A 1,153,433-nucleotide genomic window follows, 5' to 3' on the forward strand; every position below is an offset into this window, starting at 1 on the left:
ACTTCATGGAAAAGTGTTCTGTGCATTCGATGACATTAAGATACTATCATACTCCAATCGATCAGAAACAATAATTCTAATGGTTTTGGCAGTACCATCACCCCTCTAGTATTTGGGAGTTTAGTGTGGCTTTCCAACACTAAAACAAAAAAGACAAGAAAAGTATGCAGTATAGGACATATTTCTCACAGAAATTATACACATCCAGCACTGCAAACAAGTACTTTGTGTGCATATAAACTGCCCCAAAACAGGGTGCAGAGCCGAACTAAGGAGCTGTCCCACCCCCCGCTGCTCAACATCCAAAAGCAGATTATTACATTCTGGTGCCATATCAAGAGCAGTAACACAAACTCTGTCCACTACCAGGCACTGCACAACCAATGAGTATTACCCACTAAAACAATCCCTTGAAAGATATATTAAAGAAGTGTGGCAGTTCAGCAGCAGTGCCAATAGATTGAATGCAGAATAAACCAAAGACAGGAGGACAAATTGATTAGCGACTTGGAGCAGGCCCTACAAATCAAGGCACAATTTTATGGAAAGCAGAACTAGGATATCGCAACACGCTTGAATGTTACAAGTGAGATGGGGCAGGGGCCTGACCCTGTCAAGGTGAGCTGGGGAACCCTCTCAACCTGGGGCAGGTACCCTACCAGATTACTTATCAGAGCCTGTTTGGCCCCAGAGGTGGGGTGAGGGAGTTTGGGGGGCCTCAGTCTCTGTGGACCCAGCCAACAATCGGCTATCCAGCCCCCTGCGCCCTTATCTGTGAGGACCAGCTTACAGCATTTTGAAGTCCACCCCTTAACTCAATTGGCCTTGAAAAGACTTAGGTTGAAACGCGCGTCGGCTGTGTAGCGAGTTACCATGTCAAAAAACTTGTCATTCATTTCTACAATGTTTTCTTTGGTGGTAACTAACCAAAAATAAACAAATTCATGACTATGACCTGACTGGACCATATAATTGATCAAATCGCTCAACAGCGACCATTGGAACACCATACCCTACCAGCGCCCAACTGATCCAGAGTTTGTCATCCCCACAATTCTCACAAATATATGGGAACCCCGGAGTTGGTTCCTCGACAAACCAGGATCCAGGCTGCTGGTCAGATTCGGAAACAAGAAAAGAGGAGGTGCACAGGAGAAGGGAGTCCCGCCACAATTAACTCCACCCTTGCTAAAACATTCACAATATGTATCTGCCTCCAATAGCCCAACCCTCATAGCGGCATCCTGCATGTGAATGCACGACACCTTTCCAATGTCGGCAGGTGTAAAAGTGTATGTGGGTGCATGTGCTAGTATTCTGAGAGTGATAGCCCTGCTCAATTTGCCTAGAAGGCAGGTTACTTTACTCATCTCTACATATTTCTAGCTTTAATTATGACCCACATATATGTGTTTATAAAGTGCAATCTAAAACTGATAATGTATATTCAAATAATACAGGTGAACTACATGCAGCTTGCAGTAAGCAAAGGTTGAGACAAATTCACACACAGCAAATAATGCCTCTGATTTTTATACAATTTGATCAAAGTTGACAGATTAATAACAAGACATTAAAAGCAATTTGAAACACTCAAAACGATATAAAACCGAGAGATAAAACATTGCTCAACATCAGTTGTAGTAATGAAAACGTAATATCACAAAAAGACTCGTGTTATTGTATAAATATTTTAATTTTGAGAAAATAAAAATCTTATGGCACCATCGTGACTGCTAATTAAATGTAAAATGCATATTTCCACACAGCATTATTAAATACCTGAATAACCTTCATGATTATGCTCATTTCAGTGCGAAAGGTTGCTGCCTTTACCTGGGGCGATAAAAGTAAACCAATTAAAAAAAATGTATGGTTGCACGTGTTTATGTTTCATTTTGCTTAAGGAGGTCAATGCCGAAAGTAAGTAGTAGTTGCTGGCATTTCTGTTGTAGCAACATAAACATTTTAATACAAGCCTTTTGTTATTTTGAAATTCCCTACACAATTATTCTCCATGGGTTGGACTGACACGCACAAGCATTAGGAACGTAACCTAACACTTTGAAAGAGTGTTTCTTTTAAGGACAGGACTAGTTCGACAAAGACATTCTAGAAGGATGTTTAGAGTGCTATCAGGTGGCCGGGTCCCATACTGTCCCTAATAACATTCATTGTGGTCCCATTTAAGAAAAGGGGCAAACACATGGCACTTCGCCTTGGGGTTCACACATCTTGAATGAACCATGTTTATTGAAGCATTTGGCCAGACCCGAATACCACAAAGCCAGTCTCCTCTTGTAACGAACAAGGATACTAAATATTGATGGAAAAAAATGCCCCAGGGTAATGCCAGGAGGTTTAAAAGCTGCAGCACACGTTTGTGAATTAGTTTTGCTATTATAATTGTTTTATCTGTCTGGGATCGACATGTCCCTTGCTCTCTATACCTACACAATCTGGCAAATTCTAACAATATTCTGGCAGTTTGGTGTCAATTAGCTCCTTTTGGAGTAGGATTGGCCGCTTTCCGTGAGGCTGGTCCACCTCTCAGGAGGTATACGCAAGTTAAAACTGAGGAAGAAATGCTGTCCGAGATGGGATGTTTACATAACTTTCCCGTTGTCTATTTTAATTCCTTTTGTGGACTCTATCAACCACTTGCTGTCTGTTTCACGAGACTGAACCTTTGGACACGTATATTTCATTCACTGAGGCTTGGAAAGCCTGCACGTGTCTTAAGTTTGAACCATGAGAGAGTGTACACTTGTGTATTCATGAAAAGAGGGGCAACTAAACAAACCTGTTTAAATTAAAGAACTACCTAATATTTCTTCCGACGATGCTAAATCACTGCATTTTTCATAGAGGCTGGTGTTGTGGTCTTGAGTAAAACGCCACACTTAAATGACTTGTTTAATTTCACTCAGGGAGGAAGATGGTTACACATGAAAACTTCACTGTCATAAACAGTTCCTTAATGCCTTGGGTAGTTCGAAATTTAGATTTCTGGAGCTGGAAACCCACTGGTCCTAATCCGTTATAAAGTCTTCCTACCTCACAGGCCTCCGTCTCTCCCCATGTGGCGGCCCTTCTTCACTCGATGCACAGGGTAACAAGGTTCACCTTCCTTCTACTCTGCCTCCTATGGATGTTGAGACATTCCCCTCTCACTCTGTAGATTTTGTTCTCCTCTCGTGCCTTCTACTCCTCTCAACTCATCAGTTACTTCTGGTCTACTCTCCCCTCCGGTGGTTTCCGTTTTCTTAACTGCACCTTTTTCATGTGGTGCTTATAGTGGTGTTGACAACTCCCTTTCATCATTGAGCCTCTTTTCAAAAATAGCAACTCTAAATTCCAACGCTTCCCATCTTGCATGTGTACATGATTGGTACCCCTCTGCACTACCCTGGTTAAGTTGACTCTACTTAGGCACTGTAATATGGTATTTGTGTGGCAGCTGAATCTTTACCACATCTTTTTCTACTGCTGTCATTTGTGCTGCCCTATGCTTATCACTCCAATGCATTCCTTACTCTTAATTCTTCATACCACATCTTTCATGTTTATGTAGTCATCCTCCCTAACTTTAGACAACCATGGAGATACTAATGTGCATGCAGCCTTTCTCCATCTCAACATGTGAAATGGAGAGACGTTGGTGGTTCCATTTGGAATCGATCGGTGAGCAGCCAGCGTTTCTTTCACTGTCTTGAGGGGATCCATGCCTGAGGCCATAGCCAGTTGCAGAGCACCTTTGATGAACCTGTTTGCCCTTTCTATTAGCCCATTAACTTGGGGATGGTAGAGGGATGCCTTAATTTGCTTAATGTGGTCTCTCATAAATGTCTCCCTTTTCCTTGATATTAACTGGACCCCATTATCTTTTACCTTTTCTTTTGGCAGTCCTTCTCTTTGAAAGGCTAATACAAGCACATTTAGATTGGTTGCTGTGGTGATCGTCAGGCACAAATGCGGCTTCCACCAATTTGGAGAGATAATCTACCATCACCACTCTGTGCTATGAAGTCCAACACTAACTTTTGCCATACCCCTTTCCGGATCTCCATGGGAATTAAAGGAACCTGCCTTACTTTCAGTCTCTTGTCGCTGTTGATGCATTCATGACATCTTTCCATCACTGTTCGAATATCCTGGTCCACCAGTATGACTCTCAACCTGCGCCTCATCACGTTGCTCCCTAAGTGTCCTGCGTGAGTTCTGCATAGGATCACTTTCCTCATGCCCATGGGAGACATCACCTGATCGCACCTGAGCAGCAGACCCTCTGATTCATAGATCTCTTCTGCTACTTTCCAGTATGGCCTCGAGCCTTCAGGAATAGCTCTTTCACTAGGCCATCAATTTTTGACCCATTTGGTTACTTGAGTTACCATCCTTGGCTGATTCTTCTCTCCAGTGGCTCTCGCTCATTTCTAGGAACTCCTTGCTCCTTAAGTCTCCTAGTGATGCTACCACACACTCATCCTTCAGGAACGTGGCCAGCGGACTCCTTTTTTCCAGCAGGCTTGACATGCAGTCAGCTTGCGCATTCTCTCATCCTGTGATATGTACCATTTCATAGGTATACTCCTGAAGTTTTGCCGCTATGCATGCTAATCTTTGAGTGGATGTCTTTGTCCCCATCGGTCTCTGCATGTGCACCATTGGTTTGTGATCAGTGACTAGGTGAAATTGTGTGCCCTCTACATACGCCCTGAAGTATTCCACTGCCGAGGTGTAAGCCAACATTTCTTTCTCCACCGTGGAGTAGTTTTTTTTTCCACCTCAGACAGTTGCTTTGAAGTGAATGCCACAACCTGTTGTGCACCTCATCTCTTCTGCCTGAGTGTCAAACCTTGTCCATATGCGCTTGTGTCAGTGGTGATGTAGGACTTCCACATCGGGGTGAATGGTCGTAGGCATGGGGCCTGTAACTATCCTAGTCTTCTCCTCTTCGAAAGCTACCTTCTGCTCCAACCTCAATTCATATTCCACCCCTTTCTTTAGTATTTCTCTCAATGGCGCTGTTGTTTCTGAGAATCGGAGTACACATTTCACATAGTATTCCACTAGACCTAGGAATGATTGCAGTTTTTCTTTATCGGTTGACGCCAAGGATTTGACTATCGCTTGAAACAGATTTTTCTTCGGACTGATTCCTTCACACAATATCTTACAACTGAAATACTCGACTTCACTTGCCTTTATCATGCACTTTTCATAACGAGCTTCACTCCCGCTTCTTTCAGTTTCGTGAGTACCTTCCTCAACACACTATTGTGAGTCTCCATGTCTTGGTGATAGGTTAGGATGTTGTCCTGGAAGTACGACACATTGCCAAATGTTGCGCAGTAGCAAATCCATCATTCTTTTTCAGATAGGTGCCAAATGGAGTAATGAATGCCGTCAAAGGCCTTGATTATTTATGTAGATCTATTTGGTGATCTACATCCTGCATTTATAATTTTTAAAAGTACTTGGCTTCTTTCATCATCAGAATCAGCTCATTTATTCAGTAGGTAGCTGTTCGTTATTGCTTCAATATTCAGACTGCGCAGGCCGATACAGATTCTGACATCATTTGAATTTTTTTCCTTTATCAGGACCACCGGGCTTAACCACTCTGTTGCCTTCACTGTTTCGATCGTGCACTCTTTGACCATCTTGATGAGTTGGGCCAGCAACACCCTTCTTGCTTTCACCGCGGGTACGGGTCTCACCTTGTGCTTGATTAGCATTACGCTGTGCCTCAATCGGATCTTGTGTACATAGTTCTTGATTTTTCCCAGCCCTTTGAGAACAGCTTTGGAAACTCCTCCCTCGACACTGACACTCCGCCTGTTCTTTGGAGAGTACTTGGGTTTCTGTGCTGGGATCCAGCAGCTTCACCTCCCTGGCCTCATTGGAAGAGGCTCCTCCTCGGGGAAAAATGACAACATCTCGCGATTTGTAACATAGCACTCTGTTAAAAGGCATGCCTACATCTTTGGTCGCTATAATCGATGGGGAAAGGGCTAGGCCCTGCAGCATCAGGAAAAAGAGACAGAAGACAAAGGTACTTTGGTGGCATGCCCCAGTCTCTGTACTGACCTGGAAGCCCTGAGTCATGCACCTTTTAATCCCAGCATCACCATCACTGCCCGTGCGTGGTGACGTGTCAGGGATGGTCTATGACTGAGGGGTTCAGCTTCAGACATAACAGCCCTTTTCTTTTCCATCAAACAAAATCAACTGGCCAACCAAGGAAACAATGAACAAATTACAGGTGTTTCGTTTTACTAACAGTCTCCGAGTCTCACTGATGGTGAGGGTGCTGGCTGCATGGGGTAGCCTCTCATGTTGTCAGACTGACCTCCTTCGGGCTTACATTGGCCTCTGGCAACAACCATTCCAAAACAGTCTACGGTCACTCTTGGTGGGATGTTTCTTCCTCTTCAGCGAAGTCTAGGCAGATCGTGGGGATTCTGTTCTCTTCCGCTGAATCCGCCTGGGCAGCTGCCACCAGGGTTTCTGACCATTCTTGTTTCAGCAGCCTTTTGAACAATGACATGTTTTTGGCAATTGGGTCTGGGCCTCGCCGGGCCATGACTAGGGTTCCCCGTCTGTTCACTACAGTCCATGGATTATCATCAAACGGAAATGACGCTTTGTTAGGTTTGGGTTGCTGAGAACCAAAATATGGAGTCCCAAATGAAGGTGTGATGTTTTGGCGAGTCCCGTGTCGCTTATTTGCACATTGTCCTGAAGGTGTTTGGAGCGCACCTGTCGATGGTCAATGGTTCTCGCAGGAATCGATTTATGGTGAGGTATGGACTGCTTGAACGCTGCTCTGAACATGAGGTCAGATACTGGTACATCTGTGGAGATGTGTGTGATCAGTCTATAGTTCCTCAGGAAGCAGTAATGCTCTAGTTGCCAGGGGAGACCTTGAGCTTTGGCAGTCCAGAGGATCTTCAATGTCAGCATTAATCTCTCTACAGCTCTGTTCGCTTGGGACCAGCGGTCGTGATGCAGTGATGATGTATCTGCAGGCCTTCTAGGTACTTTTGAAACTCTTTTCCCTGAAAAGGGGGCCATGTTACTTTTTACATATAGTGGGAGACCATGCGTGGCAAACATGTTCTCCATGGCAGGCAATACCGCCTTAGCAGAGATGGATGCCACAATCTCTTCCTCAGGATATGTGTAGCCGTCAATGGCCACCAGTAGGTATATTCTCTCTTGGACCATGCAGGACTCGCAACAAGATTTTCCTTTAAGGTCAGAAGAGATGGGGTCTGGTCTCAGGGGTACCTGCTGCTTTGCACAGGATGCAGGAGTACACAAGTTCATCTACCTTTGAGTCCAACCGCGGGAACAACACTCTGCTTCTGATTCGCGATTTCTTGCAAACTAGGCCTCACTTCATGTGAGAGGGCAACTACCCTGTCTTGGAGGCCATTGGGGATGATGATCTGCACCCCTATGAGGAGACGGCCTTCCGACGTGATGGAGAGTTCATGGCGGACCGTAAACTTTCCTGTTAGAAACCCTTGAGCGGCTTTCGTGCGGTTGTGGTTGTGTTGCAGGAATGAGTTTGAGTCTCCTAATACTACTGCATTTTTCGTCAGATTGCAAAATGGGTCGTGGATGGTGGCCTCTGTGATATCAGATAGGCTGATTGCTTTCGGCCTCATCGTGTGGATCACCGAGTAGAGGAGGTCTTCTGTTTCTGTGGACTCCAGTAGATCTGCTGTCGTAGCAGGACCTGGCTGTTGCAAGAGAAAATCTGCAAGGTTGCTTGCTCCAACTTGATATTCGAGGTCAAACCCATACCAATGCAGGTAAAGGAGCCATTTTTCTATCTGTCCATGCAGATGGGGCGCAGATCCCATAAAGATCAGGATTAATGGGTAGTGGTAGAACCTCCAACCGTACAGATATAAATGGAAATGGCGGCAGCCTCAAAGGACTGCAATGGCTTCCTTCTCGATGTGAGAGTACCTCTGCTTGGTGGGGGTTAGTGCCATGGATGCATATGAAATGGGGTTTACTTCACCGGATGGGGGCCTTTGTATGAGCACAGCTCCCAACCCCACTGCGCTTGTGTCCACGTATAGTTCTGTCTGCAGTTTTGTGTCGTAGTAAACCATTTTGGTTTCCACAGACAGGGAGTCTTTGGTGGCGTGAAATGCTATGACACCTGTTGTTCCATTGCCACTTCGTAGAGGTGTTGGTCAACTCTCGCAGAGGTTCCAAGAGGGTGGCTAGGTTACTGATAAATCATCCACAGTATATCATCAATCCTAGGAGGCTTCCTATTTCGGTGAGTGTATTAGGGTTTGACGCTGCCTTTATTTGTGCAACTTTGAGAGGGTCTGCTAACACTCCTCTGCTATTGGAGACGTGCTCGAAGAACAACAGTTCTTCGCTTAGGAACTTGCATTTCTCGCTGTGTAAGGCAAATCCTGCGTCATCCAACTGGTCCAGAACCGCTGCTAGTCATGGGAGGTGTTCCATCTTGTCCTCTGCAAAAATTATGAGTCCCTGTAGTACCGTCTGGATGGCGTGTTGAAAGACCTCAGCCGCAAAGGAGATGCCGAAGTTCAGTCACTTGCACCGCCGCAGACGGAGGTGGGACGAGAACGTGGTTATGTAACAGGAGTCTTTGTGGAGTTTTAACTGGTGGTAGCCAGCATTGAGGTCTAGTTTGGAGAACACCTGTGACCCTGCGACAATTTCATTGAGTGTGGGGGTTGCATGTCATTCTCTGATGATGGCAGTGTTGAGGAGACGCATGGAGATGCACACTCGCACTTTCTCCAGTTGTTTTGGTTTGTGGGTGATGACCATAGGATAGACCCAGGGAGTAGGTACCGTTACCTTTTCAAGAATGTCAGCTTCCTCCAGTTCCTGGAGTTCCGTGGCCACTAAGGCTCGCATGTGGAACGGCGTCATACAGCCTTGTTTCGAACCGACATGTCAATGTGGAGCTTCACCAGTCAGCCCTTTAGACAGCTGATACCGTGTAGCATATTTGGTGTTTAATGAGGAGGGTCTGGATGTCATTGGATGTGGAGGCATCACAGATAAATTGGATGAGGCCCAGATCTTTGGCAGCTTCCCAACACAATAGGCATTCCAGTCCTGTATCAACGACAAATACTTTTGACTGTATTGTGAGGTCCCCTCTTGTGAGCTCCATCCGAAAACACCCAATTACTGCCAATGGTTTCTTTCTGCCTTAGGTATAAAGGAGGGTGTCTGTGGCTTTCAGGTATGGGCAGGGGAGCATCTGGATAAAAGTCAAGTGGGGCATGACATTGACTGATACCCACCTGTCAACGGTTACCATGATGTGCATCATGCACCTGGACAGTTACCTTCTCGTCAGCTTGCCGCCTCGGTCTAGGGCTGAAATCATGTGCACTCTTCTTCTCCGCTGTATTGTGGGCAGGGTTAGCACGCTGCCATTGCGGTCACCTCTTCGTCATCCGATTCTGCCGTGGACGAGTTCTCGCTTGCATCCACTTGGCGCACTTACGCCTGTTTCCTCTTTGGCTTATGCCTCCTCTGTGTGGGGCGGTTCAGTGATGGGGAGCTGATGAGCGGCACACTTTGGTGTAGTTTTCCAGGCGGCCACACACGCTGCAGGTTGTGACCTCTCCTAGACAGTCTCTCCTTGTGTGGCGCGGTCCACCTCTCCAGCCGCATTCTTTGGAGTTGGACGGGTGTGATTGTCACAGTGTGGAGCTGCTAAACCCCACGCCCCTTCGTATCTCCTCTGTTGGGAGCGCTCAGAGACCGTCACAATGGTGGACGCGGGAGAAATCTTCAGTTTCTGCAGTGTGAGCTCCACTTGTGCTGCTCTGGCATGGGAGAGTTCAGGCTGACACGCATACTCCAGTATACGTAGTAGGAGAGCAAGTCATTGATGACTTGATGTCATGCTTCTTTTCACTGTCAAACTTGCATGAGTGCGCCAGGTGGTGCAGTCATGTGTGGTATGTATCCAAGGTCTTGGATTCAGCTTGGCCTGTATTGAAGCGAAGATGAATGTTTCATAATCAGGGTTTATCGGTGGCATGAAATTGTTTGTCAGTGATTCCTTTGCTAAGTCATAGTCATCTGCCACTCCTGTGGTGGCGAGTTGAAAATGTGGAGTGCATCACTTCCCACATTGAGCAAGAGGCGAGAGCGCTTCTTCCTGGGGGTGGCCATGTCCTTGTAGTCCATCATTTTGAATTTCTGCAGCCAGATGGCTCCCCTGGGGCCTACCGATGAGGGATCCATGTAAGCGTCAAATGGGGGTAAAAGGATCCCTGACCCACTCTGGCCTCATGCTGGGCTGTGGGGGCTGAAACTGGCTGCAAATCTGGCTGGAGTATTGGCTTTCGTGGGCCGGTAATGGCCTGGTGCGCTGCTTATGTTCGATGTGGTCATGTTTCTGCCTAGAGTCCTCACTGACCTGTTTAATAGACTATCTGGATGCCGTGATTGAGGGCTTCCTCCAAGGGAACATGGGGATATCATCGGATCCTGATCAGGCCATGTGTGTGCGTGAGGTGTCTTGTTTGATTGTACTTTTTGTGCGCATCAGCTAGGTGAGGCGTACGTGCCTCATGGCAGCATGATGCTGGTGTTTCCGTCTGGGGTGCAGGATCACATCCTGCGCTCATCGCCAAGGAGCAGAATACGGCTAAGGGCAAGGCCCTGCAGCACCATGAAAGAGAGACAGGAGGAAAAGGTACTTTGGTGGGGCACCGCAGTCTCCATACTGACCTCCAAGCCCAGGTTCACGCCCCTTTATTCCCAGCATCACCACTCGTGGGCAGTGATGTGTCGGGGTGCTCTGGGACTGGGGAGTACAGTGACAGACATAACAGTCATCTTTGAAGGCAGTAGTACCACATGCCACAGTGAAACTGATAATTGCAATGAGAAATGTGATTGGATCACCCACGTTCTTTAGAACCGGCAGAAGAATCTGTTTGGGGGACGTATTCTCTTCAAAGTGAGCTGCTCCATAGAGCCTTGTTCGGGTGAACCTAGGGTGCCGGGGCTTAGAAGCTGAAGATTTCAGGATGGTCCAGCCACAGTAATAGGATCCTGAGGCTTGAAATCCCCAGACAGGAGCGAGAAGATACATGTTCAAGCCTGTTCATGTTACATCTGTGTTATGCTGCGACTTAGCCCTTGCTGCTTGCATTTGGTAGGGACTTTTAGCATATGAATCACATTGCAGTGTAAGTGGACGTACACAGAACTCATTGATTTTCCATAATTATCGGTTTGGCAGAGGCTTGTCGTGGATACTTTTGTTATATGATCTTTTATGTTATCCTGACATTTCCTGCATTGAAAATGTAGATTTAATGATTACTGATTTTTGCACGCTATGGGATGTGTAAAATGAAACTTATCAGTTTATGTGTACTTGATATTTTTACAGCACTGTGTTTTTTTTTCTGTGCTAGGTTCTTTCATAGAAATGCAAGAAATAAAGTAACAAAAGACACACCTTGACAAAGCTGAGAACGAACAAAAAGCAACAGGGATTGCAAGTTGTCTTTTGCAGGCTTTGGAATACGGCCCTAATCAGAAGAGCATGAAGCAAGAAGGCCCTACATAAAGCCCAGTCTACTGTGTTTTCCTCCTTTTCTGCCTCTGTCTGCACCATGCAGGTCTCTGCAGCCCCTCAGGCCCACCCTCCACACCCAGTCCGCCAACGTAATCTTCTGCACCCAAAAGCACCCCATAGGGCTGCAAAGTGAATTCTTCTGGGTTAAGCCCATCTCTGTGTGTGTTGCGCACTCTGTGCATTTCTCCACCTTTTGCATGCCCAGCTGAAGGAGTCTGACTAAGCTGTGCACCGCAAGTCCTCAGCTGATTTTTTTAAAGTTATTGGGTTTCTCAGTAGGCCTCATTGTTTTATTCCACCACTGGCAAATAGCCGCCCTGATCCTCATCACCGGAGTGCCTCCCAGGGTTGCCATGGAGCTGATTGACCCGACCCATGGATACCTGGCCTACCGGTAGCCAACAGGCAGAAGAGTAGGCCCCCAGCATGAGGGCCCTACACAAAGACCCCTGTCTGGCCCTGACCGGTGCTGGAAGCCGCTTCTCATGCTACCGCACCTGTGATCCACCCATCACAGAATAAACTCATCTGCTTCCTGCACCCAAGACCACAATGTGCCATCATCCTGCCCCGGTAAGCACACCGCACACCTGCCTTGGACATTAATCTCTCCACCTGACAGCCTACTAACTCTTGCCTCCTTTGGCTCACAGCCACACTGCTAATGGTGTCCTCCTCCAAATTCCAATGGTTACTTACTGTACACCCCTTTTTTACATGCTTCTATTGCCTACTGTGCCTAACCCTTTCTAATGCTGCACTGACACTATTTACCCAAGTCAAATCTAGGTGTGATTTTCAAATTGTTGCAACCTCCACTTTTGTGCTATTTTAGTGCTTTTGTGCAAAGTCAAATCTAGGTATGCTTTTTAAATTGTCGCAACCTCCACATTTGTGGTATTTTAGTGCTTTTGTGCAAAGTCAAATCTTGGTGTACTTTTTTAACTGTCCACTACCCCCAGCTGCTAGGCTGCCTGGTGAGCTGTCACATGCCTGTGCAGTATCTTTTCCTCTCCCACTCCTCTCTCTACTTCCTGCTATGGCTTTCTCCATCTCTCCTATCTACTCTAACTGCTATGCTATCACCTATCCCCCACTCCCTCACTAAGTCTGGAAGGAAAACATTCAAAAAAGTTATTTCTTGTAATCCTGTATTACCTATCGCAGATGCCTATGTCAGTGCCACGTCCAGACAAATTGTCACCGCCGATGATCTTTTCTGTCCCCTCTCCTGATCTATGGACTCTGCATCTGATTTCCATGCTCTCCCCTCCTCTTCCTCAGCCATTAATGGTGGCACCAGATGCGAAGTTCTCTTGGCTGGCTTCTCATCCTTGAGGTGCATCATTAATGTCTGTCACAATGGCACTATCATGGCCCAAGGTCCTTAACCCAATCTCCTCCTCTTTGACACTGGCACCTTCTGTCTCTCATCAACTTCCTTCCTGCTCCTGCTACTCCTCCTTTCTCTCTCTCATGACCTTTTTCACCGCCTCCGGCGGGTGTACCACGCCCCTGCACCCCTCCTCGAAAAACCTTTAAGGGTGCTGACCGGCTTCACTTAGCCATACTTAATGCTCGCTCTGCTACCAAGCATTCCTCTGTCATCTGCCTCCTCCTTGTAGACTTTGATCTCAACATCCTCGCTCTCACTGAGACGTGGTTCAATGCCAGCTCAGTCACTGTCTTTGACTCCCTTCTTCCTGATTGCTACAAGATCATCTCAAAGCCTTGTCCCAACCACACTCGGGTGGTGTAGCCTTGATCTTCCCTGAGTGGATCCCTTCCTCCCGCACACACACCCATCCCTATTCCTCTTTTGGAAGCCTGGTCTGCAAGCTTGCCATCTCTCCCACTGCTGCGTCTGGGACCATTGCTACTATCTACAGGCCCCCAGGCCCCATCTCCCCTTTTCTTTCCGAATGGGACAATGTCTCCTACGCTCTCCTGACCTCCACCTCCAATCTCCTTCTCCTGGGTAACTTCAACATCCACTTAGAAGAGAGTTGAGACAGTGACTGAGAAGTCTGTGACCTCTTCACCCATCTGTCCCTCCATTCTCCCATCCAGCCCTACCCATTCTGCTGGACACACGCTCTATGCCTTCATCCATTCTGATCTCTTGCTCTCTACCCCAATATCCACCCCACTATTCTGGTCTGACCACGCTCTCCTTTCCTCCCACCTGGGGCCTCTCGGCCCTCTGACCAGACCTCCCCAGCCCTGCCAGCCTCGTTTGTGGACATCCGTCCAATAAAGTGAGTTTAAGTTGCTGGTTTCGCTTCCACCTTCACCACCCCCCTCCTCCAACCTCTGACTCAACTATTGATACTGCTCTCCAAATTCCTGCTCTCGCTATCACACACACTCTTAACATTCTTGTCCCTGTCATGAGGATCCACCTGAAACCTGCCTTCAAGCATAACACGTTATGACTCTGATCTAGCAGACCTGAAACGCAAGTTTAGAGCTGCTGAACAGAAGTGGCAGACCTAGAGCTCATCCTCTGATAAACTGGCCTGTTGCCTTCTCCTAAGGCAATATCGTCTCTCCATTCGCTCCAAGAAGAGGGCTCACATCCAGGCCCGCATCTCTGCAGCTTCTAGCAACACGGTTGAACTCTTTAGAATCTGCAAGGAACTAGCCAATCCATCTGCAGTCTTTACCACGACTCTTCCTTCCCAGGCCGTCTTTACTGCACTGGCCACCCCCTTCACTACCAAAACGTAGGACAGCTTGTGTTCTCTCTCATCTATCCCTTCCCCCTCCATTCCCCTGCTGCCTTTGGCCAGTCCTCCTCCGTCAGCCACACTTTCGTCCTTTTACTCCCATCACACCAGACAAGGTCACTAGAGTTGTCCACTCTATGAAGGTCTTTTCCAAACAGGTCTCCCCCTGTTCTTCCAGAACTGTTAAAGTACAATATCTGCACCCAGACTTCTGCAATCACTCCTCTCTTGCCAGTAGGCCTTTCCCCTCCTTCCTCGAGCACTCTTGTGCACCCCCTCCTGAAAAAGCCTTCGGCCGACCCCTCATGTCCAGCTAACTACTGCGCCATCTCCCCCAGACCCTTCCTTGGGAAACTTCTTGAGAAGTTGGTCTTCCTCCAATGGACCCAGAATACTGAGCTTGCTGGTTACCTACACGACCATCAATCTGGATTCTGAGCATCAAGAGGCACGGAAACTGCTCTGTGAAGAATTGCTCCCATCTCTTGACTCCAACTCACCTGCTGTTCTCATTCTATTCAATCTCTGCTTTAGACACGGTTAACCTCTCCATCCTCATAAAACGGCTTCATGATACCCTTGGTATCTCTGAGCGGACACTGGACTGGCTGACGACCTTTCTCACTGACTGACCCTCCCAGGTTATCCTGGGCTCTTTCGCTTCACCCACTTCTTTCTTCACATGTGGCATTCCCCGGGGCTATAACCTTTCACCCTGGCACTTTAACATATATCTCGCTCACCTTATCTTCACTTTCTCACCACACCTCCAGTGTTATGCAGATGACACCCAACTCTTCAGACTAGCCTCTGCATCTCTTTTGACCTCCTATGTCATTCTCGACTGCCTGTCCGCTATCCAGTCTTGGTGTACCTACAATGACCTCTGTCCCAATGCCAGCAAGGCTGAGATTCTTCCCATCAGCACTCCTGTTCCCTCTTTTATCCCCTCACTCTGACCACCCTCAACAGGCTCTGCCCTCTCCTTCCTCTGAGAACAGAACCCTTGGAGTTATCTTCGACTACTCTCTCTCTTTCATTCCTCACATCTTGGACCTTGCCAAGAAGGCTAATTCCCAACTCTACCTTCTCAGGGGCCTCCTCCCTTTCCTCACTTTCCCCCAGAAGCTCAATGTCACCAGAGTTCTGGTACTCTCCAGGCTGGCTGGACTACTGCAACAGCCTCTTCCTTAACCTACCTTCTTCTTCTATCCGCCCCCTCCAGCTAATCCAGAATAGGGCTGCAAGACTTATTCTTGGCCTTAAGCCGAGGCACTATGTCTCTGGCCCTAAAATCTCTCCACTGGCTCCCGGATGCTGCAAGGATGGCAATTAAATCCCTCTGCATCATCCATACGGATGTCTGGGGCCATGGAACACGCTATCTGCAACTTGCTCTCACCAAATACTCTTCTTCCAGATCCCTCTGATCCTCCGGCTCCAACTCTCTGCTTGTCAAGCGCTTCTCTAAGCAGAGAGCAAGCGGCTGTTCCCTCTCCTCAGCTGGCTCTCTTCACCGGAACAGACTCCCCCTTTCTCTCAGTCTTGAGCCGGATCTCCTCAAGTTCTGTAAACACCTCCACACTTTCCTCTTTTCTTCCTCCTTACCTCTCGCCCTAAAGTGCTAAACCCCACAGTAGCTGTGATTGGTGGCCTGGGCCCTTTTGTGTCCTGCCGGGTCCCGGCATTCTGTCCGATCACACGCAGCATCCGCCCTCCCCCCGCACTTGCCTTCGGGGATCACTCAGCCTGTGCTACTTCACAGGCCTGCATTTATTAGACTGGCTGATGACCCCTCTTCCATCCACTAGTCACTGCCTGGCACCTACCTGTTGCCTTGGCAACCGGCTCATGCACTTACCTGCTGCCTTGCAAATATCTTCCTGGCACTTCAATCCTCTGTGGATCCCCTAGCACTTACCTCTTACTCTGTCCTTTCTCTCTCTCTGCACTTGCACGATCCAAATGTTCACAAGGCCTAGTAGGACCGCTTTCTCTGTATTGTGCATCTTCCATGGTCTTACTTTTTCCCCTGTTCCCCCTTCCTTTTGCACTGTGGGCACTTTGAAACACAATTTTCTTGATGTATAAGCGTCTTACAAATGCCCAATAAAAATAAAAAATAATAATCAGTTGTGGATCACACTAATCCTAGATGGCCAAGGTACGATAGATTTTACAAAGTCTGGCCTACTTCTGTAGTGGCAAAGACAGGTATGATGGGTTCTATGTCATTTCATTGACAGTTGTAATTTCGATGGTTTTTTTTAAAGAGTATTGTTTACAGAAAAAACTCATCGAAATTGATTTATTTAAATTTTTGGGGGTTCCCCCCATTCCCCTATCCCCTATTGTTTCTTAACAATTCCCGACCCCCTACCCATTATATACACTTTCCCAACACCCCCCATATAGTTCAATGAGTTTTATCGGTAAAAACTCTTAAATAAAACCATTGAAATTACTACTGTCGATGAAAGAACGCTATACTGTATGATGGAGGTGCTTCCCTACGGGCTCAGCACTTCCAATGCATTAAAAGTATACTATCAAGTATTCCCATCTCTTTGTATGTGCCTTTTAGCAATGTACTCATTTTTTTGGTGGAAAATACGCTTGTTCTAAATTATAGTAAAAATATACTTTGGGATGTGAGATTGTTTCTAATGACGCCCAAAAGACTTGCGGTCCTGACTGAGGATGGTTTTTCTCCACACTGAAGAGAAAACCACACTTATTTGTGATATCATGCATGGATAACAAGAAGTGAAGCCATACCTACCTGCTCGCTTTAACTTAAGCCACAGCCGTGACAGAACAGTCACTGAACATGGTGCTATAAATATAAGATATCTACATTACCTGGTATTCATAAACGTGTGAAACTAACTGAATTCAGCAAGACGGGAGACAATGTGAAAGTTGCAATCATATGTTCAAAGTTCAAGAGCCCTGAAAAAGAGCATAGCTCAAAACACGTGTAGTCTCAGCAACTGCTAATAGCAAAATAAATCATGTTGGTGTAAATCTTAAGATTTGTTTTTGATTTAAATTGATTGTCAAATCACCAGCTCATACGGCATTTTATTATCTCACGTTGAAAAACGTGAGATAATAAAACAGATAGTGTGTATCCTGAAGAATTTCTGGGAAGGAGCTTGCAGAAACCAAAACAAAACCTTTGTATTTTCTTTGTAATGTTATTCCTCTTCATTCTTTGCTACTAGGGCGAAATCAAGGTACAAGCAATCACGTTTGCCAAAAATAATCTGCCAACAGGCCGCACTAATATTTGTGTGCATAACATTAAAACTCGTCTTGGCAACTAAATACGAAAGAGTAACGATGGCCAACTACCAACATTAATGCTAATGACACTTCCATACAAGTATGTAGCATTACCTTAAACAGTTTTAATTGGGACGCTGGCCCTTTTAGTGTCTGCGCATTGCCAGCAGCATTGTCATTGTAGAACCGAAACAGAAAATGTACAAGGCACCTACGTGTGCAATCCCCTAACATTTGCCACAAGGCTGGGAATAAAATATAGTGTGTACAAGACTTTCATACTACCACTCTTCTAATGATGTAGTTAATTTGTTGTTGCTCTGGCGATACTCTCCGAATGTTGCAAAAGGTAAAGATTTCACATGGGCAAATCTTTAACACCAATGGATGACTGCATTGAACATCGAGTAAGACGTTATCATATACAAAACTGCACATTTCAGAAGCATGTGGAAGCAACATTTAACTTTACTGAACATTAGTCAATACCAAGCGATTTAGCAGACCCGTCGATTTCAATTCAACAATCCAATGCTGCACGAATACCATGTGGAAATGAAAAGTAACAAGGAGGCTCTCCATTCAGGGCGATTTTAATGAGAAGGTGCTCACTGCGTCTAGTATGCTAAGTAGGTCCACGTGGTCCAAAAGAAGTATTTTGTTTTACACATTCTATTTTCAAATTTGCTTATATACATGCCAGACAATTGTCTTGTAATTCATCACATGACGATGTTACAAATAAGTAATGGCAACAACTGCAATAGAAATTCTGTTGTAGGGAATGTCTCTGAAGGAACTCAGCAGGCAGTATGAAAGTTAAAATGCAGGCTTGTTCAAGTATTCTTCCATTGTCTAGAAAAACAAAACAACACAAATACCATTACCGTGACTATCATGGTTGTCATACGGAAGCACAGTCATTACGTTTATGCTCAAAGAAACCATCATTTATGAAATATTTTTTTTAAAAGTACACATGTGCAATCATGTGAAAGAGGATTACATACTTTGTATTGTCCCATGAATTCAGGCCAATGAATGCTAGTTTACACGTGGGGAAGAATTGACGATTCCTCTATTTTGTTTGTTACAATCATTACTCTTGAGGCGAGTCCTCAACCGGGAGTCAGGTGCTTAACAAGCCACCAGAAAAATATTTTGCTCTTTACATTTTTTGAAACTCCTCTCCTAGACTGGCACACTGAGCCTTTCTGCTTTGTCTGTCTCTGCTGGAGACAGGTTCACATATGCCTCCTCTCCTGCATCTCAGTGAAGTGGCATTGCTATTTTGACATGAGCGTGGGTGGCTTTCTATAAATAATAAAATACAATAAAATAAAATATGTTCTTCTCTTTAGGATATGCTCAAGCTATTTGGACCTGCAACATGCAACATGCACTCAGGCCTGGGTGACTCTTAACATATTGTAGGCTCATCTCTGTGAGCCAGAAATTCTTTCCAAAACATGTTTTCTAAGTTTTTACTGGGCAGGCTCTGTGACTAAAAGAACTGTTTCATCATCCAGGGTATAGCTACCCAAGCTTCCTGGAATAATGGCACTGCTGTGCAATCCAGATCTCCTGCTCCTTTACCCCCAATCCCGGAATCCCTTCCTTAACACTAGTGGGTCTATCTGGTAGGATGTGAAGCCGCGCCCCCCATTGGTGCATGGTAGTGGTCTAGGTGGGTTCAAGGAGAACACATCAGTTCTCTTGTATTTTATATAGATCAAGTGGATACCTTCCTTAGTCTGAAACAGTCAATGCTGGGCACAGTTGCTTTTTTAAGCTTTCCCACTTCCCTCTCCCTTGCACTTCCCACCTCCATTCCCCCTGCACTTCTCGTGTCGCACTTGCACAATCTGAAAGGCACAAGGCCTAGTAAGATCATTTGTCTTGTCTTCCCTTTGTCTTCCCTCCCTTGTCTAGTTGCACCGAGAAACACTTGTGTGCAGGCGCGTTATAATGCCATATCATATAGATCCCTTTTTTACTTAAAAATAGGGATTGCTGGGCAACTCTGTACTCTTGAGCTTTCGTTGAACCAGGCAAGTCATTTTCTTTGCTTAGAGGAAGGTATTGCTGGGCAAATGTGTTCTCTTGAATTTATGATATTCTTATATCATGGAGGTATAGAGCTGTTGATTTCATGTATACATAGAACTGATGTTCACAGGAAGTTGCTTGTAAATATTTATGGTACATACATTCTGTAAAAAGAAACATTTCCTAAATAGTCTAACTGCAGGACTGACTTGAAATAATTCCTCTGCCCTGCCCCATCCCTCTGTTTGTTCTTCTTGTGTTTCCTTACAGCTGATCCTACATAGATTTGGATAACAGGAGCAAGCTAGTTAGAAGTTCTTTTCAGTGCACCATGCAAGAGGAATTGAGTTCTCAGCAGCAGGAAAAGGCTATGCTTTCTGTGTCTGCCAGCAGGAGTGTATGCTCTTGTGAAGGAACTGTATCTCTCTGGTTACCATGGTAAAACTGCAACTTCAGCATTAGCAGTGAATCTCTTTATCAATCTTCCAGACACACAGAGCTACAGATTAGAATAGAAGTGTGGGGTGGCCAAGTCTTTTCTTCTCTACCCTGTGTTTCCCTTTCCTTCTTATAGAAATCTAGTTTAGACTGTGCATGTTTTCGAAGGAAAACTATGATGTGATAAAAGCATGCATGTTAAATACTTGTTTTGAGTGAACACTATTTTTACAATTACATTTGAATTGGATAGAATTCTCAGTGCAAGTTATTATTTGTCTTGCCTTTTTGGGAAGCCTGCCAGCGCAGTGGTTAGAGCATACTAGAGTATATTTAAGAGTTAGGTTAATACACTGAATAGCAAATCTGCAAGCAATTGCAACAACTTTTCAGGACAGTATCAGTAGCTCAGAAATGCACACTTGTCACTAAATGTGTATTTGATATGCAGGTTGCATGCTTGAATGTTTGCACTGTTCAATCTACCTCACAAGTTTTCTGATATAATAACACACACACATTTAAGAGCGCCGCGTTTTGAACCCGATGAGCAACTAGACCGCTGCAGGCTAAGGAAAGAACCAATCAAGTTACATCTGGGTTGCATAGTGACATGACGGTTAAACAGCTATTGCTTCAAACTTTTCACAAACATGTTTATGTATTAAAGGTGTTTGTTTATGCCTCTGTGCCCAATTGCTATTATCTACCAAATACTGTAAGTACTTAAGTGCTAAAGGAAAACAGAGCAGCAGAATCATGCCCAAAAAATATGAAAAACCAAATAGGTAATTGCATGTTTTGAGTTTGTTTTTCACTTCATGGGCACCTTTATGATGGCAATCGTCATTCTGCCAATCCAGAAATAAGATCTGAGACAGGTAATGTTAACCACTCTGCGATTATTATGTTTGGTTAAGGGAAGACCACCTACAATGGAAATGGCTATTTGCTACCCTTCTTGAATTTAATGTCCAATAATGTAACGTAGTCCCACTTTAAGGACATTGGTCAAAGCATTTGTTGCAGTGCTGCGAGGCAAGATGCTACTTGAAATCTGGTTTACACGGTTTATAAAAATTATTTTCTATGAAACCACACTTCATATGTTTGCTGCCACTGATAGTCCAGAGAGGTTGGAGATATGTTAGACTTGTCCAGCTAGGTTTGGTTTCCCTTCAAAAACAAATGAACAGTGGTACTTTGTGCATCACGTTTCTGAGCATATCTTTCAGTTGCACTGATCCCTACAATAAGCTTCTGAGAAAACATTCCCGGTAAGTGGCTACAATTGCTCCTTTTTCATTTTACATAATTAAAGCTTAAGTCCTTCTCCTAGAAGGAAAAATGTTTATTTCAAAATTGGACTAAGCCTGTGCTGAAAGTATGGAGAGAAGTTCAGACATGAGCATTGGAAACACTTTTATGCCAAAAATGACATTATTGAAAAACAAACATGCAAGCTGCGGTCTGCGTTTGTCCACCTTTTTTTCTCCTTTCTTCCTCCTTTTTTCATCTTCCCATGCCTCTGCCTCCATTTTTGCTACCTTCTGCCCCTCTCTCTCCTTTCTTCCTCCTTTTGTCATCTTTCCATGCCTCTGCTTCCATTTTCCCCACTTTCTGCCAATATTTGTCTGCCCCTTTCTTCCTGTGCTTCCTCCTTTCTTCAGCTTCCAGGCTTCTACCTACCTGGCTCTCTTAGGGGACCTCTGCCCTGCCCTCTTCCCGACCCCCTTCCCCAACCCCTTCCCCTAATTGGCTCCTCCTCAGAGGGAGGTGCTTCTTAACAGTGTCCCCCAGGGCAGCACCTCGTCTAAGGGCCCCAAGGCAGGGCAGCTCCCAAAGAAGCAGCTCCAGTCCGTGTTTGCCAGTGTTTGCCTGGGAAGGCAGAAGCCAGCCATCGGCCAGCAGCAACTGACAAGGTAAGTGTGGTCCATCTTCAAAACCGGTTATCTAACGGAGTTGACTGGTAAGGCAGTGCAGAAACCCATGCACGCAACCAGTCATTAGCGTGAGATTTGTGTAGTTTGGAGACAATGGGGAAGCCAAGGTAAATAAAACTATCGACTATTTTGAGGAATTCATTTTAGACCGACCATTTGAAAGTGAACAGGTGCTTTTTTAAAGTGCATGACTTTAGTTTTGGTAGCATACATTTTTAGGGAACGGTCAATTGCAAAAATTTTAAAAGACGTTAAAAGACTGAGCCCAGTACAATGTAATAGTAAAAAGTCATCGGTATAACTCAACCAGACGATTTTCAAATTGTCAACAGAGGCCAGTGCTGCCGATATGAGATAATTGCCTATGTCTGACATATATAAATTAAAAAGGCAGGGGGCAAGAACGCACTCCTGTCTGACGCTGCTAGATGTTGGAATATTGGCGGAAAAACAACCACAGATCTTAGCCTCACCTGAACTAAAGTTTCTTCATGGAGACCAATAATTAGTCGCAGCAGTCCTTCAGGTAATCACAACTTTGCACAAAGTAAGTTTTGATCTACTGCGTCAAACGCAGCATATAGGTTAATTCTACTGCGTCAAACGCAGCAGATAGGTTAATAATAGCGACAAAGATGGAATTATGTTTTCTAGACCAGTCTAAAGTTTGGACGCATTTCAATATTACACCATTTAAGATAGTATTCATTTGCCTGGGAAAACCTGTCTGCCACTTTTGCAGTTGTCCAGACTCACACGCCCATGACTCAAGATGACCCAGGATCAGAGTGGCAAAGGCTGTACTGTCAGCCTCCAATATGGACATTTGTCGAGAATTTTTGGGGTTGCACCTTGGGCCCTTTTTTGTAAATCAGAATTATGTTTGCCACCCTCCATGATTCAGGAAATTGATATCGCCCCAGGATCTCCTCAAATAAAATAGTTAAAATAATCGTCCATTACCGTTTCACACTTTTATGATATGATATATAATATTTTATTTATATTATGCCCATACACAAGTGTTTCAAGGTGCGAAGAGGCAATGGAGGGGTACAAGGGAGGACAAAACAACGATCTTACTAGGCCCATTGACATTGAGAATGTGCAAGTGCAGGGGAGATGGAAGGGGGACAGTTCAAGGGGCAGGGTAAGAGTGGAAAGTGCTGAACATGTGGAACAATGCATTCGATAATTTATTAGGGCCAGGGGCTCGAGAATCAATATTCTGTGGCCGCTCAGCCAATTTTAAAAATGAAAATTGGCTTTCTTGATTTTGACTACAGTGTGTGACAGATATTTTCTTCCTTTTAATACTTTAATTTGGTTTCTCATTTGTCATTTTCTGTCATTCACCTATTGGTAAGCTTACACTTGCAACCCCGAGGTCAATCTCTGCATGCAATATACAGTGGTCGCTTAAGGTTGTATGTTCACACAGTTACATCGGTTATGTACCCAGCTTGGCATAAATATATAATCTATAGTGGAGAACTACATGTCATTGCTACACGTATAATTATGGGGTATGTCGCCATAGACGGAAACATTGAACATTTTGAGCCCCAAACCACTAAGGGCTTTTAACCATTTAGGGCCATTTCCTGACCCCATATTGGAATTATGAAGTCTGGGAATTACAGTTGTTTCTGGATCAAAGTCTATGCAATGTGCATTAAAATCACACAATACAATTGGAGACCCACCTCTAAATTCATTGCACCAGCCATTCTCAATGGGAGTTAATTTATCCAATGAAGCATCTAACTCAATAACCCCTGATTGTGCCAATATACATTTATGAACATAAAATCATGCTTTAGCGTGCCTTCTTTCACTATGACATGGGAGCCTAAAAAGCCCTCACTTAACTATTGTTAACCTTGGACAGGATTTTTTTAGGATAACTGAGCCCCCGGAGGGACGACCCTTTACACCTTTCTTAGTTGATCAGAAATGGGACACAGCCATCAAATGAGGGTTTGTCCGTTAACCATATTACTTGGAGATTAATAAAATGGCATCTTTTAAAAAAATTTCCTAATACACAATTAGTTAATCATTTTTGATGTCCCTTAGAATTCCAGCACAGCACTAAAAGTTAATTTAGTTCAGGCTACGACTGGTTGCCCTTTTCAGATTGTAGAAACCAGGACCAGTCGTGGTTGTGACCCATATTAGCAGCATTACTCTTTACCAAACAAACCTCCCTCCCCATGTTTCCTCTACAGTCTGCTGAGACCAAGATCTCACTTGGCAGTGAGGCTGACACCTTGGTCAAATTGACATTTTGGTTATCCACCCCTGAATACATACTGACATTAAAGCCCAATCGCCTCAAGGAATGTCCTTCTTTCATGATGATGTCGATGACAACCTTCAGGTTGATGTACATGATGGCATGATCGGTTTGGTGCAAATATATAAAATCCCTTCTATTGATAACCACTGAGGACAGCGCCCGAAGGTTAGGAACTTCACTCATGAGCCGCATGAGAATTTGACTATTGATATGATATGATATGATATGGCATTTGTAACGCGCCTATACACAAGTGTTTCAAGGCGCGACGAGGCAGGGAGGGGGGAACAGGGGGAGGACAGACAACGATCCTACTAGGCCAGGTGTCATTCAGACCGCGCAAGTGCAGGGGTAGGGGGAAGGGAAAAGTGCAGTACAAGGTAAGTAGAATAGAAATAAATAGATAAATAAATAGGGCCAGCTGGTGGCAAGTGCAAGGTAAGTGCAGACAAGTGCTGGGAAGGGGGGGCTGTAGGGATACAGAGACAGTCCCGCAGTGCAGGGGTTGCCAGGGAGGCAGTGCAAGTGGAGAGTGGCTGGGCCCAGGACCGAGGTCGGTGAGAGTGGCCAAGTTTCAGATTCAGTGCAGAATTTAGTGAAGAATTTAGCAGGGGAGAGGGAGAGAGAAAGCAGAAGCAAAGAGGAAGGTTTTGAGGTGCTTCCGGAACCGGACATGGTTCTCCTCAAGTTTCAGGGAGGCAGGAAGGCTGTACCAGAGGGAGGCTCCTGCTGCGGAGAGAGATCTACCCCCAGCTCGTTGCTTCGAGAAGCGGCTGACCCTGAGGGAGTTGGAGACGGATGAGCGAAGGGCTCGGGAAGGAAGATATTTAGGAAGAGAGAGTTGCAGGTATTTAGGCCCCAGAAGGCCTTGTGGACAATGCAGAGGGTTTTGAACTTAATCCTCGCAGCCACTGGGAGCCAGTGTAGAGATTTCAGTCCTAGAGAGATACGGTCCCTGGGCTTGAGGCCAAGGACAAGTCTCGCAGTTCTGTTCTGGATGAGTTGCAGAGGGCGGAGAGTGGAGGCAGGCAGATTACGATAGAGACTGTTACAGTAGTCCAGCTTCGAGAGAACCAGGGCTCGGGAGACAGTGAGCTTCTGGGGGAAGGAGAGGAAGGGAAGAATACCTCTAAGGAGGTGCAGCTGGTAGTGTGACTTCTTAGAGACGTCAGATATATGAGGAGAGAAGGACAGTGTGGAGTCAAAGATGACCCCGAGGTTTTTTGCCTTGCAGGTAGGAGCAGGAATAGGCCCAAGAGAGGCTGGCCAGAGAGCTGCAGGGAAGGAGGGAGTGGGTGTGCCGATGAGTAGAATCTCAGTCTTACTAGCATTAAGGCGGAGGTCGTTGGCAGCACACCATTCCTGGATAGCAGACAGACAGTCAGAGATGAGGGCAGGAGAGGAGGAGGCCGAGGGTAGCCTGAAAATGAGCTGGGTATCGTCCGCATAGCACTGAAAGTTGGGGCAGAGGGCGGCGATGCGGTGGGCAAGAAGTGCCAGATACTGGTTGAAAATATCACTATTCTCTGGTAATAGGCTTTCCACAAGGATTTTGAACGGGCCCCTTGTCGACAAAACTGAGCCGTCCTCATTTCCAGTAAACATTCCCGGAGGACCTGATCTTACAGTTGACAGCAGTGGTCCCAAGTCAAGCATCCTGCCTGGGCCTTTAGAGTTTTTCAAGACACTCACAATTACTCTTTGACCCCATCTTTTATGGGTTTAAGCAGGGCCATGATGGCTACATACTTCGGAGTCAAAAGGTACATCTGGAGGTTGTTCAAAGGGGTTAAATACTGTCAAATTGGTTGGTATGGATGTAGGAGCATACTGATCAATGCTTGCTCCTGTCCTTGCTGAAGAACCAACGGGTAGTCGCAAAATGGAAGTTGAGTCTGTTCTACTGAACTAGGATGCTTTGGAATCACTGATCTGTCAACTACCAGTTGTAAATTAGTTGCAGTCTCATAATGGGTCGACCTGGTGCAATTATGCGGGACAGAATCTAGCTCCGTTTATGGTAGAGTATTTGGTGCCCTCAAAGGTACTTGCCAGATACTTTCTGGCAATCTGCCAAAGTCAGTTGGAATAGCTCGAGACCCTGTAGTTTTATGGGTAACAATTTTCTCAGGCACTACGTCAGTGGATAGGTCCACATTCATAACAGAGTCGGCATTCTGTGAAACACAGGTGATAGGAGCACTTTTCCCAGAAGGCGGCCTTCCAAGAATTGCAGCAACTCATGGTTGATTCACCAGGTTCTGAAGCAATTTGCGCGCAGACTTCTTAGAGGACTTTCCCTTTGATTTATTTTTGTTGATTTTCTTTTGTTGGAGCGCCTTTCGTTCTTGTGTCGATCCTACTATTTGAACTTACTCCCTTTGAAATTAATTCATCAGGGGGGTCCAGATCTATGCAGATATGTTCCTCCTTAATTCTCTCCCTTTCCGGCACATTTCCTGGCCCAGTAAACACCATTTCAGAAGTGTCCACCTAAATCACACTCAGAGAGTTCTGGCTGGGCTTTAGCAGTAAATCCTTCAGTATAACTCCAGCTGTGCAGGATTAAAGAATGTTATTTTTGGTATACAGGTTTTCCCATCCTTTGTACAGACTGCGATTCAGGCACATTCCGTGGCACTTGGATGCTTGAGTTAAAAGTGGAAGGTCAATTGCCATATTTCAGATCATTGGCAATATTTCATGGTTTTCTGGCAACATCAGGGTTTTTGCCCCACTGAGTAGATTGTACATACAAGAAAGATCATTAGCAGTATACTGCCACTTTATTTTGACGTTTCTTGGACGTTGAAAGGAAAATAAATCCGGGGCCAAGACAAGGCTACACCAATTATCTCACTACGCGTATAATTCCAAAAGTAACTCTCACCTGGATATAATCTTACGTAAGCAAGAGATCAGTGAGTTGGGGTGGCTGTGGTGCTTAGACAGAAAACAAGGAAAAACAAGTCATTCACGCGTGCAGCCCTCAAGCTCAGTCTAGAGCTGCCGGGTAAATTGGAACAGTCTTACCGGCTCCAGCTCACTCCCGCTGCAAACTGGTCTTTGGCTGTGCGCTCACTGCACTCTGTGTGATGTAGTGAAGTATATACTGCTGTGATAAAGGCTCACCCAGTTAATCAGCAACAAATAGGTGGCGCAGGTCCTGCAGTCCCAAAAGGCTTCTCACATTGCTGCAAACTGCTCTTTGTCTCCCCGCTCTTCACGCATACCGTGCTCTGCACAGTGTAGAGAAGTGTATACTGCTAGGCTAAAGACACGCCCAGTCAAATAGCAACAAACAGGTGGGAAAAGTACCTGCAGTTCCTAAAGGCTTCTCACACTGCTACAAACTGCTCTTTGGCTCTCCGTTCTGCATGCTTACCTAAGTGTTTATGTTTTACTGATTTCGATCAAACATGATAAAGACATCTAAACCTGTGACTTTACTGTGGAAAGACCTAGAGAAATTATTCGTGGCATGACAACATGTGTGGAAGATGCGGTTTTAGAAAGTTATGATTGTTTAGTTAAAAATCTCTAAGATAGCATCACATCAAACGGGAGGGACACTGGGTTTGGAAGCCACTCCCATAAGACTCCCCTGCCCCTTCTCTGTGCAATGCACAAGCACAGAAGAGCAAAGGACATCGCACTGTGAGCATACTTAGAAATATAAAGTAATTGTAAGTAATTTACTGGTGACATCGGTTACTGGCGCTAGTGCTGTTTTTGGGTTGTTTCTGGACTTCAGAAATCATTGTAGCTTGAGAAATCACCCATTTGAGACTTTTCCAAACCACCATTCCCTCACTAACTGAGTGACCATGTATTTTGGAAGGGCATGAAAACATGTGGTAATGAACTCCCTACTGTTGCCATTTACCCGCCAATAAGTCTGTGCGAATGCACGCTTCAACTCTTGGGCAAATACTCTTGGGGATTGATCCTCACCACACACCATATTGTATGAGACCTTTGGGGATGAAGATTTGGTCTATGACAGCCAAGTGGGCTAAATGGTTTCTCTGCAGAATCATATTCTTCAGTTTTAGATCTCCCAATCCTTCTTGATATTTATTCTCTGGTCCAGCTGTATTTTCATTGCTACTCCTATCTCCTTCCTGGATTGCTGACTGGAGCGCCCTTCCCTCTCCTCGCAAGTAGAGCTGTGAGGCCATCAATGTCTGATTGGGAATACGTTACTTCCTGGTCAGACATCAAACCAAACCATGTTTATTCGACTGCAATTAATACAATCATAAAACATGCAATAAACACAGATAAAAACCATGCATAGAAAAAGAATTACACTCAATAAAAAGGAGATAAAAAGGTATGACTCCTGGTCGGAACAGATCCAGGCTATATGAGGAGGAGGTTCGTCCTCACAGCCGGGGTTGGATTTCATTCAGTTTCATGTCAGCGTGCGCAATGCGCACTGACATGACACTGAATGGATATTCACATTTTCGACTGCAGCAGTGAAGTAGAACATTTTGATTGTGGGAGATGTCCTTGGAAAGTGGATACTCTCCCCTTTCCAAAGACACTTACCTTGAACCATTGCTGGGTGCGGATCACTTGCCCCGCAACACCACTAGAGATGCTTTATTTCAACTTGGGGAGCACTTAGTATATAAGCAGCCCTCTCCCTCCCCTCTGCCCCAAAGGGATGGTGCAATGCATATTGCCCTTCCTGGGGGCAGATGGGCAGTATATTTTTGTTATTGTTTATGGACTGTACTGGGGGCGGGGCACTAGACCACCACAGAAGTGTTTTATGTAAGGGGGGGATTAGCCCTCTCCCCTCCAGCCCCAAATGGATGGGGCATGTAATTTAGCCCTCCCTGGGGGCAAATTGGTGGTGTAATCTGTCAATCTGCCCTTAGGAAGGGGTACCTTTGTTTTTACTGCAGGGTGGGGGGTCACTAGACCACCAGGGATGGCTTGTATAATATGATATGACATTTATAACGTGCCTGTACACAAGAATTTCTAGGCGCGACAAGACAAGGAGTGGGAAACAAGGGAGGAGAAAATAACAATCTTACTAGGCCTTGTGTCATTCAGATCGTGCAAGTGCGGGGAAGGGGAGAAGTGTGATGGGGGAGGGGAAGGAGGAAGTGCAGTTAACTCACAAGTGCAGCCAGCGGGTGGCTCATAAGTGCAGAGAGAAGGGACTGTATGGTTGCAGATACAGACCCTTAAATGCTGGGGAGACAAGTGACAGTGCAAGGGCTACTGGACATGCAGGAGCCTGGGCCCGAGTTCAGAGGGTGACCAAGTGACCAGTGCGCGGAGCTGTCAGGTGCATCAGCAGGGGAGAGGAAGAGAGAAAGCAGAAGCGAAAAGGAAGGTCTTGAGTTGCATCCGGAACCAGAGGTGGTTCTGCTCAAGTTTGAGAGAGGCAGGGAGGCTGTTCCAGAGGGAGGCCCCATCTGAAGAAATAGATCTGCCCCCAACACTCTCCTTAGAGAAGCGTGTGACCCTCAGAGAGTTGGAGGTGGATGAGTGGAGAGCTTAAGAAGGAAGATGATTTGGAAGAGCGAGTTGGAGGTAGTGCGGACACAAGCTCCAGAAGGCCTTGTGGACAATGCAGGGGGTCTTGAACTTGATCCTTGCTGCTACAGGGAGCCAGTAAAGAGATTTCAGAGCTGGAGAGATACGATCCCTGGGCTTGAGACCAAGGACAAGTCTTGCAGTCATGTTCTGGATAAGCTGTAGAGAACGGAGAGTAGAGGCAGGAAGATTCACATTGGTTAGTTCTTGGAAAGAGACTTGGCTCAAACCCTCACTTTCACAAGCCTGATTTAATTTTGTAATCAGTTGCTGTTTCTCATGCAGTGAAGCATCACACTCTTGTACAAGCTGATCTCACTGTCGTTTTATGACACATAAATTATGATTAATTTTGTCAAATTCATTTGGGTACTCAACTTCTTGTTTGAAATCTGCTACATGTAGTTTCAGTGCCACAATATCGTCTAGCAGGCCACAATTACACTCATATATATTTTTTATATATAAAAATTCTGGAGATGCAAAAAGGGCATCACTTGGAGCTGCACCTCATCAAGTTATTTTTTCATTCCACCTTGCATTTGATCAATGAAATATTGTTGTTGCAATGCAGAAACCTGGATTTCTTTGAGTGTTTCTTGCAACCTCAAGATGTCTTCCAGGTTGTCATCACCCAATCGCTTGGTACTCAGCAGTTCCTCAGAATTTTTCTGGAACACTTCTTGGCAATGTTTAAAAGAGAAACCAGAGAAAAACTCTGAGTATGGAACAGAAGAAAAGAACGCTGATCCGGTGACGCAGACCCCTGACACTACAGGTAAAGAGGAGGACAGGAGGCCCAGGGAGAAAGGCTTCTAGACTCCGCGATCCTGAATACTCGTTCCAGTGAAGGGAAAAGATATCAGAAGAGTGAAGACCACTCAGGGACCCTGCATACTCGTCCCTGTTAGGAAAAATTTCTTAATTGTGGGTAATTTTCCTTCCATTTGGCAACCCCTAAACTTTTTGCTGTTTTTTTCATGATCTAGACTTTGCCAGAGAAGTGCAGCCTTCTGCCGCACTCCTCTGGGCTTTCGCTCCATTCTTACGGGGAAACTGACATGCCCTTAAGACAGTCAGTACCGGGAAACGTTGTTTTCCATAGTTCTTTTATCATGTTGCAGCTTTCGCTCAACATGACACAAGAGGGCACTGTAAGCTAAGTTACTGCTCTCTTGGGTCTCTAGTCTTCTACAGGCCCTAGACACTATCTTTGGATTGTTAACAAACCGTTCAAGTGAATCACGGACGGGACTGGTGGCAGCGATCGTTTCTTTGTGTTTTGAGCTCCTTTTGGCTGTTTAAGCGCGTTTCTCGTGCTTAGCCCAAAATGGTGGCCTTGCCCCCAAAATGGCCAGACCACGAGGCTCTTTATCCTGCCCGCTGACCGTCTTGCCCCCTTCACCTTCCCCAGGTCGAGCCGACCTGGGGCCTTCCTTATTTGGGCATGTACTTTCCTGCGAAACACAGATGCTTTCGCGGGCTTCTACAGGCCTTGTGTGTGCCTCCAGGATGTGGGCTGGGATGTCTGGTCCCAATACACATCCTGGGTGGCAGAGAGTCTAGTGTGTCTTAAATGCCTGGGACCACCGTGGTCCGTGATAGGTCCACGTATGGTGTGAGTGTTTTGTGAGCAGATCTCTCATTGGGTCCTCTCCGTTTTGGCGCGAAGGGAACCGTGGATAAAAGGAGGCTGGAAACACCACTTCCATGTCGATCTCCTGAGTTCTCACGAACAAAGGGATTCAGGAGCCAAGTATCCTGCAACTACGAGGCTGAATCGAGGAATCGCTGGTGACCCGCTGAAGAACTGCTCCTCTGCACTGCTGTCGCTTTGTGAAACCCTTTCTACCTCTGATCAAACGAGAAAGCCTGTACTGGTACTTCGACCCTTTGGAATAGTGGGAACAACTATTCTCAGCATCTTCACCATCTCCTGCACGTAAGCCTTCGGAAGTGTCTTTGGGCCATCCAGTGAACTGACCAGCCTACCCAGGAGTCTTGCTCTGTAACCGCCGTCAGGTTGCTGCTGTATTACGTGTCCTTGCCACTCTCACACGATTCGTACACTTGGCGTTCCCAGGTCTGAAGTGAGAAGTGTACATTGGGCTGAAATACACACAGCCGCTCGTTGCCCTGCTGTGGTAACAATCTGTGCGGGTTCACTGCGTTTGGGACATCCTCAACTCTAACTTCTGCTGCCGCGGAATCTACACGACGCCGAGACATCCCCTGCTCGTATCTGAACCTGCCAGCACTGAAACTGACGCAGAGAAGCCTGGGTCTGCCTGCATCGGGGACCGGTGAGTAGCATCGCTAGGAACTGGTCGCCCTCCTGCGGTAGCCCGTAGCTTTTCCCCGCTGTGTCAAACAGCATGCCTTTCCGTACTCGCGCTCTGCTTCTGCCCACAGTGGAGGCTGCGCTTGAGTCACGGAGCTCTGTTCATCTTCCTTTGTTCACCGAACTGAACTGCCTGATTCCCTCGAAGAGACTCCCCTTTGCCCGTTCGCACCAGCGTGTGCAGGTACTTTTGAGCACAAGGCTCCACTCTTCGTAGGGCTCGGACTTCCTTCTAGTTAGGTGGCCTCTGAAGCGAACTGGGTCTGAACGATTACTTGCACTGCCTGTTTTCCTCCCCATCTATGTGGTCTGCATATTTCGTGCTTCTAACTCTTTAGACCCTTCGGGAATTGTATATAAATTGTATTTGATTGTGATGTGTTGCTTTACTTGAGTTTTATTGTGATTTCTTGCTACAGTCAATGTTACAAAGGCCTGTAATAAATGTGTCTATATTTTTAATATAACACCTGCTTGGAATAATTTGTAAGTGTCCTTGCTTTGTGTGCTCATTGCGGGCTTTCAGTCACCCTCACCCCTCTTGAGACCTAGTATTGACCGCCGCGATCGCTACCTTGATTGGTCTGGCTTGTCCAGAGGTTACCCTGTTCCAAGAAACTAGGCTGGCCTTCTGAACCTCTGCCCCTCCAGGACAGAGTTCAGAAATCCATCTTAACAGTCCCAGTGCGCAACAGGGGGCACAACGTTAAGGTGTCTCTAGTTGAATTTCAGAGGTTTTGTTTCCTTAAATTCTCATCTTAACGTCCCTGTAACTGAAGTTTTTTTTCCTTGAATTTCAAGGGTTTTGTTATTCCATAGATTATTTCCGCACTTGGGCAGTGGCCATGGCCTGAAAGCCCTGCCATTGAACAGACTTTCAGAGTTGGTTTGTTTTTCTCCAGTATTTATAAAATTACATTCTGAGAGTATTTAAAATTGCTTTGTGAAACCTAGTCCTTTTTCCCCTTATACAGGACTCTCAGACTTGGCTGTGTTTTTCGCCAGTATTTATAAAAATGCATTGTAAAAGTATTTAAAATTGCATTGTGAAAGTATTTAAAATTGCTTTGTGAAATTTAGCCCTTTTTCCCCTTATACAGGACTCTTAGACTTCGGTGTGTGCTTTTCTCCAGTATCTAAACTACATTGTGAAAGTAGTGCCTTTCTGGAGTTCTGACTTCTTAGCAAAGCATTGATCTAGCAAACTTTCTACCATTGTCTGAGCGCCTGTCGTCTTGTCGAATTCTCTCATCTCTCTTTGTCTAGTCTGCTTACGCCTCTCACTGCGTACTTCCCTAGTGTTCTCCCCCGCCCCTATCCCCACCATTCCTCTTCTCTCTCCAGCTACTCTACGGTGCTCTCTCTATCTCCTATCTTTTCCAACTGCTTCTCTATCGTCTATCCTGCTCTCCTCACTCAATCTGGTAGGAAGAAGTTTAAAGCGGACATCCTGGTCTCCAACACTGGCCTCCCTATCGCTCACACCTATACCAGTGCCTCCTCTAGGCAAGCCCTCACCAACATCCTCTTTGTCATTCCCTCGCCAGACATATGGACTCTTCATATGGTCTCTCTGCTTTCTCCTCTCTCTTCTTCTCCCATTAATGGTGGCACCTGGTGTAAGGCCCTCCTGGCCTCCTTCGACTCTTCTAAGGTCATCATAAATGTTTACCTGAATGGTACCGTCTTGGTCCAAGGCCCTTAAGCCAATCTTCTCCTCTTTGATGGACGTTTCCCACGCCTCATCAACTTCCTTCCTTCTCCTGCTGTCCCCTCTCTTCCCTCCATGGCTTCCTTGCTCCCCCCGGCTGTCTCCTCTTTGGCTACCTTGCCTTCTCCTCCTTCCTCTTCTGCCCCCCCTCAGGCTTCTTCTACACCTCCACAGGGTTTACCTCTGATTTGTACCCCTCCAACGGAAGTCTTTCAAGGATGGCAACCTTCTCCATAATGCCACTCTTAACTCTCGCTTAGCTGTCAAACACTCATCTGACATCTGCCACCTCCTGGAAGAACTTGACCTCAATGTCCTCGGTCTCACGAGACATGGTTCATAGCCAGCTCTGTCACGAACTTTGACACTCTTCCCCCTGATGGCTACAAGATCCTTTCCGCGCCCAGGTACAACCGTTCTGGAGGGGGTATAGCCCTGATCTTCCCCGAGTGGATTCCTGTCTCTGCCATTCCTATGCAGGCCTACTGCTCTTTCGAATGCCTCGTCTGCAGGCTCTCTCTCCTAGCCATTCCCTTACTATGACTACCATCTATCGGCCACCTGGTCAGATCTCCTCCTTCCTCTCCGAGTGGGCGGACCTCTCCTCTTCCCTCCTGGACTCGACCACTCAACTCCTCCTTCTTGGAGACTGTAACATCCACCTGGATGCTTTCTGTCCTTCCTCTGGACTCTTTGGCAACCTCTGCGGCTCTCTCTGACTCTCTATTCTCCCCTCTGGCTTGACTCACTCTGCAGGGCACACTCTGGATATTCTAATCTCTTCAGACCTTCCCCTTTCTATCCCCATCACCACTCCTCTTTCCTGAAGTGATGATTTTCTCCTTTCCTCCCAGCTCACCCTCTCTACCCTTCAGGCCAAGCCACCTCCAGCACAGCCACCCACTTTCTTGGTTATCCGACGCCTGAAGTGCGTGTCAGTTGAGGCTTTCGCCATCACACTCTCAGTCCCCCGCCCTCCCTTTGGCTGACACAGCCTTTTCCATGATCCACTCTGCTATATCTGATACTCTTGATATCCTTGCCCCTGTTATGAGGATCCGCTTGAAGCCCAGAGCCAAGTGCAACTCTTATGACTTAGACCTAGTCACCCTCAAACACAAGTGCAGGGTGGCTGAGAGGAAATGGCGTGCTTGTGGTACATCCTCTCGCAAACTGGCCTGTCACCTGCTCCAAAGGCAATACCGGCTCTCTGTCTGCAACAAGAAGAGAGCTCACATCCAAGCCTGAATCTCTGCTGCATCTAACAATTTGGCTGAACTCTTTAAAATCTGCAAGGAACTGGCCAATCCTGCTGCAGTCTCTACCTCTCTTTTCACCTCCAAGGCCCTGTGCACTGTAAGCAGATTCAATTCAACACTACAGCTAAGTCAATTCCTAGTCTAGGATGCTGAGGGAAACCCTTATTGATATATTTTTATGTCCAGTTCGTTTATTCTGGATGACAATCCTTATATAACACCCCTCTCTTAGAATCCCCCTGACCCCACTGAGCCAAGAAGTAGGTTTGTTTTGCAAATTAAAAGGTTTATTTGAAAATTAAACAATATATATATATCACACTTTTATAATAAATTAATGTTTGATAGCACACTGGTGAAGATGATAGTGATCAACAATGGATAATGTTACAGTGTTACACTCTTTTTGATGTCTTAGAAGTGATATAGAGAAGATAAAGTAGCTGAGAATGCTTTTATGGCTTCAAGGACAATGCAATGATGAATGAAAATGCAGTACAGAAAATAAACTTGATATGACTTCTACAAAAGACAATGTAATCACTTTTCTTTGACAACTCCCCCCCCCCTCTATGCAAGGTAAAGAGATGGGAGGAAAGCACACAGTTCTCAGGAATGCAATCAAATATAATTCAGTTCCCCCCTAGCAAGCTTAGAGGAAAACAGGTAGGAGTTTTAAACACAGGCAATATACTTTGATGTGGTATGCAAAGAAGTGAAAAAAATGCTAAAATTATTTTAATTCCCTCTAGAGGTTCAGGGTGGGTGACAGCTACTTTGTATTAGTTCAGGATCACTTTAGCAATGATCTATGAATGATTGTCAGGTTGCAAACGAATTTCAGCAAAGGAAAGCAAGGACAAATCTTTTTACACGTGGCCGAATTTCTTTTTACACGTGGCCGAATTTCAGCAAAGGAAAGCAAGGACAAATCTTTTTACGCGTGGCTGAAATTAAGCAAAATGTCAAATTGCGGCAAATTTAGTCGCGTGCGTCGAGCGCAATTACGGAGGCACTATAAGTAGGAAGTTTCTAGGCTCGTTGGAAAGCTTAGAATCGTAGCTTTAAGATGACAGTTAAAACTCGCTCCTAGCACACACGGTTCCGGAGATACGGCCGATTTAGTAAAGGTAGTTTTTCGGATTTTCGGATTTGAAATTTTAAAGCTCAGAATGACAGATGACAATTTTCAGTTTTAAAGATGACAGAATGACACGATTCTGGGAGGCAGTTCTAATAGTTTAAAATAGTTTGGATTAGATTATTTTAAACTAAGAGATTGGTTTTGGCACAGTGCTAGCTGGGTACTCACACTAGATTTTGGACAGGAATGCGACTTCGTCACCGATCTGGTCAGGATTGGCTGCGGTTCTCTGGTACTGGTTCCGCGCACAGCGATCTGGGTCAGCTCTCAGCACTGCAAAGTGATCTGGTCTGGGTCTGATCTCTCTGGATAATTCTGGGTCTCTGGTTCTGGCAAAAGTTCTTGGCAAAAATTCAAACAGCTCTGCTTTCTGGAACTCTGGTCTCTGGAGATTGATGGATTTGAAGTCTGAAATCAAGATGTGGAGTTGTCTGTCAAAATGCTCTGCAGAAAGTGAAAAAGAAGGGGCTATCTGGCTTCCAGTGGCTTTTTTATGTGTTTAGAATGTGGGAGGGTCGGCTCATCTTCTATGCCCAACCCTCTTAACTTATCATTGGCCAGTTCCTCCTCTCTTCCTTGATTGGGGGAACTGGGTTGTGAGTCAGAGTGATGAGGTAGGTTTATGGTCAGAGGAACCTCCCCTTGACAAATTGCACACAAATCTATTTCTGACCCAAATACATATTTATCTATGTACCATTTTTCTAATATTATAGGTACAGTTAACATATTTTCTGTAGCACCAAACCATCCGATCCTTGTCTTTGTACGATGTCGTGTCCACTTATGACAGATTTTCTCCCCTTTTCATCCAGATAATGACCTCTAAACCTTTCCAGATTTTACACAAATGTGCACCAGGGATATGGGTTTCATATGATAAAGTGTCAGATTTTTAACATGCATACATTTGGAGTAACAACCTTTTTTCTGCTACTATCCCCAAGAACATACCACAGGGTCCTAACACCTCTTAAAATGTGCACAGAAAAATCACAAGAATGATGATGTTGTTTATATAATTTTTACAAGTCCGCACTATGAATTATCCATCTTTTTAAAAACATGCTCTGGCCCCAAAGGGGTGTGGTTTTCCAAAGCACATGGTGGAATTTCTGGTTTATCCACTTCCCCCAAGCTCAGCTTGCTCACAGATACAGTGCCCCTCCCACTTCTCCTTCCAAGAGGAAGCCATTTACGACCCCCCTAATATAACATTTGCCTGAGGCAGGGACAGTGCTTTGTTTAGTTTCCTGTAGTCCCCAGGTGCCACTCCTCTAATTCAATCAGAGAGGTGTCATCTCCTTTTGGCAGGGGCAGCAGGATGCAGCCAGGCCTGGGAAGAGTTGTTGAGCCAGTTCAACTCCTGTTGGGGGTAGTTGTCAGGCAGAATTCAATCTCTTTAAGCCAAGCTTCAGCTAAATGTCATGTTTGTTCCCAGTTTTCTACATTCAAATCAAACTGACAATTTTTACACATGCAGCTAGAACGCTGATTCTAAGTTCAAAACTATGACATTTCAACAGTTGCAAACTATGTGACACTCAACAGTAGGTCACTCATTTATATTAAACATTTAGATTTTAGTGTCTTTCAGTCCAATTTCACTTCAGCTGCTGACATCCACAGCTCAGCCAGTTTTGTTATGAACATTGTTTTGGGCTCTTTCTCTTTCCAGATTTAGTATGCACACAAGAATACATTCTGCTAAATGCCTGCTGGTTTTCATTGAGATTTTTGAATATCTTGTGATGTTTAAAATAGGCATTTTTAGCTTGCATTTCAGCGAAACAAAGTTGATTTCAAAGCGCTTTTTTTTTAGCCACCGACACTGCTGTTTTTCCTTTGGCACACATTTCACTCATGGCACTCCTGGCCCATCATGCTTGCACTGGTGGGTGGCAGGTCAGGGGACCACTTTGCTGTGCGCAAAACTGCACGGTTCTCTAGGATTCTGGCGCAAATGTGGGCTTTTCCGCCCTCTTGGATTTCCTAAGCCCACAGCACCAAATGTTGCAGCATAATAGTCCAAATGTGGGTCAGGACACCCAATAACCCCCCCGCCCGACTGCACTTTGATTTCGAGTCGAGATGGAGTCGGGTGCAAAGGATGTTTTGATCCACGCGCTGGGATGTCCGCATCATCTTCTTCCAATTCCGCAGATGGCACAGTTCAGCATCTTTTCCTGCATCCGGTTGGATCGATCGGTTCTCCTCGCCTGTTCTGATGGGAATATTGGGCGGTACCCTGGGCCCCTCGGATCTTTGCTCCCGGTCTCCGGGTCGTTCTCCTTGGTCAGTCTCCCTGGTTTCATCTCTCCTAGGATGATAAAGCAAAAGCGGCAATACCTATTCGTAGACATTTCTCCACCACTATTAATGGTGTGGCGAACACATACATTTTATACATCCGGTTACATTTTTCAGTCTTGTTTTAAAAACAAGATATAACAGGAAACATTTTCCTACCAGAATCATGGTATTTTAGAGACTATCTGTGGGATATTTTAGGGTTGGAACTGAATTACTCTGGAGCGGCCCCCTCTGGGATTCCAGAGGATTCCTCCAGTTGTTGCAGAGTGTGCCTGGGATGGCAACACTTTAGCTGATTAATATGGACCCACTTGTCTTCCCCTTCCGCCAGACTACCTTTTGGGATGCGGATCTTATAGGCTACAGGGGAGATTTTGTCTATAATTTCAAACGGTCCCTTCCACGTAGGCAACATTTTCCGCTGTTTGGCCTGGTTTCTTTGGAAATTGTATAGATAGACCCGGTCTCCCACAGTATATTCCTTCCGCACCATCTTGCGTCCGGTCATCAACTCAAATGGTGACATTTTAGTTGCAGATGAAGGGGTAGATCTGATGGCCATTAGGACCAAAGGTAATCGGATATCCCAACTTGGCCCAGAATCTGCCACAAACTTTTTTAAAATGCTCACAATGGTTCGGTTGTATCTCTCCACTGCTCCAGAAGAAGCAGCCCGGTAAGCAATATGTAGCTTCCTTTAGACCCCCAGTATCTCCCACATCTTTGTCATTAACTCGCTGGTGAAATGGCTACCTCTGTCTGACTCAATCCTTTGAGGTAGACCAAAACGGGAAAAGATGTGGTTAATCATCAGGGCAGCTGCTGTTTCTGCCTTGCAATTTGGGGCCGGGAGACATTCCACCCACTTAGTAAACAAGCATGTGACGGTCAACATGTACTTGTTTCCTCTAGACAAGTGAATTACAGGGCCTACGAAGTCGATTTGCAAATCTGACCATGGCAGTGTCAGCCCCCTCTTTTGGAGAGGTGCACGGTGTGTGAGGGATGATGGCTGAAATTGTGCACACACCAGACACCCCTTCATGTATTGGTTGAGGTCCTGGCCCATATGTGGCCAGTATGCAATCTCTCTTAAGATTTCAAGTTTTGTATGAAACCCCCTATGACAGGCGGTGGCCGCATCACGGGCGTGACTTAACATCAGGCTTCAGAATGAGGTAGGAACCACCCACTGATCATGGCCAGCTTGGGATTTCCTTACCAACAAACCGTCTTGGATTCAGAACCTTTTTGGACATTTCATCAACACTCTTAGGTCCTCTTTCCCAATGTAATCGGTATCCGTCAGGGGAAAGTTCTCAGGGTCCTCAATGTGTTGGTAAAACTTACCAATCATTGGGTCCCCCTTCTGAGCTGTAATCAAATCAGCATCAGGGGTCTCCTTACTCCATTGTGCAGTTGAAAGATCATTGTGAGCATTTGTCTGGGACCTAGAGATAGCAGTGACCTGGATTTCCCCCAACAGGGACTCTATTTCTATTAGATCCCCTTGAATGGCACTGGTTTTGGCCAGCTGATCAGCTAAGTAATTTCCAGTTTTGTCTGGTCCCTCTACTTTGGAATGACCCTTGATCTTTTTCCAGTAGATGGTCATCCCATTCGAGGTGACCAGATCATCAATGTTTTGGATTAACTTCCCATGTTTCAAGGGTTTGTTATTAGCACATAACATGCCTCTGGTTTTAAAATTAACCAGGTGCTCCACGAACCCGTTCCGTACATAATCCGAATAAGTGATTATGACCAGTTCGTGGAGTTGATGTTGGACAGCAGTGAGGATGGCTTGATGCACAGCCATCAATTCTGCCACCTGACTACTTCGGGGACCAATTTTGTACCCAATCGAGGGTTCTGGAAACTCCTTCACCCATGCATTCCCTACGCCGGCCACCAGTTCTTTCTCCCCCTTGTTGTCAACATGGTAAGAGCATCCATCCACATAGACAGTGGGCATTTCTTCACATTTGTCTTTTTCAAAGACTTTGTGTGGGGAATTGAGGTATGCCTCCATGTTGTCCTTGATTTTTAGACTTTCGACCTCGAGACAGTTTTCTCTGGCACAATCATCATGCAAGTCAGCCAGACCTTGCGCGAGGGGAATCTTCTTGTTTTGGCCATATCTGACCTCCACAGGAAAGCCTTGCATTGACAGAATCCAGGAAGTAATTTTGGAATTACTCACATTTCCGGCCCGGATTCTGTCACTTTGGAGGTATTTCAGAGGCTGATGTGGAGTCTCCACTATGATGTGTTCCCCCTGGATGAACGGGCGGTAATTCTTCAATGCCCACACCGTTGCCAGGAGTGCCTTCTCACAATCGTTGAATTTTTCCTCCGCAGAGGATAAAGTTTTGCTCGCATAGGAGATTACTTTATTGACCTTGTCATGCTTTTGGTATAAGACTGCCGTCAAGCACGTATTAGAGAACCCTGTCTCCAGGAAGAACTCCTTGTTTCTGACAGGGTAAGCTAGGCAAGGCGCTTGTGAGAGGCTTCTCTTGAGTTGTCTTACTGCCTCGGATTGTTCTGGACCCCATTCCCACTTGACCCCCCCTTCAGGAGATTAATCAGGGGTCTAGTGATCTCTGCGTAGCCCTCAATGAACTTTCTGCTGTAATTAGTCAGTCCAAGGAGGCTCCTTAGTTCCCGCAGAGTTGTGGGGTCTTTCAGTTTCTGAAGTGCTTCCACTTTCTTTTCCTGGGGACAGAGACCCTGAGGAGTAATCTCCTGCCCCAAGAAATTAACACGGGTTCTACACCACTGTGCTTTCTGAAAGGAAAGTTTTGCTCCGGCGGCCCTCAACTGTGTCAGAACATAACGGATCCCCGCTATGTGTTCTTCCACAGATGAACTTTTGATGAGGACATCCTCTACATAAGCCAGATTACCCCTCGCACCCAGGTCGGGCATGGCCTTATGTAGGAAAATTTTGAATTCATTGCCGGAGTTGAGGTATCCGAAGGGAGTCCGGGTCCATGTGTACTGCTGGCCTCCAAAGGTAAAAGCCAGTTTGTATTGGTCCTCCCTACTAACAGGCACGGTCCAGTATCCATTGGTCAGGTCTATTGCAGTGAATACCTGTGACCCCTGGATCTGGGCCAGCCCTTGGTCAATGTAGGGCAGAGGCCATCGGGAAGTATGGACCCATTTGTTGAGCTCCCTAAGGTCGGCGCAGAGTCTCCACTGGCCGTTTGGCTTCAGTATTCCCAGCACCGGATTATTGAAAGTGCTGTGGACTGGACGGATTATTCCCCGGGACTCAAGGTTCTTAATTATTTCAGTAAGGGACTCCATGGATGCGAGAGGCAAGCGATATTGCTTCACAAACACTGGAGTCATGCCAGGGTCTGTGGGAATTGTTGTTGTGTGGATGTCGGTGCGACCACAGTCATATGAGTCTAACGCAAAGAGATCTTGGAAATCCAAGAAAACGTGTTTCAACTTTTGCTTCTGTTCCAGAGTCACGCAGGCATCAGCCAGGTTGACTCTCTCTTCCACCATCTGCCTGAAGCCTGGAAAAACTTCTGGTTTTGCTATCTCAGCGGCCTCCTCCAGCTGGGTGGAGAAGTCCCTGATCGGAGTGCTGATTTGGACTGGAGGCTTCAGGTGGGAAAGGCAGCCCTCATGGACCTGGAAAATCACCTCATCCCTCCTGAAGTCACAAGTCACATCTTCCTTACCATAAGGGCAAGAAGTGTACACCAGGAAGTTCTCCCCATGCCGGGTAAAGATCCTGTATGGTGTTGTATTGTCATCACTGTCACTGTCAAAACAGTCCTTGGGGATTGGTCCTAACAGTTCATTTCCTAAATCAATGGAGAAATGTCGGTCATCAACCGTCATTCCAATAATGGTGCCTGCGGCTAGAGTAATACTCTGTAAGTCGCTGTTATCCACCTCTATTGGAATGGTGTCATGTTCTATGTTGACTAATGGTGTTGGGTTTACCCCTAACCCTTGCTGTTGGAGAGAAGCATTTAGATGAATATAAGCATCAGGGTTTTTCAATTTTTGTCCTCCTTTAACTTTCACTTCCAGGGAGAATTGTCGGGTCCTTTCTGGGATGGTGACTTCCTCTTTAAGCTGAATTTCAACTGCATAAGGTAGCAATTGAGCTGACCTAAATGATTTTTCTTGATCATCAAAGCCCATGGGATTATCCGCTAATCGGGACCAAGCTTTGAAGTTTATTAGGTCCAAACTAATGGCGAAGAAATTGAGAATGTCACTGCCTAAGTAAACGGCGGCAGTGACGTCTCGCACGACCCAACAATTATGGACAATGCTCTTGTTGCCAATGGAGATTTTGAGCATACACCTGCTTGGCAGGAGATGCTTGGAATTGGGTGTTTCCAGATCCATTTCTCTATCAGTTTGAATATGGGAATGGCTGGATCTTTTGGGAGTTGGCGGAACATGGCTTCGCTGATGAAGCTCTTACCGTTGTTCACACACACTCGAGCGAGAACAGAGTCCTTCCCATCATTTAACTGAAAAGGGATGAACAACTGCTCTCCAATGTGCTGACTATCAGCCAGGCTCTGAGCTGATTTCACATCTTTCTGGACTATAGGAGTGGGAGTGTCTGATTGTGGATTGGTAAAGAATTTCAGAGTATTTCCTTCCAGTGTGGAACACCACCTTAAACTGGAAGGAAGGTTGATTTTCAGAAATGGAGAGGACCCCCCCCATCACCAGTCTGTTGTCCTACTGCTATTACTGTCACATCTGGAATTTGGTTGTTCTGGAAGTGAAATTCTACTTGGTCAGATTTTTGTTCAACCATGTGGCAGGTTCCGTTTAAACTAACATGGTTGACACTCTGTTTTAATTTTATTGGTTGGCTAGTCTGGGTCCAGAGGACCTTGTTTACACAATCTATTAGGGGTGACAACCTTCTCAGGAGGTCATTCCCTAGTAAACCAGGGGTGCCCTCTGGAGTTACTACTATGACCGGGTGTTTCACCTTGTGTCGCCCAATTTTATTGTCCAAGTCTGCAGTCCCCTCGACGGGAATTTCCTTCCCGTCAAAGTTCTGCAGTTGTCCAGGAAGAGAGGTGAGAGGAATTCAGTAATTCTCCCCCCTTCCTGCATTTAGTTCATCAAAGGCCCTTTTGGACAGAAGGGTAGCTTGGGATCCAGTGTCCACCAGCACCAAGATTGTACCCTGCCCCTGTACTTGTACCGGGGCATAGTATCTTACCTCCTTCTCCTCAAGGGGGCACAGATAATGCACATTTTTGGACAACTGGTGGGCTAACTTTCTGGTTTTTGACATGGCGAGAGAAGAGATTTGGGCAGAATTCTGTGGAGAGCCTGGGGAATCTGAAAGAAAAAGTTGGCAACTGGAAATGGTTTCGGGTTCTGAGCCGCCCCCCCTTTTCGGAGGCATTCATCAGGATGGGTTTGACCCATGGGATTTTGGTATTGTTGGTTCTGGGATAGAATGATGGGCGACGACAGCTCAATCCCCACATCTACCCAGTCTGGGTTGAAATCCCTTGGGACCCATTTTTCCTTGGGAGGAGTTCCCCCATCTCTGAAGGAGAAGATCCTTTCCCCAGGATCCTCTGAGGATCCCTCTCCCTCAAATTGGAAGACCTGTAACTCCTCCACAAAATGGGCCTGTTTGGGTACTTTGTTTTTCTTACCTCCCCTCTGTTCCTTGGGTGGCAGACTTTCAGGGGTAGGAGATTTTGTTTCCGGTTCCTGGTTTTCCAGGGGCTGTTTACAAGTTGGGAAGGAAGCTTCCTCCAAGGCTTTACACCCCCCTTCCCCTTGTGCCTCCTCCCTGGGAACCGGTGGGTTATTGGGGTGCTGCCCCCGTCATTGTTCTGGAGCACTAGGTCCAGAGTTTGGGGCATTCTGTGCCGGCATGCCCATCTGAGGATTCTGTTGGGCCCTCAGCATGCGGCCCAAATCCTGTGCCATGTTCTGAACCTGGCGCTCTAACTGGGAAACCCGCTCAGGCTGATACGGGCCTCTATTTTCTTCCCTGGCCTGATTCCGGGAAGGGTAGCTATCCCTTCTCTGGTAATACCCCGGGTTGGGAAGATTTGGGTACCCTTCCACCCTTGGCCTCCCCTCTCCCGGATTAGGTGGTCTGGGCTCAGGGAATTGGGGAAAGAAGGATGGATGAGTTTGGGGATTGAAACCTTGTGGATACCTAGGGAAAAGGTTTGGCCCAGGGTTTGGTGAATTTCTGCCCTCCTGTGGGAAGTTTGGAGGGAAGTTCTCTGGGTTAGGTGCTTGACAGGATCCCCCCCCTTAGGCTGGAGGAGTCCACACATAACCCAGGATGGGTCGGTTTCCCTTGTAGCGGGGACTTACATAATCAGGGGAGCGAGGGACCACATTTGTGGGACTACCTCCTTGACTCCCTGTCTGTGACTGGCCCGAGGGCCTTCTGGTGTTAGAGTTATTCTGCGCAGGCAGGTTTTTAGGCCCCCCCATCTCCAAATCTAAAACGGGGGCAACCTTTACCTCCGCCACCTTGGCAGCAGCAGGGGTGCTGTTGGTTTTGGGGTTTTTCTGCGCGTTACTTTTATTTTCTATGGGCTTCTGCAATTCATAGATCCGGGTGGCTTGCTCAATGACCCAGTCTAAAGATATTTTCTCGTGAAAATCTCTCACGAGCTGGGTCATTATGTACTTGGGAAGAGCATGGAAAAATGTGTTGATGAATTCTCTGCTGTCCGTGCGCACCCTTCTGGTGGTCTGCGCAAAGGCATGCTTCAATTCCTGCACGAATTCTTGTGGGGCCTGATCCTCCCCACATTGCAAATTGTAGGCTGCCTTGCGAGCCTCTTGGGGATTTCTATGTATAGAAAAATGTTTCAAGATGGCCGCCCTATATGTGGACCATCTTGAATAGTTTTGGTCCTCCAGCCCCGCAAAGAAACTGGAGTATTCAGGGGATAATGTCCATTTGACGTACTGGATGCAGCTACTGCTGTCCTTCAAATGGAAAGTCTCCATCATTTGCTCATAGACCTCCAAGTGTTCCCAAACAGAATACTTGGCGCTCTTATGATAAGGCGTGATGACACTCCTGATTGCCTTAATCTGTTTTAAGCGGTCCTTAAGCAAGGCCCTTTTCACCTTATTGGCCTTTTTGGTTCGGGTAACCCTGGTCCATTCATCCTCTGATTCAGAAGCACTGCTCCCAGAGGTGCCCGTCTGATCTTCCAGGTTTTCCCGGATTCTGCGAGCCTGGGAATAGCTGGCAGAATGTGGGGACCTGGTCTCCTGTGTCCTGTGACGCTCAGAGGAGTCTTCAGATCCCTCCTTGCTACCAGGATTTGATGGGTACCCCCCCCCCAGTGACCTAACTGGGCAGAGGTTTTTAGGATGCCCTTAGGGGGCCTAATTTCCTGGGGTTCTCCACTAAATTGCACTGTACTTAGGTGCCCATACCCGGGTGTCCGCCCATCCATTCCTGGGTGGTACTGGCCTATGAGCCCCATACTTTTGGCTGGATAGTAATCTGCCATTCCTGTGGCCCTGTGCTCATGCGCGCCAGGGGACATGGGGGTGGCAGAGTCCAGGGACTGAGAGAGATGAAGGCCTCTGGTACTAGGGCTTCTGAGGTTATGCTCAGGTGTTTCTCTTTCCCAGTGAACTTCATCTCCGTCAGCCCCTGCTCCCTGTTGCAATGCAAGAGCCTGTGCTTTCAGTTCCTCAGTTAAGGCCTTACTAGACTCTATCAGTCTCTCCTGCATGGCTACCTGTTGCTGGAGCCTATCATTGTGCTGACAGAGAGCCTCATTTTCTCTCTGTGCCTCCTGATTGGTCCTGGAGTACTGGGCCAGTCTCTGCTGCAGGAGGGTTACCTCCTGAGTCCCATCCCTACTGGCTTGCTCCTTTCTTGCCAGAGCCTCCTCCACCCTCCTGGTGTGATCTAGCAAGCCCTGATGCTCTTTTTGGAGGTCACCCAGCCCCTGGAGGGCCAAGTGATTTTCTTCAATTTTTCTTTTTAAATGGCAGACTTCCTGGCCTAAGGTATCCCTTTCCTGACCAAGAGCCTGCATTTGTGACGCCAGGTCGTCCCTCTGCCTTTGAAAGGCACCAGCTTTCTGGCGTTCTTCATCAAACTCTGCCTGGGTATCCAGGTCTTTCAAAATCAATTTATTGCTTTCCTCTTTCTCTCTGTCTAGTTGGATTTGCAGGGTGGCTACCTGCTCTGTGCATGCCCTGTTGAAATTGACCTGTTTCTCCAGCTTTTTCTGGCTCTGCAATAAGGAGTCCAAACTGTCTTGGTGCTCCTTCTGCAAAGCCAGAATTCTGGTATCCTGGTCTGTCTTTTCCTGTTGAAGTATATCCATGTCCTCTTTTATTTTAATGATATACTGCCTACTATCATTTTCTGACTCCTGGCTCCTGTGCAGCCTCTGCTCAGAAGAGACCAGGTCAGATTGTGCCTTCTCTAATGCCAATAGTTGCCTACTTGCCAGATCTTGGCCTTCAGCACATTTGTCCTGCATGACTCCCATATATAGATACAAATATGCCGCTATCCTAACCATCTTGTCGTGTTCATCTTTAGCTTTAGGAGCCATGTATAGTTCGCTCAGGGCCACATGTAAGGGACCCTGATCCCTCCAGATATCTAACCCTGTTGCAGTGGCCTGTTGTGTGATTGCCTGCAACCACGCATCCTGGCCCTGCTCAGTCCATTCACCTCTCACAAATAGCTTATGTAAGAAGTGCTCTCTGGCTATTTTGATGTCTACCAGTGTCGTCATTCTGGAATTTGAGTTCCTTCCTGACTTACAGAAGTTAGTATTTTATTTTGCAAAACAGACCGTTTCCTTAGAGCGTTCCTTTGAGGAGTGCTTTCACAGTGTAAAACAGCGTGGTGATCTAACCGGATATGTGTATCCGGTCAGTTGGCACACTGTATTAAGCTGCACAAGTGGTAAATCTAATCCAGAATCTCCGGCTACGAGCCCCCACTTTGTAAGCGGATTCAATTCAACACTACAGCTAAGTCAATGTCTAATCTGGGATGCTGAGGGAAACCCTTATTGATATATTTTTATGTCCATTTCGTTTACTCTGGATGACAACCCTTATATAACACCCCTCTCTTAGAATCCCCCTGACCCCAATGAGCCAAGATGTAGGTTTGTTTTGCAAATTAAAAGGTTTATTTGAAAATTAAACAATATATATCACACTTTTATAATACATTAATGTTTGATAGGACACTGGTGAAGATGATAATGATCAACAATGGATAATGTTACAGTGGTACACTCTTTTTGATGGCTTAGAAGTGATATAGAGAGGATAAAGTAGCTGAAAATGCTTTTATGGCTTCAAGGACAATGCAATGATGATTGAAAATGCAGTACCGAAAATAAACTTGATATGACTTCAACAAAAGACAATGTAATCACTTTTCTTTGACAATTCACCCCCTCTCCCCCTTCTATGCAAGGTAAAGAGAAGGGAGGAAAGCACACAGTTCTCAGGAATGCAATCAAATATAATTCAGTTACCCCCTAGCAAGCTTAGAGGAAAACAGGTAGGAGTTTTAAACACAGGCAATATACTTTGATGTGGTGTGCAAAGAAGTGAACAATATGCTAAAATGATTTTAGTTCCCTCTAGAGGTTCAGGGTGGGTGACAGCTACTTTGTATTAGTTCAGGATCACTTTAGCAATGCTCTATGAATGATTGTCAGGTTGAAAACGAATTTCAGCAAAGGAAAGCAAGGACAAATCTTTTTACACGTGGCTGAAATTAAGCAAAATGTCAAATCTCTGCAAATTTAGTCACGTGCATCGAGCGCAATTACGGAGGCACTATAAGGAGTAGGAAGTCGGTTCTAGGCTCGTTGGAAAGCTTAGAATATTAGCTCCTAGCACAAACGGTTCCGGAGATAGGGCCAATTTAGTAAAGGTAGTTTTTCGGATTTGAAATTTTAAAGCTCAGAATGACAGATGACAGTTTTCAGTTTTAAATATGACAGAATGACACGATTCTGGGAGGCAGTTCTAATAGGCTAAAATAGTTTGGATTAGATTATTTTAAACTAAGAGATTGGTTTTGGCACAGTGCTAGCTGGGTACTCACACTAGATTTTGGACAGGAATGCGACTTAGTCACCGATCGGGTCAGGATTGGCTGCGGTTCTCTGGTACTGGTTCTGCGCACAGCGATCTGGGGCTTCAGCACTGCACAGCGATCTGGTCTGGGTCTGATCTCTCTGGATAATTCTGCCTTCTGGGTCTCTGGTTCTGGCAAAAGTTCTTGGCAAAAATTCAAACAGCTCTGCTTTCTGGATCTCTGGAGATTGATGGATTTGAAGTCTGAAATCAGGATGTGGAGTTGTCTGTCAAAATGCTCTGCAGAAAGTGAAAAAGAAGGGGCTATCTGGCTTCCAGTGGCTCTTCTTATGTGTTTAGAAAGTGGGAGGGTCGGCTCATCTATGCCCAACCCTCTCAACTTATCATTGGCCAGTTCCTCCTCTCTTCCTTGATTGGGGGAACTGGGTTGTGAGTCAGAGTGATGAGGTAGGTTTATGGTCAGAGGAACCTCCCCTTGTCAAATTGCACACAAATCTATTTCTGACCCAAATACATATTTATCTATGTACCATTTTTCTAATATTATAGGTCCAGTTAACATATTTTCTGTAGCACCAAACCATCCGATCCCTGTCTTTGTACGATGTTGTGTCCACTTATAACAGAATTCTCCCCTTTTCATCCAGATAACGACCTCTAAACCTTTCCAGATTTTACACAAATGTGCACCAGGGATATGGGTTTCATATGATAAAGTGTCAGATTTCTAACATGCATACATTTGGAGTAACAACCTTTTTTCCGCTACTATCCCCAAGAACATACCACAGGGTCCTAACACCTCTTAAAATGTGCACAGAAAAATCACAAGAATGATGATGTTGTTTATATAATGTTTACAAGTCCGCACTATGAATTATCCATCTTTTCAAAATCATGCTCTGGCCCCAAAGGGGTGTGGTTTTCCAAAGCACATGGTGGAATTTCTGGTTTATCCACTTCCCCCAAGCTCAGCTTGCTCACAGATGCAGTGCCCCTCCCACTTCTCCTTACAAGAGGAAGCCATTTACGACCCCCCTAATATAACATTTGCCGGAGCCAGGGACAGTGCTTTGTTTAGTTTCCTGTAGTCCCCAGGTGCCACTCCTCTAATTCAATCAGAGAGGTGTCATCTCCTTTTGGCAGGGGCATCAGGATGCAGCCAGGCCTGGGAAGAGTTGTTGAGCCAGTTCAACTCCTGTCGGGGGTAGTTGTCAGGCAGAATTCAATCTCTTTAAGCCAAGCTTCAGCTAAATGTCATGTTTGTTCCCAGTTTTCTACATTCAAATCAAACTGACAATTTTTACACATGCAGCTAGAACGCTGATTCTAAGTTCAAAACTATGACATTTCAACAGTTGCAAACTATGTGACACTCAACAGTAGGTGACTCATTTATTTTAAACATTTAGATTTTAGTGTATTTCAGTCCAATTTCACTTCAGCTGCTGACATCCACAGCTCAGCCAGTTTTGTTATGAACATTGTTTTGGGCTCTTTCTCTTTCCAGATTTAGTATGTACACAAGAATACCTTCTGCCAAATGCCTGCTGGTGTTCATTGAGATTTTTGAATATCTTGTGATGTTTAAAATAGGCATTTTAGCTTGCATTTCAGAGAAACAAAGGTGATTTCAAAGCGCTTTTTTTTTTGCCACCGGCACTGCTGGCACACATTTCACTCATGGCACTCCTGGCCCATCATGCTTGCACTGGTGGGTGGCAGGTCAGGGGACCACTTTGCTGTGCGCAAAACTGCACGGTTCTCTAGGATTCTGGCGTAAATGTGGGCTTTTCCGCCCTCTTGGATTTCCTACGCCCACAGCACCAAATGTTGCAGCATAATAGTCCAAACGTGGGACAGGACACCCAACAGCACTGCTCTGGCTTCTCATTTCATCTCTAAAACTCAGGACATCTTGTCCTCTCTCTCTTCCTCTCACCCTCCTCCCTGATCTTCCTCTGGCCTTTCTTTGGCCACCTCTCCTCCCTCCTTCGCTGCCTTTACCCTGTTCTTCTGAAGGTTTCTAGACAAGTCTGATCTATGAAAGTCTTGTCTAAACAGGTTCACCCCTGTTCCTCCAAAACCGTTAAGGACCACATTGACACCCTGGCTCCTGCTCTGGCTGACTTCTGCAACCACTCCTTTGCCACTGGAGTCTTCTCTTCCCCATGAAGCACTCCCTTGTGCACTTTCTTCTTAAGAAACCCTCTGCCGACCCGTCCTGCACGGGCTAACTATCGCCCAATCTCCATCACTCCTTTCCTGGGAAAACTCCTGGTAAAGGTGGCCATCTCCCAGCTTAATCTTCACACTGAATCTGTTGGTTGTCTCCATGAACATCAGTCTGGCTTCAGAGCTGCCTGAAGCACGGAAACTGCTCTCCTGAACATCCGCGACCTACTCTCCAACCTTGATTCCAACACCCCCTGTTCCCTCATCTTACGTGATCTTTTTTCTGCCTTTGATGCGGTCAACCATGCCATCCTGCTCAACCGTCTCCGTGATAACCTGGGTATCACTGATCAGGCCCTGGCTTGTCTGACTTCTTTCCTCTCCGATCGACCCTCCCATGTCCAACTTGGGTCCTCCTTCTCCTCTATCTCCATCTGTGGTGTTCCCCAGGGGTCTAACCTCTCCCCCTGGCTATTCAACAATACCTGGCACTTCTTGCCAACCGCATTGCTGCTCTCTCCCCCAACTTTCAATGCTATGTGGATGACACTCAGCTAATTTTCAGGCTCCCATCAGCCACCTCTTATCCTTCTCTCATCTCCGACTGTCTGTCTGCTATCCAGGAGTAGAGTGCCGCCAATTATCCCTGCCTAAATGCCAGTAAGACTGAGATTCACCTTATTGGCACGCCCGCTCCCTCCTTTACGGTCTCTCCCTGGCCAGCCTCCCTTGGCCCTCCTCCCGCTCCCACCAGTGAGGCTAAAAACCTGAGGGCCATCTTCGACTCCACACTCTCCTTCTCTCCTCACATCTCTGACGTCTCTAAGAAGTCACACTACCAGCTGCACCTCCTTTCTTTACTCTCCTTCCCCGAGATGCTCACTGTCTCCAGAGCCCTGGTTCTCTCTAGGCTGGACTACTGTAACAGCCTCTTTCTAAATCTGCCTGCCTCTACTCTCCGCCCTCTGCAACTCATCCAGAACATGACTGAGACTTGTTCTTGTCCTCAAGCCCAGGAATCGTATCTCTCCAGGACTGAAATCTCTACACTGGCTCCCTGTGGCTGCGAGGATTAAGTTCAAAACCCTCTGCATTGACCACATGGCCTTCTGGGGCATAGGACCTCAATATCTCCAACTCTCTCTTCCTAAATATCTTCACTCTCAAGCTCTTCGCTCATCCATCTCCAACTCCCTCAGGGTCAGTCACTTCTCCAAGCAACAAGTTGGTGGTAGATCTCTTTCTTCGGCTGGGGTGTCCCTCTCGAACAGCCTCCCTGCCTCTCTGAAACTTGATATGATATGATATGATAGGTTATTTATAACGCGCTTAATACCCAGAGGTTTCTAAGCGCGGACCCGGGGATCGAACCTGTGGTGCTCCGTGTCGTCTTGCTTCCAAGGCAAGCACGTTGCCCCTGAGCTATCCTCCCGAGACCTGAGGTGAACCATCTCCGGTAGCACCTCAAGACTTTCTTTGCTTCTGCTTTTTCTCCTCCTCTCCCCTGCTGAACTCCTGGCTGAAACTGAAACTGCACTGGTCACCTGGCTACCCTCTGTTCTAGGGCCCAGGTCCCCTCCCCGCCAGTTGCACACCTGCACTGCCTCCCTGGCAACTTGCAGTCTGGGGCTGTTTCTGTATCCCCACAGCTTCCTACCAGCACTTGACACCTGATGTCTGCACTTACCATTGCACCTGCCACCAGCGGGCCACACTTCTTATTTATTGTTCCTATTTATTGTCCTTTTTTTTTACTGTCTATCCTATGTACTGCACTTCCCCCCAGCCCCCTCGCACATTTCCCCTTCTCCCCTCCTCCCCTGCATTTGCGCGATCTCAATGTCACCTGGCCTAGTACGATCGTTGTCTCCGTCTTCCCTCTGTTCCCCTCCCTTGCCTCGTCGCACCTTGAAACACTTGTGTATAGGCGTGTTACAAATGCCATATCATATCATATATTTTAGAACACTACATGGCCCTTTATTTAAACACTAGTAGACCACTAGCCATGGCCTTTGGCCATGGCCATGGCCATTCCCATTGTCCATTTTAGAACACTACCAAACCACTGGCCGTGGCCTTAGGACATGGCCGGTTGGCAATGGCACTCTATATTTTAAAACACTTGCAACCAATTGCTCGAAGACGCTCATGAACCACAAACTGATTTTGACCTGTGTTGACAGTGGTGTTGGCATGTAGAAAAGATTTAAGGCTTTGAGAACTCACAATGTTTTTAGGCATGGATCACTGTCATGTATCATAACCCCACTCCCACTAGGGTCCCCGCAACACCCTCTGTTCCAAATAGGTTCCCCGCAACGCCCTCTGTCCAAACACCTACCAGCTTCAGTACACATGCAGCACGGGGGCCGCGTGAGCAGCTTGGGACCGTAATCCTCGAGTAAGATATGGGACCGTACATCAAAGCGGAGGTCGCATTCGGTCTCTCTTGTATCCATTCTTGCATTGGCAACTGCTGTGGCGAGTGGGGTCAGGCAGAGTCAGGCGGCCACGTTTGTTTCCGTATCACGTGACAAGGAAATCCCGATCACGTGACCCTGTTTTTGGTCATGTGACAAGGAAACAATCGGGATAAAAACAGCGTCCTCGCAAGCTCACATTGCTTCACAGCTGTTCCTTTGCAACTCTGTTTGGCATTTGTATCTCAATCAGGACTCTTGGCTTATTCGAGCGCGGACTTCGGACTACAGACTTCTTTTGGCTTTTCCCTTCAGATTTGGCACCTTTTTTTGTGATTACCTGGCTGTTCGACCTCAGGATTTCTCACCAGACTTCTTTTGCTCTACCCTGGATTGATTACCTTGCTCACGAACTTACCTGAATCCATGTCTCTTGCTCAGATAGTACTCTGGTTGCTCATTTCGTCAAGGACGACTCAGGTGTGTCCAGTAACTGGTGTTTCATCTTGGATCGCCTTCTTAATCCACCACTACCAGCGACTGAGGGTGTTGCTCACGCGCCCCCATGCAGCAGTTTCCCAGGTCCCTGTGTGGTTAGCAGTGACTTCACTACTACACTTAGGTAAGCCTCTGGCCATACATCCCTACTCCATCCAGTATTCTGCCACTGTGATTGTTTGTACTAATCATTGTTTTCCTTACAGCGGCCATGGGGTTACCAGTGTTACGTGGTTCCGGCATTCCAGCATCTCACATCTGTGGCCTCAAGGATCGCATAGGGAGTAGTTTTATTTCTCCCTGTGTGGTACTTGGGGACGGAGGCCCCTCTAATCTTCACGACAAATCAAGTCTCGGCAGACTGTGAAGCCACTGTCATTTAGATTATGGAGGGTTCAGCTGATGACCCCGTGGCCGCTTTGGTACAAGCAATCACAGTTTTACAGGCTGACATGGCAGCTGCGACCACTGCCATTCACCAACGCCTTGATTCCATACAAAGCGTCCAACACCCTATCCCCGCAGACCCAGAATTCGGGGACTCTGCATCACAGCCTCCGGCACCACAGCCTCCAGCACCCAGTGTCCCACCGCACGTCCCCGTGGTGGTACCCACTTCCTTCCCATTAGCAGCTCCAGAGAGGTTTCATGGTGACCCTAGAAAGTTCCGCACATTCCTCAATCAGTGTAAATTACATTTCTTGTGTAGACCATTGGCCTTCCCTGACTCCACCACTAAAGCCACATGTACTCTGTCTCATTTGGCCGGTACTGCCGTGGCCTGGGCCAACCCCCTATTGGAAAATGACAGCCCTACATTGTATGATTTTGATTTATTAGTGGCAGAGATGACCCGGGTTTTTGACACTAGACATAAGGCCCAATCACGTGACCTAGAGCTACTAGACTTAAGTCAAGGAAAAGGCACCCTTATAGAGTACATCACTTGTTTCAATCAGTTATCAGTTAAGAACTCATGGCCTGAGAGCAAGAAAGCGGTGGCGTTTTATAGAGGTCTGAGTAACTCTATGAAAGGCACCCTTTCAGTCGTCCCTTCCTTGCCAACACAATACTCTGATCTGGTGGATCTGGCCCTGTAGGTAGATGCCCGACGATCTGAACGCAAGGCCGAAGCTGGGTTTTCTGGTACATTCCCTGCCACTTTGTCTTCTGAGTCCTCTGGTGAACCCATGCAGGTTGGTGGGATCTGCAGCCCTATCTCCCCCACGGAAAGGAAACGTAGAAGGGTGGACAATGCCTGTTTCTATTGTGGCCTGAATGGACATTTTGTCAAAGAATGTCCTCGGTGCCCAAGATTGAAGAACCAGGTTTTTCAGACAGCTCGATCTTAGATCTGGGGACTGGATCGAGCACACCTTGTTTTTCCTCGGACTTAGTACCCGCTTTTGGTTGCATCAGACCCGTTTTTGTACACGCCATTCTGAAAGCGACTCCAGATATCACACACCCAGTCGCCATTGTCATTGACTCTGGGGCCACTGGGAATTATATCGACATTACATTGGCTTTGTCCTTGAACCTCCCATTAGTGAATAAACCACATCCAGAACCTGTTCAAGCTGTTGACGGCACTGCCTTAGAGTCTGGCCTATCAAACAGACCGCTCCTCTTACTATGGTCATTCAAAATATCCACAAAGAGTCCATATCATTTGACCTAATATCCATGCCACAGTTCGGTCTCATCATGGTTAAAAGAACACAACCCGCTGATTGATTGGAAATCAGGGCAAGTGCACTTCGAATCCGAAGTATGCCAGAATTTCTGTCTCACCTTGCCTGAAGGAGACGAGTCACCATCACGGGTGTTGGGTGCCGTTGCACAACTCACTTTGGAAGATGCTGGGGATTCTGCTTCCGGTTTGCATGTGGTGGGGGCAGTCGCTGTGGGCATTCCTATGGTCTATCAGGACTTCCAGGAGGTCCTTGACTAGGGGACGTCTGAGGTCCTCCCTCGCATCGTTCCTACGATTGCCCTATTGATTTGCTTCCCGATTCCACCGTTCCTACTGGCCGCATATACTCCCTGTCCCCTTCTGAATAGCAGGCTCTCAAAGCATACATCCAGAAGTCTCTAGGACTAGGACACATACGTCCTTCCACATCCCCGGCAGCCAGTCCGATATTCTTTGTCCCCAAGAAAGAAGGCGATCTCCGCCCATGCGTGGACTATCGTCGCCTAAACGCTATTACTATAAAAAATTGCTATCCAATACCCCTCATCACACCCTTGCTGGATCGACTAACACACGCCTCTGTGTATTCAACACTTGATCTCAGAGGAGCCTATAATCTTGTGCGAATCCGCAAAGGGGACGAGTGGAAAACCGCGTTTTGCACCCGCTATGGCTTGTTCGAGTATACGGTCATGCCATTCAGGCTTTGCAACGCCCCAGCCACTTTCCAGCGTTTCATGAACGAGATATTTAATGATATATTGGATGTGTATGTGGCTGTATACCTGGATGACATCCTCATATACTCCCAAAACATGGAGGAAAACGTAACACATGTTCGAGAAGTACTTTCTCGCCTACGCAAGCACTCACTTTTTGCTAAACCAGAAAAATGCCAGTTCCACACCGATAGTGTCGAATTCTTGGGTTTCCACATCACCCCAGGAGGATTAACTATGAATCAATCAAAAGTTCGAGCAGTGTTAGAATGGTCAACACCAGTTAATCTTAAAGCCCTACAGTCTTTCTTAGGCTTTGCAAATTTCTACAGGCGGTTCATCTATGGATTCTCGTATATCGTAGCCCCTCTCACAGCCCTGACTAGCCCTCATGTCCCGTTTCTCTGGTTAGATGAACATCAGAACACCTTTGAATCATTGAAAACCACCTTTACCACTGCCCCGGTCCTTCAACATCCAGACCCTGAGTTACCTTATGTGGTGGAGGTGGATGCTTCCTCCTTTGCTTTAGGGGCTGTTCTGTCTGAAGCCTGTCCTACTTCTGGTTGTTTACATCCTGTGGCGTTCCACTCCCATAAATTCACCCCTACAGAAGTCCATTATACAGTCACAGAAAAATAATTAATGGCAGTTAAAGATGCGTTCCAGGTGTGGCGACATCATCTTCTGGGTGCAAAACATCAAATAACCGTTTTTACGGATAACCGCAACCTTCAAGAACTGGCCTCTCTCAAATGTGTCAATAGCCATCAGGTGCGCTGGCATCTGTTTTTTGCGGCCTATGACTTCCAGATCAAACATCGGTCTGGATTAACACATGGGAAGGCGGATGCATTGTCACATTCCCCTGAGGGTGTCTCCTTACCAGTGTTTCCCGAGATTTTACTGGAATGGAAGAACGTCATTTGCCTTTGCACTCCACCTCTGTCCCTATTGTCTTCTATCCGTACCTGGGTGGCACAGCATCCTGACCATTTGTCCGAATGGGATCCTGTGTATCACGACGGCCTACCCTTTGTGCAGACACAACAGAACAGACTAGTACTACCCACGACTGACACCCGCAACCTCGCATTAGAATGGTCCCATGACACTGCCATCATTGGACATCCCGGTCAGAGACGGACACTGGCACTGTTGAAGCGCTGGTGCTGGTGTCCATCTAAGAAACGGGACATCGACTGTTATGTGAATACCTGGTCAGTGTGTGCACAGTGCAAACACCGTAGGGGGCGACTGGTAGGCCTGCTGCAACCACTACCCGTACCCCCTAGACCATGGCACACACTTACCATGGACTTCGTGACTGATCTACCTCGAGTTCAGGGATGTGACACAATATGGGTAGTGGTGGATTCATTCACAAAAATGGCCCGATTCATTCCATGTTCAGGTATCCCCTCTGCACCTGTGTTGGCTGGGTTGTTCTTCAAATCCGTTTTTTGTTTATTTGGGTTGCCCACCATAATAGTCTCTGATAGGGGGTTCCCAATTCACGTCCCGTTTCTGGCGAGCTTTAACTAAACTGCTTGGTGTAGACGCCCGTTACTCCTCAACCTATCATACGGAAACAGACGGACAGACTGAGCGGGTGAACCAGACTATGGAACAATACCTGCGCTGTTTGACTTTGCAACATCAACAGTCCTGGTTCCGCGTCTTACACCTTGCCGAGTTTGCATACAATAATGCCCTGCACTCCTCCACTGGTTTTTCCCCTTTCTATGCCCTGTACGGTCAACACCCACGCACCTTGCCTGTCCCTGATCTCTCCCTTTCTGGCAATCCTGCTGCTGCTGCCTGTGTCCAGGATCTGTCCGCTGTCCATTCTGGACCCTTGCTCATCTCCGGGAAGCCCAGGCTCGGCTGACCGGAAACGTGCGGCTGCTCCTGCCTATTCCATGGGGAATAGAGTGTGGTTGTCCACTCCACACCTCTGTTTACCGGGCTGTCGCAAACTTATGCCCCAGTTAGTTGGTCCCTATGTGGTGTCTAAGGTGATAAATCCTGTGGCTTACCGCCTTTCGATTCCTGCTGCTTGGCACATTCACCCCATTTTTCACACTTCTCTGCTCAAACCTTGTCCTGGTCCTACCCGCCTCTGTTCTCCCGCCGCTCGTGTTTCCTTGGACACCCCTGATGTATACAAGGTCTCTGGTATCCTGGGTTCCCGTTATTCTAGGGGGAGGTTGCAGTACCTGGTGGATTGGCTGGGTTTTGGTCGGGCGGAGCGTTCCTGGGTTCCTGCTGAGGACATCCATGCTCCACGGCTCGTTTCTCGTTTTCAACAGGAACATCTGTCCTGCCCACAGGGTCATGGGCCTTTGGGGGGGCTCTGTCATGCATTATATCCCCGCTCCCACTAGGGTCCCTGCAACACCCTCTGTTCCAAATAGGTTCCCCGCAACGCCCTCTCTCCATACACCTACCAGCTTCAGTGCACATGCAGCACGGGGGCCACGTGAGCAGCTTGGGACCCGTAATCCTCGAGTAAGATATGCGACTGTACATCAAAGCGGCGGTCGCATTCGGTCCCGCTTGTATCCATTCCTGCATTGGCAACTGCCGTGGCGAGTGGGATCAGGCGGTCAAGTTTGTTTCCGGATCACGTGACGAGGAAATCCCGAACACGTGACCCTGTTTTTGGTCACGTGACAAGGAAACAATCGGGATAAAAATAGCGTCCTCGCAAGCTCACATTGCTTCACAGCTGTTCCTTTGCAACTCTGTTTGGCATTTGCATCTCGATCAGGACTCTTGGCTTATTCGAACTAGGATTTCGGACTACAGACTTCTTTTGGCTTTTCCCCGTCGGATTTGAGCCTTTTTTTGTGATTACCTGGCTGTTCGACCTCAGGAGTTTTCACCGGACTTCCACATCTCTTGTTCGGATAGTACTCTGGTTGCTCATTTCATCAAGGACTACTCAGGTGTGCCCAGTAACTGGTGTTTCATCTTGGATTACCTTCTTAATCCACCACTACCAGCGACTAAGGGTGTTGCTCATGCGCCCCCACGCAGCAGTTTCCCAGGTCGCTGTGTGGTTAGCAGTGACTTCACTGCTACACTTGGGTAAGCCTCTGTCCAGACATTCCTACTCCATCCGGTATTCTGCCACTGTGATCGTTTGTACTAATCATTGTTTTCCTTACAGCGGCCTTGGCATTACCAGTGTTACGTGGTTCCGGCATTCCAGCATCTCAGACCTGTGGCCTCAAGGATCACATAGGTAGTAGTTTTTTTCTCCCTGTATGGTACTTGGAGATGGAGGCCCTTCTAATCTTCACGACAAATCAAGTCTCGACAAACATACACTTGGGTTAAGCAACGTGCTAGAAGCCCCTTGTTTTATAGCTGGTCTCTTGGTGACTGTCGTGATACATCACACAACCCCAAATGACTGCATTTAAGCAGCATTGAAAAGGGAAAAAATGACCTGCTGCAATATAAACTGAATATGCACACAGTAATTGAACATTATATCTTAAAGTGAAATATACAAATGTAGTTCAATTGACTTGACCCTTAGAAGAAATTGCGCAAAACAAAATAGCATTGGACTTTTAAAATAAGTAATTAACACCAGAAAAATAACTTGAGAGGAAATGTTCCAGTAAATTGTGGGGTACATTAACCAGCCCCAACAGAAACCCCCTACAACAAAAATTGCATTTCAGCAGTAACCCAAAAATGGCTGTGCTTTTGTCTGCTGGGCACATATGGGGCGAGAGTTGAACACAGCCACTCCAAGAATAGCTGCATTTTGTTTTCATTCACGTGAATCTAGAGAAAACAAATCAAATTCAGAATGGCTGTGCATTGCTGTTCTGTCATTAAAACATTCAAGGATGCACAGAAAATGACTTTTTAAAAACGGCATCGCACTGGTGCTACTTTCATTTTGAACATCACACAGTTTTGTTCTATTAAATCACGGCCCTGTCCATGTATTTCATGTTGAACACCATCAAATAAGGCCATCCCTTACAGAACTGCATTGTTTCATCAGTAAAGTCCATGAAAAGCAAAAGAATTCTGCTTCAAGTTCGCACAGCTTGGATTTATTTTTTTAAATAAACCAACACACGCAAAGTATTTCAAAGGGAAAATGCTCTCTTGCTTCGTGTCAATTACCAAGAAACCATTTTCTGTGTTCAGAAACTGACCAGATCTATAAAAACCCTTTCAGAAAGTAAATGCAAAGGAAACTGTGTGCAGAGAAAAACCGCATCTGGTGAAATCAACATGAGAAAGAAAAATGAACACGTGTAAATCTGTTGTTGCCAAGCAGAAAATGACCTTGGGAAAGCTAAATGTGAAATAATACTGTAGCTCGCACAGAAACACAATTGTGGGAATGGGGGCTGCAAAGATGAACAAGTTACTCTCTTACCTGGTAACGTTCTTTCGATGGGATGGTCCGACGACGTATTCCATATCTATGACAGTAATCACCACAGCTGTGCTGCTTCGGAAAATCTTCCGTGTCTACGCCACCCTCTTGGACCTCATCCAACGGCCGACATCACTGGATGTTAAAAGTAGGACGCACGACGCCCGTAGCCTCAGTTGTAGTTTTTCCCCCAGAATGTGTGCCACCAGTCTTCTGCCAGTCTGACACACAAAGCCTTGCGGAAACCTAAGCTGCAATCGCATAAGAAATTCTGTAGCGGGGAAGATAGGGAGTGAGCGATATGGAATAACGTCGTCGGACCATACCATCGAAAGAATGTTACCAGGTAAGAGAGTAACATGTTCTTCGAGGGGATTGGGTCCTCCGACGTATTCCATATCTATGACAGACTCCCAAAGCAGTACCAATGCAAGGAGGTGGGAAAAGAATTTAGAAAACAGAAATTTAGCATGCCCAATCAAATTGCGGAGTAAAGGACCGCCTTGCCAAAGGCCAGATCCTGCCCCCAGATGGAATCGAGGGAATAGTGACATACAAAAGTATGTACCGAAGCCCAGGTGGCTGCATCACAGATGGTACGAATAGGAACACCCCTCTGTAGGGCAGTAGATGCAGCCATACCCCTGGTAGAATGGGCCCGTAAGCCGACCGGTGGGTCCTTACACGCCAAGCGGTAACACTCGGAGATAGCCAAAAAAATCCAGCGAGACAAAGTCTGTTTCGTCACAGCCTGTCCCAAACGCTTTCCAGCGTAACCAATGAAGAGCTGATTGTCCACTCTGACCCGGGACATGCGTGAAATATAAAAGCTTAACGCTCTCATAGGATCAAGCCTATGGAGCCTCTCCTCTTCCTTACCAGGATCTGGAGGAGGATAAAATGCCAGAAGAACAACCTTCTGGCCTGAATGAAATTCCGATACCACCTTCGGAAGAAAAGAAGGACGAACTCTAAGGACAACCCTGTCCTTATGAAACACAGTGAAGGGTGGCTTAAATGAAAGTGCCTGTAACTCACTCACTCTGCAAGCGGAAGTGACCGCAACTAAAAATACAGTTTTAAGAGTTAATAGTCTCAAAGGTCATGAATGCAAAGGCTCAAACGGAGCACCCATCAGAAACTTGAGAACAAGGTTCAAATCCCAACCGGGCACCTGGAAAAGCGACGGAGGGAACACATTAGTGAGCTCTTTCAGAAACTGAGAAATTAAAGGAATTTTAAAATAGGAACACTCTTCAGACGAGCGCTTAAATATGGACAGCGCCGCCAGGTAACCTTTAATGGTACCCACTTGAAGGCCTCTGTGGGCCAAAGAAAGCAAAAAAGACAGAACCATGGGAATTTCACATGCAAAAGGATCCACATTCTTAACCCTGCACCAGTCACAGAACTTTCTCCAACGGCAACGGTACAGGGACTTTGTTGCGGGCCTTCTGGCCGAAAGCAACACCTCCATCACATCTTCAGGGAGGTCCCAATCCTTATACCTCAACCTTTCAGAAACCAAGCGTGAAGGTTGAGGGACCTGACCTCTGGATGGAGAACCTGACCCCCCTCCCGTGAGAGCAGATCGTCTCGGTAGAGAAGACGACGTGGAGGGCAGATGGACAAGTCGAGAAGGTCCGGGTACCACGTCCTCCGGGCCCACACCGGAGCAATGAGGATCATCCGGGAACCGAACCTCCGTAACCTCCGCAGTACTTGCGGGATGACGGGGACTGGAGGAAACGCATACAGCAGTAGGAATGACCACTCCACCACAAACGCGTCTCCTAAGGCTCCGTTTGGAGGAAATTTCCGCGAGCAGAACCTCTCGCACTTCCGGTTGACACTGGAGGCGAAGAGATCCACTTGAGGGGTCCCCCAAAGGGCGAAGATCTCCAGGAGAATCTCCTGAGCCAACTCCCACTCGTGAGAAATCGCGCTCTGCCTGCTCAGAGCGTCCGCCGTCTCGTTTTCGTCTCCTGCCAGATGAACTGCCGAGATCGATACTTCCTAGTGGATTGCCCAGAACCAGAGCTGCATCGCCTCCCTGCACAGAGCAAGTGACCCTGCCCCCGCCTTTTTGTTGAGGTAGTGCATGGCCACCGTGTTGTCCGACAGAATCAGGACATTCTTTCCTCGCACAGTCGGCAGAAAAGCCTTCAGGGCTAGCCTGACGGCCATCAGCTCCAACAGATTGATATGGAGTCTGGACTCCGACGGAGACCATAGACCGCTGACTGTTAACTTGTTGGCCTGAGCTCTCCATCCCGTGAGGTATGCGTCCGTCACGATCGTCACCTCCGGCCAGGGCAGCCAAAATGGAGCCCCCCTCATCAGATTGCCTTCGTCGGCCCACCACAGAAGGTCCTGGGCGACCGAAGACGGCACCTGAACAGGGTCCGACATCCTGCCGGAGGACTGAGACCACTGGAGCTTGAGTGCCCATTGCAAAGATCTCATCCGCAACCTGGCCTCTGGCACCAGCAGGATGCCATGAGGCCGAGCAGTCTCAAGAACTCGAACGCTGGGAGAGTTTGGGCAAGTTGAAACTTGTGCACCATCTGCTGAATGTGATGAGCCCTCACCTGGGGAGGAAAACACTGCCCCAGGGACGTGTCGAGCACTGCTCCGATGTACTGGAGCCTCTGAGTTGGTGTCAAATGGGACTTCTTTCAGTTGAGGGAGAAGCCCAGCTTGTGGAGGGAGTGGCAGGTGACAGACAGATGATCCAGGACTTGCTCGGGAGAGTGCACCCTGATCAACCAATCGTCCAGGTACGGGTAGACGTGAATCCCCCCTTTCCTGAGGTGCGCTGCCACCACTACCATGAGCTTGGTGAAGACCCTCGGGGCGGAAGTCAATCCGAAAGGCAGGACCCGAAACGGAAAGTGCGAGTCGCCAACCGCGAACCTCAGGTACTTCTTGTGCTTTGGATGGATCGGCACATGAAAATAAGCGTCCTTGAGGTCGAGAGACACCAACCAGTCCTGAAGTTGAAGGGCCTGGCGGACTTGAGAGAGAGTAACCATCTTGAACTTGTCCTTCCTGAGGAGTTTGTTCAAACCGCGCAAGTCCATGATGGGTCTCAATCCCGCGTTTGTCTAGGAAACCAAAAAATAAGGGGAATACCATCCCTTGTTCCTCTCCGCTACAGGCACCAGTTCTATGGCGCCTTTCTCCAGCAGGGATTGAATTTCCTGCGCAAGGAGCGGATCCGGTCTGAAGTAATGGCACGCCACTCTACAAGATGCTGCGCCAGCCTTCCCCCAACTGGCGAACCATGGGACATGGCCTCATGACTGAGCTGAAGCGGCTGCGGCGTTGCCTGATGGCAAAGAGGCAACAGCCGAAGCGGCCTTGGCACCTCGAGTACCTTGTTTTCCACCTCTGGCACTCCTACGGTGGCCTTTTTGACTGGCAGCTCCTCTCGCTTTACCAAAGGATGAGTAATAACGAAAGGAACCTCCCCTCCATTGCTGTCCCCTAGGACGAAAAGGCAGAGGTTGTCAAACTGCAGCGCCCAACGACTTCGCTGCAGCCTTTGAGGTCTGCAACCTCTCAAGGCTCTCGTCAGCCTTGCTGCCAAAAAGATGTTCCCCGTCAAAGGGCATGTTGAGGAGCTGGGCTTGCACATCAGGAGCAAACCCCGACTTCCGCAACCACGCAAACCTGCGTATCACGGTGCTCGCCGCCATGGACCAGCTGACGCAATCTGCCATGTCCAAACCCGACTGAACGGCCTCACACATGGCATCCTTGCCATCCTGAACCATGGCAAGGAAACCATCCCGTTCGTCCCCTTCGGGAATATGTTCAGCCGCCAAGGAAACACAGTTCCACAGAGTGTGCATGAAACGTGACAAGGCACATATGGAGTTGGCCGCCTGAAGCGCCATACCCCCTGCAGAAAACACTTTCTTCGCTGAGCTGTCAAAACGCTTGTTGTCCCTATCAGGAGGGATGGTAGGGTACGACGCCTGCTTTGCCGGGGCCGTAGCCGCCTGCACCACCAAACTCTCCGGAGTAGGGTGCTTGGACAGGTAGCAGGGGTCACTACTGGCTGGGCGGTATTTTCGTGGCAAATACTTGCCCTCTGCCGGGAGACTCTCCGGAGCAGTCCAAGCCGCTGCCACCCTCCTCTGTAGAGCCATATGAAACGGCAGTACCGGGTCAGTTGGTGGACCAATGTCGAGGATATCCGTAAGGGCATCCTGAACAAACTCCACCGGGGGAGCAGACCATCCCAAGTACTCGGTGACCCTTGACATAAGGCGCCGGTATGAAGAATCAGCATGAGTGCCAGGCTCAGGCCTACAAACTCCACCTACGGAGAGGTGTCCAGCCTACTAGCATCATGCAGGGACTGCCTCAAGTCCTCAAACTGGCTATGGCCCGAGAGAATCTCGTCTGGCACCCCCGAGCCACAGGGTACCTCCGTCGACACAGCCTCGAAAGGCGTCGAGGGCATCGAGTGAATCGGCATCGACGCCGAGCACGGCGTCGACACAGTCCTCGAGGCCGGGGTCCAGAGCGTGTCCCTCGACGGCCGGGACGCCGATGTCGTCGACGACTTCTTCGAAGGCAAGCCCTCGAAAGAGTCAGTTGACGACCTCGGCGCAACCAGCGTCAATGTCTTCTGTGAAGACACCACAGTTTCACACGGTTTCGAGCGCGTCGAGGACCGGGACCAGGACCGGGCATGCCGAGAACGATTCCCCATGTCCGAGCGGGAACTTTCACGCGAATCGTGACGACCCCCTGAGCCCGAAGGCATGCGAGCGGAGTCTCTCGGCTGATCACGACCAACCCCACTCGGAGGCGCGGACGGACCAGTGCCCTGCGATTCGAGAATCGCCAACATTTTCTTCCCGAAGGAAGCCCATTCCTCCGGTGTCGCATGCTTGGTGGGGTAAGCGACCCGCCGACGGACGGAGTCCTCGGATGAGGACGGGGAAGGCGACCGATGACAGCGCTTCCGGGAGTGCCTCGAAGAGGCAGAGGAGTGGCGAGACCGACTCCGGGACCGAGACCCACTGGACTTCCGATGACGATGCAGAGAGTCACCCCTCGAGTCGTCCGTCGAAAGCCCCGCAGACCTCGACTTCCGGGGCTTGGACACCTTACCTACCGATAACTTCTTCTTGCGCTCCCGCAAGGCTTTCGACGTAAGCGACTGGCAGTCGACACAGTCATCCATGTCATGGGCCTCCCCGAGGCACCAGAGGCAGGCGTCATGCCAGTCCGTAACTGACATCTTGGACCCACAGTCCACAGGCTTCTTAAAGCCCGGACGCGGTGTGGAAGACGAGGTAGACATCTTCACGAAGAAATACTGCACAAACACCAAACAGGTTCGAAGAACCGAGAAACAACAGATACTCAAAAGAGTCGAGGCGCGCCGCAGTTCCCGAAGCGAACACGGTCGCGGAAAAAACAGAACTGAGGCTACGGGCATCGTGCATCCTACTTATAACATCCAGTGACGTCGGCCATCGGAGGAGGTCCTCGAGGGTGGTGTATCGATGTCATCGATGCAGGACGCAGACGCCGAAGATTTTCCAGAGCAGCACAGCTGTGGTGATTATTGTCATAGATGAGGAATATGTCGGAGGACCCAATCCCCTCGAAATATATATATTGTGCCCTTTTTTCGCCCCAAAAGACAAATCATCCTAGCTGAGGAACAGGAATTTCTGTCAAGCCAGTTTGGCGGCAAGGCTAATTTTGCACCTACCAGTGACTAATGCTGCAAGGGCAGGTGCCCTGTTCTTATGGACCTGACAGTGTGATAATTACAGTTTCTCCCAGACTGCCAGGCAGAACTACTCCCAAGGACAAAGGATGGGGGCAAGCCCTGTGTTTTGCCACGTAAGTGTGATTTCCTCTCCATTCATTCCCAGTATCCACTGGAGGACTTCAAACAGAGAGTCATGGAACCCCTTGTGCAAGATGACACAGGGAAGACAATTTGGATTGTGGGGGTGGCAGCACTGCCCACATCTTGGGCAAATCTACCTCATTGACAATGCAGAACATTTATACTTTACAACATTTTTCTTTGCAATTTGAATAAGCAGGGATGTGATATTATGACAGTTTTAATGTAATTTTTGGACAAGCACAATAAGACTGTGCAGCTCTCTGAACTGAAATGATAGGAAAATGCATTTCTGGGGGAGGCATAAATCGCATAGATATTAAACTTGGGGAAACTATGGCAAATACTATTATACTTATGTGTAGCCATCTGTAGAATTTTAGATAATATGTTTCTCCTGAAAACAGCAAAATTGTGCCCAAGGACGAGGCAACATCGCACAGAATTGGCGTTCAAAAAGCAATAGTCCTTGTGAAATACGGGATATGCCTATCTGATTTTTGTGATGGGGACTATTGTAAATATGAGGTTTTTGTTCCATAACTTATTTTGGTAAAATGTAACTGTGGCGAGACAAAGCAAGTCATAAAAGTACACACACATACACTGATGTCACTTCCCCTGAACCAATCAGCTCGGAGGAAGGTGGGAGGACCGATAGGCTGGCCTATCCTAGGATAGGACTAATTCTTGAGTGCTTCCGCCCATATTGTAAAATACTATGATGTCACTCTGGCTGTTTAAAGGGTAGACAGAGAAACACAGGGATCTTCAACATTCAAAATTCACCCTTCAAGATTCCAGGATGCCATATACAGGTCGAGGCAGCTGATCCCATCCTGGCAGAACCAGCTATTTAGAACCACATTCATCCCAATAATGCAGCGAGAAAGGAGGAAAGCCAGTTGATCCCTTTAGGAGAATCCAGTGACCAGACACTTTGCCCAGCTGACTCATCCCGCTGTCCACAGTGACCAGACTTTACCCAGACGTTGCCTACCAGGAGAGCCCAGCTGACCTAGTAACCAGATATCTTGACCCTGCTGCCTGTGACCAGATCCGTAGCCCGCCACCTAGAGACCCTGCTGGCTGTCCAAATTACCACACCCAAGCTTGCCTTGAAAGTATCCCATTCACAAGGTACCCGAAACCTACATATCCCACTATTTTACCTTGCATCCTGTTCAAATCCTATAAAAACCCCTGGTCATTTCCCAAATTGACAGTATCCTCTGTTCACCCTTTTTCCCTAGAAGAATCTGTGTATGTTCATATGTGTTAGCATATTTGTGTTCTTTATTTCCTTCAGTTACCGGTGTAAGTCCATAGTATCATTTGGAATAACTCCATTATTTCCTCTTTAAAGAGATTCACAATGATTTGGTTGTAATTTCAAACTCAACCTCTTCATGACAAGTGCCTTTCTTTAACATTTATAGTCTTTAAAATATAGTCTCAGTAGAACTAATCATTGTGCTACCAAAACCGATTTTGCCCGTGTATTTGCTTTCCTTTAAAAATACGATTTGCTTTTCCCCTAAAAAAACCCATATCATCGTCCCATAAGAATAATCTCTTCCCCTTAGTATCCTATCTGTTCTGTGTCTTAGTTTCCCATCCCAAAAACCAATTGTGATTGCTAAGCCCATTTCCTTAGCTGTTTGCCAGTTTAAAGCCAGTGTGAAATAAGAAATAGCAATTCTGCCACGTGTGATTTTTGTTGCATTTTTTTCCTTCCAAAATCCATCTTCTCACCTGTGTTCACGTTGCATTAGTACCCTGCTCAGTAGCCTGTAAGCTTCCTGGTCTCTTTAGTGCAGCCACACAAATGACTGTCCCATCTATCCAACCGTAAATGTAATATGACCTATAAGTAACCAGTGAAATCCGAATGTTTCATTTCGCTCATTTTGAGGGTTTTCATTTTTCGTTTTGGCCTCCCATTCTGGGTTGGTGGGTCGAATTAAAAAAACAATTGTTTCCTCTTCTTGCTGAATCCTTGCCACTGCTTTCCATCCACACAGAATTTAGTTAGCAGGTGTTTGGGGGAGTGTTGCAGGCAAGTGCATGACATATGTATCATCTATGATTGTGCAGAAAAGTGATTTCATTTCCATTTAAGTTTATGTAGATGATGTCAGAAAGTAGAATTAATTGTATTATACGATTTTGCACCTATATTGGCACATCGCATTGGCTGTTGCCTTAAATTTCGTGTTGCTCTGATTTTCAGTTGAATTCTAAAAATAAATATTTCTTTGTTACACACCAGCCTGGTTCATAGTCCATTGTGACACGCAGTGTTTGTTCAGGTGGGTGTGAGACGGGTTGGGTGCCTCTTCAGAAAAAAGAATCCAGGGTTCAAATAATAAAAATTCAAAAGGCGTTTTTAATTGTGCGCCACCTTCAGTGTCAGTGGAAGAAGTCTCTGGCTGGAGTGTGCCGTGTCTTAAAATCTGTTACAAAATATGCTTGCACATAAAAAAAAGGTGATCACCGTTTAAAATCTGCAATCTGTTGTGAAATAATCCCTGAAAAACAAATTCCCAATACGTAACAAGTTCTTGTGGGTAAGCGTCTGAGCTGGGAACATGACAACCTGAGTAAATATCTAGTAGCCAAATACTTGGGAAAGCATGCCAACCTCAAAAAAACTCAAGGGTGTCTGCTGCCCTCTGAAAAAATGTTACGCTGCCCACCCACATGTGTCCTTTGATTGTGCCCTGAAAAGCAGCCACAATCAGGGAAGAATAACTGCACAAGTGTCCAGGATTGCAAAATCTCTTGCCATATCGTGGGCAAATACTCATGACTTACTTTTACTTGTCCTCTCATAATTTCCCCTCCTCGCCCCCATGTCTGGCTTTCAACAATACTCTGCTTAATAAAGATAACTTAAGTACACATACCATAGTGTCACTCAAATATATAAATCCTTATAGAACTATGTTAGGCAAAAAGTGTACAATTGTGGCATTATTCCCCCCATCTTTACTGGGAGACTACAAATACCAGAATGCAATTCAGGGAAATGCAACAAATGGTCTCCAAGTGTATTACTTTCAAGGACTGACAGTAGCACAGTTTTAAAAAAAACGAAATTATGCAGATGCTTGCGGATGCTGTGTGTTTTCTTAGTGTGTTATGATATTTAAAAAGAAGAAAAACAGCATCTGGGACTGCGGACTGTCTCCCATTCATGAAGTAATCGGGACTGACCCTGCTACGCTTCAAAGGGAGGAAGGGACAGCCCCCTCAGGCCATGTTTTATTTTTTTATTTTATTTATAGAGTATTTATAAGGCGCCTATACAATAAATAGTGTCTCCAGACGCCACAATGCAAAAGTGGGGTGGGAGCAAGGGGGGTAAATAAGCAGTAACAATAACAATACATGAACAATAGTGGTCCTACTAGGCCTTGTGACATTTGGAATGTGCAAGTGCAATGATGAGAGGAGCAGGAGAGAGGAAAGGGAGGGGGATCGAGGGGAGGAATCAGGGCATTGGCAAGTGCTAATGGGGGTCCAGGAGGGAAAGTGCCATAGGGTTACAGGGGAGGAGGCCACTGGCTAAGTGCTAGGTCGGAGGTGTCCCAAGGGGGTTTGCCCAGCGGCCCAGCATCCATGCGGGGAGCCCAGAGGGCAGTGCTAAGGGAAGGTGGGTGCTGGTGTCGACTGGGCAGCTGGCCTGGTAGCCTAGAAGACTCATGAAGGACCAGGCTGTAAGCCTCAGCGGCAGTGGGGACATTTGCAGGGGAGAGACAGAGGGAAAGAGGTAGAGAAAATAAGTTTTGAGGAGTTTACAGAACTTAAGGATGTCCAGCTCAAGTCTGAGAGGGGCAGGAAGACTGTTCCAAAGGGAGACACCAGTCGAATATAGAAATCTACCCCGCCAACTCCCCACTTGGAGAAGCGGTTGATCAGCAGAGCGTTGGAACTAGAACATTGAAGTGATCTAGCAGGGGGGGTATTTAGGAAAAGTAAGTTGGAGATGGCGGGGTCCCAGGCCCCAGAAAGCCTTGTGGATGATGCAAAGGGTCTTGAATTTGATCCTCGCTGTCTCCGGGAGCCAGTGGAGAGATTTTAGAGCAGGAGAGATACAGTCCCTGAAAGATAAGTCTTGCAGCCCTGTTCTGTATTAGTTGAAGGGGGCGTAGGGAGGAAAGGGGCATATTGAGGAAGAGGCTACTGCAGTAGTACAGCCCGGAGAGCATCAGAGCTCTGGAGACATTGAGCTTCTGGGGGAAGGTTAGGAAAGGGAGAATGCCTCCAAGGCGGTGAACCTGAAAGTGGGCCTTCCTGGCAAGGTCCAAGATGTGAGGGGTGAAGGAGATAGAGGAGTCGAAGATGACCCTAAGATTGTCGGCCTCCGTAGAAGGTGAGGGAAGAGGGCCCAAGGGGGACGGCCAGATGGCTGGAGGAAAACCGGGCACATGTGTCCCAATAAGAAGGATCTATGTCTTACTGGCATTAAGACAGAGATTATTACAAGAACACCGTGCCTGAATAGCAGTCAAACAATCGGGATTGAGAGACGAGGAAGAGCAGGTAGTAGAGGGAGTCTTTAAGGATAGAGTTGTCTCAACAGCATAACACTGCAAGTGAGAATAGAAGTAGGAGATCAGGTGCAAGGTAGATGTTGAAAAGCCACGGCGAAAGGATAGAGCCCTGGGGAAATGCTGCAGGTGGAGAGTGAGGTGGTGGAGTAGAAAGGGCCCAGTTGCAACTCAGAAGGACGGTTTAGTTAGGAAGGAGGTCAACCAGTCCAGTGCCCAGTCAATGATGCCGAGGGTATTGCAGAGCCGTTTTATGAGGATGGAATGGTTGACCCTGTCAAAGGCCGAGGAGAGATCAAGGAGAATGCAAACGGCAGGAGAGTTGGAGTCGAGATTAGCGAGCAGGTCTTCACGGATGTTCAGGAGAGCAGTTTCCATGCCTCTGGATGCCCCGAATCCAGATTGATGGTGAGCGAAGACCAACTTCTCCAAGAGTTTGCTCTAAGTGGTCCTGTAACTTGGCCTCACTTATTAGGCAACATGGCCTGAGGTGGTGGGCCCCTTCCTCGCTTTGAAGCCAAGCAGGGTCAGTCCCAGTTACTGCATGGATGGGAGACCCATGTCACTGACCATGGCCAGTGATTTGTCACCCCCAATGTCACCTTAGCTGTAAAAATATCTATGTTGTTTTATTATGTATAAAAGAGTGCATGCTTTGAGAACTCGCAATGTTTTTATCCAATGTGCAGCGACATTACATTATTTGCTATGGCTCACACACTTTAGTTAAGCAGCGTGATTCAAGCCCCTTGTTTTATGGCCAGTCTCTTGGTGAATGTTGTGATACATCGCACAACCACAACTAATTGCATTTAAGCAGTACGGAAAAGGGGAAAAAAATTACCAGTTGCAAGAATAACATATGCCAGGGCACTTTTGCCATTGTAGCTAAAATCAAAAGCTGGCACCCATGAATATACACACAGGTAGTGAATATATATCTTAAAGTGAAATATACAAATGTAGTTCAATTGACCTTCCCCTTAGAATAAAGTGTGCAAGACAAAATAGCATTGGACTTTAAAAAAGTAATGTATACCCATAAAATAACCTGAGAGAGGAAATATTCCTATAAATATGCTGGCAAAGTATAAAAGGTGCACTAAAGATGCCTGGACCAAGACTGGCCAGAACTCTACCTGCACACTCTCATAGGTGTTGTCCAATGGAGCTACTTGTGTATAACACATCACACAACAACTGTATATGCATCACATAGCTGAAAAAGATTTAAATCAAAACCTACCCTTTCATCAAAACATATCAGTAACTTGTTTAGTTCATAATACCTAAGAAATCCTTAATCAATTAATTCCATAACTCACCACATTACAATAAAATGTCACGAGTCACAATGCTCCTGTATCTGTTTCATTCAATGTCTTAGAAAACACCCTCAACAGAACAAAACTAAAAACATAATTTACTTGTTGTCAGAGACCTAAATCTCTTACTAACTGCTTGTACTACACAATTACCTCATATTGACACATTATATTAGTGCATTAAAGTACACCTTCCAAAAAATGAGGGTCTTTGTTGAACTAAAGCTTTGGACTACAGGTCCATTTTCAGGAGAAAAAAAACCTCACCCAATGGCTAACAGAGAAGGGGATCCGTATCGTTGGTTATTCCTGTTTGCTTTATCTTTTGAGAGAGGCGAACCAGACTATCGGATGACTAACGGCCATGGGGCGCAACAGGTACTACAATCCTTGAGGGAGGAGGTCCCGACCCCAGATATGTGTCCAGAAAATGGTGGGGCACCCACGAACTTGAAGCAGAGACAGGAACTCATGGCAAAAAGAAGGACGCCAGCCAGCAGGAAATAAAAGAAACTTAACACCCACTCCTCTGGGAAGGGACTATGAGCAGGATATGAGGGGTTGGTGACTTTGCATGGCCTCAAATACATGGTTGATAAACAGCGAGGAGATATGTGGTAGGAGAGACGGGCGGCGAGGCAAAGCTACCCTTTGTGGCCCATCATATGGTGGGCTTCTCTGGTGTGATGGTGGGGTAGAGGAGAAAGAGAGAGGTCGGGGGAGGGAGGAGTGGGGGGGAGGGTGTAAGGGGGAAGAGAAGGGGGTTAATGGGGAGCAGTTCCAGAGCAGTTGGGTATGTTATTTGTTCTTGCAACAGAAGGGTCAAGATTTAGTTCGAGTAACAGCCATGGTGCGCATGGATAGCAGTGGGCGGGCGGACATGCTCAGGATAGGTACCCTAAATGTGAAGGGACTGAACTCTCCAACGAAGCCTTCACTGGTGGCAAGGGAATTCCAAAATTAGGGTCTGGATATCACGCTGTTTCAGCAAACAAGGCTATTGATGGGTGAGGAGAGGCGCATTCCGGGGGACAGATCGGACAGGTGTTTTGGGCATCTGGGACAATCAAGAAAGGTGGGGTCGGAATCCTCCTGAACAAGCGGCTTTGCCTGGGTGATACGAGGCTGTGGCAGAGAGTGGATGGCAGAGCCTTGCTTGTTTCTGGCACATTGGAAGGCGTGCAGATGACACTGGCTACTATATATTGCCCCAACCAGGGACAACTGCAGTTTATACAGGAAGTGTTGGGGAAAGTATTTTGGCAAAGCAGCAGTCTCTTACTCATAGGTCGGGATTTGAACATGTGGGCGGACCCGGGGATGGACAGAAGTGGGGGCGGTGGTCAACTGGGGGTAGAGGGGATCACAGTTGGGCAGTGGCCTCTGTAACCTTTTAGCAGGGGAGGGAATGGTGGATGTCTAGAGGGAATGTCATCCCGGAACCAGGGGCTATACTTTATTATCCCCCGCACATGGTACTCGGACAAGGATTGACTACTGGTCTATACAGCGGCAACACATGGGCCGAGTATCCAATTGCGATCTTATCCCCATTAGCCAGACGGATCACAATATGCTTCTCATGGGCATCTACATGGTGGGCTTATAGACGAGGGATTCCTTATGGAAATGCAGTGACATGTTGCTTAAAGATTTGGTCTTTGTGAAGGAATTTAGAAAGGCGGTGGATGATTTTTCTATTTAACAACACGTGAGAGGTGGATCTCAAAATAGTGTGGGAGGCTGCAAAGGCAACGTGCTGATACAAGAGGGTGCAAAGAAGAAAAGGCCAGGACCCTGTTGGTTGCGAAGGTGAGGAGGGAGATCCAGGACTTGGAGGCAGAGGAGCTGGGGGATACAGGTGCAGCCCAGGAAAGGCTTAAATTGTCAAGGGGGAAGAGGGAGGAGTTGAATTAACTGGAGGTTGGGAAAATGGTGTCTGGGTTGCAGTACTTGCGGCAGCCCTACTATGAGAAGGGGGATAAGGCAGATGCATTGTTGGTATCCCGTCTTAGGGACCAGAGGGCAGACTGGTGGGTGGAGGCGATAAGAGGACGTGCAGGGTAGGCTTCACTGTAGCACGACTGGAATACTGCAGGAGTTTGCTCGGTTCTATAAGGATCTCTATGATGAGGAAACAGTGGTGGAGGGTGCAGCAGACCCTATTTTTAGGTTTCTTGAAGTAAAACATTGCATTGTACGAAGTACTGGTTGTAAAAGTGTTGATAAATATGAAGTAATATTTTGTAACACAACACACAGGCAACACAACAGAGTTACAATACAGTATTGTGGAGACAACACACTATACTTCTTTTACGAATGTGTTCTTTTTTGAAATGTTGGCAGAGTGCCTATAAAAAGTCACTTTAGATTTCTGTATGACTTTAAGTATAACAAGCAGCATTTTGTAGCTTTTGTGTTAAACATTTGTGTCCTTGCTTTACAAAACTCAGCAAGCAGGCGACTATGTTTACTGCATATTGTCTATATGTAAGTCTTTCAGCTAGCAAAATTGAATTATCCATGCTGTAATATGTGACCTAAATAAATAAAGGTCCTAATTAACTGGTTTTCCAGTTCTTCCAGAATTTGGATTTGTACGTTTCCCTCCTATGATGCATACTTATGAAGATGTATTGTACTTAATATGGAGATGTGTTATAATTGATTCTACAGCAAACCATTGTAGTTTAAATGGTTGAGGTCAGGACCACCCCCAGCCTTAACGTCCTGCCCGACCACAGGCTATCCCTTAGGTTACAAAGGGTGCTCAACTTGAGCAGTACCTGCGGGGAGTCCAGGTGCCATGTCTGAATAGAAGGGAGATGGAGGGGCTAGAGGGTCCCATTACTCGGAAAGAGGTGTTGAAGGCGATTCGTGGGATGAAGGTAGGGAATGTGCCAGGCGATAATGGGTATATAGTGGGTTTCTTCAAGACCATCGCCACCGAGCTGGCACCCCACATGGTGAAACTCTTCAACAATATATTGACCACAGGGAGGGCCACCCCTCCTTTAAATGGGCCTTAATATCAGTTATCCCAAAGGTGGGATAGGGGTTTAAGGAACTGTAAATCATTCCGACCCATATCTCTCAGAAATGTGAATACAAAGGTCTTCACCAGGGTACTGGCATCCAGAATGGAGATCGTTATGCCGCGCCTGGTCCACTCGGACCAGGTCAGATTCATCGGGGGGGCAGGGGACAGTCACACTCTTGAAGACACTACACCTGATGGACCAAGCTGAGAGTCAGGAGGGTAACCCCACACTGTTGGCCCTGGATGCCGAAAAGGACTTTGATAGGGTGCGGTGGAACCTCCTATAAGGTGTCCAGAGGAAATATGGGTCTGGTACTCAGACTCTGAAGGGCACTCAGGCACTGTATTCTTCCCCAAGGTGAGAGTGGCTGTCAATGGTAAGCTGTCGAGGGCCTTTGAGCTAAAGCCCGGCACAAGGCAGGGGTGCCCACTGTGCCCCCTGCTATTTGCCCTGTCCATGCAGCCTCTCACTGAGCGACAGAGGGGCACTACATGTAGAAGGAATTGTGGTGGGAGGAAAGGAGTTTAAGTGAGGGCTTCATGCAGATGATGTCCTCCTGCACCTGAGGAACCCACTAAGCTCAGTTCCGGCAGCTATGGTACTGATTGAGGAATATGGGTCCTTCTCCGGATTTAAAATGAACCGCCAGAAATGTGTTTTATTCCTGTTCGCCAAAGATGGACTGTGAGACATTGAAGCCATCAGACGGTTGAGGCTGGAGAGCCAGGGGGAGAGCATTCGATACCTGGGAATCAATATTGCTAGATCTCTGGGGGACCCGACTGGGGCCAACTACCCCACCTTGCTGAACAAAATGTATCGGTAAATGGCTGAATGGGGCAGACACCATATCTCGCGGATGGGGCGGTTGAATGCTCTAAAAATGAATTTCCTCCTGAAGATACTATATTTGTTTCAAATGTTGCCAGTAAGGGTCCCAGAAGAGCTGTTGAAGGAGGCTAAGGGAGGATGCTCCGCTTCCTCTGGCAGGGGCAGAAACCAAGGGTGTCTTATTACACCTTGGTGCTGCCAAAAGACCACGGGGTGGATGGGTAGGACTCCCAGGCGCAATGCTATATTACAAAGCCGCTCAGCTAAAGGATATGGCACCACATCTTCGGGAAGATGCAGACAAACAATGGATTTACCTAGAGAACCCATCACCTCCGCCCAGCCACAGTGGGCGAATGGTTATGGGTTCCGTGGGAGGTGTGGCGGCAAAGCACAGATATGCAGGGGGTCACTACGTGGCCCTCACCAATGAGCCACATTTGGGCCCCACTGATATGGGAGGATATTCCAGAACCGGAGAGGTATCAGGGGTAGTATGAAGCGGGGCTGCCAGGGTGCGACAATTATGGGTCAAAGAGTGCTTTATCAGGGTCCAAAAGTTATAGGAAGCACTGAACGTGGGAAAGTTACTGGTCTTCCTATACTTAAGACTCAAGGGGGGTCTCACTGCAGAGAAATGGAAGGACTCACTACAGAGAGACCTCACTCCGATGGAGAAGATCCTAGACACGCACATTAAAATGAAGGGACTCATCTTGTTACTTTATGGGGCATTGGTGGGGACAATGAGGGGTGCAGTTGAGGGGCTCCGGAAAAGGTGGGAAACAAATCTTGAGGTGAAGTTGGATGATGGCTTGTGGACCCGATGTGTAGGAGGGCCTCTAAGACCTCGATCTCCTGCCAGTTTAACATGGAGTTAATTTGTTGCACATATGGCAATACGACCCATTACGGTTGCCCAAAATGTTCCCATCAGTAAGCCCCCTCAGTAGGCACGGCTGCAGGGAGAGGGCAGATTACTGGCACATGTGGTGGGGGTGCCGGGATGTCCAGGTCTTTTGGTCAGAAGTCCTGGGATGGATCAAAGAAGCAGAGGGGGTGGGCAGGATCTTAGACCCAATGTTGATACTATTTGGCTTAGAGAAGCACAGTGACCACTGGAGGACTCTGCTCCACATGGTACACTTCCTGTTGCTTGCAACCACGGCCTGCCTGGCTAGACATTGGAAAAGGGGGCAACTCCCGAGTCCAGACGAATGGGTAGCGAAAGCTAAGGACATATACCTTTTGTTTAGATGTTTTTATTGTCCAACAAACCAACATTAGACAAGCGTTGCCATATCATTTCAATGGTTGAGGTACATCTCTCTTTCAATATACACAGTAGGTATCTATTTACATTACATTATTTTATGGTCTCTCTCGCATACCTTCCAGTCCTTACTCCAATTCTCTATTCTAGTACAGTCTGTGAATCTGGGTTATCTGGCTCAGCCTGGAATATAGTCCATGTCAAGGTGTTCCATGTTTCTATCCCTTCTCCTTTCTCATGGATCCTGCCCAGTCATAGGGTTAGCTGTGTGCATATGATGGCTACAGCTCACAGTCACGCTGCATGTGAGGTGGCCGTGCTCGGCGGTGCAGTCTGACGCAGCATACTCCAGTGTAGGATCCTTTCCTCTGATTTGGATGGTGTGGAAGCGGTAAGCGGAAGCAGAACGCGGCGAGTGGCAACTGCAACTGCGCTCGGCGGGCTGTGGGTCTACTGCCATGAGGATTGTTTCTCTCTTGCTCCTGCCAACTTTGTTAACCCTCCTCGGGATTCGGGATACGGACCTTAGTATACAGACCTCAGTATACCCCCAGCCCGCTGATGACGCTGGGCAGTACTGTAGTGGGCAGAAAGGTCAGACGCAGTGCTGTAGCTGCCTAAGCTCCCTTCTGGCTGGGCGTTCAGAAGGGTGTCTGCCAGGGGTAAGCACCTGCTGTCTTTATTTACCTCTGCTCCGCTCTGTGCTGCGAACAGGCTTGTGCCTTTCCTCATTTCGTAACAATATGCCTACAACCAGATTGCAATCTACGCTTATAATGCCTAATAAAACCCTGAACTTAGACATGGCCCACAAATCCCTTAGCACGTGTAGCCATGGCCCGGGGTCTCCATCTAAGTCCACTCCCGCCCCCATTCGCGCCTCCACCGCAGGGTTAGAGGCCGACTGGAGCCAGCTTGCTGCCCAGACTAAAATGGCTACCCTTATACTGTCAACACCTCGGGCTCCCCTAAGGAGGGATAGCAGAATTTCGGAAGTTCTAGCCTTAAGTGCCACGAGGAGACTGAAATTGCAGAATGAACATCTCCTGCTCACCAATATACTATGTAGCAACAAGGCCCCCAGGAGCGTTGATAGCTTCACCTGCTCCCCCATGGGCTCCTCCATGCAATCCCAGTCAAGGTTCTTCCCACTGATAATGCTCATAATGGGGTCAATGGGGAGTTGTTTAAAGATATTGGGCCTCATTAAGACCCTGGCGGTAATTTACGGACATTACCGGCATGGCGCAATTAACGTGTCCGTGCTGGCCAGATACTGCTAAAAGCGGCACATTATGACCTCTCGGGCACAAGCTTTGCGCCATGCCGGTAATGTAACAACCGCCATGGAGCAAAAGTAAGAAAAACGCCACTTACCGGCATCGTATGCCATGCAAATAGCGCATCCGCCACCTCAGCCATCGATATTAACAATCACCGCCATTAGCGGTGGCCGCAAATAGCGGGAACCGCTATTAGCGGTGACCGCAAATAAGCGGAACCGGAAGTTGCGTCAACACACAGGAAAGAGCACGGCGGCCATCTTCAAAAACACAATCCATTGCCATCCACCTCAACCAGTGGACACCTGACCCCCACAACCTCTGCAAAGCTTCATCTACATTATTCCATCCTCACAATGCCAAAAGTTGTGAAAAAAACTGGAGAGCGGCTGCGCCAGGAGCGCTTCTCTAAGGAGGAGCTTAACATGTTGACAGACACACTACAGGAACATGCCGACGTGGTGTTTTCGAACGAGATGGCAAGACCGGCAATAGCCCGTAAGAAGGCCATATGGGCCCTGGTCGCACAGAGGGTCAGTGCAGTTGGCACTACACCCCGCAATGCACGACAGTGCAGGAAGAGGTGGGATGACCTACGGCTCCGCGTAAGGAGTATTCTTTCTGCCAACAGAAACCTGGCCATGGAAACTGGTGGAGGAGCACAGTCACCAATAAAATTGCAGCCGTGTGAGGAGACATGTGCCGCACTCATTGGCACCGAAAGCATCGAGGGGGTCGGAGACATAGAGAGAGGAGCCCTGACTTCATGTGACGCAGGTAGGTGCCTCTAATCCAGCCATGCCAAAGTCACTGAAGTCCAGATTGATGGGAATTGCAATGATGCCTGACAGGGTTAACACAACACATCTGCATAATACTGCCTACAGGCAGTTCTGACCTCCACCTCGTACACAGTATGGACACCCTTTCCATAGCCACCCACATGCCTCCATGCTTCTACCACCTAAAAGTATGTCACTGCTTCCAATGTGCAACATGTAGCAATCAAAATGAATGCAGCCATCACAATGCCTGCTCAATGTCCACAGAGGCATCACTAACCCTTTTCACCCTTTGCTCCACCACAGGGCTCATTCAGACAGTGACGAGGAAGACACTGCCACCACACCTGCAAAGGAGGCCAGGCCCGATGTCCCCAACCAACAACCCTACACCTCTGCTGGAAAAACCAAAATCCCTCTGCAGCCAAAATCAACGACCACAACATAGGCCAGGGCACAGATGTGCACCAGGCCAAGCACCATGGTAGCACCAGCATCACACACCCAGCAAGTGTTGCCCACCGAAAGCACTAGGTCTGCCGGAAGCAGCACAATAGGCGAGACTGCTGCCACCGCAGGTTGCTCGGACGATGATGCAGGGAATGCAGATGTAGTTGTAGGTCCCCCCCATTGGCCACCTTCTTTCCCCCTACCTATCCCCATGCAGCCAGCATGTTGAAGGCATACAGGGGCAATCCCCTGATAACTCTTGGCCAGCCACTCCATCCCCAGTTGAAAATGTGCAGGAGGGAGATCCAAGATGGCCGCCGGGCTGAGGAGTCGCATCTAGGCCGCACTCCGCCCGGGCCGCCGAGAAAAATAAGCACAAATGAAGCCGTGACGGCCCGAATCTCTATCCCCCCCCCGACTGCTAAAGGTCCCCCCCCCGGGAAGAACGCGGCGCCGCTGACGAGCAAACACCGGATGAGGAACGAAGAGAGTGGAAGCCCGGCCCCTCCCCCATCGGGGCCGATCGGGACTCTCCCGCGCCGAGAGGAATACACAGCACGGACGAAGAAGACAGCGAGGCGGCGGCCAGCGTGGGAGCAGGATCGGAGGCACCGCTGAAGCCCGCGGTGGAGGACCGCCCTCCCCTGCAACGCATCGACGAGCAGGGCTCTCGGTGGAGAGTGGAGACGCCGCAACCGCGGCTGCGGACTGGGAGAGGAGCGGCGCTGGGAGAGGGCGGTGAGATCAGGGCGGACCGCTAGAGAGGAGCAACGGGGGCCGCCCTGAGGCATATCATCCGAAGTGGAAAAGGTGAGCCAACCCGGGGGGTGGGGGGAGCAAATAAAGCACCCACGCAAACAAGGACAGATACATACCCTTGGGGGGGGGACCCCAAAGTCAACACTACGCAAAGACCCCCCACGCAAGCCCAACCCCAGGAATGTGGAGGGGGCGATAGAGGAGACTCTCCCCCCACAAGCCAGAAAGTGAAAGTGCGGAGGGGAATACACTAAAGGAGAGACGAAGCCGCCATAAGCGTATAGGCACTACGAGACGACAGGGGAAGGTGCAGAATTTTAGACATCACGTCTAGTTAAGGCAAGAACCCTGCACACAAAGGCATAATAGCGGAACTGAACTGGTGGAAGGCCTACCGGAGGGCTGCAGGAGGGCGCAGAAGCCCCATAGACACTCTAACAAAGCACTCTACCATGTCAAGAGCAAAAGGGAAGGGTAATCCCACCCAACAGACGCCACAATCAGCGAAACAAGGCGCAGACATACTACAAATGTGGTCAGCAGAGGGTTCATCGCAATCGAGAGGGAGAACCCAGGGAGAGCCCATGGGGCAGACAGAAACACTCTCTCAGCAACAACAACCACTCACTAGGGAAGACATGCAAACCTGGTTCATGGACTTGCAAGAAAAGTTCATGTCTACAGTTCAAGAACAATTTGCAACCATGAAGAATGAAATGAAACAAGCGGTACAAGACATGAGAATCGATATAAACAACCTTGAAGAGAGAACTGACATAGTGGAAGGGACAGTGCAAAGTCTTGAAGAAGATACGAGACAAAGAAGCGAAACACAAAAACATTTGGTGACACTCACTCACAACTTGGAAATACAATGTGAGGATTTGGAGAACCGCTCCAGACACTCTAACATCCGAATCAAGAACATGGCGGAATCAGTGCTAGACAAAGATCTGAAAGAGGCGGTGAAGGAGGTGTTCAGAGACATCCTGGGGAAGCAAGAAACTGAAGATATCGGAGTCGATAGAGTCCACAGGGTAGGACCAAAAAGAACGGGGGCCCCAGGGGAAAGACCACGCAATGTCTTGGTGGCTCTCTCCTCTTACCCGCAGAAAGAACAGATTCTCAGGAGGGCCAGGGAAATGGAGCATATTAAAATGAATGGGCAAGACATCCAATTGTATCAGGACTTGGCTCTAGTAACCCTCCAAAAAAGAAGAGCAATGGCCCCACTGGTGAAAGTGTTAACAGATAAACAAATCCGCTACAAATGGACCTTCCCATTTGGGCTGCTATTTACATGGGAAGGAAAACAGAGAAGAGTGACCACATGGGAGGAAGGCCTCAGCACTATGGGACTACAAGATGAAGAGATGGAACGGGGGAAGCCTCAAACAGAAGAGAACGGACGAGGAAACCAATGGGCTGGGAAACAAGCAAGAAAAAAAAGGCAAACGCAGGGAGGGAGACCCGGAGAAAAGCACCGTGAGTAACCCAGCAAATGCTTATACTTGGGTGTCTGACACGGAACTGCTGAAATTGAAACCCTGTCGGGGGGAGGGATGAGAGCAGAGCAGAACAGACAACACACAGACGGCGGTCTGGTCGAGACCCAACGGTTTGGAACTCGGTAAAGACAAATGGATCAATGGGGTTTAGGATTCCCCATAACATACCCCCCGAGGGTATGGAGGGCAGGGAGCGAAGGGCGCAACGCCCTAGCGTCAATAGGAACCCTTGCCCTAACTCGGGGGACAGTTTGTTTGGTTTAAAGTTCATGTTGGGGGGGAAGTTCGAGGGAGGGGAGGGGGTCGGAAGTATCAAAGAAAAGAAACAAGCACAGAAGGGGACCCGATGCAACGGCATACGAACATAACAGAATGGGGATGAAACGCATTTGGACCTACAACATTAGGGGCATGATTCACCCACTAAAACGAGCGAAACTGGAGAAACAGTTCAAAAGGGGGAAGGCAGATCTCCTCCAAGAAACCCATATTAGAACAAGGGACAAGCAGAAAACACGTATACAAGGATACAAAATATGGGCACAGGCAAAGACAACAGAAAAAAAATATGGGGTGCTGATAGCGGTGAAAGAAGGGAAGGACACTAAACTGCTAGACATAACCATAGATAAAGAAGGAAGATACGCCTTCGTCAATGCGGAACTTGAGGGACATCGCATTACACTTGCCCCAATATATGCACCCAATCAGGGACAGGATAGTTTTCTCAGAGACGTCCTGGCGAAATTGGAAGACTTTGAAAAAGGGGAGGTGATCATGGGGGGGGGATCTTAATATGGCGTGGAACCCACATTTAGATAGAAGTACGGGGAACATACATGGCCAGGGGGCGCCTTCAAAGCGTCTGAGACAACAAATGGACCACATGGCCCTGAATGATGTTTGGAGGGAACTGAAGGGTGAACAGAGGGGGTACACATATTTCACACATGTTCACAATACCATGTCTAGGATAGACTATTTCTGGGTATCGGTGGGACTTCTGGGAAAGATACAAGGGCTAGATAAAGGTGCAATAGCCCTCTCGGACCATGCCCCACTATGGTTAGACGTGACTCTCCTAGGGAGAAAGAATGGGCTCTGGAGGTGGAGGCTACCGCAGGAACTGATCCAGGACCCAGTTACCGGGGAGTCCATAAGGGAAATGATAAAAGAATACTTTATACAAAATGACACCGGGGAGGTCGCAATGAGCGCAGTTTGGGACGCGTTTAAAGCAGTTTTGCGGGGGAAGATGATAGCGTTGAAAATCACGAGAGACAAAGGTTTTTGTGGGAAAAGGAGCTGGAAAAACAATTGAAGATATCCAAGAGAAAATGCTGACACACCCCACTAAGATATTGAAAAAATCACTGAAACATACACAGGGCCAATTAGAGATGCTACGTACGAAGGGCGCAGAAAGGAATCTACTCTATCTGAAACAGAGATACTACATAAGAGCGAACAAAGCAGATAGACTCCTGGCGAGACAACTCAGGACAAAACAGAAAGAAACAATGATTAAGGCAATATGCAATGCGAAGGGTGACATCCAAACACGCACATACGACATGGGGGAAGCACTGAGGGAATACTATCAAACTCTCTACTCCACTGAATGCCCCAATACAGACGCCCAAGACTCATACCTAGGGGCCCTACAGATCCCGAAAATATCAGAAGAGGATAAACAGTCACTAGAGACCCCTATTAGTGAAGAGGAAGTGAGCAAAGCAGTAAAGGGACTCCCAGGTAACAAAGCTCCAAGCCCAGATGGTTTTACGGCTCCATTTTATAATAAATACTCAGACATACTGACCCGATCCTAACCAGGCTCTTGAACTCATTTAAAGATAGTGGTAACGTGACCCCCACAATGAATGAAGCGAAGGTGCTGGTGTTTCACAAACCAGGTAAAGATCCAACAAACCCTGCATCATATAGACCAATCTCCCTGATTAATCTAGATGCGAAAATATATACGAAGATTCTGGCAACAAGATTATCCCCGCTCCTCCCTAAACTGATTAGTGAGGACCCATCAGGCTTTATTCCCGGCAAGCAAACCCACGACAACACGAGGAGGTTCACCCATCTAGTGGAAAAGATAGGTATATCCCACACCCCAGCGATACTGCTGTCAGTGGACGCCGAGAAGGCTTTTGATCGAGTGGAATGGACAATATTATTCAAAATTCTGAAGTGCATGAGGTTCGGGGAACAGTTTATTGCGAGCATTAGAGCGAACTATAATTCCCCATCCAATAGAATAGTCATTAATGGCGAGGTTACGGACAAGGTAATAATAACGAGAGGAACGAAACAGGGATGCCCCCTTTCACCATTACTGTACGCTCTGTTCTTAGAACCTCTCCTAATAAAAATAAGGGAATCAATACACATTAAAGGGATAGATATGGCTGGACAGCAACATAAAGTGATAGCGTACGCGGATGATATGCTAATAACCCTAGAGGACCCCGAATCCACTTTATCAGCTGCGGTGAAGGAATTAGAAAACTATGGGGCCATCTCAGGCCTAAAGATTAATAGAAAAAAATCAGAGATCCTAATCCTGGCAGGGGACAGAGCAAACATAGAAAGGGAAGCAAAGATACTGGACCTTAAGATCGTAGAAAAAGGTATAAAATATCTGGGAATAATTGTACCTCAAAAAATTTAGCAATTCTATGGGGAAAACTACCCGCCGCTACTCACAAGCATTCGAAGCGAAATTGGCAAATGGAATCCACTACAGATATCCTGGTGGGGCAGAATTCAATCAGTCAAGATGACCATCCTCCCAAGGGTACTATACTATTTTCAGGCTCTCCCGGTGGGTGTCCCAAACACGTTCTTCAAAACCCTAACAAAAGTGGTATCATCCTTTGTATGGAAAGGGAAAACGCCTAGAGTAGCTAGGATGGTCCTCACGGCCCCAACCAGAGAAGGGGGGATGGCGCTTTCCCATTTTAAAAAATTCTTTCAGGGGGCGCAGCTTAAAGTTCTGAGGTAGTGGGTGGGGGAGAATCCGAAGCAGATATGGGTCAAACAAGACAGAGCAGTAGCGAGAACCCCACTGGTAGAGCTTCTTTGGAAACAGAGGCAGCACAGACATGAGAACTTAGGGATAAGCGAAATAATATGGACCACGCTGGAAGCATGGGGTAGCCAAGCACGAAAAGGAACAATGACCACAACGCTGGGACCCTTTACACCCATCTGAAGAAATCCACAATTCCCACTGGGGATGGAACAAGGGGCATACGACAACTGGGAGGAAGCAAGCATAACTAAAATCGGCGAGATGTTCGCAGACAAGGAAATTAGATCACTAGAATCCTGCTTTACAGGCTCAAATATCACCAAAGGTGATAGATTAGACATGAGCAGTTAAAAAATTGGCTAAATTCCCCGACAATCACCGAGGCAGCAACCAGGGATTTTACAGGGTTCGAGACATACATCATCTCCAACACGGGGGCGAAAAACTGGGTATCAACTCTGTATAAATACATAAACACACAAGGGGAAGATATTAAATGGTCATACAGAATAAAGTGGGGCAGAACGCTGGGGGAGGAACCAACGGATAGACAGTGCGAGGACCTATGGAAGCAGATCCCCAAGATGACCCGCTCAGCACAAACCAGGGAGATGTGGGTTAAAATTATGACACAGTGGCATTACACTACAGAGAGGCTCCATTCGATGTACCCAAACACGTCAAATCACTGCTGGAGAGGATGTGACGAGGTGGGAACATGGAGACACATATGGTGGGACTGTAAAGGCATTAAACCCTTTTGGGAAGAAGTTAGAAGTGAAATGGGTAAAGTATTCCCGGATGTGGGTGTGATTGGGGAGGGGGTGTGGCTTTGTGGAATTAGAGATGATACAGCAAGGCTATACAGTAAATCACAATGGAGAAGCTTTATGGGACTTCTCATAGCGGCATGGACCACGATAGCACAGAATTGGAAGAATAAAATACCCCACTGACCTATACTTGGCTACAGAAAGTATGGGCCCATATTACAATGGAGAAAATCACCCACACAAATTCAAGAAACTGGAGACAAAGTCGTAAAGGAATGGGAAGGGACCCTGCAATACCTCCAGTCATACTTAATGGAACAATGGTGCCCCCATAATATCAAAGTCTCAGACATCTTCAACGCATAATTGGAACCCTGGACAATATGATATCATTCGACCCGAGGGGAGGGAGGGGGGAGGGTGAAGGGAATGTTATAATGTTCAATGTTTTTCTTTCGTTTATTTATGCAAAACTAATAAATACAAGTTTTTAAAAAAAAAAGAAAATTTGGAGGAGGGGAGCAGCACATTCAAAACGCCACTGGCATCATCATCAGCCCAGAAAAATCAGGAGTCAATGGAACAATGGAACAAATAATCCAGCGCCAACAACAACTGTCCTCACTAATGAACCAGCATGTGGCCGAATGTGGGAGTGCTAGGGCCGAAATGCAACAATGTGCAGAGACAGTGAAGGCAGCAATAGTATCCACATCCAAGGACATATGTACAGAATTAGCCGTGGTGCGGCACCTGCTTGCAGACCTTGTTCAGGTTTTGAGGGACATGCGTCCTTGTGAGGGGCCAAGTACCTCCTCGGCTGCCAGTTCGGCCCCATCCAGCCCTGTTCGCAGATCGGCCAGGAATCCTACATGATGCACTACACCACAGGCATCCACACACTTTTGTGGTAAGTTGAGAGGGGAGGGGGGATGGGGTGTGTTGGGAAGTTGAGGGGGGATGGGGTGTGTTGGGGAGTTGAGGGGGGCGGGGGGAGGGTGTGTTCAGTCAAATCACCTAATCAATACAGTTTAGGGTTATGCGCAAATCACATGTGTGGACATTGATCATTGTGTACGTGTGCTTTATTTGTGAACGGTCCACAGTGTGCGTGTCCCAGACACACACAGTGCCCCAAGTGCCATCTCCATGTGACACCCACTGTCCATGTGTGCTAGAAGCATTGGTTAATTAGAGTCTGACGCATGGCACTTCCTTCCTGTGCATTGCTTCCCCATCCTCCTCATCCTCATCGTCAGGTGGTTGCAGTTCAGCGTCATGGGGCAGGGGCACATTCCATCTGATGCACATATTGTGTAGCATTACACATGCCATGACGATCTTTGCCACCTTCTCATGGCGGTACAGGAGTGCCCCACCAGGCCTGCTGAGGCAGCGAAACCGTGCCTTCAAGAGGCCAAATGGCTGCTCAATCACCACACGGGTACGGGTATGTGCACGATTAAAGTCCTCCTCGTGCCGGTTCTGTGGGTTCCAGACTGGGGTAAGGAGCCACCTCTTCAAGGGATAGCCTGCTCACCTGTATGTGGGCAACAATGTGTGTGTCAATCATGACATCAGATTTCAAATCATGACGTAACACCATGGCATGCATTCATCTCTTCCTTTGAACCCCATTTCCATGCACGAATGCAGTCACACAATGTGACCGCTATATGTGTATTCCTCTTATGGACTGTTTTGCATGCCTTCAAACACTGTATGCAGGGGGGTCCAGTACCTTATGAGTGCCCATTCATTGTTTTGGTGATCTGGCCGATGTCCATGTGTTATCAATCCTCTCATCATGGCACCATTGCTGTCAGCCTCATGATGACCTCACTGAGCACTAACAATGTTGTCATGCAATTCATTTGGGCCTCTATGTCCATGTATTGGTGTTTTGATGTTCATGTCCGTCATGTGGTGGCTCCTTTGTGCGCAGTTATGGTGGACTGGCCTTTCAGTTGATGGTGTTTGGTGCCGTGTATTGGCTGAAGTCATTGCATGTAAGTGCATTTCTTTGAGCTGGATGCGGTCTGATTTTGTACAGTGCACATGCTTTTGGTTGGGTCATGGTTGGGACACATCTTCATTCACATGGTGGGGCTGCCTACAACTGGCATTATGTGGTCAGGTGTCAGCTAAAGTCTGCACTGCTTTAGGGTATGAGCTGGCTCCATTACCTCTGCTACTCGCAGCCAGATGAAGTATGCACCCCCCCCCCCCGGTCAGCCAGATGAAGTATGCATCCTTCCCCCCCCGTCAGCCAGATGAAGTATGCATCCCCCCCCTGTCAGCCAGATGAAGTATGCATCCTCCCCCCCTTGTCAGCCAGATGAAGTATGCATCCTCCCCCCCGTCAGCCAGATGAAGTATGCATCCTTCCCCCCCCGTCAGCCAGATGAAGTATGCATCCTCCCCCCCGTCAGCCAGATGAAGTATGCATCCTCACCGCCCCGTCAGCCAGATGAAGTATGCATCCTTCCCCCCCCTGTCAGCCAGATGAAGTATGCATCCTTCCCCCCCCTGTCAGCCAGATGAAGTATGCATCCTTCCCTCCCCCCTGTCAGACAGGTAAAGTATGCATTGGTACGTCAATCACCTATCCACTTCACAATTCCATGGCCATGACATGAGACTCACCAAGTAGCCAGGATCTCGGCCCTGCATGTCGCTCCATGTAGCGTGGTATTGTGGAGTTCCACAGGACCATTGAATCATGGGTTGATCCGGGGTATCGGGCACAACAATGTGTGATGATCCTGTTTGAGTCACATACCATTTGTACGTTGATTGAGTGGTATTGCTTACGGTTGCGGTACGCTACCTCCATGACATGTGGGACCACCAATTCCACATGGGTGCAGTCGATGGCACCAATGCAACCAGGTATGCCGGCCAGTGCATGGAAACCCACTTTGGTGTTTGCGATCTCCTGGGCAGACCGTGGTAAGGAAATGTAGTCGTCTGTGTGCTTGAGGAGGGCATTGAGCACTTGGTTCAGCGTACGTGAGAATAATGGATAAGAAATGCCATGCAAGTGCCCCACTGTGTGCTGGTAGGTGCCTGTGGCCAGGAAGTGGAGCACGGACACTACCTTCAGTAGGGGGGGGATGGCGGTGGGTGTTTCAATCATGCTGACGATGTCGTCGTGTATCATGTCCATGATGGTGGTGATGGTGTCCCGGTCCAAACGGTACAGGGTGTGGATCTGCTCAGCGGTGAGGTTGAATGGACTGGCTCTGATGCGTGGGATTGGGGGCTGCCTGCGTGGTAGCACTGGCTGTGCTGGTGGGGCTTGCTGGCCCTGCCTTGTCCTCCTTCTCCTCCTGCGTCTCCTCTGTGCTGCCTGTTGTTGTAGTAGTTGTTGTTGCTGTAGCGCTTCCATTGCAATCAGGTCCTCCAGCCGCAACATTGCTAGTCGTATTGGAATCATTGTGGAGTGTGACTGGGTGTGGGAAGGGATGGGGTGTGCTCCTTTTGTACTTGGCCAGTCTGTATTGCCTCCACCTGTGCTGATTGTGTGCACCTGTGACAGCTGGGAACACTGCACATGGCCATTTACGGTTGGTCCGCGATGGCGATATTAGCACCATGGCGGTAAGGTACTTTACGGCCTTTGCTAGGGCGTTAAGAGCATGTCCGCTCGACTCGTCATGTTCCTCAATTTGCGCAATGCCGCTATTTCCGGCATGGGGGGTCGCGTGCCCGCTCCCTTGGTGCTGTTAGCGGCACTGTTAAGTACGGTGCCGCTAATTGCAGTTACTCGGATCATAATAGGACCTAGCGGTAAGCGATGCCGGTAATCCTTTACCGGCATCGTTTTTCACTTACCGCCAGGGTCGTAATGAGGGCCATTGTCTATCCGTCAGAAAGCCTGGCTCCTATGGGCCATCGTGCTCCTCGAGATCAGTCACTTAAAATGGGCAATCAATCTGAAATAACAGCCAGCGCTGCGAAGGAGCCGGCCGAGCCCAGAGACATAGCTAACTGGCTATGTTTTAAGGATCACTTGCTCCGTGATCTAGCAATTTGCTCGAACTTTGGGGAATTCGAGACTCTCTCACATTAAAAATGTCCAGGCCCTCATCGTCATCCCCACAGAAGTCCACCCAGTTGGAGCTCACAAGAGAGGAAAAGGCCTCCCAAACGTCCATTCTTGAGAATGGAGTTCATACAGACTCTCAAACAGAGTCTATCGAGTTAACTCTTAGAGACCCGTCTGGGCAAACAAAGTTAGTTCCACTCCTGCCTTGTCCAGGGTCTATAGTGCCACGAGAGAGTACAGTACCTCTCATGAAGCCTGTGTTATCTCTGGCTCCCCTTCCATCTAAGGATATCCACAAGAAAAAATCCACTATGCCCATAATTGCGGACTCCAATTTGAGGAGTTTTGCACTTGACCCAAGAAACATCGTTTTAATCAATGTGGACAAGCTGAAGCAAGTTGAATCCAGGGAGTCACTAAAAAATAAAACTTTAGCATGGCTTAATAAAGTGGGACCCAATTGTGTTAGAGCACAGGACCTGAAAGTTCTCCGGAGAGTACAGATCAGCAATTGGTGCCATGTAGACAATACTGTAATTATTGAATGTGGGTCTAGTAGCTTGCCCGCTTTTATAAACAGCCTTTTCAATGTACAGGACACATCTTCTCTTACAAAATTGAGAATTGTGCTAAATTAACCTTTTCATCCGCCTTTATGATGTTGGATTACTTACTTTTATGTGATTGGCCACGTATGCTTGTCTTGCAATTTATATGTTTTTTGGATTTCAGTAGTGTCTGTGAAGTTATATCTATTATGTAATTCTGTTTTATTTTGTCAGCGCCTATAAGCCTTAGGGTACCTTGTGCGCGGTATAAATAAATAAACATAAACAAACATAAACATGGTTCCCTTTCTGTAGCGCTCCCAGCCACACTGCTGTTTCTGCCAGCACCCATCTTTGCAAATCTGCCCACCAGGCTTCCAGTCTGGGGCCCTCAGTCGATTTCCATGCCATAGCAATCATGCTTTTCGCTGGTATGCAGATTAGGTCTTTCATTTGGGTGAAGTGGGCATTTAGTCTACCTCCCCTAGGGTACAGTCCCAGCAGGTGATACTCCAGAGGCCATGTCGACATCTGAATGCCCCCCATGCTACTTTGTTTTCTATTGGCCCCCAGAATATTTGGATAAACAGATACCACTAAAACATATGCATCAAGTCTGCTCCTTCTTGTGCACATCGAGGACAGCTCCTAATTCCTGTGTTGGGTATTAGTGACAGTATATGCAGGGTCATATATGCTCTGTGGGTAACGTATAATTGAGTGAGCTGGAATCTAGCATTTCTAGAGACTGTTTTTGTGTAAAGCAACGTTCTTTCCCACTCTGAATCCGTCAGCCCTCTCTCAACGTCTGCCTCCCATTTGTGACGCATCTTGAGTTCCACTTCCGCCTTGTGAGGGGGAAGTTGAAGTGGAAGTTGTGAGGGGGAGTTCCACTTCCCCCTCAAGAACAACTCAGAGTCTGGAAATCATGTCCCCATTCGGATATGTCATACATGGTTTCCAGTGTCACGTTAAACTCTACTTCGTCCTGTGGGACAGACCATCTTCTCCTGATTCTTCTGACCATGCCTAAACGCAACAGGAATGTACCTTTATGTATGTCATGTTTGCCGATCAGGGTCTGGAAGGTTATCAACTCACTGTCCCTCACGAGGTGCCCGATAGTAGCCACCCCTCCATCCTCCCAGTGTCTCCTGTATTGTGCCAGTGCACCTTGCTGTTCACCTATTATTGCTGTCTATGCGACATGTACCGAATAGGGATCTGGGCTGCACTGGATTTTCCAAGTTCTGTGCCATATATCCTTAGCTAATTTCAGCAACTGGGAGGGTCGCTCCAAGACAAGCTCTACTACCCAAAGTACTTATTTCAGGAAGTATTGTTTCAACAGTGGTTGCAGCAGCAGGGTTTCAAGAGAGGTCTCGTCTCCCAGCAAAGGACATATACTTTATGGAGACGATCACTGCCGCAATTCACGTGGAGAGCTCGGGGCTGGAGGGGGAATGAGGTTCCATAACGCATTGGAAGCTCGGGCAAAAGTCTGCGCTAATGCCGAGCATGGTGCCCAGCCCACAAGGAGAGAGTTATCTCTAACAGTTATGCACCACTTGTTGTTGGACAATTTCGATTTTATGACTTCTTTCGTCTTGAAAGACCCACAGTTGTGTTTAGAGGAAGGAAGGGTGCAGGGTGGGATGAGAGAGGGACCCAAGCAAGGGAAAGTGAACATTATGCGATCAATGTTCTCGAATATTGAATGTTTGATAATGTATTCCTCCATGCCTTGGTAAAAATATTTATAAAAAACGTAATTTAAAAACAAACAAAAAAGAATGCACATGCCGTGTGTTTTCTTAGTGTGTTATGAGATATTTAGAAAACACACGTCATCTGAGACTGTGGGCTGTCTCCTATACATGCAGTAACCAGGACCGACCCTGCTTAGCTTCAAAGTGAGGAAGGGGCCTGCCCCCCTCAGGCCATGTTGCTCTAAGTGGTCTTGTAACTTCTGCTCATTTATTCGACAACATGGCCCGAGAGTGCCTTCAGCTACCTTGCTTTGAAGGTAAGCATTGCCAGTCCCAGTTACTGCATGGATGGAAGACCTGGATGACTATTGTGTCACTGGCCTCGACTGCTTTTCCAACCCCGACGTCACTGTAGCTGTAAAACTTTTTAAAACCCTTGGCTATCTGTAGTCATTTGTGATGTCATCTTTGATGTCCTGGGTGTTATTCTTAACAGTGCACAGTGGTGGCGCGAGTTATGGTTGCTTAGCTTACCATAAGTGGCGCATTTCAAGGGTTTTTCGGTTTTACTTGGAACCATAACGTCCCATTAACAATTTTTTTTTACTGAATTTCATAGGTTTTTAGTAGCGCAACTTAACCATAACGTCCCTTTAACAAAGTTTTTTTTACTGAATTTGATAGGTTTTTATTAGAGCAACTTAACCATAACGTCCCTTCAACAAAGGTTTTTTTTACTGAATTTCATAGATTTGTAGTAGTGGCCCGTAACCATAATGTAAATGAACAGCTGACTTTATTGCACACCTTCCGAAGAATGCCACATGACCATATGCTGGCGCACAGCATGGTGACGTGTCCGAGAACCCGTACACACTTAACAATAAGATGTATGCCTCGTGGGCAGTGTGGAACTACATTTTCTACTGATGTAGGAACTTGCACCTTCAACATTTCCCTTGCACAGCTCCAACACCTATTCATACTCAGCCATTAACAGTCTATTACACAGTACATACTTTTAGCAAAACTTCTATTTATCTGAAAACGACATCAGGTAAGGCCATCCGTCCTCCCAAAGAAACAGCACTACTGCTGTAATGAAGGAGCATGAGAAAAACTGGCCCTAGCTTACAAATAACACACGCACAACATTTCCCCCCGTCCACCTACCACTCCATATTACTGTTTGGTGCCTCTTTGCTCATTTCCGTCAGCAAATTTCGTTCTTAGCTGTCATGTTCCTTTAGGAACCACCTTTCACAGTTAAAAAATATAACTAAAAAAAAAAACGCACAGACTCCATTTACTTTATATTTCTCAGTAAAGTACATAGAAGCAATAAGATTTTCCAACATTTCCATTTGCAGTTTGTGTTATGCTAATGGGAATATTGTAGCGTTCATCCTCCGTTCCAGAGAGTGGAACAGTGAATAAATGGCCAGCAGTCCAAGTTATTTGCCCAATCGAAGTGAGAGTGCATAACGAGCTCTCTGGATTATTACCCCCCCCCCTCCAACCCCTAAAATGGGGGAGGAATGCCATTAACAATCTAGATTTCCAAAGCAGTAACCCGTGCTACTAAGAAAGAGGATTTTTCGTCCTTAACCGGGACGCCCAGGAAAGAAAATCCTTTTCCAAGATGGCCACCATAGAAAGGAAAGGCGGGTGTTCCATACAGAGCACCTCTTCGCTTTCCATGGCAGCCTGCAAAAAAGCAAAAAGGAAACCCTGTCACCATATTACTACGAGCACTTTTTTCTTCCCTTTCAAATGTATCCTAATGTCGAACAACTTTACCACAAAGCCAGTCCCAGGTGGACATGGCCACTTTAATCTTATCTTTTGTCCCTTCTGGTCATGCCCAGTACCCAAAATTGTCCGGATCATGTCCTTATACCATGACCCTGACATTCTGCCCACTCCCCAGGCCTACAGCCTACCCCTCGGTCAATAAATGTGTACCGCTATTTTTTTTTCAAATACGAAAACACTCCCACATCTTCAACACCATGCTTTTTGATCGTTCCCAATCAGCCTTACACAAATTTACTATTAATCCACGCACATTTTTTTTTTTCAAAACCGTCAAAAGAGTACACAAATAATTTGTCATATTGGGTATGTACAAAATCCTACAAACTTTGTAAACTCATTCCCATTTACATCAGAAATATTCCAACCATCAGCATTAACCCTCAGCTCTGCACACATAGTTTCATAAGTTTCACAAGTGCAACGGTCAGAAAATATTATCCCGAGGGGTCTACCATGTATTTTTATTACACACGTTCATCTATCGCAAACATTTCCAAAGCACCTTACCTCATTTTTCCTCTTTTACAAACATAGCAGGGCGTGCCCATCTTGCGCTAATCTTGTTCATTGCTGCATCTGCCTAACATAAATTGCCCTGACGTCACTAAATCATATGGGCCGCCCCTGACCCTCACATAACCAACCCTAGTAATAGTAAACACCTTTCTCAGTGACATTCCTCTCCACCGTAGCCAAATGCGCCCATATACACCAACGTGCCGTGACGCAGAACCTGCTACTGAACACACATCGATTTACAACGTAGCACGTCACATTTTGAAATAATAAACTGGTTTTTAAAAGAAAACATTAACACTGTACAATTTGTAAACTACTTTTATTTCACAATAAACTATCCGAGACCATCGGACTATTCCCATGTTCAATCAAATTGGAAAATTGTTTCTTCGATCATCATCAAAATGTTAATCGTGAGTCACACGTTGTTCTTTTCCCATACACAAAGTATTCGTTTTCATTAAACCAGCAACCTCGTTCACACAATGAATTCCAGAAGGTTGGCATGATTTTGGGACTAGACCACCATAAAAGATGTTATGTTAGTCCTAATCGCCAATGCAGCGTAAGGACAAATGGGTCCTGCGTGATCGTCCCACAAAACAGTCACGGTTATGCAGCCGTTGACGAGTACGTGCATCTGGAGTGCGAAAAATCCATCACTTGGCATCTGGAATCCATGGCAACCACAGTAAGGCAGGATTGTAGCTATTTGGAAAACATAACAGAAAATACGTATCAACACCCAACCTTTATTACAATACATCTATTGATTTCTTAATTCGCCATACAGTTTAAACCAACGATTACTACACACAGCAAACAATTTTGAAAAAGACAAAAAGAACGTGCAAAGTGATGGACAAATCGATGTGGTCATACATGACATTTTAAATAGTAGCTTTGAACATGGGTAAATGTAGTGATAGTCTAGAAACGCCGAGAATCTGCACGCCCCATAACTGCAAAAAAATTACAACTACACAGAAAGATAGTACTTCAGTTACATTGCCAAAATGAATGTTCAGGTAATAAAAAATTAAATTTCGTTCCGGTGTAGACTCGTCTAAAGCAAACTTAAACGATATTGGCCGTCTCCATTCTTTTCATGAAAGTCAGACAGCATTGCATCAAAGAATCTTCAGGAACTGATATTACATGTGCCTTACAAACGTTAGGAAAGCATAACCTTATCAAATGTTCCTTTTTGCAAACTTTCACTCCCTGAATTCTTACTGAATTTTGCCTTTCGCTCAAGGTCAAAAAACAATTGACCCTTATGGGTTCAGTTGGATGCGTGGGCCTCGTGAGCTTGCAACCAGAAAAGCAAAGTTAGTGACCTTCACTCAGAATTCAAATACATTATCACTTTGCAACAACATGTGTCAACGCATTCATGAGAACTGGTACTCCCATACACTTGCAGACCTGCTGTTTACATCAAACACTGCAGGTGGCTGCCTCAGATTTGAAAACTCTAGGGCTCCAGTCTGACTGCAATATTATTTTAAATACATTGTAACACAGACACAGTAATTCTTTGCCTGTACTTTACGGACATTACATTGAACAACAACTATAAATATACTTTATGACTTTGGTGACAAAAAAACACCACTTTTTTACTTCCTGCTACCACATCCCATCCCAGCCTCATCAAACCTCACCTTCCGAGACAGTATTTGATAAGTTTAACAAGTGCAATGTTGTGTTGTTTTATATGTTTTAGCGGCGATGTCCGCGTACACCAAAACACGAATGAAAGATGGCTGGCGCATCGAAACAATCTGACGCACTTCACGCTCTTCAAAATCCAATCAGTGAACGCGTCACATGTCCGTGGACATGACGCTGCCGAATAGCCAATCGGTATCTTGTCCGCGAAGCGAACAGGGAATTGTGACTGCGGAGCGGACATAGATATCACTAATTTTTTCAGACATACTTTTTGGTAATTTTAAAGAAAACTACTGGACGGATTGTCACCAAATTTACAAGAGCACGCTTTCGGGACCAAGCTCCTGCCGTAAATTTGGTGAAAATCCATCCAGCGGTTTGAGCTGTAGGCTTGCGCAAACCTTTTCCCCCCATTCAGTCTATGGGAAAAAAAGATGTTTTGGTACCCCCCCCTATAACTTTCCCCCCCCTGGAGCAAACATCACCAAACTCTGCAAAAAGATTCAGAGTGGGCCATATTCTCTTTTTGCAAAGTTTGGTGAGGATTCATCCAGGTGCAGCGGAGTTATAAGCCACCTAAAAAGTGCTCTTCCTATGGGATTAGCAACTTAACCATAACTACACAGCCACTACCATGGCTGTGTAATATATATATATATATACACACTAGCGGTATCACCCGGCATTGCTCGGGTCTGTAGCTGACATACACGTGGGGGTCTGCTATTGCCTTGTGAATGTTGTATTGTGTCATAACTTTCTATGTTTGAAAAATTGCTAACTCATCAATTTCCCAAAATCGCCTATACCGATAGCACAGGGCCTGACCCTGTCCTGTGCAGGGCGTATGGGGGGGTTGGAATTGGTCAGATTTCACTATCACCAGTACACCCTGGACTGGTATGCCAACCTCGGGTGAACATTTCAGCCCACCAACTGTTATGGGGCTGGAGCAAACCCCGAACATACAAACACACTTTCACAATTACAGGGCCTGTGGTACTGACTCTGTAGTTATTGTTGAGTTGCTCAACTCATGAAAAGAAGACTTTTTGGATGGCTTATAAGTTTGGCAAAACTTGACGAATGCTCTCCAAACTTTGCAAAAAAAAGTATATGGCCATCTCGGAATGACTCTGCAAAGTTTGGTGCAGTTTCATCCAGGGTAGTCAAAGTTATAGGGGTGGGGGGTCCCAACATTTTTTAAATCCTCAGACACAATTGAAAAAAAATGTGCTCCCACCTGTAGCCCAAACCGCTGGTTGATTTGCACCAAACTTGCATGAGGAGTGGCAACTTGGTCCCAAAAGCGTGCTTTTGCAAATTTGGTGTAAATCTGTCCAGTAGTTTTTTTAAATAGCCAAAAAGTAGGTAAAACATTTTTAGTGATATCTGGATCCTGCTAGCTGGGTCTGGACTAATTTCCCGATTCGGCGTCCGCGGACGCCTCTGGACCAATCAGAGAGCAACGTGGCATTGCAGACATTGAACGCGCCTGCTGATTGGTCAATTAAAAAATGTGAGATGGGCAAAAACTTTTGAAACTGTCCCCATGTTGGATTCGCGGACTGCGCCCATTGTCCGCAAATATCGGGGTAAAACATATTTAAAAACGCAACCCTATACTTGTCAAACTAATTAAAACATTTCTGGGGAAGTGAGGGGTGATGAGGATGGGATGGGATATGGCCATAAAAAGCAAAAAATCAGGTGTTTGTCCTTCTACGAAGTCCGCAAACATCTCAGATGTTCGGGGGCATCCAGGCATATTTCTGCATTACAGAGGCGGCAAAAAGCAGTTTTTGGATGGCTTATAACTTTGACCCCACTCAATGAAACTGCATAAAATTCGTCAATATCATTTTAGACCCGACTATGAATGGTTCTGAAAAATGTGGTGCTGTTTCGCCAATAGGGGGTCAAATTAGAGGCAGAGTCCCAAAATATTTGAAAGGCTTATACATTTGGTGCCGTTTGACGAATTTGCACAAATGTTTTCAGAAAGAGTATAGACCCAACCTTGACTGTTTGTGCAAAGTCTGAGTTGTCAAGTGGGGGCTAAGTTATGACTGGTTTTTTACATACATTTTTACACTTTTCAAAAAATAAAACATGGATGGATATGCAGCAAACTCGTGGAAGGAGCATTGGCAAGGACCCAAACGCATGGTTTTGCAAATGTGTCTGTGTTTTATTTTTTGAAAAGTGTCATAATGTAGGTACAAAAATAGCATTATACCTTTGGTGACTGAGGTTTAGCCTGTGACCATGGGCGTTGGCCAGATTATCCGGGTCCTGGCCAAAGGCCGGCAATGGGGTTAAAGTGGGCATGGCCACCAGGCACTAGCTATTTAGTAAAGTTTTTTGAAATAATGATAGGTTTGATTGGGAAAAACAATTCTGCTCGTGGCTACAGCCCCGAAGTGCCGGACAGGATTGCAGCAAAAATTTACGAGGAGCATCAGCACGGACCTCAAAGCATGGTTTTGCAAATCTGTCCAGTGTTTTATTTTTTCTAAAGTGTCAAAATGTTAAGTACTTGTGATATAACTTTGGTGCCTGGGCAATGAGTCTGGCCCTGAGAAAGGACACTTGTTTACTGTGATTTGCTTTTTGGGGCGCGCAGCATGGCCGAAGCCCTAGGTTTAAATCGGAACAAAATTCTGTGTGCAGCTACAGACTGAAGTGCTCGACTAAATTACAACAAACCTGCGCGAGGAGCATTAGCAAAGACCTGAAAGCATGCTTTTGCAAATCTGTCCAGTGTTTTATATTTCCTAAGAGTCAAAATGTAAGTATAAGAAAATAATGATGCATGGACAGTGGGCCTGGCCCCCAGCAAGGACAAATGCCTACTCTGATTTACTTATTGGGGCATGCAGCATGTCCAGAGCCCTAAGTTTAAAAGGCAAAATAAATTCTGCTTCCAGCTGCAGCCTGAAGTGCTGGATGGGATTACAGTGGAGACTGGCCATAGCTTCAAGCCATACGCGCTGGCCATTGGTCACATTATGAGGGTATAGTGGACATTGAACTAGGATGTAGGGTAGGTGCAGTGGATAAAGGGGGTGGTTTGGTGGTGCTTGGGTCATGGTCGAGCCTCATGCCCTAGGCAATTCAACCATGAATTGCATCCTCAGCATGCACTGCTGATAACGACACACATCAGTATGTGTTGCAAAAAATATGTTTGTTAAAGGATGTTTACAGTTCTTTCATATATGTTAAAAGAGGAATTATTAATAACTCATATACAGTGATGTAACATAATGAAATATTTCACTCATAAAAACAGAAGAAATTCACAGAAAAACATAGTTAAAGGGACGTTATGGTGAAGTTACACTGATAAAAACTTATGAAATTCAGTTCAGGCGGATTTCCAGCAAACTTGTGTAAGGAGCATTGGCAAGGACCTTAAAGCATGGTTTTGCAAATGTGCCTGTGTTTTATTTTTTGACAAGTGTCATAATGTAGGTACAAAACATTGTGATATACCTTTGGTGACTGAGGTATAGCCTGTGGCCATGGACAGTGGCCAGAATGTCCGGGTCATGGCATAAGGTCATGATCCGGACAATCTGGCTACTGGCCATGACCACGAGGGATGACAAATAGGGTTAAAGTGGCCATGTCCACCTGGGACTGGCTATGTGGTAAAGTTATTCAAAAGCGAGATAGGTTTGAAAGCGAAAAGATTTTTTGCTTGCGGTAATATGGTCATAGGGTTCTCTCTTTGCCTTCTGCAAGCTGCCATGGAAAGAGAAGAGGGGCTCTGTACGTAGCTCGCCTTCCCTTTCTATAGTGGCCATCTTGGAAAAGGATTTTCCTTCCTACACCAGGACGTCACAGAAAATACTTTTTTATTTTTTAGCACCCTGGGTTACCGCTTTGGGTAGCTGATGTGCTAATGGCCTTCATCCCCCATTGTAGGTGCTGGAACGGGCGATAACGGTCCAGAAGACAGCATACTACTTGCTAAGAAGGGAACATCCTTTCTGAGAGCATTGCAGTGGTTGGATGTGGTGTGGTGGCGCATGGATGTGGTCTCGTAGGAGTACAGTCCAGGTAGTCTGTGACGGAGAACAAAGTTGCACTCAGTGCATTTCACTTTGGTAGCTTTAGCCTTTGGTACATTCCCAACAGTGGTAAAGAACTGCCACACCCATGATTCTCTCTGGGTGCTAGAGGTAGGCACTTCCTCTACCTCATCTTCTTGATCCTCTTCATTGTCTTTGGAAGTACTGCACCTTTTTTGTTGTGTGGGTCCTCCAGCTGGTGGTGGTGGTTGCTCTTAGGGAGGAGGGGTGGCAATAGCGGATGCAATTTTTAAGATAAATAGCAGTTTTGCTAATATTATTTCAAGTATGTGATTTGTACTAGATTGTTAATGGATAATGAGTAAGAATAGGTGTAGAAGCTGTGCAAGGATACATTTTGAGCTTGAAGGTTCCTACATCTGTAGAAAATGCAGTACTGAACTGTCCACAAAGAACAGACCCAATCAAGAAGTGTGGACATGTTCTCGGACATGTCATCATGTCACGCATGGGCGCATTGTCACGTGGCACTGTCCGGAAGGGTAAAAATGGCGTCAGACGTTCGCAGACATCGATGGATGCAAAAACAGTGGGAAAAGTTGCAAAAAGTGTGTAGAAGTGTTAAAAATTATGCTAGAAGGTGGGAAATGGCAGAATTGTAAGGTAAAACTTTGTAAATTGGACACAAATGTTGCTATATTGGTGTAAGTATGATATTAGTAAGTTGTAGGAAAATAGCATGCACTGGTAAAACCCCATGAAATTCACTGAAAAAACCTTCTTAAAAAGGGATGTTATGGTTAAGTTGCATTAATAAAACCTATGAAAATCACAGAAAAAACATTGTGAACGGGACGTTATGGTTAAGTTGTACTAGTAAAAACCTATGAAATTCAATGAACAAAACGTTGTTATGTTGTTACAGGGACGTTATGGTTACAAGTAAAACTGAAAAACCTCAGAAATTAGCCAGTTATGGCAAGCTAAGCAACCATAAATCGCACCACTACTCTGCACTGCTAAGACTAACACCCAGGACTTCAACTGGGCAGCTGGGCAGCTTATAACTTTGCTCCCGACGAATCCTCACCAAACCTTGCAAAAAAAGTATATGGCACACTCCGAATGTTTTTGCAAAGTATGGTGAGGTTTCTTCCAGGGAGGGGCAAAGTTATAGGGGGGACCCAATTCTTTTTTTTTCTCAATAGACTGAATGGAGAAAAACTTTGCTCACGCCTACAGCCCAAACCGCTGGACGGATTTTCACCAAATTTGCAGCAGGAGCGGCGGCTTGATCCCGAGAGCGTGTTTTTATAAATTTGGTGGCTATCCGTCCAGTAGTTTATTTTAAAACGACCAAACAGTAGGTCCAAAAAGATTTGTGATAACTGGGTCCGGTCCACGGATTCACCTCCCTGTTCGCTCCCCGGACAGGACTCCGATTGGCTAGGAAATCACTGTCATGTCCGCGGACACATAACATGCTTGCTGATTGGTTGAAGTGAAGCGTGAGGTGAGTCACATTTTCTTGATGCGCCCGCCATTTTGGATCCACGGATATCATTGCGCAGGACAGTGTGGAACAGAGCAGAAATCTTATGTTGTGGAGTGTGTTGGTGTGGAAGAGTGGCTGGAGAGGGTGAGGGAGTGAGAGATGGGTCAAATGCTGTATTTGTTTAGGTGGAAGAAGGCTGTGCTGTGATCGCGGTATCTGCGGTCACCGCGGCAGTCCGCGGACATAATAAACACTGGCCAGACTGTTGGGCATTTCACTATGCTCTGATGTATTGGTTTTGGGTAGTTCATAGAGTATTGAGTGAAGAGGGCATGTTTCGAAGAGTTTGTGCATTGGCTGGAATTACTGTTTTAGCATGTTAAGTCAAGTGGATAGGTCTTGAGGTGGTTGTGTTATGTTTTTGGGTTGTGGTCAGTGGGCAGGTGTTTGCTTGCATGGGTGTGTTATGCTGCAGTAGTTGTGGCCTGGGCCTAGAGTCTTGGGTACCTGGCCGAAGGCCGTAGGCTGGAGGCCATGCACCCAAGACTCTAGTCCCTGGCCACAACCACTGCAGCATAACACACCCATGCAAGCAAACATTTTGGGTTGCGGGCAGTGGGCAGGTGTTTGCTTGCATGGGCGTTTTATGCTGCAGTGGTTGTGGCCAGGACCTAGAGTCTTGGGTGCATGGCTGAAGGCCGGAGGTCAAGCACCCAAGACTCTAGGCCCTGGCCACAACCACTGCAGCACAACACACCCATGCAAGCAAACATTTTGGGTAGTGGTTAGTGGGCAGCTGTTTGCTTGCATGGGTGTGTTATGCTGCAGTGGTTGTGGCTGGGGCCTAGAGTCTTGAGTGCAAGGCTGAAGGACGTCGGCTCCTGAGCACACGCAGACCGAGGACAAACACGGCTGACAAACTAGGAAGTGGCCGATAGGATTGTGGACACCGGAGCACGCCATATATCAGTCACATGAGGAGCACCTCCAACGTTCCAGCATTTATAATGAGACCCGAGTGATATAAGCCTCTGTTGGATCAACAACACCTGCCTGGCAATTAGTAAGAACTTACCAACCAGGTCATAAAAGTCAGCCGTAGTAATCGAGTGACTCCCCTCTGTCCCTGCTTTGCTCACCACATTGAGAAAGAAGACAAATATCACATGGGTCAAAAACTACAGTAGCCCGATAGATTACTAACTCCCCGTCCTGATTCAGGCCCGGCACTACTAAAGGAGAAGACCACGGATGGATGCGGTCTATCTCATGCCACAGGGGCCGAAACTCACCACGTTGACACGATAATTTTGCAGCTTCATCCACTGCCCAGTAGTATCGCTGAGAGGAAATAGGTTGCGAAAAAAAAAAACATTAATTCTGAAATAATAGAAATAATGACTTGTGATTTAAGTGTTATTTCACCTACCCAGCGTTGTGATACATTTTAAAATGTACAGAAATAGGTATATGTTTTGATAAGATGTTATATGCTACACTTGTTTGTGTGTGTAGTGGTGTCTCAAACAATGAGTCAGTTTTTACAATATGATGAATAGGAACTCAATGAAGACAGGTTAATAAAATATTGTACCCTGTTGGCTCCTATGAATCACACCATTTCTTCTTTTTAAAAGGCCTGGTTTTGTTTAAAGAAGTTGTTCCTGCCCGCAATGCCTGTGGGTTTCAGCTTGGTTTAGAGATTTAGGAATGTATGTCTCCCTTCTCACAACGCAGGAGTAGGAGGTAGTCTGTGTTCCCCCTCCCTTCCCTCATTGGTTAGATAACCCAGTTGTAACACAGACCCCTCGTTAAAAAACAAAGATTGGGTTCACCTGTTGTATAGGTGTTTCCACATGTATGAAATCTGGTAGATTTCATGTATAGGTATGTTTTTGTTTTCCAGCACTTCTAGTCAGTACATCAGACATTCTTGTGGATCTTCTTGTGTGTTTATAGTGAATTATTATTTTTTTTTTAAATCTGTCCATTCCAATACAGTAGTCTAATTCCTGCCTTATTCCCGAAACACTAAGAGTTGTCAGGATTGTTTGTTGCATTTCTGTGAAGGACTAACATTTGCAAACATAATTGATCTGTCCCGTTTAAGTAAATGTTTTCAACAATTGGTGGCAATTGGAATAGAATATTGATTGCTACATTTGCATAGCAATTTACACAAGTTGTACTGAAAAAATGTTAATGGAGCAGACAGTTCTGTGTCTGAGTCATTGGATGGAAGTGCACGTTTTTTCTTTGAAGAGGTAGTTGCTTTTGTTTGTACAGATCTTTGTTTTGTTTATGGTAATTGATGAAGTACCAGCTGCTTTTAATTTCTTTGGAGGTATTGTTGTGAGATCCTATATAATTTGAGTCTAACTAGTTTTCTTTTACAAAGTTTTGCTTTTTGAGGAACAGGGTAGGTTTTGAGATGGGGTGCGTAGAGTGCACGTAGTCTATTGTATTCTACAATGCAAGGAATATCAACGTTTACTTTACTTGCATCAAAATGGACTAGAAATAGTCCTTCAAGTGTACGTAGGCGTGACAGTGCTACATAGCTCATGCCTTCTTTAAACACTGTGCTGCCAATAGCTATCAATCCTTGATCTAGGGTAAGACCTTGTGATTTATGAATGCTTGACTGTGTATGCTAGAGATAGAGAACATTGTTCTCTGCGTACATACATGTCTTTGAAAAGAAGGAATCAGGCTGTTGCGCGTCCTATCCTTTTAACTTCTGACAGTTTGTCAAAGTGAATATTAACAAACTGAATGCTGTTGTCACGTGGGTATGTTTGAAAGCCAACAACTGTAACAAGTGCTCCATTAACTAGTCGTTGCTCCACATCAAGGTTACATTTCAGCATTACTCTACACTTTAAAGACAATGGGCCTCATTACGAGATTCGCAGTAAAAACCAAACCTTACCAGCATGGAGGCAATACCACGTCCGGGTAGCACTGACGTCGCTAACAGCAGCCGATTACGAGAATGCGCGCATGCGCGTAGCGGCATGCCGGCAACGTCTGTAACGGCATGCCGTTAACGACCCTAAAACCCCCCATTAGCGGCATCAAAAGTGCTGACACCTCCTCCGCCTTCGCCCACCCCTAAATAACGGGCACCGGCAATACCAGGCCCGGAAGTAACGTCATCGCGCCGGAATGGGAAATGCAACGGCGGCCATCTTGAAAAACACAATCCATTGCAATCCTCCAGACACAGGACCTGGATCCACAAACCACCACTTACATCCCCAGCACAATGCCTAAGGCCATCAAGAAAGGTGCCTCCTGTCAGCAAAAGGTGCGCTTCTCGGAGGATGAGTTGAATATGCTGGCAGACACTCTGGCCCAGAAGGGTGATGTGGTCTTCGCAGCAGACCTCAGGCGACCTGCTCAGCTAAAAAAAAAAGAAATATGGGAGGAAATGGCCCAAAAGGTCAGTGCGGTCGGCATCACCCCCCACACCATCAAAGATGTGAAAAAGAGGTGGGATGACCTGTGCCTCCGCCTCCGTGTGCAGAACATTCTATCGGCCAATCGGAGCCAGGGTCTGGCAACAGGCGGTAGGGCCAACTCCCTCATTGAGCTCATCAGATGGGAGGAAACATGTGCCAGTACGATTGACATGGAGGCCATTGAGGGAGTTGGAGACATGGAGCGTGGAGTACCGTCATCGGCAGATGGAGGCGAGTGTCCACGCAAACCACTGGAATCCAAAGCATGATGATGGGCCACAAATGTGACAGTGACATAAGCCAATGCATGGGCCATCATACACACATGGACACATCCCTGTCTAGATGTCCCCAGCACCGTCACATCAACATGCATGCAGCATGCCAATGCCATACCTGAGACACACCCCACAAACAGCCAAACGGCATGTGTCACACTGCACGCAGTCCACAACACAAAGGCATGTCACACAGCATGCACCACCTTACACATGTGAGAGACTGACGTATGCCTGAATAACCCCCCATATAGCAAGCAACCTGTATGTCACAACTCCAAGACAACAAATCATCACATGCGTACAACTGCACTAATACCAATGTATGCATGATGCATGTACAACCATCACTGATGCCGTGCCTCTCTCGGTCCCCCACAGGCGCAGATTCCGACAGCGATGGTGAGGACACAGTGGCACAGGCCAGGACACCATTCAAAAAGGCCAGGGGCAGGGATGACAGCAGCAGGCCATCGACATCTAAGGGCACGGGCAAGCAACAATAGCCACCCAAGCCAATACCAACACAAGATACCAAGTCACAGGGTTGGCAAAGAACGGCCGCAAAAAAAAACAGAAGCTAAAAATGTGGAATCCACTGATCCTGAGGCAGTGGCAGACGGGACCCTGTATGCCACAAACAGCTCTGTAGGGGAGGCAGCTGCCACAGCGCCCCAGAGTGGAGACAAAGGACAGTGCCAGGCTGAGGTATGTCTACCTGAGGACGACAACCTGTCCATGGATGTGGTACGCACACCCAGCCCTGAGCAAACCCCCCAGCACACCCCACTGAGCACCCCCAATAGCACCCCACTGGACCAGTCAGGAGGAGAGGCAATCCAAGAGGCCTGGAGCCCCCCAGAGGACACACCTGCATTGGGCCCTCAGCAGATGTCCCATCCACCTCAACAGGCATCCGGGATAGAGAGTGGCGCATGGCCCAAATGGAGGGGCGGCAGCAGGAGCTCACAGGGCTCATGAAGCAGTATGTTTCTGATGGTACCTTGACAAGGCAGGAGGCCTGTACAAACACTGCGGCCATGACAGGGGCCATGGAGTCAAGTACCAGGCAGATTTGCGAGGAGCTGTCAGCGGTGCGGCAGGTCCTGGCCAGGATTGCCCAGGCCTTGGAGGATCAGCGTCCTGCCCCAACAGTGGTGCATGGGGCCACGGCATCATCGGCCAGCTCCACCCAGACGAGCCCCCTGCATAGGTCTTCACGCACCATGCGGCGCTCTGACATGCAGCCCCCGGAGGCAGATAGAGGCTGCCAGTAGCAGAGGCAGCCTGCATGGGCGGACTCATATTGACTCATGTTGCATACAATGACTATGATTACACACCATGTGTGGGAGAGTTGTGGGAGGAGGGGGTATGTGGGGGAGGGTGGAGGGGGTGTGTGGGGGAGTTGTGGAAAGAGTGGCAGGGGGAGGGGGTACGGGGTGTGTGTGTGAGAGGTGGAAGGTAAATGCACTTTGTATATATTACCTGTTTAATACATTCGTTGTATCCCAAAAAAATCACATGACTGGACATTGCTTATTGTGTATGTGTGCTTTATTGGTTTACAGTGCACAGTGTCCATGTACCCCTACACCCAGTGCCCAGAGTTCCACATCCATGGCACCCCCATTGCATCCATGTGTCTTAGAAATATTGGCCTAACACAGACTGGCACACAGCACGTCCCTCATGTGCATCGCCACCTGGCTGATGCGCAACCCCTTCTTCTTCATCATCATCATCTCATCCTCACCTGGTGGTTGCTGGTCAATGTCAGGCGACAGAGGCACGTTCCGTCGGATGCACATGTTGTGCAGCATGGCACATACCATGATGATCTTAGCCAGAGTGCCCCATCCGACCTGCTGAGGCAGCGAAACCGTGCCTTCAACAGGCCAAAGGTCTGCTCGATCACCACACGGGTACAGGTATGGGCCCGATTGTAGTCCTCTTCGTGCATATATTTGTTGTTCACATGCACATGTCCATGGTCTAGAGGTGTGGGTTGCTTCATCCAGATGATGCAGGGTGTCCACTTCCTTGCTTGTGTTCATGCACTGTGGTTAACTTCTTCCCTTGAGTTTGGTGGGAACAACCAACTCGCAAGCCACCTGGACACCGTCCTATTCTGGTTGAATTTTCATCAGAGTGCTGTTGAAAACCGGATAGCCAGAGGGAAGGAAACCAGCTCATGAACTTTAAGGCACTCACACCTTAAACCAACGTCTTGCTACAGCTTTTGGCCTCATCCCTGGGCAGTGCAGGAACCTCCTGACGTCCTCCTTCTTGTCCCCATGACTGAAGCTCAGGAACAGCGAGATCTGCTTCAACTGCCAGGAACAACTGCCTCAGCTACAGCTTTCTTCATTGACAAGGTACTGTGCAAACGCGGTCCGGAAATCTTTTTGGCCATTGAGAAAGTGCGTGAAACATTCCTCAAGTCCTGTCCTTCCCGAAACATTCGTTAAATTTTTGCCCTAGCCAAAACCTTTAGAAATCTGTGGCAAAGACTTAAAAGTTATATACCAGAACTGTGCTATACTATACAAAAGACTCTGAATCATTGACTTTGGCCCAGGCCTGTTGAGAAGAATTGCTGGCTGTATTTAACTGGAACCTTTTGCCCTGCCTATGAATGCATTTGGGCTGTATATTCATATAACCTTGTCATTTCCCTCCTTTATTAAGTATCTGAAGGGCCATTTTGCTCCCACTTCATTTTGGAGCTAAACCTGTTCAGTTACTTACCGGTTGGACTTTTGTGGTGTATAATTGTGCGATATTGAGCTGCTTATGCTAGTGTAATGTTTTCGAACTGACTGAGTAAATAAATGTATATTCTTTTACCAAGAAACCATGATTAAGTGTTTACTTGAATCACTGTATTTGTTTGTCCTTTGTGTAACTTGTTCTACTGCTCATTTAAACTCTTGAGATAAATCTGGCTACTCAGCCATCGCTACCACTTTACTGTGTAGTACAGGCTTGTACCAAAGGTGAAATTGTGCATACACTTGCAGTCCTAAATGCCTGTATTGTTCCCAAAGGGTACTGCAGGTGATTCTGCCTAACACTGGTGTACAGCAGTGAGGATAAAGTATACTTGTTACAATTAGAGTGCTACTTTTACTTTTGTTCAAATAATCTTCACAAGGCTAAGCAACACTAGAGAAGCAATTGTTTTATCATGACTGATATGGAAAGCTACAGCCAGGAGACCCTAGTCACTTTAACTGTTGATCAATTGAGAGCTACGTGTAAAGCTAGGAATCTCACAGCAAAAGGCAAAAAGGTTGAATTGAATGAAAAGTGGGTGGGTGTTTAGAGAGAGGCAGGGTGGGTGTGGTGGGTTCTAGACAGAGGCGGGCGGGTGGGTGTGGTGGGTTCTAGAGAGAGGCGGGCTTGGGTAGAGAGAGGCGGGCGGGTGGGTAGAGAGAGGAGGGTGGGTGGGTGGGTAGAGAGAGGCGGGCTTAGAGAGAGGCGGGTGGGTGGGTAGAGAGAGGCGGGTGGGTGGGTAGAGAGAGGCGGGTGGGTGGGTGGGTAGAGAGAGGCGGGTGGGTAGAGAGAGGCAGGTGGGTGGGTAGGTAGAGAGAGGCGGGTGGGTGGGTAGAGAGAGGTGGGTGGGTAGAGAGAGGCGGGTGGGTGGGTAGAGAGAGGCGGGTGGGTAGAGAGAGGCGGGTTTTAGAGAGAGGCGGGTTTTAGAGAGAGGCGGGTGGGTGGGTGGAGAGGGGCGGGTGGAGAGGGGCGGGCGGGTGGGTAGAGAGGGGTGGAGAGGGGCGGGCTGGTGGGTAGAGAGGGGCGGGTGGGTGGGTGGGCGGGTAGAGAGGGGCGGGTGGGTGGGTAGAGAGGGGTGGGTGGGCGGGTGGGTTGGTTTAGAGAGGGGCGAGCGGGCGTTTGGGTGGGTAGAGAGGGGCGGGCGGGCGGGTGGGTGGGTAGAGAGGGGCGGGTGGATATGTAGAGAGGGGCGGGCAGAGAGGGGTGGGTGGGTAGAGAGGGGTGGGCGGGTAGGTAGAGAGAGGCGGGTGGGTGGGTAGGTAGGTAGAGAGAGGCAGGCGGGTAGGTAGGTAGAGAGAGGCGGGCGGGTGGGTGGGTAGAGAGAGGCGGGCGGGTGGGTAGAGAGAGGTGGGTGGGGTGGGTAGGTAGAGAGGGGTGGGTGGGGGGGTAGGTAGAGAGGGGTGGGTGGGTAGGTAGATAGAGAGGGGTGGGTGGGTAGGTAGAGAGGGGTGGGTGGGTGGGTAGGTAGAGAGGGGTGGGTGGGTGGGTGGGTAGAGAGAGGAGGGGGTAGAGAGAGGAGGGGGTAGAGAGAGGCGGGCGTTAGAGAGAGGCGGGCGGGTGTTAAGACGGATTTCTGAACTCTGTCCTGGTGGCGCAGAAGTTCAGAAGGCCAACCTAATTACTTGGAACAGGGTAATCTCTGGACGAGCCAGACCAATCAAGGTAGCGATCGCGGCAGTCAAGACTAGGTCTCAAGAGGGGTGAGGGTGACTGAAAGCCCGCAATGAGCACACAAAGCAAGATCACTTACAAACTACTCCAAACAGTTGTTATATTAAAAATATATACACATTTATTTCAAGGCCTTTAAAACAATGACCGTAGCGAGAAAATCACAATATAACGATAGTAAACCAACACATACCATATCAACACAATATATATACAAATACGACAGTCTCAAGCGTTAGATGCACGAAATGGGTAGTCCACCTAAAAGGGAAGGAAGACAGGCAGTGCGAAATAATGCTTAGACCCAGTTCGCCTTCAGAGGCACCTAACTAGATGGAAGTCCGAGCCCTGCGAAGAGTGGAGCCTTGTGCTCAAAAGTACCTGCACGTGCTGGTGCCAACGGGCAAAAGGAGAAGCTCTTCGAGGGAAATCAGGCAGTTCAGTTTAGTGCACAAAAGAAGAAGAACAAGTTCCGCGACTCAAGCGCAGCCTCCACAGTGGGCAGAAGCAGAGCGCGAGTACGGAAAAGGGGTGCTGTTTGACACAGCGGGGAAAAGCAATGGGCTCCTGCAGGAGGGCGGCCAGATCCTAGCTATGCTACTCACCGTTCCCCGATGCAAGCAGACCCAGGCTTCTCTGCTTCAGTTTCAGCAGCTGGCAGGTTCAGAAGAGCAGGGAACGCCTCGTCGTCGTGTTGAGTAAAAAGACTTCCCAATCGAAGAAACCTGCACAGTTTGTTACCACAGCAGGGCAACGGAGCGGCCGTGTGTATCTGAGCCAAATGTACACTACTCACTTCAGACCTGGGAACGCCAAGTGTACGAAGCGTGTGAGAGTGACAAGGACTCGAAATACTACACAACCTGGCGGCGGTTACAGAGCAAGACTCACGTGTAAGCTGGTCAGTCAGCTGGATGGCCCAGAGACGCTTCCGAAGGCTTACTGGCAGGAGATGGTGAAGATGCCGAGAATAGCTGTTCCCGCTATTCCAAGGGTCGAAGTACCAGTACAGGCCTTCTGGTTCGATCAAAGGTGAAAAGGGTTTCACAAGACGACAGCAGTGCAGAGGAGAAGTCCTTCAGCGGGTCACCAGCGATTCCTCGGTTCAGCCTCTTGGTTGCAGGATACTTGGCTCCTGTATTCCTTCGTTCGTGAGAACTCAGGAGATCGACCTGGTAGTGGTGTTTCCAGGCCCCTCTTATCCACGGTTCCCTTCGCGCCAAAACGGAGGGGACCCAATGGGAGATCCGCTCATCAACACTCACACCATTCGTGGACCAATCACGGACCACGATGGTCCCAGGCATTCACACCATCCTAGACTCTCTGGCACCCAGGATGTGTATTGGGACCAGACATCCCAGCCCACATCCTGGAGGCACACAAAAGACATGTAGAAGCCTGCGAAAGCATCCGTGTTTCGCGGGAAAGTACATGCCCACATAAGGAAGGCCCCGGGTCGGCTCGACCTGGGTAAGGTGAAGGGAGCAAGACGGTCAGCGGACAGGACAAAGGAGCCTCGTGGTCTGGCCATTTTGGGAGCCAGGCCACCATTTTGGGTTAAGCGCGGAAAACGCGCTTAGAACGCCAAAAGGAGCTCAAAACACAAGAAACGATCGCTGCCACCATTCCTGTCCCTGAATCACTTGCACCGATCAGATACAATCCTAAACGAGTATCTAGGGCCTGTAGAAGGCTAGAGACCCAAGAGAGCTGTAACTTAGCTTACAGTGCCCTCTTGTGTCATGTTGCACGAAAGCCGCAACATGATACAAGAAACTACGGGAAACAGCGTTCCCGGGTACTGACTGTCTTAAGGGCATGTCAGTTTCCCCGTAAGAAAGGAGCGAAAGCCCAGAGGAGTGCGGCAGAAGGCTGCACTTCTCTGGCAAAGTCAAGAACAAGGTGAAAAACCACTGCAAAAAGTTTAGGGGTTGCCACATGGAAGGAAAATTACCTACAATTACGAAATCTTTCCTAACACTCGCCCCTCCCAGACTATGGACAGGGGGAACTAATCCACCCCTGGATGAGTCTCTTGTTCAGGTCGGGGAAACATTCTGGACAACCCATCAGCATTGCTATGTTGGACACCTGGCCTATGCTCAATTGTGAAGTCGAAGCCTTGTAGACTTATGGACCACCTAAGCAACTTTGGATTCTCCCCCTTCATGTTCATTAGCCACTTTAAGGGCTTATGGTCAGTTTGCACAGTGAAGTGGGTCCCATAGAGGTAGGGCCTCAGCTTCCTTAGGGCCCACACAACAGAGAAACATTCTTTCTCTACCGTGGACCATCTGAGCTCTCTGTCCTTAAGCTGGCGGCTAATAAAACCAATAGGGTGTTCCTTACCCTTCTCATCTACTTGTGATAGTACAGCTCCTATCCCAGTGTCAGAGGCGTCCGTCTGCACGCTAAAAGGTCTTTGATAATCAGGGGCCCTGAGGACAGGGGCCTGGCACAAGGAGTCTTTTAAGCCATTGAAGGCCTTCTCACACTCGTCGGTCCAAGTTACCTTCTTGGGTTTCTTCGGAGTTGTGAGGGCAGTCAGAGGGGCAGCTATGGTGCCATAGTCTGCCACAAAATTGCGGTAATACCCCGTGAGTCCTAAGAAGGCTCTCACTTGGGTTTGCGTAGTGGGGGTAGGCCAGTCTTGTACTGCTTGTACTTTACTGGGAAGAGGCTGTATCCTCCCTCCACCTACTTCATGTCCAAGGTAAACCACTGAGCCTTGTCCAATCTGGCATTTACTAGCCTTTATGGTCAGGTGTGCTTTCTGAAGAGCCTGGAGCACAATCCCGAGGTGTTTCACATGGTCTTCCCAGGTGGCACTGAAAACTGCTATATCGTCCAGATATGCAAGACAGAATTCGTCCAACCCATTCAACACATGATTCACAAGCCTCTGGAAAGTGGCAGGTGCATTCTTCAACCCGAACGGCATTACCCGGAATTGGTAAAGGCCGTCTGGAGTAGAAAATGCTGTCTTCTCCTTGGCATGTTCTGCTAAAGCTATTTGCCAATAGCCAGCAGTGAGGTCAAACGTGCTGAGGTACTTGGAGGCACCCAAAGTATCCACCAGCTCATCTGTTCGAGGCAAGGGGTGTGCATCTGTCTTGGGGACAGCATTCAGAGCCCTGTAATCCACGCAGAACCTCAATTCAGAAGTGCCTGCCTTTGGAACCAAAACCACAGGGCTGGACCAAGGACTACTAGAGGGTTCAATCACCCCAAGGTCTAACATCTTGTTGACCTCAGTCTTAATATAAGACCGTACTTTGTCTGACATCCTGTATCCCCTACTTTTGGTAGGTACACTGTCTCCTGTGTCAATGTTATGTTTGCACCAAGGTGTCAAACCAGGCGACTGTGAAAACAGGGGGGAAAACTGCCTAAGCAAACTTTTCACCTCAGCCTGCTGATCAGAAGTCAGGTGAGGGGCCACTCGGACACCCTCAAAGGAGCTATCTGAAGGACCGCTTTGGAACAGGTCGGGGAGAGGTTCAGACTCCTCTTCCTCAACATCTGAAGCCAATAGCAGTGCTGCGATTTCGACTCTTGGGACGAAAGCATTCAGCCTATTCACGTGAAACACTTTTGGAGCCTGTCCAGGCCTTCCAAGGTCCACTAAATAGTTAACCTCACCCAGGGGCTCCACCACTGTGTAAGGGCCTGACCATTTGTCCTGTAAAGCTCGAGGCCTTATGGGATTCATGATCAGGACTTGCTGACCAGGTGTAAAGTTGATGAGGGAAGCTTTCTGGTCGTACCAATGTTTCACCAGCGCTTGTCCTGCCTTCAATTTATCACTAGCCAAGCCCATCAGAAGTACCATCCGTTTTCTGAGCCCTAGCACATAATCAACTACGTTGGTAGTAACAGGGGGAGTGGGCATCTCCCATCCCTCTTTGACGATGGCTAAGGGTCCCCGTACGGGATGACCGAACAGAAGTTCGAAGGGGCTGAAGCCAACACCCTCCTGTGGTACCTCTCGGTAGGCAAACAGTAAGCATGGTAAAAGAAGATCCCATTTTCTTCTCTGAGGTTCCTCCAGAGCCCCAATCATGCTTTTTAACGTTCTGTTGAAACGTTCCACCAGACCATTGGTCTGGGGGTGGTATGCAGAAGAGAACTTGTAGGTGACCCCACATTCTTTCCACATAGCCTGCATATACTTCGACATAAAGTTGCTGCCACGATCCGACACAACTTCTTTAGGGAAGCCAACCCTAGTAAATATGCCAAGTAAAGCTTTTGCAACTGACTTGGCAGTTACAGTTTTCAATGGGATGGCCTCAGGATATCTGGTTGCATGGTCGACCAGCACCAGGATAAACCTATTGCCCGAGGATGTTTGCGGGTCAAGGGGACCAACGATGTCGATCCCTACCCTTTCAAATGGTACCCCCACAACTGGGAGCGGTACCAACGGAGCTTGGATTGTCGCGCCAACCTTACCAGACAACTGGCAGGAGGCACAACTCCTGCAGTGACTTTCTACTTGCACCCCCATCTTGGGCCAGTAGAAGTGCATGGATAACCTTTGCTTGGTCCTCTTCATACCAAGGTGACCAGCAAGGGGAACTTCATGCGCCAACTGCAGGAGGAAGGGCCTAACACCAAGGGGAACCACCAACCTCCTATGGTCTCCTTCTGTAGACTCTGTGGGCTCACTATACAGGAGTCCACCTTCCCAATAAATCCCATGCGTCCCAGGAGGTTCACCCTCAAGCTGGGAGCAGGCCTGTCTCCTTAGGCCTTCCAGAGATGGGCACTCACGTTGGCCTTTACTGAATTTGTCCCTATCAGGACCTCCTTCAACTAACAAGTCTTTTAGTTCAGGATGATCGTTGGGGTCAAATACTTCAGGCATCGCCACCTCCTCGTCAGGCCGGGCGATTGACCAACTTCCTCCACCGCAGTGGTAGGCGAGCTCGGGGGAATATTCTCTTTCCCTCGCCTTGACTTGTCGACTCCTTTCGCCTTGGGTTTCCCCTTCGGCTGGGGCGGCGTATTGGTCTTGGCCAATGCTGCCCGTGCTTGAGACCGTGTGTAGGGTCTTTCGGCAGTGTCTCCTACGAGCCCTAAAGCTCTGAGATCATTACCTAACAAGACCTTTCCCGGGACGTTTCTCTGAATGCTCACTGGAATCCTGACTGCTGTACCATTTAAAGTAAGATTTACAGGTATTACTGGGAACATACAGAGTGGGCAGTCAGCCAACTTAGTGGGCATCAGAGTAGCTCTGGCAACTTCCTCTGAGTCTACCAACGTAGAATCCACTACAGTGCGACTGCACCCACTATCCTTAAGAGCTGGAGTATCTACTCCATTGATCAGCACACTGTCTTTAAAGTAGTGCTTGGTATTATCCGGAATCCTAGCATAAGCCTCTGCGACTTTAGGCTCCCAGGAACCCAGGGAAACTAAAACTACCTCAGCCTCTATCCCGCTGGGAAATGAGTCTGAGGAGAAGGATGCTCCTGTAATCTCTTCTTCCTCGTAGGAGGAGAAGGCCAGATTAGCGGAGTGGACCCCCAAAGGTCTAACCTTACACCGGGCATCCCCCTTCACGTGGTCAGTTGCTCCACAAGCAAAACAAGATCCATTGGGTCTGTTTACATAGGGAGGCTTATTGTAACCAGAGTTCTGTTTCGGAGGCTGACCTCCACTACCCTGCGAGTTCTCTTGTGTCTTACCCTTATTTTTCTTTTTGTGGCCCTTATGAGAAGAAGATTTAGCAGATTCTCCACCCTCCATATCTTTGGACCTTTTCCCTTCCTCCTGCTTACCAGGATGAGTTTTGTCCTTATGGGACACTCGATGTGACACCCATAAGTCTGCTGCCATGGCCAGCTTCTTAGGATCTATCTCCTTCGAATCGGCCAAATGCTGCTTAAGCTCCGGGGAAGAAGATGCAAAAATGTGTTCCAGCATGACAAGATTTATCATGCCTTCGAAGGTAGAAACCTTATAACCTTCGACCCAGCCAGTTAAGTTTTTCAAGGATTCAGTGACATAAGATACCCAAGTACCACCTTCCTTTTTCTTATACTCTCTGAAACGTTTCAAATATTGGGCCGGAGTCTTCCCAAACTTTAAAATGAGAGTTTGCTTTAACATTGCGAAATCAGCTCGCTCAGCCTTCGACATTTCCATAATGGCACTACAGCCAGAATGGGGCAGTCTGCTGAGTAACCATGCAATCTTATCAGCATTGTCAACTTGTTGAACTTCGCATGCATACTCAAACGCATTCAACCAGTCCATAATGCCATTCCTTTCTTCGTACACACTGAGCAGATCTTTCGGAAACCGTGGATGAGAGGAGGCCCCAGACCCATGTCCAGGACCCTTGGACCCATTTGCAAACTGAAGCTTGGCCAGTTCCAACTGGTGATCCCTGTATTTTTGTTTTTCTGCCTGTTCGATTTTTAGTTTGGCTATGCTGAATTCAAGCTCCTGCTGCCTAAACCGCAGCTCTTGCTTCTTGAATTCAAGCATAGCCTCCCCATCAGCACTGGCAGAGGAAACATTAGACATCTCGTCCTCCCTGTCCTCGTGGTCGCGATGGATCAGTGCAGCGGCAGAACCGTCGGTTCTACCAGTGAGAGCAGCCCCACCACCTTCCGCACTGTCCTCAGAAGTTATAGCGTCAAGCTGCGCTTCTTGCCACGCCACGATTCTTTGGATCATTTCCAATTTCGTGCCTTGAGAGGAAACACCTCTCTCCGCACACATCTTTTTCAATGTTTCTGATTTGGAAGCATTTAAAGTTAACAAGGTATTTGTTTCCATACTGTTAGATAGGACTATGGCCTTTTTAAAGTTATACTACAACAATTCACTACGTGTCCTGGTTGGAATAACCTGAAATGCCTTAGTTCGTGCGCAACACTGGATACCTTCAGTCGTATCCCACCGCTGTACACCAATTTGTTAAGACGGATTTCTGAACTCTGTCCTGGTGGCGCAGAAGTTCAGAAGGCCAACCTAATTACTTGGAACCGGGTAACCTCTGGACGAGCCAGACCAATCAAGGTAGCGATCGCGGCGGTCAAGACTAGGTCTCAAGAGGGGTGAGGGTGACTGAAAGCCCGCAATGAGCACACAAAGCAAGATCACTTACAAACTACTCCAAACAGTTGTTATATTAAAAATATATACACATTTATTTCAAGGCCTTCAAAACAATGACCGTAGCGAGAAAATCACAATATAACGATAGTAAACCAACACATACCATATCAACACAATATATATACAAATACGACAGTCTCAAGCGTTAGATGCACGAAATGGGTAGTCCACCTAAAAGGGAAGGAAGACAGGCAGTGCGAAATAATGCTTAGACCCAGTTCGCCTTCAGAGGCACCTAACTAGATGGAAGTCCGAGCCCTGCGAAGAGTGGAGCCTTGTGCTCAAAAGTACCTGCACGTGCTGGTGCCAACGGGCAAAAGGAGAAGCTCTTCGAGGGAAATCAGGCAGTTCAGTTTAGTGCACAAAAGAAGAAGAACAAGTTCCGCGACTCAAGCGCAGCCTCCACAGTGGGCAGAAGCAGAGCGCGAGTACGGAAAAGGGGTGCTGTTTGACACAGCGGGGAAAAGCAATGGGCTCCTGCAGGAGGGCGACCAGATCCTAGCTATGCTACTCATCGGTCCCCGATGCAAGCAGACCCAGGCTTCTCCGCTTCAGTTTCAGCAGCTGGCCGGTTCAGAAGAGCAGGGAACGCCTCGTCGTCGTGTTGAGTAAAAAGACGTCCCAATCGAAGAAACCCGCACAGTTTGTTACCACAGCAGGGCAACGGAGCGGCCGTGTGTATCTGAGCCAAATGTACACTACTCACTTCAGACCTGGGAACGCCAAGTGTACGAAGCGTGTGAGAGTGACAAGGACTCGAAATACTACACAACCTGGCGGCGGTTACAGAGCAAGACTCACGTGTAAGCTGGTCAGTCAGCTGGATGGCCCAGAGACGCTTCCGAAGGCTTACTGGCAGGAGATGGTGAAGATGCCGAGAATAGCTGTTCCCGCTATTCCAAGGGTCGAAGTACCAGTACAGGCCTTCTGGTTCGATCAAAGGTGAAAAGGGTTTCACAAGACGACAGCAGTGCAGAGGAGAAGTCCTTCAGCGGGTCACCAGCGATTCCTCGGTTCAGCCTCTTGGTTGCAGGATACTTGGCTCCTGTATTCCTTCGTTCGTGAGAAATCAGGAGATCGACCTGGTAGTGGTGTTTCCAGCCCCCTCTTATCCACGGTTCCGTTCGCGCCAAAACGGAGGGGACCCAATGGGAGATCCGCTCATCAACACTCACACCATTCATGGACCAATCACGGACCACGATGGTCCCAGGCATTCACACCACCCTAGACTCTCTGGCACCCAGGATCTGTATTGGGACCAGACATCCCAGCCCACATCCTGGAGGCACACAAAAGACATGTAGAAGCCCGCGAAAGCATCCGTGTTTCGCGGGAAAGTACATGCCCACATAAGGAAGGCCCCGGGTCGGCTCGACCTGGGGAAGGTGAAGGGAGCAAGACGGTCAGCGGACAGGACAAAGGAGCCTCGTGGTCTGGCCATTTTGGGAGCCAGGCCACCATTTTGGGTTAAGCGCGGAAAACGCGCTTAGAACGCCAAAAGGAGCTCAAAACACAAGAAACGATCGCTGCCACCATTCCTGTCCCTGAATCACTTGCACCGATCAGATACAATCCTAAACGAGTATCTAGGGCCTGTAGAAGGCTAGAGACCCAAGAGAGCTGTAACTTAGCTTACAGTGCCCTCTTGTGTCATGTTGCACGAAAGCCGCAACATGATAAAAGAAACTACGGGAAACAGCGTTCCCCGGTACTGACTGTCTTAAGGGCATGTCAGTTTCCCCGTAAAAAAGGAGCGAAAGCCCAGAGGAGTGCGGCAGAAGGCTGCACTTCTCTGGCAAAGTCAAGAACAAGGTGAAAAACCACAGCAAAAAGTTTAGGGGTTGCCAAATGGAAGGAAAATTACCTACAATTACGAAATCTTTCCTAACAGCGGGTGGGTGGGTGGGTAGAGAGAGGCGGGCGGGTGGGTGGGTGTTTGGGTAGAGAGAGGCGGGCGGGTGGGTGGGTGTTTGGGTAGAGAGAGGCGGGCGGGTGGGTGGGTGTTTGGGTAGAGAGAGGCGGGTGGGTGGGTGTTTGGGTAGAGAGAGGCGGGCGGGTGGGTGGGTGTTTGGGTAGAGAGAGGCGGGCGGGTGGGTGGGTGGGTGGGTAGAGAGGCGCGGGCGGGTGGGTGGGTGGGTGGTTAGAGAGAGGCGGGTGGGTGGGTGGTTAGAGAGAGGCGGGCGGGTGGGTGGGTGGGTAGAGAGAGGCGGGCGGGTCTAGAGAGAGGTGGGTGGGTGGGTAGAGAGAGGCGGGCGGGTGGGTGGGTAGAGAGAGGCGGGTGGGTGGGTAGAGAGAGGCGGGCGGGTGGGTAGAGAGAGGCGGGTGGGTGGGTGGGTAGAGAGAGGCGGGCGGGTGGGTGGGTGGGTAGAGAGAGGCGGGCGGGTGGGTGGGTGGGTAGAGAGAGGCGGGCGGGTAGAGAGAGGCGGGCGGGTGGGTGGGTGGGTAGAGAGGCGGGTGGGTGGGTGGGCAGAGAGAGGTGGGCGGGTGGGCGGGTGGGCAGAGAGAGGCGGGCGGGTGGGCGGGTGGGTAGAGAGAGGCGGGCGGGTGGGCGGGTGGGTAGAGAGAGGCGGGTGGGTGGGTAGAGAGAGGCGGGCGGGTGGGTGGGTGGGTAGAGAGAGGCGGGCGGGTGGGTGGGTGGTTGGAGAGAGGCGGGTGGGTGGGTAGAGAGAGGCGGGCGGGTGGGTGGGTAGAGAGGGGCGGGTGGGTGTCTAGAGAGAGGCGGGTGGGTGGGTAGAGAGAGGCGGGTGGGTGGGTAGAGAGAGGCGGGTGGGTGGGTGGGTAGAGAGAGGCGGGCGGGTGGGTGGGTGGGTAGAGAGAGGCGGGCGGGTGGGTGGGTGGGTAGAGAGAGGCGGGCGGGTGGGTGGGTAGAGAGAGGCGGGCGGGTGGGTGGGTAGAGAGAGGTGGGTGGGTAGAGAGAGTTTTAGAGAGAGGCGGGTGGGTGGGTAGAGAGGCGGGCGGGTGGGTGGGTGGTTGGAGAGAGGCGGGTGGGTGGGTAGAGAGAGGCGGGCGGGCGGGTGGTTGGTTAGAGAGAGGCGGGCGGGTGGTTGGGTAGAGAGAGGCGGGCGGGTGGTTAGAGAGAGGCGGGCGGGCGGGTGGTTAGAGAGAGGCGGGCGGGCGGGTGGGTAGAGAGAGGCGGGTGGGTGGGTAGAGAGAGGCGGGCGGGTGGGTGGGTGGGTGGGTGGATAGAGAAAGGCGGGCGGGTGGGTGGGTAGAGAAAGGCGGGCGGGTGGGTGGGTAGAGAAAGGCGGGCGGGTGGGTGGGCGGGTTGTAGAGAAAGGCGGGTGGGTGGCTGGGCGGGTTGTAGAGAAAGGTGGGCGGGTGGGCGGGTTGTAGAGAAAGGTGGGCGGGTTGTAGAGAAAGGCGGGCGGGTGGGTGGGCGGGTTTTAGAGGCGGGCGGGTGGGTGGGTGGGTAGAGAAAGGCGGGCGGGTGGGTGGGTAGAGAGAGGTGGGTGGGTAGAGAGAGGTGGGTGGGTAGAGAGAGGTGGGTGGGTAGAGAGAGGCAGGTGGGTGGGTAGAGAGAGGCAGGTGGGTGGGTAGAGAGAGGCGGGTTTAGAGAGGGGTGGGTGGGTAGAGAGAGGCGGGTGGGTAGAGAGAGAGGGGTGGGTGGGTAGAGAGGTGGGTGGGTGGGTAGAGAGGTGGGTGGGTAGAGAGGTGGGTGGGTGGGTAGAGAGAGGTGGGTGGATGGGTGGGTAGAGAGAGGTGGGTGGGTGGGTAGAGAGAGGTTTAGAGAGGGGTGGGTGGGTGGGTAGAGAAGTTTAGAGAGGGGTGGGTGGGTGGGTAGAGAGAGGCGGGTGGGTGGGTAGAGAGTGAGGCGGGTGGGTGGGTAGAGAGGTGGGTAGAGAGAGGCGGGTGGGTAGAGAGAGGCGGGTGGGTGGGTGGGTAGAGAGGGGCGGGTGGGGGGGTGGGTAGAGAGAGGCGGGTGGGGGGGTGGGTAGACAGAGGCGGGTGGGTAGAGAGAGGCGGGTGGTTGGTTGGGTAGAGAGGCTGGTGGGTGGGTAGAGAGAGGCGGGTGGGTGGGTAGAGAGAGGCGGGTGGGTGGGTAGAGAGGTGGGTGGGTGGGTAGAGAGAGGCGGGTGGGTGGGTAGAGAGGGGCGGGTGGGTGGGTAGAGAGGGGCGGGTTTAGAGAGGGGTGGGTGGGTAGAGAGAGGCGGGTGGGTAGAGAGAGAGGGGTGGGTGGGTAGAGAGGCGGGTGGGTGGGTAGAGAGGTGGGTGGGTAGAGAGAGGTGGGTGGGTGGGTAGAGAGAGGTGGGTGGATGGGTGGGTAGAGAGGTGGGTGGGTAGAGAGAGGTGGGTGGGTAGAGAGGGGTGGGTGGGTAGAGAGAGGTGGGTGGGTGGGTAGAGAGAGGTGGGTAGAGAGAGGTGGGTGGGTAGAGAGAGGCAGGTGGGTGGGTAGAGAGAGGCTGGTGGGTGGGTAGAGAGAGGCGGGTTTAGAGAGGGGTGGGTGGGTAGAGAGAGGCGGGTGGGTAGAGAGAGAGGGGTGGGTGGGTAGAGAGGCGGGTGGGTGGGTAGAGAGGTGGGTGGGTAGAGAGAGGTGGGTGGGTGGGTAGAGAGAGGTGGGTGGATGGGTGGGTAGAGAGAGGTGGGTGGGTGGGTAGAGAGAGGTTTAGAGAGGGGTGGGTGGGTAGAGAGAGGCGGGTGGGTGGGTAGAGAGAGGCGGGTGGGTGGGTAGAGAGGTGGGTAGAGAGAGGCGGGTGGGTAGAGAGAGGCGGGTGGGTGGGTGGGTAGAGAGGGGCGGTGGGGGGGTGGGTAGAGAGAGGCGGGTGGGGGGGTGGGTAGAGAGAGGCGGGTGGGTAGAGAGAGGCGGGTGGTTGGTTGGGTAGAGAGAGGCTGGTGGGTGGGTAGAGAGAGGCGGGTGGGTGGGTAGAGAGAGGCGGGTGGGTGGGTAGAGAGAGGTGGGTGGGTGGGTAGAGAGGGGCGGGTGGGTGGGTAGAGAGGGGCGGGTGGGTGGGTGGGTAGAGAGGGGCGGGTGAATGGGTGGGTAGAGAGTATGGGTAGAGAGGGGCGGGTGGGTGGGTAGAGAGTATGGGTAGAGAGGGGCGGGTGGGTGGGTAGAGAGAGGTGGGTGGGTGGGTAGAGAGAGGCGGGTGGGTAGAGAGGGGGGCATAGAGAGAGAGGCGGGTGTGTGGGTGGGTAGAGAGAGGCGGGTGGGTGGGTAGAGAGGGGCGGGTGGGGGGGTGGGTAGAGAGGCGGGTGGGTAGAGAGAGGTGGGTGGTTGGTTGGGTAGAGAGAGGCGGGTGGGTAGAGAGAGGTGGGTGGGTGGGTAGAGAGGGGCAGAGGGGCGGGTGGGTGGGTAGAGAGGGGCGGGTGGGTGGGTGGGTAGAGAGGGGCGGGTGGGTGGGTGGGTAGAGAGGGGCGGGTGGGTGGGTGGGTAGAGAGGGGTGGGTGGGTAGAGAGGGGCGGGTGGGTGGGTAGAGAGTATGGGTAGAGAGGGGCGGGCGGGTGGGTGGGTAGAGAGAGAGGCGGGTGGGTGGGTGGGTGGGTAGAGAGAGAGGCGGGTGGGTGGGTGGGTAGAGAGAGAGGCGGGTGGGTGGGTAGAGAGGGGGGCATAGAGAGAGAGGCGGGTGGGTGGGTAGAGAGAGAGGCGGGTGGGTGGGTAGAGAGGGGGGTGGGTGGGTGGGTAGAGAGGGGGGCATAGAGAGAGAGGCGGGTGGGTGGGTAGAGAGAGGCGGGTAGGCGGGTTTAGAGAGAGAGGCGGGTGGGTAGAGAGAGGCGGGTGGGTGGGTAGAGAGGGGGGCATAGAGAGAGAGGCGGGTGGGTGGGTGGGTGGGTAGAGAGAGGCGGGTGGGTGGGTGGGTAGAGAGGGGGGTGGGTGGGTGGGTAGAGAGGGGGGCATAGAGAGAGAGGCGGGTGGGTAGAGAGAGAGGCGGGTGGGTGGGTAGAGAGAGGCGGGTGGGTGGGTAGAGAGAGGCGGGTGGGTGGGCAGAGAGAGGCGGGTGGGTGGGTGGGTAGAGAGAGGCGGGTGGGTAGAGATTAGAGAGAGGCGGGTGGGTGGGTAGAGAGAGGTGGGTGGGTGGGTAGAGAGAGGCGGGTGGGTGGGTAGAGAGAGGCGGGTGGGTGGGTAGAGAGAGGCGGGTGGGTAGAGAGAAGCGGGTGGGTGGGTGGGTGGGTAGAGAGAAGCGGGTGGGTGGGTGTTTAGAGAGAGGCGGGTGGGTGGGTGGGTAGAGAGAGGCGGGTGGGTGGGTAGAGAGAGGCGGGTGGGTGGGTGGGTAGAGTGAGAGGCGGGTGGGTGGGTAGAGAGAGGCGGGTGGGTAGAGAGAGAGGCGGGTGGGTGGGTGGGTAGAGAGAGAGGCGGGTGGGTAGAGAGAGAGAGAGGTGGGTGGGTGGGTGGGTAGAGAGAGAGAGAGGTGGGTGGGTGGGTGGGTAGAGAGAGAGGTGGGTGGGTGGGTGGGTAGAGAGAGAGAGAGGTGGGTGGGTGGGTAGAGAGAGAGAGGTGGGTGGGTGGGTAGAGAGAGAGAGGCGGGTGGGTGGGTGGGTGGGTAGAGAGAGGTGGGTGGGTAGAGAGAGAGGCGGGTGGGTGGGTGGGTAGAGAGAGGTGGGTGGGTGGGTAGAGAGAGGCGGGTGGGTGGGTGGGTAGAGAGAGGCGGGTGGGTGGGTGGGTAGAGAGAGAGGCGGGTGGGTGGGTGGGTAGAGAGAGGCGGGTGGGTAGAGAGAGGCGGGTGGGTGGGTGGGTAGAGAGAGAGGCGGGTGGGTGGGTGGGTAGAGAGAGAGGCGGGTGGGTGGGCGGGTTTAGAGAGAGGCGGGTGGGTGGGTGGGTTTAGAGAGAGGCGGGTGGGTGGGTGGGTAGAGAGAGAGGCGGGTGGGTGGGTGGGTAGAGAGAGAGGCGGGTGGGTGGGTGGGTAGAGAGAGAGGCGGGTGGGTGGGTGGGTAGAGAGAGGGGCGGGTGGGTAGAGAGAGGGGCGGGTGGGTGGTCGGGTAGAGAGAGGGGCGGGTGGGTGGGTGGGTAGAGAGAGGGGCGGGTGGGTGGGTAGAGAGAGGGGCGGGTGGGTTTTTTAGAGAGTTGGGTAGAGAGAGGGGCGGGTGGGTGGGTGGGTGGGTAGAGAGAGGGGTGGGTGGGTAGAGAGAGAGGCGGGTGGGTAGAGAGAGGCGGGTGGGTGGGTGGGTAGAGAGGTGGGTGGGTAGAGAGAGGCGGGTGGGTGGGTGGGTAGAGAGAGAGGCGGGTGGGTAGAGAGAGAGGTGGGTGGGTGGGTGGGTAGAGAGAGAGGCGGGTGGGTAGAGAGAGAGGCGGGTGGGTGGGTAGAGAGAGGCGGGTGGGTGGGTGGGTAGAGAGAGGCGGGTGGGTGGGTGGGTAGAGAGTTTTGGGTGGGTGGGTAGAGAGAGGCGGGTGGGTAGAGGGAGAGGCGGGTGGGTGGGTGGGTAGAGAGAGAGGCGGGTGGGTGGGTAGAGAGTTTTGGGTGGGTAGAGAGAGAGGCGGGTGGGTGGGTAGAGAGAGGCGGGTGGGTGGGTAGAGAGAGAGAGGCGGGTGGGTAGGGAGAGGGGTGGGTGGGTAGAGAGGCGGGTGGGTGGGTAGAGAGAGGTGGGTGGGTAGAGAGGTGGGTGGGTAGAGAAAGGTGGGTGGGTAGAGAGAGGTGGGTGGGTGGAGAGAGGTGGGTAGAGAGAGGTGGGTGGGTGGGTAGAGAGAGGTGGGTGGGTAGAGAGAGGTGGGTGGGTGGGTAGAGAGAGGCGGGCGGACGGGTGTTAGAGAGGGGCGGGTGGGTAGAGAGAGGCGGGTGGGTAGAGAGAGGTGGGTGGGTAGGGAGGGAGAGGTGGGTGGGCGGGTAGAGAGTGGCGGACGGGTGTTAGAGAGATGCGGGTGGGTGGGTAGAGAGGGGCGGGTGGGTGGGTAGAGAGGGGCGGGTGGGTGGGTAGAGAGAGAGGCGGGTGGGTGGGTGGGTAGAGAGAGGCGGGTGGGTGGGTAGAGAGATGCGGGTTATTACAGAGAGGCGGGTGGGTGGGTAGAGAGAGGGGGGTGGGTGGGTGTTTTAGAGGCGGGCGGGTGGGTAGAGAGAGGCGGGCGGGCGGGTGGATAGAGAGAGGCGGGCGGGTGGGTGGATAGAGAGAGGCGGGCGGGTGGGTGTAGATAGAGGCGGGCGGGTGGGTGGGTGGGTGTAGATAGAGGAGGGCGGGTGGGTGGGTGGGTGTTGATAGAGGAGGGCGGGTGGGTGGGTGGGTGTAGATAGAGGAGGGCGGGTGGGTGGGTGTAGAGAGAGGCGGGCGGGTGGGTAGAGAGGGGCGGGTGGGCGGGTGGGTAGAGAGGGGCGGGTGGAGGGGCGGGTGGGTAGAGAGGGGCGGGTGGGTGGGCGGGTGGGTAGAGAGGGGCGGGTGGGTGGGCGGGTGGGTAGAGAGGGGCGGGTGGGCGATTAGAGAGGGGCGGGTGGGTGTTTGGGTAGAGGTAGAGGTGGGTGGGTAGAGGTGGGTGGGTGGGTAGAGAGGGGCGGGTGGGTGGGTAGAGGTGGGTGGGTGGGTAGAGAGGGGCGGGTGGGTGGGTAGAGAGGGGTGGGTAGAGAGGGGTGGGTGGGTGGGTAGAGAGGGGTGGGTAGAGAGAGGGGTGGGTGGGTAGAGAGATGCGGGTTATTACAGAGAGGCGGGTGGGTGGGTAGAGAGAGGGGGGTGGGTGGGTGTTTTAGAGGCGGGTGGGTGGGTAGAGAGAGGCGGGCGGGTGGGTGGGTAGAGAGAGGCGGGCGGGTGGGTAGAGAGGGGCGGGCGGGTGGGTGGGTAGAGAGGGGCGGGTGGGTGGGTAGGGAGAGGCGGGCGGGTGGGTGGGTAGGGAGAGGCGGGCGGGTGGGTGGTTTTGAGAGGGGTGGGTGGGTAGAGAGGGGCGGGTGGGTAGAGAGGGGCGGGTGGGTGGGTAGAGAGGGGCGGGTGGGTAGAGAGGGGCGGGTGGGTGGGTAGAGAGGGGCGGGCGGGTGGGTGGGTAGAGAGGGGCGGGCGGGTAGAGACGGGCGGGCGGGTGGGTGGGTAGAGAGAGGCGTGGGTAGAGAGAGAGGGGGGTGGGTGGGTAGAGAGAGGTGGGTGGGTTGATCCTTGGTGAGCTCTGGGGTACCACCTGAGGGATAGTAGCGGTATACGCACCCCCGTCTCTCATGCAGAACTTAGTCAATGTTCTTCAGAAGATGCTGGGTGACGCCGACAGATGGTTACTCAGTGGTGACTTTAATAACGTTATGGATACTGGGTTGGATAGGTCTCATGTCGTAAGTAGGAACCCAGAGGCTCTCATCAGACTGGGCTCATTGGCGGGGGCTATGGGCCTGTTGGACACATGGAGGAGTTTACACACGGGGGAGGTGGGGTATTCCTTTTTTTCAGGGACGCATTCCTCCTTCTCCAGGTTGGATTTTGTGTTCATTCCGCAGGGGAGGGCCACAGGCTTTTATTGGCAAAGCTCCTAGCAAGGGGGGTCTCGCACCACTCTCCGCTGCTCGCTGCACTTAAGAGTGGGCGGGAGATGGCTGGCCCTTCACGGAGGCTGAACTCGTATTACCTGGGCTTTCCCGAGTTTGTGAATACACTAGCCAACACCACACAAGAATGCTTCATGATTAATAACGGCTCAGTGGACAGTGCTATCAGACTGTGGGAGGGGTATAAAATGGTGCGGAGGTAATCTCATGGGTCGCAGCAGAGCAGAAGCAACACATGTTGGCAGCAGAGGATGCAGAGGCGGCCTCTGAAGAGGCTGAGGCAGAATTTGTGGCTTAGGGGTCCCCTGAGGCACAGCAGAAGCTGCGGATGGCACAGAAGTGCTCCGCAATGTGGCCTTGGACAATGCGGGGGAGGGCCACTGGCTCAAATGTAGCAGGGTTCATGAAACCGGGGACAAGGCCAGGTAGATGCTAGCATGTCTGCAGCATAGTGAAAGGGTAGTGGGGAGGTGAGGGTGGTACAGGGTGGCGCAGGTGAGGTCCTAACCGAGGGGGAAGGATGTAGCGCAGGAATTTGCAGCATATTATAAAGCTCTATATAGTGCTCTGCTGCAACTGGGGGCGGGGCAGGCGGCTTTGCCACAACCGACTGCTGAATGGGGTTGGATGCCGATATATCGGAAGAAGGTGACAGTTGCCATATCCCAGCTGAAATCCGGAAAGTCACTGGGTCCAAATGGTATCCCGGTGGAGGTTTGGAAGAAGCTTGGTGGGGGGGGGGGGGGGGGGTTGGCTGGGCGACTGTACCAGTTATTCCTGCAAAGCCAAAGGGAGGGCAGGCTGCCCGAGGATCTCAGGCGGGCTGCAATCGTGGTTCTCTCCAAACCTGGGAAGGTGCTGGAATGCTGTGCGTCATAGAGACCTATCTCGCTCATCAAAGGGGAGGCAAAAATCTTTGCTAGGGTCCCGGCAAATCGTCTGCTTAGGGTTGTGGGGGAGCTCATTCACCCGAACCAGTGCGGGTTTATGCCCTCCCAATATACCTGCATGAATTTACGCAGGGTACAGTTGGCTTTGGGCAGGCAACCACAATCGCAGGCCCACTAACACTGTTGTCTGTAGATTTTGAAAAGGCGTTCGACTCAGTGTACTGGGAGGCATTATGGGGAACAATGGAAAGGATGGGATTCAGGGGCAACAACTGGGATGGGTGTGTCTGTTGTACCAATCGCTGGTGGCCGAGGTGCGGGTTAATGGGTTTTGCTCACAGACATTTTCCTTGAAACAGGGAATGAGGTAGGGTTGTCCCCTTTCCCGCTGCTTTTCACTCTGGCGATTGAGCCAATGACCGTGCAGCTCGGCATGAGTGGGGAATGGGTGGGCTTCCAGTGGGCAAGACAGTATATCGATGTATGCAGACGATCTGGTCATTTATATGGGTGTTCCAGAGATGTCCTGCCGTGCAGTAACAAAGATACTGAGTGGCTTGAGGTGGTCAGCGGCCTTAAGGTCAACTGGCAGAAGTCGTTTTTTTTTCCTGGTTCAAGGCGGGGATGCAGCTATTCCACTGGAGTGTCCCTACGGGGTGTCCCTTACAGACTTTCATTATCTGGGCATTCAGTTAAGCACGCAGCTCTCCAAATTCCTTGAATTGAATTTGCAGCCGATAAAAATTACATTTAAATCTGACTTTATGCACTGGCAGACCCTTCCGCTAAGTTTGTTAGGAAAAGCGGCCCTCTTCAAAATGATATCCCTTCCCAAATTCCTTTATGTATTACAAAATGCCCTGTTACCGATCCCAAGGACGGCATTCTGGGACATAGAGGGGTCGTTAAGGGAGCTTATTTGGGAAGGGGGGCAGGCGCTTATTACTCTAAAAAGCAACAGAGGTCAGTCTGGGAGGGGGGAAATCGGCCTCCCCTGTCGTCAACTACATTACTGGGCAGGGCAGTTGGGGATAGTTAACAATTGGTTATTCAGAGATCCCAGTTTGCCTCATGTTGCATCTGAGCTGGGCTGGATGGGGACAGGGCCCTGACCATGTGCTCTATGGCAGGAAAATGGGATGGGTGGGGCTCCCTCTTATGACACGGCATGTATGCAGGTATATAAACATATTGGGTGGGGAGGGAACCCAACGCTTTGTCAACCTATTTGGGGCAACTTGCACCTCTCGGAACTTCTCAAGATAGGCCATTTTAGGAACTAGGAAAGGCAGGGGGTTTGGCACCTGGGGGATGTGGTTGTGGGGACTGGCCCTTTCCTTCGAGTCGCTGCAGGAAAGGTTGGCCCTCAGTGATGGGGAACGCTTTCAATATGCACACAATTTGCATGCACTGCGGTCGCAATTTCCTGACATGACCGATATCCTGCAGGAGGCCAATTTAATACCAGCCTGAATAGAGACAAAGGTCAAGTCCATGTTGTATCAAGTGGTATCGGCTTTCAGAACCAAGGAGTTGGCTGACCCGAGGGACACGTGGGGAAGGGATATAGGCTACATGGAATTTGAAGAGTGGGTAGAGGTGCGGATGTTCCCGCGTGAGGTGGGGATATAGGCTAGGCTCCGCCTCATACAGTACAAGGTTCTCTACAGGGTCTATTATTCCCGCACCAAGCTGAGGGTATGGGGGTGGGTGGACAGTGACGGCTGTCTACGGTGTGGAGAGCCCAGGGGTACGTTCTGTCACACCATGTGGGTATGTCCTCAAGAACAGGAGTTGTGGGTGAAGTGTATGGACAAACTGACTGGCTTAATGTCGCTGTCACACTCACCTGGGTATCTGCGGGAGCAATGGAGTCCTCCGGATCCTTCCTCTCATAACCCTGGAACTGGGAAGCAGACCTGCCAAGAGAATAGGTGTTTAGAGGGGTTTTGTAAATAGGCTTTCTAAACCTCCCTCCGCCCTCCCTGTGTCCCTGTGGAGTGACTTCCCTTACTGGGGTGTGGCTCACCTTTTGAATTAGAGTGGCGCGCTCTCCATCCTGCATCTGCAGGGGTGCTGAAGTCTGGGATTCAGAGCTAGTTGCTTCACTAGGTTCAGGCAGGTGTACATGCAAAGCACACTTTCCAGAGTTCGCCCAGTTACAGCACTGGGTATGTCCGTGAGTTCAAATGAATGAAGAGCCCACAGGTAAGTCCAACTGTGAGTGGTAAATTCAACCAGTTGCTTCACTGGATTGCGTGTGGTTTTTTAAGGTGGGCGGTTGATTGGGGAAAAACTGAGCGTTGTAATTAAGTTTATTGTCTTTTATAGGTCTCAAGCGGGCTGCCAGCTGGTTGTGGGCGTAGAGAGAAGCGTTTCGCTAGCCTCGCCTCAAAAGGTAAGTTCTGTGGTCGCGCGGGAGACTGAGGTTTTATTTTGCATGCGCGTGCTTACTTGTTCTAACTCGTCTTCCTTCTTTCTTCCGTAGGACTAGTCTGGAGCACGGAAAGGCTGCAGAGCTGGTCCGGAGCGCTGGAGAGCTGAAGATCGGGGCCAGAGAGCAGGAGAACTGAAGATCGGGTCCGGATGCGCGGGAGAGCAGAGATTCACCTTGATCGCGAAGAAAAACAGCTGATGGTGCTCCCAGGATTTCCGAGCGATGAGAGAGCGGAAACAGGTAGGTTCGCTCCAAGCTGTAGAGCGTCTGAAACAGGCAGGAATTCAAGTGGCGGTGAACGTGTGCACAAGGGAACAGAAGGCACGCGAAGCATGGACCAAATCTTGGGTGTGGCTTATATAGGCAGCCACACCCAAGCACTAGAGCGTGCCTTAAGTTTCTCACAGTTCCTGGATATCCCCAGGCATCCATGTTGGGAGCACAGGAAGTGGCTGGAAAACAAGGCTTATAAGAAGGTGTTCATATTAACAGTTCCTCAGTGCATGTTTTGCTTGCCAGGCTTTCACCCATCTAGCCCCTACTTGGCTCTCAGGCCTTATCCCATGTGTTTGTGTTCCCGAGGTGTGGGGTCCCATGCTAGTACCCATGACAGTCCTCCCCTTCAAGGCCCCACCCAATGGTGTTCTCCCTGGTCCAGGTTTAGTGGGGTTATTCCGATGGAATCTACGTAGTAACTGGGGGGCATAAATGTTCTCGCTTGGCTCCCGTGACCTATCCTGTGGCTCATATCCTTTACAATCTACTAGATAGCATAGGGACCCTTTTGTGATCTTAGAGTCCAGAATACTCTTGACTTCATATTCTGGTTCGTCACCTTCTACTACTATTGGAGCTGGAGATGTTGCTACTCTTGTATCCGGGTGCACAGGTTTTAGCAGTGAAACATGAAACACCGGATGTATGTGCATGCGGGGTGGTAAGGTTAGCTTCATAGCGACTGGGGAGAATACAGCTTCAATTGTAAACGGGCCTAAGAACTTAGGTTGAAATTTCCTTGGGCCTTTTAGCGCTATATATTTTGATGCCAGCCACACTGAATCTCCAATCTGATAGTTTTGGGCCTTCTCTCAGTGTTTATCTGCATACATTTTTTGTGTTTCTTTGGCGACTTGTAAATGTGTCACTGCCTCCTTGGCGGCCTGAGTGATATGTTCATGCAAGGTCTTGACCACAGGCATTTCCATTGCTTCCGGTGGATCATATTTTGAAGTTCGCAGGTTCCGTCCGTATAAAGTATTTAAAGGAGTCAGTTGAGTAGAGGCATGTGTTGAGTTGTTGTAGGCATATTCTGCCATCCATATGATCTCCAACCAAGCATGGTTTGTTTGGTGTAGCAGACAGTGAAGGTATTTGTTAAGACGGATTTCTGAACTCTGTCCTGGTGGCGCAGAAGTTCAGAAGGCCAACCTAATTACTTGGAACAGGGTAACCTCTGGACAAGCCAGACCAATCAAGGTAGCGATCGCGGCGGTCAAGACTAGGTCTCAAGAGGGGTGAGGGTGACTGAAAGCCCGCAATGAGCACACAAAGCAAGAGCGCTTACAAACTACTCCAAACAGTTGTTATATCAAAAATAGATACACATTTATTTTAAGGCCTTTAAAACAATGACCGTAGCAAGAAAATCACAATATCACAATATTAAACCAACACATACCATATCAACACAATATATATACAAATACACAGTCGCAAGCGTTTAAAGCACAAAATATGTAGTCCACCTGAAAGGAAAGGAAAACAGGCAGTGCGATAACGCTTTTGACTCAGTTCGCCTTTAGAGGCACCTAACTAGATGGAAGTCCGAGCCCTGCGAAGAGTGGAGCCTTATGCTCAAAGTACCTGCCACGCCGGTGCCAACGGGCAAAAGGGGAAGCTCTTCGGAGGAAGTCAGGCAGTTCGGGTTAGTGCACAGCAGAAGGAGAACAGGTTCCGCAACTCAAGCGCAGCCTCCACAGCGGGCAGAAGCAGAGCGCGAGTACGGCCAAAAGGGTGCTGTTTTTATACAGCAGTGAAAAGCAATGGGATACTGCAGGAGGGCGACCAGATCCTAGCTAAACTACTCACCGGTCCCCGAAGCAAGCAGACCCAGGCTTCTCCACGTTAGTTTCAGCAGCTGGCAGGTTCAGAAGAGCAGGGAACGCCTCGTAGTCGTGTAGAGCAAAAAGACGTCCCAATCGACGAAACCAGCAGTTTTGTTGCCGCAGCAGGACAACGGAGCGGCTGTGTGTATTCAAGCCAAATGTACACTCCTCCCTTCAGACCTGGGGACGCCAAGCGTACGAAGCGTGGGAGAGTGACAAGGACTCGAAATACAGCACAACCTGGCGGCAGTTACAGAGCAGGACTCCCTTGTAAGCTGGTCAGTCAACTGGATGGCCCAGAGACACTTCCGAAGGCTTACTTGGCAGGAGATGATGAAGTCGCCGGGAATAGCTGTTCCTGCTATTCCAAAGGTCGAAGCACCAGTACAGGCCTTCTGGTTCGATCCAAGGAGGAAAGGGTTTCACAGGACGACAGCAGTGCAAAGGAGGATTCCTTCAGCGGGTCACCAGCGATTCCTCGGTCCAGCCTCTTGGTTGCAGGATACTTGGCTCCTGTATTCCTTCGTTCGTGAGAACTCAGGAGATCGACATGGTAGTGGTGTTTCCAGCTCCCTCTTATCCACGGTTCCCTTCGCGCCAAAACGGAGGGGAGCCAATGGGAGATCCGCACATCAACACACATACCATACGTGGACCAATCACGGACCACGGTGGTCCCAGGCATTCACACCACCCCAGACTCTCTGGCACCCAGGATGTGTATTGGGACCAGACATCCCAGCCCACACCCTGGAGGCACACAAACGACATGTAGAAGCCCGCGAAAGCAACCACGTTTTGCGGGAAAGTACATGCCCAAATAAGGAAGGCCCCGGGTCGTCTGACCTGGGGAAGGTGAAGGGAGCAAGACGGTCAGTGGACAAGACAAAGGAGCCTCGCGGCCTGGCCATTTTGGGAGCCAGGCCACCATTTTGGGTTCAGTGCAAAAACGTGCTCAGAACGCCAAAAGGAGCTCAAAATAAACAAAACGATCGCTGCCACCATTCGAGTCCCTGAATGACTTGCACCGATCAAATACCATCCTAAAAGAGTATCTAGGGCCTGTAGAAGGCTAGAGACCCAAGAGAGCTGTAACTTAGCTTACAGTGCCCTCTTGTGTCGTGTTGCACTAAAGCTGCGACACGATAAAAGAAACTACGGGAAACCACGTTCCCCGGTACTGACTGTCTTAAGGGCATGTCAGTTTCCCCGTAAGAAAGGAGCGAAAGCCCAGAGAAGTGCGGCAGAAGGCTGTACTTCTCTGGCAAAGTCAAGAACAAGGTTAAAAACAATAGCAAAAAAGTTTAGGGGTTGCCACATGGAAGGAAAATTCCCTACAATTACGAAATCTTTCCTAACACTCGCCCCTCCCAGACTATGGACAGGGGGAACTAATCCACCCCTGGATGAGTCTCTTGTTCAGGTCGGTTAAACATTCTGGACAACCCATCAGCATTGCTATGTTGGACACCTGGTCTTTGCTCAATAGTGAAGTCGAAGCCTTGAAGACTTATGGACCACCTAAGCAACTTTGGATTCTCCCCCTTCATGTTCATTAGCCACTTTAACGGCTTATGGTCAGTCTGCACAGTGAAGTGGGTCCCATAGAGGTAGGGCCTCAGCTTCCTTAGGGCCCACACAACAGAGAAACATTCTTTCTCTACCGTGGACCATCTGAGCTCTCTGTCCTTAAGCTGGCGACTAATAAAACCGATAGGGTGTTCCTTACCCTTCTCATCTACTTGTGATAGTACAGCTCCTATCCCAGTGTCAGAGGCATCCGTCTGCACGATAAAAGGTCTTTGATAATCAGGGGCCCTGAGCACAGGGGCCTGGCACAAGGAGTCTTTTAAGCCATTGAAGGCCTTCTCACACTCGTCGGTCCAAGTTACCTTCTTGGGTTTCTTCGGAGTTGTGAGGGCAGTCAGAGGAGCAGCTATGGTGCCATAGTCTGCCACAAAATTGCAGTAATACCCCGTGAGTCCTAAAAAGGCTCTCACTTGGGTTTGCGTAGTGGGGGTAGGCCAGTCTTGTACTGCTTGTACCTTACTGGATAGAGGCTGTCTCCTCCCTCCAACTACTTCATGTCCAAGGTAAACCACTGAGCCTTGTCCATTTTGGTGAGGGGCCACTCGGACACCCTCAAAAGAGCTAACTGAAGGACTGCTTGGGAACAGGTCGGGGAGAGGTTCAGACTCCTCTTCCTCAACATCTGAAGCCAATAGCAGTGCTGCGATTTCGCCGCTTGGGACGAAAGCCTTCAGCCTATTCACGTGAAACACTTTTGGAGCCTGTCCAGGCCTTCCAAGGTCCACTGAATAGTTGACCTCACCCAGGGGCTCCACCACTGGGCAAGGGCCTGACCATTTGTCCTGTAAAGCTCGAGGCCTTATGAGATTCATGATCAGGACTTGCTGACCAAGTATAAAGTTGATGAGGGAAGCTTTCTGGTCGTACCGATGTTTCACCAGCGCTTGCCCTGCCTTCAATTTATCACTGGCCAAGCCCATCAGAAGTACCATCCGTTTTCTGAGCCCTAGCACATAATCAACTACATTGGTAGTAACAGGGGGAGTGGGCATCTCCCATCCCTCTTTGACGATGGCTAAGGGTCCCCGTACGGGATGACCGAACAGAAGTTCGAAGGGGCTGAAGCCAACACCCTCCTGTGGTACCTCTTGGTAGGCAAACAGTAAGCATGAAACAAGAAGATCCCATTCTCTTCTCTGAGGCTCCTCCAGAGCCCCAATCATGCTCGTTAACGTCCTGTTGAAACGCCCCCCCAGACCATCGGTCTGGGGGCGGTATGCAGAAGAGAACCTGTAGGTGACCCCACATTCTTTCCACATAGCCTGCCTATACTTCGACATAAAGTTGCTGCCATGATCCGACACAACTTCTTTAGGGAAGCCAACCCTAGTAAACATGCCGAGTAAAGCTTCTGCAACTGGCTTGGCAGTTACAGTTGTAAATGGGACGGCCTCAGGATACCTGGTTGCATGGTCGACCAGCACCAGGATAAACCTATTGCCTGAGGATGTTTGCGGGTCAAGGGGACCAACCATGTCGATCCCTACCCTTTCAAATGGTACCCCCACAACTGGGAGCGGTACCAACGGAGCTTGGATTGTCGCGCCAACCTTACCAGACAACTGGCAGGAGGCACAACTCCTGCAGTGACTTTCTACTTGCTCCCCCATCTTGGGCCAGTAGAAGTGCATGGATAACCTTTGCTTGGTCCTCCTCATACCAAGGTGACCAGCAAGGGGAACGACATGCGCCAACTGCAGGAGGAAGGGCCTAACAGGAAGGGGAACCACCAACCTCCTATGGTCTCCTTCTGTAGACTCTGTGGGCTCACTATACAGGAGTCCACCTTCCCAATAAATCCTATGCTTCCCAGGAGGTTCACCCTCAAGCTGGGAGCAGGCCTGTCTCCTTAGGCCTTCCAGAGATGGGCACTCACGTTGGCCTTTACTGAATTCGTCCCTATCAGGACCTCCTTCAACTAACAAGTCCTTTAGTTCAGGATGATCGTTGGGGTCGAATACTTCAGGCATCGCTTCCTCCTCGTCAGGCCCAGGCGATTGACCAACTTCCTCCACCGCAGTGGTAGGCGAGCTCGGGGGAATATTCTCTTTCCCTCGTCTTGACTTGTAGACTCCTTTCGCCTTGGGTTTCCCCTTCGGCTGGGGCGGCGTATTGGACTTGGCCAATGCTGCCCGCGCTTGAGACCGTGTGTAGGGTCTTTCGGCAGTGTCTCCTACGAGCCCTAAAGCTCTGAGATCATTGCCCAACAAGACCTTTCCCGGGACGTTTCTCTGAATGCTCACTGGAATCCTGACTGCTGTACCATTTAAAGTAAGATTTACAGGGATCACGGGAAACATACGGAGGGGGCCGTCAGCCAACTTAGTGGGCATCAGAGTAGCTCTGGCAACTTCCTCTGAGTCTACCAAGGTAGAATCCACTACAGTTCGACTGCACCCACTATCCCTAAGAGCTGGAGTATCCACTCCATTGATCAGCACACTGTCTTTAAAGTAGTGCTTGGTATTATCCGGAATCCTAGCATACGCCTCTGCGACTTTAGGCTCCCAGGAACCCAGGGACACTAAAACTACCTCAGCCTCTATTCCGCTGGGAAATGAGTCTGAGGAGAAGGATGCTCCTGTAACCTCTTCTTCCTCGTAGGAGGAGAAGGCCAGATTAGCGGAGTGGACCCCCAAAGGTCTAACCTTACAACGGGGATCCCCCTTCACATGGTCAGTTGCTCCACAAGAAAAACAAGCCCCATTGGGTCTGTTTACGTAGGGAGGCTTATTGTAACCAGAGTTCTGTTTCGGAGGCGAACCTCCACTACCCTGTGAGTTCTCTTGTGTCTTACCCTTGTTTTTCTTTTTGTGGCCCTTATGGGAAGAAGATTTAGCAGATTCCCCACCCTCCATATCTTTGGACTTTTTCCCTTCCTCCTGCTTACCAGGATGAGTTTTGTCCTTATGGGACACTCGATGTGACACCCATAAGTCTGCTGCAATGGCCAGCTTCTTAGGATCTATCTCCTTCGAATCGGCCAAATGCTGCTTAAGCTCCGGGGAAGAAGAAGCAAAAATGTGTTCCAGCATGACCAGATTGATCATGCCTTCGAAGGTAGAAACCTTATAACCTTCAACCCAGCCAGTTAAGTTTTTCAGAGATTCAGCGACATAAGATACCCAAGTACCACCTTCCTTTTTCTTATACTCTCGAAAACGCTTTAAATATTGGGCCGGAGTCTTCCCAAACTTTAAAATGAGAGTCTGCTTTAACATTGCGAAATCAGCCCGCTCAGCCTTCGACATTTCCATAATGGCACTACAGCCAGAATGGGGCAGTCTACTGAGCAACCACGCAATCTTATCAGCATTGTCAACTTCCTGGACCTCGCATGCATACTCAACCGCATTCAGCCAGTCCATAATGTCATTCCTCTCTTCATACACACTGAGCAGATCTTTCGGAAACCGTGGATGAGAGGAAGCCCCAGACCCATGTCTAGGACCCTTGGATCCATTTGCAACCTGAAGCTTGGCCAGTTCCAACTGGTGATCCCTGTCTTTCTGTTTTTCTGCCTGTTCGATTTTTAGTTTGGCTATGCTGAATTCAAGCTCCTGCTGCCTAAACCGCAGCTCTTGCTTCTTGAATTCAAGCATAGCCTCCCCATCAGCACTGGCAGAGGAAACATTAGACATTACATCCTCCCTGTCCTCGTGGTCGCGATGGATCAGTGCAGTGGCAGAACCGTCGGTTCTGCCAGTGAGAGCAGCCCCACCACCTTCTGCACTGTCCTCGGAAGTTATAGCGTCAAGCTGCGCTTCTTGCCACGCCACGATTCTCTGGATCATTTCCAATTTTGTGCCTTGCGAGGAAACACCTCTCTCCGCACACATCTTTTTCAGCGTTTCTGATTTGGAAGCATTTAAAGTTAACAACGTATTTGTTTCCATACTGTTTGATAGGACTATGGCCTTTTTAAAGTTATATTACAACAATTCACTACGTGTACTGTTTGGAATAACCTGAAATGCCTTAGTTCGAGCGCAACACTGGATACCTTCAGTCGTATCCCACCGCTGTACACCAATTTGTTAAGACGGATTTCTGAACTCTGTCCTGGTGGCGCAGAAGTTCAGAAGGCCAACCTAATTACTTGGAACAGGGTAACCTCTGGACAAGCCAGACCAATCAAGGTAGCGATCGCGGCGGTCAAGACTAGGTCTCAAGAGGGGTGAGGGTGACTGAAAGCCCGCAATGAGCACACAAAGCAAGAGCGCTTACAAACTACTCCAAACAGTTGTTATATCAAAAATAGATACACATTTATTTTAAGGCCTTTAAAACAATGACCGTAGCAAGAAAATCACAATATCACAATATTAAACCAACACATACCATATCAACACAATATATATACAAATACACAGTCGCAAGCGTTTAAAGCACGAAATATGTAGTCCACCTGAAAGGAAAGGAAAACAGGCAGTGCGATAACGCTTTTGACTCAGTTCGCCTTTAGAGGCACCTAACTAGATGGAAGTCCGAGCCCTGCGAAGAGTGGAGCCTTGTGCTCAAAGTACCTGCCACGCCGGTGCCAATGGGCAAAAGGGGAAGCTCTTCGGAGGAAGTCAGGCAGTTCGGGTTAGTGCACAGCAGAAGGAGAACAGGTTCCGCAACTCAAGCGCAGCCTCCACAGCGGGCAGAAGCAGAGCGCGAGTACGGCCAAAAGGGTGCTGTTTTTACACAGCAGTGAAAAGCAATGGGATACTGCAGGAGGGTGACCAGATCCTAGCTAAACTACTCACCGGTCCCCGAAGCAAGCAGACCCAGGCTTCTCCACGTTAGTTTCAGCAGCTGGCAGGTTCAGAAGAGCAGGGAACGCCTCGTAGTCGTGTAGAGCAAAAAGACGTCCCAATCGACGAAACCAGCAGTTTTGTTGCCGCAGCAGGACAACGGAGCGGCTGTGTGTATTCAAGCCAAATGTACACTCCTCCCTTCAGACCTGGGGACGCCAAGCGTACGAAGCGTGGGAGAGTGACAAGGACTCGAAATACAGCACAACCTGGCGGCAGTTACAGAGCAGGACTCCCTTGTAAGCTGGTCAGTCAACTGGATGGCCCAGAGACACTTCCGAAGGCTTACTTGGCAGGAGATGATGAAGTCGCCGGGAATAGCTGTTCCTGCTATTCCAAAGGTCGAAGCACCAGTACAGGCCTTCTGGTTCGATCCAAGGAGGAAAGGGTTTCACAGGACGACAGCAGTGCAAAGGAGGATTCCTTCAGCGGGTCACCAGCGATTCCTCGGTCCAGCCTCTTGGTTGCAGGATACTTGGCTCCTGTATTCCTTCGTTCGTGAGAACTCAGGAGATCGACATGGTAGTGGTGTTTCCAGCTCCCTCTTATCCACGGTTCCCTTCGCGCCAAAACGGAGGGGAGCCAATGGGAGATCCGCACATCAACACACATACCATACGTGGACCAATCACGGACCACGGTGGTCCCAGGCATTCACACCACCCCAGACTCTCTGGCACCCAGGATGTGTATTGGGACCAGACATCCCAGCCCACACCCTGGAGGCACACAAACGACATGTAGAAGCCCGCGAAAGCAACCACGTTTTGCGGGAAAGTACATGCCCAAATAAGGAAGGCCCCGGGTCGTCTGACCTGGGGAAGGTGAAGGGAGCAAGACGGTCAGTGGACAAGACAAAGGAGCCTCGCGGCCTGGCCATTTTGGGAGCCAGGCCACCATTTTGGGTTCAGTGCAAAAACGTGCTCAGAACGCCAAAAGGAGCTCAAAATAAACAAAACGATCGCTGCCACCATTCGAGTCCCTGAATGACTTGCACCGATCAAATACCATCCTAAAAGAGTATCTAGGGCCTGTAGAAGGCTAGAGACCCAAGAGAGCTGTAACTTAGCTTACAGTGCCCTCTTGTGTCGTGTTGCACTAAAGCTGCGACACGATAAAAGAAACTACGGGAAACCACGTTCCCCGGTACTGACTGTCTTAAGGGCATGTCAGTTTCCCCGTAAGAAAGGAGCGAAAGCCCAGAGAAGTGCGGCAGAAGGCTGTACTTCTCTGGCAAAGTCAAGAACAAGGTTAAAAACAATAGCAAAAAGTTTAGGGGTTGCCACATGGAAGGAAAATTCCCTACAATTACGAAATCTTTCCTAACACTATTGATCCAGAGTTTGGTTTGTGCGTTCCGTCTGCCCGTCGGTCAGTGGGTGGTGACTGGTGGATACGCGGATTTGTACTCCTGCTAACCCACAGCATTTCCTCCAGAATTGTGATATAAACTGACTCCCTCTGTCAGGTATTACCACGGATGGAAACCCATGCAATTTCACTATGTGGTCTAAGAAGTTCTGGGCTAAAACTTGAGTCGAAGGTATTCCCTTTAAGGGTATAAAGTGGGCCATTTTAGAAAAGAGGTCAACACCTACCAGGATGGTGGTGTACCCGGAACAGGAAGGTAGATCCGTGACAAAATCCATCGACACTGTGTGCCAAGGAGCAGGAGGTATAGTCAGGGGTTGTAGCAGACCAGCCGGTCTTTGCCTTGATGCCTTATTTTGAGCGCATATCCCGCATGAGTTCACAAAATACAGTGTGTTGTTCCGCCAGGTTGGCCACCAATAGTGTCTTTTTACTTTGGCCATCATTTTAGCCCCTCCCGGGTGACCTTCCAAGGGCGAACTGTGGTAACTGGTGAGGATCTCATCTTGAAGAGCATGTGTAAGTAGGTATAGGCGCCCCTGGAAATAGGGGAGCTCGCCCTGTATGGAAAAGTGAGTTCCCTTTTGGTCCCAAGTCCTTAGCTCTTCAGCAGGAATACTATTCGTCACTTCTTTCTTGAGCGCATCCAGCGGTGTGAGAGTACTGTCACAAATGCCTAGATCTTTTCACTGGGGATTATGTCCATTGGATCTGGATTGTTGTAGGCCTCTTCTCCTTTGCCGATGCAGGATAAGGCGTCTGCCTTGCCGTTCTTGATTCCTGGCCAATAAGTGATTACTAAGTCATATTCAGTTAGGAACAATGTCCAGCACAGCTGTCGTGATGATTGGGCCTTAGCTGAGCGTAGGTATTGTAGATTCCGATGATCGGTTATGATTGTGATAGTGTGCTTAGCGCCAAGTAAATCGTGCCTCCACTCTTTGAGAGCATCCTTGATTGCTAAGAGCTCTTTGTCTGTATGGCATAGTTTAGTTCCGCTGGAGAAAATTTCCTTGACCAGAATGCCTCAGGATGTAAGTGGCCTGTTGCCGGATCCCGCTGAGATAGAACAGTCCCCATGGCTACACTGGACGTGTTGGTTTCCACGATGTAAGGGAGATCTGGTTGAGGGTGCTGTAACACAGGGGCTGAGGTGAACCTGTCTTTTAATGCACGGAAGGCTTCTTCTGCAGCCGGTGTCCACTCTAACTTTCGGTGTTTACGGAGAAGTGAGGTAATTGGATGCACCAGGTGTGAAAAGCCGGGTATGAAGCGTCGATAGAAATTTGAAAAGCCTAAAAAGCTTTGTACTCTTTTTAGAGATGTGGGTGAAGGCCAAGTAAGTATGGCCTCAACCTTTCTGTTGTCCATCCTGATGCCTTGAGGGGACAACACAAACCCCAAGAATTCCACTTCCGTGACATGGAACGAGCATTTTTCAAGCTTGGCGTAAAGATGGTTCTCACGCAGGTTACGGAGTACCGCTCGCACATGAGTGATGTATTCTTGCAGGTTGGACGAACAGATGAGAATATTGTCAATATACACTACAGCACACACGTCAAGTAACTCCCGTAAAACATCATTCATGAAATGTTGAAATGCCGCTGGGGCATTACATAGCCCGAAGCGGCACTACTTGGTATTCGTATAAGTCGTACCTGGTGCGGAACGCGGTCTTCCATTCATCACCTCTTTTAACGCGCACCAGGTGATAGGCTCCACGTAGATCTAGTTTCGTAAACACTTGCGCTTGTCGTACCTGATCTAATAGGACTGGTATTAATAGCAGCGGGTACCTATTTATTATGGTGATCTGATTTAATGCCCGGTAGTCTATAAATGTGCAGAGATCACCCTCCTTCTTGGGGACAAAGAATAATGGTGAAGCTGCAGGTGACTTTGAAGGACGGATGAATCAGTTTGCTAGATATTGATCCAGATACTTTCTTAGATGGGTGTTCTCTTCTTCGGTCAAGGCGTAGATTCTACTGCATGGTACTTGGGCCTCAGGTAGTAAATCAATTTGGCAGTCATACGAATGATGAGGTGGAAGAGTATTAGCTTGTTCTTTAGCGAACACATCTTGGAATTCCTGGTATTCGGGGGGTAGGAATCCTATTATCCCTAGCACAGGCACCGATTTAGGGGACGCAAGTAGCGGGTATTCTGAGGATTGGGATTTTTCATAACAGCTTCTGCAGTCCTCTGAGAAGGCTAGTGTTCTTGCTCGCCAGTCTATACAGGGGTTATGAGCCTCCAACCAAGGCATTCTGAGAATCACCTGGAATTGTTGAGCCTTAATTAAATCAAAGGAGATTATTTCTCTGTGACCATCTTGACAGAGGAGTGTGACATCAGTAGTGCGATGAGTAACTGGGCCAGAAAGTAGTTGGGAACCATCAACCGCGGTCACGTTGTCAGCTATTGTCTTTGGGCTAACTGATAACCCCATCCTATCGCCAGTTTCTAGGACCATGTAACTGCCTGCGGCCCCACTGTCAATGAAGGCCTTGATTGCATGCATCTTGGGCGAGTGTGGTGGATTCAAGATAACTGGAATAGCAAAGTGGGAGGTGTGAGGGGTCTTTACCATGCTCGACAAACCAACCTCTATGTCTGTATGGCATTGGAGTTTTCCGTCTCCACCGTGCCTTTATTACCATCCATGGCCCCTACTCTCTTCCGAGCGGTTTTGCTGGGCAGTTGCGGAGGAAATGACCTGATTGACCACAGTATAGGCATAGCTGTTCTGGTTGCCTCCTGTCTCGCTCCGACTTAGTGAGAGGGCCCCGTACTACGCCTAATTGCATGGGTTCACGATGCGCCTCTGTAGAGGTCTCGGCCGACTCCTTAGGCCGTACATAGAATGTTCTGCTCTAGGAACGGGCATGGTCCGTTTTCCAGTTTTGTAGTTGATGATCCAGCTGGAGAGCTAGATCTATGTACTCCGCGCAACCCTCTGGGGGGTTTACCACCTGCGCAAGTACATCTTTCAGTTCCCCACGTAAGCCCCTTAAAACAAGGTAACTTGTTTTTCTTCTGGCCAATTTGTCTCGGCAACTAGCCAGTTGAACATGGCACGTAAGCCAGAAGATCCTGACTGCCCTGTCGGAGTGATAACAGCTCATCATCTAAGGCCTGACCTTGCGTACGACGGGCAAAGAGCTTCTCCATCTCATGATGGAAACCAGAGTAATCACGTAGTAAGGAATCGCCCCTACTTACTAATGGGCCCGACCAGTCCGCTGCATGGCCCCCTAGATATGCTAGCACAAAGGCCACCTTGGACTGGTTGTGGGGGAGCAACCCGGGTTTGCACAAAAAATGCAAACGCTACTGGTTCATAAAGGTTCCAAATTTCTTTGGGTCTCCCACGAATCTCTCTGGTGGTGCTAATGGGATATTGCCCGGAAGTACCATCTGTACAGGGGTCACGGATTGAGTCTGTGGGATTGAGGAAGCAGCAGCTCTTCCGGGTAATGGTGACATTCCGGCCTGGGTTTGGAGCCGTTGCCGGGCTACCTCATCAGTCTTGTCTCTATTGACTATCAACTCGTCCCTCAGGGAATTTGTCTCAGCGCGGGCTGCATGCACTTCAGCTCGCAACTCCCCCAGAAGCTGGGACAACTGATCCACTTCCGAGGTTTCCATTGCTCAGGCAGAGTGGTTTAGGGTAGGCTTTGTGTTCTGTCACGCTCACCTGAGTCTCTGCGGGATCAATGGAGTCCTCCGGATCCTTCCCCTCGTAACCCCAGGACTGGGAAGCAGACCTGCCAAGAGAATAGGTGTTTAGAGGGGTTTTGTAAATATGCTTTCTAAACCTCCCTCCGCCCTCCCTCTGGAGTGTCTTCCCTTACTGGGGTGTGGCTCACCTTTTGAATTAGAGTGGCACGCTCTCCATCCTGCATCTGCAGGGGCGCTGAAGTCTGGGGTTCAGTTTGCGCACTGGGCATGTCCGTGAGTTCAAACAAATGAAGAGCCCACAGATAAGTCCAACTGTGAGTGGTAAATTCAACCAGTTGCTTCACTGGATTGCGTGTGGTTTTTAAGGTGGCCGGTTGATTGGGGAAAAACTGAGCGTTGTAATTAAGTTTATTGTCTTTTACAGGTCTCAAGCGGGCTGCCACCTGGTTGCGGGCGTAGAGAGAAGAGTTCTGCTAGCCTCGCCTCAAAAGATAAGTTCTGTGGTTGCGCGGGAGACTGAGGCTTTATTTTGCATGCGCACGCTTACTTGTTCTAACTTGTTTTCCTTCTTTCTTCCGTAGGACTAGTCCGGAGCACGAAAGAGCTGCAGAGCGGGTCCGGAGCGCTGGAGAGCTGAAAATCGGGTCTGGAGAGCAGGAGAACTGAAGATCGGGTCCGGATGTGCGGAAGAGCAGAGATTCACCTTGATCGCGAAAAAAAACAGCTGACGGTGATCCCAGGATTTCCAAGCGATGAGAGAGAGGAAACAGGTAGGGGTTCGCTCCAAGCTGCAGAACGGCTGAAACAGGCAAGAATTCAGGTGGCAGTGAACGTGTGCACAAGGCAACAGAAGGCACACAAAGCATGGACCAATTCTTGGGTGTGGCTTATATAGGCAGCCACACCCAAACACTAGAGCGTGCCTTAAGTTTCTCACAGTTCCTGGATGTCCCCAGGCATCCATGCTGGGAGCACAGGAAGTGGCTGGAACACAAGGCTTATAAGAAGGTGTTCATATTAACAGTTCCTCAGTGTATGTTTTGCTTGCCAGGCTTTCACCCATCTAGCCCCTACTTGTCTCTCAGACCTTATCCCATGTGTTTGTGTTTCCGAGGTGTGGGGTCCCATGCTAGTACCCATGACAGTCCTCCCCCTCAAAGCTCCACCCAATCGTGTTCTCCCTGGTCCAGGTTTGGTGAGGTTATTCCGATCGTATCTACGTAGTAACCGGGGGGCACAAATGTTCTCACTTGGCTCACACGGCCTATCCTGTGGCCCATATCCTTTCCAGTCCAATAGATAGTATAGGGACCCTTTTGTTATCTTACGAGTCCCCGGGTGACTTGTTGGCTCACGGAGATGGACAGATGTATGGCCCTGGACAGATGTATGGCCCTGAAGAGAAGGCTGTATAATGCGAGAGGTTGCCCAGTGAAGTTTTCGATGATTTGGGGGAGATGGGAGGGGGGAGCAGGGGAGCATAAGGAGGGGCGGGAAGGAGGCGAGAACTGTAGAACATTCAGGTATTGTTATGTTAGTAAGAACTGTGGTCATAATTTTCTTCATGTCAAGCGATGGTTATTTGGTTCACCTGTTGTATGTGGTTTTGTTTTATTTCTATAATTTGATGAAAATGAATTTTTAAAAATTACAAAAAGACTGCCGATAGCAAAACAAATAGTATATCAGCCAGGAAAATTGTGTGCATACATCAAACTGGAAAGATCAAATGCACATTACATCTCATAAAAGAATTCAAATGTCAGCAACGAAGCTGCAACACAACCTTCAACAATCTCTCTGTATTGTCTATAGTTTACACATCGATTTCACTTTTATAAATTCTGTCTCTATGAAAGGAAAAGCGTGCCCCCTTAATCAAAACAACACTTTAAACATGCAAAGAAACAGTGGTGCAATTGAAGGACTAAAGTTTGACATTTTTTATTATTTTTACTCAATCTTTCTAGATTTCTTTTCTGGTTCGCTTCAGTAGACCAGGTGAAATGGTCACCCCTTTGAGTTAGTTTTAAAATCGTACATAAATTAAGAATAACTTCCTTACCTCCTGTAACATATCAGAGTCTTCAATAGCTTTTACCACGGATAACTTTGAAGTGTCTTGAATTTCACCACCAATTAGTAACTCATCAAGAAGAAAATAGGCCTTCTCAAAATTAAAAATAATATCTAACTCGCAAACCTGAAAGGAGACAATAATAATGATGTATGATGAAAATATATTTTACAAGAAACATGAAAGGAGCTCAACTGTGCGATAACCATGAGAACAACTGCATATTCAAAAGAACCATATAAGACGTGTATGCAATTTTAAAAAAGTATAGTGCTTTGAAGAGAATACGAACTTGAAGCCGCTTGTTATTTTCAGCATATTCTTAGTTTTGCAAGAGAAACCAGGCATACTTTTGTTGCTAAACAGATCATGCCAAAATGAATAGCATGCAAGCACATTATATACTTCTATATAATGTGTAGATGCCTTTTATTCTGAAGCTCCCCTTATCCAATCCACGTAGATATGGTACCCAAGCAAAAGGTATGATTATAGATGTTTTTAATAAGTGTTCCGTTTGTGAAATCTTGACCTCCGGCTTTAGTGTTACTTTGCTGAGGCAATATTCACAGTTTAAATGCACCTTTGAATTTAAGGATTACCTAAACACACTCAACCTAATGAGGGAAGAACCTTAATGTTACAAATGAGACAAGAAATTATACCCCTACAGGCTTTTTCCTCAGCATAGAAAACAGTCTCTTAGTCCAAATGCCAATATTTCTTATTGTATGATGAGAGTATAATGTTTCTCGTTTTTCTGTCTATTCTATGAAACCGCCAGAGAGCAATGCTTAAAATCTGAACTAAGATCACTCAGGATAGGAAATGCACTATGTGTTTTTTTTATTGTATTTATTCGGTATTTATAATGTACAATGTGTTTCGAGGCGCAACAAGACGGACAAAACAAAAACGATCCTACTAGACCTTTTGACATTCGGTTCGTGCAAGTGCAATGAAGAGAAGTGGAGGGGAGAGCGGAAGTGCCGAACATGGCGGCAGGTCATGTGAGAAAAGTGAGTTCCATCGGAGGCCAGGTGAACAAAGCCAGGGGAAAGCAGAGTGTGCAGGGGAAGGCACGTCCACGAACTAAGAGCGAGGTAAGGGGCTGGAAGAGATACAATGGTGAAGGCCCAACCAGGCTAGTGCGGGGCAAAGAGCCCAGAAGGGCAAATGCAGGTTGAGGGGGGTGGGGTTAGGGGGGGCCAAGTGCAGGGTTAGACTGGATTTGGGGTACCTGGTGTTCTGTAAGACTATTTTGGAACCAGGCAGCCAGTCAAAAAGCAGACATGGATATTAGCAGGGGGGAGGGAAAGAAGACGAGAAAAGGAAGGCCTTGAAGCTTCAGGAATTTAAGGAGATCCGGGCTCCAGTCTGAGAGGGGCAGAGAGGCCATTTCAGAGGGAGGCACCTGTGGAGGAGAGAGATCTATCCCCCACTCTCTGCTTAGAAAAGCATCTGATCTGCAGAGAGTTAGAGCTAAACGGCGGAAGGGCTTCACAGTGAGGTATTTAGGGAGAGAGTTGGATGAAGAGGGGTCCCAGGCCCCAGAAAACCTTAAGGATGATGCAGGGGGTCTTGAACTTGATCCTTGCAGCAACCGAGAGCCAGTGGAGAGATTTTAGGGCTGTAGAGATGGGGTTCCTGCGCTTGAGGCCAAGGATAGGCCTTGCGGTCCTATTCTGGATTAGTTGTGGGGGCAAAGGGAGGAGCTAGGCAGATTAAGGAAGCGCTATATAAATTCAATAAACATAAACAAACAGTAGTCCAGCCGGGTGAAGACCAGAGCTCTGGAGAATTGAGCTTCTGGGTGAAGGTGAGCAAAGTGAGAATGCCTCTGAGGAGGTGCAGCTGAAAGTGAGACGTCTTTGCAAGGTCTGTGGTGTGAGGAGAGAAGGAGAGAGAGAGAGAGAGGAGTTGAAAGATGACACCAAGGTTTTTTGCCTGCTTTTTGTTCAGATTGGAGACTTATACCAGGGCAAATAGTTTTCAATTGTACAAAATCATGCTTAACATTTTGCAGAGTGGGTACTACTGTGCTTAAATTCATTCTCAGAGGGGCTAACTCTTGGAGAGAGGAAGTGGATCGAGGGCAGTGTGTTAGGAAGTGTGTACGCATGCGAAGGGAGGAATTCTTTATTAAGAACTTTGGGTAATGCCAAGGGTATCACAGACCCAATTCATCAGGGTGGCATGATTTACCGTATCAAAGGCAGAGAAAAGGTCAAGAATGATTGAGAACATCCTCTTCCCGCTAGGGGACACTTCGTCGGCAAACTTGACGTCTGGCCCTTCGAAAGAGAACAGTTCAAGTATCTGGGGATACGTATCACGAAGCAGTTGACTGAATACACAACCCTGAATCTGGCCCCCCTCATGACAAGATTTGCAGAAGATACTCGCCATTGAATCTCCTTGCCATTAACGCTGATGGGCAGAGCGGCCCTGTTCAAAATGATCGCCCTTCCTAAATTCTTATATATCCTGCAAAATGCGCCATTATACATTCACCAGCGATCATTTCACAAAATAGAGTGCACCCTTCGGAAGCTGCTATGAGGGGGAGGACACCCACGAATCGCTCTCGCCACGCTCCAAAGGTCTATTTGAGAAGGAGGCATGGGACTGCCCAGGATACAGTCATACTACTGGGCCAGCCAGATGGCGGTAGTAAATGACATGCTCCACGGAGACAGAAGCCTCCCACATATCAAAGGTCTTATCTGTAATGCCACGACCACGCCTCTAGAGCATCTGAATGGAGGCCTGAGCCGCACATCACACACGGATATGGCAACGCATATAGTGAGAATATGGAAAGATACACATCAGTACCTGGGATGGGGCGGGAAGCTAACGCTGGCGCAACCCCTATGGAACAACTGCAACCTTCCCGAAATAAGAAATCTGCCCAGATGGCCTGAGTGGGCCCAGCGAGGAATCGCCAGGATTGGAGATGTGGTTCACGAGGACAACCTGGTACCATTCGAGACATTGCATGAAAAGTTCTCCCTCCCAGACACAGAGAGGTACCACTATATGCAGCTGAAACACGCTTGGATGACCCACAGTCTCATAACGCGAGACATGCCGGAAAGCTCCCCAGTGGAGAGAAACATAGTTTTGGACCGGGTGGACCGGAAAGTCACCTCTACCATGTACAATGTGATAACATCCTTCGCGACACCGGAACTAACCAGTCTGAAGGCAAAGTGGGAACAGGATGTGGGTCCCCTTCAACTGGAGGACTGGGTGGAGGCCCTGATGTACCCGCGAGAAACGGCCATTTCCTCCAGACAGACGGGTCCAACTAAAGATCCTGCACCGCACCTTTTACCCAAGAGTGGCTCTCTTCCGCTGGGGCAAATCCTCGGACGCACGATGCCTACGCTGCAAAAGTGAAGAAGGTACCTTTTTCCATATTTTGTGGGAATGTAGTAGGATACAAAGGCTCTGGCAGAGATGCTGTGATAAACTGTCTAGCGTTATAGGTAAAGAGATACAGAGATGCCCAAAACTCCTCCTCCTGGGGATCTCCAGTGACACTGACTTTTCCCGTTCTGAGAAGTTGCTCTGGTCGACTGCGGTAGCAGTTCTCAGGCAGAACATTGCGCAGCTGTGGGGATCGGAACGTACGCCAAGCTTTGAACAGTGGGTCACGGATGTGGACATATGTGCTATAATGGAACATAGAGTGTACGCGGCGAGGGGTTACCCGCAGAAAGTGGACAAAATATGGAGAAGATGGGAAGAGGCTAGCTAAAGGACAAAATTGGCTCCACAGCCTCTGTGACTGAGAGTTGCCCCGGGAGTGGGGGGGAGATGCCTCTGCTGAGAATATCCTATGCCACGAGATCATCTTTTGTCAAATTGACGGTCTGTCAGACCAGGGTCCCGGAAGTTGAGTTTATTGATTCTTTTTTGGAATGTTTGTTTTTTTCTGTATTTTGATTGATTGTGTTTCTCTCTCTGCATTCTATCACATGTATCTGGAATGTAGATTTTGCATATGTTCCTCTCCCCTCCTGTCTACCCCTTTCCTTCCCTTACGTTATTACCCCAAACTTTCCCCTCCCTCCCCACGGCCCTACCCGGTACTGCAGAGAGATAAGTGTAATGTTGTTTTATGTTTAAAATCAATAAAATCTTTGATCAAAAAAGAATGATTGAGAACCGAAGGAGAGATGGAATCGAGATTAGAGAGCAGGTCTTCACAAGTTTTCAGGAGAGCAGTTTCTGTGTCTCGGGCAGCTCTGAAGCCAAACTGGAGGTCGTGGAGATAACCAACAGATGCAATGTGGTTGATAAGCCAGGAGATGGCCAGCTTCTCCAAGGGTTCGCCCAGGAAGGGGGTCATTGAGATAGAAGGCATTTTGAGGAGAGGATGCACAAGAGAGTGCTTGAGGAGTCAGGGGAAGGATCCAGTGGCAAAGGAGCGATTGCAGAAATCGGCCAAGGCTGGAGCAAGGGAGGCAATGTTACCCTTGATAGTTCTGGAGGAGCAGGGGAACACCTGTTTGGATGAGACTTTCATAGAGCAGACTTGTCTAGTAACCTCATCAGGTGTTATGGGAGAAAAAGAGGAGAGTAGGAGAGGAGCTAAGAGGGGGGCCAAGGGAGGCCTGAGAGCGGGTGAGGGAGAAGGGTGAGTAGAGAAGAGTGAGGAGAAGATGTCCTGAGTTTTAGAAATGAAGCTAGAGGCCAGAGAAGTGCAGAGTGCCAGGTAAGGCAGAGGAGAAGTGGAGACTGCAGTATTGATATTGATTTTGATATTTTATTTCTATCACGCTCGTACACAAGTGTTTCAGAGCACGACAAGGCAAGGGAGGTGAACAGGGGAGAACAAAACAACGATCTTACTAGGCCCAGTGACATTGAGAACACCAAGTGCATGGAAGGGGGGAGAAGTGGAAAGTGCGGAGCAAAGGAGAAACAGATAAATAATAATAAATAAATAATAAAGGCAACAAACAGTGGTAGTGCAGCCAGCAAGTGGCAAGTGCGGGGGTTAAGGCCTCAGACAGGGCAGGAAGAAAAGGGGGGGGCTGTATAGGTACAGATATAGACCCCAGTGCAAGGGGTGGTCCGCAGGCAGTGCGGGAGTGTGGCAGGGTAAGCAGGTACCTGGGCCCAGAGGACAGAGAGTGGCCAGGTGCACGGCGGCAAGAGAGAACAGATCAGCAGGGGAGAGGGGGAACAAAGGCAGAAGCAAAGAGGAAGGTCTTGAGGGGCTTCCGGAACCGGAGATGGTTCTCCTCAAATTTTAGAGTGGCAGGGAGGCAGTTTTCCAGAGGGAGGCCCCAGCTGAAGATAGAGATCTACCCACAGCTCGTATCTTTAAAAAACGACTGACCCTGAGGGAGTTAGAGGTAGAGGAGCGAAGAGCTTGAGAGGGGAGGTATGCAGAGGGATAGCTGAAGGAATTTTGGACCCAGGCCCCAGAAAGCCTTGTGAAAGCCAGTAGGGTTGTCCAGTTCCTTGTAGATTTTGAAAAGTTCAGCCATGTTTTTAGTGGCCGCAGAGATGCAGGCTTGATATAGGCCCTCTTTGAGCAAATGGAGAGTCTGGATTGCCTTTGGAGCAGGCGGCAGGCCAGTTTGTCAGAGGATGTGCTCAAAGCCTGCCACTTCAGCCCAGGTCGGAGTCATACCAGGAGTTGCACTTGGAGGCAGGTTTCATGCGGATCTTCATGACAGGGGCAAGGATGTGCAGAGTGTTGGAGATGGAGAGTTGAAAGTTAGTAAGGGCTGTGTCAGTGTGAGGGTCAGTGGAAGGAGTAGGAGTGGGAGTGAAGGTGGCAGCAAAAGCGGTAACTGACACTCGCTTCATAGGTCGAATGATGGATAAGGAGGCTGGCAGTGCGGGTGGGGGCTTAGTCGGGGGACCCAGGAGGTCCAGGTGAGAGGATAGGAGAGCATGATCATACCTGGAGAGAGGAGTAATGAGAGGGTTGGAGATGAGGGTGTCTGAATAGATGAGACCATACAAGGTGTGACCAGATGAGTGCCTCGGCCCGGAGGCAAGAATGGAGAGGGAAAGAGTCACAGAGGTTGCGGAAGAGCCCAGAGGCTACATACGTTTTCAAAGTTAATAATGAAAAGGAACTGTTATCGGCAATCTCGATCTATTTTGTAAGTGCAAATTACAATAGACAAGAATTTAAGGCTTTAGGGCCTAACGGTCAAGTCTTATAATATTAGGATCTCTGCTTTACTTGTTACGTTGATATGTGTTGAACCAGACAATAGGTATTTTTTGGGTACAATTCCTTCGATGTGTTGTATTAACCTGGATGAGATGACTTGATTGTATTTTTGTTGCTGTTATGGTTCTAGCCAAAATAAAGCTTATTAAGTAAATGTTAATGTGGATGAGCAGTCTTTTACACGTGGGGCATTGCTACAGGGTTTGATTCACTCCGATCATTGCCTGCTCTGTATTGCTTCTCGGATGAATGGCAGGTGGTATAGGTCATTTGCAATGCAAAATACAACATTAGCATTGCCACTTTATATCTATCTGTCCTGGTGATATTATTTGGGCTTCTTTTGGGAGTAGCCCTGTGGGGGTTTCTTCTTTAGTGACCTGGGACACTAAGAGACTCCACCTTGGTCCCCTGGATCCAGATTGTCCATAATGCTGCCCAACAAATGGTAGTAATATATGACATAACTCATTCATAACGCATCTGTATAAAAGTGGTTCTAGGTGCGACAAGACAAGAAAGGGTAGATGGAGGGAGGACAAAACAAACTATCTTACTAGGCCTTGTGTCATTCAGATCGTGAACGTGCGAGAAGGAGGTGGCAAGACGCGGTAAGTGCTGCCAGAGTGGTGGCTTAAGTAAGTGCAGGGAGCAGGGGACTGTAGGGTTGCAGATACAGTCCCTAAGTGGGTGGGAGGCCTGGAGGCAGTGCAAGGGGATACTGGGCGTGCAAGAGCCTGGTGCCGGTGACGTTCAGTGGGTGGCCAGGTAACCAGTTACCGCAGCAGACAGGAGCATCAGCAGGGGAGAGAGAAAGCGGAAGCCAAGAGGAAGGTCTTGATTTGTCTTGCTCAAGTTTGAGAGAGGCAGGGAGGCTGTTCCAGAGGGAGGCTCCAGCCGAGAACAGAAATTTGCCCCCCACTCTCTGCGTGGAGAAGCGTCTGACCCTCAGAGACCCTAGAGGTGGATGAGCTGAGGGCTCATGAAGGAAGATGCTTAGGAAGAGAGAGTTGGATGCAGTGTGGTCCCCGGCCCCATAAAGTCTTCTGGACAGTGCAAAGGGTCTTGAACTTGATCCTTGCAGCCACTGGGAGCCAGTGGAGAGGTCAGGGCTGGAGAAATACGATCCATGGGCTTGAGGCCAAGGATAACTCTCACAGCCCTGTTCTGGATTAGTTGCAAAGGGCTTAGAGTAGAGGAAGGCAAATTTATAAAGAAGCTGTTGCAATAGTCCAGCCTAGAGAGAACCAGGGTGCTGGACACAGTGAGCTTCTGGGGGAAAGTGAGAAAAGGAAGAATACCTCTGAGGAGGTGCAGCTGGTAGTTCGACTTCTTAGAGATGTCAGAGATGCGAGGAGAGAAGGAGAGGGTGGAGTCGAAGATGACACCAAGGTTCTTTGCCTCACAGGAAAGTGAGGGTGGCGAGCCCATTGTTGGCAGTCAGAGGGAAAGGGAGAGCAGCGGTCCCAATGAGAAGGATCTCAGTCTTACTGGCATTAAAGCAGAGGTTGTTGGAGGCACACCATTCATGAATCGCGGATTGACAGTCAGGAATGAGCGAGAGATCAGAGGAGGCTGAGTGGAGCCTGAAGGAGAGCTGAATGTCATCCGCATAACACAAAGTTAGAACAGAAGGTAGATATGCGGTGCGCCATAGGAGCTAGTTAATGGTTGAAAGGCCAGGGTGAGAGTTTAGAACCCTGGGGAACACCAAATGTAGAGAGAAAGGTGAGCGAGAGAAAGGACCCAAGTTGGACCTAGGAGGGTCGATCGGATAGAAAGAAGGTCAACCTTGCTAGGGCCTGACCCGTGATGCCCAGGTTGTCACAGAGATGATTGATCAGGATGGCGTGATTGACCGTATCGAAAGCACAGAATAGATCAAGAAGAATGAGGATAGAAGGAAGGTTAGAGTCGAGATTAGAGAGTAGGTCTTCACAGGTGTTCAGGAGAGCGGTTTCCGTGATTCTGGCTGCTCTAAAGCCATGGAGACAACCAACATATTCAGTATGGAGAGTAAGCTGGGAGATGGCCAGCTTTTCCAGGAGTTTGCCCAAGAAAGGACTGATAAAGATTGGGCGGTAGTTTGCGGGAGAGGAGGGATCGGCAGAGGGCTTCTTTTTTTATTTTTTTTCATTTAAAGAACACTTTATTGCCATTTTTAGAAATAACAACTCTCAACCCCCCCACCCAATCTTTCCAGCCCCAAAGGATTCCCCCCGTCTTCCCCCAGGCAACATAACTCAACCAACTTCTCCCCTGTTTCCCACCCGCCTCCCCCCCACCCAACTTCCATATAAATCCCCTTTTGTCCATAAGGCACAGCAGTCTAGCATCAAAAGGTCTTAGTCCAAGGTGGTTAGAGAGACTTCCTCTGGTACACCCATCTCCAAGCCTCCTCCCCTCGCCCCCTACCCTCAGCATCTCTCACTTCACGGTGGGCGTAGGTCATTACCTTTTGCCAGATCATTCAGCAATTGGGACCAATGGACCGTTACCTCCCCCATATCCTCCTTCCCCTTCAACGCTTGCAAAATAGTCAGCTCCGCTAAACCCCACCTCCTTACGTCTTTCCTCCATTACTGGATTGTCGGGCCAAGTGAGGACTTCCACTCAATTGCCATCCGGCGTTTAGCCAATATCAAGAGAAACCGGCCCATCCTATTCCGCAGCTTATTCCGTTTCTCGCCTGGCAGGATCCCCCACAGGCAAACCTCTGGGGACTGTTCCAAATTGACTTCCAGTAACCCATTTATACCCTTGAGTACCTCCTCCCAGTATTCCACTATTATCCCACATTCCCACACCATGTGCCAAAACCCTGCCTCCTCTAACCCACATCTAGGACACCTCCCCGAATGCTCCTCATTCATCGCTTTGAGCGCCCGCGGGGTCACATACACCCTATGTAGGATATTAAATTGTACCAGCTGGAAGCGGGCATTCCTCGAGGATTTCTGTACCTGCTCCCAGACCTTCTCCCACTCCTTACTCGAGATCATGAGCCCCATATCCGCTTCCCACTTTTCTTGGCAGAGGGCTTCTTGAGGAGGGGGTGCACAAGGAAGTTCTTTGGGGGGTTGAAGGTTCCAGTGGCAAAAGAGTGATTGCAGAAATCGGCCAAGGATGGAGCAAGGGTGTTGATGTGTTCCTTGATGGTTCTGGAGGAGCAGAGGAGCACCGGCTTTGACGAGACTTTCATATATCGGACTATTCTAGAAACATTGTCGGGAGTGAACATGGGGAAGGAGGAGGAGAGAAGACCAGAGAGGGGCAGGGAGTGGTAGAGGGAGAGGAAGAAGAGAGAGTGTACAGCATGTCCTGAGTTTTAGTGGTGAAGTGATAAGCCACTGCCATGCAAAGGGCCTGGGAGGGAACAGGAGAGGTAGAGAGTGCAGCAGGATGGTCAGCTCCTTCCAGATTTGGAAGAGTTTGGCCAAGTTGTTAGTGGCTGCAGAGACGCAGGATTGGATGTACGATCTCTTCTTGGGCAGACTCTATATTGCCTTTGGAGCAGGCGGCAGGACAGTTTGTCAGAGGATGAGCCTGATGCCCTCCACTTCTCCTCAGCAACACTTCACTTGCGTTTAAGGGTGGCGAGGTCAGAATCATACCAAGAATTGCACTTGGATGTGGGCTTCATGACAGGGGCAAGGACATCAAAAGTGTTAGAGATTGAGAGATGCAGGTTGGAGAGGGCTGTGTCAGAGTGTGTGTCAGCTGCAGGTGAAGAAGGAGGAGAGAAAGTAGCAGTGAAGGCCTCCACTGATACACGCTTCATGGGCCGGATAACCAAGAAGGTGGTGCTGGGGTCAACTCTGCCTCTGGGACAGAGAGTGACCGGTGAGAGGAGAGAAGAAAGTTGTCAGTCCAAGAGAGAGGAGTGGTTAGAGGGTTGGAGAGGGAGATGTCTGACGAGATAAGCACATCCAGGGTGTGTCTGTCCGGGTGTCTCGGGCCTGAGGGAAGACTAGAGAGAGCAAGAGAGTTGTAGAGATTGCGAAAGAGCCCAGAGGAAGGGCTAGAGGCATCCAAGTGGATGTTGAGGTCTACGAGGAGGCGAAGTTCAGAGGTAGAGGCAAGGAGGGAGGAGGAGAAGTTGTACCACTCAGAGAGGAAGCGGTCGACCTGACCAGGTGGCCTGTACATGGTGGCTATTGTAAGAGAGAGGCTAGGAGAGATAGAGAGCCTGCAGACCAGGCATTCAAAGGAGGTGCTGGCCTGCATGAGAATGACAGACGCAGAGATCCACTCCAGGAAGATCAGGGCTACTCCACCTCCTGGATGATTGGTTCTAGGTTCGGAGAGGATCTTGTAGCCATCAGGGAGGAGAGTGTCAACGTGACAGAGTTGGCCGTGAACCATGTCTCGGTGAGACTGAGGACATCCAGATCAAGTTCTTCAAGCAGTCGGCAGATTTCAGAGGAGTGTTTGACAGCAGAGCAAGAGTTAAGGGTAGCAACGTGGAGCAGATTGCCACATTTGAAAGACTTCTGTGGAGCGGTACAGGCATGAGGTACGCCCTGCAGAGGTGTTAGAGGTGCCCGAGAGTGGGCAGAGAAGAAAGAAGGCGATGGCAGAGTAGTCAGAGAGGAAGAAGAGGGCAGCGGAAGGAGGAGGCAGAGAAGCAGAGGGGGGGGGGGGTAACAGAGAGGTGGTGGAAGAGGATGGTGGCAGAGGAGCCAGAGATGCATAGGTAGGAGTAGCAGGAGAAGGAAGGAAGTTGATAAGACGCAGGCAGCATCTATCGAAAAGGAGATTGGGCAGCATGCACCATAGAAGTACAATATTTTAAATCCAGTAATTTCTCATAGTAAAATAATAAATGATACCTTATGAGAGTTTTGAGTAATGTTAAACGTGGAAAAAATAGTTAACGATTGAAAAAGGACCACACACGTGTGTTAGTAGAAAAAATACATATAAAAACGCACAGTGCATACCAATTAGAGGCACATACAGGGAAACTAAAGTAAGGAAGAAAAACAGCACCAAAAAATGACAATAACATAGTTAATCATCATGTACACAAATTGTGCTTATTGCCCCATATATGTGCACTGTGAGCTCAGATTGAACTCTAAGCAAAGTACTTTAGGAACATTTAAAAACTTTAATGTGTAGATATATAGCACTTTTTACATTTTAGAAATTCTGATTATCAGTAAGAACAAAAAACGAGCCTAATCATGCCAGTAAACAAAAACAAGTGGCCCAGATATGTGATGTCATCAGCGATGTCATCAATGACATTTGTGATGTCATCTTTCATGTCCTGGGTGTTAGGTTTAGCAGTGCACAGTGGTGGCGGAAGTTATAGTTGATTAGCTTAGCATAACTGGTGTACTTCTGGGGTTTTTCAGTTTTACTTGTAACCATAACGTTCCTTTAACTAGGTTTTTAATTGAATTTCATAGGTTTTTATTAGTGTAACTTAAACATAACGTCCGTTTAATAAAGTTTTTTCAGTGAATATATATATATTTTATAGTGCGGCAGTCGCCGCTCTTTTGGATGAGTATCGAGATACATAGGAAATCAAATAAATGAATTGCTAAGAACGTTTGACTCGTATGACGGATTTAACTGAAAGTTTGCAGACATAATTGTACTGATGGACCCACCAGCCTGGAAATAGCGGGAAAGATCTGTTAATAAATAAACAAGTTATTAACAAAAACCCCAAAAAAACAGTTTTGCCCTAAGCCTCATTTATTTTCCCATAGACAAAGGCACATTTTTGCTTCAGCGCACAGCAAAATCCGCTGGACGGAATCGGACCAGACATGAAACACCTTGGGCACGAAGCATTGACTAGATTTCTGGTGGGGTCTGGGGTTATTGCACCCAGTAGCTATGGTGCATTGCAGCAGATAGGCTGTTTAGGACTGAAATGCCAAATTTCTTGTTTGATGCGAGAGATAACCGCAGGAATACTTGCGGCTACGCAAAAAATGAAAAAGGCAGAAAAAAGCCATTTAGAGGTAAAAAAAACTATGAAATGGCCTCAGGCTAGAGGTGGAGGCTGGCAGAGTAGAGGATACCATTGACACTGTAGAGTTGGAGGGGGGCTAGAGACCAAGTTTATAAAAACAAAGCGCACATGTTTTTATGGTAGCCACGGTTATTCGGCGTGATAACCGCAGCTATCTGACATCGGGAATGAAAGTGTGTCACAGAAACAAAGAGTGTTGGGCGGAATGAGAGAGGGCTGGTGAGGTGAGGAGGATTTAAGGGGAGCAGGCACATATGAGGGGGGCACTTGGTGAGTTCCTGGGAGGGCATGGCAGTATTTTTATTTTCATTTTTCCTGATAACCGTATCAGACAACCACAGATAACCAGAGCTATCTGCAATACATTGTTATTATGCCCACGGTGATGGGGGAAAACGTTAACTTAGCTTGCTTTCCCTTGAGGGAACAGTAAGATGCAACTCTATGATGCTTTATCGCAAATGCCAGCTTGCAGAAAAACCATCAGTATACGCCTTGATTCTACAAGAAATAAATGACTCAAGTTGTAAGATGCTAAACAGTTGGTCAACCCGGATTAAGGAAACCTTACAAGAGGTCTCATCCGATATGGAAACCCTCAACAACAATCCAGTGAAAGTACTGAACAGAGTGAAGGAGCTTGACTGGATCAAAACAGGGGAGAAAGCCGCCTCTAACAAACTAATGAGACACTTGCCTGTGTGCCAGCGAAAACTGAACAAGCTTCAGCCGTACATAAAACAATTTCCATCCAAGCAAGCGAGGTCCCTGTTACTGAGAGCAAGACTGAATTTGTTACACACTAATGAAATCTTGTCAATACAGGGCTGGCGACAACAAAAGGCTGCAGATTCTGTGGGCAACTGGAAGTGGTGGAATCAATTCGCCATTTGTTACTCTCTTGTCCTGGGACCTCGAGGTTAAGATCATTGTACTTGAAGCACATCTTTTCGGACTACGTGCTGCAGGACTAAGTCCTTTGCTGGGCGAGGTTAATGGCGGGTGACAAGACCTCGTGGCTGTTAGCAACTTACAACATCTTACACCGTATACAAGAGGCCTTTCCAACTCCATCAGAGTCGACGTCCTGCGTCTCGTCAACACCCGCCATTTAATAACTCGCATTGCCAGCTTTAGATCTAGATCTACAAGAAATGTTTACTTCAGACTTTCTTTCTTATAGCGACAACCGACTTTTTGTAAAAATCCTAAGGAGTAATATACAAAAATAAATAATTAAAAAAAGATAACGTACAAAAAGGATTTTTACAGCTACAAGGAGGTACGGGGAGCAAAGTAGTGGCCAGGTAGTGTTTTAAAACAGAGTGGGAATGGCTAGTGGACCCGAAAGACATGTATAGTGGCCATGGCTAGTGGTCTGGTAGTGTTGTAAAATATATAGAGTGGTTACGGCCGAAGGCCCTGGCTAGTGGGCCCAAAATACATGTAAAGGGGCCACAGCAAGACCATGGTAAGTGCTCAGGTAGTGTTTTTTGCCAAATTGAACTTTATTGACATTTCAAAAAAACGGTTACAAACCACCATTACACCTCCTCCTCAAACCCAAAAAAGTATCCAACACCCCCACAGTCCCTTCCTATCCCCCCTCCCTTTTTCCCTTCTGCCTCCCGCCCCACCGTTCCTTCCCCCGCCCCATGCAGCAGGTCCTCATTGGGGTAGCCCCTTTTCATGAAAAGCGGTTCCCAAGCCTACAGGCCTGCATTAATTGTGCACTTATCCGTCTACCACACCTGCTGGCTGAACATGGAGGTGTGTAATCAGTCTATTTCAAGGCCAAGGCCTGAGTCGCATGTACACAATCATCATCTTACCCCCCTCTTAGTGCCTGTATTTCTCAAAGAAGGGAAGCCATAAGCCCTCAGTATTAGACCGCGACTCGGCCAACACATGAGTAAGATATTCCATGTCAAAGACTGCACTTATCTTTGCCACCCATTCCTTTTCCCGTGGAATACATGGATCTTTCCTCCACAGTTGGGCCAAACATCTGGAGGAGACCAACATAATCTGCAGCATGTGTCCCCTTCAATCTCCCCCTTCTCCTCTTTTAAGCACACCCCACAAAAGAGGAGCCAAGGAGAGAGCTCCCTGTGAATCCTGTACACCCCCCTAATCCATGAGAGGACCTCCTTCTCGTATGAGGGCACTCTAAGGCAACCCCACCACATGTGTATGTAATCATCCTTGACCCGTTTACACTTCCAGCAAATTGGATCGTACCCTTTACGCATATTTGCTATCCTGGCCGGGGGGTAGTGCCACCTGTGTATCAGTTTTATTGCTTAGCGCCTATAATGTCGGGTGATCGTTGACCATCCCACCCTTCTACAGATCCGTTTCCATAATGCATCCTCAATGTCTCTACCCAGATCCGCCCCCCCAGCTGACCCTGGCCGGGAGTGGGTCCCTTGGCTCTACGAGCAAGATTGTAAAGTCCTGCAATGAGTCCCTTGGTACCCATCCCTGTTAACAGGAGCGGTTCAAAGTCTGTCAATTCCCTCTTCAAGTTCTCACCCCACTGGGGGTCCATTAGGAGTGCCTTCAGCTGCAGGTATCAAAAGTCTACCTACGTTTAGAACCTCTTCCAGCCTATTCAGCGGGCGAAAGGCACCTCAGTCCGACATTTGTCCGGCTCTAAATAGCCCCCCCCCTCATACCAGAGTTGAAATTCCAATGGCTCCCTTATCTCATCCCTCGGGAGGGGGGCCCATATGGAATTCAAGGGCGACGGCCAGGAGGTGAGCCATCTGTTCCTCCCTCCCTCTTCCTTCCATATAGCCCATAGGACTTCCAGCAGCGGTGGCACAAAACCATTCATGGGACACGGGCTCTGGGCACCCACAACCATTTTCCCAGTGAAACTGGCGCTAGTATCGCATTGTTCATGGGCACACACGGTTTTTCCGAGGACGGTTTCAAATGATCCACCATGACCCAGAGCTGGGCTGCTTTATTGTAGGTCTCTAGGTCTGGGAATCCCACCCCCCCCTTGTACCTTGGCAGGGTTAAGGTCCTATAGGCCACCCTCTGCTTTGCTCCTGCCCAAAGAAATTTTAGCATAGCCTTCTTCACCTCGGCGAAAAAGGCCTGCAGGATCATGACCGGTAGCATCTGGAATCGAAACAAAATTGTGGGTAATACCACCTTCTTAATAATGTTCAGGCGTGCCATCCAAGAGAGCCCCAGTCTTGCCCACCCCTCCATGTTGTTTCTCACAGCCGCCCACAACAACAGGAAGTTCCTGGGGAAGAGATCACCGTAATTACGTGTCACCTGGATTCCCAGATACTTAAAGGAGTCCTCTTGCACCCAAAACAGTAGATTCCCAATGTATTCCACCTCCGCCTCTGACAGCCCCCCCCACCTTAAAGGCTACCGACTTCTCCAGATTAACTTTGAAGCCGGAGAGCTCCCCATATTGTGCCAAGCTTTCCAACAGTGGAGGCACCAATTGTTCCGTCTCTGTAATATAAAGCAAGGCATCGTCTGCAAAGAGACCGATCTTACACTCTATCTCCCCATCTGGACTCCCTTTATTCTGCCTTCCTCCCGAACCGCCGCCAAGGGCTCCATAACCAGTGTATAGAGCAATGGGGAGAGAGGGCACCCCTGTATCGTGCCCCGCTGCAGTGGGAAAGCCTGTTATACACTTCCATTAACCACTACCCTCGCGGTAGGGTTGGAGTATAGGGCAGCCATCCACCCCATCCACCTCGGGCCCATCCCCATGGTCGCTAAAACCTCCCCCATAAAAGACCAACTCACCTGATCAAAGGCCTTCTCGGCATCTAGGGCCAGCAGCAAGGCACCCCCTTCCTCATTGCCTCGGTATTGAGAACATGAAGCGTCTTGTGCACGTTGTCAGCTCCCTGTCTATGCATCACAAAACCCGCCTGGTCTGGGTGAATGCGTTGTGGGAGGCAGGATTCCAAATGTGACGCGAGGATCCTGGCGAAAATGTTTGCATCGACATTCAGCAGAGCAATTGGTATATACGAGGCACAGCTGGTCGGGTCCTTCCCTTGCCCAGAGGAACGTTGGCGGAACTGTATCCACCCCCACGATTGAATTAAATAACTTTGCCAGCGGTGTAGCGAGTAGGGACTGATACTGCTTATACAAGTCTGCTGTGAACCAGTCTCCCCCTGCGGTCTTCCCAGCCTTCAGTCTCTGCATCACCTGCAGCACTTCTTCACGCGTCATCTCCCCCTCCAGGACCTGCACGTCAGCTTGGGTAGCCGGCAGTCCGCTAGATACCCCCTCTGCTTCTCGCATGGAGGCTCCATTGGTATGGAATTGAGCTTTTGATAGTACTCCGCGAACCGGGAAGACATTTCATCCCATGTACTCACACTACTCCAGTCTGCACCCTGTATTCGCCTATTCAACTTTCCACCCTGCAGCCCCTCACTCTGTTTGCCAGAAGCGTTCCCACCTTGTCTCCCCTTTCATAGTACCTTTGGTTCATGAACCTCATCTTCTTTACCACCTTCCCAAACAATGCAGTGTGGAGCTTCTGTCTCTTATCCCGCTTCTCACCCAGGAGTGCTCCCTTATCGGCCCACTTACTGAGGAATTGCGACCATAACACTTTCAGTTTCCCCCTGACCCTGGCCTCAATCAACCCCCTCTCCCTCTTCCTCTTCTTCTGCACGCCTTCAGCTATCAGGAGGCCCCAGAATGTGGCTTTGGCAGCTTCCCAGACCATCATCATACATGCCTCTCCGTTATTGTTAGCTTCAAAGTATGCCTGTACCACCTTCCCAAGAAAGTCCTGGAAAGACCCTGTCCCTCAGCAAAGTGTTGCTGCACCTCCAGCGGAATTGCTGTTTAGGGCTCGATATCTTCCATTCCCCCACCACCAACTTATGATCAGACCAGGTAATTGCCTCAATCGTGGGTGTGCCCATCTCGGCTTACTGTTAGGCAAAATCCCATGCAGTACCCTTTGGGACCACTACATGCAATTAGGACTACAAGTGTAAGCACAATTTCACCTTTGGTACAAGCCTGTACTACACATTAAAGTGGTAGCGATGGCTGAGCAGCCAGTCTTATCTCAAGAGTTTGCAGCTCAATATCACACACTAATAAACCACAAAAATCCAACCGGAAAATAAATGAACAAGTTTAGTTCCAAAATGAAGTGGGAGCAAAATGCCACTTCAGATACTTAGAAAAGGAGGGAAAAGACAAGGTTATTAGAATAGACAGCCCAAATACATTCATAGGCAGGGCAAAGGGTTCCAGTTAAATACAGCCAGTAATTCTTCTCAACAGGCCTGGGCCAAAGTCAATGGTTCAGAGTCTTTTGTCTAGGATAGCACAGTTCTGGTATAGAACGGTTAAGTCTTTGCCACAGATTTTTAAAGGATTTGGCTAGGTGAAAAGTTTGACGAATGTTTAGAGAAGGACGAGTCTTCGAAGTTGTCACGCACTTTCTCAATGGCCGAAAGTATTTCCAGACCGCGTTTGCACAGTACCTTTTTAACGAAGAAAGCTGTAGCTGAGGCAGTTATTCCTGTCAGTTCCGGGCAGGTGCCGCAGTTCCTGAGCTTCAGTTGTGGGGACAAGAAGGAGGACATCTAGAGGTTCCTGCACTGCCCAGGGAAGAGGCCAAAAGCTGTAGCAAGGAACTGGTTTAAGGTGTGAGTTGTTCCCACCAAACTCAAGGTAAGAAGTTAACCTTGAAGGGCTTCTCGGTCGATTGGAGTTTCAGGCAATTCGGACCTGCAGCAGGGCTTCACTGGTTGTCCATGCGTTGCAGCAGTCCTCTTCCTTCAGCTCGTCTTCGGTTCTTTCGTTCCAGTGGTCGACTCTGCTTTCCAAGTCGCAGAGACCTGCTTTTAAACAGTTTTCCCCCCATTCATTCAGCCTGGCTGTCACTCACCCAGAGGGTGGCTGTCCTTGCCGGACAGTCAGCCAGCCAATCACACCAGAGTGCATTCAGGTTTCCTCGGAGACTAAGCACAGGGAGTTTTCGGGCACCTCCCTCACATCCTGTCCAGCCCAGACACTCTGGCACCAGAGGAGGGCCTCAGCACAGAAGCCCGCCAAACGGCACCAACAAAGGGACCAAACCTGGTTTGGCGCGCAGTTACACACAAGAAGGACTTTTCCTAAAAGAAATGTCGAAAAAGGATGACCGGAGTCTGTTTTTACACATAGGTCTGGGGCGCAATATTGAAAAACATGGCTACCCCTGATTTTTAGCTACTGTTAGCGGTCACGAAAAATGACGGTAGTTGATCTAAACCACTGCCACCAGCCTTTTAAAATGGGAATAGGTAACATTTTACTGTTACATGCGTGTTTTGACTCAGGGGAAGCTACGCAACCCCTCCAGCACTCCATTGGAAGATAGTGTGTGCTTGGTCAGTAAATTTAAAAAGACTAGTAAAGCCAATTTAACTTTACTTGCTCTGGGAGATGGTAGTCAGTCCCAGAGAAGGTATTTAAACCTTGGGGAGTCTGAAAGACACCCCTGTGCCACTGCACTGAAGGTGCTGTGTGATGCACAGAAAAAGATGATGCCACTGGAGTTGTTTGAAAACTCCATAACCAAAGAACACTGAAGTAAAACACACACAAAATACATGGAAGAGTGGGAAAAAAAGGCTCACACTCTTCCCAGGTAAAAAATGAAATCCCAGAAATCCAGCAAAGTTGCTGGGGGGTCTCAAAAGGTAAGGGAAATTAGCACATTCTTGAGACTTCTCCCTAACACCTCCCTGTCAAGCGGGACCAAGAGCAGGTCTATCCTTGTATAGGTCTAGTGTGGGGGTGAAAACAATGTGTAGCCCCCCCGGCCCCAGGAAGTGTCCCCGTTAAACATCAGCCCAGTAATGGACCCACAGGAGGTGATTGAAGGCAGTGCTCTTTGGGCCCGTCATGTCACTTTCAGACCTTTGTCTTTAGCCGAAAACCGGTCTAGTGCCAGATCCACCACCAGGTTGAACCCCCCCCTTCCCAGTACTGTGGCTCCCTCTGTCCAACCCTCCAAGAATTCAAAGACCTGGCAGAGGAAACCCATCTGTCCTGTGTTAGGAGCATATAAGGTGGCCACAGTAATTCAGGCTTCCCCATATAACCCCTTTATCCCTAGAAATCGACCCACAAATCCCCTTTTAATCTGTATCTCTGTCATCTTGAAGGCTGTTCCCAGTATAATACCCACTCCTTCCTTTTTGCGATCCCGGCGTGAAGCCCAACATTTTTTATCAATTTCTTTCCCCTGAATAGCAGATTCTGCCCTCCGTTTATAGTGAGTCTCTTGGACGAAGAGGATCGCCAAGTGCTGTTTACAAAACATATTGCTTGTGAGAGATCTCTTGTTTTGGGAGTTTAGTCCTTTAACATTTAACGTGGCTACGCAAACCTCAGCCACAGCCTTTCCTTACCCTTCTCCAGTCACCCTGAACATCATCAACCCCCTCATGACTCCTCCAAAGGCATGCTGCATGAATCGTCTCCCCCACCACCCCCTAATCCCAAGCTGCGGTGCCTGACCGTGCGCCCCAAACATGTTGGTCACACCTGTCGAACCACCAGGAATGCCGTCCCCTGCCCATGTCACAGTGTTTGTCATCTTCACCATCACCCCCGTCCCCGGTGCCCTTTCTGTGCCCTGCCCTCCCTCAGCCTACCCCCATGTTGCCCAGTAGCATTAGTCCGGAGCTGTACTACCCAACACAGCACACGGACCCTCTGGAGACGAGCAGCAGCCCGATCACAGGTACGCTTGACCTGTGAGCCCCGTTTGCCGTTTTGGGCTTCTACTGTGTGGTGTTGTTTCTACCACCCTTGACGTCCATCGGCCTCCTCCCTCCTACATTGGACTTATGCCCAGAGGAGACACCAGAATTTTTCTCGATCATGTTCAGCTGCAGTCTGAACCTTGGCAACCCAGCCTGCATCTAAAATCAACGGTCCTGACGAAGATGGCACAATTCCCTATTGCCATTGAAACCGGTCGACCCTTTTCGGTCATGAGGGCTCTCATGACCCACTTCTGATCTCTTGCACACCGACAGAGAGTTTTTTCTTGAATAACCTGTTGCAGCACGCTCGTCACCACCGAGTGAGCTCAACACTTTTACAAGAGCCAGTTTTTAGCCTTCCAGCCTTTCCCCGGCAGTGTTTTACCTCTCCATCCACCAGTGGTTTCTCCAGACGAATTGTTTTCCATCCCAACCTTAGTGACCCATGGGCACCAGTAAAGTTATACACTTTGGAAAGGAAAAAACAGTTGACCTGCCCTGCAGGTTGTACCTACCCTCTAGATCAAGCAGCCCCAAGATCTAATCCATACCTTGTTGAACATTGCTCAACCGTCTGGAGAATACCATTTTTTATTTTCTGTTTTCTCTCCTTTTTTGGACAATATGTGTCTGTCACTGGACACAGCCACCAGTATAGAAGGTTGAGGGACAGCTCTCTCCTCTATATCTATTTAGTAGGCGATACACCACGCGCTACCCAGGGAGAGACACCCCCGCCAGGGCTAGGGTGTTCTTCCTTAGGGACAGGTACGCCGAGTTGGGTGGCCCCCCTATTTCTCTGAGTTTGAATGTGAGCACTCCATTTGACCAATGTGTTAGCATACTTATGATGCACCTAAAAAATCTACCTTCCTAGTATAACCGTTGTTGTTGTGTTACCATATGTTCTCCTTGTTAACGGTTTAAAGGACGATCGCGGTTTTACCGTGCACTTTAGCTTTCCAAGCATTCCCTGTTGTTTTCAAGCTCATGAAACTCCGCCACATCCGAACAAAAATAGTGAAAGGAACAGTCCCCCCCAACTTCTACCCATTTACACCTCTCGCATCTCCCTCTCACCCCCCCCCCCCACTGTGCCCATGAGCCTATCCAACCTACCCCCAAACACTGGGTGCCCCAACCTCTCCGACAAAACAGATTTGCTTTGCACACCCCTCCCCCTCCAGGGAAAACTCCCTCCTGGGGGGGATCATGTACGGGCTATGTGAGAACCCGGTATCGGGCCCCATCACCCCCTCAGAGCAATCTAACAGTGTGCCAAGTGGTCCATGTCCCTCATGTCACTTCCCTTCTGGGAGAGGGGGTGTTCAGTTTCTGAAACTTCCCGGCCCCCTGCATTCTCCGACGGCCCTGCTCCCTGTGTGAGCCACGAATCTCTCGCCTGTCCGGTGTCCCTTCTTCTCCTTCCAGGGTGGCACTATTCCCCCGGAGTCCCACCAGAGTTTCCATGGCCCCTCCAATATCTTCTTCCGACACCAGCTGGAATCTTTCACCTTCCCATTCAAGTATTAGTGCAAAGGGGTATCCCAACCTTTATCAGACTCCTTTCCCCTGTAGCTACTTCATGAGAGGGCCACACTTTCCGCCTCAAGTCTGTGCCGAGAGGTCCTAAAATATTGCAACTCTGAATTCCTCATAGTCGATGATTCCCATGCATTTGACCTTATGCAGGGTATCTGCTTTGTCCCTGTAGTAATGTAGTCTTGCCAGGACAGAGCATGGCCCTCTACTAGCTCCTCCTGCGCGGTGCTCTACATGCACTATATGCAGGGTCACGTGTGCTCCCTCTTTTGATCCTAGGACCATTGCGATGATTTCCTGAATTTTCTTCTCAAGTTCAGCCGGGGATTCCCCCTCCCTTTCTTTGAAGCCAAAGAACTGGAGATTGTTCCGCCTCTCCCTATTTTCGATGTCGTTCAGTTTGAGGCCCAACTCTATTTCTCTTCTCTCAATGTCCTGAAACCGGACCTCTATCTGCTCCTCGGGAATGCCCGTGGAGGCCTGGTTCGTCTCCACCCCATCAAGCCTTTTCTCCAGTGTGTTCACTTTTGCTGACAGGCCCGCCACTTTAGCTCGGATATCAGTTCTCATCACCTGGATCTCTTCCAGGATCATCTGGATGTCACTCTTGATGGTCTCTTACTCTGCGGAACTGGGGTGGGGCCCCGTAGCCTCTTTCTCCCTCTCCATTTCTCTTGCAACACAGCTGTGGTACTGGTATTGGGAGAACTTTTCTCTCCAAGTCATTGACCCCACACCCTTCCATGTCCTGATACCCCTTCAGTATCACACAGTTCACTATCCTGTAGGTGTCCTTGCAGTGTAACACTTTACCGCTTGGCGGGGTCCCCCACTAACACACTCCATTGTCTGTTGCTCGTCAGCCCCCCGACCTTCCTAGTTGGTCTCCCCCACTTTTACCAGATCTTGTCTCTGTGCACACTCCGTGGGTTCCCCTTTACTGTCTCTGGGGCTCTTCCACTCCTCTTGCCCTCCCGTTCCTCCTCACCGTCAGTTCATTGTAGCTGGGCCCACTGCATGGGCTACCACACCCCTAGGGCCTCCACCGGTGTGCTGACCCACTTGGGCCTGCTCTGTTTGGGATGGTGCGGGAGGGTTACGCTCCGGAGGGCCTTCAGGCCAGAGTCTTGGTGGGTACCCATCCTGCTGCTCCTTAATTCCCCCCTATAGAGGATGGGGCTTTACACCTTCCTCCTGCTCTATGGCTCTTTTTCCCTATATTGCCCCAAAGTGTCTCTTCTGCCAGGCAAGTCTGTCTGTACTCACTCTCAGTGACTTTTGAAGTCCGCCCGGGTGAGGCTGTGCTCCTTGTGGCCTTCTCAGAAGAGTCCTGGTGGAGCTTGGTCTCCCATGGACTCTTAGCTGGGGACAGCCCCCCCTCCATTGTGACCCAGGATGGGCTGTGTGTGCGGTGCCCGTGGAGCCCTCTTACCCCTTTGATGGATCTTGAGCCCTCACCCTCACCAGGGCAGTCCTTGCTCCTCCCCCACACCTGTTCTCCTTTTGGGGGTTACTTCTGCTGCTGGGCATTCCTTCGCTGTACAAGCTCCTCTGCATGCCCCTCACTGGCAAGGACACCTGGCTCCAGCGGTGGTGCTCTTCATGGGCTCGCTCCTCCACGGGTCTCTGTGGGTCTATTACTGCTAGGGGCTTGCCCAGGGGTTCCCCACTCGCCTGGATCCCCCCTCTCCTCCGCACATCTGTGGTGTGCACCAGCTCTATTTCCGTCGCCTGCTGGAGAAACTGTGAGTGGTCCACTCCCTCTAGATAGGGCCTCAAGAGGCCATTCATTCATGTAACTTTCGTCTCCCTCAGCTGCGAATCACCGCCTCCTCCTTGCTGCCTCAGCCAACGCGGGCGCTGATCACGGTGTACTTGGGGCTTGCTGTGCGCAGCCGGCTCCTCCTCCCCGGGTCTTGCAGCTGCTGTTGACTTGCGGTCCTTGACGGAGACCGCACTGAGTCACTGCCTTCCCCTCGCCTCCCCAGCCCGGGCTTAGCACACAGTGGCTGTGGGGGTACCACCATCAGCCTGCTTCTCTTCCTTCAGATCTTGCTGCGGCGACTGTTAACTCTTCACGCTGCAGACAATGACACCTGGTGCGCCAGTGTGTTTTTCCCCCTGCTCCGTTCCCGGTCTTCCCCGGGGTGCCAGCGCCTGTTACTAGCACAGGTGATGCACCCACTTGTTCCGGGGCACAATGACCCTGTCACCACGGGTCCCGGGCTCTGCACTCTGCTGCAACTCCACTCAACACCAGGGCAGGGGACGGAGCACAGCATTCAGGCTTCCATTTGCCTGTGCCCTCTCGTGGCCACCCCTCAGGTAGAGTTTTCAAATATACAGTGGGCACGGGCGAAAGCTGTGCTGACTAGCCAGGGCAAAAAACCCTGGCTAGTGGGCCCAAAAGACTTGTACAGTGGCAACAGCCGGAGACCATGGCTAGTGACCTGGTACTGTTGTGAAATATACAGTGGACACGACCGAAGGCCATGGCCGGAAGCCATGACTAGTGGCACGGAAAAAAAACATGTTTTAACAAAACCCTTGAAAGTCACTGATAAAACATTTGATAAAGTTTAGTTGAGTTGACCAGATGTATCGCAGCAATACCCTTGAAATACAGTGCATTTGGGAAGTCATGACCGGCTTAAATCTGCAGTTTCCCATTGCAAAGCTCAAGAGCACATCTTTATATATATAAAAGGGAAATTTGTGGATATGGGTGTGTGTCTGATCGAAATGTTAAGCATCCTTGCCAAAATGCTACACACCTGAAATTTAGCATTTGGGTAGGTTTCATGGTGTAGACAATGTAAAAACAATGTCATCTTTGACTCCACACTCTCTTTCTCTCATCACATATCTGACGTCTCTAAGAAGTCACACTACCAGCTTCACCACCTCAGAGGTATCCTTCCTTTCCTCTCCTTCCCCCAGAAGCTCACGGTCTCTAGAGCCCTGGTTCTCTCCAAGCTGGACTACTGTAACAGCCTCTATCTGAATCTGCCTGCCTCTACTCTCCGCCCTTTGCAACTCATCCAGAACAGGACTGCAAGACTTGTCCTTGGCCTCAAGCCCAGGGACCGTGTCTCTCCAGGACTGAAATCGCTACACTGGCTCTCAGTAGCTGCAAGGATTAAGTTCAAAACCCTCTGCATTGTCCACAAGGCCTCGGGCCAAAATACCTTCAACTCTCTCTTCCTAAATATCTTCCTTCTCGAGCTCTTCGCTCATCCACCTCCAACTCCCTCAGGGTCAGCCGCTTCTCCAAGCAACGAGTTGGGGGTAGATCTCTCTCCGCTGCAGGGGCTTCGCTCTGGAACAGCCTTCCCGCCTCCCTGAAACTTGAAGAGAACCATCTCCGGTTCCGGAAGCACCTCAAAACCTTCCTCTTTGCCTCCGCTTTCTCTCCCCCTCTCCCCTGTTAATATTACTGAAACTGCACTGAATCTGCATCAGGGCCACTCACCTACCCCGGTCCGTGGCCCTGCCACTCTCCCCTGCACTGCCTACCTGACAACCCCTGCACTGTGGGACTGTCTCTGTATCCCTACAGCCCCTCCTCCCAGCACTTGTCTGCACTTATCTTGCACTTGCCACCAGCTGGCCCTTATTATTTCTTTTTTCTACTAAACCTGTACTGCACTTCTCCTCTCCCTTTCCCCCTTGCACTTTTCCCTTCCCCCTCACCCTACACTTGCGCGATCTGAATGACAACTGGCCTAGTAGGATCGTTGTCCGTCTCCCCTTGTACCCCCCCGCCTTGTCGCGCCTTGAAACACTTGTGTATAGGCGCGTTATAAATGCCATATCATATCATAAAATGAGCAGTCTGCAATGCTTAACCCTGCCACATGTGGATATATGTGTGTGTCTGTTTAAAATGTTCAGCATACTTCCCAACATGCTACAGACCTGAAATTTGGCATGTGGGTAGGTTCCATGGTTCCATATACATTTTTCAGATTTTTTTAAAGCGGTCTGCATTGCTTTAGTTCTACGATCATTATTCCTAAAATTCAGCAAGTCAAGAAAACTTCAGCTGTTCCATATTCCTGAACTTTCCACACCATCAGCATTCTAGTTGATATTAGCAGCACACACTTTTGAAGTCATGCGGATGACACTAAACAGTGCTTTTGCAGTGATGTGGGTGACAGGAAACGGTGCATGTCTCTTCAATAGTGTCGGCAATGACGTTGTCCGTTGCATCGTGGCAAATCTTTCATGATAATTACAGAAACTTAATTTCCCAAAGAAGTTGATCAATGTACGCCATCTCAACAGTTTGAAGCTTACATGCTTCAGCCCTACACGTACGGCACTTATTCTTAGGGAGAATTCTCACCCAAGTGCTAAATTCCCTCTACCTTAGAGCCCTCCTGCTCTTTTGTTATATTTTGGGACTTTGACCTTTTCATTTTCAATGTGTTTTACTTTTGTGTTCTTTGGTTATTGGATTGCGCCCGTAACACCTTCAAACAGGCGCAATTCTCACAAATCACTGTCGTGCTCTCCGAGGATGCCCAGGCCCACTTGAGAATAGCATTGGAGCCTGGGTGTCCTCTTTTGGCACAGTGAATTGTGCTGTTTAGCATCTTCACTGCGCCAAGTTGAGAACAGGGCCCCATAGGCGGCATCTTTTCCTTATGTGTCATACAGCACCTTTAGTGGAGTGGCACAGGGGTGTCTTTTAAACTCCCCAAGGTTTAAATACCTTCTCTGGGACTGATTACTGTCTCCCAGAGCATGTAAAGTTAAATTGACTTTACTAGTCTTTTTAAAATTAAAGACCCTGCGCCCACTATCTTACTATGGAGTGCTGGAGGGGTTGCCTAGCACCCCCTCAGTCTGAACACTCATGTAACAGACAGATTTTACCCTTTCCTACTTTAAATGGCTGGTAGCAGTGGTTTTAAAGAAACTACCATGATTTTTACCGACCGCGAAAACTGGTAGCTAAAAATCGGGTCCACCATGTTTTCCAATATGACGCCCAAGACCTATCTGTAAAAACAGACTCTGGTCATCTTTTTTCACCGTTTCTTTTAGGAAAGGTCCTTCTAGCGTCCAACTCTGCACACCAAACCAGATTTGGTCCCTTTGTTCTTTGGCGGGCTTCAGTGCTGAAGCCCTTCTCTGTGAAGAGAGGGCAAAATTAGAGGGGGGGTCCCAAAATATTGTAAAGGCATATAAATGTGGTGTCATTTGACGAATCTGCACAACATTTGGCAAAACGATTTTGGATCTAGATATAAATGGTTTTCTAAAGTTTGGTGGGATTTTCTCAAGAGGGGGCGAAATTAGAGGGGGGTCTTAACATTTTTTGATGGCTTATAACTTTGTTGCTATTTGACGAATGTGGACAAAAGTTTTGAGAAAGATTATAGACCAAACCTTCAATGTTTGTGTAAAGACTGATTGTGGGCTAAGTTATTTGACTATTGTATGTAGATACATTTTGTCACTTTTTAAAAAATAAAACATGGACGGATTTCGAGCAAACTCGTGAGGAGCATTGGCAAGGACATGAAAGCATGGTTTTGCAAATGTGCCCGTGTTTTATTTTTTGACAAGTGTAAAAATGTAGGTACAAAAAATAGTCATATACCTTTGGTGACTGAGGTATAGCCTGTGGCTGTGGGCAGTAGCCAGATTGTCTGGGTCATGGCATAAGGTTATTGCACGGACAATCTGGCTACTGGCCATGACCGCTAGGGACAAAATATGGTGTTTAAGTGGCTATGTCTACCTGGGACCGGCTATGTGGTAAAGATATTTGAAGGTAGGATAGGTTTGAAAGAGAAAAAAAGTGCTTGTGGTAATATGTTCATAGGGTTTTGCGGGCTGCCATGGCAAAGGAAGAGGGGCTATGTATGGAGCCCCACCTTCTCTTTCCATGTTGGCTATCTTGAAAAAGGATTGTCCTACCTACAGTGGGACGCCTGTGGCGTTCCGCTTTAGGAAGAAAAATCTATGTTTTAGCACCCTGGGTTCCCACTTTGGGAACCAGGGGTGCTAATGGCCTTTATCCCCCATTTCAGGGGCTGCAATGGACGATAATGGTCCGTAGCCCTCCTTATTTATTTATTTATTTATAACGCACCAATGCCCGCAGACATCAGACTGCGTGGTCACAGTATTTGTTGAGGAAGATGAGGTGGAGGAAGACAGCTTACTACTTGCTGAGAAAGGAATAACCTTTCTGAGAGCATTGTGGTAATTGGATTTGGTGTGGCGGCGCATGGAGGTGGTCCCGTAGGAGTACTGTCCAGGTAGTCTGCGACTGAGTACAAAATTGCACTCGGTGCATTTCACTTTGGTAGCTTTAGCCTTTGGTACACTCCCAACAGTAGCAAAGAACTGGTACACCCATGATTCGATCTTGGTGCTAGAAGTAGGCACTTCCTCTACCTCTACTTCTTGGTCCTCTTCATTGTCTTTGAAAGTACTGTGCTTTTTTTGTTGTGAAGGTCCTCCAGCTGGTGGTGGTGGTGGCTCTTGGGGATGAGGGATGGCAATAACTGATGCCATTTATAAGATAAATAGCAGTTTTGATCAAATTCTTCCAAGTATGTACTGTGTACTAGTTTGGTAATGGATAATGAGTACAAAAAGGTGTTGGAGGTGTGCAAGAGAAATTTTGAAGTTGAAAGTTCCTAGATCAGTAGAAAATGCAGTTCCGAACTGTCCACGAAGGATGGATCTTATCGTGAAGTGCAGACGGGTTCTCGGACACGTCATCATGCCGCGCACCAGCGTATGGTCATGTGGCACTGTCCGGAAGGTCCGCAATGAAGTCAGATGTTCGTAGATATCTACAGATGCAAAACTAGTTGAAATAGTTGCAAAAAGTGTATAGAAGTGTGAACAATGATTCGAGAAGGTGGGAAATGGCAGAGATTTAACGTGACACTTTGTAAATTGGACACAAATATTGTTATATTTGGTAAGTATGATATTAGTAAGTTGTAGGAAAATATCATGCACTTGTAAAAACCCATGAAATTCACTGAAAAAACGTTGTTAAAGGGACGTTATGGTTAAGTTGGACTAATAAAAACCTATTAAATTCAATGAAAAAACGTTAAAGGGACGTTATGGTTAAGTTGCACTAATGAAAACCTATGAAATTCAATGAAAAAATATTGTTAAAAGGACGTTATGGTTACAAGTAAAATCGAAAAACCCCTGAAATTCGCCAGTTATGGTAAACTAAGCAACCATAACTCGCGCCACCACCTTGCACTGCTAAGACTAACACCCAGGACATCAAAGATGACATCACACATATCATTGATGACATCACTGATGACATCACATGTGCATTTACTTTTCATACAAGGGGTTGTGAATGTAATGTTGGCAAAAAAGTATCAGGGATTATCGGGAGATGTGTAATAAATTACATACTTCATCACGCAATGTAGCATTCTAAAGAACATTCCATTGCAGTGCTCTTTCTAGTACAGGAACCTACTCATACAGAAATGTAGGTTTTGGCTGCAGCATACACCACAGAGGTGCTATATTTTTAATTTTCCAAAGTTATATAATAAAACGGTGAATGCGTCTGTATCAGACTTTTCCGTACTGTGAAACATGTACTAAGTAGCTAATAATGCATCACTTACTACATATTTCTACTAATACACACAAAACATAAATAGACTACAATGCATACAAATATGGGGCTTATATATGGAGAGTAAAGTAAGCAATCAAGAGGCAGTACCATTAGCAATTGTGTATAATCTACATGATTGTATTCACGCACAAAAATGATTGCTGTGTTTCAGGCCTACTTCTACCCCTATATATGTACATCATAAAATGCGATTAAATTCTAAGGAAAGTACTGTAAGAACATGTGAGAATAGCAATATCTATAAATGTAATACCTTTAGAAAGTTACGTTTCTGACTGTCAGTAAATAAACCCACCTGGCCTAGATATGGCAGTGAACAAAAAAGAAGGGGCTAGACATGTGATGTCATCAGTGAGGTCATCAATGATATATGTGATGTCATCTTTGATGTCCTGGGTGTTAGTCTTAGCAGTGCACAGTGGTGGCGCGAGTTATGGTTGCTTAGCTTACTTGTAACCAGAACGTCCTTTTAACAACGTTTTTTTACTGAATTTCATAGGTTTTTATTAGTGCAACTTTACCATAACATCCCTTTAACAAAGTTTTTTCATTGAATATATATATTATATTATATAGATTAACACCCAGGACATCAAAGATGACATCACAAATATCATTTATGACATCACTGATGACATCACATGTGTGCCTCACTTATTTTGGTGCATTGGAAAATGTAGGCTAGGTGGTTTTAGTCACTGACCAGCACAATATGAAAATTGAAAAGGTGCTGTATACCAAAACCTTACCCTTGTCGTGTGTTCTTAAAGTACTTTCCTTAGGGTCTGGTGTCACCTCATGAAGCACATGCATGGGGCAATGGCAGGCCTCAAACACACAATTAATTTGTATACAGGAAGATAAACTGTGGGATGCTGCTAGTTCTTTCTACCCTACTTCAGTTTCCCTGTATGTGCCGCTCAGTTATATGCATTGGGTCGTCATATGTATTGTTTGTTTTAGCACAAGTGTGTATTAAGTCTAGATTTGTGAGCTAGTTATTACATGTGTAACATTACACAATCACCCCTGACATCTTGCTACCAACATAATAGAAAGAACCCCTTGTAGGTAGGGACTTTTTAGGAATATTATTTTCACATGTGATGTCATCAGTGATGTCATCAATGATATTTGTGATGTCATATTTGAGTTCCTGGGTGTTAGTCTTAGCAATGCAACGAGATGGTGCGAGTTATGGTTGCTTAGCTTACTATAATGGGGGAATGTGCAGTGGAGTTTGGTTGCACTGTGAAGTATAACATTCCTTTAGTGAAATTTATTTACTGAATGCACATATATATGTATGGCAGGGAAGGAAAAGAAAGGGGCTAAACAAGTGATTTCATCATTGATGTCAGCATTGACATTTGAGATTACATCTTTCATGGTCTGGGTGTTAGTGTTAGCAGTGCACAGGGGTGGTGGCAGGGTTGGGGGCTTAGTTTACCATAATTGTCGAATTTCAGGGTTTTTTCGGTTTTAATTTGAAGCATAAAGGGGAGGAGGAAAGTTTTTTTTTTTAGTGAAGTGTACAGGTTTTTGTTAGGGCAACTTAGCCATAACATCCCCTCAACAAAGTTTTTTTGTAGTTAATTTCACTGGTTTTTGGGAGGGCAACTTAACCATAACGTCCCCTTAAAGATTTTTTTGTAGGGAATTTTATAGGTTTTTGGAAGGTGGAACTTAAGCATGAAATTGTGGCAATGAAGTCGTTGAGCAGAGTATACACTGTAATCATGTGATTTTGAGAGCTACGTACCTGCCATACATTTAACATGGAACATACAGAACCCCCTCCCTATTGATATTGGAAAGGGACGGACTGAGCGCCTGTTTGCGGACGGGGTTGGACAGGATCAACATTACCCAAAGAGGCGGGGGGTAGCTGAAAATGTACTATTGTCTTACTCAAAAAGTGTGCAACGTAGAAGGAGGACATGAAAACGACACATTTAATAACCATGTAGAATGAAGTGGATGGTACCATAAAAAAAAGGATGCCTCCAGTGTAATCACTTCACAGAAACTCGGCAGCCTGGAACGACAGTGGACGGACGCTGTAGGACGAAGGGAGATTACAGCAAAAGAGTGAGTGCAGGTCATTTTTTTATATGGGTGAGGTTTTTTTGTGGTATGTGATGCAGAAATAATAATTTCTTTCTGTTGTTTTGACTCAGAAATGGCTAATACTTTGGAGTGGCTGGAGGAGTAGTTCCCACATGAGGAAATGTCTGAAGACAGCGACAATAATGGTACACAGTGCTCTGCATATGCAAAATAGTGACCAGCATTTTAGAGGCATTCAACTTATATATTTCTTTTTTCGAACAGACCAGGAAAGCAAAGAAGAAAGGGCAACAAACGAGACAGAAGAAGACAGGATAAAAGGGATAGAGCAGAAAATTGACATATTAAATGACAATTTTCAAGGTTTACGGGAGTTTGTGGAGGACTGTGTGAGAGGAAAAGTTTGTTATCATTACCCCACCTGCACCTGCCCTGCTTCTCCATTTCCTAGTGAACCATCCCCAAACCTTGAACAGGAAAATAGACGTTTTGACGAAAAATCCATCCCTTCTTCCCCTCACAAATCTTCTCCTCATAACCAGCCCATGTTGAATCCTAATTCCCCCATGTTTGTTTCAGTGTCCGCTTCCCCCGCTATTTCTTCAGATTGATGTGTGTGTGTGTGTTTTAAATGTTTTTGTACAGTAGTTGTAGAGAAAGTGTGGAGACTTTTACTTAAAAAAGATGTAAAATGTTTGCGAACAGCGTGCCTGTTCGCCTATCTGGAAGGAATGGAATGTGGGTGCTGTTTAATGTCAAGTAAGACGGATGTGATGTGTGACTGAACCATCTGTTGAAATTGTGCGTACATAAACAGAAAGGGGTGTCCACAGGATATACTGCCTCGCTGTACCGCTTGGAAACGAGATAATACATGTTCGTAGAACACACCAGATGTCCGGAATAGGTGTAAATGAGGAAAAGGGGAGTGTGTGAAGGACAGTATAGCGGTCCATATCGGGGGCGCAGCCAAAATGGTGCCGTCCGTAGAACAGGCACGGTGGCCGGCAAGTTCGTAGGCAAACAAAATGGAGTTGTCCTAAGGACACTAGAACTGTAGGTACAGTGAACATAGCATGCGTGCACATGCGCAGTAGAAACGTAAGTATTGCGAACATCGTGCCTGTTCCTAACTGTCCGTCTCACTTGTGTCGCACATTGAAGTAGTTTGAGAACCCGAACACTGTCCGTAGGACACTTGTGCGCATGCGCACATTTGATTCTTTGCATTTGCTGTCCAGGGGATTTTCATTACTGGCGCGTTATGTGTTGAGGACGTCATCATGTGACCGCACCTACTCTGAGCATGGTGTGCTTCCGCAACAATACAAAAGAATTTGTAGACACAAGGCAAAGTATTGTAGCGTGTAAAAATGTAATTTCACACATCCCAGACAATAGGGCACCTCAGGACTTGCTTTGTAAAATTTGTGTACCGCTTTGTAGGGATGAAGATGGTCACGAGGCACACCCCTGCACCCCTACAAAAGGCCACACCCCTTCTAGCTATAGCAGATTGAGGTGTGATGCCTTCACTGCTGTAGTGACCAAAAGGAAACTAATCGATATGGCTTCCATGGCTGCTGTTGGGTCACTAGCCTCTGCACCACCCCCAAACCTGCCACCACCACCACCTCACCAAGGGCCTGCAGAGAGATATATGGGTGAGGATGTAGAGATCGAGGAAGAAGAGGAGGAAGAGAATGAAGTGGAGGAACTCTGCACTAGGATCACTCGGCGGGAGTCGTGGGTGTGGCAGTTGTTTTCCGTTTATGGGAAAGTACCAAAAGCATGTGCGAACCTGGTGAAGTGTAACCAGTGCGAGGTGGTGTTGAGTCGCGGGAGATTTGGAGCGTACAGTTTTGGTACGACAACCATGAAGCGACACCTCACTTTGTTCCACACTGCGGACATTCGCAAGGTGGTGCTATGTGAAGAGCGTAGTCGTTTGAGTTCCTCCAAAGCATCCTCGGTATCCGATCCTCCCACCACAAGAGACACTCCTGTGGGGGAGCGCCTCCCTCCAGCTGCCTTACAAGCCATTCGCAATGCTGTTGACCCTTACCTTTCAAAGGTGACAGTAGTGTGCACGTATTGTGATGCAGTACTCTGCAGGGGGGAGAGTTTTCGAAGTGCTTTTGAGGCTGCAGTCACAGAGCACCAGAAGATCTGCTCCTTACCTAAATAAAGCTCACCCTAAATCTTTCTCTGTTCAGTTGCCCTTTTTTATCCCCGTGGCTGATGTCCCTTCCTTACCCTCCTTTGGCCTCTTCTCCTAGTGTGCCGTGTGCTGTTAAGCAATGAATGTAAAAACAACAAAAATTACAGAAAAGGCTCTTTTCAGAGCCACCTTTCTCGGTAGAACAATAGAACTATGAAGTGATGGTCGTAGACCCCTGCAGAGTTCTGAAAAAGTTTGCGGACAGTAGTAGAGGAAAAAAGGGACGGTGCAAGCAGAGCAAACGCAATAAAGTGTAAGTTGGGAGTAAGTGGCGACTCTGAAAAGAGCCTTTCGGTGGTGTGTTGTGTGGGTCAAAAACAGTGGATTGGGGAAAACGGATTGTCAGATAGGTTTGTGTGATTGCAAAAAAGGTCGCAATGCATTTTGTACATTGCGAAGAAAAATCTGATTGCCAGCATATGTGAGGTGGACTCCATCTCTGCGGAAAATGAAAGTACTGCGAAATAAAATGTTTTCATTATGGAAAGAGGACATGCCAACATCTCTTAAAAATGCACACACAGCCTTATTCACATTGCGTCTCGCTTTCTCCTTTTGTGGACCAAACGCAGAAGAACGCAGCCATATTTGTCTTTGGGCAATACGGGAAAAAAGTATTTGACAATTTGGAAACATGTCCATGAGCTTCGCGAGTCCTTCCTTCATTGCAAATTGCAAAGAAATTCCAGATACATGGCCTAAACTGTTTCCTCCACAATGAATGATCAGTATATCTGGAGAACGATCTGTCAGTAAAGTAACACAGAGAGGTACCAAGTCCAGCCATCTCATGCCACGCATGCCATGCCAGTGCACTTCCGCATGAGGAAATCCGAGAATTGCAGATAAACTGCAGCTTTCTGCATGCACCTTCAACAAATGTATCCATGAGTCTCCCAAAATCCAGATAATCTGTTTTCGAGCATGGAAAGCCATGGCTGTGTGGTCTCCTGTGAGGGAGAAGACGGTCTTACTAAAGTACGTCGGTCAGAACACACCTACTGAACTTTATGGACCAATCCCTTGCTCCGCTCATTCTCATTAACATGCGGCTCCACCCTTGAATCCCCGGTGGTGATATGTGCTGGCTGCTAACTACCGCCATGTTCGCGGACATGTACAGGATCAGAGCGTGATGACGGTACATTAAAGTACTATTCCCCATTTTCCCCTTTAAGGTAGGCTCTGAAAAGAACCTTTTTTTTATTTTTGGCCAGATACCGTACAGACATCTGGTATTTTATGTATTTTTTTGTATTTTTTGTCCTTGCTTTACTCTTGCAAACATTACAGAACCTTCTCTAAAGCAAGCCTTACGTTCCAAAAGAACACTGCATTTCCCAAAGAAGATAGCGCAACACCATCTCCTTCAAAGTAATGCGCATTGCTTTGAGCAATGTTATTGTGGCTGCAAAAAAACATACCAACTCGTAGCATGAATGCACGCATGCCGCGATTGATGATACACCTCCCGATGCTTTGATCTGGACAGAAAACAGAAGTGTTGTTCTATTGTACTCTCGGGAGTAAAGCAGAAAAAATTACTTTCGTTGTTGGGAAGATGGTCATGAGTGCTTCAACCAACTGTGCCAAATCTGAAGTCACGTATCCCAAACGGCAAGCACCGTAGTGCAAAATTACCACGAGGAGTGGTCATTCTACGCATGTCTCTACAAACTTGCAGAATTGCTGCAGCATTGGCATCAGTGTCAGCGCTCCACACCACCTCCACTCCTCTCACATCGAAATGGTGTGCCACATGCCTACTCTCGGCATAGTGTTGTAAGCCTTGCACAAAAATGTCTCCAAGCATCAAAACCCTGACCCTCTCCACCTCTGCCATCTTCAGTGTGCGTACCATCTTTCGACACAAAAGAGTAATGTGAACATCTGATTGGCTGATGCCTACAGTCGCCTTTCCATGCAGGATTTGCTGTAGAAACCCATATGTGACACACCTACCACCGGACAAGCGTTGCCTACTTGCGGCACGTAACTCTTACCCAGTCCTTCCAACCTTTCTACAGCAGTACCAAAGCGAGTCCCTCATTGGACACAAATAAGCGGTCACACAATCATCCACCAATCACATAGAAAATCGCTAATTTTAACTCCGTCATCAACATTGCGCACTTCAAAATGACTGTTGATGATTCTGAATGGAAGTCGCATACCATTGCAAAGCACCTACTTCACAAGCTACTGTGCAAGGATTGCAAATTTCTACGTAGAGCTCCATGCATGTCCACATGCATCCGTATAGAGTACAGGTATGTATATTTTAATCAGAGAACTTGTGGAAGCCTTATGATTTAATTTAGACAAAATAATGCTGCTAAATGTCCATAGGGAATACATAACAACGCTCCCCTTTTAAAGTGCAAGATTGCCGATTTGTCATTCACAAATCGCATGACTGCTTACTGTCTTCCGCATAACCTGTACATACGTTGTAAGCATGCCTATTTAGAGCAGACCTCAATTTTGTATGTGAAAATGCCGGAGTTGTGTACTCTGTACAGCCTACAGTAATGCTACTTGCAATGTGATCGTATGAGAATAGTAAGCGCTCCCGATTGTGGTGGTGACATTTCTTTCTGAGGGTCTCCCGATTTTTCGACATTGTGCTTTTCATTAACAAGTAGAAAATGTTTCCCCATCTAGTACTATGCCCTATCGCTTACAAACCTCTCTCCTATGCATAGTACACTTTGTAAACAAGACATTTCCATACCCTTAAAAGTTTTAGTTATTTTGAAGGACTTTGAAGTACCATATTGCAAGTACTATGCAAAGACTGCACAGAGTGAAGGGAAATGTGCATGTGCACTGGGTTGAAATATGAAAGTTCAATGCTCTGAAGAAAGAAACACAAATAATGTCTGCAGTATCATCACTGCTGCAAACACACAAAGTAATTGATTTTGTTTTTTTAATTCGCAGTGAAGACTACTCTCCTGAGAATCAACAGCATCTACACTGCAGACGACGTATCCGAAGAAACCTAGTCATCTTGCACGAAAAAGTAAGTACAGTACAACCTTTATATTGTAACTACTCCTTAAAGAGGCTGCGTGGGTTATTTGTTTATTTTGGGCACCAAAGCAAGCATTGATTTGTAAACCATTCTACCTACAAATATCCATTTATTGAACAAAGAATAACAGGTAGAATGGCTGACAAATCCCTGTGTGTTTGGTACTCAAATAACATACGCAATCCTTAGAAGGTAAGATTGTGAACAGAAGTTGCTGTAGCAAGTTTTTGGCATTTCGGTTATCAATAATGGTTCTCGTCACAAGTAGGCCACTTTGTACTCTCATCTGAAGCACATTGTAGTAGTATACAAACAGTAAAGTAGCTTTACCAAATCATTGTTAGAGTTCAAAGTACGTTGACACACCATGACAAAGAGCTTCCCCATCAGACTTATGCACACATGCACACTGCACACATACATTGGACAACAGACCAAAGTATATATTTTTTCTCAACAGACATCAAAGAATGCCTACCAAAAAGCAACTCTGTAGAAAGGAACGCAGAATTAGAGCAAATAAAAATAAAAGGTGCCCAATGTAAGCATCCACCTGTTGTAGAGTTTGTAGAGAATCTTGGTACAAACCAGCTAATGCTGTTGGGTAACAAAATAAAGGAAGTCTCAACTACCGTAACTGTACCTACTCCATCAAAAAGTGTCACAAAACACAGAAATATTGTCAAAAAATGGCTGCCAGTACAGCTAACAATGTTCCTAATAATCCTGATAGTGTAAGATGAACCCATAGTAAAAAAAAGTATTTTAGCAAAAATGTTTCATCACAGAGTCCTTCAGAATCTACTAAGAAGAGGACCAAAATCATCCTCACCCCTTAAAACCTACCGTAGAAAGTTAATTCTACAAGCACTCGTGGACAGTGCAATCCTTCTCAAAAGGAAGTTGTTAATATTAGTGTTAAATAGGATGAAAGCACTAACAAAACTAAGTACCAAACTACAAAAGAAACTAAGCAATAAACGGAATGTGAACAAAAATAATTTCTTGCATGTTTGTGGTGGTGAATGGAGTCACACAACAACCACAGAGCCATATTTTAATGAAGAAGCATACACACAAAATCAATCAAACACAATTGCCATCCATACCAGTGGACGGGGGTATGAGAAAATCAATACTACCATCCATGGAACAAGAAACACTGCTTACAAAACTATATCCTGAAAACTCAGAATTACCTCTCGATTCAGCAGAACCACACCGTCCAGTATACAAATGGCTGTGCACATCAATGTGTGCCATTCCAAACAAAGCTTTCAAATCTTTACGTCAGTTCCTCAATCAATATGTAAAAGGTAAAGACAAAAGTAAAATGAAAGTTCTGCAAAATATGGATATTTGTCCAGTGCGGAAATACACAGGACTAAAAGGACATTAATTAGCCTGCATTCCTGTGCCTATTTGCAAAAGTACCTTCCATGATAACAAAAGAATATCAGTACATCATTCCAATGTAAGAAATTTAGTGTATAAAATATACTATGCAAAACGTCCAGCTTCAGAATTAGGCAATTTAAATAACACTCTTCTGCATGGTACACCCAAATACTTACAAGAAGAAATGGACCGTATTCAGAAAAAGTATTTCGGAAGTGAGAGCCACATACAAAATGCAACAGTTTTAAAACATAGTAGCGACAATTCTGCACATAGTAACCTTCTATTACACACATACAGAAAAGAAATAGTAAAATTTAAAAGGTCATCGGCTGAAGTACCAAACCATATGTGTGTGTGTGTGTTGCCGCAAAACATTTTACAAAAGGAACGCAGAAAATGTGGACATAGCATACAAAACAGAAGACAATGAAGACTCTAAAGGGTTTGAATTAGCTTTGTACCTTTTAGCTGAAAACAAATATGAAATAACTGAACGCCTAATATGTTGCAGTTACTGTACTGCAAAATGTAGACAACAACCACACTCCTTCACGTGCTATTACAAATAATTTGGAATTGTTTCCACTACCAAAAATCCTGCAACAGCACAATTTGTATGAGAGCATAATAATTCAAACAGTTCACCCATTTCAAGCAATTATACGCCTTCTTCCAAAAACAGCAAAATTACCTTCCTCTGAATTGGTGAAAGGCATTCATGGCAAAGTAGTTTACTTGCCATTAGATCTAACGGAAAATGTACACACTCTAGGAGTGGAACGTTCAATAGAGCATTCTTTAATAGTCTTGGTAAATGGAGTATCAACAAAGGACAAAAACAAAATAATTTGGCAACAATTATTGGACTTACACAAAGTTAGACAAGCATTGCAATATCTAAAAGCCAATGATGAGTACTACAAGGAAATAAATATTGATGAAAGCTTAAGGGAAACAACTGAAATAATTCAAGAGCCATCAGAAACTGGACAATTCAAACTTCTGGATCCAGCTAAAGTATCCACTCTTTTGGACCATTACACAATTCATCCATTGCATTCCAATGAAAGCATAGATGATGCACTAGAAACTTACCAAATGCGACAAACCAAAGGGTCACCAATGAGTATTTGGGAAAAAAGTATAGAAGCATGTGCTTTTCCACTGCTATTTCCTACTGGCTAAGGTGGAAGATACGATGATAGACCCACTCAGATTGGGGCATCAGAATACCGCTCATTACGATTGTATTCGCAAGATCCCAGATTTAGACAAAATGAGGAATACATATTCCACCTACTCTATGAAAGTGAATTAGCAACACTATGTTATGGAGTTGCACACATTCTTAAATCTGGAACGCACTTTCAAAATATGTCAGCTACGCAGTTAATACAAAAAGTACAAGAAAAAGATGAGGTTTTACAATCAAGTATAACAAATTTGTTTGCAAACATGCGTGGTGCAAAGGAATACTGGTTCAGATGGCACTGAGACGTGCCTTGCATGATCAGAAACCTTGGACCACCAACTTGGTTTGTTACGCTAAGTTGTGCAGAATATGCATGGGAAGATTAACATGAGTTCCGACGCATAGCAAACAGCAACAAAAACAACAGATATATTAAAACCTGGAGAACTTTGCTCTCTAGATCCAGTTAATGTCTCAAGATATTTCCATTATCGTTTCATTGCAATGCTACACTTTATTTGCAATAAAACTGTTCCTCGCCTTGGAGAAGTGCAACACTTCTTTTGGAGAAAAGAATATCAAGCGAGGGGAGCACCACATATTCACATGCTGTTATGGATCAAAGGTGCACTGAAATATAGGCACGACAGTGATAGCACTGTTTTGCAGTTTATCCAAAAATATGTCACATGTGAAATCCCTTCACAAAAGACACATAGTGAGCTGCATGGGCAGATTTTACAATTTCAAAGACACAAATGTGCCAAATATTGTCGCTGCAAATACAAAAACAAAGGTAAATACTACACCAAATACCGCTTTGGTTTTCCTAGACCAGTTACAGAAACAGGTGAAGTAAACAACTTCAAGTCTTCAGTTCGACATAGTGTTAAACGTCAATCACCTAAAAACATGTATTACATAAAAAGGGAAGAATCAAAATATATCAATGATTACAATGCAATCATTGCCCTATTATGGAATGCAAACATAGATGTGCAGTACATTGCAGACAATTCAACTGCTATTGCACGATATGTTACAGCCTACTTAACAAAAGCAGAAAAAACAGAGCTTCAAGACCTCTGGGATGACTGAGCATCAGACAAAACATTATCACAGAAATTGTACAGCCTAGGCATAAAAATGCGCTCTCATAGAGAATGTGGGGCCTATGAAGCAGCAGATTGTTTAACCGGCACTGCTTCGAATGGAACATCAGACAACATAGTATGGCTCAGTCTTGGTCCTGCAAAATCTAGAAAAATAGTGCTAAAATCATATGAGGACATAGAAACAATTGCCAGAAATGATCCCAACAGCCAAGACATTCTAAACAACAATTTAATGGACACATACTATCTGAACAAGAGTACCACTCTGGAAAGCATGTGTCTATACCACATAGCTCAAAACTTTGCATACAAAAATAATGTAAAACCCGATGAAAGCAAACGTAGATATAGAGTGACCGATTGTGAAGGGAGCTTAGTGAAACTTAACAAACAAAGCTTAATTAATCATGTGAAATTGTCATTAAAAACTCCTCAACAGAAAGCACTATATTACATGTCTCTGTTACAACTTTTCAAACCATGGAGAAAAGAGGAAGACATACTAGATAATTATGAGTGCTATGAAGATGCTTTCAAAGCAAATGAAAGCACTATCAGCGATGTGAACTTTACGCAGTACAAAACAATGTTACACAATGAGCAGCAACAGGAAGAAGAACTTCAGGCCCAACTAGATAAAGACTCTTCCGACAGTAGTCAACCTTCTGTAACAGGAAGTCAAGAACCATTAGGACAACCACTAATAGCAAATGAGGCTGAAGTAGCTACGGCAGAAGTAGAAAACACCATGTATCAGTATCAAGAAGATACAGAAGACTTAGCTGTACAACAAGCAAAAATTAACAACTATCAGCGCACCATTTTTGAAGACGTAACAAAACAAATTGTACATGGTGTACAACACGAAAATAAAGAATGTACCTGCCAAAATTACAAACCTATACTGCTGTACGTCAGTGGTGAAGCTGGATCAGGAAAAACATTCTTAATCAAAATCATCAGCAAGTTCCTTCAACAATTGACAAACAACAAACTGTCGGCTGTTGTAACGGCCCCCACAGGTTTAGCTGTCTACAACATAGGTGGTGTGACTTTACACCGATTACTACTGCTTCCAGTAGAGCATCAAAATAAATTAGACCACTACAAACTTTCTGCAGAAGCTGCAATGGAATTACATAGAGTATTGAAACAAATGGAAATGCTACTAATAGATGAAGTGAGCATGGTCTCCAACCTAATGTTGACTTTGATTCATCTCAGATTGCAAGAAGTACTTAATAATAACGAAGAACTCTTTGCAGGGAAACACATCGTTTTCAGAGATCTTCTACAATTGACATCAGTGAAAGGTGAACCGCTTTTTAAAACCATAGGCCACAAACTCTGCCGGAAAACTGTTGGTAGCATGGTAATGTTAACCTTTGGCAACATTTCCATTACAGAGAATTAACTGAGAACATGCGGCAATCTGCAGATCTCACTTATGCCAACATCTTAAAAAGTATTAGAGTTGGTGTATTATCTCAAGAAACACAAGTTGTATTGAAAAACCGGCATATACATGCACTTTATGGCGATAATGCATGTGCAACTGATAGTATGGAACAAATAGCGCACAAAAATGTCAATTGTATGGCCTTAATGCCAACTCTTGCAAGTTGTTTCAAATTCAATGAAACAATGTTAAAGAAAGAAATGCAAGCAATAATAGAAATTAGTGCCACAGACAAACTAGACATACATGGTATGACAGTACCCATGTGTGAGCAAGCCACAACAAGAATAAATAGTTCAGAAAATTCAATCTCCAACCTAGCTAGGTAAAAAATATTGAAATTATCCTTAAATTGTAGAGTAATGCTTAAACGTAACCTTGACATAGAGCAAGGGCTAGTTAATGGAGCACAACAGTTGTTGGCTTTCAATCATACCCACGTGATAGCAACATTCAGTTTGTAAATATTTGCTTTGATAAAGTTTCAGAAGGGAAAAGGATAGGGCGCTCAATTGCTCGATTCCTTATCTTCAAAGACATGTATGTACCTAGAGAGCGATTTTCTCTAACTCTTGCATATGTAGTTACCGTTCATAAATCCCAAGGTCTTACCCTAGACAAAGCATTGATAGATATAGGAAACACAGTGTTTAAGGAAGGCATGAGCTACGTAGCATTATCACGCTTACGTACACTTGACGATCTATTGCTAATAAACATTGATTCAAGTAAAGTCAAAGCTCACATTCCTTGCATTCTAGAATACAATAGATTGAGTTCACTGGTGTTACACTTCAGGCTTCCCCGCGGACCTCCTTGCAGAGTACGACTTCTTTACAAGCTCCTCTATGGACCAGATACAGGCTACCATGGCGTCTGTACAAACTTCGACGGACTCCGGGTCAGCTGACACGTCTTGTACGTGGAAGACGTACGGCAAGACACGCCCCTCTTACGACTATAAAACCACCGTCTTCCAAGGGGCTGGTTGCTGCTAATTAGCGTTATAAGCTACACGCGGTTTCGTCCGTTTCCTCTTCGTGTCTTCCTACACGATTCCTCATCTGAACTCCTGGTTTTGACCTTTGCCTGACTACTGGATTGCCTCGTCTCCTTTATTCCTGTCGTGCTCGTCTGGTTGTTTGACTCGGAACGTTACTGGGTCCGGCTCCCTTCTGTCTCTTGCGGTACTTCATTCCTGGTTGCCGCTTCTGCACTCGGAACCAAATTGCTGTCTACCATCCGGATCTTTTCTACAGCTGCTACAGCTACTCGGGATACATGTGTGCTCAGGTACATACTTAATTGGCTATCCCCATCTTTGCTACTGTTTATCTCCACAACTTGTTTGGATATTTGTCTTCTGTTGGATTCTGGGACATTGAGTGACTTTCCTGTGAGATTGTCCTTAAGTGCATATAAACGCTTTCCTGGAACTGCACCAACCCGGCACTAGTGCGACCCTCGTGCAGTCCGGGGCTACTTCCCTATACTAACATCCCTGATTGTTATTTTCTCCTGTCGTTGTCTTCTGTTTCCTGGATTCCTTTTCCTCAATATATCCTTATTCAGGTTAGTTGTTATCAATTCTATATATAGTTGGGACCGATATTGAATTAGACCATTTCCACTCATTTTGTGTTATTCCTTGTAGATCCACCCCGGGGAAGCTCCACTCCAATATCTATCTAGGTAGTTGCCCATTTAATTCAACTATTCTAATCACTTGCATTAACCTCAACACTGTCTGATATCTTTGTATTCCTTTGCAGCATTGGTATTGGCGGTGTGTGTTCTCCCCGCTCTTTTATTCAATTGACACCTCTGTCTGTCCCAACTGAAACAGCAGAGAGGTACATTGTGGAAAAGAGCCCCTGTTTGTGGAAGCCTGAGTCTTGTACTCTGGGGAGCTTGGATGGAAGGCTGAATATCGATTCTTGTACCAGCATCATCATCATCTCCAAGGTCACTTCTCTGCATCTTCGGCCTATTTCGGAGTGGTGAGTAACAGAATTAGCAGCCAACGAAAATGTCCACGGAGGCCAGTGATGCTTTGAATCAAATCGTGCAAATGGTCACGGATCTACGTACCGACTTGACCAATGCACAAGAGGCACTGCGCCAACGTATAGACGCCATTCAGGCTTTGGTTACCACACCAGCGCCACAGATGGCCGGTGCTGGTGCTACAGCATCAGGTTCAGGGTTTCCACCTCCACAGCAGGAATCAAACCCGATCATGCTTACAACCCAGTTCCCTCTAGCTCCTCCTGAACGCTTCCTAGGCGACCCTAAACAACATCGAACATTCATTAACCAATGCAAACTGCATTTTTTGTGTCGCCCCGCTTCATTTCCCACCTCTACAACTAAAGCGGCTTTTGCTTTGTCTCATTTAGGAGGCACTGCAGCCGCATGGGCTAATCCATTGTTGGAATCCAATAGTAATGTTCTCTACAATTGTGATGCCCTTCTTGCTATGATGAGTAAAGTTTTTGATACTCGTTATACCACTCAAGCTCCTGACCTGGAACTCTTAAAACATCGACAAGGGAACAATTCTTTATTGGTCTATTTGGCCCGGTTCAATTAGTTGGCAGCAGAAACTGACTGGCCTGAGGAAAAGAAGACAGCCGTCTTCTATCAAGGTCTCTCAGATGAATTAAAGGACATCCTCTCCACTGTTCCTGTAGTCCCCACGGCATTCGGGGAATTGCTAGATTTAGTCCTTCAGATTGATGCTCGTAAATCCGAAAGACGTAGTGAAAAGAAACCAGCATTGTTCAGCACGGTTTCAGCAGAGGCCTCGTCTTCCTCACTTCCTGCGACAGAACCTATGCAGATTGGTTTGGTTAGGGGACCACTTACCCCTGCTCAACGAGAATATCGTAGATCACACAATCTCTGCATGTACTGTGGGGCCTCTGATCACTTATTGCCTGAATGTTCCAAAAAGCCCAAAAGAAAGGTGGGAAATGCCAAATCCCGACAGTAGACAGAGTCCCTATGTCGGGAAACTCACCTTTGGACTCTACATTAGGAATCTGAGCCATTTAGTCCGCCTACCCGTTACATTTTCCTTAGATCACGGTGTTTCATTCCAGACAACAGCCGTGATTGATTCAAGTGCAACAGGTAATTATGTAGATCAATGCTTTGCCTCCATGTCAAGAATACCACTAGTTCGCAAAACTATACCTGAAACAGTGAATGCAGTGGATGGTTCAATTCTTGTCTCAGGAATGGTAACTCACCAAATGGTTCCACTGGATATGACTACCGATGAAGGCCATACTGAAGACATATCATTCGATATCATTAAAGTACCAGCCTACAAAGTCATTCTGGGCATTCCATGGTTGAAGCTTCATAATCCTGCCATCAACTGGTCGACATCTCAGATTCAGTTCCCTTCCAATGTATACAATACTCGATGTACTACATTACTGAGTATTACCCAGGATAGTCCGGTCAGGGCGCTGGTTTCTCCTACTATGCATATTGGAGCAGTCTCTAAAAATGTTGATTCTGTGATACCTTCTCAATATGCAGATTACACAGATGTTTTTGACAAAGGGATGGCGGATACTCTACCCCCACATAGAGCCTATGATTGCCCAATAGACCTAATACCGGGAGTAAAGATACCATCCGGCAGAGTGTACTCCCTCACTCTCAAAGAAGATGAAGTCCTTAAAGATTACATAGACAAGGCCTTGGCCATGGGATTCATTTGACCTTCCAAATCACCAATTTCATCACCACTTTTCTTTGTTCCTAAGAAGGAAGGGGATCTACGTCCCTGTATTGATTATCGTGCTTTGAATGCAGCAACCATAAAAACCAGTACCCTCTTCCTCTGATTTCTGTCCTCCTTGATCAATTGGGTTCTTCCAAAATATTTACTAAGCTTGATCTCAGAGGAGCTTACAATCTCGTCTGCATGAGAGAGGGGCACGAATGGAAGACCGCATTCAAAACACGTTACGGTCTATTTGAGTATCTTGTCATGTCCTTTGGGTTATGTAATTCCCGGCCACCTTTCAGGCATTCATGAACGATTTGTTTTATGACATTCTTGATCAATTTGTTGTTGTCTACCTGGATGACATTTTGATTTATTCACAAAACCAGGAAGACCACGAAAAACATGTCAAAACAGTACTCCAACGCCTGAGAGAACATATATTGTTTGTAAAAGCCGAAAAGTGCATATTTCATGCCTCAGAGGTGGAATTTTTGGGATATGATCTTACTAACAATGGAGTGCGCATGAGTCAGTCCAAAATTAGTGCAATCCTGGAATGGCCTGTGCCCAATTCAGTCAAATCTTTACAATCATTCCTGGGATTTCCAAACTTTTATAGACGCTTCATTAATGGATTTTCTGAAATCTCTGCACCTCTTACCTCTCTGACAAGTGGCAAGGTGGCAAGGTGCCATTTGTATGGTCTTCAGAAGCTCAGAAGGCTTTTGATCAATTAAAATCAGCCTTCACTTCCGCCCCTGTCCTCAAACATCCTGATCCCGAGCTTCCTTTTTTTGTTGAAGCTGACGCTTCAGGTTATGCTCTTGGGGCGGTGTTGTCTCAAACCTGTCCTCATTCGGGAGAGATTCATCCTGTTGCCTCGTAAATTGACAGCTTACGAAAGAAATTATTCCATCACAGAACGCAATCTTTTAGCCATCAGAGACGCATTCCTGGAATAGAGACATCACCTTCTGGGGGCCAAACACCTTGTAACAGTATACTCGGATCACTGCAGCCTGTTAGCCTTCAAATCTATGAAATGTCTTACAGCTAGACAGCCGCGGTGGCATTTGTTCTTTTCACAATACCAATTTGTTATCACGTACCGTCCTGCTAAAGCTCAAGTTTCAGCTGATACTCTCTCTCGCTTACATGTGGATGGCCAGTCTCAACAGATCGAAGCACTTCCTCTTCTACCGAACAAAGTTGTTTGTGGTTGTTTGGTTCAGCCCTCTTTGCGTTCAATCATCCTTGATTGGGTCTCAACCCATCCAAAACAGATCACTGACCTCAACCTGGAAATAGTTCAGGGTATGCCATTCATTCAAGGGCGCGTCTATATACCCTCAGGTCAAGCTAGAGATTTAGCGCTTCAGTGAACGATTCTTTGATTGCTGCACATCCAGGAAGTCAAAAAACTCTTGAAGCCTTACGGCGTTGGGCTTGGTGGCCTTCCATGGTTCATGATGTAAACAACTACATTTTGACTTGTTCCATATGCACTCAGTGTAAAACTTTTAGAGCCAAACCAGTCGGTTTGGTACAACCTCTTCCTGTTCCGTACAAACCTTGGCAGATGCCGTCAATGGATTTCAGTGTGGAACTTCCTGAGGTTCAGGGCCATGACACTGTTTGGGTAATCGTTGATTATTTCACAAAATATGCATTGTTCATACCTTGCTCTGGTTTGCCCGCGGCTACAGAATTGGCGAGACTGTTATTGACGAATGTGTTTTGGTTTCTTTGGATTACCCTTGGTTATTGTTTCCAATCGTGGCACACAATTTACGTCACGATTCTGGAAGGCTCTTACAGCTTCTCTGGGTATTGAGGACAGATACTCCTCGGCTTACCATCCTCAAACGGATGGGCAGACAGAGAACTAACGCTACTATCGAACAGTACCTACGCTGTTTATGCCTTCAGTTCCAACAGTCTTGGTTTACTTCTCTGCCTTATGCAGAATTTGCATATAACAACTCTATGCATACATCAACTGGAGTTTCTCCCTTTTTTGCCCTGTATGGTGGTCATCCTAGGGCACTCCCACTTGATCCGGTATTACCGGCCATTAATCCTGCAGCAAGAGATTGTATGAGAGATCTCGATAAGATTCATCGGGATGTACGCTGTCATTTACTCCGAGCTCAAGATCGTGCCAAGAAGTATGCTGATGTGCATCAATCACCTGCTCTAGTTTATCGCAGTGGCATGAAGGTTTGGTTGTCGTCCCGTAATTTGCGAATTGCAGGCAAAAGCTCGCTTCTGCCCAAATATGTGGGACCCTATGTCATTACTGATGTTATCAATCCTGTGGCGGTTAAGCTTTCTCTGCCGCGATCATGGCGCATACATCCAGGCTTTCACGTCTCCCTGATTAAGCCTTTCATCCAAGGGACCCGTCTTACTACTCGTCCTTCGCCGATCTTGGTGGATGGTGAGGAGGAATATGAGGTCTTGCGTATCCTGGACTGCAGGGTGTCTAGGGGTACGTTGTTCTATCTCGTGGATTGGAAGGGGTATGGGCCTGAGGACAGTACTTGGGAGCCTCTCTCCAATTTGCATTGTCCGGATCTTCTGAGGCGTTTCCATTCCGCCAAGGGGTTGCCGGAGTCTTTGGGGGAGGATGCTGTTACACTTCAGGCTTCCCCGCGGACCTCCTTGCAGAGTACGACTTCTTTACAAGCTCCTCTATGGACCAGATACAGGCTACCATGGCGTCTGTACAAACTTCGACGGACTCCGGGTCAGCTGACATGTCTTGTACGTGGAAGACGTACGGCAAGACACACCCCTCTTACGACTATAAAACGACCGTCTTCCAAGGGGCTTGTTGCTGCTAATTAGCATTACAAGCTACACGCGGTTTCGTCCGTTTCCTCTTCGTGTCTTCCTACACGATTCCTCATCTGAACTCCTGGTTTTGACCTTTGCCTGACTACTGGATTGCCTCGTAACCTCCTTTATTCCGGTCGTGCTCGTCTGGTTGTTTGACTCGGAACGTTACTGGACCCGGCTCCCTTCTGTCTCTTGTGGTACTTCATTCCTGGTTGCCGCTTCTGCACTCGGAACCAAATTGCTGTCTACCATCCGGATCTTTTCTACAGCTACTACAGCTACTCGGGATACATGTGTGCTCAGGTACATACTTAATTGGCTATCCCCATCTTTGCTACTGTTTATCTCCATGACTTGTTTGAATATTTGTCTTCTGTTGGATTCTGGGACATTGAGGGACTTTCCTGTGAGATTGTCCTTAAGTGCATGTAAACGCTTTCCTGGAACTGCACCAACCCGGCACTAGTGCGACCCTCGTGCCGTCCGGGGCTACTTCCCTATACTAACATCCCTGTTTGTTATTTTCTCCTGTCGTTGTCTTCTGTTTCCTGGATTCCTTTTCGTCAATATATCCTTATTCAGGTTAGTTGTTATCAATTCTATATATAGTTGGGACCGATATTGAATTAGACCATTTCCACTCATTTTGTGTTATTCCTTGTAGATCCACCCCGGGGAAGCTTCACTCCAATATCTATCTAGGTAGTTGCCCATTTAATTCAACTAATCTAATCACTTGCATTAACCTCAACACTGTCTAATATCTTTGTATTCGTTTGCAGCATTGGTATTGGCGGTGTGTGTTCTCCCCGCTCTTTTATTCAATTGACACCTCTGTATGTCCCAACTGAAACAGCACAGAGGTACATTGTGGAAAAGAGCCCCTCTTTGAGGAAGGCTGAGTCTTGTACTCAGGGGAGCTGGGATGGTAGTCTGAATATCGATTCTTGTACCACCATCATCTCCAAGGTCACTTCTCTGCATCTTCGGCCTATTTCGGAGTGGTGAGTAACAACTGTACACCCCTCATCTGAAACAATACCCGGTTCCAGATAAAGTGAAACGTGGTAAAAGAAAAGTAAATGAAACAGAAATGCAACAGAATGCAACAGCAAATTCCGCAAAGAAAAGAAGAGAAGCTATAGTTTCATCAATTGCCGCAAACATAGAAGAACCTAATAGGGAATGTAAACCAGGGACATCGGCAAAGAAGCAACAGAAAAACCGAAAAAATGCACTCAGATACAGAACTTGCCTGCCCATTCAAATTTGCAAATGAAAGTGGGGTAAGTTGCTATGCAAATGTAGCAATGAATATTCTATTTCAATTACCACCAATTGTTAACAATATTTACCTGCACAGTACAGACCAATTGTGTTGGCAAATGTTAGTGCTGCATAGAAATGCAACAAGCAATCCTGACAACACATACAGTGTTCTTGGAGTGCTGGAATGGTGAGATTCACTATGAACTCACAAGAAGATCCACAAGAATTTCTAATGTACATACTATTAGTATTGGAAAACAAAAGCATACCTGTAAATGAAATCTTCCAAATTTCGTACATGTGGAAACATACATGCACTCCCTGTAGCAAAGTGATACAGGAAGAAATCCCAAATGAGCGATTTGTGTATGTTTCCATACCAAATAGTAAGAGCATTCCATTTCAGCAACTTGTACAAAATGCAAATCATGGCAGATTATAGTATTTGCAATTCAGACAATTGCTCCACCTTACTGATACAATCACATAGTGCCTACATAATACTTATGCTTCTACGTTATAATGCAGATGGCACCAAATACAACTGCAAACTGACTGGATTCACACACGGTCAAGTGTCACTTGGAAAGAAAACCTATACAACAGTAGGAATAATCTACCATGCAGGAACTACAACCAATGCAGGTCCCTACACTGCACACATTAAAAATAATTCTGGATGGTTTGAATGTAATGATAGCACCATTACTCTAAAGCAGAGGTTACCAGCTAACCTAACAAATGTGTATTTATTGTTCTTGAAGCCAAAATTTACGAAATAATGTGTACTTCAAGATTGTCAACAAATTATGTGAAAGACTACAAACAGTTAGAATACGCCCACAGGTATCTAACTACCCAACAGGATGGAAGAATGACACAAATAAATGATTATCACAGATCGTTGGAAACAAATGCACAGGTAGAATATGCCTATAGGTATCTAACTGTTGTTAAAAATCGGCAGGAAGGCAACAAACAAAACATTAATGGGAAAGATGAAGGAAACAGGATATAACGACACAAATGAATGAGTATCACAAATCTGTAGGGGCAAATGCACAGTTAGAATACACCTACAGGTATCTAACTATTGTTAAAAATGGGCAGGAAGGCAACAAACAACATTGATCAGAAAGATGCAGAAAACACTGAAAGGAAAAAAGGAAGTTTTTAGTACCATAGGAAATTAAGGTTTTTTTTAATCCGACAAGGATTTTTTTCCCCAGACCCAAGGATTACAAAAGCAAATACAGAAACCGAGCGCAATGCACAGTACACTGGTTTGTAAACTAAATATGAGGGTCAAAAGAAAAAGGTAAACTGTCTACTATGCAATGTAGTACATTTAAAAAAAATGCAAACACTAACACACATTTTTCTTTCATCACAGAAATGGAAAAAGTGATACTTCCGCCAAGTACGATAGCCAATTAAAAACATGTATGTGGATTCTGAACAAAGTAAGGAGTAAGTATATTGGCAGGCATGTTCTACACATGGGAATCTACACGTCTAATCTATGGTACTAATATGCTGCAGTGCCTGTAGGCTGCCCTTCCTACCACCTACCACCTACCAGCTACCACTACGCCTTACAACCAAGGTACAATGAGTATATATAGTTCCTATCCACAACCATCGCTGCATATAAAAACCATGGTCCTTGTAAATTAGCTGCTTATAAATTTACTTTTCGAACCATCGTCTGCAGCCATGAAGTTAAGACACTAGGGCATCAACACAACTAGCGCATTCCACCACATCCATATTGACTTGTAACTCCACTGCTTATGACTTCAGTCTTGCGTGCATGGGCTTTAGCCATGCACCCAAGAGTGCAGGGTCTCTCCACAAACACCTCAGTGAAGTGTGGTAGTGGTGGTTTTTCTATAGGTGTGATATCCTTCAGTGCTTCTGGCCAGAGGCTTCACTCCTAGCTGTATGTCCATAGATCTTACATGAGATGGGTGTGCAGTGGCTTGCACGTCTAGTACTTATAAGACTGAACGTACTCCCCACTACTTGCCAATCGAAACGCAATACTACGGGTGTATGCATGGGTGGCACATGCAACGGTGGTTGTGGCCAGCGCAAAGAGTGTGGGAAGTAAGGCCTTCGGCCTTCAGACGACAGCCAAGACTCTAGGCCCTGGCCACAACTACCGTAGCATGTCCCACCCATGGTGGCGTACTAATGAATATAATAATAGCCATCGGAAAGTGTCCTTACAAATGTAACAACTCCCCCGTCCACTGCACGGGCTGAAATACTGGCCTTATTCGACCCCTCATTTTCTGTGCATACAAGGAGGCCATACAACATACAACATTAAGTAGGAATAAGTGTATTATTGGGTGCAGGGTCTCCCCACAAGCACCTCGGTCATGTGTGGTAGTGGGGGTTATTCTATAGGTGTGTTATCCTTCAGTGCTTCTGCCCAGAGGCTTCCCTCCTAGCTGTAGGTCTGTAGATCTTACATGGGATGGGTGTGCAGTGTCTTCCAAGTCTAGTACTTACCACTTTGTTTTTGGTTGCATGGCCTTTGGCCATGCAACCAAGACTGCACGCACTCCCAACAACTTGCCAATCAAAACGCAACATTACGGGTGTATGCATGGGTGGCACATACTATGGTGGTTGTGGCCACGGCCTACAGGCTTGGAAGTAAGGCCTTCGGCAGACGGCCATGCATCCAAGACTCTAGGCCCTGGCCACAACCACCATAGCATGTGCCACCCATGGCGGCGTACTAATGAATATAATAATAGCCATTGGAAAAAATAATGCATTCACGGCATGTTGTCAATTTCAATGTTGTCTACCAATACGCGTGTGCTTTCAACAGTTACAAATTTCCTGTCCACTGCATGGACTGAAGTGCTATCGTTATTACACCCCACATTTACTGTGCGTACAAGGTGTCCATAGAAATTACATCATGACGACCGACTCCCAGAACAAGTGCATTGATCACCCATGTCTTACTGTCTGAACCTTTCCCAATGCTCTGTGACACAGCAAAATAGTTTCATGAAAAAAGCATGTGTTTGCTGGTTGTTGCTCCGCTTTCCGCGGATCCAAGATGTCGGGCGCATCCAAACCATCTGACACAGAACACGTCTCGCAGCAGCAAATGGGCAGAGATGTCGCGTGTCCGCAGTCATGACGCCAGTCCCTTAGCCAATCGGTATCTTGTTCGTCGACCAAACAGGGAAGTGTGACCGTGGAGCGAACATAGATATCACTAATTTTTTCAGACCTACTTTTTGATAATTATAAAGAAAAATACTGCACGGATGGTGACCAAATTTACAAAAGCACGCTTTCTGGACCAAGCCCCTGTACCAGCCGCAGATTTCATCAAAATCCGTCCAGCGGTTTCACCTGTAGCCGTGCTCAAAGTTTTTCCCCATTCAGTCTATGGGAAAAAGAGACTTTTGCCCCCCCCCCCTATATTGTTTCCCCCCCTGGCCCAAACATCTCCAAACTTTGCAAAACAATTTAGAGTGACCTATATACTTATTTTGCAAAGATTGGTGAGGATTCGTCCAGGGGGAGCGGAGTTATAAGCCGCCCAAAAAGTGCTCTTCCTATGGAAACAGCAACTTAACCATAACTACACGGCCACTACCGTGGCCGTGTAATATAATATATATACACAGTGGTCAGGCCACCGGCCATGGCTAGTGGGTCCCAATGAAACCTATTGGTGCAACATGTACACTGACCAAGGCCGAATGGCCATAGCTAGTGGTCCCCAAAGAAACCCATCGGTTCAATAGATACTGGGCCTCATTACGGGTCTGGCGGTAACCGTGCAGGTAAAACTGACAGGTTGCCGCCGGACCCGTAATGAATTACCGGTGCCTGACTTCCCGGTAACACCAGGGTATTCCGACACCGGCGGCCGGGTAGTCAGGTGCCAGTAATTTTCTAAGTCCCCATTCTCATGGAGTCCCATAGGATACCATGAAAATGGGAACCACGGAAGCACCGGCACCATTAACAACGGTGCTTCTGTGAAAGTCGTACTGTGCCGGTCAGGAAACACTGGTGCCGTCTGGCTTCCCGCCACCAGTGTTTCCGGGCTGGCACAGTTGTAATGAGGCCCACTGTGTCCACTGCCGAAAGCCATGGCCCGAAGGGCATGGCTAGTGGTCCCCAAAGAAACCTATTGGTGCACCATGTACAGTGGCCACGGCTAATAGCCATGACTAGTGGGCCCCAAAGAAAACTATTGGTGCAACTTGTACAGTGGCCATGGCTGAAGGCCATAGCTAGTGGTCCCCAAAGAAACCCATCGGTTCAATAGATACTGGGCCTCATTACGGGTCTGGCGGTAACCGTGCAGGTAAAACTGACAGGTTGCCGCCGGACCCGTAATGAATTACCGGTGCCTGACTTCCCGGTAACACCAGGGTATTCCGACACCGGCGGCCGGGTAGTCAGGTGCCAGTAATTTTCTAAGTCCCCATTCTCATGGAGTCCCATAGGATACCATGAAAATGGGAACCACGGAAGCACCGGCACCATTAACAACGGTGCTTCTGTGAAAGTCGTACTGTGCCGGTCAGGAAACACTGGTGCCGTCTGGCTTCCCGCCACCAGTGTTTCCGGGCTGGCACAGTTGTAATGAGGCCCACTGTGTCCACTGCCGAAAGCCATGGCCCGAAGGGCATGGCTAGTGGTCCTCAAAGAAACCTATTGGTGCACCATGTACAGTGGCCACGGCTAATAGCCATGACTAGTGGGCCCCAAAGAAAACTATTGGTGCAACTTGTACAGTGGCCATGGCTGAAGGCCATTTCTAGGGGGCCCAAAAGAAACCAATTGGTGCAACATGTACACTGGCCATGAGCAAAGGCCATGGCTAGTGGGCCGCGAAGAAACTATAGTATAGCAAAACCCTTGAAATTCAGTGAAAACCCTTAGATGCGAGAGAGTTAAGGTGATCAGATTTAACGTGAAAAATACAAAGCAACAAAAACTTTGGAATTTAGTGAAAAAAAAACTTTGTTAAGATAGATTTAAGGTAATCAGATTTAACGCAATAAAGCCCCTGAAATTCTGCAATCGCATTTTGAGCAAGTCCACCTTAACTATACACCTCCTGTTGCGCAGCGTATGACCACAATGATGACAACACATAATGATTGTTTATTCAGGTTTTCCTACCATCTCTTGATATGGATTTCTGTTAACATTCAAAGAGAAGACCTCTTCCATGATTGGCTTGCCTTCCCAACTTCATTGTCTGATTTCAGCAGGCTGGATGGAGAGATGAGCGCACCATTCAAGTACTCATCTTAAAGAGGGCTAGCCCGTGTAGTTTGAGAACAAATAGGTATGCAAGATGTTTCCTAAAATTGTTTGAGTTCACACACCCAACATGTCTATTAGTTTAAATGGATTTGAGCTTGAAAAATACAGAGCTTCCAGTCCTTGCCCAGATTGGCTAGTCCCCCTTTCTACCATGAGTGGAGTTTTACATTCCATTAAAGACACAAAGGCAAGTATAATTTTGCACTCCCTTCCGAGGATTCCTTTGGGTGACAACTACTTCATCTCTTTTGGGGGAGTGGAGTAATGAAAATTTAAGATCCAAAGGATAAGACATTCTTTTCAAGACCCTTGTCAGAGTATTTGAATATTTCGCTTACGAAGGGATTTTATGAGTTTAATACATCATGTTCTAACAACAATTACATGCAGCCACCCATATAGAACATTTCCCTATCCCTAAAGTTTCGGTGTTTCCACTTTTTGTAAAGTAATTAGTTAAGATAAAGGTCTCACCAGGGTATAACCCTTTTGTTGAGGGCATGCGATTGGATCAAAAGTATATACATATGTTTTGGGTATCAAAGGGGGGTTTGGAGGGTTGGTCTGATGCCTCGTAACAAGAATAAGCGCTTTAAACTTATCTAAAAAGAATGTGGGTTAAAAAAGAAAGTACAAGTTGGGTTCACAGAATGTAATAGATTAGAGTACATGGGAGCTTTCTCTTTGTTTTATCAGTTCTATGGTAGGCCCCTTAATGAACAGGAACCTCTAATAGGTTTCAAGATAAATGTTTTCTAAATGTTCAGCCTGCTTAAAATAATATCAATGGTTTTTGAGGAGTACTGGTTGAGAGTATTATTTCACTCTGGTGAATGTTTGGAGTTTTCATTTTCCTTCAGATACACTGGTTCTCCTAGTAGAATTGTCCACTGGTCTACAATTTGGAAAACAACCTCTCCCACTGCCCCCCACACCCTCGATGTTCCAGCTCTATATCGATGGCCTTCAAAAGGGTTTGTTATAACTGGTGCATTTCTTTTGTTTCACTTGATTTTCACTATAAAGAGTTAAGCATCTTTATATCCTCTTGTGTATCCATGTTAGAGTGAAGTTGATTGATTGCTTCCTTTACAGTTAACTGTCAGCTTTTCATGGGTCTAAGGACTTACCACTGTTGTGAACATCCCTTCAAGGGGGTTCACATTCTCCGGGGGCTGCTTTATTTCACCAGATTGTCTTTCTCTCTGCCTTAGATGGTTCTCATGCATCCCTCTTCCTACTTAAAGTTAATCTATATGCATATCAGCATAGTCAGACACCCTCTAGTATTCCCTACTTTCATAATACCTCTTGGGTAGGAAATAGTAAGTACCCTCTTTGGTAGGGTCCAGTACTCTGTAAGGAGTAACAATAAATGTAAGCACTTGCTGTGCAATTTTCAATCGGTGACTGAGAAACACAGAATTGTGCATTACCACATGAGCTCCTGTTTTCCCTGTATTGGGATTGGATCAATTCACCCTCCTATAGCTTGGTTAAGGACACTGCATCTCTTTTGCCCTCATCTTTATTTAACTCCTTTTTTCCAAACAATGCTCCACTGTCACCAATACATTGTTCTCTTCAATTAACACTTTCTCCACAGGGGATGAACATTATTTCTTTCATGGGATCATATGTATGTATGTATCTTTTTTCTATAACTAGAAAAATTGGTGAGCATGTTTCGCTCTTGTTTTCTATTCTCATCCAAGGTATCATTATAACCATTGGCTTCATCTCACAAATAACCATTAATTAAATCTTGTGGATTATGGTCTTGCTTATCAACTTTCGCAGGTTCTGCTTACGCAGAACTATAGAACAATACAATTACATTTCCTTAAGGAACGTGTGGGGGGTCAGAAATGAGAGGTGGACACGAAGTTGTAACATTTTAATTATCAGATATCTTTATTAAAATAAAAGGGTTGGATAAAGGCCTCTCTGTTCCTAAAGAGAGTTTCCCTACCTAGGAAACTAAAATTAATGATTAGTCTTTGTCTAGTCGTCAAAACTTATAAACTGTCCTTGTGTCCAAAACATACTAATCTGACCCTCACACTGAAAATGAACTAAGGGTGCAAGGAAATATTTCTGAATTATGTTTGACAAAAAGTGTTCACAATTAAAGCAAGTAGATTAATCCAATCAAAACAGTATTTTCCAGGGAGAAACACTTGGATCCAGAGGTTGATTGCTTTCCCTTGGATATTTAGGTAGGATGTCACAAAGTGTCTCTTTCAATGATTCCTTTGGGTATTCATACCAGGCTCAAAGCTCCTGTGCATACAATAAATATATACCATACCTCTTCCTAGATTTTCTTTGCAGTGAGTTCACAAAAAGAGATCCTATTCACATGAGATGTTCCATAGAAGGTTCTCTTTACCATCTTTGGTATCTTGGCTGATCACCCGATACGCTTTTTCATCAGAACCTTCCTGTGAGCTCTTCAGTTCTCTGGGTATAGCCCTCTGCCAGGTATTTCGGTCTGAACATAAAAAGGTCTTTGTTCAACTTCACAACTTCAAATGCCTGCTTTCCGAGAGTCTCTGGTATAATTTTCTACCATGTGTTTTGCAAAGTAAGTTTCCTTCTGTGACTTTAGTGGACCTCCTGGTATACTCCTCCACCAGGAGTCCTTTAGTAGGTTCTTCAGATCCCCTGGTATACTCTCCTGCCAGGTATCTTCCCACAATTTGAAAGCTCTTATGTTTTTTTTTAAAATTGTTTATTGATTTTTGATACAGCAAAACCTTGTAAAACGTACCCACTCCCCCGCCCCCCCCATCCCACCCATCCCCCTTCCCCCAGCACATGGATGACAATCATGACATGAAAAACCATACAGTATTCCACATATTCCCAGCAAACGTAGTCTCTGAGGGCAGTATTATTTGGCGTAATCTCCATGGAGAAAGTCTAGTGTACTGGGCCACTCCGTCGCAAATCTGCATTGTTCCCCTTGGATTGTATACATCACCCACTCCATCAAGACGAAGTCCCATAGTTTTTGTATCCAGTCTAGTGTTTGTGTGGGCTCAGCAGCCTTTCACTTTCTGGCAATTACCAATAGGGCTGCTATCCTAAGAATAGCATAAGTCTTCCGACAGTATTTTGGCCACTTTTTGCCAAGTCATACCCAGCAGGATTTCAGTTAACGGTATCTCAGCAGAGAGATTAAACATCTTTTGCAAATGACTTTCCACTTCCTCCCAGTACCTTTTTATCTCCGGACCGGATCGCCAAATATGTAGCATTCCCCTGTGTCCCCGCACTCCCTCCAGCACATCTCCAAGAAGGATTGCGATATATTGCGGATCCGTGTAGGTGTATAGTGATTGAAACATAGTTTTAACCCAAAATTCCCTAATTTGAGGAGACCGAGTTAGCCGCGGGATATCGGCCCAGAGAGATGTCCAGAGTTCTTCCTCCAATGACACCCCTAATGTGTGCTCCCAGCTGAGCCGGTAAGGTGACCTGAAGGGTGGGGGCACGTCTGACGAATTTGTACAGGCTGGAAATCAAATGTTTATCCCCTGGGTTGGAGGTTAGGTACCTTTCAAAGAGTGTCAAAGGTCGTACGGCGGCTTGTCTGATCCGAGGAGGACATTAATCAGTGGCGCACTTGAAAGTATTGGAACCGCTGTGATTCCCGCAAGTTTAATTTTTTGTTGCACTGGCTAAAAGGTTTGACACAGTCCCCCTGAAACATGTTGCCTAATTTGGTACAACCCGCATTTATCCAGTTTGTGAACATCGACTGCGGCATACCTGGGGTGAACCGGGGGTTGGCGAATATTTGGGTGAGGGGAGAGGGAAGTGTTGTGATATCTATTGTCTAATTGCGCTGTCCTAGGTGTCTTCGACAAGTTTTGTGATCTCTCTACAATGAATGTTCCGGGGCCTGTCCTGCCTACTGAGCCACAATATTTCCTCTTTTTGCTGACCTATTATCGCTGTCTCCATCTGTCCCCACCTTTCATCCGTATTTCCTGTGAACCAGTCTTTAACCACTCGTAGTTGGGCCACCCTGTAATATTCCCGAAAGTTTGGAAGACCTAGGACCCCTCTATTTAGGGGGAGCATTCGCGTTTTTAGCGATATCGCAGGGGTTTATTCTTCCACATGAATATAGAGACCATTGTATTTAAGGTTCAGAAAAAAGATGTCGGAATCCTGATGTGTAGGGCCATCTTGATAGAGTTGACTCGACCTAACCAAGTGATCGTGAGCGGGGTCCATGTTGGTAACTGGGTTTGAATTTGGGTAAGAAGGGGTTGATAATTTTCCTGTAGTTCACCCAGATTGCGCGTGAGCAACACCCCATATATACAAATGTGTTTAGGGACCCACTTCAAGTGCGTTTCTTCTATAGCTTTGTGTAATTCTTCCCGGTCTACTGACAGGTTTAGGATTTCTGATTTCGGGACATCGATTTTTAATCCGGCTACCTGGCCAAATTTATCTAGCTCCGACAATGCTGCTGGGAGTGAGGTAACCAGATCTGTGATGGTTAGGACCATATCAACTGTGTATGCCATCATTACTTCCAAATACTTCCAACTGTGTATGCCATCAGAGTGTGCACTTCTGTGCCAAAGCGAATACCCCTGATCGTTACTGATGAGCGGATCTGCGTTTAATGGGGCTCTAAATGTAGTGCGTAGAGGAGGGGAGAGACGGGGCATCCCTGCCTCGTTCCCCTCTGGAGTGGGATCAGGTGAGACAACTGGCCATTTATAATCATTCTAGCTTTGGGGTTGATGTAGTTGGCTTGCACCATTGCTATGTATTTGGGCCCAAATCCCATTGTTCAAAGGGTGTTAAAGAAGAAATCCCACTCCACCCTGTCAAATGCTTTCTCTGCGTCCAATGAGACCAGGACTGCCGGGTCTCCTGTTTATTTTCTGCAGCAAATGGCAGATCCTTTGCAGGTTATTGTGGGTTTGTTGGTTTATGATAAATCCTGTTTGGTCGGGGAGGCTTAGGATCGGCATCCGGTGTTTGATGCAATCAGCTAGGACATTAGTATAAAGGTTCACATGAGTGCAAATGGCCTATAGGATGCGCATTTGGCCGGATCCGGATCCTGGGGAATAAAATGATCTTGGCCTCCTCCTTAGTGGGAGTGATTCTGCCCAAAATGGCGAATGAATTGAATAGTTCCGTAAGCTTAGGGACGAGAAAGGGGCTACATTTTTTATAAAAGGATGAGGGATAGTCATCTGGATCACACGCTTTATTTAGGGGAAGGTTGGTAATGGCCTTCTGGACTTCCTCACAGGTATAGTCTGATTCCAACAGGTCACTCTCTACTGACGGCATTGCTTTCGGTGGGGTTGCATGCAAATGTTTGCGCTGAAGCTGCGGGTCCGGGTGCTCTGATTTATAGAGGTTTGTGTAGAAGTCATGAAATTGTGCCGCGATCTGGTCCATGATAGTCTCCACCGTCCCCCGGGGACAACGACCCCCAAGATGGTTTGGTTAGCGTTTTTCTTTCTCAGCTATCTCGCTAATAGTATATCTGCCTTGTTTGCCTTAATATAATATTTTTAACTAAGGAAGAGCAGATTCCTATCCGCCTGTTTTGTGTGTATAAATTTTAGTCTACCCTTCGGATCCCTATACGCCATCTGGAGCGGTGGACTGGAGTCTGTCTCCATTTGCTTCATGATCATTTCCCGCTCCATTTCAAGATTTGCTTCTACCTCTTTCCTTTGTTTGCCCCTGTGTGCCGCTGCCGCTATGAGGTTGCGCCTTATAGTTGCTTTAAAAGCGTCCCATCGTGTGGCCTGGCTGGTCACCTCATCAGGATTTAAGGAAAAATTATCTGTCATTTTCTGCCCCAACTCCTCACACGTGGCCTGGTCTGCTAAAAGGCCAACAGTGAACTTCCATGACCAGAGAGTATTCCTAGTGTTGGGGACGGGGAGGGGGAGGGGCAGTGTAATCACGGCGTGGTCAGAAATGGTCATGGTATGAGTAGAAATGTCGGAGATACGGCCCATGGTGTCCAGTCATTTGGTCGACTACAAACTGGTCGACTGCAATTTGGTCGACGTCATTTGGTCGAAAACCAAATGGTCGAATTTTTTTTTTTTATTTATATATGTGTTTTGTGGGTTTTCGTGTAAAAAAAAAAGAAAAAAGGGAGTTCGGGGGGGACCCCCCCCAAAAAAAACCAAAAAAGGGGTAAAAATAATTAAAAAAAAAAAATTCGACCATTTGGTTTTCGCCAAATTGATTCGACCAGTTGTCCAGTCGACCAATTGTTTTCGACCAAATGACTGGCAACCACGCACGGCCCATTAATGTAGCCGAGGCCCAAATATAATCGATCCCAGACAATGATCTATGCACGTGTGAATAGTGTGTGTACGCTATTTCATTCCCTTTTAGTGCCCTGCATACATCCCTTAGAGCCAGTTGCTCGAATTAAGGGCTTTGGAAGCCAGGTGTTGGGTGTATTTGGTGTTCATACTCCTATCTCGCACAGGGTTCAACGCCATGTTAAAGTCCCCCAGCAGAATGGTCTTGCCCTCCCCAAATTGCTCTAGGTGCGTTAGCACAGTCTTCAGGAAGCCCTCCAGTCCTGTGTTTGGGGCATATATTGAGGCTACCCACAGGGTGATATGACCCACTTTGGCAAGAACAAAAATATAGCGGCCTTCCTTATCCACTAGTATGCTCATGATAGTTGCCTGGACACTTGGTTTGAATGTCAGGAGCACCCCTACTGTTTTATTTTTGCCATTCGCCTCGAAGATTTGGGAGTATTGTCATATTTAGCTTATGTAGATCTTGTTATCTAATGTGTCTCTTGCAGAGCAAGTATATCGGGCTGATGCGTGGAGATGAGGCGCTCTAGTTTCCGCCTTTTTACAGGGGTATTTAGTCCCATTATGTTAAGTGTCAGACACTGGCATGGCCATGTTGATCAGAATGTGCCTATCACTGGGGAACCCCCTTCTGTTGGTCAGTGTTATAGTCATCCATGTGTGCCTTTGTCCTCCCCATATCTCTATACTCATGTTCTAACCCGTGTACAAACCCCTTCCCTGCTGGCCCATCAAGTAATTTCCCCACCTGCCCCCCTCCCTGGTGCAGGTTGCCCTTCCTAAACCTCCCATGGACAATACCTTGGAGGCAACCCACTAAACTGCCCAGGGAAATGTTCTGCAGGGTATCCTAAAACCCCTAACCTTCCTCCTATTAGGATTCCAAGGTGAGCCCATGGGTCCCCGTGTTGCTATCAGATACATTCAGATCCCGACCGGGTGCTTCATTGAGGATCAACCCTTAAATTGTTGATGCTTCTCCAGCCGACGGGCTGGCGACTGGTGTGCTTCGAAGGGGCTGACTTTGGAGCTTTGCCTTGGTATGTTCCTTCGTTGTCCACTCCCAATGCCTGGGACCCTAAGCAGTGTATCTGTTTTGGGCTGCAGGGCCGTGCTGGTCGTCCATATCCAATTGCATTATCAGGGCCCCCTCTCCCTTTGTGGATATCCTATGGGTTGTGCAATTCCAGCTGAAGATGAGTCCAAAAGGGAAGGTCCATCTATACGTGATTTTCTTGACTTGCAGGTGCTCCAGCAGACTGTGCATCTCTCTTCACATCTGCAGGGTTAGCTGTCAAATGTCCTGGTAAAGTTGTATCTCAGTACCGCAGTACGAGATTGGGGCTGCTTTCCTCGCCGCCTTCAAGGTCAGTTCTTTTTACGGACAAGAGGTCAGTGCTGCTAGGGTGTCCCTCGGGTGGGCCCCGGGTCTTTGTGTATCGGTCCCACGCAGCGGATACTGTCTATTGGGACATCTGTATCTTCCTCAGCGCCCAACAGGTCCTTGAATATATTTGCCCCTTGCTCTTTGAGATCTGCATCTCCTACTGCTTCAGGGAGGTACCGAATGCGGATGTTGGCACTCCGCAATCTGTTCTTGAATCATTGCACTGGAGTCAATATTGTGGGTTGTCCTAGCCAAATGGTCTAACAGTTCTTCCGATCTTGAGGACTCCTGTGCAAGGTCCTGCAGGGCCCTTTCGTTAGTGTCGACTCTGTCCCATAGTGATGCTATGTCTTTGAGCAGGTCTGCCAGCTCTGCTTTCATTTCGTAGTGATTGTGTGAAACTGTGTTTGCAGAGACGCTGTGAGTTTGTCGGTTACCAGTCAATTGGTCGAAAACATTTGGTCGACAGGACAACTGGTCGACACCATTTGGTCGAATGCCAAATGGTCGAATTTTTTTTTTTTCTTTTTTTTTTACCCCTTTTTTGGTTTTTTTGGGGGGGGTCCCCCCCCAACCCCCTTTTTTTTCTTTTCCCCACACGAAAACCCACAAAACACATATATAAAAATAAAAATAAAAATTCTACCATTTGGCATTCGACCAAATGGTGTCGACCAAATTGCAGTCGACCAGTTTGCTGTCAACCAATTGACTGGACACCGAGTTTGTCTTGGAATGACCGGAGGCATTGTTTCATATCCTTCTTCGAAGCCGCCATGTTGCACCTCGTTGTATTCGTAGCGTCTGCGATGTTGTCTTCCTCGCCGGCACTGGTTCCCCTCTGGACCAGCACTCCTGTAGGAGGTTTTGCCTGGGTGTGGATTGCAAATGTGACTTCCGTGCTGATTTCTGTCCCTTGGTGCCACGGATTTACCCCTATCACAGTGGGGGGTTACTCCTCCGGTCCTTGCTGTCTGCCCAACGTGGTGTATTTGTCCACCCTGGCAATTCCACTGTTGGAGGGAGCCTATATAGGCTTTTCTGCACCTTGCGGGAGCCTTTATGGGGTCGAGGGCCTTCTCCGCAACTGGGGATGAGAATTTCTGGCCCTCCGATGTTACTTGCTACGCCCTGCACCACCTAGTGGAACGATCCTTCCCGGATGCCGCCTTGATGCGTCCCCTGTCCTTGTCCTACTTGAGCCGGTGGGAGTGAGCCGGATCAGTGCTGGTGGTCAGTTATGCATGGGGCCTGTGTTGTCTCCCGCCTGTATGCAAGGTTTACAAGCCGGGCCCCCTCAGAGTGGACACGCCAGGCGATAACCCGTGCCCACCCCGGATGCCTTCTCCGTGGCTGGGGAGGGGCTGGGAGCTCACAAGGCTCCGATGAAAATCGCTGCAACAGTGTAGGGGGGTGGGAGCAGGAGGGGTTGCTACTGGATGCCGTTATGTGCGGGTCACAAAGGGCACTGTGCCAGCTGAATCCCACCCGCACATAACGATACTGGGGCCGCCCGGAGTTCAACTGTTCCCCCAGAGGCACGTTGCAGCCTGCACCCACCTCATCATCGGTCACCAACCGGTCCAATGTGGTGGAGCTCTTCCCTTTGAGCTCTACAGGGATGCCCCTGTGTGCAGCTACCCAGGAGTCCTCAATGTCACAGTATCTGTGCTCCTGCTTTAGTCGGGAGGAGTGCTGCGGGGCCGGAGCTGCCCAGACCGCGTCATCTCATCTCATTGCAGCCATTTTGGAATCCTTAAAGCTCTTATTTAACTTCAAAGTGCCTGGTGTTTTGATTGTGAGGGCTTCCTTTCATCAACTTCTTAGATTCCCTTGGTATACTCCCCTGCCAGGTATCATGTCACAATGTCTTATACTTCCATATACTTTGAGTAGATTGGCTGGTACACTCCCCTGCCAGAAATTCCTTTCAGGGGACTTGCAGATCCCTGTTATATTTCTTTGCCAGGTTCCCCTTCCCCCCCAAATGTTCACTGTCTGATGTACTCCTTTCATCAGGACCTCTTCTCGGTTTCAAAGTCCTTTAATATAGCACAGTTGTATTATTTCACTGTGCTTCCACTTCATTGGCTTGAGGTACTACTTCATCCAATTTTCCCCACATTGACATCTCATACATGGGTACTTGTTCAAGCTCTGTCTTTGCACTTTACTAGGTCGGTACTCAAACATTATTTGCATACATGCCTGTCGGTATGCCGAGGGGTCCCCAATGGCTCTGGGGCAGACTCACTGGTGTCTTGCAGAATTCCCGACCCGTGGCACATTGCTGAGATGAAACTTCCTCTCTGGGATGGTCGCCCTTGCACTGCAGGCCTTCCTTCAACATTCCCAACAGCTCAGTGCTTCCCCACCGGGTTCTGTCCGGTACCGGGACCAAAGACTGTTGCTTCTGGGCACGACCATATCGCTGGAAGCTCTGTTGCTGCTCCCGGTGCTCCAACAGTCCTCCCATGGCGCCTGCAACATCTCTCCTGGCCGCAAGCCATGCCAGTAAATTGCTCTCACAGTGGAGAGCTTTGTCGGAGTGTCTGCGTTCTCGATCTCCGCCAGCACAGCCCTTTCCACTACTTTCTTCTCTGGCTCTGCCTTTCTCTCTGGCTCTGCTCTCCTCTCCTCTCGAGTGCAGATACCATCTTTAAATGTCCCTTGCACTCGAGATCCGCAAAAACAACTATTCAGGATATTTATCTTGGTGCCTCTTTCAATCTGCACTAACTCCTCCTTCCTCGTCTCAGTACTTGAGGCTTTATGGAAGTTAAGTCCAAATAATTTCTAGGATTTCTAAAATGATGCTGTTCAAAACTTTTAATTAGAAAAGCATAAGGTGTTAGGTGTGTATTATGTGTGTGTGAGGTATGAATGGACTTTTGTCTAGAGTAATTTGCAGGAAGGGGTTTCTGTGTTTTACAAGGGGAGAGATTTGTATGGCGACAACACGCCATCAAGAATTTAGGAATTCTGAGGTATTCTTCTCTAGGAAGGGAAGAACACTGTGTCTCTCCTGATGGGGTCACCACCTTCCCCCGACAGCCGTCTCTTCCCACGTGATGCTTCCTCATGTAAGTACCCCCAGTCCCCTGGCCACATGGGAGATACTTGGCAGGGAATCAGTGATGACTTCCCAGGATTCATCACAAATGGTACTAGGTTTTTACATAACATATTGAGGCCGAAGTAGTCGGAGATATACTGTACATTTCTTTGGTTTGCATTCAAAATAATAAAGAAAATGCCTACTTTGCTCTATTGCTATAGGGATGTTCCCTACCTAACCAAACTAACTAAAGGTGCTCATCTGTCGTCAGGAGTTCCAAACCAAAAATGTCCTCAGTCCAACACCTAAATCTATCTGACCTACCACAAAGAATAATAACTGAAAGTGCAAAAAGGTTGTCTCTTCTGGCTGCATCCTTTTGGCCATTTCTCCAGAGGCTTTACTTCAGGGTTTTCTTAGTTTATATATATTTCAGATATGCAAACGTCACTCTCTAGAAACAAGTTCCTTATAATGATCTCTTCTGGTTCAGTGTCTTATTTATGAACTCTTGTAGCTCCTGCAGTTGCTCATGGATCTGGTATTCCAGGCATTGCAGTACTAATCAATGTTCTCCGTAGTCTCCTACATGATTTTCTTGAGATACTCTCTTATGCTCCTTCCTCTGACTTTGCATCTTTCACTTTCTTTCCATTTAACACTTCTTAGGTTTGATATAGCCTTATCATGGGCGGGGGATCGCCACTCCTGGGGCCTCTCTACTGGGCTCTTTCACAGATTTCTTGGTTCAATGTATAATCTTGGCTCACATCATTTTTCAAAGTCTCTCAATAAGGGATTATCCCCACTCTTCAATAGTTAACTTTGGTAACTTTGTCCATCATTCTCAGGATCCTCTTTCCAGCTTTCTCAAAGCCTCACACTCAATCTCATTCCCCACGTTCCATAGTACCTCGTGAGGTATGCACTTTTGCTTTTTCACTGTCCCAACATCAGTATTGTAGTTTTCACAACTTCCTCCATTTAAGATAATGTTGCCACAGCGTCTTCCCCTTCTCCAGTCCACCCGGTACCTTTGTTCATCGTGGGTGATGTTTCGGCACTCCCTCAGGTCTGTTCCTTGGGTTCCTCTTCTGCCTGTTCCGGGCTTCACAACAGCCCTGCTCTTTGCATCTCTGTAGGTTGCAGCACTCTGCGAATGTCAGCTGACAGGAGGTTTCAGTCCTCTCAGTTCCATTGGCTTTGGCATAATTAGACGGATACCTGGCCAACCACAGTGCATCCACGGTCACGCCACCTTGTTGGACGGCCCCCCAAGCTCCGTTTGAACAAAATGTTACCTGTTCTGGTTGCCGGGTTTCCAGCATCTCAGCTTGGTGTTCTCCGCTTCTCGGATTGCTGCGGGATCCGCGGCTGCACTCTGCTCCACCCCTCCAAGGCATAGCTACTTTAGAGTGCTTCCACTGCATATGGCTCTCTCTCTCCTCCTCTCTGATCCACTTGCCCTTCTTACATACCAATTCAGTCTTAAAGAGGTATTCCCTTTTTCTTCAGACATCGTGGTTTATCCAGCATTATCTGCAGCCACACAAAAAGAGGGCACATTATTCATTACTGGAGCAGTTCCATATAGGCATATAAGGTGGTCTGCATAGGGAGTTCCCTGTGAGAAGTGTCCTTGTCCCCCTAAGGGGGAGTCCCTCCCAACAAGGTACCACTTTCCCAGACCCCTCAGGAGGGTCTTGCAGAGTGGGCTTACCATCCAAGCCTCAAAGGGGGTGGCTCCCCGTTGGGGAGAAAAGACAAATACTCTTGATTCAACAGGTTAGGGCTTGGTAGTTATTCCTGTCTCAATAGGCTTGCAGTGTCTTTAGTTCCTTCTAGCCATTCTATTTTATGTTTTACTCCATTATCACTGACTGACAAGATGGCAAGGATTCTGGCTAAGGCAAGTTGGTTTAAATTCTAGATGTTAGAACAACAGTGGATGTCGCAATGTGGACAGAGTTTGGGATTGTCTCTTGGCCCTGAAAATACAGATTCAGATTAAAGAATTGTTATTGCGATTATAAGCGCAAAAGAGAAAAGAAGGAAAACGAATTACACAGGTGTGTAGGTGTCTGTGTGGAAAGTGGGAAGGGTTCAAATCTATGTATGTTGTGATGGACATGTGTGTTGAGTGTGTTTGGCTGTTTGTATAATGGTGAATGTAGGGGTGTAATAGGGAGGGTGGTCTGTGATTGGCAGAGTGCATGGCTTAATGATTAGTGTGATGCAGCTGTCTTGTGTAAGGGGCTGATTTGTCAGGAGGTAGGAATTAGTGATGTAAGTGAAGGGTGGCTGCTAGCTGCCATGCAAGCATTTAATGATTAATTTGGTGTAGCTATTCACAGGTGTGAGGGCAATGGAATGGGAGGGTTGACCGATAGCGTTGTAGGTCTGCACCACTGTGTCCCAGCCCAGATTACCTACATACCTTAAACTGCCCTATCTGCTGCACCAATATTCTCTATGCTTGTCCTCAAAACCTGCACCATTGCCCATTCTGTCAGAGAACCACCACCCTGACAACTCTCCTCCATAGAATACCAGCTTTCCAGTGCCTGAAAGGCAGCTCCAGCACAGCCTCATCCAATAATTTTCAAGTCATGCACAAGTAGTTCCTCACTCCTTGTCTACGTGTCTGCAGTCTGCTTGTGTGTCGATCTGTGTTTAACAAGATAGGCCCTTTACTTATCTGTGAGGTTCTGATAGGCGAGGGTGTCTGATGGGTATCAAGTAAAATTATCCCCAGCAAAAATATCGCCGTATATATGGTTGTTTGGAACGACCATAGGCAATATTTTTTGGGGGGGATCATTTGTGGTGGTTTTGGGAGCAGGGGTTGCAGGGGTGTCCCCTGCTCCTTTAAAAATAATGCGGGGGTAGCAGGTGTGTCTCCCGCAGGTTCCATGCCTTAATATCGCCGCAAAAATATGGCGATATTTTTGCAGGGATATTAACACATGGAACCGTCTGATGTGGGTGAGTGTTGGTGTCTGATGTGTGGGTGCCTCTGGAGGATGGGTTCATCAAATTATAGAGATGGTTGTATCAGAGGGGAGTGACTGATAAGGACGGGTGGCTGTGTGAAGGAGACCGACGAGTGTCCAATGGTGATGTCAAGTGAATGTTTTAGTGTCTAATGGGATGGGACTGTGTGATTGAGTGTCCGACCAAATGGCTCATGTGGGGTGGCAAACTTTGCAAACAGCTTTGCAGGAGACTTTAGATGTGGGGGCATCTTGGAAGCAGTCTATGCTGCATGCAGTTCTTCCCCAAGACATAATTTGCGTCCCTCTTCCCCACTCCCCCGTATCCCACTTGTTGGCTACATTAGTGGCAAACTACTTTTTTACACATAAAAAGCTAATAAAATAGCAAAAGTGGCAAAAGTGCAGGGCTGTTCTGCATACCGGTGTACAATGTTTTAATTGGGTGACATCTAATTATGGGGAACTTTAGACCCACACCAAACCAGGCATGGACAATTTCCCTTTATTTAATCAAGTTCTTTTTATGAATCTGGGACCCCCAATTAAATAACATTGATTGCTTACAACTCCTCCCATTTCAGGACATGAAACACACAGGGTTCCATATTTATTAACTAATAGAAATGAACGAATCAGATTACAGATCTGTCACTGCCCGACACCGCGGAACGGACTCGACTCCTCCTCGGTCAAAACGAAGCTGAAGCGGATTCAAATGTACTGCACTGCATGCAGTTTCTAAGATAGTTTTGAGTGCATCGCTACTCAGCGCACTGTTTTTGCAAGGGTTTCTTGGCCCGCTTAGCTGATCTGCTTACGTATTACTATTGCCACTAATAAATGATGACTCAATGAATCAATGTTTCCTTATCACAGGGCATCGATATACCACTTTGTTAATTATTGAGCATAATAATTGGACTCTCACGACTATATCCACTTCGTTCACCCATTATAGAGCCAGATTGCTCTCCTCCATATCGTTAATACCACAGGTGCTCAAATTCAAATTCAAATCATAACATTGTTTGCCTATCGCTATATTAGTGTGCACTTTTCTCCTATACCAAGGGATCATCCCTTAATGGAAAATGTATTGTTAAAATGTTATTAGCACTGAGCCTGACCGCATTATATTAGTTGATATCACAGGGTTACAACCCGTGCTATACTAGTGCTCCCACTATCCGCAACCTGTAAAGTGTATTACAATTTGATTCCTACTAAATACCTGTATCCATACCCAAGTAGGGCATGACTTGTGTGTATTAGCTTCTCCTCCATGATCGTCATCTCATAGTCATGTTAGCCCACCTGCTTACCATCATGTTTCCACCACCCCTTACCCTGCCCCACTCCATTCGTACCCTCCATCCCCCCTTTCCACACCCATCACATCACAAAAACATGCAAAACGACCTAAGGAGCAACACCGTCCCTGAGCCCTCCTTTTCCACCCCCATGATCCTCCCAGAACATGCATTCAGTAACATGACCTATCCGACCTCTGACCCCATTCTTGGCATCATCAGACTTAAGAGATTAAGATCACGCACCAAACATCTTCACTTAAGTCCACCCCAGGTTAGGGGAAATTTACCCTATCATAACCCTCTCCAGGCTACTCAACTTCATAAGCCACCAGCTGAATTAACAACCAATGAACAACTTAGTACCAAAGAAGCACAGCCAGTGGTTATTACCACTCTGCCTCTACAAGAACCACCATCCACCTTCAAATGTGCTCTCATTAATGCCCGTTCACTCGGTGCTCATGCCATTGAAATCCACAATCTTATCATCGATAATCAACTAGACATCTTAGTTGTTACAGAAACATGGTTGCACCAAGCCTCTGGACCCTTAGTAGCTCTCGCCATCCCTCCAGGCTTCAACATGATCAGGACTGATAGAACTAAGGGTGAGGGTTGCGGAGTGGCCATAACAGCCAAAACCAAGGTGGAAATCAGAACTAGCCACATCCAAGAAATAGAAGGATAGGTACTCCTCCTAGCGAAAATCACTACCAACCCCAAAACAACCCTCAACCTATTGGTCATCTATAGAGCTCCCAATAACAACCACCCAGATTTAGATATTCCGCTTTTACTCTCTCCTTTTATCAAACCTAACACCAAATGTGCCATCCTGGGAGCAAACCTAGGATTTAATGATAAACAAGACCGTAAAGCAGAGGCCTTCCAGGCGGCTCTCAATGACATGAATTCCATGCAAAAAGTAAAAGATCCCACCCACAACAAGGGCAGAATACTTGACTGGATACTCACGCTCATAGCACAAGTATCCATCGATTTAATTGTACCCCTTGACTGGACCGATCATCATATTGTTCACTTCACATTAACCAATAATGAGAAATACCCACCCACTACCAAGTTAACGGACACATATGAAACAAGAAATACCCGAACGCTTACAGCCAATAACCCCTCCCCCAATCTTAAGTTATGCCCTTTTAACCAACTATGTAATAAGCGACAACCCAGATCATCTTACAAATATCTACCACAGTTGTCTCTCTTTGACCATTGATGCAGTAGCACCCATCATATCTAAAACAAAGCGTGCTGACAAACACTCAAATGTTTAGTTCAATTAGGAATTAGTCACGCTTAGGCGCACTAAAAGATCCCTTGAACACATTCACAGAAAAACTCTCGCTATAGACTCTGCCAATGCTTTCACAGCAGCTAACAAAATGTACAAAGCAGCGATAATATCCCAGAAAGCTAATGCTGTCAACACCCGCATCAGCAACGCCACCTCCAAGGAACTGGAAACCCCTATCCCAACTTCTATACCAGTCGACTGTAGTAAATCATGGTGCACTACTATCCAAAATGCACTAGCCACAAAAAATCGAAGTACTTCAAAATAAAATCATTACCGAAAGTAACTGATAAACTAATAACAATTCTCCTGCCTCTGTTAGGGAGAATTATCAAGAATGTGCTAATTTCCCTTATCTTTTGAGACCCCCAGCAACTTTGCTGGATTTCTAGGATTTGATTTTTTACCTGGGAAGAGTGTGGGCCTTTTTTTCCCCTACTATTCCATGCACTTTGATGTATGTTTTACTTTTGTGTTCTTTGGTTATGGAGTTTTAAAACAACTCCATGGGCATCATCTTTTTCTGCGTGTCACACAGCACCTTCAGTGCAGTGACACAAGGATGTCTTCCAGACTTCCCAAGGTTTAAATACCTTCTCTGGGACTGACTACTGTCTCCCAGAGCATGTAAAGTTAAATTGACTTTACTAGTCTCTTTAAATTTACAGACCCAGCACACACCATCTTCCTATAGAGTGCTGGAGGGGTTGCCTAGCTAACCCCTGAGTCAAAATACTCATCTAACAGTCAAATGTTACCCTTTCCTACTTTAAATGGCTGGTGGCAGTGGTTTAGATCAAACTACCATGATTTTTCCTGACCGCGAACAACGGTAACTAAAAATCGGGTCAGCCATGTTTTTCAATATGGCGCCGAAGACCTATCTGTAAAAAAAGACTCTGGTCAACTTTTTTGCCATTTCTTTTAGGAAAGGTCCTTCTTGTGTTCGTCTCTGCGCGCCAAACCATGTTTGGTCCCTTTGTTTGTTGGCATTTGGGGGGCTTCAATGCTGAAGCCCTCCTCTGGCGCCTGAGTGTCTGGGATGGACAGGATGTGAGGGAGGTTCCCGAAACTCCCTGTGCTTAGTCTCCTAGGAGACCTGAATGCACTCTGGCGTGATTGGCTGGCTGACTGCCCGGCAAGGACAGCCACCCTGCTGTGTGAGTGACAGCCAGGCTGGAATGAATGGGGGAAAACTGTTTAAAAGCAGTTCTCTGGGACTTCGAAAGCAGAGTCGACCACTGGAACGAAAGAACTGAAGACGAGGTGAAGGAAGAAGACTGCTGCAACTCCTGGACGACCGGTGAAGCCCTGCTGCGGGTCCGAATTGCCTGAAACTCTATCGACAGAGAAGCCCTTCAAGGTTAACTTTTTCCCTTGAGTTTGGTGGGAACAACCAACTTGTAAGCCACCTGGACACCGTCCCCGCCTGGTCGAATTTTCTGAAGAGTGCTGTGGAAAACCGGATAGCCAGTGGGAAATATACCAGTATACGCGCACCTTAAACCAACGTTTTGCCAAGCTTGTGGCCTCTTCCATGGGCAGTGCAGGAACCTCCCGACATCCTCCTTGTCCCAACGAGTGAAGCTCAGGAACAGCGAGATCTGCTCGAAATGCCAGGAACAACTGCCTCAGCTACAGCTCTTCTTCACTTTAAAGGTACTGTGCAAACGCGGTCCGGAAATCTTTTCGCCCACGGTGAAAGTTTGTGAAACTTTCCCGACTTCGAAGGCTTGTCCTTCCCTAAACATTCATATAACTTTTCGTCTTACCAAATTCTTCTAAGATCCGTGGCAAAGACTTAACCGTTTACTACCAGAACTGTGCTATCCTATACAAAGACTCTGAACCATTGACTTTGGCCCAGGCCTATGAACTGAATTGCTGGATGTAGTATACTGAAACCGGTTGCCTTGCCTATGAAAGTATTTGTGCTGTTGATTCCCATAACCTTGTCTTTTAACCCCTTTTTAAAATATCTGAAGAGCCCTTTTGCTCCCACTTCTGGGGAGCTGAACTTGTTCAGTAACTTATTGGTTGTGTATTTGTGGTTTATTAGTATATGATATTCAGCTGCTCTTGCTAGTGTAATGTTTTCAAACTAACTGTGTAAATAAATGTATATTCTTTTACCAAGAAACCTTGAGTAAGTGTTTGTTTGAACCACTGTATTTGTTGGTCCTTTGTGTAACTTGTTCGACTGCTCAATCAACTCTTGAGATAAGTCTGGCTGCTCATCCACATAACTGTGTAGTACAGGCGTGTACCAAAGATGAAATTGTACTGACACTTGTAGTCTTAATTGCTTGTAGTGTTCCCAAAGGTTACTGCATGTGATTCTGCCTAACAGCCTCCACCACCAGCGTAACTACCAACAACGCCTCCCCTCTATTCCACTTTACTCAGGTAACCCAAGAACTCGTGTTAGACACAATATCCAAATTAAAAGCCTCTAACTGCAAAGGGGATAACTTCCCAGCTTATCTAGCTAAACTCTGTGCACCCACCCTCACTCCTATCATAAGTAACTTTGTCAATATCTCGTTTAATACGAACTCAGTCCCAGCTAGTATAAAAGAAGCATGGATAACTCCACTCTTTAAAAAAAAAACACCCAGCACCCCACAATACTCACGAACTACCGGCCAATAACGGTCCCTTTCCTGCTCCCAAAGATAGCCTACACCCAAATCCAGACACACTTGGAACAAAACCATCTATTGGGTGCCAGACAATCTGGTTTTAGACCTAACCATAGCACGGAAATGGCACTCCTTGATTCGAAAATCCAAATGGATAACATCAGGGACAGAGACAAACTCTGTATACTACTGCTATTAGACCTATCCGCTGCATTTGACCTAGTGGATCACGACAAACTCTGCGCGACACTAGCAAACTATTTTAGTTTCTCAAGGAGGCCACCCAGTGGGTGAAATCTTTCCTGGTGGATCACACCTCCAGAGTATCCATCGGTAAAGAAGCTGCAGACCCCCATTCCAGTCCATATAGATGTACCCCAAGGATCATGTTTATCACCCACCCTCTATAACGTTAACACCAAGCTGTTATTTGCGGCGCTGGATGCTATGGGTGTCATTTATACCAATTTCGCTGATGACACCCAGATCCTCACTCCTATCACTGAGAACTATGGCCAAGACACTCGGACCATCAATAAAATCTACGCAATAATCCAAAATTGGATGGCGTTAAAACAGTCTCTGTCTTACCGACGAGAAAACAGAGATTCTCATCGTAGGATCCCCAACCAAAATCAAGGCGCTCCACCCAGACTACTCTTCCATCAAAATAGATAGTACCTCAATTCCAGTATTCAAACAGGTAAAAACCTTAGGCGTGTATCTAGATGCTAAATGCTCAATCCTCATCTACTTCATATACCTCCAAACGAATTGCTTTAAACCGTCAGTTCCTCACGCCTGAAAACTGCACAACATTAGCCAGAGCGCTGATACTATTTAAGTTGGACTACTGTAACATACTCCTACTAGGCACCTCAAATGCCAATTTAGCAAAATTACAACTCATGTAAAATAAAGCCCTACGAGCAGCCCCGTACTAAAAAAATCTGATCACATCTCCAATATCAGAAGGGATACCCATTGGCTTCCCATGAAGGCCAGAATCATTTTTAGGTCCCTGTGCGTTACTCACAAATGCCTGACCAAGAAAGCACACATTTATATCAATAACTCCTTAATTACAAAACAATCGAATAGAGCTCTTAGATCTAATGATAAATCACTCCTCTCGGTCCCTCGATACAATAGCTCTAGAGCAGGAGGGAGTGGCTTTCCAGTCTTGGCCCCTAAATACTGGAATACCCTTCCCACCAACATTAAGAATGAAGAATCTTTCCTATGCCTCAAAAAGCTATTAAAAACCTGGCTTTTTAACCAATTCTAATCTGTCAACAACAACCCAACATCAGGAGCTACCTGTTACATTATATAATCTAGAATTATATTCTTTATATATATATATTAGAATATTTAATATTTCTGCCCAAGTACAACTTTTAGTTTTTCATTGTGTAACAACATTCTTTGTGTCTTCATCTATAACTTATTGTTTCTGTACCCTACATTCTCTGCATACAATGTTTCTCCTTATGCCATTAATTGATAAATAAGATGTCTGTAACTATGCTGTGATACCACAGGTTTTGGGTGTACAACAAATGCAATAAATACATTAATAAATAAAAATAAGAAATAACACACTTGTCACTTCAGTTTTCAATGCTACGGTTATGGAAATAGAGACTTTTGTAACACACATTTCATCATGCATAACTATGCATCGTCCACACGGCTTTCTTGGGCCGGGGCCTGTACTACATCCAACTCTCTCCTCCAAAATAACTTCCTTCTCACACTAAATCCAACTCTCTCTTCCACAATACCTTCCTTCTCGAGCCCTTCGCTCAGCTACCTCCAACTCTCTGAGGTTCAGACACTTCTCCAGACAGACAGTGGGGAGTAAAACTCTCTCCTCTGCAGGGGCCCCCCTCTGGAATGGCCTCCCTGCCCCTCTCAAACTTGTGCTGGACCACCTTAAGTTCCGGAATCTGCCCAAGACCTTCCTTTTCTCCTCTGCTTTCTCTCCCCTGCTGAACTACCTGCCTGCTGCGCCTACTCGTTGCTTGGCTACCCCCAGAGTCTCATGATCAGTCTCCCCTGCAAGGTCTCTGGGCCTACCGCGCACTTAGGGGCTGTATCCGTAACCTCTACAGCACCCTGCCTCCTTGCACTTACCCAGAAATGCACTGCCTTCGCTGCACTCACTCAGAGCATTGCTGCCCTGATAGCACTTCCCTTTCCCTCTCCCTGGCACTTCCCCCCCTCCCTTCCCCCTGCACTTTTGTGCTGTCGCACTTGCACGATCTGAATGACACAAGGCCTAGTAAGATTGTTTGTCTTGTCTTCCCTCTGTCTCCCCCCCCCTCTTGCCTTGTCGCACCTAGAAATACTTGTGTACAGGCACATTATAAAGGACATGCATCATTTAATTCACCCTGAGCATGCAGGCACCATCGATCGAATCAATAAGACCAGGAGGAATCTTTCATTCGTGAAAACAACAAATTATTTAAAATATCCCTGCCTATCCAATTCTCAATACTTCCCCTTTAGTCAAAAGCCACCTCCCCATACTCGATAGACATGTCAGAATTTCAAAAGCATTTTAAATCCAATTGCAACAAACCACTGGACCTCCAGGTATGTAAATAAAAAAATATGGGGGGATAACTGTGTGTGGTGCGCTCAACTTCCTGAGGTCTTGTCTAAATACAGCAGAAAGTACACAGAAGGTTCCCCTTGAAACCTCCAAGGTGATGTACAGAAAAGAATGTGGAGTGTACTTAAATTGCGCAGATGGACCTAAATGACAGTGATTAAAACTTGAATTTACAATTCGGAATCCTTAGCAACATCAAAAAATATATACATAGATGAAGCCATTGGATGTGTGTTAGTGATTTAGTCCAAGCACAGCCGACACGTGTTTCGACCACTAGGTCATTATCAAGGCAGTCTAGTATTTCTGGGCAAAATTCCCTGGTGGATTGGATATGCAAAGTAGATACTGCGCTGCAAAAAGGGTTCCTCAGTCAAAAAAAACCCTGTGGTAGGTCATCTGATTTCTTGGCTTGAGTGCCGAGTAGATATCTGTAGTGGGGCACAGTGGCCAGTCTGTCATTCAATCTTCCATTAGAAATAGAGGTGTCAATACCTTGTATTCGTATTGATGGGATAAATCCCAAGTGGGTGCCAGCAGTGCTAATCACTGTAATTTAGGTCCATGTGCGCAATTTAAGTACACTCCACATCCTTTCCTCCAGGTATGTAAATGGCTTGTAAAACAAAAAGTATGTCCAGCATGTATTTAATTATCATGTAATAGTGTACCTCTCTCACTTTCAATGGACACCTTAAAAATCAAATAGAAATAAACGCTCTCCCTTGTATTTTGAGCAACCCCGCCCCAGTAACAATATTCTTCTAAATGGTATACCCAGGAATTAGTTCCATTTCTTTTTTTTCTAGGCACACAGTATTGGCCTTTTGAAACACTGTTAATAGTTCTTCTGTGCTAGATGCCATCGCCAGAGAAAAGGGTCAGGTGAATCTCACTGTGACCACACCATGGGACCTAATCTATCAATATATGCATTTTACAGAAGCACATACACTTCTGAAATGTAACCTAACTTCACGGGATGCACAATTAATGTATCTACTCCCACCCCTAAGTATTAACAAATAATAGGGGATGGACTTTTCTCCCATTCCCTTTAAAGGATCACTCGCCACAAGATGACTTCCCTTTTATACTCTTACAATTGAGAAAAGGCTTGCCGAATCGAATTGGAAATGCTCTCCATCGCAGTTAACCAAACTAGCCTTCTCCAGTCTCGCAAACAAATACAAAAAGGCTATAGTACTGGCTAAGGCCTCCTCCCTCTACACTAGAATCGCTAACGCCAGCTCTGACTCCAAAGAACTGTTCACCATATTCAAAGAACTGGAAACACTGATCCCCCAAACCTCCTCGATCAACAAAAACTCTGACTGGTGCAACTCCATTCAGAATGCTCTAAGGACCAAAATGGACACATTAAAACTAAAAATCCAGGCAAAACAATCAAACAGTAAGCAACAATCCTTATCCACACACTCGACAACGGCCCACCCGCCAGATGCTCCTCTGTTCCACTTCAGTATGATCACGATACAGCAAACCATTAGCATCCTTCGAAGTCTAAAGCCATCTAGATGCAAAAGGGGATTTCTGCCCAGCTCCATTAGTTAAAGACTGAGCCCATCAACTGGCCCCCTTCATCACAGCCTTCATCAATGCTTCGTTCAACACAGGCATAGTACGCCCGTGCCTCAAAGAAGCCTGGGTCCTCCCCCTACTCAAAAAAACGCACTTGACCCCACCATCGCTAACAACTACCGACCAATTACCACCATCCCGTTCCTCCTCAAACTCCTAGATAGAGCAGCCCATCTATACATTCAATGCCATCTAGAAACTAATCAAATCCTTGGTACCCATCAATCTAGCTTCTTTCCTGGCCTCAGTACCGAGTCTGCCATCCTGGACCTGAAGATTCAACTTGACGCCCCTAGAGACAACAGTATTGGCCATGCTTCTCCTCCTCGACCTGTCTGCAGCTTTTGATTTAGTTGACCACGACATCCTATGCCGTCACTTAACGTCATCAGCTGCCTTCTCCCTAGAAGCTGGCGCCTGGATCTCCTCCTTCCTCGGAGGAAGAGTGATGAAGGTCTTCTCAGACAACTCCTCAGCCACCCAATCCACCATTAGTTGCAGAGTCCCACAGGGATTTTTTCTCTCACCCACGCTCTACAACATCTTCAAAAAGCCCCTCTTTGACCTCCTGGTCTCACACGGCATAGCCTACACCAACTATGCTGTCGGCATGCAAATTCTCCTCCCACTCACAGGCTCATACCACGCAGACTCAACTGCCCATATGCCACCATCCAAGACTGAATGGCGACCCACGGCCTCTGTCTCAATGATGTAAAGACTGGGCTGCCAAGTTACAGCTTTTTCCTGGCAGGGGACATCGACCCCAACCATCCTGGAGCTCTGGCTGCACTGTGTTAGAGCTTTTCCTTCCGGGTAGAGATGGAGCCCTGCCAGGGCTCCCTTGGTCTGCTGCTGGGCTTGCAGATGGTGGACCCATGTGAGAGGCAGACACCCAAGGCTGGGTGCAGCACCCCTGGCCATCCTGGAGCTCTGGCCATGCTGCGTTACAGCTTTTCCCTGGCCGGGGACATGAACCTGACCGTCCTGGAGCTCTGGCTGCACTGCGTTAGAGCTTTTCCTTATGGGTAGAGATGGGGACCCTGCGGTTGCTCCCTGGGAATGCGGCTGGGCTTGTGGACGGTTGTCCCACATTGTAAAAGGTGCCCAAGGCTGAGGGCAGCACCCCTGGTCGTTCTGGAGCTCATGCTGTGCTGTGTTACAGCTTTTCCCTCCGGGGAGGCATGGTGACCCTGCCATGGCTCCCTGGGACTACTGGTGGGCTTGGGGGCGGTCGTAGCACACCAGAGACAGGCGCTTAAGGCTGCTGACAGCACCCATGGCCGTCCTAGAACTCTGGCCATGCCCAGTTACAGTTTTTCCCTCTGGGGAAGGACAGGGACCCTTCCAGCGCTCCCTGGAACCGCCACTGGCTTGCAGATGGTTGACCCATATGGGTGATAGGCACCCAAGGCCAGGGACAGCACCATCAGTGGTCCTGGCTATGGCTAGGCTGCGTTACAGCTTTCCCCTCCAGTGAGGAATGGGGACCCTGCCGGGGCTTCCTGGGGCCGCCGCTGGAATTGGGGAGCCAGGCGCCCATTATCAGGGACATCAACCCGACCATCCAGGAGCTCTGGCTGCGCTGCGTTTGAGCTTTTGCCTGCGGGTAGGGATGGGGACCCTGCAGGGGCTCCCTGGGATGGTTGCTGGACTTTTGGATGGTTGACCATTTTTCTTTTCCACCCAAGTAAACGCACACATGTATGTGTTGGACTATTTTTGACGTGACACCTGTGGGAACGTGGGAAGGTAGGACATGTGTTGTTGCCAGTGAGTTTCGGTGGTTTCCTGGTGACAAACGTCTGAAAAAAAATGTCCACCCATATTTTGGACTTTGCCGGACCTTGTGGGTAATACATTCTAGGGCGATTTACGAAAAGTCAGACCTCTTTGGATTCCCAGGGGTGCTTTGTTTTCAGAAATGCATGGGGTTCCCCGTTTTCATTCCTGGCTGCGACACTACGGGGCCAAATCTGTGGGTTGTCCACAAAACCAAATACAGTGAAAAATGTGTCTTCCCAGGCTCTTTGCGCTCAGGTAAGTGCACCCATACATGTGAGGCACAGTTTTTTTTGGTAGACCTGTGGGAACGTGGGAAGGTAGGACATGTGGTGCCGGCGTGTTTCGGTGGTTTTTCCGGTGGCAAATGTCTGAAAATTGAGTTTTTTCCCCAACATTTTGGACTTAGCCAGGCCTTGTGAGTAATACATACTAGGACGATTCGCACAAGTGAGACCTCTTCCGATTCCCACAGGTGTCTTCTTTTCAGAAATGCATGGCGTTCCGTATTCCTTGGTGGTTGCGACATGCCAGGCCCAAATCTGTGGGTTGTCCACAAGGCCAAATTCAGTCTACCACAGGGCATTTGATGTACCAGTGGTTTCGCCTTTTCCCTTTGTGCCCAGGTCCGTGCAACCACACATGTGGGGTACCATTTTTATCGGGACACCTGTTGGAATGTAGGAAGGTAGGACATTTGTTGTTTTCTTTTGGATTTAATAACGTTTTCATACATTTCCTAGGGCACTTGTTACACAACCCTTTCATTTCCCAAATGTGACCTACATTTAGTCACTGCTTTAGGCACTGTATGCTTTTGTAACTTGCGCAAGTCACCTATCCTTCAAAAGGTCTGGCTCTGCTCTTTCAAAAAATGTATGCTTGCCATTCTTCACCACATTTGTTTTCCTTATTTTCAAATGCTAAGTACATCTGTTTAGGCTGTCAGCATAAAAAACGGGTGTACCATGGCTCTGTTTTTGGCTTGTGGTATTGCTTGTTTTGTGAAACATTACCGAAAATGTGTGATTTCATAACTAGAAGAGTCAGGGGAATGTAGCAGTGTATTTCTTTTCTCAATATTCACAGAAAAGTCCCAACATGTCCAGCAAATACTTTTTTTCTGTCATTTTTCCAATTTTTTACCTAATGATGGGAATTTTAGGTACACAGTTGTTGCCTGACCTGTGCAAATGACCCCTTCCTGAACTTGGAATTTTGTCTAATTTTCAGAAATATATACCTTGATGTGTTCCCATTGAGCTTTCCTACCCTCCTCTTCGATTCCATCCAAGCATGTCCTATTGAAAAAAGGGGAAAAATCACCTACCTCTCACAGAACTGATGGTAACCTTATGAAAAACGTTTTTTTTGTCTCCACTCAACCTGTTCTTGAAAGTTTGGTAAATGGCAAATTCAGAACTCTAAACCATTTGTTCCTAGCTCTTACAATAAGAAAAGCCTGTGCTTCTGTGTACATCATTTTATTGTCATTTTCTGAAAAAAACACATTTTGTCACGTTTTTGTTATTTTCTCACACACCCCTACAGCAAACTAGAAATCCTTGGTGGCGTTCTGCCCGCCTTCATGTGAGAAGAAAAAGGTGCAAATTTGGGATATCACTTGTAACAAAAAAGGTAGAAGGTATTGAATGCCAACATACCGAAAATGTCCAAAAATAGGCTCTGCACTGGGAGGGACAACCCTCAGCAGTTAAGAGGTTAATATGCAGTCATTGGCCAAACATGCAGTTGAAATCGCTGACTACATCATTGATTGTAATATTGATATCATGGCTATCACAGAGACATGGCTCACCAGTACTACTGGTCCCGACTTAACCCTAGCTATACCAAATGATTATGCAGAAACATCCAAAAAAGTCAGAAAATAAAAGACCCAATGGGAGATTTGGCCACATTTTCGGCCGTTCGAAAATTTCCGAACGGCCAAAAAGTTTGACCAAATCACCCATTCGGCAGCAAGGGCTGCGGGGGTGTCCACCGCACACTTTTTCACTATACTGTGATTGGGGGTGTCCCCCGTAGCCAGTCAGTAAAAAAAAAGAAAAAGGAAAGGACCCTGCGCCGCTGGTTCCCCATCACGGAAGTGAAAGGGAACAGGCGACGCAGGGACACAGCCAGTCGGTGGCACACAGCAAAGTGTGCCGCCGCTAAGTAGGGGGTGGGGGCAAGGGCAAAGGCTGAAATGTTCAGGGGAGAGAAGACCGAAAGTTATTTAAGGAAAAATAACTTTCGGTCCTTTCTTCCAACAAACCTTTCAGCCGTAGGTTTCCAACCGCAATCCGATTAATCTATTACTAAAGAAAGACTGACAGACAAGGGTGGGATGGGGTGGAGTGGCTATCATTTTCCATACAAATTGAATATACATGAGGTACCTATTGAGGAACCAAAGGTTACGCAACTCTTGTGTAACTCCTGGTTAATCATTGTGTCACATTTCACTTTTTTATTCTGTTTGGGCCTCCATCTAATTTGCCATATATTGAGTCTCAACTCGTGTCGTATTTTGCTGTTACTTAAACCCTCTTCTAATTTCTTGCTTCTGGGAGATTTCAACTATAAGTTCAGTGACAGTTCAGATCCTGCTGCTGCCTCACTGAACCAAGCCCTTACTGATTTGTTTCCATCAACATGCTATTATTCCAACGCATAAAGAGGGTTGTATTCTAGACTGGGTATGTACCCATGAGATATCTCTTTATGACCTTACAGTATCATTTTACCAATGGTCTAATCACTACTTTGTCAAGTTTTCAATTTCCTCCCCGGACCTTAAGCCCAAGGTGCATGCTACCAAAGTTACGGTAACCATGCAGAATCTTCGCAAGGCTACTAAAGACTCTCTCTCCCCGTTATAATGTACCTCTTCTGAGAGGCTAGCGGCTCTTGATTCTGCACAGGACATTGCTAGCCATTATCAACTTCTGAGATGGACAGCATTTCCCTGTTAGAAGAACGTACAGTCTGTAATACTGTTAATAAACCACCTTAGTTCTTGCCCAACTTGCACAAATCAAAATCTGAGAAGAATAAATGCTACAAGTGATGGCAGAAAACCCTTACTGTAGAAGACAAGACATTGGGCTTCATTATGAGTTCCCAAGTATCCCGCAGTAATTCCGGCGGAATACCAGAGAACTACCGTACCGTCTCCGCTGCCCTGTATTACCGGCATATATTACGGGTGGCAGAGATGTTGGTAAATCCCCATTCCTATGGGATGGGGATGCCGCAAATACCGGTGCCAGTGATTGCAACAATTGTCTGCTGGTAGGGGCCTGAACTACTGACAGGTCAGGCCTTCCAGTATATCACAGCCCCTACCGGCAGACTTGTAGTTTGGTCCAGAAATGTGCCGTTATAAGTTATTACCGGCACCTTATTTCCAGACCGGCAAATATGTAATCAGCCCTGTTATATCTTGAAATAACCAGTAGGTACAAGGAAGCCTTAGTAAAAGCAACAAGTGATCATTACAAACTGCGCATCAACCCTGCAAGGTCTGGTTCGAAGGATCCGTTAAAAATTCTCAGAAAGAAATGGAATCCCTGAATAGGGATTGGTGTTTATCCATTCTGAATGCGCTAATGGATCAAATACACAGCATGAAGCTTGCTTTTGCTAAAAAACAAACTATAGTTCCCTCTCCTCCAACTCCAGTGACGGTGCTTCATTTGACATTCCACCCTTTGAATTTTCTACTGTGACGAAACAGGAGGTTGCAGACATTGCAGCATCACTCAAGCTTACAGTCTGCAAAGTAGACCCATGTCCAGCTGCCATTGTTAAACAAGTGCGTTGCTTCTCTTATTCCATCTATTACTAAATGTTTTAATGTTTCCTTTGGCACTACTTCTGTATCCCCTTTGATTTAAAAGTTTGGAGAGCTCCTTTGATAAAAAAGCCTTCCCTCGACCCTAGCCTGGCGTCTATCGGCCGATAACAAATGTACCTTTGTTATTGAAGATCATTGATAAGGTGGCAAACTTGCAGATACAGTCTCACTTAGAGAAATATAATCTACTTGGTTGCAGGCAATCCAGATTTAGAGTCTCTCACGGCACAGAAACCGCCCATTTAGATCTGAAATCTAGTATGCTATAGATAATGGTGGTATGGCTCTCCTAATGCTTTTGGACCTTTAGGTGGTCTTCGACCTGGTGGATTGAAACATCCTGACTGATAGACTTCGATCTACAGCTAATTTCTCGGTAAATGCTGTAACTCAGTAAATGCTGTATAGGGTGACCTATAGCACGTAGTAAGGGCGGATCAGCAATAGCTAAACTGCATCTTGCCAGCGGTTGCGCCTACCAGTTACTGTCATCACTGTCAGCACAGACGCAGGTGGTGTGAAGACTGCACTGACTCTTAAGCCTACGCACAATCCAGAAGTGTTGGAGTCTATTACCAAAGTCTATTACCAAACATCTTGAATAAACAAGCTGCTGCAGCTTTAAGGCCCGGTGACGCTGTGTTGAGCAGACGTGCTTCACCCCCCCATTGGAAACTTAAAACCCTGCGGGATCCGCGAAGCGGCCGCGATGTGGTTGACAAGTGGCAGCAGTCTGCAGTCCGCAGACAGTAACAGCAAAAGCGACTAACTGCACCAAAGAGTTTTGGAGACCGTGCTTGCATTAGCGATATCCACACGTAAGTACAGTTTACAATTTATATTCAAGTTTGAGATTTATACGGACTAAGCGAGGAACATTTAGAATGTGCAGAACGCTAGTTCGCTACAACCTTAATGCAGCCCCAGGAGTGAATAATTAGCAGTGTGTTTTTCGCACGTGGACGCTTGGAAACTGCAGGGGCGAACCCTTTGATCCAAGCAGCCGCCACGCCAGAATTGTTGGGGGTGGATTACAACGGAACTGTTGCTTGTAGATCGGGAGGCCGTGGGGAGCTTAACCCATAGATAGTAGCAGCTGTAACGCCCGGCAAGGCCCCCAGCCACTATCAGCAAATTCAGAAAGGCAAGGCGGATGCCGGAAATCACTATGTATACGGGCCAGGAGCTGAGTTATTACCCCCTGGGAGACCGTCCGTCATGGAGGACATGACGCAGAAATGGATATGAGTTCACGTCACAATCTGGCAGAGGAAGGGCAGAGGGGCGGGCAAACAACGAAGATCAAGCCTCTAGAGAAAAGGGGGCAGAGAGTAGGCGGCAGAGGTTTTGCCCCATCAATGTTAGGGGACAAACTGGAGCCCCAAAGGCCTCACCGCTGAATACCTTGAAAAAAGAGGCGGATGGGGGCCAACATGAGTTAGGAGCATCCCAAGTCTGTACAACTGAAGATAACCCAGATTTTCAACATAAGCCACCTGAAGTTGTGGCCTGCAATGTGTTGGAAGGAGCCCAGGAAATTACAGGTAATGACAACCCTTGGAAAAAGAGGCGGATGGGGACCAACATGAGTTAGGAGCATCCCAAGTATGTACGGCTGAAGATAACCCAGATTTTCAACATAAGCCACTGAGGTTGTGGCCTGCAATGTGTTGGAAGGAGCCCAGGAAATTACAGGTACTGACAACCCTTGAGTGGGTCCACAGTTAACTGTGGAGCCTGACCCAAAGTTAACCACTGATCAAACAGTGGTTTATAGGTTTGGCAAAACCAAAACTAATGTTTAACTAAAAGAACACACTCCGCCGTCGCTGAAGTTGATTTGTAAACCCAGGGGGTCTCACCCCTGCCAACCTACTGTCCAAACAACGTTTATTCTACCGTAAAGTAGATAAAATTGTTCTACTAGGTGGAATTGAGGCAGTAGGAAGTGGGGATTCGCTGAGGCTTGATTTATCCACTTGCTCACCTCAAGTGAGGGACAAAAGGGTAATAGGCCCAGATAACCTCGAGAGTCACAGGAAGGTGAGAAATAAGGAAAACTCAGGCAATAGTTTTACAACAGGAGCAGTGAGATGCTGGACAAACGACATGGAATTACCCCAAAAAAGAACATAGAAGATCAAGATCCATGGGGTCAGACCCAATGCCCAGAAAAAAGGTAAAATTGACCTTAGAGAAAGCGCAACAATGCAGCCCACCTAGTGGGCCAAATAGAAAACGCTTAAGAATATCATTAACTACAGAAGACACGCAAAGGAACCCAGAAAAGCTTATTTCAGATGAAGACCTTCTGCTGGATATGGTGGCCACCCAAGTGGAAGACCAGTCATCAAGTAAGCGGATGATTGATGCAGGCCTGATAGTGGCCCTTAACGGCGCCATTCATGAAATTAAATAAAAATCTAAGTGACCAAATTAAAAATCAGACATCAGGGATGGCTATGCTTCATTCAAAGCTTTTGTTCAGCGATGGCTTTGTAACAGTCATCCAAGGAAATTTTGACAAAAGTTCAGAGCTAATCACAAATATTCTGCAAAGTATTATTGATCCGATAATAAATGAGAAAAACAAAAGACGGTCCGATCTTGAGAGACTGAGAAATTAATCTAAAATTCAAGAAGATACTACAATGATTAGTGCAAGTCTAATAAATCCACTGCTTAAGGTCGGCGACCAGGTTCCATTAGCTAACGCGAAGGCACTGAAAGCCACGCAGGAATCATCAATAAAATCCATGGAAATTCTTCCTGTGACCTTAACGAAGGACAAGACCGCTTAGTCGTTACAAGATTGCAGAGAAGGAGGGATCCACTCTAACCAATGAATTCACTACTTCAAGTCAGCCTAATCTAATCGAGGGGAAGGACTCCCTCCCTCGGATATGGAAGCACTTACCTTACTAGTATCCCAAAGAAGAAGTTTGAGATATTTGCCAACTTGTTGGATGGGAGGAAAATGAGTGATAACTTAGATAAGTCACCTCAAAGTAAGATACAGGCATTAAAGTTGAACATTACTAAACAGAGGAGACAAGTGAATATAGTGAAGAATCAATTTCACAGCTTAAAGCAGTCCCAGCCCCGGTCTCCACAAAAGAAAATCTCGGCATTGAGAAACTGAATTCTTCCTAAAGGTATTGGATCCCTCACTCAGGAAGTCAGAGAGAAAATTGATGTCGCTTTGAAGGTAGACAATAACAGTAACAAACCAGGGGAATTGCAAGGTGGTCAGAAAAACTTTACCCGACAAATAGAGGAAATATCTGAGGAAGACGAGATGGTGGATTTAACTAACCTCTCGACTTATGCATCATATGATGAAGAGATACGTATTGTTGAAAAAGAATGGGAGGTGGAATCTCTCCCCCGAAGGTGCACCATTTAAGGGGACCTAAGCGAGTCAGAGGGAAGTAGTGAAGAGGAAGTCGTAGAGGAAAAAGACCTCCTTAGAAGAGAGGAGAAGTTGATAAAAAGGAAAAGGTACATACACAGGAGAATTGAGACAGAAACTCTAGAAAGGATGAGAGACAGATCCCCCGGTAAGGTGGAAGGCGGCGATGGCGTACATCAAGGCAGGTTCTACCCCATTGAGAAAGGAAAAGACCGGCTTGGGTCATGGATACAGTACAAGACATTGGAGCAAAGAAGGAATGAACTGTCGAGAGGTACGAGGGCCAAGAGGGGGAAGTCCCCTTCAAATTCACAGAAGTCCAATAAAGGGGAGCGAGGAGGGGCAAATAGCAGCCAAGTCTGGGCTTGCGACACATTTAGATTGCTGCCGGAGAGAGTGCTATATATAAAAGATGATTTAATCCTAAACAGAGCCAATGTGTTGCGCCTGTTTCACTGTATCTTCTTTTTAAGGGGGAACCAGTCTAAACATTTGCATCTGACCGAATTTTCAGAAGAAGACAGTCTGGACAAAGCCGTGGTCTACCTATCCTCAACAGCGAAAATAAATCTTCTGCTTGGGGAGGGGGTGGCGATTACTGCACATGGGCTTCATTTTATCGAAATATGACTTAAAAGATCAGAGTCTTCAGAGAGTACACAAGGGCAGAAGAAACACTACATCTGCAAGAATAACAACCTCGAGAAGTCCTAATCAACCCCAGCAGGCAAAACGGAGGCCTAAAATGGATCATAGGTCTACCCTCTCGAATCAAAAAAATCAGAGACTCTGCATAGAAGTAGGAAACAGACAATCATTAAAAGAGACAAGAGGCCACGATGGAGACCAACTGCTTGAACAGGATGAAATAAGCTGGGGCTGGCTGGCAGGGGCTCTGGCTGCAGGCAGTTTGCGTGCATAGTGCCCAAAGCATGAAGGTTGAAACGGGGAAGGAAATAGATCTGCCGCAGACGGCACTTGGTAGTTGGAATACGAGAGGTTTCGCTCATCTCTTTGGATGGGGACATAATGTTTGACTACAATATAATCTGTTTACAAGAATCATGGCTGAGGCTACCCCCCCTCCAGGAAGGATTTACCATCTATCTAAACCCAGCAGAGAAGGGACCAAGTGGTCGACCAATGGCAGGCCTCCTGACGGCATTAAAGAATACCTGTGGCTTTGAAGTAATTTCTGAAAAACAGCCCTCCCTACTCATACAGGCTATCGTGAAGATGGTGAGGAGGATCTGTAAAATCAGTATTAGACCTAATAGATGAAGCAATGGGTAGCTGGCCAAATTTGGACATCATGATATGCAGGGATCTCAATATCCACTGCTTCGATGCCAGAACAAGATTGATTAAAGAGTTTACCCCATCGGATTCTCCTCAAGTAGCAAGAGGACTTCAATGGAGGAACGATCTAGCACTGAGGAATATATCCCTGGCGAATGGGCACACCAAAGGGGACATACCTATTACTAGACCTCTCTGCTGCCTTCGACTTGGTTAAACACCAAGTCTTATGCAACCATCTATCATCAGCAGCTCAGTTTTCATATGAAGCCAACGCAGGGATCAAATCCCTTTTAAACAATAGAGCAATGAGTGTCATCGTACCAACAGCCACAGCCAACCCCGGGCCAGTCACTGGCAGAGTTCCACAGGGCTCTTGTGTGTCACCAACGCTATACAATGTGTTTACCAAACCCCTGTTTGATCACCTTGACCATCTAGGTATCATCTACAGAAACTATGCAGATTGTACCCAGATACTCATCCCTCCAACTGGGGACTATACCAAAGACACCACTGTACTCAACGACATACTCCTTCATCCAAGCCTGGATGGCCAAGCACGAACTCTGCCTCAACAATGACAAGACTGAGTTACTACTTGTAGGCTCCAAATCCAGACTCTACAAACTTGACCGACAATATTCAGCATTCAATATTGACGGGAATAACATTTTGGTATCTAAGAACGTTAAAACTTTAGGCATCTAACTCGACTCTTCGCTCACAGTGACCAGACAAATCAACGCCATCTCCTCTTCCTCCGCCTACACCTGTAAGTTAATCAACGCTTACAGGCCTTTCTCTCTGCAACCAACTGCGCCTTCATTGCCAGAGTGCTAGTACTCTCCAAAATTGATTACTGCAATGCACTCTACTTAGGCACGAGCCAACGCAATCTGCACAAGCTACAAGTCATTCAAAATAATGCGCTATATCCCTAGATCTCAACATATCTCGGATATCAGAAAAAAAACTCAATGGCTCTCGGTCAAGATAGAATGCAAAACTGTATCACTCACTCACTCACAAGTGCCTCGCAAATTCAGCACCAAGATACCTAGCGGATAATTTCACCCGAGGCAAAACAACACGCCCCACTAGATCTGCACAAACCCACTGCCTAACAGTGCCAAGGTTCAAACTGCATAAAGCCGGAGGTAGCAGTTTCCCGGTACTGGCCATCAAGTTTTGGAACACACTACCCTCCACGCTAAGAATAGAACCCTCTTAACACCAATTCAGGAAAACCGCTAAATCCTGGCCTCTCTCGAAAGAGGTATAGATCTCATAATCACTCCTCTGAGACCAATGCACACACATTCTAGGTACTTTATGTAACTGTAAATATCTGTATTATTCTGCTGTTACTGTAATTATATGCTTTTGTAAATAATTTGTGGGTACCTAATTCCTAGCATATGTAAAATCATATAACTGTTGTTTCTATTGTAAGCTGTCATACTGTACTGTAAGCAATGCACCCAAATGCCTGAGGGCTAGGTACGCTATATTAATAACAAATAAATAGATACCGGCTGCTCCAGCATGGAAGAGAGGACGGGAGAAAAAAGATATTAGATTACATCTTTGTGTCAGATAATTTACATGGAAACCTGTCAATCCTGGATGTGTATGGCACCGACCTTAGTAACCATAACATCATAAAACTAACATTCAAAGGGTGGATTGCCAAACTAGCAATTAAACCACAAGTAAAACTGTTGGTTGCACCCGGCAGAAATAGATTGAAAATACAGCCGGAACATACTAATGACCCCGGGAACTCAAGGAGGGAATACATCTATTGCGAGCCTCACTTTTAAAGCTTTTGATGAAGTAAGATTGAGTAACCAAAGATGTGGATTTTCGACTCGTCATAAATTCGATATCGAGGTGGCAAAGAGGAAAAAGAAGCTTAAAAAGTTAACTAGAGTATGTCAAAAAGAAGATAAAAAGGAGTCGAAGGAAAGCATATGGCGATCAAAACTGTTCAAAAACTGGTTAAAAGTTCACAAGCTCATAATGCACCAGCAGGATGCTGAAAAAATGTTAAAAATGGTGGCCTCAAAAATACATCCGAAATGTGGAGGGTATTTAATGGCATAAATGCTCCACAAACACGTCTGATTTCCAACCCGATACCAGCCGAAGTATGGGTGGAGCATTTTGTTACGTTGTTTTCGAAACCTGAGAATTTAGAAGTCGAAGAGAAGGACAGTACTGTAAGAGCCTGGACCTTTTCGACTGAGAAAGGTGATATTGTGAATCTAATCAAGAATGCAAGTAACTCCAGGGCCGCTGGACCTGACTTAATCCTGAAAAAGGAGCCAGAGAAATGGGCTGGTCGGATTCACAACCTATTTGGAAAAATCAAGATGTTAAGGAGAATACCAGAGTCATGGACCAGCTTGATTATTGTTCCAGTGTTTAAGAAGGGGGCGATAGGTCTAACCCCAACAACTATAGGCCTATCACCCTACTTGACGTAATTGGAAAGGTCTTTGGAGCTTTGATCCTAAAGTCCCTTATGACCTGGAGCAAACTATCAAACCACTACGATCAATGGCAGGCAGGGTTCGTTAAGGGGATTGGAACCGCATTCAATCTTTTTTGATAAACGTTCTAAAGTCCAGAGCCAAGATGAAGAACAGTACCGAAATATATCTTGCTTCAATTGACTTAGCCCAGGCTTTTGATACCATTGATAGGCAAAACCTCTGGGCATAAGTTAAAGATCTGGGAATGTCCACAAGACATAGGGGTTGCCTTGAAGATGCTACACACAGACACCACCTTACGAGTGAGATTAGACAACACTGGAAACTTGTCGGAACCCATCTGAACATCTAACGGGCTGTACCTTGGCTCCAGCTATGTTCAACTTATTCGTATCGGACATCGAGAATGTCTTCAAGAATAACAGAGGCTTTCCCCCACGCATAGCTGGAGAACCGGCGTGTCGCCCACTCTACGCAGATGACCTGAATCTCTTGGATCAGACTCAGGTGGGCCTACAAAAGCAACTGGATGCGCTCGCCTGTTATGTGGAGTCCAATGGCTTGAGAATAAACGTGCAAAAATCAACTATCCTGACCCTAGGTCGCAAACGGGGTAAAAAAAAGGGCAAAGAAAAATCCTGGTACATAAATGGGGAGAGGATCTTGGAAGTAGCATCTTTAACGTACTGATACATTACATAATGATAGTGCTGTTGACGCCCAAAGAGGACTTCAAAGCAAGATAAGGAATTTGGCAGCCCAGGCACGACTGATAAAGGCAAAGCACTGTGAATTCTCATTGATTCCAGTGATTGAATTTTACAGCATGAACGTGATGCCAATTTTCACCTATGGTGCGGATGCGTCATTTACCTTGTCTGCACGGTCTGGCCTAAACTTGAAGGCATTTTCTGGAGAAGAGTACTGCATGCCTATTCAGGTTATAAGGGCGAAGCTGGGCATCAACTCACTGTATAACCTTATGGGGTGGAAAATGCTGTCGTTTTACTGTAAGTGTATTATGGACAATAACGAGGGGGGCTTTGTAGTTCTAAAGAAAGCCTTGTTAAATAAAACTGATCATCTAATGGTGGTGTGGAGGATGGCCTGTAGGGTTATTCTGAAAAATCTGAGTACATCTGAAGATACCCTATGGGCTAATCCAGCACAGGTAAAAAGGAAACTATATATGATCTGGACTGCACTGAGACACTGGAGAGCAGGAGAAAATCTAAGCTTTACGGGAATAACATTCCAGAAACAAGGGCTAGGGGTACGTTCCCATCCTACTTGTCAAGATTTCCAAGCAGTTACCAATGTGGTCAGTTTATGCGTTTTCACCTTAACCTGATGCCAACAAAAGAAGTAATGGAAGTAAGAAAGGTTAACAAACTGCGTGATTATAACTGCAGACTGTGCAAAACTAGCTGCAAGTAACTGTATCACTTAACTCCGATTTATCCTGATTTAAGAGATTTAAGGACCAAGTGGATGGGAAGGTTCCGTTATCCATTAACAACAGTATCAGCTGAAGATTGGTGGATCCTTCTAATGCAAGGAGAATGGATCTCCTTAATATTGGCATTACTAGCTTTTTTGCAGGAAGCTTTTTCAGCTATCGAGAGTAATGCACAGCCGAATGGCTGTTTGTAAAGAACAGACAGTCCTACTAGTCGGGGATCTGGTACTGTTTATTTAAAATACTGTAACAGATGGGACACTGGGGTTTTGTCACTGGCAAAGTGTTTTATAAGATGCAAACTGTTGTTTTCCTTTACCTTTTGTTAATTGATAATTGAGTTGTAGCAAAAAGGTTTAATTTTGAAACCACATTCTAATTTTAAAAAAAATAATAATAATTAAAATGCTGTAAACTGAGTCCATTCTTTCTGATCTTGACATTCTGCTAGAGTCTTCAGTGAATCTGCTGCAGCCATCCCTGCTGACCTAGTGTGCGGAAACCCTCAGGGCTCTTGTCTTTCGCCTACCTTATATAAAGTCTTCACAAAACCTTTTTTGACATCTTGGACAATCTCAGTGTACTTTATACCACCTACGCTGATGACACACAGGTCCTACTACATCTTACTGGGGATTACAGCCAGGAGGACTTTGGATGGTATTGTAGATTTTATTAATATTGGCAGAGATGGCTGACATTCAACGTGCTGGCATTAAATGACTCAGACAGAACTGATTGTGGGTACTCAGCAGAGACTGAGTAAGCTCCCACAAGAATTCAAAGAGTTTACGATTGCAGGTTGTGCCATCCCAGTGGCAGGAAAGGTTAAATCTCTGGGAGTATACCTTGATGCCACTCTTTATATGAAGGCCCAAACCAGCTATACAGTATCTTCTACCTCCTACTATGCAAAGCTATTATGTTGCATACACCACTTACTGCTCTAAAGAGAACAGTGGAGCGATGGCTTGTGCCATTGTTGGCTCCCAGAGTAATATCTGTAAGCTTCAAGCACTGCAAAATGGGGCACTTAGGGTTATTAATCAACTAAAGCACAGTGATTGTGTTACTGAAGCTTGCTGCATTGGCTTCCTGTGAAGGAACATCTGGAGTTTCGAGTTGCCACCATTGCTCACAAATGTCTGTATGGAATACATCTGTCATATCTGAAGTGCAGACTAATTTTCAATGCTTGCCTGCTGGTAACAACGCAAGCTAACCTTGAAAGAGAACTTTATAGCTCCTTGCTTGTGGAATGACCTTGCTCCCGACTTGTGGGCACTGCTACCAATGCTGGTATTTAAAAGAGCACTTGAGACCCTTTTTTCAAATGTGATTTTTTATGACCATCCAGTTCCTGATTTGGATTGCCCTCTGGACAGCCTCGGTTCTTGCGCCGGTTTCGCTTTGTCTTCTATATGTTGGTTCTTGCAGTTTTCTATTTGCTTGTTTGTTGCCCTTGATTCTAAGGCATTGCTGTTGTTTTTTTGTATTTGTTTGTGCTATATGCCCATGAGCCTTTCTGCACAATAATATGATATGATAGGTTATTTATAACACGCTTAATAGCTAAAGGTTTCTAAGCGCGGACCCGGGGATCGAACCTGTGTTGCAAGCACATTGCCCCGGCCCTATCCTCTCGAGAAGAGGAATGTTCATTTGCCTAATGAGCATATTGAAAAGAAATTTCCAGATAATAGGGAATTATTAGCTGAACGTTTCAAAACCTAAATGAAATCTGTAAGAGTTTTGGTTCCAGAGATACAGGCGATTTAAACAATTCAATGAACATTTAAAAAGCATTATCCTTAATACAAAAATATGGCATTACAAGTGCAGTTCTTCTGCCTAGATATAAAGATTAGGAATAAGGTATTAATTTTCTGTTGTCCCAGGCCTGGCTCATATGGTATTTATGCCTCAGGGACTGGGTGATGATAATAACCTTTGTAATTTGAATATCTGTGGTTATATGGTGTTAATTATATTTCCTCCTGAGAGGTTTCCAGACCAGCAGAACTGTCAAGTGTTAAATTCTTTCATTCAAGATGCCCTGTAAGATGGGGTTAATAGCTTTTAACTGAGCAGGAACATGATTCATCCGGGTTTAAATTACGTTTTTTAAATGTACACCCCTAAAACACACAAGGAAAGTAATACAACTCAACACTTTATAGCACGGTCTGGTTTGCTAAGCTTGTTTGCAGGACGATTCTGATCTGAAGTGGCCAGGCTTCCAAGAGTTGGACATGATCTGTTCTTGCATCCTGTAGGCTAGGGTTTGGGGTATTTGTGAGTTGAAAGGATTCCCATATGTCAGAATGCATTGCCGGCTCCATTTAAAGTTGGTTTCAGTCACAATTTCAGCTTTAATTTGCCTATTTTTTATAAAACACCACTGTTCATATTGCATTGGATTATCAAACTCTCCCATGGACGCACTTTTGATTTATAAGAAACAATGATCTTAAATGATTTGTCTCGGACCACCCACTTTAGTTAACTGAATGAATATATAGATTCATTTCAGTAAAACAGTCTAAAAATGAATCAAATCATAACCCTGAATAGTATTTTGCTTATTGATAATTACATTTATCTAAATATGTAGTATGTACATCTGAGAGTAAACACATCTAAAAAAACAGATCCTAAATAGGATTATTTAATATACAAATGGAATCTAATAATATATTTATCATCCAATAATTGTAAATTGGAGTGGTACTTCTTTCTGATAGCTATTGCCACCCTTAGATAAGAAAGGAGGGTCCATGAGACAAGGGTTGAATCAGTAAAAAGGATGAAATTTATTGCGGTTCTGCATTGTCTAAAATTGAACTTCGCAGTAATGAAGTCAAGGTACATTTACAAATGTTGTTGTACAGGGGACCGAAAAGTAAAAAATGCAGCAAATCATCAGGGCAACCACTACACAATTCACAAATGGTATTACTTGATCTAGGGACCAGCCACTTTGCGGTCACTACTCTAGGAGGTAACAGATTGAACCAGGCTCTAGCTGTAAGGCATCGATCTTTGAGCTACTTTGAGAATCCCAGTTATTTTCTGAAGCTATTTGAAGTTAAAATGACTAGATATTGATAAGAACTTTTCACAAGTTTCTTTTGCTCTCTCCATGCACAGGTCTCCTTTTGCTCTCTCAATTAACTGATTGTCTCCCGAAGTCTGTTCTTATAAACATGTGCAACTTTCTTATCAATATTAACAGAGTTAATGCGTACAAATTCTTTATCAGATTTGAAAGCTTTCTGATATGCCTAAACCAAGAAATAGCCATGATAGTATGTTCGGATGGCAACAGGCAACTAATAATCTGCTGTGTCAAGGTGGCATTCTCATTTACCAAGATTCATAGCCGCAGGCCCTAATGTGAGCGCATCCTCTAATTATACACGCCTAAGCTCTTAATACACTTCAAAAGGTAGCAAACGGCATGGGCAGTCCCAATAGCTGGTTCATACATTTGTTTTCATAAAAGTTGTTCTCACTTACCTGTAGCTGGGACAGAAAAGCATACCACCATTAGCCCATAATTTATTTTGCTTCAAAAATTACTTAGTCGCAGCTAATCCAACCTTTGTACACAGAAACATCAGCTGTTGTAGGATGTCCAGGGCTGGCAAGTTATTCCAGGGAGTTACTAATAAAGGGGTAAGACAAGGGTGCCCCCTTGCCCCACTATTGTTTAGTTTATCAGACTTTGACCCATATAATTCTTTAATGAAGACTAATCTGCATGTTATGAATGGGACAAAATATGGGGCACTAATGTATACCGATGACATCTCTCCTTGATTTAATACACATGGTTCTCTAACAGTCTTTAAATTAGGCAGCCAGGTTCTTTAAGGAGCACGGTCTTGGACTGACTCTGGAGAAAACCAAGATAGTCCAATTTGGAAACTACAAAAAGAAGTTTGCATGGGCAATAAACAATGTATATATTTTAGTGGAGAAAACATTTAGGAATTTTCTTCCATCGGAATGGCACCTGGCTTCACAATATAAAAGGACGGTAAAAAAAACCCAAACAGGCATTAGAGGTCTGAGGCATTTCTATCACAATTATGGAGGTAAGAGAATGGACAACTATCTAAGTGTTATGGAAGCTAAAGTACATGCATCTGCATTGTACGGCTGGGAAATATGGAGATTTTCGAACTGCACGAGATTGGATGTGATCCAGAATGAATTTCTAAGGTAGATAGCAGGGATCGGCCGCTAATTGCCTAGATGAAGTAAAGACTGTACCTAGGGATGAGGCTATCAGGCTACAAAATGTATATATGATGGATCATTCATTCTTATTTCCGGCAAAGTCATTTTATGTTGCCTCGAGCCGGAACATTATTGAGACAGGTGCTGCAAGCTCCCCGAGATCCCTGGAGCACAGAAAAATAATATTAATGGTCTGCCTAAATATCTTACCATTGTTAGCAATAATGACCTGGATGAGGGGCCATAAAATTTTTTACATCCTATGTTTGTATCTTTGTAAAAGAGGGACTCAAAAGGTATGGCAGACCTTTTTTTTTCACTGCAAACTCTCATCTCAGAACAGGTTATCATGCCATGTTCTTTCTGGAGAGGAGCGCCTGCTACCTTTTTTTTTAAACATTTGAAAGGAACTTTGGGTTGGTCACCCTGAGTTACCTGGGGGCAACCAGACGTGGACTCCCTGCTCACTGTGCTTAGAGAGGCAAAGCTTCACCTCACTGATGAGGCCCAACAAGGCTGAAACACACGTATGGGTTGCTTTTGGTACTCTTGTTCAGAGAGGAATTGCCATAGCATTTCGGTGCTGGACTGCCCATGTGGGCGGGACAAAGACTGATATGCAAATGGATATTTCCCATCTGTGAAAGGTACAGTGAGCAAAAAGCGTGTGCTGCAAACTCATTTCAGAACAGGTTATCATGCCATGTTCTTTCTGGAGAGGAGCGCCTGCTACCTTTTTTAAAACTTTTTTATAATAATGACTTGTTTTTTTTATTTTATAGCAGTTTTATTTTTTAGGATGTATAATTATTGTTAATAGCTAACGCAAATAGAATGTATTTCTCTCTTGGTGAAATATACCTTTTGCATCAGCTCAATTGGTGAGCAGTTGTAGGATTTAAGAGAAAAAAACTCCCACAGCTCGAGGCACACTAGACGATTCCTTGGTACAGTGCCTGTTTCCCTCAAGAGAATAAGTAAAAGATATGCACAGATAGGTATATGAATCCACTTGATTCAGTAGCTCGTCTTTTACAAAGAAAGAGGGAAAGGGTCTAAGTTGCCCTTTTGTATGGCAAATCATCACAGCTGACTTGGAGACATTAATTTCCAGATCGAAAGTATTCATGAAATGGTTATAAATATCAATGAGTGATTAAGGAGCTTTGGGATTTAGGGCAATAAGCACAGTGTCATCTGCATACAACAAGATTGGAATAGATAGACTGCCAAAATATGGGACAGCGGCCTTGCATGAAGTTAGTTTCTCCAATAGTCCATTGATATCAATTGAAAACTGGACTGGAGTCATAACACAACCCTGTCTAACTCCAGTTTTGATAGGAAACCATTTGGTGCACTGGTCTTTACTGCCACTAACGACACATGCCCTTCAATTTCAATGGATCAGGGTTAATACATCCTCTGGTCAACTAAGTTCCTTCAAGCACTGCCAGAGTGTGTTCCTATTTTTTTGTTGTTGAATGCAGTCTTGAGGTCCATAATGGGAAGGTAGACCCTCTCGCTTTTCAGCTAGAATGGATTAGCAACCATCAAATACAAATTCAGTACGTGCTAACAAGTCCCTAGACCCTGTTGGAACCCACGTTGGAATTTAGAGTGTATTGCGATACTAGTTACCAAGTCTTGCAGTTTAGCCAAACTCTCCCTTCCAAAAACTTTGAACTGAGAGTTTTGAAGAGAAATTGGCCTGTATGAATTACACAATTCCCTCTGACCCTTCTTATAAATTGGAAAAATAACAGTAGACTTCATGGATAAAGGAAAACTATTGCATTCCAAAAACGTATTAAAAAATCTAGTAAGTAAAGGTGCCCAGAAATCCTGCAGATTTTTAAATGAAGTCCAAGGGTATGCCATCAGACCCAGGCCTTCTTGCGGAAGCTTGGGAACATAATGCAACTTCTTCTAAGGTTACTCTCAGTTTTAGAGGTTCCACCGGAATCAAGTAGGAAGACTTCGCCCTATAGAGACAACCAAAATGTGACAACCATGGAGAGTCGGAACTTTTGTGACAATTCTATTGCATTCCGTCATATGCCTAGGTCCATGATTCACTATGTCAGAACACTCTGGAACTGTTATCAGCAGCTGCCTCTGAAAGTTCATCCCAAACATCTAAGATTTCATATTAGCAATAGTTTATTTGTACTATGTTCTTGCTTGTGCCATCTATAATGGACTGCTTTTGGGTGCAGTTAATAGGAAGATTAGCCGTGTCTTTGCCTTGCAACAACTTGCATCATACCATGAACCATTTATTGAGGTATTACGTCTACCGAGTTATGTTTTTCAAAAACATATCTGAGACCTGAGATATTAATACTTTAAAACCGCATCTGCCACAGCATAGTAGTCCAAAACAGACACAATCACTTTCAAGTTGGATTGCATGATTTGTTCCTGCATTAATGAGCCCTCAGCCTTCTTCCCTCTAATTAGATTATTCGAGGAAGTCAACGTTACATTACCAGTATGTAGAAAGTTTTGTCTTGGTGTTAAGAATGGGCCAGCATACCTGCAAATTAGATTTTTTAACACATTTACACTGACGGTAAGTAAAACCGATAGTACAAGGCACTAAAAGCCTCGTGTAACCTAGGTTTCCTTTTGTGTCTGTACAAAACAGACCACAATATCATATGATGTTATGATTTGGCATTTATAAGGCACATATGCACAAGTGCTTCAAGGCGCAATGAGGCAAGGGAGGGGAGACAGAGACGAAGATCTTACTAGGCCAGGTGAAACTGATATCGCAAAAGTGTGGGAAGGAGGGAAGGGCAGTGGAGTGCTTAGGATAAACAGTCGAAATAAATAAAAAGGGTAGCCAGGTCAAATGGTATCCTGGCAACCAACACAGTTTCAGTCAGCAGATCAGCAGGGGATAGGAGGAGAAAAAGCAGATAGAGATAGAGGAGAGGAAGGACCCAAGTTGGAACAGAGAGGGTGGATAGGAGAGCAAAGAAGTCACCCAAGCCAAGCCAGAGCATTCTCAATGATACCCCGGTTATCACAGAGATGGTTGAAAAGGATGGTAGGGTTCACCATGTCAAAGGCAGAGGCAGAGTAGCGATCGATTCAGATGAGGACACAGGGGGTGAAGGAATGAAGGTTGCAGAGCACGTCCTCAGGGATTTTCAGGAGAGCAGTTTTCTGCAAGTCCTGAGAGAGTACAGAAAGTATCTTGTTGGATGTTAAAGTCTCCAAGAAGGAGACTTTAACAAGGAGACTTGTTAATTAAGAGGCATTAAGGAAACATTAATGATGACCTTGGCCAGAGTGGAAGGAAGCCAAGAGGGCCTCCCACCGGGTGGCACCATTAATGGGAGAAGAAGAGAAAGGAGAGATCACAGAGACCATATGTAGAGTCCATAGGTGTTGCGAGGTTAACGACAAATAGTTTGTCGGTGAGGGTTTACCTGGATGTAGCACAGGTATAGGTATCAGCAATAAGGAGGCCTGGATTGGAGACCAGGATGTCCTTCGTAAACTTCTTTCAACCAGATTTAGTGAGGAGATCAGGGTAGTCGAATTTTGACAGACCCATCACAAGTTTTGGAGCTCAACCAAAGATGGTTGCTGATAGACTGACACCACTGTAAGATTTCTCCAGAACCCTTTTTTTCTACCAGCAGCTGATTAGGCAGCTGATTTGGCAACGTGCCATACATTGAATTGATGATGAATGTGTGGAAACTGCTCTCGCATGGCTATTGAAAGATGCCTGTCAGTAGCTATCAGCTCTATTTGCATTTCCCTCGATTGAAGATGTTCGACGGATTTGATGAAACCACGTTTCTCCATGGCCACAGAAGATGTACATCTGGACACCTGCACTATCTCTGAACGCACCATTTTTTTTACTTTCCATGTCTTGAAAGTGGTGTGTGCAGTACTTTGCTGAAAATCCTGGGCTGGCACACTGTCCATCGCCAGCTAGCCAGAAACATTAGCCAGAGAATGTGCTTTTGATTGACATCTGTTCAATTTTCTAGGCTTCACTAATGGTGGGGAATAAGAATTCCTTTTGATATTTGAAGTCCTGGGTTTTAGCAAGGAAGTCAACTCCCACAAATTGACAGAAACTGGAAATCTTCCCGAAAGTAGACCCACTGAAAAGTAAAGCTGCTGAACGTAGTAGTGTAGAGGAGGAGCAAAGTACTCCCCCTCCAACTGCCCCACCCATATTACCTATAGAATGGGAACCAAAGTATGTGACGTATGCAGAACAAATGAACCAGCAAAGAGCAGAGCGTGGGCTCTGTGCAGTACCCATAGGAGTACCAATACCTAAGAGTTTGGGAAGTAAAATACCCATTGAGGTAACCGTACCTGCACGCAAGACAATATGATGGTCATCTGAATGAGATTCCTGAAGAAGCAGAGCAGCTGAAAGGCAAGGATGAATGGTGACGTCACGCGGAAAGAGATGTCGCACGCAGAAGAGATGCAGAGACCTGAGAATGCAGATATTCTATAAGGCATCAAGAAAGCAACAAGGATCAGTGACATCTTGGGCTCACGATGGAGAAGCTTATGCCGCAGAAACATGAAGATATCAAATCATTTTATACGTGTACAGATGCAGAAGAAACGTAAGCAGCAAAATGATCGTGAAGCTAGCTTTAAGCTTATAATAGATAGACTGCGGCAAGCACCAAAATATATATACATATATACCTCTATAGATGCATATGGACAAAGAAAAGATGGATGTTTCCACTTTACATTATAAAGCAGTACTAAATATGAACATGGCCAAACAAGGCCTCACTCCAGTGTGTTACAGTCAAAAGCAATTTTGATTACAAATAAATCCAAGCAGAAGGAGGTGGATGAGCCAGGATGCCAAAAGTCTTATTAAACAGGACTTGGCTGACATTGGATACAAATTGTGTGAAGGAACCAGAGGCTCCTGTTCAGGAAGCTTGAGCAAAACAAAATACATCAGAGGACTATTAAAAAGAAAATTAAATACACAAAAAGCTCGATTTCATGGTGTCCAGTCACATGGTAAGAAGAAATTGGACGATCGAGGTGGTCACACCGACGCACGAAGGCCGGGTGTGCCTACACTCCTTAAAATTCTCATAGCAAAGAACAAACCCAAGGTCAAACTTCAAAGCACTAATTGACACTGGACTGTTGAGATGATCATGGATTGATATAATAATTGGTGGGAAGCTAGTTTCGAAATGAGCCCACTAGCACCTGGACGTTCAGTCTGTGTGCTGCTAAACGTGGATGGAAAAGTACTGACGAAGATTAGAAGGCAACCAATTGTAGAGGACCATGTAATCCAGGGGCATATAGTTTATGTAGCCAATGGAACGTGATGTATTTAGTGACTTTCATAATGGCCATGTTTAGGGAGGGCTTAGTTGCCCCACCTGATGTTAAGCACCCCATCACTTTCCTTCACAGTTCTATACTGATATGGAATTTATGCTTAGACATTCACTTAAAACCAATCCAGTGGTCGAAGTGGGCAGGAGCGGTCGGGAGCGGTGCTCCTCTACTTCTTTTAATTAAGTCTTACCGTTCCTATACTTTTATTTTAAAAAGAAAAAGTTCCGGAATGATTCCATTTTAAAATAAAAGTGTAGGAAGAAGTTGAAACTTGCACTTTTAGTGCACTGCACTGGACGTTCCCCTAAACAGCAGGCACATGTGTTTTGGGGTTTGTATTGTGCATGGGAGGGGGCATGGCGATGAGGTTTGTGGGGAGCCGTGCAGGCCAGCAGGGAACATAGTTCCACTACTTCTTTTCGTACACGACGAACACTGAACCAATCATTCCCTCCGATAGATTTTTGTGGTTTGCCACGTAGGTAGTGACGCAGGCCAACATCAGCAATGACGAATTTAGGCAATATAACCTCAGTTTCTCCTAAAATGTTTCGAGTGAGAGGATCGTATGACTGATGTTCGCTGCACTCCCAGTTTTATATACTTGTCAATAAAACGCGCTCCCCATTTGCCAAACTACTTGAGTCGTTTTGATTATTGAGGTATGAAGAAAATCTGCATCCCCATCCATCTCCATGGAATAGCTACTCATATTAAAGATCTGTGAAAGCCCAGTTTAGTAGATTTCCAGCTGGCACTTTGCCCAGCATCGGTTGAGTGAACCATGAAAATGTATTATGGAGGTGGACACAGCCTGATTGGATTTTCAGGTTAGTGCCTTGTAATACACGAAATACATTCACTAATGGCTCCCCGCATATGTTCCCCCTTAATGTATGGACACATTTCAGCATCTGTACAATCTCTAGAAAGCAGCTGTCAAATACAATGTATTTTTACTCTTTCAATAGCCAATCGTCCGGCATGAAAGTGGTTTGCGAGTCGGCTGTGGTGGACAAATCGCCAAAACTAGGCAAACTGAAGTTGAGATCTTTAGCAAGTTCCTCGGTCAATTGGGTTGAAGCTTCAGTCGCTGTTATTTCAGGTTGTGATATTTGCACCGAATTGGAGAAACAGATAAAATCGAATGTCTCTTGGGTGGAAAACTTTTGGCGGGTGCAGATTGTGTCAAGGGGTCTGCGAGGAATTGCAATGCATCTTCATTGCATTCAGTCTCATCTTGTCCAGTTGTCATATGGTAGCAATGGTCCCTTTGCAGGGTTCGCCAATGACGTTCCATTAAGTTTCCGGCCATTGGGCATAAGCATCACAAGCCTGCTTATTGACTGGACCACGCTGCACCTCAAATATTAGTTGCTCCATTGTGAAATCTGTTTGGCAAGCAACATCTTTGGTTTCATGTGCTGTCTGTGTCTTTATACTTCTCTTCCTTCTGGGCCTCTAACAGATGTTTTGAAAAACATGCTCAATGTATAGCACACAAACAGCACATAACACTTTAAAAACTAAAACATATAAATAAAACGCCAGTCTAAAAACTTCTACAAAACAAACTTATTTGTTTGTTACCCTTGTTTTATTGATTTTCTTTGAAACCGTGGGATTGTCTTCTGGGCCATGTGCCTCATCTTCTAATTCAACAGCTTGTGTACATTCCTTTAATCAAATATTCATTAAAAAAAAAATCAAAAGTCTATCATACTTGAAATTAAAATCTTTCTTCTCACATAGCACTTACACACATAGCCTCAAATACAGTGTACAGTATTTATGTGCTTGATCAAAGATCACTGTGGAAAACATACTGAGTATAATGTTGCCCTCAAACTTTTATTAAAATGTATTCTGCATTAGGGAGGAAGTGTAACGTTAGAACTGAAATCAGAAAAGTTTGAAACAGTGCGCAGTCACGTTGATTTCCCTCTCTAATAATATACTCTGTATGATTTACTTTCATTCTTGCAAGGGAACTGCAAGTATGCATACCTCATATTCTGGACCGGTTTAATCGAGGAAGTGATTTTAGTCAAAGTTCCAGCATCCCACTGTAACACAGTGCTTGTTTTAGTACGGATGAAAATAGCAAAATAGAACTAAGACAAAAAGATGCAGACGATGGTACATAGAGAGTAACCCATACATGCCACTTAGTGTTACTAACCGATAGCACAGAAACATTTTCATTTTATTTCAAATTGCAAGCATAACACATTCTCGTAAATGACAAGTACAATAAAATTACTTGATAGTCGAGTGAACCTGATGGTGACTCTCGAAAAAAAATGGATTCAGAATCTTGCTTCTTCATTTTCCGTGCATTGTCATAAAGTGGTACAAGGGAAAATTAAAGTTGTATTAGATATGAGGGCAGATCCAACGCTCAAGAATATCACTTTGTGCATGTCGGTAGGACTCACCATTGGGAACTGGACATGTCGGTGGTTTCATCACTTGTGAGGGTCTGTGCTTCCATCACTGTGCTCTACAAAGAAAAAAGGGACATGTCAAGCAACCGATTACCAAAACATGCAACTTTTAAAGGGCACTATGGCATTGTTTTATAATGGTCATAACTGTTTAATTTATTAGAGGCTCAAGAAAGCAGGGCCCGATGTAGTATAGAGAAATCTAGTCAAGTAAAAAATTCTATTCAATCTGGTAGCTATGGAAACTTTAGTAAGACATTTTTGAAGTAAATATACACTGAAAGCTAAAATCCATTCATGAGGTTACCATTTGAGTACCCTACCAGATATAGATCAAGAGATCATAGATAGTACTTATTTATGCAGCCGTTGTCCTACATAACAACAAACACAGCATATTCATATTTTTGGACTCACCAGAAAGCAGTGTGTGCATACATTTGGTTGGAATTACATTTGGAAGCAATTTACGAAGAATTCTGAGCCAACGTTTTTGTGTACTTGGATTGTTCGTACATATCGTCTGTAAAGTGCCAGCTGCAGATGTGGAATCAATTGGCCCTCACGTCCTTCAAGACATCCTGGGCTCTACTTTCAATCTCGTCCACCGGAAAACCACAATATTTAACCAATTTTCTTATGAAATCGATATCCTTAGGGAATGTATGCAGGACTATGCCCAGACGTTTTGCATGCCTCATAGAAGGGCAACCGAGAACCATACAAGCAGGCATTCATGAATAAGATCTGTATAAAAATATGTAATTAAAATTAATACTGTATGCATGTGATTGATGTAATTACATTACAGCTCTCTATGCAATATGTGTTTTAGTCAAAGAAGGAAAACCTGTGTAACCTTGTTGAAGTACACTGTGAAAACTGTTTTACAGAAATGATAGTTATACCGCAAATTGTAACGTGTTACTCGCCCGTTGAATGTGCTTTCGGGCATCAAAAGGGAGCATGCTTACAAACATGAACCATGAAAGATTCCATTCTATTACAATGAACATTGATGCAATGTGCCATTTTGAGAGATCAAAATACTTGAAACATTAGACAATGGTGAAGTCATTGAGAGAAATTAACATTACAATGTGTAAGTGACTTCAATCCAGCAATCCAACTAAGTCAATGCTTAGAATGGGATGCCCAATGGAAGCCCTCATTTATATATTTTTATGTCAAAGTTCTTTAAATCTGGATAATGAACCCTTATATAATGCCCCTCTCTTTGAATCCCCCTGACCTCACTGTGCCAAGAAGTAGGTTTGTTTTGCAAATTAAAAGGTTTATTTGAAGAATTAAACAATATATATATTACACTTTTATGAACAAAATAATATTTGAATAGCAAACTTATGAATATGGACGGTAATCAACAAGGGTAATATTAAAAAATTAACAATCTCTTTAATCACTTAGGAGTATGAATATGAAGGATACTGTAGCAGAGAATACTTTATGCGATTCAAGGAAATGCAATAATGGGAAAGAATGCAACACAGAAATAGACTCGATATGATTTCAATCAAAAGATAATATGGTCACTTTTTCCCCTGTGACTACTCACTCCCCCTATGCAATATGAAGAGATGGAAATGAGGGCACACAGGTTTCAGCAATACAATGAAGAAGCAGTTAAATACCAGTTCCCCCAGCAAGCTTAGAGAAACAGGTATGATTTTAAAACAGGCAAAATACTTTTGAATGTGATTGCAGTGAAAGTGAAAATATGCTAAAATGATTTAAATTCACTAAAGGATATTCAGCACTAGTAATAGTTACTTTGGATTGGTACAGGTCAACACTTACAACGATTCATGAATGATTATCAGATTGAAAACAAAATTCAGCAGTGGAAAGCAAGAAACAGCTATTTTGACAGAAAATGAAATTGAGCCAAATTGAAATTTGCTGCAATTTTTCCACGTGCGTAAATCGCGATTACGGAAAAACTATAAGGTTACAGAGGTTTTTGTGAAGGTAGATTTTTCAGAAATAGAATCAAGATTTCAGAAATGACAGATGCGCTTTACAGATTTCAAATCAACCGGATGGACACAAGATTCTATAATGCAGTTCTGGACAGGTTGAAATGGATGGCATAGGATTACTTTAAACTAAGAGATTGGTTATGGACAGTTCTAGACTAGAAACTCACTCCTAGGCTTGAGAATGGAGTGGGCCTCGTCAAAGATCTGGTCAAGGGTTTTGACTTCACTCTCGCCACCGGACAGGTCTCAGGCCTTCTGGGTTCTGCGTTCAGTACTGCACGGCGGTCTGCGGCCTCTTGAACTGGATCTGATGGGTCTTGGATTACAGCACTGCTTTCTGGGTCTGGACCTCGGTTCTAGCACAGGGTTCTTAGCTAGAAGCAGCCAGCTCAGCCCGGCTGTTGAATGTGAGAATCAGGTTTGCAAAAGATTCTGAAGCCTGCTGAAAAGGATTCAGCTTTTGGTTTAGGCCTCTCTGCTTCAAGGTTCTAGAGTTTGGATTCTAAGTTCTGGTCTCTGGATCTAGATCTGAAGTCTGGAGTTTCTATCTGGATATGGTCTGGATCTGGTCTGGCAGAGTGCTTCGCAGGAATCGGTGAATAGTGGAAAAGAGTCTGTCCCTTATCTGTCCTAAGCAGTCTCTATTTATGTGTTTCCAAAGTGGGTGGGTAGGCTGATTCTCTATGCCCAACCCTCTAAGGATTTGATAGGTTAGAGGATTCCCTGTCCCTTCACTGTAGAAAGGATCAGTGTGTCATGAGGTCTCATCATGATGCTGCCATTTACCATCTAGGGAAGAAACTCCCCTTTGCTTTTACTTAGAAAATACATTTTTCATAACAAACATATTTCCAAGGTGCACAACTTGTTCATAATACATATACACATCACAGATTATTTAAGGTACATTCTTGTCCAACTCTGATCTTCCTAAGAGCTTGGGTTCAGAAATGACAACTTATTCGCCCTTTTGGTGGGTTTCCCAATATTGGTTCCGCACCAAATTTTACACATGCATGCAGCTCCTCTCTGGGCATATTACTGTAAGTTCTTATGTTCATAGCAATGTTCATAGCAACAACATTGCAGCTACAATATGAATAAATTCCGGGGTTTGGTCTCAGAACATCACACGGCGTCCAGCTTAGTCTTAAATTGTGTGTGAATTGTTCATTTTAAGAATCCCAAAGTTTCATATTTTTGGCAGCTTGGTACACTTTGTTATACGCAATTTTATAAAACATATTTGCTGGGCTACCTGAATCCACAATGGTTTGTCTCCGCCCCCAGAGCTGGGTGACTCAGAGGGCCACATGTCTTGTTTCTCCCAGAGCAGTTGTTGACCAGTCACACCCAAATCAGCATATTCCTATTCATCCCAAAGCCCCCATTGTCTTGACTGAGAGCAACATGCCAGGGTGCCTTGGCTAGTTCCTGTTCACACCAGTCTGTCAATCTCTTGGCCAAGGGCAGAAGGAATCTTCTTTTGTCCAGGGGAGAGGTGTGGAATTAGTTTGATCAGTGTGGGAAACCTTTAACTCTGCAACCAGTGTCTACAAATTGTCTTTTTTCTATAATATAACCCACATTTTCAATACATACATTAAACAATTGCTCCTTCAAGTCATTTCTGACTATAGTTTTAAATTGTCTCCACCCCTTAGCAAGTCTTTCTTTGGCATAGTTTGGGGTTCCATGTTCAACTTTACAAAGAATTGGTTTTAAAACGCCGCCTTTCTGGTAGAGGTGAGCACCGGTATTGCACCCATGTTAACAACTTTCTTTCCATCAGTATCTTTAAAAGGGGATTTTGCTCTAATAGGATACGATTCTTTACTGATATTGTATTGATGTGGATTCTTGCAGTAGAGTAATGTGGAACACCCAACAAGAAGGTTGGATCTTTTTGGTGGTTTTGTGAGCCATGATTTTAGTAATTTTTGACACCAAATAAAAATGTATTTTTGAGACAGCTCTGTATTCCTTGGCAGTGACTTTGCTCTGTGTGCAGCCAAAGGATGCTTTTGGCAGTGGTCTCATGTGCTCACTAAGATAGGCAAAAGTGGATGGTGGCCTGTTTTTCAGGTTTTCATTGCACATTTTCTGGTGATTTTGAGCGAGCAGCATGCTTTCCAGTGGCCATTCTGATGTTTCTGCTGCCAGCAATGCCAAGTGATGTTGCAGGGCTTGGATGAGTGGGTTGATGCATCCCACAAATGCTTAGTACAATAGATGGAAATAGAAAAAGAAATTGAGATCAGCAATCGATGAATATAGAGAAGTAAATCGGTGACCTACCACCCTTACCTGGAAGAACAAACAAGCCGATTAAGCAAAGCAGGGCAGCAAGTATCCGGGGAACAAGTTGCACGATAAACAGATACCTTACAGAGCCCAGAGATGTTCTCCTGTAAAATGCCAAGGTGTTTATAAAGGATTAGCAAAGTGGGTGTGTATGTGAATGTGTGACGTGTTTACTGCAGGGTCTTGCAGAGGGGAGGCTGGAGACACTGGGTCTGGGGAGGCCATGAAAACAATGGTCACCGTGCAGAAGAACACTTTTGAAGTGTACATGCTGTTTGGCCCCTTGGCCGTTCGCACGGTTTATAGTCATGCCAAAGCATCGAATGCCTTAGCTTCTAAAAAAAGCATTAAAAAAAAGCATTGAATGCATTTTTCCCTTTTTTTTTTAATGGGGGGCTTCCCCTCCAACTCCCCTTTTTTGAACCTTTAAAATCCATTTTTATTAAACTAAACCCTTTACCGTTTAAAAAAATGCATTCAATGCTTTTTTTTTTCAATGCTTTTTTTCCCAATGGAATGGCATTCGAGGGATTGGAATTCGATGCTATGACCAGATACTGTTCACACCCACCCAGCACCCTTGCGAGCGCATGGCCACAGGTGCGAAATGCCATTGATACTGGAGACGGGATGGATGGGCTGAGGCGAGCAGGGAGACGCACTTATGTGGATTGCCGGGGCAGGGTCTTGAAGAGGGGAGCTTGGAGACGCTGGGTCTGGGGAGTCCATTAGAAAAATGGTCACTGTTGTTGGTAAGGAGACAATCCTTGCCCCCCAACCTTGCATCACTCTAGAAACATACCATATGTAATAACCAAGGGGGGGGGGGGACGTAGCCAGCCCCGGTGGCATTCTGTTTTTTTAATTTAATTTGCATTTTCATAACGCTCACACAGCCCGGGGGCATCGAGGCGCTGTTTACGGGAATATGTCTTAACACCCAGAGGTTTCTAAGCGTGGACCCGGGGATCGAACCTGTGCTACTTCGTGTCGTCTTGTTTCCAAGGTATGCACGTTGCCGCTGAGCTATCCTCCCGGGACAGGGGAGGGTGTTTTGCACCACAGCCCATAAAAAATAACCCATACTTTATAACCCCAGCTCAGCCATAAGAAACCATTTTGAACTAGTCCAACGTGATCTTTTCTACCAGGCCCGAAAATCCATCTCTATGTAGAAATGCAGCTCTCATCCATCATCCCTAGCGGTTTGAATAGCCAGCCCACACCATCGCCTCCCCCTTGCCAGTTCTGCGGGAGCCCTGTTCTCACAGAAGCCAGCCATGCCTTATTACAATCCTGTAGTAGGATTTCCGAAAGAATGTTCTCTGCGAAGAGCGTGAGAATTCATAAGCCAAGTGTCCATTCATCTCCACAAAACTGACCGTGCCCTCTCAACCACCACCCCACCAGTCCAGAGCCCACCATATCCAACCCCCAGTTCCTTTCACGGTGATACCCATCTGACCCTTCAGCGCTCCGATCACTCCAGGACCCCCACCACAGCCCTAATCCTGTGTGGCAATATATTTCCCCAAAAAACAACAAACGTCTACCTATCTTATGAGGACCAAAACGGGCCAGAGGGCAGATCAAACCTTTGGGGTCGGCACCTGGGTACAGAGTTTGCGGTATCAAAGAGAATCCAAAAGGGTAAAGGTTAGAATGCCAATATATTAGCTCATGCAACCCGATTACCTCTATTCATGCAATATTGTATGTGTGCCATTATTTCTGCATTATCAGATCCTGTTGTTTAGTTTAGTTAGAAATGTGTGTGCTCCCTTGCCCTGACCTTCACACTACGGAGATGAGCCCAGCTGACCCATGGGTGCTAACAGAGCAATGGAGAGACGGCGGCCAATTATCATCTTGTTTCCCATATAGTATCAACTGTTCCGTAGGCCCCTCACCAATGCAATGCTAGAATGTGCCCCCTATTCATGATGTCATCAGTGATGCTGGTACATTGATACTGGAGGGGGGACGGATGGGCATGAAGGGAGCGCAAAAGGCACGGAACACTGCTGAAGGGACACACTTATGTGGACTGCCGGGACGGGTCTTGCAGAGGGGAGTCTGGAGACACTGGGTCTGGGGAGGCCATGAGAACAGTGGTCACTGTGCAGAAGATCCTTTTTGAAGTCTACATGGTGTTGGGCACCTTGTGCGTTGCCACCCTCCCTGCCCCCTTGCAAGCACATGGCCACGGGTACGAACTGCCATTGATACTGGAGGGGCGATGGATGGGCATGAGGCGAGCTCTAAAGGCCTGGAAACTGCTGAAGGGAGACACACTTATGTGGATTGCCGGGGCGGGGTGTTGCAGAGGGGAGTCTGGAGACTATGGGTCTGGGGAGGTTATGAGAACAATGGTCACTGTGCAGAAGATCCCTTTTGAAGTGTACATGGTGTTTGGCACCTTGAGCGTACCCACGCACCCAGTACTGGAGTGGGGTATAATGGAGGGGGGATGGATTGTTGCGGACGAGGTGAGCGCAAAAGCGCACCAACCATTCTTTCATGTCCCTCATAAACAATTGAGCATGTTCGTGATTTACTGAAAAATTTAAACAACTATGCGTATATGCTCATTTGTATTTTATTTAGTTTGGTGATGTTGATTGCACAAACAAACTACACATTGTATATTTGAGGTTGCAGAACAGTGTGTGAAAATCCCCTGTACTGTCTGCTGTCACTGGGGAATTTGGCAAAATGGCTCTAACGACACAGGCAGGTATTACTTGTCGAACGCGGAATCCAAGCCTCCCATAAAGCCACCATGTACATGAATGGTAGGCCACCAGCCTGTACCACCGGTGAAAGAGAAACATATACACTGTAATTGAATTAACCATATAAGTGTTCCACTCTTACTTGAAAATGCATCCTGAATTCTATGGCATAGTTGCCCTTACAAACATTACTTTATTGATAAATTAACTTGGGCTTTGGAGTCTAGACACATTACAAAAGTGAACCCCCATTCAATCCATAATGGTTTGGGCCAAAGAGAAATATTGTTTCTTAGTTGAAAGTGAAACACGTGCAAGCGATGAACACTCCGGTTTGCAAAAAGCGATAGAGATATATCCAATTTGAAGACTAAATTGATTCGTCAGTGATCGATCAAAGTTACGACAATGTAGGAGACGAACACGAAATAATATTCGCCTCAGTGGTCAAAATGACATCACACCTAGAGTAAACATACACGTTACTTGGATTACGGGGCGAACTGTGGCACGAAGCTTGTGCATAAGCAAAATCATAATTCTCAACACGGACCTTGTCAGGCAGGGGCCCTGAAGTCATGCAGCTCGGTAACGCATAGCAGAGGTGTGTCTTCTTCTGATATGTAGGGCAAGCATACAGAGTTTTCTTTGCAGCAGCAGTTCTCCACCTCGGTTGGCATGACCTTGCAGCGATTGCAGGTACACCAGGTGGAAACGTCTTCCATGCGACTAGGCTCAGGCTCATGCTGCGGTGATTCATCTTCCCAACTATCGCTTGATTCCCCATTGTTTCTGCATCTTTCTCTTTCAATTAATTCCTCCTCGGAATACTCAGGCTCGTACTGGTACGGCTGTATAGCTACCATTATACAACAACTTTTTAAATCAAACGCAAGTAATCATTTAAATCAATAGTAGTGCTAGTGTAAGTATCCGTCCGCATGGGCTTTGTGCTGAGAAAGTAGCTGACAGAGCAGAAACAAGTCACAGGCAATCCAAAAAAAAGAAAGACAGTGAAACGATTGAAAAAGCAACTCTGATGTTGTCTGATGAGAAGGGGCGTTAGCATCTAGTGATGTCAGCTTCAGGGGCGGGTGATAGGATTTACTGCTGCAAGTACACTCCAACTTAGGGTGATGGATCAACGGATAAGATTAGCACAAGATGGCAGAGCCCAACCCCTTGTTTTCTTATGTGTAAAAGTGAGGAAAACTAAGGTAAGATGTATAGGAAAGTGTTTTGCAATCGATCACAGTATGCTGAAAAACACATGCACGAACGATTGGGACAATAACATTTTTGAGCGCACTATCCATTTGATATCTTTCTTCTGTTCCTTTGCATTGCGACAGTGTCAGCAGACCTAAAGCTGATCACCCGTCCCTTTGTTTTATGGTGTTCCAGCATCTCACAGAGCTCCAGCGTGACCTTTTAGAACTCCGGCGACAGCCGACTTTAGGTACCCGTCATGTGTGAGGAAACCTTCGATGTTGCTTTCACGCAATCTGCCGGCTACTCACAGCACGTTCAAGTGGATGTTAGTATTATAAAGCAACATAAATGGAATTCTTCAGGTATTTTGAAGAGAAACACTTTATTTTACAGCACAATTATTGTTTATTTCATAAACCTTTCGGAATACAAGCTTCTTCTGGAAAACCAGGTTACTTGTGGTCAAGCTTTCTTCTGACAAAGCACAGCATAAATATATCATTACTCTGGGAATTATTTTGCTATTTACCGGTTAGCTTGACTCTTTTTTTTTGGGCTGATTTATACCATTTTATATTTTTCACATTGTTTGCTCTTGTTTACGAGAACATAGCTTCTGGGAAAAATAACCAAAAACTATCCATAGCCTCAAAAGAAACACAAGCAGCTGCTACTACTAATAAAAGGTTAAAAGGTGAATCACCCCCGCCGCTAACACCTCTAGGCCCTGCGACTGAGACCGTTCTACAAGAAATGTGCTCTCCTAAACCCTTCATAGAAACCACCAACCAGAAATTGCAACAATTGGATGAAAGGTGGAATGCCTTTGAAAAAAGAATGACAGAAATGGAAAGGAGAATTGGCCTTGCAGAAGATATTTCCCCCTAGAGTATTGGTGTTGGAGAAATCTGCTAAAGACCTACAAAAACATAATGAAGATTTGGAAAACAGGAGCAGGCGTAACAATCTTCGCATTACAGGGCTTCCGGAGGGATGTGAGGGGGTTGATGCTATCTCTTGTGTTCAAAATATTCTATCAGTGGTATTACATATACCAAAAGAAATACCCCTCAATATACAATGGGCTCATCGCATTGACCCTGCCAGAAGCTCACCACCATTGCAACGCTTTTCACGTACTATAATTTTTTGTTGGCTGGAATATACTCAACTAGAGATCATTATATCAAAAACCAAACAGAAAAAATCTCTAATTTGGCATGCTAACAAAATTTACATTTCACAAGATGTCGCCAAGAGGACTGCTCAACGCAGGAAGGAGTTTCTTATCATCCAACCTTAAACAGCTCAACTTTAGGTATGCACTCTATCATCCCTGCTCCTTTAAGGTAACCTATGATGGCCGCACTTCAATCTTTGATGAACCTGCAGACCTCAAAGCATTCATTCGATCTCTCAAAACAGAAAACATGGATACTTCTCTACCCATTATCGCATCAACATCTGGTACTTTAGTATTTTTATTTTTACCTCATTTTGCTGCGTACCGTGGCCCAGGCGCTTCTGGTTCCCATTTTCTCTCAGGGTTGTTCTTGCCCTGCTGGTATCATCTGCTCCAACTCTTCTTTCTACCTTTCTCTTTTACAGGGGTACTTGAACCCTTTCATACCTTTAATCCTTTGTGCATCATCACGGCTATGCTCTTCAATATTTGGCTTTTATTTCTTCGATCTCCATTTCTCTGGTTAAGTTTACCCTTCCATCCCCATGTTCCTTTTGTGTCTTTCCCTCATGGTCATCCCTGGTGGTGCACAGAATATGTCATCATATTTTGGTACTGTTTGTTGCATTTATTACAATGCTTACAATGCTTAATCATTTCTCTTATATCTAGCTTTACCCCATGGTCTCCCAATGTTTTTACATTAACAATTTCTATAATATATAATGGTGTTTAGATGTGCAACGTGGGATATCAAAGGCTGTAATCACCCGATTAAGAGATAAGATTATTTCCCATCAGAAGAAACGTAATCCCTCTATTGCTTGTTTGCAGGAAACCCATCTATCCATTTCAGATGCTATGAAACTTAAATCCTTTTGGGTAAAGAATGTAATAGCGAGTGAAGCAGTTAGCAAAAGAAAATGGCGTAGCTATTCTGATTAGTAAAAAATTATCATATAAGATTGCTGATCAAGATGCTGATACCTTGGGAAGATGTGTCTGGGTTAAATTGCGTATTAGCTCCGACATCATCCCAATCATGTGCATTTATGGCCCCACCCTGCCTGATTCGGATTTTTGGGTCTCTATCAAACAAATTATCCTTACATCCAACTTCCCCAACCTTGTACACTGGGGAGACATGAACCACATTGTTGATCCCTTCCTGGATAGAAAATCCAAATGCTCATTTAAAATCTCTAAGTCACATAAAGCCTTCAATCAATGTCTTACAGAGACAGGTCTCATTGATACTTGGAGACTTGCAGACCCAGTAGATTTAGACTACACATTTCATTCACTTCCACATAATACCCTCTCTCGCTTTGATTACATATTTACCACCAAATCCCTTACAAATTCCATCATAGACTCCCACATCTCAAATATTGCTATATCAGATCATGCTCCTGTTATCACACATTAGACCTCACTGATATTAAAAGATCATCATCCAGGTGGAGATTCAACAACAGTCTCCTTCAAGATGGGGATTTCATCACATCCCTACTTTCATTCCAACAGCACTATTTTGAAGATAACCCTGATGGTAACACGTTGGTTAGTAATAACTGGGATGCCTTTAAGACCACCCTTAGAGTCAATATAATTGCCTATTCTAGTATGAAAAAGAAACGATACAAAAAAGACCTAGATAATCTTTACTTGCAACTTACTAAGGCTGAAAAACAATTCTCTCATCTTCTAATTTAGACCGTCGTACTGTCCCCTCTCTACTTTTCCAAATTAACAAAAAACTCACATAACAAGCCTATCGTACTATATTAAAGTATAAATCCAAAACCTACCAAACTTCGAATAAGGCAGGTAAAGCCCTCGTTTCCTATCTAAAGGCAAAAAAAGAAAAAAACTCTTGTTGCTTATATCAAGAATACCTCAGGAACTACTATCCCTGTTCCCTTAGGCATCATTGAAACCTTTTTTAATAATATCAACAGAAATTCCTACCCTACAACATAATCTTGCAAATCTCGAGGTAGAACTTTCCACCAATGAAATTAACCAAGCTATCAAAGGACTAAGTAGAGGCAAAGCCCCGGGACCTGATGGCCTTTCTATAGAATTTTTCAGTACATTCTCCCACCAGCTTATCCCTAGACTTAAAACCCTATTGTCCTCTTTTATATCCAAAGGTTTTTCCTCAGGTACCTTTTCCGAAGCCCTTCTTATCCTTTTCTCTAAACCAGGAAAAGATCCTGATCTCCCTAAAAATTATAGGCCCATCTCCTTTATCAATGTGGAAAGTAAAATGGTCGCCAAAATATTAACTAATATAATCTCACCTTTCCACTTTGATTAAACCCGATCAAGTAGGTTATGTTAAGGGTAGAAACATCTCAGCCAATGCCAGACTTTTACTAAATGCCTTACACGTCACCGCCAGAGATAAAAATGATAAACAACGATACGCAGCCTTTACATTGGTAGACACCGAAAAGGCCTTCGATCGTGTCATTTGGGATTGTATGTTCCATTCCCTAAAATGGCACGGGTGTGGCGAAGGCTTTATCTCATTAGTAAAACTCCTTTACTCAAACCCAAAATTCCTCCATATTTATCAATGGTCAAACCCAAGAGGCACCAGACAGGGATGCCCCTTCTCCTGTATTCTATATGTACTACCTCTCAAACCCCTCCTAGAGCTCATCCGGCAAAACACAGATATTCCTGGTCCCTCTGTAGGTAACTATGAGTCTAAGGTTGCTGCATATGCTGATGATATTCGTGTCCTGTTAAAGAACCCTAAACAACACCTTCCACACTTGTTAGCGGTTTTACAGGAATTCTCAGCAGTTTCAGGTTATAAACTCAACAAAGACAAATCTGAGCTACTGCCTCTGAACTCCTTCTGTCTTAAACATGAATCAAATACTTATGGCTTCAAATGGTGTGCTAACTCCTTTAAATACTTAGGTATGCAATTTGCCTCCACTATTAAAATTAACACAGCCATTCTACTTCATAGACTCTCCGTACTTACCTCTTCCTGGTCTGCTCTATATCTTTCCTGGTGGGGACGTCTTGACACCATCAAGATGACGCTTTCCCCACTTATTTTATATAAGCTACAGATGCCTTCCAACCCTCTTCTCAACACTCTTTGAAAGTCCATCAACTCCATCCTACTCAATTTTCTTTGGGGCAAAGGTAAATCCAAAAGGATTGCACTTAAACTCAAAACCCCCTTTGAACAGGCAGGAGTCCGCTTTCCTGACTTCAGAAAATATCACCATGCTTTCCTACTTAAACACCCCAGCTTCTGGTACGCCCCATTAGACTCTGACAACCTCTCATCCTGGTGTAAACTTGAAAAACAATTGGCCTATCCTCATGACATTGCTAACACCATTTTTCTATTTCATCATGCAGCCTCCACCCTTTCTGATTCCATTAAAGCATCTAGTTTTGCCTTAAGGATTTTCCTTTTTCCATCAATTAAATCCCCCTTCCAAGAGCTCTCTCTGTACCTGCGGTATAATAAATCAGTCACTATAAATAGCAAAATCCTTTTCCGGAAGATCTGGCTCACCAAAGATATCAGATATATTGACCAAATTATCCCGAATCTTGCCATAACAATTTCAAGAGCTTAGGAGATCCTTATCTCTACCTCTATCAGATTTGACTTTCTACAACAAACACAAGACCTTGACGGTCTTCAGGCTCATGATAATACTGTCTTATTACCTGACACTACAAAGTTACAATTGCTCTCTATCACTCCTGATGTCAAAGCTGCTAAACTTTATAAATTGTTGGTCAGGGCAGAATCACGTAGGTCGAAATGGATGGTCCAAACGCATTGGGAAAATGATTGTGGCACTACCTTTGATGACAATACATGGTCTCTGCTATGGTCTAGAATCAGGAAAGTCTCTTCTTCAGCCAATATTACCCAAAACCTCTTATTTTTTATGCATAGAGCCTTCATTACACCTCTAAAACGTACAAAATCTAAGGTTCATACGGACGGGAATTGTTGGTCTTCTGGAAATTCCCTGGGTTCATATAAGCATATGTTCTTTGGATGTCCTTATGTTTTCTGATTGTAGGAGGATGTGTAGAAATACATGATGACCATCTTTAAAGTTCAGATTCCTCTTTCCTTTACTAATGTTTTTCTTGGCAGCATCGCAGTTAAAGGAATGATAGCTCTACCATCCTCCACTTTATATGACCTTCTCATTGCCATCATCATCAAACTCGTCACCACAAATTGGAACAAGTTCAAAACATCTCCTGCAAGAATTGGTGGAACAACCAACGTGTCATACACACAGATTGGAACATTACATGGCTTCCTACTACGATAAACTGCCTAAAGACAACTTGAAATGGGCCCCTTTCATTAACAGCTTAGACCATCACAATATGACAGCTCATGAATCATAGATCATGTCTCTTTACATTATTATCTTATATCTCTTGCCGCATTTTATTTTCTGTATATGTAAATTGTTGAACCTAGACGATTATTAGATCATTAGCTGTGCACCTCTATACCTCCCCTCCCCTCTTGTTCCTTCCGTGTGTTGTGTAGTCTCTTGTACATGGCCTTGTATGTCCTATGTTTTGTGCTTAACATATATAATTGCAATTTAATAGTGACCCTTACAGAATAACTACCTGTTCCCATATTAACTTGATTGTACTTATTGTAATACTTCTAATGTTCTAGTTATATCAATGCCTTTTATATTTTATAATGTATTTTAATCAATACCTTCAGTCGCTATTATGAATCTTGTTTTTGTTATTTAATTGATAAATACAAATTAAACAAATTAATTTGCTCAGAAAACCGATTCAGAAGCACAAGTCCCATGGCTGGCTCCACTCGAGTTTAAGCCTGTGGGCAGCAATATCAGGGGCAAGTCTTGGTTGATCACAAGTATATAGAATTTTAAATAAAACCCACCTTTCCTAAACACCACAGCAGCTCCTTTTGTTTCCCTCTGTATCAAAGGGAAAACATGCGAAAGAGAGAATGGGATAGGAGATGAGAGGTCAGAATGAAACTGGAGATTCGATAGCAAAGGTAACAGTAGACAAAGGAGGGAATCGCGGGAATTGAGACGCATGAGCAGACAGCTAAAAGGAGAGGGGGAAGTGGAATGATGTTCGTGATTGGGGGACTGTCATCGCCAGGATTGTGGGGTTCGTGGGGTCACAAAGGGGCTGTGTCTACAAAACTGTTCATCCTGGCACTTTGTGTGGTTTTGCTTATTTCAAATGTGCCCATTGGCCCTGGAGATGCCAAAGGACTACGTGCCCCAGAAGCCAGTGGTTTTGGAGACTTTCCAATTACGTCTAGCCCTGCCCGCACTCTGAGACATTAATTACAAGCTATACACGTAGCACGGACAAGATAGGGAGTCAACTTCACATCCAGAAGCCAGACCCTGTTCAAGCACTGGCCCTGTTTCGGGTGCACACACCTGCGTAGCGCTCCACAGCAGTTATCTAATGTAGAGCATGCAGCATGCTACAACATTTCACTACCCAATTGTGCACAGCGCTCCTCAGAGGTGAGTGTGGCGTTGCCCCGTGAGGGGATACGCACGCGGCGGTGTGACGTTGCACGTCGCCGCGTGCGCCTTAAATAAACGGGGCGTTCCCGGCCGCGTCAGAGCGACCGGGGAGCCCGAACCGCACAGACGTGTCCGTGTGGAGTCTGTGGGTGGAGGGGCTCGCGGGCACGCAGTGGGGGCACCCAGAGACCCCCAACAGTGGCGACGAGGATGGGATGCCCGGGCCCGGCGGTGAGCGCGATCCCGGACAATTTTTCTACATAAAAGGGAAACATCCGCGGGTGTTTCGCATCACGCTGAGGCCGCGGACCACACGCGGCTGGCGGCCATTTTGCGCACGAGGTGGAGGATCTTCCGTAAGCTCCGGTTTGGAGTAGGAAGGCCATCCAAGCCTAATTTTTGGATTTCCTGACTGCGGGCAGCACAACCCGCAGGCCCATGCCAGAATTTTGATATTTTGGCCATTTTTCAGGCGATGACGTCGAGTTGTAGCTGGAAGATGGACTGAGGTGGCTGGGCCTTCTCAGCCCATTCCTTTTCAAAGCTCAATTTTTGGGAACTTTTATCCACAAATCCTCTTCAGGACCCTCTTCAACCCCTTCATCATCATCACGTGGGGGATGACGCTCCCGCTTCTGCGGCCCACGTGGACACAAGGCACCTCGAGGTACTCTCCTTTAACCCTTTCATCATCACGTGGGTGGTGGCAGTGTGGGGAGAAGGGCAAGTTGCGGCCCTCAGGATTAGAACGAGGGTGCCTGTGCGCTTGCGCCTATGAGTGATCCCCGTGCCCTTGGGGGTGCGACGGCCTCGGAAGATTCGCAGGACGAAGACTTAACAGATCAGATCCAGCAGCAAACCCCACAGCCAACCCCGCGTCCTACGACTTCTGGACCGGCGGCGCGCCCGGTTGCTGCCGTTCCCCCTCCGATTCAACCACCACCCCTGGCCATGGCCCAAGCCAGGGCGCAAGCGGCCCTACAGCCTATTCCGGAATTTGATGCTACGGGCCCCCCATCCAGCCTGGGGCCCCGAAGGAGGAGATGGATCGGACGGCTAGACATGTACTTTCGAGCCGCCCAGGTTGCGGATGATGACAGCAGGGTGGCCACGATGTTGTACTCCGCAGGAGCGACCGTGCAGGAGATCTTTGAATCATTAACTCCAGCGGGTAACTCCTATGATCAAGCCAAAGCCGCCCTCCTCGCGCATTTCGTCCCCCTTGCCAACGTGGACTTCGAAAGGTTCGTCATGCTGTCGGCCAAACAGAAGGAGGATGAGACGCTTGACACCTTCTATGGCCGCCTGCGCCGCCTGTCACAAGGGTGTGCGTGGGGGGATGCGGAGGACATGATAAGGACCATGCTGATCCAGGCATGCTCATCTGGCAAGCTGAGGCGACAAGTTCTAAGAGAGCCCGGACTCACTCTGCCCAGAATCCTGGAGCTCGGGAGGTGCCATGAGGTGGCGGAGGCTCGTGCCAACAAGATGGAGGCCGGATCCCGTGCGGCGAGACCGGAGGAGGTGTGCGCTGTCTGGCGGGGCGGCAGAGGGGTGCGAAAACCCGGTGTACCTCCCAGAGACAGAGCAGGGAAGCCGGTGGAGTCGTGCCAGAAGTGCGGCTATGACCTCCCCCACTCATCGGAGTGCATGGCAAAAGGAAAGGTCTGTGGACGCTGTGGGGTGCCTGACCACTTCTCGAGGGTGTGCAGGGCGACCCTGCCTGTACTTATTCCGAGAGGACAACCTCGTCTATGGGCCCCGCGGCAATACCGCCCGCCGAATGTAGCTCAGGTGGAACAAGCGGAACCCGAGGAGGCGCTGGCGGAAGAAGTGGAGGAGGAGGATGAGGAGAATATCTTCTTCGTCTCCAGCATGGAGGTCCTCAAGGGGAGGAGCAGAAGACAGCCGAGATGTGTCGTAGAGGTGAACTGCTCGCCGGTCCCGGTGTTAGTCGACACCGGGGCCTCTGTCAACGTAATGGCGAGAGGACATTATGCTGCGCTCAACCCACCCCCGAGGCTGGCGACGCCAAGAGCCCGCATCTTCGCATTTGGTGGGCGTGAGCCCCTACCACTTGATGGGGCGTTTGTCGCCAAGGTGGAACATGACGGGTCGAAAATCAGGGCCCGCTTCTATGTGACTCCGGTGAGCAGCAACACCCTGCTCAGCTGTGCGGCAGCGGAGGCCCTTGGCATAGTCAGCTTTGCCTATTCAGTATACTTGGAGGACATCAATGACCTGCTGGACAAGTATGCTGACATCTTCAAAGGGATTGGGAGAATGAACGGTGACCCCGTGAGGCTCCACATTGACGAGTCGGTACAGCCGGTAGCCCTGAAGCACAGGCGGATCCCATTTCATCTAAGGGACCAGGTGGACAGGGAACTCGATAACCTGGTGAACTTGGACGTAATTGTAAAGGTGGAGGGCCCCACACCATGGGTATCCCCCATCGTAGTGGCGAGGAAACCTAAACAACCGGACTCGGTCCGAATCTGTGTGGACATGCGGTTGCCCAATAAGGCCATCAGGAGAGAACGACACCTGACCCCGACGATGGATGACATCATCGCAGAAGTGCAAGGGGCCCGGTTCTTCTCGAAGTTGGACTTACGAGCTGGGTATCACCAGGTTGTTCTACACCCAGAGTCCCGTTACATCACAACTTTTACCACCCACAAGGGGCTCTATAGATACAAGCGGCTGAGCTTCGGAGTGTCGTCTGCGGCCGAGGTGTTTCAGAACTTAATCCGTGGCGCTCTCGCAGACCTGGAGGGCGTCCTGAACATTAGCGACGACATTCTGGTCTTTGCTAGGACTGAACCTGACCATCTGAAACGCCTAGCCAAGACCCTTGAAAGGCTGCAGTCGCTGGGGCTCACCCTCCACAAGGACAAGTGTGAGTTCCTCCGCCCGACCATTGAGTTCTTTGGTTTCATCTTCAAGGAGGGCGGGGTATCCCCTGACCCCAAGAAGGTCCAAGACATCAAGGCGGCACGCCCCCCTGAGTCGGCGTCAGAGGTGCGGAGCTTCCTGGGTATGGTGACGTACTGTGGGCGTTTCATCAAGAATCTCGCCTCGAGGTCGGAACCTCTGAGGGCCCTGACGAAAAAGGATACCATCTGGCAGTGGGGCCCGTTAGAACAGTCGGCATTCGAGGACATCAAGGGTGCCCTGACAGCAGAGGACACAGTGGCTTTCTTTGACCCCTCCCTGGAGTCGGAGATTATTGTGGACGCCAGCCCGTTTGGCCTCGGGGCAGTCCTCACCCAGGTGGGCAAAGATGGGGGAATGAGGCCCGTGGCATACGCGAGCAAGGCCCTCTCCGAGACCGAACAGAGGTACTCACAGATTGAACGGGAGGCCCTGGCGGTTCTGTGGGGCTGTCGGCATTTTCGGCTCTACGTGCTGGGGAGACCCGTGACAGTGGTAACAGACCATAAACCACTGATTCCGATTATGGCCGGATCCTCTTCCAAACCACCCGCCAGGATCGAGCGATGGTTGCTGGCCCTCCTGGAATATGGCGTCACCCTGATCTACCGGCCGGGGGCCAACAATGCGGCTGACTACCTGTCCAGGCATCCGGTGGGCAGGGGCGGACCCGCACAAGAGTCGTGTGCGGAGGAGGCCGATGATCACGTCAGCATGGTGGTCGAGAGCGCCACCCCCAATGCAATGCCGCTACCCGAGCTGGAGAGTGCTGCGGCCAACGATGAATGCTTCCGCATCCTGAGGAGATCGATGCAGTCGGGGTCCTGGAAGGCCGTGCTGGAGTTGGTGGCAGGGCGCACTCAAGAGGCCAAAGTGACCCTCGAGCAACTCTGGAAGGTGAGGGACGAGCTGTCCTTCACAGAGTCGGGCCTGCTGCTGCGGGGCGATCGCCTGGTGGTGCCGGGCTCCAAGGTCCACGAAGTCATCAACCTGGCACACCAGGGACACCAAGGGGCCGCCAAAACGAAGGCGAGACTGAGGCTGAAGGTGTGGTTCCCCGAGTTGGAAAGAAAAGTGGACGACTTTGTAGCGGCCTGTGTATGGTGCCAGGCGGTCTCCCCAGTACAGCGGGAGCCTGAAATTGAAGTAATGCCACGGGGGACCCGCCCGTGGGAGGTAGTACATGCGGACTTCGGATCCACGGCCGTAGGTACTCACTTCCTAGCCATCGTCGATGAGTACTCGCGATACCCGGAGGTGGAATTCGTCGAGTCGGTGGCGTTTGAGCACGTGGTCGGCGCCGTGGAAAAGATCTTTGCCACCCATGGGTTTCCCGTGACCCTGTGCTCGGACAATGGATCCCCATTCCAGAGCGCGAGGTTCTCTGAGTTTCTCGAGAGCTGCGGAGTGGCCCGCCGGAAGGTGTCCCCGCTGTGGCCCCGCGCTAACGGGGATGCCGAGAGGCTGATGAGGACATTAAACAAAACGTTCCGGATAGCCCAGGGACAGGGCCAGCCTCTCCAGCGGGCGCTATACCAGTTTCTAAGAGTATACCGCACCACCCCACACGCCTCGACTGGGGTAGCCCCGGCTGAAGCCCTATTTCGAAGGTGCCCCCGAGGTCTCCTCCCGGAGGTACAGGAAAAGATACCCGGCGTAATAGATGACCTACGGGTGGAAGCGGAGCGACAGGCAAGGACACTTCAAGAAAACACACGGCGGGGTCTTCGTCCGCAGCGGCTGGAACCGGGCGACGAAGTGCTGATCAGGAATCGGCATCCCCATGGAAAACTCTCGCTCCCATATGAACCCGAGCCGCTGGACGTAGTGGCAGTGAAAGGATCAATGGTAACGGCCTCGGACGGGAAGTCGGCCGTCACTCGAAATGTGAGTTTTTTCAAGAAACTGGGGGACTCTCGAACTGTACTCCCGCCTGACCCGGATGAGACTGTCCTCCCGGATGAAGATACCCCCCGGGGGGAACTCGTGGGGTCACCAGAACGAGGCACTGGAGCAGCAGGGAGTCCGGCGGCTAAGGTAGGTGGGAGGTACCCCCAGAGGGCTGGGCGAGGGAGACCTGCCTACCTCGGAGACTACGTGCTGGGGCCAATTGACTGTGTTCCGTAGTGAAGGGGACCTGGGAGGCTGATAATAAAAGGGGGCATGGGCTTTGAAGTTCGCAAGTGACTTTGTGTGCAGTGCTATGGTTTGACGTGTCTGTTTGTTGTTGTTCCTCCCGGAAAAAGGAGGAGTGTGGCGTTGCCCCGTGAGGGGATACGCACGCGGCGGCGTGACGTTGCACGTCGCCGCGTGCGCCTTAAATAAACGGGGCGTTCCCGGCCGCGTCAGAGCGACCGGGGAGCCCGAACCGCACAGACGTGTCCGTGTGGAGTCTGTGGGTGGAGGGGCTCGCGGGCACGCAGTGGGGGCACCCAGAGACCCCCAACAGTGCCTTAGTTCAGCATCAATGGCACTTCTCAGTAGTTCTCCAATATCCAGCGTGTACAATGCTCTTCAGCTTTTCCGACTGCTCCACAGCATGCCGTCTCCTATGGAAAAGCAGTCACCACTATGCAACTACATGCCCTATGAACCCAGGTGACTTTTCCAGAGCCAAAGATACGTTGGATGGGTATCTGTGGGTATTCTCTGAAGGGAATGTGAAGACAGATCATGTATCCTTTTGTTACTAGCATATATAGCTTTTCAGCGAGATTTCATTCCTGAAAGGCAACACTGTCCTTTTTGCTTTCACCAAGTTATTCATTTGTATAGCGCCTTTCACCATAATTATGGTCTGAACGAGCTTGGTGGTTGAACGTCCTCGGAGGGACGGGAGACCAAATGAGGTAGAATTGGCGGGTGCGCGTGCGTTTGTATTTCAGCCAAGTCCACGTGTGTCACCCATGTCTGAATGCTGTGTGGATGGGCGCAGCAGAGGTAAACTATGAACTGAACAGGGTGGATTGTGTTTAAGGAGGTAGAGAATTGTATGCAAAGCTACCATTCTAATGTTTGTCGTTAAAGGTAGCTTCATGCATATGGCAGAGGTGTTGTGCAATAGTGTCTGCATTCTATGTGGATGGATGGTGTGTGGAATGAGCCTGCCCCTTTCCACTAAATTACAAAGGTGCGAGGGCAGAAATGGGTACGCTGTACAAATAGCAATGTTTACATCCTGGGTTCTTTCTCTGTACAAAGAGCAGTGCTATGTATCACATGGATTCAAAGGGCGAGAGCAGGGCCTAAATGTGTAGGAAGACTAAATGAGAACAAAATTAGGAAAACGGCTAGATTTAAAAGGGGAGCAGAGACTAAAATGTGAGGACAGATAATGAGTGAAAGGCTACCTTACACAATTAGGCCAAAACGCAGAATAAGGCTACACGACACAAATAGGCCAAATGCAGAATATGACCACCCGCCCAGCTAGGCCAAACACAGAATATGAATATGGCTACCTTGCACAAAGTAAAGCATGCTGCCTCATAACGCTTTCTTCGATGCTACCAGCGTGGAGCACTCCTGATGTTAGCACTCCCCTCCATTCAAGGACTAGTGCTCTTGTCTATAGTACTTCCACCAACCTTAAGACTAAACGTTCACGCTTGTGATAGAATCAGATAAAGAAGAATCACTGCGAAGCTAGCATGATTCTCTACTCGTGTTGTTCATTGGGGGTAGTCTGCATTCACTTTCTTTTGGTTTCATAAAGGTCTGAATACAAGCAACTACTGTTTCCACCTTACAACTAGTAGTATCAGTTACTTCCTATTCATGGATTAGCCTGTCCAATATTGTGCTTAGTTTGTTCTTGTTGATGTATTTGTGGATAAGACTACTCGTGTGCATTACCCCCAAACAAACCTACCCATCCACTACCTCTTCCTAAACCCTCTTTCAGGTGTTACCATACTCCCCCTACCTAGTGACAACCTTGCCCTTACCATTTACCCACCACTGGCTGCGTCGTGTTCAGCGGTTATATCAATCCAGGGACCCGTGCCACACACAGTGGTTGGGGTGGGGCTGGGGGAGGGGTTGTGGGCTTGAGTATAACAGCTCTTATGGTTAAGGAGGGGGTGGGCATATTATGCTTGCCCCATCGAAATTATGTAACACTCGCAATGCAAATTGAATGGTCTCTGAAGGCCCTCATCCAGGAGGGAACAGGTGCAGTGAATCAAGATAGAACAAAGATTGGTTGGGATGACCGTGGAATCTAGAGTGCAGTAACATTTAGAAAGGGGGTGCGACTGTCAAGCAGCTTGTCATTTGTAGGGCAATCACGTTGATTGTCAAAGAAAATGTATATTGAGTCACATTTTGAGCGGTCACATACTGCTTTTAAGAACCCTTGCTCTTGGGCATGGCATGCTGCCTTACTGTTTGAGAGCAATTTGTGTTATCGATCGAACGAACGGGGCACTTTGATTTCTTTTTGTTGAGAACTTGCATACACAAACGTACAAGCCACAACGCTACTTATCATCTGTGTGCTGTAGAACCTTTTCTACCATACAGCTTGTCATTCAGACCCCAAGCTAAGAACAATGTGGGGTCTTTGTACTGTTTGTCATTCAGAATGTTTGTACTCAGTGGCCACTGGACACCTACACCAAGAAATACTTTAGAACTTGTTGTACAGCCTTCACACCAGGCACATGTGCCGCTATGTTTCACGTTGGATCAACAATAGTCAAACCACCATACTGCTCTATGGTTTGTACATAGGTACCCTTTTGTGTGTGGGCTGTTACTGAAAGTCTTGGCCCGATGTGGTGGTTGTCAGTGGCGAGCATATTCCTCTAGAGACCTGAACAACATGTGCATGCTCCTTTTGTCTATTTAATGAGCTGTGGTGCAGGCTCACAAAAGGCAGTTGCTCCTTTTCCATACCTTTTGTACAGCCCTGATGGAACGTGGGGGGCGGGGGGTCTTCTGTTGGGAGTGCGCTTTGGAATTGTAAACGAGCTGGTGCCAAGAGCACCAAAACGCTATGTGTATTAAAAAACCACACTTCTTACCTGTTAAATGTTTACTGCACACAAATGTGTAGACGCTCCAAACTCTTTTTGTGTATCACTGCCCCCCACAATCCAGGAAGGGAAGATGGTAATAGTTTTGCTCTTCTCTGCCACTTTGGCAGATGAGTCTCGCCTCTAATGGTGTCTGCTCCCCACTAAGCCTAGGAGACTCCATATCTCAAAAATATAATCAACAAAACAAGTGCACTAAGAGTTCCAGCGGAAGAGAGGTGGATTACAGGAAACTCGGCATGAGGCCCTCAGAATCTCAAATGTCAAGGGCCAGAAAGATTTCTAAAATAGGTAAACAATGGTTCAGTGGTTGCACGCATGCCTCAGGACTTTAGTGTAGCCTGACGACCTACTTGAACATTCCTGCTTTTGAGGTGCACATTGCTAGGAAAGATTTCCCTTAGGTGCAATTTTACCTTCATTGGTGAACACCCCCAAACTTGTTGCCTTTATTTGGAGTACGTAACCTGACTTTTTCCAGTGGAGCACAGCCTTCTGCTGCACTCCTCTGGTCTTTCGCTCATTTGCTATGGGGAAACTGACATATCCTTCAGGCTGTCAGTACTGGGAAACTATGTTTCTCTTAGTCTTCGACTTTATTACCATTTCCTGGTAAATTTGATCTATGTGCCAAGTACCTTACAGTACGGCGCATAGCAGTCCTTTTGTTTTATGGCTGTAGCCACCCTTTAAGGATTTTTTGGTGTTCGTACAAATGTGCCTAGGACGAACTGGTGGCAGTCATTTACTTTTAAAGTATTTTTACTTCGTTTAAATGGACCATACCGCGTTTACCGCATTTGGCCCAAGACTGTGGCCAGTGCCGTAAATGTCTGTGCCACAAAGTCTTTTGTTCTCTCCTTTGGCCATTTTGTCCCTTTGCCTTCCCCCAGGTCGAGAGACACTGGTATTCCTTATTTGGGCATGCAGCCTCCCGCGAAAACTGCATCTTTCGCGGGCTCCTGCATGTCACTTGTGCTAGTGCCCAGGAAGAGGGTTGGGACTGTCTGGTACCAATCCATACTACTGGTGCCAGTGTTTATGGTAGCTGTGAATGACTGGAATCACTGTGCGATTTTCTACGAGAGTGTGCCATGTCACGAGCATGTGCGGTTCTTGCAAGGCTCGCTGTGGTGACCATAACTGAAAGTGCCTGCAGTTCTTGCCTACCGTGTCCTGAGAGATCCTGCCCAGGAAATATCCTTCTTCCTCCTTTGAGAGCTAAGTAAAGGCTACTGTCCCGCTACAGACTATCGTCCCGCAGCCGCTGAGAGCCAGAGCATCCTAAAACTGCAGGGTTAACACGTACAAGCGAAGTGAGCTAAACTGCCAGAGTTTGGTCCGGACTTTGTCGAGGGTTGGTGAGTACTTTCCTAATTTACTGGTGTCCCCCTGGCACATCCACCCCTTTTTACGCACAAGTATCCCTCAAAAGTTACTCACCTTGGCTGGGATAGCCTGCGCTCCCCAGCTATTCCCGAACTCCGAAAGTCGCTCCATCTGCAAGGGTAGACCCTCTTCTAGGAATAAGAACTCATTCTTCATCGCCTCAAGCCCCTTCCTGAGCAGCTACAGCACCCTGAAGAGGACCCGCTTTTTTCATTTACCCACGACCTCGCGTTTTTAACGCACAACTGTACTTTGAGCGCTAGGCTCCTCTCTTTGTAGGGCAGGACTACATAAGATAGGGATTGTTGATGAAGTACTGCCTAAACTGATGTATGTGTTTACTTAACCCCTTTCTGTTACAGGTCGTGGTTATTTTCTCCCCCATCATCATTCTTAGACTAATCGCATTATAATAGATATGTTAGCTAGTGAATCACTGTGTGTGGTAATTGTTGTATTGATAAGTGTGGTTTAATCGTGTTGTTGTTATAAAGGCCTATGATAAATGTATTTTTGATACATCTGTCTAAGAGTAATCTCTGGAGTTTTACTGTGTGTGCTCATTGCGGGCTTCCGATCACTCTCACCCCTCCTGAGACATAGTATTGACCACCTGCCAAGCTACCTTTGATTGGTATGGTTTGTCCAGAAGGTTCCCCTGTTCGACTAAACTAGGGTGGCCTCCTAAACTTCTGTCCACCAGGTCAGAGTTTAGACATCCATTTTAACACACATATCATTGAAATGGTGGGTAATTGTGTGTGGTGTGTACAATGGACAATACCTTGGGCGGCGGTCACCAATCACTCAATACGACCCTCTACAGAAGTGCATGAAGCTTCGATTAGGTTACAGATGCATGTCTGCGCACCCAAGAAGGTTAATATGCATTATAAAAAAATGATAAGTCTGTTTCAAGGCTGCATTTACCCCCTTGTCCAAGCCTGCCCACATGTTCATTGATCAGGTACATTAATTGAAGAAAAGCTAGCTAAAGTAACGTGCTGAAGATCACACAATTTTGGCCATTGGAGAAACCTGGGTTTCAATCTATAACCACTTGTTCCAATCTCTTTAGTTTTGTTGCAGGACCACATCCCTTGTCTATTCATTAGTATGTTCCGGTTTAGAAGTGCACATTAAATGGCTATTTTACCTAGCAGTCTCATTTTCTTCAAATAGGCAATTGCAAACACAAGATGTAAAAGTGAATGGCTCAACATTGAAGCCTTTCGTTGTAGTGGGGATCCTGTAATTAGAACCATATTTGACAGCATATACACCATTACTTTTCCATCTTCCCCCACATGTTTCTACTCCCTCTGTGACTAATCAACTTCGGGGCACTGGCGGCCTAGGGGTGAATATCGGTTTCTAAACCATCAATCAGCCCCGCATCTCTAGTACACCAGAAGGGATATGAACAGATTGGAATAACAAGCAAATTATAAACCTCCTTGTCCTATTTTGGTAATGTGGACGGTACAACAGGTTTATCAGTCAGTCAACATGTTTATTCAGATCAAAAGAGAATACATCACACACATACAATGTACAATAATGCAATACGTGGTGACTTAAAATTACTGCTTATAATTGTATATAAAACCAATTTCCCAAAAATGGAAACCAATCAAAACACAGCACTCTGGAAGAAAAATAAAAATCACGACATACAAAACCATAATAAACATAAAACCAGTGCAGATTTGATCCACACAACTTAAAAAGTTATCACATATCAATAACGAATATGGACAGTACTTTCAAATTCCTCATAAAATAGCCTATTATAACCAGCCCCTTTCTTCGGTGCATAGCGCTTCAGAAATGTTAGTAGTGCCCATGCTGTCAAAAGAGAATCTGCTGTCAGGTGATAGATAACTGCCAGCCTATAGGAACGGATATTAGCTGACCTAAGCACTGGCAGTACAGTAGTCCGTCTGATGTTTGTATAGGCAGGACAGACCAATAAAAGATGTACCATATCCTCTTTAGCAATACCACATGCTGGGCAACCCGCCTCGTCAAGAAACCCACGCCATTTTGCTGTGCTACCCCTCAGCTGTAGACAGTCAAATCTTACATGAGTGAGGAGTCAGCGGTCTCTCGTTGTCATGCAGCGCCGTTTTCGTTGGATATTGTGGCACAGGTGGAAGGGTATTGCCTGCATTCGCGCTTTTCCTCCTCCTAACATGGCGGCTTCTAGTCGGATCAACGTTGCAGTCGAGCAGTGGTCACCCATCTGCATGGCTCCTCCTCCGCCGTCGGAAGGAATACTTCAGTCAGAGTCACCAGTTGACCGCTGCGTTGCTACTCTGCATAGCGAACGCTACGTGAGTTCGGATTACCCGTAGTAACAACTTTCTTACTTTCTAACACTTGCTAATTAGTCTCCCTTTCACCCGTAGAGCTTTGAAGTTGTCCCTTTGCTTCCACACCACTCACTTCCACCCCAAAAGCTTCTCTGCGTATTGCGGTCCAGGTTTCCCATATCTCTTTAAACTCTGTCCTACATTTCACAAACTTCTAAAAGAACCCCCTCAGCATTATTCTTTGTTCCCCCTCGATTCCACAGAGTTGCAACTTCGTCGAACGAGCGTTTGAGACCCGTGCTGCACATTATACAAAGGCTCTGCCCCCCTTCTTGACTGCGAAGTTCAACAGGAGGAATACTTATATCTTTCAGCCACATCCCTCCAGGTACCGTATTGGGATAGGGGGGGATTAATCTCCATCACCCCAACTCTTCATGTACTAACTCCCTTTCTATATCTCTGCCCCACAGAAGGGACATCCCTCCTGCCTTTCCGTTCCAAGGTTACTTCTGTCATTGATCCGCACTCAATATAGGTGTTTGCCACAGGTGACAACATAGCAATCTCAGATTGAATCCTATTGTTTCATTCACACCCATTGCTAGATATCCTGACATATCTCCTACTTCCCATTCGAGCAATCACCTACCTCTGCAATCCCCGCGGGTCTCCGGAAGAAGAATCCCTCCATTGAACTCCTAGCTGCCTCCAGAGAAGACTTCCCGTGACTGTCGTCCAGGGTTTTTGCCCCAGAGGGTTTCCCTGGGGGGCCTGGGTTTCAGCAGCCGTTCATTGGCACAGAGACTCAGCGCTCACAGGGAGATTCTTGTATTCTACACCGCTGTCTTGATTCCTGTGTTCCTGAAGGGTGGTCATTCGTTCTTATATCTAATCATTCGGTCACAACTATCTTGTTAACTATTACACTCATAGAAGAGCCCCAAATTAAATAGGGCTGGATCTCTTCTACCCGGCTGATCACTGCATATGATCTATCTGAAATAGTTACAGCATTCATGAGATCTCTTTTCCTCTTAAACATTTCTTGTATGCTTCCTTTGTAGGATCTCATTAGGCGTTTGGTCAACAGGTTTACTGGTGGTGAAAGTGCCTGAATATTTCAAGTAGACAGTGCTCCGTCAATATAGGAGAACCACAGGATTTTCCTCCAATTGTCCTTGACCATTAGAGACTTAATAATAAAATGGCATACAGATGCATACTCATTTGCCCAAAGCCTGATCCAAAACATTATAGGAGCCAAGGCACACTGGTCCTCTCAAAATTTCGCTCCCAGTTCTCTATGAACAGAGATTATATGGGCTGCTCCTGGAAGTCCCAATAACCTTCACAAAAATGTGTTCCCTTTTACCTGGAACTCAGTGGCTGTCTGGAAGCCCCAGAGTGGTGCTCCATACAAGGGGACTGCTTTCGTCTGGGCGGAGTAGATTTTTAGGACAACATCCGAGGGTTCGCCCTTACAGCGGGACAAAAATCGGGAAATCCCTCCCACTTGTCGGCTAAACTTGCCAGATTGTCACTTAATATGCGCTATACCCATGACTGACTCTGAGAATCTGACATCCAGATAGTCAAATTCCTTCACTCTGGGAATAATATCTCTGTTCCAAATCATTGGGAGCACCTTCACCGGCCTTCCTCACCCCATACATCCCATTACCGCAGATTTCTTTGTGTTACTTTTAAGCCCTAGATCTTCCATGAAGGCCGCATAGGTGGAGGGCCCTTAGGGTTCTGGCGATTAGCACAGTGCCATCTGCATAAGCCAGAACCGGAAAGGCCCTGCCCCCCAGGGACGGAAAGTCTGCCCTCGTATCCACCAAAGCCATTAAAAGGCCATTTATATAAAGGGTAAAAAGGATCGGAGCTAGGACACACCCCTGGCGGACACCACAACTAACCGGGAAACAAGCGGTGCAGTGTACCCCCACACCACTGCGCAAACACGCCTTATTCTCACTATGCAGTGCCTGTAATACCACCAAGATATGTTCCGGACAGCCCATGGAGCCAAGCACGGTCCACAATCTTGATCTATTTCCTTTGTCAAAGGCTGTGCTCAGGTCCATGAAGGCAAGATGCACTTCCTCCCCCCTGCAAAACACTGAATTAGAAACACGTAAAGTAGGGATTAAGGTTCTGTTCCATGGTGCCCACACCTGGGCGAAATCCAAACTGAATGTCTGCCAAAGCCGACCTCTTCCTCAGCCAGGCCTCAATATGCCCCAGCAATACCCTCCCAAAGATTTTAAACGAGGTATTCAATAATGAGATCGGTCTGTAGGTCATGGGGCTAGATGGATCCCCTTCTTAAAGATAGGAAAAATAATCGCTGCCTTCCAGGACAGTGGATAGAAGCCTGTATCCATGCAACCTGAAAGCTAGTCAGCAAAGGAGCCCAAAGACCCGGATGATCCTGAAAGATCTGATGGAATGGCATCAGGCCCCGGTGCTTGATTGTGGGCCTAGTGCGTAACAGCCCGAGACACCTCCTCTAGCCCAAACTGTAAAGGAGGGTCACTACTCCTTTGACTTTCTGCTTGAGACCCACCTCCAAACAGGTCACCAAAGTACCCCACCCATACCGTGTCTTCCACAAACATTCCACCAAGCCCCTCCCCTTTAGAGCCAGATGTGCTCCCCTTTACAAACTCCCAAAACACCTTCTGGTCATTACTCCTAGAAGCATCTAGGAAGCCCTCCCATAACTCCCCCTCAATTTCCTTCTTCCTTCTCTTTAACTCCCCACGATAATGCAGCCTGGCCTGGGCGATCTCCTTGCTTACACCCATCGGAGCTTTCAAATCCCTTAAGAGTTATTTCATCAAACTGCCCTCTGTTAGAAGGCTTAACCTTCTTCTTGTGGTTAATCATGAATCCCGTGGCCAAAGCTACATGTAACTTTGTGAACTGTTCTACTACATGAACAGCAGATACAGTGCTATCCAGAATATTAGAAATAAGCGATGGGTTTTCCGACATGATGTGTAGATGTACATTTGTTCCCTGTATCCTTTCCATTTGATTCTCCTGGACGTAACCGAGTGCAATGGTCCCGAGCATACCTTGTCCCTCTTTTAAAGCCAAATGGGGCACAGTGATTGGTCCAGGCTAAGCCTATCTTAATGAATCACCCCACACACAATCTTCTGTATGCATGAGGTCATAACCAGAGTGTTTTTTAACAGGAAAGGTAAAGGGGTGAAAACATGTGATACCCAGTCCCACCGATCTTCCTGTCTGTTGTGGATCAAAGAGTCTCTCTGGTTAATGGATCTCTCTGTGGTACCTGATTAAAGCGGCGTATCTCCCTTGTATATTCTTGTACCTTATGAATGGGGTCTCCCTGCAGGATGGACTACTGTACACACGCAGTCCCAGATATGACAGCTCACTGTCATAGATACAGAGGGCGGGAGATGGCTACAGGTTGACAGAGTTACATATGAAAGGTTGTTGGGGTTTCCCGTCTCCTTTGTTAACCTCGGCAGCCAGATCCCACGTGACTGGGGCGGATCCATGGATTCTTTGTTAGTTAATCAGGATGGCCATGGCAGGGGGAAGGTTTGGTCTTGCCCCTTCTGAACATGCATTGTGTACTCCTGGCTGTCATATCCCAACTAAATATGACAGGGCAGACGGTACCTGTAGCCTGTGTCCACCTAGAATTTGTGGGTCTATAAATTTATCATGCTGTGAGCATAGGAAAATGTGTGTGGATTATCCCCACACATTTTCCGGAGGTTGGTCTACCATCATTCCATTTAATTAAACATTTCAAAAAAGCCTAGGCGAGCGCACACCAACCATGCAGATGATCACATTCCTCACACTCTCCTTTCCACTCTGGTTTGCAGATTAACAGATGGTGGGATGTATAATGGGAAACCACATGTGGAAGAGAGGATGGAGTTTTGGGATGTGTCTAGCAGTGGAACATGGCTTTGTGTGTCTTTGGCTATAGGAAGGTTGACGATTGAACTTTTGATTAAATGGATTTTGCCTTAATGTCCATGCGAATCCCAGGCTTTAAAACGTCCCAAGACTTGTGTGAAAAAACTATGTATTGCACCTCCAAATTTGTTTGGTCTTGGACCACGGATAAGTCAGATAATATTGGTAGGTTATTCTGCTGTAATCAGAAGTACAATTGTTCTCAAGCTAATGGTGGGTTGCTCGTATCAGTGATCCTAATGAGGTCTAAAGGGATTACAATGTGCCTGTACACAAGTGTTTCTAGGCGCTACAAGACAAGGAGGGGGAAACGGATGGAGGACAAAACAACAATCTTATTAGGCCTTGTGTCATTCTGATCGTGCAAGCGCAGGGAAGGGGAGAAGTGCAGGTAATCAAAAATGCAGCCAAAGCGTGGCTTAGTGCAGGTAATCAGAAAGTGCAGCCAATGGGTAGCTCATAAGTGCAGGGAGAGGGGACTGTAGGGTTACAGATACAGACCACAAGTGCTGGGGGAGCCAAAAGGCAGTGCAAGGTACAACTGGACAGGCAGGGACATGGGCCCAGGTTCATAGGGTGCCCAGCGAATGACCCTCAGAGAGTTGGAGATGGGTGAGCAGTGATCTTGAGAGGGGAGATACTTGGGAAGAGAGAGTTGGTGGTAGTACTGTCCCAGGCCCCAGAAAGCCTTGTGGACAACGTAACTAGGTAAAAATACATGGATCTGCTACCTGCAGCTATCAAAATGTTCAGACTACAATTCCCATAGCGCATCAGTATTGGCAATGCTTGTCACGGTTGATGAGAGTTGTAGCCCAAAATGTACATGCGGTTTCAGTGCCACTCTTGGATATGTTTCCAACATTTTTATGTAGTGTTTAATCCATACTGAATGTCTAGTTGAAAAGAAAGGTAGTGCAATAAAACTATGCTTTTCCAAATATTCGACATTGATCAAAACTTTTGAAATATCTTGGTTACTGGAGCTTTTGCCCTTATGTCTGTGCACTGGGAAATGTAATTTTTCCTAGCCAGCAGACCGTCTAAAAGGGCTGTCAGCGCAGATGGAGGCTTTTCCCCCTTGTTTTTAACTGGCTAAATGAATTCCTAGCATGTCCCAAAGGGGCTTTTAGTGTGATTTAATGTTCCTATAATTGCAAATTGTAAAGTGATAGGAGTCAATCTTGAGGGACTTTAAGAAAAAGGGGAAAATGTTCTGGTCTGACATTCACATGCCACTCAATCTCTCATCGCTTCTATGAAAAATGAAAGATGTTTCTTGGTAAATTGACCTAATCCACTAAAAGTGTTCTATAATTTGACCCCATTACCAATTATGTGATGTTTAGTAAAACAACCCTTCTCTGTGGGTCACATTGATTTCCCTTTCTTTGCTAATAAAGTTCAACCTTTCAGCAGTGAAACAGAGATACAAGAAGATCCATTAAGCCTCTGGCTGCAGGGAGAAGAGAGATTTTTTTGTTATTGCTTGTGGCAAACCAACTGTTTGGCTTTGAGTTTGATTTCAAGTTGAATAAGGCCATTTGCAAGCTGAATTTTTAGTTTCAGATAGGTTTACTTTAGGTAGCTTTAACAGGAAGGAGGGATTTTTAAAAAAAAATATTTCTCCATTCTTGGGTCTTTTTTAATGTACAATATTCTCTACCTGTGTGCTGTTTAAATGTTTTGTTCACTGGCTGTTGATTTTTTTCACCAACTTGCCAGTAGATTTTGTGAGGGTATAGGACTGTGGAAAGGAGCTTAAATTCCGGAACAAAAATTGTTTGGGAATTGTAGGGGAAAGAAATGGTGGGCAAAACAGATGCCCCAGAAATTAAGCTCAGAAGGGGTTTGTGATCTTTGGATCCAGCCTCAGGGGTTGCCAGAGACTAAGAGTGCGGAAAAGAATATTTATGATGATTACTATACTACTGAATCTGGGGAAAATTAACTGTCCCAGGAAGATGTATGAGGCACATCGGGATGAGGTTTTGCCTCGTACTGACTCGTACAGCTGCAGTGTTGAAGTCCGTGTCAGTAACCGTGGGGGTTGCTGCCTGCTGCACAGAAATTCCTCTCCCTTTAAATACTTGCAGTTGTTCTCGGACCTGCTTATCCACTGTGAGAAACCTAAGGGTATTCTCCCTCCTACTCCCCATGGATTCTCTGCGCAGGTGGCCAGGGAAAGGCCATCGCTCTTGGGATCCTGACCCTAGGGGTGAACAAGCCCGGGAGGATCACCTGGGTGGAGGGTCTATGGGGAGTGGGATGCCTTTGGGAGGGAGAGACATCCCCCTTTTCTAACACTGACTTACCTGCCCTTCCCTCAATCTTCAAGGACAATTTCCATTCATGCCCTGCCTTCCCCTGTAAATACCCACAAAGTACTGATACGTGGAAGAAGCCACTAGGAGTAACACACACTTCCTCTTACAAACACCACTATAGTACTGAGACGAAGAAGAGGGATATGAAGACATCCAATACTGAAAGTCAAGACAAGCCAATAATTCGAACGTGAGGCCCCTTAATAGGGCTCAGGTGATAAAACAGGAGAAGCAGATGAGAGGGAAGAACCTCTGTGTTGGGAAGAGACCAGGCGCTTGGACACCGGCATCGATCCCGGAGAGAGACAGAGCGAGGGAGAGAGAGAGAGAGAGCGAGAGGAAGAGAGAGAGAGAGAGAGAGAGAGACACCGGCCGTGCAAGTACCCAGAGGTAGCTGGAGAGACACAGTCTGCGTCTATTGCAAAGACCAAGAAGAGCAGTCTGGATGTTCCCAATGAAAGTGGCAGTCTACTTCCCCACTACAGAGAAGGTGAGCGGGAGCAGCCGCTGTGGAAACGAGAAGCGCTGGTGAGTGGCAGAGGACACAGGGAGAGCGGAGCGCTGTCAGGACCGCAGGCAAGTGACGGGCCAAGCAAATGTGAACTATATTGAGTACCGAATTTAATTGAAACTACCAATTAAGTATCTATTGCACCAAATTGAATGAAAAGTGCTATTTGAATACTTTATTGAATACCAAACTGAATTCTGGAATACCGAACTAAATGGAAAGTGCCATTTGAATAACATGACAGTATATTGAACAATAGCCGAACATTTGGAGCTAAACAGACTTACTGAATGTCAGACTATGTAAGCAGCACTGTGGGCAAAACGAAAGCATATGGAATATTGAACCAACATCTAAGTATTCTAACAATCAGTGTGAAAAAGACCCATAAGTCTAAGGTAAAGCAAAAGACTGCTGAAAAAGAGTGTAACATTAAGAGAAGAGTGTCACAATAACCAAAGTGAATACAAGTGTTTGAAATCAGAAGCCTGAGGCAGAAGGGCCTAAAAAGGGGTCAAACAAGGTTAAGGGAGTTCATGGTTGCGCGACCCGCAATGGGCGGACTGTGCGGTCTGACAACTGTGCCTAGACCAGAGAGCCCTAAATGATAACAAGCAAAGGACACTGGAAAGGATTCCTGAAAAACTGTGAAACACTTGGCAAAGCCAGTTTGAAGGCAGGTCAAGTAGATCTATTGTTTTCTTGTGTGGAACACTGAACGGATGAAAGCAGTATAAGTGCTGCAGTGAAATCTTGGTAAAGGGAACCTCAAGACATCCTTTTTGTGTGAACTATACAATATTGAACTTGGGGAAGGGATCCCTGAGAGTTGAAAGAACTAAGAAACGATGTCTTGGGGAAGGGAATCTCAAGACATTCTTTTTGTGGGGAAGGGAATCTCAAGACATCCCTTTTGTGTGCAATCTACTGTATTGAACTTGGGGATGGGAAAATCAGCCTCTTTTCCTGGGGAGCAGGTACAATTGGATCTAGATCACTTGGCCTAAGCCCCGCCCACCTGGTGCCTTCCAGGTTGCCACTCTTTTTCCCCACTTAGCAAGCCCCGTCCACCTCGTGCCTTCCAGGTTGCCGCTCTTTTTCCCCACTTAGCAAGCCCCGCCCACCTGGTGCCTTCCTGGTTGCAGCTCTTTTTCCCTACTTAAGGAGGCCTCCAGCAGTGAGCTCAGAGTGGAGTGAGGGATTCCGGCGGTCGGCTTTTCCGTTTCAGTTTCTGCACTTTTCCCACATTTTCTTAGCAGAGTGTGGCTGCAGGGGGGCAGATACGGAGCAATCTTGTGGACGGAATGAAAATGAAGCCCTGTCCACGAAACTGCCCCTGATGCTGAAAGTATAACCTGACAAGGGACCGGCTACAGATGGAATGAATTACAACCCAAGATTGGAAGAAGCCACGTCATGCAGTGGCAAGAAGAAGGACCTCCCTTTCACAAACAAAGGAGGGATTGTCATCTTAAACAATCTGCCCTGAGGAAGGCGTATTTTTGAAATTCAGGCCCCACAGGTGGTCTCGCCGAAACGTAACAGAGGTCAACAGCAAAGAAAAACTATTTGAGTTTTCTCTTTTTTACGAACTTGAAATACAGCACTTCTTGACCTTGAAGCCAACCACTAATTGTCTTCTACGTAGGCAAACCTGCTTTAATAATCGAGACTTTGAATACTTTCAAATAATTTAATTTGTACAAACAACATTACAAACTGTTCTTCTGTTGTTCTATTGTCTCTTGCTATTTAAACATGCACCATTTTTGCTTATATAGGTTGTTTTAACAAAACTTTTTTCTTAAACAAGAATAACCTTTTGTGGATCTTATTGTCCATATCAGTTTTGCTTTTTTCATTAGCAACCTGTTTTCAAATTACTTGTATTATATATTTTTCAACAATAGTTCTTTTTTACACTTTTTGTTAAATCACTTGCACTATATGTTTCTACAAAAGTCTTTTCTACACTTTTTTGTCAGCATGAAATAAACAAAAAGCTAATACTTTCTCTTTTTCCTCTTTTCTGTTGCGGCTGACTGTTTACTTTAACTACAAAGGTATCAAAACAATTGAGATTTCTAAAGATACTCAACACAAAAACGAATTGAATTTATTTCATCGTTTGGGCAAAATAACAATTTCGCTAGCGGTCTTTTGGATACCCAATGTATGTATGAAGGGAATCTCAAGACATCCTTTTTGTGGGGAAGGGAATCTCAAGACATCCTTTTTGTGTGCAATCTACTGTATTGAACTTGGGGAAGGGAAAATCAGCCTCTTTTCCTGGGGAGCAGGAGCAAGTGTATCTAGGTCACCTGGCCTAAGCCCCGCCCACCTGGCACCTTTCAGGTTGCCGCTCTTTTTCCCCACTTAGCAAGCCCTGCCCACCTGGTGTCTTCCAGGGTGCCGCTCTTTTTCCCTACCGAAGGAGCCCTGCAGCCTCTTTTTCTTTGCAGATGGGGAGCAGGTGCAAGTGGATCTAGATCACTTGGCCTAAACCCTGCCTACCTGGTGCCTTCCAGGTTGTCGCTCTTTTTCCCCACTTGGCAAGCCCCGTCCACCTGGTGCCTTCCAGGTTGCCGCTCTTTTTCCCCACTAGCAAGCCCCGCCCACCGGGTGCCTTCCTGGTTGCAGCTCTTTTTTCCTACTTAAGGAGGCCTCTAGCCTCTTTTCCATTGCAGATGGGGAGCAGGTGCAAGTGGATCTAGGTCACCTGGCCTAAGCCCCACCAACCTTCTTAGCCCTGCCTCTTCATTCCTGCTCTTAACTCTTAGATCAAGGGCGTCTCTCGTCCAGAGCGAAGGGCTGACAGAGAAAAGGGTAATTCCTGTTTGGACCTGTTCGGACCAGGAGGACCCAGTGCCCGACCCCCTGCTCAGACACCAGGTAAGCATGCACCAACATGTGTTTACTCCCTCTATCCCCACTGGCCATCCTCACCCCCACTCGACCCCCTTCTGCCCCCGTCCCTTCTTGCACACAGGTGTTGCCTGTTTTGCTTGATTCTTCTTCCCTGCTCCCCCTCACCCAGCACTATCTGGAATGTCATCAGGCCTAGTATGATAGTCGCTTGTTTTGTTCTCCCCTCCCTTGCTGCACCTGTAACGCTCACCTGGTATCCACGGGGATGTCACTCAGCCCGTTCTGACCTCTTACGACCTCAAACCCTTCCCTGGAGTCTACTTGACTGGAGACTGGGCCTGAAAGACAGGATTGGTAGAGTTTAACTCCCTATTGTCTCTGTATGCTTGAACTCCTTCTTCCCCGGGGTCCAACCCTTCCCTTTAATCCACAGCTCACCTTGTTTTCTTGGAAAGTGTGCTCTCCATCCTGCTTTCAGCGCAGGGGTGTGTTGATTGATGCGGGCTCGTTGCTGCCTAGTTACTTCACAAGCAAGAGTCTGACAGGTAAGTATAATGAGTCTTTAAAACAGTTCTCTAACTTCGTTCCTTTCCTTCCTTAGATGATGGCCGGCGTCCAGGGATGGCGACGTGCTGCTCAGATGAGTAGCGCTGAAGGTGAGTGAGAGCGCGATGTGCGATGCAACCCTTTCGTATTTGTATTGAACTGAGTTCTTTTTCTGTGTCTTTTAGGTGCTGCGACGTTTTCAGCGTGGATGCCGGTTATGAAGAAGAAATGCGGTGAGTAAGCGCAGTATGCGGCGCCTCTAGATGTTTCCACGCTAACCTGGAGTGTCTTTTCCCTCTTGCAGATATATAAGAAGTTCCGGAGACAGAGTTCTCCCAGAGCGGCTGGGATTCAGGTAAGCGTTTGAAGCTCGAACAGTTTTTAAAAATAAGCGAAGATTTGCTTACTAATGCCTTTTTTCTGTTCTTTTCCCTTTCCCTTAGGAAGCGGCGTGCCGGGATGGGAATGACACCGCCGAAGATGCCAGCAGAACAGAAGGAGCGATGAATGATGGGCAGAAGCGCCGCAAAGTAAGGCTGTTCCTAACAGTGTTCTTGTTCTTGCAGGAGCTGAGCGCAGAAGAAAGATGCAGGCCCTACTGAAGACCGATCCGAACATGGTGAGTGTCACGCTGCAGGTGCAGAAAACGCAAAGCATGTTTCTCAGTCTGGGCGTGGCTTAAATAGTCTCTGGGTATCCCAGGTGTCTCTGGGCTGAACCACACCCAAAAGACTAGACTGCACATGCAGTTCTGGGAACCGAAATATGTGGGGGCATTCATCTTGTCCCCATCAATGCACTACAAGTCCAATCCCCAATGTTATCCTATGGGAGTGAGTGAGGCTGGTGCCACAAGCGCCAAGTCTGACTCCAAGTGGGTCTTTGGAGGGATGGAGAGGCCCTTGAGGGCCATGTAGGTGATTGTGGCCTGGCTCCAGCCTGACATCTTGGAGGGCTGGGGACATGAGGGGCAGGAATCATGACAGCACCTCTCTCCCTCACCTTTTGTTTTTCTCCGGCTCCACCAGAATTCTCATGAGGCCTAGTACGGTAGTCGCTTGTTTTGGTCATCCCCTCCCTTGCTGCACCACTCTCACTAACCTTTGGTTTTTCTCTGGATCTACCAGAATTGTCATAAGGCCTAGTACGGTAGTCGTCTGTTTCCATTTTCTTCCCACTCTCCCCCTCCCTTCCAGATCTATGTCTTAGCCGAGTACTATAGTTAATTTCACACCCTTACTGTTCATGGCCTGTAAGAAAGTCATTGTATTTTCCCTTGTTCCCTTCCATGCCTTGAAGCGCTTTGAAACACATAGTTTATTTATATAGCGCCTATACACAATCATATCATATCATATCATATATCAAGAACCCAAGAAGAACTCTGAGCTAAGAACAGCGGAGACTTTACATTTGAACACTATTCTGTTGGCTGCAATCCCACAACACGTTTTCTTTAGATGCGAGGATGAGCATAGGTTTTTGACACAGACAGACTTTTGATTTGGACTTACCGACACAGACTTCTCTTAGTTTTCTTTAGGCAGGAAAAATCCCTACCTTCGTTATAGGGCATGTTAGGCTAGTCACCATCCTGATATTTAAATAAACCCTTATCTGAAAATTGAAATCTGTTGTCTGTGTCATCTCTTGATACCATGCCTGTCTCACAACACATAATAACGGAGACCAACACATATGGAAGGGATCGTTTGGCAGCAAAGGCAGTCTGGATTTGCAATCAGCTTCATTTACGGCTGCACCAGTGGATGGAGGAGGGTTGACCATGGCACTTTAAAAAACAAAGAACATGATTTTGGCATTCCTAAGATATGGGCAATACTCGAAAAATCATTGTACGATTCACATCCTCCTCAGGTCACACTTTTCCTTAGCTAGGTCATGCCAGTGTGATTGTCACGGATTAGTGTTGAAAGCCTGAGATCCAAATGTTTGAGGGAGAAAAGACTGAAGATTATTTTTCTGAAATAACCTTCGGTCTTTTCTCCCCTGAACATTACTGACTTGGCCTCCGCCCCACAAACGCGCCGCCACCCACATCCCCACACCCCTTTTTACCTTGTGGCCGCCAACTCGCAGTGTCCCTGCGACGCCTGTTCCCTTTCACTTCCGGGAACCGGCGCTGCAGGGTCCTTTCCTTTTTTTTCTTATTTTTTATTCATTTTTGGGATGGCTGCAGGGGATACCTCTGCAACCTCCGCTCACAATGTAGTGAGCAAGGGTGCAGGGGACACCCCTGCAGCCCTTTTATTTGGGGTGGCTTTTTTAGATGGCTGTGGGGGGGGACACCCGCAACCCCCACTCACAATATAGTGAGCAAGGGTGCGGGTGACACCGATGCAGACCCCAGCTTCGAATACGTAATTTGGTCAAACTTTTCAGCCACCCGGAATTTTTCGAACAGCCGGAATTCAGCCAAATCACGCATTCAGGCTTTTAAGATCAGTCAATTTGGACGTTTCCATTGTCACATGAATCGTCCATCTAAATGATAATGCCACTGCAAAAGCACGGGGAGAGGATGGGTTGGTCATGTTTATTTAAATAAATATGACATTACTTTACATCCCTATAATGTTAAATGTAACAACAAGAAGCGTTTCTTGTCCCTGCTAAATACTGGATGCAAAGAGCAGCCATGTTACATGAACAATCCACTGATTTATATCAATTATGTTGTATTATTCTGCAAGAATGTGCAGTATGAATTATTCAGATTGAAAGACTTACATTAGTTAATTGTCATTACCAGTGAGAAGTACACCAAGAACAGGGCTCAAGTCGAGGGTACAAGCAGGTGGACGGAGCTAAAATGAGAAACGTTGAATGTCCTCTTTGAATTTATGAATTAAAGCTGACCTCAGGGATCAAACCACAGTCGTCAGGTTTGCAGGCCAGACACTTCACTACTGCACTATATAACCTGATGAAAAATAACAAACAACTAAAGGTGAAATGTCCTATTTAGGTACTGCAAGTTCGAGGGAAAACATTTGTATTTGTTCTTGGAGTTTAAAGTATGCACATCTTTTAACGATTACAAAAACACTACTAGAGCAAAATATCCTCTCTTGGTTTTGTGTGTGTGTTGATTTTATGAAAGGCAAATCCCATTTGTCCTGTGCAATGTGGGTGGTTATGCAAAGCCAATTTAATTTTATTCATTTATTGTTGTTCTTTAGTTCAATGAACTTTTACAACATTAACACATTATCAATTACATCCATTCTTATTCAACTACTCAATAAATTAAATGAATTCATGCTTATTACATACAATTATCTTAAAACACTTATTTCATTTCAATCTATCGACCATTAAAATTCCATAGTTATCCTTTACATACATTCTTAAGAATTTACCCATTTATGTACTTTCAAAGGTTTCTTATCTGCCTCTACCTGAACTCTATTATTCAGGCCAACACTCATTCATAATAAATAGCCTAATATCATCAAGGTTCCATAGCTTTTTCAGTTTAACTCTGTTTTGAACATAGATATAGCTGTTTGCCAAACATTATATAATGCTATAATCATGGCTTCGGAGCCAGTATTCAAACACAGATCCCAAAAATGTGTTGTGGCTACAGTATTATAGTCATGGAAATAACAACTGTACCATCTCCTATACACTGTTTCCATCTGAACACATCCTGTCAATATGTGTCTAACGGTTGCCAGTTTATCTTCAAGTAAACATATACGACACATGCGTTGGTTCAAGGCCCATTTCCACTGTGTACCAGGGGTTGCCCGAACAGGCAGTTGGTTAAGACGCATTAATAGGCGAAATCTTTGAACCTTGGGACAAGGGCATCTAATCAAGTACATCTGAGGGGATAAATACTTATGCATAATGTTCTCTAAATATGCATAATTACGAAGGCCACTCAGATGTATAAAATTGGTCTCCCAATCTCTTGATTAAGCTTTATTCTTGAAGGCATGTTTGATAGCATTATAGTTCCCACAAGTAGAGTGCTCAATAGCCCAATTTAGTTCTTCGTAATACTTCAGACTGAGTGTTTCATATGATTTAACTGGCCTTTTATCCCCTTCAAGGTTGACCACATCTTTGCCGACAATTTTTTACATTTCACTCGTGGGATGATTCAATGTCTTTAATGGTAATAAAGCTCTTTGATACTGAATAGTCGCTTTAATTGAAGTCAAACCAAACTCTGTTCTTATATATTGTATTTGTCACGTATGTGGAAGGCCAACAATGGTACGCCAAAAATAAGCCCTCTATCCTGTCCATCCATATCAGGTTGTCAAGAGTGAGGGCTTCGAGGACATATGATACTACTGGGACAAACCACTGTTTATACACCAATAAGATGCCTTTCAATGTGTATCCAGCATATTCCAGGACATACTTTCTCACTAACAATGTGATTTGATTAGTTCTAATAATTCTGCTTTCAATTAGAGGGAGATATCCCAGCTTACAATCCATCTCCACTCCTAAGTATTTATAGGAATTAACATAATCAATAATCCCCCAACTGACTTTCATGGATGGTCTGTTAACCTTCTTAGAAGAGACAAACCTTGTCTTGGTCTTTTTCAAATTTACCCTCATATCGTATTCATTACAAAATCTGCCCAGCTCTTCCAAGAGATTCTTCATCCCAGCTATTGTGTGATATACTATCACCAGATCATCAGCATATAATAATGCTGTGATCTTGGTTGTGGCAAGTCTGGCTGGGCTGTGGGCATGTCTCTCCAAACGAAGTATAAGCTCGGCAATTTACAAATTAAAAAGAAGAGCAGCCTGTAAACAGCCCTGCTTAACGCCCTTATTTATTTTTATAGGACATGACAGTTTCCCATTATTGTCTAGGCGTACCTGGGCTGTGTTGTTCATATGTAATTGGATTAGAATTTCCACTATCCAATGAGGACTTTGAAGATCTCATAATTTATCCCACAATTTATTACGATTAACTCTATCGAAAGCACAACTAAAATCAACAACGGTTACGTAGATAGTTGGATTCGAACATTGTTTAGCTTTAAACATTATCGCATCTAGGAGTCTAATATTATGGGTTGTGCTGGCTCCAGTGCGAAATCCAGATTGGAATGGGTGAAGTATCTGGTTGGCCTCAGTCCAGGATTGAAGGTGATTTAGGACTATTGCTGCGAATATTTTACTAGTGGTATCAAAGAGTGACAGTGTGCGATATTTCTCTCGGCATTCACGAGAGCCTGCCTTATACACTGGTATCAGGATCGATTTTAACCAAGATGCAGGAATGCGCTTCTCTCATAAGTATAAGGGACCAAGTGGCAGGGCCAGACTTGACTACGATGGAAGCAAGGCCGTTCGGCCCCGGAGCTCTGGAGTCATTAAGCTTATTGATGATTTGAATTATTTCACTTCTCCCAAAGCTAAGGGGCCACGGCTCAGATGTACAAACAGCAGTGTCTAAGATTTGTTTATCATAGAAATTTCCGGACAGATATTCTACCCATGTACCCTCCCTGATAGTGTTAAGGGGAGTATGGGAGCTATTTCCTCTGACTTTATTAAGGACCCTCCATATTGATCTCCCATCTTTCTTGTGTAAGGTTCCAATCAATAATTGCCACTTTGAGTTAAGTTTCTCTAGACAATGGCTCTTACACCATCCTCTATAGTTGTTATTCAACAGCTTTTTACAGTTGGTGTATTTATCCCATGAGATTGGGAGAGCGTTCAACGTCTTAATAGCTTGACGGTATATTCTCCTATTAACTACTAATTGCCTATCATAGGGAGAATTTAATGTAATGAAATGTGTATATTTCACCTTGATATGCACATTTCTGGTGATGTCACATTTATTTTTTTAATTGGTCATTTAGTATGCGCCTACACACGTGTGTCTAAAGGCTGAATAAGGCAAGGAAGTGGGGAGGGAGGAACAATCCTACTAGGCCTTGTACATTCGGATCGTGCAAATGCAGGTTATTTACAACACGTTTAATCCCGAGATCGGTTTCAAGCACGATCCGGGATTCAAACCTGTGTTGCTCGCTGTGGTCTGGCTTTCAAGACCTGCGTGTTGTCACATATCTATCCTCCCTTCACATCCCATTGCATTTGTTCATGAGTCCCCCCACTTAAATTTTTAGGACTTGACCCCTGACCAAGAACATTTGTTTTCTGCAGGCAACGTTAAAATGGTCAATGAAGGTGGAATCTTGTAAACCTGGCCTTTATTTATCCAGAGCTTAGTTCTGATGGCAGGAGGTGCAAATGTCAGCTTTCAGTGAAGCAAACCCCATGAATCAGCGGGACAAGGCCAATAATTGGGCCTTGTCAAAAAGAGGGCAGGGACCACTCCTAGTGGGAGTCCCAGCCCGACCAGGGTTGTTGTCAGAGCCAGTCCTGCTCATGACGGTAGACAGTGGCAACAGAGAGGGCCCTAATTCCTGTCCCTCCACTTGTGTCCATTTGTTTCTGTGCAGAACCGCGTCTTCAGCCTTGCCTCTCAATCCATATGATCGCACTCTTCTCTTTCCATTTCAGGGGCAGAGTAAGAGGAGAGTAGCCAATGACCACGGAAAGACAAAGAGGAAAGCTCAGAAGATCAGAGAGTGCTACATGCAATATAGTTGAGTTGCTCGTTCAATGTCCCAATGCAGGGAAAATGTTCACGTTGTGCACATCATGTTAGAATAATGGTGTGGCTAGGTTAGACGCAATGTTGACGCAGTGTTGAAATTTAACATGTGTTCAGTTTAGGTAAATAGATTGGGATAAATGTTACTATATAAAAGTGTTACTTTGTGTTTATTTTGGATACATTTTAGATATGCATTATCTAGCAACATATTAGAAGTTGTGGGGACAAAATGTTATGCAATTCCCAGGTCTTCATGTGGGCCACTCCTGATGAGTACTTCAACTACTTGCTTAGAGTAGGAAGCCAGGAGATTTATACATGCATGCGAGAAAGAGAAGTCAGCAATGGGAAAGCCACTGTGAGGGGTGTGGTAGTCCTGAACAATGCATCTGTAGGACTCAATGGTTTGGATGGAAGACATGTTTTGGGTTATAAGGGGAGTATGGGGTTTGTTGCAAGTAGATGGAAATATTGCACATCACCATTCCCCCATAACTGGGTTTCGTATAGGCCACAGAGAATTTGGTTTGAGGAGGTGAACTTTGCATTGCTTGAAGGGTTGAATGACTAGGTCAGGAAAGGAGGAATGAAGCGAACCACATTTGGGCAGCTGGCAACAGTATCAAATGGTTACTTGAGGCAAAGATTAAATGTAGTGCCATTGGGTTGTGGGTTTACGACAAGATGTGTTGTGGATATAGGGAACAAATATTCCTGGGTGCACAGAGGTTTGTTGTTAAGTCCAGCCCAATGGTGAGTCGAATTAGGGTTAGTTAATAAAACACATGGGAGGGGTGCTGTAGTACAGAGTTTGCCAGTGTTTAATGGGTTTCGTTTAGGCTCTCAGGAAGACAAGCAGGATGTGTGCTGGAGGCTGTATGATCTAAGATGGAAGTCGCAAATAAGGTAACATGAATGAATAGCTGCCGCAGAATAAATTAACCAGCCAGAGGCTGTCGCAGCCCACAACAAGCCAACCGATTGGTCACTGGATTGATCTATTGTAGCCAGCCCTGTTCGCCGGTTGGGCTCACTAGAAAGGTGGAATTCAAGGGTGCAGGAGCTCTCTGCCACTCTCCGCTGCTTACTGCTGCATGCCTGCCTTCCCAAGGCATGTTTGCTGACAGCCCCGAAAGTAAGCCGCATGCAAGCGTGCACGGTCTGGCCTCTAACCTATACTCCATGCTCTGAAATGTGGAAAACCACACTACTCTGAGGTGCAGGAGGGCATTGCTAGATAAAATTATTTTGTTTCCAAATTGAAAACATTCTTACATTATTTTATCTCATCAGTATGGATCTCTGTGGTGAAAAAAGGCCCCTGGCACAGGGCCTATAACATACACAAAATAAGAAAACTCACAAGGAATCCCCTGTGAGAACCACAAACTCTCGTAATGCCCTACTAGTGGGCTTAACAAGTAAGGTTTCAATTACTAAATGATTACAACAGCCTTTCCGCACTATTACTCCTCACATTGTAAGATCAAAACTTCAAGAGCAATCGTAACACAGTGTTATTTTAATGTATATACAGAGATGAGGCAGTGCAGTGCTGAAAAGGGTTTAAAAGATGACTATGCATTTTAGATATAATGCGTCATCAGGGCCAAACACTACGTTAATCCATGAACATGAGAAATTAAATAAAACAGAATAGAATACACAATAATTTGTGAGAAATTACACATGGAAGTCATATGCTTCAGCATATAAATTTAGCCACAGTGAAACAAAAGCAAAAACAAAAACAGAAACAAAGTAAACTGTGGGTAGTGGCTGGTATGTCTCTAATCAATACACATAAGCACATTAAGCAAAAACACATTCACCTTAGCTGCCACTGCTAGTTAAAAACTGCAAGAAATGGAAATAAGTTTGTTCAAATGTACATATATGATATAGGATGCACTGTCACCTGGTGACAATGTGCTCCCTCACCTGTGTTTCTATTCAATCATCCCACATAAGTGTGGTTAGCATGCGTAGGTCTGCATCTGGGGAAACATTAATATGCATATTGTATTCAGTAACAGTGCAGAGCTCATTAGCGCGGATGCCCACTGTAGTCGGAATGTACATCAAGGGACCTTATGCCCATCCTCTTACAATAAGATTCCATCCCTTTCCACCAACATGTTGTGTAAGTGAAGCCGCCAGCACCCGTCTGAGCTCCTAAGAGAATCAGGATCTATGACGTCACTCGCACGAGTGACCAATGACATTACAGGATTCCGATGATGGGGTGCCGTGGTGTGTTCACACGCATACTATGTAAACATAGTGCGTGATGCTATTGTGGGATGCTGTAGTTGCTTAAGTGAATAAGCATGCAGTAAAACAAAACACATGTATTCCTTAGGGTGGATGCAGTACTCAGACCAATAGCGGTTAAGCAGTATGTGCATAACAAGTTAAGTGCCAAAGCAAAATAAGTAAAATGATGTACAAGAGCAAACATGTACCTTCAGATGCAAACGTGTGCAGCATCTGGCTTTCAGAGTGAATAGAGATTACATACAGAGTTTTATACCAAAGCAAATCAAACAGGATCAACTTGTGAATTGTTGCACATATTGTATTGTATTTTGTTATTTATGTAGCGCTCTTTTCCCACTTGTGTGGCCTCAATGCGCTTTTATACCAAAGCAAATCAAACAGGATCAACTTGTGAATTGTTGCACATATTGTATTGTATTTTGTTATTTATGTAGCGCTCTTTTCCCACTTGTGTGGCCTCAATGCGCTTTTTCCTTGGTTGGAATACCCTTGGTGACCATAGTCGATGTGGTTAGAGATTCTAGGGGGGATTAGATTAGATGCGTGTGTGCACGTTTGCCATTCTAAGTCTTGGGTGGCTGGCAAGGCTCAACTAAGCAAACATATGCATACAGATGGATTAAGATAAGAAAACATTCGACCACAGGTGGATACCAGAGGGACTAACATCAGGTTGTGGAGTTTGTCGGTGACTGAGTACAGAATCGGTGCATATTGATAAATCAATAAATGAATCAATAATGTTCAAAGGGTCACATGGAATTGGGGTGGTGAGTGTCCGTCAGTAGGTGTGTCGTTTATAGGTAACATGCAAAGTCAATTTCTTCGTAAATTCCGTCAGGGGCTAACAAGTTCAATCTTTGAATCCAATATGTGTCACGCTGGTTAAGTCGTCCTCCCAGGTCTTCATGTGGGCCACTCTTGAGTACTTCAACTGCTTGAAAGCGTATATGTGGAATGTCATGGTGTTTCTCAATCCAGTGGCGAGCAATGGCTGAGTTCCGGTTCTGAGTACGTATACACGAGCGGTGCTCATTGCGCCATTGTTTACAGGGTCTTTTTGATTGTCCTACATAAAAAACACTGCATGGATTTGTCTGCTGCGTTTGATACAGTAGACCACAATATACTGTTGAGCTGCTTAGAAGAGGTTGGGAAAGTCTCTTCACAAGCTTTAGAGCGGTTCAGGTCGTTTTTGACTGGAAGAGAACACAGGGTCAAAGTCGAGGAATTCATCTCTGCTTCCCCGGGCAGTCCTGTGGTTTTCCGCAGGGCTCTTTACTTTCTCCTCTTATCTTCAAATTATGTATAGAACCTCTCATGGATATCTTGAGGAAACATCAGGTAAAATTCCATTCATATGCGGATGACACTCAGAAATACGTGAGAGTGGAGAGATCAGAGGAGACTTTTGACCTAGTTGAACATTGCCTCCAGGAAGCACACATTTGGACGAGTGCTAACCAGCTCCTGTTAAATGCCAACAAAACGGAGGTAGCAATGTTTGGTTCTCTTTATCAGTTGCAACTGAACAAGCAAGCATTGTCACCTTGTTTTCTGGGATCCCAATTACAATGCTCTTCAAAAAAATAAAATGTGGGCTGTATTTGGGAAGACCAGATGGGGTGCGGAGCCCAGGTCAGTGCAAAAGTCCAGTCTGTGTTTTATACACTACGGATGCCTAAACAAATCTTTCCTTTTTTGGCAGACAAGGACCGGGCCACAGTCGTAGGGACTCTTATTAATTTCCGATTGGACTATTGCAATGCACTGCTGGCAGGAATTCCAGCTTTCCAACTATGCAGACTACAGTTGGCGCAAGAACGTGGCAGTTAGACTGGTTTTTGGTGTTGCGAAATCTTTGCCTATTTCCAATCTAAAACGATCTATTCATTGGTTGGCCGTGAAAGAACGCATTCATTTTAAAATTCTGTGCTTCTTGTTTAAATGCGTGTATCAGCTAGCACCTAGCTAACTAGTAGATACAATTAAGACCTACACCCCAGGTCGCCAACTTCGCTCATGCGATAAGCTGCTATTACACATGCCAAGATCAAGACAGCTGAATAAAGGAGAACAAAAATTTGGAGTTTATGGTCCAAAACTTTGGACCAGCCTCGCGAGAACCACCTGAGAACAGAAAACTCTACTCTCGTTCCGTAAGGCTGAGAAGACCTATTTTTTCTGCTAATTGCTATATTAAACAGTTGACCAATGAATTGTTTCTGAATTGACAAGGGCCACATAGACAGATGAGGCGTATTCATTCAATATATCTGCCCCCAGATCTGATTAAGTTAGTTAGGCGCAAGATTATAAATGAGTCAAATCAAATCAAAATGGACATTTGATTGAAGAACATTATTGATTCATTTATTGATTTATCAACGTGTATCAATATTGTACTTGTCACCGACAAACTCCACAACCTGATGTTATTCCCTCTGGTATCCACCTGCGGTCGAATGTTCTCTTGTAATCCATTTGAATGGATATGTTTGCTTATGTGCACCAATTCACAAGTTGATCCTGTTTGATTTGCTTTGGTTTAAAACTCTATATGTAATCCTCATCACTCTGAAATCCAGATGCTGCACACGTTTGCATCCGAAGGTACATGTTTGCTCTTGTACATCATTTTACTTAATTTACTTTGGCACTAAACTTATTATGCACATGCTGCTTAACCGCCCTTTGTCTGATTACTGCATCCACCCTAAGGAATACATGCGTTTTGTTTTACGGCAGGCTTATTCACTTAATCCCACATTAGCATCACGCACTATATTTGCATAGTATGCGCATGAGCACACCGTGGCTCACTGTCATCAGAATCCTGTGATGTCATCACAAACTCGTGTCCGTGACGTTCCGGGTCCCGATGCTCTACGGGGGTCGGCGGCTTCACTTACACAATATGTCAGTGGAAACTGCTGAACTCTTATGGTAAGAGGATGGGCATTAGGTCCCTTGATGTACATCCCAACTACATTGGGCATCCTCGCTACAGAGCTTTGCACTGTTACTGAATACAATATGCATATTAATGTTTCCACAGATGCAGACCTACGCATGCTAACCACACTTATGTGGAATGATTGAAGATAAACACAGGTGAGGGAGCACATTGTCACCAGGTGACAGTGCATCCTATACCATATATATATATACACATTTGAACAAACTTTATTTCCATTTCTTGCAGTTTTTAACTAGCAGTGGGAGCTAAGGTAAATGTGTTTTTGCTTAATTTGCTTACATGTATTGATTAGAGACATACCAGGCACTAAGCACAGTTTACTTTGTCTCTGTTTTTGCTTTTGTTTCTGTTTTTTATCACTGTGACTAAATTTATATGCTGAGGCATATGACTGTCATGTGGAATTTGTCATGAATTATTGTTTATTCTATTCTGTTTAATTTAATTTCTCATGTTCATGGATTAACATAGGGTTTGGTCCTGATGATGGATTATATATACGAAATGCATAGGCATCTTTCAAACCCTTGTCTGCGCTTCACTGCCTCATTGTGTATACAAATAACACTGTTACGATTGCTCTTGAATCTTTGCTCTTTCAATATGATGAGTATTAGTGCAGAAATGCTGTTCTAATCATTTAGTAATTGAAACCTTACTTGTTCAGCCCACTAGTAGGGCATTACGAGAGCCTGTGGAAACCTCACTACCCCAGCCCCAACCTGGTTCCTACCTGCCGCTCGCCCTAGCCTCGGGTCCATCCCGGCCTACATATTGACCGGCAATGCCCCTATGCCCCTCGGCTCACCACCACAATCCCTCCCAATCTCTCCACAATACGACATCCCAGTCTCAGTCTCAATGATGAGACCCATCCCCTTCACAAGACTCCTTCACCGGGTCCGCAAGCCCTACACGCACCCGACATTACCAATCACGCTGCAGCATATCTGCCCCATATGCCCTTGAATACACACCTCACCAGATACCATAGCCGCATCCACTCTGACGCAAAGCACCCCTCCAATAATGAACCAGCCCAAAATGTAGCACTAAGCCGCAGACTCCATTCGCTGCATGCCCGCACAAAGCCTACATACCACTGCTCCCATCCCAGAGACACATCATCCAGGAACGACCTACTTGGCCTACGCACCCATCCCTCTACACCCACCATTAGCCGCCCGCAAACTGTCACCAGCAGCTACCTGCCTAAGACATTATACCAACACACCTTGTGGCACCTTGCTTCCCAACAGCATCCCGCTATGACCAACCTCCACGGCCCCCAAGGTCCTGCACTAAACTCAGCCGCATGTCACCCTGAAACGCTTAGTACACAGTATCCTCCCCTCTAAAGACCCACCTACTCGCTCCCAGACCCTAAGCTCTGTCATAGCCCCCCTAAAATGCCTTGATCGTGAACCCGGGCCTTCGCTCGGTCTCTGGTACCTCTGCCCACACTTACAGGGCGAGCAGTGTGCCCCTTCCTAAGCTAAACAAAAAATACAGAACTGCCATCCACAGGAATCGCGGCAACCCCCCTTTCTCCTTCACCAACTCCTCCATTCTGGCGCAATGCGCTGAACCAAACAAATGGACTCCTCTGCACCCACCAGGTACTATGCCACACCTCGACAATTTAACTGGCCGCACCTCCTCCTCCCCTAACCCTAATCCAGGGTCTCCACCACAGAATGAGGTGCAACTGCAGCCAAACACTATCTGACAACGCTTTATGCTCAAATGTTAATGTTACCAGCAAATGTATTATTGCTTTATGTGAACACTGCCAATTACTGTAACTCTGTTGTCACTAATGCTGCTATACCTAGGAAAGTTACCATGCCAAATCGCAACACTGAAAATCTTTGCCCCGCCCCTGCTATTCCCAAAGCTGCTTTACCGGCTATTATCACCATGCCAAAACCATGCTCTGCCAACCATGGACCCACCAAAGACTTCCTCCAACCAAACCTAGCTGCACCAGGCACTGCCCTAAGCCTTCCCACTACTGTTCCTGCAAATAATCAGCACCCTATTGTTGCTTTAGCCACAAAGGTCACCTCGCATACTCCCAACAAAACCCACCACACTCACTCAGCACTCAAGAGAAGCTCCACCGCCCCAAGCCCTCCCAAACAGCTGGTCACAACCACACCAGTTAAGAAAAGGAGCCACACCCCTAAGCACTCTCACCAACCCAACCACGCACAGACCCTGCTAAATTGCACCCTAATTAATGTGCGATCCCTCCCTGCTCATGCACTAGTCATGCACAACCTGCTCACTACCCACAATTTGGCCCTCCTAGCAGTCTCAGGAACATGGCTCCAGGAAGCCTCTGGATCCGCCATCTCCTTAGCTCTTCCCCAGGGTACACCATTTACAGGCAAGACTGCACTCATGCCAAAGGGGGTGGAGTAGCCCTCATAGCAAAAGAATCCCTGCTGATCAGAAAGATTAACACCTCCTTCGAAGTCGACTATGACGTCCTAGTCCTAAAACTCACCATCTCCCACAACTGCACTATCTCTCTCCACATTGTCTATCAGCCCCCAGGCCATATAGCAGACTTCCACGAAAACCTCATCCACCTCGTATCAGACAATTTAAAGATTGCCTCCAAGGCATCCCTACTAGGAGATCTGAACCTAGGGTTCAATGAACCCCAGGACTCACATTCCAAAGCTCTTGCTAAAGCTTTAGATACCCTAAGGCTTTAAACAATCCATCCATAACCCTACGGACATCAAAGGCTGCATCCTGGACAGGATAGCGGACCACTACTGACCACCATCCATCACTTCCGACGACCCCTGCACTTGGTCAGAGCACCATGGCATTCTTTTCTCCATTTCCCCACCGATTAAGCAAAAACCATCTACCACTCCCCTACCCCCGGCACTAGCAAGGGGCTCCCGTATGCTAACCAAAGAAAATGTACGGCCTCATCTAGAAATCCCAGTACTGAGACCCCCCCTTCTCCAATGACCAAGATACTGGCTGACATCTATAATACCACTTTACAACAGGCAGTTGATGCCATTGCCCCATTAGCCGAGCGGAAAGCTAAACCCATAAAACACGGAAACTCATGGTCTACCCCAGAGCTACTAGAACTCCAAAACAAGAAACGCACTGCACTCACTGCATGGCAAACAAATCATATAGAGTCCTCAAAGCTAGAAAGTTATCCAAGCAATATAAAAAGGCAATAATCTTGGCCAAAGTCTCCTCCTTTAATACAAGGATTGACAATGCCAAATCAGGGTCCAGAGAGATCTTTGCCATTTTCAGGGAACTCTAATCTCCCGCACCAACTCCACAGGCCTTCATTAAGGATGAAACCTGGTGCTCCAACATACAAATGGCCATGCTCAGCAAAATAGAGCTACTGCAGAGCAAAATTCACAAATCAGAACGTCCTGACCACTCCACAATACCCAACGACAGCCACCCAAAACCCATCCACACAGGATATCCCACCTTTCGCATTCAAGGATGTCGCTGAACTTAAAGTTCTCACCTTTATGAAAAAGATCAAAGCATCTAACTGCAAAGGTGACGTCTGCCCCGCCTCAATCATCAAGGGCTGTGCAGCCACTGTGGCGCCGTTCCTCACTGCCTTCATAAATGCCTCTTTTGTCTCTGGGCTCGATCCCCCCATACCTCAGGGAAGCCAGGGTATGCCCCCTCCTAAAAAAAAAAAAAAACTCACTCGACCCCCACATCCCCAAACAACTACTGGCCCATAACAACAGTCCCCTTCCTGCTGAAAATTATTGACAAAGCAGCATACCTACAGTTCCAACAATTCCTTGAAACTAATTGCATCCTTTTTTTTTTTAATGACACATTTTATTGGTTTTTAGCTTGACAAAAAGAGCAAACATACAACATCTGGTCTCATCAGTGCCAGAGCTTAAAGAGAACAACAATAACATTAAGGTTAGATGGAAGATGTGTACAAATAATTCACGTATAGTATTCGCTATGCCAGGTTTTCTTACTACAATGTCCATTTCCTACTTCCTGCGATGTGGTTGTGTCAAAGGTTCATATCGTGTCTTCCCACCGTTGCCAAATCTTTTCTGCTTTTTCAGGGCATCCTCTGGCCCTATACACCCTCTTTTCTATGGCAATGCATACCTGTACATCTGTGATCCACTGGTTCACTTGGGGTGGTTCTGCTGCTCCCCACAGTTGTGCTATGTTTCTCTTTACTACTGACGTTGTAGTATTGAAGCAAAGTTTTTCGTATTTTGACATGTCTATCTCGCTGTCCACTCCCAACAATAGCAGTTTAGGATCTCTGGGTATTGTCTGGTTGATGACCCTTGACAAAACATCACAATATTGTTGCCAATAGTGACTTATAACCGGGCATTTCCATAGAATGTGAAAGAAAGTGCCCTCCTCCCCTCGGCAGCGTAGACAGTTGGGTTCGGCTATTCTACCCCAGCGGTACAGGGCTACCCTCGGGTAACAGACTCTATGCAATATCTTCAGTTGCACCAGGCGCAATCTCGCCGATATGGCGGTTCCACGGGGGTACATTAGGATCTGCACCCAATCTTCCGACATGATCTCCCCCACTTCTCTCTCCCATTTTGTCTTCAGACTTGTCAGTTCTGGAGGTGATTGCGCTCTACATGACTGTGGTGACCTTCGCCTGGATGTGTTCTATGACTGTTTCGGTCTAAGAGCGTGCAGTCTGGCTTGTCAGTGAGAATGGGGAGGTGTTGCTGTAATGCATTCCGGAGCTGTGTGTAGTGATATCGCTCTGCCTCAGGGAGGTCAAAGGTTGAAGTTAGATCTTCAAAGGGTCTAATAGTTCCTTCCACTATTATGTCTGTCACTCTTTCTATTCTGTGTCTCGCCCATATTGGCCATTTCGGCAATTTGGTCACTTCGGAGAGGTTCCTATTATTCCATAGCGGTTGCAGACGTGTGACTTTGTCCTCCCAGCCTATGAAGGCGTGTGCCTCCAACCAGATACGAGACGTCTGTGACGTCATGTCTCGGGGGATTGGTCTTGGTGTCGTAGCGTATAACTATGGGAGGTGATGCTCTCACATGTGGTAGTGTAGTTTCAGCGTGCAGTGTGTCATTTATCACCGACATCTGGCTGGCCCAGTAGCATGTCTTTAGCCTTGGCAGACCAATGCCTCCTTCCCATATTGACCTTTGCAATGTTCGAAGGGCTATTCTCGGGGGCCTGCCTCCCCAGAGGAGTTTTCCAAGTATAGTCTATTTTTTGGAACGTCTTCACAGGTATGTGTAGTGGGGCATTCTATAATATGTATAAGTAGCGGGGGAGTGTGCTAACATTTTAAACAATGCCGCCCGTCCAAGTAGGGTCAGAGGTAGGGACATCCAGTGCTGCACGTCTCTTGTGAAACGTTCCGTGATGGGTTGTAAATTGTTGAGTATGTAGTCATTAAGATTTCTCGTGATCCGGATACCTAAGTATTGGAAGTGGTCAGAGGCAATCCTATATGGGCAGAGCACAGGGGTCTCCTCACCTAATTGGTTAATTGGGAATAGTGTGGATTTAGACCAGTTTACCTTTAGGCCGCTAAAGGCCCCGTATTTTTGCAGCAGCTGAGTCACCACTGGGCATGTCGCCTTGGGGTCTCGTAGGTATCTCAATAGGTTGTCTGCATACAATGAGACTCTGTGTTTCCATCCTGGCCCATCTGGAATGCTCCCCCAGGTACATGTGTCCCTTAGCGATTGGGCCAGCGGCTCCGTAGCCAGTGCAAAAAGGGGGGCCGACAGGAGGCAGCCTTACCACGTCCCTTTTCCCAGGGCAAAGGATCACGATGTCCAGCCATTTACCCTCACTTCCGCCGTCGGTGCGGTATATAGCAGTCAAACCCAGGCTAGGAACTTTTCACCAAACCCCATCTTGCGCATGACCTCCCAGAGTGTCCCCAGTAGATGGAATCAAACGCCTTCTCGAAGTCTATTGCAAGCACCCCCAAGGGGACATTTAGGGCCTGGGCGCGCTCAATGGCTAGGTGTATTCTCCGTATGTTCATCCTTGTGGACCTACCGGGAATGAAGCCGCATTGGTCTGGATGAATTAAGGATGTTATGATCTGCTGTAGGTGTGTCGCTAGCAGTTTGGACAGGATTTTCACCTCGCTGTTGATGAGGGATATTGGTCTGTAAGAGCTACATTTGTCTGGGGGTTTATCTCCTTTCGGTATTACAATTATTGTAGCTTTCCTTAGGTCCGCTGGTAGGCTCCCCGAGTTTTTGGCCTGTTGGTACATATTGAGTAGGTGGGGGGGCCAGTTCATTGCCTCCTATCTTTTTCCAGGCTTCTATGGGAAAGCCATTCAGTCCGGGTGTCTTCCCGGATTGGAGCTGCATCATAGTTTCTATTATCTCCTCTTCCGTGATTTCTTTTTCTAAGTTAGCTACTTGTTCGGCATTTAGGGAGGGGAGGGTGATCTCATCGAGTATGGACGTCTCGGGGGAGACCTTGGGGGCCCTGTATAGACCTTCATAGTATCTTGTGAACTCTTCTGTGATATCCGCATCCATCAGGCGCGGTTCCGCATTCTGGGGTATAATTACTCTCACTTGATTGTGTCCTTCATCCCTTTGTTCGAGCCAGGCCAGTATCTTTCCCGCTTTGTCTCCTGTTTCATAAATTCTGTCTCTCATTGCCGCATGGGCTTGTTTAGCGTTATCGAAAGCTACGTTTTGTAACTTTCTTTGGCCCAGTACCAAGCCCCGGTTTGTATCGGGATGATCCTGGGCCAGATGTGACTCCGCCGCCCGCCTAACATTTGCCTCTGCCTCTTTTAGTGATTTCAGATGCATCTTCCGTTGTGCTGCAGTCAAGGAGATTATCTCCCCTCGGATCACAGGCTTTCAGGCCTCCCACAGTAACAGCGTCTACCGACCCCTCATTTAACCCGAAGTATGTTTTACTGGCATTCTGTAGGCGTTCTATCATTTCTGGGGAGCCCAGGTGATGACTGTTTAGTGTCCATACCAGTGGCGGGAGTGGTTTACAGGTCGTAACCGTCATGAGTAAGGGGGAGTGATCTGAAATGCCTCTTGGGAGATATTCTGCTTGTGTTGCCGTGTGTAGTATTGGTGCTGGTACAAAGAAATAATCTAGTCGTGACATTGACGCATGTACTCCAGAGTATTCTCTTTTCTCCGGGTATAAATCACGCCGCACATCTCTAAAGCCAAATGCGTCTGCGAATGTGGCTGATTTAGTTCGGGCATTGGGGTCTCTGCTACGTAAGTGTGTGCGATCGGAAGCGTTATCCATAACATCATTAAAGTCTCCTCCCAGGATTAGGATGTCTGCTGTGTCATTGACCAGCAAGGGTGTGATGTCATCTATTAGTGTGGCTAGTAGTGTAGGCGCGGAGTAGATCGCTATCAAGGAGACTGTTTTATTCCAGAGCGTGCCTGTAACATGTGTGAATCTGCCTCCTGTGTCCTGTGTTACTCTCGTAAGGGTGAAGGGAAGCCTATTGTGTATCAGTATCACTACTCCCCTGGCTCCCATTGTGAAACCTGCCTGAATTGGTGCACGGTAGTTGGATCGCTTGAAGAGTGCGCTGGTTGTTCCGGCTAAGTGGGTTTCAGTTAAGACTATATCTGGGCCGTGTCTATTCAGAAACTGTCGTATTAGCCGTCTCTTCAAACCGTTTCCCAGACCGTTCACGTTCCATGTGAGGAGCTTTAAGGCTCGGGTCTTAGTGTCTTGCAGGGCCATTTGGGCATTCACAGGTGTGGGTGATTGCGATGTCATCTGAGGTGTAGGCATTGCTTTTGTTTGTCCTTTGGCAAGGAAATATGTTCAGTGTGTATCCAGCCCTCCTTTCCCGACTGCCTTGGTATTCTAATAAATTCTTCCATCTATTCAGTCTTTCAGCATATACCAAGAACATATGGTAGTCCTGTAGCTACAAAAAAACCTACCAAACTTTTCCCTCCCTCCCACTCCCTATACTCCACCCCAACACGAAGTACCTGTTGCCCAAACATTGCTGACCCTCAAAAAAGGGAGGGTGTCAGCCTAACAATCCCTTATTTAACTAAAGAGAAAAAGGAAAAATCCAAAAAGAGATCGGGGTGTGGGGGCCCCCTGATCAGGGCCGCCAGCTTGATGCCGTGCGTGCTGGCGTTGGTGCCAGTTTGTGGCATAAGTCCTGACTGATCGTTTCGCTCCTCTGAGGGTAGCCATTTCATTGTGGTCTATGTCTGGTCTCCTCAGTCGTCTTCTCTTTGGGGTGGTTCTTCTTGTGGTTGCGGCGGACGTGGATTCGGTGATCTATCTGGTCGTGGCCTGATTCGTCCACGTTCCCGTCTGTTCCATGGGCCCCAGTCACCCTCCAAATTCCATTCCGCCCAGTTCCATGCTTCTTTAGGGTCCGTGAAGTGTACAGTCGTGCCTTTGTGGTATATTTTTAGTTGCGCCGGAAACAGGCCGCCATATTTTATATTCTGCGCCTGTAGGCGTCTTTTGAACTGGTCAAAGGATTGTCGTGCCTTTTGTACTTCACTGGTGAAGTCTGGAAAGAAGGTGATTTTTGAGCCATTATACATTATGGATCCCTTGCTTCTTGCCATCTGTAGCACCGTGTCGCGATCTCTATAGTTTAGAATTTTTGCCATAACTGTACGCTGTGGTGCGCTGGGAGTTGGTCTACCCGTTGGCACCCGGTGGGCGAATTCAATAGAGAAAAATTTCAAAAAGGTGTTTGGGGCATACAGGTCAGCCAACCATTGTTCGAGGAATAGTTCCATAGAGGGACTTTCACTTTTCTCGGGCAGCCCGAGGATTCGTACATTATTACGTTGTGAACGACCTTCGCCCTCTTCCACTCGTTCTTCCAGCGTCTTCATTCGTTCCAGTACTCTAGTCATCTGTTGACCCATGGATCGTAGACCATCCTCTGTTTCAGATATGCGGGTCTCCGCTTCTCCTGTGCGCGAGGTGAGTTTTTGGAGATCATGGCGTAGGTGGAATACTTCCGCACTGATGCCGTCCATTTTTTTCTCCATAGAGGATCTCAAGCTGGTTATTGCGTTCATTACATCCTTGAGGGAGAGGTTGTCTTCGCTATCTTCAGTAGCAGCCGCTTTCCCTTGGTCCTATACTGGAGTAGGTGATGATATTGTGTGTTGCTCCATCTTGCTTTGCATTGCTGTCATTCTCCCTTTGTCTTTACCCATGCCAGCTTTCTTAACAGGTGTGCTACTTGAGCGCAGATTCTTTGTTGCACACAACAGCTTGGTGTGGTTGCTCAATGCCACAGTCGGCAGGGCCAAGGATATGCGGTCCAGTCGTTCTTCGTTGCTCCTTGGAGTTCGGCTATGTAGTTTCCTAGCGTTGCTGCTCTGATCTGGTCGCCTCCAGCAGTTCTTGGTGGGAGGGTTTTGCTGGTTCTCCCTTCCTCCACTTATTTCTTGTTACAGATTGCAGCGCAGTGATTTTTATTTTGTTATCGTGCATAGCCTGCTCTCCCTTCTTTTAAAGGCTTCTGTTCCCAGATTCCAGCTGTGGTAGCCATGTTTTATGGACTTCGGAGTTAGCATGCAGGGGAGTTATGGTGACAGTAAGCGTGACAGGGGCGGTTTATTTCATGGATTGCTGGCTTGCTTGTGTTTAGTCTGTTACTTATTCAGACCTATCAAGGTACTACTTTCCTCTTAATGGTGCATTTGGGGGTCAGCGGCAGCTTGCAATACTCTATAGAGTTGGTTTGGCGCCTCCCTTGGTGCCAGTTATGCAATGTTGTATGATATGATTAACGTTCAGATCGTGGTTGCGGCTGCTTGTGTCCTGCGCTTCCTTACTGCAGATTGCAAATTCTATATCTGTGTCAGCCCAGCTGTATTGTATTGCGAGCCCTTTTGTGGGTTGTTGCCCTTATTTTGCAGAGATTGTCTATTTCAGATGCCCAAGTCCATTCTTTGCCTGAGCGCCAGTCATGCCACCCAGCTGCCCCGCTTTGCTTTTGTTTCAGGCACTTTCAGCCTATATGTGGAGGGCCTCTGTGGGGTGTGCGGCTCCACTATGCGCTCGAGGCCTTCTTGTTAGGAGTCATGCAGTTCCTCGAGCGGGGCTGGGGGGGGCAGACAGGCAGGCGAGCGGGCCCCCCCCGCAATGCTGGAGGTCTTGTGATGTGGGCAATGTCATCCGCCCTCCGCCTCCCCCTCTCCTTACCGTGCCACGTGGCCGCTTGGCCACTCTCCCCTCCAGTCCTCAGCTCCAGCGTCGCAAATCAGTTTGGTGGGTCAGCAAGCGCTCTAAGTGCCATGGAGCGCCCTGCGACCTTCTGCCGTGTCCTCCCACTGCCTGTGGCGCCGAGGCGGCTCTGCCAGTGTTCTTGCTGGATCGGGAGGCAGTCACAGTGGACCGTGTGCTGGGAAATCCCATCAGCAGGGCTCATTGGCGCATGTGCGGGCAGTACGTCTATATACGCGGGGGCACCTAACATTCGCGTCGGTGTCGGGTTGCCTCAGCACTCCAGGTTGTGATTCATCAGTTCTCCGGGTGAGCAAGCCTTTGTCTGCCGCGCTCAGAACATCTTGTCGGCGTCTCTCCGCATTGATGTTCAGTGGCCGCGTATTAGCTTTGTATGCTGCCGTCGGCCATCTTGGTTTCTTTTTCGGCGCCGGATGCACGTTTCTTCCACAGGGATTATCTCTGGTTTCGCACAGCGGATTAAGTCGCAATTGCAGCCGGTCAATGTCTCAGGTTTCCACCACAGTTCGTTGCTATTTTTGTGAATTCGATCACCCAATCAGACAGGATTTATGCAGGATATTGCCGGCAGGCCTGGGAGCTCTAACAGATCACGTCTCCATCGAGTGCTCGCTGGCCATACCCCCCACTAATTGCATCCTTGATCTACGTCAATCCACCTTCCGCCCAGGGCATGGCATGGAATCAGCCCTGCTTCACTCAAAAAATACTATTGGACGAAATGAAGGATGCAGGTTAGCCAGTTCTACTCCTCCTCCTAGACTTATCAGCTGCATTTGACTTAGTAGACAATAAAACCCTCATCTCTCCACCTCAGCTCATTTCTCACCCAATGCTACAGCCTGGATCACCTCTTACTCGAAGGCAGAGCCATGAGAGTGTTCTCACACCAGGCATGAGCTGCCCAATCCACCATCCAGTGCATAGTTAGGCAGGGATCCTGTATCTCTCCCACTCTTCATAACATCTTCACTAGACTACTCTTTGACATCCTGGACTCCATCGGCATAGCCTACACCAACTGTACCGACGATACTCAAGTCCTCTTGCACCTCTTAGGAAATGATGTAGCAGACGCCGAAGCCCTCAAGACAGCCTGTTCCACCATTCAGGCCTGGATGGCATTCAACTGGCTCTGCCTCAATGGAGACAAAACGGAACTCCTGCTGGTAGGAACCCAAGGAACCCTAATACAACTGAAAAGCCAATACTCATTTACAATCGGCAACCTACAAATCCCTGTCTCATCCTCGGTGAAAACCCTAGGAGTCCACCTATACGCAACCCTTTCTATGTCATGGCACGTTAGTGCTATCGCTTCCTCTGCAGCTTACTTCACTAAGCTACTCAACGCAGCACAACCACTCCTGACCACTGAGAACTACCTATCCATCGCCAGAGCTATAATAGGCTTTAGACTGGACTGTTGTAATGTCCTTTTCGCTGCCACCTCAGCAAAAAACCTACTGAAACTTCAAATAATCCAGAAAAACTCTCTCCGAACAGCCCTTGGCATATTCCAAAACAAGAACACATCGCTGCAGAAAGAATGCAAGCACACTGGCTCCCTGTCAAAGAACGGATTCTATTTAAGACACTCGCCATCACCCACAAGTGCATCACGCACATGGACCCACCCTACCTCTCCCAGAAAGTAATCAGAAAAGGCTCCTCCCTGGAGGGAACGACGGCCTGGACACATTGGAGCTGCTGAAGTTGTAATCCTGAAGGGTCGGCGTAGGGCGCCAACAGTCCGTGTGTCGTAGCATGCATCCTAGCGGCACACCGCCTCCAGCCTGCAAGAGCGGGACAGACGGTTCCTCACCCACCTGCCTGCGGGCGCCAAACAGACCGCAGGTAAAACTATCCCTGCTAGGGGTGCGTGGCGCATCACATATGGCTGCGGTCTGAACGGGCTGCGGTCCGGTGATCACACCGGCAGCACCGCGTGACAACCTGATTACCAGAGCCCCGGCCCGGGGAGCCCCTCAGCCAGGGATCAGATAGCATTCACAGCAGCACCATCGCCCCATTGACACCATCGACGGAGGGAACTAAGGTGCGGATCTATCACCTTTGGGAGAGGCGGCCGGATCGAGGGATCTGCCGGCGAGCGACAGACTTTTCTGGACTCACTGCGGCCGACGGCCACATGTGCACAGTGGCACAGTAAGCCTTGGTTGGGGTTGTTGTTGATATGTTTAGGGTTGGGGAGGCCGGTAGGTTTGTGTTTCTGGCTTGGGTGGAGGGAGGGGACGAGGGTTTTTTTCCAGTTAAGTTGGGTTGTGGGGGTTGGGGCGGGGGGAGGTTTGGAACTAATAGGAGTGCAGGGTCTAACTGGATACTAACCCCTCTTAGGACACTAGGAATGCTGTATGGGATAGGGCGGTTCTGTGCAAAGTTTACACTTGAGTACTTATGTCATCAAGATTGGTTTATTCATCAATATGCCACCATGAGGGATCATGACACACATCCAAGGGAGAGCCGAATGTGGGGATAATGTAGTCACGTTGGTGACAAGGAATGTACGGGGGTTTACAAATGGGAAGAAGGCGCTCCTGATTTCTAACTATGCCAGGAACCACAAAGTCAATGTTCTGTGTTTGCAAGAAATCCAATTGGGGCTGGGATGTATGCTCCCCAACCTTGCGGGATGGGGCATCCACAAGTATGGCTCGTCCTTCACCACACTTTCCAGTGGGGTTGCTACCTACATACACCGCTCTCTGGATTTCAAAGTCCATGAACAAATTGCAGACAGGGACGGGAGATGGTTGCTGTGGAAGTAGCAGGTTGGCGGCTCCTTATTATCAACGTGTATGCAGCCAACTATGACAGCACAGACTTTTTCCAGAGCTGTGCAGATCACTTACGCACTTTCCCGAATTACAAGGTGATTTGGGCAGATTTTAATCTGGCTCTTTCGCTTGACCTAGACAGATCATGCTCTACCCAGACCACCCTCTCCACGGCCTCTGAGAAATGGGCCTCCATAGAGGGGTATCACAATCTTATTGACTCCTGGTGCCTCCTTCATCCCTCCATTAGGGAATACACGTTCTACTCTGAGTCCATGGCAGCTCCTCAAGGATTTACTATGTTATGCTCTCCCCCTGAGCTGGCCCGTGCGGCTCTTCGAGCGCAGATTTGCCTAGGACCATATCAGACCACTCCCCAGTGTTGGTACATTTTGCCGGTCCCAGCCACCCTCCCAAAAAGCTCAGGTGGCGGTTTAGGTCCCGAACCCTCAAGGATACAGTCTTCCCAGATGAGATTTGGCAAGCTATTTTTACCTTCTTCCAAATAAATGTGGGTTCAGTCTCTGATCCTAGGGTGGTGTGGAAAGCATTTAAAGTATAACTCCGGGGATGCTGCATGTGCAAAGAAGTGGGGTGGGGGGATCTGAAAAGTATCCGCACATCCATCTCCAATACGGAACGTGATATTAAACAAATGGAGACCCAACAGGGCCTCCAAGACTCCCAGGATATACAGGCACGGCTGTGGGAGAAACATTTTGGAGATGGGTGAACTGATGGAAAGGGCTTCCTGGGAGACCCAATAGCGACAGCCACGCATGGCGAGGGTGACTTCCCGAGCAAGACGCTGGCCTGGGCAATAAAACAGGAAGGACAACTAGATAGCATCGTAGAAATCAAGGACAGCGACAGGGTGCTCACTAGAGACAATGTAAAAGTCAACGAGGCCTTCTGTGAATTCTATGACCTGCTATATACCTCCCAATCCGACGCAGGCCACGTTTCAATTACACAATACTTGGACAGAATCGCACTGGGGTGGCTATACCCCCCACAAGGTGCACAGTTGAACGACCCTCCCTCTGATGAGGAGTTCCTTAAAGTGATCCACTTGCTCCCCAATGGTAAGGCCTCGGGCGCGGACGGGACACGGCCGAACTATATAAAGCATACCCTGATTTACTATTCCCCGGCTACGTGAAATGTAAAAAGCAGCCTGGTCCACCGGGGTACTCCCTGAGTCCACTAGGACATCCCTGGTGACAGTTCTGTTGAAACCCGAAAAAGACCCCCGTAAGCGCTCCTCCTATAGGCCCCCTTTCCCTGATCAATACCGACAATAAGATCCTGGCAAAACTTCTAGCCGATAGGCTTCTCCCACATATGCCCAGCCTAGTCCTCCCAGACCAGGCCGGTTTTATTCCAGGACGCTCCACTCAAAATACCCTTTGCAGACTGTTAATGCATAATATGAACCCAGAGATCCCGATAGTAGCTCACGCGCTGGATGCTGAAGAAAGGCGCTTGACTTGGTGGAGTGGCCGTTCCTCTTCGAGGTTCTCCGACGTACAGGCCTGGGCAACTCCTTCATTTAGTGGACACGTCTCCTTTACACAGCCCCCAAAGCTTTGGTATACACCAATCGCATGCAATCGGAGGTGAACTAGCCCTCATGCGGCACTCGTCTTCTCTCCCATATTGTTCACCCTGGCAATTGAACCCCTGGCTTGCGTGCTGAGGGAATATCATGCAGACACGGGGGTGAGAATCCACTCGTGCAACTTTGTTGTCTCCCTCTACGCGGATGATTTATTGTTGTACATCAAACACCCCATGAAGAATCTACAACCTATGGAGGAAGAGATCGCCAACTTGGCGAACTTTCAGGCCTAAGGATGAACTGGACAAAATCCGAAGCCTTTCCCCTGACCCCCTGCATTGCCCAGAAAGACATCAGTGAGACTTTGGTTGGTGCCCGCAAGGCATTCGTTACTTGGGTATAAAAGGTTCCACATCCCCGGGCTCGCCGTACAAAGATAACTATATGGACTACCTTGGAGCGCATGGAGCACAGGGTTGATGTCTGGATCTGCCTCCCAATCTGCCAGGCCACCAGGATCTTGCTGGCTAAGATGCCGATTTTACCAACATTTCTGGATATATTTAATACTGTCCCGATTTGGCCCCCTCAGGCGTTCTGCATACGACTTAAAAGGTCTGATGAAAAGGCTTTTTTGGGCTGGCAGCCAGGTCTGTATATCTCTAGGCACAATGGGTCCTCCTTATTCACAGGGGTGTTTTGACTTCCCAGACCTATTTTGGTATTTCCTGGTACCCCCAGCTTCAATACTCAGTCTGGTGATGGGCCTGGCCGACTGATCTACCGCATACCCTTATCGAGAGTGAGATGCTGCTTACCAATGATTTCGGGGGTCTGCTGTGGGGGACCCCGCAGGAAAGCCTGAGATCTGAGGTACAACCCCTGGCAGTAACACTTAAACCATGGGATCACCTGGCCAGCCTGGTGGAGCTGAAGCAATGGTACTCTCCCTGTGTGGCCGTATACAGTGTCAGACGTATCCCACTTACTCACAAGAAGATTTTTCAGCAACTTTTTGTTAAACTGTTCACCTCCTAGGGGACGTGGCACCTGACGGCAAGTTTGTTTTATGGTTGAAGTTGAAGGAACGGGGTGAGCGGACTCATGTCAAAGTGCTCTTGTACTACCGGCTTCGCCAGTAGATCAGATCCAGGTGGCTGGATTTTCCAAGTTCCCCTCCTGTCTCTCCCATAACATAATACATTACCTCTCCCCCTACCACGGGCAAGCTGGTCTCCTCCCTATACACAATTATCTGAGCAAATAGGCCTGCTCCTACAGGCCCTTATAGGGACAAATGGGAAGATGCTCTGGGGAAGGCACTGACAATGGAACAGTGGGGCATAGTGTGCTTACAAACCAGATCTATATCGATCGATAATCGATTCCGCTGGATACCTTTTATATATTTACACCAGATGTATTACTCAACGGCCCGCCTGAACAGATATTACCTTGATATGTTTCCAAATTGCAAAAAATGTGGCCAAAACCCGGCTGATTATTATCATATGGAATGGTCCTGCCCCCCTGTACAAGTCCTATGGAATAAAGTACATGCAGCTGTCTCTGGGCTGCTGGGCAGCTCGTCTGGGTACTCCCCCAAGATCAGGCTTTTGGCACTGGGGAACGGGGCTCCCGGTGTTACGCTTTGTGGGTAGGACGTCCATAGTAGCGAGGTCACTTATAGCTAAGAATTGGGGAGCGAGCAGGGCCCCTACATTTCATGAATGGCTTAACAATATGGCAATGTGTGAGAGGAGGGAAACACAATATGCCCGAACACTCCCTTTCAATAGTAAACCGCTAGACATTTGGGCCCCTTTTAGGTCATATATGCTGTCAAGGGTAGAGGATCTCCCGACCTCCATCAGTGTACCTGAGGTAACCTAGGGGTGAACGGATGCAATGGAAGGAGGTATGATCCGGGCTTGTATGATCCACCTTACACTGTCCACCCAAGCCAATGGCCCCTGGCCCCTTCCATGGCTCCACAGTATCACTTAATGTAACATGTGACTTGCGCAATCTCAATGTTACCTGGCCTAGTAGGATCGTTGTCTTGGTCTTCCCTCCGTTTCCCCTCCCTTGCCTTGTCGTGCCTTGAAACACTTGTGTATAGGCGCGGTATAAATGCCATATCATATCTCTACCTGAATTAACACAGACATTGTACTCAGAGGACCGCTCTCTAGATTTCATCAGCAATGCTAACTGACTCCTGGAAGGTTATACATGTGTCTACATAAACCTTGTACCCATCTCTAAACAGTGCTCACGGGGTAGGGGGGATGCAGGGTTGGGGGGGGGGTGTTCTCGTGCTAAGCGCCTTTGTTACTGTTGTATTGTTGTTTGTATTCACTTAAAATGCCAATAAAAACTGTTTTAATTTTATTTTATTAAACAAATATGTATGAAAGCTGCAACTTTGTTGAGCACTGGAAGGGATAGTGCATTTTCAGCTTCACAAGGCTGACTGACCCCGTCCAGCCGAAAGCTTGCAATAAACTTGCTTCTCTGACAAAATGCATTTACTCTTTGTTGGAGCTGTTTTTTTCGCATTGGATTTTTGAGTCACATTCCTACAATATCGAGACTCTAGCACCGCAGAGACCCAATAACTGCGGTGTAGTAAGCGAGAGAGGGACGTCAGCGCCAGTCGCACAGTGTCATGAATTGGCTGCACAGAAGCTCAGCGCAGTCGTACATTGGCCCCAAGCGGCTGCAGAACAAACCAGTCCAGCCAAGCTCACTAGTAGTCTGGATCTACTATACCACCGATGACTTGAAGGGGGGGATGTTCCTAGACTCTCCTATAGTGTCCCGGATTTTCCGACCCCAACATGGAACTTTGGACTACATATTCTAGCACAGGCATATCTCCTGGGCAGAAAGCCCATTGGAGAAAGTGTGCAGGACTAATATTTCCCGAACTCCGTGATACTAAGACCTACTCTATACACATGAAGGTGAGAAGCGGTGCTCGTCAGTTTGTCAAGGTGGTCAAACATAAATTAAGTGCTCTGTCCAGAAACCCTATTCTAACCTGCTTTTTTCCCCTATTGTTTAAAGAAACATGCAAAACAACCAAGACATACTTGGGGCCTTGGCCAAGGGAAACAAATGGCTTCTGGCTTCTGACCTCCACCCTTGTGTCTCTACCATAGGCCCTTGCCTATATTCACAGTCCCAAACCATATAGTTTTTGAGTGCTGTCCAGGGGTTCCAGCCAGGTCTCTCTGGTTTCTCGTTGAAACTCATGTGTTGCATAGGTCTTCTCCCTTCGGGGAGACACTTTATTTCCCACTGTCTGGGGTTCTTTCAGACTTTTCCTCTCCCCTTCTGGGGCTCGTCCATGCTCATTTTCCACTCTGGGCTCTTTGGCTCTTTTACCCACCCCAGGCTTCTCTTAGTCTAATTTCCCCACTGCTGATTTTGTGTGTTTTTTACACCCAACACTACAGCTTTTGGCTTCTCTCGGTTTCTCTCCCACAACAGGGTTTCTTTTGGCTTCTCTCCCCACTCTAGGGCTTCTCTCCTTTTGATTTCTCTCCCCGCATTGGTGCTTCTCTTTCTCACTCCGACTCAGTGGCTCCTTCCCTGCACTGGCCTTCCCAACCGCCTCCCTGGGAAGGCTATGTAGGCGCAACTCCTCAACTGGACTCTGCCAAGGTGGGCATCTCCTCCTGATTCTGCTTGCTCTGTGCAGGAGTGTGTTAGAGATTTTCTCCTCAGAACTCTGCCTCTGCCTGCTGAGGTACTCCGTTCTTCATAAGAATTCTGAATTGTGTTGCGATTCTGAACATATATATGAATGACACATGTCCATACAAGAAATTGGGGTAAAGTGAGATTTCAGTTCAATTTGATCACAGTTCCAGAGGAAAGGAGTGAAAAGTGTCCCCTTGCGACATGACAAAATTCATTGGGCCAATCAAAGTAAAGGTAAGGATGGATGGGAGTGTTAGTGTGTACAGGGAACTTATCACAGGACCTCAGCCTTAGCAATAGCTCCTGCAAACACCTCACTGTGCGGAAGAGGTTCAGCAGCTGCGAGTCCTGATTCTGCAAATCACATGCACCCTGGTCTTCTGGCACTGCCCGTTCCATTCCAGCAGCACTGAAAGAGTCTGACATCGGCAAACGACCGGCTTCATCACTGATGGAGGAATCAGTGGTCGTGATGACTGGAGCCAAGCTGAGGAAGATCGGTCGAAGCAGACATTGTGTCGTCAGCCGGGGTGGTGATTTTGCAGCAATGTGCTGCATGGATCCAAGCCGGGATCCTACCATACTTTACAGTTGTGTTCGTAGTGAGGAGAACCTGAAACGGGCCACACCACCTGGGCGGATTGCAGATTTCCGCTGATGGACCTTCACCAGGAATCAGGGTTCAGGTTGTTTTGGGGGACAGGGCTATACAGACCCAACTATGGAGAGATTGAACAATTTTAAATCAACATGATACAGTATTGGAGTAATGCATCATCCTCTAAAGTTAAACTTTGGACGCGGATATGAATTTGGATGCTGGTGGTGCAGTTCCTATTCTCATGGGACGAGCTGTGAGGATTTCGTGGGCAGGCAGTTTGTGTTTACGCTGGGGATTATTGCGCATAGCAAACAGAGCTAAAGGCAAGGACTGAGGCCATTTCAACCCAGTCTCTTTATACACTTGGGACAGCCTCAAATTAACATCCCCATTGCGTCATTCTACATACAAACTGGACTGGGGTAGTAATTGCAATGGAACTGTTCAGCTATTCCTAGAGCTTTACACACTTCTTTAATAACCTGACCAGTAAAATGTGTGCCTCGATCACTGTCTATACTGACAGGCAAAACAAATCGGGGTATGAACTCTGCCAACAGCTTTCTAGCTACTATAACCGCATCTGCCTTTCTCCATGGGTATGCTTCTACCCACCCAGAGAACATGTCCACTACAACCAAGCAATATGTAAAATTCATACAGGTGGGGAGCTACATGAAGTCTGTCTTCACATGCAGGAAGGGACCTTCGGATACTTATCATGCAGACAGCCTCGTAGGTACCATTCTCAAACCATTGTGTGCCAAACATGTAACAATTCTCACAATAACTTTTAGCCACAGAGGCTAAACCAGCAGCCTTCCAATCTCGCTACAATAGAGTAATCATATAATTTTTACCTGAGTGGGCTAAGCCGCGAGCTTCACGAACCAGGTAGGGGAGGAGTAACTAGGGTGCCACAAGGGGGGTGTTCTGGGAATGCCACAGGAAATGTACTCCCAGTTTATAATACAGTTGGGTTCAGATCACCTTTTCAGCTTCAGGGGCATCGTCTTGGAGGATTTCCAGACTGGACAGGGAAGAGATTGGTGACAGTTGGACTGCAACACAAACAAGAAATTCATTAGGAGCCAGGGGCCCCATTTAAGGGCACTGAATGAGCTGCACCATCTGCAAGTTTATTTCCTTGGCCTGTGAATGACTGAGAGGGATCATGTTGCTTACATTTAACAATGGTTACAGCTGCAGGAAGTAACAATGTATTCTATAAAGCGGACACATTTTCCATTCAATATTGGGTTACCTGTGGATGTTAAATACCCACGCTGCTTCCAAAGAACTGCAAAGTCGTGGACCACCCATGGGCATACCTGGAGTCGGGAATAGATTGTAGCATATCTATCCCGGGCCGGGGCACAGGCACAGGTGAGAGCCACACAAGTTCGGTGATCTCTGTTGACTTTGCCATAGATTGGTATGCTTCTAAGACAGCATGGAGGGGGTACATACAGAATATAGCCGGAGACCAATTCCCCAGTTTTTAGAGCTGTCCATGGAGAGGATCAGATCAGGGTTCAACAAGGGCATAGCTGACAAATCAGCTCGAAGGGACATGAGTGTCTCCACAACAACCTAACAGTAATGTGGGTCCCCGTCCTGGGTGTCTTTCCCCAGCTAAAATCCCATGGTAAAGGTATCACACACGGGGCAGATACAACTGTAACTTGTCTGTAGATGCCTTGTGACCCTTTTCAGCAGGCACTTTCAACAGAGAGAGTCTTCCTCACATGCTTCAAAGGGGGGTTAGAAGCAGATTGTCTACGTACTGCACCAGCGTCAACCCTCCCGAGAACTGTCTTTAAAATTTGGGAGAACAGAGTAGGGTTTTCTATGTATCCCATTGGAAGCCGAGTGAACGTTTATTGCATGGATTTATGGGTAAATGCAAACAAATACTGGCTGTCAGGATGTATGTGTATAGAGAAAAAAAGCTAAGCACAAATCTACAACAGTGAAATACTTGGCCGAGTAAGGACTACAGGACAGGATAGCTGGATTTAGTACAACAGAAAAAGACATTAACATGGCTGCATTAACTGCGCGCAAGTCCTGAAAAAAAAGACCCCTTTACCTGGCTTCTTTGTGGGCAAACGTATTGGATACTGCAAGTTGGTAAGATAGTACTTTGTTGGAGAAGGGATTCTATTACAGGTTGAATTTCTTCTACAGCCTGTCGAGAAATGGGAAACTGAGGTACACACGGCAGGGGCTTGGCAGTAATTATAGTAGTTTTAAGTGGCTCAGCATTGACCATATAACCAGTGTCATTTGCTTATGCTGAGGATAATTTAAAAGGGATACAGACCAACAGTTTCTGTCGGAAACATCAAGTGTCAAGCCAGTCTCCAAGTTCGAATGGATAATTTCCTGAAGTACTGCCAGCACCTCATGCTCTCAGAGTTGCGATGTCAAGGTATACACCATAAGGGGAAAACAGAAACTTGGTTTACACAATAATTCTAATCCAAAAAATTAACAGTTGAACAGGGAATCAGCTAGAAGGTATTCTGATCAGAAATTGGAGCTATTGTGACCATAAATGGGGTAGTCACAGGATGGGGTATTAGGAAACCACCTCTACCTACTGCATTAACAATTTCAACAGAATGGTTTGTTTGCACTGGCGTAACAGGGCCCCCCACAGCCCCTGCAGTGCGGGGGGCCCTGCCAGCACATGTCCTGGGCAGGGCCCCACTTGTAGAAAAATGTTTTTTCTTTTTGAATTCACTGCATTTATAAAGAAATAATTTCTGTAACAGAAATCATTTCTTTATGAAGGCAGAGTGACTACAAAAAGAAACATTTTTTTTTTAAGTCCGAGGGCTGCGCCCTCCCCATGGCATGGAAGACCCTAGGTTGGAGGCCTCCACGTCATGGGGTCGGGGGAGCCCTATGACTTCAAAAAGAAATAGTTTATTTTTGAAGTCACTCTGCTTTCACAAAGACATTATTTCCGTTATGGTTTAGTCCTTAGACGGAAATCATTTCTTTATGAAGTCAGAGTCAAATAAACGATGGGCCTCATTACGGGTTTGGCGGTAACCGTGCCGGTGCTACCAGCAGGTTGCTGCCGGACCTGTAATGATTTACAGGCGCCCGACTTCCCGGTAACACCGGGGGATTACAACCCCGGCGGTCTGGGAAGTCAGGCGCCAGCAAATGGTAAGTCCCCATTTCCATAAAGTCCTATCGGACTCTATGGGAATGGAGACCACAGAAGCACCGGCACCGTTAATAACGGTGCCGGTGCTTCTGTGAAAACTATGCGTGTGGGTGCCGTTCTGCCCGGCAAGTCTGACTGGCCGGGCAAGACGGCAACCACCCGCAGTGCTATAAGATGCCGGCCCGGAAAGAACAGTGCTGGTATAGTTGTAATGAGGCCAAATTTCTTTTTGAAGTGTTAGGGCTCCCCTCAACCCCATTACGTGTGCATGTGTGAGTGTATGTTGAAAGGGTGCACACTTAAATGTACGGGTGGTTGCCTGGGCGTGCCTGTATGGTGAAAGGGTGCACAGTTAAATGTATAGGAGGCTGCCTGTGTGAGTGTACGGTGAAAGGGTTCACACTTAAATGTACGGGTGGTTGCCTGGGCGTGCCTGTATGGTGAAAGGGTGCACAGGTAAATGTACAGGTGGCTGCCTGGGTGTGCCTGTATGGTGAAAGGGTGCACACTTAAATGTATGGATGGCTGCCTGGGTGTGCCAGTATGGTGAAAGAATGCACACTTCTATGTATGGATGGCTGGGTGTGCGTATATGGTGTGTGTGCGCTTGCGTTAAGGGGTGCAACAAAACCTACATTTCGGGGGCTAACCCTTCAAATGTTGGGAGGGGCGCTAACTTCATGGGCAGTGGAGGAGGGGCAAATGTATTTGTTTGGGGCATCTAATTTCTTTGCGGATTTTAATGAGACTATTCTAGTGCAGCGTCCATGTTACAAGCAGTTAACTCTCTTCTTTAAGGTTGAAAGCACGCACTTATGGACTGCTGTGAGAATGAGTGGTCTCCTGTTCCCTCTCTACCCTTCCAATCACTCCCCTGGCGTGCACCACACCCACCCTCTATAACCTGTTCACCAAATCGCTCTTTTACCTTTTGGACACGCTCGGCATAGCATACACAAACTATGCCGACGACACCCAAGTCCTCCTCCCCCTCACTGGTGAATATGACTGTGACGCAGAAGCTCTCCTCCAGATATATGCCACCATCCAAACATGGATGGCTATCAATGGTCTCTGCTTAAATGGAGATAAAACAGAGATCATCATCCTAGGCCCTAAGGAAATCCTTGCCAAACTAAACACTAAATACACTCACTTCACCATCGACCACACTAATATATCAGTCTCCACATCAGTAAAGACCCTTGGAGTCTACTTAGACTCCACTCTATCTATGACAAGACAGGTTAGCGCCATCTCCTCAGCCTCTGCTCTCACCACAAAACTTATAACGGCCATAAAACCCTTTCTAACCACTCAAAACCGCTTATCCATCGCCATAGCCACAATAGGAGCTAGACTTGATTATTGCAATGCCCTTCTAGCAGGCACCTCTACTAAAAACATCAATAGGCTCCAAATAGTACAAAATAATGTGCTCCGCACAGCCTTACACATACCTAAAAGTGACCATATTTCACAGGCCAGACACGAGGCCCATTGGCTCCCAGTTAAGGAAAGGATCAACTTCTAAATTCTCACCCTTACGCACAAATGCATCAATCTCTCTGCCCCAGTCTACCTATCAGAAACTACAGCCAAAACACATCTCGGCCGGCCCCACAAGGAGCCACCACGCAAACCAACTCTGTGTATCTCCCATAAGAAAAGCCAATGCCGGAGGCATTGGTTTCCCCCACATAGCACCTAAGCTCTGGAACGCCCTCCCCAAAGCACTCAAAGCAGAACCTTCATTGCTCGCCTTTGACAAATCTCTCAGAACCACGCTCTTCATATAACCCTCACCACTCCCCATCACCCTAGCTCTCTTCACCAGGTGATCTCACAAGCTGCACTGTATATGCCATCCCCTATGTACTATGGAACCCGTAAACCTACGTAATTGCTAATGTCAATGTAACCATTGAGCGAGCAATCTAACATAAATGCAAATGTTCAGTGTAACCACTATGCCTTCCCTTGTAACCAGCAATGTACATCTGTAACAGTGCCACAATGCCCTTGGGCTGTTGTGCGCTTTAAAAATGTGAATAAATAAATAAATACATACATAAATAAATAAGTATTAAACCCACATCACGATTTCAATTGCCTAAAATATTCGTCATTTGAATGCTGGTACTAACAGTGAATTGTTTTATGTTAGTAATTGCTGGGTTCCTGTTAACAGTGAAACCCAGGTACCGTTTAACATCTGTGTCCTGTTCTGTCTGGCAACTGCTCTCAAGGTCAACCAGGTCGAGTCAACATAGCCCAACATTTCAAGGGGGCAGGGGGAGTGCTGAATCCCAGTTAACTCAATGGTGTTGCACCAATACTTGTGTTTAATGCCTGGATTACTTATTGGCAATCTTCATTACTCATAGCCCTATTGTTCTTTGTCCCAGTGTGTATGAGACAGAACTTGTGTATAAGGCACTCTGCCTCATACACAAGTACTGGGATGAGGTAGAGGTCCATGGAGGTAATGTCGGATTTAGCTACCTGTAATCTTCATTGCTCCTAGTCCCACTCTTCCTCATCCCAGTACTTACCTATGAGGCAAGGAGCCTCAACCGTAAGCTCTGGGGCAAGGAAGAGGGGCGTGGATGTAATTCTGGGCCAAGGAGCTGAACTTGGAGGTTGGGGTGGGAGGGAGAGGGGATGTGTGGGTGTGGGGGGCAGGATTATACAACAAATTATAATGGCTGTCCATGTCCAGGCTAAGCAGGCATGATATGTGGTATTAGTGGCTAGAGACGCATTTTGGTGCAGCCAGTCTAGTCATTCCTCAGTTTGGTATGACTTTATTTTAACGGGCCATTTCAGATAAAGCAGTCCTGCTAATTGAATTACCTTGCTACACTGCCATTTGGGTGCTGCCAGTCTTGCCGTTCCTTACTGTAGCATTGTACATGTTTCTAGGCATCTGTGCTCAAATTATATGATATAAGTCATTTATAACGCACCTGCACACAAGTGTTTCTAGGCGCGACAAGACAAGAGAGGGAAGATTGAAGGAGGACAAGACAAACGATCTTACTAAGCTTTGTGTCATTCAGATCGTGCAAGTGCAAGAACGAGAAGTGCAAGGGGAAAGGGAGGGGGAAGCGCAAGCGAGAGGGGAGGGAAAAACAGGGCAGCAATGCTCTGAGTAAGTGAAGTCAGGGCAGCGCGGCTCTGGGTAGTGCAAGGAGACCAAGGGACTTTAGGGTTACAGTTACAGCCCCTAAGTGTATGGTAGGCCCAGAGGCAGTGCAAGGGTGACTGATCAAGAAAGAGTCTGAACTCAGTGAGACTCAGAGGGTAGCCAAGCAACCAGTCAGTACAGCAGACAGGTAGGTCAGGTAGGCAAGCAGGGGAGGGAGAGAGAGAAAGCAGAGGAGAAGAGGAAAGTTTTGAGCTGCTTCCGGAATTTCAGGTGGTCTGCTAAATTTTGAGAGGGGCAGGGAGGCTATACCAGAGGCATGCACCTGCAGAGGAGAGAGATCTACCCTGCACTCTCTGCCTGGAGAAGCGTCTAACCCTTAGAGAGTTGTAGGTAGCTGAGCGAAGGGCTCGAGAAGGCAGATACTTTGGAAGAGAGCGTTGGATGTAGTGCGGGCCTCGGGCCCAGAAAGCCTTGTGGACAATGCAAAGGGTCTTGAACTTGATACTTGCAGCAACTGGGAGCCAGTGGAGAGATTTCAGGGCTGGAGAGATACGATCCCTGTACTTGAGGCCAAGGATAAATCTTGCAGTCCTGTTCTGGAATAGTTGCAGGGGCTGGAGAGTAGAGGAAGGCAGATAGAGAAAGAAGCTGTTGCAGTAGTCCAGCCTAGAGAGAACCAGGGCTCTGGAGTCTGGAGTCAGTGAGGTTCTGGGGGAAAATGAGAAAGGGAAGAGTCCCTTTGAGGAGGAGCAGCTGGTATTGGGACTTATTGGCGATGCCCGAGATGTGAGGAGAGATGACACCAGGGTTGTTTGCCTCACAGCAAGGCGAAGGAAGAGGGCCCAAGGCGGGCAGCCAGAGTGAGAGAGTGAAAGCAGGGTCAAGAGCCCAAATGAGAAGGATCTCCATCTTACTGTCATTAAGGCAGAGAACGTTGGAGGCACACCAATCCTGATTCGCGGATAGACAGTCGAGAATGAGCGAGAGAGGAGAGGAGTCTCCGGGGAGCCTGAAGGAAAGCGGAGTGTCATCCGCATAACACTGAAAGTTAGACTAGAATGTAGAGATCAGGTGGGCCATAGGCACCATGTGAGGTTGAAAAACCAGAGTGAGAGGATGGGGCAGAGAGAAAGGGACCAAGTTGGACCTGGGAGGGGCAGTCCAAAAGGAGGGAGGTCAGCCACTCAAGGGCCTGATCCGTGATGCCCGGGTTCTCATGGAGTCAATTGATCAGGATTGATCAGGATGGCATGGTTGACCGTGTCGAAAGCAGAGGAAAGATCAAGGAGGATGAGGACAGAAGGAATTCTGGAATCAAGGTTAGAGAGCAGATCTTCACAGGTGTTCAGGACAGCAGTTTCCTTGCCTCTGGCAGCTCTGAAGCCAGACTGTTGGTCATGGAGACAACCAACAGATTCCGTGTGGAGAGTAAGCTGGGAGATGGCCAGCTTTTCCAACAGTTTGCCCAGGAAAGGGGTGATGGAGATTAGAGTCCACGGTTTCCACAAATGTGGTGGTTGCAATATGTGCCACTTTACATTTGAAACATCCTCAGTCACATTTGGTACACGTGGCGATCATGAAATCAAGTCCTTCATTAATTGTAATTCCAAGTTTGTTGTTTATTGCATTATATGCATTTGTGGCCTTAAATATATAGGCAGCACTATTCGTCCACTGAAAATTAGGATCCGACAACATCTGGCTACAATTGGTAGCCAAGATGCTAAGTACCCTCTTGCACATCATTGGCAAAAATCACACCAAATGGACTGCAAAAATGATATTCGTTTCATGGGGCTGTGTAAAGTTTCATTGCCCCCACGTGGTGGCAACCTCACATTAAAATTACGCCAATTAGAGGTGAAATTAATTTGTAAATATCGTACTGTCTCCTCAGGACTTAACTCGGACAATGAGTTAGCCACCTTTCTATAATTTAGGCAGTATTTTAGTGATCTGGATTGACAAGTACCTCTCACCTTTCTCTTGTGAAATGGGTATCATTTGTAACAAACAATTGTTTTTTTTTCTTAGCTTTGGCTCACGGGGCTGCGTCCCCTCAACTGTAATTTTGTTCAATGTGTCTTAATGCTCAATGTTGTCCTGCAGCAGCGCACTTACGTTCCAGGCTCGCCAGCAGGTTATATGCGGCTTATTTAATTTTATTATTTTTTATTTTTTATTTGTGCTTGGTTGTCGTAATGTACACTAATAAATTAACCTTTCATCTTATTTCACATTATTATTCATTTTAATTGGTTCCCAATATATTAAGGATTTCCATTATTACAGCTTCGCATTTACTTCATTCGCAATAGGCCAACGGGTCAATCATAATGTAGTTAGGCTCTTTCTAAAGTTTCTTCCTGCTCACCTAACATGGCGGCTTGTTTTCCCACATTGCTTCACTATAGTTGCATGTCTATCCATTACGTCGTCTTTGTAGCAGAGTATATGTAGTCCTTTTACTCTTTCGCGCATCGCGCAATGCTTTCCTCAGTAGACACAAATATACGATCGATGCGGTAAGACGTTTTTATATGCTCCCCAATTTTCCGTGGGTAATTTCGTAATTGGTAATTGCGCACAATTATTTTGTAATTCGAGTGGACTACCATTCAATTATGGCATACTTATTTAATTTCGTGATTATTAGGAGCCAGTCGGTTTTTCAAGTGGTTTTTTAGGCACTTATGTAATATTAATTGAGACTTGTTATCTCTCTTTCTTTTTGCTTTTGGGAATTTAGCCATCCGCACTTGCGAGGCAATTGGAGGTATGTTGTATCTTTAATGCAACCCTTATTCTGGTCACTTTCTCTTTTGCCCCGTTGCTATCGTTAGTAATCGTCAATTGCGCTTGTTTTCAGAACTTACCTGGCATTGTCCTACGTTATAATTGTGGAGATTTATTGCTGTAATCAAAGGTAAACCATTATTTATTATCATGGGATATATATCATTCTTTTATTTCAGACTTAGTTGATCAGTTGGAACTTGATTGCGCTGCTATGTTCAACCGTTGTATCTAAAATGTTGCCTTGTTTTTCCTTTCTAATTGTTCTTCTGCTAACGTGCTGCTACGTATGGAATTGGACAAACTGTGGTAATTTACCCTCAATTTTTATTATTGTTTTTTGTACATGTAATGTACTGTGTAAATTGTGGTTGTACCCTGCCTTTGACTCCTTCCCTTACCTTGTGCCTTTGTTTGTCATGAAACCATGTTTGAACCATGTAATTATGATTCTTTATTTTACCTTTGTATTAGCAAGCCTCTGACGAAAAGCTGTACGCAGCTTGAAACACGTGTCATGCGTCTTTTCGTACCTTCAAATAAACTTTCATTCCTTGGCGCAGTGAGACTGGGATCACTCTTGTTTTCCTTATATGTACCCTGTGGATGTATATTGGCAGTATACCCACACACCCAGATACCCGCAGCCTTGGTGTTCGATTTCTAAAATTGTTCTATAAGCGCTGTGGACTTGTGACTTTCCCTGCCACAAATCTGTTTTTATGTCTAAATGTGGCCTGGCAAGCTTTACTATATTGTTATTACGTGTCTACACAGGTCTACATTGTGCAGCCAGTTGTACATGGCATTTTTTATTGCAAAGCATTAATGTTCCGTATTGCGCAAGTGTAATAATGTAGGACGGCACAGAGTGTGGCGTGACCTTTGATTTGTTGCTGAGTTGGGGGGGGCCCCCTCAACATGCCTCGCAGGTGGGCCCCACATTTTGTGTTACGCCACTGTTCGTTTGTAAAAGCTCAAAAGCTTTTAGTGTAGAGCGTGATGCTCCAGTGTCAACCAAACATCAAATCTTTTGACCAGCAATAACAATGAACATACAAGGCAGTAGGATAAGTCAATATGAGTGTTGCAACAAGTTCTGAGACCCCTTGTCAATCCTTATCATCAGTCTAAGGTGGTGGAGGCTTAGTCCTTGCCATTCCGCTTAGCACGGTTTGGTGTCCGCCTCGACCGTCATACTGAAGCCGATGGGGGACTCAGCTTTCCAGTGTCCAAACTCTTTGCAATTATTACACTTGTCACTATACGTTTTCGTGTAATACCATTTAACAGTTTGCCCTGTTTCAAATGATTGGGGTGCTCCTCTCCCTCTTCCCCATCTATGCCCTTGCCCTCCTGCATGGGGCAGAACCCTCCCCTTCCCTGGGGAGGTTGTAAACTCTGTATCTGCAACACCATATGTTTGGCTTCAGTAGTTTGTTTCTGCCTTTCAACCTTTTCATGAAAGTGTTGTGCAGGGAATAAAACCTCCACCAAACCAATTCCTTACCAGCCTATTAGCACTGCTTTCATTTCTTCTGATACCTTAGGCAGACACTCCAGGATATTGCGGCATTTAATATTTAGCAGCATTTGCAATACGAAATTGTATTTATAGTAGCATTTTTGTGGGGTCTCTTAATCAGGCAAAAATTATCCAATAAATGTAATTTTGTGCTGTAAAACTTGAATTTTTTAATGTCACAATATCCTGGAAGGTCTGGTTAGGTTGCAAACCCATAACAAACGGAGGCACCAGGGCATGAGGCACAATAAGGGCTGCATTAACAATTCAAGAGTGTTGTTCAAAACATTGTTTCAAACGTTCAAGATATTCTGCAGGATTTTCTCGCTTGGCTTGCTTTGCACGTATGTATTAATTTTAGGCCAATCAGTTTTTCGAGGACAAATGTCAGTGATATTTTGACCGGCCTATCCATAAAGGTTTTCAGACCCTTAGCAGTAGAAGGTTCTTCGGCTGGCCAATTGGGGCGCACTTTCAGCAACTGATTCAAGGCAGCGCAAGTAGGATGATAACAGTCTATTATAACCTGAAGCTTTTCTTGAAACTTAACAGGATCTTCTTCTATCTTTGGAGATCTCTGTACAACAATAAACAAATCAGTAGGGCTCCAGGGAGCATGTACAGTAACTAAATTATCGCCTCCTCCAGGTAACGGTCTGAGCGGGAATGCACCACTGCTGGTATCGGCATTGAATTTGGGAACCCTTCAAATGTGGCTGAGGAAGACGAAAGGTTTAGAGATCTGAGCTCGTATTTCAGGGGTAAATGGACCAATCATAGAGTTTATTGGGGTAGACTGGTGATAGGTTGGTGGTTGGGAAGAGTCTGTGCTTGCCGGTTGACAATCGTGTGCAGCGTTTAAACCAAAAGGATTGTAAGTGTCGAGGATATCTTTGAGACTGTCCAAGGGCCCCCATTGGATTACAGGATATAATCGTTTGTACCCGGCTTTGTAAGTCGGTACCTGAACATCAGAGTACTCAGTTTTCAAGGATTTAACTTGTTCCTGGAGCTTCCCTTGGGTGACATTCAGTTGCCAGGTCTTGAACTGAGTCTGTATCTTAGTAGCTTCGGTATACCAATCTAGATAACTGTTCCAGTGCCGTTGGTGTACACATGCACCTTTCTATTCTAATGCCTTATGTCGTTTCCGTATAAGAAACCGAATGCGATTTGACCTAATCCCACTTTTTCAAAAACGATTTATTTGAAATATATAATGTTTTTGAATATTCATGAGGGCTCTAGCTTGCAAACATGGGGTTTTGTACCCAGGTTTACTCAAGACTTGGAGACTTCATCTTCTACAGTGTTCTTGTGGGGAAAGCCTCAGCCACCGCCATTGGAGACTGCAACACCACTCTGGCATGTTTTGTAGCCATATTGAGAGGCTTGTGTCTTTCTTTGCTGCTTCTTGCCATCTTCAAAAAGGCATTACCAGCTCTCCCAATTTCGATTACCTTTGGGCTTGTGTTCTACTTTGCTACAGACAACTTAGTGCATCCTTTTCATGGACCAACTGGCCCTTCATCAGTCTTATACCTAAGCCTGGAGAAAGTGTACGTTTTCTGTTGATTTTTTTCTACTAGCAAATCTTCAAATAACTGGAAGAAACAGGATATACTCCAACAGCACTGAAGCGTAAAACCACTTTCCTATTTTGTTCATTGCGGTTGATAACCACTGTGAACCACTTATTGAAATATTAAGACTGGAAACATGCATTCCTATTGGTAGCAACAAGGACATTCTGCACCAAGAAAGATTGCTTCACATAGCAAAGATTATTTTCTTTTTCTCTTTTAGAAATCGGGTGCTTTTTTTTAATGAGACAAAAAATGCAATAATATCCTTCGGGGCCCCAGATGTGTGTATTGGGAAACTGGCTAACCATTTGGATCTGGGCTAGACACATTCATTTCTAGTTTGCTGGTTCCCATCTGGCCCTGATCTATTGTGCCCAAAAATGACTTGCCGTTCAGCTGCCTTTGTGGAATGGGTTGATGCGTTAGCCATTGGGTACGTTTTGACTTCAATAAAATTGTTATTGCAGTTTAACTTCCTGCACACCAACAGTTGCACATAAAATAGTATTAATATTATTTCTGTATTTAAAAAATAAGTATACATGAATTTTTTCCACATTATGGTCAATTTAGAAAATATCACCTTTTCAATCACTTATCCATAATCATTTTAAAACACTTTGCACTTTCAATCACTTATTTTCTGTAAAATCACCTACATCCACCTTGCGTGGCTTTTATATCTTAACCAAGTCAAATGTGCCTTTGAGGAAAATGTCTAGGTTACTCTCTTTCTCTGTCTATTCATGCCATTTATCCAGGTACTTGCATGGTTTGGCTGAGTATTAAGTAAACATGAAGTGTGCTGGACTTCATTTCGGAGGAAGTGGCACTTGTCTAAACTGCCCAGAACCCATTCTCACAAGGGTAAAACAATGTATGACTTTTTATGGATTCAGGTCCATTCCCATCTTTATCAACCTCTTTACACTATCTTGTCCCATGCCTGGTGGAGTTAGTACAGCTCATAGCTGACCGCTCTGATGCATCTATCCAGAGGCTCAGTTGTCACCACCTGAGCTCTGTTCCTCCCCCCTAGAGACATTTCAATGACACTCACAGGTGTTGATCAGATTCAGATGACAGCTAGTTCACAGCCTATATACCATGTCACATTACCCACAATGCAGGGTGGTATTTCAGCTTGTTTCAGAGACTTGGGTAGGTGAGAGTCCAAACAAGACACATAATCGGTAGAAACAAAGTCTGTTACAGCTCCCATACTAGGATGGAGGTGAGTGTAAAATATAAAGGGGTTTCAAGTATTAAGATACGGGTTAAGAGAGGACAATTCATGGGGCTCTTAACCAAAAGACTTTCTTCACACTCATACAGAACAGATCCATCCTAATCCCTGATCAACACTACACTACTCTGACCAGCACAGCAATCTCATATCTTCTTACGTCAGTAGGGAGCATGAATGCGCTTTTTACTTTTTTATTTTAAACTGTGGTGGCCAGCCTGTTTTATGGCACATGCATCAAACTTACAATGGAAATAAATGACCACTGACTACTCTGATGGATTGATGAACAATTTATAAGTAAAAAAGAAAATTTTGAGTCTTCATCGCAAAGACATGCGATGTAAAGCCTAAAGCCTCACCTCGCACAAGCAAGTAACAGTTGTTTAAACATAGCATTTTGCAGTACCTACTCGATATTATAATGCAGCAATATAGTAAGGAAGTACATAAAATGTTAAATTCAAAACTTTCAACCACAATACGGATTGATCCACTTCTTGACATGCAAAAAACAGTTTACATAAAAGAAATATCCCGAGTAGCATTTTCTACCCTTCGACCCTTCAAAGTGGAATAGGAAGGAGGTTAGGCTCTCACTTTAATTCCCAAGAAAATCATTCTCATTTAAATAACCAATATAATATTTCCAAATAACGTTGCAAAGAACTAAAGAATTCTCAATTAAGTGGACTCTGAATGGCAAATAAAATGAAGGGATGAGGATTCTTCTATTTAGACTTTATAACTTCCTGCTTGTGTGACCCTGTGACCCCAAAAATGAACCAAGGTATCTTGTTCTCCAAAATAAGAGCTCTTATCCTAAACACAAGGCTGTAGATAAAGTAACCACACATACCCTACTCAGCATTCATGTATCTATGTCCAAGCTAGAAACCAATAGTCTCCAACAGTTTAATATGAAACAGTTATATGTGAACCCAGTGTTTTTTTCTGATGCCAACACTTGTCGACTATTACCATATTTTTGTCTTCTTGGAATGTGATGCCAGTGATAACAATGTTTCCATTGGAGAAGATTGCATTTGTCTAGAATAGTTAGTTGGATTGGATTTAATAGGAATGGATGTTGGTGTGCATTGTCAATGTACATATTAGTGAGATAGCAGCAGGAAGGTTGCATTTGTTTTCTGTTGACAAACTGCCTGTATTTATGTGGACTATTGTGGGTTACTTCCCCAGCATTCAAAGTTAGGGGACAATCTACATAGCCGCAAGGAGATCCGCAAGATCGTTCTAAGCTAGTTCAAATCGAACCTTGCTAATTGACACCAGTTTGTACAAATAGATTCCTCCAAATTACCAACACCACCAGTCACCTGTGGAATGCTGCAAGGATCTGTCCTCTCCCCTGTGATTTTCGATCGTTGCATGGAATCGCTTGGAACCCTCCTCTCTCAACACTACATCCACCAATATGCAGATATGGCACAGCTCTACCTCAAGACATTCTCCATCAAAGACATCCACAGGCTCAAGGACCTGCCTCACATTAATCTACTCATGGATGTCCAGTGGTTACCCGAACCTCAGCCCCTCCAAGATTGAATTCCTACTGCTGTCCAACAACACCGAACACCACAACATCCAGACCTGCCTCTCCTGCTGCGAATCATGAGATCTTCACACCCGGCTGTCCCCCTGCACCAAGTCCCTTTTGTTCAACATTGACAGACACCTCTCCTTTAAACAGCAAACAGTAAGAAAGACACAAATGGCTTAGTATCAACTTTCTCTTCTGCAGACAATCAAGCCCTTTATCCCAGAAAACAAGTTCATATCCGTTTCGCCATGCCTTGGTCCTCTCCTACTTTGATGGCGGCAATGCCCTTTTGGAAGGCTGCTGGTGACTACCCTGGCACCCCTGAGATGTGTCCTGCATGCTGCAAGACATCTCATCAAAGGACTCCACAAACTTGAAAACTTCAGCTTGACCCTCATCGACCTGCATTGGCTCCCGATGCAAGCCCTTATCTTCAAATCCTGCTGCATCATCTACAAGGCTGTCACCCTGAATTCGCCAAGCGTCCTCACTGAGAACCTCGGCATCGCTGGAGAAATACTATTCACCAGAAATGAGGACGGTTGCAGACTTCAACTCTGCTGATGTTGGATGGAAAGAACCAGAAGACAGACCTTATTTGTCTACACCCCAAGACTCTGGAACCACCTCCCCATCAACATCAGACTCTCCCCCATGCTTTACAGTTCCGGAAGTTGCTCAAGAACCTCCTCTCCAATGAATGGCTCCTCCCCAACACCTATAACATGATATATTTTATTTATATTGCGCTGGTACACAAGTGTTTCAGAGCGCGACAAGGCAAGGGAGGGGGAACGGGGTGAACAAAACAACGATCTTACTAGGCCCAGTGACATTGAGAACACACAAGTGCATGGGAGAGGGAGAGGGAGAGGGGGGAAAGTGCATGGGAGGGAGGAGAAGTGGAAAGTGCGGATCAAAGGAGAAAAACAGATAAATAAATTATAAATAAATTTAAGGCAACAAACAGTAGTAGTGCTGGGTTTAAGGCAGCAGACAGGGTATGTCTGATAAATACAAGAAGAAAATAAAAAAGGGTGGGGGAACTGTATGGGTACAGATACAGACCCCAGTGCAAGGGATGGTCCGGAGGCAGTGAGGGAGGGTAGCAAGGTGAACAGGTACCCTGGCCCGGAAGACAGAAGGTAGGCCAGGTACACAGCACCGAGAGAGAACAGATCAACGGGGTAGAGCGGGGCGAAGGCCGAAGCAAAGAGGAAGGTCTCGAGGTGCTTCCAGAACTGGAGATACTTCTCCTCAAGTTTCAGAGTGGCAGGGAGGCTGTTCCAGAGGTAGGCCCCAGCCAAAGACAGAGATTTGCCCCCAGCTCGTTTCTTTGAGAAACAACGGACCCTGGCGGAGTTAGAGGTAGAGGAGCAAAGAGCTTGGGAGGGGAGTTATTTGCAGAGGGATAGCTGAAGGTATTTTGGACCCAGGCCCCAGAAAGCCTTGTGGACAATGCAGAGGGTTTTGAATTTAATCCTTGCATCCACTGGGAGCCAATGGATGCATTTCAGAGCTGGAGAGATACGATCCCACGGATTGAGGCCAAGGACAAGTCTTGCAGTCCTGTTCTGGATTAGTTGCAGAGGGCGGAGAGTAGAGGCAGGTAGATTTAGAAAGAGGCTGTTACAGTAGTCCAAGCTAGAGAGAACCAGAGCTTTGGAGACTGTGAGCTTCTGGGGGAAGGAGAGGAAGGGCAGAGTACCTCTGAGGAGGTGCTGTAAGAAGTTTGTCTTTTTAGGGACATCAGAGATGTGGGGGAGGAGGAAAGTGTGGAGTCAAAGATGACCCCAAGGTTCTAAGCCTAAATCCACAAATCCTCCACATCCCAACCTACCTCAGAATGGGTGATCTGCTCCCCACTGTTTCCTCCCTAGATTGCTTGTAGAATCCCTTGCTGCAAAACTGCATGCTCTGTCTCTTATTAGCTCCCTGCTCCCTTGTTTCTCTGATCCCCTCAACATGTTCTTCCCTCTATGATTCTCTGTGGCTTCCCGAAGCTAGATCTGTGCTCAATATGTACAATAATAATAGGGAACCTTTAACTTCTCAATGTATGGTTTTTAGAGTAACGCAACCGGTTACTTGTTCTAAATTGTTGGGGTGGTATTTCCATGATGTGGTGCATTAGATAACGTGGCGTTTCTCTGTACAAAAGAAAATAATTAGAGTCGAAATTGAGATATATTCTATATATTGAAGTAATTACAGTTTGATCCATGGCATAAGGTATGTGTCACAGATGACCTTAATAATTCCCAGATTCTCAAGGATGGTTCAAGTGATTACAAATATCGAAAAGAATGGACTGTTCCTTAGAGCAATGATAATAAATAGGCAACTTGTTTGAGTAAGGGGTCCAGGTGAGAGGCTTTCAAAAAACCTCTAAGGCCCTCCCCCTTTTCCATGACAGTTTTACAGACAGTCTCCAATGGTTTTCTGGCTGTTTTTCTGGAGATTTGTTTTACTTTTGTGGTGTGTGTTGAGCTTCACTGAGGTGCTATTCACTGTTGGGATGCAGTTAAGGCTTCTGGGTCATCTGTTGCTTGTATTACTGGTTTCCCCTATGGTGGATTCTAGTTCAGGTTCTTGTAGCTGATTCCAAGCGAATACTGGGAGGAGTTGTTCTGAAAGAGAACAGAGAAAACCATGGCCCGCAACGGTATGGCGATGCATTCAGAGACAAATGGCCTCATTATGAGTTTGGAGGCAGCCATGCCCTTAACAAGGGCATGGCTGCCTCCAAACTCGGGTCCGGGTGTCTTGAATGGGGAAATACCGGGCCATTCTGACCTTGGAGGGCCCGGTATTTCCCCATTCAGGGAACCCGGACCATCCCCATTCCCATTTGAGCCCCCCTAGGGCTCAATGGGAATGGGGAGCATGCTAACAACGGGCCCGTTAATGATGGGCCCGTTGTTAGCATGTTGGCCCCCTCGCGGAATCCGATAAGGACGTCTGGTGACCTTGTAATAGAGCGGTATGGGGTTTGATGGCTCTGGCGCCTTTACCGGAGCCGTTAACCCCTTACCGCCCACCTCGTAATGAGGCCCAAAGAATGGCACCATCTATAACATATGTGGCACATACAGGGAATTTCTCAGGGACTGAGCCCCTCCGACGATCATTTCCTATTTCTGGTTCATGGCTGGTTTTGGCTTTGGTCTGAGTGAGCACCTGCCCCAGGTTCAGAAGGGTCCCACTTGCCAACTTTGATAGAGCCATGACCCTGACCTGTCACATCCGTCCAGTACTCGACTCTCTAAATTGTGCATTAAAAAGTGCTTTGTGCCACTGCACGTGCTCGCCATTGATGAATCCATGATTAGCATACAATTTAGTGCGGCTTACATACTATATTTGTGGTGTGTGCCAGCAATTACTATATTGCACATATTGACATGTATGCAGACAAGGATACGAAAGGATCTGAAAAATGGATTTGTGTTTAACAAGGTCATGATACTCCTGAAGTTTTGTGATTTACTATATAATTGATATCTCTTGGTGACCAGTAATTACACCACCGGGGTCAGTCTTGCTGACAAGCTCTTATTGGATACAACCCTACTGCCACCTGACAAAGCCAGTATCAAGTAAAAGACAAGGGGGTAGAAATATATGAGAAAAAGTGAGGTGTTGGCATGTGCCTTTAGAGAGAAAAAGAGCCATTGCCAGCTTGTTCTGTAGTTGTCCACTAACAGGCTGGCAAGTGATGTGCCAGTGCATACCAAATCAAGCAATTCAATCAAAGCCTCAATTCATTCTTGATTACAACAAAGGGATATATGGGGATGATATAAGCGACTGAAAAATCCATGAGTTTGCTCAAAGAAACCAACACATATGCTTTGGACAATATGGTGGAACATTTTAGATGCACCCATAATGGATACCCTAATGGATGCCCAAGAGCTTTATAAAATAAATCCAGATCACAACAAACTCATGAGCTGTCACAGCGTTGAAGTGGATGTCATTCATTTGAGGCTCTCTGCTTGCTCTAGGTTGGAACATCGCAAGAACACTCCGCTAAACTCCACTGCTTGCCCCACCATGCAATGAGCACGATTATGCCATCTCCTGGACAGTATCAGCCTGGTGGATGAAATGCATCATCCCACTTATAGCCAGTGTGAGAAGCCAGGAATGAGACTCGGACGCAAGGAATTTGTGGTTTTGCTCAAAGACTTATTAAAATAAAAAGGCGTGGGAAAAGGCCTCTCTGTCCCTGCACTAGAGTTGTTTCCCTACCTAAAGCCAAAAGGAAGGGTCTATCGTCCTATGTCCAAAGTACTATTCTGGCTCTCACATTCTAACAAAATCAAGTCTAAAGTGAAAAGGATAATGTCTTTGGCTTTGAGTGATTGATAAATGTTCAAAAGGAAAATGCACAACTCCAACGAAAATGTTAGAGAAGGATAGAGTTCCTTGTTCCAGAGGGGGATTCCCTTCCCCTGGATTTATCTTCCCTCGGTTGTATTTTAAAAAGATATCAGTTCCTTGAATTTCTCTAACATCACAACACAACTGATATTCAAAACAGCTTGGTTCTTTCCTGTCCGGTGCTTTGAGTACTACTAGCCCGAACGGGGGGTAGGGGCGTATTGCACAGGTTTATAGGGCACTTCGAGAGGGGAAGACAGAGGGGGTATTAAAGGTTAAGGAGAGGTGGGAGGTGGACATGGGGCGCCGAATACCAGATAAAGAATGGGCGCAGGTCTGGGAACTGGTTCGGAAAACATCCAGGAATGCCCGCTTTCAGTTGGTCCAATTTAATATTTTACATAGGGTATACGTTACCCCAGTGGTGCTCAAGGCTACGAATGGGGATCGGTCAGATGCATGTCCCAGATGTGGATCAGCGCAGGCAGGGTTCTGGCATATGGCATGGGAGTGCGAGATAATAACCGAGTACTGGGAGGAGGTTCTTAGTGGAGTCAATGGGGTGTTGGGAACCAATTGGGACCGCAACCCGGAAATTTGCCTGTGGGGTAAGCTGCCGGGGGAAAGAAACACGGACTGTGGAACAGAATGGGCTGGTTTTTGCTAATTTTAGCTAAGCGTGGTATGGCGATAGCGTGGAAATCCCCACAGGGCCCCGCGGTCAATCAATGGCGGAAGGATGTGCGGAGATGGGGAGTAGCGGAGTTAACGTTGCTACAGAATGCAGACTCAGAGGCGGAGCGGGCAGATGTAACGATTTATTGGGCCCAATTGTTAGATGACTTATCGAGAGACAATGATTTACGACCTCGGTGAAAGATTGGAGGCAGGAAGGAATAAATAAGGAGATCAAAAGCTAAAGGAGAATACAGTGATGGGAGTTGTTGGTTGAACCACCTGGTTTGTATACATTCATGGACAAGGGAGAGTTGCAGGCTGGGGTTGAAACGGGGAGCGGGAATCAACAGACTTATATGGACACTGAAAGGTGGGAGGGTTTAGGGGGCGTGAGGGACCGGGTAGTTGTTGACATTGTTCGATTGGAAACTTGGAAGATGTTTACGGGGAGGAATATTGAGGGTTAGGGGGGAACGGAGTGGGGCGGCGTTCTAGGGTTGTTATAATAAAATGCCAATAAAGAGTGTTTAAAAAAAACAGCTTGGTTCTTTATCTTTTATCTTGCTAGGTGTTCCTGGTTTACTCCTCTTGTCTCTGGTTTTACACAGCCTTTGGCTCGTCATGATATCTCCTTCTCAGGACCGGTTTTGTGGCGATGTATTTCTTATGCACTGTCCAATTGGTCCACACCTGTTTTTTTTCCCTACCGGGGCTTTCTTATTCACGCTTGTAACTGCCTGGAATATTCTCTAGCCAGGGCTTTCTTGCAACTGCCTAGTATACTCTCCTGCCAGGGCTCTTATGAACACACTTTCAACTGGCAGGTATACTCCCTTGCCAGGGATTTTTTAAATGCACTAATAACTGCCTAGTATGCTTCTCTTGCCAGGGTTTTCTTATAGACCCTTGAATCTGCCTGGTATACTCGCCTATCTATACAGAAATGTGATCATAACCAATAGTCCCAGACAGAGTAGGACAAACATGAATTAATGTCTTCACACTTTCTTTTCTTGTATAGAACAATCATCATATCATCTCTTTTAATTTATCTTAAAACCAATGTATAATAACAAATCATACATGTACAAAAGTACACTTTAAGTCACCAGACACCTCTCTTTATTCAACTGAATATACGTATATCCCGCAAATCATACATATTCATTCCCTCATACTCACTACTTATAGGTTACAATGCCACTCCTAATCATATTACTGGAATTACAAACTACCACCATCAATACAATATTAACAAACACCTCTTACTAATAACATAAATGTGTCAATTTCTTCGAATCTCCGTTAACATGTGTTTCAACCGGTTCTCGTTAGCCATACAATCAGACTAAATACTGTGCCAGCCTTCATTAGGACAGGAATGGAATCTAAATGGTGTACCACTCCAATTACAACTTTGTATTCATGGGCGTCTATAATAAAAACAAATTGGTCTGGGTTAACCCCTCTGTACTGACTTAATCATTTTTCACAATTGCATATCAAATAAATTCTGTCATTCTAGTGAGTACCTTATACGTGTTGCACACACTTCATCCAATTTTCTCCACCAGCCCTCTACATGACCTGGCCTTTTTCTTAACCCCTCTCCTGTGGGTGCCAGATACAGGGGGAAGTTATCAGGACCTGAAGATAGCAGTTTCTCCATCACATAATGTCAAACTACCACAAATGCTACCAGGATGCATTACCTGTCTGTTGTGTGCCACCTCTAGCAACTTTTGCGAACAGTCTTATACACTTCTACCTGACTCTCTTTTAGGGAATTGTCTGGGAATCGCCCCCTCTTATACTTCCAAACTAAAAAGAAACACAATTACAGCTCCCTCAGTATACGCTGGCCATATATATGCCCTTACTGTGCTACATGCTGTTGGATGCTTACTTCTAGGGGGAAACCGTTGTCACCACCACACTGCCAGCCACTGCAACCTACGATTTCACCAAAAACGGATGAAGTGTTGCTCCATTACTCAAATCAACGGAATTAATCTATGCAAGCATATATCATGGAACACGTTATACTAGCCACGTCTTTCCTCCCTGTCAGGCTTCATAAATGCAGGAACAACTGAACAGTTCCTATTACTACACTACACAAGCCCCCCCTTCCTCTGTGACTCATGGGATACATAGATCTCATCTACCACCTCACTTTCATCCTGTTTTCCTTGTGCACGTCTACACAACACCGCAAACGTGTTTTCACCTGCTTGGGGCTAATGTCTGTATAGTGCTGGCATCCTGGGCTACATACGAACACATGGCCCGCACGTTCGCATGGGAACAAGTACCGTAATGTAGCATCTGACTTTTTCCTCCGTCACAATGCTCCAACCCCAACCATCATGCTGATAGCGAAAACATGCTTACCTGAACGCACGTGCCCTCCTTCAGCCGAATTCCTGCAATAGTGATGGGCGCTGTGCATGTCTGCCCTTTTTCCATCGGCCCGGTTTCATAGACAGTGGAGTCAGACTCTAACTGACTTTCACTGTTTGCCCGTTTCCCAGGCAAATGCTGCTGGGTAAACTGACATGTGAAACAGCATAAACCAGCTGCTATAGATGTACAAAAACCCACTAAGAGCACCTCTGTGCATGTTCATGAAGTGCTGCCACTATTTCCACATATTCACAATTAAAAAGCCTGCTCAAAAGCTATCTAAATGCGTAAATGGGCGCCACATCGCTGACTAAACAGGCTTCTCTATCTTAGTTCACCTTTCACTAAACCCCATCGCCCCGCCCTGAAGGTATGGGGATCTGACTTACCAACACATGAATTTATGGTCAACAGTTTTGGCAAATATGCTGCTACATCGCCGCCTATTAAGGCTTCTGTGTTATACGTCACCTTTCTACTGCTCCCCATTGCCCCGCCTCAACAATATGGGGATATGACAGACCAACACCTGACTAGGAAGGATGTACTATATACTACCAGGGAGAGACCAGCATTCTAAACTGGCAAATGAAACGTAAAAATTGAGGCTGTATCTTGACCTTTCATAGTTTGGGGACTGCATTTCTGGCAGGTGTTTATGTGAAAATCAGACTGTTGCACTCAACTGAAATATTCAGGCCATGATTGACCGTATCGAGGCAGTAAATCTACCTCTGTTCTAGTCTTTCTAACTGTGCAGCCAAATTTCCCCCGCAAGTGTATGGCTTAATAGTCTGTCAAATAAAGCAAAACAAGACACGGTCACTGTGTCCGAAATTGGTTTAGTGTTCCACCAACGGTTTGTCAATCACTTCTAATACACAATCTGTGTTCTGATATCCATTGTGTAACCGGGCGAGTGGTCTTTCCCACATATATTAGATTATGGGGACAAATAATAATAATATATATATAGCATTTTTTGTTTGACAATTGGTGTGTGTTCAAAGCTCCCACTTAATGCAAGCTTGTTCAAATATATGTTTTTGACAAACGACAAATTTGCTGCATTTGTAGTGTCCTGTAATGGGAGGTAACCCCCATGCATTTAACAATGTTCGGTGTTCGTTCCCTCGTGTCTATGTGTGTGCACCAATTTCTGCCTCAGATTGACATTTTTCTTTTCATTTAATTTAATATATTAATATGGTGCACAACATGACCCGGAGGCTTACGGGCGCAGACAAGTAACATGTAGTACAAACAATTTGCTTGAAAGCAAACATAGGGTTCTTCTCCAGAGTACCACATTGTTTTAGCAGATGCCAATTTTTGTGGATATTCTTTTTTTTTTAACATCACATTTTATTGATTTTATATCATAGAAAAAGAAAACATACAACATCTGGTCGCATCAGGGCCAGAACTCAATAACAACAACATTAGATGGAAGAAAAATACAGGTAGGTCACTTATAGTGTTCTCTATACCAAGCCGTTTCTTACTGCAGTGTCTACTTCCTATATCCTGCGGTGTTATTGTTTCAAAGGTTCACATCAGGTCTTCCCACCGTTGGCAATTCTTGACTGCTTTTTCGGAGCATCCCCTGGCCCTGTATATCCTCTTTTCTATGGCAATGGATACCTGTACATCTGTGATCCACTGATCCACTTGTGGTGGCTCTGCTGCTCCCCACAGTTGCGCTATGTTCCTTTTTATTACCGCTGTTGCAGTTGTGAAGCAAAGTTTTTTGTATCTTGGCATGTCTATCTCGCTATCTACTCCCAATAGCAGCAGTTTGGGGTCTCTTGGAATCACCTGGTTCAGGACTCTTGACAGAATATCACAACATTGTTGCCAATAGTGACTTATATCCGGGCATTCCCACAGTATGTGAAAAAAGGTTCCCTCTTCTCCTCAACAGCGTAGACAGTTAGGTTCTGCTATTTTGCCCCAACGGTACAATGCTACTCTTGGGTAGTAAACTCTATGCAATATTTTCAGTTGCACCAGGCGTAGTCTAGCCGATATGGCAGTCTCGCAGGGAATCATTAGGCTCTGTAACCAATCTTCCGACGTGATCTCCCCTAATTCTCTTTCCCATTTTGCCTTCAGAAGTATCAGTTCTGGAGTGGCAAAGGAGGTGATCGCACTGTACACGACTGTGGTAACTTTAGCCTGAATGTGCTCTATGACAATGTTTCATTCCAAGGGCGTACAGTCTGGCATGTCAGAGAGGATGGGGAGGTGTTGCTGTAGTGCATGCCGGAGCTGTGTGCAGTGGTACCGTTCTGCTTCTGGGAAGTGAAAGGTCGATGTTAGGTCATCAAAGGGTCTTATAGTTCCTTCCACCATTATGTCCTTTACTCTTTCTATGTCATGTCTCATCCATATTAGCCATTTCGGCAATTTGGTCATCTCAGGGAGGTTCCTATTGTTCCATAACGGTTGTAGTGGTGTGACTTTGTCTTCCCAGCCTATGAAAGCGTGTGCCTCTACCCAGATACAGGACGTCTGTGTTCTCATGTCTCTGGGGATTGGTCTGGGTGTTGCGGCCTATAGCTCTATGGGAGGTGATGCTCTCACATGTGGTAGTGTGGCTTCAGTATGTAATGTATCATTTATCAGCGTCATCTGGCTGGCCCAGTAGTATGTCTGTAGCCTTGGCAGACCAATGCCTCCTTCCCATATTGACCGTTGCAATGTTCGAAGAGCTATTCTCGGATGCCCACCACCCCATAGGAGCTTCTTAAGTATAGAGTCTATTTTTTGGAACGTCTTCAAAGGTATGTGCAATGGGGCATTCTGTAATATGTACAAGTAGCTGGGGAGTGCTAACATTTTAAACAGTGCTGCCCTTGCCAATAGGGTCAGGGGTAGAGACATCCAGAGCTGCACATCCGTTGTGAATCGCTCCATGATGGGTTGTAAATTATTGAGTGTATAGTCATTAAGATTTCTGGTGATCCGGATACCCAGGTATTGGAAATGGTCAGAGGCGATCCTGTATGGGCAAGGCACATGGGTTTCTTCGCCTAATTGGTTTATTGGGAATAGTGTGGATTTAGACCAGTTTACATTTAGGCAGCTAAAGTCCCCATTTTATTTTCTAGCAGCTCAGTCACCACTGGGCATGTCGCCCTGGGGTCTCGTAGGTATATCAGTAGGTCGTCTGCATACAGTGAGACTCTATCTTCCCATCCTGGCCTGCCCGGGATACCCCCTCCAGGTATTTGTGTCCCTTAGCAGCTGGGCCAATGGCTCCATGGCCAATGCAAAGAGAAGGGCTGACAGGGGGCAACCTTGTCTCGTCCCTTTTCCCAGGGCAAAGGATTGTGACGTCCAGCCATTTACCCTGACTCCAGCCATCAGTGAGGTATACAGCAGTTGGACCCATGATGGCAACTTTTCACCAAACCCCATCTTACGCATGATCTCCCAGAGGGCCCCCCAGTAGATGGAATCAAACGCCTTCTCGAAGTCTATTGCAAGTACTCCCCCAAGGAGACGTTTAGGGTCTGGGCACGTTCGATGGCTAGGTGTATTCTCTGTATGTTCATCCTTGTGGACCTACCGGGCATGAAGCCACATTGGTCTGGATGAATTAAGGATGTTATAACCTGCTGCAGGCGTGTTGCTAGCAGTTTGGCCAGAATTTTCACCTCGCTGTTAATGAGGGATATTGGTCTGCATGAGCTACATTTGTCTGGAGGTTTATCTGCTTTAGGTATTACAAATATTGTGGCTTTCCTTAGGTCCGCTGGTAGGATCCCTAAGTTTGTGGCCTGTTGGTACATATTAAGTAGGTGGGGGGCCAGTTTGTTACCACCTATCTTTTTACAGACTTCTAAGGGGAAGCCATTCGGTCCGGGTGTCTTCCCGGATTGGAGCTGCATCATGGCTTCTATTATCTCCTCCTCCGTGATTTCCGTTTCTAGGCTAGCTATTTGTTCGGCATTCAGGGAGGGAAGGGTGATCCCATTCAGTATAGAGGTCTTGGAGGTAGCCTCGGGAGCCATGTATAGCCCTTCATAGTATCATGCAAACTCTTCTGCGATATCCACGTCCTTCAGACACGTTCCACGTTTTGGGGTGTGATTGCCCTCACTTGATTGTGTCCCTCATCCCTACGTTCAAGCCACGCTAGTATTTTTCCCGCTTTGTCTCCCGTCTCATAAATTCTAGCCCCATGGGCTTGTTTAGCGTTATCTAATGCCACATTTTGTAGCTTTTTTTGGGCCAGGAGCAGGGCTCTGTTCGTCTCGGGACGATCCTGGGCTAGGTGTGACTCCTCTGCCTGCCTAACATTTGCTTCTGCCTCCTTTAGTGATTTTAGATGTGTTTTCTTTTGTGCTGCAGTCCAGGAGATGATCTCTCCTCGGATCACAGGTTTATAGGCTTCCCATAGTGTAACAGCGCAGTCTACCGACTCTACATTTAACTCAAAGTATGTTTTGCTGGGGTTTTGTAGACATTCTATCAGTTCCGGAGAACCTAGATGATAGCTATTCAGTCTCCATACTGGTGGCGGGGTTGGTTTGCAAGTCGTGATTGTGATGAGTAAGGGTGAGTGGTCCGAAATGCCTCTTGGGAGATACTTTTCTTGTGTCACCGTGTGCTGTATCGGTGCTGGTACAAAGAAATAATCTAATCGTGACAGTGACGCATGTACCCAAGAGTGGTAGGAGTATTCCCTTTTTTCAGGGTGTAGGTCGCACCACACATCTTTAATGCCAAATGCTTCCACAAATGTATCTACTTTAGTTCGGGTGTTGGGATCCCTGCTACGTAGGTGTGTACAATCCTGTGCATTAGCAATACCATCATTGAAGTCTCCTCCCAGAATTAGGATATTTGCTATGTCATTGACCAGCAAGGGCGTAATGTCGTCTATTAGTGTGGTTAGTAGTGTAGGCGGAGAGTAGACCACTATCAAGGAGATTGTTTTCCATAGTGTGCCTGTGACATATGTGAATCTGCCTCCGGTGGAAGTCTATTGTGTATTAATATTATGACTCCTCTGGCTCCCATTGTGAAACCTGCCTGTATTGTCGTGCGATAATTAGAGCGTATGAAGAGCGCGTTGGTTGTTCCTGCTAGATGGGTTTCTGTTAAGAAAGCTATATCTGGACCGTGTCTGTTCAGGAACTGTCGTACTAGTCGTCTCTTCAGACCGTTTCCTAGGCCATTCACGTTCCAGGTAAGGAGCTTTAAGGCTCGGGTCTTAAGTGTCTTGCGGGGCCATTTGGACATTCATGGGTGTGGGTGACTGCAATGCCAATTAGGGTGTAGGCACTGCATGTGTTTGCCTTGCAGCAAGAAAAGATGTTCCGTGTGTGTCTAACACCTGTTTCTTCAGAGCTTTGGTGTTCTAATAAGTTCTTCCATCTTTTCAACCTTTCAACATATACCAATAAGAAAACATAACTATCTATCATTAACCAACCCATCCCCCTCCCCATACTCCACCCAACTAGAAGTATCTGTCGCCCGAATTATTCACAACAGTTAATACCGGCCAAAGTGGCCAAGCGCTAGACAAACCAGTTTTCCTCCTGGCGTGGCGTTCCTAGGACTCACGCAGGGGGGTTGTGGGGGAGAACCATCTCTCGGGTGGCCGCTATGATATCTTCCATCTTTGATCAGCATGCAGTGGTGAGAATTTTGCGTCAGATTGTTGCTAGTCATCCCATTTCTTCATTCTGTGGGTCGACCAATGGTTGCTGTAGAGGTAGTGGGTCTCTGTCTTGTCGGGGTCGCGGGTTCCATTGTCTATTGTTTCTTAGAGTTCTCCAGTCTCCTTCAATGTGATTTTCAGCCCATGTCCAGGCCTCCTTTGGGTCGGTGAAATGGACTGTTTTTCTGTTATGGTATATTTTGAGCTGGGCCGGGACGAGGAGGCCATATTTGCCATTGAGGGCGTGCAGCTGTTTCTTCAGGTGGTCAAAGGATTGTCTCGCTTTTTGGACCTCTCTTGTGTAATCGGGGAAGAATGCAATTCTAGCGCCATTGTATGTCAGCGTACCTTTGTCTCTCGCTCTCTGAAGCAACGCATCTCTATCTCTGTAGTTAAGGAGTTTCGCTATCACAGTACATGGGGTTGCCCATGGATCGGTTTTCCGGATGGTATGTGGTGTGCTCTCTCGATCGAGAAGAATTTAGAGAAGGAGTCAGGCTCGAACATGTCCGTGAGCCACTGCTCGAGAAATATCTCCATGCTAGTCCCTTCTGTGTTCTCGGGCAAGCCGACGATCCGGATGTTGTTTCGTCTAGATCGGCCCTCGCTTTCATCTATTCTCTCAGCCATCGTTTTGAGTTCATGTTTGACTCCGGCAAGTTGTTGTTGTATCTCTCGCATACCATCTTCGGCATCAGAGATGCGCTGCTCCGCCCTCCCCGGTGCGGGATGTCAGCTTTTGCAGGTCATGGCGGAGAAGTGACACGTGCTTATGCCATCAATTTTTTGTTCCATGGAGGCGCGCGAGTCAGCTATGGTGGCCATGACGTCCTTCTGGGACAGTGCGATTTCTGGGTTAGAGGCGCCTGTGTTCGACTCTAGCTCGTCTTGACTGTGTGTGGGTAGGGTAGTATATTGGTCCATTTTGTGTGCACAACTTGTTTCTTTACCTTATCTTTGCCCATGATAACCGTGTTCACCATTCCCGTTGCCAGGGGCAGATGGAATTAGTAAGACCGTTGCACCCAAGAGCGTGCCTTCTTGTCCCTGACACCCAGCCCCCCTGTCTATCCGTGCACTATCCCAGAAGCGGTTGGTTCGTCCATTCGTGTGTGAGAGAGCTGTTTCCTTGCCGGATATAGGGGAGGTGCAGCAGGGTCGATTTCACTTCCCACGGTGCTGGTAGCGTTATTTCATAGATTGGTGGACAACGTTTTTTGGACCAGGATGATCCCTGAGTGACCGGCTGTATTATGCAGGTATTATTCGCACTGTTCGTCGGTCGATCCTTGCCAGCTCCTCTTCGTGGTACGTGTGATGGGAGCTTCGGTTGGAGACAGGCACACTGCTGGTATGGGAGTGTGGGCGTGTCTGGTTAGGCCGACGGGGCAGCTCCGGTCTTTATGCGGATAGCAGTCCGACCAGCAGTATGGAGTCTTTCTGGTCCAGTACCCACTCGGGTCACAGTGGTTGCCTTGTCCGCTGCTCCCATTCTCAGGTTGCAGGCAGGAGTACAGGGGCTTGTAGCAGTGGCAGTGCAGTTGGATGCGGCGGAGTTCGAGGACTATGCGGCCGGGGCTGGGTTCACTCATAAGCCTGTAGCATTAGGCAGCGTCAGGTTAAGCGTCCACAGCGCATCAGGAGGTACCTGCTGGGCCAAGGCTATAGTGTGTGGTCCACAGTCTCTGCACGAACTCCGGGCCGATTTGGCCTTGGGGTATCCAGAACCCGCTCGGACATGTCGTTCTCCTGATCGCCGTAGGGTGGCAGGGGTCTTCCTATGTCAGGTCCGTGTTGTGCTTCAAGCTATCTTGTACCCAGCTCAGTTGGGCACAATGGGGTTCGCTAGGTTGGTGCCATCCGGTATGGCGTGGGGTACCTGTTGCCCATGTGTATTTCTTAGGCAAAGTGTAGTGAGGCATCTCTGTGCTGGTTGGCCTTTAGGCGCTAGACTGCCGCGAACGCAGCCGCGGCCCTTGCCATAAGGTGGGGAAGGTGAGTCCCCCTCCTCCCTTTATTTGATGGGAGGGGCAGAATAGGTGCCTTATTGTTAGATTCAGCCCCAGGCCGCGCTTGCCAGAGAATCCCAGGCAGGCAGGGTGGTGACCGAATCAGCGCGATCGTGTGGGCAGACCCACAGGCAGTCCCCTGCACCGCGCTTGCCTCCTGTCAGCTTATTCAGTTCGGTTCCCTGCGTCGCGGGTGCCGCCACCCGATCGGGGCCCTCAGCTGGGTCACGTTCACCTTCATCACCAGGCAGCCAGGCCCGGCTCCTCGGCAGTGCTTCGCTGGGTCTCCGGGTTCCGGGCACCGTGGAAGCCCGCTGATTCTATCCTGCAGGTGCGGGATTCCCGTTTTCCACTCCCCTCGGTCCCCTGGTAGGGCTGGATCCGTTCAGCAATCATCACGTCGCGTAGGTACGCGAATGTGTTTCAGTACTCCGCCCGCTATCTGTGTCGATACATCCCCTCTGGGGCCGTCACTTCGCTACGTTCCTTAGTTTGCTCCGGTCGCCATTTTGGTGATGTGTGGCGCCTCCGGGTCAGAGCTTCTCCTTGACACATCGCCCTCAGCACGGACAGTTCTTCCGCTTCGCCTCGATCACCTGATACTACGTTTTATGCCATATCTCTGCATGTGTTTTCCTCCATAATTTATGTCAGTTTAGCAGGATATTTATCAGGATGTTTCTCGGCGGCCACGGGAGCTAACATAATTCACGTCCGAATTGCCTGCTGGCTGGCCACACCCCCCCGTGGATGATATTCTTAATTGTGTTACTAATAGGACTAGAAGTCGTGACACAAATAAGTCTGTCCATTGTAGACTTCCTTTGTGGCGTGAAGCAAATCTCGCGGCCCTATTATAGTTGTTAATTACGAGTTTGAGTGGCTATTCCACATCTTGCAACCTGCTCTTGAGTTGATCGGCATGTGTTTGGAAGTCTCTTTTATCTGAGCAGTTCCTCCAAATCCTGAGAAATTGGTCTTACAGCAAATTGGTCTTTAGGCCTACAGGATGGAAACTAATGGAGCAAAACATTTCAGTCAGTGGGTTTTCTAAATAAAGTAGTACGTAGTTTACCTGTCTCTTTGAAGATCTTCAGATCTAGAAAGTTCACATGGTTCTCATTCCATTCCATAGTGAACTTGATGTTTCTATCACATCCATTGACCCCATCGATGGAATTCTTTCAGTTATTCAACCAAACCTCTCCAAATAAGGAAAACATTGTCTATATATCTCTTCCACATCAAAATCTGATTATAGAAGGGTTAGTGCCAGAAGCCACAAATTGCTGTTTGAAATTGGCCATATATACATTTGCGACATTCGGGGCAAAAGTAGCCCCCATACTCACTCCGTTATTCTGCTGCTAGATTTGGTTTTTGAACAAGAACAAATCCTCTGTCATGGCCAATCTAGCACATTCCAAAATAAAATTGCTTGGTGGTTGCTGGGAGTCAAGTCTCTATCTATCTATCTATCTATCTATCTATCTATCTATCTATCTATCTATCTATCTATCCATCTATCTATCTATCCATCTATCCATCTATCTATCTATCCATCTATCCATCTATCCATCTATCTATATGTTTTTTATATTGCGCCATTCGCCCAAAGGCCTCAGGGCACTCACAAGACAGACAAACAAAGAACAAATAATGGACAACAATGGATGATATCTCGGCATTAGCGGGGGTCGTTAGTCGTTTCTCTAAAGTGATTGGAATGGAGGTGTATAATGCCTCGACATACATGGTGACAGGAATGTCTGAGACTTCGATAATGATCGTCTCTATGATGTTAATCATATCTGTGGAGTCTTTTACATATGAAGGGGTGTTGATTACAAAGGTTTTGGGAAATATTCAATATATACTGATAAAGTTTCCAGCAAGGAATTCATTGCTGAGACTATCGGTTTTCCAGGAGGATTACTGATGTTTTTGGGAATTTTTGGAATGATGTAAAAAGATGCAATTCGGGGGGCGTGGCCAGCCGAGGACGCCTGCAGATGTCTTCTCGTTAGGCTCCGAGCCTCTTCCCCGCCTCGGGGCCCATATGCCCCCTGTAAATCCATTGAACAGCCCGAACAGAGAATAACGGGCGTCGGAATGCCGCAGGAGTCGATGGCGCAAGTTTAAAGTGCTGAGGAGCTCTTCCGAGAAAGTTACGGCCGTAAGCAGACCCCCGCGAAGATGGCGGTTGGGTCATGAGAAGGAGCCGGGGCTGGCACCTGACGAAGAAGAGTGCTGGAAAACTGTGTGCGCTCCCTGCGGCACCGGGGGAAAATAGAGACAGTCTCTGGTGGTGGAGCTGTGAGCCGGCACCCGCCTGCTGAGCGACGAACGCTCACCATCGTCCTGAGTAAGCAGACGAGCAGCAAGGACTGCGTGGAGAGGCCCTTCCCCCACACGCAAGCTGACAGCTCCCGGCAGAATCCAGGCGTGGAGGCGAGCAGCCAGGAACTCCTACACATCTGCGGGCAGACGTAAGGAGAAGCGGGAGGGAATGCTGGAGAAGGGTGAAAGCTCCTGTCAAGTGCCACGTATGACATAGAGGGCGGGAGAGAGAGACCGACGCCTACAGCTGACTCCTCATCCCATGCCTTTGGAATGGAAAGGTGTTGCCATGCGCTGGAGGGAGGAGATGTAGCGGCTCCGCCTGGATGCATGCCTGCATAGGGGAGTCTACTATGTGATCGCAAGGCGCAGCAACACGCTGACCAGGGCAATAGCTCTGTATGGCAACAACATGAAGGGCATGGCTCATCACAGATACAGCCCTAAATGACTGAAAGAAATAGGAAGCATGGTAACGTGCCCCCTGGCATATATCCTGAGCCCCACGAAACGTTTGGCCAGGCAGAAGACAAGCAGAGCACACAGAGGATCCCACAGGAGGTGGCATAGCTAACACCACCCCTGTTGCGCAGCGACAGCCTGGGAAGCCGCAAGGCGGAGCACCAAGCACAACCTGGAAAGAGACTGGGGTCCCTGAGACAGAGGGGTTCAATGCAGCAACGGCACACTAAAGAAAGAACCGCACAGTGAGCCAACAACAGGGGGTGCGACCCGTAGAGACTGACATAATAGCTGTGGGTGTAGCAGTCCTGGGGCGGGACAGCCTCTGGATCCTCTGTGCATACTGGTAGCTGCGGCCAAGCCAGCAAAACGCTGGTTCTGGGCCCCCGGACCCTTCGACATAACCGAAGATGGCCAAACAGGTGACAAAGCAGAAAGGCGCAGCATCTGGTGATATTAAGGCCCTGATGCAAATGGCAGAAACTCTCAAACACAATCGGATTCATGCCCCACCTCCGGAGGACTCACAAGCGCCAGAAAAAATCCACCTATATGAAATTCAGACTTGCTGGAAATGTTACAGGAGATTAAAAAAAGATATCAAAGACAGTGTGTCACGACCCACTTCCTGAGATCCCCCCAGGCTGGCCAATGGGCCAGGAGGGGTCTCGGCTCGGGCCCCCAACAAGCTTAGGCATCCTTTGCCTAGGCCCTCTTGGGGCCAGTCCTGGCGCCTTTGGCGCCAGGCTCATACTTAATGAAGACTTGTGCTTGGGAACTACTTTATTTCAGTGCCAGTCAACATGGAGGCATCCACATTGCTTGGCTCCTTGGAACCGAGCTATGCGGTATGGTGTTTTGGGTGTGGTAGCCTAGGGACTATTTTACCTGGACTACTTTCTTGATGCTATTTAAACTACACCCGACTTGGAGAACACGCTTCGCGTTACTTTGCAATCCTGCAACGTGACGCTCATCGTGTTCAGCTGCATCTGCGAACCTCGGAAGAACAGCATCTGAAAAACAAAAGGACATCGTTAATAGCAGCAGCTTACCTGCGATTCCACCGCTAGCTGCCATCCGCTCCTGCAATCAGCATCCAAGGAACAGCGAACCTCCCAGACCGTCGGATCTGCAAAAGGAGAGAAACAGGACATTAGACATTTTACAATTGTGCCGGCAGCTTACCTCACGAGTCGCCCATCGACCAGCATCGCCTTGCGACTTCTTGCTCCGGGTGAGCACCGCAACCTACGGAACAAAAGACAACAGGTTAGCAAAGGCAAGGCATCATAGCACTGCTCATAGCGCCTACTTACCGCATCAAGGCGCTCTCGAAGCACCATCACCTGCCGGTGAGTCCCAATTCAGCCAACGTTCCACAGCGAACTTCCGCGCACCTAAGGAGAGAGAAAAGACATTATTTAAATCCAAGAAAGGCATACAGTATAACAGTAATAAGACCTACCCGAAAGACTCTAAAGGGCCTGCATCAGTGAAGTAACTAGATCACACTCGCCCACAAAGGACACGCGCCCCTGCCAAGAAGGCAGGAAGGAGAGCATGCCAAAACCCATAACAAGGTGAGGAAAGGTCTGGGGAGGGGCTGCGGGCATATGGGGTGTTGGGATACTCTTACCCCAGTTGCCCAGTCTTGAACATTGCCCACCTGTTTTCCAGGCAGAACTTCTCCACTGATTATACCTGGGAGCGACTGAGAAGGGCACCAGAGTCCCCACAGCCGGGTGGAGTCCCCGTGGATACCAGGTGAGCGTAACACAGTGCTTCTGATCTAGCTAAGTCCATTGCGGACCTCAACAAAGGTGTCCTGGCTGTGGAGAGGAGGGTCCAGGACATGGAAACAACAGTAGCCGAACAGAGACAGGAAAAGGACGAAATGGCCAGGAGGATATTGGAATTAGAACAACAAATGGACCGCGTCCAGAAACAACAGGACGATGCCGAAAATAGGTCCAGGTGAAATAACATTCGGAGCGGAAAGTGGACGAAAGTGATCTTTCGTGATCAGTGAACTGTGAATTGTGCCCAGTCTCTTTTTCGTTGCAACTGCTTGGAGGCGTGGCTGGAGGTGTGCCCTGTCCCTCTGCCTGCTGTGCAAACACTCAAAAGGTCCATTCCGCCGCGGAACGGAAAGTGGATGAAAGTGATTTTCCGTGATCTTGCCGTGTTGAGCCCAAGTTGCTGACACTTTTCCAAAACTTAGAACCCACGAAGACAACAAGCGGTTGCAAGTGCAAGGTTGGATGCACCCCGCGGCTTTTGACGAGGGACGAGTGACGAGACTTTACTGTGTTCTTAAACATTATTCTAACCTTGTGTGGAATAATATCTGCGAAATACCATGTCATAACCTAAACACAGTGATACATCTGGACTCCGGGAGACTGCGGGGAGATTGCAGGAAGCAATTGTTTGATCCCTTTGATCCCGAAGAGTGCTGGGTGCCTGCTGATCCGCCACTTTTTATGGAGTTAATTAACTGTACTCACATACTTATATTCCGACAAACTTGGCAAGGGATGTCTGGGAAATTTAATGCTGGTCACTTGCTGCCTGTAAAACAACTGATTGTCGGAGCGCATGTAGAGGCACAGAACCACCCCAGACAAGGCAACAATTGCGGCGCTGGAACTCCCTAGCTTCTAGCAAACCCACAAATGCCTTTCTGGGACTTTTGAACACCAATTTGGTGTGCGACATAAACATCCCAAACCCGGAACAAGCTTGCAACCATGATGCAGGCTTAGGTCTGGGACGAAGTGCGGCACACAAATCTAAAACAAATGCTAAGTCCCATAACTCCCATACACATGAGCAGGAGTCACGCTCTCCATTAAGCAATAATTATCACGGCAATAACTATCCACACTCTGCGAGTGTAAATCGGCTGGCGAGCTGTCCCGCCGATTTATGTCCTACTACACAAGATCCTGAAGGAGAGTTACCTTATGACGACTCGAGTAGCATTGAATCCAGTCATGTGGCACATCCCTCTGACTCCCCCTGTCGATCTTCCACCTTAGTTGGACAGGGAGCGATGTCAGGCGATGATGTGTGTGAAAACACGCCTACAAATAACTGGGGAGAAGAGCTCAACCAAGGCCATATTAAACTTGGAGAAAGATCTCACCTAAAAACCCCCCAGAGCCATCTGGATTGTGGTGCGGAGGGTAAAATAATAAAAGATGTGGACATAAATGCTGAAGATCGGCTAGGAATGCCTCAACTGACTGAGGAGTCAGCTCTTATTTCAACGTCAAAACATGTTAGCTGTGCAACAGCCTTCAGCTCTCCACCGCCTCAGAATAGGCTTTCTAACTGATGACACGCCCAATGAAGAAGAAGTGTTTCATCAGATTCCTCATCCTGCCATAGAGAACCTCTGCAGCCACGAGTTTAACTCTAATGGAACGAATAGAAGAAACTTGTTAGAAGTGGTCAACAAAATACTAAACGACATCTCTCTAATAAATAAGTCATGCAACTTTGCTCACAAAGATAATGTATTGGCTGCGAGTCAAAAGCCCAGGTCTCAATATGCCACTGAAAAGCTGAAGTCATGAGGCAAACACTGTGTGCCTCGCCTTTATCGAAATGGAAAAATGTTTACGGCAAACGAAGGCGCATTGGAAACAGCGAATCTCCCAAACTGCTTTGCTCTCAGAGGAAAGTTACTAAAACATCTGACTTGCCAACCTCGTCTAAAACACAAAGAGAAGTACAAAATGTCAGTAATCCAACTACATCTGAATCTTCATCCACTGACTCATCAATCATGGATCGAAATTATCCTAAAATAAGGCGCTCTAAAATGCAACATCAGCCTACATCATACTACAGGAATCAGGAGCGCCGAGCAGAGCTAGTGGTTAAACTGTATGAGCAAGTAGATGGGAACCATAAAGATTTAACCACCCTTGTAGCTTTGATAAACTCAAAACTGGTTAGCATGCACATGGAAAATATACTAACTAATCAGATCCAGCAGGACTCTAATAAGACAATAGAGGCCTCCTTAAATATTCTGTCGGACCAACGAAAAAGTAATGGAATGGAAAAGAAGTTGATGGCGGAAATTACTAAGGAAGCCCTGAACTTACTAAAGCCAAAGAAATCTATGACGGAGTCGACTAGAAATGAGAATAATGGCCCATGCATGAAACAGCAAGGGATGAATGAACTGAGAATGACAACTGGCAGACATGCGCCAGAGGCACTGGAACTTAACCTGGCAGGCGGTGGTCTCTCAAATGTACAAGCTTAACGGAATTTAAGCAGAATTGTCAAGGAGATTGATGCAAGGCAACCACCTATAGAAATAAGGACAGATGATGTTATCCAGCTCGAGAACATACAAGAGGAAAGTCGGATAAACAATCAACCACTGAGTACTAACCTGGAAGTCCCTAAGAGGATGGAAGTATCTGAGAGTTCGGCGCAGCCTCAGCCTTCTAACTTATATCCGTCTGAGTTAGCTGGAGGATGTGTTCCAGGATCGAAAACTACTACTTGCTTTAACATCATCCTGGAAAAAACGAGGGCAACTGCAAATCCAGCCACTCTTGATCCTCAAACACCATCAACTTCTTCTGACCCTGATAGACGTGGAGTGCCTCAACTTACCCAACCGGCAAAATATGCTAATGAAGATGAAACACACAATGATGTTTATCCGATCTTCAAGGGGAATCACTAATCAGCTGAATGAAACACCAAAACAACAGGTTAAAAAACCAATCCAAACAAAAAAGTCTAAAAATCAGTATAAAAAAAACTTGGCACTGCAATTACTCTAGAAAGTTCTTGCGCAACATAAAGACAGTGAATATTACTGTAAATCAGAACCTAAGATCAGAAAAATCAAATCAGAACAAGAAGGTTACTGAGGTGTCGCTGCTGGCTGAGCTCTCCGAGAATAGAATCGTAGAAATAAGTGTGGAAGACGATCAAATAATCGAACTGATGGACTTGTCGGTCTATGATGATGTGGTCGACCCTGGTCTAGTTGAAATAGCCCCTAATGTCTCTTTGCAAGAGATGAACAAACTACCTATAGAAGCTAAGATTACGACTCTGCCGTCTGTTCCAAAACAAACACCTCCTCAAAGAACCTGCTTGTTGATACAAGGGATCTCACAGGATGAAAGAGGTATGTCTAAGGATGCAAGCCCGATCTTCCTCACTATAAAATAAAGGAGAGAAAAGCTCATTCAGAAGAAAACTGACCTTGAGAGGAAGGAAAACTCACAAGTCCAAACCAAACCTCAATTAGCCTCCACGAACGGAACGCTAGGGGTTTCCCATGATAACTCAAATTATCTACCCCTAAATTATTATGGGAAGGTATCATCCACTCGCAAGGAACCTGCTCAGAAACAGGTGTCTCAGGATAAAAACGCACAGCGGTTACACCAAATGGACAAAAGGGACAGCAGAAATGTTTTAACAGCCTACAGAGTGAAGCTAGAACGAATTGAGAGCTGTGACGATCTCATCATGAATCGAAACAACGTTCTATGCCTTTTTCACTGTGTACCGTGCCTTAGGACCATCCATTCTAATGATATTCAAACAGTTGAATTTCCATAAGAAGGACAGAATGACAATGTGATCCTCCATTTAAAAGTCCAAAATGATAACAAACATTATTCTAGAGGCGGCGCCTGAGCTGATGTCCTTAGGTTTTGATACTTTGGAAATAACAGATAATTGTAAAAACAAAGAGCCTAAATATGAACAATCCGTTGTTGATCCAGAGTTGCCATTATGGGAAAAATCTACTGCCGTAGGGACGTCAGAGAAAACGCGACCTGCTCCTCTGAACCAACGTAATTGGAATTAAAAAAAACAAATTGGAGTCCGAAAAAGAGTTAAATGAGCCTATATGTATGGGGGAACAAATTCAAATAACGTTTGTCAGTAACCAAGCTTCTAACGAAAAGTGCAGCCTAAGTGAATTAAGAAAAAGTGAGATTGTGGATCCTGATAATTGAGGATGGCTAGCCAAGGCCCTGACCAAGACGACTCAAAGCTAATGCCAACTTGAGGATAAGAACCAAACGCATACGTTTGGGTCATGGAATACCAGAGGATTTATACACCTGTTCCAAGAAGGTTGGTCCCATGGGCTGGATGTTGTCTGCTTACAGGAGAGATGGTTAGATGAATGTCCCATTTCTGGAGATTATGAGGTCTCTTGTAATCCCGCAATTAAAAAGCCAAAGGGTAGGCCTATGGCCCGTCTGCTAACCATGGTGAAAAAAGCTCTGCATACCATATTACTGAAACCACGAACGTGTCTCCATACATTCAGATGACGACAAACATAAGAATGCAGGAAATAGAAAGATCCACATTTTGAATCTATATTGGAACCACAAATTGGCAGGTACAGCTGCGTTTATAGATCAAGTAACAGCAGAAATAGACAAATGGTTAGAAGCAGATGTTACTGCCGACATCGTGATATGCAGAGACCTGAACATAAACTGCTTGCTTCTAAACAATGATCTGAAAGTGAATAATCCTGCCAAAATACAACTTGGTAGACGATGGTCCCTAGAGCTGGAACTAAGAAACCTGGTGTTGCTGAATGGAAACACTGCAGGAGACATTCCGGCTAAACCAACTTGGTATAGAGGCAACCAGAATTCCACTCTCGACTACTTCTTTGTCACTGAGAAAATTCATCAAAAAAGTATCTCATTGGAGGTGTACCCCATGAGTCACAGTGATCATGATCTAGTAATAGTGTCCGTCTCAACACCTGCTGACCATCACCTCTCGTCATGGAATTTCCCTATCATGGTCGAATCAAACAGAGTAATGTTGAGGCTAAATGAGACAGAAGTAAATCATATTGTAAGATCATATGTGGAGGGGTAAGAAGAAACAGAGTATAACCACCTACTATCCTCATTCAATGGGAAACAACAGGGTTCAAGGTTATATGGATTTGTTGCAAAACACAGGTTTGATCTAGAGGTTGTAAGAAGGAAGTGTGAAATGAGAGTACAGATAAGACACCTGTTGAAAAAGGATTGCAATCTCTACTTAACCTCGAAACGAGAATGTAAACAAAAATATAAAAATTGGCTTAGAACACACAAAAGCGTTCATGTTGCAAAAGGATTCTGAACTAATAATGGAAAAACTGCAAAATAAAAATTCCTCAGAATTTTGGAAGCTAATTAACAATGAAGGAGCACCGCAAGTGGCACTATTGGCCAATGTGATAACTGAAGCCGAATGGATAAAACACTTCTCCGCATTGTACAACAAAAAGGGAGTAGAAAGGGCGAATTCTTCACTCACACTTGAAAACTGGAATTTAAAATTAAAAAAAAGTGACATTGAGGAGGTGATTAAAAAAGCCAGCTCCTCTAGGGCTCCAGGTCCCGATGGTTTAACAAATCATACCATCAAACAAAATCCGGAGAAGTGGGCAGAGCTATGCTATGCGTTGTTTAAGAGACTAAAAAGCCCCAAATCCTGGAAAGGTGTGATTATTACTCCAGTCTTTAAGAAAGGAAATCGAGCTGACCCAAAGGATAACTGTCCTATAGCGCTTTTAGACATGCTAGGGAAGGTTTATGCAACTCTTTTACAGCAGCAACTGGTGAAATGGGCAGCTGACTCAAACCATATGGACCCGCGGCAGACTGGCTTTGTCAAGGGTGTGGGGTGTGGCTTGAATCTTCTCCTGATAAATCTCCCAAAAATGGAAGCCATAAGATCTGGAACTAAGGTGTACCTAGCTCTCATTGACTTTTCCCACGCCTTCGACTGCATAAACTGAGAAATATTATGGAACAAACGGAAGACGTGGGACTGTCCTGCAAGCTTGTTAGCGGCTAGCCGAGAGTTACACACCAGAACAAGCATTAAAATTCGATTGGACCAAAAGGGCACCTTGTCAGAGGTGATTAACACCTTCTGTGGAGTAAAGCAGGGCTGTCCACTTGCTGGAATTATATTCAACTTATTTTTATTGGACATTGGAAGATCCATCGACAGTGTTCATTCGTTTTCTCCGAGAATACACGGATCCCCGATAAGCTGGATACTATATGCCGATGATTTGATACTTTTGGATGTCACCCCCATAGGACTGCAGCGAAAAATGGACGCTGTGGAACTGTATGTTAGAGCGAATGGTCTACACATAAATACCAAGAAAAGAGGTTTTAACATTGCAAAATCTCAAAACATCCAAGCAGAGAAACTTCAAATGGCATTTAGGGAAAGGGTGTTTAAGCAACGTAACAAACACAAGATACTTGGGCATGCAAATCAATGCAAATCTGAATGATAGCCCCTGGGAACAGATCGCCAAAACAAAATGCCGAAAATGTGCATGTCAAGCAGGTGTCTTATGTAAGAAGTATGGAAAATTCTCTATAAAGCCGGTAAGGAACTTCTATTGCCAAAAAGTAGTGCCTGCTTTAATATTTGGTGCGGAAAAACGCATTTGGATGCTCCTCTGATTTATGGTCCACTTTGGAGAAAAAAAATGTGGGTAAGAGTTTTACAGCTACGGAAGGGAACAGCAACTGCTTGTATTCGATATGAACTAAAATTAATCTCAATTAATGCACAAATCAGCTGGAATCTCCTGAGCTTGTTTCAGAAAGTGACAATGAAGGAAGTGGCACAGCAATTTGAAATACTGCACAACCCTGGTGATGGCAACCCTGCGTGTCTGCTGACATTATGGAACAACCGGTGCGAGGACATTTTGGATTTTTACAAAATAGATCTAAAAACATTACATGAAAATCCAAACTTAGCTAAAACAAAAGTCTCGAGACTAGACTGGATTCTGACTGGAACTCAAAGGAACAACAATAAATTGATGAAAGAAGTCCCCTGTGAATCCAGAAACCTAAACACTGTGCCGAACTTTGTCGAGCTGTATCCTGACAATTTCAGCAGATCTTTGTATATACGCTTTTGCTTAAATGCGTTTAAAAGCAAGGTCTGGTTAAGAGAGTTATGCAAACTGGATGACATCAATGCATCTTGTAGATTCTGTAATCAGAACGAAGAAAATCTAAAACACTTGATACTCTTCTGTACCGGCCTGTGCCCGCAAAGAACGCTGACTTTGGGGCCCCAGCTAATGAAATATCAAACGCCAAGTGCGGATGATTGGTGGCAGGCAATGTTCGACAGTGGTGAGAGGCAACTGAAATATGCACTAATAGCTTCCTGACACTGTTGTAAAAATTGCTGCAATAGCCGACACTCCAAAGAATTTACTCAGACAAATTCTGTGACTGTGTTACATGGTATTCACAGAGGCAACACCTGGTGATTGTGATATCAGGACTATGAGGCTTAATGACGCTAATGTTGGGATGGTTGGGGATGATGTGATGTGTACACGTGATGATTACTTTTTAAAGGCTAAATTAGCCAATAAAAAAAAGAAATAATAATAACATTTGAATCCGAGGAATCCCGCAGTCCGTGACGGACGCCAACCTGCAACAATACGTTATAGATCTGTTCAAGAAAGTGCTGGGCACAGAGTTTACACAACGTACCAACTCACCAGGAACTTGACCCCAGATGTGCTGACTCGGATACACCTGTTTCAGCTGAAGGAGGAAATCATGCGGGCTGCCCGTAAAAGAGAACCGATATGCTTTTGCGCTACGCCAATCCAGCTACATCAAGACCTGGCCCAGGCCACACTCATAAAGCGGAAAAGCCTAAGGGTAGTCATGGACTGGCTGAGAACAAGGACGGTGCGTTACCGATGGGCGTTTCCAAATGGGCTCTGGTTCGAGTGGAAGGGGCAACGCTATACAATCTTAAAGGCGGAAGATATGGATGACCTCATGAAGGAAGATGGTGCAGACGGAACTAAGGACAGGGCACCCACCCCACCTGGCAGCAGGGAAGAATCTGACGGACTAGAGAGGCAGCAATGGAAGCCTGTGCGGCCCAGTCCGAGAGGTCGCAACAAGGAGACTAAAACAGCAGACCCTAGCGGCGTGGCAGAGTCATGAAAAAAGGAGCCGGTGCATTGGACCTGCTTGTTGCGACTACAGAGGCCGAAAGTAAATGGGGGGCCTCAGTGGGCTAACAGGAGCGCTAAAGTCTGTATGGGAGAATTTCCTTGATGGTAATGATTGCCTAGACAGAGGAAAGAAGGGCAATAATTGTATATAAAGAAAATGGAGGTGGGGCAGATGGAGGAAGGGGGGTGAGAGGCTCTGGACCCCAAATTCCAGGGGGATGCTTAAACACCTGGTGATACACCTTGGTTCTACCATGGTGAATGTTATTGTTGAAGGTTGTGGGGTTGTATTATGCTGGGGAGTTGGGTGGGGGGAAATAAGACACAGGGTTTTTCGGTTGAGAACTGGTGCACCATGAGTGGACTAAATATGGGGACTGGCAGTGGGCATACTGTTTGCCAAGGGAGTAAGCTTCAAGAGGCAATTCATTAAAAGGGATCCGGAGGGCAGATATATGGTGCTGGTGCGGGGGAATTGATGGGGCAACTTGTCACGCTAGTGACGATTTATGCTCCCAATGAGAAAAAAGTTTTTTTTTATTGGGGCTGCTGCCCAAGATTGCAGAATGGGGGGTGGGGCAGATCCTCATAGGAGGCGATTTCATTTGCATAATGGATGCGCCCATGGATAAAACCCTTCCTGCCACTGCCGCGGACAACCTCCACAGGCAAGCCCTAGCCAGATTCCTTAGGGAATTGCACTTAATAGAAACTTGGCGGTTTTTCCGCCCACTGGGCAAAACTTACACTCACTACTCAGCAGCTCATAAGGGATTTTCACAGATCGACATGGTGCTAGCCTCGGACACCATGGTCCCACAGATAACAGAGTTGGACATAGGGGTACGATGTTAGTCTGATCATGCACTGGTTTTTCTAAAAGTGGAGCCGAGGGCCCAGCTCCCACGGGTCAGAAGACTATGGCGCCTGAATGAGATGCTTCTGCCCTTAGGACAGAAATAGAAGTGGTCCTAAAGAATTATTTCAAAGAAAACACCACACAGGAGGTGGACTGGGGAACAATCTGGGACGCTAGCAGAGCAGTCGTACGCGGGGAGTTCATTGCCCATACAGCAAACTTCCTGAAAAGGAAGGAGAGTATGAGGCGGGATCTGGAAACTGAACTGGCGACTGCTGAAGCACATAAAAACAAAGGGACGCAAAGGGCCTGGCGGGCACTGAAGAAAGCCAGGACTGAACTAAAGACACTTCTCGCAGAGGAGTCTGCACAACTTCTCCTACGTACTAAACAAACTTACTACATTAGAGTGGACAAAGCAAACCAATTTTTGGCGGCTAAACTTAGGATGCAGAAAGTCCGCAATCACATTAAACAGCTTAAACAACCGGGGGCAGGGGGAGTTGAGGGGAGAAGGAGATTGCCGAAATCATGCATTCATTTTACACAGATAATCTGAAGGGGGATAACCTAGAGAGGGGGGCACAAGTAGAATTCCTGGGACAAGTGGTACTTCCACAAATCACAGATGCAGACAGGCAGATGCTGGAAGCGCTGATATCAGAAGAGGTGGTAGGGGAGGTTACAACGGCCTTGAAGGGGCACAAATCCCCAGGCCCTGGTGGACTGTGTAACGCTTACTACAAGACATTTAGAACCATCCTGGTGGGTCCCTTAATGAAAATCTTCAACCATACTAGAAACATGAGAAGACCTCTGTGGACATGGGCCCAGCCACCACGGTTCTCCTGTTAAAGAGCGATAGAGACCTGTCGGACTGTGCAAGTTACCTCCCTATCTCTTTATTGAATGGGGACTCGCACATTTACTCCACGATCCATACTCCAAAAACTCATCCATCAGGACCAGGGGGGCTTGTGAGGGTGCGCCACACATATGGCAACATCCGCAGAGCCATAAAGACCATTGAATGGGGAAGGAGGACGGAGCAACAGTTTTCAGTGCTGGCACTAGAGGCATCTAGGGCCTTCGACAGCCTGGACTGGGGCTTTCTGCAATTGACCCTTGAAAAATGTGGGTGTGGGAAGATCTTCACCCGCATGGTCTTGCCGAACTATGGGAACCCCACAACGCGCTTGATGGTCAATGGCCAACTCACTGATAGCATCCTGATTCGAAAAAGGAACAAGACAGGGGTGTCTGTTGTCCCTGTTGATCTTTGTCATGGCTATGGCGCCCGTGGCACAGATGGCGCGAAACGAACAGGGAATCCAGGGGGTGAAGGCAGGCAATAGCAGTACCCAGAAAATAGCTCTCTACGCGGACAACATCTTGCTGTTCCTGAAGGATACAGCTTGCTTGCTCCCAGAGGCAATAAAACTATTAGATAGATTCGACCAAAGTCTTAGGCTTCCATATTAACTATCGCAATTCCAAGGCACTTAATGTTACCGAAAACCCAGGACAAATGTTAGAATGAGGGAGGCGTTTCCCGTTCAAATGGGAACAAGGACCCATTAAGTACTTGGGAATTAATTTTGCATCATCATATGGGAGGCTCTACGGTGCCAATATCCCAGAACTGATGAAATCACTGATAGAGGAGCTTAAAAGATGTGACATGCAAGAGCTATCTTGGTTTGCGCATATTGCGGCGGTCAAGTTGTCCCTCCTCCCCAGGTTCCTATATGTGGTGGGAGCTCTCCCTATACAAATTCCGGGCCCAGCAATCAAAAATGTACAGAAAGAAATCATGAATTTCATTTGGCAGAGGAAAAAACCCAGGGTTCCCAGGAAGGTCCTGTTTCGACGTCTAGCACTAGGGGGGCTGGGAGTACCTGATTTCGGCAGATATCTAGGAGCAGCACAAGCGGCCCAGATGTTGCAATGGGCCCTCCCATGAAAATCAAAACCGATGGGTGACTCGGGAAAAGGAAGCAACTACGATCCTGTTAGATTGTCTGGAATTCCTAGCAGCACGGCACAGGGGAGGTGGAGGTGTACTGCTGAAAACTACGAAAGCTACACTATGGTACAGGGACAAAGCGTTACGGGGCAGAGGATAAAGATAGGTGGGGGCCCACTCATGCCGGTCGCTTATAACACAGACTTCACAAGCAGCATGAATCCTAATTTCTGGACACATTGGAACAACGGGCCATCCCTCAGGCTAGGGGATTTTTACATTGAGAGGTCACCAGTGACATTCCAAGAGTGTAGAAATTTCAAATTCCCAAAAGCGAGCGCTTCTGCTACACTCAGGTGAGGCACTGGATTACAAACACGACTGTAAGGGAGGGGGGAACTCGGGATCCAAGGGGGTTGGAACTCACAGTAAAGGAAGGGGCACCAGAGAAAGGAGTATCAAGATTATACCGACTGTTGGGCGGGGCGGACCCGGAGAAAATGTTACCATACATGCAGAAATGGGAGGTAGATGTGGGGAAACCAATAATGGGGGAAATAAAAGTTTGGCGTAGAGCCGCTAAAAGTTCCAACTGTGTCTCCATCAAGGAGGCGGCATACAAAATCTGTCTGAGGTGGTATATGATGCCACAGCTAATGCATTCCATCAAACCGAGCTATCCCTCAATGTACTAGAGGGGTTTTGGGCAGGTGGTGGATCTGATCTATATGTGGTGGGCTTGCCCAGTGGCAGAAGTATACTGGAAGGAAATCCTGAGCCACATCAAGGGAGTGGTGGGGGCACAACTACCCTTTGACCCTGCGGTGGTTTTTCTGGGGGAAGCAGTGGAGGGATGCTATGCGAGCACTGGCAATAGAGCTACTCTCATCACCCATATGCTGAGTGCGGCCAGAATTAACCTTGAGATTGAGCACTCCATCTGTACCATCTATTCTATCCGTTCATTCCACTTCGTCGATTCATCCATTTCGTCTGTTGCATCCATCTGGTTATCAGTAAGACGTTTAAGATCGAGCATTCCATCTGTACCATCTATTCTATCTGTTTTATTTATTCTGTCCATTCGTTCTACTTCGTCTGTTCATCCATTTCGTCTGTTTTATCCATGTAATCTATTAATCCTTCCATCATTCCATCCACCCAATCCATCGTCCACATAGCTTATTCCATCCATTCCGTAGACCCATTTCATCTTTCCCCTCCGTTTAATGTGTTCAATCTGTTTCATCCTTCCTATTCATTCGAACAGCTCTGTGTGTTCCACCCATTCCATCAGTTCCATCACTCAATCCGTTCCATCTGCAACATCTGTTCCATCCATTCCATCTGTTCCCTTCACTCTGTCCACACCATGTTCCATCCGTTATCCGTTCCTCTGTTCATCGTTCATCCGTTCCATCCACTCCGTCTGTTCCATCAGCTCCATCTGTTCCATCAATTCCATCCGTTCCATCAACTCCATCCGTTCCATCAACTCCATCCGTTCCATCAACTCCATCCGTTCCATCAACTCTCTCTGTTCCATCCACTCCGTCTGTTCCATCCCCCCATCCGCTCTATTGGTTCCTTCTGCTCTATCCGTTCCATCCACTCCATCTGTTCATCAACTCCATCCGTTCCATCAACTCCATCCGTTCCATCAACTCCATCCGTTCCATCAACTCCATCCGTTCCATCAACTCCATCCGTTCCATCAACTCCATCCGTTCCATCAACTCCATCCGTTCCATCCCCCCATCCGCTCTATTGGTTCCTTCTGCTCTATCCGTTCCATCCACTCCAACTGTTCAATCCACACCATCGACTACCCCTGTTCCATCCACTCCATCAGTTCCATCCGCTCCATCCGCTCCGTCTTGTTCCATCCGCTCCGTCTTGTTCCATCCGCTCCGTCTTGTTCCATCCGCTCCGTCTTGTTCCATCCGCTCCGTCTTGTTCCATCCGCTCCGTCTTGTTCCATCCGCTCCGTCTTGTTCCATCCGCTCCATCTTGTTGCATCCACTCGATCTGTTCCATCCACTCAATCTGTTCCATCCACTCAATCTGTTCTATCCACTCAATCTGTTCTATCCACTCAATCTGTTCTATCCACTCTATCGATACCACATGTTCCATCCACATCATCTGATCCATCGACTACCGCTGTTCCATCCACTACATCAGTTCCATCCGCTCCATCAGTTCCATCGACTCCGTCTTGTTCCATGCACCCCATCTGTTGCATCCACTCGATCTGTTCCATCCACTCGATCGGTTCCATCCACTCCATTGGTTCCATCCACTCCATTGGTTCCATCCACTCCATTGGTTCCATCTACTCCATCTGTTTCATCCACTAGATCTGTTCCCTCCAGTCCATCTGTTTCATCCGGTCGACCTGTTTCATCCGGTCCTTCTGTTCCGTCCACTCCATCTGTTCCATCCACTCTACCTGTTCCATCCATTCCATCTGTTTCATCCACTCCATCAGTTCAGTCCACTGTGTCCGTTTCATCCACTGCATCTTTTCCATCCACTCGATTCATTCCATCTGTTCCATTTATTAAAACTACTCATCCTTTTCATTTGTTCAATCCACTCGTTCGTCACATCCGTTCCAACCACTCCTTCCGTTCCAACCACTCCTTCCGTTCCCATCCACTCCTTCCGTTACCATCCACACTTTCCGTTCCCATCCACACTTTCCGTTCCCATCCACACTTTCCGTTCTCATCCACTCCTTGCGTTCCATCCACTCCACCCGTTCCATCCACTCCACCCGTTCCATCCACTCCACCCGTTCCATCCACTCCACCCGTTCCATCCACTCCATTGGTATAATATAAGAAGGCAGGTAGCACCAGGTGATTATTATCACTAGCTGTGGTGCATCTAAATGGCACGGTGCTTGTAAAAAGCTCCTGTGGGTATCCGCCGGTCAATCGGTCCTGTCAATTTTGATATTTGATCAACACAGATAGTCCCAGACAGAGTAGGACAAACATGAATTAATGTCTTCACAGTTTCTTTTCTTGTATAGAACAATGATCATATCATCTCTTTTTATTCATCTTAAAATCAATGTATAATAACAATTCATACATGTACAAAACTACACTTTGTCACCAGACACCTCTCCTCATTCAATTGAATACACACATATCCCGGAAATCATACGCATTAATTTCCGCATACCCACTACTTAAAGGTTACAATGCCACTCCCAGTCACATTACCAGGATTACAAGCTACCACCATCAATACAATATTAACAAACACCTCTAACTAATAACAGAAATGTGTAGATTTCTTCGACTCTTCGTCAACATGTGTTTCAGCCAGTTCTCATTAGCCATACAATCAGGCTAAATACTGCGCCGACCTTCATCGGGACAGGAATGGAATCTAAATAGTGTACCACTCCGATTACAACTTTGTATTCACGTTGTAAAAAACCTAAAGGTGTCTCACCCGCTAGTCCCCAGGGATCTGTCATCCAGGTGGCCAGGACACGGCCATCGCTTTTGGATCCGGTTCCTGGGGGTGGACCAGTGCAGGAGGATCACCTGGATGAGAGGTCTTTGGGGAGTCGAAGTGGGACCCCGGACGGCGAGACATAGTGTCCCCTTCCCTGTAACACCTTTTCCCCATCCTACCAGGTAGGATAATTATGAACTCCACCCCCCCACTAGCTTTTCCGACACAAACACTTTCTCACGAACAGCTCACTGTGAGAGAAAACAGACTAACACCCAAGCCGTATACCTGACATGTCTCAGTACAATGGTCAGGCCAGGGTCAGGCCAGGGTCAGGCCATTACTGATCATTACACACACCCGACTTTCATCACACTTCCCCACGTGGATAAAAGGCGGAGCATGAAAGCCCCTCTGAGTAACGCACAGCACACGAGGAAGTAGCAGTTCTAAGGTGCCAGTTTAATACCGTCATGTCCAGGTCCTGGAAGCTCTGGAATATGTGGAAATGTCGATGCCGTACAGCTGGTTCCATGATTTCCAGGAAGTGCAATGTACATTGTGTTAACCATGTTACTGGTCTAGTCCTCTCCCAAGATGGCCACCGCCAAGTGGGTAACGTGACTATAAGATCTGCAGAGGAGGGACGCTCTGTGCGTTGTATCTGTCTTTATTGAACCCGCTGTTTTGTTTCGCAACATCCCTTCGCTGCTACCTATCTTACTGAGCTTTTCCCATTTTCGTACGCACACCTTACTTTTCTGTCCATTCAGTGATTGCGCCTTTTTTCACACGGCGCCCACTGTTGCCTTACCGTCTCTTCCCAATAACGGTAAGCTCTTCCTCTTGCTACGGCTCCGGCCACGCTTCAGCATTCTGACTAGACTTTTCTTTGTGCATCTGCACGTACCTGTCCCAGCTCTTGGGTTTCCCTCTTTCTCTTTATTCTTACTTCCCTTTTCTGACTTCTTTCCTTCCCAAAGATTGCTGCAGTACTCGCTTTCCCAACATTCCCTCTTCAGTTCAATTACTGCTACTGAAAGACTAGTATTCCTATGCATGAAGTGGAGCCGTTTAAAGGGGAATTGTCCGGTTTATTTGTTTAACTGTCAAGACACGTCTGGAAGGAGTTCTGCTACCAATCAAGAGTTTCACGCAGGGTTTTTTGTTGCCCAAAGGCTTTTTCCCTGCATCAAGGGCTGGCTTCCTGGAGTTCCCTTTGGCTAGGTTTCATTTCTGGTCAAGGTGGCCTCTGGGGAAGCTAGACACTACCTCCACGATCGGAAGGAGAAAAGGACCAAACCAAGGAAGCCTAAAGACAAGAAGAGCCGTAGGAGGTTGAAGCCCGGAGATCTGAACAGCTCTTCAAAAGAAAGAGGTGAGGAGGTATCTCAGGAGGGTACGCCTGACTCTACCTGTTCCCACTCGCAGGACAGAATACAACGCACTTTACCCAACATGGCTTCCTTGGAACAATACCACAAGCTTGTGGCCGCTATCCAAAACCTAACTGGTACAAGCAGTTAGAGATGACAATGTCACTCTTAGACTATAAGTAGCAGCCCGTGATGAGTCACAGGGTGATTTACCACATTTACCATTGCCATTTTGCAAGTATTATGGGAGCCCAAAGACATTGAAGAAATGTTTGGATTCTTGTCAAATCTACTTCACTTTCAGACCCCGGATGTATGAGACAGGCAAGGCCTGCATAGGGTTTGTGATTTCTAGCCTCGTTGAAAATGCCCTAGCTTGGGCTACACCCTTTGTTACTAACAACGACCCAGCATTGAACAATTATGCCCAGTATGTACAGGCATTGAAGAGCCGGTTCGATAGGCCGGAAGTCTTGTTTTCCACCTATGAAGCCATGCTGGACATTAAACAAGGCACTTCTGATGTGCAATCCTATTGATCAAGATTTCAAAAGCTTGAGGTTTATGCAGGATGGCCAGATTCGGCACAACTGACTATTTAGAAGAGGACTGCACGAAGACCTGAAAGTAGAGCTAGCCCGGGTTGCACGCCCCACCACCTTTCGGGAACTGGTAACCCTCACATTACAGATTGAATACTGTATGAACGAACATCGTCTGGAGAAGAAGTCTCGTCCTCTAACAAAGGAGAGCTCTCCTTCTGATGAGCCCATGCAAATCGGAAACACTAGGGGTCCTTTGACCCCAGAGGAAAGGCGAAGACGCTGTGAATTGGGACTTTGCATGTACTGTGGTTCATCAAAGCACCCTTTGAGGAACTGTCCAGAGGTCCCACCTAGGAGGAAGGGAAACACTTCCCCCCCGATCTTATGCAGGGGAGATATTGGGGGAGGTCAAACGAATCCCTGTACTTAAGCCCAAACAGTAAGACCAGAGGAAGATCCCAGACTAATGGTGTTTCATGTGGTATTACAAGTCTCCTCCAAGAGATCTATAGAGGTCATGGCAATGTTAGACTGTGGAGCGGCTGGCAATTTCGTCAACGTTACTTGGGTCAAAGACCAGAGTATACCTCTACAAGCCAAGCATAAACTGATCCCTGTGGAGGGTGTTGATGGTACACCGCTCTTCTCGGGACCCATAGTTATGGAAACAGAAGCAATCCGAGTCCTAATGGGAGGACACCAAGAACAGATTGTATTTGACATAATCAGAGCTGCACACTTCCCGGTTATACTGGGAATCCCCTGGTTGCAGAAGCACAACCCCTGAATCGACTGGGTTCAGAACACCATGAGCTTTGACTCCTCTTACTGCCAACAGCATTGTTTGTCTTCACACTCTGGGGGTCCATGTCAGGGAAGGCACATCCTCTCAGCGAATCTGTGGTGTCCAATATTCCTCTGCAGTATCAGGAATATGCCGAGGTCTTTGAGGATAAGGTGTCCAGACTTCTACCTCCTCACAGGCCAGAAGATTGCTCCATTTTCATTTAACCAGAAACTACCGTGCCATTCGGTCGCATGTATCCTCTCTCCTTACCGGAGAAACAAGCAATGAAGAAATATCTAGACATTAACTTACAGAACTGAGTGATCTGTTAATCCAAGTCCCCAGGAGGAGCAGCTCTTCTCTTCATCTCGAAGAAGGGTACAGAGGAACTGAGAGATTGATTTTGATATTTTATTTCTATTGCGCTCATACACAAGTGTTTCAGAGCGCGATACTGATTACCGGGGCCTAAACCATATCACTGTCCGTGATCGTTACCCAATGCCCTTGATACGTGACATACTGGAGGCAGCGAAAGGGGCTAGATACTTCACCAAACTTGACCTTAGGGGGGCGTATCACCTCCTAAAGATCAAGGAAGGTGATAAATGGAACGCAGCCTTCAGGACTCCCTTAGGACTATGAGTACTGTGTGATGCCCTTTGGGCTGGTGAATGCACCAGTCGTTTTTCAAATATTTGTGGATAAGATCTTTTCCGATCTCTTGTATACAACAGTGGTGGTTTACCTGGATGATATCCTGATTTTTTCTCCCACGGAGTCTGAACATCAGAGTCAGGTGAAGGAGGTCCTACGCGATCTACAAGCCAATCAGCTATATGCCAAGCCAGAAAAGTGCCAGTTTAACGTCAAGTCAATCTCTTATCTGGGATACATCCTGTCCCGGGAAGGAGTTCAGATGGATCCCACAAAGGAAACAGCCATTTTGAGATGGCCTGAACCACAGAATCTAAAAGGAAGTACAACGTTTTTTTTTGGGACTGGCAAACTTCTACAGACGCTACATTCCCCACTTCTCGGAGACAGTTTTGCCAATCACTGAGCTGCTAAAGAAGGGAGTCAAGTTCCAGATGAACCAGTCTGCACAACATGCCTTCCAGTTGTTGAAGAACCTTTTCACCTCTGCTCCAATACTCATCCGGCCAGACCAAACACATCATTTCGTTTTGGAGACAGATGCTTCGGAGGGTGCTTTAGAAGCCGTTCTCCTCCAGAAGGGTGCAGACAACCATGAACATCCCATAGCCTACTACTCCAGAACGCTCTATTCCGTCGTCAAGAAAGAACTTTTGGCGATAAAGCAAGCATGTGAGGAGTGGAGACATCTACTTCAAGGGGCAACACTTCCTTTTTTGGTTCGAACGGATCATCGTAACCTTAAGGTACTCCAGCAGATGGAGTGTACCAATTCCAGGCATTCAAGGTAGGCATACTATTTTTCCCAATATGACTTCCATGTGACATACATCCCTGGTTCTGAAAACATTCTGGCTGACGTGTTGTCACTGAGTTATGGAGAGGACATCGAACCTGTTCAAGGAAAGTAACGTCTCCTACCCGACAAGAATTTCATCTCTGCCTTATCTACATTCTTAAGGGACGTAAAGGAAGGCCTGCCAGGGGAGAGTGCAACTCCACGCCTGCTTACACAGAGGGAAGGCTTTCTATACCACGACACTGCTTTGTACATACCGACCAGGGAATTACAGAAACAGGTTTTGGCCTGGTGTCATGATCTCTCACTGGCAGGACATTAGGGGTTTAAGAGCACTCAGTAGTTGATTGAAAGGACTTTCTGGTGGCCATCCTTAAGGAAGGATGTCAAAGAATATGGGGCCTCTAGTCCGGTTTGCGCCGAGGGCAAATCGTCGACAGATTACGCCTCCCTCTGTGTCTGCAGAGAGTACACCCTGTGTTTCACTCCTCACTCCTTAAGGAATATATCCCCAATCCTTTTCATAGGAGAAGGCCAAGACACAAGATCATTCCAAGTCAAGAACCAGAGGAATGCAAAGTATCCTACCTTGTGGACTCTAGCAACGGGAAGGGCATTCTCCAATACCTGGTATATTGGAAGGGCTATTCTGTGGCGGAACCCACTTGGGAACCGCTACAGCATATTCATGCTCCTCGACTGTTAAGACGGTTCCATAGACTTCATCCAGGCAAGCCAGGGGGAGGAGTGACTGGAGGTGGTCATACTGTCATGTCCAGGCCCTGGAAGCTCTGGAATAAGTGGAAATGTTGATGCTGTACAGCTGGTTCCATGATTTCCTGGAAGTGCAATGTACATTGTGTTAACCATGTTACTAGTCTAGTCCTCTCCCAAGATGGCCGCCGCCAAGTGGGTAACGTGACTATAAGATCTGCAGAGGAGAGACACTCTGTGCGTTGTATCTGTCTTTATGGAACCTGCTGTGTTGTAGCTGCTGCCTATCTCACTGAGCTTTTCCCAGCCTCGTAGATCCCTCATGTCCTTGTGTGCGTTTTCGTACGCACACCTTACATTTCTGTCCATTCAGTGATTTTGCCTTTTTTCACACAGCGCCCGCCGTCGCCTTACAGTATCTTCCCAATAACGGTAAGCTCTTCCTCTTGCTATGGCTCTAGCCATGCTTAAGCATTCTGACTATACTTTTCTTTATGCCTCTGCACGTACCTGTCCCAGCTCTTGGGTTTCCCTCTGACTCTTTAGTCTTACTTAATTTTTCTGACTTCTTTCCTTCCCAAAGATTGCTGCAGTACTCACTTTCCCAACATTCCCTCTCCAGTTACTGCTACTGAAAGACTGGTATTCCTATGCATGAAGTGGAGCCGTTTAAAGGGGCATTGTCCGGTTGATTTGTTTAACTGTCAAGACACGTCTGAAAGGAGTTCTGCTACCAATCAAGAGTTCCACACAGGGTTTTATGTTGCCCAAAGGCTTTTTCCCTGCATCAAGGGCTGGCTTCCTGAAGTTCCTTTTGGCTAGGTTTCATTTATGGGCAAGGTGGCCTCTGGGGAAGCCAGACCCTACCGCCACGATCGGAAGGAGAAAAGGACCAAACCAAGGAAGCCTAAAGACAAGAAGTGCCGTAGGAAGTTGAAGTCCGGAGATCTGAACAGCTCTTCAGAAGAAAGAGGTGAGGAGGTATCTCGGGAGGGTATGCCTGACTCTACCTGTTCCCACTCGCAGGACAAATACAAGGAGAAAGATGGCAAGACCAAAGAGGGTTGCAATGATGGCAGTGCCCTTGACCTTTTCAGAGAAAGACCATTACTTTCATGAGCCTTCGAGAACAAAAATCGCAAGACCTGGAATCAAAGCTAAAGAAATCTGCATTGTGTGTCGCAGGTACTCGGGGCTCTCCCGCGTCGATAGCCAAGGCGGGAGGATTGTTTCCGCTGTGGTACTGTCCTTGGCTTCTACAACAAAGCAGCGACAGTAAAGTCAGCACAGCCGGTGAGTTGGGGAGACCGATACCAGACTGGTCTGTGTTGAAGCCAAGGTTCGGAAGCGGCAACATTGTATAGAGAAAACTGAAGAGAATAGTGTGCGAAGCGTATGTGACAAGCAACGCAAATATAATTAAACAGCAGATTACTGAATTTACTTTTTAAGCCAAGACCGATACTGTAAACAGAGAGGTCCGACGCCACGTAGGTGCTCATTCGAAGGTCTCCGTTAGGTATCCAACTGAAAGGTGGCAAATGTAAAAAGGAATTGTGAAACCGAAGTGGTCCTGCAACGGGTCAAGAAAACCTTGTGCACATTCCAAAGTCTTCGATAGTTGATGCTAAATGAAATTGGTCCGAACCCAACTAAGGGAGACTAATTGTATTAAGAAGAGGAGCTGAGCCCGGCTGAGGGGGATCCAAAGTGATGATCGTTGTATTAATTTATTTTTAAGTTTGCTTATTGACATTTTCCAAACACAAAGGTAAGCAGATCTTACTATACAGTGCAATAGGTCAATAAGCTTGAACAGTGTAAAGTGAGAGGGGTGAAAGGAACAAAGGAGGGAAGGGGAGGTTACCAGTATCAGCAAAGGGAAAAAGAAAAACCAACCAAAAACCAACCAAGTTCGTTAGTATGATGCATAATTTCACAGTCCTCGGTTCATACTGCTTCACATCACGAGTAAGGGTTCAATAATTAAGTCACAATCTGAATGAGAAGGGGGTATCTAGTATACTTTACAGATAGCAGGTTATGTAACCTTGTTCAACACAAGTTTCATTCTCCTCTGTGGGAGTTCACAGTGGTTTATCATCAGAAGGGTAGAGGGCAGTGATAACCAGTGCCTTCCATGCCTCAAAAAGGAGCCCCACTTCCCCCCGTGAACATCTATGGCATGTCCCCAGGCTGTTGTCTCTGCTGTGCTCCAGCGCTGCATTTCCTTTAGCCATACTTCATACAGTGGGCTCTTGGTTGATTTCCAAGTCATGGCTATACATCTCTTGCCTAATATGCAGGCTATGTCCATGAACCTGATAATGTGCTTGCATTTACTATTCCTGGTGTACATACCCAGCATACATTCCTGTGGTGTCCATTTGTATCTGGAGATCCCTGCACTTTCGCAGGTGCGTCTAATTCTAGACCAAAACCTTTGTACGGAATCACATTCCCAGAACATACGCATACATGAGCATCAGCTCGATCACATCTAGGACAGGTGGAAGATGATTCCTTATTAAATTTAGTAACCCTAGCTGGGGTTAGGTATGTGCGATGGAGGATATTCACCTGTAAAAGTCGAATCCTTGCATTTCGTGAGACATGTTTGCCATGACCAAGAGCCCATACCCACTGTCTGTCTGTAATTTCCTCCCCAGATCTGCCTCCCATTTGACCCTGAGCTTTGCATGGTCCGAGATCATGCTATCTAATAAGGCCTTATATATCCGAGACACCGGTCTCCAACCGTCTTCTATATTGTGCACGAGTGTAAGGAGCACATTAGGTTGTGGTTCCATTAGTTCCATCTCCCCATGTTGCTATGCCAGTGTCCTCCCAACACCTCACCACTTTCAACTCCTGCAGGTCCCATTGTGTGTTGATCAGTAAGGAGCTATGTGGGGAATATGGTTGTGTAAGCTTTAGAACTTTCATGGTCCGGTTCCAGATTTGTCAGCAATAGTGGGTGCAGTGATACCAAAGGGCATCCCGCAGTCGTACGGATCAGTTCCTCCAGTAAGGTATGTTCCATGTTAGGCTTGTCTGTCGACCATTTCGCCGTGAAGCTAAGCTGTGCCGCCAGGAAGCAGTATTCTAATTTCGGTAATTGTATTCCACCTTGTTCTGAGGGGAGTGTCAGTGTTGCTATAGATAATCTGTGTCTCTTGGGGCTCCACAAAAAGGTCTCAAATTGGTGTCCAATTCACAGAAGAAGGAAGCCGTTAAACAATAGGTAACGTTTGTGAATCTGTATAAAAATCGCGGTAGTATGTTCATCGTTGTAATGGCCACTCTGCCCATAAGCGAGATAGATAGCCAAGACCAAAATACCATTGAATTCTTGACTCCTTCCACTGCTCTTAGTGTATTTAGAGCGTGTGTTTGCTCTGAGTAGTGCGTAACATTTATATCCAGATACCTGAATGATTTGTGTTCCCACTGCAATCCCCAGTCCAATTTTTTGGGTCAGCGTAATGTCATTTAGTCTTGCTAGGGGGAAGAGACATGATTTTTGCTTGTTAAATGTGATTCCAAAAAACTTTGCAAAGTTGTCCAATATTTTTAATATCAGGGGACGTCTATGATGTGGTTGGGTTAAATAAAGCAGCACATCATCAGTGTACATTGAAAGTAGGTGTGTAGTATTGCCTATATGTATTCCAGCCTCTAGGTATTCCTGCCTGAGGTACACACCAACAGGTTCCAGTGCGAATATGTAGAGCATTGGAGAGAGAGGAAACCCTTGGCGAGTCCCTCTCTGTATGTTCCATAGTTTGGATACATAACGCCAAGGTTCTGACTCTGGCAGTGTATAGTATTTTAACCCATCTCCTGAAATGTGCCCCAAATCCAAAACTTTTTTAAGCAACCACAATCCATTCCCAAAAAACAGAATCGAAACCTTTAACTGCATCTAGTGATGCCACTATATAATGTTCTGGGTGCTCATTCGTCTGCTCAATGACATGTTGTAGTCTGCGTAAGTTTGAGGTAGTGTTACGGCCTGTCACATAACCAGTTTGATGTGTATTAAAGTCGATATACATTGGCGGAGTCTGGATGCCAGAATTCTGGTCAGTAGTTCCACATCGCAATTTAGCATGGCCAATGGTCTATATGAATCACACAAGTCTGCAGGTTTCTGAGGTTTAAGGATTGGAACTATCCACGTTTCTCTCATTGCGTCTGGAAGTTTCCCTGTCTCAAAGGTTTCCTCTTAGATCTTCAGAAGTGTCGGGCTACTATGCTTTGATAGGTTTTGTAAATCTCAGCAGTTAAGCCATCACTACCCGGCGTCTTTCGCGAGGAAGTTGCTGGGATTGCCCTTTCTAATTCCTGTAGGGTGAAGGGTTGGTCTAGGTGGTCAGCAGTGAGTGTGGGAAGCTGAATTTCTGTGAAGGTCTCTTCTATGTCGTCTACAGGGACTCCGTTGTTGTGAATACATAACTTGGCGTAGTAAGTGGCGGATATGTCATTTATTACTGATTGTGCTTGCCATGGTTCTCCGCATTCATCTTTCAATAGAGTGATCAGTGTTTTGGGATGTTCCCTGTGGCATAGCCAAGCGAGAAGCCTCCCTGATTTTTGTATACCCCGGTGTGTGTGCGCGCAGTGCTGACTGCGTGGTCAAATTTGGATAAACGCTCCCATGTGGATTGGTAATCTTGTCGGGCCTCTTGAAGGGTTCGCTCAATGTCTCCCCCCGTAGGTTGTGTCGTTTCCAGCTCTCTTAACATTCAAAGAGCTTCAAGCACCACCCTCAGTTGTCTCCGAACTCCGCTGGCCCCAGCAACAAACTCCCCTCTAGTGATCACCTTAAGGGTTACCAGACAGTGTTCCATGTGTCTACGCTGCCAACGTTTTCCTCAAGGAAGAGTGTCAATGTGTCCCTGAGATGTTCTCTAAAGGCCAGATCTGACAATGCATCCGTAGGCATGCGCCATGTTGGGACAGGGGCACGTAGTGCCTCAAACGTCCATGTCGCAATGAGGGGGGATTGGTCAGATATTACACGAGCCACGTATTCAGCACCAGAAAAGTTTTGTGAGTAGGAATAATAAGAGTATTCTCGCAGGTCTGGGTGGGGTCTCTTGCCATAGGTCTGCTAGGTCTAATTCCATCAGTGCAGCATTGAGGGCCGTCATCGCCGGGGGACTTAACTTGTATGATGTCATTCACACAATTAAAATCTCCACCCCATATGAAGAAGCCATCTGTGTGTAGAATTATGTGGGCTGAGAGCGTTTGTATGTATGCTGCTATAGCATGGTTTGGGAAGTATGAATTGACTATAACTACCCGCACATTGCCTATATACCCTTGTAAAATGATGTACCTACCCTCTGTGTCCGTATCACAACTAAGAATCCCATGTGAGAACGCTTAGTGCGTATTTAGAATATGGGGCCCCATATACTGCGCCTCTGCAGTATTTTACCATAGTTTCTTGTTCCTTGCCCGTTAGGTGGGTCTCCTGCAAGAGAGCTATCAGGATCTTCTTGCGTTGAAGATATGACTTGACCATGTTCCTCCGTATATATGTACCCAGGCCCCTGACATTCCATGTAACAATTTTAATCTGCGTCATCCTGCCGTGTGTGTATTGCTGGATGGGGGGTGTTAGTACTCTGTCAGGGCACGCTGGGATGTGAGATTGCAAGCAGTATGATACCTGATTTACGCAGTGGCTGTCTCCTTCCTCCCCCTTTTACTTATGCAGTATAAAGAACAAAGGACGTCCAGTTTCAGCTTGGTTGGGTAGGACAAACTAAACAAGAACTAACCCCGGAACGTGGGGTTCCACATATGCCCAACATATACGTTCTGCTCGGGCCTGCCGGTGCTTACCACGCTGAGCGGGCACCGGTCAAAAGGTTCAGCAGGTGTGATCTGCCGAACGTCCATATGGATCGCAGGGGATTCAATCGGAACTCAGTGGGTCGGGTCTCCGGCTCTGGCATGTTAGCTGCTCTTGCAATGGCATCAGTCCAGTCTTGACTCAATCCCTGATGCAGTTGTAGAGGTTCTGTTGTCAATGTCCATAAGTTTTCAGCAGCCAAGTACAGCGCTGTTTACCAACTCCTGTGTCTAAATGACCGTGGCCTTTGTCCCTTGTTGCGTAGAATCTTCATACGTGTCAAAGTTATTATGCTCCATCCATATTGTCACTGCCTCAGGAGTATCAAATAATTTGCTTTTGCCCTGATATATCACCTTGAGCCTTGAAGGGTAAGTGAGCATGTATCGTATTCCTTTCTTACGGAGCCTGGCTTTGACTGTGATGAACCGATTACGCTGTTGTTGCACTAATGGGGTGTAATCAGGATATATGGCGACCTTGGAGTCACCGCGTTCAATCACCCCTCCATCTCTGGAGAACTGCAGCAGCACTTCCATGTCACGAAAGTTCAGTATTTTGGCTATAATCGGACGGGGGTGTGACCCAGGTGGGGATTCTTCTGGAGCGATCTATGTGCCCTCTCGACTGCAAATACTTGCATAAGCTTTCCTGCACCAACCTCCTGCAGAAACACATTTTCGATATAGGTTGTGGGGTCCTTGCCTTCAATGTCTTCAGGTATGTCAAGGACTCCAACATTGTTCCTGCGGAAATGACCCTCTGCATCCTCAGCTCGCTGCTCAAAAAAGCGTTTTTTGTTTTCCAGTGTCTTCAAGCTGTCAGTTAGATCGGTGGTAGTGTCCGTAGTTTCTTTCAGCTGCACCTCGGCATTCTTGACTCGCTCTGCTAGGGACCTCACATCATGGCGTAGGAGTTGCACATCTATTTTGACCTCATCAATCTTATGTTCCAGTGAGGTCCGAAGGGCAGCAATCGCTGCTAGCACCTTGTCTTCCTGCGGTTCCGGGTGTATTTCTTTGTCTGCCATTCCTGAAAAAATGTTGTAACATGAAAAAAATCAAGTCAAGAGTTCAGTGCATTGCATTCCTATCGCATATCTCGTCGTTATAGAAGGGAGTGTGCAGCCCTGCGTAACAATTAGTCTGTGTAGTACAGTGCTGGGTGCCAGGGCATAGAGCAAGGGAGATTTGTATATAACTTCTGCACAGACTTCTCCCCACTTTTTAGGGGCAATGTCCGTTTGTCCCCTTTCACATGGGGTGCAATGTTTCAATGCTGAGGTGTCGCCATAGTGCTTATTCCAACCATTCAATACCATTCAAGGGTCTATGAGGATAGTGTTCAGCGCCTAGTATAGCAGTCAATTAGGAAGGAGCAGTGCTGCCACTTACTGGATGCACATGTCAGGCCACCACTACCGTTTTCAATCAGACCGCAATCGCCTTGCAGTGGACATGCACCAGTGACAATGGATGGGAGCCCCCCTGCACCTGCTTACGACGAAGGCTTGGGAGCTCCATTGTACAGGGGGGCGGCAGGGGAGTACGTTGCCGTTAGCTGAAGCTCCTTGCGTTATGCTTCGTGTGTGTCACCCAGCAGTGTCATTGGCTGCGCCACTCCTGGGTCAACACAGGTTTTCCAGCAGCAGTGGTGCCATTTTCAGCTGCAATATAAGCCAATTAGCTCCGGCGCCGGGTTGCCCACCGAGCCTCTCTGCAGCCGGGGCTCCTGTCTTCCGGGATGCGGTCCCGGCGGGTCCACTCTTTAATCCGCAGCATTATGCGTTCTTGCGGGAGGCCAATCTAACAGGGTGACTCCCCGGCTTCAGGCATCACTTGAGGGGTGCTCACTGCTGCACACACCAGGCGCGCCTCCAATGTCCAGGGTTTGTGCACTCCGCCACCTGCTGCCGTACAAATTTTAGCAATGTACTCTAACTTGGTCTCAGTGGTCTGTCACCACCGCTTGAGAGACCTGTGATGTCTCGCAAGTGCTGGACCTTCTCTGCCGACACAGCCTCAGCTAGTGGAGTCGCAGGCATGGGGGCCATCTTGCTCTTGGTTTCGGCAGCGTTCGACCAGACTGGAGATGGCTCGTACATCCAGCTGGAAATGCGTCTGCGTCCCGCTCAGCTCGATTTAGGTAGCGGGAGTTGGCGGGCTTCCACCATGGCACTTTAAAGTCCGGTAAAAAGCTGTCCAATGCTGTTTCATAAGAACATTTAAAGGTTACTGCCAGAGCCCGATAGAAACACAGCCTCATGCCATGAGGTCCAGGCTACGCCCCACGATCATTGTATTAAAGGAATATGAGCCCGGATGAGGGGGTTCCTGGGTGAATAGTGAATCACCTGAATTGAGTACTGGTAAGAGGAAAAGGAACTTATCATTTGTTTTGTCGCATCAGGCCCTCTGCATCAAGAGACTGATAGGCAAAGAGACAGGGGCACAGATGCTAATGACTGAACTGCATCCTCATGCTAAAGAAGCCAGGAACCGCCTTGTCCTGTGCTGAAAACATGGAGCAGGGAGGCCAATGGCCTGAACATCCGACATATCATTTTTGTGAACACTTCTTTCTTTTTCATAAACACTACCCCCACGCTATTTGTATTTAGAGAGAAGTATTGGCGGTAGGTTTTTTAGTATAGGTCATTTTGTTTTGACAAGACACCACTAGGAGTGCATTATTATTTGATAGCGGTGGCATGCTCCCATCTGTAGATTTAGGATTTGATAGGCGTTTATCATACCCTTGTTGAAGTTCAGAACACCCTTGAACTGTGGTGACTTGTGTCTGTCTTACTGTTGATGACAAGCCTTCCTCACAACGGGTGTCTATAATAAAAAACAAATTGGTCTTGGTTATCCCCTCTGTCTGTACTCTATTATTTTAAATGACAATCATATTTCACAATTGCATATCAATCAATCAATTCTGTCAGTCTAGTGCATACCTTATGCACACACTTTCTCCAATTTTCTCCACCAGCCCACTGCATGACCTGGCCTTTTTCATAACCCCTCTCCTGTGGGTGCAAGATACAAGGGGAAGGTATCAGCACCTGAAGATAGCAGTTTCTCCATCATATAGTTTCAAACTACCACATATGCTACGAGGGTGCTTTACCTGTGGCATGTCTGTTGTTGTGTGCCACCTCTAGCAACTTTTGTGAACAGGGGTATACACTTCTACCTGATTCTCTTATAGGGGACTGTCTGGGAATCGCCCCTCTTATACTTGCAATCTAAAAAAGAAACACAGTAACGGCTCTCTCAGTAGACGCTGGCCATACATATGCCTATACTGTTCTACATGCTGTTAGATGCTTACTTACTTCTCCTGCCAGGACTTCTCATAAACACACTTGCAGCTTTACTTTGTCCGATTTAGCATCCTGTCAAGGCATTTCTATTGTGGGCCTTGCACCCACTTTCAACCGTGAAGTCTTCCTGCCTTTGTTTTATGTAACACTGAATCTGCCTGGTATACTATCCTGCTAGCGCTTTTCTGATGTGTGTATTGCATACACTCACAGACTGATAAGTCTTTAACTTCTCTTCGGTTTTTCCATTTAACAAAAATGGCCACTGGCTTCGTCGGTTTTCAATATGTCGTTTGTTTTTTTAATGTTTATTTGCATGCAGCACGGCTGCCCATACGCCCCAGTGTCCCTGTTTCCCTTTCTCAGGCTCACCAGCTCTTGCTGGTGTATTTTCTTCTTTCTGTGGCAAACTAGTGACAGACAATCAGCGTCACTTCTAGTCTCACAGCTTTTGCGCTTCGGTTTCGCTGCCTGCTGCGGTCTGTGTTGGGCTCTTCTACTCCGCATCAGGCTTCCATCAGGTAAGAGGTGTCGCTCAACAGATGCGAGTGGCCAGGAGCCCTAGGTGGGCCTCTGGTGTTCCCGCAGCCTGTCTTCTTTCACAGATGACCTTCCTCCTCTACCTCTTTGAGCTAGATGTGTACATAGCAGTTCCTGCAGCCCAGTGGTCTCCCGGTTCCAACCGAGAGAAATAGTCTTCTCCTGGCCGCAATGGTGCGCACACAGTCGTCTGTGACTGCGGTTTAAATTTCCCGACTACAGGTATGCGCACCGGACAACTAGAGTGCAGTCTGTACTCTTGATCTTATCCCCTCTGCATTACTCGGCTCCTCTTCCTCGTCCTATTATCCTTGTAGTTATGGGAATGGTAGTCCATTCCTGAAGCTTTAAATACAAAGGCTGGCTAAGTGTTCTTTAAGCGCGAGTTAGCTCTGAGTGACTTGCAGGTAGAGTTTGGAAAAGTATTTTCATGAGACTTCCATACAGCTTTTGAGGAAAGATCTTCCATTTCTTCCTAAATGGATGAAGGAAGGTGTAAGAATATGCCATTAAGGCATTGGATATGGATGGGGTATCCTCAAGAGAGGAAGGAGAAACAATTCATTGTCTGATGGTGCCCTGCTACTCCCATGTGATCCCCCTCATATAGCCACCCCCAGAGTCAGGATCAGGTACCACCTGCCGTTGCCTGGCCACTTGGGGAGAGGATACCGCTGGGAAAAAAATGAGGGCACCATCGGATTCATCACACCAGGCTGCTTGTTCACAACAACCCATCCAACATTGAAAAGGTGCATTATGGATTAGGTTGATAGAAATGGCAGACCATCCAAACAAATGCCTAATCCAAATAGGTGCAATGGCTTTGCTTATATCGTAAATAGATTTCAGTTATTCCTTTGGTCGGGGAAGGTTTGGCGTGATCACAGGCTATTTCTTTTTCAAGGCTTCAACCAGTTTCAATGAACATACAAGTCCATCACTAAACCCAATGAACACTGCATGACGTCCAACCCCATTTCCCGATGGCTGAACCTGCCCTTTCCCTCTGCATGCCAAAAGAAGTGCCCAAAATATAGACGTAAACTGAGAGGCAAGTGGCTCTGCTGGAGTCTAGGTTTGTCCCTAATTGCAGAAAGCCCTGTGCTCAGAGAGACTTAGCAGGAAGGGACTATGACAAAATGGAAACTGATCCCACTCTGTGATGGTCGGTGGTGTCAAGGCTGCAGTGTGGGCGGGTTAAATGAGTGTCCCCTTTTGATAGATGCAGCAGCATCAGAGCAAACCATTCCTCCAATTGTTATTTATTCGGATTTTTTTTATATTTATATTTTATTTGTCTTTAGTTCAAAGAACTTTTACAAAACAAGGGAAAAATAGAACATAAAATACCACAGTACCCAATATAAAGCAGGTTAAAATACAGATGAATTAAATACAAATGAATCAAAGTTAAAATTAATATGCCACACAATTCAACAACAAATACGTCCACCAACCAATTATATCCTAAGCAGATGATCTAGAGGCATTTTAACAGAACTCCATCTGTTTTAGCGTCGACTTAACTAAGCAAAACATTTCTAAAATCACTATACATTCAATCATTAAAAACATTAAAACAATTATAAACTACAGTGGGCCTCATTACAAGTTTGGCAGTAGCCTTGCCGGTAAAACCGCAGGCTGCCGCCAAACTTGCATATTTTTACTCCCTAGTCCCACATAGGGCTCAATGGGAATTGAGAGGTTGGATGCTCCAGCACCATTCAGAATGGTGCTGGTGCATCCGACATGCTCTGCTCGCGGGTGCCGTTACGCCCTGGCGGGTGAAAAGGCACCCACGAGCAGAACTCGTAGTTTGCCGGTCCGGTAACTACGATACCGGCAAGCTTACCAGTAATTGATTCGATCATCAAATACATTTTCTATAAGAGAAAGAGTGAAGGAGAGTTCATTGCCCTGTCCTCTCACAGTTAGCATTAGATAGAGCTTTTACAATAACACACCATAGCCAGAATAAAGCTATGTGCACACTTTGGGCTCGGTATTAAGGCAAAAGTTCCAAAGGCGTCTTGCTTTATCGAATCGTAGTTATGCACAAAACTACCCATTATGGTAATATACACCGAGCCCAATAGTTTGCATTCATTAAAAAAGTGTTTTGCTGTTTCGAGGAGCCCTGGGAGTTTACATATTCGGCAGCTCCTGTGCTGTACTGGGATCTTGAGCTGTGCACCTCGGAAAATGTGTAAAGGAAGTTGGTTAGTCCGTAATCTCAATATAAGATACTGGACCGCAGGACGAGGACGCTGTCTCAGGTATGTTTGGGTTTGCAAAAATCCGATGGGTAACACTTGAGACATGCGTATAGGTACGCAATTTAGAAAGGTGCACATCATTATTTGTCCAATCCCATTTCTTCAATTTGCTTTTAAATAACTATTTCAAAATGGGATACTACCTCGTTTTAAAATCAGGTAACCATCCAATAACCTGCTACAGCCTGCCATTAAATTCCTCTCCACTATACTTATGGCTTGATCCATCAGAGGGTCCCAACAAAGCCAGTAATATGCATTTAGGCCGGGAATTGATTTTTAAATGGAGCAACCCCCGACTAATCATCATTTCACCCTTAAGGGCCTTTATTATTATGGTGCAATTCAGTTTGCATTGAATGTTACTGTTGTTCCAACTGACATGTACACTGTTAGGTGCAAATTAAAACAAATTAAAAGAATAACACTTTTGGACCAAAGATACTAAAAAAGCATTTACATTTTCAGCGATATATCCATCAGTGCAGTTATCAAGGATACTTTTCACCCTTCTATGCAACGCTTCCAAAATGATATGTCTTTCAACCTTCTCATATTAGGAGCAAATCTTCAAGTAAAATATTCTAACTGGTCCAATTTCTCACAATACAATATTAGGTGATTTAGAGTTTCTGGTTTAAGACAAATATGACATGTTCTCAATTTAATATCTAGTTTGCCTGGGGCCCAATATCTCCAAAGTACCGAATAAATTAAATCTAAACAACAACAAATATTATTCCAATGTCTTTATCGTGAAATTGCTTAGCACATCATTGTGGTTGCAAAACGGTAAATTAATTATTAAAGAACTCATTTGTCTTTAGTTTAGCACATTATTATTTATCCAGTTCAATTTTTTGATGTTACGTTTTAGTTATATGATTAAAATGTTCAAGCCAAAGCATTCGATCATTTACTTTTAACACCTCAACTGCGGAGGACAAGGTATCTCGTCCTCTGCAGTTTTCAGTGCAGAGGACGGGATACTGATGAAACCTACAGGAGCCAGGTAAGTGTAATTAAGCTCTTTATTGTGTGGACCCCAAGTACGAGCTCTGCCACCAAAGGATCCAGAAAATAACCGCTCGATGTGGAATGTTGATGCCTGAAGGGCCATCAACATTCCACACGCGCATGGCCATGGACACATTACAACATATCCTCTTCCCTTACATAACCAAAATTAAACAATAACAGAATTGCAAGGTGAACAGAAACAACAATGAAGAACAGTATAACAATGGCACTCAACATACCCTGCAAACATAAAGCACAGTATATCTAAACAGTATATCGAGATAACATATTTGTGTGTGGAAATAAGAAATTAGTGCACATACCCTTACACCTCAACAACAGTACGTCACAATAACATATTTGTGCAAGAGCCACAAAATTGCACCTGGCAATTCCTAACAAATGTAATCTCTAAATTGTATGGGCGGCCCACACCGCCTAGGGACACGCCCCACAGCGTGCCCCACTTCAGCTTGCTGAGGAAGTGCAATTTGATTCTCCTCATTCACTCCTGTACCTGAGGAACAAGCAATGTCCTCCTCATGTCCACACATACTTTCTTGGTAGTCAAATGGATCATAATCCAAAGCAACATCCTGAGACTCCACATTCACATCTCCACCTGAAGAACCCGCACACTTGCCATCATTCACCACCACACGTCTCTTACTCCAAACAGAGCCATCCTCCAACTGCACATGGCCCTTCCCCTCCTTCACCACTTTCCTCAAGGGCAAAAACGTGCTGTTACCCTTGTAAACAAACCTTGGATTTTTAATGTACACAGAATCCCCAGGCTTAACCCGCAATTCTTTCCTGGACTTCTGAGAAGAAACCATAGCTTCCTGGCGTGCCAGAATACTGCGATGAATCCCATCCAGATCCACCTTACATGGACCACCACCACCCAAAGCCAAGGTTCTCAATAAGGTTCCAACCTTCCTGCCCCTCGCAAGTTCAAAAGGAGACCTCCCCGTAGCCACCGGAGTCCTACGATACGCAGCCAAATACTGTGTCAAAACTTCCTGCCAATCCAAACCGTTGGCCAAAGCCAATTGTATAGCAGACTTAATGGTACCATTCGCCCTCTCCACCAAACCATTGGCGCATGATTATATGATGATGATGAGAGATGGCATGCTGATCCAGAAATTCTCTCATGGTCCTGGATGTGAACTGCACACCATTATCTGTCACCAAATCGACTGGTAACCCTTCTCGGTCAAACACTTTCCTCAAAAAAGCAATAACTGAATCAGTAGTGACATTTCCACACGCAGCCACTTCAATCCACCTAGACGTATAGTCCACCAACACCAACAAATATCTACACTCAGGCTGTAGACACTCAAAAGGACCCATGATGTCCAAAGCCAATTTGCTCCAGACCTATTTAGGAACATCTACAGGATGTATGGGATGGGGATGCAATACCTTGCTTTTATCACTGATGGAACAAGCCTGACAATCCTTCACCATTTGTTCTACATCCTTGTCCATAGACGGCCACCAGTAATCTTCCCCAAGTCTCCTCTTAGTCAGAGAACGACCCAAATGCCCAGCATGCGCCAACTCCACAATTTTAGCCCTGAGACATACGGGGGGTATTACCTTGACACCTCTGGAAACACCCCAAGGACCCACGGCCAACTCATGCAATACCTGGGAGTAGCCCTTTCCCTCAGGTCTATCCTCAACAGCCTGCCAGCCTTTTATGAGACCTTCCCTGATCCACTTTAACTCCACATCAGTCTCAGACTCAACATCCCACAATGACTTCTCCACAGCGGAAGCAACATACGCAACCTGACACTCTTGCAAATCCTCCTCTTTCTCCAGCCCTCCCTGATCCTGACTGTCTCCCTCCACCACAGGCAAACGGGATAAACAGTCCGCCACTACATTAAGCTTTCCTGGAACATACTGCAGGGCAAAATTGTAAACCTGTAACGCAACCGACCACCTCGCAATCCTTGGTGACACCGCCACAACACCTTTGGTAGAAAACACCTGCACCAAAGGTTTGTGGTCCATCCTGATTATATATGGAATACCCCACAGAAATGTCCTAAATGCTTTGAAGCCCACAACACCGCCATGGCCTCCCTTTCAATTACCGAATATCTGCTTTCCACATCTCTCAGAGTCCTTGAAGCAAAAGCCACCGGCTTCCATTCACCATCAACCATTGTTCCAGCACCGCACCCAAACCCACATCACTCGCATCCACAGTCAGTACAGTCCTGTTTTTGGGATCAAATGATTTCAAGCACGGGGCATTTTCTACATCTCTTTTAACCAGTTCAAATTCTGCCCCACACTCCTCAACCACACAAATCTGGCTGACTTTTTCATGAGGGCCCTCATGGCCACCGTTTTTTCCGCATAGTTGGATATGAATTTGACATAATACTCTGCAAGGCCAAGGAAAGCCCTCAGCTGGTCTTTATTGGAAGGAACAGGTGTGTCCCTCAAAACTTGTACCAATTTAGCCTTAGGGCTCACACCCTCTGAACTTAGTGTATGGCCTAAATAGGTAACCTCCTCCACTCCCACTTGACATTTGCCCAGTTTCACAGTCAGACCTCTCTCTTTAAGAATCTGCATCACCTTCCTAACCCTGACATCATGGTCCTCTCTGCTACTACCCCACACCAAGATGTCATCCTGAAAATAACTTACTCCGGACAATCCGCCAAACATCTGCTGCATCAACCGTTGGAATACTGCAGAAGCCGAAGCAAGGCCAAATGGCATGCGACAAAAACGGCATGCCCCAAAAGGAGTCACAAATGATGTGATAGGCCTAGAGTCAATGTGCAGGTCAATTTGATGGTAAGCGGTAGACAAATCAAACGTTGAATAATACTTTGCATCCCCCAATGTCAACAACAACTCGTTAATGTTCGGCAAGGGGTGCCGATCCACCCAAATACTAGAATTCAATTCCCGAAGGTCTACACACATTCTGATACTTCCATCAGCTTTCTTGACTAGGACCACGGGAAACAACCACTCTGACGACTCAATCGGCTCAATTATACCTGCCGTCTATAGTTTGGTCAACTCAGCTTCCAATCCCTCCCTTGCTGACACTGGCACTCTCCTCACTTTGTGTACCTTAGGCACAGCACCCCTCTTCAACACAATGCGATGGGCAAAACCTCTGAGCTTACGAAGAGTTTCCGAAAATACCTCTGGAAACTCACCCATGAGCAACGCTGGTGTGACTGTGGTGGTATCCACAGCTCCCTCTGCAATACTGAGAACAGGAACCTCCTTACCAGGATGAATTTGCATTCCTAAAGCTGCCTGCTCATCCCAACCCAACACACTGGTACCCTTGGATGCTACATACAATTTACCCAGAGCTTGCCTACCATTGAACGAAAAACTGGACTAACTGTAGCCCAGTACATCAATGGGGTTCTGCCCGTAGGCACACGTCTTGATATCCGAAGCACACAAAGCTGAAATCTGCTCGCCCAATTCTCCATGATAGACTTCTGGAGCCACCAAAGTGTAAGGTGACCCTGAATCTACCAACATATTCACAGGATGATCATCAACCAATACCGGAACCCAGGGGCCCTTACGCACACTTCCGTCCACATGCAAAATCACTGCCTGTTCAGGTCTACCACCCAAGGCACCTTCTTGCAACACTGTAGAATCATCCGGCATTACATTAGCCACCACCTGCACCTTACACATGCGTGCATAATGGCCCACACGTTTACATTTCCTGCATTCAACATTGCTAGCAGGACACGACTTGGAATCAGCCGCATGGCTGGACCAACCACAATTTTTGTACCCATCCTTACCCTTAGACGACCTGCCCCCTTGATCGTTAAACTTATCAACCATTTTTTTGTTCCTTGGGATCACAGCATGAACCACATCCCTAGACCCATCCCTCTCAGTCACAATCTGTACACTTGTCCTGGAGGCCTCAATTGCCCTCGCGATCTCCAACACCTTATCTAAGGGTAGGTCGCTCTCAATCCACCACCTTTCTTTTTTTTGGTTAGAGGTTTTCATCATAATTTGGTCCCTGATGTGTTCATCCAAATTACCCGGAAACCCACAAGTGGCCATCAGTGCTCGTAACGCCGTAACATATGCATCTATGCTTTCCGTGGACCCTTGTGCCCTAGAAAAGAATTTGTAACGCTCCAAAGCAACATTAACCCTTTTACCAAAACGAGTTTGCAACTTCTTCAGAGCAGTCTCATAAGTACTTATGACCACCTCCCCCTCACCGCCACCTGGAAGCATCACATTCTTTCCAGGCAGATGACGGAAAACCCTCAACCCTTTGGTACCAAGACAATTAAGTAGTGCAGCCTCCTTCTCATCATCGCTGAATTTGGCGCCGCCGGCAGCCCTTAAGTATACCTTGAAGGCATCCACCCACTGATCCCATGGAGCAGTAGGTTCCCCAGGGCTTGGCAGAAAAGATGGAGGAGGCCTCGCAGCTGTGTGCAACATGTTAGCAAGGCTACCACGGTTCACCTCAAATCAATTTGCGGACAGCAGTGACCAAAAACAGTGCCTCCCTAGTGAAATCCAAACAGGATCAGTCAACACAGGCGGACAAGGTAATGTCGCCGCGTCTCCACACGTCGAATTGCAAGCTGCAGTACCCACAATCAGCCAGGCTGGTAGCTACAGAGTTAAAGTACCGGATGCAATCCAGGAAGATAATCCGGAATGTCACAGCAATGACACAGAGGTGTGAGGCAAGGGAAACCTACCGGTCCGCAACCAATTTGCAGCCAGGAGCAGCAAGGGGGACAGTCACAGTCCTCCAACTCAGACGCGGACACCAGGAAGCTGGCTCCGCCTCCTGATAGCGGCGCCGGATGGCAAACAGCACGGTCAACAATGAGCGTCGTAGCCCTCGACCTCTGTCAATCCCAAACCACGCCTCCAAAGTCAGCTGCAGCTTACCTGCGTCTCTTCCAACTCAGACACGGACACCAGGAAGCTGGCTCCGCCTCCTGATAGCGAAACGGAAAGAGGACAAAAGACCGGACACGATTCCTTGACGTATCCTGGGCCGCCCCCTCTCCACAGGCCAGACTCTGATCCGGCCGCCCAATGTCACAGCCCGCAGCAAGACCGGGGGCCCTCAGATCCGTGGGGTACCCCCCCAACACCGCGGATGTCAAGCACACCGTCCGTTTCCCAGTGCGCGGAGCAGCTCCAATCCCCCTGCGCGGACGGGAATCCGCTCCAGTCACCAGCTGCCACTGCCGCCAGCAACGCCACTCGGTCGCTCCTAGACCGGCAACAGCTCGCCAGACATGCAATGGCGAGGCAGGACGGGACAGCCCCCGTCCGCGGGGTGTAGGGCCGCCAACTGCCACAGCCCTGCGGCAACACCAGGGGCCCTCAGATCCAGGGGCGCCCCTAATCCCGCGGTGTGCCAAGTACACCGGCTGGCTGCCTATCCCCCAAGCACTCTTCCGATACCTGTGCACCTACGATGCTTCCCGGCCGGACAAATCAGGCCACAGTGCGCCGTCAGCAGTGCGGATGACAGCGGTAAGGGGAAGACGCACGCGTGGAGCCGGGAGGGGTCCACACTGATCCTTGTCGCCACTGATGAAACCTACAGGAGCCAGGTAAGTGTAATTAAGCTCTTTATTGTGTGGACGCCAAGTACGAGCTCTGCCACCAAAGGATCCAGAAAATAACCGCTCGATGTGGAATGTTGATGCCTGAAGGGCCATCAACATTCCACACGCGCATGGCCATGGACACATTACAACAGATACCTCGTCCTCTGCACTGATTACCTCTCGGGGGTGGATCGCCCCCTCCGCCGCTACAGCGCTGGGGTGCCGCAACCCCTGGCTTTGAAGGGGAAGACCTCCCCTTCCGTGCCTGGGGGTCGGGTGTAGTCGTGATGACGTCAGCGCACACTAGGTTTAGATGCCAACATTCAGATGCACCTAAGAGGGAGTTTTGAGAGAGAAAATCGGGAGACGTCGTTTTTCCCATAGGAATGTATTGGCGCTGGAATTATCTTAGGCGGGAGAACGTGAGAAAATGCAATGTTCTCACTCAAAAGTCGGGAGTCTCCCGCCTAAATCGGGAGGGTTGGCATGTATGCTGATGTCATAAGGAAATGAAATTTACATGCTGAAGCCAAAAGACTTCAGCATGTAAATTTCGCAGACACGCTTTTGTGTGTTGCAGGGGCATTTTTTGCCCGATTTCTCCTGAGAGCCCCCCCCCCCAAACTAGGCCAAACAGTCCTGCACCACAACCACAACAAAAATGATACAATGTTTTGCCTTTTTTGGGGGCAGATGGATGCTCTTTTGCACCCATTTGCCCCCAAGGAATGCAAAAAAGTCCTCTTTTATTTGAGGTAGACTTGGGCGCATCAGGGGACTTCCCCATGCCTCTCTCAGGAATCCCCCCACAGAGGGGCAAATCCATACTGCTTCCTTGGTGGGGCAAAATTGAGGGTTTGGTCCCATTTTGCCACCCCTGGGAAGCAGAAAGGAGCACTAGGCCACCAGGGAAAGGAGTTTGGGGGTGGGGGCTGTTTGGCCCGTTGCAGCACCCCCAGCCGTCCTGGATCTCTGGCAAAGCCACGTTACAGCTCTTCCCTCTGGGGAAGGATGGGGACCCTAACGGGCCTCTGTGGAACCGCCACTAGGCTTAGGGACAGTCTACCCACATGGCAGACAGGCCCACAAGGCCGCTGGCAGCACACCCAGCCGTTCTGCAGCTCTAGCTGTGCTGTGTTAAAGCTTTTCCCTCTGGACAGGGATGGCAGCCACACCGGGGCTCTCTGGGACCGCTGCTGGGCTTGGGGATGGTTGACCCACATAGAACACAGGCACCCAAGGCCAGGGGCAACACCCCTGACTGTCCTGGAACTCTGGCCGCGTTCAAGCTTTTCCCTCCTGGGAGGGACAGGGATCCTGCCGGGTCGCACCATGACTGCTTCTGGGCTGGTGGGCAGTCGACACACCTGCGAGGCAGGCGCCCAAGGCTGAGTGCAGCACCCCTGGCTGTCCTAGAGCTCAGGCCGGGCTGCGTTACAGCTTTTCTCGTTCCAGGGAGGGATGGGGACCCTACCGGGATGCCCCATAACTGCCACTGAGCTAGTGGGTGGTCGACACACATGTGTAAAAGCAGACGCTCATAGCCGGAGGCAGCACCGTTGGCTGTCCTGGAGCTCTGGCCGTACCATGTTCCAGTTTTTCTCTCCAGGGAAGGACAGGGACCTCGCAAGGGGTCCCTGGGACCGCCGTTGGGCTTGGGGACGGTAGACCCACATGGGAGACAGGCGCCCAAAGCCGGTGGCAGCACCCTCGGCCATTGTGAAGCTCTAGCTGTGCTGCGTTACAGGGTTTCCCTCCGGGGAAGGACGGGGACCCCTCTGGCAGTCCCTGGGACCGCCGCTCAGTTTGGGGATGGCAACCCTTTTTCTTTTCCACCCAGGTAAGCGTACCAACACATGTGAGGTATCATTTTTGTCGGGACACCTGTGGGAACGTGAAAAGGTAGGACATGTGTTGTTGCCCGGGTGTTTCAGTGGTTTTCTGATGGCTAATGTCTCATAAGGGAGTAGTTTCTTACCTGTAACTCCATTTCTCCAGCATTGGTATCTTTCATGGATTCACATGCTTAGAATATTCCCCGTCGTCAGACTGGGAACCCTCGGTACACATATATATAGTCATTTCCAATAGGAAAAAACTTCTGCCCTATCCCCGTCTGCGTCCTCTACGGGGCCGCCCACGTACGCCCCGTTGGACGTGATGGTATATAAGCCCCGCCCCCGCGGGTCCCTTCAGATTTCGACCCCTCCAAGATAACGGGGGAAAACTTGCTTACATACCAATCTTCCACATTGCAGTCCGGGGAGGCCGGAGGGCGCATGTGAATCCATGAAAGATACCAATGCTGGAGAAATGGAGTTACAGGTAAGAAACTACTCCCTTCTCCAGCATTGGATCTTTCATGGATTCACATGCTTAGAATAGATTGTAAAGCAGTAACATCAAGAAGGAGGTGAGAGTGCAATGTAACTTACATTCGTAGAGACACCCCCAAACACTACCGTTTACACCATGTATGTAAGCAACAACTTATTATACTGATACGAAACGGATTTCCGCCATACAATGCTATGTCATATGACTCAGTATGCACCCCTTGCGCATATATCTACCCGACCACTTATGTTTAGGTCAATAAACTATGTACATTCATGTATACACTCTGAAAAAACAGCTGAGGCCAAATAATAGGCAGCATTATTCTTGAAACTTTGGCTTACCTCATTGAAAAAGGTGGCGAAGCACTGCCCTTCCCATTTGTACCTCATCCGCGTGCTGCTTTTCCAGGCAGTAGTGGCGCGTAAACGTGTGCGGAACAGACCATGCCGCCGCCTGGCAGATGTCCGTCAGCGGAATTCCTGCCCATAGAGCCACGGAGGAAGATGTCGATCTCGTGGAATGGGCTCTGGGACGATGTAGTAGAGGTCTCCCGGCCTTGGAATGACACAGGGTAATCGCCGAGGAGACCCAGCGAGCCAGACCTTGTTTGGAGATAGCCTTACCCCTAGCCGAGGGGCCGTAGGCGACGAATAGCTGTCTGGTGGCTCTGATATCTTGCGTTTTTTGCAGGTAAAATTTTAGCGCCCTTTTGACGTCCAGAGTGTGAAGAGCCTTCTCCGCCGTCGACGAAGGAGATGCAAAGAAAGTAGGGAGTACCAGGGTCGAGTGCTTATGATAGACCGACGGTACTTTTGGGATGAATGAAGGGTTAGTTGATAAAATAACTTTGTCCTTAAAGAACCTCAGATATGGAGGGTCTATGACCAGTGCCTGTAGTTCCGACATTCTTCTAGCCGAAGTGATGGCAACTAGGAACGCGAGTTTCCAAGATAGAAATTGTAGAGATGAAGAGGACATTGGCTCAAAGGGAGGCTTCATTAAGGCAGCTAGAACCGTGTTCAGACTCCACGACGGTGGGAACCGTTTTTCCGGAGGGAAGGTTCTAAACAGACCCTTCATGAAATGCTTCACTAGCCTGTCACTGAATAGTGGAGGGGACTGTCTTCTTCTTGTAAATCTCGAAACAGCCGCCAGGTGTACTTTGATTGACGATGATGACAGTCCGCTCTCCACAAGATGAAGAAGATACGGGAGGATTTGCTCCGGAGTTACTTCCAAAGGTTGTATATTTTGTTGTGTTTGACACCATATACAGAACCTTTTCCATTTGCTTACATATGATTTGTTAGTGGACGGGGCCCTGGCCGCCTGCAGAATCCTTCGGCAATCAGTCGAGACTTTTAGGTTCCCGAACTCCGAGAAGTCAGGAGCCATGCAGTTAAGTTCAGGCTGTCCGGATTGTGGTGCCACACGGTCCCCTCGTCCCTGGACAGGAGGTTCGGCACTTTCCTGAATGGTATCGGCTGATCCAGCGACAGATGAAGGAGGTCTGAGAACCATGGTTGCCTCGGCCAGCGCGGGGCCACTAGGATGACTCGGCAATTGTACCTGTGGATCCCCTGGATCGTCCTCCGTATGAGGGGAAATGGAGGGAAGGCGTAGAGGAACTTGCCTGTCCACGGAAACGAGAACGCTTCCCCCAGGGAGCCTGTTTGGGGCCATCTGCTCGCGAACTGAACACATTTTCGGTTTCTTTCCGTGGCGAAGAGATCGATCGACGGGGTCCCCCATCTTTCGAAGATTTCCCCGAGTTGAGTGGAGTCCAGCTCCCACTCGTGTATTTGTGACATAGTCCTGCTCAGGGAATCCGCCTGTACGTTCTTCGCTCCCGGTAGGTGGTATGCCACTAGGGAGATGTGGTGTTTTAAAGCCCAATGCCAGATCTTTTGAGCTTCCTTCGAGAGGGTCCTGGATCTGGTGCCACCCTGTTTTATCAGGTGGAACATAGCTGTCGTATTGTCCGTGAGCACTCTTACTTTTGACCCCTTGATGTGTGGGAGGAAAGATTTCAGGGCCCATCTCACCGCCCTTAGCTCCAGGACGTTGATATGTAGGCGAGATTCGGTCGACGACCACCTGCCTTGGGTTTGGTGACGTGACATGTGTGCTCCCCAGCCCGACAGAGAGGCGTCTGTAATGATGGTGTTCTGAAATTCCGGCTCCTGCAGGGGGACCCCTCTGTCCAGGTTGCGCGCCACTTTCCACCATCGGAGGGCTTTGATAACTCGTTCGTCGTCGACTATTATCTTGTCCGACCAGCGGCCTGTGGCCTGCTTCCATCTGTCTGATAGGAACTCCTGTAGAGGTCTCATGAACAACCGGCAGTTCGCGACTAGGTGGATGCACGATGCCATGGAGCCGAGGAGAGCCGCATATTTTCTTACTGACAACCTGCTCTGTAAACGAAGTTGGCTTGTCAGGTGTTTGATCTTCAACAACCTTTCCAGGGATGGTTTCACTAGTCCCGTGTGGGTGTCGAATTGAGCACCTAGGAACTTCAAGCTCTTCGAGGGCTTTAGTGAAGACTTTTCGTAGTTCACTGCAAATCCCAGACGCTGTAGCAGTCGCAAGGTGGTCAATAGGCTGTCGTTGGTCGACGCTGGGGAGGATCCCCTCACGAGCCAGTCGTCGAGGTACGGGTAAACGTGATGCCCTTCCTTCCGCAGCCAGGCTGCTACGGGTGCTAGGCACTTTGTAAAGGTTCTTGGGGAGGACTTCAGGCCGAAAGGGAGCACAGTAAATTGGTAGTGTGTTTGGCCGACTAGGAACCTCAGGAACCTCCTGTGGCGAGTGCGCACCGGAATGTGAAAATACGCATCTTGGAGGTCCAGAGACGCCAGGAAATCGTTCTTTTGGACCGATCTGATTACTTCCTGTAGAGTAAGCATCTTGAACTTTTGACTCAGCAGGGTTTTGTTGAGGTCCCGTAGGTCGAGGATGGGGCGCCACTTCCCGTTTGGTTTCTTTACTACGAAGCAGCGTGAGTAAACCCCTAAGCCTCTCTGCGAAGCAGGGACTAACTCGATGGCGCCTTTTTTTAGCATGAGCGCAACCTCTCGACGCAAGACGCTTAGGTGTGGTTGAGACAGGCGTATCGGTGGACGTCTTGGAGGTCTGGATTTGAATCTTAGGGAATGTCCCAGTCTCACCGTGTCCAGAACCCACCGATCTGTCGTAATTGACTCCCATTCCTCGACGCAACTTGACACTCTCCCTCCTAGAACGTCATTGTTGATCTTTTTGTTTTCCCGTCGACGACGAGTAAGTGGGACGTCTCTTGGAGGCCTGGAAATTTCTGCGTCGGGTCGAGGACTGTGAGGCGCGCCTATAGCCTTGGGACGGATATGAAGACCTCCCGAATGCTCTATCCCTGGATCCCGCAAATCGTGCGTTTCCCGTAGCTCCTCTAAAGGGGCGAAAGGAACGAAAGGGCTTACCGCTTTGGAGAGAGCCCAGTGAGCGCGCCGTCTCAGAGTCCTCCTTCATTCCTTTCAAGGCCTCATCCACCTTTTCGCCAAACAGGTGGTCACCTTCGAAAGGCATGTCGACGACCTTATATTGCACCTCGGGTCTAAAGTTGGTGCACTTGAGCCAGGCCTGGCGTCGTAGAACCACTCCGTTGTTAATTTGTTTGAACCCCGAATCTGCCAGGTCCACCGCTATATTGATAGCATGGTTCGAGGCTTCTTCTCCTTCACGAACCAGGGACATAGCTGATTTTCTGTGTTCTTCTGGGAGGTGGTCCATAATGGGTGCCAGTCTGTGCCACATCTCCCTGTCATACCTGGCCATGATTGCCAGGGAGTTCGCTGCTTTCACTGTTGACGCTCCCACTGACAGGATCTTCTTACCGAAAGCGTCTTGGCGTCTAGCTTCGGAATCCGGAGGGGTAGAGCATTTATGCTGGGCCTTTGCCTTTCTCGTCGCCGCCGCCGATACCACCGAGTCAGGCGTGGGTTGCGCAGAGAGGCATTTTGGCGTCGAATCTGGAACTTTAAATTTTTTCTCTACGCGGCCCTTGACCGCAGGTTCCGAGAATGGATGCCGCATGGTTTGGACGCCCTCTTTCCATACGTGGTCCAGTATCGGTATCGAAAAAACGGAACGCCTATTCTTGCCCATGTGGTCAAAGAGGAAGCAGTCCTTCTTTTCTTCTTGTTGGGTCAAACCGAACTCCTTGCAGGCCTTTTCCATCATGGAATGGAAGGCCCCTATGTCATCCGGTGGAGACGGGTGAATGGGACTTTTCGGAGGATCCACCTCCACATCCGAAACCCATGACGGGTCTCTCGACGGCGAGAGGGAGATACCAGAAGCTGACCCCTGATCAGAGAGGGAGTCCGAGAGCTCACCTTCTTCCTGGACTGTTGGAGCAGTTGGGCCCACGACCGATCTAGTCGGGCGGTGTGAAGGTCCGGGCTCGTCGACGAGGGGAGTCGTCGGAACAGGTGGGAGCCTTTCGTCCAGGGACTTCAAGAGCGAGTGTAAGGAGGAAAGTACCTCCATGGAGAGAGTAGCCTGGGCGTTTGGAGGCTGGGTGAAAACTTGAGAGCAGGTTGCACCAGAAGGAAATCTGGGCCGTAGCCCCAGGTCTTCCGGGCTCACTATTCTGAAGCCGTCGTCTTCTTTGGAGGCGATCGAAACTGCCTGTTCTTGCAGCAGTGTGTCGGGTAGCCCCATGTCGAACACTTCTGGCCTCCAGGCCTGGAACTCCGTCGACGAGGGAATCGTCGTCGACGATGAGCCCGTTTGAAAGGCGGGGGACTGTGACGGAGTGGGCACTTGGATCGTCGCCGTCGTCGACGGAGGGCCTGCAGGTGGCTTAGGCGGTCCCGCCTTCGCGGAGCTCTCCCTGCGTTTATCCGCCTCTCTACTCGTAGCTGATCTTTTCTGATCGCTCGAGGAGGATTTTGGCCTGTCCTTATCTTTCTTCGACGAAGAAGAAGAGGAAGATGATTTCTTCGTCGATTCTTTCGATGAGGCCTTAGAGGAATGACTTCGAGGCACGTCCTTCTCCGTAGGTCGTGATTTTTTGGCCGGAGGTTCCGACGGATGTGAGCGTCGGGGGGCTTCTGATGTTTTCGCTGAGGCGTGCAGTCAAGATGGCCATCCCCTTCATAAACCTTCTTTAGACCGCACGTGGCACACGGGCGGAAAAGAGGCTTACCCGACATTATTGCCAGCCCAACAAACAAAACTCGTAGGAGTTAGAAGTGGACCAAACAGACAAACTCGCAGGAGTTAGAAACAATTCGATAAGTATTTGAAGAAAATACACGAGGAGATCCCACTATCTTTGGAGACGGTTGAAATCTGAAGGGACCCGCGGGGGCGGGGCTTATATACCATCACGTCCAACGGGGCGTACGTGGGCGGCCCCGTAGAGGACGCAGACGGGGATAGGGCAGAAGTTTTTTCCTATTGGAAATGACTATATATATGTGTACCGAGGGTTCCCAGTCTGACGACGGGGAATATTCTAAGCATGTGAATCCATGAAAGATCCAATGCTGGAGAATTTGTTTTTTCCATATATTTTGGACTTTGCCGGCCCTTGTGGGTAATAAATTGTCACGTGATTCATGCAACTGAGACTTCATTGGATTCCCACGGGTGTATTTTCCCGGTTTTCCTTGGTGGCGGCGACACCCCAGGCCCAAATCTGGGGGTTGTGCACAAGACCAAATACAGTAGGCCCTTTGGTGTACCAGTGGTTTAGCCTTTTCCCTTTGTGACCAGGTCAGTGCACCCACACATGTGAGGTACCGTTTTTGTCAAAACACCTGTGGGAATGTGAGAAGGTAGGACATTTGATGTTTTCTCTTGGTTGTGATAACGTTTTCATACATTTCCTACTGCAGTTTATTACACAACCCTTTAATTTCCCAAATGTGGCCTACATTTATTTGCTGCTTTAGGCACTGTACATTTTTGTAACCTGTGCAAGTCACCTATCCTTCAAAAGGTCTGTGTGTGATGTTTCAAAAGATGTATACTTGCCATTCTTCACCACATTCGTTTTCGTTATTTTCAAGTGCTAAGTACGTCTGTTTAGGCCGTCAGCATAAATATCCTGTGTACCATGGCTCAGTTTTTGGCTCGTGGTTTGGCTTCTTTTGTGAAACATTATGACAAATGTGTGATATCCTAACTAGAAGAGTCAGGAGAATGTAGTGGTGCATTGCTTTTATCAATATTCACGGAAGCCATTAGCAAACATATTCGAGCACACATTTCTTTTCTGTCACTTTTTCAATTTTTTCCCAAACTATGGGAATTTTAGGTACATAGCTGTTGCCTGACCAGCGCAAATGACCACTTCCTGAACTTGTAGTTCTGTCTACTTTTCAGAAATGTATGTCTTTCTATGTTCCCATTGAGCTTTCCTACCCTCATCTTTCATTGCGTGCAAACATGTCCTATTCAAAAAATTGAATAATCGTCTACCGCTCACAAAACTGATGGTAATCTTATGAAAACACATTTCTTTTGTTTCCACTCAACCTGTTCTTGAAAGCTTGGAAAGTGGCGAATCCAGAACTGCAAACTTTTTGTTCCTAGTTTTGTTCCTAGCTCTTAAGAAAAAAAAAACACGCTTCTTTGTATATTATTTTATTGTCATTTTTCAAAAATCCCCAAAATGTGGTCACTTGTTTGTTATTTTCTCACACCTCACACCTCGTTACAGCAAACCACGAATCCTTGGGGGTGTTATGACAGCCTACATGTGGTAAGAAAAGGGTGCACATTTGGCCGGAATATCCCTTGTAACAAAAACGTTACAAGGGATTGAATGCCGACATACCTAAATATCCAAAAAAGGGCTCAGCATTGGGAGGGAAAAGCCTCAGCAGTTAAGGTTATTTGTGCAAAACCACAATATTTACCTCTCTATAGTTTTGTTTAGAAACACTAAGTGTTGTATTTAAGTATATTTAAATACAATATACCTCTGACTAACAAAGCTAGTGCAGCCAGGGAAGTGAATACCAATTCCATGTGAATGCAGTGGATCGGAGTGCATTCGCCAACCTAATTCAGGGTGCTAGAGTTGTTCTTCTAAGAAGTCGATCCAAAAAGAAGATGTGTTGAGCCTAGTTTCGACCCCATATAAAATAATTTATTTTTTGTTTATGGGCTCTAATGAAGTCTTTCAGATTGAAGCGACCAAATGAGTTATTAAAACCAATTAGTATCGCCATTACTGGAACACCCCCATTTGTAATTCTCTTATTTATACAGGTTTCCCTTTTACAATTAATAAAAAACAGTCCATAATAAGGAGAATTACAAACTGCTGGTTCTTCAGCATTCGCTGGACATTAGAATTGAATTTCTTTCAGTTTAACTGTATAACATTAATCTTTGAACAATTTATTGAAAATCTGGCAGCATTGGTCCTACTCTGTCCAATCAGAGTCTGGTCCAATAGGCTGACATTGTCTGTGTTCGCCATCGAGGGAATATTATTTTTGCCCAAGCTTGGAAGATTAGCCTGTGTTCAACAAAGGGCCCAGCTAGTAGGGGCTACATGCGTGTCCCCTAAGGCAAACCTAGAAATAACTACACAGACTCCAGGGTTTAACTTTAACATGGTGCCTGGGAGCGACGATGATTGCAGGAGTATTCCCAGAATCCAAGTGATTTGCCCGTGGCTGAAACTACCGCAGGCAAAACATTTGCATGAGAAAGATGCAAACGACCAAAAGTTTGCACCTTTCTCATGCGAACACGCATACATACTCACACCCACAACACACCCATAACACCCCCCACCCACACCCTCAGCACATCCTCCCCACACCCCCAACATAAACAAACCCCACTTACCTTCATCTTCACGCTGGGTTCCTACAGCGCCAGTTCCCTTTCACTTCTGTAATCGGGAACCGGTGCTGCAGGGTCCTTTTCTTTTCTTTTTTTTTTTTAACGGAAGGCTGCGGGGGTGTCCGCCCAGCCACCGCTCACTATACCATGAAGGGTAGTGAGCGGTGCGATGCGGAGGACACCCCTGCAGCCCCTGTTTTTTTTCAATGCTACCACCAAAGGTTCTAACTTTTGGTGTTCGAACCTTTGGTGGTAGCATTTTTAGAACTTTTGGTCATTGCAACCATTTTTCTACGGTAAAATAGTCCTGTACTGTATTCCCAGGCTAATAGGATGCTGCCTGAAGAAAACATGGCCCCCGGGACAGTGCTGATGCAGGCGTTAACAGGGCGGCCCTATGAACATTTGAGTGGCTGTGGGTTGCAGCAGTGATTGTGGGTGGTGGGTGGGGAAAGATCAGGAAAGGCTGTGGGCAAAGTGGTGACCCAGGTGAGCCCCAATCGGGCAAGGGGCAACCCACAGACTGTTTTTATAGCAGGGGCATCCCACAGACTGTTTTTATAGTGAGGGCCTCACAGTGAGTTGGTAGCCCCAGGTGGTGGACAAGACCACCCAGAAGAGTTAACAGAGGGGTCAAGGCCCTATATATCATCAGGGAACAGCCCCCAATCACCCACCGGAGACAGCACCTCAAGGTACTGTAAAGGTTTGACTGACTGCAGCAGTCACCACCGTTGTGATATGACATATTTTATATGTTGATGTGTATATTTATATATTTTAGGTGTATAATGATGGTTAAGTAGGGCAACTTATGATGGGAATCGTTTTTATTTTTAAAGGGAATGTTAAGTAGTGTAAAAGTTAAGTAGGTGTAGGATATTGTTATAGGAAAAGGGGGTAGAGGGGAGGTACCCAGCCTACACTACCTGCCCGAGGCTGCCTAGGGAGTGCCTAGAGTTAGAGAAGGGGTCTGTTGCATCAGACCCACCCCATGGTCCCCAAGGCCCTCCAAGGAAGGGTGGACTGACATAGCAGATTCCCATTAAGTTAGTACTCATGTCAGGGAATGTTAGGACGGGTGTAGGATTATTATTTTTTTTTTTAATAGTAAGCGTTACTATATTTAAAGAAAGGGGTCCCTGTCGGGATCCATATAAAATCCACGCTGTTGTCTGTGTCCAGCAAATTAGTGAAGAACTTTTAATAGTGATCTTATATTACAGTTGCAGCCCCCGCTCCCCCACCTTTACCAGTTGGCCTGGTGGTGGGGTAGTGGTTTCCATGGGGACGGTCCATGGTACAGGGATGGGAAAAGTACACATTTGCACAGACCAGGGCCAGAAAGTGGGGGCTACAGGAGGAATGTATTCATGTTATTTATGGTAAAGAAGCAATGTACAAGTTGAACCGGGCAAGAGCCAAGACACATCCCTATTTTAAGCCAAAAGAAGTTTTTATCACTCTGGTATATATGCCTCTGCTATCCAACCTTATTCTGAATGTGGTTATACTACACAGTCAAATCAGCCTGTTTAACAAACCAAGATCAATTCCCCAATTCAAAAGCAGCTCTCCCAGCCGTTGCCAATTTACTGCTGTGTAATCCAAGAAGGGTGCGCACAGGGTGGGATTATCTGAGGTCATTGCTCATTTTGTGAGGTCGTTTTGAAAGGAAGCACGGGATTAAGTGTTACGTGGTGTCGAGGCTCCTCTACAAAATGTCTTGCTTTTGCACATCTACTAAGTTCTTGCGACAATGCAGAAGCAAATATCGCGGTTGGTACATCTAGCATTGCCAGCAGGAAATCATTTCGAGGATCAGAACTGGAGCCTTTTTATGTTTGGGAATTGATATAGCTATCATCCCCACTTCAGAGACTTGCTGGGCAATTAACGGCTCGCCAGCCTGAGCTTAGGCTGCCCGATCCTCAGTACTAGCCCAGTGATCCCCAACCCCAAAAACAGGGGTGATGGCCATTCGCACCTGCAGCTCTGGCTGGGGTGCAAATTGTTTTTTTTTTATTCTTCTTCACTGGACACTAGCTCCACACATAGTGCACACGCCCAATCTCCTGTGGAAAAAAACAAGAGGTCTGTCGCCATACTGACTAGAAAAGTCCCTTTTCTATTTAAATGGAGGCGGCAGAACAGGAAGACGCAGCAGTGCCGGGAAACCCAGCAGGTACCTTGGGTGTGGGGGGCATTGGGGGATGGTGTAGGGGCGAGAGGGGCCAGGGCCCCTTCCGTGGCAGTACCCAGGGATGGGGCTCAGGTGTCTGGTGAAACGCAGGCAGGACTCTGCCAGTTTCTGCCCACATTTCCAGTCACCTGATGGGTTGAGCTCCGTTAGGCAGAATCCATGGCAGTTCCCTTAGGGAGCACTACCCAAGATTAGGACTACAGGTGAGAGCAATAAATCCCCTTTGGTATCAGTCTGTACCACAAAGATTTAGTTGGTAGCTGTGGCTGAGCAGTCAGACTTATCTCAAGAGGGAGATGAGCAGTATTCAGGGTTGACACAATAGGTAGTACAGTACTATGGAGCAAGGAACACTGACCTAAGTTTTGTATTAAAAAGAGAATATATATTTATTTTATACACTTCTAAGTCAACACATAGATCACAGTTAATAAAGTAAGTTAAGTTTGGTCAAAAGAAAAGCATATAAAACTCCCTATTCAATTGTAGACAAGTTTGCGGTATAGTGAAAACTGAGAAAAACAGCACAGTGAAAACCTACTACAAATGGCACTCTACCAATTCAACTAAAGCCAGGGAAAGTACAAGTTAAACTGAAATATCTTCAGACACCCCCTAGCAACACTTCCCTGAAGTTTTGTGAACAAGTAATGCACAGTAACACTTTAACCAAAAGACAAGTGAATGAAAACTGAGCAAAATGGCACTCCACAAGTTAAAACTGTAGAAGGAAGAGGGGTTTAGAAGATGTAGGTGCATCAAGACATTTCTCATTGAAAACTAATCTAGTGAGAGCAGATCTAACAAATCAGCCAGAGTCAATAGGCCTGAGCCAGAGTCAGTGGTACAGGACGAAGAGCTTAGGAGCAAAAAATGTTCTTGTAGCTGCAGTCAAGTCTTTAGTAGAAAACTTTTGTTTTGAAGAGGTAGATGCAAGGCGAAAGACAATGTTAAGAGAGAGGGCGGCCGACCCCACAAGTAGTTAAAGGATTTCAAACACCTTTAGGGCTACCACGGAGAAAGGGCGGCCTGGCGGAACAATGTACCTTACACGTGGAGAAGTGGCTCCTGCGGTGGCGGTTGTTCCTGGTAGTTTCTGCAGGTCGAGGGGTCCAACAGAGGAAGAGAGGCTCTCGTCGTGGAGGAAGGTTTCAGTCGCTGCACTACCCAGGGATGAAACCAGCCGCAGTGCTGCCATACAAAGTTCAAAAGGTACGCTCCTTTTTATCGCGGTCTGGGTCGATAGCTGCCTGGCTATCCGGTCTTCAAGTGCGGGGCACTGTCGAGTCGACCAAGGCAGGTCCGAGGATGCGATAGGTGAACTGGTTGACCCCACCAGCTCAAGGGAAGGAGGCTCCTTAGCTGAAGATCTCCTCTCGTCGTGTGGAAGAAAAGTGGTGAGACGATCCGGCAGGGCTTCACCAGTGGTGTAGATGCTGAAGATGTCTCTGGCTTCTCTTCCCTTTGGTTCTGTAGTTCCAGTGGCGACGTCTTGCTCTTCTAGTCCTCAGGACCCTGCTTTTATGCAGAAAGAGACCCATTCATACAGCCTAGCTGTCACTCACACAGTACAGTGGTCTTCTTGGCGGGAGACCCTCCAGCCTATCAGGTTAGAGTGCGACCTGAGTAGCTGTGGTAACTCTGTCCGGGGGTTCTACTCCCCCTCCCAAACAACAGACCCACCCCAGACTACGTGGCGCCGAAAGGAGGGTTTCTTGGCAGAAGCCTGCCAAAAGGACGAACAAAGGATCCCCGACCTGGGTTAGGAAAATGGAGTAAGACTCGAGAAAGAAGTTTTTAACAAAGTTCTGGCAAATTAAACCTACCGGAGTAAAGTTAATAATAAAATAAACCGGCGGTATGTTAGAGGCTGTCAGTAAAAGTGGTAGCCTCGAACAATGGGAAAATCCCATAGAGAAATATTTGTGGTCGAATATAAAAAGGTGGTAACCACTGCCACCAGCCAAAAACTTTGTAGAGGGGGACTTTAAGGTACCCTCTCGAAAATGAACATAGAGGAAAAACTTTTAACCCCTTCCAGTACTTCCATATTAAGATGGGGTGTACTGGTTAAGTTCATAAAAATCGACCAGTAAAGTCAATGGGGACTTTACATGCCCTGGGAGACAGAAGTCAGTCCCAGGGTATGGAGCCTATGTTTGGGGGTCGCTACAACACCCCTTTGACACGTGCATAAAGATGGTTCCTATGGGTGAGAGAAAAGATCCCATAGGCATTAAACATAAACATAGCCTAGAACACACATAGCAAAAATGCCTAAGAGTGGGGAAAAAGAGTCTCACTCTTAGCAGGTAAAAAGAAATAAACCCTTCAAATCCAGCAAAGCTGCTGGGGGGCTCTATAGGTAAGGGAAATTAGCCATAAAATTAGAATTCTCCCTAACAAGCTCCCTACCCTGGTGCAAATAAGGATTCTTTCCGTTGGAAAGGACGATTGTTACTATTAATAATCAGTTTGAACAATTCATAAAATATCCACGTCCATGCCTCTAGTTGCCTTTCAATCACTCTGATTGCAAGACAATAGGCCCAAGATACAGTGACTTTCTGATTTTTCTTATAGGAAATCGTTGATTTTCATATGTCCTCAACATGGTAACATTTAATCTATAGTTGAGCACCATATTGCTAGGTTTTATTTCATAATTTACAATATGATTAGCCGCCTGCATGTGTTGGCATGAGGCCTCTTCAGTAATGGGGTTCATTTGGGAAGCTTTGTTATTTCTCCTAGAATTATTCAGTTTGGAGCAAAACTACTTACTGTCACTAGTTGAAATAATACTAAGTATTGCTTGACATTGTATGCAAGTGTACGTATAACTCTTTGAGGTTATTATACTTTTGTTTGCCTTTCCTTTTTATGAATTCATTTTGATCACTTACAAATATAAATATTAGCGGCTATGCCATAGCAGGCTGCACATATGCCACATCCAGATGTTAAAATGCCATGCAGGATCCATTTTAACACTACTGTAGGATAATCTTAGAATAGCATCACACTTGTCCCAAAGGACTGTGCGCACATGGTTGTTCATTGTACTTACATTTGGATCTGTCCACCAAATGCTATTCCTTTTGTTTTGTTCAGACTGTTTCATCTTTTTTGTTGGAGCGAAAGAGTAAGTTAAAGTATTGTGTGATCACTCAATATTTTGGGCTATAAGGTTGTCAACTAGCTCATAATGTTGCTTTTCAATAAATATATAATCCAAAGTAGCTTCCTTTTTTACTAAGTGACAACGTGTAGTTACCCAGAATCTCTCCTTAAATTCGATCATTGTTTATTGTGCATTTGTTAGGCACTTATACAACAAGTAAAATGAGTTTCAAAGCACCCAAGGGTATCAGGGAGAGAATATGGGATAGAAAACAATACACACACTGGAGGATAAAGACGAACTTACTAGACCTTGTGAGCATTACGAGCGTATAGGTGCAGGGATAGGAGAGGGGAAGAGGGAGAGGGGGGGCAAGTGCTGGAGTGTCCATGCTCGTGAAGTGAAGAGTGTAGGAAGTGCTATGGCACTTTCATCTGTATAAAATAATGGATAAGTGCAGGCCTACAGTGACGAAGGTCAATAAGTGCCAAGGCAAGTGCTGTGTGTAGGCAGATGCTGAAGGCGATTGGGTGTGGGAGGCCCGGTCCCTGAGGACACATAAGGGCCCTGGTCACCAATCACAGCGATTGTGAGAGTAGCAGAGTAGGGAAGAAGGGAAGGAGGAGGGGAAAAGGAAAGTCTCGAGGAGCTTCTGGAATTTGACGAGATCTGGCTCAAGATGAAGAAAAAGGAGGAGGCTGTACCATAAGAGGGAGCCAGCTGAGGAAAGAGATCGGCCTCCGGTCATCTGTTTAGCGAAACGCTTGACGCACAGAGTTGGTACAAGAGGAACGTAGAGGTCTAGAGGGAGAGTATTTAGTAAGAGCAAGTTGCATATAGTTGCAGATAGAGCAAGTTGCAGATAGCGTGGTCCCCAGCCCCAGACAGCTTTATGGATGATGCAGAGGGATTTGTACTTGATCCTTGCAGCAACCAGGAGCCAGTGAAGAGTTTTTAGGGCAGGAGAGATGTGGTGCCTGGGCTTGAGGCCAAGGATAAGTCTTGCTGCCCTAGTCTGGATTAGCTGGAGAGTTCGTAAAGAGGAAGAGAGTATATTCAGCAGAAGACTATTGCAGTAGTCTAGCCTTGAGAGACCCAGTGCTCTGGTGACACTGAGCTTCTGGGGGAAAGTGAGAAAAGGGAGAATTCCTTTGAGACGGAAGAGTTGAAATGTGTACTTCTTGGCAATGTCCTGAATGTGAGGCTGGAAGGAGAGAGAGGAGTCGAAGATGACTCCAAGGTGTCTGGATTCAGATGAAGGAGAGAGGCGAGCCCATAGAGGATGGCCAGAGTGAGGGGAAGAAAGAGGGAGCAGGGGTCCTATTAGGGAGAATCTCAGTCTTGCTTGCATTGTGGCAGAGATTGTTGCAAGTGCACAGGACTGGACGGCAGATAGGCAGTCCGGGGTGATGGGAGATGGCAGAGGGTCAGCAGGAACTTTGAAAAGGAGTTGGTGTCATCTGCGTAACACTGGAAATTGGGGGAGAAGGAGAAAATGAGGAGTGTCAGCTAAGCAAGGTAACTGCTTAAGAGCATGGGGGAGAGGTTGGAGCCCTGGAAGACCCCACAGGTGGAAAAAGAGTTAAGTGAGGAGAAGGTGCCCAGAATAACCTGGGACAAACGGTCAGTTAAGAAGGTCAGCCAGTTCAGTGCCCGCTCCGAGATACCCAGGGTATCAATCATTGAGCTGTTTTATGAGGATGGAATGGTTGACTGTGTCAAAGGAAGAGGAGGGATTGAGTGGAATGAGGATAGCTAGAGAGTTATAGTCCAGAGATGCAAGCAGTTCTTCACAGGTGTTCAGAAGAGCGGTTTACGTGGAAATCTGTCAACTCCAACCGCTGGGCACCATCCTTATCGTACCCACGTTGCTTCATATGACAAGGAGGGATGTTACACTCAGTATTCCATTGTGCCCAGCCCTACAGATAAGGGATGTATCGGCCACTTTTACTCCCTAAAAATTGGCAAATACTCCCAAAAAATACTAATTGGGAGTAAAAATACACCCAACAAAAAATTAGATAACAGATATGGAATCTTGTGCCCCAGTTGACACCCTCACAGCTCCTTGAATATATTTGGACCAGTAATGCATGTATTACCACAGGCAAGAACTATTTTAAATGCCTTATTGGAAGAAGTAAACATGTATCTTTTATTGTACATGAATAGCTAGGTAAATACTAAAAATATAATAGGAGACTGGTTACCCCTCCCATTGCATCTAACACATTTGTAGTCACACTACATTATTTTTCACTTACTTTCAGCATTTAGTCAAACAGAGGATTCAATTATTCAAAATATAAATGTTCCTCTACATTTTCTTTGTTATTTATAATAACATCTGTGGTTCAAAACCTTTATACAAGACAAATACACTTAATACAAAATCATTTAAACAGACACCAACACTCTAAGAAGATGTGTGCCTAGGGGTTAGTACAATGTGACTATCACTTGTAACACAACATATCCACAATACAGTTTTGACATATTTCACGGAAGCCAAAACAAGGAACAACATGAAGTATCTATCCCATTCATACTCCCACCTATGAGCAAAACAAAACAGTAGTGAACTAGTCGAGATCTTTACTTATTTTTTTTTTTTACAAAAGACATAACGTTGTTATGGTATCAAGACAACAATATTCAATGAGTCCTTTTTGAAAGGGAAGTTGGCTAGTCACTCCAGCTGTGTTCTTGTCGACATGTGTTTCAGCCCCTATGCCACGATATGTATTCCCCCAAACCTTATTGATCGGTTGTTTAATGGACCACCTTGTTTTCATTTTTTTTTATGAAGTGCCTCTGGTTACATTTAAAACCATTTTACACTGTCACATAAATAACAAAGTACATCAGACAAATACCTTTAACAGCATAACATTTAAAAGCAGCCATAATTCGCTGTGCGTTCATCGTAGGTCACATTCCATGGGTTAAGCATAGATGGCCTAGGGAAATATCATGAAGGCAACTTTAGACCTTTGATTTAGGTTATTTTTGTCTTAAATATATAGTGACTTAAATTGAACGGCTCCCTTGTAGGGAGGAAGATCAGCCACAGCAACCAGGGGAGCCAAGGTCTAGTTTCTTCACGACCCTCTGCCCAACAGAATAGGCTGATGCTACTGGGGTCAGAGCCTCAGCACCAAGAATTGTGGCACAGAATGTGTCAGAGGTGCGAGTGTGGACTTTGCTGTAGGCCCGGTGATAGTGTGGGGCCTTGATGCCAGAGTGAGTCGTCAGAATATGGTAAGTGGACTCTATTTGCTTGCTGGACAATCTTCATAGTCTTTCGGCTCTTGGAACCCCAACCCAGTCCCCTATGTATTCGAATACAGGGAGGTTTTGGAGGCGGATGGCGGTGATGAATCTCACTAGTTTTGGGAGGCACAATTTTGTTAAGTAAGATTTAGGGGTACCGTGTGTGACGGCCTGATGGGAATAGACTTCAAGCTTACAGAGGCCGGCTAGGTGGTCTAAAAACAGGCCTGCATCCATACGGGTGAGTTTGCTCTCGACCCTGCACAGGTAGAAGTCTAACCATGTCTCGGGGGCCGTATCATTATCCAACTCCACCAAACAGTGTTTAGCCGGCCTATCAAGGTCACTAAACCAAATGCTCTCTGAGAACCTCTCTCCCTGCCCATGTACTAGCAGGGAAGGGCTGTCCAAAAAGTCGTAATACATCTTGGCCAAGAATTTAATGGCTGCTAGTTTCCAAGACATTAATAAAGAAGAGACCCCCATCTCCAGCTGAATGGCCTCCACTGGGACACTCCCTGAGACTCCAAGTAACTATCAAATGATCTTGGCTTCCAATCTAGAGATCCAGCCTACTGCCCTCAAAGGGAACACCTCAAGAGCGTAAAGAATACTCGGAGTGACGGAAGCCCTACAGTTCAACATTTTGGCCTCCATTGAACCCCCTCCCTGGGAGTCGATTGTTCTTTTGCGGGACAACCATTTGGCCCATGCCCTAGGTGACATGCTATTGCCAAGTTCTTGCGGACACAGGCCTGGTCTGATAGATATTCCCAGGTATCGATAGTCTGTTACCTGTTTCAGTTTTACTACCCCCAACCTCCATACGAAAGAAGGTGCACCGTAGGTTCCCAACCCGCAGATCATTATTTTCGTTTTTGCTGCATTGGGGAGTAGGCCATGTTCAGAGGCGAAAGTGTGTAGGGCATTAAGGGATTCCTGCAGTCCTAGCTGAGTGCGGTCTAAGATTACCCTATCATCTACGTAAAGTAGGCAAGGGAGGCTGATTTTCTTCCATATCACGGGGGATGATTATTCATTCTGCTCAGGATTGCGGGTAGTTCTGACGTGTATAGGTTATATAATAAGGGGGTCAATGGGCACCCCCGTTTCAAACCTTGTGTGGTAGTCAAGGAGCTCGACAAGTCCCCCTCCTGAGGAAGCCTCACTTTGACATTTGTTTCGCTGTAGAGGGCCTTAATAAAATAAAGAAGTGATGTTGAAAGCTGCAGAATAATCAATGAAGCATAGGTATAGTGCCACAACCGGGTAACATCGAGTGTCAGAGAGAAGGGTGAAGAGGGACCATATTGAATGAGAAGTCTCACAACCCTTCCTGAAACGTGTCTGTTGACAGCTCAACAGACCCTTTTCCCTACCCCAAGAGGTGAGGAGCTCCAATAGGAGGCTGGCAAAAAGTTTGAAACTACAGTCCGTAATGGGCATCAGGACGGGACTTTATGTGATGTGCGGGTCAATCGGATGTACCCCCACTTTTTCAGAGCAGACACTCTTATTCTTGATGTGTGTGATGCAGGGCAGACTTTCAAGCAGATTTCTTCTATTGGAAGGCGGGTCAACAACTTTTTACCTCTTTCCTTGCAAGGCAGGAACTTCTCTTAATGGCTCTGGTGCCCTTAATGTGACAGATTTTTTCTATGTAATTTTTTCTTTAGAATTCTTTCTTTTCATTTTCTTAGTCGGGCTGCCTCCCTCACAATGCGGCGCTCTGTTCGCATTCAAGGGGTAACCAGTCTCCTATTATGTATTTAGTATCTTCCTGACTCGAAACTGGTCCCCTTGAAAACAAAGAAATTGGAAGTACTCGTATCTGGTACACGTGAATTGCATGGTGCAAAGGAATAAATATTACAAAAACATTTCTGTTTTTCAGTTAAAACATATTTATACCTGCTTATAAAATACTCTCATTGGGAATTTGACTTGCTTGACTTCTACTCCATAAAAAAGAATTTTACTCACAACTTTCAAAAATAGCGAGTAAAATACTCCCACTTCCAAATCTTATCTCGAGCACTGATTGTGCCAATGTGGATCGTTTCTGCGGGCACTGTGTGCTTAAGTCTCCAGAAATACCGATTTGAGTATTCAGCCCACCATTCCATTAATATGTCTCTTATTGTATTTATATTAGTGGTAACAGAGTTAGCACTGCATTACCACCACATTTCCGCACTGCTGAATTATAGGTTTGGAGGGAAGGTGGAGGAAAACCTCTAGCAGAATGCTGCAGGTAATTCCTCTGCCTGTCCACCCAAAAATGGCAGAAATCGGCGAAATTACTGCTGGCGGAATTACCACCTGTGGTAATTCTGCAAAAATCCCCATGAAGTCCCCAATAAATGGGGACTAACACCGCCTACCACAACTTGGAATCCGGATGTAATTCTGCCGGACCAAGTAGCGGTAATGGTAAATCCGGTTGGTGGTATTTCAGTGAATTTACTACCGAAATACCACCAAACTTGTAATGATGCCCAGTGTGCTTTTTGTCAGCATTATGTGCATCTTTGTTGGGCACAGCATCTTTTTTTCTTTTTTTTTTTAACAATGTTTAATGTCATTTTAGTTACATCTCATGCATACAGATATATGACATAATTTATAACGCAAACAGTTCAAAATCGTTTAGACATATCATAGTTCAAAACCCACCCCTCCCCCTTAAGCTCCCCTATATTTCCTTTCAGTCTGGTCCAAACTTGCCTCTCCTATGTATGCCCCTTTACGTGGTCTTTCCTTCTATGTGATACTGCATAAGAGTTTATATTCAGAGTAATTCCTGTGCTTCTGGGGCAGTAATTGGAAATGAAAACAGTGTCTGTGTTACAGCATTCCAAGACATGACATCTTCGCTTGGTTCTCTAAGTCCTCGGTAAACTGCTCTGGGGCACAGCATCTTTATTATGTTCTTCAGAAAGTGAGTCATCAATTAGTGTCTGTGCTGGCTCTAAATTCATAGGGCATCATTACGTGTTTGGCAGTATTGTGATGAATCCAATGGAGTCATCATGGATTCCCCGGCAGTGACCTCCTCCCATGTGGCCAGGGGATGGCAGCCGCTACATGATGCTGGAGGCGGCTTTATGAGGGAGGGTCACATGGGGAAGTGACAAGTACCGTGGCGATGTCACAACTTCATTGGACGAGACGCAGCATCTCCCCCTTTCCCATGAGGAAGACTCTCTATTACCCAAGACCTTAATGGCCGATTGTCAGCCGCTTGCACCCCCTTGTAGAGGAAGTCAAGTATTCGCTTCTTCATATGTTTCTGGACAAACAAACACCTATGACCTAAACACACACAGCCCCAACACAACACCTATTGCATGGGACCTTTGTGTAAATTCACTGAGAAGAACTATTTAAACACAATGTGTACAAAGATACCCATGAACCTCAACTCCCAGAATCACAAGTACTGGGTGGAGAATGAAGGAGTTTGTACAAGGTAACAAGAGCTCCAAGCACAACATGCAGTCCAGTTGGTTTTCCAAATCACCTGTGTGCAGGACATTTAAACATGGAACCCGCACTACTGAGTGTGGCTTTGCAGGAGCCCACACTACTGAGTGTGGCATTGCAGGAGAAGACGTTGGCTCCTATGCAGGGTCTCTCACGCACACGTAAAATCACGTACCATGTGGTGGAGCGGAGAAGGCCGCCGAGACAGATGGAGAAATGCTGTGCGAGCGAAGGGGGTGCTGTGGGCATGCTGGGTGCCATGAGAGAGGTCCTGTTTGCTCAGCAACTCGGGAAGGCAGCATTCTCCACTCTGGGACCTGACAGGAAGCAGGTATGTGACCACGGAGCCGGGAAGAAAGCCAGAAGAACATCTGCACACTACAGTGTGGAAAGCAGGGGAAAGCATCATGCCACAGAAGCGCAAACCAGACCGGAGACGCTGGAGAGAACTGGTGAGTCTACCGGAAGCCAGCCAGCGCCGCAACGACGACTCTTTGAATGCAATACCATTGTTAAAACCACAAGAAGATTGCTTGAGTGCAGAAAAGACAAAGTACAATCCCCAATGAGCTATGGATGCATGAGATACAAGTGTGGGGCAAAACTTAAACAAACCTAACTGCAAATCATATACCAAGCCAAGAGCAATACCAAGACAAGAGCAATGCATACAGTGTTGATGATACAGAGAAACTGTGAAACGCATCAGAAGTTCTGGCAAGGAAAAGACACCAGGGAATTGAAAACCACACGCAAAGTCCTGGCAAGAGAAGGAAGCCAGGCAATTGAATCATATTAGAAGTCCTGGCAGGGGAGTATACCAGGCAAGTGAAAACCACAAGTGAAGTCCTTGCAGGAGACTACACCAGGCAGTTTGTAAAACTTCCAGAAAAACTAAAGAAGGACAGTGTTTTCTAAACAAAGGAGACATTTGTGTTAAAAGCAGGACTGTTACAGAACTTGCTGCCTAAACAGGAACCTTGTGAATCAAGGAGAGATACAAGAGAACTGTTAGCAAAAGAGACAATTGGCATCCTACTTAAGAATCCAGGGGAAGGGTTCCACCCTCTGGATCTGAGGCTTTCACCTTGGAGAACATTTTTGTTGGAGCCATTCTTATTTTCAGTTGTGAACACTTTTTTGCCAATATCAAGCTGAAGATATTTTCTCAGACTTTTTAATGTTTTGTTTGTAGTGACAGTATGAGGGTCAGGATAGGATGTTTAGGACACGGGTAAGGCTTTTCAGTTATTGACAACCTGACGCAGACAGATCCATAGTTTTGGTTTTCACTAGGGAAGTTCCTCTTTAGAATAGGGTCAGGGAGGCATTTCCCCAACCTACTTTTATTTAATAAATATATTTGACCAAAACATGACAACTTTGTGTCTGGCTTTCATTTCTGACCCCTTACAGTATTCTGGCGGTAAATCTGTAAATCCCAATTTTTGTGAGTCTAGTGGAATTCTGCAAAATTACAGCCGGAGACAATCCTGCCAAATTTTTCACAGTAAGGGGGCAGATTTTCCTTCAACTTTTTGCGGGAGGAAAATCCTCCAGCTCATTGCCAAACCTGTAGTATGGCAGTGTGGTGGTAATGGAATTACCACAACGTTACCGCACCACCATACTCGTAACAAGCCCATACAATTATTTGCCACTTGATGTGAGGACCTTTGTTTTTATGCTTGAAAGCAATGAACAAGTTACTTACCATATCTAGTAACGTTCTTTCGATGGGATGTTCCTCCGACGTATTCCACATCTATGACAGGTAATGTCCACAGCTGTGCTGCTTTGGAACATTTTCAGCAGAGGGCGTCCTGCGTCAATGGCGTCGATCTGTTGTCCCTCGAGGGCCATCCCATCGAAAGAATGTTACCAGATATGGTAAGTAACTTGTTCTACGAGGGGATTGTGTCCTCCGACGTATTCCACATCTATGACAGACTCCCAAAGCAGTACCAACTTATGGAGGTGGGAAAAGAATTTTCAATTTTACAATTTTAGAAAGCCCAATCAAATGGCTGAATAAAGGACTGCCTTACCAAAGGTCAAATCCTGCCCATGGATGGAGTCCAAGGAATAGTGTCTCACAAAAGTATGGACAGAGGCCCATGTGGCTGCTTCACAAATATTGCGAATAGGAACGCCCCTCTGTAGAGCAGTGGAGGCAGCCACACCCCTAGTAGTTGAGCCCGTAAGCCTACTGGAGAGTTCTTTCCCGCCAAACGGTAAAACTCAGAGATCGTCAAAATGATCCATCTGGACAAGGTCTGCTTGGAAACAGCCTGACCCAAGCGCCTTCCAGCATAACCAACAAAGAGCTGATCGTCCAATCTGACCCGGGACATCCGTGAGAGATAGAAACTCAAAGCTCTCCTAGGATCCAACCTATGGAACCTCTCCTCTTCCTTACCGGGATGTAGAGGAGGATAAAACGCCGGAAGAATCACCTTCTGGCTCAAATGGAATTCCGACACATCCTTTGGAAGAAAAGAAGGCCGCACCCGCAGGACAACCCTGTCCTTATGGAAAACAGTAAAGGGTGGCTTGGCGGAAAGTGCCTGTAACTCATTTACTCTGCGAGTGGAAGTGACCGCAACTAAAAACACAGTTTTAAGGGTTAGCAGTCTCAAAGGACAAGAATGCAAAGGCTCAAAGCGAGCACCCATTAGAAACTTGAGAACAAGGTTCAGATCCCAACCGGGCACCTGGAAAGGTGACGGAGGGAACACATTAGTGAGCCCTTTCAGAAGCTGAGAAATTAAAGGGATTTAAAAATAAGAACACTCCTCGGACGAGCGCTTAAATATAGACAGCGCCGCCAGGTAACCTTTAACAGTACCCGCTTGCAGGCCCTTGTGGGCCAAAGAAAGCAAAAAAGACAGAACGACAGGAATGTCACATGAAAAAGGATCCAGAACCCTGCACCAGTCGCAGAACTTTCTCCAACGCAACGGTACAGGAACTTTGTTGCCGGCCGTCTGGCAGAAAGCAACACCTCCATCACGTCTTCAGGGAGGTCCCAATCCTTATACCTCAACCTTTCAGAAGCCAAGCGTGAAGGTTGAGGGATCTGACCTCTGGATGGAGAACCTGACCCCCCCCTCCCGTGAGAGATCGTCTCGGTAGGGAAGACGACGTGGAGGGCAGATGGGCAAGTTGAGAAGGTCCGGGTACCACGTCCTCTTGGCCCATGCCGGAGCAATGAGGATCATCTGGGAACCGAACCTCCGTAACCTCCGCAGCCAGCACTTCCGGGATGACGGGGACTGGAGGAAACGCATACAGCAGTGGGAATGACCACTCCACCACGAACGCGTCTCCTAAGGCTCCTCTTGGAGGAAATTCCCGCAAGCAGAACCTTCCGCACTTCCGGTTGACACTGGAGGCGAAGAGATCAACTTCAGGGGTCCCCCAAAGGGCGAAGATCTCCAGGAGAATCTCCTGATCCAGTTCCCACTCGTGTGAGATCGTGCTCTTCCTGCTCAGAGCGTCCGCCGTCTTGTTTTCGTCTCTGGCCAGATGAACTGCCGAGATTGAAATTTCCTGCTGGATGGCCCAGAACCAGAGCTGCATCGCCTGCCTGCACAGAGGAAGTGACCCTGCCCCCCCCCCATTTTGTTGAGGTAGTGCACGGCCACCGTGTTGTCCATCAGAATCAGGACATTCTTTCCTCGCACAGTCGGCAGAAAAGCCTTCAGGGCAAGCCTGACGGCCCTCAGCTCCAACAGATTGACATGGAGTCTGGACGGGGACCAACGACCGCTGACTGTCAACTCGTTGGCATGCGCTCCCCATCCCGTGAGGGATGCGTCCGTCACAATCGTCACCTCCGGCCAGGGTAGCCAAAATGGAGCCTCCCCTCATCAGATTGCCTTTGTCGGCCCACCACTGAAGATCCTGGGCGACCGAGGGCGGCACCTGAACGGGGTCCGACATCCTGCCGGAGGACAGACCACTGGAGCTTGAGAGCCCATTGCAGAGATCTCATCGTCAACCTGGCCTCTGGCACCAGAAGAATGCAGGATGCCATGAGGAGAGCAACCTCAAGAACTCGAACGCTGGGAGACTCTGGGCATGTTGAAACTTGTGCACCATCTGCTGAATGTGGTGCGCCCTCACCTGGGGAGGAAAACACTGCCCCAAGGACGTGTCGAGCACTGCTTCGATGTACTGGAGCCGCCGAGTTGGCATCAAGTGGGACTTCTTTAAGTTGAGGGAGAAGCCCAGCTTGTGAAGGGAGTGGCAGGTGACAGACAGATGGATCCAGGACTTGCTCGGGAGAGCGTGCCCTGATCAACCAATCGTCCAGGTAGGGGTAGACGTGAATCCCCCCTTTCCTGAGATACGCTGCCATCACCACCATGAGCTTGGTAAAAACCCTCGGGGCGGAGGTCAATCCGAACGGCAGGACCCGAAACTGAAAGTGCGAGTCGCCAACCACGAACCTCAGGTACTTCTTGTGCTTGGGATGGATCGGCACATGAAAATTAGCGTCCTTGAGGTTGAGAGACACTAACCAGCCTGAAGTTGAAGGGCCTGGAGGACTTGAGAGAGAGTAACCATCTTGAACTTGTCCTTCCTGAGGAGTTTGTTCAAACTGCGCAAGTCCATGATGGGTCTCGATCCCCCATCTTTCTTCGAAATCAAAAAATAAGGGGAATACCATCCCTTGTTCCTCTCCGCTACAGGCACCAGCTCTATGGCGCCTTTCTCCAGCAGGGATTGAATTTCCTGCGCAAGGAGCGGATCCTTACTCTTCAAAGAGAGATCCCTGGTGGACTGTCGTGAGGGCTCTGCCAGAAAGGAAGACAGTAGCAGTGGGCTATGATCTCCACAACCCACACATCTGAAGTAATGGCACGCCATTCTACAAGATGCTTCGCCAGCCTTCCCCCAACCGGCGAAGCATGGGCCTCATGACTGAGCAGAAGCGGCTGTGACGTTCCCTGAGGGCAAAGAGGCAACTGCTCGCTCGGCCTTGGCACCTCGAGTACCTTGTTTTCCACCTCTGGCACTCCTACGGTTGCCCCATTGACTTGCAGCTCCTCTCGCTTTACTAAAGGATGAGTAATAACAAAAGGAACCTCCCCTCCATTGCTGTCCCCTAGGACGAAAAGGCGGAGGTTGGCGGACTGCAGCGCCCAACGACTTCGCTGCAGCTTTGGAGGTCTGCAACCTCTCAAGGCTCTCGTCAGCCTTGCTGCCAAAAAGATGTTCACCATCAAAGGGCATGTTGAGGAGCCTGGCTTGCACATCAGGAGCAAACCCCGACTTCCTCAACCACGCAAACATGCGTATTACGGTGCTCGCCGCCATGGACCGGCTGACACAGTCTGCCATGTCCAAACCCGACTGAACGGACTCACACATGGCATCCTTGCCATCCTGAATAATAGCAAGAAAACCATCCCGTTCGTCCCCTTCGGGAATATGTTCAGCCGCTAAGGAAATACAGTTCCACAGAGTGTGCGTCAAACGTGACAAGGCACACATACACTTGGCCGCCTGAAGAGCCATACCCCCTGAAGAAAACACTTTCTTCGCCCAGCCATCAAAACGCTTGTCGTCCCCATCGGGAGGGATGGTAGGATACGACGCCTGCTTTGCTGGGGCAGTAGCCGCCTGCACCACCAAACTCTCTGGAGTGGGGTGCGTGGTCAAGTAGCAGGGGTCACTACTGGCTGGGCGGTATTTTCGCGGCAAAGACTTGCCCACCGCTGGGAGACTCTCCGGAGCAGTCCAAGCCGCTGCCACCCTTCTTTGCCGAGCCATATGGAATGGCAGTACCGGGTCAGTGGGTGGACCTTGGTCGAGGATATCCGTCAGGTCATCCTGCACAAAATCAGCTGGGGGCGCCGACCACCCCAAGTAGTCCATGACCCTCGACATAAGGCGCAAGTACGATGACTCGGCATGTGTGCCAGGCTCAGGACTACAGAACTCCACCTACGGAGAGGTGTCCAGACCACTGACGTCATGCAGTGACTGACGCAGGTCCTCAATCTGGCTATGACCAGAAAGAATCTCATCTGGTAACGTGTCAGGTACCAACCCATCTTCAGAACCCTCTTCCACCTCGGAAATATACTCCATAGGTTGGAGAGTGGGCATTGAATAAGGGAGAAAGACATGTTTTGCCTTGGCCAGAGCCTTTCTAGGGGGTTCCCCCGTGCCACGGGGTACCTCCAACACCACAGCCTCGAAAGGCATCGAGGGCGTCAACGGAATCTGCATAGACGTCGAGCATGGTGCCGACAGCATTGACGGTGTCGACACAGGCCTCGAGGGCGGAGCCCTGAGCGTGTCCTTCGACAGCCTGGGCGCCGATGACTTCCTCAGAGGTGGAACCTCGAGAGAGTCCGTCGACGACCTCGGCGTCGACGTCTTCTTCGAAGACTTCACAGGTGCACACGGTCTCGAGGGCGTCAGGGACCTCTCCCACGAATCGTGCCGACCACCCGAGCCCAAAGGCGCACGAGCGGTGTCTCTAGTACGGTCACGGCAGACCCCTCTCGGAGACACGGACGGACTTTAGCCCTGCGATTCAAGAATCACCAACATTTTCTTCCCTAAGGAAGCCCATTCCTCCGGAGAGGAACGCTTGGTGGGATAAGAAACCCGCCGACGGGCGGAGTCCTCGGATGAGGACGGGGAAGGCGACCGATGACGGCGCTTCCGGGAGTGCCTCGAAGAGGCAGAGGAGTGGCGGGACAGACTCCGGGACCGAGACCCCCTAGACTTACGACTACGATGCAGAGAGTCGCCCCTCGAATCGTCCGTCGAAAGCCCAGTGGACCTCGCCTTCCGGGGCTTGGACACCTTACCGACCGACAGCTTCTTCTTACGTTCCCGCAAGGCCTTGGACGTAAGCGACTGGCAGTCGACACAATCATCCATGTCGTGGGCCTCCCCGAGGCACCAGAGGCAGGCGTTGTGCGAGTCTGTCACCGACATCTTGGACCCGCAGTCCCCACATTTCTTGAAGCCCGGACGCGTGGTGGAAGAAGAGGAAGACATCCCGACATCTTACTTCACAAAACAAACAGGTTCGAAGAACCGAAAGAACAGAAACTCCAAAGAGTCAAGGTACGCCGAGATCTCCGAAGCGAACACGTTCGCAGAAAAAACAGAACTGAGGCTACGGGCGTTGTGCGTCCAACTTCTAACATTCGGTGACGTTGACCGTCGGAGGAGGTCCTCGAGGACGGCGTATCGACATCATCGACGCAGAAAGATTTTCCGAAGCAGTACAGCTGTGATGATTACTGTCATAGATATGCAATATGTCGGAGGACCCAATCCCCTCGAAATGGCGGTCACAGCACTGCACACGCAGACCAAGAGTTGACTGCGTAGAAAGTAAAGCAGGGAAGGAAATGCACACTGGCTAAACAGCCAGAGGAAGGGGTCAGTTACCAGGAGCTGCGAACTCACAGCTGATCCAAAACAGCCCGGCATACGTCTACATTGTCTCGTGGAAGGCGGTACAAGAAGTTGGGCTGCAGTGATGGTGGACAGAAGGTTCGACCAAAATCCATGGCAGAAGGCAGCTACAGCAGCGCCAACAAGAGAACAAACATGTGTCTAAAAGTTTCCCAAACTAATAGGGGGACACAAATCACAAAGAAAGCCAGCCAGACAATGGAGGGCAAAATAAAGAGAACCCGAAAGGAGCGGCCTCAGGGCACGCAGCATTCCGAACGGAATGCAGCATAATTATTCTGCGTAGGCAGAATAAGAAAAAGAGCCCTGAAAACAGGGTTTAGAACATTGCATGGTGTGGTTTATTTTCAATTTAAGGAGAACCTGATAGAAGCGGAACCTAGTTTGCACAACACTCTGTAAGAAGCGCAGAAAAAATAGGCAGGCACACAGAGTCCATAGGTACAACAGCAGAGGCACTGAACAATGTGGCAGCAATCCAGAAGGGAGCATGGAAAACAGCGCAACATCCGGCAGTCGTAAGGCGGTAGCGGGCCAAGCGGGTAAGTAGGCAATTATGATAGGTGCCTGAGCCGCCTAAAAAACACAGCGTTTTTCTTTACATCACACTATCCACGGGTACAAGTCCAAGTGGGAGCAGGAGAAAAGGTTTTCTCAACATGGTGTTAAAGCATATTTACAAACGCTGCACCCTGCAGGCACAAGAGAAGCAGGAAAAGGGCAAATGGCCAGCAAAGGGCACAACACAGGTGCCGTTGGGTGTTGGCGCTGGCTGGCCAGGGGCACTAGAAAGCCTTCACAAAAGAATATATATTTTAGCCCAGGGTGAAAGTACTGATCAAGGGAGCCACGGGGGGGGGGGCTTGTAAAGTGAAGCAGGTCACCAGTACCCCACCCGGAACACCGCAAGGGAGTGGCGAACTGACCCGGGGATATTTTAAGAGAGCCCAATAGATAGCATAGCAACAGGTAAGGGTATAGTACCAGATTCTGGGCGATTAGTGCAACAAGTCACAGGTCCAGATACAGGCAAGACCCAAATCAGATATTCATCCTTCCGATGTCAATATATGAGCACCACGCACAGGGGTTTATAATAGGCAGTGCGCGGATACCAAAAGTTTCATAGCACGAGATAAAATGCGAATTTTTATAGTTTTAGGGGCAGACTTACCCCAGATGACAAAAATATAATATAATTTATTAGCCGCATAAGGTAGCGACATAAGGGGAGGGTGTCGCACTGCACACAAGCAAGGGGGTTTGCCAAAATGGGAAAAAGACAAGGGTGGTTATGCAGGGGCTGACTACAGATAAAGATAAGTGGAAGAAAGGGACTGGCGGCACAGCAGGGGAATAGTCAGCCAGTAACAATGATAGCAGCTCAGAATACCAAACACTGGAAAGGGGCCCCAGCACTACAAATAGGAGAGTCACATACCACCTAGCAGCCGTACCAAGCAGCGACAGAGATATGCTTAAAAAACATAGACGTTATTATTATTTGCATGGCAAATTAACTAGTGCATAAACACAAGGAAACAGCGTTATAGCTAAAAATGTTGGGAAAGCTTGAATTAAGAAATACTGTAAAGTAAAGAGTACGCCAAGTGTAAAAGGGCCACACAGACAATGGGCCTCATTACGAGGTTGGAGGTAAGGGGTTAACGGTGCCGGTAAGGATGCCGGTGCCGTTAACCCCTTACCTCTGCATTACGAGGTCCCTTAGCGGGTTCCACTAAGGCTGGCTAGTTTTACCAGCCGCCCTTAGCGGGAGCCGCTAAGGGACCAGGGATTTAATAATGGGCCCGCTATTTGCGGGGCTGGTATTAGCTCCTTCCCCATTCTCATTGAGCCCTATGGGGGCTCGAATGGAAATGGGGAATGTTTTTCAGAATGGGGACTTACCGGGTCCTCCAAGGTTGGAATGACCCAGTAAGTCCCTATTCTGACAACCCGGACCCGGTATGCGGTAAGGGGTTAGGCATGGTGCTACCTCCAACCTCGTAATGAGGCCCAATGATATTAAGTGATTGAAAACACAAAAGGGGTTGCAATTAAAATCAACCCTCATCGGGAACATTGCAGAAAGGCACAACAGTGGAGTGCACAGTGTTCTTTTCAAGAACGGTGGTCAAGAAAGGCAAGAATAGGTATGCCAAGCACGCTCCAAGTAAAAGCTGGTCACAGCAGAGGGGGGCAGGGTTTTGTCCCAACAATGAGAAGCTTAAGCAGGGCGCCTAAAATGGCACATGGAAGCGCTTTTAGGGTAGGAAAACACCTCAGAACCAACACACTTCAGGGTGGGAGGTGAGACAGACCAGAGGCAACATGTACGTACACGCTAAATTATGCAGCATAACTTAAGTGAGTCTCTCGAGTCTCCACCTAGAAACCATGCATGGGTATTTAGGCGCATGATAACAGACCTATAAATATACAAATAAGAATTTAGGGATAACTACCCTGATCACTACCATACAAGGGGGAAAATAGTAAAGAGACCCCCCACAGATGATACAAGTCAGGCAACGGTATCTTGAAGTTTAGTGGAATAGGATCCAGCAAAATTCAGCAAGACACCACCAAATCCTGACGGAAGGTTTTAAGTAATAGATATGCTAACAGGCCAACGCCGGACGGCTGGGGCCAAGGGGCTAAAAGTAGCATGGACCCTGAAACCGGGGTGATTTGTGGCGGGGGGCTCGCTGAGACGACTCTGGCAAGCACTACCCAGCGCAATGTAACAAGTGGCTGAAAACGGTACTACTGAAGCTAAAGCTTCGTATAATGGGGGCTCACCAAGGAGACATTGGCAAATAGCACCCAATGCAATACGGTAAGTGGCTGAAAACGGTACTACCAAAATTAGTAGAAGGTACAGGGCTATCACACATAGAAACAGTAAAAATCTATCTGGGGCAGGCCCAACTCGCAGCGCACGCATAACGGGCGCACATGAAGGTTAAAGACAACTTGAAGGGCCTGCTGAAGGACGGGAGGACCCTGTTTTTTTTATTTTGATCAGAAGAGGAACTACATAACACGTTTTTACTGGATAGAAGAGGGTGCCCAGAACCTTATTAATCAGAAACCGTTAGAGCAATATTTACTATGGCATTGGGGAGACATGGGATACTCCATTTTAAACAGAATGTCAATAAAAGAGCAGACACCCGAGCAGGTGCAAAAGAGAGCTCAGCATTATAGGGGTTAAAACCATTCAAAGCTGTAGTCCTAGCAAAGAGCTAGAGCGATAAAAGGGGGGGGGGATGCAGCAGTGGATTGCACCCCCGCATGTGCAAGACCAGGTAATGTAAAAACCCTCACAAGGGGCAGTTAATTGTCAAGGGAATGGGCGAGTCCCATTTAGAATTGGCAGACAGTTTGGCCGCTGGTAGAGGTAGATGAGCAACTTTTGGGGGAACCTGGATGGCCAGTAACCCATCAGGTGTGGCGGCACAGGCCAGGGGGCACATTCCTGGACCTCGTGCCCAAAAGTGTGCATTATGTATGATATGGTTATTATTATTATGGCTATTATGTTGTGTAATATTACATAAAGTACAATAAAAAACAGCCTTTTTTATTGCCAACACTTACACAATGTGTCAGTGGTCATTGTCATTCGGGAAACACAATATGGGTAACAGTCGCCAACATCTTGCCTCCACTGGTTATGCGATTCACTTTCAGCTGTCAACACCAGCTCTTTTAGGCGGGCCAGTGGATACACTTCCACACTTTGCTCAGGTGAAGATTTAAAGCCCCTAATGCTGACTGATGAGTGTAGCATTGGGCCTAAAGGTACGTCATATATAGGTAACTTGTAAGACATCAAACAGCAATGTGCCCACGCACCATAAAGGCAGTGAGGGCAAGACTGAAGGCGCCTGATGGCCGATTCCTGCAATAATAAATGATGCCATCTTACTTGGGAGACCCGAATTAACATCTTATCTTAAAAACTTGAGTCATTTGTGGTGCTGCAGGAACTGTACGGGTCTTGGTCCACTGATATATCTGATTTTTCGCTAGGAGTGCGATCTGAAGCATCAGAAGGGGCAGGAGGTGGGTGTAGGGGAGCATCGGACTAAGCCTGCCCCCTGAGCCAGTCAGGCATTCCCTCTGAGCTCAGCGTTAGTATTCCGCCTGCTGAAAACCCGGTGTTTCGGGCACTGACAGCAGCGAGTTGGATGCTTGCTTCGTAGGCTGTCTGGACCTGGTTGAGGGGAGATCTGAGTGGGGTGACCAAACTGCCCCGTGTTGCTGAGATTGCAGGAATGATTGGCAACAGAGCTGTGGATTGAATAGAAATGTTTAAAACAAGTTGCAATTATCTATTGACATGAAAATATTTAATTTGCTCACTGACTGTTTCCTGCCAAAGTTTTCTTCGGGTTGACCTTGCTTTGGCTGGCGGATATTCGATTCAGTTGCCTGGGCCTTGGACTGTTGTAACTATCAAACCAGAAGCAGTGTTATAGTTTAACATTTGATAAATTACCCACTTTAATATTTATGGCTAGGGAGGGTGTACACGTTATTTTAAATTATCTTTTTAAGGCTTTTATGATAGTTGATTTAGATCAAATCAAACACTAAAAAGGGGAGGGTGACGGATGGGTGTTTTTTTACATCATTTATTTGTTGCCTGAATATTTATTTATGTAAATGAATGTTTTTAAAGCTGGTATGTGGAAAATAATGACTTAGTAATTAACCACAAAAAGTGTAATGTCATCTCATTCTGTAAACACCAAAATGGTGGTCGTGGATTTAAATGGTAATTGAACGGGAACTTAATCCCTGAGACGAGCAAGACCATCTATTTGGGCTTCTACTTGACAAAGAATCTCAGTAAACCTATAGTGCTGAAGAGAATTGATAACAAAATAGACTAATTGGTCCATCAAAAGAGAAAAATCTATCACAAATTTTGATAAATTCTCAATGATGCCATTATTGAGACTATGTCGGGAAGGTTATCCCAAAGGTACTTTACCGCTTGGAAATTGACCTGGCAGCCCTCGAGTTGCCTTGGGGGCGGCTGGGGGGTCGAATTTGGAAACATGTGCTGGGCCTTCCTAATTATATGCCTTCTGGTGGAATGGCCTATGCTGGTGGAGAGCAGATCGAAATATTTGGAGAAATTTTTTAGCATGCCTTTCTGATGCAGATATAGAAGAAATATGGGATCGAATGAATGCAGGACAGGAACTTTTTTAAAGTAATGAAATAGTTAGAATGTTATTTATTTATTGTCCACTAGTTAGGCGCTTATACAGGAAGCAAATACTGTTTCAATGCGCCCACAGGGCAACAGGGAGGAGACAGAGGATGATATACAATGAAGTTACAACAATGTTAAATAATTAAATACAACATAAGAAGAGACAATGGGGAGGGGAAGACAAACCTACTATGCCGTGTGAGTGTTCAGAACGTGCAAGAGCAGATGGGAGAGCGGTATGGGATAGGTGCTGTGGTGCTCATGGAGAGCAACAGGTGAAGTGCTATGTAGAAAGAAAGTTAAGTGAGACCTCCAGTCGTGGAGCAAGAGTGGAGGCAAGTGCAAAGGATAGACAGCAGCAGGGACACTGGCGTAACAGGGGCCCCCGCAGCCCCTGCGGTGCGGGGGGGCCCCGCCGACACATGTTCTCGGAGGGGGCCCCACTTAAAAAAATATATATATATATATTTTTTTTTTCTAAAAAAAAAAGTTTCTTTTGAAATTCACACTGAATTCATAAAGTACATTTCTGTAACAGAAATAATTTCTTTATGAAGGCAGAGTGACTACAAAAAGAAACTTTCTTTTTGAAGTCCGAGGGCCTCCCTACCCCATGACATGGAAGACCCTAGGCTAGAGGCCTCCATGTCATGGGGTGGGGAGGGGGGGGGAGTCCTATGACTTCAAAAAGAAATAGTTTGTTTTTGAAGTCACTCAGCCTTCATAAAGAAATTATTTCTGTTATGGTTCGGTCCTTGACTGAAATCATTTCTTAATGAAGTTATAATGACTTAAAAAAGTAACAATGGTGCTCATTCTGACCATGCCAGTCTGGAAACAACGGTGCTAGTAAGCTTACAGGCACTGTTTGCGGACCGGCATATTACAGGTCTGCCTGCTGGGGCTGCCGTGCCCGACAGGTCTGACCCTGCCAGGCACAGCAGCCACGGTAGGCAGACCTGTCACGGAAGCACCGGCACCGTTAAAAACGGTGCCGGTGCTTCGTGTCCCCATTCCCGTGGAGTCTGGGGATTAACAAAATTACCGGTGCCTGATTTCCCAGCCGCTGGACTTGAAATAACAGTGGCACTGGGAAGTCAGGCGCTAGTAATTTTTACCGGCACGGTTACCGCTGGACCGGAAATGAGCCCCAATTTCTTTCTGAAGTAATAGGGCTCCCCTCCACTCCATGATGTGTGCGTGTGTGAGTCTATGGTAAAAGGGTGCACACTCAAATGTATGGGTGGCTGTCTGGGTGTGCCTGCATGGTGGAAGGGTGCACACTTACATGTATGGATGGCTGGGTGTGTATATGGTGAATGGTGTGTGTGCTTGTGTAGAAGGGCACAACAAAACCTTCATTTTGGGGGGCTAACCCTTCAAATGTTGGGAGAGGCGCTAACTTCACAGGCGGTGGGTAGGGGGAAACTTATTTGTGTGGGTGCATCCAACTTATTTACGCATTTTAATGAGACTATTCTGGTGCAGATTCAATGTTACAAGCAGGTAACTCTCTCCTTTAAGTCTCCTGTTCCCTCTCTACCCTTCCAATCACTCCCCTGGCATGCAAGTACTAAACCCACATCACGATTTCAATTGCCTTAACAATGTGGCATTTGAATGTAGGTGAAATGCTTTATGTTGGTAATTGCTGGGTTCTTGTTAACAGCAAAAACCAGGTGCCGTTTAACATCTGTGTCCTGTTCGGTCCGGCAACTGCTCTAAAGGTTAGCCAGGCTGAGTCAATGTAGCCCAAAATTTCAGGGGGGGGGGTAGTGCTGAAGCTCAGTCAACTCAATGGTGTTGCACCACTACTTGTGTTTAATGCCTTGCTTACTCCTAGCCCTATTCTTCCTCGTCCCAGTACTTATGTATGAGGCAGTACTTGTGTGTGAGGCACTCTGCCTCATACACAAGTACTGGGAAGAGGTAGCGGTACATGGAGGTAATGCCTGATTTAGCTACCTGTAATCTTCATCACTCCTAGTCCCACTGTTCCTCATCCCAGTACTTAACTATGAGACAAGGAGTCTCATACGTAAGCACTGGGACAAGGAAGAGGGACGTGGAGGTAATTCTGGGCCAAGGAGTTGATTGTGGAGGTTGGGGTAGTGGTTGGGAGGGAGAGGGGATGTGTGGGGGGCGGGATTGTGTGATAAACCATAATGGTTGTCCATGTCTAGGCTAAGCAGGCATGATATGTGGTGTTAGTGGCTACAGAGGCGTTTTGGTGCGGCCAGTCTAGTCATTCCTCAGTTTGGTATGACTTTCTTTTAACTGGACATTTCTGATAAAGCAGTCCTGCTAACTTTAATTACCTGGCTAGATTGGCATTTGGGTGCTGCCAGTCTATCCATTTCTTACTGCGGCATTGTATATTTTTCTGGGCATCTGTGATAAAATGATATGATACAAGTCATTTATAACGCGCTTGTACACAAGTGTACACAAGGAAGGGAAGATCGAGGGAGGACAAGACAAACGATCTCACTAGGCCTTGTGTCATTGCGAGAACGAGAAGTGCAAGGGGAAAGGGAGGGGGAAAGTACAAGTGAGAGGGGAGGGGAAAACAGGGCAGCAATGCTCTCAGTTGGTTGTGCAAGGAGAACAAGGGACTGCAGGGTTACAGTTACAGCCCCTAAGTGCATAGTAGGCCCGGAGGCAGTACAAGGGTGACCAATCAAAAAAGAGCCTGGACTCAGAGAGACTCTGAGGGTAGCCAAGCAGCCAGTCGGTACAGCAGACAGGTAGGTCAGCAGGGGAGGGAGAGCAAGAGAAAGCAGCGGAGAAGAGGAACGTTTTGAGCTGCTTCCGAAACTTCAGGTTGTCCGGCTCAAGTTTGAGAGGGGCAGGGAGGCCATTCCAGAGGGAGGCACCAGCAAAGGAGAAAGGTCTACCCCACTCTCTGCCTGGAGAAACGTCTAAGCCTTAGAGAGTTGGAGGTAGCTGAGTGAAGGGCTAGAGAAAGAAGGTATTTTGGAAGAGAGCATTGGATTTAGTGTGGGCCCGGCCCCAGAAAGCCTTCTGGACAATGCAAAGGTTCTTTAACTTGATTCTTGCAGCCACCGGGAACCAGTGGAGAGATTTCAGGGCTGGAGAAATACAATCCCAGGGCTTGAGGCTAAGGGCAAGTCTTGCAGTCCTGTTCTGGATTAGTTGCAGATGACAGAGACTAGAGGAAGGCAGATTTAGAAAGTGGCTGTTGCAGTAGTCCAGCCTAGAGAGAACCAGGGCTCTGGAGACAGTGAGCTTCTGGTGGAAAGTGAGAAAGGGAAGAGTCCCTTTGAGGAGGAGCAGCTGGTAGTGGGACTTCTTGGCGATGTCCGAGATGTGAGGAAAGAGTGTGGCGTTGAAGATGACACCAAGGTTTTTTGCCTCGCAGGAAGGCAAAGGAAGAGGGCCCAAGGCGGTCTGCTATAGCGAGAGAGGAAACGCAGAGGCAAGGGTCCCAATGAGAAGGATCTCCGTCTCACTGGCATTAAGGCAGAGATCGTTGGAGGCACACCAATACTAAATCGCGGATAGACAGTCAGGAATGAGCAAGAGAGGAGAGGAGGCTGAGGGGAGCCTGAAGGAAAGCTGAGTCATCCACATAACACTGAAAGTTAGAGGTCAGGGAGGCCAAAGTGGCCAAGTAGAGGTTGAAAAACCAGGGTGAGAGGATAGAGCCCTGGGGAACGCCACAAGCAGAGAGAGGTGGCGGAGAGAATGGGACCAAGATGGACCTGGGAGCGGAGGGGCGGTCCAAGTGTAAGGAGGTCAGTCATTCTAGGGTCTGATCTGTGATGTCCAGGTTCTCACAGAGACAATTGATCAGGATGGCGACATTTACCCTGTCGAAAGCAGAGGAAAGATGAAGGATGAGAACAGAAGGAATGCTGGCATCAAGGTTAGAGAGCAGCACGGGTGTTAAGTAGAGAAGTTTCCATGCCTCTGGTAGCTCTGAAGCCAGACTGATGGTCATGGAGACAACCAACAGATTCAGTGCGGAGAGTAAGCTGGGAGATGGCAAGCTTTTCCAAGAGTTTGCTCAGGAAAGGGGTGATGGAGATTGAGCTGAGTTTTCCGGGCAGGTAGGATCAGCAGACGGCTTCTTGAGGAGTGGGTGCACAAGGGAGTGCTTAAAGGGAGAGGGGACTTTGCAGTGGCGAAAGAGTGATTACAGAAATCGGCCAAGGCTGGAGCGAGGGTGTCAATATGGTCTTTGATGGTTCTGGAGGAGCAGCGGGGCACCTGTTTGGACGACACTTTCACAGATCGGACTTGTCTAGAAACCTCATCAGCTGTTGTCAGAGAGAAAGAGGAAAAAGGAGGAGGAGGAGAGGTAGAGATGGCCAAAAGGGGCCGAGAGAGGAAGAGGAGACAGAGGACAGGATGCCCTGAGATTTAGCAGAGAAGTGAGAGGCCAGAGATGTACAGAGGGCCTGGGAGGGAAGAGGAGAGGTATAGACCACAACAGGATTGACCAGTTCCTTGCAGATTTTAAAGAGTTTGGCTGTGTTGTTAGAAGCCACGGAGACACACACTTTAATGTGTGTTCTCTTCTTGATGAGTGTTATTGCTTCGAGTGGCATTTTGGTGCAACCAGTCTAGGTATGCCTAAATGTGGCCTGGCATGCTTTACTATAATGTTATTACGTGTTTACACTGGTTTACATTGTGCAGCCAGTTGGACATGTTTTCGTTGTGGCATGGCATTTTTAATAGCAAAGCATTAATGTTCCTGTGCACTGTTGGTGACTTGCATGTATTGGATTGTGTTACCCTACAAAACAATTGCAAACACTCTGGCTTTATAGCCAGTTTATCTCAGAAAGTGTGCTGTATATTGCATTAAAACACATATTTATATCTTTCTCCTAGTGCAGTGTGCGGCATACCCCTTCAGCAGCACGTTCATGCGTATTGCACAAGCGTGACAATCTAGGCAGGCACAGAGTGTGGCGCAACCCACGATTCGTTGCCGAGTTGGAGGGCTCCCCTCAGCATGGCTCGCAGGGGGGCCCCACATTTTGTGTTATGCCACTGAGCAGGGAAGATGAGATGTGGGATGTCAGGGACCTGAGGATGCATAAGTGCCCTGTACACCAATCAAGCTGCTGTGTGATTAGCAGGGGAGAGAGGGAAGAAGAGGTAAAGAGGAAGGTATTGAGGCTTACCAGAACTTAAGGAGGTCCTGCTCAGGATGAAGAGGAAGGGGGAAGCTGTTCCAAAGAAGGGAGCCAGCCGAGGAAAGTGATTGGACTTGACTACGTTTTATGATCGTATTATCTGAAAAATGATTGTTCATTTTTTTTTTTAGCTTTCATAATAGCAGAGATTTATCAATTAAATAATAAGGCTTCTTTGATGATATTTGATGTTTTAAATGTACTTGAAAATGAATAGTTCATTTCATATTGTGAAATGTATATACATAATTTTACATGGTGATCTGTCTAGAAATTATTTGAAGGTTACAAGGATCTGGTTTGCTTTTTATATGGACTTTCCTTTCACATGATGTACTGAATTAAATATGTTTGTTTTAGGAATTTGTGAAAGATCATAGTTTTGATCAAAACTATTTTAAAAAGCTGATATTTGTATATTTTTTTATAACATTTGTGTGGTTATTTGTCATTTGCTATATGTCAATGTTAAAGCTTTTCATACCGTGCACAGGTGACACATGGGTGGTCTTTCTGTGCTCTGGCAGTTCTATGAAAAAAGAAGAAGGGGGTAGGTTTGTGGAAGAACAGAAGAAAGACTAAGGGAGCTATGTGCTGTTGGCTGCTTCACTTCGGATGTACCATTCACTGAGCTTCGGTGCGAGATTCGGTAGGCTGACGTCATGTGGTGGTGTGCAAGGTTGTGTGTGATATGTCTTGTTGTTGTGAAGTGTGTGCATGTTTGCTGTGCTGAGGGGTTCTGGTTGTTTTAGTGCAGTATGTGAGAGGTGTATGCAGAGGGTTGTTAATAACAGTTTTGGTCGTTAGTGGCTGTGGCTGATCTTCAGTTTTCCGGTTTATTAATTGTATCTTCCCTTCTTCTGTGCGCTCTTTCTAGTTGTATCGGTAAAGTCGTCTCTGGGTGAAGGGTTCTTGCGCTACTTTGCTACTCTGTGGCCCGAATTCTCAGTGCAGTCCCTATTTCTGACAAGATGCCCGTTCCTAGCCCAGAGAGTGATCAGTGGGGCGGGTAGTTCTTTAACTGGATTCCCTTGGGCAGGTAAATTCTAGTAGGGGCGTGGTTAGTGTTTGGTGCAGTTCCCTCTTGTTGCCCTTGCTGGTGGCATGCCTGGGGGTGACACTCCCTTTCCCATTTCCATCCCTGTGTTTTCCTTGGCCTACTTCCCTGGCCCCAGCGTTTCTGGCTTATTACCCTCACTTTTCCAGTGCTTTATGTTGGCCGGTGAGGTGGGTGGGGTGCTTCCATTTCCGGTCCCATCCCTCAGTCTTGTTTTCCTGGTTACTTCTCTTTTTTCCTGTGCTTTATTGGTCAAGAGGTGTGCAGACGTCATTCAGTCGGCTTTGTTGTGGCCAGAGTTGAAGAGCCAGGTTTTCAGCAGTTTCCTAAATTTTGAATGGTCCTTCATGGTTCGAATTTACCTCGTAGTGGTGTTCCATGGATTTGTGGTGAAGCAGGAGAATGTGAGCCACCCAGATTTTCTTCCGGTACCATTTGGGTTCAAGACAGATATCGTTGCAGGATCTCAGGGTTCTAGCTGGTTTGTAGAGGGAGAATTTCTTTTGCATAAAGTCTGCTCCCTGGCCCTGTATTGCTCTGTGCTTTGAAGGAGATTCTCTTTTTGACCGTGAGCCAATGTAGCATTCTGAGTGCTGATATGATGTGATCTCTTCTGCTGAGTTTGAGGAGGAGACTGGCTGCCGTGATTTGTATCTGTTGTAGTTTCCTAATTAGGTGTTCTGACATTCCGAGGTATATACTGTTGGCATAATCAATCCTGGACATAATGAGGAATATGATGGCCAGTGTTTTGTGTGTGAAGGAGAGGAATGGGAGGCTTTTGTTATCATGTGTAGGAGGAAGAAGCATTTCCGGATTATTGCATTCACTTGGGGTTCAAGTGTTAACTCACTCTCCATGAGGATTCCAAGGTTTTTTACAGCTTTGGATGGCGTCAGTTGGTTTCCCAGCTCTATTGGCCATGGTATGTGCTAGTTGTTCCCTCTGTCTACCGGTGTAATCATGATTTCAGTTTTGTCAGTATTGATTTTGAGTTTGTTAATGTTCATCCATTGGTAGAGCTCGTTGAGATGCTCTCCTAGGTTTGTGTTCTCTTCTTGTATGTCCCCGAATTTTAAGATGATTTGAGTATCATCTGCGTAGTTGTAACATGCTAGTCCGTGCCTTTTGATAAGGTTGATTAGCGGTATCATGTAGATGTTGAAAAGAAGCAGGGATATTGAGGAGCCTGGTGTTACTCAACAGGAGTAATACTGTGGTATGGATTTGAAAGGCTTTAACCAGATAGTTTCTGTCTTTTCCACAAGGAATTATTTGATCCAAAGCAGAGCCGTGTCAGTGAGCCTCATTTCTTCCATTCTTTTTATTAGGATGTTGTGGTTGACTGTCTTGAAGGCAGCTGAGAGATCGAGTCATATCAGTGCTGATTTGGAGTTGTAGCCGTGTTCACCTTTAGGTCATCCCATATTGAGACTAAAGAGGTTTCGGTTCCTCTGAGGGGTCTGAATCCTACTTGTGCCTGATCCAGTAGTTGGTTATTTTCAATGTGCTCCAGGAGTTGTTTGTAGACATAGGTCTCTAGTATTTTTGATGGGTAAGGGATGTTAAAGTTTGCTTTGTAGTTTGAGAGCTCCTCCACATCGCCCATTGTGTCCTTGAGTAGAGGGTTGATGTATGCCGTTTTGAAAGCTCTTGGTACTTTCCCTGTTGAAAGGGATTGATTGAAGATGTTTAGTATTCTGCTGGTGTGTCCTGTGCAAGGATAGATTTATAGATGTGTGGAGGGCAGGGGTCCATCAGAAAACCTGCCTTGTTGCTCTTTTTCACCAAACTTAGTAGTTTTTCTCTCGACATCTGTTGGAAGCAGTACATATTGTTAGCTGGTCCTGGTGTTGGTGGTAACTGGTGGGTTGTCTAGTCGATTGGTCTTCTTTGTATGATTTGGTGTATGCTGGTAATTTCTTAAAATGGTCTGCAAGATCATCGCATAGTTATTGGGAGGTTGTCGGTGAGTTGTTGCATCCCGGTGGGTTTCTAATCTCATTTATGATATTTTAATAATAACTCCCCCCCATCACCCGTCCTCCCCCCACCCCCCAGCCTACTTCTGCAGGAGTCTTTCCTGATGCATTCTGGTTTAACCATCACCGTCTTGTGTCCAATGCTGGATTTGAGTTTTATGGACTTCAGTGATTCATGGTATGTCACCGTTTCTGAACTCTCATGCTGGACTTCCTTTGCAACTTGTACTCATGGTGGCCCCGAATCATGCTGTTCCCATCTTGTATCCTGGCTTGCAACATTATGTGTTACTACTGACTTCTGCAATTGTATTCGCTCCCCCCTCTTGCTTCTCCACTCTTTTTGACTGGTTACTTTCTGTTCTCTCCTCCTCTCCCTTTTCCCATCTCCTCCCCTTACTTTCTTCTATGCATATACTCTATCAGAATGGTCCCTGGACCTAGTATGATAGAAATGTTGTCTGTCTCCTCCCTCCTCCCCTTAATTGTTCCACCCCTTCCCCTCCACGACCATCTGAAATGTTGTCAGGCCTAGTACGATAGTCGCTTGTTCTGTTCGTCCCTGCCCTTTCTGCACCCCTCTCCCTAACTTTTTGTTTTTCTCAGGCTCTACCAGAAATGTCGTCAGGCCTAGTATGGTAGTCGTCTGTCTGTTTCCATTTCCTTCCCAATCTCCTCCTCCCTTCCTTATCTATGTCTTAGCTCTTGCACTATCTGAAATTTCATCAGGCCGAGTACGTGTCATTGACCCTTGCCCTCACTGGCAAGTCAGCCTTCCAGGTAGGGCCAGGTCAAAGGCCATAAAACCTCATCCAAGACTCTCTTGGAGTCAGTCCTGGCACCTTTGGCGCCAGGCTCATAACCATCATGAAGACCAACATTAGAATGGGACTATTTACTTGGGACTATTTAACTTGGGGGGGGGGGGGGGGTTCAGCCAACATGGAGGCACACACATAGCTCAGTTACAAGGAACTGAGCTATGCGGTCTAGTCTTTTGGGTGTGGCAGGCCTGGGACTACTTTACCTGGACTACTTTGGGTGTGGCAGGCCTGGGACTATTTTACCTGGACTACTTTACCTGAGACTATTTAAACCACACCCAAATAGCAGAACATGCTTTGCGTTATTCTGCTTTGGGAAGCGTAACGCTCACCGTGTCCAGTTCTTTGATGCCAGCTTACCTGAAACCAAGGACCTGCAGAGAGAGAAAGAACACTAAGAAACTTACCTGGAACAGTATCCTGTCTTCAATCCATCGCCCACTTCAGTTCCACTCACCTGAAGGTACAAACTCCATCATCCGACACTGCATGCATCCTGGAATACCATAACCTGGAAAGAGGAGAAAGAAAGATAGCATTAGTAAGCGTTTACTCACGTTTCCTCCCAAATGAAGAAAGCCACACAATTCTTACATGGGTAGTCCTCTCCTGGTCAGTATCATTGCTGGAACATTATTGCGCTCGGCGAGGAACATCGCAACCTGCAAGGAGAGAAAAGACACAGTTTAGCAATATAAAAGGCGAAACAGCGCTGCGTATCGCGCATTACTCACCGGACAGCATCGCGCACACCGCGCTTTCGCCTACCGGCCCATGCTCATCTTCAAACTGCATGACAACACCAAAATACCTTTCCATGCCTAAAAGGAAAGAAGCAAGACATTATTATTCGAACTAAGAGGAACATAAGAACTGCATATAAAGACTGTAAAGCAGCAAGCCTACAGAGTCGCTGAAGGCCTGGATTCCCACAGGGGGGCTTGCACCAGTCAAGTAACTTGGTCGCTGCTCACCCCCAACATCTACTAACCCCTGCCATGAGGAGCAGGACGGAAAATCCACCTTTTACAATATTAAGGTGAGGAGAAGGCCCAAGGGGGAGGAAGGAGTTGAGGCCAAGGGAGGTGGGAAAACAAAGACAATCTGTTATTGAATCCAGCTCTCCTATATTGCAGACCCATCTTTAACCAGAGGCCTTACCAAGGGACCGGGAGAGGGTTCGAGAGTGCAAATCATCCAACCGGGGCTGGGTGGCATCCCCGTGGATACCAGGTGAGCGTAACAGTACGATAGTTAATTTCACATCCTTACTGTTCATGGCCTGTAAGAATTACATTGCATTTTCCCTTGTTCCCTCCCTTGCCTTGAAGCGCTTTGAAACACATTGTTTATAGGCGCTATATAAATAAACTATCATATCATAACTGAAAAGATGCATAAGAAACCTAGGACAGAGGTGCCAAAGCATGAAAAGGGTGAGTAAACTATCTCACATTTGTAATTGGCAGGGCCTGCAACAAAAGATATTGGAGGCACTAAGCTCCCTTAAAAGCCTGAAATCGGAGTGTGGCTGTAAAACGCTGATTGCTGAGCTAGAGAATCTCAATGATAGCATACCAGCCGTGACAACCAAGTTTAATCAGTTGGGGGAAGGTGGTCACTCTAATACTAGCCAAAAGAAACTGGACCCTATAGGTTCAGTGAGTATCATTGGAGAACCCCCCCAGGGAAAAGAGGGGAGCAAACAGCAGGCCAGTAAGGTTGTTACTGGCCCTGCTGTTAGGTTAGGTGGCCCAATACTTGTTAACTAAAGCCAGACAAGAAGGTTAAACTACTGCACCCAGCTGGTCACTCCCATTCATTGAGATCATTTACAGACAAGTGGCTCACCATCCTCCATCTATGGTGGCTGGCACCTTATCCAAGGAAAGGTACCTCCCTCGAGCCAAAAAGACGATTGGCAAGGGTCCCTCAAAGGATGTGTCCTCAGTTACAATGTATAATGTGCCCAGATTGACTCAGGGAGCTTATCAGGCACAGGATTCCCCAATTAACAAGTGCATACACTGGATTAGATCAGTTAAAGGGTGTGCATCTGTTATTAGGGAGGATATTATGTTATTTTATTTGTATCGCACTTGTACACAAGTGTTTCAGAGCGTGACAAGGCAAGGGAGGGGAACGAGGGAGAACACAAAACAATGATTTTACTAGGCCCAGTGACATTGAGAATGTGCAAGTGCATGGGAGAAGGAAAGGGGAAAAGTGCATGGAAGGGGGAGAAGTGGAAAGTGCAGAGCAAAGGAAAAAAGATAAATGATATCATAAATAAATAAATAATAAAGGCAACAAACAGTGGTAGTGCAGCCAGCAAGTGGCAAGTGCTGGGTTGAGGCAGCAGAGAGGATATGTCTGATAAGTGCATGGGTTGGCTGTATGGTAACGGATACAGACCCCAGTACAGGGATTGCCCGCAGGCAGTGCGGGTGGGTGGCAGGGAGAGCAGGTACCTGGGCCCAGAAGACAGAGGGTAGGCCAGGTGCACAGTGCTGAGAGAGAAGCAGGGGAGAGGATGGGCGAAGGCAGAAGCAAAGAAGAAGGTTTTGAGGTGCTTCCGGAAACAGAGATGGTTCTCCTCAGGTTTCAGAGAGGCAGGGAGGCTGTTCCAGAGGGAGGCCCCTGCCAAATACAAATCTACCCCCAGCTTGTTTCTTTGAAAAATGATTGACCCTGGGGGAGTTAGAGGTAGAGGAGCAAAGAGCTCGAGAGAGGATGTATTTACGGAGGGGTAGCTGAAGGTATTTTGGACCCAGGCCCCAGAAAGCCTTGTGGAAAATGCAGAGGGTTTTGAATTTAATCCTTGTGCCCACTGGGAGCCAGTGGAGAGATTTCAGGGCTGGAGAGATACGATCCCAGGGCTTGAGGCCAAGGACAAGTCTCGCAGTCCTGCTCTGGATGAGTTGTAAAGGGCAGTGAGTAGACGCAGGTAGATTTAGAAAAAGGCTGTTGCAATAGTCCAACCTTGAGAGAACCAGGGCTCAGGAGACAATGTGCTTCTGGGGGGAGAGGAAAGGCAGAGTACCTCTGAGGAGGTGCAGTAGGAAGTTTCACTTTTTAGAGACATCAGCGATGTGGGCAGAGAAAGAAAGCATTGAATCAAAGATGACCCTAAGGTTCTTAGCCTCGCAGGTGGGGGTAAGAGGGCGGCCAAGGGAGGCTAGCCAGAGAGTGAGCGGAAAGGAGGGGGAAGGTGTGCCAATGAGGAAGATCTCGGTCTTGCTGGCATTCAGGCAGAGATCATTGGTGGCACACAAACCCTGAATGGCAGTTAGGCAACCAGAGATGAGAGAAGGAGAGGAGGTGGCCAAGGGAAACCTGAAAATGAGTTGAGTCATCAGCACAGCGCTGGAAATTGGAGCAGAAAATGGCAATGAATTGGACAAGAGTTGCCAGGTATTGGTTGAACAGCCAGGGCGAGAAGTTGGACCCCTGGTGAACACCACAGGTAGAGAGCTAGATAGATGAAAGGAAGGACCCACGTTGGACCTGGGAGGATCGATCAGAGAGGAAAGAGGTCAGCCAGCCCAAAGCCTGATCGGTGATACCCAGGTTGTCAAGGAGACGGTTGAGCAGGATGGTATGGTTGACTGTGTGGAAGGCAGAAGAGAGATTGAGTAAGATGAGGACAGATGGAATGTTAGAGTCAATGTTGGAGAGCAGATCTTCACAGATGTTCAGGAGAGCAGTTTGTGCTTCTGGCAGCTCTAAAGCTAGACTGATGATCGTGCAGATAGCCAACAGAATCAGAATGAAGGTTAAGCTGAGAGATGGCCAGCTTTTCCAGGAGTTTGCCCAAAAAGGAGTAATGGAAATTGGGTTAGTTAGCCGGACAAGAAGGATCAGCTGTGGGTTTCTTGAGAAGAGGATGCACAAGAGTATTTCAGAGAGGAGTGGAAGGCTCCTGAGGCAAAGGAGTGGTTGACGAAATTCTCAAGGGCCGGAGCGAGGGTACCAATGTGGTCCTTGATGGTTTTAGAGGAACAGGGATGAACTTGGTTTGACGAGGCTTTCATAGATCGGACTTGTCTAGCGACCTCGTCAGGGGAGAAAATAGAAAAAGATGTGAAAGAGGGAGGGTGGGTAGCTGAAGGAGGGTCAGCGATCACAGAAAGGGAGAAGGGAGATGCGGGGAGGGTGGACAGTATGTCCTGGGTTTTTGAGATGAAGTGAGAGGCAAGGGCATTGCAAAGAGCCTGTGAGGCGAAAGGGGGGGTAGAGACTGCAGCAGGATTGGCAAGCTCCTTGCAGATTTCAAAGAGTTCAGCCGAGTAATTAGATGCCGCAGAGACACAGGCTTGGATGTGGGCTCTCTTCTTGGTGCGGACAGAGAGTCGATATTGCCTTTGGAGCAGGCGACAGGCCAGTTTGTCAGAGGATGAAAAAGAAGCCCTCCATTTCCTCTCAGCCGCAGAGACAGACAGGATAGGGTCTGAGCGGGCAAAGCCCACCCAAAATCTGTAAATGCCCTCTCAGCAAAGCTGTGTGTGCATTTATAGGTGTTCATGTCACTGCCGTGGGCCCAAATACATTAGCTTCAGCCCCCACTTGTTAGACAATCCTGGCTGCGCCTCTACTCAGCCGCCCTACACTTATGTTTAAGTGTAGCTTGGTCAGAGTCATACCAAGAATTGCATTTGGCTTTGGACTTCAAACGGATACTCATGACAGGGGCAAGAGCATCAAGAGTATCAGAAATAGAAGAGTAGAGCAGAGACAGGGCTGTGTCAGGATGTGAGTCAGCCGGATGTGGAGGGGGAGGTGGGAGTGGGGAGAAGGTGCTGGCGAAAGCCTCCAATGACACGCTTAATGGGCCGGATGTCCGAGAAGGTAGGTGGCAGTGTTGGGTTAGGGTTGGCCTGGCGGGAGAGGAGAGGAGGGAGTGATCGCTCTAGGAGAGTGGAGTGGTCAGAGGGATGGAGAGGGGGAGGTCAGGGGAGATCAAGACATCAAGTGTGTGCCCTGCAGAGTGAGTCGGGCCAGAGGGGAAGATACCCGCACCACCTCTCTGAATGCCAGATATAGGTGTATACAATATAAGCTTCTAAATCGATTATACTACACACCACACAGATTGGACAGGTTCACACACACCCAGGCTCACACCTGCCCTAGATATAAATCCCCAGACGCTGACCATATACACATGTTCTGGTCCTGTGACGCACTGGGCCCATACTGGAAAGCCATAATAGACGCTCTGTCAGAAATTACAGCGTCCCACATCTCCCCAGAACCACTAGCTATACTGTTCGGCCTGTGGGACAGCCCCGAATTAAGAAAAGAGTCCAGATTTCTGAATGTCGCCACCATAGTTGCCAAAAAATGCATATTACAATGTTGGAAGCGCCGCTCCCCCCCCTTCATTTGAAATGTGGCTGAGGGCCCTCACCTGGACTCAAGCGTGTGAAGAGGACTACATTAACACCCTCCCTCTTACCTCTCGCCCCAAGAATATACGGACAGAGTTTTGTACCTATTTGAACAGCAAAGATGACCTAGAACTACTGTCTTCCCCTCCTCCTGGTGAAGTGACCTAGTCCATTATCGAGCCTCACTTCTCTGTAGTACTGTATATCTTCCACCGTTAACATCTTTCATGCACTGTATGGTTTCTCATATACCTGCTACCATGTATATCTTGTACATTCTGTTGACTGTCTGCTCTCTTGCTGTGCCAATAAAGAAAAGTAAAAAAAAGAAAAAAAGAAAGGGAGAGGAAGTCGCAGAGGTCACGGAAGAGTACAGAAGATGAACAAGGAGAGTCTAGATGGATATTGAGGTCACCAAGGAGGAGGAGTTGAGTGGTTGAGTCCAGGAGGAGGTCACGGAAGAGTACAGAAGATGAACAAGGAGAGTCTAGATGGATATTGAGGTCACCAAGGAGGAGGAGTTGAGTGGTTGAGTCCAGGAGGGTGGAGGGGAGGCCCGCCCACTCAGTGAAAAATTAGGTGATTTGACCAGGAGGCCGGTAGATAGTAGCCACAGTAAGAGAATGGCTAGCAGAGCGAGAGAGAGCCTGCAGACAAGGCATTCAAAAGAGGAGGAAGTCTGCGTGGGAAGGATAGAGGTAGGAATCCACTCAGGAAAGATCAGGGCTACACCCCCTCCGGACTGAGAGGCTCTAGGTGCGGAGAGGATCTTGTAGCCATTAGGGAGGAGAGTGTCAAAGCTTGTGATAGAGCTGGCCATGAACCATGTCTCGATAAGACCGAGGACATCGAGGTCAAGTTCTTTGAGGACGTGGCAGATGTCAGAGGAGTGTTTGACATCAGACCGAGAGTGGCAAAATGAAGAAAGATGCCAGCCTTAAAGACCATCCGGGGAGGAGTACAAATCAGAGGTACGCCCAGCAGAGGAGAAGGTGCCCGAGGCGGGGACAGAGGAGGAGGAAAGAAAGTGAGGGCAAGGTAGCCAAGGAGGGAGAGGACGGGACAGCAGGATATGAAAGGAAATTGATGAGGCGAGGGAAGCGCCTGTCAAAGAGGAGGAGATTAGCCTGAGGGCCTTGGATCATGACGTGCCATTAAAATGGACAATAATGATGAGTTTAGAGGAGTCAAAGGAAGCCATGAGAGCTTCCCAGCGGGTGCCACCATTAAGGAGAGAGGAGACAGGACACAGCACAGAGATCATATGAAGAGTCCATAGATCTGGCGAAGGAACAACAAAGAGGATGTCGGTGAGGGTCTGTCTGGAGGAAGCACTGGAATAAGTATCAGCAATGGGGAGACCTGGATTGGAGGCCAGGATATCCTTTTTGAACTTCTTCCTACCAGACTTAGTGAGAAGGAAAGGATAGTCGATGGAGAAGTAGTCTGAAAAGATAGGAGAAACAGAAAGCGCCATGGGCGTGGTAGCTAGGAAAGGAGGGAGAAGCAGGGGGTGGGGCAGGTAGGAGTGGGACAAAGTGAGCAGTGAAGTTACTGGGCCGGCAAGTTACAGAGTAGCAACAGTTATAAGCAAAGTGCAGAGCAAGACAGCAAAAACAGCAAGATCTGACTTTTAAACCAAAAGCAAAAACAGCAAGATCTGAATCTTAAACCAAAAGCAAAAACAGCAAGATATGACCTTACAATTGGGTTCAGAAGCAAGATTATTCATCACAGATGGTTCAGATGCAAGCAAAGGGTCAGAAGATAATGCAATTCAGTGTGTGAGCATGGGAGAAACAAGTTGAGAGGGGGAGTGAAAGTCCAAAGGTGGTAGGAGTGAGTACATAAAGGAGGGAACTAACCCATGATTAAGGCGGTGTGAATGACAAAGCTGTTAGAGGTGTTCGCTTAAAGGTGCCAAATTGTGCTGGGGACTATCCAAATGTTCCTTCTTTGGTAGGGATATAGCTGAAGGGCTCCTATTTATTGATCTTAGAACCTATTCCCCGGAAGCATCTGAAATAGTTCCGATAGCCCATTCCCCATGTCAAGTAGATACTTAAAATGGTTGGCACCAGGGTAGCTGCCTGCATAGAGGCCCAAATGCTTCAGAGCATAACAACTTTGACTCGAGTATAGAATCTGGAAGAGTGGTACTGGGAGCCCCATCATCTCATCAACTTTGCTGTACAGCCAGGCGCAAGGTCTAGAGGTGCCCTGAATTAGGGAACAACAACGGGCTTGAGGAAGTGGATTGAGTACCTTGTAGTGATAGTTCTCTCATGCTTGACCCGTCATGTAAAATGTTGTCATGGAATTTTGCTGACCAGACGAAAAATCTTGATGAATCAGGTTGGTGTGAATTCATCAGGGAACACCAGGTTCCAAGAGACATGGGCAACTGCTCGTGTTGACTTTCAGGGCTACCAATCCTACCACATCATGGCTCAGAAGGGCCCTAGAGGCAGACCTAGGGGTGGGTTGTTAATTTTGATTGCTCCATGCCTTAATTGGCATGTAGCTTAGCCAGAACATGTGCATCATTCCCTCATCCACCTCGCCGCATTTGGGGCAGGTTTGTATCCCGGCGTTCTTGAACCTAGCAATCCTCTGGGGGTCAAGTACGCCCTGTGCGTGATATATAGCTGGATTTGTTGCAGCCGCGTATTTCTAGATATCTTCTTGTGGTATCTCTGGACCCTCATCCACAACCCGTCATTCATGGTTTCCCCGGCTTACTCTTCCCAGTCCCTTCTCAGCTGGAGCACCTCCTTCCCCACCTTTGACATCATGAGTTCATAGATTCGGGAAACCTCATGACCTCCATCTGATATATCATAGAATGTTTCTATGGTCATATCGGGCGGATCCTCCAATACTATTTCTGACCATGTCTACTTTACCTTCCGCACCAACCTAGTGTAGGCAATGTATTGTCCCCGATGTAGGCCGATGTCTGCCGTTAGTGAATCAAACTCCACTGCCTTCCCCTCATGCAAGATGTCCCCTAACGTTGCTATTCCGATATGTTCCCACTGCTTGCGCACTACCATTCTCAATTGCTCGTCAACTCCTTTCAAAGCCACTAGCGGCAATTGTGGGGAGCATGGGGTCGGGTTCCCCATGACTTGACATGCTCTTCGCCAGATCTTCCAACCCAGGTCCAACAATCCCACCTTCCTGCCTTGCTGTGGCTTCGGTACCCATATCCATTCTTTCAAAAAGAAAGGGCCACACTCAGCCCGCAGCAGTCTGGACGCCGATGTGGAGTCTTCCAATAACCATCTCGCCATGTATTGTAGCGGACTAGCCAGATAGTAAACCTCTAAGTTGGGCAAGTTAATACCCCCTTCGTCATATGTGTTCTGAAGCTTCCACAAGGCTATCCTGTTTCTAGTTTTGTGCCATACGAACCCGCTGCACATTCTTTAAAGCTTTACAAAGATGCGCCTCTGTATCATATATGGTATGTTCCGTAAAAATGCAACAATCTAGGCAACACTACCATCTACAGTAGCGCCACTCTCCCCATCATGGCCAAGGGAAGCTTAGCCCAGAACCTCGTACTATTCTCTATGTTAGCCAGTGCCTTCTCAGTGTTATGCTTATATTCAGATTCAACTGTATGATATACATCAATCCCCAGGTACCTGAAGGTTCTGGTCTCCCATTGTATCTGTAGTACTGGCAGCTTCTCTTGAGGTATCCCTCTATATCTGCCTAGTGGAAATATACTTGACTTTCTGGGGTTCACCGTTATGCCTGACAGCGCCACATATCTCTTCATCACTTCCAATATGTATTGTAAGTTCTCCTCCGGGTATCTCAGGTATAGTAGCATATCATCAGCATACAGTGATATCAGATGTTGCCCTCACTTTGTGCTAATCCCCACCTCACTGTACTGCTGTCTCAAGTATATGGCCAGGGGCTCCAAAGCCAAAATAAACAGCATTGGGGACCACGGACATCCCTGTCTGGTGCCCCTTCCAAGCTGCCATCGCTCTGAGACCGTCGCTCCCATTTTAACCCGGGCCAGGGGCGCACTGTATAACAGCTGTGCCCATCTCAAATCTGTGGGCCCAACCCCATACTCCTTCAAGGAGTCCAATAGCCAGGGCCACTAGACCGAGTCAAAGGCCTTCACTGCATCTATCGAGACAATAGCAACCTTATGTGGGTCTTCCTGTGTCTGATCTATAACATGGTGTAGTCTCCTAAGATTATCCGATATACTCCTGTGTGGTACATACCCAGTCTGATCAGAGTGAATTAGTTTACTGATGACAGGTCTCAATCTGTTTGCCAACACTATTGTGAGTATTTTGCTATCTTGATTTAGCATGGATAGAGGTCGGTATGACCCACAGTCTGTGCAAGGTTTGTTGGGCTTGAGTAGTGGAACAATGATCGCCTCCCTCAGAGACTCCGGCAATATCCCCCTGTCTAGAGCTTCATTAAGCATTGCCAACAGAGGTGGGATCACTTCCTCCCTGTACGTTTTATTTGAAAAACTCGGGAGACCATCCGCGTCTGGTGCCCTACTAGTGGGCAGCCGCTTAATCACTGCTTCTAGTTCCTCCTCCGTGATCAGAACCTCCAGGGCCTCCCTCTCAGCAGTCCCCAGCTTGGGAAGGCCAATGTCTGCCAGCGTTTCGGTCACATCCTCTCCTTCCTCCTGCCCAACGTCCTCATACAGTTGCCGGAAGAAACTCCAGAAAGCCCCTGTTGCCCCCTTCTTGGGTATCTAGCATTTGTCCCTCCATTCCCCGTATCGCCCTGATTGTTTGTTTGGGTGCCTCACTCTTATAGATCCAGGTTAGTAGCCTGCCAGGTTTGTCCCCTCCCGCATGTTGTCTCTCTACATATTTTTTATGGCTCAAGTTACATAATCTCACCCAATGTTCCCGCACTCATGCTGCCATTGTCTTACCTTCCCAGCATCCTCAGGAGAGTGCTCGCCTTTTCGCAAGACTGCCTCTATTTTCATCTCTGTATCTTGCATCTTCCGTACTATTCCTCCTAGCAGGCCTTTGGATCTAGAAATTGCCGCCCCCTTCATCACAACCTTAAATGCCTCCCATACTGTGCCAGCTGAGTCCACACTACCCATGTTATGTTCAAAATATTCCACTATTTCCTTCCGCATATCCTCCCTAAATATGACATCTTTCAGGGCCTCGGCCCTAAGTTTCCACGTGGGGATCCGTGCCCTAGGTGGCATGTATTGCCATGTGATAATGAGAGGCGAGTGGTCAGAGGACTCTTGCTTGTTATTCTGACCCCACCAGCTCCCCATCAACTCTGATGCAATGAATATATAATCCAGTCTCGTGTATAAATCGTGTGGGGCAGAATAATGTGAGTACTGCCTGTCTTGTGGGTGGTGCATCCTCCACACAGCCACCAGATTTAAGTCTTTCAGTAGGGACAGCAGGATCCTGGCTGCCGCAGTGGGTTCGTTGTTCTTCGTATCCGATCTGTCTACCCTGGGGTCAAGTGTACAGTTAAAATCTCCTCCCCATACGACTGCTCCCCCAAGTATGAACCAAGTTTGTTGTATAAGGTCCTGAAGTAGCCTGTAGCATCCTGATGTGGGGTATACGTATTAACAATACTCAGTTCTCTGTTTTCCACTAAGTCCCTAATCAGGACCGTCCTTCCGTCGGGCTCTATGGTGGACTGTAACAGTTTAAAGGGGACATGCGGTGCCACTCATGCGATAACCGCTCTGGCATACGCGGAGTATGTTTTCCCTCCAGTGATTCCTTTCCATTTCCTCTCCACCAACCCCCGTTTCTCTTTAGTTAAGTAAGTCTGTTGCAATAAGGCAATGTCAATTTTCTGTCTCTTCAAGTACATCATAATCTTATACCTTTTTAGGTAGCTATTAAGCCCCCTGCCATTCCATGTCACTATCTTGAGGTCTCCCATTCTATCCATATCCTGTTCCACCCTTCACCTCCTTCGCCGTCCGTAATACAGTATAGGTGTAAGCTCGCCCACCCCCCTTTAACACTCATTCATACACCCCAACTCCCTTCCCACCCCCCCTCACACCCTTCCCCAATAATAACTCCCTTTCCTCCCGCCCCAGCCCCAACTGATGCCCAGCTCCATCCCTGGATCTCAGGCCACCCTGCATCTAACCCTTTTCTTGGCTGTTGCCAGTAATTGGGACACAGCGGGGGATATCACCCTACTAGCGATTCAACTACTCTAACTACTGGGGGTAGGTCGTGTGCCTCCTGTATTAAGGCATAGTATGCCGCACGCTCCCAGCACATGTCTGACGTTGCATGTATATTTATATTCCAGTCCAACAGGTCCACATGATGAGTGTGCCAAATTGTCAGTATCTACTACCCTCCGACATGCCCCATGCACCACCTCTAGTTATCACTGTTACATTAACACTCAATGTTAGCAATCAGCAGTATGCCACTGGTTCACTTATCCTGTCCGCCTCGTTCCGGTCCATCCGCATCCTGTGGGTGGCCTTGGGCGTTCAACCAGCTCGTTGCCTCCTCCGGCTCTTTAAAGAAATGTGCCCTGCCCTTGTGCAGGACTTTGAGCTTTGCATAATACAAAAGCATATATTTGAGACCAGCTGCTCTCAGTCGTCTCTTCACTGCCACATAGCTGAAACGTTGTCTCTGCACCAGCATGGTGTAGTCCGGGTACATAGTGACAGGTGCCGATGCTCAGGTTATCTTTCCGCCTCTACGAAAGCATTCCAGGATCTTTTCACTGTCCATGTAGTTCAAAATGTTTGCAATAATTGCGTGGGGAGGAGCCCCAGGTTGAGGCCTCCTTGTGTGGGACCTAGGCACCCGTTCAATCGCAAACCTTTGGGAGAGCTTGCCAGCCCCCATTTCTTGGATCAGCATATTCTCCATGTAGTCCGTAGGGCCGAGCCCTCTTCCCCTTCAGGCAGCCCCACCACGTGGATGTTGTTGCGTCTTGCTCGCCCCTCCGCCTCTTCCGCTCGGTTTTGCAAATGGCGCACCTGTTTCAATATGTGTACATCCTTGGTGTTGGCAGCCCTGACATCTGTATTAGTTTTCACAGCACTTTCTAGGCCACTTGTGCGTTCCGCTAGCGCTCTCACATCCTGTCTCAGGAGGTTGACATCCACTCCCACCGCGTGGATCTTGAATTCCAAAGCCGCCTTCAGTTCTGCTATCGTGGTCCTCCATGAGGATTTCAGCTCGTCCCGCGGCGAGGCCGTCGTTTCCTGTGTGTTAACTTTAGCCTGTACTGGCATGTTCGGGGATTGCAGTGGTTTGGTAAAAATATCCATCATTGGCTGTTTACCTTTAGCTTTCCCACTCTTTCACGCCATTGCCCTCGTCGTCGCCGGCTCGGCTTGCCTACTGTACAAGTTCACGTGGCACTAATTCAGTAAAAGTTCTTATGCTGGACATCAGCTCTCACACAGTGAGTGTGTGGGGCTCTCAGTGGTATAGTCTCTTACTGCTTTCTCTTAGTGGGCAGGTCCCCCGTGTGTGGGATCCACGTCACTTGTCCATTGGCTTACTGGGCCTATGCGGCCACTGATTCACCAGTGGGGATCCTCAGTTCCTCCTCAGCCAACTTTCTGTCCACGGCCACATTGCCAACAGGGCGCTACTCCTGTACATTTCCACATGCATGAACGTACATCCCGGCAGTGCTGCTTGCCCAATGCCGCCTATTATGTCCTTGATCATTATAGTTCAGGCTTGCAGGGCACTCCTGCACCTGTCATGACACCACTCAGCCCTGAGCTTGGTTGGTGGCTTGCCGGCCTCTCTCACTGCACCATGATCCCCAGCCCTCAGGTAATGCAGTTGGGGCACCAGACTCTCATAGGTGTCCTGTTGAATGGTGTGTGCTGTGCATGTGAATTGTTTCCTGGCAGTTTGTGTGTGCTTAAAGTTGTGCTGATTTCAGTCCCTTAGGCGTGTTAGCCTGAATTCAGCGCTCATCAGGAGCGCGTGGGCCGCTCTGCAGTCACTGTGTGCATCCGCAAGTGCGGCTTGCCAGTGGCTCTACGTCTGGTTCCCTATGGTGCACCGGAGTGCCACCGTGGAAGGGACGAGGTCTCCTCTATTGTGTCCGATCGCGTTGGTGCACAGCATGTACCTGAGGCAGATGCGCTGAGGTGCACCTCGGCTTGAACAATGTCAACACTTTGTATCACCCGGGCCAGGCTGGGGCAGCCCGATGAGCTGCTGTTACTCAGACCCGCAACGGTCCGGTGCAGGCATTCAGTCTGCAACTTAGTCTCTCTGATCCGTTTTGCCTGTCTAGGCTCCTCCCACACCCTCCCCGTCTCAGCTCTGTGGGGACTCTCCGCACGGGTCCCGAGCTTCCACCCTAGAGGGTGCCGTGTCCATTACTTGCGCGCCACCCTATGCATCACCTTAATCCTCTTGGACGCCAGCCTGTGTTTGGTGCCCATTCTGATTACATGTCCCTTTGTTCACGGCATCCACCATCTTGGGACCGCCAATCACGCTCTGTCCCGAAACCTCACCAGCTGATTTCACACAGGGACCGAACGTTCAGCCAGAGCAAAGTACTTCCAGCTTTGCTCGGATTCCTCACACACACGTCGATATAGTTATGTGGCTACAGGATCACGTTATGTTGCCTTTTGCTCGGATCATTGTAGGATCTGCAGGAGACACATCGGAATCACATCTTGTTACATGGCTTCCAAGCCACGCTCCCAATGATGCATATAATTGTGTAATTTTTTTCAATATTTTTTTCCTGCATTCCTTTTCATCATACGGAGCCTGCTTTCCTGCTCTCTCATCCTTCGCCCTGCCTGCATGCTACATGGATCCCCCCACCTTCTGCTGAGGTAAGCCTCATAATTGTGGCTTTATCATCGTGCATGCTGCGCTCATCCCAGAAATTATTTTTAAATAATGATGTGCCTGTGCGCAGCACGATGACTGCACAAGCGCAATCACCCCTTGGACTAAACCCATTGCACGGTTTTTGCTTTTCTCCCTCACCATGCATTGCCTTCTACGTGTGTTTTTGGCCTTCCAAAATGGCCGGATTGGACAACCTGGAGTTTCCTTTCTCCCTCTCATATTGGTTGCCTGGCCTAGATAGGCCACTCTCAGCAACCGGGAGGCGGGACCCGGTCCACAATAAAGGCCCCTGTCTGCTCCCTGTCCGCTACCAAACGTTACTTGAGATATCTCCTTGTCACCCCTGCACTCGAACATCCTTGATGCTGCAACCTCTCTACCTTGAGATCTGAACTTCCAGAACACTCCTCCATAACTTTGGGTACATCCCCTAGTCTGGACACGCTTCTACCATTTTTGCCTCAGTCCCCCCCCTCTGCTTGTCCCCCTTGTTTGCACCTCTGATTACATTGCATTTTCAAGCATTTAGCTTAGTCCAAATTTGGCTGTGTTTTCATGCATTTAGCTTAGTTGTAAACATCTTTATTACCTATCCTTACCTCTCTTCCTATGCTTTTATCTCCAACTCCCCCATTGTTGGGTGTATGCTTGACTGTTGTATTCTCGCTCCCCTGTTTGCTTAGTTGTCTGCTTATTTTGTATCCCTCTTCTTGCTTTCCCCCGCCTCTCTCCTCTCCCCCTCCCTTCACTGTATCCTTAGAACTGTCACCTGACCTTATGATAGCAGCTTGTTTGTCTCCTCCCTCCCCTCCCTCACTTGTTTTTTTTGTGGTTCTTTTTCCTCCCTCTCCCCCTCCAGCACTATCTGAAATGTCATCAGGCCTAATACGATAGTTGCTTGTTTTGTTCTTCTGCTTCTCCCTGTCCAATCCCACCTCTTGTTAACTTCCGGCACTGCCAAAATTGTCAGCAGGCCTAGTAAGGTAGCTGCTTGAAATGTCGCTAGGCCGAGTATGATAATTAATTTCCCATTCTTAATGTATCAAGGACTTATAAGAATGTCACTGTATTCTCCCTTGTTCCCTCCCTGATTTGAAGCGCTTTGAAACACATTGTGTATAGGCGCTATATAAATAAACAATCAATCAATTGCGCGTCCCTCCAAGCCCATCGTAAGGATTGTTCGGAGTACCAGGGGCTCCTCTGGTATAGAATCCCATTTGGCAGCGGCCATAGTTCTCGTTAACCATGCAAAATTCAAAAATTGCTTCCGACATCTGGAATTTCTGCACCCAGTCAGGAAACTTCAATAACCAACCCCCTTTGAATTTATCTCCCAGGGTGCCAAGGCCAGCCCTCTCGCATTTGTTGGCGCCTATGTCATTCAAATTCCCAACTCGGGGAGGGCCTGCAGTGGCATTTCCAGGTAATAATCCTTTTCCATTTTCAACCCACGACATGCCCGCCTCCATACCCGTTTTACTACACTTGTGACTCCTGTTGCTGTGGGATCCTTCCCCTTTTCCCCACAAACTCCTCCATCCCTTTATGATATTTCTGGGGTGGGCCAAACAAGGACCTACCTGCCTCTGTCGCCTGGGCATCCCATTTCGCTGCATGCTGTAGCTACGCAGCCATGTAGTAAAATTCATAGTTGAGTAAAGAGAGTCCCCTGTCTGATTGTCTCCATTGTGGCGTGTGGAGGGATACTATTCTCCTCCCTCTTTTATTAATGTGGAATCCCGACCACCGCCCCATGTTGTAGATTACTTCCAGCATGTACAAGATATGTATAGCCGGGTTCTGCACATATAAAAGAACATCAACTACATAAATGGAAATGACATGTCTTCGCCCATCCAATATAATACCTGCATCCCCATACTGGTCTCTGAAAATGTTGTCCAATGGTTCCAAAGCCAGGGCAAAGAGAATTGGGTACAGAGGGCAACACTGCTTTGTTCCACTTCTAGTGTCCACCGTGCAAATACCCCACTACCCATTCGTACTTTAGCTACGGGATTTTTATACATAAGTCGTATCCACTGCTGCATGTTTGGACCCATCTCCGTCCTGAGCGAAACCCCGAAAGCCACTCCCATTTCACTGAATCAAATGCATTGATGGCCTCTATGGCTACCAGTGCCAGTTCCCTGTCTGTCTTCTCCACTCTCTCCAACATGTGTTTCAGATTCATGGTTGTATTCCTACCCTCCACAAATCCGCACTGGTCCTGGTGGATCAGTCTCCCCATATGATTAGCTAGGACCTTACCCAAAATGTTCCGGTCTACATCAAGTAATGAGAGGGGGCGATAAGATTCACATCTATTTGGATCTTTCCATGGTTTTGCTAGTATTATTATTGCTTCCCTCATGGATTTGGTTAGCGTCCCTTCCTGAAAGGTCACTTTGTACACTTTCTTCAGTCTGGGGATTAATAAGTCTGCGTAAACCATGTAAAATTCCACCGGGAGTCCATTTCCTCCCGGTGATTTCCCAGTCTTCATGGGGCTATCGGGCCCTAAATCTTCACTTCAATGATTGGGCTTTCTAATTCCTCTATTGCTGTAACCGTGAGCGCTGATAGTCTGGCTTGACCTAGGATGTCCGACATGACCTCTGTGTCTAGTGGGTCCCTGCTTGTATACAACCATCTGTAGTATTTGCAAAACTCTCTGTTTATACCTTCTCACGCAAGTACCTCCTCCCCATTATCAGTAATCGTTCGGGTAACGATAGGAGTCAGGGTTTTCTGTCACCCTCTCTAGATTTGATGTGAAAAATCATGCTCTTCTTAAAAATAGATGGTATGAAACAGATTGCAGATTAGCTAAGCAGCTGCTCTCTGCTTCCTTCGATTCTGGCCCTCTAGTACATAAATTGCTCCTGTAGAGCAGAGTACAAAAGCATTGTTGCTGCTAAGAAGGCATCCTACGTTAAAACCAAATGGGATAGCCTTATGGAAGCGTATGCAAGAAAGGACTGCTCATCTTTCTGGAAATTGGTTATGACGCAGAGCTGAAGGGCGATGTGGCTCTAAAAAGTAGCATTAAACCTGAAGCATGGCATGGCCACTTTTCTGAGCTGTACGTGGAAGGCCTGAACGCTTCAAATGCAGATGGTCTGCCCCTGGATGGCAATGGTGTGGGGGGATTATTGCTTTGTCTCAAAGAAGAGATAGAGGCCATTCTATCCCAAAAAAGCAGTAAAACCCCTGGGCCCAGATTGATTGGCAATTTACCTATTCAAGGACAAACTGCTAGTGTGGGCTCCAGTCCTTTTGAAACTTTTTAATGCCTGCATTAGTAGAAATACAGTCCTAGAATGAATCTTGGTGATCAGCTGAAATGATTTCGATATATAAAAAGGGGGAAGGGATAGTCTGGCAAACTATCGCCCGATCTCCCTGCTAGGCAGTACTGGGAAAAACTTTGTGAAAGTTATCCTAAACCATGAACAGTCTTGGGTTGATGATGAGATCATTCATTCTCTGCAAGTAGGGTTCCAACATGGTAAATCCACAAATTACTCGTGCAGAAATGTACAGTCTTAATGAAGGTTAAACTATATGTCGTATATGTGGACCTTAAAACGGAATTTGATACAGTGCCAAGGGACCTGCTTTGGCAGGTCCTTAATAACTATGGTGCATTCTTTATACTCTGCAAATAAGGCAGTGGTGTGATATGGGCTAGGAGGTGAGACCACAGATTAATCTAGTGTCTAGTGTCTCTAAGGGAGTGAGGCAGGGGTACGTACTTGCCCCACTTCGTGGAGGAGGTGATATCAGCCCTGATTATTGGATGCATGGACCTGCCTAAATTGGGCAAGGACAAGTATACAACATTATTTTTTGCAGAAAATGATGTTCTTTTGTCTACTGCAAGGAAGGCACAGTATCAACAGTAAGACAGACAAGTGACCACAGTTCAAGGGTGTTTATTGAACTTCAACAAGTGTATGATAAACGCCTATCTAACCCTAAATCTACAGATGGGAGCAAGCTATGGCCAACAAATAAAAAGGCCTATTCTAAAAAACCTATTGCCAATCCTCACCTCTAAATACAAAAAAGTGTGGGGGTAGTCTCTATGAAAAAGAAAGAAGTGTTCATAAAATGATATGTCAGGATGTTCAGGCCATTAGCCTCCCTTCTCCACATTTTCAGCACAGGACAAGGCGGTTCACTCGAGTGTAGCACAATCTCTGGCTTCTTTAGCATGAGGATGTAGTTCAATCATTAACATCAGGGCCTTCTGTGCCCAAGTCTCTTTGCCTATCAAAGTCTCTTCATGCAGAGGGCCTGATGCGAAAAAACGATAAGTGATTTTCCTCCTTCGGATTTTTACCAATACTCAATACAGGTGATTCACTATTCAACCCGGATCCCCCTCAGCAGGGGTCAGATCCCTTGTATACAATGATCGTCACGTTGGATCTCCCTCTTACGGACTCAGATACTCTTTCACAATGTTTATATGATATTCTTTCTCGGGTGACTCACGGTTCACCCCAGGCCCCCCTCAGCAGGGCTCAGATCCCCTTCTTTATACAATTAGTCTTCCTCAGCTAGGTTCGGACCAATTTCAGTTAGCATCTCCTATCGAAGACTTTCAAAATGTGCACAGGGTTTGGCTTGACCCGTTGCAGGTACTCTTCGATTTCACAATTCCTTTTTACATTTGCCACCATTCAGTTGGATACCTAACAGAGACCTATGAATGAGCATCCACGCTGTGCCAGACCACTCTGTTTATGGTATCCATTCGGACTTCAAAAGTTCAGTCACTCATCTGCGGTTTAATTATATTCACGCCGCTTGTCACATGCACTTTACACAAGGTTCTCTTCAGTTTTTCTCTCTACAATATTGCCGCTTGCAACCTTTGCTTCAACACAGACAGGTTTGGTATCAGTCTCCCCAACCCAAAGACTGTGCTGACTTTAATGGCGCTGCTTTGTTGTAGGAACCAAAGACAGTACCACAACAAACAATCCTCCCTCCTTGGCCATTGAGGCGGGAGAGCCCTGGGTACCTTTGAAACACCATACATGTTTCTTCTGATTTGATCCCAGGTCTTACGTTTCTTATTCTCGAAGGCTCATGAAAGTAATGGTCTTCCTCTGAAAAGATCAAGGGCACATCCCTCCTTGCAACCGTCTTCGGTTTTTCTGTCTTTGTCCTTGTATTAAACTGCCATCTTGGAACCGTTCCTTCCACATGTGCTTTGCCTTGCTCAGAGTGTGCTTTCGTGCACTGCCTTTTATCCATGTAGGGAAGTGTGATGGAAGTCATGTGTAATGATCAGTAATTGCCTGATCCTACCTGACCATTGGGACATGTCAGGTATACGGCTTGGGTGTTAGTCCGTTACCTCTCACAGTGAGCTGTCTGTGATTAAATGTTTGTGTCGGAAAAGGGGGGTCTAGGGGCGGGGTTCCCAAGTATCCTGCGTGGTAGGATGGGGGAAAAGGTGTTTACAGGGAAGGGGATACCGCATCTCGCCATCTGGTGTCCCACTTCTACTCCCCTAAATCCCCTCATCCAGGTGTTCCTCCCACACTGGTGCATCCCCAGAACTGACAGATTCCCGGGGACAAGCGAGTGAGACACCTTCAGGTTTCGCACACTACCTCACCCCAGTGCCTGAGGCTTACGTAAGCTGCCTTTTTGAAGAAATGCAAAGAACTAAGACTGATATTAAATGTAGCTAAAACAAAATCTATGGTCTTCATGCCCGAATTTGCAAAACACCTAACCCCAGAGGTTCAATTAGGTTGGACCTAATTCGTTGGAGTAGGTTGGTTGGAGTAGGTTTCCTCGTACGATTATCTTGGGCCGAATGATTATCTAGGGATCAGATTCCATGAGACTGGCCAGTGGACCACCCAACTTAATAAATCCTGTGTTACACTGCAAAAGTTAGTGGGGCCATGAAGGATGATGACTTTCTTCAAAAGGAACGGAAAGGGTGCCACTGCCCGTGCCCTCAAATGATATAAAAAACAAGCATGCACCTCAACATTCTTTCGGGCTGAGATATGGGGCTTCTCATGCACCAAAATAATTTTAAAGGTCGAAATTTTTTCATGAAAACTTCACACTATATTCACCTGCAAAACCATTGAGGTGATAACCTGGTCACTCTGAATGAGGAATTTCACCTCTTCTCAACCATAGTAAATGCTGATTGAATGCAAGTTGACTAAACTAATTATTGACTCTATAAATGAAATTAAAGTACAATTAAACCTTTTTAAAAAAGGTTATTTTTATAATATACAATTGTCTTAATTGTATGCCGTTTGGGCATTAAACACCAAATTCAAAGAATTCATTTCCACCTTATTCAAAAGTACTTATGAAAAAAACATTCAATTCAAAACAAACATAAATGAACTTGAACATAATCCAGTAACAATCCTGTATTGATCTGACAATATTCCCATCATATTGCATTGAATACAATTGGTCAATACATAACACTACGCATTTCGAGGTCCTATGTCCCCTTCTTCAGGTGTAGATCTTACTGTTTATTTTAATTTCTGTTAAAGAAAGAAATATATAAATCAATGTCACTATTGTATATTTCTCATGTTAAACACCTATGCACATGTCAAGGTGATGGAATCCCTTCACTAACCTTGCTGAACAGAACCGACCCAAACCCTTCAGGGTGGTAGTTGACAATACTCTATGTACAAACATCACCAGGATCTGAAAGAATATGATCCATAATGTATGTAAATTATTTTGATTATAATCAGAAAAAAGTCAACCCCAAATTTTGAGGAAAACTATTGTTGTAGAGTGGTAAATACTGTCCACTTGATAGCCTCTGTGTCTATTTTATTAAGGCAAGCTGCTTTTCTTGTGTGGTGGATCTCCAAAAAAAATTACAAAACCCACCCACAAGAAAAGGTTATATACAAAGAGGAAACTATTAGTTTAGCCAACACGGCTTCATCAACGGTTCTATACTCCTAAGATTTGACTCACCGCATATATTTTCAGAAAACCGAGGTCCGGGAAACGGGAACACGACTGCAGATGCAGCCTCCCGTCCCGGGCCGCGGCTATATTCACTTCCTTGTATTGTCACGTGATCGTAACTAACATCACGTGTCCTGGAAATTTATAAATCATGGTTCAAAATTCGAAAGACTCACCTTATTCATCCACGCCTTATTAGGACATGAACTGTATTCCTAAACAGATTAACGAAAACATTTTATTAGTCGTAGTTTCCCGTGTAGAGTCATGTGATCGAAAAGCAGCAGGAGTACGCACTATAGCAGAAGCATTTTGTTTTGTAAAAACTAAGAAACCGGCTACTATGCTATTGAAACACTTGTGTATAGGCGCGTTACAAATACCATATCATATCATATCATTCATGGCGAGGTGCATTCATCAGGCATTGCTTGCAAGATTTATCAGGCCGTAAATTGACATGGGTGGACAATGATGTTCAATTTAGTTATACCACCTTTGTTTGAGATGTGTTTAAAAATGGAAGTAAAATTGCCACAGTAATTGATGTTATATAGGGGCTGCGAGATCTCTCCCCTTGGATATTTGTATTTAATTGTACAGTTCCCCTCTAAGCCTTTTTTTAAACTTTTTTTATAAATGTATTTTACTTGTTCATTATACTATTTTTCTTTTCCTTGTATTAATGATGTATGTATTGTATATATGTTTCTGACTTGGTGGCTAATGCTGAATAAATTATGATTGAAGCAGTTTGAATTTAGCCCGTCTTCTTCCTCAAAGGGTTTGAAAACAAAGCAGAGGCACCACAAACCGTAGAAACTTATATTAAGTTGTCAAAGATTTAACATAGCATAGCAAGGAAAAATACAAACCAAACCCAGAACTGATTAACTCCAAATGGAGCCACGCCCCACTTCATGATGGTGGTGTCTGCAGTTTCTGCAGCATAGGAAAACTTTAGAAAAACTGGAGGTGAAAAGAGAAGAGTGCCTGCTCTGTGTGGAAGTGATGTTACTTTCTACACTGTGCACCCAGAAATTATGTCATGCCTGCAACTGCGGTATCATGGAGACAGACCCCAATATGCACTGCCAATTACTCAAACGTGAATGTGCACACCAACACTATTAATGCCAGGAGAGGGATTCTTCAACTCTGTTCTGGGATATGTCAAAATAGTTTCTGAATATACCTAGTTTTAGACAGAAGATGTTCACATAGATCTTTCCACAATGCAACAGTCTGAGATTGAAGGCTTCACATTCTCTTAGGAAGGTTTCTCTTTCCTAACAAAGCATGTCTTAGTATTTTGCTTTCCTCTGGGATTATATCATACCTGCATTCATTTTATTATTGTTTTTATTAGTTATTAAGCAAAAGTACAATATTAATCAAAATCAAAACACATGTAAGGTTAGGATACTTTCCAACTGTAGTACCCCACCCCCCTGTCCCACCTCCCTCTCCAGCTCACAGTGAAGTTGGCCACATGGAAATTTGCAAACACTATACCTACTTTGAGGACAGTAATGGATTTTATAGTCCCATTTTAGAAAAATCAGGACCTCTGTCCACTTATGGGAGAATCAGCAACTCTAATTTTGTAGAGCTTACATCACCCATTTCAAAGCTATTAATTTCCATATTTTCCTTAGCTAGTCTTGGAGCGTGGACACCTTACCCCCCTTTGGGCTAGAAGTACTAAAGCAGCGATAATCAGAATGACAACCACCCTTCACATGGCTCTAGATGGGGGTTCTTTCCCTTGCTCCCATATGCCCAATAAAGCTTCCATGGGCGCTTTACCGTAGTCCCCTTCATATATGGTGGCAATAACGCCTCTAATGTCTCCCCAAAAGTTCAGAATTTTGGGACCTTCTCACCATATTTGAAGCCATCTACCCCTGTGCCCACAATTCCTTCAACACTCTGTTGACAGGTTCGGGTAAATTTTCTGACTGGTGTGAAGTGCCATCTGTACATCAGCTTATACTCCATCTCCGGTATTTGTTTGGTCTTTGTTAATTTAGCGATATCTCTCCCCAGGTTTTCTCACTTGTCGGTCGGTATGTCTTACCTCACAGATTTCTCCCAGCTACTAATAAATGGTCACATTTCTCGAGTACCTACGTTGATGAGAATCTAGTAAATATCTCAAATCAACCCATTCGTGAACAAATATATTTTTCAAACAGGGTCAGCAACCTAATAGCTGATTGCTTGATAGCCGTATTATAAGTCCAGTGTCTCAATTGAGAGTAGCATAATCGCTTCCTTTCATCAAGCAAAAGCATTGTTTACATTCAGGGAATGTTCTCATTTCAGACACAGAGTACAAATCCCTCAGTTTATGGAATCCCCCCTCCTACATGCTGCTGAAAACCCCCTTTTCCAAACCTGGTGAGAATTGTGGATTGTTAAATAACAGGGTAAAAGGGGAGGGCAATGAGAACATGCTGTACTTCCCAACCATCCTGTCCCACGTATCCCCCACCACCTGCTTGGTTATTGAACTAGAGTACATATGAGGAGGCCTATCTTTCCTGGGCAGACACATCACCTATTACAGGGGATGCGTCATCACTGCCCTGGTGCATACACACCCAGATGTTCTTATAGTCGCTGCTAAACCATTCGCAAATGATTCGGAACAGAGCTGCCTCATAATATATCTGAAAAACTCCTTCGCTTAAGTGCTGACAGCAATCTTTGTGAGAGTCGCATCTTTATACCCTTCTACATGAAGCATTCTACCACCCGTTGAAGCGAGTCAAAAAAGTGTTTTGGTACAAGTATTGGGAGGGTTTGAAACAAGTACAGAAGTCGAGGCAATATCACTATTTTAAGTGTGGCTAAACGACGCAGCCAGGAGATAGAGTGGGCTCCACCTCAGTAAGTCTGTCCTGTCAATAGAGGCCAGGAGATCCGGAAAGTTTGCCAGAAACAACCTATTTACCATGGTGGTGATCATCAACCCAAAGTACTTAATCCCATACAAAGGGAGAGTGTGCCTGGGCCTCAATTAGATTTGCCCCTCGCAGTGTGAGGTTCAGAATCTATGGTTTCCCAAAATTGATCTTCAGGGCTTCAGCTCTCCTAATCTCTTCTAATTCGTTTTGCACCCCATCGCCCCCCAGTGAGCCCTTAGGGTCAGCCTGGGTCAATAGCATATCATCCGCAAACGCCGCCACCCTGTGTTGTCCGCTTCCAAACAGAACACATTCTATATCTTTTGATGCGCACAACACATGAAGAAAAGGTTCCTAGTATATCGTAAACAACAAGGGGGACGGAGGGCATCGCTGCTTGGTGCCTCTACGCAGTTCCACCCTCTCTAAGAGAATGCCATTAATCATAAATATGTCCAACTGAGCCACATAATTGGCTTTCACCATTTGCATAAAATCCTCCCCAAATCCCATTTTCCTCATGGTGATGAAGAGAAAATACAAGTCCACCCAGTCAAATGCTTTCTCAGCATCTAAGGAGAGCATAATGGCTGGGAGATCACTTTTCTGCACCTTTTTTAAAATTTGACCCACTCTCCTGACGTTATCAAACATTTGTCGACATCTAATAAAGCCTGTTTGCAGATATTTTGGTATAAATCTTGGAGTCAATGTTAATCTGGCCAATTGGGCGATATAAACCACACTTGGCTGGTCCCTTACTAGTTTTGGGAACAGGTATAACATTCTCCTCTTCCATGGACTACAAAATTCACCCCTCATTGCGAAAGTGGTTGAAGAGACTAGCAAGGAACAGGACCGACACTGGACAAAAAGTCTTAAAGAAGCCGGCTGAGAAACCATCTGGTCCCAGTGATTTAGGGGAGCAATTTAATCAACCGCTTAAGCTCCTCCTCCATAATCTCCCCATCCAGTTCCCTTTTAGCATTTAAGTCTACTCTCGGGATCGCCAGTTTATTTACAAACTCCCATTGCTCTTCCACCAGTTGGTTATCAGAAGTGTATAGGGCACTATAAAACTCAGCAAAAACTATTGCTATATCTTCCGTCCGCGTTACCCTGGCACCACGGCTGTCTTCAATAGAACCAATTACCTTAGTCCCTCTCCTCTCCCTTAAAATCCTCACCATCATTTTATCTGCCTTGTTCTTGCCAATATAATAGCGTTGTCTGATGTTTAGCAAAGCCCTTTCAGCCCTCTTGGTGTGTAAACTATGCCTAAGTCCTGTGGTTTCTCTGTATGCCTTATAATCCTCCCTCGATGGAGATTGTTGCACCCTGAATCTCCTATCTTCTAATTCTCCCTCTAATTGTGTCTCCAGGGCTCTCATTTGCTTCCCCTTTGAGCTTTAAGCGATATTAGTTCCCCCCTCTTATCCCTGTTTAAACGAGGGCTATCTTATTGACTCAGCCGTGGACTTGGCGTTATTCTCTGCAAACAAGCTAGCAGTCTTTTTGTCTATCTCTTCTCCGAGGACTAGGTCTCTGAGGAAGGCTGTGAGGAGATGGCCAGGGACTGTGGCTCCGGACGTATGGGGAGCTGTGGTAGCACTACAGGGACCAGGGAGCACAGCAACAAGGGTACAATATCCTTTAATTGACAGTCTTTTTTTCGTTCAATTTCATTAACAAAAATATTTCAACAAAAAAACGAATTGAAAAATATAGGGGTGGGGGTGCGAATGTACATATAAGGGTATGGGGGGTCAGGGATAGAGAAAAAAACAATAGGGAATGGGGGCTTGGGGTGGGAACCCCCCACAAATAGCAATCAAATTCTATGAGTGAACTGAATGGGCGGCAGTAATGCTAAATTGATGACGGCTGGGGAACCAGGTGTGAAGAGGCTAATGAGCCAGGTGTTTTTTTTCTTTCGTTTATCTGTTGGTTGCTGGTGGTCATAATGAATGTGAACACAGGGGAAGACCGGAGCAGAACCTGGAGAGGAAGTCACAGGGCTGCAGGCGATGAGGAGAGATTTGTGTGGGCTTATTAGCCCAGAGAGAGAGAGGAGCACAAAAGAAGAAATCCGACCCATCAGGGGAAACCGACATCTGCAAAGGGGGGCACAGAAGCTGGACTGGCAGAACCACCCCCCACACTGGACACAGTGTTAGCAGCAGGGGACCCAAACTATTCCTGCATAAGCAACGTAGTAAGGAAGGAGGTCATGGAACTGTGCTCATGCTTAGGGGAAATGGGTTTGGACAGCACAAGCGGATTGCTGCCAACGAGGGACCTGTTGCTTAGCCTTAGAGGAGTGGATAATCCTGAGCCAAAGGGACTCAGGAGGCACTACTTTGTTTGTCCATTTAGTGGATCGCCAACCACGGGGGAGCACCATCCTAGGCCTTTGGCAGAAGACCATGGTACGGGGAACCAAGAAGACAAGTGTTGCATGGGAAACCACACTTACTGGAGACCAGAGAGTTTGTTTTGTTACTTTCATTAAAAACCCTTCAATCTGAACTCCTGCGTCCCGACTGTTATTTGCATATTTAAAAAAAACAAGTCTTGACAAGTAGTGGTAGCGGTGGGATAAGAGAGAACACCATGGAAGCCATTCTTAAGGCCCTGACAGAGGGTCAACAATTGCAGCAGGTGCTGCAGCTGCAGAGTCAATAGGCCCAGGCGAACAGACAAACCTTCCAGCAGGCCATACAAGTACAACATGCCCAACTACTGAATGCCATTAACGTGAGGAGGCAGGCTCAGGTGCCCGCCACGGTTTTGCAAACGTACATAGCGGGGGAGGACCCAGGAGAGATGGAGCCACTATATCGCTCCACTGATGACGGGGAAGTTGCAAAGCACCTATCAGACTGCCAACCCTACAGGGGACACTAATTATGTTGAAATGAAGAAAGTTGTTTTGGAGATGTTGGGACACTATGAGGAAATCTACAGGGTAAAGTTCCGGGAGACGAAACTACTACTGCAAGAGACACCCTGGCAATTGTTCGGGTGAAGGAGCTAGCCGATAAATGGCTCCAGATGGCTACCACCACCACTAATGAGATGGCTGAACGGATTGTCCTAGAAAAGTTTATCGAAGCTTTACCCTCATCAGTGCAACAGTGGGTTAAACAACACCACCGACCTCGCTTTGGCGGAGGCCATTTACATTGCCTTAGCTTACCAAAAAGCAGGGCAGGGGAGAATGATGCCATACGGTCAATCTAATTGAGTTCCAAATTTGGCCACCACCACCCCGACCCGGCTCCATATGAGGACCTACATATGTGAACTGAAAATCAGAAGGTGACGGAGGACTGCCCAGCAGAGCCACTGTGTTGCTGCTGAAAAGCCCACAATGCTATGAGCGTGGAGAATGGGGTCATATAGCCCGGATGCGCCCAAAGTAGAGCAAAGTTGATCGTATGGAGATGGGACTCTTTGACACACCAAAGGACGGGGACTATTCGGTCAAACTGCCCTTTTTCCAGAGGGCACTCTACCCGGACACCTGCAAGGCCGAAGTGGATGCCATACCCACCTGAGCGAAGGTGGACTCCGGAAAGGTTGCAGACAGCGGTCAGCGCACAGCTGGTAGGTGGAATGGCACTGTCGGGGGGAGGATTCCCATCAGGTGTGTGCATGGGGATGTGAATGCCTATCCTTTTATCAATATCAAAGTGAAAGTGGCAGGGGAATAGTTGCAGGTCAAAGCAGCCGTACTACCTGTGCTCCCTGAACCCCTGGTGGTAGGGTCTGAGATGCCAGCAATGTCCAAGATCATAGAGCGGATAGAAGAGAGTTGGCTGGATAGTGCCCACTTCCATGACGAAGCACTGGAAGAGCACTCAGTCCGAACTAAAAGAAGTCGTACTAAGAAAAGGGAGATGCAAAGGCAGTTGCATGAGAGGGTCATGATGCCGGTATCCGTCGATTGGAAGCTAGAGGTACAAGGTGATAGTTATCGGATGGCCCAGGAGCTGGACCCCAACCTTACAGAATGCCAGGGAGGCCGCACAGGAAGAGAGGAAAGGCCAAGGACCCTATTTTACTAAAGAGAAAACGCTATACTACCAGGTGGTAACTCTAGCTGAGGAGGAAAGTCAAGCAGTTATTAGTCCCAGCGAAATTCCAGTCCACCATTTTGGAGGTGGCCCATATACAAGTAGGCGAAGGCCATCTCGGGTCGGAGAAATTGATAAAATAATTCTCGCCCAGGGTATATGGACAGACTACAAGCTTCTGTCAACAGTGCAGCGAATGCCAAGAAAGAAGAAAAATAGCATACCAAAAGCGCCCTTACAGACAATGCCCCGGATATTAGAACCTTTTCACCAGATCAGAATGAATATCGTGGGGCCCAAGGACCCCACTAGCAGATGCCACATATACATATTGGTGATAGTGGATTAAGCCACCAGATAACCCGAAGCGTTTCCTTTGAGAAATACCAGCACGCAACTAATCTGTGACGTGTTACTGCCATTCACAGCCAGAGTGTGTATTCCCAAAGAAATCCTAACCGACGAGGAACAAACTTTATGTCGGCTATCCTTCAGCAGGTGTGTCAAACCCTTCACATAGAACATATTAAACCTTTTGTCTATCATCCTCAAAACGATGGGTTGGTGGAGCAAAATGCTGAGGAAAACCATGAAGCCTGACAACAGTGATTAGGACCGGTTAATCCCCTGGATCCTTATGACCATCCGAAAAATATGCCACTATCCTCCACTGATTTTGCACCCTTCGAGCTGTTATTTGGAAGGCAAGTGCGGACCCTCCTCGATATATTAAAGGATGAGTGCGAAAAGCAACTGGCAAGAAAGGGTGGAGAAACTGCAGTCAGTGGCCCACACCCATATACAGCAGGCGCAGTGTCTTCAAGAAACACAGTACAACAAGGGAACACAGCTGAGGACCTTCCAAGAGGGAGAAAGTGATGGTCTTACTCCGACCTCTGAAAACAAGATGTCGGCGGCTTGGCGAGGCCCACATATGATCCAACAAGTTCTTGGGCCAGTCACCTACAAAATATGGCAGGAGGACCAGAGGTTTCCAATACAAATTTACCATGTTAATCTCCTTAAAAAGTGGATAGAGCCAACTCCTACCATCGCTCTTATCAGTACGGAATCCCCCACCTCTTCTGAGATACATTTTGGTTGGGGCCATCATAGAGTGGAGGCCTTATGGATGAATCCAGAGCTACTAGAGGAAGAAAGGGAGGACTTGAACCAGCTCGTCCAGGAGTTCAGGAAGATATTCTTGTCCTTACCGGGACAGACAACGAAGGCCTATCAAGGAATAACCACCACGTCAGGAACCACAGTAAGACTCAGACCATACAGGATCCCTGAAGCTCGAGAGCAACCCGTAAATAAAGAAATACAGTCAATGTTAGAAATGGGAGTAACAGAGCCCTTGCATAGTCAATGGTGTTACCCCATTGTCTTAGTGCAAAAGCCAGATGGCAGCATCCGATTCTGCATGGACTTCCCATGCCCCGCATTGACAACTTCCTAGACAGGTTAGGGAAAGGCTTCCTACCTTACAACCATTGATCACTCGAAGGGGTATTGGCAGGTCGACAAGGAGAAAACTGCTTTCGTCACACCAGCGGGACTGTACCAATTTACAGTGCTTCCCTTTGGATTACATGGTGCTACGGCAACCTTCCAGCAGCTCATGAATTCCATCCTACGAGGGCACAAACAGTAAGCAGGAGCCTACCTGGATGACATAGTTGTTTATAGAACCTTGTGGAAGTCTCACATCCGACATCTGCATGCCGTCTTCGAGGCCCTGCACCATGCCTGATTAGACATCAATCCAAAGAAGACTTCAGTGGCATTCTCCCATACAAAGTATTAGGGTATTATGTAGGGCAGGGAACCATCTGGCCATGGTTTCGGCCTCTGTTGTAATCCTGTACTGGAACCTACTCCTCATCCTCATCATCCTTTTAGATCTGATGAAGAGCACTTCCTTCTTGCAATGTGTGGGCTGAGTTCCTTCCCAGGTAAAGAGCAAGCCAAAAAGGACAGTGCACTTGTATCAAATATACTTCTTGGACAGTTCCCGCACTACAGGGCCCATCTCCCTCCTTTTTTACAGCATACTCATGGATATGTCCTGAAATAGTTGGATGGGGGAACCTACAATAGGTGCAACCAACGGGATAATGAGTTATTGATAATACTTAAGAAAGACTATCGGAAAAAGGAGAAGAAATGGCTGAAAACTGGAGATCCTATAAATCGCCTGAGTGTTAAGACAGCTCTGAACACTTACTTAAAAAAAAGTATCATGTCAGCTAAATCTTCCTGTCTTGAAGATTGATCTTGCCAACAATAGATCAAAGGCAGCTATAAAGAATGTTGCTTCTACCCAATTTACATATCGCACCTACCCTCATCACTTAAGATTGGTGAATGAATTTAAAGTCTTTTTTAATGGACAAAAATTCCATACGCTCAATCATGGACTCTCATTTAGATAACCAGTACACTCCTATGTTGGATGTAGAGACAATAACAGCAGTTGACTCTACATTACCCTGCTTTGATTTTTCACCTGTTAGCCTAGAATAAGTTCCTAATCTTAATTCCAAACTCAAACAGCCAAATTTTAATTACGATCCTATGCCAGCATACTTGGTAAGACACCCTGCTTCGGCATTGAGTGGGTTAATTACCACATTTGAAAATGCCTCTTCAGTCTAGGGATGTGCTCCAATGGATCTCAAAAAAACATGTCTTGCGCTGCTGCTTTAAAAGATCACACTGGTGCATAAGGTGCTGTCAAACTATCGACCCATTGCAGGACTTGCATGGTCTTCTAAGATCTTGGAAAAAGGGGGGTGCTGTTGCGCGATGGGTCGGATGAAGGCGTGAGCTTCTCAGCTCCGCCAGGGCCGCCAAAATCCAGTCTAAAAATCCTGCTTCCCACGATAGAATAGGGGAGCTCTTGGCAGCAGGAGGTCGCTGAGATGGGGGCTCTGTCCTGTTACAAGCCCCTTTAAAATTGGGTCCGGATTCCCTGCAATCTCGACTTGAAACTGAGGGACAGGGCTTGGTGCCATTTTTGGCCGGCCACAGTGATTAGCCCCGCTGTGGAGCGGAGGGTGGCGTGGTTACCTCCCGTCCAAGAGAGCCGCTGCGGCGGGGTGAAGAGAAGGCAAGGCTAGTCACGATGACACAAGGATAGACAGCCGTGAGGAAGGCAGAGATAAAGACCCAGCACCAGATACCACCTGCCATGGATGCCCTGGGCCACAGCTGAGCTCCGGAGGAAAGGTTGTTGGTTGGAGGCAGACCCACACTCAAGCGAGAAGCAGATTGCTGCGGGCTGGGACCCCGCTACAACAATATACAGCTAACAGACCACGGCATTAGACAGGGCCGCCTGCTGACAGCGCTGAAGTAGAGGCATGATCGGACCAGGGAAGGAGCGGATGCTAGTGGGAGTGCTGCACAGGACGCTGCCATCCAATCGGCAGGCAAGAAGGCTCACCGGGGACCAGGAACATACTTGGAAGCAGGATGCCGGGCCAGTGGGGGCGACATTCTGAGTAGAGTTTACTGTGGGATCCGCAACCGGACTGCCTCAGCTGAACGCAGTAAGCAACACCGGCAGACATTTCCATGCTTCGCATATAAGCACACACAGGCAAAACTTCCCGTCACCCATCTGGGTCGGCCCTGGCACTCACCTTTTGCACTCTTTTGCTACCCCCCCCCCCACATAAACCTCCTATTAAGACACTTTATGACAGCAAAACTATGAAACTGGAAGCTTTCATTAATTATAAGGAGGTGAAATCCAGCAAACCTATCTACTCCCATATTGACATTGTGCCAAGAGATTTCAATGGGCAGGATGGTCCCCATATGGGGAGGCACTGCGGCTGGTGTGCAGGAGTACTGGTCCCCCTCACAGGAGAGAAGAGGACAGGGGACTTTCTGACACCTTGAGGCAGTCACAGAGACCCCGGGACACAGACTGAATTTGCCATGGCCAAGTGCAGACCCAGCTACCTTGGGGTCTGATTAGAGGAGTGGACCATCCCGCACAAAAAGGCAGACAGTGTTGCACGACAGAAGTGCCAAAAACACTAGAGATACTCTTCTGGGGGAGGCGTGGGAGGGAGGGAGCAGTAACCTTAGCCACGGAGGAGGTGGAGGGTCAGCAGTCTATAGCAAAGGAGTCCACATTTGTGATGGAATACGAGAAGGAGAGCAGGAGAGACGACCCGGCGGCAAGGTCGGCCAGGCTGACATCATGACCAAAGACACGGTCAAGAAGGCCGGAACTCAACATAAGCTAGATCAATATACAGTGAGTGGCCCTTTGCCCATCTCGACCCATACCCCAACACTACTGAGTGCAGGACAGGAGATGGAGGCCTCTCAGATCTCCCTCAGACATTATGACCGCGATCGGGGAGTCCAGATAATCCGTAGAAGAGAAGATTGACTGCTCTCAAACCAAGTACCCATTCTTCGGCAGGATTTTCAGAATCTCTCGACTCGTGTGTGAGAAACCATACAGCGCATCTAGAACTCCGAGGACGCGTTCAAGCAGATGGGAAAAAAACTAGCAGCAGTGACCCAAAAGGTGGCCCACTTGGAAAGCAGAGCTGAAGATAGCAAGGTTAGATCATGGTGCAACTACCTACAAATCCTGCGGGTGCCACAGAGGATAGAGGGGCCCGGCATGGAGCTTTTCCTGGGAAAGATGGCTATAAGACATCTTTGCCCCAATAAGCTCTCCAAATGTTTCTCAATCAAAAGAGCCCACACGATTCCAAAGGGCTGGCCGAAACCCGGGGCTCCTCCTCGCACCATAATCACCAGACTGCTGAACTTCCGGGACAGGGACGTCTTGTTACAGATGGCGAGAGCCACAGCCCCTGTGACATAAAATGGATATCGGATTGGATTCTTTCCGGACATACAAGGGAAGTTCAGAAGGCATGTCAGCTCTTCGATTCGTCAAGAGGAAGCTGAGCTCACCGAGTATAAAATATGCCCTCTTTTTTTCCTGCACAGCTTAAGGTTTATTATGGGGGCAGGGTACAGCTGTTCAGTAATCCCAAAGACGCCTGCACATGGCTTGAGACTCAAATATTGTCCACTCTGTGTCTCCAGCAACAGGGGGGAAGGCCGCAACCGGATCCTGGGTCTTCCCCGGTCCTCTTCGAGGCGCAGCCCACAGAGAGCCACAAAGACACGCCGGTAGTGGGAGGGACGACGGACAAGAGCTGAAAGGCTCCTGGCCAAGCAATAACTTGTGTGCTGTTGGGGAGGAGCTAGCGCCTTCCTTCATTCCCAATCTTACTAAGCGCTTTAGATTAAGGCAAGACGTCTTTTGACTGTTTATAGGCACTACAAAGAGACCGGGGGGGGGAGGGTGGCCACTAAATGAAGGTAGTATTTAAATATAAGGTGTAAATAACTATTAGCTGAATACATTTGTAAATGTTATTCTATTTAGTTTTAAAATCTCAAAGCACGGTTGGAGTCAAATACTCCCCCTACCTTCCCGGAAGGAATGTGGCCTGCGCTAAAAATGGATCACAGAGCATGTAGTGTTCGTCACCGAGGCTAAGCTCTGACAGAGCACACGAAGTGGCTGAGCAGCTGTTTCCTGTCCATCAATGGGAGTGTACATGCTCAATGCAAGACATGCAAAATTATGGGAAAATAAGGTTTTAAAGGGAATTACTGGACCAGACAAAAATATGAATATAATGAGTGAAGTATGGAGAGCATGACGGGAAAATTTGTTTATATATAAATGTTCATGGGTAGCAAAATGATGAAAAATTAAGTTACTGTGTATTTTTGCATAGGCTAGTGATATGTAAAGTAGTCCTACACGGAAACCTGGCCATGCAGGAAAGAAAACGGCAGCACCCCTTGAAGGGGAAGAAGGACAGTTTCGGACAGAGCCATGCCAGTATCCAGTTACCAAGTTCACAGTATATAAGGATCCTGCCTGGCACTAGTCTGGAGGAGCTTGGAGCGGTTGAGGGACAGCATATACCGTTCAGGAGCAGAGTTCTTTGCCCCATCCCCATTTCTGTACAGATTAAACTTGTTATCCTTGCAAGATAAGACTCTTAGCCTTAATTCCCTAGAGGGGTGAACTTTAATCTGGTGTGAGCCTGATTAGGGGTACCCCTATAATTAAGGGGTACCCCCTGTAAATTGGGCTTTCTTTCAGTGTACAGGACCTTCCAGTGGGTTGCTGATATGGTGAAAAACTAGGCGGAGATGGAGGTTGGCTAAGCCTCTGCAGCAGGCAGCACGCACATTGTTGCAATGGTCATCCCACGTCCGTTTGACGTGGAGTTAGGGCGAAAGGTGCTTTTGGTTGGGGGGAGGGAAGTACGGGCCAGGGGTTAGGGAGGTGTTTGTTGCAGTTGTGTTTGGTTTCTGGTTCTTGTTTGTTTTTCACTGGGTCACAGAGTTTGTGTGTCTTTCCAGTACGGCAGGCGCAAATGTACAAGTAATTACGGAACAAGCAGCACAAACTGTCAGACACTTTATCAGGTTTACAAGGCCGATACAATAGCTAGATCGCTTCTCCAGCATTAAAAGGCGGTTGGTCCTACAATTCCTTAATAGATTGTCCCTGACATTGCCCTTCTCACCGAAACACACATGGCAGGGACAACGTACAAGCTTTTTCGTAGATCAAACTATAAGACATGACTGCACTCGGCTATTCTACAGGGGCTAGTGGGGTTCTGATTCTACTTTATAAACGTGCCCCCCTTCAAAATAATGTGAGTACACCAGGACGCCAGGGGCATATTTGTCCTGTTAAATGGTGAGTTATGGGGTGCAGCCATCGGCACCCCAGCAGTGTATGCCCCACTGCCACTTTCTGCAGAGCTACTTACTGAAATTCAGGACACACTAACAAAGCACCAAACAGACCTGGGGGTCCTCGGTGGGGACTTCAACGAAGTTATCGACATGACCTTTAGACCGCACACACTTGCGGCGTAGGAACCACGACACACCCATATAACTTGCCACCTTCTCCTCTGCGATGTTTGGCAGGATCTGCACCTGCATGAACGCAGGTATTCGTTTCACTCCGGGGCCCACGCATCCCTCTCACGGTTGGACTATTTCTTTCTCCCACGACAGGATGCATATAAATTGACAACCGCACAATCTCGGAGCACTCGCCTTTGGTGATAGATGTTCAGACTAATAAGGCAAAGCCGACTCTGAACTGGAGCATGAACGGATATTATCTGGGGTTCTCCAACTTTGTAAAGGGTGTTCGGTTTAAGACCTTGCAATACTGTGACATCAACAAAGGTTTGGTGGACACCATAGTGATGCTGTGGGAGGAATATAAAACAGTCCTCTGTGGGGAAATGATCTCATGCATCTCGGCCCAAAGGAAGGCCCGATTTCAGTGACTGCTGAAGAAGGAAGGCGAAGTAACTAAAGGAGAGATGGAATATTTGGCCTCGGGCACCCCTGAGGCTCACCGATCACTCCTCACGGCCAGGGAGACACTTCAAAATTTCTCCTTGGATAACACCAAACAGGCTCATTGGGAAATGCGTAGCCGCATCTACGAGTCAGGAGACAAAGCTAGCAAAATGCTGGCATGGCTCAAAAGGAGAGACGAGGGGCACTGACATGTCCGGGAACTGAACGATAGCTATGGGGAGGTGGCAAGGACAGACAAAGACATAGCGGAGGTGTTTGCGGACTACTATGCAGAGCTTTACAGGGACCCAGGCGGGTCGAGGGATACCACTATGTTTGATAGCCTGATGTTCCCCAGTCTGTCGGAGGACCAGCGTCTCCAGTTGGAAGCAGAAATATCAGAAAACAAAACTGCCAGCACCATTACCCAACTCCATTCTGGGAAAACGCCAGGCCCCAACGGATTCCCAGTTCAGACATGGAAAAAGATCAGAGACATAGTGGCAAATCCCTTATATAATATGTTCTATGCTAGTAAAAAACTTGGCGCTCTTCCCCTGGACCTCCAGAGAGCCACCATTGTGGTGCTGCCCAAGCAACCCAAACCTTTAGAACTCTGCGGGTCCTACAGACCCATCTCACTGATCAATGGGGAACCAAAAATATGCTTGCTGCCTATCATCTCATCTCTGATCCACCCGATCAGTGCCGGTTCCTGCTGGAAAAATCCACACGCATGAAAATCAGGCAGTTTCACTTGGCAACTGAACAAGCCCCCACTTTGCAGGTACCACTGGAGCTTTTAGCGTTAGCGTTTAACACAGTGGTATGGAACAGCAGATGGGAAATTGTAGGCAAAATGGGATTTGGGGACAACTTCCTGACCTGGGTCCGCCTGCTCTACAAATCACTGGTCACAGAGGTCAGGGTAAATGGCCAGATCTCCAAGACTTTCCTGCTGGGACGGGCCACGTGGCAGTGGTGCTCACTGTCCCCCATGCTGTTCATGATCCCTATCGAGCCCCTGGCTGCGCAACTTCGCCAGGACTTAACATGGGCCGGTTTCCATCAGCCACCCAAAGTGGAAGGTAAGATCTCACTATATGCGGACGATTTGCTGGTGTACTTGAGCATTCAAACACATTCCGGCCCTATTGTGACAACATCTGCGGGACTATGAGACGTTCAGTGGGTTACCCGTAAATCCAGGTAAATCATACTCTTCCCAGTCCAAGAAGCGGAACTGGCGATCCCCCACCCCCAAACAGCCCGTACTGGCTTGAAAAGGCAGGATTTCGGTACTTGGGCATTCATATAGATGTTGACCTTACACGATTCCTCGCCCATAATTTACATCCAATTACAGACCGATTTATCAGATGTGCAGCATTGCAAGTCTCTCCCCTTGTCTCTTTTGGGGAGGGCTGGCCTTTTCAAAATGTTCCCACTGCCACATTACCTCTATGTCTAGCAAAATGCCTCTTTGCCAATCCTTCACCTAGAATTCCAAAGGATTGATTCTGCCTTCCAGGAACTTCTATGGGGTGGTACACACCCACGGACCGACTTGACAACACCGCAGCGGTCGGTCTGGGAGGGGGGAATAGGGCTACCACACGTTCAATGCTACTTCTGTGCTAGCCAATTAGCGGTCATCAATGACTTCTTACATGGGGACCCGGGCCTGCCCCATGTTCGGGCTGAGACATTGGGGTTGGAGGACATGAATCCACTTTGCTACTTATACCGATGGACGCAGTGATCCCCCTCGCATTCACTGATTCAACACATGGTAGAGGTGTGGAGGGAAGCCCAAAAACACACCGAATGGAAGGACAGATTAAATTTAGCACAACCTCTCTGGAAAATACCTTACTGCCAGAGGTGAATAAACTGCTGGTGTTATCTGGATGATTGGGCGCAGGGATTAGGACCATTGGGGTTGTAATGGGAAAATCGACTTATTTGCTGAGCTGCAACAGATGTTTGGTCTATCGAACACAGAACAGAACCACTATTTTCAAATATTGTATGCACTACACTCGCAACTCTCAAAACTGCTGAACATACCTTAATACTCCCCACTTGAAAGGAAGGTTCTCTTAGGTCATATACCACCAGGGTCCCGTCTACCTTATATCAAGACATAACCGCCTTTGCGACCCCAGAGCTATCCCAATCTTAAAACCAAGTGGGAAGTGGATGTGGGACTCATAGAACCGGTGGAGTGCGTGGAGGCCCTAATGTTCCCCAGGGGGGTGGCGATCTCCTCTAGGTTCTGCCTGGTACAACTTAAAATCCTACATAGAGTCTACTGCGCCAGGGTCTCACTGTTTCAATGGGGTAAGGTGGATGGTTACCAATGCTTGAGGTGTGGGTTGGAAGAGGGCACTTTTATTCATATTCTCTGGGATTTCCCACAAGTCCGTCACTTCTGGACAGCATGATGTAACAAATTATCCAAGATAATGGGCACAGACCTATCCCAGAACCCCAAGTTGTTTTGGGAATTTGGGGCGAGAGTTTTTATAATCAATATGAAGAACTGTTTCTGTCCACACAGTTGGTTTGATAAAGCAGAAACATTGCCATGAAGTGGGGGGCTTCGGGCCACCCTCAGTACAGACAAAGGGTGGCCTATGTAGACATTTGTATATCTATGGAGCGACGTGTATGCAGTGCACAGGGATGCCCTGATAAAGCAGATAAAATCTGGCAACGATGGGAAGAGAGCGGTTGAGTTCGTTCGAACGGGAGGGGAAAGGGTCGGGAATGACCTTCTGTGGTAGATGGGGGAATTACAAAGGTAACAACTTTACATTGTCATGAGCACCCTGACTCACTGCGACCAATTTTTTTTCTTGTTTGTTATGTTTTTGAAACACAATAAAAAGTGTTTTATAAAAAAAAGATCTTGGAAAATAATGTTACTTCACAACTTCGGGGCGTCTTGGAGGATCATGGAATCCTTAACATGTATCAATCAAGCTTTAGGCCAAGACATGGTACCGAGATAGCACGGGTCACGGTTTGGGATGGCATCTTAAGGGCTGCTGATGAAGGAGACATCTGCATGTTAATCATGCGAGACTTAAATCAGCAGCTTTCGATATTGTCGATTTCAACATTCTTTTTTCGAGATTGACCACAGTGGCACAGGTTTCTAGGGAATGCTTGAGATGGTTCATCTCATTCCAATTTGATCATTCTCACCAAGTCAAAATTGGCCCACACTGCTCCGACTTGATATGATAGGTTATTTATAACCCGCTTAATACCAGAGTTTTCTAACCGCGAACCCGGGATCGAACCTGTGGTGCTCTGTGACGTCTTGCTTTCAAGGCGAGCACGTTGTCCCGGAGCTATCCTCCCGAAACTAGTATCTGTTACATTTGGTGTGCCTCAGGGGTCTTCTATATCCCCACTGCTATTCAACATTTATATCTGCCCCCTGTTGAGTATCTCTTCCCAGTTTAACCTGCACTACCATTCACATGCTCAGGATACCCAAATCTATGTTAGATTACAACAGCCTTTGTAAGCAGTAGACAGTGCTAGCCTGCGCATGTACGATAAAGAACTGGATATTGGCGAATAAGCTCCAACTAAACCCTTGTAAAAACCGAAGTCATGGTATTAAGTCCCAAGAAAAAAATAAGTTAATATGCAGCCAGATGTTTCATAACCAGCTCTTTGATGTTCCAACTGTCTTCTCCCCTAAAGTAAAAAACATGGGCTGGATTTGGCAGGTAAACTTGAGTTTCTCAGAAAGGGATGCACCAGTCGTTGGGAGACTTGTGAATGCCAAGTTAGGCTATTGTAATGTACTCCTTATTGGCATTTCAACCTACCAAATGCAGCGCCTCCAGGTCACACAGACTGCGACTGTTAGGCTTCTCTTCTCTCTACCTAGGGATTCATCTATCACTCAGTCTCAAAGGAGTCTACATTGTTTACCAGTACAGCAGAGGGCACTTTTCAAAACCTTTTTATTGGTTTTTAAATGCGTCCATGATCTTGATTCTAGCTAGCTATCATCAAAAATTGCTGTGTATCAGCAAAATCATTCTTTTCGCTCTATGAACGGAAACATTTGTGTGGTTCCCCGTCCAAATGTGTTTCATCTGGGTGATGGATATTTTTCTACTGCCGGTCCATGAGCATGGAGCATCTCACCTGCTGATGTTCGCACAACTGAGTCTCTTCTGCAATTTAGGAAGAGATTGAAAACATTCCTCTTCAAATAATTGGCATATGGTTATTGTACTTAGCTTGTTCTCTCCCAGATGCAGTCTCTGCTGGGTTCTCAGTGAAACTATGCTATATTCCAATTGCTCTTTCGTTCTTGTGGCCTGTAAGATCCTCTCCTTTTGGGGGTATGATGACAAATCAACCAATATATCCCAAGGGCACTGATGCTCTCCTCCCCCTTTCCGACCCATTCTGTGTACTCCATCTATGCCAATTGACTCAACTGGAGGCATTTGCAGGATATCTGCAAACAAAGTCTGATGCAGGTTTTCAACCCCTAATCTCCACTCTTGTCCAATACATTTTTGACCCAATATTTTCCAAGTCCTCTGGTTTGCAGTTCCAGATTGCGGGAAATACAGTTGAGCTGTTCAAGCAATTCCTGTAGGCCTATGAGGTTGGTTCTTTCCCCCAGTTGCACTAGCTCCCCCTTGAGTTCCGCCACAGATCTGGTCAGGTCAGTTCTTAACAATTGGAGTGTGCCTGGAAGAATACCAGAATTGCTTCCCGAAAGTCTTTAAGACCCTGTTGGACGTCAGGTTTAGTTAACTTATCAGACCCTGGGCCTTCCCTGCAACCTCCTCGCAATGCCATAGGCCCTACCAGTAGCTCTTCTCCTGGGGTTACTCTGAGGACCCAGAGACGCTGTATCGGCTCATACCCCGGTGGGGCTTTAGCTTTGTTGCGTACCCCAGTTGCCCTCGATTTTCCATTCAGCATCGAGGTAGACCACAAACCCTCTCGCAGTCCCCACCAAAGGGGTGAGATGCCAACACAAGAGTGTAAGAACAACTGGCCTGCACAAGGGGCGTTTGACTACCCTAGCGTTTGAAGCTCCTCTCTCGCTCAAGACTCAGACAATGTCTTCGGATATTCCGTCCAGCAACTGGTGCAATGGGGCTTCCCCACTGATGCAACTCTGGGATGCGTCAAAAGAGAACGACCAGGCGCCGTTGACACGCAATTGCTGCCGCTGACCACACACTCATCCTCCCTGAACTACCATCTCCATTGTCAACGCCTCCTGGTGTCTTCTCTCCCCCTATGTTATTGACACTGCACTCCCTGCCTCTTCCATCCAGGACCTAAGCGGGTTGGGTTCACCCAATCTGGGTGCCGTTCAAGCATCTGGCACTGCTGCTCCCGCTGTAGGGCTCCCAGGTACAGCGTTGTGGCCCCCTCACATGCACGTCCCTCCGAGTCAGATATGACTTCGCAGCTCCTGCTTCTCTGATCCCACACCATCTCCAGTCACTGCCTCTTAACCGTTTTGCCTACGCGGATGATTACCAGGCCCCCTCGGTGGAGCCACACAGGCTTGCCAGATCTCTCGCGAGGGTCACCTCTGTAATGTTGTGTGGAGGAATGGGGGAATTTTCCTCAAAGAGCCATTGAGAACTGCTTTATTATTTGGATGAGACACAGAGCTTTTAACCTCATGTCTACTCCCTGGTGGGGGCCATCCTGTCTCTTATTCATTGTATGTCTTAATCCTTACATAAATAAGTTGATATAATGATTATTTCCAGGAAACAGCAATGCATGTCTTTTGATGGTATGAAACTCAGAAATGTTTCCAACCGAGTCAAGTACTAATAGTTATTTTTGAACAAGTGTTATTTTACATTTGTGTGCAGGTGCAGCTTACTACGACTGTATGATAAAAATGTGATGAGTACACATTCAGGGTCTCTTCACTGAATGCTGAAGCCTGTATTTTCAGTGGCAACCTTTTGCTTGCAAAACCTTTTGGAAACTACACGTTTGAAATAAATGATTGTAACATGGCTCAGCATGTGGAGTGTGTTTAATGTCATTTTTGGCATAGCAAACATTCACAAGGTGAAAGCTGTGCATACCCAATGATAGAGTCTATTGAAGAAGCAACATTAATGCAATCATTTTTGCATAGTAGCAAAGACAGTCATCTTTATGGTCTTGCAAGTCAATCTAAAAAGCAACAATTTCACTATATTAGAATAATCCAGCAACAACCTGACCCTCCAAATAGACATCAATATTTACAGGTTATGAGCTCATAATTGAAACTGAAAATTAAAGAAGTCCTTTGATTAGCATGGTCCACTGCCTAGTCTCTGGAATGAGGTCTTCATCCTACATCCAGTTGTTCCTAGAATGATCACAAAAATCTCATCAGCGTAGGTGTCTTCACTGCACTAATCACCAGACATGGATGTTTCTAAAAGGATCCCTACCAGATGATCGGATTCACCATTTCTGTTCTCACATGTGGCTTTCCATTGCTAGGACCTCAAAACCCTCTGTGCATATGGTCTGTACCATGTGACGCCTCTGGTAGAAACACTGCCTAAGCAGTTTACATGTCCGAATGAAATGGCACACTTAGTCTAAGAAGTACATTTAACTGGGAAACACAACACATTCTAAAAATCAGTCATCACATTAAAGTCCATTATTATCAGTTGGAAAAAAGGAAATGTAAGAGTCTCTTCTAAGCTTTAACGTCAGACAAAATCAAATGACGTGACCACTCATGACCAAAGAAGATAAAAAAAAAACAATAAGTAGTCATCTGCATCTATATTCCTCCAGTTAGCACTTTATGTAGGCACATGCCCAAATTACTCCTTGCCCTGTTACAATGTTAGTATTTTCATGGGAACTAGGTTTACGCAGACAAACAAGTTACTTACCAACTGGTAATGTTTCTCCAACGTATTCCTCATCTTTGACATGTAAAGTCCAGCTTCGGAAAACTTTTTTCGGCAGAGGGCACCCTGCGTCGATGGCGTTGAGTTGATGTCCCTCAAAGGCCTCTGTCGAGGGTGACGTCATCGGATGTTATAAGTAGCACGCACGGCGCCCGTTGGCCTCAGTTCTGTTTTTCCCCTCCTCGTGTTACCAAAAATGCCCATAAACACGGGCAGGACAGTACTCAGTCTTGTTGGAACAAAAGCTGTAATAACATGGGAAATTCTACAGAGGGGTAGGTTGGGAGGGCCATAAGGAATACGTTGGAGGAACATCCAGTCAGAAGAACATTACCAGTTTGTAAGTAACTTGTTCTTGGAATGTCCTCCAACGTATTGCTCATCTTTGACAGACTCTCAAAGCAGTATCTATGTTTGAAGGAGGGTGAAGAATTAGATATGCAAAGTGTTAAAGGGTAGAGTAAAGCACTGCCTTACCAAAACCGACATCCTGAGCAGTGGAAGTATCCAGAGAATAATGCTTAGTAAACGTGTGTATTGATGACCACGTTGCAGCATCACAGATGTTTTTAATAGAGACACCCCTTTGCAGGGCAGTCGAAGAGTCATGCCCCCTCGTGGGATGTGAAATGTAAACCCGCAGGAGTGTCCTTGCCTGCCTCAACTTGGACATCCTGGAAATATAAAAATGTATGCTCTCCTAGGGTCCAACCTATGGAGCCTTTCCTCTTCCTTACTAGGATGCGGAGGAGGATACAAGGCCGGCAGCACAATTTTCTGAATTAAGTTAAAGTCCGAAACTACCTTAGGTAGGAAGGAGGATCTAACCCTCAACACAACCCTGTCCTTGTGGAATATGGTAAAGGGCGGCTTGGAAGAAAGTGTCTGCAACTCGCTCACTCTACGTGCAGATGTTAGAGCAACCAATAGTATTGTCTTAAAGGTTAATCTCAACAGACATGTGTGCAAGGGTTCATTAGGAATTTCAAAACCAGGTTGAGGTCCGAAACCGGAACCTGAAAAGCAGAAGGTGGGAACACATTTGTGAGCCCTTTTAGAAATGGAGTCACCAGTGGGATTTTGAAATAGGAGCATTCCTCAGATGAGAGCTTGAAGATGGAAAGCGCTGCCAGGTAACCCTTAATGGTTCCAACCTGAAGACCTTTGTGTGCTAATGAAAGCAGAAAGGATAGAACATCCGGAGTCGTACATTGAAAAGGATCAACGTTCTTTTCCCTGCACCAGTCGCAAAACGTATTCCAACGGCAACGGCACAGAGATTTTGTTGCTGGCCTTTTGTCCGACAACACCTCGATCACGTCATCCAGGAGGTCCCAATCCTTGTATCTCAACCTTTCAGAAACCAAGCGTGAAGGTTGAGAGTGTTGACCTCTGGATGGAGAACCCGACCCTCCTCTTGCGAGAGAATATCGTCTCTTTGCGGAACACATATCGGAGGACAGATGGCCATGTACAGAAGGTCCTGGTACCACATTCTCCTGGCCCAATCCGGGGCAATGAGGATCATGCGGCTCCCGAACCATCTCAACCTCCTGCTTACATGAGGAATGACGGGGATTGGAGGAGACGCGTACAGCAGTGGGAATTCCCAATCCACCACAAACGCGTCTCCTACAGCTCCTCTCGGGAGGAAATTCCCTTGAGCAGTACCGCTCGCACCTCCGGTTGACCCCGGTAGTGAACAGATCCACTTCAGGGGTTCCCCCCAAAGGGTGAAGATCGCTTGAAGGACATGAGCTAACTCCCACTCGTGGGAGACCGTGCTCTGCCTGCTCAGAGCTTCTGCCGCCGTGTTCTCCTCCCCGGCCAGGTGAACTGCCAACAGGGAGATTCCTTCTTGAATAGCCCAATACCAGAGCTGCATTGCCTCTCTGCACAGTGGTAGTGACCCTTGCACCTCCATTAATGTTGAGGTAGTGCATGGCCACCATATTGTCCGTCATTATCAGGACATGCCTTCCCCGAAAAGACGGCAGAAAAGCCTTCAGTGCTAGTCTGATTGCTCCAAGCTCTAAAAGATTGATGTGTAGTTTGGACTCCGATGGAGACCAACGACGGCTGACAGTGAAATCATAGGGTGAGCTCCCCACCCCGTGAGTGAGGCGTCCGTCACTACAGTCATCTCCGGCCATGGTTCCTAAAAGCGTTCTCCCTTCAGAATATCTTCCTCACAAGCCCACCACGGAAGATCCTGTGGAACTCTGGTCGGGATCTGAAGTTGGTCCGACATCTGTTCCGAGAACTGGGACCTTTGCATTCTGAGAGCCCACTGAAGGGACCTCATCAGCAGGTGGACCTCTGGCACCAGAAAAATGCAGTATGCCATGAGGCCGAGCAGCCTGAAGAATTTGAAAACTGGGAGACTATGGGCATTCTGGAATTTTGTTACCATCTGGAGAATGTCTTGAGCCCTCACCTTGGGTGGCGAGCACTTTCCCAAGGACGTGTCTAAGACAGCCCTGATGTACTGGAGCTGTTGGGAAGGTGTCATCTGGGACTTCTTGAAATTGAGGGAGAAGCCCAGTCTGTGAAGGGAGTGGCAGGTAATGTTGAGATGATACAAGGCTTGTTCGTGAGAACGCGCCCTGATCAGCCAATCATCCAGGTAGGTGTAGACGTGAATCCCCCCTGTCCTGAGATGCGCTGCCACTACCACCATCAGTTTGGTGAACACCCTTGAGGCAGAGGTCACCCCGAATGGCTGGACTCGAAACTGATAGTGTGATCTGCCAACTGCGAACCTCAGTTATTTCCTGTGCTTGAGATGGATCGGCACATGAAAATAAGCATCCTGAAGGTTCAATGACACCAATACTGCAATTGGAGGGACTGAAGTATCTGAGAAAGAGTGACCATCTTGAATTTGTCTTTCCTGAGTAACTTGTTCAGGTATCTCAAGTCCAAAATGGGTCTCAGACCTCAGGCTTTCTTGGGCATCAAAAAATATGGGGAATACCAACCCTTGTTCCTCTCCGCTACAGGCACTGGTTCTATGGCGCCTTTCTCTAGCAGGGTTAAGATTTCCTGCACAAGGAGCAGATCTGGAATCCTCAAAACAGTGTTTCCCCGGTGGATTGGTCTGAGGCTGCACTATAAAAGGAAGGCAGTAACCGTGGGTTATTTTTTCCAAAGCCCAAGCATCTGAAGTAATGGCTCACCATTCGTTTAGATGCTGAGACAGTCCGCCCCCACTAGTGAATCGTGAGGTAAGCCTTCAGAGCGGTTTTGAAGTGGCTGCTGCAGACGCGGATGGCAAGGAGGCTGCAGCTTGAGCCGGCTTGGCACCTCTACCTCGTCCACCACGAGGACATTTTTGTTGGCCTCTTTGACTGGCCATTCCTCTCGCCCTTCCAAATGAGGAGTAGTAAAGAAAAGATCGACCCCTCCAAGGTTGTCAGCTAGGACAAAAAGGCTGAGGTTGCCCAACAGCAGCACCTAAAGACTTGGCTGCCACCTTAGAGGTCAGCAACTTCTCAAGGCTCTCGTCAGCCTTGCTGCCAAAAAGATGAAACCCGTCAAATGACAAGTTGAGAAGACGAGCCTGCACATCAGGTGCCAAACCCGGCTTCCGCAACCACGCAAACCTGCGCATCACGGTGCTCGTAGCCACAGACCTGCTGATGCTATCTGCAGTATCCGAAGGAACTCACACATGGCGTCCTTGCCATCCTTAACAATAGCCAGGAAGCCATTCCTTTCATCCCCTGCCGGGAATATGCTCCGCTGCCATAGATATGCACTCCGACAGAGTGTACGAAAATGTTGCCAAGGCACAGGAGGAGTTGGCTGACTTCCGCACCATACTCCCTGCTGAAAATACCTTCTGAGCCAATCCATCCACGCGCTTATCGTCCGTGTCAGGAGAGATGGTAGGGCACACTGCTTTGTTCGAGGTAGCCGTAACTGCCTGGACCACCAGACTCTCGGCAGTGGGGTGTTGGGACAGGTAGCCGGGGTTGCTACTGGAAGGGCAGTATTTTTTTGTAAGAGATTTGTCCACCGTCGGATTAGTCTCCGGTGTCTCCCTATTCCTGGCCACCCTTATTTGAAGAGCCACTTGGAAAGGTAACACAGGATCTGTAGGCGGACTCTGGTCCAAAATGTTGGTGAGATCATCCTGATCAAAATGCACTGGAGGTCTAGACCAGCCCAAATATTCAACAACTCTAGACATAAGTTGGCGGTTCGATGAGTCAGCATGCTCCCCGGGCTCTGACTTGTTGAACTCAACTCAGGAGAGGTGTCGAAACCACTAGCATTATGCAAAGTGTCACAGAGATCTTGCATCCTACCCTCCTCTGAAATGTGACATTTAGGCACATTAGGGGTCCAATACTGGAGACCAAAAGGGGCATCTTCCTCATCCGAATGTTCCTCCTCCACAAAAATGGAAGTGAGCGACTTAAAAAATCCTTTTTTGGTAGAGGGGCAAAAACGTTCTCAAATGTGGAACCCAGAGGCTTAGAAACAGTCGAAGGCATCAACTTTGACCTAGCCACTGCCTTTTTTGGAGGTTCCACAGACCCTGGGGGCTGAACTGACAAAATCGGTACTGCCGGCGTCAATGGTTTTGGCGTAGACGTCAATGGTTCGGCGTAGACGTCGATAATGGCGTTGAAGGCCTGACAGGGGTCGATGACCCGATGGGTTCTATCAAAGACTTTGGCGCCGAGAGCTTCAAAGGTGTCGACGATCGTGACCGTTCACTACGTCTCGAGTGATCCTTTGATACCTTGTCCGATCAAGGCCTTGAGGGCTCTCGATGTGGATCACGCTGTTTACTCGGGCGCAAGGGCGTGCGAGTTTCCGGCCGAGACCGGTCTTTGCCAGCTTCCACAGAAGGTGCGGATGGAGCCTTGCCCTGTTTGTCAACGATTTTAGGCATCTCCACATGGAAAGCTTCCCACTCTGCCGGTGTTGACATTTTAGACAGGCATGTCACCCTCTCGGGAGTGCCACCTGACGAGGAAGGTGACCGGCGGTGCCTTCACATGAGGCGCTTCGACGAGGACGAAGAGTGGCGGGAACCACTACCAGACCTTGAACGCTTGGACTTCTTCCGCCGAGGAGAGTCGCCTCTCGACTCGTCGGTCGAAGGCTTAGCAGGTCGGGACTTATGGGGTTTGGACACCTTGCCTACCCAAATCTTCCCCTTTTTCTCCTGCAAGGCTTTTCCTTTCATGGATTGACACTTTGAGCACGTATCAGTCTCGTGGCCCTCACCCAGGCACCACAGAGACTTGATGCAGGTCTGTAATGGACATTTTGGAATTGCAGTCCTTGCATTTCTTGTACCCGGGTTGAAGGGTTTTGGGAGTAGAAGACAAAGACATTTCGAAAAGACAACAGCAAATACTTCACAACGGAACTGATGTCAACGGGCACCATGCATGCTACTTCTTACATCCGAGGACATCACCCTCGAAAGAGGCCTTTGAGGGACATCGACTAGATGCCATCGACACAGGCTGCCCTCTGTCAAAAAAAGTTTTCTGAAGCTGGACATTAGATGCCAAAGATAAGGAATATGTTGGAGGGCACAATCCATTTGAAAGTCCTTTATTAATCCCCTCAATATAATCTAAGTTCAATATACATCAAAGAGGCTGTATCACTATCATATTCATACTTGTCTCTATCTTCGCTGCGTTCTAGGTTGAACATTATATTTTCTGCTGCTACCAGAGGTCTGGTGTTGTAAATACCTATGATTCTTTTATTAGCGCAGCATCTACAACAGCAAATGATTAGTGAGGCATTCAAGACTGCTGTAATGGAAGGTTTTCCTTTGATTCCCTCAAAACCTAATCACATGACATCAGATGGATCACACAGAGAGCCAAATCGGTGAGCACTCTGGCATGCTTCTTGCTCCTCGTCAACATCGTTTGTAGAATATGCAACTGTTTCTTTACATTAGTAATCATTTGAACCTGGTGATTCACAAATATGTGTGTCAAAAGTGTTAACCAATTCATTGGCATTTCATCATTCAAAGTGATCAACGTAGATCTCTCAACCGGCCAGAAGATATTGTGTGTCCTGGTTCTAGTTATAAGCAAGAAATGAATATCCATAAATATCCATAAAAGGCGTCCCACTAACCCAAACACAGCTATCATTTTCCCCAAATAATTCAGTCAATTGAACAAATGGCCCATTAGCCCAACCCTCCCAGCAGACCATATGACCTACCATCCATACCTGACATGGCTCTAAATTTGACAAATTGCAGCTGGGGTTTTTAGAGGGGCCACAACAACTAGCCTGTGCCTGAACATATTTGCACATCTAGAGTTCTCCCCGGACACTGAGACAGAATTGTGGTGGCTGCTCAGTAACTTACTTGGCACACGTCCTAGTGTGTCATCCAATCCCAGTTGAATCCTACCCATGGCTGTGGCAGAATCTTACTTGTCTGGGCCAGACTCCTTCATAGGGCAACTGAACCTGAAATGAGCATTACATCATTTGACAGCTCCAGCTTCGAGTTTCCTGAGCCTTCTCACTTTGAATCATCTGGAGTATAGGCAAAGTTTAAAACCAGTTTGCACAGGTAAAGTCCAACACTAGAATTTCTCCAGGCCAAGGTGACATTCCAGATGGGCTTCATTAGCATTTATTTTCTCACTCTGTCCAGAGCAGATATTATTCACAGTTCGACAATGTTTGCATCTGTTTTGGTCATTTGCGTCCCAATGATAATTCCAGTTGCCTTTTCTTGATGACCCAAACACTAACTAAGAGTCTGGGCCCCTATAAACTTTCGAAGTTGCAAGTGGTATGGTATGATATGGTATTAAGGCTTATAAAGCACAAACTATCACCTTAAAAAGGCATATTGGTGCCAAGTATGATCAATGATGAGAACACCAAACAGTTAAAATTTAATCACATTTATGGAAAAAACGGTATGGTTTTAAACTTTGCCTATAATCCAGATGATTTAAAGTGAGATGGTGATTTGTTGGCAGAGCATTCGTATCCTTGGCTGTGTGAGAAACCTGAAGGTGTCCCACCCTTTAGTCCCCAGGGATCTGTCACCCAGGTCGCCAGGACACAGCCATCACTTTTGAATCCAGTTCCTGGGGGTGAACCACTGCAGGAGGATCATCTGAATGAGGTTTCTTCGGGGAGTGGAAGTAGGACACTGGACGCTGAAACGCAGTATCCCCTTCCCCGTAACACCTTTTCCCCACCCTACCAGAAAGGATACATAGGGATTCAACCCTCCACCCCCTTTTGCGACATGAACACTTTCCCACGGACAGATCACTGTGAACGAAAATGGACTAACACCTGAGCCGTATACATGAGATGTCCCTATGCAATGGTCAGGCAGGGTCAGGCAATTACTGATCATTTCACACACCTGACTTCCATCACACTTCCCCACACGGATAAAAGGTGGAGCAGGAAAGCACTTTCTGAGCGAGGCAAAGCACACGAGGAAGCAGAAGTTCAAAGATGGCAGTTTAATACAAGGCGGAAGACGGCAAGACCGAAGAGGATTGCATGGAGGGAAGTGCCCTTGACTTTTTCAACCACATCTTTCATGAGCCTTCGAGAGTGGGAAACGGAACACCTGGAATTAAAGCTGAAGAAACCTGCATTGTGTGTCGTAGGTACACGGGGCTCTCCCGCATCGATAGTCAAGGGGGGGAGAAGTGATTGCCGCTGTGGTACTGTCCTTGGCACCTACAACAAAGCAGCACCAGTGAAGTCAGCACAGCCAGTGAGTTGGGGAGACTGATACCAGACCGGTCTGTGTGGAAACCAAGGTTGCAAGAGGCAACGTTGTATAAAGAAGATTATTAAAACAGCAGATGAGTGAACGAACTTTGAAGCTTAGATACAATACCTTAGACAGAGTCGGCCATCACTTGGGTGCTCATTCGAAAGTCTCTGGTATCCAACTGAAAGGGTGCAAACGTTGAAAGAAAGAGAATTGTGATATCAAAGTGGTTCTGCAATGGGTCAAGCCAAACCCAGTGCACATTCAAAGGTTTTCCATAATTGATGTAAAATTGACATTGGTCCGAGCCCGGGTGAGGGAGACTAATTGTGTTGAAGGGATGCGACCCCGGCTGAGGGGGATCCGCCGTGAACTGTGAGTCACACGAAAAAGAATAACCTACGAGCATTGTGTGACAAAGTGAAAGGTGAAAGACATGCTTAAGCCAGCAGAGGAAAGCCTGTGCAGAACTTTATGTAAAAAGTATCTGAGCCCAGCTGAGGAGGATCCAGGGTGGAGAGTGAATCACCCGATGTGAATACTTGTGAAAATCCGAAGAGGAAAATAACTAGTTGTTTATTTGGATGCATCAGGCTCTTTGAGTGAAGAGACTGTGAGAAGCCAGGAGACCTACGCTCTGAAGGCCCTGATGCTTGAACTGTAACCTCATGCTAAAGAAGCCAGAGACTACTACGCTCGAGTGAACCGCGTTATCCTGTGCCGAAAATGTGGGCAAGAGAGGCCAACGGCCAGAAAACCTGACATCATTTTTGAACTCTTCTTTCTTTTTCATAACATTATTCCACACACTATTTGTATTTAGAGGAAAGATTGGCAATAGGTTTTTTTAGTATCGGCCCTTTTATTTTGACAAGACACCACCAGGCAGGACTATGTTATTATTATTTGATGGTCGTAGCTTGCTCCCATCTGTAGATTTAGGTTTAGACAGGCGTTTATCATACCCTTTTTGAAATTTAATAAACACCCTTGAACTGTGGTCACTTGTGTCTGTCTTTCTGTTGATGCCATGCCTTCCTTACAGCTACCAACACTGAAAAAGAACACCTGTCCCATCTATAAAGCCTAAACTTAGGCACAGATAGAAGCCCAGCTGAGGTGGAATGGATTAAACAACAAAGCTTATAATGAACAAACATAGTGCCGATGAAAGAAGGGGCCTGGTTTTAATAGGATTGGTCAACAAGGCAAATACTTTGAACTGGATATGCTTTTCAACAGGAGACCAGTGAAGTGTTTGCAAAACTGCAGACATATAAGGTTGATGGCGCAGGTGGGGTATTTGCTCTGTCCTACACTCAATCCCACACATCCCACATACTTCTCAGAGACTTTATTACTTGTTTCTATTGTGCTAATCGTACGGCTGCACCTTGGGAAGAGTTCGGCAATTGGGTCATGACCTGAAAGGCAGACAAAGGTAATGAAAAGATGATTATTGTTAGCAAGGCATTCATGAAAGAGTACCTACATTTTAATCTCTGTAGTTTACTTGCTGTGTTTCACCATATCTCTTGACTGCTACAGTAGTCCCATTCCTAAACTATACTGGATTCATAACACGAGAAACAGAAGTTTGTATAACTGAGCATGAAAGCTCATCTGGCCTATACATGTATAAACCCGATAAACAAAGTTGATCAGTACAAACTCTTTCTGACACAGTTTCATTTTTATTTATTCAGATATTTCATCTATATCCCTCTCTATATTGGATTAACGTGGTATAGCCACTGCTTCATATATGTTTACCCCGAGTCAGGTCGCCAATCAGCTAAGCATATGGGGAGTCACTTACCTGTACAGTGTATTTTACTGAGTTACCACTCTCTACATGAACCTTCCTTTCTCTGGAAAATACAAATTAGTAACACAATACGAGTGCAAGTATATAAAATGGAATGCTTAGGCCAAATAATTTCATCAGACACTTGGCTCACTAATAATTGACAAGGGCAGGAAAGTAAAAAACTGGTGCTACACTCAAAGGAGGCTCAGATGCAGCCAGCCTTGGCAATGACTGCATTGGACACCCGGTTAGAAACCGTGTGGTGGGGATAAACAGCCTGACACTCTTTACACTGTGCTGTTGATGGGATCAACCCTAACAAAACAAAACCACACAGCCAAGCCCCTTCAAAGCACAAGTTATGCCTTGCTACGTCATAGTCTATCTTTTTCTATGCCAGCTCTGAATTTCAGAAGTAGTGGTCACATTAAATTGATCCTCTACAGTCTCCTTGTCAAGTGTTCCAGTTCGTCTGATTGACTCAATGTTTGAGTTCACTAATGAGTGTTGCTAGGTATAAGATTTCCGTTCTCGGGCGTCACTGTGCATTTACAGTTTGTGGCATGCATCCAAAAGGCTATCTGTAAATGTATAGGCAGTGTCAGTGTGACAAAAGGGTCCCATCCCAAAGAATCACACTTACTCTTAAAGAAAAGTCCAAGGGTGTTTATAAAAAAAAAAAAAACATTGTCCGAATGGCTTGTGATCTCAAGTTCATTGGGCTTTCCGGGTCCTTTGGGGTTGGCACTAGGGCTGGCCCTTTCATTTCTCGCCTTCCCGGGCTTGATTTCTACCTCCCTAGCCTAGACATCCCTATCAGGGTGGTTAGTAATACTCAGATCGGTAACACCTATATGTCTTTCTCCTTCTCTACACTTTAGGTGTTTGCCCTGACACGATGGCTACCTGACTCCTTAGGGATCTTCTACCTTTCCCTCTCCTATCCTTGCTTAGTAGTCTAAGGAAATTGGGGATGGTGCCTTCTTTCACCCAGTGTCACTCTCACTTCTTTCAGACCCTCTCATTCCTGACCCTCCGCTATACTGGTCTCTTACGCTGTTCTCCACCACATCACTGTACCTTCAAACTCACACTCTGCCTTTCCACCTCCACCCTTCGATCTTACTTCTGTTTCCACTCCTATTTCTACTACCACTTGTGTCCGCAACTGTTCTATACCTCTTTTGCTCCTCCCTCTCTCTACTCCACTGCCTCCTGCTCTACCTCTCCTACTGTCCTTACTCTGATACTACCATCACCTCTCTACCACCACTGTCTTTCTCCAGGGATATGGTGCCCTACTCACCCCTCTACTACAGACTACCACTCTACCAATTCTATCCTTCCCTTACTACTCCCGCCGCCTACTATCTTTACTCCCAACTGCCACTACTACCTAAGCCACTACTCCTACTCCACTCCATTACTCCTAATCTTACTCTCCTGCTCCCACTCTACCCTTTCTCACACAAACACTCTGCAGACCCCCTCGCACCAAGGTCTTCTGCACTGCTTTCTGCTTTCGCCTCCTCTGGTCTCTTCGACGTCCTTCTCCACTGCCTGTCCTCACGCAGCTAACTCACACCACACAAGTCACATGCACCTTCATAAATACCCCACCCCGTCCCAGGATTGGATACACACCCTGTCCAATCACTTACCTAGCTCAAGGCGGTGTGGCGGGGGGGGGTGGGGGGAGGGCTTTAGGGAGGCTTCAAAAAGGGATTATAAGCCCAACGCCCTTTTCTGGAATCATCCCTGGCAAAGAAAGTGAACGTTTCTGAGGGACTGGAGTCACCGTTCTATAAGGCTTTTTGGTGGGCCTTTCAATGTTGATGTCTCTGTGGGAGCCTCATTAATAAGGCCTCTTTTCCTGAATGGCCTGGGAGACTTTGCTTCACCCCATTCTCGTGTGGCCAGTGTTATGCTGCCAGCTGTCTGCCGCTAAAAAGTGTGAACCGCTGTTGCGTGGTGGATTCCCTCTGCTGCCTCCCGGTGCTACTTTCCCCCGTCGGTGTTCACCATCATCATCATAGTTAAGGTGGGGAGGGGGTCTGTACACACTCACAAGAGCACCAGAGAATGTTTGGGGTGTACTCCAGCCCTTCAAGCGGGCCTGGTCACAGTCAAGCGTTTCTTAAAAAAGTAAGTCTCCTTGATGACCACAATGTCTCCAGGCTGGACTGAGTGGCAGGGGTCTGTGGGTCCTTTGGGTGGTGCCTCTCATACCAGAGAGTGCAAAAACCTAACGGCAGAATGTGCATTCAGTAGTAATTCAACACAACGTCACCTGTAAAGCACTCCCGACAGGTGGTGATGAAAGAAGGTGCATCGGGTGGCCCATTAACAGCTCATGGGATCCTATTCTTCTATTATCTTTGCTGTGCTAGTCTTGTCTCAATGTGGCAATCAGACTGCTGAGTACACATTGGGTAGTGTGACAGGCGGACACATCCCCAACACCACGAACCCTGCATGGGTGCCACAAATGTAATTATGGTGCCCCGTTCCAGGGCCGGTTTCACACCAGATTGCACCCCAGGCGGAAAGCATCGATGGCGCCCCCCCACCCCTGACCCCTAACAAATGACAACCAAAAAATGTGTTACAAGTGTTGTAAATTGGGTACTCCATTAAGAACCAGATAGAAATACAAATGCAATAGAAAATGCATACACTAGACACTAGGTGACAGTCTTAGAATGTTACCTGTTTTATGTGTTCAAAAAGTAACTTTTCTTGACTTTGCCCTTGCGAATTGAAGCACAGCGTCGGATAGATCCAGGGATTGACCAATGTCATTTTCGATTGATAAAATAGCAAGCAATGTCAGTCTTTCATTGGCCATTGTTGATCGAAGTAGAGAGTCGGAAGTGCGTAGGCGCACCAGGTATGTGTGCAGCTGGTGTGGTTGTTGCATGATAGCTGCTTCTTAGCAGTAGGTGTGGTGCTGAGGAGATCAGTTGAATGTGTTCAGTCTGGAGGGTTGACATCCAGACTCGGTTATGGCTGCGTTAGGCCTGAGGAGACGCTTAAGCTAGCCGGTGTGTGCTAGCTAGCTGTGTTTTATTAGGATGATGGGTGGTTTGATGGGTCATGTTAGTATGAGAACAGCTTTACCAAATGTGTCATAGTACTGCTGTGTTCTAGTTGAATGGTGGTGTATAGGAGAGAGTAAGCGTAGTAGTGTGATTTTGTGGTAATCAGTAAGTGTATGCGATCAGGGACAATCAATGATGTTGGGAATACCTTCTAAATTTAACTTTTAACACAGTGACGCTATTAGGGCACATTCATTGCTGTTGGTAATACTATCTTAATTCAACTCTAATACAGTGACTCTATTAGGGGATGCTTCTAGGTTCAACTTTAACACAGTGACGCTATTATGGCACACTCAATGATGTTGGGAATACTGCCTAGATTCAAAATTAGCACAGAGATGCTATTAGGGCACGCTTTCTAAGTTCTGCTTTAACACAGTGACACTAATAGGGCACACCTTCTAAGTTCAACTTTAACACAGTGAGGCCACTAGGGCACACTTTCTAGATTCAACATTAACACAGTGACGCTATTGGGGCACACTTACTATGTTCAACTTAAACACAGTGACGCCACTAGGGCACAATTTCTAAGTTTAACTTTAACACAGTGACGCTAGTAGGCACACCTTCTAGATTCATCTTTAGCGCAGTGATGGTATTGGGCACTCTTTCCAAATTCAACTATAGTATAGTGCCTGTGTGTCGCTCTATTCCCTGCCATCCTGTTCACGTGCCTGGTCTCGGGCGCTTTAAAGATAACCATCATATCACATCAATACGCTTACTCCACTATACACCATCATTCAACTAGAACACAGCTATACCCCGGATTAATTCGGCCTAGCTGTTCACATAGGAATACGATCCCATGAACACCTCATCACCCTAATAAAACGCAGCTAGCGGAGTACATTCCGGCCTAGTTGCTCACATATGCGTTCCTCAGGCCTAACGCAGCCAGAGCCAAGTCTGGGTGCCCATCCACCAGACTGCACACATCCAACTGATATCTCCAGCACCACACTAAACGATAGGATGCAGCTACCACCCGGCAATTACATCAGCTGCAGATATGTGGTGCACCCACGCACCATACGACACAATCTCTCTCTGACCAGAACTGCAGTTCCCGTGGGCATTCAACCTACCAGCGCTTTGAGGTCATACCAATGCTATGTAGAGCGCTATGTAAATGCCAAGTAACATAACATTGACTACGGTCACCGAGGGCGTTCCAACCACAAAGCACAGAGTATAACCAAATACAATACTTTCAAACTGACATAACGCATTTATCAAAGACACCCCCCCCCACATTTCCATAGAAACATCAGCATTGAAACATTCAGGGTGCCTATAAAATCTGATTCTACTCTGTTCAAGGGTTGGACTTTCTGGGACACTAAATACCTCCCTGCTTAAGTCCTCCAGTCCACTCTAGGGCCAACTCTGCAGAGCAGATGTTTTTCTTCCAAAGAGAGAGAGAGAGAGAGAGAGAGAGAGAGAGAGAGAGAGAGAGAGAGAGAGAGAGAGAGAGAGAGAGAGAGAGAGAGAGAAAATTATATATATAAAAGAGATCTCTTCGCAGGAGCCTCCCTGCCCATCTGTCTTGATCCGTCTCTCCAAGTTCTGGATGCTCCTAAAGACCTTCCTAGTCTCCTCCTGCCGCTACATCTGGATGCATGTGTCCCATATGAATCTCGGCAGGTTCCGATCATCCCTCGTCCAGTCTCCCCTACTCACCCCTTCATAACAGCACTTGCCCTCAGGCTCCCTTCCCTGATTAGCCTTCTGAGGTTGCCCCATCGCATTATCACCCTACCCCTGGCACTAGCCCTCACGGGAACACCTTTGCACTTGCCCAGCCCCCTGGGCTCCCTACCCCTATACTATCCCTTTTCCCTGCCATTCTCCCAGATACCGCACTTGCCAGCTCCGAATGTCACAAGGCATAGGACAGTTGTTTTCCACCTATGCCCACCGCCTTGTGGCGACTGGGAACACTTCCTACTGTATAGGCGCCATACAAATGTCCAATAAATAAATAAAAGCTTGGTTTTGGTCATGCCCCTTACCATCCAAAGAGACAGACATGAGCAAACTGGGATGAAAGGCAAAGAGTATTGGCAAAGCCAACTGTTTTGGCATTGGTGAGGCACTGCTGCAGTGGTATGAACTAGACATCAATGGTGTGCAATACTTGCACACAGGCCAAGAGTTGGTTTTGCCAATGCTGGTTTTTAACAGGCCTTCAGTGAACGACATGCATAGCGCTTCTAAAGAGTGGCCTGTTTAGTATTGAACTCAGTTGACTGCTTTGAAAAAACACCACCAGGCACTTAAAGCACAAAGTCTGATAATGATCAAGTTAGCTCAAAGAGTTCCCAGGATTGTGCTTTGGGATAGGAGGAGAAGGAAGGGGGTGGGAAAGGCCATAGGGATTAGCATGGCCAGTCAACGGGATGGTCCAAACACTGACAAGATGTGTGCCCCTCCCTGTATGCCATTTCTCCATGCTGTACTTGAACGCAATAGGCTTGGCTTATAGGTGGCATAATGGCCAAAACTAAAAAAGGGATGAGGGGGCAGAATATAGTAGGAGGACTGTGCCTCAGGACATGCAGCCCCATCTTAATTACCCTCTTTCTGGGTGAGGGGCTTTACAAAGCCTTCACAAGGTGTTTCATTGCGGCCGTCAGACTGTCAGGCATGTTGTTCCATTAATACAGCACCCGGGTGGCAAGGACCTGCTGGTGAGTGATGGTGATATAGGACAGTTTGGGCCTGCACGCCCTTGGTGTTTAGGGCCTTCAATCTCTCCTACCTCTCCTCTTGTCCTTGTGCTGCTGTTATGTGGGCTGGGGTACAGGCTGATGGACGGCCTCAGGTGGTGGCTGCAGGGCCTGGGTTCAGTGCTAGAGTGCAGGCTGGTGGGCTTTTAGGGGTGGGTATTTGGGGTGCAGGTTTATGGCTACTGACTGTCTGGCATCAGGGTCGGGGTGCAGGCTTGTGAACTTTTGCAGGTAGGGGCAAGGGTACATGTTGATGGACTACCTGGGGCAGAGACTGCGGTGCAGGTTGATGGACTGCACAGGGTGTGGGATGCTGCTACTGGGTCAGCTGTGCCTGGACGAGGGCTCTTCCTAGCGGTCTCAGTTGGAGGGATATACATGCTCCTCCTGTTTTGGCACTTAAAAACTGGTACTATATTTGAACTGTGGTTTATGTACTGGTCAGCGGCCCTAATTTGCTCCGTGTGTACCTGGTTCTGGGTGCTGACATTGCTTATTTTTGCAAATTCGACCCTCCTGTGTTGTAATCTGCTTCAATGTTATGAGTATCTCCTGCACTGAGCAGGTAGTATTTCTTTAAGCAAAAGTTGGTGCTAAAACAGTTCTACTATTGCAGCAAAAGGTGTTTTTCAAAAGGCATACAAGTATAGTGGTAACTAAGGTTGCTTGTTTCGCTGCCTTACACAGTGTTAACGACTGTTTTATTTAGACTTGGGGCCTAATTCACAGAAGCGTTTTATAATGGCAAAACCCCACTGGAAAACGCTCTGTGAATTAGGCAGGACTTAATCTGCAGGATTTGGGGGCATTTGAAGGAGAATCTGGCGGGCATAAAAGGTAAGATCCTTATGCCTTACTTTTACGCCATGCTTTCCCACACCGGGGACTTGGAAAATCACTCTGTTTAAGGAATAAAGAGATGTTCATGAGCCGCTGTGCAATATCAGTTACTGCAATAGAGACACTTCTGTTTGCTAGGAGTTTCTGCTTAAACAGGGCATATATTTTTTTTTTTAGATTCCTTTCCTTGTCAGACAAGGTGAGAGAAAAAGGAGAAACAATTTAGATTCCTTTCCTTGTCAGACAAGGTGAGAGAAAAAGGAGAACACAATCATTTAGTTGCAGAATTATAGCATTCCGCTTACTAATTACCGGCGCATCCTCAGCATTGGACCATCACATTAACAGTTGTTAATGTCTGCTTCCAGGATTCTGGACAGATATTGAATTAGCATTTAGATAATTCTCTGACTGTAGCAGAAATAGATCCAGAACCGTGTGATTTCTTTTAACCTTGATGCAGCAACAATCGCACTGATTGCCCGTGGCTGGAACATTTAGCATATGGAGCTGCATTTCATGGCCCCCGCCGCCCCTCACGGCCGAGCCACAAGACACACGACATGGCCTGCCCTGGGTGCTGCATTAATGGAGTTAATGGCCGTGTGTCTCGTGGCTCGGCCCGGGTACTGTATTAATGGAACAACAACATGCCTGATAATACAGAACCCGGGCTGTTTGTAGCGCCGCCGCATGTTGCATATTAATGCAGCTAAAAAATGTGTTATAGTGCGACGCCCGCCCCAACTCCCCAAGCCCCCAACACAGTAGTACAGTACTGTATTTGCCTGATAGTGATGCAGCATGTCATGTGCATCCACACTCGCTCGCTCCTGTTTTCGGCGGGGCACAACGCCAGGCAGGAGGCAGCCAGAACCAGCCAGCCCCAAGCTATAAGTGCGCAGACGCGCACATAGCCTGAGGGGCACACGCCGCACGTGCGCCCACGGCATGGGCCTGGCTGGCGGCCTGGCGCCAGCCAGGCCGCCAGGGCCCTGGGGGGAAGTTTAAAAGCAACAAACGGAGACCACCAGGGGGCGCAGACATGCAGGCAGCCTAAGCCCGTGTCTCCCTCTCCAGCGACAACGAATGCTGAATAAATTCGCCTAAGAAAGACCAAACGCAACGCGAAAAGTGTACGAGACCGATCACGAATAATCAGGGACGAAGCGCAAGAAGTCTGGAGAAGAATCGTAAGCATCTTCCCAGCAAACGCGGTCCGGGGAGAAAAACGATCGAAGCCGTCACACCGACGACAAAGATGGCGGCCGACTAACCGAAGCCGAGGATTCAGAACACCCCGAGGCGGGCGAGAGCGAAGTGCCCTGCAGCCACGAGCCACAATCCGGCCGCAGCAGAAAAAGCGCAAGGGATACCCGGTAAGGAGTGCGGGGGGGCGCGATTGAAAGCCCATAAAAGTGAGGAACGGGCTCCCGTAGCTCCATCCGCCCCTCCCCCCATTGGACTGCTCGAAGCACGCATCCCACCCTAACCAGGCTCCCGGCTCAGGTCGCGCTGAGAGCCCCTTAATAAACAGGCCAGGGGCGACACACGGGGCAAAAGACTTGCGGTTCCGCGCTGCCTGGGAGAACCCTGCAGGGCTGGTCCAGCGAGCGCATGAAACAGGAAGGAGCACTCCAAAGATCATCAAAACTCGTGCCCCCAAATACTCATAGCCCTGGTACTTACTATACCAGCATGAGGGCCACACATAAGAAAAAGGAGGCCCGCACCAAAGCTGGCATCACCATCCGTTAACTCGTTGTACAGCTACCACAGATCGCTGAAAGCGTGTGGACACTCTCACGCACTCAAATAATAAAGCACCGGTGGCCATCTCATCCCAACTTGGCACCTGGCTCCACTCAGGCCGCGAACCCTTTGACAAGCGGGACGGAGACCCCCAGCGACACGCATGGACAGAGCACTGGCATTCTCATACAGCAGCGCAAAACCCCAACGCCCAGAGAACCTTGCAGAGTAATCTCGACCCACTGCGACACGTGTGCACAAAGTATAGAGGTATACTTTAGAAAGCTCTGAACCACACAGGCAAAAAAAGGAGAACCTGCATCGAGGCTAGCAACGCCTCCCATCGATTCACCGCACCGCCACCACAGAACTCGGTGAGCACAGGGGGATTCTCACGCTGCCAGACAATAAAGCACCAGCGCACTGCCCCGGTCGTTGTCACCCTGAACATCGCTAGTGGGAGCACTACCTATTCCAAGACATCACCAAACGCCACAATCCACGCACAAGCTGGATCCAGCCACCCTGGCAACACTGCGCAGGTTCAGTCGCCCAAACGAGGCAATGGAGCAGAATGAAGTGCAAAGCACCTCGGAGATACCAGGTAACGACCGTGACAGTGCCACAAAATCCGACATTCGCCTCCTTCTCGGGGAGATCAGGTCGATAAAGACAAGCCTCACAGAAACTGTAACTGACCTCCAATCAAAAATGGCCAAGGTAGAAGACAGGCTGGACGCCGTGGAGAACGTCCAGCAATCAGGGGACATTATCACCATGCAGTACGAAGCTCGGCTCCAAGACCTAGAGCAGAAGGAACGAGACATGGAGTCCAAAATGGACGATCTAGAAAACCGGGAGCGGAGAACCAACATAAGAATCATGGGCCTCGAGGAAACGCAGGGGGAAACCCCAACCAGCTTGGAAAGCAAAATAAAATCCCTGATTCTATCTCTCTACGAGGGCGAAAACCCTCCAGCAATACAATTCGACAGGGTACACAGAGCGGGTGGCCCACCGCGCGGACCCCGCTCAGTCCTTGTTAAATGCCACTATTACACGCAAAGGCAAGAAATCCTAGCAAAGGCAAGAAACAAGGACATCATAAACTTCGAGGGCTCAAAGGTTAAACTCTTTCAGGACCTATCCGCAATGACCCTGGCTAAAAGAAGAGGATGCCGGCCCCTGACGGGGTGGTTGCAGGAAAAGGGAGTTCGTTATCGCTGGGGACACCCTTTCTCGCTCTCTTTCGAATACGATGGAGAGGAGTTCAGGCTCACGTCGGTCGAGGAGGCGGAAAGAGCTCTAAAACACCTGCAGGTCTCAGGGGGAGATGCGAATTCCGAGCCCAGAAGAGAACCAACAGGCCCATTGCGCGATTCAGCACCAAAACCACCACGACGAGGACGAGCGCAATCCAAATGGAAATTTAAGAAACTTAACACTCCTTGAGAAACACTTATGGAATGCATAAGCACAGCAACTCTCGAGGCCTACGAGGGAAAGCCGGCTTCGATCTTACCCACCTCAGCACCACAAGCTAATAGTTGATTGGACATTTGTCATGTTAGAGTTAAGGCCACGGACCCATATAAGTTAATAGTTGCACTAAGCAGGCCGCATTAATTGTTCAAGTTTTGGGTTGAATGTATGCAATGTCGCTGGAGAGGGGCCCCTTTAGTGTGGCCCTTCTATGAAAAGGGCGTCTCGTTCTCACACAAATGAGATGCTCTCGAGAGCATCTCGCAGGGGAGGGGAGGGAAGGGAGGGAGGGGGGAATAAGCAATCCCACAGAACAGAAAAATTGACACGTTACAATACTTTACACATGGGGGGACCTCCTCAATATGGCAATAACCAAAAACAGGTGTGGGAAACAGAGCCACCTCAAAAGCTACAGATAAATGGGGCACAATACAAGATCCATACTGGTCAGTATGGCTAGAACTTATGGAATCGTCTTCGGTTCCCTTAATGTGAAGGGCCTCAACTCCCCTCAAAAAAGGTCAATGTTAGCCCGTCAATTTAAACAATCCGGAGTTGATATACTTTTCATCCAAGAGACGAAATATACCCAAGGGGAAGAACGTAAAATTGTGGGCAGGGACATGGAAGACTCAATATGGGCATCAGGCCCGCGCAAGAAAGGAGGGGTGGGAATACTATATAGGAAATCCCTGAGCCTCCAAATAGACCACATACATAGAGATAAAGAGGGCAGGTTCGTAGCTCTGAAAGGCAGGATGAGAACACGTAAGGTTACTCTCTGCTCTGTATATGCCCCGAATCAAGCCCAGTCCGCCTTTATCGAGCCATTGCTCGATTTCCTAGAGGACTGGCGAGAGGGCACCCTGATTTGCGGGGGAGACTTCAATGTAGCGGCAGAAAGAGAAAAGGATTGGCTCTCAGTGGCACAGAATGTCCATCCCCCCAGCCACCTACAAGGCGATAGATTTCGAAGCTTGTTAAGAGAACATCACCTAATTGACTCCTGGCGCACAACACACCCAGAGGACAGGGCATACACCTTCTACTCTCCCCCGCATCAAACGTTCTCAAGAATAGACTATATATTATTGGGAGCAGAGGAGGAAAGTGCTATCTTGAAATCCACCATAGAAATTGTAGCCTGGTCAGACCATGACTTATGCACTGTAGAGCTAAACCTCGGCCCATTGCCCAAACCCGAGCGCAGATGGATTTGTAATGACTTCTTGTGCAGAGATCCAATATTTAAAGAGACCCTGGCAGAAGCCATCACTAATTATTTTGAAGTTAACGACATTAATGACATGCCACTAAACACAGTATGGGAGGCAGGAAAAGCCACAATTAGAGGGCTCCTCATAGCAGAGGGAGTAGCCAAAAAAAGGCTCAGGCAGCTCAGAGAGGGGGAATTGAGAACAGAGATAACATCTCTAGAGAAAACTCTGAGGCAGAATCCAACTCACGAGGTAGACTTAATAAATCAAATCAAGGGACTTAGGGGAGAATTGAGAGACATATGGCAGGGCAAGGCACTCACGCAGCTTAAGTACCTAAAGCAGAAGTTCTTCGAGAAGGGGGATAAGGCCCACACAATGCTAGCAAACCGACTTAGAAAACAAAGAGCGGAAAGGGCAGTCCATAAGATTAACGATGAATCGGGCTCCCCCCTCACTGCTCCGCAGGACATAGTCAACCGATTTGCTAAGTTCTACTCAGAACTATACACAACAGAAGGAGATGAGAATACCCCGGCTATAAACCCATATTTATCCGCTCTCCACCGACCAACAATAACGGAAGAACACCTAGGAGTACTAAATAATCCAATCACCACCTTTGAAGTTCAGGGAGCCATTTCGAACCTAAAAGCGGGCTCAGCACCGGGACAAGACGGCTACACACCGGCCTTTTATAAGACTAATAGTACCTCCTTGACCCCATTCCTTACTAAATTATTTAACTCAATCTTGGAGACGGGCCAGGCACCTAAATCGTTTACTGAATCCATAATTATTGTCATTCCAAAGGAAAATAAAAACCCCCTGGAATGCTCATCATATCGCCCTATCTCCCTCATTAATGTAGACGCCAAGATCTACTCTAGCATCTTGGCGGCACGGTTGGCGGTAGTCTTGCCACAGCAGATCCACACCGACCAGGTCGGGTACATAAGGGGAAGGCAGGGAGCAGACAATATCAGGAAGACCCTGGATCTCATGGCGACACTGCGAGAAGCGGGAGAAGGCCCCCTGCTCCTATCGATCGACGCCGAGAAGGCATTTGACCGCGTGGAATGGCCCTTTTTACGGGCAGTACTAAGATGGGTCGGCCTGGGAAGCACATGGATCCAAGGGGCCAAAGCACTCTACCATTCTGCTCAAGCTAGAGTATCTATTAATGGTGTAGCCTCGACGTCATTCACCCTTACACGGGGCACGAGGCAGGGTTGTCCGCTATCCCCCTTAATATACGCATTAATTATTGAACCATTTGCCCAGGCCATAAGATCAAGCCCCCTGATTCACGGAATTCCACGAGGAGGAGAGGAATACAAATTAGCTATGTTTGCGGATGATATCCTATTATACCTCACCCGACCCGTGGAATCCATACCCGCCCTCTTTCAAGAGATACTCCGTTATGGGGCTCTCTCGGGCTTTAAAGCCAACCTGCAAAAAACCATTGCGGTACCACTAAAACCGGACATCGCAGCACTGGAGCAATTGCAGGCGGACTGGGGATTCTTGGTGCAGTCCCACTCGGTGAAATACCTGGGTGTAAACATAACAGTTCCCATATCAGGCCTATTTGAAGCCAACTACGTCCCTCTATGGAAAACCATTCAAGCAGACATACACAGATGGACGAGGTTACCGTTATCCTGGGCAGCCCGCTTCACCTCCATAAAAATGAACGTCCTACCTCGTTTATTGTTCTTGTTTCAATCCCTCCCCATAATAATACCGGAGCCATTCATGGCGGAAGTCAAACGAGCGCTCCTAAAATATCTCTGGGCCGACAAGAAACCAAGAATCCCATATTCCACAATGATTCAACCCAAAGAGTCAGGGGGCATGGGATACCCAGATTTAGAAGAGTACTACAGGGCATCTCAGCTCAGAGTATTATCAGACCACCTCTGGGAAAACCCCGAAAAACAATGGGTAGCCATAGAAAACGACATTTTTGCACCAGTTACGTTGGGAGAATGGATGTGGGTTCCTCTACCAGCAATGACCCGTAGGATAAGAGAACACCCAATTCTGAAAGTCTTATGGTCTCTATGGCGCCCTTCCCGAAAAATGGAAGGTGTCACGACATGGCCCTCCCCTCTCAGTCTCATCTGGGCTTCTCCCATCCGTGATCTCATAGCAGAGGTACAGCACTTTCAGCCTTGGCTCGACGCAGGGTTGACGCGGGTGGGCCAAATGTGGAGAGAAGGCAAATTTATTTCTTACGAAGAAGCGAGAGAGCCAATGCGGGGAAACGAGGTGACCCCTATGCTATATCTGCAGCTAAGAGGTGCCCTGAACGATGCCAGGTGGGGCACAAAGTTAAAACGCCCCCTCACTCCATTTGAGCAGATAGTAAGCGTCCCCCAAACAATGAAAGGCCTGATCTCACGTATGTATAAAGCCTTGCTCACGAGGGGTTGTCTGAAACGCCCCCAATCTGAAGCCAGGTGGGAACAAGAGTTAGGCCTCACTGAACAACCGAAAACCTGGGACACCATTTATAGAGCAGTGTGGACATCATCTATCTCAGTCCAATATAAAATGCACAATGCACGTTTACTGGTCAGATGGCATTATACCCCCCAAAGACTGTCCAGGATGTTTCCCGGTACGTCTCCACTCTGTTGGAGAGGATGTGGTGAAACCAGTGATTACTGGCATCAATGGTGGAGCTGCCGAGTAGTGCAGACGTACTGGAAGGAGGTCTTGGGCTGGATACAAGCCATAGATGGAATACACAGGAACTTAACTCCAATCCTAGTCCTGTTCGGAGTAGAGCCAGACGGAGAGGATTCCAATGCAATACTCACACATATGCCCCGCAATTTAATGTTAGCAGCAAGGGTCTGTCTGACAATAAAATGGAAATCCCCATCCCTGCCCACAAAGAACAACTGGGTCACTAAAGCACACGCCATCTTTGAAATGGAAAGCCTCACAGCAGCAATCCAAGAATCTAAGAGAAACATAAACACGATATGGCTGCCCTTCTTAGAATTCTACTCAGCGCACAGGGATACCATGAGACAAAGCAATAGACATACACCGACATGATCAGCGAGAAACATATAGAAAGCTGCCCCCACCGGCTAGCTAACCCACACAGGATAGCCAACTAAGTAAGAATTTGAGCACTGCACCCAACACGAAAGATCTTACTTGAAAAAGTTGAAAAAAGCACCACACAATCTGTTTGATAGGACTCGACCACATCTGTATTAGAGCGAAACCAGAGGAAGGAAGGAGGGAAAAGGGGGAAAGGAGGGAGGGTGGGGGGAGGGAAGGGGGGGGCGGCACAAGTGTCAATTTGGTACTTATGTGCAAGTCATCTTTTTTCGTTATCTGTTTTTTGCTAGTTTAAGTTTATCAACACTAAGAACGATCTAAGATACAAGCATTATTGTAATTGACATGCACTATTTGAAACTTGTTGAAATGCAAAAAACATAAGAAAACAACAATAAAAATATATTTAAAAAAAAAAAAGCAACAAACAAATCTTGCTGCTAAATGCTAATTGCATATTTATGAGTCAATTGCAGTGCACTTTGCTGCTGACCTGAGGGCAAAGGCCAGCAGTGCTCACTGCTCGCTTAATAACAAATCAAAATAAATCAGGACTCAGAGAGAGCACCGCCGCTCGGCGCCCCCTAGAGGCTGACTGATGTCAGGCAGCCGCCTGAGCTGCCTGACACAAAGACCAGCCCTGCCCCTTTCTGTCACCCTATACCTTCCAGTGTTTTTTGCAAGTGTTCTCTTTTTTCAATTTTAGAACCCCAACTCCCAGAATAGAACTGGGAACACATTAGAAAAACTGACCTGGAACCTTAACTACAGACAGTTTCCAGCATGCCAACCAATAAAAACCACTCACTTCAGACCCACGGCATGCCACATAAACAGCAAAAAAGCCATCACACCGTTAAAAATACTGCTGGAAAACATGGAGGGGCTCAGTGGGATTTTAAAGCTACTCATCTGTTTAACCCAGCCTCTGGGGAAAGAAAGACACAGATTGGCCCACATAGTTTGGTAAATGCAGAGTGGGTTGGAAGCCGAAGGTACACAGAATAAAAGAGAAGTGAAAGGCAGAGCGGGTGGTAAAGCTGGCTTCAGGAGGCATGAAGGTGGACTGTGAGACCAAAGGGAGGACAGACAATGTAATGGAGTGCTGAGGACTTGCAGACAGACTTAGTGTGCAATGCAGATGAGGCATTGGTAGTGAGAGAGTGTTTGGGTGAGAGAGTGTTTGTGAGACTAAGGGTAGCACTGAGGATAGTGTATGAGTTAGAAGGGGAGTGAGGGTAGTATATAGAATAAAAGGGAGAGCATGCTGAAACGGTAAGGCTAGAGAGGGGTGTAGAAGGGTGTGTTTGAGAAAGGTATAGGAGAGAAAAGAGGGGGTGCGAATAGTGAAGGTGAGTGTATTAGGAGGGATGAGCATAGTACAGTGCGGCGGGTGAGTGCAAACTTGAGGAAGGGTGAAAGTAGAGGAGCTAGGAGACACAGTGAGTGCAGAATATCAGAGAGACAGAAGAGAGGGACAAAGGCGAGAAAGAGGATGGAGAGGGGACATTCTGTAGAACAGGAGAGGGAGGCAAAAAGTAGTATGGCCAAAAGAGAGGACAGAAAAAACGGGTGGGTGAGAGGAAGGACCAAGGTGTCTGTAAATTGGCTCCAGCATAACATCATTCATATTTATAAACTCTCTAGGGGAATTTTTAGGTTAGCTTACCACCTTGAAAGATCCCTGGACGAAGACAGAAAGATTTCACCTTTATGCCCTCACCTCTATCCAGTAAGACTTTAGACAGTAGGTGTTACCGATCTGTAGTGACCACCACTAGGGGGTGGGGGGGTTTAGGGAAGTCTGGGCTTAGGCAGAGGGAACCCACAGGAAGGTGAGAAAAAGAGGTATGGCCGTTAGTTTGATCCTCTTAAAACCTCTAATAAAAACCATTACATTATCTCTGAGACTGTGTGTTATTAAGACCTTCTGCGACAGCAGCCCACTGTTCTGTACTACCTCATATGTCATCTCTGGTATAAAATCCATTAAAATGTGCCAAGTCCGCATTTTGTAGTAGAGAGTCAAATACATCTTGTCAGCGTTGAAGGAGTTTATCAGTAATGGCAAAGCATTGATGTTGTTCACATTCATGTAGTTCATCATCAAGGGAAGGAGGTAGCAGTCAAGTTGGATTCAGAACAGGGCACAACACCAGTGTTGTATGTGACGAGTCTAGTAGTCACATTTCGTATTTGGTTAGTCGTGATAGAGACATATGTTGGGTATTTGTTTTCAACAGGGCCTGATATCGCACATGGAACAGCGACCACCAGTGGCAACCCTAATACTATACATTTACATTGTCATACTGCAAGAGCTCCAGCTGCTATCAACCTTTGAAATGGGTGCAGACCCGGTGCAAGGGGTCTGGGGTTGTACTTTAACAGGCTACTGGTCTCTGCTTTCCTACAAGTTTCTAGAAAGCTAAGGAGAATCCGTTTTGTTAGTAACAATACAGTATGAATATCTTTTTATGATCTTGTAATCCTGGCGGAGAGGAGAGCACCCATTTAATCACAGCAAATGCTTTTTCGTCTATATCTATAAGGGCTCTGGTGTATTCAGTCCTAGAAATGTTCTCATCTGGGTTACTGTCTAGGTATCAGGCATTTTTAAAATGGCTTGTGTGTGTTCTAAATCAGTAGCCTGCCATGATGTGTCCTAAATATTTGCCTGGCTGCCTTATGTGCATTGAGAGCATGCTTCATAAAAAAGGGGAACTTAACACAAGATCATCAATGTATGGTACCAATACAGACTGTCTAGGAAACTTAATACGATCTAGGTCCTTTTTCAATTGCTGGGAGAAAAGAGTGGGAGATTCCGTATAGCCCTGGGCGATCCATATCCATGTATATTGCACACCTCATTCTGAAAAGGCGAATAAATATCTACTGTTTGCATGTATAGGAAAAGAAACAAAAGCAGAACAGATCTACAACTATAAAGATTGTTGCTGAAAATATGATGGCTATATTTGGGATGGTAGCATTGCAGCATTCACTGTCCTAAGGCCTTGTGCAAATCTGTAAGCACCTCTCGCTGGCTTTTTTTACAGGAAATATTAGGGTATTAGACAGGCACAAGTCAGAAATATTATTCCTTGTTTCAGGAGAGATTGCAAAACTGGAGTTATATCCTCCTCCACTTCTGGGCAAAGTTGATACTTGAGATCTATTTGTAATCATTTAGACTGGTCTACTTTGATTGACACTGGTTCTACATTCAGCCGACCTCACTGTCCCGTCTCAAACAAAGGTAGGTTGGCACTATTGCCAATAGGATTTTAAGGTCTAGGGATACATTTGTGTCTTTTGAGTCTGAACTAGTCGGTGGTGTGCTTTGCAACAGGGCCAATACTGCTTGTGTGTTCTTGTCAGGAATATCTTGGAACTGGGATGAATCCTGCAGAGTCCTCACAAAGACACTACCTAAAGTGATCTGCCAGGTGGCCAGGGGAAGGCAGCTGCTTCCTGATCCTGACCCTGTGGGTGGTATGAGCCAGGAGGATCGCCTGGGAGAAGAAGGGCTATAGGGGAACAGGAGGATTTTGTTTGGTGGGACGTAGTATTTGTCTTCCACAAAAAAAGGAAATATCAGAGATACCGGAATATGGAATGGCTTGCTGTCATAGAGAGCTTTTATCTTCCCAAGCTAACTATCTGAATGTAGATGAAAAAAATCATTATCAGTTATGGATAATATGTAAGTAACCCCCTCTTAAGGTCACTGACATTCTTAGAGATGAAAGCACCTATGAACCCCAGGGCAAAATTAAAGACGAGTCTTTAAATATTAACCATTTAGATTCTTAAAACCATAATTCCCTAGTAAAGCCGAACTCTTCATTGAATCCTTATAATACTCCTTTAGGGAATATTACCAAGGAGAGCAATTAACTTGGTATTGATATTTCCATTAGAAAAGCTGATTTATATATTGTGGACTTTGAGTCCCACAATGCCCAAAGTACTGTGACGTAGACGAGGGCTGGAAAGGCAAGAGACTGCACGCTGCAGCCTAATGGTGTTAATGACCCACACCTGAAATAGAGTGGGAGGCAAAAAAGGCCCCCTCAGGTGCAGGCCATAGAGAGCAGTAGCAGGAGGTGGAGTAGTCGTGGTATCTCCACTTTGGAACAGAGGCAAAAGGAGAGTAGAGGCACTGGGACGACTGTCTCTTCACAGGGTCTCTTCCCCGGAGACCTTGATTGCAGAGGTCGTGCAGCGAGAAGCATACACTTTCAAAGCTTTCCCCTAGTAAGTCGGTCTCGAGTGGCAAGTGAGAACCTGAGAGACTGTGGAGCAGAAAGCGCTCCTTTTTCCGACTGGCGCTGACTGCAGGGGACCGAAAGAAGGAGGTTGCTGGGCTGTGCAGAGCAGCAGAAGCAGAAGACCCAGAGGCAGCTGAGCGAGTGGACGCACACACCAGACCCAGTGAGTTCACTATAGAATTTTGACTCTGGAGCGCTCCGTGATCACCCGCTGGCCAACCCTGTGTACCTTAAGTATGAAACTAATACAAAAAGAGTGAAGTGGCAAAACAAAGTGATGGTTGGGGCACTTTACACAACTGCAAACTAAATAAAGGGGAATCGGTGGTGGATTACTTGGATGGGCTTAAGTTGGTATTCAAGGAATACCTAACTGGAACTGCTGTAAATCTGAATGATAATCTGTTTGAAACCAAAGCTGATTTAAAGAGGAGAAGGTGGATAAATAAGAGCTTGACAAACAGACTATAAAGGTGTGACTGCATGTATGTGGGTCTGAGTAATTGGCCACAACAAAAGAGGGCAATATTATGGGAAACTTATACAAACTACCATTGCCAAATCCAAAAGAGAATAATGCCAAGGCAATTTAAAAAGAACCAACATTGCCAAAGCCAAGAGAGGGCAATTAAGAATCCAAGGGCCTCATTATAAGATTGGTGGAATGGGTTAATGGGTGCCGCTAATGGATGCGGACCTGTTAAACCCATTCCGCCTCATTATGAGGTCCCCTCGCGGGACCCGATGTGGACGTCTGGTTTTACCAGACGTCCTTACCGGGTCCCGCGAGGGGACCAGGGAGCTGACAACAGGCCGGTCGTAATCGGCACGTTGTTAGCTCCCGGCACCCATTCCATTGAGCCCTATGGGGGCTCAAATGGGAATGGGGAAGGTCCGGGCCCGGGTTCCCTGTCGGGGGAATTACCGGGCCCTCCAATCTCGGAATGGCCCAGTAATTCCCCATTCTGGGAACCTGGACTCGGTTTTGGTGGCAGCCATGCTCTTATTAAGGGCATGGCTACCGCCAAAGCCGTAATGAGGCCCCAAATGCTTTGAAATCATGTTGCACATGTGTACACGAGGCTATAAGAGGAACCGGCTTAAACCCACTTTTTCAAAGCTGAAGAAGTATAAGAGAGAAAACCATTGTCCGCATTTGGTTAATGTGGAAGTGATATTATATCATGATATGATATGATATTTTTAACACGCCTATACACAAGTGTTTCAAGGCACAAGAGGGGAAACCAGAGTGGCAGGAGGGCTGTCCTTCTGACAGAAGGTATTCAGGATGATTGGAGCGTAACATGATTGTGTGTGACAATCACAAGTGTGTAACAAACAGCACCAACGTGTTTGTTTTCCCAGGAGAAATAGGGAAACTTGACGTTGTGAAACAAAAGACATTGCTAACCTGTTAGAAGAAAACGTTTACCACAGAAGTACTTGCAGTAGTTTCATTTTGTCCTGGCAGGAGAGTACACCAGGGCAGAGGATCTTGTAGTAGTAGACCTGGCAGGTGAGTGGACCAGGTGTAAATCATTAAAGTACTGTGGTGTGGTTAAAAGTCTCCAAGAAGAAGTGGCAGTCCCACAAAGGTGTTTTCTTTGTGAACTATTGCAGAATCATCCCAACACATGAATATTACAATACAAGTGTTTTGTGAACGGTTGCAGATTTATCCATTGTTGATCCTAATGAACTGTGGAAGTATTCTTGGTTTATGAGAAGAAGCTGCTTTGAACTCTTTATCACAAGTGGAAAGAGGAAAACCTTATTGAACATTTTTGAAATGTTGGTGGAATTCAACTTGGAACAAAAAGAAATGTCTTTGAACTTTGTTGCCAAGATGAAAAAAAGAATTGCACTGGAAAGTTGTTGTAAGACAGGATGTCCTTATCCTTTTGAAACAGTTGAAGAGAATCCTGCTTGAATCTGGGGAAGGGAATTCACACGGATTATAAGGAGAAACAGCTACCAGGTTGTGAACTTAACTGTCAATTCTGATGTATGTGAACTGCCATATATGACCTAGTTGAGTTGTTGTATGTACAAGTGTGAGGGACAGAAACCCGTTGTTAGAGTGTTTCCTTTAGTTTATTTTGATAGGCAGGGAAATCCCTGCAAGGTAGGGTTAGTGAGGCATTTTCCCAACCTTTTGAGTTAATAAAATGGCATCTTTTGAAAAATCTTCACAAAGTTATCTGCCTCACATTTCGGACCCCTCACAGAACACTCTGTACGGGGTTAGTGAAATTTAACTTACATAGGAGGTGTCTGCCTAAAAAGTTTACAGGAGCTGATGGTCTCAATAAGAATGTGTGTTTGTCAGTAATGCATCCTCAGGTGATAACTACCTGTGTGGCTCACATGTATTAGATATGCCTATTGCATTGACGAATGTGGAATATAAAGAGATGTCAGGGAAACAGTCAGAATTGATAAATGTCCTACTAGCCCTGTATCCACTTCACATTGCACATCTACTGGAATCGGGGTGAGGGGGGGGGGGGGTCATTGCAAGATTTTCTATTCAGCTGTTTCAATACCAATCTTCATCTTGGATACACCTTATTGACATGCTTGACTTGTATTTAGGAGCATTTGGATAAAAAACATGTCTGTAGCTTGGGGTAAAGGCAAACAAATTTGCTGGGGCACTTTGGGCATGCTTTCTCCCAGTGGCTCTTCTATTTGCAGTATTTACATGCTGTAGAGCTATAACCTCTTACCTCCTCCTCAACCTCTCACTCTAGTCCCCCTCAGAATGCATTCTGGTCTCTCTCTAACGTGGAACTGAAGTGTATGTAGTTGTAAGGCCATGAGCTTGTTTTCAATGTGCTCCTTTTTTGTTCTTGATAAGCTATGCAATGTTCTGCCACTGTCATAAGCTTATAGAGGGTTTAGTCTGCTACCCAGCGCAGATCATATTGAGCTGCTGCTGGAGCATGGTTTGTAATCCTGCAAAAAATGGGTTAGCTACTATCTCTCCCCTAGGTTGAGGATACCAGAGTGTTGCCTTGAATACCAACTTAAGCCCATCCAAGTAATCCACCACCGATTCCCCTTTATTTAGTTTGCAGTTGTGTAAAGTGCCCCAACCACCACTTCCTGGGCACATCTCATGATATAGGCTAATCTACTCCTGGCTTGTACCAGTTGTGTCCTAATCTCTGGCCTTCATAAGGCCAATACCTTGCTGTACAAGTCTCTTCCTATCCTCTGTTGGCCTAATGACCTTCATGAACTGATTCATGTCAGCTCAAGAGGGGTTATAACACTGCATGACAGCGTGCAGCTCCTTGGCAAACCGTTGAGGCTCCACGTTGATATTTGGTAATTCTTTGACCAGATTTCTAAGGTCTCCAAAAAGACTTTGATGCAAACTTGATTACCATAATTGTACCAGTTGTAGGCACTGGCAGTTGTCTCATCAGGGCTTGAACGATAGTGGAGTCTCTCCTGTAGCTGGTAACTCCATGTGTATCGGTAGCTGTAAATGGGGAGGAGGCACGGATGTTAGAGAACCTGGGGACAGCCATCGCCTGAGGCAACTGTGTCAGTAAATATGCATGCAGTTCTGCAATGTGTCCCACCATCTGCTAAATCGGAATATCTTGGGCAGAAACTGAGGAGCAGTCAGTCGATGCGCTGATATAGTTTCTTAAAAAACAGGCCTTTAGTCCCCTGCAGCCCCAAAACCTGTGCTTTTCAATTCCATGTAGATCAACCAAATGGTGGGGAAGCTACACCATCAACCATATTCTTCTTTTTGGAAAAGTGAACCAGATCCTTGCAAGTGTAGTGTCCTGGCAAGGACACAGTTAACGGAGCCTTGGAGTTCCGGCAGAGGGGTCAATAAGCATGCACAAACCTCACGCATGCGCAGTAGAGAGCCTGGGAAGCGGCAGTTTGCCGCAGGAGAGGAATAAAGGAAGTGCAACCTATCGAAGGCTCCTGTCTTCTTTACAGGCCTGGGCCTGTTGTATGTATATGTGTGCCTACATGTTCTCACTGTATGCTGTCCTCCATTGAGAATCAAAGCTAAATCAACCCAATGGCGACGGGGATGGGATTCCTCCATTGAAAGTAAGAGATACAGAGGCCCTTGTAGCAACGCACACTGCAGACGAGGTTGTAAATTGGAGCCATAACTTGCTGAGCGCCAAAATGTCTGAAACCGAAGAACCAGGTAGCGCTGCAGCTTTGCACCAGCCTAGACCATTTGACATCGGTGACCAGCAGGTCTTGGGGCCCCGATGGGAAAGATGGATCCGGAGATCGAAAATTACTTGCATGCCCACAATGAAGCCGCGCCTGACAAGTTCGCCATGCGGCTGCTGGTTAATCTGGTGGGAGACAAAGTGGAAGATCTCATACCTGCCTTCCCGCCTGAAGACACCACGACAAAGAAAGGCCTAAAAAAAGCGCTGATCAACTACTTCGACTTGCAGTGTAACATTGACCACGAGCGACACAGGTTCAAAGTGGCATGCCAAATGGTGGGTGAGTCCATGGATGCCTTTGCCACCCGCCTTCGCAAAATAGTGGCGCTCCGGGAATGCCACAAGTTCACGAATGAGGAACCGCCTCCTCTGGCTACTATACTACAAATGGCTAGGACGGAGTCCAGAGCAGACATGCAAGCCTCACAAATTGAAACCACCAAGGCTCCAGGACGAGAACAAGCATATCAGTTCTCGTCAGCCGCTCCAGCTCGAGTCACCTGACAACCAACAGTGCACCAAGAGGGTCTCCTTCATCTGAAAGATGCTACCGGTGTGGCCTTCAAATCCCTCTTCAGGAAGGTGTGAAATGACCTGCCTTTGGGCAAGCCTGTGCCAAGTGTGGCAGAGAACCATTTGGCTGTTGTTTGCAATTTTCCACCCGGACGTTCACAGGGGTACAACTCAATGCCATATAGCATGGAGTCCGGCACACACAGCAATGCTTCAAGGAGAGATGCAGGCGCAAGGAGAGACCTTGTGAGATACGTCAGACAAGTGACCGGAAGATCTCCATCGCCCTCACCCTCTAGAGATGGCACCCCACAGGATTACGTATGTGTGATGAATGGAATGACCTCAGCATCAGAGTTCAACATCACTTTACTGGTGGGTGATCACCAGGCTGAGTTCCTCATCGATACCAGCGCCACCCTAAACATCATGTGTGTATCGGAATATCACAGGATGGGGTCTCCACCCCAGTTAAGGTCATCTGATCTCAGAGTTTTCCAGTGGGCCGCGAGAGGTCCTGTGCAGAACCACTGGAAGTTCTCTACAAGGATACATTACAAGGAGAAATGTGCATGAGCTGAATTTCATGCACTGCAAGGGGAGGTCCCTGGAAGCACCCCACTAGGGAGCACCCCCACTCTTGAGATTAAAATTGTGTCTGTGACCTACACCATGCAACTTGGACTGTCAGTCACGCAAGCTTTCCTGACTTAGTTTGAGGGCATCGGATGCCTCAAGGGAGACCCTGTGACGCTTCACATTGATGAAACCCATGGCTCAGCACTCGAGGAGAATGCCAGTTCACTTACAACCCCTTGTTGAAGAAGAAATACAGTGGATGCTGAAGGAAGGAATACGCATATGTGTGGACATGCGACAAGCGAACAAGGCCATCGGGCGTGAGAGACATTCCGGAATGAACCTCGATGATATGATCAGTCTGCTGAACGGGGCAAAGGTGTTCTCGAAGCTTGACTTGAACAAAGGCTATTATCAGATCATGATAGACCAACAGTCCTGATACATCACCTTGTTTGCCACATGAATTGGGCTCTTCAGATACAAGAGACTCTGTTTTGGCATCTGCTCAGCAGCTGAAATATTTCAAGAGAGGGTGCGGAGTGTGATTCGGTATGTCAGCAAGTGTTTCCACTACAGTGATGATATCCAGGTGTTTGGAGCCACCATCGCTCAGCACTATCAAGCACTCCACCAAGTATGCATGGCGCTTAGAGAGGCCGGCCTGACACTGAACAAGGATAAGTGTGTCTTTCACAAGTCTAGCCTTAAATTCTATGGACTCCTCTCACATGAACGCATGAGCCTGGATCCAGGCAAAGTGGCCGCCATCACCAAGATTTCAGCTTCCCAGGAGGTCAGTGAAGTGAAGTCTTTCCTAGGGATGGCCAGCTACTGCAGCCGATATCTCTGAGACTTTGCGTCCACCAGGTGCCCCGCTCAGGGAACTCACCAAGCAGGGCAGGGCATTTTGATGGTCTCAGCAATGTGAGAAGTCATTCACACAAATAAAGAAAGACATTGCCTCGGCTGAACGCATGGCCTACTTCAACCCAAACATGTGCACGGAAGTGACTGTAGATGCCAGTCCAGTTGGTCTGGGGCGATCCTGGCGCAATACCAACCCGGCCGAGAATCCCCCAGAACAATGATGGCCTATCCCAGCAAGAACCTGACTGGGGTAGAAACAAGATATTCGCAACCTGAAAAGGAGGGTCTGCCCGTCGTATGGGCTTGCAAGACTTTTCAGATGTTTCTCCTGAGCAAGCCCTTCATGATTGTGACGGATCACCAAACCCTAGTGATCATCTATGAAAGCTCCAAATCCAAGATGCTGCCACGGATAGAGAGATGGGGCCTGCAATTGCAGGATTTTGACTTCACGATTGTTCACAAACCGGGGAAGGAAAACAACCCGGCTGATTTCATTTTGCGACATCCCCCCTCGGATACTTCCACCAACAACTCAATGGCAGATGAGTATGTGAACTTCCATCACAGGCCCCCCAAGAGCCATCATGCCAACAATGATCCTGGAGCTCATGGAACAGGATACTACGCTGTTGCGAATACAGAACCTGATTAGGTCTGGAAGGTGGTGAAATACAGACTTCACAAACAGACAGGTGGATGATTGTGCCTTGACAAAACTTCAAGCCTTCAGGAACTTAAAGAGGAATGATCAGTATCCACCGAAGGCCTGGTCATGTGAGGACACAGAATAGTGATCCCCACGGATTTGCAGCAGCAAGTCATAGACCTAGCTCATGAAGGAGACCGCGGGATGGTGGCCACGAAGATTCAGGTGAGAGACACCATGTGGTTCCCAGGACTAGATCAGATGGTGGAAAGCACGACTGGCACCTGCCACCTCTATCAGTGTACATCCAAGCCGAATAACACGGAACCCCTAAAGATGTCGGACATGCCACAGCTCCCATGGACTTACCTGACGATTGACTTCTTCAGCCCGTTCGGGGAGAGCAAGTACTGGCTGAAGTTAGGCAGTTCCCTTAGGGAGCACTTCCCCAGATTAGGACTAAAGGTGAGAGCAATAAATCCCCTTTGGTATCAGTCTGTACCACAAAGATTTAGTTGGTAGCTGTGGCTGAGCAGTCAGACTTATCTCAAGAGGGAGATGAGCAGTATTCAGGGTTGACACAATAGGTAGTACAGTACTATGGAGCAAGGAAACACTGAAGTTTTGTATTAAAAAAGAGAATATATATTTATTTTATACACTTCTAAGACAACACATAGATCACAGTTAATAAAGTAAGTTAAGTTTAGTCAAATAGAAAAGCATATACAACTCCCAATTCAATTGTAGGCCAAGTTTGCGGTATAGCGAAAACTGAGCAAAAGGGCACAGTGAAAACCTACTACAAATGGCACTGTACCAATTCAACGAAAGGGAGGGAAAGTACAAGTTAAACCGAAATATCTTCAAACACCCCCTTGCAACACTTCCCTGAAGTTTTGTGAACAAGTAATGCACAGTAACACTTTAACCAAAAGACATGTGAATGAAAACTGAGCAAAATGGCACTCCACAAGTTAAAACAGTAGGAAGGAAGAGGGGTTTAGAAGATTTAGGTGCATCAACACATTTCTCATTGAAAACTAATCTAGTGAGAGCAGATCTAACAAATCAGCCTGAGTCAATAGGCCTGAGCCAGAGTCAGTGGTACAGGACCAAGAGTTTAGGAGCAAACATTTTCTTGGAGCTGCAGTCAAGTCTTTAGTAGAAAACTTTTGAAGAGGTAGATGCAAGGCGAAAGACAATGTTAAGAGAGAGGGCGGCCGACCCCACAAGTAGTTAAAGGATTTAAAACACCTTTAGGGCTACCACGGAGAAAGGGCGGCCTGGCGGAACAATGTACCTTAAATGTGGAGAAGTGACTCCTGCGGTGGCGGTTGTTCCTGCTAGTTCCTGCAGGTCGAGGGGTCGAACAGAGCAAGAGAGGCTCTCCTCGTGGAGGAAGGTTCGAGTCGCTGCACTACCCAGGGATGAAACCAGCCGCGGTGCTGTCAAACGAAGTTTAAAAGGTTAATCGCAGTCCGGGTCGATAGCTGCCTGGCTGTCCAGTCTTCAAGTGCGGGGCACTGTCGAGTCGACCAAGGGAGGTCCGAGGATGCGATAGGTGAACTGGTTGACCCCACCAGATCAAGGGGAGGAGGCTCCTCCGCTGAAGATCTCCTCTTGTCGTGTGGAAGAAAAGTGGTGAGACGATCCGGCAGGGCTTCACCGGTGGTGTAGATACTGAAGATGTCTCTGGCTTCTCTTCCCTTGGGTTCCGTAGTTCCAGTGGCGCTGTCTTGCTCTTCCAGTCCTCAGGACCCTGCTTTTATGCAGAAAGAGACCCATTCATACAGCCTAGCTGTCACGCACACAGCCTTCTTGGCGGGAGACCCTGCAGCCTATCAGGTTAGAGTGCGACCTGAGTTGCTGCGGCAACTCTGTCTGGTGGTTCTTCTCCCCCTCCCAAACAACAGACCCACCCCAGGCTCAGTGGTGCCGGAAGGAGGGCTTCTTGGCAGAAGCCCGCCAAAAGGACGAACAAAGGATCCCCGACCTGGGTTAGGAAAATGGAGTAAGACTCGAGAAAGAAGTTTTATCAAAGTTCTGGCAAATAAAACCTACCGGAGTAAAGTTAATAAAAAAATAGACCGGCGGTATGTTAGAGGCTGTCAGTAAAAGTGGTAGCCTCGAACAAATGGAAAATCCCATAGAGAAATATTTGCGGTCGAATATAAAAGATAGTAACCGCTGCCACCAGCCAGAAACTTTGTAGAGGGGAACTTTAAGGTACCCTCTCGAAAATGAACATAGGGGAAAAACTATTAACCCCTTCCAGTACTTCCGTATTAAGATGGGGTGTACTGGTAAAGTTCGTAAAAATCGACTAGTAAAGTCAATGGGGACTTTACATGCCCTGGGAGACAATAGTCAGTCCCAGCGTACGGAGTCTATGTTTGGGGGTCACTACGACACCCCTGTGTCACGGCACAGAGGGTGCTGTGTGACACATGTGCATAAAGATGGTTCCTATGGGTGAGAGAAAAGATCCCATAGGCATTAAACCCAAAAATAGCCTAGAACACCCATAGCAAAAATGCCTAAGAGTGGGAAAAAGAGTCTCACTCTTAGCAGGTAAAAATAAATAAACCCTTCAAATCCAGCAAAGCTGCTGGGGGACTCTATAGGTAAGGGAAATTAGCCATAAAATGAGAATTCTCCCTAACAGCTGGTCATCATGGATGAGTATTTGCGAATCCCTATAGTACACATGGTATCATCCACGGCTCCCAGAGCTGTTTTACCAGTGTTAGATAGCATCTTCTTTGCATGGGGAATTCCCAAAGTCCTCAAGTCGGACAACAGTCTGCCATTCAACAGCCTGGAGTTTACGAAATTCATGGACTACAGGGGCATCCACCACAGAAAGATTACCTCCCTCTGGACACAGGCAAACGGCATAGTAGAGTGATTCATGGGCAGCCTCAAGAGAGTCCTCCAACAGAACGAGCTACGATCTCGGTCACTCAATCAAGCGCTGTGCAACATGTTGCGTGACTACAGGAACTCTCCTCATGGCATCACCGGAAAGTATCCCTCAGAATTGTCATTCGTCAGAAGAATTAGAACCAGACTTCCTTACCTGGCAAGTGATCCGAAAGAAGTTGCAGAACAGACCCGAGAGACGGACGCAGGCACGCAAGAAGCAGGACATGAAGGCATTTGCTGATAGCCGGAGACGAGCCAACCTGCAGATAGGAGACGGAGTGCTTGTCTGTAGAAGGCAGGAAAGGACGTTAGACTCGAGATTTGATCCAGACTACCTAACAGTATCCCACGTCAAAGGAACAATGGTGATTGCTCGATCCCCTACCAAGGTGGTCACTCAAAAAGTCTCCCAGTTCAAGATTTACAAGGAAGAGGGTCAGGAACATGAGAGAGACAACTCAGTGACCTCAGGTAATGAGACAGTGAGAGAAGAGACTGAAGAAGAGCCAGAAGGATTGTGGACAAGGCCGGCCAGATGCAACAGAAGACCGGTGTATATAACTGAAGAAATGTAAAGACAGAAATGTAAGTAGCTTTGTTTTGCTCTATAGGGGGAGAGGGAAAGGACAGTTAACAGAGCCTTGGAGCTCAGACGGATGGCCCAATAAGCATGTGCGAACCTCGCACATGCGCTTTAGAGAGCCTGGGAAGTAGCAGTTTGCCACACAAGAGGAATAAAGGAAGTTCAACCTATCAAGGTTTCCTGTCTTCTTTACAGGCCTGGGCCTTTTGTATGCATATGTGTGCCTGCATGTTCTCACTGTTTGCGGTCCTCCATTGAGAATCAAAGCTAAAAGAACCCACAGAAACTAGTCAGCGAGAATGTCACCAAAAAGGACAAAATAGAATGAAATATTATCACGAACCCTCCACAAACTCTCAAACTTCTTCTCAATTGCTAGTGTGCCTCCCTCCCCACGCTGAAAGGCAAACATCACCTTTGGTCCCTCCTGATATAATGAAATATCATGTTCCTGTGAAAATACTTGTGGAAGGTCCTCTATCAGTGAAAAAAAATGGCAGTTTTTAATTTCTAGAAAGCCTCAGTTGCTGCAATGCTCCATAGGAGATTTACAAAAAACGTGTGTGCCTAAAGCGGCCTGCTCTCCACCTAATTTCATAAAAGGCAGAGGACAGGATTCCACCAAACCAACCAAAGGCCTATCTGCACTGGTGTGCCTCACCTGAAATAAACATGAAGCATATCTTTACAGCAGTTTAACCTGTGTGCTTGTTTATGACTGCCAATTTACTCCATGTGCAATGACTGCCCGTTTTCTCCACGTGTAAACCAATTCAAACAGTTTTTTTTAATTTATTTTTTTTACAGATTTTGAAGAAATCTCCAAACATTACAGTGCGTCTAAATCAATAACTTTCGGAATTAAACACACTCTTGTCCGACACATTGTATTAGAAAGACATTGTTGCAAAACTTACATTTCCAAAATACTTATCGAGAACTTCGACAAATCGATGAACAGTTTCTAAAGTCAGTAGTTCATTATCCCCATCTTCTACTGCACAGCAAAAATATAAACTTGCGTACCTATTAAAAAAATAGAATAAAACAAACTATGTAAACAGAATGGATACCCTGAAAATACTTCAATTGTGGACGTACAGCTTCTTGTGAATTTATAGAATGTATAATGGTCATTCTCCAGCAACATGGGAATACGCAATGTTATGCTAAATAGTATTAATACATCACATGTGTCAGGAAGGCCTCCATAAAATATCTGCCCTGCCCGTTGATTTGTTCCTGGACATCGTATGACCATCTGCATCTTCTCCGGGCACCCCATTGCAACCCCTGCCCAGATGACTAACAGGAAAGGGTGGAGGAAAACAAGAGAGACTTTACCCATATTCCTACCCAAGAGAACTCCATAGGCAGGATCCACTACCACATCTAAGCAAGAGATCACCATTGTCTCAAACAATTCTCTATATGCTGCAGACATTCCACAGCCTCTGCAAGGCAATCTCTCCCCCCCAAATCCCAACCCCAGCCCCAACAAGAATGCAGCTGCTATCCTTGCCACACAGGGAATGTACAATGAGTGACTCTGTGGACTAGTCCATGCACAGTCAGTCATCCACAGACCTCACAACAAACCAGCCACAAACAAGAGGAAAGAAGCTGCATGTGTTGCTCTTCTGTATGAATGCCTGACCAGCCATTAATTATGTCTGCAACATGCAAAACCTCCTCTTTGTCAGGATAGTTAACACACTTCTATAACCAACCTGACAAGCATCGAAGGTGACTAATATTGGCCTTCTGTTCTCAGCACAGAACCAGGGAGAAATAAAGAGGGTAGTGATTCACAATCAGAAAGTAAGGGTTAATACGTCTGCCCATTTGAATCCCAATGACTAATGACATCAACCTATATTAAGTATGTAGAGACCACGTTAACGGTCTGGATGCTCACATTGGCAGACTATGCGTTAGGCCCCACTAAAAACATAAAGGCTTTGTTGCCCAGAAAAATGATATGTGTTGTGATGATTCATAGGATTCTGTCACGTCTCCCGAGCGGGGTCATGGGGGCGGGGAGTCCTTTACTAGGAGGCTAGGAAGGTAAGGCCGCTACCCAATATCCCCCTTAGGGGTGGTAATAAGCAAGAGGACCTCATAGGGAGAGCCTCCCCCTTGTGGGATAAGGAATCCCTTTCCTTTACAAAACTCCCTCAAAAATTCCTACGAGACATCCCTACACCCTCTCAGCCTTCTAAGATATCATCCCCTTAAGTCTTCATTTGTTACAGCGATGCTGATCCTTTCACACATACACCTTTTAATAGTACTGAGAAGAGGAAGAATGAAAACTCTACAAAGAGTGGTTGATGGTTGGCAGCCAACCATACTGAGAAACAAAAAATAGTCATAGGCGCCCTTCGGAGAGAACGAACATGGCTAAATACCTGTTCTTTGGGAAGGTACCCAAATGAGAGTCTGCAGCCACACTTCAGATCACTATACCTTTCACAGAAGGGAAATATCCATTTGCATATCAGTCTTTGTCCTGTCCACATGGGCAGTCCAGCACCGAAATGCTATTTGATGGGTCAGGAGAAGGGAGTCATTCTCCTGGTATTTTGTTTTCTATAAATGCTGAACTATTTTGTAACTTAGTGGCAGTGTTAAGAGTAGGTTTTGGACAGAGGACAGAGACTTTCTTTTGATCCTCACCCCAACGACGATCATCCAAGTCATCTTAGAATAGGTAGGGGTAAGCCTAAAGAACTAGTGAAAGGTAGACCCCTTTCCTTATTTAATAAAATAAATCTTGGAACCCTCTACCTTGGTGTCCGATTCATTTCTCCACCACGCCATGGTATGCACAGTGAAGTATAAAAGACAGCTTGGAGACTTTCAAACTCTTCCCCATCAAATCTCCCCTTCAGATCACATCGGATTTGCTGCTTAAACCTTGTGTGTAACTATGCAGAACCCAAAGCCAGGGGTCCTGACTTCTGAGGGCCCCTCTCTCTGTTAAAGGGAGAGGCTCTCTACAACCATGGAATTCGTGAACTTATTGAACGCTTGGCCCCTGGAGAACTAACAATAGCTGCCCTGGGGAGACTCACTCACAGAGCCTGGAACTGTTGGAAGTGGGTCAGGACCGAATTCTCAGGATGGACTGAAAAATAAATATGGGAGAAACTGCAGCGAACTGGGACTTTTCCTTGTTTACAGTGTGTCAACTGTAACTTTGTTATTAAAGGGAACTCCATTAACCATCCAAGGACGGGGCAGAAGATTATGCTAAAGACATTTGCCACATGTGACAGCAGTAATATCATCTATGGCATTAAATGCCCTTGTGGGAAATTTTATGTGGGACAGTCAACCCGAACAGCCAAGTTGAGGTGGGCTGAACACCGATCCTGTATTCGCAATGCAAACACCAATTCAGCCGTGGCACGACATTGGATGGCCAATGGACATAACGTGTCACAAATAAAATTAGTGATTTTGGAAGTTCTAACCAAGAATAGCCCTCATGAGGATTTATGCCAATGTTTGAATCGCAGAGAGACATATTGGATTGACAAACTTGGCAGTTTGGCACCCAATGGACTAAATGAGGAGATCAATTTTCACTGTTTTCTCTAATTGTTTTCTCTAATTGTTTTCTCTTATTGTATTTTGCATCTTTTGGTTTGAATTGACACCAGTACACATACGACCTGAATGCTGAGGGTCACTCGAAAGTGTTATAGTTTAATATGTGTACATGAATAAGAGAGGTTTCCAATGTTGTGACCTGCATGCTGCGCATCCTGGAATTTTCTTCCAGGACCCGAGGTGCCGTCTGCCTGGACGACACCACTAGCGGCATTAAGGCACACACTATCAATATAAGATACAGCCATAGGGTTGCTCCCTAGGTTCTATTTATCCAATTTAGGCACGTTTAAAACAACACAGCCTCATCTGAGGTGTTCAAGAAACAGCCATTACTGCCATCCGATAGAGCCTTTTTAGTTTTGATCATTCACTCTTAGTATTTTTTCTATGTCCACAGACAACAGACTATCCATTCCTTTTGATTTTCATGTGTTGACTTTATTCATTACTAACCCAGGAGGTCCTTATATTAGGTATTTTTATCATATTCAAGCTCATTGACCTGTTCACAGACACGGATCGTGGCTCGCGCTCTTTATCGCGAAGCCGCGATCACGTGTCTTACTAAACCAGGATTGCTCGGCAACGCGGCGATGCAACGAGGCCAGTCTGCCTTTAATCACGTGTCTTATAAAACCAGGTTGCTCGGCAACGCGGCGATGCAACGAGGACAGTCTGCTTTCGGCAGACGCAGAGAGAACTTCTCCGCACCGTTCTCTACATATGGTAAGCAACAATCCACGTTTGCTCTTACTTTAAGCGATTAGCCACATTTTGGTTAGGCCCTTTATATAAACTTACTTTACTATTTACAGCAACTGCTCGCCGACCGTGGTGTAGCAGCCTGGCCTCTGAAACATAGATTTCGCCATTACTCACCTACATCAGGTAATGGACCCAATTCCCTCCATTTTGTTATAGGACGTCTTTACTTACCTTTGTACTGATCTGATTTGCTTCTTTTATTTTTCAACCTGCCTACTGATCCTGCTGATTACATTGTCGGGTATGTGTTTACCTTCACATTTATTCACATTTTTTCAACTATTTGGACGATGACTGTTCATGTTGATGTTTACATACTTACGTTTTTCTAAATATGGGATTTATTATATATGGATATTAACCATGGGATGATTGGCACAATTGCATACAAATGTTATGTTTTAGACTTGCCCTGATGAAGGAATTTGTTGTATTCCGAAATGCATTGGCACAATATAAGTCTACGGATAGAGTGACTTATGGCAAACTCTTCCTCACTAAGAACATTATTAGTGGCTACTTGTCACTCTTTTCTTAAAACTTTTTGCTTAATGGATAAAATCAACATTGAAAAACCATTACATATTTGACTTTCGAAATTTTTTCCAAGATTGGTTCACAGGAATTGTACAATTACAACTAACACAAAACCCAGTTTGGGATTTCAGAGAGCGACTGTTTGATTGGGTATTTTACCTAATCTTTTGCTCTTGCAGAAACTGCAGAGGTCCCTAACTCAAAGCTAGAAGCACCAAGACAGATGTAGCTCCTAGGTTCTGTAAATAGTGTGAAACAGTTCCTGTTCTCTGGATTCTGTCAAACCTCACAACTTCACACACAAAAGATAGCTTATGAACCATCTGCTCATGCAATCTTCCATTCTCTTCTGAATTAATTGGAGTGTTTTAAAGTTACATGTGTAAAACTGTGATGCCTGTACATAGAATATACAAAACATCTCATATTAGCTTGAGATAAAAACATGTCATTTCTCATTATAAATCAGACAATGTCAAAATTCATATAACACTCAAAAAATCTTGTTAGAGTAACAAGTTTATTTTTCATGAAACGGTATCACAACAAATAAGAACCTGCAAAGAGCTAATATGAAAGAAATGCTATCACTAGTGATCAATCTATTCCATAGTCTTTCTGCAGCTTCTACAAAAGATGTGTGGATTATAATCCGTCGAAATGTATGTACTCGAGGTCACTAAATTCAGTACAATAGATTACAACATGGTTTAGAGTTTTACCTTTTTGATTGTGTCCACAACACCGAAAAGTTATTTGATCTTTAGGGATCCCCAATCTGGGTCCCATACACTCTAAGGTTGGTAGTTGATTGAACTTAAATTTTATGTAAAAATACCTTTTTTTTTAACAATGAAATAAATACATATATTTAGAGATGTGATTTTTTCCAGATAATTTTAGAGTAATCAGAATATAAAGAGTAGGATTATATACTATCAATATTTGAACACCAACCACTTTCAAAAAGGCTCTTCTTGGTCTTAGTAGGATCTGTAATTAGTTAATTGATATCACCATCAATATTATGAACCACCCTATTAAGTGGTAAAGATAATGGATAATTTATTTTTTAATGCCATTTATATATGTCTATTAAAATCCTGAAACAGGCTCAGAGGAGGAGTGTCCTGCGTTTTAGCATGTAAAGCAAGTTTCTTCCACACCACCTGGGATTAAAGAGAAATAAGCCCTAGTACAAGGCGAATATTAGAAATTGGAGCACAATGTGCCAATCCTAGGACTCTTCCACATTATGCCCTCCAAAGTATTTAAAAAGGGACCGAAGTCATGCAGAATTACCTCTAAAATATAGATTAAAGACGGTACAATTTGTTCATAATACAAATTGCGAACCGGAATAATAGAAAATGTGCAATATGACCAATACACTTGATTTAATTGAGCAGTCAGGGGTAGCATTCTTGCTTTCACATTCTCTTGCATATTTTGTAGAGAGAAATGTTGATGGACAAGGAAGCTCAAATATTTGTGTTCTCTGACCCTCCATGTTATTTGCTTTGGAAATCTTCTATTTCAGAAGATTATCTTAGATTTAGATACGTTGACCAACAAGTTGTTATCAATTGCATATGAAAGAAAAATATATATAACTTCCTTTGAAAACAAAGGAGTTGGGTCAAACCAGAGCAAATCATCGGCACAGGCCAACAAATGTAGGTTGAGAACTTCCCCATCTAAACCGAAGCATGTTAGTAAAGGCCCACAGCCTTTCTATGTCCGATTAATACAAATTAAATAACATTGCAGCAAGACTACATCCCTGCCTCACCACTAAAAGGTGTTAATAGAACGAGATAAATAACCATCTGCGCTTAGTCTGTTTCTGATTTGTGTGTCTGTATGTAAAAGGACAATCAAGCAAATCAATGTTTCCGTTAAGCCCCATGCACGCAATTTATTCCACAGCCTGTTGCATACGACAATCGAACGCACTAGTCATGTCCAGGCTAGCGACATAAATGGGCAATGCATGTGGCTTTTTGGTCAGTGCGTTAAGATGTGTCAATATTGTGCAAATTTAGTGTTGTGCCCAAACCTTTCCGAAAACCAACTTGATATTTTGAGAGCAATTTTAATTCAGAGATCATAGAATCCAGTTCTCTCAATATCAATGATGCAAAGACCTTGGTCAGAGCATCCAAAAATCGCAATGGTACAATAATTGTACAGATTTGTCCGGTCTCCCTTTTTAAAAATACATGACAAGTAGCAGCAAGTTTTTGCTAATCTACTATTTCCAAAAATAACACTTGTAATATTGGTGCTCAAAGTTCTGGACTGTGGCTTTATAGTAATTGGAGCCAAATGGTCAGGGCCTGGAGATCTCGATGGATTCATTTTCACAATTAAGTCTTGTATATTTGAAATTGAAAAGACTGCTATCCAGTCAGGCTGAAAGTGTTTACTCTGCGTATTCACCGACTCTGGTGTGATTTTGTCAATGAAGGTTTCTTTATAATATTCTACCAAGGTAACTTCTGAAATAATATTCATATGAACCTTTGTTGATTTTATTTGTATCTTGTTAGTAAATTCCCAGAATCTAGTAGTTTTTTCTTTTCCATTTAATACTTTAAGCATCCTTTGACTGCCAGCAAGGACTAATTTGTCCATCAGCCGCTTAGTTAGATTTCTATACATCTGATGTACCTGTTTCTCTTTAGTAATATAGGCGAAGGCATCAGTACCATTGAGATAAGCCAGATGTTTAATAGTGACTTAGAATTTCTCTTTGTTTACGAGTCTAGACAACATTTTTGAACTTTCACTATAATCATCAATGTCAAACAAAGTAATTGCTTAGGAAATCATTCCCCCTCAACACATTATCCAGAATATCCGTGAATTTTTTTATGAGTCTATAATTCCATATTACCCTCCTGGTCCCCTCATCAAATTGGAAGGAAGGCCATGGAGGGTTTGTATATATTATAAGTAATGTGCGCAGAGTAAGCTTTACATTGAATAAAATATCGAGGCATGATCGCCTAAACCATTAAAATGGATAGCTACACCTGAACAAATCAACAAATTCATTAGAAAGAAGTGCATGGTCTATTCAAGAGGATGGTAATCCCCTTTTCCATGTTATTACTCTGGGAGAAGCGGCGTCTACAGACTGTACCAAAAGAGATAGTTCCCACAAGGCCATACGTGTAAGCCATAATGCAGCACGATTATTGTACGTTGCATTCCTGTTATAGCTGTGTATTAAATATTAATTGGTTTCTATTAAGTAGTCCGCAAACTCAAAAGAATACCCCAAAATGTCTATATTATTGTGATGTTTTTCCCCCAGCCATGTGGTTAGGACTTCATTAATCTTTTGTTGAATAATGTTCATAGTGTTTTGCAGGATTAAAATACACATTAATCAACAATACCTCAAAAAGAGATACAACATGACCAGGCGTTAGCCATAGATAACGCATTTGTGATACCGCTAGATACAGAGGATGAATTAGGAACTATAGAATTAGTATCCATCAGTAACTCAAAGTGTGTAGTAGTCGTTCAACCAGATGTTATAATATGAGCCATCAAACTATTTTTCTCAACCACACAGACAGTTCCACCAGTTCATCCAAAGGCTTGTTATTGTTATCAGGTTACACACTCTTTAAAACCTGTGTTGCGTCATTAGTGGGGTGTGCCTCATTAGTGGAACATTGTGCAATTTCAGTGTCATCATAATTAATTTTTCTATTTTTGTGCTTTACAAAGAAAACAATTGGTAATTTCCCTTGAACTGTGAGGAAGGCATGGTATCAACAGAGTAGACACAGACACAATAGATGCAAGTTTCAAAAACCTTTATTTGGTGTTTTCGTACGGTTGGGAGAATTCCTACCTGGCCCTAACTCTAGAATGGGAGTGGTCTCAACCATTAAACAAATAACAAAAGAAGTCCAAATCAGTATAGTCAAAATAAAAAGGCATATACTAAAAGAAAATAACCTTGCCCTCCTTCTCAAATGACACATGTGTAAAAGGTCTATAAAGGAAAAATAATGTCTTACAAGAAATGTCAAAATGGCTTTGGTAACAACTCTCTTCCCCACGATCACAGGGTCTTGAGAAGTTCTTAAAAGGATTGGCGGTTGGCACAGTTTTATCAGTATTGCTCACTTTGGCTTACTGGTACAATTCAACAGTTCAGGCTTGGGCTTCAAGCTTTTGACAGTGCAATAAGTTCTTTAGGCTTTGTCCACCTTGTCACAAATGCACAGTACTCTTGACTTACTTTCCCACAATTCATCACAAGCTTCCCTCTGCCGGTGCTCGAGCCTGTCTTTTCTTTTCACACTTAAGCTTTTACTTTTCCCACAATTCAGCACAGGTTTCCCTCGGCTGGGCTCGAGCCTTTCTTTTCTTTTCACAGTTAGCTTTCACTTTCCCACAATTCACCACAGGCTTCCCTCCGCCGGGCTAAAGCCTGTCTTTCTCTTCCATAGTTAACTTTCACTTTATCACAATTCAGCGCAGGCTTCACTCCGTCGGGTTCGAGCCTGGCTTTCTCTTTGTGGGGGTTCCCTTCCCCATATTTTGTTCTATCCAACTTTTAGCTGTTGAAGATTTTCAAAACTGCAAGAATTTTACATAGACCTATGCATGACCACTTCAACCTCTCTTTAAACAATTTAACAATCAGCAATCTTCATTATCTCACAATCACCAATGCTTCTTAGTACTTGGAAGTTTCTTAGAATTATTATTTATTTACTCTGCCCTCTTGGCATCTTCAAATGTTTGTATACTTTGCCATCTTGGCATATTCAAAGTTCATTTGCTTCACTTTTCACTCAATCAACTCCCGTTCGGGATCGTGGTTACTTTCTTGCCTTCTTTTCCCGTTTGATCTCAACTTCAAACATTTCAGTGAATTTTGAATATGCAATTCCACCTTGCAGGACCACTCTATTAGGTTGTATACTTTCATCAGAATTCAGCAATTGTCTTTTCCATTACGTGTTTTATCGACTAGCGCGCAACCTTCAATGCTTGTTACAGTCACTTTTGCTTTCAACACAAACCAGGCTTTTGTTGCCTTTGATAATTCACCAATCGTGTTAATTGAGTTTCAATCTTCAACGCCTTTCATGTAGCAGTCACGGCCGTTACCCATGCCCACTCCCCAACTACCTTGTTCACACGGGAGGGTAGCAGGCTGCCTTGAAGAATGATGAAAGGAGGTCCTTCCTCCCCACCAGGTTTCATTCTTGGAACACGTACGGCTTTCCGAAAGTCTGGAATTCTCACCTGACTCTCTTGTTCTCTGCAACTGCCGATCAGCCCCTTGGCCTTCCAACTTAGATAGTCTGGTTCGCATCAACCCCAGAAGAGCTGCTCATTCTTGTAGCCAGCCTTGCTCCCTGTGTGCCTGTGTGTGCCACCTTTTATCCTGATAGGAAGTGTTAACAAGTGGCAGGCATATGTAGTTAGGATTGCGTGTCTGACACTGCCTGGTCTCATTAAAGGGACAGAGCCATTGTAAACCAGTAGAGGTAATCTTCCTAGCCTCATTCCTCATCTTCCTCGGCTCAGTAGTGTTGTCAGTGTGAGGTGGGGAGGAATTATGGGAGCTGTAGTTCCCCATAAATAGGTAGGGTTAGGGGTTAGATGGGTTGAGAAAAAGGGGGATACCATGTCTCAGCATCAAGTGCTTTTCCTCCACTCCCCGAGGACCCCCTACCCAGGTAATCCTCCCTCGCTTGTACACACTGTCAGAAACCTGACTGTCTCGCTATCTAGTCCCCGGGGATCGCTCATCCAGGTGACCAGGGCACGGCCATCTCTTTTGGATCCAGTTCCTGGGGGTGGACCAGTGTGTGAGTAACCTGGATGGTGTTCCTTGGGGAGTGGGACACCGACGGGTGAGTCGTGGTATGCCCCTTCTTTGAGCACCTTTTCCCCATCCTAATTCATAGGATACTTCAAAACACATTCCGCCCACACCCCTTTTCCGCCATAAACACTTTCGCACAACACGAAAGACAACAGATTAACACCGGAGCCGTTTACCCGACATGTCCCAATACAAGGGTCAGGAAATTGACCGGAACTACACACACCTGACGGCCCTTTCCCTTCCCCACAGGGATAAAAGGTGGAGCACGACAGTACACTACGAGCAAGGCAGATCGCATGTTAGGCAGAAACCTGTGCAGTTCCCTTAGGGACCACTGCAAAGGATTTAGGACTACAGGTGGTTGGCAGTAAACCCAATTGGTAGCAGTCTGTACCACCCAGATTTACCTGGTAGCTGTGGCTGAGCAGTCAGACTTCTCTCAAGATGAGTTAGGCAGTATGCAGAGTATACACAATAGGTACAGAGATACAGTTGCACAAGCAAACACTGACCAGAGCTTTGGTGTAAAAGTATATAATCATTTATTTAAAGACACACTTGTAAATTACACTAGCACAAAAAGAGGTAAGTAAATTCAACACAATGTCACTATTATATATATACAACCCTATTTACTTATTAGACAAGTCTTAGTGAAAAAGGCCAATTATTGTCAGACAGAGGTGAGCGCTTAACCTAAGATGGCACTCTCATAAATTCTATAAAAAGGGGGGGGGTAACAGGCAGAGTTATGAAAGCACACACATTTCAATACTTTTCAAAGAACCACAGTGAGGCAGGTTAGGCAAAGTCTACTGGGGAGCAAGGGAGTTCAAATGCCAGGCCCACTCTTAGAGAGGGCAAGCGAAATGTGTCCAGGCTCACACAGTAGGGTTATGCCCAAAGTCTTTGTAGATAGTTCACAAAAGATTGAGATCAAGTCAGGAAAAGTTAGTTAACAGGCCCCAGGCTAACCCAGGTTAGAAAGTCGAGGATTTACTGTCACCCCGAACGATCTGTCGCAAGGGAAGCCAGGCGGGACACAGTACCTGAAATGGGAAGAACGTTCCAGCGGGGGCAGTTGTTCCTGGCAGCGGGTGCAAGTCAGTGTTTCGTCCAGAGAAAGAGGAGGTCTCGACATGGAGGAAAGATGAAGGTCGTTGCATTGCCAGGGAAGAAACCAGCCGCGGAGATTCCCGGTTACAAGGCACTACCCTCTTCTTCGCGGTGATGGTAAACCGTGGTATTCCGGTTGCCGGGGTGCTTGGCACGGGCAAGGCGGCCACGAGATGGTCCAGGAAGGCAAAAAGACGGGAAAAACTGGTTATCCCCACCAGTCAAAGGAAGAAGACTCTCCGGACTGGAGATCTCCTCTGTTGTCAGGAAAAGTGGTGAGACGGTTCAGCAGGGCTCCACCGGTGGCGTCGTCGTTGCAGGTCGGCTCGGCTTCTCCCTCCTCGGATTCTTTAGGTCCTGTGGCGACGTCTGAAATTCCAGTCCCCAAAGCCCTGCTTTTATGCAAAAAAACTCCATTCATTCAGCCTAGCTGTCACTCAAACATGCTAAGTGGGCCAATCACACAAGAGTGCGACTTGAGTTGCCGAGGCAACTCAGTCCAGGGTGCCTAAAACCCCTCCCACACCCCGTGTGGTACCCAGACAGAGTGGCACCACTTTTGGAGGCTTCTGTCGAGAAGCCTGCCAAAAAGTGGAACAAAGGGCTCGTCTTGGGTTGGAGTCACAGAAGCGAACACTGACGCCATTTTGGAACCAAGTTTCGGCAAAAAATACCAACCGATGAATTTATATTAATTGAATAAACCGGCGGTATGTTCGATGCTATTTTAAAAAGTGGTAGCCTCGAATAATGGGAAAATCCCATAGGAATATATTTGCGGTCGCATATAAAAAGTAGTATCCACTGCCACCAGCCAAAACTCGGTTGGAGAGGACTGGACAGTGCCCCCTCGAACAACAGACCCCGGGGCAATCGAATTGCCCCGACCAGTACATCCACAATATGATGGTTTGTACTGGTTCTGTTCACAATTTGAAACTAGCAAAGCCAATGGTGACTTTACATGCCCTGGGAGACAGTAGTCAGTCCCAAGGTATGGAGTCTATGTTTGGGGGTCGCGACGACACCCCTGGGTTACTGCACAGAGGGTGCTGTGTAACCCACATATCAAAAACACATGACATGAAGCCCTATGGGGTAAAGGACCCCATAGCCCATAGAACACATACAAAGTCAAAGGAACACCTCAAATCATGTCTAAGAGTGGGAGAAAAAGAGTCTCACTCTGAGCAGGAGAAAAAATAAACCCCAAAAATCCAGCAAAGCTGCTGGGGGACTCACTAGGTTTGGGAAATTAGCCTTTACAGCGAATTCTCCCTAACACTGCCCCCCTCACCCCCAGACTAAGGGACAGGAGGATGTAATCCACTCCTGGATGAATCTCTTACCTCTAGTCGATGACATACATCCTAGAGAGACCATCAGCATTTTGGTGGCGAAACCCTGACCTGTGCTCAATGGTGAAATCGAACCCTTGCAGGCAGATCGACCATCTCAATAGTTTTGGATTTTCCCCTTTCATTTGCATCAACCATCTCAGGGGTTGGTGGTCAGTCTGAATGACAAAAGTAGAACCATACAAGTATGGCCTAAACTTCTTCAGTGCCCACACAATAGCAAAACATTCTCTTTCAATAGTTGCCCACCTTTTCTCAGGATCCTTCAGCTTTCTGCTGATGAAGCAAATGGGGTGCTCCCTACCTTTCTCATCCAGTTGGCTAAGGACTGCACCTACACCTACATTAGAAGCATCTGTCTGCACAATGAAAGTTTGGTGATAGTCAGGAGCTCTCAGTACTGGTGCTTGGCAAAGAGCTTTCTTCAGGTTTTCAAAGGCCTGATTGCATTCTTCATTCCATTTGACCTTCTTAGGGAATTTTGGAGAGGAGATTACATTCAGTGGAGTAGCTATGGTCCCATAGCATAGTTCTCTATGAAATTCCTGTAATACCCAGTGAGGCCTAGGAAGGTTCTCACCTGGGCTTGAGTAGTAGGTGTTGTCCAATTTTGCACAGCTTCAATCTTACTGAGCAAAGGACTTATTTCTCCACCTCCTACCTCATGCCCAAGGTAGACCACCTTACTCTGACCAATTTGGCATTTACTTGCCTTTATTGTCAGATTGGCCTGTCCAAGAGCCTGCAAAACATGTCCTAGGTGGTTAACATGCTCTTCCCAGGATTGGCTGAATACTGCAATGTCATCCAAGTATGCCATGCAGAAATCCTCCATCCCAGCCAGAACCTGATTTACCATCCTTTGGAATGTTGCAGATGCATTTTCAATCCAAAAGGCATAACCTTAAATTGGTATAAGCCAACTGGGGTAGAAAATGCTTTCTTCTCCTTGGCATGGTCGGTCAGGGCTATTTGCCAATAGCCTGACGTAAGGTCAAATGTGTTCAGGAACTTGGCTGAACCAAGTCTATCCACCAACTCATCTGTCCTTGGCAAAGGGTGGGCATCAGTCTTAGTGACTGCATTAAGAGCTCTATAGTCCACACAGAATCTCAATTCTTTGCATACTGCCCTTGGTACTAACACAGCTGGGCTAGACCATGGACTAGTATGGACTAGTAGAGGGCTCTATTACCCCGAGATCAAGCATCTTCTTGACCTTCCCTTTGATGTGGGTCCTTACATTTTCTGACATTCTATATCCTCTGCTTTTGACTGGCAGACAGTCACCAGTGAGTATATCATGCTGTCCCCAAGGGACAAGCCTGGTGAAAGTGAGAACAGAGAGGCAAACTGATTTAACATGGTTTTGCGCTCTTCTTGTTGCTCAGGTGTCAGATTTGAAGAGAGATTTACTCCTTCAATCTTTTCGTCCACGGGTAAGCCTCAGGAGATCAGGGAGAGCTTCACTCTCTTCTTCCTCTTCTGTTGAAGCTAGAAGCAAGGCTCCTACTTCAGGCCTGGAGACATACGCCTTTAGTCGGTTGGTGTGGAAGACTCTGGGAGCCTCCTTGGGATTGCCCAAGTCCACCAGATAGTTCACCTCTCCAAGTTTACCCACAACCTTGAAGGGTCCCATCCATTTATCTTGCAAGGCCCTCTGCCTTGTTGGGATCATAACTAGAACTAGCTGGTCTTGAGCGAACTCAACCATGTTAGCCTTTTGATCATGCCAATGCTTGACCAGAGCTTGTCCAGCTTTCAGGTTATCACTAGCTTCTGCCTTCATTTGTGACATTGTCCTCCGGAGACCTATCACATAGTCAGTCACTCTGACTGGCTTGGGGGAAGGAGCACTCTCCAACCACTCCTTAATCAGGGCCAATGGACCTCTGACTGGATGGCCATAAAGAAGTTCAAAGGGAAAATAACCTACTCCCTCCTGAGGGACTTCTCTATAAGCAAAGAGAAGGCATGGCAATAGAAGGTCCAACTTTCTTTTAAGGGGATCTTCTAAAGCACCTATCATGCTCTTCATGGTTCTATTGAACCTTTCTACCAACCCATTTGTCTGAGGGTGGTAAGCGGTAGAGAACTTGTAAGTAACTCCACAGGTTTTCCACATGGCTTTCATGTAGTGGGACATAAAATGTGATCCCCTGTCAGAGATTACTTCCTAAGGAAACCCAACCCTGGTAAAAATACCAAGGAGGGCCTTAGCCACAGCCTGAGCTGTAACAGTCCTCATAGGAATTGCCTCAGGGTACCTAGTAGCATGGTATACTATAACAAGGATAAACCTGTTGCCTGAGGAGGTTGGGGGATCAAGGGGACCAACAATGTCAATCCCTACCCTCGCAAATGGGACTCCCACAACTGGGAGAGGCACTAAAGGTGCCACATTCTTGGAACCCACCTTACCAGAAGTCTGGCAGGTGTGGCAGCTCTTGCAAAACTTGTCTACCTCAGCCCCCATTTTTGGCCAATAAAAGTAGAGTGAGAGCCTTTCCTTGGTCTTCTTGAAACTCAAGTGACCAGCCAAAGGAATCTCATGGGCCAGTTGCAAGAACTGTTTGAGGTACTACAAGCTGCTTGTAGTCCCCAGGTGCAGACTCACTTGGTTCACTGAAGAGGAGGCCATCTTCCCAGTGCAACCTATACTTCCCAGGCTCTTGCCCATCAGCCTGAGAAGCTGCCTGTTGGCGAAGAACCTCCAGAGTTGGACATTCTCTCTGTCCCTTACTGAAGTCTGCCCTGCTGGGTCCACCTTCTGCCAGTAAAGACTGCAGCTCAGGATGGTCAACAGGATCCAGATCTCCAATGAGTTCTTGGCCTTCCACTAGCTCTTCTTTAGAGTCTAGCTCCACCATACAGGGTTGTACCTCCCTCTCAGCCTCAGCTGGAAGTGGAGTTACAGGTGTAACTTTGGACAACCTCTGGGAAGTCCTTGTTGGAAGCACTGGAGTGCTTGCTGTTGGCTGTTTCTTAGAAGTCTTGGGTTTCCCCTTTGCTTCTTTTTGTTCAGTGATAGCAAGTTGTAACTCCAGTGGAGTAGGAGTGATATCTTTCTTCATCATCTCCTGTGGAGTACCTCTCATGGTTCTCTCCCTTGCAGGTCTGGTGAGCTCCTGTAACCTTTTACTAGGAGGTCTGGGGGTATGTGACACTACTCCAAGAGTCTTCAAGTCATTACCCAACAGAACCCTTCCTGGTACCTCACTTTGTATGCTGACAGGTATCTTCAGTCATGTCATTACACTAGATGAGAACTGGTAATTGGGGAAGCATCTGCACAGGCCCTCCAGCTAACTTGGTGAGGCGTTTGGGTGCCTTAGCAACATCCTCAGCCTGAAAAAAAGATTTATCCACCAGTTATGCTGGCCCCAGTGTCCCCAATGGCAGGAGTCTCCCGACCATTCACCTGGACACTGTCCTTATAATACTATTTAGTATTATCTGGGACAGAGTTATAGACATCTAAATTCTGTTGTTCCCACAGACCCAGAGACACTAAAGAAACACTGGCTTAGACTCCAATGGGTTCATCAGCCAGCAGTAGAAAGTTTCCACTTGCCATTTGTACTTCCTCCTCTGGAGCGAAGGCTAAGGAGACAAGCTGGACCCCTGAAGGTTTACCCTTACATCTGGGATCTCCTTTCACATGGTCAGGCGAGCCACAAACATAGCATTTACCAAATGCTTTCTGGAATGGTGGCTTGCTCTGACCTCCTTCTGGTTTTCCTCCAGAGGATACACTACTCTGATTTGGTTTCCCTTGTGGCTTACCCTTATTGTTTTGTTTGGGGCCTTCTTTGGGATTGGAATTATTAGAATTCTCTTTGGAGTCCTTTTTTGGCTGTTTCCCCTCATCCTTTTTCTGAGTTACCCCAGAGTCCTTGTGAGTAGCCCTGTTGGCAACCCACAAGTCAGCAGCTTTAGCTAGTTTTCTGGAATCTAATTCCTTTGAATCAGCCAAGTGCTGTCTGAGCTCAGGAGAGCAGGCATCATAAATTGACTCAACATCACAAGATTCTTAATTCCCTCATAAGTGTTCACTTTGTAACCCTTAATCCATCCCTCTAAGTTCTTCAAACTTTCACTCACCCAGGTAGCCCAAGGGGGGTACCATCATGCTTTTTGAGGGTCCTAAAGCTCTTAAGGTACTGGGAAGGGGTCTTCCCAAATCTAGCTATCAAAGCTAGCTTCACACATTCATAATCCTTCTTATCCTCCTCCCCCAACTCCATTACCACATCAGTTGCAACAGGGGGGAGCCTAGAGAACAACCAGGAAAGTAACTAATTCCCTGTAATGTTCTGGAGCCCATGATTATATTCAAGCAAACTCAATCAGTCCAACACATCCAACTTAGGCTCATACATACCCACCAACTCCTTAGGCATCCGGGGTCTTTTGGGACTGAACTCCTAGAGGATTCGGAGAGAGAAGCACTTTCCACAGACAATTTTTTTCATTTCTAGCTCATGGTTGAGCTCCATTTCTCTGAGCCTTAGTTCTGGGTGCCGTCGTTCTGTTTGAGCAATAATTCTTTTGAATTCTAATTCAAGTTTCATTTTTTCTAGTTCCTTACATTGGGGATTAAGTGTGGGACCTGGTAATGGTCTAGTAGGTACAGCTGGCAGGGCAGGTAGAGGCCCAGGGGAGACAGCTCTAACATCTTCCCCCTCCTCTTCTGCTTCTGACTCAAAGTTATCAATACTAACATTCATATCAATATCATTGCTGTTATCTACAGTTGCTGGAGTGGTAGGTTCCTCTGAACCACCATCCAGACTTTGGTTTGCTAACAACCTTTCTATTAGCTCCATTTTCTTGCCCTTAGTCAGGGGATTCTTATGCTTACAGAGAACTCTTAAACAATCAGCAGTTTTTGTAGCAAGGGACTCTTGACTATAACTTTCCATAGTTGACAGGTTTAGAAAATAACTTCTTTAGTGCTAAGCTTTGTGGTTAGTTGCACTAAGGTATCTATAAGTACACTAAAATGTATACTCAATACAAATCCCACCTCTGCCACCAGTGTTAGGCAGAAACTTGTGCAGTTCCCTTTGGGACCACTGCAAAAGATTTAGGACTACAGGTGGTTAGCAGTAAACCCAATTGGTAGCAGTCTGTACCACCCAGATTTACCTGGTAGCTGTGGCTGAGCAGTCAGACTTCTCTCAAGATGAGTTAGGCAGTATGCGGAGTATACACAATAGGTACAGAGATACAGTTGCACAAGCAAATACTGACCAGAGCTTTGGTGTAAAAGTATATCATTATTTATTTAAAGACACACTTGTAAATTACACTAGCACAAAAAGAGGTAAGTAAATTCAACACACAGTCACTATTATATATATATATACAACCCTAATTACTTATTAGACAAGTCTTAGTGAGAAACGCCAATTATTTACAGAAAGAGGCGAGCGCTTAACCTAAGATGGCACTCTAATAAGTTCTATAAAAAGGGGGGGAACCGGTAGGGTTATGAAAGCACACACATTTCAATACTTTTCAAAGAACCATAGTGAGGCAGGTTAGGCAAAGTCTACTGGGGAGCAAGGGAGTTCAAATGCCAGGCCCACTCTTAGAGAGAGCAAGCAAAATGTGTCCAGGCTCACACAGTGGGGTTATGCCCTTAGAGTCTTTGTAGATAGTTCACAAAAGATTGAGATCAAGTCATGAAAAGTTAGTTAACAGGCCCCAGGCTAACCCAGGTTAGAAAGTCGAGGATTTACTGTCACCCCGAACGATTTGTCGCAAGGGAAGCCAGGCAGGACACATTACCTGAAATGGGAAGAACGCTCCAGCGGGGGCAGTTGTTCCTGGCAGCGGGTGCAAGTCAGTGTTTTGTCCAGAGGAAGAGGAGGTCTCGATGTGGAGGAAAGATGAAGGTCGTTGCACTGCCAGGGAAGAAACCAGCCGCAGAGTTTCGCGGTTACAAGGCACTACCCTCTTCTTCGCGGTGGTGGTAAACCGTGGTATTCCGGTTGCCGGGGTGCTTGGCACGGGCAAGGCGGCCACGAGATGGTCCAGGAAGACAAAAAGACGGGCAAAACTGGTTATCCCCACCAGTCAAAGGAAGAAGACTCTCCGGACTGGAGATCTCCTCTGTCGTCGTGAAAAGTGGTGAGACGGTTCAGCAGGGCTCCACCGGTGGTGTCGTCGTTGCAGGTCAGCTCGGCTTCTCCCTCCTCAGATTCTTTAGGTCCTGTGGCGACGTCTGAAGTTCCAGTCCCCAAAGCCCTGCTTTTATGCAGATAACCCCCATTCATTCAGCCTAGCTGTTACTCAAACATGCTAAGCGGTGAGCCGGGCAGCTCACCACTTGGGCCAATCACACAAGAGTGCGACTTGAGTTGCCGAGGCAACTCAGTCCAGGGTGCCTAAACCCCCTCCCACACCCCCTGTGGTACCCAGACAGAGTGGCACCACTTTTGGAGGCTTCTGTGGAGAAGCCCGCCAAAAAGTGGAACAAAGGGCTCGACTTGGGTTGGAGTCACAGAAGCGAACACAGACGCCATTTTGGAACCAAGTTTCGGCAAAAAATACCAACCGGTGAATTTATATTAATTTCATAAACTGGCGGAATGTTCGAGGCTATTTTAAAAAGTGGTAGCCTCGAACAATGGGAAAATCCCATAGGAATATATTCGCGGTCGAATATAAAAAGTAGTATCCACTGCCACCAGCCAAAACTCAGTCGGGGGGGACTGGACAGTGCCCCGTCGAACAACAGACCCCGGGGCAATCGAATTGCCCCGACCAGTACATCCACAATATGATGGTTTGTACTGGTTCTGTTCACAATTTGGGACTAGTAAAGCCAATGGTGACTTTACATGCCCTGGGAGACAGTAGTCAGTCCCAGGGTATGGAGTCTATGTTTGGGGGTTGCGACGACACCCCTGGGTTACTGCACGGAGGGTGCTGTGTAACCCACATATCAAAAACACATGAAGCCCTATGGGGTAAAGGACCCCATAGCCCATAGAACACATACAAAGTCAAAGGAACACCTCAAATCATGTCTAAGAGTGGGAGAAAAAGAGTCTCACTCTTAGCAGGAGAAAAATAAACCCCAAAAATCCAGCAAAGCTGCTGGGGGACTCACTAGGTTTGGGAAATTAGCCTTTACAGAGAATTCTCCCTAACACCGCATGATGTGAGAGCTAACTCAGCACGGCAGTTCAAGAGAAGGCGAAAGGCGGTGCGAGTTGAGAGGATACCAAGAGGAGTAGTGACCTTGCCCTTATCGACAGAGACTTGTGAAGCCTCAAGAGAAGGAATTGTAAGACCGCGGCCAATAGCCAGCATGTGCTGCAGCAGATGTCAATGGTACCCGGGTGCCTCCTCCACTGACTGCCAAGCTGAGGAGAGACGCATGGCCCAATGGTTTCCGGCCTTGACTCTACAGACAAGAAAGCAAAGCAGTTCATCACAGCCGGTGAGTCGAGGGGAGAGTTGATTAAAAAAATGAACTGTGTTGAACGAAAGTAGCAAGCGGCTAATGGAACTTTGAATGAACAAGGAACTGTTGATATAAGGAAAAGGGAAAGCCATCATAGTGGATCAAACACGACGTGGGTGTTCACTTGAGAAACAATAGGCGATTACCCTGCTGTTGAACTACAGTAACCAGAAGGTCTTAGGAAAAGGCGGAAGGGGGTCAAAGTGGTCATACAGGGTTCTTGTTAAATCCTCCGTACACTCGAAAGTCTTTGACCGACAGATGATTGAGACAAATTCTGCATGGTATGAGGACAACTTTGTAAAGGTTGGCAAGAGTGAACCCAGCCTAGGGATGTTAACAAGAAGAGACGAAATCTGAAGTGTCATGAACATTGTGTTAACAGGAATTAACCCAGCGGAGGGAAGTCCATAGTAAATTGTTTGAAAAGACATTAAAAATCGTGAGTGTAAGAGTCTATGAACAGTGTGTTGACAAGAGTGAACCAGCGGGAGGCGTACGGGAAACCATTGACTTTGAAATCTCTGGTGCAGTGTAGAAGTGCAGTTTTGCGAATAGGTACCCTGTCTCCCTTTGTGCACTGGTGAGGCCTGGGAGCTGGTACCAAACTGCTTCTCCCACAGCTCAGGTGGCCGTGCTGTGGCTGAGATTGTGCCCATTAGGATTATTTAATTTAACACACGCTTCAGACACCTTTGACAACTGCTGAATAAAAATTTGGGGGACTTGCACCAGCATTTGCGTGGCTGGGGGAGTGCCTTGACTGGTATTGGGCTGCAGAGTTACTTGGAGTTACGCTAACCCACCCTAAACTTGGCCCCCTACCTGGTGAGCTGTACCCCTCGCAATATAAACTGCATTGCTGCCAGTCCTGAGGGAAGGGCTGTGGGCCTGAAGGTGGGGGAGGTGTCCCGGGATTCGCGTTTGGTCAACATCAGGAGTCCTTCCCATGCGAGAAGTGAATGGGTAGGCATTGACTAATGGCATAGTCCACCCGGTCAGGGTAATGACATTTACGGGACCACGCTACAGAGCAGCGCCACCGTCCTGGCCTCCCACCCCTGGGTGTCCCGACACGGAGACCTGAACACCACGGCCCGTAGACGCTAGGTTGGGGTGCGGTGGTGAGAGCGTCCCGATCCTGGAAACCGCCGCCTTGCATAGCCCAGTGAAGAGGTCCACACCGCCTCCATTTGCTGGATCACAGCTCACGAGGGAGAGCTCAACGGCAAGGCAGTACTATTTGGGCGGCGCTCGCATGGGTAACCCTAAGAAATAAGCCAGGATGGATCAATATGCGTGGGGGGACCCCCCCAGCACCTATCACCTTCAAACCAAGAAGAAACGCAAGCCCAGATTGATGTAGCAGCGCTGAACCAGACGCTGCTGGCCCTAAAGAACAGCACAGGCTCTCTGGGGGCAAAAATAGACGCCCTAACCTGCAAGGTCGACACCTCGGCTATACAGATAGACAAATTATGTGGCCGCATGATGGAAGCCGAGCAGCGGATTGGAGAGGGAGAACATAAAGTCGGAACACTACAGCGGGAGATGGCAGAGATGCAGCAGATAGTGAAGAAAGTGCTCGCAAAAAATGAAGATTTGGAGGGGCGCTCAAGGCGTAATAATATTCGCATACTGGGTGTTCCTGAATCCACCCCAATTGATAACATGGAGAAGTTCGTAGAATCCTTGCTGGGCGAGGTGCTTGATAACCCCCCCTCACGTCAATGTTTATGGTGGAGCAGGCGCATTGGGCATTGGCTGTGAGGCCGTCCCCCGGAGCCCCTGTGCGCCCGATCATTGCTATGATTATTTGTTATAGGGATCGCGATACCCTCCTTTGAGCTGCCAGGGAAAAGGGAGAACTGCGGTGAGGCTCCTCCATGATCCGACTGTTCCCTGACTTTAGTCCAGGGGTTCAAGATCAGCAAAAAATGTTTCAGAACGTCAAGAGCATCCTGCGAACAAAAGGAGTAGAATATGCCATGATGTACCACACCAAGCTTCGGGTTCAGCTTGGGGCATCCATGGTCTTCTTCACCTCACCGGAGCAGGCAGAGCAGTTCGCGAGGAGCCTCCCTGACCTGGGGGGATCGCTGAGGCGGTCTCCGCAGCACCTTTGAGAAGCTTGCATGTGGAGTCAAGACACCCCAGACCCTGGTATTTTACATCTTCTTGACAGTCCTCGACCTCCGGGGTTGGTCCGGGGCTTCAGTGCCACATTATCTGCCGCAGCCACTTGGAGCTAGTGAATGCAGCTAGTTGAACGGTTATAAATGTCTGGGGTTGGTGTTATGGGGAGGGAATGAGAGCCGGTAGGTTCATGTTTCTGATGTGGGAGGGCGTGGGGGGGAATGTTATTAGTTATTGGGATCTTAGCCGGACTAGTGACGCCCTCCGCGACTTGGTTAAGCGCACTTTGCACAGTTGGCATAAATAGCTTTACGCTTCTACATCTCAAGCACACCATCATATCCGCCACCACACCTGATATGACCAAAGGACCATGGCTGCAATGAATGACAAGCTCGGGTCTTCGCTTGCCGTACTGACCTGGAATATCAGAGGGCTGACAAATCAGAAAAAGTCCTGATTGATAGCTAATAATTGCAGGAATCATGGGGCGAATATACTATGCTTACAAGAGACTCATCTGGCTAAGGGCACCTCTCCTCCTGCCCTAACGGGGTGGGGCACTAACAGGTATGAATCTTCGTACTCTACCCACTCCAGGGGGGTGGCCACTTACATCCACAAATCATTACAGTACCAGTTACATGAGCAGAACCGAGATGATGAGTGAAGATACTTAATGTTGGCAGGCAAACTCCTTGGTCTTAAGCTCTTACTCATAAATATCTATGCTCCTAACACGGACTCCCCTACTTTTTTCCATCAATGCGCTAGGCACCTCCATAAATTCACAGGATATGAGATAATGTGGGCCGGCGACTTTAACCTGGCCCTCACTTTAGATATGGACAGGTCTAGGGCATCGCAATTTACCGTCCCGCAAGCAGTCGGGGCATGGTCTGAGGTCCCGCAGACTCATGACCTACACAACGTATGGCACGGATTACACCCCTTCGATAAGGAATACATGTTTTTTTTCTGGAGTACATGGTAGCTCCTCGAGGATTGACTACGTGATGTCCACAACCTCTCTCCTTAGGGCAGCGACGGAAGCCACCATACGGAAGCCACCATTTTCCCTAGATCCCTATCCGACCACTCTCCAGTGTTAGCCCGATTTAAGTCCATAGAGGGGCCCTCCAACCAGCTTTGATGGCGCTTCAGAGCTGCTGCTCTTAGGGATGCAGTGTTTCAAGCAGATATAGAAAAGGATATAGACACGTTTTTTCTTGCTTGCTAACGAAGGGTCAGTTCCAGATCCAGGTATTGTCTGGGAAGCTTTCAAGGTCTATATACGGGGCTGCTGCAGATCAAGGGAAGGAGGGGTGCTAAAGGCACTTAGGCGATCCATGGAGAAGCTTGAGAGTACTCTATGGAAGGGCGAAAAGAGGCAGAGTATTCAGGACACCCCTGAGCTCTGTCTAGAGCTAAAAGGCGCATAGGGAAGCACTATGGGAGCTCGCAAATAGTGAAGAAAGGTACTTGGGAGATCCAATATTGGCTGCTAGATATGGGGGAGGGAGACAGGCCTAGTAACACTCTGGCATGGGCCATTAAGAGGGAACATCGCTCCATGAGCACAGCTGAAATCGAAGGTCGGAACGGTGCTCAGATAAGAGACCTTAAGAGGATTAACAATGAATTCAGGAACTTTTATGAAGGGCTGTATGCTTCGCGCCCTACTCCGGGGCGAGATGCATTACTTCGTTATCTGGATGAGGTCGCTTTAGGCTGGTTGGATCCCGAACAAGGTAGTGCCCTTAATGACCCCATCACTGAGGAAGAGGTTCGTAAGGCCATAAGCTTGCTTCCGAACGGGAAAGCTCCGGATGTTGACGGCATCACTGCTGAATTTTATAAGGCGTATATCGACCTCATCGTTACCCAGTTACTGGCAATGTATGACAGCGCTCTGGCTAAGGGTACGCTCCCAGAATCCACAAGGTCTGCGTTAATTACTGTGCTGTTAAAGCCCGGAAAGGACCACCTACACCCCCTTTACAGACCACTCTCACTCATCAATACCGATAATAAAATTCTGGCCAGAATTCTTGCTGATCGCCTACTTCCGCACATGCCGGCTTTATTGTTATTGGATCAAGCAGGATTCATCCCAGGGTGCTCAACTCAGAACAATTTACGTCGATTGTATTCCCTCATGCATAATATCAATCCTAAAATAACGATAGCTGTCGTCGCCCTTGACGCTGAGAAGGCGTTTGACTGTTGAATGGTCCTTTCTCTTTGAGGTGCTTCGACGCTCTGGCCTGGGTCTAACTTATATTAAATGGGTCAAGCTTCTTTATATGGCGCCAAGGGCAGCTATATACACAAATGGTTCCACATTGACATACATATACTCCACACGCGGCACCAGGCAGGGATGTCCGTTCTCCCCGATTTTATTTGCCCTTGCGATGGAGCCTCTGGCCTGTCATATCTGGGAATTTCATGCGCAGCGTGGGATCCGTATACGCTCACACCACTCTGTTATATCTCTGTACACTGACGACGTCCTGCTCTATGTTAAGCATCCCCGTCAAAACCTGCCACCTTTGATGCAGGAGGTGATCAGATTTGGCAAACTATCTGGGCTCAGGATTAACCGGGGCAAGTCCGAGGTCCTTCCCCTTACCCCGGCGGTACAAAGAGGCGATGTGGGCAACGAGTTCCGCTGGTGTCCACAGGAAATACGCTACTTGGGTATCACAATCTCCACATCTAGAGACCATGTGTACAAAGCTAACTATGTTGAGCCATTAGACATCCTGGAGATGAAAGTAGAGGCGTGGATATTGCTCCCATTATCTCAGGCTGCCCGCATAGCATTGGCGAAAATGGTGATCCTTCCCAAATTACTGTATGTATATAATAACGTCCCCATATGGCCCCCAGTAGGCTATTGGTCCAGGGTTCGGAGATTGATGACGAGACTGGTTTGGGCGGGTAAGCATCCTAGGGTCCATACGAGCTGGGCGGTCTGGAACACCCTGATTTGTACCTCTACTTCCTTGCTGCGCAGGCACAATATATTGCCGGATGGGACTCTCCTGGCCCTGAATTCCCACACGCTCAGATAGCTAGGGCTATAACGCATCCAGATGCTCTAATGGGTATGCTGAGGGGTGACAGGGCTCCGGGATCGAAAAGTGAAATACAACCCATTTTGATAACATGCCGGGCGTGGGAGAAGTTAAACCAGTTACTCCAGACCTCCCCCCACTACATACCAGTATCGCCATTAAACAACATACCGGGAATCCCGCTGACATATGAAAGGTCCTTCAAGGAGCGGTTCCAGTCTCTGGGAATACACACAGTGGGGGATATGGTGCAGGATGGTAGCTTCATATCATGGGAAGAGCTAATCTGAAGGGGCGCACATGATGCAGTGACTTTACTTCATTACTATAGACTACGGAGTTCCCTTAGGGTCAAATGGCCCAACTTCCCGCATATACCGCCCCTCCATCCAGCACAAAGCTATATAACACACCCCACTTGCACTATGAAATTAGTGTCCACCATCTACAAATTGGTAAGGCGTGGGAAGGTGGTACCGAAGCACACATACAAAGCCAGGTGGGAGACATCCTTGGGGAAAGCATTTTTTGAGGAACCCAGGTTAGAAAGTCGAGGATTTACTGTCACCCCGAACGATCTGTCGCAAGGGAAGCCAGGCGGGACACAGTACCTGAAATGGGAAGAACGCTCCAGCGGGGGCAGTTTTTCTGGCAGCGGGTGCAAGTCAGTGTTTCGTCCAGAGGAAGAGGAGGTCTCGACGTGGAGGAAAGATGAAGGTTGTTGCACTGCCAGGGAAGAAACCAGCCGCGGAGTTTCCCGGTTACAAGGCACTACCCTCTTCTTCGCGGTGGTGGTAAACCGTGGTTTTCCGGTTGCTGGGGTGCTTGGCACGGGCAAGGTGGCCACGAGATGGTCCAGGAAGGCGAAAAGACGGAAGGTGGAAGGTTATTTGCATGCAAAAGCGATACATCTCTCTGAACTGTAGGTACAGGCTGATCCTTTATAAATTTGTTCATCAAGTGTATTACGCCCCATATTCTCTAAGTAGGTTTTACCCCGAGACCTCACCCTCCTGTAAACGTTGCAATGCCGAGCGAGTGGATTTCTATCATGCGAGTTGGAGCTGCCCTAACATTAGGTCTTTTTGGTGCAGCGTAGAGGAAGCCCTATCTAAGATGTTTATCTCAACGCGAGTATATACACCAGAACTTTGGCTCTTAGCCTTGATTGAAGGTGGTGCCCACACGGAGAGAAGACTTCTGGGTATGGCCTCAGTAGTAGCTGGTGACCAGGTTTGGGGGAAGGCCAACCCCCCCCACTTTTGCCAGATGGCTGGAATGTATGGACATTTGTGAAAGGAGAGAAACTATGTTTGGCTTGTTGCTGCCGAGCACCAGTCGCCCAATTGATTACTGGGCCCCGTTCAGACAGTATCGGCTGGAAGCAGCGCAAGATGCAGTCCCCGGTCATCACCCCGGTTCGCTCAGATGGGGGAGGCGGACTTGTGTGAGAACTCAAATTCGCTTGAATGTGACTTCATAATTGCGGATACGAACACTATAAATGCCAGCAGTAGTGATGGACATGTGATATGGTTGCACACACTGTTTGTGTTTGTGCGTGGGGAGGGTTGAGTGGGAGGCAGGGCTCTGGCTGGGATTTAAGGGAAGATGGGAGTTCATTACCCAATAGGGTATCTGTTTGTTGTAAAACAATAAAGAAAGTAAAAAAAAAAAGAAAAGTGAGCCGCGGAGTCCAGATGGCTGCAGAGGACCCCGTGATCCACAAGGTCGAATGCAGCCGATAAGTCCAAAAGAAGGAGGAGGGCTGATTTCCCTTTGTCTCTGACCGGTCTGTCGAGCACCCAGCAGACGGTTAGATTCCAGGTGTTTCTGAATTTGTATATAGGCCATTTTATCTATAATTTTCAGAAGGGAGAGCACTGTTGTGATCGGTCGGTAGTTAGTGGGGATGGCCGGGTCTAGCGTCTGTTTTTTAAGTAAAGGGAGCACCCAAGATTCTTTAAGGTTACTTGGTATGGTACCAGGCGAGAATGAGGCATTGATAGGTTTCGAAATGAAGGGGGCCAGATCTCTGGCAGCGTCCTTTATCATTTGGGCAGGGCATTGATCTCCCTGACAGATGCATGTTGTATGTTAGAGTACCAAGGTTTATCTTTAACACAATTGTCAGGTATTGGTATAGGGGCTTCTAATTCCTTCAGGATAACAAACAATTCCTGTATACTTGAGTTGGCTTGTAAAATTCTGGTATTATAAGTTTCGCGTTTGGCAGCAATTATTTCAATTTTGTATAGAGCAGATATCGTCTGGAGGTTAATTTATTTTCCTCGGAAGGCAATAGTCTCCAAGAAGCCTCGAACTGTCTTCTTTTTATGCGTAATGTTTTCAGGTGTATTGTGTACCATGAGTTAAGGTGAGCTTTAGGCTTACTTGGTCTCATTTTAAGGGGCGCGATGATTTTATTATACTTGTTCACGAAAGCTTCGGAGTTCAAGTTTTCCAGAAGAGAATTGAGAGCGGGAAGGATCAAAGGGAGTAAGTTGTCAGGGGTAATGTTCTTTTTGTTCCTTGTGGGTAAGGGAGGGGCCAGCTGGGTGGGGGTAGAGGTATGTTGTTTAGTAGATAGAGAGAATGTCACAAGGTGATGATCTGACCATATTTGAGGGGAGGTCGACGAGATAGTAACATTACAATTATGGTCTGCCACCCAATCAAGTGTTCTCCTTTTATTATGGATAGGCTGGTGCACTCTCTGTGTAAGGTCAAGGTCGGTCACAATGTTGGCCACTCTTAAGGCGTGTAGGTCTTTAGGGTCATTGAAGCCCAAATTAATGTCCCCTAGTAAGATAATTTGGGAAGAGTTTTTTAAGTTAGAGAGGATAGTGAAAATATCCTCCTCAAATGTTCCAATCGGACCTGGGAGTCTGTAAATCAAGTGGATAGTGAAAGTCTAGGAGTTATTAATGGATATTTTAGCTGTGAGACTTTCACATGATTTAATGTCAAGGGGAGTGACTAGTCTTATTGAGAGATTGGATTTGACAATGAGGGCTATGCCTCCTCCATGTGCTTCGTTTCTATCAGCTTTTAAGATGGTATATCCACTGAAAGGGCAGGGCCTGCAGCAGCATGTAGCCAGGATTCAGGGATTGCCAGGAAATTATATTTTTCAGACTGAATAAGGTCCGATCTCTCATTGCGTGAGTGACCAATGATCTGGCGTTTATTAGAGCACCTGTAAGGTTAGGGGTGGTGATGGTAGCTTTACTCCGTATACCTGTTGTTGGGTTTTGGAAGTGGCATGAGTACGTAGCTTATTGGGGATAAGGTTGCTCCTTGTGATTTTTTGGTTGATGAGGCAATTGGATTTCTGGTTAACTGGGGGCAAAAATCTAGTAGTAGGTTCATAAAGTTTTGTTAATCTGGATCGTAGTCTAGAGTTCCTAATAGCTGTGGTACACAAGTGACTCAGGAGTGGACCTTAAGTAGGAATGCATGATTGTATCATAGTGGATGAATTTCCTACCTTCAGGTAGGTTAGATTGGTTAGACCTTGGGGGTGAGGCAGGCTAAGCCAGGTGAAACACCCAAGACTAATAAGTAAAAGTAGGAGGCCAGAGGCACTAAGGTGGTGACTAGTAGTCAGCATGCTGGAGTGAGGAGGGCATGTGTGGTCACTAGACAATGCAGATCTAGAGTGATAGCACTTCTAGGTTCGTGTGGTAGGCATATCTGGTAGTATCATGGCTGGGAATAAGTAGGTTGACTAAAATGACTTAGGCAAAGCAATACAATGCAATGGGTACTAGTACATGTAACAAATGGGCTAGTCTGACAATGGCATGGTTGGGAAGAATCAATTAAAAACAGATTGACTAAAATGATTTAGGCAAGGCAATAAAAAACCATTAGGGTACTAATAAGTGCAACAAGTAGGCTAGTCTGACAGTGACATGGCATGGGTAAATCAGGTTGACTAAAATAGTTTAGTGCAAATTCGATCAGTGGTGTAGCTCCGCAAAGTGTAACCTGATGGCCTATTTTATCTTAGCAGAGTCTAAAGTAGGCTTAACAGTATTCTCGGTACATGGTCTAATTTCCGCCCTGATTAGATGGATCCTGAAACATCAGCAGTACATGAGGGCAGACAGGCAACAAAACAACAGAACGTAATAAGGCAATCAACATATATTAACTTCAGATATGGCGGCTGGATGCCTGCAGGTGCGGAGGTCTGAATTGTTATTAGATACTCACTGAGTGAAGTAGATATAGTGTTGCATAGCAAGGCTGAGGCAGTGACGTTTGGAGCAAGTAAGGCAGTTCGTGGATATCAGATAGTTGCAGGTACGTTCGTAGTGACTACAATTGTTTTGCCTTCTGCTCATACAGGCAAATGCATTACAGAGGAGAAGGAATAGCTTGAAAAGGCCTTCCAAGTGGGGGCGAGATAGGAAGGGCCGCGCCGCACTACATGCGCGTAACAGGCGCAGAACAGGCCTTTTCCTTGAGGACATACATCTGGTTTTGTCATTTTTCTATTCTGTTTGAAACAAAGGATCAAGCTCTGGAAAAACATCTGCATGAGGACCAATCAATAAATCTTGTTCCCTCCCTTAATCATTGAAGTAATCAAGTCCATTGTTATGTTATGTTAATTTATACCATGCACAGCTGCCATTTGCATGGTCTCCAGGTGCTCACATGGCTCTGCAAGAAAAGAGGGTTGGGTTGGTTAGTGAGGGTGATAGGATAGAGGTTGTGCTCTTCTGTTGATGCTTGCAGAACCAGGAGAAACTGGCATCTGCAAGTGTGAGCTTTCTAGGTGTGCTTTGTTGTGTGCACTGGGCTTGTTGTGTCCGGAAAGGGCGGCATCCAGTGCCTGAGTTGTCTGCGAGTATTTGGTTTTGTAGCATGATTTGCAAAGGGTGTGTGGTTTGTGTGTTTTTAGTAGCTCGTTTCACTATCCCTCCGGGCGTGTGTAGTATGTGAGAGTGTGGAAAAGAGATGAGATGGGGGCTAGTTAGTTTCTGGTGTACTCTGGGTGTGGAGTCGTTTTATTGTCGGTTCTTCTTTCTGTATTGTCCCTTGTTTGCCTTGGTCCCGGGTTATGGTGGTGCGCTTCTATGTTTGTCTCACTGAGTACAACAGCCAGGTTTTTAGTTCCCTGAATGTGAGGTGGTCTTCCATTGTTCTTATATCCTTTAATATCGAGTTCCATAGTTTGGCTATCAGATAGGAAAAGAATTTCCTTTTCGCGCAATGTCTTGTTTCTATTTGGACGTCGTTGGTCGATCTGAAGTTTCTTCCTGGTTGGTAACGGATGATTTTACCTTTGAGGAATTCAGCTGCTGTCAGTGTAATGACTTGTGGGCGATGCAGAGGGCTTTGAAGTTATTGCGTTTCTTTACTGGTTGCCAGTGCAGACTTCTCAAGGCCTGTGTGATGTGGTCTCTTGTATTTAGTCTCAGGATTAATCTTGCTGCAGTATTTTGAATGTACTGTATATTTTTTGTGAAGCGTTCAGGCATTCCAAGGAAGAGACATTTGCATAGTCTAGTCTTGATAATACCAAGGAGATGAACCTGTGTGGGAAATTGTGGTAAGGGAGGATCCCTCTTATTAATCGCAGGAGGTAGAAACATATTTATGCTATTGCATTGGCATGTGGTTCTAGAGAGTGGCCATTGTCCATGAGAATTCCCAGATTGTTTTGTAAATGTCAATGGGCCTCATTATGAACCTGCCTGTAAATCCGCTGCCACTGTTGTTTCCGGACCGGCTGATTCTGAGTTCTGCAGGCCGGAGGTGTCACTCCCGCCAGGTATGACCTGGCAGGAGTAACACCACCCGCCTGCAGGCGGAAATGGAAACAGTGGCTCCGTCATAGACTGAACCAGTGTCTCCATTGTCCCCATCCCCATGCAGACTCCATGGGAAGAACAAGTTACTTCTTACCTGGTAACGTTCTTTTGACAGGATTTTCCTCCGACGTATTCCTTATCTTTGATAATACGTTTCCAGCTTGCTGTCCTCGGAAATTTTTTCTGCAGAGGGCGCTACGCGTCGACGTCCGCCGAGTCGATGTCCCTTGACGGCCACAGTATCGGCGCTGACGTCACCATGCCCATAAATAGCCGCACGCTGCATCCGTTGCTCAGTTCCGTTTTGTAGCATAAGAAAAGACATGCCTGAATCGGTTAGTAACCTTGAAGGAGCAAAAGCTGCAACCACAAGGGAAGTTATCACTGCGGGGATGGATGGGAGGGGCGATAAGGAATACGTCGGAGGAACATCCCGTCGAAAGAACGTTACCAGGTAAGAAGTAACTTGTTCTTCGAAGGGATTGTGTCCTCCGACGTATTCCTTATCTTTGATAGACTCCCATAGCAGTGGTATGTAATTGGAGGAGGGAGTGATAGTGTTATGTATCCCTTTAGGGATGGACCGAATGTAATACGGCTTTGCCAAATCTGGTCTCTTGAGCAGTGGAGGAATCCAGATTGTAAAATTTTGTGAATGTATGTGCGGACGACCATGTGGCAGCCGCACATATGTTCTGGACCGGTACCCTCTCTGGAGAGCCGAAGAGGCTGCGATACCCTTGGTTGAATGAGCCCTGAGATTTTGGGGTGGCTCTTTCCCTGCTAGTCTAGAACATTCCAGGATGGCCAAAATAATCCACCTGGAGATGGTTTGTTTTGTTATGGGTAGTCCCAACTTGTGACCCGAGTATCCTACAAACAGTTGGTCTGCTTGCCTGATCCTAGCCATTCTGCTGATGTAAAAGCTGAGAGCTCGCCTAGGGTCCAGCCTGTGTAGCCTTTCCTCCTCTTTCCCCGGATGGGGAGGAGGGTAGAATGAAGGCAAGGTAATTTTCTGAGTAATATGGAATTCAGAAACAACCTTTGGGAGGAAATTAGGCTTCACCTGTAGGACAACCTTGTCCTTGTGGAAGATTGTATGTGGGGGTTTACAGGAGAGAGCTTGTAGCTCACTCACCCTCCTAGCAGATGTTAGTGCTACCAGTAGGACAGTTTTAAGCGTGAGAAATCTCAATGCGCAAGAGTGAAGAGGTTCGAATGGAGTGCCCATTAAGAAGTTTAAGACTAAATTTAAGTCCCATAATGGAACCTGCAATGGTTTTTGAGGGTAAACATTAGTTAGACCCTTGAGAAATTGTACCAATAGAGGAATTTTGAAATACGATGGTTCCTCCGCAGTGCGCTTGAAGATAGAAAGCGCTGCGAGATAGCCTTTTACAGTGCCAACTTGAAGGCCTGAGTTTGCCAAGTAGAGTAGAAACGATAACACCGTTGGTGTACCACATGAAAAAGGGTTGATATTCTCTTCCCTACACCAGCTGCAAAACTTGTTCCAACGGCAGCGGTATAAAGACTTTGTTGCTGGTCTTCTGGCCGAAAGCAACACCTCCATGACGTCATCAGGGAGATCCCAAACCTTGTACCTCAACCTTTCAGAAGCCAAGCGTGAAGGTTGAGGGTTCTGGTGTCTGGATGGAGAACCTGACCTCCATTCTGCGAGAGAAGATTCTCTTTGAGTGGAAGATGGATTGGAGGGCAGATGGACATATCTAGAAGGTCCGGGTACCACGTTCTCCTGGCCCAATCCGGGGCAATTAGGATCATGGTTTTCCAGAATCTTCTCAACCTCCTGATCATTTGAGGAATAACAGGGACTGGTGGGAACGCGTAAAGGAGTGGAAACTCCCAGTCCACTACGAACGCATCTCCTAGAGCTCCTCTCGGGGGAAATTCCCTTGAACAGAACAGATCGCACTTCCTGTTGGTGCTTGTGGCGAACAGATCCATCTGAGGGGTTCCCCAAAGGGCGAAGATCTCTTGAAGGACTTCCTGAGCTAGCTCCCACTCGTGGGAGACTGTGCTCTGCCTGCTCAGAGCATCCGCTGTCAAATTCTTCTCTCCGGCTAGGTGGACTGCCGATAGAGAGATTCCTTCCCGAATTGCCCAAAACCAGAGCTGCATTGCCTCTCTGCACAGTGGCAATGATCCTACACCTCCTCTTTTGTTGCGGTAGTGCATGGCCACCGTGTTGTCCGTCATTATCAGGACATTTGTCCCCTGTACTGATGGCAGGAAAGCTTTCAGCGCTAGTCTGATTGCTCTCAGCTCTAATAGGTTGATATGTAGTCTGGACTCCGATGGAGACCAACGACCGCTGATGGTCAAGTCGTTGGCATGGGCTCCCCACCCTGTGAGCGAGGCGTCTGTGACTACGGTTATCTCCGGCCATGGTTGCCAAAACAGTTCTCCTTTCAAGATGTTCTCTGGATAGGCCCACCATTGAAGGTCGTGGGCTACCTTGTCCAGAATCCGGAGGAGATCTGTCATTCTCCCTGAGAATTGTGACCACTGACTTCTCAGTGCCCACTGAAGAGATCTCATTCTCAGGCGAGCCTCTGGCACAAGGAAGATGCAGGATGCCATGAGGCCTAGCAACCTCAAAAAGTCGAAGGCTGGGAGACGCTGGGCATTTTGAAACTTGGTGACCATCTGTAGAATATCATGAGCCCTCACCTCTGGTGGCAAGGCTTTTCCCAGGGAAGTGTCCAGGACCACTCCAATGAACTGGAGTCTCTGAGATGGTATCATCCGTGACTTCTTTAAATTGAGGGAGAAGCCCAGTCTGTGAAGGAAGAGGCAGACATAATCTAGCTGGGTCTGGGCCTGTTCCGAAGATACGGCCCTGATCAGCCAATCGTCCAGGTAGGGATAGACGTGGATCTCTTCCCTCCTTAGACTCGCCGCCACTACCGACATCAGCTTGGTGAAGACCCTTGGGGCGGAGGTCAGCCCAAATGGCAAACTCAATTATTCTTGCCATCAGGGTTCTATATGGTGTTTCAGCATGTTCCCCTGGGTCTGGCTTTACAAATTCCACTTCTGGGTAAGTGTCCAGTCCACTTGCCTCATGAAGTGACTCCTGTAGTTCCATCAGCCATCTTTTGTCAGAGGTGAAATCCTCTGCAGTAGGCAGTGTGGTTCTCTGTAAACCAAATGTTTCCTGGTCAGAGTCTTCCCCTTCTTCATAAATTGAAGAAAGACCAGGGTATTCTGATCTCTGAAATGGAGTAAAGCCCATCTCTAGGGCCGAAGGAGCCAAACTCGTTATTGGACGAGAAAATGTCAATGTCGTCGACGCTGATGTAACAGGCTTCGAAGGCGCCGAAAAAAACTGGAAGGGGTCTCGAAGAACTCGAGAGGATCGGGATCCTACTCGAGGGCATCGACAACGGTCTCGGCGTCGTGCCGGAGGCCCTTGAAATCACCGTTGGCTGTGGAGCCTTGGTCCTCTCTTTCATCTGCGTCGGCGTCGATGATGGCGTCGAGTCGATCGACCGATGCATCGAGGAACCTTTCGACAACGGCGTCGATGGCGCCGATCCATGCGTCGAAGGAACCTTCGACGAGGGCGTCGAAGACGGTGCCTTCTTACCCGATGGCTCATGGCGCTCTCGGGTGGAATGTTTCGCCGGGTGCTGCGACTCGCGGTGTTTTTGATTTTTGGGGTTTTTCACCCGGGGTATCACCCTCAGCTGTCTTCGAGGGGGTCGAGGCGCGTTCTCGAAGAAGCTGAACATTTTCTTTCTGAATTCCTCCCATTCAGCTTGAGAACTGTGTTTGGTGGGACAGGAAACTCTTTCTGGGGACACAGAAGACGACGAGGAATGGGACCTTCGATGTCTCTTTTTTGAGTGTCTAGATCTCGACGAATGGTGGGAGCTGCTTCGAGATCTAGAATGGGAGTGTTTTCGACAGCGAGGAGACGAATGCCTCGACTCAGCCGACGAAACCTTTGAGGAGGATTTGGCTGACTTACCTCTCTCAAGCTTCCCCTTTCGCTGCTTCAGGGCTTTCGCCGTCATGGACATGCAGGTCTCACACTCCGAACAATGGTGCTCGGACCCCAAGCACCATAAATAACCCTGTGTGGATCTGTTATTGACATTTTTTTACCGGAGTCTCGACATTTCTTGAAGCCGGATCGCGGCGTCGTCACTTCTGATTAAGAAGCCATTGATAACGATAAGGAATATTCGAGTCGAAATAGATAGCAAACCTGACTGAACTGAGCAACGACGTTCCGAGGCCCCACGAAGCGCGGAAAAACAGAACTGAGCAACGGACGCAGCGCGTGGCTATTTAGGGGCATGGTGACGTCGGCGCCGATACGGTGGCCGTCGAGGGACATCGACTCGGTGGACGTCGACGCGCAGCGCCCTCTACAGAAAAAATTTCCGAGGCCAGCAAGCTGGAAACGTATGATCAAAGATAAGGAATACGTTGGAGGACACAATCCCTTCGAATGGGGATTTACAGAATTTTGGCTCTGGAATTACCGGGGTCGAAATACCCCTGGTGATTCCGGCAATCACGGAGGCGGAATGGTATTTCGTAATGAGGCCCAATGTCTCCAAACGAGTTCCCATGCTCAATGGCCAGCTCGGGTATGCCTGCGTTGCATTGTCTTCCAGTAGGGAGTTCATTGGGGAGATCATAATTTCTGTTTTGGTCAGATTTAGCTTCAGATTGTTGTTTGTCATCCAGGTATTTTTGTCGGTGAGACATTTGTTGAGGGTGTTGTCCGGGTCGCGGTGGGAACTATTAAAGCACAGAAAGAACTTTGTTGCTTGGCATCTGGGTGTTTCTAGAGTGGGTGGCCAGGATATACCCTGCCTGTATGCAGACAATGCTCTTTGCTTACTAATACCCATTGTCATGGGCTGAGGGATCAACAGATGACCAAGCTAAAATGTATTATTTAGTTTTTCTTTTATACAAACAGAAAACTAAGGGAGTAGGTTTAACTGAGGTTACTTTGTGGGATATCAACATAACACGAATAAATCAGGCTTATGTACAGGACTGTGTTCCACTGTCCTTCCCTCTCTCCTGTAGAGAGTCTTCCTGGTGGGAAAAAAAGCTAATTCACATTACTTGGGGTTTTAAAGTGTCCCACACAGTTGTGATGGCTGTTGAAATTGCTTGCTTGTTTTTTGTATCCGTTTTTTTGGATATTGCACTTCTTCACAAGTAAACCGAGTGCACTAACCCCAGTGCCTTGGGTTATCTCAATGTGGGCACAAAAAGATTCTTTGTAGGAAGCTTTTGACCCTAAGGTTGTTGGGCTAAACCCCTTGGAAGGCTGATGGAGACGTCTTTGGGATCTATTCCTCCACCAAGCAAGGACTCTCTCCAGGAGCCTGGATCTTCACCAGTACTCTCCCTAGTGGCCTAACTATTTGGCTGCTGTCTCATCATCATCCCTTCCCCCTTTCTTCTCTGGGCTTCACCACCTTTCACTTCTCTTCCCCTTATTGGCTCAACATGCTCTGATCTGCTCCTCTCTTCCCCTCCTCTTTTTTACTGTTGGGTTATTTCTCCCTCTATCCCCTCCTGGCCGCTGCTCCACCCTCTCCTTTAATCTGTCCCCCTCCTAAATATTCTCTTCCACCTTTGCCTTTTCTGCTCCTCTCTCTTTCTCTGATGTGCTCTCCTTTTTACATTTTTTTGCCCTCTTTGATTCCTTGACCTGCATTGCTCCCTGCTCATCTTCTTCATTCTTACTGCCCTTAACACTGTCACCTCCGCTGCTCCCTCCCTCTCAATGTTCTCACCCTCTCCTTTGAACTTCTTTACCACTTACAACTGTCCTCCTACATCCTTCTCTGATCTACACCCTCTTCCTCTGTTCTGCTCCTCTGAACCTCCTCCTTACTTTCCCCACATTAACTGTCCTTTATTACACACTTACAATGCCTGACTACCATACATCCAGTTTTTACAGTAGATCGATTGCCCAAGGGTCTCATTATTTGAACAACTTCATCTGTGCATTTGCAAAAAGTGAGCCTTGCACTTGGTTCGCTCATCAGGAAACTACAGCTCCCGAGCTGTGGCTGTTTGGTGAGCAGACCTATGTGCGGCCACGCCATCCACATTTACTTATACATGGGCTGTATTCATGGACCTGCTTTCACTTCTATGACACTCATCAACATGTGACTATGGTTACCAAGTCCTGCCAGTGGCCATACTGTGGAAATGTGACCTTGCAAGACTGCAATGAGAATGGGAATGTGCATGTGCGCCCAAGCACAGGCAAAAGGCGGAGAGCGCAGCGACAGAGAGGGTAAGAAGACGCTCCATGGCACTCCTCCCGATATAAGGATTAAATTAATCTGCATTCATAATTGCACAAGGACTAATGACTCTGCAGCCTTATGAGATACTGCCACAGCATTGAATTAACGGCTGTGCGTGTGCATGTCCATAGAGACTTTGATAGCAGTGAAGTAGTTGCTACGATTACGGCAAATAACTATGTAGTGATTAAATCCAGTAAATCAAGCCACTACATATATTGTCGACAAGGACCATGGGAGTAACCCACCAGTGCCAAAATGCAGGGCGTGACGCCTCCGCCAGCCTTTCTACAATCGCCAGGTAAATCTGCAATACTGTGGCCGCAATGGGAACCGCTATTTCATACGTATCTGGAGGCCATGGCATGGATTATACAGCAGGAAGAAAAAAGGCCATGTTGCTCATTGCAGTAATCCCAGAGGAGTTCAGGGGGGGGGGGGGGGCGGTGTAGGGGCCAGCGGTACAGGGAATATCAGAATATAGGGGAGTGTGCTATAAGAGGAGGTTGAGGGGGTTCCAAGGGAAGAGAGGTGGGGCAGTTGGGCGGATGGGATGCGCAGAGTTTTTTTTGTTATTGTTAAGGTTGTTGACTAAAAAACATATGATGGAAAAAAATAAAAACATGTTTATGAAAAAAATATCCTTGTCAAAACGAGACAATACATCTGTAATATAACTCAATGTCAATCATCTTTAACTTACATAAATCTGTCCTTTGAGGTTTCGTCCAGACCTCTAAATATTCTCAAACTTACCTGCTTCTGGGTGTTTATATGCAGCAATTTCAGTACTGATATAAAAACTAGTAAAACACTAGACCGTTACTCTTGTGTATGCATGACTATTCCCAGTCAGCGCCATATTGGAATCCACCGTAATTCCCTTCAACATAAGCACATTAGCTATATGAATTCTTCAAGCATGACAAAACTGCATTCGTTCAATTCTCTCATTGTTCGCAGTATTTGAAATAATGCTTAAACTGAGTGTAGTCGCATTCTTGATGACATTCCCTCAACGCATACAATGTACACACACAAACGAATAACATGTAACAATAGCATTAGGTTTTTCAAATACAATCAATTTCTGAATGACATTTTCAGATGCATACTTCAAATGACACACGCTAATCACATGTATCTACATCAGATGTAACAAATAAGGTCCCATTCGCTATTCATGCCTTTCATTTGCATCGCAGACATTTTATACATCCAAAATGTTTCCCTCTGTGCTAGTAGTTTTGAAAGGTCCCCTCCTCCACTGGTTGTTTTAACAAATGTCATCTGCGCTAATGTGCGTATTTTCTCGGCAAATGGTGTTGCAACAGATGAGTTGGGGTTCTGCATTCTTATGTTCTACTTGTGTTCAGTCCACCTCATTTTCGCTTTGCATGTTGTCATTCCAACATAGTAGCTCCCACCTGAGAATTTAAGACCGTAAGGATAACACATGTTATAAAATATTTTCGCGTTATGCAAATTCAACTTTTTATGTGCTGAACATAACTTTATTTGGCAGAAAGCCATAAAAGCATGAAAACAATCGCATACATAGCATCATTTTCGCGATTGTTAAAATTAATAAAATTACAATTGGTAAAAGTGATGATCCAGGGGAGTATAAAATTCATCAGTTACAAGAACAAAGATTTTCACCAACCTGTCCCATTGCATCCTAAACAAATTCATTGAGTCACAATTGTTAAAATCGATAAAATTACAAGTAGTATAAGCCATGGACCAGGGATAGTATAAAGTTCATCAGTTACAGGAACAAAGATTTTCACTAAGAGTCCCGTTGCATAGCCAGTTTTCAAAATTTAGCCCTGTGCAACCAAAAGCTCTCTGTACAAATGTAGAAATATAGTAGACCAAATTCAGATCTGTGGAGTTCTTACACAGGGTCACGGCCTTGGTATATGATCTGACACCCTTTAAGCGTAGTACTGGGAGCAGATTGCGCTTTCTCAGCCGTAAGTATCCTGGACAAAATAGTAAAAAGTGCCTAATAGATCCCTCAGGATTACTACAGCTGTATAGCCCAACTCTGAGGTCGGAGACCACCTTGCTGCATAGTTTTCCAGCACTTAGAGCTTTGGGTGTTGGCATATGCCACACCTGGATGGAGTTGTGGACACTGGCCTGCGTCGCAGCTGGAGAGAGTTGTGGGTGTTAGCAAGTCCCACACCTAGAACTGTGAATGTTGGCATGTGCCATACCTGGATATGACTGTGAACATTGGCCTGTATCGCATCTGGATGGGACTTTGAAGGTTGGCAAGTGCTGCACTTAGATAGATCTGTGATTGTTGGCAAGTCCCACACTTAAAGCTGTGAATGTTAGCGTGTGCCACACTTGGATGGAATTGGGGAGCATCGGCCTGCGTCGCATCTTGATGGGACTGCAGAGGTTAGCGGGAGCCGCTCTTGGATGGAATTGTGAATGTTAGCAAGTCCCACACTTAGAACTGTGAAATATTGGCCCGATGTAACAGAATCCAGGTGTAACCTCCATCTCTGCCTATCATATGCGTAAACCCATTTACTGTGGAACCAGGACCCTGCCCCACTCCACAGGACTCTCAATTTAAGGTACAGCCTCCATCTTTGTCTATAGTATGGGGAAACGTAATGTATTATGAGGCCTGGGTCTCTGCTCCGCCACACAGGATTCTTAACTCTAGGCACTTAGCCAAGCTGTGAAGGTCCGCTTCGAGAAATATAACCCACTAACCAAAAAAGCTCAAACTCTGCATACCATAATCATACAGAAACCTACACAACCACCTCTCGTACAGCAAGACGCACACACTTTACCACACCACAACAACAAACAACACATAAGCCGCTGCAACTGTACACGAAGCCTGACTTCGATCTGATACTCGCACCAAAGCTCAGTGCATGGTGTATATCGAACTGAGGCCGCCAACAGGGCACCACCTCTCTCACTATCCTACTCCCTCTTCACCTTACTAACCCAACCCGCCTTCTCGTTTGCAGATCCGCCTGAGCACCTAGGGACCAATTCCGTTGGTGACGCTGCGCTATACAAATACCCATAACATAACATATAAGCACTGGGCATAAACAGGAGTTAGCAAATCAAGATAAGGTTCAAAGCCATAGACCGGTTTCAGCAATATGTACAGCGCCCCTGTGCCTAAGGCCTCACATGAAATTCTCATTGGATTAATTATGGGATTATGGCACTTGCTCCTTAACCCAGCCTTATTCCCCAGGTTTAAACTCTCCGAGCTAGTCCAGAGAATCCCCATACCCAACTTCTCTAAACCACACTTAATAAATCGCAGCCAGGGCATAGACCTCGAAGCTGCTGTGCCTCTCAAATTTAGCATTGCTTCACAATATTTAGCGAGTTACGGGGTACTCCAGAGTCTTGCACAGAACATCAGTGGCTTTGTGGCGATAACTTCCCCAATAGGTTTTAGGGCACACTCCCACTTGCCATAGGCGCTCCCTTAAACTGCATAAGAAGGCTCCTTAGGAAGCCATTGTCCACGCGACTCAGCCCCGCAGAGCAGAAGTGATCCAAGATTTCTGCTCCATACAAAGCTGCTGCCGCCCTCTGCTCCTGATACAATTTAATAGCAGGGGTAACTGCGCCCCTTCTGATTTTATTATATGGGCAGCGTATTCACCCACTGTATTTTTCCAGAGTGGCTGCAGCTTTAACAAGATGAGCTGACCATGTGAGATCCTTGGCAAATCTAACTCCCAAATAGTTATAGTGCTGCACCTGCTCTAGCACATAATCAACTATGGAGATGGTTAGTTTGAGTTTCTTTTGGTTCCTTCTTCCGAAGACCATCACCTTGGTCTTCTCAAGGTTAAGTGGAATAGAATTTTTTATGGAGAAGTGACGAGAACTGTCTAAATTATGTTTTAGCCCCCTCTGGGTTGTGGATAAGAGAACCGCATTGTCTGCGTAGAAGAGTGCCGGAAATCTGTCCCCTTCAACTTTTTTCAATTTGGAGAGTAGCATAATTTGCACATTTCAGGCACCTCTATGGGTGCTTGCATGGCACCAGTTTATGCAACTGTTTGTAGGTATTTCTTTGAGACACAACATCCATTACAACAAATAAGTTGGTTACCATATAGTAAATTCTACCGATGGTACATTGATGACATTTTCCTTATTTGGCATGGCAAAGAGGACAATTTAACATCTATTTTTGAATATCTAAATGACGTCCGTACACATATTGAATTTACGATGGTCAAGAGTCGGACTAATATACATTATTTAGATAGCCTAATCTCAGTGAGTAACTTGAGGTTAGACACTGCTGTATACACTAAATCTATTGATAAGAACAATTTACTCCAGGCAACAAGTTTCCATCAAGCCAAATTCGTAATTTTCCTTTTTAGCCAGTATCTGCGAATCAGAAGAATAGCCTCTACTGAAGAGAATGTGAAGGTTGGTAACCAGAGATTAAAACACACATTTCTATCGAAGGGTTTTTACCAGGCTTTGATGAGAGGGATGGAAGATAAAGTAGCAACTATATCAGTGCCGGATTAAACCCTGTGGAGGCCCCTAGGCAGTTGATTAGAGCTGAACGTAGAAAACTAGAGATTGACATTCATAAGAAAGGAAAATATCCCAGTTTAGGGTGTCAACATTGCAACACCATCATTAAGGTCCCATCGATCAGACATCCATATTGTGAAAAGCCTAGCGCTAAAACATTTAATGAAATGAAATACCCCGAATTTCATTTACAGTCTTAAACGCCCGTGTCGGAATGACAACATGCAAAGCGAAATTGAGGTGGATTGAACACAAATCAAACATAAGAATGCAGAACCCTAACACATCTGTACCAACGCATTTCTCCGAGAAAAAACACACATTAGCACAGAAGAAATGTGCTATCTTAGAAGTTGTCCAAACACCTAGTAGTGGGGGCACTTTTCAAAACTACTAGCACAGAGGAAACATTTTTGGAGTAATAAAATGTCTGCAATGCAATCGAAATGCATGAATAGTGAACAGAACCTTAATTGTTACAACAGACGTTTATATACATATGATTAGCAGGTTTCATTTGAAGTGAATATAAAGAAATGCAACTGAAAATGTAATTCAGGTATCAATATTTGAAAAACGTAATGTTATTGGTTACATGTTAGTCATTTGTGTGTATACAATGTATGCTGTGGAGTCATCACTGATCCCCAGCCTAAAGTTTCCTTCCATGTGGACAGGGGGAAGGCAGCCGCTACCTAATCCTGACCCTGGGGGTAGTATTTTGAGGGTTGATCAAACGGGAGGGGATGGCTGCCAGCGGGAGGGGTGACTCCAGTAGGAGGGAAGCGTTATTCTTCTCTTTCTTGTGAGGAAGTTGTCATTATTCAGAACCGTTTAAATTTAAAAGTCTGACAACAATTTTGTTCCGACAAATCCCTATTCATTCTTCGTGTGTACATGATGAACTTGGAACATGTTTAACATCTAATGTTTATGGGTATTATTGACTGCATAAAACTGTCTAACAAAGTAATTTGAAAAATCATTTAGAACTTCTTTGGACTCCAAGTCCCACAAAGCCTCAAGTACTGAGACGAGGAAGAGGACCAAGGAGCCAATGTGGAGTGAATGTGACTCCAAGTGTAATGTGAAATCACCTGCAGCTGGGAGATCGAAGAAGGAAACAGGAGAAAGGCTGCAGAGTGTGCGGAAAGGGCGGCAAGTCCAGAGGCAGAGGCAGAGGCAAACGCACAGAAGAGTAGAGCTGTGGGTGAACAGGAAATATGTGCCGGAAGCAGACTGGCAGTATTTGGGACTGGGGAAAAGAAACTCCAGTTAAGCTAAGGAGAACGGTGTGTAGCAGTGCCAGCGGAGACGTAGCCCTGCAGAGCTGCACTGATTTGGTCAACAAAGGACTCAGAAGCCAGCACGGAAACCAAACAAAACTCTGCCAAGAAGGAGAAGCTGGCCCAGCAAAAACTCCCCACAGCAGCAGGTGCACAGTGAACTGGTGAGTCAACCTAAGCGAGTAGCGGGCCCCAGGATGTGCAAACACGTTAAAGACTACTGGGAAGCAATTTTTAATACCGACCAAATAGAACTGAAAAGAAAAGGCAGATATGGTACAATTCTCCTGATATGAGATGTCAGTTGGGGGGAAACTGGAACCAGCATTGCCATAAGCCAAAAGACATTGTGAGAGAAACAAAATGGTAAAAAGTTGCACAATTAACCTTAAACAAGTGTCAGTCGGGGAAAACATGTAATAAGAGAGACTGGAGGAAAGGTTGACAGACAGAGCTTGAACAAACCCTCATATATGGGATGCCAGTATGGGGTATATTGTTACAAGTAATAACTAAAGTCAACAAAGTTGTGAGAATAAAGAACGGTTTCTTTTTAAAATAAAAGTATAGGAAGAAGTTGAAGCTTGCAATTCAGTGCACTGCACTGCACATTCCCATAAATAGCAGGTGTGTTTGTTTGAGGGTTTGGATTGTGTGTGGGAGAGGGCGCAGGGATGGGGTTGGTGGGGAGCGGGGCATAGTTCCACTACTTCTTTTCGTACACTTCGACCACTGGTCGAAAGCAATATATTTTTATTTTAAAACTAAACCATTCCAGAATGGTTTATTTTTAAAATAAAAGTATAGGAACAGTGAAACTAAAAAATAGAAAGTATGGGAACACCGCTCCCAACCGCTCCCGCCCACTTCGACCTCTACTTTCGACAGAGTACACAGAAAAGCAGGATGTGGGGGGCACCTAATGGTCCCAGATCGGTCCTTGCCAAATGCCAGAACTACAAACAAAAGGTGCAGCTACTGTAGAGAGTCAGGTCCAAAGGGGAGATCCTATTTGAGGGCCCGAATCCGCATTTAACAGGACCTGTCGTCACGGACGCTGGCCAAGACACGCAAGTGTCATCCACCAATGCAATGGCTGCAAGAAAAAGGGATATCGCTGGGGATTCCCATTCGCCTCGATTTTTGAGCACTAATGAGAGGCATTTAGGGTCACCATGAGGGAAGAAGCAGAGGGAGTCGTGAGACAGCTAAACGCAGCAGCCCTGAGTCAGAAGGCTCACCCAAGGATACAGCTACTGATCAAGGGACTCAGGGCGACCGTCCAAAGAGTGAACGGGCACCCAGCACGTGGAAGTACCGGAGATTCAACACTCCCTGACGGCAGCTAAGTCCCTACACCTGCAGATAAGGAACTATCTTGGAGGAGGGTGAGCTTTGGCCGAGGGGTAAACAGTCCTTCATCGGAAAGGAACAACCGGCTCGATAACCATACAGAAGCCTCCGATTAGCACCAATGGTTGATGTTTAACTGTTTAAGGTAGCATAGAGAAGCTGATTGCTGGAAAGCGTGGGGCCCCTTTTTAATTTTTGCTGGCCCTCTATTTTCAGCGCTTCTCCACCATGAGGGGATCCCCCACTTCCAGTCAGTTTGACTGGGCGCGATGGGGGAAAAGAGGGGGATGGGGAACTGGAGGAGGCTCACATGTGTAAGAGGGGAAAGGGGAATCAGGAAATGGGGCTGAGTAGGGAGGAGGGGAAACTAATTCAGAGATCGTGGATCTGGTCAAGATATTTGAAGTATTGGGAAGACTGGGTTCATCGGGTATGAAAATGGAAATACATAATGGCGCATAACAGCTGTCTAAGGGTCGGGTCTCTGAATGTTAAAGGGTTGAACTCACTGCAAAAACGCTGCATGGTGGTCAGAGAATTTGCATTGTCTGGATTGGACATCCTATTCCTACAAGAAACTAAATTGAAGGAGGGGGAGCTATACGCCTTGAGAGGGAAGGGGGTGGAACATGAGCTGTAGAGGGCATCCGAACCAGCTAATAAAGCAGGTGTGGGAACACGGATTAAGAAATCGCTGGCCCTGGAAATACTGCAAATATAGAGAGGGATGGAAGGGAGGTTGTTAGCGGTAAACGGGAACATAGGACATATGGCGGTTACACTGGCATCGCTGTATGCCCCTAACCAGGGACAAATTTAGTTTGGTGTTGGTACTCTGGAAACGCTGAGTCACTGAAAAATAGGCCACCTCATATGTGGAGGAGAACTAAACCAAATTGTGGACCATACAATGAACTGGAAGTCCTTGAGGCCCGGTGCGATTCCCCCCATGGTGTAGGAAGGAGACAGGCTGCACACTCTCTTGCAGGAACACTATTTGGGGGATACGTGGAGGACATTCCACCCGCACACTCAGGCATACACATTCTACTGCCCACCCCACAAGACATACACCAGGATCGATTATATAATCATACAGGCTTCACAAGAACACACCATAGTTGACGCAAGTGTACAATTAGCCTGGTCAGACCTTGATATGTGCAAGTTAATCAAAGATGTGGGGCCCCGCTAGACATGCGCTAGGTTTGTAACGATACCCTGTACAGGGACCTGGTTTTTAGGGAATCTCTTCATAGGGGGATCATTGAATTCTTCCAAACTAACACAGAAAAGGACACGCCCCTTCACATAATATGGGAAGTGGCCTAGGCCACCATACGCAGCCTCTTAATTTCAGTTAGTGCCGTAAAAAACAGGCGCTAAGGAACCAATCATGGCACATGGAGGAAGAGGCAGCAGAAATCAAAGAACTCGGGGAAACAACTGCGAGACATGAGGAGGGGAAAGGCTATTAGAGCGCAGCTGCTCTATGTGAAACAGAAATACTATGAAAAGGGGGACAAGGCGTACACACTGCTGGCAGCACGACTGAGGCGAGAGGAACGGGCCGTCTATAATCTCAGAGAGGAGAGGGGGATAACTCAATCTGAGCCTGTGGCTACTGCCCGGCAATTTGGCAAGTATTACACCCGGATTTACACCGCAGAGAATAAAGGGCATGCAAGTGAAATAGACAACTTTCTCGACAGGTTGACTTTGCCCCGGCTCAACCCAGAAGAGTTCTTTTTTTTTTAAAACCTTTATTTTTAATTTGACAGACATTCAGCATATAAACATTACTACATCACCAGACTGGACATCACAGTATAGCATCATATTTGCATTAACATTTGTATTGTTTAGACTACAGCATATGGCATTCTATTGGAGTGATCAAACTGTGGACTCATCGACACCGCCCTGGGTGCATGTTAGATACAACCTCAGTGGGGCCCATATGTCCTTAGGCCTACTCACTGCCGGTAAACTTTTACGTAGAGTTCTTCATTCTCGTGGACATACAATAGGTCTCTCAACCACGACTTGTGGGTTGGGGCTGTTTTGGCTTTCCAAGCCTGTAGTATGTTCCTCTTGGCAACTGCCCCTGCGATAGCTACAAACCGACAGGTCTTGATTGATGTCTAGCCTATGTCGCCCAGAAAATACTTCTGTGGGGTAGCCGGTATAGACAAACCGACAATGTCGCTCACTGTCCTGGCGACTTCTTCCCAAAACGCTCTGATCGGGGGGGCAGCTCCAATACATATGTATAGAGTTTGCCTCATTGGAGTTGCATTTGGGGCAGGTTGTGACCTGTGTAGGGTCGAATTTGGATGCCTTGTGAGGTGTTATCTGCAAGTGATTCAGGATCTTAAATTGAATTAATCTAAAATTGGAGTCGAGTGAGATAGATTTAGTGTGCAGACAGTCTCTGGACCATTTGGAATCCTCAATGGTGATCCCTAGATCTCGTTCCCATTTTTGTTTCATGCAGTTTTTGGATGGGGTGTGTTCTTGGGCTGCCCTGTATAAGCTGGATATTGTGCCTGTAAAGACGTCATGCAACATAGTCTTCGTTAGAAATTGGTGAGGCTCAGGGGCATCTGGAAACGTGGGCCATTTTCTTCTGCATGCCGCTTTTAAACGGTAGTATTGTAGTGTCGTGATGAAACCCTCGCCCACCTAATCCTGTACAATCTCCAGCGCGGCGAACCTGCCCTCCGGATATAAGTCCCCTAGCCTAATTTCCTTGTTGGGGTCCCATCTTCTCTGAAGAGCGGTGTCGAACCTGGGTTCTAACCCAGGGTAGTGCCAAGGAGACAAATGGCCAATTTGTAAGGAGACAAATGGCCAATATGGATTTTCACACCCCACCCTTGAGAATAGGGAGGACCAGGCTCGTACAGTCGTGGCTAATGGGTCTATCTCCTTAAAGTTCCCCTTGATTATACTAAACGGCATCGCCTGTATATTGGAGGGGGCTACTGCAAACTTTTTGGCCCGTACATGAGCTTGTGTTCGGCTGTGGCCGCCCAGTAGCGAGCAAAATATGCCTGAGCCGCGTGAAAATATAGTGCTAAGTCTGGGGCCATCAGACCTCCGGTTTCAAATCTTTTGCAGATCTTTTGCCAGTTAAGTCTAACTGATCCCCCTCCCCATACAAAGGAGGTGGATAATTTTTGCAATTTTTGAAAGAAATCCCTACCCGGCCATATGGGGATACCGCAGAACAAATAAAGGAGTTTAGGGACCACAACCATTTTAAGCAGGGCAATCCGTCCGTATAAAGATATTGGTAATGTACCCCATATTTTGAGTTTTTGCTCTAAAGCGTGTAGGTATGCCTCGTAATTGTTTGTGAAAAGTGTTTGTCTCTCAGTGGCCATTATTATTCCTAAGTAGCGAGCAGAGGTGGGGGACCACCTGAACCCAGCTGTAGCCGGGGACTGCATTGTGGCTGGAGTCAACGGGATAATCTCTGACTTCCTTTGATTTATCTTGTAGCCCGGGTAAGTTGAGAAAGTGGATATTTCCTTCATGATAGGGGGAAGGTGTGTCTCCGGGTGCCTGACCTATATCATTGTGTCATCTGTGTATAATGAAAGGATCTGCGGAGACCCTCTAATGCGGATGCCCCTCCATGTGTGTTCATGCCTCACTTTGGTCCGCATACCCTCTATCGTGAGGGAAAATATGAGGGGGGAGAGAGGGCAGCCTTGTCGGGTACCTCTCTCTAGTATAAAGGGGGATGACATTGTATTATTTGTTCTCACCACTGCGGGTAGCTGTTTATATAACACCCAGATGTACCCAATGAATGCCGGCCCAAACCCCATTTTAGCAAGGATCGAGAACATGTAGTTCCACGAGACAGAGTCAAACGCTTTTTCAGCGTCTAGAGTGATCGCGGCCACTTTGGCATTGGGATCTAATTGCGACGAGATAGCAAAAAAACATCCGCAGATTCAGTGCAGTAGATCTTGTTGGGATAAATCCTGACTGATCCGTGTGGATTAGTTTATTCATGTACGGTGTCAGGCGGTTTGCAATTGCTTTGGCGTAGATTTTGGTGTCCGTATTAGTAAGGGATGGGGGCGGTAGGATGAAGGGTCTGGGGGGGGCTTGTGGGGTTTGAGCAGGACTGACATTACTGCCTCCCTCATGGTGGTAGACAATATTCCCCTCTCAAGTGCATCCTCCCTTACTTCCAGTAGTCTAGGGGCCATCTCGGACTTGTATGTCTTGTAAAAGTCGTCGGGAATCCCGTCCGATCCCGGTGCCCTACCGGCTTGTAAATCAGCTATGGCTTGTTTAATTTCCTCGGTCGTCAATGGGAGGTCAAATTGTAATCTCTCCTCCTCTTCTAAACTGGGCAGCGGGATAGAATCAATATATGCTTTGAGCTCCTCTAAGCCCACAGTGTCTGTGTTTGCATATAGTGTGGAGTAGAACTGCTTGAATACTTCATTCATTGTTTCTGGGGACATCTGTACCGAACCGCTGGAGTCGCAGATGCTGGTAATTTGGCTCGTTCCCTTCTCAGTTTTGATCAGGGTCGCCATTGATTTACTGGCCTTGTTCCCCTCTCCATATCTCCTTGCCCGCATAGGTAGTGTTATGTAATACAATTCCCTATCAGCAAGGCCTTTGTATATGTCCAATTGAGCCTGTATTTTCAACAAGTGCTCTCTCCCCTCATTAACAGGCTGCCTGACTTCAAGGTTGCGCAGTTCTCTTTCGGTCTGGGCCAGTTCCCTCCGTATGTCTCTCAGTATGCCATATGATGTCCCCATTAGCTGGCCTCGCAGCCAAACCTTGAACGACTCTCAAACCGATTGCAGGGATTGTACGGATCTTTCATTCCGAACTAAGAATTCTTCTATTTCGGTTCGGAGGGGCTCTATCACCGATTCATCTTTCAGCAAGTTAGGGGGCATGGGGGCATGCGCCAGTTTCTGGTGGTCTGAGTTGTGTTCCTTGGAGTCAGCTGCAGGAGGAACGGGGAGTGATCAGACAATGTTCGCGGAAGGATGTCACATTGCTCCACCTCGGCGATCAGGTCTGGTGAGCATAGCCAGTAATCGATCCTTGAGCTGGACCCATGTGCCCTGGAGTAAAATGTATATTCTCATGCCTGAGGATGTAATTCATGCCAGGTGTCTACCAGTGGCAGAGTGGCCATTGCTTGCCTTAGTGTCATTGCAGCTTTAGTGAGCTGTCTACAGTGTCCTGTGGAGCGGTCTAAGCCCAAATCCAGAATCAGATTGAGGTCTCCACCCCAGATCACCGCCGCATCGCCCACAGGTGACAACTGCTCAACAATCTGGAGAAAGAACCCAGGGCTGTCCAAGTTTGGGCCATAAGTGTTTACGAGAATAGGGCGGCGTGGCTAACTGCTATGTGAGGAAGACGTGCCTCTGGTGTGCTCCGTCTGATGTGTCCAACATAAGCTGTCCTACTAAGGCTGCCCCAGAGTCCTGTCCTGTGCGGGTCCTGGCAGACTGGACGAGCTGCTGAGCGGAGGAATGGCGGCGGCGCTGCTCCCCCGGCCTGCTACGGACAGGCTGCCCGGGCGCACCCGAGCCCGAGGGCTACGTGAGGAGAGCAGCGGTCCCGCCCGCGGGCACAGAAAAAGCCGCAAAGAGAGCCCGGCGCGCATCGGCGCCGGAGAGGTGAGCGGGAGGGCAGGGGGGAGGCCAGACGAGGGACCTGTGGACCGCGCCGGGCACCAGCGGCCCGTGATTGGGTGCTACCCCTCCCCCCCAGACACCGCAGCAGACCGCCTGCACAAGCGAGCGGGCCGCCCCGGACAACTTCGTTAATTCCACAAACCCTTGGGGGAAACACACGCAACACCTGCTGCACAAGCAAGAAGTGCCTGGACCCAGGTGGGCCTCGGTGTGGTCGCGGGCCCCCCCCTCGGGTCTCCCTCATCACCCAGACGAGTAGGAGGAAGCGGGGGACGGCACAATCAAGCTAAAATAGTGGGCTGCTGCTAGAGGAGAGCCCGCGTAACCTGGTGCAAGACCCTTGAGTTCCTCACCGCTGTGTAAGGGGCACAAACATACAACAAAGGCCATCTGCTGCTACCTCCCCAGTGCCCTACATCCGAGGTCTGAGGGACGGACTCGCCTGGTTGTCCTTCCTCACTGCACCAGATTTCACCGGCACAGGAAATACCGTGTGCATGCAACAGCAGGCCTACGACCTGGCCCGCAAGAAACTCCACTCCTGCGCACCAAAAGCGACACATGAAAGGAAGGAGGGCATAAGCAAGTTCCCCAGGTGGGACCGATAGCAGAGGACACATGTAAGCTACCGTGAACTAACCTGCCTTGCTACCTGACGCCTGAGTAGGCAATGGAATGAGAGGCAACTTAGACCCTGGTGCCCCCTGTGCATGTATCCCGCAGCCACCTGCCGGGCCCCGTACACCAACCTCGCCCAGCATAAGTGCCACTACAACCTGAACTGTAATAGCGGACACGTTACATGGCGCCAACTCACTCGCCTACGGCCCCTGGGCTACGCTGGTAACACCCTGAGTGATGAGGCGCCCATACATGGTGAGATGTCTGGGAAGGTTGCACGGTCCAAGCAGCGCCAGACCACCATCGACACCTTCACTGCCGGTGGCCCCGCAAGCCCCGAACGCCCCACTGCGGAAACCATACAACCTGGCCCCACTGAAGCGACAACTGAACCCAGCAATACCCAGATCCTTGAAGCTATCAAATTGTTCCAGGCTACAATGGAAAATAAAATAGATGCTGTAGCCACTGACCTGGGCCTCCTCCGCCAGGATGTCAACTCCTTAGCCAGCAGAACTGAAACATTGGAAACCCAGGTCCGAGAAAATGCAGAAGCCAAAACCCAACTCCTACATGATGTGGATGAACTTCAACAAAGAGTCAAGAATCTGGAGGATCGAGCCGAGGAGGCAGAAGGACGGGCTCGCCGGAACAACATTCGTCTCCTGGGATTACCGGAGGGTATTGAAGGCCCGGATCGCACGCATTATGTTGAGAACCTCCTACTGCAGGAAATAGGTGCAGAAAAGCTCTCCCAAGGCTTCACTATCGAGGGAGCCCATAGGTCCCTAGCAAAAAGACCACCACTGGGCACCCCGCCCAGGCCAATGATAGCAGCGAAGGTACTCAATTACAGGATCGAGAGGTCATCTTGGCTTTTTCGCGATCAGGGGGTCAGATCCAAAGAAACTCTGCAAACATTGCCATCTACCCAGACTATACCTTCCAGGTCCAAATGAAAAGAGCGCAATTCATATACACAAAGGCCAGACTAAAGGCAGCGGGATTGCGTTACATGCTGTTATACCCTTCAAGATTGAAAGTTATACACAATAAGAAGGCCCACCTGTTCGACACACCGGCCAAGGCCCGAGACTGGATGGATGGACAGCAACTTCCAGACATCGAAGACAAAAAACAGAGGCCGCACTAAGCCCATACCCATCAAGCACAGGAAAATCCTTCTATCTACAATAGCCCAACTGCAGAATGATGGCGCCCAGGCACAGCTGGAATGATCCTTCTCAGTGAGACACCGGACACAATTATCCCCCTATCCCCAGGAAGTTCCTTTAGGGTATACACACCCGCCCGTAGGGCACCCGAAGACCAATGAGTGGTCAAACGGAGCGGAAACGGGACTGTCATAACGGGGGAAACCCTGCTGGACTTGTTCAAAGTTGGGGGAGTTTACAGTTATCGGGGGGAGGGAAAAGGGGTGTTGGTACCAAAGTTGGGATTCTAAAACAGGAAAAACCAAGACCACTGAGAAGTTTCACATACAGCGAGCCATCAGCTAGACCTTAAATGTCGCCGGGAACCATCACCAGACCGCCTTGTACCCATAGCTGACAAGATTAAGGTGATGACGTGGAATGTCAGGGGTATGAATAGCTTTGTTAAACAACGCTGCATCCACGCATACCTAAGAAGGTGCAAGGTTGGGATCGCTATGCTCCAAGAGACACACCTAACCCAGAATAAACTGGACACATTAGCCAAGACATGGCGGGGAACCCTGATAGGATCCTCCTACTCCTCCTACGCCAGGGGGGTCCTGATATGGATCGACCCGACCATCCCCTTCAGGCTGATAAGCACCAAAACTGATGATGAGGGTAGGATGGCGCTCATACACAGCACCATTGAAAACAGGGAGCTATGCCTAATTAGCACCTATGCACCTAACCACGACGCAACAGTTTTCTTCCATTCCCTGTATCCATGACTCACTCCTTATAGAGATAACATTATGATTTGGGGGGGTGACCACAACTGCACCCTAGACCCCCTAAAGGACAGATCAGATGACAAACGCACCGTCCATCCCCTCCTGGCTTAATACTATCTAAACTAACTCACCAGCTACTGCTCCTGGATTTATGGAGGGAATTGCACCCTGAACAACGAGAATATTCCTTCTACTCCCCACCCCACTCTGTTCACACTAGGCTAGACTATTTCTTTGCAAGCCAAGAGCAACAAGCCATGTTTAGCGACACACAGTACCTGCCGAGAGTGCTGTCTGACCACTCTCGGCTGGTGGTCACCTGGGAAGTGTCCCCGCCCAGCCTACCTGGAGGCTTAGAGCCAAAGCCCTGCTAGATGCAGCCTTTCGGGAGCATATAAAAGACTGCACCGAGGAATACTGGCAGAGAAACTTGAATAGCGTGGAACACGTGAGCACAGCATGGTAAGCGTACAAGGTGGTTATGAGGGGAGAGATGATTGCAGTTATAGGAGGGGGCCCAAAGATCCATCGTAACCTCATTAGAATGCTCTGAAAGGGAGCTGGGGAAACTAGAGAACAGAACCGACTCATCCCCAGACCACCTGCAAAAAATAACTGAGCTGAAGCAAACCTGTCTAACACACTGGGAATCCCTGGGAAAATTGAGTTACGCCAAGCACATCAAAAGGACCCATACCTTAGGTGACAAACCTGGGAAACTCTTAGCCTGGCTTTATACAAGGGAGACCCCCTGAACACCTATTTGCCACATACTAAAGCCTGACGGCACCACAGCACATACCCAAGAGGAAATTAACTCCGTCTTCTCTGAGTTATATCGCAATCTTTATTCTGAGACCTCGCCCCCCACTGACAAAGAAATCGAAGACGTCTTAGACATCATCGAACTACCCAAACTAGACTTACAGTCGGCTGAGGCCCTAGATGAGCCCATTACTTCGGATGAAGTAAAAGTTGTTATCAGATCCCTACCATCCGGGCATGGATGGCCTCCCTGGGGAGTTTTACAAGTCATATGAGGAGACCCTGGCCCCCCTGCTGACCCAGGTGTTTAACAAGGCCTACAAACGCGGTACCCTCCCTGAATCCATGAGTGAGGCCGTGGTGATCCCCCTGCTGAAACCCGAAGGACGGAGCAGACTGTGGCTCATACAGGCCTCTCTCCATGTTAAACGTAGACAGTAAAATCTTAACCGCCCTATTAGCGAATAGACTGCATAGAGTAATTCCCCAATTAATCCACCAAGACCAAACGGGTTACGTCTCGGGGCCCTCTATCAATGAGAACCTGCGCAGGTTACACCACGTCAGATATAGCACTGAACTAAGACCTCAAAAATACGCTGTTGCATCATTAGACGCTACCAAAGCTTTTGATTCGGTGAGGTGGAAGTGGCTGTATGCCACCATGGTAGAAATGGGGAAAGGACCAGTCTTTTTGAAATGGACCCAACTAGTCTACACTAATCCAACTGCCAGGGTTTGCACGAATAAGACATATTCCAGCAAATGGTCCCTCCAAAGAGGCACCCGGCAGGGATGCTCACTATCCCCCATGTTATATATCATCACCGCCGAACCTGTGGCTGCCTACCTCAGACAGGAATACGCAGATGGAGGTATCGAAATAGACGGTGTGACCCACCTCGTCTCCATGTATGCTGACGACACACTACTGTACCTACACAATCCCGAACACCTCCTGCCTTATATCCTTGAGACCCTAAACTGATTCCACAAATGCACGGGAATCCAGATTAACAGAGACAAGTCCTGTCTCTACCCCCTTGCCGCACTACATACTGAAGAATACAGGTCCCTGCCCTCCTTAGATCTCCAATGGCAAGTGACATCCTTCAGATACCTGGAATCACTATACACCGGAACCCACACACTGCACACATTCTCAACACGGTTAGGGTTAAAGACTCCCTCGAGAAATCTATGGAGTTCTGGAGTAGACTCCCACTCTCAGTAGCTGGAAGGGCAGGCCTCCTCAAGATGGGTGCACTCCCCCGCCTTCTGCACAACTTCACTAACGTCCCCTTCAACATCCCCCCTCATTCTTCAAAAACATAAATAAACTTTGCAGGAGATTCCTCTGGCAGAGTGGCAGGCACAGAGTAGCGTTAGAAACACTCCAAAGACCCTACAAGAGAGGAGGAATGAAAGTCCCCAACTTCGAATTGTACTACCTTGCTAGTCAGCTGAGGCATGTGATGCAATGGATGGCCGACGAGAGTACACTGGACACCCGACTCCTCCAACCTGCTCTACCCAATTTTTTACTCAGAGACCTACTCTGGGTCGAGGAGAGTACCACACGACACTGCCCATACATGGCCAAGCTGGGGATCCACCTCTGGAAACGGGCCTGCAAAACGGTCGGAACAACAGATCCATACTCACCGCAAATCCCCATAGCAGTAATTATGGCGAAACGTGCATGGGACATCTGGAAGTGCGTACCCAATGGGAACCCTACGGGGTAGCCACGTTGGGAGACTTGGTTCAAGAACAAGAGACCTTAACGTTTTCCACACTCAGTGAAGCCACAGGGCTACCCACAGGACAGTTCTTGCTCCATATGGCAGTGATGCGAGCCATGAAGAGCAGATGGCCTGAGGCTGCCAACCCTGCAACGGAACATGAGACCATAGAAACTATGCTAAACGTTGCTGAGGGAGGCCACGAAACTTCTCGACTCTATGAGGCCTTGATGCAAAGCACAACTAGGAATGAGCTCATGCAAGGTTAAATGGAAAGTGAACTGGGCCTTGAATTTGAAGACAAAGAATGGGAAGAGATGACCTACTATCACAAGAAAATTTCCAGGAATGCCCGCTTACAACTCATTCAACTGCACATCACCAACAGGGCCTATCTCACGCCAGAAGCCATATCAAGGTTCAAAGGTGCGGGAACCCAGGCGTGCCCCAAATGCAACGAGCCCGGGGCTGGAATGACTCATATGTTCTGAGGCTGCCCAGTAATACAAGGTTTCTGGACACAAATAAAAGAAAGAGTTGGCGATGCGGACATTGAAGTGAAAGTCCATAGGCCTGCGGCCTTTATATTAGGCAACTACAGACGCAGCAGGAAAAACAAGCCTCTCAATAGACTCAAAGATCTAATATATATCAGAGCGAAAAGACACATAGCCATGGGATGGAAAAGTCCAAAAAGCCCAAGTGAGGGACAATGGTGGGGAGATCTTGGCAGGTGGATAACAGCTGAGACCGGCGCATGGGAAACTGCAATTCAGGAACAGACTAGACTCCAGCGAAGACCTACAGCGTTGGGTAGCGCTAAGAGTACCGTTGCTTCACCCCAAAGTGTCGGACAGCGCCTCAGACGGAAGCAATAGCCCTGGCTTGTAAGCTGATGCGAAGGTCATTGATGAACAGCCCGTGGTCTTGGGGAAGGGAGGGAGGGAGGAGGTAGACACAAGACATACGACTGAGAATGTCTTATTGATTATTGTTGTGTCTTGTTTATATTGTTAAAAACCAATAAAGTATTTTTTTTTAAAAATGTTTACGAGAATAATGTCTTGGTTATGTAGCTGCCCCCATAAGATCGCATAGCACCCCTCGTCGTCTGTTGTGGATTTAATCGCCTGAAAATTTTGCCATTTGTGTACAATTGTGAGTACTCCTCGCGCCATCGAGGAATAGTTTGTGGCCACTTTCACAGGACCCCAGTTATGCACAAAGGTGTCGGTGATCTTTTTGTGGCGTGCGTTTCTTGTAGGAGGGTGTCCACCTTGTGTCGGTTCGCATATGCCAATATTTTCCTTGCCTTTATCGGGTGTGCTAGTCCCCTAACGTTCCAAGTTAGCAGTTTAACTCCTTGTCCCTTAATTGCCATTGGGTTTGGTGTCGTATGCTTGCCACAGCTTGCATTTTATTACTTGCAGAGTTTTCTTCCTTGTATTTCTCCTGTCAATGCTTTTGTTGTTCTCGTCTCTTCTTTGATGTGACTCGTTACCCTCGCCAGCATATTCCAACTCGCTTCTTGCACTGTGATGTGAATTGCCCGCCTCAACTTGCGAGCAACAGGCCCCGTGTACCCCACTGCCCCCTCCCTCACTATCCCCCAAACTGGACAGTGTAGATCCCATTCTAAACTTCAACTATTGAGAAAACTGTCAGGCGGCCTTGATTGGTTAGTCTGTCCTTGTCACTCTTCCGACCAGACTGATCCGATGGCCGCTGCGCCATTATTGTATGAATCCAGGTGTCATTCCTTCAAGTGTTCGAACCAGGCTGTGAGCTCTTGTCCTTCTGAGGTTGCAGGATATTGTGCTCGATGTACCGGGGATTCGAAGAACTGTGCCATCCCACCGTACTGAAGGCGTAGCTTGGCGGGGAACAGCATTGCGCATGGGATGGAGCATGCCCTGAGCACTTTCTTGACCTGATCAAAAGGTCCGGCGCGCTGCCTGTACGCCATTAGAGAAGTCGGGATAAATATGTATCCTGTTACAGTCGCATAGTAGTGTGCCCTTCTCCCTAGAGAGGCGGAGGATCATGTCCTTGTCACAATAGTTAAGGAGACGGGCGATGACCATGTGCGGTGGCACCCCGGGTTTGGGAGGAGCAAGTAGGGCTCTATGGGCGCTTTCGATTAAGAATTGTTGCGAGAACTGGGCCTCCGGGAAGACGACGCGAATCACCTCATCCAGGTATACCTCCATTGTGACATTGAGTTGCTTTTCCGCCAGCCCGACAATTCTTATATTGTTGTGGCGTGACCTCGATTCAAGGTCATCGCATTTCATTTGTACTTGGGACAGGTTCTTCTTGATGGTTTCAATGTCCTTGACATATGTGGTCAAAGCATCCTCTATCGTGCTAATTCGATTCTCCGCCTCCGCGACACGTGCGTTCACCTGGTGTAGGTCTGCCTTAATCGAAGTCATTGTGGTCCCCATTTCATCCAACTTCGAGTTTACTGTCGCAAAGCCAGCCTGGAGGGCTGCCATATATGGGGCCGATGTGTCATCTGTCAGGCGCTGAGGCACCGACCGGCTGAGTTGTAATATTTCCTCATTCCTGCCCTCCTGCGCAGTATTCGTAAATGCATCCATGGGGCCTTTTTTGTTGTTTTTGTTGCCTCTGGGCATTCCGGCCGGGTTGCAGGATCTGGGGTGGATAGTGGTGGGGGGGGGGGGGGAGTCACAGAAGGTCAGCGACCCACAAATGTGGCACTGGTTGTCCCGATAAAGTGCCTCCTCACCGGGGCCCACTGATTGCAGGTTCGGGAAGCGGAATGGTGACTGTCCTCTCGACCCCCACAGCGCATCCCCGCCCAGTGCATGACCCCTTAGGAGTATTAGCCAGTGGATGCAAAACCCACCCGAGTCCTTCGGCTGGTCTTCAGAAGCTCTCCATATATATCTATGATGACCTCGCCCCCCGGCCACAAAAAAGTGCAGTGGATTATCAATACTGAATAATGGGCCCCAATCAAAGTCCATATGGCTGCACCACCGCCCGGAGAGTTCTCCACCTACCCTGTGGCTCGAGCGTAGAAGGTGGCGGGGAGAGGGCCCACCCTCAACCCAGCAATCTGGCCACTCGCACCCAGCGCACACGGTGACCGCCGGGGAGGGGAAGCCCACTCCACCCGACGTCCAATGTTGGGTGGAGGTCCTCTCTGCAATCTCAGGCTCAGCAGATGGTAGGGGGGGCGGGCCCGCCTCGCCCCAGCAGGTCGGGCCGCTCCCTCCCAGCATGTGTAGCGGCCGCCGGAGAGCGGGAGTCCTCCTCGCCCCCAGCCCTCTGTATGCTCACAGGCAGCAGCCCTCACCAGAGTGTTCCTTCCAGATGACTCGGGGAGGCGGGGAAGCTCAACCCGCCGCGGATAAACCTTGCAGGGCTACGGCCCTGATCCGCAGCTGGAGAGGGAATGATAAGGGGAGGGCCCCCTCCCACCAATGCGGGTCAGCCAACCGCGAGGAAAGGGGAGGCCAGCCCGTACCGCCGTGACCGCGGGGGCAAACTCATCCCCCGGCAGGCAGCCCCAGCCGCCCAAAGCCGCCACAGCCCGCCTCTCTCCCAGCCGACACCTTCAGGTCACGATGTTGGGGTCCCGCGATGCAGCCACCGGTACTCCTGTAATCGCCTGTTCAACTACGCACTGCCCCACCGCCAACAGGTCTAGGAGGGGGAGCACAGCGAGGCTACAGCTCTCACCCAAGAAGCAGGTTCTCCAGCGCAGTGTTTCTCAGTGTGTATTCAGGCTGGGATGGCTCAAAATGCATCAGTGGGTGCTCTAAGAGTTCAGCTGCTCGATCCAACGATTTGGTGTGATCTTTCACTCTGGATTCTCAGGATATAGATACGGATGGTCTTGTCACGGCGCAGCTACACAATCAGGCAGCCATTACCCTCGGCATCCAACAGCGCCCCCATCCAGAGGAGCTCTTGAGTCCCCAATAAATACAGAAGAAGTGCTCAATGCAATCATAAAAGCAGGCTCAGCCCCGGGGAGGATGGGTATAAGTCGGCATTCTACAAACTCCACAGCCCTCTCCTGGCCCCATTTCTGACACGCTTGTTTAATAGTATATTAGAAAGTGGACAGGCCCCCTGACTCATTTACCCAAGAATATATCAGTGTTCCCCCGAAGGAGGGTCGGGACAAACTCAAGCTTTGGCTCCTATAGGCCCATTTAATTAATAAATGTAGATGCAAAGATTTACGCCAGGGGATCATGAGGGGCAGATAATATATGAAAAATGCTGAACATTATAGCAGGGACCACTGTGGCAGTGGAGGATCCGGTCTTATCAGTGGATGCCGAAAAAGCATTTGATAGGGTGGAGTGGCGATTCATGAAACAAGTATTGCAGAGAGCGAGCCTTGGTACACAATGGCTCACAGAAGCAATGGCGTTGTACCCAATACAAGAGCCAAGGTTGTAGTAAACAGGGTAGCCTCCCCAGAGTTCCAGCTTACCCATGGGACGCAGCTGGGATATCCGTTGTCTCCGTTGATTTTTGCGCTCTCACTGGAACCATTAGCGGTAGAGATTCCTACTGAGAAGCAGGTACGGGGTTTGCTACTGGGGACAGGAGTAAAAATTGGTTTTGTAGGTGGATGATATTTTGGTATACATTTTGCACCGAAGCTCTTTGGTACCAGTCTTCATTAAAATTGTTGCGGAACATGGCCAACTGTCGGGCTTTAAGACCAACATGTCTAAGACACTGGCACTTACACTGACACTACTCTCCCTGCCTGTGGTAGATATTCTAGAGAGTCAAGGTATAAAGGACTCTAGCATAAAATATCTAGGTGTACACATTACACTGAACATCACAGACATGTATAAAATGAACTACCTACCCCTATTGGAGAAGATAAAACAAGACTTGAGCAGATGGCCGAAACTAACGTTGCTTTGGGCGGCCCTCCATACCTTGATAAAGATGAATAACCTCCCAGTGAAGAGGCCTCGGATCGCTTATAACACCCTTGTTTTGCCCAAAGAGGAGGGAGGAACGAGTTTTCTGGATTTTTGCAATATTATAGAGCGGCCCAGTTCCGAATCCTGGTTGATCACTTACGAGAGAACGGAAAGAAGAAATGGATCACAATGGAGAACAGTCTTTTTAAACCTGTCACCCTGGGGAGTGGCTCTGGGTCCCATACAGGAGACTCCGAACACAGATCCGGTCGCATCGGTCCCTTCGGTTATCTGGCACCTTTGGAAAGCTTGTAGTGAAACGAGAGGGGTCACCCCCTGGCCATCACTGCTGAGCTACATATGGGCCCCTTCCATTTGGGATGCGATCGCTGAACCCTTAAGGTTCCAGCCTTATTATGAGGCTGGGTTAGTTAGCGCAGGAGAGCTATGGAAAGAAGATTATTTTCTCCTCAAAGGGGAGCTGGTAGAAGCAATGGGATCCCAAACACCTCTCCTGTGATGTTTCTCCAGTTAAAAGGGGTATTATTGGAACAGAACCGGGCAAAAAACCTGAGTGCCCTGCTGACCTCTTGAGCAAATCCTGATCTCGTTCTCAGATGAGAAAGCCTAATTTCCACAATATACAGGGCACTGCTAACCAGAGGTCTCCTGCCCATCCCGAGCACACAAAAATCATGGTCCAATGACCTGTCCTTAACAGAGGAAACAGGCATATGGCGCACCACTTATAGAGCAGTCTGTGCTTCAAATATCACAATGCAATACAAAATGCATAACAGTAGGCTACTATATAGGTGGCAGTTGACCCCACAAAGGCTTTCCAAAATGTACTGTGACGTCAGTCCCCTATGCTGGAGGAATTGCGTACTGGCACATGTGGTGGGCTGTCCGACGGCACAGCAATTCTGGAAGGAAGTACTAGGGTGGATCAAAAGGATAGACAGCATAAATTGGGAACCAGTGCCTCTTTTGGTCCTATTTGGGATAGAGGGGACGGAGGGGGAATACATGCTTCTGCGGCACATGCAGAGGAATCTATTAGCAGCCAGGTCATGGTACACTCTTCACTGAACTAGAAACAGTCTCTCAACATGCTGAGAATGGTTAGCCAGGGCACATGAAGCGATTGATATGGAGAGACTTACAGCCCCTCTGCTAGATCGCATGGGAGCATTGACATACAATAGGGGCCCTTCCTGGAATATTCTAGAACACATAGGAGGAGTGCTGCCCTTGGCACGATGTAATGACCCTGAGACCCTATTCTTGCATTAGCGCCCCCGAGATTGGGGAACGTAAGGAATGCTCCTTGACAAATTAGTCCTCTCATCCTAATGTTTAACAGGAAAGCAGTTGCGCAGTCTCCAAAACAGTGTCTCACTTAGCCCACTTGGGGAGGGTGGAGTGGGGGGAAGGGAGTGGGAATGGCAAAAAGGAGTTGATTTAATGTTGAGATACTGAGATTTTGTTTGGACTCAGCAGTGGAGAATTAGAGAACTCACAGATAGTGGGGGTTATTGTCATGCTGAGACCTATGTTCAGGTATTAACAGTGGCATGTGCTTTTTGTATGCGGGTCCTAACCAACCTAGTGTTGTCAACGTATTTCTTTTTGTGGGAAAAATGTCAATACATTTTTTTCAAAAAATAAAGTTACTCAAATCATTTTAGATGAGTTACCAAGAAAATGGTGGTCTGCATTCCTGATGAAGGGCAAGTCCCGAAACACGTAGAATGACCACAGGACACCGATTTCATCATAATCTTTGGTCATAAGAGTATTTTTCTTATTATTTTGTAAATTACATTTGTTTGTTTGCTACTATACACAGAACGTGTTTCTACTAAGAAGATTGTAGCCGAATTACCAACCCATGAATGGTTATAATGAAATGTGTTGTGTGAACCAATGTTGATACAATGAGATGAACATATATTAATTGTGGAATGTTGTTTTGAATACATTCGCAGAAATATCAACTAATATGTATATTTCTGGTTTTGTTCTAAAATATAGTTCTTAATTTGACTCATTAAATGAATATTAATTCATTTTGGGATTTCCTGCCTGTGTACAGCGTCTTTTTGCAGTTTGTCAGTAAGATCCCTTTTTGTGTTCATAAATGCCTGACCACCATATTAGCATCAGGTGACCTTGTCAGTCATAGCAACTACCTAATTCTGCATTGTTTTTCTATTCTCCCAGTGTGTCTCTCCTGTCTGAAATGCCAGCGGATTGCGGTCTGTCGACATTCTCTGCATGTTCAAGTCAGGCATAAATAGCAGCCTGCGAACATGCACATTGCTTTTTCTGCTTCCGAGGTTTGTGGGGCATGTACTCTGCATGAACACCCAAGAGCCTGTGGAAAACACTGTATTCCTGATTCTTTCTGGGGCGATCATCAGCAAATGCAGCAAATGCAGAGTGGCTGAGAATGGGATTAGGCCGCGGGGATCTGCCATACATCAACCCAGGGTCTGATATCCCTTAATGGGAAGACTTGCCGGACCCGAAAAGTATCTCTTCTGTAAGGAGTCTAAAGGTTTCCATGTGTTAAAATTGCGGCAAAAATGGGCGTGTACACAAAGTATTGCGGCAAAAAGGCAGTGGTTTTGCCACCACAATCCATGTAAGGGATGCAGGGGACACCCCCGCAACCCTGCTCCCCTTAAATGGTATAATGGGGTACACCTTTACCGGGTCAAACCACGCAACCCCCGCTCCCCTTAAATGGTATAATGGGGTACACCTCTACCGGGTCAAACCATAGCATTTTTGCTGCAATTTTTTGTACAGGCGACATTTTTGACGCGATTTTATCACTGCATGCCGTCTGAAGCAGGACACGACCCAGTAATGACATTTTAATGGCCGAAAGCCTTTTTATTAAACAGAAAATGAGAATCCCACCTTTCTCTAAATCTAAGAAGGGTTTCCCTGCCTCAAACAAAACTAGGGAAACTGTGAGAATGTCCGTCTAAACAATAGTCGACCACCCTATGTCCAAAAAGCCTACTTCTGACTCTTGCACTTAAACTAATATACAAAGGCGAAACAGACTCCGAACTGCAGAGGAATGACTCCCTTCCTCTGTTTAATGACCAGTGTTCGTTCCACTGCTCCAGATGCAGCAAAAAAGGGGAAAAGTAAAGTTCACAATTTCAAAACAAAAAGGTTCTTCAGCAAGTAGCAGAAGAAAGGGCTTCTTCCCTTTTGTCACAATGGCCACACAAACAACAAGGAGGTAGTTCTTCGAGTTTTTCCAACTCCCAGTCAACACCAGGGTACTGTCCCCCTTCCCCCGGTTACCATAGGCACAAATGTTCACTAGGTTGTTTTGTCGCTCTTAATGTTTCAAAACTCACAGTTAATACCAGGGTACTGCCTCCCTTGCCCTGGATACTAGATGCAGAAATGTTTGCAAGGCCAAGAGGTAGTTCCTCTTTTCCTGTCCTTTCCACATTCTTCACAGAACCAGGGGGTATGACACCCTTTCCCTGCTTTTTTATATGATCAAGAGGACGACTCCCTCCTCGTGATCTCACCATGAATATGACAATTCAAACAAAAATGGTTGCGAGTCCCAGACTCACAATCTTCCTGCCTGGACATTACCCAGATTCACAGCCTCATACAATTTCAATATTTTGCCTTTGCTGTTTTCCGTACTTTGCTTTTCGTAAAAGTTTGCTTTCTCAAGTAAGTACTGCCACGAAGAAGATATTTCCTTTTCTAGGTGAGGGATTAGGTTTCAGAGCCAACTTCTTAACCCCTGCGGTTCCCTATGTGGGGCGCTGGAGGCCCAACTCCCTTCTATGAGCTTACCGGCTTCTTGTTGCGGCTTTTGGGTCTCTTGCATTCTCTGTTCGGCTCTGTGGCTTTGCTCTGTACAGTAGTGTTTCTCCCGCTACCCAGTCCGCTCGGTCTGCGGGAAGGCTCTATCCTTTCTTCCGTCTCGACTGTCGCACAGCGATACTGGTTCGGAAGTGGCTCTCGTCAGGACGCCGGCGCCCTTATACTTTCTGCTTGCAGTTCTGCACGTAGCTTTCAGGTTCCTCGACCTGCATCGAGAGGGAGAAGACTCCATGTTTCTCTATGCTTAGTGGTTTCGAATGTCCCAGCACCAATAGGATTGGTACAACAACTAGAATGCATAGCTTGGTTCCTCCAGGTATTCTTCATCACTCTGGCCCTCCTCCTTGTCCCAGTACTTTGCGTGAGCGTCAAAGGGAGGTATTTAGGAACTTTTCTATTTGTCATACAAGGATGGTCTTTTTCAACATGACAATAGGCTGCGAAGGATTGGGTAGTTAGGTCCAGGGTGCCAACCTTGGATGGGTAAGGGGGATACCCTGCTCTCTCTGGAATGTCGTCCCCAAGTCCATACAGGAACTCCATCCCCATGTGATCCTCCCTCATATTTCCAGCCCCAGGGGGTCTTCTGGACTGTGGCCGCACCACCCCGGCCACATGAGGGGAGATATTCTCCGGGAAAGTAGTGACAACATCGACAGATTCGTTGCACTCCCCATTTGCCTAGCTCAGATATCTGAATCACAAATCCAGAGTGATGTCTTCCTTGGCTGTTGCTATGGCCTATCTAAGAATTATCTGAAAAGAACTGGGGACTCAAGTTTCCCAGTACTGGCTGCTAATCTATGGAACTCTATTCCTGATCCACTTAGAGGCATTATTTCACATGTTCAAAACCAATGTTAAACTCTGGTTACAAACGAATGACTGTTGACACTTCTCCTCTGAAAGACTGGACTCCTGACACCTCCTCCTTCCCCCTATGCCTTCCTCTAATCTCCCTTCGCCATTATCAACTGTAAATATATCCTAATATTCCTGTCTGTAACATGTAAAGATATGGATGCAACTGTAACATAAGAATTGTAAGATATCTCATGTAACGATTGGAACTGTATATAAGAAATGTAAGATATTTATGTAACTGTAACTGAAGTTTTTAACAAGCGCCCAGTTGCCTAACGGCCCGGTGAGCTCTATAAATAAACAAGCAATACAATACAAATAAACAGCTTAAATAAAAGGTACTGCATAGTAACAATTTACTGCTGTAGGACAGTCGAAAAACCTGCTAAAACTGTCTCTAAAGGAGGTTAGTCGTGCTAAATGACTGCTACAGTGACATGAAATTATATAGAGAAAGATACACAGACACACTTCTTCATGTCCCTATTGAGACGTGCTCAGCAAATGAGCAAATGAAAAACAACTCTGCGGAATGTTGGCAAACATGATCAAACAACTTGCTTTCTACATCTAAAAACAACCGTGGTAGAAACCCCTTCTTTTGCAGCACACACAGGGACATTTTTCTTTTTTTTAAACAAAACATGTTTTGATTGTGTTTCTTAGCAAAGCCAAAAGTGGGCACCAGACTTATTTTTTATACATGTAGTCCAAAGTAATCATGTAATTTCGATTCCTTCAATGTTTTATAGGAGCTGACTGAAATGAGTCCAGAGACACCCACACTTCAAATAACTGTGTATCAAGAAAGCCGAATAAAAAAATCCAGCTATTCAGTAGCGACTGAATAGCTGGATCTTTTTATTTGGCTTTCTTGATTGAGTTTATTAACATAAAGTACAATGTGACTAAACCCAGAACGCCCCTCTTCCCCCGCCAGGAGAGCCACATGAAGATGTGAATTGTTTTATTCCAGAATGTCTAAAATACTTATTCTGTGCAGGCACCATTGGAGCATATAATCACTCTGGAGATACCCTATCACATCCTCCCAGTTCCGTCCCAGTTGGTCCCATAGGGCTATATGGGTAGCCCATTCCAGCGAGACAAAGTACCACACTTTCTGAAGCCACTCATGGATAGTCGGTGCTTGCCTCTATTTCCAGTTATGTGACACCGTCAACTAACCAGCTATTAGAAGGGTCATGAAGCTGCGTTTCTGTCCGTTAGAGTACGTGTTCATTATCGTCTCGCACAAACCACATAGCCATACCCCCATCCCTATTGAGCTAATCACTGGAAATATCCTACCCATTTGTTCCTGCACCTCTTCCCAGAAAGGTCTTATAACCGGGCACTCCCACCAGATAGGTTTCCAGTCCCTTTTGGCTACACAGCCCCTCCAGTAGGAAGCAGAGACTGTCCGGTACATCATATAAAGTGTCTCAGGGGTGTATTTTGTACCGCATTTCCCTCATCTGAATAAAGAGAGTGAGTTTGGGGATTGTCCTTCAAAGATGTTCCCTAGATGTGATATTCCCAAGTGTTGTGTCCCACTTTGGCCGCTGCTTTAATTACCAGGCTAGAAAGCCAGTGTCTTAATTGGCTATAGCGGAGTCTGTCTTGTTCTCCCACCCCATGTCGTTTTTGCAGTATTCAAATGTCTTGAACGCTTGACCTTGGAACATATCTCCTATCTCTTATCTTTAGCCATCCCACTTCCTTCCAAGTGCTAAAAGTGCCTGCTTCCAAGCCTGGAGGAAACTGAGTTATAAAACCGCGGGAGGAACGGGGACAGGAAAGCAGGTAGGGTCCCTTATCTCATTAGGGAGTCCCACACATGAACTAACAAACCCCCATCTTGTCGCTCCCATATTTTGTCGCCATCCCCCACGAACCCTTCCTTTATTACCCACAGGTGAGCTGCTTCATATCTCCAAAAATGAGGGAATCCCAGACCTCCCCGGTGTCTCGGGCCGTCAGGGTAGCCATCGCAATTCTGGGGGACTTATTTTGCCAGACATATGGGGATATAAGTTTTGTGAGGGCCCTAAAGAAAGACTTAGGAATGTGGATTGGGAGCAGCTGGAAATAGTACAGTATGCTGGGCAAGAACACCATTTTTACCACTGTCACCCTTCCCAACCAAGATATCGCTAGGGGGTTCCATTTTTGCAAGTCACTCTTTACCTTGGCGAGCAGTTGCGGATAATTCACCCCATATAATCGCTCGGGTAATTTCGTCAGGACCACTCCCAAGTACTTAATACCCTTCTCTTTCAGCTACAGCTGTGCTGGTAGCCACAGTCATTCCAAAACAGTAGGGCTGACTGATAGATTCAGTATTTCCAACTTGGATTAATTTATTTTAAGCCCCGAAACCTCCCCAAATTTCCCCAGCTCCGCCATCAGTGAGGGCAGTGATCTCTCTGGGTCCGCTAGCGCAATCAGCAGATCATCTGCGAATGCCATTGTTTATGTTCTTTGCCTGCCATACGAATGCCGCAAACCTGATTGGATCCCTGGAGCCAGGCCAACAGTGGTTCTAGATAGATGGCATACAACAGAGGGGACAAGGGGCAGCTTTGCTTTGTGCCCCGCTTTATAGCTATGTTGTCGGAGATGGCCCCATTTAGTGCCAAACAAACTTTTGGAGAATGATAGTTGGCTTGCACAATTTGCAGAAACCCCACCCCAAAGCCCATGTTTTCCATTATCTGAAATAAAAAAGACCACACGACTCTGTCGAAAGTCTTTTCGGCATGCAATGATACCAAGAATGCCGGAGTTTGCGTTATGGCTGTTTTTTTCCAACAAGTAGCACACCCTACTGATGCCATCATGGGTCTGCTTCTGCGGAATAAACCCGGATTGTTCCGGTCCTATCAATTTCAGCATTAGCTCCGTCAGAAGATTGGCTAAAATGTTGGCGTATATTTTCATGGCCGGATTTATCAGCGATATCGGTCTATAAAACCCTGGAGACAGCCGATCTTTGCCTGCATTGGAAACACCACAAGTTTGGCCTCATTCATTGATTCCGTAACTGTGCCCTTTGACCTAAAGGTGTTGAATAACCTGATAAGACGGGGAGTTAATATGTCAATGTATGGTTTATAAAAAGGGTCAGGGTAATCATCAGGTCCCGGCGCCTTATTCTTAGGTAGTGATGGAATCACCTTCCTCACCTCCCCTTCCCTTCCTGAATGTCACCCTCTAACCTCTCCTGTTGCTCCAGCGTAATTCTCGGCAAAGGGACCTTGTTCAAGTATGCTTTTTTGTCTTTCTCCCGCTGTGTTGCCGGAAGCATATAGGTTTAGGTTTGCGTAGAAATGCCAGAAGACCCTAAAAATCCCCTTGTTAGTGGTTTTGGGTCCCCCACCCCGTTTTTCAGGTGCAAGATTTTCCTTGTAATGGAAATACAATTATCTTTCCATTGTCTGGCCAGCAATCTATTAGCTTTATTAGCTTTCACATAATAGCGTTGTTTCATAAATAATAATAACCTTTCTGCTTTTTTCGTGCAGAGGAGCTCCGTGGACAAGCTTCATCGTCATTTGCAACTTCCGGGTTGGACCCTTTGCCAACTCCGCCTGTATATCCCATAGCTTACCTTCAAGTTCCTCCCCCTACAACCACCTTTGATTGTCACGTCCCACATTCTGGGCTATTGCATGCCCTCTCAACACTGCCTTAAAGGCGTCCCACACCGTCTCCGGCTACATCCGGGCCTCATTCTCTATAAAATAAATTTTGATTTTGTCCTTGACCAGATTTGCAGAGACCGGGTCTTGTAGCAATTCCTGCGGGAAATGCCATTTCCTGATGCCTCCCGGTACATTTCAGATCTTCACTTGCATTGACAATAAGGCATGATCAGGGACGGAGATAGCGCCCAAATCAATTCCCTGTATCCGCGCACTAAGCCTGTGGAGACCCAAATGTAGTCAATGCTTGATAGGGAGGAGTGAACATGGGAGAAATATGTGAAGCCCTTCGCCTGCTCCTCGATTGCTCACCACGTATCGTGGAGGGCCAGCGAGGTGACTTTCTGCTTAAGGGCTGAGGATGGTGTGATGATATGGTGTGTGGTCCTTGTACTCCGATCTTCTTGGGGAACCCACGCCATGTTAAAATCACCTGCCAAAATAATATCTCCTTTAACAAAGTCCTGCAGTTGTGACAATATCCCCCTCAAAAAAACGTCCTGTCCCACGTTGGGAGCGTATACCGTCGCTAGGGTGTACATATGAGACCCCAGTATTAAGTTAAGAAACAGTAAGTGCCCCCAGAGTCCGATTTGGAGGCTAGCACCCGGACCGTCATCTTGTCATTTATAGCAATGAGCACCCCTGCTGTCTTATCCCGTGCATTTACTTGATATATCTCGGAGTAGCCCTTTATCCTAAGATTCCCTTTGTCCCTTTTACTAATATGCATTTCCTGGTACATCAGTATGTCTGGCTTGACCCCTCTCAAAAATCCTTCTATTTTCTTTCTCTTTATGGGGGAATTCAAGCCCTTAACATTATGAGTCAATACTGTAATCGTTGCCATGTGGGTCTGGAGTCCCAATTCTCTTCCCGAAACCGACAATAGCTAATCATGGTCCTCCCCCCGCCCCATGGCAGAGCTGTCCCTCCCCTCCTTCCTCCCTACCTCCCTCCACTTAACTCCCCTAACATATCCAAACATTACCTTTCCTCCCCCCGCACCTCAACTTCCCCCCCATTCCCTGAGGGGGCCAAAGACGCTAGGATCGAGCGCCCGTCGCAGTTGGCCCCCGAAGATACCCTGAAAGAAGTTGTGGGAAGTGCTAATCCCTGCTCTAAGATTCCAACCATCTGGCTGATGTTCGTAGATCCCCTGGTTCGCCGTCTAGTTTGCCATTGTGTGCCATCTTAGTTAGTGACAGTCTATGGAGTTCCCGTTAGGATGTAGGTCTATTCTTCCACCATCCTGTTTACCGTTATCTCTGGTCCACTTATTTAGCGAAGTTGAGAGCGTTAGGGCTCCCGGTGACCTTATTTCCCATTTTCTCTCCTCTTCACCACCTTCCACTCCCATGATTTCCAGCCCCTTCCTCCCATTTGCACGGTTTTTCTGTTGTTGTCAGAAGCCTCCCCTTCCTCGTATAAGTGTAGGATCTGCAGGTCCTCGTCGCAAGTCCTGATTCGATGTTGCTGCTCCTCCCACGTAAAAAGAAGTCCAAAAGGGAACGTCCATTTATATCCGACTTCCTTTTGTGCCAGGAACCGCACCACCGGGCCCATTGGCCTCCTCTTCTGCAATGTTAACTGTGCTAAATCTTGAAATTGCTGTACCTCAGCTCCATTGATGCTCAACGTGCTGGAGTTTCTCACAGTTTTCAGCATAGACTCTTTCTGGGTGTAGGAAGTAATCACTGCCAGCACATCCCAAGGCCATAAACCGGGTTCTACTCACCGAGTGGCGACCCTGTGTATGCCATCAATGCCGACTGTCTCTTCTTTCCCCTCAGAGGATGTCTGGTTACAGATGTTGCACTGTGCATTTCAACGATTTGTCATCGACTGATTCAGGCAGATTTTTAATCCGTATATTAGACCTTTCAAAGCGGTTTTCTAAATCCTCGCACTGGAGTTCCAGATTGTGTGAGAGGCGAGATAGATGTACCAGCGCCTCGTTGTTCTTTCTCTAGTCCTCCACCATCTATTGAAATGCTCTTCACGAGACGTCAACCCTCTCCTCCAATTTTGCGACTTCCAATGTAACTTCCTGCAATGATTGTTTCAGTTTGGTCTTCCTCTGTGTCAATAGCAACTGAAATGTTGACATAAACTGGTCCTGGAACTCCTTAAAACACAGTTCAAAGTCTTCCTTCTGCATTGCCATGTTGCTAGCTCCAGAGTCTGTCTATCGCTGGTCTCCCTTATCCTCCGTGCCTTGCGGCGGTCCATGGCAGTGTCTCAGGGCCCCACCGTTTTTTTAATGCTATTGTCCTGGCTTCTTTGTGGGTTTTTCTGGCCCACTGTATGCACTTTCCCCCTGCTTTTGGATATGGGGAGTGTTCAGCTTCCCCCCTAAACGTCCTGGCCTTGAGTGTAGGGAGCAAAAACAGGTGGGTTGGGGGGATGCCCAGCTCTGAGATTCTTTGACTGGTGGTGGTTTGCTCGGGTTTCAAGGTGAATCTAATCAGGTGAGCAGGTTATCACTGGACACGGTCACCTCATAGTGCGGCCTCCCCTTTGATGAGCATGCAGCGTGGGGTGTGCTTGTCGTCAAGATACTAATAATTTAAGAGGGGGTCTCCCAACTTCTTCTCCCCACGCCTGTAGAACTCACCCAGACCTGCAGAGTCTCTATTTTTAGGGGGCTCTATGTCGCAGAGCATTCTCCCGCTTTGCAGTGCAGGTGGATAGCTGATGGCTTCCCCCAGCGTATTCCTCAAAGTCCAGGCTGTCTCGCTCAATCCTGATTCCCAATATGGCCCTGAGGTCTGTTTCCTTATATGCCCTGCAGTCTTCTCCCGGACCTCGCACGCATAGGAATGGCTGCCTCAAAGTAGCTCTCAGCTCGGGAAGCTTCCCGGGCTCACAGTCATAGCAATATGGTCCGCCTTTACATTTGCTCTTCTTGCCGCCTGCAGTGCTGCAGCCTTACTCCTATGTCCTCTGTATCGCAGCCACGTCGCAGGTCACCATCCCAGCTGTAAAGCAGCTTCCACCTTCTTCACCGGTCCCCTCCTTCCCACCGATCATGCACAGGGAGGCCAGGGGGGCGTTGACTGGCGCGGGGCTGTGTGAACAATGAGAGCCCTGGCTCTGTCAGCAGCCCTCGCCCCTCCTACGCACAGCTCTTGGGGATTCCTCGGGACACGCACCACTGGCGCTCGACTCACAGACTACCCACCATACAATAAAGATTGCCCACGCTAACAGCTCAGGAAGTCTTCATTCTATTAAAGACAAGGAGGCGAGCATTATGCTTACTCTCTTTAATTACTGCCATTCAGCATTTTCAACAAAACATTTAAAACCGTAACATTTGCTCTTTTTTTCCTTCCTTATGTAAAAAATAGCAAATATGAGAGGTTTTAAAAGTTCTAAAGTCACTGTTCTTTTTTGCACTACCTCCCCCATGATCCTCCGGGGCTAGTAGTCTTGACCTCTCCTGATCCACCTATCCGGGAGCAGGTCCCAGTATAAGAACCCCCCATGATAGTCCTCTGCCTCTTTCTTTTTCCACTCCATTGTGTACTGAACTCGAACTGTCCTCTATTTGATCAGCTGTGACCCTGGAGGAAAACTGGAACAGACTGCCCAACAGTAACTTGCTAGGTCCTCCGGACCAACTTGAACGAACTTCTTAACATCTTTGATCTGTGTATGAAGTCAAGTCGCTTTCTGATCTTCTACGAGAAATGGAAAACACGTCATGAGGGCAAGCCAACAACAACTGAGCATCAAAAATACATATACAGGTTCAGATTTTTTAAAATACTTCATTTGGGTGGGATATAATGCTTGCCTCCTTGTCTTTAATAGAATGAAGACTTCCTGAGCTGTTAGCGTGGGCAATCTTTATTTTATGACAAGACAGGAGGCTCGCATTATGCTTGTTCAAAGCTTGCCACCACTGCATTAGTAATATTAGAGACAGGCTTGAAGTAAAAGGTTTTAAAAGGTCGACTCTGAGGACCAATCTGCCGATTTCATAATGCCCTGAAGAGATACCCCAGCTGTGAATGCTTTAGAAGCCATCGGACCCCTCGCAAAATGTGCCCCAAATATTGACAGATCAATATCAGCCCATTGCATGATCTCGCGCACCCATCTAGCGATAGCAGCCGCTGCAACTGCATGATAAGGTTTTCTGCGCGCTATAAGCAATTGGGAAACCCCTCGCTGCCTAAGGTGTTCTGTGGAGACTTCGTAATCCTTGATGCACTGAGCAACGCATAGCTTTTCATTTTCTGTGAAGTAAGGGTATGAAATCACTCGCGAACCAGTCTTCGTTTTTTTCGCTATGTGAAAATCTACCCCTTCCGGATAGAAGATCTTCCTATCGATTTCCAATGCCTTTACGTCCGATACTCTGCGGCATGATGTAAGGCACAATAACATTGCCAGTTTACCTGATAACTGCGAGCGGGAAAGATCTTTGTTCATTTGCCATCTAAGGAAAAGCTCGAACACTACTCTAACATCCCATAAGACTGCGTACTTCGGTTCTGGGGGCTTTCTTATTTGTATTCCTTTGAGAAGCCTTAGGACTGCTGGGTGCTCGCCTACTGCGATCCCTTCTATTTTATTGTGTCCCGCTGAGATCGCTGATCTATAAACACCTATCGTTCTAAAAGCTCCCCCTTCTTGAAATTTAGTCGCCAGAAAATTAAGGACTTGCACTAAAGGGGCTGAAACGGGATCCAGACACTGGTCTGTGCACCATCGCGCCCAGGCCTTCCATGCAGCGCTATAGCTCCTAATGGGGGAAGGCGCCCAGGAATCTTTGATGCAGTCTGCAGCGATTCGCGAAATTCCTGGCAATTCCCACTTTCTCCTGAAATTCTGCATGGCAGCAACTGTAGCTTGCCTGTCGCTATCAGGGGATGGCGCTGGCCGGATGGTCCCAGTAGAAGGTCCGGCTGATGCGGAACTATCTTCGGAAAACCCGAAGAAAGTTCCATCGCTACTGGAAACCAGGGCTGGGATTTCCAGAGCAGTAGTACCATCACAAGTTCGGCGCGATCTCTGCGAACCTTCGCTAACGCTCTCGTGATCATGACAAATGGCGGAATGCGTAATGAAGCGCTCCGTGCCAAGTCTGTAGGAATACGTCCGTACCCGCTGCTCCCGGGTCTATCCTCGAACTGAAGTATGTCTGCGTTTGAGCGTTCAGTCTAGACGCAAACAGATCTGTGTGTATTGGGCTGCAGCGCCTCTGCAGCTTCTTGAAAACTTGTGGGTGAAGTTTCCAATCGCTTGAATCTTTCAGATACCTCGAGTTCCAATCCGCTACCTCGTTGAGAGCCCCTGGCAGATATTCTGCTGTGACTGCAATATGATGTTCCAGGCAATAATGGCAGAAATCTTTTGCTAATTATGCTAGTAGCCTGGACTTTGTCCCTCCCAGCTTGTTTATGTAACAAACTGCAGAGATATTGTCCATCTTGAGCAGGACACAACACCTTGCTTTGCTCTTCGTGAAGGCTCGCACTGCAAATGAACCTGCTTACAACTCAAGGCAATTTATGTGCAGCTGCAACTCTTGATCCGACCACTTCCCTCCTGTTTCTATGTGCTCGCATCTGGCTGCCCAGCCTGACCTGCTTGCGTCCGATTCTATAACTCTGGCGCGTCTCTGAAAATGGCTCGGCCATTCCACGCCTCCATATTCTGAAGCCACCAGTGAAGCTTGGTGAGCGCTTCGCTGTCCAAGGTCACCAGTTGGTGATACCCTACGCCCCCTTGTAGATGCCTGATCTTGAGACGTTGAAGAGCCCGGTAGTGGAGTGGGCCTGGAAATATAGCCTGAATCGAGGCGGCTAACAATCCCACTACTCTGGCTAGACATCGAAGCGAAATAACTTTCTTTGCTATCACTACTTTGAGCTCTTTCTTTATCGCTCTCACTTTGTGATGAGGGAGCTCGAGAGCCGCTTTCACTGTGTCTATGGTGAAGCCCAGAAATTCCAGTCTCTGAACTGGCCTTAGTTGTGTCCCAATTTACTAAGAACCCTAGGGAGGCCAACAGCGCGCAGATCCATTGTACGTTCTTGATGAGAGTACTTCTGTCTGCGGCTAGCACGAGAATATCGTCTAGGTATATGATAATACGTATCCCTCTCTCTCTTGCTGCCACCGGTTTCATCACTTTGGTGAAGGCCCATGGGGCGGACGCCAACCCAAAAGGGAGACGAGAGAAACGCCAAATTTGGTCTTTCCACCGAAAGCGCAGATACATTCGAAATTCCTGAGCTATCGGAATTGTAAGATAAGCGTCCTTGAGATCCAGGCACGCTAAGTAGTCTCCTTGGCGCAGGAGATCGCGCAGAAGGTGAATGCCATCCATCTTGAAATGATTGTATTCGAGCCATGTGTTTAAACTCTTCAAGTTTATGACTGGCCGAATCTTGTCTCCCCTGTGAACCAGAAACATGTTGCTGAGGAAACCTGGCTCCTCTTGCATATGTCGCTCTATAGCTCCTTTGTTTAGTAGACTGAAGAGCTTGTTGTGCAACAACTCTAACTCCTCGCTTGCCATATATATTGGGGGCGGTTCTACTCTCTGTATGGGGTTTCCTACAAACTCCAGCCGCAGCCCTGCTACTGCTTGCATCACCCATGCATCGCGCGACAACGCTCGCCATTCGCTCAAAAATTGGAGAGTTCTCCCTCCTACTCTTATGCTTGCTGTACTCACCAGCAGTGGCACTGGGTTTCAGATAAGATCCTCTCCCTCTCCGACCTCTCGGAAATATGGATCTGGATGGGAAGAAGGAATCTTGAGGTTTCCCTTCCCAGTATTGGGCTCGTTGTCCCTGGGGCCTGCGCTGGTAGTTGTAGCGACCGGATGTTCGGCCTCTGTGTCGTCCGGTCCCGGAAAAAACACATCCCGGGAAGATTTTCTTTATTGAGCTCTGGGCTCTCTCTAATGCCGAGTATGTGCCCACGAACTGGGCCATTTCTTTCGCGAAATTTTCACCAAACAATAGACCTTTGGCATTTTCCCCTGCCTCATAAGAGGCTAGATAGCTTAATTTTTCATCAATCTTCAATAAGACTCCTCTCCTCCTTTCTGACGAAAGTGCGCAATTAGCATTTCCCAGTAGACACACTGCCCTCTGGGCCCAGCTTCCTAAAGCGAGGGGGTCTACCGGCATCTCGGTGTCCTTCACCTTTTCAGCCAGGTCCATTATTTTTGCCAGTGGGCCTGCTATGTCCAACAGCTTGTCCTGGCATCCTCTCCAGGCGCAGTCAAGTTCTTTTCTAATATCACGCGCTGACTTAGTCACGAACGTGGCCATCTTGGGATCTAGGTCTGGAGTTTCTGCCAGCTTCCCTGGTAACACTGGCCTAGGGCACTCTGACCTCATGCGTGAACGCACCTCTCTGTCCAGCGGCTTTCTTATGTGCTGGGACATGGACGCTGACACCCTGGGTGAAGGCACCCATTCTGAAGATTTTGGGTGTCCGATAGTCTCTGGATCGAACATGTCAGCAGTGTTCTCCATATCTTGAGGGTCGACATTGTCTTCGAAGTGTTGAGAGGTATCTTCGTCTCCTTCCCCCTCATCATCGGGCGAGTAGCCCTCATCATCCCCTAAATTATTCACCGCCGGGGCAGGGGGTCTGTCCTGGCTTTCTTTTTGTTTCTCCAGGAAGGCTCTTTTTAGCCTAGCGACGGGGTCGCTTACATCTTGGAAAGCAGCATCCTCCCTTTCATTAGTGCTCCGGGGGGTCAAAGAGTGCTTGCTCTCCCGAGCTACCTTACGCCCCTTTGGTTCAACCCCGTCTGCGGGGTGTCTGGCTGACGGCCCTGCCTCTGGGCTCTCTGCCCGCCTTTTCTTGGCAGTTACATGCTTCTGTCTTTCTGCCATCATCGCCTCCAAAATTTCAAGCCTTTGTGTTATAGGCTGTACTCCTAGCGAGACCGCTTGAGTCAACGAGTCCCCTAGCACTTTCTTAAAGCTCTGAGATAAATCAGCTTCCTGGTGGGAGGGATCCTCCTCCCATTCTTCCGCACTCCATTCCAGAGAAGTTGATGGCGTTCGGCCAGGGCTTCTGTATGCAGCCATCACTGCTGTTGGCACAGCCAACTATCTACTTGTCAGCACTGAGGAGTGGGAAGGCTGTCAAAGTAAAAGCCTTAGCAGGATAATCCCTGTCTCCCCTCTGCACGGTAAAAGTCTGTTGATTTTTTATTTTAAATTTTTTTTTTTTAATATTTTTTTTTTCAAATTCCCGTGCTGTGGAGGCTTACTGTCACTCTCTGCTTCGCGACGTAATGAAATCGTTATGCGCGAGCGTTGAGGTGTCCCCAGGGAATGCCGGGAAGCATAAAACCTCCCGCTCCCCTGGGTCCTAGAGACCGTCGCGCATTCGGCATCTTCTGACGGAGCGGGGCCGGCAGCCTAAGGCGAGCTCGTTCGCTCGCGACCCCGACACCCGCTCCTGTTATATTAAATCCGGAGTTTACTCACCTGATAACGCTTGCATGTCAATAAATACATTTACTTTACCGACGTGTACGCGTGCTGAACTCCCGTGAGGTAAGCACGAATTCCTCATTAAATTAACTAAATAAGTCAAGAAGACAACAGGTGTAATACAAATAATCATTTCGCTAATATTGAAGTAATTCCCGAAACTTATCATGAAATAAGAGAAAGGTACTTATCTCAAAATGGCAGCAAAAAGAAAGAGGCAGAGGACTATCAGGGGGGGGTTCTTATACTGGGACCTGCTCCCGGATAGGTGGATCAGGAGAGGTCAAGAATACTAGCCCCGGAGGATCATGGGGGAGGTAGTGCAGAAAAGAACAGTGACTTTAGAACTTTTAAAACCTCTCATATTTGGTATTTTTACATAAGGAAGGAAAAAAAGAGCAAATGTTACGGTTTTAAATGTTTTGTTGAAAATGCTGAAAGGCAGTAATTAAAGAGAGTAAAGCATAATGCGAGCCTCCTGTCTTGTCATAGAATACGGGTGCTCTCCTCCGATTACAACACCCTGCTTTTAAGTAGCACACAGCATCACTGTCAGCTTTATTGTGTGGCCTTATGGGGGCTGAGCAGCTCACATACCTCCTGCTCCGTCTGCCGCCATCTTGGAATCTACAGAAAAACTCTTAAACCTAATTTCTCCAGAATAATTGCTTCCTTTTAAAGTTCGGCAGGCAATGCCACAAAGACATCAACTCTTTTCATCCTTACTTAAGCTTCATCAAAGTTCAGCTTGTCCCACAAAACAACACATTCATATACCACCACAACCTATTTGTTTCCATCACACTCAAGTTCCATGACTCAGTATACAACGCAGTGACATCTAGAAATAGTTATATAATCCAAATCACATGTTCTTTCTACATAAATAGAAATTCCTCAGATTAACATATATCTCTGCGTCAATAACATTTTCACTGACAAATTTCCCAGTTGGCATTACCTCAGTGGCCTAAACAATTAACAAAGATAAAAACATCCAATGATGGGATACAGAACTTCTTAACTTTAACCAACTGTATTTCATACATGTGTAGGATATTTGTGAAGATGTGAAATTTTAAGCCATCATAGTTTTTTTTTGCATAATAAGGACTATTATAATGACAAATGACACAGCCGAAGCACCACTGTACTCCTTTAGCACACCCACTTGTGTAAAAAAAATACAATTCATAAATAAGCATTGGCAAAATCAAATAAGCATGGCTTTGTAAAGGTAGAGGTTTTTCCTGTAAAACCTCCCTATACATTATCAAAGCCAGACAAATAGATTTTGCTAAAGCTCCCCATCATAGAGTTGCCCTTAAAGTGAATTCCCAATGCGTCCATTGCTGCTTTCTTCCTGTATATCATGTTATATTTTCACATACAGTGGATTACAAAGAGTTGGATGAGAGAGTGCAAAGGACATACACTGCCATGAGAATAAACATGATCATCCTAACTTTGAATTTGTTTTTAGAAATGGTGATCTATATGTTTTATACCATAGTTAAGGTGACCACGCCAGTAAAAAATATTTTTCTTTTTTCCCCCATCCCTGAAAGGTTGTTGAATTTGGCATGCAAATGATTTGGCAAAATCCATCTGTTTCCATGAATAAAATAATTGCTGAAAGAACATGGATTTTGCATGGCAACTTCCACAGAGGCTTAAAAAATCATGGCTTCAAAACCCCATTTCTCAAAATTGCCGATTCCATTTTTATTATTCTTAACAAACAAAGGTAGCCCTTCTACCAGAGCTTTAAGTGGGCTGAGTTTAGCTATTGCAGAGTCCCAGCATGCTCCAAAAACTACTCCGAACCAGGGTGCTGCGGGTATACTCAATCACCACACGAAAAACATCAGACTTAGAATTCACGCAAGTTCGACCATTAACAAGCTGTAAAAAATACATGAAGGAAAACGAGAAGTTTCTTCACTGAAGCCGGACAGCAAGGAAGGGGCTGTCCAAATAAATATAAATGATGGGAAATTTCATCCATTTTTACTGTTAGGGTGTTATCAAAAATGAAATGAGCAGCATGGCCAGTGTACATTGTGTGCTCAGAAGAGTTTGAGGCTTAAATGGTAATGTTATTGTGATTTATACCGCGGATTGCTACCATTTTCATGGGCTACAGGTGCTCTGGCAGATCTGCAAAGGAAAGGGCGCTACGGGAGGGTTAGTGCAAGAGATCTTTGCTGTGCTCTTGGTAGCTTCAGTTCGGAAAAAACAGTCACTGGGCCTCACTACAAGTCTGGCGGTCCGGAAATAAGGGTGCCAGTAGCAGCGTACCAGCACCCTTTCTGGCCCGCCAGACAACAAGTATGCCTGCAGGGGCTGTTGCTCCCCTGCCAGAGGCACTGCCCCCTGCAGGCATGGCTTTCACTGAAGCAACGGTGCCGTTGCTTCCGCGTCCCCATTCCCTATAGGACTCCACGGGAATGGGGACTTACACTTTCCACCGCCTGACATCCTGGGCCGCCGGGACTTGTAATGTGCCGGTGGCACCAGGATATCAGGCAGCGGACCAGTTTTACGAGTTCAGCGACAACCCACCGGTGGATCCCGCCGAACTCGTAATGAGGCCCACTACTGTATGTTGGGTTTGATTTTGGTTGGTATGGGTTTGGTGTGTGATGTGTATATGGTTGTCTGCGTGTCTGTAGTGTTGTTTTTTTGTAGTTTGTTGGGTTGAGTCGAGTGATGCAGTGTGTGTGCAGTTTTAGGTGATTTCGGATTTTTGGGGTGCGGTAGCGGTACATCTGTGTATTGTTTGGTGGTTGAGGGTGACTTTATAGGAAAATGTAATGTTTTAGTAGGGTTAGTGATGGTAGTGGTCTGTGCTTTCTTGTGAGTCGTTATAGTTTGGCTCAATTCTTATCCTTGTATGGTGTTTGGTATTACTATGCTTTATTTGGTTGAGGCAGCCCTGTTTCTGTTTGTTCCATTTTGGTTGTTTTTGGTTTGTGCCGTCTCTCCTTGTATGGTGGTTGGATGATTCTCTTCAATAGTGCTTCCTGTTTGGCTTGGTGAGTTAAAGAGGCAGGTTTTTAGTAATTTTCAGAATTTTAGCTGTTCTTCTGTTTATATTTAATTTTGGAGCGAGTTCCAAAGTGTTCACGGTCACAGAGATATTTGTCTAATATAAAAATGGATCGTCATGTTCACACAATGCCCTTTGATTTTACGAGAAACAGCCAAAAGACCACATGTGTGCCATTCATCCCCCTTCACTTTCTCAGACGTGATTTCAGGGCCAGGCAGACGATGCATGGGGTCTCAAGTGAGCCCATTTCAAATGCTGTTTCAGGGGATTATTACCACCACAAAGACCGTCCGAGGCAGCTGTGTGTGCATAGATTATAATAGAGTGGTTTCCTAATGTAAACTCCATTAGCCTGGCTTTTTATCATTGAGATTGCATTGCATGAGCCCCACCTTACACTTCATTAATCTCCAAGCATATACCCTGTCAAACACCAAAGGGCTGAAAGCAGGATAAAGCGTTTAATAAGTGAACATCTTTTAAAGAGGTCTATATTTGGCTGTTAAAAGCACATTTAAAATCACACAGCCCTTGCAACACACACAAACAAAATAACTTGCAGAAAGTAATTTTGAAAAGAAGCAGAGGGTGTGGCCAAGATGGTGCGAAGCATTTCCTATGAGCACCATCCTAGAACTTGCTAAATTGTTCAGTTTAACTGTCACCTGCATTAACCAGCTCCCTGTAGCCTATTGTCAAGTGTCCGGTGTGCCCATCCGGCCCTATGATTCCCCCGCAATCACAGAGCACACAGCACGCAATGCTTGCTTTCCAGGCTCTACTTTCAGGAGCACGCATGGCAGAGTTGCATCACTCGCTGCGTGTGTGCCCTTAAAGGCGCAGGCACGACACTCCTCCTTTTTCATAACAAACGAAAGGAGGCAACTCCAAACACTTCAAGAACATTACACTGCACGCTTAACACCCCTTTCTGTGCTTCCCTTCCAGTCCCACAAGTCTCCACTCAGCCCGTGGGCTGGGCTCACCAGTTGAGGCGTCCAACACAGTCACTGAGATGGGCAAGCTTCCCCCTCCAAACCCTTTGGGGATACATCCTGCCCACCTCCCGAATCGGGTCCTCCTCACATGCGTCCCCTCGACCTAGGGGACTCGACGGATGGGCCAGGCCACCGCCCTCGTCTGGTACCTCGACACAGTCTCTTCTCAGGATTGTCTCCGGCCTGGTCTCACCCACCTTCTTGAAAAAACGGGCATTTCGGGTAACTGTGGTAGTCCCGTCCGATGCAGTCACCATCAAGCCACGCACCTCCACCACGTCCATGGGACCAGGCTCATCAGTCAGTGAGAGCTTGCCTTGTGGATCCCTGTCTTCACTAGCACTTCATCCCTCGGAGTTAGCTGCTGAAGCCGGAGCCCTCTTCTGATGTTCTCGCCCTCTGTCCCGAGTCTCCTTTCACGCTCCACCTGAGCATCATCAATCATGGCCGTTCTCACCCCTCACTTTAGGGATTATACCACTCAGACACTGCCGAAACATTGCTTCTGCTGGTGCCACTACAGTTGTCACATGAGGGGTGGCTCTATACCCCCTCAGGGACTGGTACAGCGCCCGTTGCAGGCAGTGACCCTGACCATCATGAGCGATGCGGAACATCTTGTTCAGAGTTTCCATGAACCGCTCAGCTTTGCCATTGGCACAGGGCCAGACTGGTGTAATTTTCCGGTGTTGTATGCCGTACTCTCCCATCAACTGGGTGAAACTGTCCCCTTGGAATGGCGGTCCGTTGTCGGAGCACAGGCAACCCATGATTGTCAAGTTCTTTTCTAGGGCAACGGCCACCTTGTCAAATGGCACGGATTTGATTAATTTGACCTCGGGATACCATGACCACTCATCCACCACCACCAAGAAATGAGTGTCCCGGCCCATGGACCCAAAGTCAGCATGGACGTTCTCCAAGGCCCTCGTTCCTCTGGGCATCATCTTAATGAGGGGCTCCCTCTGTTCTGGGGCAGCTGCCTGGCACTACACATAGGCCGACACAAACTCCTCCACCAGTCTCTCAAGGTCAGGGAACCATACTTTCTGGCGTAACCTTGCTTTCGTCTTGGCAGTTCCTTGATGGCCCTTGTGCGCTAGCTCAATGACTTGGGGAATCTTGCACATCAGTATCACTATGCGGTCTCCCCTGAGCAATAGCCCTGACTCAACAAATGTCAGCTCTTCCTTTACTCTCCACAGCTGTTCCAGCACTAACCGTGCCTCTTGGGTCCTTTGTGCCAGCGTGTCGACCACAGCCTTCCAGGATCCTTGATGAAGGGCCGTCTTCAGTATTAGGAAGCACTCATCCTCGGCCGCCGCCTGTTCGAGCTCTTGGAGAAGCACCAGCCGTTCCATGTGTTCCACCTCTGTCTTTGCAAACACCATGATGCCATCGCTGATGTTGAGGACACACTCTAGATCCGACAGGGCCCCACGGATGTTTTGGAACAGCTTCGCCGCTGATGACACTCCAAAGCTCAGTTGCTTGTATCTGTACAGGCCTCCGTTCGTGGTAAAGGTGGTAATGTATCTTGAGTCCGGGTGCAACAACAGCTGATGATATCCCGCCCGTAGGACAAGCTTTGGAAACAAACACGCCCCTTGCAGCTCAGCAATGATGTGGTTGATCGTGGGCGTGAGGTGCCTTTCTCGATTGATGGATTTATTCGGGAGCCTCATGTCCACAACGATGCTCACAGAATCCGGTTGCTTTGGCTTCCTTGCGATAACTATTGGCGACACCCACAGGGTAGGTCCGTCCAGCACCACCAAATTGGGCAGTTCTTTGTCTACCATGTCCCGCAGATGGAATGGGACTCTGTGGTGCTTGAGCGCAACCCGCTGTATGGACTCAGCAATGTGCAGCCTCACAAGCGGCCTATCCTTCAAAGAGCTGGCTGTACCTTTGTGAAAAGCCCCTGTACATCTTCCACATACACTGCATAGGCGAAACTCACGATGTCCAACACTTCTGCTGCCGCACAGCTCAGGAGAGTGTAGCTGCTTACGCTCGTCACATAGAATCGAGCTTTGATGAACAACCCTCCATGCTCAACCTTCACCACAAATGCTCCGGCTAATGGAATGGGCTGATCACCGTCAAAAGTAAATACCCGCGCCCTGGGCTTCTGCAATGTGGGCAGTGCCACCATTGCATCATAGTGCACCCTGGCCATCACGTTGACTGATGCCCCTGTGTCCACCAGCACCAGTACCGTTGACTCATTGACCTTCACGAAGCACCGTGGCTGCCTTCTGATGGGGGCACGTTGCACACTGACACTGGAGACAAAGATGTTCTTCTCCTCATCCTCCTCTTCCTCTTCTTCGTGAGTCACGCCATCATCCCTTTGATCTACTTGGGAGACATTGGGTGGGCATTGTGGCCTGAAGAATCCTGCCCTTACCGGCCCCCTCTGCACCACAACCAGCAACCGTGCCCTGCACATACGGGCATAATGGTCGGGTGCCCCACAGTGTCCACAGGCCTTCCCCTGCGCAGGGTATTCTTTGGGGTGCAGAAGTCCATACCCACACATGAGGGAGGACTGAAGGGTTCTGGCTCCTCTGTCGCGCTGGTCACCACTTGGACGTTGGGCCCCTCTTCCTCCTTGACCTCGGCCCACGGGAAACACCTCCAACGTCTTCCCAAGCCGAATCGCCACGCCCATTTTCCACACCCACACCTCCTTCCTGGCACCGGCCTAACTCCAATATGCGGGGCAACGCGTTTCCTGCAGCACCTGCCTTCTCAGCTTGCCAGATGAACAGCCCTTTATGAGCTGGTTCCTGACCATGCTCTGGGGGTTTTCACAGACACACGACAGTGACATCCGGCACATACGTCCATAGAACGTGTCCAGAGACTCATCGTCTTTCTGCCTTGCGCTACACATAACGAAGCGCTCATAGTCCGCGTTGGCCAATGGCATAAAATGCTCATGCAGCGCATTCTTAGCCGCTGTGTACGATGCGTCCGCTGGTTGTAGGGACTGAAAAGCTTTGTGCACTGCTGGTCCTGCCGAATATAGAAGTGTTGCCACTTTGCTGTCCTCATCTTTCCATGTTGAGCATCAGGTGAGTGAGATTGTTTTAGTGACCCTCCTAGGCCTTTTTTAATCACTCTGAGCCTTGTTTGCTGCCCCTGACCCGGCCTTCGCACTCAGTTTTTCCCAGGCACCTCCACTTCCCCCTGTCCTCTCGCCTCCCAGCCCGCCTCTGACCCTGATTGGATACTTCCAGCCACCTTGCCCGGTGTAATCACTGTGCATCTCCCAGCTTGGTCGTTTCCATCTTGAGCATCAGGTGAGTGAGATTGTTTTAGAAACCCTTCTATGCCTGTTTTAATCACTCTGAGCCTTGTTTGCAGGCCCTGACCCGGCTTTTGTATGCTGTTGTTCCCTGGCACCCCCACTTGCCTCTCCCTCCCTCCTCCCGCCTCCCAGCCCGCCCCCCAACCCTGATTGGCCAGGTCGGTACTCAAAACTCACTTCCCCTGGGCAGCCCTCTGCCCGGCAGCCCCTGTGGCTAAAGGCCCCAAGGCAAAGGGCGGCCCCAACATTGGTGGCTCCAAACTGTGTCTGCAGGTGTCAGCAGGGTAAGCCAGTTTCCAGCCATCAACCAGCAGCGACTACCCAGGTAGGTGTGGCACAGGTGGGTAATAGAGCAATTACTGTACTCTGGAAGCCCTGCCACTCTACTTACCCTCAAAACCCTTCAGGCCAGGATGTCAAAACTAACCAGTTTAACAACCAGACAGGACTGTGAATGTAAGACATTGTCACAAGTAGTTCAAACAGGGAATATTACCTTGCGTCACATCTAGACAGGACTACTGCATTCTCTAGCTGTATTCGCTCCCGTATGTAAACTGCTTTGTTAAACTTAGGCCACTCTCCTACTATGCAGGATTCTCAAGTCTAGGTGTAGCCTCTATCTCAGCCTATTATATTGTGAAACCTACTGCATTGTGGATCTTAGGCCTCTCTCCCACTATGCAGGACTCTCAAGTGTAGGCGTGTTCTCTCTTGCACTCTTGTAAGCCTCTCTCACTATACAGGATTCGCGAATCTAGGTGTAGCCCCCATCTCGGCCTATTATATTGTGAAACCTACTGTAGTGTGAAAACTAGGCCTCTATCTCTCAAATTTAGGTGTAGTCTCATTCTTGGCCTATTATATCGGGAAACCTCCAGACGAATAACTTCCAAGTCTACGGTACGTAAACCTCACACCACTAGTGTTAACACAGGCCGCAGGCACGGCCATGCAACCATGCACCATAGAATGCTGCTATGGCTGTGCAAATCCGGTCTAGCAATGCAAATAGCCGGTTTATATAGTCACTATTTCGAATAACATTTGGTTGAAAGTCAAAATGTCGAAAAAAAAAATTCAAATATCTTTTTTAGTTTGTTTTAGTTGAAAATGGGGGGGTTCCCCCCCCCAACCCCTCTTTTTTAAAAAAAAAAATCAGTTTTAACCCTTTTTTTACTTGCAGAACCAAAAAAAAAACATGTAAATAAAAAAATAAAGCATTCACATTTTTTTTAGATCATTTTTTCAACATTTTTGTCATTCGACCAAATGTTTTCGACATTTTGACTGGACGCCCACATAGCCGTCCAGACTGAAACACCTAAATTACCTCACCACCTCTGCCACTAGCATGCAGCGACTACCATCCAAAAGGAACTCGGTATAGCTGGCCACACGTCGACTCTCTGTACAATAGCAATCTATCGCAAACCATCAATAGCGCCTACCACATTCCTGGCCTCTCTTTGGGCTCCTTAGTCGAGCCGAGCCAGCCACCTAATTCCTAGACCAGCAAAATGCACACATGTATTTGCGGAACTAAACCCCTTAGAATTTTCCAGCACGTTGACTACGGTCACCGAGGGCGTTCCTACCAAAAAAAGCACATTGAAGCCACACAAGTGGGGAAAGAGCGCTATATAAATAACCAAATACAATACAATCTGTCTCACCCGTGGCCCGGAAGTACATATCCAGCCAATCTATCCAGAGCCTCCACCTTGGTCCAAGGCTTGACGGGGCTCCAGATATATCAAACTCAGGCATTGGTGTCTCAGTGCACATGCACCCACTGGGCCCGCTGGTCCTGCCTGCGCTGCCGGGGGTCCTGAACTGTCTTCCTGGTCACCCATTGTGGTGAGCGCACGAGCACCCCACGTGAGCACTGGGGCCGCAACTCACAATGGCCCTCTTCCAGGCAGGATGCACTAAAATATTGAGCATGCCGATGTTGGCCAACACTCCCCTTTAGGCTAGTTATGGTGTTTGTCCCTCCACCAACACCACACAGTCACAAAATGTGTTTTTCCAGCGCACAGTCCAGAATATCCAAACACTTGCCAGCACTCCTCCCTCAGGCTCGCTGTATTGATTGCCCCTCCACCAATGTCCAAACAGCCAGAAATATGGAGGCGTTAGCCCATAGGCCAGAAGCTCCAAAAATTGAGTGAGGTGGGACAAAGGGAAAGAAGATGGAAAAAAATGTATTCTAGGCCTCCTCTCCTCCTCACCTCACACTTGATGAGAAGAAAGTGTCCACAACACTCCAAAAAGATTTACCAGCACCACAATGCTGCCCCCTGCATGAGGAGGTTCCAAAAATACACGTGGGAGGTGCACAAGCACTCCTGATAGAAGCCGCAACACTCACCACCACGTGGACAAAATGGCGGCCGACCGCATCCACCTTGCCGACTCCACAGCATGAAAATTCTGAGAAAATACCCCCAGATGTTTCACCGCCAGTTCAGTGGGTCTGTGTTGGAACATCCACGTGACCTCCTCGCCACTGTTGCAAGTGTCTGGTGTGCCCATCCATCCCTGTGGCCCCCCCAGCCACAGAGCACACAGCATGCAATGCTTGCTGTCCTGGCTCCACGGTCGTGGCAACACCCCATTTATTACAAACACACGCGGCAGAGTTGCGTCACTCAGCAGTGTGGGTGCCCTTAAAGGGGCAGGCACTACACCTATGAGACGGATCAGACTTCAGGACAGCTGAACTCATGCGCCCGAAAACCTGAGGTGGCTGCAGAGAATGCCTGACCTCCATATGATGGCAACAAGCGCTGTGCCTTTCCATTTGCTGCATAAAAATACTAAATTGTGGAAGGAGGATCCCAGTGGTCTGCGACAGTCCTTGCTTGCACAACGGTGTGGGAATGGTGGGCGGACTGAGTTTGTCGAATACAGAGTTTAAGGTGGAGAGAGCAGACACCACTGTACCTGCTGTGAGTGCAGAGCGCTGCTGGAATTAACCTAATTTTACAACTGAAGGAGTTTCATGGGAGCCCCGGCTCCCTCTCACCCTCGCCCCATGACTGTGCTGAACCATAATGCACTAACAGTGCATGTGAAATTGGTAACTGGGACTTTGATGCACTGGTACCAATTGTTGGAGGGGAGTTTTTGTGAACACTGTACCTGATCCTCTGGGGTCTAAACAGGGGATAGCTGGCTGTTGTTCTTGTGCCGGCTATCCAGAGCTCTTGGTGTGAGAGCCTCTCTAAAGCGAGCGATTGTGCTATTACTTTGCTGGTGGTGGGGGGAGGGTATATGTGGGAGAGGCCTTCATCCCTAGTTACTTGACCACGTGAATGGCTCATGTCAACAAAAACGATAAAGATGGTTGGTGTCGAGTGAGCGGTCTAGTGTCCTGCTTAAGGAATTTCTTAGTTTTTAGCTTAATTTCCAATTTGTATTCCCTTTTTTAAGCCTTTACAAAAGCCCTTTGTACCATGCTTGAGGTATTTTTGATTTAGTTTTGCTTGACTTTAGAAAAGCCCTTTGTGTGCTGTCAGTTAGGTATTTTCCCCTCTGTTTATTTAGACTTTGAAGCAGAGTCCACTTTGCAACGAGCCATTTTTCACCCCTCTTCCCACAATCCCCATAAGAAATCCAGGCATCCAATAGGCCCAGCAAGTCACCCAAGCAATCCCCCATTCCTGTGAAACAGAGACAGGAAAGTAAGAGCACTGCCTTTTGTGTGGAAAGGTGTCTTGGTGTTTGGAAGGAAGGATCAGAGTGTTCTGCTTAAGGTATTTTTGATTTGTTTTAGCTCGAGTTCTGATTTCCCCTCGCTTTTTTAAGCCTTTAGCAAAGCCATTTGTGTACATTCAGCTGGATAGGTATTTTTACCCTCTGTTTTTTATCCAAACAGGATTCACTTTGCACTGAGCCATTTTACATGCTCCTGACCCCAATCCCTTAAGAAATCCAGACAACCAATAGGCCCAGGAAGTCACCTTAACCCATACCCCAGTCCTATTTCTCTAGTTAGCCTAGTGCAGCCGTTGAAGGGCAGAGGCTAAGGATGGCTTCCTGTTTGACTGCTCGCCTGTCACCCGGTCGCTGCACTGCGCTGTTATCCCTGGCTAAAGCCACATCAAGGTAAGGGAAGTCTATTAGGGATAGTTTGCCATTGTGAAAGCTTATTTTCAAAAGGATATTTTTGCAACACTACTAGTCTGCCACACTGCTAGAAGTTGCCAACAAGAATTTTGGGCACTATTAGTTTGTCACTATCACTTTCACTGCTAACAGTTTTGCCACCATCAGGTACTGCCAATATCAGATTTGTCACCAAGATTGTTTTAATGTGAGACTTTGCCACAATCAGTTTTTGTGACTATCAGTTATTACCACTACCCGACTTGGCCATTTAGAATGTGATAATATGAGATTGTACTAATGTGAGACTTTGCCGCTGTCAATTTTGCCACTGCTGGTTTTGCCCGTTCAGTTTTGCCACTGTCAGTTTTTGTCAGTTCCTGATTTTACCACTGAGAATGTGCTAATGTGAGATTTTACCACCGTTAGGTTTTCCACTACTTGGTCCAATCACTGTCAAATTTAAACATGGTGAAACCTTTTCAGCGAAATGATTTAACACAGGAGGTTTGCCCCTAGGAGTTTTGCTTGCCACAATCAGGTTTCTGCCACTGTACTAGGGGTGTCACGCTATTAGTTTTATGACGGTACAATAACCTTCTTGCCAAACGACGGTATAGCAGGTGGAGTAAATTAATCTTAACAAATATTTTCTAAAAGGTCATAAATTGTCAGATTTATCATCACAAACAAAACCAGGCACCCAGGGCCAGAATTGGGCTTTTCAACATACTTTCCACTGAAATGCCACCCCTTGCTTCCACCAAACACAAACACACGTGTGGAGAGGAGGAGGGGGATGGGGGGGGGCCCTGCTGCGACTGGCAAAGCAAACTGAATAGCTTTTTTAAGTGGTCATTTAGGCTTTTAGCTCCCCCACTGGCTACTGGTGAAGATGAACTTGTTGCCATCTTGATAACCTGCATGCCACAGATCAATGGAGTCTGATGGTAGTATACGCTTGTGCGCATACACACGCACACGCACTCTCTCTTTACGTTGCAGCCTCTAATTTACTTCCGGGCCAAAAGGTGTTCAGTAATCAAGGACATGTTACCCTTTGGTATGGCAGCAGGGAATACCCACAGAGATGGGTAAATTTCGCAGTGTGACTTATTACATGTAAATTCAATGATAGAACCAGGGAAATCCCCCATTGTCATATGTTTAGAAAACATTATCCATTATAAATATATAAACCCCAAAGCCGCCAACCCAAAGTCCCGGGAGTCTAGCTCAGCGGCAACGTGCTGCCTTGGAAGCAAGACGACACGAAGCAACACAGGTTCGATCCCCGGGTCGGCGCTTAGAAACCTCTGGGTGTTTAAGCGTGTTATAAATACGCAACTAAGACAAAAACAATTACGCAACTAAATAAACAAAAACAATTTCTTTAACAGCGCCTCGATGCCCGCGGGCTGTGTGAGCGCTTTAAAAAAAAATGTAAATAAAAAAAAAAAAGTAAACCCTTTTCCTTCTTGCCACTGTATTTATTCTTCCTATTGCTAACATATTGATTTTGTGTCAGGCACGTGTGGTTTATGGAATGGCATTAAAAACTGCTCAAACTGAAACTACTTGGCAGACGGCACATCCAACAGTGCAAGACCAAGACTGCGCAGCACTTGCTTACTGCAGCCTTTCCAAATCAGATTGAAAAGCACACTTAACGGTATGAACGGTATACCGGTATAAACAATGTGACGGTTATTATTGTTCAATTAAGTGGTTCACGGTATCTTTAACGGTATACCGTAATACCGTTACATCCCTACACTGTACAATGATCAACGTGTTTATGCCATTGTGTAGTTCTGCCACTGTAGAGTGACACTGCGAAACAGCTCTGCCATGGGGAAATTCTGCCACTTTGAAACCTGGCACTGTAAAACTCTGGCATTGAGTGGCCACGCCACTATGAAGAGTTGCCATTACAGGGCTCGGACACCGAGTCTTCTGCTATTTCGAGTCTTCTGCCTTTGCGAATCATTGCCACTGTGAGTCCCTGCCATTGAGAAACTCTCCCTTTGGGAGTGCTTGCTTGTGTGAGTTTTTGCCATTATGAACCTTTGTCATTGTGAGAATTTACCATTGCAGGCCTTGAGTCCTTGCTAATGTGATTCTCACCTGCAATGAGTCTTTGCTACCAGGAGAATCTGCCACTGGGAGGTTCTTTAGGTCTGGTCATCATGAGGCTGTACCACTTAGCGGCTTTGCCATTGTGAGGTCATACCTATGTAAATCTTTGGCTTTGGCTCTGTGAGATTAAGCCCACAAAAGGAAACACACCACTTTCAGAATCTGCTATTGTGAGCTTTCTGCTGCGCATCTGTCGCTGTGAGGCTTGGCCACTTTGAGATTATACCAGTCCAGCACACTTTGAGACCATACATACCGCTGTGAAGATTTGCCAGTGTTAAGCTTTGTTGCACCACTTAGATTACAATCTAATCTCTTACCCATGCAACACCATCAGCAACCAAAATTGCACTCACTTGACCTTCGTGCCCCTTAACACCTTGTGTATGAAACACGGAGACCCTGCCACACTGCAACCCTGACATACTGTGCACACCCGAGATGCTGTGCCCTTCAGTAACCCTGACTGTGATATCCTCTCCATGCTAACCTGCCCCTGTGATAGCCAGCCACTGCTACATCCAGCCCCTGCAATATCCAGCCCTTGCAATATCCACAGCCTATGACATCCAAACACTGCGAGACTGCGCACCTCTGGTACACTTCCCAGCATCATTTTCTTTCCCTGTAGTAAAACACCAATAAAAACTCTGTTGCTGAAAAACACACAATTAAATTTGTTGACATCAAGACATCCAAATACGGGACATTTACCCAATCAATGTACATCAAATCTAAAGAAGGAACAGACAACCAACCGGCAAGCCCCACACCCAACAACAAAAAACCTCAACAAAATGCCACGCACCAGGAAAGACTGAAACACAGCAGGCCAAGGAACAAACTAACACCAAGAAACACTACATTAAACCGCTTCCCGGAAGAAAGCCATTTCGCAAGAACACGACCAAACTCACTTTATCTGTTGTGCTACCTTTCAACATATAACACACCTCAACAACCAGCCATCCATAATCAGTACGTCGAAGCAAGTAAGGATGATGGAAACACAAGGGACAGACCTGTGACAGAAAGAAGACATACAACTGAACCAAGTGACTACAATACACCGTTCATCAATAAAAACTGGTGAGAACTGTTTGACCGAGACAAACCTACAGACAAACATTAAGCACACATCAACCCAAAAGGCAACCTTCTTGAACTACTCAAAGAAATTAAACAAATGAACATTTCCAATACAACTCAGAGACCAAAACCTAATGTCAAACCAAATTACCAACACCACCCCCAAAAGGACAAACTAACCTCAGTTTAGAAAAAGATTCACTACAACCTGGTCAACACCAGATCAATGTCAACTCCTCAGCGATGGTGGAGTGGACATCCTATTCCCGATTAAAACCTGGCTCAATGAAGAATTCAATGTAGTCGCACATGAAACCCCACCCAACAACTTGAAAGTGAAACAAGCAAACAGAGAAGGAAAAAGAGGAAGTTGTCTCGTCATTGTACACAAATACCACCTAAAGATCACACCAGCACCATAACGAAATGTCCCAAACTGTGAATCACTCTTCCTTCACCCAGCTATGGAACACTAAACCAATCTTTAATTCCCACGCATCTACAGACCGCCCACATACAATCCATCTTTCACAGACATATTTGCAGAAACCATAACCAAAATCACCATAAAATATGACCAGTTGATCATATTGGGAGAATGCATTATATCGTTTGAAAAAGAAAATATCAACTCCGCGAAATCCCTAACATCTCAAGGAGCAACAATCCAACTACAGCAAATAGTAAAGGGAGCAACCCACTCTGCAGGGCACACCCTAGATGCAATTGTCTGCAAAACAAACCTGGTCACAACTGCACCCCCAATACACATTCTCTGGAGTGACCACCTTATAATACCCATCCACACACCAACACAAATACAATCCAACCTTTGGAAAATCCCTACAACTCAGAAGAGAAACTTGAAATCCCTAAACACCATTGACTTCCAAAACCAGACTAGGACACACAAATCCACAGAGTGCCATCCTAGAGACATTCACTTAGAAGAAAGAACTGAGACACTCCAAAAATGGATCACAGAAACACAAGATGCCATCTTCCCTCTTTCCCTCTGGTCGCCCATCCTGGGCCCTCCACCCTCACCTTCCTGTGAAACCAAGAACCTTGGGTTCATCTTCGACTCCACCCTCTCCTTCTCTCCTCACATCTCTGAAATCTCTAAGAAGTCACACTACCAGTTGTACCTCCTCAGAGGTATTCTTCCTTTTCTCAATTTCCCCAGAAGCTCACTGTCTCCAGAGCCCTGGTTCTCTCTAGGCTGGACTAAAGAAACAGCCTTGTTCCAAGTCTGCCTGCCTCTACTCTTCGCACTCGCAACTAATCCAGAACAGGACTGCAAGACTTATCCTTGGCCTCAAGCCCAGGGACTGTACCTCTCCAGCCTGGCAATCTCTCCACTGACTCCCAGTAGCTGCAAGGATCAAGTTCAAGACCCTTTGCATCATCGGCAAGTATTTCTGGGACCACACTACTTCCTACTCTCTCTTCCTAAGCATCTTCCTTTGCGAGCCTCCACTCATCCACCTCCAACTCTCTGAGTGTCAGACGCCGCTCCAGGCAGAGAGTGGGGGGTAGATCTCTATCATCGGCTAGGGCCTCACTCTGGAACAGCCTACCTGCCTCTCTGAAACTTGAGCAGGACCACCTAAGGGTCCAGAAGCAACTCAAGACCTTCCTCTTCGCTTCCGCTTTCTCTCCCCCTCTCCCCTGCTGATGCTCCCGTCTACTGCGCTAACTGGTTCCCTGGCCACCCACTAAACCTCACAGGCACCAGGTACCCTGCACTTCCTCCGGTCCTCCCACTCACATAGGGGCTGTATCTGCAACCCTACAGTCCCGTACCTCCCTGCACTTACTTGATCCACCACCCTGGCAGCACTTACTGCATTTTGTCACTGCACTCTCCCCCCCCTTCTTACCCCTGGCACTTATCTTCCCTCCCCACTCGCACTTGCACAATCTGAATGGCACAAGGCCTAGTTAGATAGTTTGTTTTCTCCTCCCTCTGTCTAGCCTTCCTTGTCTTGTCTACCGGCATGTTATAAATGGCATATCATATCACCCTAGAAAAGCTGCTCACACTGTCACAAAAGGAAATGACAGTGAGATAATTTGCACCACAACTCAGAGCCCTGAAGGAAAGCAAACATGAAACTGGAACTAACATGGGTGAAAAACTCTGACCAGCAGAAACAATTTGAATACCAGAGACTGATACGACTATATAATACGGAAACCCACAAAGCAAAAACTCTATACTATAAACAATGCATCAGAAAAGCAAGCAGCACACAGAAAGATATATTCAGCATCATCAATAAGCTATGAAAGCAGACAGCCTGCAACAACACACCCGCTCCCTCCTAGAAGCTGTTGGACGACATTGCAAACTACTTCAAAAACAAAATTGTAAACATCCAGCAAGACATCACGAGTATGCCCAAGAACACAAAAATCTATTTCCACCAACCACCCAACTCCAAAACTAACTACTAAACTACTTCTCAGCAATCTGAAAAGAAAAGTTTACCAGCCTAGTGAATCAAAGCACCAAAGCAGGATCCCCAGAGTCCTCACCAAAAAGACACCTGCAGAATACTTCCTGAACCTCATGAACCATTCTCTGGCAACAGGGGTTCTACCACAAAGCTTCAACGTGGCACACATTAAGCCAGTTCTCAAAGATTCAAAAGAACATAAGAATCCTGTGTGCCTCAAAAGAACTTAAGAATCCTGTGTGCCTGTCATGTAAAGTCTCTCTATAATGAAAATTAGGTACACCAAAAATGTAGGATGTTATATATCCATGAATAATTCACATGTATCAAAAATTAGAATAATCTGAGTAACTGATTAAATATCATTGGTCCACAGTTTTAATGTCTTATGAAAACAGACAAGGAGAAAAAACGCCTACAAGTGTTTCAACCCACATAAGTCATTTTTAAGGATGGTTAGTAGACCGTAAAAAGAGCCAAATTAGAATAAGTCATAATTGGATCACCCAGAACTATGCCATTGACCCATGACAGATTAGTCGATTCCAATCAATTTCAGAACCTGGTGTCAAAAATCATCATGATACAAGAGTACCATGAATGAGAATGCAACATTACGGGACAACAAAATGTAATAAGTACAATGAATTTAGAAGAAAACTAATAAGAAAAGGAAAACAGAAGGGAGAGAGAGAGTTAAAACTCACATTGAAGGCCTTGTCGCATGTATATGCTTGGTGTACATAACCAAGGGTACTAGCAAGAAAATTCAAAAATAACCATAAGGCCATCTGGTTGTTGCCTTACCCAATTATGTAGGTAATTCTTATTAATGTGCTACTTTATAGTAGATTGGCCGATACAATCCTAAAGTCATGCTGTATTGCGATAATAGATAAGTCACTGGTTCGATATGGGGGGGAAGATTAAGCCCCTTTGTTAAAAGGGCAGAAATGCGAGTTCCCCATCTCCTCTACTTACTCCACACGTGACTGTTTCAAGTCTGAAAAATTTGAGATTTCTTTCGTCTCCCATCTGATGACTGTTCTGCCAATGAGATGCTGTCAATTTACGACCCTAGTTACCAATGGTGTTCAAATGTTTTTGTATATTGACTGCAAGTTCCCGGATCGTGCTCCCAATGTATGCCTTCTTGCAGATACAAGTAATGGAGTACAGTTGATGAATTGCCAGATATTAAAATCGCCATGTTGGTTGATAGAAACATTTTTAGTATTCATTGCATAAATACCACATTTGAAAAAACCTGCAATCTTAGATTTGCATAACCAGTTGGAATGAAACTAATTTGTATTGTGTAATATAAATAGAAGATACCTCACTATCTGCACTACCAGCCGGTATTTGTTTGATACCAATTAAAATAGTTTTAAGCACATATGTAAGGTTGGTAAATTTCCAGTCTGGAAACTAATACTGGTAAATATAGTTTTAGGTACATGTATATAATTGACAAAATGCCGGTCTAGAAAGTACTTCAAATTAACAACTTTGCATTGGTGGTTATTTTATTATTCCATAAAGAACACCACTCCGACACTGGTTTCAACCCTTTCTGGGCCGTCTTCAGGGCGTAAACATATCAAACTAGTAACCGTAAATAATAATAAAACCAATAATAGGAACAATAATGGGAAATACAAGCAACAAATCAAATTGTTTCCATCAGATATGTTTTCACACCAGTTCAAATTAAAATTACAAAGAGTCAGATGAAAATGAAGAAAATGAAAAGACAAGAACATGGGTAAAGGGCAGGGGAGGGGAGGAGAGAACAAAAAGGAGAATTTTAATGAGTAAAGTGTTCACATGTTTGTACCCATTCTTATGTATCAAGATATTGGTTGAGCATTTTCACATCCCAAAAAGTTAGACTAATTAAAAGGTAGTTTTGCAAAGGTAGCGGGCGCCCCTCTCTCGAAAGAACAGACTTGATAACCTGTTCAGTGGTTATTAACCACTTGAGAGTTCGCAGCCACTGCTTTTACTCACTGTGCCTTTCACAGATGGGAAATATCCATTTGCATATCAGTCTGTGTCCTGCCCAGGGGCAGTCCAGCACCGAAATGCAATAGCAATTCCAACCTGAACTAGAGTACCACCAGCAACCCCATACACCTGTTTCACCCTTGTTGGGGATCATCAGTGAGGTGAAGCTGATGCCTCTCTAAGCACAGTGAGAGGGAGACCACGTCTGGTTGCCCCCAGGAGACCTAGGGTTACCAATCCCAGGTTCCTTTAAAAATAGTTTTGCAAAGGTAGCGGGCGCCCCTCTCTCGAAAGAACAGACTTGATAACCTGTTCAGTGGTTATTAACCACTTGAGAGTTCGCAGCCACTGCTTTTACTCGCTGTGCCTTTCACAGATGGGAAATATCCATTTGCATATCAGTCTTTGTCCTGCCCAGGGGCAGTCCAGCACCGAAATGCAATGGCAATTCCAACCTGAACGAGAGTACCACCAGCAACCCCATACACGTGTTTCACCCTTGTTGGGGATCATCAGTGAGGTGAAGCTGATGCCTCTCTAAGCACAGTGAGAGGGAGACCACGTCTGGTTGCCCCCAGGAGACCTAGGGTTACCAATCCCAGGTTCCTTTAAAAATAGTTTTGCAAAGGTAGCGGGCGCCCCTCTCCCGAAAGAACAGACTTGATAACCTGTTCAGTGGTTATTAACCACTTGAGAGTTCGCAGCCACTGCTTATACTCACTGTGCCTTTCACAGATGGGAAATATCCATTTGCATATCAGTCTTTGTCCTGCCCAGGGGCAGGCCAGCACCGAAATGCAATGGCAATTCCAACCTGAACGAGAGTACCACCAGCAACCCCATACACGTGTTTCACCCTTGTTGGGGATCATAAGTGAGGTGAAGCTGATGCCTCTCTAAGCACAGTGAGAGGGAGACCACGTCTGGTTGCCCCCAGGAGACCTAGGGTTACCAATCCCAGGTTCCTTTAAAAATAGTTTTGCAAAGGTAGTGGGCGCCCCTCTCTCGAAAGAACAGACTTGATAACCTGTTCAGTGGTTATTAACCACTTGAGAGTTCACAGCCACTGCTTTTACTCACTGGGGGCAACCAGACGTGGTCTCCCTCTCACTGTGCTTAGAGAGGCATCAGCTTCACCTCACTGATGATCCCCAACAAGGGTGAAACACGTGTATGGGGTTGCTGGTGGTACTCTCGTTCAGGTTGGAATTGCCATTGCATTTCGGTGCTGGACTGCCCCTGGGCAGGACAAAGACTGATATGCAAATGGATATTTCCCATCTGTGAAAGGCACAGTGAGTAAAAGCAGTGGCTGCAAACTCTCAAGTGGTTAACAACCACTGAACAGGTTATCAGGCCTTGTTCTGTCGAGAGAGGGGCGCCCGCTACCTTTGCAAACTAAATTTCAAGGAACCTGGGATTGGTAACCCTAGGTCTCCTGGGGGCAACCAGACGTGGTCTCCCTCTCACTGTGCTTAGAGAGGCATCAGCTTCACCTCACTGATGATCCCCAACAAGGGTGAAACAAGTGTATGGGGTTGCTGGTGGTACTCTCGTTCAGGTTGGAATTGCCATTGCATTTCGGTGCTGGACTGCCCCTGGGCAGGACAAAGACTGATATGCAAATGGATATTTCCCATCTGTGAAAGGCACAGTGAGTAAAAGCAGTGGCTGCGAACTCTCAAGTGGTTAACAACCACTGAACAGGTTATCAGGCCTTGTTCTGTCGAGAGAGGGGCGCCCGCTACCTTTGCAAACTAAATTTCAAGGAACCTGGGATTGGTAACCCTAGGTCTCCTGGGGGCAACCAGACGTGGTCTCCCTCTCACTGTGCTTAGAGAGGCATCAGCTTCACCTCACTGATGATCCCCAACAAGGGTGAAACACGTGTATGGGGTTGCTGGTGGTACTCTCGTTCAGGTTGGAATTGCCATTGCATTTCGGTGCTGCACTGCCCCTGGACAGGACAAAGACTGATATGCAAATGGATATTTCCCATCTGTGAAAGGCACAGTGAGTAAAAGCAGTGGCTGCGAACTCTCAAGTGGTTAACAACCACTGAACAGGTTATCAGGCCTTGTTCTGTCGAGAGAGGGGTGCCCGCTACCTTTGCAAACTAATTAAAAGGTACCTGGTATTTCACCAAGCCGGTTTAGGAAAATGTTCAGGTAGCTGCAGAGTTCGATGTGGTTTCCTATTGGAGTGCTGCACAATCTTACTGCACATCTGCATATTAATATGGCACAATATATGCAAAATAGAGATGAGGTCAGCGCTGCCCTTTTTGCCCCTCGTGGTACAGATAGTAACCCTTTTAGGAATCGAATGCTTAAAACTGAAACACTGCCACAGAAATTCATAAAATTGGAACGTCTTTGTAAAAAAGAAATTAATAAATATTGGGAACAAGTCTCCCTGAAAAATTACCTCAAACAGGGCATCATTCCAAGAGGTCTTAGGATCCTTATTTTCCCTGGCGTAACCCACCAGGATGACCGAGATTTAGCATTGGAATGGGAAGAAAACCTGACAAACAGTTCTGAATTAATGATGAAAATCTTGGTTAAACATGCGGAACGAGAACACACTAGGGTCACCATAGAAATAGAACAGATAAAGAAGGAAATCTCAGAAATGACCAACCCAATTGCTACAAAGGACAAAAACCATGAAAAAATGAATAACATTCTTGCTGAATATCAAGATAAAATCAAACTTCGCAAGTTTAGGAAGTATTATAGAGATGAAAAAGATTATATTAATGATAGAGTTTACACGTTACAGGCAAAATATGATGGGAGACCAATCAGCTATTAAAACTCCCACCACCTCACCTGTCACTTCAGACATGGACTCTGAATCTGAACCGTGGACTATTAACTCAGACGACCCAGATCAGGCTCAAACATCAGAGGACTTAAGACATACAAGAAGTGGTTTTTTGGCTGAAATTAAGAGGTACAAAAAGGGCAATATCTCTAACTACATCCCTAACTACAAACAAGTACGCTTTCAAAAAACTCTCCCTTTAGGCCAAAATACTCCAATAACTGTCAACAGCTCAGAGGAAGAAGAGGAAGAGAATCAAAGAGGAGAAGGAATAGGAAATACGAACAGAAGATTCACGAGATCCAGTCTCAAGGAATCCAAGCAAAAGCCAATTCTCAAAACTTAGTTATCAATTTGTCAGATAAACAACTCTCCCAAACCGAAACTAATGTACATAATTATGGTCTCTCCCTTGCCCCTAGCATCACTTCTGATATGACAGAGGTGCAAATAGACCTTAATAAGTTTACAAGAAAGTTAAAACTTAAGAAATACCTTCACAATAAACCTATTTTTTATATACCTCATATCTCACCACCTGCAGTTAGTACTAGGAGCATTCAAGAAATTGAAAACATTCACTTGCTTGCCAATCTCACAGGAGAACAGAACTGATCATTATTTGAGATCCAAAGAGAATTAGGGGTCCACCAACGTAATATGGACATCTAAGAACTTAAAAACAGATCTAAATTCACTCCACCTACTGTAGGAGATAATGCAATAGAAATTTTCTATAGAGCTATTACTAGAGAGATACACCAACGTATGGATGGCCAACAGAGGGGATTTATCAGTAAGAATTACAACTTGTCCAAATCAGAATATCAAGCACTTAGAAATTTAGCTACTGACAGGAATCAAATTCAAAATGTGTTAGCAAACAGTATTACCAATTCCTTGGTAATTAAGGAAGCTGATAAAGGGGGCAACATTGTGATTTTGAATAAACATGATTATATCACTATGGCTGGAGAACATCTTGCGACACCTGGCTGCTACCAAATCCTGTCTCATAACCCTATGGTTGAGACGGTTGAAGCACTACAAACTCTTATTCAACACTGGTACCAGCAAGTCCTTATCACTGATGATGAAAAAAGCTTTTTGATTAACCAGAGAGCACGAATGCCGACTATGCACTTTTTACCGAAGATACATAAACCCTTTATCCATTTACCACCAGTACGTCCGATCATGAGCGGTCAAGGAGGGGCCACAGAAAATTTGGCTGCATACATTGATACCTGCATAAAGAATCTAGTACCAACAATACCAGTGTACCTGAAAGATACGTTACATACTTTACAAATTCTCAACAATAACAAATGGGAATCTCATTTCTTTCTGGTTACCCTGGATGCACCTGCATTATATACTTCCATCGAACAAACATTGGCACTAAAGACTATTGATCATTCATTTAGATCACACTCAGCCTCTCACTCACTACATGTTCAAATGCTAAATAGTTTGGTAGAATTTACTCTCAAGCACAATCATTTAATTTTTAATGAAAAATACTACACTCAAAATAAGGGAATTGCCATGGGTGCCAAATATGCCCCTGCCTTAGCCAATCTATTTATGGCATACTTTGAAGATCTGTACATTTTGCTTTCATTCAATATATTCTAGTTTGGAGAAGGTTTATTGATGATGTCTTTGCCATATGGTCAGGCACACTCACCGAATTTAATCAATTTATGACTTTCCTTAACCAGAACAGCTTTGGTATTCGGTTCACTGGGGATATCAATGCTACAGAAATTTTGTTCCTAGATATTAAAATCTACATAGTGAACAATACAGTACAGACCTGTACCTTTCGCAAAGAGACTGCTGTAGACTCTATTTTACATGCCAACAGCAGTCACAGAAAGAGTGTGATCAATAACATCGCACAGGGTGAATTCTTGAGAGCCCACAGAAACTTCAGTGAGGACTTTAACTTTGAAAAAGAATGTAAGTCAATAAGAACCAGATTTCAAGAAAGAGGCTATAAAAATCCAATCCTGAATAAAGCCATACAAGATGTAAAATCTTTGGAACGCTCATCGATCTTATTACAGAATTCGAATTCCCAAGCAAAAAAGTTCACTACTGTCCCTCAATATGTAAATTTTATTACAAAATTTTCGAGTGACTCTAAATTTATCTATCACATTCTGAATAAGCATTGTAATCTGTTTCTACTAGACCCAGACTTGGTGCCTTACATTTCAGAAAAACCCAGTATTATATTTTCCAAAGCTCCAACTCTTAAAAACCTTTTAAGTCCTTCTTTTTTGGAATCTGGTCCTAACAGACAGGAAAATTGGTTATCTATAAAAACTAAACCTAGTGGCTTTTGCAAATGTGGAATCTATAATTTTTGCAAGTTTGCCATCTCACCAACCAAAATATTTACTTGTCATGGAGATCTTAAAGTGAATATCACAGATTTCATTGTCGCTCTAAGTATATTATATATGCCATTATATGTGTAAGTAAGAAAGTATATGTTGGCAGTACCATCCGAGAGCTAAGAATAAGGATTAGAGAACACCTTGCAAATCTAAATAGTCAAGATACAAAATTACCGCTTGCACAACATTGGCAAAAGGAACACCAGATGACAGATCGATGTGACATCAAATTTGTGGGACTTAAACATATTAAGCCACACATCAGAGGCAGAGACAGACAATTGAAACTACGTCAAGAAGCACAAATGATTTGTAAATTACGATGTGTTCAGCTTGGACTAAACCAGGAACATGAACTACATGTATTTTTATAATTTGGTTCCATTTAGTTTTTGGAGTTTGCAGAATTGGTAGATGCTGCCACATCCCAAACAGGTTATACCCATTATGCCCATCAGGGACGGATCCTTGATCTTAAGCTACCCCCATGTGTATGTATACCAAAATCTCAATCACCTTGAATATCTGATACACTGGAATACCGGCTATACTGAGAATGTGACTCTTTTGCCCCCTCTTTTGAGAATTAACTAGTGTGCGCAAGCGAAAAACATCATACCCTAATTGATACCTATATTTTACTTGACTACAGCCACAAAAACTGTTTGCTGACAAAATTCTGAATTATATCATATATTATACCCGTAGTATGTTTTTACCTTAATACTATTATTGACCAACCCGTAATTTTTGCAGGCATTTTTCACTGGGCTGGACGACTCTGTGAATTTATTATAAATCAAAATACAAAATGCCGCTATGTGCACCTCTCTTGCAGCACCTGTTAACCTAATTGCAGGCTTAATTAATTTTCCTGCTTAATACGGCAACCAAACATGGTTTAGATGTTTTTTAAATATATATAGCACCCTTCGTAACTTTTATAGTCATGTTTCAAAATAATTAATCTAAAAGTGAACTTATTATAAATCAATATACAAAATGGCGCTATGTGCACCTCGCTTGCAGCATTTGTTAACCTAAATTCAGGCTTAATTACCTCACCTGCTTAATACGGCAACCATACACGTTTTAGATTTTTTGAGATATACATATATGTATATAGTATCCTTCGTAATTTTATAGGCATGTTTCACAATAATAGTTAAGATACCAAACCACTGCTATCATTATGTGTTAAAAACCGTGTCTCATTCTATTACGACACAGCACTCTCGCTATAAGACTCTTCTTACAGAGCCTACCCGAGTTGCTAGGTAACCGGCAAGCAACTGAGTCACGTGACCATAGATTACATTAGCCCCGATGGCAGTGATAGGCCAATCGAGACACCACCTACATTCCAAAAACTTCTGCGCACTCATTCAGCTGAGAAGGCAGCAACTTGTAGCGTTGCACGCATTGAAGCATAGAAATGAGTAAGCCGGCATTTTCTCACCGTACATACGAGCACTAGTTAGTGTTTAAAGAAATTGCGTTATTAACGAGCATCCCTAACATACGCTTTTCGTTTTATTCTCGACTCCTCCTCACGATTCTGCCATAACAGTGCATCTAAATTAAAGAGGACAACAAGTCATCAGAACGGAACTTTCACAGAATATCGTTGCCGTTAGGAAAAATAAACCTTTTCGTGGGAAACCCATTTTGAATGGTGGGTAAGCTCACAAACCCTTTCCGAACTTATTTTGGTTTCTCATCAATATTGATTTGAATCTTTGATAAAATACTAGACCCTTATTTTTTATTCCAGACTTATCTAAGTTTCACGATATTATACTATTGTCTACTTGCCCAAACCAGATCAAACTCTGCAGCTACCTGAACATTTTCCTAAACCGGCTTGGTGAAATACCAGGTACCTTTAATTAGTCTAACTTTTTTGGGATGTGAAAATGCTCAACCAATGTCTTGATACATAAGAATGTATACAAACATGTGAACACTTTACTCATTCAAATTCTCCTTTATGTTCTCTCCTCCCCTCCCCTGCCCTTTACCCATGTTCTTGTCTTTTCATTTTCTTCATTTTCATCTGACTCTTTGTAATTTTAATTTGAACTGGTGTGAAAACATATCTGATGGAAACAATTTGATTTGTTGCTTGTATTTCCCATTATTGTTCCTATTATTGGTTTTATTATTATTTACAGTTACTAGTTTGATATGTTTACACCCTGAAGACGGCCCAGAAAGGGTTGAAACACGTGTCGGCGTGGCGTTCTTTATGGAATATTAAAATGACCACCGATGCAAAGCATATAATTGTTAATTTGAAGTACTTTCTAGACCGGCATTTTGTCAATTATATACATGTACCTAAAACTGTATTAACCAGTAGTACTTTCCAGACTGGTAATTTACCAACCTTACATATGTGCTTAAAACAATTTTAATTGGTATCAAACAAATACCGGCTGGTAGCGTAGATAGTGAGGTATCTTCTATTTATATTATCTACTTTGTTTGAAGGGTTTGAGAAATTACCCCTCAATCCTCACTACTGACGCATAACCACTTGTATACCCTTTTTGTGAAATCATTGTTTTTGTGCGCACCTCCAAGTATAGGATTAATTTCTCAGTTTTGGTTTTTGCTAATTTGTATTGCGTATGAATGAGACTTAAAATGATCGGAGTGTAAATTAGACTCTTATCTTCCTGTCTGTAACTTGTTGTGTGTCCAATTGTAGTATATGCCAGTGTTTCTTCAATATCTTGTATAGTTGCTGACTGTCTGAATTGCATTTGGGTATGAATCGTACAGGTTCAGTCAAACCATCCAACCAATATTGACCTTCTGGATATACACATTTATGTGGAAAATTATAGACTTCAGACCTATAATGTCACGCTTACCTCTAGTGCCCTGCAGGAGTGCATGGTCCGGACTCTGCTGCTGAGTGGCCCCCGTACTGGTCCCCTTCACCCAGTTGTATGTCCCAACCACACCTTCCCTCACCTGTCGCCTGCAGGAAAAACCTCCAGGGGGCCGTGAGGTTGGGAGGGCCTTGGGAGTGTTCGGGACTTGCATTACTGGTGTTCTGGGGGGGTGTTGTGGGAACCTAAGGGTAAGTCTACTGTGGAAAAATAACTGCAGTGTTTCCCCCACTCCCTCTCCCTTCCCCTAATCCCCTTAAGAGACGAGGCTGGCTGGAGTGCGTGGATGCAGCTCACCTGTGGTTCTGTGTCTGCAAGCGCGGCTCCGGAGATGGGTCTCGAAGAGGGGGCTGAAGCAGAGGATAGTCTTTGTCCGAGGTGTGATGTCTCTGCTAATTGTCTTATGTTCTCTCTCCCTCCAGGTGTTGGAACTTCAGCGCTGAGCCGGTGGCAGAACCACGAGGAAGGCTCACTCGTTCCTAGATACAGGTAAATTCTCGAGTTCTTAGATGGGGGGTTGGTTCTGATGGGAGGAGAACGGAAGGCGGATGTTAATCCTGTTGCTTGCTTTCGAAACAGGGCGTCCGATACCTGGAGTTGGGGGCCTGGGAGACCAAGGGGCGGGAGCAAGTCCAAGCTGGATGCGAGGAGGCCGTAGCCCGCCGCTGAGCAGCGTTGAACAGGATGCTGAAGTCCGTAGACCAAGACTGGAGACCAGGGTAATGAAGGTTGCTGAGGGGTGCCGAAGCACGAAAGGATGCTAAAGGACCGAAGGATGCTGAGGAAGTCCCAACTGGATGCAGAAGAATGCTCTAGACCAAGGAGACCAAGGAGCTCAACGCGAGAAGATGCTTGAGCGCAGAAGCGATAATTGAAACACTACTCTTGTCAGGAGCAAAAGAAATGCTAAGCACAGGGTGCGGTCCGGGACGTGGCTTTATAGTCCTGCGCCACACCCTGCCGGAGCTAGATGTGTAAGGGCTTTGGCTTTGTGCACGTGCCAGGTAAATTGCTGCACGTTATGGCCGCGCACATGCTCAGTGGTTCTTGGCTTGTGATGGGCGGTGCTCATGCCTTCAGCTCTTTCCTGCAGGCCGCAACTAGGTTGCGCCGACCCACACGCTCGCACCAGCCAGCCACCTTCCCTGGCCACCTTTTCCCTATTGTATGAGAGGGAGGTTCCCTCCCCCTGTTAGCCCGCCACCCATGGACCCGTGATGGGTTTGTGACAGCACTCCCCTCCAAGACCCCCCCAAGTAGCGTCCCTCCCGGTCCTGGTTTGTAGGATACTTGTGGTGGAAACCGGCAATCAATCGGGGAGCATGAATGTTTTCCTTGGGTTCCCATGTCCTATCTTGAGCACTGTACCCCTTCCAAGCTACCAAATAGTATAAACTGTGTCTACATATTTTGGAGTCCAGAATTTCTTTTACTTCATATTCTTTTTCACCTTCCTGGATTTATATTAGGGGAGGCTTGTTGAAGGAATCCCGAGTTCCGGGGTGTACGGGTTTAAGCAGGGATACATGGAAGACTGGGTGGATCTTTAGATTTGGGGGAAGTTCAAGTTTTACCGCCACTGGATTAATAATGGTGGATATAGGGTAGGGTCCTATACATTAAGGGTGGAACCTCTTTGAGCCTTTTAATCGAATATGTCTGGTGGAGAGCCATACCCTATCCCCAACTCTATATTCGGGGCCTCCCTTCTTCTCCTGTCTGCAAATATCTTTTGTGTATTTTTTGGTTTCCTGAAGTGTAGCATGGGCCTTTTGTAATGTTTCTTTAATGTTGGTATGAAGGGATGTGACGGCGGGCACCTCCAAAGCAGTGGGTGGATCGAACTCTGTGGTCTTTGGATGTCGTCCTTAGAGAAAATAGAAAGGGGTGAACCCAGTGGCGCTATGGATGTTATTATTGTAAGCATATTCGCCCACCCACAGGAGGTCGACCCAACTACCCTCGGATTGAGGAAACACGCACCGCAAATACTGTTCTAATGTCTGGTTGGTTCTCTCGGTCTGCCCATCCGTTTGTGGGTGTTGGCTTGTAGATAGTCGGAGGTCAATATGGGCTTGTTCGCAGCAATGCCTCCAAAACATGGATATGGTCTGATGTTAAGACGGATTTCTGAACTCTGTCCTGGAGGCGCAGAGGTTCAGAAGGCCAACCTAATCACTTGGAACAGGGTAACCACTGGACAAGCCAGACCAATCAGGGTAGCGATCGTGGCGGTCAAGACTAGGTCTCAAGAGGGGTGAGGTTGACTGAAAGCTTGCAATGAGCACACAAAGCAAGGACACTTACAAACTATTCCAAACAGGTGTTATATTAAAAATATATACACATTTATTCCAAGGCCTTTGCAACAATGACCGTAGCGAGAAATCACGATAAAACTCTAGTAAACCAACACATACCAAACCAATACAATATATATACAAATACAAACGAGTCTAAAGCGTTAGATGCACGAAATGTGTAGTCCACCTAGAAGGGGAAGAAAACAGGCAGTGCGAAATAATGATTAGACCCAGTCCGCCTTCAGAGGCACCTAACTAAAAGGAAGTCCAAGCCCTACGAAGAGTGGAGCCTTGTGCTCAAAAGTACCTGCACACGCTGGTGCCAACGGGCAAAAAGGGGAGTCTCTTCGAGGGAATCAGGCAGTTCAGTTCGGTGCACAAATGAAGAAGAACAGAGTTCCGCGACTCAAGCGCAGCCTCCACTGTGGGCAGAAGCAGAGCGCGAGTACGGAAAGGCGTGCTGTTTGACACAGCGGGGAAAAGCTATGGGCTCCTGCAGGAGGGCGACCAGTTCCTAGCTATGCTACTCACCGGTCCCCGATGCAGGCAGAGCCAGGCTTCTGCGCGTCAGTTTCAGTGCTGGCAGGTTCAGGGGAGCAGGGGACGTCTTGTCGTCGTGTAGATTCTGCAGCAGCAGAGTTGAGTTAAAGATGTCCCAAACGAAGTGAACCCGCACAGTTTGTTACCACAGCAGGGCAACGGAGCGGCCGTGTGTATCTCAGCCAAATGTACACTACTCACTTCAGACCTGGGAATGCCAAGTGTACGAATCGTGTGAGAGTGACAAGGACTCGAAATACAACACAACCTGGCGGCGGTTACAGAGCAAGACTCCTGGGTAGGCTGGTCAGTCTGCTGGATGGCCCAGAGACACTTCCGAAGGCTTACGTGCAGGAGATGGTGAAGATGCCGAGAATAGCTGTTCCCGCTATTCCAAGGGTCGAAGTACCAGTACAGGCCTTCTGGTTCGTTCAGAGGTAGAAAGGGTTTCACAAAGCGACAGCAGTGCAGAGGAGCAGTCCTTCAGCGGGTCACCAGCGATTCCTCGGTTCGGCCTCGTGGTTGCAGGATACTTGGCTCCTGTATTCCTTTGTTCGTGAGAACTCAGGAGATCGACATGGTAGTGGCGTTTCCAGCCCCCTCTTATCCACGGTTCCCTTTGCGCCAAAACGGAGGGGACCCAATGGGAGATCAGCTCATCAAACACTCACACCATACGTGGACCTATCACGGACCACGGTGGTCCCAGGCATTCATACCACACTAGACTCTCTGGCACCCAGGATGTGTATTGGGACCAGACATCCCAGCCCACATCCTGGAGGCACACACAAGGCCTGTAGAAGCCCGCGAAAGCATCTGTGTTTCGCGGGAAAGTACATGCCCAAATAAGGAAGGCCCCGGGTCGGCTCGACCTGGGGAAGGTGAAGGGGGCAAGACGGTCAGCGGACAGGACAAAGGAGCCTCGTGGTCTGGCCATTTTGGGAGCCAGGCCACCATTTTGGGCTAAGCGCGAGAAACGCGCTTAAAATACCAAAAGGAGCTCAAAAACACAAGAAACGATCTAGGGCCTGTAGAAGGCTAGAGACCCAAGAGAGCAGTAACTTAGCCTACAGTGCCCTCTTGTGTCATGTTGCACAAAAGCTGCAACATGATAAAGAAACTTCGGAAAACAGCGTTTCCCGGTACGGACTGTCTTAAGGGCATGTCAGTTTCCCCGTAAGAATGGAGCGAAAGCCCAGAGGAGTGCGTCAGAAGGCTGCACTTCTCTGGCAAAGTCTAGATCATGGTGAAAACAACAGCAAAAAGTTTAGGGGTTGCCACATGGAAGGAAAATTACCCACAATTAAGAAATCTTTCCTAACATCGGACTTCCTCTATCCGAGATGATGTTTGATGGAAAGCAGTGTGACCTCCCGATGTTTGTCAAAAAAGCATGCGCTAACCTTTCGGCATTTGGCAACCCCTTAAGGGAAATGAAGTGCGCCATCTTTGTAATTAAGTCTACTACCACCATAATGGTATTATATCCATTGCACGGAGGAAACTCGGTTATAAAGTCCATCGAGATGGTGTGCCATGGGAAGGGTGGTATTGGCAAAGGGGGAAGTAACCCGAAGGGTCTCGTCTTAGGTCTTACTACGCGCACACACATCGCATGTCTTGACGTATTGAATTACATCCTTTTGCCAAGTGGGCCACCAGTAATATTGGCAGATTTTCCCTAAGGTTTTGGTGATTCCCAGGTGGCCCGCAAGCAGAGTATCGTTGTAAGTATTGCTTGGATTTGGTTTGCAGGAGGGCCACAGGAACATAAAGCCGTCCTTGATGAAACGGAAGGCCATTTTCCATGGAGCGATGCTCATCTTGGGTTATCCATTCTTGCCATTGCTCTGGGGTCAGGGCCTGCATTATATCCTGGTGGAACTGGTCTAGAGGTGACACCCTTGGGCTGATTAGCCCCAGCAATTTATTTCCTGGTATAATGGCCACGGGTGCAGGGGGTGCGTAAGCGTCTTTTTCTTCCTGACTCCATCCGATGTGTGACAAGGTGTCCGCTTTTCCATTCTTGACTCCAGGGCGGAACGTGATTATAAAGTCATATTCAGAAAAGAACTGGCCCCAACGGAGCTGACAGGGTGATAGGGCGCGTGCGGTCTGTAAATACTGCAAGTTTCAATGATCCGTGTAGACCATGATAGTGTGTCGTGCCCCCAGTAGATGATGAAGCCATTCCTTAAATGCTGCTTTGATGGCCAAGAGTTCCTTGGCGGTTATGGAGCAATTCATTTCGCTAGGTGAACAAGGTGATTGGGTGTACATGAGTGGTAATAGGATCCCTCTGCGATAGCACCGCCCCCATCGCGACACTGGATGCGTCCATTTCGACGACGAAAGGCAGTTCAGGATTTGGATGTTTTAAGATAGGGGCCGTTGTGAATTGTGTCTTGAGTTGCCCAAATGCTTGTTCTGCTTCAGATGACCACTTGAAGGTTTCGTGCTTTCGTAGTAGGGAAGTGATGGGATGCGCTATGTCCAAAAACCCTGGTATAAACCGTCGATAGAAGTTCGCAAAACCAAGGAAGCTCTGTACTGATTTTATGGACGTAGGAGTAGGCCAATTTAAGATTGCTTCTACCTTCCTGTTATCCATCTGGATACCATGCAGGGTTAATATGAATCCCAGAAATTCTACTGTCTCGATGGCGTACAAGTGGTGCTGACAAAGTTTTCTCAGGACTGTAGATACGTGTTGCACGTGTTCCTCTTCGGATGCTGAGTAGATAAGTATATATCGTCAATGTAGACTATGACGCACACATCAAGTAGCTCCCGGAACATGTCTGTCATAAAAAAACTGGAGGGCCGCTGGAACGTTGCACAACCCGAAAGGCATTACGGTGTGTTCAAATAGCCCATATTTCGTGCGGAAGGCCGTTTTCCATTCATCTCCCTCTTTTCTACGAACAAGGTCGTACGCTGCATGTAGATCTAATTTGGTATATATTTTTGCGTCCTTAAACTTGATCCAAGAGTGTGGGAATGAGCGGTAGGGGATATCTATTTTTTACCCTAATCTTGTTGAGTCCCCTGTAATCAATGCAGGTCTGGAGCTCACCTCCCTTCTTCAGAATGAAAAACAGTGCTGAGGATGCTGGGGACTTGGATGGTCGGATGAACCCATTGGCGAGGTACCGGTCTAAATACTCCCGCAGGTGTTGGTTTTCTTTTTCTGTCAGTGCGTAGATGCAGCTGCGTGGGAGTTGCGTTCCGGGCATCAGGTCGATCTGGCAATCGTATGGCCTGTGCTGTGGCAAAGTCTCTGCAGCCTCCTTCTGAAACACATCCTCGAACTCTTGATACCGGTGCGGTAGGAGCCCCAACGCACTAGGGGATGCCGGAGCTCCCAATTTGAGCGCTTTGTGGACTGGGGGCAGGTACGGAGGCAATCTGATGGGAACATGACTGTGTGGTTTCTCCAATTGATTACTGGGTTATGACGTTCAAGCCAAGGCATGCCTAGGATTAACTGAAATTGCGGAGCAGTGATCAGGTCGAAGGTTATGCTTTCTCGTTGACTGTCTTTACACAACATCTCTACCTCCTCGGTGCATAGCGAGACGGGTCCCGATATCAGGGGCGAGCCATCCACCGAAGCAATATTATTGATCTTACCCCGCTGCTGTCACTGAAGGCCAATTCTTTGTGCTATGCCCATGTCAATATAGTTGCTCCGCAGTCAATGTAGGCCTACAGCGCATGCATCTGATGGGGGTGTCCAGACTTAATCAGAATGACAGGTACAGTAAGATGCGAGACCGTGTTTATTTTAACCTCTCTCGACAAGCCGATCTCTACTCTTGTCGAGTTCAGCAGTTTTCAGACGGCTGTTCAGGCTTCTCCGGATTATTCGCTATCCCTCCTGTGACTCCCAAGGCCTTTTTCATGGGTTTTTTCAGGCAATCTTTTAATAAGTGACCTGCCTTGCCACAATACAAACATACCTGATGTTGCCGCTGTCTCTCCCTTTCTTCTTTCGAGAGGGGCCCTCGGGCACTACCCAGCTGCATGGGTTCTGGGGTGCTCTCTGAGGGACGTCCTGTTCCTTCACGTGGACGAACATAAACAGGCCGGGCTTCCACCTTACTCCGATCAGTCTTTCTTTCTTGTAAGCAATGGTTCAACTGGATTACGAGGTCTACGTAATCTGCGCAGCGTGCAGGCGGATTGACCACCTGAGCCAGGACATCTTTTAATTCTCCCCTGAAACCCTGATAGAACAGAGTGGTTCTTTTTTCCTCCGGCCAGTTTGTTTTGGCCACTAGTCGGTTAAAGGCGGTAACATACACCAATAAGTCTTGTGACCCCTGCCTTAACGCCAGTAGTTCGGCGTCCAGAGCTGCCCCTTGATTGTTATGGCCAAGCAGTTTGTTTAACTCTGCTGGAAGGCACCAAAGTCATGCGGAACGGGATCATCCCTATTAACCAGGGGCACTGATCAATTGGCCGCGTGGCCCCCCAATTAAGACAGGACAAAGGCTACTTTAGTCTGGTCCGAGCGGGAGGGCGCTAGAGAGCCGAGCAAGATGGCAGCTCCTTAGTGAGCTCCTGTGCAGCCCCCATAAACCCTGACTAATCCGAACAGTTTCATTGGAAATAAAGCATTTTCTTTACCAAGATTAGCAGCAGCCGACGACAAGAAGGACGCCCAGGAATTGGGGAGCTCTGAGCCCCGACCGTCACGCAATGAGAGCTGCCACCCCGCCGGGGGTCCACACAACAGGCACGGCCTTGCCGGCCCGGCCAGCCCGCGGCCTCTTGTGAACCCTTGCAGCCGAGCGCGGCCCCGGGAGGAGACAGGACCCACCCACGGAATCCTGACCAGAAGCGAGGCCACGAGAGGAGCGCTGCAACCACCTCCTGCGCCCCCCCCGGACGATACCAGACAACCGACCAGCCAGGTGCTCCTAGCCACGAACTGCAGACCCAGGGGGCCACGCGATACGAGCACCGCAGGACGAGGCGAGCCGGAGACAGACAACAGCGACCGAGGACACCCTTCCACGCTCCCTCCAACCAGCATTGATAGTCCACCACCTGCCGGCACAACAATCCGGAGGGAACCCTGCAGGGGGTGTGGGGGAGGAAGTCAACACAGGACACTACCCCCTGGCCAGAACTCCCACAGCGGTAACATGAGGGAATAACCTACATACCTTTGCATACCTCTTAATCCCAGCAGAAGATGAGCAATTATTGCTGACGCACCCTCGTAGCACCTGAGGAACCCACCAAGCGCAACTGCCAACTCTCCCATACCCACGGTTTCTAACCCCTAGCCCACAATAAAGCGCAACCAAACTTTGTGAGAAAGGCTGAACCCAGCCCTTGTCGCCCAACGCCCACCCCATTTTCATGTTAGGGGTGTCGAGGCGGAGCCACACACCCCGCGACATCACAGGTAGAAGACTACAGAGAGCCTGAAACCATACGAGACCCACGGGGTCCACCATGGACAGCAAACACCTGGGAGGAGACGGGCTGGGGAGGCGGACACATTAGTCTCCCAGTCCACACTCTGGTCAAATACCAATGCCTAGCCCATAATTGAACTTCTGCCCCATCAGACCAATGCCGCCCGAGGGTTCTGGGAAACCCACATCCTGGTCGTCCGAAGTTACCTGCCGGGGCTTCGCCACCACGTTGAAACAGGCGATCAAAGCGCGACCCACAGCCGGTTCCCCGCCAAGGAGTCAAGAACTTACTACCCTCTCAGCCCAGCGGGCACTCCGATATTCGCACCTCAACCACCGATATGGCGAAGACGGACAAATCTCAGCGAAAGCTGACCTTCGACACCAGTACTTCCTCCAAAATACCACGAAACAATACAGGAACGGAGTCCCCAACCAATGAAACACTGCAAGATGACGCCTCCACACAACCACTTGATATCAGGGAAATCCTGCTAGAACTAAAAGCCGGGATTGGAAACATTGACAACAAGATTGACAGCCTCTCCTCCAAGGTAGACCAACTGCAACATCGGCTAGACAACCACACCGAACGCCTAGATACAATCAAACAATGTGTGTCGGACCTAGATGATGGCACAAATGCCCTCACTGCCAGAGTCTTAATGTTGGAATCGCAGATGAAATCAGCTATCGCCCGCAACAAGGGTTTGGAAGGTCGCCCTAGGAGAAACAACGTGAGAATTGTAGGGGTTGGAGAGCGTCAACTACAGACAAAGATGGAAGAATATATTGAAACAATGTGCACAGAACTATTTGGGCCAGAGGCCTTGTCCCACTTCTTTGTTATTTAAAGAGCACATAGGATCCCGGCAACAAAACCGATCCCTGGTGCTCCGCCCCACCCAATCATAGCTATAATTCTTAATTACAAGGACCGTGACAAGATCCTGAGACTGGCAAGAGGGAAAGGTGAACTTCAATATGCCGGCGACGTCCTCCATTTTTATCCTGACTTCTCACCTACTGTACAAGCGCAAAGAAGAACCTTTTCGAATGTCAAACACCGACTATGCGAAAACCAGATTCCCTATTCAATGCTGTTCCCGATTGGACTGAGGGTACAACACAATGGGAAAACCCAATTCTTCCAATCACCCGAAGAAGCCAATAACGTTCTAGAGCAGGCGGGATGCAGACCACCGAGCAACAACCCAGCTTCACCACGACGGGAAAGAGCCCAACAAAATCCACCATAAGCAGCCACCAAATCACAGACAATTCCACCGAAACACAACACCAATGAGGATACGACCACTAGCACAGCAATACTAAAGCCCAACAGCTAAATGCTGTTGGAAGGGGCGAAGCCTGCGAGCAAATTGGGGATGGCTCATGGGACGGAGCCCCAGTTGAACGTTATTGGGGAGGGTACATATGACAAGCAAGTTGGGGGTTGTTCTTGGGACAGGGAGGGAACAGTTGGCAAGTTAAGAATGCCTATTTTGGACTTGTTAATTTAATAGAACATGCACCGACCATGCCGAACTCCCTGCCGCAATGGCCTGGAGCCCTAACCAGGCACCATCCAGCCCGAGGTGTTCCACACCAATATGGCTCAGGACAGTCACCCAACTCATCCAGGCGAGGCCACCTGAACCCCAGCGGCTTCATCAAACAAAAAGACCCCAAGAACATTTAAGCTAGCTAGCTAGCTGGAATATCAAAGGAGGCAACCAGCCAGCCAAAACAAGGAAAATCACCCAATACCTACACTGGTACAAAATTGATGTGGCCCTCATTCAAGAAACTCATCTACGTTCCTCCTCGGAAAACCTTTGGGCCAGCGAAGAACAAGTTACTTTCTTACCTGGAAACGTTCTTTCGATGGGATGGTCCGACGACGTATTCCATATCTATGACATGTAATCACCACAGCTGTGCTGCTTCGGAAACTTTTTTCGGCGTCTGCGTCCTGCGTCGATGACGTCGATGCTCCGTCGTCGAGGACCTCCTCCGACGTCCGACATCATCCGATGTGATAAGTAGGACGCACGACGCCCGTAGCCTCAGTTGTAGTTTTTTCCCCCAGAACGTGTGACATTAGTCTACAGCCAGTCAGACACAAAGCCTTGCGGAATGTAAGCTGCAATCGCAAAAGAAATTCTGCAGCGGGGAAGGTAGGGAGGGAGCGATATGGAATACGTCGTCGGACCATCCCATCGAAAGAACGTTACCAGGTAAGAAAGTAACTTGTTCTTCGAGGGGATTGGGTCCTCCGACGTATTCCATATCTATGACAGACTCCCAAAGCAGTACCAGAGCAAGGAGGAGGGAAAGAATTTACAATCAAAATTTAGAATTGCCAATCAAATAGCAGAGCTAAGGAACGCCTTGCCAAAGGCCAGATCCTGTCCTCGGATGGAATCGAGGGAATAGTGACGTACAAATGTATGTACTGAAGCCCAGGTGGCTGCATCACAGATGTTGCGAATAGGAACACCCCTCTGCAGGGCAGTAGATGCAGCCATACCCCTGGTAGAATGGGCCCGCAAGCCAGCTGGTGGGTCCTTACCCGCCAAGCGGTAACACTCCAAGATAGCCAAAATAATCCAGCGAGACAAAGTCTGTTTCATCACAGCTTGTCCCAAACGCTTTCCAGTGTAACCAATAAAGAATTGATCGCCCACTCTGACCCTGGACAGGCGTGAAACATAAAAGCTTAAAGCTCTCCTAGGATCAAGCCTATGGAGCCTCTCCTCTTCCTTACCAGGATGCGGAGGAGGATAGAATGCCGGATGGCCAAATGAAATTCCGTCAATACCTTCGGAAGAAAAGAAGGACGAACTCTAAGGACAACCCTGTCCTTATGGAAAACAGTGAAGGGTGGCTTAACTGAAAGTGCCTGTAACTCACTCACTCTGCGAGCGGAAGTAACCGCAACTAAAAACACAGTTTTCAGAGTCAACAGCCTCAAAGGGCAAGAATGTAAAGGCTCAAACGGAGCACCCATAAGAAACTTAACAACAAGGTTTAAATCCCAACCGGGCACCAGGAAAGGCGACGGAGGGAACACATTAGTGAGCCCTTTCAGAAACTGTGAAATTAAAGGGATTTTAAAGTAGGAACACTCTTCAGACGAGCGCTTAAAGATGGACAGCGCCGCCAGGTAACCTTTAATGGTACCCACTTGCAAGCCCCTGTGGGCCAAAGAATGTAAAAAGGACAGAACCATGGGGATGTCACATGCAAAAGGATCCACATTCTGAACTCTGCACCAGTCGCAGAACTTACGCCAACGACAACGGTACAGAGACTTTGTTGCTGGCCGTCGGGCCGAGAGCAACACCTCCATCACGCCTTCAGGGAGGTCCCAATCCTTATACCTCAACCTTTCAGAAGCCAAGCGTGAAGGTTGAGGGATCTGACCTCCGGATGGAGAACCTGACCCCCCTCCCGTGAGAGCAGATCGTCTCGGTAGGGAAGACGACGTGGAAGGCAGATGGACAAGTCGAGAAGGTCCGGGTACCACGTCCTCCGAGACCACGCCAGAGCAATGAGGATCATCCGGGAACCAAACTTCCGTAACCTCCGCAGCACTTGCGGGATGACGGGGACTGGAGGAAATGCGTACAGCAGCGGCAATGACCACTCCACCACAAACGCGTCTCCTAAGGCTCCTTTTGGAGGAAATTCCCGCGAGCAGAACCTCTCGCACTTCCGGTTGACACTGGAGGCGAAGAGATCCACTTGAGGGGTCCCCCAAAGGGCGAAGATCTCCAGGAGAATCTCCTGAGCCAACTCCCACTCGTGAGAGATCGTGCTCTGCCTGCTCAGAGCATCCGCCGTCACGTTTCCGTCTCCGGCCAGATGAACTGCCGAGATCGAAACTTCCTGCTGGATGGCCCAGAACTCGAGCTGCATCGCCTCCCTGCACAGAGGAAGTGACCCTGCCCCCCCCTTTTTGTTGAGGTAGTGCATGGCCACTGTGTTGTCCGTCAGGATCAGGACATTCTTTCCTCGCACAGTCGGCAGAAAAGCCTTCAGGGCTAGCCTGACGGCCCTCAGCTCCAACAGATTGATATGGAGTCTGGACTCCGACGGAGACCAACGACCGCTGACTGTCAGCTCGTTGGCATGAGCTCCCCATCCCGTGAGGGATGCATCCGTCACGATCGTCACCTCCGGCCAGGGAAGCCAAAATGCAGCCCCCTTCATCAAGTTGCCTTCGACGGCCCACCACAGAAGGTCCTGGGCGACCGAGGGCGGCACCTGAACCGGGTCCGACATCCTGCTGGAGGACTGCGACCATTGCATCTTGAGTGTCCACTGCAAAGATCTCATCTGCAGGCGAGCCTCTGGCACCAGAAGAATGCAGGATGCCATGAGGCCGAGCAACCTCAAGAACTCGAACGCTGGGAGCGTCTGGGCATGCTGAAACTTGTGCATCATCTGCTGAATGTGAAGAGCCCTCACCTGGGGAGGAAAACACTGCCCCAGGGAAGTGTCGAGCACTGCTCCGATGTACTGGAGCCTCTGTGTTGGCGTCAAATGGGACTTCTTCAAATTGAGAGAGAAGCCCAGCCTGTGAAGGGAGTTGCAGGTGACGGACAGATGATCCAGGACTTGCTCGGGAGAGCTCCCCCTGATCAACCAATCGTCCAGGTAGGGGTAGACGTGAATCCCCTCTTGACTGAGATGCGCTGCCACCACCACCATGAGCTTGGTGAAAACCCTCAGGCGGAGGTCAATCCGAACGGCAGGACCCGAAACTGAAAGTGCGAGTCGCCAACCGCGAACCTCAGGTACTTCTTGTGCTTAAGATGGATCGGCACATGGAAGTAAGCATCCTCGAGGTCGAGAGACACCAACCAGTCCTGAAGCTGAAGGGCCTGGAGGACTTGAGAGAGAGTAACCATCTTGAACTTGTCCTTCCTGAGGAGTTTGTTCAAACCGCGCAAGTCCATGATGGGTCTCAATCCCCCGTCTTTCTTTGAAATCAAAAAATAAGGGGAATACCATCCCTTGTTCCTCTCCGCTACAGGCACCAGTTCTATGGCGCCTTTCTCCAGCAGGGCTTGAATTTCCTGCGCAAGGAGCGGATCCGGACTCTGCAAAGAGAGGTTCCCCGGTGGATTGTCGTGAGGCCTCTGCCGAAAGGGAAGACAGTAGCCGTGGGTTATGATCTCTAGAACCCACACATCTGAAGTAATGGCACGCCACTCTACAAGATGCTGCCCCAGCCTTCCCCCAACCGGCGAACCATGGGACATGACCTCATGACTGAGTGGTAGCGGCTGCGGCGTTACCTGAGGGCAAAGAGGCAACTGCCCGAGCGGCCTTGGCACCACGGGTACCCTGTCGTCCACCTCTGGTACCCCTGCGTTGGCCTCTTTGACTGCCAGCTCCTCTCGCTTTACTGAAGGACGAGTAATAGCGAATGGAACCACCCCTCCATTGATGTCCCCTAGGACGAAAAGGCGGAGGTTGGCGAACCGCAGCGCCCAACGACTTCGCTGCAGCTTTGGAGGTCTGCAACCTCTCAAGGCTCTCGTCAGCCTTGCTGCCAAAAAGGTGTTCACCGTCAAAGGGCATGTTGAGGAGCCGGGACTGCACATCAGGAGCAAACCCCGACTTCCGCAACCATGCAAACCTGCGTATCACGGTGCTCGCCGCCATGGACCTGCTGACGCATTTAACCATGTCCAAATCCGACTGAACGGACTCACACATGGCATCCTTACCATCCTGGACCATAGCAAGGAAACCATCCCGTTCGTCCCCTTCGGGAATATGTTCAGCCGCTAACGCAACACAGTTCCACAGAGTGTGTGTGAAACGAGACAAGGCACAAATGGAGTTGGCCACCTGAAGCGCCATACCACCTGAAGAAAACACTTTCTTCGCCCAGCCATCAAAACGTTTGTCGTCCCTATCAGGAGGGATGGTAGGGTATGACGCCTGCTTTGCAGGGGCCATGGCCGCCTGCACCACCAAACTCTGGAGTGGGGTGCCTGGTCAAGTAGCAGGGGTCGCTACTGGCTGGACGGTATTTTCGCGACAAGGACCTGCCCACCGCCGGGAGACTCTCCGGAGCAGTCCAAGCCGCCGCCACCCTTCTCTGTAAAGCCATATGAAACGGCAGTACCGGGTCAGTTGGGGGACCAACATCAATGATATCCGTGAGATCATCCTGCACAAACTCCCCTGGGGGAGCAGACCATCCCAAGTACTCGGAGACCCTAGCCATAAGGCGCCGGTACGAGGAATCGGCATGAGAGCCAGGCTCAGGCCTACAAAACTCTACCTCCGGAGAGGTGTCCAGTCCACTGGCATCATGCAGTGACTGCCTCAAATCGCCAAATTGGCTATGGCCCGAGACCATCTCATCTGGAACCTGACTAGGAACCAGGCCATCAGAATCCCCAACCACCTCCGAAATATACTCCAGGTGGTGAAAAGAAGGCACCCGAGAGTGCTTGCTCTTAACCAGAGCCTTCCTAGGGGTTCCCCCTTGCCACGGGGTACCTCCGACACCCCGGCCTCGAAAGGCGCCGAGAGAATCGGCGCTGGCGTCGAGAGAACAGGCATCGGCGCCGAGAGGATCGGCGTCGAGTAAATCGGCGTCGACGTCAGATGCAGCGCCGCCAGCATCGACGGCGTCGACACAGTCCTCGAAGCCAGAGCTCTGAGCGTGTCCTTCAACGACCTGAGCGTCGACGGCTTCGACGACTTCCTCGTAGCCGGAGCCTCGAGAAAGCCTGTCGACGCCCTCGACGCCTAAGGCATCGATGTCTTCCTCGAAGACATCACAGGTGCACACGGTCTCAAACGCGTCGAGGACCGGGACCTGGAACGGGTACGTCGAGAATGAGTCCCCTTGTCCGAACGGGACCTCTCCCGTGACTTGTGCCGACCACTCTTGCGAGCGGTGTCTCTCGACCTCTCACGGCCGACCCCACTCGGGGGCGCGGACGGCTTAGTACCGTGCGACTCGAGAATCGCCAGCTTTTTCTTCCCGAAGGAAGCCCATTCCTCTGGCGTCGCACGGCTGGTGGGGTAAGCGACGTGCCGGGCAGAGTCCTCAGAAGAGGACCTGGAAGACGACCGCTGTCGGCTCTTCCGAGAATGCCTCGAAGAGGCCGAGGAGTGGCGAGACCGACTCCTAGAAGGAGACCCATGAGACTTCCGACGACGACGCGGAGAGTCACCTCTCGAATCATCCGTCGAAAGCCCCGCAGACTTCGACTTCCAGGGCTTGGACACCCGACCTACCGACAACTTCTTCTTACGTTCCCGTAAGGCTTTGGACGTGAGCGACTGGCAGTCGATACAGTCATCCGTGTCGTGGGCCTCCCCGAGGCACCAGAGGCAGGCTTCGTGCGAGTCCGTCACCGACATCTTGGACACACACTCCCCGCACTTCTTGAAGCCCGGCCGCGGGGTCGAAGACGAAGTAGAAGACATCTTCACACAAAGGATTTTCTCACAAAAACAAACCGGTTCGAAGAACCGAGAAGAACAGAACTCCAAAGAGTCGAGGCGTAACCGAGATTCACGAAGCAACACGTTCGCGGAAAAAACGGAACTGAGGCTACGGGCGTCGTGCGTCCTACTTATCACATCGGATGACGTCGGAGGAGGTCCTCGACGACGGCGCATCGACGTCATCGACGCAGAAAAAAGTTTCCGAAGCAGCACAGCTGTGGTGATTACCTGTCATAGATATGGAATACGTCGGAGGACCCAATCCCCTCGAATGGGGATGCCACCGTTACTTCGCCTCCTATTCCTCATATGCCAGGGGGGTTGGCCATACTAATCAGCAAAACAACGAACTTCAAACTGATACAAACCCAGAAGGATTCGGAAGGTAGAACACTAGTCCACGGAATAATTGATGGGGAATAAACCATCCTGATAAACTCATATGGCCCCAATGTAGACAGCTCTAACAATTTTGACTGGGTGCAGACACCTCAAAACTACCAGAGGTGCCACAATAATCTGGGGAGGAGACTTTAATACACCACTCGACCCAAGCAAAGACAAGACACAAAGAATATCATCAACATCAACCAAAGCGAGACTGCAGATCAAAGAAATATACGAAGCATATAACCTCAGAGACATCTGGAGCAATAAACACGGAAACTCCCAAGACTATACGTTTTACTCTTGGGTCACAAGTCCAGTTCAAGACTTGACTACATATTTGTGTAAGCAAAGTTCAAAATACACTGGGGAGACTGCAAGATCCTACCAAGAACACTCTCAGATCACTTGGCGGTCACTCTAGAGTGCATCACAACACGAGGTAGGGCCAGCAGACCTCAGTGGAGATTGAAACACGGTGCCCTCCTGGACCAGGTGTTTGCCGATGTACTGCGATCCGAGTTGGTAATATTCCTCGAAATAAATCGAGGCACGGTAGCGTCAGCCGGCACAATTTGGGAAACAGTAAAATGCTTTACCAGGGGAGTCAGTCTCGCTAAAGAAAACGGAATTTTAAAAAGAATTCGAAGGGAACTATCGGCTAGCGAAAACCGTTTAAGAACACTTGAACAGACTCTCCTAACCGCAAACGACCCCAACACGTTGGCGGCCATCAAATCGGAACTGGAGACCTTCAGAACCTCGGCAGAAGGAGAGATCGAATTCCTTGGGAGACCCCACAAGGTCCGTAACTACAGTGAAGGACAAAGACCTGGAACACTCTTAGCCAGGCTGGTCATGGCAGATAGGAAGCCTACAACAGTGGAATCCGTCCTGACCCAATCAGGCAGCCTAGTCCACTCCGAAGAGGAGATTGTGGAAACCTTTTGTAAGTTTTACCAAAACTTATATAACTCCCACTACGCCTTGAACCCTGACAAAATAGCACAATACTTGAACTCAATGGAGCTTTACTGGACGGACGGCAAGCTTCGGGAGCCACTGAATGCGCCCATCACCATAGAAGAAATTCTAGAAACAATCAAGACACTGCCGAACACCAAGGCCCCAGGCCCAGGCGGACTGACCGGCAAATTTGATAAATTCTTTGCAGACCTCCTGGCCCCGCCCCTGCTTGAAGTCTACGAGGAAGCCATAGGAAAAAACCAATTACCACCGACACTTTACAAGGCAAACATCATCCTTCTTCACAAACCAGGCAAACCACATGAAGACTGTGCCTCTTATAGGCCAATATCGCTAATCAACTTGGACGACAACATTTTTGCAGAAATTCTTACTAAGAGGCTGTTGCTGTTAATGCCCGCATTGGTACTGGCGGTTCAAGCTGGATTTGTCCCCAGCAGAAACACGTCATTTGGGCTGCGTAGGATGTTCGGAGTGATGGGCACCCTCAGCCCTGAGTCTCAGGCGGCAGCAGTGCTTTTAGACGCTGAGAAAGCCTTCAACTCCGTTGAGTGGCCCTTTCTCTTTGCTGTCCTCGAACGGATGGGTCTAGGAAAACAGTTTATACAAATGATCGCTCTCCTGTATGAAAAACCGACATCCAGCATACTACTCGGCACCAAGAACTCCACCAAAACGTTTCTACGAAGGGGAACTAGACAGGGCTGCCCGTTATCGGCGCTGCTTTAAAAAATGTTTTTAAAAAACCTCTGGTCAGAGGGGAAGGGCCCCAGGCCGGAATAGGAAATGTAATCTGCATTGATTCAGAAACACAGCATATCGTTGAGGGTCCACTAGGAATCGTTCCGGCGGGGCCAAGGGGACTGAGTGTGGTGTGGTAACCTGGATGTGGGGTGCCCTCTCAGCTCCCCTTTCAACGGGTCCAGGAAGGAGGACTTGGCCAGCTTGAGAGACTAGTAACCGTTTGGCCAAATCCTCTGTCTTTTCCCAATTGACTACCACTTCCCTTTTTATGGCGTTTGTCTCAGAGCGTGCTGCATGCACCTCGCCCCGCAGTTCTCCCAAAAGAGTGGACAGCTGATCTACTCCTGGGTCCATGGCACTCGGGCAGAGATTACCACGTGGGCTTAGCGTTTTGTCACGCTTACCTCTGGTGCCCTGCAGGAGTGCCTGGTCCGGACTGTGCTGCTGAGTGGCCCCCGTACTGGTCCCGTTCACCCGGTCGTCTGTCCCAACCACGCCTTCCCTCACCTGTCACCTGGAGGAAAAACCTCCAGGGGGCCGTAAGGTTGGGAGGGGCTTGAGTGTGTTCGGGACTTGCGTTACTGGTGTTGTGGGGGGGGGGTGTTGTGGGAACCTAAGGGGCGAACAAAGGGTAAGTCTACTGTGGCTACTGTGGAAAAATAACTGCACTGTTCCCCCACTCCCCTCTCCCTTCCCATAATCCCCTAAAAGGCGAGGCTGGCTGGAGCGCGTGGATGCAGCTCACCTGTGGTTCTGCGTCTGCAAGCGCGGCTCCGGAGATGGGTCCCGAAGAGGGGGCTGAAGCAGATGATAATCTCTGTCCCAGGTGTGATGTCTCTGCTAATTGTCTTATGTTCTCTCTCCCTCCGGGTGTTGGAACTTCAGTGCCGAGCTGGTGGCCGAACCCTGAGCAAGGCTCACTCGTTCCTGTATACAGGTAAGTTCTCAAGTTCTTAGATGGGGGGTTGGTTCTGATGGGAGGAGAACAGAAGGCGGATGCTAACCCTGTTGCTTGCTTTCGAACAGGGCGTCCGATACCTGGAGCTGCGGCTCTGGAAGACCAAGGGTGGAAGCAAGTCCACGCAAGATGTAAGGAGGCCGGAGTCCCAACTGGATGCAGAAGAATGCTCTAGACCAAGGAGCTCAACACGAGAAGATGCTTGAGCGCAGAAGCGGTAAGCAAAACACAACTCTTGTCAGGAGCAGAAGAAACGCTAAGCACAAGGGGTGGTCCGGGGAGCGGCTTTATAGTCCTGTGCCACACCCTGCCGGAGCTAGATGCATAAGGACGTTGGCTTTGTGCACGTGCCAGGTAAATTGCTGCATGTGCTTCTTGGCTTGTGATGGGCGGTGCCCATGCCTTCAGCTCTTTGCTGCAGGCTGCAACTAGGTTGCGCCCACCCACATGCTCGCGCCAGCCAGCCACCATCCCTGTTCAACTTTTCCCTATTGTATGAGAGGGGGTTCCATGCCCCTGTTAGCCCGCCACCCCTGGACCCATAATGGGATTGTGACAATTATCATAAACCTACTGAGGTGATTTGCACGCTCCATGCATCCAGTTATCACCGTAAGAAGGTAACAGACAACATTCCTGTGAAATAATACACCAGAGCTGGGAGGAACTGTAGCAAGGGGCAGGGTTTTGCACAAGAATGTACTTAACTAACTGAACGATTTCAAAACGGAGGTTACTGAAGTAACAATGTTAGGAAAGCCAAAGTGAAAGTAAAGGAGCTTAATCGATCTGATCTCTTGGTCCCTAAAACAAGAGCTGTTTTCAGTTGAACTGAACCTGTATGATTTATCATCAGATACAATTCAGACAGTCAGCGGCTATACAAGATATTGCAGAAACACTAGCATATACTACAATTGGACACTGACATTAAAAACTATGTACAAGAAAATCTGAGTCTAACTTTAACTGCTCCGGCTCGGTGTGCATTTATGCAATGAACACTAAAAATATTGCTATCAAACAACATGTCAATTTTAATATCAGACAATTCATCAACTGTTGTTCCAAATATGCGGTTTCTATAGCTGCAAGAAGAGATACGTTGGGAACATGATCCGGGAACTTCAAGTCAGAATACGTCAACATTTGAATACGATTGGTAACCAGGACCCTAAACTACCCTTAGAATCTCTCACTGGCAGTACTATCTTCAGATTGGAGACAAAAGGAATCTCAAATTTGTCGGACTTGAAACACTCACATGTGAAGTAAGAGGAGGAGACAGGGAAATTGCATTACAACAGCAAGAAGCAAGATACATGGCAAATTTTGAACTGTTTTGGATGGCTTGAATTTGGACCATTAATTTAACATTTTTATAATGTCTTCAAGCAAAAGTGAGTTGATGTTTTGGATAAACGGACACATTAGGAATCATCAGCCCATCTATCTATCTTTGCACTCCTGCACCATTTTACAAACCAGACATCACAGGGGCTGGAATTAGGCCCTGGATACAGCATTGGATCTTTTTCTTGAATCGCTGGACCTTCGCTATTACATACATGAGTTGTCCTGAATTTACCCCATGTTCAGCCCTTGTCCGCCTGGACTGATTGTTGTGCAAATGTACCATTTATATATTATGGGGACTCAGTTTGAGCCCCCATTCTGTTACAGCAATTCATACTTTTACTCAATTTTCCTTGTAGAAACCTGAGTGTTGTTCACAACATAACATGGGTTCCTTGAAACAAGACACAGAGGTAGTGCTCTCTGAGCGTGAACTCTCAGTGATGATTTCCCCAATAGGGTGGTTATTTCTTAATACACAAAAGTTTGTAATAACTATTTATATACAATCATGTTTTCTCCAATCACCCTTTGGACATTGGAGACCAAGTACCCCGAGTAAACACGTACATGACGGTGTGCGTCAAATGTATGAAGTCTTCTACAGGATATAAACAAACAATTATTACAATGGCGCCCGCAACTGAACGCCACAGTGGGCCAAACACAATTGGTTCCAATATAATCAGGTGAGCATTTTCAGTTCCACTACGTTTGCACAGGAATTGGTCCCTGGCACCAAGCAGGTTAATTTCATCATCATCCTCCATCTCCAATCTTTCTGTCCCCTCTTTTTCATAATTTTGCGCAGACTTCGCACTAACAGTATAGACAGTTTGAAGAGCGTTACGGGTCACTCCTATAAACTTCTCACCACAGGACTCTCGTTTCGAGAATTGGTCAGAGGGAAATTTAATACATCTCATTTTTGTCCTCATTAAATAAATTACATTATTTTCTACAACCATTAGTTTCTCTTTTTTGCATCAGATACTTGATGCAATCTTCTATATATTTTATTTCACTAGACACGATTCATAAGAGGGAAATAGCTCATCTTTCCTTAGTATTTAATACTAAAAGATGCAACAAGTTGTAACTCCTGTTCTCCAGCATGGGTCTTGCATGGATTAACATGCTCATGAATATTCCCAGTCAGGCTGTGAATCATCAGTAAAAAAAGAAAGCAGTTTCGCTGCAGACTAAAAACTGCTAGTCTCCTCCATAACTAATCACTGTCCTCCAGGTCATACTGCCAATAGCCAATGACACTTGTGCTCCTAAGCTCTGCCCATGGTGGCCATCTTCAGATATGGTAAAGCACGTAAAGTGGCAGTATGAACCAAGAAGAGCCACAGAGGAGAAGGAGGGAGGGTCTGCATGTGAATCCATGCAAGACCCAAGCTGGAGAACAGGATTTACAGTAAGTAACTTGTTCCTTCTCCAACCTGGAGACGTGCATGGATTCACATGCTCATGAATAAGATTACACACCAGTACATATACACAACCACGGTCTGTGGCAGGGCTCAACAGAAGCAATACATTTAACGCTGGAACAGAGTTACGTTGCACTGCTTGGCCAACCCGGGACACCTCCCTGGAAGCCCTGTCGACGCAGTAGAATCTTGAGAAGGTTGTCTATCAGAGGAACACCAGAGAGAAACGCAGTCGTTGTTGTGATGGCTCTTGTGGAATGGGCTCTCAGCGGCCTCAAAGAGGTCTGTTGGCCAGACGATGACAGTGCATAATACAGCCGGAGAGCTACCTGGATATGGAAGCCTTAGAGCCTTCCTGTAATTCACAGGTGCAAAATTGACGAACAATTGAGAAGTCTTCTGAAAATTATTCATGCGTGCCACATAAAACTTCAAGGCACGAATAACGTCCAGGGAATACAACGCCCTTTCAGCAGGCGTAGGAAAGGTTTGGAAAATAAACTGGCAGAACCTAAGGCTTGTTGAGATGGAACAGTGCATAATACAGCTGGAGAGCTACCTGGATATGGAAGCCTTAGAGCCTTCCCATATTCACAGGCCCAAACCTGACAAATATTTGATAAGTCTTCTGAACATTCTTCATGTGTGCCACATAAAACTTCAAGGCACGAGCAACGTCCAGCGAATAGAACACCCTTTCAGCAGGAGTAGAAAGGTTTGGAAATAAAACTGGCAGAACCAAAGGTTTGTTGAGATGGAACTCCGAGGGAACCTTCGCCATGACGGTGGGGTGGGTCCGCAGCCCCACTCTTCTAGCGTGGAAGGTCAAATATAGCTGCTTGTAGGAGAGGCCCTGGATCTCCCCAAACCACCCGGCCAAGGTAATGGCCACTAGGAAAACAGTCTTCCACAAGAAAACTTCAAACGGGCCTGCTGCATCAGTTCAAATGGAGATCTTTGTCTTTCAGAAGCCAGAGGCCTCTGGTGTGTGACTGTCCTTTGTAGGCCACCACCCTTCCAGGGAGGCATCCGATGGGACTGTGGCCTGGTATGATGGGGTTTGAAAAGGAGCTCCTTGTGTGAGATGTGGGCACATTCCCCACCATCGTAGAGCTTGTCGGAACTCCTGGGTGAGGGAGAACTTGTCTGTCCAAGCATCCGCGACCTGCAGCCACCTCATGTCGAGAAACTCCTGGGGAGGCCTTATCTGGAGCCTGCAAAAGCGAACAAGGTGGATGCACAATGACATCATGCCCAACAGCGACTTGATGGAGCCTCCTATTACTAAGAGCGCCGATGATATGCGCTGCAACCGTGCCCCGGATGGCCGTGACCGTCTCCTCAGGTGTAGCCAGGTATGCAACTGTGTCCTGGCTGGAGCCTAGAAACAGTGTGTTCTGCGATGGCACCATGCAGGATATCAGATAATTGAAAGAGAATCTCATTGCTGTCAGAAGGAGAATGGTATCTGCCATGTGCTGGGTGGCCAGTGCGTGAAACGATAAGGGTAGACGTAGATACCCTTGCAGTGTAGATGCCCGCCACCATGGCAGAGCACTTCGGGAACACCCTTGGAGCAGATTTAAAGCTGAAAGGCAGGGCCTTGAACTGGTAGTGCTGCCCCTGAATGACAAAACACAGTAACTTCTGAGGTTTCTGGTGAACGGGATGTGAAAGTATGTGCCCTCCAGGTCCAGAGTTGCCAGAAAATCCTCTTCCTCCAACTCGTCGAGCACGTGCAACAACGTGACCATTCTGAACTTCTGGGACTTGTTGAGGCATCTTAAGTCTAGGATTGGCCAACACCCTCATAACTTCTTCAGAACCAAAAAGTATCCGGAGTGCACTGCAGAGCCCCGGAGGCACTGAGGGACTGGCTCTATCGCCCCGTTTCTTAACATGGCTTGAAACTCCTGCAGCAGTTGGGCCATGTGAAGTTCTTGGCGCGTGTTAGGCAGAATCCTGTGCAGTTCCCTTAGGGAGCACTACAGAAGATTAAGACTACAGGTATGAGCAATAAATCCCCTTTGGTGTCAGTCTGTACCACAAAGATTTAGTTCGTAGCTGTGGCTAAGCAGTCAGACTTATCTTAAGAGGGAGATGAGCAGTATTCAGTGTTTACACAATAGGGCTATAATACTATGGCACAAGGAAACACTGACCAAAGCTTTGTATTAAAATGAATATATATTTATTTTACACACTTCTAAGTTAACACATTAATCACAGTTATTAAAGCAAGTTAAAATCAGTCAAGAAAAGTATACACAACTCCCTAGTTACATTGTAGACAAGTTTGAGAAAGAGTTTAAACTGAGAAACACGGCACAGTGAAAACCAAACACAAATGGCACTCTAGCAATTTCTCACCAGGGAGGGAAAGTACAAGGTATACAGGAATATCTTCTTAACCACCCTAGCAACACTTCCCAGAAGTTTGTGAACAAGTTTAGGCAAGGCAGTACTTTAGCATATAGGATACTCGAATGAAAACCGAGCAAAATGGCACTTTACAAGTTTCAAAAGTGGGAAGGAAAAGGTGGTTATAAGAAGTAGGTGCACCAACACAGTTCTAGTTGAGAATCTAGAGAAGGCAGTTCTAACAAATTCAGCCAGAGTCAATAGGCCTGTGCCAGAGTCAGTGGTACAGGGCAAAAGAGCCCAGGAGAAAAAATGTTCTTGTAGGTGCAGTCAAGTCTTTGTTAAACGATTCGAAAAGGTGGATGCAGAAGGTGAAAGACAATCTTAGAGGATATGGGCGGCCAACCCAACAGGTAGCTAAAGGATTTAAAACACCTTTAGCATTACCACGCGAAAAGGGAGGCCTGGCGGAACAAAGTACCTTGAAATGTAGAAGAGGCTCCTGCGGTGGCGGTTGTTCCTGGCAGTTCCTGCAGTTCGGGAGATCCAGCAGAGGAAGAGAGACTCTTGTCGTGGAGGAAGGTTCGAGTTACTGCACTGCCCAAGGATGAAACCAGCTGCGGTGCTGTGCAACGAATAAAAGGTACGCTCCTTTAAATCGCGGACCGGGTGGACGGGTGCCTGGCTATCCGGTCTGCGAGTGCAGGGCACTGGCGATTCAACCAAGGCAGGTCCAGGAAGGCGATTGGCAAACTGGTTGGCCCCCCCAGCTCAAGGGAAGAAGGCTCTTGCAGATGAAGATCTCTCGGCGTGCGGAGAAAAGTGGTGAGGCGCTGCAGCAGGGGGCTTCACTGGTGGTTCAGTCGTTGCAGATGTCTTTGGCTTCTCTCCTCTTCAGCTTCTTAGTTCCAGTGGTGACGTCTTGCTCTTCCAGCGTTCAGGACCCTGCTTTTATGCAAAAAGATCCCCATTCATACAGCCTAGCTGTCACTCACACAGTTGAATGGTCATCTTGGCGGGAGACCCTCCAGCCTATCAGGGAAAAGTGCGACATGGGTTGCTGAGGCAACCCTGTCCAGGGGTCCTACTCCCCCTCCCACACAATGGATCCACCCCAGACTCGATGGCGCCAAAAGGAGGGCTTCTTGGCAGAAGCCCGCCAAAAGGACGAACAAAGGATCCCCGACCTGGGTTCGGAGTTTAGAGAAAGACACGAGAAAGAATTTCTATCAAAGTTCTGGCAAATAAAACCGAACGGAGTAAAGTTAATATAAAAATAAGCCGGCAGTATGTTAGAGGCTGTCAGTAAATGTGGTAGCCTCGAACAATGGGAAAATCCCATAGGAAAATATTTGCGGTCAAATATTTTTGGTAGTAACCACTGCCACCAGCCAGAAACTTTTGAGAGAGGGACTGTACGGTATCCTCTCGAAAATGAACATAAGGGAAAAACTATTAACCCTTTCTAGTACCTCCATAGTAAGATGGGTTGTACTGGTTTTGTTCATAAAGATTGACTCGTAAAGTCAATGGGGACTTTACATGCCCTGGGAGACAGTAGTCAGTCCCAGGGTATGGAGTATATGTTTGGGGGTCGCTACAACACCGCTGTGTCACTGCACAGAGGGTGCTGTGTAACACATGTGGATAAAGATGGTTCCTATGGGGGTGAGATTAACCCCATAGACATTAAACACAAAAAATAGCCTAGAACACACATAGTAAATATGCCTAAGAGTGGGAAAAAGAGTCACACTCTTAGCAGGAGAAAAAAAAAAACCTTCAAATCCAGCAAAGCTGCTGGGGGACTTTATAGGTAAGAGAAATTAGCCATAGAATGAGAATTCTCCCTAACAGTGCGCTACAGGAGGAATGTGAGGGCACATGTGTTGGAATTTTAAGGTGTGCCCTTGCTAAAGAACATCCAGCCCCCATTTGTCTGTGGTAATGTTTTTCCACTGTTAGATAGCCGGCGTCCCACTGGGGTGAGAAAGGGGGTGTTCAGGTCCACGGCCAGTTCAGGCTTGCGGACGGAGATGCTGGCCTCTGCTGCCATAGGCCTGGGAGCGGCCCTTGTAGGCTTCCTGGGTGGTGGAGTAGGAGGGCTGATGATAGGAGGTAGAGTACCTCTTGAAGGACCTTCCCTCTCAAGGAACGAAATGACAACCTCCTTTGCTGTGGGTCGCTAGAGAGGGTGCAGACTCCGTATCAGTCTTGATAGCCTGGAGCGTCTCATCCACTGCCTTCCCAAACAAGTTGTCCTTGTCAAAAAGGTTTGTCCACAACCTTGGACTGCACGTCTGCCTGGAAGTTTGTGGCCTTCAGCCAACCCTGGCATCAAAGGGCCACATCATTGCCCATCTGGCAGAAACTGGAGTCCGCTATGTCCAGCGCCACCGTGATGGGGTGATCTGAGGCCACCTCGCCCTCCTGGAACAGGACCCGGTCTTCAGCCTTCCTGTCATCTGGTAGGAAATCCAATATCAGCAGCAGGCAGCCTCTGCTGAATTTCTCTGCTTAATTTCTGCCACGCAGTGTGGAAAGATGTAATTTAGGTGCAATTTCCCCTCCATTTGTGGACCCCCTCAAATTTTTTGCTTTTGTTTGGCTTTCCAATCCTGACTTTTTCCATTGGAGCCCAGACTTCAGCTGAACTCCCATGGGCTTTTGCTCACTTGTTATGGGCAAACTGACATGTCCTTCAGACTGTCAGTACAGGGAAACTATGTGGACGTGGACCCCTTGCTCACTGTGTTCAGAGAGGCACAGCTCCACCTCACAGATGAGGACCAACAAGGCTTGAACACATGTCTGGGTTTGCTGTTACTCTTGCTCAAATGAGGTTTGCCTGGCATTTTGGTGCTGGACTGCTCTTGTGGGCAGGACAAAGAATGATATGCAAATGGATATTCCTCGTTTGTGAAAGGTACAGGGAGCAAAAAACAATGGTTGCAGACTCTCAAATTGGGAAAAAATAACACAGAACAGGTTATCATGCCATGTTCTTTCTAGAGAGGGACGCCTGCTACCTTTCTTGCAAGTTTCCCTTAGTCTTTGACTATGTTGCCATTTCATGGTAACTTTTTAACAGTGCACAATGTACCTTCCAGTACTGTGCACTGGGGTCCTTTTTGTTTCATGGCCCTAGATACCCTCAAAGGACTTGTTGACGATTGTATGAGTGTGCCCGGGATGAACTAGTGGCAGCAGTTACTTTTTATAATGTTTTACTTCTTTTTACTAAATCACACCGTGTTTACCGCGTTTGGTTCAAGACTGTGGCCAGGTCTGAAAATGGCAGAGCCACAAAGTATTTTGTTCTGTCCCATGGCCATTTTGTCCCTTGCCTTAACCCAGGTCCAGTAACCCAGGTTTTCCTTATTTGGGCATGTAGCCTCCTGCGAAAACCAATCTCTGTTGCAGGCTTCTGCCGGTCATGTTTGTACCGGGGAAGCAGGTTGGGAATGTCTGGTCCCAATCCACACTGCTGGTGCCAGGATGTCTGGAGTGCCTGAATGACAGACCACTGTGGACTGTGATTGGTCCACAACTGGGATGCCAGAATGAGAGCAGATCTTCAATTAGAAGTCCTCAATTTTGGTGCGAAGCTAATCTTGGATAAGAGAAGGGGCTCTGCATCCATTCTAGGTCAATCACCTGGGATCTCACTGAACTACAAAAGGAGCAAAGGCTCCTGCCCAAAGAAACAGACTTGTGAAACCGCGGGAGATGCTGTGGATGCTTTTGGCACCTTTCATCCTCTGCTGTCCAGTCGGACACCTGCTTTCTTCTTCCACCAAGAAGGCCTGCCAAGGCGCTTCGCCCCTTTGGAGTAGTAGGAACAACTACTCTCGGCGCCCCCCGCTTACCCACCGAACGAGCCCTTTCGGAAGTGTTGCTGGGCCATCTAGTGAATTGTCCAGCTCTGCCTCAGGGTATCCCGCAGAATCGCTGCCGTCTTTGGACCCGAGACTTGGGAAATCGCTTGCTTGTGGTCCTGTGCATTCTCCCGCCAGATTTTGCAGGCCTAGCTCCTCTCCGTCCTGAATTAGGAGATTGCATAATGCTGGCCCCATCCGTGATTCCCACATCAGTACCTGTTGGTGACGGTCGCTGTAGACCCCTTGCTGTTCTGCACTCCTGTACGCTGAAGCCTGCAGCACAGGAATTATCTTCATACCTTCTTCAGAAGCAGAGAAAAGGCATTGTCCCGTCACTGACAATCGTTCCCCCCAGCAGCTGCTGAGAGCCGGAGCACTGCAAAACTTCAGGACTTGAACCTACTAGTGACCTCGACTAAACTGCCAAAGTTTGGTCTGGACTATGCCAAGGGTCGATGAGTACTTGCATGACTTACCGGTGGCCCCATGGCACAACTGATCAGTTTTACGCATGAGTATCCCTTAAAGGTATTCGATCTTGGCAGGGTTAGCCTGCGGTCCTAGCTATTCTCACCTTTTGAAAACTGTTCTACCGCCAAGAGCAGACCCTGCTCGAATAGTGGGAACCAATTCGTCATCGTCTCAAGCCACTTACCGACTGGCTACAGCCCTCCCATGAAGAGGTGCTTTTTACTTCACCTGCGCGATCGTGTGTTTTTACGCACAAACTGTACTGTTGAGCACAAGGCTCCACTCTTCTTAGAATGAACTCGAAAGTTGGGGAATGCCGCAGAAGAATCGCTTAATGCTATAAATGTTTTAACTCAATCCTCTCTTTACAGGTTGTGGCTGTGTTTTACTACGGTAGTGCATTAGGAAACGTAATGCATATATATTGTATAGTATAAGGATTTTATGTGGTAACTGATTTCGCATTCTAAAGTTACTTGTGTCTATTGGTCCGTCCAACAATAAATGTATCGATATTTTTCATATACACTTGTCTAAAGGTAATTTGTGGTTCATTACTGTGATTGCTCAATGTGGTCTTGCAATCAACCTCACCCCTCCTGATACTTTGTCTCGACCACCTGCCAAGCTACCTAGATTGGTCTGGCTTGTCCAGAAGGTTCCCCCGTTTCACTAAACTGAGGGTGGCCTCCTAAACTTCTGCCCACCAAGTCAGAGTTTAGAAATCCATCTTAACACAGGGCGGTGAGGATGTTCAGCGACATATCCCTGGGTCCAGGCAGGGGTGCGAAGGGTGCAGCTGGTAATTGATTTGGGCTGACACGCCTTTTGAGGGGGGCCGGGGGGAGGAGGCAAATGGCTGTTATGGTTCCTGGCATGGAGATCACACCAGCATTGAGAACCCTACACAGGCTACTAGTAAAGAAAGTATTTACTTCAAAACCCTTTGCATAGCACACTGAGCAATAAACGGCCAAGGAGCAGAATTCATGCAGGAAACAAATCGCAATCTACAAACTGAAACAAACCCTGGGAACCAACAATGACATTCACCTTGAACCCAAGCAATACTCGAAACTAAAATATGGCGGTTCAGCGTTCTCTTGCATCTCAGCAAAACTTTGGAATTCACTCCCCAAGGATTCAGAAAGCTACTAAAAACATGGCTCTTTAACTCACACAACTAAACAGGAAGCACTACTGAAAAAAAAACCTCCACGAAAGGAGGAAAGGTACAACAAACCACTGTAAAACCAAAACGAACTGACTGGCCCAACGAAAGAAACGCATAACATTGACAAACAGCAAAATAAGGAATTCAGCCTAATCGAAACCATGCAAGAATGCACAGACCTCCCACACCACTAAGCCTACTAAAAACCTTCAATTTTCAATTTTCCTACAAATTCACAAACCGGAAATCACACAGCAAACAGCACACCTTCTGCAATCTCAATCAACGCAACACACTAAATCTCCAGCACTACACCTCAGACACAAAAAACAATCCAACATATATTCATACATTAAAACACCTAACTCATACCATCTAGAAGCAAACCCAACACACAGTGATCGGTTATTACTTACTGAAGCTACCAACAGCACAGTAAAAATCTCTCTTGCAATATCTCTCTGCCTCCCACTAACTAACTAACCCTCCCCAATCCTCCTTCCTTTTCAGACCAGGAGTCCATTAAAATGGCAGCAGTGCGTGGTATAAATCTCAATAACATAACATATTCAGACACTGTGGGGTAGACAGACTAAACACCAAAAGAGTAACCATGGGGAGGTTGATGTGGACTTCACACTGGCCAGAGAGATCCTGAGGCTTTGCTTAGTGCACTCAGGAAGACTTGCAGCCAACTATAAGAGAAGAAATGGTCTCTTGTGAGCAATATCAGTGATTGAGCATCAGGCAGGTGAATGATGACTAAAGGGAGCAATCTCGGATGCAGGTAATTGTGGAGTCTACATCTGCATCTACGAAGTCACTTAAAACTGCAGCAGGGAATCTCCAGAAAAAGTGTAATGACTTGGATAATCACTCCAGGCAAGAGAACATTAGAGTTAAGAACTTAAAATAAGGAATGGAGCTTTGGAACATGAAATGAAGCATTCAAGCCCTCTTCTCATCACCGGGAGGGCAAGAAAAATGTCAATCTTCCTGGTTTCTTTTATTCAAGATGCCACTAGTTAATAGCCTATTTTGACCCTCCACCCAATGCTAACCCTCCCCACAGGGATGAACTAGCCCTAGGATGAGGTGGTGGGCCGCCTGTCTAGAGTGAAGGGAAAGAAGAAGAGTCTGATCCTCTTTAGGCTATAGCTGAGCAGACAGAAGCGACAAAGTTGTAAAGAAATTGGTATTTTTTGTTTATTTAAAAATCCCTAAAATGGAACAAGAGTGCCTGTATTAGGAGTATAAACTAAAGGAAATTAAATCCTTTAATGTTTCTGCTTCTTTCACTCCAAAAAATGAGTTTAAAACAATATAAGGTCTTCTGAAAGGGGTGACGAATTACTGGTTGGGCATCGCGTATTTTATCTGGTCGACTGGTTTCAGTGGATTGTATAAGTAGTACCACTTTCTTCAGGACCTTCAGCATTTTAGTTAAAATGAGACTACCACCAGTGAAGCATGATTTCTGTTTTTTTGGTAATCTATTCCCAGGTATCCCCATCAGCGCAGAGCTTTGGCTATCGGTGGGAAGACAGAAGAGACAAAAGCAATATGGATTATTTTTATTTCATCCTAGGGCACATTCACTAAAAGTAGGTCTAGCATGTGTGAATCATGGCACTTAAAGTAGATGCATATGCTCACGCAATGTTAAATGCTCCACTCACATATTTAACGGAAGAAGAGGGTGGACAGCCTCATAAATTTCAGCTGTTTCAGCTAAACACAGTAGAGAATTCTATGTCAGGGCGTTCAGGGGTAACATTAAAAAGTAAATTGTGCAGTTACGGTCAACACTGTGATAAACTAAAGTTTATTTATGCCTGTGTGAAGAGCTATATGGGGCTGGAGTGTGTTTCCCGCTCCATAATTGCTGGCGCCTGGAGAACCTCGTACCTCTAAATGGTGTCTGTTTTGTTTAGATCCGTGTGCAGCTAATTTTTTTTTAAATTTTTTTTTTAATTATTTTGGTTGGTTAAAATTAAATTAACCTTTCAAAACAAACATTTACAGATCAATAAAATATACAACTATATAATTTCTTTCTCATTATACATTAATTTGATTAATCAAAGGCAATAAAAAATGAAACAGATTTACGGAATTCTCCACAAGAAGAGACATACTTGCATAGATGTAAATCAATATTACCTGCAATAAGATTCAATTGATTAGTTTGCAAAATCTCGAAAAAGCCATAAATAAAGCAATCCACAATAAGTAGCTGTTAGTTCTCATTATTATAGTGAGTCATCATACAAGAACGGTCAACTGATTGCATTGCCGATTCTAAGAACTGCATCGTGGCTATTCTTATTGAGATTTTAGATGTTGCAAATAATTCACGCCACAATCCATTGTCAGAGCGAGCTATGTAATGCAAGTGTGTTAGTTTTTGTAAAATTGTTTCTCTTTGTTTCTTTAATGAAACACAGACAATCAATAAATGTTTAAGAGTCTCTTCCATTCCGACAATTTTGCAGAATCGACAATGCGCGACTTCTGCTTTTATTATACCTCTCCTTAATAAAATCTGATTCGTTGGCCAGAGATTCATACGAAATCTTAAAATTTGAGTTCGAAGTTTAAATGAAGGACATTTCAAAAGATAATCGGCTGCCTGTCGAAATTTTTTATGACCAAATAGAGTTCTGTCGAAGTCTTTTAATCCCAGGCATTTTTGTTGCGTGTATTGCCAATCATATTGATGCAGCTTTAGTTTGGCCCTGTTCGGATTATTTAGCAATAAGTCTATTGAAATGTTTGCCACATTTAGATCATCAAAAACTGCGGTTCTCCACTTTTTCGGAAACAGATGTTCAGAGCGAAGTAAATAATCCGCCAATGTCGCCAGCACATTCTTTGCCGACAGACCCAAAAGACATTTCCGAAAAAGACTGCACCTTTTCCATACTACTTGTATGTGTAGCGAAAGATTACCCAATTCAAACCGTAACAGGGCATTAGGAGTGGAGTTAGGGAGATTAAGTACTTTCTTCCAGAATTGAGCTTCAATTCTGTCCCAGTATAGTCGGTTTTGGGGAATCCAAGTTTCAGCCCCATAGGCAATTACAGGAATTACCTTCTGTAAATAAAATGTTATAACATGGCTACACGAGAATTTGCCAAACTTGGCTAGAAGTATTTTGGCCTGCAAAGTCAGTGATAGAAGCTTCCCAGATATACTGTTTTGCTGGGGCTTATTCAAGACTGAATTGCTAAACATAATGCCAAGATATTTATATTCATTTATTAGAGTTAATTTCTGCTCTTGTAATAACCATTCATTATGTTTCCAATGTTTCAAGTTGGTGTTTTTCAATTCCATTACTTGGGTTTTTTCCAAATTAAGTATTAGATTGTTTTTGGTAACATAAGATCCCAGCTGATTGAGCAACAACTGCAATCCGCTGGGCGTTTGCGAAATTAGTACCAAATCGTCGGCATATAAGAGCCAGGCAATAACCTGATTACCAAGCTTGGGTGCATCGTTAATTACTTTTAAGAATTCAACACCCAAATCAAAAATAAACAAATTGAATAATGTTGACGCTAGAATGCAGCCTTGTTTAAGGCCGCGTCTTGTATGAATAGTTTCTGATAATAGCCCATTTAAGTTAAGTTTGACCTGCATTGAAGTATTAGTGTGTAGTAGCCTTATTAGCGAGATGAGAGAAAACGGACAGCCATAATTCATTAGTTTGTTGAGTAATAGTTGTCGATCAACAGAGTCAAATGCGACTCGGAAATCAACAAAGGCAAGGTAAAGAGGTTGTTGTTTGACTGCATAAGCTGTTTTAATAGCATTGAGTATAGTTATGTTAATAGCAGTACCTAAGCCCGCAACAAATCCTGTCTGAAAAGGATCACGACAATTTTCTTTGGAGGACCAAATATTTAGGTCTCTCAGAATAATTCTGGCAAAGATTTTCCCAGGAGCATCGAGAAGTGCTATAGGACGATAGCTCGCTGGGTCCGTGCGGTTCCCCTTTTTGTAAATAGGGACTACCACAGCTCTACACCAAGAAGGAGGAATACATTGCTTTGCTTGGATAGAGAAAAATAAAGAGTATAAAATACTGGCCCACAGTTCCGGATTTAATTTCAGAGTATAATTCGACAGGCTATCTGGCCCTGGGGCTCTAGATGAACTTGCTCTATTGATATAGAGCAATATGTCATCTTGGTCGAATTTAAGAAAGAACCTAAGGTTAGCCGATCTCAGTGTTGTATCATGACAATTATTTTGTGGTAGAGCATACATGTTTGTGAAATATTCGACCCAACACTTTTCAGGTACATCATTGCTTTGAGATGCAAGTTGAGATGACACTGTACCTGCATTGATTAACTTCCAGATCTGAGAGGTATTTTTCGTTTGTACTACCTGAAGCCATTGCTCACCGTCTTTTTGATACATCTTAGCTTTATACGCCCGAATCCAATTTTTATAGTCAGTCTTTATCTTTCTTAAAGCTAGGTCACGATATTTCGTCAACAGAAGCAATGACTGTCTTTTCTGTTTCCTAAATAGGGACTTTCTATTTCTGACCAATTGATCGAATACATGAGTAGGGCGCGTATTATTAGATAGTTTATGACAAGATGTATTAACAGTGGCAAACATATGTATTTTATCGTGATATTCTAATAAATCATGTGCTGCATCTAAAGGAAAACACTGTTCTCTCATAAGATCTTTGTCTAACGCTTCCAAGGCAGAATGCGTCCAGCGTAATCTAGTGAGCTGTGAATTAACATTCAAATTTTTTATCTGATGTTGACATTGCTGTTTCCTGCTGTGACCATGGAGCCTAATTTCAAACGTCAGCATCAGATGATCACTATCTACAGTAGGCATAATGTCAAATTTTGGGATCTGATCAAATAACAATCTGTCTACATAAACATAATCAATAGTTGCTTTGTGTGATCCGCTTAACCAGGTATGGGAGGCTGGAATATCAGTTTTATAAGCACCATTTAACATTAGCAAATCCCAGGTTTTAACAAAGCAAGACCACTGAGTGACCCGTTCCGAATTTCCTTTTTTATTTGGAGAGAGGAGATGAATATTTAAATCTCCAGCAAGAATAACATGTGCAATATTAGAAGAGCCTACAATGTTCTCCATAATTGTATTAAGATCCTTTATAAAAGTAGAGGTTAGTATAGCTACGGGATTCCAATAGAGATTGATGATTGCTATTTTTACATTCCCGATTGAGATTATAGACCATTGCATAAAGGAATTCGGAGAGGGACAGTCAGCTTCATTGATTATAGTAGTGAGGTCAGATATTATTGCCAAACCAGACATTGGTCTACCTTTCTGACCTTTAAACGCAGGGACTAAATGAATGTGATGGTTGTCCCAAGACGGTGAAGTCATTAACCAGGTCTCTTGTAGAAGCACTACATCAAATTCTTTCAATTTACAATTTACGTCGTTCAATAAGTGCTTGTAACCTCTAGTGTTCCAGCTTAAGATTCTAATTTTCTGTGTCAAGGGACACAGTTCGTCATAGGCTAGTTATGCATCCTTGCAACAACAACAACTACTAGCCTTAGCTACAGAAGCCGTACTTTCTTTATGAGTGGTGGCGGGAATTTGTCCCCCAGCCACCGCTCTTCCTGGGTGTTGCGTGTCTTCTATTGAAGGACTTTCACCCTGGGTAGGAATTAATTTAAATCCTAGCTCAAAAATCTCCAATCTTGCGGACCATATAATATTAAAAATTGCACGCGATTTGATCCAAAGACAGGAGACAGTTAAGTCATTTTCATCAGGAAATTCTATCCAATCAATATCTCCTGAGGCCAGACACTCCAACATTGGGATATCCGAGAATATTTCCATAATACTTCGCCTGTTCATAATACATTTTGCAAAGGATCCTCCTCGACAACTAAGGAATACTGAATATAGTTGGGGCAATTTCTTCTGGTTAATTGTCTTGCGCTGCCGCTGCATTTTGCTTACCGGCCCAGGGCACCATTAGTAAATTAAAGCACATTACTTACATTTGAATATGGTGCAGCCAGTGGTTGCTCGTATATCTAGTCCATATTGACACATGGATACAATGCAACATATTATGCAAATATGTCTAGTCTACTGGAGGTGGTTTTTGTTGATGTTACCTCTGTGTTTTGACGTACTGCCGCACTGGAAGGAAGAGGCATTTTAAATTTTAAGTCCCAGAATTTTAAGATAGATTTGGAAATAATATTTTGTGCCATCCTTTGCTACGGGCAGATGAGCTGGCCAACAACAACATGTAGGTGTCTTTTGCAGTTAGGTTATTCTGGTGCGAAGACGGTGGCCTTAAAGTGGACACGAAGGGCCCCCGTGGGCGTTGCCTATTTCAGTGGGGCTTGCCATGGTTTTCATTGAAGCCCAATTTGTGACAAGATGGATTCCTAGTGGATCAACATTGCATACAGCTGTACAGAAGTGGTATGCTGAGCCTGCCTGCTCAATGTCTATACTGAAAAAAGCAAGAAGCAAAATGCAGGCATCCAGACCGCGGGATGCATCTCATGCCTTGTCTAATGTATAAATCCTGGGATTTAAACTTTAAATTCCAGAATTTTGAGATATATTTGAAAATAATCTTTTGGGCAATCCTTTGCTACGGGCACCCACAGAGCCTAATTTTAGGCTTGGATAAGGCACTAGTATGGAAGGTACTCCAAGGTATCATGATCTGACTTCCTGGCGGGACAAAGGTCTACTTCTAATTTTGATGTAGAATGAAGATTGACTATGCTTACAGCGCAGGGTAGTCTTGATTTTATTAAAGACAGGCAGGCAAGCATTATGCTGTACTTTCATTAATACTGCAACTCACAGCTTTTCAAATTTGAACACTTTAAACTCAACATTTTTGTTTTATTTCCAAAAAGTAGTTTAAAGAGTTACAAAAAAGTTCAACTGACAAACTACCAATACCCAAAAGCCTCCTGTGTTTGGTAGTCCTGAGGATCCTTCTCTATACCTATCAGAGTCCAGGGCCTACTATAACTAGCCTCAGGCACGGGTCCTTTCCTCTTGCTTTTGGCAGCGAAAATCCGCCCGAATTCGAAACATAACACTCCTTGCGCCATCACATGCTCCAGGCAACGCAGTCTGCTTCAGTCTACTCTCTTCTGTTGAGGCTGTCTTCTGCTCATCCCCTATGAGAAATCGAGAGTAATATCAAGAGGGTGGGGAAACGGCAGAGAGTTTATACACAATCAATGAACATGTCTACATAGAAAGTCCTCGCTGCATCTTGGGCGGGTTATAATGCTCGCCTCTGTGTCTTTAATAGAATCAAGACTACCCTGAACTGTAAGCATGGGCAATCTTCATTCTATGTCAAGACAGGAGGCAAGCATTATGCTTTTTCAGAGCTCTCTACCACTCTATTAGCTAGCTCAGAGACTGGTTTAAAATAAAAGTCTTAAAAGTTGCTTCAGAAGACCAATCTGCTGATTTCATGATGTCTTGCAGTGATACTCCTGCTGCTCTAAATGCCATTGCCCCTCTTGCAGAATGCGCGCCAAACTTGGATAGATCTATGCCTGCCCAATGCATGACTTCTCTGACCCATCTGGCTATCGTGGCTGTAGCTACGGCGTGGTGCGACTTCCTACACGCTATCAGCAGTATGAGCAGTTGGGTGACCCCCACCTGTCTAATGTTGGCTGTTGCTATCTCGTAGTCTTTTATTAACTGCGCTACACATCTTTTTATTCTCCATAAAGTAGGGGAAGTAGGGGTAGGAAATGATCCTCGAGTCACATTTTGTTCTTTTCGCAATACTGAAAGCAACTCCCTCTGGGTAAAATATTTTTCTATCTATCTCCAATGTCTTAACAGCTGAAACTCTCCTACATGCTACTAAGCAGAGCAGCATTGCTAGCTACCCTGACAACTGGTATCGCAAGAGATTGCCATTCTCTGGCCAGCTGAGGAACAGCTGAAACACTTCCCTGACATCCCAGGGCACAGCGTATTTGGGCTCAGGCGGTTTCCTTAGCTTAATTCGTTTAAGTAGACGAATGACTGTGGCTGTTCTCCTACGGGCTTCCCTTCTATTTTATCATGACCCGCAGATATAGCTGACCTGTAAACCCTGAGCGTCCTTTAGGTGCACTCGTCGTGAAATCTGTCGGCTAGGAAATTGAGAACCTGCACTAAAGGTGCTGAAACAGGATGAATACTTCGCTCTGAACACCAGTTGGACCAGCGGTCCCCAAGCTGTGCCATAGTTCTGGATGGTGGAAAGCACCCAGGAGTCTCTAATACAGTCGGCAGCGAGCTGTGAAATGCCTGGCAATTGTTATCTTTTCCTGAAACCCTTAACGCTATCAGTCGGAGATTGCCTGTCTCTATCAGCAGGTGAGGGGGCCCGATCGGGATGAGCAGAAGGTCCTGGTGATGAGGAACCATCCTCTGGAAATCCGAAGAAAGTTCCATTGCTACTGGAACCCAGGCTTGGGATCACCACAATGGTATTATTATCATTAGGTCTACTAATTCCCTGCATACTTTTGCTAAAACTCTCATCAGCATAATGAAACGTGGAAAAGCATAGTGAACTGCTCCGTTGCACTGGTGCATAAATGCATCTGTCCCTTCTGTCCCCGGGTCTATGCTCCAGCTGAAGTATTTGGGCGTCGGATCTTTCAATCAGGACGCAAATAGATCGGTATCTGGCGGGCCCCAAATCTCCTGCAATCGTGCAAAAACCTGTGGGTGAAGCTTCCAGTGGATGGAGTCCACGAGATACCGTGAGTTCCCGTCTGCTACACCGTTCTGTTCCCCTGGTAAGTATTCTGCTGCAATCTTTATGTGGAATTGTAGGCAGTCATGCCAAAAATCTTTCACTAGTTCTGCTAATATTTTGGACTTTGTCCCTCCTAATCAGTTTATATAACGTGCGGCTGAAATGTTGTCCATCTTGAGCAGGACGCAACAATTGGCTTTGTCTTTGGGAACCGCAGCTCTTCTGCTGACCATTTTTGTTCTGTCACTATCCCTCCGCATCTGGCTCCCCAGCCGGCCCTGCTCGCGTCCGTCTCTATGACAATGTCTGGAGTGTTGCCGAAAATCGCTCGTTCGTTCCAAGCCTCCATATTGTGGAGTCACCACTGGAGTTCTGTCAGAGCATCTTGATCTAATGTCACTAGTTGATGGTAACCCATCCCACCCTGTAGGTGTCTGATCTTGAGCCTTTGCAGGGCCCTGTAATGAATAGGACCAGGAAAGATTGCTTGTATCAAAGCTGCTAATAGCCACACCATTCTGGCTAGACTGTGAAGCGAAATAGTCTTCTGCGCGATAACTGATCTGAGCTCCTTCTGGATGACTTTTACTTTGTGAGCTGGGAGCTCTAGAAACGCTTTCCTGGTATCTATGGTAAATCTTAGGAATTCTATTCTCTGCACTGGCTGTAACTGGGACTTGCCTAGATTTATAATGAAATCTAGGGATGATATTGGGGCGAAGACCGGGCGAACATTCTCCTTGAGAGCCATCTTGTTTTGAGCTAGAATGAGGATATCGGCCAGGTAGATGATGATCCTGATTACTCTCTCTCGTATTGCTGTTGCCAGTGGTCTCATTATCTTAATGCCCAAGGGGCGGACGCTAGCCCAAATTGAAGACACGTGAAGAGCCACATTTTTCAGTTTCACCGAAAATGGAGGAATCTCTTGTGCGCTGTTTGTATTTGTATTATTTTATTTATAAAGCGCAGCCAGGCCCAAGCGCATACGGGCGCATCAATTTAAAAACAGGTTGCAGAACGTTACAGTTACATACAGTAGATAAGGAAGATACATACGTGTTACAGAAACATACATATTACAGTTACATACAGTGAATAAAGGAAGATGCAGTTAAATAATACAGTATAGTATTTACAATAAATACAGTAGGGCAGAGGACAAGCCTAAGATCAGGAAGTTAAACTGTCATTGCATCCAAATCCTGAAGCCAACGCTTAGAGTTGCGCTTGAATAAGTTGAAGGAGGGTTCTGATCTAAGGGAAGCAGGGAGTGTGTTCCAAAGTTTTGATGCCCATAAAGGGAAGCTAGCACCTCCCGAGTTATGGAGTTTGAATCTCGGTATGGAGTGTTTGCTTGAGCCACTCTAAGTGGTCTTGAGGACGTATGTGTAGTGAGTTGGTTAGTAAGGTAGGCTGAAGCAAGGTTGGCCCTGGCTTTGTGGGTTAGTGCACAAGAATTTTGAGAGATATTCTATGCTCTACCGGGAGCCAGTGCAGGTTGCGTCTAGTCTCAGAAATATGCGACTTCTTGGGGATGTTGAGGGCTGCCCCGATGGTATTATTCTGAATTACTTGTAACTTGTTAATGTTTTTGTGGCTGGTACCCAAATAGAGGGCGTTCCAATAATCGATTTTGGAGAGAACTAGAGTTCTGGCAAGTGTGACGCAATTAGGTGTGGAGATGAACGGCCTGCAGGCGGTGATTACATGGCAAGTATATGCGGATGATGTAGCTACTGCATTAGTTTGTTTGGAGAAGGATAAGGTGGCATTAAGGTAAATGCCCAGAGTTTTAGTGTTGTTTGAGACGGTAATTGAGTTACCATCTATAGTAAATGATTTGAAGGCAGTGTTTAGTTTTTTCAGTTTAGCGTGTGTGCCAAGGATAAGCAGCTCAGTTTTTTCATCGTTTAGACAAAGACCATGTTGGGCCATCCATGCTTGTTATTACTGAGTAGATTTTGTTAAGGGTTTTGCTGTCAGTTGCGTAGTCTCCAGCGATGGGAATGAGTATCTGGGTGTCGTCCGCATTGTTAGTATACGTGACACCCAGGATAGTCAAGGATATCGAATCGGGGCTTCGTAAAGATATTATAGAGCGTGGGGCACACACAAGAACCTTGTGGAACCCCACAAAGTACCGGGGAAGGTTCAGCAGAGTCAGTAGGAGAGAAGACCCTCATAGTTCTGTTCGCCAAGAAGGAGCTGATCCAAGATGTGGCTGAATCGGAGAAATGTGCTGCAGATTTCAGATGGTGGCATAGCGTTTGGTGGTTGACCAAATCAAAAGCTGCTGAAAAGTCAAGCAGTAAGAGGAGTGCTAGTTTGCCATTGTCTTTTGATACTTGAATTTGCGTGGTAAGATCCATCAAGGCAGTTTCCGTGCCATGTCTTGGTCGGAAACCGGATTGCCTTAGTCCCAATAGGTTAGATTCTAGATACGCCTGTATTTGCAGGTAGTCTGCTCTATCCAATATTTTTAGTAAAAAGGGTACCGTTGTTATCGGCCTATAGTTAGACGGGTTGGCTGGGTCAAGAGTCGTTTTTTTGATTAGAGGGATGACCCAAGCGTCTTTTAAGTTATCAGGCACTACTCCAGTTTTGAAGGAGGCATTGATAAGGTTAGTAATAAATGGGGCGAGATCATGTGCTGCTGCTTTGATGATCGGAGCAGGGCAGGCGTCACCTTGGCAATTCGAGGGTTTGAGTTTTCTAATGAGGTTTTCCACTTCCCAGATTGACAGGGGTGAGAAACTAAATGGTTTACAAGTAGGCTCAGAGGTGGAGGTCTTATTAGGATATTGTTTGTATTCAGGGTCAGAGAATAGCAAACATTTTTTTGCGTTAATTTTAGATTGTAGCAGAGCTATTTTATCTAATAGCGCCTTCTGAATGTTAGTGCACCATAATGCATCTGTGATCCATTTGTCAACAGGGGCAATGGGAGATTCCAGTTCTTTTAGGATCTTGAAAAGTTCTTTTGTATTTGATTCCGCTTGTAGGATCCTTTTGTTGCAAGTGTCTTTTTTAGCAAGTATAAAGGCCTCTTTGTAGTTAGAAGATGCTAGAGTTAGCTCATTCTTATTAGTTACTGAGGGGCACTTTTTCCAATGTGCTTCTGCAGTTCTCTTAATTTTACACAGTTCTCTTAGTTGCGGTGTGAACCATGAATTCAGATGACGTTGTGGTTTAGGTTTCTGCAATTTTAGAGGGGCGTTGGTATTCAAAGCTTTAAGTATTGCCTGATTGTAAGTGTCCACTGGGACTGTGGGGTCAGAGGTGGCAGTATTGTTGAGAAGGGGGAGTAATAAAGGGAGGAGTTTGTCAGGTGTAATGTTTTTCTTGTTCCTGGTGTGGGTGGCTGGAGCAATGGTTGGTGCAGGACGTTGTGTAGTGGCTTTGATGGAGAAAGTTATTTTATGGTGATCAGACCAAATACATGGTTTGTTAGATAGAAGATCAATAGTGCAATTAAGGTTGGTGAGCCACTCCAATGTTCTTCCTTTAATATGTGTGGGCTCATGAATGATGTGGGCGTGACCAAGGTCAGATAGAGTGTTGGCTAGTTCGAGGGCGTTAGTGTTCATGGGGTCATTAAGACCAAGATTAAAATCCCCAAGTAGGATACATTGCGAGTTGGGTTTGGTATTAGTAGATATAAGGGATACAATATCCTCAGTGAATGTGGAAATAGGTCTAGGTGGTCGGTAGATAAGGTGCACTGTTGCTGTGTGGTTGGGTGATAATGGTAGTTTGATGGACAAGGATTCAGCAGAGGGGATTAGTAAGTCCTGAATGACTCTAATGTCGAAGGTGTTTTTAAAGATAAAGGCGAGACCGCCTCCCTAATGATAGCGTAGTCATTCGGTATGGCTAGAGCCAGGGAAGGCCCAGAAGCTGCATTTAGCCAAGTGTCCGTAACCGCGAGGAGATCAAGCTTTTCACAAGTTATAAAGTCAGCGATGTCCAATGGGTGGGCAGGGAGGGACCTAGCATTCACCAAGGCTGCTTTGATGAAGGTGTCTTTTGCAAGGGTTTTCTGTGGTGGTAGGGGTGTGTCATGCTGAATGATAGGGGTCAGATTAGTGTCTGGTTCATTGGCCTGATTGGCTGGGTTGTTATGCCGACGCAGGTTTTTATTTCTCTTGTAGAGGTGAGGCTGAGGTGTTTTAGTCCACAGTCGAGCCCCCTAATCTGAAATTTCTGAATGTGATGCTCAGGTGGTAGGAGCGTGGCGTGGTTTGAACAAGGGTGAGCTATTATAAAGCTTCGAGTATGAGCACCGTTTTAGTGGGGTGACTCTAGAGTTTAGTGTAAGGTTTCTATTAGTAATAGAACAGGGTTGATTCGGTGTTGGTCTGGTAGCAAAGTGGTGTATCCAGAGTGCCGGATCATCCAAATAAGGGCTAGCACAAACCATAGTATTAATCCACAAAGTGTGGGAGATAGTTACCTCGGGTGTGAAGGTGGACGTGTAGTGGCCAGTATGTAGGTGAGACTGGAATGTCCAACGTCTGGTGTAGATGTACAGTAAGTGAAGGAGGGTAGCTAGGCACCAGTACATAGTGAAGGTATGAGGTGTCTGTTGCTATCGGAATAGCGAGATACACATCTGTGAGCTCCATGCGTGCTAGCCAATCTACTATGCGCAGGAGGTCTCGGAGGAGGTGTATTCCCGCCATCTTGGAAGTGTCTGTACGTTAGCCACTTGTTCATGCTCTTCACGTTTATCACTGCCCTTATCTTCTCCCCCCTGTGAACTAGAAACATGTTGCTGAGGAACCTAGGGCCTCCTTGCGGCTCGCGCTCTATTGCTTTCTTGTCTGCTAGCTTGCACAACTCGCCTTGTAAGAGCAGTAACTCCTCTTGAAGCATAATGTCAGGAGTAAAGGGTGGTGTAAGAGGGGAGGGTGTAAAACCCTGTAAATGGACGAGAAACACGAAAATCAAGGAAGAAACTACAATTCCCCATCAGCCTTTGGGGAATTATGTAGTTTCAAGCCGCACACGCGTGTGCCCAGCTGTCTGTGATCAAGAAAAGCTTATTACGGGCCAACGCAAGCAGCAGGTGTGGCTTATTTTGTTTGCTGCAGGACGCGGACATGGATGCAACGCAATGAGCACCGTTGGGAAAAAAACAGGCCGGATTCTATGGACATCGGCGGCGGGCGGAGAAAACATGGCCAGCAGTGTGTGGGCGTTCAAGACTTCGTCCGGGTAGGCTTGTGAGCCTCCCGGACCTCAGATAAGTGCAGGAGGGGCTGCAGGGAGTAATGCATGTCTAATGCTTTAAAACACTGCGCTCTGTCGAACGGTATAATTTGGGCAGAGTCAGCCTGTGTACTTTTCCCTGGCAAAAGTGAGGCATGGATTTAGCGATCACGGCTTTGAAAATAGGAGGCAGTATGCAAGCACATTGTCAGGAGCGTGTTAAAGAGCAGAGAGTCTGCTATTTTCTCAAGGAATCATTGATGTAACTGGGTGTCTGGGTGACATTGTCTCAAAGCAACATAAAATCCATGATTTATGTTCATGTCAATTATGTTATATGTGGGTCTTCTGTGCTCATGCTTGCCCAAAGGGCCATGTGTATGGTTTTCTCATTGAGGGCATAGTCCCCAACTGTATGTGTTCATCTTGCTTGCTCCATGTATTGTTGTATGTGTTCAGAAAAGTCAGTACACGTATCAAGGTGTGCTTCTCAAGTGATTTGACCAACAGACATTAAGTATGCTCTTCAGGTGGGGCATAAGAGTGTAACTGCATGGTGTTTTTGAGCAGGTGGTATCAGGTTAAGTTAGACAGGATAGGGCTTTACCCTGTTACTTTCCCGGTCCTATCCAACTTAGGTGTTCCCTTCTCCTCTATCCGGTGTTCCTAACTCCCCTTCCCTATCCACAACCTCTCCCTAACTCCTCTTCCCCCCCATTGGCTGCCACATGGTGTCCTGTATTATACATACCAGGTACCTGTGCCAACCACGGTGGGAGGGTCGAATTCATTCGGCTTCTGTGGTTCGGGGGAGAGTGTTGAAAACTCTCTCCTCAATATTGTGCCTATTGTTGACACATAGGTTTGGGATGAGGTTCTATTCTTTGTACTGGATCGCCTGTGAAATCTAGATACAATCCTGCTATTGCTTGCAACACCGAAACATTGCTGGATAATACTTGCCATTCACGTAGAAAATATAACATTCTCCCTCCTACTTTCTGAAAGCTCGCGCTCTGCGTACTCACCGCCTGTCGCACTTTGCTGTCTGTAAGGGCCTTTTGCTTTGTGACCTCTGGGGAACTGCGCCCTGGCTGGGAAGAACATATCATGCTGTCTCCCTTCCCAATATTGAGCTTGAGGGTCTTCGGGTCTGCGTTGCAAATTGATCGACTCCAATGGCTTCCAGTCCCAGCAAAAACTAGTCCTGAAATCTTTTTCTAAATGGAACTTCGAGCTTTTTCCAAAGCCAAGTAGGTTCACACAAACTGTGCCATCTCTTAGGCAAAAGCTTCTCCGAAGAGTAACCCTTTAGCTCCTTCACCTTCTTCGAAGGAAGCTAAATCACTCAGCTTGCTGTCGATTTTGAGCAGCATTCCTCTTCTTCTCCCAGAAGAGCGCGCAGTTAGCGTTCCCCAGAAAACACGCTGCGCGTTGAGCCCAGATACCTAGAGCTTGCGCATCTACGGGGGATCTGGTATCTTGCTTTTTCAGCCAAATCCATTATTTTGGCCAAAGGCCCCGCTAGATCCAACAGTTTGTCTTAGCAGCCTCTCCAGGCGCGGTCGACGCCTTTTCTAATGTCCTTGGCAGTCTTTGTTACAGATGTCACCATCTTAGGGTCGAGGTCGAGGGTGTCTGCCAGTTTCCCCATGTAGTTTGGGTCGTGGGCATACCACCCTCATTCTCGAGCGAACTTCCTTGTCCAGAGGCTTTCTGATATGCTGGGCCACGTATGATGCCACTCTCGGGGAAGGCACCCACTCAGATGACTTGGGGTGTCAGATAGTTTCTGTTTCAAACTTATCACCAATATTATCCAGCTCTTATGGAGCTGGGTCATTGATGTGGGGTTCTACGAGGGCCTCTTCTTCCTTCTCTTTCATTGACAGGGGCGTAACCGCCGCCATCTTCCCCAAATTAGTCACCCCTGGGGTAGGGGGTCGTGGGTGTTGCACCGTCAACTTTAGCAGGAAGACCTTCTCGAGCCTGCTGACTGGGTCGACCACCTCTTGGGGAACTAAGTTTACCCCTTCTTTCTGGCTCAGGGGGACGGGGGGGTCAAAGAGGGTAGACTCTTCTGAGCTCTTTTACACCCCTCGTTCTCAACCCCTACTTGGGGGTGTCTGGCTGATGTCCCTTCGCCAGGGCTGTCTACCTGTCTTTTTCTGGAAGCTTTCTGGTCTTCTTTTTACTTGGTCAGCATAGCTTCCAACATGTCTACATGCTGTGCAATAGGCTGCACTCCCTGTGACACAGCTTGGGATAAAGAGTCACACAGGACCCTTTAAAGCTGAGAGATAGCGCTGTCTCTCCTTCTGTGGGTTCTTCTGCCCACTCCTCGTCACTCCACTCTGCAGTGGTAGACTGAACGCCCTGCCTTATATTGAGCCATGGTGCTTAATCTGTCTGGCCAAGCCAGCTTCTATGGACAATCAGCTTGTGCAGAGGCTCCAAAGCAATGCAGATACAATATATCTTCCCGCCCCACCCCTTTTTAAAAAAAATGAAAATCTGATGCTTTCCCTGTTAAACGCTCAGCGTGCGACGTTGCTCTCAGTCTCCGGAACATTGGCGGTCAAAAAACCTTAATGAGGTGACCCACAGGATGTTGGGAAAGCTATGCGCCACCCGATCCTCTGGGTCCTATCACCTTCCTATTAATGTTGGCGCTGCTACGTGCTCCTGTCTCGGCTGGGAAGGCGTGTCTGACTAGAGCAGGGCCGGCGACCTAATGAGAGCGCATTCGCTCGCGGCTACGGCCCCGACTCAGAGGGAATACAAAGGGAAACTGAGGCTCGAGGTAATAACATGCACGCGCACAAATGCAATGAGGAATGTGAGACTTTAAAATATGATCAATGTACGCTGCTAACTACTTGCTACGGGTAGCGGTACTTCAATAATAGTATTCTTACTCATTCAAATCCAATATTTGTTATATAAAGAAATGTAAGGCAAAAATTCACTTATCTGGTGAGCTGCAGCTCAAAAGAAAGAGGAAAGGACCCGGGCCTGAGGCTAATTGTACTAGGCCCCGGACTCTGATAGGCAGAGAGAAGGAGCCTCAGGACTACCAAACAGAGGAGGCTCTTGGGTATTGGTAGTTTTTCAGTTGAACTTTTTTGGAACTCCTTAAACTACTACACTTTTCTTTGGATTTTGGAAATAAAACAAAAATATTGAGTTTAAACGTTTAAATTTGAAAAGCTGTGAGTTGCAGTATTAAAGAAAGTACAGCATAATGCTTGCCTCCTGACTTGAGATAGAATTTGCTATGGAAGTCGTATCTTCACATTATGGCTAATGTCTGCCCACTTGTGCGTTTGTTCAGACCATTAGTGTCAGTTTTAAGTGGGAAAATCCATAGTTCTCTTTTGAACAGAAGAGAACCCAGATCACCTCCATGTTGTGGGATGCTTATGTTCTCCGACACTGTCCATGTGAAGTCAGAGAATGCATGTTTTAGAGATATAAAGTGTTCTACCTTGTGAGCAGTCAGTTTTTAGTACGAATACAACATCAGTGTTCTCCGATTCCGGTTTTGACTGGTCAGGTGGTCATGCCCACGTTGCTAGGCATGGGCATGTAATTAGGTAGATGTTGTTGCTGGTGTTACGGTCTGTAAAGCATTTCTGTGTCCATGGATAGTGCCAACCTATGTTGATGGACATACTCCTCTGTGTTTGGGGCATGCAGGGAAGTGTCCACATAGTGCATGTCCGGTCGGTCCGGGGTTGTTCCATACAGTCTGTTGGCAGTCCCCTTCTCTGTCTTTGTATGTGCAGACCAATGAGTCTCAAAGATTTTGTCTGTTTTATAAAGCGAATCTGGGGCTCTCAAGAGCATAAATGCCAATATTGGCCATGGGCCATAGTTTCAGGATTTCCCATTTTAATCAATCAAGTTAGCGGGGAATGACTTAAGACAGCTGTGATGTTGTCTGAATTGTCTTGTCTCCTTATCTGTTGCTCCAATGTTATGTCTCTCAGGATATGTCTGTCTCTTTTCCTTGCTTGTCATACTATTTTCTTGGGATATCAGTGCGTTCGGAACTCATTCGCAAGGTCTCCGGCTTGTTTGTCATAGTCCAATAGGGCTGAAAAATTCAGTTGATAACAGAGAAATTGCCCGCAAGTTAGATTTTCTCGGAGGTTTTGTGGGTGGTAGCTCTGGAATCAAAGGAGGGAGTTCCTGTTGTGGGTTTATGATATATTGTGGAGTAAATGTCACGGTCTCTTGCTGATAAAACCAGATAAAAAACGTTAACCTGCAAATGACTCCATGTCATAGTGAAATTCAAGAAGTCGTACTGGTCATGGTCCAGGCCAGGAAGCTTTGTGGATACTCCGATTTCAAATGCCATGAGGATGTCATTGATATATCTTGTCCAGAAGTTTATATTATCATTAAAAGGGTTCCTGATGTCATAAATGGTGTCTTTTTTTTTTTAAATTCTGCTACAGAGAGGTCAGTTAAACTGGGGGCAAAGGTCACCCCCATTGTTGTACCTGATACTTGTTCGTAAAAATCCTTTTCATAGATGATGTTTTTTGTAAGAGCTATTTCTGCTAGTTGCATCGCAAAAGTCAATGGGGTTTCTAGTCGTGGCTTTTTCTCTCAGGATTCAATCAATATCTCTAAGCGTTTCTCCTTGGGGGATCTTTGTGTACAAGTCTCGATATCGAGGGTCACAAGGATTTGTCTCGCAGGACTGTACTGGAATTCTTTAGTCAGATGTAGGATTGCTGTATTATTTTTTTTTTACTTTATTTTTGTATTTTTACATAAAATCAATCATGCACCAACTGGGCTCACCCCCATGTCCACCCCCTCCGCTCACGTCTAAGTTTTGAGTAAATGTTTTGTAATGGCTTGCTCCCTTTTTGCAGTTCGTGGCTAGCAGTGCTTTACGGTGGTCCACATCTGTGTCGGTTTTTGTGGGGTCTGCACTTATGAGTCCGTATCAGTTGATGTAGAGAGTAAATATGCAACGTAGGGGCCCCATATGTCAGGGGGTTGTGCGTGCAAAAATTCAGTGTCCATATCTTGACAATACAAAATGTCCTTTTTCCAGGCTGCCAGGGAGGGGGCCGGTCTGCGGCCCCATGTCATGGCGATGCTCCTGCTTGCCAGTACCAGGAGGAGGGCTGCCAGCTTCCTTGTTGAGGGGTGTAGGTATTTGGTCAAACTGAGGAGGGCCACTGTGGGGAGGGGTATCAGCTCTTCACCCATTATTGCAGCCGTTGTTTGCAAGACTTGAGACCAGAATTGGGAGACCTCGGGGCAGTCCCAGGCGAGGTGGAAGTCAGCTGCTATGGTACCATACCGCTCACATTGTGCTGCTGATTCCGGGTGCTGTCTGTGTTTCTTGGCTGGAGTGAAATAGGTTTGGTGCATGAAGTTGAAATGGATTTGCTTGAGGCATGTGTTTATTGCCACTTTCTGGGTTTGACGCAGGATATAGGTCCAGTTTTCCTGTGGTATCGTGGCTTGGGTGGCCGTTTCCCAAAGTGTTTTCGTTCGGGTGTCAATAGTCACTGTATCTGTTAGCAGGGATTTGTATATCAGTGAGGTTAACCTCCCTTCTCCTTTCGCCTGGATTGTGTTATGTAGAAGATCCCACGTCTCTGGTTGTTGGGGGAATGATGGGAACAGTGACTGCAGGGTGTAACGTAGTCTGAAGTAAATGAATGTGTCAAGTGACGAGTCACTTCCTTTTTCTCTAGCCATCTGGGGTGTTATAAATGTGCCCTCAGGGAACAGGTCGCCGAGGGATTGGACATTGACTTTGTCGAGCCATTGATGGAAAAGCTTCTCAACTGTCAAGGGGACGCCTGGAATAAATTTGATTGGCAACGGGGGGGGAGAATCTGATTTGTACATCGTATTTCTGTGCCATTTCTTTCCAAATTGCATAAGTGGACAGGACGGTATTCATTGTGTTGTGAGGTATTGGCATGTGGCCGATAAGGACAGCTCTTAGTAGGTCAGGGGAAGCTAGGGCTTGTTCTATCGGTACGTGCGGTCGGATAAAGTTTGTGGTGTACCAGTGGCTCAAGAATTGTGCCTGGGCTGCCAGGAAGTACTTCTCCATGTTGTGGAGTGCGAGGCCGCCGCGGGACGTTGGTAATACTAAAGTTGTGTAGGCTACTCTTGCCGGTTTTCCTGCCCATAGTAAGTCTAGAATGAGGCTTTTAACTTTTTTTTAAAAAAGGACTGTGGAAGGAGTAGCAGTATATTTGTGAATAAGTAGAGAAGTTTGGGGAGAATCACCATTTTGATCAGGGAGGATCTGGCCCAGAGTGTTAGCAGGAGTGTTTTCCATCTCTGAATGTGCTCTTGAAGGGATCTCAGTGTCGACTCGTAATTGTCATTATATATAATCGCCGTGGTTGAGGGACATAAGGATGCCCAGGTAGCGAACCTGGGAATTTTCCTACCTGAACCTGTGGTCGTCTAAAAATTTAGTGCTATGCCGTGTCAGGGGGAATATCACTGATTTGGAATGGTTGTTCTTAAGACTGGAGATGTTACTAATCTTAATCACTTCATGCATTATCGGGTTGAGATTGGTTTGGGGATCATGGACAAATAGGATCACATTGTCAGAGTAGAGTGAGACTACTAGTTTATGGGGTCCAAAAGTGAGGCCTCTGAAGTTGCTGGGCGCGTAACCGTGAGGATAGGGGTTCCATTATTAATGTGAAAATGAGTGCTGATAGAGGGCAGCCTCGTCTGGTGCTGCGTTCTAGTTTTATACTGGTAGATTTCATGTTGCCTAAGGTGATGAAGGATCGGGGATCATTGTAAAAAAAGAGACCCGATTGATTAAGAAATTCCCGAGTCGAATGCCTTCTCCGCTTCGAGTAAGATAGCTATCACTTGTTGTGAGGGGTCAAGTGCCTCTATGATACCGAATAGCCTTCTGATGCCGTATGTTGTGCTGTGTCCAGGAATAAACCCCGCCTGATCGCCTAGTACTAATGCGGGCATAAGGGGGAGCAGTCGTGCTGTTAAAATTTTGGCCAGTATCTTCTTATCCAGATTGATCAGGGAGATTGGCCTGTAAGAGGCACAGTCTTCCGGGGATTTGCCTGCCTTGTGTAGGAGGATAATGTTGGCTTCAGGCATCATTGGTGGGAGAATTCCTCGGTCTAAGGCTTCTTCATAGACTTGTAGTAAGAGCGGGGCTATGGTAGTCGCATAGGCTTTATAGAATTCACATGTAAGGCCGTCAGAGCCCGGGGCTTTAGTGTTTGGGAGGTTTTTGATTGCTGATGTGATTTCTTCTATTGATATGGGTGCGTTTAGCGGTTCCCGGAGTTCGTTGACCACCCAGTAGAGTTCAGTGTCATTTAAGAAGTTTTGTAATGCCTCAGGATGTGGGCTGTGCTTGGAACCATATAGGCCTTGATAAAAAGTATGAAACACCTAGACGATTTCCTCCTCTGTGTATACTAGGGTCCCTTGTGCGTCGCGAACTCGTTGCACTCGAGTGGGTATTTTATCAATTGCTATCAAGCGTGCTAGTAGGGCTCCTGGCTTTTGGCCTTCGCCATATTGCCGGACTTGGTGTATGCGTCCTAGGAACTTTAGCTCTCGGGTAGCTATTTCATTAAATCTTAGCAGCTCTTCTTTTAGGTCGGCTTGAGGCTGTGGGTCATTAGATGTGGTGCATGTGCGTTCAAGCTCTTTTAGTCGGTGCTCACTGCTTGCCAGTTATCGTCTTATCAATTTCAAAATGCCATTCTCTTTTGCCATGCATATGCCACGTATGTAGCATTTCAATGTTTCCCACAGAGTGCCTTGCGGATCTGACGGAGTCTTGATTTATCTCTAAAAAGGATGTGATTTCTTGTTGAAGTTCAGCTGCAAACACGTGGTCCGATAGTGATCCATGCTTGAATCTCCAGTTGAGTGTTATCGTTTTGGTATTAGACAGGGTGTACTCGAGTGTCACCATTGAATGATCGGAGAAGGATCTGGGGTGGATTTGACTGGGCCCCCATCGGAATGGGCTTTGAGCTGATACCATGAGGTAATCAATGCGTGAACTTGTGTTGTAGACGGCAGAGTGGAATGTGTAGTCTCTTGAGTTCTGGTTGGAGTGTCTCCATACGTCAATCAGGTCAAACGCTTGGCAGATTTCTTTGACCTATAGACTAGCTTTGGAAGGTCGACCAGTTGTGTTGTGTAATTTGTCGATCTGGGGGTCCAGTGTTGTATTGAGATCTGCTCCCCAAATGATTGTACCTGAATTGGTTGTTCCTAGGTGTGACATGACCCAGTTGAAGTTGTTTGGGCCATCTGTGTTGGGAGCATACGAGTTCACTAGGATTGTTTCTTTCCCTGCAAGGATCCCCCTCACCAGCAATGCTCTTCCTTCAGTGTCTTTTTTGGATTCTATCAGACTGAAGTCGGCTTTTTTATCAATCAGGATGGCTACCCCTCTCGCGTAGGATGAATATGACGAGAAGTACCTGTGACAGCCCCATGACCTGGCCCAGTGATGTTCTGATTCTGGGGGGAGATGGGTCTATTGTAACATAGCGACGTTGATTTTGTGTCTCCTGAGGTACTGGAGGATTCTCCTGGTTTTAGCCGGTTGATTACCCCGCCGGATATTCCAGCTAGCTACTTTAAACAGTTCTGATGGATGATAAATAGATGCTGAGTACGATCATTTGGTGCACGACAAGTTTCGGTGGTACCACAATGGTGTGTGGGGAGCCGTTGGTTTTTCTGGGTGGTGCAGTGGGGGTTCGAAGCTGAACCATGATGGAAAATAGGTGAGCTCGACAGCGTCTTCTTGGAATGATTATCCCTCCCTTGCGTAGGCAACCCCCAACTGGCCCACATTAATCCATTCCTTACGAACAAGAAAGTTAACAGTGATGTGCTTGGGGCGCCACCACAGAATCATAATCCTACAATTCAAGGGCTCCCTTGAATTGTAGGATTATGATTCTGTGGTGCGATCTTGTGGTAGTGGTTACGACCCGGTTCTACCTCTTACTATGTTCGGGTGTTGGTTTATGGCGGCTCTCTCCTCATTCTCTGCGTTGTGGTCTTGGGTTGTTGGAGGCAGGTCTGCAGCCAGTTCGATCTAGGTAGTTATTTGCTTCCTCGGATGTGTTGAAAAATTGAGTTTTGCCTTCATGCTGAATGCGCAGTTTAGCAGGAAAAAGCATTGAGTATAATATCTGATTGTCCTGCAGCCGACGTTTGATTGCCGTGCATGACCTTCTTTGTGCCTGGTGCCTGTACAGCTGGGGAGAAGTCTGGATAGAATTCAATGTTATCTCCATCGTATTGGAGGTCTCCCTTCTCCCTGGCTGATTTGCGTAGTGAATCATGGTAATTATAGTATGATTGGGCGTGGGTTTCCCCCTGGGAGTGGTTTAGTGTTAGGAACCCTATGTGCCCTTTTCGACAACGAATAGCTGGGAGAGGGTCTCAGCTCCAAAAAGTTCCATGCAGATCTTTTTAACATGTTCTTCCATTTTGATTCTGAGCTGTTGCTCTCTCACCCCGACAATCCTGATATTGTTTCTACGAGACCGTCCCTCCAAATCTTCGTTCTTTGCGCTCACTACTCATTTGAGTCTCTAGCGATGATACCCTCATGGCCAGGGATGATGTACTGTCATCTAGGTCTGATACCCGTTGTTCAACCACATCTAGTCTGTCTGCATGTTTGTCCAGGCGATGCTGCAATTGGGCAACCTTTGAGGAAAGTGTGTCAAGTTTACAGCCTACCCCTCCTATTCCAGCTTTTAGGTCCAGTAAGATTTCTCTGACATCAGAGTTCTGGGTCCGCTCTTCTTCGTGGGCATCATCTTGTACAGGCGACCCTGGTCTGCTGTCGGGTTTGGCCAATATGGTGGAGGAGCCAGGTTAAAAATTTAGTTTCCGCTGGGACTTGTCAGTCTTGCCCATGGTGGGCTACAGGGTATTGACTGCCGAATGAAGGTCCTCCGATATATGACGTAGTAGTGGTGGTGGCTCGGTAGAGTCGGCGACATCGGGCGTATTACTTATATGTTTTAAGCGTCCTAAGTGGTGCGACCAGAGATTGTAGAGTGTTGTAGTGAATCTGCACCTGGAGGGGTCGTGGGTCCCAGGGGATTCTTTGGTCGCATGTCAAAACTGATTTTGTTGGTCTGGGATGGACGTCTCTCAGGACACTCTGCTTCGTGGTAAGGTTGTCAGGGGGTATTGTGAGAGCTTGCACCTTATTGACAGATGTTGTCCACAGGCCTTGCTTTTGTCGGGCTCGCAGTGTTGTAGCTGCGGCAGAGGTTTTATTGCCGGGGAAATGTGGCGGCCGCACCACTGAGCTTGTGGGTGTCTTTTGTGGCCGTGGAACTGGCTTTTGACGGCGTTACTTGTTTATGCAGCTTTGGAGGGGGATAATCAGGTGGTCTGATGTCAGTGCCAGTCACTGTAGCTGTTGTTTTGGCCAGGATCTGGGGTAGCACCGGCGGCAATGGTGGGAACCCTGGTTCTGTGTGGCCTGGGGTGGTGGCACTCTTCAGCCTCCGCCACCCTCCGCACACCGCTCTGGTCTGGGAGGCAGAGGTCAGTTGTGTCACAAGTGTTATTTAGCCCGTCGTCCGCTGTGTCGCGGGGGGCGAGGGGCGCGGCTCTCCGTTGCCCATCCACCGGTATGTTGGACCATGTTTTGTGCTCGCTGGAGGGGACGGGGGCCCAGCACCCGTTAAACCGCGGCGTGGCCATTTATTTGCGAGTGATCGCGCGTGTCACACGGGTGAGCCGGGGTGTCTAAGTAGACAGCCTGCGCTAGCTGGGTGCAGGCTGAGAGGGCAGGTGCGTCTGTGATGCCGCGCTCTTTGCAGGTCGCTCTTACCTACTGGCCGTGTGGAGCTTACTCGCGGGCGACTGTTGCTGTCCTCCCGGTTGTGCTGGGTTGGAGGGCGAGGCCCGCAGCGACCCTGGACGCCGTCCGCACCGCCGGGGCCCCTTGGCAGGTCTTCTTTGGCAGCCTCCGGGATCTCCTCAGCCGATCAGCGACTGCTCCTGATGTAGCAGCGGCACAAGCGCACGCTGGCTCCTCCCTGCCAACAGTTCGCAGCGCCGCCGGAAAGGCCTCTGCCAGCGAGGGCCTCCGGGCTGTGTGGGCAGGCGGGCTCTAAGCAGCGGCTTCGCTGGTGTGGATATTTCAGCGGGGGGAGCACAGCCAGCCGCGATATTGGGCTCTTTGGGAACAGTAGCAAAGACTGCAAACTCCCAGCAGACTGATATTTACAATGGCCACCACAGAAGCGCAGATTCTTCAGGATTCGTCCGGAGCTGCACAGAGCTCTTTAGGGAGCCACCATCCTGGTCAGCTCTCTAGCACCCTCTGATTGTTGTATTATCTTTGAGATACAATCTCATTTTGGTGACCTCGTGTTTAATGAAAAAGTCCACCAATCTTGAAGATATGGACTCAATTTAAAAGGGTTAAAGTCCCCTTTCAAGCAAGACAGACTTTTAGCTAAATTGACATCCAAAACACAGGGCTGCATGAAATCCATCTAATGATATGGACCAATATAGACTTGCGCATAAAGAGTTCCCTACTCAGTTTCACACGAGTATCAAGGCCACAAAAGTGGTGGTGGCAGTTATGCTTCACAAACAGTTTGCATTTACTCCCAAGGAGGTAATGAAAGAAAACAAGTGGACAGATTCTGTATAGTCGTAGGAAGTAAGAGCTCAAACACCCACACCATGGCTCCTGTATATTGTGACATGGTCATAGGTCTGACGACACCAGAGGCAGTTTGGGAGAGTTGAGGGGGACCCCTGTCCCTGGCTCCCCCAGTATGTTTAGTGCCACGCATGTACATGGTTGCCTCATTTTGTCCAAATGCCCGTCAGCCTCTGTCCCAGACAGCTCATTTTCTTTTCTTTCACATGGTTCCCAAGAAACTACAATAACCAACATGCTCAGACTCTTCAGATCCATGGGATAGATGAAGGTTCGGGTAAGAACTAGTGTCTTAATAAAAACCTACTTTACCAGAGTGGGCCTGGGCCCAACGGTCTATTAATTAATACATGTTTTATTACGCCCTTAATACTGGTGACACGTCTCTAAGCACAGGCCAGAATTCAAACCAATGTTGCTCAGCATTGTCTTGCTTGCAAGATGAACGCATTGCACCTGAGCTAGCCTCCCGGCCTAATACAGATCCAATACCCAGCTTCTATTGGTTGAGTCTACTTGGTCGAAAATATTTGACCAAGTTTATTTTGCTCTTGAATTGTTTTAGTTAGAGATTTTTGTAATTTTTTGTAATTTTCTGTTATTATTTTTTGTTATACATCTACTTTAGTATTATTTATTTTATAATTATTTATTGTGGATCCTGTGTACCACATTGGTCTCTGGATCACTTTTTTGAGGTCCATACCTATGCGCATTTACCGTTCTAAGATGGCTGGTGTAAGTATGTTCCCTCTCCCATAATTTTGAAGGGGTGGAGCTTTACCTTTTGCCTGTATAAATGGACTCGGGGGACCCGACCAATTTTCTGGTCTGCTGCCCTGCATTCCGTTAAACTGCATGTGCGTGACGGCATAGGTAGTATTGGTGAGTGTATTGGGAATGGAAAACAGATACAGATTTTGATTACCAAAAATGGAGGGAGGATAGACTGACCCCTTACACCTTAATTTTGTTTTGTTTCAGTAATTGGAGAGATTTTTGATGTTGGGAGCAGACTGCTGTCTGCTTTCATTTTGTAACATGGGCAACGTTACACTTACCTGTGGGTGAGCGCACTTTATGTTACACTTTACGCTACACGGACGGTTAGATTAGTGGACCTTTGAATATGAGGTACTGATTGGGCTGTTTGCTTCTGCCTTTTAGGTGTAGACCCATGAAATGTAACTTCACTCTGAGAGGTCAGTAATTGACATGTTTTTGGTTTAGGATTTGAAGCTTTAATTGAATGATATAGTAATTATAAATTATATTCTTTAGACTTCTCTGAATTTAGAAAACGTACAGCCTTGAAAATGGACAGAGTCCGAAACGCATCGACTTTCTTGAAGTGCCAGTAGGACTGTGCACTTGCAGTGTAACTGCTTGGTGTTTGTTGGAAGATTTTTTAAAAACATGTTTTACTTTAGCACAGGATACATGTTTTGATGCTTTATTTGTTACTTGTAGGCACCTGTAAAAAAAATATGCTTTACCTTGCATAAGAGGAGGGTCATTAATATGAAGTGAGATGTTAAACACTTTATTAACTTCTTTGGTTTTGAATGAAGTTGATCATAACAATTTTTGTGTTATGTTATGTTACTTTGCCTTATGTATCATTGGTATGACCTAAAAGCGCTGGTAGGTTGAACGCCCTCGGGAACCGCAGTTCAAGTCAGGATATGTGTGCAGCTGGTGTGGTTATTGCATGATGATAGCTGCTTGTTAGCGGTAGGTGTGGCGCTGAGGTGATCATTTGGATGTGTTCAGTCTGCAGGGTGGACACCCAGACGGAGTTCTGGGTGCGTTAGGCCTGAGGAGACGCCTAAGCTAGCCGGAATGTGCTCAGCTAGCTGTGTTTTATTACGATGATGAGGTGTTCATGGGGTCATGTGAGTATGAGAACAGCTAGGCCGAATGTGTCATAGCATAGCTGTGTTCTAGTTGAATGACGGTGTATAGGAGAGAGTAAGCGTAGTAGTGTGATATGCTGGTTATGAGCAAAGCGCCTGCGGCCAAGCAGGAGAGCAGGCCAGGGGCCATACATTGCGGCACACACATATAAAGCGACATGATGGATAAGGTAGACATGTGATACGGATAACATGGGGATACAGGTACAAAGCATATATATAGCATAAATAGGAGATAGAGATATACAGAGATATATCCACTCCATCCAATCCATCAACTCTGTTCTTTCCATCCACTCTATTCACTCAATCCTTTCCATCTGCACCATCCACCTTTTCCATCCGTTCCATCCTTTCATCCATTCCATCTACTCCATCTGTTCCATCCGTTCTATATGCTCTAACCGCTCCATCCACTCCATTCCATCCGATCCATACGGTCCATCTATTCCATCCGCTCTAACCGCTCCGTCCTTTTCATCCACTCCATCCTTTCCATTCATCCCAACCTGTTTCTATCCACTCTATCTTTTCCATACACTCATCCGTTCTGTATTCATTCTATCCGTTCCATCCTTTCTCTTCCTTTTCCATTTTTTTCATCTACTCCCTCCACTCCGTCCATTCCATCCACTCTATCCTTCATTGAATATCTTTTCCATCCACTCCATCCACTCAATCCGTTTCATTCCTCCACTTCATCCGTTCCACTCAGTTTTGTTCCATCCACTTCATCCGTTCTGTCCACTCCAATCCACTCTGTCCACCCTGTCCGTCCTATCCACTCCGCCCGTTCTATCCACTCAGTCCACTCCATTAATCCACTCCATCCACTCATTCATCATTCCTTCAATCCCCTCATTTGTTCCATCCACTTCATCCGTTCTACCCACTTCTTCCATTCTATCCACTCTGTCCGTTCTATCCCCTTCATTGGTTCCAAGCATTTCGTCCGTTCCGTCCTCTCCATCCGTTCCGTCCTCTCCATCCGTTCCGTCCTCTCCATCCGTTCCGTCCTCTCCATCCGTTCCGTCCTCTTCATCCGTTCCGTCCTCTTCATCCGTTCCATCCACTCCATCCGTTCCATTCGTTCCAAACACTCTATCCGTTCAAATCCACCTATCCGTTCAAATCCACTCTATCCATTCCATCCCCTCTATCGGTTCTATCCACTTCATCCATTTCAGCCGTTCCATCCACTTCATCCCTACCTTCCACTTTATCCATTCCATCTATTTCATCCATTCAATCCACTCCAACTGTACCATTCACTCCATACGTGCCATCCACTCCATCCGTTCTACCCACTCGATCCACTTCATCCGTTCCAACCACTCCTTGTTCTGCTGCATCCATTCCATCCACTCCATCCGTTCCACCTGTTCTATCCGTTCTATCCATTCCATTCTTTCCATCAACACCAATCCGTTCCATCGACTCCATCCGTTCCTTCCGTTCCATCCACTCCATCCGTTCCATCCATTCCATCTGTTCCATCTATTCCACCCGCTTCGTCCGTTCCGTCCGCTTCATCCGTTCCGTCCGCTTCATCCGTTCCGTCCGCTTCATCCGTTCCGTCCGCTTCATCCGTTCTGTCCATTCTTTCCATCTACTGTCAGGAACTCACGGCCTCCGTTACGCCCACATGGTAAGAATCAAAGTAGGGGGGTTACTGGGACTGTGGGTGTAACGTTTCTGAGTCGCTGCCACCTTTGTCCCCATTGCAGATGTACTTGGTGTAGGGGTACAAGGTGTGCAGGACACAGAAAGCCAGGAAAACTATGTTTCCCAGCAGCCCCGGGCCTGAAACTACAGCTCCAGCAACCCAGGACAACGCCCGATACAACGCGCATGCGCGAAGAGGCTACCGCGCATGCGCGATCATCGAAAGCTCGTCCGTGCTCGATTCTGCTGCCGAGAGGACGCATCTCACGGAGCTCCGGTGAAACTTCTCGCGGGGCCGCCCTCGCCACATGACCCACCTTTAGGCCCCGCGATGTCAAAGATAAGTGTATTGCCTGCCTTTTTAAAATAACCAGAGGGAAGTGTGTACTGGAAAGGGACTTCGCTTACCAGTGACTATTGAAAGCTCACACACTGCGGGGGAGATACGCGAAAGCTCGCGAACTAACTAACCCACTAACTTTGCATGTGACATGCATTCGCCGGTTGCGGGTGCAAACATAGCAGTATGCTCGCCTGTTGCGGGCCATTCTAAACGTACGCTCGCCTGTTGCGGGCCATTCTAAGCTAGCATTGTGAAAGGGCAAAGCTAACTTCTCCCTTTTGTGTCAGGGGTGAGCCGCTATCGACAGCGACCAGAACGTTTCGCAGCACACAGTCAGTGGAGCCGGCGGGCGGAAGAAGCGCACTGGAAAACTCGGAACACTAGAGCTAAGTGCAAAATGTGATCAAAGCATTGTACCAAATTATATGTTTTACTTGTGGAATATTTAACCAGGGGGAACGTGAATTGCATATAGAACCCGATACTGGGCAAACTTGTGAATGGTGAACAAGTGCTGGGTTCCAGCCTAAAGGTAAAGCATGCATGTGGTAAGAATGCATGACTGAATGAACGTTCAAGGAGTTACAAAGGCAGCTACCAAGGAGAAGGTAGTTCAGTTCAGACTCAGAAGGTTAGAGTCTGGGAACAACGTGACCCTAAAACACCCTCTCCCTACCCATAACCTCTCCCTAACCCTCAATCCGGTTACCCTACCATCCCGAAACCTATCCAATCCGTGGACCCTAACCCTCTTTCCCCGTGGGGGTCGCGGTGACCTGTGTTTTAACTAAATCCAGGCGCCAAGACCGTCAAGGGGAGGTAGGAGTTCCTGCTACTTCTGCGTTGGGACGGACTTCGCCTTGACATCTACTCCATCTGTTCAGTTCACTTCATTCATTCCGTCCATTCAATCTGTTCCATCTGCTCCATCCTTTCCATTTACTTCAACCATTTCCTTCACTTCATCCGTTCAATTCTCTTCATCTATTCCATCGACTCCATCTATTCCATTCATTTCATCCGTTCCATCCCTACATCTGTTCCATCCCTTCGTCCGTTCCATCCCCTTCGTCCGTTCCATCCCCTTCGTCCGTTCCATCCCCTTCGTCCGTTCCATCCCCTTCGTCCGTTCCATCCATTTAATTTGCTCCATCTGTTCAGTTCACTTCACTTCATGCGTTCCGTCCATTCTGTTTGTTCCATCTCTGTCCTTTCATCCACTTCGTCTGATTCATCCACTTCATCCGTTCCATTTTGTTCATCTATTCAATTTACTCCACCCGTTTCATTAATTCATTCATTCCATCTGTTCCGTCCATTCCATTTGTTCCGTCTACATTATAAGTGTTTGACAATAACCCCTTTTTTGTTTAAATGCATTACATTTTGTATTCAACAAATGTATTCTGTATGAAATACACTGGATTTGGGATTAGTCCCAGCAGAGTGCATTTGGGGGGGTTCATGTTGGCAACAACGGGCAGTATTTTATTAGGTTCCATGTGGTCGGGGAGCCCTAATGCAGCAGAAAACAATGGAATTAGATTGAATTACCTTTATAAGTGATTAATCCACTACTGCACTAATTGAACTACACCGAGTTGTGCACCTTCTTTTTCAAAAGTGGCCTGAGAGGATGACAGCATGCCGGCCGAAGTCCCAGAGGACCTGTGGAGCCCAAGAAAAGTTGGGCCGTTCGGCTGCCACAGGTGTGGGAGCCTCCATATTGAGTTCAAGCAGCTGGAGCTGAGAACGAGCAAGAAAGAAGAAAGGATGCCGTCAGCATCCGCGCTGAGGAAGCGGAGCTGCATGCATGTGCAGGAGAGCAGCCAGAGTGCGAGTGGGTCTCGCAGAGGCCAGTCCACCAGCCTGAGAAGCAGAAACGAAGACGCAGGAGCCGCTGGAGGGGAACGCAGAGAATCGGTAAGTGTTGGGGAAGTCACTCAAAGCCGGGTTGCTCATACAGTACTGTGCATAAGTAACAAAGTGCTGTTTGATGCATATTGAATACCGAACAGAATGAACGTTTGAAACAAAAACAAATTAAGCATATGGAATATTGAACTGAATAAAAACGCTATGGGCAAAACTAATATGATATGATATTTTATTTGTATTGCGTGTTTCAGAGCGTGACAAGGCAAGGGAGGGGAACAAGGGAGAACACAACAGCGATCTTACTAGGCCCATTGACATTGAGAACGAGCAAGTGCATGGGAAAGGGGAAGGGGAAAAGTGCAAGGAAGGGGGAGAGTGGCGAGTGCAGAGCAGAGGAGAACAGATAAATAATAACTAAAAATAAATAGATAATGGAGGCAATAAACAGTGGTAGTGCAGCCAGCAAGGGGCAATTGCTGTGGTTACGGCAGCAGACTGTGTGAGTCTAAAAAGTGCAGAAAATGAAGAAAAATGCAGGGGGTGTGGGACTATAAGGGTACATATACAGTCCCCAGTGCAAGGGGTGGCCAGGAAGCAGTGCTGGAGGGTGGCAGGGTGAGCAGGTACCTGGGCCCAAGGGACAGAGGGTGGCCAGGTGCACAGTGCCAAGAGAGAGCAGATCAGCAGGGAAAAGGGGGAGCGAAGGCAGAAGCAAAGAGGAAGGTCTTGAGGGGCGTCTGGAACCGGAGATGAAAGACAAGAGGGAAAGTGCCAGTTTAAAAACAATCTTCGGAAAAGAGCGCAAGTGTGAAAGAGTGTAACAGAAAGGTGGGGCATGAACCAGACAGCCACAAAGTGAACTTTATGAATGGATACAGTGCAGCAAGGCCAAAGACTGGCAAGATATGTGGGACACATTATGGCAAAGCCAAGAGACTAGCCAGGAGAAGATAGGAGAGTGTGAAACTGCACATAAATCCAAGAGGCCACAAAGAGAAGCTAAGTGAATGTCAATCTGTAAACAGGGGCAATTACAGAAGAACATGTGTAGGTTTGAGAGCCTAGGGTTCTGGTGCGCGACTTGTGATGGATGGACCATGTGGTCTGACAACTGCGCCTAGACCAGTGAGCCCTAAACTGTGAAAGCTAAAGACATTGTGAAACAAACCAAGGAGAAGCACTGTGAGCGAACTGGTGATGCAATCCAGAAGGAGGGTCAGGTTGACCAAGAGTTGTGCTCAACTTTGAAAGACTGAAACAAATACAAGTTGCTATGTTGAAGTCTTGGGGAAGGGACCCCTGAGACTTGATGAACTACAAATGCTGTCTTGAGGACGGAGTCTCAAGACCCCTTTTCTTTTGAACTGTATTGCCTGAAACTTGCAGAAGGGAACCCTGAGGATTGTGTAGAACTGAATTGCCTTGAACTTGGGAAAGGTAATCTTAAGACTTTTTTGTGGAACTATGTTGTACTTGGGGGAGGGGAGCTAAAAGGAAAGCTAAGAGCTGGAAGAAGCGCAGAACTTTCTGTTGATCACCATTACTTTTATTATTGACATCCCTACACATTGTTTAGTTTTAGTTGTGCGGGCAAGGATAGGTTTTGAATGCAGACAGACTTAGGTTGAGTTCAGACTTTCCTTAGTTTCGTTCAGGTAGGGAAATCCCACTGTAGCAAGTTAAGCCTTCTACCATCCCGACATTTTCACTTAATAAACCATTGTATTTTGAACATTGAATCTGTTGTCTGTGTCTTGCTTCAGGATGCCTTCACATTACCCAAAGGGGAGTGCCTTGCTTTCACCTTCAGAAGCAGAATAGAGGACCAAACATCTGCCCAAACAACAGCAGATTGGCTGCAGGGAAGCAGTGGAGCAGCAGCGTTAGAACAGGAACCAGCACTCACAACTGGGGGTGGGCGGGACCAGGGGCCCTCTCCAAAACCTTTGTAAGCAAAATCGTACTTGTTCCAGGTGGAAAGATTAAAACAATAAAACACAATGACTGCATGGCAAAGATGGAACCTGAAAAGGGGTTAGGGCTAGAGGTCCTTGTGAAGATTTCCCAGGGATTTCCAAGCCCTTAAGAGCGCTTAACACTGCGGTACCACTGAACAGAAAACCACAGAAGGAGTTGGAAGAGGCTTTAGAGGAAGCACAAGTGGAATTGGCGCAGTTGAGGGCCCTCAGGGAAGGGAGGAGCAGATTGGGGTGTGGATTAGACAAATTGAGGGCTGGAGACATTTTGTTTAGGCTAGACAGCACTGCAATCAAGGATGTTCATATTGAGAAGGGGAAGAGCGATGACCGAGGAGCGGGAAATGTACACAATGGATAGATTGGAGGATGAAGAAGAGGCACCGGCAGTTACCCCACGGGTTGAGAGCTTGTGGGGTCTGCAGTTGAGGAACAGATTCGGGCATGCAGCAGTGGCCAAGAAAAAGGCAAGCGACCACAGGACAGTGAGGCAGGGAATGAACATGCAGTTGCCATTATTGCATAAAGGCTCAGGAAGGGCACAGTATGTAGCCTGGGCCAAATGGACAAATCAACTTGATTAAAGCACTCCTGCCCCTTACTGCAGGGGCTGGGAAATGTATATATACTTTTGAAAAACAAACAGCGAGGATACCTTTAGCAGTGGGAGATGTAAAAAGATGTAAAAAGCCTGCTTGTAGCAATCATGGGAGATCAGGCAGGTAATGTCTGGATTAAGTGAAAATAGATGATGATACACATGATGGGGCGCAATTTAACAACATCGGAGTGCAGGTGTGGGCTGCATAAGGCGTGCATACCCTGATATAGTGGATTTGCAGTCCATAATGCAGTCCATAATGCAGTATATAACGGGGGATGATGAAGACACCGCTTAATACATTTTGAAAGTACAAGAGATGTGGAGGGCAGAGACGGGGGAACAGTGGGACCGATCAGTTCTACTATTCTATTTCGTTATCAAAAGAGGATTGCCCAAATAGGTACAGAAAGCTCTCGAAAAGATTGTGGGCATATAAGCGAAAGGGTGGACCGAAATAAACACTATAATTATACACCATTGTAAGCGGATCAAAAAGAGAGAAAAGGAAACGGAACAAAGATTGCAGGTTGAGGAAGCAAAACAGGTACAGAAAGAAATAGCAGTTGAAGGGGCAGAAGCTGCAGTTACTCAAAGGGATTCAGCAGAGCAGGCAACAACATGAACGGATGCAAGAATAGCAGCGCTCAGCCCAGGCGGGGGACAGCGGAATGATGGATCTCAGCCACAGTACCCTGATTGGTATCAAGGGGGCCAGCTGCATGGAAGATGAGGGTTTCAAGGAGGGATGGGGGTAGAGGTGGGCAGAGGTGTATTCGGAAGGATGGGGCCGAGAGGTGGAGCAGGACCAGGTCAGTGTTGGGAATGCAGAAAGTAGGGCTATTTTGCAAGCAAATGCAAAAGTAGGATGGGAGCTGGATACAATACATACACCCCCACAGGCCCCATATATAAGCCACAACACTTCCCTGCGCCCCGATGCCCACATCCATACCATATGAAATACACCAAGCATAAACAGCTCCCACCACGACCGCCTCAGGTACAGTTGCCTGCCCAGCCCGGTGCCTTGACACAAGTTGCACCACTGAACCAATCATACAATGCACCAATGCCCAGCGGCAATGCTGTTCCAAATGGGACAGTAAAATCTTATTGGGGAGTAGTGTTCTGGCAGGCAACCCTTTCACATTCCCAGGTACCAATACATATCCTGAATAGGACAGTCCACAGAAAGCCCTTGCGTGCCCAGTCCTGTTGGTGACTACCCACCCAGACGAGGAACACTTGGTGGGTGCTGAGAGAGGAACAAAGGAATTAATTTTTATGGTTGACATGGGTGCCACTATATCATGTATTAGTGAGGGACATTTCCCGTTATCAGGTGAAACTCTTGATATGCAAGGCTTCTCTGGGGCTGTGGCAAAGGTTCCATTTACAGACGATGTAGCCATCAAAATAGGAGGCAAAGTGGTGCGTGCATCTCTATTACATTCGGAAACCTCATCAGTAAATTTGTCAGGGCTGCGGCCTCCTGAGCAAGTTAAACATGTCCATCTCCTTTACAGATTGAGGGAGAATATGCGCTTTCCCAGAAAAGTGTGCTATGAGAGCAATGACGATAATACATGCTAGAGGAGAGGAGGTGGTGGTGGTTTGCAGTATTCCTGTTGATCGCGATACGTTTGTGTATGGGATTACAGTTTTACTTGATGCAGTGACCCAAATAGCAAAAGCATGTTGTATACCATCTGATTTTATCTTCAGACCCATTGTGATCCAAGAGCTTGTGGCAGGGACAATGCCATCACTGGACCAACAAGGGTTGGTGGTGTAAGAGAAAAGGATTGTTTTAGTTGGGACCGATTCAGACGGATGCGAGTGGCGCACTGTACTGTACATTGAACCGACAGTACCCCTAAAAGAAGTGACCGGTGCAGCATTGTTTGAGCACCTGGTTGATGATGGAGAGACACTGTTGGCCATTTGCATACCCTGCAAGATAATGGTGTAATATCGTAGAGTACAATTTTATATGATGGCCCTTGTAGAAGCGCCATCTTTCACTGAAAAAGATCTAGAGCAGGCCTTTGAGAGGTTATGGACAACCAGCACCCACGATGTAGGGTTTTACAGGAAGTGGTACCTGCTCGAATCACACCTATGCCAGGTGCAGTGTTACCCTGCGTGAAGCAATACCCACTATCCAAAGAAGTAGAGGAGGGTATAAGTGACACCATCTCTCCACAACTAAATCAAGGGATTATTGTGCCCTCTAACTCTCCATGCAACACGGCTATATACCCAATAAAAAAGGTGAAGGGGGCAAGTTGGAGAATGAACCATGATTTATGCCCTTTAAATGATTGTACAGGAAGAATTTCCTGTAGTACCACATTCTGCAACCATTCTGTGCAGCATCCCTAAGAAAGCAATACATTTCACCATTATAGATTTGAAGAACGCCTTCTCTATACCCTTGCACCCAGACTCTCAATATCTTACCACGTTTACGCCTGGCGGACGGCAGTACGAGCACACAACATTACCTAAGGGGTATTGTTAATCCCCTATTATCTTTAACAGAAAGCTACATGCAGATTTGGGAAATATCCAAGTACCCAGTACTATCATTCAGTATGTGGACGATCTGCTAGTATGAAGTCAAAATGAACAACAGTATCGAAAGGACTGTAACACTCTTGCAGCTGTTGGCATATAAAGGGTACAAGGTGGACAAGGCTAAGTTACAATATTGCCTTCTAGAAGTTGTTTATTTTGGAAAATTGATCTCTTCCATGGAAAGAAAATAACAATGTGCCACGTCAGTGCGCAGTGCCCACCAGCCAAAAACTGAAGAGATGCAGACATTCCTTGGACTGTATAATTATTGCAGGGTGTCGATCCTGGATTAAACTGCATATACAAGGCCCCTGTTGCAGGGCCTCAAAAAGGCACAAAGAAAAACAATAAGATAACAAGGACTGAGGACATGCTTACAAGATTTAATGAACTGAAAGAGGTCATTGCCACTCTCCCAGTGTTAGCGACCCTGACTACACTCAATAGTTTTACCTGTTCTCCCATTCTAATGGCCAAATGATGACTGCAGTACTCACTCAGAAAAGCACTACGTGCCACAAGCCATTGGCCTATTACAGCAAAGTGCTAGATTCAGTAATGCAAGGTCAGTTCCCTTTGCAAGCAGGCGCTTGCAGCTGCTACATTCGTCATTGAAAAGAGCTCCAAAATCACCATGGGGTGTTCCGTAACATTGTACGTGGAGCATGCAGTATTTGCCAACGGTGAATGATCTAAATCAACTTTGATCACACAGCAAGCATCCATGTATGAGGTTATTCTATCCAGCCCCAACATCCACATAGTGCTATATAAGACAGTAAACCCTGCTACTTTCCTGACAGAACTATATACTGAGGAAGACCTCATGAGGCACAATTGTGTGATCTTTGAGGGGGAAGAGGAGGACATACCAAAAGCAAAAGATATCCTGCTCGAGGGGGCAGAAGCTCTTTTTGTGGATGGGTCAGCAACTACTGACCAGGGGAAAGGCCTGAGGCATACTGGTGTGGCAGTTGTCCAATTAATAGAAAGTGTATGAGGTGGTGGTGCAACAAAAAGACTGCCCATGCACTATTCAGCTCGAGCAGTGGAGCTAATATCGCTTATTGAGGTGCTTCTAGCTTCCCAGGCGTGCTGCGTTATGATTTACTCTGACTCAGCCTATGTCACCACAACAGTGCATTCAGGGCTTGCACAGTGGAAGAGGAGAGGGTTTAGGAGGGCAGACAGGTCGCCAGTACAACATGCAGTGTTATTGGACAAACTGGTTGCAGCGCTTTCCCAGCCCTCCATGATGGCGGTGGTCAAATGCACTGTGCATACCAACGACACACCAAAACCTTTCACACTTAATGACCCGCGAACGTGGCGGCCAATGGGCCACTTATCTGCCAGTATTCATCATCTCGGAGTATCCACTAACAGCACGGGGACAAGAGCAGTTGCCAGAACCCTACACTTCACATTCCATAGCACAAATTATTTAAATACAAGGACGAGATCCACAGGAAGAGAAAGGACTGTGGTGAAAAAGAGGATGTACACAGTCCACCACCAATATACTATGGAAGCAGGAAAGTATGGGTAAAGTTGTCATGCCACATGAATTATTACTAGTCGCCTATGAGCAGCTGCACCATCCATCCATCCCATTTGTCAAAGCAGAATATTGCCGCAGATACACAGAGGTCTTGGTTTGTTCCCAATATTCAGGAAATTCTGAATCACATGTCAAACCTACAGTACTGGTTACACCCTGAGAACAATAAGAGGTACATTGCCTCGCCCTACTGGACCATTCCAGGAGTTCCACATTGATTACGCTGACACAGGAGAACGGTGCAATGGGAGTAGATACTTAATTGTTGTTGTATGCTCCTTTTCCCAGTTGGTCAAGGCTGGTCCTTGTGCACATGCAGACTATAAATGCGCTGTCAAATTCTTTGGGAGGGAAATGTTCCCTCATTGGGGTGTTTGCGATGTGCTGCGGTCTGACAATGGCACCCATTTCTTTAATTAACTTTTCAAGGAAGTAACCTTGTTACTGGGGATCAAGCATCGGATGTGCACAATTTACCACTGCCAGGCAAACAGGATTGTTGAGAGGATCAATGGATTACTGAAAGCAACATTTTCTAAGTTATGTGTCACTCTACAGAGAAACTGGGTGCACTGTCACTGTCTCCCTCTCACATTATTCTGTTTGCGCACGCAGCTCTTTAAGGATTATCACTTATCACCACATGAGGTGGTAACTGGGAGGCAAATGCATACGTCTCTATCTCCTGTAAGGAAGGCCTCTTATGCTCACAGGGCAGTGCCCCTTTTGGGGGAGGATTTTAAAGACTACTTAACTGCGTTAATTAGATCAATAAAATCCATCCCTCAACAGAAAGCTCCACGGCGGTCTGAAGAACCAGCCAGTGCTGCACCTACTTCAACAACCTCACAGCCTCTTCAATTGTCACCTGGTGACTGTGTGTTCATGAGGAACTTTATGGGCAGGTGGAGTGAACTAAGATATAACTGACCTTTCTCTGTTGTTTATGCCACTCCATTTGCAGTGAAGGTCCGGGAGCTGCGATATTGGGTAAACCTTTCTGATATTCGGAGGGCTCCCGATGCCACACCCCCCACTAATGAGCAAGACAGTAACACATTAATAGAGCCCATTAAAGGTGACTGTAAAGCAATTTGCGGATGTATATATGTTTTTGAATTAGGAGTACAATTTCATTAATTGATTATTTGCACTGAACAGCTTCTAGTTATTGTGTTTTAGTATCTTTTTATTGATTTTAGTTTCACTTATTTTTATTTCTTTTTTCTTCCCTTCTCATAATGTCGGTAAAATTGCTCATTAATACGCCTGTTTTTGAAACACAATATGAAGTTAAGAAAAGGTCTACTGTTGCCATGTTTCTGTCCATGTACATGTGCGTGATGCATTTGACACTAAAACTATTTTGTATCTTTATGTTTGGTCTAGCCTTATATTTAGTATGTGATTTTATATGGTTGGAGCATATAAATGGGGGTGGGGGATTCCTGAGGAAGGTGTACCAGGAGCGGGTGTACATATTTCGGAATGGGGTCAACACCACAATATTGGGAATTCACACTAATACACAATTACATGGGAATATGATCATACAGAAAATGAATGTTAATACATTATCAAATGTAAGCTTATTAACACGTTCCAAAAGACAAACTAGGAGGAAGGATGAGTATAGAGGTTTAGGTTTTGATATGATAGAGGACGTGCACCATCTATAGATGAGTAACTAACAGCTGATACGCAGCCATTTGCTTGGTAAATGGGAGCCATTATATTTGCTCCTTAATACCACACACGTCGGGGGCACCCAAGGTACTAATACCACAAGAAGTTCTGTTTTTGGTTGCTCAATGTCTTGTCCATCTAGCACTATGTAGATTGCAAAGCAAATTCCAAGCACACAGCATCCGCCTTGCGATGATGGATCCAGATGAACAGCAGTGTGCCCGTAATGCCAGAAGCTGACAGTGCTTGCATAGACCATACATACAGCTAGAAGGAGTGAAGTTTGTGGCCAATTGGTGGGAAGAGACTGTGATAAGCTGTATGGCAGGAGGACTTATAGGACATAAAAGAGAAGTGAATCAGAGGTTGAAAAAGTATGTCAAGACTACTGGGGCAAGCATGTGGCAAAGCTCACATATATCGAAGCAAAGGAGAAGCCAGTGAAGGTACAGAAACAAGAAGAATATCAATTGTGCTTCTATAATGCCGGCGATGTCTCTGTGGGTACCAATGACAAGCTCAATGTGACGATAAACATTCCAAACCTCAAGAAAGGAACAGCAGCAGTGATGGATACTTACTGGTCTGGGGCCAGCAGGCGTTCCTGCACCTCCCACCATCATGGAGGGGCATATGCTTGCTGATCACGCTGCACTCAGCTCTCCTTGTGATCCCTGAAGCACATCTAATTATGAGACCAGGGAGGTTGGGTACCCCCACACTACCACCAGAGCCCACCGCCTCTATCTTCCACTCCAGCCCCCATCTTCCGTATCTTGCCAGACACAGAAAAAAACATACTTGTGAAAAGGAAGAAGAGATCTAACTATCTGTCAAAAGATTTGTCCCACTTGCTTCACGAAATACCCGATCAATACAGACTTTACACTAAAGAAGAGATTTAACGGGATCAAGGTTGAACTTCGAGCCATCCGGTTAATGACGCTACAGAACCGGTTGTGCTTGATCTGCTCACATCCATGGAAGGAGGAGTTTGTAAAAACATTAGAGAATCCTGCTGCCCTTACGTGCCGCCAAACGATGCAGCAACCGTCTCTCTCTCGTGCCAATAATAGATGCCGCGAATACCCTTAGAGAACATATGGAGTCAAGTCAGAAGTAGGGATTCACAAGAGTGACTGGTTCAATGATCTCTTCATGTGGGCACCATTGTGGATGGGGGCAGTTGTGAAGATACTAGTGCCAGTGGTGGTGTTTGTGATCTTCTTCACATGCTAGTTGGGACTTTGATGCTGTTCTAAAGCGATCCCTCATAGTGCGATGATGATGGTTTCAATTGGGTAAGCAGCACACCTCGCAGTACAATAGATGGACAGGTACAACCAGATGACCCAAATTAGCCCTGTATGTTGAGGATAGGGCAAAGTATTGATCCCCCAGGAACAGTTACTTCGGCCCCATCAAACCCTGAGAACTATGTGGAGCACTGGGTAGACTTAAAAGGAAATGGGAGCTGCATATATCTTACCTGCACCACAGAGCAGTATGCTTAAGCAGATGAAAGCTTGCGCTCAGTATGTAGGGTGTGGGAGCCCAGGAAAGGAACATGGAAGTATGAGGAGGCTGAGCGGATGACAAGAGAGTTTGTTATTATAGGATTAATGAAAAGGGCAAATGTGGGGAAGCAGGGGCGAAAGTCCTAGGCCCCCAGTCGATTGTAGGAGGTGATGCTGGAGGGGAGCCAGGATAATGGAGGGGGCAGAGGAAGCCGCTTACAGAAGCTGGATTGTAGTGGAAACGTAACAAATTGTAACATTAGAATCGCATGGCTAATGAAACTCCATTGTTGAAGGTAGACGCCATTTTGAAATGTAGGCCTAGTGTCATGGCTGTGCTAGTATGCCTATAGTTAACCCAGAGAGTTAGAAGGGTCTACGTGTGTCTGTTACTCGCAGCCCTGGCAGCTTCGCATGAGGTTAATTTCTTGAACACACACACACAGTTCTTTATTGCATCTTATCTGTAGTGCATGCAACCCACAAGGAATGTGCCCTGGACAAGAGAGGGCTGGAATGGATCTTTGAAGAAGCTCTCCCATGAGAAGGGGGGCGAGGGAATTAGGCATTTGCCAGTCCATATTGTGAAGTTATAGCAGGCCGAGACCCCCAAGACCAAGACAAACATTTGAGTACACTGACCAACCCAAGACCCCCAGCCATAAAGCTGTAGCCCAGATCGATCAGAAAGATCAGAGAACAGGGCGGACTGCCGCCACCATCAGGTCATGGGATTTGTACTGTGAGGTGCCAAGAGAGAAGGTACCAAATGTATGCCGTGGGTGGGAAAGGCTTGGAGGTGCCGGTGTGTCTGGGAACAGAGCAGGGATACATGTAGTTCTAAATTTATGACAACCCCAAAAGTAGCCTCCTCGCTCATGCCCTTGATACCAGTGCACTGCGAGGCTATGAACTAATGCTTTGTGTAACTAATTGCCAATTACTATTTTCACACTGGATAACGAAGAAAGAAGAACCCCACGTGGACGAGATAGGCAGAAGATGCTGAGACCAATCGCTTGGCATCCCGTATGGAGCAGGCTATATGTGTATAGGGTCGAACCAACCAGCTACTTAGATGTGTAACCTATGTAATGTACATCATTCGTGATGCTGTTTACCCTTAAAAGCTGTTGCTCATGCTGTTTTCGTCAGAGTGCTCCATAGCAGCACAGATCTTTGATGGCACGTAGTTGTATTTTTGTGAGATTAAACCTTGTTCTCCTTGCAAGAGGTGTGCTGGGCCTTTTTTTCTAGTGGGTTGTATTTTTTCTGGTGTAAGCGTTGAGGGGTTACTCTACACAAGCGAGCCTGGAACTGCAGCCTCTGGCCCACAGACCAGAGGTGACTGGAAGAGAAGTTACACCGCACTGACACAGCAGAAGAAGAGAGAAGAGGAGCTGTGGCACAGGACGCCCCTGTGAGAAGGCGGCTCCCTATACCTTGAGCCGAGCATTTGAGGTTGCCAGTGCAGTGGAGTGAGCCAGCAGCAAACAGCAGAAAATATGAACCCACCCGCCATGCAGCTTGAGTCCAACCTGTAACACCCAATGAGAATGGTAGGGTAAAGCAAGCATGCCTAGCGACCAGAGAGCCCCTGGGGAAAAGGAAGGCCCAAAGTACCCATTAGAGTCCTTTTGCCGACTGTAAACCACACTGAGGGACATTTTTATAAGAAATTAAGGAAGCAACAGATCTGTTCTTAGCCTCCAAACCCCAACTGTCAAATAACCTCAGTAGGCGTGCACTCTATTAATATCGCTGCACAGGAGCTACCATGCCGAGAGAGCCAGCTAGAAAAGAATAATAACCATGTCAAAATCAGCACGCAAAACAGAAATCCAATATCCAGGCCTTCTTCACCCCATCAAGGTAACCGCACAACTTGGACAAACGCACACAGGAAGAACACAATATGGAGGGACAGCCCAACCAGCAATATTCCACTAACTACAGACTTCCTAGTGCACTCCTTACAGTCCCTAAAAAAGGGCATAAAGGAAACGTTCCCCTCTGAAATAGCAACTCTACGAAGAGAGATGTCAGAAGCTATAGGAGAGAACAGAAGGGACATCATCTACTGTGCCTGACTCCAATTCATCCGGCTGACCTTTATTTTCCTCATTTGAATATCACCTTTCTTCTTTCTCTCTACCGTCCCCTCTCACCTACATGGTTATCTGCCGCCCCCCTGCCTTAGTCTCTTGCTTCTCTGATGATCTTGATGCTCTTCTGTCCTCTTTTCTTCCTTCCAACTCTCCCTTTTTTCTTCTTGGGTACTTCAATCTGCACTTCATCTACTTCTCTATTTGGCTTCTGTCTATTCTTGACTCCTCTAATCTTTCCCAACTTCCTACTACCCTCTGCGCTCATCTCATCTTCTGGCTCCTCTCTGGGTCTCAGTTTTATTTTTATTCCTATTTCTTCCTCTGTATCTGCTCTCGCACTTGACTCTTCCGATCATTTTTTTCTCTCTTTTTTGTTCATTCTCCCACCGCCTTCTTTCACCCACCCCCTCCTCTTCAACTCTTCTTAACTGCTCTCTCAACTCTTTTCAAGCTGCTACGACCACGGCGGAACTTTCTTCTCTTCTCGTTCTATTGATGTCTTTTCATCTCTACCTGTTGATTCCGCATTTACTCTTCTGTCTTTGAGCTTTGCGGACACTCTTGATTTTCTCTTTCCACTTTTCTCCCTCATTTAAACCCTCTCAAACTTGGATGACACCCACTCTCCGTTCTATCCTTTTCTCAATACGTAGGGCTGAACGACGTTGGTGCAAATCTAAGGCACCCTCTGAACTTGACCTCCCGTCTTCCCTTCCTTCTCTCTAGGACTATGCTTCTTTCTGCTAAACAAGCTTCTTTCAATGACCTATTCACTTCCTTTTCTGCCAATCACTGCTGACACTTTTTAAATCTTAACCGTAGTCTCTCCCCCTCTACCCTTGACCCGCTTCCCTCTCTCCTTTATCTGCTTCTGACTTTGCTATTTATTTTTCTTCTAAAATCTCTCTTCTCCTGTCTATTTAATCTCCATCTAAGAACTCTCTTCCTACCCCTTCTTCTCTTCCAATATTCATGAACTCTTTCTCCTCTCTCTCTGACTCTGATAGCTTACTTGCTCCTTCATTCCATTCCTCACTATTCTTTTTAACCCTTCTCTCTGTTCTCCCACCTTGTTTAAGCATGCATCCATCCTTCCTTCCCTCCCCTTGAACTTTTGCTAAATATCCTTTCTTCCTTCTCTTTTTAAACTACTTGAGAGCATTGTCTTCTCACAGGTCTCTATCTTCATCTCTTTGCACTCCCTCCTGCCCCCTGTCAATCTGGTGTTTGGGCCCACCACTCCACTGAAACCACTGTTCTCACTGTCTCCTATACTCTTCTTTCTGTTCGCTACTCAAAATTCTCTTCACTGCTGGTTCTCCTCAACCTACCGGGCACCTTCGATTTGGTTGTTCATGCTATTCTTCTTTCTTCACTTAACCATCTTGGATTCTGCTACTCTATGGTTTGACTGGTTTTATTCTCATCTTTCTATACATACCTATTCAGTCTCTTGGGCTGGAGACTCAATCTCCCATTTAACCTCTTTCTCATGGTGTGCTTCACGGCTCCGTTTTAGGACCTTTATTCTTTTCCCTCTAACACTGTCCCTCTGTCTATAATATTTCTTCTTTTGGTCTCACCTATCATCTCTATGCAGATGATACACAGTTTCTTTTATCATTCTCCTCCTTCTCTGACACTATTCATCTACTCTTTCTGTCTCCTCTCCATCCAGGCTTGGCTGTCTTTCAACCATCTTCATCTTAATCCTTCCAAAATGGTAGTCCACTTTTTCCCAGCATCTACAATTCCACCCCCACTTTCTCCCCATTCTATTTTCTTTCCCCATTCCTGTCTTCCTATCTCTGGCTCTACACACAATCTGGGTGTTATCTTTGACATTTCTCTCTCTTTCAGCACTCATATTGCCTCTATCTCAAAGTCCTGTCGTTTTTAGCTGTTCAATATCCACAAGGCCAGTCGTTTCCTTACTTTTGAGGCTAGTAATTTCTTCTTTAGTATTTTCTCGCCATTTCTATTGCTCCAGTCTTCTTCTTGGTCTTCCTGCTTCTCTTCACTCTATTTATCATGCCACGCTACATGTTCTGTTTGTCCTTTCTCCACGTGATTCTGTTAGCCCTTCTCTTCAACATCTTCATTAGCTCTCTTTTGAGACTCATCTTCTCTTTAATTTTCTCTATGTTGTCTTTAAATCTCTACATGGTCTTGCGCCTTGCTACCTTTCCTTTTATCACCTTCTAATCCCTCTCTCGGCTCACAATCTCTTTTTTGGTCATCTGTCCCTCATTCCCCTGTGCATCCTCCAGTTTCCGTTTTCTCTTGTAGCTCCTACATTTTGGAACTCTCTCCCAGTCTCAATCCGCCTTTTCTCTTCTTTCCCTCTTTTTAAGGCTTGGTTTAAGACACACCTTCTTTCTTCTCTTTACATTCCATGTATCCCGATTTATCGCATTGCATTGTACCGTCATTGTTTCTTTGTACAGCGCTTAGGTGTTAGGCGCTATATTAAAAAAATCAAAATACCAGGAGGGACAATCTCCACATCAGATTTCTAAAGGTCGGCTCGGAAGGAGAGAACTTTGAAGCACACATTTTGCAACTCTTCAAGGTGGTGTTAAAAAACATTCCAAGCCCAGAGATGAAGATGGACAGAGTGAACATGGTTGTGCCACGGAGGGTAGACAGAGACCCCCGCCCTCTACCCCCAAGACCTCCACACCCCCAAGGCATCGTGGCAAAACATGACTGCAAGACCAAGGAGGCCAAACTCAACAAAGGGAGAAAAAGAAGACCAATATTCCTGGATAGTAAAATCCAGATTTTTCAAGATGTAATCCAGACTACCCTGGTGAAAAGGAGCGGTATGAAACCACTGACAGAGGAACTACTGAAAAGAAACATACAATATACATGGACATACCCCGTTGCTGTTGGGCCTTTCACCAGAAGTGTCAGGGCCGACAGGTGAGGAAAACATCCAGTGGAACCCCCTGGCAGAGCACCAGGGGGAATCCTGGCAAAGAAAGTAATATAAAAAAAATCGAGTAATAAGACAGATTAATGGGAGGAAGAAGCACTGGCAATTCATGACCGGGTGAGCAGAATGTGCCCGCAGGTGGCGTGGATGACTATGACCACTGAGGTACCGAATCAGGGGATGGTTGTCCTGCAAAGAACTGACCCTGAAGCATACAAAGAATATACACCTATGATGAGACACTATAATGCAAAGCCATAGGCGTTCATTGGTGATGCAACAAATGGTCAAACTCAGGGCATTTTCGGGAGGCGGGTCAGGGAACATTGTTATAAGCATATCACAATGTCTATGGGAGGGTAGAGGAGAAGGAACAGTGGAAGAGTGGAACATCTTCAAGAAACATTTGACAGAAGTCTCATGGCTGCATCACAATCACCCACATACCTGCAACAAACATAGATCAGGGAATATGTGGCAGTTGGGGGATAATTGCTGACACTTTTGGTTCACTCAGAATTTGGGGACTCAACACACCAAATAACAGAGTACACTTCTTTAGTGAACTGAAGTGGCTGACCTTCAAATAGCAGCACTTCTGGAAACCCACCGGATGAAAACCGACCAGTCTAGACTACGACAGAGATTATCCTTAGCAAGTACATGCCACAAAAAGGCTGGGGTAGCCCTATTGTTCCATAGAGATATGTGCTTAATATGTTGGCTTGTAAGAAAGACCAAGCAGGTACAGATGTAATAGTTCAAAGGGACTTTCCTGTGGAGCCTTGGGTCTATCAGTGAGGATGAAAAATGATTTTACAAGCACCTGGTCATGGATAGCTCACTTGATCAATCGGCCCAGAACACATAGTTTACCATAGGTATGCCACTCACAAATTGAAACAAGCACTACTAGACCTAAACCTAGTATATACCTGGCACATCTGGCACCAAGGGACAAGGTATTATCCCCTCAGTGGTGTTATTCACTGTTGTGTCCCATACTTAGGCGTTCTCCATCTATTCAGATACCTTAAATCTAGGTGTTTGCACTTCTGCTGTGCCTCCAATTTAGGCATTCACATTCTGCCCTGGTGAAATGTAGCCATGCGTCACACTCAGCCTGCCAGATAAGGTGCGTACTAGGCCTTTTTACACATGAAAATCTTGCAAATACGACAGCTTTAATTATTTTCCTGTGCACATTTACACACAAGTTTAGAGCAGAGGGCAGTGCAAAGGTCAGGTTACTTGACACAAACCAGAAGGCTTCTTTTGATTTTTATCTACATGGATGTAAGTGCAAGCCATGGATAAATGCCTCTGAAACAGAATGTATTTCTCTGAAGCCTTTCAAAAAAAGAAACTGCACAGTGTGATAAAAGGAATGGTTTATTCCCATTCAGCTTCTGTTCTGTTGTGTTGATGCTCATGGAGCAAAAAGAAGCACTGTGCAAATTTATTTTCCTAGCATTTTAGGATTGTAAAATTAATTGTAGGGAAAACTAAGTTGCAATTGAGAATTAATATTTTGTAACATTATGCCTTTTCCAGTGAAAGCAAACCAGTATTGCACAATTGTATTTTTCAGAGTTCCTGTGCTGTGTACATAATCATGCGCAGGCAGATAGTTTTTACACTTAAACTTACACTCCAATTATATATGATATGGTATGATATGATATGGTATTTGTAACGCGCCTATACACAAGTGTTTCAAGGCGCGACGAGGCAGGGAGGGAGGGAAACAAGGGGAAAACAGACAAACGATCCTACTAGGCCAGGTGTCATTCAGATCGCGCAAGTGCAGAGGTAAGGGGAAAAGGAGGAAGTGCAGGGGGGAGGAGGTGGGGGGGGAAGTGCAGTACAAGGTAAGTAGCGTAAAAAAAAAAAAAAAAAAAAAAAACATTGTGTAAAATGATGAGTATGCACGTTCTAGTTTACATCCATTCAACCTTGCAGTCAATGGGGTACATTACTATAAATGGTCAGTGGGGGCAGAGTCTTTGCTCAAGGGTAAGTGATTAATTACACCAATCACATGTGTTCTAGCCTCTCAAATCTTCAAGACTACAATTAAAACATCAAAACCTGACTCTCCAGGAAGTGCAAGTGCTGTTAAAAATCAAACAAATGAAAGTTACATTGGCAATTGAAACAGAAACAGCAAAACCTGTCCCTGTGATAATCCAGATAGGCAGTTAACTTCATGTAGCGCTTCATAAATGGTTCGTCCAACATCTAGGCACTGTGATTATTTTACATCAGTCGATACTCAATTAACCGACCTCTGAAGGATGTTAGCCAATAAGAAGGCTCAGCCGGTTGAGCACTTGTTGCTGTGATCTGTGCGTGATCTGTAGGTTGCCAATTCGAATCCCGGCAAGGCCAACTGAGCCTTCCATCCTTTCAGGGTCGATTTAAAGGAGTACCGACTTCGGTTTGGTGATAATTGTGATAAATATGTTCTATGTACAGCGCTTTGCCAACAGCACTATATAAATGACCATTAAACCATGAGATTAGATATAGAATTTAGCATGGAGTCCTTGCCTCTCTGCACTGTTGTGTCATAACATGGGCATACCATTAGGTAGTAATAGCTCCAGGAAACGAGGACTTTCATTAAACATCAAAAGACAATTGTGCTATAGAACCTCAAAACACACAACACAATTCATGCTTGCTTTACTATGGAATTGGCTAGGTTTTTGTATTTTCAACATTTAAATATATCGAAAAAAGGAACATGGAGTCAAAGGCTACTCTTGTCAGTGACGCCAAGGTGGTTTGTCTTAAAAAGTGCAGTGGAGCTTTGGATACCGAATATCAGTATGCTCTTCCAGAAAAAGTGGAGACAGAAGTTCTGAAATTTATTAGTTCAGATCCGATAAAAGTATTTAAAATAATGACATATGCCGTCCTGGGCACAAAGAGGTATTGTATATAGATCACAATACTTTGTACATATTTCAGTGGGTTAGTACAATTCAAGTGACTGTGATTTTATGTATTGCTAATAATAAGGCAGTACACAAGCAATTGAGGTGTTTCTGGTGCGGTGGATGGGTGGAGAAGACTAGCGGTTGGAGTGGTCGTGACCTGCTGGTGATGGCACCGCACTGTCGTCAGGACTGAGGTAAATTGGAGCACAAAGGTGCCGTAAGGAGAATGACGTGCGCCTGTAATTGGTAAAAGCATAGGATGGGGGGTTAGATCTGGGGTTCATTGAAAAAGTCAAAGTAAAATTGCACAAACGGGGACACTGCAGGAAGAACAGCCTACCTAAGGTAGTTCAAGCATCATGACTGTTTGTTGTTGAAGGTGCCGGCGGTTGAGTGACTGGCGTGTTGATTGTAGTCCGCAAAGTGGATAGGTGATCTCTGTGGTTGCTGAAGAGATTCAAAAGAGTTTTGTGGTTCAGGGGAACTGGCACATTGAATGTGATATAGAGAAAGGGGGTAAAGCAAGGGATAATATTACCTTGCAGGATCGATCTTGAGTTCAAGTCGAAGAAGTGGCGGGAGCCGGTCTTTAATGGCTGCGTCTAGTGACTGTGGGAGTCCAGTTGAAAAAGGACAAAGATGTATGTAGTACAGGGTAGGTATAGCTAGCTGCAGAGGTAAGCGTGACTAAGTAAAGCCCGAGTGGAGACGGACATGCATACAGAGACAGGGGCCATGCACAGTCTTATGACAAAACTCGAGGAAAGAAATATGTTGGTTTCTAAATTTGCTAGTTCACATGGTTTAAGTGATCACCCGTGATATTTGCATGGGATATAGGTGAATGCCGAATTTGTATGGACTTAGAGCATGCAGCTGGTTTGGAGGATTGGTAATCGTGCTTATGGCTCGATAGTACACGTAAAATAATTAGACCATGAGGGGCGATGTTGTAACTTAGTGAAATAGCTGTGGTCCCGGTAGCCAAGTAAGGACAAACAAATGCGCGGAGAAAAGGGAGTCCTAGTGCTTACCTCTCAGCGAGCTGTATCAGTGGCTTGCGTTGTTGTCTGAATGGTGCGCATGCGTGATAGCTGGAACATATGAGACCGTTTCTAAGTTAAGCGAGGCACGATGCGCATGTGCATACGAATAGCGTAGCTATGTAGAGCATGGGTGGTATTTTTGTAATGGCGGTATCGTCGGGAATGGTCAGTGCATCATGGCTCAATACGTGCACTTAATTAAAGACAGTTTTCACAAGATGGAGTGTCGTTTGGATTGTCCTTTTGCCAAAACATGTGTTTCTCGTAAAAGGTCATTTAGATGTTAATGTACATAGAAGGAATTATCATTTCATCAGACCATGCGTTTTTGTTAAAGATACAACCATTTTGCAGAAAATAAGGAAATATACAAAATATACAAAAATGCTAAAAAATTATTAAACAGAGAAACATATAAATACATTGCTCCTTAGAAAGGCCACAAATAGCCAGAGTGAAGGGAATAGAGACCCATTTTGTTGACAGAAACGATCATTTTAGTTTGTAATACATAGAGCAATATTGCAATGTAAATAAATGAAGATAAGTTACAAAGGACAGAGTAGAGAAAGGGAAGAAGGAATAAATTCATCATGGGAATTTGTGGATAGAACCCATGTTTGTGTTCGTATGTTTGCTGACTAGTAGGTGGTTAAAAACAACAACAACCACAAAACTCTTTTGAGTCTATTCAGCAACCACAGAGATCACCGATCCACTTTGCGGACTACAATCAACACGCCAGGCACTCAACCGCCGGCACCTTCAACAACAAACAGTCATGATGCTTGAACTACCTTAGGTAGGCTGTTCTCCCTGCAATGTCCCCGTTTGTGCAATTTTACTTTGACTTTTTCAATGAACCCCAGATCTAACACCCCATCCTATGGTTTTACCAATTACATGCGCACGTCATTCTCCTTACGGCACCTTTGTGCTCCAATTTCCCTCAGTCCTGACGACAGTGCGGTGCCATCACCAGCAGGTCACGACCACTCCAACCGCTGGTCTTCTCCACCCATCCATCGCACCAGAAACACCTCAATTGTTTGTGTGTCGACCATGCTTGTGTACTGCCTTATTATTAGCAATACATAAAATCACAGTCACTTGAATTGTACTAACCCACTGAAATATGTACAAAGTATTGTGATCTGTATACAATACCTCTTTGTGCCCAGGACGGCATATGTCATTATTTTAAATACTCTTTTATCGGATGTGCACTAATACATTTCAGAACTTAACTGTCTCCACTTTTTCTGGAAGAGCATACTGATATTCGGTATCCAAATCTCCACTGCACTTTTTAAGACAAACCACCTTAGCGTCACTGACAAGGGTAGCCTTTGACTCCATGTTCCTTTTTTCGATATATTTGCCTAAACCCTCCGGAGTCAGGCTCCCACCAAAAAAGAGGGTTCTTTTGCCCTTACTGCATACTTTTAACATTTAAATATATACAGGAGAAATCAAATGGTCAGACCTTGGAGAAATAATGAAAGGTGTATTCTGTCACAATGCAGAAAGTTGCTGCATTGTAATGATGTCCATACAGTTTTTGCACACGTCGACTGGATGTCACATACATTTTACTCTCTTGCAAAGGAGAAAGTCATTTTTACTCTCTTAAAATCAAATTTACCCTCAAAGTTTAAAAACAGGGAGTAAAATACTCCCACCTCAAAATCTTATCTGGAGCACTGGTCACACTCAGATAGAAGATTTGTGAAGACTAGCATTGTGTCACATCTAGACAACTGTAACACTAGCTTGCATCCCACCTCCACTCATCTAGGTGGTGACCAAGACACTCCACGGTGACCAACACAAGCTGCCCCGACAGTGTCCAGTGTCCACACCTGCCAGACAGGACAAGACGACCGTCAACAAGTGTCAACAGATAAGGTAGGCACAACTTTCAGGTACTAATAGCCTCGTTAACACTAAATTCACCCTAACAACAAAAATTTGCAATAATTGCACCAAGCACACACGCCAGTGAGATCCTCTGGGAAGACCAGTGGGAATCCAAGCGCACTTAAATGCCCTTCATATTTTGAAGCCTAGGCCTTTCCTCTACTGTTATGAATCTCAAATTCAGCTGTGTTTACACCTGCCATTTTGTGAAACCCAGGTCTTTCTCAAGCTGTCGAGGAGTCTCAAATTCAACCGTGTTTATTTCTGTCATTGTGTGAGACCCAGGCCTTTCTCCCACTGTTCAGAAGTCTCACATTTAGGTGTGCTTATATCTGCCACTCTGTGAAGCCTCGGCCCTTCGCCCACAATCCAGAAATCTCAAATTTAGGAGTGTTTATATCTGCCAATTTGTGAAACCCAGGCCTTCAACAACCTTCCAGGAACATCTGGCTACCTGCTGAAAGCAACTAACCATAGCTTGAGCACTACCCAAGTAACTATAAGAAACAAGGTCAGGTCGTTCACCTCCCACAACTGACCGATAACCCAACTGCCTATCATCCCGCCAACGCTTAATATCCCAACATCACTGCACTTAGACCCTCCACTGACAGGAAAGAGAGATACAAAACCTAAATCCACTATTTAGGCAGCACCCGGGAAACCCCAAGCACCCAAGGACAACCCAAGCCAAGAATCCCTCAAATATCTTAAAAATCATCACTCCTACGCAGACACCCCAGCCAATCTACAACAGCAGCCCACTATATCACAACTACCCCACAACTAGCCTGGATTATAACTATGTACAAAATAAGCGAAGCCACATTGTGCACCGCACAATCACAAGGCAAAAGGACAAGACTAAACACCATCCATTCCATAAGAGATCCTACGGGTGGGCTACAGCCCCTGTAACCCAAACCAAAACCAAAACGAAAAATAAAAACAAAGCCCTGAGACCACCTAGGACGCTGCCAAAGAAACACGGAACAAGGAACAATCCCAATGCAGCAGCTCCCTCTTCCAGTAGAAACTGCCACGAATACAGAACACACCCCTACAAACACCACGACCAACAGAAAAAATTTCATGAGAAGAGAAAAATTCTTATATCCAACGACGTACCTTGCAACTGCCTCAACACTGCAACAGCCCAATGCCACTGGCAGTTATAGGCAGACAGAAAACCTAGGGCAACTCCGCAGGAAAAGAAGAGATGATCCGAGAAGAGGAAGAAACGAAATGAACGCCCTGACTCCCTATATCACAAATACAAGGGCAGCGTAAACAACTACATCAAAACATAGAAGATGAATAAGTAAAGGATTTTGCAAACACAGCTATCAATCTAACAGAACGATTCAATGACGAAGCAGAGCCCACAGAGCTCCAATGAATTTGTGTAAGCAAAACAGAAGCAACCCAACTGAACTACTCCAAGACAAAAAATAAACATAACAATGTTGAAGATTCATTGTAACCTAATCAACGCAGGATCAATGGCCAAACATGCCACAAAGATTGTTTACCTCCTGTGCGACGAAAACTACAAAATCACACTCCACAACTGCCTCCCTGACAACTTCAAGTGCTCACAGGCAAACAGAAAAAACAAAAGGAGGACTGGCAGTAGCTTACAAGGAACACCTGAAAATTAAAACGGATGAACCGCTAAGCACCGAAAACTGTGAATCCCTAATCGTTCACCTAACAGCAAACCCTAAAACAAACCTCACGTTTATTCTAGTTTACAGACCACCGACATATGATGCAACCTTTGTGGACGCCTTCAGAGAAGCCATTAACAACCTAGCCATCGAGCAGAAACACCTGATAATCCTGGGAGACTTCAACATCTGGTTTGAAGAAGAAACCGCTAACTCACAAAAAAAAACAGCAAAAGAATTGAAGACAATTAAACTACATCAGCTAGTCAAAGGAGCAACTCGCATGGCGGACCATAAACTACACGCAATCTTCGCCAACAAAAACCTCATCACCACTGCACCACCAATACAGACCTCTAGAGCGACCACCTCATCATCCCTTTCGTAATCATGCTAACCAGGACAACAGCCAAACAACCAGACAAACTGACCACCATCATGAAAAGAAACTGGAGGACTGTCAAAGCTAGCAACCTAATGCAACAACTGGAATTCAACAAAGCAAAGACAACGGCCCTGGACAAAGCCGACTTCGACAAAAAAAACAGAACCACTGCACAAGTGAATTGCCAAAAGAATCAACGACATCCCCAAGGAAAAACCTTTCACCCCATCACGCAAGAGAGCAACAGCAAAATGGTTTAACCCGCTTCTCAGCAACATGAAAAGACAAAACAAGACGCTTGAACTAGAGTGGAAGAAAAAATACGACCAGGCAAAGAAATTAAAATTCCAACGACAAATCCACTCGTACAAAAAGGAAATCCACAAGGCCAAAAAGCAATTCTACGACAACCGAATTCCAAAGCTGCCAACACGAAATAAGATTGGTTTAACATCATAAACGAAATAAGAAACTCCCATAGCTGCAACAACACGCCCATACCCTCAAAGAAATTATGCAGCGGCCTCGCAGATCACTTCAAGAACAAAATCAGCACCATCCACCAAATCATACAAAGCAAACCAACCTACCACAACACGCAACCGACCTAGCCAGCCGAGGATCGTCAGAACATACTAAAAAACGATCCCCAAATATGGTAAGGTAATGTTTATTTGTAAAGCGACTATACACAAGTCAAGCATTTCAAGGCGCTCAAGGAGGGAGGGAGCAGGGGAGAAAAACTACAGTTGTTCAGGGCCCTTAGATTTCTGAACGATAACAGTCTGCCAGGCAAAGTAAGTGCATATAAAACAATTAACAATGTAGATAACAACAAATAGCACTGATGACGATTCTGATGTTTTTCCAAGAGCATAGAGGTGCCACCATGCGGGGTTGGGGGGAGACGGGGAGAAAGGGATAGACGATCTACACGGCAGGGTACATTCAGCTTGTGCAAGTGCACAGACGGTACATGAGAGGGGCGTGGGTGGAGGACAAGTGCAGAAAAACTGGGTAAGTGCTGGGAATGCCGTTCAACAATGGGTAATAGCCAGAGTGCAGTAGAATGAGGTAAGTGCAGGCCCTAAGGCAAGTCCTGGAGGACTAGCGAGGGTGCCGAGACCTGTGCGAATCTGAGGTACTCTCGGCGGCCAGTCGGCATGCTGTATGGAAAAAGAGGGAGATGGGGAATAGAACGGAGAGAGAGGTTAGCAGGGTAGAAAGAGCAAGAAGGAAGAAGAGAAGAGAAATGTCTTAAGGAGTTTCCGGAACTTAAGGAGATCAGGCTCAAGACGGAGGGATGGAGGGAGGCTATTCCAGAGGAAGGCCTCTGCTAAGGATAAGGATCTCCCACCAAATCTCTGCTTAGAGAACCGGCTCACTCGCAGAAGGTTGGAGGCAGATGAGCGGGGGGCTCGGGAGGAACAGTATTTAGGAAGGCACTGTAAGAGATAGGTGGGTCCCAGGCCCGAGAAAGTGTTGTGGACAATGTAGCGGGTCTTGCACTAGATCCTTGCAGCGACAGGGCGCCAATGAAGGGATTTCGGCGCCAGAGAGATGTGGTCCGAGGGCTTGAGACCAAGGATAAGTCTTGCAGTTCTGTTCTGGTTGAGTTGCAGAGGGTGCAGTGCCAAGGCAGTGAAGTTGAGGAAGAGGCTGTTGCAGTGGTCAAGCCTTGAAAGAACCAGGGCTCTGTAGACAGTGAACCTCTGGGGGAAAGTTAGAAAAGGAAGAGTACCTCTGAGGAGGTGCAGCTGGTAGTTGGACTTTATCGAGATGCCTGAAATGTGGGTGGAGAAGGAGGGAGTTGAGTCGAAGATGACGCCAAGGTTTTCTGCCTCGCATGTGGGTCCGAGTGAAGGGCCAAGGGAGTCCGCCCAGAGTGAGAGTTGGAAAGAGTCCCGATGCAAACAATCTCAGTCTCATTGGTGTTGAGGAGGAGGTCGTTTGCAGCACACAATGACTGAATTGCGGAAAGACAGTCTGATATGAGCGAGGTAGATGATGTAGCGGAGGGTAGCCTGAAGGAGAATTGCGGGTCATCCACATAACATTGGAAATTAGAGGTGAAACTGGCAATCACACATGCCAGGGGAGCCATGTAGACATTGAAGAACCAGGGGGAAGGTTAGAGCCCTAGGGGATGCCGCAGGTTGAGAGAGAGATAGTGGAGAGAAAGGGCCCAAGTACCACCTGGGATGGGCGGCCGACAGGAAGGAGGTTAACCATGCCAGAGGCTGACCAGCGATTCTTAGGGTGTCACAGAGACGTGTGATCAGGATGTTGTGTTTACCATATCAAAAGCAGAGGAGAGGTCAAGAAGAATGAGGACAGAGGGGGTGTTAGTGTCAAGATTTGAGAGCAGGTTTTCACGGGTGTTCAGAAGAGCAGTTCCCGTGCCTCTGGTTGCTCTAAAGCCAGACTGATGGTCGTGGAGGCAGCCAGCAGATTCAGTGTGGAGGGTGAGTTGATTGATCGCCAACTTTTCCAGAAGTTTGCCAAGGAAAGGCGTGATAGAGATGGGGCAGTAGTTTGCCGGAATGGAGGGATCGGCAAAGGGTTTCTTAAGCAGAGAGTGCACAAGGGAGTGCTTAAGCAAAGGTTGGGAAAACAGCTGAGACATTCATCAAGCTAGTAAGAAACAACAACAAAGCTGGCTACCCCATGGATCCCTGCCCCCCAAACATACACATATCAATCCTCACACAAAGAGTACCCATGGAACACTACAGAAACCTTTTCAACCAATCACTATTAACAGGGAAAGTACAGCGATCATTCAAATAAGCATACATCCAGCCGCTTCTCAAAGACACAGCAGGCAGCGTGGAAGACCTTGACTACAGACCCATCTCAAACATCCCCTATTGTTACGCTCACCTGGTTCCCACAGGGGCGTCGATCGGACCCAGACAGCTGCGGTCTCCACCAAAGTGATGCGTAGTGAAGAGATGACAGTCTGGACTGGCCCGCCTAATCTTGTCTGCTGGACTCGTAGAAGTATTCTCCTGCAAGTGGAGAAAGGGATTTAGCCACCCATGGACTTTAGTGATGGCCCCCCAACAGTTCTCGTTCTCCCCACTAATCACATCCGATATTCCCTTTTGGTAACCTCACCTTATGTTTTTAAATGATGAGCTCTCCATCCTGCATGGCATGCAGGGGCGCGTAGATACCAGTTACTTCACTGGGTTGAAGGTACTGGAGGAGTTCCGGAGGAATATTGACTCCAGTGTCTATAAAGTTAAAAGAGTTCAATATGTCCGATGTTCACTCTTGTTCCATTCCCTCGTTGGGTTGCAGCTGGGTCCAAAAGAATATTGCCTGGAGGCAGCTGATTGCATTCAGGTAAGAGTCTGTATTACCAAACACTGTCCGGTAAAAGTTGCATGAGTTTAACTTGCTGTTTTCTCTCCCTTTATAGGTGCGGCATAGGAAGATGCAGCGAATTAAAGAATACCACCTCTGGTGGTAAAGCAGGTAAGCCTATGGTGGCAAAGAGATTGTCCTTGTTGGTTTTCTCGGCTCACCTTGTTATTCCTTTTGTTTTCCCCCCAGGTGCTGGGTTTCGACAAAGAAAATGATGGAGGCGGCGCCGAGTCGAAAGATGCGGTGGACTGGTGAGTATAACGTGGCGCTGCTGCTGGCGAAGTGACGCGTGCTGAAATAATGTCCTTTCCAGGCTCAGAGATGTGCTGGAATCAAATAATGTCTGTAATCTAACCTCTTCTCCTTTCTTTGCCTTTTGTCTAGGAGCTCCGGATTCGAGGCGGGCGTGGCAGAAGACTGGATGCTGACTTGCAGACACGGTGAGCGTCACGCTGCTGGATGCAGAATAACACAAAGCATGGGCTGCTGTTCGGGCGTGGTTTAAATAGCCTGCAAAGTAGTCCCAGGTAAGAAGTTCCCCAGAACCACACCCGAGTGAAAAATAGTCCCTGTAATAAAATAGTCCCATCCAGGCCTCACGTTGGCTTGGACTCATTTGCAGCATGGTCTGCATAAGGTAAGTAAAGTCTATGAGCTGGCGCCTATGGCGCCAGGACTGATTTCTATGATGAGCCTGGCGCCTAGGGCGCCAGGACTGAATCCAAACAGCCCCCAGCCGGGGCAGTTGGGGTTTTAATGAGTATCTGGATGCCTGCTCCCGGGCTGATGGACTCGATCCGGGGCTGATGGACTCTATCCGGATGCCCGGGGGTAGGCATCATGACACCTATCCAGTGAAACTGCTCGAAACCTACGTATATAGAACAATACAAGATTACATAGAAGAACACCTTCTGCTGGACCAGGCACAAGTAGGCTTCAGAACGAGGAACAGAAACAGCAATGCTCTCAATCTGAGACGACCTGAAGGCTAATGCAGACTCAGACACAAGCGCAGCTCTAATACTTCTGGATCTCTCTGCAGCATTTGACACAGTCAACCATGACATCCTCATCAGGAGATTGGAAGAAATAGGAATCACCGACCTAGCCTTATGCTGGATTAAATCTTTCCTAACAGATAGAACAGAAACCGTCTGGATCAAACTCTTCAAATCCACTCCAAGGGAATCCACCAGTGGAGTACCACAAGTATCCTCCCCATCTCTGCTGCTCTTAAACATATACCTGGCTCCACTAATCAAGCTCATTAAAAGACATGGCCTCACATGTTACAACTAAGCTGATGACACACAGATCATCTACAAAGTACAAAACACACGCAAAGACAACACAAACCTGCAAGAATGCCTACAAGAACTCTACTGCTGGATGACCACAAACAACCTCAAACTCAACACTGGCAAAACAGAAATAATGGTTATATTCAAAAACAGCCACTACATCCCAAGGCCAACAGAACTAGGAACAGCACTGACACCATCAACAACAGTAAATAACCTCAGAGTCCTAACACTTGAGCCACAAGCAAATGCTATAATCAAGAAATGCTTCTTCCTCCTGCACACAGTAAAAAGGATCCTACCGTTCCTCTCCTTCACCCACAAAACACTCACCATCATCGCACACATCATGTCCAGAGTAGACTACGCCAACAGCTTATACCTAGGAATACCAGAATGCCTATTAAAGAAACCTCAGCGTATCCAAACACAGTGGCCAGACTCCTGCTCAAACTACCACGAAGAGGACACATTAGCCCAGCACTGAAAATACTACACGGGCTACCGATAAAACAACGGATAAGGTTCAAAACAATGTGCATAATGCACAGCGCAATCCACGACCGAGGAGCAGAGTTCCTAAAGATGAAAATAGCTATCTACCATGCAGCAAGACCACTCAGATGAAGCTATGACATTCGCCTAGAACCAAAACCATACAATAAATGAAAATTCGGAGGAGAATCTTTCTCACACCTGGCTCCTAAAACATAGAATTTCCTACCAAAAAACATACGCAATACAAGGGATCATCTGGAATTCAGAAAACAACTAAAAACGTAGCTCTTTGCCCCTGAATCAGAAGGGAACAATTAAGAATCAAATTCTGGCAGAAACAGGAAGCACAGAGAGGGACCTACAATCCATTGCCTAACCATCCCCAACCACCATCCCCAACCGGTGGGCCTAGGGAGGACATTTCGGACCTCTAATTCACACACACCACACCACCAAGTTTATAGAGGAATACCAGTGTCAAGGGATAGGCCCATAACCTTCCTAACTTAACCATCTCTAACCCTAGGGCGGGGGGAACACACCTCCACGACCCATGTCCACATAACAATAGACTTCTACAGAAGATAATTACCACACTGCAACATATCTGCCGACTAGGATGCAAAACAATATCAAAGCACACAGGATGGTCATAGATGCCGACCACAGAAACCAAAGCAAAGAGGTAAGAAAATAAAACCTGCTAACCCAATACTAAAAACAAATTTTTCCACAAACTCTTCTCCTACAGAAACTCAGACAACCACACAACAAACCGCACGTACTTCACCACAACAACATACAAACAACACATAACCATGCACAACAGCAGATGGGAATTGCTCAGACACGAAAATCGCACCTAAGCTCAGCGAACTGAAGCTGCCAATAGAATATCAGAATATCATATCTCACTTTCCTATTCCCACTGCACCCTACTAACCGCTCCAGCTGCCTCCCTGTTTCACACTGTCCTTTTTCAGATCCACCAGATCAGCAGAGCACCACTCCAGTGGTGATAGTGCACAGTACAAGTAACCTTTATCATTAGCATTATTCACATGTCCACAATTCCTCATCTAGGATAGACTACATGTTTGTTTCCTGAACACACGCACAGTGTAGAATTTGAACCTATGACTATGTCAGACCACAGCATGGTTATGGCTTCATTTAAAAAGTAGGAAATAAGCTTAGGTGCCCAACCTGGTGCCTGCCATCTGGAGTCCTTAGAGATCTGGCATATCTTGAAGAAGTTAAAAAGACGTTTAGATAGCATTTATCACTGAAACCTGAGGATACCGAAATAGGACCTCACTATGATGCCCTTAAAGCGGTCGGGAGGTTACGCATAACAGCGGATGTGACCTCTATAAACATCTGAGGAGACATACAGAGGAACAACATTTGGAGGAGGTGAAGAAAACAAAAAAAACATTTCAAGTCCATCCCTCGAGGATGGTATAAACAACTAGCAAGGTGAAAAATCAATTACACTTGCTAAGAGTTCAGAGAGTGGAGAAAGCCCTCCTGCACCTGAAACAAGGATACTAGGAGCACAGTAACAAATCCATGAAGCTATTGGCTAAAATGCTGAGAGCAAAAACAGGGGAAGCCTACATACCCATTATTATAGACAAAACTGGGGAAGAGAATGGAGGTTAGACTAGAAAGAAAAACCCCTTTGATAAATTCTATTCAAAACTTTACAGAGCAGGCCGACAGATGACATGTCAATCAGCATGTTTGGATGGTATTGACCTCCCAAAACGAAGTGCAGAGAGTAGAGATTATCAACTCTCCAGGCCCAGACAGGCTAACCGGCCTTTCTATAAGTCGCTGAGACAAATCCAGGCGAAACCTAGGGTGATTGCATTCTAATCTATCAGAGAAGGGTGTAAACTCCATGATTCGATAAAACAGGCCCAGGTCACACTTGTCTTGAAAATGAGGCAAAGATTCTAGGATATGCACATCATGTGGCCCGATAGCCTTGCTCAATTTAGATGTGAACATCTTTACAGAAATCCTGACTAACAGACTAGAGAAATATGTGCCATCCTTACTTGACCCAGACCAATCAGGATTGATATTAGAAAGAGGACAGCAGATAACATTCAGCAAGTGCTACACCTAATTGACAAAGCCAGCAGAACCCCAACCCACTCTCTCCTACTAGTTTTAGACACCGGAAAAGTGTTCGACAGAGTGAACTGAGGATTTTAAGAGTGCCCCTTTTGAAATGTAATTTTGGACCCAAAATGTGGAATATGATATTGGCTAACTATAGGCAAGTGACTTCACAGATCCTGGTTAATGGGGATTGCACAGCCTCTATTAATTTATCGAGAGGCAAAAGATATATATTATATATTATTCACGTTAGTAATGGAACCTCTAGCAGTATGAATACGGGGCAACAAAGAAATATTGTGTATACTATTTGGTAAAACCACTCACATGTTTAGCCTCTTTGCGGATATTATAATATTCACCACGGACCCCCATCCCATTTTGAGACTATAGAAAAGGAACTCCACGTTTCGGTAAAGTCTGAGTTCAAAATATTCCAAATCAAATGCCCTAAATATGAATATACTTCCTGACGAAAAGGCTAGATTAGAAAGCTGCGTCCCCCTATCCACGGGTGCCTAAAGCAATAAGATAGTTAGGATTGAAGCTGACAGCCAATTTGAAAAACCTCAGGCTAACTACACCTCTTCATTTAGGAAAGTGCTTGCCAAGTGGAACTCCCTACGACAGTCGTGGTTTGGTAGGATGGCAATAATAAAAAATGAACATTCTAGCCAGATTACTCTCTTCCAATCAGTATCAATCCCAAATCCTAGCAAGGCGATTAAAGAATGGCAACCATAATAACAAAATTCACCTTGTCAGCTGGGGCACCTAAAGTTAACAAACATATCTTCTATACATCTAGAGATACTGGAGAGCTCGCCTTTCCAAGGCTGCTCAATTATGGTTTGGCAGCGGGGACTAGGCCGCCGATAGAATGGGTGCAAGAATACTCAGAAAAGAAATGGCTCTTTATGGAGCATGGGCTGCCTGCCTTGCCCTTGTGGACACACTCGTGGCTCCCAAAGCACAAGAGAATGCCTGGCCTGTACTCTAACCCTATTACCAAAGCAACCTTGGAAACCTGGTACAAGTTAGCCAGACTCCAGGGATCCACCTCCTTCCCATCACCTTCCACACACAATGAAGATTTTGCCCCAGGGAGGAAGGATATTGGATTTAATTGAATCACCAGAGCCTTCACAAAGGCTGGTGACATGTACATAAATGAAGACATTCGTTACTTTGAAAGATGTAAAACCGACTTTGGGCTAAATAGGTTTAGGTACCTACAATTGCACCACTGGGTCCTCAATCCGATACACAAGCAATCAATGTCACAGTTCCCCCACCCAGTTAGAAAGTAGCTTTCAGCCAGCATCAAGCACCAAAGACCTGATCTCCAAACACTATGGGATATTGAACATACTGGGCGTACCAGACGGCCACTCATATTCCAAGGGATGGGAAAAAGAATTGGGGAAAAACCTGGGACCCAAAGGAGGTTGAAGGAAGTGCTAAAAGCACAAACACATATTTCTGGCCTCACCGAGCAGAAACCCAAATGAAAATATTAACAAGATGGCACAAAACAGCCACTAGGCTTTACTTTACTTTTTGATTTCGACCCAAATGGATCATATAAATCACATACAAAAATTACAACATCATTGACCTAACAAAGGCATAATGTGTATCTATAAAAAAGGAACAGTACAATTTAAAATGTGTTAAAACGTCAAAATATTAAAAGGCCCTATTAAGGGTCGGGTACCAATGGATCCCTCACTGGTGAAGCTAAAAATGCGGATCTCTTTTTCCAAGCCTGCAACAAAAAGCTCCCAGTACCATAATGTGATAATTCACTTTCTCCCACCAAACAAAGACACAGGGCCACTTTAACCATTCTCACATGCAGTTGTTAAAAAGTAATATCAGCCAGTTTCTTCTGATGTTGCCATAGGCTGGACAGAGCAGGATAAAGTGCACAGTGCTCTCTTCTTCCTTAGGACAAAAGGAACACACTACTGGATTACTTGGGTTCCACATGTACTTTAGACTAGCCAAGGGTAATGTACCAATACGCAACTTCATGTACAGGACCTTCATATAGTGAGCCATAACGTTCCAGATCAATGTTGGAGAAACTGCAGGCAAAAAAACACACTGCTCCATGTTTTGTGGGGATGTCCAATGATTCAGAACTTCTGGCTAGAACTCAGGTCTACAATTAATAGTCCTGGCGGACCCCGCTTACTGTCATAATGGAGGCTCAGGAGAACTATAAGAACTTGAGGCCGACAGGAATGACTTTCATGGTCTCACTTAACCAGTGAGGCTGAGAGTCCTGAACCTTACAGACTCGCCATGAACTAGATTGATTGCTCGTCTGCCGATTTTGTACTCTATTAATTTGGCTTTATTTATTTTGTATTTATTTATTGGGCATTTATAATGTGCATATACAGTAAAAGGTGTTTCAAGGCGCAATACTGTTTCCATTGCAGTATTGGGAATAGGCCAGGGGAGGGATGGTTTACTTGGGAATTACTTTCATTGAAATATATGCTTGAAATGTTGGATACTTGAAAACTTAACAAAATGTCCAAAAAAATAAAAAGATTGGCCAAGTTAATCAGGGAAAAACTTCTAGGCAAGAAACAGAGGCTTGTAAATTGCCAGCTGAGTTTGTTGACAGTGAGAAGTGTACAGGTTAGGTCACAAGACAAAAGAGGGGTGAGTAGCAGCTAGAGGATTTTATTAAAAACTGAAAAAAGTAATTGTATTTGTCTTGTGACCCAGAGCAACCTGTCACAATCTGAACCCAACAAAGGACAAGAGCAATACCTTAATGAGTTCCTATTTTTGCTGGAACAAATGCCAATGAGGGAGGTAATATGTACAGAGTCAACCTAGTGCTCAATCCTGATAAGCACTGATTTATGCAATAGTTGTATGGCGAATCTGGGTCAGTGTCGCACAAACTAAAGTAACACTTGGGAAGGCTTATTTAACGCATTGGGGACTCAACTGATAGGGGATACACCTATTATTCACCTGGTCACAGACCTTATTCCTTGATCGATCAGGTCTTCCCTTCCCCCTTCTTATTAAGGAAGTACATTTGGTGAAAACGGGCATCATCTCATTCTCAGACAATGATCTTGTTTAACTCTAACATGGAGACCAAAGAAGGGAATGTGATGACATTAGGAATATCTTCTCAGATATCGAACATATGCCACATGATAAAGATGATGAAGTGCTACAAGGAGCTGAACGACATGCCATGAAATTCATTGCAGAGTACATGAGATGTGATGAAGGCAGTACTCGGAGGGGATGAGTTGGTTATTGGCCTTGCAGCAGCGTTCAGACTGCGTAGGCGGCTCACTGAATTTCAGCTGCATATGGCTAGGGTGTCTTGAGTTGCATCACAATAAGACTAGGTCTGGGAGCTTTTATAGAAGGCTTACTGCTATCTAATGATAATACACTTTACTAATTAGGTGGAGGCTATGCTATCACGGGCAAATAAATAATTTTACTTGCATTGCACCAGGCATGGAAGCCTGCTGACGAGTGCCATGACCACGCTCATTACTCCTGTATTCAAGTTTTAAAGGGTGAGGCATGGGCAGAGATTCAAGAGGGAGGGGAGGCCTGGATTTGTACTTAATAGAAATAGCTTTGATAGCTCCTGCACATTACTAACAAATCCACCCTTTACAAAACTACAACCTGCCTTCCTTGTTCTTAAGGATGAAAAGGGGCCTTTGACCATATGGATGGGAAATATTTGGAGCAAATTATGAGGAAATTTGGTGAGGAATTTCTCTGCCAGGAGTGAGGGTTACAATCAATAACAGCTTAATGGACATCCTCCTAATATTGGGGGGGAACTAAGTACGGGTGCCTGGGCTGGCACATGCTTTTTGCACTTGTGATGGAGCCCTACAATTAAGGGCAAATGAGCATGTTTCTGGAGTTCCTTGGGCAAAGGACTTTCTCTAATAAGATCTGACTGATTGCAGATAAAGTGATTCTTACTGATAGGGGTAGCCTAGCAAATGACAGGCTCCACAATGGTATTGTTTATTAAAGTAAATGAGACCAAATCCAAGATCCTCAATTTTTCAACATCCCAAGAAACAGTGAGGGCTCTGCAGGAACAATAATGTTATACATTAACCAATAAGAATTTGGGCGCTTACCTGACCTCCAAATAGGCATCTATCTAGTAAGCATTTGATCCCCAGTTGGTAAGCCGTATTCAAGCTGATCTAGAGAAGTGGAAACGGCAGACAGTGTCCTGGCTGGACTGTATAGCAGTGGTCAAGATGAACATCTGACCTAGTTTACAGTATTTCTTTCGGCTTACCAGATGATTATCCCTTGTTAGGATTTAATGGACTTGTAAAGTAGTACTTTTAGCTTCATCTGGAAGGAAGGGTAAATCCCGGAGTAAAGAAGGGTAAAGTAGTGGCCAAAGAACTGTGGTGGGGAGAGTGCCCTTATATTACTTAAGCAATAATCCCATATTCGGCTTGTTTCATCGGCCGGTAACGGCCCTGGGACCAAGTTACAATGGTTCTATGTGATTACAGAGCATACACGGGATACCCCCAAACCGCCCGTTTCTCTATGTGCTTAAACCAACCACAACTGCATTCCCACTCGTTTTACGCCCTTACCCCACTTCAATATATATTTTTTTAAATGTTGGATTTTTTTATCTGTTTTTGTTTCCCTGCTATAGTATTCGCTAGAATTGTATTCTCTATTATCACTGGATACCAGTTACAACGCGGGCCTCAAGGCTGTTACCGTGCTGGTGAAGCCCGAAGAACGCAGGATTATTGCTATTAGCACCCCGAGGCAAACCCACGAGGAGCCAATGGCAATAGAAGAAAAAAAAACTGCCTGCGCTGCTTCGTTTGCAACATCCGCCGGGAAGAGTCAGGGTTGCTTTGGAAATGGAAGGCAGGGATCCGCTCTGAGACCCTCTTCCATTTCCATGGCTTCAACAGCAAGCTATGTGGCCCAGGCAGAGGAGCCCTTAGGGTAATGAGATAGGGGTAGATGGAGTGGGTGTGGTGGGGGTGTGTGGATGGGCTAGATTTTGGGGCAAGAGGGAAGGAGGGAAACCAGAAGCGCTGGGTGCCGTAACCACTTGCGTAGCTCCAAACCTGGGCTTGGATCGGTCGATTCAGCCCGGGTTTGAAGCAACATGATCGGCTGCCGCACCTGCCTAGGATGCTAATAAGTATTATTGGGCTGCACAGCTCAGAGCGATAGAGTGGGTTTGTCCAGAATCGGAACAGCAGTGGATTCATATGGAACAATCCGTTTCTGCAACAAGGATCTGTCTGCAACAATGGCTTCGACACGAGAGACGATTCCCCTCACTGTTGGTAAATTCTACCACCAATGAGGGAGAGACACAGAGATCTACAGTCAATCTACAAGTCAATGCGAGGGGGAGCCTCTAGACCCCTGACTACATTTGAAAAACTAGTGGTTTCTGCTGAGGCTGGGAAAGGCCTTATATCCAAGATCTACAAGCTCCTGCGGGTTGATCTCCCCCTCTGAATCTGCTAGATCTAGGTAAAACTGGAGTACGAATATAGGATTTCTGATCCTCAAATGTGACTGGGAGGGGATATGGTGAGGATGTGTCCACATTCATTACTAATGTGCAGCTTGTAGAGACCCAATGTAAGTGGCTATATTGGTGGCACTACACACCAGTGTGACTGCATGCAATAGATATGGGAAGGTCAGAAAGCTGTTGGTGGAGATGTGGGGAAAAAGGTAGCTATAGGCATGTTCTTTGGGGGTGCCCTCAGCTGCAGAGATTTTGGCTGAAAGTCCGGCCCATGTTGACAAAAATGCGTTGGGTTCCCTATCCCAAATGGCCCACTGCTTCTGCTAGCCACAGTTGGGATGTGGCTGAGGTCCATCTTAATGCTGCTCTACATAATACACCATCTGGTTGCAAGGAGAACCATCAGGAATGAGGGCAGAAGGGATTCCCCTTGATGTCAACATGTGGCTGGCAAAGGTTGGTTAGATCTTGGCAATGGAAAATATTGTCAAAACACTTAAGGGTGCTGTTAATTTCTGTTGCAAGGTGTGGGGCCCCTTCGCACAATGTGTGCCATTTGATAATCTGGGTTTACAATGCCCAGAATGGTTGTGGGCACTGGGGTTTACAAACTGAGCCTGGGGTGTATTGTACGAGGGAGGGAATGGGTGGCCTGGCATGGTGTTGGCCAATAGATGTATTAGTGGTCGGAGGAAGGAAGATATTATTGTTGTTCTGAACTTTGATTTGGAAAAGCTAATGGTGGGGAAGGAGGAAGTGGCAGGGGAAGAGAAATCTGGATTTGTGTTAGCAGCCACTCCCTATGGCTTTGCTTTTTGCTATTCAATTGCTACTGCTTCTTGTTGACTACTCTTATTATACAAATGGGAAGCCTGGTATTTAGGTTTTGTAGAGAGGTGGAGTGAAAAAGTTGGACAAAAATGGGTGGGATGTTTCAATAAGTTTTAATTTAATAATAAAGAAAAGGTCCTTCCTCTCGATATCTCTAAAAGGGTTATCCCTGCCTAAACAAATATAACACGGGTGCTCATCGTCAGGATGTGTGTCCAAATCAAAGTGTCCATCCTCTATCCAAAAACCTACTCTAACCCGTCCAACTAGCCTACAAAGGGGTTCAGTATCAACATGAAAATAATACCAGGAGAATGGCTCCCTTCTCCTGGTGAACTGGGTCAGTTTTTGATTCAACCAAGAGAGTATGGTCCGGAGAATGACTCCCTTCTTCACTCTTGGTTCTCCCCGGACCCCACCCGGGTTTCCCGCAGTTCCCATTACCTTGTTTGTGTTGAGAATGAGTGTCCGGTTCTTCCCGGGGTTGTGGGCGGTTTGCTGTTCGCTCGTCGCTTCCTACTGGTTCACCTGTGCAGCTCGAGGAATGCCTGGGGCTGGTGGTCTTTGTGTCATTGTTGGACTGAATGGGCCACCTCCCAAAGGTCATGCCACCAACTCGACTTCCCCGACACTGGAGTGAGTCGGCTCCCTGCCGGCTTACGGGGTTCTTCTCCTGCTTCCATTCTTCTGCATTCTTCATGCCGAGGACCAGCTCCTCTGCAAAGCTGACAGGTTCCCGGGATCGGACTTCCCGGGGTTTGATGACTCCTTGCTGGCTTCTCTCCTCTTTCTGCAGTCCTTTCTCTGTTTTTATCCCTCCTGGCTGGGCCCACCCCAGCACAATGTCATAGTCTTTTAGTTGTTTCTATGATGTACTCTTCATGCCTCATCATGGCCACCTCTTCCAGGTATTCTTAGAAAGAGGAGTGTCATCAGGGGGAATGTTGCAGTAACACACAGAAGTACTTTCAGTTGCACTATCTGCAGACTTTAGGGTTTTTACAGGTGCAAGGCCAAGAGGGTTAGGGAGTTCCTTCACAGAACAGGAGTCCTTATCCCCATGAGGGGAGTCTTTCCCTGTGAGGTCCCACTTTCCACCATCTCTAGGGGGACTATTGGCTAGCGGGCTCATTTGCATAGCCTCACAGGAAAGACACCCCCCACAGACAACCAGGGAGAAGTGACGAGATCCTGTGAATCATCACAGTATTCAATGCAATCCTAATTCAGTTTGGCAAAAAAGCACATGCTTAAAACCATGTCCTACCATAACAAAACTGTCAACATAACTCGCATACAATCATACAATACTCCCTTAAGAAAAACCTAAGAAATCAGAGAATATATATATATTTTTTTTAAAGTGAATGTTTCACCTATATAAAATGAAAGACTGCAAATGTTGGGAATACCAACGTCAAAGTTGAACCTATTATTAAACACTAAATGCACAATATACCCAACATTCTCAGAATCTAACTGGACAGTTAATATCAGCACCCTGCCGGGGGAGCCAGCCAGTCAGGTGGCTAGGAAGGCGTGATTGAACCGCCATTGAAAGCCTGCATTCCATGTCGCTCCACCGACCGTCATCATCCTCCCACCCTCCGTCCCTTTTCCTTTTTTTCCAAGTCTCCCACCCACCACTTCCCTTATTTATGTAGCAGCGAGGAAGAACCACCTTCCCTTTCAATGGTGGCCATCTAGGAAAATACTTTTTTTGGCAACCCCGGATGCTAATAGCCTTAATTCCCCTTCGTTTGAGCCGATAACCTGGGCTACCGGGCAGTTATCCCTATTCCAGCCATTGGAACGGGGGATTAACGCCATAATAGCATTTTGTTTGTAAATTGCTAATGTATGGGTTTGTTTGTACTTAACATGTAAATGTTAGCTATTGTTGCGGGTGAAAGGTAGTATGAAGATTAAGCAAGAGTATATATTTTTGTGAGATACTTCTTAAGTGCGGGTGTGTTTTGTTATTTAATGTAATGTCTACATTAGGACTATTGATTAAATGTTGATGTTTGTTTTTTCGAATGTGCTGTATATTGCTATCTATCTAGATATGTTGTTGGTGTACGTTATAAAGATATACATATGATCTGATCTTACTTTTGCATTATTATTTGTGAGGGTGAGGGAAGGTTCAAAGAATGTTAATGTAATACTTTACCTCCCATGTGGGAGGATATCCTAGCGTGCGGCTCGCTCCGCATTAATAAAAGAGAGCCGGAAGCGTGCTCTCCAACGCCTTTATTTATTCACCTCCTTACACAAACTGCCTTAACTCCGCCCTCCCTCGTCACTTGCCTCCCATATGCCCCGGAACTGGAGTGTCAACATGACATGCCCCCCCAATTTAAACAATTACCCAACAGGGGTGGTACACAATCATGAACGTGGTTCACTAGCCCATCTCTTCAATTAGGCGTCGAGGCTTGTTTCTCGCTCTCTGCGGCCTTGAGCTGGATCTTCCTCGGGAGAATCTGGTCTCTGGGCTTTCACCTCTGTCCTCGGGCCAGAAGCATCCGATTCTTCTTGATCCCCTTGATAGAATTCATCCAAAGTGTAGTCGTCGGGTATTTCAATTTTTCCACTTAGTCTTCTAGATCCAGCTAGGGGAAATGTCTTGAAAAGGGAGGAGTTTCGGGTGGTCGTTCTATTGTCTCCTTTAGCCGTGATCATGGAACCCTTCTTTTCTATTCTATGATGATGAGGGGTTCCTCTTGGAGGGCCGCCGTGTGTTTATGGGTCTGCGTTTGTTTTACGGCCATGACTTCACGACTTCTAATTGGGGTTCTCGAGTTTTCCTGTGAACGTCAGCGTATTCTTTCATTCGATGCTTAGCTGCCCGATCTCGTTCCCTCAGTTTGGCGTCAGGTGGCCGTTGGCCTTCTGGAGGGTTGGCCTGAGGTAGACTGGTCCTGATGTCCCTCCCAAACATCACTTCGGATGGGCTCTTCTCTGTGGAGCTGTGTGGCGTGCTCCTGTAGTCCTGCAGTAATTGGTGAAGCACTTGTTTGGATGGCTGACCTGTGATCCGTGCCACTTGCAGCGCCCTCTTGAGGTTGGCCATGAAAGGTTTAATCATCCCATTGGCCTGCGGCCAGTAGGGGCATGATTTTCTGGTGACGGAATCCCATGTATTTGCTAAATCTCGTGAACTCCTGACCATTGAACGGAGGTCCGTTATCTGTCTTTACCTTCCTATGGATGCTGTAAATATGCGGTCCATTACAGGGATGACGTGGACACGATTTGGGCCTCCATGATGGATAATACATGCCTCTCCCCTAAATAGGTCCAAAGAAATCAGCAGCCATGGCCTCCCATATGCCTTCCGGTAATTCCGACATCTGCAGCGTTTCGGGGTGGCTGTTGGGCGTGATGAGGCAGCACTGCTTCAGGAGTCCCTTCACCATGGCGTCTAGTTGCGGAGACCGCACCTTTTGGCGCAGCATGCGCTTCGTGGGGACTATGCCTTGATGACCTACATGGGCTAACTATCACCTTCGGTTTGAGTGAGGCTGGGATCACCACCTTGTGCCCCTTCAACAGCAGATTATCCTCAGAGAGAGCAAGTTCTTCCTTCACTTGCAGTAGTCTGGCCACCTCCTGCCATAGATCCTCGGATGCCATGCAACCTCTTTCCTTGGCTCTCCTCCATTGGCCTGATCTGAGTCCTTCACACACTATTTGGCAGGCCTGGTCCACTTCAATTTCATGGGCAAAATGTGCTGGTTCAATGCGTTTAGGTATGGCTTGTTGGATCAGGTACCAGACATACCGGTCTGCCACCGGCAATTCACAGGCGCAGCCACTCCTAGGATACCGGGGCAAAAGGTCAGTGGGATTCTCTTCCTTTTCCAGCCTGTGCACTATCTCAAAAGAGTAGTCCTGTAGCCTGAGCCCCCACCTTGCGATGCAGGTGGCATTTTGGCTTGTGGGTTGCCATAGAGAAACAAGACAGCCTGGTGGTCGGTGACCACCTTGGACAGTCTGCTGTAAAGAAAGAGGTGAAAGTGTTCACACGCCCACACCACTGCGAGACTCTCCTTCTCTGCCTGAGAATATACCGGTTTGATGGCTGAGAGACTCCTGCTCACGTATGCGACTATGTGGGTCTGCGTCGGATCAGTTGGGTCGATTTGAGCTAGGATATCACCCAGCCCCACTGGGCTTGCGTCCATGGTTCGCTCCGTCTTCCGACCCGTGTCATATTAGGACATATTTTCTGCTTGGGCCACTCTTTTGCAAAACGTTGTGAAGGCACTTTGGTAGTCTTCCGACCATTTAAACACCATGGTCTGCTCGGTCAATGGTCCGAGAGGATCGCTGACCATGGCAAAGTCCTTAATGTACCACGTGCAGTTACTGGCGAGGCCCAGGAAGGACCTTATTTCTGAGACGTTGGTCGGTGGTGGTGTCTCGTTGAGCACAGTGACTTTGTCAGGTTCAGGTGTCATACAGGTTTCAGAAAATATGTGGCTGAAGAACTTTAACGTGCCTTTCTTGAATTCGCATTTTTCCTGGTTGAGGGTAAGGTTGGTAGCCTCTTACACCATGCACCCTGGCCAATGTTTCTTTGGGTTTTCCCATGTCAGTCCCGAACACCAGAATGTCGTCACTGTAGTTTATACAGTTTAGTATGTGTTTTATCACATTATGAATCTTCACCTAAAATATCTGTGTGGTGGAGGATACCGCGAAGCTCAACCTTTTGTACCTGTACAATCCCAAGTGTGTGACGAAAGTTGTGATGTTCTGGCTCTCGGGACTCAGTACCAGTTGGTGGTAACCGTTTTGCAAGTCCAGTTTTGAGAAAACATTGGCTCTATTTAATAAGTGTAACATATCAGTGATACGTGGTGCCATGTGTCTTTCCCTCAGAATGGCTTGATTGGGCATCCTCATATCAACACAGCCTGATGGCATTAGATCCGTTCTTCGGCACCGGAACGATGGGCGAGACCCATGTGGTGGGCCCCATGGCCGGTTCTATGATATCCTGCTCTATGAGTTTCTGCAGTTGATCTTCCACCTTCCTCTGGATGTTCACCGGTATGCCCCTATAGTGTTGCACTATTGGGCGAACTCCTTCATCAATGTGCAACTTGATCTGCCTGTTACGCAGTTTCCTATCCCTTTAAACAGGTTGCGATATAGTTCCTTTATCATGTGTACTGGTTCAAAATATTTGTGCACCATGAGTTTATAGAGCAGGTTTATTAGACCCATGTCGATGGCATCCTTAAAACTGATTATGCAGCCACTCTCGTTCCTGCAGCTAGCACGTGTAAGAGCACTTTTTTCACTTGTTCCTTGTAGCTGCATGTTCCCTCTAATTGTCCCAGGTATTTGAGGGGTGTGGTAGCTCCATATGGGTATATGTCGACCGTGGCTGGGTTCAGCTTTGGGGCTTGCAGTAGTTCCTTGTATATTTGTTCACTTGTCACATTGACAGTGGACCTCTTGTCCATACGGAATTCTGTGGGTCTTTCATTCAGTCCCATTATCAGTGCTGGGCTGTTCTCTGTTGCTGCAGAGTTGCCTAGGGAGTAAACGTAGCCCTTCTTTTCCCTAGGAGCTGATGTCAGATTTCGAAGGAGACCGTTCTACCAGGTAGCGTACGTGATGTCTATCTGCGGTCGGGTCTTGCACGGGTGACATACTTCGTCTTTCTCTTCGGTCTCTCCTGTGCCTGGCATCACCGGATCCGGCCTCCTTTGGTTCGGGGTCCATGGATCTCTGCGGGGGAAGTGGCGTCGCCCCCGATGCATGTGGCGCTGGGAGAAGGGGTCTGGGTTTGTGGCGCTGGGAGAAGGGGTCTGGGTTTGTAACACGGAGTCGACTCCCTGCCTCTGTCTCGCCCTCTCTACCTTGCCAGTCGACACATTGACTTGAAGCGTCCTTCCTCGCCGCACGTGGAGCATCTCTGGCCAATCGAGTGACATGTTCCCTCATGTGGATACTCATATCCACATCAGAAGCAGAATGGCTCTTCCTGTCTTCTCTCCTGCTGTAGGCAGTGTACAGATTATCAAGGGGTGGTGGTGTTAAAACTTTCTATCTGCAAATCCACAGCCCTTTCTGCCCTTGTGAGCGTCAGTATTTCGTCCAAAGTGCTCGCTTTTTGTAGTAGTTTCTTTCTGAACGTCTGGTACGCTCACCCTGCAGTGATCTGGGAATGCAGGGCCTCGGTGTTGGAGTAGTTTACAAAGTCACAGTGCTTAATTTTAATCCTCAACCGCATGACATAGGCATCCATGGTCTCACCCTTCGCCTGTTTTGTGCTGTGGAATAGGTGGCGCTCGTACTCCATGTTGATGTGCTGGGTGAAGTATGCTGATAAGGCCCCTTTTAGATTTTGGATGGAATCAAAGAATATAGCGGGCATCTTGTGTCGTGGCCCCATCGCCAGTTTGAGTAGACATTGCTGTCACTCTTCATCAATGGGCCCTTTGGCCCCCATGTATAGGTCAAAGTCCCATATCCACTTGGCCCACCTCGGCCCCTTGTTACTTGTGTCCGTCACATCGAACGCCCCAGGCATTTTCACTGCTAGAGAGTTGGGTAATCTATATGGGGCATTCACTTGTGGAGCGTTTGGGCCTTGTGCCTGCATGTCCTGGGCCACGCCCTGGGGGCCCTCCTGGGCAGAAATATTTCACTGCTGGCAGCCTCCCCCTCTGCTAACACGGCCGCCTTATGAGGCATGAGCACCGTGATGGCTTCCTGGCACTGCTGTGAAACTCCAGGGAGTGAGCGTGTTGATGGATGGCCGCCTACAGGCACAAGCACCATCACGTGACTTCCCCACGCTCCTCACTCACGCTGTCTGCTTCTCTGCACTGTCGCAGCCTGGTCCTCACCAGACACTTCTCTCCAAACGTTTCTAACGTTCCATCAAGGTGAGGGGCACCACCTTCACTGCCGCGGCCCGGGCGGGCCACAGCTGACTTTGTTTCGCCATTCCGCTTCTTCCTCCTGCCAGGCGGGGCACCGCCGTCACCATCGCGGCCTGGGCAGGCTTCAGTTACCTGCCATGCCGTTGCACCATTCACCGCTGCTCCCCAGGGTTCTCACGCTGACTACGCGACCTCGTCGCCAATTTAATACTTTACCTCCCATGAGGGAGGATATCCTAGCACTCGGCTCGCTGCGCATTAATAAACACGGAGCTGGGAGCGTGCTCTCTTAACGGCTTTCTTTATTCACCTACTTACACAAAATGCCTTTACCGCGCCCTCCCTCGTCACTTCGCTCCCCACCTCCCGTGTGCCCTGGAACTGGAGTGTCAACATGACACTTAATTATATTTTCTATTTAAAGATAAATAATAGGTGAAACCTATGCATTCTGGATTTCAGTTTGAAACGATTACTAATAAAACATCGCCGAACTGAATAGTTAACCTTTCAGTGTTGATGAAAACACCATGCCCCAGCTTAATGTTCTAATTGGTGAGCAGGACATTTGACTAGTGCTTTTGTCGAAATCTGCTTTCCCCAGTTTGCAGAAAGCGCAAGGATTGCAAGGAGGGTTAAGCAAAACTGTGAGACATTTTAACTTAGAGACTGAGGAGCATTCTATGACAGATTAAGAGGCAGTTACCAGATTTTTTGCACTGTTGAGTGTGGTTGAGGAGGAATCCCCACACGCGAAGAATAGCTTCTACACATTGCTGACTGTTATTTCATAAAAGCCATATGATATCAGAATACATTGTTTGCAAACGATCACAATGCTGCTATGCAATAATGCACTCCTTTTACAGTACCAAATCCTTCAATTCCCATCACTGCTTGCAATACAAGCACTCTGGATGTAAGGTTTACCCAAGATCACAAGGCTGTACCGTAAGGAATCTCTCCAACCCAGTACTGACTACTTTGCTGTCTGCTTTCTTACTATGACTTGGGTAAAAGAGCTCAGAATATACTATTTACTAAAGGTCAGAAAGTTATTCTGCATTGAACCCCTTGACCTCCATGCACACATTTCTTTTCTATCCCCATGGAAAAAAAGACCTCACAATAAACTGGCTGAGCGTGACCCCAAAGTTGTGCTGTAATGAATCCTTCTACCTCCTTGTAGCGATTGGATTTCCTTCCTATGCAAAGAACAGATGAGCTCACAATATAATCATTGACAAAGAGCAGAAGGATAAACTGTCACAAGTGTCTATTCCCCCAGTACTGATTTTCCTTTCCTCTCATGCAACACAAGAACTATACTGCGTTTGCCTGCAATAACCTGGCTGTGCTGCAATGAATTCCCTCCAATTCCAAATGCGGATTTCCTCCCTCTTCTCCTCGTGAATACAGGAACTATGAACACACAATTTGCCCATTATCACAACAACCCACCCAACACTTGTCATAATACACTTTAAATGCAACACCAAAATATTGCTCTTTGTTGTAAAAATCTGTTGTGAATTCTGAAGACTACTGTTCCTGTGTGTAATTCAACGATAGAAAATTGTAGTTATTTGGGCGGCTTTATGAATTGACATTGCGTTACAGCTATATCCTGTAGCTGTGCCCGAGTATGTCTGATTTTTTTTTGCCGTGATATCACTGAGCGAATGCTCCCAGAATGCTTAGAAAGTTTATGTGTGTTCATTTGAAGGGTAGTGTTCCAGCCTAGGCAGTTAGAATGATCAGCGTGGGTGGTGGGAGCCAGTAGGCTCAACAAGATCTCCTGCTTAACTTACTAGTCTAGGCGCGTATCCTTCACTGTAACCTGAAGACTTAAATAAAGGAGCCTACAACCTCCCCTGCTGCCTCAACAAGCGTACCGTTGAACAGTGGCGACGAGCCGGCTTTCAATTTGGACCCAAGAGGACTTTCAAGATACCAGGTACCTACTTACTGGAAGGACTGATGAGCTGCTGCGCGGGGTGCAGCATTGAACGAGCTAATGATGAGAGGAAGAGCCCACCACCACCCCCCCACAATGTATTTCCCACTGTGATATGGGAAGGAAATATGGTATGGGGAGGAAGGATAGCTCAGGGGCAAAACGCGTATCTTGGAAGCAAGACAACGCAGTGCAACACGGTTGAAATCCTGATCCTGCGCTTTGAAACCACTCATTGGTATTAAGCATGTTATAAATGAACAATTACAAAGGCCCCAGAGGCATCCTGACGTTGCAACGTAAGGATGAAAGGATAAGGAAATAAAAGACCCGACTTCACACGAAAAAAACGGGACAGTCAGGAGTGTTAAATCCAACAGTGTGTCTGTGTCGTTTGCGCTCCCCCATCCCTCCATGCTGCGCTTAACTGGTGCATGGGCCCAACAATACAATCACCACATTGGCGATGAGGAGGTTGCGTTCCCACAGTAGGATTGGGTGCGTAATACAACGGGGAAGCTGCAGATTCACCCTGTGCCTGCAACGGTGAGAAGCAGTTTTGCCAGGTCAGAAGGAAAAAATAAGCTGAATGCTCTTCCAAAACAAGCTGCCTCCCATCCAAATAAGCTGAAAAAAACAAGCGTGCACCTAAAACGTTGTGGAAAGGTCTCAAAAGTAAGAAACATAACAGAAAAAACATACATAGACAGAACATTGACAGTGTGTTAGAACAACAATATTCTATTGGATGGAGACTAGAAGTCCCAGAATGCAAAATAATGCTGGCTTGAAATATATTTTCTTTTTACACTACTGTGCACTACTGTATTTTATTCACTTTGAGATTGGTTAATAAACGTTGTATAGCAACATAACTTGGCTAAAGAATGGCTATCAAAAACGTCTGGCTGGCTATGTTCAATACATAGCAATCCATTTTGGCGGTAGAGCAGGCAGTGTTTGGGTATAGAGCATTCGCCGTCTCCCGGTTGCGAGTGGACAGGAACCTGTGGCAGAGAGCTGTTTGCGATCAGCAGGCAGGATTTCCAGTTTTTCAAAGTATATCTATGTTGAAATTGATCAACATAGACAGCTAAATGGGGCACAAAAAGCTTCAAACTTGGTTTTAATTGGTTGCCTACAGTATTGCCTTGGGTCTCCACTACTACTTGTTAAGAAAACATCTATTGGTTTTACAGATGTGTGTTACTGATTAAGCTCAACATGGCTTTGGTCATCCGTTTGCAACATCTGCCAATTGTAGTGGGATCGATGGACGACCGGCACTTCTTCTACAGATTGTCAATTTCAGATGAAAGTGTGCATATTGCGGGGGTTGAACAGGGTAACTAACAACATGAACCAAATTAGAAGAATTTTAAATACATTGTAAAACGGCCAGCTGGAAGTTTGGAAATAAACTCTCTGTGAGAAGATGTTCTGTATAGACTCCAATGACACTGAATCCTTGAATATCTAACCAAGTCTTGCAACAACAAAAAAAATGATAACTAACTAAATAAAGGACTTTAGTGGATAATGCAGCAGTACTGCGGATATTACCAGGAAAACATTGCTATAGTGTGACTATGTTCTTAAAAACATTTGGTAAACTGAAACAATCCCTTCTTTAAATGTCAGTGTGTCTGACAGCATGACTAAACTTTTAAAGCAAGCTTTCTTTTTGCATATGTTTAGGCATTTGGCATTGATGGGCCACCTAGTGGGGCAGGTAACGCCTAAGTGTATGCAAAATACAGGAAGCACCCAGGAGCAAGACAAAGGAGCAATTATATATCATAAAGTGCTGCCAGAAGCCCAGTGCAGGACGCTCTGTGTGACGTGTAATGGGCTTAACTAAAGTAAACAAGCTCAATTACACGCGCACAGATGGTCCAACAAGCAAACAAAAACCGTGACAAGTGACCTCCAAATATTATAAGCGACTTTGGGCAAAAACAAGCCCAAAGCCGCTTATAGTAAGTGGACCTGGCAACACTGGTGAGAAGGAACAGCAGCAGCACGGGAAGCATGCCACCTAGTGGTGGATGCCCGGCACCACACCCAAAGGAAAACAAACACCCACAGCTTCCCAAAACAGCAGCCCAAAACACACGCAGAACAGGAACAAGGTGCCAACTGCTTGGCCCAGAAGGAAAAAAAAGCAGATGGAAGCCACCCCCTAGCCATGTGAGGAATACCAGTATGCACCACCACACAGGAACTTTGACGGCCACCAGAGTAGCAAAAACGGAGGAGCACAGCAAACATTAACCCAAACAGGGACAGCAGCACTAGAGAGTTGCCACAAAGAGAGCCACAACAGTGCCAGGCGCCAAACTAAACATGTGAGCCTGCAAGTAGACATCATATTGGAAGGAGAGCAGGCTGTTAGTTCCCACAGCCCGAAGCCTCAAGAGAACCTCTCAGCCCGCATGCCTTGCAAACTGAGAGAAACACGTGGCACGACTCCGCCCAAAGAGCGTTCATGAAACCATTTGACCCATATGCGGAGGGCGTAGCCATTCGGTGGCAACGCTGGCTCCAGCAATTTGAGCTACACATCAAATCCAAGAGAATCATCGCAGAGGAAGAGAAGTGCAGACACCTCATGCTAAATCTAAGCACGCTCGCACTGCAGCTCTTCAACACATTACCAACCAGGTGTCAGGAGGATGACTACCAGGCTGCGAAAAGCACACTGAATGGAAAATTCCATCCGCAACTGAATCCCGACTATTAGCGGTTTCAGCTGACCTTGACAAGACAACGGCCTGCAGAAACAATCAACGACTTCCACATGATAATTAGTGAAATGGCCATAGGCTGCCAGTTCCCAAACGAGGAGTTCTACTAGAGATAGCACATCATCCACGGAGTCCTGCCTGAGAAGCTCCGGAGAGACATTCTATCCGAAAGAAACATTCCACTGGATCGTATTCTCGAGATGGGGGGCCAGAGTGAGAGAACGGAAACCCAGCTAGCCGCGATGAAAGCAGCTATCGGTCATCTGCCAATGGATGCAGAGCCAGGAACAGCGGCCATCGCACGCAGGCAACACCAAAAGGCATCCACCAGGGCAAAACCCCACTCTCCCAACGAAGTCAGCGCACAATCAAAGATCCTGCAAGTGGTGCGGAGGAGCATGGCACTGCGATGAACCCTGCAGGGCGATCAGAGCCACGTGCCGGAAGTGTGGAAACCTCAACCACTTTGCCTCAGTCTGCCTTAGTGCCGGCCCTAAAGAGAAGACCCAGAAACCCCCTTACAAGAGCGACATCGTCCAAGAAGCAATCAGCAAACAAATTACAAAGGAAAAGCAAGAAAAGTGTAGCGCAGAGCGCGCACAAGCAGCAGTGAAAGCGATGCAAGCAAGGGTTCGGAAGCCGAAATGCCCCAGGGATGATGTGTGTCACAGGGCATCGTAAAAACGGCGCACCAAGAGGTTACACCTCAGTTCGGCAGCAGTGCCACACAAAAAGTCAAACAGAACGGCATGGAAATCCCAGCCAACCTGCACAGTGCTCATGAACGGCACGCTGACCAGAGTGATTATCGACACTTGAGTAACAGTCAACGTCATACCGCTCACCAGACTCTCGGCCATGCACACGAAACCCGTGTTGCTACCACCAGATGCGGCTGGCGAAGAAATCCAGGTATGTAACAACTTTTTCGTCGCACCTCGGACTCAGACGGTACTGCCGGCTGAACTTCTAAATCTCATCAGCGGTGGAAGTCTTCCAACACGAGATTGGAAAGGTCATGCAAGACCTGCCAGGACAACAAACGTAAGCGATGATATCCTGGTCTATGGGGCCTTAGAATAAGAGCACAACTCACAGCTAGCAGCCGTTCTAGCGCGCCTAGAGGAATCTGGCCTCACCCTACACCCCGTAAAATGTGAATTTGGCAAAAAAGAACAGTCATTCTTTGGCTATGCCTTTAATGCGAGAGGAGTGTCCCCGATCCAGCCAAAGTCGCTGATGTCTAGAACGCATGCCAGCCACTGTGTCAGAAGTGTGGAGCTTCATGAGCATGGCATCCTATTGCAGCTGCTTCATCCCAGACTTGGCTACCACTGCAGCCCCACTTTGACAACTGACACGGAAGGACATCCTCTGGACCTGGGGGCCAGAACAAGAAGAGACATTCCAGAAAATCAAAGTGCCCCTGCTGTCCAACACCACAATGGCATTCTTCAACACTGCGTGCAAAACTGAACTGTTAGTTGACGCCAGCCCAGTGGGACTAGAGGCTGTACTCACCCAAATAGACAAAGAGAGGAACGCACACCACAGCATTTGCCAGCTGGGCGCTGACCATCACGGAACAGAGGTATGCCCACATAGGGCGGGAAACCCGAGCCATCCTGTGGGGTTGCTGCCACTTCCAAGTGTATCTGCTGGGGAACCGTGCAACAGTGTACACGGTCCACAAACCCCTGCTCCCCATCTTGAAGGGATCCGACACACATCCACTAGCCAAGCTTGAGAGCTGGATGCTACAACTTCAGTCCTTCGACATGGACGTAGCATACCGCTCATGAAGTGACAATTCGGCATACTACCTGTCCGGCCACCCTGGCCAGCAATGGCGGCGGAACAAGATGACACTCAGGAGACAGACGGGCATGTGTGCCACGTAATCGCGGGCGCCATGACAAAACAGATGAAACTGGAAGAGATCATCAAAGAAACAGAGCAGAACTCATGCCTCCAGCGAGTCAAGAAGTCCATCCTGTCAGAAAACTGGAAGGACCTGCTAGCAGCAGCGACAAACAGGATGGCAGCAGCCTAAGAAATGCTGCAAAACCTACTGGGGGTGTGACAAAAGCTGTCAGTGTTCACCGAAGGAGTCATACTGAAGAGACACCAAAAAGTGTTACCATCAGCCTGGGGGAAAGAGCCCTGCGGCTCACTCATGAAGGGCATCAGGGCTTCACAAAGACTTGAGCCTTTCTCAAATCAAGAGTGTGGCTGCCAAACATACAGACTAAAGTTATAGCCCTAGTAAGCGCATATGCAGCCTGCCAAGCAATGGAGCAATCAGTTTGCCGAAGCCTCTGCACCTTCGTATTAACAACAAGTTTCTATTTCGTTTCTCCCGGTGATTTGAATTGCTCTAACACTTTTGAAGTTGATGGCGGCAACATGAGACTATTGTTTTATTTATACAGTATGCTTTGCATTCAGTCACATAACGGTTGTTCCATTGACTTAGTAATATCGCTTTCGAATTTGTCCATTTATTTAAAGGCTTTTGTGAAATACTGTAAACAGAGGCCCGACTTGCTACAAGGTTGCGCGTTTTGCACACCACTTTAAATGGCGATTGTCAAGTAATTTGTGTGGCAACCACTGACAACGTTGGCCGAAATCGACAGTTTGATGTCTACTCCATTATGCCAAGGTCGGCTGCCATTGCCACATGTAGAGCTGTCACTTGCCACACATATGTATTTATGATAATTTTATAGTCAGGCTCTCTTTCTGCTACTAAGTACAATAATTTACATAATCAGCTGTTAAATATAAAAAGAAAAATGCGTATGCTCTGAACTGAATTATGTTACAACTGCTTGCTTATCTGCTTTCTGTGGCATTTCAGAGGAGCCGTTATTAGGCATTGGACCCTTAACACTGCTTAAAAGAATAAATATTTTTTACTGCTTCAAAATTATTGTCTTGGGTGTGGTGTGTGACCGTTCCAAGTGTTTTGCCCTTATAATGTGATGTGTCCCTCCCATGTATATTGCCCTTTTAAGCTAATAAAAGGAGCCCCTGCAGGCATGTGCATCAGAATGGCTGCAGACTCTCAAAGAGGAAAGACTGAGTCCGTCTCTCATTTAGGACTGCAGGTCCACACCGTGTGAGCATGGGCCTGCAGACCAAGATGAGGTGGGGCCCTCATGCCAGCAAGGTGGCAAGAGTCTGAATGACCAGGGTATTACCCGGCATGCCCCCATTTAAGACCGGGTGTCCCCTGGCAAACCTCAGGCAATGGGCCTCCAAGGTACTGGTGTCCCATAGCACCAAGGGGGCTGGCTTGATGTCAGCCCCTATAACAATGGCGATGAGGATGGGATGGACCCTGCAGTGTGGTTGCCTGCCCAAGGGGGAAAGGCGGAAACGACATCCATCGCCATGGAGATGGTGAGGGGGTGTCAGGACCAGAGTTCTGCCGGCAAATCCTCCCTGTTGGCCCTCTGCAAAGAGGGTGCTCGTGCGGCCAGGGGAGGCTCAGCCCGCAGACCCTGCAGCATTAGCCGCCCGGGGAAAAAAAGGAAGATGCCAAGGGGCCTTTGTCATGGTATGGAGGGGAGGTGCTGCGTGGTGGAGGCAGGAGTGTCTGCGGGTCTCCCGCGCTCCATTTTGCAGCATCCTGCTAGACGGGAGACTCGCCGACAGAGAAGGCAGCCGAGGCTCTGCATTGGAGGTGTTTGGATTGGAGCCCTGCCCGGCCAACATGCGGCTCGCAGCTGAGCCCTGGAGCCATCCCGGCCCGCAGGCACCGACTTGGCTGCCTGCCACCCCTAAAAGCAGTCCCGGGTTGCCAAGGGTGAAAACGGAAGAGGGCTGTGCCAAGCCTGCCCCACAAGTCTGCCCGCTGCTCCTGCAGCATTCGCCGTGAGAAGTTGAATGCAGTGGAGCGGCCATTGAAGAAAAAATTGAACTAATAAGGAAGCGCTCCAGGATGGCGCACGAATAATAAAGTATATAGCCCCTTGCAGACCCTTGGCCATTAGGCTGAGTAGTGTGGGCTCCCTTTGCTCCTGTTACCTGACCCCCTACCTAAGAAATAACATAGCAGACCAATTTTGTTTGTGGAAAATATAGGCCGTAGGCAATTTATTTTCTTGCAGAAAATACATAATACACACATATATCACATAATTAGCTTTTGGGCACATTGTGTCCAGTCTGGAGATGCCCAAGGCGTCTCCTCCCAAGTCTTTATGACCCTTGGGCATCCGTTCCTGGGCACATGCCGCCTATGACTTTCTTAGGACCGTGTAGCGTGCGAAAGTACTCAGCGTTCTGGCTCCCGCCTGCTTCCTCCTTCTTTCGTTATCTTTGTAGGGTGGGTTGGGTGGTAAACGTTTCCTTCTCCCCCTTTTCCAGGCCCTAGGAGCTTACCCGAGAGAGGTGAGCTCCTTACCTGGTTTGTGCCTTGTCCCTTTTCCTGGGGTTACTTATACCCCCAAGCCCCTTTGTTCTTACCTTGGGGGCCGGCCCTCTCCCCGGCCCCCTGCTGTTACCCCTGACACCTTTCCCAGGTGTCATTTCCTGAGTTTCCTGGGCCTTTTGTGTTGTGGGCGCCATTTGGCCGCCCCTCCCCTCAGCCTTCCCGTCGTTTCCCCCCCACCCTGCGCCTAAACTCCCAGGCCCTGTATCCTCCGGACGGCCCGGGGCCTGGGGCAGTAGACAGGGAGTTCCCTGCAACGCAGCAGTGTGGAGCAGTGAAAACATAAGCCCCACCAATATCCCGGGCCGCACAGTGGTGTAGGGTAATGCGCTCCACCTTGGAGCACAGAGAAGATGGTGCCCACTGCAAATCTCGGGCCATCAGCAGTGACAATGGGAGTGCTCCGGTGTCGGAGCTGGCAACAGGAAAGCCCCAATAATATCCCAGCCAGGAGGCAGTGAATAGTAAGGTGCTTCATGTCGAAGCATGCACAAGAATGCACATGGCCCTGTAACAAGAAGAGCTCTGCCTAGAGCATAGCCAGGCCTCCTGGTGGTGATCAGAGCTCCATGTCGGAGCAAGTTACAGCAAAGCACTCTCCTATGTCGGAGCCTGGGAAAGGAGAGCGCCCGGCACAAAAAGAACCCAGGCCGGTGGGCAGTGAAATATGCCAGAAGATCAGTGCTCCGATGTCAGAGCTGTGAGCACAAAAGCCCCAGCAAGATCCCAGGCCATGGGGCAGTGAGTTATTTTGATGTGCTCCACATCGGAGCGTAATGACTATGCGTACATGGCCTTCCACAGATCCCTGGCCCGGTGGTGAATTACAGAGCGCCCCATGTTGGGGCAATGGAAAAATAAATTCAGTGTTCCACGTCGGCAAAGGATGCCCAATAAAACCCGGGCCCGCAGGCAGTCATGCATGGGCGTAATTATAGGGGAGGGACAGGGGGTTTTGTCCCCCCAACTTCTGTGGCTTGCCTTTTTGTCCCCCCATCTTTTGGAGGGAGGGCAGGGGGGCCGCAATCATCAATTATGTAATTGGACAGCGCAAACCCAGCTGGGGTGCCCAGCAAGGCTTGCGCCGTCTCATTACATAATGCCGAGATGCCTGGCAGCCGCGCTGCAACACTTTCAGGGCTGGGATGCCCTGTGTGGCTCAGTCCCTCACCCTGGCTGCCCTGACTCAAGGTCAGCAGCCGGGGTGCTGAACTGGTTGCTGCAGGGCCTGGTGCCTGTGCTGTCACGCTAGCAGCAGCACTTCCGGGGGCTAGCGGCACAGAGCATCGCTATCCGGCTTTATGTTCGTGCGACACACAGACAGGAACTAGGAAGCTCATTCAGCTTCCTGGTTTCTGTCTGGAGGCGCGTGAGTGCGAAGAGGGTAGGTCGGTGTATCATGAGACGTGGCCCGGGCGGCATTTGAAAGCAGAGCAGAGGTACTTTAAAAACAATAATGTTATTGTGTATGTTTGTTGGGGCGCTCTGTCCAAGCCCTCGGAGGTAAAATCCATGCAAACTTCCTAATTAGCATATGGATTGCACCAACAGAAGTGACTTTAGAAAAAAAGGACTTTGCAAGGCGCATCATCAGTCTTTGATAATTGGAGGCACCATGGAAGTGACTTTAGAATAAGTTGCCATAAATAAGCCAAGTGGGTAACGGGAGCCAGGCAGGACTAAATGGACTGGAGAAACAGTGTACACAAGAGGTTTGTCCTGTCCTCAAAAATGCAATTGCAATTAATTCTTGCAATAATTATTCAAACCTTCAAAAAAGAGCCCGGTGAGACGACATTTAAGTTTGCGTCACTGGGAGAAAACCATTCATAAACAGAGATTTAGCTACATCTACCTTTTTTATTTGGCTAAAAATGTAGATTCATGTGTTTTAGTAAAGAGAGAAAAGGGAAGTGCTCACACAGTATATGAGAACAAATCTGTAAATAGTACATACAATCAAAAACACAGAGGGCATAATCATTTTTTTGTTATGTGCATAGTCTAATAGATACATGGCCTGACTAGTATTATTTCATATTAGTCAAACAAATTAAATAATTACCAATTCATTGGGTACTGTTTGCATAATATATACATTCCGTCTAGTGTTTTAAATAGAACATTTTGTGCATAATTGGTAAAACATTGTGTCTAGACAATGCATATATTTCAAGTGACAAATAACTTTGTGGTGCAAAATACCTAAATTGCACTAGTCCTATATGTGGAGCAATTCTATAGTCATTAGGCTTTTCCATTATAATAGCATGATACATTAACATAAGCTTTGAAGTGAATCAGAATCACTTAAAGAGCTGCAGATAAAGCACAATGTGATTACATAATTTGCTCAGGATCACGCACTTGGTTAAATGGTGAAACTGGGATGTGGACAATTTAAGCCACCATGCACATCTTTCCAGGCTTAGTTGATATAGATATTAAGCTTTTGCTTTACATTTCATGTGCTTATTATTTATATAATACATATAATTATTTATAGCAATGCATTGGAACCAAACCACATTACATAATAAACTAATCTTTAATAGTAAACTAACCATACACTATATACATTGCCATAGAAATATGTTGAGCAACGGGAGTATGGCTTTAGTTTCATTCTCCCCATTCTGCAAGCAAAGTTACAATAGCATCATGCAGATTAATGTGAGCCTAACACATCCTCCTTTGGTCTTAAAAACATAGCGCCTCATTACGAGTTTGCCGGTCTGAGAACTATGGTACCGGTAAACTTGCCGGTATTGTAGTTACTGGACCAGCAAACTATGAGTTGTACTCGCGGGTGCCTTTCTGCCCACCAGGTCGGACCTGGCGGGCAGAGCAGCACCCGCGAGCACAGCATGTTGGATGCACCGGCACTGTTATAAACGGTGCCGGTGCATCCAATCTCCCCATTCCCATTGAGCCCTATGGGGAGTAATGGATTCTGGCCCCTGGTAATGGGGACATACAGGGTCCGCCAAGGTCGGAATGGCCCTGTATGTCCCCATTGCCAGGGGCCAGAAAAAAAGCTAATCCGGCGGCAAATGAGGCCCATAGTCATTATTACATAAAGCATGCCACATTATGCACCCTTTTCACTTCTGATCACTCCCTCCCATTCACATTTCTAAAGGGTCAAAAGTCCCTGCTAATTGAACCCCCTTCCTCCCATCAGTGCCTAATGGCTCACATTGTAAAACTCTGTTGATACAGAGCAACGTGAGGACCCTCTGCTGCCTGGAGCACCTTAGGACATTGTCCTGGCAGCGGGACACCTCTATCATTTGGAACGGGTAAGGTGCCCTGTTGCCAGGACAATGAGCATGCTGAGCAGGAATTGCTCAGCACACATTGTCCTGCCAGCGGGACACTTTTGCTATTGGGCACCCTCTTTGAGGTGCCGAATGGGAGAGGGGACCCAATGCAAATGTCCCGGTCTGGCACTTAAAAGAGCTACGGGGGGGGGCAGCTTGACCACCCCCTTGTGATTCTCCCGCTCGGTACTCCACTGCTTGGAGCCATTTGCACACAGGAAAACATACCTTAATTTTAATTAGTCAGAATCTTGTAGAAAAAAAAATCTATAAGCAGACATATAAGGTGCTGTGCATAACCCAAGTTTGGAGATATATGGCATTTAAAAATGTATACCAATTATACTTGTTCACCCACTGCCCTGCATTAACCAATGGTTTCTGCCTTTGAATGAAAGGAAAAATAAGGCAATTTGCTGACATTCCAGTGAATCTGGTCCTTTCGGCCATGGCTTTATAGTTCAGCTAGGTCAAGTCAACGTCGCCCAAAATTTCAGTTATCAGGGGGTGATAACGTCTGTTCTGCTCAATGGACGTTGCACCACTGTTTCCATATGTTATTGTAAATGTACATATAAATGTGTGCACACAGTATATGTCAGTGGAGGTGCTGGGTACGTTTGTGTGAGAGTGTGTGCAAGCATATGTGTGCTGACCTTTGTGTCTGAATGAATGATAAATAATGCATTATTTGTATGTTCTAGTGGAATTAAGTTGGTGAATGTTATGTTGTGTCACTGGGTGCATGGCAGGCCGTCTGAAGATGTGTTTTAAAGATACAACGCCAGTCTTATGAAAGTTTTAACAGAGCGAAAGCAATGGACTCTTGTGGTGTAGTAGTTTAGTGTTATCCCTCAGGGATTTAGGTTGTTTGACCGAAGTACAAAATCACGGCAGAATTAACCGTAGTCATTTTCGCTGCAAATACGTTTTTACCGAGGTACAAAAAAACAAACCCATGTCCCCTCAAACCGCCAGTACACCCATAAACCTTCCCACTTACCTTTTCTCCATCCGCTGCCTCCCCTGTAACCTTCAGCGTCAGATCCATCCCTTTAATGCTGGTCGGATCTGACGCTGTAGTGTCCCTTCTCTTCTTCTTTTTATTGGGTCCCATGCCATCATAGCTGAGGAAGCGGGGGACAGCCCCGCAGCCGCCGAAGCCAAGAATACTGAACATGGGCTGAGGTGGCCACCCATGCAACCACTGCTCTTAATGTTCGGTATCTTCTGCTTTGAACTAATGGTGGTGACCGAAGCCAGTCAAATCTACCATTCAGGCAATTTTTGTTTTTAACAATTTGGTCGAAACGATCCCTCAGAGCCACCATCCACCCTCCCTTCACCTCACCCCTTTCATTCAGTGGTCATGCCCCCCCAACATTTTCAGCAAAGTTACTCCACTGCAGTCATGTGAAGTACAAGGTGGCTGTGCCAACACAAGGAAACAAAAGGACTGTGGCAGTACGACACTGGCTGCTCATACAAGAGGTAAACCTAGCAGAGGATTGCTGCTTGTGAGAGTGCTTGTGCGCCCCACTGCTGGCAGTATCATGCCAACAACCTCTGATTGTGTGCTTTTCGGATGACCTGCCACCGGAATAGGTTTGCTACCTGCCCCCCCTCCACCCCCCAGCCATCATAACTGTTTGCATCTACCATGTATGTGCTACCCCTGCACCCTGGTCCATGGGCAGCGATTCCCAACAACCTGCCAGAGTGGGTGCGGGTAAAAGAAAGAAAGAGCAGCGCTCCTGCCTGAGGGAAGAGGACTAGACAGCAAGTTACCCCAATGCCCTGCCACTTGTGTCGCCCTGCCCAGCAAGTGGCCCTGATACCCTGCTACTAGTGTCGCCCTACCGGGCCCAACCATCCATGGACCAGGCCGAAGTGGCCCCAGGTGCGACTCTTGACAGCCCCGAATAGGGACATCACCTGCCCAATTGTCCTGCCTGGAAGAAGGACTGGCCAGGACTGCTGCTCCATCAACAGCAGTGACTCCTACCTGGTGGAGGAAAAGGAATGGCCCGGACACCAGTCACCTGTGTCTGGCCAGCCAACGTCATGAGGCCCTGACAACCACCACCAAGAAGAAGTGCAGCTGACAAGTGAGGGTTGCAGCTCTGCGCGACTGCTTGTGCGCTCTCCAGGGCCACTGCAGTAAAATGACACTCCTGCCTGGGGAAGCGTAGCCAAGGAAAAGGGGGTGAGTAACGTACCATCACCCCTGCCCTGTCAACATCATGTGGCACAGCCCAGACGCCCTGCTACTTGCATCTCGCTGTCTGTCCCAACATCAAGGGACTAAGCCGATGTGGCCCCTTGTGCTCCCGCGTGCGGCTTTGCCGGCCTTTGAAATGTACCATCAACGGACCTGGACCAGTGTTTGTTATGAATAAGGAGGAGGGTGGTGTGCGACCCCCCCACCCCCCAAGTGTGTTGCCCTTTAAATGTGATATGTCCCTCCCATGTGTATTGCCCTTTTAAGATGGGCCATGACTGTCATGGCCAAAGCTAAAAAAGGAGCCCCTGAAGGCACGTGCATGAATGTGTCTCTCATTTAGGCCTGCAGGCTCACGCTGTGTGAGCACGGACCTGCAGGACATGATGCCGTGGGGCCCTCATGGTCAGGGTATGGCCCACCCTGCCTCCACTTAAGACCGGGTGTCCCCCGGCAACTGCCTGAGGCACTGGGCCTCTAAGGTGCTGGTGTCCCATAGCACCAAGAGGGCCAGCTTGATGCTAATAGCCAGCCCCTATAACATTGGGTACTGTTGATGCCCCTTGCTGATGAACGGTTAACTACTTCTTTTGTTTTGCATTTTCCATATTGCATATAAAGCCTACTGCTTTACAATTTTGCTGGTGTAAATTGGGACGCTTCCTTCACTCGGTTCTGTTGCTTTACAATTCTGCCATTTTTAATTCTGCTTTTTAAAAAAAAAAAAAAAAAATTTAATTGTAACAATTAGTTTACAAATAAACTTCAATTACAATAAACAATATACCATCCAACTTTCACGTATTCTGCATAGATATCTAAAACAATCCCCACAAAGAAACTATGTAGATATCGTACACAACTATCCAAGTTCCCAATTAATGAATTAACTAATTAATTAATCAATCAATCAAGGCTGGTCCTCGCTTAGAATACCTTCTACAAAATCACACACAGCACATGTGAGCGACACGTTTGTTCCTGAAAGTATCCAGTACCACCATTTGACCATGTCCTCATCAACTGGAGCAAAGGAACAAAGATGATGAGTTGGTTGATGCGTAATTTTAGGACACTCAGTAATCAGATGTTTGATTCCACTGAACTTTCACAGAACCTACAAAGATTGTTCACAATGTTAAACGCTCTTCGTCTCCATTGAATCTCCTTAGTTTTATGGGCATTCAAACGCAATCTCATGAATTGATTTCGATGTTTTCTCGATGGAAATTTTTGGAGATATCTGGGCAGGCAGTCTAAACAGTTTGTTACAGGGCCTAAATCAATTGACGAAGATAGGCAGTTTCTTTGTTCTAAATTCTGGATCCAACTCCACTTCCTTAATTTCTTTTTGGCAATCTGTGCCGTTGCTATAAGCGTTTCGCATTTTATATCAGCCGAATCAAGAATCTTTTTTAAGCCACTGGACCAGTTTCGCATGATACTACAATGCTGTTGTTGAACCATGTTTATGAAAATTTGATATACCGGCGCCTGATCTTTCAATGACATCTTCCGTAGCATCGCTAACGATTTCCATACAACTATGTTGTTCATCGATTCAATTCCAAGTTCGTATCTTATGGCAGTCATTGAAACGCCCTTTGGTAACTGCAGGATACGTCTCCAGAAAGTACCCTCGAGGGTGGCCCAAATCTGGTAATCTAGATTCCAACCAGCCTCTGCTCCAAACGTAATTGAGGGGACCACCTTTTGTGAATAAAAGGTTACTACTGGTTTTAGTGAAAATTTACCATATTCAGCATGTAGTTTGCAGCGCAAAGGTCAACATGCGCTGTTTGAGGTCGCAGATCCAGTCGTGTTCTCTGATTGAAGTGTTATACACAATGCCTAGATATCGTATGGATGGTGTATGTTGGATCTGTACAGCAACTAGAGTCCATCTGAAGTTCTTCGTCAGTCTTTTAGACATGTTCCCGATCATCACAATCTTTGTTTTCTCAACATTTATTTGCAGCGAATTGACGCTCAGATACTTTTCCAATGCAGATAGAAGTCTCTGCAGCCCAATTGGTGTTTCGTCTATTAGGACAATATCATCTGCATTTATTGTCCAACTAATGTTATTACTATCAATCTTTGGGGGAAAACATCGAGTCTGAGAGAAAGCTTCAGATACATCAGATATGAATAGTTTGAATAGCAGGGCAGCTAAAGGGCAACCCTGCTTGACTCCTTTGTTAGTATATATCTTCTCTGTAAGCTCGCCTGCTTCATTAATTCGCACCCTGATTGAAGTCTCATCATATAGAGCCATTATGGGCTGCAGTAGTTCAGGTGGACACGACCAAGTTGACAGTTTTTTCCACAATTTTGCTCTGTTTAAGGAATCAAATGCTTGTTTCATGTCAATGAAAGCAATAAAAAGATTTTTCCCTTAATGTAAGGCTTTTCATTTCAGCATATTTAGTATCGTCAGGTTCACTTCTGTTCTGACTCCTTTAGTGAAGCCTGTTTGGCGTATATCGAAGTGAGTTAGTCGCCCACTTGGACAACTTTTGCTGTAAAAAGGACGCAAAAATCTTACCCAGGATGTCTAAAAGGGCAATTGGTCGATAATTGGCCGGATCGTCACGGCTCCCCTTTTTAAAGATAGGCACTATAATAGCCGTGTTCCAAGATTTGCGGACCATCTTTGTTGTGGCTATCACTTGAAATAGATGATATATAAAGGTTGTCCAATGCTCGTTATTTGCTTTTAGTGTAACATTGGAAAGGCCATCAGGTCCGGCTGCACGAGAGTTTTTTAGTTGTCTGATTGCTGTAGAAATATCTTCTCTTGATTCGACAACGTTCCAAAACTGACTAGTTTCCGGCGTTTCCTCTTTCAGCAGATTTGCAGTGCTTCCAAAGACTTTGGAAAAATGTTGTTCCCAACTAGACTTAGAGATGCCATGGTGAGTCTTTGCCTGCTGGAATATTTGTTTATTATTTATAATATTCCAAATGTCCTCTGTTCGATGACAGATCATCAACTTCAGGATTCGCTCTCCTCGTTCTTGGTCTCTCATCGTTTTAAAGCTCTTCAGCCAGTTTCGATATTTCGCCTTACGCCGTTTCATTTGCATCCATTTTTTTGGATCCGTCTCTTTTTTTTAGTTTTCGCAGTTCTCGTTGCAATTGTTTTTTTTTAAGCGACACTAATGGACTAAACTCATGTTTTTAGTGTAAGAACAGGTATTTGGATGCTTATATTTGATCTGATAATCTGCCAACAGAGCCGTATAATTTATTTTGACACATGCCGCTGTCTCTTCCGAGACTATCATTTCATTTAGAGCCCTCAGTTGTTTGTTATTTATTTTTAATATATTTCCTCTTTGATTCACTTCTAAAGTTTTATTAAAGAGCTCTACATTTCTTGATGAATGTGCCTTTAAAGTCAATTCAAGTGGCATATTGTCGCTACTTGATGATTTCAGAACCTTCAACTGCATGATCTCATTTAGCAAGGTGTTTGAAGCCCAGAAATAATCAATAATTCTTTCAGATCCATCACGCTTCCATGTATAATTCGGTGGGCAGTCTCCTTTTGTTTGCCCATTGAGCATAACACAGTTTCTTGCAGTCATAGCGGACTGAAATTGAAATCCTCTACAGATTGAGTAGGCAAGGTTCATGTTATTTTTTATTTTCAGATTTTTGTCAAACCACGAGAAATTGAAGACCCCGCAAACAATCACCTGTAAACTGCCTACGATTCCATGTTATCATCAATTAAGTCCGTTATCGATCGAATAAACTTGGTTGAGGAAATCATGGCTGTGTTCCAATAGATGTTAAGAATCAGTAGATGTTTGAATGTCGAGCTAGATCTTCTGTTGTTTAAAAGAAGTGTTCCTTGAATGAACAAATTGGGAGAAAACGATTTGATAATCTCCCATCCCGAGGAATTATTTATCATCGTCAGAAGACCAGAGAAAGGTCGGCCGAACTGATTTTTTCCGGCCGGATTTAACTTAATTGCATATCCATCTCTTATTGGAGCCTCCCGAAGCCACGTTTCCTGCAGACATACTGCAATGTTGTTTCCCAGAGAGATGTCAAACTTCTGGAACAAATGCTGGAAACCTCTGGTATTCCATGAGATCAAGCCATTTTCCTCCTCCTTTTTGTTTTGCAATGGCTAAGATCTGTTTGAATAGTTCTGGATAGTAGCTTTCGGGGGGATATTTCGGTTCTCTGCTGGTCTTTCTTTGATGTTAAAATGTTTCCTTAGGGCTTCTCGACGATAATCGTGAGTTTGCTCTTGGTCAACTAACACGTCATTTCCGTTTCCTTCTCTCTGATTTTTTGTTTCGATTGTCAGGTCGAAGCCATATGACATCAGTTCCACTTTTGCTGCTAGGAGGGTATTTTCCACTGCTTGAGAGGTGATGTGCAGATAAACCATGTCGAGAGAATCCTCATTAATATATTCGACAATGGCTATATCGTTAGTAGTTATCGTTCTTAAGGAAGGAAAAGTATGTAATAGGCGCATCACATTACGCCGGTTTAGGTTTACTTCGTTTTCGTCAGAGAAGATATTCTAGAGTCTTATTTTCCAGAATTTTTGTTTTCGTACTGGTTGTTCAGACACCAGATCTTTTAAGTTCTTTTGTTTTTTCCATTGTGCAGTTGTCATCTTAGGATTCAATTTTGTGGTGGTCAATTTTTCTTGTTGTTGTGTACCCACATTAATATCCTGTTGATATGCCCTCAACCTGGGCTTATTTGTATCACCATCTTTCTCTCTTTGGTCGTGGATTGATTTTCTCTGCTCTTGAGGAATAGTTGGAGCAGGACAAAATCCTTCCTCAATTTGTTGAGACTGCTGCCCATCAGCTGAATCAACTGAATAAATCGACAGGTCACATAAGTCAGTGACACTTTGATCAGATATCTTCGAACCAGTGTCAGATTCGAGTCTTTGTCTTTTATTTGGATTAGGTGGTACCACCACCTTTGTTTTTGAAATTTCTTGTGATGCCAATTTTCTTGTGGGAGCGCCTTCAGGCTCATCTACTTGCATATTTGATTGATTACGTGAGAAGAGTCCCAGCTTTTGAGGTGTAGACAGATTTCTCACAAACTGTTTTGTTTTGTTTCTGGCGGTACTCGTTGGCATTTGCCGCTTGTTTGCTGTTCGATTTTTCACTTGAACCTTTGTAGATCTTTCATTTGTTTTAGGCTTAATCGAGGGAACAAACATTTTAGCTGCACCAGTGAAGATGTCAAAAGAGGACACCGCTCCTTTTGCTAGCGGAGCAAGCACCTGATTTGTTTTATTTGCCTGCACCGTAGCAACCTCAGGTATGTTGCTATTTTTTTGGGCTACACTTGTGCTTTCAAGTGGTTTGGTTAAAAGAGAGACACCAGACTGCTCTTCTAAAACGGGTCTCGACTGAGAATCTGTGAGCTTAGTAGATTCAATATTCGCTTTTCTAAGCTGCGGTGTATCCGAGCCCTTTGTAATGTCTATGCTAGGCGTAGTGGTGATAATTGCCTCGCATTGATTTACACACTGCTTAGCCTCAGGGATAATTCTTCTCGAATGAGGCAGGACGCTCTCTCTAAACGGACCCTCTAGGTCAACTTTATTCCGGGAAAAGGAGTGACGACATCACTTAATCATTTCTAGAATGGCCTCCATTTGATGATTTTTGTCTGTGTGGTCTTTCGATGCCAGATCTCCAAGTCGATTTTGCCATTGGAATGAGATTTCCGCTTCTCGTTCAACTCTTGATGTCAGCAGGGTATTATTTTCTTCCAGTGAAGTCATTTTGTTTGTTAAATTATGCAGCAAGGCATTTTGATCCTTAACAGACTCATTTAGTGATTCAAAGAGTTTGATAAATGGGATCAGAGCTAATGATGTTGCGGCCAGAATGTTATTGTGGATCTGGATTCCAGCTGCCACTGAGAGAATTTCTTTACTATTGGTCGTCGACTCGAGCTCCGGAGTCGGAGTATCATCAGGTTTGTCAGAACATCCATCATTTCCTGGTGCTTGATGTGGTGCTTTTGTGCTACAATGAAAACGTCGGTTTTCAATCAATTCTTTTGAGATGCTCGATTTTGTTTTATTTGTTAGAGTTGTACTCATCTTTTTGACAATCTGTATATCTTTTTGCTGCGGTGTACTGTTCCAAGATTTCGGCATCTCATTTGGATTTAGAGCATCTTTTGTTTGTTTCTCGCTGTTTACCAGCGGCTTATCTTTTAGAGAGGATGCACTTTGGGAACCTGTAGAAAAGCTGTGTATAAGTTTGTTTTTAACAGCTTGATAGTCCGCAGTTAGCCTCTCCGTAAGCCGTGCTTCTCGCCCTACTAAATCCGTTTCCAACCGTTTTTTATGGTTGGAAGTGGATAGTGCTGTCAAAGGAGGCAAAAGAACGGCAGTTTCCATTGAACATGACGTCACTCTTTGTTGTGAATGTGATTCCTTTTCAGGTATTTCAGTCTCATCTTCGACTCTACTTCCTGATAGATTGCTTAATGTTTCGCCATTTAACGGCGGAACAAAAGAGAAGTTCGTATGAATATCTGACCCATTAGGTAATTTTAGAGCCATGAGTTCAGTATCCGTTACATCAAACGGTGACAAAAAGGAAGCAGTGTCAATTTCAACAGTCATGGTTGAAATTGACACTGCGAATAGTCACGAGAATACGGACTATTCGTCGTTTGTGCCACCAACCTTGAAACAACTGCCGGGAGAACTATGTTTTGGATCGCCGCTTCCACAGCTTGTTCACTTTTTTCACAGTCTCTTCCACACGCCTGAGGTTGCCACCGAGTTTGATCAGCCGTTCCGGCTGCCACTATAGCAGTTATGTTTTGTTCCATCGGCAGAGTCATCTTCTGTGCTGCCGCACTAGCTGCTTTTTTACTCGCGACATTTGCCGGACAAAGTCCCTGTGGAGTCTCGTCTTTTGACTCTGTTGCTTCAGACTCAGCCGACTCCTCGGCCACGCACACACCCGCCGGTACCACAGCCTGATCTAAAGCCGCTGGTTCTGCCTTGCCCTCGTCCACCCCTGAGGACCGCGACGGGCTGCGAGGCGGGCCCCCTGCATCCAGCCGGACCGCAAGGGCACAGGAAGAAGGAGAAGGAGGACCTCCGAGGCCACGGGCAGCAAGGAGCGGGGAGGAAGGAAACGGGCAGGTAGGTAGGGTACCCAGGGATGCGATGGGCAGGGAGGGGGAGGAGCGGGGAATGGTTTCAGTCACGCTCTGCGCAGGTGAGGCGACTTCGACATAAGTGGAAGGCTCGCCACGATTTCAGGCATTTTGAGTCGTTTGCCGCGTCTGCAGTCGAATGTCAATAACCATAGTTAGTTCTTACCGGTACCAGCCGACAGCAGCCACGGATGCCGGTCCCAGATCTTCTCTTTGTTTTTCACGTTCTCGATGACTTCCTCGACGTTGAGGACGTTGAAGGCGGAATGGAGGCAGACTGGACTCTGCTCCAGACTCCGCGCCACGCTCCGGGAGCGTTTTTAAACAAACATGTAGTGCCAGTAGAAAAAGGACTGAAACTCTGTAGCACGCCGTGCAGCTCCTCTCAAGAGAAAAAACCACAGGGACTGGAGGCAGGCTGGACTCTGCTCCGGACTCCGCGCCGTGCTCCACGCTCTGGGAGCGTTTTTAAACAAACATGTAGTGCCAGTAGAAAGAGGACTGAAACTCTTCTGCTTTTTATTTATTAAGTGCCATGCTCACATTAATCATAATTTCCAACTTGGCTTTTCAGGTGAGCATTTTGTCCTGGTGCCCTTGCCCTACTTAACATCATGGTGCTTGAAATGTCACCCGACGCGGCTCGCGAGGTCCGCAATGCTCCCTTCCAGCTACCCCCTAGTCCCGCCTCCCTGTGCTCTCCCACCAGCCCCTATTGGCCAAGTCATCCGCGTTTGTGTCTGAGGCCCTAACCCTCGGCAAACCCGCTTCAGGAGCCATTTCCAACTTGGCTTTTCAGGTAAGCATTTTGTCCTGGTGCCCCTGCCCCACTTAACATGTTGGCTGTACAAATACCTTTAACATTAACATAATTCTGATGTTCACACTTAGTTGTGCTTCAATATGTGACATCATTTTATTTTCCCAGCTTTCACTCATGTGTCTTTCTTCTTGCATGTTGTTGGTTATAAGTGACATTCTAACATGGATTACAAGGCTGATGTTCACATCACATTTATGCCCTAATATTGACGTCAACATCTGCCTGCACGTGTGCATCTTTTTTGCATGTTGTGTTTTCCTTCAGGATAAGACTCTTTTTCCTATCCTGTGGTGTCTTTACCTTCACTGTTTTCGCACTGGGCTCAAGCCTGTCTCAATCACTGTCTTATGGCGGTGTTTTATTTCTTACTTATTTTTGAAATGCGTGATATTTCATAGGCTTTGGCGGTTCTAACTTTGGGAATATTTGCCTTAATGGATATTTATGTCGTTTATGCCAGTCCCACTTCATAATCAATGCCCATTTTTAGAATGGATTTTATTTTGGTGTAGTTGATTGTAGCTGGCCAGGTCTGGCTGGCCACCAGACCAGGACGTGGTGGTATGGTACAAGTGGCCATTTGGCTTATTGTTTCTTTGAGATGCCAGCTTACATCACTCTGACAAAGTTGCTAAAATTGACAAATGCGGTTAAAAAAAGTCTTTTTCTTCTCTCCCTCCATTTGCTGTTGTGTGAATTTCTCACGTATTATATTGTTTGCTGTTGTGTGAATTTCTCACGTATTATATTGTTAGTACGGAGCTGCTTTCAAGGTCACATTTACTTAAACATGTGCGACAGCCTTGTCTTTGAGGAATTTCAGAACACAGAACACAGAACTTCGCTTCCACATTCTGCAGGATTTTAGTTAGTTCAATCCCACATTCACCATACAACTGGGAATTTCGGGACCTGGGTTATCCATAGATCCTGCATTTTCAGTGCCCCTTTACACCAACCAGAAATCTAAAAGCCAGGCCACACAAGTTGGCAACAATACAAACGGAGCAAATTGAAAGTTATTTCTGACTATGAAACACCCCGGACCTCAGTCTGTGATCCCACGCTAAGTTTTACTTGTGAATAAATGTTATTTTATGTATTGAATTGATTTGTAAGGCGCTTATACATCAAGAAATTGTGATTCAAAGCACCGACAGGGCAAGGGCAAGGGAACAAGGGAACAGTAAGACAATGGAATAGGATTATAGTGATGAATAAAATACAAAAGCGGTCCTACTAGGCCTTGTGAACATTCTGAGCGTTCAAGTGCAGAGAGAGAAAAGGGTAATGGGTAAGTGCTAGAGGTTCCATTGAGGGGGAAGTGCCAGAGAGTCTGTTGCAAAGGCAACAGGTAAGTGCCAGGCAGTGACCACTTAATGGAAGGGGGGAATCACCAGCCAATACAATAAGTGCAGGGCCTGGGAGACAACACATGCCAGTGGTGCCCGAAGGCAAGTGCCGGGGGAGGGTGGGATGCTGCAGGCGATTGGAAATAAAACAAGGACCCAGGACGACACATAAGGGCCCAAGCCACAAATCACACCGACTGCAGGGTTTAGCACGGGAGGGAGAGAGGGAAGGAGAAGAGGAAAGTCTAGTGGTGCTGGTGGAACTTGCAGAGATCCGGCTCAAGACGGAGAGGAAGGGGAGGTTGTTCCAGAGGAGGGAGCAAGCCAAGGAAAGGAACAGCTGCCCGCTCTCTGCTCATAGAAGCACTTGACAAGCAGAGAGTTGGACCCAAAGGATCGGCGGGATCTGGAAGGAAAGTATTTGGTGATGGCAAGTTGAAGATAGCGTGGTTGCAGATGAAGGCGCTACTTTTCAAACCAAACAGTTCCAAACTAAAAAAATGAGTATTTCCACCCTTCACACACCATCTCAGGAAAGGGATTACATGAATTGTGATTTCTATATTTCCTGCTACTTTTGCAATTGGGGGGTGACAAATGTTATTAGCACTAAATACACAATGCCAATCTGGAAACCAGTCAAAGGAAGATTAATTACTTTGCAATAGAAATTACACCCCTATACTTACAACCAAGAGGAACAAATATGTACACAAACATATGCAAATAAAAAAAGCTTCTTAGGCATGAACACAATATTTTATTTCAATGGAATTGAGCTCAAGCTGTGATTTCACCTGGGGATACAGAAATGGGGCTAGCAGTTAGACCATTTCTTTGTACAATAACTGAAAGATGTGCAAATTATTCTTGTGTCGAGAAGCTTTTCTAAATAACGTTTAATATTATGCTTTTAAAAGATTACTCACACCTTTTGTAAACAAGTTTTAGATCTCTCCACTCTACAAAGCTACTGGTCTTCTGATTGCGAACAAGAATGGTCTGAATAACTTCTCGTGTGATCTTTTTCTTCTCCTTCTCAGGTACTGTGATGTACCACTTCTGCAGTCTTAGCTTCCCTTGTCGGCTGAACAGAAGTATAAAATGCATCTAAAAGACAAAAGTCCACAAAGTAGTCAGCAACAACTTGAGATTTTTAAAAAAAATGAAGAAAACCCATATTTTTCTCTGTGTTCTTTTTATTGCGCTATTCAACAGCATTTCTCAGACTCAGATGTTTTCTATTATTCTAATGGTTCAGTTTCCATTTGTGTCATCTTAATTGTTGTTCCTGTGTGGGTGGAAAACTATGTTAGTCTATGATGGGTCCTGTACCTCATAACACTGCCTGACATTATAGTCTATGGGTCACGTTGAGACTTTTCAGTTTGAGCTGCACTAACAGAGTTTTTCAGCACGGCTTGCTCTCCAAGATTTTTGGGGCAAATTAGTGATTTTTCAGAGCCGTATATACTGAGGTTTTCAAATTGGCATTATGTTGCATTTTGGTAAATGGAATCAGACAACTATTATCAAGATGGGCTAATTCTGGTGTGCCAAAGAAATATAGTATTGACATAATTGGGCAAATACTGTGATACTACAACCTGGGAGCATACATAGATTGTTAAACTGGGGGTACTATGGGATTATGTAGACCAGAAATATATTGCGATTTCAAAAACGGGGTCTATGCTTGAATCGTCTAACAGTAAGCGAATATTTACATAGGTAAAAGTAACCTTGCAGTATAGTGAAATTGTGTATACTATCCAAATTGGGAAACCTGTGGGACTGTCAACATTTAAATCTGTTGGAATTATATAACATGGAGTTAGGGCTGTGGAATTGTCAAATTGTAAAAAGATAATTACTGTGCAAACTATAAATATGTTGATATTATATAACTAGAGTACACATGGATTGTCCAAACTGAAAATGTCAAACTTGGGAGCAAAACTGCGATTTTGAAAACCTGGATTGTAAAACCGCCCATATAATGACATATTGGAAATGAGAAATGCACTGTGTTTTTGCCAAATTCGAGGTGTACTTTCTTCATTTTGTGAGGAATTGCCAGCCGGCAAGCATGTAAAACCCTGACTTGTTACATTTATATTGGTAAAACAACGAGGAGGGTAATTTCATCTCCAAAAGGGTAATATACCAACTAGATTGCCCTTTTCCATAAACTCCATGCCAAAAACACAGTGTGCTTGTGGCTTGCTGCACAAGTAGCAAGATCCCCCGGCACCTGTGCTACCTGTGGCAGAGAGCTGTTCAAAGGTCACAAGAGGCCCCTTGACAGCCGCACCAACAGCCAAATCTCTGCAGCTATGGAAGGAGATGTGTATTCTGGTCAGGCCGGGTGCACACTTGCCAATGGCAGGACAGGAACCTAAGGGACCCAGCCTCTTGTTACATCCGGCCCCTCGGCCCTCACATGCACACACGCACGCACACAGACCAAGGAGGACACGGGACGTGATGTTGCTTGCTACGCGTCCCGGCGGCAACTGCCGCACGGACGCAGTTTATTGAACTGCGCATGCGCGGGTCCATAACGAGGCCCGCGCATGCGCGCTACACCCAACTGGGACGTCACATCCCTTTTTAACTTTAACCAAAACAATGTAAACCTTCGGGGTGTGCATACCCCTGCACAAGTGAGGCCCGTGTGGGCGGGCGCATGAATACCTGGGAGTCTCACCTTACATCTCTCAGTTCAGTCACCTGCGTCCAGGACGTAGTCCTTGAGATGCCCTGGTAATCTCCGCTCGCGGCGGACCGGGTACCTTGGCGAGGCGGTGGGCGGAGTAGAACACTCTTGTTCAGAGCTAGCGGAGTCCCTGCTCTGCTCGCCCTCCTGATCTCCAGGCGAGCCCTCTCGCCCCACGCATTCCTCTGAGGCCCCGTTCTCAGCAGGTCTTTCAATTCGTTTGAAGAACGACCGGTTGCGCGTGACTGTTCCTCGGTCGCAGGCGGCCGTCACCATTGTGCCCTTTACATGCGTTACCTTCCACGGGCGCGGCTCAAATGGTAGGGACAGTTTCCACTCGGGGTGCCGGTTTCGGACCAGCACTGTGTCCCCTACTCGCACCTCCTTTTCCTGCAGACCCCTCCGTTCACTTTCTTTGTCGTTACACCTAGCCCGTTCTTCCTGGACACCCTCATTGTCTATTATCCCTGGCGGACGGCCGTCCTCTTCCGGTAGCATTCCCCTCGGGCATCATCCAAATAGTGCTTCGGCGGGAGCCACTCTCGTGGACTGATGGGGTGTCGTGCGGTATTCTCTTAGAAACTCCACGAGCTTCCTCTCCAGGTCTTCACCACCGCTGGCAGAGATTCTTAGGACCTTATTAAGAGTCTGCATCATTCTCTCGGCCTCCCCGTTGGCTCGCGGCCAGAGTGGGGACACCCTGCGATGCCGGATCCCCCTTTCTCAGAGGTAAGTTGCAAACTGGCTGCCTGTGAACGGCGGCCCGTTGTCCGAGCACAGTAGGTCCGGGAACCCATGCGTGGCGAACATTTTGTCTAATGCCTTCGTCGCGAACTCTGTCGCTGTCGACTCTACCACCTCCACCTCGGGGTACCTGGACCATTGGTCAACTGCTACCAGAAAGTACATTCCCCGACCAGTCGAGCCGAAATCCACGTGGACAGTTCCCCATGGTTTGCTGCTACGCTCCATCAACCTTATCGGCGGGGCTCTGTCTCCTGGGGCTGCTGCTTGACACGCCACACATCTCCTCACGAAGCTCTCCACTCGTCCCTCCAAGTCCGGGAACCATACTTTGTGTCTCAGCCGAGCCTTCGTTTTGACGACCCCCTGATGACCGATGTGGGCCAGTTCGAGCACCCTTGTCCTCAGTGCCCGTGGGATGACGATTTGTCTCCCTCGAAGTATTAGCCCATTGTCTGAAACAGAGAGTTCATCCTTCACTTTCCAGAGTGCTTGGAGGTCGCTCTGGGCCTCTGCTTGACGGCGGGAGTTGTTGTGCAATACCTCCCGCCAATCGCCGCTCCTCACGGCAGTCTTGATGATGGTAAACACCTCGTCCTTTTTTCTTTTTTATTTGTTTATAGTTCAAAGAACCTTTACAAAGTAGCACATTAATACAACAAAAAAATAAATAAATAAAACACGGAGAGAGAAAAAAAAAGAAAGTTCACAAGACCAAACAGAATACAGAACATCTCATTAAAATTATAAAAATAGCACAAAGCATTAGCACAATTTCTATATGAGAACAACCCAATAAAAACATGATTTTAACACTGAAATAACGAAATCTCTTTCTCAATTACTTTCAAAAACTCAACCAAGGCAAAGATTAATGCTCTCTCATTTCCTTGCATCAATCGAGTCCAAAGAGATATCATACAGTCTTCGTAATTTATATTTATAAAACGTAGAAAATGCTTTGTACGTATATCTCTAAAATGTGGGCATTCTAAAATTAAATGTTTTAGAGTTTCCTTCTGTTCGGTACACCTCGAAAAGCGACACTTAGTGACGCCTAAATTAGTTCCTACAGTTCGCCAGAATTTTGTTCGTTCAAGGGTATGAAATTGATTTAATCTAAATCTCATGTAATACATTCTGATTTTATTACACGGAAACATCGCTATATAATCACAACAATCATCTCTTTTGTGAAGGAATTTTGCATATTCCTTATAGGTACTCAAAGTTGATATTTCATCTAGAGTTTTACACCAGTCGTTCGCAAACAATTTATGTTTAACATAGTTAGGACGTATAAGCAAATCATCATTATCGGTGCCCAAGTTATTTAAAGTTTTGGCCATGGTTTCAAGGTAGCTGGTGAATGAACTGGATGAGCAACCCTTTGTAAATTCAAAAAGATCCTGATATAAAGAATTATCAGAATAGTTAAGAATTTTGGAATAGTTTGAGAGAGCCCGCCAGGTAAACCTAGTGGACAAGGAAATCAGTCCCAACTCATGTCTAATAACACAGTTCGGGATTGATATAGATAAACATAAGGCTCTCTTCACTAAAGTACCCTGTATGGAATCAAGTTGCCTATGCAAATTACTGACACAAATATCCATGGCATATAGAAGAATAGGCTCAACCTTCAATGTAAGAAACTCTAATAGCGGAGTCATTGAAAACTTACACAGCTTATGAAAGATAAATTTCATCTGGCTTAATAGTGGTCTGGCTTTCATCTTTATATATTCCACCCATAAGTTTATGCTATTCGCACTGCTCAGGCGATATCCTAAATAAGTAGATTCTTGTAGTTCACACAGACGAGTCCCCCCGATATTCCAGTTGAACTTTTTGAGTTTCTTATTTGATTTAAAAATCATTATACATGTCTTGGATGGGTTAGGTCGAAGATTATGTTCATACGCAAAATCTATGAATATATTTAACTTAGCCAGAAGACCAGCAGGAGTTAAATCGAAAAAGATGAGGTCATCTGCAAAGGCTAACCAGTGTATTCTTAATGAGCAAAGTCTTGCTGGTATCGTGAGTGTAGATTCCCAAAGTTTATCTATATCAGAAAGATAAAGATTGAACAGCAGGGCTGCAAAATTGCAGCCCTGTTTCAAACCAAGATGAAGTTGCACTGGTTCAGTTAAAGAACCGCCCTGAGTTAGACGAATTCTACAAGATGTATTGGTGTGGAATTTCTTGATCCAATAGGTCAGATATTCCGGAATTCCAAACTTACGCATTTTGGTCCATAAAACATTGCGCACAACGGTGTCGAACGCAGAAGACATATCAATGGATGCAATGTAAATTGTGCTCAGTTCATTCTTATTCACTCCGGCAATCAGATGTTTCATTATAGTTGCATTTAGTGTTGTTCCCATTTGTCGTCTAAATCCCACTTGGCATTTCGAATATATTTTATAAGTTGCTAGATGTTTATCAAGCTCATAGATAACTAGTATAGCGAACACTTTTGCCGCCGCATCTGTTAGCGATATCGGTCTATAATTCTCGGGCAATCGAGGGTCGCCCTTTTTATACAATGGAATAAGAATGGAAGTAACCCATGAAGACGGGATAGTGCCACTCACTAAGATACTATCAAACTTAATTTTTAGGATCATACTCCAAAAAGTTGGATCGGACCTATATACGCAAGATGGAATCCCATCGGGACCAGGGGCACGAGAATTAGATAGTTTTTTGATGGCCCACATAATATCAAAAGTAGTCCATACAAATTGTATATCAGTAAATAATAACTCTACTTCATCTTGGTTTATTGCAAAGCGTTCTGGTAATTCATATTTTTGTTTAACATAAGCTATCCAAGTTTCAGCGTTCATTAAAGATTCATTACATAAATCCGCCTTATCCCCTTTTTTTAGGGCAGCCCAGATATCTCGGGAATTTCTACTACAAATAGCTTTAATCATCTCACAATTTTCTTTGTTATATTGCTCTATATGTACTCCCTTTACATTAAATTTGTATTCTTGGATTATATTCTTCTTTTTTAGTATGTAGAGTTTGGCAGGTAGTTTCGCTAATTCTAGCTTTCGTATATCACGATTTTTATTTCTTTTCAGAATTTTAATCTTATAATTAAATCTGTGTTTGTGATTAGTCACAATAGAAGCTTGTTTTATTCCAAGTTTTATAAGAGTTTCTCTGATACACTCATTTATCATCTGATTTAAATATTCTATAGAGTATAATTCCGGCATTAAAGGATTGACCTCATGTTTTAGATGGTTTGAAACATTCTCCACCAATCTCTTACATAAGGTAGGATTCCATCTAAGTGATATAGTTTCTCTTTTCGTCTCTAAGGCTTGCAAGCCCTGATTAGCATGCCATTGATTCGTAACCATAGAAGTGTTAAGAGTAATGGGGGCATGATCACTATAAATAATGTCCCCAATTATAACAGATTCAATGCATGGTAACAACAAATCAGAGACGCAGAAGAAATCAATCATTGATGTAGTATCGCCCCTTTTCCAAGTATAATTGTTAAATCCATAGCGAACTTCACAAACGACATACCCCAGTCATCAAAATAATTCCGATATGTATTTCCTCTCTTAAAGCTATTTGAATTTGCCTGTTTGTGGTCTTTATAAAACACTGGTGTTCCAATACAATGTGAATTAAAATCACCACCCATAATAATGTCGTATTCGGGGTAAAGTGTTGACGCTTGGTCAAAACAACAATCTATATCATCAAGTATGTCCAACAATTTATACTTCAAATGATTACAATATACATTCACAACTAAAATAATCCTTTTGTCATGTTTGTTTAGATTCAAGAAGACCGCTATAACATGTATGGATGAGTATACCAGAGTTATAGTGCAGGCGATGGAGTTACTGACAGCAATTGTTAACCCACCAAAAGGTCTTCCTTCAACCCCTTTACTAGCTGGAGAACAATATGAACAATAATCAGGGATAGCAAGTGGTTCAATTTTCATTGTTTCTTGAAACAAGAAAATTGATGGCAATTTAACAAGAGTGGGCAGCCAAGTCTCAATGTTTTTAAATCCACATGAGTTCCATGACAGTACTGTAAGTACTGTCTTATCCTTTACTTATGAAGTAAATAAGTTAGGACTTGCTGCAAATATCGTTTTCAATAGTGGTTCCATCCACGCCATTTCCCTATTTGTTCGAGCAGTCGTTAATAATTGGGAAATACACATTTTTTGATTTCCTGTGCTAGATGATAATTCTCCATTTGTATTTTGCTCAGAAAGTACGGATTTTTGATTATCAAACAAGAATTCTCCTGCCAATTTTTCATCATTAAATGTGAATAGCAAGAAACCCATTTCATGTAGTTCCCTTCTAAAAGACCAAATAAGTTTCAGCACATGTTCAGAAAATAAATGACATGTCATACGGTAATTATTAGTTGGAGCCAAAGAAATAGTCAATATCATTAGACGCAATTATCCTTAATGATGGAATTGTATATAGAAGATCCAAGAAATATCTTCTATTAATACGTGCATCGCCTAGAATTTCTTGCTTACCTTCCAGGCCCAACATATTAATGCATTTCTTGCTATTTACCATAGTGTGGCAGGGCAAATGTCCAGTAATCTTACCCTCATTAGCATTTTCTGAACCATTTAACTTTACCGTATGATCATCTAGATTCAACACACTTTTCAAATTGATGTGGGTTTCATTATAATGCCTATCTGCAAGTTCAGATGAGTTAAGTTCTCTGCATAAAGGGATACTTACAAATGATTGACAAAACCAATTGGGCTGGGCAATATTTTCATCAACGCATTCTTGGGACTTCAAAGACTGGTTAGTTATTTCAAATGATGGGATACTAGCTTTTAAGGCATTAAGCACAAAATCATGCGCATTCTTTACATCCTTATTTATACAAGGCAAAATTTGCTTAGTTTTTTCATTAATATCACCAGTCATCGCACATGATGGGGTTCCAGTTTTTTGTATATTCATCGTAGACTCAAACATTGATTACATCGTTATTTATGCATGGTATTAGTTGAATATTTTTTTCATGCGTATCATAAATGTCACTATTACCTTCTCCCAAATACTGATGAGGTAAACTCTCAATATGCAACTGTTTATGAATAGTGGTAAGCTTTCCTCTGCCGTTTTGGATAACTGGTGCGTTACCCATTGTCATAGTTGTCTCAAAGACAGGTTTTTTCAAGGTTTCAGAGTACAAAGACGGGGCCATTTTAGGCAATACAACAAAAGAAGATTTAATACCTTTGTTCAATACAATAGGAGAATTATGAGATTGTCCATTTCTCTTTGATGTCTGTTTTCTACATACACTTTTAAAGTAGGTTGGCAGTATTTTTTGAGTTGTCTGTACTTCTATTTCATCTACTGTTGTTTTAACGGGATCAGTTGGAGTATCAGGTATAATTAATGAGTTTACACAAGTTGAATGTACTTCAACATTAACCATTTTAACATGATTGTTTGAAGTAGAAGGCTGTATTGTATCTATTGTCTTTATCGCCTCCATATTCTTTGCCCCAAGGTGTGATTGGCATTCTACAGAAAGCTGTTCCACATCAATCACATCTTCCCCCCCACTTTCTAATATCGCAGAGATTTCTTTTTTTGATTTTTTCATTTTTTCATTGGCAGATCTCCGTTTTTTTTCAGCACGTTTAACACACCGTTTTTGATTTTTGCGAAATCTTCTAGAAGAGTAGCCTTTATAGTCAATGTCACTATCGACAATACCATCATTGTCTTGTCCTTCTTCTATGAGTTTAATTAGGACTGAAGGGCTATCAGCAGTATTCCCACTTATCTCTGGTAATATATTAGGGGTTGGAGGTTCAATTTTATTTTTAAGTTCAATTATTGTAGAGCTGATAGATCCTAGTTCACCTAGGAGCAATTAAAATCCTTTAAAGGGATGATTGGCAAAACCTTGAAGAAAAGAGTCATTGATTTCAGTTTGTGTGCTTTGTTCATGACAAATGATAGCTTTGGCCTCATTGGGATTTTTTACCCCTGCATTAAGCCTTTCCAAAGCAAGAATAAATCCTTCCATCCTTATCACTTTGGACATAATCTCATTCATAGAATATTTTATATCCCTTAATTCTAGGTGAGTGACATCATGTCCTTTGTCCAACAGATCCAATATCCGAATTATCACTGGGAAAGTGAATGGTTCTTGGTCTTTGGAAATAGGGGATGAATTAAGTTCACTCCCAATATTTTGTGAGTATGGAACATGGAGATCAGGGCTTATAGGAAGTTCCGAGTGAGAGGCATTATCTAAAGCTATATCATTTGCAGGTAACAATGGCAGATGTAAGTTTGATGGTAAATATACATCAGAATTATCTGCATTCATATGCGAGTCACGATTTTTTGTTATTAGTGGAGTCAATAAACCGATAGATAGCCTAATACGGGAGTCCAAATCAGCCAGAGTTTCGAGATCTAGATTACTATTACAAGGCGCCTGGAGACAAGTCGTCAGGCTTTTCTGATTCTATATTCAGATCAGCCGGATGTCTTGTAATATCCATATCGGCAGCACTCATGGAAGATGCCCCATTATTAGTTTGGTCGGTAAGATTATAGGGGATCGCCATTTCTGAGCATTTTCTGCTCCTCAGACCACTGGCCATCATATATGATGACAAAATAAGTGCCCGATAGAATAACTCACACTTTTTTTATTTTTATAATGATCACAGAATAGCTATGGATTTTAAATAGCAAGATCCTACCTAGAATACAATAGAGGACTCTGCAGGTGTACTAACATAAAAAAAGAACCTATATTTAGTCCAAGATCAATCCACGGACGCCCTCCCGCTCACCCGAACAGCCAAACAGCCTTGGCACTTCCCATGCACTTCCGGATGCGCGCGCGAGATGCGCAGGCACCGGAGATGATGTAGGGAAGACGCGATCTGCAAGTGGGCGGGTCGGAGGGCGGAGCTAGGGGGAGAGAGAACAAAAAAAAAAAAAAAAAAGTTGGCGCGTATCTACAGAGAAATAAATGCAGAAGTTGCACACAAGTCCAGCACAAGTCCAGCAGATCTTACTAAAGATCTAAACAATGTTGGTTAAGGTGTTTCCACACACCTCGCGCTTCCTCTTGCCGACGGCTTCACTCGCGGCATCAGACGAGGAACGAAAAGCGAGGAAAAACAATCAGATGCCGTAGAGCAGCGGTCCCAGCCAAACAGCCTTGGCACTTCCCATGCACTTCCGGATGCGCGCGCGAGATGCGCGGGCACCGGAGATGATGTAGGGAAGACGCGATCTGCAAGTGGGCGGGTCGGAGGGCGGAGCTCGCGCTTCCTCTTGCCGACGGCTTCACTCGCGGCATCAGACGAGGAACGAAAAGCGAGGAAAAACAATCAGATGCCGTAGAGCAGCGGTCCCAGCCAAACAGACTTGGCACTTCCCATGCACTTCCGGATGCGCGCCGTCCTTGGAGCATTCCGTCGCAATTTCAAGTCTTGAGATTGCCATTGGAAGGGACCCTTCCACCACCTGACACAGCAGCCCATGGCACTCGTTCGCCCCAATGTCAGTGACAGAGTTTTCCTTGCTGGGGTGGTGCGACAGGTAGTCGGCCGGGTTGTTCGTTCCTGGTCGGTATACGAGTTTCACCCCGTACTCCATCAGGGCTAGCATCCACCTTTCGATCCTGGGGTCGGCTTGGATGACACGCCCGCCAGTATGGGCAGTTGCGGCTTGTGGTCGGTCACCACCACGACAGGTTTGCCCAGAATATACAAACGGAAATGGCGACAGCCCCACAGGATGGCTAACGCCTCCCGTTCGATCTGCGAGTATCTCATTTCCGTGTCCGAAAAAGCCTTACTCGCATAGGTGATGGGACGCATGTCCCCGCGTTCATCAGGTTGCAGCAGCACAGCCCCTACTCCCACTGGACTCGCATCGACCACCACCTCCGATTCCACCTTGGGGTTGAAGTACGCCATGGTGTCCCCATCGGATAGGGCATTTTTCAGGGTCTGGAATGCCTCTTGTTCACTGGCTCCCCATTTCCACGCTGCGTCGTTCCTTGTTAGCACTCTGAGTGGTTCCGCCAGCGACGCCAGCCCTTTGATGAAACGCCCACAATAGGTCACCATCCCCAGGAAGCTCCTCACTTCCGTGGGGGACTGCGGGGGGGCGGCTTCCTTAATGTCCTTCACTTTGGCTGGGTCGGGCGACACACCGGCCGCATGGAAGATGAATCCGAAGAAACCAATACGGTCCTTGAAAAACTCGCATTTTTGTCGATGAAGGGTAAGCCCTAAGTTCTTCAATCTCTGGAGCGTGCTCTCCAACCTCTTCATGTGCTCCCGTTCCGAGTCCGCGAAGACTAAAATGTCGTTGCTCATGTTCAATACCCCTTTTAGGCCAGCCAACGCCCCTCTGATGGTGTTCTGGAATACTTCGGCGGCTGATGAGATGCCGAAACTCAGGCGTTTAAATTGGTATAGGCCGTCATGCGTCGTGAAAGTAGTTATGAACCTGGAGTCCGGGTGCAGTTCAAGCTGATGGTAGCCCGCTCGTAGGTCCAGCTTTGAGAAGACTCTTGCCCCCTGAAGCTCTCCGATAATGTCATCTAGGGTTGGTGTAATGTGCCTCTCCCTCTTGATCGCAGCGTTTGGAAGGCGCATGTCCACGCAAATCCTCACTGCCCCGGGCTGTTTCGGCTTGGGGGCCACCACTATGGGGGACACCCAGGGTGTCGGCCCCTCCACTCTCTCAATGATGTCCATATCCACTAGTGATCGGAGTTCCTCCTCCACCTTCTCCCTTAGGTGGAACGGAATCCTACGGTGTTTGAGGGCTGTCGGTCTGATGGACTCGTCGATGTGCAGGGCTTTAAGTTTCCCTATGCCCTTGAAGATGTCCGAGAACTTGTCCAACAGTGTTTCAATGTCAATCTGGTATACTCCATATGCAAAATGAACCAAATTGAGGGCCTCCGACGCAGCACAGCTGAGAAGCGAGTTAGGGCTAACGTCTGTGACAAAGAATTTTGCCTTGATGGTGCTTTCCCCCTTCGACACTGGTGACACGAATACACCCTTGAGTGGCAATGGGGCGTCTCCTCCAAAAGTAAATATCTTCGCCATGGACTTGTCCAGTGCCGGCGGGCCTGGGAGTTTCCGATAATCTTCCTCCGCCAGCACGCATACGGAAGCTCCTGTGTCTATGAGGATCTGTGTCGGCACACCCAGTATGTCTACCACACACCTGGGTTGCCTCCTCCGTTTGCTCTCTGAGGCAATGTTTGAAATGAAGAATACCTTTTGTTCGTCCTCCTCTTCTTCTTCTTCCTCCGCAAGTTTCAACCTCCGTACCTCCTGTTCGAGAGCTGCGATGCTGCGTTGCCTTCTGAAACCGCTGCCCCTTGTTCTCGCGGGGCCTCTCTGAGTAGGCACAGGGGCAGGGGCGCGGCACATGCGGGCATAGTGCCCCGGTCCATTGCACCGTCCGCAGTATCTCGTTTTGGCGGGACACTCCTCTACATGTGGCAAGTCATAACCGCAATCTTGGCAGATCGATCCAGGTGTGGATGGATGTCTGCTCTCCATTGTCTTCGGGGCCCACTTATCCTTCAGCTTTGTTCTTTTGTTTACAGCAAAAGCCTCCTCCCTTGCGCTTGGCTTGACCGCCGCGTCCATACTTGCTCCTCTGGATTCTGCTAGCTCATACGTGCGGCCACTATCTAGTATCTGCTGCAGTGTCCACCCCGGCTCTCTCAGCACTTGTCGCCGCAATTTACCCGAGCTGCAGCCCTGGAGGACCTGGTTCCTTATCAGCTCGTCGTTGTCCCAGCGACATGTGCTGGCTATCATTCTCAGTCTGGCGCAGAATTGATCGAGAGACTCTTCCTCCCTTTGTTTCTCTCTGCAGAACAGAAATCTTTCATAGTCGACATTCGACTGTGGGATGAAGTGGTTTTCTAGCGCAGTCTTGACAGTGTCATACGTGACCACTGGCAGGGTGAGTGATTCATAGATGCGCATAATGTCCAGCCCAGCTGAATACAGAAGGGTCGCCCTTTTCGCATCGTCGTTCGTAGTCCCGGTCGCAGTAAAGTACATCTCCAACTTCTTGACCCATAGTAGCCACCTGGGTCCCAGTTTGGACGGGGGCCCCGACGTGTCAAACTCCTGCATGGGCAGCAGCGATCCCTGTTGTGTCCTCACCGCTCTTGTTGCCACTTCTGTCTCGTCTTCGCTGCTTGCCATCTTCACAGGTCGCACAGGCACCTCTGGGTGTGTTAGAGGCCGCAAACCTGGCTGGTGTAACTCTCGACGTACCTTCTGCTGTTGACCGTCGCTTTAACCTTGTGCCTGTCTTTTTTTTTTTTTTTTTTGGATTGTCCCCAGGTTGTTGGGGACAATCAAGTGTTCCAAAAATTGTTCCTTTTTCTCCTTGTGGCAGCGCACGAGCACCTTTCCAGGCCGCTACTGCTCTGAGGAGAAAACGTTCGTGCTCGGTCCGCGTCGTATCCTCGCGTGCCGACGATGTGGATTGTGCGCCCACGTACGTTGGGCGGACGCTGTGGCGGCGATCCCGCCTCGTCGCCAGTTGTTACATCCGGCCCCTCGGCCCTCACATGCACACACGCACGCACACAGACCAAGGAGGACACGGGACGTGATGTTGCTTGCTACGCGTCCCGGCGGCAACTGCCGCACGGACGCAGTTTATTGAACTGCGCATGCGCGGGTCCATAACGAGGCCCGCGCATGCGCGCTACACCCAACTGGGACGTCACACTTCTCTGTTCTCTTTGTGAGGACAAGTAACACCCTCCATCAGAGACAGCCGCAAAACAGGCAGCTGCCCTGGACCTGGGCATCAAAGGAGTACATCCATTTAGGAGGAGTAGCCTCACACCAGGGAGCTGCATCTTCAAAGGCCTTTGTCCTTCTTGGGAAGGGTGTGGGATTAGAGGAGGCAGCAGTGTTCTGGTCAATTAAGGGAGATCTTTGCAATTTGTTTCCCGTCTCTCTTTCCCTTTCCTGGCCCCTCCACTTCCTCTGGAGCAAAGCACTTTGGGTGCAACATCAGAAGGGCAAAGTCCACTCTGTTCAAGAGCAAGAATTGGACCACTAAGGCAGGCTAGCTTCAGTCCAATTACTGGAGGACTTGCATCATTAAAAGACAGGGTGTCACACCCCTTCAACAGATCCTCTCAAGACATTTGAAGATTCACTCTGAAGCACCGGAGAAGAACTTGCTGGACTACCTTTGGGAAAGTTGTGCTTTCCAAAGCCATCAGCGTGAGGTGAAGAAGGAGCCATCCAAGGCAGAACAGAGACCTTCCCCTAACCCACTCTCAGAACACATTGGGGGTGAATCTTTGCTGTGGACCAGGACCTGGCACTCTGCACCGGAATCTCCTAAAGCTGAAAGAGCAGACTCTGATTTGAACCATCCTGTCCCCAAATCCTTCTGTACGGACCTCACAGCAGTCAGCGGACCAGACCAACTGAAGCTTCCCGTTTTGCCACACCCAACTTGTTCACCACCCTGGGAATGATAGGGAAGACGCTGGCGGTGGCTTTTGCGCTCCTCCGCCAAACTAAAAATCGTGCCCTACCTGCGCCCGTCACTTGCTAAGCCAGAATACATTGCTCAACGCCAGGACCTGCCCTGAACCACTGGGGAGTCAAATGCCAATTCTGGTTGGGCATTAGAACCACAGTTTGGACAGCTATCCCTCGAACGGCCGTCTCACCAACCTGCACATCGATGCACCCAAGACAACCATGTCAATGACTGTCACCCGCCGACTCGAACAGCTAAGTGTCATACATCAACCTCTCCCAGCTGCTAAAAGCCTGACTTGGCCTGGTCCAACTACTGCGTCACTGAGAGCCCACCATCAAGCACACAGAGCGACTGCATCCGCTCCCCTACTCGATGCCCGCTTGTTCCTTGGGCCCACACCATCAAATGTGCCCGAACTGAGCCTCCATCCATTAAACCTCCAAGAACCGAAACCAGGTACTATTCACCACAAACTGCTCCCCTATGTCCACTGGGATTGGTCCACAGGGGTGGGTTTTTGTACAGTGCTTTCTATTTCATTCTTTTACAGATGGCGTCTTTATTTCAAGAATATATAGTTTTGTAGAATCTTGATTGGGAATTCCCTTTATTTTGGACTGTGTTACTGTGCTGGAGTCACTACTGGATCACATTCACACCCTTCTTAAGAGCATAGCTTTCCCTCAGCCCACGTTAACACAAAAGGCGAAGGATGTAGATCTCTTAACTGTCCCAGTTTTACCTTTATGATTGCATTGGGTTTTGGTTTGTAGAAGTGCATGGGCTGAGTGGGCAATTTTACCCCTACTCATCTTTGTACTTATGCGGAGCACAGTCTGAATTATCGCACAGTTCGACTGGGAATATATTAACAAGTGATGGACACACTGGGAATAAAGTTGAATGGTCACACAAACTGCAATCATACCGAGAGATCCAAACTTGAATTGACAGAATACTTGAAATAGCCATCTGGGAGTATACTGTGCTTGGACACGCTGAAAATTTGATGGAATTTTGGAAACAGAAGGTATACTGCAATTTCGATTCTTAAAGCGGGTGGGCAAGTTTATTGCTGACTAGGGCATAGTTAGAAATCACAATTCAGAAATGTGGGTTCTGTAACAGCCATCAAACAAATCACAAAAAAATCAAATAAAAATAAAATGTATTTCTAGCTTGTGTCAGGACAATCACACAATGGAAATAAATCCAGCTGGGAGTCCATCCACCCTTGTACAAAGGACTGCACAAAATAAAATGCCCGATTCTTGTAAATTGGATAACCAATTGCGTGCATTACACAGACCTGTAGAGCTTAAGCTTACCCTTTCCATGGTGAACATGAAGTGGTTTAGGAAGGAGGGAGAGCCTAGCCGAAGTGCCTCACTGGCACACATGTCTTTCCTGTTTTCTTCAGCGAGAGTTTGAGTAGACTTCCATGATGAAGATATAGGCTGGAATAAAGTCTTGAGCTGTCCGTTGGATACATGCCTGAATAGCTTTCGCCACCATTTAATTGTCAAACATTTAGGGCAAGTGAGGGGGTCCTAAGAGCAAGAGGGATTTGTGGGCTTGACCTTCTTTGAAAAGAGAGCTCCTTGTTTAACCTTCTTGATAATAATAAGAGTCCCCATACCCAAAAGCTGCCTTTACTCCAAATGACCATTTACTGCAAATCTTTGAGCTGTGCAAAGTTTTATACCAAAGCTACACTCGCAGGGACTTCGATCAGAGTTGTGCTTACTCACTCTATGTGGCATCAATAAGTGTTATAGTCCGCAATAAACATAATTCAAAGTAACTACTTTTATTCTCATATGTGTTTTACAAAGAGCTCTATGGCTATTTTTGTGAAACAATGTTGCAAGCATATATGAAGCATTCAAAGAAACGGCATGATGCGTACATTTGTTAAAATATCCCTCCCATAACTACAGGCACAAGTATGATGAGACTATAGCGGGTTTAGCTAAATGTTCCTTGGACGCAAATTACTGGGTTAAAAATGTAACTTCAAAAAATTATTTTTCATAACCCCCCCAATCCCTCCCCCCCATATACTCCCAATTCAGTTTAGTACTCATATGAAGCACTAATGTCTTGGTACAATGATAATTACTTAAAGGAGAGTTCCGGGACTTTTTTTTTTATTGTCCCTACGGGTCGGCCATGTGTTTGTAAGCATAAATCGGTAGATCGTAGGAAACTTTCCTATGGACCTTACCCGACTTTTCGCCCCTTATCGCACTCGAAATCAGCCTCCATTTTGTGATAATCCTATCATTCCGCCGCATCGACCTGGCTCACCTGCCTTTGCGGCACTAAATCAAATCCCCCGCCCCTGAGCCTGACATCAGCAGACGCGTACTGCCCATTTCAAGCACGTCTCGTGTCAACAATCGCTGCGCCTCAGCTATTGACGTGTTGCCATGGAAATGGCAGGACGCCTCTTTCCCCAATAAGTATAAACAGACCGTTTCACAACATACAGCAGCAGATTTTCGATTCCATTCCTCTCTCTGTGTTACTTTGAGTATTCTGTGACTCGTTTCAGTGCTCTGGTCAGCTACCTTCGCCGCTTGTAGCCCGTGTGAACAGATACCAGTACCACCGCTATAAATTATTTTACTATCTTTACCGCACAATGGCCACAATAATGCCGTATATGTACGAGCCCGAGTACACCGAGGAAGAACTACTGGAAAGGCAAGCACGCGAAAACGATGGGGATTCGGACGGCAGTTGGGAGGACCAGTCAACGGATGAAGAGCCTGGACCATGTCGCATGGACGGCGTCTCCACCTGGTGCACGTGCAATCGGTGCGAGCTAATGCCAACTGAGGAGGAGAACTGCTGCTGCCGTGAAAATTCCGGGTGCTTGGCCTACATTTCGGAAAGCGAGCAAAGTCAGCAGGAAGGCGAGCAAAGTCCGCAATGCATCACCGAGCTGCCAGAGTTCAGGGAAGCCTGCCTCTCACGGACAGTGTTGAGGATGATGATGGTGCTTATGCACGAACTTCGTGGCACTGTTCGTCCGCGTAATCCGAGTAACGAGTAAGTATACTCTGTTTGTGATGTCAGTGATGCCACCACTATTTCATGGTCGTCTCCCACATATAAAATTACATTTACATATCATTGGAACGCATGTAAATTGGTTCCATATAGTGCATTTTCTAGATATAATTTTTTTCTAAGGAAAATGACATGTGTTACCTGAATCGACATTGATAAGAAAGTTTGGTCAGTTTAATACAGTTTGCATCTTTTTTTTTCACAGGTGGTACAGGCTGGTGGCCTATCGTTGCTTCACTTGGTGGCTTCACGGGAGGCTCGGACACCGCGTTCGGAGAGTAATACCTGCCTGTGCGGTACTTGCCATTAGACAACATTTCCCCAGTGACAGTGGACAATACCGCGGATTTTCCCTCGATGTGCTGCAACCTCAACTTTACAATGTGTAATGTTTATTATTTATGTTTAATTAAAATCTAAAATAAAGCCCAACATATATTTTAACAATGGTTGTTTTGATTTTTTAAATGAATCTAGTGTATATTCTCCTGGGAGGGTGAGGTATTTATAAACTCACCCCCCTGCCTTCCATGTAGTAGATCCTGCAGCCATCCTCTTACATTCAGTTAGATGGCCTCTCCTTGGTGAGGCCCTGCGGCAAACGGGTCTTGTCTGCACGACCACCGCCCCGATCCACCCCCCGCCTTATCAAAGGCAGTTCGCACCGGGGTACTTGAGCTGCTGGCAAGTGGAGCTGTCAGGGAGCGATAAAGGCCAAGAGGTGCCAAAGACCATGTACACTTCAAAGTGGTCTATAGAGCATGGGTTTGTTGTTCCCATGTCTACCTCCAGACCCCGTGTCTCCTGCCAAGCATCCCCCTCACGCTGGACGGCCCCCTGCAATCCACATAAGTGTGTCTCCATTCACGAGTCTTCCTGTGTCTTGTCTGCACGACCACCGCCCCGATCCACCCCCCGCCCTATCAAAGGCAGTTCGCACCGGGGTACTTGAGCTGCTGGCAAGTGGAGCTGTCAGGGAGCGATAAAGGCCAAGAGGTGCCAAAGACCATGTACACTTCAAAGTGGTCTATAGAGCATGGGTTTGTTGTTCCCATGTCTACCTCCAGACCCCGTGTCTCCTGCCAAGCATCCCCCTCACGCTGGACGGCCCCCTGCAATCCACATAATGCCACGACATATACACGTCATTCATTCACAAACACACCCCTGGTTCGAATTCTTTATAACCCACTTCATATTTCTAATGAGAACTTCTTTGCGCTTTGCTAGTCAACCCGTGAAGGTGCTGGTTATCTGCTCTTCGTCTCTGTGAACTTCCGTGACCACTTTGAGCAAACTCGTCAGTTTGCAACCTGTGAACTGCTCCCTGTTCTACGACAAGAAACTACTCTGATCCCTGCATCTAACTGTTTGTTCGTCAAGGTAAGTCCATGTACCATAATCATTTTGCGTCCAATTTTTTAATTTATATCTATTTGCTAGTAGTCATCAAATTGCATCCATGTTTTCTTTTCGTTCACGACAGTACATGCAAGGAACTAGTCACATGTTCTGAGTTTAGTCAAATTACTTTTTCTATTTTTTGAAAGTTATTGAAATACTTATCCGCATGTGAATAACGTGTATAGTTCCAAGAACCAAAACGGACCTTGCATTGAACCTTTTATGTGTCATTTACTGTTTTAACACATTGGTATTCATAGAGAATTGTTGATCTTTACTTTTCAGAACTTTCCATAATGCCTGCCTGTTCCATTGGCGGTTGCCCTTCGAAGACCCATAACAAATCTGAAGGTACTATAATGCATGTTTTCCCTAAGACAATAGATCAGATAAGAGAATGGGTCCGATATTGCGGATATCCAGCCTCTGAGCTAGAAAGTAGAGTCCTAGAAGTCTTTGCGGACAAGAGGGGTGATCGATACCGCATCTGCAGCAGGCACTTTAGCCCAGACATGTACTCCACATCATTGCTAATAAAGAAGAAAACACCGCGAGCGAGGCGAAAATTGCTCTCAACCGCTATTCCCACTCTATTCGTCCACATCCCTCCACTGGTGAGTCAAGTTTACGTATTTATCTCTCGGCCTTGCGGTAGTGTGTAGCATTAGCTAACAATAATTTCCCCATTTATGTATCCACTCAATATGAAGGCGGAAGATTCTCCATCCGTGTCGTTATTGCAGTCATCAGCCACTTCAAGCGCCTATCGGGTAATCTTACTTAGCTATTCTGACACTGACTTGTTTTAGGCATGTAAATCAATAGTTTTAATTGATCGTGTAATTATTTTACCTAATGGTACACCCTTGTACTCGTCCTCTAGTCTTTGTTTTCAGTTATAATTATTGTTATCCAAAATAATGCAAGTACTGTCTTTCAGGGAGATGCTGAGGAGTCCAACGCATTGACGACAACCGTAGATGTCACTCAGATGCTCGAGGTACGTTTCCGGACAGTTCCATCGATGGAGATCATCAGATCTTGCATTCTTGTAGCGTGATTGTTACACACAATGTTTCTTTCGTTTTTAGCCATTGATATGTCCTTCTGTCGTCGCCCTCCTATTTGTCTTCTTTTTTCAATATTGTGTTCATTACTAATGAAAGTCCTATGTTTCAGGGAGTCGATGGAGCATTAGTCCAAGTAGAAGGGGGAGCATGCAGTTACGGGTCGGCGCAACAGCTTGCAGAAGTGTGCACCGCAGTTACATCGTCCCTTGATGTTCTTATGCATTTCGAGGTATGGATACTGACAGTTCGATCAAGCGAAATCATATGACGTGATTACATCCGCTATACTTCCTTCTTTATTAACGCAAGTACTATGTTTCAGGGAGATGACGGAGCTTCTTCTACAAGAACATCACCCCTAGTAGTTGATGCAGATCTCTGGGTGGTGACACTTCCAACGATCGAGCAAATCGAATCATATTTACATATCCATTATTTATTTTAGACAACTGATCATTTGTGCAGGTCTATTTAGATGAGCCGTTGACGCCTGCTCAAAGTTTATGTTCTTTTTAACAAAATAGAAAAGCATACTAATGCAATTACTGTGTTTCAGGGAGTTGCTGAAGCGTCATCTTCAATAATATCATCAATGGAAGTCTATGCGGAGCCCGAGGTATGGATCTTGACAGTTCAATCTAACTAGATCAACAATGCGTGAACTATTGTCGTTTGAATGTTCTACACAATGCGTTCATTCGTGTTTTGCTATTGAGATGTACGTATGGGTATTGGTCCCCAAGTACATTTTGTGTTTTCAATATTATTATACATACTAATGAAAGTTCTATGTTTCAGGGAGTCGATGGAGCCTCAGTGAGTGATGGATGTGCTTATCATGAAAATATAGTCGTTGCAGCGCGAGAGGAAGTGGAGACATGCACACACGAGTCGGAGCAACAGCGTCCAGATGTTGAAGTTCGAGGCAAGAAAGTTTCAAAGAAAAGAAAGCAAAAGAAGGTTAGTGTCCTGTTCACTATATTATGTTGTCTTTCACTGTCAATAGTTCAATACTGTAAGTTGTGTTTAAACTGAACATCCCTTTTCTAATCTGTCCTCTAGTTGCGAGTGGGTGTAAGAACTAGATCTACACAGACAGTGAAGCGAACGAGAGATGTTGCTTGTCAAACCTTTTGGCAGGGACTTGAGACTGGAGATGCATCGTGCCAATGGGAAGAATATGAAGTGATTGACAACGGAGCTATACCACCACCAGCCATTGATAGTGAATGTCCTCCTGGTAGTTTGGATGCAGTCGGAGATCAATTCACAGAATCCACACCCGCAAAAAATAAGAGCGCGCGAAAGTTGAAGACATTGTTTTTTTCTCCAATCTCCGGACAAGGAACAGATGTTGCAATGGAAGAGAATGACGTGGACGACAATGAAACACCATCAATATCACTCAGCATAGCGGAAGACGATATCAGAGATTGTACCTTTCATGCGAGTGACATGTCCTCAACGTTACAGGCCGAACCAGCTGGGATGCAGAGTGACAGTATAAGGAAAGAGGCCAAATTCATTGTATTCGATAGCTGTTTGATGGATATTATTATGATGATGAAATGTGGGCATTCGGTTGGTGGGGAAGTATGTGGGGAGCCATTGATTAATGTGACTCGTGCAATTCGAGGCACTAACCTTAAAATACATGCCACCTGTACACAATATCATCCGTTCGCATGGTCTGCACAACCCATGCTGGGGCAACTGCCAGCAGGCAATCTACTTTGTGCAGCGGCCGCACTTTTTAGTGGTTCAAGTTTTAAAAAGTTACAGTATTTCTTTCAGTTTGTGGGAATCCATTTCATTGCGAAAAGTCAGTTCTACAAATACCAAACCGATTATCTATTTCCAGCCATCAGCGAAGCTTGGAGAATGGAAAAAATGTCAATGGAAAGTACATTCGCGGGCAAACGCTTCAGGCTAGCCGGTGATGGACAGTGCGACAGCCCAGGATTTTCAGCCAAGTACTGCACCTACCACTTTCAGGACATGGAAAGTAAGAAAATTGTGAGTTCGGTGGTCGTGCAGGTGTCACAAAGTACATCCTCAGTGGCCATGGAGAAAGTTGGCTTTGTAGCATCATTGCAAGAACTACAATCGCGGGGAATGGTGATCGACCTGATAGCCACGGACAGACACGTTTCAATTGCCAAGACAATGAGAGAAGAGTACAAAAATATAAATCACCAATTTGACGTATGGCATCTTGCAAAAACAATCAATAAAAAATTGTCGGCTGCAGGAAAAAAAAAAGATATGCAAGGTATTTCACAGTGGTCCAAGTCAATCAGCAACCATCTTTGGTGGAGCTCAAAAACATGTGAAGGGTCGTTGGAAATTCTACTGGAAAAATGGCGGTCAGTAATGTTGCACTGTAGCAACGTACATCGATGGTCGACAAATGAGCATTTCCACAAATGTGAACATGGCCATTTGTCCACAGAGGAGGCACGGAAGAAGAAGTGGTTGATTCCTTCATCACCCACTCACAAGGCCATTGAAAAGATTGTATTTGATAAAACTATAACAAGAGATTTGAGGGGACTCACGGAATTCTGCCACACAGGAGATTTGGAGGTGTTCCACAATATGTGCCTAAAGTACAGGCCCAAAAGATTGCATTTTGGCATGGAAGGCATGAAAAATCGGACTCTTCTAGCGGTCTTGGCACATAACCATAATGTTGGCCGTCAACAAAGTAGGACGACCGGAACTTTAGGGACGCTTCGCTACAATAAGGCCTTCACTAAAAGAAGTAAACAATGGGTGATCAAACCAGTGTTTGAGGATATGCAATATGAGTTTATTGAGAGACTTATCGTAGATGTCCTCGATAGGCACATACATGGAGTGGTGAACGAACCTATGCAGGGGACAACTGCATTGCCACCCAACATTGCCTCTGTTCCATGTCCACCTAAAGCAGAGCTCATTGAGAAATACACATCACGTTTTAAATGATTGTAATTTGATTGTCTGTTCTCTCGAGTCTCCTCATGTTGCAGGCCCATTGCAATTAAACCAAACAGTAATATAAATCATTTTTACAAAAATTATAGAATGTTTCCGTATTGCAAAAACATGGCCGACCCATAGGGACAATAAAAAAAAAGGCACGCAGACAAGATGTCCCTAAAACTAACTGCAGCTAACTAGAAATGTGTGCTCGCTCAAAGTGAAGGTCAGCTGCTTTGATGTTTTGCTCGGGTGGCGGAACGGCCCACGACCCAATATAAGGTTCTATTGTGATTTGACCTTGACAGGCCGGGACCATCCTGAAAGACTAAGAAAAGATAATGAATAAAATTTCAGAAACGAAACAATGAGCCACGTTCATTAGAAGAAGTAACGTCGGCAAAGAAGGAGTGGTGTTTCGGGTCTGCCCTACACAGAGACACAATGGAAAATGCAAATATAATGTAAGTAACTTTTGATGAGTTTATACCGCAATTTCATTACTATACAGTGGCTTTAAAGACGGGTTCAGTTGTACTTGTTCGTTCTATGTGGCATATTGTTTTCTACCGCGCACTATCTTGAGGAGAAACATCTGCTTTTACTGAAGCACCTCAAAACCTTCCTCTTTGCTTCTGCTTTCTCTCTCCCTCTCCCCTGCTACAACTGGTCCACTGTCTGCGACCTCAGTCCTGGGCCCTTCCACTCTCCACCTGCACTGCCTCCCTGTCAACCCCTGCACTGGGGGACTGTCTCAGTATCCTACAGCCCCCCCTTCCCAGCACTTGTTCTGCACTTACCTTGCACTTGCCACCAGCTGGCCCTATTTATTTATTATTTTATGCTACTTACCTTGTACTCCACTCCCCCCCCCCTCCATGCCTCGCCACGCCTTTAAACACTTGTGTACACCCAGTAGCGCTGTCCTCGCTATGAAATGAATAATTTTAATAAGGATCTGATGGTGAGACTAATTTCATTTTTTATGTTTTTAGGTACATCATTCACTACTGTCTGTGTCACGAGTACCAGACACCGGCGGACGGCTTCTACAGCCGCCAGTTGCTTCTCCGCGTGAACAACGTTACCACCCTGACCATTTTATGGGACGATCGCCAAGTACAAGTATGCCCTTATGCGGTACTAACGGTTAGATGCAACATACCTACCGTTGTGGTGGCCTAGTGCCTCGTTGTTGGAACAGCCATGCGATTATCAGTGCGACCGAAGAGCTTATTTTTATCGTAAACCAACACCCTGTGTACTGCACACGAACATCGCTTCCCTCAAGACGAACTAATTTGGATCGAGAGCAAAGAAAAATGCAAATCGCTGAATATTCTCTAAACATTTGATGTCCAATAAACGTACTTTGCCAAATGTACAATCTTGCCGTTTGCTTTTAAACCACGGTTTCACATTCCGAATTGTGGCGCTGTATTGTGAGATGCTCTAAGACCCTGTGTACAGCAAAGGACCATCGCGTTCCTCAATACGAACTTTTTGGAACGTGAGCAAATAAAAATGCAAATCGATGAATATTCTCTAAACATTTGATGTCCAATAAACGTACTTTGCCAAATGTACAATCTTGCGGTTTGATTTCAAAGTACAGTTTCATATTCCGAATTGTGGCGCGCTGTATTGTGAGCTGATCTGTGTTGATTTCCGGGGTCTGTGTGGAGTCGCGTAGAAGACGCCTGGGCGCGTTTGCCTACGCAGCTCAGTCACGTCACGGATAGAGGCGGGGAATATGAATGTTTTGATAAAGTCTGTTTCAGGGGCGGGGGATTTGATTTAGTGCCGCAAAGGCAGGTGAGCCAGGTCGATGCGGCGGAATGATAGGATTATCACAAAATGGAGGCTGATTTCGAGTGCGATAAGGGGCGAAAAGTCGGGTAAGGTCCATAGGAAAGTTTCCTACGATCTACCGATTTATGCTTACAAACACATGGCCGACCCGTAGGGACAATAAAAAAAAAGTCCCGGAACTCTCCTTTAAGAGATCTCATCACCATTGCCAAGCTTCTAATCAAGGCATATCTTTGGCAAAGATCAGACACATTGGGCCTTGCATTTCATGGCAAACATATTTATTTATTTATTTATTACATTTATAAAGCGCACCTAACCCTCAGGTATCTAGGTGCTTGTACTTAAGAACTCGTTACATTGACTCGGGTATCTGGGTGCTTGCGCTTAAAAAATCGGTTACATTACATACATACATAGTCAAGTTACAGGAGGTGCATACATGGGTTAAACAGTTCAATAGTACAATTCTTTGCATGCATGGGTTAAGCAGTGGTCACATTCATGGGGAAGTGCATTATGTTAGCTAACAGTTTCACTATCAATTCCGCTATCCATTCTCCAGGCGTGTGGTAATTTATTGGGAGTCTTGGCTAAGAGCTAGGTTTTGAGACTTCTATGAAAGGACCAGAGTTAGGGGTCTACTCTTAGCTCCAGGGGCATGGCATATCCCATATAAACGGGAAGCTGCAACCTCCTGCTTTTTGTCATTTGAATCTCTGGGTAGCCAAGTGACCTGCAAATGACAAGCGGGTTGGTCTAGAGGATTGGACTTTTGAGATTTGTTTTGTCAGGTATAGCGGAACATTGTTGGATAGACATTTATGTGTTTATTTATTTAATTTATTTATTTTAGTATTTGTAGAGCGCACTACAGCCCAGAGGCAACGAGGCGCTATAAGGAGATTTTAAGAAGGCTTGCTTGAGGGTTACAATAAGCGGCCCCAGAAGGTATACTTAAGTAGATTCAGTTACATGGTTATAAAGGATATACAGTCCAGTTACATGGTTACAGAGGATATACAGTGAAAGTTACATTTAGTTACTCATATTCTTTTCTAGGTAGCACGAGGCATGACAGAGAGTGTCCTATTCAAGGTGATACAGTGGAGGTGCAAACCTGGAATGACGGGCTCTTTATACAAAGAGCTGGGTTTTTAAGGCCTTGCGGAAGGCAGTGTGAGAATCAATCAGTTAATGATAATATTTTGAATTTGATACAATCTCGCACTGGTAGCCAGTGGATGCTTCTTATGACTCTGCATATGTGGTCATTTTTAGGGATATTGGAGGCCACTCTGATTGCGGTATTCTCTTTCCCACTTTATGCTCTACTTGCGGTTTTCACTACTGCCTTTCTGAATGCGCCTTGTCACCGTGTACGTATATTCAGTCCTTCGGCGTCACCGAACATTGCTTTCCTCCATTACAGCCTTTCTGAAGGCGCCTTGTCAGCGCAAACGTATCTTCTAACCACGTTGCTTTCATTCAGTGCTGCCTTCATGACTGCGCCTTGTCAGCGCGAACTTGTATTCTACCCATCGGCTCCACCGAACATTGTTTTCATTCTGTGCTGCTTTTGACTGCACCTTGTCAGCGTGAACTAATACACTGCCTTTCGGCTACACCGCATATTGTGTTTCTTCCTTGCTGCCATCTTAGCACACGCTGTCTAACGCTCGCCTTTCCTCTCCTAGGCGCAATTTCTTGCACACGTTGCTCTACAACGGGTCGCAGGCGTGGTTGCCCTCTTCCATCCTTGGAGTAATCCCCTGTTCATCAACCTTATCAGTATTGCCACGCATCACTAGTTGATGCCAGATCAACCTCCTTATCTGGACAACAGATCTTCAAACTCCAACACCTGGTCCAACAGAAGAAAACCTTGACTACTATTCTGACCGGATAGGAACTACATCATCTCCAGGGTTTTTCCCAATCAATTGGGTGTTTCCCCCATTTATGCAAGACCCTCTGTTTTTAATCAGAGGTCTGACAGAAAAAGGGATTGACCTACTCTCGTCTCAAAGACTTTGCCTGCTACCTAAGGTCAGAGAAATAAAAACAAAATGAAACAAGTATATCATATCTGTGTTCCTTGGGCTGTGTCATATGGTCTTGAACTAATACTTGTCATCACAATCTCCTCAAACAAATAAATTGTCACTTTAACAGATGCACAATAGCGACACAAGTGCAAGGTATGACTCCATACATTACAATGGGCATACATAGACAGCAAGAACATGCAATTCTAAGCTTTGAATAAAGAACTACCAGAAAAACACACAACCATACTCCCGGCATACCGGTTTTCCTACTGTTCAGTCATATGGTGCGGACATAATTGTTGACATAACCCTAGCCTCCTTTGAGACAAGAAAATAATACAGAAGTGAAGAAAAGGCACACTAATGTAACAGGAAAAATGCATGTTGCTATATATTCAAATAGGTTGAAAGGGAAAATGAACGCACTCTAGTGGCATGGTAGTTTCCCCAAAGCCTAAAACACCTTATCCATGGATATGAACAGAGCAAAGACTACCCGCATATCTGTTCTCAATGGATGTAGTTGTATGTTCCATTCAGAAGAGTTCCCATCTACGTCTCAGAAAAAAAATGAACAGATAAGTGAACCGAAGACAAAATAATATCACAGTAAAATCATTTGATGCTGTACATTCCACTAAAAGCATAGAGGGATAAAGGACCGAGGCAAGAGAATGGGTTGCTTCCACTTCTCGCCTTGGCAAGATATCCACTTTAAAGCAATAATCATAGAAAAATAATATACCTGTTGCCTGTGTCGTGTCATATGTTCCTGATAGAAAAGTTAGCAAGACTGACTCCTGCAGGATAAAAATGTAAAAGAGACCTGATGCAAACATCAAATATGTACAGAAAGACGCAGCATGGAGTTCAAATGATTCTATGTCAAGAGACGCTACCTATGTACATTTGTAACATGCATGATGGTGTCATTAACCCCCTAAAGTAAAACCCATATAAAGTACCACTGGCCATGTCTGATGAACCAGTAGACATCACAGTATCATCCTTTTGAAATGTAATGAATATGGGAAATACCCTATTACAGATCCATTGTACAAGCCAAAATGGTTGTCCAATACCTTATAATTGGGCAACACACTATAATGACATATGAGATTTAACATGTGATACACTTGGCCCCACAATGACAAACTGTTGCACTTATCAATACAGCAACTGTCTGTATGTAAAAACGTCTATTGATAGGTTTCATAAACGAAAATCGGAGGACAAAACAGGTCTTTTATCATGCAATGCTATGAAATGGGATACAATGAATGCTGTCCCCAAAGGGTAAAGACAGATATTGAAGACATTGTAGCTCCACTTATGTATGCATAAAATATCCATACACAAGACACAAGACCGAAATATTGCAGAGTGCCATACCAATGCATCCAGAGTTGTTTACGAGGATGCTGTGCAAGAACAAGAGGTACTGCTTGTCTACTGTATCAGATATACGAGACAAGTGAACAATACACATGTTTCAACTGAACCAATTAGAACTAGGCACACAAAATGCATGGTTGTATTCGTCTGATGCCACTCCATTTCAAAGCAATGAAAATGGTAATAGAAGAGGGCCAGTCACCAAAGTCAGACATACATGTGAATGGAGTAAATAATGAGTTTATGGCAAAACATTGCAAACAGCATGGAGAAAACAAGGATTTGTAGTCGAAGAATAGGATTGAGCATGTCTCAGCATACAGACTGTTAAAAGCCTACCTGACCACCAAGCAATGTCAGTCGGTTTTGTGAAAGTACTAGACATCGCTTTTGGCCAATACATAAAATGGTTCAAGAAGCAGAGTGAAGGATAAGACACCAGCAACAGCATAGGAAATACCCAGACAATTAAAAAGAAAGTATGTTGTCATTCAAATGCCTTTCACATACTGACACCATGCACAAAACAATAAATACAGAGCAATACCTAAAGACCAAGTGAATTGCTGGTTGTTTCCGTAAAAGTACTCGTTGATTCGATAATATGATAGGGGCCATGAGAAAAATTCAGAGTAATGAAAATTGCAAATTAGATGGGTGAACATGTTTACACGTCCATCACTATTACTGATACTAACATTGGTAATCTATTTGACATAATTGATTGCATATATCAACTAGCTCCATAACGGACACTTTTTGTACAATCTGTTTGATAGAAGATGCAAAGGAATTTGCAGATTGAGGTCATGCATTGTTCAAGAAATAAAATTGGACGGCCAATTAAAGCAGAACAGGCCTTGATTTCTTGCTAAGAATTCAACGGCGGGCTAAGAAGTTGAAACATAATGTTTTAAAACTGGAAAAAGCATAATGGATTGATGACAATGATCAACTTTATACTCACTTCTATATGTGCATGCTGATAGACCGTGGAACAGCAGTTGCCAGTAACCTGTCTGGCATGGGCCTGCTTTAATTACTGCACACATTGTAGCGATTACCCCTCACATCGGCCGAGAAATCGTTGGCACAGCTATTAACTTCAGTTTGTGGAAATCAACAATTGAGCAACCATTGTATCAACGGCACGTCTACTGGGAAATTGTGGCGCACTGTACCGGGTATCTTTCCATGAGTAAAGATGGGGCATTCCCTAACAAAGCAAGAAGGAATGCTTTTTTTTTTATTTTTAAATTTTTTTTTTTAGAAAAGGTGTTCTGAAATACAATGAAAAAGGTTTTTAAGCACACAATGCCACATCAAAATGCAAATTACAAAAAGTTCAAACACTACCAATAAGATTTAAAAGAAACAGAGAAATTAATAAAAAATTATATTCGTGGAATGGTCAGAAATAAATGTTTGGATACATTTTTAGTAGGAGCTAAAAAAGGATGAAGAAGAAGAAGAAGATTTTCGACAAAACAAGAACAAATAAAAGGACATACCGGTATTGTGATGATCCTATGACAGTTTTGCAGAGGAAGTTGTAGATGTTGAAATTATCCGAGCCCAAAGTAGAGAAAAGGTTAGGTTTTTTAAAATCAAATTCTACTTTATAGCCTGGAACCTGAGGTGTGTATGTAAAATGTGGGCGGTTAGAGGAAGGTCCGTCCTTTAAATAGTTTATATTTGAATACTAAGCATTTTACTTAAGAGACAATGGGTTTGATAAGGACTGCTGTCAAAAGTGAACATGGTGGTATGCCTTTCAGTAGGTTGAAAAAGACAGGCAATAAACGTCAATGCAAATAGTCACATGACAAAATTAGGAGGAAAAAGTAAAGTAATATACCACCTGGCTTCCCCATAGACTTGCAAAGCAAACGGTTCAAACCAAAACACGGCAATTGAAATGGCGACTCACGTTTGAGCTCCCACAACGGGTACCTTCCCTGACCACATAGCACCTGCTACAGAACTTGGCCATGGCACCTACAACTTCTCACTGGCGCCGGAACACTTTGCTCAGGTTACAGTCGCACTGCAGCATTAAACGGTGACCGATTTGCTGTGGAACAGAGGATTCCATTCCCTGCGGTGGGGAGAGCCGCGAGCGGGCCGCACACGGCTCTGCCCACTATGCAAGGCTAGCTCCTGGCTGCATCCTGCTGGTAAGCCTGAACATACCGTGCTCAGGAGGCGCATAGACGGCTAATACTGGACAAAGGTGAGGGGAGAAGAGGAACACCCCCACCTCAAGCACATCGGACCGTGTGTGGAGCGGCCTGTGCTGCATACCGGCATTCACAGTGAAAACTTTGCACAAGATGTAGGCTGCCCCAAACACGCGGTGCAGGGGGCCATAGGTGAATCCAACCCCCTGTGGGAAGACACCAAGGGCTGGGGGGCGGCAGACCACCCCTCTAGGCGTTGTATACCTGCGCTACATGTGAACAACTAGTCTGCCATCAGTGGAATCTCAGTGAGACCCAGTACGAGGCACTGGACCTATCCTTACCTGGACAGGCCTGTCCAACCTCATTTATTTCAGTGCTTCACCCCGCATAATGACAACAACTGCCACTTACAAATGTGCCTGTGGAGGGCCCACAGCGATCATGAGCGCAGCGCTGATATTGCATGAGGGCGCTAGTGACCCGAGTCGGCCCTGAATTACTCTTCCCATTGTCACAGAGACCACAAATGCCTGGAGCAGGTATCCCAACCCGCTTTTTGCAACAATCGGGTGAATTTCCCAAGGGACTGTCAGCTCCTACACTTCACTCCAACCCTTCTCCTCCCCTGGTAGTGCATTGGAAACCCTAAACAACTTTCCCAAAGTACACATTGCACTGAAGAGCGCTCATCCACTAGCAGGGGTCTGCAGTCCACCCTGAGAGGATGACAAAAGGGAGCGCCAAAACCCAACTCTCTATGAGTCAGTACACTAAAGCTACACCTAAGAAACTAATGACCGCAGAGGCAACAGTCGCCATGGAGCAAGAACCATCCCCTGTCGAGTCTACCGAAACACAACACATGATGGCATGCATGCAGGAAGGATTTGCTAAAGTACATAGCAAACTGGACGATATGACCAGTACAATCAACTCAAAGTTGCGGATAGACAGAACGGACCAGCATCTTGAAGCTGAAACAAGGGTGGGCACAGTGGAAGACAACATGTCCAACCTCCGAACCGAACTCTCCAAGCAGGTTCTACATGTGGAGAAGAAGACTGACGACCTAGATCTGCATCATGGGGATCCCGGAGAGTAACTATGAATCTTCTCTGGAGCAATGGATTACAGACACCATGCTACCACTTTTGGGCGACCCTATGCGGTCACTGCAGTTTGCCATTGAACGCGTCCACAGATCCCTGGCGCCCAAGCCTAAACCCGGTGCACCTCCAAGCCCAATCATTGCTCGCATTCTTTTTTTTTTAATAACACATTTTATTGGTGTTTTTAGGAAAAAACAAGGTTAAACAAATAAACAACGTAAACAATCAATACATGCGCATTGCCGGAGAGGGTTACTGGCTGTTTCAGATGTTGTACACATATGTTTGCAAAGGAAAAAAGGGGGGGGGGACAGCTTTAGTTGAGCCCGCAGGCAGCGTCCAGTTGTTTTATAATCCTCATTGGGCATCTTCCCATTTCCTCCACACTTTCAGGGCTTTTGCCGGGCATCCTCTGGCCGCGTATACTCTGTATTCCGTTGCGACACAGATATCCACATCCGTTCTCCATTGTTCATAGCTCGGTATTTGGTCCGAGCCCCATTTTTGAGCAATGTTCCTTTTCAAAAGTGCGGTGGTGGTGAACAAGAGCAGTTTTTCATATCTAGATAGGTCAATTTCATCATCTATCCCCAATAGTAGTAGCTTAGGGTTTCTGGGAACTGTTTTCCCCATAACTCTAGAGAGTTCCGCACAGCATGCCTCCCAAAGTGGTTGTATATGTGTGCAATCCCATATGATGTGGAAAAAGGTACCCTCTTCCGTTTTGCATCGCAGGCAGTTCGGATCATCTATTCTTCCCCATCTGTGTAGGGCCACCCTGGGATAGTATACTCTGTGTAATATCTTTAATTGAACCAATCTAAGCCTTGATGAAATCGCTATCTCCCTAGGGAACATCAATGTCATGACCCATTCCTCCGGCAGTATGGCCCCCACGTCCGATTCCCACTTGGTCCGCAGTGACAGTAGATCTGGTGTGCCAAAGGAACTTATGGCACTATATAGAACCGATGTCACTCTCCGGGTAATTGGTTCCGGGAGTAGATTTCTCTCAATGGGGGTGAAGTCCGGTAGGGGGCTCACTTCGGGGAGGATGTTTCGTAGTGCGTGTTGTAGTTGAGCATAGTGGTAATGTTCGGTTTGGGGAAGTCCAAGTCGGAGAGCCAGCTCTGCAAAAGGGACCATGGTGTTATCTTTCACAACGTCTCCCAAGATGGGCGGACCTTGCCGGGACCAGTTCGGCCACCTGGGGAGCGTGTATACACCTGGAAGGTTCTTGTTGTTCCACAGAGGTTGGGCCTGCGATAGTTTGTCGCCCCATCCCACGAACTTGTGTGCGTCTGTCCAGATTTGTGTTAGCTGTGCGCGCATGTTGGGAGTAGCCGCGCGGTCTCTTTTCTTATAAAGGTACAGCATGATGGGTTTTCCAGGAGTGTCCGACTCTAGAGATTTGTTGTGTGGTGCATCGGTGTCGCCGTGTAGTTGGTCATTCACTTTCATCAATTGACTGGCCCAATAGTATGTTTGCATTCGGGGTAGTCCTATTCCGCCCTCCCATATGGATCTTTGGAGTGTAGCTAGGGCTATGCGTGGATGACCGTTATTCCACAGCAGTCTGCGGAGTGTCTGGTCTATTTTCCTAAATATGTTTGAAGGGATGTGTAATGGGGCATTTTGTAATATGTAGAGTAGGCGGGGTAGGGTCATCATTTTGAAGAGTGCAGCTCTACCCAGTAGTGTCAGCGGGAGGGATGACCAGTGACGGGCATCCTCTGCAAATCTTGTCATGACTGGGTACAGGTTTCTGGGCACATAATCAGTCAGCTTATTTGTTATTAGAATACCTAGGTATTTGAATTGTTCCCTTTCTACTCGGTAGGGACATTGGGGCGGGATCGAGTCTCCCTCTTGTTTAAGTGGGAATAAGGTGGATTTGTCCCAGTTTACTTTCAGGCCACTGAAGGAGCCGTATTTCTGCAGTAAATCAGTCACTATGGGGCAGGATCTGACCGGGTCTTGTAAGTAAACCAATAAGTCGTCCGCGTATAGGGACACCTTATCTTCCCAGGCTTCAGACCATCTAAATCCCTTCCATGTTTCGTTTGTTCTTAACAGTATAGCGAGTGGTTCAATCGCTATTGCGAATATCATGGCCGACAGTGGGCATCCTTGTCTGGTTCCTGTGCCGATTTCAAAGGGGCCTGACACGTGACCATTCACTTTCGTGACTGCTAGCGGGGATTTGTACAATAATTTAACCCAGCTCATAAATTGCTCGCATTCTTAATTACAGGGACCGCAATGCCATTCTACGGGCGGCCCGCGAACAAGGGGTCTTAATGTTGGGATCAAACAGAATCCACATATATCCCAACTTTTCAGCACCGGTACAGCAGGAAAGAAAATCCTTTCTAGCAGTTTAAAAACAACTTTGAGACGGGAAGATGAAATACGCCATGCTATACCCTGCTAAGCTCCATGTGGAGTGGACTGACAAAACCTACTTCTTCACTCTACCTGGGGAAGCCATGACATTCCTGGATGGGATATTACCGGTACCCTGACTTTGTGCGTGAAGGCCAACATTTACACACATTGTGCGAAATCCCCACGCCAACTGCCTCAAGACCCATGTCGAGGTTCCTTTACCATCCAATTAGCTGGGAGTGGAGTCCACCCCCCTACTGCTGCAATGCCACCAATGGTGGAGAGTCACACTTATGAGTTATTGTTGACTTGAAAGAAGGTTGAGAATATATATCCTATGTCTGGGAGGCACCCGGGGTTGCCAGGCGCGCCGGCCCCCCATGCAAGGCTGCGCTCAGAATTTGGGGTTTTGGAATTTTTCCTTCTTGTTGGGTATGTTATTAAAGTGAATTCATTTGCTGAGTTTGGCGGGAAATGTGGGTGGAGGGTGGGACCGGAAAGTTAAAAGGCAAATATCACACCTGGCGAACATTGGGCAGACAATCAGAGTTGCAGTGAACTCTGCGGGAGGGCTAGGACTGATGACGGCGGGGGAGGGGTCCAGAGAGGGGGCAAGCCATTATTCTCAGTGCAGGGATGGGCGACATGGTGTTTCTGAGCTGGAACGTGCGTGGCCTGGGAATCCAATTAAAAGGCGCAAGATACAGCTTTATATAGAAAGACACAAGGCCAAAATGTTATACTTGCAAGAGACACATGCACTCTCCGTGACCTGCAAAGGATTTGCTAAACAGTGGGGAGGGAACCGATTCTACACATCATACTCAACGCAGGCAAGATGAGTATTGACTCTAATACACAAGTCCCTCCCGTTTCAGCACAGACATGGGGATGCGGACCCTTCGGGTAGGTACGTCATGGAATATGGAACCTTAGCGGGATGGGAAGTGTTACTAATGAATATGTATGGCCCTAATATTGACGACCCTCAATTCTATACCGAAATCATTGATAAACTGGCCCAGTATCCGCTATTCCCTATAATGTGGGGAGGAGACTTTAACACTATCCTTGATCTCCTGCTGGACAGATCCACGTCCTCTCAGAGATCCCAAACGTGGGTGGCCAACACAATAAGTAAGGGATGCATTCCCTTGGCCTGGTTGAAGCATGGAGGGTGATTAATGGCAACGATCGATCCTATTCATTTTACTCATCAGCCCACGATTCCCCCTCCCGCGTTGATATATGGCTAATCTCAGAAGGGCTGATGGGGGGAGTTAAGGAGACACCCATGCTTCACAGGACCTACTCCAATCACTCCCCCATCTGCCTTCACATAACACGGTCAGCACCCCCCAGACATTTAACACCTGCAGCTTTAAACCACAGGAGCTGCTGGACGTGGCGTTCGCATCTACTATGGACGACCATGTGAAACTGTTTTTGAGACCAATGTAGGCTTGGTAACACTCATCAGCACACTTTGGAAAAAATCATGTTTTCATTGTTTAGATTTGTGTCTTGCTGGGGGGAGTTTGGTGGTGATAGTCTGTTTGATAGTGTGTTTTGTCATGTCAAATTCAATTATACGGGATCTCTGTGGGAGCCAGAACGTTTATGGCATATAATGTTGTATTCCTTTGTGTTCTACATGGACTGTTAAACTAGGACCGTTTTTAACATCTTCTAGGAATAGTAGCACACCCCATTGTAGGATCCTTGCACATTCAATTAGCTCTGTGTATGGTTAGAAGTAGGAGGTGGTCTCAAAATGAAGGCAAGTGACTACAACAGACTTGTTGATTTTTGTTGTTCAGTCCATATTCAATCGACTAGCTAGAGACACCTTGTCTACAGAAGCAGGTACACAAATGGCATAGATGCCTGCATTGGTTTATGTAAAAACAGGACAGTTGTTGCTTCCTCCACGACTAGTGGATCAGACCCCATCAGATCCTTGATGAATTAATTAGTTCAGACTACATTTGGTATTTTGAGATGGTCTCAAAATAATGTTATGTAACGCGCGCTTGTGGCCAGCAGGCCAGTTGACGTATGTTTGTTTATTTGCACCATCTTCAAAGCACTAAATCAATACACATGCCTTTGGGGGCACTTACTTGAATGTCATAGAAGCCTTTATTGCTTTGTGTTGTCAATTGTCTGTAAAAAGAGAATGCTTGTCGCATTCTCCCGAACTAGTGGCACACTCCCTTGTCAGATACTTGCAAAATCAATCAGATGAGTCTATACTTTGAATTCGGACAGTCCAGAAATTGCGTTGGGCGACCATTTGCTTGTGGCAGGCAGTTCTGTTGACACATGCTTGTTTTTTCTCCCATTGACCACCTAGAGACACTATGTCTGTGGGTGAAGATACAATGGATGCTTGTATACATTGTATTGTAGTAGCTATTTATATAGCGCCTTTTCCCATTTGTATGGCCACAAAGCGCTTTGTGGTAAAAACGCCCGCAGGGACCGAAGTCCAGGTATGGGAAAGTTCCAAGAGAAGACTTAGGATGCATGTGTGCATTTGGCCCAGATTAGGACTCGGGAGGGCTGGTTAGGATTCAATAAGCAACCAAAGAGGCTAGGCATGTGAACGGGCATTGAGGGAGGTCACGACAGGGCGCTAGTACAGGAGACTCAATATGTACCTAGCTAGACTGAAATGTGTCAGTAGTCGCTGTTTTCTAATGGCAGAGATGTTGAGGTAAGTCTGGCGTTTAATTGCAAAGTGGTTATGTGACCAGTTAGACCGAATTTGTCATAGTCGTAGCTGCATTCTGAAGTGCATGGATGGATAGCCATACCTGCGGCAGGAATTCCGCTGAAACCGGTCGACTATTTAGGTTCAGGGTGATGACCTGATCCCAGAGACAGACGTACCATTGGCTAGCTCGGACAAATAAAATAGCACAACAAAAATCGTGTGTCAGTATTGTAAAGACTTACATTGAGCCTTTGATCTCTTAAATTGCGCCTCCTGAAGAACCGCTGGACATAGATTAGCGGGGAAACACATGTTGGGGAGTAAACAACCAGGATATATCACAACATTGTAACTATACTATTGAATGAAGTTAATTAAATTGCTATCAGGGGAGAAAATAACCAGGATCAATGAAAGTGCAGCAATTACACTATTGAATGGAATGAAGTGAATACAAGTGTCTTTTCTTTCATTTGTAGAATAACAAATAAATACAGCGGTATCAAGTGACATCTCTAGTCATTCATCTTTTGTATTCTGCATCAACTAATTTAAAGGTGGAAGCGCAACTTTGGACTTTTCTATTTTCACACTATGAGGAAGTAAATAAAAAATGACTGACTTCCACAAGTGTGCACTATTTACATTTTTCAGATGTTAGCAAAAGTAGTGAGAGAGAGAATGGCCAGTCTCTTGGTCTATCCCCTAACCTAGATAGGCGGCACATCAGCGCCCACTAGGGAGAGCACATCCACGTGAGGGATAGTCAGTCTCTTTGCAGGGATATTTAGTAATGAACAGGGCTTTTTAGAGCAAGAAGTTACAATTAAATAACTCTAATATTGTCGGTCTGTTTTGTGAAATAAAGCACAAGAGGAGACCGCAGTTCCAAGATGTCAGTTTAATACAATGCGAAAGACGGCGTGACCGAAGAGGATTGCAAGCAATGAAGTACCTTTGACCTTTTCACCGAAAGACCGTAACTTTCATGAGCCTTTGAGAATTGGAAACGTAAGATCTGGAATCAAAGCTAAAGAATCCTGCGGTGTGTGTCGGAGGTACCCAGGGCTCTCCCGCGTCGATAATCAAGGCAGGGAGAATCCTTTGCCCCCATGGTACTGTCCTTGGCTCCTACAATAAAAAAGTAACACCAGTGAAGTCAGCACAGCCAATGAGTTGGGGAGACTGGTACCAGCCCGGTCTGTGTGGAAACTAAGGTTGCAAGCGGTAACATTGTATAAAGGGAATTGAAGAGAACAGTGCATAAAGAATATGTGGCAAGAGATGCAAATATAATTAAAGCAGCAGATGAGTGACTGAACTTTGAAGCTACAATTAGATACCATAAACAGAGTGGTCCGGCACCACGTAGGTGTTCATTTGAAAGTCTGTTAGGTATTCAACCGAAAGGTGGCGAGTGTTAAAGGGAAGGAATTGTAAAAATCAAAGTGGTCCTGCGACGAATCAAGCCAGACCATGTGTACATTCAAAAGTCTTCAAAACTTTAATGAAATTGGTCCAAGCCCGTCTGAGGGAGACTAATTATGTTAAAAAGGGATCTTAGCCCGGCTAAGGGAGATCGGGCGTGAACTGTGAGTCACCTGAGAAAAATATCCTGCGAACATTGTGGAAAAGGGATCTGAACCCGACTGAGGGGGATCTGGGTGAACAGTGATTCACCTAAAGCAAATACTTTTGAAAAGCCAGAGAGCAAGAGAACCTTTTCTTTTTTTGGTTGCATCAGGCCCTCTCAATGAAGAGACTTTGAGAAGCAAAAAGACTTACGTACAGAAGGTACTCATGCTAATGTTCGAACTGTATCCTCGAGCTAAAGAAGCCAGAGAATGTACTACGCTCGAGTGAACCGCCTTGTCCTGTGTTGAAAACATGGGGAAAGGCGGCCAACGGCCTGAACATCCAGACATATCATTTTTGAACACATCAACCCAATCCCCCACACTATTTGTAATTAGAGGTAAGGATTGGCAATAGGTTTGTTAGTATAGACCCTTTTATTTTGACATGACACCATTAGGACTGCCTTATTATTATTTGATGGTCTTAGCTTGCTCTCATCTGTAGATTTAGGATTAGATAGGCGTTTATCATACCCTTGTTGAAGTTCAATAAACACCCTTGAACTGTGGTCACTTGTGTCTGTCTTACTGTTGATACCATGCCTTCCTTACATGTGGTGTCAGGAATGGGATGTGACTCGATTGAAACGAATTAGGGAACCCTAACATTTCAGAAGCTTAGTCATAGAGCCTTAGACCCCTCTGTTGCCGCAAAAGAATTAATAGGTTTTGATATTTTTAGCAGCAGCGAAACTACTATCCCTCCAGGGAAAAGAGGAATGATCCCCACAGACTTAGTTTTGATACCCCCTCCTAGGTGTTATAAAAGAATGGCCCCGAAATCTGGCCTGGAAGTTTGGTCTCGACTTTCTGGAAGGCGTCAAAGATCCCGACTTACGGGGAGACAAAGGTTCTCTTACAGAACCATGGTGACATTCCATTTGAAGCACATCATGGGGACAAAATTGCACAGGGGATTCTTGAAAAGGCTCAATTTCCTGGTTTTAGAAAGCGTGAACAGGAACATACGTAGAGAGGTAACTTAGGCTTTGGGCAGCTGATGAACCATCTACCATTGAAGCAAAAGGGGAAAGAAAACTACCATCCTCCAGCCTAGCCTTCGCCCAGCGAAATGATCCAGCACTTGCAGAGGCTTTCTTGCAAGTGATTCCTGAAAGGGAGGAATTAGAGAAGAGAAGTCAGTTTTTCTTTCTAAAACAGGGATAGCTGTACAGAAAGGAAATATCCACAGAAGGCCTAAGTAAAACTCAGTTAGTAATCTTCAAAACCCATCGGAAGATCGTAGTAGGAAATTGCACATTCTCATCATAGGACAATCTAAGACCCAGGCACGTATCAGTGGGAAGTTTTACTGGCGAGGTATCCATGCTGATCTAAAAAACTTTATTCAGACATGTGAAATATGTCAAAAAGCCAGTACTCAGAGGGGCGCTCGAGAGCCCGAGATTGATGGCCGCCGGGTGAAAAACCTCCGGCACACACAGGCAGAAACGGACAATGGACCGCATAACTCGGACTACTCGTGACATAAATGCACTTCACGGGGAGACAAAGATGAAGTGCTCATGAATACTGGGAAAATTAAACTGAACGCAGCTGGATCATAGGGCGAACCGATGTTTCGCATCGTACAGCCAGCCACCGCAATGACTGCAATATGGCGTCTGGCATAACCATCACATCCATGTGACAGATTACATAAAGAAAGAGCCCCCCTGCGCAGCACCAACAGTCCGCGCCCAACGTGCCCCTGTCGCTGCCAAACCTTAACGGCTCACCACGGACTGGGCAATCACTACACCGACCCGCTGGGACCGCGCTGCGATCCCTGACCCAGGCAACTATCATACGGGACCCAGAGGAGGGCGTGTAGAGTGGAATCTACGGGAGGGACAGCCGGATTCACATACCCCCAGTCAGCACCTGTTGTGCCAACAATCACGGACTGGCGCTGTGGACAGATGGAGGAGCTGATAAGAGGGACAGTACTCAGAAAGAAGCCGGAGCAAGTGACACGTCGGCATAAAAAGGTAGGGGGAAGAAGGGGAAATCAACCAGGGCTCTAACTCCCTCTACAAGACGCCCACCCCAAACTGGGCCTGATCAGAGCAACTGGAGGGAGCTGGTGACCCACATTCTGAGGGAGGCAAAACAACTACAAGAGGCAACATAAGCCCACTCCCACCTATAGTGCCCACTAGCGACCGCTTACCAAACCTAGGGACAGAACTTAAGGGGCGGTTTAAGACCAACTCCCTCAAAGGGGCCCCCACGTCAGTGGAAAAGGAAAATATGAGCCCAATCCATGGCCACAAGAAGGGTGCACCCACACCACAAATTGAAATACCACTGAGTCAGCAATTCGCCCATCATGTCAAATGAACAACCCACCAAGATTATCAAATTCATGGAGGAACACACAATTGGGACACACCTTGCAACTCTTCAGTCTGGGGATACACTGGGCTGCAGGAAGGCCAATACTGACTGGCAATCCACAGCCACCCCACCATCGCTGGCAAATACTGCACTGACGGACTGCACTACTACCAACAAAGATGCTGAGGCAAGCCTGACAGAAGCCTCATTGCGCCGCTCGGTACGCCAACAACCTAAAATGGATGTCCAGAACCAGCTGCAGCCGATCCTAACAGAGATGAGAATAATTTGCCAAAGGACACAGGAGACAAACAATATGGTCCAAGAAATCAGGAGGGACCTACAAGACATTCAGACGTGGTTAAACGCTCAAGCAGACCGCAACACGGACAATGAACACCGCATTAGCACACTCGAGGACAACACTGAAACAACCACAACAGAATTAGACGGGCTAATCAGAGAAGTACAGCGCAAAGGCGCCAAGGTCAAGGACCAAGAAAATTGCTCCTGTCGCAACAATCGCATTGTGGGTCTACCAGAACAGGTGGAAGGGACAGACCTAGAGGGCTACACATCACTTTCTCAAGGAGAAGCTGCTCATCCAAGACCCGAGAATATATGCGATTGAGAGGGTCCACAGAGTCTCAATCCCCAAACCAGTGGCGGAGGAACGCCCGCATCCCATTACAATGCGCCTTCTCAACTTCCAGCATAAAATGGGCGTTTTACGGGCTTACCGTGCAGCTGGCCCAATTCAAGCCGAGGGGGCCCAACATCTGCATCTTTAATGACTATTCGGTTTAAGGCTTCAGAAGGAGGAGAAGATTTAGCCCTCTCCTTGAAGCACTAAAAACATTAAAATCATAAATCGAATCTAAAATGTCCAGCTATGTGGTTCCTCCATTTAGACAAACAATGGCACTCCTTCGACAACCCTGAAGGGGCATGGCGCTTCCTACAACACCACAACATCTTCTCCTCTGGCTTTCCAGTAGAGACAGAAAATTCAGCACAAGGCAGCCACCCAGAAGTCACCCACTGGCACCAACAGCGACGATCACAAGGAAGAAGACTGAGATGTGGCAGACGACCAGAGGGTCCCTGGAGGAAGGATGCACGACCTCCGACTTGACATACAAATTCCTGCTGCACCCTATCAACAAAAGATGAACATCCCGGAAATGGATCCTGCAAACGCAACCGTAGCGCCATCATGACCAAAGAATAGGAACAACAAAACAAAAAAAAAACCTCCTAAACAAACGACACGCATGCATAATTCTCCCGGCTATTGAACATGGCACAATCAGTGCGGGCGATATACCATCAGACTCCTCGTCATCCAGGGCCATCCCATGCCCCCACCATTCTACTACACTTGTCTATATCCTTTTATATTTTCACAATTTCTTGTTTTTGAACTACCAGCGACTCCCAAAATGGCCACGGACATGTAAGGGTTGCAGGGATCGGATGGTCCACCCCCCCACTCCTCCTGTTGCATAGGCTAGCTCAACCTTGTATTGGGATAAGGTTTACTATCCCAATGTTTACGTTAAAGTTACTTGTTTTGGTTGCTGTTTGGGAAGATATTCAATATACACATGTATTTCACGCAGGATCAGTACAATAGGAGACCATATTACACAGATATGTAATGTCAGTCCAACTTTACTGTCCTCCTCTTACAGATAGGAATGTGGCGATCAGCTTACGCCTTGTGGCTCTTAACGCCCAAGGCACTGACCATCCTATCAAGAGGGGGAGGATTCTTAATCACCTACAAGACCTGCAACGCAACATCACTAATGTGGCAGGAAAAGCATCTTGACGCAGGAAGATCCGGGAAACTAAGCCGGGGATGGGTCGGTACAACCGCACATTGCCCACACACACAGAGAAAAGAGGGGTATGTATCCTGAAACACAACGCATCCCACTCCATACTCTACATATGATCTCAGATATAGAGGGTAGATTTATCCTCCTGCATGGGCTCATCATCTGCTCTGCGGCCGCTCCGCTGTGCTCCTCCTTCGTGGCCCCTCCCCTCTGTGCTGGGATCCGAGGCTACTGTGAGCCCCCCAGCAGCTACTGTGCCTACCATACTAGAGCGCCTGCTGCGCCTACCTTCACCACCTAACCACATCTAGGCGCTGCACCTCCCCACAACATCTTGCTGCCCGGCCCGACGCCCGCCTTCAGAGGGTTTCTGTGGCGCTATATTGACGCCGAACCGACAGACACTGTGCCCTTGACGAGGCTTCCGTTGCAGCTCCTCCTCTCTGCTCCTGACTTTCCTCTCTACCTAGGACTGCTCTGGTAACTGCCCTGGCAACTCTCTGCTCAGGACTGCCCTGGTAACTGCCCCTCCTCTCTGCTCCGGACTGCCAAGGTAACGGAGTCTACCGTGTGCCCCTTTGCCACGGCCGCACCTACCACAGCGCCTTCAGCACCTGCCTTCACCTCCTAACCTCCATCAGGTGCTGTGCCTCCCTCCAACATCTTGCTGTCCGGCCTGCCCCCCTAAATCAGAATCAACTGACTGACCCTTTACCACGTCCGCGTCTACCAACGCGCCTGACATCACCTCCACTGCAACTTCCTTCAAGACTTGCGCCTCCCTCCCACCTCTGGCTGCCCCGGCCCACCACCCAGCCCAGCACCATAGTAGTCCTCGGAGTGATCTACTGCCACATGAGGTAGGAGCCAATTTCACTGCCACTACCTTTACACTGCAAGTGGCTGCCCCACTCCTATACAGCCTAGCGAGCCTCCACCACTGTAGCCGCACTGTGGGTTTGTCACACTACCCCCCATACTACGGACCACCAGTGAACTGTCGCTCTGTCTGGCCCTCTGCATGCAGCTGCATCTGCCACTTCCTCCACTGTGACCACCATCGGAACTGGCCTCCCTCCTCCACCTGCTATCCCTGTCCCCCGCACTACCCAGCTCTATCACTGTCTACCGAGTGACCCATCTTACCTGCGCTCTACTGCAACTGACTGTAGCCACCCCTCAATCCAGCACTGTCACCGTCCTCCGAGTGACCCAGCCTGCCTGCGCTCCGCTACAACAGACTGTAACAGGACTGCGAGCATGCCACTTTGCCCTCCATACTATAGACCACCTGTGACCGTCACTCTGTCTGGTTCTCTGCTTGCAGCCGATCTCCAAAGGATCCTTCCTACCTCACCATCTCGCCCCAGACATTCTGCTGCTCCAACCTTCACTCCACTGCCTTGACCCCTATTCAAATGCCGTAACTCCCCATTCTTCTTCTCTAAAACCTCACTCTCCCTAGTCCTCTCACCCTCCCTCTTCCCTCCACTATCCTTCAACAGCCCCCGACACCTACTCCACTTGTGTGCACTCTGCTGTGTGACCACCAGCACTTACTCTCATCCCCTTCCTGTCATGCACTCTACCTGCCTTTCCCTCCTTCGGCCTCCTTCCATCTCCCCCTCTCCCTCCTCCTCCTCCTCCTCCTCCTCCTCCTTTTCATCCTCATGTCCTCCCCACTCTCTCACCTCCCCCCGCCCATCCCTTGCCCCGCGCACAATCCCTTCTCACTCTAATCTTATCCACCTCCCCACTGCCAATCCCTCCAATTTCATCAATATTGCCCTCTGGAACGCCCGATCCATCTGCAACAAAGCCACTGCGGCCCTTGATCGGTTCTTCCGACTCAACCTTCACTTCCTTTGAATCACTGAGACTTGGATCACCTCCTTCAACTCCACTGTTCCTGCATCCCTCTCCACCCCCTCTTCCTCCTTCTTTCATGTCCCACACCCCTCAGGTTGAGGAGGCGGTGTTTGACTCATTTTTCACCCTAACCCCTTCCTTATCTCTCCCTACCTTCTCTTCCTTTGAATTTCTCTTCAAATCCTTCAACTTTCCCCACGCGATAGCCTTCTTAATCATTTACAGACTTCCCGGCCCTCTCTCTTCCTTCTATGAAGACCTGGACCACCTTCTCTCTCTCTCTCTCGCTCTCTTATTTCCCCCTCCCCTACTCCTCTCTGTCCTCGGCGTTTTTAACCTCCCTCTCTCTACCTCATCTCATTCTTCCCCTTTTCTCTGCTTACTTGACTCCTACCTCCACTCTCCCCTGCCTACCCCACCCACCCACCCACTCCTCTGGCTCCACTCTCGACCTCATCTGTCTCTCATCTCACTCTTCCTCGCCCGTATCATCTCTTCCTAACTATCTCACCGACCACACCTTACTCTCCTTCTCCCTTACTCCTCCCCCATCTGCATTGTCCTCCCCTTCTCCCTCCTTCTCTCGTTGTGATCTCCGCAACTTCAACCCTTCTCTCTTCGACTCCTGTTCCTCCTCCCTTCCCCCTATCCCTGACTTCTCATCTCTCTCGGCCGATAACGCCCTCTCCTCACTGTCCTCCTCTATATCCTCCAGTCTTGACCAACTCTATCCACTTACTTCATTCTCACCATCTCACAAACCTCCCCAGCCCTGGCTCTCCTCTCACCTTCTATCCAGGCGTCGCTTCCTCCGTCGCCTCGAACAACGCTGGCTCAAATCCCCTTCTTTGACCAACCAATCCTCTTACTTCTCTTACCACTCTCTATGACTCTTGCCTCACATCTGCCAAGCGCTCCTACTTTTCTAACCTCCTCCACTCACAAGCTTCTCACCCCCGCCGTATTTTCCAGACTCTCTCTCGCCTTCTTCCCCTCCTACATCTGACCCTTCCACTAACTCTCCCCTCTCGCCCTCCGACTTTGTAAACTTCTTCTCATCCAAAATTCTCTCTCTCCGCCAAAAAATCCTCTCCTCTCCTTCCCCCCTCCTCCCTCTTACACCCTTGCTAACATGTCCACCTTCTCTCCTATCACCCCAGACTGCGTCTCCCGTTGCCTGTCCAAAACTCACCCTACTGCTGCCCACTCTGATCCCATCCCCCTCCCTCATCCCCAAAGTCTACCCTCCCCTCATCCCCTATCTTACCACCTTCTTCAACATCTGTCTCTCCTCTGCTACCTTCCCTTCAGCCTTCAAACACGCTACCATTATCCCTTTCCTCAACAAACCCTCTGCTAGCCCTCTTCTTGCCTCCAACTTCAGACCAATCTCCCTTCTCCCCTTCATCTTAAAGCTCCTCGAGCGCCTCGCCTGCTCTCAACTCTCAGCTTTCATCTCCTATTACTCCCTCCTCCCCACCTCTCAGTCTGGTTTCCGCCCCAAACACTCCACTGAGACTGCTCTCACATATGTACTCAATTCTCTCCTCAGTGCTCGCTATGCTAAGCAATCCTCAATTCTCATCCTCCTTGACCTCTTGGCAGCATTTGACACCGTAGATCACCCCTTACTTCTTAGCACTCTGTTCTCCTTCGGCTTCAAAAGGCACTGTCCTCTCTTGGCTCTCCTCTTACCTCTCCAACTGATCCTTTACTGCCTCCTGGGGCGGCCGCACCTCTTCCAACTTCCCCCTGAACTATGGTGTTCCCCAGGGCTGCGTACTCGGTCCTTTCCTTTTCTCTCTCTACACCTCCCTTCTCACCCCCATCATCTCTTCTTTCGGCATCTCCCACCACTTCTATGCGGATGATACCCAACTCTTCATCTCCTTCTCTTCCTTCACCTCTGACCTCCACCACATGCTCTCTTCCTGCCTTATGGCAATAAAAAATTGGATGTCATCCGATTTTCTTTCCCTCAATACTGACAAGACTGAAGTGCTTTTCTTCCCTCCTAGCACTCTCTCACCTTCCCCTCCTCCCTTCATCCACTTTCCTCCTTCCAATCTCCCCATCTCGACCCACGCCCGCAACCTTGGCTTCCACATTGACTCCTCCCTCTCTCTCTCTCTCTCCTTCTCCAACCACATCTCTCTAACCTCTCGTGCCTGCCGGCACCACCTCTTCAACATCTGCAAGATCTGCTCCTCCCTCACCTTTCACGCTTCTAAACTCCTAATCTCCCCTCTTATTTTCTCCCGTCTCTTCTACTGCTCCTCTCTTCTCTTTGGACTCCCCTTCTCCCACCTGACTCCCCTAAAATCCATCTACCACTCTTCTATCCGCACTCTATTTCTTCTTGGCCCTCGAGATTCTATCTCCACCTCACTCTCTCAACTCGGCTGGCTCCCCTTCCTCTCACAATTGAAATTTCAATTCCTCTGGCTTGTCTACAAATCCCTCCATGACCTCGCCCCCCCCCATCTTTCCTCCCTCCTCTCCTTTTACTCTCCCTCCCGCTCTCTCCGCTCAGCTGATCTCTACCTTCTCTCTGTACCCCTTGCCCCTTCTCACGCTTTCGCTCCTTCCAACTTTTGGCCGCCCTCCACTGGAACTCCCTACCTCCCACTATCCGCTTTTCCCCCACCTACTCAGCTTTCTGCTCCTCCCTGAAGGCCCTTCTTCTTCACTCCCCCCTTGACTCTCCTTCCCTACCTCTCTTTCCCTCATGCCCCTGACCCCATTCCCTTCCCCTCCCCCCCCTCCCTCTCCTCCCGATGACCTCAAATTGGCTACTTCAACCACCATAGTGAGTAGGAGGTCACCTGCGGGCTCCGCCATCCCTTCCACTCCCTCCCCCTCCCTCCTCTGAGTAAATTGTTCTAATTACTGTACCACGGGTTTGTTTCATGTTGTAAATGATGCTTCATTCATTGCTGTACCTGTTAATCTGTAAAGCCTATATAAACTCAATAAACAAACATCCAACACTGCCCAAACACCTTTCTTAATATATACGCACCAACAACGGACACCCCATCATTTATCACGCATTTGTTCGCAAAATGCGCACATGTGCTAGGAAATGTTACTATTATAGGGGGAGACTGGAATACAACGCTAGACCCCTCAATGGACAGACCAGGTGCAACCCAGATGCAACAATCGATCACGCGCAAATGCACCACACTACAAAACCTAATGATGGATCTCTGCCTTGTAGATGTATGGCGTGCCATGCACCCTAACCGCTGAGACAAATCGCCATGGCTCCTACTCTAGACTTGACTACTGGCTAGCCCCCAAATCCATTCTCTCATCAATACGACAGTTTACAATATTACCGATAACCGTATTCGACCACGCACCTGTGATCCTCCATGTTCTATTCCCGGGTACTCTGCAAAAAAGACTGGCATGGTGACTAAATCTTAGAGCACTGAATTACCCTGACTTCATACAACATCTAGAGGCTGACATCAACACATTCTGGTAGACTAACCTGACGGAGGAATACGCCGCCAATGACTCCTGGAACGCCTTTAAGGCTTACCTTAGGGGACAATCCACCTCCAGATGGTCCGACAAACTGAAAGAATGGTGGGAACAGGAAACCTAGCTAAGTCACTACATCATACGGAATGAGACAATACATAAACGCACACGAAGCCCCGAAATACTCACGCACCTTGTCCAGTTCAGGGAGGATCTCAAACATATCTCAATCCAACGGGTTCAAAAAACATTCTCTAGCTGGTCAAAGGCCTATTACCAGGATGGAGAGCGCCCTCTGCACATGATGGCCCTTGCTCTTCGTACCAGACAAGCCTCCCACGCCATACATAGTGTCAGAGATCAGGGCGGGGTCTCCTAACAATGGAAACGGATATTAACAACCGGTTGACCGAATACTATAGCGAACTATACAAACTCCCCGAACCGATACCCCCACTCATTCCTGACAAGTCTCCAGCTCCACAAAATAGACCCTACGCACATCACCGAATTAGACAACCCGATCACAACCGCAGAATAACGCAGGCCATCGGCACCCTGTCGGCAGGGAAGGCCTCGGGACCTGATTGCCTCCCAATAGATATTTACATAACAATGGCTGATCGGCTGGCCCCCATCCTGGAGATGATTTTCACAGAGGCCCAAATTAATGGCCAAGTCCCTAGCTCAATGCTTACTGCCAACATCAGTCTTCCACGAAAAGTGTTGTGATCCTGAAAATTGGGGATCACATCGCCTGATCACTCTGATCAATGCGGACGATGAAATTGGGGCTAAATGCCAGCCGCAAAGAATTGAAAATAATTCTCCCCAAACTGATGCACAGAGACCAGACCGGATTCATCCCGGGCCGACATTCGACTGACAACGTCAGGCTGCTGCATATAATAGCTGGATAGCATGACCCAGATGACGTTCTAACAAACGATGCCGAAAAAGCATTGACAATGTCAGGTGGGACTTCATGTTCAAACCGCTACAAATATATGGCTTCCCGTCAGCGCTCCCAACTTTCGTAACATTTCTCTACACGCACCCCACAGCCACAGTGACCACCAACAACATTACCTCAACCCCATTCGAGCTACACTTAGGCACAGAGAAGGATGCCATCTATCCCCCTTCTATATGCGCTCTCCATCGAACCACTGGTGGAAAAAATCAGCAAAGATCCGGGATGGGAGGGAATACTACTAGGAGATGAGGAACATGGAGTCTCCTTATATGCAGACAACCTCTTGCTTTATGTCAGTAAATGGCACACATCCCTACCACGCTGCAATACCTCTTGTAAACATATGGCCCCATGACAGGATACAAAGTTAATTGGTCAGTAATCCTCCCGCTCAGAACAGATATACCATGGCACTCGGGCGGATTCGCTCCGTTCCATCTCAGACTACACAACATGAAATACCTGGGAGTACTAATTGGCCCCTTGCTGGATTCAATCATGGAACTGAACTACCTCCCGACCCTCGGCCAAATGAAATCTGACCTTGCAAGATGGAACACTATTCCACTGGCCTTCGTAGGCCGTATCAATGCACTCAAGAGGAACTCCCTCCCTAAATTGATATATCTGGCCATGATGCTACCATGCACGCCAACACCCCAGATGTACCAAGACCTAGACACATGTCTATCTAGATTCTTCTCGAGGGGCAAAAAAGTGTGACTCCGTCTGGAAGTCCTCCAGGCCACCAAAGGGGACAGGAGACTAGCAGTTCCAAACTGGCACACCTATTATCAAGCGGCCCAAGTATGCTGGGCCAAGAGATGGCTCGATACGACAGACACATCAAGTTGGCAGAGCATAGAACTGTCCCCAATGGCCTCCTACCATCCACAGGAAATTCTGGCCATCCCCTAAAGAAGATGCCTGACAGCATACGTTCACACCACCTACTGGGCCCAACGTTAATACAATGGCAAAAAATGAGATCACTCTTGGGTGCGGATGTACGAGCCGCCCATGTGGTGATCAGTGGTTGCCAGTCATTTGGTCGAAAACAATTGGTCGACTGGACAACTGGTCGAATCAATTTGGTCGAAAACCAAATGGTCGATTTTTTATTTTTTTATTTTTACCCCTTTTTTTTTTTTGGGGAGGTCTCCCCCTCCCCCCAACCTCCTTTTTTTTCTTTCTTTTTTTTTTTTCTACACGAAAACCCACAAAACACATATATAAATAAAAATAAAAAAAATTCGACCATTTGGTTTTCGACCAAATGACGTCGACCAAATTGCAGTCGACCAGTTTGTAGTCGACCAAATGACCGGACACCGTGATCAGTGTACGGGCAACACTATCGATAGGCCTGGACCACTCTCTCCACCATAACCAAGAATCTATATGGCCAGGGTTTAAGATAACGGAACTATATGATGAACAATCCCGCATTCATTAACAGGAGGCCAGACGAATATTACAACTGAAAGAAACAGACTCTCTACAATGCCACACCATACTAGCGGTAATACGCTCAAACACAACTTAACAGACGTTGTCAGCAAATCCATCATCGGGTGAACTGCAAAGGGAACAAAATGTAACTACATACCCACGTATATGCACCCCGAACAATACTAAATGAAACCAGACGCTAGCGACACACTGGTCCACTGACCTAGCAACACCAATTGACCCGCAGAATATCTACGGTTTCTTTGACGCCATACCTTCAAAGTCAGATAATATTTGCAACAGGGAGATTAGTTTCAAGCTGATTCAATGGATATATTATACAGTGAGCAAAATGCATAGAATGGTGCTTGCACACATACTGTCATGTTGGAGACACTGTGGGGAATTGGGCACAATAGGATACACTATATGGACCTGCCCAAAGATTAAGATGTTCTGGTTAAAGGTACATAAATTCACCACTAGGATACACGGGACAACAATAGACTTGGACCCGGGCCCAATGCTTTTCAGGACTGGAGATGAAGATTGGCACAGCGATCCAATGACTAGGAAACTAATACATACAGTCCTTTTCTCAGCTCGAAAAAAACCTCCGATTCAGCAATGGAAACCAGACACGGCCCCAATGAAACAAACCTGGCTGTACCTAGTTACCAAAAAGTGCTCTGTCTTAAAACGCCGCAAAAGATCCACACAAGCAGACCAACTGAGGACACTGATGCATACCTACCTCTGACCTTTTCGTGACTTCACACTACCCGTGGCACAACACAACCCTATACCTATTGACCGATCCACACAGACACGTACTTAACCATACTCATATATACATACATATACAAGTTGGGGAGGAGGTTATTAAGGGGGGCAGCCACCATGCTGATGGCGAGAACAGGGAGGGGTGGAGGCTAGGGTGCAAACAGGATATGCCATAAATGCAACTATTAATTAACTGCACTTGTAGATACAACATACAATGTTTGTACTCCTTATCGCTTGTTGGTATGTTTGGTATATAACAATTAATAAAAAGAAGTTTTAAAAAAAAAAAGAAAGCAAGTACTCGCATTCCCTTGCCTGCTCCTCTGAATCCTTTATCAATAATAGAAGTGCCTTTCTCAAGGATTGGGATGGACATCATTGGACGTCTGGAAACCTCTACTCTAGAGTGGGTAACAAATATGTACTCATGACTGTCAATTATGCGACCAGATACCCCGAGGCATTTCCTATGTGAAACACCACCCAGCAGATTTTAAAACACCTATCACCATAATTCTCCAGAGTAGGTTTTCCTAAGGAAATCCTGACGGATCAAAGATCCAATTTCATGAGCAAAATCATGGGTGAAGTCAAGGAGCTGCTCCATATCACCACATTAAGAACCTCCGTTTACCATCCCCAAACAGACGGATTGGTATGAAGATTCAAAACAACTCTTAAAATGATCCTGAAGAAGTTGGTAGATAAGGATGGAAAGGACTGGGACTGTATGATCCTCCTGGGCACTATTTGGAGTAAGAAAAACCCCTCATGCATCCACTGGATTCTCTCCTTTTCAACTACTCCATGGTCGAGAACCTCGAGATGTCCTGGATATGCTCTGGAAACCTGGGAAGAAAGAGAAGAGGCACTCACTCATTCCCTTTTCGCAAACTGCTATCCGATTGCAAAAGCATATGAGACTTGTTCGAAATCTAGTTTATACTTGTATGGAAAAAGGTCAAGCACAACAAAAGTCCACTTATGACAAAAAAGTAAGTCTAAGGTCGTTTTCCGTAGGACAAAAAGTATTGGTCCTTTGCCTACTTCGGAAAACGAACTAGTCTCTAAGTGGCACGGGCCATATGAAATATTGGAACGCACGGAAAACTGTGCTTATAAGGTAGCCCAACCGGACAGAAAACAAAAGACCCATCTATACCACGTAAATCTCTTAAAAGAGTGGAAGGAAAATCCTTTAGCCGCCAATGCAACAATACTATCTTGTTTGGTATCAGAAGAATTAGATAACTTTGAATTAATTCCCCAAGAGCTCTCTAACCAACAATAAGAAGATTTAAAGGATTTAGTTACAGAATTTCCTGATGTAGTCTCGGAGAAACCAGGAAGAATGAAATGCACCTATCACTATATTATAACACCCAAAGGAAAAGTGGTCCATCGGAAACCATATCGACTCCCGAAAGCCTGTAAACAGACAATGGTTGAGGAAGTAAACAAAACGTTAAGAGCTAATGTCACTGCACCCTCTATTAGTCCTCGGGTCCTCTCCTATAGTACTGGTCACAAAACCGGACCATTCCTGGTGGTTTTGCATATACTTCCGCCAAGTTAATGCCATCTCTGATTTCAATGCCTATCCCATGCCATGCATCGACGACTTGATTGATAAACTCGGAAATGCCACCTTTCTATCCACCCTAGACCTAACCAAGCGGTACTGGCAGGTCCCAGTACATTGACCTGATAAAGAGAAGACAGCCTTCTCAACGCCCCTAGGACTGTTTCAGTTCAAAGTCCTACCTTTTGGATTACATAGGGTCCCCGCCAAAGACTCATGGATAAAATATTACAGCCCTACTCTGACTTCTGTGGAGCTTATATTGACTATATAGTCATTTATAGGAAAACATGAGAAGACCATATTTTCCATCTCTTTACTATCATGAGAGCCCGGAGGGAAGTCGGCCTAACTGCCAATCCATCCAAATGCAGGCTGGCCCATTCAGCCGTGAAGTACCTCGGCTTCTTTGTAGGGAGTGGTAGTGTCCAATCTCAAGGCAAGAAAGTGAAGGCCATCCTAGATTCCCCTATGCCCAAGACTAACACAGACCATAGAGCATCCTAAGGCTTAATTGGTTATTACCATAGGTTTATCCCTAATTTCTGAGCCAGAACAGCTACACTGACTGACAAATTAGAGAATGCCGAACCCCAGAAAATTAATTGGACTGACGAGGATGATGTACGTTAAAACAATCTAAAACAAACCATGAGCCAGAACCCGATCCTAAAGGTAGTATAATTCTCTAAAGAGTTTGTACTACAAACAGATGCCTCCCTTACAAGGCTAGGAGCAGGCTTGTCAATAATATGCGATGGATTGGAACATCCCATCTTATTTACGAGTCGCAAACTCTTCCTACTTGAAAAAGATTACTCTGTGCTGGAATTAGAGGCCCTTGCCATCAAACGGGTCATTACCCATCCAAGATATTACCTCATTAAAAATTAAAAATCTTTGTTAAAGGTGTAAATTTATTTTTGCTACCAAAAAACAAATAAACCAAAAAAAAAAAAAAGATTACCTCTTAGGAAGAAAGTTCACACTCTCCGCTAGTTTGGATTAGCCAACGGAAAGATTCTAACCATCGAGTCAACCCTACTGTTTCACGCTGGAGCAGCAAAAAGGCAAAGATCAAAGCTATGTGGATTTCCTTTCTCGGTTCCCTTGTGAAACAGATGTGGTTGCATTGCATACGGAAGGGTATGTGAGAAACCTAAAGTGAATACTTGTGAAAATCCAAAGAGGAAAAGAACTTGACATCTTATTTGTTTGCATCAACCCTCTGAATGAAGAGACTTTGAGAAGCAAAGAGACTTATGTACAGAAGGTCCTGATCCTAATGATCGAACTGTATCCTCATGCTAAAGAAGCCAGAGACTGTGCTACGCTCGAGTGAACCGCCTTGTCCCGTGCCGAAAATGTGAAGAAGGGAGGCCAATGGCCTGAACATCCTGACATATCATTTTGAACACTTCTTTCTTTTGTCATAAACACTATCCTCAATGCTATTTGTATTTAGAGGTAAGGATTGGCAATAGATTTATTAGTATAGGCCCTTTTATATTGAGACAACGCCACCAGGACTATGTTATTATTATTTGATGGTCGTAGCTTGCTCTCATCTGTAAGTTTAGGATTAGATAGGCGTTGATCATACCCTGGTTGAAGATCAATAAATACCCTTGAACTGTGGTTACTTGTGACTGTCTTACTGTTGATACCATGCCTTCCTTACACTGCATACAACCACTGTGCGTTACAATGGCTAACCTAAGCAGTTATAAGTGCAATGGAGCATGACCAACATGTATCTTCAAGCGTCATGGGCGGCCTAACATTATAACTAATAGATGCTCTAAGTGTGAATGTTTTAACCTGCATTGGTTTTCTTCTAGTTGCAATGCGCGATTTCCCAGATATCTAGGTACAACCCCATGACTGTCCTTACAGGTGTTGTAAGCGTATAAGTGGGCTGGTATCAAGAAACTGAGTGGTCCAGTACCAAGACCCTGAGCAGTGGCAAGCTATCTTGACTTGTTTTTTAAGCACAGCAGAGGCAATCGTCATACATCTCCTTGGTGCAATTAGCAGTCTGTCCTTAAAGGTATTCAGGCGCATTGAGACGCATCTCCTTATGATCTTCAGAGTGCTGGGGAGATCTTCCTTATAAAGGCTAGTGAGAGAGTGCTACAGCATTCCTACTGCCTCTAAAATGCATCTAGTGTATCACATTGCCTGCCCCCAAGAGCAAATTTAAGTGCACCACATTTCCTACCCCCAACAATCGATCTCAGTGTGTCACATCTCCTACCCCCAAAGCCCAACCAGACGCACCACATTTCCTACTCCAAGCAATCCGTCCAATCGAGAATTCCGAGTGCTTTTGGCAAGCCCTTTAGATATTTGATATTAGAGGGGCTACCAGTGTGGGTCCTCTAAGTGTGCAGCCGAGCAGGTGTAAGGACTGGACCCCAGTGCAGATTTCATGGCCTGACCGGCTGTCCTGAAACTTTTCAATGGTAACGTACAACCTACCATGAGACTGTCAGGTGTTGTATACCAGTAACCAGAGCGCACCAGTCTGAACGAAGGAGGCCCAGGGGCTGATGTGTGATCGTGTGCAAGGAGTGGAATCGGGGGGCGAGTTTAGCAGGGCCTGTAGATTTGTGTATGAGAGGTTTTCGGAGAAGGAAAGGAAAGGAGAAGGAAAATGCACCTAGAATTAAAACTCACAGCAGAGGGAAAATTCACCTAGAATTCCAAACCCAAAGCAGGGTAAAAATGAATCTAGATTTAAAATGCACAGCAGTGGGACAAATGCACCTAGAATTCAAAACACAGCAGAGGGAAAATGCACCTAGATTAAAAAAAAAACTCACAATATTGGGAAATGCACTTAGAAAGTAAAGTTCACTTATATGCAACAGAGTAATGAAAGCCCACTTCGATTCAAACTTTTGCAGTATAATGAAATAATATTACTCAATTCGGCTAGGTGCAAGTCAATCTAAGATAATTAGGTAATAGAGTGGTGGGGTTTTACCTTGCAGTAATGATTGCACTCCCCGCCCACACCACAATTACATGGTCAGTCGCTGTAGGTTGTCTGTGCCAGGCGTCCCAGGTGAACACAGTCAAACAGGAGCTGCAGCTGCTTGGTAGAGAGCTCCCCTTTGCCTTGTGGCCCTTCGCTGAGGGCTGCCCTGAAACGCTCACCTGACTCCCACGGAGGCGCTGGCCTGGTTCGCGCTGCTGTGAACTCTTCTAAGGTGATGCGCAGGGTTCGGAGGACGGACTGGACCGGGGGGCGGCAGACCACCCCTCTAGGCGTTGTATACCTGCGCTACATGTGAACAACTAGTCTGCCATCAGTGGAATCTCAGTGAGACCCAGTACGAGGCACTGGACCTATCCTTACCTGGACAGGCCTGTCCAACCTCATTTATTTCAGTGCTTCACCCCGCATAACGACAACAACTGCCACTTACAAATGTGCCTGTGGAGGGCCCACAGCGATCATGAGCGCAGCGCTGATATTGCATGAGGGCGCTAGTGACCCGAGTCGGCCCTGAATTACTCTTCCCATTGTCACAGAGACCACAAGTGCCTGGAGCAGGTATCCCAACCCGCTTTTTGCAACAATCGGGTGAATTTCCCAAGGGACTGTCAGCTCCTACACTTCACTCCAACCCTTCTCCTCCCCTGGTAGTGCATTGGAAACCCTAAACAACTTTCCCAAAGTACACATTGCACTGAAGGAGCGCTCATCCACTAGCAGGGGTCTGCAGTCCACCCTGAGAGGATGACAAAAGGGAGCGCCAAAACCCAACTCTCCATGAGTCAGTACACTAAAGCTACACCTAAGAAACTAATGACCGCAGAGGCAACAGTCGCCATGGAGCAAGAACCATCCCCTGTCGAGTCTACCGAAACACAACACATGATGGCATGCATGCAGGAAGGATTTGCTAAAGTACATAGCAAACTGGACGATATGACCAGTACCATCAACTCAAAGTTGCGGATAGACAGAACGGACCAGCATCTTGAAGCTGAAACAAGGGTGGGCACAGTGGAAGACAACATGTCCAACCTCCGAACCGAACTCTCCAAGCAGGTTCTACATGTGGAGAAGAAGACTGACGACCTAGATCTGCATCATGGGGATCCCGGAGAGTAACTATGAATCTTCTCTGGAGCAATGGATTACAGACACCATGCTACCACTTTTGGGCGACCCTATGCGGTCACTGCAGTTTGCCATTGAACGCGTCCACAGATCCCTGGCGCCCAAGCCTAAACCCGGTGCACCTCCAAGCCCAATCATTGCTCGCATTCTTAATTACAGGGACCGCGATGCCATTCTACGGGCGGCCCGCGAACAAGGGGTCTTAATGTTGGGATCAAACAGAATCCACATATATCCCAACTTTTCAGTACCGGTACAGCAGGAAAGAAAATCCTTTCTAGCAGTTTAAAAACAACTTTGAGATGGGAAGATGAAATACGCCATGCTATACCCTGCTAAGCTCCATGTGGAGTGGACTGACAAAACCTACTTCTTCACTCTACCTGGGGAAGCCATGACATTCCTGGATGGGATATTACCGGTACCCTGACTTTGTGCGTGAAGGCCAACATTTACACACATTGTGCGAAATCCCCACGCCAACTGCCTCAAGACCCATGTCGAGGTTCCTTTACCATCCAATTAGCTGGGAGTGGAGTCCACCCCCCTACTGCTGCAATGCCACCAATGGTGGAGAGTCACACTTATGAGTTATTGTTGACTTGAAAGAAGGTTGAGAATATATATCCTATGTCTGGGAGGCACCCGGGGTTGCCAGGCGCGCCGGCCCCCCATGCAAGGCTGCGCTCAGAATTTGGGGTTTTGGAATTTTTCCTTCTTGTTGGGTATGTTATTAAAGTGAATTCATTTGCTGAGTTTGGCGGGAAATGTGGGTGGAGGGTGGGACCGGAAAGTTAAAAGGCAAATATCACACCTGGCGAACATTGGGCAGACAATCAGAGTTGCAGTGAACTCTGCTGGAGGGCTAGGACTGATGACGGCGGGGGAGGGGTCCAGGGAGGGGGCAAGCCATTATTCTCAGTGCAGGGATGGGCGACATGGTGTTTCTGAGCTGGAACGTGCGTGGCCTGGGGAATCCAATTAAGAGGCGCAAGATACAGCTATATATAGAAAGACACAAGGCCAAAATGTTATACTTGCAAGAGACACATGCACTCTCCGTGACCTGCAAAGGATTTGCTAAACAGTGGGGAGGGAACCGATTCTACACATCATACTCAACGCAGGCAAGATGAGTATTGACTCTAATACACAAGTCCCTCCCGTTTCAGCACAGACATGGGGATGCGGACCCTTCGGGTAGGTACGTCATGGAATATGGAACCTTAGCGGGATGGGAAGTGTTACTAATGAATATGTATGGCCCTAATATTGACGACCCTCAATTCTATACAGAAATCATTGATAAACTGGCCCAGTATCCGCTATTCCCTATAATGTGGGGAGGAGACTTTAACACTATCCTTGATCTCCTGCTGGACAGATCCACGTCCTCTCAGAGATCCCAAACGTGGGTGGCCAACACAATAAGTAAGGGATGCATTCCCTTGGCCTGGTTAAAGCATGGAGGGTGATTAATGGCAACGATCGATCCTATTCTTTTTACTCATCAGCCCACGATTCCCCCTCCCGCGTTGATATATGGCTAATCTCAGAAGGGCTGATGGGGGAGTTAAGGAGACACCCATGCTTCCCAGGACCTACTCCAATCACTCCCCCATCTGCCTTCACCTAACACGGTCAGCACCCCCCAGACATTTAACACCTGCAGCTTTAAACCACAGGAGCTGCTGGACGTGGCGTTCGCATCTACTATGGACGACCATGTGAAACTGTTTTTGAGACCAATGTAGGCTTGGTAACACTCATCAGCACACTTTGGAAAAAATCATGTTTTCATTGTTTAGATTTGTGTCTTGCTGGGGGGAGTTTGGTGGTGATAGTCTGTTTGATAGTGTGTTTTGTCATGTCAAATTCAATTATACGGGATCTCTGTGGGAGCCAGAACGTTTATGGCATATAATGTTGTATTCCTTTGTGTTCTGCATGGACTGTTAAACTAGGACCGTTTTTAACATCTTCTTGGAATAGTAGCACTCCCCATTGTAGGATCCTTGCACATTCAATTAGCTCTGTGTATGGTTAGAAGTAGGAGGTGGTCTCAAAATGAAGGCAAGTGACTACAACAGACTTGTTGATTTTTGTTGTTCAGTCCATATTCAATCGACTAGCTAGAGACACCTTGTCTACAGAAGCAGGTACACAAATGGCATAGATGCCTGCATTGGTTTATGTAAAAACAGGACAGTTGTTGCTTCCTCCACGACTAGTGGATCAGACCCTATCAGATCCTTGATGAATTAATTAGTTCAGACTACATTTGGTATTTTGAGATGGTCTCAAAATAATGTTATGTAACGCGCGCTTGTGGCCAGCAGGCCAGTTGACGTATGTTTGTTTATTTGCACCATCTTCAAAGCACTAAATCAATACACATGCCTTTGGGGGCACTTACTTGAATGTCATAGAAGCCTTTATTGCTTTGTGTTGTCAATTGTCTGTAAAAAGAGAATGCTTGTCGCATTCTCCCGAACTAGTGGCACACTCCCTTGTCAGATACTTGTAAAATCAATCAGATGAGTCTATACTTTGAATTCGGACAGTCCAGAAATTGCGTTGGGCGACCATTTGCTTGTGGCAGGCAGTTCTGTTGACACATGCTTGTTTTTTCTCCCATTGACCACCTAGAGACACTATGTCTGTGGGTGAAGATACAATGGATGCTTGTATACATTGTATTGTAGTAGCTATTTATATAGTGCCTTTTCCCATTTGTATGGCCACAAAGCGCTTTGTGGTAAAAACGCCCGCAGGGACCGAAGTCCAGGTATGGGAAAGTTCCAAGAGAAGACTTAGGATGCATGTGTGCATTTGGCCCAGATTAGGACTCGGGAGGGCTGGTTAGGATTCAATAAGCAACCAAAGAGGCTAGCCATGTGAACGGGCATTGAGGGAGGTCACAACAGGGTGCTAGTACAGGAGACTCAATATGTACCTAGCTAGACTGAAATGTGTCAGTAGTCGCTGTTTTCTAATGGCAGAGATGTTGCGGTAAGTCTGGCGTTTAATTGCAAAGTGGTTATGTGACCAGTTAGACCGAATTTGTCATAGTCGTAGCTGCATTCTGAAGTGCATGGATGGATAGCCATACCTGCGGCAGGAATTCCGCTGAAACCGGTCGACTATTTAGGTTCAGGGTGATGACCTGATCCCAGAGACAGACGTACCATTGGCTAGCTCGGACAAATAAAATAGCACAACAAAAATCGTGTGTTAATATTGTAAAGACTTACATTGAGCCTTTGATCTCTTAAATTGCGCCTCCTGAAGAACCGCTGGACATAGATTAGCAGGGAAACACATGTTGGGGAGTAAACAACCAGGATATATCACAACATTGTAACTATACTATTGAATGAAGTTAATTAAATTGCTATCAGGGGAGAAAACAAATAGGATCAATGAAAGTGCAGCAATTACACTATTGAATGGAATGAAGTGAATGCAAGTGTCTTTTCTTTCATTTGTAGAATAACAAATAAATACAGCGGTATCAAGTGACATCTCTAGTCATTCATCTTTTGTATTCTGCATCAACTAATTTAAAGGTGGAAGCGCAACTTTGGACTTTTCTATTTTCACACTATGAGGAAGTAAATAAAAAATGACTGACTTCCACAAGTGTGCACTATTTACATTTTTCAGATGTTAGCAAAAGTAGTGAGAGAGAGAATGGCCAGTCTCTTGGTCTATCCCCTAACCTAGATAGGCGGCACATCAGCGCCCACTAGGGAGAGCACATCCACGTGAGGGATAGTCAGTCTCTTTGCAGGGATATTTAGTAATGAACAGGGCGTTTTAGAGCAAGAAGTTACAATTAAATAACTCTAATATTGTCGGTCTGTTTTGTGAAATAAAGCACAAGAGGAGACCGCAGTTCCAAGATGTCAGTTTAATACAATGCGAAAGACGGCGAGACCGAAGAGGATTGCAAGCAATGAAGTACCCTTGACCTTTTCACCGAAAGACCGTAACTTTCATGAGCCTTTGAGAATTGGAAACGTAAGATCTGGAATCAAAGCTAAAGAATCCTGCGGTGTGTGTCGGTGGTACCCAGGGCTCTCCCGCGTCGATAATCAAGGCAGGGAGAATCCTTTGCCCCCATGGTACTGTCCTTGGCTCCTACAATAAAAAAGTAACACCAGTGAAGTCAGCGCAGCCAATGAGTTGGGGAGACTGGTACCAGCCCGATCTGTGTGGAAACTAAGGTTGCAAGCGGTAACATTGTATAAAGGGAATTGAAGAGAACAGTGCATAAAGAATATGTGGCAAGAGATGCAAATATAATTAAAGCAGCAGATGAGTGACTGAACTTTGAAGCTACGATTAGATACCATAAACAGAGTGGTCCGGCACCACGTAGGTGTTCATTTGAAAGTCTGTTAGGTATTCAACCGAAAGGTGGCGAGTGTTAAAGGGAAGGAATTGTAAAAATCAAAGTGGTCCTGCGACGAATCAAGCCAGACCATGTGTACATTCAAAAGTCTTCAAAACTTTAATGAAATTGGTCCAAGCCCGTCTGAGGGAGACTAATTATGTTAAAAAGGGATCTTAGCCCGGCTAAGGGAGATCGGGCGTGAACTGTGAGTTACCTGAGAAAAATATCCTGCGAACATTGTGGAAACGGGATCTGAACCCGACTGAGGGGGATCTGGGTGAACAGTGATTCACCTAAAGCAAATACTTTTGAAAAGCCAGAGAGCAAGAGAACCTTTTCTTTTTTTGGTTGCATCAGGCCCTCTCAATGAAGAGACTTTGAGAAGCAAAAAGACTTACGTACAGAAGGTACTCATGCTAATGTTCGAACTGTATCCTCGAGCTAAAGAAGCCAGAGAATGTACTACGCTCGAGTGAACCGCCTTGTCCTGTGTTGAAAACATGGGGAAAGGCGGCCAACGGCCTGAACATCCAGACATATCATTTTTGAACACATCAACCCAATCCCCCACACTATTTGTAATTAGAGGTAAGGATTGGCAATAGGTTTGTTAGTATAGGCCCTTTTATTTTGACATGACACCATTAGGACTGCCTTATTATTATTTGATGGTCTTAGCTTGCTCTCATCTGTAGATTTAGGATTAGATAGGCGTTTATCATACCCTTGTTGAAGTTCAATAAACACCCTTGAACTGTGGTCACTTGTGTCTGTCTTACTGTTGATACCATGCTTTCCTTACATGTGGTGTCAGGAATGGGATGTGACTCGATTGAAACGAATTAGGGAACCCTAACATTTCAGAAGCTTAGTCATAGAGCCTTAGACCCCTCTGTTGCCGCAAAAGAATGAATAGGTTTTGATATTTTTAGCAGCAGCGAAACTACTATCCCTTCAGGGAAAAGAGGAATGATCCCCACAGACTTAGTTTTGATACCCCCTCCTAGGTGTTATAAAAGAATGGCCCCGAAATCTGGCCTGGAAGTTTGGTCTCGACTTTCTGGAAGGCGTCAAAGATCCCGACTTCCGGGGAGACAAAGGTTCTCTTACAGAACCATGGTGACATTCCATTTGAAGCACATCATGGGGACAAAATTGCACAGGGGATTCTTGAAAAGGCTCAATTTCCTGGTTTTAGAAAGCGTGAACAGGAACATACGTAGAGAGGTAACTTAGGCTTTGGGCAGCTGATGAACCATCTACCATTGAAGCAAAAGGGGAAAGAAAACTACCATCCTCCAGCCTAGCCTTCGCCCAGCGAAATGATCCAGCACTTGCAGAGGCTTTCTTGCAAGTGATTCCTGAAAGGGAGGAATTAGAGAAGAGAAGTCAGTTTTTCTTTCTAAAACAGGGATAGCTGTACAGAAAGGAAATATCCACTGAAGGCCTAAGTAAAACTCAGTTAGTAATCTTCAAAACCCATCGGAAGATCGTAGTAGGAAATTGCACATTCTCATCATAGGACAATCTAAGACCCAGGCACGTATCCGTGGGAAGTTTTACTGGCGAGGTATCCATGCTGATCTAAAAAACTTTATTCAGACATGTGAAATATGTCAAAAAGCCAGTACTCAGGGGGGCGCTCGAGAGCCCGAGATTGATGGCCGCCGGGTGAAAAACCTCCGGCACACACAGGCAGAAACGGACAATGGACCGCATAACTCGGACTACTCGTGACATAAATGCACTTCACGGGGAGACAAAGATGAAGTGCTCATGAATACTGGGAAAATTAAACTGAACGCAGCTGGATCATAGGGCGAACCGATGTTTCGCATCGTACAGCCAGCCACCGCAATGACTGCAATATGGCGTCTGGCATAACCATCACATCCATGTGAAAGATTACATAAAGAAAGAGCCCCCCTGCGCGGCACCAACAGTCCGCGCCCAACGTGCCCCTGTCGCTGCCAAACCTTAACGGCTCACCACGGACTGGGCAATCACTACACCGACCCGCTGGGACCGCGCTGCGATCCCTGACCCAGGCAACTATCATACGGGACCCAGAGGAGGGCGTGTAGAGTGGAATCTACGGGAGGGACAGCCGGATTCACATACCCCCAGTCAGCACCTGTTGTGCCAACAATCACGGACTGGCGCTGTGGACAGATGGAGGAGCTGATAAGAGGGACAGTACTCAGAAAGAAGCCGGAGCAAGTGACACGTCGGCATAAAAAGGTAGGGGGAAGAAGGGGAAATCAACCAGGGCTCTAACTCCCTCTACAAGACGCCCACCCCAAACTGGGCCTGATCAGAGCAACTGGAGGGAGCTGGTGACCCACATTCTGAGGGAGGCAAAACAACTACAAGAGGCAACATAAGCCCACTCCCACCTATAGTGCCTACTAGCGAACGCTTACCAAGCCTAGGGACAGAACTTAAGGGGCGGTTTAAGACCAACTCCCTCAAAGGGGCCCCCACGTCAGTGGAAAAGGAAAATATGAGCCCAATCCATGGCCACAAGAAGGGTGCACCCACACCACAAATTGAAATACCACTGAGTCAGCAATTCGCCCATCATGTCAAACGAACAACCCACCAAGATTATCAAATTCATGGAGGAACACACAATTGGGACACACCTTGCAACTCTTCAGTCTGGGGATACACTGGGCTGCAGGAAGGACAATACTGACTGGCAATCCACAGCCACCCCACCATCGCTGGCAAATACTGCACTGACGGACTTCACTACTACCAACAAAGATGCTGAGGCAAGCCTGACAGAAGCCTCATTGCGCCGCTCGGTACGCCAACAACCTAAAATGGATGTCCAGAACCAGCTGCAGCCGATCCTAACAGAGATGAGAATAATTGGCCAAAGGACACAGGAGACAAACAATATGGTCCAAGAAATCAGGAGGGACCTACAAGACATTCAGACGTGGTTAAACGCTCAAGCAGACCGCAACACGGACAATGAACACCGCATTAGCACACTCGAGGAACACACTGAAACAACCACAACAGAATTAGACGGGCTAATCAGAGAAGTACAGCGCAAAGGCGCCAAGGTCAAGGACCAAGAAAATTGCTCCTGTCGCAACAATCGCATTGTGGGTCTACCAGAACAGGTGGAAGGGACAGACCTAGAGGGCTACACATCACTTTCTCAAGGAGAAGCTGCTCATCCAAGACCCGAGAATATATGCTATTGAGAGGGGCCACAGAGTCTCAATCCCCAAACCAGTGGCGGAGGAACGCCCGCATCCCATTACAATGCGCCTTCTCAACTTCCAGCATAAAATGGGCGTTTTACGGGCTTACCGTGCAGCTGGCCCAATTCAAGCCGAGGGGACCCAACATCTGCATCTTTAATGACTATTCGGTTTAAGGCTTCAGAAGGAGGAGAAGATTTAGCCCTCTCCTTGAAGCACTAAAAACATTAAAATCATAAATCGAATCTAAAATGTCCAGCTATGTGGTTCCTCCATTTAGACAAACAATGGCACTCCTTCGACAACCCTGAAGGGGCATGGCGCTTCCTACAACACCACAACATCTTCTCCTCTGGCTTTCCAGTAGAGACAGAAAATGCAGCACAAGGCAGCCACCCAGAAGTCACCCACTGGCACCAACAGCGACGATCACAAGGAAGAAGACTGAGATGTGGCAGACGACCAGAGGGTCCCGGGAGGAAGGATGCACGACCTCCGACTTGACATACAAATTCCTGCTCCACCCTATCAACAAAAGATGAACATCCCGGAAATGGATCCTGCAAACGCAACCGTAGCGCCATCATGACCAAAGAATAGGAACAACAAAACAAAAAAAAACCTCCTGAACAAACGACACGCATGCATAATTCTCCCGGCTATTGAACATGGCACAATCAGTGCGGGCGATATACCATCAGACTCCTCGTCATCCAGGGCCATTCCATGCCCCCACCATTCTACTACACTTGTCTATATCCTTTTATATTTTCACAATTTCTTGTTTTTGAACTACCAGCGACTCCCAAAAGGGCCACGGACATGTAAGGGTTGCAGGGATCGGATGGTCCACCCCCCCACTCCTCCTGTTGCATAGGCTAGCTCAACCTTGTATTGGGATAAGGTTTACTATCCCAATGTTTACGTTAAAGTTACTTGTTTTGGTTGCTGTTTGGGAAGATATTCAATATACACATGTATTTCACGCAGGATCAGTACAATAGGAGACCATATTACAGAGATATGTAATGTCAGTCCAACTTTACTGTCCTCCTCTTACAGATAGGAATGTGGCGATCAGCTTACGCCTTGTGGCTCTTAACGCCCAAGGCACTGACCAACCTATCAAGAGGGGGAGGATTCTTAATCACCTACAAGACCTGCAACGCAACATCGCTAATGTGGCAGGAAAAGCATCTTGACGCAGGAAGATCCGGGAAACTAAGCCGGGGATGGGTCGGTACAACCGCACATTGCCCACACACACAGAGAAAAGAGGGGTATCTATCCTGAAACACAACGCATCCCACTCTATACTCTACATATGATCTCAGATATAGAGGGTAGATTTATCCTCCTGCATGGGCTCATCATCTGCTCTGCGGCCGCTCCGCTGTGCTCCTCCTTCGTGGCCCCTCCCCTCTGTGCTGGGATCCGAGGCTACTGTGAGCCCCCCAGCAGCTACTGTGCCTACCATACTAGAGCGCCTGCTGCGCCTACCTTCACCACCTAACCACATCTAGGCGCTGCACCTCCCCACAACATCTTGCTGCCCGGCCTGATGCCCGCCTTCAGAGGGTTTCTGTGGCGCCATATTGACGCCGAACCGACAGACACTGTGCCCTTGACGAGGCTTCCGTTGCAGCTCCTCCTCTCTGCTCCTGACTTTCCTCTCTACCTAGGACTGCTCTGGAAACTGCCCTGGCAACTCTCTGCTCAGGACTGCCCTGGTAACTGCCCCTCCTCTCTGCTCCGGACTGCCCTGGTAACGGAGTCTACCGTGTGCCCCTCTGCCACGGCCGCACCTACCACAGCGCCTTCAGCACCTGCCTTCACCTCCTAACCTCCATCAGGTGCTGTGCCTCCCTCCAACATCTTGCTGTCCGGCCTGCCCCCCTAAATCAGAATCAACTGACTGACCCTTTACCACGTCCGCGTCTACCAACGCGCCTGACATCACCTCCACTGCAACTTCCTTCAAGACTTGCGCCTCTCTCCCACCTCTGGCTGCCCCGGCCCACCACCCAGCCCAGCACCATAGTAGTCCTCGGAGTGATCTGCTGCCACATGAGGTAGGAGCCATTTTCACTGCCACTACCTTTACACTGCAAGTGGCTGCCCCACTCCTATACAGCCTAGCGAGCCTCCACCACTGTAGCCGCACTGTGGGTTTGTCACACTACCCCCCATACTACGGACCACCAGTGAACTGTCGCTCTGTCTGGCCCTCTGCATGCAGCTGCATCTGCCACTTCCTCCACTGTGACCACCATCGGAACTGGCCTCCCTCCTCCACCTGCTATCCCTGTCCCCCGCACTACCCAGCTCTATCACTGTCTACCGAGTGACCCATCTTACCTGCGCTCTACTGCAACGGACTGTAGCCACCCCTCAATCCAGCACTGTCACCGTCCTCCGAGTGACCCAGCCTGCCTGCGCTCCGCTACAACAGACTGTAACAGGACTGCGAGCATGCCACTTTGCCCTCCATACTATAGACCACCTGTGACTGTCACTCTGTCTGGTTCTCTGCTTGCAGCCGATCTCCAAAGGATCCTTCCTCCCTCACCATCTCGCCCCAGACATTCTGCTGCTCCAACCTTCACTCCACTGCCTTGACCCCTATTCAAATGCCGTAACTCCCCATTCTTCTTCTCTAAAACCTCACTCTCCCTAGTCCTCTCACCCTCCCTCTTCCCTCCACTAACCTTCAACAGCCCCGACACCTACTCCACTTGTGTGCACTCTGCTGTGTGACCACCAGCACTTACTCTCATCCCCTTCCTGTCATGCACTCTACCTGCCTTTCCCTCCTTCGGCCTCCTTCCATCTCCCCCTCTCCCTCCTCCTCCTCCTCCTCCTCCTTTTCATCCTCATGTCCTCCGCACTCTCTCACCTCCCCCCGCCCATCCCTTGCCCCGCGCACAATCCCTTCTCACTCTAATCTTATCCACCTCCCCACTGCCAATCCCTCCAATTTCATCAATATTGCCCTCTGGAACGCCCGATCCATCTGCAACAAAGCCACTGCGGCCCTTGATCGGTTCTTCCGACTCAACCTTCACTTCCTTTGAATCACTGAGACTTGGATCACCTCCTTCAACTCCACTGTTCCTGCATCCCTCTCCACCCCCTCTTCCTCCTTCTTTCATGTCCCACACCCCTCAGGTTGAGGAGGCGGTGTTTGACTCATTTTTCACCCTAACCCCTTCCTTATCTCTCCCTACCTTCTCCTCCTTTGAATTTCTCTTCAAATCCTTCAACTTTCCCCACGCGATAGCCTTTTTAATCATTTACAGACTTCCCGGCCCTCTCTCTTCCTTCTATGAAGACCTGGACCACCTTCTCTCTCTCGCTCTCTTATTTCCCCCTCCCCTACTCCTCTCTGTCCTCTGCGTTTTTAACCTCCCTCTCTCTACTTCATCTCATTCTTCCCCTCTTCTCTGCTTACTTGACTCCTACCTCCACTCTCCCCTGCCTACCCCACCCACCCACCCACTCCTCTGGCTCCACTCTCGACCTCATCTGTCTCTCATCTCACTCTTCCTCGCCTGTATCATCTCTTCCTAACTATCTCACCGACCACACCTTACTCTCCTTCTCCCTTACTCCTCCCCCATCTGCATTGTCCTCCCCTTCTCCCTCCTTCTCTCGTTGTGATCTCCGCAACTTCAACCCTTCTCTCTTCGACTCCTGTTCCTCCTCCCTTCCCCCTATCCCTGACTTCTCATCTCTCTCGGCCGATAACGCCCTCTCCTCACTGTCCTCCTCTATATCCTCCAGTCTTGACCAACTCTATCCACTTACTTCATTCTCACCATCTCACAAACCTCCCCAGCCCTGGCTCTCCTCTCACCTTCTATCCAGGCGTCGCTTCCTCCGTCGCCTCGAACAACGCTGGCTCAAATCCCCTTCTTTGACCAACCAATCCTCTTACTTCTCTTACCACTCTCTATGACTCTTGCCTCACATCTGCCAAGCGCTCCTACTTTTCTAACCTCCTCCACTCACAAGCTTCTCACCCCCGCCGTATTTTCCAGACTCTCTCTCGCCTTCTTCCCCTCCTACATCTGACCCTTCCACTAACTCTCCCCTCTCGCCCTCCGACTTTGTAAACTTCTTCTCATCCAAAATTCTCTCTCTCCGCCAAAAAATCCTCTCCTCTCCTTCCTTCTCCTCTCCTTCCCCCCCTCCTCCTCTTACACCCTTGCTAACATGTCCACCTTCTCTCCTATCACCCCAGACTGCGTCTCCCGTTGCCTGTCCAAAACTCACCCTACTGCTGCCCACTCTGATCCCATCCCCCTCCCTCATCCCCAAAGTCTACCCTCCCCTCATCCCCTATCTTACCACCTTCTTCAACATCTGTCTCTCCTCTGCTACCTTCCCTTCAGCCTTCAAACACGCTACCATTATCCCTTTCCTCAACAAACCCTCTGCTAGCCCTCTTCTTGCCTCCAACTTCAGACCAATCTCCCTTCTCCCCTTCATCTTAAAGCTCCTCGAGCGCCTAGCCTGCTCTCAACTCTCAGCTTTCATCTCCTATTACTCCCTCCTCCCCACCTCTCAGTCTGGTTTCCGCCCCAAACACTCCACTGAGACTGCTCTCACATATGTACTCAATTCTCTCCTCAGTGCTCGCTACGCTAAGCAATCCTCAATTCTCATCCTCCTTGACCTCTTGGCAGCATTTGACACCGTAGATCACCCCTTACTTCTTAGCACTCTGTTCTCCTTCGGCTTCAAAAGGCACTGTCCTCTCTTGGCTCTCCTCTTACCTCTCCAACTGATCCTTTACTGTCTCCTGGGGCAGCCGCACCTCTTCCAACTTCCCCCTGAACTATGGTGTTCCCCAGGGCTGCGTACTCGGACCTTTCCTTTTCTCTCTCTATACCTCCCTTCTCACCCCCATCATCTCTTCTTTCAGCATCTCCCACCACTTCTATGCGGATGATACCCAACTCTTCATCTCCTTCTCATCCTTCACCTCTGACCTCCACCACATGCTCTCTTCCTGCCTTATGGCAATAAAAAATTGGATGTCATCCGATTTTCTTTCCCTCAATACTGACAAGACTGAAGTGCTTTTCTTCCCTCCTAGCACTCTCTCACCTTCCCCTCCTCCCTTCATCCACTTTCCTCCTTCCAATCTCCCCATCTCGACCCACGCCCGCAACCTTGGCCTCCACATTGACTCCTCCCTCTCTCTCTCTCTCTCTCTCTCTCTCTCTCTCTCTCTCTCTCTCCTTCTCCAACCACATCTCTCTAACCTCCCGTGCCTGCCGGCACCACCTCTTCAACATCTGCAAGATCTGCTCCTCCCTCACCTTTCACGCTTCTAAACTCCTAATCTCCCCTCTTATTTTCTCCCGTCTCTTCTACTGCTCCTCTCTTCTCTTTGGACTCCCCGTCTCCCACCTGACTCCCCTAAAATCCATCTACCACTCTTCTATCCGCACTCTATTTCTTCTTGGCCCTCGAGATTCTATCTCCACCTCACTCTCTCAACTCGGCTGGCTCCCCTTCCTCTCACAATTGAAATTTCAATTCCTCTGGCTTGTCTACAAATCCCTCCATGACCTCGCCCCCCCCTATCTTTCCTCCCTCCTCTCCTTTTACTCTCCCTCCCGCTCTCTCCGCTCAGCTGATCTCTACCTTCTCTCTGTACCCCTTGCCCCTTCTCACGCTTTCGCTCCTTCCAACTTTTGGCCGCCCTCCACTGGAACTCCCTACCTCTCTCTATCCGCTTTTCCCCCACCTACTCAGCTTTCTGCTCCTCCCTGAAGGCCCTTCTTCTTCACTCCCCCCTTGACTCTCCTTCCCTACCTCTCTTTCCCTCATGCCCCTGACCCCATTCCCTTCCCCTCCCCCCTCCCTCCCTCTCCTCCCGATGACCTCAAATTGGCTACTTCAACCACCATAGTGAGTAGGAGGTCACCTGCGGGCTCCGCCATCCCTTCCACTCCCTCCCCCCTCCCTCCTCTGAGTAAATTGTTCTAATTACTGTACCACGGGTTTGTTTCATGTTGTAAATGATGCTTCATTCATTGCTGTACCTGTTAATCTGTAAAGCGCTTGGTGTAAAGCCTATATAAACTCAATAAACAAACATCCAACACTGCCCAAACACCTTTCTTAATATATACGTACCAACGACGGACACCCCATCATTTATCACGCATTTGTTCGCAAAATGCGCACATGTGCTAGGAAATGTTACTATTATAGGGGGAGACTGGAATACAATGCTAGACCCCTCAATGGACAGACCAGGTGCAACCCAGATGCAACAATCGATCACGCGCAAATGCACCACACTACAAAACCTAATGATGGATCTCTGCCTTGTAAATGTATGGCGTGCCATGCACCCTAACCGCTGAGACAAATCGCCATGGCTCCTACTCTAGACTTGACTACTGGCTAGCCCCCAAATCCATTCTCTCATCAATACGACAGTTTACAATATTACCCATAACCGTATTCGACCACGCACCTGTGATCCTCCATGTTCTATTCCCGGGTACTCTGCAAAAAAGACTGGCATGGTGACTAAATCTTAGAGCACTGAATTACCCTGACTTCATACAACATCTAGAGGCTGACATCAACACATTCTGGTAGACTAACCTGACGGAGGAATACGCCGCCAACGACTCCTGGAACGCCTTTAAGGCTTACCTTAGGGGACAATCCACCTCCAGATGGTCCGACAAACTGAAAGAATGGTGGGAACAGGAAACCTAGCTAAGTCACTACATCATACGGAATGAGACAATACATAAACGCACACGAAGCCCCGAAATACTCACGCACCTTGTCCAGTTCAGGGAGGATCTCAAACATATCTCAATCCAACGGGTTCAAAAAACATTCTCTAGCTGGTCAAAGGCCTATTACCAGGATGGAGAGCGCCCTCTGCACATGATGGCCCTTGCTCTTCGTACCAGACAAGCCTCCCACGCCATACATAGTGTCAGAGATCAGGGCGGGGTCTCCTAACAATGGAAACGGATATTAACAACCGGTTGACCGAATACTATAGCGAACTATACAAACTCCCCGAACCGATACCCCCACTCATTCCTGACAAGTCTCCAGCTCCACAAAATAGACCCTACCCACATCACCGAATTAGACAACCCGATCACAACCGCAGAATAACGCAGGCCATCGGCACCCTGTCGGCAGGGAAGGCCTCGGGACCTGATTGCCTCCCAATAGATATTTACATAACAATGGCTGATCGGCTGGCCCCCATCCTGGAGATGATTTTCACAGAGGCCCAAATTAATGGCCAAGTCCCTAGCTCAATGCTTACTGCCAACATCAGTCTTCCACGAAAAGTGTTGTGATCCTGAAAATTGGGGATCACATCGCCTGATCACTCTGATCAATGCGGACGATGAAATTGGGGCTAAATGCCAGCCGCAAAGAATTGAAAATAATTCTCCCCCAACTGATGCACAGAGACCAGACCGGATTCATCCCGGGCCGACATTCGACTGACAACGTCAGGCTGCTGCATATAATAGCTGGATAGCATGACCCAGATGACGTTCTAACAAACGATGCCAAAAAAGCATTGACAATGTCAGGTGGGACTTCATGTTCAAACCGCTACAAATATATGGCTTCCCGTCAGCGCTCCCAACTTTCGTAACATTTCTCTACACGCACCCCACAGCCACAGTGACCACCACCAACATTACCTCAACCCCATTCGAGCTACACTTAGGCACAGAGAAGGATGCCATCTATCCCCCTTCTATATGCGCTCTCCATCGAACCACTGGTGGAAAAAATCAGCAAAGATCCGGGATGGGAGGGAATACTACTAGGGGATGAGGAACATGGAGTCTCCTTATATGCAGACAACCTCTTGCTTTATGTCAGTAAATGGCACACATCCCTACCACGCTGCAATACCTCTTGTAAACATATGGCCCCATGACAGGATACAAAGTTAATTGGTCAGTAATCCTCCCGCTCAGAACAGATATACCATGGCACTCGGGCGGATTCGCTCCGTTCCATCTCAGACTACACAACATGAAATACCTGGGAGTACTAATTGGCCCCTTGCTGGATTCAATCATGGAACTGAACTACCTCCCGACCCTCGGCCAAATGAAATCTGACCTTGCTAGATGGAACACTATTCCACTGTCCTTCGTAGGCCGTATCAATGCACTCAAGAGGAACTCCCTCCCTAAATTGATATATCTGGCCATGATGCTACCATGCACGCCAACACCCTAGATGTACCAAGACCTAGACACATGTCTATCTAGATTCTTCTCGAGGGGCAAAAAAGTGTGACTCCGTCTGGAAGTCCTCCAGGCCACCAAAGGGGACAGGAGACTAGCAGTTCCAAACTGGCACACCTATTATCAAGCGGCCCAAGTATGCTGGGCCAAGAGATGGCTCGATACGACAGACACATCAAGTTGGCAGAGCATAGAACTGTCCCCAATGGCCTCCTACCATCCGCAGGAAATTCTGGCCATCCCCTAAAGAAGATGCCTGACAGCATACGTTCACACCACCTACTGGGCCCAACGCTAATACAATGGCAAAAAATGAGATCACTCTTGGGTGCGGATGTACGAGCCGCCCATGTGGTGATCAGTGGTTGCCAGTCATTTGGTCGAAAACAATTGGTCGACTGGACAACTGGTCGAATCAATTTGGTCGAAAACCAAATGGTCGAATTTTTTTTATTTTTATTTTTACCCCTTTTTTTTTTGGGGGGGAGGTCCCCCCCCCCCCAACCTCCTTTTTTTTCTTTCTTTTTTTTTTCTACACGAAAACCCACAAAACACATATATAAATAAAAAAAAAAATAATTAGACCATTTGGTTTTCGACCAAATGACGTTGACCAAATTGCAGTCGACCAGTTTGTAGTCGACCAAATGACCGGACACCGTGATCAGTGTACGGGCAACACTATTGATAGGCCTGGACCACTCTCTCCACCATAACCAAGAATCTATATGGCCAGGGTTTAAGATAACGGAACTATATGATGAACAATCCCGCATTCATTAACAGGAGGCCAGACGAATATTACAACTGAAAGAAACAGACTGGCTACAATGCCACACCATACTAGCGGTAATACGCTCAAACACAATTTAACAGACGTTGCCAGCAAATCCATCATCGGGTGAACTGGAAATGGAACAAAATGTAACTACATACCCACGTATATGCACCCCGAACAATACTAAATGAAACCAGACGCTAGCGACACACTGGTCCACTGACCTAGCAACACCAATTGACCCGCAGAACATCTACGGTTTCTTTGACGCCATACCTTCAAAGTCAGATAATATTTGCAACAGGGAGATTAGTTTCAAGCTGATTCAATGGATATATTATCCATTGAGCAAAATGCATAGAAGGGGGCTTGCACACATACTGTCATGTTGGAGACACTGTGGGGAATTGGGCACAATAGGATACACTATATGGACCTGCCCAAAGATTAAGATGTTCTGGTTAAAGGTACATAAATTCACCACTAGGATACATGGGACAACAATAGACTTGGACCCGGGCCCAATGCTTTTCAGGACTGGAGATGAAGATTGGCACAGCGATCCAATGACTAGGAAACTAATACATACAGTCCTTTTCTCAGCTCGAAAAAAACCACTGATTCAGCAATGGAAAGCAGACACGGCCCCAATGAAACAAACCTGGCTGTACCTAGTTACCAAAAAGTGCTCTGTCTTAAAACGCCGCAAAAGATCCACACAAGCAGACCAACTGAGGACACTGATGCATACCTACCTCTGACCTTTTCGTGACTTCACACTACCCGTGGCACAACACAACCCTATACCTATTGACCGATCCACACAGACACGTACTTAACCATACTCATATATACATACATATACAAGTTGGGGAGGAGGTTATTAAGGGGGGCAGCCACCATGCTGATGGCGAGAACAGGGAGGGGTGGAGGCTAGGGTGCAAACAGGATATGCCATAAATGCAACTATTAATTAACTGCACTTGTAGATACAACATACAATGTTTGTACTCCTTATCGCTTGTTGGTATGTTTGGTATATAACAATTAATAAAAAGAAGTTTTAAAAAAAAAAAAGAAAGCAAGTACTCGCATTCCCTTGCCTGCTCCTCTGAATCCTTTATCAATAATAGAAGTGCCTTTCTCAAGGATTGGGATGGACATCATTGGACGTCTGGAAACCTCTACTCTAGAGTGGGTAACAAATATGTACTCATGACTGTCAATTATGCGACCAGATACCCCGAGGCATTTCCTATGTGAAACACCACCCAGCAGATTTTAAAACACCTATCACCATAATTCTCCAGAGTAGGTTTTCCTAAGGAAATCCTGACGGATCAAAGATCCAATTTCATGAGCAAAATCATGGGTGAAGTCAAGGAGCTGCTCCATATCACCACATTAAGAACCTCCGTTTACCATCCCCAAACAGACGGATTGGTATGAAGATTCAAAACAACTCTTAAAATGATCCTGAAGAAGTTGGTAGATAAGGATGGAAAGGACTGGGACTGTATGATCCTCCTGGGCACTATTTGGAGTAAGAAAAACCCCTCATGCATCCACTGGATTCTCTCCTTTTCAACTACTCAATGGTCGAGAACCTCGAGATGTCCTGGATATGCTCTGGAAACCTGGGAAGAAAGAGAAGAGGCACTCATTCATTCCCTTTTCGCAAACTGCTATCCGATTGCAAAAGCATATGAGACTTGTTCGAAATCTAGTTTATACTTGTATGGAAAAAGGTCAAGCACAACAAAAGTCCACTTATGACAAAAAAGTAAGTCTAAGGTCGTTTTCCGTAGGACAAAAAGTATTGGTCCTTTGCCTACTTCGGAAAAAGAACTAGTCTCTAAGTGGCACGGGCCATATGAAATATTGGAACGCACAGAAAACTGTGCTTATAAGGTAGCCCAACCGGACAGAAAACAAAAGACCCATCTATACCACGTAAATCTCTTAAAAGAGTGGAAGGAAAATCCTTTAGCCGCCAATGCAACAATACTATCTTGTTTGGTATCAGAAGAATTAGATAACTTTGAATTAATTCCCCAAGAGCTCTCTAACCAACAATAAGAAGATTTAAAGGATTTAGTTACAGAATTTCCTGATGTAGTCTCGGAGAAACCAGGAAGAATAAAATGCACCTATCACTATATTATAACACCCAAAGGAAAAGTGGTCCATCGGAAACCATATCGACTGCCGGAAGCCTGTAAACAGATAATGGTTGAGGAAGTAAACAAAACGTTAAGAGCTAATGTCACTGCACCCTCTATAAGCCCTCGGGTCCTCTCCTATAGTACTGGTCACAAAACCGGACCATTCCTGGTGGTTTTGCATATACTTCCGCCAAGTTAATGCCATCTCTGATTTCAATGCCTATCCCATGCCATGCATCGACGACTTGATTGATAAACTCGGAAATGCCACCTTTCTATCCACCCTAGACCTAACCAAGCGGTACTGGCAGGTCCCAGTACATTGACCTGATAAAGAGAAGACAGCCTTCTCAACGCCCCTAGGACTGTTTCAGTTCAAAGTCCTACCTTTTGGATTACATAGGGTCCCCGCCAAAGACTCATGGATAAAATATTACAGCCCTACTCTGACTTCTGTGGAGCTTATATTGACTATATAGTCATTTATAGGAAAACATGATAAGACCATATTTTCCATCTCTTTACTATCATGAGAGCCCGGAGGGAAGTCGGCCTAACTGCCAATCCATCCAAATGCAGGCTGGCCCATTCAGCCGTGAAGTACCTCGGCTTCTTTGTAGGGAGTGGTAGTGTCCAATCTCAAGGCAAGAAAGTGAAGGCCATCCTAGATTCCCCTATGCCCAAGACTAACACAGACCATAGAGCATCCTAAGGCTTAATTGGTTATTACCATAGGTTTATCCCTAATTTCTGAGCCAGAACAGCTACACTGACTGACAAATTAGAGAATGCCGAACCCCAGAAAATTAATTGGACTGACGAGGATGATGTACGTTAAAACAATCTAAAACAAACCATGAGCCAGAACCCGATCCTAAAGGTAGTATAATTCTCTAAAGAGTTTGTACTACAAACAGATGCCTCCCTTACAAGGCTAGGAGCAGTCTTGTCACAAATATGCGATGGATTGGAACATCTCATCTTATTTACGAGTCGCAAACTCTTCCTACTTGAAAAAGATTGCTCTGTGCTGGAATTAGAGGCCCTTGCCATCAAACGGGTCATTACCCATCCAAGATATTACCTCATTAAAAATTAAAAATCTTTGTTAAAGGTGTACATTTATTTTTGCTACCAAAAAACAAATAAACCAAAAAAAAAAAAAAAAAAAAAGATTACCTCCTAGGAAGAAAGTTCACACTCTCCGCTAGTTTGGATTAGCCAACGGAAAGATTCTAACCATCGAGTCAACCCTACTGTTTCACGCTGGAGCAGCAAAAAGGCAAAGATCAAAGCAATGTGGATTTCCTTTCTCGGTTCCCTTGTGAAACAGATGTGGTTGCAAAGCATACGGAAGGGTATGTGAGAAACCTAAAGTGAATACTTGTGAAAATCCAAAGAGGAAAAGAACTTGACATCTTATTTGTTTGCATCAACCCTCTGAATGAAGAGACTTTGAGAAGCAAAGTGACTTATGTACAGAAGTTCCTGATCCTAATGATCGAACTGTATCCTCATGCTAAAGAAGCCAGAGACTGTGCTACGCTCGAGTGAACTGCCTTGTCCCGTGCCGAAAATGTGAAGAAGGGAGGCCAATGGCCTGAACATCCTGACATATCATTTTGAACACTTCTTTCTTTTGTCATAAACACTATCCTCAATGCTATTTGTATTTAGAGGTAAGGATTGGCAATAGATTTATTAGTATAGGCCCTTTTATATTGAGACAACGCCACCAGGACTATGTTATTATTATTTGCTGGTCGTAGCTTGCTCTCATCTGTAAGTTTAGGATTAGATAGGCGTTGATCATACCCTGGTTGAAGATCAATAAATACCCTTGAACTGTGGTTACTTGTGCCTGTCTTACTGTTGATACCATGCCTTCCTTACACTGCATACAACCACTGTGCGTTACAATGGCTAACCTAAGCAGTTATAAGTGCAATGGAGCATGACCAACATGTATCTTCAAGCGTCATGGGCGGCCTAACATTATAACTAATAGATGCTCTAAGTGTGAATGTTTTAACCTGCATTGGTTTTCTTCTAGTTGCAATGCACGATTTCCCAGATATCTAGGTACAACCCCATGACTGTCCTTACAGGTGTTGTAAGCGTATAAGTGGGCTGGTATCAAGAAACTGAGTGGTCCAGTACCAAGACCCTGAGCAGTGGCAAGCTATCTTGACTTGTTTTTTAAGCACAGCAGAGGCAATCGTCATACATCTCCTTGGTGCAATTAGCAGTCTGTCCTTAAAGGTATTCAGGCGCATTGAGACGCATCTCCTTATGATTTCAGAGTGCTGGGGAGATCTTCCTTATAAAGGCTAGTGAGAGAGTGCTACAGCATTCCTACTGCCTCTAAAATGCATCTAGTGTAACACATTGCCTGCCCCCAAGAGCAAATTTAAGTGCACCACATTTCCTACCCCCAACAATCCATCTCAGTGTGTCACATTTCCTACCCCCAAAATCCATCTAAGTGTGTCACATCTCCTACCCCCAAAGCCCAACCAGACGCACCACATTTCCTACTCCAAGCAATCCGTCCAATCGAGAATTCCGAGTGCTTTTGGCAAGCCCTTTAGATATTTGATATTAGAGGGGCTACCAGTGTGGGTCCTCTAAGTGTGCAGCCGAGGCAGGTGTAAGGACTGGACCCCAGTGCAGATTTCATGGCCTGACCGGCTGTCCTGAAACTTTTCAATGGTAACGTACAACCTACCATGAGACTGTCAGGTGTTGTATACCAGTAACCAGAGCGCACCAGTCTGAACGAAGGAGGCCCAGGGGCTGATGTGTGATCTTGTGCAAGGAGTGGAATCGGGGGGCGAGTTTAGCAGGGCCTGTAGATTTGTGTATGAGAGGTTTTCGGAGAAGGAAAGGAAAGGAGAAGGAAAATGCACCTAGAATTAAAACTCACAGCAGAGGGAAAATTCACCTAGAATTCCAAACCCAAAGCAGGGTAAAAATGAATCTAGATTTAAAATGCACAGCAGTGGGACAAATGCACCTAGAATTCAAAACACAGCCGAGGGAAAATGCACCTAGATTAAAAAAAAAACTCACAATATTGGGAAATGCACTTAGAAAGTAAAGCTCACTTATATGCAACAGTGTAATGAAAGCCCACTTCGATTCAAACTTTTGCAGTATAATGAAATAATATTACTCAATTCGGCTAGGTGCAAGTCAATCTAAGATAATTAGGTAATAGAGTGGTGGGGTTTTACCTTGCAGTAATGATTGCACTCCCCGCCCACACCACAATTACATGGTCAGTCGCTGTAGGTTGTCTGTGCCAGGCGTCCCAGGTGAACACAGTCAAACAGGAGCTGCAGCTGCTTGGTAGGGAGCTCCCCTTTGCCTTGTGGCCCTTTGCTGAGGGCTGCCCTGTAACGCTCACCTGACTCCCACGGAGGCGCTGGCCTGGTTCGCGCTGCTGTGAACTCTTCTAAGGTGATGCGCAGGGTTCGGAGGACGGACTGGACCGGGCCCCCAAATCTGGCTTGTCTGGCTCACAGAAGTATCCTTCTGTAGGCGAAAATAGGGGATTAACTGTCTGCGGGGTAATGCAATCAGCCTCCCACTTTCCCCTCTCACCCTCCTCGAAACCCTTCTGTGATTCCTCGTAGCGTCTCACCTTAGGGTCTGGAAGGACAAGCTCTCCATCCTGCTTCTGATGCAGGGGCGCGTTGGTATCCAGTTACTTCACTGGATTTTCGGATTGGTGAGAACCAAACTTGCTTGGCTTCCAGGTACGTTTTTTGATAAGAGGTTCCCCTTGTGTCCATGCATTAATGTACTAATCTAGTGTGTTTTTCCATATAGGGGCCGGGGTACGGAATGCCGGGGAACAGGCACCGACCCGAGTTGAGAGGTGAAATCCTTGTAGAAATCAGGTAAGTCTTTAATGAGCGTTTTTTGGTAATGTCTTTTCATTCGCTCAATAACACTGATGTCTCTTTTTCCCCTTAGAGGCCGGGGTCCGGAAATGCCAGGATGCGGTGCGGACCCGAAATTAAGAGGGAATGAATCAACAGGTAAGTCTTAACATGGAGATTTAGCTTTCCTTATTCCCTTCTCTCTCTCACCTTTTGTTCTGGTCTTTTTCTCCCTAGGCGCTGGGGCGTGACTGCAAATCCGGATGATCGCTGCTGAACATGGAGGCGCCCAGTAAAGGTGAGTGGAATGCGGCGCTGCAGCGATCGACGCGATGAGCTTTTAAATAAAAGTCTTCCTTTTCAGGATTGTCGGCGAGATGTCTCCGGGATGCGGATTTAGCAGGTAAGGACTTTTCCTTCTTCTGTTCTCTTCTTCTCTTCCTTTGCAGGTGATCCAGGATGCTGGCAGGCGTGGCAGAAGTCAGGATGCAGGAGCAGACACAGTGAGCGCCCAGCTGCTAGATGCAGAACAACGCGAAGCACGTGTGGCTGTTCGGGTGGGGTTTAAATAGCCTTGGAAGAAGTTCCAGGTATGTATCCTTCCTCCAATCAGGTATGTATCCTTCCCCGACCATGCCCAGATGGTAAATTAGTCCCACAGGTAAAGTAGTTCCTTTCAGGCCTCAAGGAGGCCGGGATCCTGCAGCATGGTCTGCATCAGGTAAGTGCACCCAAGCACATCCATAATGAGCCTGGCACCTATGGCGCCAGGACTGATGTCTTTTATGAGCCTGGCGCCATAGGCGCCAGGACACTGTCCAAAGGGCCCCTATATGGGGTTGCTGGGTCCTTCCTTGGGGACTGGATGTCCGCTTTCGGGGGGGCTTGAACCGGCTCCCCGGGAGCGGGCATCATGACAGCACTCCCCCCCAAGGTTGTTCCCTCCGGGGGTTTTGGTTTGTCTGGGAAGAGTCGGTGGAATTTCCTGACTAATCGAGGTGCATGCACATGGTCGCTGGGTTCCCACGACCTCTCCTGAGGTCTGTACCCCTTCCAATCAATTAGGTAGAACAGTTTTGACCTAAACATTTTTGAGTCTAAAATGTTCTTCACTTCGAATTCGGGCTCCCCATGGAGGTTTGAGTAGTCGGGTTCCGGGTACCACTGGTTTCAGAAGTGACACATGAAAAACAGGGCGAATTCGCATACTAGCTGGTAAATCAAGTTTAACAGCCACTGGGTTAGTTATTGCCGTAATAGAATAAGGTCCCAGATATTTTGGGTTAAAAGTTCGAGGCCCTTTGAGTGGTAAATGTCTGGTAGCTAACCACACTTGATCCCCAATCTGATTCGGAGGTGCTTCACTCCGATGTAGATCAGCATTCTCCTTGTATTTTCTCTTGGCTTGTTGTAAATGCGTAGTTGCCTCTTTGAAGCCTTGGGTAATTGTAGAATGCAGATGTTCTACTGCAGGCATTCCGAGGTTCTGAGGTGAGTCAAGGTTTGAGGGTGATGCCCAAACAAAGTATAAAAAGGACTGTGGCCAGTTCCAGAGTGTACCGAATTATTATATACGTATTCGGCTATCCAAAGAATGTCTTTCCAGTTGCTTTCAGATTGCTGTAACATACACCGTAAGTATTGCTCAAGGGTCTGATTTGTCCTCTCGGTCTGACCATCGGTCTGAGGGTGGTGACTGGTCGATAATCTTACGTCGATCTGCGCCATTTGACAACATTTGCGCCAGAAGTGGGAAATTAATTGGCTTCCCCCGGTCAGAGATTAGTATAGATGGGAATCCATCTAGCCGAACAATATTTTCGAGGAATTCTTTGGCTAGGACAGAAGCTGAAGGTAAACCTTTCAAAGGAATAAAGTGGGCCATTTTGGAAAACAAATCCACAATTACCAGAATAGTATTGTACCCCGAACAAGGAGGCAGGTCCGTAATAAAATCCATTGACAGGGTGTGCCAGGGTGCTGGCGGTATGTCTAGAGGTTGAAGGAGACCGGTTGGTTTTTTCTTTTGACTTTTATTTTGGGCGCAAACACCACAGGACATCACAGAAGATTTAACATCTTTTCGCCAAGAGGGCCACCAAAATTGTCGTTTCACCTTTTCCTTTGTCTTGGCAATACCGGGGTGTCCCTCTATTAATGCATCATGATAACCGGAAATAACTAGTTCGTGTAATTCCTTATGTGGCAGGAATAAGCGTCCTTGAAAATAAGGTAAACCATTATCTATGGTAAAGTCTGATCCCTTTTGTATCCAATCCTGGTTGTAGGGTCCAGGAGTTGTTTCACTCTGGCTTGAATGTCTTCAAGCGTCTGTAACGAAGTTATGCCTAGAATTCTCTGTTTGGGAATTATTGGTACTGGTTCTGAGTTTGTATCAGATTCTCCCATTCCAATTCGGGATAAGGCTTCTGCTTTGCCATTCTTGCAGCCAGGTCGATAGGTAATCACGAAATCAAATTCAGCGAAAAACAAAGCCCATCGGAGCTGCCGTGATGACTGAGCCTTGGCGGTTTTCAAATACTGTAAATTCCGGTGATCAGTGATCACTGTGATGGTATGTCGAGCGCCAAGCAGATAATGCCGCCAGGCTTTAAAAGCGGACTTAATGGCTAACAGTTCTTTGTCCGTGATTGCATAATTAACCTCGGGTGCCGAGAATATTCTGGACCAAAATGCTACGGGATGCAGTTGGTTGGTTTCGGGATCTCTTTGGGACATGACATCTCCCATGGCTAGGCTGGATGCGTCAGTCTCGACGACATAAGGGAGATCTGGACGCGGGTGTTTCAATATAGGTGCGGAGGTAAACTTAGCTTTTAAATCCTGAAAGGCCTGCTCGATTTCTTCAGACCATTCAAAACGTTTATTTTTCCTCAAGAGTGCAGCAATGGGTTGTACCACGCGTGAAAATTCCGGGATAAACCTGCGATAGAAATTGGCAAAGCCGAGCATGCTTTGAACCCCTTTTACAGAGCTAGGTGATGGCCATTTGAGGATGGCATCCACTTTTCTTGAGTCAATTCGGACTCCTTTGGGTGTCAGGATGAAACCTAGAAACTCGACTTCTGTGGTATGGAAAACACATTTCTCCAATTTAGCAAATAGTTTGTGTTGGCGCAGTTTTTCAAGTACTGCCCTGACGTGTTTTCTGTGATCAGATTCCGAAGAGGAGTACACCAAAATGTCATCGATATATACGACAACACAAACATCGATGAGTTCCCGAAGGACATCATTCATGAAGTATTGGAAGGCAGCCGGCGCGTTACACAATCCGAAAGGCATCACCTGGTACTCGAATAATCCGTATTTAGTACGGAAGGCAGTTTTCCATTCGTCGCCTTCTTTAACTCGTACCAGATGATAAGCCCCCCGGAGATCTAACTTGGTGTATATGCAAGCGTCCTTCACCTGGTCAAGGAGTTCAGGGATCAGAGGCAGAGGATAACGGTTTTTAACCGTTATCTGGTTCAATGCGCGGTAATCGATACAAGTTCTAAGGTCGCCTTCTTTTTTGGGCACGAAGAACAAAGCCGAGGATGCCGGGGACTTTGACGGGCGAATAAAACCATTAGCTAGGTATTGATCCAAATATTGTCTCAAATGCAGATTCTCAGGTTCGGTAAGGGCATAAATCCTGCTACAAGGGGGTTGTGCACCGGGCACCAGATCGATTTGGCAATCGTACGATCTGTGAGGAGGTAACGTGTTGGCCTGTTCCTTTTGGAAGACGTCCTGAAAGTCTTGGTATTCCGGAGGTAGTTGCATGTGGGCAGAGGTTACAGATGCTAGATTAATCTTCAGGTTTTCTGGGTAGCAGGTTTGTGTACAATCCGGGAAGGTTATTTTCTTAGCTCGCCAATCAATTTGAGGATTATGTGTCTCTAACCAAGGGATTCCAAGAATAACCTGAAACTGTGGAACCTTGATTACAAACACAACACCCTCCCGATGGCCGTCGGGACCTATAAGAGTCACCTGAGTAGTGGAATGTGTTACCAGTCCAGAGGCAATTTCAGTTCCATCGACTGTGGTGATGACATCTTTGCTGGTTTTAGGACGGAGAGGGAGGTTAATCCTAGAGACCAATTCACGATCCACATAGTTTCCAATAGCCCCACTATCGATGTATGCCTTTATTGCATGCAACCGCTTAGGCTGTTCTGGATCTACGAGAACCATTGGCACAATGAAATGCGAGGTCTGAGAGTTAGTTTTCAAGCTCGGCAAGCGGACCCCTACACTTGTCGGGCGGAGTCGTTTCCCGAAACAGAGTCTTCATGGTTTTTATCAGCGGCTCCTACTGTCTTTCGGGGCGGTTTTGCCGGGCAATCTCGTAGAAAGTGTCCAGAATTCCCACAATAAAGACATAATTTTAACTGCCGCCTCCTTCACGTTCCTTTTGAGTTAAGGGTCCTTTAACCCCTCCAATTTGCATAGGCTCAGAGACATCAACTCCCTTGGGATTAGCATGGGTCTTGACCAACACCCGGGTCTCAAACCTGGACCGATCTGCTTTTCTGTTTTGAAGTCTGTGATCCAATTGGACCACTAAGTCTATATACTCTGTGCATTCTTGGGGCGGATTTACCACTTGGGCCAAGACATCTTTAAGTTCTCCGCGTAGGCCTCGATAAAACAACGTGACTCTTTTATCCTCTGGCCATCCAGTTTCCACAATTAGTCTATTAAAGGTTGCAATATAGGATAGAAGGTCCCGATTGCCCTGTCGCAGGGATAGAAGTTCGTCATCCAGAGCCTGCCCCTTAGAGTGTCGAGCAAATAACCTTTCCATGCTTGCTTGAAACCTTTGAAAATCACTGAGAATCGGGTCATCTTGAGTAACCAGTGAAACTGACCAATCGGCAGCGCAGCCGCTGAGATATGACAATACAAAAGCTACCTTGGTCTGATCATTAGGGAAGGCCCCAGGTCTGCATAGGAAGTGCAAACGACACTGATTCATGAATACGTCGAATCGTTTGGGGTCCCCAGCAAAGCATTCGGGTGGGGCCAGCGGCATGTTTCCAGGTAGATTAATCTGCACAGGGTTACTGGAAACCACAGGAGCGGGGTTCCCTCCGGAACCGGGTAGAGGAGTTTGCCCAGCTTGACCTTGCAAAAGCTGTCTGGCCAGGTCATCAGTTCTTTCCTTTGATATTATTAATTCCCTCCTGGGGGCATTAGTCTCTTGACGAGCGGCATGTACTTCGGCCCGTAATTCCCCCAGTAATTGGGCCAACTGATCAGTCTCAGAACTTTCCATAGCGCCTGGGTGGGAATTTGTAGGAAGGCTTCGTGTTCTGTAACGCTCACCTGACTCCCACGGAGGCACTGGCCTGGTTCGCGCTGCTGTGACCTCTTCTAAGGTGATGTGCAGGGTTCGGAAGACGGACTGGACCGGGCCCCCAAATCTGGCTTGTCTGGCTCGCAGAAGTATCCTTCTGTAGGCGAAAATAGGGGATTAACTGTCTGCGGGGTAATGCAATCAGCATCCCACTTTCCCCTCTCACCCTCCTCAAAACCCTTCTGTGATTCCTCGTAGCGTCTCACCTTAGGGGCTGGAAGGACGAGCTCTCCATCCTGCTGCTGATGCAGGGGCGCGTTGGTATCCAGTTACTTCACTGGATTTTCGGATTGGTGAGAACCAAACTTGCTTGGCTTCCAGGTAAGTTTTTTGATAAGAGGTTCCCCTTGTGTCCATGCATTAATGTACTAATGCTAGTGTCTTTTTCCCCATAGGGGCCGGGGTACGGAATTGCGGGGAACAGGCACCGACCCGAGATGAGAGGTGAAATCCTTGTAGAAATCAGGTAATTCTTTAATGAGCGTTTTTTGGTAATGTCTTTTCATTCGCTCATTAACGCTGATGTCTCTTTTTCCCCTTAGGGGCCGGGGTCCAGAAATGCCAGGATGCGGCGCGGACCTGAAATTAAGAGGGAATGAATCAACAGGTAAGTCTTAACATGGAGATTTAGCTTTCCTTATTCCCTTCTCTCTCTCACCTTTTGTTCTGGTCTTTTTCTCCCTAGGCGCTGGGGCGTGACTGCGAATCCGGATGATCGCTGCTGAACATGGAGGCGCCCAGTAAAGGTGAGTGGAATGCGGCGCTGCAGCGATCGACGCGATGAGCTTTTAAATAAAAGTCTTCCTTTTCAGGATTGTCGGCGAGATGTCTCCGGGATGCGGATTTAGCAGGTAAGGACTTTTCCTTCTTCTGTTCTCTTCTTCTCTTCCTTTGCAGGTGATCCAGGATGCTGGCAGGCGTGGCAGAAGTCAGGATGCAGGAGCAGACACGGTGAGCGTCCAGCTGCTAGATGCAGAACAACACAAAGCACGTGTGGCTGTTCGGGTGGGGTTTAAATAGCCTTGGAAGAAGTTCCAGGTATGTATCCTTCCTCCAATCAGGTATGTATCCTTCCCCGACCACGCCCGGATGGTAAATTAGTCCCACAGGTAAAGTAGTTCCTTTCAGGCCTCAAGGAGGCCGGGATCCTGCAGCATGGTCTGCATCAGGTAAGTGCACCCAAGCACATCCATAATGAGCCTGGCGCCTATGGCGCCAGGACTGATGTCTTTTATGAGCCTGGCGCCATAGGCGCCAGGACACTGTCCAAAGGGCCCCTATATGGGGTTGCTGGGTCCTTCCTTGGGGACTGGATGTCCGCTTTCGGGGACGCAGGGCTTGAACCGGCTCCCCGGGAGCGGGCATCATGACAGGCAAGGCTGCTGTGGTGTACTCTTTTAAGAAGGCTGCCTCCACGGAGGTGATCCAATAACAAGGGATAGGGAGGGGATGGGGGGGACAGGTAGCAGATAGGGTCGACAAGAGGAGAAAAAGGCGGCAGAAAGACAGAGAAAATCAGTAAAGAGAGAAAGGGAGAAAAAAGCAGCAGAAAGGCTAGAAGAAAAACAGTAAAGAGAGAAAAGAGAAAAAAGTGGCAACAAGCGAGGGTGCGGGGGGCACCAGGGACGGAGCAGCAGGACCCACTTTCACAGGCCTGCTGCAGGATAAACACAGCCCTGACCCAGGAATTAGCGAGGGGAGTAGTCCTCCACAGAGGGGAGCCAATCACAGGGGGCGAGGCACAGAGAAGGAGGGGCCGAACACAGGTAGAGGCAGGGGTCAGCAAGAGGAGCAAAAGGTAGCAGAAAGGCAGAGAAAATCAGTAAAGAGAGAAAGGGAGAACAAAGCAGCAGAAAGGGAAGAAGAAAAACAGTAGAGAGAAAAGAAAAAAAGTGGCAAAGAGGAAGGGTGGAAAGGGATTCGAGGGGATCACTCACCTGCACCAAGGACGGAGCAGCAGGACCCGCTATCATGAAATTCCTTCACTTAACCTGCTCTCATCTAACGATATTGAATATGTTTATTTTCCAAATGAAGATAGAAATGACTTGGTTGAATTATGTTTCCAGTCGCCACTAATAGTTATGAAGTAGATTAAATACATAGGACTTGCTTATGACTCTCATCAAAGCACGTCAGATAGAATTCCTTGTGAGTTGGATTTAAATGAGCAAAAGTATTGTAAATAAGGCTCTGTCGAGCGATCTACTCAAAATAACATGTAATCATTTGTTGAGTAGTCTGCTCTGAAAGTTGCACATGTAATTCTAGAGTCGAGCAGTGACTGGTCTTGGTTGCCCAGTACCTTACATCGGGACTTTAGAAACTTGGGGGACAATGGAATAGTACTTTAGTCTCCTTGGATCTGTCATGCCTGTCTTGGAATACACAGGGATTCAGCAGCCTTATGAATAAAACAAAGGACCTTATTTTTGGCAAATTTGATAGATTCATGCTCCAAGAGACCATTAAGATCAATGGGCTTACTACAACACAACAACTTGCTATGTGTCCAAATGGGGACATCCCTCTGGAGGATTGCTGGCTGCGACTAGAAATTTCGTTATAAAATTGGAGGAACTGTCAGTAGCTAAACCAGGCATTTTAGTCTTCAAGGCCAATTTCAAAGATGGGATGGGCACTCAAGGCTTGCTATTGTTGGATATCTACTGGAACCCTGTGTTATCTGAAACTGGAGGGCTTGATAAATGATGTGACCGATCAGTTACCTTGTGTAATCAAATATTCTGCTAACACCAACGTCTTGCTTGCAGGAGACCAAAATTCACATTGTCATTCGTTCGCGTTCAATGGATTTAAGCGACAGTTTAGCTGCTGGAATGCAGATAAATTGTTGCAATTTTTCAAAGATTGCAATCTTACAATAGCCAATGACCATGTGAAAGGGGACTCACAAACCAGAGTGACCTGGAAAAACGGTACTGCGTCATCAATAATTGATTACATAATATCATCAAGCACATTACTGAGGAGATGCAATGCCTTTCAAGGCATAAAATAAGCGGTATTGCATAGCAATTTGCAATGAAACTCTGTAGGTTTGCTAATCAAACTGACACTTGTGTAGCGAAGCTTGCTATTTAAATTACCCTGTTCAATGAAAGCACAGCTCGCCATGCATTCTTCTCTTGCACTCGGGGCTCCCTTCACACTCTTTTCTCTTCAAGTTCAAGGGGCTAACAGAGAAAGAGTGCAACAGTAATCATCCCCTCCAATCTTAAGTGCAAAAGGCCTGTGTGGGAGTGCTAGGCAAGAATTTCTTCTTCTTTTTCAAATAATTGCAAACCAGAAATAATCAGGATGATACTTTTATTAAGCACACTATATCCTGTCTGGCAAAGACTTGTATGTGTTTATTTGTTTTAAAAATAGCCATGCAATTCCATTCCTAAAATGTGTTGTTACACAATGCATAATTACAGTATTGATGCGGTAGAACACTGCATCATCTCCATGCTTTACAGTAAAGTTTAGGTTAGTGTATCTAAATCTCATAGTGTCAACTAATATTTCATTTTGCTGGGGAGGGGAGGGATAAATCATATTGACGAGTGAAGACTTTTGAAAATGTACATGATCACACGATAAAATGATTTTGATGGCAAACCTAATTCTGCACCTTGCTGGTTGCAGCAACTGGTGCTCAGCCCATGAACTGATCATATACTCCTTGACATTCTATTTTATCACCCTGTTGCTTTATAGCATCTACTCTGAAAGTGAGATGACTGCAAACTACAATCTTCCCCCTCTTGTTTGCCCTGGTTTCTGCCTGCTATCCCATCCACTCTGCTTAGTCTCGTACTCTTTCCTCTTACATATTGAATACACTCCTCCAGGGCTCGCAGTCTTTTCACCCACTTGCATAGTCGAGAAGATGAGGGCGCGTATCGTTTACAGAGGGTGGCAGAAGTGGGCCAAACATAAAGTGGGCTTGTGGTGACATGCAACATTTTATAGAAAGCACATTTAAATGTGTTGTCATCTGTTGCCATGGCTCGAGTGCACTTCTCTTAGGGCGAGTAGGTAAACTAAGTTAATCGACCTGCCGGTCTAGCAGAATAAATAATTTGCAAGGCCTGACTCATCACTAATTTCTATCTTCAGTGGAACACAAAACTGCTGTATTGTTTCTCATTTTATGTATTGGGTACAAATAACTTCCGGGGACAAAAATCAGGACAACATTCCTAATCAAGTAGGTTTATTTGCTAATCAAGAAAATGTTAATTAGCAATCTCTGCTAATTAATTTTTGAAAACTAATTTATGCCTTGCCTTTAAAATAATCGAAACTAATAATAGTTACCATAATATGCTCAGATCTCAATTTACAGTCAGCCGGCAGCAGTGTCAGTCGGCATTCCCATGTGGCCCTACAAGCGAATCCCAGGGGAAATAAGACATCTAAGTTTTCAAGAAATAGGGCTGGCGTTATTTGGAAAATGCAGATTTTTGTGTTGGACACACTGAAAGACTAGCAGGAACAAGGCCTGTGCTGCAAATAATTTCACACATTTTTTATGGAATCACGACATGCCTAAATGAGATTGTGAGTCATCCTTGGCACATATTGATCACGATGTGTGGGAAAGGAAACACACTCTCAGAAGGGATCTGCGCTCTCTGAAAGGTGTGTCTCTTACAAAGAGGGATTATTATTTTAAGAATAAATCCCCTCACACAACATTATAAGAGGTGGATGAGATCACAGTGCTTTTTTAATGGTCTAAAAAGACAGAGAGCGAATGTTGACTGCACTGATCACATATGACGCACTTAACTTCTGGTCATTAATAATCAGGAAGATAGCTCACAAGCTGTTCTACAGAGTAACATTGTTTCAGAAGTAAAGTGGAAGGCGCGTTTTGAAGATCTCCATACAACTCTGAAAAGTGTGAGAAGGGTGAATGAAGAACTCTCAGTATGGAAGCTACAATTTGATGCTTCAGATAGAGCAATTAATTACCAAATCCTCTAGGGCAGCTGGCCCGAATGGCCTTATGAATACTAAATCGCTTTGGTGCCATGTCTTAAGTCTCCTATTTCAAATATAATAAATACCAGGGCTATCCTCCTGGAAACACTCCATAATTGTCCCCATCTTTAAGAAGGGCGATCGGTTTGATCCATGTAGTGTGAAGGCATCATGAAGTAAGATACAAACAAAAGACTTCACGTTCAAAACAAAACATTTTTATTAATTTAAATGTCAGGATGGAAAAGGGCTGAACTTGTAGGATTTCCCTACCTAAACGAAACTATGGAAAATCCAATAGTTTAACTTAAAAGTCTGTCTGTGTCCAAACATATGCTTGCCTTCACAACTCAATCTATACAATGTGTAGGGATGTCAGCAACCAAAAGAAACAGCGTTCAACAAAGTTCTGAGCTTCTTCCAGTTCAGAGCTTCATTTCAGCTCCCTTCCCCAAGTGTAAAACAGTTCCACAAAAAGTCTCAAAGTTACCTTTCTTAGGTTCAAGGTAATACAGTTTTAACAATCCTCTGGGTTCCCTTCCCCAAGTTTCAAGCAACACAGTTCAAAACACAAAAAGGGTCTCTAGGCTCTATACTCAAGACAACAAGGGTAGTTTTCAAGTCTCGGGGTTCCCTTCCCCTAGACTTGTATTTCATCATCACAAACAGGTGGGCATCTTGGATGTTCTCTTTATTCCCTTGACCCATAACATTTGATTTCCTTTCTTCATATAATATGGTTAACTTGAAGTTTTCATTTGATTCTCCTTCCCTCTATATATTCATACCATTTGTAGCTTTCAGTTAATTCAGAAGTCAACATGTAATGGCTTGGCTTAACTTGAAAGTACCATTCATTTTGAAATTCACCCTGCAGTGGTTTTTGCTTAATTATATTATTCCATACACTTCTGAATTCAACGTGCAATAGCTTTTTTTTATTGTAAAATTTCCATTAATTCCCGATTTCAACATGCGGTAGCTTTTCTAAATTGTTAAGTTTATTTTCAGTTTGGTATTCTGTGGGCATTGGTTTGGCTTAAGGTTTAGTTTTCATTCAGCCAGATATGTAATATTAATTGCCTTTTACTTTAAGTGAATTTCCCAGCACTGAGATTTTCGAAAACGTTCTTCTTTAAGACAAGCGACCACTCTGATACAAAGTATTCTTGTGCTTTAACATTCAACAATGGAAGGGATCTCAGACCGCAGACCTTCAAAAATGTTCTCTTCTGAGACACGCGACCACTCCAATACAAAGTATTTCACAACAATGGAAATGTTCAGTATTTGCGCACTGGGTTTCTCATCTAATAGAAACTCACTGGTCTCTTTAGTAGCTTTCCCCGCAGCGCGGAGCACACAAACTGCAGCTTAGGCTGTCAGGGGTCCAACTCCTGCCCCTTAGACACTCCTGTGTCAACTTCTTGACACAGGGAAACAAGCACTTCGGATGAATGGGAAAGGGGCAGCCTCTCCACACGGCTCCCTTATCTACCGTCAGTCTGCTCCACAGAGCCCAGTTTTTACGCCATGCTTCCTAAGACTTCTCTTTGCAATCCCCAGCGTCTCAGCGTGCTGCACACAATGGACAGTCCCCACAGCAGTTCCCTCTAGCAGCTCGCCTCTACTCCAACAAGGTTTCCTGCTGAACACACAGGCCTCCCTGCTGCTTCTCTCTGTGTTGCTTGCTTCTTCTCATTTTATACACCTGCAACCCTCTAACAGGTTGCAGGTGTGCTTTCTCAATTAGACTTGCCTGACCATGATTAAGGGGACATGCCTGACCTTCACAACACATTGCAGACATCTTCTTTGAAGTGGTGAAATGGCATAGTGTTCGTTACTCTCAACTGTCTCTTCCTCATCTCAGTACTGTCAAGTGTCACAAGAGGGGAAACGAGGGCAGCTGACTTACAATAACCCATATAGGTCGGGGAAGGTTTAGGTTGATTGTTAATGGGAAAAGGGGATACAATGTCTCACCCATCTTACCCTTAATCCCTTTGGCCCTCTTTCTGGTGCATCTGTAATAGCTCCCATCATTTTCCTGGCCAATGGGACATGAGTAACAACATCCCATAACTGTCTCTAGAATAGAGGGCTCTTCCTAGAAGGGAAATGCTGAATACCGTGTTTCGCCTGAGAGCATCTCTTTCCCAATCCCCAAGGACCATCCACCCATGTGATTTTCCCTCGCTTTTCCAACCCCAGGGTCAGGATCCAAAAGCGATGGACTATCCCTGGCCAGCTGTGCAGAGGATCCAAGGGGAGTAGATGTGAGGACGCCCTCAGGTTTCACACAGTAGCTATAGACCGATTGCCCTTCTAGATGCAGACAGTACAATCTTTACTGCACTAGTATTAGAGGAACTGGAGGCATAAGTCTGGAGTCCTACAGAGGTTTCAGGTTGTTTTTAGAAAGGGCAGGTCGACCATTCTAAATGGCCTAGCAATTAACGTCATGCACAATAAAGCCTGCACCAAGGGAAATCCTGCCCTCTGTGCCACCCTGATTAACTTTTCCAAGGTCTTTGATACTATTAATCGAGGGCTGCTTTGGGAATAATTAAAGATTTGGGGCCTTCCTAAATCACTCTCGGCCATGATTGAATATATGCATAATACAAGAGAAGAGGTCAGATTGGATGGGTGGAGGAGCCCAACAGACCAACTAAACATCAAAATAGGTCTCTGCCAGGCGTGTATGTTGACCCCCCTGCTGCTTTGATCTCTATCTAGCGGATATTGGTGAGACACTGCAGAAGGCATCCTTTGTTAGCCTTAAGATTGGGGAACAAAGGATTTGTTGGATGGCATTTGCGGACGACGTAGTGCTACCAATTTAACACTGATAGGCCTCCAGAGTCTTTCAGGTGCTTTAAAAGCATATGCAACCATTAATGAGTTGGTGACCAACGCCAAAAATATCCACATTATTTTGCTTCCAATGGTCACGTATCTGGGTTCCACTATCACTGCACTGCCCAATGTATCAGCTTTGCTAGTAATTCTAGAAGGCAAGGTGGTCGATCCTCTCACCAGATGCAAAGTCTGTTGGTTAAATATTGTAAATTCTGTAAGGCGAAAGTGATACTAGCGTACTGTATGGTGCTGAAATAGATAACTAGTATGAGAAACCCGAGGGTGTCCTCACATCTACTCCCCATGGGTCCTCTCCTCACATGGCCAAGGAAAGGCCATCACTTTTGGAACCTGACCATGGGGGTGGAGAAGCGAGGGAGGATCACCTGGGTCGAGGGTCCTTGCGGATTAAGGAGAGGATGTCCTTGGGGGATACGTGGTATTCCGCCTTCCCATTCCAGGATGAACCCGTAATCCCAGGCGTATTTATGGGCTATTGTTATCTCTTTCCCTTTAGTCAGGATAACAGCAGACGATATTATAGATCTAGAAGATACAATAAGAAGGTGAAAACGAGGAGGGTTAATAGCGAGACATGGTATCCCTGTGTTACTTCTGAGAAACAACCTCACCCTTTGCCGGCCTTTATGGGCTGTTGTAAAACACCTTCCCTCATATCCCCTTATTCAACCCACTATAGTATTGGGACAAGGAAAAGACCAACTAAGAGGACACATCCTCATTTGGGTGAGATAACTCTATATCAATCTCATATTCTTAATGCAGATACATATCAGCCTCATACTGTTAATTCAGATAAATGTCAGCCAAATACCAAAGTGAGGAGAAGGCAACAAAGATTTGTGAATAGTTCTTTTTATGCAACCCTCCCCAAACACCACTCTGGTATTGAGACGAAGAAGAGAGCTATGGAGGAGTTCATATGGAGAAGCCAGGGATGTCCCTTTAACTATGGTCAGGCAATTGGACTAAATGACCACCAACTGTGGCCCAATGTATATAAAAATGCAGGCAGTTCACAAGGTGGGGAGTCGCACGTAAGGCTGGAGAGAGGAGGCGGGGAGCTGGCGAACCGGAGACATAGGAGCGGGAGAGCGAGTGCTGGAAGCCGTGTCAGAGAAGAAACAGACACTGGTCCGAGGCAGGCCGAGAGAAGTTCGGGAGTTCTGGTACACCCTCTGTGTCGGGCGCAAGCAGAAGCTGTGGGGTGCCAAAGCACTCAGGTCGCGGTGGACCTGCCAAAGAGCGGGCAGCGTTCTCCCTGACATCCGTGAAAGAGGAGCAGAGACCATGGAAGGTGGAAAGGCAAAGCGAGATAAGAAACAAAGAAAACGGGAGCTGCCGCCTGAAGCCAGTGAGTGCAGACAGGGAACACTCATCAGTTTTGAAAACCAAACAAATTGAAGGCATTAGTAATGAGGATGATTGAATAAGCATTTCTGAATCCCACACAAGGACAAAGAAAATCATGAGCCTGCTTTGAATGGAATAAAAGCTTTGTGCAGGTGGCAAATACCACAGAGCGAACTGATTGAAATACAAGTATGTTGGCAAAACGTGTGCAGGTGGCAAATACCAGAGAGCGAACTGATTGAAATACAAGTTTTGGCAAAGCTATGTGAAAAACCAGAGGGTGTTTCACAACCTAGTCCCCAGGGATCCTGTACTCAGATGGCCAGGTAAGGGCCATCCTTTTTGGATCCTGACCTTGGGGGTGGACAAGCGAGGGATGATCACCTGGATAAGGGGTCCTTGGGGAGTGAGGAGAAGCACCTGTTGGTGGGACATGCTATCCCCCTTTTTCCATAACCCGTCTAACCCCTATCCCTTCCTATTATTATGGGAAACTACAGCTCCCATAATTCCTCCCCACTTACCAATGACAACACTACTGAGCCGAGGAAGATGAGGTCAAAGAGATTACGCCTACTGACTTGCAATGGCTCTGTCCCTTTAATAAGGCCAGGCAGTCAGGCACATTATCCCAATTATGCACACCTGCCACTTGTTAAAACACCAGTTCAGGTAAATAAAAGGTGTCACTCACAGGCACTCTGAGCAAGGATGAGTATGAGAAGAAACAGCTCTTTCGGGGCTGATGTGAACCAGGCGATGGAAGTTGGAAGGCCAAGGGGCTGATCTGCAGTTACAATGACCAAGAGAGAGCCAGGTGAGAATCCTACTCTTTCGGGAAGCTGTAAGCGTTCGAAGGCTGAATCCGTGTTAACGGAAGGAGGAAACTTTCAAGGTACTTGAAAGCAGCCCGCAACTCTCCCAGGTGAACAACTCTGACGATTTCCCCAGCGTTGAGTCAACGCATAGTCGATTCGTAAGATTTCTCTCCCTCCAACATGGCGTCGCAGCCGGTATGGAGGGGCAGTCTAGTCTCTGCAGCCTTAGTGAATGAATGGCTTCCGGGTGAGGACACGCCTCCTAAGGTTGCAGTCTAGCCTCTGCAGCCTTAGTGAATGAACGGCTTCCGGGTGAGGACACGCCTCCTAAGGTTGCTTTGTCCAGTATTTACATCGGGAGAACAAGAGGCTCATCGCGTAGCTACTCTCTTAGGAGTCGCCACACGCTTCATGAGTTCACCTTAGGTTATTCCCTTTTCATTAAGCCTTTAATCTGCGTTTGTCTTCTCGTCCGTACCAAACTCTTCTCTATTTATTGTTACGCAGACGGCTTAACTAGCAAACTAATCAGTATTCGAACATCCGCGGCCCATACCAGACCGCCTCTTTGGAATTGTGACACACAGTCTGGTCCGCGCTCCACCTTCCTCCGCAAGGGTAGTTCTTTTCTCTCGTAGGATTCGGATACACACCTGATCACTATTCTGTAGCTTGAGCTTTTAATCTAACTAAAGCGTATTCTATCCCAAAGGCTCCGGATCTGCCGAGCGTTATCAGGACTACATCTCCCATAATTCTCCACGTCGGTTCGAGCCACATGATCTCATCAGATTAGGTTAGCAAGCAATCTTCTTCATTAACCGCCGTTCTGCTCACTTAATCTGCCATTTCTCATCTTGTCATTCTCTTCCCTTAACATCAGCATTCCGGAAGGGGCTTATTAGCGGATATACTATCTGCAAGGATATCTGGGGACAAGACACACCCTCCTCCACTTAGTGGTAAAACTTGTGGGCTGAACAGGGGTTTCTCTGTTGACTTTGCTAAATGTACTTTATACTTACTCCACTCTATTCCTACTGTCCAGTGACGTTTAGAAGAGAAATCAGTTCCCAGTTCCCATCCTTGAGACGGCGCCAGGATTACTACTGCGCTTCTCCTACTCTGCACTGAGGGACAGTCAAACAACGTTCTCTAGCAGCTCGTCCCAGGGTTTTTTCCCCCATGAGGGTTTCCCTGTGATTCTCTTTGTGATCAAGCCTATTAGTGCCAGATCACTTAGGGAGTCTCAGGGGGTTTCCTTTTACCAACCGTCGCTGATCCATCATCGAGGCTTAAGGTAGGAGATCTTCTGAACTTTATTTGATGATCTGATCATCCTAGCATAACAACAACAGAGTTGGGGAGGAGCAGAGGAGGCGTTGAAGATGGCCTTGACTGCTGCATGAAAAACGTTGATGAAAGAAGATTGATTAACACAACCGGTGAGTTATCGAAGGCAACCGAAGTCTGGTTTGTGTTAAAGCCAAAAGGAACTGTAACTTAAAAGTTGAAGGTTGTGTGTGTGCCAATAAAACGTGCAATGAAAAGGACAATTGCTGAATTGTAAAAGTAATGGATACAAAGTAACAGTGGTCCTGCGAGACAAAATGGTACATTTGAAATTCTCTGTGAAATGTTTTGAGCTGAATGGTAAACTAAGACAAGAAAGTAACCGCAAGCTCGAAAGAAAGTTGAATGAATGAAAAGCAAAGTATGTGAATATGTCAAGAGGGTTAAATGTATTAACTGTGGAAGAGGCCAAGAAGGCAAACCAAAGAGAATAAGAAACTACAAGTACCAAGAGGCATTGGTGCTGTAAGAGGAGGAAGATTGTGGATTGTAAAATAAATTCATGAAAGAGGTCAAAGTGGTCATGCAGAGGTCTATGTAAAATCCTTGCAGTTTAGAAAGTCTTCAACAGTGAAAAAGACACCCGAAGCAGAACGTGGGAATAGAACCCACACGAAGAGAAAGACAGACTGAAGACCACTAGAGGGAAGCCTGTACAGAACTATGTGACAAATGAAGAAAGTGAATGTGACAAGAGAGGCAGGGTTGAGCCCAGCGGAGGGAAGCCTGTGTTGGATTGTGGGAAAGTAAAGCTCCAAAGTGGGACTATATATTTGTGACAAGGCGGACAAAGCCTAAGTGATTGAACTACCAGAAGCTTGAAGCCTGAGCTGTTACATTTGTACCAATAAGCCAAAGTGTGCAAGTTTGAAAGAACTGTCCCATCCCCCTATACTTTTTAGGAAACTCTCTTGACCCTGTGTTGCTAAACTTGAGGAAGGGAGTTGTTATTTAAGCCATTCTGACATTTCTTTTGAGACACTATTTTCCTTTTGTATTACCTTACACATTTGTGATTTTGAGAAGGAGGGCAAGGTTAGGTTTTTTAGAATAGGCCTTTTTATTTCTGACTAGACTAGTTTGGACTATTTGTTATTTATTTAATGGTCGGGATTACTCCCATTTTAGAGTTAGAGCCAGTTAGGAATTCTACCAACCTAACCAAAATACCAAATAGATGTTTTTGAAAATTGTATCCATTGTGTCTGTGTCTACTATTGATACCATGCCTTCATTAAAGCAAGTAAAAGCGCAAGAAGAGTGTGAAAAGAGAAACAAGTATTGACACAGGCCAAGTGGTCAAGGAACTACAGGTTACCTGTATTGGCAAGAACCAGAGAAGTACAGAGAGTGTATCCAAGTGAATGGTGGCCAAGCTAGCCAAAATAAAATTTTGGAAGAAAATAATCCCGATACAAGAATAAGTCTTCACTGTCAAGGGAAAGCAGTGGACAATTATTGAGAAAACAAATAAAAAAGGGGTATCAGTTGCGTGACCTGTAATGGGTGGACTGTTTGGTCCGTCACCTGTGCGAAGATCAAGGGGACACCTGCATGGCAGCAGTATTGATGAATCACAGCCAAGAAAGGGGTATCGGTTGCATGACCTCTAATGGGTGGAAGTTGTGGTCTGACAACTGTGCCTAGATTGAGTGCCCTGTTTGAAAAAGGAAATGATAGGAGGGGACAAGAAGGTTGATATCAAAAGGAGCAAGTCAATAAAAATGTACATGGAGAGACTTGTGTTTTAACAGATGCGTGTTGGTGAACCAGGGAAAATTACCCAGGGTAAGAAGGTCGGGGAGGATCCCAAGCCTTTGTGTTTTGTTTTGAACTTTGAATCTATGATCTTGTACTTGGGGAAGGGAACCCAGAGAGTTTGGTGCAACTGCTTTAAACTTGGGGAAGGAGAAATGGAAAGTAAGCCAGGAGCTGGAAGAAGATCAAAATGTTATTTGGAGCACCATTTCTTTTATTACTGCCATCCCTACACATTGTTTAGCTTTAGTTTGGAGGGCAAGTATAGGTTTTGGACACAGACAGACTTTTAATTTGAACTTTATGACTCAGAATTTCCTTAATTTCATTAGGTGGGGAAGTTCACCTTAGCACAGAACAAGTTAGGCCTTCAACCATCCTGGCATTTAAGTCAATAAAACCTTTCTGTTGAATCCGTTATCTGTGTCTTGCTTCATGATGCCTTCACAGCAGGTATTTGAGGTAGACTGGGTGCGTTTGGAAGGAAGGCTATGGAAGAAGGTATTTAACGTTCTGCAAAGATTCAGAGATGTGGCACAAGAAGGCCTGAATGACTGTTTGCATATTAGAGGATTTGCTAGAGAATCTGTAAAGGGTTAAGAAATGTATCATGATTAATGATTGGTGCACAACAATCAGGAAAAAGTGCAACTATCACTTGCATTCCTCCTTTTCAAGAGCAGACAAGCCATTCGCGTTTGTACCAAAGTACTTAAGTAGGTCTCCAAATGCCTTTTGGCAGAGTCATTTCTTGAGATTTCGCCTTATACAGGTAAGACCGAAGGGACTGGGGCCATTTGTAAATTCTCTATGGGACTGGATTGTAAGCAAACTTTAAAGCATCTGATGGTAGCATTGAGCAGCATTACAGGAGTTGCAGGTGCAATATCTAGGTCGCTTTGGAGAAAGGTTGTAATGGCTTAAGAGACAGATTTTGGGAACGACTGTGTGCAGGGCAAGAAACATTTTTAACAGTTGAAGTTTTAAGATTTTTTTCCAAATGTTATTTTATTGAGTTTTTGCACAACAGTGCAAGTCAGGATTAGCAATCAACAAAAAAGAAAACTGTAAATAGCACAACTTCAGAATTTCCAGTTGTAAATCGCCTTTAGCACCTAAAGAAAATACCAGACCTGGGGCTGAGAACAGCCAATGTATGTATGCATTTTAATGGCGCAGTGAAACTTAATCACGTTAGTCCTCCTTTAACTCCCTTCATCCCTCCCCCTTCCTCTCCCCAACGACAATAACAAACTAAAACATTTAGGCATGTATTAACCACTTAACCGCCAAGATAACGGTCTGTTCCCTTCTAGCTTAAACCGTTCGTGAAGCAGTCTTGCCATGTCCCTTGACTGTCCCACACATTTCTTATATGTGCCCCGGGAGTGCTTGTACTTGCTGGGTGGTCTACTACGTCAGCCTCAAGCATAACCTATTCCTAGCCTCTCAGCCCTGTAATACACTAAGAACGGAAGCTATTCCATGTCTATGTGCGTGTGGGATGCGATGATCGCTGCCGGGAGGCTCGCCATCTTGCAGATTTCATAAGTTTGTCTAACCATTCTGTCTTCGTAGGGAGGGTACTTTGCTTCCATTGCCTCGTTAAACATACCGAAGCAGCCAATACCAAGTTCTGTGTCATATGAGGGAGCAGTGAATAGTCCTCAGCCCGCTGTTCTATCCCAAATTACAGTAACAATGGTGACAAAGTACTAGTATCCCCTCTTATGGCATGCACCCAGTCCAGAACATCCTTCCAATAAAGTTGAGATTTCAGGCAGCCCCACCACTGATGCCAGTAATCGCTCACGACAGCACAGCCCCTCCAACAATTAGGGCTGACCCCTGTGTAAATTTGTGATAACCTCTGCAGAGTTAGGTTCCAGTGTAACAACAATCTGCTATTTTGCATTTTCTATTGCATTCGAGAACCACACCGCCCTATAAATGATGATCCACACTTCTGCCTCCTCCTCCAGCCCGAAGTTGTGCCTGCATGCGTGGTGTGGGTAGGTGCCCTCGGTCTAATACCGACGCATATAGCTGCAAAACAAGCCCCTTTGTAGCTTGGTGTGTGTCGAGGACATACTCCAGGGGTGTTGGTGATCGCTGCATTTGCTCCCTCCAAAGTGGGTCAAGCTGCACGCCTCAGAGTTGCTAGTACAACAGTGGTTGTATATTGCCGAGGTGCAGAGCTTGCTCTAATTTTCCCTTTGTTAGTAGAGTCTGCTTTTGCCACATTTGCCGTGCCCTGGTTAGGCCAGCCTCATTCAGCGTTTGGAAGCTGCTGCGGTCAACCAATAAGTCTCTAATCGGTGGGGCCATATGCAACCAAGCAGGGAGGGCCATGAGGTTACTCCCACTGTGTCTCCCCCCTTCCGCCACATTGACCAAAGAACAGCAAGCACGGGGTGGGTTCGAATTCTAAGGGGCAGTTATTTTTTTAGGGACTCACTGTTAGACCAGAAACGACCCTATAGTATGTATTGTATGTTGGCCTGAAACCAAACACATCATGTGACAAACATTGGGGTCAGAGTATCGTCAATGTAACCAGAGCGCATCCATTTTGTGAAATGTTGGCCATTTGCTTTTTTCCCTTCTGTCAAAACGCTTTGCAAATGTATTCTATGTTTCGAACTCACACACAGTGCGAGGCCACGGCTTGAACGCTGAAACACTAACACAGACAGGAATGTCAAACTATGCAAAAATACATTGGTTTTCTCTCTCACCAAGTCTTTGAAGCCGAGCAGAAGCCGCATCTAATCAGTAGTCCAGGTGCCGGCCTGTCTTGCAAACGCTTTAGTAAAAGGCAGTTAAACCATGAATTATATTCTCCTAGCAGTGCTCCTTCGCGGAGAATGGTATTTTCTGCTTCACAACTGTCTGACCCTTAGCTCATGAACCAAGACACACAGATAACCTACTAAGGAATGTTCCTCTGCTATGAACATAATATTTTTGCTGAGCTAAGAGCTCTATATTTCCCATAACAGAAAGGTGTCTCTGCTGCCATTGCTAGAATAACTATGTTTAGAAGACTTGTCATAACGTGTCATAACTGTCATGATTGTCAATCACCGAACCCTAGCCTGAATGACATGTTTATGGGCGGATCGAACTGCCTTCGTAAAGATTATATTCAATGTATATATATTGCTGCTTGAGCGTTGCTCGCTCTCTCGTATCTCATGAGGTCTGGGAACACACGCCGTGAGGCGTTGAGACCCAGTCGGCTGACTGAGAATACTTTGAAAATAAACCTGACTTGTTTGGAAAACGAACCTCGTGACTGACATGTCACTTTGATATATGGTTATTGTGCCTTAGTTTCCATATGTGGTCTTTATGGCCTAGCAAATATGGCGCCCGAATAGGGACCCTCCCACCACCGCTCCATCGTATACGTTGAAGTTGAATAAGGCAAAAACGAGTAGAGGACAAAGCCGTCGAGCATGGATTCGAAGGTGTTTGGGGCACCCTTGTAGAAGTGATGAGAGATTCCTCCGGAGATCTGTACAAAGCCGATTCCTGATCGACGAACAGCGCCCCGAAAGCATCACAGCAAGGGTCCTGGAACGAGGCAGATTGAGCCAGACACGCAGTCACAACGATTCTTGGTTGCATCTGTATATGGGCGAATTGTGTCCTGAGTGATGAATTGGTTGGTCAGGTGAGTCGTGCCCCGATTCTTAAACGTCCTGCTATTGGTTGAGAGTTGCTCTTGCAAGATCAAACGCCCAGGGTAAGAAAAGGGTAAGAATTAACCATGCCTGGGAAATGGTCTTCCTTTTTTTGTGAGTTTTTTTCACTGCAGTAGACAATCCTTGGAAACTGCCCAGGTCGCGCCTGCCGAAGGGTTGCTAGCACATGAAATGTACATAAAATACGGTATAGGGGCAATAGTGTTTAATGCGATTTGGCACAGGCAGACCAGGCGTGTGTCAGACCTTCAGTGGCCTAATAATGGGAGCTTTGAATTAGCACGTATAGAACACCCAGAATCAGTATTGTTACGCAAGAAGGCCCGACCAGCAGCGTTCGACGTTGTAAGAGACTGGAGGAAGGAAACTAATCTCCGATTGAGAAGTAGAGAGAAACATGCGCGCAGACATAAAACGAATGTAGAGAAAGCGCTAGAGCAGGACCAACATCAGCAGACAGAAGCCATTAGGAACATGGACAGGGCCTTCCAATTAGATGTACAGAAAAAATATATCCTCAGCAAGGTTTGCATACATCAGATGAACTAATAAACAAAATATTGAATGAGCGAATAAATTAACATCAAAGTACTGACCCAGTTGCACCTCCTCCTTATGTACCTCCCATTCCCGTTATTCCATCTGCACCTGCAGTAAGCCGTTCCTCTCCCCCTGTGCCTGTGACATCATTTCCTCCACCGCCGCCAGAGCATGAGTTAGCCGCTTTAACAGGCAATTCTACAGAGATGGGGCCTGCGCAAGGAAGCATTAGACAGACTTGTAGCACGATTAGCAAAGGAAGGAAAGAAGAACTGAAAGAGGGGGCCAAAATGTATATGAATGATGACAATGAAGTGGCTGTGCAGAGTTCCATATCTGATCATAGAGGCCTTGGTGAACAACAGGTATTGTTAGAATGCATGGGGAACTATCTTGTGGAAATATACAGTGATTTGACCGATACAGTGGTACCACAAGAGTTTTGGTAGTTCTTTCGAATTTGCGAGATGATGCAACGAAAGTACGAGGTCACGTAAGCTGAATATTTGCGTTTAAGCGAGAACTTGATCGATTGCATAAAGAGCTATTGAAAAAAGATGAACAGCATATGTCGAATGTTCAGCAATGGTTTTTACTGCCAATGAAACCTGTTAGTGAAGAGACACAAATTTGTACGCAAGACGCGCTTAAATGGATTACGGATGCCGCCATTTCCCCAATTGAAGTGCATGATACGTTTAGTCAGTATACACCAGAAATACAGAGAAAAGTATTGCAATTCATGGTAGGGTACCTACAAGATGAATGTATGAAGAATAAGATATGTTGTCCCGCTGATTTAATGACAATTTATAAAAGAGCATTTTCGCCTGAAACTGGACAGCTGTTTTTTCACTTGATTTAGCTTTGTTGCTTAATAGACGAACAAATGTAGAATCACCTAGTTTGCAATTACCCGTGAGGGAGGTGCCTCCCACCTTTGTCCCGAAAATAGAAGTTGCTGCCTCTGGAGGAACTCCAGCACGAACGATAGAAGCTCATTATATTGCAGAGTTTGTACATGTTCCTTTTTCTAGGCAAGAGGTAAATACTATAAAGCAGACGATCCCTCACGTCAGGATTCTATAAAGAAATTGAATCTGCTTTGAATTCATCTGTTTTTACATTGAGTGACATTGATTTATTGTTTCCCGTGATTCTTCCTGTAGATATATGGAAACAGGTTAGAAATATAAGTGACGCGCCGATGTTAGGTGATACATGGGAGAATTTGACTAGAATTGATAGTGAGAGAAAGGCTGGAGAAAAGCCACCACAGGTAATGTTGGCTCTGCAATCGCGAATGGTAGAGAAATTGAAAACTTTGGTGCCTGAGAAAAGAATAGTTTGGAATAAATTGACTGCTTGTTTGCAGGGCAAAGAGGAAGGAGCGACGGATTTTTAAAATCGATTTGAAGAAGTATTTGCAGAGTTTTGTGGTCAAGATCCAAGTACTGAACCCGGGAAGAGATTGTTTGTGGATAAATTTGTGCAAGGGTTGCTACCGAAAATTCTAAGTTGAAGACATCTGAAAAACACAAAGTGAAGTATTACATATGGCCCAGTATTATGAGAACAGAGTAAATTCAGAGAAGGATAAGGAACTAAGGGAAAAAGGGAATTTGAAGAAAAGAGTACTGTTACAGCAAGTGGCAAACAATAATAGAAGCGGTGGGAATACACCGTCCAGAGTCCAATTTGCATTAACGTCCAATATGCAAGGGGGTCCAATAGGGATTAATCAATGTGCCTATTGTAGACAAGAAGGCCATTGGTGAGCACAGTTAGAAATGGGACCTTACCGAGAAGACAGAATAGAGGTCATCTGGGGATACAAGCAATAGTCTGATTCTTCCGGTTTACAAGAAAGGAGGTAACGACATACCATACCGTTTTATAATTGATTTGCGCGGAGTGAACAAAGTGGTTGATCCGCAATTTCCATTAGTCCCGGATGCGACTACAATTTTGACTATGATTCCGGCTTCCGCTTCGTATTTTAGTGTCATTGACCTGAAGAATGCTTTTTTTAGTATCCCAGGGCACCCGATAGCAGATATTTATTTGCTTTTACTTTAGGAGGACGTTCATTTCCATTCACACGAATTCTGCAGGGCTACACTGAAAGTCCAAGTATTTACAGTAGAGCATTAAAAGAACAATTGGATATGCTAGAACTACTGACAGGCTGCGTATTGTTACAATACATCGACGATTTGTTGATAGCAGCAGACACTGAAGAAATATGCAAAGAGAGTACAGTTGCATTACTAACACATTTAGCAGCACATGGACACAAAGCTTCGCTAAACAAATTCCAGTATTGTCGAAAGGAGGGAAGGAAATTGACGCCAGTAAGAATAGAAAGCATCTCTTATATGCCTATTCCAAATACGCAGAAAGAAGTCAGGGCTTTAATTGGCATGGTTTCATATTGTAGGCAGTGGATTGCTAATTTTTCTATGATCGTGAAACCAATAGTGGCATTGAAAAGGAAAGATGTTACCTTACCACGCCAAATTACGACAAAAGTTTTGAGTTATTTGTGCATGAAAATAATGGATGTGCTTTGGCTGTTTTGATTCAGGAACACGGAGGGAGAAATAGACTATGCGGTTACTTCTCTTCCACGTTCGATCCTGTTGCATGCAGCCTCTGCGTCAGTAAAACAAACCGAGGGGATGGTTTTAGGTCACGCTTTAACCTTCATGGTACCCCATGGTACCCCATTCAGTGGACGTTCTTTTAAATAGAACGCAGAAGCAACACCTTAAATCAGCCAGATTAACTGGTATGAAATAGTTCTATTTGCACCGCATATCCAAATTAAAAGGTGTTGTGCTTTAAATCCGGCTGAGTTAATGCCCCCACCAAATGACAAAGGGGTTGAAAACAAGTCCCCCATGATTGCTTAATGGATACTAAACAAGAGACAAAAAGGAAGAATTTACCTAACTGACATCCCACAGAAAGAGCCAGATGGAGAACTGTTTTGTGACGGTTCTTGTTTTAAATTACCAGATGGCACATCAACAGCTGCTTATGCCATCACTCCACTGAAAAGTATTGTAGAAAGCAAAAGAATCTCGTATAACTCAGCACAAGCTGCAGAAATAAGTGTTAACAAGAGCATGTGAAATCTCTGCAAACCTCAATGTAAACATATACACTGACAGTCAGTATGCCTTTGGGGTGGTACACAATTTTGGTCGATTGTGGGCTGAAAGGGGTTTCCTGACATCACACGGAACCAAAATCCAACATGGCAATTTTATAGTGAAACTACTGTCAGCACTTGCACTTCCCAAGCGATTAGCAATAATGAAACGTGAAGCACATAAAAAAGTAACATGTGATGTTGGAAAGGGAAACACATTTGGAGACAAAATTGCGAAACAAACTGCCACTGATTTACACACAAAAATGTATATTGAAAGATTAGAAGAAGTACCTTGCATGATAGAAAATGGAATTGCAATAGTGAAGGAAATGCAACCAGAAGCTACCTTAGTTTAAATTAAAAAAACTGGTCTGAGGCTACAGCAGAATTAGATTCTGAAGGTTGTTGGCTGGACAAGAAGAATAACAGATTCATGTAACCAAATACCTATGTGCTGGCAATGGTCACCATGGCCCACAGTCCAACACACATATGTGCTAGACTAATGATACAACACCTGGATTCTGTATGGCAGAATCCGCACATGAGAAAAACTGCTGAAAGATTGGTTCGAAATTGTATGACTTGTTTACAACATAACATTAGAAAGGGACCAGCGACGCCAGTAGGAGGTTTTGCACCCCCCTCTATGCCATTTGAAGTCATCCATTTTGATTTCATAGAAATGGAAAGGTGTCAAAACTATAGATACATTCTTGTGGTGGTCTGCGCATTTAGCACATGGGTAGAGACCTATCCCCTGAAAGATTGTACAGCTATGTCCGCAGCTAAAGCCATGCTAAAGGAATACTTTCCCCGTTTTGGCCTGCCCCGCGTCATATGGTCAGATAACGGCCCGCACTTTATTGCGGCCGTGATATTGCAAATTTGCACAGGTCTCCAGATTGATAAACGATTCCATTCAGGCAGACACCTGATGAGTACCGGTTTGGTAGAACGTCAGAATGGTACCTTGAAGAATAAAATAAGCAAAATCTGTGCGGGGAGCAATTTGAAATGGGCCGATGCATTACCGCTAGCTTTATTGTGCATGCGCAGAACTGTACAGGCGAGGACTGGTCCCTCTCCTTACCAAAAAGTGATGGGAAGACCAGCGAATGTTTGGAATGCCCCTTAGCCGAAACAGCTGAGGGATATAGAGTACCCATTACTTATTGATTACTGTAGACAGTCAAAACTTGCATTTGATTCATCAGCAGGTGCAGGAGGCTCTTCCTGTCAGATACACCCTCCCAGAACATTGTCTGCAGCCTGGGGACTGGACGTTGATCAAGAATTTTGAAAGAAAATCTTCACTTGCACCGCGGTGGGTGGGACCCTTCCAGGTGCTGCAGGCTACGCAGACTGCAGTCCGAGTGAATGCACGCAAGCACTGGATCCACGCAACACACACAAAAAGAGTTCAGTTTCCTTTGCTACATGAGAAAGAGCTTCATGATCCTGACATCGAAGCAAAGACAGCTGCACTTGATCACAAAGATATAATCGCCAGCTGTCTGCCAGAAGTGCTTCCTAAGCCCGAGAAAGGGCCTGGGGAGATTGCAACAAAGATTGAAAGGCCAGAAGTGCTTTAACTTTGTCCGACTGCTGCTTCATCATCACTCATTGCATCGCAAGCTGGCACTGATCTTGCATCGGGAAATGAGAGTGCATTGTTCATCGATCATACTGTACCTGGAGCTGTAAGGTACAATCTACATTCACAAAATCAGTAGTGATCATCTTTTGTTGTGCCTTTGTTTCCAGCATGGATGAAGTGGGAACAGGGGCCTAGGGAAAACGAGCGTATGAGTTGTATCAAGCTGGATCAAATTGAAAGCTCTGACACACGGTTTCCCGGTGCTACCATTGAAAAGTTCAGGACCATTGCAACTTTGCACGGACAAGCAGGGGCAATTGGTGCCGACACAATCGAATTGATACTTGCTCCTGCCTTTTTGGAGCTTGTGCAAATTCACATCAGCTTGCTGCCATCTGTTAAGCAGGCTAGCCTGAACTGGCCTGAACGCTTTGCTGCTAACGTGTGTTGCTGTGGAGAACTTTTCCTCGACGGACATTGAAAAACCTTTCCTGAGATAAACATTACAAACAATGCCTATATTCGCTCCTGCTCCCTCCTGCACCAATGCTGTTGATGATATAGAAATAGAGACTAAGCCTGTTCCTGGAAGGACTTGGTTCGGAAAGAATAATATGCTAATGATTATGATACTGCTTTGCATTTTGATTACACTGATCCCAATATTTTGGTATCTAGAAACTGTACATCCTTTAAACTCTCTTTTGACTGCTACCGATGCTCCTACTACGAGCAGCCCAGTGCATGTGCTCTCTTATACTCTCCCCTCACAACAAGTGAAACATAGAAAAGGGTATGATAATAAAACATTGCTATTGATTATGAATATGACTCATGCTATCTTGAATATGTCCAATTCTTGGGTCTGTTGCCATTTACCCCAACACACGGAAAGAGGAATAGGTTGGCATTTACATCCTTTGCCACTTAATACAGCCTGTTATGCTTCGTTAAGAGCGCTATTTTTTTGAAAATGGAATGATAGTGTCACTGGTCAGTTCGATGGAACAAATATAAATGAATTTGAAAGATTGGTGTAGGAACCATTAGGTTGTTCCGTTTTTACAAGCAGAAGCAAAATAAACCCGGAAACAACAAGTCCAGTAGATAGGCTCTCTAGGCCTTACAAGTCCCTAATCACTTTTAAAATGGCTCCGGTAGGAAATAATAATGCTGTGCCTCCTTCTTATACTATCAATCATAGTCCACGTTCTGTCCCATTCTGCTTACGAAAACAGGGTTCCCACCCGGTGGGAACATTCACTAGATGCATGAACATTGCTGTGCTTGAACAAGAAGAAACACCCTTATATATAGGAGGTTCTGTCTATTTTATATGTGGAGATCAAGCCTACCCATGGTTACCTAGAACTTGGGGAGGGACCTGGTATTTAGGTATACTTCTGCCTGGTGTATTTCTTTCCAAAAACTTCCGAGATAGCAAAACTATCTAGATCACGGTCACGTCGAGATGATACTGCAGGACAAGTTGCAGGGGATATAGTAAAATCATTTATACCATTCTGGGGGCAAGCAATACATTCATGGAATATAAGAAAACTATCCAGGGTGTTAGAAAAAAACAATAAATGGAACTACAGATATACTCTATAATATGAGATTGGAACAAAAAGCAATCAGATTAATTGCACTTCAAAATAGAATCGTCCTTGATATAATTTTGGCTGATCGTGGAGGGATATGCAAATTGGTGGGGTCAGCGTGCTGTGTATTCGTAAGTGACTCCTCTCCAATGATATTTGAAGCAATTAAAAAATTGCATGTCCTAAGTTCTGAACTGCATGTTCCCACAGGTGGTTGGAATCGGAATATAGGTTCATGGTTTTAGGAACTGCTGCGATCATGAGGTTGGAAACTAATTGCAATTTTGGTTATGATATTTTTGGAATCCTCATGTTCTGCTGTTGCATACAATGCCTGCCAGTCCTTTGCTCCCAAATTACAAATGAGTGTGTACATGCAATCAACATGAAAGCTCCTCGCATGCTAAGTGAAGGTGCACAACACGAGAATGAAATAATTAAAGAAATTATGGCAATCAGTATTTCTGATGGCGATTACAGCAGTATGGGTAGGTCGGAATAGGACACGTGGTCCGATGAAGATGCAATGTATGGAAGATGCTTTTAAAAGGAGGGTTTGTTATACCAGAAACAACCCTATAGTATGTATAGTATGTGGCCTCAAACTAATCGCATAATATGACAAACATCGGGGTCAGAGAATCGTCAATATAACCAGAGGGCGTCCATTTTGTGAAATGTCGGCCATTTGATATTTCCTTTCTGTCAAAATGCTTTGCAAATGTATTCTATGTTTTGAACTCGCACACAGTGCGAGACCACGGCTTGAACGCTGAAACACTAACACAGACAGGAATGTCAAACTATGCAGAAATACATTGTTTTTCTCTCTCACTATGTCCTTGAAGCCGAGCAGAAGCCGCATCTAATCAGTAGTCCAGGTGCCGGCCTGTCTTGCAAACGCTGTAGGCAGTTAAACCATGAATTATATTCTCCTAGCGGTGCTCCTTCGCAGAGAATGGTATTTTCTGCTTCAGAACTGTCTGACCCTTAGCTCATGAACCAAGACACACAAATAACGTACTAAGGAATGTTTATCTGCTAAGAACATGATATCTTTGCTGAGCTAAGAGCTCTATGCTCCCCATAACAGAAAGTTGTCTCTGCTGCCATTGCTAGAATCAGTAGTTAGACTGAATGAAGACTTGTCATAACGTGTCATAACTGTCATGATTGTCAATCACCGAACTCTAGCCTGAACGATGGGTTTATGGGCGGATCGAATTGCCTTCGTAAAGATTATATGCAATGTATATATATTGCTGCTTGAGCGTTGATCGCTCTCTGGCATCTCACGAGGTCTGGGAACACACATCATGAGACGTTGAGACCCAGTCGGCCGACTGAGAATACTTTGAAAATAAACCAGACTTGTTTGGAAAACAAACCTTGTGTCTGACGTGTCACTTTGATATATAGTTATTGTGCCTTAGTTTCTATATGTGGTCTTTATGGCCTAGCATCACAGCCATTCTTCCATTGCGACTGGCGCAAAGAGTCTGTTTTCTAAATCTACCCATTTTTTTGCTATTTTCTCACACATGGTCTACCAATATTCGTAGCTGCGCTGTTCCAACATTTTCATAAAAAGGTCAGGGTAGCCCAATCCCCCTTCATCTTTTGGGAGAATCAGCAATTTGTACGCTATGCTAGGATTCTGGTTCGCCCATAGGAAAGAGAGGAGTTTTCTTCATTTCCAGGTGAAAAGCTGCCGGGATCAAGACTGGCAGTGATTGGAATAAAAATGTTAGCCTAGGCAAATGATAAAACATTATTTTTTTATGGTCTGTAAACCTGCCTGTGCAGGACAGTGCCAGCATTGATCATCTTTTTATGTCTTTGATCATTTTTGCCCACAGTGGCAGATAATTGGCCTTGTAGAGCTTGCTAAACTGTCCTGTAATTATTACCGCTAGATATTTGATGCCCCCTTTTTGTGTTTGGATGCCATGTCGCACCATGAGTTGAGTGACCCGGGTGTTGTGAATTGCTAGTGATAAGACGGTGGTTATATGTAGGTTTATGCAAAACCATGAGTTTGTGCCATACTCTGCGATGGTCTCGAGAAAGGCTGGGACAGGGGACTCAGGATGAGTAACTTATGCCAGGTCACCTGCAAACAGTGCTAGCTTATAGTCCCTCCCGTACCGCTCAAGCCCACATATATTGCTGTTCTGGGAAATCACCTGTGCCAGAGGCTCTATCACAAGCACGTAGAGCAGGGGTGATGGTGTACAGCCCTGGCATGTCCCCCTGCTCTGCTTGAATGCCTCCGAGGCTATCCCGTTGACTACCACCTGGGCTGTGGTATTTTTGTACAATGCTTGAGCTCTGGTTGTCCAACACTCACCTAGGCCTGGTTTGCTCAGGACTGGACATAGAAAGAGCCATTCCACAGTGCCAGATGTCTTGGTCGTATACTCTTGGCGCAGTCCAGATTGCTAGCATTTTGTTCTTGGAGTAACATGCAATGCAGAGAGTCATACTCTTTCTGTCTCTGGGAACAGTGCCATCCAGGGATTGACGAGGACCACTCTCCACGCCACAGAACAGCCTGTAAGCTATGACGTGGTGTGTAGAAAGTGAAAGCACTGGTTGTTCAGAGAGGCCAAAAAAGTGGTTGAGTATAACTGCACATTACAGGTGTCTAGGTCGCTTGTATACGAGGAACGGAAGCAGATGACATTCCCCAATAAGTAAGGCAGTGCAGGTAATTAAACATGGAATGGCAAAGGCCACAGGGGTAGCGGCCTGATGGCCAGAGGCTGGAGAGACAACAGGAGCAGAAGACCCAAGAGGGCCAAGAAAAATGGGCAATGAAATGTACCAAGGAAGAGGATTAAGGGAAAAGAAACTTAGCAAGGGGGAAACAGACAGGTGTAGGAAGAGCGGGCTGAAAAGGAAAGCAGCAAAAACGTAAACGGAATTCAAAGGTTTCTGGCAGAAACGGGTCGAGTACAGAACAGAGTTAAGATGAGAGTGTTCTAAGGATTGTGTTGGAGATCTGGAGATCATGTGATAACAACAAAACTATGGGACAACGGCATGCGAGACCATAGCAACAGGGATACATTCCTCATTGTCCATGTGTCAGGATGGAGACACATCCTTTTCGCTCACCAAGGATCCAAAGGCACCCATGGATCCTGTGCGGCTTTGTCGATTCCTCCAGGAACATACACCTGCTGCAAGCTTGAGCCCAGTTCTCCACATCTCTACTTTACTCCGGCATCCTGTAATTTGGTAAGGACTCTTCTGAGAGTGACATCATGTGTGTGTTCATCCGCGGCGTAGACCAGTATATCGTCCTGGAAGTAGGACATGTTTCCTATGTCACGCAGTAGTAAGTCCATCATGTGCTGAAAAGCCAAAGCTGCGGACGACAAACCAAAAGGCATCTTTGTGAACTGGTACGTGCAAAACGTGGTAATAACCTATGCGAGTTGCTTGGATTCTTTGTGGAGATGAATTTGATGATATGTATCCCTCATGTCCAGCTTGGAGAACACTCTGGCTTCCTTCATCATTAGGATAAGTTCATTTATGCTGGGGAGGGGGAAGCTATCCGAAATGACTTCTAAGATAAGGCTGCAGAGGTCTATGCACACCCTCAAGTCTTGTGAGTTTTGCTTTTTGATCAGGACGATGGGGCTCAGCTACTCTGAGGCTTCCATCTCCTCAATGGTGCCCTCCTTCATCATTTTGTTGAGCTTGATTCTGAGTATGTCTCTGGCTTTCGCTGGCACTGGCCGTACTTTGTGCTTTACGGGGACTGCATTTGCCTTGAGCATTATCTTGTTTACAAAGTTCTTGATTTTCCGTGGCCCTTCCGAAAACAGTTTGGGAAAGTCGTCTTTTATAACCGGCATGCCTCCTATATTGACTGTCAACACTTGATCTTCCGGGCTGAGATATAATTTAATCTTGAGCTTGGCTTGATCGTCCCATCCTAGGACCGCTGGGCCCTCATGGTGGTCTCTCTCCCTTTGACCTCCACCGTTCCATTGATATACCCTAGTAGGTCTACTGATGTACCTCCAAAAACTGTGGGTTTGTAGCATGTGCTGGGCATTTCAACCGTTTCAGCGCCCATCATTTCTTTGTCTGTGCGTAGGGGCAGTATTGTCAGATCGGAGCCTGAATCCGCCAGGACTCTCGTCTCCATGCCATTCACTCTAATTGCGCAGTGAGGCTTTTCCCTCCTGGCATGTGAGCTGGTTAACTGTGGGTCTCTCTTCTTCCGATTAGATTTTTCCCTCTGCACAGTGTTCTGCATTAATTTTTGTGACTTTTCTATTACGCCACCAGTAAAAAGTGTCCAATTCTCTTGCACACAGAGAATTCCTTGTCTCTTGCTGGACATTCTCTGTCGGTGGCCAAGTGGTTTTGGTGCTGGCGCATCTGTGACACTTCAGCAGTTCTTTCCTTCCCACTTCCCTTCTCTCGCGTCAGGCCCTTGTTTCTCCTTCTCTTTCCTAAAAGTGATTGCTTGGACCTCTGCTGGGCTGGAGCTTCCTGCATACTGTTTCCGCCCCTTTGCAGTTTCTTCCACAGCTCTCGCAATCTCTACAGCCTTTTCCAGTTGGAGTTCCTCCTCCAAAATAAATGTGTCCTATACTTTTCTGCCATTGGTGTTGACTGTCAACATGTCGCAGATCAAACCTTCCGCGTCATTGCCAAAATTGCACAGTGCGGCTAGTTCGTGCAGCTTTGTAAATTGTACGCGTCAACGGGTTCCGACGCTTCTTGTTTGCGATTGTAGAACTACATCCTGTGCAGCACAGTATTTTCTTTGATGGCAAAGCGCTTAATAATTCTTCTGATGGCCTCTTTGTATACGTTGTCGTTTTCATTCATCCCTCCTTCGGGCGTAAGGCCTGCAAACACTCTTTGGCCTTCCACCCCAGCGCATTTAATAACATGGCTCTGCGCCTTGCCGCTGTGTACCACGCACCTTCTAATGATTTCAGGTAAATTGTGAATAAGGGATGCCATTGCGGCCATGGATTTGCAAGCCTACCTGGTGTTGCAAAAATGGCGAGCGTGGTGTTGCTTCTTGCATGATGATGGACAAGCTCTAGTTTGGATCCTCCTTGCCAAATATGTAGTACAATAAGAGGGGAGGAGCCAGAAGGATTGAACAACTTAATTTGCTCTGGTAACAAACAGCTAGTAATTCTGATAAGGGTTCCTTATATGTCCATAGATAAGGTGGTAAGTATGTAGGACAGGGATGTCCTGGGCTGCTTTGCAGTCCTGAGGCAGTCTTCAGTCCCTCATTAGGTGGAGCTCCGGGAGCCCGACCTGCTCCATGGCATAGGCGCCTTCACAAGTGTTCCTGGCATGCTTTTCCTGCTCTCTGCGGGTCACGCGGGAAGTCTGACGAGACTACGCTGTGGCGCATGATGTTGCGAGGTCCCTACAATGTGTACATAGGAGTTTCTATCCAGAGGCATAACCTTTGAAGAAAACAAGAAATTCTTGGAGGAGAACATGCAGAAGAAAGAATTTCCTGCAGGAGTTTACTGGTGGGAGCGCAGCGTGTTGGGGAGCACAGTTCCACATTTTTGGAACTCTAGCAAAAGTACTTAGTTGTTAAAGCAAGCCTCAGGCAGTGAAAAGACACAAAGATTTAAATTGTGGGAAGAAACAGTTCAGCTAAAACTCGATTCAATCTTTATTAAGGAATTCATTATTGCTGTATTGTGCTTGGTTTAACAGTTACATCTGCAGAACAGCATTCCTCTCCAGTGCAGCATTAAAGTCACAGAGATTTCCTGAAGAGAATTCTGCGGCGTCTTCTTAATTAATGTGGTGCCGAGTGTGTGAAGTATAAGGAAATCAGAGCCACGGGAAATATCTGCAAAATGTCAGTCACACCACAAATTGCCTTCAATGCCGCGCGTCCTTCGGCGTAATGCGTTTGAACTTCTCTTTGAAGTTACGCTGAGGTCTGTGAGCATGAAGAGATATTGCATGTGAACAGAAAAGTTGAACAGTAAATTACTGTGGACTCGCTGCGCAGCGTTATGCAATGGAACTTTGGAGAAACACAAGGTTATTAAAACTGAATAATCATGGCTTCTCTGCGCAGCATCATGCAATTGAACCCCGAGGCACACAAGTTAAATAAACTGGGAATAGTCACGGCTTCACCACGCATCGTTTAAGCTACTGAAATTTGGAGGCTCACTACTACAGTTCAGCGAGTGAGCCACTATGGTGTTTTTTCAACCAGAGGTTTAACTACTTACTTGGAGCCCTCCAAAGGGTTTAATGTGAGGATTTTCTGAATTTACTGTCACCAACAACATTTTGTTCACCCGAAACTGGGAATTTTAGTTTAGTGGTGCGCACCAATAGTTTAGGGAAGCAATTTTAGTACACTTTCTTTCCTGAACAAATAATGCTGCAAAGGGTAGTTTTCTTAGAATGACATTAATACAGTAGCAATTAGAAACGACAAACAAATGTTATGAGCAGTTGTTTTTAAAGGTTCATTTTACATTACTATACTAGGAGAACAGGTTATGTCAATTTCTCCAAGCAAGCTTCTGTCAAAGTTAAGAACTGGGAAGAATATAGTCATAAGCCTAGGTTAATTCAGCTCAAGAGAATAATTGTGTGAAAATGTAGTTTTCAAGCTCCTCAGCAAGTACACAGTTGCAGAGTGTATTCCTCTAAGCCGAACCAAAGGAATCGCAGGTAAAAGCAAGTATAAGCATGAACTCTCAGTAAGGAAGTTATAGTACGAAAGGTTATGTTTTAACACTTATTTAATTCCCGTGCAGAGTGCTAAAACCAAGAAGTAAGAGGAGCTCCTGTGGTTTTTGTTATTTTCTCCACTTCCCCGGGCCCCTCAGACTGACCTGGGACGCACAGTGAATATAGTCTGTGGGTGCAGAGCGATCAGAGAGGGACTCTGGGGTTCAGCAGCTCCCACGGAAAAGCAAATTTGGACCGTGACACCACCCTGCTCTCAGCACAGCTCCAGGGCCGGTGGCAGCTGTTGAATTTGTTAAGTGTAGTCCCTGGGGATCTGTCATCCAGGTGGCCAGGACATGGCCATTACTATTGGATCCAGTTCCTGGGGGTGGACCAGTGAGGGAGGATCACCTGGATGGGGAGTCCTCGGTGAGTGGAAGTGGGACACCAATGGGTGAGACGTGGTATCCCCCTTCTTATACCACCTTTTCCCCCATCCTAGTTTTTCCAACCCTACAATTTCAAAAACCTAGTCAGAGAGCCTCTAACCCTTCCATCACCACCAAGGAATCAATTGGGTTTGATATCTGCAGTAGTAGGGAAGCTATTATCCCTCCTAGGAAAAGAGGAATGATTCATATGGACTTGGTCCTGATACCCCCTCCAGGGTGTTGCATATGATTGGCTCCAAAATCTAGCCTAGCGTGGAAGTTTCGGGATAGACGTCTTAGCAGCCCCATGGGAGTTGCATGAAAGGTTTTTCAAGCAAGCGGCATCCTGTTCTCCAGCATAAAAATGACTGCACTCATTTACACTACAAGATCTGCATGGCTTTGTGCCCAACTTGTTTCTTATTTGACACAAATCCGGCCAGCGGTTCTCATTGTGCACTTGTTGAAATAGAATGGGAAAATAAATAGATGTAGACTGAAAAAACGCTTGGGTCTCACTGATAACCTTCGAGGCACTGGACAATTTTGCACCATAGTTTCCAGCTTGAGGTGCCGATGTCAGACATTCAGTCAGATCTGTCCAACGACTCAAAAGTTATTGCAATAGCATTTTGGGAAATGTCATCTTATCTATCTGGCAGGAATCGCTGCACAATAATTACTGCATGTGATGCATATATGTGTAAAAAATATATATTGGTACTCAGTTTGTCAAACTCAGAATGACGAAGAGCTGAGTTGGAACGGTTAGGAACTGCCAGGATTCTATGAACTGCAGTTTCAACAGTTTTCAGCAGCAAATGTTTAAATCAATAAAATGAGCACTACGTCTAGGGTACTCAGCCCAGGCCAGAGATTTCCAGTAAATGCTCAGGTAGTTATAGTTTCTTCAAGGATTCCCACCAAATTTCCAGGTAGACACCCATTGCTAGGGATTTCCAAAAATGGTTATGACCTGCTTTACTGCCAGTGATTACCATCAGATGTTTAAGTTCTCAGGGACTGCGACAAATGCTTAGTACTTGCTAAATTCTTAAATGCCCAGGTAGTCAATCTACTACCAGGAATTGTCATCAAAGGCCCATGTACCCAACCTGTTGCCAGGGTTTGCACCAAAATGACCATGTACACACTGAAGAATCATGTTGAGACATCACTGATTCCTTGTCAAGGATCTCCTCCCACATAGCCAGGGGACTGCAGCCACTACCTGATCCTGATCCTGGGGGTGGTACTATGAGGGAGGATCCTGTGGGAGAAGACGGCTGTCGGGGAATGGTGGGGACTCCATTAGGAGAGACATTGCATTCTTCCCTTTCTGGGGAAGAAGACCTCATAATTCCTAGGTTCTTGATGGCTTGTTGTCACTATACAAATCCCTCCAGTTTTAAAACTCTGATACCGCTTCCTAAAAAAAAAAATCACTCTAGGCAAAATACCATTCATACCTCATACAAACATCTAACATCCCACGTTTCTAATGTTTTTTCAAATAAAAACCCTAATCAATATAAGTTTGGGAATTCTATAACTCCTATGGACTCCAACTCCCATAAAGCCTCAAATACTGAGGAGGAGGAGGAAGAAGAGTTAATGCAGCCTAAAAGAAACACAAAGGTAAATGGGTGGACCAGTTGTTTTGATGCAGCCCGAGTGCGCAGGACATTTAAAAATGGTGTCTGCACTCGTTGAAGCAGGAGAGCCGGACAGGAAGGCGGAACCAGAGAAGCACGCCATTAGGGAAAGGGTCACGCTGGAGAAGGCAGGCATTTCTAGGCAGCCACTCGCAATTACCTACCAGAGTGGCGCAAGACCAGGAGAGCCGCAGTGGGCCACTTGGAAGGACCGGCAGCAGCAGCAAAGCAACCAGTGCCACGGTCATGCAGAGAAGCAGCAGTCTTGCCGGCGGGATAGCACTGGAAGAAGGTCTGCAGTGTGAGAGAGGCTGTCCCAGGGAGGAAGCTTTGGCGCAGCAACATGCCACGGGCCGGGAATGCTGCAAGACACCATTGAGTCTGCCCAGAACCATTGGGGGCACCGGGGCGTTGTAACCAAATAAGAACATTTAAATACAGACCAAGTACAAAGACAGAACTTGCACAAGTCCCCATGTACGAGATGTCAATATGGGGAATGTTGGAGCAAGAGTTACCACAAGCAAATACATACTAATGAACATATTCAAAGGCAGCACTTGAACAAATCCCCATGTATGAGTTGTCAATGTGGAGAAAGTTGGAACAAGTAGTACCTCAAGCCAATGAAGAAGACGCACAGTGAAGTAATACAACTGTGCTATATTGAAGGACAGTAAAACTCAGAAGTACTGCTGGTGAAAGAAGCACATCAGGCAGTGAGCATTTGTGAGGAGAGATACCTGGCAGAGAATTATACCAGGGATCTGCAAGACCCCAGAAAGGGATTCCTGGCAGGAGAGTATACTAGGCAATCCACTCAAAGTATATGGGAGAATAAGACATTGTGGCTAGATATCATGCAGGGGAGGGAGTATACCAGTGGATTTAGGAAGTTGATTAAAGGAAGCCCTGGCAAGCAGAACACCAGGCACTTTGAAGATCATTAACAACTTTAAAATTGTAGGAAGATACAAGGCAGGAGAGTATATCAGGGGATCTAAAGAACCTACTAAGGATTCCTGGCAGGGGAGTATACCAGGAGGACAACTGCAGTCACAGAAAAAAAACTTACTTTGCAAGACACATGGTAGAAAAGTATACCAGAGACTCTAGAAGAGTGGGCATTTGAAGTTGTGAAGTTGAACAAAGACATTTCATTATGTTGAGACCCAAATACCTGGAAAAAGGGTATACCTAGAAACCTGAACAGCTTACACGAGGATTGCTGATGGACAAGTGCATCAAGCGATCCACCAACATCCTCAAATAAGCTAAAGAGTATCTTTTATTGAACACCGTATTTGAAAAAGATCCTTTTTTGCAAACTCAGTACGGAGAAAGTCTAGGAAGAGCTAAATGGTATAAGGCACAGGAACTTGCTAAGTCTGGCACTTTTGCCATACTTAAGAAACTATTGTTCGGAAAAAAAAAAATACATTTGCCATCCTATCTGAAATATCCTGGGGAAGGGAATCACCCTCTGGATCCAAGGGTTTCTCCTTGGAAAATACCATTAATGTTGGGAGTTATCTAATTGCTTGAATTGTGAACACTTTTCGCCAAACAAAAACTGACATTTTCCTTGCACCCTTAAATGTTCATTTTCAGTGTGAGGGTCGATTAGCACGTTTTGGACACAAGGGCAGTTTATATTATTGTGACGACTTGACACAGACTGATCTTTAGTTTTAGTTTCCTTGGTTGGGAAACTCCTTAGGATAGGAACAGTGAGACATTTATCCAACCATTTTATTTTAATAAAGATGTCTGATAATTAAAATATTACAGTTTTTGTGTCCACCTCTCATTTCTGACCCCTCACAATACCCACTGACATGATTTGCCAATAATTATCAAAGCACACACTTCATTGTCAAGTGTTGTCAGTTAATTACGATGGAACTAACCCTTTGCCAGGGACATCACTTATGAATTAATTTGTGCAATACTCGACTACCCATATACCTTGACTAGGCAGTTATGTTATTGTGATTTATGTGATTTATACTGCGCACTACTGCCATTTTCATAGTCTCCAGACGCTCTGGTGGATCTGAAAAGAGAAAGGGGAGGGTGGGTTTAAAAGTGGTCCCTGCTCCTTCTTCAAATGAATTTGGTACCGGGAGGGAGATCTGTAATGCAATTTGCAGAGAAACATATGCCTGAAGTAAACTAAGAACAGAAAGATTTTTATAGAGCGAGGGGGGCATTCTTCATGATGCCATGATGGAAAGGGTGCACCTGTGAGCTACAATTAACTGCATGTGCACCTGAGAGACAAACTGTAACCATTTCTTAGGATTCTAAAGACGTCACTGTCGATAAGGAGAACATTCCTATTAAAGTTGGAATGTTGCCACATTAAAAATAATTCAGTAGAATCTGCAACATTTATTGGAGCTTTATAACATAAATTAATAATTTTAGAATTTCATCACAGTGTCATGTTCCTGGGTCCCCAGCATGCAGAAGAAAAATGCACTTGTATATTACAATAACCTGTTATTTGTTTTCAATAATCGTATTTTGCAATACATTTTATTAAAATAATGCAAAGTTTAATGAAAAAATGAAGCATCATTCGGGGTCCATTGTATCTTGCTATACATTTCATTTAACTTTGAATAACACTACATTTCTATTACACTTGAAATTAAACTTGCCTGAACATGTAAGCTGGAGTGGACTTAGAGCAACTAACCCAAACCTTCGGAATTTCCATCACAAAACAGAGGCCCCAGTAAGAACCACCTGATTTATCGTGTTCAAACTAGTTGTAAAGGTTAGGCCCCATAAATATTGCCTGATGCTAGATAATGTATAGATACAGAGGGAGCTGTAACATCCATCAGTTTCAGGCCCCTCAAAACACATCTATTTAGCTGAAGCCATGGGGCTGTTTATCAGATATTTTGTGCAATGGAAAATGAAACTAGCCTTTGCATGTATGAAAGAGAATTCACGTGTGACCACCACGAGTGACATCTGCATGCCGAAATCGGCATTTATACTTTTTGGCGAGCTAGAAAAAAGTCCAAAGGTTTTATTTTAACTCCAAAATATAATAATTAGTAAAAGTGTATACATTTATAATGGAAACTTGGGCCAACTTGTAATTTATAGATATCAAAGAAAATATGTCCCCTCACCCCCTAAACACAAAATCCACCTGGTGTATGATGAAAAGTCAAACAACATTTTTAGAAAAATGATCATCTCTGTGAATCTCTCTCACGGGGCATATTGGAACTTCAATTAATAACGCTGATGCGTAGAATTTATTGAGCTTTCATTTTTTAAACTAGCACAATCCCAAGGCTTTTTGTAAAAACAAAATGCCTACATACAGAGATTAGGAGTGAGGTCCCCCACCCTCAAAAAATTATGTTCCCAACCCAAAAATCACAAGGCTAGGGGTGGGTCTTGCAGCCATGACCCTGGAAGATAGCCACACCGTAGAAGATTGGTGGAGGAGTTTTTGATTACACAAAATCTTGCACACAGATAGATGCGAATATATTGAGGAGTGTTTCTGGATAGGCTGAAGAAGGAAGGGATAGAGAGTGAGAGAGTGAGAGAGTGAGAGAGAGATTGGCTTCCAGACAGACTGCGGCAAAAAAGTATTCTTGCTGATGCAGAAATCAGACACAGTGTGCCAGCTAATTCTCAAAAATGAAAAAAAAATCTTTAAAATGCAAGTAGAATGGATCCAAAATGGCCCCCAGGAGGAGAGCACCGTAATCAGCTCTCTCCTTCCCCCCTGGGTCCAATTCGAGGATAATTGCGATAATAATCTCTCCCCGGGCGCAAGAAACAGAGAACATAAGGACCCAAACTAACAGGAGACCAAAGCCGTCCTGAAACTCAGTTGTTTAGCCAGCAAATACAGCAAGATAGGCCTCGAGAGTTGAAAACACAGCAGAGCGCCCCTCTGCCGCAAGGCCGGCTCCTGGGGAGAAGAGAAAAGAGCAGACCGTGAGAGGAGGGCGCCCGACTCATAACAACGAAATAGCTCCTGGAGAAACCCAGGAATGGAGCGGGATCCGAGAAGGTTGAGGAGGTGCCCCAGGCTTAAAAGAGTCCTCGAGGCTGTACCCCAGGCGAGAGAGCCAACCGCAGAGGCAGTGGATGAAGGAATAAACCTGACCGGGGTCGGAGCAGTTCGTGAGTGACCTGGAGCAGGCTGGGAGAGAGAGGGTGAGACATCAGACGGTGCACCGAGAGGGAGTCAGGGAGGAACTTCGTCTGGAGGTGGTCGGGCCGTCAAGTAGGGCTCCACTCTCGTGCAACCATCTTGTGGGAGCGGCCCTCCAAGGGGAAGAGGAGCAGAGTTGCGGGTAAGCAGAAATAACACCCCGCTCCCCCCACCACAGAGGGTAGAGGTGGATCATCACCGGGCATGGGTCCCACGTACATACTGAGATAGTGGGGGCAGGTGGGGTGCAATTAACGAAGCAGTCCAACTCCCTGGCCAAGGGCCATGGGCAGGGGGGACGAACACCAGGCCTGGGTCACTGTTCAATTCTGACTCTACAGGGACAGCCCAGGTGAGCCTTAAGCCAATGAAACTAAGTGGCGGGGAAGACAGAGAGTGTCTCTAAGCTGCACACCGAGGTCCGGGCTAATTAGGCGGTTTCGCCAGCATCCTCCATGGAATGGAGATTGGACAGGAGGTCTACTGGGAGGAGGGGATCTTTTCTCTCCGTAAGCTTTAGACCTACAATCAGAACACACAGCAACAGAGACTCCTTAGGGAGATAGTGAGCTCACACCGGAAAGTTCTATACATCAAAATTGGATATACAAGGAGCTGAATTACACAGGGGGACTCCAAGGTGAACACGCACAACCAAGAAATTGATGCACAAAGAATGTATTTGGTTAAGACGCTGAGCAAAATGAAAGGGATCAAAGGCGAGTGAGTCAGAGAGGATCAACAGAAGTACTGAGAACTGCATACTATCCTTAAGAACAAAACACACGGGTCAACTCTTTTCAGGCTAACTAATACCTACAGTCAACTCTTTTCAGGCTAACTAATACCCACAGCACCAGGGAAAGCCACCTACTATTGAGGCAGACGGTTGACAAAATCTCTAAAAATAGAGGAAAAGAGACTCGAAGCCTGTCAAAAGGAGCAAAGAAACCCCAGGAAAGCAGCATTAAGAAGATGTGGAAAAGAGACACTGGAACTCCACCAGAGGAGGATCGAGTCTGGAAAAGCCAGAATACGAGGGGCCCCAAAACATATCTGGGCCCGACCAGGCAGTTACACAAAAAGTCCTCAGACAATCTCTTCCAAGACTTTGGAGATAAGATTGCAGGGAGTGTACAAATAGATATGGACAAAATGCGGGAAGATCTGGCATCAGCACTACACGAAATAAAAGGAGACACGAATAAGCTCAAGGAACGGGTGGAAACAAAACAAGAATGTACTCCAGGACCTAGCTGGGGATGCTCGAAAAACAGATGAGTTGGAAGAATAACTAGCAATTGCCACTCATAATCTGGAGATGCAAACGAAGGACCTCAAAAATAGGTCCAGAAGACTGAACATTCAGATAAAGGGACTGTCAGAAGGTGTGAATATCAAGGAACTCAAAACAATGACTAAACAAATATTTGCAGATCTAAATGGAAATGGGTAGGGTCACAGACCTCAAAATCGACAAAGTTCATAGAGTGGGGCCCTTAAGGAAAGAACATGGGTCAAGGCCAAGAAACGTGTTGGCTGCCCTGCACGATTACAGTCAAAAGGAAACAATTTTGGCAGCATCAAGGAAAATGAAACAGATTACATATAATGGCTTAGAGTTATAGCTCTTCCAAAATCTTTCTCAAATAACCCTGCTCCAAAGAAAAAAGATGGGCACGGTCATGAGCCTCCTTTGTGAAAAAGACATCCAGTACCGTTGGACATTCCCATTCGGTATAGGTTTTGAATGGGAAGGACGACAATTCCGTATCTCCTCTTGTGATGAAGGAGCGAGAATTGTGACCAATTGAGCCCTCATCGAAAAGTCAGAACAAAAGGAAGGCATGGAAATGTACTACAGCAAGGCCAAAAACCTCCAAGAAGAAACGTGCTCCTGCTGAACTGTGGGGGCCCAGAGATTGAAAGCCGGAGGAGCGAGGGAATCCTTTGAATGACTCCACTGAAAAGGAGAAGCACGGATCCTGAGATCACAAGATCAGACTAGCCCAGGGAGGGCGGTCAATTATTCGTTAGGGGGCGGGGGGGAGTGGTATTTGGAACTCAATATGGGTTTGGGTGAACCCACACTTGTTAACACTGGATGGCAGTTTGGGCTTAATCCCTGTGAGGGCAATTCGGGTGGGTAGGGGGGGGCTAGATGCTGGTTGAGCCCACCCAGTGAGGAGGGGGTCAAGGGGAGCTGGGGGGGGGGGAAGAGGGATGAAGTCAGGAGGGACCCCGATCAAGAGTCCTGGGTATACATAGATATCCTCACAAATGGTCACAACAATGGCTAAGGCCAACAAGCTAAACATTACCTCAATAAATATTAACGGATTAAACTCTCCCCTGAAAAGAAAGAAACTAGAACGATTCCTACAAAGGGAGAGACCGGATGTGCTAACCCTACAGGAAACGCATGTATAAGCCCAAGATAAACATAAAATTAGGATACAGGGATACGGCCACATTTTTCAATCCAACGATCCGGTTAAGAAGGGAGGGGTGTTGATAGCAATTCGTAATAATCTTGACCACATAGTAACGCCCACGGAGAGGTATGCCAAAGGGAGATATATGGCTTTAATGTTGCAGGGGAAGTGGGGGATGTAGGGTGGCGAGTATACACCCTAGCTACCATATATGCCCAATTCTGGTCAAGACAGGTTTATTCAGGTAAGGCTGTTCAAATTAGAGGGATTTGCCAAAGGGCAAATAATATTATCGGGGGCTTTTCGTATGGCCTGGGACCCGGGGGTGGACAGAAGCACAGGGACGGCACATAGCCAGGGCAAACCCTCAAAAGAATTGACCGAGATGATCGCATAGCTTTCCTTGGTGGGCGCTTGGAGGAAAAAGAAGGGCGCTATGAAAGGGTATACCTTTTTCTCACATGTTCATAGGACCTCATCCAGGATAGACTACATTTGGCTGTCACGATCCTTGTTGGGCCTGGCCTGAGACATGGAGGTGGGCGCAATTGCATCATCTGATCATGCTCCCGTAACTCTGAGTTTAAGAAGAAAAGCTGGCTCCCCGGGGCCATGGAAGTGGAGATACCCCACATATATATTCAAAGACTAAACTTTGAGGCAGGAGATACAAGCTGGCATAGAGGAATTCTTTCAAGAAAACAAACAGGGGGACACAAGCCAGCATATGCTGTGGGACGCGTTCAAGGCTACGATTAAAGGAAAGATTATAGCCATGAAGGCCCGACGAGATAGAGAGAGTAGACTTCTAGAAAGGGAACTGGAGGAGAAACAGAAACTAAAATAAGTTATGGCCCACATGGGTTTAGGAGCTAGTGGGGAAGTAAGGAGGGAATATATAGCGGTTAAGGGCCAATTGGAAATTTTGCAAACAAGGGCAGCAGAGCGATCACTGTTGTACCTCAAACAGAAGTATTCTATAAAAGCAAACAAGGCGCACCATTTCTTAGCCAGATTACTAAGAAAGGAGGAAAAATCTAGAACGGTCTTAAAGATTAAAATGGAAGGGGCGAGATAATTCAGACATAACTCAGGAATTCTCCAAATATTACAAAGAATTTGACGACCCCCCACAAGTAGTTCCAACTAGAGTATTTGGATAAATGCAACCTACCCGTAAAAGCCAGACAGGAGAAAGAGGAGCTAGAACACGACATCACAACAGAGGAGGTTAGTAGAGCCATAGTTTCACTGCCAATGAATAAATCCCCAGGCCCAGATGGCTTTACAGCCGACTTTTACAAAACCTTTAGGGAAAGTTTAATTCCTCATCTGGTCACCGTTTTTAATGACTTTGGGGTGCCAGGGCAGGGGGGGCTCACTCCAACTATGGAGGAGTCAAAGGTAATATTACTACCAAAACCTGGCCAACTGCGGCTCATACGGACCGATTGCATTAATTAATATAGAAGCAAAGATATATACAAAGATTTTAGCGACTTGCCTGCAACAGCATTTCCCAAAACTCAGTAGCACAGACCAATCAGGCTTTATTTGTGGGAAAAAGACAGGCGACAATACTCAAAGGGTCTCACACTTGGATGCTGAAAAAGCTTTCGATAGGGTGGAATTGCAGTTTCTGTTCCATAAAATAGAAAACAATGGGTTTTGGGATAAAATTTATATCTATGATAAGGGTGAACTACTCCAACCCATTGCTGCGCCTGACAATCAACGTTCACTTATCGGGGTCAATCCGTGCAACCAGAGGGACAAAACAGGGCTGCTCTTTATCCCCATTATTATACACAATCCACCTGGAGCCAATGTTTGCTACAGTGAGGGCAACGAGGGAAATATCAGGAATCCCTTTCGGAGGAAGGGAACATAAAGTGGCCACATTCGCGGATGATATGTCATTAACACTACCGGATCTGGACACACCCTTTAGAGCTATGACCAGTGCACTAAGCCAGTTTGGGGTAGTGACATGCCTGAAAAATCAATATACACAAATCAGAGGTGTTGAATCTGAAACATCATTCTTGGCCAACCACCCCTTCCTATTAGAGGCCATCAAGAAAATGTTAAATGATTGGGGCCCATTAACAATATCTTGGATAAGAAGGATTAATGTCATGAAGATGGTGATCCTCCTGAAGAACCTATACCACTTCATGAAGCTCCAAGCAAAAGTGCCCAAATCCTTTTTTCGAGCCATTCAAAGAGACACAGCAACTTTCATATGGTGCCATAAAAAGCCTAGAGTAACAAGACGAGTGATGAACATGCCAGGAAACAAGGGTGGAATGGGAGAACCAGACTTTAGGGCATACTATCTAGCTGCACAGATTAAAGTGATCAGGGATAGGCTAAGAGAAGACTGGGACAAGAGCTGGAGAGAAATAGACAAAAGCAGTGGTTGGGGGTCGTCTTGAGGAGGTGCTCTGAAAACCGAAGAGGGACAGACCACATAACATGTACTGCAGTAAAATAGGGACTTTGGTGGGGGATTCCTGGGATGAATTGATAAAACCAGCACGGTTAACTACCTTCCCGTCACCGTTTACCCCAATATTCTGCAACCCTCAATTCTCCCCAAGGGTCAGGATTTAGCAAATGGTGGGAGGGCGGATGTCAGAAGATACGCGATATGTTTAATGGCAGTGAAATGAAGGCCTTCATACAAGGTAAGATAGGCTTTGGAGTGCATGAGGGGGTAAAGGTTTCATTATACCAAAATAAGACATTGGCTATTAAATCCTTTCATTAAGAAGGTGGCGACAAGAGAACTATCAAAGAAGGCGAGGAGCCAGAGACTAAGCGCCATATGGAGAACTGGGAAGACTCTGTAGGTCACCTGATCGAGAAGGTTCAGTGGTCACAACTGTGGGCGAGAATATCTAAGCTCATATGTCGGTGGCATCTCACCCCATTGAAGCTCCATAGATTTTTCCATACCGTCCCCAAGACATGTTGGGGGGGACTGCGTAGCGGAAGGGACATGGACCCATATCTGGTGGCAATGTCTGCTTATCCAATCGTTTTGAGAAAGCATCCAAGAAGCTGTAGAGGAGATCCTGAGGGTCAAGGGGAAAGCCAGCAGACGTGGACTCCCTGCTACCTGTGCTCAGAGAGGCACAGCTTCACCTCACTAATGAGGCCCAACTAGGCTGAAACACATGTAAGGGGTTGCTGTTGGTACTCTTGTTCAGAGAGGAATTGCCATAGTATTTCGGTGCTGGACTGCCCATGTGTGCAGAAAAAGACTGATATGCAAATGGATATTTCCCATCTGTGAAGGGTACAGTGAGCAAAAAGCGAGTGCTGCAAACTCTCATCTTAGAACAGGTTATCATGCCATGTTCTTTCTGGAGAGGAGCACCTGCTACCTTTTTTGAAAGAAGGGCAGCAGAGGTCTCTATTTTGGGCCTAGGAGGGATACTAGAAGAGTTACCCTCGAAAGCGCAACATAAGGTACATGTGATTCTTACGATGGCAGGCGCGCTGGTGGCGGCTCAGAAGTGGAAAGCGAGGGAACTACCCACAGAACATGAATGGGTGGGAAAGGTGTGGTACTTTGTAGCGCTAGAACGAGTATCCTACTCTATACAAGGGGATCACCAAGGATTTTTGGCAAACTGGGGCATAGTAGTGAAGCTCTTGCAGAAAGACTCTAGATGAGCCTGGAGCCCAAAGAAAATGAGACTTTTGGGCTTATATAATACAAAACATATACACTGTCCACAATGATTTGGAAACATTTTGCCATGATAAGAGGGAGCTCAACGAAGGAAACACAAAGAAGACATTAAAGGGGGGAGAAGGGCAGTTCAAGAGTGAGGGGGAATTGAAAAAGTCATAGGGCCGAGGGTGGAACAAGACGGAATGGGGAGAAGGGGAGGGGGGCCTACCAAGGGAGGGGAGTTTGAAATGTTGTATGTTTCATGAAAATGTCAATAAAAATGTATATGGTAAAAAGAATTCAAGTAGAAGCCCCAAAGGAACTGCAGAATGTCCTTAGGGTGCTCTGCACCGTAGACATCCTGGGAATAAGACATGGGAACAAGCGCTGTGTTAAACAAAATGTCCTGTGTCTTCCATTTAAATTGAGTAAAACGTGAGATTCATGTTCAACAATACCAAGTGTATTTTGTAAAGTGCCTGTGCAAAAGTGAAATTATTTGGTGCAATTTAAATACAGTTTATGCTCTGTAAAATGAAGCATCATTTAAAATAGAATGTGTGGATCCTGCCAGTATAGAACGGCACGATCCATAATATTGTCATGAAATACTATCGCTCAATATAATATTATTTATCATTTGTCGCTGGTGCAAGACACAATTATAACGAGTATTGTGTGTAAGAGGTAGCTAAGAGCATTAATTCTATTAAAATCAAATTTTATTAATTCCTGAAGTTCTAACCACAATAATTGCAGGAGATTTCAATCTGAACTGTTTCTCTTCCCATAACAGTCGCAGCAATTCACGAGCAACAAAATGGCTAACATTAATGGAAATAAAGCAGTTCACCATGCTAAACGGCTCCACTGTTGAGGACTCCCCCCCCCCCCAATGACACCTGGCACAGGGGCGAGAGTTCCTCTGTATTAGGCTATGTGTTCATATCCTCCAACTCGAATAAACACATAGCCTCCTTCCAAGTTATACCTTCTGCCGTCGGCGATCATAACATCCTTGTAACATGTTGGTCACCCCATATTCAAGCAAATCCGTATTACTATAAACACCCCCTTGAGCTAAACAACTCTAACAATCAGCTCAGATGGAATCCTCGTTTAATTGCTATTCTGCAACAAAAACGTATCCAAACTGATACAAACACTGAGGCAACATCTCGAATATTTTATAGCGACTGTATTCAAATGTTCAAACAAGCGAATTCTGGCAGCTCCCGACCTATATTTTTTCATAAGTATGCGTTTATCCCGGCCGTCCAGGATCTTAAATCTGATTTCCGACGAGCATTGCAAGCCCTTCCAATTAAGTTGTTTCCCTTAGAAAGGAAACTATTAAAAATTAATATCGAAACAGAATCAAACAATTTCTTATTCTGCACAAGCATGCAGAGGCAGAACTAATGCTGAAAGCTCTCACATCTAGATCCTCTGGTGAAATATGGCGTGTTATTAATAATAATTGCCTATAAATCCTTACAAATAAATATATTCTTGGAATCAACATGGACTACCCACTTTCAAAGCCTCCTCGTGATTACCAATCTGCAACAAAATGCCCTGTTCTCGACCATTCCAAATCTTTCTCAACTTGTATTTGATACAATAAACTTTATTATTATAATCAAAAAATTAAGCTGCTCTAGAGCTCCTTGCCCAGACAACTTAACAAATGCAATCCGGAAGCCTGGGCGTCCATGCTAGAAGAACAAGTTACTTACCAACTGGTAACATTCTTTCGAATGGATGTTCCTCCAACGTATTCCACATCTTTGACATGTAATGTCCACAGCTGTGTACTTTGGAAACTTTTTCGGCAGAGGGCGTCCTGCGTCGGTGGCGTCGGGTCGATGTCCCTCGAAGACCTCTGTCGAGGGTGACATCACTGGATGTTATAAATAGGACGCACGGCGCCCGTAGCCTCAGTTTATGTTTTTTCCTCCATAAAGTGTGACCACATATCCAATGCCTGCTTGACTGCACATAGCCTTGCAGAAACATAAGCTGCAATCGCATAGGAAATTCTCCAAAGGGGCAGGCTGGGAGGGCGATGTGGAATAGGTTGGAGGAACATCCAATCGAAAGACCATTACCAGTTGGTAAGTAACTTTTTCTTCAAATTGATTGTGTCCTCCAACGTATTCCACAACTTTGACAGACTCCCAAAGCAGTACCAGAAAAATGGAGGAGGGAAAAGAATTTAGAGTACCCAATCAGATGGTAGAATAAAGAACCGCCTTACCAAAGCGCATATCTTGACCACGGATTGTATCCAGGGAGTAATGTTTAACAAAGGTGTGGATAGAAGCTCATGTGGCTGCATCACAAATATTCCTAATAGGAACTCCCCGCTGCAGGGATGTAGAAGTAGCCACGCCCATATTGGAATGAGCTCGCGACCCCTTAGAAGGGTCCCTGCCCGCCAAATGGTAACATTCCCTAATGGTGAGGATAATCCACCAGGACAAGGTCTGTTTTGTAACAGCCTAGCTCAATCAGTGACCAGTACCCACAAAGAGTTGACTGTCCACTCTGACCCTGGACATCCTAGAAATATATAAGCTCAGAGCTCTCCTAGGGTCCAGCCTATGCAGTCGCTCCTCTTCCTTACCAGGATGAGGAGGAGGATAGAAAGAAGGAAGAACCACTTTCCGGCTCAAATGAAATTCAGACACAACCTTAGGTAGAAAGGAAGGACGTACCCTCAGTACAACCCTATCCTTGTGGAACACAGTAAAGGGCAGCTTAGATAAAAGAGCTGCAATTCACTCACTCTGCGAGCGGAAGTAACCGCAACCAAGAACACTGCCTTGAAGGACAATAACTTCAAAGGACAAACGTGCAAAAGGTTCAAACGGAGCACCCATGAGGAATTTGAAAACCAAATTCAGATCCCAAACTGGCACCTGGAAAGGGGGATTAGCGAGTCCTTTAAGAAATTGGAAAATCAAAGGAATCTTAAAGTAAGAACATTCTTCAGACGAACGCTTGAAGATAGACAGCGCTGCCAGGTAACCCTTAATGATACCCGCTTGAAGGCCCCTGTGGGCCAAAGAAAGCAAGAAAGACAAAACCACTGGAATGGAACACTGAAAAGGATCAACATTTTGTCCTCTGCACCAGTCGCAAAACGTACTCCAAAGGCACAGAGATTTCGTTGCTGGCCTCCTGGCCGAAAGCAACACCTCCATCACGTCATCTGGGAGGTCCCAATCCGTATACCTTAACCTTTTAGATACCAAGCGTGAAGATTGAGAGTCCTGACCTCCCTCGCGCGAGAGCAGATCCTCTCAGTAGGGAAGGCGGCGTGTCGGGCAGATGGACAATTCTAGAAGGTCCAGGTACCACGCTGTCCTGGCCCAATCCAGAGCAATGAGGATCATGTGGGATCCGAACCTGCGTAACCTCCTTAACACTTGCGGAGTGACGGGGATTGGAAGAAACACGTACAGAAGTGGGAATGACCAATCCACTACGAACGCGTCTCCTAAGACTCCTCTCGGAGGAAATTCCCTTGAGCAGAATCTCTTGCACTTCCAGTTGACACTGGTGGTGAAGAGATACACTTGTGGGGTTCCCCAAAGGGCGAAGATCTCCAGAAGTACTTCCTGAGCCAACTCCCACTCGTGAGAGATCGCGCTCTGCCTGCTCAGAGCATCTGCCGCCACATTGTCCTCCCTGGCCAGATGAACTGCTGAGAGCAACATTCCCTGCTGGATTGCCCAGACAGAACCAGACCTGCATTGCCTCTCTGCACAACGGGAGTGACCCTACCCGCCCTTTTTTGTTGAGGTAATGCATAGCCACTGTGTTGTCCGTGATGATCAGGACACTCTTCCCCCGCATGGATGGCAGAAAAGCCTTCAGGGCTAGCCTGATGGCCCTCAGCTCTAACAGGTTGATGTGGAGTTTGGACTCGGCCAGAGACCAATGACCGCTGGCGGTCAAGTCGTCGGCATGAACTCCCTATCCTGTGAGGGAAGCGTTTGTCACCACAGTCACATCCGGCCATGGTTGCCAAACAGCTCCCCCTTCATCAGGTTACCCTCGTAGGCCCACCACAGAAGGTCCTGGGAGACCGAGAGTGGAATCTGAACGGGATCTGACGTCTTGCCCGAGAACTGGGACCACTGCATCTTGAGGTCCCATTGCAGGGATCCCATTCTCAGCATGGCCTCTGACACCAGAAAAATGCAGGATGCCATGAGGCCGAGCAACCTTAAGAATTTGAAAGTCGGGAGACTCGGGGCATGTTTAAACTTGTCCACCATTTGCAAAATATGATGAGCCCTTACCTTGGGAGGTGCACACTTCCCCAAGGACGTGCCCAACACAGCTCTGATGTACTGGAGCTGTTGTGAAGTTATCAGATGTGACCTCTTGAAATTGAGGGAGAAGCCCAGCTTGTGGAGGGCGCGGCAGGTGAGACCGAGATGATCCAATGTTTGTTCGGGAGAACGTGCACGGATCAGCCAGTCGTCCAGGTAGGGGTAGACGTGAAACCCCCTCCCCCTCGCCTGAGGTACGCTGCCACCACCACTATCAGCTTGGTGAAGACCCTCGGGCGGAAGTCAATCCGAATGGCAGGACCCGAAACTGAAAGTGCGAGTCGCCAGCGGCAAACCTCAGGTACTTCATGTGCTTGGGATGAATCGGCACATGAAAGTAAGCATCCTGTAGGTCCAGAGACACCAACCAATCTGAAGTTGAAGGGCTTGGAGGACTTGAGAAAGAGTGACAATCTTGAACTTGTCCTTCCTGAGAAGTTTGTTCAACCAACGCAAACTCAGGATGGGTCTCAATCCCCCGTCTTTCTTTGGAATAAAAAAAATAAGGGGGATACCATCCCTTGTTCCTCTCAGCTACAGGCACCAGCTCTATAGCCCCTTTCTCTAGCAGAGTCAAGATTTCCTGCACAAGGAGCGGATCTGGAAGCTTCAAAGAGAGATTCCCCGGTGGATTGTCGTGAGGCCGCTGTAGGAAAGGAAGGCAGTAGCCGTGGGCTATTGTATCCAGAACCCACGCATCCGAAGTAATAGCTTGCCATTCTTCGAGATGCTGAAACAGCCTTCCCCCAACAGGCGAACCATGCGACATGGCCTCATGACTGTTTTGTAGCGGGAGCGGCAGTGCCTGAAGGCAAAGAGGCAGCTGCCTGAGTGGCTTTGGCACCTCTATTTTCCCGACCACCACACCACAGGTACCTTTACACTGACACCTTTGACTGGCGGCTCCTCTTGTTCTACCAAAGGAGGAGTAATAACGAAAAGAACCTTCGCTCCACTGCTGTACCCTAGGACGAAAAGGTGGAGGTTGACGCACAGCTGCGCTTATAAGATTTTGCTGCAGCTTTTGAGGTCTGTAACCTCTCAAGGCTCTCGTCAGCCTTACTGCCAAACAAATGTGCGCCATCCAAGGGCATGTTCAAAAGACAGGCTTGCACATCTGGTGCAAAACTCGACTTCCGCATCCACTCAAATCGGTGTATAACGGTGCTCGCAGCCATGGACCGGCTAACACAGTCGGCCGTGTCCAAACCCAACTGAAGGGATTCACACATGGCATCCTTCCCATCTTGCACGAAAGCAAGGAACCCATCCCTTTCTTCCCCTTCGGGAATATGCTCAGCCGCAAGAGAGACAGTTCCAGAGAGTGTGTGAAAATCTTGCCAAGGCACAAGTGGAGTTGGCAGATTTTAGCACCATACTCCCCGCAGAAAACACCTTGCGTGCCCAACCGTCGAAGTGTTTATCATCACTATCCGGAGGGATGGTAGGGTACGCCACCTGCCTTGAGGTGGCCATAGCCGCCTGTACCACCAAACTCTCGTGAGTGGGGTGAGATGAAAGGTAGATGGGGTCGCTACCAGAAGGCCGGTATTTTTTAGTTAACGATTTGTTAACTGCCGGAAGAGATTCCGGGTCTGCCAAGCAGCCGCCACCCTTTTCTGTAAGGTCAAATGAAATGGCAACACCGGGTAAGAGGACACCCCCTGATCCAAAATATCAGTTAAATCATCCCGACTAAAAGCTTCAGGAGGACTGGACCAGCCAAGGTATTCAGTTACTCTAGCCATAAGTCTCCTGCCCCAGGCTCAGGCCTGCCAAATTACACCTCAGGAGAAGTGTCCAAGCCACTGGCATCATGAAGAGATTGCCTCAACTCTTCCAATTGACTGTCTCCAGAAAGAACAGGAGCCAATTCAGGCTCAACAGGGTCAAAATCGTAGTCTGACCTCTGCTCCTCCTCATAGACTCCTCATAGATGTCATCCAGAGGGAAGTAAAAATCCTGCCTTGGAACAGAAGAGGGTCTCAAGTCCAAAACAGGCCTGACAGACTTGGAAGTAGCCTTCCTTGGAGGATCCACAGTAGTAGGGATCTCCATCGGTAAATTTCGGCCAAAAAGCCACGAAGGCGTCGAGGGTGCCTAAGGCTTTGGCGTTTAAAGCGCTGACGATTTCAGCATCGAAGTCGATAACGGTGCCGAGGGCTGGTGCGAAGGCAAAGCTTTGACGTTGGTATCCGACTGACACAGCACCAACGGAGACAACGCCGACCTTGAGCCCTTAGCAGGTTTCTGTGGTCTCGCTGAGGGCGAGGACTGAGACCTGGAAGCATGTCTCTTGCGACCATCCTGAGCCTTGTCTGAATGGGACCTCGAAGGTTCCCGATGAGAATCGTGTCGAGGCCCCGAGCCCGGAGGCGTGCGAGCCACAGATCGAGACCGTTCCTTGCTGGCTTCTTCCTAGGCGAGGACGGAACTGTGCCCTGGGATTGGAAAATCGCCAGCATCTGCACCCTGAATGCAGCCCATTCCTCCGGAGTCGAGGACTTAGTCAGGCATGCCACTTTCCTCATGGCTCCATCATCCGAGGAGGACGGGGAAGGCGACCGGCGACGATGCTTCCTAGAATGCCGAGATGAGGTGGTGATTTACGGAACTTACTGGGTTTAGAACCCATGCCTACCTGAAGCTTTCCCTTATGCTCCTGCAAGGCCTTAGCAGTAAGCGACTGGCATTTGAACAGTTGTCGGTGTCGTGACTCTCATCCAAGCACCACAAACAAGTGCAATGCTTGTCGGTAATCGACATTTTCGACTTCCAGTCCCGGCAAGTCTTGAAGCCAGACCGCTGAGTCGGAGGGGTTGAAGAAGAAGACATTCACAAGGAATACACAAGACGCGCTGAATCTCCAAAGCAAACATGTTTGCAGAAAAAACGGAACTGAGGCATCCTATTTATAACATCCGGTGACGTCACCATCGATGGAGGCCTTTGAGGGACATCGACCCAACACCATCAACACAGGTCGCCCTCTGCCGAAAAAGTTTCCGAAGTACACAGCTGTGGACATTACATGTCAAAGATGTGGAATACGTTGGAGGACACAATACAGTATTTAGAAGGGTATTAAGAATGTCCAAGATCCCTCCATCAGGGCAAGAAGCTACATTGATTCCCATTTTCAAAAAAGGGGATAGGTCTAAACCAGATAATTAACGCCCCATTGCATTTAAGATGCTCCATGCAAAATGTTAGCTAGACTGGTTATTTGTGATTTCAAATAATGGCTCATTGAAAGAAATCTCTATAGACATTCATCAGTCGGGATTTGTAGCCGGTATAGGCACAGCACTAAATCTGCTAATACTTTCTACTATAAAACTGCAAGCCATCCGATCAAAAGAACCAGTCTTCTTTGCCCTAATCGATTTTAAACAAGCTTTCGATTCTGTCCCGCGCCAGGTTTTATGGACCAAGCTTTTTAATTCTAACTACCCCTTGTATATTAGGTTTTTGATCTGTCAATTTTACTCTGATACCTCTGTTAAAATTAAACTTACTTCGGACGGCCTACTACATAAAGCCATTGAAACAATCTCTGGCCTAAAACAAGGCTGTCCTTTTGCCTCCATTCTTTTTAACTTTTTTATTAATGATATTTAGCTCAGTCTTAACTCTGTTTGTTCATTCCCTCCAAGATTAAGAACCACTGAAATATCATATTTGTTATACGCTGACGATTTGGTGTTGCTAGATAGAACCCCCATTGGGCTTCAAAGAAAACTTCCAGCACTATTGGCTTACGCTCAAGTCAATAACATTGTGATTAATGCAACCAAATTCAATATTCTTATTTTCCATCATCGCCCCTTGAAGTCAAGCTACAAATGTACTTGGCGTCTATCTAATAACTCTCTTCTTCAAATACACCAATATACATTTCTTGGAGTAAATACAAACTCACACCCGTCAGACCAACCTTATAAAAGTGAACTCGCTGCTAGAATGAGATTGTTAGCAATCCAAGGTAAAGCACTGCAGACGAAATATGGAAAGTTCTCTCTTCTACCAGCTAGAATATTTTACACACAGAAAGTTATTCCAATAATCATATATGGTAGCCAAACTTAAGCATTTCCCAAATCTGTTAGGTGGGAGATCCTAGAGGGTTTTTATTGGAAAACAATTTTACCAGTTCCTCTATCACATTAATCAGGTTTGAACTTGGTCTAACCTCAATTTGTGCATCAGTATCTTGGCTGATGCTATCTACAGATAGGAAATGTCTGCTTTCTACTGCTACCTCGTGTAATCTATTTCCTGCTCTAAAAAGTCTGTTGGAAGCTCCTTATGCAGGTCTCATTGAAGTGTGGAAGCAATTGTGTAATGAAATACTTAAAAATGCGGATATTTCACTGTCCTTGCTCTTGACAAAGCGAAAGTTAAGCTATGGAAACATGATTGGATCATCACAACAGATAAATCGAGCACATATGCTGCCTTCAAGGATGGTGCATTCCTAACCAAAGCCTTAAATCAAATTCCTCAATACCTGACCAAATTCCCCGACCAAATCTATGCTGACTTCTTTCTCCGACTCCGTCTCAACTTACTTCTTATAAATGCAAGAATTGCAACATAAAATAAAGACGCTAACCTAAGCAAAAACTGCAGATTTTATAAGGTAGAAGACAGTATTGAGACTACGGAGCACCTTTTAACTGAATGTCTCTTACTGGCTGATCTTAGAAAACAATATCTTTACAAACACTTTCGGCATTTATCTTCAGTAACCAAAGAGCAACTCTGGGCAGATGTGTTTAATGCTACTAACACTTCTCTCATCATTGACACTGATTCAGTTATTTTATAAATACATTTTCCCTGCATAACCCGAAAAATTGTCATTCATCCAAAGAAACAAACCAAGTATGATGTATCCTTATCCCACCAATTTGTACTAATTTCGGACTAACTTGGCTGAATTAGCCAAACTTGCAGTCTGTATTTTGTTACTAATGTCATAAAAGTGATGATTGTACATTGATTCTAGTATTACAAATGTGGTGATTTTTAATCTTCTAAATAAGTGATGATTTTATATGATTTTAATAACATAATGATTTTAAAACTAGTGAATTGTTTATAAGGCAGTATACTTTAACCTTCTTTTAACTTGATCTTATCTGTAATGTAATAAGTTAATAACTTCAAACTCAGGATATGAGGTATTCCCATGAACAAGTCAATACAATTACCCGAACAAGATGATCTGGAACGTAATATACTCGACATTGCTTTGAAGATTACTTCAAATGAAGTCTTTACTCACTACGTTACCTAATGACACTGTACATAATTGTTAAGGGTGCTTCCAAACTTATCAAGAAATTGTCTAAAAAAATGTGTAAATGTTTTTCTATGATTCAAGTTGAAAAAGTTGATAACTCTACTAAACCAATTATTCAATAAAAAAATATAAAAATATTAATTCTATTCACAGAAAATCGTGCAAAGTGTAAAACCCCCATGGAATCCCTTGTCCCAAAATGCACAGGTAGAAGACCCATGTGCAATTTGAAAGTGCAAGGGGGATTTAATATTGTACACTTTAAATGAAGAATATTCTATCTCCAGTCCAAAACCTGTAGATGGGAAGGCAACCGAATAGAAGTTGATTGAAAGTTGCACACACACACATATTCATTGAAGCTGCACACATAGATTAAAAGCTGCACATACATATGTGTTATTCTCTCAATTCAAACCTGTAGGAGTCTGTGTTCATGTCTACATTTAAAAGCACATGCACGTGGCGTATTCACTCACAACCCCACACTCATAAGTGAAGTGAATACGTGTATATAAATGTCATTTATGCAAGTACCTTTTCTCTGAAATCAAGGGCTTGTCAAGAATTTTGCTATGGTTGTAGGAACATACATATATATATATATATATATATATATATATATATATATGAACACAGTGACAATGCATTGCTTATAAAGAAAGAATCATAGGAGTGAATGCGTGTATTTACAACAGAGAGTCATGCAGGCACGTAAAATTGACGTTTGGCGACAAATTGTTTGTTTTGTGCATATAAAATTGTGGTTATTTTCTTGGGATAAAACAGAGGACCACGTTTGTTGAGATTTAACTTCAATTATTTTAAATAAATATGAATTTGCTACAACAACTGCCTGTTCCTATCTCAGAATTGTGGGGAGGGACTGTATGCCGGGGACATGAGATTAGACCGGGCACACTTACGAGAGCTAATATAAAACAGACAATATCTTTACACTTCCCATGTTGATTGTAAGTTGCACACACACACACATATATTCATTGAAGCTGCACACAAACATAGATTAAAAGCTGCACATACATATTCAGAGAAGAGTGCAATCTAGGAGGAAAGTCTCCTAGATTTAGGGCTGGTAAGGCATGTTTCTAAATCCCTTTATTATTTAAATATAAGTAATTGGTGTAAATAAACAAACATGTGTCAGTCTCATATGTCCGTCTCCTCACAATGGACTAACCCTCAGTCACAAAATGACTACATAAGGAGGGTATGATCCCCTCTTTAATTGAATCATCTTTGGACTCAAAGGATTTCCCTGGTACTTTATTGGGGTACAGTCTGCCCAAAGTTCTCAGCTGTTGATGTGAAGATAAAGTATTCCAGTGTAGTAGTCAGACCCTCCCCTCAACCACCTCAGAGGAACATTTGAAGTGACCTGCTGTGGAACAAAGCCTGCCTGCTGCTTCGACACTGGTACTGGGGACTCTGCTACTGGAAGTGGCAACCCTGTAAGTGCTCTCTCACGACGTTCCTGGCTATGAAGGTTCGAAAAAGAGAAGGACTCTCCATATTCTCCGAGACCCTGGACAAGGTCTTGCAACATCCCAAGATCAAGGGAACAGTGTTGGGCTTTGTTTCCTGCCTCAAACATCAACTTAACCCCTCTTAAGAACATTGAACTGCCCTTTACATTCTACTGTTTCACCATTTTTGAGCTGCTGACTCGACCTCACCTGCCTTTTACTGACTGCTGCTTTCGAGCCACTTAGTTTCACTGGACCCAGTGCCTGTCTCAACGGCGACTTAGATGGAGGCAGAAGAATCTCCTGGACGAGGTCGAGAATACAGAGTACTGGTAGGGCTGCTGGAGGTATACAGGGTTCTGTACGTAATAGATTGCTACCCTGTCAGCTGTTTGGGATTGTGTGCAGCCCTCATGCTATGGAGGGTCCTGCCTGCAGTGGTATCATCATCATCCATCTGTATTCGTGCCCTCTCACTTTGTTCAGTGAGTGCGAGGGTGGTGTGCCCATGAAGGGAAGTGACCTGTTCCTTATTCAAGCTAAGCATTCATGGACCCCTAAAGGAGGGCATCTTGACCTTACTTAACATACAATAGAGACTCAAACAGAAAGAAATGGTAACAACTGTGCAAATACACACACATATTGAGCAAGAAATGGGAGGAGAAGCGCCGGCCATGTGTAATGATTTGAATGATCTCTTTGGGGGGTGGGGCGGGATTAAAAACAAAATCCAAAGTAGCCATGTGGAGCTGGCAAATAAGGTGTCAGCCCTCAGCTAACATGTGGCAGATGCTGAAAAAAGAGTGGAAGAAATAGAGAATACTACTTGCAAGCAAGGTTATGAATTGTCTGAACTTGACTAATAGTTGAAATTCTGGAAGTGCAGCAGGAGAACTTACAGTTGTGAAAGGAGGACACAGAGAATAGATCTTGGCATAATATTTTCATATGAGGGGTTCCTGCACAGATAGCCAATGGTGACTTAAAGAACTTTGTGAAAGGTCCCTTCCGCCATTTATTGAAGCTGCCTGATTCTGCAAAATTTTTATTGAACCAGGCACACCGTATTATTGCATCAAGGCAACAACAAAATAACTACTGTGAGGAGCCTGGAATGAGACGCAGACCTAAATGAGTCATGTTTGTTGCTATAAACATTTATTAAAACAAATGGGGTTTGGAAAATACCTCACTATCCCTATCTAGGAAGAGTTTCCCGATCTCAACTAAAACTAATGGGTCTGTCCGGTGTCAAGACGTCCAACAAAAAAAGTATGTCCTCTATCCCTAATCCTATTCTGGCCCTCACACTCTAAATAAACTCTAAGATTGAGAGGATATTGTCTTTTGCCTTTCAAAACTTCCCAAATGTTCAGGTTCAACACAAGTTCAAATCCATGAAAAGGGTTCTAATGAACAATGCTCAAAGTTCCAGAGAATAACTTCATTCACCAGATTCCTTATTCCAATACCACAAGTTAAAAAAGAATAATCATGTTCCAAGAGGATTTCTCTCCCCCTGGGTATCTTTGCATATCTTGGAGACCAGTTCCATTCCCCAGACTTTCTCTTCACTTTTTAACACATTGCAAATCCTGATGATATGTCTCTTCCTGAGGACTTTCCTTTCCTGAATATCTTTCACAACAGTTAATAGTCCCAAGGGCATTGCCCTCCTTGAAATTCTTTATAGTTTATCTCTCTATTGATTTTTACCTAGCATACTCTCCTGCCAGGCCTTGTTACACAAACACTTAATTTTACCTTCACCTGGTACACCTTCCCACTGGAACTTTGTTACACAAATAATCTTCACCTGGTATACTTTCCTGGTATGGCTTGATCACACAAATTACTTTCTCTTTAAGGCTGGGGTTCAATAACTCACTTGTGACTTGTTTTACAAATCCTTTTATTTAGCGGTTTTGCTTTTGGCCTCTCGTTGCATTTTCAAGAAGAGACTTTATTAGGCCATACTAATACTCACATACTCACCTACTTGTGCTCTCTGGGTTCACCAGTAACTTCTGGCCTCTCCTCTTCGTTTTCATGCAGTTTGTGTTATCCCTATAGAGCGGTACACATGTGCTGGCAATCCTCCTTTTTTCCCCCAGGTTTACCGGTTGCCTCCAGCACTCCTTCGCTCCCGCCTGCTTCCGTGTACTGGCTTGTGTGCACCTGGTTAAGTACTGTACACTTGCCGCCTCTCATTCTGGGGTGCGTATTTCCCACTGCTATCAGCGGTGAGCCGCCCATGCTTCTCCTTTCATCTTTCGGATGTGCCTTCACGTCACCTGCCACAGCGTGTTCTCTCCCAGTGTTGTACTCAGTGTTGCTGCGGGTCGCACTGCGGTTCAGTGCCGGCAGCTCTTCTCTCTCCTTCTCACTGTCGGGTTGTAGTCGGGCCGTATTTAAACTTCCCGGCTTGATTATTCAATCTTCCAACAACTGTACTGCTCCGTTGGTCTTCGGATATCGTAATCTTCATTACTCTGTGTTTCTTTCTTGTGTCAGTGGTGATAGGACCATTTCCTAAATGGCTTTGAGGAAGTGGATACTGAACTTCGTTGGAAGTGATCCTCCCTACTCCCTGCTTCTTCCTCGTACCAATCGTTCATATACTATCCCTCATGGGAGTTTGGGGAGTAACAAAAGTAGATCTACTTAGAGGTTGGGGAGGAGTGACACAGTATGCCATTAATGCATAGGGGACAGAGGGAATATCCTGATAGGAAAAGCGGAGTATGTGGTTTCCTTCAACAACACCCATTCTCTCCCAGTTGTGTACCTCCCGCCCCACCCTCCAGATAGTCCTCACTCATATAGCTGCCCCCAGGGTCAGGATCAGGTAGTGGCTGCCATCCCCTGGCCATATTTGCAGAGGTCTCCCGAGGGAATAAAGTGAGGATATCGTCAGATTCATCTCATATTTAACAGAGTCTATTTCATTAGTGTCGAGGAGAATATAATAAGCACAGCAAGATAGTTAGAGGTCAATTTTTATATGCATGCATCAATCCGTCCAGGATCGGGCCCTTTTGACTCTTGCCGAAAGAAAAGTGTTGCAGAAAGTCTGCACGTGTCTACGGAATAATGGAATGAAACAAGAATGAGGTTTCACCTGTTGACTGAACTACCGACATAATGACCAGACATGTTCGAATATAAATTAAAAAGAGCTGCCTCCCTCTTGCATCCACTAAACTAAGAGACGTCAATGGATAAATCTCATGATTGCACAGGAGGTACAGATCCCAAGCTACAATGAAGGGGCTGAATTAACCTTAGCTGGCCAAACAGGAGTGCCTATGAGTTAGGAAAGATGAAACAGGATCAGTCCTGGTCACATATGTACCTTGAATATTAGGATCCATTTGTTGGATGCTTCTGTAAAAATCCTATGAGGGAGTTGATATTTTCATAATGATCTTGTGCGGAAGCTATGGGAGGAGTATAGATGTGGAGTTCATTGGTCCTCCTTTAAGACTGGTCCTGATATGGGTGAATAGAGACAAGGAGCTCCTTTGTGATGATCAGCACTTTACAACTTTGTTTAATGTAGTGAATCCTTGTTGGGGAGGTGTCAAGTGCTTGCATTTTGTTAAACATTTTGTTTCAATTACTGGAAATTGGCATTAGTTTACAGGAGTTATTAAGAGGTTCGAAGGAAACTTTAATTACATTGATATGTTATGGTTCTCTTGTTTTTGGAGGACCGAACTCAAGTCCTTAATTCCCTGAAAAACTGCAAATCTACCCTACGTTGACAACACATGATTGCAATCCACTCTCAAACAATGAGAAAAGGTTATGACATCACAGATTTCAACTCCAAAACTTTGCTTTTAGTTGGAGAGAAGAGGGATGGGTCAGCTATCTTAATTTCTAAGGGAACTTCATTTGTTAAGCAGGCCAAATTCAGGGATACCCCGGGAAGGTTCCTCCTGCTGAAGCACCTATTCTTTATCCATTTGGTAACTATTGCCTCTAGGTACGCTCCCACTGATAGCCAGGACCAATTTATAATTGACATGCTTCCCAAGCTTGCTGGTTTTAAGGATGGTGAGCAGTTGGATGTGAGTTGAAATTATTTTTTTGGCCATTGCTATGATATTGTGGGAAATGGGATTGATAGATACATTGAGATTTCTTTCATCCAGGAGAAAGGGATTACACATACTACTCATGCATCTAGGAGTTATTCCCGTATCAATCTGTTATTGATTTCAGCTGCCTTCATGCCATTTTTTGAGGGAGGACACACTGTCATTGCAGGTCCTGGCTGATCATTCACCCATATAGGTAAAAATACGTATTGTTAAATCCACACCTTTACAGAAAACGCAACAGATATGGTATGACCCGATCCCCAAGGACCCGATACTATGGGCAGAAATAGTGCAAGTTATTACTGACTATTTGTGAGGAAATGTCACTGCAGAAGTTAGGTGGAGTCTTTATTGGACGTCATGAAGGCTGTACTAAGAGGCAAATGTATTGCCTGAACAGTTGCATATTTTAGGTCTGAGCGGTACAAAAAATAAAATCTAGAAGCCGAGATAAACCAATGCAGAATAAATGCCTAAAGAAGTGAGCTAATTTAAAATGCAACACAACTTGCGGGCGGCCAGAGCGGCAGTGGAAGCCCAAATGGCCAATAAAACTGTCCAATCTCTCTTACGTACCTAACCGTACTATTACGCAAAACGAAATAAAGCTAACAGTGCTTTAGCATACACATTGCGTCTTTAGGAAGTCAAGAGCTGAAATTATATGCTTGAAAGATAGAAAGAGCATCCCAGTATGGAGAGGTAGAGAAGGATGGGATACCTTTGAACCGATATTGTACCCCGATGACTAATTCTGAAACCAGCAAGGCTTTGCAGGAACGATATGTAGCAGAGGTCAATTTGCCTCCAATCCCTGATCGAGACGGAGACCTGGAGCGGCCTATAACTGGTGAGGAGGTGGACAAGGCAATTCAGTTTTTACAAAATGATAATTCTCCACTCTGTGTCCGTTTTACCCTTTTCTTTTTAGAAACCTTTAAATAATTTCTACTAGGGTCATTGGTAATGTTGTTCAGCTCCTTCCTTTTCTCTGGCTCCGTTATTCGAAATCATGAAGTCCACCACAACTCTAATGTTGAAACAGGAAAAGAGGCACACGATTGCCTAATAATTATAATTGTTCTTTTATAACCCGCTTAATACCAGAGATTGGTTTCTAAGCACGAGATTGGGATTTGAACCAGTGTTGCGCTGTCTTGCTTCCAAGACAGACACGTTGCCCCTTCACTAGATGCCAGCCTTTATTTTAAATTATTGATAAAGCGTCCGAGGAAGATATGCCATACCTAAATTGTCACAGACCAGACAGGGTTTATTATGGAATGTAGCTTAGCTCCCTTGATAATATACAAAGCACTCTGAACCTAATAGAAATAGGGCATATTCTCTCAAATCTGTGGTGGTAATGGCTTTAGACAGTAGTCAAGCCTTTGATAAGGTATATTGGAGCTACTTACACCATGTCTTAAGGAGAGAGTTTGAGTTTGGACCACAATTTATTACATTAGTACTGTCCAATTTTCAGGATCCGATGATGGGGGTTTGCTTAAATGGTGCCCTAGTTGAACCGTTGGTTATCGCTAGAAGTACACTCGATCTCCCCTTCATTTGCATTATCAGTGGAATCACTAGTTCAAATGGTCGAATGAATGAAGCGGTAAGAGTTTAATGGTGAAGAGGGGAACCTACATCTCTTTGTGCAGACAATGTCCGTTGCTAGATATCGGAAATAGTTTATGCTGCCTAAACCTTTAGAAGAATTGGGTGAATTTGGCTTGGTCTCTGGCTTTGTCATAAATTATTTGAAATCGGAAGGCTTGTTGGTGAAGTAGGGGCCTGTATCAGCGTACCCAATGACCCAGGAATTACCATTGGATGGTCTAATAATGTTGTTTACTATTGGGGGTGGGGGGTAAACTATTAGGGGAAGTAACGACACTTACCATATAATCACCAGACCCTCTTTAAAGGTTTGGCAGATGACATGGTATGGTTGGACAACCAAGAAAGATCTTGGATAAGTCTAATTACTGCTATGAAGATGAACTTTTGTACACCTAGATGGTCCTCCAAATTATTCTGTCCAGTAATTCTCCCTTCAGACCAAGCTTATCACAGAGCACTTCAAAGCAATGGGAACAGAGAGGACGTTGGGTTTTTTCACAGATATATGACCACGAATTTCCAATGAAGTTTGAGGAGTGTTAAGGTATGGTTTGAGATATGTGGGGCAACAAATCGGCACTTTCAGTTGCACCATTGGTCCTCCAACAGGGGGGTGGTACTGGTGACAGGAACATGTTGATTGTCACCTTTAGAAGTAACAATCTGGGAGGTCGGACTTTGGGTGACAATTTACCTAGGTTCCTGGGACAGAATATGACTAGGCGCACAAATCCACGAGAGAGACTGTTTAGGAGTCATGTTATTGATAGTCTTGACACCAGAGCATTTGAACAAAACGAAACTGGCATTTTCGATCATGTGTTGGAGGAAGTGTGGGGACAAATGAAGTCTGGCACGTCTATGGTGGTATTGTCCATAAGTACAAATCTTCTGGAAGGCAGACTTGATGCAGATAAAACAAACACCTGGGTCCTGTGAGAATCCTGAGCATATTCTCCTCAGCAAACCTCAAGAATCCCTTATTCAGGTTGCCAAGAATGGGCTGACCTTCTCTTATCCCACCCCTGAAGGTAGACGAGAAGTGAAAGATCACCTGGGTAGGGGAGCCCAGGGTTTTGCTGGGGAGGTGGGGGGGGGACTGTCTCAGGTGAGATGCAGTATGTTACCAGAGAAGAAGAAGAGGAGGGTGAGATCCCGGAGACCTTTATGGGCTGTACCACATGTGCCCCCCTTCCTCCCTTTGAATCTTTCTTACCCAAATCCACCAACCCTTCTGTATATAACCAATCCCCTAGGTGTTACATTCAGAAAACATCTCCCTCAGATTCCGTGCTTTCCGGTTCCTTATTCGAATGCTACCAATCATTCTTCTCCACATCCCTCTAGTTATTTTGTCCCAAACACCCACTCTACTTGGACTAAACACTACCGTTCCCACAATCCCCCCACACACCCCCCAGGTTCCTTTCCCAATAACAATCCCGGTAATTTCTGTCAATCTCCCCCTTCTACGGTCATCAACCCTCCTGATACGGGGGTTGTAATTCCCTATAACACTTCTTCCCCATCCTACCCAGTAGGATACTCTGACACAACCATCCATTTTCCAAACTAAACACTTATTCACACCAGACTAACCCTAAAGCTGTTTACCTGACCTGGCCCGACACGAGGGTCAGGCAAATTGATCAGAATCACATACACCTGATGGCCCTTTCCCTTCCCCACAGGGATAAAAGGTGGAGCAGGAGAGCACAGTACGAGAAAGGCGGACCGCATGTCAACTGAACTACCCGGCAGTTCAATAGGAGGAGAAAGACTGCCAATATTGAGAGGCTGACAAGGAGAGACACGACCTTTCCCTTTTTGACGGAGACCCACGAAACTTCCATAGAGGAAATCGTAAAACCACAGACAATAGCCCAAGTGTGCGGCAACAGATGTCAACGGTACATGGAGTGTGTCGATGCTGATAAGCAGGAGCAAGGGAAACTCCTGCTACCATGGTACCGGCCTTGACTCCAGTTATGAGGAAAGTCAAGCGGTTCATCACAGCCGATGAGTCAAGGGGAGAGTCGATAAGAGCCGGGCTGTGGTGAATGAAAGATGCAAAGTGGCAAGTTGAAAAGAAGTTCAAAGACGTAGGTGCTAACTCGAGAAACTCTGATCGATCCCCGTTTGAATGAAACTACACATACCAGAAGGCCCCAGGAGAGCCACCAAGATAGGTCAAAGTGGTGATACAGGAGGTCAAGCAAAATCCCCCAACAGTCAAAAGCCTTTGACCTAAGAACTGTAAAGAAAGCAAGGGAAGCGAATCCCGAAGGCAGTGAAAGTAAAATGCAAATGTGAATGTTGGAAAGAGTGAACCCGGAAGGGGGATACTGACGAGAAGGGGGCAAAGTCTAAAGTCCCAAAAAACACTGTGTCGACAAGAGTGAACACAGTCGCAGGATGTCCACTGGAAATGTTTAAGAAGACAATAAGATTTGCGAAAGTGAAAGGAGAGCCATAGTGAACCCGGTGGAGGGAGGCTGAAAATTGAGAGGGGTCTGCCCCCGGAAGAGGGGGAACCAGGGGTGAGCCAGTATCACCCTGATCAAGTGAACCCGAGAAAGGGAGGTTCACAGTCAACTGCTGAAGACTCTGTACGAGAACGATATAGAAAAGCTATAGTGAACCCGATGGAGGGAGGTCAACAGTTAAGAGGGATCAGAGCCCAAACAAGGGCGATCCAGGGGTGATGCCATCACCCAGTCCTTAAAGAAAAGGAACTGTTATTGATTTATAGCATATGATTTGTGAAGGGTCAGCGGCCGGAAGAGGGGGATCCAGGGGATGAAGAATCCTCACCCTAAGTGAAACCAGGAAAGAAACTTTCATTTTGTTGAAGAAACGTTTTGTTTTCTTATTTCAATATGTTGTGCCCTCGAAGGCAAGAGACTTTCAAAAGAAACAAGACTTGGCTTTCGACGGTCCTGAGAGCTGCAAGTGCAACTGTTGTCTCATGCTGGAGGAGCTCGAGAGTGCTGTGCTCCAAGATCCCACCTTACCCCTTGCTCAAAACGTGGGGGAGGGAGTCCCAGGCTACCGCATCCTGACATATTATTTGTGAACACTTTCTTTCTTTTCTTGAGAACTATCCCACAACCTTTTTGTATTAGTTATAATGTTTGGCAATAGGTTTCTTAGTATAGGCCATTTTTTGATTTTGACAGGATGTCACTAGGACTGCCTTATTTTCATTTTGATGGTCGACACTTGCTCCCATCTTAGATTTAGGTTTAGATTAGGCTTTTTTGCAACCTGCATACAGTTTAATAAACACCCTTGAACTGTGATCACTTGTGTCTGTCTTTACTGTTGCCACCATGAGTTCCTTACAGTTCCAACTTCCAAAGGATCTGGCAACTGTACAGACGGGGGATGTAATAGAGGTAATCTACTCAGTGTGACAAGTCCAGCAAACTGGACTTGTTAATAGTGGATAATAACCCATCTCAGTTGGAGGCCTAGCAGTGAAGAATTCAGTGCCAGTCCTACATGTAATGGGGCAGTGGCAGCTGAGAGGGTCCAAATTCCTGTACACACCCTTGTGCAATCCTATTTATATGCAGTCCACAACTAACTCAGGCCCATGGCTCCAGCACAAGAAGAGTCTTGCCAATATTTCTCATTTTCTTCTAGAGAAAAGCTTTCATATCCGTCGAACCAACTGAGACACCATCAGGGAAGTCCTGAGTCAGTGCCATGCACTGCTAAAGCCGGACCAGCAGCAGATCCCATCATCACCCCAGTTTGGTAAAGGAACCCACACCAAAACAAAAAGGAAGCTGTAACTGTGAGGTGGAACAAAGCTGCATGCAGAGGTAAAGGGCACAGGAGGGAGAGAAAGAGTGAGCTGCTGGGAAAAGCTGTAGTCCTACACAGTGGAGCTGCGCATTGCTGCCAGGAAACACTGGTGAGCATGTACAGGGACCAGCAGTCCCCTGGACAACCAGGGAACAAAGGGGGAACACTATCCTCCCCGCCTTGAACTATCACCAGTAGCACAAACTGGAACGTAGCCCTTCCCCGTACACATTCTGGTTGTTCTGTGATGAAGCAGCACTAGAAAAGTGGGTGGGGGCTTAGCCTCCTTTCTGTAAAGGTCTGCACATACATAGCATCCTGGTTGGGGAAGACAGGAGCAGATTGGACAGGGATAGGAGAGCCAATTCGCAGAGGGGGCAGTAATAAAAAGGTAGCCACAGGAAGTAGGAAGTGTGGTTTATTCGGGTGAGGTGGACGACCAACAGAACTGCAGAGGGAGGAAAGAGCAGCAGAGTGCAGAAGAAAATGTGTAGGGAGGAGAGTAGGAAGTAACATCAAATGGTGGTGGCCAGTGAGACACATCAGCGGGAGAGGCAGAAGAAGGGAAGGAGGGCAAAAGGGGATGAGTGGAAGGAGCTGAGCGTGTGAGGATAGACGAGGGAGAGGAGAGAGTGAGCATGAACAACCGAACACAGTATCTGTAAGGTACAAATTCCATATCCCTCTAGACCACCAACAACTGGGAAAGTAGGAAGCCCCTGAGGAAGTTCAAAAAGCTTAGGCCAATGGCTTTTAGGAAACAATCCATATATACTAATCTGGGCTTAATGACGTCTGGGCTAGGGAGGAGGTACTTTGAGGCAAGAGAGAGAGGGAAAGCCCTAATGCCAATTGATGATTTAAAAAAAGAAAACGTGTACCTCCTCAGAGTTGGAGTGATTCTTGTGCTATCTTTGACATCAGCTATGTGGCACACCGCTCCTTACTGCTCCTCGTTACACACTTGATTACAGCAGCTAAATTGGTGTTAGCTTGGTGTTGGAAATCCCTAGCGGGCCCCTGTCCGATGCCTTGGCTGTGTAAAACTTGGGAAATTGTGCATCTGAAAAAATCACAACTACCCTCACTGGTAGTGCTCCGTAATTCTTACAGGTATGGCCCCGAGTTGCACAATTTCACAATGCCTTCCTGCGCCTTTATTTTAAACCAACACTATATAATCAATTTGCCTTTTTCTGAATTTGGTAGAGAGGAATGATGTGATATTGGGAAGTAACACGATTATGGCTTGCTAACATGGAATAGGGCCAATGTATATGACCAGACCAGAAAACCTTTAGGATATTCCTTTTATGTGATGCTTTTTATTTCTACGATTACATTTGCTGGATGTTTGAAATTGAGATTTAAGTGTTAACTTCCAATGACCTTGTTTGTTGTTAAGGCTTCCTACATTGAGAGATGCTTCATAAAAGAATGCTTCCAAACTCAATAAAAAACCTCATAAAAAAATGCATAAAAGAAATAGGAAATCGACATGTGCACCCCATCCGACCCCCCCTCCACCGCGGTTGCACTTAATGCCAAGTTACCACTCTATGCTTGAATCTTCCTTTCTTTGGAAAATACAAAATGTAAGTGAAAGTCCCTGTCTCAACATAACTAACTAATGAAACCGTCATCAGAATGTCCAAAATAAAGTTCTCCGTCCTGTGTCCAAAACCTAACCTGACCCTCACACTACAAGTTCTACAAAAAGGTTTAACAAGGGGAAAAATAAAGTGTCTCTCAGCTGCTCTCGCACAGCCTTGTTCAGTTCCAAAGCACAAAATTCCAGTGTGTTCATAACAGAAAGTTTCTTGTCAATCCAAAAAGGGACGACATCAATAATGAATTTCCAATCAATTCCACAAGTTTACTTCCCTTCCTTTTATAGGTACTTTCTTGGGCAATAGCTTTTCCCTTTCTTGCTAGTTTCAGTTTGATTCCATAGTCCTGCTTCACTCTCCTGCCATGATCTGTATGAACCTACACAGGTTCTATTACCATTTTAGTTTCCTTGTCAAGTCTTAGACTGACACATAACCATGGTATAGGCTCCTGCCAATGTGTGTGTCTCTTCACTCGATTAATATACTTGCTTCTCGGATCTGTCAATTGTTTCTCAATATTTGTATCAAAATCATATCAATCGTTTATCTTAAGGTTCTTATGGTATGGTAAGTCTTTGGGGGCTATTCACAATCATAATTTGGGGTTACTTCCTACCCCCTTCCAGGTTTACCACCGGCACCTAACGTTCTGGTGTCACTCCTTCAGGGCTTTAGAGCCCCTTCTCCCCATCTGCAAGCCTCTACATGCAGCGCCACAGACCGGTTCACCTCTCAGCTGTTTGCTTTCCCCCACTTCATGTTGCAAGCACCAACCAAGGACGCTTTTGTGCTCCTGGTTCCTCCCTTTCCCCCCCCCATGGCAGAATCGTCAGTTGTGACCCAGCCCATGAAAAAGTGCCATCTGCCGTCAGGAACCCTGTGCCTTTTATCAATAGACAACAACTTGGGTGACAACGAGCGTTACCAACGCTTGAGCACCATTCACCTGTATCTCTGTGTAGCCAGCACTTGCTCGGTTTGGGAACGCCGCTCGTGCTTGGGCATGCAGACTCCAGCCCACAGCACAGCGGTGGATCCTTCCAAGACTTTCTGGCTTGCTCTGGTCCTCCCATTTCGTTTTCTGTCCACAAACCGGGAAATAATTTCCCTGCTCGTTAGTGGGCGTTTGTTTTCTACTTCTTTGCTTCACTCCATTTCTTCTACTTCGCCACTCCATACTACTGTTTTTGATTCAGACCTGCACAAGAATATTGGCTTACAGGCAAGTGGGGGTCACATTGGAACAATAGTTATATCCATATAGTATTTGAGTAAGGGCCGTTTTGGGGAACTCTAGAAACTCTCTCAGTCTTGGTATGGGAGGGACAAGACCCTGACTCGTCACACCATTTTAAGTCTTTTGTAAGAGTTGTTTGCCGTGAGGGGCGAGTTGTTTGCCTTGAGGGGCGCTGCTGAGCAGCAACTAGAATGGCTGCCTAGTCCCCGAGATCTGCATTATCAAATATACTGTCTGCCAATATCCTGCTCTCCAAGTACCTGAAAATATGAGATATTTGTACAACAAGATTCCAGAATACCTGGAGCATTTACGGAACGACTCTTGCCGGCTCACGTCGCTTGCATCGCATTGAAAATAATTTTGATCCTTAGCTCAGCCTACATACCCGGTCTCTGAGAGGGCCCAAATCCGAACACTCGCTAGGGAAGCATCCAGACCCTGGGGGGATTGTGGGTTTGGGGCGGCCCCCTAGGGGGATCTGCTTGATCTGCGGCCATACTACCGTGAACCTCAGAAGCGTCATTGGCCAGCGCACCCCCCCCCCACTGAGATTCAGCAGGCCTCCTGCATCCAACGGGGCAACATTGCGGTACACGGCCCACAGCGGACTACAATTCCGACTGCCATGAAGTGACAGTGGGTCCCTCTGAGCTATTGTTATATAAAGAGTACTGTTTGGAACTCCTGCATTGCAACATACAGGGAGCACCATAGCCTATTGAGCCGGGCCTGATACCAATCATTATCTAGCAGGAACCCCTGTAACCAAATGTCCTGCCGGGACTGGGGGTGCACATTAGCCACACCTGCTAGCAGCGTTTCTGGGCCCCACCTGTGCTGCACCTTACACACTATTTCCCAGCGCCAGCCCTCTGTGAAGGCTCTGCAAGGCCCTATAAATATGACCAGAGGAGGATCCAAAGGGGGAAAGAAGGACGCATTTACAAACACATCACGACCTGACACAGATGCCTCCACAGACATGACCCAGTCCCGGACACTAACGCCTCCACAGACCTGGCCATGGATCCATATATGGCCATGATGCAGGCTGACTTCGCGTCCGTAAATGGCATACTAGATGACATTGGCTCTACAGTAAATACATTGAAAGCAAAACTCGAGAAAGAAATTGGCCGCATCACACAGGCTGAGAATCATGTAGGAGAACAAGAAGATACAGTGACCACACATGGTAAGGATATCGATCATATCAAGAAAGAACTTAAAGCAGTCTGTGTGAAGTGTCATGACCTGGAGTGGCGATTGTGTTGCAACAACATTAGGGTGGTGGGCATGACCGAGAAGCCACTGAATGTCCCCATGGAATCCTTCATTGAGGATATATGTTACGCTCCCTGTTTCCAGAGGCACAATTCTTGGCTCAATTCTTGGTTGAGGGCACACTGCACTTTGGCTCCACCTCCTAAACCCGGAGCTCCTTCCCCCCATGGTCATTGCCCGACTACTTCGTTATTATCGTAACTGCAACAAGATCCTTTGGCTCTCACGAGAAAAATGGTCTTTACAATTCGACTCTACCAGGATTCACATCTACCCTGACTTCTTAACTGGTGCTCAAGCGTGCTTTGCGTGACAGAAAAATTCCATATGCTACGATTATCCCCGCCAAACTTAGAATACAGCATGTAGGCAGATCACATTTCTTCGAAACTCCGGAGGAAGCTACATCCTACATTGAACAAAACATTCCAGTGCCTCCTGCACTGATTGACTAAGCCGACATGGCAATCCGCTACCTGCCTGTGAGTAACTGTCAGTTGTTGAGCACTGCCACAGTCACTGCTAAAATGAAGCGATTCTGCGCTGTTCTAATCTCGACATTATGATTTAAGAATTAACCTAGGGAACTTTCTTATAGTGAAGTGCAGGAAATGCTCCAATGCCCTTGTTGATGTTCGCAGGGCGCCTCCCACTGTTTAAAGATGTTTTTTTTGTGTATGGGGGTACACTGTCAAGTTTGATGTACAGTGAGGGTGGGGGAGTTAGAAGGTTGAAAACACAAAATTGGACGGTCTCCCGTGGAGCATATGTTTTAGTCACTTGTTGCATGGTTGCGTTGGAAATGGATCTCTTTGTTGTGAATGTTGGGGGGGGGGGGGGAGAAATAGCCAGACAATAAGGTTACTTTCATGGAAAGTCTGTGGGTTAAATAATCCTATTAAGGCCAGGAAAATACTGCTTATTACCAAGAGGCATAGAATACAAACCTTGATGTTGCAGGAAAGCCATGTTTTGACCAGGGTGCTTGACTCGCCCGCAGCTGGGGCCTCCAAAAATAAGGTACCAATTATTCCTCACAATCCAGAGGGATCATTGCAGGAGCCAACGCGTTCTCCTATTCATTGTGTCATCGATCGAACACATTGGGTAAGACTATCTGAGCTTAAAAATAAAAATAGTTGGCCTTTTGTTTACTTGTGATTAGGCCTTCAATGAGTTTCTAAACTTGTGCTAATACATTACAGGTTGGAGTCCTACACTAGCGTAGCAATCATCTGTGCAGGCAGACTCTTTTGGACGCTGTTAACTCGAATGACAGAGGTTCCAACATATCACAAAAGGGGATTGTTTTCCTTTATTTGCGTCAAGGTTAGTTCTCTCTTTTTTTTGACAATTGGGTTAGATTTTGTTCCATTCTAACTAATCATCTATAGAGAGATTATAATTGGTGTCCTTTTTCCTCTCTTTTCACTATCTAGGGCTAGTAATGGCCCGTTTCTTGTCATGCACATGCACTTTAACAATGGGGTCAGAATTTGTTCCATTTTAATCAGTCATTTATAAAGAGATTACAATCGGTCTCCTCTCTCTTTACCATCCAGGGGAGCAATGGGCCGCTTTTTCATATGCACATGCATTTTAACCTATGAGGATTTAACTATGATAGAGCACTAGCCCTACTGGCCTTTTCTGATTGTCTGGGGCTAGTTTTGTTTGGCCCCGTGCTTGTAATGCACCTTGCACTTTAATGTATCTCTTCTGACTATGACCTGTTCTCACTGCACCTTAGGACACCAATCCATGATGGTAGCACTTTCTGTCAGACACACTTGGTCCACCCTAGAGATATGTACTCGGGGTGGGAGCAGGATGCTATTTATGTTTGTATTTTGTTTTAATAATGATATATTTGCTGTTATCTTGGGTTTTTTCCCCCATGTGTTGTTGTTATTCAAGAATAGGGGGCTCATGAGTTTATGTCTCCCTCTTCTTTTAGAGTGTAATTTGCATCTCCTGATGAAAATGTTACTTAAATAACAGATATGTCGAAACCGGTTGAGAATCTTTGAGATGAGGTCAACCTTGGACACTTCTGGGACCCATCTCAATTTATGACCACCTGTATAATCTATTGTGGCCATGTATATTGATTGTGCATTCTTTTTCTATAACAATTAAATTGATGAATTGTATGTTATGACTTTTATAGGTTTTATCTTATATACAGTGTTGTTTAGTATGAGTGTATTGATGTATGACGGACGCATGTGGATGAATGAATAAATTATTGAATGCCATGTATTTTACTTAACTTGTGTGATCTTAATTTTCCTGCTATGTAAATGATTACTTTAAGTGCTGATTAAATCATGATTCAACTCACATATTAGACAATGTATCAGGTTTAATAAAATCCTTTGATACTTGGTCTTTAAATCCAATCCTCTGGACTGTCTTTCCGAGATTAGTCATAATTCTCATTCATCATGCGTTGGGGTTCCAGGTCTCCAAAACTACAGTGGACCTGCTTGGCAGGTACACGGTTGTCTGGGGTGACATGCATGGGCATCCCACTGTTCTTATGAACACATATGATGCAAACATTGATGACTCTGAATTTTACCTAAAGATAGTGGCCTTGATATTCCCCTCGAGGATACCCGGGTGCAATGGGGTGTGGATGTCAATACTATTCTAGACCCAGTAATTGTTAGTACCTCCAGAAACCCCTGTGCACTGACCAGAGCGGCTCACAATATAATTCAATCAATGAAACATTTACCCCTGGTAAACATATGGCGGGAAATGCACCCCCATGATGAGGAATTTACTTTCCACTCCTCCGTCCATAATTCAAGGTCACTCATTGACTTTTGGTTAGTTACACCTGACTGGATCCCAGCCACTACTGAATGCTCTATCTTCCCCTGCACAATGTGAGATCACTCCCCGTACTCCTTGCAATTAAACCAATTCAACTAGATAAGAGCCCTGTGCTCTGGAGAATTACCCCGTGCCGTTCTGCGAGATGCTGCGGTAGTGGACTTGTTGCGGATGGGATTGGTGGACTTTTTTTAACACAATGAGGACACAGGGATTTCTCTGTCCATTGTGTGGGAGACCTTAAAGATTATATCCAAGACTCGTGGGGCCCTTCGTAATATCTGCCATGATCTCCAGGAGACAGAAGCCAGACTACATACACTGGAGAATAGTTATGCTTTTATCACCTGCGCAGTCAACGTTGTCCCAAATTCATTAGATGAGTTTTATACTCTGGCCGACCATAAGATTCTTTACTAAACCTAGCCGGGCAAGAAGATATGGTGAGGGGGATAAGACCAGCAAATCGCTACCCAGATTGATAAAGGATGAAAACCTCAGGGAGACAATTACCAGTGTTTGCGACCACAATGATGAGGTTTGCAAGGATGAAATTGCAATTGACAGGGTGTTTGCTGAATTTTATTCTTCACTGTATGCTAATGTTAATGCTGTCTCTGTAAGCGATCTTGGCGACTACTTATCTGCGGTCCCACTTCCCTCATTGTCAACCGAGTCGAGGGCTGCCCTGGAAGCTCCTTGGACTACCAACGAGATTATACTCGCAATTAAAGACATAGCTGCTGGTAAAGCTCCTGGGCCGGATGGATTGGGGATTGACTTCTACAAATGCTACTCACTGGACCTCGCCCCTAAACTCCTTAAGTGTGGGATGAAGCTCTTATGGTAGGGGCCCTTCCCCAATAACTGCGTGAAGCGGTCATCTCTGTTTTAATCAAGACCGACAGGCCCCCTCAGGAAGTCTCTTCATAATGCACGCTCTCCTTAATTAATTCAGATGCAAACATTTTTGCTAAAGTCATTGCAAACCGCTTACTGCCCTTTATGACACACGTGGCACACTCCGATCAATCGGGATTTATACCCACCAGATCTACATCCTTGAACTTACGTAGACTGTTCGCAATTATTGCACAGCTAGATCCCAAGGCCAAAGTCGTCGCGGCATCATTGGATGACAAAAAAGTGTTCGACACAGTTTCATGTCAATACATGTTCACTGTCGTTAAACATTTCAGATTTGGTCCAAATTTATTGTGTTATAATCAACTCCTTTACACTGAGCCTATTGCTGTGGTTTGGACTATTCATACACTCTCTACTATGTTCCCCTTATACAGAGGCCCTTGACAGGGGTGCCCACTCTCCCCCTTACTATTTGCACATACAATCGAATTTCTAGCTGCATTAATACGTTTAAAACATATGAATAAAGGGGTCAGGATTAATGGCCCACCCCAATTAATCTCCTTGTATGCTGACGACACCTTGTTATATATTCGGGACCCTTAGGTAAATCTGGCCCCTATTATGAGAGACGTACAGGAATTCTCTGTATATTCTGGTTACAAGATAAACACTATTAAATCTGGGTTGATACCACTTACACCTGCCACCACGCAACTAACTAACTTGATGGGATTCTGTTGGTCACCTACATCTGTTCGCTATCTAGGTGTGGTTGTATCTACAGACCGGCAATCACTGTATGCCGCCAATTACGAACCATATCTGCATCAGCTGGAAGTAAAAAAAAATAACCTTCCAATTTCAATATACGGACGGATATCATTGCAAAGAATGATTGTCTTACCTAAACTATTATATCTGTTTAGCAATCTACCAATATGGCCCAGAAGAGCCTTCTTCTCTAAATTAAATTCCATGACTTCCTCATTCATCTGTAAACAATGGAGCAGTTAGAATGAGCTGGGTGAAAAAAAACATACCGTACCGCACTGGTGGCCTCTCAGCACCAGATTTTGAGCTCTATTATATGGCTGCTCAGGCCCAATATGCAGGATGACAATGCATTACTTACCGTAAAAGCACGGTAAGTATCTGCTTAGATTCACATGCTGTGCATAGGTCCGACATCCAGTGGTCACTGCGGAGTATTGCATTTTGTTTTTCGTAGTCGAAAAGGGGACGTCAACAAGGCGTGTCTGTAACACTATCCCTGTAGTGACGTGCGTTGTACCCACAATCCCTCACGCGTCGAGGTCCCTCCGTTTGTATTTTTTCTGCCCTGAGGGAGCCTTCTATACGTGAGTGAGTACAGAAAAGAGAGAGATGTAGACAGATGTCTATGTTCCTTCCATCCGAGCGGGGAGGAAGAGTGGGCGCATGTGAATCTAAGCAGATACAACCATCAGAAATGCTTTTACGGTAAGTAATGCATTGTCTTCTGATGTTTGTTAATCTGCTTAGAATCACATGCTGTGCATAGACTAGCGAGCAGTACCCAGAGTTGGCGGTGGGTTATGAGAAGAAACAGAGAAAAGATGTCTTAATACTGCCTGTCCCACCTGGGAGTCAGATCTAGAGGGTGCATCTAGACAGTAGTGTTTTGTAAAGGTGTGCACAGAACTCCAGGTAGCCGCTTTGCAGATTGACTCAAGGGGAACATTTACAATGAATGCTAAGGATGCCCCAGTGCATCGAGTAGAACGTGCTCTTGGCTTGAAGGGTAGTTCTCTCTTAGCAAGAGTGTAACATAGAGTGATGCATTGAACAATCCATCTAGATATAGTGGACTTTGAGACTGCATCTCCTTCTCTTCCTGCTGCCACCGAGACAAAGAACTGATTAGTCTTTCTCAGTGGCCTGGTTCTTTCCATGTAGAACATGACAGCTCTGCGTACATCCAGTGTATGCAGACTTTTTTCTCCCAAGTTGGAAGGGTTTTGAAAGAACGTAGGTAGTTCTATTGACTGGTTTACATGGAATTTCAAGATGAATTTCGGTGCAAACCTTGGGTGTGTGCGTAGAACCACCTTATCTTTGTGAACTGTTACGAAGGGGTCTAGAACAGAAAGAGCCTGTAGTTCACTTACTCTCCTAATGGAGGTGATAGCTATTAGAACAGCAGTCTTAAGAATGAGGTCCTTAAGAGTTGCCTTGTGCATGGGTTCAAATGGCGAGCCCATGAGTCTGGTAAGTACCACATTTAAGTCCCATCTGGGAGCTGGGTTAGCTATCGGAGGGTGTATTCTCTTTACCCCCTCCATGAAGGCCTTGATAACTGGGATCTTCCACCACGACACTTTAAGTTGGGAAGTGGTGTATGCAGAAAGTGCAGCCAGGTGGACTTTAATGCAATTGAACACTAGACCTGAATCCAATAAATGGGTCAAGTACAGAACAATATGTGTGGGAGAGCAGTCAACCGGGTTGATGCTCTTTCCTCTACACCAGATGACACATCTTCTCCACTTGCTAGAATAGCAGTGGCGAGTATTAGGTTTTCTGGCTTCCCTGAGGATGTCCATACATCTCTGCGGGAGTTGTAGATGTACAAATTCTCAGGAGCCAGGCTGCTAAGTTCATGGTCTGAGGGCATGGATGCAGTGTCCTGCCCTTGTCCTGTGACAGCATGTTGTGTGGGCAGGGAAGTTTCACTGGGGGAGATAGAGACATCTCCATCAAGCGAGCGAACCATGGCTGCCGGGCCCACATCGGGGCCACTAGTATCATGGTAACTTGTTCCTGGTGCATCTTGTGCACAACTTTGTTGAGAAGGGGAGTCGGGGGAAAAGCGTAAAACAAATTTCCCTGACCATTGAATCGACAGACCGTTCCCCTTGGACTGGTTCTCGGGGTACCTGGAGGCGTAACTTTGGCATTGTGAGTTCTCCAGAGTTGCGAACAGGTCTATTTCGGGGAATCCCCATTGCGTGAAGACGTCTAAAATGATGTCTTCGTGCAATCGCCATTCGTACTCTTCGGGCAGGGGGAAGTCTCTGCTGAGTTTGTCTGCTAGCAGATTGAGTTCCCCTGGTATGTGTTGTGACAGTAGGAACATGTGTCTGAGAGCCCACTTCCATATATTCTGGGACAGCTTGGACAGTCCTGGAGAGTGGGTGCCCCCCTGCTTGTTGATGTAGTACATGGCTGTGGTGCTGTCTGTAAGGACCATCACTGTCTTCCCTTGTAGGTGTTCTTGGAAGGCTTTTAGTGCTTTGAACACCGCCAGTAGCTCCAGTAGGTTTATGTGCTTGGATGCTACGCTCGGAGTCCACACTCCGTGAGCAGTCTGATGGGATAGGTGAGCCCCCCATCCTGTGAGGGATGCGTCCGTGGTTAGAGTGGCCTCCACCGCGGGTGTGGCAAAAGGTTTCCCTATTATCAGGTTTTCTTTTGTCCACCACCGCAGCGAGAGAACCAAGGCCTGCAAGACCACCACTAGATCGTCCCATTGTCTGCTGGCCTGACAGCACTGGCTGTTGAGCCACTCTTGCATTGGGAGCAGGCACATGTGAGGTACCAAATAAATACACGACGCCATCATTCCTAGCAAGCGCATTGCTTTGCGCACCGTCACCTCTCGACCTGCCACATATTGGGGGATCTGAAACAGCATGTTTTGGACCCTCTCGTTGGAGGGGAAGACGAGGCCGTCCTTTGTTCGAATTAGAGCCCCTAGGAATTGTTTGACTTGGGTGGGGTCTAAGCTGGACTTCTTCTCTTTGATGGAGAAGCCCAGCTGGAACAAAAGGTCTACAGTCTTTTGGGTCTTTGAGAAGCATGTCTCGTAAGAGTCCCCTGTTATGAGCCAGTCGTCGAGGTAAGGGTATACTGGGATGGATAACCTGCGCAGGTGGGCCGCTGCCACTGCCAGTACCTTCGTGAATACCCTTGGAGCAGATGCTATGCCGAAGGGTAGCACTCTGAACTGGTAGTGATTGCCCTCTATCATGAACCTGAGGTATTTTCTGTGCGCTGGCAACATTAAAATATGAAAGTATGCATCTTTCATGTCCAGTGTCGCCATGTAATCTCCCTGTGATAGCAGTGGCATCACCTCCTGTAAGGTCACCATACGAAACTTTTGGGGTTTGACAAACTTGTTCGCTGGGCGCAGATCTAATACAGGGCGCATGGTTAGATCCTTTTTGGGTACAAGGAAGTACACTGAATAAATACCTTCCGTTACCTGAGATAGAGGCACGACCTCTATGGCTCCTTTTTCCAGCAGTTGGTCCACTTCTTGGAGAAGGATGGCGAGGTGTTCTGGTGTCATGCGGCGTCCCCTCGGGGGTCTGTATGTTGGGGAACTGTTGAACTATATACAGTAGCCACGGGCTACGGTGTAAAGCACCCAGCGGTCTGATGTTATTCCCTCCCATGCTGGAAGAAAGGATGTTAACCGGCCCCCGACCGGCGTTGCATGGGAGGGGACGCGAATCTTCGCGTCACTTGGTGGTGTTGGTGGCTTGGGAGCCTCTGGGGGTGGAACCCCGGCCTCTCCCTTTGCCACGGCGTTGACCCCTCTGATTGTATTGGCCACTATTTCCTTGGTAGTTGCTGGCAGAATACTGTTGTTGTTGGTTTTGTTGCTGGCATTGGCCACGAAAAAAGCGCTTATTACCAAATCCCCGCCTGTTAGGGGGTTTTGAAATTTCGTCTAAGGTCTTTATTGTGTCAAATTCCTTCTTCGCGTTCTCCAGCGCGTCATCAACTGCTTTCCCAAAGAGGTTGGACTCCTCTATGGGCTTATTAATAAGGGACGCTTGTGTTTCTGCCTTAATCCCGGAATTGCGAAGCCAGACGTGACGCTTCAGCAAAATTCCTTGTACCAAAGTGCGGCCAGCCGTTTCTGCTGCATCGAGGGTATTCTTGACGATGCTTTGGTTGACCAGAGAGCCCTCGTTAACTGTAGCCAGCAAACGAGTTCTTAGGGGTTCGGGAGCTTCTTCAATGTCCTGTTTAAGCTTTTCCCATTGAGCATCAGCGTAGCTTGCCAATAGTGTGTTATTATTGGCAATTCTGGTAGAGAATGCTGCAGAGGTGGCGATTCTCTTGGCTAGGGCATAAAGCTTCTTCCCCTCTTTATCTGGGGGTGCCTCGCTGGTAGATAGTGGGACTCCGGCCCTTTTCCTGGTGTTGGTCACGACCAGGGAGTCCGGGATTGAGTGACCCTTAATATATAATGGGTCTGATTGAGAGGGAGAGAACAGTTTCTCAATCCTCTGATTGACCCCTCTCACCAGGGCAGGAGTGGACAGAGAAGGGGTAATACGTCTCTTAATTGAGGCGAGGGTGGGGATAGTTTGGCTAGTTGGGGGTTTTTCTTTGATAATCCTCTCCATAAAAATCGGTATCTGGGGTGACCTCCCCAGTTTCAAGTTCAAAATGTGCTGCTGTCTTCTTCAGCAGTGCATTGAAGGTGGGTTGATCATCAACAGGCAAAGGGTTCCTGACTGGTGTAGTTTCAGTAGACCTGATGACTATACTGCTACTGCCTGTGTCTGTAGACCTAGCTGGTGACTGCCAGGGATTTGGGTCGCCCTCGCCTGTGTCCTCCTGGAATCCCTCCTCACCTAGGTTAGTGTCCTCGTGAAAACCTTCCTCTTCTTGTTGGTCTTCAACATAGGTGAACTCATCTTCCTCCTGGAAGAGGGTGTCTTCCTCAGTGAGGTCGTAAGAGTATATGTCCTCCTGTATGGGGTTATAAAACATCTGGTATTTAGCCCTTGGACTCTCCAAGGGTGCCTCCCTTGGTCTCTTGGGTGCCCTGTCTTCTGGGATGGACATGAACTGGTCTAATTTATCCATTCAGGTCTGGAACCTTTCAAAGGTCCACTGAGGTCGGCCAGGACGGTCTGGGAATGAAAAAGGAGTTTCTTCCTCCTGTAGTTGTCTGGTTCTGTCCCATAACGTTGAAGAAAGTGAGCCTTTGCCTTCTGAGTAGCCTTCTCGCTGGCTAGGGCCTGCCGTCTGCGTCGGGAACTGGCCTGATCTGTTTTCCGGCGCTTTCGGCGTATCTTTGGCCTTGTGCAAGGTTTTCGGCGTCTCACTCGCCGTACGCCTCTGGCCGTACTTAGATGATATGCGTGCAAAGCTTTCGGCGATCATTCTCTCTTCCGAGGGATCGGTCGCCGTCGCGCTATGTAACGTCGAGTCCTTGCTCGTCGAGTCCTTGCTGGCAACGTGAGCGCTCTTACGATGCGCGACGCCAGAGGTTTTGGTGTTAGCGCCCTTATCTTTAGAATGCCCAGTCGCCTGTCGCGGAGGCGGTGGCGGGGAGGGCTGACGACCCTTACGGTCGGCGGAAGACGCCGGTGGGCCCGCCGCCCCCGTTGGCGCTATGGCTGCCTTCGTCTTCAACTAATGCGTGCCGGGGGGTATGTGCTTTGGTGTTTTTCCGTGTGCGTCCTTGTTGCCGGGGTGTTCATCCCCATAAACTGGGCGTGAGCCGGGCTTGTCGGGGCCGGGGACGGACGACGAGGAGCGTGAACGCTCCTTTGAGAGGTCTACAACCTCCGTTACGGGGGGCCGTGTAGTTACTGTCCTCCTCACATTCGGCGGCAGCGGGCGAGGAGTCAGGCCTAGACATGGCGTAGGCCGCCCACCTTTTGACCCTGCGGTTTTTTAGAGATTTGGGTTTTAGTAATTTACAGGCTGCACAGCCGTCCTCCTGGTGATCGAGGGGTAAGCAACGGTTGCACCGTTTGTGCTTATCCTTCCAGGTATATTTACCCTTGCAAAGCGGGCAAAACCTAAATGGCGTCCTCTCCATAGCTGAGGGCAAAAAGTGTGACTATGACCTCGAAAGAAAGGGAGGGGAAAGAGAAAGGCATTCTTAAAGAGAAAGAAAGACCACACAACCCCACTCTCCCTACTGTGTATGGCCGGCGAGGCCAGGCCACGTGTTCAGCAGCGCCGAAGGATCCCCTCTGCTCGTCCTTCCGTCGAAGATCTTGCTCGGCGGAGAAACAGCTCTGCGCCGAGGGAGGGATCTACGTTATTGATATTAATAACAAACGACCAAAGGTCGAAGAAACTATTTGGCAATGTCTCTCGAGGAGCTCCGCATAAAGGCGACCAGTAGCTGGGCGGAAAAAAACAATCTGAGGGACCTCAACGCGTGAGGGATTGTGGGTACAACGCACGTCACTATAGGGATAGTGTTACAGACACAACTTGTCGCCGTCCCCTTTTCGACTACGAAAAACAAAATGCAATACTCCGCAGTGACCACTGGATGTCGGACCTATGCACAGCATGTGATTCTAAGCAGATTAACAAACATCAGAAATTGGTTCTCTGAATCTGATGATATTGCTCATCTCTGGGTAGAGAGATATGCCACCTCTCACCCTGATCTCCAATCAGTTTTATTTATTGAACGCTACGTGAACACCTGTTCTTTTGACCCGGTCAAGACCACAATAGATGAATGGTCCAGAATGCTTCCCCTTACAACAGTACTTCTCCGTTATGGGGTTTTCCTGTGATAGCTCCCACTTACGACTCGTCCATTAAGAACTCTTGGGATCCCCATTGTCAATTAACTCTGGGAGATATGTTTCCGGATGGGAAGTATTATTTGCTGACTTCTTGTCTAAACTAGGCCATGGCCCCACTAGTGTTCTTCAGTACCATAGAATGAGAGCTCCATTTCAGCACCAGTGGCCCTCCTTCTTAGAAGAACCAATAACACATCCATTTATCTTAGCGGTCATGGTATCTAAAGGGGTTAGCTGTGGAACTTCCAGATAGTATAAAATAATACAAACTCATACTACCTCTCAAAACTCCATGAAATCTATATAGGAACAGGACTTAAGCTTGTCTACTGACGAGGTGCAGTGGGTTAAATGCTGCCAATTTACCAAAACTGTCAATTACTACAAGTTTAAGATTGATTCCATTTTTTTTAAACTTCTTTTTGTTGTTTCATTAACAAGAAAACAAATAAGATTCAACAATGAAATAAACCCCCGCCCCCCAACACCCCCCCGTCACAGCCCCAACAGTCCTTTCCCTCCAGCCATTTCCCAACCAGTCTTTCAGTTGTAGATGTCCAACAATGTAAGTCTTTGGGAGCACCATTGTTCCCTGAATTCCCCTTTCAAGTATTCCAAGGACTCTCTCCAGTCCGCATAAAAGGTCTCCAGTTTGTTGTCGGCAGCATACGTTGCCCATTCCAACAAGACAATGTCCCACATTTTCCTCAGCCATTCCTGCTCTGTAGGGATCGTAGGGCCTTTCCACCTCTGTGCGAAGAGGGAAAATGCAGCTAACGTAAATATCACTTTCGCCTTGGTGCACCCCCGCCTTTCCACATCATTCTCCCACTCACTCATCCCCAATAAGATCTCCCGGGGATCCTGGTAAGCTCCCTCCCCAGAGCCTGAGCAATCGCCCGCATGATTACGCTCCAAAAGGGTTGAATAATTGGGCAATCCCACTATACATGTGTAGCCGTGCCTATTCCCCCACAACCCCTCCAGCACTCCCCTGAGGTAGCAGGATACAGGAGTGTAGTACCATCCATACAAATATTTGTACCAGCTCTCCCGCAACTGGATCGCTTTTGCGACCTTAGGGATCTGCTGCCACAGCCTCTCTCAGTCTTTCTGCTCCATTTGAACCCCGGAGTGCCGCCCCCAGTCCTCCATATAGGCCCAACTGACACTCGGGCCGGTTCTCTCGAACTGCTTGTAGAAATCTGAAATTAACCCCCTAGAACTCTCATGGGTTGTTACAAACCTTTCAAAATGGGTTAAATCTCTAGTCGCGGCCCTCCTAACTTCCGCAGACATAACCCAGTGTCTAATTTGGAAATACCGAAGCCTCTCCCGCTCTTCCAGACCGAAGTCCTGTTTACATTCCTCGAATATTTTCACCCCATCCCAGAAGTCCCCAATATTGAAAAGAGGAGTGAATGGCGAAGGGAAAGTCATGATCCCCCGCTTCTCTACAGCCTGATCCCAACTGTCAACCACACTTTCAGTGATGGCACTCAAATAAAGGTGGGAAGGTCTCAGCCTACGTGGGAGCCACAGAACCTCCCCTAGATGGTGCCGGGCAACAGCCCTATCCATCTTCACCCAATGCTTCAGGTAATCCTTCGAGAACCATTCCTTGATTACCCTAAGCTGTGCCGCTTCATGGTAGTGGCGAAAGTCGGGGAATGCCAGCCCCCCCCCTCTCCCTGGATGCCGTTAGTAACTGCCTGGACGGACGCAATCTCTTCCCACCACAAACAAATTCCCTGGTCATCCGGTCCAGCCTCCTGAAGAAACTTTCAGGAACCCTCAAGGGGATAGCCTGAAAGAGATAAAGCACTCGAGGGAGAATCACCATTCTAAGGATTGCCCCCCTACCCAACCAGGAGATGGGCAGGGCTCCCCATTTCCGTAAATCTTTTTTAATTGCTAAGAGAATCGGCTCATAATTTGCTCCGTACCAGCCTGCCAACGAGGGGGGTCATCTTTACTCCCAAATACCGCAACTAGGACGGGCTCCACTTGAACGGGGACATTTCCTTCGTCTCCCTCGCTTCTTGTACCCCTAGAGACAAATTCATCAATTCCGACTTCTGGAAACCTGAAATTTAACCGAAAGAGGTTAGTAATGCTATGCATGCTTTAAGGGACTCCTTTGGGTTAGTTAGTGTGAGCAACATATCATCGGCGAAGGCCGCTACTTTGTGTTGGCTCCCTCCGAAAGGTATACCCCTAATGTCTTCTGCCTGACGTAATGCCAGAAGGAGTGGCTCCAGGTAGATAGCGTAGAGTAACGGGGAAAGGGGACACCCCTGTTTCGTTCCCCTCTGGAGCCTAAAAGGCTGGGACATCTCCCCATTAACCAGAATGTGTGACGTGGGGTTCTTATAATTGGCGGTGACCAGGTTTATGAATCCCTTCCATAGCCCCATTTTCTCCATCACCTGAAATAAGAACGACCACTCCACCCGATCAAACGCCTTTTCGGCATCAAGTGCTAAAAGGATCGCCGGAGTGGCCGTCTTACGGGATTTCTCCACCAGGTGAGCGACCCTCATTATGTTGTCGGCAGTTTGCCGTCCCATCACAAAGCCCGACTGATCTTGGTGAATTAGCGAAGGTAGGTGTTTTTCCAGGTGCCGTGCCAACATTTTCATGAACATTTTAGCCTCTGTATTGATGAGGGCATTGGGACGATAGGAGATGCATTCCTCCGGATCTTTCCCTGCTTAATGTATAAGGGTAATTTTAGCCTCTTCCATCGTCGGGGTGATTCCGCCTTCGGCGCCGAATTAATTAAATAGCTGCGTTAGATGCGGGACCAAAAGATGGGAGAACGCTTTGTAGAAGGAAGCGGGATAGCCGTCGGGCCCAGGAGCCTTGTTGCCCTCACCTCGCCCCCCGTAATGGGTCGCCCCAGCTCCTCGCACTCCTCCCTGGACAATTGCGGGAGTGGTATGTTCCTTAAGAATTCTTTCTGTGGGAGTGGGACTGGGTGTTGTGAAGAGTAAAGGGCTTCGTAGAACTCCACTAATCTCCCCATTATCTCTTCAGCTCGGGTTAGCCTCCTACCCCCCTGATCTTTAATAGCCGTTACTACTTTCTGTTCCCTTTGTCCCCTCAGGAGGAGGGCTAGAAATGAACCTGCCTTATTGGCCTTAGCGTAAAATTTTGGTTTCACCCTCAGCATAGCTTCTTCCGCCTTCTTGGTTCTTAGGATCCCGAGCTGGCCCACCGCAAGCCTATACTCCCTATATACCTTCCTCGTTGGGGTTTCCCGCATCCGGTCTCTAGCAGCCTCGACCTCCCTCTTGAGCTGAGCCTCCAGACCCCTTAACATTTTATTTCTCTCTGCCTTTAATGCAATGAGTTCCCCCCTCAGAGTAGCCTTAAAGGCGTCCCATCTTGTGCTCAGACTCCTGTCTGTGCAGGTGTTCCTTACAAAGAAATCCCGAACCCTGCCCTCCAGCTCCTTACTTATCACAGGGTCCCTCAGAAGCTCCCCCGGGAATTTCCAGCCCCACACCCCCAGCCTTCGCCTCCCAAGCCTCAGATTCATTTGCACCACCTTATGATCGGCTATTCCCAGAGGGCCCACCTCTACAGCCTCTACCGCTCTTATTAGACTGGCAGATACCCAAATATAATCAATACGGAACTGGGTCCTGTGAACGTCCGAAAGAAAGGTGAAACCTTCCTCGTCTCCCCGTAGTACTTGCCAAACATCCCGCAAACCGGCCTCTTCCCACCTCTCCCTCAATTGAGGAGAGGCTACCACGCCCCCCCCTCCCCTTTCGTATCGGAACGGTCCCGACTCCTACCCAAAGCCAAATTGAAATCCCCCATCAGAACCACTTGACCCCTCGCGAAGTTCTCCAAGACACTCAAGGTATCCCGCAAAAACTGATCTTGGCCCACATTGGGGGCGTATCCCGATGCAATAGTGTAGCAGGAACCCATTATTGTCCCCCTCACCATAATATACCTTCCGTTACTATCTCTGTGAATCTCATGGAGCCTAAAATCGACCCCCCTTCCAAAGGCTAGGGCAACGCCCCCCTCCTCGTAGAGCCAGAAGCAAACCATATCTGCGGGAAGCCCTTTAGGCGAAGCAGGCTTTGATCTTGCCGCCTTAAAGGAGTCTCCTGCAAAAACACATCCGGCTTGTGAGATCTAGTAAATTGCTCCAGTTTCGTACGCTTGAGGGGGGAGTTAAGCCCCCTCACATTATGTGTTAGCCACCGAAAAACAGCGTTTGGACATGTGGCACTCCTTTCAGCCGGCCCTTCGGGACTCCCTGGAAGCACCCAAGCCATAATCGCCCCTTCCTTCCTGGTATGGGGCTCAGGCTTCCTCCCCCCTCTCCACCCCCGTCAGCCCCCCGTCCACTATCCTCTCGAGACCTTCCTTCCTCATTGTTTGCTGTGACCACCCCCCACACCGCCCCCTCCCTTCCCACCCCCCATTCACCTCCCACAACTTGAATTGGAGACGAAGTCCCACTTCATGTGAGCTCCCAAACTCCCCATAGAAAGTGCCGCACACCTGCTGTCCCATTCTAAACCCGTGGGACAGCCCCTCCCAGCACTTGGCCTCCCTCATGCCCCCTCTAGCTCCCCATTGAGGAGAATCTCTCCCCCTACGGGCACGCTGCCATCTCAGTACCGCTGGAGGACTCCCCTCAACCCACCCCTGCCCCTCCCCCCGCCCTCCGGACCCCAACTTGGAAGGCGGGCCGGAACCCCCCACTCCCCTCCCCGGACTCTCTTGTCCTTGCATGTTCCAAGAAGTGCACTACCGCCCCCCCCCCCAGTTCTATAAACAGCCTATTCCCCACCACCCCCGTATTAGGATCCGCCCGACTCTTGACTACAGAGTTAGCCCAAGCCAGATGCTGCTCCCTCCTCCCCACCTCGTGCATTCTCCCCTCTCCTCTCCTGCGGACCCCTCCGGCCTGCTCTCGTCCTTGTTTTATCGCCAGCAGTTGACCATGCCCACAGTTTACCACTGTCACTTTGCACCAAGGCTACCGGCTGGGCTCCCCCGGCAGCCCCCCCGCCCCCCTCTATCCTCGAGGTCCAGGTGAATAATATTGGCCGCCTGCTGCAATGTAGTAGCCCTTCTTTGGGCTCCCTCCCACTCAAACACAAGCCCAAATGGAAAGGTCCACCTGTACTTAATGCCCTTTCTAGTGAGCTCTCTAAGGGCAGGGCCCATATTTCTCCTCTTCACTGGGGTGCTGTTTGCCAAGTCCTGAAACAGGGTGATCTCCTGACCCTTGTAACTCACTGGTTCCTGAAGCCTCGCAGCACGCAGGACCGCCTCCTTTTGAGCATACCTTGCAAACGCGGCCAGAACATCTCGAGGCCTAGCATTAGGCCCCCGGGTGAGCCGGCCTACTCTGTGTCCCCTGTCCAACTCAATCGCTTCGGGGTACCCCTCACCCAAAAGTCCCATGAAAATCCTCTGGATTTCTCCCTTCAAGTCCCTGTCCCCTACCGATTCCGGAAGAAGTTTCACTCTGATATTGACCCTTCTTGATCTATTTTCAAGGTCCTCCACTTGGGCTTCTAAGTTGCGCGTCGCCAGATCCAAACGGTCAATGGCTTCCCCGTTGGCTGTCGTGTCCTTTTCCACCTCCTGAAGACCCCTTTCCAGTAGGTTTGTTCTCTCCCCTAGCTGGGCCATTTCCTGCTTCAGCTCTCCCAGCGCAACATTCAAGTCGGATCTCATCAACTGGAACTGATCCTGAAAAGTTTTAGCTAAGGTTTCTCCTAGGACCTGCATCTCGCCTCCAAGGTCCCGTCTTGTCAGGAGCTCCTGGTCCCCTGCTCTGTCCCGAGCTGACCGCGTATTGTGTTGCCCATTGTCGTCCCCGCCGTACCCCTGTAGTCCATCGCCGACCACATGGAGGGGAGGGTAACCAGGGGGTCTCCCACGTACTGGCCGGACCGCGACGCTTTGCTCTTGGCCCTGGAGGGCATCAGGTCCTTTATGTCCTCAGTGTCCTTAGGGCCCGATGAGTCAAGGCAGGGAGAGCCCAACAACTCCCAGGTGCCTCTCCGCACACTCCAGAGACCTTCACAGCAGGCCATCGGAGGGGTGGGGGACATGCACTGCACCCGATCTTGCCAGGGTCCCCCCTCCTTTTAACGCCTCATCATCCGGGGGGCTGACTCCACTGCGAGGCACCCGCTCCCCTCAGGGAAACCACCAAGTCCGGGTGAGTCAGGGGCCCAATAACCAGCTCCCCTGGTACCCCCGATTCCCCTCTCCTGGTGCTAAGCCGTGTCCTCCACAGCGCCGCTGCGCCGGCCCTCCTCCCTTCACAGGCAAGCGCCGCCGTCTCCTCCACACTCCTCGGGCCCGAGGGAGGGCTGGCCGAAAATCACCCCGCTGCCCAGGCCCGCCCACTCCAGGCGACGGGGCCCGGCAGACCAACAGGGAGAGTGCCTTCCTCTCTCCTCGCCTCCCGCGGCTCGCCCGCTCCTAACCTGCACGGGCGGTCACCGCACCCCAGGCTCAGCTGCTCCGGCTCCTCCACTCCCCGCTCCCAGATTGCCAGGGATCAGCGTTGCCACTACTGGCACGGTGGTCTGGGCACCAAAAGGCGCCAATTCGCCAAACCACCCGGATCTCCTCTCCGTGGGCTGCCACTGTTCCCCGGGGGGTTCCGTGCCACCCCGCTCTACGACGGCTGCTTTCTTATCCTCGGGACGGCCCTCCGAGCCGGATGTCTCCCCGGTCGGGCAGGGGGTGCTCACCACAGCGGCCAGGCGCACTCGCCTACGTCGGCCGACAGAACAGCCGGTACCGCTCACAAACTGGGGCCGCGGCTCCCAGGGACGTACGCCGCTTGGCCCCCTCATGCAGCCCCCAACTTCCACAGCTGCCTTGCGCCCCCGGGGGTGGTGGGTCCCGAGCGAAGGCCTCAGGGTGCGGGAGCTGCCGTCGGCACGTCTAGTCGATGCCGGCGGCCATCTTGGATGCTAACTTATACTCCAAAATTCTCGCTAACCGTCTATCACGCATACTACCCGACATAATTCACCCCGATCAGGCAGGCTTTATTTTGAAAAGATCAGCAGGTGATAATGTCCGCAGAGCCCTGAACCTGGTAGACTTCGCCTCCCGAAGCTTTCAGGGGCTGGTGCTGATGGCCCTAGATGCTACCAAGGCGTTTGATAGGGTGGACTGGTCTTTTATGAGCCTTACTCTGGAGGCCTTTGGGTTTGGCCTGGCGTTCCAGGCAATGGTCCTGGCCAACTATAAATCACCAAAAATGTTCCTTAGAATCAATGGCTCACTCTCTGCCCGATCCCCCTGACCTGCGGAACCAGACAAGGCCCGCTCCTCACTAAAGCATGCCCTGACTGAAATAACCATCTATGGGGATGTTACCGGCTTTTCCATTAACTTCAACAAATCGGTAGCCCTGGGCGTCGGTCTCTCCCCAGAGGAACAGGAGCCACTGGCCCGGATGTGTCCAATTGCATGGAAGTGGAGGGCCATCCCCTACTTAGGGGTCCAAGTACCCGCGAACCCGAAGGACACATATCAGGCCAACTTTCCCCCGCTCTTCAAAGAATTAGAAGGTGATTTGAAACGCTGGGCGACTCAAGAAATCTCACTGATGGGACGCATAACGGCCTGTAAAATGAACTTACTCCCAAGATTCTTCTACTCCTGCTCTTCCCTCCCGGTTGCAATCCCGGCACCCGCCCTTCGCGACTTGCAGAGGAAAATGTTCTGGTTTATCTGGAGGGGTAAGAAAGCCAGGAAACCCCAAAAAACAATGCTAGGCAACGCACGATTGGGCGGAATGGGTTTCCCCGACCTGCAATCCTACAGGGTAGCAGCGCAACTGGCGCACATTCGCGCGTGGCAGATAACAACCGACCGCCCTAGATGGGTGGAATTGGAGGAATCACGACTCCTGCTCCCCCTGTGGTTTCTTCCACACATCCTGCCCTCCCTCAGAGAACGATGGGAAGGACTCCTGCTGGCGACTAAGCACACTCTGAACTCCTGGGATTGGGCGCTGAAACATAAAGGGAATCCTGAGGGGACTGAGCCCCCTATCACCAATCTTTCACAACCCGACTTTTTCACCCGGAGCGAACCCCCGAAACTTCCAGAACTGGATAGCGGGAGGCCTCGAAACCTTTGATCAGCTGTATGTGGGAGACCTACCTCGCACATTTGAACAATGTAAAGAGATGTTTCAACTCCAAGAAAGAGACAGATCACCTACATTCAGCTACGTCACTGGTGCTCCCATCCCCAAACTCTCCAGGTAGCCACGTGCCCCCTCACACCCCTCGAACTAACTCTCAAGGACCTCCCAGCCCAAGACAGGATTTACACCCTATACAGACGATTCCTAGGGGACTTCTGCTTCAAAAACCCCATGTATGGCCCAGTGGGAGGCTGGGAGGCTGACCTGGGACACCCGCTTGAGGACCAGGCCTGGGTGGATATCTGGACCCGAGTAGACACACCATCTGCTTGTGTCACCAACAGAGAATGTGCGTACAAAATCCTGCTGTGCTGGTACTACTCCCCCCTCAGGCTCCACCATATGAACCCTTCTGTCGACCATGCCTGCTGGAGAGAGTGCGCCCGACCGGGCTCCTTTTTCCACATGTGGTGGGCATACCCAAAGATCCAACAAATCTGGAAACTATGTTTAGCCACCATTGTACAGATCACCCAGACGGCTCTCCCTCTGGAGCCTGAGCCCATCCTCCTAGGGGTCCTGGTTCCCGGGATCTATTTGCGCTCTGGAAACAAAGCTAAACTGCTGACTCAATGCCTCTTGGCTGGGAAAATAGTGATCGCCCTCTCCTGGAAAGCCCCGGAGAGCCCCTTCATATCTAAATGGTGGGGGGGAAAATATGGAACATACTGATCGCGGAGAAGGTAACAGAGGCGAGGGCCGGATTCCTCCATCGCTTCCAGAACATTTGGGCCCCAGTGCTGGAGTATGACTACAAATTTCCCGCATTGACCTACAAGCCTACCAATATCCGGTGGGCCCTGAGGGACCGGGATGCTCCCTGAAAAGGGAACATTGCCGAAGCAGACACAGAAAACATAAACTAACAGGAAGTGTCCCCAGACTAAGGGCCATGGGGGGGGGGGGGAGAGGCAGTTGGGGAATTTGAGGGGATTTCTGGATTTGCTTTACATATCTTGTCTACGCTGTACTGTTGTCACCCAGCCTTGGTTTCAAATAAACATATTTAAAATAAAAAAATAAAAAAGATTGATTCAATTTAAAATCCCGAATCATTTACATCTTACCCCGAAAAGAGAGGCAACATTCTCCTCCGAACTATCACCTGGCTGCCATAAATGCCCGGCCGAAAATGCAGACACGTTCCATATGCATTGGGCATGCCGTCTGATATTTGAATTCTAGAGGGAGGTGGCAAGTACTGTAAACAACATCTTGGATGTCCATATACCTCTGGCCCCTATCAAATACATCCTTGATGATATAGTAAAGACCTCCTTTAAAACCTGCAGGCATGCGCTGTGGCAAAAAGAAATATTCTTAAATATTGGAAATCCAAGACTGCACCTACCCTGAACTGCTGGATCAAAGATATGATATATGTAAATGAATGTGAAGAATGCTTTATTCAAACGGTCTCCCCTACGAGCCAACCTAAGGACATTTGGTCATCATTTAGAACTTTTCTCACCAAATTTGAACTTGTGACTCCAACTGAAGCTTGAGGAATGTGTTGCAATATGATTGTATACAAAATCCCTTAGATGACACTATGGCATGTACCTGACCAGCATTGATTATGATCTGCAATGTGCTCTTTGTTTTGACCGTCTTATAAAGTTTAAATAACAAAAAGAGTCTGCCTTTTCCAGGGTCTCAGAGAATATGCCGAGTCCTTTTCTTTTTCAGCCCTTAATAGCCAGGAACATAGTGAGAGAGCACTTGCAGGGTAGCCACTTCCAGTAGCAGAGTCCTGGGCCCAAGTGTTGAAGCAGCAGGCAGGCCTTGCACAACAGCAGGTCACTTCAAGTGCTCCTCTGAAGTAGTTGAGGGGAGGGTCTGACTTCTACATTGGAAAACATTCTCTGCATCTCAACATCTGAGAATTTTCGGCAGACCAAATAAAGCACCAGGGAAATCCTTCTCAAGTCCAAAGACGATTCAATTAAAGAGGGTATCTTACCCCCTCATATAGTCATTTTGCAAAATAAGATTAGTACATTTTACGCCTTTTGTAAGGGGCCAATATTAGTGGTTGTAAAGTAGTATTTGCCCTCTGGGGTCACCTCCCGAAGGGCCTCGTCCGCAAAAAGTTGGGAGGAGGAACAGCAAGGAATTCTAGCTTAGGTATTTCCAAGATGTTAAGGAGGAGTGTTTCCAGTCTCACTGCGCCAACACATACAGATTTAAGACACTGCTTGGTTTGCAGTTTTATTAGGTGAGTATGGTACAGCCTAACACGTGTTTCGAGCAACACTGCTCTTCCTCTGAGGCTTGGATTGATTGTTGAACATACGTGATTACGTGTTGTAGTTGTACTGAAGGTACAAACCTTGTTATATTCCTCGCAATTGCGGAAAGCTACCCAGTTAATATATCCGACCCGGTGGTCCTGACTGTTCAGTCAGGACCACCGGGTCGGATATATTAACTGGGTAGCTTTCCGCAATTGCGAGGAATATAACAAGGTTTGTACCTTCAGTACAACTACAACACGTAATCACGTATGTTCAACAATCAATCCAAGCCTCAGAGGAAGAGCAGTGTTGCTCGAAACACGTGTTAGGCTGTACCATACTCACCTAATAAAACTGCAAACCAAGCAGTGTCTTAAATCTGTATGTGTTGGCGCAGTGAGACTGGAAACACTCCTCCTTAACTTTACCTCACAGTGGTGTATATGGGCAATATACCCACACAACCCAGTCACCTGCTGCCCTCCATCTAACACTAACCAAGACTGCAAGCGCAGTGTCCCACTTGGCTTTTTTTTGCCTATTTCCAAGATGTGTATACCCCCTCTCAAAGTTGCAACTCATCATTTGGGCTACATTACACCTCCCTTCCCCTCTGCCTGCCTAAGACCAAAGAGGCCCAAGTAATGACCCCCACCCCTTGCATGAAATCCCTTTTGTGTGGCAAGGGTATATTTGAAGCATCAGCCTCCAACCCAGCCCCTAAGAACAGGTTCTGTTTCCCTTAGTGAGGTGTTAAGACTTCCCAGGCAGAGAACATATGGATCTTTCATGGCTGGGCCCAGCAGCTTGTTGTGGGTGAACCCCAATCCCAGACAGTGATATAAAAAGGTTCTGACAACCGCAAAGGGTCACAGGAAAACAGTATATACTACAAAACATTTATACCTATTTTGGAGGCCACCTTTGTGATATGGTCAGCAATGTACCATCCAATCAATGTGTAGACTGCAATCACTTTTGCAGATGATATGACAAGCAAAAATGGATTTACACTTCGTAAGTGAGTAAATCGACAAACACTTTTGAAAAGGTCATCAGTGCTGCTAAAGATTAATTTAATGTTAACAGACTGTAAGGCCCCACCATACGTTCCCTCATCCTATAATACTGGGTAAACAAAACGAGATTTGGCAAGAAGCATATATAGAACGTGAAGGAGTTGCCTTAGAGCCAATTAACCTTTTCAAAAGAGAATCTACATGAGCCTGTGAGCTCCGTGATTGCCTGCCCTTATCCGAAAATATCAGCGCCCATCCGCAGTGCTACGGGCCATCCCCTTACAAGCTGATTGCCGGCGCCCTTCTCGCCACGCACCTGCAATCCTGGGCAAAATCGGCGCCTGGAACCTGAGTTGCGGCCCCCTGACACTCTGACCGTTGCGCGGCCTGCTCCGTGTGGTCTCGCGGGGGGTGACCGGCCGCTGCCCTGCCACAGTCACCGTGAGCGGCTGCCTGCCTGGATGCACTGGCCTGGGCCCCTGCGGGACCTGCGTGGCACACCCTGGAGCGGCCCCCCGGCCGGGGACACCTGCCTGCTTTTCCACGCCTGCCGAGGCGGCGCTACGCGAACCCTCTAGCCCAAAGACATCCTCAGCTCGCGGTGCCCTGGTGTGGGTTTGAGCTGCCCCGCCTTGCCTGTCTGTTGCTCTCACCGTTGGGGCCCGCCGGGCCGGCGGACTGCGACGCCCCACGGGTGAGCTGGAGCCTCCCCGCGGACCCTGCACACACGTCGTCCCTGGAGCTCGCCTGGGGGGACCTGGCGGGCCACTCACCTTGGTCCTCGCCACTGTGGGAGTGTGTGGCCGACCGTGCTGCGCCACTGCGGGGGCCACGCTGCTGCCACGCGGCCCACGGTGCACCATCGCCCCTCAGGACTGCTGCAGCGGGGGTCGAGGAGTCTGAGCTGGGGAGCCGCAGTGCGGGCAGATGCCCTCAAGAGCCGCCGCTGGATGCTACGAGTAACACGGGCACAGCCAGCCTAAAGGCTTGGAGGTGGGTGTTGAGGACCTTCCCATAAACTGCTGCTGCCATCTCCTCAATTGTGCCCCTACGCCCACATGAGACTTGTAGCAATTCTGCGATTGTACGCGCTTAATCTGAACAGCAGGGATTTATCCCAATGATATATGGAAGCTTATCTTTCACATCTTGTGACAGGGGCCTCTTACATGACCATAAGACTAATCAATAGCCCTGATTTGAGAAAGGTCCTTGGAGGACCGAAACACGTGTCATCAACGTTAAGGGCAATTTTTTCTGAAAAATAAAAAATAAAAAATATAAAATTAAAAAAATAAGTCTCGTGTGCAAGAATCAGGCGCAGTCTCCTCCCAGGTCACCTATACTTCACACTATTCAGCAAGGGGTCTTGTACTTGGCTAAACCCCCGACTTGGTGGGACGCGACTTTAAGGACTTATTGGACTACTTTCATTTATGACATTCAGTTTCTTACCACTATCGGATGTCGCCAGTTTAGACCAAACCTTCCAAGCCAAGGGTTTTTTATGAACCTACGCCCACATAGCCCTGCAGCCATTCCATGCCGCTTTCTTCACTGGGTTCATTAACTGCTGATCCTTTAAAGGGTGCCTGCGGGCTGTGGCAACCATCCATCACTGAGGCAGACTCTGGACCCTGGGGGGGCTGGCCAGTTATTGCTGCAGTTTACGTGGCTCCCCATTAGCCCTATACCATCTGTGGGACACCCGATCAAACGAGTGGCGGCGCTGGGGATGCCCGCTCTCCTCCTCAGCTAGCTCCCACCTACACCACCACACCGGTGTGCTCGGCCACTGTGTTTCACCCGCAACACAACATTGGAACGTCTACTCCTGTCTGTGAAAGGCGCACAATTAGCGCATCAACCCCATTCACCCATCAGGACGCAGGGGTACTCTCACGGCACCACGTGGCTCACTATCACCGAGGCCCCAAGACACCTGCTGGACCCCACCTGTGTGTCTGCGCAGCTGCAACACCTACTAGCAGCAAACACCTCGCACCCACCCATATTGTCATGTCTCGCAGATCCCGGGGCTCCAGCAAGACAGGGGCCATGGATAAGTTCACTAAAGCAACCCCTAAATCTGACCAAGGCCACGCTCCTTATAATCATGAGGACTCTGCTTCGCCCTCGCCCGCCCTGGCACCTGACCGTGCGACCATACTTGAGTGCATGACGAATAACTTTGCCTATTTTCACGAAAAACTTTATGATATCAACGCTAATATGGCGTTGCTCAAATCTCAACTAGACCATGCTGGCACTAGAATCACGGAGGCGGAAACACGAATAAGTACCAATGAAGACAACATACACACCCTCCAGGGCACTGTCACCACCCTTATCCGGGATATGAAAGCAGTGAAGGCCAAATGCGACAACCTGGATTCGAGATTCCATAGGAACAACGTACGCATAATTGGACTTCCCGAAAATGCCCTCAGCGGCCGCATGGAACTGGCGGTGGAAGATCTACTTAAGGAGCTGCTCGACAATCCCGCTCTCTCCCCCTAGTTCACGGTGGAGCGGGCTCACAGAGCCCTATCATCGCGTCCCGCACCTGGAGACTTCCCCAGGCCCATCAATGCAAAAATACTCAATTACAGGGACAGAGATCTCATCCTACGTTTGTCTCGTGAAAAAGTGGAACTGCGCCTGGGCTCCCAGACAATCAGGATCTTCCCCAACTTCTCTGTGGGGGTGCAACAGGAGAGGCGCCAGTTCGTAGGGGTCAAGAAAATGCTACGAGAACGTAACGTCCCCTATGCAATGCTGTTCCAGCGCACTTGAAGCTTACATTCAGAGGGAAACTATACTTCTTCACGGTCCCCGAGGAGGCGGTGAAGTTCATAGAGGCACAGTTATCACTCAACGGCCCTCTTGGGGACCACGTTGACATGGATAATGACTGATCCGTCTCCTGTCGCCCTTCCAGGTCTTCAGTGAACCATCGACTTCTATCTTTGTCACCCGCCCCGCTATGCGGTACAGTCCACCTCTGAGGCTGCTCCACGCTATCCGGCTCAGCTGCAGGGTGGCATGGAACTGTGCATCACCTTCGCCCATCGGCCCATATGCCCTTCAGAGGAAACAACGTGATCAATAGACCTACAAAGCCGAACTAACGCACCCTTGCGGTACCCTAATATTCATCTTCATCTGGCTCGGTTGGCAACACGGCAACGGCGCACCCCACTGCAGTTGCAAACTCATGTTGGAATGTTTGATTGGTGTGGGCCCCCGTTGGGCCAAAGGGGAGACCGCTCCATGTTGGGATCGGCCTGCTGGCACCCGTCCTCTGAGGGATGTCAGATGTGGGTGGGGAAGGGTGGGAATGGGCGCTGCTGGTTATTAGCGGGCGGCGAGGGCGGGGGGAGGGGGAAGATTGGGGAAGTTATATTGGAAAGGGCAGAGGCAGACTGACGGGGTGCACCATGTGGAAGCGATTCGAAAATGACTGCACAAGGCGCAGATGCAAGCCACGACGACTGAACTGGGATGCACCCTAGACAAGTCAAATGCCCACTACCATAATGTCCTGGAAAGTCCGGGGGCTAAGTAACCATACCAAGGCTCGTAGGATTATGGCCTATGCCAATAGACATGGCTGCAAAATATTGTTGCTGCAAGAAACACATTCCACGGGCCGTCTAGCGGGAAGTATGGCACCATCATTGGGTCCCAACAGATACTTCAGCTCTTACTCCACTCAAGCCAGAGGCATAATGACATTGATCCACAAATCCATCAAATTCACACTACACAGGAACTACACCGATCCTGATGGAAGATATGCTACATTACACTGCACCATAGTAAACAGAGTATCTTCTTGTAAACTCCTATAGCCCCAACGTTGATGCCCCCGAGTATGTGGACACTGTGGCCTCCATACTGCTAGGCTATGTGGGTGTTCAGATTATATGGGGGGGGGGGACATGAACCTAATATTGGACACTGACCTGGACAGAACTGGAGCTGCTGCCCGACCCCTGACCAGGGCCGCACGGTGGTTACTCAGCTATAGTGTGACACTCAACATCCGTGACGCCTGGAGGACACTGTACCCTCAACGGCGCAAATATACCTATTGCTCCACGGTACACAATAGCTCCTCTAGAATTGACTTGCTCCTAGTATCTGGTGAAACGATGGGCAGGGTGGAGGGAGCACAGATCCTAACTCGCACACTATCTGACCATGCCCCGATCACTATATCAATAGAACTGGGAACGACTGTCCCGACGCTCAACACATCGAGTCCTTCTTCGAACACAACACCCCCCCAAGCCACATCTGTCAGCGTCAGGTGGGAAGCCTTCAAGGCATATATCAGGGGAATGTCCATAACAAGAGAAGCGGGAGTGCTAAAAACCGTTAGGGCCGCTCTCGAGCGATCCGAATCCAAACTACGTAAGTTGGAACACGAGTGCTCAACCCCGGCTGACCCCGCCAAACTTGCTCTAATTGCTGATGAACTCCAAACATAACACACTTGCAACCAGCGAGATCCAATACTTTAGCTGGCCCCAAGCTGCTCGTAAATATGGCGAGGGTGATGGACCCGGGAAAACACTTGCAACTCGTATAAAAAGGGAATGGGGTCAGGCCCATATCGCCTCTATTAAGGATGACCAAGGCATCCAAAGGTGGTCGGACCATCAGATACTGGACATATTCACTAAATTTTACACAACCTTATACTCTCGACCTCCCGAACATACCAAACAACATGTGCGGGATCTACTCGATCAAATACCCACAACGTGCATCTCCGCTCCCACCAGAGACCAACTTGAATCACTGATTACCCTGGACGAGTTGGTTGAGGCCATCTCGGACCCACCCCAGGGCAAAGCACTGGGTCCTGACGGACTTACGGCGGAATTCTATCAGGAATATATAGCTATATTAGCCCCTAAGCTATTAGAAGTTTGGGACGAGTCGCTCCGCGTGTCCATTCTCCCCAGTCTCTACGTGAAGCCTTTATAACGGTCTTGTTGAAGCCTGCCAAGCCGGACGAGGACTGTGGCTCATATAGGCCACTTTCCCTCATGAACCTTGATACTAAGATTTTCGCCAAGGTGATAGCAAACCGTTTCCTCCCTCTTATGACGCATCTGGTCCATGAAGACCAGGCAGGCTTTGTACCGGGGAAATCCACTTCTCAAAACATCAGGCAGCTGTTTAACGTGATGTCCCGCATCTGTTGCGGTCACGCTTGACGCCCAGAAAGCGTTCAATATGGTGTCCTGGAAGTACATGTGGCTGGTGTTAGAGATGATGGGTGTCAGCCCCAACATGATCGGATACATTAAACTACTATATACCTCCCCAGTGGCTAGGGTCCGGGTCAACTCCCTTACATCCGCTTTGTTCACACTCTGCAGGGGCACCCGCCAGGGTTGCCCGTTTTCCCCGATCCTTTTTGCTCTAGTGATAGAGCCAATGGCGGACCACACTCGAGCACGCCACTCTCACAGGGTGATAAGGCTGAAGGATACTCCCGAAATCATATACCTCTATGCAGATGACGTATTACTGTACATTACGGACCCGGTCGCTCACCTTGACCCCATACTAGAGACACTCGCTGAGGTAATTGTATACTTCAGAACTGGAAGACCCCACCCCTCCCCCCCGACGTTCCAAAAACGGTTGAACTTGCTACTTGGTCCCGAAAATGTGACAAAGAGTACATTGCATCACTCCCTACTCAATCCCGACCGAAGGACATATAGACTGCATTCAGCAGCTACCTTAACAGCCGAGAGGAGAGGTCAACCGAGAGTAGCTTGTCTCCCCCGTGCCCCCGATTGTAAATGCTTGATCATTCTGCACCGGCATACCCCACCTCCTTCCCACGCATTATACAATTGCTTTTGTGGCTTTGTGCACTATCGTTATGCATTTGATGTATATTTCATTGCTGTAGCATGTGCGTCTCTGTTGTAAACCTCTGCCAAAAAAAAAAAAGATAATATAATGATACGTGTAATTCCATCCCTGAAAGGGTAATCTGCTGAACAGATTCCCCCTTCATAAGTACCATGCCAAAAGCAAAGTGTGTACTTGAGCCTTGCTGCAACAGTATCCTGATCTGTAATGGCTGCTCTACCAGTGGTACAGAGCAGGTTCAGAGGTCACAGATGCCCATTCCACAGCAGCAGTGACAGCCAAGTCTCTGCGGTTCAGGGGCTTCATTTAAGATATGCACCCCTGTACCAAACCTATGACAGTCAGAAGTAGGCCATTCTGGTGGAAAGGTAAACTCTAAATATATAAGCTATGCCTGAGTTAAGGCATGGTGCATGGCCCTACTTATGATCATTAGAGTCACATCCAATTTGATATCACGCATTTGTCAGCTCAGCTGTGGAGGGTCATGTGTTTTCTGGCCAGACAGGCTTATCCTGCCAAAGTGACAGAATAGGAACCAGAATGGCTATGCCTCCGCTTTGATCTCTTTATGAGGGTTTATAACACCCTCCTCCAGAGACAGCCACACAACAGGCAGCTCCTCTAGGCCCAGCGCATTAAAGGGGCACTCTTGTTCAAAGGGAGTAGCCTCACACCAGGGTGCTGCACTTCTAAAGGCATTTGTTCCTAGTGAGAAAAGAAGGGTGTAGGGTTAGAATAGATAGGAGGTGTCTCTCTCTCTCTCTCTCTCTCCTCTCCCCTCTCCCCCCCCCCCCCCCACACACACACACACACACCCACCCTCTTCTGGAGCAACACGCTTCGGGTGTGATGTCAGAGGGGCAAAGTAACAGGAGTTGGACCACTAAGGCAGGCTAGCTTTAGTCCAATCACCTGCAAATTTTTACCTTTAAAAGAAGGAGTCTCCCACCACTTCTCTGAATCATCTTTTGGACTCAATCCCTTGAAGGATTAAAGTAGTCCTTTTCAGAGTCCTCCAGCTGCAAGGTGACGGCAGGTGTTCCAAGGCAGGGGCAAGCTCTGTCCCACAATCATCCCCAGAAAACATTTGGGGGTGAACCTGCTGCTGGAACAAGACCTCTCTGCCAACCACAGTGATACACAGGACTTCACTGTGTTGAAGGACCAATGGTGTTGGGTGCCAGGCTCCAGTGTGTTTGGAAGCATGAGAAAGGGACTCATCTTGTCCCAGAGCCCCTGGGTTGGGGATCACAGCACTCCAAGAGTCAAGACAGCGAATCCTAGAGTTTATCTTCCATTGAACTGCTTAGTTTCAAAAACTGATGACACATTTAAACCACCAAGATCCCCCATTGCTGCCTTGTGCACTCTCCCGATCTTTGCACAGTGTGAAGAACTCTGGTGAACCGCAAAGGTACTATTGACTGCTAACTACCCCACTTGGTCAATACTTGGGGCGTTGAGACTGGTTAGGTCACTTGTATCCCTTTTGCACCAAAGAAAATATCCTTTTCGAACATTGAGGACTTCAATTGGCTTTTCTCCCCCGTCTCATTCGCACCTCTCTTCCGATGCACCTCCTTCCCACAAAAAAAGGCCAAGAAGCTATTTCGCTTAACTGTGCCTTTTTTTACCTTCATGATTGTTTTGGCTCTTGGTTTGAAGAAGTGTGTGGTCCGGGTGGGCACTTTAGCCACTACTCATCCTTGTACTCCTGCAGGGCAGAAGTCAATTCACCGCAGGTGAAGTCGGGTGGGTTGGGTTGTTGCAGGATTAGTCTGATACAGTCAACATTTAACTCAGTAGATTTTTTTTGCAATACAATAAAGCTGTCTATGTCTTTGCTACAACCCCAGAATAATTGTATGAGCTCTGCTTTTTCAGCAGTTGGGAATTCCCTAGAATATGATGCCAGTGTCAAACAGATAATGCTAGTACCACATAATATGATGACTATGCAGAACGTTTGCATCCCCAACAAGTGTGTGCAGTATGCGAGTGCACAGAAGTGTGTGTTTGTCAATGCAGGTGGGCCTGTTTGTTTGTTATCAAATATATTTGCGAGTATGCATGTATGAGTATGTATGGGGATGCGTCAGGATGTGAGAGCTTTTATGTAGCCATGGGCATATGTATTAGATTTATATAGACCAAACCTAGCCAGAAAACAGCAGAACCATGCACACTAAGGGAGCAAATGCAAGGAAAGAAGGACAGGGAGAGCGGAGGTGAAGGGGCATGGATGGGCAGGTGATCATTTTGTAAGTGGGTCACTTGGTGTTTGTTGAAGAGCATAGCCTTCAGTGTGTTTCCGAGTATGAGTGGTGCCAATGTGAGATGCATGGGCATATTATTCCAGAGTCAGTTAATGTGGACATGCTTACTTGGCATGTGTGCAGCTCATGGAAGCACAATGGCATATATGGGTCCCTGATGAAAGTACCTGAGCATACATTGCACATGCTAGGGCGTGTAAAGGGTATACCTGGCATATGATGGAACAGTGGCATTTGGTAGAATTGCCTGGCAATAGGGTTAACATTCCTAGGTAGTGGTTTCTGTCAGCGCATGGGCATATCATGGCAATAGCTAGCATATGGTGCATGGGCCTAGTTAAATGAGCGAGCTACCTGCTCTAATGTGCAAGTATCTACCTGGATATGCGTCATCAGTACCTTAGTATCTTGTACAAATACATGCGAGTATGATTCAATACCCAAAAAAAGGAGGGGGTTCCTAAACATATAAAAAGGCACAACACTATATGGTGAGAGTATCTGGACATATGATACTTGGACATGGACATACAATGCAAAACCAAACTTTGATGGCTGGAATGTTTAGAATAAATCATAACCACGGGCACAGCTCTGGGCAACCCCCAGACCATCGCTTTTCAGCTTGCGAATCCATTACAGAAGGTGAAGAACATATGCAAATCAGGCATGGTCCCACGCCAAAAAGGGACAGTCCTGTCCAAACTGCTAGGTCAAATCCCTTCTGCACGAGAACACAAGCATCCCCAGACATGTTTCGGCTTTGTTGGGCGTCATCAGTGAGGAGTAGCTTGGGTCTCTAGGCCCAGCATGCTAGGGATCCACGCTGGGGACGGGTATGCCCAGAAGTGGGTCCTGTGCCTGCTGGGCCTAGAGTCCCAAGCAGCTCCTCAATGATGAGGCCAACAAGGCCGAAACATGTTTGGGGATGCTTGTGGGTTCGTGCAGAATGGATATGACAAAGAAGTTTGGGCTGGACTGCCCCTTTTGGGATGGGGCCATGCCTGATTTGACATGGTCTTTCGCCTTTTGTAATGGCTTGGCAGGCGAAGAACAATGGTCTGGGGGCTTGCCCAGAGCAATGAAACCCTACAATAGTGTACTCCAGCAAGCTAGTGATGTGCTTGTGAGTAATTCTGTGATCTCTATGTCGCAGAGGGTGAAGAGGCAAAGAAGAAAGGAAGCTGGTTCGATCCTATCGTTTGTATAGAAACATCTGTAGCTGGCTGGAGTACACTATTTTAGGGTTTGACTGCCTGATTCTTTTTGTGTTACAAAACAGTGCTTAGGCACAACCCGCATTAACTACTGTTAAACAAAACAAACCCCACTTGTTTATTTAGTCCTTCCAACGGCCACGGCCCTGGGGTTCTTTCCGAGAACTCTTCTCCTTGCTTTCACTAATAAGTAACTATGTGGTTTAAGTTTTAGTGTGTACATACATGTGGAGTAACTCGTACAGCCATGTATGGTTTCGATGATAGACCACATTTCCTCTACACAATTAGCTTCAATCATCTTTACTCACTTTTTGGTTCGGTCTACCTATACTCAAAGATGGCCATACTTAATTATTTGGCCTTTGAAGAACTAGAAGGGATCTTATTATCACTCTCCACCATCAATAACACCACAGTAGTAGAGACTGTCACAATGGATGATGAATGGAATGAAACAGAACCCATTACCAAGAAATTGATCCATACAGAACTACACAGTTCCACGATGACAGAGTACCTGAGAGCCCACACAGCCCCAAATGGATTGAGCCTTGCATCTTCCTGGATGAGCTTCAGCTGCACAAGGACTGTAGCTACATAGCCAACAAGTGCACAAGGGACTGGCCAATCCTGATTAGTGACAACACCATCTTCAACTCTAGCTCACTAAATACTCTCCCTCTAGACCACTTCATTCCTCTGTCACCAACTCTTTGTGTGCAAAGCGTTTTGCTACACAGGGGGAGGGGGGTTCGCTTACTTTCCTCTGCCGGCTCCCTCCTTTGGAATAGCCTCCCCCTGCGCCTTGAGCAGGATCTTCTCAAATTCCAGAAGCTCCTTTGAATCGGTGTCCTTGGCCTTTATGCATCCTAAGGGTCTTGACCCCCACACCAATTCTTCCCAGCTCCTGTCTATCCACAGCACTTGCATTTCACACCCTCCACTCCGTAGGCTGGCACTTACACCTCCCTCGGCCCAGGCTGTGTAGCACTCAACATTCCTAGCACTTCGTTTATGGCTCACCCACGAGCTCAGGCTCCCCAGCACTTAGCCCTCTTCCCTCTTCCTTTCTGCACTTGCATGTTCTGAATACTCACAAGGCATAGTAGGTTTGTCACTTCTCCCCTCTGCTCTTAAATATTTCTGTTGTAATGTATTTCCCACCCTCACTCCCTCCCTGCCCTGTGGGCGCTTGGAAACAGTATGTTTTTATTGTATAAGCACCCAACAAGAAAACAAATAAATAAATAAAATTATCAATACGGCTAAAACGGCATAAGATTGATGGCAAAAACTGAACAAAAGAGATTCTTTGAAATCCAAAAGTGCTTGAAGCATAAAAGAAAAAGTTAGATGAGTTGAATGCCACAATTAAGGAAGAGGAATTCAATATGAACAAAGACATATTGAAACTTAAAAATAGGACATAGCAACATTAACACATGAAAGATTAGATCCTTACAAATCTAACTCTTGCTAAAAGGATAATGCTAACTCAGATATACAGGCCAAGACAAGTCGGCAATGGTGACAACCAAAGCGGTTCTTTAAGAAAAAAAACGGCTCCCTGGAGCTTCTCGGACGCTAGCTTGGGAAAGGAAGCACATGCTAGTACCTCTGGCCTGTACAATAGAGAACAATCAAGGGACAGGGAGGAGAGAAGCGAAACAATGGTACACTTTCAAGACAATTCAGACCAAAGATTTCAGGGCGGACCTACCCAGCATTTTTTAGACCAAGGCAGAGGACGGGGCTGCACCAGAGGACAGGATCACAACTCCCCGAGAATCACCAGGAGCAGAGGGAAAGGGAGATTTCACCCACAGAACTACTAGTGATTAATGTATCTGATCATGTCCTAACCAAACATGAATCTGCTGTACTCCAGAAAGGGTTATGTTTTGTGCCAACTGCAAGGTGTGATTTGTTTAAACACCCGAATAGAGGTAAGCGCAATTACTACAGAAGATCAGATTCGAACAGTATTTTGGAGACACTGACCTTTTAGAGACTACCACACACACACACACATACACACATAGGTGACACCACAGGATTACATCCCAAATCCGACTAACATCACACCTGAGACTATCGCCTTTGAGAAAGCGCTAACCAAGAGGTTGGAAGAAATTGAACAGGATGATCGCTCTGACTTTCAGAATCTATCAAGATTAGAGAGAATAGGGCTAGAAAATGTGAGTAACTAATCAGATAATAATCAAACCTGCTGATAAAGGGGATGCAATTGTTCGGATTAACAGCATACAAACCAATGGTCACCACCCTACTCAATAATAACCTACATTATCACTGTTTACCACGACACCCCACTGAGACTTTGAGAATCAGTATCGCCCCATTGGTAGAAGAAGCAGTGAGCGAAGACTATAGTAGCAAAAAAGGAGGCAGAATTCCTCTGTCCTTCTCCCTGCACCCCTGCCTTCTATGCCCTACCCAAGGTACATAAAGGCCTTTTACCACTAGCTAATCGACCCATAGTCGCAGGAATTAACTCCATCCTCTAACCATTGTCACAGTATGTGATTTCTTTCTACAACCGGATTTACTGCGGATGGAATCTTTTGTTAAAGATAACACTGCAGTGTTACACCTGATAGAAGACATACAGTTTGATCCACAGACTCTGATACTGGTGACATTAGATATAGAGTCCGTATATACTTCCATCCCCCAGATGGAGAGACTCATGGTGATTGATAAAATCTTGGAAGAACAACGTCGTCCCTTAGAGATCTCATGGCTATATCTGCTACAACTAGCCGAAATCGCACTAACAAAGAACTTCATTCTGTACAAAGATGAATTCTATGAACAGATGTCCGGTACAGCAATGGGGGCTACATTTGCCCCCCCCCCCCATAACCAGTTCTGAGGCAAGATTGCCCTTTTGTGCAGATATATAGATGATGTACTGCTGATCTACACAGGAGACCAGGAACACCTTGAAATGTTTATTGCCTGGCTTAACAAAAAGAACAGCGTCATTGAAATTCACCTATACCAGCAGCAAGGAAGAAGTCCACTTCCTGGACCTGACAATTAAGGCAAGTGATGGCAAACTCTGTACCACCGTGTTTCAAAGACAGGAACTCTCTACTGCAATTCAATAGCTTCCATCCCAAGATTGTTAAGAAAAAGTTACCTTTTGGGAAGTATCTGAGATTCCAGTGAAATTGTTCTATCACTGCTGAATAGGACGGGAAAGCCACAGCACTTACGAAAAGACTGAGAGCCAGGGGGATATGCAAGGAAACTGCCGAGACACGCTAAAAAGCAGGCACGTAACATCCAGTGGAGTAACGTTGCTGAAAATGTTGGGGGGGGGACATGACGTCTAAAGGAAAAGGTGCCCCTGCCAAATGAATGGGGCAAAATAGTGTTCCACGAAAGTTGGGGGGGGGGGGCAACCACCCTTCTCCCCCCCTAAAATTACACCCATGGTAACTCTAGAGCAAAATACGAGACCAGTACAGGAACAACCCATGACAGCAGTACTCTGCTACTCCTCACAACTTAATAGAGTCATAAAAGAAATATTGAAGCTGTGTCCTATTCTGATTGTAGGCATGACACCTTTACTGTACCTCGATTTGCAATCAAAAGGAGGCATAGTATCAGAGACTCCCCGGTAAGATCTTACCACCCAGGATTGGGAGCCACCACCCAACCTAGCCTCTGGCATTCGGCATGACCGCTTGGGCATTCACCATGTGGCCTATTCTCAGTATGTTCATGCACTTCAAGGTCTAATACTCTTGACATGGGCTTACACAACCCATGGAAACCAATTACACTTACTAACTGAACCACCATCAATGTAATATACTTGATTACTTGCCCATGCGAGCTAAAATACATCGGAATGACGGCCAGGCCGATCAAGAAAAGAATCCAGGAACAGTCTTGCATACGTACTAAAGACTAAACCCTCCTCTAGTAGAGCATTCTCTGCAAAAACGCCACAGTGAGAATGATCTAACTTGCACCATTGTGGAAAAGGTAACGCTTCCACCGAGAGGTGGAGATATGCGCTCCAACGTACTCAAAGGGGAACACATCTGGATTTTCCGTCTAAAAAAGGACTAACATGGTTTTGACAAGCAAATAAATTGGAAGACTCTCACTACCATCTAGTCTACCATTTCATTTTTATCAATAAATATAGTACTACACTTACTTTAATCGGTGTTGGTCGGTATAGCAACCTTATTGACTTTTCAGCACATTGCCTTTATACCAAATTGGAACCCTCTAATTGCAACAAGAGCTCAATAGATGTCCCAGATGAGCATGCGTTTCCAACCCTTTTTTCATTTTACCCTTGTTCCATCTATGGAGGGATAGCCCACCACACCAATCTGTGCACTCCGCACTGACAATTCAAGCTTTATTCACAAATAGTCTGTATTACGCCAATTCAGAACGTTACTGAATTGGCTTAATACAGATTATTTGTGAATTCTCTAAATACCCAGAGGTTTCTAAGGTACACCGACGCGGAGCAACACAGGTTCGATCCCCGGGTCCGAGCTTAAAAACCTCTGGGTATTTAGTGCGTTATAAATAACGAATTATAATTAATTATAATTGGTCCTGCCATCACATTCCAAGCTATCAAGCTCACTTTGAAGTATGTGTGCCTTAATAACACTACTCGGCACCTTTACGGGCAATTCTTTAGCCGATATATGTGACGCCAGATACAGACTCAGACACTCTCAGTGATGATGTTCTACATACCCGGCGCTGTTCATCATGCTCGGAATATGTATTACAAATTGTACAATTGGGTCAAATGTTTTCGTATTAAGCAATATTTGCGACTATAATTATCTCCAGACGAATGTAGCGAGATTCAATGCCACACACATATTAGCTGCCAATGTCATAAAGGAAGTTCGGCATAACTTAATTTATAAGAACATCACCACCTCTCCAAAATGGTGTACCTGTCAGAACGTCCATAGGGTACAAGTGCATGGATGCACAATTCCATGCGCATGCTCGGTTTCCATAGGAACGGCAAAATACATTAAGCATTGCCGGTTTCCATGGACTGGGTTTAATGCATTCAGCAACGCAACAAACACAAGACCTGTAATTTCCTGCATTGCACGGGTAAGCGGACGACTGTTGCAAATGTACACAAGTATGGGAAATAGCTTTGTAACTTAAAGATTGAGTGCCAACACGTGTATGCTAGCCAGCTCATTACGATCGGCAATGCTAATTATTTTTTTTTTAAATTTTATTTGCATGTTTAAAGCGCACACACATCCCGCGGGCATCGAGGCGGTGTTACAAGAATTGTTTCTTTTTTTCTTCTTAGTTGCATATTTATAATGCGCTTAAATACCCAGAGGTTTCTAAGCGCGGACCCGGAGATCGAACCTGTGTTGCTTCGTGTCGTCTTGTTTCCAAGGCGAACACGTTGCCGCTGAGCTATCCTAATTGGCACATAGTATGACACGTGTGGGCCAGATAGGCATATAGAGGCTGTTATCGTAAGCGCAAGCATATGATTTGAGGTAACAATAATAAACACATGCCGTGGGCATTGTTACGCAATCCAACTTCCACAACCAGCCACCTTGGATTGCACGTACCTGTATATCATTTGAAACTAAATTATAACTATATTACATATGAAGAGAGTGTGAGTTAAGCAATGATTGGAGCACCACTCCAACCCATGTGATGCCACTATAACAGTAGTGTGCCATTTGCAGGCTTTGTTTCTGCACTTACGCATTCCAGATCATGGGCTTAGGTACCATATGCCACCATCTCAACGTATGCCCCACGACAGTAGCATAGTACAGATATAACCATTGTCCTATGCACTATGACTAATACACCACTGCACAAATGCTGATTGTCCCTTCCTTAGGTGGTCATTGACACATCGACCTGTGTGATCCACCACATAACAAGGTTAAGCTGAACCTTAGTCACAGTTGTGACCTGTGAGTATCTCCTTCATATGCGTGTATGGACTTAATGTTTTTTTTTTTTAATAAACTTTACTTATTAAGTGATTCACGTCAAAAACCATCTGTGGCGCTGTCCGATGACGGGCGAGCACACAACGGCGTGACGTTGCACGCCGTCGCGTGCAGTACAAATAAACAGGGCGTTTCCCGGCTGCGTCAGAGCGACCGGGAAGCCCGAACCAAGACGGACGTGTGTGTCTCAGTCCTTGGGGCCGGGGCTTGCAGCGATGCGCGCGGGGGGCGCCAGTCACCTCCAACAGTGGCGACGAGTGGGGGAAACGATGCCCGGGCCCGGCGGTGATCATCGGAACGATTTTTCACCGAAACGAGGTCGGAATACAGACTTCGTTTCACGCCGCGAGTAGTGCGATTGCCATTTTGTGCAACAGGCTGTGGGACTTCGGGAGGCTCCGGTTTGAGCCCTGAAGCGACCCCAGGCCTAATTTTTGGAAATCCTGGTAGCTGATGGCTACATCTACACAAGGTTATGCCTGAATAGTGCATAGACTCAATTTTGGGTTTTCTACGTCGAGTGGAAGCAAGGAGAAGGCCCATCTTGGCTGGGCCTGCATAGCCTATTTGTCCTTGGCACAATTTTTGGAACAACTAAAGGCAGGGTGCCTTTTTCATCCCCTTCATCATCATCCTGGTGGCCTCACCAGCCTTCATCCTCTTCATCATCACAGAGGTGTGCTGCAAGTGACTGTATCCAGGGGTGGTCCATGCTGAAAGTCATTTTGGACTGGGTGTTTGAGTTGCGGCTCCTGGTCAACATTCTGGGGGTGCCTGTGCGCTCAAACTCATGAGTGACACCGAGGACCAGGACGGAGCACACGGTGCGGCGGCGCAACTACTTCCTCGTGCCCCAGCGGCCCCGCAGGGCCGACAGCTTCCAATGCAGCAACCAGCAGGTGGTCAGGCAGCGGTTCCGGCTCTTCAACCCCCAATACAACCAGCTGCACCACCTGGCATTCAACAAGCCGCACCTGTCATGGCCCAGGTACGTGCACATGCTGCTCTGCAGCCCATCCCAGAATTTGATGTGTCGGGCCCGCCCTCCAGCTTGGGGCCCAGATGGAGAAGGTGGGTGGACCGCCTGGACATGTACTTCAGGGCTGCCCAGGTGGTTGATGACGACACCAGGCTGGCTACGATGCTATACTCGGCAGGGCCCTCTGTCCAGGAGACTTTTGAATCTCTGCCACAAGGGAACTTATGATCAAGCAAAGGCCGCCCTACAAGCGTACTTTCTGCCCCTTGCCAACGCGGACTATGAGCGGTTCGTGATGCTCTCTGCCAAACAAAAAGATGACGAGACCTTGGACACTTTCTATGGGCGCCTGAGGCGTCTGTCGCTCGCCTGTGCCTGGGGTGACGCAGAGGATATGATTAGGACCATGCTTATCCAGGCGTGCTCATCAGGCAAGCTCAGGCGCCAGGTGCTGAGGGAGCCCGGGATAACGCTCCAGCGCATCCTTGAGCTAGGAAGGTGCCACGAGGTGTCGGAAGCGAGAGCCGCAAGAATGGAGGCCGGGTCGCTCTCTCTCAAGACTGAAGAGGTCTGCGTGATGTTGCGAGGGGGAAGAGGTACCAGAAGGTTTGGTGGCAGCACCCGAGAGAGCCGGGAAGGCAGGCGAAATTCGTCAAAAATGCGGGTATGACCTGCCCCACCAATCAGAATGCCCTGCAGCTGGAAAGACCTGTGGACGGTGCGGGTTGCCGGACCATTTCTCAAGGGTGTGTAGGGCGACTATGCCCGTATTGGTGCCAAAGGGCCAAGGCCGAGCTAGTTCCACTCGCCAAGGTCGGCCGTCCAACGTCGCTCAAGTGGACCAGAGCGAGGAGGAGGCCCAGGTGGAAGAGGCGGAGGAAGAAGACGAAGAGAACATATTCTTTGTCTCAAGTGTGGGGGTTCTGAGAAGCAGGAACCAACGACAGCCGAGGTGCGTGGTTGAAGTGAACAGTCTCCAGTCCCGGTCCTCGTGGACACAGGGGCGTCGGTAAACGTCATGGCCCGTGAACATTACAATGCCATGGATCAGCCGCCCAGGCTGGTCACACCCAAGGCCCGCATCTTTGCATTCAGTGGTGTGGAGCCCATCCCTCTCGACGGGGCATTCGTAGCAAAAGTAGAACACGATGCCTCTCACATCACAGCACGCTTCTACGTGACCCCAGTGAGTACGAATACTTTGCTAAGTTGTGCAGCGGCAGAAGCTCTCGGCATCGTCAGCTTCGCGTACTCCGTCTACCTGGAAGACATCAATGACTTACTGGAGAAGCATGAGGCTCTGTTCAAGGGGATCGGGCGGATTGCCGGGGAGCCGGTGCGGCTGCACATCGATGAGTCGGTACAGCCTATAGCCCTGAAACATCGGAGGGTACCATTCCATCTCCGTGAGCAGGTCGACAAAGAACTGGACAGCCTCGTCGATCTAGACATCATAGAAAAGGTGGAGATCCCCACTCCCTGGGTGTCCCCTATAGTGGTGGCAAGGAAACTTAAACAGCCGGGCGCAGTCAGGATCTGTGTGGACATGAGGATCCCCAACAAGGCCATCAAGAGGGAGAGGCACCTCACCCCGACGCTGGATGACATCATTGCGGCGGTGCAGGGCGCTCGGTTCTTCTCGAAACTCGACCTCTGGGCCGGCTATCACCAGGTTGTCCTCCACCCCGAGTCAAGGTACATTACCACGTTCACTACACACCGGGGATTGTATCGCTATAAGAGGCTGAGCTTTGGGGTGTCCTCGGCGGCTGAAGTATTTCAGAACATCATTTGGGGTGCCCTAGCTGACCTCGAGGGCGTCTTGAACATAAGCGATGACATTCTGGTGTTTGCGAGGATGGAGGTGGACCATCTGAGGCGTTTGGCGAGGACATTCGAGAGGCTGCGGTCGTTGGGACTCACCCTCCATAAGGAGAAGTGCGAGTTTCTGCGCCCCTCCCTGGAGTTCTTTGGGTTTGTGTTCAAGGATGGGGGGGGTGTCTCCTGACCCCAAGAAGTTACTTGACATACAGAAGGCACAACCACCGGAGTCAGTATCGGAGGTGCGAAGCTTCTTGGGCATGGTCACTTACTGTGGGCGGTTCATCAAGAACCTGGCATCCAGTTCTGAGCCTCTCAGGGCCCTGACAAGAAAAGACACCATCTGGAATTGGGGCCCACTGGAGCAGGCGGCTTTTGATGACATTAGAAGTGCCCTCACGGCCGAGGACACTATGTTGTTCTTTGATCCTGCATTACCGTCGGAGATCATCGTCGACGCCAGCCCATTTGGCCTGGGTGCTGTATTGACACAGATTGACCGTGACGGCGGTGTCCGGCCAGTTGCGTATGCCAGCAAAGCACTGTCGGACGCCGAACAACGGTACTCGCAGATTGAGCGCGAGGCGCTGGCAGTGCTGTGGGGATGCCGCCACTTCCGGCTCTATGTACTCGGACGCCCAGTGACGGTGGTAACTGACCACACGCCACTGCTGCCCATCCTAGCAGGGTCGTCATCCAAGCCGCCAGCACGCATTGAAAGGTGGATGCTGGCTCTTTTGGAGTATGGGGTGACTCTGGTATACCGACCGGGGCAAATAACGCAGCTGACTACCTTCTCCAGACACCCCGGGACGCCTGGAGGAGGGGACCGAGACGCCTGTGAAGAAGAAGCTGAGGAGCATGTCCGAGTCGTGGTGGAAGCAGCCACGCCGAATGCCATGCCTCTTCAGGAGCTGAAGGCTGCAGCGGCACAGGATGAGTGTTTCAAGGTGCTGAGGCAGTCCATGCAGCAAGGATCCTGGAAGTCAGCGCTCGAGGCCCTGGCTGGGCGCACTCAGGAGGCCCGGACTGGGTTGGAGCAACTATGGAAGGTCCACGAAGAACTGTCCTTCTCCACATCGGGCCTGTTGCTTCGGGGTGATCGGATTGTAGTTCCCCAGTCAAAGGTGGGCGAGGTGATTGCACTGGCGCACCGGGGTCATCAAGGGGCCGCCAAGACCAAGGCCCGCCTCCGGATGAAGGTGTGGTTCCCCGAGCTGGAACGCAAGGTGGATGACTTTGTGGCGGCTTGTGTCTGGTGCCAGGCAGCATCGCCTGTACAGCGGGAGCCAGTCATCGAGGTAATGCCGAGGGGGGACCCATCCATGGGAGGTGGTTCATGCCGACTTCGGGTCCACCACCATGGGCACCCACTTCCTGGTCTTGGTTGACGAGTACTCCAGGTACCCCGAGGTGGAGTTCGTGGAGTCCGTGGCGTTTGAGCACGTGGTTGTGGCTGTGGAGAAGTTGTTTGTGGCTCATGGGTTTCCACACACGCTGTGCTCGGACAATGGTGCGCCATTCCAGGGTGAACGGTTTGCAGAACTAATGGTGAGCTGTGGGGTGGTGCACCGGAAGATCACGCCTCTCTGGCCTCGAGCAAATGGGGAAGCAGAGCGTTTGATGAGGACTCTCAATAAGACCTTTAGGATCGCCCAAGGACAGGGGCAGTCCCTACAGAGAGCCCTTTACCAATTCTTGAGGGTATACCGCACCACGCCCCATGCGTCCACGGGGGTGGCCCCGGCGGAGGCGATGTTCAGGAGGTGTCCTCGAGGGTTGTTGCCAGAGGTCGGAGAACGAGAGCCTGCGGTGATCGATGACCAACGAGTCGAAATGGACCGGTGAGTGAGAATTGAGCAAGAGAACGGGCGGAGGGGGCTTCGCCCACAACAGCTGGAGCCGGGCGATGAGGTCCTCATTCGCAATCGACATCCGCATGGGAAGCTCTCCCTGCCATACGAGCCTGAGCCACTAGACGTCGTGGCGGTCAGGGGCTCCATGGTAACTGCGTCAGATGGCCGGTCGGAAGTAACTCGCAATGTAAGCTTCTTCAAAAAGCTTAGGGATCCCAGAACTGACCCTCCTCCTGATCCAGACCTTGGAGGAGCCCCGGAGGACGAGGGAGACCCACCCTGCATGCCGGAGTCCCCAGCCCGGGGCCTGTCGGTGGACAGATCACCCGTGCCGGAGGCGAGCCGGAGGTACCCCCAGAGGGCTGGGCGAGGGAAACCTGCTCGCCTCACCGATTACGTGCTGGGACACTTGGCTGATGATCAGAAGGGTGACAACTGTTAACTAGGGGGACCCGGGCGGATGCTAATAAAGGGGTGTTCATGGCATCGGGGTTTGTGAATTATTCTATTTGCAGTGTTGTTTGGTTTGCAGTGTATAGTTGAATTGTGATTGTTGGTTCTCCCCGAAAAAGGAGGAGTGTGGCGCTGCCCGATGACGGGCGCGCACGCGACGGCGTGACGTTGCACACCGTCGCGTGCAGTACAAATAAACGGGGCGTTTCCCGGCCGCGTCAGAGCGACCGGGAAGCCCGAACCAAGACGGACGTGTGTGTCTCAGTCCTTGGGGCCGGGGCTTGCGGCGATGCGCACGGGGGGCGCCAGTCACCTCCAACACCATCCAGCATTACATTAATACAGTAGAACAAATAAACATCAACATAATAACACAAGATACAGCCAGGAAGTCTATGAACTGTTGGAGGCAGGCCTTGCTTATTTGCAGCTCAGTAGCACAGCAGTAGCTGCTCTGCGTGGCATAATCAGTATGATACATCTCCGTGTAGCTATCATGCTTGTGGTTAGCAATTTCTAACAGTGTTTCGGTGCTCCCGGAAGCCAGCCAAACATGCAACACAACAATTCACAAGGTACTTATCGGTCAAGCATACTTGAGCCCATGTCTGCCACTCCCTCACAGAATTCCTGCAGTTTGGGGTAAAGCCACAACATATACATACAATCTGCAGATTCAGCATCACATCTCATACACCTATCTGTCTTAGTGTGATTAAACAAGTGAAGTCAAGCTGTAGCGAGGTACGCCCTATGTAGTCTCAAATTGAATCATCTGTAGGCTTTTGTTAAATGCACCGTTGTGTGTGCGCTCGCAAAGAATCGGCCACTGTTTGTCTGTGGGGGCAGCCCCGGCATCCTCCTCCCGGGATGGCCTACACTTCAGGAACCTCCCACTCCCTCTAAACCCAAGGGTAATCTCGCTGAATTAGCCCATACAGCATAGAAACCACCGCCTTGCAGATGGAGACCCAAGTAGGTATTGCAACAGCGGAAGTGTGGGAGGCATAGCAGGAAATGACAGGGACCCCTCGCTAAAGGTGGCCTGGATTCTGATGTACTGCAGTCTACGGCGGACCCCATCACCCAACCTAGCAGTGAATTGTTCCTGTGAGACAAATACCCAATTAAGATACAAATCAGCCATGAATTCTATCCCCTCCCCATCCACTCGTGAACCAAAGATTCTTGACACGTCAGTTGTAGGCACTCAATATACCATAGTTTAAGGCCCGGATCAAAAGGGATATCGACACGCAATCACCTCAAAATCCTATTCCACGCATGCAATGTGGACCCCTTGGAGTGTGTGAGGGTGCACCAAGCATTTTTCTATACGTACACGAGAGTAGTAAGGGGCGCCCGCCATTCAAAACAACGGGACCACAGTCCCAAGTGAGAACCAAAATATTCCAGCTGATCCAAGGGATGCCACGCCAGCTTAACTAACAAGGCCGTCAGCTCAGCAAAGAAACTCACCCCAGGTCACACAGGGACGTTTAAGAAGATTATAGATCAGCTTGTGGACCACTACCATTTTGGCAACCGCAATCCGGCCGAATAGCGAAAGGGTAAGTCTGCACCATCCTACTCTCGTCCTTAGTGTATAGAGGTACCTTAAGTGATTATCCTCCCAACAGAGAAGAGGCATTTTGACTAACCCGCACCACCAAGTACGTCACTGAAGTCTGTTCCCATCTATAACCACCAATATCAGGGGGCTTAACAGTAGAATCATTTAGCAGGAACAGGATCGACTTTGACCAGTTTATTCTAAGCCCCGAGACCTGACAAATTCCAAGACCTCCTGCGACAACAGCTGCAAATTGACTACCAGGTCCGTAAAGTACAAGATCGTGTTGTCCGCATACAAGGACACTAATTCTCTGGCACCACACATTGCCAAGCGCCTTGTAAAATGAAACCTCTGCAGTCGGGCCACCAGCGGCTCAATTGCGATTGCAAAAAGCAGTGGCGCCAGCGGGCTTCCTTGTCTGGTTCTGCGGCCCAGGTCAAAAGCCCTGGGTTGCGTGCCACCCAGACCTATCCGAGCGCTTGCCCCCCACATATAGCAGGCGCACCGCCTTCAAGTAGTATTCCAGGATACCCACCTGTCGCAATACCTCAAATAGGTAGCTCAATTAAACAGAGTGGAATGCTTTCTCCATGTCCAGCACCGCTGCCACTTCCTGCACCTTATGGTCAATCTGAGCTAGTATAGCGAAGAGTCTATGCAGATTTAACTAAGTCGACCTCCCAGGGATACAACCGGACTGGTCTGTATGGATGAGGGTCGAAACAAACTGAAGCAGCTGGTCTGCCAACACTTTGGGGAAGATTTTGGTTTCTAGGTTTAGCAAAGAAATTGGACGGTACGAGACACACTCCAAGGGATCTTTCTCAGGCTTTAAGATCCAAGTCACAACCGCCTCTCGCATCGTGGAAGGAAGCTGCCCCACCTCCAACACCTCCTCCAACACAGACAAGTATTTAATTACCTCTGGACCCAGTTCTTTATAAAATTCTGCCGTTATACCGTCCGTGCCTGGCACTTTAGCGGTGGGCAAGGCTCGGCTTCTGCTTATTTTGTTTGTTTGCGCTTCGAGCGTGTGTGGCGCACTACCCCCCTGCAGCCACTTCCTGACTCCCTTTCCCTCCTGCCTCACCCCCCGCCCCGATTGGTTGTCCTCCTGGTCATTGCTGATCCATCCCTGGGCAGCCCTCTGCTCGGCAGCCCCTGCAGCTAAGGGCTCCTAGGCAAAGGGCGGCTCCCACCTGGCGGCCCCAGCCTGTCTCTGCAGGTGTCCGCAGGGGAAGCCAGTGGCCAGCCATCCCCCTCATCCAGTTAGGAAGGTCCGGAGTGGCCTGGGTTGGGTAGAGACCCTCCACAACCCTGAAATCCTCTCTTCTCCTTCAATCAACTCTCAATCCTTGGCGTTTCCTTCTCCTGTTTAATATTGCACTGTGAAAGAATTTAAAATATTGCATTGTGAAACCTAGGCCTTTTTGCCCACTAGTCGGGACTCTCAAACTTAGGTGTGATGCTCTCCTGCTGAAAACAGCACTGTGTAAGTACTTAAATCTTAGTGCCAGTTCTCTTGTCCACTGTTAACTTTTCTCTTCCGCTTGACATTCTAGTCTGCTCCCTCTCTGTCCTTTCCCAGTGTTCTCCCCTTCCCACTCCCTCTACCTATTCTATGGTTCTCTCTGTCTCTCCTATCTTTTCTAACTGCTTCTCTATCAACTATGCTGCTCTCCTCACTAACTCTAGTAGGAAGAGGTTTAAAAAGAACATCCTGGTTTTCAATCCAGGCCTCCCTATCGCCGACACCTATACCAGTGCCTCCTCCAGGCAAACTTTCACCGACATCCTCTTTGTTGTTCCCTTACCAGACCTATGGACTCTTCATATGGTCTCTGTGCTCTCTCCTTTCTCCTCTTCTCCCATGAACGGTGGTACCCGTTGGGAGGCCCTCCTGGCCTCCTTCCTCTCCTCGAAGATCATCATTAATGTTTATGTACATGGCACCGTCTTGGTCCAAGGCCCTCAGGCCAACCTTCTCCTCTTCCATAGACGCTTCCCGCGTCTCATCAATTTCCTTTCTTCTCCTGCTGTCCCCACCTCCACGCCTGGTCCCTCTTCCTTGACTACCTTGCCCTCTCCTCCTTCCTCTTCTGCCCCCACTCAGGCTTCCTCTAAACCTCCGTGGGCATACCTCTAATTTGTACCCCTCCCCCAAAGTACAGCAACCGTCTCCACATTGCCACTTTTAACTCTCGCTCTGCTGTCAAACACTCCTCTGACATCTGCCGCCTTCTGTAGGAGTTTGACCTCGATGTCCTCGGCCTCACCGAGACATGGTTCACGGCCAGCTCTGTCACGTGCGTTGCCACTCTCCTCCCTGACCGATACAAGATCCTCTCCGAGCCCAGGTCCAACCGTTCTGGAGGGGGGTGTAGCACAGATCTTCCACCAGTGGATTCCTGCCTCTGACATTCCTACACAAGCCTCCTCCTCTTTTGAATGCCTCGTCTGCAGACTCTCTCTCTCTCCTAGCCATTTCCTTACTGTGGCTACTATCTATCTGCCACCTGGTCAGACCTCCTCCTTCCTCTCTGAGCTGGCAGACCTCTCCTCCTCCCTCCTGGTCTCGACCACTCAACTCCTCCTTCTTGGAGACTTCAACATCCTGGATGCTTCCTGTCCCTCCTCTGGACTCTTTCGTGACCTTTGCGACTCTCTCTCACTCACTAGTCTACCCTCTGGCCCGACTCACTCAGCAGGGCACACTCTGGATGTTCTGATCTCCTCAGACCTCCCCCTTTCTATCCCTCTCACCACTCGTCTCTCCTGGAGTGATCACTTTCTCCTTTCCTCCCATCTCACCCTCTCAAGCCACCAGGCTGAGCCAACTCCAGCACTGCCACCCACCTTCTCGGTCATCCGACCCAAGAAGCGTGTGTCAGTTGAGGCTTTCGCCGCCACCTTCTCTCATCCCCCTCCCCCTTTGGCTGACTCACACCCTGACGCAGCCCTCTTCATACTACACTCTGCTATCTCTGATACTCTCTATGTTCTTGCCCCTGTAATGAGGATCAGCATGAAGCCCAAAGCTAAATGCAACTCTTGGTATGACTCAGACCTCGTCTCCCTTAAACGCAAGTGCAGGGTGGCTGAGAGGAAATGGCGGGCTTCTAGTACATCCTCTGAAAAACTGGCCTGCCGCCTGCTCCAAATGCAAAACCGTCTCTCTGTCCGCACCAAGAAGAGAGCTCTCATCCAAGCCTGTCTCTCTGCGGCATCCAACAACTTGGCTGAACTCTTTAAAATCTACAAGGAACTGGCCAATCCTACCGCAGTCTCTACCTCTCCTCTCCCTTGCCAAGCCCTCTGCATGGCTCTGGCCGCTCACTTCATCTCTAAAACTCAGGACATCCTGTCCTCTCTCTCTCCCTCTCCCCTTCGTCCCTCCGCACCCTGCTCTTCCTCTGGCCCTTCTTCAGCCACCTCTCCTCCCTCCTGCTCTGCCTTTCCCCCATCCCCGACTGACAAGGTTTCCAGACAAGTCTGATCTATGAAAGTCTCATCAAAACAGGTTCACCCCTGCTCCTCCAAAACCATCAAGGACCACATTGACTCCCTGGCACCTGCCCTGGCCGACTTCTGCAAGCATTCCTTCGCTACTGGAGTCTTCCCTTCCCCCCTGAAGCACTCCCCTGTGCACCCTCTTCTTAAGAAACCTTTTGCCGACCCGTCTTGCCCGGCCAACTATCGCCCAATCTCCATCACACCTTTCCTTGGCAAACTCCTGGAAAGGCTGGCCATCTCCCAGCTTAATCTCCACACTGAATATATTGGTTGCCTCCATGACCATCAGTCTGGCTTCAGAGCTGTCAGAAGCATGGAAACTGCTCTCCTGAACATCCATGAAGACCTGCTCTCCAACCTTGACTCCAACACCCCCTGTGTCCTCATCTTACGTGATCTCTCTTCTGCATTTGATACGGTCAACCATGCCATCCTGCTCAACCGTCTCGGTGATAACCTGGGTGCCGTGGCTGACTTCTTTCCTCTCTGATCAACCCTCTGAGGTTCAACTTGGGTCCTTCCTATCCTCTATCTCTATCTCTACCTGTGGTGTTCCCTAAGGTTCTAACCTCTCTCTCTGGCTGTTCAACCAATACCTGGCACTTCTTGTCCACCGCATTGCCGCAATCTGTCCCAATTTCCAGTGCTATGCGGATGACACTCAGCTCATTTTCAGGCTACCCTCAGCCGCCTCTGTCTGTCCGCCATTCAGGAGTGGTGTGCTGCCAATGATCTCTGCCTTCATGCCAGTAAGACTGAGATTCTCGTCATCGATACCCCCACTCCCTCCTTTCCCGTCACTCTCTGGCCAGCCCCTCTTGGCCCTCTTCCTGCTCCCACCTGTGAGGCTAAAAACCTCAGGGTCATCTTCGACTCCACACTCTCCTTCTCTCCTCTCTGACGTCTCTAAGAAGTCACACTACTAGCTGCACCTCCTCAGAGGTATTTTTCCTTTCATCTCCTTCCCCCAGAAGCTCACAGTCTCCAGAGCTCTGGTTCTCCCTAGGGTTGACTATTGCACCAGCCTCTTTCTAAATCTGCCTGCCTCTACTCTCCGCCCTGTGCAATTTATCCAGAACAGGACTGCGAGACTTGTCCTTGGCCTCAAGCCCATGGACTGTATCTCTCCAGGACTGAAATCTCTGCACTGGCTCCCAGTGGCTGCGAGGATTAAGTTCAAAACCCTCTGCATTGTCCACAAGGCCTTCTGGGACCTCAATACCTTCAACCCTCTCTTCCTAAATATCTTCCTTCTCGAGCTCTTTACTCATCTGCCTCCAACTCCCTCAGGGTCAGCCGCTACTCCAAGCAATGTGTGGGTGGTAGATCACTTTCCTCTCTGGTTCCGGAAGTACCTCAAAACCTTTCTCTTTGCTTCTGCTTTTTCTCCTCTTCTCCCTTGCTGAATCCCTTGCTGAACCTGCCCTGGTTACCTGGCCACCATCTGCTCTTGGGCCCAGGTCCCCTCCACCGCCAATCGGACTCCTGCACTGCCTTCCTGGCAACCCCCTGCACTCGGGACTGTCTCTAGCTCCGTACAGTCCCATTACCAGCACTTGACACTTGATGTCTACACTTACCCTCGCACTTGCCACCAGCTGGCTGTACTTTACTTACTGTTATTATTCTTTATCCCATGCCATGTACTGCACTTCCCCTCCTCCCCCTCTCACTTTCCCCCTTCCCCTGCACTTGCGCGATCTGAATCACATCTGGCCTAGTAGGATCGCTGTCTGTCTTCTCTCCGTTCCCCCTCCCTTGCCTTGTCGCGCCTTGAAACACTTGTGTATAGGCGCATTATAAATGCCATATCATATCATATTGTATCGCTGTTAAGATGTCGTTTTGCGTTAGCAGTTTAGCTAACGCCTCATACTCTAGCTTTGGGAGGGATGCCTCCCTCTCAAACCCCACTAGGTCTTCCACAGCCAGTGTTCCCCTAGATGCATATAATTGTTTTTAGTATGCCTGAAAAGCATCTAATATGGCATTGGATTCTACCACCACCAGGCCATCCGCAACGCGCATGGCAGCAATATCCTCTGCGCCCCCTTCCCGGCAAAGCATTGCCACTAAAAGAGGACCTGGCCTGCCCTCCTCTCCATAACGCTGTGCCATTGCTGGGGATGCTAGGTATTAACCTCACGACCCTCCAGATTATGTAATCGGTCTAATGTATCATGCAGCCCGGCCCTGGAGTCTGCATTCCCTCCCTCCCCGGCTTTACTCTCATGGCCCTCAATATCCAATCCTACTTCGGTCAATTGTCTTCAAAACTCCCATCTCCAAGGACACACATCCCCACCCCGCAAGACCACCCTAAATGATTTCCACATGGAGCCCATGGAAGATACTGAACCCAAATTTTCTTGAAAATACAACTTGATAAGGCTAAGCACTTTACTCCGGAACACTATGTCAGACAGGACTGTGGCCTTAAACCTCCAGAAGGGCATAGGGACCAAAGAACAGGCGAGTGGTCGGACAGGGCTCTCGGAAGAAGGGCACATTCGATCGTCATTCGTACCAGAGGCAGGCTTGCAAAAATATAGTCCACGCGCGAGGAAGTATTATGGACCGACGAGTAGAACGAATACTCTCTACCCTCAGTATGGTGCACCCGCCATACGTCCATCAATTCCAATTCAGTCATGGACCTCTGCACCATTTCTGCTTCCCGAGAAAGAAGGCGCGTTCCACCAGGAGACCCATCCCTCACTGTGTTTAATATGACATTGAGATCCCAGGCCCACACCATATTAGCATGCAGGTATTTATGACACCTAGATAGAAGTGACTCAAAAAAGGAGGGGTCATCCACATTGGGGCCATAAATATTGACAAACTTCATTGGCGTGTGTGCGCAGCTAACCAACACAATCACAAACCTCCCCATTGGGTCAACTACAGTTTCCCTGGTACGAAATCGAAGCGACTTGTGTATCCATATCATAATCGTTTCCGCTCCTTCCAACTCCTAGCTCCCCTCCACTGGAACTCCTTACCTCTCTCAATCCGCTCTTCTCCTACCTTTTCCTCGTTCCGCACCTCCCTCAAATCTCTCCTTCTCCACTCTCTGCCATGATTCCCCTTCCCTTATCACCCCCCACCCTCTCCCTCTTATTCACCTCCCTCCACACCCGCTCCCACTCCTTCCACACCCCCGTTCACTCCTCCCATTCCCCTTCTCCTTCCCATCCCTCCCTCAACTACTCCACTACTCTCCCCTCACCCTCTCTCTAATTGCTCTAAATACTGTTTTGTTGATCTGATTCAAAATTGTTATTTGCTTCTACTGTTACTGTTAACTTTGTTCGTTAAATGTATGTTGTTGTTATAATGTGAAGCACTTTGGAGTAAAGCGCTATATAAACCCAATAAATACAAATAACATCAGCCGAGTATGTAGAATAGGAGGTGTAATATTTGCAGGCCCCCCAGGACCTGGCGACCCCCTTATCCACCCCACCAACCAGGTGGGTCTTCTGTAAAAGAAAAAAAAACACTTGGCGCCATGCCTTTAACAATAATGGACAACCTTCCAAACTTTACGTGGATTGTTTAGCCCCCTCACATTCCAGCTCACTATCCTACAACTAGTCGTAGATACCTATTTGTTCCAAACAGTCTAGCCCGGTCTCCATACTCCTGCACCTCACCACAATACAGGCTTACCCACAAGAGATGTGAATAATTTTTTATACAACCCCTAACATTCCCCTCTTCCCTCCCACAACCCCCCTAAACCCTAACAGTCCACCCGATGCACCCTCCCCGACCAACACTGCCCGCCCCCAACTAGCAGTGAAATATTCCACCCACCTCCCAAGACCCAAACATACAGGCCGGCATGGGCAGCAACCCAGGAATGCTGGACTCCGCTACCCAAGGGGCCCGCTCGCTTCATATTCCCCCAGGGGGGGGCCCTTGTGGCAACAACATACTTAGCCAATGGACCAATTCGTTACATGATCTAGCAAATCTAAGACCCACCAAAGGTGCCCATGCACATCAATGTTAATCCGGGGGGGGGCGCACAGCAGGCTTCGCTCGCCAGGACCGACCACTCCCAAACCCTCACAGTGCACATTCCCAAAAGTGTTACCACAGCCCAACATAGTCTTGTCTAGGGTATCCCCTCACTCTTTCGGCAGCAACTGTAGGAAGACCTGCACCGCCCGGGTCAGTGAAAAAATAGATTTGCCTTCATGAAGTACCCGCAATCTGGAAGTGTATAGCATAGCGCACTGCAATCCACACTCGCAGAGTGCTCACTTCGTCGCCAGGAAGGAGAGGCGAGCCTTCTGGACTGATGGAGTGAAGTCTGGATAAAATGACACCCGGGTATTATCATATTGTTAGTCTCCAAGCTCACGGGCTTTGTGAAGAATCATGTCACGGTCCCTGTAGTTTAATAAGCGAGCTATTATCGGGCGAGGACTCTGACCTGGCCTAGGGACCAATTGTCCAAAACACAAAGGGGATTATGTCTCACCGAACAACACGGATAATAATATATGTAGCAGACTTCTACTGGTGAATAGGGAAGTTTACCAGGTCAGGAAAACAGAGTCTGATATATATATATATATATATATATATATATTCAAATATTATTAATATGATAAACATGATGTAAAAAATGACCAGATGTTCATTCCATAATATATCCGAACATGAAGTATTGCTAAAAATCTTTCAGATTTTAAAACACACCGGTACCAGACATCGTCACAAAGATATATATATATATATCCTCTTTGAATTTTGGTGTGCAAAAATGTCTATTCAATAGATCCCACTGTGTTGTATTGGAGGAGAAGAGCTAGCTCTAGGTGATCTATGGTTCACACAGGGCTTAATTGTAATCCTCTGGGGTATCTAGTAAAGTGCAAAAGAAGTGCAAAAATTGCTAAAGATCAAAGTGCTGTGTGCCGGGCAAGGACTCTGACCTAGCCTAGGGACCAATTGTGACACCAAGTGCGCCCTTTCAACTAAAAACTGTGACGACAATGGGGTGCTGCCGTACCTCCTGGTCGGATAAACTTTTCCATGAAGACCTCCATGTTCTGCTGCGGGACTGACACCAGAATACCCACCACCCGGATGTTGTTCCTGCGGGATCTTGCCTCCAAATCTTTGTTGTTCTCCTTGATTGCTGCAACTTCCCTCTGCAATGTGAGGATCGCCTGCGTCACTTCCCTGCTAGTGTCCTCCAGGACCCCCACTCTGTGTTCCACCTCAGATATCTGGCCACTCTATTTCTCAATGCGCTCCAGCATCTGATCGAACTTGTATACCATTCCGTCAAGTTGGTGTTAATGGACGCAAATCCAGATCTCATTACGAACAGCACTAAACCGAGTTCCTACGCCGGAGCGCCTTCAGCAGGTTTCAAGCAGGCCTCATCATGTCCTGCGTGGCCTGGCCTGTCCAAGGTGTCCACGGGTGATACCATCTTCTCTTCCCTGCCACCCAGGCTCTCCTGGGAGAAAGGCAAGTGGGATTGCCACTTATTGTCCTTTGCTATGCAGCACCACAGTCAAGGGAGCTTTTATGGCACCACAACTGTACCTTCAGGGTGCCCCAGTGCAGTCTCCAGTCCAGCACTTCCTAGAAATCTGATTATGCGCTTCAACAATGCTTTCCAGGGTCCTTACCAGCAGTGGAGGCAAAAACTCACTCACCGCAGATCGCACGTGAGAGGACCGCTCTGGAGTTTAAAACAGCGGGAGCAAAGTTCTTTCCCATCACCAGTGATGTCCTTCAGTATACAAATGGTCCAAGTTGACAGGGGGCAACACCTGAAGACGGCCGGGCAGGATGTGGAACAGCAGGTTACACCCTCTACCCGGCCGGAGTAGGGCACCTGTCCACTGATATCCCACAGAGCCTGCCTCTGCTCTCAGGAAATGGCACCGTCTGCTGCTCAGCGAGTGAGCCCCCTCCGCTCAGGCAGCATCTGCCTCTACAGAGGCCCAAACACCACAGAGATCAGGTTTGTCGCTGGAGGCCCAGCAGTGCGGGCCCCTGGTCGTCTGCCGTATCTCCAGCCCAACGTGGCGGCACAAAGTCCACACTCCTCCTCTGCTGTCTCCAAGCAGGTGGATGCTGCACCGAGGCACAGCCCATGCCCGTGGCCCAGCTGCTCCTGGCACCTCCGGCAATCACCAGCCCCACGGGTGCAGCCCTTCACAGCCTCATGGCACCAGTCCGCTGCACCACTCTTCCACCAGCACCTCACTCCGCCCGGCAGCCGCACAGCCTCAGAAACGCACACTGGCCACCTCCACAGTTGTAACTTGCCTAGCTGGTGAACGGCACGTTTCGGTTTGTGCCCCGCTACTGGAATTCGCGGCACATGTGGTGGATGCGGTGCAGGCCTCCCCCTTTCGCAGATGTCTCGCAGAGCTCAACAGGAAGCAGCCATCTTGGTCACGAGCACCCCCATGGACTTAATGTTGTATAACTGACCAATGAGATGAAAACTATCCAGATGCTAGTTTAGCATCATCATTAGTGATCCTATCACTTTTAATTCTTACAGGGCCAGATTGATTGCCTCCCAAAATAACATTGAGGTGAGATTGTTCCATTCCTACAATTAAGTAGTGCATACAAATATATAGTGGCTAACTTAGTTGTAGCCATTCTTTTAAAAAAGTAGAAAGGTCTTGCAACTAATCACGAAGGCAGTCCTGAAGAAGGTGGCACTAACGACAGACTACCGAAACCGGTCGACACAAACATGGAGATGGCAGGATGATTTCTGCTGCACGCCACGGCATAGCCACAGGGTGACCCAGTAACCTTGATGTCTATCCCTCTGGCATAGTCTTCATAGTACCTTGGTTTCAGCTCTCAAATTAGAGTTGTGTTTCTTGCACACAGTAATAGCTAATAAAGGAATTGTTGCCACAACACTGTTTGCAAGCTAGTCCTGCTTGCTAATTTTATTAGGAAGTGAGGCCAGATAAACTGGTAATCCTGTGGAGACCAGGACTGATTAAAAGTATAAGATTACCTGGGCTGAAAGTCATTGAGGTACCATGTTACGAGAAAAGAAACACTTGAATAACCTGTATTGTACATCTTCTGATTCCATCCACTGATATACAGGTGGCACATCAGCGCAGGCTAGGGATCTAGGATAGTTTCTAGGGCAGGCAGGGACTGTTAGAACCTGCTCTGTCCTTTTTTTGTCCTTTTGGACTCGACATGCCCAGGTAACACGGCTATAATGACAGAATCTAGGTAGTTACATATTTTCTTCTAGACCAACGATAGGATCGAACCAGCTTCCTTTCTTCTTTGCTTCTTCACTTTCTGATACATTAGAGATCACAGAATTACTCACAAACACATCATTAGCTTGCTGGCGTACAATATTTTAGGGTTTGACTGCCCTGATTCTTTTCGTGTTACAAAACAGTGTTTGGGGGGGCGCTGTTGAGCAGCCAGCAAGATGGCCGCTTAGCGTTTAAGCTCTGTGGCCCACGAGCTACGCATCCGACAGAATCAGCGGTTCTACAGATATTTTTGAGTTGAGACCCCACACATCCTGCTGCCCATCGCCGCTGCTACACATGGCCCTGTTTCCGGGCGAAAACGGACATTGGGGGCCATTGGTGCCGCCTGTGAAGGCCTCCGGCCCGCATAACGCTGATTGCGGCCCATCCCCCTTCATCGGCCCGCGGGGGTTCGCGCCCCTGCGGCTCGGAGTGCGGCTGCCAGGGGCCCAGGCATCGCCCCCTCTGCGCCCTCCCTCCCTGGACGGTGCGGACGCCTGCCCCCGTGTGCCACCAACATCCGCTGCCCGCGCTCCGCCTGCGGGGGCGCGCCGGGGCCGGTGGCCTCCCGGCGAGGCACCACCGTTGACCGCTCCTGCTTCTCGGCAGTTTGAGGGCGCCGGCCCCCAGCGGGCGAAGATACTGTGGGGGCTGCAGGAGCGGCCCCCACGCTGACACCACCCGAACGCTCCGCTGCCTGCGCCACTGGTCCCCTGTGACGGCGCGGCCCTGCACGGACGGCTGTTTCGGGCCCCAGCGGAGGTTGGGGGGCCTGATTCCGCCTGGACCCACTGCGGCGGCTATTGGGCCTGCTACGGCCCTGATGGACACCTGCTCTTCGACCTACAGGGTCCCAAGGTGAGGAGGGCGAGGGATCTGGCCGCTGCACATCGTGCCCTCCTGCTCTGCCTCGTCCCTGGGCTGCGCCTCTGCCATTTTGTGAGGGAAGTGAACCCCAGACTCATCGTGCCCCCCTGTGACCACTCTCTTGTTGCTGGTGCCACCCGGGGCGTCCAATACTCTGCTCTCCTCTAATCTGTGCAGCCTCTCGCTACGCCCCGGGGTACCCTGCGCCCCTGACTTTGCTGCTTTCTACTACTGGCCGCCCCGGCCTGGGCCCCTTGAGTGGACTTATTGCCCCGGAACACGCCAAGTGGGGGTGCTTCTTGCCTTCTCCTCCCAGGCAACGGCCGCCCCTTCGCTGATCACGGCTCAAGCCCCTCTCTAACCCCCTGGGACCCATTGCTGCCTCCCCGCGGAAAACATTCTCTTTCTCATCAAGGCGCTCCCCGAGGATGTCCGGCAAGGCACGCGGGGCCAACAAGGCTGGGGCAATGGACAAGTTTGCTAAAGCCCTAGCCAAGCAAGACCAAGCTGGGGCTGCCCTTCTGCCTGGCGACTCGGATGTTTCCTCGTTCCCCTCAGCCAGACCTTACGTCGCTCATGGAGTCTATGGCCAAAACAAAAACTTTGCGTCATTTCACAAAAAATTGGACGACATAAATGCCAATGTAGCCTCCCTATGCACCAAATTGGATCAGCATGGCACCAGGCTGGGTGAGGCCGAGACTAGGATTGGAACAACTGAGAATGAGGTGCACGTGCTCCAGAATACGGTCTCAGACTTGGTGCGAGATATGAAGCAGGTCAAGGCGAAGTGCGATGGAATCCAGGTCCCGCAGGAATAATATCCGCATCGTTGGGGTTCCGGAGACAGCCCTCAAGGGCAAAATGGAACTCGCAGTCTAGGCCCTTCTGAGAGACCTCCTGGGGGATCCTCAACTTTCCCCCTTCTTTACTATTGAGCGCGCCCACCGCTCACTGGCCCCTCGCCCTAAGCCGGGCGACTTCCCCAGACCAATTATAGCCAAGGTTCTCAGCTACAGAGATAGAGACCACATCCTATGGTTGGCCCGCGAAAGAGGGGAACTGAGACTTGAGTCCCAGATCATTCGCATTTTCCCGGACTTCTCTGTCAGTGTCCAAATGGAGCGTAGGCAATTTAATGGAGTGAAGAAGATGCTCAGGGAGAGGAAGGTGGAATATGCCATGTTATTCCCTGCTAGGCTGAAGCTCACCCACCGTAATAAACTGTACTTTTTCACTGTCCCTGAGGAGGCGGTGAAATTTATTGAGTCCCATTTTCCTCTCACGGGCCCTGGGGCCGATCCCGTTGATGAGGATTGAGCCGGCCTGCCACACACCTGTTACCTGCCTCATTGTGGTACTAATACCACGCCTGTTCTTTGTGATTTACTTGTAATTCCATGTATCCTCCTGTTGTGAATGCTCCTATTGTCGTAACTCATTGTGGAATTTTGAGACATGCATCGAGGGTCACAGATGTATGGTCCACGGTATATGGCACCTATACTTGGACTATCTATCCCTACAGCCCCTGCTCACTGCGCCCTACTATGCGGTCTCCTCTCACAACTTAACTTAATCACCGCTGTACACTATTTGGTGTACTCCACCGTTCAACCATTTTGACCGGGCTCACGGCAGCAGCTACCCCCGCTGCAGTTGCAACGCCGAGTTTGGCTTGTTTAGTTCATGGGCTGCTCCCCTGTTTGGTTTGGGGGTTGATCCAGCCACGTTGGGCTTGGCACGAACGCCATGAGAATTTGGGTGGGTTCCTGGGCACTGCTAGGTTGTGGGTGGCAGTGAGGGAGGGGGGAGGTGTTATTTGGGGATGTTACATTAACAAAAATGGTGAGACAGTGGCAGCTTTTGAAATGACACATCAGGCCACCGCACTAGTGGCCGGCATCTGTTTGGCAATGTATGACACACATTACTCGGATCCCCCCTAAATTGCTATGGAATGGCCATTAGGCCAATGTCCTGGAATATCAGGGGGCTCAGCAATTACACTAAAGCACGCAGAGTCACGGCCTACGTCCAGAGGCACGGGGTCAAGATACTTTTCCTACAGGAAACTCATGCCCTTGCACAATTATCGTCCTCTCTCGCCCCGTCATGGGGCCCCAACAAATATTACACTGTGTTCTCCTCTCAATCCAGAGGTGTCCTCACCTTGATTCACAAGTCCTTGGAGTTCTCCCTGCGCACCAGCCATATCGATCCCCAGGGTAGATATGTGATCCTTCACTGTTTCCTGGCCAATGCGGAGTGCCTTCTGGTCAACACATACTCTCCATGCATTGATACACCCGAATTTTCTGACCATATCCTTAATGTCCTCCTTGGCTATGTTGGGGTTCCCATTATATGGGGGGGGATATGAACCTTATCCTGGACTCCGACCTGGACAGATCCGGTGTTGCACCCAGAGCATTGCCCAGGGCCGCCCGCCGCCTCCATGCACACATGCTCACCGCTGGTCTGGTGGATGCCTGGAGGGTACTCCACCCGATGTCGAAAGAGTTCACATTTTACTCCTCCGTCCACGACAGTCACTCCAGGATTGACCTGTTCCTTCTCTCTGCGGGCCTCATGGGCAAAACACTCATCTCACAGATTCTCCCTCGCACACTCTCCGATCACTCCCCGATCACGCTGGATATCGCCCTGCGCCCGGCCCTTTCCTCTGCATTCTAACTGGAGATTTAAGTCTGACGCACTACACGATATAGTCTTCAAGGATGACATTCTTGCAGATATCACCTCGTTTTTTGATAGCAACAAACGCCATGACACAACGGACGGGGTGAGATGGGAGGCCTTTAAGGTTTTCATCAGGGGCATGTGCATTTCCAGGGAGGCCTGGGTACTGAAAGATATTAGAAACTCTCTGCGCCGTTCTGAGGCCAAGCTCGGAGACCTAGAGCGCGAATATGCGGCCACCCCGACTCCACCCATACTAGCGCAAATTAGAACTGAACTGGACACGTTCGAGTCCCTTGCCCATAGCGAGATAAGATACCTCGCCCGCCCCATCGCGGCCCGAAAGTATGGGGAGGGAGAGAGACCAGGCCGTATTCTGGCCCGTCTCGCCCGGGCCGAGGGAGGCAGGGCACGTATTGATAGTATCATTGACAACGACGGAGTGTGACACTGGTCCGACCGGCCCATTCTTGAGACCTTTGCAGAGTTCTATACAACCCTTTATGCCCAGCAATCGGAGCACTGCCCGCAGGACCTGGACGACCTCCTATACCGCATCCCAATGTCCCCATTATCCCTGGACACCAAAGAACAACTAGATGCTTCCTTCACCCTTGACGAGATCACTGCTGTCATCTCGGCCCTCCCTAAGGGGAAAGCCCCCGGTCCGGATGGCCTGACCGCCGAGTTCTATCAGGAGCATGTTGCTCTCCTCGCTCCGCGCCTTCACGAGCTTTGGGAGGAGTCGCTGCGCCTTGCCACCCTCCCCCGGTCCCTGCGGGAGGCTGTCATTACCGTGCTTCCTAAGCCGGGGAAGCCCCCAGACGAGTGCGGATCTTATAGACCTCTATCCCTCATCAACACCGATACCAAGATCTTCGCCAAAATCATAGCAAACAGGTTCCTCCCCATCATGAAATATCTGATTCACCCTGACCAGAGCGGTTTTGTCCCTGCCCGCTCAACTGCCTTAAATATTCGACGGTTGTTTAATGTCATCTCCAGAATTGATCCCCAAGCCAACCCGGTGGCCGTGACATTAGACGCCCAGAAAGCGTTCGACATGGTTTCTTGGCAATATCTGTGGGCGGTGCTGGAAAAGATGGGGATTGGCCCATACATGTTGTCCTGTATTAAACTACTATACACTAATCCGGTAGCCAGAGTCCTGGTCAACTCTCGCTTATCGGCTCCCTTCTCCCTCCACAGGGGGACACGGCAGGGGTGCCCTTTCTCTCCCTTGTTATTTGCTATGGCCATCGAGCCCATGGCTGATAGCATGCGAAACAACCACGTGCGCAAAGGGATTCGCCTGCGGGACACCCCCGAAATCATATCACTATACGCAGATGACGTGCTTTTATATATCAGAGACCCCTCAGTCCACCTCGACCCGATTATACGAGGAATCATAAAAATTGGCACATTCTCGGGCTTCACCATAAATTATTCTAAATCAGAAATCTTTCCCCTTACTCCTGCAACCCCCCCAGCCTGCATGTAAATTTCCTCTCAAATGGGCGCCCGAGGGCATCAAATACCTAGGGGTTCAGGTGGCCCTCTCGAAAGCCTCGTTAGTGTCTGATAACTATGGGGCCGCCGCACAGTACGCTCGTACCAGAATAGAGAGATGGCGGAACCTCCCCCTCTCACTATCAGGGAGACTATCCCTAATTAAAATAATCATCGTGCCTAAACTCCTGTATGTATTCGCTAATGTTCCTCTTTGGCCCGGGAAACAATACTTTGCGGACCTACACTCGGAGTTTGCCCGTTTTCTTTGGCACTCGGGGGCTGTGCGCAGGAAGTGGCTGCACATGACCCTCCCTTACGAGAGGGGGGGGCTTTGGAGCTCCCGACCTCACCCAGTACTGGACGGCAGCCCAAGCCCAACATGCTACATATTGGTACCACCACCAGGAACCCCCCCCGCATGTTAAACTCGAAATCCTAGCGACCGAGGAGGTGAATGTCATGTCCCTGATCCTATTTCACTCGTATCAGATGCAGGCCCCTGCCGACCCAGTGGCCTCCACTATTAAAGCATGGCGGCAGATCCTGACGCCTAGTTCGGGCTCCCCCCCGTACTACAAATGGCTTCCCCTCTGGTCTTTCCCTGGCCTCACCCCCACACAGGATAAGCTCCTAATACGCCACTGGTCGGACCTGGGATACAGATCCTTCTCTGATCTGTTCCCTGACGGGAAATTCATCACCCCAGTCACGTGGAGGCCGGGGCACTCCAGATCCCCACTAGAAATGCTGCAATACTTCCGTATTAGGGCGGCGGTCCAGGGCTTGTGGCCTTCATACCCGAACGAACCCCCTGAATCCCCCGAGTTCTGCTATATAGCCAATTCCGCAGGTTGTAAGGGTATCGTATCCTCCTTGTACAAAATATTGATGGCACGTGCTGCTGAACCTCCCCACACTGTCCGGGACGCCTGGAGCCGGGACCTGGGATTAGACATCACAGACGATATGTGGTCCAAAATGTGCATGCACACTCGCAAGGTTTCTCTTAACTCTAGAGTTAAGTGTATCCAATACTAGCTGCTCAATCGCCTGTACTACACCCCTTATGCGATTGGAAAATTTGCCCGAGATCAATCACACCCATGTCAGAGATGTAGAGCTAGCGAAGCGGACCATGCGCACATGTTCTGGTCCTGCGGGACACTAACCCCGTTCTGGAACGCGGTGCTCGATACCCTCTCTGAAATAGTGGGGTTCTGTGTAGATCCTGAACCCCTCTCTCTCCTGTTTGGGCTCTGGGAGGGGACTGAAGCGAAACGGGTAGCCAAGTTTTTGAATGTGGCGGCGAGTGTGGCCAAGAAATGCATTCTGCAGTGCTGGAAGCGCAGGTCCCCCCCCTCTCTGGAGATGTGGCTCAAGGCCCTCACCTGGACATAATCCTGTGAAGAAGACTATGTTAACATGCTGCCTAGTAATGCTCGCCCTAAATACATATGGATGGAGTTTTGTAGTTACCTGAACAATAAGGTGGACTTGGAGCTCTTGTCATCCCCTCCTTCTCCTGATCGGGGGGCTGATCTCGTTACATGATGCATGCCTCTACCACAATTAACCGCTGTTGGTACTGTATATGACCTTCTGTAATACTTGTACGCCATAATTCATGCTTCATTGTGAAATGTGTGTCACTGTTCTAACTTGCACTGTACCGGCTGCTACTTCTTTCCAATAAAGAAAAGTTTTTTTTAAAAAAATAAATAAATAAATTAAAAAAAAAAAACCAGTGTTTGGGCAAAACCTGCATTAACTACTGTTAAGCAAAACAAACCCCTCTTGTTTATTTTGCCCAGAGCAATGCCAGGGGTTAAAATTCATTTTAAATCTTCCATTGGACACACAATGCCAATATCAGGTATTTGACAGATCTTTTATGGCATGTTATAACATCAATTGGGCAAAGGCAATACCCATAAATGTGTGCTGCTACCCAAAACATAAGCCAAATCCCGACCGATGCATCATACACTTCATCCCCTCACCCCCTCCCCATAGCTCTCAACCATTTGTGTTGAAAAGGCGGGTGAAATCACCCGATTTTGTTTTTGGCGGGTGAGACGCCTATTGGAATCAATGGGCGTGCAGGAGGCTTGGCGGGTGAGTCAGCCCTTTACAGGCGGGTGACACCCGTCAAAAGCGTGTGAGTTGAGAGCTATGCCTCCCTCCCAATATGAGTCAGGAAACTCACTCAATACCCCTACAAGAACCCGTCGAATAACCAGATTTCTCAGTAAACATACGGGTCTCTGTGTGACTTTCTGAATGAGCTTAAGAGCAGTCGTGGAATCTCCACGGATGACCGAGCGACCATTAGCTGTTGTGGATATGTTCTAAATATTTGGGACATGTTTAAGTATATCAACCACACTAAGGCTTTATGGGTAGTCTTAATCGCCAATCCGTAACGTGTTTGGCTGTGGTTACGAACGCCTGACGTCCTCGCCGGCAGGCCTCCTCCTAGAAACACACCTGTTACCATAATAAATGCACCCGTTTAAGCAGGCAGTCCTCGGTACAAGAAGGATTGCGGTTAAACGTGTTCTCCCGGTCTGCAAGGAGCATGGTATTTGATGCTCTGAATCACGGAGCCTCGGAAAGCAACTTGAGTAACAGGGATGTCGTCATTTGCACTGGAAGAGAAATATGCGCAGTGGCCGACCGATTAATGTTATGAGTTTCGAATGTTACTGGGTTGAGATCAGCTGCACTTAAAAGGGTGTATACGATAGACAGGGCGGTTGAAAAGAGCCTATCTCGGGTTCCGGTGTACACACAGTCAAACTCCTACCCCCGCCTCGAGCTGCAGCCAGTAATCACGCACCTTTATGAACAACGGTGCAACCAACTATCTTTAAGCTGGCAACCCGTAAGCTTCTGCTCTCACCTTCCAGGCAGACCACCTGTGTCGTTTCACTCACCATGATTGCAGCATGCGGTGGTACGCCAATGAATGAGCTACTTTCACAGGTGAGCTCTTCAGCTCATGATCTGCTCAGGCTCCCACAATGCAGCGAACTGAAAGTTGCAGAGCTCCTCCCCTCTGAGGCGGTATGATTTCATCCCGGGGCACGGCAGTGTGATTCACGGGTACAAAGGAGGGTGAGTGGGTAGGCTGTCCTTTGCAAGTAAGCAAGAGGGCGGACTGAGGGGGAGGTAATACTACCTGCGCGAAAAGATAGCGCTGCTCACGGAACCGGAAAACAAACTATGTTCTTCGCTTATGGGATGATGATGTGGTGAATGGGGGAATGTAGGCACTGCGGGAGTAAATCAAGGACTGGATTATTACAAGTGCTTGAAATGGGAAAACAAGAAGTGCAGGTACTCACCAGCACAGGCGGGTTAAGTGGGCTGGATTTTGGCTCCAGCAAGGTCAAATAATTTCTCTTGTGGTTGCACCAACAGCTCTGTCCACCGTATTTCTAAATTAATCTCACTTTGTGTTCCTCTTTATAGTTCTCCATTTGACTAGCTTTCTATGTGTGCCTCACTCTTTCTTTTTGTCTCTTCATGTCTCGCTCATCAAGATATTCTTTGGCCCCTTTGTTATTAGAAATACATCATGTGCCCAATGTTATGTCCGGACCGAGGCTTCCTATTAATTAATCTTCTTTATCTACTCTTCCAGCAGCAAAGAATGTACACTGAAAGAACCATAAAAAAAAAACGCTTTGTAAAAACATGAAAGAAGAGATCCATAACGAGCTGGGTCCATGATCTTTGTATTAACCAAATTCAGCCAACCACACTACATGAAGGGCTGTGTCATTAGTCCCACTTCCTTCTTCTTTGCTGCTCGTCACAGCAAATGAGTACTCTTCATATTCGTGACATCGCAATATTCATGATGGTTGATTTATTGGACTGGTTTACTTATGGGTGTAATTTTATAGCCGGAAGTTTACCAGCACATGTTTGATTTTCTTTGGCAATGCTGTGTGTAAGAATGCTCTCATAGGAGATTACTGATTACTATTTTATTTTATGGTGCATTAGTAAGGCGCTTATCCATCAAGTAAATTGTTTCATAGCGCCCACAGGGCAACATGGGGGGAGGGCGGGGGGGGGACAAGGTAATGAGAAACAAATACAACAATGAAAGATAGAGGTGGACCTACTAGGCCATGTGAGCATTCTGAACGTGCAAGTGCAGAGAGAGAGAGAGAACCTATCGGGTGCTTTATGGAGAGAAGTCTGCAGGTAACGGGACTAGGATATCGCAATATGTGGAAGAACTAGTTAGCCATAGTTGAATCAGGATCAATGAGAATGGGTGGAGCTGGACCTGACCCTAGAAAAAATTAATTCAGATACGTTGCAACTACGGGCAGGTAAATCAATGGGACGGAACAGTTTCACAGCAGAGTTTTGGAGGCTAGTAGGGTATAGGCCGGCAGAGGAGATGAGGCAATGTTTATGGAGGGCTTTGAAGACTGTATATTGCTGGCGGATCTCCGACAAGCCGTGGTAGTGGTGATGCACAAAAAGGGGAGACCCGCAGAGCATACCACCCCAGCTCATTGATCCATGGGGAGGCGCAGATCTTTGCAAAAGTGCTTGCCAACAAACTGCTGCCATTAATAGGAGAATGTATTAATCCTGAGCAATGTGGTTTGTACCAGGCAGGGCAACCAGGATGTACATCAGACGCGTACATAACACGTTGGACGGTATCCCATCTCTACAGAGCCCAAACGGAATCATGGCGATGCTGAGAAAGCATTTGACTCAGTGGGGTGGGAGTACCTACCTATGGGTGGTCATGGATAGATTTGGGTTTGGGCAAAAGTTTATCAGATGGGTGAAACTGTTATATAGGGACCCACAGACCGGGATAAAAGTGAACAGGTGGACCTCTGGTATCTTCCCGCCATGGGTTGTGGAGGTCTTTCTGGCTTTTGGGTAGGTCAGTGGTCTTAGAATCAATTGGGAGAAGTCCTAATGCCGGTCAAGGAAGGGGCTGCACGATCTCAGAAGGGTGTCCCCTTGTGATAGAAAAGTCTTCCTTTAAGTACTTGGGCATCACGGTGGGACTAGAGTGCACAGTTTTTCAGGAATACTGGACCGTGTGAGAAGTGATGCGAAACATTGGGAGACACTGCCTTTATCCCTAGTTGTAAGAGCAAACTTGTTACCACAGCTTTTATATGTGTTGCAAAATGCTCCAGCTCGGGTTCCCCCATGGATTTTGTGACCAAAGAGCAGTTGCAGAGGGGGATCACATCATATGATATGATCGTTTATTTATATAGTGCCTATACACAATGTGTTTCAAAGCGCTTCAAGGCAAGGGAGGGAACAAGGGAAAATACAACCACATTCTTACAGGCCATGAACAGTAAGGATGTGAAATTAACTATCGTACTCAGCCTGACGACATTTCAGATAGTGCAAGAGCTAAGACATAGATAAGGAAGGGAGGGGGAGAGTGGGAAGGAAATGGAAACAGACAGGCGACTACCGTACTAGGCCTGACGACATTTCGGTAGAGCCAGAGAAAAACAAAAGGTGAGGGAGAGGGGTGCAGAAAGGGAGGGGAGGAACAAAACAAGCGACTCTCATACTAGGCCTGACGACATTTCAGATAGTGCTGGAGGCGTGGTGGGGAGGAAAAAAACAGTAATGGGAGGGTGGAGGAAACAGACGAGGTTGCTATCATATTAGGTCCAGGGACAATTCTGATAGAGTAAGTGCATAGAAGAAAGTAAGGGGAGGATATAGGAAAAGGGAGAAGGGAAAGGAGGAGAGAAAAGAGTGGAGAAGCAAGAGTGGAGAGCGAATACAATTGCAGGAGTCATTAGTAACACATAATGTTGCAAGCCAGGATACAAGATGAAGATGGGAACAGCATGATTCAGGGCCACCATGAGTACAAGATGCAAAGGAAGTCCATAGGTCGGGATAAGGACCCACATGTAGCATTGAAAATGCTGTCCAGATCGGTATGGGACGGGGGGGGTTAGGGTTCCCGAATGTACATCATTACTATTGGGCTTCCCAGTTGGTGGTGTTCAATGAATGGTTGTTTGATGGGAGAGGGTGTCCGCCCATAGAACAGGAACTGTGTGGGATGGGTTCTGCCCCCCCCCCCCCTGCAGAAACATGGTTTTCAGACGAGACAAAATTAGCGGTCAAGCACTCGATGATATATCTTGGCTTCCTAGTGATTGACATTCCAAATAATTCACAGATTCGAATCATTACCTCATGAAAGCTAAATTAAGCGTCACTCAAATGCGAATAGTTGATCGTAAGTATGGTGCCTTTTCTTGCCTACTGTTTCTGAGGTATTATAAACAAAAAGTTATCCCGAAAATGTTTTATGGATTGGAAATTTCATTTATATAGGGTAATTTGGATTTTAACAAATTGGAAGCCAGTATACTGAGAGAAATGATATCTTGCCTACCGAAATGTCTCCCTATAGGCACACTAAAGTATAAATTAGGCCTTCAATCGTTACAAAGTATCATTGAATGGAAATCTTTCCTTATACCGAAATCTTATAAGAGAAGACACTAAATCTTTGTACTCTGAGTTGGGTTCCCAGCTGAAACAAGACACTACCAAGTCCATTTTCCTTCTTAAGTTAACGGATATATGTAAGCAATTATTGACAAATGTGGGTGCAACTTTATGCACATTGTTACATAACCCAAAACTATTGCTTCAGAATGTAGATTAGACTTTGTCACTTCTTGAATTGTATTGGCCAAACTATATTCTCACATGGTCTCTCATTATAAATGTTTCGGCACTCCAGAACCATACCTATTGCGTTTCCCAAACAGGAGCTGGAGGAAGGCATTTATGAGATTTCGTTTTAATGTGTTGTTGACAGGAGAAATTATCACTGTGCGAGGAAACCTCCTGGCAACCGCTATTGTGTGTAGACACTGTAAAGAGGCCGGAGTCATAGAAACATTGAGGCATCTTTTGATCGATTGTTCATTCCTAACCCCGATCAGAGCACATTATTTTGGTTGCTTTGTATCATATCTAAATGGAGTGGATCTTGATCTTCTATGGAAGCATATGCTGTATGGCAATAAGACATCTATGCAATTAGCGGTTGTGAGATTTCTAAAAACTGAATGTGACCTATTTTAGCTCCTACATTTAATCCTCACATTAAGATAAATGTCTTATCCCAGATTGTTCTAACTTGTTTTTGGTGTCATTTTCTTTTTTGGACTTGCTTTTAGGAAATGTGATAGTAAAAATGTTCTGTATGAATTTTGTATAGTTTCTTTAAATGATAAAATAATAAACTTGGGTAGAGTTGGATCAGCCTTTATTAAATCTGAAAAGTGATCCAGATTAATCCTTCGTGCTGGGAACTGGGCTGACATAACCACTAGGCGCGATTTAAATGTATTTTTTAATTATTACAGCATTTTAGTGAATTAGATAAGTGTACTTTTGTTATTTTAGATAATTTGAAGTGATTGGATTAGTTAAATGTCTCAATGTTAGGGAGAATTCCCATTTCATGGCTAATTTCCCTTACCTATAGAGTCCCCCAGCAGCTTTGCTGGATTTGAAGGGTTTATTTCTTTTTACCTGCTAAGAGTGAGACTCTTTTCCCCACTCTTAGGCATTGTTGCTATGTGTGTTCTAGGCTATTTTTGTGTTTAATGCCTATGGGATCTTTTCTCTCACCCATAGGAACCATCTTTATGCACATGTGTCACACAGTACCCTCCGTGCCGTGACACAGGGGTGTCGTAGCGACCCCCAAACATAGACTCCATACCCTGGGAATGACTACTGTCTCCCAGGGCATCTAAAGTCCCCATTGACTTTACTAATCGATTTTTATGAACTTAACCAGTACACCCCATCTTAATACGGAAGTACTGGAAGGGCTTAATAGGGGAAAAACTATGTTCATTTTCGAGAGGGCACCTTAAAGTCCCCCTCTACAAAGTTTCTGGCTGGTGGCAGTGGTTTTATATTCAACCACAAATATTTCTCTATGGGATTTTCCCATTGTTCGAGGCTACCACTTTTACTGACCGCCTCTAACATACCGCCGGTCTATTTTTTTATTAACTTTACTCCTGTAGGTTTTATTTGCCAGAACTTTGATAAAACTTCTTTCTCAAGTCTTACTCCATTTTCCTAACCCAGGTCGGGGATCCTTTGTTCGTCCTTTTGGCGGGCTTCTGCCAAGAAGCCCTCCTTTTGGCGCCACTGAGTCTGGGGTGGGTCTGTTGTTTGGGAGGGGGAGTAGAACCCCCGGACAGAGTTGCCACCGCAACTCTGGTTACACTCTAACCTGATAGGCTGGAGGCTCTCCCGCCAAGAAGACCACTCCACTGTGTGAGTGACAGCTAGGCTGTATGAATGGGTCTCTTTCTGCATAAAAGCAGGGTCCTGAGGACTGGAAGAGCAAGACGTAGCCACTGGAACTACAGAAACAAAGGGAAGAGAAGCCAGAGACATCTTCAGCATCTACACCACTGGTGAAGCCCTGTCGGATCGTCTCACCACTTTTCTTCCACACGACGAGAGGAGATCTTCAGCGGAGAAGCCTCCTTCCCTTGAGCTGGTGGGGCCAACCAGTTGACCTATCGCATCCTCGGACCTGCCTTGGTCGACTCGACAGTGCCCCGCACTTGAAGACCGGATAGCCAGGCAGCTATCGACCCGGACCGCGATTAAAAGGAGCGTACCTTTTAAACTTCGTTTGGCAGCACCGCGGCTGGTTTTATCCCAGGGTAGTGCAGCGACTCGAACCTTCCTCCACGACGAGAGCCTCTCTTCCTCTGTTGGACCCCTCGACCTGCAGGATCTACCAGGAACACAACCGCCACCGCAGGAGCCATTTCTCCACGTTTAAGGTACATTGTTCCGCCAGGCCGCCCTTTTTTCGTGGTAGCCCTAAAGGTGTTTTAAATCCTTTAACTACTTGTGGGGTCGGCCGCCCTCTCTCTTAACATTGTCTTTCACCTTGCATCTACCTCTTCAAAAGTTTTCTACTAAAAACTTGACTGCAGCTACAAGAACATTTTTGCTCCTAAGCTCTTGGTCCTGTACCTCTGGTTCAGGCCCATTGACTCTGGCTGATTTGTTAGATCTGCTCTCACTAGATTCGTTTTCAATGAGAAATGTGTTGATGCACCTAAATCTTCTAAACCCCTCTTTCTTCCTACTGTTTTAACTTGTGGAGTTCCATTTTGCTCAGTTTTCATTCACTTGTCTTTTGGTTAAAGTGTTACTGTGCATTACTTGTTCACAAAACTTCAGGGAAGTGTTACTAGGGGGTGTCTGAAGATATTTCGGTTTAACTTGTACTTTCCCTCCCTTTCGTTGAATGGGTAGAGTGCCATTTGTAGTAGGTTTTCACTGTGCCATTTTGCTCAGTTTTCACTATACCGCAAACTTGTCTACAATTGAATGGGGAGTTGTATATGCTTTTCTTTTGACTAAACTTAACTTACTTTATTAACTGTGATCTATGTGTTGACCTAGAAGTGTATAAAATAAATACATATTCTCTTTTTAATACAAAACTTTGGTCAGTGTTTCCTTACTCCATAGTACTGTAATACCTATTGTGTAAACCCTGAATACTGCTCATCTCCCTCTTGAGATAAGTCTAACTGCTCAGCCACAGCTACCAACTAAATCTTTGTGGTACAGACTGATACCAAAGGGGATTTATTGCTCTCACCTGTAGTCCTAATCTGGGGTACTGCTCCCTAAGGGAACTGCCCTGGATTCTGCCTAACACTCAACCGTTTTGTCCACACCTGGATGTTTGTATTGAATAATTGATGCTTATGAAGTGTTTAAAATCGGGTTTAAATTGTTAAGTGTTAACTGTGTGTTTTTAAGTACATCCGATTTTATGTGTTCTGAATATCATAGCTCAAACGATACTTATTCATAACTTATGCTGTAATAATATAATATATTTGCATATGTACATCTGCTTCACAAAATAAGTGTTAGGTTTGCTAAGCCAGAAATTGTGACAAATTGTTTTGATTAATTATATTTGATGAATTATATTCAAACTGATCCTATAGTACATGACATTTTTTTGGATGACTTGTATTTTAACTGATTGTAACGCATATAACAACTAAAACAAATAACGTTAATAATAATAATATAAGGCAGCACGGTGGAGCACGAGTTAGGGGCCAGCATACTGAACTTCTGGAAAGCTGTTTTGAGGGCAATGGGGTGGGGCGGGGTGGTGGCCAAGGAGGCACCCATATGGGGCAATGTAGATTTGCCTAAAGTCCAGAAATTGGGTATAAAGCAGAAGTGGCAGGACAGAGTTATCGCATGACTAGAAGACATTGTGACACAAAACCAACTCTCTCCCTTCCAGTAGTTACAGGGGCGATATGACCTGGGGAGGGAGACGGATATACATATGGTCGACTGTAGCACGCAATGTTCCTGGAGGGGCGAGACCTGTGGGACATGGACAGATCTCCATTAGAAGCCAACCTCATGGAGTGGCAGATCACAGAGAAGGGTATCACACTTCGCCTCCAAGTCTCTGACGAAGTTGAGGGATTCATGGGAGGGGAACCTGGGTCCATTGATTGAAGAAGATTGGGTGGACGGATTGGGGTCACCGAGGGAGGCGAGCTTCACAGTAAGTCTACGGTTTATACAATATAAGGTTTTGCATACAGTGTATCATAGTAGAGACCGTCTTCACCGGATGGGCCGGGCAGCTGACCAGAGGGTGCCTTTTTTCGCTTGGTTAGGGAATGCTCTGTAGTAAAATCCTTTTGGGACAAGGTGAGAGGCAAGTTGTTGGAGATGGTCGGGGAAACTATATTGGACTGTCCTAAATTGATCCTAATAAATATATGGGGAGAATCAAGATTTACCCGCAGGGTCCAATCACTGCTCTGAACTGCCTTGAGTTTGGGTAAGAAAATGTTGGTGAAAGAATGACGTACGCCTATGCCTCCTAGCTTCCAATGGTGGCTAGAGGGAATGGACTATTGCGCAGAACTAGAGGAGAGGGTATATAGGGACAGGGGATGACCCAAAAATCTGGGCCAGATGGCTGGAGACTGCAGAAGGGATAGGTTATCATGTGTGGCAGACCGGAGTGGGGGACCTATGGGAAGGTGGGTGTAAGAGGGAAGAACGTGAATCACTGGGGGGGGGACAACTGCTTTGCGGGAGGGCATAACAGGGGTGCAGGGAGAAGGGGAGGGTCGGGTGCATTATGCTTTTGAACATGAGAGGATCGACTTGTTGTTACAGTGGATTCCGTTAATGTGTACGCTATTTGTGATGAAAATCAAGAAAATCTGTTTGATTAAAAAAAAAAAGAATGGCTCTCTGTTATAATGGTTCTTGGGTGGAATTCTACTTTGTAGAATTCCACCCATGCTATGATGTCATGTTGCATGTGTTTACTGATGGTTATTGTTCTACATTCCAAGACTACAGTTGGTGGTTATCTGAAGAGCTGTACTGTAGGCTCTGCACTGCTGGGCTGAGGCTGGTTGCCAATAAAGGAGTTCACTTACCTACTGTGTTGCTTCTTTACTACACTGGCAATGAGGGCAACCAGCCTCCCAACCCACGCAGCCACTTCTGGCCCAGCAGTTGCTCACATGATCTGCAGGCCGTCCCTGAGCTCTGTACGAGCAGAGGTGCCAACCGACGCTGTCCACGTCCAACGACTTGCTGAGGCGCAGAAGAGATCCTTCCTGTGCCGTCTCTACGCCACAGGCCGGCGTCCCTGGCCTGCGCTCCCCAGCCGGGGTAGAGCACTGTGTCCTGCTTCAGTAAGCAGTAGAGTCAGCAGGCACACGGCCAACGGACGCTGCCAGAAGGGACCGGCCTGTCCCTTCTGCGCTCCCCATCTGGGTCGAGTGCAGTGCCCTGCTTACAGCGATCCTCGAGGAACGGGGACAGTCACAGGTGAGGACACCGCAAGCGTCTTTCCCTACGCCGCCGGCGTCGCCAACTGCGTCCCTTCCCCGCACGGCGATCATCACCGGTTCGTGTCCACCGTGCCTCCCTGCTGTAGCTCGGCGCTGTTCGTTCGCGGGGAGAAAGAGAGCAGTTAGCCGGAAGAGCAGCTAAGCAGTCGGGGCATGGCAGGCGAGGTAGAGCAGCAGCACCCCCCCCTCCGCCACGTTCCCTTGCTGCAGACAGCGCCGCGTATCCAGAGCGCAGGGGAGAAGGAGGGATTACTTGAGCGTCGTTGTGGGCAACGGTCGAGCAGCCAGACAAGGGAGCCGCAACCTCAAAGAGGCAGTCACAACCAGGAGGAGAGCGGAGAAGGCTCTCAGGTCAAAAGAACCCCCGTCCACCGCACACAGGGGGGCGTGTCGGAGCTGTGTTTTCTCATCGAGCAAGGGAAAATTAACCCCGTACAACATCCCAGGAGGAAGCCAGCACCAGGAAGTTGAGCGGAGACGGCGCTCTTACCCAGCAGGGTCCCCGCCCATGCACACGCAGAGGAGGAGGGCGTGTCCAAGGAGTGTTTCTTCATCGCTTGGAGAGAAAGTTAACCCTGGGCATACCGACCTTCCATCTGGCACTGTTCTCATTGCTTGTCGTTCACGAGCTTGGTAGGCTGTGACAGTGATAGAAAAAGTTGAACTGTCTCCTTGCTCAGTGGATCTTTCTTCAGCACCTGAAGACTATATTAACCCTGCGCATACTGTGTCCATCCACCTGACACTGTTTTTATTGCTTGTTGTCCACAAGATTGGAAGACTGTGACAGTCATAGAAAAGTTGAACAGTGCCCTTGCTCAGTGGATCTGGCAGCTGGTTTGCATCGGCCTTGACATGCAGCATAACAAGGCCCGTCCACCCCCAGCCTTTCTGGCCAGTCCCGGTGAACCTGCAATTATATGGGACTTATTGGTTGACACGTTCAAGGTTGGTCTGGTGGAACGTATGAACCGTTTTATCAAGGGAGCCATTCAATTGGCTCTTGCCAATGGTCTTCTGTGGGGAAAAGTGGTGTCAGAGTCTCTTAAAGCCTACAGACTTACCCCTTCTGTTGTCGCGGGTCATTCTCCTTTTGAGCTGATGCGGGGGAGGAAACCTGGCTCCAAGTTGAGAGGGCCAGCCCTGGGTGGCGGTGTTCAGACCCAGGTGGATATGCAGGGAGTTTTGGATCGAGTTTGGGGAAAGCAAGTACACTTCTTGAATGAACAACTGGCCCATAGGAAGCCCCTTGCTGTGAAGGTTGGGGATTGGGTTCAGATCAAGAATCCTAGGTTTGTGGCCAAGGGTCTCAGCAGATACTTAAATCCACGCAAGGTAGTCAAGCGAGGCCGTCGCTATGTAAAACTTGATGACAGATCCACATGGAGTCTTAGGCGAGTAGTGGTGGTGGATAAAGAGAGAGTAGTCTCTCCAGGCAGTGAGACTAGTGTGCCTGGGGACAGTTCAAGAGATGATGGGGTGATTTGTGATGGCCCCTTAGAGGACTTAGCAGTTCGGGAGTTACCAGTCAATTTGCAGCCTGTGGTCCCTGGTGTGGTTCTTGATTCCCCAGGAGTGGAAGAACATTCCTCTTCCGTCTCTGTGTCTGATTCCGGTGTTAGGAGTCTTCCGGTGGATGGGAGTGAGGTCTCCGTTTCTGGGGTGGATGACTCTATTCCTACTCATACTCGGTCTGGCAGGGAGAGGAAGATTCCTTGCAAGTTTAAAGAGTTTGTGTTGGGTGCTGTAGCACCTATTGGTCTGTTTTCTTCATTCCTTAGAACACCATGCTTTGGTTGCAGGTGTGTCCTTCCTTAAGTGTGTGTGTGGTGTGTGTGAGTGAGTAACCTGGGGTGGTTGTTTTTGGGAATAAAGGGTGGAGAAGTGTTATAATGGTTCTTGGGTGGAATTAGAATTCCACCCATGCTATGATGTCATGTTGCATGTGTTTACTGATGGTTATTGTTCTACATTCCAAGAATACAGTTGGTGGTTATCTGAAGAGCTGTACTGTAGGCTCAGCAGTGCTGGGCTGAGGCTGGTTACCAATAAAGGAGTTCACTTACCTACTGTGTTGCTTCTTTACTACACTCTCACAGTTCAGCGAACGCTGTTCCTCTCAAGCATAGTGATTTACTTTGTCGGCCAAGCTCCGGTTTTAAGGCGGCTTTGCTGCGAGTCCCGCACACAGCAGCAGCGCGGAGCGCTTCGTTTTTGCAAACGGTGTTAGTAGACCCTCGCTCATGGGGGAAGCTCTACTTGTTTCCGATGTTGTATTATATTGAGGTGCAACACCGGCTCACGATATCGGAGTCCCTTGTTCATGGGGGTTCTCTGGTGTCCCAGTGCCTTAAGTGGCACGGGAAAAACAAGCCAGGGTAACAATGGGGGGATTTTCTGCTGCTCGTTAGGGCACGCCCCCTTGATGAGCCCCGGCTTAATGTGGTACAGGCACCCCCCCGCCAGGCAGCCATTTGTAGAGATCAGCACCCTCTTCCCAAAGGGGAGAGGGTGCTGATCTCTGCATCTGTAAAGGGATGCCTGGCGGGGGACAGCGCCACATATATTAAGCCTTAATGGTGGCATAGCACCTCGCCAGGCATTCCTTTATATAAGAGATGCCTGGCGAGGGGCAGCAGCACCAAGAAGGCTCAAAAGTGAGGCTTCGGGAAGTCGAGGCCTTTTTTCCTAAAGCCTGTAGCTACCGCAAATGAGCAGAAGCTTGAGGCTTTAGGGAGAAAAAAGCCTTGGTTTCCAGCGGCCTAACCTTTCCTTCTATAATGGTGCCACCGGCCAACGTGCATCTCTTGATGAAAGGGATGGCTTGCAGGTGTCGGCGCCACCATTATGGAGAAAGGGAATTTTTTTTCTGAAGCCTAAAAAAAGGCCTTGCCCTCTAGCAGCCAGGGCTGCCTGGGAAAATTAGGGAGCCTGGCAGGGCCCCGCCCAGAACTATATCTCTGAGCGCAGAGCCCTGGCCCACTTAAAGCCCCGCATTTTCATGTAGCTTGTTCGTGGATCAAGCAAGTGCCAACTCGTGACTTACCTTTCTTTCCTACTTCCACATTAGCAAAATGTTCACAACAGGAGGCCCAATGTACCAATCAATACTTCACTGCCAGCAGTGTTCCAGTAACTAGTTTTCTGTTATTACTTGTTTTTTACCTTGCAAATGTTACATGATCGCTCAAGAGTAACATTCCGGCCTTGTAAGAAAATGGTTTCGTGCACTGTGGGTTCGGGCCTGGGTTTAGCAGGTGGTTTAATTATTTTATTTTTAATTGAAGGAAAAAAGGGGATGAATGTTCGGTATTGGTGCGTTTGACTGACCGATTCATTTGGCTAATGAAAATGTTTAGGAATTAGTGTTTTAATATGTACATGTCAGGAGCCCTTTTGTGGAAAATTAACGTAACCCATGAGAAGAAAAATAATAGGGCTATATTGCCAGTCATCTCATTGCTGCTTACAAGTGCTACAACAAAGAAGTTGAGCAAATATGCACTTTTCTCGGGTGCTCTACTCTGCCTAAAATATCACTACAAACGCCACAAGCTACCTCTCACCCTGTATTGAAAATATGCAGGTTTTGAATTAATCTATAATTACTTCAATAACTGCATATGAGACTCCAACTTTTTTTTGAAGGGCTAGAAAAGAAATGACAAGAGATCGCAATGGATGGGCGGTTCTCGAGGGAAAAGCCCAAAACGCTATTGGTAGACATTTGTTTTAACTACATCCTGTGGTAGATGAAATGAGACATTGAGATATCAGCAAATGGCAATCCTGAGGGAAATTAATGGGCGTTTTCTCTCGCGGTTAAAAAAGAGTGAGAGGGTGGACCATTATGGTCACGTGTTGAGGGTGCTCCGTCTTCTCCCGTTCCCCAGGCAGGGCTACCTGTGCGAAAATGCGTGGAGTGTGGCATCAGCCCGCTGGGTGCACCTTCAGAGGTAGCGGCGTTGATCGCTGCTGTCCCCAGCGCGGTGTGAGTTTGCTTCTGGCACCGATTAAGAGGTGGAAATCGATTTCTTGGATTTTCGGCCCGTGGCGGGCGTGCAGAGACTGCCTGTGTGTGCGCGGGTGCAGTGACCTTGCCCTGGTCAAGACGGTGATGGCAGGGACCTCCCAATCATCAGAAGGGCTGCCGGAATATACCGGCGGTGTACACTGGACGTCGGTGGTCATCCGGTGCGGCAGGGCGCGGGCCCATCGGAGGTTTTTGGGCTTACTGCACAAAACACCCAGATTCGCTTGTAGTGGAAAAGGTCGCTTTAATGTGACAGGCCAAAGCTCACAAATCAAAGCTAACCTGGCCCCTGGCCTTACAGACTAACAAATCTGTTTTTTAAACACTTGCCGAACAAATTAATAATCATTTCAATTCCCCCAACAATTAAAGTAAGTTTAAATTCCTCCCTACCTATCCCTTGCTCCCAACTGTCTCCTTACCATCTTCTCCAGCCTTCCTTCCCGCTTTCTCACATCTTCTCCCTGGTGCCATGCCCCTCCATCTTCAATACCTGTTCCCCCTCTTTGCACCCCTGGGGTAGCCCGTTCGTGCAAACAGCCCCACCCCCATCCTTTCCCGCGCTATTCCCCCATTGTGCTTCCCTCCCCCCTCATCCAAAGGGGCCATGTCCCCGGCCTCCCAACACTTCACACTCCTTCAACTGCCCTCTAAACCAAACTCCTCCTTCCTATGACCTGCAGCCAGGCTGACCTGTCACTTCAGCAACACAACCTTACAACATAACTTCCCCAACTAATGCCCCAGCCTGTCACACGAAAACTACCAGCCCCCCCCAGGCCCTTATAACCTCCTGCCAAAAACCCAAGAAAACCTGATGTGGGGAAAACGAACAACCCCAATAAAAAAACCTACTCACTCAGCAGTTCACCTTACAAGGCCCTAATAAAGGGGGTGGGCGGGGACAAACGCTCATCCTAAACCGTCGCCTGCTCTCGAACCTACATGCCCCCTTAAATAACCCCAGAGCCGCTCTATGCGCAGGCCAGCTTGCTGGCCTGTGCAGTGCCCAAAACAACCCCGGGGGGAGACTGCAGGCTAGTGGAGTTTGACACTGGCACTTCTGCAGATGTAGGCATTGTGGTGTGTGGCCCATTTAACTGTGCGTTTGTTGCCCCTTTAAGAAAGTGCCATGGGCTCTATTGGCATGTGAAGGGAGTGCAGCAGAGTCCCAGGAAGTGGCAACTCGTGTCTGTGTGATTCTTTGGTCCTTGTCTGCTGTGTGACAATGGCTTGTTGTTGCAGCACCGGCCTGGGTGTCCCCAGAGCCGAGGCCGCTGTCTGCTGCATGCCCCCAGCCAAGAGAATGCGTCCCGTGCTCCGGATGTTGGAGGGTGTCCCCTGCTGTTGGTACACTGCGAGCCCGCAGTGTTTTGGTAAGCCGGGTGCTCCTGGCATCTGTTGCAGCCCGACCTTAGTGATTGGTGGCGGGCGAGGGAGGTGGACGAGGGAGGTCTGCCCCCCGCATGTGTGAGGGTACGGGCTGCTGGAAGCTTGTTGTTCAATCCTGATAGCGGAGTGGGCCGCGTGTGTGGAGGTGGTGGTGGCCGCGAAGAATGAGCAAGAAGCGGCGTCGGCCCGTGTGAGTTGGAGGAGGCGTGGCCCGTTAAGACCCGGGCCCGCGGTGGTGAGCGAAAAGAACCGCTGAGGCCCTGAGGTGGCCCCATCAAGAAGGGGCATGGCCTGCCGAGCTCCGGGCCTGCCACGGTGAAGGTGCTGCAGGCTTTCGCGCGCCCACTCCGATGACTAAAGAGCATCTGGAGCATGGTCGGTGAGGCTGTGTGATTGTGGCAGACTGCTAATCGGGCGCAAGAAAGGTAAAATAAAAAAATCGAAGGGAAAGAGACACCGGCCCCGAAAAGGAGGCCGCAGTGAAATGAAGAGCAAAAGGAACTGGAGCCCTGTGGCGGCCCTGGAAAGACATGAAAAAAAAAAAAAGAGCTGTAGCCTATGACCGCCGGCCTGCAGCGGAGAATAAAGGGGAACAATTCAAGCCTGCAGAAGGTGGGTGTGGCCTATCAACACTGGGCCCGTGGCGGTGAACAGAGAACAAAAAAACACTGAAGCCTGCAGAGGGTCTGCATTCCTCATTTGCCCGAGGAGTAGGCAGCCTCGCAAAGCCAGCAGCGCTGCCCAGAGCCTGGCCTGGGTGTTGCATCAGCCCGGAAGGCCCATCACTCAGGGGTGCAAGAAGCAGCCCTGGGGCCCCATTGTTCCACTGGTCTGCCCTGAGGGCCTGTGTATCTACCTCACGCAACGTTTCCTCATTTTCACCAGTGGCATCTAGCTGTCCCTGGACGGGTAGCGGCTCCATAAGGAGTGCTTGTGCACCCTCAGTGATTTCCAAATTGGTCAGCCAAGCCAGGGCCCCATCAACAGTGAGCGCAAACTGAGGTACGCCCAGTAACCATCATGGGGGAATGAGGAAAATGAAGGTGCGTATTGACAAGGTGGTCAGTTTGCGACCCTGTATCCGTTCGATGTAGTGGGTGCGTCTGCCAGTCTAGGAACCCAATGGAGGACATGGGTGGAGAACCTCAAGCTGTATTTCGAGGCTGTGGAGATCAAGGACAGGGCAAAACACCCAATGCTTCTGTATTCAGCGCCCCCCCGGCTGTCCAGAGGCTGTTTAAGACCTTGCGACCCATAGACCAGTCATATGGCGCAGCCATTGCAGCACTGTACGAGTACTTCATGCCCATGGTCAACAGGGATTATGAACGGTTCAGGATGAGATGCGCAAGGCAAGAGGAAGGTGAGAGCCTCGATGCATTTCATGGCAGGCTTTGTGGCATCGTGTTGTCCTGTGCTCTGGGTAACTTCGAAGCTGATGAGACCACGGCACAGATCTATGGCTGTAGCTCGAAGTTACGGAAGCAGGTCCTCTGGGAGCCAAGGCTTGGCCTCGACTGGATACTGGAGTTGGGCAATGCCAAGGAACATGCAGAGGTGCGTGCCTCTGCTATGGGCTTCTCCAGACAGCAGCTCAAGCTGCAAGCCCCCATGAAATGGGTGAAGTTGGAGGAGGTCTTGACCTCGGGCAAATGACAAGGAGGGAGGCAAACGAGAAGAGGGGATTGGCCACGGAGAGAGCCAGGTGCTACAATATGCCAGTGGTGTCTATGACATCCGGCGCTGGTGGATTGGAGATCCCTCGACTGGGGGGAAGACTGCAGTCAACTCCACTCTAGGGGTGTGCTGCGACACTGCTGGGGCCTGGAGGCTGCAGTTGGGAGCAGCAGTGGTGTGGACGACATTGAGTGCCCGCCAACATCTCAGGAGTGCAATTGGGCTCTCTGACCTGTGGACATAGGGAAGACTGGACCGGGGAAGACTGGACCGGTGCCCTCGTGGGGGGTCTCGTGGTTGTGGTGGTTTGCCTGGCAGGTGTGGAGGTGGGGTCCATGGTGCCTGCAGCTCGGGTGCCTTGTGGTGGTGCTCACCTCCTAGATGGACCTAGAGCGTCGGACCTGGGGCCTGGACTGCTGTGAAGCCTTGTTTTGAACTTGAGAGGTGCTCTGAAGGGAAGGTAGTTCATTGCCTACAGCACCGGGGGCGCAGGGTGCAAGGGCCCACAGGATTTTGGAAGGAAAGTTTTAGAGGGCCCGGAGAGTAGTGGTGACTGGCTTGTGAACACTTGGAGGTGGCCCTGGCACAGCAGTAGGAGAAGCACTGACCTTTGGGGCTCTGGTGTGGAGGATTACTCCTGGACAGCCTCCCTCGTAGACTGGAGTGGGCCTGGGGCAGCCAAGAGGGGGCCCTCGTGGTTTGCTGGGCCTCTGCTCGTCATTCTTTTTTCATGGAGTAGCTTGGGGACCTCAGTGACACTGCAGGGTACTGCTCCCTTAACCTGTATGGGGCAGGTGCGGATTGGAACACTGGCGGCCATGGTCAGAAACAGCATAGGGGCCCTGCAACAATTTCGGAGGCCTGAGGCAATGGAGAGAGAAGGAACAGACGGGCCTTTGAGGCTGGAGGCAGGGGGAGGCACGCAGGCCCCGTGCACAAAGGAGGACATAAAGGATATTCAGCAAGAGATATGTGCACTGCTGGATGAGCTGCAGGCCTCCGTATCAGATCTTGGGGGTCGCGCAGAAGTACCAGAGACCAAGTTTGAAGGAATGGAGAATAACCAGCTCAGTGCGGACGTGGCAGAAATGAAGTTTGAGGGGAGACTGTCCGATCTGGAGTCTAGGGACGGAGATTATCAGAAGATGGACGATTTTAAGAATAGGAAGTGGGGGGGAGTAATCTTGGGGTTTTTGGCATCCAGGAGCAGAAGAGAGAGTGGGCTGGTCATTGTCCTTTTGTTGAAGAGTGGGGAATGGAGGTGGAAATAGAATGGCCTGGTCAGGGGCAAATGACCGATATCAGCAGTTTTTAAGGTAAACTGAGAAAGCTGCGGTTTTGGAGAGGGCAAAACGTCAATGCACTATTCAATATAAGGGGGAATCAATCCACATACACCAGGATCGCTCAAGCTTTACGTTGGCTAGGAGAAAAGACATTGCCATTGTGGCCCAGATTCGGATGGGCTTCTCAGGGGTCAGGAGAGGTGCAAAGGGTTTAGCGGAGGGATCATTTTGGGAATGGGGGTGGGGGTCTTGCAGCTTGGGGGACTGGTTTGTGATGTGGGTGAATTTGAATGTGATTGCTGCAGTTCAGGTGCACTGAGAAGATTGTTGGGATGGAAGCAGTGTCTATAAGCAGGGGGGGTTGGCCGACTGCCTCTGGGTGGGGACTTTGTATGTAAAGGGGTTGAATTCCCCAACAAAGCGCTCGTTAGTGGCATGGGAATTTAAGAGATCTGGCTTGGATGTGGTGATGTTGCAGTAGACAAGGATGTTGGAGGGGGAGGGGCGACTTATTCCTTCTGGGCAGTTTGGCAGTAGTTACTGGGCCTCCGGTGAGGTGCGGAAGGGTGGGATTGGGATTTTGGGGCACAAACGGGTGAAGCTAGATGTTATCTGTGTGTGGAAGAAGAGGGGGGCTATTTCAGTGTTGGGGACATAGGGTGGGGTCTGGCTGTCCTTGGTCATGGTGTACTGCACCCATTCCGGGCAAAAAGCCTTCTTGGAGGACACACTAGTCCAGTTGTTCAGGGAAATTAGGGGACCGTTATACTGGGGGGACTTCAGCCGGTCAAGTGGCACAGCGAGTAGAGCGCCCGCTTTGACACCCGTGCAGAGCCTGTTAACGCAGGTTCGAATCCCGGCGGGGCCAAACTCAGCCTTTCATCCTTCCGAGGTCGATAAATGAGCACCACACACCGTGGGTAATAATAAGCAGCGCTCGGATACCTGAGGGTTTGTAGCGCTATATAAAAGCCTAATTATTATTATTAGTAGATTAGAGGATGTTGAGGTGACAACAGAACAGCAGCTTGTGTGGACAGAGGGGGTCTGTGAGACTGTTGGATAGATTTGGAATGGTGGATGTATGGAGGCTGTTCCATCCACAGGAGCCTGGGTTTACCTCCCCACCCCCCTCACAGCACTTAAATGAGAATAGATTGTGTGTGGGGAAGGTATATGCTGAGTAGGGTGGAAAGATAGTGTGGTGCCCACTAGTTGGCCAGACCATGATATGGTGACTGTAATTGTTTTTTTATAAAGCGCTTATACACAGGGGGAGTGCTTCAAGGCGGGAAGAGAGCAAGTTCTCCCTTCTGTTTTTTCAGTGTAGCGACTCCCTGTGGAGATGTAATGATTCCCCGTGGAAGGCTACAAAGTTCAGCATGAATTTCAGGGGGGGCATTGGGGAATATTTTGATGTTAATGATACTGGGGAGGTGGACTACTGTACGGTGTGTGAGGGGGGTAAGGTTACGTTGTGGGGTGTGTTGATCCATGAGGCGGTGAGAAGGAAAAGGGAGCGGATTTTGCTGGAGAATTTGCTGCAGTGGGAGCTTCATTGGAAAGAAGTATATGGGTCTGCTCGGAAGGGAGAGAGGGGTTAATTCGGATAGTCCAGACGAAGAGAGAGCAATTGAGGACTTTGGCGTTGGGGAAGGTGTAGAGGCTACTGCAATTCCTGAGGCAGAAATATTATGAGAAGGGGACAAGACTGATGGGCTTTTTGCAGCACGTTTGCAAGAGCAGAGGGTAGAGCGATGGGTTGATGGGGCAGACAGACCAGTGGAAACTTCCTCGGAGGGGGATAGCAGAGAATTTCCCCAGGTTTTATAAGGAACTGTATGGCTCTGAGGGGGAGCCGGATTGAGGAGGGTTATAGGTGTATTTGTGAGGTATCGTTCCTCCTAGGATGAGTGGGGAAGATTTGACAACAGAGGCCCCGATTTGCCTCAAGGAGGTTCTCTTGGGGATACGGAGGTTGCAGATGGGGGGGAAAAGCCCCCAGGGATGACCGTTTTACCCCGGGGTTGTCTCTTCCCCCCCCCCCCCCACCTAACTAAGTTGTTTAATCATACTTTGGTGACAGGTAGCGCCCTCTCGCCCCCCGAGTCCTCTCAGCGTGCCTTGATATTGATGTTTCCAATGAAGGGAAGGGTCCACAGGTCTTGTGGGGGGACGGGGGTGTAGCCCGATATCCCTGCTTAATGTGGATGCAAAGATTTTCACAGGGGTACTTGCCTCTAGGTTTGAGAATGTTATGCCACGATTGGTGCACGCTGATCAGGTGGGCTTCATTAAGGAGAGGCAGGGGGTGGATACCCTGCGAAAGACTCGACACCTGATGGATATGGCATGAGTTAAGGGGGGGGGGTAATATGACACTTTTAGCCCTTGAGGCAGAGAAGGCCTTCAACAGGGTTGAGTGGGCTTTTCTATACAGGGTCTTGGGGAAGTATGGGTTTGGAGCAAAAATGCTTAAGGATATTTGGGCTTTGCACTCTACCCTGTCAGCGAGGGTGGTGATTAATGGATGGTAGTCAAGGGCCTTCATGTTGCAGAGAGGGACCTGACAGAGGTGCCTGCTCTTGCCCCTGTTATTCGCATTGTCAATGGAGCCACTGACGGAGCGGCTTGGGGGGCCCCCCTTCAGGTGAAGGGGATCAGGTAGGGGGGGGGTCTGAGGTCAAGTTGGGGCTTTATGCTGATGTGCTGCTGCATGTGTGCAACCTGCATACCTCGATCCCAGTGGCTCTGGAGGTGATAGGTCGATTTGATGGATTCTCTGGGATTAATGTTAATAGAGCCAAGTCTGTCCTGTTTCCTTTAGATGAAGATGGATCTAGAGATTTGTGGGTATTAGAACGCCTGCGGATGGAGGTCCATTTAGAGAGACTTTATTATCTTGGGGTGGGGATCACCCATAGGTTGGAGGATTTATGTGTTGCTAATTACTCCCCACCCTGTTGGGAACTTTGAACAGCGATGTGGCTAATTGGGAGAAGCTCACTATACCATGGATGGGACGCCTTAATGCCTTCAAAATTTATTTCCTCCCTGGGCTCATGTATATTTTTCAGATGCCCCCGATCTGTGTTTTCTGGAGTCCCTACTTAAGGAAGCAAAGGGGCACATGTTGCATCTTTTTGTGGCAGAGGAAAAAACCTTGGGTGGTTTATGAAACCTTGGTCCTTCCTATGGACGGAGGGGGCGTGGGCCTCCCGGACCTTTGTGGGTACTACAAGGCAGCCCAGTTGAAAGTTATGGTCCCTCATTTGCGGGAAGAATGCGAGGGGCAGTGGGTTTTCTTGGAAAATCAACACCTCAGGTCGGCCACAGTCGGGGAATGGTTGTGGGTACCCAGGGGAAAGCTCCCACATAGGACTGGTGAGCATTCCATCTTGGGGGTAATTTGGAATCTGTGGAGACCAGGGGTGGGAATGTGGGGGGGGGGGTTACTATGTGGCTGTCCCTGATGAGCCACTTGTGGGTGCCTGGTGTAACAGAGGAGATTCCTGAGCTGCCAGGCCTGGTTTGAAGTGGGTTTGTGGCAGGAGGGCACATTCATATCCATTGAGGATCTGGAGGAGGCACTACATATAGGGAAGTGTTCAGCTTTTTTGTATATATGGCTTAAAGGGGCTCTTAAGGCAGAGAAATGGAAGCCACAGTTACAAAGGGAGCTCAGGCAGTTCGAGAAAATATTGGACTCATATTTGGCAATGAAGGAATTGATTTATGCCCTGTATGGTGCATTTGTTGCTGCTTTAGGACGTGGAACCAATGGTCTTCGGGGGAGATGGGAGGATGATCTGGGGAAGGATATTTTCTTTTTTTGTGATGAAAGGTTGTGGTTGTTGATGTATCAGAAGGCATTTAAACTTCGATATCCTGTCATTATAAGTTACATGGCATCAAGCTCCTCCATCAGTTGCAATATGATCCCGTCCACCTTTCTAAAATGTATGCTGGGGTCAGCCCTTTTTGCCTGCATGGTTGTGGAGCGTGGGCCACGTACTGGCACATGTGGTGGGCATGTGAGAGAGAGTGCAGGTGTACTGGACAGAAGTTCTGGGCTGGATAAAGGAGTTGGAGGGACTATTCACCCCCTGGAGCCCATGCTGGTTTTGTTTGCTTTGGAAGAAATGGAGGGGAGTATAGGGGTCTACCTACAATGTTCCATGGCCAGGGCTTGTCTGGCATGTCACTGGAAGCAGGAGAGCCTGCCGGCACATGCTGTATAGGTGTCCAAAACTGTAGTATTGGTCACAAAGCACAGTGTTCCAGAGCACGAGTAGGCCGATGACTTGTGCCTAGAGTGTGGTGAAGAGCAGCAGCTTGGAAGGGAGAACACGAGCCACGATGAACGTTGGCAGAGAGAGCAAGAGAAGGAAGCTGTTATCAGTGCGGCTCAATTTGCCATATCTTCCTGTATGCCTTTAATAGATATGTATAAACTTTAAGTAATAAAGCTCTGCCCTGTACTCGCCTCCTCCGCCGTTCCGCTCAGTTATTACAAGTGGCGACGAGGATCCAGAGAGCCCCACTACACCGCAACCGAGTAACTGACGCCAGCGTACTCTGAATCAAGGTGAGAGCCACCCATTCTTTCTCTGTGGCGCTGCCTAGCAACTAGCGACTGTACCGCGTTGAGATCCCTCCATAGCCGATTCCCAGTAATTATAATTGTGTCTCCTGTCAACCGCCATCACGCCTGCGACGTTGCAAGCATGAACGACGCATGCGAGAGCCTCGTTCTGGTCCGCGCATGCGCCTTCATAATAAAGAACATCCGTGCGGACAGTTGCCGCCGGGACGCCGTAAGGCACACACGCGTTTCCTGTGTCTCCTTGTGTAGATGCGTGAGAGCGAGTGTGTGTGTGGGGCGGCCCGAGGCACGGGCTCGCCCACAACATCTGGCGACAAGGCGGGATGCAAACGGAGCGTTCTGCTGACACAACGCTGCATGTACACTGCAGCAACATTATACCGGAGCGTTCCCCGAATCCAGCGCGAGCAAATCGGATGGGTTTCTATGCAGGACACGTGGCAGTAGCGGCCTGAAAAGGTGCTCGTGCGCTGCTCACGTTCCACAGAAACTACATTTTTGGAATCCTAACAGTTCTCGACATCCAAGAGGACTGTCCTTCAAGCAGTGGTAACTGGAGGGGTCCACGGCCACGTTGATCCCCCACCACGCAGTGGCCTGAGGTACGTCGACTATCTGCACAAGTCAGGTTTGCGGCCTCTAAACCCTGAGGAGGTGCCAGTGCGACCTGTGAACATGGCGGAGAGTGACGAAGAAGCAGGGACAGCGCAGGTGGTGGTAAGGAGGAGACAACAGGGATCTCTGTTACCCATGCAAGAATTCGACATGTCGGGTCCACCCTCAAAACTGGACCCAAGATGGCTGCTTTGGATAAGAAAATTGGACATGTACTTTACTGCAACAGGAGAAACTAATGATGACGCAAAAAGGACAACTCTACTGTACTCTGCGGGTATGGACGTCCTACGCATTTATGAGTCCCTTAACCTGCAAGTAGTCACCTATGATGCGTCAAGATTGCCTTTAAAGAATCATTTTATTCCGCTGTCCAACGTGGACTATGAGAGGTTCCTGTTCAATAGTGAAAAACAGCGAGAAGAAGAGTCGCTTGATCAATTCTGCGCTCGCCTAAGACAAATGGCCACGACGTGCAGATGGGACAATGAGGAGGCCATGATTAGAAATCAAGTCATCCAAGGCTGTGGCTCAGGCAAACTCCACAAACAGGTGTTAAGGGAGCCAAGGTGGACTCTGACACAGATCCTGGACAGTGGAAGAATATATGAACTGGAAGAATCGAGGGGTGCCACAATGGACGTGGCAGTGCGTCCCGGCTGGTCAGAAGAGGCGTTTGCAGTCGGGAAGCAGTCCGTGTCAAAGAGTAAGTGGAGTCAGAAACGCCAAGAAGCAAGTCCAACGCATGGAGTGGCGTCCATTTGTCAATATTGTGGGTACGATTTGCCGCATTCGGAAGAATGTCCCGCCAAATCCAGATCCTGTGGCAGATGCAACGGACTTGGACACTATGCCCGGATGTGCCGCGCTTCCGCGCCGGTGGCTACACAAAGGGGTCCGGCCAGGTTGTTTGGCAGCGGGTCGAGGGGGCAAAAGAGCATTGCGACAATTGAACAGGATATGCAGAGGCTGAACATGGCTGAAGAGGAAGAAGAGGAGGATGAGGTGTTCTTCATTTCGAGCATAGCCACAGGGGCAAGGAAAAAGAGGCAGCCCAAATGCATCGTGGACATTCAAGGGGTCCCTACACAAGTGCTGATTGACACGGGAGCCTCGGTATATGTGCTGGCCTCCGATCACTACCGGTCGATCCCGGGACCACCACCGTTGGATGTCTCGAGGGCAAAGATCTTCACGTTCGGCGGCGACACACCACTCCCCATCAAGGACGTCTTCGTGGCACCCGTTGGCGGCAAGTCCATAAAAGCAGGATTTTTCGTCGCTGACGTGAGCCCCCACTCCCTGCTCAGCTGTGCGGCGTCGGAGGCATTGGACCTCGTGCATTTTGCGTTTGCAGTCTATCAAGTAGACCTTGAGCAGCTGGTGGCCAGATTCTCATGCATTTTTGAAGGAGTGGGAAAGTTGAGAGCTCCTCCTGTGCGTCTCCACATTGACGACACCATCAGACCTACGGCTCTCAAACATCACGGATCCAGTTCCATCTCCGGGAGCAGGTGGAGGAAGAACTCCGTTCAGTGGTCCGAATGGACATCATCGAAAGGGTAGAAGGCCCGACGCCCTGGGTCTCGCCCATAGTGGTGGCCCCCAAGCCAAAACAGCCGGGAGCGGTGTGCATTTGCGTCGATATGCGCCTCCCGAATGCGGCTATCAAAAGGGAGAGACACATTACGCCCACTCTCGATGACATTATAGGAGAACTGCAAGGGGCGAGAGTCTTTTCGAAGCTAGATTTGAGGGCGGGCTATCATCAGCTGGAGCTCCACCCGGACTCACGTTATATCACGACTTTTACGACGCATGATGGCCTCTATCAGTTTAAGCGCCTGAGTTTCGGCATTTCATCTGCTGCAGAAGTTTTTCAAAACACCATCAGGGGGGCGCTGGCAGGACTGAAAGGTGTCTTGAATATGAGCAATGACATTTTGGTGTTTGCAGACTCAGAGACAGAACACATGAAGAGATTGGAGTGCACGCTGAAGAGGATAGAAGATTTGGGGCTTACCCTACACCGTGAAAAATTTGAGTTTTTCAAATACAGAATTGGGTTTTTTGGCTTCATCTTTCACGCCAGCGGCGTGTCACCCGATCCTGCAAAGATCAAGGACATTCGGGAGGCCGCAGCACCCCAGTCCCCAACAGAGGTAAGGAGCTTCTTGGGGATGGTAAATTACTGTGGGCGCTTCATTAAGGGCTTGGCCTCCTTGTCAGAACCCCTCAGAGTGCTGACCAAGAATGACGCTGTCTGGGTGTGGGAAAGGAAAGAGCAAGAGGCATTGAAAGAGCAAGAGGCATTTCAGAACAAATGCCCTGTCTGACGGAGACACCATGGCGTACTTCGACCCCACCGCAGAGTCCGAGATCGTTGTTGACGCCAGCCCGGTGGGTGTAGGCGCAGTGCTGATGCAAGCGGACAATAGAGGGGACATGCGACCCATCGCGTACGCGAGCAAGGCGCTCAGACACAGAAAAGCGTTATTCGCAAATAGAAAGAGAGGCCTTGGCCATACTGTGGGGCTGTCGCCATTTTCGTCTTTACATCCTGGGCAAGCCGGTCGTAGTCGTAACCAATCATAAGCTCCTGCTGCCCATCCTGGCGGGTGTGTCATCAAATCCTCCAGCCAGAATTGAGCGATGGATGCTGGCCCTTATGGAATATGGGGTTCCACTGGTGTACAGACCGGGGACGAATAATCCGGCAGACTATCTGTCGCGACACCCAAACCCAGAGAATGTGGAAAAGACCAAGGAGGTGTCTGACTGTCGAGGGCTGCTGTGTCATGTGGTGGAAGGTGCGTTGCCGGTGGCGCTGTCCAGACTCACCATAGCGACAGAATCGTCCAAGGATGAAGTGTTCCACATCATCAAAACGGCGGTTAGAAGTGGCGATTGGAGAGAGGTGCTTCAGATTAATTCAAGGCGGCAGGCTGACGCCCAAAAAGACCTTCAGGCGCTTCTATTTCTGACGACGGACTACTGCTGAGGGGAGGCAAATTGTGATCCCACAGGCCCTGAGAGATCGTGTATTGGAGTTAGCCCACATAGGGCACCAAGGGGTCGCCAAGACCAAAGCGCGGCTTCGACCCAAGGTGTGGTTCCCCGACCTCGAGGGAATGGTCGAGCTGCTTATAAAAAGGTGTCTGCCGTGTCAGGCGGCGAATCCCAGGGATAAAGCTCCACCGATCAGCTCAATGGAACGGAGCGAAAAGCCCTGGGGAACTGTCCATTTGGATTTTGGATCAACGGGTCGGGGCATGTATTTTTTAGCGGTGATAGACCAATGGTCCAGATATCCCGAGGTGGAGGTCGTAGAGTCCACCGCCACCGAGTACACCACCAGGGCCTTGGACAAAATGTTTGCGACCCATGGCTTCCCCGAAATACTATGCTCAGACAATGGTCCCCCGTTCACGGACAGCCAGTTCGCACAGTATCTCAAAGCGAGGGGCATCCATCACCGGAGAGTATCCCCGTTGTGGCCGCGTGCGAACGGGGAAGCTGAAAGGCTCATGCGCACGCTAAACAAGGTGCTGAGAATATCCGGAAGCGGTGGGGAGGACCTCCCGAAGAAGGTTGTGGAATTCCTGCGAGAGTATCGGACCACGCCGCATCAATCGACGGGCGTAGCCCCTGCTGAAGCGCTATTCGGGCGCTGCCCTTGCGGCATGATACCGGAGATAGAAGGAAGAGTACCCGGGGTCATTGACAATGAAAAAGTGAGGGAGGAGCGGGCAGCACGCAATCAGAGAGAGAGCGAGAGGAGAGGTCTCCAAGACAAGGAAGTGGCCGTAGGTGATTCCGTGCTAGTTCGGAATCGCCACCCAGAAGGCAAACTGTCACTGCCCTACGTGCCTCACCCGTGGACAGTCGCGCACGTGAAAGGAACCATGGTCATGGCAGCCTTCAACCGGGGGACCGTCACCCACAACAGGTCCTTTTTCAAGAAAGTGGACATTTCAACGAGGGCCAGTGAACTGGACGAAAGCACCCCCTCCGAGCCTGTCCCCGAAGGTCAGGCGGAGGATGCCCAGAGGGATGCTGTCCCGCATGCAGATGGTCCCAGCGCGACTCCGCAAAGCACCCCTCGGTACCCTGTGCGAGGAAACCGCAGACTGCCAGCCCGCCTCAAGGACTACGTCCTGGACTCGGGAGACTGAGCTGAGGTTACAGCAGCCGGCCAACCCACGTTGGGTTACATGCTTTATGTTTACAGGTTATACTGTTCATCCTTGTTGATGCTATGTTGTTTTGGTTTAAGAAAAAAAGGGATGTGACTTTGCAAGCATGAACGACGCATGTGCGAGCCTCGTTCTGGTCTGCGCATGCGCGTTCATAATAAAGAACGTCTGTGCGGGCAGTTGCCGCTGGGACGCTGTAAGGCACACACACATGTCCCGTGTCTCCTTGTGTGGATGCGTGAGAGCGAGTGTGTGTGTGGGGCGGCCCGAGGCACGGGCTTGCCCACAACAACGCCCATAAAGCAGAGCATCAGGAAACTCTCCATTATGCCCTGGACACTGTTGACACAGGCACGCATGCTCAGTTAGGAAGAAGATCCAGTTCCTGTCTAACTACCGCCTGTATAGAGGCGCATTGAATCATCACGAGAGAAATGCTGTGCACATGAAGGGACATCAAGGAATTATCAAAACCAAGCAAAGGATAAGGAGCGATTAGTGGCCTGGATGTGACCTCCAGATCGAGAGAACAGTTCACAATTGTAACCTCTGTTGTAAGAGTGATAAGGCGTGTGTAAGTTCAAGGTATCCTATGGTTATGACAGATGTCCCTGAGAAGCCAAGGGACAAATTGGGTTTGGATGTATTGGGCCCTGTATGGAGTGATGGTGAACAATCTTTTTGTTTGGTGGTGATTGATTTACTTATCAGGTGGGCTGAGGTGTTGATCAAACCATGCATCACTGCAAAGACAATTATTGACTTTTTAGATGAGATCAGTGAACGGGGGGGTTTCCCCAGAGTTATAGTTACTGATAATGGAACTCAATTTCGTTCAAAGGAGATGAGTGATTATTGCAAGGCACATTCTATAGAGCACACTTATAGTGCCATTTATCACCCCCAACCGAATGGTGTCATTGAGCGGTTCTACTGAATCCTCAAGGAAACAATTTGTTGGGCGTGGTCCAACGGACTGGAATGGAAAAAAGATGTGAGGGATAGGATTGTAGCTCATCGTTTCACTCCACACTGCACAACGGGTATTTCCCCTTTTGAACTTAGCCGTGGACGAAAGGCCAATACTAAACTGGTACCACCTTGGTTAGGGGGGGGGGGGAGTACGGACATAAGGGGGAAACCAGAGGGTGTTGTGGAGCGTATCAGAAGCATTCAAGTTAAGAATAAAACAGCACATGACAAAGTGGGCATAATGAGAGCCAATAACGTATCACCTGTTGTAGGAGACACAGTGAGGATCAAACTACCCCCTGCTCTTAAAAATGGACCATGCATATGGTCTAGACCATTAGTTGTATCTGAAGTGTTTAAGCATGCAGTGAGGTTAGATGATGGCCGAGTGTGGAATATGGAAAGAGCATGTGTGGTGAGAAGTGTGACAAAGGGTTCGGGTGAGGATGAGCCTGAATGTGGGTAGTCGGAATGTTCGAACTGAAGGAAAGTGGAGATTAATGGGTGTGTGTGTGTCGATGAAGAAAGGAGACATAAATCTGAGATTTTCTTGCCTAGTGATAATACAAAAAGTCTTTGCCGGTCAAGATGCAGAAGATCCTACTGTAGACCACAACGGTTGGCTGAGTATGTGTGGCTGAAGAGGATTTCATTGAAGACTTTTACTACCAGTTAAGAAGGGAGGATGTGTAGTATTGGTATCAAAGCACAGTGTTCCAGAGCACGAGTAGGCCGATGACTCGTGCCTGGAGCGTGATGAAGAGCAGCGGCTTGGAAGGGAGAACACGAGCCGCAATGACAGTTGGCAGAGAGAGCAAGAGAAGGAAGCTGTTATCAGTGGGGCTCGATTTGCCATATCTTCCCGTTTGCCTTTAAAACATATGTATACACTTTAAGTAATAAAGCTCTGCCCTGTACTCACCTCCTCCGCCAATATGATCCCGTCCACCTTTGTAAAATGTATGCTGGGGTGGTCAGCCCTTTTTGCTGGCATGGTTGTGGAGCGCTGGCCACATACTGGCACATGTGGTAGGCATGTGAGAGAGTGCAGGTGTATTGGACAGAGGTTTTGGGCTGGATAAAGGAGTTGAAGGGATTAATTCACCCCTGAATTTTTTTGTTTGGAATAAAGGGAGGGGAATATAGGGGTGTACCTACAATGGTCCATGGCCAAGGCTTGTCTGGCGTGTCATTGGAAGCGGGAGAGCCTGCCCGCACATGCTGTATAGGTGGCCAAAACCAAAGATATTTATTGGATGGCGAGAATTACGGCGGCTTTTCATGTAGGCTGTGCTCAGGTGGAAATAGGGTGGCTAGGGTTCCAAACTAAAGGTATGGGAGTCTGAAGTGATCTGGTCTGCTGGATTTTTGGGGTGTTCTAGCGGTGGCGCCATCTCCCCCTGGAGGATTTTTCTAAAATTGTAAGACAATCTGGCTGAGGAGACGGACTGTAGACACTTCGAGGGTCTACTGTTTTTTCCTTTATTCATCACATGCCGGGTGGGGGCTTGATAATGTTCTAGCTACGGGGTGGGAGGAGTGGGGGGGATTTGTGTTATTGTGGCCTGTTTTGGGTTCTTTGGTTATTTCCTTTGGTACTTGAAAATTCAATAAAATGTGAAGTTTAAAAAAAAAATAGGATAAGAGTCTGCAAACAAAAAACAGCGTGCATATAGGGACTTGCACCCAGTGGGCTTATGAACACCTCACTCAAGAGCTAAAGAATCAAATGTTTTTGAGAGAAACGCCACACTCCCCATTTTATCAAAATTCTCCTGTATTTGCATATATGGCATTTTAACCCCTATTCGCAATATTGCACTTCAGAATAGTAAATGTATATGTCCTGTAAGTTATTTTACTAGATGAGTTGTAATGAGATATGTGTATCTCTGATAAAAAAAAAGAATCCATTTTGAATGTTATGCATTCATATATAAAAAAGGTTGGCATCTCATACGCAGTTATTGAAGTGACTGTAGATGCATTCAAAAGCAGTATATTTGAAATGCAGGAGGTGGGCGTAGCTTGTGGTATAGGTTGAGTTATATTTTCGATTTCAACATGAATTACTAGGAGAGCAGGACTTGTTCCTTCCTGACTGGTTGTTGGTGACAAATGTCACATGGGGATTACTCAATAGGGATTTCTTTTGGATTTGAATAAAACTGACATTTAGTTGATAGCCACAATTGGCAACATAAGGAGGTGGAGCGGCTCACTGTTTTTAGAGAAATAAAGTCCGATGTCTGCGAGGACTGAATTTTAGTGTGGCAGGATCACTTTTACTCTTATTTTCATGCCAGAGGTGCCACGAGCATTGACTAGATGTGGCATAATGTTTCTTCTAGCCTATGTTTTTACAGTAGTTAAGGTTAAACACCACAGAGGTTTATTTTCTGTTGAGGCCTGCACACATGATAGTAGTAGAAGGTGTCCCCTTTTGCACAAGTCCAAAATGTTGACAGGTGGTCACGTCCCCTGCTTCTGGTCTTGGTCCCTCCGTCTTTTGATGTGCTTTGATATAAACTTAATATACATTTGATATAAAATTACCTAAAAAATGTTTGATACCAAATTTATATCCAATGTATATTGGATATAAAGTGTTTTCTAATTTATATCAGTTTTGAGATAAAGTGAATATACATTTTATATAACATCTATATATAGATGGGAGCGGTGCGCTCCGTTGTTGCTCGCTGGAGTGCCGAGAGCGAAGTGTCTCTGAAGACAGGGACTGTGAATCTAGGGTTTTGCAGATTGACGCAGTGATGTCACAGAGGGGTTCCGCCCCTCTACAGTAGGAAGCGGATATGCATTTTATATATGATATGATATGGCATTTATAACGCGCCTATACACAAGTGTTTCAAGGCACGACAAGACAAGGGAGGGGGAAGACGGAGACAACAATATTACTAGGCCAGGTGACATTAAGATCGCGGAAGTGCGGGGAGAGGGGAAGGGGAAAAGTGCAGGGGTAAGGGGGAGGGGCAGTGCAGAACATGGGGCTGTCAGTAAAATTAAATAGAATAAATAAAAGCAATATGTAAAAAGTGCGGCCAACTGGTGGCAAGGGTAAGTGCCGACATCAGGTGTCAAGTGCTGGTAGGGGACTTGTAGGGATACAGAATACTGTCCCCAAGTGCAGGGGTTGCCAGGGAAGCAGTGCAGGGGTGTAACTGGCAGGGGAGGGGACTTGGGCCCGAGATCAAATGGTGGCTAGGTGACCAGTGCAGGTTCAATTTCAGCCAGGAGTTCAGCAGGGGAGAGGAGGAGGAGAGAAAGCAGAAGCAAAGAGGAAGGTTTTGAGGTGCTTCAGGGATGCAGGGAGGCTATTCGAGAGGGAGGCCCCAGCCAAAAAGAGATCTACCACCAACTCGTTGCTTGGAGAAGCAACTGATCCTAAGGGAGTTGGAGGCGGATGAGCCAAGAGCTTGAGAAGGAAGAGATTTAGGAAGAGAGAGTTGCCATATAAGTGCGATGCAGTACATTCAGTTGAATAAATTTGAAACGCAAGTTCCTAGACACCTCCCTGGTGAAACTAAGTTTGCGTTCCCACTTCCGCTCCCCAATGTCCACCTCGAGGTCAACCTCCAAGCGTAATTTCAACCTGGCCCTCTGAGGATTAGGTTTATTAGCTAGACTACCATACAGTCTGGACACGGGCGCCAGCCATCCGCCAGGGAGTACATTAAAGCCAGTAGCAGAGTCGCTTCCGGTTCTTCAGGCCAATCAGACCATTTCCGTTTAGCCACCCCCACTATTGTCGAATATTGCAAGAATTACCCACTGGGCAGCCCGGTCTGCTCAGTTATGGCATCTAGTTCTTTAAATTTAACGTTATCGAACATGTCACCCAAGTGGAGACACCCCAGCCCTCCCAGCGTCATGCCGTTGCAAGACCGTCTCTGTTCCTGCATACATCCGTAACTATTGGAACTTCAGGCAAGTGAGGGCAATCAATCTTTTTTTAAAAAAAAACTTTAAAAACATTTTAACAAACATTACAAACCAAACTTGCAGTGTATACAATGACATTACACTTATGCATCATTCAACCATGTTCACTGCTCCCCTTTTCCCACCCCCCGTTCTGAGCCTACTTCTGCTAATGTTCTATTTCTGCATCTTGTGGTGGGGTATCCCTTTCCGTGAGATCCGAGGGGTCTTGCGATTGACCCGAATAATTCTGCTATGAGCAATCTCCAGGCCATCAGGGTCTCAGTTTCCTCCTCCCCCCAGTGCTACTAGCTTCTTGCCATACCATGTTTTCCGCTTCCACCCATTTCTGCAGATCTTTCCACCATATCTCCAGTCGTGGTTTGTGGCATGTATTCCACCCCATAGCAATTCTCCGCTTCGCGGGCACATATGCCAGATCTTTCAGTTTGCTGACATGCCTAGGTTTACATGGTCTAGGGAACTGTTACGCTCACCTGGCTCCCACAGGGGTGTCGAGCGGAACTGGACAGCCACGGTCTCCACCAACCTGATGCGTAGTGCAGAGATGACTGACTGGACTGGCCCACCTAGCTTCGTCTGCTTGACCCGTAGAAGTAGTCTCCTAAAGACGGGGAAAGGGAATTAGCCACCCGTGGATTTGTGTATTAACACCTCACTGCGTCCCCACTTATCACTTCTGACATTCCCTTTCACAAAGCTCACCTTATAGTTTTGTATGATGAGCTCTCCATCCTGCGAAGGATGCAGGGGCGCCTTGATGGCCAGTTACTTCACTGGCTTGAGGATATTGGAAGAGTTCTGGACCAATCTTGGCTCCAAACCTCCGGGCGAAAGGCCGTAAGTATATAGTTCTAATGAGTTCAAAATGTCCGAATAATCACTCTTGTCCGATTCCTTGTTTCTTTTGCAGCTTAGACCCAAAAGATGATCGTCTTGTGGCAGCAGAAAGCGTTCAGGTAAGAGTCTGTGTTTTGTAACGCTGTCCAGTAAATGATACCAAGGTTTAACTCGCTACTTTCTCTTTTCTTGCAGGTGCAGTGTAGGAAGATTTGGCGTGCTGGTGGATAATACCTCCTGCGGTAAAATCAGGTAAGCATATGGTGGCAAGAGATTGTCCTTGCTTGTTCCCTTGGCTCACCTTGTTGTTTTCTTGTTCCCCTTAGGTGCTGGAATGCGGCAACAAGGTGATGGAGACAGCACCGGATCGTAGAGATGCTGTGAGGAACGGTGAGTATGGCGCGGCGCTGCTGCTGGCGATGCGACTCGTTTAAAATGAAGTCTGTTTCTGGTTCGAAGATGCGCTGAATCTGAAATCAGGTAAGAAATCCAGTAAAGTTCTTGTTCTAACCTTTCTTCTTCTTTCTAGGCGCTCTGGACTCGAGGCGGGCGTGGCAGGATGCTGGATGCTGACTGCAGACACAGTGAGTGTTACTCTGCTGGATGCAGAATAACGCAAAGCATGTGCTGCTCTTCGGGCGTGGTTTAAATAGCCTTCAAAGTATTCCCAGGTAAGTATTCCTCCACAGCCACACCCGAGTAACAAAATAGTCCCTAAAATAAAATTGTCCCTTCAAGCCTCACATGGGCTTGGATCCCTTGCAGCATGGTCTGCATCAGGTAAGTTTTAACATATGAGCCTGGTGCCAGGACTGATGTCCCATATGAGCCTGGCGCCATGAGCGCCAGGACTGTACCGAGATAGCCCCTAACAGGGGTTGCTGGGTTTGCTCCAGGTAACATGCCTGCTTCCGGGGTTGATGGACTTGGTCTGGATGGCCTGGGGTAGGCATCATGACAGCAACCCCCCTAGCAGGCAGGCCCACACAGTATCCACCACAATCTTAATACCCTTTGCTGCTAGTTTGCGTGCGACCTCGCACCAAAAGCCCTCAATAACTGGGCATGACCAGAACATGTGCACCATACCCGCGTTCTCCTCATCGCACTTAAGGCATGCCTGCCGTCCTGCATTTTTGAACTTAGCTATCCTTTGGGGTGTCAAGTACGCCCTATGCGTAATATACAACTGCATCCGTCTTGCATTTCTCGACACTTTCTTATGGTACCATTGGGCTCGTTCCCACATCCCATCCTCGATCGGGATACCCACTTCTTCCCATTCCAGTCTACGTTGCACCAGCTCCTTTCCCACTTTAGACATCATCATCTCATATTCTAGATATCTCGTGTCCCCCTTCTGCTATATCATATATTGTGTCCATAGTAATATCTGGTTCTTCCTCAAGCACCAATTGAGACCACGTTCTCTTGAGCTTCTGCACCAGTCTATGGTAGGTGATATACTGGCCAGTGTGCAAGCCGGTTTCTGCCCCCAACACCCCAAAATCTGTTATGGTCCCTTCTTGCCAAATATCCCCCGATGTCACTATCCCAGCCGGCTCCCAGTGATTCCTGATTATCATCCTGAGCTGCTCCTCTCCCCCCGCAAGTGCAACCAGTGGTACCTGAGGGGAGCATGGGTTCCCCATCAGTTGGCACGCCCTTCGCCACATTTTCCATCCAAGCACCAACATCTTGGGGCGCCCGTCCATTACAGCCTGGGGCAACCACATTATCTCTTTCAGATAGAATGGGACACAGTCCCATCGGAACAGCCTGGTTTCGGTGGTCGCATCCTCTGAGAGCCATTTGGCCACATATTGCAGCTGACTTGCTACATAATAGACTTCATAATTGGGCAATTTTATACCCCCCCTTTCGTAAGAATTCTGGAGTTTCCAGAGGGTGACTCTGTTCCGAGTACCATGCCACAGGAAGTCCCTACACATACTGGTTAATCTACTAAAAAACAAACATCTTGGGTATCAGATACGGGATATTACCAAAGTAGTGCAGGAGTTTAGGCAAGACCACCATCTTCAACATTGCGCTACGTCCCATCATTGCTAGGGGCAGTTTAACCCAGAACCGCATGCAATTCTCAATTTTCATAATAGCTACTTTGTTGCGCTTGTGTTCTTCATCCACTGCATGGTAAATATCTATTGCTAGATAACGAAATGTGCAAGCTGCCCACGGTACCTGTAACACCGGTAGTTGTTCTGGGGATCCCCTTATACCCACCTTGTGGGAACATGCTAGACTTCTGAGGGTTCACCACTTTACCAGACATACCCGCATATCTTCCCATCACCTCCAAAACATATTGGAGGTTCTCCTCTGGGTACCGCAAGTACAATAGTATATCATCTGCATACAATGATACCAGGTGTCGTTCATCACCCACAGGGATGCCTATTGTGTCATATTGTTGCCTTAAGTAGATCGCTAAGGGTTCCAGAGCTAATATGTAAAGCATAGGAGACCATGGACAGCCCTGTCTGGTTCCCCTGCAGAGTTTCCACCTTTCCGATATCACTGACCACGTTTTAACACTGGCCAGCGGTTCACTATATAACATTTTAGCCCACCGCAGGTATCCCGGACCCATCCTGTAGCCATCCAGGGTCGCCAGCAACCACGGTCATTTGACCGAGTCAAAGGCCTTTATTGCATCTAACGACACTATTGCCAGTTCATCATCCCTTCCGTTCCCATATTCAATGATGCTATGGAGCCTTCTAAGATTATTAGATATGTTTCTGTTGGGGACATAGCCAGTCTGATCTGGGTGTATCAGTTTGCCTATGACTTTCCTCAGTCTATTTGCTGAAACTGCTGTCAGAATTTTACTGTCTTGATTCAACATCGACAGGGGTCTGTAGGAACTGCAGCTGTGCCCTGGCTTATTAGGTTTGGGGAGCAGTATAATAATCGCTTCTCTGAGTGATTCTGGCAGTCTGCCTCGCTCATGCGCCTCATTCAGCATGTCCAACAATGGGGGGGAGCACTTCGTCTTTAAATGCTTTATAAAACTCACTTGGCAGTCCATCAGCCCCCAGGGTCTTACTCGTTGGCAACTGTCTCACCACCTCTTCTAGCTCCTCCAATGTAATCAGTATGTCTATCTCCTCCCTTTCTTCTGCACTAATTTGCAGCAATCCTATGTCCTCCAGTGTTTCCTCTATCATTGCGCGATTATCCTCCCCGTCATCTCCATACAACATCCCATAATAGCTTGCAAACTCTTGATTTACTCCCTCTTGGGTGTCCACCACCCTCCTGTCTTCCCTTTTTATCAATCTGATCGGGGGTCTAGGGGTTTCACTTTTGTATAGCCATGCCAAAAGCCTTCCTGGTTTGTCACCTCCCGCATGTTGCCTCTCTATATACTTTTTGTAGTTAAGGTTACACAATCTTTCCCAATGCCCTGCACAATTTTGTTGCAGTCTCAGTATTAGGTAATTATCTTGGTTGATACTGTTTCCTCCACTAAGTGCCCTCTCCAGTTCCCCCTCCGCTTCCTGCAGTTCCGCCAGGATCCCCCCTGCAATCCTTTAGATTTTGCAATAGCCACTCCTCTCATCACAACTTTGAAGGCCTCCCACAAAGTTCCCGCTGAATCCACACTACCCGTATTCATCTCAAAATAGCTATCTCTTCCCTCATGTCCTCCCTAAAAAAGGGGTCTCTGAGCGCCTCTGCCCTGAGGCGCCACGTCTGATTTCTTGCTCTTGGGGGCAGTATTGCCATCTAAGGACCAGGGGCGAGTGGTCCGAGAGGACCCTCGCTTTGTATTCAATTTGCGTGGTTTCTGTCAGTATCTCTGAAGTGGCGAAGACATAGTCCAGCCTCGTGTGCAGCCGCTGCGGGGCAGAATAATGCGAATACTGCTTCTCTTGAGGATGGTGCACCCTCCATACATCTTCTAACCCAAAATCATTCAGCAATGTCCGTAACGCCCTAGCCAATGGGGCCGGCCTATCCGGTTTCCCGTCTGACCTTTCCACCCTAGGGTTTAGCACGCAATTCAAGTCCCCTCCCCAAATCACTGCCCGCCCCCCGCACACATGCTAAGATTGTGACACAGTGTTTTAAAATATGCCGCAGTGTTTTGGTTTGGGGCATACGTGTTTACTACACTTATTTCCCTATTTTCCACCAGTCCCTTCACCACCACCATCCTCCCGTCCGTCTCGTCTGCAACAGTTGAAATGGGACATGTGGAGCCACCCAGATGATCACCCACCTGGCGTAAGCTGAATATGGCGAACCCACCACCGTTCCCTTCCATCTCCTCTTGATTACTTACATCTTATCTCGTGTCAGGTGCGTCTCCTGCAACAAGGCAATATCAATTTTCTGTCTCCGTAAGTATAGCATAACCTTATTCCTCTTCAGGTAACTATTCAGGCCCCTGACATTCCAAGTGATTATTTTAAGATCTCCCATGGCTTGACTGAGTTCCTCTCCCCCTCCCACCCATGCAGTTCAATTCTAGTTGCTTAACTCCTCTGTGTAAGCTCATATCCCACCTTAAACTCCCCTTAACTATGTACACAACAAGCCCTCCCGCCTCCCTCCGTCCCTCCCACCTCCCTGCCCTTCCCCAACAACACCCTCCTCAACTGTTGCCCAGCTCCATCCCTGGATCTCAGGCACCCCCTGCATCTAGCCCTTTCTGGCAAAAGCCTATACTTGTGGCTCAACAGGGTGAAGTTGCCCTAATGGCCGCTTTACTACTAATTCTCAGGGGTAGGTTGCTTCCATCCCTTTGCTCCTATTTCCAATTTGCTACGCTTACTGCTAATGTCATCCAGCTCGCTCATGCATTGTAGTCACTATATTCCAGTCCAACAAGGTCTTAAAGTCCAAAGGCCGCGAAATACTGATCAAATGTCCTCTTATGTCATACCAGGACCCCCCCTCTTATCCCCTCAGTGTTCATGATACAGACTCCTCACTTGTCATGTTCCTGGCGGTCCTGCTCCGCCTCCTGCTCCAGACAGCCCTGCAAGTCCAACCATGACGCCGCTTCCTCTGGAGTATCAAAGAAAAGCGCTTTGCTTTTGTGCAAAACATTTAGCTTTGCAGGGTACAGAAGCATATACTTGATTCCAGCTGTGCGCAGCCTCCTCTTGACCGCCACGTAGCTATACCTCTGCCTCTGCACCAGCATCGTGTAGTCAGGGTACGCTGTGATGTTGATGGATGCTCTCTCTATCGTTCCGCCCTTACGAAAATACTCCAGGATCTTCTCCCTGTCTTTATAGTTCAAAATCTCTACAATTATCGGCCGCGGCAGGGCCCCAGGCTGTGGTTTCCTCATTAGGGCCCGATGTGCGCGCTCAACTGTGAACCCCTGCGAGAGCTTGTCTGCCCCTATCTCCTGCAGGATCATGTTCTCCACATAGTTCGTGGGGTCTTGGCCGCCTTCTCCCTCCGGCAGGCCGACCACCCGTATGTTATTCCTTATCGTCCTTCCTTCCACTTCTTCCATTCAATGTTCGAGGTTAGCAACCTGCTGTTTTAGCATATGGACCTCCTTTGCATTATTTGCACTGACATCTGTGTTGGTCTTCACCGCGCTTTCCAGGCCACTTGTCCTTTCTGCCAGCGCCCTGACATCTTGTCGCAGCAGGGTGACTTCAATTCTTACAGCATCTATTTTGTTCTCCAGGGCCGTCCGTAGATCCGCCATTGCTGTACCCCATTTTGTGCTCAGTTCTGTAATGGCTGCTAGAACATGATGGTTATCTCCTTCTGTGGCGGCATCCACAGAGGCTGCCACCGCGCTTTGTGCCGGTGTTGAGGGAGTTCGCTGTGCCTTTGCAAAGATCTCCATCGTGGGTTGTTTACTCTTGGCTCTCGCTCCTTTCACTGACATTGCGTATTCCTTACTGTGTGTCTGGTTCCAGCTATTCAGTGTTGTTGTGGCTCCCCCAAGTCAGTCGGGCACTGGAGCGCCCTCTTCAGTAGGTTGCGTCGCGCTATGGCACGTAAAGATGCGTTTGAAGTGGACTGTGTCCTCCCACGTCTCTCCTCAGACTACTGTTGTCAATGCGCCATCAACGTGGCCCTGGGGGCCAGCAAGCACGCCTTGCCCGCCACTACCACAGTGATTCAGGTTTCCGGGGAATTCAGTGCTTGTGTCCACTTTAAGGGAAGCCTTCTCGGGGCATCTGCGTTTGACCTGCTTAGTTCCTTATTTCTTGTATTATTGTCCTCTAGCAACTGTCCCGTCCAGGCCAGGTTCCACCCCCTGTTTCTGTTCTACTGCCAGTATGTCGCACTTTGTTGAGCCACTCATTCCACCATATGCTCTCACATCCTCATGGGTCCCATCCGGTCCAGCCATGTCGCCATCTTTCCTCCGTTATCCTCGTTGTCGGAGGTCATAAATCCTTCAGTAAGGCACCAGATCTTGCAAGCGCCTGGGTCGGTCCGCCCAGAGGCGCTCCCTTATTAGCACACTTTCTTTTGTGCTCTTGGTCACATACAGATATTGAGGGGTTTCAGTTGTGCTCCTGTTCTGCTGCACACATTCACTTGTCGGCCATAATTTTGTCTTTGTTATCTCCCCTCTGCCGTGTCGGGAGTGCGGCAGCACTTTACTCACCGGGTCACTTTTAGACCGCAGGGTCACTTATGCACAACTGCAGTCTGCCTGCATTGTGCCATGGTCTCCCCTCGGTCATAGTCCTAAAATACACTTTTAATGGGGCGCTGTCCACGCACTGCGCTTTGCACGGCTCACTTCTGTGTTCGTGAGCACTTGCTAGCGAGCCAACCTACTTCCACCCCATGCAGCGGCAATCCGTTAGCATGCCAGTCGTGGCTCCATAGGGCCAGTTGGTCCACCAGGGACCCTGTTGCAATCAGCGCCGTATATGACACCCTGTCCCAGGGGCTCACGCACTGCTCCCCGGATTACTTAAATAACTTATTCGCCGAGGCGGCCCTTTGTTCTGCAGGGCCCTGGCCGTCACTCGTCACTTTCAGTGATTCCGCGCTGTGTAATTTCAAGTCCCTTGTCCTCGTTCCTATACGTCCTCGCCGCAGGACTCAATTGTGTTGAGCTGTTGGGGCTCGTTGTGCCGCACGCAGGGTACCGACATCCGTTCACCCACAATGCGCCCTGCCAGTTTGCAGCGGTTCTCAGCTGCGTTTTCAGGGGGCTCCCGTTTGACGCAGCCGCCCGCTTTAAAGAGTTTATTGTTCTGTATAATTACATTTGCCTTCCGCTGCTGCAGCCATTCTCTGGTGCCGGCTGCTTCTTCTTAGGGGTGAGCCCCTCAGAATCCCTTTGTTTCAGACTGCTGCCATTTTAGTATCCATCTTGCGGCTGGCTCCAGAATACAAAGTATCCATTCTGCTATTATATTGCTTCAAACGTTCCACCGGCTCGCTCGATCTCTGCTCAGCACATTCACACGTCTTTTCCTGAGTTTTGAAGTTGCTGACAGCCAAAATGATACGCGTTTTCTGTCGGATCTGGGTGCCGGATCTCGGAGCTCTCGGGGATTACAGCCTATTCCATGGCTACCAAGCCACCCCCGCAAGGGCATTCAATCTTCAATAATTTTTTAGTTCTAAACCACACCTTCTTGCCCAAGTTAACTAATAAGGGTGTAGTGCCCAGACAGCTCAGCGGTAACCACATCATTTCCTTAAGGTGGGCAGGGGCCACCAACTGCTGTAGCAGTAGCGACTCAGATGTAGGGTCATCCGATAGTCATTTTGCAATGAAACTAAGTTTCACCACCAGGTAGTAACATTCTAGATTCGGAAGTTGCACACCTCCTTACTTGTAAGTTAGGCACAGTGTTGTGAGGGCGATCCTGTGACGGGATGCACCCCAGAAGAATCCTCTGACCAGCGACTCCAATAAGTGAAAGGAGACATTAATATAGTTATGGGTGTTATTAAAGAAATACAGACATCTAGGTAGAACAATCATTTTCATAATTGCAACCTTACCCATCAATGACAATGGGAGCCTAGACCCGAATGCCATTGACCTCCTCAGACCTTTCACCACCCCAACTGTATTTTGCGTGTACATGTCTACAGCCGTGTGCATGGTGTGTACCCCTAAGTATTTAAAGGAACCCACATTCCACGAGAGCCCCAAATCCGGCAAAGCATCAGCCTCAACCCTGCAGAGCCCGGCCAGTGGGAATAGGCAAGACTTCGCCCTGCTGAAAGATATTACAGACAGTTAAGCAAAGTAATCCATTACCTCCATAACCATCGGAAGATTGTCCTCCGGCTCCCCAACATACAACAGGACGTCGTCGGCATATAACAATACTAAATGTGTAGTGCCACCAACTCGAATACCTGCCTCTAGAAATTCTTGGCGTAGATAGACCGCTAAGGGCTCCAGTACCAATACATACAACATGGGCGATGGCAGAGAACCCTGGCACGTTCCCCTTAGTATGTCCCATGTCGCCGACACCTGTCTCCCAGATTTGCATCTTGTGGTCGGGGACGAGTATAGGATCTTTACCCAGCGTATGAACTGCCCGCCAAACCCAAATTCCTGCAGCACTGCAAACAGCCATTCCCGATAGAGCGAATCGAAAGCTTTAATCGCGTCAAGCGACGCCACCGCTCACACCTCGGAGCACTCATTAGTCTGCGCAATAATGTGTTGCAGTCTTCGCAAGTTTAGTGCTGTGCTCCGGCCAGGGATAAAACCAGTCTGATCACTCTGTATCAGACCCGCAATCACTTTACGATACTAGCAGGGCAGCTACGCAGTCAATATTTTCATGTCATAGTTTAGCATGGCCAGGGGCCGATAAGATTCGCATCTATCTGTAGGTTTCCCTGCCTTGGCGATCGTGACCACCAAAGTCTCCTGCATGCTTGCCGGGAGTATGCCTTTGGAGTAGGCTTCTTCAAAAACCTTGAGCAACACAGGGGCCACTGTCGAAATGTATGTTTTATAAAATTCAGGTGGAAGATCATCGATGCCCAGCATTTTACTAGTACCGAGTGAAGCAATCTCTCAACCATGATGTGCGGGTCTAGTGCGGCCTGCTGCGCATCTTCTAATTTGGGTAGCCCAATTAATGACAGGGCCTCATCACATCCTCAAGAGGGACCTGTTCCTCGTGACTGTATAATTGGGAGTAGTACCTGGCAAAGATATTAATCTCTAGCTGGATCCTGCATATGCTCCCATTCTCCTCCCATAGCTCAGTGGTCAAGTGCCTAGGGTGTTCCCTCTTACAGAGCCACAACAGAAGCATACCCGGTCTGTCTCCCTCAGCATGCCCTCTGGTAGTTCTTGCCATTAATCGAATTTGGATAACCTTTCCCACGCCTCAAGGCAGCAGTATCGGGCTTCGGACAACCTCACTTCACTTGGTTGTTGACCCACGTTCCGGGCCTCCATGTCCATGATTTCATCCTCTAACCTTTCCATTTCAGCCCTCAACGTTCTGCGGATACCCCCTGCACTCGCTATAACATCTCCCCTAACCACCACTTTCAGGGCTTCCCACACCGTGCCCCACTCCTCTACACTACCCACATTATGTTTTAAGAATTCAACCAGTGTGGTCTGCAGCTTATCTCTGAAAATGTGATCCTTCAAAGCATACGCCTCATTGCAATGGGGGGCCTAGGGCTCCTTAGGTTCCATGTCACCATTAGCGGGGAGTGGTCCCATATTGTTCGGTCCAGGTACTCTGCATCACCTATATCGGCAATCGGACTCCGCCCAACAAAGATGTTGTCAATCCTGGTGAAAATGACATGGGGTAAAGTGTAAAAAGAGTAACCCCTGCTCTCAGGATGCAATTCCCTCCAGACATCCACTAAGTCAAGGTTGGTCAGCACCCCATTGAGGGCTGCAGACATTGGCGATGGACCTCCCTGTGGGGGAGAGGATCTGTCCAGCAAAGGATCTCTAGTACAAATAGTCACCTCCCCATAGGAAAAAGCACTCCCGATGGGGCGCAACACGTGCGCAAAGTGTGCGAATGTGAGATGGATGCCCTGGTTCGGGAAAAAAGAGTTAACTATGCACACCTCAATGTGGCCGATGTAGCCCCGCAGAATGAGGTACCTCTTGTCCCTATCCGCATCCACCTCCAGCAGCTGGAACAGCAGAGTCATTTATCCACGTGAATACCCTTCTCGCATATTTAGACTATGCCGCCCTGTACCACCCCCCCCCAATGTTCCTGAACACAATTCAGTTCTTCAGCTGTCAGGTGGGTTTCTTGAAGCAGGGCAATGGATCTCTTCTTACGTTTTAGGTAAGATTTCACCCTATTGCTACGTAGGCACATGCCTAACCCTGCGCGTTCCATGTTAGTTCTTTAATAGAAGTCATACTGGAGTTGTCTACAAGCCAGTCTGTGCGCCTGATCCTCCACCCCTCCCCCAACTCTTCATAGTTGACACTAGATCTTGCACCCCCCTTCGATGCCCAGTCCCCCATCCCGACCAGAGAAACCATATTTGCAACATGTTTAACAGAATGCATGGAGAACGTGAAACCAATAACATAACAAACCAAGCAATATGCATTAGCCCAGCAACTGCACGGTATGTACAGTGCTAAGACGTACCCGTACCACTAAGGCCCATACAGACGAGTGGGTATCAGCAGCAGGCCAACACCAGCCTACGCGCAGAACCGACCATTAAAGCCAGTGGTGGGCGATCAAACGTTTCTCCCATCATATGCAAGAGCAGTATGTTCAGGCGGAAATAGACTTCAAATATCCCATTCAGTGCAGCAGGAGGCTCATATTCTGATATACCAAGTGCAGCATTCCGTCCGCAAAGACAACCCCCCTCAGTGATGGCGTTCTTTGAATCAGATGATGGGTTCTTCCTCGCCGGCCAGATTGTTGTGTTCCAACCACATGTTGGCTTCCACGGGAGTCTCAAGTAAATGTGCTCTGCCCTTTATAGATGATTTTTGAGCCCGGCCGGATACATAAGCATATATTTGACATTGAGATGCCGGAGTCTCGGCTTGACGGTACAAAATAATTCCTGGCCCTCTGGACTGCTGGTGTGTAATCTAGATAAATGGCAATTTTGGAGTTGTCTCGTTGAAACTCATCACCTTCCCTGGAGTGTTTCAGAATCACCTCCCTATCTTGAAAATTCAAGAGCTTTGCAATAACAGGTCTGGGGTGTGACTCCAGTGGGGGGCCTTTTCTGCAGTAAGCGCGCTCAACCGCGAATACTTGGGATAAGTTCCCAGGGCCTATTTCCTGCAGTATTTTCTCGACATACCAAGTGGGGTTCAAGCCCACAAGGCCCCCCAGGAGCCCATGCAATCTGACATTATTTTGACGGGGCCTATCCTCAGCTAGCAGCTCCAAGGCGGTGTTCCTTCTCTCCAGAACCGGATCTGAATTTCCAGGTCCTTCGTAGGCTCCCGCATTTCCATCACCTCCATCTCAGCCCATGTAACTCTCTCAGCTAGATTACGGACGTCCTGTTGCAGCAGCTGAACATCTATCTTGACCCTGTCTCTTTTTGTCTCCACTGAGGATTTCAGTGCCACAATTGCAGCCAGGACCAAGTCTTCTTGGGAGCCAATGCCAGGAGCACATGTCTCTGTTTGCAGCACTGGCACACTCTGCACAGAGTTGCGGGGCCTACCTGCTTTGATAAATAAGTCCATCATTGTGGATTCGCTTTTGCCCTTGGTAGGGGACAAATGAGAGAGAATGAGGCTGTGACCAAAATCCCTGTACAGTCCAAGCGCCGCACCAGCAGCCAAAGTAGACCTGCACCCCCAGGTGGCATAGTGAGTTCTCTGCGCACCTTTGCCTCACTGGGCCTGTTCAGCTGTCGGGACACAACACCCAGCAAACTCTGTAGCAACCAGACAGCAGGTGGTACTCGGTGCCGTCCCCACTTCCTGCAATGACTATCAGATGCACTCTCAATAATCTCCAAAATGCGTGCCGCCAGCAGGGGAGAAAGTCCCACCTAGCTACTGCTCCTTGGCCAGCACAGGGAGCCGACCGCCCCCTCAAAATGTAGGAGACTAGAAGTTGAGCTGGGGACTACTCAGTCGCGCACCACTGTGTGCCAGTTCCCACACAATGCTGCAGCTTCTCCTTCCTTCACAGGGTGGAGAAGTTCAATGCTCGGCTCCAGATATGCCACTACGAACAAGCAAGAGTGGGTCCACCCCTTCCAGTTTCCGGTGTACTACTGGCATCAAGTGCCCAGATCCTGAGGTCCCAAGGTTTCTGTAATTGCCAGCCACTCAACAGCACGGCTGCTCCCCCAGCCCACCTCTCTCTGTGTATGTCTCAATTCCAAGTGTTGCTGGAAAAGTTTGACCTGTCCCCAGAACGTGCACTCCACTATCTTGCACTTGCACGCCCAGCCTCAATGTTAGCAACAGCTTTCACCTTATGCCAGCTGCAGGTGACTGGCATGCACATGCCAAGGACCTAAAGCCTGCAGAATCCGTGCCTGCTGCACACCACACACACACACACAGACACACACATACAATGAATATGCATCCAGGGGGCCCTATTCACAGGAGAACAAGTAATCCAAGTCTCCCTCCTACCTTTCGTGTCCTCTATGCAGTAGTAATATCAAGGAGCGTTGCCACCCACCAGTGTTAGAGTGGGCCCGCTGTCTCCCAGGACCTCGCTCTTGCCAGCGACAATCCCAGTGTGTGGGAGTTGTAGCACCTGCTGCGCCGTCGGGTGCCAGGTCTCCCCAGCCAGGATGTAGCACTCCCTTAACGTAGCATCAGCTGCAGCAGGACCGCAAATGGGTTCCCGCACGCTCCAGGCACCATAGGTTAGTTCAGGTTGTGTGAGCCCGGGTTTGCACAAGGCGAGGGCCGAATCCTTCTTCCCGCTGTCCAACAGCTTGTCAGTTTTGTCCCGGCCCCTCCGGTCGATACTGTCTGCCTTCCTTCTGCTCTTAATCGAGGTCACTCCCAGGCACCCGGGCAACCAGCCGATCCGCCTTTGGTCCGATTCAAGCTCCCTCGTCGTTCCTCACATAGGTGGAAGCGCACAGTCAGCCGCGCTCCTCTGGTCCGCCACTGCCCCTCAGTTCAGGCAAACGCAAGCGACTGTCCACCCGCTCTGTTGTCTGGATAGTACACATTCAAGGGCACAGTGTGCACCCCAATCCGGCTTGTGTTCTTCTACAGCCAGGAGGCTGGAGAGCCAGGCAGCCCCCAATTATGTACAACTCCTAGTGGGTCTGACACACAGGCCAAGCAGTAACTGCAGTATAGCACAATCGTTTCTCCGCTCCTCCTCCTCTTCACTGCAGCGCAGCCCTGTCTGCCATTTTCCTCCTCATGGGGCCGGGTTCCCAACCGTCTTCACTCCATCATAGCAGTCCAATTTTGTCCGGGGCAACGTCGCAATGCAGGGTGTTGGTGTCCCCCACAGTTTGCTGGTTTAATTTGTGGCCAAGGCTGCCCACAACTGCCGAACCTCAGGATCAGTTAAGGATCACAATGGGAGCTGTACGGATTCACAGCCTCACCACATGGGCCCAGGCCACACCCCTCATAGAATTGGCGAGTAAACCCCTTTTGAAAATGAAGCAGTTTAGATGTGTGTGTCCGATGGCTATTGGAAACATCATTGAGAAAACAGTTCCCAAGTGGGCGGGCATAAAATATATCCAATTGAACGCCTAAAGGAATGTTGACATGTTTGCTTATCGAGGCAGTGGCGTGCAATGCATCTGTGCAGTAATTGCATGTGCTATGGAGCTTATAGCCGGACCAATTGTTTTCGTATTTTAATGCAAATACATTTTGAATAAAAATACATATTTTAAATGTTAATAAAAATGTGTTGTTTATAAAACCTGGTTTTGACTTTATGTTGAGCGGTTATGGGTGTACATGTCCGGCCTGAAGCTGTTGAAAATGTATTATAATGGCGGTGGTGCTGGTAGTTACGGGGTTGATAGCCTTTTTTGTAAAATTCGAGCCAATGGTGAGAAGGTGTCACAGGAAGCGATCAATACGTGGCTTTCAGGGGAGGAGGCCTGCATACTACACAAGCCAGCCGGAAAACATTTTAAATGACAAATGACGGTGGTATCTGATGTCGAACAACAATGGCGGGCACATATTATGGATTTGAGCCAGTTCCGTGAAGACAACGATGGTTTCCACTATATTCTAGCTGTCATCGACGTTCTATCATAATACGCCTATGTCGAGGCTTTAAAGAACAAGATGGGTCACAGCGTGGTGACTGCTTTTAAAGCATATTAAACAAAGGCCGAACCCCCGCTAAACTACAGACCAACACCGGTAAGGAGTTTTTAAATAAGCTGCTAGAGTCTCTAAAGCAACACGGCTGCATCACTTCGTAACACTCTCCGAAGTTAAAGCCTCTATTGTATAACATTTTATACTAACTTTTAAACCGCGGCTCTGGCGATCACCCGTAGATAAGTGGAGGGGTTACCCGCTTTTATAAATGTGTATAACACGTATCATAGATCTTCTAAAACCACCCCTGCTGATGGAACGCCACAGAATTTCCTGGCTGTCTGAAAAAACTGTACGGCGAAAGACTTTTTAAAAAGATAACGCTTATGCCCCTTAAAACGGGGATCATGGACTCCAAGATGGCCGCCGACACAAGGTAGAAGTGTTGGCAGCTGCTCCCTAGCCCACTATCAGTCTTAGGTGGTTCCACCACCCCCGATGACTGAAGGCGAGGAGAAACTGCCTTGCACATCCCCCCTTATCTACCCCTGGGAGAGGATAGACTTTCCCAGGAAGGAGGAATCGCTCTGGGGGCATATTCCTCGAAGGAGCAGGAGGCAGCGAGGAGTAACGGCCGTGTGACCAGTGAGGGACAAAGTGGACCACCGGGAGAGGAAGGAGCTGCAACTGCCAAAGACAAAACGGTGGTGCGGTGGAGTCCCCCCGGCGTTGCTCTGGTCCAGGAAGAGCGCTGGTGAAAAGGAAGGTCCCAGCGCCCCAGTCCTTGGCGAAATGAAGCAGCAGGATCCCAGAAGAGGGGACACCAAGCCGTGTGCAGCGCAAGGGGGGGGAGGAGGAGGAGGAATCACTTAGTAATGATCCGAGCACTGCGGGCGTCTGTGATCTTTTAAAAGCAAGGGATCCAAAGCCCTAACATTAAGGGGGACAAAACGGAGGGCCCCTAACCTGGGGCAAGATATGCCAGATTGGACCCCTGAAATGGCAGACTTTGCGAATTCTACAGTAGGCCTCGCTAGATAAAGAGCCCAGGGCCTAGCCAGAGGGAGCAACAAAGAAATAGGGACACGAATAAGGTGCGGAGCAGAACCCAGTAACTTGCACCTAGAAGGACCTGGCACACTGGAGGAGCATGTGGGGGGAGATAGGTCCCACAACCATTAAAGGCACAGGGGGAACCCCCCGATGGGGGGAAAAGACACCCTGGCACCCCCCGCAACCAGCAAGGATAAAGGGGGTGAGAGCAACTACACCCAAGACACCAGACAGCGCCCCAGTGAGGCTGGGGTAAGGGCGACCGACAACCCGGAGTGCAAGCCAAGGAGAAACAGACTGGGGAGGTCCCAGAAAACCAGGAGAGTCCAAGGAGGGGTGAGAACACCAAGTAGGGCAAAGAAGGGTGCCACAGGGAAGAGACAGGGCCATAAAGAGGTTAAGGCCGGTGGCCCACAAGGGAGAGATGAGCCCTACCTGCCTACAAGCCCTACGGCACAGTTTATTAGGAAACACACAACAGAGGGGGTCGTGCCCATAGCCCTCAATGACTTCCAAGGTGAAAGACCGCCCAGCGAAAGCAGGCTCACCTGCAGGAGATACCCTGGGCACCCTCCCCACCATGTGGCTAGCGATAGAAGTTAGACAACGGGGCAAGGGCAGCATGGACCGCCTGAAGGATCGGACGGACTCTGAGGTGGAGGATGGTGGCGCCCCAATGCAGAGAAATGCAATCTCTCCAGGCGACCCTAGCCAAAACCTTCCAGGACCAGTTCCAACTGATGAGAGCGGACCTAAACTCAGCGCTAGGGGAGATGAGGCGCGAGATAGGCCAACTAGGGCAACAAACTGACTTGCTTGAAAGAGGCCTACATGAGGTTGACAGAGGCTACAGCGAACAGTGAGGCGATAGCGCGCCTAAGCGTGGCAACACAGAACTTGGAGATACAACAGGAGGACCTAGAGAATAGGTCACAGAGAGTCAACATAAGAAAAAAACGATTGCCGGAAACAATATTGGACAAAGAACTGAAGGGGGAAACGCAGAAGGTTTTTGCTGAACTCTTGGGAGGGATTGACCCAGAAGCAGCGGAACTGGACCGGATCCATAGGGTGCTCCGGCTGAACAAGGGCCCCAATGCCAGACCACGGGACGTCTTGGCGGCATTCACAAGATTTGGGCAAAATGAGGTGGTTTTTAGGGCAGCCAGGCAACAAGACCCAGTGCAATACAGGGGCCAAGAGATAGCACTATACCTGGACCTGGCTAACAGCACATTAACCAAGAGGAGACACGTGAGTCTAATATTGAAAGAATTGACCAAGAAGAATATTAAGTACAAGTGGACCTTCCCGTTTGGTCTGATGTTCGAGTGGAAAGGGGCCCAAAAGCGGGTAACCTCACTGCAAGAAGAGGCAGACATAATACATCTGTACATGGGTGAAGACTCGGCGAGACAGGGGCCCCCAGCACCAGAGATCAAAGCAAGGCCCAGCCAATGGGAATGGTCAATAGCAGGGGAACGGTGCAGAAGGAGGGCGTCATTAAGGGGCCTGCGACCGAGAGGGGGGGAGGCGGCTGAAGAAGGGGAGGGCAATGAGGCATAATAGTGACCAAACAATGACCATAAGAGGAGTAAAAGGGAGGTGGTGGACGATCAGATTATAATTAGGGCAAAGGGAACAGGGGGTATAAAACATGTTGGAACCAGCAATGGTGGAGGCACCCGGGGGAAGGGATTAGGGGGGCACAGGAAGGGAGGGGTGAGTTAGGCTCATTCTGAAGTTGGGGATGGGAATGAGGGGGGAGTGGGTGGGGTACGGCAGTGGGAGGCAGCAAGCAGTCAGGAGAAACAGAGGGAAAGAAAGGAGAGGCCTCGGGAGAGGAGGGTGGTTGACCAAAGAGGGGAGAAGAGGAGGGAGTGGCAAGGAAGCAGGACCGGGGGCGAAGAGAGGAGAGTAAATGTGAGGAAAAGGGATAGGGACAGAAGAAGGAGAATAAGGGCAGAGAGCGAGACGTGGCAGGTTAAAGTGGATAACGCATAATCCTTGAAAGGAAAAAGATAGAGAGATTCAAAAAGACAACAGGGCTAGATGTCTTAGCCTTACAGGAGACCCCTGTCCTGAAACAGGATCAGGGGCAATTCAAACTTCAGGCCTTTTCCCAAGTGTTCCGCGTCGGGCCCCAGCAAAGCGGGCAGGGTGTCACTGGCGTTTAGCAATAGTATGGACTTCAGAGTATCGGACACACTCGGGTATAAAGGGGGAAGATAACATACTAGTTAAAGGGGAATACATGGGTGTAACCTACACTATCTACACTATAGTATCAACGTACGCACCTAACACAGGTCAAGAGCGCTTCTTAGGGGAACTGTTGGTGGAAGGGTTCCCAAAGGGACACATAATCCGATTGGGGGATCTCAACCTGGCATGGAATAAGAGTGGAGACAGGACAACTAGGGAGGGCCCTGGATGGGGGAGTCGTAGCATCTCCCCAACTGAGGGAGAGATTCGAGAGTGCAGGTCTGAAATATGTTTGGAGAGCAGTGGAGGGGCAAAAGTAGGGACATTCATTCCTCCCTCTCAGGGGTACATGGCATGCAATCCAGGATTGACTACATATGGGTAATGGTGTGACTCGTGGGGAGGGTAGAGGGGGTAGAGGCAGGCCCTCTGGGGATTTCAGATCTTAAGGTGGTGTCAATGAGCTACTTGGAGACCCAGTGATGCAGGAGGAAATGGGGGACAAGATAAAGACGTTTTTTGAGCAGAACAAAAGCTCGGATACGAACGAGAGCACTAGGTGGGATGCTTTCAAAGCTACTATGAGAGGGGAATTTATAGCACTGAGGGTGCAAAGAGAGAAACAGATGAAGGGGTTAGAGGTTGTGGGAGAAATAGAGGATGCACGCCAAAAGGTGGTAGACTTCCCCCCCCCCCCACAAGGAAAACACTCGGGGCATACAGGTGTGTGGTAGGGCAACTGGAGGTCCCCAGAACTAAGAAACCAGAAAGTGCATTGCTGTTCATGAGGCAGAAATATTGCACCAAAGTGGACACTCTACTGGCACGCCTATTGTAGGAAACACAGAGCAGAAAACAATTGTAGGTATAAATGATGAAACAGTGCAGAGTCTCATCCGAACGGAAGAAATTCAAGAACTATAGCACCCTATACACATCTCAGAATCCGCAGACCCAGATGCAAATAGACTTCCTAGAGAGTACACAATTGCCCAAGATACCCCCGGGGGAGCAGGAAATGCTATGTCGGGTAATAACAGAGGAGGAATTGAGGAGCACAATAGCAAAGTTCCCCCTGATTAAGGCCCCGGGCCGAGACGATTACTCGGCTGTCTTTTACAAAACATACGCCCACATACTAAACCCCCTTTTAGCACAATTATTTAACACAGTTAAGGCAACGGGCCACATTACAACATCTATGGAAGAAGCTAAAATAACACTTTTACCTAAGCCCAACAAGGACCCCACAGAATGTACCTCATACAGGCCCATCGTGCTCATAAACATAGATGGAAAAATGTATACTAAAATACTGGCAAAAAGATTGAAAGGTTATCTTCCCTCACTGATTCATCAAGACCAGGCAGAGTTTGTCCTGGGCAGAAAGACTGCAGACAATATTAGGAGAGTGGCACATCTGGTGGAGAAAGCCCAGGAAACAGCCACTCCGATTGTCCTATTGGCTCTAGATGTCGAGAAGGCTTTCGACCGGGTGGAGTGGCTGTTTCTGTTTAGAGTAATGGGGAAAAGGGGCCTGGGAGGAGACTTCCTTAAAATGGTTCAAGCCAATTATAAAAATCCGATGATTCATCTTTCATTGAATGGATCCATGTCACGCCCTGTCGGTCTAGGTAGAAGAACTGAGCAGGGGTGCCCGCTCTCCCCACTCCTGTATCTGGAGCCCTTTTTACAGGCATTACGGGTTGTCCCATTTTGGGGGCACACAGCATAAAGTTGCGGTCATTGCCGACGATATGCAAATGTCTCTCACTAGACCCAAAGAATCGATAGAAGCCTGTAGGAAATAACTGACAGGATTTGGGGAAGTGTCAGGCTTGAAAATCATCCTGAAAAAGTCTGAACAGTTAAACTTAAATGTTGGGAAAGGAGAAGGCCGAGGAGTTGAAAACATCTACATTCCCGTGGAGCCCGGGGGGATTAAATATCTGGGGGATTAAATCACGCCTTCCCTATCCGTGGTATGCAGCTAACTATCCACCGTAGGTGCAATAAGGAAGGACTACCTGAAATGGAGGAACCTCTGGGTCTCATGGATGGGCAGGATGGCAGGAGTGAAAATGGTCATGCTGCCACGGCTACTTTATATATTTCAGGCGATTCCATTGACAATGCCTCTGGATTTTTTCAGGGAACTAGGGAAGGCAACTAGAGAATTTATTTGGGAGGGGAAGGGAAGAGGCCACGTGTTAGCCGCCGCCTGCTGATGGCACCAAAGAGGTTGGGTGGATTAGAGCTCCCCAACATTCAGCAATACTGCGAGGCAGCACAACTGCGTGTTATACGGGAATGGTTCTCGTGGAATGAAGGGTAACAGTGGACTCGGATGGATAGGGCTGTGGCCCAACACGACCTGAAGGAGGTCTTGTGGCTCACGCACCACCATAGGCCAAAACATCTATGCATGAGCGTCATCTCAAAGGCACTAGCGGACACTTGGGACAAAGTGGTGAAGAAGCAGTCACTGTTAACTCTGATTATTTTTTTTTTTTGGATTTTTTTTAGAACAAGGAGTTTATGCTGAGACTGGAGGGGGGCTGTAGGACGATCAGGGATATGATCTGGGGAAAAGAGTGAAATCCTTACTGGAGTGCAAACAAGATTTCGAGTGGGAGAGCGGGGGAAACACAGTTACTTCCAAATAAGACGTTGGGTAATGAACGGGGATATTAGAGCAGCAGCACCATTCGAGAGGTTCCTTTTGACAAATGATTGGAACAAAGGGGCTTATTTCTAGTTTATACAGGCTATTGGATGAAGCATCCCCTCAGCAAGACTGGCTGTACATGGCCCGATGGGATCAGAATCTGGGAAAAGAGGTCACTAGAGAGGAATGGGAAAGGCTCTGGAGAAGAATACCAAAGGTGGCAAGGGCAGTACAGATCCAGGAAGCGTGGTATAAATGTTTATTCGTCTGGCACTACACCCTTGCCGGCCTACACAGTATTTATCCTGAGGTTTCCAAAAAATGCTGGAGGGGGTGTGGGGAGGAGGGAACCGCAGCGCATATATGGTGGGAATGTCCCAAAATCAAGCCGTTTTGGAAAAGTTACTCCAGGCTCAGGTGCAAGTATTCGGGCAGGGGGCCGGAAGGGATCCTAAACAGGTACTGCTGGGACTGAAGGGAACGGGGACAGAGGGAGAAAGTGGGGGATGAGAAAAGGCAAGGGTGGTATTAACATTGGCAGCAACGACCCCCGTAGCACAAAAACGGAATGGTCCAACTGTACCGACGGAACAGGATTGGCTTGCGAGAGTTGTGGGAACTGGTAGCGCTAGAATGGGCCACATGTGCAATGAATAACAGTTTGGGGAAATTCGCAACGGAATGTGGGAAACCTTGGCCTTCCTGAAGGGAGATTTTAGGGCCCAATGGTGTCCACTAAGTCTGTAACTTTTGGAACTGAATTAGCGGAACCCCAGAAGGGCAAGCCAATCGAAAAAAGAGACTGCATGCTGTCGGAAATGTGGAAGGGATTGGGGGAGGGAAGGGGGAGGGAGGAGAGAGGGCGGGAGGCAATGTTTAACATGTTGTAAATCAATAAAGAGACGTTTTAAAAAAAAAAAGGGTATCATGTGCAGATTTCAAAACGCAAGGCTGTCTTTACAATGGGCTATGAGCAAAACTACAACGACAAGATCTTTATCGTAGATGGAGTGACTCAAATCGAGGGCCTCTATACATACATATATATATATATATATATATATATATATATACACGCACACTAATTGATTATTCAGGTAAGGGTATTCAAGGTGTTTTTTACAGGTAAGAGATCCAGAAAGTCAGTAAAGACCAAGAGTGAGCTTATAGAATTGAAAAAAGTCATATAGAGTAAAGATCGTGGGTGGCCTGACAAATTCAACAGTTGGGTGCCCGCCGGATCCCTCTAGGCCACGGGTGTGTAAGCGGGTGGCATGGGGTCTGCACCTTTCTATATTATGCTCCCCAGCAACGCTTCAGCCGAGACATTCACAGCGAACAAAATATCCAACTTTACCGTGTAGTTGACCAAACCCATACATGTGCAAGGGCAATGGACGTGGTGCTCACTGAAGTTCAGTTAGTCGGATCGTGGGACGCTTTAGCGCCAGGGGAATCCCAGGGACGTCATTTCACCAAAATGCCAGGGGTAGCAGAAGTGACATCACACAACCCTTGACCCCTGATGACATCACAGGAAGTGATGTCATTTGACCCCACCCTGAAGTGATTTCGCGGGAAGAGATGAAACATGACCTTTCACCCATTGACAAAACAGGAAGTGGCATCACATAGCATTGTACACTACGAAAAATATGGTTACGATATCACTATAATGTGATGTACATTTCATACAAGAATGGATCGCCCTATGTATCGTTAAGATCAGTGTGTATAGGCCCTTATTACCGAATTACTGTGAATGGAAGCAGACGTCCATGACCAAATGATAATGATGTGTTATTATATAGCACTTAAGCTTAAGCGCTTTACATAGAAGAAATATGCACCCAATATCACCCAACCTGTGTTGTTACCCATTTATCGACATCAGAAGGATGAAAGACTGAGTTGAGGCGTTTAATAACACACTAAGTCAGTGACTCACCCCTTGAAGTGTGCCTGAAATAAACCTTTAATGAGTCTAGCTATTATTGTATAGAATTCCAGAAAGACACATTTTTTGGCATTCCTATTCTTTCTTATTTAGGTTCAGTGCTGAAAGTGTTAGACTTGTGGCACTCCTGTTCTTATTTTTCTTCTTTTTTAAAGGGGCCTGAACAAGAAAGCCAGCCACTCCAGAATTAAAGAGCCACATGGTGCTGGCCACAGCCCAGGTGCTTGTATTGCAAAACATAGAGGTTGCAAGGGAGACCTTAGAGGTCACACTTGCAACCTCTGGCGACCCCCAAATGACGTCCCTGGGGAAACCATGTTCATCATAAAACGAACAAACCCGCTGAGGCTCTGGAGGGGCGGGTTGCCCGAGGAGCTTTACACAAATATACAGGAACTTTCAGATTCATCAACAAAGCTGCATCAATCATACCAGAGTATGGCGATACAACGCTACACCTAGACCGCACCGGCAGAACTTTTTTTTACAGGTTCTGGAAGCATCAGCAGGAAGACTGCGCAACATATTTGGAAGCGTACAGCACATTGCAAGTGAAGAACCGTGGGACAATGCCTATGGTGACTTTAACAGGTTTTTTTTTTTTACTCTACAACGATTTCAAAGAGTGGGGGAACCGTGGAGATTAAAGGGAAAAACAACAATATTGTGAACATTCGATACAACAAGCCCGATTACATCCATGTGTGTAAAAACCATTTCAAAACCATCAACATACAGATAGGAGATGTTCGGGGGAGTTTGTATCATTTAAATATGGAAAAATAGGGCTGCGTTTGCAGTTCAGATGGCTTCAGCTGAAAGACTAATAAAACAACATTATAATGGCAGTGGTGAAGAACTATGGAGACCCTCGGACCTATACATACATGAATGTGGCTAGTTACATCGATCAGCCGTATTTTAGCAGAGCACCCGTAATGTATGGGGCGAGGCTCGGCGGTATCTTTAGAAGTATTTTCAGACACGCAATGTCCTTCATACGTTGCAGTTTTGAATTGGCTAAACCGCACATGAAAACGTCAGCCTCCAATATTGCAAAAGACGTCCTGGGAAGCAGGACAACTGCGGTTGCAGAGCGCCTCGCCAAACAGAAAAAGGAGGGCACAGATGGGCCAGGCCTTATTAGCTGCCCCTCTGACATCACAGAAACAGCCCAAGAGGGTTCATTGGAGTGAAGATTGTCAAAGGGCCTTTGATGGCTTGAAAGAAAATCTGTGCAGGGCACCGGTCTTATGTGCCACTGACTACAGCAAATTCTTTATTGTGCAAACTGATACCTTTGACACTGGAATTGGAGCTGTCTTGTCACAGTTAAATGACAAAGGGAGAGAACACCCCGTTATTTTCAGCAGTAGGCAACTCAAGGGTAGGAACTTAGGTGGGCCACTGTTGAAAAGGGAAGAGATCGAGCTCCGATTTCACACATTCCCCAGAGGCTCAGTGTAAGAAGGTCATTGTTCTTAAAAAAGATATCCCTACCCTTGTGTCTTCTAGTGATAACACACTACTTCTTCGGCTGTCCGCGTTAGGCTTTTGATTTGTTTTATTTTGGTGGGTTTCGGGGGGCAGCACAGCAGGGATGCAAACAGATAGAGGCCTTCTGGTGTTGAGATAGTCATGTTCTCCCTGACCTGGTCAGTCAGAGCTATTTGCAAATAGCCTGATTTGAGGTCGAAGGTGCTCACAATATCTTGTCCACAAACTCATCAGCCCTGGGCAATGGGTGTGCATCAGTCTTGGTGACTGCATTGACTCCTCTGCAGTCCACACAGAACCGCCAGTCCTTGGTTCCTGCCTGGGAACTTGCCTTGGGGACAAAGACCACTGGGCTAGACCATGGCCTAGTTGAGGGTGTAATAACACCCAAGTCCAACATCTTGGCGACCTCTGCCTTGATGTGGTTCTTAACAGTGTCTGACATCTGTAGTGTATGCTTTTGACAGGTAAACTGTCACCAGTGTCAATATCATGCCTGGTGAGACCTAGTGAGGCTTGTTGTAGCAGAGACCAAAGGAGCATACTGATGGAGCAAAACCCTGCAGGTCCTCTGCTGCTCTGGTGTCAGATCTGGGGAGAGGTGCACTCCCTCCACTGAGCCATCCTGAGGGTTGCTATACAGATAATCCAGAAGGGGCTCACTCACATCCTCTTCTGGCTCTGAAGCTAGCAAGAGGCATGAGACTTCTCTCCTGTGGAAAGGCTTGAGCCTGTTGACATGGAAGAATTGAGGGGCTATCCCAGGACCCATGTCAACCATATAGTTAACTTCACCCATCTTAGAGATTATCCTGAAGGGTCTAGTCCACTTATCTGCCAAAGCTTGAGGCTTGCTAGGCTCCATCACAAGGATCTCCTGACCAGGAGTCCAATTCACTAGTGAGGCCTTAAGGTCATGCCAGTACTTGTTCAATTCTTGACATGCCTTTAGGTTTGCTGTTGTCTGGCCCATCATTTGTGCCATCCTCCTTCTGAGGCCAATACCCGTACTCCCCCCTTGTTTGGCAGGACCTGGAGGGGTGGCTTAAAATCTTATTGTACTAAGGCAAGGGGCTCCCCTCACTGGGTGTCCAAAGAGGAACTCAAAGGGGCTGAAACCAACACCCCCTTGAGGCACCTCTCTGTAAGCAAGCAGCAGGCATTGTAGGAGCATATCCCATTTCCTCCTTATGGGCTCTTCCAAAGCACCCAACATGCCCTTGAGAGATTTATTAAATCTCTCAACCAGACCATTGATATGAGTTTGGTAGGAGGTTGAGAACGTATACGTTATACCACATTCCTTCCACATAGCTTTCAACTAGACATGAAGTTGGCTCCTCCGGGGAAACCCACTCTGTTAATAATACCCTGTAGAGCCCTAGCAAACACGTTGGAAGTTATGGTCCAACAGGGTATAGCCTGAGGGTACCTCGTGACATGATTTACCAGTACCAGGATGAACCTGTGTCCACCTGATGATGGAGGGTGTAGGGGACCAATAATGTCAATGCCCACCCTCTCAAATGGTGTGCCAACCATTGGCAAAGGCTGCAGTGGAGCAATGACACTGTCTCCAGTCTTGCCAGACAACTGACAAGTGGGACAGGTCTTGCAGTGAACTTCCACTTCTACTCACATTCTGGGCCAATAAATGCTGCCAACATGACTAGCTAAGGGAACCTCATGTGCTAACTGCAAAAGACGGGGCCTGTATACCTTGGGTATAACCAAACTCTTGACTGCACCAGGTTCAGGCTGAGTGGGCTCACTGAAAAGGAACTCTCGCCCAACAGATCATAAAAGACCTAGGCACTTCTCCCTGTGCCCGAGTCTGGGCCAGTTTTCTTAGACCCTCAAGAGAGTGGCACTCTCTTTGACCCTTAACGAAATCCACCCAAGAGGGCCTTCCTTCAGCTAACAAGCAGTGGAGGTCTCAGTGATCCTCTTGGATGAGTACCTCTCTCCAAGGAGGGTCCTCTGGCTCTTCCCCTCAAGAGTTGAGTCAAGGGTCACCACTGGGCATAGTCCTTCAGGACCACAGTGGTGGCTGCTGAAACAGCTGGAAGAGAAGAAGCCTCCTTCACAGAGGTGGTCTTCTTACTCTTCTTCTTAGCCTTGGGTTTCCCCTTTGGCTTGGTCAGACTCCATGTGACCTATGATCTAGTGACTGCAGCAGCAGTCATGGGTAACCTATCTGAAATTAACCCTATCTCTACTAAGTCATACCCCAACGAAATGTTGCCAGGTACATTGTCTTGAACCAGGACAGGATGCTTTGCTGTCTTGTCATCAGTCTGAATGGTGACTAGGGCTACATGAGAACATTTGGGAGGCTCACCAGCTACCCTGGTGGCTCTCAGAGAAGCAACTACATAGTCCTCTGGGCTGAGCAGGGTCATGTCCATCATTGACATGCTAGCCCCTGTGTCTTTTAAATCAGTGGAAGGCTGGCCGTTTATGAGGACACTTCTCAAAACATTATGTGTATTCTCTGGGATAGTAGCCAGTACTTCTGAGTACTGGTCCTAGGCCCCAAGGGACACCAAGGAAATCTCTACAGGAGGACCAAATGTGATCCTGGAGAGGAGGGGAGGACAGTGGCCTCCACCTCGGGCATAGAGTAAGAGTAGGACAGGCTGACAGCCTGGACACCAAGTGCCTTAACTTTACACTTGGGGTCACCCTTTCTGTGGTCCAGGGCCCCACAGTGTCAACAGGTGCCAGACATTCAGGGGACTGAACTGGATCCACTGGGAGTCCTGCTTTTCAGCAGGATCACCACTACTCTTACTCCCACCCCCATGAGACTTATCCCCACTAGGTTGCTGGACCTTAGCGGGAAAATGTTTAGGTTTATTAGGATGTGGCTGCTTCTTGGATTCCTCAGCCTTCTGAGGGGTCCCCTTCTCCTTGTCCTTCCCTCTGGGATCCTTATGAGACACCCTGTGGCAGACCCATTTGTCATCCAACCTGGCCAACTTAAAGGGGTCCAAGATATTCTGGACGGCTGTGGTGAACAAGCCTCAGAAAAAAAACAGTAAGTGAGACAATTCAACAAAAACACACACACACACACACACACACACTCACACTCACACACTCACACACTCTTTCATAAACTTGGTTGCAGGATACCTGCTACTCGCAACTGGTTTGGCTAAAGTTTCCACCTTAGCTTTCTCTAGCTGGAGTCTGACATTCAGTGTCTGTTTTTGAGTTCAAGATCCCCGTCTTTAAGTTTAAGATCCTTCTTGGAGTAGAACTTGCTGTGCCAACTCCTTTCTTTAACTTGGCTTCAGTCTCTAACTTTTTGTATTCAAAGGCTAACTTTATCCTTAATAACTCAAGTTCCAGGGCACTTCCCTGAGAAACAATGCTGTGTTATGGAATAGAAGTGACTGAAGAGGTGGCAATCTCAGTGGCAACATCTTTGACTTCACCAGGGGTAACTACCCCATCAAAGCCCCACCCCCATTTTCATCATGAGTATCACACTCTGCCTGGAAATTCACATGGGCAGCTATAAACTCAGCCCTAGACTTGCTATTTCACTCACTTCACAAGCACTCTGGAGAGCCTCTAAGCTCATCCTGGTCAATTTACCATTTGCAATAGTTTCCACTGTTTGTAGTGCAGTTATCCGTATACACTAATAGAACCCTAAAGTAGTAAAGACGTGTGGATATTTTGTAGTAGCTAGGTTAAACACTGAGTCTTAAAACCAGTGATCCCACCGCTGTACCACCAGTGTAAAGACTAGAGGGGGATATATATACATTTGACCCCCATATGGTAGGCTAAAGGCACGGAACACCGCAGCCAAGGCTCTCAATTTAGTAGCAATGGATGAGCAGCGAGGCTTAAGCATTCAGGAAGTGATGCAGGCTGGTTCTTAAGTACAGTGTTTCCCCTAAGCCCCCACAAAAGAATGACAACACACTATGTCAGGTGATAACACAGCTTCTTTGTGTAAAATAAGGTTCAGTAATTTAAATAACACTTTGCAAATACTTATTCAAAGAATGGCAAATATATACACTCTATGTGGTACCACACAATACTTAAATTCAGTAATAGAAGCACTGACTACAGATAGTTTTAAATAGGCAGATGAATTCTTAAGTGAGGTGTAACAGCATAGATTGGGGAAGAAAGGCAGGTCAGTTATGAACAGTGGCAGAATGCTTTCTTTAGACTAGATAAACAATTCTGTCTGAAGACCCGCCACCTGGACAACCTGTAATGGAAAAGTTGGGGAGTAACTTATCTTACAGCCCAGTCGAATAATGTTCAATAACCTTTATACTTTCTTTTAAAAGGTTCTACAACCCCAAAATACCTGAAGCCACATGAGAATGGCCCCAAGACGAAACTGGGACCCCTGGACGACTCCTGAGGTTAGAAGATGCTTTTCCTCATCACAGAACCTTTGGTGCCTTGGCAGGCGAAGTTTCTTGGTTTCACTCGACGATTCCCTCTGAGGATGGACCCCCCCTTGTAAGAAGGAGCCACTGGGATGCTGAGTCCAAGAATAAAAATGGAACCAAGTAATTTTGAAGGGCAGCTGTTTTGCTCTTTGCGGTGCTCTCCTTTGGTCTGATTTCTCCGACTGTAGAAGTCCTGTGAAGATGAAATTTGCTGTGGGCTCCTTAAAGGCTTGGCAGATGAGAGTAAGACCCCTAGGGCACTTCGATGACTTCTGGTGGCGACGGGTTCATAGGTCACTTTTGTTGTCGGGTTTCGGATCTATGCAGTTGTCTGACTTTTGGTTCTTTGGTGCGGCAGCCACAGCACAGACCTCTGGATGGCTTCTGGTGACCTGGACTCAACCACTAGAGTGGACTTCGGAACCTCACCAAGTCTGGACCCTTGGGATGTCTGCATTAGCTTCTGGTTGTGGGACACCCACCAGCGGACCTTCCTCTGCACTCAGTGACTCTCTCCGGTGGGAAAGTGGTCATTGATGATGGCAAGGATGTCCTTTGAAATGTTCTTAGGCAGTTTGAAACTTTGGCAACTCTTGGTGTCCAGCAGCACTATGCCAGGGTACCCCCTCTTCTGGGCAGTCAAAAGGAACCCAGGTTCAACCCAGGTGACTATAGGAGTCACAGTAGCTTGCCTGTAGATATTCCCATTGCTGGCCCACCTCAGGAGGGCGATTCATACCTCAGGCCCCCTGAATTGCCTCAACAATCTTTTGTTTCACTCGGCGCACTGCATACTCCTTCTCGGCCCAACCGCTGTTCGGCCTGACCTTCAACAGAAGCATTGCCTTCACATGGCCAGGCTAAGGATCCAATGGTCTTTCCCCAATTGTGACATGTGCTTCATTCTTCACTGAGGCAGCATCCAAGCAAAGAGTGGCAGATATCAGAGCATAGTGCTAGGTGCCGTACTGAGGCGCACTCAGGACTGCACGATGTCGAAAATCATCCTGTGCCCCTCCTAAACTCCCTCTTCGCCCACAGCACCTTACCTCAGGGAAGTGCACTTGTGCCTTGCGCACTCGTATTACACTTATGTCACGCATACGCATTGTACACTAATCCCGCTCTCCTGCCCAGATCACCTAAGCTCGCCCACACCATGGTACCCATCTCTCCCCCAACCAGCCTTCCTTCAACACACCACTAGGAACCATCGTCTCCAAATCCACACCAGGAGATCCTCCACACCCCTACCCACTCCCACATCCCCACCTACCATCTACACTAGAAACAAGATCCTCCGTATGTGCACTTGGCCAATTCTTCACCCACATCGCCCTGCCAAAAATCTTTCTCGCCGCCCTATTGTGCCTACCGATACCACTCCCCTCAAATGTGTACTAAGCAATGCTAGGTCCTTCCCGGCTATTCCCCTTAGACCCATGACCTTCTGACCTCTAAGGACCTCGACTTGCTTGCCGTACCTGAGACTTGGCTCCATCCCGGTGCTGGCCCTGCATTATCCATTCCTATTATTATTTTTTTTATTGTCTTATAGTCAAAACAACAGTTGACTTTTCACAAAGGCAGACAAAAGAAAAGAATACAGTTCATTTATCATACATCCATCAAGAAAAAGATGAAAACATAATTACTCATAGAGATCAATATAAAAATGTGTGAAGAGCAAAAAAGAAAATTCCTCCTCCATTGCTATCCCACCTGGATACGCCATCTTACGGAGCGGCAGAATCCTCAACAGAGGTGGCCGAGTCACACTCATCTTCAAAAACACCTTTGCCATCAGAACCATCAACTCAAGACCCATCCCTAACTGCAAATCGCTTTCCACCAAGCTCTCTATCTCACCCACATGAACCATCAAAATTCACCTCATCTACCGACCCCCGTACCCCACCATCCCCCTTGCCTCCTTTTGAAGATTAGCTCTTGCAAGTCATCTATCCATCCTTAAAGCTGAGCTCTAAACTCCTCCTGGGCCTCATGCCAGATTCCTTCAGCGAATCACTGACCCTACCCACATCCATCCATGGCTGCACCCTTGATTGGATGGCTGATCTCAACTGTGACATCTCCTGCCCAACCATCTCGACCTGCCCCTGGTCAGACCACCACACCATCACAAGAACCCAACTAACAGAACAACGGACCCTGTGGCTCTAGTCAATCTCTATAACGCCACAATTACTCAAGCAGTTGACATACCCCAATCAAACAGCACAAAGCCAAACCTGCACCAAAGAAAAACTCCTGAACTCCTTGCCTCGCATGCCTTGAAACGTGCTGAAGAAAAGACTTGGAGAAAAAACCCTTTCTCAGCCAACAAAGACTGATTCACTTCACTTGCCAAAGACTATAAAAAGGACATACACACCGCCAAAGCCAACAGTAACAATACGAGAATTGAAAACTCCATATCCGATTCTCACGAATATCTTGTGCAAACTCGAGTCTCCGGTCTCCCCTCATGCCGCCCTCACTGTAGACGATGCCTGGTGTACCAAGGTGCAAGTAGCCCTTACAGAAAAAAATTGTAACACTTCAGAAAAAGAATCTGCTCCAAGCAACCAACCATCCTCGCCATACCTCAACCCTCTACTTACCTGGTGGCACTGCATTCCCCCACCTCCACGCCATTTGACTTTCACACAGTCTCAGAACTGGAAATAGCCAACATAATCAAAAGTCTCAAGCCATCCCGCTGCAAAGGTGACGCCTGCCTGGCTCCCATCATCAAAGATGGCGCATAGTCACACCATTTATTACTGCCATAATCAATGCCTCCTTCTCCACAAAAGCTGTACCAGCATCCCTGAAAGAAGCTTGGATCTACCCGCTGCTTAGAAAACCCTCCCTCGACCCCTGGATCCCTACCAACTACCGTCCCATTACGACAGTGCCATTCATCCTAAGGATCCTTGACCATGCAACCTACATCCAGGTACAACAACACTTTGAAGGTAACCACATTCTGGGCACCCATCAATCAGGCTTTTGCCCAATGCATGGCATGGAAACTGCCCATGCTCGAGCTGAAAAATCAACTAGACGACATCAAAGACACATGTAACCCTGCCATGCTCCTCATGCTGAATCTCTCAGCTGTGTTCAACCTCTTCGATCATCCGATTCCCTGCGATCACCTCTCCACCACAGCAAACTTTCTCTCCTGCAGCCACAGACTGGGTCAGATCTTTCCTTGCTGACAGATCCTCTCGTCAATCATGCTGTCTCACCCACGCCAGTCACCTGCCACGTACTCCCAATGTTCTTGACTCTCTCCAGTGCTGTATAGTATTTATACAAAGCTCCTTTTTGATCACCTGGATGTCCTCGGCATCTCCTGCACGAACTACGCTGATGACACCCGTGAGAAACTCATGGTGGCAACAGTAAAGACAGACACAAGTGATTACAATTCACGGGTGTTTATTGAACAATGTTTGCATGGTAGAAAAATGCCTAATCTAAACCTAAATCTAAGATTGGAGCAAGCGCCGACCATCAAATGAAAATAAGGCAGTCCTAGTGGCGTTGTGTCAAAATAAAAAGGGCATATACTAAGAAACCTATTGCCAAACCTTACAACGACTACAAAAAGGGCGTGGGAAGCTTTTATAGAAAAGAAGGAAGTGTTCTCAAATAATATGTCAGGATGCAGCAGCATGGGTCTCCCTACACCGCGTTTTGAGCACGGGGTAAGGTGGGCTCTTGGAGCACAGCACACACTCGAGCTCCCCAGCATGAGTCGACAGTTCTGTTCCAGTTTATCATGAGCCAGCCTCGATGGCCAAGTCTCGTTTCACTTGAAAGTCTCTTGCTTTCAAGGGATTGATGTATTCAAATAACAAAACAAAATGTTTCTTCAACAAAGGAGTCTGTTTCCTGCTTTCACTTAGGGTGAGGATGCTTCACCCCATGGTACCCCTCTTCTGGGTGCTGACCCCTCTTTACTCTCAGCCTCCCGTCACTGGGTTCACTATGGCTTTTCCTTCCTTCACAAATCAATGATTTTTTAAACTGTTCCAGTGGGCCTCCCTTTCACTTTTGTCAACACGCTGTTTCTTGGGAATTTAGACTTGCCCCCTTCTCGTCCGCATCCCTCGGTCGGGTTCACTCTTGCCAACTTCACATTCACAGTTGTTTGCGGGACTCCCTTCCCTTGCTTTCTCACAGTTCTTAGGTCAAAGGCTTTCGACTGTATGGGAATTTTGCTTGACCTCCTGTATGACCACTTTGACCTAAGTTGGTGGCTCTCCTACAGCCTTCTGGTACTTGTAGTTCCATACAAACGGGGATCGACCAGAGTCTCTCGAGTTAGCACCCACGTGGTGCTGGTTCCCTATGCAGCTGCTCTTCCCTCAACATTTTTACAGTTCTTTGAACTTGTTTCAAGTTTCCACTTTGCAACATTCATTCACTGCAGCCCCGCTCTTATCAGTTCTCCCCTCGACTCACCAGTGATGAACTGCTTGGCTTTCCTCGTAACTTGAGTCAAGGCCAATACAACAGAAGCAGGAGTTTCCCTCGCTCCCGCTTATCAGCTGTCTCGTCATGTGGTCTGCCTTGCTCGTACTGTGCTCTCTTGTTCCATCTTTTATCCCTGTGGGGAAGGGAAAGGGCTGTCAAGTGTGTGTGATTCTGATCAATTACATGACTTTGCCTGACCCTTGTATTGGGACATGTCAGGTAAACGGCTTTGGTGTTAGTCTGTTCTCTGGTGTGCCGTGCAAAAGTGTCTGTGTCGGAAAAGGTGGTGGGTTAGTGGTATTGAATCTCCTACGTGGTAGGATGTGGAAAAGGTAGTAAAAGAAGGGGGGGATACCTCTTCTCACCCGTCAGTGTCCCACTTCAACTCCCTGAGGACCCCCCCCCATCCAGGTGATCCTTCCTCATAGGTCCCCCCCCCCAGGATCTGGCCGTGTCATGCCCAACTGGATGACAGATCCCCAGGGACTAGCTAGGGAGACACCTTCCGGTTTCTCACACGCCCGAATCCTCCTTCCCCTTTCAGGCTCTTACTACCAAGACACTGCAACCATCAATTCAGTCTACATCATCCAAAACTGGATAGCACCTCCTATGCTATGCTTAAACAATGACAAAACTGAGATTCTCATTGTTGGCTCCCCCACTACTCTCTGCAAACTGGATCCGGCCTATAAATCCTTTACCATCCACAGCAACCTGATCCACATCTCACCTGCCGCCAAAACCCTGGGCTTCTATCTGGACATTTCAATCAATTTCTCGCGTCAAGTTAACACCATTTCCTCCACTGCCGCCCACACAGCCAAACTACTCACCACCAGCAAGCCTTTCCTCTCCATACCCAATCGCCTCACAATTGCCAGAGCCATCACCAGGGACAAATTGGACTACTGTAACGCCCTCTTTGCTGGCACTTCGGAACGCAACCTGAAGAAACTACAGACTATCCAAAATAATGCCCTCCGTGCTGCCCTCGGCCTTGCCAAACATGCCCACATCTCAGAAGCCAGAAAAGACGCCCACTGGCTACCGATGCGAGAGCAAATCAACCTCATCGTTCACAAGTGCCTCTCCAAAACAGCACCGGCCTACCTTTCACAGCGCGTGGAAAAATACATCCCCGTTCGCCCACTAGGATCCTCCATGATCACTTGCTCAAAGTGCTGCGCTTCAGTCACCAAACAGCCGGTGGCTCTAGCTTTCCTGTTGTCGCCAACAAGCTTTGGAACAATCTACCCAGGTTCTTGAGAATGGAACCCTCCTATTGGACATTTACGATAAATTTGGAAACCTGTCTCTCCACATAAAGCTCCTCCGAGCCATGTCAATGCATCAGTGTTGAACCTCATTAACCTATGCATCCTGCTCTTCCTGCTTACCCTTACCTGCACACCCCTTCCCCTTTCCCTAATGTAACTAGCGCCTACATACCTGCGGGTTCAGTGCGCTGCAACTAATACAAACATAAATAAAATAAATGGCTTCAAGCAGTCATGAAGAGCACCTCTGGACCCTGGGTGCACCAATGGACTTCTTTGACTCGAAATGTCTGGGCACTACTCTTCAGGACTCGTGAAGACCCTTTCTCCGGACGGCAGGCACACAGGACTTGCTTCAAGGGCACTTCTGATGAAGAGCAGCAGTTTGAACAATGGTCTCTCGTAGCTCGGGGAGAGGTCTCCTTTGCAGGTCATCTCTGGATCAGTACTTGGAAGAACACAGCAGCTTTTGGATTACACAAAGAAATGCAGCAGCAGACCTCTCCTCCACCTGGTCTTCAAGGAACATCTTCTTGCTTCAGCTTCGACTTCGGCTTCTGAACAACTTCAGGTTCATGATCAGCTTCTGAACAAATTGGTGAGTGAGAGGTCTCCTGTTATACAAATCGGTCCTCATTCACTCCGGCTGAGCCAGGCTCAGTCAACCAATCACACAGGAGGGCATATATGCAGGCAGGCAGCCAATCGGGTGCACAGGCATTCAGGCCGTTCACTCCACCCAGACACCCATAACAAAGAATGTGGATTGGGGTAAGTACCCTGCCTTTCAGCACACTACACCGCATTCATGTCAGTTTTGCTCAGGGCTGTCTCAGTCATCGTGTCGCAGACAGGAACCAGATGCCCACAAGACAATATGTGAGTTCACTTCAGACTCCATTCACACAGGTCCCACCCTTATGGTGTACCGACTACGCACAGCCCCTGGGAAGGCTCCAGTAAGTCTGACAGGAGGCAGCACCAGAGCCATATGTGGTATTTCCACCCAACAGCCAGTCAGGAGGAAAGGACAGAGTCAGGGTTTCCCAGGACTTTGGGGAAAAAAAGGTAAAAGAGGCCACAGGGACCATCTTGCCTTCCTGCAGGAATCCATTGATTCCTATGGCAGAGCCTGGGTGTCCCAAAAATGGAGGACACTCGGAGCCACTGCCAAGTCAGCATGTTGCTGCCACCAGCCCATACCCTGCTCTGTGGCCAACAACCAAAAACACACAAGTTGTACAAGGGTGTAACCCCACCCATGGGTGCCATAAGGGTATGCCATCAGTGTTGTTCACCAAAAGGAAAACATGAAGAGCTGTACTGCCAGAGGTCCAGGCTGGACCTCAGTGGCAGAAAAAATTGAGAAAACACATAAAAGGAAGTGGTAGGACAAGGACTAGGAGGCCCTGTCCCTCCGTAAGGCATTTCCACCATCACAACGCTGTTTTCTCTCAATCTGGGTATTCTATGGGGATGGGTTCCTTAATGGACTGGGGCTTTCTTCTTGTTGTGTTAAAATGGCTTCTAGCCTTTCCCGGAGTGTCACAGATTGCTTCTTCCTGCGATGTTCCATCTAGTCTGCGACCATTCTGCAACTGTGGTACCAGTGCCGTTCATAGACCTACAGATCCACTGTCTTTCATTAGCGGTCATGCCAAAACTTTTCCTCCTCTCCGTCTTAGTACACTCTTCAGCACGTCCTCTCTCCGGTTCGGCGAACAGTGCCTTTTCCTTTTCTGAAGGCTTACGGTCGGTGTCTTTACCTGCTTTTCTCTCTCATGTCGGACGCTGCACATCTAGAGCTCTTTTAGTGGGTCATAGCCAGCGGATTTGAAACTCCTGGGCTCTCTATCGTTCCAGGGCACCAACCTCTTAAATTTATGATGTTCTCCGGGGATTTCCCTGGTTCCATGTCAAAGTCCTTCTTTTCTTTCCAATTCATACTCTGTTTCCAACAATCCTCTTCATCCCAGTTTTCCTTATGTTTCCTTTCATAGACATCAAGGAGGTATTTGGTTGACCATAAAAACTCTTGACTCTTCATTTCTTCCTTCATCGTATGTTATTTAAGACAGAGTACTGGTACTGTGGTGAGTGAGTTCCTTGCAGGGACAAGACTCCTTGTCCCCAGTGGGGGAGAGTCTCTCCCGGTGAGGTCCTGCTTGCCTCTGCCCCTATGGAGGGTATTGCTTAGTGGACTCACCTCCAAAGCCTCATAGGGAAAGCCTCCCCATCTGGGGAGAAGTGACGACATCCTATGATTCTTACACATGACTGGCATCTCTTGTTTGGTCTCTTTGGAACAGACATTCAGGACAGGCTCTTCTGTCACTCCCATTAGCCTCTGGCGTAGGTTTACCATGGTTATGTTATGTTAGCAACACTTGTATAGCACACTGTGATGGCTTGTCACCTCTCAGGGTCTCCAGCTACCCAGGCCTTCCTGAGGAGATCAACCAATGGCCTCTTGGGCATCCTTCCAGAGTAGTTTCAGTGATTGTCATTTTACGGATAGCCTCCTTAGCTAACTTGGTATTCTTCATACATGGGGCAGGGGGGGGGGGTCATTTGTGTCCTCCAAGGGCTCTTTGGCATATGACTACCATTCTGAGTTCTCTTCAGTAGGCCCTGTGCTGCAGCTGGGCAAATACCTATTCCCTTTGTCCCCCTAAAATTGGACCTCATTCAGTGCCATCACAGGATCCCTGCACAAGTTTGTGTTTGGCTTTGGGTTCCACTGAAATTCATTTAATGGATGTGTAGGGTTGATATTTGGATGGTACCCCGCATCAGCTTAGTACTTCTTCAATTCCTGAGGAATGGGACAAGGAAGAGGGGTCGGGCAGCAATGTCCAGATTACTTGCCAGTAATTTTCATTAATCCAAGTCCTACTTTTGCTAGTCAGTCATACATCCTAACCCTCCCATAGGTGGATTTGTATGTATACATTATACAATGGTGCTACCTCTTATCCACTCATTGAGTAAGGGGTGGAACTTCCCATCTGTGAGGGGTAATATTTGTGTTGCTTTTGCTACTAGGTCAATTCACCTCCATTATAAAGGACTGTGAGGAAGAGTGGGACTTAGAGTACTGAAGATGACCAGTGAGTAATATGGACTTTAGCATGTCAAAAAAATAGAAATGAATGCTGTTGCTACCCTAGCTCCTTTTGAGAATGATTATCGAATAACCCTATCCTATTATGATTTCATATTTAATTTGATTAGATAAATGCTTGTAAGCCTACCAAATTATGTATTTTCGAAGTACTGTCGGAGTTGAACCTTTCTTGTTAAGGGACATATAGATTCAGGGCTTCCTATCGGATAGGATGGCTAGGGCCTGTACTATTGAGCACTTATCGATCAGTCTGAATTTCTTTTCTAATGCATCTTACCTTTGATTTTCTTTCATTTAGGTCATACACTGTCATCTCGTGATAAACCTAGGGCGATTGATCAACGGATAAGATTAAGTGCCCTGGCGGCAGCAAATCATAACACCCGGCCCTCAAGCTGACATCAGCAGATGCTAACATTAAGTTTACGCCCTTTGTCACCACGAGAATGCACGTTTCATTCGAACATCCTCTGTGGACAATCTATTGACGTGTCTCGATCGACATTTCAAGATGCCTCTTTGCTCGAGAAGTATCAACATACCCTTTCTGATTAGATTGGAGTGTCTGCTGACTGTGTCTATTTCATTCCAAGCCTTCACGACTCTTTTTTTTACTCTGTTCAGCTACCTAACAACCAATGACAAATAGAACTGAATATGGTACTTACACTAATGACTTTTCTCTACAATCACTTTCAATGATTGTAACATAATTGACACATTTTGTTTACTAAAAAAGATTTAAAGTGTATATTTACATGAGTTGGCATTTTTCAAGGTCCAATGATAACTTTCCAACTTTAGGCCATTTCTGTTGTCTTTTGACCATGGGTTTTTATAACGTGTCTGGCTCTTCTCTAAATTTCCGTATACATGCCATTTCAAAATAAAACATCAATGCATTATTTCATACAAATTACCACATTCATTTTTTTGCTCCCACAGTTGATTTTCCACTTCAATGCCCAAGCATTATGGCCTCCATTCAACCATACCTTTTAAGAGCCTGAGTATACTGAAGAGGAAATGTGTGACAGAAAAATCAAGTGAAAGTGGTGACGATCAGTCACATGATCCTGATCCTCGTGACATGGAAGAAGTTTCCACTTTGTGTACATGCCTTTGATGTGAGGTGTAAAGGAGGAGCCAAGTACCCCCACTCCAACTGCCCCGCCTACATTACTTGAAAGAAATTAACCCAAGTATGTGACGTATACAGAACAGTTAAACCAGCACAGAGAAGAGCGTGGACTCTGTGCAGTACCCGTAATACCTATACCTAAGAGAATATGGGAGGTAAAGTACCCATTGAGAAAACCATACCTACATACAACACAATATGATGGCCATTTGAACGAGATTGCTGAAGAAGCAGAGAAACTAAATGGCAAGGATGAATTGTGACGTCACACAAAATCGAATTGACACCCATAGAAGAGATAAATCGACCAGAGGATGCAGACTATTTATAAACCATCAAGAAGGTACCAAGGATAAGTGACATCTTGGGATCAAGGTGAAGAAGCTTATGCCACAGACCTGATGAAAATACTTGCTTAGTTTAAACGTGTAAAGATGCAATGAAATACAAGCAGCGAAGCAATCATGAAGCCAGCCATATCCTTTTGAATAGTTATACCACAGCAAACACCAACATATACATATATAGATACATATTGACAAGTAAAGGATGGATGTTTCCACTACGCATATAAGCAGTCCTGAACAAAGCAAGAAGTCTCAATTTTTAGTGTGTCGCAGTTAATAAAGCAATTGAATGCACAACATTAATCTCAGTTAAAGGAGTTTACAGAGCCAAGAGAGACAAGGTCTTATCAAACTGGAATTGTCTGACATTGGATACAATTAACGTAAAGGAACAGAAACGACAGAGGACTATTGGAGAATAAAATCAAATACAAGCAAAAGGCTCGATTTCATGGTGTCCAGTCACGTGATAGTGGGAAGTTGGATGAGCAAGATGGTCACACCTACGCACGAAGGCTGGCTGTGCCCATACTCCCTAAAAATTCTCATAAAACAGTACAAACTCAAGGCCAACTTCTGAGCACTAATTGACACTGGACCATTTTGGTGATGATAGATGATATGCTAATTGGTGCGAAGCTGGTGCTAAAACAAGCTCTCCCGCACCTGGTTGTTCAGTCTGCATGCTGCTAGATGGAGGTGGAAAAGTACTGATGGGGTTAGAATCTAACCAATCGTAGCGGACCGCGTAATTAAGGGTCCTATAGTTTGTGTAGCCAATGGGACGTCGTACATTTAGTGACGTTCATAGTGGTCATTTTGTGGGGAGGGCTTAGTTGCCCCACCTGATAAGTATCCTATCACCTTCCTCCACTGCTCTATACAGATATAGAGCCTATATTTAGAAATATACTTAGACCCAATCACACCCTCCATTTGGTTTTTGTAGTTTGCCACGTAGGATGACGTTGCTAATGACACAGGTCAAACCGTCAATGATGACCAATTTTGGGTATAAGAGCCCAGGTTTTTTATGAAGTAAGTAGAGTGAGGATCGAGCGATTGCTCATGTTCGTTGTACTCCCTGTTTTAGATACTTGACATTAAAACAGACTAACTTTGCAAAACTATTTGTGTCGTCTTGATTATTGATGTATGAATAAAGGGGGGCGTGGCTTGGCGCCGATGGCGAGCGGTAGCTGATCCGCCGAGCTCCGGCCGAGACGCCGTTTCCTGATCCTTTTTCTCCGGCTCGCGTGCGACCCCGACTTCTGAAAAGGAACGAGCGGTTGGGCGAAGCAGCCCTGCACCTGAATAGTTGTTGGGCCCACCAAATTGGACCCCCCTGAGACTCCGGTGGCCCTGAATCGGTTCTCCCCCCCTCCCGTTCTTACTGGATCCAAGATGGCGCCCCGCACAGCATAGCGGTGCCTGCGAGGGGTACCCCCTCCCCCAACGGATTCCAGGGCCCGGCGGGGAGAGGCAGCAGCAAAAGAGAGGCTCCGCTCTTCTAGAGACCACCTCTACGGACCACACCATCACACACGGGGGCAGACCACAGCTCACGGCCCGATATTTGGCCAGGTGAAGGGCCCCACCAGTGATCTCACAAGTGAACTAACTTTTGAGGCCTAAAACACCCGCAACCATCGCCCCAAGATGGCCGCCAAGAACAAGACCAGAGCCGCCACCATGGACTCCTTTGTTTCCACCAGGGCGAAGACCCCCACTCAATCCAAGGCCAGCTCCTCTGAAGTTGCCCAGTCGAGCGAAGAGGTGGCGGCCGATAACCACTCTCAGATACTTGATGCTATAGCCTCGCTAAAGACGCATATAGACTCCAAGATCGACGAATTCAAAGTCGATATTCAACTGATCCGCCAAGACGCTCGCAACTTAACGGAGAAGGTCGCGACCGTTGAACAGTCGGCAGAGGAAGCCTCCACGGCCATCACAGCCATAAAGTCCGAAGTTGTCCTCCTGAAGAGGAAAGTCACCTTTTTGGAGGAAAAGGCGGAGGAGGCCGAAGGTCGGGCCAGACGGAGCAACATCAGGATCCTGGGGGTCCCGGAGGGGAACGAGGGAGTAAATACCACATCCTTCGTCGAAACCCTTCTGCTACAAGAAATAGGGGCCGGCAAATTGACCCAGGGATTCTCTGTCGAAAGGGCCCACAGATCCCTTCAGAGGCGCCCTCCCCCCGGATCGCACCCCAGACCCATAATCGCTAAGATACTGAACTTTCAGGACAGAGAAACTATCTTACGGCGATCCAGGGAGGGGGGCCCCATCGAGCGAGGAGACTCCAAAATCTCCATTTATCCGGACTACACGCAGAAGGTACAAAGAGAGCGGAACTCATTTGTCCCGATAAAAGCCCGGCTCCGACAACTGAACCTAAAATATAGACTACTTTATCCATCGCGCCTAAGGGTTGTCTACAAGGAGAGAGTGGTATTTCTCGAGAACCCAGATGCGGCCAACATGTGGCTTGAGGATAATAACCTGGCGGATGGCAAGGACAACTCACAGACTGAGACCTAACCCCCCAGCGACCCCCATGTAAGAAACATCGCACGTGAGACCGGAATACAGAAGATAATCCAACTACAGTTTTTTCACTTGGAAACGGCCTCGTTCGGCTCTGCCGCCAGGCCCTTGCCCCACCCCCAGCGTAGTATTTACCCGGTCTGGGCACCCGCCTGACCCAGCTCGCGCCCGACTCCCGGATGGGCTCCGACGGCTCGAGAGCGCCTGAGCACCGCGACAATGTTGTAGTTGCTGGGCGCACCAGTTTAAGTTTTGTTGTTAGTTTTATTAGTTGTACAGTCTTCATGCCTCTTTTGCCAACGCAGACCGAGATGGGTCTGGGACATGACACCGATGAACGAAATGCAGTGGTATCCCCCCTGCAGCCCACCCGAACAAGACTAAAGTGGAGTCGGACCCCAGAGTCCCACACCAAATCTGAAACTCGAACCGGATGGCGGCACAGCTTACTGTAATGACCTGGAATGTGCGGGGCATGGGCTCATACCTCAGGCGCAATCGTATACAGTCCTACCTCAGGAGGAAGAAAATCTCCATTGCACTCCTTCAAGAGACTCACCTCACGACGGAGGCCATGTCTAAAATTGCAGACCGATGGGCTGGGACTGTTAGAGGGTCCCCCTACTCTAAATACGCCAGAGGGGTGCTAATATGGATAAGCCCGGACGTCCCCTTCCAGATGGAGGGAAGTGAACAAGATAAAGAAGGGAGATTCACAGCGATTTGGGGCACATTGGAACAAACCCCAGTCTGCTTCATCAACTCTTACTTCCCTCATCACGGGATATCGGCGTACCTCGCCACATTGATAACGAAGCTGACTCGGTACCGGGACCGCACCTTCATATGGGGAGGGGACTTCAACTGTGTTGCTGACACGAGTGCAGACAGATCGCTGCCCCCCCCACGCCCGAGCAGCCTCACATCCGGTGCCTTGAGGGAAACTCTGGAGCAACTCAACTTAGTGGACATCTGGAGGGAACACCATCCGACCGACAGGTCCTACTCCCACTACTCAGCTCCACACGGAGTTCACACAAGAATTGACTATCTGTTCATCAATAAGGAACTTACCCCACACATAGCAACCACAGAATACCTGGGGCGGACGATCTCCGACCACTCCCCACTGACCATGTTATGGCAAATGAGAGGCCCCAGACCCCCGATCCCCATGTGGAGGATGCCGACCGCGGCACTTGCGGACCTCGAGTTCAGGGAAACCCTTGCCGAAAAATTGGAAGAATACTTGGAGAACAACATCGGTTCGGTCCCCTCCTGGGGCACATTATGGGAAGCAATGAAGGTGGTGACCAGAGGCGAAATCATATCGAGAGCCGGCGGAACTCGCAGGCAGTTGCGGAGAACCCTGGAAGCACAGGAAGCTGAGATCTCCCGACTGGAGTCCACATGCGACAACTCTATGGAGACAGAGACCAAGCTGAAGGAAGCCCGCACAGAATGTCAGCAGGCATGGGAAAGACTGGAAAAATTTGATTTCGCCACGCACACCGCCAGATCTCATAAAGAATCGGACAAACCGGGAAGACTACTAGCATGGCTCTGCAAACGGGAACACCCCAAACATCTCCCAGTGGAGATACGGGACGCTAATGGGTCATCCCACTCGACTCAGCTAGGGATCAATGAAGCCTTTGCTAAATTCTACACAGAACTGTATACCCACAAGACCCAGATTCCTGCTGCAGACATCATAGACACACTCGAGGAGATAGAACTTCCCCACATTTCGCTCGAGCAGAGAGAGGAGCTGGAAACCGAGATCACTCTTGAGGACGTTCAAGGGGCAATCAGGTCCCTCTCCAACAACAAAGCCCCTGGCAGTGACGGCCTCCCACCTGAGTTCTATAAAGCGTATGAGTCCATCCTTGCCCCAGTTCTCCACGAGGTCTACCAGGAGGCACACACGGATGGGATTCTCCCCAACACCATGAAGGAAACCATAATAGTCCCCATGCTCAAGCCACACAAATCGCCCACCGACTGTGAGTCCTATCGCCCTCTGGCTATGCTAAACTACGATGCCAAGATCCTCACATCCATATTGGCCCGCAAGCTAGCCAGGGTGGTGGGTTCCATCGTTCACGAAGATCAGAACGGATTCGTTCCTGGGCGCAACACCACTGCTAACCTCCGGAGGTTGCAGCATGTAATGGCCGAAACATATGACAGGGACGAGGACCTGGCGGTGTTGTCGCTCGACGCCATCAAGGCCTTCGACTCCATATACTGGGAGTGGATCAGGGAGGTCCTGAGAAGATTTGGCTTTGGAGGGGGCTTCATCAGGTGGGTTGAGGTCCTCTACAATTCCCCGACGGCGAGAGTAAGAACGGGAAGAGTGGTTTCAGCGGCTTGGGATATACAAAGGGGAACAAGGCAGGGCTGCCCGTTATCACCCATGCTGTACATACTGGGCCTGGAACCGATTGCATTATACTTCAGGCAGCAGCTTTTCGATGCTGGCATTAAGGTGGGCAATGCACACCACATAATATCCTTGTATGCAGACGACGTCCTTCTTTACCTAAGCTCCCCCGAAGTTAACGCGCCAACCGCGTTGGAGATACTGGACAACTATGCGAAGTACTCAGGGATCCGCTTTAGTAGGAATAAGTCCTCTGCCTTCCCCTTGGCGGGCTTACGCAACATTCCGGAAAACAATCTCCCAGAGATAGGAATAAGCTGGCAACTGGTCCAGTTCCGTTATTTGGGGATCAACATAAGCCACACCCCGCTACTCATGCATGAACACAACACCGAGGCCGCCATCACGAGTCTCCGAAGTTCTATAAAGTTTTGGTCCAAGCTCCCATTGGCCATGGTGGGCAGGGCAGCGATTGTCAAGATGATCGTACTCCCCCGATTCCTGTATTTCTTCGTAAACATTTGCCATTACATTAGACCGTCCTTCTTCAAGAAGCTGGAGGCCATCATCAGGGACTTCCTTTGGGGCCCACACAGGCATAAACTGTCGCTGTCCGTCCTCTCTCTCCCACACAAAGAAGGCGGAATAAAGTTACCGGATCTCCAGTTGTACTACCTGGCTGCCCAGCTGAGTCACATAACGAGATGGCTCTCGGATGAGCCTTCAGCAGAGACCGAACTGCTGAGGCAACCCTTGGACAATGTGATCCCCAAGGAGATCCTATGGCACCCTACATGGCAACCCCCGGTCCCCTCCATGGTGATTGACCTGGGAAGAAAGATATGGGCCAGGTCCTGCTGCATCAGGCGAATACGACACCCATACTCTCCGGACAATCCCATCCTAGCAGACACCTGTCGAACGGCTGCAGACATCTCTACGGCAAGGAGGTGGGAAGAGGCCGGCATTTACACATGGAGCGACATGTATGAGGAGGGAGAATTCAGGGATTTCGAATCTCTTAAGGCTGCCGATGGAATTCCCCCGGGCCAGTTCCTCTGGTACCATCGCCTCAAACAAACTGCTAAGAAACAATGGACCGGATGGCCGGAGGAGCCCTCCCCTGACCCTCTGCTACAAGAGATGCATGACCTCTCGGACGGCTGGAGACCTGTCTCCAGGCTTTACAGCAGACTATGTGATAAAACCAACCCTAAATGCGAAGATCTGAGGACAAAATGGGAGGCGGACCTTGAGACCCCGATTTCAGATAAAGAATGGGAAAGAGCGCTGATATTTCCCAAAAAAGTATCCAGGAACACCAGGTTTGGCCAGATCCAATTGAACGTTCTCTACAGGACATACATGACCCCACATAGGGTTGCCTCCTTCAATAAGACATCCTTCCCTGCATGCCCCTGGTGCGGGAATGATAAAGCAGATGTGATTCACATGTTCTGGACCTGCACCAAGGCGATGGCACTGTGGTCCAAGGCCAAACAGACCTGCATGGACGCCGGAATGACAAGATACGAATGGACTCCTGGCGAGTGCCTCCTGGGGACCTACCCCAGACCTAGCAAATCCAAGCACGCTGTTAAATTAATGGACATCTCATGTATCCTGGCTAAAAGAACAATAGCGATGGCCTGGAAGACGCCGTCGGGCCCCAGGCAAGAGAGATGGCTCAAAGAACTCGAGAGATGGACAACAGCTGAAACCAGGGCCTGGCAGGAAGGAATCACGAACAGTGGCGAAACCGAAGGTGGCACTTTGGAATCATGGAAGGCCCTCCTCAGAGACATACGCTTCAGCGCTGACTACAAACCCCCCTGAAGTCCCACACCACTGCATTGACACTGCTCGGATGCCGGCATTGGTGGAACCACCCCTGTGTTTGACCCCTCTTGCTTCCTGAAACTTTGGGTCATTGCCCCTAACCCACCCGTCCACTGTAAGTTTGCTACAACATGAAGACTGTTGTTGATTTGTTCGTTCCCCCCCCCTTGTTTCCCCCTCACCGTCTCCTCCCCAGTTAAAACCAATGTTGATTTCTTGTTGTATTGCACGTTTTCTTTTTCTTTTTTCTATCAAAACCAATAAAATACGTTTTAAAAAAAATTGATGTATGAATAAAATCTGCATCCCCATTCATCTCCAGGGTATTGCTACTCATCCTAAAGGGCTGTCTGAGCGAACACCCAGCTCAGAGGTAATGCCAACTTTGATGGAGAACAGTTGTTGCCAAGAAAACTCTGGCTGCTTGGCCTACGTAGCTGAAGAAGAACCTCCACCGCTTTCCGTGACCCAGCTGCATGACTTTAGGGCAGCCTGTTTTACAAGATCTGTGTTGAAAATGCTGATGGTGCAAATGCACAAACTTATAGCAACTATTCTCCCTCAAGCTACTACTAATGAATAAGTATTGTCTATCTTCTAGACCATTGAGATATCATGGGTTCATTCGGGATATATATTTTGAAATATTGGAAAAGTATGGTTCTTTGTTCATACCAAACTATTCCATCTTCTGTTTAGTCAAGAATAACACATTCTCAATTTCAAGCTATGAACAAATCATCTTCCTATCTTTTTTTCCAAATTGCGTATATATTATTCATTTAGCATTATTTCAAAAGTATGGGATTGTGACTACTTTACTCACAAAGTATGCTTTTGAATTCCTACCAATGCCTTATTTTTACAAGGTAGGCCAAAGAAGATAATTGCAATTATTGTATTGATTCAACAAAACGATGACTCTCTTTTACTTGGTCTTAAGTTAATAAATCGTTAAAAAAAAAGATTAAAAAAAGATAGATTGAGAAAGACCGCTCTGTGACTGCACAGAGTGGTGTTTATAAATCTAACTGTCATGCCCCTGCTGCACACGAGTGCATGCAGGGGCTGACAGGCACAGGAGAACAGGCAAGTGTTGAGGTGTGAGTGTGTGTGTATGTGCGCGTGCGCACTTGTGTTTGTATGTGTGTTTTCTGGGCTGGGAGGGAGGCAGCGGTGGGTGAGGAAGGGGATTTGGGGTTGGAACCCCCCAATTTAGAAGTCATATAGCCAGAGAGTGTGGGTTTGTGGGGGGCAAGGGCAAGAGGATATTTTCGCTTTTTGAAGCCTGCCTAAAACCGGGCAAAAAAATTGGTGTTTTTGTTAGGTGACCTACAAAAAGCGAAAATATGACATAGAACCGGGCGTTTACATGGTGGATAAACGGAAGACTGGGATTTTGCGTTCGATGCGTCATACCCGACTGTGTCGTTCGTGCCATCCGTGAACAATTTCCAAGTGCCTCCTGAAAATACACTGGATTTTTACAGGCAGGATCATTATAAGTTTAGTTTGTATATACCATCAACCTTTTTTTAAATAAAATGCATTTTTTATTAAAGTATTTTACTTTTAACAGAAAATATATGTATCTAAATATTTGGCATTGTTTACTTTCACATTTTTTCAAGTGTGTGTACTTCATTACACATTTTCCACAACATACAGGCACAAACACTGAAGTCAAAACACCAAATACTCAGTACTTGCATTTTAAGGGGGATTGCATTTCTTATTCATTTATTTCTTCACATGATGATTCTTTGTTAGAAGTAGTCTAAATTTCATTCAATTCGATTTAGGAATAAACAAGTCTTTTATTAAATGTTAACAATCATCACACTTTGACAGTGATAGGAAATAAAAGCAATGAAGTAATATGATGACAAGTTAATGGAAGTGTTGTGGCTTGGCAGCCATGGAGTAGGCTGCATCTCCGCAGAGCTCCATGATCCGACTAATGATCCTGAGAAGCGCGAGCTGTTACACAGTAGATTGCGGTATAAAAATAACGGCGTGAATGTATAAAGACGGAGAGGGCAAGAAGCGCGAATCGGCGGAAGGATTGACATAAGAGCACAAGAGATCTACTACTTTGTGTCCCACACCGAGGATGATAACGAAGTGCCAAGATGGTGGCGACCCTGGAACAAAGGGATCGGAAGAGATAGGAGTGACGGAGGAGCGAGTTACAGAAGAACAGGAAGCCGATCAGCAGCTGCGGGCGGACGAGGTGTCGTGACCGAATAAGTGGACGACTCTATGGATGAGAGAGGAGGCAGACTGTGCACACCCAGCAGGATAGGAGCGGACACTGCGGGTATCTGCACGGCACTGCAGGAGAGTGCGAGGTGACCCGCTGTTGTGTGGATGCGGGGACCACACTTCGAATAGGACCAGGAGGAGCTGCGGGATTCGCCGGCTGTGAGGAACGAGCAACGCAGGGACGCCTGGAAGACCGGCGCCCGCCGGGAACTGCAGAGCGCGGCGGCCGCGATAGTAAAGGAGGGGAAGCCCACGAGACTTTCGGTGCACCCATAGCAACAGTGGAGCCAAGAAAGAAGGGGCAGCCGGTGCATGGCATACTGCATTCGGCAGACTGGAAGGACATTATACTAATTAAAATACATTAATAAAAATTCCTTTAGAAAAAAAATAAAAAACCAAAGGGAAAAAGAAGGAACTAATTAAAAAACAATAAAGACAAAACGAATAAATGGACAGGGGGCACGTGGGCTTGGAAGGACATGCCCCCAGGCTCTACAGCAGACCATCACAGTGTTGTGACACATGGCCAAGGGAGCAAGAGTGATCTATGAGCATGCTGGAAAGCAGGCCTGTGGGCACGCAGCTGGTGGAAGCCACATTAGCAGCAGACAGTAAAACAAAAAAGAGCTGCTGCACCAGGACTCGGCTGCATTCAGGTCGGAGAGGGCGTGCTGGAGAAATAGGCACCGCACAGCCATAAAAAATAAAAGGAACACAGACAGCCCCCCAAAAAAGGGGAATGGAAGCCTGCATTCTAAGGGGTGCACAGCACCACGCTGAAGACAGGAAGTGAGGCCCCCTTCCCAATGCATGCAGGAGGGCCATGTAGGGGGAGACTTAGAGACTACACTCAGGCCACTGTAATACGCCAGGACAGCACTGGACAGCCGTGGGACCCCCCCCCTTCCTGAGGACGATAAGTGTGATGGCTCAATGAAAGGAGACGCACGAGAAGCAAGAGCTATCAATACCTTGGGAAGATGGGCCCTGGGGGGCAACAGCGCAGTGAAATGACGGTCAGGGGAGGTAAAATCAAAGGCAAGCAGCCTACGATAGACATTTTTGCCAGGTGTACCGCAATCACCCGCCACCCCAGCGCAAAATGTAACTGCAGCACCTGCGGACGGTGCCTCTCCATGGGAAGATAGTGCAATCCTAACGGCCATCACGGAACTGAAGGCCTCATGGGGGACAGCGATGGCAGACCTGAGAACTGCGCTGGAAAACAAAATAGACGCAGTAGGAATTGAGGTCAACTTGTTGAGGCAAGATGTGAGAGCCCTGGCGGAACAGACAAGCGGCCTGGAGAGTGCAGTAAAAACCAACACGGACACCAGCACAAACAATGCTAAAGAAGTCCACATATTGAAACAACAGGTGGCTAGCCTGGAGAATCGAGCGGAGGAGGCTGAGGGAAGAGCGAGACGAAACAACATACGCGTGGTCGGCCTCCCAGAGGGCGTGGAGGGCCTAGACCCCACAACCTATGTGGAGAACATGATCATGCAAGAGATAGGAGCAGGCAAGATCTCCCAATGATTCGCAATTGAGCGCGCGCATAGGGCTCTGATGAGGAGACCTAAACCTGGAGCCCCCCCAAGAGCAATTATAGCAAAAATTCGGAACTACAAGGACAGAGAGAAGATCTTGGAATTTTTTCAGAATGTAGGAACGATAACAAGGGCATCCGCGACCATCACTGCATATCCCGACTACACCATGTTGGTGCAAAGGCAGCGGTATAGCTACGTGGCGATCAAGAGGAGACTGCGCGCAGCTGGATATAAATATATGCTCCTGTATCCTGCAAAGCTTAAGGTCCTCCACAAGGGCAAAGCGTTCTTTTCTGATACCCCGGTGAAGGTGGCCACATGGTTGGATGCAAACGGCTCTCCGGAACGGGACGAGGAGCAAGGCCAGCAGGCACACGATAAGTGATCACAATGCCATGTATGATGAAGGGAGGGAGGTGGGGGCTAAGAGCAAAGCCTAGAGACTTGGTAAGTTAAAAGTGTGGCAATTGGACAAATGGGACTAGAATATAACTTGTAAAACGCAAATGAGCAACGATGAGGGCGCTTTGCTCGATGAGTCAACTTGGAGCTACAAGATGGAGAAGGTCTACCCCCAGGAATTAGAGTAGTGGGACCGCCGCTAGGGTGATATCACCCTGCTGGGCTGTGAGTACGGCACTTGCTGGAAAGTGCTAGATGCGGGGGTGCCTGAGATCCAGGGATGGAGCTGTGCATAAATTGGGGGGGGGGGAGTAGTGACGAGAGGGGTTTGCAGTGGAAGTTGGGGCATGGTAGGAAGAGGGGAGGGGGAAAGGGGTTGGGGAAGTTTAGGGGGTTATAGTTAAGGGGAGTCTATGTTGGGGAATGAGCTTACACGAAAAGAAGGAAGAATTGAGATTTGGACTGTACTGGTGGAGGGAAGAGCGGGGTTTGTATATTATCTATTAGACCTTGTGGTGTTTTGCGCTTTTGCAATGAATTTTATTGCTTCAGTTGTTTTTGTGGTTTCAAAAACATGTAAAAAATAAAAGAAATTGAGCAAGTTGACTACTTAGCCTTGGTTTTATTTCGATAACTCCATTTCTAACTAAGAGCTGTTGCATCACAGCTTTTGATTATACAGATTGCAAATTCAATGTTGTTGTCACTCAAATTATAATTGTTGAAGAATGCTGTTGCTTCACAGTAGTGGCTTCCTTACATTCAAAGACTTGTTTGTATACAAATATAGATGCTGTTACTTCACAGTCAGATATAATTTGTTGTGAGTCCAAATCCTCCTGGTCTAAACCCAGTTCAATGATGTTGTTACATAGGCACAATTGTTACGACTCTTGTTACATCACAGAGATAGCTTCCTTGCATTCAGAAGCTTTCTTGCGTACAATTTTAGGTAGAGGGAAGAGCGGGGACCTAATATGCCATAGGGGATCTTAAAATAGTTAGCTGGAATGTTAGGGGGCTAAATAGTTTTTTTTAAAAGAAATAAGGTTATGATATGATAAGGATATGATATAATATGATAAGGCATTTGTAACGCGCCTATACACAAGTGTTTCAAGGCGCGACGAGGCAGGGGGGGGAACAAGGGGAGACAGACAACGATCTTACTAGGCCAGGTGTCATTCAGATAGCGCAAGTGCAAGGGTAGAGGGGAAGGGAAAAGTGCATGGGGGAAAGGGAGAGGGGAAAGTGCAGTACAGGGTTATTAGCATACAGCATACAGGATAAATAACAGGGGCCAGCTGGTGGCAAGTGCGAGGTAAGTGCATGATGTATCTGCGCAGGCAGAAATAGACATAGCCCTGCTACAAGAGACACACCTAATGCAAGAAAGGTTGGAGATGGTCCGGAAGAAGTGGAGGGGGATGGTTGTGGATGCAGCATATTCAGCATGTGCCAGAGGAGTGATTACCTGGGTTTCACCGCATGTCCCGTTTCAGTTACTGCATTCCACGGCCGACCCAGATGGGAGGATGGTAATAATAAAAGGGTTGGTGGAAAACGTAAATAAATATTATAAATACATATGCCCCGAATCAGGACACAGTGGCATATTTCAGAACTCTATAAAACTGAGCGGGAGTCTAGGGGGGCCGGTGATTTGGGGAGGAGACTTCAATTGTGTATTAAACCCAAAAATAGATTGATCGGACACCAAGATAGATAGACCCACCCCAGCTGCTAGGACGTTGCAGGCATTGATAGCGGATTTCAGGTTGGAGGATGCATGGAGGTCGCGCCATCCACAGGACAGACAATATTTGCACTATTCAGCACCCCAGAACCTGCACACTAGACTGGACTACATGTTTGTCACGTGCGAACTAATGATAGACCTAGCACAGACAGAATATAAAGCAAGGGTCCTTTCAGACCACTCGCCGCTGATATTAGTATGGCAATATCAACCTCCGAGAGCGAAGATACCGACATGGCGTCTCCGAGCAGAAGCGTTAAAGGATAACGTTTTTAGGGAAGACATTAGAGAGGAAATAATGAGCTATTTCGAGATTAACACCGGCAGCGTGGAGACAGCGGGCATGCTCTGGGAGGCTTTTTAGGTAGCAGTGAGGGGGATAGCCATAGCCAAGTCCAAGGGGTTACAGGGAGGGATTCTGGTTGAATTACAAGAAGCGGAAATGGAGCTAGAAACAGCATTGAAAGGGGGATATAACACTAAGGAAGATAACGAAACAATACTTGAGTTGCAACAGAAATGTGCAGGATATTGGGAAAGGTTGTGCAACCTCAATTATAAAAAATATAGAGAGGCAACATGCAGGGGGGACAAACCAGGGAGAGTCTTGGCATGGCTATATAAAAGTGAGACCCCCAGACCTACAATTAGAACAATAGCGAAAGAGGAGATGGGTATAGTAGACACTCAAGAGGGAGTTAATCGGGAATTTGCAAAGTATTTCCGCACCTTGTATGGAGATGCGGAGGAAAGCGACAGCAGGGAAATAAGAGATACACTGGAGGATATTGGACTGCCGTAGATTAGCGCAGAAGAGCGAGAGGAGCTAGATGCACCGATCACTCTAGAAGAACTGGAAGAGGTAGTGCGGCAACTCCCCACTAGTAAGACCCCGGGGTCAGACGGACTCCCCAGCGAATTCTATAAAATGTACAAAAATGAGATACTCCCCCCGCTTCTAGAGATGCTAAATGAGGCATTTGAGGTTGGAAGACTGCCAGAGTCCCTGAGAGAGGCGATTATTATACCACTCCCCACACCCAATAAGCCGGGGGGGGGGTGTGAGTGCGGCTCTTATCGACCCCTGTCGATGTTGAATTAAGACAGTAAAATATTACGGCGGTCCTAGCAAACAGAATGAGAAGAGGCATTAGTAAATTAATACACCCCGACCAGACAGGCTATGTCCCAAATAGGAACATGTCTAATAATTTTAGGCGACTCCATCGAGTCATTGAACATGTAAATGGGGATGTGGGTGAGATGGCAATAGTTTCACTGGATGCGATAAAGGCATTTGACTCGGTCAAATGGCCATGGCTGATGGCGGCCCTGTCCAATTACGGGATAGGACCGGGCTATCTTAAATGGGCCAAATTATTATATAGCGTGCCGCTGGCCAGGGTGAAGACAGGAGCAGTGATATCCGAGAGGTGGCAACTCAGTTGAGGCACTAGGCAGGTATGCCTGTGGTCCCCCATGCTGTATATCCTGGCCTTGGAGCCTCTGGCGATATACCTGAGGCAGCAATATGACATAGTAGGCATCACCATAGGAGGGGAACCGCATCTGATCTCCTTGTACGCCGATGACATGCTGTTGTATTTACGCTACCCGGAAGAAAACTTCCAGTATGTCCTGGAAGTGATGGAGCGCTTTGCTAGGCTCTGAGGCATAAATAAAAAAGTTAATGGAAGTGTTTGTGCACGTCACCTACGCTGCCACGTCTAATAATAAAAATGTGTGATGAATGCGATGGAGTCATCACTGATTTCCTGGCAGTGACCTCCTCCCATGTGGCCAGGAGATGGCAGCCGCTACCTGATCCTGACCATGGGGGTGCCTATATGAGGAAGGATCACATTGTGGGGAGACAACCACTGGGGAGATATCATGGCTTCATCGGGTAAGACATGGTATCCCACATTTTCCCTTGAAAATAACCCTCCCATATCTATGACCCTCATAGCCTATTGCCATACCTCTACTCCTCCTTCTATAAAGAATAGGGAAACACTTTTTTCCAGACCTGTAGGCCAAACTTCCAACATTGGTCTGCCTTATGAAACTGCCCTCAAGTTCCACCCATTTAATCATCCAGAACTGATTTGCCATTTAAAACCATTTCAAACCAATCATCAAAATTGGACTTTTTTTAACAGAATTGCCCAAATACTGGGACGAGAAAGAGAGCTTAACCAATGCAGAGCGGAAGGGGCCACAAGCCATGCAAGTGCTCTAGTTGTTGCTTGCATACACCTGTGCCTGGTAACTTTAAAGAGCCGAAGCATAGAGTCTTCGTTTGTGCCCACTGTATCTTTTTATTTATTTTGTCATTTGTAAAGCACACCAAACCCGAAGGCATCAAGGCGCTGGTTATCGAATGTGTATCTTAGTATAAAATTAAGAGAAAGTAGGCAATAGTTACATAGAAGGCATCTTAGTTTAGCAAGAAGAGGGTATGGGCACTATGTGCTGCTTACAGAAGGCGCGTCTAATGGACATAAGAAAGGTGGTACATAGGTTTTTGCCCAGGGTTTAGGAGGTGTGATGTTGTAGGTCAGATGAAAAGTGCCACGTTTTGAGACTTTTATGGATTATCCAGAATGAGGGTTCTGTTCTTGGGTGTAGTGGTAAAACGTTCCATTGTTTTGCAGCTTTTACTGGGAAGCTACAACCCCCCACTTTTTGTAATTTGAATCTAGGTATAGTGAGGAGGTGCGATTGTGAGGCTCATGTAGGTCTGTTTGATAGAGATTTTTTGCATTTTTTGGAGAGGTATTTAGGTGCGGTGTTGGAAAGGCATTTGTGCGTTAGTGTGAGTTTTGAATAGCATGCGCTCTTTAATAGGTAGCCAGTGCACACTTCTTCTGGCAGAAGTGATGTGGTCTCTTTTCGGGATGTTCAAGGATGCTGTAAGAGCCTTATTTTGGATCACCTGCAATTATTTATTATTACAGGAGTTAGACCCTGCAAAAAAGGGTGTTGCATTAGTCTAATATGGAGATAAGGCTCTTGCAATTGTCACACAGTTGTCTGTAGAGAGGAAGGGTCTGCATGCATAATAAGTTTGGTTGTGTAGGACGCTGATGATGCAATTGCGTTTACCTGTTTAGATAGTGAGAGGGATGAATCTAGGTAGAACTCCAGTGCTTTGAGACTGGGATGGTAATGCTGTCTATGTTGAAAGATTTGTGTTTATCGTCAAGTTTATTAAAGTGTTTGAGATTCATTCAAGAGTAACTCAGTCTTGCCGTTGTATAGGCATAAGGAGTGTTGAGACAGAAATCGGGAGGAGGATTTGGGTATCGTCCGCATAGTTAGTGTAGGAGATGCCCATGGTGTCAAGAAGGTCAACGAGAGGCTTCGTAAAGATATTGTAGAGAGTGGGGAGGCACAGGAGTCTTGGGGAAACTCTGCAGGTGATTAGGGCTGGATGCACTTGTGCAGAGGAGGAAACAACCCTCATGGTTCTGTTAGATAGAAAGGAAGAGATCCAAGCTATGGCATTGGGGGAGAAATTACCTGCTAGGGAGAGGTGCCGGAAAAGGATTTTGTGGTCCACTAAGTCGAAGGCCGATGATAGGTCTAGCAGGAGCAAGAGTGCAAGTTTACCATTGTCTTTGAGCTCATTCATTTTAATTTTTAGGCCAAGGACTGCTGATTCCATTCCGTGGCCTGAGCGGAATCCGGACTGGCGTAACCCTAGGAGATTGTTTGGTTCAAGGTCCCTCTGGATTTGTAGGTATGCTGCTCTGTCCAGTATTTTGAGTAGGAAGGGGGCTGTAGTCATGGGGCGATAGTTAGTTGGGATGTTAAAGTCAAGGGCTGGTTTCTATAGGAGTAGGAGGACCCAGGCATCTTTTAAAGGGAAGGTTTGCTCAGAAATGTTATTGTCCCAATTGATAGGGCATGTATTTTTAAGCAAACTGTAATCAATCTTAAAAAAAAGTCCTATGCATCATACCTTAGTTCCTCACATTTACACATGCGAAAACAACGGGTTGGGGGCTGCCATCTTGTGCTAATCTTATCCGTTGATACATCGCCCTAACTTCCAGTGCCCTCGCAGCAAAGATATAGATCGCCCGCCCCTTAAACTGACATCACTCGACGCTTACGCCCTTTTTTTAAATGCCAATGCACGTCTTGTGTAAACGTTCTCTGTGTGCAAGCTATTGACGTGTCTCCATGGAAATGCCAAGACGCCTTTTTCCTCGACCAGTATCAACAAACCTTTTCGATCACACATTTTCCTTTGTGTCAGTGTATTTCGTTTCGATCCTCCGTGACTTGTTTCTGCTCCGCCCTACGAACAGGTACTTGGAGTATCTAAACTGATTAAACTCAGTAGTTGATTTTATTTAAACATGTATTATATAGAAAAGTCTTTACCAAACAATATTTAAATTCAACTTTTACAAGGCTTATTTTTGTACATGTTCTCTTCTCCATCTTTAATAGTAGTAAATGTATACAAATAAATGCATTCATATTTTTATGACTGTTGATTTTGTACTTCTTCAATATTCAGGAACTATGGCAACAATACACCCATACCAGCACGAGCCTGAATATTCAAAGGAGGAATTAATTGAAAGAGAAAGAAGCAAAAACGATGGGGAATCGAATTAGAGTCGTTATGATCAATCACCAGAGCATAAACCCAGTTCCACCTGGTGTACCTGCGATGATTGCAAGGTTATGCCAAGCGAGGTGGAGAACTGCTGCTGCCGAGAAAACTCTGGATGCTTGGCCTACTTATATGAAGAAGACGCACCACCGCAATGCACCGAGCTGCATGACTTTAGGGCAGCCTGCCTCACAATATCCGTGCTGCGGATGATGATGGTCCTTTTGCATGAGCTTCGAGCAACAGTTCTCCCTCGTAATCCAAGTAACGAGTATGTTTAATATAGATCTGATGTATGTTTGACAACTGAAATGACTAACATTTTATGTTGTTCTCCTAGATCATTGTAACTTCCATCGATCAATGACAAATGTTTTTTTTTCTGTACATTGAATACATTTCTCGTACTAATGTAAAGCCAGAGTATTCATCATTAGATTTAACATCTGAACAATTATGTTTCATTCACTTTGAACTTAAAAACAATATTGCCCTAGGTCCAAAACTTTTCTTGCTTGAATGGGCATTCACATTTCTATTTGCTGATACTTCAAATCCCAAGTACTTGATTCTGAAAGCTACTTTTTTAAGTCCAACAATGTGTCATGCATTCTCAGCCTACTGGCCTCCGTCATATTCACACAACACACCGAGATCAGGAACACGTCCATACACATTCACCCAATCCTCACTTTAAGCTCAGGCACACCGACAAGGACAAACAAGTTGGTGAACAGGCACAATATGACTTGTGTTCTCTGCGATCCGTTCGCAAGCGGTTGTCATGGCGACTGGGTCTGCTTTGGTGTTTACCTTGGAGAATCAGAGCACTCCTCCATGACGTGGCTCCGCTCACATAGTGCGCCGGTACTGACGCATCCGCGTCAACGTGCTTCTATGGCAACAGTATAAACAACGCCCTCGCCCTGCATTCAACGCTTCTCAGTGTTGTTGTTTGCAGCGAGTGGCGTTTCTTCTTGTTTGATTCCCGGATTTATCAGGAACTTTGCTTACAGACTTTGCACTTCTTTTGGATTACCCTTGTTGGACTTCTACGCCTCGCTGTGTTGCTCACATGGGCACGGACCTCGGCCATAATGGACTCCTTCCGCCTTCCCATTTGGTTACCTTGCTCTCCCAGCTACGAACAATTGCTCATAGTTTCTGCTTCATGTTCTGAGTGATTACCTGTTTCAAGGGAGGACTCAAGGCCATTCCTGTACTACCAAACATCAAAGTATAGGACTTTGCCTACGGTTGACCCCGCTTGCAGTGCCTTCAGACTACTGCCAAACTTGTGTCCTTTCACGCACTGCTACACCATCCTAAGGGGGACAGGCCAGCACCAAGTAAGAGGGATATCTAACAATACATCACCCCTCAGGTATACATGTACCAGTCAACCCACGGGTAGGTGCTGTTATCTCTATATTCCTTGCTTGTACACTGAGTTTTGCCACTGCATATTTATAACATCACTTGCCTTACCCTTGCAGCCATGTGGAATTCTGGTGCTCCCTGTTCCGGTCACCTGTGGCCCTAATAACTGGTCAGCGAGTATACAATATCTCTCTACCAGTGCTTGGGTGCGGAGGTATTCATAGTCTGCGTGGATCTCGAGTCGTGACACAATGCCATTGAATTTGTGTGGGCATTTCAGAAAAAATGAATACAGTAATCTGGTTCATTCATATAAAATATTTCTGTTTCTCTTTCACAGGTGGTCCAGGCTTGTGGCCTATCGTGCGTTTACATGGTGGATTCATGGAAGCCTTGGATTTTGCGTTCAACGAGTAATTCCTGCCTGTGCCGTTCGAGCCACTCATGCAAATTTCCTCAGTGACAATGGACAGTACAAGGGATTTTTACCCACAGTACCACAACCACATCAATACAATTTGCAGTTTGTTTGTGCCATCAACATTTGAAAAAAAAGTAATATGAATAGTTGTTTCAATTTTTAAGTAAGTCAACAACACGTTTAACCATCTGGGAGGTTCATGAAAGAAGTTTGTGTCCTTTTTTCCCTCGCCTCATATCCATCCATCCCCCTCCAGTATCAATGGCAGCTCGCACCTATGACTGTGCGCTTCGAGAGGGCTGGGTGGATGGGTATGAGTATGACAAACATTGGCAGTGAGGCTTGGTGGGTGTCGACGAACACGTCACACATTCACATACACACCCACTTTTCTAAGCCTTTATAAACACCTTGATCATCTCTGCAATCCATAAGGTACATAATCATCGATCTATTTGTTATCTGGCTTGCTGAATCGACTCATCTGTTTGTCCAAGTAAGGGTTGGTCAACTATTTCGTTCTGTGTCGGGGCGCTGTTACGCGGCTCGTAAGATGGCCACAGCCTAAGAGTGCCCCGGCGGAGGCTCTAATATATGGTTGAATATCCTGCATGCCAGCTGTGAAGTGGCCAGCAAAAAGTGCACTGTATCGAGCCGGAACCTCGGCGGCACCGGCGGATCCAGTTCCGAACTTCCTGGTCTGTGCTTGAGCTCCTCTTGGGGTTGGAGATCTGTGGCCTGGGACTGGCGGGCCGCCCCTCCCCCACTAACGGCTGCGATAGCAGCAAGGTAGCCGATCTGTCTGGTTCCTCCTTGGGCAGCGCTCCATGTCCTCATCAGGGCGGCTCGGCCGTCTGCATTGGGGGCTTGGAGGCTCCCCCTTGGATGCTCGCCCCCTTCGCCCTGTGTTCCCCGATGCGTGTGGGCGGCTGGCTCTGGTGGGGGACGGTGCTGTGAAGATCCCCGCCTCACCCATTGCATATTTACCCAACCGCTCATCTGGAGGTGCCCCGAAGCTGCACACACGCGGCCCTTCTGGACCAGAGCTGCGTCTGTCCCCCGGGGGACGAATCTACCTCTGCATCTCCTCCCGGTCCCTGGCGATCCCGCAGCCCCATTATCAGATCAGATTCGCAGTGAGTCGGGGGACAAGGGGTGGTGGATTTCTCTGCTTGGTCGCCCCCTCCCACGCTTTGGGGTTCCCGGAGGTTAGGGGCCCCTCCTCCAAGTGGGGCCCAGGACATCAGCCCAACTCCTGAAAATATATATATATTTTAAGAGAGGGAAGAAAGAGGAAAAAAGAAAAAAAAAGGTTAATTTACAACAGCAACAGGTGATACACTTAGACAGTCAAGGCACGCCACTGGAAAAGTGAATTTGGGTGGCTGCACTGAGGCACCAACCTGCCCCTCCTTTAAGGAAGAGCAAAAAAGAAAAAAAAAAGAGAAGAAAGAAGGGAAGAAGAGAAGGAAAAAAGAGAAGAGAAAAAAAGGAACCCCCCCCGGCAACTTACCACCAGTGGGGGCTTGGAACAGTTAACCCTACGCAGCGGTACCATGCACCAGCTTGTTGAGCCCCTCCGTGACCACAACATTCAGCTCTTGGTGGAGGCGGCCAGGCCCACTGACTGCTCCTGGATGGTTTGGCCCCTCTCCTGCTGGGTGGCATGCTTTCTACCACCACTCTGGGCCGGGTCAGGCATTACCACACCCCAGGGACTGTCTGGTGTCTGCCCCTCATTCTTCCTCCACCCGATAAGACCTGCTTAGGCCGCTTTGCACTTCACACATGCCCACCCTTCTGTCTTGGTTTTGATCAGACTCCATATACTGCAGCCTCCCTCTCCACGTCCCTGGAGATCAGCACTTGGGGCCCACCGTACATTTGGTCCCTCTGGCTGCCTGTCTGCCCCCATAATTCCACAAACATCTTGCTCTTGGTGGAGGGGCCCCCAGAATGGGCAATCAAAAGAAACAGGCGAGGATGGAGCAATACGCCAGAGCAAACCCACCCCAACACAAGGATGAGCCTGGTCCCTCCCAACTTGACATTTCGGCTCTCAATCAAACCCTGGTAGTGCTGAAGAATAGTACGGACAGCTTGGGTGCTAAGATTGACGCGCTAATATGTAAAATGGACGTGTCTGCAGTTCAAATTGAAAAACTATGTGGCAGGATGTCGGAGGCGGAGCATCGGATCAGCGATGGAGACGAAAAAGTTGTGGCGCTTCAGCGAGAGGTGGCATCTCTTCAACACAGTGGTAAAAAAAGTGATTGCCAAGAATGAGGGCCTTGAAGGAAGGTCAAGAAGAAATAACATAAGGATCATGGGAGTTGCCGAGACAACCCCCATTGACAATATGGAGACCTTTGTGGAGAAACTCTTAGAGAGGTCCTTGATGACCCCCCTGTTACAGATGGGTTTATGGTGGAACAAGCCCGTCGCTCGCTCGCAGCGAGGCCTCCCCCGGGGGCCCCAGAGAGAGAGCCATCATTGCTCGCATATTCAATTATCGGGACCGGGACATCCTGCTTCGAGATGCAAGCGAAAAAAAGACCTTGCGTTGGGGCTCAGCAACAATAAGGCTCTTCCCGGAATTCAGTCAACAGGTTGAGGACCTGAGGAAACCCTTCCAATCGGCAAAGAACATCCTGCGTAAGAAAGATGTCCGCTACTCTATGATGTACCCGGCCAAACTTAGGGTCGTCTACGAGGGGCAGACCCTGTTCTTCACGTCTCTGGAATCAGCAGAACATTTTGCTTCAGAGATCCCAGACCTGGGGGCCTTGCCCCGCCACCCTCCATAGGCCAATTGGGGTGGGACCTCGCCCTTTCCACAGCCTAAACTTGTTGACTGGTTCCTTTGGTGGCCCCCGGGGCCTCGCCCGGCAATTGCTGGAGCAATATGCGTATTGGACAATATCAATAGTGAGAATTAAGTGTGGTAAATGAGCCTCTCACCACAGGGAGGCACAGGGGCCTCCGGCACCCACCATGCTCAGCGGCACCTAATTGAGTTGATAAATTGCTGGCCATAGTTAAACGGGAGGGGGTGGGTTACACTGGCCAGTAGGTTGGTGTTTCTGGCGTGGGTGGTGGGTTGGCAGGGGGGGGATTTAGTATGGCATCAACTGGGGCTTGCAATCTAGTTGGGAGGGGTGGGACGGAAGGGAGGGGAGGGAGGGGACCTTCTTCCGGGACTCTGGAACTGTATGCACACGATGATCTTGTACACTATCTTAACAGTTATACACCACATGATGCACCTGAGGCTACTTATTGGTACATCGCCTTCAGCCCAGACATAACGTGACGCCTTCCCAGGGGTCAATTGCCCCTGCAAATAATAGCATCACTTTGCTTACATGGAACAGTCGTGGTCTCACCAACGGGAAAAAGACACGTCTTATCGCCAATTACGTGAGGAATCACCATGTTAATGTGCTCTGCATTCAGGAGACCCACCTAGGGAAGGTACACAAACTCCCCCCCAGCCCCCTTGGCTGTCTGGGGCATCCATAGGTATGGGTCGTCCCACACTACTCATTCTCGGGGCGTTGCAATCTACATACATTGCTCGTTGGAGTTTAAATTGCATAGACAGGTGTCCGATGAGGAGGGCCGCTTTCTCTTAGTAGCTGGAGAGGTTGCGTCCCGGTCAATCCTATTCATAAATGTTTATGGTCCCAACTACGACTCCCCCGATTTCTTCCAATCATGTTCCAAACACTTGCAGATATTCCCGGGGTACGAGGTGGTCTGGGCGGGGGACTTTAACTTAACTCTTCCTCTGACATTAGATAGGTCCACGTCAGTTCAGAAGTCCCTCACCCGAGCGCCCGAAAGTGGCATGCCATCACAGCTGACTACACTCTGACCGATATTTGGTGACTTCACCACCCTGACCATCGGGAATTCACCTTTCATTCTAGTGTGTACGAAGCTCTTCCACGATAGATTACATCCACAGGTCTCCAGAACTAGTGCGGGTGTCTAGCAGGGCAGTGATCCTCCCCCAAACTCTGTCTGATCACTCCCCGGTCCTGGTGCAATTTGCGGGGCCGTCTGTTCCTCCCAGGCAACTTAGGTGGAGGTTTCGGGCACGGGCTCTTGAGGATATAGCGTTCTGGAAAGATATGCACCAAGCCATCTCAGAATTTTTCCAACTAAATAGGGAATCTGCCCCAAGCCCCGGGATTGTATGGGAAATGTTTAGGGTGTTTATTCGGGGCTGGTGTATGTCGCAGGAGGGGGGGGCGCCCTGAAGAGCATTCGTGGAACCATGATATCCAAAGAAAAAGAAATAAAAAATGTGGAGCTTCGTCAGGCTCGAAAGGACTCCAAGCTGACCTGCAGGTTAAGAAACGCGAAATGAGCTAGCTGATGGATAGTGAGGAAAGATTCATGGGTGACCCCATTGCGACTGCCAGATACGGGGAGAGGGACCGCCCGAACAGAACTCTTGCCTGGGCCATCAGACAGTACCGCCAGCTGGACCCTATAATAGAGGTAGAGACCACGGAGGGGGATTCCACTAGGGATGTGGGGGGAATAAACAAAGTGTTCCAGGAATACTATGAGAAGCTGTCTACAACCCAGAGTACAGCGAGTCATGATGATCTTATCCAGTATCTAGATAATATTGCCCTGGGTTGGCTTGACCCGGAGGTCGGTGTCCTTCTCAATGACCCACGGATGATGAACTCCTTAAAGTGATAGATTCGCTCCCGAATGGTAAGGCACCGGGCACGGATGGCATCACAGCTGAGCTATATAAAACCTTCTCGGCCCTGCTCGTCCCCCATCTCCGCAGTATGTTTGAAGATGCGGCCTCCTCGGGTGTCCTCCCAGAATCCACCAGGACTGCCCTTGTCAAGGTACTGCTCAAACCTAACAAAGACCCTAAAAAATGCTCGTCCTACCATCCGTTGTCGCTGATTAACACCGATAATAAGATCTTTGCGAAGTCGCTCGCCGAATGTCTTCTCCCCCATATGCCTGCCTTGGTCCTTCCTCTCTCTACTCAAAGCAACCTTCTGAGATTATTCACCCTGATGCACAATGTGAACCCCGAGGTCCCTATTGCTGTGGCGGCTCTGAATGCGGAGAAGACGTTGGACTCAGTCGAACAGCCTTTTCTGTTTGAGGTCCTTCCACGCTCCGGCATTGGTACATCGTTCCTATACTGGACACGACTCCTTTACACAGCTCGGTGTACCTTGGTCTATACTAACGGTATTCAATCTGCACCCATCTATCGAACTCGTGGTACTAGACAGGGGTGCCCTTTCTCCCCTCTTTTGTTTGCCCTGGCTATCGAGCCGGTGGCCTGTGCGCTGAGGGAATTCCATTTGCATCGCGGTATGACTATTCGCTCATACACCTCAATTGTCTCCTTATATGCAGACGATATATTGCTATATATAAAGCATCCCATGGTTAACCTAAATCCTGTGATGGAAGAATTACTAGATTTGGCTAATAAATAAATTGGACTAAATCGGAGGTGCATCCGCTAACTACAGGGGTGTCTCCGTGAGATGTCGGGACTCCTTTCCCTGGTGCCTGCAGGGAATCTGTTACTTGGGTATTCGGGTGTCCACCTCCCTGACTAAATTATATGAGGAGAACTACTTAGTGACCCTGCAACACTTGGAACATGGATACTTGGGCGTCTCTCCCTCTCTCACAAGCAGGCCGTGTTTCCCTATTCAAATTGGTTATCCTGCCGAAATTATTATATATCTTCAATAATGTCCCGATATGGACCCCCATGATATTCTGGAATCACATAGAGACCATGATGACATTTTTTTTTATTTGGGCCGGGAAGCAACCTTGAATCTCACTACATACAATGAGCTGTCTGTACTCTCAGGGCGGTTTGGATGTTCCCGATCTTTTCTTATATTACCTAGTGGCCCAGATTCAATATGCCATTTGGTGGTAGTGGCCCACAAGTAATTTTCCCCACTCGTGCCTCGAGAAGGCCATCACTCAGCCCGATGACCTCAGAGGTCTTGTATGGGCTGTCCATGAGCGCCATTTGAATGCAGAGGTGCAACCCTTGGAAATAACCCTTAGGGCGTAGGACCGCTTGGTAAAATGGGTGGGGTTGGGACCTTGGTATTCTCCATCCATGGCCATATATAATATTCGCAGCATACCTCTTACATACAAGCATATCTTCATTCAACACTTTCACACCCTGCAGATCTACACCATAGGGGATGTAGGTATCCCTACATATTATCCCCACCAAAATTATCGCTGTACATATGGTTGTTTGTCTCGCCATAGGCGATATTTTTGGGGGGATAATTTGTGGGAGGGGGATTGCGGGGGTGTCCCCCGCACATTTAAAAATAATGCAGGGGTTGCGGGGGTGTCCCCCGCAGGGTCCATGGCTCTATATCGCAGCAAAAATATGGCAATATTTTTGTAGCACAATATTTTTTGCAGGGATATTAACACATGGAACCGGGGATGTAGCCCCGGGAAGCAAATTCATATCTTGGGAGAACCTTAAGGACAGGGGCACATGGTCCCCCGTCACTCTACTGTTATACTACCGTTTCCGGGAGGCTTTATGGGTTAGATGGCCCAACTTTCCTAATGCACCCCAAAAATCTGAATTGTTAGAATACACTGTAGCTCCAACATCCCCCAAAAAGGTGATTTTGACTCTATATGGCCTGGCCCGGTCACTAGGACCCCCACCTTGGGTCCAGTATAGGGTTAAATGGGAGGGGTGCATGGCGAAGCAGCTGTCGGATGCCCGGTGGAGCATGATTCTCGCACAGACTAAAGCCGTCTCCATTAACAACAGATTTCGTCCGATTCACTTTAAATTTCTGCACCAATTATATTACTCCCCTTATATCCTACATAAACTATTTCCTCTCAGGTCCCCAAATTGTATGAGATGCCTCCATTCCCAGCTGACTTCTACCACGTTGCGTGGTCCTGCCCCCAAATCCAATCTTATTGGTCGGACATAGCTAGTGTCATGGAAACCATGGTGGATGACCCGATCCCCTTTGCTCCTGAAACTTGTTACTGGCCCTGGTCGAATTGAAATCCCATACTGACAAGTGGCTGCTCGCCATGGCCTCAGTGGTAGCCAGATCACTAGTGGCACAAACATGAGGGTCCGTTACACCCCCTACACTACAACACTGGCTGAATCGAATTGCGATCTGCAAGCGAAGAGAGACACAGTACAATTTGACGCTTCCTCCCAACAGCAAACCTAGAGACTATTGGGCGGCCTTCAGGAGCTATCTTTCCGGTGGGTTGGACCAGGGGAGTAGCTCCTCGGAGCAGGACGTCTCGGCTGATGTCCCCGCAACTTGGCGGGGGATGCTGCCTTCCTAAGACTGTTTGGGAGCGGGGCTCCCCGATTGGTTTAAGTTGAGATCCACGACCCATAATGGTTGGGCCAAGGGTTATCACCCAGGGACACTTGATGTGACTATGGCTCATTTGTGTGCAAACATTCATTAGCTATGTACTGTGGAAGAAGTTGAGTTACATTGCAAAAGTTAAAAAAACAGTTTTAAAAAAACTATTTTGTTCTGTAGTTTCGTTGATCGCTGCTCAGAATGTTTCTATTGCTTTATACACCATGTACACCGTATTCGCATTTTAATTTATCTCAAAGACTTTGCCATCATTGAGAGTGTTATGTATCTTTATCTCTGGAATTAGCACATTGCATTTCAGTGCATTGTATCAGAATGTTATGTTTTTCGTAGTCTATGTTTTAAACGCATGTTTTCTTTTGGTGGCTCAAAAGTTTATTGAAAGGACTAGTAATACCTGACGATTTGCGGTATAACAATGAGTTCTGACTTACTTGATCGCTGTGATAATTAGACAAGGTTACAAAGGGTTTTGTTTTTAATTTTAAATTAAATCTAAAAAAACAAATCAATGTGATTGTTGTTTTGCTCACAGTGATACTTTATTAATTTTAATAATTATTTATATTTTTTTAACAGATCCTACAAGAATGCCATCATGTATCGTTTTTGGTTGCCCTACTGTGAGCCATGTCAAAGTGCCTGGCAAAGTCCTGCATGTATTCCCAAAGGATTTGGATTTAATAAGAAGATGGCTTTCAAATTGTGGAATTCCATTGTCTGAGATGGAAAGCAGAGCTAAGGATATCTTGGAAGACGTGAGGGGCAATAGATTCCCCATCTTCAGCATGCACTTCGCAGACAATATGTACGAATCATCACAGTATACATAAAAGCATCGCCCCAGACGCGATTAATTTAGTACAGTGGTGGAACATGGCATCAATATAGCGTTATCGTATTTAGAGGCTGAACCCTTCCCTTTAATGCTCCCCTGTCATCGTCTTCTTCTCCTCGGGACTCCATCACTGGGCAAGAGAGTTCTGTTACTGGGAGGTGGGTCGGGGTTTGCTTGCGCTAGGCTGTCCGTATGTCCGTATGAAGCGTTTTGCCATCTGTGGCTGATATGTCTGGGCCTGGCAGTCTTGCTCATAGTTTAAGATTGGTGCCCAAATGTCTGTGAAGCAGTGAAGGGTTCCCTCCTTAGCTGCTGTGACCTTTTCTGTTACTAAGATATCCCAGATCTTAACCCACCAGAGTTGTAGCAGCAGACCCTCTTGTGATTTCCACAGCTAGGAGGAGTTGGGTAATTAGCTTAGTGATAGTTCAGTTTTTTGGTTAACTCTCCACGTGTGGGGTCCCTAGCAGTATTACCTCTGGTTCCAATGGTAGCACTACAAGAGTAATGGCCTCAATTGCATTGATTACTGCCTCCCAGAAAGATCACGCCACTGGGCAGTCCCACCACATGTGGAAGTCGAACCATGAGCACCACATTTCCTCTAACAAGTGGGATCTATCGACTTCTCAAAGTGGTGCAGGCATACTGGAGGATAGTACCACTGGTATGTTAATTTGAGGGCACATTCTTTATTAGTCACACATCTGGAGGCAGTTTTGCTCCTGGACCAAATATCCACCCAGGTTTGGTCTTCTGTGGGATAACACAGGTCAGACTCCCAAAGTGCCATTTTAATTTTTTTTATTTATTATTTATTTATTTCATTTGTTACACGCCCAGACCCTGGGGTATCACAGCGTGGTTACAGACATCTTAGAAAATATTGAGACAATATTGATATTCATAGAAATTGGTTATCCATAACATACATAACAGTGTGGTGTTACATGGACAATAAGCATCATTACAGTAATATTGATTAGCTATTGTGTTAGTGTAGATTAAACAACCATGTTTTCAATTTCTTTTTGAACAAGGGGAAGGAGGTCTCTTTTTTGATGTGTATGGGAAGGGAGTTCCAATGTCTAGGGGCTAGGACATAGAAACTACTGCCTCTTGCTTTATTGTTATTGTAACGGGGTGTCACTAGACTTAAGTTGCCGTTGGATCTTTTTTTTTTTAGAACATTATTCATGTAGAGTGTTACTTTGTTAGCGATGCATTTGTGTGTGATGCACAGTGTTTTAAAGATAACTCTTGCTTTGACGGACAGCCAGTTGGTGGGCATCCTTCCTAGCCTTGGATATATGGTCATGTTTTTTTATCCCTAGTGCTGCTCTTAAGGCTTTGATTTGCAAAAGATGCAGTTTATTAAGGTTAGTGATGGATATCCCTGCCAATAATAATTACAATAGTCCAGTCTGGTTAATACCAGTGCTCTGACCAGGGTAAGGCAGTTGGTCGGGGTCAGGAATTGTCGGCTTAACGCTATGAGCTTATGCTGTCGAGGATGCAAACCTACTATTATGTTTGGTCATCGTGAGGTTGGCATCTAAGTATACTCCTATCGTTTTCACTTGTTTGAGGACGGGAATCATGGTGTTGTCAATATTGATAGAGGCGTCGTCTGGATGTAGAGCCGCTATTTTATTTGGGGATCCAGCGATGAGGACTTCTGTCTTTTCATCATTGAGACAAAGGCTGTTTAGCGCCATCTAGTTTTGTATGATAGAGTACATTTTGGTGATGGTCTGAGAGTCTTGGTCCTAATTGCCTGAGATTGGAATGAGGATCTGGGTGTCTTCTGCAAAATTGGTGTAGATGACACCCATATCGTCGAGGGCAGAGAAAAGGAGTTTGGTGTAGGCGTTATATAAGGTGGGTGAGAGGCATGAGCCTTGGGGGACTCCTATGGGTACTGGTATAGGGTCAGCAGCTTCTTTGCCTATGGCCACCCAGAGGGACGTTCAGCAAGGAAGGATTTGACCCACTTAGTGGCATCAGTGGAGAAGTTGAAATCATTAGTTAGGGAGGTGCATAGTTTATCATGGTCTACAAGGTCAAAGGCTTCGGATAGATCTAGCAGCAATAGAATGCAGAGTTTTCCTGAATCCCTGATGGTGTCCATGTGGTTTTTCAAATCTAGTAGGGCTGTTTCAGTACTGTGGTTAGGCCTAAAACCTGATTGTCTGGTTCGTAGAAGTGTATTTTGTTCAAGATGGGATTGGATTTGCGTATAGGCTATTTTAGCTGAGTTTCAAGAGGAAAGGGACAGTTGTTATTGGCCGGTTGTTCGTGGGTACCGTGGGGTCGAGTGAGGGTTTTTTTAAGAGTGGGGTAACCCAGGCTTCTTTGATACTTGCTGGAACTATATTAGCATTGAAAGAGGCGTTGACAAAATCGGTGATGGTAGGTGTAAGATAGGGCGCACACTCTTTCACTAATTTAGCTGGGACCCTCATCTCATTTGCAGTTGGACGCTTTCAGTTTAGATAGGGTGTTAAGCACCATTTCTTGGGTGACTGGGGTAAAGTAAAATAGGGTATTGGTCTTATCAGAGGGGGTGATGGGTGGATGGATGGGTGTATTTTTTCTGCTAACGCTTTTTCTGCTTTTAGTGGAGATTTTGCTTTGTAGCATAGTGATTTTAACTGATAATGCGTCTTGGATGATGGTGCACCATTCTTTACTGACGTTTGTGGGGGGTGGATGCGGGGATGGGGTTTTCTAATTCCCTAAGTATAGCGAAAAGCTCTTTGCAGTCTGAGGCTGCATTACTAATGCGTGTGTTGTAGGCGTTGGCTTTTTGTGAGATGATGGCTGCTTTGTATGTTTTGATGGCGTTCTTAAAGGCTTTGGCAGAGTCGGGGGGTAGAGTGTTTGGTATAAGCATGTTCAAGGGATTGTTTAGATCTTCTCAGTGATGTTAATTCTTCATCAAACCAGAATTGGCTTTTTTATCGGTTCAACGAGTTTTGGATGCATTGGGCGCTACTTCATCAATGGTAAGTGTAAGGCATTTGTGGTAGTAGTCAGCGATGATGCTAGGGTCGTTATTATTGACTGGTTTGGTTTCAAGAAGTTTGTTGAGGGTTGGTGCAAATTTATCTACTGTGAGATTACGTGAGTTTCTGGTTTCAATGGTGTCTATAGTTTGTTTTAGGAGAAGGGGTTTATCACTAAGGAGAGTGAAGTTAATGCAGTGGTGGTCTGTCCAACTAAGTGGGTTAATAGCGTCTATGTTAAGATTGGTGTTAAGTGATAAGATCCAGTACAAGATTTTACCTTTGACATGTGTTGGACCCTTCACTTGCTGGGTAAAATTCATATCCTTGAGTGCTGAGTGTAGATTGGCAGCTTTGGGGTCTAGGTCATCATTATACCCTAGATTAAGTCTCCAAGGATGATGCATTTTGTATTGGGTTTAATAAGGGGTGTGAGGAGTAAAGGGATGTCAGTTTCATGTATTTAGGTCGTTTGGTCAGCATGTCATCCTGCAGCAACCTATATAACTTTGAGATGTTTCCTCTCGTAAGGTCCTCCTGCAGCAAGAGTTCTAAGAAATTAAGTTCCCGTGTGGTCCCTTGTTGGATGAGCTGATGGGTAATCCAGTGACAGATTTGTATATAAGAGAATCTGTCCGATTCCAGCTGGGCAAAACTTTCTTTGCATTTTTCAAAGGTGAATGCCAAGCAATTCTGAAAGAGTTGTGAGATTGTGTGCAACCCGCCCCGGAACCAGTTTCTGAAATTAGCTGGACTTCGAGCCCGGGGTAAAGTCTGGGTTTTAAAAAACTGGGGAGAGAGGGCTTATTCCTGTGGAGGTCCCTTTTTGTTTTTAATGCCCAATCCCAAATTCTCATTGTGTTTGTGGTAGAGGAGAGAAGATTCGTCCAGATATTACACGCTGACTGTGCAATAATCGACAGAGAGCTGAGAGGGGGAGGAATCCTAAATTGTTCGCTTGTCACCCGTTTCAGGGGGTATGCGGGCGTGATTCATGCAAGAATGTTTGCTAGTTGTGCTGCGGCATAGTAGTTACAGAGATTAGGGACTCCCATCCCTCCCCATTTGGCGTCACCCATCATCAACTTCTTTGCGATCCGCATGCCCCCCTCCCTTACAAACAAACCGTGAGACCTGTCTTTTTAACTGGAGGAGAGATTTCAGGGGGATTTCCATTGGAAGTGCCCAGCAGAGGTACCTAAATCTGAGAAGCAGATTCATTTTACAAGCTGTGATCCTCCCCATGAGTGAGATATCTTGGGTTGGTCTCCAGGTCACTAAAAAGACAAGGGAAATTAGCCGTATATAGTCCTTTGGATTCGCCACTATGTGGACCCCCAGGTATTTTGTTGATTTTGTACTCCATTCCAATGGGCAAACAAGTCGGAGAGAATGTATCACTTCTGCTGTTAATCCAACCCCCAGGGCTCCTTATTTAGCATAATTAACAGCATAGCCATCCACTTTCTCAAAGCATTCAAGCTCCACTAGGGCCTTCGTTAAGGAGGATTGGCAATTGGTAAGAGAGAGCATAATGGTTTCCGCATAAAGAGATATTCTATAATGATCACCTTTTACTACCATCCCTTCAATGGTGGTGTTATTGCAGATTCGTTGGGCAAAAGGCTCCATGATTAGAGAGAAGATCAATGGGGAGAGCGAGCACCCTTGTCTAGCCCCGCATAAGACTAGTATGGGGGCCGAGAATGTCTTGTTAACCCTGAGGACGGTTCTTGGGACACTATAATTCTCTAAAAGCATTTTGCAAAATAGGGGGCCAAAGTGAAACGCTTTGAGGGCCAGACACATGAATGCCCAATCTACCCTGTCAAAGGCTTTAGTTGCATCTAATGTTAGTAAAGCTCGTTCTCAGTGTTCTGTCTTTGCTAAATCTACTAAATTGAGGGCCCTCCAGATGTTGCCCGTGGTGCTTCTTCGCAATATAAATCCTGTCTGGTCTGCATCAACAATTCTGGGGAGAATATTTGCTAATCTATTTGCCAGCACTTTAGAATAAATGTTCACATCAATACTGAGCAAAGAAATGGGCCTATACGATGCACACTCTCTAGGGTCTTTACCAGGTTTCATTAATAGGATGGTTGTAGATTCCTGCATAGAGGGGATTGTGGTGCCTGTCTCCCGGAAGAAGTTAAATAGCTGAGTTAGGGGACCCGTGAGGAATTCCTTGAAGAGTTTATAAAACTTGGGGGAGAAACCATTGGGCCAGGGGCTCTAGTTTTTAAGGTTTTAATTACTAACTCAACCTCTTTGGTGGTTGGGGATTCAAGGGTTTCCCGGAATTCTCTGTTAGGCTAGAAAGGGCGGCTTCTTCAATATAACGTTGCTATTGAGCCAAAGTATGGGGGTGGCCAACATGGTTTCAATCAAATGTGACCTTGCCAACTGTAGTAGCTCAGCTTTTTCCACGTATAGAAACGAGCTCTGTGAGTCTTTTAAACTTGTAATCAGGTTCCTCCTTTGGGATGTTGCCAGTTTCCTCACCAGGATTCTGTTTGCTTTATTGCCCTAACGGTAATCTCCTTGTTTTGTTCATAAAAAGGGTTTGAGCGATTTCCTCTGCATAGTGGGCCTCCAGTTTGTTTCAGGCGATGCGTAAAGCTCTGGATGCTTTGGGTGACCAACCTTTCTTGTGTTTGTTTGGCTGACCCTACTTCGCTCTCTAGCTGCTCTTTGGTTTTTAATTGGTATTTTTTTATAGGCCACTGCATGGGCTATCAATTTCCGCCTGATGACCGCTTCCATTGCCTGCCATCTACGGGCTATCGATGTGGGCCCAATAGGGTTTTCTTGGAAATAATAATGGATGGCTTTGGCTAGATCATCTCTGAGTGCCATGTCATTCAGCATCGGGTTGTAGAGATTCCATCTGTGCCTCCGAGAGGGGGGGGGGCAGAGTCATGGATTTGGGCTGTAAGGATCACTGGTGCATGGTGCAAGATCACCTTAGTTCCAATAGACGCTTCCTCAGTGTAAGGCAGAAGTTGGGGACTAATTAGTAGCAGGTCAATGCTAGAAAAGATGTGGTGCACATGTGAAAAAAAGGAAAAGTCTTTTGTCTCTGGGTTTAGGACCCTCCATTCGTCCCTCCCAGGGATTTAAAAAGATGAAGCAGGCCCAGTGCAATTTTAAAGTCTCTCGGAGCTGGTTGGTGGGATTTATCAGCGTGGGAATCCGGGACCCCGTGGAAGTCCACCCCTATGACCTCTTGTCCCTCAAGGAAGGGTAGTAGTAGGTTAGACTCCAAGTCTGCTAAGAAGGACTCCTTGTTAGGGAGAATTCTCAAAAGTGTGCTAATTCCCTTCGGTTGTAGGTGATGGGATCAAATGAAAAAGATAGAAATGCAATAGGGTCGAGTCAATAGGACCAAAAAAAGGGTCTTTATTTATTTATTTTTTTGGTGGGGGTGTCCCTCCGCCAAACCCCCGTTTTTGGTATAACAACCACTTTTTTTCCCTATACGAACCCCAAAAAAAACACATTTTTAATAAAAGGCATTCGACCTTTTTTTTTCCATCCTTTTGACTCGACCCTATTGTATTCTATCCTTTTATTTTCGATCCTTTGACCGGACACCATTCCCTTCACCTTAGAGACCCCCAGCAAGTTTGCTGGATTTTGATGACTTTGTTTTCTTTACCTGGAGAAAGTGTTAGCCTTTTTACCACACGGCACCCTCAGTGCAGTGGCACAGGGAAGCCTTTCAGGCTTTCCCAAGGTTTAAATACCTTCTCTGGGATAAACTACCGTTTCCCAGAGAACGTAAAGTGAAATTGACTTCACTAGTCTTTTTAAATTCCTAGACCCAGCACACCCTATCTTACAATAGAGTGCTGGAGGGGTTACTTAGTATCCCCTATGTCTAGATACTCATGTAGCAGTCAAATGCTACCCTTGCCTCTCGGAATGGCTGCTGGCAGTGGTTTTACAACGAACTACCATGATTTTTCCCGACCGTGAACTATTCATAGCTACGGTAGTATTAAATCGCAGGAGCCATGTTTTTCAAGATGGCGTCTGAGCCCTTTTTGTTTAAACAGGTTCCGGTCTTCTTTTTTTGCCATTTCTTTTTGGAAAGGTCCTTCTAGAGTTTGTCTCTGCGTGCCAAACCAGGTTTGATCCCTTTGTTCCTTCGCCTTTGGCGGGCTTCAGGTGTGAAGACTGCCTCTGGCGCCCGAGTGTCTGGGGTGTGCAGGAAGTGAGGGAGGTGCCCGAAACTCCCTGTGCTAAGTCTCCTAGGAGACCCAAATGCACTCTGTGGTGATTGGCTGGCTTACTGTCCGGCAAGGACAGTCACCCTGCTGGCTGAGTGACAGCTAGGCTGGAATGAATGGGAGAAAACGGAATAAAAGTCGAGTCTCTTGGCTTGGAAGGCAGAGTCAACCACTGGAACAAAAGAACCAAAGACGAGCTTGAAGAGGGCGGCTGCTGCAACTCCTGGACCGTTGGTTTGCCCGGTGAAGCCCTGCTGCAGGTCCGAGCTGCCAAGTTCACCTTGACAGAGAAGCCACACAAGGACGACTTCTCCCTTTGAGTTGGTGGGACCAATCAACTCGACCATAAGCCACCTGGACACCTTATCTCGGAGCTGGTTGTATTTTCCTCAGAGTGCTGCAGGAAACCAAATAACCAGGGAGAGGGACACCAGTTTGTGTCCTTGACTTGCAATCAAACATTTGCCAGTTGCAAGCCTTTTGACCAGTCCCAGTGCAGTGCAGGAGTCCCCCGACGTCCTCCCTCTTGTCCCCACGAGTGAGGCCCAGGATCAGTGAGATCTGCAGGAACTGCCAGGAACAGAAGTCATCAGCTGCCTCTTTTTCTTCATTTTTAAGGTACTGTAAATCCAGACAGAGAGTATTTGCTACTTGCAGTGAAAGTGCTTGAAACTTTCCCAACTCGCAGGCTTAATCAGCTTGTGACCCAACATATGATTCTTCTTCCTACAAAATATTCTTAAGAACCTTTGCAGAGACGTTTCCGTTTAACTACCAGAACTGCCTTGTCCTATCCAAGACTTTAGCCCATTGACTTTGGCCTAGCCTATTGAATTGAATTGCCTCTTCTGGTGAACACTAAATATTTGCACTATCTAAAGAATATTGTAACCTTTCATGTTCTAATAATCTTTACCTTTTACTCCTCTTGAAAAGTATTTCTGAATTGTTATTGAAGTTTATTTGTGTGTATGATATAATTGCCTCCTTCTATTGAATATTTTATAATTGCATGGTTAATAAATTAATAAGTATTTTTAACCAAGAATTCTTGAGTAAGAGTGTATTTGAACACCAGTGATTGTAGACCTCTGTGTAACATCATTACAGCTCACATTCCCTCTTGAGATAAGCCTGGCTACTCCGCCCGCTACCAAAACTGTGTGCTACAGACTTATACCAAAGGTTGGTTTTGCTTATACCTGTAGTCATAGTTGTATGTAGTGGTCCTAGAGGGTACTGCATTCAAACTTTGCCTAACACTCCTGTCTTTCGTTGACGGCATAAACTGAGACCAAGGATATAAAAGACCATACAGTGTACCTTTTTTGCCCATATAGTACTTCCAGTACTGTGAATGGGACTCCTCTCCCCAGTAGGATTACCGTCCCTCCTTTTTTTTAGAGCCGCTCGTCGTCGGGTATTGTTTCAGGAAAGCTCTGCTGCGTAAACGTGGGAAGTCTGCCTCAATCAGGTGAGTTTCTTGGAGGAATACTACATAGCTCTCCAAGTCACTTAAACGTTGCAGCGCAGATCTGCGTTTGTTAGGAGAGTTCAGGCCTTGTATATTAAGAGTTACAAACCACAGCGTCTGCAGGGGGGAATGGCTTCCTGTGCATCCGGCAAGTCCTTCAAGAGGGGAGAGTGATATTCAGCTGCCATCTGGTTCCATGGTTCTAATCCTCTGCAGCCGCAACTGGATTTTCAACTTTTGTAAACAAACTTCATAACTAAACTGAGAAACCAAAACAAAACTGGGCCTAGAGGCCTGTTGGCCAATGAGTGTAGCACTCTCTAGGATAGCGTATACCGTGTGGAGCCCGGGATCCTTAGGTGCATTATTGTAGGGAGCCAAGATTGGCAATTCACTGAAGTGTGCGGGTGGGGTGTCTGCGAGTATTGGTCATGTCTGTTGAAGTGAGCTTCCTGGTTTCCGACCCTTCGCTACCTTCGCCCAGAAGTTGCATCTTTGCTTGGGGGCTCCATCTTTTCCAACTATAGGCAATGGCATTGTAAGGTATTCATCCGTGGTTGACGGCCCCCCTGTTAGGATGCACTCAGCTTCCTCCAAGGCGCTGATTGTACGCGTTAGGCCCTCGTAAGTGAATTGGAGGGTTATGGGGAACAGCCAGCAATAACCTATTGTTCGGTCCTGAAGGAAAGTTGTTGGGGGTCTAAGCGCTCTGCGCCGTCGCCATGTCTTGGTAGATCTGTATCGGTGCTCCTTGAAACTTTAATTCATCCTATAGGCGATTTGCAGCCATAAGCTCTTGTTTAGTGGAGAAGAAGTGGATGCGGGTAATCGCATCTGGTGGGTATTCTGTGGAGGCTCCTCTGCGACTTCATATCATGTGGGTTCAATCTAATAGCATTGCTTTATCACACTCAGGGACTGGAGAAGGTTACTCATGTAATCATGTAAGGCTTGATCTGGGACCGAGGCCGGCACCCCCCTGATTATTACATTATTCCTTCGGGCCCTGTTTTCAATATCCTCCTTCTTGAGCATTATGACTTAGGTTTTCTCTTCATGAGCCTGGATTTTTATTTGCAGCTCTGTTAATTGCATTGTCTGACGTAGGAATTGATGATCTGTCTCAATGACCCTGTGCTCCATCTCCTCCATCCAGTTGTCTAAACGTTCTACTCTAGAGGAGATCTCCGACATGCAGTTACAAAATTCAGATTTGATGTCTGCCAGAACTGATTGAATATCGTCTTTTGTGGCCCATTGGCCTGGTGGTCTCTTGGGTTAATGGGTCAGAGAGCATCCCCCTTCTGGTTTCCTCCCTTTGTCATGCGGTTGTAGAAGGGTAGCTATATCCGCAGATTTGTGACTTTTTTGTTATTTAGCCATCCTGATTGCTGTCTGCGTGTTCTGCACCCGGTGAAGAGACCTGTGCACCCTTGCGTGTGTCAGACAGCGGCTTGTTAATGTGCCACAGATTCCTTCCTCAGCCCCTTGGCACCAGGGGTGTTGCATTACTGAGGGGGGGGACAGTGGATCATCGGCTTCACCTGCTCATCGGAGGTGGTGGGGACTTGTATTCCGCTCTGGCCAGGGGGGAGTGGCATTATATATCCTTAGGCTAGTTGCTGGATACAGTTGCATTTCAGGTCTGTCCCCCTCCTCCCCTGCGGATGTGGCAACAACTGCTTTTTTGATTCCAGACTCTTCCCCCTCTAGATTAACCATGCTGGTGTTACCTCTGCGAGTTGTTTAGTGTTTATTCCACTCCAGGACCAGACTCGGCTCGTCTTTACATCCCAGTTCACTTAATTGGTAGCATGCTCTTGTTGCGGAGCCAGCACCTAATTAGGCTCCCTTGTTTGCGCTTTCCCTGAGTGAGTGTTCATTCGAGGTTCGATTTCACTCCCTGTCCTCCGGGACCGGAGCCAGCTAAAAATTAGAGGGGAAAAAAATTACCTAATTGTCAATAAATCAAAATTAGAGCGCAAGACTCACGATACTTGATATTTTTCTTTATTCATTAATGAGTCCTTGGGCAGCCTCAAAGTAAACAAGTATCAAATCTATGCAGCCCCGTTACAAAATACAGCCAGAAACTTCTAAGAAAACTCGTCATCATTTGTTTGAAGGTTACATCACCAGTTGCATTGAACTATACGCAACAGAGTCTTAGACATCAAAAATATTTAAAAAAGAAACAAAAATTAAAAAACAAAAAAATACAAGTGATTAACGGTAAAAGAAACAAATAATGGAGCAACAATTTAAATTAAGAGAACAAGAGCCAGATCAATTATTTTCAGGAATTCAAAAACAAACTGTAAATAAATTTGACAGCAATACAAAACCATTAAAGAAATTGTTTAAACAACTAGAATATCTCTCCAAGATAGAATTATCCTGATGGTGGGAAGTCACCACTCTAGACAAATATTTACAAGTTGGTAGAATACCAAGAGGTCTCAGGATTTGCATATTCCCTTCATTTGAGGAAGATGTTATTGAGGATTTGAAGAATTGGGAAGAATTGCTAGTCACAACTTCCAGAGAAATGATTTATAGAATTATCACCAACACAAAAGAGCACATGATACTTTAATTAAAGACATTGAAACAATCAAAAAAGCAATAGAGCAACGCAAGTTACCGGAAGCATCATTCAAGAATTATCAGATTATGGATGACTATTGGTCAATATATGAACAAGAATTAAAAATCAAGAAACAGAAATTCCACAGAGACCAAATGGATTATAAATTTAAGAGAGTTTATATATTTCAAAGAAAATGACCAAATCGACAAGGCAGACCATCAAACAAACCAGTACTCAAAAAGGTTTTACCATTAAGAGCATCGCCACCATCATCGGAAGTAGAATCAGTGAGTGAAGGAGAAACAGAAACCCCATAAGCAACAAATTAAACCATGTCAGAAGCAGTATCCACCTATTCTATTTTAGAATAATGCCAAAAGTTCAGACAATCGAGAACTTATCTTTCATATCAACTATCCCAAAATCCAAGTGGCTCAACTTTACGAAATCCCACCAAAATGGTGGCCCACTAAGAGGAGCTGCAGGGGGAGGGGCAGCATCATCAGACAACACAACAAAACAAGGCGTGCTGACAAGATCCCAAAATGATCAACAAAACTGAATATAGTATTAAATCTATCAAATAAGGATTGCGCCCTGGAACTAACATCTGCCCTCAACAAAGAATTAACCTTCAGCCCTTCAAATCACATGGATTACTTCCAAACAAATCTTGATGTATATAAATTTAGTAGAAGTCTTAAACTCAAGAAATTCTTTGCATCAACAAGTTACAAAAAGCCAACAGAAGAAATTGCCATTCCATCAGAATTGACTATCTCACATTTCATAGATACAGTTGATCTACTTAATATTCAAGAAATGGAAGAAACACATACATTGGAAACACTTGTATCAGATCTCAATTTAAATACAGGAGTGTCAGAACTTACTAAATGAATACCAAAATCACAATTTTACCCACAACTGCCAATTGATAATGTGGTGGATATTTTCCAAAAGGCTGTTTTACAAGATCTGCAGCGAAATGATTCGGCAAAAAAATAAACCAACATCAATCCAACAAAACCTAACATATTTGGAGAGAAAGGCAATGAAAGAATTGAGCTCTGACGATGCTATCACAGTTAAACAAGCAGACAAAGGTGGCAAAATAGTGCTTCTAAATACAGAAGACTACATCAAAATGGCACAAGTACATTTGAGCAATGGTGAATGTTATGAAAAATGTAAAGTGAATCCTTTGCTTAGTCTTATACAAGAATGGAGAAACATGAGCACACACTGGCATGAAGAAGGTTTTCTCTCAGATGAAGAATATGACTATATGAAAACCCCCACCCTATTTTTGCCACCATATACTTTTGTCTAAGATACATAAAAATGTGATCTACTACCACCAAGCAGACCAATAATCAATGGTATAGGCTTTATAACTGAATCAATATCTGAATAGATTGACAAACATCTGCAACCATTGGCAATAGGCCTCTTTCATAAAAGACACAAAAGATGTAATACAGCAGTAGGAACTGAATAATTGGGAGCCAGACTATAGATTAGTGACGTTCGAATCTGTGGGCTACATTGACCCACTGAACAGAATTTCTCCAAAACCAAGCTGCGCTTCAGCAGAAACAGCAAAATGGTTGCGCTGGTTCCAGTGAGCACCACGGCCTCAAAAACTGTGTTTTGCAACCACAAAAAGATGGCTTGCACAATCTTGCCAAGCACATATTGGGCAGGATGGAACAATGGGGCACACTGAGGGAGCTTGCCAGTGTGTTCTTACATATACAAATGGAATAAAGTGAAAAAGCAGCGTTGCCTTGCTGCCATTCCAAAATCCTCATTAAAAAGGAAACTTTTTCACCTTTAAAATAATGCTGCTGACACTATTTCCATCTGTTCTTCATTAAACCACTGTGATTAATAAGGCCCGGACCATGCCCATTTACATCCCCATTATGCTTCAGAAAAACCAAGCATGACCCCTGAATGAGAGGTTCTGTTAAGCCAAATCTGAAAAAAAGGGCCAAGAAACTTCACTTTCTGCTGTGCACGGGAAACGCTTTATTTTGTGCTACAAAGTGCTAAAGGAATGAACCCCGCAAAAGAAATCATAGCTCTGTGCACATGTCAATTTCAATGCTTCGGTGCTTCAACCGTAACTCTTGCTTACAGGAGAAACTAACTATGGCTGTAAAACAATCTGGGAATCTAGATAGAAAAACGGATTTGCAAGAAAAATGCAACTTTCAGTCACCACATGGGAAATGTACTTTTGCAAAATAAAGGAAAATATCAGTTTTAAAAGGGCATGTTGGATAAGGCCCTGCCCTTATCTAGCAATGTGAAGGGGATTGTGATGTGAAAATACAATGAAGGAAAAGGTTCTTTAGCAGATTTTCTTCCAATTCAGAGCCAAAATAAATAAAATTCATTCAAACTTCAGTGGCTGCTGGGGGGATGTCGGCTAAAAAAACAAAAATAGGTTTCTGCTGAGAGGATGACAGAAACAAAAGGGCCTCTCAGTAGATGCTGACACCTCTATGATGATTACTAGGTTGGGCAGAATCTAGTCTAGGCTGAACCCACTGACAATGGAATTTCCAGGACAAGGATATGTGAAAATAAAGTCACATGTCTTTGTGATTTCTACAGGAGGCTTCAGAGGGGATCTCCATGACGGCCCTGCCCTTCAGGGGGGTATCTAGGAAGCTATTCCCAAATATGGGGGAAAAAGGACTACCATTTGTTTCCAAAGACTATTTACGAATAATAATGTAAAGACTTTTACCTCCACAACAGGACTTTGTAATTATGTAAACATTGCGCAGTTTAAAAGTGATTTTGTGGTTTATAATTTGAGACATTGTAGAATTCACTGACCCCTTGGGAATAGAAATGGCAAAGAATCGGGGATTACAGGAAAGTATCCATGATGCCATTGCGAATTTTCATATTTGCATCCCTTATGATGATCCACACATATGTATAAAGTTATGAAATTTTAGGCCGAACATTTCACACTAAAAAGCGCGAAAAACAGATCGAAATGTGAAATAATGTCTCACAAACTGGAGGATTGGACTGCTATGTGCTGCATAAAATATGTAACCTGTTTATGCAATTTGTTTAGATGTCTCCACTGTATAACTGTATAAAGGTGCCATTTAGGGCAAAACTGGATTTTAGTTAAAGTAATTGTGGGAGGTTTTGGACATTGTAAAACTTACCTCATAAATCTGACATCATTCCCTTGAAATCCAACCAGCTTAGAGTGAGGCGGGGACTAGCACCCCTGAACAATCCAGTAGTTTAGAGGCATGCTTAACTAAACCTGCCCAGCCATATACTTTGATGATGTCACTATGCATTGTAAATAAGAGTCTTTGGCAAGACTCCACACACACTCTTCCTGAAGTTCCTGACCTGCTCCATCCTGATTCCAGACCCCACTGCAAAACCCAAGCATTGCTGATCCTATTCCCTGCAATGCCTCAATTCTGAAAAGCCCCTAATTTCCCATTAAAAAGGGGAAAGCTGTGGTTTTCTTTTGGGGAGCATTATAAACCAGCCTGGCTTGCTGCCCACTAACTGCATGCCTGCTGCAATCCTGCCATCCAGCTGACCTTTAGTATCCAGTGACCAGAATTGCCATTCCGCTGTCCTTGCCATCCGGTGACCAGAACGTCCCAGCTGTTTTGCCAGGTGTGCAGCCCTGTGGTGACCAGAACCTGTTGACGGTCCAAAAATCCCAAAACTAAAAGTGGACTGTGAGTATAATCCCTACCCCATAGAAACCCATAACCTATCTCGTTCTGCCTTTGTCCTTATCCCACTCTATAAGCCATCCTATCCTCATCCTGATAACTTGTTAAAACTGTTAGAATGATCTGTGCACCCTGCTTGTGACTTTCTAAAGTTCTAGCGCCATCTCTTTTCAGCTTTGTCTTGTGTAATCCTAATCCATTAGTCCTATTTCGAGTGATCGGACTGGTTTCTGCCAGGGTTGGGTGCTGGGGTGACCGGGTTGAAATCGCGAATCAACCTTGGATCTTACTATGTCCATCTTAGGTGGTCTAGTCTGAATACTCTAGTTTAGAGTAAAACTGTTCTTGTTACAACTGATTTCCTTTCCTATTTCACAGCTTCATTTTACTCAAAGCGCACCTTTTTATATCTTGCATAACTCATCCAGTTTTATAGCTAGAGACCTATTTTCAACTCTGGAATGTCCCTGTGATATATATCTATCCCCCAACCCAAAAACCGCACTCTAAAGCAGAGTATTTCCATTTTTTATTAAAAACAGTTTGGGTAATTTAAAGCCGGAATTGAAAAGAAATGCAACTTTTACACATGTCATTTGGCTGCAATCTGTTGTAAAATTTCCACTCATTTTCAAATGATATGCCTTTTGCTGATCCATTGCCTTTTGAATGCCAGTGATATAACCTACATGCTATTGTGATAAAACATATGTATATTATAATTTAACCACACATTAATTAATTATTTGCCATTTCTCAGTGCCATTTCATAACATTGCAAGGGGTTTAAAATCCGTTTTCCACTCTTATTTTGTGAGGGAAGGTCGGATTTTTATTCTGTCTTCTGCCTCTTATTCCTGATTTCCTGCTGTGTCTTTCTATCAATTCAGAATGGATTATTTGTGGGTTGAGGGAACATTGCAGGGGGAAACCTTAACTTGGGTCCTATCTTTCCTAAATAAAAAAGTGCTCCTATTCAATGTTTCTGTGTATATGTTCTAGGAGAAGGGTAACCAAGTGTCTTGATTCCATTTGCATTGTGATTATCACCCCATTGGTGACTGCTGCCCCATATTAAAAATTGTATGATTTATTTTTAATTTTAAAATAAATAAATAAATATTGCATTTTAACAACCAGCCTGGTTCAAGGTCCAATGTGACCCAGGGCATTTGAAAAGGGATGTGATACGAGTTGTGTACCATCTCAAATTGAATCTGCATAAAATAAGGAGAAAAGCATCTCAGTTGTACGCTACATACTAGGCTGAAACCAAAGTGTGTGTCGCCTGATTGAAATCCTTAACAAACTTGGGGGCTCGTTGCCGGGTTTTGGGTTTTTGATTGGCACCCCTGACACAGCAGACTAACCTGCAAGGTAGTGATACTTTGTGTAATTGGAATACTGGGTTACACTGTACAAGCACCCCCCCAAAACAAATACTCTTAAGTACCAGGCCTGCATCTAAAAATTAAAGCTAAATCAACCCCTAAATAGACAGAAAGCAATAGAATACAGGTTACCCTTACATAAATAAATACATTAATAAAGAAAGGACATTTCCAAAATGGCTGTTTTCAGTAGAGATCAATATGGCTAGGGAGCACCTTCTGCACAAGCTATTTGTCAGAGGTGAATGGCCAGAACAGGATGAAAAAGTCTGGCTAAAAGAAATAAACCAACAGGTCACTGCCATGAACCCGGATATGTGGCAGGATGGTGGCCTATTATACCAAGCTTTGAATGAATTATATATGACCCCAAAAATTTAAGAGGAGCAAATCAAAATTGGTAAAATCGCGGCGTACATGTATCTCCACATGGGAGTAATGCGGGAAAAGCATCAGGAAAATGAAACTCTAGCGCAGAACCATCTGAACTATTCAATCAAGTCCAGACAGAACTACAATTGGCAGAACAAAAATTACAAAAGAGCCAAGATTTGGAGGTAGAATCTGGAAATTACATCATAAAATTAAAAGAGGTCTTGGCTCTCCAACAGCGGAATAATGTAGACAAAGAAGCCCAACTAGAAGAGTAAAAATAGAGTGTCAGGAACAGAAGCTCACTCAACAATTAACCTATAACAAGGCCTGCTCAGGACAAATAACCATGCTGCAAGATCAGGTTGAAAGAGGAAAATAATAAATTGATTATGAGAGACCTCCACTCTCAAGCAGAATTTGATCAAGAGCGCCAGAAATTAAATACCATCAAGAAACAAAGGGATGACCTGGCTGAGCAGAGAGGCGCCCTAAATCAGGAGAGAGATGCCGTAGGCCAGGAACTAACCACATTAAAAACAGAATTGCAGGGAAGTGAGTTAGCCCCCCAGAAACTAAATGAACTCAAAACAGAGTATGGGAATCTACTGATGCACAAACTCAGGAGGTGAGTCTCCTGCAACATAAATTGTCTCATTATTCTCAAACCATACAGGAAGCGCAGAGAGACAATGAGGCCCTTTGTGAAAAGAATGATGAGCGCCACAAACAAGTGGCAGCACAAGAGCAGGTCATAGAGGCCAGTAAAGCATTGATAGCTGACCAAAAGGCTAAGATCTTTGCTTATTATCAAGAAGTAGGGGCTGAGAAGGAGAAACTAGCAAGGTTGGAGAAAGAGGGTGCTAGATTTAATCCCAACTGGAGGGATCCTGAACAGGGAGAGAGGAACAGGGCAACCCCTGATCATAGTACAAGGACCTTTGTACTAAGGGACTCAAACCCATTGAACACTTTGTGCACTGCTGAATTCATGGCTGCTGGTTCCCATGAGCCAGAAGACATGAGGCCATCAGAATTGAATAGGCCAAGCATGATGGAACTGACAGGTCAGCGCCCCCCAGAAAGTGATGTACGGGCGTCCCTGTATAGATACCCAAACATTAAGGCTGATGTCTCTGACAAGGAAGTCTCCTATGAGGGAAGATTCAGGGAATTGGATCCACAGAAATACTACCTTCCAAGGGACCAGTTGGTTCAATTTGATGAAAAACCGAATGAAATGAGGCCCGAAAAGAGCATCCTGAAGACCTCTACCCAATTAGGGCAGTGTGGGGGTTACTCTACCAACCCTGAGAGCAGGGAAGTGTCAGAAGACTACTCTCCTGAGCACCACAGGAGTGGAGAAACTAGGCCCCACTATTCTGCGAGCCCCTCTCAAGCTCAGAATCAGTGAGTGCCTAGATGATCATGAGGGGACCTCAAGTAGTAGGGCCTCTGAGTCTGAGGGCAAGTGGACTCGGGTGACTAAGCCAGAGAAGGCAAATAAACTCAAGAGAGTTATGACAAAAGACCCCATTAGGCAGATTAAGGCCATTAGGAGTGTCATAACCCCATACCATAAAAACACAAAAAATACTCTGTTTGGGAACACTTGGAACTCTAGGAGCAGATGATGGACACTTGATCTGAAAGACAACCATAACTGCATAGAGTATGTAAAATTGACCTCCCCTGAGTACTCCAGCTTCTTTGCTGGACAGGAGGACCAGAACCATTCAAGATGGTCCACCTACAGGGCGGCCATCTTGAAACACTTTTCCGCCCACAGAAACCCCCAAGAGGCTTGCAAAGCGGCCTACAATCTGCAGTGCAGGGAAGATCAGGCCCCGCAAGAATTTGTGCAGGAGCTGAAACGCACCTTTGCACAAACCACTAGGAGGGTGCACATGGAGTTTATAACCACCTTCTTTCATGCCCTCCCCAAGTATATCATGACTCAGCTGGTGAGGGATTTCCATTACAAAAGATCTCTAGACTGGGTCATAGAGCATGCGACCCGCATTTATGAGGTCCAAAATTTAAATAAAAAATAAAAAAATTAATAAATCGGGCCTAAAACCCCAAACCAGCCAACACCCCTGCTGCGGCTAAGGTGCCAGAGGTTATGGTTGCCCCCATTTTAGATCTAGAGATGGGGGGGCCTAAAAATGCACCTACACAAAATCAGCAAGGTCGGAGACCTAGAAGGCCTTCAGGCCAGTCACAAACAGGTGGCAGTCAGGGAGTTAATCCCACCAATGGGACCCCTAACTCCCCTGAGTACATCAGTCCCAGATATAAGGGGAACCAACAAATCTTGGGGTATGTATGGACTCCCCCAGCTCCAGGGGTGGATCTAATCAGGTAATTACCGCCCCGGGAAGCTTCCCTCCTAACTTCCCCCAGGAGGGCAGTAATTCCCCAAATGCTGGGTTAAGTTTCTTTCCCCGGTACCCACAAAACCCCAACCTGAAGGACAACCCTCCTTTCTTTTCCCTCTTTCATGAAACAAGACAAACCAATCCGGGAGAGGGGAGGCCAAGGGTTACCAAAATTCACAATATCCAGGCTACTACAGGAGAAGGGATAGTTACCCTACCCGTGATCCACCTAGATTGGAACGGAGACCCCCGTACCAGCCGGAACGGGTGTCCCAACTGGAGCGCCAGGTCCAGAACCTAACACACGATCTGGGTCGCATGTTAAGGGCTCAACAGAACCCCCAGATGAATATGGCGGCTCAGAACCCCACAAACCCAGGGTCTGGCACCCCAGAACAATGACGGGGAGAGAATCCTGAAAACTCACCGGTTCCAGAGGGGGAGGCATGGGGGGAAGGGGATGTAAAGCCCTAGAGGAAGCTTCCTTCCTCACTCGTGAAAACCCCCTGGCCACCCAGGAACCGGAACAAAAATCTCTTGCCCCCGAAAATCTGCAACCCAGGGAACAGAGGGTGGGTAGCAGAAATAAAGACAGCAAAAAAGCCCATTTTGTGGAGGATGTTAGTGTCCTCCAATTTGAAGGGGAAAAATCCTTCAAGGATTCTGGGGAAAAGATTGTCTCCTTCAGGGACGGGGGAACTCCTCCCAAAGAAAAATGGGTCCCAAAAGATCGAAATGAAGACTTGGTGGGTGTGGGGACTGAGTCAGAATCGCCCATCCTTGAACACCAGAATGAGCATCCAGGAAACCCAATAGTAACAGAGGCATTACAAACCTCACAAACCAATTCTATTGACTGCCTCCAAAAAGGGGTTGGGGGGCAGCCCAGAATCAGAAAAAGTGGTGCCCAAAACTCCCCAAATATCAGAATGTACAATTTTTCTTTCAGATCCCCAAACTCCCACACAGAATTATGCCCAAACTACCCCTTTGTCGGAGTCAAAAATAAGGAAATTGACCACCCAGCTTGCCCAAAATGCACATTATCTTTGCCCATTGGAGGATAAGGAAGGTAGATTTTTTGCCCCGGTCCAAGTGCAAGCGATGTGTACATTTGCAGCACTGGTGGACACTGGATCCCAAGCCACTCTTCTGTCAAAAAGGGCCTTTGAGCAGCTAAATTCTGGAAGGGGAGAGAGATACCAGATCCCTCTCACCCCAGACAACTCCAGAATTTCAATGGGAATTAGATTCCTGTTGAGGGGATGAGGGGACTGCAGATTTGGAAATAAAAATTGGGCGACAAAAGTGAAACACCCTGTCGTAGTCGTGACTCCAGAGGGCACAGGCTTTCTACTGGGGATTGACATCCCGCGTAGGCTATCCCCCCTAATATACTGTGTGAACAAGGTCCTCTGGACTCAGACTAACCAGCCAATAAAATTAAAACAGAGTGTCAACCACGTTAAATGGCACATGCCATATGGTTGAGCAAAAACCTGATCATATTGAGTTTCATTTCCACAACAATCAAATACCTGACGTGACAGTAATTGCTGTAGGACAACAAACTGGTGATGGGAACTCCTCTTCATTCCTGAAAATCAACGTTCCTTCCAGTTTTAAGTGGCATTCCACACTGGAAGGAAATACTTTGAAGTTTTATACTGATTCACAATCTGAAAATCCCAGTTCCATAGTCAAAAGTGATAAGAAATCAGCAAGCACAGTTGTTCATCCCTATTCAGTTAAATGAGAGGAAGGAGTCTGTTCTCGCCCGATTGTGCGTGAACAATGGTAAGAGCTTTATCAGTGAAAGCCATGTTCCGAAAGCTCCCAAAAGATCCAACCATTCCCACATTTAAATTGATCGATAAGTGGGAAATGGGCCTGAAGGTGTATGCTCAAAATTTCTATAGGTAACAAAAGCATAGAACACAATTGTTTTTTTTAATTTTTTTTCAAAAAGTTCATAACAGAGAAACTGTATGTACATAATATAACATCATGTGATAATCATAACAAAGCCAACAGAACTATATACACCAGAAAACCCGCTAACCCCAGGAGTCACAAAACGATCAATAAACTGGTCTAATATAGTAAAAGAAATTTACCCCAAGTCTTGTTAAATAATGCACTTTTCTTATCTCTCCAATACAGCACCTTCTCCATATCCGCTAAAGAGTGCATCTCCGAAATCCATTCCTCAATAGTAATAGGGCTAGATGCTTTCCAATGTCTCAAAATTAGTTTCTTCCCCACCATTGCACCTCGAAAGATCCATTTCTTCTGAGAAGTACTCGGGTCATCCAACACATCCTCACTACCCAACACTATTGTCTTAAAATTCATATGAACCTTCTCCTCCAAAATCTTTTCACAGATCTGGTCAAACTCAAATCACAAGCCTCTCACCCTCGAGCATTCCCACAGCATATGCTCCAAGGTGCCCACCTCATGTAAACATGCCCAACATTCAGAGCTGTCACTCATCCCTCTTTTCATCATTCTCTGAGGTGTCCAGTATGTTTTATTCAAAATCTTTATCTGACGAGACCTATCAGCAAGACTCAAAGAACACAATTTCACATTCTCACAAATACGTGTCCAATCATCCTCCGTAATATCCTCACCAATTCTCCGATTCCAATCCAATCTCAAAGCATCATTAGACCGATAGTTCGACACAACCATTCTATAAACATAGCTAACCAAGGCACATCCATCACTTCAGGCACCCAACCAAGCATGTCTATGTTGATTTTCTTTTCCAAATCCACCTCCCCCACCGCCTTCCTGATCTTCTGATAGTCTGTCAAACAAAAAGTAGGAATTTCAAACTTCAACCGTATTTCCCTAGCCGTCATCCAATTCAAACCATTAAACAGATCACTAATCCAATGCACCCCAGCTAGATACCAATCCTGCCAGAACAAAGTTTTCCCTTCATGTGTAATGCTCGGGTTCAGCCAAATTGAAGCACTCGGATCTCTTAATGCGTTGAAACCCAAACACTCACACAAGTCCACCCACGAGTTCCGTAAGCTCCTAGTCAGTAGGCCTTCCACCCTTGCTCGAAGTGGCTTACTGGTCAAAATGGCCCTAGGCGACAAAGGGCCTATATGGCTAGACTCAGCACATATCCAATCCACATGTTCCGATTTGAGAAAATCAAATATATTCCACGACATAAAAGCCAGATGGTATGCCTTGAAATTAGGGACACAATTGTTGGGTCGTGCAAGATGTCCCTGCTGCATTTTATTTAGGCAGTGACATTGTTTTGCCAATAATTTAGACTTGATAAATTACAAAGCCTGGTCCCGACTAGGGGGAAATCCATGGAGTTTGATGATTCAGAAACAGTGTTTCTCTCAGCCCAATTGCTGCCGTGTGCAGTTGAAGTTCAAATTGGAGAGGAGGTCACCATCCCAGGACAGACCCGTCTATTCCCACTTGAATTAAAAATAGAGGACAGAAACTACAAAATCCTGACGCATATGTACACCTCAATGCTCATCTCCAACAGCAGGGGTTGAGGTTAAACCCAACACCATTAGTCAATACAGAACACAACACCATTCCAATATTGATGGATAACCGCGACCCTAGGAGTTTCACTCTGGGCGCAGGCACCATTATTGGAATGTCGATGGATGAATGACATTTTTCCATGGATCTAGGAAGTGAACTGATAGGACCAATCCCCAATGACTGTTTTGATAATGATAGTGACAATGACTTGACAACAGACAGGATCTTCACCCGGCAAGGGGGAATTTCCTGGTGTACTCTTACGGTGAAGAAGAGGTGGCAGGCAGGATGAGGTGATCTTCCAGGTCCACAACGACAGCCTCTCCTACCTGAAACCCTCTGTCCAGGTCAATGCTCTAACCAGGGACCTCTCCACCCAGCTGGAGGAGGCCGCTGAGATAGCAAAACCGAAAGTCTTTCCAGGCTTTAGGCAAATGGTTGAAGAGCGAGTCAACTTGGCTGATGCCTGTGAGACTCCGGAGCAAAAGTTGAAACAGGTGTTCTTAGATTTTCAAGATCTCTTTGCAGTGGACTCGTATGACTGTGGTCATACCGAACTCCATACAACAACAATTCCCACGGACCCTGGAATGACGCCACTGTTTGTAAAGCAATACCGATTGCCTCTCGCATCCATGGAGTCCCTGACGGAAATTATCAAAAACCTTGAGTCCCGTGGGATCATTTGTCCAGTCCACAGCACCTTTAATAATCTGGTGCTGGGGATTTTAAAACCGAACGGCCAGTGGAGACTCTGTGCTGACCTGAGGGAGCTGAATAAACGGGTCCACATGTCCTGATGGCCTCTCCCCTACATTGACCAGGGGCTGGCCCAGATCCAGGGGTCAAAATTATACACTGCCATTGACCTGACCAATGGGTACTGGACCGTGCCTGTCAGTAGGGAGGACCAATACAAGCTGGCCTTCACCTTCGGGGGGCAGCAGTACACCTGGACCCGGACTCCCTTTGGATACATCAACTCCGGCAACAAATTCAACATCTTCCTACATAAGGCCATGCATGACTTGGGTGAAAGGGGTAACCTTGCCTATGTGGATAATGTCCTGATAAAAAGCTCAACTGTGGAGGTACACATAGCAGAAATCTGTTATGTTCTGACACAGCTGAGGGTTGCCGGAGCAAAACTATCCTTCCAAAAGGCGCAGTGGTGCAGAACCTGGGTCATCTTGTTGGGACATGAAATAACCCCTGAGGGTCTCTGTCCCCAGGGGAAGAAAATGGAAGCACTCCTAAAACTTAAAGACTGCACAACTCTGCGTGAGCTAAGAAGCCTCCTTGGACTGACTAATTACAGTAGGAAGTTCATTGAGGATTACGCAGAGATCACAAGACCCCTGATCCATCTGTCGGAGGGGGGGCGGTCAAGTGGGGGTGGGGTCCAGAACAAGCCGAGGCAGTAAAGCAACTCAAAAGAAGCCTCTCACAAGCGCATTGTCTAGCTTACCCTGTCAAAAACAAGGAGTTCTTCTTGGAGACAGGGTTCTCGAATACATGCTTGACAGCAGTATTATATCAAAAGCATGACAAGGTCAATAAAGTCATCTCCTATGCAAGCAAGACTTTATCCTCTGTGTAGGAAAAATTCACCGATTGTGAGAAGGCACTCCTGGCAACAGTGTGGGCATTGAAGAACACATCATAGTGGAGTCTCCACACCAGCCTTTGCAATACCTCCAAAGTGACAGAATCCTGGCCGGAAATGTGAGTAATTTCAGAATTACGTCCTGGATTCTGTCAATGCAAGGCTTTCCTGTGGAGGTCAGATATGGCCAAAACAAGAAGAGTCCCCTCGCGCAAGGTCTGGCTGACTTGCATGATTGTGCCAGAGAAAACTGTCTCGAGAACGAAAGTCTTAAAACCCAGGACAACATGGAAGCGTACCTGAATTCCCTGCACAAAGTCTATAAAGAGGACAAGTGCGAGGGAACACCCACAGTTTATGTGGACGGGTGCTCCTACCATGTTGACAACAATGGGGAAAAGGAACTGGTGGCCGGCGTTGAGAATGCCTGGGTGAATGATGCCCCACAACCCTCCACTTGATACAAAATTGGCCCCCGCAGTAGTCAGGTGGTAGATTTGATGGCAGTTCATCAGGCCATCCTCAATGCCGTCCAACACCAACTCCACAAACTGGTCATAATCACCTACTGAGATTATGTCCGAAACGGGTTCATGGAGCACCTGGTTAATTGGAAAACCAGAGGCATGTGCTAACAAACTGCTTAAACATGGCAAGGTAATCCAAAATATTGATGATCTGGTCTCCTCTAGTGGAATGACCATCTATTGGATGAAGATCAAGGGTCATTCCAGAATAGAGGGGCCAGACAAAACTGGAAATGACCTACCTGATCAGCTGGCCAAAACCGGAGCCATCCACGGTGATCTCCTCGAGATTGAGTAGCTGTTGGGGGAAATCCAGGTCACTGCTATCACTAGGTCCCAGACAAATGCTCACAATGAACTCTCAACTGCCCAGTGGAGTAAGGAGACCCCAGATGCTGTTTTAATCATGGCACAAAAAGGGGATCCGATTATTGGTAAATTGTATCAACACATTGAGGACCCTGAGAACTTTCCTCTGACGGATACCGATTACATTGGGAAAGGGGACCTGAGGGTGTTGATGAAATGTCCAAAAATATTCCGAAACCAAGACGGTTTGTTGGTAAGGAGATCCATATCTCGCTGTGACCAGTGGGTGGTCCCTACCTCATTCCGAAACCTGATGCTAAGTCACGCCTATGATGCAGCCACAGCCGGTAATCAGGCGTTTCACACTACTTTGGAAATCTTAAGAGAGGTTGCATACTGGTAGAGGGGGATGAAGACTCAACATGATTTAAAAACAACCAAAAAGGAATACTAAGTAGGAGACAGGGTCTACTTGTACAATTTCCAAAGGAACCAGACCAAAGAGCGTGAATGTTTGCCCAGTTGGCGCGGCCCTTTTGAAATTGTATATCAAATTTCACCTGTCGCCTATAGAATCTGCATCCCCAAAGGAGAACTGACAGAAGAGAAATGGGTCCATATTAATCAGCTAAATAGTTGTCACCCTAGGCACACTTTGCAGCAAATTGAGGAACCAAGAGAGAATCAAATAGAGGAGACATCTGAAGCACAAGAATAAGAAAAAGAAGAATCAGAAGGGAACGATGGATTTATAAGTATAATTATGTAACAGGGAGTATTTTTCTTCACGATCAATTGTCATTATGGAATGGATGCGTGTCCCACTGCTGTCAACTCTATTGGAAGGCAGTTAGTGGGAAAATGAAGTAACCAGTTCTTATTTATTTAATAGATTCTTACTGGTTGCGCCTATTCAAAGACCAAGGAGGACCTCCCTGGTAACCTGGAAGGGAGAAATCAAAGAAAATCTGGGAGCGTCTCTCCACACCATAAAGCACGATCCAAGAGAAAGCTGTGGGTGTCATTCCACGCTCCAACGAGAGACAGCGAGAGGATCGTAGGTTCCGCTCTCTGATTGAAGAAGGACTCCTAACCGATGAAGCCCCCCTTCCCCTACTCTCCCTCGATGAGGATCTCAGAAGAGTCGGGGAGTAAATCTGTGGGCTACATTGACCCACTGAACAGAATTTCTCCAAAACCAAGCAGCACTTCAACAGAAACCGCAAAATCATTGCGCTGGTTCGAGTGAGCACCACGGCCTTAAAAACTGTGTTTTGCAGCAACAAAAAGATAGCTTGCACAATCTTGCCAAGCACATATTGGGCAGGATGGAACAAGGTGGCACACTGAGGGAGCTTTCCAGTGTGTTCTTACATATACAAATGGAATAAAGTGAAAAAGCTGCGTTGCCTTGCTGCCAGCCCAAAATCCTCATTAAAAGGAAACTTTTTCACCTTTAAAATAATGCTACTGATGCTATTTTCATCTGTTCTTCCTTCAACCACTGTGATTAATAAGGCCCTGACCATGCCCATGCATATCCCCATTGTGCTTCAGCAAAACCAAGCATGACCCCTGAATGACAGGCTCTGTTAAGCCAAATCTGAAAAAAAGTCCCAAGAAACGTCACTTTCTGCCGTGCACGGGAAACACTTTATTTTGTGCTACAAAGTGTCAAAGGAATTAACCCTTCAAAAGAAATCATAGCTCTGTGCACATGTCAATTTCAATGCTTCTGTACTTCAAATAAAACTCTTGCCTACAGGAGAAACTAACTATGGCTGTAAAACAATGTTGGAATCTAGATAGAAAAACCGGATTTGCAAGAAAAATGCAACTTTCAGTCACCACATGGGAAATGTACTTTTGCAAAATAAAGGAAAATATCTGTTTTAAAAGGGCATGTTGGATAAGGCCCTGCCCTTATCTAGCAATGTGAAGGGGATTATGATGTGAAAATACAATGAAGGAAATGGTTCTACAATTCAGAGCCAAAATAAATACAATTCATTCAAACTTCAGTGTCTGCTGGGGGATGTCAGCTATTTGGGACAGCCCAAGTATCAGATCCAGCGCATGCAGATACTCCAAAACTCAGCAGTAAGTCTGGCACTCATGGCGCCACATCTGACCCTCTTCTTCATCGCTTGCACTGGCTGCCAGTGGTGACATGGGTTGAGGTTAAGACACTTTGCGTCGTTCATCGGCGGTGCACAATGCTGGTCCTGCATATCTAAAAGGTAAGATACAGTGGTACTGCCCAGCCAGACAACTACGCTCTGCCTCACGCTTCTCCTTAAGATACCAAAATACCAGCAGAAGCGACTGGGTGGCTGTTTCTTCTCACTACTGGCCCCAGGTCTATGGAATGCAATCCTGTCATCTGTAAGAGTCATTTATGAGTATCTCCTTTTCCAGAGAGCATTGAAAACCCACTTGTTTTAACTCAGTTCTCTGCAGGTTATGAGTGTGAAGCACTTGTTGCATAGCTGGCAAATTCAGCACCTAGATGCCCTCGGGCCTTAATTCTGCGCTTTTTACATTTTCAAATAATAATACATTAGGCACATATTATATTACACCTCCAAATCTCCAGTGTTGCAAAATTCAGGGAGACCTTTCAGGTCTCTTGAAAGCATTTTGTCGTGAACAATGTTCTCGAGTGCTGCGTGAGGAGGGGAATCTGACACCAACCACTTCTTCTTACGCTCCTGCTCCTTAGTCAAAGGTCTGTGTCCACATTTGTGGAAATGTTTGATTTCTCTTCAAGAGTGTACGTTGGAACAATGGTGCATCAATGAAAGCCATTTTTCAAGTAGAATTTCTACAGATCCATCACATGTTTTTGAGCTCCACCAAAGATGTTGCTGATAGACTGAGACCACTTTAAAATGTTTTCTGAACCCTTTTTTTCTACCAGCAGCTGTAATTTCGTTAGAAATTGATTTTGCAACATGCCATACATCAAATTGATGTTATATGTGTGGGAACTGCTCTCACGTGGCCTTTGCTATCCCAATGTACCTGTCAGTGGCTATCAGGTCTATTTGTATTCCCTTGGATTCCAGCAGTTGCATTGATTTAATGAAACCATGTTACTCCATGGCAACAGACTATGTACATTCTGGCACCTGCACGATGACCGAACTCACAATTATTTTTACTTTCCATGTCTTGAAAGTTAAGTGCAGTTTTTAGTGGAAAATCCTGGACTGTCACACTCTCCATCACCAGCAAGCCTTGCCCTTTTGCCAGTGAGTGTACTGTCCCTTGATATCTGTTTGAGTTTCCAGGCATGGCTAATAGCGGGGAAGAAAAAATCCTTCTGATATTTGTCGTACTGGGTTTTAGAAAAGGAACCCAAATCCCACAAATTGACAGAAACTTGAAATTTCACTGAACGGTCATTCGATGAAGAGCAAAGCAGATAAACAAAGTACATTTCTGGCAGATACTTTTCCAAGCGTAGGTTGTGCTGACCATGAAATGTGTCATAGTGGTGGACACAGCTGGCCTGGATTTTCAGGTTGGTGCCTTTGACTATACAAGTAAAATTCACCAAAGTCTCCCCACATATCCTCCTATGTAATTTATGATCAAATTTAAGCTTTTGTATAATCTCTAGCAGGCAGCAGTCGAATGCAATCTATGTGTGCTCCTTTAATAGCCAATCACCCTGCAGTACAGTGGTTTGCAATTTAACGCTGGTGGACAAGTCCCCCAAACTTGGAATACTGAAGTCGAGATCATGAGCAGATTTTGTCAATCAATTGCGAAGAAGCTTCAGTTATTTTGGGCTGTGATATTTCTACATAAATTGGAGAAACAGAGAAAATCAAATGTTTTGTTGGTGGACATTTTTTAGAGGGTGCAGATTTGAGTCTGCAAGCAATTCCGATATATCTTCTGTTTCTTCAGTTTCTACTGGGATATGATGAGCAATGATCCATGGTTACTTTCCATGTCTCGCTGGTGACATTTGCAGCCTTATTCATGGAATTATGTGCGCCGAAAATGCAGATTTGCGTGCCTTTCTGCCCAAAAATCCCTGTTTGAAGTATGGGGTTTTCGGGCAGAAAGACGCGCAAATCTGCATTTTCAGCGCAAATTATTCCATGAATCAGGCTGTTAATTCATATTCCAGCCTCTGGACATCTGCATCATGACTCTGAATTTTAACTTGACCATGCTGTGCCTCAAAAAGTAGTTGATCCATAGTGACATCCGTTTGGCAAGCAACATTGTTAGTTTCTGCTGAGAGAATGACAGAAACAAAAGGGCCTCTCAGTAGATACTAACACCTCTGTGATAATTACTAGGTTGGACAGAATCTAGTCTAGACTGAACCCACTGACAATGGAATTTCCAGGACAAGTATGTGAAAAGAAAGTCACACGTCTTTGTGATTTCTACATGAGGCTTCAGAGGAGATCTCCATGACGGCCCTGCAGTTCGGGGGGGGGTAGCTTGGAAGCTATTCCCAAATATGGGGGACAAAGGAATGTCATTCATTTCCAAAGACTATTTATGAATAAAAATGTAAAGACTTTTATCTCCACAGCAGTACTTTGTAAAAATGTAAACATTTTGCAGTTTAAAAGTGATTTTGTGGTTTATAATTTGAGACATTGTAGAATTCCCTGACCCCTTGGGAAAAGAAATGGCAAAGAATCAGGGATTACAAGGAAAGTATCCATGATGCCATTGCAAATTTTCATATGTACATCCCTTATGATGATCCACACATATGTATAAAGTTATGGATTTTTAGGCCGAACATTTCACACTGAAAAGCGCAAAAAAATGGTAGAAGGGCGAAACATCACAAACTGGAAGATTGGGCTGCTATGTGCTGCATAAAATATATAACCTGTTTATGTAATTTGTTTAGATGTTTCCAATGTATAAAGGTACCATTTAGGGCAACACTGGATTTTAGTTAAAGTAATAGTTGGAGGTTTTGGACATTGTAAAACTTACTTCATAAATCTGACATTAATTCCCTTGAAATCCAACCAGCTTAGAGCGAGGCAGGGACTAGCACCCCTGACCAATCCAGTAATTTAGAGGCATGCTTAGCTAAACCTGCCCAGCCACATAGTTTGATGATGTCCCCATGCATTATAAATAAGAATCCCTGACAAGACTCCACACACCCTCTTCCTGAAGTTCCTGCTCTGCGTTCCTGTCCTGTTCCATCCCGATTCCAGACCCCACTGCAAAACCCAAGCAAGGAACTTGGGGATGGTCACCCTGAGATACCTTGAGGCAACCAGACGTGGACTTGTGCTCACTGTGCTCAGAGAGGCACAGCTTCACCTCACTGATGAGGCCCAACAAGGCTGAAACACGTGTATGGGGTTGCTGTTGGTACTCTTGTTCAGAGAGGAATTGCCATAGCATTTCGGTGCTGGACTACCCATGTGGGCGGGACAAAGACTGATATGCAAATGGGTATTTCCCATCTGTGAAAGGTACAGTGAGCAAAAAACATGTGCTGCAAACTCTCATCTCAGAACAGGTTATCATGCCATGTTCTTTCTGGAGAGGAGCGCCTGCTACCTTTTTTGATATATTTGCAAGGAACTTGGGGTTGGTCAACCTGAGTTACCTGGGGGCAACCAGACGTGGACTCCCTGCTCACTGTGGTGAGAGAGGCACAGCTTCACCTCACTGATGAGGCCCAACAAGGCGGAAACACGTGTATGGGGGTTCTGTTGGTACTCTTGTTCAGAGAGGAATTGCCATAGCATTTTGGTGCTGGACTACCCATGTGGGCGGGACAAAGACTGATATGCAAATGGATATTTCCCATCTGTGAAAGGTACAGTGAGCAAAAAGCATGTGCTGAAAACTCTCATCTCAGAACAGGTTATCATGCCATGTTCTTTTACCTTTTTTGATATAATTGCTGATCCTATTCCCTGCAAGGCCTCAATTATGAAACCCCCCTAATTTCCCATTAAAAAGGGGAAAGCTGTGGTATTCCTTTGGGAAGCATCCTGAACCAGCCTGGCTTGCTGCCCACTAACTGCATGCCTGCTGCAATCCTGCCATCCAGCTGACCTTTAGTATCCAGTGACCAGAATTGCCATTCCGCTGTGGCTGCCATCCGGTGACCAGAACTGCCCAGCTGTTTTCTTTTTCCAGGCGTGCAGCCATGTGGTGACAAGAACCTGTTGACGGTCCAAAAATCCCAAAACCTAAAGTGGACTGTGAGTATAATCCCTACCCCATAGAAACCTATAACCTATCTTGTCTTGCCTTTGTCCTTATCCCACTCTCTAAACGATCCTATTCTTATCCTGATAACTTGTTAAAACTGTTAGAATTATCTGTGCACCCTGCCAGTGACTTTCTAAAGTGCTAGCGCCATCTCTTTTCAATTTTGTCTTGTGTAATCCTAAACCATTAGTCCTATTTCGAGTGATCGAACTGGTTTCTGCCAGGGTTGGGTGCATGGGTGACCGGGTTGAAATCGCGAATCAACCTTGGATCTTACTGTGTCCATCTCTGGTTGTCTAGTCTGAATACTTTAGTTTAGAGTAAAACTGTTCTTATCACAACTGATTTCCTTTCCTATTTAATGGCTTCATTTTACTCCAAATGCACCTTTTTATATCTTTCATAACGTATCCAGTTTCATAACTAGAGACCTATTTTCAACTCTGGAATGTCCCTGTGATTATATATCTATCCTCCAACCCAAAAACCACACTCCAAATCAGAGTATTTCACCCGTTTTTATTAAAAAACGTTAGGTTAATTTGAACCTGGAATTGAAAAGGAATGCAACATTTACACATGTCATTTGGCTGCAATCTGTTCTAAAATGCCCACTCATTTTCGAATTGTATGCCTTTTAATGATCCATTGCCTTGTGATTGCCAGTGATATAATCTACATGCTATTGTGATAAAACATATGTATAATATAATTTAACCACACATTAATTAATTATTTGCCATTTTTGAGTGCCACTTCATAAGATTGCAAGGGGTTTAAAATCGGTTTTCCACTCTTATTTTGTAAAGGAAGGTCAGAATTTTATTCTGTCTTCTGCCTCTTATTCCTGATTACCTGCTGTGTCTTTCTATCCATTCAGAATTGTTTATTTGTGTTTTGAGGGAACATTGCAGGGGGGAACCTTAACTTGTGTGCTATCTTTACCAAATCAAAAAGTGCTCCTATTCAATTGTTCTGTGTATATGTTCTAGAAGAAGGGTAACCAAGTGTATTGATTCCATTTGCAATGTGATTATCACCACATCGGTGATTGCTGCCCCATATTAAAAATTGTATGATTTATTTAGAATTTTAAAATAAATATTGCATTTTACCAACCAGCCTGGTTCATGGTCCATTGTGACCCGGGGTATTTGAAAAGGGGGTGTGATACGAGTTGTGTACCATCTCCAATTGAATCGGCATAAAATAAGGAGAAAAGCATCTCAGTTGTGCACTACATAGTAGGCCGAGACCAAAGTGTGTGTAGCCTGATTGAAATCCTTAATAACGTCACATCTCTATACATAAGTATATTACATACTAAAGGAATAGAACCAACGCAACCATTTTTGAAAAAAAGATCAATCTCCTATCTATCACAAAATGATATGATACTGAGATGTTGAATTTCATGTTAATAAACAACATATTTCTATTTAACAATGAAATGTTTAGACAAAAGCAGGGCACTGCAATGGGTGCCAAATTCGCTCTGCCTATGCTAACCGCTATATGGGGGCCTATGAACTTCAGCATGCGTGGCAACATCCTTCATTTTCACAAGAAAATCAAGTTATATATTGGGGAAGATTCAAAGATGACATTTTGGTCATCTGGAAAGGCAGCAAAGAATCATTAAAGGAATATCATGAATACCTAAACAATAACCAATACAACTTGACATTAACCATGGAAGAAAGCAAAGACAAGATTCACTTCCTTGATTTAGAGTTATATAGAGAGAGAATAATCAGATTCGAACCACTCTCTACACCAAGCCCACACCTGGAAGCAGCATTTTACATGCAATGAGTAATCATCCTCAACACATAATAAACAATCTACCTTATGGGGAGTTTCTGAGGATCAAGCGTAATTACACCCAAAAACAAGAACTGGACAAACACAGAAGATCAGCAATATAAAAATTCAAGCAAAGAGGTTATACCAATAAGCACCTCACAGAAACATATAATAAATATAAATACAGAATCAGGACAGAAATGTTGCAAAACAAGGACCCAATATCGGGAACCAGAAACTGAGGTTCATCACGACCTACAGTTTGGAAGCTAATCAAATTAGAAAAATATTAAAAAAACATTGGCATCTTCTGTTATTAGATACAGGCTTAGCGCCATATATGGAAGACTGTCCATGTATCACTTATCACAGAGCAAAAAACATGAAACAAATATTGTGACCTTCCTATTTTAAGAAAAACAAGAAGATCAAAGGCATAACCAGGTTGTGGCAATCGGCCAATCTAATAGATTACTACAAGACCAAGATCACAATGCCAGATGGTCAATAACATTATTTAAAGACTTCATAAACTGCAATACCAAATGTGTAGTTTATGCTATCAAATGCTCATGTTCAAGAATTTACATTGGAAGCACAATGCGCCCACTTAAATTCAGAATCGCAGAACATATAAGGATGATCAAAAATAGAGACTCCAGATACCCATTGGGTCAGCACTTTCAGCTTCAACATACACAAGATCAAATCAATGACATTACGTTTTTTGTATTGGAATATATCAATACTCCAGCAAGAGGTGGAAATAGAGAAAAACTCCTAAAACAGGGAGAGGCCATCTGAATATGCCTTATGGACTGTTGTGTCACAGGATTAAATTCTGATACAGAAATGGGTCATTTTCTGTAATATTCAAATTTTTTAACACAATTTGGTGTGCTATATTTGAGCCATATTAGATACTAAGAATACATTTTAGAATAAACTTACAGAAAACACATTTTTCGCTTTAAAATAGGTATCAACTTGAAATTAAAAAGAGGGAATACGAGTGTTTACTAGTGAACTTATCTACAATATCACAGCATAGCAGCAATACAGTACAAGGAAATTAAAAAGTGAGTTTCTTATATTACCATGCACAATTCAAGAAATTATAAAGTAATTTGCAAATACATTATTCGTGTCAATATAGACCATCCAATATCTACATTGCAATTTATATTTTTGTCTCTTGTTCCAATATGTTTAGAGTACAAATAATTTTGAAAACCCTCCTAAACAACCATTAAGATTAATGGGGAAACACGTGTTGAGGGAACACAACTGTTTATTGATTTGTCAAAGCAAATGAATATATGCTAAGCAAGACGGAAGACAAATGTTTAATGATTTGCCAAAGCAAATGAATATGTTTTAACGGATTGTGAACTACAAACAAAATCATTTAACTACATGTACTAGGAACTCTAAATATATGAGGGAAAAAAAATTACCTGATTGTCAATAAATCAATATTGGAGCGCTAGGCTCACGATACTTGATATTTGCCTTTATTAATGCTTTTTATGCAACTGAACAATACATGCATGTGGTCTACTTCGAATTGAAACCAAATGAAGATTATTCTGTGTAATATTAGTTATTGACACAAAGTGGCGTTTAGGAGTGTCTCTCAATATGGACCATCGTCTACATCAGATGTTTCTTTTTAATTTTGCTTTTACATCCTTATTAAAAACATTTACTATGTTATAGGGGGTTGGTGGAACTTCCACGACAATCACTTCCTCGTTTGCAACCAGTCTGGAGTTTGCGGTATGCAAAGTTAAAATTTGCGTTATATTAGTAGTTGTGGATCTACTTTATTTGGTTTTAAATTAGTGTTTTATTTTTCAAACAATGTACAATACTGTTAGCGAAGTGCAAAAAATTAAATCAACAACCTTGTTGTATTTATCGCCCATAGACATACAACAATGAAAGTAAACCCTCCACAAAAACATACTTTGAAACTCAAATCGTTTTCACCTTTCACTGTATGAAACTTTTCTGTTTTTGTTAATAACATTTAACTTCCTACCCAAAGCAGAATACATTAAAAAGAAAATATTACAGTGCAAACTAATTTGGGAGGCAACATTTGAATCACTATGTTTTGCAGGGTATCACATCAACTCCATGTGTAATCTCAGAAGGTTATCAGGTGAAATGTAAAATATATATTTTGAAAACGTCACACGTATCAAGTGTTCGACCTTATCTTGCTAAGAATTTTCAAATTGTATTACGACTAACATTGTTTAATTTCGACAATCATTTCTCAAGAAGTATTTTGTGAGATCAAAGATTGTACAATTAAATTTGCTTGACAATTAACTTTTTTTGATGAATGTTATGTCCAATAAATATACCACTCAATTGGTTAAAATAGAAGAGACTGATCGACCAGAGGTATACATAACATCTGAAATATCATTTATCAACACGTCTGATTGGCATGCCATTTATAATATGTTGCAATTTTTTATGTATGTGAAGTAGGTTCAATTTGTAGCTATGTAGATATGTTTCTTTGAGTAGAAAAGAAATTTCCTCGGTTTATACATTGTAAAAATTCATTTTTTCAGCTTGGTATTGTGGTCGGAAAAATTGAAGTCCACTTTTTCAAACAAAATAAAGCAAACCAGAGTAAAGAACAAATTAGTTTGTTTTGGAGAAGTTGTTAAGCAGATATTTTACTCGTATTTTGTTTTGAATTGGCAAATTGTATCTTTTGTATGTGTGCTATGAATTGAGCATGTTTTCCTTCAAATCTGTTAGAGGCCCAAGAGGAAGAGGAGCATAAACTCTCAGACAACCAAATACAGAGTGGTCTAGTGCCTGAGGGAGCGCTCATTCGAAGGTATCTGTTGGGTATTGATCTAAATGAGAAAAACATTGTCAGAAGAAACTTTGAATCGAAGTGATCATGCAACGGGTCCAACAAAAACCTGTGCACCATTGAAAGTCTTCGATATTGGTTTTTATTCACAATTTGCAATAATCAGCATCTTCGCCCCTGTGCTCTTACCTTTGGGCGTCTCTGGACCGGACTTCACTTGATTTTAGACCCTGTGCTTCAGGTGACCACCTCTTCTCCTCCTTGGGCCTTCCTGCTCTGCGCCTAGGGGGCCCACTGGGCCTCTGCTGCCTCTCTAAGGCTCCTCCGCTCGTCTCCTGCCTGCTACCTCCACATCTTTGCTCCGGTGCCCTTCCATTGGTGCCTCCGGACCGGACTCTTGCAGATTTGATCCCTTGATGCCTCTGGCATCCGCCTCTCCTCCTTGCATTCCTGCTCCATGCCTGGCGGGCACGCAGGGGCTCTGCGGCCACTCTGAGGCTCCTCCTCTGCTGATCTTCTACCTGCTGCCTCCCTCTTTGGAGCCGCTTTCAACCTACGGTGGTGGTGTCTCCGGCTCCGTTGCTGCCTCTCTGCTGCCTTCTCCGGGTCTGGTTCCTTCTGGCTGAAGCTTCCCTCCTGGAATCCACCTACAGCTACAGAGGCGGCGTCTCTGACTCCATTGCTACCTCTCTTCTGGTTTCGTCAGACCCGGGTCCTTCGGCTTGCTGCCTCCCTCTTTGGATCTGACTGCTCCTACTTTAGTGATGTCCACGGACTCCATTGCTGCCCCTCTTCTGCCTTCAGTGGGCCCGCCTTGTTCCCGGACTGGTTGCTCCTAAGTGCAGCGTTGCTGCCTCCCTCTTACCTTCTCATCTGGCTCCCACCCAGTCGGCATCGGAGCTCCTCTGCTGCACCTGCCCTCTCTCCAGCGGACTCAGCGACTTCTGGTCAGCCTCCTGGCCCTGCTCCTGGCTGGACCTGCAGGACTGGTTTCTCTCCAGGCGGACCTGCTGCCTCTCTGTCCCCTCCTCTCTCGGCTCTACTGGCCTCACTCCTGGCGACTGATGCCCCTCCCCTTGGCTGGGCTCTTCAGCACTCCGGGCCCCTCAGCGCTCCTCCGTCTACAGGTGGCTCCTCCTGGTCTCCTGCATCCTCTCCCATGTCATTGGGGTGCTGCTGCTGCCTTCTTGCTGTGGTCTTCGGTCTTCCTTTGCCTCTGCGGCTCTCCTGACTTCTGCATCCCTTCCACAGCAGGAGCCTTCTCTCCAGCAGACTCACCGTCATCTCGTCGGCCTCCTGGCCCTGCTCTTGGCTGGACCTTCAGGACTGGTTGCTCCCCAGGCGGTCCTGCTGCCTCTCTGTCCCCTCCTAGTTCGCCTCCACCGACCTCACTCCTGGTGACTGCTGCCCCTCCCCTTTGCTGGTCTCTTCAGCACTCCGGACCCCGCAGCACTCCTCCGTCTGAGGTGGCTCCTCCTGGTCTCCAGCACCCTCTCCCTTATCATCGGGGTGCTGCTGCTGCTTCCTGCTGTGGTCTTCAGTCTTCCTCTGCCTCTGTGGCTCTCCTGACTTCTGCACCTCCTCCACATCATCTAGGGTGCTGCATCTCCCTTCCTGCTGCTCATTCCCTTCAATCCTTCTCTGCCTACAGGCTTCCCTCCTAGTCTCTCGCGTCTGCCTGCAGACAGCTCCCTCCTGGACCCCGCATCTCACCCCATAACACCAAAGGCTCTGCGGCTGCTCTAGCCTCAGCTCCACTGGCCTTACTGCCCACAGGTGGCTCCCTCTAGTCTCCTGCACCCCCTCCCTTATCTCCTCCTGGTCTCCTGCACCCCCTCCCCTATCTCCCCTGGACCTCCGCATTTCACCCCATAACACCAAAGGCACTGCGGCTGCTCTAGCCTCAGCTACATTGGCCTACTGCCCACAGGTGGCTCCTCCAGGTCTCCTGTACCCCCTCCCATATCTCTTCCTGGTCTCCTGCACCCCCTCCCATATCCCCCCTGGATCCATGCACCTCACCCCATTACACCGCGGCTATATAGCCTCCGCTCCACTGGCCTTACTGCCTACAGGTGGCTCTTCCTGGTCTCCTGCACCCCTCCCATGTCTTCGGGTTGCCGCGGCTGCCTTCTTGTTACAGTCCTCGGTCATCCTCTACCTACAGGCGGCTCCCCTGGACCTCTGCACCTCCTCCTCACCTTATGGGGTGCTGTAGCTGCCTCCTTCTGCTCCTACCGTTCAATCCTTCTCTGCTTATAGGCGTCCCTCCTTCACCCCGCATCACCAAAGGCACTGCAGTCGCTCTGGCCTCAGCTCCACCGGCCTTACTGCCCCTCCTCCAGCTGAATTTCTTCAATGTTCCACCATTCAGCCCTCCACTGCTTGTAAGAGGCTTCCTTTTGTACTCCATCATTGAATTTATTTCCATTAGCTGTTCACCCCTCCTTCAGCCAAATCCTTTCGGTACTCCGCCCTTCCCTAACCCTCCTGCGCCACCCCACCTACTGCCTACTAAATTCCTCTTTTGTCACCCCGCTTCACTATCCTCCTCCCTCTCCCTGATCATCTTCACCTCACCCTACCTACCTCTTCCCTCTCTACTCTCTTACCCTTCGCAATCTCTCACCTCCCTGTCATACGTATCGCTGGATTCCTCCCTTCTTTTCAACCTCTCTGCTCACTATCTCCTTCCCGCCCCCTCCTCTTCCCCTTTCCTATTCTCCTCGTCTTATCCCTTTTCCTTATGTCCATCCCCTTGCTCTATCCCCTCCCCCGATCACCCCCTTCCATGGCTCCCCCTCCTCATCGTCTTAACCTCTTCTACCCCACAATCCAACCTCCCAACTTAATTAACATTGCTCTTTGGAATGTCAGATCCCTCTGTAATAAAACCGCAGCTGTTCTCAACATGTTCTTTCGTCTCAATCTTCACTTTCTGTGTCTAACTGAAACTTGGATCCCACCTCACAACTCTACTGTCCCTGCCTCTCTCACTATCCCTTCCTCATCCTTTTCTCATATCTCTCGTCCCACTGGTCGTGGTGGTGGAGTGGGAATCCTCTTCCATCTGAAATACCTTTCATCTACTTCCTCACTGTCCATTCCTACTTTCTCTTCTTTTGAATACCTTTACAAATCTTTCTCTCATCCTCATCCCATCTCCTTCCTTATCATCTACAGACCCACTGGCCCCATCTCCTCTTTTTATGATGACCTTGATCACCTCCTCTCTCTTATCTCACCCTCCCCTTCTTCTCTCACTGTACTTGGTGATTTCAACCTCCACATTCATACTTCTCAACCCTCACCTCTTCTCTCGATCCTTGACTCTTACCTTCTCTCTCCGCTTCCCTCTTCTACTCACTTCTTTGGCTCCACTTTTGATCTCATCTTTATTTCCTCCTACTCATCCACTCCTGTCTCCTCCTTACCCAGCTATCTATCTGATCATGCCCTGCTCTCGTTCTCCCTTACCCCCAGTACTTCTCCTTACTCTCCTCTACCCTCCCCCTCAACTTTTACTCGACGTGACCTCCGAAACATCTGCCCGTCACTCTTCCTTAATACCTGCTCTTCTTCTCTTCCTCCCCACTCTGATTTCTCCTCCTTTCCATCTGACCTTGCCTTATCCTCTCTATCCTCTTCGATCTCATCTAGTCTTGACCAACTCTACCCCCTCTCCTCTTTCCGTCCTTCTCGTAAACCTTCCCAACCCTGGCTCTCTCCTTACCTCTTGTCCATGCGTCGTCTCCTTCGTCGCCTTGAACGCTGCTGGCTGAAATCACCCACTCCTCCTAACCAAACCTCCTACTTTTCTTATCACTCCTTATATGACACCTGCCTCAACTCCGCCAAACGTGCATACTTTTCTAATCTCCTTCACTCCCAAGCCTCTTACCCTCATCGTATCTTTCAAACCCTCTCTCGTCTCCTCCAGCTCCCGACCCCTCTTCTACTTCTCCTCTTTCTCCTTCTGACTTTGCGAACTTCTTCTCTGAAAATGTATTTTCTCTTTGCCAAAAAATTCTCTGCACTCCTTTTTCCCCTTTCCTTACACTCCCACTCGGCTCACTTGTCTAAGTTTTCTCCTATCACTCCCTATGATGTCTCTCTCCTCCTAACTAAATCCCATCCTACTGCCGCCCCTTCTGACCCTATTCTTACCCTTCTTATCCCTAAGATTTACCCTTCTCTCATTCCCTACCTTACTTCCTTCTTCAACACCTGTTTATCCACGGCTATTTCCCTTCTACCTTTAAGCATGCCACTATCATCCCTATACTAAAAAAACCTTCAGCTAATCCTCTTCTCACCTCCAACTTTTGTCCAATCTCACTACTACCTTTTCTCTCTAAATTACTTGAACGCTTAGCTTATTCTCAGCTCTCAATTTTCGTCACTACCCACTCTCTCCTTCCCCCCTCTCAATCTGGCTTCCGCCCCAAACACTCCACTGAGTCCGCTTTTACCTATGTCCTTAACTCCCTCTTGACCACTTGCTATTCTAAGCATTCCTCAATCCTCATCCTCCTTGACCTCTCTGCTGCCTTTGACACTGTCGATCACCCCTTACTTCTCGACATGCTTTCCTCTCTTGGTTTCAAAGGTTCTGTTCTTAACTGGCTCTCCTCTTACCTCTCCAACCGCTCTTTCGCAGTCTCTTGGGGAGGACGTACCTCTACTACCTTCCCTCTTAATAATGGCGTCCCCCAAGGCTCCGTCCTCTGACCTTTCTTATTCTCTCTTTACACCTCTCTCCTTGCCCCCATTATCTCTTCCTTGGGGATTTTTCACAATTTCTACACTGATGACACCCAGCTGTTCCTCTCCTTTTCCTCCTTCACCTCTGAGTTACATCTCAATCTCTCTTCATGTCTAACTGCGATTAAAGACTGGATGTCATCTCACTATCTCTCTCTTAACTCTGACAGGACTGAAGTCCTGTTCTTTCCTTCCAACTCTCTACCCTCTCCATCTCCCCCTCCATCCATCCATTTCCCCTCTTCTAATCTTCAACCGTGCTCGTAATCTAGGTATATACTTTTAACTCTTCCCTCTCCTTCTCTCATCATATCTCCCTCACTGCTCGAGCTTGTTGCTATCATCTCTTCACATCCGTAAAGTCTGTCCCTCCCTCACCCTCCATGCTACCAAACTCTTAATTTCCTCCATCATCTTCTCTCGCCTTTTCTATTGTTCTTCTCTCTTGTTCGGTCTTCCCACTTCCAATTTTTCCCCCCTCAAATCCCTTTATCACTATTCTCCACGTACTCTCTGTCTACTCTCTTCCCATGACTCCATTTCCAACACACTCTCTTACCTAGGTTGGCTTCCTTTCCACTCCCAGCTTAAATTTCACTTCCTTTGTCTTGCCTTTAAATCTCTTCATAACCTTGTTCCTCCTTACCTCTCTTCTCTCCTCTCATTATATACCCCCTCTCGCTCCCTTCGTTCTGCTGATCTCTTATTACTTTCTGTTCTCCCACCACCATGTGCCTCTTCTTGTTTCCGCTCCTTTCAGCTTCTTGCCCCCTTACACTGGAATTCCCTACCTCTCTCTATCCGCTCCTCTCCCACCTACTCCTCCTTCTGCTCCCCTTTGAAAGAACTTCTTCACTCCCCTCCCTGATACCTTCCCCTTCTCTCTATCCCCACCCTCCCTTTTTTATCCTCTATCTGCTCTCCTTATCTTTATCTTTTCTCGTCTCTGCTGTGATCCCCCTCCTTTGTTGCTCACTTCACTTATTACTCTCTCCATCTTGATCCTTCCCTACCCTTCTCCTCTCCCTTCTTACTTGCAAATTGTTCTAAATGCTGATTTTATGGTTTGATTCATGTTTACTGTTTTGCTTCTACAGTTCCATGTTTTTTGTATTACTGGTTGTTATCTGTAAAGCGCCTTGGATTAAGGCACTATAGCAAACAATAAAAATACAAATACGTTTAAAGTGGAACTTACAATTGGTTCGAGCCCGGTTGAGGGAGACTAGTTGAATGTGAAGAGGGATCTGAACCCGGCTGAGGGGGATCTGGGGTGAACCGTAAGTCACCCGAGAAGGAAAAGTGAACTTACAATTGGCCCAAGCCTGGCTGAGGAAGACTCGCTCAACGTGAAGAGGGATCCGAGCCCGGCTGAGGGGGATCCGGGTGAACCATTAGTCACCCAAAAAGGAATCATTTTGGAATTACAAGAAAAGGTTATCTGAGCCTGGCTGAGGGAGATCCAGGAAGAAACCTCCAATATCATTTAGTTACAAGAAGAAAGGAACTTTGTGCATTTTTGTTTGGCACATCAGGCCCTCTAAAACAAGAGAATTTGATAGAAATGCCATTATATTCTTGTACCGCAGACGCCAGAGTATGCGCTTTGCTCAGATTGAACCGCATTGTACCGTGCTGAAAACTTGGGGAAGGGAGGCCAACGGCCCAAGTATCCTGATTATCATTTTGTGAAAACTTCTTTCCTTTCCATGTACTGTACCCACATTATTTGTAGCTAGTAGTAAGGATTGGCAATAGTTTTATTTTAGTGTAGGCCCTTTTTTGTTTGACATGCCTCCACTCTTTACTGGACTGCATTCTTTATTACTTAATTGTCGTAGCTTGCTCGCATCTTGGATTTAGGTTATAATAGGCGTTTATCACACCTCTTTGAAAGTTCAACAAACACCCTGGAACTGTGGTCACTTGTGTCTCTATTACTTTCATACCATGCCTTCCTTACATTTATTTGCAGATACTTTTTGACTGGCACCAGTGTATCGGGCGCTTGTGTTCTGCCTCACACGTAGTTTGCCGGTCTAGTAAAAGTGCCAGTATCTATGGTAACCAGCACATTTTTACCGGACTGCATGACTTTTAATGAGGCCCATTGTCTGGTAATGGCCCATACAGATCTCTCTGATATACCATTGACCGATCAGGACCTCGACTAATTGGACAGATCGTGTTTCCGGAAACAGAGGGGCAGGTGGTTTCAGGGTATGCTTTATATCCCCGTAAGGATGTGGTGGAGAGTGGAAGATGACCTCAAGTCACGTCAGCTCAGGTAGCTGAGTTAGTGGCTCTTACGACAGGCCTGTCGGATGCCGGGTCAACAATCAGTTAACATTTATACAGATTTGAGATACAAATTTGACATAGCCCATGACTTTGCTCAACTCTGGAAGCTGAGGGGTTTCATGACATTCACCGGCATACCTATAAAAACATTCAGTATGTATTAGCTGTGTTGGGCGCTAAAATGTTACCCTAACGGATTGCCAATATAAAGTGCTCTGCTCACCAGACATTGGATGACCCAGTCAGTATGGGGAATGATTTTGCGGACAGCACCAACAAATTAGCGGCTTCGTCAAATGATAGTAAGGTTTATGTGAGGGGTCAGTAATGCGAGGTGGACAACTGCTTGTAGTTTTCTCAAAGTAAGACCTTTTATTAAAGTCAAGGTTTGCAGATAAAGCTTTGCTTGCCCTACTCTACCAAGAAATTCTCTACCTAGTCGAAAGGCTAAAGGAACAATCTCTAGCATGGGTAAACTGGCGCATACTCTAAACAAAAAACAGTCAAAGAAAGTGATAAAGCAACATAAAATAATAAACAATAACTGAACAATATTTGGATAACCTTCACCTGTCCTGGGTAAAATCCGTTCCCCAGGTTTCAAAGTCGGCTTCACACTGTTCAAAGAAAAAAAAAGTCTTGAACCAGTTCTTATCAGTTCCAAGTCAAAATAAAAGTTCTTCGAACAAAACTCCACGGGTAACAATTCTCTGGTTTGGTTGAAAAGATCCCCTTCCAATTCCAGCAAGAAAATAGCACCAATAGTAATCCTGATTATCTTCTCTTTCAGATTCTCTGCCACATTTCAAAGGAATAGTTATAGGACTTCTCCAGCTACAACTTTACAATGGGCTAGAAACTTTGTAGCACATTTGGTATGTTTGTCAGGATGCTTCTCTTTCCGTTGCTGCTTCCTTTTAACAATCACTCTTCTCCTGTTATTACTATGAGAAGAGTCATGTTCATCCCACAGTGTTAGGAAAGATTTCGTAATTGTAGGGAATTTTCCTTCCATGTGGCAACCCCTAAACTTTTTGCTATTGTTTTTAACCTTGTTCTTGACTTTGCCAGAGAAGTACAGCCTTCTGCCGCACTTCTCTGGGCTTTCGCTCCTTTCTTACGGGGAAACTGACATGCCCTTAAGACAGTCAGTACCGGGGAACGTGGTTTCCCGTAGTTTCTTTTATCGTGTCGCAGCTTTAGTGCAACACGACACAAGAGGGCACTGTAAGCTAAGTTACAGCTCTCTTGGGTCTCTAGCCTTCTACGGGCCCTAGATACTCTTTTAGGATGGTATTTGATCGGTGCAAGTCATTCAGGGACTGGAATGGTGGCAGCGATCGTTTTGTTTATTTTGAGCTCCTTTTGGCGTTCTGAGCACGTTTTTGCACTGAACCCAAAATGGTGGCCTGGCTCCCAAAATGGCCAGGCCGCGAGGCTCCTTTGTCCCGTCCACTGTCCGTCTTGCTCCCTTCACCTTCCCCAGGTCCGGCGACCCGGGGCCTTCCTTATTTGGGCATGTACTTTCCCGCGAAACGTGGTTGCTTTCGCGGGCTTCTACATGTCGTTTGTGTGCCTCCAGGGTGTGGGCTGGGATGTCTGGTCCCAATACACATCCTGGGTGCCAGAGAGTCTAGGGTGGTGTGAATGCCTGGGACCACCGTGGTCCGTGATTGGTCCACGTATGGTATGTGTTTTGATGAGCGGATCTCCCATTGGCTCCCCTCCGTTTTGGCGCGAAGGGAACCGTGGATAAGAGGGGGCTGGAAACACCACTACCATGTCGATCTCCTGAGTTCTCACGAACGAAGGAATACAGGAGCCAAGTATCCTGCAACTACGAGGCTGGACCGAGGAATCGCTGGTGACCCGCTGAAGGAATCCTCCTTTGCACTGCTGTCGTCCGGAGAGCCCCTGTCCTCCTTTGATCGAACCAGAAGGCCTGTACTGGTGCTTCGACCTTTGGAATAGCAGGAACAGCTATTCCCGGCATCTTCAACCATCTCCTGCCAAGTAAGCCTTCGGAAGCGTCTCTGGGCCATCCAGTTGACTGACCAGCTTACCAAGGAGTTTGGCTCTGCAACCGCCGCCAGGTTGTGTTGTATTGCGAGTCCTTGTCCCTCTCCCACGCTTCGTACGCTTGGCGTCCCCAGGTCTGAAGGGAGGAGGGTTCATTTGGCTCGAATACACACGGCCGCTCCGTTGTCCTGTGCGGCAACAAAACTGTGCTGGTTTCGTCGATTGGGACGTCTTTTTGCTCTACACGACTACGAGGCGTTCCCTGCTCTTCTGAACCTGCCAGCAGCTGAAACTATCGTGGAGAAGCCTGGGTCTGCTTGCTTCGGGGACCGGTGAGTAGTATATCTAGGATCTGGTCGCCCTCCTGCAGTATCCCATTGCTTTTCCCTGCTGTGTAAAAACAGCACCCTTTTGCCGCGCTCGCGCTCTGCTTCTGCCCGCTGTGGAGGCTGCGCTTGAGTTGCGGAACCTGTTCTTCTTCTGCTGTGCACTAACGTGAACTGCCTGACTTCCTCCGAAGAGCTTCCCCTTGTGCCCGTCGGCACCGGCGTGGCAGGTACTTTGAGCACAAGGCTCCACTCTTCGCAGGGCTCGGACTTCCATCTAGTTAGGTGCCTATGAAGGCGAACTGAGTCGAAAGCATTATCGCACTGCCTGTTTTCCTTCCCTGGCAGGTGGACTACATATTTCGTGCTTTAAACGCTTGCGACTGTGTATTTGTATATATATTGTGTTGATATGGTATGTGTTGGTTTAATATTGTGATATTGTGATTTTCTCGCTGCGGTCATTATTTTAAAGGCCTTAAAATAAATGTGTATCTATTTTTGATATAACAACTGTTTGGAGTAGTTTGTCAGCGCTCTTGCTTTGTGTGCTCACTGCGGGCTTTCAGTCACCCTCACCCCTCTTGAGACCTAGTCTTGACCGCCGCGATCGCTACCTTGATTGGTCTGGCTTGTCCAGAGGTTACCCTGTTCCAAGTAATTAGGTTGGCCTTCTGAACTTCTGCGCCACCAGGACAGAGTTCAGAAATCCGTCTTAACACACAGTAAGCTACTACTTGAAACAACTCCAATGTGACATACGCTGACAACTTCATAGTACTTCTACCACTGCTTTGGACTTCTTAATTATCAGGCAAAGTCTGACAAGACACTTCAACCTCCTCAGGTAGGCCGGCACTCATCCCTTTTTATGGTTTCCTAAAAAGGGGCAGCCTTTTTGCCTCCTCCATCTAACTGCCACCAGGTTAACCTGCCTCTGCCCACAAGACGTACTTCCATTCAGCTTCAGCAGTCATTTAGCATTACAGGTTAACTTCTGTAAATTATTTACAAACACCCAGCTCCCCTTACCCAGCTTTCTCACACCTCTTCTGTCCAAGTAATTACTCAGAAGCCGTAGTGCCACTCTTTCAGCTTCGGGTAATAATGCCACACTTATATCTGAGGCCACCAGACTATTGAAAACTTCACAGATTAAGTGAATGGGTTTAAACCGGACTGTTTTCACTATGTAAAGGTTTCGCCTATTGGCTTAGGTAATGTTTGTTCTTCTCTTCAGTAGTAACTTCTTAAAATAATGAATGTCAATTCTGCATAATACAAGGTTCGGTCTTCAAAGTGAAAACATAATTAGGCACACACAACCCATCTTTAAGGTAGATTTTGAAACTTAAATTATTGGATGTAATTGTATTTGCATCTAGTATCAAGAAGGCAACTTCTGACATGGCAGAAACCCCAACACCCACACCAAACCTGCTGCTTTCGGCGATGCTCTGGCACTCCGAGATGTATGTCGTGATTTACACCACAGCACGAGAGAATACTTGTATCACTCTGGAGCACATGCCTCACTTTCGAGGCTAGATAGATTATTTCTTCCTTCCATCCGTCAATATACAAAAAGCATGCAAGGCACACCTGCTCCCCAAGGCCATATCGGATCATTCCCCCCTTATAATGGAGTTATGAACCACTAGACCGGTGCCCCCTCCCCTGTGGTGACTGAACAATTACTACCTTGGGTTCCCAGATCTAGTGGAACAGTACAAAATGTCACGAAACCATACTTTGAACTAAATACAGGGTCGGTCGATAACCTGGGGGTGCTATGGGAGGCATACAAGACGGTGCTTAGAGGTGAAATCATCTCTTGGACCACAGTGCACAAAAAGAAACACCAAAACACACTACGTGAAGCCGAAAGGGCAAGTGAAACAAGTAGAAGAGACCCACCTAGCTCTTGACCAACCCGAAACAAACCGGGCACTATTACTAGCGCAGTGCCAAACATGCACACAGAGCGATGCGTGCCAGAGTGTATTAGACGGGAGACAAAGCTGGCAAGATGCTAGCGTGGCTGGAGCGTAGGGACAAGGGCCATAGTCAGGTCAGAATGATCAGACCAGAAGGCACTGATCCACTACTTGCATACCAGGAAATAGCGGAGGGCTTCGCCTCCTACTATGCCTAGCTGTACAAGGCTCCACCCTCCCCTATCGATAACTTGATCCTGGGGGAAATTACCCTCCCCACCCTAGATGCCGACCAGCACTGTCTCCTTGAAAAGGACATTACAGAGGAAGAATTGGTTGCGGCTGTGTCAGAACTCCAATCTGGGAGAACCCTGGGACCTAATGACTTTCCGATAGAGCTGTGGAGGAGAATAGGCGCAAATGAGATTGTCCCGCATGTAACTAGACTCGCGAGAACAGGGCTGCCTACCTCCAGACCTTACAAAAGCTGCCATAATGGTAATCCTCAAAGCGGATAAACCTACTGATAAATGCAGCTCGTACAGGCCTATCTCCCTCATAAATAGCTAAACCAAATTACTTGCAAAACTATTGGCTAACCGATTACAGCAGGTCATACCATCGCTGATTCATCCAGACCAATGCGGCTTCATGCCACAGAGATCTACCCGCATGAAAAGACTGCCTCTCTCCAGAGTCCCCTAGCCCTGCTTGCAATAGATTTTGAGAAAGCCTTTGATTCAGTGTATTGGGAGGCAATCTGGGAAATAATACATCGCATGGGCTTTGGTCCACAGTATATGAGCTGTGTAAAGCTTCTTTATAGTTCTCCGCAGGCTGTAACGAGAGTGAATCGGTGGCTATCATGTCCCTTCAGATTAGGGAAAGGAACAAGGCAAGGTTGTCCCCTATCGGCTATGATTTTTGCAATGGCAATCGAACCTCTTGCCATACTTTTGAGGAACACAGAGACATGGAACGGCTTTCAATGGTCAGATGGCTGGGAAGAGAAAGTCTCATTGTATGCAGATGACCTGTTGCTGTATTTGAAGGACCCGATTAACTCCATAACCATTGTAACACGCCTACTGGAGAGATATGGTACTTTCAGTGGCCTACGTGTTAACTGGGCCAAGTCCATACTCTTGCCAATAGGAGGGGTGGGAGACTCAGTACCAGCTGACTGCCCCTTCCTGGTAGAGACGAGGCAATTCAGATACCTGGGTATACAAGTTACGAATTATCTCAATGACTATATACCTAGAAATTAGCATCCAGCTGTTATACGATTCTCAGATGCTCGTCACTGGGCCTCCTTGCCACTAACCTTGCTGGGTAGAGCGCGCTCTTCAAAATGATGGCCCTCCTGCGTTTCTTGTATATATTGCAGAACGCCCCACTACACATACAGCAGTGCGAATTTCACAAAATTGAGCGTATTCTTAGGAAGCTACTGTTGTGCTGGGGACACCCACGCATAGCACTTACTACCCCTCAGAGATCTGTATGGGAGGGTGGGATCGGACTCCCCTATCTGCTAACCTATTATTGGGCCAGCCAGATGGCAGTTGTGAACGACATGTTGCATGGGGACATGACACTGCCGCACATACGGAGGGTAGACACTATTCTCCCTAGGAGACCCTCTGTGGAATACCTCTACTGCGAAATAGGCCATACGACCCCACCATCCATGTTAACACATATGCCGCAAATATGGGTAGAAACGCACAAATACATGGGATGGGATATCCAGGTTGGTGCTCCTCTGCAAGCAGTCGTGGCCAAGCTTTTGAATTTCCGATACCGGGACGCAATCTTGCAGGACGCATGGCAGACAATATTAAACAAAGTGGGCGGAATGAGAATCTTGGTGTTCCCCGACTTCACTCAGGAGGTTCAAAAACAGCATAAATCTTATGATGTGGTGAGGAGGCAGCTCTGTGGCCTGGGGCCTAAGCACATGCTGTTTTTTCCAGCAAAGTTCAATATGTTGGTGGATGTCAGTTTGCTTTTTTTCCAATGCCTGGCAGAATTGTGGGACTCGTTGGACTCAGAGTATGGCGATAGGTCCGTCTCTGGCCGGGGGAGAACAGGGGCCTCCAGAGTAGGGAGGGCACTCCTGCCCATTTCAACCTGGGGCCCGTCGGGGGGTTCGCCTCCTGGGAAAGTTTGTTGGTGTGGACGGAGCATTGGAGCTGAGGGATACGATGGACCATCCAGGGCCTGCGTTACGCCTGGAGCTAGAGGATGCAAGCAGTGCCAAGGCGGGCCCGGAAGAACCTGGGAACAATGGGTGAAGCCGCCTTTGTAGTGGGAAATGGGTGGCCGCTTGTAGGGTGGTTGTATTGAAAGCGGCTGCTTGACTAAATGTTCTCCTCTGTGAGGTTTCTGAACTGGGTGCATGACCAATGGTATGTTGGGGCAGGGTGTTTTTTTAAATAAACTTTCTTTATTGGTTGATTCACGTCTCAAGACATTTTTCCATACATTACAATGATGAAGCCCTTCATGGTTAACTTCTTCCCTTGAGTTTGGTGGGAACAACCAACTTGCAAGCCGCCTGGACACCGTCCCCTCCTGTTAGAATTTTCTGCGTGTGCTGTGGAAAACCGGATAGACAGTGCATTTACTACCAGAACTGTGGTACCCTATACAAAGAATCTGAACCATTGACTTTGGCCCAGGCCTATGAACGGAATTGCTAGTTGTAGTTAACTGAAACCCTTTGCCCTGCCTATGAAAGTATTTGTGCTTCATTTCTTATAACCTTGTCTTTTTACCCCTTTTTAAAGAAACTGAAGTCCCATTTTGCTCCCACTTCAGTGGAGCTGAACTTGTTTAGTAACTTATTGGTTGTGTATTCGTAGTATATTAGTATATGATATTGAGCTGCTCTTGCTAGTGTAATGTTTTCCAAATGACTGTGTAAATAAATGTATATTCTTTTACCAAGAAACCTTGAGTAAGTGTTTGTTTGAATCACTGTATTTATTGGTGCTTAGTGTAACTTGTTCTATTGCTCACTTTACTCTTGCGATAGGTCTGGCTGCTCAGCCACTGCTACCACATTACTGTGTAGTACAGGCTTGTACCAAAGGAGAAATTGTTCTGACACTTGTAGTCTTAATTGCATGTAGTGTTCCCCAAGGGTACTGTATGTGATTCTGCCTAACACTGGTGTACAGTGGTGAGGATAAAGTATACTTGTTACATTTAGAGTGCTACTCTTACCTTTGGTTCAAATAAGCCTCACAAGGCTAAGCAACACTAGAGAAGCAATTGTTTTATCATGTTTTATCATATGTCTTTATCATATGGATAGCTACAGACAGGAGAACCTAGTCACTTTAACAGTTGATCAATTGAGTGAAAAGTGTAAAGCTAGGAATCTCACTGTAAAAGGCAAAAAGGTTGAATTGATAGAAAAATTGTTGGAATACCAAAGTCTGAGGAGTGGGTCTGAAACACCTACTCCAGCAGCAAATGTGGAAAATGTTGATGAAGATGATAATGTTTCAGAGGGTAACTCAAATGTTATGGATGAGTTAGATGAGGCAGAATAGTCTCACAATGTAGGCCCTGTTTTACATTTATCTGCTCATAGGCCTCAACCTTTGACCACAGGAACCCCTTCAGGCCCAAAACTAAGTCCTGAATTTGTCTCTTTGGAAAGAATGAGACTTTTGGAATTTGAAAGAATCCAAGCCCAAACTGAAAGCAAATATCAAGAACCTAAGCTCAGAGAAATGGAGTTGAATCATGCACTTGAAATGAAAAAGTTGTCTCTTGAAAAGGTTCTCTCCCAGAGTCTTCTAGGTCTTCCAGTCCTAGGAGGCCCTGCTTGCCCAAAGATGCAGTAAGTATGTATGAGGTTAAGCTTGATATTTTGGATTGGTTGGCTGCGTTTGAATATAACCATGGGATTCAAGACATTACAGGGAATCAGCTGACTCCTTGGCTTTTTTCTAGGCTACCCCCTGTTGTAACTGATGTGGTAATGGAGTTCGGGGACATAGACAGAAAGGAGTATGAAAGTGTGAGACTAGCTTTAATAGCTAGGTTTTGAAAGACTCCTTCCCAATATCTTAACAGGTTTAGAACCCTCAAAAAGCATGATGGTACCCCTTGGGCTACCTGGGTGACTGAAAGTTTGAAAAACATGGATGGGTGGGTTAAGGGTTACAGAGTTAACACTTATGAAGGTATGAGAAATCAGTTTTAAAAAAAAAATGTTATTTACTACTGACATGGCAATTGATAAATCAAACATATCATTTCAAACAATCTTTTGGGAGACACATATTCTTGCTCAATTCAGCCTTTAAACATAACAGTATTTCACGTCACTCAGAGTATTTATTAATTGTTCCTGATTAACCCTCCTCTTCCCCCGAACTGTACGTCAATGTGTGTAGGTATGCTCTAAGAGGGGCCCATATGTCTTTAGGTCTGGCTTGTGTTTGTATGCCCTGTATGTACATCTCCTCGTTTTCTTGCGTGAGAATTAGGTTTCGTAGCCATGTTTGGGCCGTGGGGGGGGGGTCCTAGACTTCCATCTCAGAAGTATTTGTCTCTTGGCTACCGCTCCCGCCACTGCAAACAGTCTATAGGCTTTAATCAAGACTTTTCCGATGTCCCCTAGTAAATATTTGAGCGGAGTCGCCGGGATGATGCTGTTCAGTATGTCGCTTATTGTCTCCGTCACATCTTCCCAGAATTGGCGGATCGGTGGGCAGTGCCAATACATATGGATCGCGTCCGCCGCGACTGTTCCGCATTTAGGGCATGCCGCTTGTTGGGATGGGTCGAAATTAGCAGTCTTCTTCTGGGTAATATGTAGCTGATTTAGGATTTTGAATTGGATGAGGCGGAAGTTGGCATTGAGGGAGATGGTTTTAGTGTGTCTACAATAGCTAGACCATTTTTGCTCATCAATTTCTATGCCCAGGTCTTTCTCCCATTTGGTTCTCATTGTATTAGCAGAGGGGGTGTGAGCTTATACCTACTTGTATATTTCGGAGATGCCACTCTTGAGTCCTGTTGGTGTTAGGATGTCCGCAAGGAACTTGTGTAGTGGTGGTTCCTCCGAGAACAACGGCCAAATTGCTCTGCAGGCCGCCTTTAGGCGTTGATATTGTAGTGTCGGGATCAGGCTGGTGCCTATCCTGTCCTGAACCTCACCAACTGTGATAAAGCAGCCCTCCGGAAAGAGATTGCCCAATTTGGCTCTGCGTTCTGGTTCCCATCAGTTTTGCAGGGTGCGGTCCATGGTTGGGTCCCGGTACGGGTATGCCCATAATGGGGTATGTGGCCAGTACGGTATATCGCACTGGACTCTTCGCAGGATCTGCATCCATGCGCGAACCGTGGAGGTCACTGGATCCGCCCACATCCTCTCGTCTTTTACTTTGGTGAACATCATACTCTGAATGTTTTTCGGTGCCGCTGCAAACTCTTCAGCATGTATGTGCGCATATTGTTCTGAGTCATGGGACCAATACCTGGAAAACTGGGCTTGGTCTGCATAATAGTATAACAGGTAGTCTGGCGCTGCTAAGCCTCCTGTGTCGTAGTGTTCGCACATCTTAGTCCAGCTAATCCTGGGTGTACTTCCTCCCCACACAAAATGTACACTTCGCCTCTGTAGAGCTTTGAAGAATTTCCAACCTGGCCAAATGGGAATCCCACTAAAGAGGTATAATAACTTGGGGACAATCACCATTTTCAATAAGGATATTCTGCCATACATGGATAGCGGTAGTTTTGCCCAGAGGTTGAGTTTGATTTCCAGCTGTGTTAGAAATTGTCCATAGTTGTTGGAGTATAAAGTGTTCTTGTCCGTTGCCAGAATGATCCCCAGGTATCGGGCTGTAGTAGGTGACCAGCGAAACTGGATTGTGGCTTCCGATTGTGTGGTAGATTTGGTTAATGGTATTATTTCAGATTTTAGTTGATTAATCTTGTATCCAGAATATTTCATAAATTCAGCAATATCTTGCATTATCGGGGAAGGTGTGTGTCTGTGTCTCTAATGTACAACATAGTATCATCAGCGTATAGGTAGATGAATTGAGTTTTTCCCATGATGGGTATCCCCCTCCATGCATGTTTGGTCCGCAAGAATGCCGCCATTCCCTCTATAGTAAGCGCAAATATCAGCGGAGAGAGGGGACAGACTTGTCTCGTGCCTCTTTATAGTCCAAAGCTGGCAGAGAGGGTTGTGTTAGTCCTGACTCTGGCTGTGGGGTTGTGGTATAGTATCTGTATACTTCGGATAAATCCCTGGCCAAATCCCATCTTCGAGGGGATTGGGTCCTCCGACGTATTCCATATCTATGACATGTAATCACCACAGCTGTGCTGCTTCGGAAACTTTTCCGGCGTCTGCGTCCTGCGTCGATGGCGTCGATGCGCCGACGTCGAGGACCTCCTCCGACGTCCGACGTCATCCGATGTGATAAGTAGGACGCACGACGCCCGTAGCCTCAGTTCCGTTTTTTCCGCGAACGTGTTGCTTCGTGTTTCTCGGTTCTAAGCCTCGACTCTTTGGAGTTCTGTTCTTTCTGGTTCTTCGAACCCGTTTGTTTGTGAATTTCCTTCGGCGATGTCTTCCACTTCGTCTTCAACCCCGCGTCCGGGCTTTAAGAAGTGCGGGGAGTGTGGGTCCAAGATGTCGGTGACTGACTCGCACGACGCCTGCCTCTGGTGCCTCGGGGAGGCCCACGACACGGATGACTGTATCGACTGCCAGTCGCTCACGTCCAAAGCCTTACGCGAACGTAAGAAGAAGTTGTCGGTAGGTCGGGTGTCCAAGCCCCGGAAGTCGAAGTCGGCGGGGCTTTCGACGGATGATTCGAGGGGTGACTCTCCGCGTCATCGTCGGAAGTCTCGTCGGTCTTCTTCTAGGAGTGGGTCTCGCCACTCCTCAGCCTCTTCGAGGCATTCTCGGAAGCGCCGTCACCGGTCGCCTTCCAGGTCCTCTTCCGAGGATTCTGCACGGCACGTCGGTTACCCCACCAGCCGTGCGACGCCGGAGGAATGGGCTTCCTTCGGGAAGAAAATGTTGGCGATTCTTGAGTCGCAGGGTACTCAGCCGTCCGCGCCCCCGAGTGGGGTCGGCCGTGAGAGGTCAAGAGACACCGCTCGCAAGAGTGGTCGGCACGAGTCACGGGAGCGGTCCCGTTCGGACAAGGAGGCTCGTTCTCGCCGTACCCGTTCCAGGTCCCGGTCCACGACGCGTTCGAGACCGTGTGCTCCTGTGAAGTCTTCGAGGAAGACATCAACGTCTGAGGCGTCGAGGGCGTCGACAGGCTTTCTCGAGGCTCCGGCTTCGGGGAAGTCGTCGACGCCGTCGACGATCAGGTCGTCGAGGGACACGCTCGGGGCTCCGGCTTCGAGGGCTGTGTCGACGCCGCCGATACTGGAGGCACTGCATCTGACGTTGACGCCGATTTCCTCGACGTCGACGCCGATCCTGTCGGCGCCGTTGCCGGTTTTCTCGACGTCGGCGCCGATTCGCTCGACGCCATCGACGCCTTTCGTGTCGGAGGTGCCCCGTGTCACGGGTGTACCCCCTAGGAAGGCTCTGGTTAAGAGCAAGCACTCTCGGGTGCCTTTTCGCCACCTGGAATATATTTCAGAGGCGGGTGAGGATTCTGATGGCCTGGTTCCTAGTCAGGTGCCAGATGAAATTGTCTCGGGCCATAGTCAGTTTGACGATTTGAGGCAGTCACTGCATGATGCCAGTGGACTGGACACCTCTCCGGAGGTGGAATTTTGTAGGCCTGAGCCTGGCTCCCATGCCGATTAATCGTACCGGCGCCTTATGGCTAGGGCGTCTGAGTATCTGGGATGGTCTGCTCCCCCAGGGGAGTTTGTGCAGGATGATCTGACGGACATCCTTGATGTTGGTCCCCCAACTGACCCGGTACTGCCGTTCCATATGGCTTTACAGAGAAGGGTGGCGGCGGCTTGGACTGCTCCGGAGAGTCTCCCGGCGGTGGGCAGATCCTTGTCGCGTAAATACCGTCCAGCCAGTAGCGACCCCTGCTACTTGACCAGGCACCCCACTCCGGAAAGTTTGGTGGTGCAGGCGGCCACGGCCCCGGCAAAGCAGGCGTCGTACCCTACCATCCCTCCTGATAGGGACGACAAACGTTTTTGATGGCTGGGCGAAGAATGTGTTTTCTTCTGGTGGTATGGCGCTTCAGGCGGCCAACTCCATTTGTGCCTTGTCACGTTTCACGCACACTCTGTGGAACTGTGTTGCGTTAGCGGCTGAACATATTCCCGAAGGGGATGAACGGGATGGTTTCCTTGCTATGGTCCAGGATGGTAAGGATGCCATGTGTGAGTCCGTTCAGTCGGGTCTGGACTTGGCTGAATGCGTCAGTAGGTCCATGGCGGCGAGCACCGTGATACGCAGGTTTGCGTGGTTGCGGAAGTCGGGGTTTGCTCCTGATGTGCAGTCCCGGCTCCTCAACATGTCCTTTGACGGTGAACACCTTTTTGGCAGCAAGGCTGACGAGAGCCTTGAGAGGTTGCAGACCTCAAAAGCTGCAGCGAAGTCGTTGGGCGCTGCAGTTCGCCAGCCTCTGCTTTTTCGTCCTAGGGGACAGCAGTGGAGGGGTGGTTCCTTTCGCTATTACTCGTCCTTCAGTAAAGCGAGGGGAGCTGGCAGTCAAAGAGGCCAACGCAGGGGTACCAGAGGTGGACGACAGGGTACCCGTGGTGCCAAGGCCGCTCGGGCAGTTGCCTCTTTGCCCTCAGGTAACGCCGCAGCCGCTCCTACTCAGTCATGAGGCCAGGTCCCATGGTTCGCCGGTTGGGGGAAGGCTGGCGCAGCATCTTGTAGAGTGGCAAGCCATTACTTCGGATGTGTGGGTTCTGGAGATCATAACCCAGGGCTACTGTCTTCCCTTTCGGCACAGGCCTCGCGACAATCCACCGGGGAACCTCTCTTTGAAGTGTCCGGATCCGCTCCTTGCGCAGGAAATTCAAGCCCTGCTGGAGAAGGGCGCTATAGAACTGGTGCCTGTAGCAGAGAGGAACAAGGGATGGTATTCCCCTTATTTTTTGATTTCCAAGAAAGACGGGGGATTGAGACCCATCATGGACTTGCGCGGTTTGAACAAACTCCTCAGGAAGGACAAATTCAAGATGGTTACTCTCTCTCAAGTCCTCCAGGCCCTTCAGCTTCAGGACTGGTTGGTGTCACTCGACCTCAAGGATGCTTACTTCCATGTGCCGATCCATCCCAAGCACAAGAAGTACCTGAGGTTCGCGGTTGGCGACTCGCACTTTCAGTTTCGGGTCCTGCCGTTTGGATTGACCTCCGCCCCGAGGGTTTTCACCAAGCTCATGGTGGTGGTGGCAGCGCATCTCAGGCAAGGGGGGATTCACGTCTACCCCTACCTGGACGATTGGTTGATCAGGGGGAGCTCTCCCGAGCAAGTCCTGGATCATCTGTCCGTTACCTGCCACTCCCTTCACAGGCTGGGCTTCTCCCTCAATTTAAAGAAGTCCCATTTGACGCCAACACAGAGGCTCCAGTACATCGGAGCAGTGCTCGACACTTCCCTGGGGCAGTGTTTTCCTCCCCAGGTGAGGGCTCTTCACATTCAGCAGATGGTGCACAAGTTTCAGCAGGCCCAGACGCTCCCAGCGTTCGAGTTCTTGAGGTTGCTCGGCCTCATGGCATCCTGCATTCTTCTGGTGCCAGAGGCTCGCCTGCGAATGAGATCTTTGCAGTGGGCACTCAAGACGCAATGGTCGCAGTCCTCCGGCAGGATGTCGGACCCGGTTCAGGTGCCGCCCTCGGTCGCCCAGGACCTTCTGTGGTGGGCCGTCGAAGGCAACTTGATGAAGGGGGCTCCATTTTGGCTTCCCTGGCCGGAGGTGACAATCGTGACGGATGCATCCCTCACGGGATGGGGAGCTCATGCCAACGGGCTGACAGTCAGCGGTCGTTGGTCTCCGTCGGAGTCCAGACTCCATATCAATCTGTTGGAGCTGAGGGCCGTCAGGCTAGCCCTGAAGGCTTTTCTGCCGACTGTGAGAGGAAAGAATGTCCTGATCCTGACGGACAACACAGTGGCCATGCACTACCTCAACAAAAAGGGGGGGGCAGGGTCACTTTCTCTGTGCAGGGAGGCGATGCAGCTCGGGTTCTGGGCCATCCAGCAGGAAGTTTCGATCTCGGCAGTTCAACTGGCCGGAGACGAAAACGTGACGGCGGACGCTCTGAGCAGGCAGAGCGCGATCTCTCACGAGTGGGAGTTGGCTCAGGAGATTCTCTTGGAGATCTTCGCCCTTTGGGGGACCCCTCAAGTTGATCTCTTCGCCTCCAGTGTCAACCGGAAGTGCGAAAGATTTTGCTCGCGGGAATTTCCTCCGAAAGGAGCCTTGGGAGACGCGTTCGTGGTGGAGTGGTCATTCCCGCTGCTGTACGCGTTTCCTCCAGTCCCCGTCATCCCGCAAGTGCTGCAGAGGTTACGGAAGTTCGGTTCCCGGATGATCCTCATTGCTCCGGCGTGGGCTCGGAGGACGTGGTACCCGGACCTTCTCGACTTGTCCATCTGCCCTCCACGTCGTCTTCCCTACCGAGATGATCTGCTCTCACGGGAGGGGGGTCAGGTTCTCCATCCAGAGGTCGGATCCCTCGACCTTCACGCTTGGCTTCTGAAAGGTTGAGGTATATGGATTGGGCCCTCGCTGAAGACGTGATGGAGGTGTTGCTTTCGGCCCGTAGGCCAGCAACGAAGTCTCTGTACCGTTGCCGTTGGCGTAAGTTCTGCGACTGGTGCAGAGTTCGGAATGTGGATCCTTTTGCATGCGACATCCCCATGGTTCTGTCCTTTTTGCTTTCTCTGGCCCACAGGGGCTTGCAAGTGGGTACCATTAAAGGTTACCTGGCGGCGCTGTCCATCTTTAAGCGCTCGTCTGAAGAGTGTTCTTACTTTAAAATCCCTTTAATTTCACAGTTTCTGAAAGGGCTCACTAATGTGTTTCCTCCGTCACCTTTCCTGGTGCCCGGTTGGGATTTAAACCTTGTTCTTAGGTTTCTTATGGGTGCTCCGTTTGAGCCTTTACATTCTTGCCCTTTGAGGCTGTTTACTCTGAAAACTGTGTTTTTAGTTGCGGTTACTTCCGCTCGCAGAGTGAGTGAGTTACAGGCACTTTCAGTTAAGCCACCCTTCACTGTTTTTCACAAGGACAGGGTTGTCCTTCGAGTTCGTCCTTCTTTTCTTCCGAAGGTAGTGACGGAATTTCATTTAGCCCAGAAGGTTGTTCTTCCGGCATTCTATCCTCCTCCGCATCCTGGTAAGGAAGAGGAGAGGCTCCATAGGCTTGATCCTAGGAGAGCTTTAAGCTTTTATGTTTCACGCATGTCCCGGGTCAGAGTGGACGATCAACTCTTTATTGGTTACGCTGGAAAGCGTTTGGGGCAAGCTGTGACGAAACAGACTTTGTCCCGCTGGATTATTTTGGCCATCTCGGAGTGTTACCGCTTGGCGGGTAAGGACCCACCGGCTGGCTTGCGGGCCCATTCTACCAGGGGTGTGGCTGCATCTACTGCCCTGCAGAGGGGTGGTCCTATTCGCAACATCTGTGATGCAGCCACCTGGGCTTCAGTACATACATTTGTACGGCATTATTCCCTCGATTCCATCAGAGGGCAGGATCTGGCCTTTGGCAAGGCGGTCCTTTGCTCGGCTATTTGATTGGCTATTCTAAAATTTTGCTTCTAAATTCTTTTCCTCCTCCTTGTTTTGGTACTGCTTTGGGAGTCTGTCATAGATATGGAATACGTCGGAGGACCCAATCCCCTCGAAGAACAAGTTACTTTCTTACCTGGTAACGTTCTTTCGATGGGATGGTCCGACGACGTATTCCATATCGCTCCCGCCCTGCCTTCCCCGCTGCAGAATTTCTTTTGCGATTGCAGCTTACGTTCAGCAAGGCTTTGTGTCTGACTGGCAGTTGACTTATGTCACACGTTCTGGGGGGAAAAAACTACAACTGAGGCTACGGGCGTCGTGCGTCCTACTTATCACATCGGATGACGTCGGACGTCGGAGGAGGTCCTCGACGTCGGCGCATCGACGTCATCGACGCAGGACGCAGACGCCGGAAAAGTTTCCGAAGCAGCACAGCTGTGGTGATTACATGTCATAGATATGGAATACGTCGTCGGACCATCCCATCGAAAGAACGTTACCAGGTAAGAAAGTAACTTGTTCTTCTGGAGGATGGCATAGATGAACCTCCAGGAGATGGAATCGAACGCCTTTTCGGTGTCTAATGTCACTGTAGCGGTTTTCTTCTCGGGATCCATTTGAGATGAGATAGCAAAAAATGTGCAGAGATTTAGAGCTGTGGACCGGGAGGGTATGAAGCCAGATTGGTCTGTATGAATCAGTTTGTTCATGTGTGGATTCAACTGTTGGCGATGGCTTTGGCTATGATTTTAGCACCTATGTTGATGAGAGATAGGGGTCTATAGGAGGAGGGGTCTTGAGGGGATTTATGCGGTTTCAGCAGAACAGTAATGATGGCCGCGTGTAACGACGGGGGTAGGGTTCTTCTCTCCAGAAACTCCTCCCAAACTCTCAGAAGCCGGGGGGCCAGCTCCGTGATAAAGGCTTTGTATAGATCTGTCGTAATGCCATCTGCTCCTGGTGCTTTGCCCATCTTTAGGTCTCTGATTGCTTGGGTTATGTTTTCCACTGACAGCGTGGTGTCTAATAACAACCTGTCTTCATCTGTGAGCTTTGGAAGTGAGTAAGAATCCAGATGTTGCTGAAGCTCTTCTGGTGACTTCTGATCTTTGTTTTGGTATAGCTTGGAGGAAAATTGTAGGAATACCACGTTAATCCGCTTCTGATCCTTGTACGTTGTTCCATGTTCATCAGTGATTCTGGTGATGTGACTATGACCCAGTTCCGACCCGACAAGGTTGGCTAGGAGTCTGCCAGATTTATTTCCCTCTCCGTACATCTTGGCTCTTATAGCTTGTATCATGTATTGAACTTCCTGGTCAGCCAATGCGTGAAATGTTTCAGTGGCCTCCTGTAGAGTAGCTAGGGTATCTTGTTCTGGTGATCTGGTATATGCTTCATTCGGCGATCTTATGTGGGCTTCAGTCTGGGACATGGTCGAACGGATCTCTTGGAGTCTGCCATGTACTGTAGCGATCAGAGGACCTCTCAGCCACACCTTAAAGGTTTCCCATATTGTGCCAAACGATGCCACAGAGCCCTCATTGCGTTCAAAAAAAGTTGGTCACTTCTGTACGGAGTACCTCAACCAGCGTTTCATCACGAAGGAGTTGTGATGGCATTCTCCACGTTCGGGGGCAGTGGGGTGTAGAGCCGAATTGGATGTCCAGTATGATCGGAGAGTGATCAGAGAGGGTGCAGGGCAATATGGTACATTCCTTAGTCTTCTGGATACACTCCGTAGAACACAACCAGTAGTCGATCCGGGTGCTCGAACCGTGGACGGATGAGCGAAATGTAAACTCTTTGAGGCGGGGGTGTAACTCTCTCCATGCATCAGCCAGCGGGATCAGCCGCATGGCGTGTTTAATGGTTGATGCCGCCTTAGTCTCCTTTCTTTCACTTGTTGTTCTGTCCATCTCAGGGTCTAGGATAGTATTGAGGTCCCCTCCCCATATTATCCTCGCCTCTCCTTTTGGCAGTATCAGAGATAGTACCTGGTGGTAGAACTCTGGGGTGTCAATGTTAGGACCGTAAGTATTGAGGATTATTATGTCCTGTCCTTGAAGTGTCCCCCATATTATTATGTAACTGCCTTCGGGATCACAGTTGGTGTTGGTTATGACCAGGCCTGTCCTTCGATGGATAATTGTGGCGACCCCTCTGGATTGTGTGGAGTAGTCGGTGGTAATCACTCGTTGGCCCCAGGCGCGATTCAGAGATGCCATTGTCTTTTCAGTTGCATGAGTCGCTTGCAGAAGCATTATGTCAATTCTGTGTCTTGCAGCATATGCCATTATTTTCCTAGGTTTGATTGGATTAGATAGGCCCCTAACATTTCATGTTACGAACCTAGTATGTATCATCCTGTCTTGAGTCACCATATTTTCCCTCTTGTAAAATTTGTGTTATGGCTTCGATGTCCAAATACTTGTCTCCCAGGTTTTGTAATGCCAGGTTTTCTGTGTAATTTAACGTAGTCCAACAATGTTCCCCAATGTGGGGTAAATTCCCATTCCTCCCTCCTCCCCCCTCCCTCACCAACCCCCCAATCGGGCGGTATATCCCACATAACTACGTGCAGTTCTGCAGTAATGGAGGTGGCGTGTTCCATCGCCATCTCCGGGGCCGCAGCCGTCTAGAATGCCGTCTCCTCCTTGGTATAGCTCCTCCCATGACGTATTTGTAAAGGACCATCTGGGGTTTCAGTTCAGTGTCATATAGTTTAGCATTCAGCTGTTCTAGGTCGTATTGGGGATATTCGATTCGACATATCTCAAGGTTTCGGCTGGCGTCTCAAAAAGTGGGTTCTGCCTCTGTGTTGAATGCGAAGTTTCGCCAGGTACATCATGGCATAATAATTTTCCTTTCTCACAACAACTTCTTTACACCATCGAAGGTGCGTCTCGCTGATTGCACCGCCGTCGAGAAGTCCGGGTATATGTGCACAGTTGTAGAGTCGTACATCAGCAGGGCTTTTTCACGCGCAAGTTTCAGGATCAAGTCCCGGTCTCTATAATTCAGCAACAGTGCTATGATGGTTCGGGGAGAGGCCCATGGTTATGGGGAGAGGGGGGAGCAGCGCCCTGTGTGCCCTTTCCACTAGGAATTAGCTGGGAAACTGGGTATCTGGAAACAATGCACGGAGCAGCCCCTCAAGGAAATGTTCCATGGGTACATTGAGTTTCGTTTCAGCTACTCCGACCAAGCGTATATTATTCCACCTTGACCGCGATTCTAAGTCTTTGCACTTAGCTTACAGGGTCTTGATGTCCTTATGGATGGTCTCTATGTCCTTGCTATGTGAGGTAGTAGCATCTTCTAGGGTACTCACTCTTTCCTCCGCCTCTGACAGACTGGCATTGACCTTTCCTATATCAGATCGCATGGAAGCTATGCTCTCATCTATGTCGTCCAGCTTGTTATTGATAGCTGCAAACCCCCTCTCCATCGCCGCCATGTAGGGGGCCATGCATTGCTTAGGCAGTTCCAACGAGGGGTTGCTTTAGGGTGAAGATTGAGTTGCATTCGACATGAGGGTAGAGGTGAATGTATCCATGGGTCCCTTCTTCTTGTTCTTGGAACCTCCACCCATCATAGGGGTTCGCTTTCTAGGCACACAACGGCGCTTCCAGCCCCGATATGAAGTTGTGCTTTTGGCTTGCTGTCGTGGTAAGAAGTTGATTGGCGGTGGCTGAATACTGTACGTATTGCTCTAGTGGTTCTTCTGGGTCATGGGACTCTAGTTGTTTGTAGATTCCCCCCCAGGGGATGCCTCTGAATGGTGGGGTGAACAGGTGATACGCGGTCCCCAATACGCAGCAGTGACCCACTTCTGTGTGATACTGGCGCGCAGTGTGGCAAACAGGATGGTGCCTATGAGCCCAGCTCTTCAACGGGTGATGCCCCCACTTGCACAGGTACAGTCCGGGCCCAGGACTTTGTGACTGTTGGCGCCCACGAGGCCGTGCGGCATCCCGGTAGCATTATGCTGTCCGAGGGCCTGTGTTGCCGTGCCCGTTAGCCCAGCAGAAGGCGCGTGCACCCCAGGGCCCCGTACCAGCACGTACCTTCCGAGAGTCCCAGGTGTGCCTTGTTGCTCTGCGATCCGGAGGTACGTGGCCAGCTATTTGGGAGGATTGCAGCAGCAGAGCTATCCCCTCGCGCGCCTCTGAGGAGCTCCGGGTCTCAGGTGCTGCTGGGGAGCTGGCCCTTCTGGAAGATCTCTCCGCCCCTCGCTCAGTGATCGCCCGGTGCCCGCTGCTACCCGGGTCAGGGCTATGCGGTCTTAGGGATGGAGGTGTGTCCAGTCCACCAGCATTTTGCCCCGATGTTTCAGCTCACTGCGCCACAAGGAGGCTGGTTTGGCCGCAGCAGACTGAGTTCCCACTCCTGGTCACGGCCCGACAGGCGACGTTGCAGCCCGCCACTGGCACGGGGGGCGATCTTCACAGAACGGAGCCGCGTTTTCAGCATAGAGTCAGTCCAGGAGTGCCCCCAGTTTGCAGCACCCCGTATCCGGGGAAAAAGCGGCTATCGGTGGAGGTAGACCGCAGGATTCTGCTATCAGGATTTATACGGCTGCAGAGCACTCGAGTCAGGCGGCCATTTCCAATGGCGTGCCGAGAAATCTGTTTATGTTGGAATCTATTTATGATGCCTGCTCTCCTGAGCTGAGACAGCACTTGGCTGACTCTAAGGAAATTGATCCAAAGAAGTTAGCAAGTACTGCTGACTTGTGGGTTGCCAACAGGGCTACTCACAAGGATTCTGCGGCAACTCAGAAGAAGGATGAGGGAAAGCAGCACAAGAAATATAACAAAGAGAATTCCAATATCTCCACTCCAAAAGAGGGCCACAAACATAACAAGGTTAAGCCACAAGGGAAACCGAATCAGGCTAGTGTACCTCCTGGTGCCAAACCAGAGGGAGGTCAGAACAAACCCCCATTCATAAAGACATTTGGTAAATGTCATGCTTGTGGGTCAAATGACCATGTGAAAGGGGATCCCAGATGTAAGGGTAAACCTTCAGGGATCCACAATGTCTCCTTAGCCTTCTCCCCAGAGGATGAAGTGCCAATGGCAAGTGGAAACCTTCACTTACTGGCTGAGGAACCCATGAAAGTCTCAGCCAGTACAATGACATGACTGTCAAGATACCTGTAAGTGTGCAAAGTGAAGTACCTGGGAGAGCCCTGTTGGGGAATGACTTAAAATCTCTTGGAGCTTTATCAAGCACCCCCAGGCCTCCCAGCAAAAGGAAATAGGAGCAGACTAGGAAGTCCCGAGAAAGTACCTTAAAAGGCTCTCAAGAGGAGATTATAGAGGAAACTATAACTCCCAGTCCACAGGACTTACTGACTGCAATTTCAAGGAAGAAGAAGGAAATGGGGAAACCTAAAACCTCCAGGAAGAAACCAGCCAGCACTCCTGTGCTACCAACCAGGAAATCCCCAAGAGGACTGTCCAAAGTCACACCTGTGACTCCTCCACCAGCTGAGGCTGAATGTGTGGAACAACCTTGTGTGGTTGAATCAGCTGCTGAGGAATCAGAGCTGGAAGAGGACTTTGCTCCTGTTGGAGATCTGTATCCTGCAGACCATCCTGAGCTGCAGTCTTTACTGGAAGAAGGTGGACCCTGTAGGGCAGACTTCAGCAGAGTTCAAAGAGAGTGTCCTACTCTTTCTTTTTGATAACGCATTTTATTGATTTTTTTAAAAAACAAACAAACAAATGCAAGCACACGGCAATTAGCAGGTCATTGTCTGTTTCCTTCAAAGAGCATTCAAATAGTCAAAAGTGGATCTACATGTTACAGAAAATTGTCCCTCGTCCCTTGATCTGAAAGTGTAAGATTATCAAGATATGTCCCAACAAGTCAACTCAATCAAATATTGACACTTGTGTTTTAATGGGCATCCTCCCATCTTTGCCATATTTTTTGCGCCTTTGCCGGGCATCCTCTGGCTGTATACACCCTGCGCTCCATCGCAACACAAATGTCCACATCTGTCACCCATTGTTCATTCATCGCAACACAAATGTCCACATCTGTCACCCATTGTTCATAGCTCGGCGATACCTCAGATCCCCATGGTTGCGCAATGTTCCTTTTTATCAGTGCGGTGGCAGTAAACAGAAACAGTTTTTCATATCTTGACAATTCGTTCTCACCCTCCACCCCCAACAATAACAGTTTCGGGTCTCTAGGGATTGTTTTTCCAATGACTGTCGATAGGTCATTGCAACATGTCTCCCAGAATTGTTGGATGGGGGCGCAATCCCACAGGGTGTGGAAGAAGGTGCCCTCCTCAGTTCTACATCGCAAGCAGGCTGGATCGCTAATCCTTCCCCACCCATAGAGCGCCACTCTGGGGTAGTATATCCTGTGTAATATCTTTAGTTGGATCAGCCTGAGTCTTGATGATATAGCCACTTCCCTAGGGAACATCAAAGCAGAGATCCATTCCTCCGGTAATATAGTACCCACATCTGTTTCCCATTTGGCCTGTAACTCTGACAGTTCTGTCGTAGCGAAGGAGGTTATAGCACTGTACAAGACCGATGTTACTTTGTGTTTGATTTGTTCTGGGAATAGGTTTTGTTCTATTGGAGTATATTCCGGCAGGATGTTTATGTCAGGGAGGCGGGCCTGTAGTGTGTGATGCAGCTGGGTATAGTGGTATTGTTCAGTCTGAGGGAGATTGAAGTGGAGGGCTAGCTCTGTAAATGGGATTATGTTGCCTTCTTTCATGACATCGCCTATTTTCAATACCCCATGTCGCGACCAGTTTGGCCATTTTGGGAACGTGTACACTTCCGGGAGATTCTTATTGTTCCATAGTGGCTGTGCTTCGGACAGCTTGTTCTCCCATCCCATGACTTTGTGTGTGTCTGCCCAGATTCGAATGGTGTGTGATTGCATAGTTGGGGTGGTCGTCCGGGTTTTCCTTTTATAGAGATATTTCATGATGGGGTTTTCGGTGGTGTGTGTCTCTTGTGGTCTGTTATGTGGCGCTGAGGTGTCTCCATGCAGTTTATCATTCACGACTGCCATCTGGCTAGCCCAGTAGTACGTCTGCAGTCGGGGGAGCCCAATTCCACCCTCCCATATGGACCTCTGGAGAGTAGCAAGCGCTATGCGTGAGTGGCCACCATCCCATAACAGCTTCCGGAGTGTTTGGTCTATTTTGCAAAATTCATTTTGTGGGATATGTAGTGAAGCGTTTTGTAATATATATAGGAAGCGGGGCAAGGCCATGATTTTAAAGAGTGCCGCTCTGCCTAGCAGCGTTAAGGGAAGGGTTGACCAGTGTCGGGCGTCTTCCGCAAATTTTGTCATTACCAGGTGTAAATTCTTAGGTATGTAATCATGCAGATTATTCGTGATTTGTATACCTAGGTATCTAAATTGTTCCCTCTCTACTTGATAGGGGCAGTGGGTTGGTACTGTTCCCTCCTCCTGTCCTATTGGGAACAAGATGGATTTGGTCTATGTAACACGTAGGCCGCTGAACAAGCCATATCTCTCCAACAAGGTTGTCACTATAGGGCAGGACGGTACTGGATCTTTCAAATATATAAGCAGGTCATCTGCGTATAAGGACACTTTGTCTTCCCAGTTATCTGACCAGCGGAAGCCGTTCCATGTCTCTGTGTCTCTTAGTATTATCGCAAGGGGTTCGATCGCTATTGCAAAGATCATAGTTGATAAGGGGCATCCATGTCTTGTCCCTTTTCCTAATTCAAAGGGGCTGGATACATGTCCGTTCACTTTTGTCACTGCCACTGGTGATTTATAAAGTAATTTTAGCCAGCTCATAAATTGCGGGCCAAAGCCCATTCTCTGCATTATTTCCCAGATTGCTTCCCAGTTGACTGAATCAAATGATTTTTCAAAGTCCACTGCAAGCAAGACTAATGGGCCCTGAATAGTGGTCGCGTTCTCCAATGCTGTGTATAGCCTATATATATTCATACGTGTGGATCTTTGCGGCATGAATCCGCATTGATCCGGGTGGATCAAGAATGGTATGACCTGCTGCAGTCGATTAGCTAGTGTCTTTGCTAGGATTTTGGTTTTGGTGTTAATGCGTGAGATAGGTCTGTATGAGCTACATCTGTCTGGAGGTTTGTCTGCTTTGGGCAATACTACTATAGTGGCTTTCCTTAGATCTTGAGACAGGCAACCCTCTTTACGCAAGGTTTCGTACATTTTCATTAGGTGTGGTGTTATCGCATTTGGGCCTATTTTCTTCCACACCTCTACAGGGAAGCCATTTGGTTCCGGGGTTTTCCCGGATTGGAGGTCTGCTATGGCTGTGGCTAACTCATCCTCTGTAATGTCTTTTTCTAACAGGGTTATCTGGTCGGGTTTAAGTGTGGGGAGGGTGATCCCTGATAGGACGGAAGTGTCCATGAGGGAGGAAGGTGTTTTATAGAGCTCAGCATAGTAGGTTGCTAAGCCTTCCGCTATGTCCTGGTCTACTGTTATTGGTGCCTCGTCTTCTGCCCTGATTGACCTGACATGGCTGAGACCCTCATCCCTTCGCTCCAGCCATGCCAGCATTTTACCCGCTTTGTCTCCGGTCTCGTATACCCTGGCACGCATCGCTGTGTGTGCTTGTTTGGCATTGTCCAGGGCAATATTTTGTAGCTGTTTTTGTGCCAGCTGTAGCGCACAGTGTGACTCTGGTTGGTTAAGGGTTAAGTGAGCTGCCTCTACCTTTTGTACTTGTCTTTCAGCTTCCCTGAGCAAGCTTAATTGTTTTTCCTATGGGCTGTGGTCCAGGAGATGACTTCCCCTCTTAGCACTGTTTTATATGCTTCCTGCAGCACTATCGTATTTTCCACCGAGGCCATATTTAGTTCAAAGTACAATTCTGTGGCGTTCTGGATGTGCTCCACTAGTTCCGGGAAACCCAGGTAATAGCTATTCAACTGCCAGGTGGGCGGGGGCGGGGGCGGTCTGTTGGTAGTGAGTTCTAGTATGAGAGGGGAGTGGTCTGAGATGCCTCTGGGCGGTAGCCACACCTCGCTTGCTAGGTGCAGCTCCACTGCCGGGAGGAAGAAATAGTCTAGCCTCGATAGGGAGACGTGCGCTCCAGAATGGAATGAATATTCTCTTGCGTCAGGGTGTAGGTGTCTCCACATATCTTTCAAGCCCAGAGCATCAGTAAATGTAGCTAGTTTGGTGCGCATGGAGGGGTTCCTAGTGCGAATATGTGTGCGATTGAGTTCTACATTCTTGACCTTGTTGAAGTCTCCTCCTATTATCATCAGATTCGCGGGGTCACCAGTGATTATGGGAGTGATGTCCTTGATTAAGGAGGTTAGTAGGGTCGGCAGTGCGTAGATAGCTAGCATAGATGTAGGGCGCTCCCAGAGGGTTCCGATTATGTATATGAATCTCCCCCCTGTGTCTTGTGTGACAGATAACAGGTTAAATGGCAGCCGCTTGTTTATTAGGATGAGTACTCCGCAGGACCCCATGGAAAAGCCAGAGTGTAATGCTATGCGGTAGTTCGCTTAAATAATCTACAGTTTGTGCCTGCCAAGTGCGTTTTGGTCAGAAACGCTGCATCCGGCGAATATCGGTTTATTTGTTGCAATACTAGGCGCCTCTTGATGCTGCTGCCCAGCCCATTTACATTCCATGTCATGATCCTAATGGATTTGGTATTGTTTCTATTGGGGGGTCCTGCCATTAAAGCTGAGGGTTAGGTGTATCAGCATGTGTTAATTGTATGTCATCATGGTCTATTGCATCCATGTAACGGGAGTTAGACTTTGACCCACTGTGTGCGTTGACTTCCAGACCTCTATGTTAACAAATGCCTTCTTGAAACAATAGGCTAAACAAACAAATACAAACTCCCCACCCCCTCCCCATACTCCGCCCCAACTCGAAGTACCTGTCACCCGAACTTCAGTCGGAGTTTCCGTAGAGTCTACTCCTGACCGCAATTAACAACACTTACAACACCCACGACTAGTCCCAGTCGGTTGGAGGTCTGCGTCCGTATAAGGCGGCCGCCTATTCATTTTTATCCATATCAAGCGTTTCTCTGCATTCCTTTCGTGCATCGGGGATTCCTTGCTGCTCTGGCGATGGACTTAGTTCATGTGGTAAAGCATAATTTCTTGTGTCAACCTTCCCCTTCGTGTAGTGGTAGGATCTGATCCTGGTCTGGTGGCTGTTCAGGGGGGTGCTCTCTATTCGGCAGGATTCCAAGGTTCCCATTTCTGTTTCTCCGTGTTGATCTCCAATCGCCGTTTATGTGCCTCTCTGCCCATCTCCAGGCTTCTTTCGGATCCGTAAAGTAGACCCTTGTTCCCTTGTTCCCTTGTGGTAGATCTTCAATTGTGCTGGGAACACCAGGCCGTATTTTACATTCAGGGAGCGCAATTGCTTTTTGAGATGATCAAACAATTGCCTTGCCTTTTGCACTTCGCTTGTGTAGCCTGAAAATGAGGCTACCTCGAGCCGTTGTGGGTTATCGTACCTTTTGTGCGTGCCATTTGTAGCAGTGCATCTCGATCTCTGTAATTTAGAAATGTGGCCACCACTGTGCGTGGCGGGGCACGGGTACTGGGCGTCCAGTCGGCACTCTGTGGGCCCTTTCTATCGAGAAGAATTTGGAAAACCCTTTTTTGTCATATGTGTCCATTAGCCATTGTTCCAGAAACAGCTCCATATTGGGACCTTCAGTTTTTTCTGGCAGCCTTAGGATCCTTACATTGTTCCATCTCGATCTGCCCTCCCCTTCGTCCACCCTTCCTTCCAGTACTTTTGGGCGGGTTGTGGCCCTGTTCAGCTGTTGCTCTAGATTTCTCAGTTCATCTTCCGCTCCGGAGATGCGCTGCTCTGTCTCCCCAGTGCGGAAGGTTAGTTTTTGGAGGTCATTACGTAGAAGTGAGACATCCATGCTAATACCATCTATTTTCTGCTCCATGGAGGCACGTGAGTCGGCAATTGCTGCCATGATGTCCTTCAAGGATATTGCATCCTCATTTCCTTCCATGGTTTTCAGATGGGCTTGTTCTGCCAGCGTGTTCGTCGCAGGCTTGGTGAATTGGTCAATCCTGCTTTGCGTTCCCAGCCTTTTGACTTTGTCTTTGCCCATATTGGAGATTTCGTGATGGTGACCAGCGGGTTCTTATCTTTCTTGTGTCTGGGCATGTTGGGGAGATGCTTGCTTTCTTGTCGCTTATTACCGTCGATTGGCAATTTGTTATTGCTTGTGTGGGCTGTCCTACGGATGCTCACACACAACTGTGGCCCCTGGTCTGGGCCAGCTGCTCCCTCTGGACCGGTGGGGTGTTGCTGTCACCTCTGCAGGGTGTTTGTGGCCTTTGGCTTGGTGCGCTCTATCGTATAGGATTTCTCCTAGGTATACGGCAATTAGGTTTGTCGTTGCACCCTCCTTCTGCTGGGCACTGTTCAATTCCGTGCCAATCTGAGGTGCTCTTATATACACCCACCGTGGTGCAGCTTGTTATCCGCCTGCAGGTGTCGGGTGTGTTTGCTGTGCCTTGTGGGGCATATCACTTTCTGACTTTTTGACTTTTATGCTTTGGCTTGATGGTGTCTATGAAGTGGTTGCCTATTTGGTCCGGGGTGAGTCCTCGTTTTTTGTGTACCCCGGGCAGTCTGGTTCGCGGTCTGGGTGTTCCTCTCGGCTCCGGCCACACCTTATTGCTCCCAAGTGTCAGCTCCCAGTCCCCCTCCAGCGCAGCGATGGCCTGTGTTCCAGGACTCAGGGTGCGTGCTCCGGTCGTTGCCTGTTGCCGATGGGCTCCCCGTTTCCCTCGGTTTGGAGGTTCTGGCATTACCCAGACCTGTATGGCCGTGTGTTACGTGGCTGCTTCTTATGGGATGGGGTGGAGCAGCTCCTTGCTTGGCCCCCACTCCTCGTCAGAGGGGGGTGATTTTAGGTTGGTGGAGGGGGAAACCGCCCTCCGCCACCGCAGCGCTGGGTACAGTGATGGTGGGTAGAAGTCACGGTCTCCCTCCCCCGCTGCTCCAGGACAGCTCTCCATGTGGTATTCTCCGTGCACCCACCTCTTATAGGGAGTCGCCGTCTAGCGATTCTCCCGTGCAGCCAGTCCTTTGGTTGGTGCCTAGGGGCCCCAGCCGTGTCTTGATCGGGTTACTTCGTCGCGCTGGCAGGCTCACCTCTGCGCCGCGTAACACGCCGCCATCTTGGATTCCTTCCTCCGATGCGCTTCGGAGACTTCCTTGGTCTCTTGCGGCTTTGTTCGCCCGTCTTGCACAGAGATTTTCCACTGGCGTGTGCAGCAGCGGTTCCTCTCCCGAAATGTTTGCTTTGAATACAATCCGCTTTGGATATCAGGCTATTTCTGCAGGATATATGCGGCGGCCGCGGGAGCTCCGGGGCTCACATCCGCATTGCTCTGTTGCTGAGAGTGTCCTACTCTTTGAAGGTCTTCACCAACAGGCAGCATCCCAGCTGCATGGGCAAGAGCCAGGGAAGCATAGGTTGTACTGGGAAGATGGCCTCTTCTACAGTAAACTGACCGAGTCTATACCAGGAGACTACAGAAGACTTGTAGTGCCTCTTGAAAGCAGACTCCAGTTTCTACAGTTAGCCCATGAGATACCTTTGGCTGGTCACTTGAGTTTCAGGAATACCAAGGAAAGGCTCTCTTTATATTTCTACTGGCCTAAATTGGGGTCTGTAATAGATAAGTTCTCTAGGAGCTGTCACACTTGCCATATTGGGAAGAGTGGAGCCAAGAATGTGGCACCCTTGGTGCCTCTCCCAGTGGTGGGAGTCCCTTTTGAGAGGGTAGGAATCGACATTGTTGGTCCCTTAGACCCTCCAACATCTTCAGGAAACAGGTTTATCCTGGTTGTAGTATACCATGCTACTGGGTATCCTGAAGCCATACCTATGAGAACTGTTACAGCTCAGGCTGTGGCTAATGCCCTACTTGGTATTTTTACCAGGGAAGGTTTTGCTAAGGAAGTTATCTGTGACAGGGGATCCAATTTTATGTCCCATTACATGCAGGCCATATGGAAAAACTGTGGAGTAACTTACAGGTTCTCAACTGGCTATCATCCTCAGACAAATGGATTGGTAGAGAGGTTTAATCGTACAATGAACAGCATGATAGGGGCTTTAGAGGAACCCCTCAGAAGAAAGTGGGACCTTCTGCTGCCATGCCTTCTATTTGCTTATACAGAAGTCCCTCAGGAGGGAGTTGGATTCAGTCCCTTTGAACTTCTCTATGGCCATCCAGTTAGAGGCCCCTTCGCCCAGATTAAGGAGGGGTTGGAGAGTGCTACTTCCCCCAAGCCAGTGAGAGTCACTGACTATGTTATAGGTCTCCGGAGGAGAATGTCACACATGATGGCAGAAGCATCAGATAAATTGAAAGCAGGTCAGGCTCTGGTAAAGCATTGGCATGACCAGAAGGCCAACATGGTTGAGTTTACTCAAGACCAGCTAGTTCTAGTTATGGTACCTATAAGGCAGAGGGCCTCCCAGGACAAATAAATCCTTCAAGGTTGTGGGAAAACTTGGAGAGGTCAATTATCTGGTGGACTTAGACAATCCTAAGGAGGCCCCCAGAGCCTTTCACACCAACCGTCTAAAAACGTATTTCTCAAGACAAGAAGTGGGAACTTTGCTTCTAGCTTCAGCTCAAGAGGAGGAGGAAAGTGAACCTCTACCTGACCTACTCAGAAGCCAGCCTTTAGATGAGAACATAGAAGGAGTTAATCTCTCTTCTGATTTCACACCTGAACAACAGGAGGAGTGCAAGTTTCTGTTAAATCAGTTTGCCTCCCTGTTTTCACTATCACCAGGCTTGAACCCTTGGGGCCAGCATGATATTCTCACTGGTGACTGTTTACCTGTTAAAAGCAGAGGTTACAGGATGTCAGATCATGTAAGATCCCACATTAAGGAGGAGGTCAACAAGATGCTTGATCTCGGGGTAATAGAGCCCTCTACCAGTCCATGGTCTAGTCCAGTTGTTCTAGTACCAAAGGCAGGATCCATGGAGTTGAGATTCTGTGTGGAATATAGAGCTCTTAATGCAGTCACCAAGACTGATGCCCACCCTTTACCCAGGACAGATGAATTGGTGGACAAACATGGTTCAGCCAAGTACCTCAGTACATTTGATCTCATTTCAGGCTAATGGCAAATAGCACTGACAAACCATGCCAAGGAGAAAACTGCATTCTCAACCCCAGCAAGCCTCTACCAGTTTAAGGTAATGCCTTTTGGACTAAAGAATGCACCTGCTACATTCCAAAGGATGGTTAACCACGTTCTGAAGGGGATGGAGAACTTCTGCATGGCATACTTGGATGACATTGCAGTGTTCAGTCCTACTTCGAAAGAACATGTTGACCACTTAGGATATGTTTTGCAGGCTCTTGAGCAGGTCCATCTGACCATAAAGGCAAATAAATGTCAAATTGGTCAGAGTAAAGTAGTCTACCTTGGACATGAGGTAGGAGGAGGTGAAATCAGGCCATTGCCTAGCAAGGTACAAGCTGTGCAAAACTGGGCCACCCCTACTACTCAAAGCCAAGTGAGAGCCTTCCTAGGCCTCACTGATTACTATAGGAACTTCATAGAGAACTATGGGACCATAGCTTCTTCCTTGAATATGGTCTCCTCTCCCAAATTCCCTAAAAAGGTCAGGTGGAATGAGGAGTACACTCAAGCATTTGAAGGCCTAAAGAAAGCCGTTAGTCAAGCTCCAGTCCTAAGAGCTCCTGACTACAACCAAACCTTCATTAAGCAGAAAAATGCTTCAAATAAAGGTATAGGTGCAGTTCTGAGTCAGCTGGAGGATCAAGGCAGGGAACACCCCATTTGCTGCATCAGCAGGAAGCTGAAGGAATCCGAGACAAGGTGGGCACTCATTGAACGAGAATGTTTTGCTATTGTGTGGTCACTGCTGAAGTTTAGACCATACTTGTATGGATCTAAATTTGTGATTCAGACTGGCCACCAACCCTTTGAGATGGTTGATGCAAATGAAAGGGCAAAACCCTAAACTACTGAGAAGGTCAATCAGCCTGCAAGGGTTTCATTTTACCATTGAACACAGGTCTGGGTGTCATCACCAAAATGCTGATGGTCTCTACAGAATGTTTGAGCGACTGGAGTTAGGAGATTCATCCAGGAGTGGATTAAATCCTCCTGTCCCTTAGTATGGGGGGGGCGAGTGTTGGGGAGAATTTCAAGAATGTGCTAATTTCCCTTACCTTTTGAGACCCCCAGCAACTTTGCTGGATTTCTAGGATTTGATTTTTCTACCTGGGAAGAGTGTGAGCCTTTTTCCCACTCTTCCATGTGTTTTGTTGTGTGTTTTACTTTTGTGTTCTTTGGTTTTGGAGTTTTCAAACAACTCCATAAGCATCATCTTTTTCTGTGTGTCACACAGCACCTTCAGTGCAGTGGCACAGGGATGTCTTTCAGACTTCCCAAGGTTAAACTACCTTCTCTGGAACTGACTACTGTTTGCCAGAGCATGTAAAGTTAAATTGACTTTACTAGTCTCTTTAAATTTACAGACCCAGCACACACTATCTTCCTATAGAGTGCTGAAGGGGTTGCCTAGCATCCCCTGAGTCACAACACTCATGTGACAGTCAAATGTTACGCTTTCCTACTTGAAATGGCTGGTGGCAGTGGTTTAGATCATGATTTTTCCCGACCGCGAACAACGGTAGCTAAAAATCGGGTCAGCCATGTTTTTCAATATGGCACCCCAGACCTATCTGTAAAAAACGACCCCGGTCAACTTTTTTTGCTGTTTCTTTTTGGAAAGGTCCTTCTTGTGTTTAACTCTGTGCGCCAAACCAGGTTTGGTCCCTTTGTTCGTTGGCCTTTGGCAGGCTTCAGTGCTGAAGCCCTCCTCTGGTGCCTGAGTGTCTAGGGTGGACAGGATGTGAGGGAGGTGCCCGAAACTCCCTGTCCTTAGTCTCTTAGGAGACCTGAAGGCATTCTGGCGTGATTGGCCGGCTGGCTGTCCGGCAAGGACAGCCACCCTGCTGTGTGAGTGACAGCCATGCTGGAATGAATGGGGGAAAACTGTTTAAAAGCAGGTCTCTGGGACTTGGAAAGCAGAGTCGACCACTGGAATGAAAGAACCGAAGACAAACTAAAGGAAGATGACTGCTGCAATCCTTGGAGGACCGCTGAAGCCCTGCTGCAGGTCCAAGTTGCCTGAAACTCCATCGACAGAGAAGCCCTTCAAGGTTAACTTCTTCCCTTGAGTTTGGTGTGAACAACCAACTCGCAAGCCACCTGGACACCTTCCTCTCCTGGTCGAATTTACTGCAGAGTGCTGTGGAAAACCGGATAGCCAGTGGGAAGGATACCAGTTTGTGGTCTTTAAGGCACTCACACCTTAAACCAATGTTTTGCCAAGCTTGTGGCTTCTTCCCTGGGCAATGCAGGAACCTCCTGACGTCCTCCTTTTTGTCCCCACGACTGAAGCTCAGGAACAGCGAGATCTGCTTGAACTGCCAGGAACAACTGCCTCAGCTACAGCTCTTCTTCACTTTAAAGGTACTGTGCAAACGTGGTCCGGAAATCTTTTCGGCCACGGTGAAAGTCTGTGAAACTTTCCCGACTGCGAAGGCTTGTCCTTCCCTAAACCAACATCTACCTTTTCGTCTGACCAAATTCTTCTAAGATCTGTGTCAAAGGCTTAACCATTTACTACCAGAACTGTGCTATCCTATACAAAGACTCTGAACCATTGACTTTGTCCCAGGCCTATGAACTGAATTGCTGGTTGTAGTTAACTGAAACCCTTTGCCCTGCCTATGAAAGTATTTGTGCTTCATTTCTTATAACCTTGTCTTTTTACCCCTTTTTAAGGTAACTGAAGTGCCATTTTGCTCCCACTTCAGGGGAGCTGAACTTGTTCAGTAACTTATTGGTTGTGTATTTGTAGTATATTAGTATATGGTATTGAGCTGCTCTTGCTAGTGTAATGTTTTCCAAGTGACTGTGTAAATAAATGTATATTATTTTACCAAGAAACCTTGAGTAAGTGTTTGTTTGAATCACTGTATTTGTTGGTCCTTAGTGTAACTTGTTCTACTGCTCACTTTACTCTTGAGATAAGTCTGGCTGCTCAGCCACTGCTACCATTTTTTTTAAAATTCTTTTTATTGATATAGTTGAAAATCAACTTTTCAATATGTCTTACATCTTTGTTATTACATGTTTAAAAAAAAATACATACGAAATACATAAAAAGGAAGAAAAAGAAGTGCAAAGAAAAATAAAATCATATACTTCACATTATTTCCACATTGATATGTACACATTCTTACTTTTTTTGTGGAATGTTTCTCACTTGAAAAATTATTGTAATTGCATGATACAATAGGAACAAGTTAATAAGATTTAACCTAGGTGTACATGCTCTTCTAGTTCAAACTGCGCATTGAATATCCAACTATACACCCTTAACTTTGCCATTATACATAGTAATCTCTTCAGGTTTGAGTGATAATAAAAAATGTATAACAGCAGTTCTCAATTTGTTAGTTTCAGCATTATAAACCCTATACCAGAAATCCTCCATCAAAAGGGACTTATATACATCAAAATTAGATTTAAAAAAGTCAATTCTTCTATCCAGAAGTGCAGAGCAATATGTGACTAAGTGTGGCAAAGTTTCTGGAGTACCAGAGTGTTTACAAAATCGGCACACATTCTTACTGATTGGGGACAATTTCCATCTAGTCAGAACATCCTGCGTATGCCATACATTTTGTCAGATCTTAGAAATATGTCTCTATATTTGGAACCAGAAAATTTTAACAAATAAGATTCAGGCGTCCTGAGTTTTTTAATCAGTGTAGGAAATGTTTTCGCATGATTTGTTTTTAGGCAGTTTTCACGAGTTCTGATCCAATCCCATAACATGATTTTGTTTTTTGCCTTTTCAAGATTTTGAGTCAATAACTAGACAGAAACATCTGCATCTTGCAGAACATCTTTTACCTTTACTCGCCATGTGGCCAGTGTTGTATGGTTAGTTATATCCTTGTAAATAGCTACATGGGCGTAATTTTAGGGGGACAGGGGTGTTTGTCTCCCCCCCAACTTTCATGGCACACCATTTCTACCCCATTAATTTGGTTGGGCACCTTTTCTTCAGATGTCATGACCCCCCCAACATTTTTAGCAAAGTGACTCCACTGAATAGATAAAACATGCAAGATGGAATTACCATTAGTTATCATGATACACTTTCGGTAAAGGGCACATAATTTCCACATATACATTGTGTAGAGTGAAGTGAGCCCTAATTCATAGCATATTAAACATATTGATGTGCTCTTCAGTAGTTTTAATATAGCCTTCCAAAACAAGCCCTCATCTCGCCATCCCCTGGTTTCAGCACCATATATTATTGTAGGAATGTTTTTTTGACAATAATAAATTAAAACAGGCTTAAGGGAGAAAGTACCGAATTTGTGATGCAAAATAGAAGCCTGAGCTACAGCCGTTCTCATTTTGTTTCTGATGTCGACATGATGAGGAGCATCAGACCGCATGATATTAACATTGAGCCCCAAATATTTAAATTCGAGTACAGATTCAAGGGGATGGTGCTGAATGGACCAGACTTGATGAATCTTTTTTTTCGCATGAGATGTGGCAACTATCATCACTTTAGATTTTTGTAAGTTGATAGTCAATTCGTTTTGTGTCGCATATTTTTCCAACCTGTCCAATAAGGCTTGCAGGCCCCTAGGCGTTTTCGCCAGTAACACCAGATCATCGGCGTAAAAGAGCCACGGGATCATACAATTTCCTAAACGAGGAGCATCTGAAAGCACATTAGCAAACTCTGCCGCAATAGCTGCAATTAAGTAATTAAACAAGGAGGATGCCAATAGGCAACCTTGTTTTAAACCCCATGTAAGTGAATATTTCACAGGATAATTTACCTTCCATAGACAATCGAATTTGGATGGATGTGTTTGTATGAAATTGTCCTAACCAGTGTTGGAGATGTTTAGGACAGGAACTAGCTGCTAATTTTTCAAATAATAGATATCTTGACACAGAATCAAACACGGTTTCAAAGTCTATGAACGCCAAAAAGAAAGGTTGATTAATTTGCATTTCATGTTCTTTTATAGCATGAATTGTGTGGAGATTGATTGAAGTTCCGAGACCTGCCATGAAACCTGTCTGAAATAAGTCATTTGTATTAGTGTCATTAGTCCAATTCTTAAATTCATCCAAAATTAAGCATGCGAAAAGCTTTCCAGGGGCGTCCAAAAGCCCAATTGGTCTATAATTATGAGGTGCCATTTTGTCACCCTTTTTCTAAATGGGCACAATAATAGATTTCCGACACGACTGAGGGATTGTTTGAGATTGGACGGTTTTCTGGAAGATCACTCTCAAAATAGTAGACCAAGCTTCAGGATGGGTTTTTAACTTCAGATTAGAGAGCCCGTCAGGGTCCGGGGCTCTTGACGTGCTCAATTTCCTAATGTTGTTCAATATGTCCACCTGATCAATGATTAATTGAGATCTCTTATCGGCAGCCGGAGAGGGTGGATAGTTAGCCCAATGAGCATCAGCGTATAGTGAGGAATAATACTGCCCCCATACTTCTTCCGAAACTGCATTTATCTGGCTGACTGATTGTGAGTTGACATATGCCATTTTTATCAGGCCCCAGATCATGGCAGAGCTTTTTGATGCTATGGAATGCAGCATGACTTGGGCATCTTTCAAAATCATGGCAGCTTTATGCTGTTTAAACCAGTTGTTATAGGCATTCTTGAGTCTGGATGTTTGTTTCACTTTCTCTGCCACAGGTAAATTTACAAGATGGCGAATCTCCATTCGGAGATTAGTTTTACGAGTTCTGATCTTATCATCATATGCATGTGAAAGTACTTTGTCATTTATCAGACTAGATGTTGATGCTTGAAGATCTGTAAAATAGGTAGATATGTACCATCCTGTTGACATAAATGAGGGAATAGAATATCTTTTGGATATGATATAGCTGTCAATAAATGATTTAGTGATGAAGGGGTCCATCTGAATCTATTGCTTTTCGCTGACAACGTTAGATCAGTATTATAATATTGCGCCTTGTTATTCTCCATAACACTTCGACACTCCCATGTCAAATCAAGAATGTCATGATTACTTAGATCCTGAGGTATCACTTCAAAGGATTTTACTGCTGTGAATAGTTCAATATCAACATATACATACTCAATTAGGGACGATGATCTGCCACGATGCCATGTATTATTTGCAGGAATATCATTATAAACAGAACCATTAACCATAACAGGTCCTCTTCCTTTCGTAAGGCAATACCATTGCGTCACGGTTTCTTTAAGCTTGCCACCCCCACCAGACAGACAGTTCATGTTAAAATCACCTGCCACTATTGTATGAGTTATGGATGGCTCCTTTGTGATCAAGTCAAATCATGTATCCAAGTCCTTGAAAAAACAGGAATCTTTAATGGTTAAGTGATTCCAGTACAGATTTATGCATGCAATACATGCTTTGTGATAGGTGATTTTAACCAATTTGATATGACTATTTGGTGAGGCCCACGATTCTATAAGCAGACCTCTGGAGGTCTTGATGTCTATTAACAGGCCTGCCATTGGTCTACCTCCCATCGGGACTGTTGCAGGGACTAGAGATACTTGATGGTTTTCCCAAACAGGAGGAGACCTAAACCAAACTTCCTGCAATAGTATTGTATCATATTGCGCTAAAAAGGTGGAGGAGGCTAGCATCAAATGTTTATGGCCCCGTGTATTCCACAATACTAGATTAATGCTGTTTTGTGAACATGTCTTGGGTTGTTATTGCATGATCTCAGGATTTTGTGGCCGTGGGGGAGCCACTGAGTGGGACTGATTCAACGGTCCAGTGGAATACGAGATGGTCAAGGGGACATTCAACCATGGTTTGTTCTGTATAGGTCCTTGTTGTTTGACTTCATGCTGGATTTCCATAGAATTCACTTCTGCTATATTTAATAGCATGAAGACCAGGTTGTGTAAATCCAGTCTTGCTTGCCAGATAGTATTTCGAACCAAGCCTGATGACATCCAGATTCTAACCACTGATCTATCTTAATCATGAATAAATTCAATCTGTGCTAGATCAGTGGTTATGACATCTTGGAGCGACGGGATGCTATTTAGAATATTCAGAACCAGGGACCTATTCAGATCATATATATCAAAGTCGCCACTGTGACATTGTAAAATCAGACTAAAATGTGTTGAGGTATTACAGTTATTATGTCTTCCTTTTGGTTTAGTATTTACTTCAACTTTCTTCTCCGTTAATAAGTCATCCTTATTAGGGCATTGTTGCGGTCTAATTGATCCCTGGAACTCGTTTCGATACAACTGCACCTTATTTACTTCATTAGGTATTAGGTCTTTTGGTCCGTTTCCAGAGTACATTTGGTCTCTTTGTTTATCAAAAGAGTCCGGCCGAGACATAAAAATGCCCATTGATTTCATAATTTCTTCCCGCCTTGACTCTAGAGTAGTTAAGGCAGAGTCTTCTCTGGTAGACTGTTGGATGATATCAACTGCTTTTTCCTTGCTTATTGGGGGCACTGGAGCGATCTCAGAGGGAGATGGTTTAACATTGTTTTCTGAGATTTCTTCAACAAGATCATTCAGTGGAGCATAGTTTATCTTCTGCGTCCGTGAGGTGTTTGCTGTTCCAGTGATCTTGTTTGTCTGGAAAGCAGTCGCTTAGATTTTTGCCAAAGCTACATATTTCTTTACAATAGCTGCACCTCTCTCTTTTACTCCTCGGTCCGGCAATGTTAGTGTTAAGACGGATTTCTGAACTCTGTCCTGGTGGTGCAGAAGTTCAGAAGGCCAACCTAATTACTTGGAACAGGGTAACCTCTGGACGAGCCAGACCAATCAAGGTAGCGATCGCGGCGGTCAAGACTAGGTCTCAAGAGGGGTGAGGGTGACTGAAAGCCCGCAATGAGCACACAAAGCAAGAACACTTACAAACTACTCCAAACAGTTGTTATATTAAAAATATATACACATTTATTTCAAGGCCTTTAAAACAATGACCGTAGCGAGAAAATCACAATATAAGGATAGCAAACCAACACATACCATATCAACACAATATATATACAAATACAACAAGTCTCAAGCGTTATATGCACGAAATGTGTAGTCCACCTAAAAGGGAAGGAAGACAGGCAGTGCGAAATAATGCTTAGACCCAGTTCGCCTTCAGAGGCACCTAACTAGATGGAAGTCCGAGCCCTGCGAAGAGTGGAGCCTTGTGCTCAAAAGTACCTGCACGCGCTGGTGCCAACGGGCAAAAGGAAAAGCTCTTCGAGGGAAATCAGGCAGTTCAGTTTAGTGCACAAAAGAAGAAGAACAAGTTCCGCGACTCAAGCGCAGCCTCCACAGTGGGCAGAAGCAGAGCGCGAGTACGGAAAAGGGTGCTGTTTGACACAGCGGGGAAAAGCAATGGGCTCCTGCAGGAGGGCAACCAGATCCTAGCTATGCTATTCACCGGTCCCCGATGCAAGCAGACCCAGGCTTCTCCGCGTCAGTTTCAGCAGCTGGCAGGTTCAGAAGAGCAGGGAACGCCTCGTCGTCCTGTTGAGTAAAAAGACGTCCCAATCGAAGAAACCCGCACAGTTTGTTACCATAGAAGGGCAACGGAGCGGCCGTGTGTATCTGAGCCAAATGTACACTACTCACTTCAGACCTGGGAACGCCAAGTGTACGAAGCGTGTGAGAGTGACAAGGACTCGAAATACTACACAACCTGGCGGCGGTTACAGAGCAAGACTCCAGTGTAAGCTGGTCAGTCAGCTGGATGGCCCAGAGACGCTTCCGAAGACTTACTGGCAGGAGATGGTGAAGATGCCGAGAATAGCTGTTCCCGCTATTCCAAGGGTCGAAGTACCAGTACAGGCCTTCTGGTTCGATCATAGGTGAAAAGGGTTTCACAAGGCGACAGCAGTGCAGAGGAGAAGTCCTTCAGCGGGTCACCAGCGATTCCTCGGTCCAGCCTCTTGGTTGCAGGATACTTGGCTCCTGTATTCCTTCGTTCGTGAGAACTCAGGAGATCGAGAATGGTAGTGGTGTTTCCAGCCCCCTCTGATCCACGGTTACCTTCGCACCAAAACGGAGGGGACCCAATGGGAGATCCGCTCATCAACACTCACACCATTCGTGGACCAATCACGGTCCACGGTGGTCCCAGGCATTCACACCACCCTAGACTCTCTGGCACCCAGGATGTTTATTGGGACCAGACATCCCAGCCCACATCCTGGAGGCACACACAAGACATGTAGAAGCCCGCGAAAGCATCCGTGTTTCGCGGGAAAGTACATGCCCAAATAAGGAAGGCCCCGGGTCGGCTCGACCTGGGGAAGGTGAAGGGAGCAAGACGGTCAGCGGACAGGACAAAGGAGCCTCGTGGTCTGGCCATTTTGGGAGCCCGGCCACCATTTTGGGTTAAGCACGAGAAACGCGCTTAGAACGCCAAAAGGAGCTCAAAACACAAGAAACGATCGCTGCCACCATTCCCGTCCCTGAATCACTTGCACCGATCAGATACAATCCTAAACGAGTATCTAGGGCCTGTAGAAGGCTAGAGACCCAAGAGAGCTGTAACTTAGCTTACAGTGCCCTCTTGTGTCATGTTGCACGAAAGCCGCAACATGATAAAAGAAACTACGGGAAACAGCGTTCCCCGGTACTGACTGTCTTAAGGGCATGTCAGTTTCCCCGTAAGAAAGGAGCGAAAGCCCAGAGGAGTGCGGCAGAAGGCTGCACTTCTCTGGCAAAGTCAAGAACAAGGTGAAAAACAACAGCAAAAAGTTTAGGGGTTGCCACATGGAAGGAAAATTACCTACAATTATGAAATCTTTCCTAACAGTTAGCATCTTTACGAATTGCAGAGCATTTTTGGTTTTTTGAGCTTTAGATATTTTTTCATTTTTCGCCTTTTTCACACAATTTAAATTTAAAGCGTGTTTTTGTTTTTTTTTCGTTTTGTTCTGTACTTCAAAAAATGTAGAGTAGAGTAGTTGTCGTGAGTTCAGGGGGTTCCACAGTGTGATTGTCATCTGACATTATCTGATCTGAATCTGCACCTTGATGTATAGCACATCCATTTTGGTTGGTAGGGGCATTTAGTTGTTTTAATGTGCACCTCTCAATAGATGTTGCATTGGCACCAATTGTTTTCATTTCGGGGGGAACGACCAGAAGTTGGACACTGGGAACATAATTGGTGTCACTAACCTGCAAATTAGAAGCAACAGATGGGGACTGGATCACTGGAACTTTAGCAGCTTTAGGTTCTAACATTTCTCTCAATAGAAAATTTTGATCGGACAGGTGGAAATCCAGCGTTTCGTAAAATAACGCCATGTTCATCGCCTGAAGAGCGGTTTCCACCAACACAGGCGCAGTCGACATATACGCTGCTTGAGTATCTGGGCATTGATGTTTCATTTGTCTTGGGGTGGGTTGTGTGAACGAGATAGATAGTACTGAGGAATTGTGAACAGAATCTGTGAACATAATCGGTGATTGAGATAAGTTTTCACGCTCACATGAGGCACATTGTTAGTCTATCTGCAAAGGGATGCCATTTTCCGGCGTTGTCGGTAGAGAGCTCGGAGGTGTGGGACATATAGCTTGATCTGCATTAGATGAAACAACCCTGAGAGGAGTTTTTAATAACTCTTGGTTATAGTGTACCAATGCTTTCTCCACAACTTGAGTCTTTGATGGTAATGCAAATTCCCCCAAAATGTTAGTTTCGGTAAACAGCACCATAAGAGAATCTGATGGTGAACAGAGGTCAATCGTTTGACCCCCAGAAATAGGAGGAAATGATGCCTGTATGCGGATTTCTGGTAATACATTATCATTTAATTCATTTTCAGAAAGTCGTTCAATACAGAATTTCCTAATGCCACGTGTGAGCGAAGTTGTTCTACCACGCACAGATTATTTACCTTGACGTGATAATGTCGACACGTGATTTCCGCATTTTGGAGTGTTATGGTTCACAGAGGGACACTCTGCAAAAACGCGAGTCGTCGATATATCAGTCATGAGAGTATACGGTTTTGCCGTTGATGTTATAAAGACTGAACAACAACAATGTGCAATTTGTACTCTAGCAGTGGCACTAGTTGAAACAGCAGTTGTGAATAATCTGCTTTATTTTACTAATAATTGTTGATTCAAAAATCAAGGCTTTCCCTCTACGCCCACCAGCTCTATCAGCAGTATCAGCGCTTCAGAAGCCCTTCCACGAATGCGAATGCGCAAATGCGCGTGCACAAATGTAGAAATAGGGTTGAAATAGGGACGAGGGTGGAGCCAAGGTAACACTGCAAAACAAACCAAAACCAATTCACTAAAGCGCTATAGCGCTGAGTTCATACAAGTCCTTTTTAAAGTACTTTCAAGTACTGAGCACAAGGTTCAATCACAGGCAATTACCGTGATGATAACAAAGGAAAGTCCAAAATCCAGCACAGGGTGAAAACACGGAGCACAGAGCACAGTCCTTCCAGCGAGTATCGGCTCTTCAGAAGCCCTTCCATGAATGCGCGCGCCAATGTAGAAATAGGGTTGCTGGGAGGACGAGGGTGGAGCCAAGGCAACACGTGATGATAACAAAGGAAAGTCCAAAATCCAACGCAGGGTGAAAACACGGAGCAGAGCACAGTCCTTCCTGGCAGTACCAGCCCTTCAGAAGCCCTTCCACGAATGCGCGCCATTACTGTGTAGTACAGGCTTGTACCAAAGGTGAAATCGACTGACACTTGTAGTCTTAATTGCATGTAGTGTTCCCCAAGGGTACTGCATGTGATTCTGCCTAACAAGAGTATGCCCCAACATTTCAGATACCCTCCAACACCCCCTCCCAAAAGGTTCTCAATCTTGTGCAGGCCCACATCATGTGGAGGAAGTCTGCCAAATCAGATTTACACCTCGAGCAGCTAGCCGCCCTAGTGCTATCAAACAGGTGCATACGGGCGGGCAACTGGTACACTCTATGCAATGTTTTGAGCTGAATCAACTGTAACCGGGTACTGAATGCCCCATTGTGTGTGCTTTCGCAGAGCATTACTCACTGTTTATCCGTAAAGGGAGACCCCGCATCTTCCTCTCATTTCTGTTTACACTTTAAGACTTCCTGAGGGGAGTCTCGTTGAACTCGCCTATATAGTGCAGAGACCACTGCCCTGCTTCCGGATGAGCCCACAATAAACTTCATCAGTGGAGTAGCCAGCGGCATCTCCGGGAACGAGGGGGACCACTCTTTGAAAGCTGCTCTCATTCTAAAATACTGCAATCTGCGTCGAAAATTCTCTCCCATCTTTTCAGCAAATAACACTTGGTAACGAATGTCCAGTTCGGGTACAAGTCCTCCATGTGTTTAATCCCCGCCCCGCGCCATTCCTGAATGATAGCGTCATCACATGTTGGTGTCAGACTCTCTATATTCCACAATAGTATGCCCGGGTCAAAAGGGACATCTACTCGCAACCTCTTCAGGACTCTCTTCCATGCGTGTAACATGCATGCCACGGGATCAAATTTACATTTGTCCAACACCCTTCAGGAGATCAAGACCCGCTGCAGAGAGAACGGGTGCACTGAGCATTTTTCTATGTGCATATGAGGAGATGTTGGGGCCCCGGCATCCATAGGGTTGCAAAGTATAACTGTGATGCTAGGAAAAATAATTCCACGTTTGGTGCGCCAACACCCCCTCTTTCCCAGGGGAGAGCCAGTGTATCCCAGCTAATTCGTGAGGTTTGCGGGTGCCAAGCTAGCTTAACCAGCTGGGCCTTTGCTTCTGCAAAGTCGCCGACCCCCAGCCATACCGGGATGTTCTGAAATATGTATAGTAGTTTGGCAATCACTACTATCTTGGCTACCATGATCCTGCCCAGTAGCGAAAGGGGAAGCCTGCACCACCTCTCCACCTTCGCCTTCATGGTATGCAGGAATCTTACATGATTGTCCACCAAGATCTTTTGGGCGTCCCTACTAACCCGCACCCCCAGATATGTGATAGCCGTCTGTTCCCATCTGTACCCTTCAGTGTTTGAAGGTTTAACCGTAGCCTCATTCAGTGGAAATAGAATGGATTTAGTCCTGTTTATCCTGAGACCCGAGGCCATTCGAACCTTGCAAACTCCTGCGACAAGGGTCCCAGATTGGTTGCAGTGTCTTTAAAGTATAGAATTGCATCGTCCGCGTACACTGATACCAATTCCCTAGTACCACCCAGCGCTAGGCCTCTAGCCCCATGGAATTTTCACTGCTAAGCAGCCATTACCTCGATCGCTTCAGCAAAAAACAAGGGTTAAAGCGGGCATCCCTGCCTGGTCCCCCACCTCAGATTAAAGGCCAGAGATCTCCGACAACCAATTCCAATTTGGGCGCACAACACAGCATACAGCAGCCGCGCCCCCGACAGATAATACTCTGGGGCCCCCATCTGACACAACACCTCAAATAGGTAGCTCCACTCGCCGGAGTCAAAAGCTTTCTCCATATCGAGCACAACTGCTGCAGCCTGCGATTTGGGGTCGATCTGGGCTAGGATCGCAAACAATCTACGCAGGTTTACTGAGGTCGACTTCCCCGGTATAAAACCTGAATGCTCTACATGTATGATGTGTGAAATATGCGGGAGCAGGCGATCCACCAACACCATGGCAAACATTTTAGTGTCATGGTTCAACAAAGAGATTGGGCGGTACTAGGAGAATTCCAAGGGGTCCTTCCCTCATGTCAAGATCAGTGTAATTACGGCTTCACGCATCGTTGGGGGGAGCAGTCCCACCTTCATACCCTCCTCCCACATCAATAACATACGCTGAGCCTCCTCAGGACCCCACTCCTTGTAAAATTCAGCTGTTATTCCGTCACTGCCAGGTGCCTTAGAGGAGGGCGGGGCGCGCATCACTAGTAGGATCTCATCAATTGTAATGGGCACAGCCAGTGCTTCTACTGCCTCTTCGATCAGCACCAGAAGGGTTGCCTCCTTTATATATCCCTCTAGCTCTGCCATAGGCATCAAACCTCTTGACGCATACAGGTTCTCATAATATTGGCGAAAGACTTCCACTATAGCCTCTGGCCTCACAGACACCTCCCTGTCATGATGCCTACCCCCGGGCAGCTGGACCAAGCCCATCCGCCCCGGAAGCAGGCATCCGGACATCTGTTTAAACCTCAGAAGCCCCGGCTAGGGGCTATCTGGGTTCAGTCCTGGCGCCTTAGGCGCCAGGCTCATAGTAGAAATCAGTCCTGGCGCCTAAGGCGCCAGGCTCATAGTCATCACTTACCTCAGGCAGACCATGCTGCACATGCATCCAGGCCAACGTGAGACCTGGAGGGACTATTTTTCCAAAAGGACTACTTTTCACTCGGGTGTGGTTCTTGGAACTTCTTACCTGGGACTACTTTCAAAGCTATTTAAACCACGCCCGATCTTCAACACACACTTCGTGTTATTCTGCATTTAGCAGCGTAACGCTCACCGTGTCTGCAAACCTGCATCCATCCTTCTGCCACACCCGCCTCGAACACGGAGCCCCTAGGAGAGAAAGGAAAATAGAAGAAGAGGTTAGATTACAGACTTTAATCTGATTCCTCACCTGATTTCGGATCCTGCATCACTCCGAGCCTGAAGGGACATTCTTCCGGCACGCGTTGCATCCCAGCTGCAGCGCCGCTCCATTTTCACCAGCCCACAGCATCTCCGACTCGGCGCTGCCTCCGTCACTTTTTCGGTGATTTTCAACACCTGGGGAAAAGACAAGAAAAAGCAAGGTGAGCCTAAAGAGACTAAAAAGACAATCACTTATATAACAAGACTTACCTGACTATCACCGGAGGCTTCATCCTTCAATACGCCGCATCTAGGAAAAAAGGAAAAGACAGTGAGCTAATCTCACGCACCTTTACAGGATAGTTTGGGTAATACAGACTCTTACCTGAACGCCACCAGCAACCTCCAGACAGAATTTGCCACCGCAAATCAACAGGGGAGTGCAAGAGTGAACTTTGGACATTTTTAACTCTTTAAAAACTTGGCAAAC

The 1,153,433-nt window shown here is 46.9% G+C and overlaps 1 protein-coding gene across 2 annotated transcripts; it reads right to left on the minus strand.

Annotated features, from left to right (window-relative positions):
* Positions 1-18,217: 18,217 nt before the first annotated feature.
* AP1S3 (adaptor related protein complex 1 subunit sigma 3) lies at positions 18,218-966,831 on the minus strand. 2 transcript variants are annotated; one of them, XM_069618153.1, is made up of 6 exons: positions 966,694-966,831; positions 750,780-750,958; positions 516,851-516,959; positions 456,366-456,404; positions 145,755-145,892; positions 18,218-18,495 (listed from the first exon to the last, which is right to left on the minus strand). In XM_069618153.1, exons 1-6 carry the CDS (start codon positions 966,694-966,696, stop codon positions 18,460-18,462), a joined length of 504 nt encoding a protein of 167 aa, XP_069474254.1. In that variant the 5' UTR covers positions 966,697-966,831; the 3' UTR covers positions 18,218-18,459. The 2 variants fall into 2 exon arrangements, with proteins under 2 accessions (XP_069474254.1, XP_069474255.1); XM_069618154.1 differs by lacking the exon at positions 456,366-456,404.
* Between the last annotated feature and the right edge of the window lie 186,602 nt (positions 966,832-1,153,433).

Source organism: Ambystoma mexicanum, chromosome 10, assembly GCF_040938575.1.
Source record: "Ambystoma mexicanum isolate Mex_15411 chromosome 10, UKY_AmexF1_1, whole genome shotgun sequence".
Classification (NCBI taxonomy): Eukaryota; Metazoa; Chordata; class Amphibia; order Caudata; family Ambystomatidae; genus Ambystoma; species Ambystoma mexicanum.

What these genes read in the sequence shown, in the direction of transcription:
- AP1S3 (XM_069618153.1), bottom strand. An exon ending in CTAAAACTTGTTTACAAAAG is followed by an intron (nt 516,960 to 750,779) that starts GTGTGAGTAATC and finishes TTTTTTTAATAG; the next exon opens with GTACGCAAGTTTATATTTTT. An exon ending in ATAAGGCGTGGATGAATAAG is followed by an intron (nt 145,893 to 456,365) that starts GTGAGTCTTTCG and finishes GTCTCCTTTCAG; the next exon opens with GTTTGCGAGTTAGATATTAT.